This window comes from Panthera leo, chromosome D4, assembly GCF_018350215.1.
Source record: "Panthera leo isolate Ple1 chromosome D4, P.leo_Ple1_pat1.1, whole genome shotgun sequence".
Classification (NCBI taxonomy): Eukaryota; Metazoa; Chordata; class Mammalia; order Carnivora; family Felidae; genus Panthera; species Panthera leo.
In genome coordinates, this window is record NC_056691.1 from 75,899,779 (window position 1) to 77,041,538 (window position 1,141,760).

Sequence of the window (1,141,760 nt, forward strand, 5' to 3'; positions counted from 1 at the left end):
CACACTCTCTTTCTCTTTTCCATGCAAAGTTAGTCATTCTCCTTTCTTCTGTTTTTTATTTTGTTTTGTTTTTTCTTTGAGCTCCCTACCTCAATGTAACTGGTCAGGAAAAAACCAAAAACTTAAAGATGACTGAGTATCCTGCTACAAGAATGATATGTACAAATTCCACTGTACTCATGCTAAAACACAGATTCCATCGATGGCCCAAATGGCCCTGAATGACCTAGCCTGGCACTGTCCAACACAGCAGCCAGTAGCCACATGTGGCTATTGAACACTTGAAACATAGGCAGTCTGAATTGATAGGTGCTGCAAGTGGAAACTCCACGCTGGATTTCAAAGACTTTGTACCAAAATAACAATAATAATGATAATAATAATGTAAAATTTCATTAACAATTATTTATATTGATCGCATGTTGAGACAGTAGTATTTTGGATATTTTGAGTTCAATAAAATATATATTATTAAATTTAATTTTACTTGTTTAATTTTTAAATGTGGCTGCCAGAAAATTTAAAATTACATGTGACTCACACTGTATTTTTAAACATTTTTTAAAAGTTTATTTTTTTGAGAGAGTGAGCAAGCAAGTGAACATGAGTAAGGGAGCGGGAGAGAGAGAATCCCAAGCAGGCTCCATGCTGTCAGTGCACAGCCTGATGCGGGGCTCAATCCCATGAACATGACCTGAGCCGAAATCAAGAGTCAGACGCTTAGCTGATGGAGCCACCAGGCGCCCTCTCCCACCATATTTCTGTTGGGTGTTCAGCCTCAGTTCCTGTCACCCTTCTAACCACAGTCTAGGCTCCAGGTAAGCTGAATTCCTTTTAAGCCTTCATCTATGTCAGTTTTTTTCACTTAATTTACTCTTACTCAGCTTTGTGCCAGAGTTCAGATATTACTTCCTTGATATAGTGTGGCATGTGGTCAGCCTATCAAATTTGGATCTCTGTGACCTCATGACCCCATTTGTTTTCATCCATCATGGCACTTGTCACACTGCTATAATGGACCCTTTCTGCCCCTCTGGACTATAAGCAGCAAGAGTGAAGAAACTGCTACTATATAGGGCATACAGTAGGTGCTCAATAAATATTTAGGAAGGAAGGAGGGAGATCTAATCTGATTGTACCGCATCAATGTCACCCAACACCCTATAGCAGGGACTGGCAAACAATAGCCCACAGGCCAAATCTGGCCCGCCATCTGCTCTGGTAAATAAAAGTTTACTGGAATACAGCTAGGTTCATTCATTTACACATGATTTATAGCTGCTTTTGTGAAGCAGAAGTGAATAGTTGCAGCAGAGACCATATGGTCCACAAAGCCTAAAATATTTACTCTATGACTCTTTCAAGAAAAAAGTTTACTGATCTCTGTCCTATAAGACAATGTTCAACTCTTCAGCACAGGTCACTGCTTACCTGTCCAGCCTTATCTGATGGTACTCCTCCTATAATACCTGTTTCAGATGTGCTGAACTACAGCCAGTGCTGGAAAACCTCCCTCATTCATGCTCATCCATTCCATGTCCAGACCACACTGTGGCTCTCAACACTGTAACATACATAATATGTAATTATAATTCCAGAATATGTAACAGAAATGAATATATACCTACCTGCAAGTCTTTCTTCTTTAGACCGCAAACAGCTCAAGGGCAAGGACAGCTTACTCATTCAACACGTATTTATTGAGTGTGCCCCCAGTGTGCCATTAGGAGCTAGAGACAGAATGGTCACCATGCTCAAGTCACTTACAACCAGTTGGAATGGGATGGGAAATCCACTGTCCTTCAACTGTGTCCCCACTGTCCAAGCCAGTGCCAGGCGTGCTGGAGCCATGCAGCTCATGTCTAAGTGAAGGAATGTCTCCTACCAGAATCACACTTTTAGCTTCACATAACACTACAAGCAGTGCTATTAGGAGTCAGACCCATTTCCCCTCCCAGCCTTGACAGGCGGGCAGGCAAGAAATAATAGGTGAGGACACAGATTTGGGAAGCAAACTGCCTGGATTGGAATCCTGGCTCTGCTACCTGCTCTCTGTGTGATCTTAGGAAAGCTGCTAGACCCTCCTGCGAATCATGCCCCGTGTCTGTAAAGTAGGCAGAAAAACACCCATCTTGGAGAAATGCCATGTAGATTCAACGACCGATACTATAGATGCAAAATGCACAGAGCAGTGCCTGGCCCATAGCAAGTGTTTTATAAGCATCGGCTACATCATTATCGTCATCGCTCTTGTTATCACAACCTAAGGGAGGGTATGTGACGCCTTTAGGAGCCTCGTTGGTCAAAGGGGGCTAATGGTATGTGCTCTGCCCACTTTGCTGTGGGAATCTGACTAGAGACATCAGTGGGAGGACTCCATGACCTGTAGAGTGCTCTCCAGATGTGATCCAGGGTGATGATTAGCTCCCAGATGTGTGGGCCAAGACATTGCTGACACATCTGCAAGGCACAGACATCTGGAGGCCTGGCATTCCATCATCTCAACCCCTGCTGCCCTTCCCCCTCCTGCTCAACTTCCTTCCCTCACGCAGCCCCTTCTCCCACCCGGGCGGTGGGTGGGGGTGGGGGGGAGGGCGCAGCTTGCCCGTTCCACGGTTGGAGCAAGAGATTCTTCTGTTCTCTCTCCAGTTTCCATCATGTCAAGGATGCACAGAGGGTCCATTAAGGCTTCTTATGGGAAGAGGCAAGGGTGTGGAGAGAGGGAAGGAATGGGACTCCCTTCCACTGGGGTTTTGACAAGCACCCCTAGATGAAATCTTTCCGTTCAGTCACCAGAGCCCTTGGTGGGTCATGGCTACTGCTAGGATGTGATTTCTTTTTTCTTTTTCTTTCTTTTTTTTTTTTTTTTTTTTTTTTTTTTTTTTGGAAGTAGGCCAACAGCAAAAGAATGTTTCATTGAATCAAAATACACATCCATTGCAATTTTTTTCTCAGCCATTTTTCCTCTTTGCTTTCCCAAACACAACACTGTCCAGCGTAGTTCACAAAGCACTTTTGGAGTTAAGGCAGACTGTTTTGCAAGGAATCCCCAAAAGCAAGTCAATTCGGTTCAATACACATTTATTCGGCATCAGGCACCATGCTGGGCCCCAGAGGTGAATTGAAAACACTGCACTGTTGTTGGAGACAGTCATAAAACCCAGAACTTTCTGACATGCTATGATAGGGCTGACACAGAAGTGATCCCTGGCACTTGGGGATCTCAGAGGAGGGGACAGGTACCCAGCTTTTGTACTGCTTGACCCGAGCACAGAACCAAACACATCCTAAGTCTTTCATGGCAATATCACGAATCAGTGAGCCCTACATTTGAGAGTTCAAAGAAGACTTCCCAAAGAAAACACTCATGGATCATGGGTGAATAGGTGCATCAGGGTTCATAGTTGCAAGCAGCAACCACAGAATTTGGCTCAAAGAGAACTCATGGCAAGCATTTGGGGGAGCATGGTCCACAGTTTTCTGTGAGGGAAGGCTGAAAAATTAGACTTGAAAGAGTCAGAAAGCCAGGCAGTTTCAGGGGCTCAGTAGCAAGAAGAGTTCAAAAATTGCACCCAGCTTTGGGATGCCTGGGTGGCTCAGTCGGTTAAGTGTCCGACTTCTGCTCAGGTCATGATCTTGTGGTCCGTGGGTTCGAGCCCCGCATCATGCTCTGTGCTGACAGCTCAGAGCCTGGAGCCTGCTTCAGATTCTGTGTCTACCTCTCTCACTCTCTGCCCCTACCCCACTTACATTCTCTCTCTCGTTCACTCTCTCTCTGTCTTTCTCAAAAATAAGTATTAAAAAAAATCGCACCCAGTTTCTCCAAACTCCAACTGCTCCTCTCTAGCATCACTCTGCTCAAGACTCAGAGTCCTGGGAGACAGGCTGTAGCTGGTACATGCAGGTCACCTGCCTAGGTAAGGAGAGGAATGATCTTCAGTGGGAGAATATAATGGTCTGATTTAAGCTCCACCAAGGCCATACCCAGTGGGGCAGAGGTGGTTTGCCCCCCTTCTCCCTGCAAAACATTTAGGGTGTTGCTGAGGAGTAACTACACTGCTGCTGAGCAGCCAAAAAAGACATTGCAACCACCAAACAGCGATAGGCAGAAGAAAAAGGGTGGCAAAAGTGTGCATGATCATGGAAGCTGGGTGAGCAAAGTTATGGAGGTCTAGAAAAATAAGGAATGGGCAGGGAATTTCAAGTAGCTTGGCATTACTTGGGTATAAGGCATGAGATCAGAAAACAACCAGGTATGAGCAGGGGCACAGTATGGTGATGCTTAAACTCGAGATTGCACTGGGGAGTGGTTGGGACAATGAAGGAAGCTACGGAGTCTGGTGTCACCCCTACCTGTGTTACTGCTGCTTAGAAGTAGTGTGTTGTTCTTGCCCAGTGTCAGGGGCTGCAGCATGTTCTGTGACTATTATGTACCCCACTGATACCGGGACAAATAGATTAAACAAGTCCAAATACCAGTAACCCAATTGCAGATGTTCTGAGAGGGCTCTGAGCTTGGCCCATCCCCAACTGCAAGTTTCACTGGAAGACTTAAAAGGAAGGGTGGAGAATTCTCATCTGTGGCCCATGCATGCCCCATCCCCCAGACAACCTCAGAAACCTCTGCTGCCCAATATTCATCCTTTGCTCTGTTTTTCTTTGTTGATTTTGTTTGTAACACAGGCCCCAGTGTCTTATGTAATGGAACACATGGCTGGGTGAGAAGCTTCCTCCCGAAAGTTCGGTTTCCTTGGAACTAATTATGATGCTAAAAGGAATGATCCAGTGAAAACTAAAAACACAAGCCTTTCTTGAGCACCTGCTTTCTTATATATTGATAATATGCTAGCCCCTTTCTTACTTATTGATAATGCTTTCCCTACAATGAACGTCCCAGTGAAGCAGAATCCAGAACGGATTCCAGGTCTGTAAAGTTCCCATGTTTGGGGAAGCTGAAATTTAAACCCAAGTTTGTCGGACTCCAAAGGCCAATATTCATTCCTCAGAATCAATCTATCCCTTAACAGGTCTTTCTGTAGCTATTTTGTTCCTTGCCACATGGATCTGAACCTCAACTTGGTTGCCTGTCAGCTTGCACCTCTTTAGTGATGGAAAGCTCACTGCTTCACATACAAAAAAGAGCCCTTTAAAAACCAGCCCTTTATATGGAGACAAATCTGCCCCCGCTGGGAAATCCTTTGTCTCCACCTTGCATTCTTGAACCCCAAAAAGGAGTCCCTGCCTCTAGCTGCATGTTTACTATGACAATATCTGAAGATGAGATTGAATCTCAGTGTATTCTCCATGTAAACTCACAACCTCTCTCTTCTCTAATTGGAAATGTTCTTGGAAATCATCTAGGTGTGTCGTTCTTAAACAAGGCAAACATCAAAGTCCCTAGGAAACATGTAGATTCCCAGGTCTCTCCTAGTACTTATTCAACTGGAGTCTCAACAAGCGGGGCCAGAAATCTGTACTTCCCCCCAAGCTCCCAGGTCATTCACATTTCTCCATGGGTTTCCATCCCATTCTCCAAATTATATTGCATGGGAGATCAAGATCCAAAGAGGGGAAGAAATTTGCCTATAAGCCACACAGCCAATCAGTCATGTTTTTACATTCTGATAGGGCAAGGCCAGCCTTGCTGATTCCTGTAAACAGCCCCTCTTACACACATGCCTCTCACTCTGCCCCGAGAAGGCTGTTCATGGACTGTGGAATAGAATAGCTTGCCTACAAGTGAGTGAAGAAACTACGTCATCTCTGATCGTAAAACCTGGTGAACTGCAACCATGCTGGTATTTGTACTACAAAAACCTCCTGGGGAAGCTGGCCAGACTTGGCACTGGCCTTGCTTCTTGAGCAGAGGTTAAGGCTTTCTTCCCTGCCCCTCCCTACCTGCGCAGACGTCTGGAAAGGGGATGGGCTTGGGGGCTGCCAAGGGGTCAGGAAAGCACCAGAGATAAAAATCAGGGAATATTGCACTCTTGGTTCTGCCAGCTGAATAACTTTGGATAGGTACTTTTTCCTTCCTGGCCCTCAGTCTTCTCATTTCTAAAATGGGGGGATTTTAGAAATGCTCTGGAGTGGGTAGGGGTGCCTGGGGACCTCATTCGGTTAAGCGTCTGACTTTGGCTCAGGTCATGATCTCACAGTTGGTGAATTCGAGCCCCAGATCCCGGCTCTCTGCTGTCAACGCAGAGCCTGCTTTGGATCTTCTGCCCCCCTCTCTCTGCCCCACCCCTACTCACACTCTCCTTCTCTCAAAAATAAATAAACATTACAAAAAGAATCAGAAATGGGCTGGAGTGATTATGAGAACAGAGCTGCAGAGTCACCACGTCTTAAATTAGAACTCCATCCCAGCCCCTTACTGATGGCACCACTCCGGGAGCGTCACCTGCCCTCCCTGTGCCACAGGACGTGTTCTGTGAAGTGGCGATGCCAACAGCTGGATTATGGGATATGAGTGACACCTAAGTGAGATACTACAAATAACCCCACTTGGCATAGACCCTGGCCAAGGAAAATGCACAACAAATGGTAAGTATTCCTCTTATTGTTATTATAACTGGCCATTCTAATCTGAATCTCCAAGAAAGGAGCCTCTCTGACCAAGGGCAGAATACCGAGGTCTTACATTTGAACAGTCTTCCCCAGTTCCTTCACAGATGGCCCCCTCGGCCCCCCAGGGTTCCTCAACCACCCTATGAATGGACCGCTTGGCATAGCCCAGAGGGGATTTCTCTGGGTGTCAGAAGAGAGATGCCCAAAGTCCTGCTCTGGCATGGATACCCTGTGTCAACACAAACCCAGCCTCAGTTTCTTCATCTACAAAGTACAAAGCCTGTCCACGACAGACTTCATGAACCCTGTCCTAGAAAACTCAAATCAGCACACATTTGCTGAGCACCCAACATACGCTTCAGCCTGACCTGGGCATGAGAGACATAAAACATGGCCATACCAAGGAGGTGACATCTTAAGGGAAAACAGAAACCTGAAGGGATGATTAGAACTCCTTGGGCTAGGTAGAAGCATCACAGATGTACGGGGATTGTAAGAAACAAAAGGAGGAGCCCCTAACCTGCATTTGGGAGAGATATGTTTAGAACAGCTTCCCTAACATAGGCAATACGTCTCCTCTGAGAGTCTTCTGGGTCAACATCAACATACACAACATAGAGGACTGTTTCTTTACTCCCTCCATTTCCAGTTGTGGGCCCTGAGGGCTTGAGAATCCTGGAATATTAGAGTTTAGAGCTGAAGGATTTTTCTAAGAAGTCCTAGTGCCACCAATCTGTTTTTGAAAAGACCCTGAGGGTAAGACTGAGGAGAGCCCGGCCTAAGGTTCCCATGGCCTGTTAGTGTCAGAGCTGGGTGCAGGATATGAGTTCTTAGCTTCCCATCTGGGGCATTTGCTGCTACGTGAACTCACAACCTCCCCCCGTGCCCCCTTGTCTTTTTTCCTTTTCTTTTCTCTTTTCCTACCTTGATCTCCTTTGTTCCTCCCCCACCCCCACCCTTCCTCTTTCCCTTCCTTCCTTTTCTTTTTTCTTCTTTCTCTCCCCCCATAACCCCACCAACAGAGCACAACTATGGCCCCTTGAATGCCCCTGCTGCCAACTCCTGTAAAATAGGAAAACAGAGCATCTATAGCATGTACAAACACATGTAGCGAAGTTGCCAAAGGGAGACAGACAGTGAGTGCCTTTCAGGGTCTTGCAGTTTGATGGGCAGAGGACAATTATTAAAAAGCTCACTCCCACAGAACTGTGGGTTCTGTTTGGCAGCTGCCCTCTTTCCAAACCCTCATATGCTGCATTGATTGCGAATTGGAAGGGTCACTGCTATCAAGGGATTCTGGGTATTTCATATGCTTCCTAGGATCCTCCCTCAGGGCTCCCTCATTCCAGGCATCAAGGTCAATCTTGCTGGATGCTATTCATGAGCTAGGTCCAGTGCAAGACAGCAGGGTACAAACAAAATCCTACCCAGACCACACTCTTGTGTTGCTCATAGTCTTATGGGGCACAGTGACACTGAGTGAGGAAAATGCTGGAATGGAGGTGGGGAAGTCTTCACCATCAGACCAACTCCTTCTGGGAGAGGCAAAAGGTCTTAGGGAGGCAGTGAAAGACATTTTAACTGGAAGGGCATTACCAGAAAACAAAATAGCACATGCAAAGGCTGAGAGGAAAGGTGTGAGAGGAAATTCTTTGAGATTTTTCAGTGTGGCTGCCAATAAAGTATGGTGCTGAGTACAAGAGTGAAAGCGACAACTAACACTTATATAGTACTTGTTACACCGTGGGTACTATTCTAGGTATCTGACATATGTCGACCCATCCTTACTAAAATCTTATGAGGGCTGCTATTATTTCCCCTAATTGGCAGAGGAGGACACCAAGGCATGCAGAGGTTGTCATTCGCCCAAGGTTGTTGGGCCCTTAACCAATAGTGTCTTGTATGACCATGAGAGGGATCTCAGTTGTCTCTAGGCCAGGAGAGTTGGATGGGGATCCAGACTCTGCTCCAGACTTTTTGGGACCTTAACCTTCTCTAGACTGGCCAAATGGAGCCATCCATTGTCCCATTGTTAACCTCAACAGAAGGCAGTGAAGGTAAAAAGGACAGAGAAGCAAAAAGTGTTCTTTGTACATAAGTTATTATCCAATATAATCCCTCATGCCCATGGCACATCTTCCCCAGTGTGGTGGGGGCATATGGAGAACCTGAGGCCCACAGAGGGTGAATGGCTTGCTAAAGGCCACCCAACCACTCTTCCATAAAGGTTAGACTGGAACTGAGAAAAAGGGGGAGGAGGAGGAGGAGGAGAAAGGGAAGAGGAGGAGAGGGAAGGAGAAGATGATGAAGAGGAAGAACCTAGCACTCTTAAGTTTACAAACTTTTCCCAAAACATCTACACTGGCTTTACACAGCCCCTCACTATGGTTCACATACTTGCATTTGGAAGTCATAGCACATTCATGCAGTTACACATAGGTCCATGCATGGTTTCCACCTAAAGCTAAATGGTATTCTTTTTTTCTTAAATTCTGCTTACTGTATCTGCATGATACAAATTATGCCTCATCCATGCACTGTCCATTGAGCCCAAGTGGATTTATCACCCACTTCAGGCTCCATGTTCTTCCTGCTCTAATACTCGACACCAGAGGGGACTGGGAAGACCCAAGGTCCCAGACCTCTTAGTTAGCAAGTCCTGCTGAGTCAAGTTCCTTAATACTGCCCAGATCCAGCCTCACTATCGCAACGACCCCAGCTCAGGCAACCTCATCTTCCTCTAAACATTTATCTATTCTCCTACCCCAGCCCATCCCAACCTATTTTACTCTACCCGACCTTACCTAGTCTCTGTGCCTTTGGCTCCTTCCCTTCTCTCTACTTTCCTACTCTGCAGCCAGAGGGGTTTTTCCAAAATGCTTGTCTGGCTATGTCACACCCTGCTTTCAATCCAGTGCCTTCCAATGGCCAAAGTGTTCAGCTCTGCCAACCTCTCCAAACAGCCCCCATCTTTCAGTCCATAGCAGTTTCTCGCTGTGTCTCAAATATGGCGTACTCTTTCATAGATATGTTGGTCTCTCTATCCATAGGGCTGTTTCTCTAGTGCTCTCCTCACTGAACTCTCACACATCCTTTGACTGTGAAGGCTCTCCTGATGCCTGCCCTTCCTTGGCAGAGTTAATCTTGTCTATCCTTTTCTCACCTACATAAGCTGCTGTAATAACTATTTACTGAGAGTTTTTGTTTTCAAGCACCTAATGGCTTTACATACATTAGCTAATATAATCTTCCCAACAGTTCTTTGAGGCAATGTATTTATCCCCTTCATAGATGAAGAAAGTGAGGCTTAGAGAGGTTAATGTCAGCTAACTTGAGCCTCTTAATTAGCAAGACCTGTTGAGTGTGACTTATAAATTTCTCTCAAGGACCAACCCCTCCTCGCTGTAAATTGTACCACCAATATTTAAACCCAGATTGGCTTGACTCCAAAGTGTCTGATTTTATCACACTACCTTTAGTTAGCTAAGTTCCAAGGGTTTCTTAAAGGCAGACTTTGGGTCGTGTTCATCGCAGCACTCTAAACCTGGAAATCAGTCCTCAGGCATTGGCTGGAAGGTAGAGGGATTTAGCTTTTGACTTAGGATGTCAAGAGGGGCACCTCCATTTGTTGTAGGAAGCACAGTTATCACTGGTTTGAATTACTTAGTCTGTCCAAGTTTAGATGTCAATATCTCAAGATCATAACTAACTACAGAATTTGGAACAGGTTATTCAAGTGGTTTAAACCTCAATTTCTTTAACTGGAAAATGGCAGTAACATGGTTATTTTGCATGTGGTTAAGTGAGATAAGTGTGTAGTCACTGATGTGATGAGCACTCTCGAAATAGTAGTTACCAGTGTTTGTCTATGCAGTCTCCTCCTCTTTGTCATGAAGCCTGCCTAGGGAAGTAATTCCTCAACCATACAGGAGGAGAAAGTCATCTAGAGGTGATTCCCTGTGCACCTCTGATACACACCTTCTTTATTCAATGGAGGACACCATATGAAAAGTTCCACATTGCCAGCACAGTGGGAGGTGAGCTCCCTGGGCATTTTCCATGGCAGCACATGAATCATCTGGCTGTGTGGAGGCCAGGGCACTGAACCCAACAGCCTCAGGTGCACTTCAAGAAATTTTCTTTTCTTTTCCTTTTTTTTCCCCCTAATGAAACATCTTAACAGACATTGGTCCAACTAACTTTCCCACCATGGCAACACATAGACACACACCTGTCTCTCCAAGCTTCTGGAATCCCCCTCCGGAGAGCCTGATGGGGGCTGCGAGGAGCAAGGCTCCACAGTGCCAGGAAAAGGGGTTTAAAACTAGAGAGGGCATGAGCAGCAGAATGAGCTGGGGACAGGCTGATAGCACATATTGTGGTGGCATCACACATATGTGATGGCACACTCAGGGGTCAGCCAACTCTGGCCAACCAGGCAGCTATCCAGAGGCCACAGCTGTCTGTGAAGGCCTCAGAGAAGCCACACACCTCTCTTTGCAGCTTTTGCACTGTGTTGGGTTCTGCCATCACAGCTGCTTTACCCTGAGTTAAACTTTTGATACTCTTTACAGTTCACACATCGCACAGGACTGCTAATCATTAATCCCTTCTCTCTCTTTTTTAAAATTCCTTCTCTTAATCAGAATTCCTTAGGCCTCTCCCAAACAAAGCTTCCTACTTCTCTCTCCAAGATTCAAAGAGTTGTGCATATAATCTAATAAAAGAAGAAATGACCCTACTATACATTGTACTGAATACATTACAGTTACTTTCTTGGTCAAGCCTCATAATAACCTCACAAGGTGGGACTATTACTAACCCCATTTTGTTGATGAAGAAACAGAGATTCTGACGGCAAATTACTCACCCAAGGCAATAGCTAGTGAATGGCGACAGAGATAGATTCAACTTAATTAGGCTCACACCATGGTCTCAGCACACTGGGGAGTTTCTGCAACTGTTGGGCTAATTTTTCCTTTGGGTTGGGTCAAGACAATGGAAAGCTATGATAATGGGGTGACTCAGCAAAGGCCGGGGACCTAGGGTTTAGGAAAGGGCATACACGAGAGGAATTTAGAACAGGGCTTGGCATGTGGCAATGTTATACACTGAATATTTGTGTCCTCCTGAAATTCCTATGTTGAAACCTAATCCCCAGGGTGATGGTATAAGGAGATGGGGCCTCTGGGAGGTGATTAGGTCTTGAGGGTGGAGCCTCTTGAATGGGATTAGTGCTTTTATGAAAGAGACCCCAGGGAGCTCCCTCTTCCCATCTGGTCTGTGAGGACACAGCAAAAAGATAGCTGTTTATGAACCAGGAGATTCTCACCAGACACTGAATCTGCCAGCACCTTGATCTTGGACTTCCCAGTGCCAGAACTATGAGAAACAAATCGGTGTTGTTTATACCAGTATCCTATCACACCAAAACTAAGATAAGGCCACAGACAAAGGCAGGCAAGTGTTCAATGAATGCAACTATGACTTTTCTTTTCTTCTACTTTTTTTTTTTTTTAACATGTTGGTTCTTCTCTGAAAATATTATGCCTGGGAGGAGGAGTCGGCAACACTGCAGGAGAAATTTATTCATCTAAACTCCACCTACATACTTGCAGAAACATAAATCCAGTAATAATGAAACTTCTTGAAAGAGTATCCTTGAGCTTAGATTGCTAGAATTTGAGCAGACCTCTAGGCACTGAGTTGTCTGGAAGAATCTCTCTGTGCTTTGTTTCCCCATGTGTAGTAGAGTTGGGGCGAAGTGGCTGCGGGGGACTCAGTATGTAGGTTTTCAGGAAGGGGACTGTTGACCTCATAGGCACTCATCAAAACTGAGAAGTAGGCACATTTTCAACGGCTTACATTTTACACCTCTCTGAATTCCCACAGTGCCTTACTCTCCTCTCTTGAACAGGTGTCATCCTTGCATAATGAGATACCTGACCACATGCTTACTTCTTCTGCAGAGCTAGCTCCTGTGAGCTTTTACCAGAAAGTTAAGACTCTATAAGGCCTCTTTGTACTCTACCCTCCCAGGTAACACACTGGAAGCAGTTCATTTGCTTTTTAAAAGGAGACTCCAGAGGTGCCTGGGTGGCTCAGTTGGTTAATTAAGTATCCCCTGACTCAGGCTTTGGTTAGGATCTCACACTTCTTGGGTTTGAGCCCCATGTTGGGCTCTGTGCTGACATCTCAGAGCCTGGAGCCTGCTTTGGATTCTGTGTCTCCCTCTCTCTTGGCCCCTCTCCCACTTGTGCCCTGTCTCTCTCTCTCTCAAAAATAAACAAACACTTAAAAAAATGGGGTGCCTGGGTGGCTCAGATGGTTAAGTGTCCAACTTCTGCTCAGGTCGTGATCTCATGGTTTGCGAACTCAAGCCCCACGTCGGGTTCTACACTGGCAATAGGGAGCCTGCGTGGGACCGTCTCTCTCTGCCTCTCTCCCACTAGTGAGCTCTATCTCAAAATTAACTTAAAAATAAATAAATAAATAAATAAATAAATAAATAAATAAATAAATAAATAAAACAAACAAACAAACAATGGTAGAATGCCTCCCCATGACCTCAAGATCCGAACTGCCATTGCTTCTTGCCTGGAAAATAACAATAGCCACCCTCTTTGGGGCCTTCTCTCTGGCCCCATTTCCACTTCTGCGGCCAAAACAGTTTTTCTTAAAGAGCAAGCTTGGTATTTCACTTTGTTAACATTCTTTGGTACCTCTCAGTTACTTCAAATATGGTCCAACTTTGTGTCCAAAGCTTCTAACACTCTGCCTAGCCCCAGCTTGCCCTCTGGCTATTTGGGTCTTTATTCTCATGGGAAGTGCTTTCAGCCCCGGAATGTGTTCTGTTTTCTCTTATCTCTGGGTTTTCAATGTTCCTGGTGGCCCATCTCATTCCTCCCCACTCTCTTTAGTTTACCCCTCCTGTCCTTTGGGCTTTAGGCATCACTTTTTCAAGGAAGCACTTCCTTGAAGCACTAGTTTGTCTCAGGACCCAGCAATGAGTTAAGAACACCCTACTGCAGCCTGAATTCACTGACCCACCTCTCTATAATCTCCAAGGGACTGTACGGTCCGAGAGCAGGGAGCTTCTCACTCTTCCGTTGCACGCCCAGTGCCTGGCATATAGTAGGTAATCAATAGATATCTGTTGAGTGAATACACAGAGGTCCCCCAGGGGCAAGAAACACTAGCCAAGCAGAAAGAGAGACAATAAGAATTTTTAATCCATGGAAAGTGCTGCAGGGACTCTGTCCAGGCCCACAGGCAGCAGGAAGAGGCAGGGATCCTGCAAACCCAGTAGTGTCTGGAAAATGAAAAGCCATAAAGACCCAAGCTTCCTCACTGCCACAATCCTCGGGGCCTCCTTCCTGATGCTGAAGAGGTCAGATTGTCTCTCCATGGGTCTCCTCCAGGGCCCACTGTGGGAAGGAAGCTGAGTGTGGCAGGAGGAAGGAAGAAGAGCAAAGGCCGCTTGGTCTCCACCTGAAAGCCCCTCCCCCGGGACTGACCGCCATCCATAAGAAAATGTTTAAAAAGGAGAGACTTGGATAGTCAAATAATATCTTAGAAAAAATAAAAGAGAAAAAAAAACGGATAATTCCAGCAGTTACAAAGTTCTCTGTCGGCTATCCACAAGAGAAAGAGTTTGCTTTGGCCTCGCTGGCAAGCCTCATCTGCCAGGCCCATCCTCAGCTGTCCCCCAGCCCCCCCCAGGCCCCAGGATCCACGAGAGTAGGGCTCCCCCTCCCATGGAGAGTCTCTGTGCTCATGGAGGGCAGTACCCTCCCTCACCGGCCCTTGGACTCCCCATACGTGTTTCGGGCCATGGACACCATCTTCTCCTCGCATGTGATTTTGGTGTCCTTGAGGATGCTGTACCACACCATACCCGCAGGCCGGACCTCCTCGCTGCGGCAGAAAAGGTAGGGCACGGTGTCCACGCGGCTCTGGATGTAGGCGCTTCGCAGGAGGCTGGAGCAGTGACCGCTCACCCTCTCCAGTCGCCGCAGGATCAGGTGGGCCTTCCTGAAAGGCAGGACGAGACAGAGATGAAGAATGAAGCCCAGATCAAAGCTTAAGCCTTTGACAGTGAATAAAGGTCGACAAGAGAAATGAGGACTTCCTGTCCCAACAACCTCCTAACCATTCCTGGCCTGAGTGTGATATTTCAAACACCCATTTGAAAATCACCTCAGAATCTGTCCTCTTCAACTGTGCAATGTGTAAAGAATGAAAGTGACATAGAACCTTTGATCCAGCATTTTCATTTCCAAGAAAAGAGAGTCCCAGGAGTTATGAAGTTACCAGCCTTAGGGCTCTGACCAAGGAGAAATTATTATAATAATCATACACAGAAACCACAATCACAACTAAAATTTATTGACACTAGCCATGCTAGGCACAGAGTAAGTGCTTTGCATACATTTAACAGTTTTATTTAATCTTCACAACAGCCCTGAACATACTGTTCTTTCCACTCACACAGAATGGGAGTAGAGCCCACAGCTCAGAGAAATGACATTGCATGACCAAGGTCAAACATCAAGTTGACCGTTGGGGCTGGGCATTCGAATCTAGGCCTGATACCCATGAAGCCCCTCTCTAACTTCTGCTTTTGTGTTTCTCTATTCTCTGATACTCTATTCTTTTTTTTTTTTTTCTTTTTGAAAGAGAAAGAGAGCATGCAGAGAGAGAGAGGGAGAGAGAATCATAAGCAGGCTCTGTGCTGGCACAGAGCCTGACACAGGGCTCGAACTCATGAACCATGAGATCATGACCTGAGCCGAGATCAAGTCAGATGCTTAACTGACTGAGCCACCCAGGTGCCCCTCTCATACCCTACTCTTACAGGCAGGAAACTTGGAGATCTTTCATCAAAGCCTTAATAGCTAAGTTCCCAAATCAGATTTCTCTAGATCTTGTTTTTGTCATTTCTAAAACAGTGAGGATGGTCTTAGTTTCACAAGTTCGTGGTTAAGATTTACCATGAGAAAGGACCAAAGCCTGACATAGAATAAGCTCCCAATAAATGATACCTACGATTACCAAGAATTGTTATGATAGTATCTTGGGATCAGGGTCATACTGAACACTAGTCTAAACAAGAATCACCCTGTCCTGTGGTGATCATCATGAGTAATTTATCTGGAGTCCTTTATCCAGCACCAGAAAGAGGATCATTGAGGAGGTCTGATGGCTGCATAGAAGATTAAAGCTAGAGAGGATCTCTGAGATCCTTGGGTCTCTCAATGATGGCACTATTGACATTTGAACCAGATAATTTGCTGTTGTAGAGGCTGTCTGGTAGGAAGTTTTGCAGCATCTCTGGGCCTCTGCCCGTTAAGTACCAATAGTACTCCTTTGCCCCAGTCCTAGCAATGAAATTGTCTATAGACATTGTAAATTCTCCTCTTGGAGGTGGGGGCAGGGGGAATCACCCCAACTGGGAACCAGTGACCTGGTCTCACCTACTGTCATTGAAGATGTGAAAACTGAGGCTGAGAGAGGAAAAGGGGCATCCTCTTCCCGGATCCCACCATAGACTAGTGTCACTGTCAAGGTGTCCATCTCCATGTAGAATCCAGTTTTCTCTAGGTTCCACCATCTTCAAGATACCCAAGGGGTGAGTGAACAGCTCTCTCATGCTGTCCTCTCCATGCCCCTCTGAGACCCCAGGAGGGAGGGCATTTTACGACAACATACCCTACAAGTGGGAGACTGTGTCAGGCACCTGCATGGCGACTGGAAAAGGGCCGGGCTTACGTGTGTATGTTTTGTGGGCACGATTTATGAGGTACCTTTCAAAAAGTCCTCTTTGTATAGTTCACCACTTGGGTGGAATATTTCCTGAGGTGCCAAGAATTCATAGCTTCATAATCACACTCGAGTTGCCACTCTGCCCACAGACCTCTCTCTCCCCTGGCAGGCCAAAGAAGAGCTTGAGGAGTACGTTTCTCTCTTCTCCTGGTTTGAGTCCTTGCTCTGTTCCTTAATAGCTCTGTGTCCTTGGGAAATTTACTTAACGTCTCTAAACCCATTTCTTCACTTGAAAAATGACACTGTTGTGAAGTTAAAGGAGATAATGCTATTGACTGCTCATTTACTGAGCATTTATTTTATGAGAGGGCTCTATATTCAGTGTGAAAGACCAACAGATGACAAATGACAATATCAATGACAAAAAGGAGAATGATAGGAGGAGGCATGGGGGCCGGGAGGAAGCAGAGGAAGGTGCCTAGGTAGGATTGGGGATATCCAAGAAGGCTTCCTAGTAGAAGGGCAACTTGTATTGAGTCTCATAAATGAATAGGGGTCAAAGAAGACAAAGACATAACAGGAGGGATAGGGAAAGGCATAAAGATAAGTGATTATGTTGAATTTCTGAGGATTTACAGTTGGAATGCCATGTGGTAAGTGGGGACACAGCGGGAAAACTGGCAAAGTGGCAGGAGCCAGCCATTAAAACTCAGGAACTAGGGAGTTGGTTGTACCAAGTAATGGTGCACCATTCAGGCTCTAGAGCCTGACTGCTCAGGTTCAAATCCTGGCTCAGCCACCTACTAGCTCTGATATTGAGGGAATTGTTTAACCAGGTGTGACTCCATTTCCTTATCCATGAAATGGGAATAATGTTTGTTATCTACCACAAAGACTCATTAAAAAAAAAGCATTAATGAATCTATAACAAGCCCTCAATAAGTGTTATCTAGATTGGTAGTCTGGAAGGCAAGTAGGGGAGTTATCAAAGGGTTTCAAGCTGCCAAGTAACAGATTCAGAGCTGGACTATTTAAAAACGTTCCTGGATGCCTTGAGGAGAACCGAATTGGGGGAAGGACAAGCCTGGCAGCAAGAAACCAGGTAGGGCACACATCCAGGAGTCAAGTGTTTCCTATCATCACACTTAAGGGTGCTGGTTTGCTTTTTCTATGCTTTCAAAAAGCTGCGTCCTCTTTCCGCTTCCTCATTTATAACAAGGGAGGGACATTTGCCAACCTCATAAAGTTATAGCGAGGATTACAGAAGTTAATACACACAAAACCCTTAGAAATGTGTTTGGCACATTGTAAGTCCCCGATACAGGGTAGAAAGTACCACCCCCACCATTGCCCCTCATCATCACTGTTTCCATACTGGTATAAGCCTTGGGCACCTTTGCAAGTCAGTGGCAGGAGACAGACAGAAATAGGAATAAAGTGGATACCTAATCATTAGTTTGGGGGCTCAGAAATCTTCCCAAGGGATTTAACAACTACACTAGGACTTCAATGATGAGACAGGTTTTTAAGGTAGATGGGGAGGCAGAGGAAAGAGCCCATCCAAAGTTAGATTACCAAGAGCATGAACAACCAGAACTTTGAAATGGTTAGTGCAAAGAATGGATAAGAGACTACTCAGTTTTTCAGATCTCAGACCATCTAGACTCTTCAAAGCCCTGGGGAAGTGTTATATCTTAGGGGCAATGGAGAGTGACTGTCTGATTCAGACAGTCACAAAAACAAGCCACGGATACAAAATGAGGTTGGAAAGGGGAATCCCTCCAACATGTCCAAAGGCTTTGTCTCCAAAGGCCCAGCCATTTCCTCAGGGAGAATTCTGGAACTCCAATGAACCAAGGCTCCTTTTGAATGGATGGGGAAACTGAGGTTTGGAGTGAGAAAATACTCGGTCTAAAGGAACACCTGAAGTTAGTAACAAAGGCAGAACAAGAACTAGAGCTCTTGGTTGTACAGAGCTGAATTTAAATATCTGGGCCTGGAGTCTCAGAGTCAAATCCTAGCTCTATAACTTAACAGCTATGTGGATCATTAGGAAGTTCTTCAATGGTGCTCTTAGTTACCACATCAGTAAAATGAGAGTAATAACAGTGTTCTTGGGGGAATGAGATGAGCTGAGTAATTTGATTACTCTCAGTAAATGTTAGCCACGGTTCAAAGTAGCATACTGTAGTAGAAAGGACATAGGCTTCAGAAACCATTAGGGTAAGTCACTTCTCTGTAAGCCTGTTTCCTCATTTGTAAAATGGGATTAGAGATGCTTATTTTGTAGGGCTGTTGTTAGGCTGAAATGAATGACTGCTGTAGGCATCCAGCACAGAAATTTGTACTCAATAGGCACTAAACTGGTGCCAGTTCACTTAACTATCCCCTGCTCTTTGTCCACAGCACACACTGCCTCAGACTTTGGCTTGCATTTAGCCAACAAAGACAGGAGAACTCAGAAGGGGACACCATGGAGACAAGGGTTGGAGGTGCTCAAAGGCCGGAGAAGAGGAGGGGGAGTGAGAGACCAAAGGTGAGAGAGCTGGGTAATAAATTTGTAGGCAATGGAGATCCATAAATCAAAGGCCAGGCATGCTCCAAGCTTTCCCTGGAGAGGGAATCGTAGGTCAGAATGACCACTTTTCTCAAATACCGGAAATGAAATCTTCCTCATTGGAGACGGGACCCAGGCCTGCTGGGATAGGAAGCCAGAGGTGAAGGAGTGACAGTGCACATTAATTTATGGTTGTATTAGCGGGCAAGGCTGAGACAGGAATGGCTTGTGGAGGAGTCAGGGGCTGAGTTCCAATGCCACTTCTCCGGGAACTATAGAACCTTTGACCGACCATTCTATTCCCAGCACCATTACCCAATCAGCTGTTGACACAGTTAGTGGATACAGACCTAATTTCTAAGGGGGCCCTGGAATGGAGGGGGGAAAAAGAGGCAGTAGGGAAATGTTCCTATTGGCCTCTCCCCCTCCTCCCTATCTCCTTTAGTTGAGCTCAAACGTCTCTGTGTTAGCTGACCTCAAGCTTAATGAGAGTCGAGGGCATGACGTGGTTGCACAAAAACGGGACACAACCTCCAAAAGTGGATAGCGCAGATTAAGAGAAAGAATGACTTCATTCATGTTGCCCTGGTCAGGCCACATCTGGAGAACCCCAGTCACTTCTGGTAAGAGGGACATGTGCAAACTGTAGCCAGATCATGATGCTGAAGCTTGTCTCAAAAGCAAGTCTTAATGAGGAAGTGTGGAAAGCAGGAATGGAATGTGTCCTCTGAAGGGAGAATTCAGGCAAATGGTTATGTTGTTCTAATAAATGAAGACTAGTGGGAAGAAAAAAAAACCTGAAATTAAATATAATCCTCACCACAATTTTAGAGTTCATACTTCAGTCCCAGTCTTTAGGTGGTAAAAGTGAGGCTTGGGCTGGTCATATGGTTTGACCAGGGCTAACAGAGTGTGAGAAGAGCATCTAGAGCTGTTGCAAGGCACCCCAGTGTTATCAATGATATTGCTCCAAAATTAACAGAAGGTGAATTTTGACTCAATATGATAAAAAACTTAAAACTAGAATCCTTGAAATCTAGAATGGACCCTTCCATATCTCCAGTGGTTTTCCTTCACTAGAGATGATCAAATCAAGTAAGTTTTAGAAAGGAGTCTGTCTTGGTCTGTTTGGGCTGCTATAACAAAATACCACAGACTGTGTCATTTATAAACAATGGAGATTTAATCCTCACAGTTCTGAAGGCTGGGAAGTCCAGGATCATGGCACTGAGGACATGTGCTGTGCGGTAGCTAGTGAGGGCTAGCTTCCTGGTCCACAGATGGTACTTTCTTGCTGTGCCTCCACATGGTGAAGGGGCAAAGAATCTCTCTGGTCCCTCTTTTTATAAGAGTACTAATCCCATTCCTAAGGGATCCAACCTCACGACCTAATCAACTCCCAAAGATCCCATCTCTTAATACTATCACCTTGGACATTAGGTTTTGAATCTACGGATTTTGGGGGGATACAACATTCAGACCATAGCAGACTCTAATGGTAGTAGAAAGTGGAGAAGACTTTTGTGGTTCTTGTTTGTTTTTACTGACAAGAATCAAGGGGTTGATTCACAGATACCATCTGGTGGGCATCTGATGAGAACTTCACGATAGATGTGACACAACTGCCAAGGCACAGAGTTGCTGACGTAAGAGGACCACATTTGCTGAAGTTCTGTTCTTGCTTCAAAGTCATGCTGAAATTTCACCTTCAGGAAGTCTTCCAGAACTTCCCAGCTATCATAAGTCATCTTTTACCCTTTGCTGCTGAAGCTTTTTATTTCTCTGTTGAGATATATAATATATTCTGCCTTAGTTGTGTACATATCTTGGGATGCAATGTGTTATAATGGACAGGACGCTGGTTTGAAGTTTGCATTTTGAGTTTATTTTGAATTTGGCCTCTGGCAGTTATTAGCTATGTAACCTTAAACAATTTACTTAATTCCAGTGATTCCCTGTTGCTTAATCTTCAGAATCGACGGTTTAGGAGATGAAATGAGATGTAAATGACCTCGCCCATAATAGTGCTCAACTAGTATCTTCCACCTGCTTCTTGGACAATGTAGAAGGAATTAATAAGAGCGAACTGACTTGAACTGAGGAAATTCTCAGGACTCAGCTTTCAAAATCCCAAATTCTCCAGCAGGAATTGATAAAAGGAATGGAATGGCATTTGAGCATCCATGTGGACCTAGGGAAATAATATGGCCAGGTAGGCAAAATGTTTATACAGAGTTGTTTATAACAGCAAAGCATTTGGAAGAAACCTAGTTGGTATTTAACAGAAGACTCAAGTAACATACAGTACATTCAAATAATTGCATGGCTAAAGGGCCTACCCAGATAACACAGTACATGTGCATCCAAGAGAAAAGACCTATTAAGTATAAAGAGACAGCAGAACATGGTGTATCTATTTGTTGTACATAGCAGAGTTGGTGAAAATTGTGCTCTGGTTGTAGATACAGGTATATCCTTAAGCCTGTATCAGCATCCCTATTCATTTTCTTATCCAAGTCATATCTAGAAAGGTATGTGCACACTGCTAATGACTTTATCTCTGGGTTGGGATTATGGGATTCAGAGTGCAAAATTCTCACTTTCCACTTTATATACATCCACATCATGTAGATGCTACAGAATGAGCAAGAATTACTTTTAGAACAAAATACAATAAGGTCTTTCCATTTTGAAAACCTGCGTATATACACATATATTTTTGTAGCTGGTGTGATGAATTTGAGCAATGAAACCATGGTTTCATGGTGTTGCGGTAGTTCACTGGGGTTACTTTCAGCATCTAGCCTCAGACCAGTCCCACAAAACAGAAAACAAGTAGCTCAATACTGCTGTCTTGATATAGATCTTCAACATCAGCTTTGAAATGTGATTTATAAGAGTGAAAATATTTATGTTTTGTCTTCTCCTTATTCTCTCGCAAGAAACCATAAGACCTTCCCAAGAATTCATTCCTTAACTGATGGTAAGAATGACAGAGTCTCAACCAACCCAGTGATTTCAGTGTGGAACAGAAACAGACTACAAAATAGCAGCCAACCTTGCTATACTACCAGTGGGAACACTGATCCATAGAACACTTGTTCAAGGTCATCCTGTGTTTTGTATTTATCCACCCTGAGGCATCTTCAATTATAAGAAATGCCACTGATTTAATAATAGCCTTTCAAGAAAAGGAGAAAGAATATAACACTTAATGTGCACACCCATTGTGCACCGTCCATCCTGATTTCAGAAATGTCAAAATATGCAACAACAAAAAAGATTAAAAGTGCATGTGAGATCATAGGAATATGGCCCTAGAAGCCTAAGTTTGCTCTTGTTCAAAATATCCTAGAAATCCCAAAAGACTTAATCCCTGATAGCTAAGGAAAGGGTTAATAGAATCTTGAATTGAAAGAATGACATCAAGTTTGCTTATTTTCACTATGGATGCAGCAACCATGGTTCATGGGATATGCCAACTCTTCTCAGATAGGAAAGGCCTATCTTGCTATGTTGAGAAAAATCCTAGGCTAAACCAAGCCTGTGATGATTTCTGTGATGTATTAGCAATGTCTGCCATGGAAGCAAGAGGGGCTGAGACAGTAAATATATCATTATAGTCCAGAAAGATCAATTCACTGAAACAAAATCCCTTCAAGTGCTTGCTCTCTTCTTCCTATTCTGTCATTTCAGCCATACGTGGCTGAGAGGATCATCGAGAAGCCCAAGAGTGGTCAAGTATATTCTATTGGAGCAAATTCTGGTCCTTAGCCACCTATGAGCTCAGTTTCTCATGTCTAACAGAAACCGTATGGCTGGGCCAGCTGGGTGTCAGCAGGTTTTCTCTGAGTAGCTGTTTGTGGCACCCACGGCTGCCACAGGAGCCAGGCTCTGGAGGACAATGGCCTGATAGATTTATTAGGCAGAGATAAGAGATGCCCAATTTGTCACCAAATTTTATGGGGGTATATGACTATAGTTTTAAGGAGAAGTATGGAACATTTTGGGGTTTGGTGATTCCTGATAGAGTTCATTCCATGGTATCGGTGGTTCTGGGAAGTGCTCTTAACACCCTGGCCACCTAGGTCCCTGAGAAACAGGACATGCTGGACTAAAGGACAGTCAAGGTGTCCCTGTTCTCTGGTCTTTATGACCTTGAGGGCTTTCTGGTTTCTTCGCTTCCCAGCTGGAAGGGACTTTGGAGTCCAGCTCTTTTACATTACAAACGAGGTCCAGAATGGGAATGGAGGTTTTCCAAGGTCACGCAGCTAGTGGGTGGCAAACCTAGGACAGGAACCCAAGGCTCCTGGCTCCAGGGCAGTGTCTTGCTCTCTCTCTCTCTCCTTTACACTTTGATACTCTGCACACTTGCGAACCCTTCGGAGTCATGGCACATTTACCCAAATTGTTCCTCTGTTTAAAACGTTTACCTGGCTTTTTGGGGGAAAGAACACACTCCTGGACAGAGCTCACAGGAGCCATCATGATCTGCCCTCTGCTGAACTCACCAGCCTTGTTTTCTTTCCCCCCCTCTCACCTTGAACTCTCTGTCCCAATGAGAATTATACTTCTTAAGTGTATCCTCTTAATTACCATCCCCCAACTCATCTTTGCATTGCTTGTTCCTTCTGATGAAAGCATCCATGGGAGGACTCCTTTGATGCTAAGCACAGACTTCACTGTCTTCTCCAAGGATTCTTGTTTGAGGTCCAGGTCTGGGTTAGCTGTGCCAGCTGTTCACATCTAGAACCCTGTCACTCAAAGTGTACTTTTGGGACTAGCAACACTGGCATCACACCTGAGAGCTTATTAGAAATGCAGAATCTCAGGCCCATCCTAAGCCACTAAGTCTATTTGAATTTTAGCAACGCTTTCACGGGATTCTCATGCCCATTAAAGTTTGAGAAACACTGCAGTAACCAGCTTCTCACCCTCCTTTTTACAGCATGCTTCTTGTAACATGCTTCACTGCAACTACCTACAGACTTTTGCTCACTGGATGCTGCTGCTCCTTCTAAGGCAGGATCTGTCTTCTTCACTCATATATTTCCAGCCCATAGCACAGAGCCTGGTACATAGTAAGCACATTAAGTGAATCAACGAATAAGTAAATTAATGAAATGTGGTCTCCACAGGTCTCTTAATATTTGCAAGCACAATGCATTTTTTTATTGCTACTTTTGAGCTGGAGAGACCTTAGGGTTCATGGAATTTACTTGTTACCAACCGTGACCTATAGATCTTTGATAGCTCACAGAGACTTAGGAGTCCCTCGGGATTGGGGGAAAGGGGGTCTGAAAGGGAGACCTAGCAGGTGGAGCTCCAGACCACCCTCTCTAGTTTCTACCAGAACAACTGTGTAACCATCTGAGCCACACATTATCCAATTATTTAACAAGTAAATTTAGCACCCACTTACAAGAGTGAGTAGGACATAAAGAATCACTAAACACACATAAGCTGCCATAGTAGTACAGAAGAGAGATAACACAAGAGTAAACACATAAGCAATATAAGATACCAAAGCTAATAGGTATGATGCAGAAAATTAAAACATGAGCATGTGACTGAGAAGATATGTAGAAATCTTAGAGGATTCTCTGAGGAAGTAGCATTCTAGTTGAGATATGGGGGTCTACGTAAGATCTGTTTAGAAAAAAATTTTCTACTGCTTAAAAGAAGGAGTACCACTGCCCTAGTTCATCCTGATCATTTTATAGATGAGGAGACTGAAAGCCAGAGAAAGCCAGAACCCAAGGTTGTACACTGAGTTCATTAGCACTGTCAGGATAGATTAGGATGCAGCTATCTTGGTTCTTGTGGACATGCCAGTGTGGGATGTTAAAGGAATCTCATATTCCCTCCAGAGACTAGAAATACTGAAGAATGAGGAAACTGGGTGATACCAACGGGGGCTCGTGGACAGTGACTGGTGACCGGTTGGCTGGAGGTTAGGGGGGTTATCAGAGCCCATTACCAAGTGGGTTGTCCTACCTCTGTGGGCGGCCAGGCAGCCTCTCCAGAAGATTTATGTCCTTGAGGGCCATAAAGGATCCCAGAAGGTCATAAAGACAAAGTCAGGAGTGGAGCTCTGGTTTACCTTCCACCCAAACTCTCTGAGCCCTGTGGGAAAGGCCAATAAAGTGGGATGCCTTTCCCTGACCGTGGGCAAGATGGCAGCCCAGATGACTCACACAGTGGCTTTCATCTGAGGCTCTGGGCTTCTGCCTGTCTACTCTCTTTTAGCTTTTATCTAAAGAAACTTCCTTTCATGTGAAAGAGAGAAAGTTATAGTCCAGGACCCAATGGGCAGATAACGTCTATTCCAGGGAGAGATCCCAGCTCTCATCTGTTCCCTTGAGGGCCTCAAATCCTTGGAGGGTTATTTCAAGTGTTATAAGGGCTCAGGGTAAGAGCTCAGGGCAGAATCAGCCTCCATATAAAACTCTGTGCAACCATGGGCAGTTCACTTGACCTCACAGGGCCTCCAATTCCTTATCACCCACAACATGAGAATACCCTACTTTGCCCAGCTTACCCGGGTAATTTTAAAACTTTTTAAAGCATAGCGTGCTACCAACTAAGTATTTCAGGAGGTCAGGTGATGCTCTCCAATGCCACCAGTACCACCCTGCCCCAGAACACCACACTGTCTCCCCTGGATTATCATAACAACGGCCTCCAGAGCCTCACTACCTCCCTCCTGTCTTGACCCCTCTCCATGTTTCCAACAGCAAGTCAGAAGCATCTTTCTTCCCTGAAGATCAGCTAATATCACCCCCTTCTGAAAAACACTTGAAAAGCTTCTCATTACCCTGGGGAGATAATCCAAACTCTTTAACCCTACTTAAAGGGCATTCAGGACTGGCCCCTGCTGACCTCTCCCTTCTTATCCCTTCCCACTCCTGCTGTCACACACTTTGCTTCAACTACAGGGAAACTCTCTCAGTTCCTCTACACACAGTGTTTACCAAGTGTAGAAGGAGTTCCCCTGGGGAAGGAGAAAGGGTTTGAGGTGGTACTCAAGACGATCACAGACACAGCATTAAACAACAATGAATCACACTGGGAAAAGCAGTTAGATTCTCTTTTTCGTTCTCTTCCCCTCCTCCAGATTACTTTCAAAAAGAAAGTCTTGGTTTGAGACTGTGTCTTTAGTACTTCTCTAACACTTGCTAATCTCCTTTTTATTTTTATTTTATTTTATTTTTTTCTGTATCCAAATTCTTTTTTTTTATTTTTTTTATTTTTTAATATATGAAATTTACTGTCAAATTGGTTTCCATACAACACCCAGTGCTCATCCCAAAAGGTGCCCTCCTCAATACCCATCACCCACCCTGCCCTCCCTCCCACCCTGCCCTCCCTCCCACCCCCCATCAACCCTCAGTTTGTTCTCAGTTTTTAACAGTCTCTTATGCTTTGGCTCTCTCCCACTCTAACCTCTTTTTTTTTTTTTTTTTTTTCCTTCCCCTCCCCCATGGGTTTCTGTTATGTTTCTCAGGATCCACATAAGAGTGAAACCATATGGTATCTGTCTTTCTCTGTATGGCTTATTTCACTTAGCATCACACTCTCCAGTTCCATCCATGTTGCTACAAAAGGCCATATTTCATTTTTTCTCATTGCCACGTAGTATTCCATTGTGTATATAAACCACAATTTCTTTATCCATTCATCAGTTGATGGACATTTAGGCTCTTTCCATAATTTGCTATTGTTGAGAGTGCCGCTATAAACATTGGGGTACAGGTGCCCCTATGCATCAGTACTCCTGTATCCCTTGGATAAATTCCTAGCAGTGCTATTGCTGGGTCATAGGGTAGGTCTATTTTTAATTTTCTGAGGAACCTCCACACTGCTTTCCAGAGCGGCTGCACCAATTTGCATTCCCACCAACAGTGCAAGAGGGTTCCTGTTTCTCCACATCCTCTCCAGCATCTATAGTCTCCTGATTTGTTCATTTTGGCCACTCTGACTGGCGTGAGGTGGTATCTGAGTGTGGTTTTGATTTGTATTTCCCTGATAAGGAGCGACGTTGGCTAATCTCCTTTTTAAACTCAGAGTGTCAGGCTCCACTAGGATTGAATAGCATTGTTTTCTGTTTTTGTTTTTTTTTTCTTTTTTCTCTTCCCTTGTATCAAATGTTTACATTTAATTTTCTTTTTTTTATTATAATTTTTAAAAAAATCTTTATTTTTTTTGAGAGAGAGCAAGAGAGAGAGAGAGACAGAGCATGAGCAGGGGAGGGGCAGAGAGAGAGGGAGACTCAGAATCCTAAGCAGGCTCCAGGCTCTGAGCTGTCAGCACCGAGCCCAACGTAGGGCTTGAACTCACAAGCCATGAGATCATGATGTGAGCCAAAGTCAGATGCTTAACCAACTGAGCCACCCAGACACCCCTACATTTAATTTTCTATTAAGGGTAGTTGGTGCCCATTTTCCCTTTACAAAATGATATGGTGTTTTCAAATATATTATCAATGAGAAGTGAATCTAAGATACCAAAACAAAACAAAATAGGTGCTTACAGTATGGCGGTATGTCGAAACTCATAAAAGTGGCAGGCAAATGATGAAAATTTGAGGAAAACCCTGCCCTGATGTAACATTATCTCCTCTGTGCATTCCCTAGGCTAGTCACAATGTCCCACACCCTCCAATCCTCCTCCTCTTCCTCTAGTCTGACCCTCTTCACCCTGTGGGTCTTAGTCTCAGCACTTGGGAAGCCTTCACTTGGGTTACCTAGATCAGATGTCTATCTCTCACCTTCCCAAAGGACCCTATTCTGTTATCTCTTTTACTTATTCCTATTCTTTCAATTGCTTAAATGCTTAATTACCTCCAACAGTGAGTTTCTCTCCTTTTATTACTGCATGGTCAATAACCAACTGGTAAGAGGTGCTATTAAAAGTAAGTGATGAGTGAACGAATAAGTGAATGTTGTTAGGCGCAAGGCATGAAATGCAGCCACCATTTCATATACTACTTTGTGAATGAAGCTTCACAAGATAGGGACTGTGCCTTTGTGATGTTTGAATCCCCAATGGCATCTAGCACCAGTGGCTGGCATAGTCACTGCCGATGACAGAAGTCATGGCTTAATACACATTGAATATAGAAATGTATTTAGTAATGGTCACTAATGGACTTATTCTAGAAAACCTCAGGCTTCTTATGGAAGAGTGGGGAGAGCCCTAGATTAGAGGCCATGAGTCTGCCACTATGCCCTTCTATCATCCTGGTTAGGACACATAACCCTCCAGGAGTCCGTGGTTCCTGTCTCTAACCCTGAAGGTGGAAGGTGGGTGAGGAAAGCGAATGATGGAAAGGACAGTAATGTCTCTCTCCTATCTGATATTCCAGGAGTCCAAGAAACAAAAATTCCAAGATTCTGTCATTCTCCCTGCCCATTTCCCATCTCTAATCCTGACAGGACAAAAGTGAATGATACCCTTATTTATTTGACAAAGCCCATTCTTAGCCTATGGAAAAAAAAAAAAAAAGGTCCAGTAAAATCACACAGAAGTAAGAGGAATCTACCACTCCACTCATACTCACACAGCCGTCCGTACCTGGGCCCCAGCTCGTCCTCACTCCTCCAGACAAAGTCACCAAACTTCTCATAGTGAGAATTGTAGTGGTGCTGTACTCGGAACAACATCGAGGCTGAGACCTCCATCAGCGTGTTGTAGGCAGTCTGCTGCTCCTTTCCACTTGTGTACCCATTGTACAGATTGTAGATCTTGTCTGCTATCTCTGAGGTGGGGAGAAGTATAGGCACAGATCACTGGACAGCAGGAAAAAGTGAGCATGGAAACATGCCTTGCAACAAGGGAGGCACATTTGTGCGGGACTTCGCATGCATGGTATTTGGGGGCAGACAGACCTTCAGTCCACCTTGAATATCATTGGCTAGTTATGCTAAGTTTTCCCATCTATCAACTGGAGATAAGGATGTCTACTCTACAGGTGTGCTGGGAGGGTGGAATTAAAAAGTGAATGTAAAGCATTCGACACGGGGTCATAATTTGCCAGCTTCATTGTCAACAAACATTTGGCGCCCATGATTGAACAGAAAATTCCAAACAAGTGCAGAGGCTTAAATCAACTGTCACGGGCTCATCTCAGCAGTCTACTTCTACATCCCCTCTATAATATTTCCAACACAGCTCCATGATCAGGTCTAACAGGTGTCCATTCAAAAATCTTTCAAAGAGGGGCACCTGGATGGCTCTGTCAGATAAGCATCTGACTTGAGCTCAGGTCATGATCTTGCAGCTCATGGGTTCGAGCCCTGCATCAGGCTCTGTGCTGACAGCTCAGAGCCTGGAGCCTGGTACGGATTCTGTGTCTCCCTCTCTCTCTGCCCCTCCCCGACTTGTGCTGTCTGTCTCTCTCGCTCTCAAAAAAAACCTAAACGTTAAAAAGAAATTTTTTTAATCTTTCAAAGAAAAATCAGACTCTTCTGCTGGCCATTCACAGCAATTTCTATTTCTTTAGTCATTCCTATTCAATTGATGTAACTTGAAGTCATCATGGGCTGCTCTCTTGAATGGAAGGACCACTCTTTCATGTTTGAAGACTCTGACCAAAGTTTATGTACGTCCCCCCAAGTCATTGCTAATGGCAATTGCCTCTAGGAGAATCTTGGAAACTTGCGTTAAGATGGGAGGAGCATTTACTTCTCATTATTTCCACCCTGGTTTTAATTTTTCTTTCTTTCTTTTTAACCCCATGCATATGTTATTTTAAAATAATAATAATAACAATAACAATAAATGACCAGGAAACCATCTCAAACCCCCTCACTTTTGAGATTCAATAGCTCTTCAATAGGAGGACTATCTTGTCTTGTCTGATACCACACAAAGTGCTTATTATTCGGCTTATTATTCAGCCATGTGTAGACATGTCTGTCTGTCTGTCTGTCTGTCTCTCTCTCTCTCTCTCTCTCTCTCTCTAGAATGTGAACTCCGAAAAGGTATAGAGCATCGCGTGTGTACCAGCGCTCTTAGGAAATATTTGCCCAACCTGAAATGAACCACCAGGACTCACAAGCCACCATTACACTTTGGCCAGTCCTGATGTAGAAACCATACCTATATGTTGGCGAAGAACTAAGTATGTGGTGGATGTGACCGACTGGTTCGACTTTTTTTTAGGTGTTTTGCCTGAAGTTTACAACTTCAGGGACCAGGAGCAGCAGAAAGGTCCAATCTTGCATGCTAGCTCTCACTGATAGTCACTGACTTCAACTCTAGGCTGAGGATTCTGAGGCCACCCATCTGGGCTAGATGGGAATGTGTGCTATGAGGACCTAATGATAGTAGGTTGAGTCATCTTCTACTGTCACTGATACGCCAGCTCTGGCACAGACCGAAATGGAAAAAAGTGACTGGTCTCCCAAAGCCTAGGCTAAGGGGCAGGATACAGTCATGGGGCCCTGACTGTCTACCACCCTTGCCTCTAAACCAGAACACAGACAAATTCTATGAAAGAGGAACAAGTCTCTCTACTGGCTAAGATACTGCTGGACAATCTCAATTTCCTTTAGGCCTTACTTAATTTACTTCCGTGTTCCTCCTGTCCCCTTAGTCCTTTCACTTTTTTCTTTCTGTGCAAATACGTGTATGTGGCCGGAAAGGGGTGGTGGTTAACTTCTGGGTACAGAACTTAAAGGAAATATGGGAATTACCTGGAAAGTGAAGAAATTGGTCACCTACCTTCTGCTTTGTTGTCATCCACCAGTGGACAGGCCGTTCTCAAGGTCACTGTGCTGAGTTCCGAGTGCCTCCCCCGTGTATCCACGGCATACAAAGTGAACCTGTAGCACAGCGAGAAAACAGAGCACTGGGTTGTGACTTCAGAGAAGACCCTGGAAGGTGTAAGGAGGAACACAAAATCATAGTACAGGGGTAATGGTTAATAGAAGTCAGGGAGGCTTAGCCTGTAAGAGAAATGATTTAGGGAAAAAAATAGCAACCATATAGCATTTATTGGGCACCAATCATCTGCAGGGCACCCTGTACTTACTCGTATTTTACAAGTAAGCAAACCTAGAAGGCAGGGATTATTATCACCTGAACTTCACCAATGAAGAAACTGAAGCTTAGATTTTATATCTTCCTGTGGTCTCGTAGTTATTTGGAGACAGAGCAGTCTGAGTCCGGGACTTCAGAAGTGAACCGTAGTGGTGTCTTGGATGGCTAGAATACTCATCTATGCTCTTTCATTCATGCAGTGAACAAACACTTACTGAGCATTAACAATGTGCTAGCAGTCATTTTATTCAGACACTACCTAAGCTAGGTATTATGGCTGTGTTTTATCAATAAGGACATTGGTCCCAAAGAGGTCAAGTAATTGTCCTATTATTACATATTAAGTAAGTAGCAACAGGGGACCACAACTTAGGTCTGCCTGAATCCAAAGATTATATTCTTTTTTTTTTTTTTTCCTTTTTTTTATTTTTTAATATATGAAATTTACTGTCAAATTGGTTTCCATACAACACCCAGTGCTCATCCCAAAAGGTGCCCTCCTCAATACCCATCACCCACCCTGCCCTCCCTCCCACCCCCCATCAACCCTCAGCAAAGATTATATTCTTGGGACACCTGCATGGCCCAGTCGGTTGAGCGTCCAACTCTTGATTTTGTCTTAGGTTGTGATCTCAGGGTCCTGGGATCGAGCCCCACATCAGGCTCCACGCTGAGGGTGAAGCCTGCTTAAGATTCTCTCTCTCCCTCTCTCTCTCCCATCTTTCCCTCTTCCTCACTTTCTCTCTCTAAAAAGCAAAATCAAAACAAAGATTATGTTCTTACCCACACTGCCTAATCTAACTCTACCTTCTATCTTTCATTAGCTGGCTCGGAGTGCTGGCAAAGGTAAGGAAGTGTGGGCCAATACCTAAAACATAAGTCTTAAGAGGCCTAAACATGGGGTATTTGGGCCCCATCTTCAAAAAGAACCTAATCTATTCATCTGCTTTCTGGGGATTTGGGCTTCTGCCTTTGGTATAAGAACAACAGCACTGTGATGTGGGCATTCTCTCTCTCCTCCTGTTGTATCTCCGCATCATGAGTGGAGCTCAGTTCTACAGCTTACTACATCCAGTACTATTTAGGTCAAGAGAAACAGTGGTGGGCGCCTGGGTGGCTCAGTGGGTTAAACGTCAGACTCATGGTCACAGCTCAGATCAAGATGAGATCAAGCCCTGCATCTGGCTCTGCACTGGCAGCATGGAGCCTGTTTGGGGTTCTCTCTCTTCTTCTCTCCCTGCCCTTCTCCTGCTCATGTTATCTCTCTCTCTCTCTCTAAAAATAAATAAATAAACATGAAAACAAAATTAAAAAAATAAAAGAGAGAAGCAGTGGTGACAGAGGGAAGAGCCTGGTCCTGGAGATGGCCAGGTTTGGGTTCACATTCCACTCTACTTCCTCGCTCTGTGACCTTGGTCAAGTCACTTCCCTTCTCTGTGCTCACTTCATCTCTCTGTATCACGCATCTCTGTTAAGGAGGCCACTGCCCACTTCGTGGGTCAGTGTGGATGAACATAAAATGTTAAGTGCTACTTGAGGTGAGTAATGATTGAGAAGCCTTGCAGAGGAGTTAGAAGGAAGATCACAAGGAAACTCCAGGATACGAGAATAAGCAAGTGGCAAAGTAGGAAGGTAAGGACAGTATTGGGTACCACTGTGTAAGCAGTTACTACCCACACAACAACCCATCTAGGAAGTGGCAGAGGCAGGATCCAAACCCTAGCCTGTAGCTCCCAGAGGGTGTATATGTCGGTTTGAGTACAACGATATCCCTGGCATTTAACAGTACTGGGTATATATGATAGGCACCCAGTAAATATTTGAGTAAATAAATGAACCTGAGCATACCACATCTTTTTTTCTTTTAGTTTGCTTAATTAATTAATTAATTAATTTATTTGATAATTACTATTTTTTTAATATGAAATTTGTTGCCAAATTGATTTCCATACAACACCCAGTGCTCATCCCCAACAGGTGCCCTCCTCCATGCCCGTCACCCACCCTCCCCTCCCTCCCACCCCCATCAACCCTCAGTTTATTCTCAGTTTTTAAGAGTCTCTTATGGTTTGGCTCTCTCCCTAACTTTTTTTCCCCTTCCCCTCCCCCATGGTCTTCTGTTAAGTTTCTCAGGATCCACATAAGAATGAAAACATATGGTATCTGTCTTTCTCTGTATGACTTATTTCACATAGCATAACACTCTCCAGTTCCATCCACGTTGCTACAAATGGCCAGATTTCATTCTTTCTCATTGCCAAGTAGTATTCCATTGTATACATAAACCACATCTTCACGTTGCTACAAATGGCCATATTTCATTCTTTCTCATTGCCAAGTAGTATTCCATTGTGTATATAAACCACAATTTCTTTATCCATTCATCAGTTGATGGACATTTAGGCTCTTTCTATATTTTGGCTATTGTTGAAAGTGCTGCTATAAACATTGGGGTACAGAGAGATCAAGAGAAAATCCCAAATAGGCTCTGCACTGTCAGCATAGAGTCCGATGTGGGGCTTGAACTCACAAACCATGAGATTATGACCTGAGATGAAACCAAGTCAGATGCTTAACCAACTGATCTAGCCAGGTGCCCCCCACATATAATTCCTTAATTTCAGTTTCTACATTTTCTACAACAAAATGGGGATAATTGTAGAGATAATGTATGATTATCTCAAATATTACATAGAGTGATACATGAGAGGTGGCTTGTAAGCTGCAGATTTTTTTGAGGGGGGAGGGGCCGAGGGAGAGAGAGAATCTTAAGCAGGCTCCACACCCAGTGCGGAGCCCGATCTTACAACTGTGAGATCATGACCTGAGCTGAAATCAAGAGTTGGACGCTTAACCCACTCAGCCACCCAAGAGCCCTGCTGCAGATTTTCATAAAGACCATGTAAAGAGCACTTATTTGTGCAAGAGTATACCTTTAAAAAATGCTTTCTTGGGGAAGAGGAGATTCATTCCAACTGAGGGAAACACAGAAGGGCATAGTGAATGGAACATGTGAATTAGCCTCAAAACATGAGGAGTTGGAATAAAATTTTAAACACTGCTTTCCCATTGGCCACTTATGTTTCCATGGTATTTCTGCAATATATTTCCTCCACCAAGAGGGTCCAGGGTCACCTCTCTGCTTAGCCAAGCAGCATGAATAACAGCATGGTGGGGAAGAAGCAGTCTTACATTTTTAAGTTACAAAAACCTGGGTGGAATCCTTGTTTTCCCCAATTGTTGGCTGAGTATTCTCTGGTGAAATTCTCTCTCACAAGTTTGAGATCAAGACTCAATGATACAATGATGGAGCAGGCCTGGCTCAGTCTTTGCTCCTAAAAGGTAGCTTCTATTTGTGTTATTAGGGTAACCAAACATGTCAGTGGAGGCCTCAGGATGGAGGAAGCCTCAGGCCACCCTGCCAGTGGGGGGTGGAGGGGTGGAGAAAGAGGAAGATGTCAACCTCACAGGCCTGGGTCAAAAGTCACAAGGCCAAGCACTTTCTGCCCGTCTCAGCTGTAATTGTAGAACTGTTCCAGAGACACATCTGAAAGCTGTTAGGGGACCAGGCAGGGCTTGGAGGGGCTCTTTGTGAGAGGAAGAAAGTGGCGGCCCCTGATGTGGAAAACGGTGGGGAGAAAGGAGAGAAAGAAAGAGAAAGAGACCGAGAAACAGACACACAGACACACCCATAGAGTAGAGTGAAAAGCAGGGAGAGAAAGAGAGACTGAGAGAAGGACAGGTGAGACCTCTGTGTTTCTCAGGGGATCCGGAAGGGTGCCCACCACCATCTGCTCAGTTCTTTCATCTTCCATTTGCCCACTGAAGCAGGCTGAGATTCACTGACAGTTTGAACTAGAACGCCTGAGCCATCCCCAAACTCCATATACTTATTTACAGGTGGAGAAACGGAGGCCCAGAGAGGAAAGATTCTTACGTAAGGACCCACTGCCAGTTAGTTCAGAGTAGACACTGGCTTTTCTGACACCTCCCCCAGTGTGCCTTCTATACACTAGACTGCTTCTGGTATAACTGGCTGACTTAGGTCCAATTGCACCTTTGGGATACTTTTATTACAAAAGAGGGGGCTCCAAGGATGAAGTGGGATGAGCTGTTTAGGAACCTGAAGCTCCAGACTCCAACCCGTGCTGTTCCTTCCTCCCACTTTGGTTTAGGGGAAAGAACACTGGCCAAGGTGCCTGAAACAAACAAAACAAAACAGACAGAAATACCATAAATACAGAGAACAAAGTGGTGGTTGTCAGAGGAGTGGGCTGTAAGGGGATGAGCAAAATGGGTGAAGGGAAGTGGGAGGTACAGCCTTCCAGTTATGAGTAAGTCATGGGGACAAACGGTACAGCACAGGGAATATAGTCAATGGTGTTATAAGAGCTTTGCATGGTGACAGATGGTAGTTACACCTGTGGTGGACACAGGGTAATGTAGAGAGTTGTCGAATCATTATGTTGTGCACCTAAAACTAATGTGATATAGTGTGTCAAGTATACTTACATTAAAACAAGCAAGAAAACAAACAAACAGAGTTCATGTCCCAGGTTTTCCGCACACTGTGGCCTGTGAGATCTTGGCTGTCTAAAGCAATATGGTGTCAGTGAATTGTGATTTCAATGTGGGGGAAGTGCCTTGGGATTGACTACTCAAAGGCAAAGTATTTTTCAATTTCCTTATCACCCTCAGGAAAAAGTCCAAAATCCTTACCACAGGCTCCCAGGGTGGCTCCTTGACCTTTATTCATTTGACAGTACTGGATCATTGAACTTCAAATAAACTCTGGCCACACCTCCAGCCTTGTTTATCAGTCTTTGCCTACTATTCTGTTTCACAGTAGAACCTTATCCAACTGCTAATGGTTCCAGAACATGGATTCTACCTCTTTGCCTTTGCACATGCTACACCCTCTGTCTGGATCATCCTTCCCCTTCTCCACTCAACCCTTCCTTTCCACCTTGTCCTTGGAGCATCAGTCAAACCTCATCCCTTCCAGTAAACCTTTCTCCATGTGGTGAATAGTGCCCTAGTATAGCACATGCCGCATTACTATGTCAAGTGCTCGTACACTTCTCTCTTGTCCCCATGACATCTTCAGGACCAGAATATTGCTCTGCCCATCTCCATCCACCCACCTACACCGGGTGCTCAGACACCTAAATCACGTGATGCTGAGCAAGTACTTTCCAGACTGAATGGCAGACTGAACGAATGACTCAATCAACTATGAAGTAGTTCCCTTGTCTGGAAATCAGCTTCCCCATTTGTAAAATGAACGAAAGGTGACTAGGTTGAAAGGCCATCATAAGAGATGAGATGACAGAATGGCTAAGAGCTTGGAATCAGGCAGTTTGGTTTTAAATTGGGGCTCCCTATTTATTGCCTGTGTAAGGACTTGTGTCAAATTACTCACCTGTAAAATAGGAATCAGGATATTAAAACCTACTGTATATAGTAGTGGTAGCATAAAATGAGATGTGAGTAAGTGCTTACCATGATGCCTGGCATGTGCTAACATTCAGGGAGAGTGAGCTGTGGGCATTATTATCAATAATATTGTTATTTTGACGGTGCTCAAGGCTCTGACCCCTCCCCTCCCCCTCCTTCCAGCATCCAGAGCGAGCTGTCCTAGTAGAAATCAGAGGAAATTGGGTGGAGAGGAAGCTGTTGTTGGTCCCATCCAAGACCCCCAGACCCCCTCACAGCAGGGGTGAGAGAATGAAACCGAGAAGTTAATTGGCGGTGAGAGCTTCTCACGGATCTGACAGGGGGTAAGAGCAGGGATAGAGCCCCAGAGGCCCACATCAGGACCAGGTCCCCGAGAGTACGGGAGAATGCGTTTGAAGTCTCCAGGCCAACGCCTGCTCTTCCCCAGCCGCCACATGATTTAGGCATTCTGGGGAGGCAAAAGTCTCCTCGCTGATTTGAAGGGAAACAGATGTTTCCAGGCCAGAGGCCCTGGTCTTGTAAAATGCTCCTTCCCCCCACGCAGCTTTGGCAAACAACTTCCCGTTAGTTTAAACCCCCCCCCTTCCCCGCCCCAACAAACACACACCCAGTCTACCATCACTCCCCTCCCCGCCATTCCCAGCACAATGTGGCAGTCAGGGTGGTGGGAAAAACAGAGTCCCAGCTTTGGCTCTGGGTCCAAACAGCTGGATGGCCAGGGACACTTGACTGCCCATCTCTGGATCTCAGTCTCCTGTCTCTGCAGTGAGGGAACTAAACCAAGACCACCTCTAAGGACAGGCTAGATCTGATATACTAGGGACTCATGATTGTTTTTTCCTCTGAAAGAACTGGTATTATTCATTCCAGATCCTACTCCATTGCAGTCTATAGCAAAGAGCATGGGACTCATATTAAGCCGCTCTGGTTTTGAATCTGGCTGGACTCTGTCAGCTACCTGGCAAGTAATGACTTAACCATTGGGCCTTGGTTTCCTTACCTGCAAAATGGGACAAAGGTTCCATCTCACAGCATTGTGAGAATTAAATCAGAATTCAATCTCCTCACCCATATTTTAGGTCTCTTATGAGTGAAACTGAGTGTCAGACGTCTTTCCTTACACTACTCAAAAGGCACAGAACGGTCTGGACCCGGAGTAGGTGAGCAAAATGCTTTTAATTGATTGTTGTCAGGAGAACTACCTAGACGCTGGGCGGCCCAAAGACTCAGGTTCTTAATCCAGTTCTGCTCTAGTGATAGAATGAGCACTCTCATTTTCATGATCACAATGAAGTGCCACGGTTGGAACCGATTTTGGAGCCTACCTGAGTTCAAATGTTGGTTGCACAACCTACATTTTTTGACCTTCAGCAAGTTAATTAACCTCTCTGTTCTTTAGTGTGTCTTGTCTTTAAAGTGTGGATGATCACATTACCTCCTTCAAAGGGATGTTAGAGGAATAAAGTACTCAATACACTGCCTGGCACAGGGTTAAGTGCTAAGTAAGCATTCACCACTATTCGGGGTGTGTGTTTAAATTATTAGTCTCTGCTAGAATGATTTTAAAAGGTGAGCCCCCCCTCCCCAGTTCTTTAACATTTCTCTCATTGAGACATGGGGGTTCGATGGCCCTTCACCTTGAATTTTGGTGGGTTCAGGAATGTGTCGACTAGAACACAGCAGAAGGGATACTTGCTGTATGACTTTTGAGTCTGGGTCATAAAAGGCTATGAAACTTCTACCAAGCTCACTGAAACTCAGTCGAAGCCCTGAGCCTCCATGCAAGACATCCAACCGCCCTCAGGCCACCCTGGAGCGAGGAAGCCAGGACACAGGGAGGGAGAGGCTGATGTGAGCAGTCCTGGTGTTCACGTCATCCCAACCCAGATGAGCAAAAGAACCTTCAGGTAATTCCAGCCCAAGTGGTCAGGTCATTCATCCCTGCAGCTGAGGCTCCAGACTTCATGAAGCAAAGACAGCTGATTGTGCTGTGCACTGTCTTGGTGCCTGACCCACAGAATCCATTAGCATAATCAAATAAGTTGTTTTAAGCCACTAAATTTTGGGGTCATTTATGACATCATCATCAACAGTAACTCTAACAACTTCCAAGCATCTACAGCAAGGGTCAGCAAACCATGGCACATGGGCCAAATCTGGTCTGCCACAGGTTTCTGTAAATAAGGCAGAGCTGAGTAATTGCAACAGAGACCATGTGACCCACAAAGCCTAAAATGTTTACTATCTGGACTTCTAGAGAAAAGTTTGCTGACCCCTGATCCAGAGTTTTGACACAGAACTTAACACAAAGCACTTCACGCAAAATCATTTTGTGTACATTATTTCATTTGATACCAGGGTTAGAAATCATTCCTGTTTTACAGACAGACTCAGTGAGTCCAGATGACCCGTCCAGGGTCACACAGCTCTTCTGACCCCAAGTCTAATGTCACAACTGCTTGCTGAAGATCTGGACTCCAGTTTGGGTTCAGACACTGAATAAGCAACACGGCCTTGGGCAAGTTCTATTGTGCTTTGTTCTCAGTTTCCCAGCCTGCGAAATGAGGGGATTGGGCAGGACAGTGTGAACCAGTGCCAGAATTCAGATGTCCAAAGTTTTCCCCAGCTGGGTGCTGGCCATCAGGCAAAATCTCTCTGTTCATCAGTCCAGGAGTATCAAAGCAAGGCTTGAGAATGAACAGCCAGGGGCTGTTATGGTTCCCTGCTCTGTTCCACATGCAGCCCACCTACTCCCCAGCACTGAAAACCAATCTTTTTATATCCCAACTTGGGCTGGCAACTTGTGTTTTCTGCCAACATAAATATTTGGTTATAGTGCCCGGCACGGAGAGACTGTCATGGTATTAAGGACACTGATCCTGGTTTCTACTTTCAGAGCAACTCAGTCTGAGGTCTGATTGGGAGGCCAGTGGAACACCTGCTAGGTGCCCGGCACTCCTCGAAGCAGGGGAAAAACAGTTGGGGAGAAGACGAGTGTGGTCCTTGCCTTCCAGGAGCTCACAGAAGAGCAGGGATATGGTTGAGTGAAGAAATGGGATGCAGTGCTAGGAGCACTTCAATAAAAATTTATTCCTGTCCTTCCATTTCCTTCAGATGTGTTCTTTTTTCCTTCTTTAAAACAATGGACTAAAGCCTCGGATAGGCATTCAAGGACTGCCCGGATCCCCTGTCAGCTGCAACCTATCGGGAATGTCAACCACCTACGACAATCTTGTTTTCTCCTACCAAAAACACCAAAAACCAAAAAACAAACAAAAAACAAAAACAAAAACAAATCCACCTTAAAAAACCCCTATAAGGGGACAATCTTTATACCCCCCACCCTGAAAGCCTTAGAGGACTGAAACAGCCAAAGGATTTTAACATACAAAAACTAGGTGAAAGGTCCATTTGAGCTCATTCATTTACCTATCAAGTATAACTTGACCCTTCTTGAAAGAAAGATTCAGGTTGGCACTTAGCTTTCAAGGCTGTTCTGGTTTCCCTTTCCTTTTCTTCTTGTCACTCCCTTCCCTTTCTCGACCTTCTTCTCTCTTCCTTCTCTTTTTCCAGGGAGTAGACTATATGGTAACACACAGCTAGACTGACCACTGGTCTCAGTTGGAGGATGTTCATCTTTTTTGTTTGCTTGTTTATTTATTTATGCTTATTTATTTAGAGAGTGAGCACACACACAAGAGGGGTGCAGAGAGAGAGAGACAGAGACAGAGAGATAGAGAATTCCAAACAGGCTCCATGATATCAGCGTAGAGCCCAATGTGGGGCTCAATCTCATAAATCATGAGATCATGACCTGGGCCGAAATCAGGAGTCAGATGCTCAGCCGACTGGGCCACCAAAGGGCACCAAGGATGTTCATCTTTTAATCGGTTGTTTTAGGTCAAAGCAGACACAGACTAATTTTATGGTTTCAAATCAAGGAATGGATGCCTTATTATTCCATGATTCCATTTAAATTTGTATTCCTGGGATCTTTAAAGCAAATTGTGGCCTTTTTATTATATATTTATTATAAACTGGATAGTCTTTCTAACACACCCAGGTATAGACAATAATTTTTAAGTGACTACAGTTATAGGAATTTTTTGCAGAAAAGTATAGCTTAGAAGTATGTAGCATTGAGACAGAGGGCATGATTTGAAGGTTTAACCTTGTCTTTAACTAGCTATGGAAGTTTGGCCAGATTATTTAACTTCTCTGTAGTTCAGATACCATTGATATCAAACCCCACAGGGATGCTGTGAGGGCCAAATGTTCATTATGGATGTGAAAGTGCCTTAGAGACCCCACACACACTTCCTGGGCACTCACTCTGTATCGGAGCACCGTGCTGGGGGCTTTTACACAGTTGTCTTCTGTTCTCTTTAAAACTGCCTAAGGGGTACATATTATTAAATTCACTTTACAAGGAGGCAAATGAGCCATGGAAATTTGAATTGACTTTTCCAAGGCTGCACAGATAGTTCAGCTAGGCCCCAACACAGGTCTCCCAACTGAAAGTTCAGTGCCATTTCCAAACAGATAGAATTAGTAACTATTCATTGGTCCCAAATGGACCTTGAGTCACAGTTTGGAGGAGGTTAGAGCTGATTAGGAGGATGAACTCCATGTTCCCAACTTTTGACAAGGAAGCGCTCTTAGTACAGCAACACCATCATCGCCCATCATCCCTTTTCAACCCTGGCATTACCCCTCTTCCTATGCCTGACCCTGAAGTCTTCCTCTTCTTCCTTATTGCCTTGCAAAATTGCATTTGGCCCAAGTCAAGCTCAGAGGAGAGGAGGCCAAGCAGAGGTCCCCAACTTGGAATTATCCTTGGGCATTAAGTCAGGCAACACTACAGGCAGGATGGTTCTTAGCTACCTCAAGTTGAGCTCAGTTTCCACCTGATGTGTGAGCAGTGTTTTCCCACAGGTGGAGGAATGGGTGTGGGAAGAAGGGCCAAGCCCTGCACTTGGGAGTCTGAAGGACTGAATTTGTACCATGGCTGTCCATTTCCTATTCCTGTTTTCTTTGACATCCTTGGTTTCCATAAATGTAAAAAGTGGAGTTAACAGTATCTGTCTCACAAGATTGTTTTAAGAACAAAATAACATGAAAAACACCTAGAATAGTGCTTGGCACTGTAAATATCATCTTGCCTGTCTTGCTTCTTTATAACACTCAAATGGGGGGATAAAGTGGAAACATTGATTCCTGAAATCAAAACCCTGGGCAAAGGCAATTCTCCTGGAGGGTATCATGGCAACAAGGCCACTGTTTTTCATAATGTTTAGTTAGAACTCCAGCTCAGCCACTGGGTGTATGGACAAATCACATCATGCCTCTGAGCCTCAGTTTCCCTTTCCTTCCCCAGGAAAGGGAAATTAAAGCAAAAATAAATAATTGGGATTACATCAAACTGAAAAGTTTTGCAGTTAAAAAAGCACCATCAACAAAATGAAAAGGCAACTTACTGAATGGGATAATATATTTGCAAATGATACATTCAATAAGAGGTTAATATCCAAAATATCAAGAACTCAAACAACTCAACACCAAGAAAAAAATCAGATTAAAAAAATGGACAGAGGACCTGAATAGACATTTTTTCAAAGAAGATATACACATGGCTAGCAGACATATGAAAAGATGCTCAACATCACCCATCATCAAAGAAATGTACATCAAAACCACAATGAACTATCACCTCACACCTGTCAGAATGGCTAGTATCAAAAAGACAAGAAATAACAAGTGTTGATGAGGATGTGGAGAAAGGGGAAGCGTCATGCACTGCTGGTGGGAAGGCAAACTGGTACAGCCACTATGGGAAACAGTATCAGGGGCCTCAAAAAATTAAAAATGGAACTATCATATGATCCAGTAACTGCACTTCTGAGTATATACCCAAGGAAAATTAAAACACTATTTTTTTTAGAGAGAGAGAGCACACAAGTTGGGGAGAGAGGCAGAGGGAGAGAGAGAGAAACCCAAGCAGGCTCTATACTCAGTGCCACACCCAACATGGGGCTTGATCCCATGACCCTGGGATCACAACCTGAAATCAAAAGTCAGATGCTTAACCAACTGAGCCACCCAGGTGCTCTAAAACACTAATTTTAAGAGATATATGCACCCCTATGTGTACTGTACTATTTACAATAGCCAACACTGGAAGCAACCTGAGTGTCCTTTGATAACAGATGGATAAAGATGCGGTACATATACACAATGGAATATTATTCAGGTATAAAAAAGAATGAAATCTTGCCATTTGTGACAACACGGATGAACCTAGAGGGTACTATGCTAATAAGCAAAATAAGTCGGACAGAGAAAGGCAAAAACAAAATGAATGGACAAACAAACAGAAACAGACTTATAAGTACAGAGAACAACTTGGTAGTTGCCATGTGGGAGAGGTTGGGGGGGATGGGCAAAAAAAGTGAACAGAATTAAGAAGAACAAAGTTCTAGTTATAAAATAAATAAGTGATGGAGATGAAAAGTACAGCATAGGACATATAGACAATAATATTGTAATAATGTTGTATGGTGACAGTGACTACACTTACCATGGTGAGCACAGAGTAATGTACAGAATTACTCAATTACAATGTTGTACACCTGAATTAATGTAACACTGTATGTTAACTATACTTCGATAATTGAAAATATGATAATAAAAACAGATAAATAATACCTGCTTTTTTGCTTTTTCATATAATTGATCACTCTTGTTAATCAACTGCAGTTTACTTAGCTCAAAAATTTCAAGTCCAGTCTAGTTACCATACAGTGTTATATTAATTTCAGGAGTATGATACAGTGATTCAACAATTCTATACATTACTCGGTGCTTATCAAGATTGTACCTTTCATCCCCTTCACCTATTTCACCCATGCCCCATCAACTCCCTTTTGGTAACCATGAGTTTGTTCTCTACAGTTGAGAGTCTGGTTTTTGGTTTGTCTAATTTAGTATTTTTTTGCAAAGGCCAAGATTTCACTCTTTTTATGGCTGAGTAATAGTCCATTGTATGTGTGTGTGTGTGCGTGCAGACACACACACACACACATACCACATCTTTTTAACAATATCTGCTTTTAATACTATGAGAATTAGAGACTATGCACGCAGTGAGCTACAAACTGAGGGAGGTCTGAACCCTGGCTTCCCTGGCTTTGCCCTAATCAGCACTATGACTGTGGGTGAAGTCCTTCCTCATGGATTTTGCTTTCTTTTCCTATGAAACAATGGGTCATTAGATGTCTTCGCTGGTGAATTCCACCAAATTTTAATAGCAATCAACACGAATCCTACATAAACTCTTCCAAAAATATAAAAGAGGAGGGAACACTGCCAACTAATTATATGAAGCCAATATTATTCTGATAGCAAAACCAGAAAAGTCATCAAAGAAAGAAAACTACGGTCCAATATCCCTTATAAATATAGATACCACAAAATCCTAAACAAATCCAGTAACATGTAAAAATGATTATACATTATGACGAAGTGGGATTTATCCCATGAAAGCATGACTGATTCAGCATATGACAATTAACTAATATAACACATCCTATTAATAGAATAAAGGACAAAAATTATACAATCAACTCAATAGACACAGAAAAAGCTTTCATAAAACTCAACATCCCCTCATGATAAAAACACTTAAACTATGAATAGAAGAAAACCACCACAACCTGATAAAGGGCATCTGTGGAAAGCTCACAGCTAACATCATACTTCATGGTAAAGACTGAAAACCTCCCCCTATGGCCTAGAAAAGACAAGGAGACCGACTTTCACTATTGCTATTCAGCACTATACTTAAAGTTATCGACAGGGTATTTAGGGAAGAAGAAGAAAAAAAAAATCATCCAGATAGTAAAGTATAAAACTATCTCTATTGGGGTGCCTGGGTGGCTCAGTCGTTAAGCATCTGACTCTTGATTTTGGCTGAGGTTTGTGAGGTTTGTGAGATCGAGCCTCATGTTGGGGCTCTGAGCTGACAGCATGGAGCCTACTTGGGATTCTGTCTCTCTGTCCACCCCCTCTCTCAACATGAATAAATAAACTTAAAAAAAATAAAACTATCTCTATTTGTAGATGACATAATCTTGTATATAGAAAAACAAAGGAATATACACACACACAGACACACACACACACACACACACACACACACACAACAGATCTTAAAAAGAAAGAAAACAAATTCGGTAAGGTTACAGGTAAGATAAATATACAAAAGTCAATTGTATTTTTTATGCTAGCAGTGAACAATCAGAAAATGAAATTAAGAAATAATCCCATTTCTAGTAGCAACAAAAAAAACCCCACTTACGAATAAATTAAACAAAAGGCATGCATGACTTATACACTGAAAACCATAAAACACAGAAAGAAATTAAAGACTTAAATAAATGGAAAGACATCTTGTGCTCATGGAGTGGAAGATTTAATGTTATTAATACGGAAATACTCCCAAATTTATTTGTAGATTCAACACAACTCCATTAAAATCCCAGCTGATTTTTTGCAGAAAATGACCAGCTACTCCTAAAATTCATATGGTACCCAGAAGAGCCAAAATAATCCCGAAAAAAAAAAAAGTTGGAAGACTCCCATAACCTGATTTCAAAATTTACCACAACATTGCAGTAATCAAGACTGTCTGATACTAGTATAAAAATAGACATAGATCAATGGAGTAAAATTGAGAGTCCAGAAATAAATGCATACATTTATGGTCAATTGATTTTCAACAAGAGCAAAAGAATAGTCTCTTTAACAATAGTCTCTCCAGTAAATGATGCTGGGACAATTGGATAGTGATATGCAAGAAAATGAAATTGGACCCCTATCTCACACCATATAAAACAATTACCTCAAAATGGATCAAAGACACAAACATAAAAGCAAAAACTAAAAAAACTCTTAGAAAAAAACCTAGATCTTCATGAGCTTAGATAAGATGATGATTTCTTAGTTATGACCCCAAAGGCACAACTAAAAGAAAAAAAAAACATAAGAGAAGTTAGACTTCACGAAAGTTAAAAACTTTTGTGTTACAAAGGACGATATTAAGAAAACAAAAACACAACCCACAAAACATGGGAAAATATTTGTAAACCATGTATCTGGTACAAGACTAATATTGAGAATATATAAAGAAGTATTGCAACTCAACAACGGAAAGATAAATAGCACAGTATAAAAATGGACAAAAGATTTGAATAGATATTTCTCAGAGAAGATACACAGCTAATAAACATATGAAAATATGTTCACATCATGAGTCAGCAGGGAATGAAAATCAAAAGCATAATGGGACACCACCTCTTACCCATTAAGATGGCTATAACCAAAAAAAAAAAAAAAAACCCCCAAAAAACAAAAACAAAAAACAAGAAATAAGTGCTGGCAAAGATGGAAGAAATTGGAACTCTCATATATTGTTGATGGGAATGTAAAATGGTGCAGCCATCCTGGCAAACAGCTTGGCAGTTCCTCTCAAAGTTAAAAAAGAAAAAAATTAATGTTTATTCATTACTGAGAGATAGAGAGAGACAGAGCATGAGCGAGAGATAGAGAAAGACAGAGCATGAGCAGGGGAGGGGCAGAGAGAGAGGGAGACACAGAATCCGAAGCAGGCTCCAGGCTCTGAGTTGTCAGCACAGAGCCTGACACGGGGCTCGAACTCACAGACCATGAGATCATGATCTGAGCCGAAGTCGGACACCCAACCGACTGAGCCACCCAGGTGCCCCTTTCCTCTCAAAGTTAAACATAGAGTTAATATGACCTAGAAATTCTATTCCTAGGTACATACCCAAGAGAACTGAAAACATATGTCCATTAAGAAAAAAGTGTACACAAATTTTCATAGCTGCATTAACAGCCAAAAAGTAGAAAACAACTCAAATGTCCATCAACTGATGAATAAACAAAATATCCATACAACTGAATATTATTCAACCATAAAAAGGAATGAATTCCTTATTCATGCTACAGTATCACTGAACCTTGAGAACATTATGCCGGGTGAAAGAATTCAGACAGGCCATATGTTGTGTGATTCCATTTCCATGAAGTGTTCCCAATAGGCAAATTCCTAGACACAGAAAGTAGATTAGTGGTAGTTAGGACAGGGACGTGGAGACAACAGGAGTGACTGCTAATGGATATGGAGTTTCTTTTTCAGATGATTAAAATGTTCTGGAATTAGTTGTGATAATCGTACAACTTTCTAAACATTGTAAAATTCACTGAACTGCATACTTTACAAGGGTGAATTACATGGTATGTGATTTAGATCTCAAAAAAATAATAAAGCTCTATAAACAAACAAAGCCAATGGTGTCACTCTACAAGAATCCTGTGTCCATAAAGGTGGCCATGGCCAGGATCGGATCTTCTATATCTGTAGCTTTCTGACCTCTGAGTTTGAGAAAGCACCTTCTGCCTCAGCCTCTGTCCCATATTTGCTCATATAAGCAGAAAGCGTTACTTAAAGGGGAAACAGGGGACCTTCAATGAAACCTTTTTTAAAAAATAAACGTTTATTTACTTATTTTGAGAGACAGAGAGAGAGAGTGTAACAGGGGTGCGAGTCGGGAGAGGCAGAGAGAGAGGGAGAGAGAATCCCAAGCAGGCTCTGTGTTAGAAGTATATTAGAATACCATTCAGCTGGCTCTATTTTTTTCTTCATAATATTTATGAACTTCTAATATATAATTTCCTTGTTTGTTATATTTACCGAGTTTGTCACTCCTGCTTGGATATAAAATTCACGAAAACAAGAATGGAGTCTGTTACAGTCACTGATATATCCCTAGTGCCAAAAGTTTAGGTAGCTCACTGGGGCGCCTGGGGGGCTCAGTCAGTTAAGCGTTCAACTTCGGCTCAGGTCATGATCTTGTGGTCTGGGGGTTTGAGTCCTGCTTTGGGCTCTGTGCTAGCAGCTCGGAGCCCGGAGCCTGCTTCAGATTCGTGTCTCCCTCTCTCTGTCCCTTCCCTGCTCATGCTCTGTCTCTCAAAAATAAATAAACATTAAAAAAAAATTTTTAGTGACTTGAATCTGAATATTGCACTTTTAATCCCAAACCCCTGATGTATCTTTCAGAATAAAACCAAATAATGTTTAGGGGTGCCTGGGTGGCTCAGTGGGTTAAGCGTCCAACTGAGGCTCAGGTCCTGATCTCATGGTCTGTGGGTTCGAGCCCTGCGTCAGGCTCTGTGCTGACAGCTCAGGAGCCTGCTTTGGATTCGTGTCTCCCTCTCTCTGTCCCTTCCCTGCTCATGCTCTCACTCTCAAAAATAAACATTAAAAAAAATTAAAAAAAAAATAGAGCTAGATCATAAGGTAGGCCTTCAATAAGGGTTTCTTGAATACACGGATATGTACATATGAATACATATAAATGTCTGTCCCTGTGTGCGTGTGTGTGTGTGTGTGTGTGTGTGTGTGTGGAGTATGAGTAGAATGTGAGATATCTCATGTGCATTGCTTAGGAAAAGAATGGATCCTTTTTCCTACATTCAGCATTGGAAAGCTAGGGGAAAGAAAAGGTGGAGAAAAAGGAGGAAAAGGGATTATAGTTTTCACAAACTCAAAAACTTAGGAAAGTCAGTCCTTTTGTAGCTATTAAAACAGCTGTTTGGTCATTTTATAGTATTTCTGTAAACCAATGTGCACCTAAGCGCCTTGGCTGCAGCTACTAAAAAGCAGGTGTGGCCCAGAAGCCCTGTGCACACAGTCCCTGCCCATCAAGGGGCTCTCAATTTACTTGACTAGACTATACACACACACATACACACACAATTCATACATATGTATCGTCTTTGCCAATCATTGACTATATGTTATCTAATTTACTCCTTACCACAATCTTAAGTAGATCATATTATATGTATCTATGCTTACACATGAAGAAACAAAGTCTCAGAAAGATAAAATGAAATGCCTGAGTCAGCTGGTGGTAACTTCCAGAGTAGGATCCAATCCCAGAGCTGTCCTGACCTCAAGTCTGCATTCTTTGTAGGATACAGTATGCCCATCATGAATTAACATGTCAGTCTTAATCCAAAAGGCACTTATATATGATCTGAAGATAGCAGTTCTGTCTCCAATGCACATATTTTAATCAAACACCAATGCTTCCTGTCCTGAGTTCCTGCTGTCTTGTGACATTGTACTTTTGTTCCTGAATAAAAGCAAAGGATTCTTTCTGTTGCCATCTTAAAACAAACAAACAAACAAACAAAACAAAACAAAAGGCACTTATAATCCTACGTGAACAGATAAAACATGTCCCCAAGAACCAATGGTGAACAAGACAGGATAGAAAGTTAAGCACTGGTCGAACTAGTTCAGAGAAAAAGTAAGGGGGGTGGCAAATTTCTTCCTTAGGGGAAAGGAGAGAGCTATTACCTTCACCTGTTCAGGAAGGCAGAGCAGTAATAGAGGGCAAAGTTAAGTGGTACGAACAGTATGATTGAAAGATCAGTTCTCCACGCCAGGCTGCCAAATAAACAGGTCACGGATGACGAAAGCACACTAGACATGAATGGGCAGTACCTCAGTAGAACTCCCAACAGAGGGGGTAACCACTGAGGAGCTGGACGCGGCTGCCCAGAAAGCCCTGAGGGAAGCCTCGTCTGTGTCAGCCCTGAGCTCCAGAGAGAACTCCCACTGTTCTCACCAGGTGAGAAATAGCATCAGGACAGAGTCTTGTCAAGTAGCTTATTCAACCCTTTCACCTAAGGCTCAGAGAGGGCAATCAGCTTGTCCTAGGTCACATAGCGAGTTCAAAGCAAATCCAAGATTTGAACCCAGACCCCCTGTCTCCAAGGCAGGGTACTGTACTGACACTTAGCATAGTGAGCAGATTCACAGGGGAAACTACAAACAGGGCTGAGAGCAGGGTACCCTTCCCCAAAGGTGTCTCCCTGCCTCCATTCCACTTAGCAGGACCGGCCTGGTGGGTCCCCAGGCAGCCTTTATACTGGGCAGTTTTTACTCTGTTTTGATTTTATTTTTTTCCTCCTCTCACTCCGTTGATGCTTGCTCTCTGGGCCACACTGACCCATTCTCTGCTCGCTCATATGGCCCAACTCCCCCCTTCTTTGCGGCAGCCATTATGTCTGATAACTGTATGTCACGCACTGTGGGTACTACATGACTGATCCTGGTTTTCCCAAGAAAGGGGTTCTGCAAAGAAGGTGCCTCTCCCTCACCCACTACAGTAACAGGCTCAGAGCGGTGTCGTTCCTCTGGAAGGCTAAGTGCCCATTATATGGCAGAGAACAGGTCTGCATTCAAACCCAGGACTGACTGCCCCCACCACCAGGGCTGCGTCCTCCCCACCACCGTGTCCCTCTTTGTTCTCACCAGCGGGTCTGATCACTGCTGTGAACTTGGGCAACCTCACATAGCCTTTGTCTCGTATCTCAGAACCCCAGCCACCATCCGGCTCCCTTTGCCCATGAAGATAAGCCTCTTTGGTCGACTGGACACATCGGCCTTAGAAACCTTGAGCTACCAGAATAAGGGCAACGGGCTGGCTGGGCACAGTTGGGGCATCCGGCCCTGATAAGACCTCGCCACGGCTGGACAAGCTCTCAGAGACGTAAGACTTTGCGTAAGCACGAGATTAGAAGAATACATTATTAAAGTATTTATTTCTTTTCTTATAGGTATTGACATAAAAAGGGGGAAAAAGGGTTCCCAGGAGAGATAAGACCTAATGAGACTCTCTGCGCCTTGGTTTTAAAAATATGGCTATTATGGAAATTAAGTTAATATTATTAATAAATAATAAATAACAAAAACTGTGTCAGCTGCAACCAGCTGGATTTTCGGTTGGCTAGCGTATGAAATGAGAGATGCCACTGGAAATTAAAAAGGTTCTCTCCTTTTTAATTTCCAGTGGCATCTCTCATTAGAGAAGTGAGCAAATAAATAAACAAACATAAACTCACTCTGCTCTTTGGACCAGACTGATGACAAAGAGACAGTCATCTTCAAGTGGATCTTTAATTTTAATTTCTTTCAGGATAAAAGAAAGTACTCTGAAGCAAATGTGACACAGCCCTGGCAGGTATTAATCCTGCACGGTGGGCACACGGTGGCTTATGGCTTATTGTACTGGCTCCATACTTTCTGCATTTTATTTTCAGTTTTGTGATTAAAGCAAACAAATGAACACATCCCTGACACCTATCAATTTACACTTTGCAAAGCTTATTACGCAAATAACCTTGAAAGCAAGACAAAGCAGGCTTTATTGCCCACATTTTACATTCAGAGAATTTGATGTCTGCAGGGAGGGTGGGGAGGGAGCTCTTTAATCAAGGACAGACACATAGTGGCAGAGTGATAGAGCTGGCCCTTAATTCAACTTCTGGTTGAGGGCTCCTTGTGCTATATTCACCTTGACACTGAAGACACAACTGCTCCCTCTTGCAGAAAAATCTCTACAGGGTCTGGGTTGATCCAAGGACAGACACGGCACCAAGACACTTCTGAGTTCAGCGTCTCTGCTAGTCTACCCACCTTCCCATCACGCTGCTCTCCAACAATGAAACTTGATATCACTGGTCCAGTAAATGTTCCCTAAAGACTAGATACAAGGCTGGGACTCCTAGGTAGCTCTCTATAGCACCCGGCTTCACATTCACACCAGCCCATTCTCTCTGTGACCTTTATTGTCTAGTTCATCTTTGTGAGTTGGGATGCTGCACCTGAGTGGGTTTTTTCACCTTCCCACCTTCCTCAGATGGAACGCAGACTATGAGGGAAGGCAGTGCAATGCCGGTGGTTAAGGATCCAGGGTGTTAGTATTAGAAAGACCTGTATATGGGCCCTGTTCTGTGCTCCACCTCTACGGACCTCTATTTTCTCAACTCTGTAAAGGAGATAATAGAACTCTGAGGACAGCAGGGTTTTCCGGTTTTGTTTTGTTTTCAGTTTCGGTTGTTTCCTTTACCTAGCCTTTCTTACTCATTTTTCTGGAAGCATGGTGCCTGTGTCCACTTAGCAACAATTTTTCCACCTCTACTGTGATTTGAGTGGGACTGTCCATTTCATGTCCCTGACTCCCACCACAGAAATGGTGAGATAACCCAAGCAAAACAACCAGATTCCTTTCCTGGGGATTGATAGGGATCTCTTTCTAAGATCATAGGTCTAAAGGACCATCAAAGACTCTAGCTGCCAGGGTCATGAGGAAAACCCAACTCAAAAAGCAGCCAAACACACGGCAAACTTGAGACAGAGACACAAAGTCCATATCCTATTATCTGAACTCCTAGATTCCGCTGGGGCTGAAGCCAGCACATTTGTTGAATTTCCCAGTTACACAAGCAAATAAATTCCATTTTTTCCACAAGCAATTTTGATTTGAGTTTCTGTTACTTGCACTCATGAGTCCAGATTCTCCTATGTCCTTCTGAAATATCCTTTAGAAAGTTATTGTGAAGATAAAACAAGTTAATGTTTAGTCACACACTTAAAATAGTATCTGGTGCATTTCGAGTTGCCCAAGGTGGTGGGGAGGAGATTAATTAATAGGACTGTGGTGGACTCTCGTCCCAGAAGCGGGACTGCTCTTCTGCTTGGCTCTCCAGCTCAGCTTAGGAACCAGCAAATAAAATCCCTGCCACTTCTTGGTCACGTGACCTTGGCCAGCTCTCTCTCCGGGCTCTGGGAGAGACCCATACCTGTTTTCACGGGGCCAATTGCTTCTCCCTCAGAGTCTTAGTACCTAGGACATGAAGCCATAAGTGACACTGTCCTCATCTATCCTTTATTTGCTGAGCACGCCACTGGTATGCGAGCTCTCTGGGAGAAAGAAACTGTATCTCATCTCCCTTCAACCCCATCAGCCCCCACATGGTTGTGGCACCCATAAAGGATCTCTTGCTGTTTCAGAAACAGATGAGAGCCAAGTACTCTTAAAAATTAGAAAGGGAATAATGGGAACTTTTGCCAACTCACATAAGCTAATTTTTTTTTTTTTTTTTAAATCTTCCAGAGGATAGGTATAGCCCACAGTAGGTACTTGGGAAATATTTTCTGGTTGTCGACAGTACTGCTCTACCTTGGGCCAGCCTAAGAGGCAAGGGATTGAAGTAGAGTTCTTACCAATAAGCATCATGCAGGATAAATTTGTACATGTTCATGAGCTGTTTCTGGCTCATCCCTCGCCCTCCCATGTCCTGCTCATCTGACACGGTAGATTTCAACCACCCTCTTTCTTCCAATTCTGGCTACCACTAGACCTCACTGTCTCTCATTGAGGTCGTGGGAACAGCTTCCTTGTTGCTTCCTACAGTTCCCTCCAACTTCCAATCTATCGTCAGTATATCAGCCAGACGGATCTTTCTAAAGTGCAAATTAACAATGTCTATTGAGCATCTGGCTTAAAACCTTTAATGACTCCTTTACCCCTTAAGATAAAGTCCACACTTCTTGGCCTAGCAAGAGAGTCCCTTGCTCTTCAATAACTTTGTACATATGACTCCCTCTCCATGGAAAACCTTTCCCCTTCTCTGTTTTCATCTGCCTGATCCTATTTATCCTTTAAAGCTCAACTGAAATGAAATGTCACCCTTCCTGGCCAGCTTGCAGTGGACTGAGAGGCATCGCCTCCTCTGAGCTCTCTTATCACGGGCCACATTTTATCATGAGCTCCACGGCAGCAGGGACAATGTGCTGTTCATCTCTGGTCCCTAGAATATAGTACAGGTCCCTACAGAGATGCAGAGACTGTAAAATGAATGAACACCAGTGCTAATAGGGAAGATGCTACATTTGAACACACCCTTAAAGGCTAAGTGTGCACTGGATAAGTACAGAAAGTAATGTTCTGGCTGTCCAAAACGTCCTCTTTCTCCCTACCTTTTTCCATAGCTCATAATCAGTGTGATATTGTAGAACCAGTTCACCAATTTTAATTTCCCTGTGGTGTGGCAGTTTGTATACACATCTGGCTTCTCCCAGCAGAATAGGAAGCTATCCAGGGCAGACACTGTGCCCTCATTTCTGTGTGTGTCCCTTATAGGGCTGCACAGGAAGGAATACAGTGTACAGGCTCAGAGCGTGGGCTCTGAGATCAGAAAAGACCTGTTTTCTAACACTAGTTCTGGCATATATCCCCTTAGTGACTTAGTGGCATGCCCAATTTACTGAACCTCTGCAAGCCTTTATTTCTTTATGTCTAAAATAAGGGAGAAAAGTGTGTGCCTCATATAGCTATGATTAAATGCGATACTACATGCATTGATTTCTCCAATGAATATTCATTGAATGCTTTCTGCATGTGTGCAGTTGAGTGCACAGAAATAAACAAAACAAACACCAGCTTTACTCTCACAGACTGTCAAGTCTAATAGGGGACAGACATGATCACACACATAAATGTGTCATTTCAAAGTTTAATAATTGCAGTAAAGGAAAGGGGTAAGGAGGCGCAATTCAGATTACGGGTTGGGGGATGCCATTCTGAGGGAGCAACACTGAGGCTGAGGCTGAGAACTGAAGAACAAATAAGAGATGTAGATGTGCCAAAGCCCTCTAAGGGGTAAAGAGTGCGCGATCTGGCAGAGGCAGCACTCGTTACTGATGAGAAGCTTGGGCTCTGGAACCAGCCAGTATGAATTTAAATCCTGGCTCTGTTACTGACTAGTGCATGACTTTAGGCAAATTTCTTAACTTCTCTGGCCTTTGGTTATCTCATGTATAAAATGGGGATCATAAAATTCTGTCCTCACTGAGTTATTGAGAGGACTGGTCCAGGTAATTTATATAAAGCATTTAGAACAGCATCTGGCATATCAACAGCACTCTTTCACAGCCATCAGTATCATTAATTCTTCTTTGTTTCTTCCTCTGAAGTATGAACATGGATACTACTAGAAAGGAAGAGCCAAAGGTCTTGCCTGAAGAAGACATATCCATGCTAGGAAATGAAAAAGGATAGTGGGAAATGATGGGAGGTTGTCCAATAAAATATCAGGAACTCAGTTTGCCTAGCTGTAAATGGTATAATCCTTGCCTCTAGGGTCAGCACATTTTATGGTGCCAATGCACTCCTAAGACACCTCTAGGGGACTCCCTTTGGCCTGCATTGGTTAGCTGGATTTGGACAAGGTTACTGGGATTCCTGGAAAAAAGTATAATTCTAAGCCAGTGTATTATTTAAAAATTCACAGACTTAAAGCAAAAACAAACAAATAAAAAACTCCAGGGATTACCTCTGTGTTTTTTTTTTTTTTTAAGATGCTTTGGTTGATTTAATATCCATCTAGAAGCCAGCGAAATTGCTGTTTGTTTATTCTGTAGCTTCTGAGTGTCTTCCTTGCCTGTGTGCGTTCTCTCCTCTCCATCACAGGCCATAGGTATGGTTAATAAATATCTATCTATGTCTTAAGCTATGACACACATGTCTCTCCCAGGAGAGAGTTCTGGGGGCAGGCCTGTGATAAGGATGAGAGGGCTAGATACAGTCCTGGGAGTCAGGCAGGGAGCTAACCCAAGCACCGCCCTCTGCACAAGTCAGACAGCCCCCTGGCCTTCCTTGCTTGTTTGAATCTGTGTTTCCCAGAAAGAAATAGTAACTTCTCCTTTTTCTGGCAGGGGTGCCTGATGAAACTCCCTGAAAACAGGGCCTCTCCCTCCCCTTCACGCTGGCCTCACACATGCTAATGCAAATGAGTCCTGACCCAGCCAGGGGTCTGCGGGAAAGCTGCCAGGAGCTTTAGAACAAACATGAAAAGAATGTTATTTCATTTCTGGCATCCTGGGGAAAGAGGGACCCAGAGAGGGAAGTTGGGCAGTTAGGGGGTGGAGGGAGAGGGACAATGAATATGAATGCTTACTGCAATAAGACTGAAGCAAAAGGAAAGGATGAGAGGAAATTAATATAAATGTCTCTCAGGTGCCAAGAATTGACATATAGAATAATTTTTTTTTAATTTGACAGACACGTTTTGAAGTAGAATTTCTTACTCCCATTTTCTGGATGCAGAAAGAGGCTTGGTCTCAAAAGCTAGACATAGTTTTTTCAAAGGTTACCAGACTATGAAAGGGTAGAGTCAAGATTTAAACCTAGATTTTAAAGTTCTGAATTCCGTGCTATATCTTCTCAACGAGGCTGGCTTGTTGGCTGTTCTTTGATAGATTCCCAAAGAACACTGTGAGTACAACAAGCCTACATCCTATGCCTCTCTTTATCCACTTCTTCCTCTCATCTCTTTCTGCCACAATTCTAACTCCGGATTCCTCACCTCTTACCAGGACTCCTATAACAGCTCTCTAAGTCTCCCGAATCTAACCCACACTCCATAGAGATCATTCTAAAGCCCAAATGTGGCCTTCTCACTGCTGCTCAGAACCAATCATTGGTTCCTTCATCTGCATTACGAGGCCTTACAAGTTCTGGCCCTCCAACCTCATACAGTATAAATCTCAGCCATCCTGAAACTTCTGCTCTTCCCTTATGTGTCCCTTCAATTTCCCCCTTCTTGTCTTTATTTTGGCTATTCCCTCTGCCTCAGATGCCTTAACTTTCCTAATTCTAAATGGCCAATGCTATCCATTCTTTCAGACTCAACTCAAATGTGCCTCCCCTGAGGTACACTGCCTGTTAGAGATCACAGCCTCCTCCGAATTTTCTTGCCTTTAGTAAGGGTAAATCACCCTCCACCCCAGAGTAATTATCTGCTTACAAATTTGTCTCCAACACTGGACACAGCTCTTTCAATCTGAGCCATAAGAGTTCCAATTTTAGTCACTCTACTGCCTATAAGAGGAATGCATAAGAACATACAAGTGTAGACTCTGGAGCCAGGCATCTTGTATTAGACTCATGACTCTGCCATTTACCAACTAGGTGACCTTGAACAAGACACTCAGCCTTTCAGTGTTAGTTTTCTTATATATAAAACAAGGATACTATAGTACCTGCCTCAGAGGGTGCCATATTGTGAAGGATCGAAGAGTTTGTGTGGCAGGTAGTCAGAACTTGATAACTGGTTGATGAAGACAGTGACTAGGAGGCAGGGGCCATGTGACTGCTATGATACTGGCTAATAGCCATAGATGTTTATATGAAGTATGGACTCCAGCCATTCAACCTGTAGTACCTATTACTGACCTTTGGTGTTGGCTGAATTGAGTACCTACCAAATGTTAGGCCATATGTTAGGGACTCACAGAGTCCTAAAGCACGGTTTCTAAAACATGTTCTACTCTTGGATCACTGACAATCTTAGTTCCTGATCATCATGAGAACAGTATTTGGGATGGGTTCAAGGAACAGTAGAAGAAAAAAAGAAAAAGGGAAGGCATCTCTTGTTATGTCAGATATTTGATGAAAATGATCCCCAATTTTGTCACATCATATGTCCAAAGGGCTCCTGGAAGTGGCTCAGAGAGAACAGAAAAATGTGAGCAACTTCACAGTGGGCAGGACAATTGGCTGATCATGGGTCCCCTTTATGGTCATCCTTGAGGAAGACCTACTAAAGAAACGTCTTGTGTGTACTTGGTATGTGCTTGGTATGTCTTGTGTGCTGAACATCTACGGCTGGGAGCTTGGCATGTATTAACCATTCTATACTTGCTTTACCATGAAACTAATGTAGGAAGTAGAAACACTCTCACCTTGCAGATGTGGAAATTGAGAGCCAGGAAAAATAAGTATCTTGTACAGCCAGAAACTGTCTGATATTTGAACTCACCCTAGGGCAATCTGACTCCAAACCCCATGCCCCTAGCCTCTCATACACCCAATATGATCGGGGTACACATGTGCTTGGATCCAGGACAAGAAAGCAGCAGGTGGCCTGTATGGTCTGTATGGTAGTTAAGAGCCCTCATCCAGCCCAGCTCTGACACTGATTCTCTAAGTGACAGAGTGCAGGTTCGTGCCTTCCCTGAACTTCAGTTTCTCCCATAAAGAGAGAAGGTTCAGGTCAATGATTTCCGAGGCCTCAAGCTCTATTATGCTGTATTTCAAGTGTGAAAGTATCGCGGGGTTGTTGGTAAATGGGAGAGTCTGTCCTTGAGGGAAAGGAGAACAGAATAGAAAGGAAAATGTCAATAATCTGGATTCTGTCTTGCTTCTGAATTTCCACGCATCATTCATGATGATCCCCTGTGGTCTGCTAATACCTTTTCAGCGATGACCCTCAAGACTGCTCACAGCAACAGCCTCCATAGATGGAGGTGGGAGTGAGGGGGCAGGTGGCCACTTAGCACGAAGTGATGGACCCACAGCCAAGATAACAGGAGCAGGGACAAGTTAGGAAGCCTGGCCTCTAGCCTGAGCCCATTCCTACCTCTAGGAGTTCTTCGAGCCTTAGAAATCAGAGAAGGAAGGGACTTCTCCATTCAATCCCTTCATTGTAACAAGAAAGAAACTGAAGTTCAGAAAGAGGAAGCTCTTTGCCTATGGTCTCTCGTGGATGGGCAGCAAAGCTGGGCACAGAACCCGGAGTGGCTTGTGACCCCATCCCAGGAATCTCTCACCATGTTGAGCTGTCTCTGTGCTTCCCCTGCAACAAGGCAACCCTAAGGTAGAAGGTCGGGGTCGAGACTCATTGGAAAGAACACTGCATCAGGTGTTGGGACCACTATATGTTAATCCTTGCTCTGCTCTGAATGAGAAGCCTAGGGGTCATCTCTCAGGGCCTCAGCTTCCACATGTATACACTGGAAGAGCTGACCTAGATTAGTAATTCTGAATTAACCTGCAGGCTAATTGTAACTTACAAAATTGGTCTATGTGACCAATTTTAAATTGGTTGCCAGCAAGTACTAATTAAGAGATTTCACTTAAACCCCTAGATTTATGGCTTGGAATATTTTTCAACACTGGGTCTATACTCTCACATAGTAATAATCAGCTGGAACTGAGTATTCTCTACTCCACTTATAGTTTACCATGGTCCCCACTGTTCCCTATCATAACCATCTGGCCATTGTTGACCCATTGACGTCACTTGCAAGTTCCTCCTTATAAAGCCCAGCTGAGAGTTCACCCTGTCTCCCTTAGCCCCCTGCTACCCTGCACATAGGGCTTTCACTGTCCTCTGAGATTACCACCCCACTGATGGCCAGCATCAGAATGTTTTCTGATAGTGACCTAGCAAAACTCCAACCTCTGCCTGTCTTTCCACGTAGTAGATACCAGTAACTACACTGGATTTAGGGACCAATCTAATCCGGTGTAATCTCATCTTGATCCTTAACTCATTACATTTACAAAGATTTTATTTCCCAAATAAGGGCATAATCTGAGGTTTGGGGTAGATATGGACTTAGGTGCGGGGGGGGGGGGGTGTCATCACTATTCAATGCAGTACAACCCCTCCAATTATTTCCTCAGGAAGATTTTGCAATTGATTTGCAAAGGGGGCCTGCAGTAGACCTGGCTGGGTTCGTGGCCCTTCCCCAGAGTTCTCACAGCCCCTGGGCTTTCCCATCAGAACACGAAGCGAAGCACCACGGACCTGTCTGGTCTCTTCTGCTTCCCCACCATAACTGTGAGCTCTGTGAGAGCAGAGACCTTGCTTGGCTTGCTTAGTTCTGCATCCCATGTACCCAGCTTAGGGAGGCTCACTGTAGATGCCCCACAAATATGTCCTTTTTCCAGAGCACTTTGCACTGCAGTCAGTTAGTAAGGATAAGAAAAGCTATCCTTGGATGTTCCCAGAACTGAGCTGAGCCCATGTTGCTCCACTCCGACCCAGCATATGCCCTTCTCAGGGCACCACTCACTGGATCCCCAAATGTATGAGGACCCCACCCTTCCCCTTTACCTATGCCAAATGGCTTCCCTAATAATCAAGTCAACCCAGCTCCTTCCACACCATGCTCAGAGTAGTCCCCACAAAACACAGGTTTAAATATAACCTGCCCCTCCTCAAGATTTTCTTTGCTCCCCATTGCCTGCAGGATAAAGTCCAGCTTCTCTGCCCAGCATTCAAGGCCTAGCTTTCCAGCATGGCCTCAGCCCCCACCCATCCACCATCCATGAGTTCACAAGAGCAGCCTGTGCCCTGTCCCTCCAGAATCTGGCCAGTGTCCCATTCCTGGATGAAATCTTGATGCAGTTTGAGGAAAGAAACAGCCTGCCTGAGAGTCCCCAGCAGGTTTTAGGAGCCTCACTGTCTGTCAGCTGAAAAACAGCTTTATTTTTCCTCTACGAGTCTCTCTTGGCTTGAGACACATGGCTGTATATGCTTCTGGCTGAGGACAGCTCTTCCCCTCTCTGGGGCCCCAACTGTGCACTTTGGAGAGGTCAGCATGACCTGATGCTAGAGGGAATTGAGTCTTGAGTCGCAAGGCTATCTCTCTCCCTACCCACAACCCTGTCTCCCAACCAACTGGACAAGGTGCCACAACCTGGGAGAGTTCACATTCCATTCAGGTTTGGGGGCATCGGAAGCCCCCGGCCCCTGGTTAGCTCTGGGACCCTTGGCCACAACTTGGCTGTTTGCTCCAGAGTCACACAGTAGACCCAGGCCCTTGTACTTAGGGTGGGTGCCGTGCGGAATGCACAGAAGGATGAAAGAATAGAGATCTTGGGATTGGGACAGAGACTGAGAAGTGGTAAGTAAAGAAAGAGACAAGACATGCATATACAGAGACAGCAAAAAGAGAAGGACACACAGACAAAAATAATAGATGCGAAGTCAGAGTGACGCCAAGACAGAGAGAGAACAAGAAAGTGAGAGGGGGAAAAAAAGGGAGGGAAAACAAGAGTCAAGCAATAAAGAAATGGACAAAGGGGAAAGGAAAGAAGAGATGTTTGAAAAAAGGGAGGGGACACGGAGAAAAGGAGGGAGGGAGGAAGATGGAAGAAAGGAAAGGGAGGGAGGGGGAAGAAAGAGGGAGAAAAGGCAGGGAGAGGGAGAAGGGAAGTGGGAGGGAGGAAGGAGAGGGAAGGGGGAGAAAAGGCAGAGAAAAAGAGGGAGAAGGTAAATGGCAGGAGGAAGGAAAGGGGGAAGGGAAGGAGGGAAGGAGAGAGGAAGGGAAGGGAGGAAAGAGGAAGGGAAGGGAAGGGAAGGGAAGGGAGGAGAGGGGAAGGGAAGGGAGGAGAGGGGAAGGGAAGGGAGGAGAGAGGAAGGGAAGGGAGGAGGGAGGAAAAGTGGGAGAAAAGGCAGAGAAAGAGAAAGAAAAGGAGAAGGGAAGTGGTGGGGGGAGGGAGAGAAGGAGACTGAAGAGAAGAAGAAAGGGCTGAGGAAGTTTCACACTGGGAAGAAAAAGTCAGTATGGAGTGGGGCAAGGCCTGTCTTGGCTTCTTTCCCTGGTGTTTCCTGGATCAACCCTGGGCCTCAGCCTCCATTCACACTGGTCCAGAGGCTGTGGCCCAGGGCCCTGGTCAGCATGGAAGGCTTCTTTGGTGCCTATCTCTTTTCTCCCAAATGCTGAAAGTCCCCTCAGAAGTTGGGCCCTGTCACGTTGGGGACTTGGGTCCAGAGGCCCACTAAACAGATGGGTTCACTGAAACTGAAAGGTGGGAGAAGTATGGGGCCTGAAGCTGAATGAAGCTCTTCCGCCTGGACTCGAACTCTCCCCTCTCCAATCAACAGGGGCTTGAGTCCCTCTCCTCTCCTCCGTTCTCTCTTGAGGTGCACAGCCTGCAAATTCATGAACTGGTCCTTTGGGTCGGCCTCATTCAATCCCTCTCCTATAAGTGAAGAACCGGAGGCCTCCAGAGGGGAAAATCCTTGCCACGGCCCCAGCTGCTTCGAGCCAGAAGCAAGATGACCCTCAGGTCTCTCGCCTCCCATCATCTGGGCAAGCACTTTTGGAAGCCAGCCTTAGAGGGCTCCTGATGACTTTCATGCTGTTTCCAGTAAAGTCTGTGCTGATTCTTGGCACGAAGAGAGGAAATGAAGAGGGTAGGGTAGGAATGTAAATAAAGGGGAACTTTGGGATTTCATCTAATATATAATTATAGTATCCATGGCGGTGGCCTTGGCTGCTTTTCTGATGTACTGCCCAGGCTGTGCCCGGGCAGAGGTGGTGTCTGGGGGCGAAGGGGGCCCAGAAATGCTCCATCCAAGGCTCCAGTCCCCCTGGGCTTTTGTAATAGCATCGCTGGGCCAAAAAGCGTGGACTTGTTTGCAGAAACACATGGCAATCTGGAGACACTGAGAAACAACTCAGCACATGAGAGCTGGAGATCCTGGGTGTCGCAAAAATGGCATTGGGAGTACGTTGCTAGGAGAAGCAGAGGTCCTCGTACTGACTCTGAGCTCAGTCGTTGGCATGGCAGGGCCAGGACTGCAGGAGGAAGTATGGAATTGAGTGGTAGTGGACAGGTATCTCTTGGTGTCAAGACTGAAAAATCTGTTTTCCATACTGTTTCCAACTCATCTGGGCCCACGTGGCTCTTTGCACAAAAGACCCCTCTAAACATATTCTACCCCCTGACCCTCACCATCTCTACACTGTATCATTCTTCTTGCCAACCAATGTGGTATTTTGAGTTCAGGCTCTGGAAATAAATTAGCTGAGTTCAAAGCTTGATTTCTCCTCTTACAAGCTTTGAGGTTTTGGTCACGTTATCTAAACTCTCTGTGCCTTAGCAGGCTAATCTGTTGGATAAGAAGAACAGTAATGGCTTTAGAGAGTAGGTTTGAGGATTAAATTAGATAAGGTAGGTAGGTAGGTAGGTAGCCAGGCAGACAGACAAATCTCCAGGTAGATATAGAGATACGGAGATTTGGTACTAGACCGCAGCCTGGCACACGGTGGGGGTCATCTAAATATTTGGTACGAAAGGGAGTTAGAGGTTGTGAATGCGTGAAGGGGAAAACTCAGTGTCTCCAGATTGAGGCACTGACTTGGAAATTTCTTCAAATCGTTCAACAACTATTTACTGGATTCTTTACTGGTGTCAGTCACTGTTCTAGGTACCAGGGGTATGGGATAAAAAGGCAGACACAGATGCTGCTCTATGCAGCTGACAGGTGAGAAAAGACAGACAACAAACAAGCGACCAGATACCAAGTCATTACAGCTTTAGTGAGTAGCATGGCTTTGTGTGTCTCTATGTGTGGCAGGCAGGATTTACTGCAGATAATGTGGTCAAGGAAGGCCTTTTTCGGGAGACGAAGTGACACGTAATTCAACACGTGAAGGAGAACAAGGAGCCATCATGGGAACAGTGACGGGCAAATCCCGGAGAAGTCCATCCTGGGGAAAGGGAAGAAGCAGAGGCCTTGAGGAAGGAAAAAAGCGCTACATCCTAGCAAGAGTGCGTGGGGATGATGAGTAAAGGGCCAGTGTCCGAGAAAAAGACTTACTTTGCTCTCCCACTGGAATGCCGTGAACAGGAAGGTGTCAAAGTGGCAACCCCAGGCCGGATTGCTTGGGTGAAGACTGCTACCCCAGAGCGTAATGGCCAGGCTCCTCCACCTCCAGTCAAGCACGGACAGTGAGCTAGACACAGTCTTGTGCTCTTTACGTGTTTCAGTCCATCGAATCCTCACGATCCTATGAAAAGGGTCCTATCGTGATTCCATTTTACAGGTGAAAAATTGTAACTCAGGGAGGTTAAGAGATTTGCCCAAGGCCACCTACCCACCTGAGGGGAGGGGTTGGAGTGGAGGCGAAGACTTCCTTCTGTCTGATCTAATTTTAAGGCCTAATTTTAAACTGTGTATGTGAGGTGGTGGGTGGGAAGGGGCAAGTGGATTCGCGACGTCTCTACCGCCTTCCCCGCTGCTGACCTCTGGCGACGGAGTCATCAAGGAAGCCTGACATGAGCACATGATGACCTTGTGAAAAATTCAAAGCGCTTCCTCATCTACCACTCATTTTAATCTTTGTGACCACATGGGGAGGTAGAACTAATTATCTCCACTTTCTGGATCAATCAGCTCCATTTCACGGATGAGAAAGATGAGTGTGAAGCACCTTCCCTGGGGGTCTGCAGGCCGCAGGCTGGGTCCATCCCCAGCGTGCTTTCCATGACAAACAGGGCTGCCGTTAGTGCGAAAGCCCTCTTGCACTCATATTCTGACAGGTCCATTTGTGTGATGCACAAGGACAGGGATAGCACGTGGGGCGAGGGCAGAGGAGGGTGCGTGTTAGAGGCAGCCTGGGTACAAATGTCAGCTCTCTTTCTCCTTTCATGTAATTTTGGGCAAAATGTTTACCCCTTTAAGCTCCAGTTTTCCCATCAATGAAACAGGAGGTGATGACGATGATGATGGTGATACCAGATCCACAGGATTATGGCAAGGATTAAACGAGATAGCACACCCAACATCATCCTTAGCATGGTTCCTGGCACACAGGGAGTGCTCAGTCAACTATTACTCTCCCTGCTACTGCTATTATCCAGGAAGTACCAGAGGCACCGAGAATCAGGACTTTGGTGCAGTCTTAATCCCCACCTCAGAGGTGCGCAATTCTCATAGCACAGAGTTTAACCTTTCCATTTCACAGATGAGAACATCAAGGCAGAGGCGGAAGAACTGGCTCTGGGTCCCACTGGGAGTGAGTGTGGGAACTGCTGTCTGACTCCTGACCTCAGGCTTTTTCTTCACAATGCTTTCCCTTCTCTAGAGCCCTAGTTTTCCTTTTACTCCTCTCCTCCAACTCCACCCATCCCTGCTAAGAAGGAACCCCTCTCCTCCCCCAAGCCTCTGGCCCCACCATGGATGTTGGCATGTGGTTGTAGTACCCAGGCTCCCTTGGCATTCTTTTCAGAGAGCTGAGGCCAGGGAGGTGAAGGACGGGCCTGGGGCAAGCCTCTGAATGTGTGGGAATGAGTCCCCCTCCCCGGGAATTGGGCCTGGCTGCCACTGCATGTTTGCTCAGGACCCTTTGGCAGTCATCCATGGTTTGAGAAAGGCAAAGCAGCCAAGACAAGACAGAGGCTAATTACCTTGGGTAATAGGAAATTGAGGAGTGGTGACAAGAAGGGTATCTAGGCCTCTAGCCAGGCAAGGGCAGGGAAGACCATGGATGCCTAGCCCAGCCTGACCCATCCACTGTGAGTGGAGATTCCTTCTCAGGGTCACTCTCCAGTTCCAACAACCCAAGGGTGCAGGAGTTGGCCACACTGTCAGACCTTCTGGAGACCCTCTCCTCTGCTTCTCTTTGTTTGTTTTCATTCAAAAGCAAAACAAATGAAACAAACAAGGAAATTCAATTTAGACAGGGCCCAAATGCTGAGGTTTCTGTTTTGTTACACCAGGGTGAGCTTAGGACAGAAAATCAGCCTTGACTTTCCCTCCCCCAATTGGTCTCAACCCAGTGGTGCTTTGTAAAACTACATGGATAAAGGGGCTGCAAAAGTAATTTGCCTTCCTTGGTGGAGTGAAGAAAGGGAGTAGAGATTCAGAGAGAGAGAGAGAGAGAGAAAGAATGAGAGAGGCGGAGAGAGAGAGAGATGAAGAGAGAGAGAGACGAAGAGAGAGGAACCCACACTCAAATAAGAAACAGGACAGAGAAACTGAGGTACACACACAACAACAGAAGAGAATAACAAAGAGAAAGGCAAAGTCAGAATGACTGGGAGAATGGCAGATAGACACAGACAGCAAGCTATGAAGAATAGACTTACACAGAGAATGAATGAAAGGCAGGAGAGATGAACAGAGAGACACAAGGAGGCACAGTGGGGTAAAAACAAGTGAGAGAGGCAGAAAAGCAGGAAGGACAGGAGCCCAGGAGGAGAAGAAGGGAGAGAAAGAATGAGAAGAAATCTCGTGGCAAAAGTATGCATTCTCTGAACTCTCAAGCTGGGGTGGATCTAACACACCTTCACTTTGAAGGTGCCAGAACTGCAGAACAAGAAGGGGACATGAACGTTTAGCCCAAGGTCCCAGAGATGGAAGTGGTGGTAGTGAGATGTGAATGCAGACTTCCTGCCTGAGAGACTGGCCCTCTCCACCTGAATCCTATTATATCTCTGGCAGGGTGGATGAGAGATTTGGTGCCCTGTGCTTAATTAAAACTCAGGGGTGTGGGCTCATGCTCTCTTTTCATTCTATTTCATTCCCAAAGGATCCTGGGCCAGTAGCACCTCAACTTGCTCCATAGGAAATGGCTCTCCCTTGGTTGTCCTTGGAAGAGACACAGATACCAAGTGATGGAGTCAAGAAGAACAAAGCAGTAACTATATGCAAGGCATTCTGGTCAACCCCTGTCTGTGGAGTTTGTCACTTACTGCTCTTCCTTTTAACCCCGTGATATGAGAACAATTACCAGCTCCCTATTTCCAGAGGAAGACACTGTTGCATCGAGCAGTGAGAAATGACTTTCCCCAGGGCAGGTCATGAGTAGAGGGCGGAATCAGGATTTGAACCCAGTTTAGTCTGTCCCCAAAGCCCATGCTCTTCCTACTTCCATACACAGCCTTTTGGACCCAAGAGTAAGAAAACTGATTTTGGTAAGGAATGAGCAAGCAGAAAATAAGAAGCCCCAAGAACTGACAATGGAACTATTTTAAAACTCACGACCGTGTTGGTCAGACTTCATGGAAGGAGAGTCACCAATAGGATGAGAGATGGGTCCAAACCACACCCTGGGATCCTTGTTGAAGCAGCCCAGATTCCACAGCCATTTAATAAAATCAGTTTTGAAAATAAAAGAAAGAAGTGTTCAGAGTTAGGAATGACAAACTCATGACAAATACATTTCCAGGACAGAAGAAGAAAGGATGGTCCCACTTAACGACATGGCAAGGGGGTCATGGGTGTTAAGCAGTAAGGGAAAGAAGAAGTGAGGGAAAACCACCATCATCTTGAAAGGATTCGACTGATTTGTCAGCTTTCAGGGTTAATTGCTTTTGGGGTTCCATAAGACATTTCATTGCTCTCTACATAACAGGCCTGTAGGATTCCAGACTGCCTAATGCCCGGACTCTACAATGTCACCCAGAGACAGGGTTACTACTTGTTTCTCACTGGATAGGAACCACCTTCCAGGGCTCTGGCCCTCTCTGCTAGATGTTGTCCCAGTAGTTGGTGAATGGACGGGGAGGGGATTAAAATTAACCATTAGCCCAACAAGGACAACAAGAACAACAGTGATAACAGCTAACACTTCTTACGCTCTTACTGGGAACTCATCACCAAGTGGAGAGCTTTTGTGCACTAGCTTATCAAATCCACTTCAGGTCCCAGTGCATCAGACATTGTTATTATCTACATTTTCACAGAGGAGGACATGGAAGCTCAGAAGGTTGACAGGCTCACTAGGTGTCACACAGCTGGTAAGTGCAGGGGAGAGATGTGAACCCAGATCTGTCTGCCTCCAGTCTATGTGCTTAATGAGGGACAAAGGGACCAGAAGCCAGTCATCATGAAGTCTTTCAAAAATGTTACTTTCTTCACATAATCACAGTTTTCAGAGTTGGAAAAGGCCTCAGAGCTCTTAATCTAGTCACATACATTTGATAGATGCGGTGGTCCTGGACACCCAGAGGTTGGTGTCAGCACTTGTTGATTAAGAGGCAGTGGAGTCATGCTCTCAAGATCTGGATCCCAGGTCAGCAGTTAAGGCTTGAGGCAAATGCTACTTCCTCTGGCAGATTTGCCAAGATGTCCCAGCAGAAGAGATTTGATAGCCTATTGTATTTTGGGGATTCCATTTCCAGAGCTCTCACTGTCCCCAGTTGATTCTGCTATTCTGTACAAAGTAAAACTTGGATCCCAACATCTACAAGATAGTCAGTGGCAGAGCCAGGGTCAGAGGCCCACTCTCTAGCTTATAGGGATATTCCTGAATTTGGTGCATGAATGTGTTGGATGTTACCAATGAGCCTGAATATGTTGGATATTCTAAAGTATGCCATGGTCTTTAGAAAAGTCATGGCCTTCCAGAGGAAGTGGGGATGGGATATGGTTTGGAGGTGAAAGAGATTCACATTGTGAAGGGGTTAATACTTACTGAGCACATACATACTGTGCTGGGGTGTTTTTTGTTTAATTCTCATGTGCCTCTGCAAAATAGATTTTATTATTACTGTTGTACTGAGGCTTATAGAGGTAAAGGATGACATAACTAAAAATGTCAAAGCCAGATCGGAATTCACGGTCTGTGGCCTTTCATACCATCATTAAGTTCTAAGTTATTTGAGAATAGAACCCTTGTCATAGTCACATTCATACCTGCATTTCTTAGCTCAGTACCAAGTCATAGGAACTCTTCAGAAAATGTCTGCTGAATAAGTAAATGAGTTATGAGTGAATGAATGAATACATAAAAATGGAATGAATGAAAGAAGTGATGAATAAATAAGTGAATGAATGGTGGAGTATAAGAGAGGAAGAACAGATATATGGATGAATGAGATAGATGGATGCAGAAAGGGAAGAAGGGGGGGAGAAATGGATGGAAGGAGGGATGGGTTAATGATTGGGTAAAGGATGGATAAATGCATGGATCACTGAGTAAATAAAAGAAAAACATAACTGAGTTCAATAATTTGTGGATAATGCCCTCCTTGTTAATAACTTCAGCTTTCTAGGCTAAGGGAGGTGCCCTATAGTTTTGTAACTAGGGTACATGAAGAAAGCTTGTCTCTAGAACTCTATATTATAGCTTTTGATGGATGCATCTCAATGTGGCAAATGCTCACTGAGGGGAGAACAAAAGAAAAACGAGCCCCTTTTCTAAGATTAACAGATGAGCCTCAGAATGACTTCCTTTTGTATCACTAGAAGTTTGGATGCAGTAACTCTAATATATTTTGTGAAGGAGTGATAATGGCACTATTTCTAAGGAGGGGGAAGCTGAATCTAATAAAACTAACAACAAATATATATATATATATATATATATATATATATATATATATATATACACACACACATACATATATATATATGTCATATATATATGCTGCATGTATACATACTTCAGATATACAAATCTAAGTATTTTTTCAGAGGGGATATCATGGAATTGAGAAAAGAACACCAGGCAGGGACTCCTATCCCAGCCCTCCTTGCTAACTCACCACTTTTCCTCTCTGGGCTGCAGATTATTCATCACTAGAAGAAATGCTTTTGTGTTCCTGGCCTCCCTGGGCCCTCCAGCACTAACCCTGTGTGATTCTGTGGCCTATTGTGGCCACACTTCTCCAATGGATACTTCCAAACCTTAGCATCTGAAGGTGCACATACAGGCTGTCTATAAAACGTTTGGCTGCCTGGACAGATTATTCATGCCTTGCCTCCCAGACTTGAAATCATCTTGTTTCACATCCCCCACGCACCCAGCACATCTTACTTGTAGAGACCGTCGGGCTCCAGACACTTGAAGATGACGGAGTAGATACTGACTTCAGGGACCTCTCCATGGCTTCGACCAGCTGCTACACAAGATGTGCCCAGGCCAGAGAGTAAGTCATCGGCAAAACTCAGGAATTCTCCTGGAGGGAGACAAAGAAAGATGAGCTCCCCAGCTCGGGCCTTGGTGAGCAGACATCCTTGCTGCTGTCCGAACCCAAGAAATGTCTGGATACCATTATCAGGAGGATTAGTGGACAACGCAAGCATAGCATATGAATGACAGAATAGTATCTAGCCTTAATGTCTCTTTGTTTAAATTTATGCCTGAATTTTCCCAACTGTAAAGTGGGCATACTAATATCTGCCTTTATAAAATTGTAGGAAGGCTCAAATGAGGTAAATTATTGTGCAATAAAAATATACGAAAAGGCAAAAGGTGCATCGTGCTTTCTGTCCAGACTAACTATTCTGGTCTTATTGCTGCCATTAACTTCCTCTTAACTACTTGAGCAAGACCTTCCTTCCAGGAACTGCATTCTCCTTGCTGGTGTAACAAAGGAGTTGGACCAAGGATGTAAGACAGGTTTCCTGTTACATGGTCACTCTTACGCATGAAGTGGAGTCATGAAGTATCCTGGTTCTGGATTCTGGATTCATGAAGTGGCTCATGGATTCAGGAAGTGTTATGTTGGTTCTGGATTCGTGAAGTGTTATGTTGAGATGGACAGAGACCTGGTCCAACCAAGGGGGAAAAAGTTCCATGCCTGATAAGTGATGGCCATGGGACAGGAAGGGACAGTGGAAGAACAGGAGCCTTGAACTCCATGATTTCTAAAAATCAATCTAGACACTGGATTTTAGGAAGCAGCTGAAGTTTAGTAGAAATAGACCTAACTAAAAGGAATAACTGGACATCTAAAATCTCAGGTTCTACTTTTAGCTCTGTTAAGAATTTGCTGGATGGCTTTGGCCAACCAAATTCCCATCTCTGTGCCTTAGTTTTGTCTTCTGTAGAGTGAAAGTGGTAGGATCACTATTAGAGCTTTTGAAAAAGGAAAATAAAAACATAGATGTGCACAAAGATTAAGATATGTGGATAAACGTTACAGTACCATTTAAACCAGGATGAATTTAGAAACAACTAAATGTTCAATGATATAGAAATAGCAGTATCATTTATAGTTCAGTGATGCAATGGAACATTTTATAGCCATTAAAAACAAGATTGTGGAAGCATATGAAGTTATATGAAAAGATATTAAGTTAAAAGACAGGTTACACTATTACAGAATAATCTAATTTTTGGTGGAAGTTTTACATGTTTATCTATTTAAAAAGAGAAGGAAGAAATTACCAAAAAAAAAATGTACAATAGTGGCTTTGTCTGGAAAGTGAGATCATGGGTATTTTTCTCTCTTATTTTTGCTTATCTCTGTTTTTTTTTTTTTTTTAATCATCGATAATGGACATGTATTACTTTTGTAACAAAGAAAAAAATCAATAAAAAATTACTTAAAAATAGATAAAATAAATGAACCAGGCTAAATGGCCTCTTAAGTTCCCTTCCAATTCTAAAATGGGATGATTTAGGAGCAAAACAAACACGTGGATTATTTTATACCACACAGTATGGAATGATTTGAAGCGTCCTTACCATTCATTCCTTCTCCTTCTTGTCTAATATGGAATGCCTCACACTCTCTTCTCATTTATTCTTAATAACGACAAGAGGAAGAAGTCCATTCGACTAAATCCTCTCCACTTGATGTTAAGGACAATCAAATATATTAGAACCAACATGGAACAGTAATAATATTGGCCAAGTGCCTGAGAAGGCTGTGACCCAAGGAGGCCACAGAGCTCTTCTCTACCACGGAACTGGTAAAGCCAAATATATAGATCACAGCCTGCTGGTGTTTCAAAGAAAAGTTTCATTCTTCACTCACAGGTGAATGATATAACACTTGTCTGACTTGAACTCTCTGGAAAGCCCTAGGATTTCAGGTAAACAAACGTTCGATAACGTACTTGTCCATAGGGTCTGATAGAGCAGATCTGATTGTAGTGTTCTTTGTTTTCTACTTTTTTACAAAGACATCTACAGTTCATAGACTTGATACGTAGGTGCCAGAGGGAAGCATGTGAACCAGGCTGATGTCAGCAACATGCAAGTTCACCTGCTATTGTCAGACAGGCTTGGGACTGAATTCTACTTCCACCATTTATTGCAAGTCTCCTAACCTCTGAAAGTCTCAGTTTTCCCTTCTGTAATACGGGATCAGTAACTGTTACTGAGTTTGGAGTCCAGAATGAAAGAATCTAAGAAGAGATTCTTAGACCGGCAGCCGTCTAGAACCAGCAGTTGGAAACCAAAAAGGTAAATGAAAGCTTTATTCATCAAGGATGTTGGCATCCTCTGTTTCTTTCACAGGCCTCTTATGTCAGCTTCTTCCACAGTAAAATCATAAACAGACAATGTCTCTCTTCCAACAGCTACCAAAGCAGAGAAACATATAGGGTGAAAAATGAAGAAAAGGGGGAAAAACATAGAATTACTCACTGGAGTAAGGGCTTTGTCTCTCGTGGTTTCTTAGGATTTTAAGTTTGGCAACTTACATTTGTTTTCTCTGAGCTTGGATCCATGTCTGTCTGCTTCTCAATTTGTTTCTAGATAGCCATTGAAAGAGTTGGCCCCTCATGAGGGAATTCAGGATTTCTGTGGCCAGTATTAACGGTCTTCAAGCCAAAATATGGCTGACATTCATTCACAAATGGGCATAGCTTTCCAGATGTTTCAATGCATTTCAGAACAATTGGACCCTGGATAAAAGCTTTATAACATGCCTGACAGGTCAGTAAGACAGGAACACAGCTCTAAGCTTTAAGATTTAGTTCGAAGGAAGAAACTGGATAGCCTGGAACACATAACTAGTCATATGGAGGACAGTATAAGGACATACAGCACCCAGTTGTATTTGGGACTGCATAGACATGATGACCTTTGCATGGAAAGTGTCAAAAGGAAAGGAAGTGACACAGTGCCAACTCTTCTTTGTTTTATTTAATCATCACAGTATCAGTATCCAATCCTAAGGAGTTAAATGTTAGCATCTCTGTTGTAAAGCTGGGATTAAGCTCACAAATTTCAGGAGGGACAGAGCTGAGATTTGAACCTGTATCCTCCTAACTGGGAAGCCATACTTTCTCTTTTATACTATGCTGCCTCCTAGAGAAAGTTTAAAAACAACAGTGTTCGAAAGTGAGGTTTTCAATTCTGTTCAGTTTGCAATTGAAGCGTGTCACTCTCTTAGCTTGGGGAATGAAACAATGAAAGAAATAGTTCCTGACCTACAGTTTGTAGTGTGACAAGAGGAAGGGTTCTGAAAGACAAGAACAGACCAACAGAGTAAGTTGTAAGATCGCTTTTCTTGGCACTGTCTTCCAGAAAGTTTAAATGTAACTTCGATGGAGACAGGTGAATGAGGGGATCCTTCACTTCCTCACCTGTTGGAAGGGGTCCTAAGGAAGATCTTCTCTGTGTACAAATGCAAATCAGTGCAGTTCAACACATGCACTGGGGTTCCACAATACCTCGTCTGGCAATGGAAAGTCTGGCAATCGAATGAACAATACTACAGGGCAGTGGTTAAGAGGCTGGGCTCTGAATTTACACTGCTTAAGGTTAAATCCTGGTTCACCCCCACTTATGGCTTGCCTCAGGCAGGTTCTTTGATTCCCTCCATCTATCTCCTCATATGTAAAACAGATAGAATCATAGTATCTAAGGTACAATGTTGTGAATATCATATAAAATATTGCATCTATTGCTTACAAATCAATTAGCACCGTGTCTGACATACAATAAGGGTTCAAAGATATGTTAACTATTGTGTTAATTATCGTTTTCATTAACACTGTCATCATATCAGAGGAGAGAGATAAGGGCCCTTAGAACTTTTTTTTTTTTTGGTCCAATCTTTTATCCTGTCCTTTTCCAGGTGACAATTGAGGCTTAGAGAAGGAAAGTATCATGTCCATGGCCATACGCAAAGTGGGAGGTCCGCTTGGAACAAACATTTCATCTCTTGGCCCTTACAGCCTGTGTGGTGATTCCTATTAGCCTCTGAGATAAACCCACTGAGACCTGAAGACCTTGCTCTGAATTTCTGACCAACTACCTTCAACATGAACGTGAGCTAGATTTACTTTGTGCCAGGCACTGTGATAGACACAGAGTTCCACCCTGCCATCTTCTTAAACTTGGACTCCCTGAGAAAGATAAAAAGCCTAGGAGAGACAGAAGTAGTTCAAGAGGTTTCCAACACGTGCTATATTCTAGCAGCGGCTTGCCCATCAGGACATGCAGAACTCCAGGGTGGAGAAGGAGAGGCAGACATGGTGGGGGCTGAAGTCTGTCTCCTCTGTGCCCACACCAACTTCAAGCCAGATCAACACCAGTTTGATCTATTTTATATACTGATGGTCACGTTTTATTTAAGTTGGGGACAAAAAACTGTTCTAAAAATATTGGCTTATAAGTTTTACTGCTTAAAATGTTTGAATCCTAAAACCCTGCCACATTCTCTGGTAGAAGAAATACAGAGGTTCAGGAATGTTGCACCCCACCCCCAACCCCAAATTCAAGGCTTCACAGCCACTCTGGGGCAGAGTCGAGGATCAAACCTATTTGCTTCTGAGCTCCATGTGCCTTCCACTAGGAAACTCTGCCCAGGTTAGGCTACCCCTGTCCCCTCCTCTCTGGTATGTTATGGCTGTGTGGCAGAACCCTCCTAGACGGGGCTGCTGTTGCCACCGCCTAGCCCATGCCTGTCCAAGATTCTAACATTCTTTCTCTGTTTTTCTTTCCTTGAAAACAGATAGGGAGTTGGGAGTCGCTGTACAGGAATGTGCCTGTTCCCCATTATGGCTCTTCTGGGGCTGTAACCCGAGTGGGCTTGGGCCAGACCCCCACACACTGCTTCATCCACTCAGACTCGAGCCTTGCTCTCATTACGATCCACAGCGGAGGTCAATCACAAATTCTGCCGGAGATTCAGAACCAACCCAACAAAGCACAGTAATTTTTCGAAAGGCCCCACCCCCTGCCTCAATCCCTTCTCCTTTTATCACTCCCTCAAATCCCCTGCCTCCTCGTTTCCCCCCTCTCTCCCCTTCTCCCCTCACCCCCTCACTTCTGATTGAGTTGAGGTCACAGTCAAAGCCGGCCACAAGAGCAAATTGAAAACAGGCTGGGGGGGGGGGGGGTGGGGGGAGAAAAAGCAGCAAAGAAATTCCAAAATGGAAGGGGCGGGAGTAGTGAGTTATTTAGCCCAGGTGGGGAGAAAGGTCCCCGCTCCAGCCTCCACGCTCTTTTCAGGAAACGCCAGGGGGATTTGGAGGCAGCTTCGGGCCTGGTCTCTCTCTAACCTGAGGATGCTTCTTGCTGTGGTGCCAAGGAGAAGCAGGGCTCTGCATTTCCCACCATTCCTTTAGTTGGGCCAATGTAGAAATTCATTCAGAGACCTTGTCATGACAAGATGCATTTTTTCAGGGCCTCACACTTACCAGCTGCCATTGGTTTGTTTCTTCACAAACACGGTACTTGAAATCTGAGGAGCCAGTGTCTGGTTCCTACCTCGAGCATAATGGCAGTACGAGGTGGAGGAAAGAGAGTGGGTTTGTGGGGGCAGATGAAGGACCCGGTTTTGAAGCCAGCCTCCACCACTTAGGAACTATACTATCTACGGATGGATGATTAAGCTCTCTGAGACTGCTTCTTCATCATCAGAGAATCAGGTGAGGAACAAATAATTTATGTGGTATGCCTGCTACATGGATGGTTTACCAATGTCCGTGCTCCCCCAGTCCTGCTACCGTATGTCCATTTCCATCAGGTCACAGCAATTTGTCTGACAGCCAAATTTTTAGTGGTGAAACTCAGCTACTTTGAGATACATTATATAATATCTAACTCCCTAGAACTTTTTTTGTTTTTAAAGGAAGCAATATTTAAGAAGTTTGAGGGAAGAAGGATGGAAGGTAGGCAAAGAGGAGAGAGGGAAAGGAAATGTCTATTCACTCTTATCGTATGGCAGGTATTTTTTTTAACATTGCCCTGATTAAACATTGAAAACAGCCCCATTGTGATTTTCAATACAATCTAAAGATTTGGGTTAACCACGCTTTTACAAATGAGGAAACAGGTTGAAAGAAGGCTAAGAAACTTGCCTAATGGGATCCCATGCTTTTCCTACTGCACATGTGCCAACAGACTAGGAGATGCTGTTTCAGCAGGATTTGTGTTTTGGTCACCTCTGTGTCCTCAGTGCCCAGCATAAGGCTGGCCATGCAGAGATGTGTGGGACTCTAGAAAACCAGATGTCAGTGGTTGAAGGCTGGATCCACACCCCATCTCCCCAACAATGGCATCGGGCATTAGAACTCTCTTTTGGGAGAACCAGGATGCCTCCTGGGTGACCTCTTTTAGGAATGCATAGGACTCGCAGGATATAAAAGAGAAGGGACTGCCAAAAAATGATTCTGAAAATGGCAATGGTGGTCTAGCAAATACCTACCAAAAGTCATGTGAAGGGACTTCTGGCTCATCTCCACGCAAGTCCTCGAGTGAACCATCCATCGATTGGACCAGCTTTAAACCCATGCCTCCTTCTACTAACAGTGCATGAGTTTTCCACTGGAGAACCAGCTCTCCCCTAATGTCAATCTATATGATTTCGGTGGAGCTAAGGCCTACTCCTTCCTCCAGAGATGGGCATGTGGTCAGCGACCCGATATTCCATGTCAGAGGCCAACGAGAGATGAACAAGTGACTCAAGCCTGATCAATCGGACTAACTCCTGGGACAGAGTCCAAGTCCTGATGATGACATCATTTGAAACCTTGGATCGGTTGGGTCTGAAGTTAGATATCCTCTTGGATATTTCAAATACATGAGTCAGTATTTTCCCTTTTCTGCCAAAGTACTTTCCGTTTGTTTTCAGTTACTTGCAACCAGGAGCCTTACCAGACACAAATCCTATGAGGTAGATTTTATGATTGCCATTTTATATGAAAAAAAAAAAGCTTACAAAAAGCTTACAGGTCTCAAGCAGATTGCCTAAGGTCACACTTCATCTAAATAACAAGGCTGAACTTCAAATCCATAGCTGTCAGACTCCAAAATCTGAGCCTTTCCCATCATAAAACACTGCCTTGGGCAAGAGATACAAAGATTCTATTATTCAACAAAAATCACTGAGAATTTCCAATTCCTATTTCCTCTAGTCCTGTTTTCCAACCTCATTGCCTACATTATCTTCCTCACTAACTCATTCCAGCAATACTGGTATTCTTCTGAGGAAGAATGCCTTGCATTCTCCAACCACAGGGTCTTTGCACCAATGGCTTCCATCTCTGGAGAGCTCTTCCCTGTATTTTTTGCATAATCATTCCTTCTCCTTACCCAGATGATTACTTAAATGTTACTTCCTCAGAAAGGCCTTCTCCAGCCACTCAGTCTCATCTAATCCCTTTCTGTCCCCCTTTTCTACTTTCTCTTCATAAACCTTATCAATCTTTCTCATATATTGATGAATTATTGTATTGTCTGTATACCCCACTATGAGCCCCATGGGGAAAGGACTTTGATCACTTACCACAGCAACTGTACATAGCAGATTCTCCATAAATATTTACTGTGTACTGTGACCTGAGGTGATGGCTGGCAACACAACGTGAAGAAGAATGTCTAAGTTTACGTGCCCTGGGAAGCAGAGACTAAAAGAAGGGTCTGGGTGCAGATGGTTATTCTGAGAAGCACGCATGGGAGAGAGGAAAGAATCAAATAAGGAAAAAGAAACATCAATATAGAAGTGCATGATGAAGTCTACTGCCATGAATCATGGGAACACCATTCTACAGAGACCTTCTAAGAAGGGACCTAGATGTCTCCCCAAATCGTTTGGCTGAAAGCTGGGAGCTAGAGAGCATACCACCTGATTCCTGATAACTGCTGGTTGAGAACCTCCCCGTGAAAAGTTCCCCATGCCTTTTTTTTTAAGCTGTGCATGTACATGGGCCTAGGGAGCTCCCTTGGTCCTGTATAACAGCATGATGAGGCAGAAAGTGGAAGCTTACTTTTGAGGTCACTATCAGTACAAGGTGAGCCTTGGTATAGACAGTACTACCACCACTGCTGTGGCTAAAATATCCAGGACCAAGTGGGTATAGTATAGCCCAAGAGGTGTCTGCTACAAAGACCCAAGTCCTGTGTTTGAGAAATTCACAGAAAGAGCAACTGACATGCCTTGTTCACTGAGGTCTAGGATAGACGCAACTGGGTAAACCCAACTGGTGAAACAGTCCACAAACAATTATTAAATACCCACTAGGTTCCAAGGAAAGGACTACCCACTATGGACAGAGCACTGGGCCACCCTTTCCCTGTGGTGCTCGCGGCTTAGCAAGGCAGATTTGCAATGGTTGCTTTTATGAGCAACCCACCAAAGAGTCCTGCAACTTATTATTAATATGGAATTTAATAATATTAACCTCAGTATTAATATGCACTTGGCCAATACAGACTGCCCTTTTCTACCGCTGGATTAATCAGGGCCAAACAAGCCCTCGTCATCCCCACCATCTCGAGGACAAATGATGCTAATGCATTTGGCCAGAGTGGGTATTGCTAACATGTGTGAGGAGAGCTGATCTGGGGGGGCAGGCTTGTGGAGGAGGAGCAAAGTGGAAAGACAGCCAAGGTCCCCTCACCATCACTCTCTGAGGACCACGGTGCTTGTTTACTGCCCTCACAGCACGCATCTACAGAAGCTTTGCTTTTCTTCCTTGTCTTTTTTTAACTTGCATTCCTAAATGTTACACTATGGTGAAGTGGAAAGAACCGAATGTACAAAATGTGCTTCTCATCAGAGTCTCCGTTCCCCTAACACTTCCAACTTTGTCTGGGCCGAGCACTTCATTCAACGTCTCCCTCTCTGGGTAAAGAGGCAGAAACGTTGTGTGCTGACAGTGGGTCCTAATAGCCCCTCTGACCACAAGTCTGATGAAACAGTATACAGTCTGGTGGAGCTGGGGTTACTATTCTCATTTTATCCAGAAGAGAGGTGCAAAGAGTCGGGGCAAGTGGCCCCCCACACACCTACTGCACGGTGAAGCTAGCACTTGAACCCAGGTCGATCCAATCCCAGAGCCTGTGGTTTTTCTTAATTGTTCTGTTTCTATGGACCTCAGTCTCCTTGTCTCTTAGATGAGGATGTCATTATCTACTCTGGAAGAGGGACATGAGGAGTGAATTCAATTAAGTCCATAAAAAAATATAAAAGTGCTTTATTATCTGCAAACTGTGATGTGTATCTAAGGGGTTGTTGGTGAGGTAAATCCACAGAATGACAGGCAAGAGGATGAAAATGTCAGATGGGTTCTGCTTCTGGAGTTAGAAGGAGGGAAAGGAGGCCATCTTTCCGGAGGAACTGAGGTATGTTGGTGTTCAGCCCAAAGGACACACAAAATGGAATGATGATGAACCTTTACCAACCTGGAAACATACTCATCAGTGGCAAAGAGGAATTTGTATCCCAAGAAGGGGAAAGGCATTGTGCTGGATGAAGGTGCTATAATGCAGGGCAAGTTAGGACTCCTGGGGCTGGAGCTTCCAGAACTCTTAGTCCTGGAAAGTGGGCTTCTCTTACTTCAGTTCAGCTAAAGTCCTATCGCCTCAGAGCCTTCTGCATCACCCTATCTAAAGCAGACATAGGCTGCCTACTCTTAATTAGGCTTCATAGAACTCTTGATTTTCTTTTAAGCACCTGTAGTTACTATGTTCATTTATTTATTTTCATCTGATTACTAAAACGTGAGCTCCATGAGCTCAGAAGGCTTATCCATCTTGTTCCATCTTTTTCATGGTTTCTGTTTAGCAAAGAGTGGGGGACAGAGCAACCATTCACTAAAGATTCACTGAATACATTGGGGAGAGGTGAGGCCTGAGAGGCAATCAACTAATGACTCAGCCACGACTTCGCAAACATGTGGAGACAGCCTGTTGTTTTTGCTCATACCTGATATCTTTCCAAAAGCTTTCCTTGGCCACCCTTCCATCCAGCAAGGATGAGGTACCTCCTATGAGTTCCCATAGTGCCCTCACTTCCACCACTGTGGTCCTTAACCCATTGTCCTGCAACCACCTGTTTAGTGTCTCCCTCCCCCAGGACTTATGGAAAGGGACCTGGCCTGTCTTATTCACCATCTGAGCCCTATGCCGGGGTGTGTGGAATGATTAAGTAGATGAATGAGCATGGCTTCCTTCCCAGCTGGAAGCAGGCCCGCTAGGCAAGGGGCGGGGTGGGATTTCCCAGCACACCAACCTCTGAATTGTGTGGGGAAGAGCAATCCCAGGAGGCCAGTAGATCTTGTGTGAAAGAACACTGAATCCAGGGTCAAAGAGCATGAGCTGTGCCCCTGCCTTCCTATGAGACTTTACAAATCTATTCACATCTCTGCCACAGCAAATGGCCGTAATAGAAAGGGCATGCATCACACTCTTGTCCAGCCTTTGCCTGGTTTGATCTTGCAACCAATTGCAACACTGAGACCCTCTTTTATTTTCCTCTATATTTGCCTATCACTTTGCTTCTTCAGTCTCAGCCTTCCTGAGCTCTGTCTAGCTGCCAGACCCCCCACACCCCAGGAAATTTCTGTCATTAGTAGTACCGCTTCTTGATCTCTGCCCAACCCTGGCATTTCTGCCCAGCTAAGCCTTCTGCTGTATCACCTTAACACTCGCACTGGCTGCCTATGAATCCTTTGACTCCTATCTCTCTTTATGGGGAGGGTTGCCATTCTCTTCTTACAGCTTTCTCCTTTGTAAAGCCCTTTAAAGTTCACAATGCATGCCCCTACCTTCTTTGCCATCATACTCAAGCTTCACAAGCACTCAGCAAGGTAGGAAACATGAATAGAAGTGAAAATTCCCATTTTACACAAAGGAAAACTGACTCAGGAAAGGAATGTGTCTACAGAAGAGGTACCGGGGATGGATCACACATTTCCTGATGTGAGATACAGTGTTTTAGTAGCTGTACCCTGTGCTCTTGTCTCCTCATCCAGACTGCAGACCCACCTGTGACTAACACAGCTTTACAGCCACTCCCTGAAGGAACCAATGAGGCCCTCGCCTTTAGTGAGCTCTCCGCACATTTGCTGATTTAGACAATTACACTTACTAAGACATCAGCATCAAACCCCCATTGGAGAGGAAAAAGTAGCAGAAAAGGCAATACTGTGCTCCTGGGTTTAAATCCTGGCTTTGCTGAATGACTCCTCCGAGCAAGTTACTTAATCTCTCTAATCCTCATTTTCTTCATCTGAAAAATGCATGTGAAAATGCCTACCTCACCAGAATCAATAGAATCATACTAAGAGTTAATTTACACAACGTATGCAAAACACTTAGCACGGTGCCTGGCACATGGTAAACACTCAGTAATGGAAACTGTATTGTTGTGATTACTTTTATTATGGAAAATGCCAACTCATAAAGCATTTCACAGGAAGTAAAGAGGAGAAATTCAACAATCCAGGGACAGTGAATTATCCTCCTGAATTTAGCACCTCTTACTCTGCCCAAACCAGAACTGCGTAAACTATGTGCCCAGAGATTAAAATTTGCTGAATGCCCAAAGCTGCCCTCCCTTTTCTAAATATAAACGTCAAAGCCCATGGTTAGCAGATAGCTGGGGTATCTTCCATAGATAAGGGAGCCTCTGTTTGTCTTTCTTCTTCCCTCCTGGGGTGGGATCAGGCTTCAAACCCAAATCTGACCAAGACTCTCCAAAGGCAGCTCTGGGGGGACCCTGTTAAGGCACCAGAGAAGAATGAATGAGGTCCTAAGGCCATTCCATTCTCCCAGCCAACTTACCCCAATACACACACACGCACGTGCACAAATGCATATTCCCCTCCTCATCCCATCCCTGTGCCCAGGCCTTACGGCAGGGAGACGCCAGGAAGGTGGAGGGAAGTCCAGCAAAGATGACTCAGTTTTTCTAGTCGTGCAAACAACACCATTCCACCAGGCTGAGGTGAATCACTGAGAAGAGGTGGGACCTGGGAGGTGGCAGAGAGAGGTACATTTCCAAATGAAAGAGACACACAGAAAGAAGGAATAGGACAGAATAGAGGAAGAGTCAGAAAAAGACTCATAGCCAGGAAATGCTCAGAGGCAGACTGAAGTAGAAATAGATAGCAATAGAAAGGAACAGAGAAGGAGAAAAAGAGTCATACAGAAATGGAAAGATGGAAAGAGAGACAAAGAGAGATCAAAAGAGAGATAAATGGAGACAGAAGGAGACCAAGAGTAAGAGAAACAAGGAAGGAAGGAAGGAGGAAGACAGGAGGGAGGAAGGGAAGGAGTGAACTATCCCAAAAGAGAAAGGGATAATATCAAAACAAAACAAAACAAAAAAACAGGAGGAAAAGAGGCAGAGAGGGACGTAGACAGCAAGAGAGCTGGACACTGAGAACAACCCCTGCAAGATGAGGAGAAGAGGACAATGCCTGGCCATTGCCACTGAGCCATCTTAGCTCTCCCAAGGGCAGGCTAATGCTCCTTCTTCTCATTCCATCCTCCATGACCTTATCCAGTCCCCTTGACAGAAGAGACGCACCCTAAGCCCAGAGGGGGAATGCTGTCCCCTTCCCTTTTAGCTTCGGACCAAAAACCAAGTCAGTCAAAGGTCCTATCACTCTATAACCTGGCCATAAGAGGGCCTTGGGGTCCCACTGAGATCCCACAGGGAGAAGTGACTTTCTGGAGATGCCCAGAGGCCAGAAGGGCCTCCACAGGAGATGGTGGCCCTTGAGTATTTGACCAGGGCAACCTTGATGGGGGGGGGGGGTGCCCACCTATCCCAGGGGAAATGACCTGGGAGGTAAAGAAGGCAGTGTGAGTAGGTGACAGCCATTTGCATCCAAACCCCCTCATCTATCCTCCCACACACATACAGGATTTTTTTCACTCTCTTAAAATGACTTCCTTGCTTCCCAATTTATATTAAATTTTTCCTTTAAATAGAGAAGGGGAAACAAGTTCTCTCTTCAACCCACAATGAAAGCTATAAAAGGGTTTTTAAGCTTGGAAAATTTGGCTGGTCAGTTTTTCCTACTGTTTAATACATGCCTTAGGTTACAGTGAATGAGTAAACATGGTTCATAAGCTTCTAATTCATAACTAGCCCTGTGAGTTTATACCATATATAGACACACACACACACTGGAGATACATATATGTGTGTGTGTGTGTATGTATATATATATATATATATATATATATATATATATATATACACACACATATATATATATATATATGTATATATATATATATAGTGAGTGTGTGTATAAGTAGGGTATATATTCACACACATATATAGTATAGTATACATGTGTAGTATTCATGTATATGGTATACATACGTAAAAACAAACATGTATGTCTGCATCTACACACATAAACATACACATGGAAGTGTGTGTGTGTGTCTAAGTGATCTCTCAAATTTGACATCCCATTAGGGTTGACAAAACACTCTCTCATTTGATCCTTGATAACCCCAGGAGGTAGGCAGGGTGAGATGTCACCTCCAGTTTGCTGATACCTTTAGTGAAGGCAGAGCTCCAGGGACCAATAATCTCCCATATTACAGTTCCCCTTGCCAGTCACACAGACTGATTACGTGAGCACTGTTCAGGCAATGCACGCACCTGGATCTGCAAGAACCCAAAGCAAGGGGAGCCTAAGGCGTCATCTGTTTCACGCCTTCATTTTACAGATTATAAGACTAAAGCTCAGAGACTCACTGCTTGCCCATAGGGTGCCTCTGTGCAAATCTTCCTTAAATACTTTGCTTCTATGTATCTGCAAGTGGTCCTAAAATCCCGGTTTATTAGAACAAGAGACATGACTATAATGTCTACAACTGGAATGAGGAGTTTTTAGATGTGGTAGTACTGTGCACTGTAAAACCTGTGCAACTGTACATGGCATTCCTGGGAGGGAGCTCAGCCAAGGTCAGGGCAGAGAGGAGGGCAAGAGAGAAGATAGGGAGGGGGTGCCTGGGTGACTCAGTCAGTTGAGTGTCCAACTTCAACTCAGGTCACAATCTCACGGTTCGTGAGTTCAAGCTCTGCATCAAGCTCACTGCTGTCAGAGCAGAGCTCACTTCGGATCCTCTGTCCCTCTCTCTCTTCCCCTCCCCCACTCATGCTCTCTCAGAAATGAATAAACATTTATTTAAAAACAAGAGAGAGGATAGGGAAGGTAAGACGAGAGAGGAACCAACCTAAGATTGTCTAAGAAGATAACTCATTTCACTTCAGGTATAACAGGAGAAAAATAATACCTAGTGTTTATTAAGCACTTAATGGTGTCTGATGGTTCCAATAACCCTTGAGTGGGACACATGTCTACTGCTGCCTTCTCTGCTCTCCTCCAACTAATGCTGCTACTACTGAACTTGAGCACTCACGATCTGTACAGTAGCACGCCTAGTATTTCATTAACGTCACCTCATTTCGGCTCCACAAGAAGTCTAAGAGCTGTTTCCCTGAATTTACAGATGAAGATGTCAAGACTAACACGGGGGCAGTAATATGCCCAGGTTCATGCAGCCAACTGTGTGGCTGAGATTCAACTTTGGTGAGGAAAGGGTAGAGGTCAGATTCCTCCACATTCTCTGAAGAGAACTCAAATGCTCTACCTACTTAATCACTACTGACTCTTTTGGCACACCAGACTCTACCTACTCTGTATGTGGGGGTGTCAATACCCAATAAGTACCAGCCAAGAATGAAAGCATCTCTCTGAATTCTCATTCGTGTGTTTTATAGTGTCCCACAGTCGGTTCATCCCTTTAATCATGCCAAGGATGTTGAATAGAGCAATATGGATGATGTATCTGTGGAGTCTGTGCTCTGAGACCACAATGCCGGCTCTGCCCCAGCTTTTCCTCGGTACCCAGTTTGTCTCCTTATTTCCACCTCTCCCTCACTAGCTTCCCATTTTGAATACAAACAGATATGGATAGTCATCATAAATTAAAAAAAAAAAATTAAAAAGGCAAGGCAAAAGAAAATTAAAGCCAGGAGTCTGCCACAGGAAGCAAAGCCATGTCTTTGGATACCAGTGGAAATGGGCTTTCTGTCTTCAGCATCTTCTAGTATAAATGGGAGTAAGTTCTCCTACTTTGATGATGTATTTTATGGATTTAACGTGATGTATAGTTTCTGGCCCATTGCTTGCCACTCAGAACTTTGTTTTACAGACTGGAAAACAAGAAGCGGGTATCGGCCAGGGTCACTCACACTGGACTAGAACTTTACGGTGTGTATATTTCATATCCATCAACTCCTTACCATGGTCTATGAGACGTCAGTGGTCTAGGGCCACCACTGCAGCTAGGGCCCTTTGCTCCCCCTTGCTGATGATACTTCAGTGATCTGAACTCACATCATCAAAGAGGTATTCTCTGACCCCCTAACTAAAGTGGCATCCCCAACCGCTGTCCCCATATCCATTTTTATTTCAAGCACTTATTACTCCTTGATGTTATATTGTACATCAGTTATTTTATCATCTTATCCCATCCTCCTCCCCCTGCCACGGGAACATAAGCTCAATGACAGGAGGTATTTTGTTTTCTTCGGTGCTGTAGCTCAGCTTCTATATGTTTTTAAATGTTTATTTATTTTTGATAGGGAGACAGAGAGAGACAGCACTAGCTGGGGAGAGGGGCAGAGAGAGAGGGAGACAGAGAACCTGAAGCAGACTCCAGGCTCTGAGCTGTCCGCCCATAGCCCGACATGGGGCTTGAACTCACAAACTGCGAGATCACGACCTGAGCTGAAGTCAGACACTTAACTGACTGAGCCACCCAGGTGCCCCAATGCTGTATCTCAGCTTCCAGAATAGTTTTTGGTGCATAGTAGGTGCTCGACAAATATGTATTAAATGACTTAAGTCATAGTTCTTCACAAAATACCAAGAGGCTAGCCAGGCTGGGATTCTGATTCCCATTTTATACATGAATAAACAGGCCTAGGGAGCTGAAGAAGTTTCTCCAAACTTTAGCTGGTGACAGAGGTGGGACTGGCACACTGCGTGGTCAGACTGAAATCCAAATTTCTTGCTCTCCCACCAAGCTGTATTTCTTATTATCACTCCCCTTCCTCTCCAAGTATATATGGGGAGTGGCTGTTACTTGAGATTCCATTGCTTAAGTGAGAAGCCACAGGAGATGGAGGTGTTAGGAGTGATTTCCCTGTGTGTTCTCCACCCAGACACAGGCCTTGCCAGGGCCATGCTGTGTACATACTAGAGCACTGGTCCTCAGTGGGAAGCACGCATCACCCATGTTCCAGACCAGCCACCAGCAGCCAAGAGGAGGAGGGCTTGGTATCAAGTTGGTAGAATGGAGGAAGAGGGTAGGAAGGGGCTGCTGTAGTCATCTTCAAGGCTCCAGAGAGCCATAAGGGAGAAAGTCCAATTTCCCTTTTGGAGTAATTTCCGCTCTATGAAGCGGTGATGACTTATTTCATTACCCCAAGGTTTCCACTTGCCTCCTGGGAACAGCCAAGTCCTGCAGAAGAGGGAGGGACTCACCAGCTCTTGGGTTCTCTATGGAGAGGAAAGGCCTGGGCTGGGACTTGGGCTGGGATCTGACCTCCTCTGTGACTCACCTGCCTTCTCTGGACATCAGCTCACTCAGAAATCTTGGGCATAGAATACCCTGGGGATTGGTTTGGGGAGACGGTGTTTAGAAAACTGTAGGCCGTGGCATGCTATAGGTCCATACTGTGTTTGGTGTCCCACAAACGTGATGTCCTTAACCCTCACAGAAATGCATGACGTTGGCATTATCGTGCTCATTTTATAATTGGAGAAACAGCAGTGCAAGGTCAAGGACTGTGTCCAAAATCACACTGATAGTGAAAAGAACGTTGAGATCAGAGTCAAGATCTCTTAATAATCTGTCCCTCTCAAATGCAGACTCGGGGTATGGTCACCTGACATCCTCAGAGTCACAGCCAGGGTCCTTAGAAACCATTGAAATCCTTTGTCTCCTAGACAGATAAACAGGCATGAAGGGAAAGGGACTTGTCTGGGATCACATAGCAAGATAACAGCAGAGTCCAACTGGAACCAAGCCAGACTTTCCTGCTGAACTAAAAAGTGAATGGACATTCAGTGGTAGTCCGCATTCCATCATCATTAGCCAGGCGAGAAGAAGGTGGGCAGCCTTCTTCACCCCTCCCCCACCCCTGTAGGGGGAAGGGCAAGAGTTCCTAGGAAAAGGGTCCTTCCAAGCCTCGCCCTCTAGACCACAATATTCCCACAGCCTAGCATAGTGCTGGTGCTTAGCGGATATTCAAGATCTCTTTGAATGAATGAGTGAATGAATGAATGAATGAATGAGTCACTCCTCTCTTATTGTTCTGGGCATCTTCCCATGGCGACACTTCTGTTCACACTCTTCTACTTGTCTGGTATGTTCTCTCTGTCCTGCAAAGTCAATCTTTAGGCCCCAGGTTAAGGTTCAAGCCCATCCCCACTACCTTCCCATTCCACATTCCACATTAATTTACAGGGACCTCAGAGAGCTGCTGTGAGGATCCACGATGTTCAGGAGAGGTCAGCGAGTAATGCATTCCATACTTGCTACAAGGTGGTGGTACAGTCGTGGTCATAGGCTTCAACATGTCACCTAGTCCTATGACCTGTCGGAGTTCCCATGTGTTCCAGTCACTCTTCTAGAACTTCAGTTTCCTTTCAATGTATGCATGAATAGGACCAGTCAGCCGCCTGTGACGTAGGGGTGTGTGTGATGTGTGTGCTAAACACCCTGCCTTGGGAAGCCCTGATTCATGGTGGCATCACTGACATCCTTGCCCTCATCCAGAGCACTTTGTAGTTTACAGGGTATTTTTCTTTTCTTTCTTGTGATCCTTACAGCAACACTTACGAGCAAATGATGTTACTTTTACTTTCTAGACAAGGAAAGCTGAGGATCAGAAGAGGGAGCTGATTTGCCACCACAGCATTAAGTGTGAGATGTGGGATTCTTGTAAGGTATTTAGCACCTGCACCCAGTTCTGCTAACCCCCTGTCAAGTGACCTTTCCTCAGTGTCTCCATGCACAAGGTAAGGGCATGATTAGAGTATGCCAAAGGGAATGGTTCCACAGAAGGAAGTGCTGGGATGATCAACATAAGGCAGGGCAATGGAACAGGAAATGCACTTTGGAAGACCTGCCCAAGAGAGTTTCAGAAGACCCCCCCCCACCGGGCAGTGAGATGTGGGACTCAGCCTCTAGAGCACAATTTCCTCCCATACCTCTCCTCTACCTCTGAATTTTTAAGCACATCCCTGGGTAAGCTGAATTTTTCAACAGTTCCCATTTGGATACTCATATGAATCTTGATTCTCCTCTTTGATCTAGGGACAGAATCCTGATTTTGAACGGATCAACCCCTCAGAAAACAGTAAAGCTTACATCATAAGCCAATGGATGTTTGCAAATGGTTGCTTTAGTGGTGGGCACATGAGCCAGACGTAGGGAAAGTGTGCTAGAGGGCTTCCACACAAGCTTTCCCCTCTCTCTTAAGATGGAAACGTGGAGAAGAGAGTCCATTTTCTCTCTTGAACATATCTGAATATAATGCTTAGAAGCCTTGCAGCCATCTTGTGATCAGCACGAGGCAGCCATCTTGGCACCAGCCTGAGGAAGGGGCCAGAAACAAGGGCACTTTCAGAGAACCAGAGCTGGGTCTCTGATGTGCTGCATTTGGATCCACCTTACCTCTGGACTTCTGGTACCACAAGATAATGCATTTCTTATTTGTTTAAACTGATTTGCACCAAAATGACTGTTCCTTGAAGACAAAAGCCACCTGCCCCCTCCTGGTGGGTCTTAAGTGCAACCTGCATTGTGACCCAGTGCAGGTCTCTCCAACGGTGCTATGACCTATTGAGTCAGGTAGCCAAAAGTTATTAGTCACGAACAGTAAAGTCAAAATATGTAAGAACACTTGACTTTTTTTAGATCATTAGACCAATGGCTCTCAAACTTTAATGCATCAGAATTACCTAATGGGAGGTGCTTGTTAAAATACAGATTGCTGGACCCCAGCCCCAGAGTTACTAATTCAGTAAGTCTGTGGTGGGGCTTGAAAATTGAAATTTCTTTCAGGTTCCTAGATACTGATGTTGCTGCTGGTCTGAGTACCACATTTGGAGAACAAGTATTTAGATGATTTTATACTAATGTCTCTTGCACTTATTTGCACATAAATACGATTTCTTGGATAGGAGAAAAGGAAGTAAAACTATAGTGAGTCCTCATGTACCTGGAAACATCTAGAGGAGTGTGTCTTCCATTGACCACATCTTTCATGGGTATCCTTAGAAATGAGGGTTGAGATCTAAGGTTCCAGATGCCTGTTACTTCAGACCCAGAAAACCTAGGATGTAGGTACAGTGACTTAGTGATAACACAGATGAAGTTCCTGTCTTCATCTCCTAGGTAACATTATTTATGAAATCAAAAAGGTACTGCTGCCATTAACGCCGTTAATGTCATCACTTAGACTTTATAAATTCTTTTCACATCCTTCATCCCATCTGATCTCTGTAACAACACTGTGAGAAAGATCATTAAGATTATAAATAAGGGAGAAGAGAAAGAGGTGGACCAGAAGGGGAGTGAGAGAGAAAACTCCATTGCACAGATGTGGAAACTGAGGTTGAATGACCTGTCCTTGTCATACAGCAAGTAAATTCCTGGGCTAAGATTCAAATCCGGAATTGTCCACCATTAGGTTGCATATTCTCTCTAGTCAACTATGGTATTTTTAGTAAGGTGGCACAGAGGAGAACTATGGATAAGAAAAAGAAAGTTCAGAAATTCTAGGGCTAGCTCATCTTCTGAAAGAAGGCCAACCTCTTGCTTCAGAAATCCTAGCAAATCCTAGCCTAATGGATTGGTATGGTACGGAAAAGAGCATGGTGATCTTGGGTGGCTCTCTCTGAGCATCCATTTCCTTGGCTTGAAAATCAATGTCATAACACCTTCCTTGAGGAATTGTGAAGACTGGCAATATTACATAGAAAGAGCCTAACAGTCTTTGGCCCAAAGTAGGCCCTAAATAATAGGAGGCTCTTGTGATTTTGATAATGATGATTATTCAGGGAGGTTCTAAGAATGAACACGTATGAGATGGGAGGCAAGGAAGAGGCTCAGATCCATGACTAGCAGGTTCAGCTTGGACAGACACGGACACCAGGCCTTGGATGCCAGCTTCAAATATTAGTTTCTAAAGTTGTAATTTGCTAAACCAACCAGTTTGCGGGCCTTACTTCACAAATTATTACTTTGCCTTTTCAAAGGCCTCCCATAACTAGAACCAGCCCTCCACAAAGCAGGCAGAGAGTCACAGCTGAGTTCCACGAGGAAAGCATTGTCTCAGGGGCTGTAGACGCATGCAATATATTTTTTGGCCAGTGCTACTTGGATTTTTAGCAAGGAGAGAAGGCCAAAATGTTAAAAAAAAAATCACATAGCTTACATGCTTAGATTTGGACTGAAGTTTGTCTCATTTTCAAACTCTAAACATGGGGGCGCCTGGGTGGCTCAGTGGGTTGAGCATCTGACTTCAGCTCAGGTCATGATCTCATGGTTCGTGAGTTCGAGCCCCATGTTGGGCTCTGTGCTGACAGCTCAGAGCCTGGAACTGCTTTGGATTCTGTGTCTCCCTCTCTCTCTGCCTCTCCCCCACTCACACTCTGTGTGTCTCTCTCTCTCTCTCAAAAATAAATATTGAAAAAAAAAAACTCTAAACATGGATGCTGTCTCTGTTTCACTGACAGAATATTACTAACCTGGTTGGACACCTTGGCAAAAGCAAAAGAAAAGTGATTCTTGGCGGGAGAAAGACAGAAGGTCCTATTTTTTAGTGACTTCTGCAAATGTCTGCATTCTCCACCAGGGAAGGGGGAAAATTTTTTTTTTAAATTTTGTTCTAGTTTTACCTGGTAGGTGCTACATGAAACGTAGCTGAGTTGACTGGAAGGCAAGGGAATTGCTGAAACACAGGGCTTTACTATTTGAGCCACAGATCTCAACCACCGTGGGTAAACATGTTTCCATGGGAAAATGTGGTCAGAGTTCCCTTCCGCACGTAGGTGCCAAGAACACCTTTCCCTCGCAGCCTTTCACTGATTTCTGTGGGGCTGCGTGGTTCTATATTTAGAACAAGATGACATGAGTTCCAGTCCCAGTTTTCCCCGCTCTATTAGTTGAATGACCCTTGGACTCTCTGTCTCCATTTCTTTATCTGTCAAGCAGGCATGAAAATCTCCCACTTCTTTGGGGTCTTTTGAGCTTAAAGGAAAATAATGTTTGCAGCCTCACTTTGAAAACTGCACAGCCCCTGTACAATTTTGAAGAGTTGTTAGTAACTCTCCAGTCTGTTAGGATGTGAGCCCCCCTCCACAACTTCTACATGAAAGCGGGCATTCACTTCTCAGGACTCCATGGCCAAGGCCCCAGTCCTCTCTCTGTGTGGAGACGTGCCTGCTTCTGTCTCTATGCTGCCCAGGTGTCTCTCCTCTCAAAGCTTCAACTTCCAAAATTCATAAGCTCTGAGATAAAGAAAACTAAAAAGGAACAATTATTGCCACACATGCGGACAACATATAATATGTGGTATAGATCACGTTCCTGCTTGGGGCCCTGCTGGCAGGGCACAGGGTGGAGGGTGTGCGAGAGGAGGAAACAGCAGAGCACAGGGGCCAGTGATTTCCCGGCTCCGGGGGTGGGATTTTGTCCCATCCTCTACCCTCATCTAGAACCTAAATACCACTGATAGCTTCTGCCCTCTATGGCTGCTGTAATAGGTCAATAAATGAAGCATCAGATTAAAACCTGTATTCAAAAGCTATTCCTCTCCCCTCTACCAGAGGTCCTTAGATTGAGTGATAATGTTAGCAGAGTAGTAAACACGAGATTAAAGCAAGCCACTGCTGCATTCAATAGCAGTGCCAGAAGGACGTAATGAGAATTCCCAACGTGTCAAGGGAGCTTTCTCGATCCTTTACCCTGCAGGTGCCAACCCTAAGCAAAGCTTTTCCTTTGCTGTTTCCCTGCTGAAAGTCTTTAATTATTCATGGACCTCGGGGAAAAAAAGGTCACAACTCTTCGGAGTTGCCCTAAATGGGTCCCAACTACCATTCCAGGTGCACTCGTTCCATAAACCATCCCTTCTGGATTCATCCCCAAACAGGTCACAATTTTATACCTCCCTGCTTTTGTGTTGGCTGTACCCCCCGACTTGGTAGACCACTTCTCCCCATTTCCTTGTCTGCTGTCAGTGGAGGCTTATTGAAATCCTACTCATTTCCAAGGCCCAGCTCAAATGCCATCTTCTCTAGGAAGCCCCTCCTTATTCCAAACCTCCTCCACAGCAACCCCCACCCCCTTTTCCCCCTTGTCTAAGCCACAGCTGACCTCTATTGTTTGGTGCTAATTTCATTTATACAAAGAACACGACATCAGAAGGCTTAACTTTGTGCACGTGGTCTAGCATCTCTGACATGTGTGCCTGTCGCATCCTGGAAACCTCTAAAAGTCTCTCTTTCCTTATCTCTCATAGGGAGGTAATCATAATATCTACTTCATGGAGGTGGTGTAAGCAGCAAAATTAAATCCATATTTAATTTTGGAAATATGATAAATTTGTCATTGTGATTTTTAGTATGCCTGCCTAAGCTGGGTTTTTGTTTTTTTTTGTTTTTGTTTTAACTTCCCAATGAGGCCAGTCTGATATCTGGATCCCAGTTGCTCAGATCCAATTCTGACCCAGCACAAATAATTAGAAACATCTGACAAGGGACACCTGGGTGGCTCAGTCGGTTAAGCGTCCATCTTCCACTCAGGTCATCATCTTGGGTTTGTGAGTTCAAGCCTTATGTCAGGCTCTGTGCCAATAGCTCAGAGCCTGGAGCCTGCTTTGGATTCTGTGTCTCCCTCTCCCCTCTCCCCTCTCCCCTCTCCCTCTGCCCCTCCCCCTCTCATGCTCTGTCTCTGTTTCTCTCTCTCTCTCTCTCAAAAAAAAACAATAAAAAAGATTTTAAAAAAAGAAATGTCCGATGAATTTAAAATATGAAAATAAAAGAACAAAAAGTGAATTAATCAAATCAGAGTCGGGAAACAGAAGACTCCTTTCAACATAAGAATGACCGCTTCCCCATCAATTAAATTAGGGTTCTCCTGATATTCCTTTTCAAAGCCAGACCTGTTCGCTCCAAAAACATTCCTAATTGTTCTCTTCACAGAACCTTATCATAACATGAATTTTCCCTGTAGTCTGTTGGTCTAATTTGTTTCAGCTGCATTTGACAAGTCCCCCAGTGATGGAGACCATTTGTCTTTTGCCCATCGAACACCTACCACCTAGGACAGCTCTAAATATACATCTGCTAAGTGAAAGAATACGCTGATATTTCTACTTATCAAAACAGAAAACCATGCCCAGATGGAAGGTGATGGCAAAGGGTAGCCTATCATTCAATAACTGTTAGTGTACGTGGAGACAACTTCCTTCTTGCACCCGTCCCATCCCGTAGGCTGCGTAGGAGGCCCAGTGTTTGTTCCCATTGCTTCTTCACTTTCCCCCATGGAAACACTTAAACTGCATCACATACGTCCTTGTCTGCTTGCCTTCTAGACTATGATCTCCAACACAGAACGGCACTTTTGTCTTTATGTCCTAACTGCACAGCAGTGGGTGCTGAAACACAGGGATAGGGCACAGCCACAAGGGTGAAGTTCTGTTTGATATGTGGTTCAAGGCCCCTCTGCTTACTGATGCTCACGTGCTTTTTATTTTATTTGGTCTCCCTGTTCACCAGAATTTCTCCATGTTTACACGTGTCAATGTGTATGGACATGTGTAACATGGAACAAACAGAACTGAAATTTTGGCTTTACAATTTATATTGGTAACTTCATGTTCATTTGACAGGTGTATTGTATTTCTGACAAGTGCACACTTTCTTTCGGTCTTAGGCTATGGATACCATACAAGTTGGAGTGGGATACGTAATGCGGTTTGTGGTGGCGACACCGGGAACTGAAACCCACAGAGAAGACCTGAGGAGGGAGGCGGTGAATGATGAACTTTGATGGAACCCGCCTGCCCCTAAGTTTCCGAAGCCAGAAAACCCAGCAGGGTCTCTTGGAGAAAAGTTTGAAGGACAGCTCAGCGTTTGGAAAAAGCGTCTCCTGCAAACTCACTGACCATCGCAGAATCAGAAGAGCTGGGCAGCTGCCACGTGGGGAGCGGGATACAGGCGTAGAATCAAAAAATCCGATTTCAAGTCATAGGTACTGAGGGATAATGGTAACGATTCAAGCCACAGAAGATGTGAGCCAGGGCAGCTGGGAATGTTATACAGGGGACAGGATAGGGGGTGAGGAGGCCCAGCGATCTGCCCCACATCACACTGCTCCTAAGAGGCCACGTCCGGGTTGGAAACCAGACCTGTGCGCTCCAAATGCATGACTAACTGTACTCTAAGACAGTGCCTTCTGCTTGATGCTTAGGCTATCTCTAGCTGATCTGTCTGGAATGAGCCAGAGCCGTGTCCCCAGTCTTGGATTAGCTTCTATGGGGGAAAAAAAGGGAGGGAGGAAAGAGGAGAAGCAGAGACAAAGAGAAAGAATGAAAGGGCAAGCGAGAGAAAGAGGAGGGGATTTTGGCTCTACGCCAGCCCTACTGAGAAAGGATCTTCAGGGTTGTGACCCAGGGCTTCATATTTGAAACCCTCTGCAGGTGATTCTCGTACCCAAGAGCAGACCACCATGGATCTGGAGCCGAATTCTGCTCTGGCTGTGATGTTGGACTCGTGAGTTCTAACAGCCTTTGCAGAGTCTGGGCTGTATGTCCCAAGTCTCTCTGCTTGCTGGCACTCAGAGCCAAAGCTCTTCATATCGACTGAAGGAAAAGTACTAAAGATACATTTCCATATTTTATAAATAAGAAAATACAGACTTTATTTTTTTGGTCTTTCAGTATATCTGAAAAATTGAGATGTGTCCTACAAGTGACGATGACATACAAACAGTTTCCATCAGCCAGGTGGCAGATGTGACTGCGTGCACCTTGTGTGAACTTGGCTGTCATTCCTCGTGTACAACTGGATATAGACAGCCCTTGATGTTTCAGGCCACAAACTCCTAAAGAACTAATTGTGAAGGAAATGGGAGTCCTGACTGTTGGCTGACAGCCTTCACTGACAACCGCCAGAAAGATCAGAAAAGCACCAGCATTAAAACTTGAAGGAAAATCCCAGAGATAATAATGGAGTCTTCGTTGAAGAAATGTGGTAATAAAAACGAGTGATATACTATACATGCTGTGACAGGGATGAACCGTGAAAGAAGCCAGTCATCGAAGATCACATATTGTTAAGATTCCATTTCTATGAAATGTCCAGGGCAGGCAGATCCATGGAGGTAGAAAGTAGATTTGTGGTTGTGTGGGACGGGGGAAATGAGAGGAAGAAGGGAGTGGATGCTAATGGGTAGGGGGCATATTTGGGGGGTGCTGACAGAGTCCTAAAATTGATTATGTTGGTAGTTACAACTCTGCAAATGTACAAAAAAAAAAAACCTATTAAATTATATACTTTAAACAGGCAAACTGTATGGGATGCAACTTATATCTCAATATTGCTGTTAAAAAACCCCAAATACTATGAGGTGGTGGGGGGGGGGAGGGGGGAATGCAGTATAATCAATTCTCTGGCTGGTAAAGAGAACAATAGTATATGGAAAAACCCAGGATTCAATGACCTTGAATCAGAAAGTGATTTGGCAAAGTCAAAGCTGGATGTAAAGAAATGCTATGAATATTTGAACCCTTATTTTACCTTTATATCACAGAAGTGATATATTACAAAAATACAATCACAATACATGAGCTCTTTTAATGAGTCTAAAAATTTAATTGTGAAGAAAGCACTGGCTTACAGCTGAGTTGGCAGCATTTTCTTTTTCTTCTTAATGGCACCTAAAACAAAGTGGCTCTTAAAATCAATGACATGTCGATATGATGAAGATACGGTATTTGAGTCTTAGCTACTGGAGGCCAGCTTTTCCAGCCAGTGACTAGCCACGAAATGCCCGACAGATCCCTTAGCTTCTCCATTCTTAAGCTTTCAGATCTCTCTAGTGGATTTATTTCTAAGGATCCTCCTGGCTCTCAGATGTTCCAGTTCTAATTTAAATTTCTATTCATGTCTGGTGGAAAATTCACCAATCGTTAGATCCTGCACCAGATCGCAGGCTTCAAATATAAGTAAGAGAGGAAAATAGCACATCCATCTAAATTTAAATTTCTTTCTACCGAAAAGGAATACGCTGGAAGAGAAAGGTAAAATGACTTCTTGTACTTTTCCCTTGATTATCTGCAGAGTTTCATTTCTTAATCCTCTCTGAATCCCAGATCCCCAGAGATCTGACAGTGAATGGAATAACACATTAAGAGGGGAAACTCTGGGCCTGTGGTCAAAATGTGTTCACTACGGCAGCCAACTGCTTGGGCGGCAGCTTTGGCCCCTGGATGAGTTCTTGGCGTATAATTGTCCAGCCTGTAGGTGGCTTCCTGCTGATCCTGTGTGCAGGGCAGCAACCAGGATGCCTAAAGCACTAACCCCAGCGGGAGCTCACATAGACTCAGGACTTACAAAAAGAAAAGAAACACAATGGAAGAAGAGAAACCCTTGTAAGCGTCATCAGAGAAAACTTTTCTTAGTAGGTTCAAGAATTCCTTTAGTTACCAGACTGCATAGTTCAGATTATTTTTGTCTAAAATGCAAAGGCCCATGTTTAGTCCGCCGTCTTCAAAATAAGTGAGAAACCCAAAGTGCCTAAATGTCCAACACTGGAAAAATGGTAAATAAAATCTGGACTATCCATATTATAAAACTGTATACAGACACTAAAATGTTTGCCAGTAGTTTACAAAACTTTATTTTTTCCCCCCTGCGGGGGCGGGGGTGGGGCGGTGGAGAGGAAAGGCTTAGATAACACCATCTAATAAAAAAAAGTAGAAAAATGTAAAATACATTATGTTTTCCACTATATAGAGAATATACATTGGTTGGGAAAGAAATCTATGAAAATTCTGACCATCTCAGACCTGTGTCTTTCTGAGAGCTTTGTTACCATTTCTGTTTTCCCATTCTATAATGCACGCAGCACCATTTTCTACTATGGAAATTCTATATAATTTTAAACCTCTTTTTATTATAAAAAAATCTGTTCATTATAATTTAAGGAAATGAAGAAAATATAAATCTGCCAGACATAACATAAAGAAAACAACTTATGGTGACATTTTGGTATATGTTGCTTGAATCAATACACAGCACACAACACACAACACACATGACTATATGAGCCACTGCGAAGTTCACTCAGACTATAATTCTACTCTCTGAGAACTAGCCCCAAGACACATAGTACTGGGCTGTATTAGCCATGGTTTTCCCAGGTAACCCTATATCTTTAATCATAGCTTACTGAATCAAGAATAAAAATTTAACCCAAGGTGGCCCAATCATATTTCTTTTCTCTAGGGAATTAAAGCTGGTAATTCCAAGGTAGAGGGAAGATAGGCAGATGGTCAAAACACTGGACTGGGGCAGTGACTTTATATCGTGACCACAGGCAACAGATAATGGGCTTCTGGAAGACTGAGAGAACAACAATAGTGATTCCTAATAACTCCCAGTTCCCATGTCTCTTTGACTCACAAGACTCCCCCTTCAGTTCTAAGTAAAGACATCCACACCCCTGGAGCCAAAAGTGCTTTAATTAAAACATATCAGATGGTAATTTGTAATGGGCTTTCTTCAGTGGTAATATTTAGATGATTTCCTTTATAGTTAACATTGCCCTAGACATTCTCACATGCAAATATTTTATGAGCAATTCTTCCTGGAGTAAGTTGTCTTCTGCTATGTATTGATAATATTTACCTTTAAGAAAGTTATATTAATTCACATTATAATCAACAAACCATAATATAGCCTAATAAATTTAATATAATTTTTAATGAAATAAAAAGGTGACATAAACCTTTAGTGGTTCATAAGATCCTCTAAGAACTACTGTTCATAAGAGGGCCTAATAAATCCCTTCACTTCAATTAAATAAACGGTCTTAATATCAGAACAACTCAAGTTGACATGTTTATTATTTTTGGTCAAAGATCATTGGAAGGGTGTTCAGAAAAAAATGTTAAATTCATTGTGAACTTTAAAAATAGCTTAGAAAAATCTGAAAAAGCCAAGTTATAGATTCTTGGGAAAAGAGATAACAGTTTGGACTTATTAAAGAACATTATCAGTCCCATTCATCAAAGTGTTGTTTCAAGAGTATTATTTTTGGAATAACCTTGATGTTTCATCTTTTGAATCATCCAGTCCCCCAAAAAAGTCATACAGTATCAGTGTTGGACAGCAATATAGCTTTTTTGGAACTATTTTAAACTGAATATTAGCTCTACTAAATATGAATCCTAGGGACCATCTGGCAAGTTTTTTTAATGGAAAGAAAAGCTTTGAAGAAAATGAGGGGAGTTCTTCATACTCATGGATGACAGCACGAAGGAGGACTAATACTGTCCCCTTTGTTAATTATGACATAGTTTTGAAACAGATTGTCCTGAAGAAAAAGAAGCTTCAGTGAATACAGAAGTGTTGATAGCTCTTCAAGCAACTGATTTCAATTCTTTTGGATATACACTCAGAGAATCGATGGTTGGATAATATGGTAGTTGAATTTCTACTTTTTTTCAGGAACCTCCATACTGTCCCAAAGTGGCTGTACCACTTTACATTCCCATCAACAATGCACAAGGCTTCCTATTTCTCCAGATCCTCGCCAACACTTGTCCTTTGTTCTTTTGATAAAAGCCATCCTAACAGGTGTGAGGTAATGATTCACTGTGGTTTTGAGCCACAATGGCCAAGATGTGGAAGTAACCAAATGTCCATCATTGGATGAGAAGATAAGCGAGTTGAGGAATATACAAACAATGGAGTAATAGCCTTTAAACAAAAGGAAATTTGGCAATATGTGATGATATGAATGAACCATGAGACTCTTGTCTTCTTGAGGACAATATGCTTGTCTTCATGAGGACAGTATACTGAGTTCTAAATAAGCCAGTCATAGAAGGAAAATGCTGCATGATTTCACCTATATGAGATATCCAAAATAGTCAAACACAGAATCAGAGAGTGGAATGGTAGTTTCAAGGGGCTCCAGGAGGGGAAAATGGGCCATTGCTAATCAATGGGCATAATATTTCAATTTTGCAAGGAGAAAGTTCTAGAGATCTGATGTACATTGTACCTATAGTTAACAATACTGTATTGTTCATTTCAAAATTTGCCAAGAGAGCAGAACTCATATTAAGTGTTCTTACCACAATAATTTTTTTTAAAGAAGCTTAAAATTGCTTAAAAGTCAGAAGTCTGGCAAAGTAGAATAATGCAGCTCTATGCCATATACCATTTGCTGAGCTGAACAAGTGTTCCCTTTTAAATCATGTTCCCTTAAGACAATAGTCTTTATTTTCCCCGTCGCCTTCTCCAGTGGCCTCTCTTGAAAAATCATCCTCATCCACAGATGGTCAACATTATGATGGAATTTTGTTTTCCTCTCCTGTGAATTTGGAGCTGATAGAAGCTTCTCAGCTCCTTGCTGGGACCTGCTGACAAACCCGCTGGCCCCAGAACTATCTGTGACGTCAGGATGATGCTTCTGAGGTTCCTGTTGGTACCTTCTGCCGAGCCACGGGGCCCAGCTGGATATAAACCGATGAGCACATGGAGTTCAGGCTTTGTCACTGTCCCCACAAAGCCAATGTGAGCTGGAGTGGCTGTTGGAATCCTTCACTATCTTTTTCCCCATTAAAACATGATAGAGTCTAGTTTTAACAGAGAGATTGGGGAACGGGTTAACGATATCAAATTCCCTTTGGAAGTACTTGGAAAGAAACTACCAAACAAGGCCTCTTTTGTAAACTAAGACGGATGCATTCAAAGTTCTCCAACAGCACTCCATGGCTGACATTCTAGTATTCAATAACGAATCAACCCCGAAACTTGCACCTAGGTGGTCGTACTAAGGAACATACAGTGTCTGGGGAGAAATGAGATATCTGAATGAAAAATGGGGTGTCCCTCAGATAGTCATGAGGAGGAGACAGGAGGCAACCCAGAAGCCCTCCACGTCTAATCAAGTGACTCACCTATGACAGCATCCCTCCCACCCTCCAAAACAAAAAATGTTTGTTATCAAGAACTGTCATTGACAAAAAACACAGGTATCTTAGACATGGCAGTGACAGGTCCTTCTCTGAAAGGGTCCACCTCCAGCCCATTTTTACAGGCAATTTGCTACGTTTACACACGCCAGAACACAAGGAAAGGACAGCTACTTGGGCTCCTCTATTGCCACAGATCTGATGTGCCTTTGACTGTTCTATCACATACCTTCATTCCTCGGTTGTTTGGTTGATTCATTTTTAGGGGTATCAACAGTTTACACTGGAACACGGTTTGGGCACAAAGGCCTTATACTTTAGACACCAAAGGTCACACTCTGGATTAGGTTCGAGGGGCCAGGCCTCTAGACCACAAGAGCAAACACAACAGCAATTTTCCAGGAGCCAAATCAGTGGGAAACATGGCAAAGAAGGTGAAGCCGAGAACTATTTTTGTGGCTGTCTTAAGGACATAAAAAGTCATAAAGCATAAAAAGGCCTCAGATGGATTTCCCCCATCTTTCTTCCCAGCTGCAGAAACTTTCTCCCTGGCTTGTTTTGGAATATGAGCCAGAAGACCCTTGGTGAGAATGCCAATGGCCTGCTCCCAGCCCTGCTACCTGCTCCCTGGATGCCTGAGCAAACGTGGATGTGCCTTGCTCCTCTGCAGCCCCTGGGGCAGATCCTTCCAGCTTCCCAGCGATGTTCTTGGACTGCATGAGTAGCTCCTGGCCCAGAGTTAGGCCAAGCTCTCAGATGTGCCAACTCACAGCTAGGGACGCCAGACCTGGCATGGGGGGCCGCCCGCCTGGGGCCGTGGGCTATCCTCAAGAAAACAGAGTTTGAAAGGGCCTAGAGTTTCACCCCCAAGCTGTGCTTTGATCCCGGTGGGCTTCTGTACCAGTTACACATGGTCTTTGGAAATGCCCTAAAGATTTAAGGATAGATGCGGGTGGGGGAGAGGGCAAAGTGGGTGATGAGCTGGGAGGAGGGCACTTGTTGGGATGAGCGCTGGGTATTGTACGGAGACCAATTTGACAATAAATTATATTTAAAAAAAGAAGAAGAAGAAAGAAAGTGTTGCTCCCCAAATCAGAGGATGAACACCGCAGACTGAATCTTCAGATGCACCCCTGGCCTGGTCCTCAGTGCCTCATTTGGGAAACCCCAATTCCTTCTCATTACCTAACATCATTCGGTTTTCAAACAATTCAAAGCCGAGACTCCACCTTTCCAGAACATCTTACCCATACATCCTATATAAAACCCAAAGACTGGGGCCATGAGGCCCCAGCTCCTTTATCCCATAAAGCAATTCTACTGCACAGCTTGTGGGCCCCTGAGGTCTAGCCACAGATCCCTTAAGCTCTGAGAAACATACTTGAAAACCATGGTTTAAGGATTTTTATAAACAACCTAAATCTTTCTAAAATCCAATTTCAAAATTGCCAGTTTTTAGCAGGAAAAAAAACAACCCCATCAAGTAAATTCACAGGCGTTCAGTGTCAGAACGCATTCAACAAACACCTTCGGAGTACAGAGCACAGGTCAGGCACTGTGCTGGGCGGCGGGGACGAAGACATAAAATAAGACACAATTGTAACACCGAATTGCAGCCGAGGGGCGTCAGGAAAGCTACTCACGTCTCTCTGAGTCCCTGTCGTTTTATGTCCTTGTGCAGTAAATGTGCTAACAGTGTGAGAGTGGATGATTACTATCATCTGGAATCTCTTCAGTTTCTACTAGAAGGAGCTGAGTTCCAGAGTGGGAGATCAGACTGGAGGCCCAGACTCAACTTCTGGTCTCCTGGATTCCAACTGAGCAGTATTGCAGTCTCCCTGACTGCAGGGTATGGCAGAGGTCAGTGAGGAGAGGCTGACGAGAATGGCGTGGGAAGAGTAGGGGCAGCGGTGGTGGCTGGGTCTCCTGACTCGAAGGTGAAGTGCTGAAGCTATTCTGTCTTAGATGATGGGGTGAAAGGACTCTGCGGGTAGGGTGTGAGAGCTTAGCAAAATAACACTGTCAAACCAAATACATCAGGGTGACAGACAACGGGTTCCCGATACAGATAGTGTTCCTTTTTACTTTCCAAATGCCTCCCGATTTACAAAGCACTTTCACTGGCAGTATCATATTTGATCCTCCTAGGAAGGATTTTGGTGCATAGGAGGGACATTTCCCCATTTCAGATGTGTATAAATGGAGTCTGAGAGATGGGAGATGACTTCCCAGGAGGGTCAACTGAAAAGTAGCACAGCCTAGACATTTCAACAAGTCAGGAGTCTACACTTTCTGTTTGAGTTGAGTAATGTACTGAGTGAGAAAGAGGTGTGGGTCTCGACTTTGATCTGGGGGTATAGGAATGGTAGTGACTTTGACAGAATTAAAGAAAGGAGATTGACATTTATTGAGTATAACCATCATATCAGTGGGAAGCACAGTTATTGCCTGGACCTTTACAGTAATATGGGGAAGGCAGGCATGTCAAGAGGTAAATAGTTATCTAGTGTGATGAATCCTAGTCTAGAGATATGTACAGAGCTTGTTTCATTGTAGCAACCAGGGGATAGGTGTGTTTATTTCCAACTCCATGAGGAAACCGAAGCTCAGAGAGGCTAAGTAACCAGCCCCCAGGCCATGCAGCCAGTACTCGGGAGAAGAAGGAGTTGAACTCTAGTTACTGACTCCAAAGCCCTTGCTCTTTGGACCTCACCTAGCTGCCCTTAGCTTCAATGAAAGCATCTGCAGGCATGCTGGCTGGAGAGGGTAGGAATAATATTATTTCATTTATGTTTTATTTACGTGGTGTCGTGATATTTATCTAGAAGCTTTCATCTGAGAGATGTGAAGTGTTTTATAAACAGGTTCCTATTATTGCCTCTCTCCCCTTCTCCTCCTCCACCTGAGTCCTTGGGAACCAGGAGGTTGCCAGGGATGGCCAAGGTCACAAGTATAGACAGGTGTATGTGTGATGGTTTCCCCATGTGGGGACACAGCTGTGTTTGGCGATAACAGCAATAATCTCTCACTTTGTAGATCTCTCTGTTGTTTACTAACCACTTTCATGTCCAACTTTGACTTGATCCTCACATCAGTCATGTGAAATAGGCACAGCAAGCAATATATAGAGGAGGACACAGGCCCAGAGAGGTAAACTAATTTGCTCAAAGACACACAGCCTGCCATGAGAGGAGGGTAGAAAGAAACCCAGATCTGCTGATTTATGCCAAAGTGGTGTTGTATATTGATCAAGAGGCTGAGCTTTGGAGTCAGGCAGACCTACCTAGAGTTCGGCACCCACTAGGTATCTTCAGAGCTGTATGCCTGTAATGGTAGACTTCATCTGAAAGGGACATACTAATCACTCCTACATCAGTGAGTTGGGGAGAATCCACATGGGAACTTCCTGTAAGTATAAAGAACTTACCATAGTGCCTTACAAGTAGGGAGCTGTCAATAAACAAACAGCAGCTTGAATGAAAATTCCAACTGAGACCTCCTCCCGCAGTAACCATTGTCTGGAAGGAAGGAGTGAGGCATGCATACCCCAGAAGGTGTCTGCCTGGAGCCTGGGCAAGGTGTGCAGCCTACCTACAGCTGCCATCCAAGCTGAGGTTCCCAGCCCCCACTCCCTCCCCCTCAGACATCAGCCCCTGTATGGGATGCTTCTGACGGCACGTACTCCCCAGCTCATCCCCAAAGTCGCTGCCCACCTGTCTCCAGTTCTCCCCAGCTGGCAGCTTCACTTTGCCTGGGAGAAGAGCAGGAAACCTGCGTCCTCAGGTGCTCCCCTCCTAGCTCCCCCACGAGGAGATACAGCCAAAGAAAACCAAAGCACTCTGTTTGTTTTCTAAGCCGGAGCCAGGAGCGATTCCCGTAAGGCACGCCTGGCTTAATGGGGCTGTGTCTGGGCCTTGCCTCTAAGCCAGGCTCTGGCAGAGTCAGAAGGCTGCTCTCCTGCCTGGCCCCACTGCAGGCAGTGGCATTTGCTTAAGGCGATTCAGAGTCCAGGCCAAGGGGGCGGAGATGGCGGGAGGCTTCATTCTGGTTCTGTCTGCACTGACTTCCCATGTGACCCTGGACATGTCCCTTTTTCTGCTCTGGGCCTCAGTTTCCCCACCTTTGCCAAAAGTCGTTTCTTCTAAGTCAGTAATTCCCCACCCTGGCTGCTTAAGAGAATCACGTGGGGGAGCTTGTACAAAATGAACACCTGAGCCCCTGTCCCATAGATTCTCCTCCGATTGGTCTGGTGTGAGGTCTGGGCAACAGCAGTTTTCAGAAGCTCAACAGGTGATTCGAGCAAGCAGCCAAGGTCTAGAACCCAAGGCCCTCAGGGAAGTCTGAGAGCCCTGTGAACTCTGTCATTTAACAATTCTATGAAAAAAGTGAAGAGTGGAAACAGAACCTTCTAGGACAAGTCCTGATGGTTCTTCTGTCTTTAAACCTCCATCTAATCAAGGCGCCTCACTGAACGGATGGGCAAACCGAGGCCCAAAGAGAAGAGATGAGGCCAAAGCCATCTAGTGAGTCACTGATAGCCTGGTCTAAACCTGGGTCTCCTAAACCTCAGGTCCTAAACCTGAATCACAGGACAAATACTACAATAAAGACTAAAAAAGGATTCAAAGGAGGGAGGAGAAGAAGCTGAAAGCACAACAAAGAAAGGAAAGGCAGAGGAGGGCACATTTGTAAAGGAAGAGAAGGAAGTAAAAGAAAAGAACGGGAGGCAAGGGAAGGGGGGTGCGGAGGAGGGGGAGAAAGAGAAATAAAAGCCACGGCAGGGGCACGAGCCGCTCAGAGAGTCCCCGGTGAGTCAGGGCAGCTCCCAGCCACACTTGGCTGTACAGCGCGTATTCGGCAAATACAACCAGGGCAAGAGCTCCGCTCCCAGCTGGGGCCCCAGGCCCAGGCTGGAGCCTGCGTGGGGGCGGTCTGACTCACAGCTGCTGCTTCCTCACCCTGCTTCCAGCCTCTTGCTCAATCCAGGCAGCAGGCAGGACGGATGCTCTTGTGCAAGGTGATCCCAGCAGAGAGGTCCTGGAATCTTTAGGATAGACTTCTGGCATGGGGAAGGGAGCAGATGGGGTGGGGAGACCCTGGGCGACCCCCGAAGAGACCGAGCCTCTTCCTCCTGCAGGCCCTTATCTGAGGCCCACGTCCGCTGGAGCGCTCTTCCCTACCGACGGCCCACCTAGCATGGTATTCAAGGCCTCCTACATCTGGCCCTGTGACGTCTTTATTCAGATCTCCCCGCATGCTTTTGACACGACTCGTGAGGCCAGCTGTTTCCCCAAACATGGTTGGAAGTCTCCTACCTCCACACCTTTGTGTATCATGTGTTCACTCACCCGTCCTATTGAATTCGTAGGCATCTTTTAAAATCCAACTTATAAAAATCTCACATGAACTATCCCGGCATTAGTCTCACTCCTTCCCCAATGGCCCTCTCCAGATCTCCAGTCAGAATCACTCCTTTCCCCTCCTACATTGCCCCATCAAGCATCCTATCCCTCCTCTGCAATACCTACCCCACCCCCAGACTAGTGGATCAGACCACAGAAATGAAAGTTCTTAGGTGACCAGATTATGTCCACAGAACGTCTCTTGACAGTGGACTTGGACAGACACACCTGCTTTATGGGTGCTTTGAGTCACAGCACCCTCAACTGTAAGACCAGGGTGTCAATTCTTACCTCATAGGGTCAATGTGGCCACACTGTCAGCAGTGTGGGTGAGGAGGAGATCAGGAGAGGAGGAAGCAGAGAAAATAAGAATGAACCCTAAAAGTAAGGATGCTGGTAGGCTCTTTTCCTCGTGAGGACCAGGCTGGCAGAGCTGAAGAAACTTTGGACTCAAGACCTCATACCCTCCTCCCAATAGCACTGTGAGATAGGCAGGAGATCCTGTCCCTAAAAATGGAGACTCTACCTAACATAGGAAAGCTTGGGCCAAGGCCCCATGAAAACGTGAACGCTCCTACTTCTAAGATGCCTATTCTTGCTTTATGGCTCCACTGCCTGTCAGGAAGACAAGGAGACTTGGCCCCAATGTCGGCAGATGTCAGCCTTTGGGCACAATGGGACCTGAGAGGCTACAGGAAGGCAAAACACATGCAGGGAACTCTGTCTTTCATAGGAAGCCAGGATGTGGAGTGGGGAGAGGAGGAGGGGCATTCCAAGGGCCTGCGGAACTCTTTGGGAAAACATTTATTTGGTTTCATCATCCCAAGGAGATTCTCAATCATGGTGACTCTCACACATTAATAGACATGGAATCACTGGCCGGGGGGTGGGGGGTGGGATCTAAAAATAAAAGTTCCCAGAAATACTGATTCAGTAGCTTTGGAGTCAATGCTATAATTTGCATTATTAACATGTTCTCCCTTGTGATTCTGATATAAATGGACCACACATTGCAAAACACTTTAGCCCATGCTCTGACCTAAACCATCTCTCTCCTCCTAGCCTAGCCTGCCCCTAGCTCAGAATTCTCTTTTACTCACAACACTGATTAAATTGATGTGTGTACCTCTTTCCCCTTCTTCTGCCAACACCTATCATTTCCTCCTGTCCTGTTTAATCTGGGTCTCTAGGGAAGAATTACCCGAGTGGGCAACAGCATCCTTCCATCTCAAGGAGGCCAGTCCCTGCCCATGAGCTTCAGATGGATCCTTCTATCAGTTATTTCTATCAGTTTATTTCTATCAGTTACTATAGTTCCTTTCCTCCAGAATTGCTTCTTCTTCTGTATCTCTTTCCATTTGGGAGACAGGCTCTAAGTTCCACATAGTGATCCTGCCTCAACCTCTCAAAGTCTATATTCACTCTTCCCACTCAGTCTTCTGCTCCAGCAACACTTCACCAAAATGCATGCATGTACACACACACACATCACCATCACCTTCACTATCCTGTGGTTCTACCTCTCAGCGTCCCTCCTCACTCCATCATCACTTCCATGACTCTCCTTTGGTCCCTAATTCTCCCCCAGAGCACTGCAGTTCAAGGAGACCAAAGAAGAGGGTGTGAGGGGTAAGAATTCAGGCTGGGCCTTCTTGGATTCTCAGGAAATAGGAAGAGCTGTGGAGAATTAGGGGGACTCAGAGAAAGGGAAGACGATATCTAACCAAGTTGGTAGCTCTAGCCATAAAGATATGGCCAACAGATTTTAAAATAGCTTGCCATATTGTATGTCTACATATGTATAAACATATATACATACACATGCATGTGTGTATATACACACACATATATGAATATACTTGCATGTATATACTTGGGCACGTATACATATACACACACATGCATAAAACATATACACATACATATATATGTACTTGATTGCAATAAATTTTAGAGGAACAAAAGAATCCATGAAGACTTTGCTATTTTTCCTCAGCAGCTGCCAGAGGCCAGAGTTGGCCACTGGGCTCTTGTAACAACAAAGATTCTAAGATTCTTCCATCATGGGATGTGTGAAGGTGTGGGTGAGTGAGCAAAGTCTTTTCTTAACCAACTTCCCATGCCTCAGTGAATCCATCATCTAAAATAGGCATATTATTAGGAAAATCATGCGTTTTGTTCATTTTCATTTCTTTTCTTTGGGGGTCTTATCGTGTGTATTTGTGTGTGTATGGGGGCGGGGATGAGGGCTTATCTTAGCTGAAAGTGAGTCTAGAAAAAAGAGTGTTTTTCAAACCACTTATTCCTAATAAGATCTCGTGGAAAAACCCAGCAGGTAAAGGTAAGGCTCTCTGCTAGTAGCAGGAGGTGAGTGGTACAATTTCCTGTCTATTCTAATTTGCCTTCCTCAGTGGTTGTTGAGGTGCCTCAAAATATCCCTCAAGTTATAATGACACTGTTTTGGAAATTGCTGATGTAGTCCAAACTTCTTATTTTGAGAATGAGAGAAAGGGAGACTTGCTATAGCTTACATAGCCACAGTACTAGAATGTGAGTGCCTGATTACCAACTCCCGCACCCGTGTTCCTCCAGCTAAGCGGTTCTCCCATGTGTGCTGGTGTGATAACACCAATTCAGGGCTCAAAGGAAAGATGAAGATCCAAGGCATCTGGGTCCAGCCACTCTGGTCCAAGCCACCATGTTCATAGCAAACGAGCATCCCCAGCCTCTGTAGGGCAGTCAAGGGCTTTTGGTGGGATTTTATAGCTTCCTTTGGAAATACATGAAGTTCTTTGTGTCATGACAAGAATGGGAAAGGTTCTGGGGGTGCGGGGGCACTAGGGCTGAAGGCAAGAGGCCCAATACAGAGAAGACCAAGGCAGCATCAGAGAATGAGGTGATGTGAGACAGAGAGTTGAAGGCTTTCCCTGGCTGGACGTCTTAAGAGATGTCTGAGTCCAGCTTAGGCAAATCCCCTCTTGAAGGACAAGTTCTTTCTCCCTCTCTTTCTTTTTTGTTTCACATTTTTCTTTTTTCAATGGTCTGTGAATCTACAGACATGCCAGGGAAGAGGCCAGAGAGTCTACTTTTGACTCTAAAACAAGACTAATCAATAGTCAGTCTTACCTCAGTTCATTTTAGTTCTCAAATTAAAAATAAATAAAAAGGGTCCAACATTAGATGTTTATAGCATTTGCCTACAAGGAACCCTGGGTGAGGTAGTGAAGTCCAGACAGCACAGGGCCAAGGCTCAGTGTACATTTTCCTTCAGTTTTTTCTTATGGGTCTCAACTTCTCCCATCTGTTGTGCTACCATTACCCCCAGCAGATACTTACTGAGCAGCAACTATGTGTAGGGCAGTGTTAGGCCCTGAGAAATGAAAAGCACATGTGAAAGAAAAAAAAAGAAACTGCTCCCAAAAAACTTACAAGCATGTAGCTCTGCAATGCAGTAGAAACAGTCTGGGCTTTGGAATTGGAAAGATCAGAGCCCAAGTCAAATTTCTATCTGCCCAGGCTACTATGATTCGGGCAAAGAGCTTCAGCTGAATCTCCACCACTCCACGCAGGAGGTTGTGATAACAGCACCTACCTAGCACAGCCCTGAGCATGGGGTCAGTACTCAACAAAAGTCACCACCTTTCTTGCCTCTCTTAGAAAATGTGGGGAAGTCAAAGTTGGGGTGAATTTGTCCCTCAGATCTTTGACCTTAAGCAAAAGTTGAAGTTTAGAAAGTTACCATAGAACAGAACACCTAAGCCCCTGCTTACATTTTGTTTTGTACATTGGGCCTTTCTAAATTGTGGGGTTTTTTTTTAAAGGGGAGGGGGAGGGAGTTTGCTGATATTAAAAGGAGGAAGAAGGGGAGAAGGAGAAAAAGAGAGAAGGGGGGCAAAGAGAAATATAAAAACAAAAGAAAAAAGAAATTGAGAAATAAAAAGAAATCAAACATCATGAAAGAAATCAAGAAGGAGGTTGGTAAGCAAAGGGTCTTCTACTAGTGATAGGTGGATGTAACTAAAGGTACAAGTTGTTCAGCGAGTATTGAATGATGAGTGAATGAATGCTTAACCTAGTAAATGTCAAAGCTTAGCATGCTTGTGACTGATTTACTCTCAAGTTTTTATAATTTGGCACAAATTATTTTGTCACTAAAATAATCCCTTAATTGCACTGCACTTCTTCAGTGGGGTAGAAAAGTATGAAGCAATGGTTAGAATACTGAAAACCTAAGATCTATGTTAATGCCACAGACACAGAGTAGCGTGGTGGGGAAAAAAAATGGCATAACCTTTTTCTTGACAAAGTCCTTATCTGGTGAGGTCTCACTCCTGAGAAATGAATTGTTCCCTTCAAAGAGGCAATGGGTGTATATTTAGGGGACAGGGGGAAACTCATTCTGCATTCCAGCGTCCTGGGTCTGGTCCTCCAACTGCCACAGATTTACTGTGCAGCCACCAGCCTGTCCCTTCCCTGGTAAAAACCATTTTGTTGGGTTGCATGGTATTTACCAAAGTGTGGGACACATCAGAATTAAACCACTTAATGGAAAAAACAAAACTTTCTAATTTTCTTTCAGTCCTTCACATTTAATCATGGAGAATGGCTTCGTTTACTATTGATATTCCTTTGATAATTCCATAACATGTGCCAACCTCCCTTCTTTACAAGACAGAGCAAGCCTGGGGCTCAGAACCTTCTAGAGGCAATACTGTCTTGTCCAGAGTTATATAAAATTGTTTCATTTTCATTGTATTGATTTTTAGAGTTAGCTTCTATTTGTGGCAAGTAATCCTGGCTTTCCACTTACTGGTAGTGACATAAATTTCCATTTTGAAATCATTGATTTCACCAAAAATAATTTAAAAAGAAAGAAAGAAAGAAAGAAAGAAAGAAAGAAAGAAAGAAGCCCGTTTCAATAAGAACACGTCAAATTAATAATATCTCAGGGATGACAAGATTGTAAAGCTGATGCTCAAATGAGGGCTACGAGAAACTGTGCTTGAGGATTTTCCAGGGTCCTTTCAAGGAAGGGAAATTGGGATTATTTGAGCTCTTCAAACTCTGAAACTGCCAGCCAGAACATTCCAAAGGGGATCAAATGAGCTTTAGTTTTCAAGGGAAACCAGGTTTTGGTTTCCGGGAAAACTAAACTGTGTGGAGGGCTACCGGGATCTATTCCCCTCAATCAGTTGTCCACATAGGAGACAAGCAGGTCAGCAGAGGCCCTGGAAAGAATACAGGGCTCCTTAACTCTGGGGCCCACAGAAAACAGCCCCTGGCTGCCCAGAGGCCACCCCAGCAAGAGGTTGAGGCCCTATGATTTCTCTGAGCTCCCCAGCCGGGGCCTCTCTGCTCCCTGGCCAAGAAGAGAGACAAGGCCAGCTGCACAGGCCGGCCCACTCATGCGCAGCTGGAATCTCTGGGCCAAGGGGAGTCAGGGGCCCTGATACAGTCTCCTTCTCCTGCACACCCACCCCACCTCAGTTTGAAATATAGCAGAGCAAGGAGGTAAAACCAGGACGACCCCAAACTGCAGAGATGGGTTTAAATGGGATGGGAGTGGGTTCTCTCCTCCCTACTCAGTATACTCCACCCCCCGGGCCATAAGAGCTCACCAAGATTTCTGGCTCAAGCTGACCTCAGGGAGAGCGATTGGACAGTGCTCTGAAGACAATGAGGAGGAAGAGGAAGAGGAGGAGGAGGAAGAGGAAGAGGAGGAGGAGGAGGAAGAGGAAGAGGAGGAGGAGGAGGAAGAGGAAGAGGAGGAGGAGGAGGAGGAGGAGGAAGAGGAAGAGGAGGAGGAGGAGGAAGAGGAGGAGGAGGAGGAGGAGGAAGAGGAAGAGGAGGAGGAGGAGGAAGAGGAGGAGGAGGAGGAAGAGGAAGAGGAGGAGGAGGAGGAAGAGGAGGGAGAGGAGGAGGAGGGGGAGGAGGGGGAGGAGGAGGGGGAGGAGGGTGAGGAGGAGGGTGAGGAGGAGGGGGAGGAGGAGGGTGAGGAGGAGGGGGAGGAGGAGGGGGAGGAGGAGGGGGAGGAGGAGGGAGAGGAGGAGGGAGAGGAGGAGGGAGAGGAGGAGGGAGAGGAGGAGGGGGAGGAGGAGGGGGAGGAGGAGGGAGAGGAGGAGGGGGAGGAGGAGGGAGAGGAGGAGGGGGAGGAGGAGGGAGAGGAGGAGGAGGAATGGTTCCCCAGCTCTGGAGCGGGGAGGAGAAATGGAAGGGGATGGATTTCTCCAAAGAGTTAATGTTCACTGAACATTACACACACTCACCTGAATTAAAAATTAAAAAAAATTTAAAAAATTAAAAAAAATTAAAAAACCTCCCAACCCTGGACCCGACAGTTAAATGACAGGGGCTGCTGGCTATGGAACGGGGAGACGCCTCAGTATGGGAACTGAAGCAGGGATGGATTATCATTCAGGACAAATTAACATCTCAAGTTGGGGGCTGCTAGTTCTGTGAGTACTAGTTTGACCCCATCAGTGGACACATCACCAATTCACAGCATGGCAGGACTGGCCTGGGCAAAAAGGATCTATGATGCCCCTCCATCACATCATCCGCTGAGCAACACTGAAGTCAACATCTACCAGGTACAGGGCTCAGAGCTAGGTACTGAGAGGACAGTGGTGAACAGACCAAGCACAGCTGCCTCTGCCCTCCATGAACTTTACCTTCCAGCAGGAAATACAATTGGAATAAATAATTGCAATGACACATGAAGAGAGCTCTTAGGTGAGTGAGTGCTTGAGTCTCCAGTCACCTCTACTAAAAAGTCTTGGAGAAGGGCACCTGGGTGGCTCAAGTCAGTTAAGCCTCTGAGTCTTGCTTTTGGCTCAGGTCATGATCTCAAGGTTATGAGATGGAGCCCTGTATCTGGCTCCTTGCTTAAGATTCTCTCTCTGTGTCTCTGTCTCTCTCTTTCTCCCTCTTTCCTTCCCTCTGCCCCTCTCCTGCACTCTCTCTCTCAGCAAATAAGTGTTGGAGAGGCCTGGAAAACGGTCTCTGCATCCCTGGTCTGGAGTTTCCTCATTGGTGACAAGCATGGGGGTCAAGATCCATGACTTTTAAGTCCTAGGGATTCTAGAAGTGTTCAGGGCCACCGAGAACGAGCTTGCAGCCTGAATCCCTAAGCCCCTGCTTTTATTTTGTCTAGTACATTGGGCCTTTCCAAACTGTGTTTAAAAAACGGGTTCTGCTGATATTAACAGGAAGAGGAATATATGTTAACAAATTTAGATTTAAATTTAAAAAACTAAAAATTAAAAAAGGGCACTTCATTTAAAAAAAGAAGGAGGAAGAAGAGGGGAGAAAAGGAGGGAACGGAGGGAGAGAGGGGGAGATGGAGGGAGAGAGGGGGAGAGGGAGGGAGAGAGAGATCAAGAACAAAAAAAGAAAACAGAAATTAGAAATCATGGAAGAAATTAAAGAGGTTGGTAACTTAACAAGATGATCACCAAGATTTTCTCAAGTTTTGGGTTTCTAGGACTGTGGTGGCACAAATGTCCCAGAATTTAAGCTAGTGATGCTGGGTTATATGAAAATCTATAACTATGACCATATTCACATGTTGAAGTAATTTTCTACTCACTTTATCCATTTGTTTTCCTGTAAGCACCCAGAAAGGTGAGGTCATTGGTGTGTATATAAACACACACACACACACACACACACACACACACACACACACACACACACACACGCATGTGCATAGTTACAGTGTATGCATAACATATATACACAGAGAAATACAGATGAAGAGACATGAAAATATATGCACCACTAGGTGTGACTAAGCATTGTTCAATTCCATGATGTAATAGTTAAAAAGCACAGTGTTTTGAGTCTAAAGGACTATTTCCTGGATATGTGATTTGGGGAACTGACTAAAGTGTCCTAAGTCTCAGTCTCTCTTTCTGTGAATTGGGAAGAGTAATGTGTAACTCTGCAGGATTCTTGGATGGATTGAATAACAGCATAATTACAGCACTCACCATGGTGAGTAGCAAGTAACAGAAACCTATAAATGATATTTTCTTTTGCTTTTATGCCTCTCTAAATGTCTAGCCATGGGTAGCCAGCATTTTCCCTCTGTGCCTTTCTTCCTCTCAATTCGGACAGGGGCACTGTCACTTGGAAATTGTCCTTACTGAAACCCCAGGTTGGTACAGAAGTGAAAGGGCTGTAATTTGGAGGACCTTAGGCTGAGTCCCTCCACGTTCCTACATAATGCATGCTCATCCACTGAAATAATGGGAAATGCACACAAGCAAAGATGTAAAAAAAAATTAAAATTATCTGTAATCACTCTACTTCAAAATAATCACTCTTGGCATCTTGGTGTGTATTTCCCATACCCTTTTCTAAGTATATATAAACAAACATAATATTTTCTATGTCTCTGAGCAATTTTAAACCCCCAGGATGAAAGAGGCACAGGGAGAATACAGACAAACAAAACACTCTAACACACACACACACACACACACACACACACACACACACACACACCCCTTTCATTTTGTTCTCTGGTTCCTGAACAGCTCTGAACTTCCATTCACTTCAAGCTCTGTCCATACTCCCAAGAAGCCATGATTGAACATGCATTGCTGGATTTTTGTTTTTGCACAAGTCCCATTATGGACCTATAGACACAGACATAGAATGACTATGTTCACCCCACGGTTGAGCAATCTTTTAGCCAATGAGTCCTGGACTCTCACCATGAGCCACATCCCGTGTGGTAGGGCCTGAGGTCAAGGGCACCAGCCCCATCCTCCCAGAGCTCTGAGACTAATATCAGCATACAGTCGCCACCCCATCTTGGGTCCCAAATTCAGCAGGTGACATGGCGAACCAGTTGGAGGCCCTCAGATGAAATAGCAATACAAATAGCAGTAGTAGTGACAGCCACCATGTAGGAGAGCTGATCACTATAATAGAAACTGTGCTCAACACTCTACTTTCATTGCCTCTGATTCTCTCTCTCCAAGGTAGACACAGTTACCCCTTTTTAAAGCATACTGAAGAGAAAAGGCAAAACACAGCTTGCCTAAGGTCACCTCGTCAGTGAGTGGTTGAGCCAGGGTTACATAAGGTTCCCTCCGTCTCTTCTGTGGAGCAAAGCTTATAGAAGGACACTGGCCACTCCCCAGCAGGATCAGAGCCCACAGTCCCAGGCCAATGACTTATATTCCTCTGGCCCACGACACTCACCTCAGGGAGGCAGACCTAAACAGCCCAGGAATATCAAGACTGAGGAAGTCACATCTGCTTGACTCAGTCAAGCCAAGGGTTCCGATTCAGCTGGACTCTCTCGGACCACCCAGCTCAGCCTACATATCAATCTTGAGCCCAATTACCCCACCCTGGTCTGCCCTGGCTCCTGCCAGTGACTGAATTCTCCTCTCCTTCTCAAGGCACCTGATATTGTGGGACACAGAAGAATGAACGAGAGCTAGGGCCAGGATGTAGATCCTGATCATGTGAGCTTGCCTGAGCCTGTTTCCTCAGCTGTAAAACAGAGATGAAAATATAACCTTCTACATAAGACTGATGAGAGGGTCAAATGAATCCTGTAAGACTGCCTGGCACATGGTGGCTTATTTAATAAATGCTCATTCTTACTCATTTTTTTTTCATTCATTAAATATTTCATGGGGATCTACTTTGATTCAGTTATTCTTGCAAGTGCTTAAAACAGACCAGTCAAGAAAACAAACGAAGACAAGAAAACAAACAATAGATTGTTGCCTTTGTAGAGGTTACACCTGGGGAGTAGGGGAAGCCGTTCTCATTCTTCCCTCCTTGCCCTCTTTCTTGCCAGCATGACTTGCACAGAAGGCCCAAGCGCTGTGAGGCTTCAGGAGAGCCCCCACCCCTCCCCACCCCTTCTCTCTCTCAAGTGTGAAATGTTGCTCTTAGAAAGACCCTTGGAAACTCCACACTGTTCCAGCATAAGTCCTTTGCCCTAACCTTATTCCATTTCACAGACCGATACAGAAGGCTGAGACCTTGGAAATCTCATCAGACCAGATGGGCAAGAAAATAATTTTAGGGAGAGGGAATTCAACAGACACATGCTGAATACATTTCTACGCCAAGCCCTATGTACTGGTGCCGAGAGAAGATGGGGCACACACCCAGCTTTTTTTTTTTTTTCCACATTTGGAGGAAAATTCTGATCTGAGTTAATTGTGAGCTGTTTGTGGTATTTTCTTTAATTCCACTTAATCTGTTAATGTATATGTACAGCTGCAGACAAAAAGGAGTTTGATTCTGGGGGTCATGTCTGAGAACCCAATGAGGACATTACAAAATATAGGACACAGTCACTTCATTAGCTTTCGAAAAATCCCCCCCTCCAAAATTCTCAATCCAGAAACACATCTAATACCAAGAATTCTGGACAAGGGATGAGTGACTTGTAGTATTATTTTCTCTATATTATGGATTTAAAAAGCCGAGCTGCAGGGAACCTAAGGAATTTGTCCAAGGTTACACAGCTATAACAGAATCAGGATTGGAACCTGGAAGCCTGATTTAAGAACCTATTTTCTTGGTCTCTACATGATTTGCCTTTCTTACTTCCCACATTATTTATGTGTGCCAGGCACTTTATATTCTTTTTTTTTTGTTTGTTTGCATTTAATCCTCACAACAATCAAATAGGTAATGACTATGATTGTCAGTGTTTCGTTGATAAAGAAATGATTGCTAAAACCAACATATTTAAATTTTTTTTAACATTCATTTATTTTTGAGACAGAGAGAGACAGAGCATGAATGGGGGAGGGTTAGAAAGAGAGGGAGACACAGAATCCGAAACAGGCTCCAGGCTCTGAGCAGTCAGCACAGAGCCCGACGCAGGGCTCGAACTCACGGACTGCGAGATCGTGACCTGAGCTGAAGTTGGACACTTAACCGACGGAGCCACCCAGGCGCCCCTAAAACCAACATATTTAATATCATGCTGCTTAACAGGTAGCAGGACTGGGATCTGAACTTAGGACTGCCTGGCTTTAATGCCCTTCCCCTTCATCACTGTCCTATATACTGCCATGGACCACTGAGGTCCAAAATGGGCTGCACTTACAGAGGACTTGCATGATCCTTTGGTGTATGTACATCTGCTCTCTTGCTTCCTTGCAATCATTCTCCACGTAACAGCACAGTGATATTTGTAAAATAAAATCTGATCGTATCACTAATTCACTAATTCATTCATTCACTCAATAAATTTACTGAGCCTTCATGCCTGTCATTTTTCTGGTCACTAAGACGGCAGCGATAAATAAAAATCAGTCTAGCCCATTATGGAGCAAACTCTTCCCCATGTTTCCATTATATTTAGAATAGAATCCAAAAGCCTTCATGTTAGACCCAGGAGATATGAACCTCCTCATCCTTCTCTTCTTGTTCTTCCCCTTCACTGTCTCCTCCACTCCTAGTAGCCTGCAATGAGTTCATCCATCATTCCAGCTTCCTCCAGCCTCGAGTCCTTAGCATGTGAGTTTTTTTTTTCTTTCTGAAAATGTGTTTCCTTACACATTCATTAGTTTCATTATTCAATTAATGTGTTTCCCACTAGACTGTAAGTTACATGTGGGAAGAGCTATGCCTTTTCTTGTTGACCTGTGTATCGCCAACCTCTAGCAACACGTATCTGGTACTGAAGGGGCATTTAATAAATACTTTTGGAATAAGTGACAGAAGTACTATGTTACAGGCACAGATCTTTTTTTAAATGCTGAGTCAAGTGGCATACTATTATGACATTTATTTTCTTGTATAACTTTTTTTTTTAGTTTCCTGGGGCTAATTACTGTTCATTTTTTCCTTCCCAAACTTTACTGAAATATTACCGACATACAACATAAGTTGAAGGTACAATGTGATGATTTGGTAACATGCATATATTGTGAAATGAGTACCATAATAAGGTTAGTTAACATCTCTGTCCCTCCTCAAAATTCCCTTTGTGTGTGTGTGTGTGTGTGTGTGTGTGTGTGATGAAAACTTTTAAGCCTACTCTCGTAACAACTTTTCAGTAAATAATAGAGTATCGCTAACTATGGTCACCATGCTGTACATTAGATCTCCAGAACGTATCTGTCTGATAGCTGAATGTTTGTACTCTTTCTTCTCTTCTAGCCTCCAGCCCAGGCAACCACCATTCTACTATTTTTTTGAGCTTTTTTTTAAAAAAAGATTCTACATCTAAGTGTGAACACAGTATTTGTCTTCTCTGTATGACTTACTTTGCTTAGCATTATGCCCCCAAAGTCCATCCATGTTGCCGTAAAAGGCAACATTTCCTTTTCTTTTAAGGCTGAATAATACTCCTTTATAAATTTATATCAAGGAATATGCACACACACACACACACACACACACATTTTCTTTATCCATACATATACTGATGGAAACTTAGGTTGGTTTAGAGGCACAAAACTTAAGTATTAATAATATTTGGACCTAGATATAAGGCAGAGAAAGAAGATAGTAAGAACACTTCTCAGAGAAAGTAAAATTACTTCAACTGAAGATCATGACTCGTACCACAAGAGCAAAGAACAATATGCCAGGAGGGCTGAACACAGGAGTGTTGACATGAACTCTGGGTTGTTTGTAAAAATGAGACTGAGTGAGTTTAGGAAAAGTAAGTCTGAAGACATTATACATGTTGAAAACCAAGGCTCTACAAAGATAGAGACAGAGAGGGTGTCTCTGCTTCGAATTCATCCCTTGAGCACATATCCTCCCCGCACTCACACCTGCCTCCCCTCCAGCCCGGTGTGCATCATGGTACACTCGGTCACCTTTCTAGGTCTATCTTCCCCTTCGAGGTTGGAAAGTTCTTGTGAACAATGTCTGTAACGGATTCACCTTACTGTTCCTGATGCCTATCATACAGGTGCCGGTGGGAGTTCAAGAAGCGTCTGTTGACTTAGAAGGAACGGGAGTGAATAACATAAGCTGAGGCAGAAGCAGCTGCATTTTTCTCATCTACTCCAGCATCTGCCAACTTCCACTTGGTGAAGTTTAGCTGGATCATCGGGCTCCAAATCAGAAAAAGCCATTCCGACTTTAAGAGATAAGGGAGACCACCAAAGAGAAAAACAGAAACCAAGAACGACTTTGAGAAAGACACAGACAAAACAAATCTGAGAAACCACAGGAGTCTCCTTGTCAAAATCAGGAAGGGCCTGCTGGCATCTCCCATCGGCCCCACGGGGGCGAAGATAAAAATCCTACCCCTGTGGGCATCAAACTGCATCTACTACGTACTGCCACTAATTCAATTTTTATGGCATGGACTGACCTGCCAAACTTCTATTGTTGAGCCTGCTTGAGAAGACAGCTATGGAGGATGAGAAGGAAAAAGCTATGCCTTCTTCTTCCACAGGCCTGGGTCATTCCTTTTCATTCCCTTGGCTTTCTCCCAATTGTCATAATTGTGACTCCTTATATTTCATTAAGGGTTCACTATAGTCAGGAAAATTTTAAAGTCTGAGGTCATTTCTCCTTCCTGAACAGCCTTTTTCTCAGCAGGCAAATAGGAGGTAAAAACCAAAACCAAGGTGGCTGCCTTGGGCCATGAAGCTAGAATATCAGAGGTCAGCTGAGGTTAAACCAAAAAATATTCCAAAAGCTGGAAGAGCCCAACTAAGTTGCAACCCAGTATTTACCAGAGAGGGTTTCTGAAGACTGTTCCTTTGGGAAAAGGTGCATTATAGTCAAATATATTCAAGAAACATTCCTTGACAATCCCTTCCTTTAAGATTCACAATGCCCGTGTATCATACTAACGTCTCTGAGAAGTCACTGAATTAAGAAACCCACTTAGATTTGATTAACCAACAGTTTTCCAAACTAACTGATCCCAGAACTCTTTATGTTCTATTAGGTTCACTAATTAGAATCCCATCAGACTAATGTTCTCCTGTGTAGACGCTGTGGAGTTGAGGTCCGGGAGAGGTGAGCATGAACTTGACAATGAAAGAATGCTTCTTTAAGAATACCAGGCTTATGCAGGACCTTGAAGGATAAGGGGTGAGGAGGCACCGCTTAGGCAGAAATGACAGGGAAGGTTCAGAAGTGTCACTGGTTCATTTAATAATTCATTAAGTATTCATTCAGTGCCTATTCTGAGCCAGAAAGTATTCTTGGTGTTAAAGACACAGAGATGATCGAGAGAAACATGAACTTGGACTTCCTGGAATCTGCATTCTGCATTAGAATGGAAGATGTAAGCAGACCATCATAGACCAATTCTTCTACCCAAGATGGCCAAGGAAAAGGAGCTAGGACCTGAAGGTTAATTAAGAATTCTCCCACCAGAGTGGCAGAGAAAAGAATTTGAGCTAGAGCAACATGAATAATGGTTCCCTTGCCATCCCTCAAATACAGTAGCCACACTCCCACCTCAGGGCCTTTGCATGTGATTTTCTCTTTGCCAGAAACCTTCTTCCTCCAGGTCCCTCATCTCCTTCAGGTCTTTGCTCCAACATTTCCCTTTTCTGACTACCTCATGTAAAATGATGTGGTCCCCTCCCAATTCTAACACTTTTTCTGCTTTTCCCTTCTGTATCACTTATCAAAATCTGATAAATTATATAAATTCTTATTTATTTTTTATTTATTTTTACTCTCTGTCTTCCTTTTCTTCTGGAGAGATATGTGAGGGTGACCCCAAATTTATGTGACATTGTGACACCCCCACCCTCCAGAAGGTTGACTCTATAAAAGAGGTTTTGTCTCTTTGGTTCACTGCTGTGTCCCCAGCACATACTACCTGGTACAGTAGGCATTCAGTAAGGATTTACTGAATAAATGGATTAATGAACAAATGCAAAGTGTGGGGATGTTTGAAGGATAACGACAGGAGGGAAAGAATAAACACTTAGCACAAATTCTTTGCCAAGTGCATGGATTATAAAAATTTTAGAAGACCAAATTATCTTCATTTTATAGATGAGTAAACTGAAGCTCAGAAAGGTAAAGTGATTTACCCAGTGCCACACAGCAAATAAGTACAGAAGCCCATGTACAAACCTAGATCTGATACAAATCACTAAAACAACTCAGGCTTGGTGATCTCAGGTGGTTCTTTGGTTCTTGGTCTTCACCATAATGCACTTCTACTCTGAACTAATGAGTAGCTTTCTGAGGTGGCCCAGAATGCATAGATCTGGTTGGCTCCTAGTCATGGGACCAATGAATAATGGCATGGCAGCCCTCAGGGCTGAAGATGACTCAGCAGACCAGAGCTGTAGAGGCCATCTCTCCCCATCCCAAACACCTCATTCATTCTGTGATGTCAGGCGCCTGACTACCTCCATGCTGAGCCAGTTAATAGCTCACCCTATAAACGGGTGCGTAACAAAGTCTACTGCAAGGCCGTCATCACTTGGTCAAGTTTGGCTGATCTCTGGGCTGGCCACATGATTAATTCCAACTGGCTGTGGTCCCCTGCCTGGGGTCATTCAGAAATCCTTTACTCCTTGGCTGGGAGTCTATAGACTCATAGTGTTTGTTAGGGGATTCAAGAACTTCCTTTCTCCCTCCCTCCCTCCTTGATTTCCTCCCACCTTTTTCTACTTCCCTTGTTAATTCATCCATCAGTTTTTCATGGAGTTACATATTCGCTTAGTCATTCATTCATGAATTCATATATTCTTTCATTAATTTACTCATATATTGCTACTATATAATTTATAATATGTATTCATTCATAAAGGCATACATTGATCTGCTGATTCTCTTAATCAAACCAGGTATTGTAAAGGATCTTATGATAATTATTTTCATCTTGGAGCTCAGACATCACCTCTCTAAGCATGATTTTCCCACTGAAGAAGGTTGAGTGGGGAGTCTCGATGGCACAAAATGTCTAAGCCACTTGTAACCAAAAGCCTCCTCCAATTCTTTACTTCCATGTGTTTAATTTGTATAAGATACAAGCCCAGCTCTACAAGAGTTCATAGCCTCGAAAAGTACATTTCAAACTTTTCTGACTGTGATTCATATATTTTACATCCCAGCGTAGCATGCATATATGACTGAAACAAAGCTTTATAAAATAACACTGACCCTTGATACACACAATATAATCTGATATATTCATTTTTTTTAAATGTTGGCCACAATCCAGTAAGTTGATTTCATGACTCGCTAATGGGTGTGTAATGACCTAAAGTTTGAACACTATAGACTAGAAAGTCTAGAGAAAGAGTTACAAGTAACATATAAGACGAGATAGCTATTTGGACACCACCGTAGTCTCTCTGCTCCCATAATCTTTCAAATCCAACAGCCATCTACCTACTTATGTGGGTTCCATCTCTTCTTAAATGCCTCCTGACTTTCCTTCCCTGCATTCACTGTTCCTGCCATCTCTGCCAAATGGACCTGACTTCCTGCCTCCAGTCTTACCCCTCCACTCCATCCTCTAAACTGTAGTCAGTGATCGTTCTAAAATATGCACTCGATGAAAAGTCTGTAATACTCCTCACTTAGCTTCGCTCTACAAAATAAATAAATGTATCTAATTCCTTAGGTTTCCCTGGCCTTGATTCTTTCTCCAGGGTCATTTCCTGCTAATTCCACTCTTGTATCTTATGCTGAATCCATATGTTGGGTTGTTCACAAGTCCTTGAATCTTCTGTGCTGTTTCATGTCTCTGAGTCTTTGCTTTTGAAGATTTTTTTTGTCTAGAATTCCCATTCCACTGACTACAGGGCTCACTTAAGGATCATCAAATCACATATTTCTCTGTGCAGACTTTGTTGAGGGGCCTCCTCAACCATCCCCTTTCTTTTTACACTACCCTGAATGTCTGTGTACCCTCAATCTCCCGTTTGGGTCAAGGACTGTGTTTCTCACTTCTCTTCATCCCCTGGACTCAGCAAAGTTCTTGGCACAAATTAGGTGCTTGGAAAATATTTTTAAAGGTGTATGAGGTACTCTGGGGAAGATGGGATTTGACTTGTTAATAACTGTGGCAGCCCTGAGAAGGCACCTTGGAAATCCGGCCATAAGGGGCTCAATTAACCAAGAGCCCAAGTCTGAGTTTTCCAAATTCCATCCCATTTGCACTGAGGCCACATTTCCTATAGGCTGCTGTCAGATAGTGACAGGACATGGTGCCAGGGGCACTGGGGCAGGCCCGTTCCTATGAGATGTAAGACTCCCCCTTGGACGGTAGACCGTTTTCAGGACTCCTCCTTGATGATCTTGCCAAATATTACTTAAGCCTCCATTCTCTCTCTCCTCTACTCAGGGTCAGCTTTGCACCACGCTCTGATGGTTTTCCCAGCCTTTGCAGTAACTGCCCATCTTCTCTCACACAGGTGTTTCCCCTAATAAAATACTTGACTGTTTCATCCCATCTCGGTGTCTGCTTCTTGGAGGGCCTGAACTAACACAATATGCTCAGTGTCTATATGAGAGGTGACATGATTGTGAACAATTGATGTGACTGAGGTTCAGTAGTGTGCTGGTAAATACTTAACAACAGGCTCTCTGGTGGGGGGGGGGGGGGACAAGGTCCTGATTTGTAGCACTGGCTGATGTCAATAGCTAGTCAATGTCAATTTTTCCACCACAGCCAGTGTCACACTGCCACTGTGATATCACTGAACATGGACTTGGAAAGAGATGTGCACAGTTGTCTTGAGGACAGAGTGCATACCAGCTCTAGAGGACCTCCATGAGGTTCACAAGCTCAAGTTTCCATCTTTCTACTGGGCATCTTTTGATAGCCCACTCCAGTTCTGTTCACTCCTGAGTGCTCTTTCCAGGAGGGGCCCTGTAGCTAGCCTGTTCTGGAAGTTTCTGTCAAGTCACTGGGCTGGAAACCTTGTGGACCTTTAGCTAACCCATGGTTCCAGGAGGTGGATGGGGGGGAGGGTCTCCTGTTCCTAGACATGTAGGCTCTGCTAGGTGGAAGCAGTCATCTGCTGTATTCTTAGAGAAGGCTTGTGACACCAAACTGGCCTTGGATGACCTTTCTGGCTGTGATATGGAAGATGGTTTGAAGGAGAGAAGGAAGAAGACAGTAAGACCAATAAGAGGTGGTTTAAATAAGAGTTGTAAAGCCTGAGTGGAAGGTAGTATTGTAGGGATTATTTCATCAGGAAAATCAAGGAAGGAAGAAGTGGAGGGAAGGAGAAAGGGACGGAAGGAAAGAGAGAGGGGTGGAGAGAGGAAGGAAGGAAGCAAGGAAGGAAGGAAGGAAGCAAGGAAGGGAGGAAGGAAGGAAGGAAAGAAGGAAGGAAAGAAGGAAGGAAAGAAGGAAGGAAAGAAGGAAGGAAGGAAGGAAGGAAAGAAGGAAGGAAGGAAGGAAGGAGGAAAGGGAATAAAGACCAGTTATTATTGAGCCTTTACTACTTGCCAAGCTCATATTAAGCTGTTTCTTATTTCAGACCCCCATATAAATGCCAAGGTGAAAATTACTGTCTCCCATGTTACAGATGTAGAAAAGGAGCCTCAAAGAGGTTATGCCTTGAAAAACAATAATCGAAGAGATAGCAAAAATAGTAGCTAGTGTTCCTTGAGCCTTGACTGTATAGAGTAACTCACAGCTACCCTATGGGGTATTGCTATCATCCCAATTTAAAGATGTGATTAAACTACTAACAAATGATAGGAGTTGAAACTATAATCCAGACACCTTATCTCTTGACCAAGGTCTAAGTATCCTGCTTTAGATGCCATTAATAACACAGATTAAGTCCCCAAAGTCAGAAAACACACTTTTTCAGTTCTTCATGAATGAGGACAGAGATTAGGAAATGCACAATGTAAAAAAGAAAGATTCTGAGACCCGTCTTGCAGATGGAAAACCTGGGATGCCCTCCCTGTTGTGGAAAGGATACTTGGAATTTCAGCTTAAGACTGTATCACTGGATGAGCCCACAGTGAACTCATCACATGGCAGAAGTTTGGGAGAGGCTTTAAGCTAAGTGGACTAAAGACCAAGAATAGTTAGAAAGAAAGTTAAATACATTTGAGAACAAAAGCAGCCACTGACCTCCCCATCCTGGGAATTGGAGTCTGTAGCCAAATCTCAGCAGACACAGCTGGATAATCCCAGTGTAAATCCCCTTGCTGAGTAAGAGATCCCACCAGAATAAACAACAATAATTGAACCCCATGGCCTCCTGGCTTTACCAGCTGGCCATTCTCAACACAGATAGCCTTTGAGGGGAGATGCTGGGCCAGTGACTCTACCAGAGTGAGCCTAGTCCCTCTCTGAACATAGGGCCAACTATCACATAATACTTGAAATGGACAGGCACTAGGCAGAAATGAAGACAGGTAATGCCACCTAAGATGAAGCAGGAGTCTGATCAAACTGAGTCAGATGAGATTCAGGGGCTGGAGGACACCCCTTCCCAAAGAAACCAACTGGAAGACAGCAACTGGGTGATGTTGTAAAGAGATGTCCTTTCTAGACAAAGTGAGGCCTTTTGTTTGAACCCTGACATCAACTGCTTTACCAATCCAGAAAGAAAAGTGATCATGCCAAGCTTGGTCCAGGGAGCAGCAGGAAAGGGAGGGGGGAGGGATCAGGGGCTCTAGGTCTTGACCTTGTCAGCTCTGTGACCTTAAACAAGATAGTCTTCCTCTCTCAATGGAGTTCTTGTCTCTCTACCTTGGAGGTAACCGCCCCTGCGCCCATCTTTCCATATTGGTCAGGAAGGCCACAGACCAGAGCAGTGAGTAGTGACAGCTAAGAGTCACTAAGGCCTGGTTTGCATCTCAGTGCTGTTGTCGGCTAGCTGTGCAACCCATGGCAAGCCGCCGCACGTCTCTGAGTCTTGGTTTGTTTGTGTGTGAAAACGACAAATACTTACAGGAGTGCTGTGAACATTTGAGGAAACAACACATGCAAAGTGTTTAGGGTAGTTCCTGGCAGGACATTAAGTACTTAATAAATAGTTGCTAATATGATTATTAATCAAAACACAGCAGTAATAATTAAGGTGTGTTATCAGACCTCAGCTTTCCTACCTGTAAAATGACTAGATGGTCCCAATGTTCCTTCCACCTCTGCTGTTATCTGATAACCCAAAGCAGATACTTGACAATACAAAAAAAAAAAAAAAAAAAAAAAAGGAAAAAAAAGGAATACGTGCTCCAGACCATGCAGACTGGAGGACAGAATTCTGATCTACTCAGCCTCAATCCACATTTGGCCTCACTAGTTTTCCCACTGTTGCTTTCTTCCTTGACCGACAGACACCTAGGGAAACCCAAGAAGCCAGAGATCCATCCTTGATACTCTACTCACACAGTAGACAGCCTGATGGTGGAGCCCAGGGCCTCACGGGGAACGGTGGGAACCAGCACGTCAGCACCCAAGCTGAGATCTGACGCCAGGCAACAGATGATCCAGGCCCGTGGGGAATGAGCAACAACTTCACAAACCAAGATTCCTCTTACTGATAGGAGAGTCCCAAGTATGCCCTCATGTCATCTAACTCAGAGTCTTTTTGCTGTGACTTTCTCTCTCCCCTTTCTATTGGCTCTTGCTCAAGATCTGAAAAGCCACAGGAAGTACTTAATTATTACCATGTAGTGGAAAAGACAGGGGGCTTTGAAGTCAGACTGCTGGGTTTGAATCTGGAATTCCTAACTATGCCGCCTTGGGCAGGTGGCTTCCTATTTTCAGCCTTGGTTTCTTCATATGTACCGTGAGCTGTTAATCCATATCTTTCATAGTTTGTTTTATGAGCTTTAACTGACATAAAGGATATATAGTGCTTGGCACAGTACATGTAGCAGGCTTTCAATTAATGTTTACCCCCTTTGACCCCCTTTCCTTATCAATATAAAAAGACTCACATTCTATTTTTTAAGTTTAGCGAGAAAGACAGAGAGAGGGAGGGAGAGAGAGAGAGAATCCCAAGCAGACTCTGCGCACACTCGTGAACTGTGAGATCATGACCTGAGCTGAAGTCAAGAGTCCGACTCAACCAACTGAACTACCCAGGCCCCCCCAAGAATCATATTCTATATATTAATGTAACTTTTGCCCTCTGTTTCAAAAGTTTTATATTCCGTATCTCTTTATCTTATTAGACAGTACTTTGGAAAGTGAGTTTTGAGTATTTTATTTCTATGCCCAGCACCCTGCATTAGTCTGGACCAGAAGAGTTACTCAAGAAGGTTTGCTGATCAGAATCTGTTTCACTGGAAATCCTGCGATTCCATGAAGCAAGTTCTATTGACTTAGTTACATAATAAGCGAGCTTTGCCCAGTCCTTTACCTTCCCCATCTTCTCTGGAGGCACAACCCTTCTTAGGTTCACAAGTTTTCCTGTTTTATTTTTAAAAACAAAAAACTTTTCCTCTTAAAAAAAAAAGAGAGAGAACAGAATATATCCTGAGAGTCTGAGAAAGAGCTTCTTTGCGATGCTGCGGCCTGAGGAAAGTCAAATCGGACTACAGGCAATGCATAGATCAGGATGAAACGAGATGGTTTGGTGCCTCTGTCCCTGCTGGACTGAGGCCTAAGCCCTGGCCCCAGGATGACCACTCACTTTCCTGGGAGTATCACTTGCCCCAGCTGTAGACAGACACCATGTCTGTATGGCCTCCCCAGGATGCCACCCCAAACCAGCTTTCTCTCTGCTTCAGCAACTAGAGTGGACGGGACAAGAGCCCAGGCGGAGGACCAGATCTGGTGTGTAACCCCTCGTCTTCCCCCGGGGGCTGTTCTTCACTCTATTTTGTTTCCCTGTCCTCTTTTCCATCCTCCTCAACCCTCTTTTTCTTCTCTCACCCTTTTCTGGCCTCCTTCTGGTTTCTCTTATAGAAACATTCACTGATTCCATTTACCAACCGATGCATGCAGACCGTGAGCATGCGTGCTGTGTGCTAGGCGAGCGACTGTCATCCAATGTGTCATGCATGCCCATTTGTGTTGGATGGACCAACATGGCGCGCGGTACATCCAAATGTCTTTGCAGTATGCCTGCGGGGAGCTGGCTGTGTTTATGCATATCTTGTGTGCTTCTACTGCTTGGCCAGGATTTGCCTCTGGGAGTGTCTGTTGTGTGTGGTGTGCTATCCCCAAGCCACGTGTCTCTGTATGTGTTGTGGGTCCACTCTGTGCGGTGTACCGTGTATGCCTATGTGCTTACCACGTGTGTCTTTGTTATCTGCCTTTTGTATACTGTACGTGGCTTGAATGTCCCTGTGGGGTGATGTGTTTACACATGTGTGTGTCTACGTGTCCTCTTTACTGCTTAGCTAGGTGAGATCACCGTATTGTGTGTATTTGTGTGTGCTGGGCTGCCTTCGCGTTGTGGTTCCGCAGCCTGTGATCCTGCGTGTGGTTGTCAAATCTCTTGGTTGTATGTGTTGTGTATGTGGGATGCATTGTATTTGCTGTTTGTGCACATGCGGCTTGTTTCTCTGTGTCCCTGTCTCTGTGAAATGTGTCTGTGTTTCCCCTGCCAGCTTTTCCTCCCCTTCGAGCGCCCCAGCCTCCCTCCCTCCCGTCTCCTCCCTAGGCTGTGACCAGTCTCAGCTGACACCTTCGCTGCTCTGGCAACCCAAGAACAGCCTGGAGAAAGGTCAGCTGGCCACCTTCTCCCTGGGCCTGCCCAGATCCCAAGACTCTGGTGTTGTGTGGTGTGGGAGCGCCCTCTGTTGGCTGTGTGGACCACAAATGGCCTCTGCAACTGGGGCTTCCTCCTCCCTTTGCAGATCACCCCCAAGAGACTTCCAGCCTCATTAATAAAAGGCCTTAGAAGGGGGGAATTCCCATATCATTTCTCATTCAAAGAAAGAGACTTGAGATTGAAAGAGGGTGTTATTAAGTGCACTGAGACACTGGGTACATACCCGATGCATTCTGAGTTGATGGTAAAGACTTCCCTGACCACGTACTCAGGTCACTGTCCCACTGAAACAAGACTGGAAAACATATACTGGCCCTCACTGGTGAAAGTAACAGCTACTTCCAATTTATATTCAAGGAGGTTCCAATCTCAACCCCACACTTACCTGATAATTTCATGCTTCCCCCCGCCACCCCCCAACTACCCTAGGCATTATTTCCCAAGGCTTCAATTTCCCCTTTGTGACAAGACCCAACGTTGACACCCCAGGGGTTCCATTCCAGAAAAAGGGAGGGGTCAATAGTGCAGGATAAACATTGAAAAGTTTCCAGTGGCTTGAACTTAAGGAAGTTGAAGGCACACTTGAGAGAGGGTTACACTTAGTGGAAGAAAAGTGAATGGTCACAGATGCACTCAGGACTTACAATGCCCTGGGTATGTGATTCTAAGACCCTCAACAGGAGGGGAAAGGATCCATGGGCTTACGTGTGGGCATGGGTGCACAGAGACACATATCCACACCAAAACACAGAATTCTCAAACAGCCTTTGTGGCAAATGTCCCTGAAGTGTGGGGGCATGCATATTTCCCACTTCTTGACTTACAGGACAAACAGAACTTAAGGCCATTATTTTACACAAAAACATGGGTTTTCATTGCATTCCTTCTTCTGGTGACTAACAGGATGCTGATAAGCAGTGGTTGTTTCTGTAAACTCAGTATGACAGGGTTGCAAGAGGACCCAAGGACCACATGGCCCAATCAGCCTCAAGTGTGTTTTTCAGAACATTACTTCTCATGAGACATTAATAGTTATTTCAAGGTTATTTCAATAACAGTTATTAGAAATAGAAAGTTATTTCAAGCAAAATAAATTCAAAAAACGCAGGGTTAACTAAAGCTTAACAGATTTCCTTCCCACATGTTTTCTTAGAGCCTTTAATATGATGATGATATATCTCACAAATTTCTGAAAAAGGGGGGGAATGTATGTAGTGTGTCTCAAAGTACATACATAATAGAATTTTTTTCTTTCCTAGAAATTTATGGGTGAAAACATTGCGTTTACACATTGGCAAAGCTAGATCCCAAGTAGCATAATTCAATTACCATTAAATTCCCACTTACTTTGATAATCAGATATTTCGTTTTTGGATGTTTTAATTCATCTCTTTGGACCTTAAAATAACGTGGGTAAATGGATACTATGAGATACTATGTTATCATGCTAAATTACAGATAAGAAAACAGACTCAAGGAGATAAAGTGACTTGTCCCAAGTCATGACATTGGTCAGTGATGACACAAGACTTGACAAGAGGCACATCTCTCTCCAAAACACATATACCTCTACTTTGTTAACTACTGCTGAGTCTAGCTTTACCACAAGTTTAAACGCAGTCCCTGTCCTCAACAGCTATATATTGTACTTAAAGAGACCTTTAAAAAAAAGTTTTTTTAGTGTTTATTTGAGAGAGAGAGAGAAAGAGAGACAGAGAGTGAGAGAAAGAGAAAGAGAGAGAGAGAGAGCGCATACAAGCAGGGGAGGGGCAGAGAGAGGGAGACACAGAATCTGGAGCAGGCTCCAGGCTCTGAGCTGTCAGCACAGCTGACATTAAAGAGACCTTTTAAAAAATACAATGCTAAAAATTAGTGGATAATAATTGGCATCACATATGGGAGATAAGGGAAAGAAAAAGAACTGGGAAGGAAGGTCAAGGAAAGCTTCCTGGAAGAGGTGAATTTCAACTGTGCTTTGAAGGATAGAGAAGGCTTATTAGATCAGGGGTCAGCAACATTTTATTCAAGGTAAAGGGCCAGATAGTCAATATTTTCTGCCTGTGAGCCATACAGTCTCTGCTGTAAGTACCTGACATCGCTGTTGGGAGTGTGAAAACAGCCCTAGATGATAAGTAAATGAATGGACATGGTTGTGTTCCAATAAAACTTTATTCGCAAAACTTTATTCGCCCATGGACCCTAGTTTACCAATCCCTGAGTTGGATGGAGGGACAAGGGGAATGAGACCTTTCTGGACTAGAAGGATCTCTTCTACAAATGCAGTCAGCAGTACACTCAAGGGCCTTGCTCATAACTATTCACTTTCTAGTTCCCATTCCACCCCAACCCCACCTCAATTGTCTTCTAAGCCCTGAGGGTAAACTCACTGTAGTTATGCAAAGAGAAGGCTGTCTACATCTGAGATAAGCTGAACAAACAGCTCAAGGATCCCAGTGGAAGGTGCCTGGATTTAGTCTGTTGGGAAGGCAGAAAAAGCCAACAGACCTAGTTCTCTCTTGAAAAGGGGATTGGTCTCTTCCTCCAAAAAGTCAAGGCTAATGCTCAAGTGCTTACCTGTTTCTATATACTAGGTATGGAACAACCGCTCCTTTGCAGATAGCCAACCTGATGTGCAGAGGTTCCAGTATTCATCAAATGTAATATGCCAGAACAACATCTCTGTTCCTCCATCCCTAGCAAGGGGCCCAGTGAGTGGCGTTCCTCCTTGCACATTACACTTCAGTAGCTCTCTACTTAGTATAGGATCAAAATCAGGTGCTCCAGCCTGGCCTCAAAGCACTGTACATGTGACCTCAAAGACTCAAGCCTCACTCTCCTCAGCATCCACTCCAGCTAAACTACATTGGTCTCTGTGCCCTTGTGCACGATTTACAAGTTCCACACTTCAGGACTCTGCACCTGTGCCTGGAATGCCCTCCCCTTTCCTTCCTTTTACCCTTGTCCTATCCTGTCCTTCAAGGCTCTACTCTTAACTCCTCCTACTTGGCGACTTGGTGAGGACATCCCATTCTCCCCTCTAAATCGCCACAACCCAGATGCAGCATTTATTATGGGCAGTGTCCTTGGCTTTTTGTTTTGTTTTCCAAAATGAAACTTGGGGCACCTGGGTGGCTCAGTCGGTTGGTGTATGACTTCAGCTCAGGTGATAATCTCACAGTTCATGGGGTTGGACTCTGTGCTGACAGCTCAGAGCCTGGAGCCTGCTTCAGATGCTGTGTCTCCCTCTGTCTCTGCCCCTCCCCTGTTTGCACTCTCTCTCTCTCTCTCAAAAATAATATTAAAAAAAAAACTTGTTAATGATCGTAAGAAATACAAACCTACTGTTTAAACACCCAAGCATTCTAAAAACTATAATGCAAAAAAAAAAAAAAAAAAAAGAAAGAAAGAAAAGAAAAGAAAAGAAAAAGAAAAAGAAAGAGAGAGAAACTCAGATGGGTGATAAAGTCCAAAAAGATGTCAAGGGGTAATACAGCACAGTCTTTCAGGGAATGCAGCTGCTCTGGTGTAAAGGACCCCTACAGAGGAATGACGAGAGAGAATGCTGGGAACATGGCAGGGGCCAGAACACCAAAAATCCTAACTTTCTTTTTTTTGCTCCCCTAAATTCTAAATTTCACTGAGTTTTGGTTTAGAGATTGCTGGAGGAAAAAACAAAAACAAGAAAACAGATGCCATATCCCCACTAAGTACCTGGCTTGATACATAGTAGGTGGTCAATAAGTATTTGTTAAATTAATATAAGCCTGGACTTGGGGCCTTAGGCTAAGAAAACAACTCTAACTGAATTTCCTAGCATTGTTCCTATAGGAAAGGCATTGAGTGAGAGTCTGCAGTAGGAAGCTCAGGGGACTGGTGCCTGTGGATGGTCCCATAAACTAATTCCTTAATTACTTCCCCCTTAAAACAGAGAGTGTCTCCCCATCTATGTCAGCATGTGTACTGAAGCTAGGTGGGAGAATACGAGTGGACAAGTTCCACAGTGAGCTTCTGAGGGTGAACAGAAAGATACATTATGGGGAGTTAGCCATAAAACGGTAGCTCTCTGGTGCCATGCTGGAAGGGGGAAGCTCAAGGCACAGGGGAGGAAAAGGTAAGGGAAACAAAAAGGGGAGAGGAATGAGCAGGAGTAGCCCTCTTGTCTGCATGCTGACCTTTGCAACCCAGGAAGTATTTTACAGAGTAGAAGAATCCTAAGTTTGGAAGAACCCAAAAGGTCACAGAAGCTGACCCCTCGGTCAACAAGCCAGTGCCATTTGGCCCAACCTTGAACCTTTCCAGTTCTAGAAAACTAGCTCCTCTATATCCAGGAGGCTGGTGCAGGGCAGTGTCCAGGATGCAAGTGTAGACAATACGAAGAGGAAGGGGGACTAATCCCCTAAGAAGCATTTACTATATGTCAGGTGATCACTGGGCGTACTACCTACATTATTTCATGTAACCCTCATGACAACCTCGTGAATGGGGATTAACGTCTCTGTTTTACAGGTAAGGAGAGTGGGGCTCAGAAATATTGAGTCATTGGACCTAATTACACATCTGGTAAGTAGGGAAGCTGGAATTCAAATTCAGGATGGTTTACCATCAAGGCCCATGGGATTTTAGCCAAAAAGCAGCTTTGGCTCAGACTCATAAAAGGCCTGATGACTTAGGTAGCCCCCACAAAGGCCAGGGTAGAGGGGATGAGGACCCTGCCAGTTGGTATGGCTATGGGGGGTTGGGGGGGCGGGGAGCGTGAGAGGATGCCAGGCTGGGGCAGGAATACAGGAAATGCTTCAGGACAGGATTATGGCACATTGGCAAGGATGGTCCCGAAGGCTCACATGTTTTTGGTTCTGTGTGCCTGTGCCTGCCCCATGGTGAACATTTGGGCATTCTCCTCTTCTCATCCCCTTCCCAAGCTTCAAACAAAAGAAGAAGAGAGTAGGGCTCAGGGAAACAAGAGTGTCCTGGCCTGATCCCATAATCACATAAAGCAAGCCCCACCCTGGATCTGTTACCAACTCTCCTTTGAAAAGCATCAGAAAACTCATCCCACACTCCCCCTTGCTTGCAAAGCCCTTTCATCCTTTCAGTAAGCAGCGTATAGTCTCAGGGCCAGGCACTAGGGATACAGAAAGAACAACAACAATCACAGAAACCATGTCTCCAGTTCTTTCTATGCGCCAGGAGCTCTGCTAAGTGCTTTATGTGCATTTTCTTACCTAATCCCAACAACAGCCTTGTGAGGTAGCCGCTGTCACTGTTCCTACTTTACAGATAGGCACTGAGGCTCAGATTAATTCATCCAAAGTGACAATCACTTCGTGGGGGAGTGGGGATCTGAAATCTGAACCCAAGCACAGAAATCCAAAGACTCTCAAGGAACCAGCTCACAGTTCAGGGAAAGAGGTGTGCGTTGAGCACGAGGCATGTGAACCCACAGAATCTGAGTCTGAAGTGCTGTCCAGGAGGCAAGTGATGAGAAAAAAAGGAGGAAAGGCTAACCTTGTGAAAAGCACTTAATATATGCCAAGCCAAACAAGGTCAGTTAGGTTGGTTGTCTCACTGAATTCTTCCTTCAACCCTGTGGAGAGGCAACTGATATGCCCATTTTACAGATGGGCAGTGTGGGGCTCAGGGATACTGAGTCCCTTGACCTAAGATGGAAGTCCAATGATTAGGCGGCTTGTAGGTGAAGCTCCTACAGCAGCCTCAAGTTGAGGGTGGGCTCTTAAGAGGGTATCTCATGCAAGGGTATCTCAGCAGAGGGATTACAGTGTGCAGTGGCCGAGGGAAGGGCGGCAGGCAGGGCTGGACCGGAAGCGAGGAGAGATAGGGCTGGAGAGACAAGAAGGGGTAAAATTTAGGAGAACCTTAAAAACCACACTAAGAAATGGGAACCTTATTCTGAAGGCAAAAGAGAATTATGATGGGTTTTAGATTCCTCCCACTGACTGCAAAGTGAAAAATCAGAGGGGTAAAAGGGTTAGGATGGATGGAGACAGGAAGACTAGTTAGGAGAACGTTACAGTAACCCAGGAGAGCAATGATGAGGACAGGGCCAAGGCCAAGGGTCAGTGTAGTCTGAAATGACAGCAATAAAGTAATTTTATTAAAGGGAGACTGAGGCTCAGAAAGTTAAGTCCCGGCCACTGTTAAAACTGGAACACAAATTCTGGTCTTCTGACTCTTGGGGACCTTTTTAAAACTGCATACATCCCTTTTTTTTTTTTTTTTTTTTTTTAGAATTCTCTCTCTCACTCACTTCTACTATCTACCAGCATGAGTACATTTTCATTACCCAGATAGGAGTTTTAGGATTCTCATTTTAAAAACGTGAAATCATGAGTTCAGAGAAGCAAAGAAACAATTGTGTCTAAAATAATGTAAATAGGATGCAGCAGAGCCAGGATTTGAATGCAAAGCTTGTACTTTTTCCCACTCCACCCTGCAGATCCCCGATACAACACCATGGCTCTTTCATGCCCACACACTACCTCCCTTCCCATCAACTTTTTTTTTAAGTTGGGTTTTTCAAATGGAAAAAATACCAACTGAGGAAATAGAGTATGCAATACATTTTTGGATAAAGTTATTTTTGTCCACGGTGATTTCTCCCCCTCAGAAAGATTACAGAAGGTTCAGTTCAGCAGAAAAGCAGCCTGGAAATTTCATGCTTTAACAAGTTCCAAATATTTTTGAATTATTATTTACTTATTTTCTTAGGAAGTAAATTCCACATTTGGGGGGGGGGGTGAGGCCAAGAAGTAGCCACATACCCCGGTTTTTGATTCACTCTCAAGAAGGAAAGCACCTGGAAAAACTGTAGCCTGCAATTATCAATTATCGATCTTCCACTATGGGTCAATCATACCCACTGGCTCATTTAATTATCATGACGATCCCGCGGGAGTGGTACTATTATTCCTATTTTATAGAGGGGGTAACTGATACCCAGAAAGATGAAGTTACATGCCCATTGTCATCCACATGGAAATGGAAGATTTGAATACAGAATCTATCACAAATGTTTTTCTCTTCTGACTGTAATTTACTGCATCTATCTCCATAATTAGTCTAGTTCATCTCTCTTTGCTTTCCCATCATTGATTTTATGAGCAGGTAGCAAATGCAAGCATCATCAGGGTTTAATGGGAGGAGCAGAGCACACACGACGCCTCCAAGCCCTACCGGCTTTTTCTTCCACCATCTTGCTGTTAGAGCTCTCCAAACAAAAGAGCAAAAAGACCATTGGTCTGCGAGTCAGGCCCCAAGGTCTAACGCTGGCTCTGCCAGGCCAAAGGTGTGGGTCCACAGACAAACAACCTCCCTAACTGGCCCTAGTGTCATCATCTGTAAACTTAGGATGTTAGAAAGCAATGAGGCACTCTCTGTGGTTCCATATTCTAAAATGTTAGTATCTCAGAAGAAATGCAGTGGGTCAGTTCTCAGAGCAAAGGTGAACACACACAGGACAGAAGAGGCAGAGATAAGACAATGTGGGGAGAGGTAGCTAAAGGGACTGAAACAGGAGAGGAGGTCTCTAACAGTGGGGGCAAGAGGCAGCCCAAGGTTACAGCCTTGCCCTTTCATCTAGAGCCTTGCAGATAAACTTCAACCCAAGTCAAGGACCCATGGCCCTATGAAGAACATTGACTGAGGGCTGACTAGAATCTGGGATGGAGGAAAGGGAGCAAAAGAAAGCCAGTGACAGATCTTCCATTCACTTGAGATGCTGTATGACACCAGGCTGTGTTCTAAATCTGTTCTTTGCAGCAGGACAGCTGAGTTGGTGGCATAGAAGGGCCAGATGTAATTGCAAAGCCAGCCTGGTCTTCCCTCTTTTTTCCCTGGTTGCCATTTTCACATGAAAACCATAAAAGATCCCAGAAATGGGAGGTGCACTTAATGGGTTTTTTTGGCACCAAGAAATTAATCTTTTTTAAACCAAGGGGATTTTTTTCTCTTTCCTAAAGATCTTTGGCAAACAGAAGCTAAATTGCTTCCAGACCTCATGAAAGGTATTCTGTGCAAACGAGGTGTGATTTACACTTCCTTTAATTAGTCTGAACCCTGGAAAAAGAGAGAAATAATAGAAAACAAGAGCTATGTAGAAAACAAGTCCAAACAGCCCTAAAATAACAGTTTTGTAAAAGCATCAGTTGAGGGTGTTAGAAGGAAACCAATAACAAAAAACAACAAAAACAAAACAAAACAAAAAAATCCTTCTAGTTCTGGGAGTGGGGCAATTACAAGTGAATTGAAGTTTTGTTGGACTCCTTTCCCTGGGGATGGGGGAGGGGAGAAAGTTTGGCAGAAAGGAGCCTTAGTGTTCTCAGAGTTAAGTTTCAAGTTCTGGTTGACCTTCCTTCCGTTAAGCCTGTCTTTTCTGAGGGCATTTGGGGTCTAAAGAGCCAGAGAGTCAGGGAAGGACAGGATAGTTCTAGCAATCGTGGACATTTCACCAAGTCTGTCTCCTACCTGGGTTGAACATACAGCATTTAGGAAGAGGAATGGTTTTTGGAAACACAGACCTATACTTAAGTTTTGGCTCTGCCGTTTACAGCCAGAGTGACTCTGGACAACCCCAGTCTGCAATCTGTTGACCACTCCCTTACTCCTTGAAGCTCTCATTTCCTGGCTGCCTGATTCCCCCTCCTCCACACACCCTTCTTATTGTCCCATCAGGTTGCTCCTGTTTACTATCTTTTGCAGATTCAAGCTCATCTACCTGGAAGTTAGTTGCTGGGGTTGCTCAAGGCTCAGTCCCAAACCCACTTCCACTGGTCAGTTGACTTTATCAAGATGATATATCCATTGTGCATTGTTCCATCTTTCATCTGATTAATTCTCAGAGTCTTATTGCCTGGCCACATCTTCTTTGTTGGGTCCTCATAGCCAAATGTGCTGCTACATCTTTTAATTGAATGTTTCCAAGTATCTCAGATATAACATATCCAAAACTGAACTCAGGATCTTCCACCTTAATCAGGTCCACTCCCCAGAGAAGACCATCCCCCTCCATGCACATATTATCCCTGGCCCACATTATCCTTCACCCTCTATCTGGTGCAATGTCATGGCCAGTTGATTTCATCTCTGCCCTGACATTGCATGATTTGAGCCAATCTTGCCCCTTCTCTGTGCAAAATGGACAGAGATGTGCATGGCCTTGTTGACAGTGTGCAACAAATCAATGGTGATCATCTCCGCCTCTTACTCAGCTCACCTGTAGTCTATGATGGACTCTGGATCCATCCACAGCCTGGGCCCAGGAACTCTTAGAGGAGTTTAAGTTTAAGGAGACAATTAGGAGCCAGCAAGAGAAGCCTCTGGTGTGAATCTTATCTTTATTTTTACTAATCCCATTCCTTCTGACTACTCATCTCCCTCAGGGAAAAAAGAAAAAAAAAAACACAAAAACAAATTATCATACCTTTTGGGTGTTGGAATGGAATACCCAACCTGATGTACTGCACAAGCTTAAAGAATAATTTCATCTTACCTTTAGAATGTTTAAGAGCCTAAGGCTCCATTCTACCACTAGAATCCTTGAAATCATAAGGCCAGTCTCAATGATAATTCCACTGGCCATACATACGTGATTCAAGAGTCATAAACTGGAGGACCTGGGCTCAAGTCCTGGCTCTGTCTCTAACTCACCACCCTTATTCTCAAGGACTTCATCATCTCTGTACAAGAAAGGGGTTTATACTTGGTGAGTTACATGGGTTCTGTCAGCTCAAACATTTACAGGACCGTTATTATAAACCATGCAGAGAAGGAGAGAGGGATCCAGGGAGACTCTTCTTTGCAGATTCCCTAGAAAATCATGGATCTTCCCCATGAAAGGAATAACACAGATAACAACTGCTGAAATTTATTGAGCACCCATCACATACCTACACACTAATGTCCACAGTCAAGAGATAAACTAAGAAAGAAAACAAAATTGAATCCATGGACTGTTGGTGGGAATGCAAACTGGTGCGGCCACTGTGGAAGACAACAGTATAGAGGTTCCTCAAAGTTAAAAATGGGGTGCCTGGGTGGCTCAGTCCATTGAGCATCCAAATCTTGGTTTCAGCTCAGGTCATGATCCCAGAGTCATGGGATAGAGCCCTGCGTTGGGCTCTATGCTCATCATGGATTCTCTCCCTTTCCCTCTGCCTCTCTCCGGCCCCCGCCCTTTAAAAAAAAAAAGGTTAAAAATAGAACACTAATTTATGATCCAGCAATCATACCACTGGTTATTTACCCAAAGAACACTGGGTATTTACCCACAAGAACACTGATTCAGAGAGACAGATGTGCCTCTATGTTTATAGCAGCATTATCTACAATAGCCATATTATGGAAGCAGTCCAAGTGTTCACTGATTGATGAATAAAGAAGGTGTGACGTACATCTACAATGGAATATTACTCAGCCATCAAAAAGAATGAAATCTTGCCATTTACAACATGCATGGAGCTACAGAGTATCATGCTAAGCAAAATAAGTCGGAGAAAGACAAATACCATATGATTTCACTTATATGTGGAATTTCAGAAACAAAACAAATGAACAAAGGGAAAAAAAGAGAGAGAGACAGAGAGAGACAAACCAAGAACCAGACTCTTAACTACAGAGAACAAACTGATGGTTACCAGAAAGGAGGTGGGTGGGGGGGAAGGGTTAAATAGATGATGGGGATTAAGGAGGGCGCTTGTCGTGATAAGCACTGAGTGATGTATGGAAGTATTGAATCACTATATTGTAGACCTGAAACTAATATCATACTGTGTGGAATTGAAACAAAAACCTTAAAAAGCCAAAACAACAAACAAACAAACAAACAAACAAACAAACACGTTGAGTCTTGCCCCCAGTGTCACATGGTTAATGAATGGTACAGCTGAGATTCCCAATCTCATGCTGACTTATTTACAGCCTGTGCTGGACACCACACTCTCCATTTATCCAGCCATTTTTTGTTGTGCCTCTGTTCACTCATCCATTCATTCGTGTTACAAGCGTTCCGAGTACTTTCTCTGTGCGTGGAACTGTGCTAAACACAAGGAAGCGTGAGAAAAGATCCATCAAGAAGTTCACAAATTGGCTACAGAAACAGGTAACTATGCTCGGGACATTTAGAAAGATTCTTTCTTTCCAAAGTGCCATTCTGGTCATGTCTCTGATCCTTCTGAAAAAGGCTGACGGCGCTCCCCTTTGCCTACAGGATGAAGTCCAAACAGCTTAGCCTGTTGTCTAATCCCATTGTGACCTGGTTCCAGTCTCACCTCCTCTCAACCACATTCATTCAACACTTGTTCAATACTAGCCATGTGCCAGAACTGTACTAGAGTGTTGGGAAGGCAGTGCTGAGTGACAAAGACTTAGGCCCTGATCTCCTGGAGCTTGCAGATATCAACCAAATTATCACATTAATGCAGAAGTAGGCATTCCTTTAAGCTTTCTGTGGCCCAGCCCCAGTAGATGTGGGGTCTCTCATCCCATCAGACGCTTCCTGCCCAGTAAGCCATAAGGATCCAGCTCTCCTTGGATGCATTCGATGATCAAATGGACTTTTAACAATGCAACTTGTCCTATTCATCAGGCATAAATATCTACTAACCAGAGATTTGTGTGTGTGTGCAATAAATACATTTTTACTCTACCTCAACATAGTTTTTCAACAATAGTTTAAAACTTCTTACTATATACTACCATAAAACACCATGGTCCTTCTCCCCAGGAAATGCTATGCTTCAAGTTAATCGCTTATAGTTTATCTCCCCTATTCAACTCTAAATTTCAAGTAGGCTGAGTTCTTGTCTATTCTTGTTCACCAATGAATTCCCAGCACTTAGCCCAGTGTTTGGCACACTGTGGACATTCAGAACATATGTTGCTTAGATTGAATAATCCTTAATGATTCTTAAAAACTTAACTCAAAAGGAGACTGTAACAGACAGATTCTCACCCATTTTTTTTTTCCAGAGGAGGAAATACAGCCTGAAAGGAGAAACAACTTTCCAAAAGCCACAGAGAGTTGGTAGCTTAATTGAGGTCAGAACCAAAGAGAATCTGATGTCCAGAACTCCTGTGATACCACACCCATTCATGAACCTTGAGTCTGACATGGCCAGGAAGATACAGCCTCAGGGGGAAAGAGCACATAACTGGAAGCAGACACAGTCCCTCGACCTTTACTGCACACGTATTTATCTCAGAGAGCGTCACTGAGTGCATTGTTCCAGAGCAAGACGAGCCCATCTGCGTGGGAGAAACTCTAGTCTGCCCCCAAAGATCATCTCTGACTGAGAGAAAGATTCAATCACTCCCTCTAACCCAAACTCTCCAAAACTCTATTTCCTATTATGTCTCAACTACCAAATTTAACCCACCCGCATCTCAAGATTAGATCTGTGAGTTCACAAAAGCTCAATCACTCAATTTAGAGTAGGGAAAATCTTATCCTCTCCAAACAAAGTGAAATGTGACATAACCCAGTTGCTAGGATTATGTCTCACTCAGGAAGAAGGAGAGGAACAGGGAGAAAAATGGGTGGGTCATTCATTACAGGGAATTTTCCAGGATAATTTGAGTAGTGTGGCCCTCCAAAATCAATGTTCCAGTCCTTAAAACAGTGCTCAAGTCAAGGTCCAGGCTTTAGGAGAGCCATGAGAGTGAAGAAGTCTCTTCTGCCCTTGCCCTGAATCCCTGAGTAATCTCTAGGTACATTCTGATTCCTCCTCGGATGACTAGTATCAATGATGATCTTTATACCCAGGCCCAGGGAATCCTAAAAGAAAGTACCAGTCTCCAAAATCTACTTGATTAGGCCAATGTAGAATATGGCACAATTCTACCTAATCAAGAATCCTTTTCCTCTTCTGAGCCTTCATTTGCAACATCCTGGAATTTCATAGGAAGCTGACTTGGGAAATATCTAAAGTCCCTTCCAACATCTTTGGTTGGTGTTTCAATAACTGAAAGACAGTTTGGCATACCAAAAGGGTCAGGGACTCTGGCCTTTTTCAATTTCCAATTCTGCCCTGGACAAGCAATTTTACTTCGCTGAACACCAGTTTTCTCTTCTTTAAAAAAGGCAGTGACAATTTATAGATCACAGAATTTGCAAGGATTTGAGAAAATATATTTGATGTCCTTAAAACAGTGTCTGGTATACAGACCTACACAGTAAATGATCAGTAATCAGTCTGAGCAGGTCTTTGGACTTCGGCTAATTAATGACTGGTCTCAAGAATAAGACCTCTATGGATAAAATCTTAAGAGAGACTTTGAGTTCAGAAAGGAGCTATGTTCTCAAGTTAAAGAGTCTTCTAATTCATCAGCAACCACTAATCTACTAGAGGCTACCAATTCACAGCTGGTGAAACCTGTTTTCCTAAAACAACTGGCCATGTTAAAAAGTGATACAGTTACAGAACATCGAGCTCTTGAGGCCAGTTTTAGAGGAAATCATTCTTTCCATATGGAGGATTACTAAGAGGCACCTTGGTATGGACTCAATTTTAAACAATCCAGAAAAACTCCTGCCAGGGCCTGAGCAATGTAATTAATTTTGGACCAGCCACCCTACCATCCCAGGTTTCAGTTTGCCCATTTATATGGTAGAGGTGATGACATAAGCATCTAGGAGTTGCTTAAATGACTGACTGTGATAACCCCAAGTCCTTGCACGGTAGATGGTTGACAGCAAAAGCAGGATTCCTTAGTATTCCTGCAGCGCTTATCACCTATGTGTCTTTGGTTACATCTCTTTCCCTCTCTGAGTCTCCATTTTCAGACCTAGAAAAGGAGTCCCAGGATACTCCCCATCATAGAACTACTGTAAGCAATTGATGAGGCAATGGACAAAAGGGTTTTATAAAGTAGAAGGAAGGCATGACCCAAAGGCAAGACATGCTCATGGCTATGCCCAGGCTCTTTTAGACAAGCATCCCAGCATCTCCCTTTTATTCTTATCGTCTAAAAGTGATTGTACTTCCATGTACACAAGAGTTTGAAGGTTCCATTTCCAATGGTGCCTGTGGAAATGTTACCAGTATTTTTTGTCATTTAGAGTGACCCGAGGGGAAATTGGCCAGACTGTTGTCCTAGGTCCAGAGTCTTACTACAAGATTAAAACTCCACCCAGAAACCTGAGTCAACTGAAGAATGAGGCACTGGGCATAAACCATGCCAAAAATATCCACCCTCTGCTTTCCAGGATCCCAAATGACACTGGTCATTGAAAACCCATCCCTCCAATCCAGAGGGAAAACTCAGCTCTGCTTAAGATGAATTTAATGCCCAGCATTAGTGTTAAAACCCCAAAAGGCCCTTCCAAAACTGTGACCTTCTATTCAAAGGCTTGCTTTTGTTTGGTTGTATCTTGTAAAACACTTTAGCAGCAAATTTAGGACTTATAAAACGGGGCCGATTGACAGCCTCAGGAACCAAAAGTCTGTTTATTCATTGAGTACAGACAGTGGGGGCAGGAGCAACAGACAACATGGTGCCTAAGCCAGGGGTTTCTGGAGCAAAGATATCTTAGAACCCAGAGCAGTCATGGGTCCTGAGGTAAGAATGAGGAAAGAGTTCATGGAAAAGGTAGAACTAGTTATAATTGCAGTAGGCTCTGGGACAACAATGATTTAAAAAGGACACCACTTGACCTTGGATATGTTACTGAGCATCTCTGTGTCAATAAAATGGATTATACACTTCCTACTTCATGATTACTACTGAATACTATTATCCCAAAGGGCTCTACTAAAGCGCTCTCTGACCCTCCCTCATACTGTTTGTTTTTTTGAGGAATAGAATTTACATACAAAAAAATGCATGGATCTTAAGTACATAGTTCATACCTGAATGATTTTCAAAAATGGCTAGATTCTCCACTTTACATGGATGGCTAACCTATGTCACAGACACTTAGGCAAGATAAAAGAAAAGATATTCTTCTGGTATCTAGGAAACGCAAACCTATAAGGAAGCTTATACATGAACTATTATAATAATTTTCTTTTTCTTTTAGTGAGAAAACTGAGGTCTAGAGAATTGATTTGGGGAAGTGAATGTGGTAGAAGGTCATATACTTTTACAGTGATAAAATGATCCTGATAATTAGCAAATATCTATTCAGTGTTTAATATGTCTCAGGATGATAGCTCTCCCCGCTAAATGCTTCATCAACAGCCATACTGAAACTGATGCAGCCACAAAGAGACTTCTAACCATAGGTAACCTACCAGTTACATTAAGAAAGATGTGGGGGGTGGGGGTGTCTGGGTGGCTCAGTCGGTTAAGCGCCCAACCCTTGATTTTGGCTCAAGTCATGTTATCACAGGTTCATGGGATCAAGACCCTGTGCTGACAGCACAGAGCCTGCTTGGGATTCTCTCTCTCTCTCTCTCTCTCTCTCTATCTCTTTCTGCCCCTCCCCTGCTCATGGTTGCGCATGCGCGCTCTCTCTCTCCCCCCCCCCCAAATAAATAAACTTAAAAAAAAAAAAAAGAAAGATAGGAAGAATGGCGAGTGAAAGAATGCTGAAGGGAGGGACAGATTGCAGTTGAAGATACATTAGTTATAAAAGTGCCAGGCATACTGAATAGACAGTTAAAAGAAACTCAATAAATAATTGTTGAATGAATGCATGCATGATCTGTAGACAACTTCATCAACTTGGACTGCAAACACTTCTTTCAATGCTTAGAATAATTGCAGTCATAGACCCACATGTACACATTGCTGAGAAGTCCAGTGTCTCCTTGAGGCCACCCTCGCTCGTGTCTGGATTATAAGAGAATTCTAGAGGCTTCCTCAGTCAAGGCTTTATAGTGCTTTATGAAGAGAGAAGGGGGAATAGCATCATGTCCCCAGTGGGCCCCCTGTCCTTCTTTGCCTGTAATTCCTGCCACTGCCACATAAGGCCACTATGGAAAATGGGAGTTCTGTGAGGCTCTATGCCAGGTCATGGTGAGGAGGAGGGCATTAGAAAAGTCGTCTAACACGTACCACAGTGGTTCTCCAAGGGAGGACCATCACACTCCTCAGCCACAGAGGTCCAGGCTTGGGCTCCCGAGTCTAAAACTCTTTGGACTAAGTCTCGTTTCTCGTGCTCAGGTCATGCCCACTGTACCAGCGTGGCTGTGCCTACTGTGACTTTCAGCTTGACACACCAATCAGATTTCCTCCTCCCTCACGCTGAGTTCCCCTACATGCTGAGACAATATTACCTCATCCTAGAGGTTCTATACTTGATAAGGTGATCAGGATCTTCTTCCCATCTGTTTCCAGCAGCAACTCAATTTAAAATCCCCTTGAATGCTCCATACCAAACATCATTGAGAGGGTAGCCTTTTTCAGGCCACAAAATGCCCCCGTTAAATCCCTGCCCCAGAGTAAGCACTGTTTACCAATCGGACTTACTCCCATATATTTAAGACATACCATTCACAAGAACTTTCTTAGACAGAAAAGCTCAGCTCCAACATAACTTGCAGTCTATACATACTAAAACTCCTGCCAGCTTTTTAAATGGCAGCTCCTCTTGAGAACAAATAATGATAAATAAACTACAACTCTTCTTAACAATATGAATGGATTGCACAATATGATGAGCAAAAGAATCCAGACACAGCAGAATGCATATTGTGTATTTTATATATAGCTCAAAAGAGGCAAAATTAGTCTGTAAACTAAGAAATACAAAATAAAATAAATACAATACAAGTCAGAATAGAGGGCTGCCTCGGTTCAGCTCAGGTCACGATCTCGCAGTTCAAGAGTTCGAGCCCTTCATTGGGCTCTCTGCTGTCAACACGGAGCCGGCTTCAGATCCTCTGTTCCTCTCTCTCTCTGCCCCTCCCCAACTTGTGCGCACACACACATGCTGTCTCTTTCTCTCTCAAAAATAAGCAAACTTTTTTCAAAAAGTCCGAATAGAAACGTATCCTTGAGGAAAGGGCAAATACCTAAATGAAAGCACAGGTGGGCTTCTGGGAGGCTTGCAACGTCCCATTACTTGATCTGGGTATTGGTAACAGGACTGTATTCGCTTTGTGAAAATTCATACAGATGTACACTTATGATTAGTATACTTTTGTGTATGAATGTTACACTTCCATAGAAATTTCAAAAAACAAAGGTACTCTGCCAAAAGTGAATAAAAGAAAGGACAGTATATGCATTTAATACCCTAGAGGCATGAAATCATAAAACCTTAAAGACAGAAAGGCCTCGGAAGTGATCAGTTTCAACCACCTCATTTTAAAGACAGGGAAAATGAGGCCCATAGAGGGGAGTCCCATGATCACACAGGGACTTAGTGTCAGATCATGTCTCCTGTAATTCAGCCCTTCACAATATTCCTTTCCTTCTGCAGCCGATAAAGGGGAAATATGAGAGAAGACTTAAAATAAGCCATACATCAGGATATCAAGGCATAAAATTTTTCAAATGCCGATGGGTATCTATCTGCCTTGCAAACAGTGTCAGACAGCTGGGACGAGGCAGATGTGGCCACATAAGTGTGCTGCCCATGACGCATGGGCTGGAAGAGTGAGGCAGAGCCAACTCTAAAGGAACAAAAGAGAAGCCTGTCTGTCCAGAATGCACCAGGAATGAGAATTCCAAAGAGGTCATCCGGGGAGAAGCTGTGCTTGCGCCCCAGAGAAGCCTGGGTGCATTTACTGGCATTCCAAACATCTGTGCTTTTGCAAGACAGATAAAAGGGAGTCTGCTTCCCTGACTTGAGGTATGATATATGGGCTTCTGAGGCACTGGGTGTGGGCTGCTGTTGAAGATGCGATGCAACATTTGATGGATGAAGGCTGAGGAAACTACTAAGCCACACATTAATAAAAATTATCAAACTGTCCTGGTTGGTGGAACAGAATGCTAATGCCATTCTCCATGTGGACGTCAAAGGCAGAGAATGTCTGGAGGGAGCTAACCTGCTTTGTATCTTTACCTTCATCCCACTTGTCCAAATTAGAGCCTCAGTTCTGCTGCCAACACCTTAACTAGCCAAGACTGGCGGGGCCCACTCTAAAATAGAACCACCCATGATGCCTCACCTGCACCTACCCCCTCTCAATGAGAGTGAGAAGGTGTGTTGCAATCACAATGTAGACCCATAAATACCCTCCACCACTCCCCACTGCCCAGAGAATAGTCCAAATACCAGCCTGTCCTTTAAGGCACTTATCTACCTGACCACAAACTTCCATCTCCTTTATGTTCTCATGGTCCTCCTTTCTTTTTCATCTTCATGTCTTTGTTGGTTTCCACTCTTTCCTCATCTGGATTTCCTCTCACTCATCTCTACCACTGAAACTCTTCCACGGTGAGGTCAATGGCCACTATCTTCATGATGGCCTCCTTGATCACCAGTTCCCCAACCAGAACCAATCTTTCTTCCACTGTAAGTTTATCTATTTAGTTACATTTCATTTTTACCATATTATCACATAGTTGTCCATTTTTCATTTCTCTCACCCCAGATTGAGCACTCCAAGAAAGAAGATAGTACTCACTGATATAGCAATATGATTGACATATGTAGTTGTCCAATATACAGATTTTTCTGAATGAGTATGTAAGACAATCCTTTGGCATTATCACACATCCCTAGCCTCTGATTTCAGCCTCAACTGCAGTAGACAGTTCCAGCGCGAGCTCAGACTCCCCTTATGCTGTTCTACCTCCAGCACAGGCCAGATGCGTCTTTCTGCTTCCTGCCCCGGGGGCCTTAGCTGGCTGATGCCCAGCATCAGCTCAGAGGGGTAAACATGGCCCAGAAGTGTAACGAATGGAAATCTTCAAACACAGGTAGGAAGCCAGAGCAGACATACTCCTACTTTGCATCCTCAATTCTGGCAGTGATTATGGGAGGCATTTGTTTCCTCCTCAGGAGGTGCCGGTGGACTAGAGCCCATATTACCTCAATAAGAACCTTGTGAACACACCCCTATATTGGCTTTCTCTCTTTCTGGTGGTACTACCCAAGCTCCATCATAACTGCTTCCTGTGTGTACCTACTAAGTAAATTACCTGCTCCTAATCCTTGCTCAGTGTCTGTTTTTAGGTTAATCAAAATGAAAAATAAAACAAAACAAAAAACAGGATGAATACATGTCCTCTCTCTGAATTACAATTGGGCAATACAACTAACTGTCTCTAACATTTCCCCAGTGCCTGGAACCACCTATGGCATGCAATATATAATCCATAATTATGTGAGCAAGAAATAGATTTTAAAAATATGAGCCACTAGTGTCAACTTAGCCTATAAAAAAAAAGACCCTACTTACAAACATAATCATCAAGGCAGTTGTCTATGTAGCTAATTCTAGGTGAGAAACATTAGAAGAATACAATCTCACTGCCGTTTGATTTTGTTCCATCACTTTAGGTTCATTCAGTTGAGTGTATTCACTGGATCTCATTTTCAATACCCCCTTGTCTCTTTATGATGCGGGTCCAAGACTCCCCTGAGAGGTTCAGCTACTGAATAGCCAGATCTGATTTTCCTAAGGCGTAACTTATCACACACATGATGACAGAACATGTGTACCCAATGCAGAAAACATGGTGACCTATAGATCCTGGCCCAGGCAGGGTATGATCAGAGCTTAAGTTGTGCCAAGATTTCTGCCTTGAAAATAATGCTCAGTCCTCCTCCATATCTGAAATAAAAAATGTTTATTTCTCTTTCACTATATATTCCTTTCCTTTCTTCCATTAAAATCATCATCATCACCATTACCATCATCATCGTTCTTCCCCTTTCAGGGATTCCTTGGAAGCTATCAAGAGTAGGGATAAAGAACATGGACTTCTGAATGAGAAAAAATCAGATTCAAATCTTAGCTCTATCATTTAATAACAATTAGTTCCTAGGCAAGTGACTCTGCTCCCAAACCTTGATTTCCCATTTGTGCTATAAAGATAATAATAACTACTTTTCAGAACAATTCTGATGATTAAATAAGTCCCTAGTATATAAATGCTCAATCATTGCTAGTTCTCTCCCCTTTCCTTTTTTTTTTTTTTTTTTTTTTTAAGGGAGAGTGAGAGAGCAAAAGCAAGTGCACTAATGGGAGAGAGGTGCAGAAGAAGAGAGAGGATCTTAAGGGCTCCATCCCATGACCCTGGGATCATGACCTAAGCTGAAATCAAGAGTCTGATGTTCAACCAAATGAGCCACCCCTCTCCCCTTTCCTTTAAATTGGCTTTGCACTTTCCACACTGCTTACAAAATTCCTGGTATAGAAAAGGTGCTTCACAAATGCCACTTCTCTTGCTTCATTCTTGCTTTAATTCCCTTTAAACTGGATAGAAGTAGTTTGCCTGCCTTGTTTCAGGGCTTTTGATACCAGCATAATTTACATTTTTGATACTAGTAATATAGCACAGACTGAGACAGTCAAGGTGAGGTCCCCAATCTTATAGGGCCTACATTCAGGAGCAGGGGAACCAAAAATAAATAGGCAAAAATAAATAAATAAGTAAAATTATTTCAGAAAATGGCAAGTGATGTGAGGACAGTAATACTGGAGGATGTGGCAAGGGGTGACAGAGAAGGAACTTTATATTTGGGTGGTCAGGAGGCCTCTAAGTGAAGAGGACAATGGGATGAAACAATCAACAATTCAAACAACTGGGGAAAGAACATTCTAGGCAGAGGAAAGTAGGTGTGAAGAAACCAGCTTGGTGTGACTGAGGATAAGAAAGATGACTAGGGCGGTTCTGCCCTTCCATGCTAAGTTGTCATCAGTTACCTCAAAGCCAACTCAAGAAGGGAAAGAGTTTGTATTGTGTTGTTCTCTTTTCCAAATATAAAGGAAATACCTCTCAAGGATGGCTGTATAAGGGAATTTGTTTTCTTGCCTACTAGAATGAATGACTTCCATCTTTTCTGGCCTTTGGAAATGGTATGCTCCCTTCTTGAAGGCTATGCTCTTCAGAACTCAGACTTCTTCTAAAGGATGACTTCTGCCCAGGGGTCTGAAATAATGAGTGAGCCCAAATCCAAAGGTATTGTGACCCAACTCTTTGGCACTTGAATGGTTAGTGCTGACAGCACAAATTATTCTAGGATTCTTGATATGAGGTCTAAGGCCTATGGAATTACATTCATGAACTATGAATGATCTCAGTGGAGTCACTTCTCTTCTGAGTCTTACTCCTCATCTGTATGATTGAGTGAGAGAGGAGAGAACTGGGCAGGGGTGGAGGCAGGGGAACTGGGTAGAGGTTTGTCTGTGATCTCTACAGTTCCTTCCAGATTTCCTGTGATTCTAAAAGGTACTTTAGAATCATGGAGTGAGTATTACCAGGGAACTCTTATGTGTTGGAAAGCTGGCTTACATCACTGATGTCAGCTGTACCTGAGGCCTTTAAATGGGTCAACTGTCTGCAAAGATGAGCTGGAGAGAAACCTAGTAATTATGGATTAAAGAGAAATTACAACAGGGCCCATAATTGTTCTTTTATAAGCCCATATTCATTGTTAGTTAATAACCAAATTCCCTCTTTCCAGAGCACTCCACCCTTACCTTTCCCCACCTGGCTAGGTGAGGCCAGCTCAGGGCAGGGCAACTGAGTTCTCCCTGGGGAGTTTGGGGTCCAATGAACACAACTCCTTGATCTCATCTTACATGACTTCAGGAAGGTACCCCAAATCTTTCCCTTGAGAGGCATGATAAGATGACTTAGGAAAAGGAAAGTCAATGGGAGGAAGTTTATGAATACTGGGGATGGAACTGGTGGGCAAATCCAAGCCTGAATACTTCTAAGGACACATGGTAGAAGAATTAATGCTGGTTCTCTAATCTCTAATATTTGCTCTTCCAGATTCAGGGAACTCTCTCTTAATATATCCATGATATACAGTAATAGGGCAAAGTATTGCTCTGTGAACAAACTGAAGCATTTAGCTTTTCTCTCTACCTGAACCTTCTGAAAATGACAAAGTCTGGGAGTGTTCTTTCTTCCATGGCAATCATACCTATTTGCATAAGTTCAATAAGAACCTGCTCTCCTTATAATAGGACACCACTGGAAATACTGGTGATCTTACCAAGGCTTTGACTGGAACATCATATTTGAGAGACATGTATAGTCTCAGATATGACCATACAGCTTTAAAGAACTAAGGTTGACTTTATGAAGCATGAAGCCAATAAAGCCCCTTGGAAATGTTGGTCTAATATCTTGCTTAGAGAGTACCCAGAGTCTTCCTTACCAAGTAAGTAAAAATGTCACTTCCTGGCAGGTGCAGAAACCACAGGATACTTTGGGGACCTCATGAAGAGAAATTAGCCCAAATCAACAGGTATCTCAGGCATGTCTTACGGCAAGTACTTGGCATGGCTTCTGGCCTAGAGAGGCTACTAAAAGTTCAATCTCGATTCCTTATAAAAAGTTCTAGCAAAGCAAATTTTAAAAGATCTATATTGGGGCACCTGGGTGGTTCAGTCGGTTAAGCATCCGACTTTGGCTCAGGTCATGATCTCACAGTTTGGGAGTTCGAGCCCCACATCGGGCTCTGTGCTAACAGCTCAGAGCCTGGAGCCTGCTTTGTCTCCCTTTCTCTCTGCCCCTCCCCTGCTCATGCTCTGTCTCTGTCTCAAAAATAAATAGAACATTAAAAAAAATTTTTTTTTAAAGATCTATATTGATCAAGAACTACTTTTGTTAAGCTAAGTAAATAATTAGGCCAAGTTTGTTAAAATTGGACTTTTCAAAAAGAATTAGTCTTGATTTGGCGATCACTGGAAATGAGGGTAATTATAGAGAAAAATTATGTTCAATAATAACACATCTTTGCAGATGTTAAATTCTAGTTCTGTCTTTAAATGTTGGCTAAGCTGGGCAACTTGAGGTAAACTTCAGAGAAATAGCTCATGTATAGACAATCTTCTTGGTTGTTATTCCATGGGGATAACAGGACCCCATAGGCAGATGACTATTTAAACAACTGGAAAATGGGTTGGATTCCCCCAACAAGTGTATATAAAAAGGCTTTTCTCACCTATCGATAGATACAGGCTATGGAGCTTTATTAAATTATTCACTTGAGGCTGGGTTAATTCCTACATCTCTAAATGAATATGCAAACTATACCCTCCCTAAATCTGATCTGACAGTTGCTAGCAACCCACCCCATATAAACCCAGGAGACCTGGTTTATTTAAAGGATTGGAAGTCTAATACATCAGGAAATTTAACTCCTAAATGGAAGGACCTCTACCGGGTCATATTATGTACTCTCACTGCAGTAAAATTAGAAGGACATTCCTCATGGATTCATGTTTCAAGAATTAACCGGGGTGCCTGGGTGGCTCATTTGGTTAAGCTTCTGACTTTGGCTCAGATCATGATCTTGCAGTTCATAGGTTTGAGCCCCGTGTCGGGCTCTGTGCTGACAGCTCAGAGCCTGGAGCCTGCTTCAGGTTCTGTGTCTCCCTCTCTCTCTGCCCCTCCCCTGTCCCCATTCTCTCTCTCTTTCTCTCTCTCTCTCTCTCTCTCTCTCTCTCTCTCTTATAGATAAACATTAAAAAATTTAAAAAAAAGAAATAAAAAATTAAACCTGTATCTTCCTCACAGGATTCTAGTATGCCTGCTGACATGCCTTCTTACTCCTGTGAACCTGTGGAAGACCTCAAATTTCTCTTCAGGAGACAACAAAAGAGTTGAGGAAGATTCTAACTATCAAAGGTCTTTTATTTAGGTTTCTCTTTCTCATAATATTAACCTTATTTTGTTGTCTTATTTCCCGTGTCTCCCTGACTGGTGCCAAGACTCCTTCACTACCATGACTTCCAGCTGATAGATGATCTTTTCTACTCAAGGAGGTTCATACATGTTTTCTACCTGGGATTGGCTGCCTTGGCCTTTGGTAACTCCTATATATACATACCTCAACTGACCAATGTTGGTCCATAGGTAGGGACATCTCTACACCCCTATTCACCAAGAAGAAGTTATAGAAGAGAAGACCTTCCACCCTCAGCAACCTTTAAGATTTAAGGGTCAAAACTGTTCAGGGGGGAATGATGTGGGAAACTCTGGAGGAAATGTAGACGAGATTAAATTTCCTTTTAACCTGCTGCCCATTGACAAATACTTGAGGCAGGTGGAGTACAACATTTCTCCAGGAACTCCCCAGTATCTTAATGTTAATGCTTTGCTAGAGGGGAAAACAACCTTAGTTGGACAATGACAATGGCTAGGCCTCCAGAATCTGATGAGTTTTCTTTAGCATAGGAAAATCCTTTTGGAAAATCCCACTGACTTTACCTCCCCAACTCCCAAGTATATAATCAGTCTCGCCTCACAATCTCTGGGCAGCTCTTTCTGCCTGGGTCCTTTCCCCATGCTTTAATAAAATTACCTTTTCACACCTGGCGGGGGGCGGGGGAGAATCCATGCATGGCTGGGAGCAGAGAGATCCACATCTACTCACCAGGAGACTAAAAGAAAGTTCCTTGACTTCTGGAATTCAGTTTCCTCATCTGAATTGAATCTATAAAGATCTTGTAAGTATATTTTAGGATTCTAGAAGCATGTGACCTAGTGGGGCTACTCCTAGTTGATCATCTATCAGCTGAAGTATGGTGGTGAAGCAGTCTTGGTACCAGGCAGGGAGACACCGGAAAAGACAACAAAGTAAAGTTAATATTATGAGAAAGAGACAAAAGCCACAGTTCAGGCTTTTGTGAAAATGAGAATAACAATAATAACTTCATCAAAGAATTATGGTGAACAGAGTTTAGCACAGCACCTCTACTTCTTCCATTCAGTGTACTCCTTTAATGGTTACCCATTAGGTTTCTGCTGTGAACCTATGCTAGGACAGGACAGACAAATACAGTGATGAACTAGACAGAGATCCTCACAGAGCTAGAAGTCTTGTGGGGTGATGGGGTTTTGGGGTAATGCTGGGGTTTGGAGCCGACGGCCAGGAAAAAAATTCTTGAAGACGTCTTTGGTGCAAAAAGATGATTTTATTAAGGCACAGGGACAGGACCCATGGGCAGAAAGAGCCTCCTGGGATTGAGAAGAGTAACTGATTATACACCTTCAGGTTGGGAGGGAGTTAGGGACAGCATACTTCTCTAAGGAATTCTGGAAGCAAGGTTTCCAGGACCTTGAGGGGCTAGTTGTTGTTAAGAAAATGTCATTTATTACTGTTTAGTAAAACCTCAGTCATGAGACCCTTCAGATATGTATCAGGGGCCATATGCTTGGAGTATAATTGCCAACATATACTTGGGGATTAAAGATAAAAGAGGTTTGCAAAGAAATATTTATGTGTTTAAGGAGATGCACAGAATCCTGTGAGGAGGGGAAGGGGGGTCAGGATAATGTTAAGCCAAGATTCCCTTTTGCCCCTAGCAAAGTGTCAACATCGAGGCAGCTGGGCTTCTAGAGGAAGGTCACTCTGCCTATTTCAAAGACTTGTCAATGGGTTGTAGGTAGTAAGGGAACTTAATTTTTCATTTGCCTTGTTTCCCACATCACCAGGGCAAGTACATAAACCCCCCTAAATTTTGATGAGGGTGATATCAGGGTTCCAGGAAACAGAGTCTATAGGTTTCTGGAGATTAGACTGTGGATGAGATTGCCTTTTTCTTGCAGTTTACTAAGTTATCTGTAAACTGAAGGAGACTCCTGGCCTGCGTGACTGCGATCTCAATCAGTCAACCACTTACTTTCTTTCCTTTCCCCTGTTCTTGGGCAGCCAGGACTGTTGGAGGAATATCACACACATCCCACCTTGGTGGGGGGGGAGGGAGGGAGGGGAGGGTACTGTTAGCCTGTACTTTGCCCTCAGCTTGCCCCATGCTCCCTCATCAGGGGCACAGAGCAAACATTCAAAAATTGAAGCTATTTTTATAGGACATTTCTGCTATTATTATTAATAATCAGCTCAACGCCCCCCCCCCCCACCTTTGTTATGATACAGGCAAAGAGTAGCTAGAATATTCCAAGACATGATTAATTCAAAACTCTGAAGGGAAGATGCTCTGTGTCCCTGGCCTGGGTTAGGGAAGACACAATCAAATATCTAAGGGGTAAAGCAGATAATACAAATTCATGCAGTCGGTCAGACGTCAGACAAAATGGAAGACAGGGCACTTTCGCAAACTAGAGCTTACGCGCATTCTCTACAGTGGGGAGCTGCTACTTAGCAATCCTGCCATGTGGGATTACGCCCCAGCTTGCCAGAACCTACTCTTTTTTCAACAGAAGCCAGGAATCCAAGTTTTCATGGGAAAACATTCCAGATTTCAAATGATGGCAACTTATCCAAATATTAAAAAACGCTATGTAGCCAATTGCTACTTCTAGTTTAAGGCCAAGTATTTCAGATAAGGAAGAGTATTGTGTATATTTTCAAAGGGGATGCTAAAGAGAAAAGAAAAGGGATGAGTAATTATTTTATATCCTCCATGCACCAGGCATCTCACATACATCATACAGAATTCCATTTGCTGCTCACAACAGTGTTGAGAAGTACCGATGTTTAGTTCGGGTTTTGTTTTGTTTTGTTTTTTTTCTTTTTTCCTTAACATATTCACCTTTAGAGACTGTATTTTGGGGAACACTGGCATAGACAGATAAGACTCTGGCAGCACCAGTAAGACTGAATATAGGGGAAGACAAGAAGAGGTAGAGAAGCCTGATGAGGAAGTTATACTGGAAGTATCTAAAGTGGCCTCAGTGAGGAAGAAAGATTTGAGGTATAATGGAGAAGGAAGGTTTTTTTTATTATTTTTTTAATGTTTATTTATTTTTGAGAGAGAGAGAAAGAGAGAGAGAGAGAGCACAAGCGGGGGAAGGGGCAGAGAGAAAGGGAGACACAGAATCTGAAACAGGCTCCAGGCGCTGAGCTGTCAGCACAGACACAGGAATCAAACTCACAAACCATGAGATCATGACCTGAGCCGAAGCCAGACGCTCAACCAACTGAGCCACCCAGGCGCCCCAGAAGTAAGACTTTTTTTAAGTCAACAAATAATGCCTTAGAGGGAAATCCTCCTTCCTACCCCCTCCCCAAGTCTGATGGGGGTACAGAGGTACTTATAGCTACACTCTTTTCCTCATCTTTTCCTTTCATCTTTAGGCAATCTTTTTGGATGCCTCTGCTCAGTCCCATGTCAACTGTCCCTCCAACTAAGATGGACCTTAATCCTATAAATTGGGTCACTCAGTCAACTCCTTGATGCCCACACAGAATCCTTAGGACAATGAAGTTCTGTAGAGAAACCATTCAGCCATTGTTCTTGATCCCCAGAGCCAGGGGCTTCTTGCCTCTGACTAGCATACACCGGCAGTCAGAAATGGAAAGAAATGTAGATTAAATAATCAGGATACCAAAATTCAATTTTTGACCCCACTCTTCTCAGAAGTTGGACTTTTGACTATCAACTTCACAAGCCTGATCTTCAATTCTCTCACCTTTAAATGGAGATAATAATTCCCTACTTGGAAGGATGAATTTGTGGATAAAATGAAATACTAGATTCAAAGATGCTTCAACTCATCTTCCATTGACTAGCAGCCAAGGCAATAAAACATGCATTCTTTAACATGCCTTAAACAGCTCGCCATAACTTCATCCCTTCTATGGTCTCTTCTCTTTTAAATCTACCAATCAAAATTTAATCTCCAGCCACATTACCCTTTTATTCCTTAAGGCCACTGCACATGCTTTTCCCTCTCTCTATCTGGGATACTCTTCCTTATTCATCTTCCCCTCAACCTTCACATGGTCTCACTATTTCTTGCTCACACTTCACGGCCTTTATTAGGTGCCTACCATATGCCTGACATTTTACTAGACACTGGGGATGAAGTGATAAAAAAGAGGAACATAATTCTACCTAGGAGGAGTTAATATTCTAGTGAGAAAGGCAAATGTTAAGCCCATCTCCCCCAACCCCCAATCAAAATCCATTCATTATAATTGTAATAAGTGCTACCAAGGGAGTATTAAATGCTAAAAGTTCACATAATCAATGAAAGGGCCAAATATAATCTAAGGATTTAGAGAAGTGACATTTAACTGAGACCTGAGTGTATAGACCCCAGTGGGAAAGAAAATTGGAGATATCAAGAATAGATAGAAGACTGGAGAAGAAGGCAAGAACAATTATTCATAACCTTATAGGCCATGTCAAAATTTTTTTTTTATTCAGTTAGAAGAGTTATGGGAAGCTCTTAAAAGGTTTAAGTCAGGAAAGTAATATTATAAATCAGATATCTATTCATCAACTATTAATTGAGCGTCCATGATATGCCAGGCACTGTGCTAGGTCCAGATATGATCAAGAGCTGTATTTTGAAGGGTAGCTCTGCCTTTAGAACTGAGAACTGAAAGGGACAAAACGTGGCTAATATGAAAACTAATTAGAAGGTAGCTGCAAGAGATAATTGTGGCTTACACTAGGCAATATGAAAAAAAGAGAATAACAAGAGATAGTGTTATGTGTCGATTATACCTTCAATAATACTTCTTTTTCTCTGGCAGAGAAAGAGACGATGGAGATCGAAGCTAAAGAACTTGGTTATAAATTGAATATGAGGATAAATAAGAGAAAAGAGTTATACCTTGGGGGGTTTTCTTCAAGGAACTCAATTTATAGTGGTACCATTTACAGAGAATAAACTAACACTTGGGCAGGGGCGTATGCGTGTGGAGATGGTAACAAGTTCAGTTTGGGATGTGTTGAGTTTGGATTGTTTGTGAGACACCACACTGCACGTGCCTTTTTTTATTCAGCTAGATATGGGTAGAGAGCTCAGAAGCATGAGATGGAAATACAAACATAAGAGCAGCGAATGTGTTGATTTCAACTATCGGAGTGCACGTGGGAGCCCAGAGACAGTTTAAATTAAGAGTAGATAGAAAGGGTGGCTGGGTGGCTTAAGCATGTGACTTAGGCTCCGGTCATGATCTCATGGTTTGTGAGTTTGAGCCCCACATCAGGCTCTTCGCTGCTGTCAGTATGGAGCCCATTTCGGACCCTCTGTCCTCCCCCACCTCAAAAAATAAACTTAAAAAGAAAAGAAGAGAAGATAGAAGACCAAGACCTAAGGACTCTAAGATTTAAAGAGCAAACTGGAGGACCCGGAAAGGGAGGCTGAGTTGGAGTCAGACAGGCTAGTGGAAACCCAGGACAGTATGGTCAAAGAAAGCAAGAAAAGCAAAGGTTTCAGAAGACAATGGTCAACCCCATAGAACAAATGAAGATATCAAGTAAATTATGATCAAAAATTAAAAAAAAAAAATCATTGGATTTAGTACCGCATGGAAGTCACAGACATGTGCAGAGAAAATGATTCATGTCAGCAACATGGTGGTTGCAGGAGACAGAGTCAAGCAAAGTGAGGTGAGGAAGGAGTGGAAAGTGAAGAAATGGGGTCAACCACTGTAGATTCTACTTTCAAAAGTGTGTTTATTAAGACGAGACAAACTGATAGTAGAAAATGGAGTGTTTTGTTTCTTTAAGAAGAAAAACCTACAAGAATATTTAAATTATGGTAAAAATAATCTACTGAAGGAGAGACTGAAGATACAAAATACAGGGATGTAATTAATATGTAAAGTTTCCTAAGAATTTAGGAGGACATGAGGGCAGTGTGAATAAGGGGACTAACTCTAGGTGCGCCTGGGTGGCTCATTGGTTAAACGTCCAACTTCGGCTCAGGTCATGATCTCGTGGTTCATGAGTTCGAGCCCTGCGTCAGGCTCTGTGCTGACAGCTCGGAGCCTAGAGCCTGCTTTGGATTCTGTGTCTCTGTCTCTCTCTCTGCCCCTCCCCCGCTCATTCTCTCTCTGTCTCTGTCTCTCTCTCTCTCAAATAAATAAACATTAAAACAATTAAAAGGACTAACTCTAGAGAGGAAGGGCACCTCCTACATCGTATCATCAGGGAAGTGGAAAAATAGGCAGAAAGGGGCACAGAGACTTAAAATTGTCAAAGACGGAGGTTGAACTACTCCCTATGTTATCTTCTCTGTGAATGAGGGACAAGCCCATCTGCTGAGAGAGGCGGGGAAGGATAGGGTGTCATCAATTGAAAGATGATGGAGAAGAAAGTAAATGACAGGAGAAGTCTAGTAGGATTGCCTGGTGGTGAAGCATCCAGATGACACTGGTGACTGATGATATACTGGTGCCAAATACTCTCAACTGTGTGCTTTTCTCCAGCAGTGTGACTGTATGTACAAGCAGCAGGGAAGAAGTGAGACTTGAAGAGCAGTCTTTTCAGCCGGAGGGTGAGCTCCACTTGGGAGGGCTCATAGTCTTGAATAAGAGGGGTTAATCAGTATGATTAATTACTAAAACCAGAATCTTGAACAGCTCCCTCACTTCCTCTAGGTAGCCTTTACTGACACCATGCGCCTGAGTTAGAAGCCTCTATTCTGTGCTCTTAACAGTATCTGAATTATCTCCACACCTATCATGCTAGAGGGTAATTTCTTGCTATGTTCTCTCTCTCTCCCAGTCAAGTACAAGATCCATATGGGCAAGAATCATGCCTGTTTTATTACTCTCCCATGCCCAGCATGTTCTGCAATATATGGACCACAGTAAGAGCTCCATATACATTAATGAGATGAGTGAATGTGCTTTATGAACTGTAAAAAAAAGAAGAAGAAGAAGAAGAAGAAAGAAAAAGAAAAGAAAAAACTCTGATACAGAAAGTGGGCTGGGTAGAAAGCAGGCTGGGTGGCATGCAGGAATGGAGAGAATTAAGACCCTCCAAGTACCTTTTCCCTTTGGAAGTACTTCACTTTTGGAAACCTCTCATCCGAAGAGCAGCTGTAGTGACAGAAATGTTTTCTGAGGATCTAATATCAGTTCCAGATGTTTTCAGTCATGTTGGTTTGTACCTCACCCTGTAAAACATATTTTCTTCATCCCCCCTCCTCTCCTCCACTCTAGCTGAGGGAATGAGGCCCAGTCTCCAATGACATCACCTCCCTCAAGCTGGTCCAGAGCAGGCAGATGGCAGGAGGATAGGGACCCTCTAGCTTCTCAAAGAGTGTGGCTGAGCCATGGCCTACGCTGCTTGAGAAGCTCTGAGTAATCTCCACAGTATTTTTTCAACAGTTCTATCACAGATGTTGCTATAACCATCCTCTCAGCTCCTAGGGAAATTGGGGCCATGTTGTCCCTTGCCTTCAGTTACTCCCCCACACAAATTGACCTCTATAACTGCTTGCCTTCACCCGAGAAGGTCTTCAGTCTAAGGTCTAAGATGGGATGGTGTGTGTGGGGGAGGGGGGTTGTCTTTCGGTTGTAGATTAGATTTAATAGAAACTTAATGGAAATTGGGAGAAAGAAGATATCAAATGGGGGTGGGGTGGTGGAGGCATCTTCTCATCATTCTAGACATCATCCGTGACCCAGATCTAGAGGAATTTATATGAGCAGTTTATACCTAAGCCAGTTCAGGGAGACAAACACAAGAAAAGATGGTGCGAGACACAGACAGAAGAGGACATGAAGTGAAAAAGACAAAGGAAGAGACAGAAAGATATCAAGAGGAAACACACACAGAGGGAGAAAAAGAAAGAGAAAGAGGGAGGGAGAGAGTCAGGAAAGGACAGAGAAAGGAGGAAACACACACAAAAGCTGAGAGTTGGCAGAAGGGGAGCCTGGTACTGATCGGCTGGGGAGCAGCCCAGCAGGCTCCCAGATGCCAGGACAGCAAAGGGCACTGACCAGCTCCAGATGTTGCTGCTTGGGGAATGGTGTAAAGGCCCTGCTGCCTCTGTGGGGGCCCAGGCCTGAATCAAACAAGTTGAAGTTGGAAAGCCCATGGCAAGAGAGAGAAGTTTCTGATTTTTAGAAGGTTAAAAAATCCAGCAGATTACCTAGGCAAGTTCAGGGGGGTGTGGTGGGAGATTATGACACTGAGTGAGACCCTTCCCCTTCTTGTCTTCATTCTTCTGACCCTTATAATGAGGGAGCTGGACTCATGCTTTAGGTCCTTCTACTCTGAACTTCTGGGGTTCACAGAAGCTGACATATATGAAAATAGACAAAGTAGTAATGATTCTGAAGGTCTACATTCCCTATAAGGTCACAGCCCTCCAGCTGCCATCAGGTGGCTCAATACTTCATCATGCCCAGACAAACAGATACCTTCTATGCCCTAATTTCCATCTGCCTCAGCACGGCACAGCCTACTAGAGGTAATATGGACTGGTGGAAAGATGACTGGAATTGGCAGGGAAAGCAGGGAAAGAAACCAGAGTCCCTCCCATTTTATCTCCAGCTCGACTACTAGCTCATCCTACGTGCCACTTCCAGTCAAGCCCCTACCCTTTCCTCACCTATTCCTCCATAAGTCAATCAAGGAATTTGACTTTATTAAATATGCTTGTGCCTCAGCCCCCACTTCATATTCCTACCCTCCTGCCCAAAAGGCTGAAACCCGTGCCAATTTCTCTGGTGAGGCCACGCGAGAGAACCAGACGTCTGTTTTTAATATCGATGACAGGTTAGTGTGTGGGGAATTTAGCCACCCCCCAAAACAAGCCCCGTTTCTGCTCAAAACAACTGGAACAGGAGGCTACTTATGTTTGGCTTTCCCAATAGAGTCCCAGAACCGACAGAGCAATGGCTTCTCTGAAAGAAACAAAGAGAGCGCCAAACCCAGGGGCGAGGGGCAGGGGAAGGAGACAGGGAAGGAGAGTGAGCATTTCAACAGCTAGTTCAAAAAGATATGGAACAGATGGCAGTAATAAAGTGTGGTGTGTTTGTGTGTGTAAAAGAGAGACAGAGAGAGGGCAAGAGAGAAAGAGTCCGTACGCATGTATATCAGTGCACACACATTCGTGAGCTTGCAAAGAAATAATTCCAGCACTGGACTCAGCTGTTGGTGAAAATCCAGAGATCAAAGGAGAAAACCCGCATTTCCTTATTCTGGCCTCCCCTGGCCAAGTGTGTGAGTAATCCTAATTCTCCATCCAAAACAAGTCTTACACCTTACTTTGTTGTTTTCTTCTGAACATTTAATTTTCCTTTCATTGTTTTTAATTCATGGAAATGAGAAGCAACTAAAATTTACTAGTACCTACTCTGTCCCAAGAACTTTACTACCTTCGATCTTGAAGGTAGCATGTTCAGTGATTGTTATTTTTCCCATTCCATAGATAAGGAAACTGAGACCTAGAAAAGATTATGACTGGCCCTAGATTTCTCAGTGCAAAGTGGTGGAAACTGAAAGCAGAAGCCAAGTTTTCCAAAGTCCATACTCCTTCATTAGGCTTCTATCCTCTAAGATAAAACTCAATCAGATGAGCTGGGATATTTAAATTTGAGCCAGGTGAAGTTTCAAGATGGTTGAGACATGGTAAAGATGACATAGAGGCAAAAAAAAAAAAAAAAAAAGTTTTTGCTTCAGATAGCCCCCAATCATCCATAGCATCAGTTGACCATGATACATTTTAGAAGGCTTATTATATACTCACCTAGTCTCTAGGGCTACATAAGACTAAATATCTATATCTATACACATATACATACATATATTGATATCTACCCATAAACAACTCAATTCATTAACATTGAAAATCTATGTGGGTCAGGCACTATGGGAGGATTCCAAACTATACAGAAATAAGTCATTATCTTCTTCTTTGTAGACAGCTACCCACTAAAAAATTCAAGAGCTGAACAATGGGGATAATGAAAGTCAAGTCACACAGGAAAGGATCAGAAGAACCTATAAAGATGGAAGTAGCTATGTCATTACCTTCAAACTTCTGAGTGACAGCAGGAAGAAGAAGGGGTGATATCTGTGTGGGGTGACCTCAGACCATTAACTAAAAACAAGTAAGCTTCATGTATATAAAAGAAAGAAAGAAAGAAAGAAAGAAAGAAAGAAAGAAAGAAAGAAAGAAAGAAAAAGAAAATAAATTCTTGGATCAGAGCATTGGTTCCTAGACAATCAGAAGGAAGAATCTTGGATTTCCATTTCTGGACCAGATGGACAAACAGCCACTAGATTAATTTCCCCAGCTGCCTGAAACATAAAGAAATTAAAAAAGGAAAAGAAAGAGTATAAAACAAATGTTCAAACTGGAACTCAGCAACAAAGGTCAGAGATCTTGAAAGATTGAAATTGAAAACAAATTATGTGAGCCCTTAAAATTTTCCAGATTACTGCCTTTAGAGAGTTTCCAGATCACTGTGCAGTGACAGGGAGGCCTGCAAGATTCCCTGCACTGAGAAGACCCAGTTCTCAGTCTGAAGAGATCAAAAATGACTACAGGGATAAAAGAATGGAGAGAGGAGAGCTACACAAAGAGAAAATTGAAGAGATCTGTGGAGGGTCCCATTTCAACACTCACCACAGTACTGACTAATGAATGTAGGTGAGGAAACTACTACCTCAAGAGGATTAGATGGAACGCTGCCAAGTGTTCATATAGGGGCCAAAAATAGTGGCTGTTCCTACCAGCCATACTGGAAAATCTCATAATTCATAGGCCATTGTGTGGAGCACATAGAAGAATCTTGCCTCAGTAGTAAGGAATAATTAGCCCTAGACTAAACACTGCTCCAGTTCCACCTAACAAATCTTAAAAGTGAGACTCAAAAGAATAGAACTATTTCCAAGTAACTTAACTGTGTCCCAGAACAGAGTTAAAAAATATAGGAATACAAAAATATCCAGCACCAACAAGGCAAAAATAAAAATGTCTGGCATCCAGTCAAAAATTACCTGGCATGTAAAGAAGCAGGAAAATGCAACCCATAATGGGGAAAGAAACCAATCCATTTAAACTGACTCAGACATTAGAATTAGCATATAAAGACATTAAAACAATTATAACTCTATTCCATATGTCAAAAATGTTAAAGTGTGTGATATATTAACAAGACCCAAACTGAACTTTTAAAGATGAAAATTATAATGTCTGAGACGAAAAATTTACCAGATAGGGTCAAAAATAGGTTAGACTTTGCAGAAGGTATTGAAGATCCATCCAAAATTAAACAAAGAATTAAAAAAAAATAAAAATAGAATCACTTCACATGGCGAAAAACACATAAAATTAGAGTCACTGAAGGAGAATAAAGATGCTCAGGAAGAAAAAAATATATATAAAAAAAAATAATGGTCCCCAAATCTCCAAACATGATAGAACTATAAACCCACATATCCAAGAAGCTCAATGAACCTCAAGCACAATAAAATAATAAAATTGCTCAAAACTTGGACTAAAGAGAAGATCTTAGAAGCATCCACAGGACAAAAATGGTATGTATATACAGGGGGTCAAAGGTAGGAATAAAAGCAGATTTCTCAATGCAAACAATGTAAGCAAGACAGAGAAGCAACAGTTTTAAATTACTAAAAGAAAAACATGTCAATCTAGAATTCTATATCCAGCAATAACAACTTACAAAAGCAGAAGCAGAAAGAATCTATCACTAACAGATCTGAAAGGTAAGAAATAGAAAAAGACATCCTTTAGGAAGGACAATGAAATTAGATGAAAATATGTATGTGAAGGAATGATGAGCAGCAAAAATGGTAACTACATGGGTAAATATATAAAATTATTTTTTTCTTAAAAAAATAAAATTACTTTTCTTATTATTTAAATGTCTTTAAATATAATTATTCCTCGGCGGCTGGAACATCTATTTTTCTACAAAACTGGAAAAATGAACCTGGTTCTAAAAGAATGTATGACAAAATAAAACATGTGAAGCAGTGTTGATTCTTCAAAAAAATAAAAATATTCTTTAGGGAAAAATAATGACAAGTTATAGAATATAACATGCATATATATATGCAAAATGTATGTCAATACAATAAAAGCTAGGAGAGGAGAAATAAAAGTATACTATTATAAGGTTCCTATACTATATATATAGTGGCATAATAGCTTTGAAGGTATATCATGATATGCTGACTATGCATATATAAACACTAAAGTAACCACTAAAATAAAAAAAGATATATAGTTAATAAGTGAACAAAGGAGATAAAAAGGAATCATAAAAACACCCAATCCAAAAAAAGGAAAAAAAGAGAAGAAATATGGGACAACAGAAAATAAGTAGCAAGATGACAAACCTAAACCTGACCAAAAAAAGAAAATCACATTAAATATGAATGGTCTAAATACCCCAATTTAAAGGTAACAGTGTCAAATTGGATTTAAAAAATATATACAAAAGACCTAAATATATGTTGCCTACAAGAAATATATTTTATTTTATTTTATTTTTGATAACTAAATGGAATTTATTTTTTTTACATTTGATCAAAGATTTTATTTATTTTTTAATATAATTTATTGTCAAATTGGTTTCCATACAACACCCAGCGTTCATCCCAACAAGTGCTCTCTTCCCTGCCCATCACCCATTTTCCCCTCCCCCCCCCACCCCCACAATCTACCCTTAGTTTGTTCTCAGTCCTTAAGAGTTTTAAAGTGGATGCTGAAAATAATGACAGAACAGATTCTGGTCCATAAAGCCAGTCTCAATAAATTTAAAATGATTAAAGTCATAAAAATTATGTTCTTTGATATATAGTGACATCAATAACAAAAAGATGTCTGTAAAATCCCCAATATTTGGAACATAAGTAACATTAAATAAGTAGCCATAAAGAATCCATAAGTCAAAGAAGAAAACAAAAGGGAAATTAGAATATATTTTGAACTGAATGAAAATGAAAACTCAATTTATCAAAAATTGGTAAGCCACTAAAGCAGTAGTTAGGGGGAATGCTTATAAGAAAAATCTCAAAACAATAACCTCAGCTACTACCTTAAAAATCCAGGAAAAAGAGGAGTGAACTAAATCCAGTTAGCCAAAGAAATAATAAAGATCCCAACAGAACACAATGAAACAGGTAACAATAGTGAAAACAGATGAAACCAAAGTTGACTGGCTTGAGAAAGTAAATAAATTACATAACCTTTGAGCCAGATTGATCAGAAAGAGAGAGAGAGAGAGAAAGGCAAACTGCCAAAATCAAGAATGAGAGAGAGATCACTATAATTTCTAAATTTCCATGGGTATTAAAAGACTAATTATAGAATGTTATGAACAACTTTTTGCCAGTAAATTTTATAACCTACATGAAATGGCCAAATTCCTTGAAATACACAAGCTATAATCTGAATAGCCTTGTATCTATCAGACAATTAAATTGGTAGTTAAACCTTCCTACAGGGAAAGCTCCAAGCCCAGATTATTTCACTGGTGAATTCTATCAAATAATTAAGGAAGAAATACTGCTAATTCTATCCAAACTCTTTTAAAAAATGGAAAAGGAAGGAAATATTTTGCGAGGGCAAATTTACGTTGAGAGGCCAGAATTAATCCTGATAATAAAAACAGACAAAAGCATTACAAGAAAACTACAGACCAGAATCTCTCAGGAACATAGATGCAAAAAATTCGCAACAAAATTTTAACACATCAAATCCAACAATATGTAGAAAGAAAAAAAAAAAGATAATGCATCATGACCATGTGGGATTTACTTACTCTGGAAGTGTAAGGTTTTTTTTTTATCATTTGGAAATCCATCAATGTAATTTATCATATTTTTAAATGTAATCTATCATATTCACAAAGAAACAAACTATATGATCATTTCAATAGGCAGAAAATTCAACATCCATTTCTAATTCAAACAAAACAAAAATCTCTCAGCAAATGAGTATTCAGTCTTCCATCATGAAGTCTGATGTTACATAAAGAATGAGCACGGTGCTGGAGTGAGATTTGGTTATAAAGCCTGACTCTACTAGGTACTGGTTGTAGGACTTTGGCAAAATCTCACACCTCTCTAGGTGGATCCATTTACTTGATCTGTAAGCAAGGCTGCTAATCATTTGGAGAGTGAAGTTAGAAAAATGACGGCACTTGTTCCTCTGACCCCCGCCCTCCCCAAATCAATTTCAACAGGTAGCCATGCAGAAAAATACGTCAGCAAGAACTAAAGTTTCTAGGTAAGGGATTATAGCACTTGGGTGAGGCACAAAAACAGGAAAAGCGATAGTAAGCAGGTTAAGAAAGATAAGATTCACTATCGTAACCTCCCCCAAGATGGGACAGACCAATTCAGAGAGAGAAATCCTCCCTGTGGAAGGAGAGAGAAGTGTGCGCGTGGCTTCACCAAGAACCCTGTACCTGCTATTGAGGCCCCAGAAGCTTTCACAGCACCAGGCTCTCACGAACTCAAGCTTCCAACCCATCCTGGTGCCTACCAGTTCCTACAGCTCCAGGGGTCCCTGTGGGCCAGGCTTCACTTGGTTCCAGTGATGACTGGGCATAACCCAAGCATACAATACACGCTCACAGAAAATTGGTTAGTTTGCCATGTATCTAAACCATATTCTCAATGATGCTTCATGGTTAATTAAATCGACAGTGCCTTCAGATACAGTCAGCGTATGCCTGACTACCACAGACCCAGACTCCTGGCCTGCCTTGAAGCCAAACCCGCCCCCACACAGCCAATCTCCAGGACGGCACAGCTTCCTGGCTCTATCAGACATTCAGAATTCAAGGAGAGCAACTCAGAGTCACAACCAAATGTAGCACTCTGAAGAGTCCCTTTTCTCATCTCCTCCCGAATGCGTGAGTCATTTCCAAATCCCTCTTCCCCACCACTGAAGACCGCTATCTCACTAGAGATGGTATGTCTCACTAGAAAAGGCAATTCCTTGAGTTTCTTTATCTCCGTCCCAGAGATTATACACTTACAGACTCTGTTATTCAAACATGTGACCTGTAGGCCTTTCCAAGCAGGAAAGGTTAAGTCCTTTTCTAAATTAACACTTTGATATATGACTTTAACGATCCATCTCAGAGAATCAGAAATTCTTTCCAACTACAACTTAATATCTTTCCCCACTGAAAAATCATATAAAAAGGCATACAGGTGTGGGCACCAGGTGACAATCACAAAACAATGAAATCTCAAATGCCTTCCCACATCAGATGACAGTAAGTCTCCAAATCCATTTCTCTCCTCTGTCACACCACCCCAACAAAATGCGAAGTCATGGGCTTCCTACTTACCTGTATAGAGGTCTGTATCCGTGTATTCATCCACCTTCTTGTGCTGCAGAATATAGTCAGAGACCTTGGTCCCAATAGCTGGTTGAACATCCACCCACTCCAAGGAGACCACTGTGCTGGAGGGCTCTACTGTTGGGGACAGACGAAGCCTAGAAAGGGTGACGGGGACGGTTAGTCATTTCCCAGTCAGCATTGTCTGGGCTCCAAAAGCTTGTGCACAGGATTCACCCTAGGCTCAAATCCTGTTTCAACCCACCAACAAGCCTTTGTATGGACTCTGGCAATTCATTATACCTCTTTCAGTCTCCATTTCCTTATCCATAAAACAGGGTTATGAATAGCTACATTTCAGGATCAGTGTGGGATCCAGTAAATTAATCCAAGCATATGATATATGCTCACAGAAAATTGATTTTTCCATGTATCTAAACCATATTATCAATGATGCTTCATTGTTAATTAAATTCACAGTGCCTTCAGATACAGTAGCCTCAACCTTCCTGCCATTCTCTCCAATCCCCCAACAGATCAGTCAGATCTATAACATCTTTAAATCAACACTCCCTCAGAGAGGGCAGGAGTCCCAGAGAATCCTTTTATAAGTTACGACACAGCACAACGATTGAAGGTCAGAACTGGAAAAGTCCTTAGAGGCTGGGAAGTTCAATCACCTCATTTCACAGGTAGGGAAGCAAGGAAAAGAAAAACTATTTGTGAAAACTCACACAGCATGTTGGGCACAGAACTGTGATGGTAATTTCCTTGTGCCCAGCCCAGATTCCTTCTCTATTTCCATTACACTACCTCTTCAAGAACTATCTTATGGTGTAATCTACCCAACACACACAAAGGGATGTTATGGACCTCTGGTTCCCCCATATTGGCTCTTGCTCCTCTCTCCTATGCTCCTCACAGCACTGTCTTAATCACACTACATCAGTTGAGATGATCTCTTACTTCCCTGAATGCTGAATTTCCCACATTGGGGCTTTCACATGTGTTCCTCCTTTTGCTTGAACCACGATGGTGCCATTTGTTGCCTGGAAAACTACTCTGATTCAGGTCTTTTCAGAGAGGCTTCCCTCCCTCCCCTCCAACTAATGCACCAACCACATTATTCTCTCCTAGCACCTCTTTGTCTTTCTTTCATATATTTATTACCTTTTTGAACTGTATCATACTCTCCTGTTTTTGCTTTGATATCTATCCCCTCACTAAAGGGTCAGCTCCCTAAGTGCACAGACTGTCTTGTTCACTGATGAATTCCCCAGTGCCTGACACACAGCAGGTGTTCAAAAATTATTTGTTGAATGAATGAATTAAATGACATTTCTTAGACAACATTCTACACCCTCCTTACCTCAGTAGCCCCAGTGACCAACACAGGAACTGATTAAGCAGCTGTCAGTGCCCAGTAAACGTCTCCTAAACAGATGAGCGCGGAGATAAATGGAGGGGATCATTTAAAAAATCTGGTTTCTATTTTCCCCAAATACTCTGCTTTCTCAAAGGAGGAGGCAGGTCACAGAGACTTCAGGGATCTGGTGATGCACTCGGGGACAGGACTGTGAGTCCATAAAAGGGGTGGCCAGAGGAAGAGGGACCATGCACACATACGTACACTGGCTGTGGGAGGGGGCTGCAGTTGGGGAGCCCACTGGCATCAAAGGCGCTGAGGTCACATCTGCACCAGTCATCGATCACATCCCCTTTTCCAGAGCACCAGTAGGAGCTCATCAGTGCGCTCTTGAAGGCCTGGAATAAAGAAGGGCAGAAGAGATGATGATGATCATGGTGGAGAGATTGAGAGTGAAGATCCCAGGGACCAGAGTTGACCCAAGCTTCAGAGCAACCCACCTAGGCACAGGACACCGTGTCTTTCCCAAAGACCTAACACTCTGCCACCAGGTTCTCCCATTCTGAGCCATTGTCTCCCCCAGGCAGCCAGAATGGTCACTGAGGCAGGACAGCGGTAACAGCAACTGCTGAGAACCTCCTCTGGGGCCCAGCACTCTACCTGAATTAAATTATGTAATCTTCTCCACCCCATGCAATCGATATCACAATTATTATTATCGTCATTTCCCACTCTACCCATTGGAGTACTGAGGTCCACAGAAATAACTTGTCTGAGGTTCACAGCCAGTAACGTGATGGAGCTGGGATCTCATGAAAACAGTCTGGGCCCAGGCCCTGCCCCTCCCCACCCCTTTTTAATTGAAGTATAATTAACAGTGTTATATTAGTTTCAAGTGTACCACATAAGGATTCCACAATTCTACACACTACTCAGTGCTTAGCACAGTAAGTAAAGTCACCAGACTTCTTGCAGATGTTTGGTCCATCTCACCTCCCCGTGTGGAAACCTTCAGAGGCTCCCCCCAAGGCCCTCAGGATAAAGCCTAAGCTCCTTACTCTAGCTCCTGATGGCTTCCACGGGCTCATCGTTCACCACTCCTGTGATGTTCCCTTACATGCTAATGTCCACCCTCATGCCACCTCTAACATTCTCACCACAGTAAATTCCTATGAAAAGCGTGCTCTAAGTTAGGAGACAACAAATTCCTTCTGTAAAGGGCCAGATAGCAAATAGTTTTGGCTTTGTGGCCAGGTAGTCTCTGCCACAATTAACTTAGCTTTGCCTTTGTAGCCCACAAGCGACAGAGATACTTTAAATGAATGGGCACGATTGTGTTCTGATAAAAACGTTATTGACAAAGACAGGAAGCAGGCTAAATTTGGTCTAGGTCCACAGTTTGCTGACCCTTCCTCTCAACGATGATAAACGTTCTATTGAATTGCAATGTGCCTCGTTGTCTTTTGATTTAAAAAGATTTCTTTTCTCCCTGCTAGAATATTCCCTACTCCCCTTCCTTGTACTCCAAGGAAGGAAATATCCCTTTATTCTGGGACTAATTCTTAAGTCTTGAATCATTCCCCTCTTCTGGACGCCATAACACGCTAGACCACACCTATTGTCACCTTCCCTTGCCTGTCTCATCCAACAGATTCTGATCACACCAAGGGAACGGGCCATGCCTTATTCACACAAGTATTCTCACAGGGCCCAGCACCGATATCCAGTCAATATTTACTGAATAAATAAATGGACACTGAAAAACATCATCAAGCTCATGTTCAGGTTCAGGTGTGCTTCACGCTGTAGTCACTCCATTTACACTAATGTTTCAAGGCACTGAGGATTCAGCTCTTTTTTAAACTTAGAGAGCATTGATCTCTTTTCTCTTTGCCAGGTAACGGACCCTATGTCCTTTCTTTTTCTTTTATGTTTGTTACTTTCTGTGTACTTTTTAAATTTTTATTTACTTTTTTGAGAGAGACAGAGTGTGAGAGGGGGAGGGGCAGAGAGTGAATGAGACACAGACTCGGAAACAGGCTCCAGGCTCCAAGCTGCCAGCACAGAGCCTCTTTGTACTTTTTATTTTTTTTTCAATATATGAAATTTATTGTCCAATTGGTTTCCATACAACACCCAGTGCTCATCCCAAAAGGTGCCCTCCTCAATACCCATCTCCCACCCCCCATCAATCCTCAGTTTGTTCTCAGTTTGTTTTTTTTTTAAATTTTTTTTTAACGTTCATTTATTTTTGAGACAGAGAGAGACAGAGCATGAACCGGGGAGGGGCAGAGAGAGAGAGAGGGAGACACAGAATCTGAAACAGGCTCCAGGCTCTGAGCTGTCAGCACAGAGCCCGACGTGGGGCTCGAACTCACGGACTGTGAGATCATGACCTGAACTGAAGTCGGACGCTCAACCGACCAAGCCACCTAGGCGCCCCTGTTCTCAGTTTTTAAGAAAGTGTCACACTGCCTATAACCAAGGACACCTGATTACCCAGGTGTCACTTTTTCCATCCTACGTTGTCAAAAGACTCAGGTGTAACATGTTTGTGTAAAGTAGGTCTGGGATCTGCCTCCTTAGCTACCCAACACACAGATACAAAAGGAGGTAAGTAGAAGGATGCTATTGTCACACCGTGCGTGGCTGTCCTGCAGATCTGCCTCTTATTTCAATAGTATCCGGCCAGAACAGACCCAGGGACACCCCTTCTTCCAGCCTCTGACCACCCTCCAACCTCTTCCAGTCACAACCTTCAGAACCATCTTCTCAGCCATCCTCTGTCTGTCTCCAGGACCAGGCAACACTGTATTCTGAGCTTAGCTCCTTATTGCCAAACAAACATGAGCTCCCAGATTCTTCAGAGTTATTCTGTCAAAGTGGAGGCTGCCATTGACCACCGTTAGCCCTAACCACTAGGGTTAGGGTCGATATGCATCTGTGGGCCTCCTACACCTACCTCTCTCTTGGCTTCTATTTCCACCTTGACAGTGTAGCTCGGGAGGGTATGCGCCATTTCTTCTGCAAGTCGGCTGAGCAGAACTGCAAAGGCAGTGAGTGCTTCTTGAAGATGCAAAACTAGCTTCTTGAAAGGCAAAACGTGCCCTCCTCCAAAGCATTCAAAAGCCTTTCCAAGATGAGTGGAGAAAAACTCTAGACACCATGGAGGTTCTGAAGGAGAAGCTGAACCAGGCCCTCTTGAAGCTGCCTGCCCTGTGTTCTGCCCAAGCAGGCCCCCATCTCTGTGACTTCCTGGAGAACCACTTCCCAGATGAGGAGGTGAAACTCATCAAGAAGATGGTGACCACCTGACGCACCTTATCATGCTCGCTGCTCCCCTAGCTGGGCTGGGCAAGTATTTCTTTGAAAGGCTGACCCTGAAGCACAACTAGAAGCAACTGGAGCCCAGCAGCCTTTGAGGACCCTCCCCTGACATCCCCCTGGTGTCGGAGATTCTGCCTGAGCCTCTCCCTGCAACCATTAGGCAGCCTTTTAACCACCCCAGATCCCTTTGCCAAGCCAAAGGCCAACAGGAAACAATAAAGCTTTTTAGAGGAAAAAACAAACGAAACAAGAATGCTATTGTGTTAGCCTCTACCACATTTCTCTAAGTGACTCGGATGAGGAGGCCCCAATACTCCTGCTGTGTGTTTTCACCCATATTGTCCACTAGGGAATAAACAAATGACTAATTTATCCTGAATTTAGAGTAATGATCTAAAGAAACAAAGAAGACCAGGGCACCTGGGACGCTCAGTAGGTTAAGCGTCCAACTTCGGCTCTGGTCACGATCTCATGGTTTGTGGGTTCAAGCCCCATGTCGGGCTCTGTGCTGACAGCTCAGACCCTGGAGCCTGCTTCGGATTCTGTGTCTCCCTCTCTCTCTCTGCCCCTTCCCTGCTCACACTCTGTCTCTCTCTCTCTCTCTCAAAAATAAATAAACATTAAAAAAAAATTTTAAATAAAGAAACAAAAAAGAATTATTGTGAAAGCTAATGTTCATGAAGCATGTAATACAGCATACACTTTAAGGGCATTAGGGTTGCCCTTAAAGGGTTCCCAGAGTCAGTAAACAAAAATACAGGATGCCCAGTTAAATTCAAATTTCAAGTGAACAACAATATTTTTTTAGTATATTTCTCTCAACATTTGCATATGCACCTAGCACTCTTCCTACTACAAATCAGAACCTGTTAGAAACAAATGTCTGCTGCTCTACCAGCACAGGGTGGGGGTGGGGGTGGGGGTCGGGGTCTCTTGAGGACAGAAAGCAATGGGATCACATGAGGTCATGCTGACTGACGGACCTTCTTCCTCCATTTGCAGGTTCCCCTTTACTACAATTAACGTGCAAAATGGCTCTGGGCATAAGATTCTGTAACATCGCCAGCCAGCACTAAGGGCTTACTTACTGCCATAATGGTGAAATCTGGGGCCATGGATGAAAGTGACCCAGATGGTAAGAGACTGCTTTGACTCTAACAATGAGAGGAGAGAGAACATCCTGTTTTGTTTGTGTATGTGTTTTTGTTTTTGTGTGAGTGTGTGTTTTGTAATCAAGAGTCGCTTGAGCTTGTGGAAAACAAAACAGGAAATCTCTCTGGACTTTGTGAGTTTCACCATCCAAGCTGCTCTTGGGAAGAAATCCTGCCTGCGAGTCTCCTCATCTACTGGCTCTTTCCCAAACCATGAGGAACAGAATGGGGACTGGTGCAATGGCCAGGCAAACCCTGGAGAGAGCACAAACATACCCTGATAAAAGGCCTACATCAAAGAGGGAGCCCTGGCTAGGCAGCAGAAACCAGCAAGGCATGAGGGCAGCATCACTCTTTCCTTGTCTCCAGCCCTTGCAACATCCCATCCCGAATCCAATTAGATCCCAGGGGAGGAGAATCATAGAACGTTCCAGCTTCAAGGGATTCTGTAAATCATCTAATCTAATCCATTTGACAGATCAGATACAGTGGCTCAGAAAGGCTAGCTGGCTGGTCCACGATGAGAGAGCAACTCTGTGATGAAATGATTCTATTCCTCCATTTAATCGTAAAATTACCCTTTGAGATAGAGGTCCTATCCCCATTCACAAAGGAGCATGGAAGAGAATCCTGGCATCCTGGACTTCCCCAGGTCACACAGCAACAATAAATGCCAAGATTTCATCCAAAACATCCTTCTCAGCTGCTCTGTTTGAATCACGTGCTTATGTTCTGTTTGCATGCCTGTGCATGGGTGTGTGTGTGTGTGTGTGTGTGTGTGTGTGTGTTTGTGTGTTCTCAGAGGAAAATGAAACCTTACACTGGAGAGGCATTGTTGACTCCTGGCTTTTGAGTCAGTGCAGGGACCGAAGAAACAAATCCTGTACTTAAACAAGGGTAAGGATTACATTTGCATGATCATTCATTTTCATAACAAAGAAATGCTTCCAACTTCTGGCTAATTAGCTAGCAAACCAAAAGGGGCAGGAGGAGTAAACAGCCACAAAAATGTTAAGCAATCAAAATAAACTAAGATTTATTTCTGACTCGATGGTTACTTTCCTATTTGAACTTGCCTCGTTCAAATTATTGAGTTATTCCTCTCTTTAAGCCTTAATTTCTCCATCTGTAAAATGAGGATGCAAAAGATATATTTTTGAAGGTTTAGTTAAGTTCAGTAAACATTCACTGAACTTCCTACTCCATACCATCTGCTGTCTGGATGCTAAGAAATGAGGTGAACACGACACAGTAGCTAACTTCAAAGGACTCATAGTGTAATGCTGAAGACACAAACAATCGCAATGAATATGGTTCAAATGCTATGAAGGAGTACACATAGAAGGCTGTAGGGATACCAAGGAAGGGACTCCTCCAGCCTTAAAATGTTGACAATGTCTTAGGAATCCTAACTTTAGTACTCTGTATTTGATTAAGATACTTGGGACCATCCATATAGAATGTCACTGAGCCTGTGAATTAAATTCCATACTCTATACTTACAATGACTGTATTTTTTACACTAAAAATCAGACTCAGAGGCTGACACCAAGTTTGTTGTTTCTGATTTTGAGATGATTCTGAGATGATTTTTCTGACCAAAAAGATGCCCTGAAGTCCTCACTCAAAGCTTAATGGATTTTGTTATCTCCATGGTGCTATTAAGATTGGTCTTGTGGCTGTCCAATCATTTTCTCTAGGCAACTGTCATAGCCTCTGGACTGACCTTCGAGCTCCAAGGTCACCTTTTCAGCACCTCCTCTCCCAGCTTTCTAAAACATTCCTGCTTAGTACACACTCTTGCCCAGATTCCTTCAAAATCCCACCTCCTTCTGGTTAAAGTCTCTGCTTCTTAACCTGACATTCAAAATTCTTTGTTGTTCAGCCTGTGGCTCCTCTCCCTGCTCCTCCCCACTGCACCCACTTTATGATCTGGCACATGCCAAGCCTTCTCTTATGCTGTGCCTTTGTTCTGTATTGCCCTTTCCCCACTTTTTTCTCCTTGCTGAATTCCAGGAAACCTTTTGTCCACCAGGACCCTGCCATACTTGAGGAATTTTGTCCCTATACCTCCTCTCAATTTTTTCCCATTTCCCATTTCCTTGCAGTTTGCTTACTTATGTGTACTTCTTACTTATTATACTGTGAACTCCTCCAGCCCAAGATAATATATTTGATTAATCACTGTGTCCCTGGCTCTAAGCAAAAGAGCAACACATAGTAGTGTCCCCAAAATGGGCGTTAAATTCCACAGATACATACTAGGATGCTCTGCCAGGTATTAAGCTTATATACTTGCTGTATTTTTCTTTTCTAGCAAAAGAGATGACAGAAATGCAATTGGTCACCATAAAAAGACTGACTCTCCATGAAGCCATTGAAAGTGCACTGGGGTGGGGGATGGAAGGAGAGAGAATCTCTTCTGGAGACATCTGGAATCACTGCTTGGAGGAGAGTAGGTTGATAGCTTTTTGCCAGAGGAGTGCTTGGGTCTAAAATAAGAAGCTCCTAGGTCCCTAGAGAAAGAGGGAGGAGGAGCAATGGGAATGGTTGACATCCTAGCTTTGTAGGAAGACTAATTCCTGAGCCCCTGTGGACCACACGTTTGATTGGTCAGGAGGGACTAGGATTGATGAACACAGAAAGAATTGAAGAGGACATCATAGGAGCGCTTGTGCAGAGGCAGAAATCATGGTTTCCAGCTCAGCCTGGACCTCTGGGATAGAACCTACCCGGGCCATTTGCCATCCAGTCATCAGCACACCCACTAGCAGTGGCTGCAGGAGGTGCCAATCACTCATTTTCCCAGCAGATAGAGGAGTTGGAGACCAGGGACCAGAGCCCCCATTCTTTGGGAATAGAATAAAACACTGTTGGTGTGCCCTGATCTTGAGGAGATTTGCTGGTCATCTTGTTATCAATCAATGACTGCAGAATTCAGCAGCCTGTGTGAGAATACATTTGGGGACAGAAGTGAATAATGTCTGGGGACTGAAATTTTCTTATTCTGCAACAGAGCAGGAAGGCAGGGATAGTGACTTTAAAACATGCCCCTAGATATCGCTGATGTTTCCTTCAACGTGACATGCAATCTAGGTTCTCCCCCCTTGGGTCTGGACTCTGTAACTGCAGCCAAAAGAATCATTACTGCTTCCATTTCTGTCCCCAAGTCTTGAGAAACTGGCAGCTTCCACATTATGTCTCTTGGGATATTCACTCTTGGGGCCCAACCACCATGCTGTGAGGAAGCCCAGACCACATGGAGAGGCCACATGGAGGTATGCCAGCCAATGGACCTAACTGAGGCCACAGCCAACAGCCGGGGTCATCTGCTGGATATGTGAGCGTGGACATCTTTGAGATACCTCCAGCCACAGCCACCAGCTGACTGCACCCACATGAGACAGCCAAGTAAGAACTACTGAGGTCAGCCCAGTCAACCCCCAGAACCATTAGAAAGACTAATAAAATGATCACCGTTGGTTTAAGTCAACAATTTCTGGGATTACATGGCAATAAACAACGGGGGCAGCAGGTAATTTACCTCTGACAATGGTGAAAGATTGCTTAGAGGAGGTAGCAACTAGGGGACAGCCAAGCAAAGGGAAGTACAAACCTTAGACTAGAGGGCTCTGACACGCATATGCACATACTCAATGCCACAGATCCCTGGTATGTCAAATCTAGAAGACTCCTGAAAGGTGATGCTGATCTTCACAATTCTGCAGACTAAGAGGCCCAAAGAGGGGAAGAGACTTGTCCAAGTTTACACCACAAGAATCTGGCAGAAAACAAACCAAGTTTCTCATCTCAGTAACAGTCATTACATGAGGCTGCCTACCTTTGGACCTGGTTCAAGCCACTCATCGGCTATGCTGCTAGACAGGAAACATAGTAACAACACTCGCTGAGAGTGTACTAAGCACTTTGATACACATGATCTCACTTAATCTTGTTGCCTTAGAAGGCAGATTCTGTTGTTACTGTCCCCATTTTACAGGTGAAGAAACTGAGGTTCAGAGGGTTCAATAGTCTATTCAAAGTCACCAGTTAAAAAGTGGTAGAACGAGAACTTGAACTCAGGTCATTTGATCCTGTAATCCATTCTGTCAGCCATGACCATCATGAGCAATATTCTCACCGACTAGAGTAGCCAAGCACTTTTACACTTTCCATGTGTTACTCCTCACAAAAACTCTAAGTACTTTAGATATATCGCCTCATTTAATTTTCCCAACAATCTGTGAGGTAGGTAGAATTATTATGTTCCATTTTACATTTGTACCCAGGGTCGTGGGGCTGGTCGGTGACACAGTCGGGATTTGAACCCAGGAAATCTGGCTCTAGAGCTTGCGCTCTGAAATATAAAGCCTCCAAATACACACTCTGATGGAGACAATCCATGTTTTTAAATATGATTTTCACCCCTGATTCCCTCCACCTTTAGTAGATATTGAGGTCTTCACTGTATCCATATGAATAGACTAATGAAAATGCCATCTGTAATTTCCATTTCTGTAAGTCAAATGTCAGTAATGTCACACAGTTCAATGTAATAGCAGCCACAGGAGTGAATAAAATTCCACAGGAGGAGGAGATAGAGCATGAAAAAAGCCAAGCGACAGGAGAATCCCAGGGACTCTAACCTTTTCCGACTAACTTGCTATGTGGCCTCAGTAAGTCATTTACCCTCTCTGGGCCTTATTGTCACTTGTAATTTCTTCAACTTATGTACACACTGCACAGTATTGCTGGTTCTGATAATGTGTCCTGATTTGTGTCCGGGATTTCACTTTTCCTCATAACTGCCCACAGTTTTCCCATCCCCTTTAAAACTTCCTATCTTAGATGTACTGTCTGAGATCCTTTAAAAGTTCCTTCCAGCAGACAGAACTATGGAGACAGTAAAAGGATCAGTGATTGGCAGGGGCTGGGGGGAGGGGACGAATGGACAGAAGGAGCACACAGGATTTTTGGGCATTTCAACTGTTCCGTATGATACTATCATGGTGGATGCGTGTCATTATACATCTGTCAGAACTCGGAATGCACACCAAGAGCAAACCCTCACGTAAACCATGGACTTTGGGTAACAAAGACGTGTCAGTACAGGTTCATCAGTTGTAACAAATGCACCATGGTGCTGAGGGATTATGATGTGGTATGGGGGAGACTCTGTGTTGTGGGGGGGCAGGGGGTATATAGGAACTCTTTGTACTTTATGCCCAGTTTTGCTGGGAACCTAACACTGATCAAAAGAAAATAAAGTCTATACTTCACCCCCCCGATAGCTAACATGCTTTCTGTGGAAGAGGTCACACGGGCGATGAACACACCATGGATGGTTTCTGAATACAGGGAGGGGTATCATGAAGGGAAGAGACACCTGTTAAGCACATCCTTACTCTGTCCTGGTGCTAAGGCATCTATCTGTCAGCTCTCCTATGCCTCTCAATACCTTGTGCGTGCTACAGCTCTCACCGTCTGCAGTAATCCTTCTAGACGAGCAAGTGTAGGACCAGAGAAGAGAAGACAGCAGCCCAGCGTTCCCCAGATAGAACACAATCGAGCAGAGAGTCTCCAACTCCAAACCCAAGCTTTGCCCCCTGACTTCCCTTGTCCAGCTCCTCATTTTCAGCTTCTGAGTCAGACCCCTCTATTCACAAGGCCACACAGTGGAGGAATACTAACCGGCAAGGACCCATTTCCTATATGAGAAATAGTGCCGCTCAATCTATGGCTCTATAAATCACAGAAATGACACCTAATTTCCCCTGTCAGGATAAACTTCGCTTTTCAAGCCATTCTCCCCTGAATGATGAGAGCCCAACAGAACAGCTTGTTAATCTGGGTGACAGGGGGAAGACATTTAAAGCCAGCCAAGCCCCCCTTCTTGCCACACTTACTTCTGCTAATGAAAAAATATTAGAGAAATAAATATACAACCCACTGAGATGCTCCAGCATGGGGCACTGTCAGCTGTCTGTTTCTCAAGATGTACAGAGACAAGATGGTAAGGTTATATGATCCTCAGGCAAGGAGCTATTTTTCTTGTCAGTGCACCCCATACTTCAGTTCCCATCCATCTCAGGTAGAGGACGGAGTGCCAGGTTTCAACGCATTAAAAATAACAGTGAGCGGATTTGAACACAACTATATGCCAGACACAGTGCTCATTGTTTTCCAGGAAGAGAAGCATTTTATTTGCACAGGAATGCCATGATTTGGGTATTTCTATCACTCTCATTACACAGAGGATGAGACCAAAGCCCCAGGGACTCTGGGTTCCTTTCCTATGTTACATAGACAATGTTTGGCAGAGCAAAATTAAATCTCAAGCTCCTCCCATTCCTAAATACATCACCACTTCCAGCTAATTTAATCCTGAAATAAGCCAGTATACTGGGTTGTACTAAATCTTTGAAAAAGTTGAAACTTAAAGTTTGGCTCAGCATGAACAAACGACTTGAACAATGTCACAAATCTAGGATAATTCAGAGTTAGGATTCAAACACCAAGCTGATTCCCGAGACTGAATACTTCTTCTCTGCTCCAGTCATTTTTCCTAAATACTGAAAACAGGTGAGGTTTGAGGGGCGTGGCATATTCTCAGGGTGAGCCAGGGTGACTGGTTAACCTTGTTTTGTTCAGTCCTAAGTCCTTACTGGCAAGAACAACGCTCCAAAGTGTGTTTCCAGGAACATGAGTTCAATGGGATGCTGATTTTAAGTTAAAAAAAAAAAAATTGAGAGTGGTTGGAGAGGTTGTCTCTGTGGTCAAGCACACTTGGAAAAGACTGGATTTAAAAAAAAAGATTGCTCTACATGGAACTTTTCAGAGCCATTTATATGCTAGTGGTCAGTGGGAAACCCTAAGAAGGTAATGCATAAGATGCAGCATTTCCCAAACATCACTGTCTACAGAACGTTCCCCCCCCGCCCCATGGCATCTTGGTATCTGGCACTTGCCAGAGTCTTCTCCATATCGTGCTAACCTCGATTCTAGGCTGGATACAAAGCTCTCTGCCAAGAGCTTCTCAGGAAAGACAGCTCATCCCAGCTCTGTCAGCAACTGTGCAACTTTGGCCAAGTCAGTCTCCCTCTCTGGGACTCAGTTGTCTCGTCTATAAAATAAGGGTGTTGAATATTCTTATTTCAGAGGCCCTAACCTTCCGGCAACACCATGAGCGCTAGAAGGACCTGTGACTCACACTGATACTGCTTAAACTCCTGTTGAATCTCCCCCAGGCATCCAATTCAGATGCTTGCAGACTAAGCGCAGGCCACTCTGATGACCTGAGCCCTCCATGATTGGCCTCCCTGGCCACAGAGCCTGCCACATCCCACTAGGTGGCTCGGAGTCATCTGGATGCCTCTGTGCTGATGTCGGGCCCTCTGAATCTCTGCTCCTTCCAGCATCACCTCTTGCCACCACTCTTTTCTGACTCTATTCTCCAGCCATGCTTTCTCACCTCTGGCCATTCACACGCTATTTCCTCTCTAGGAACTCTTCCCCCATCCCATAATTTCCCCCACCGAGTGATCTATCAATTCTGTTTGGGAATGAGCTCTTGTAGGGAACGTTCTCCAACCCCCTAAAGCTGGAATAGACCCCTTCCTTTGTAATACATCTTCTCCCACCTTCCCCTGTCATAAAACTTATTCTACTGTGTTATATTTTCTTGTCTGTTTCATTGCTCATCTGTCTCTCCTAATAGACTGTGTACAAACTGAGGTCGGAACTCTCCTGTCTGCTTTATTATTTAATCCCTAGCACCTGATATAGAGTAGAGGGGCTCAGTAGTTGATTAATCAAATGGTTTATCATAAATGAGCTAATGCTAAGAGCCCTAATCTTGTGTCTCTTATCCCTTCGCCCCTGCTTCGCCTTAGCTTAGAAGATTTCTCTTCTGCCTAGGGCCTTAGGATAATTCTCTGTTTCTTAACCTTTTCCATGCTCCTACCACATGCTAACTTTATTTCTAAGACCAGCACAGGAGATCTAAGAGCCAAAGCTCTCGATTTTTAAAAACTTTCTACATCCTCCAGTAAAATATGGAAGGGTTTTTTGTTGTGGTGGTGGTTTGTTTGTTTGTTTGTTGTTTGTTTTATCTTTTCACACAAAGAATCCCAAATATCAGAAAGGACCAGGACAAAATTACTTTGAAGTCTCTTTCCTAAATATTTATGCAAATTGCAAATTCTACTCTACAATAGACTTGAGTTGGTTTTCATATTAAAACAATGCCATTTTTTCCCCTCAAAATGTTTCTCATAGGGTGATATTTGGGGCTCTTCCCTCATTAATGACTGGAAGCACTTATTAGAACTTCAGATTCCCAGGTCAAACTCAGCAGCACTGAACCAGAATCCCGAGTGAGGTGCTGCAGAATCTGATTTAATATACTCACAGGTGATTCTTGTATACTATTTGTTCAAGAATCTCGTCTCTCTTTATCCTGTGGCTTTGGAGATATCTTTGCATATCATAGTGTATCCCTCCTGGATTAAGGTACTCTGGTTTGAGAATAAAAACCTACCTACAGGATTTTATTTTAATAGTTACCTTTCAGGTATCAGATACAAAGAACAGTTTGGCAGTCATGTTTGAACTAAATAACCTTGTTGCTTTAGCCAAGGGTGGTGGGAGCAAAATTCATTATTTGGCCTAAATTGGACTGATTAGATATTTTTGCTAGGAATTTAGATCCAAAGGGTCATTGGTCTGTGAGTGCTTGAACTGGCATGAGATACAAAGCTAGACTTGGTTCTGGGGTCTTGGCAGGCTGAGCTACTTTCACAGACACCAAAAAATATAAGAAAGGGAGTTAGAGAGAGAGGGAGAGACAGACAGAGAGAGAAGCAGAGACGGAAGGCTTTGGAGTTACTTCTGAGAGTGGTTTCCTAGATGCTGGGGCTCTGCTGTGTTCTCTGTCCATGAGAAGTCACTATATCATTATAATAATTTCTCCAATTTTTTTTTCCCTCAGATGTTTCAGTGGGTTTCTACTTCCTACCAACAGAAGGGCTTTGACCAAGGCAAGTATAAATATTCTGTTCTTGGCCTGGCACACAAGGCCCTTCCTACAGAGATGGCAATCTTTCTAGCCTCATGCCCCACCACCGAGTGTACCCCAGTCCTACGTACCAGCGACACTAAACCACCTGTCACAAACCAGACAAGCAACAAACTCTTCTCAGCTTAGAATGCTTTTCTTCCACTCTACCTTTGGTCACATCACCCTCATTCTTTAAGACTTATCAACAACTGCAATCTTCTCCACAAACCCCTTTCTGGTTTCCCAGCTCCCACTGCACCTTGGACAACGTATCTGCTAGTGAGCTACAATATTTTACTGACTTATTCATCGGTGTGCCTGTCTTCTCCACTGAAATCTTCCTTGGCTAATTTTACCCGAAGCTTCTTGTACAAGGCCTGGCCCACAGCAGGTACTCCATACATGTTTGTCACATGAATAAGTGACGCATGAATGAGTGGCAAACTCTGAGGAACAGAAGACTAGAAGCTCTTTGGATGTCTAACCTACGTGATCTTAGTAGACCTTCTCCAACACCAGGGCGATAGATTGTGCTTACATTGCTCCAAACTATCTCCAGACCATTTGTCCTGCCTGTCACCGAGCTGATAGCAGTTGTGAAAGTGATGAATAGCAGACCAATTATGAGCAACAGGAAACATCAGTTATAACTCCAGGGAGAAGATGCAGCCATATCAGTAGCCTCATCCATCTAATCATGAGTCATCTTCCCAAGGCATCTTGCCCTGTGACCTTGAACTGCCAAGGGCTTCTTAGTCTCGCACAAATCCAAGTTCTTCAGAGAACAGATCCTCCTCTCAGCCTGTCTCCTACAAGGCGTTGCTCCTGGCCCGCTCAGTCCTAGAAGGGAAAACCTGGATGGAACTCATACTTTTCCTAAGGGAAGCTTTTAGCCAAGGCTCCCAGCCCCACCCAATAGACAAGACCTGTCTTCTAAGGCCTGCTGTCCTTTGACAGATAGTAACTCCTCTCCCCTGTGGTGAGAACATCTGGAGATGAGAGGCGGATGGGAAGGTTTCAAGTGGAAGATTTGTCCAAGATTGTGGAGTTTATGTCGCTAAATGCTAGCTTAAGTTAATGGTGAGTTTCTGAGTAAAGGACTGCAGAATTTCCTTTCTGTGGCCACTGGTGACCTCATTTTTCCAGTACGCCCATTTTCCCTTAGGAGGCATCTGAGGGAGGCAGTCTCTCCAGCTGATGAGGCTTCCATGGTTGGGCCTGTGGGTGGGGGCAGGGAAAGAAAGGTCAGAGGACAGGAGGGGACAGTTTAGTCTAGACTCAAACTAAGCTTATCTTTGCCTTTGAAAGGGAGGCTTAGAAATTTAGCTGGAGAGGTTATGAAAACGGAAATTTCTACCACATGCATTATAGTTACATTCCATCAAGGCACGTTGGGACTCTGAAGTCTAGATCCCTTAAACCAGCAAAGGTTATTATACATGCTGGAGGGAAAGCAAGATATAGAAGTCAAGAGTATGGTCTTTGGAACCAAACCCCTGGGTTCAAAGTTTAGTGTTATCACTAAGCAAATTGGCAGAAGTGACTTCAACTCTCTATGTTTCATTTCCACATGTGTGAAATGGGGATACATTAATGCCTACAACAGTAAGGAATGTTTAAGGATCATTTGTAAAGTATCTAGCATAATGTCAGACCCATGCATGTGTCTATGCATATCCATACATTTAACAACTAAGTGAATATTGACAAAGCCCTGGACTTGGATGTTCTCCACATGGAAGAAACATAATTATTATGAATTATTATTTTTTATGAATTATTATTATTTATTATGAACATAATAAAGTTGTTTACAATTATTTACAGATAAAAATTATTCTAGGCACATCTATGCTCAGAGTAATTTTTACTCTTTTTAATATTTTTTCAGTGGGGAAAAGTAAATCACTAGAACCAGCTTCCAAAAAGACACTGAAAGGTAATCTTAGTGTCTTTGCCTTTGGGGAGGTATGACTTTCCTGATTTCTGTGAACTGACCACCCTTCGAGTTTTTTAATCAATGGATGCCTGAGGCTAAGACAATTACTATTTAGTGTGCACCTACTCTATGCTGAATGTTTAATCAGCAGCAAGAACAGAAGCAGAAGAGACAAGGAAGAAAAAAAAAGAGAGTGAAGTTGAAGATGAAGAGGAAAGAAGCTGCAACTAACACTGATCAAATTTTTAATCATACTAAGAATTTCTAAGGGCTTTATATAAATAATCCTACCTAAGCCAACAATAATTCAATGAGCTACATCATCCCCATGTTATCTTCATAGAGATTCTGAGTAATAGAAGTTGTATCTGCATCGTATGTGGCAAAATAAGAATTTAAGCCTAGGTCTATCTGATACTTGAACCTTCTTTTCTTTACATCTATCATCATATATAATATCCAGAACAATCCTAGAAAGCAAGTCTTAAGATAAGACAATGGAGCTCAAGTAGGATAAGTTATCTGTACAATGCTATCCAACAGGTAAGCATAAACTCTGAAATTCAAATCTAGATCTGGGTGACTCCAAAATTCAGACCTTCTCAATGACACTTCACTAAAATGCCTAACACCTCAAAATGTCATTGATAAGTCTGTTTACTTTGAATATAAGAAATACCCTCCTTGATATAAAATATGCATAAATATTTATGTATATATATGCGCACACACACACATGTATCTACCTATAGGTATATATCTATATTTATACTTTCTCCAGGTTCCTTCAAAATAAATATCTGAAAATTTGACAAACAAATAGGAAAGAAGCAATACGAAGGGATGGAAGAGCCTCACTAATGTGTACTTCTCAATCCCAAAGCAGCCACTTACACTACCATTTGCTGGTATTCCCTCTATTTTTTAAGAGAAAGTGATAACTTCTGGTAAAGATTCAGCTTGGGCAAGCCAAAGCTGAAGGAGTCAAGCCCAAACTCTTTTAAGAGTGGATCCATGCTTCTAAAAAGGATTGAGAAAAGGGCTTTGGATTGAGTTAACAAAAGGTATTTGTTGAATCACTTCATACCTATTAGAATGGCTATTATCAAAAAGATATTTTGAAATAAGATGTGAAAAAGATAAGGTAACACCAACAAGTGTTGGTGAGGATGTGGAAAAAAGGGAACCCTTGTGCATTGTTAGTGGGAATGTAAATTGGTGAAGTGACTATGGAAAACAGTATAGCAGTTCCTCAAAAAACTAAAAAAAAAAAAAAAAAAAAGAATTACCACATGACCAGGCAATCCCTCTGGGCATTTACCCAAAGAAAATGAAAACACTAACTCAAAAAGATACATGCACCCCAATCTTCATTGCAACATTATTCATAATAGCAAGATATGGAAACAACCTAAGTGTCCACTGATGGATGAATGGATAAAGAAAATGTAGTGTGTGTATGTGTGTGTGTGTGTACACACACAAATATTATTTAGCCATACAAAATAAAATCTTGTCAGATGAACATGGATGGACCTTGAACACATTATGCTAAGTGAAATAAGTCAAACAGAGAAAGACAAATACCGTATGATCTCACTTACATGTGGAATCTAAAAAAAAAAATTCATAGATAAAGAGAATAGATTAGTGGTTGCTCAGAGGTGGGGCATAGGGGTGGGGAAAATGGGTTAGAGAGGTTAAAAAGTTTATAATTCACACACTTGAAGATTAAAAAATAAATAGGTTATGGGGATGTCATGTACAGGTTTGTGACTATAGTTAATAATACTGAATTGCACATCTGAAAGATGCTAAGAGAATAGATCTCAAACGTTCCCATCACATGAAAAAACTTGTAACTATGTGATGATGGATGCTAACTATTAACTAAACTCATGCGGTGATCATTTTGCAATGTGCAAAAATACTGTGCACCTGAAACAATATAATATTATACATCAATTACACCTCAATAGAGGGAAATGAGGAGGAGGAGGAGGAGGAGGAGGAGGAGGAGGAGGAGGAGGAGGCCTTTGTTGAGTTTTGAGACAAGAACTTCAATTAGGTGGTGGAATCGCTTCCAAGAAGCTGAGAAGTGACAGAGTTGAGAAATGAAGCAGAAGTTTCACCATCAAGGAAAAGTGAAGAAAAAGATAGTGACAGGAGAGACTGTAGAATCCAAGAACAGCTATTTGATGATACAATAGGCTTGCTTGTGTCAAAGTGTAGAGGAAGGAGCCAATGATGAGGCAGTTTCTGTAGCTTACATATTTGAGACTACAGGCAATACAACCAGATAAATGTGTTTAAATCCTGGTTCTATAACTCCTGGCTGATTTCTCCTTCTGAGCTTTGGTTGACTTTAGCCACTCAAAAGTTATGCTTTGAATGCTTAGTATATGCATGACACTAAAGATAAAAGCTATTGTGACCCAGGACAAATCCAAAAGTCTGGAAGCAAGAGACTTGAATTCTACCTTTAATTCTGTAGGCAAGTGAAGCAGTCTCTGTGTGTTCTCACTTCTACATAAACCATACATCATTAAGAAAGATATACACATGCTGAAGTTCTTACAGAGGTTAACAATTAAGATGGCTGGGATAAAACTGAGTCGGAGTGAAGCACAGACCCATTTGATGAAAAGTTATAAAAGGAACTGGATGTTTATAAGAATCAAGCCTTAAAATATCTTCAAATTCCTGAACGACTGTCACTTAGAACCAGGAGAGGACATATTTTTATTGAGCTACTTCTATGTGCCAAACATTGCTCCTAAGCACCCTACCTGGATTATTTTCAATTAATAATCTATTATTTTAGCTACCACAGTTAGAAACGATTCTATAAAGTAGACATAAAACCTTCAGTAATGTGCCCAAATACACAAAGTAATCTTGTAGCGAAGCTGATATTTGAACCTTTATCTCTCTGATTCCAAAGTATATGTTCTGTCTAATAAGTCAGTAGGTAAGTCTATTTCAGTATAGTGTTGATGAATGGAACTAGAGACCAGGATAGGAAAATATTTTGACTCAATAAAAGGGACATTCTAGTAGTGAGAGAACAAGCTGTTTAGGGGTCACTGGGCAAGCTTCACTTGGAATATTCAAATACAGACTCTTGCAGGGTATAGTAGAAAAGATTCAAGCAATAGACTAGGATACGTCTACATGCCTGGACCCCTTCCAGTTCTGAGTCTGTCTGCTCTTTATTTCTCATAGGCATTGTTTTGATCATAAAATAAAAGAATGAAATGTGGAAAAGGAGAAGGAAAAGCAAGAGGAAGAACAGAAAGGGAGGAAACATAACTAAGAGCTTATCTTTACTCAGCACAAGACTAAGCTTACTACATACCAGGCACAAGACTAAGCGTGTTAAATGCCCATCTCATTTAACAGAATAACCTCAGAAATTAGGTATTATTATTATTAAACCCACATCACCTCTGAGGGAACTAAGGCTCAGAATTCCTGGCCAAAAGTCACACAGAGAAAAGGAACAGCCAGGACTTGATGACAGATTTGATGTACATCAAAAACAAACTCATAAATCCTAGATTACAAAGCTCAGGTTATTCTATTAGATCCTTGGGGTACAGGTGTATCAATACTGGTTGTGGTAGAACGCCAAAAAAGTCAAACCTGGTCAACCTTCTAGACCTAACTACCAAGTTACAGGAAATGCAGCAGCAGAGGAACATGTTAAGTGATACCATGAGGATGCAATGAGCAAAATCCAGGCTGTGGAGAGCTCTACTGGACAAATGATGCAGTTCTTGAAAAATATCACAAGGAATAAAAAGAGAGTTAGATAAAGGAAGAAACCTACAGATTAAAAGAGACTTACTTATCAGCCCATCACAATGTTTAGATCTTATTTAGATCCTGCTTCGATCAAACAAACCTGTACCAAAAATATAAGACAGTCTGGTAAAAGCGAACAATGACTAGATATTTGATGATATTGAGAAACTGTTAAATTGGAGAGCATGGTAATGGTATTGAAGGTATTTTTTTAGTCTTTATCTTTTAGAAATATGGGCTTTAACATTTGTACATAAAAGGCCATAATGTTTGAGGTGAGAGAGCAGGTAAGGTAGGCTTAGTGTGAATTGATCACTGTTGCAACTGAAGGTGAGAGGTCCATGGAGGTTCATTACACTAATTTCTCTGCTCTGATGGAAGTTACAGTTCTCTAAACTAAATCGTTTTGGGTTGGGTAGCAGAACTGGGATTTAACAGCGTCCCCTCAAATGGGAAAGTGTGGAAATAAAGTTGAAAAAGAAAAGAAACATGTGGTCCCAGGAGAAGCCCCATTCCTCAAGGTATTCTCCTCCTCCCAGGACTTGAGTTTACAACCTGGAACCCTTCCATTCAGAAATATTAGGAATGACACGACTCTATTGACCAAAGAAGGCACTGCACAGACTGAATGTATAATGGTACAAACTCATGCTGCTTTCAGCTACATCTGCCTGGTGAATTGTGAGACACATCTGGAACGACTTTTTGGTTCTTAGAAATAGCAAGAGAGTTGAACTGTTTGTGAATTCTTTCTGGGCCCTTTGCATCACCGCTGACTGAAGTTGTCTAATGACCCAAGAAGAGACCCTGTGAACAGGGATAAGCTCCAGAAGGGATGGGGCCTACAGCTTGCTCCATTCCTGGAAGCCAGGCACTGCCCTGGCTGGGGTAGTCTTTGCATGGTTGTGTGATGGATGAGTTGTTATAGGTCAGCTGGAAAAGAGATCCCAGCCCTGGTTCTGATATGTTTTAGCCCTTTGGGACTTTGGGGGGTGGCACCTACCCTTTCTAAGCCTCAGTTTCCTTTTCTGTAAAATGAAGATAAATATCACTACCTTCCTTGGTCTATTGAGAGGATCAAGGGGGCCAGTGTATGTGAAAGCACCTTGGAGGCATACCAATGTAAGTTGGTAATTCATTTGCTTTTCACTCATTCAATTCACCTATTCACACTGAGAATTTACTGAATTTCTACTATGAGTCAGGCACTATACTGGAATGCTGGTGCAATGCTGAGCATAAGTTTGCCCAGACCTTTGTCTCATGGAATTTACCCCCTAATGTATAAGACAATCATTTGAGTCGATTAGGAAAGATATTCTAGAAGTAAGAGAAACGGGATGCTTGGGGTCACTGAGCAAGCTGTTACTGGGAATGTTCAAACACAGACTCCACTGCAGTTTGTAAGGCGCGGCAGAAAGGAACCAAGAAGTAGACTAGGGTTGGACTAGATGCCTTCATTCCCGAGTTTACCTGTTCTTCCTTCCTCACAGGCACTGCTGTCATCATAAAACAAAATAATAAAATGTGGAGGAGGAGGAGACATAGACATTAATCAATTTCAAAACATAAAAAGTATAATTAGAAGCTTTGATAACGGCTACGGAAGAAAGATAAAAAAGACTCAAGAAAGTACATAAACAAATAAATGGGGAGCTTATCAAATCCAGAAACTTCCACAGCAATCTGGCGGGGGGAGTAGCAGTTAACTCAGAAAAGAAGGAAGAGGGATGAAATCCATGCTAGTTAGAGGGAGCAGCATGAGCAAAGGCTCTTCAGCACAGCAAGATATATAGCCTTTCCAGAAATTGGATGATCACCAGTGACTGAAAACCAGAAAGCAAGAACGGTAGGGGTACCAATGAGTTTTAAGAAGTTAGAAGGGCCAGCCAGTCCAAGCAGCCCCATGTAGGCCATGTTAGTAAGTACCATGGTCTTGATCCTAGGCAATTGGAAGGCAGTTAAGGGTTTGAATCGGGAAAGTGATGAGCGTAAGTTTTATTTTTGAAAACGTCACTAGCTGCAAGGAAGAAAATTAACTAGAGGGGGCAAGGACTGTTGTTAGCCAGTGAGGAGACAATTGCAATAGTCCAGGTAAAACTTGAACAAGACTGGGTAAGAGTGAATTCTTCTGAGAAATTCTTAAGAAGAAAAATCTGCAGGATTTGATAATGGGTTATAGTTTCAGGGGGATGAGTGCAGGAAGGAAGAAAAGCATCAAGAACCTACTGGTTTCAGAATTTGTAAAAAGTGAGATAGAAAGACTGCCTAAAAAGGCAGTCTTTTATGGCAAATGTAGTGTCCACAAGACTGAAGCCAGTCTATTTCCACTGGATGAAGGGAGTCAGCTCTGGAATGAATTGCAAAGTGAATCAGCATAGACAGTAGAAGCAGTCAATTTTTTTAAAAAAAAATTTGGCCGTGAAGTAAAGAAATGAAGACACAGTAGCTGGAGAAGGTAATATAATGCAGTGATAGCGTCTGTAGTGCACATTAGACTTCCATTTATGATAATTTAAAAAGTTGAAAGGAAGTAGCTAATAGAGAGTACAGCAAAGTGAGAAAAAGCCCAGGGGCTCAGGTTAAACCCTGGTTCCTCCACCTGGTCCTATTTCTAGGGACTGGGGACAAATGGTGTAACATCTCCATGCCTCAGTTTTCACAATGGAGAAAAAAAAAAAAAAAGATAATAATAATACCCACCGTGTGAGGTTGATGAAAAGGTTCAGTGAGCTAAGTACATAAAGAGCTAAAGCTGAGCTCCTGGCACAATTGAAGTGCTCAGGAAATGGTTGTTATTAAAAGTACAAGGGAAAGACATTATGCTGTTCTCTTTTTTATCACATTTGCTAACTGAATTCAATGCCCCATGGGGCAAGGGTAGGGGGAGGACGCCCTTTGCTATGACATGCAATAGTGTTTGCATTTGCTAAGTCTGTATGTCTTGTAGATCTTATTGAAGCTGGTCGTCTTCTGGTCCCATGAAATAGCTACGTTTTCCAGTTTTGCAAGTAGGCAAGCCAAGCATTAAGTTCCTTTTTTTGTAATTGACCATGAGCGTGTTGAGTAATGTGTGGATTATTTCTCCCTCTTTTCTTTGATCTTCTCTCTTGCCAAGGATTGCCTGACAGTCTGGTTCCTGGCCAGTGCACCTCCTCAGAATGCACGGAGAAGGAGAGGAAGTGGCCCACAATAGCAGAGATTTACGCCAGATTATAAGTACTTGACTTTCTTAATCCCTAAACAAGGAATTCCCTGAAGGAACTTCAGAATGAAAGGGACCTATGATAGTGGTTCTCAAGTTCAGTGTGCATCAGAATCACTCTGGAAGCTTGTGAAAATGAAGATTCCCAGCCTCACCCCACCTGAGAAAAAATAATCAGTAGGAGGAAGCCAGGAACCTGCATTTTTAACAAATGCTTCCTCCATGCCCATCCCAACAGATTCCGAGTGAGACCCCCTGAAATCCGGTCTCCATATTCCACCAGCTACGTCGCTTTACTGCTTTATTGTTTTTTCTCTTCACTTTCTAATATACAGTATAATTTACTATTCTTATTGTTTACTTTTTGTCTCCCACACATGCTCCAGTAGAAATTAAGTCTCCAGATGGTCAAAATACATGCCTGTTTTTCTCTCTAATGTATCTCAAATGCCCAGCAGAGTGCCTGACCCGAGGGAGACCCTCAGTAAATACCTGCTAAAATTATTTGAATTGAATTCCCACACTCCCAGCCACCTCATATAGGAACTTCTGCAATAGAAACCCCAACTAACTGGTCATCTTATTTAAGTCTTCTATAACGTTTGGGTCCAGAACATTTAGAAAACAGACTGATACCAAGATTTTTTTTTCCAGGAAAAATAATTTGATAATGTAGAATTTGGTATAAATTTTTGGAGGATGGAGATCCAAAGACACTTTGAAATCAGAGATCTGCAGACCCCAAATTTAATAACCCTTGGTTATTACATAGCCTTGGTCCCTGAAATTCACTCTTCAGCTGTTGCTGTAGTTATTCACCTAAAAGTCACATTTATTTTCACTTTTTTTTTTACGAATTTAATTTTTTTAATGTTTATTTTATTTTTGAGAGAGAGAGAGAGAGAGAAAGCAGTGAGGGGAAGAGAGAGAGGGAAAGAGACAGACAATCCCAAGCAGGCTCCATGCTGTTAGTACAGAGCCTGACACAAGGCTTAAACCCATGAACTGCGAGATGATCTGAGCCAAACTCAAGAGTTGGATGCCTAACCGACTGAGCCACCCAGGCGCCCCTAAGATTTTATTTTTAAGTAATTTCTACACTCAACGTGGGACTTGAACCTACAACCCCAAGATCAAGAGTTGCATGCTCCACCAACTGAGTCAGCAGGTGCCCCTAAAAGTCACATTTAATCATGTCTTTCCCTTGACCCAAACCTTGAAGGAGGACTCCCTATAGTTTACATGGTTCCTAACTCCCTCAATGCAGCATTCAAAGCTTCCCACAGCTCAGGCTTCTGCACATCACTTTTCCAGTTTGATCTCTCCCAAACCTCACACCTGTCACAGAGTGACTGATGAAACACATAAGCTTTAGATACAGACATCCCAGACTCACATTCTGACCCCACAAGTCCCTAGCTATGTGATCTTAGATAAGTTACTTACCTCTGTAAAGCCTGAGGTTTTGCTTTTTAATTTGTGAAATGGGCATAATAGTGCATACTCAAATGTGTTGGGGGGGGGTGGAGTGAGAGAACATATATTAATATACATAAAACGCTTAAAAATGCCAGGCATAGATTTGGCACTCAATAGCTGTTGAGTTTTATTCTCCTATTCTATATGTTTGGCTCATAGTATCTGAAATAACTTTTTTTCCCCTTCCTTTCCAATATCCCCTAGTCTAGACCAAGGTTTATCAGACTTTTTTTTTTTTTTTTTTGTAAAGAACTAGAAATGAATGTTTTTGGCTTTGTGTGTCATACTGTATTCTGTGGCTACTACCCAAGCCTGCCGTTGCTGCAGGAAAGCAACCATAGATGATATGTAAACAAACGTGTGGCTAGGTTTCATAAATGTTATTTATAAAAACAGGTGGCGTGCTGGATTTCACCCATGGGTCACAATTTTCCAACTATGACCTGAACTAGCTTTGGAACTTTACAGAACTGGCTTCAAGCTTCTCTGAGACTCTGTGTCCTCATCTATTAAATAGGGATAATAATAGTACTTCCCTCATGAATTGTTGGATGATTAAATGAGATAAAAGCATGTAAAGCCCTCAGCACAGTTTCTGGCATATGATAGGCATCTCATCGATAGTATTATCTTCATCATCCAACAGACCTGCCTCAAGCTGTTCCATGATCTGCCCACATCCACCTTGCCTACTGCAAGAACTTTTCCAGACTCTCTCTGAGTTTCTTTCTCCCACTTTCTAACACTGTTGGAATGTCAATTGTATTATTTGAAAATAAGTCATGCATGAATGTAACATATGCAAGTAATTATAGTTACTTCTGTGACTCCTCAGCTTCATCCACTAGACTGTGAGCTCCTTGAAGGCACAATCTGCATCTGACTCCCCCCTCTGAATCTTGTTCCCTTGCACAGTTATCTGTCACACACTAAGCACCCAAGGAAGGCAAGAAGAGGGCAGCGATGGTGCTACAGTGATGGTGACAGCAGCTGTGATAATGGTGGTGGTTATGGTGGTAATAATGGTGTGGGGGAAGCGGGGGTGATCTTGGCTGACTTCCTTTCAAAGAGCAGTCATTTGGAATTCCCTTCTCGGTGAGAGCCAAGAAGTGTAAATAGAGCAAACAAGTCTTTCTGGCAGAGAGAGGATCTGCTAGAGGGTCAGACAACCACAACAAGACCAAAATTATACATGGCTCTTCCTAGAGCAGCATGAAAAGAAAAAGAAAAAAGAAAAACAAAACAAAACAAAACTCACATGACCGGAAGTCAGGAGACCCAAGCACTAGGAAATAATCATCCGTCTATAGAGTATTTCACAGTCTTCAAATTGCTAGCAAAGGGTGTCTTAATTTTTCTGCATGAGAGCCCTCTGGTAAAAGTTACACTATCCATTTTACGGAAGAGGAAACTGAGTCTCAGAGAGATGAAGGGCATCACTGAGGCCAGAAGCCATGCCTAACTGCTTCGAATTCAAAACTGGTGCGTGACTAGAGCAAGCCACTCCTCAAATCTAGGTCTTACTTCTACTATTTGTGACATAAGAGACTTGATCTGTAAGATGAACAGGATGTGGTTTTAACATCCCTCTCTACTCATAAATGCTGTGTCACTGCAATAAAGTGCAAGATATGTACCTATTTCTCTTCCAAATATTAATTGAAGGAGCAAAACTGTTATTATATCTGGATGGGAAATAAATTGCAGGTCACAGGATGACTCTTCTAACCTCAAAGTATTTCCCTTATTTTCAGGGTAAAAGTCAGCTCTGACCCTACCGCAGCACTGGGAGGTGGAGGACGGGGGGAGGGTGATGAAGTTAGCTCAGAATTCTCATGGTACAGATAAAGTAACAAAGACCACAACAGTAGAAGCATCCATGCCCAATGCCATATAAGAGTCAAGGGCAGAGCCTAGTTCAAGGGCAGAGCCTAGTCCCAATTCTCTAGTTGTCCCAAAGAGAACTCCTAGCCCTAACATGGATAGAGATAGATACAATGCCTAATTTACAAATGAGTACAAGGAAGGTCACCCAGTAGCCAATGGCAGAGATGGGTTTCAAATCAAGCTCTGACTGGCTCTGCACCATGACTCTGTTCTGTCTCCCCCACTCGCAGCCTCTTCTTCTCCTTCACCCAAAGGCTACATTAACAGCCCCACAAAGTCTTATACATTAAGCACTAGCTGTGCTGTGGTTTTGGGCTGTGTAAGGTCATTTAACAGGTGGAGGGAGGAGATTTATATATAAACCAAACTGTCCATCATAAATCATTTTTTTCCTGCTTTCTTTGTTCTAAATCACAGCGTGACATCTAATGAAGGGCTCCTTTCCAACTGAGGCACAAGGAGTCATCCTATCCTATGTATTTACGGAGACGGATGCAAGGAGACCCCAACCACCAAAGGAGCTGGTGTCCAGTGGTCCCCAGGGCTATTCAGAGCACATCCTAACCTTGGTCCAGAATGAGAGACCGGAACTGCCTTACAGACCTCAGACAAGCCACACCCCCTCTCTGATACTTCCTACCATGCCATAAAATGGGACTCAGAAGTTGCCTGAACACCCCCAAATAATTCAAGGGAGTCAGGGGTTCTTACATAGAAGACTGGTTCCATTCCACATCAGGAGGTCTGTAGGAGAAGGAAATCCTGTTATGCTTTGTGGCACTCCACCTATGACTTCCCTTACCAACAGAATATGGACTCCAGCCAAGTTTATAAAGTGAGAAAATGTTCCTGTATTCCCTCCATTCATGATCTGCCCTTTTGGGTTACCCAGTGATGTCTCCCATGCAAAATACAGATCTTACTCTAGAATGTCATGTCCCTAGTACTTTGGGCATCTGCAAAGTTACAGAGTACTACTTAGAAGAGGAAGTATCAAAGGAAACTTGAAAAAAGGAGGGACCAAGTTGAGATGAACATCACTTTTATCATTAGCATAGAGAATGTTTGTCCATTATATGCAATGTGCCAGGCACTATGCATTCGTTATCTTGTTTGATGCCCATAAAGACCACATTTTACAGATGTGGAAATTGAGGTTTGGAGAAGTCATTCAGCATCACACAGTGAACAGGACATTAGGGCAGGATTCCAACCCAGCCTGAGTAGAGCAACAGAGCCTATGCTACCTGATTCCACTCCAACGAAGTTTCTTGCAGGAAACTCAGAAAGAAACTCATTCATCCTCTCTGCCTTTTCAGGTAGGGAAAGAAACACCCAGAAAGGAAAAAAGGACTTTTCCCAGCCTTGCTGTGCCTCAGTGTCAGAGCCCATGCCAAGGTTCTTTTGTGTGTTATGCATGTGTCCTCCACCTCCAGCTGTAGAGAAAAGCAAAGAGATGGAGAAGCCAGGGGAGAAGGATCGATGGGGTCTGGGGAGGCAGAAAAACAGATGACTGCCACAAGGGGAGTGGCTGCCTTCTCATCACACCAGCCTCATTAAATGGCCATATTCCCCTCCCCCAGATCATTTCCAGACCTACAGTCGGCCTTTCCCACCCACTCCTTCCTTAGCCTAGATCTCCTGGAAAAGCCTAACTTACCACAGCCCCTAGACTGTTATGCAACTTTAAAAAGGCCTACCATTGGGGGTTGGGGAGAAGAAACTTGGAGACTCGAGGAAGCCATCTCATCAACCAGCTCTGATGTTTCTGAGCAGGGATGACTAAGAGGAGGAGAGCGTGCGGCTGAGAACACATCACCCCTGCCTGTCCGCCTGCCCAAACTCTTCCCAGGCTCCCCACTACTGGAGGCCAGACTCCTCCCCACCACAGCCTTCCCAGGCCTGCCTGGCCCAGCCCTGCCACTTTTTCCTCGGTGCTGCCCATGGAGCTGCCCCCGAGTCTCGGCCCCTGCCACACGGGTTCTCACTCAGTTTCTCAGGCAAATGGGCCAGTTCATTCTTCAGGCCTTTGCAGGAGTTGGGTCTTCAGTGTTGCATGTGCTCAGGCTCCTCGCCTTCCCCCAAACACAGTCCTCCACATTCACCTTACGCATCCAAGCCCTCTTAGATGTCACTTCCTCAGGGAAGCCTTCCCTAACTCCACAAGACCTCCTTCCACACTCTTTCAACCCACTGGCCTGGACTTCCCTTGGTACTTTGCAGTCCATCTTTACTTGTATCATTGTTTCATTAATACCCGTCTCGTCCGTGTGAGGATAAAGACCAAGTCTATGCATTACACTCTACTTCTCAGGGCATGACACAGTACTTGGCATATAGTAAGTCCTCAAAAATGGTGAATGAATGAATGAATGAATGAATGACTAGTGCTTCAAGAGTCCCAGATCTCCTATAAGGAGAACAGTGACATCTAGTGACTGCTTTCACACTCTTGGGCTTCTCTGATAACATCCCACCAGTTGGCCTCGAAAACATCTCGTTGGATTTCCGAAGAACTGCATATTTCGCTGATGCCAAGGGAAGCTGGCATAGAATCCAGACATGGGGGAATCTGATTCCTAAGCAAGGAGGAAAGGAACCACCAAGCCTCTTGCTATTGCATGTGCCAAGAACACATCACAAAAGTCCTGGGACTTCGCGAAGATGGTGCCACATCACAGATGAGGAGAGTCTGGCCCAGAAAGGCAGTCACTGGGCCAAGTTTACAGAGCAGTAAATGGGGATTCTCACAGCCTCACCCACCAAGTCCTGGAGAGCAGCTAACCATGATGCTTCACTCATCCACACTGACATAACACTCTTTGGACCATCTTTGGTATTCGGCGCAAGCTACCACAGCCTCCTGAGAGGTCTCCCCCTTTGCACCCTTGCATTTTCACACTCATCTCTCACCCTGAAGCTGGAAGGGTGGAGATATATACATATTGGGCTTTTTTGTTATAGTTATTGTGGAGACCTTTCACGCACAGAATTAGATTATCCACGATGCTTACTTCATGATTCAAGCTCATTATTGCACCACGCGTGGTTAGGCTTTATGTATTCATCCAGTTAGTGTTCGTTAATTAGCTAGTTTTAATACTTTAATAAACTCCCACAAATCCACCACCCAAAATGCCAGCTAGGAACTTGATTCCTCCATGTAATGAGGGCTCCCTCAAGCCATTGCCCCGCCTCCCTGACTTAAGACTGCCATCATCCTGAGTCCTACGTTCACCATTTCCTTGGTTCCCTTTTAAAATAGTTTATAACACCTGTATTCATTCCAAAAATGTAGCGTATTTGGCGTGTGTGTATCTGTTTTCACTTAAAACAGGGGAGGGGTGCCTGGGTGGCTCAGTCGGTTGAGCATCCAACTTTGGCTCAGGTCATGATCTCACAGTTCATGGGTTTGAGGCCTGCATCGGGCTCTGTGCTGACAGCTCAGAGCCTGGAGCTTGCTTAGGATTCTGTGTCATTCTCTTTCGCTGCTCCCCCACCCCGCCCTCAAAAATAAATAAACATTAAAACATTTTTTTAAAAACAGGGAAAAGGGTATCATGCTATATAAAATATACTTTTGGGGGGGTGCCTGGGTGGCTCAGTCAGTTAAGCATCCATCTTCGGCTCAGGTCATGATCTCACAGTTTGTGAGTTTGAGCCCCACGTCAGGCTCTGTGCTGACAGCTCAGATTCTGTGTCTCCCTGCTTCAGATTCTGTGTTTCCCTCTCTCCCTGCCCCTCCCCGCTCATGCTCTGTCTCTCTCACTCTCAAAAATGAATAAATGTTAAAAAAAATTTTTTTTAATTATACCTTTGGGACTTCTATTCTTCATTTAATATTATGTTTGTTCATCTCATATCAAGTGTCAGTATAATCCATTTGTTTTGTCTGCTGTAGAGCATTCCACTGTATGCATATTCCATTATACACTTATTTAACTGCTCTCCCACTGAGGGGTCTTCTGCGTCATTTCCAGAGGGCTTCTTCTGCTGCACAAACCTAACCTATCTAATCCTTCCTGCATATCCTAAGCATCTCACTGCCCTCTAGACAGGTCCAAATTCTATGAGCTAGTTTTCTATAACCTGTATGATCAGGCTCCTTCTGACCTCTCTAGCCTCATTGTGCTTTCCTTTTATCTCTTGATCTTAGTCACGGGGGATGTCTTCCAGTCTTCGTATGGATCATGTTCTTTTCTGCATCTGGTCATCTACCTAATGCTTTCCCCACCTCCTTACTCTGATCCCCTCTCTGTCCTCTATGAAGCCCTACCTGACCACTTACCACCCTCTAGCACTCAGTCCAATAGAATGCTATGGTGGGAACGCACAATCCATAGCATCCTATTGGTGGTGGTCAGGGATCTACCAGAGTATCTTCTTTGGAGGTGCAGGGCCAGCTATCTGGGAGTGCTGCAGAGGGAAGCATGGGGACCAAGTAGAGATGCTTTAACCACTTTCCTCTTCCTAAGTGAAGGCGTGGCATCACTATTCCTGGTTTTTAGGAACTGGGGTTCCTGAAAGATTGCATTTAGAGAAACTGTTCATTAATACACTTTTGCAAACCAGTGAACCATTTATATGGTCTCTTCAAGACCAGGCATACTGTAATGGAAAATGAGAGATGCAGAAAGAGGAAAAAGAGGAGATAGAACTTCATGACTAAGTACATGGGCTCTGAAACAGACTAACTTTGAGCAAATCACTAAACACCTTCGAGGTTTCCTTACTTGTAAAGTGGGCATGACATTAGGATGAACCACATGGAATTACCATTTTTATAAATTAAAAAATGATCCACAGTTGGTAATTTCATATGAATCACACCAATATTTATATGTATTCCATAGATCTGGAGGGAAGATTAAATGAGATAATCCAAGTATAGCACTGAGGCAGAGACTGTCAGGTTTTCAACAAACCCATTTATCTTCTTCTCCTAGGCAAACAGATAGAATAGATTTCCCTGTTTTTGTTTGCAGACAGGTGTGTCCAATGGCTGAGTTCTAGCCAAGGGAGTGGAACTGAAATGATATTTGTTACTTTCAGGCTTGGCCCATTTCAACTTCTCACGTATGATCCTCCATGTTCTTTCTTCTTCCACAGCAACTGTGGAAGCATCAGGTTGATGGAGCACAAGACAGAACAAGGTGGGTCTCTGAACCATTTCTCAGAGTAAAGCCACTCATCATCAGAAACATTTATCTGGGACTCTGCACAAACAAGCGATAGCTTCTATTGTCTTAAGCCATTGAGATTTGAGGATTTGTTGGTAATAACAGCTATATATGTACTTAAACCATGGTAAGGAATCAATAAATGCCAGTCATCACCATGGTGATGATGACAAGACAATCCCAGTGGACAAAGGGCCTACAAGGGCAGGAGGCAGGAAGATAGATACTTAAATGTGACGCGATGGCTGTGTCAGGGGAGCTCACCTCCTTGGTACCATTGTCTTGGATGAGGGTATACAGTGGTACCACACGGTTGATTTCCAGCAGCACTGGCGTGGGGCTCAGCTGCTCCTTGCCCGGCCGGCGGCAAAGGTGGCAGGTAGAGGGACAGCGGCCTTTCTCCTCACAGCGGATCTCCACACCTGAGATGAGCTGGTCATCTGACAGCATTTGCGCCGTCAGCAGACCTGAGAGGTAAGTGATGAAGGGCATGGACTTGAGTTCCTTCTTGCTGCCCAGCTCTGTGGTCTCTGGAGAGGAAAGAGAAATTCAATATTGTTCAAAAGGTCAGACTCTTGAACCCATAGGGTCCAATGTGCTAAGGAGGAGGTATCCACTGGAAAGGAAAAAAACAGATGGTAGAGTGGTTTGCTCATGATGCCTTGGAAAGCACACCTGCTTGAGGACTCAAGGTGTCAGAATGGTATCTTGTTTTATAATTCACGTTAAATAGCTCCTTACTTTCTCTGGGCCTCACTTTCTCCATATTGGAAGTTGGTTGCTTAGACAAGAGGATTCTCCAAGGGCCCTGTAAGATGTAAATATCCAAAGAAATTTTTCCCAACAGGAAATTCCTGTCTACTGTCAATTTACGTAAATTTTGCCTTTCTTTTGAGAACTGGCTCCAGTCCTGTATTTTCCATGAAGTTTCATGTAATGGCGGAAACATAAGCTGGAGTCCAATCAATTTCCATTTAAATCCCTATTCTGTTTGAAAATAGCAAGGGGTCTTGGGAAGGTCTCTTAATACCTAAGCGCCTTTGGAGATTAATTCTGTAAAATGGGGTTATAACGTTAACTGAAACAGTGATGAGTGGTAAATGAGATAGAAGGAGGTGGACCTGCCTGGAAAAGAAATGATTGCCCCTTTCTTTCTGTGCTCCTCTGGTCCCTTGTTCAAATTTCTTTTCCTATCTTCTTCATGCGCACGCTGAGATCTAATTACATATGCTCCATTCTGGGCTGTCTCTCTTGATCTGTGCAGTTAGCATTTCCCACTTCTGTGCTTCTGCCCACTTTCTCCGCTGCCTCTCCAAACATTTACCACCCATCCATGCTCCATTTCAATATCCCCTTTTCGGGAAATCTTTTCTCCTTGCTCTAGCCCTTCTTCTCCGAAGAAGCATTTCCGTTGATAAGGCTTTTTCTTGTTAAGCTCATTTTCTCATCTCATTTTCTGCTGACCTCGCTAACCATATTATCGGCTCTTGGAGACGGGACCATGTCTCCCACTCCTGCCTCCCGCACCCTGTCCGCTTCAGTGTCCAGCACGGCACTAGGGATATACTTAAGACTTCATCAAAGAGGAAGATTATGGAATCTGAGTGGCTAGAATGACATCCATGATCTAGTCAGGAGGCTCCAAAATCCTTGAGAGGAATTCTTATGGATCCCAAGAAGCATCTCAACAGATGCTTGCAAAGGACAAAAGGGAAACTGGGCAGGTGGCACTCTAAACCCCACCTCTCGGCTTCCATTAGAGCAGTGCTACTTGTATCTCTCCTATAGACTGGCCTTCTACATAAGACTTCATAAGAGAGTGGTCTACAGCCATGCCAAAAAGCTTGAAAAAGCAAAGTAATTGTACAACCCAGGGAGCTCCATTTACATCAGAGACTTTGTGAATGGTGTTCTCAAACTTACGAGATGCATAATCTGAGTGGCAAAACAGGATAGCCCTGTAAGTCATAAGGGACAGAGCTTGGTCCAGACGGCAGTTTCTTCTAAGCCTGGTAAAGTGAAGGCAGGCTCCTGCCTCAGTGGAAACAGGGGCCCTGGGCACCAAGGCCTGAGAGAAAAAGTAGGGTTGTCTCCTGCTCTTGCTCTTGGCCTGCAGTGACATGCAGCGGCGATCTGGAAATGGGCTTGTGAACGAGAAATCAAAATAAATGCAGCCTTCATTCATTACTCTCTGGGCCCTCGGGCCTGGGATCTGGGCTCCACCTTTTGTGTCTGGCTGTCAGCAAATGCTTATGAGCATCAGATCAAAGACTCTGAGGGAGGAAGACAAGGCAAATTCCAGCTAACCAATCCTTCAGAGGGATTAAAGAAGGGTAGTTACTAAGATAAACAAAACAAAGCTGTGAAGAAGGCATCTCAGCAGCTGGGCAGACAGAGACAGTCTTAAGTACAGACAAGTCGAAAGAAGATGATGATGATGATGATGACTTCTGGAAGTGGAGGCCAGAAGGAATAGTTTTGGAGAAGGGTAACTTCAAACTTTGGAGAGAATAACCATTGAGGGGAGAAGGTCAGAGAGCAGTCAGAGCTGTGAGGACACTAGCGAGACAGTTAGCCCACACTCTGATCCAGAGGTCAGCAAACTATGGTCCATGGGTCAAATCCACACCTCAGCCTTTTTTTTTTTCTTTTTTGTAAATAAAGTTTTATTGGAACACAGGTACCCTCATTCATTTATATATTGTGTATGGCTACAATGGCCCAATTGAGTAGGTGCAACCAGGACACTATGCCCCACGAATTCTGAAATATTTACTATCTGATCCTTTACAGATTAAGTTTGGGAACCTCTGCTCCAGTCCTAGGTTATAGCTGGGGAAACCGAGTCTCAGAAAGAGAATCTACCTTTGGTCACACAAGAATGTGGCAGTATAATGGTAACATTGGAATCGATTAGGCCATCAATACACTTACACTGTGAATCTCCAATGAGAAAAAAATAGTGAGGCACCTTTTCTCCATAAAACATCTTTCAAAAAACTATTGAAAAAATATACATTTGAAAATGGTAATCTGGTATAACCCTCCCATTTTAAACAAGGGGAAACTGTGTCCCAAAGAAAGACTCACCAAGTTCACACTCTGAGTTTGGGTTCCTTTCGGTCTCTTCTGTTAACCAGTTCATCACTTAAACTACTACTTTTATCTTGTATTTTAAACCATAGATGGCCCACCCCTCATAGCACCTTGCCACATGCACATAATTTAACTATGAAGGAAATAAGGTGTTGGAAGTAAAAATTCCCTTGATCAAACATTCATAGCCACTGGGTTAAAGATATAACTATCCATTTAACAACAAAACAAGCTATAGGTCTTTGCTGGTCTGTTTTTTCCAATAAATCTCTTTCATCTTTTTTTTTTTTTCAATCTATCAATCCTACAGGTGGGGTTAAAAGCCCACGGTCTAGACTAACAGTTGCACTACAGTAGCAATATAGAATTCCTAATTGAACACAGAAGCTGGTTTTGCAAAAGGAGGGTCCTTGAGTATCACCTGGTCCAACCCCATTGCTCAACAAATGAAGAACTTGAGACCTAAACAGAGAAAGAGATTTACCTCTATATTCCATGCACATTTATTAACAATGATCCTTTTTGTAAAGATCGCTTCATGCCTAAGTTATGATCTGGATGAAAGTTACAACAGGGAAGACCATTAACCATTCCATTAATTATTCCTCTGTAGACATGGCAATTGTGAAATCTAATTATTTCTGATCCAACCTCACTCTGTGGCTAAAGTCATCTTTAGTTCAAGTGCCAGTTTTTCAGAAAAGCCTTCCCTGAACTCCATCCCCATGCCACCAATCTACATAGGGTTTCCTATTAAAGATTCTTGTAGCATCCTGTTCTATCCATCACCTCTTAATGCGTCCAGACTATAAACTCCATGAGGACAAAGACCGTATTAGTTTTGCTGATTCCCATACCCACTTCACATAGAACGTGAAACACTTCAGGTTTTCGGTAATATTTTCAATAAATATTTGTTGAATATGTATTTATAGACCCTGATCACTGTACTATCTTATCAAAGCACTGATAAGTCGAAGAACGAAGATCTGTGCATGTCATGACTAACAGTTAATTGATGGCTTGTAATCAAGTGGCAACCTCTTCCCAAAGCAAAATTAGCTTTCTCAGTTGGAAGGTGTATGGATGAATAGCTGATCAATTTGCCAGTTGCTCTGACCTCCCCTGGGTTTTCACATAGGCCCTTGCCATTGAGGGGATGGGAGAGTTCACTTAAAACAGCCTGTCTCTAACAGGCAAGGATCAAGAGCATTTTTGAAGAGACTTATCCTCTGTTCACATTTCCCATCCCTCTGAACAATGCTTCCAAAATAGGATCATGTCTGGTTTCAAGCCCAATTCAGTTCCAATGACACTACAACCCATTCATTTGAGAACCTGCCAACTGAACTCTCTTTTTTCTCCTCCCAAATTCCTGCTGGGTCTAATTTTGTTGCCACCAAAAAAAAAAAAAAAAAAAAAAAAAAAAGAAAGCAGCAGCCTCAGTTGAAGTGACAAGTCCTTGTTGGGAGGACAGCCAGGGCTTTCCGGCAGGAGGCGATGGCACTGCTTGCCCTCATCCAGAAAACAAAACAAAGGCAGCAGACGAAGGGCTCCGGGGAGAGCCAAAGCCGTGCGAATGTTTGTTCAATATTCGGCCACAGCGCAGGGCGCTGCCTCCCAAGTCAGACAGGCTTGCTTTGGCAATAGGCTTGCACTTGAAGCATTTAAAGGCTCCACAGGGACCAGAGGGGCTCAAATTAGAAACGTTAAGGGTGGGGGGAAGAGGGTGAGACTTTTATATCATAAAGAATGGCCTTTATTACAGCAATGGCCTCCCAGGAATTGCTGAAATGGGATCATTTCTTAGGCGGAGTTACTGTCTCCTGTTGGAGGAAAGCAATTGCTCTGAGGCCTGACTCAAGGACCCACACAAATATCCTGAACAAAGGGAAAGTAGCCAGCCGAAAGGCCATCGGCAAGGCCTGTGCTTGTGCGTTGTGCAATCCAAACTCCCCAGCCGAACAGTCAAGGTCACGCATTGTCAGTGTGCCCTTCGTAAGTCACGGCACCGACCTGACTGAATGAGTTCTTGGGAGGATCAACGACGATGCCTGGCAAAGGTTAAGCTCTCAGTCTGTATTAGTCGTTGTTGTTGCTGCTGCTGCTGCTGCTGCTGTGGTTGTTATAATTCTTACCGCTGCTGCTGCTGCTCACAGGATGTTACAATTGCAATTTCTACGGAGACACCAAGATAGAATAGAAATGAAATCCCAAAGCCGAGCCCCAATATGCAGGATTTACAAAGGAGATGGATCCTAGTTTCAGAACTCCAGAATCCTCCGCCAGAACAAGGAAATAAAACAAGGTCAGAGAATAGACGGGAAGGATTTAGGAGAGATTTGTTTTAGACAGGCTATTACCTGACGTTTACAGTCTCCAGCACCCCAGGTGAGAGATATGCGGAGCACGGTACCTTTTCATCCCATTTTGTAAGAAGGATCCTCAAGAGTGCCTCTTGGAGAACTTGATAGGTGCTCCCTACAACTGGAGAGATAGTGGACTAGAGTCTTACGCCACCTGCAAAAACTCTACTGACCTGTGGCAACACCACAGGTGGGTGGGGGGGGGGGGGCGCAGGCTACACGGGGATGAGGCCCAAATCCCAGAGGCTGCCAAAGTGAAAATGTTCCAGTCTTTCCCCTGTACCAGGTGTGAGTCACATAGGAGAAAGAGAGACCTGGAACGATTGGTTCTAAGTCCTACCCGAGAGGAATTCTAACAGAGATTGAGGGGTTCACCCCAGTGAGAGTCCCTATGAGATAGGCCACTAGAGAAACACAGGTGGAGGGAGAACAGTAGCAGGCAGCCTGAGAGAAAATGCATCATCCCAGGTCTTGGGGAAAGCTCCTGAAGAAGCCCCCAAGAGAAAGGGCTAGCTTTAAAAACTGTCAAGATCAGAGAACACAGAGCCATATACAAGGGTACCAGGGTAAGGATGACCTTCCTAATCCTTACCATTTCCTCCCTCTGCTTTGACCATGGAGGGAGAGGAAAGAGAAATGTGAGGTAGAAAAACAGAATGAAGGCCAATCTTGCCCCACCTCTTAATGCCCCCACCACTGGGGAGGGCAAGGAGATGTGATATGTCAGATTTAGAGATCTGATTAAAATTCTCGGACTGGACAGCCTAATTCCTGACTGGAAACTGTGTTAGCAGCTCAAAACGTCTATATCACTGTCTAGCCCATAAAAGTGAGAACAGATTAGATGTGCCCTGCTAAAATCTTCATCTAGGAGCAGAGGAAGATTATCCCGCTGAATACATTAAAAGGATCGTGAGAAGCAAGTCACATGTATACTTTAGAACGTACATATATTCATAAACTGTATCGTGAATTTTCTCCATTTATATTATCAACCGAACCATTTACATCATCTTCATTAGAGTGCTTATCACATTTTTAATTTTAGTTAATATGCTAGTTCAATTAATAACTGTGTCCCCAACTAAACTACAAGCTCCATAAAAGCGAGGACCACAGCCTGTCTTAGTGACTACTTGCATCCCAGCACAGAGTTCACTGTCTGACGTAGTATAGGTGGCTTACAGGTTAAGTATCTGCATAAATGAACGTGATCTGACCCTCTTTCCCTTTAATCGCTTCCATTCCTATAACACTTGTGAGACTTTAAGCTCGCTGTCTCAACTTACCACCATAGTTCCAAAGGCAGATGGTCTTAACCTTACTTTATTAAGGTACAAATAATAGCTCAGAGAGACAAAGTAATTTGCCCAAAGCCAATTAAAGTTAGTAACTAGCCTAGCCTTTTTTTTTTTTTTTTTTTTTTTTTTAGCAGGGGCGCCTCGGTGGCTCAGTGGTTAAGCGTCTGACTTCGACTCAGGTCATGATCTCACGGTTGGTGGGTTCAAGCTCCATGTCAGGCTCTGTGCTGACAGCTTAGAGCCTGGAAGCTGCTTCAGATTCTGTGTCTCCCTCTCTGCCCCTCCCCCACTAGTTCGCACGTGCACACACGCATTCTCTCTCTCAAATAAAAGTGAAAAAAAACCATTAAAAACTAAAGTTTACTCATATATCTTGACAGAGAGAGAGAGGGAGGGAGGGGAAGAGAGAGATCAAATCCCAAGCAAGCTTCACACTGTCAGTGAAGATCCCAACACGAGGCTCAAACCCATGAACCGTGAGATCATGACCTGAGCTAAAACCAAGAGTAGGCTGCTTCACCAACTGAACCACCCAGCGCCCCTAGCCTAACTTTTTGTACTGGTTCTCCTACTCCTGCCATTGTCTATGTTTCCCCTCCCCAAATCTTGTAGCACTAACTCTCACTCTTGCACAACGAGTCTCTGTTGAAAACACTTGGGCCTTCTCTGTTGCTGTTATGCCCAGACAACACCGCCAGGCTCCCTCACCTCTTTCCATGGACTAAAGCATCTCACGGGTAAAAGGTAGTTTAAAGGTCACCTGGTCAGAAATCCCATCTGATGTTCCATTCACCACCAAATCATCCTCTTCTTTTTGGAAACTTTTAATGATGTAAAGCTCATTATCTTTTTAGGCTTCCAGTTCCATTATGGGACAGCTCTGTTAAATCTAGATGGCTTCCCACCCAGGAACTGCATTCTTCATCCTAAGCATCAGACCCAGACCCAGAGGTATGCACTTTATGCTATTAGGACACCCTATCGCAGGTCCTCAAGCCTGTCCCCTCCTTGGGGGTCATGCTAAGATTAACCAACGAACTAGGTGGACGAACCATGGGGCATTCCCGAGTGGCTTCTGATAAGGTATAAGTGTCTCAGTGAGTTTGAATATGTGTATGTGAGTGTGTGCACCCGTGTGCATATTTAAGGAATGGAAGGGAAGGCAGGTCTACAAAACTGCCAAATCCTAGGAAAACTGACCTCCTGATCTGACCTAATTCACAGCTTCTTCCCAAAATATACAACAATCAGCCCATTTGCAGAGGGCAGCTATAGCACACAGACTTGCTTGGGTGTGAATTCCACCTCTTCCATTTCCAGGTGGGGGACCCTGGACAAGTCAGTTAACCTCTCTGAGGCTCCATGTTCTCGCCTGTAAAATGTTGATACTGTTAGTACCTAAATCTTGGAATATTTGGAGGATCAACGCGAAATAGAACCCGATGAGGAATTTACAAATTCTAGGGTGTCTGGAGCATCGTCAGAGTTATTTTTGTCCCAGCCCTTGGCCTTCACCTCAGCGTTATTCAGTTCTTGTTCAAGTCTGGATCTGTAAAGCTTCCCTTGTAACCTGCAGCGCTTTAACCACACTGTCAGGAATTTCTCCCCAAACCACCCGCTTCCTACCTAGTGGAACACGGCAGACAAAGGTAGAATTGAACACTTAAGTCCAAAGCTACTGAGTTAGATTCCCTGATTTAGGATCCTTCTGGGCAAGTCACTACCTCTCCAACCTTGGTGTTCCTCGCTTGTAAAATGGGAACACTAATTCCTGACTGAACTGCTCTGAGCGTCAATTAAGAGATGCAGCCCCAGCAGATTTACACCGATGATATCATATGGCTCTTCCTAACATACTACAAATTAGGAACAGTTGCCCCCTTTTATAGATAAGGAGACTGAGGCTCAGAGTGACACAGTATAACCTCACAAGAAGATAGCTGTTTCAAGTGAAAGCAGTAACATCTCTGAGGAAGCAGTTAAATCTGAGGAAAATACTCTCTGCAAGGCAAGGAGGGCCAGCCCTATACACTGCCCAGTACCCAATATCCCAGTGGTGGCTAATGTCGTTTAATGTTTGTTTGCAAATTAGAATCCTTCAATTTTTTTTTTTTTCAAGTACTAAAATTCCTGTGTGGCTCTGCTGTCCTAAAGAAATTAATGGGCAGAGTGAAGAATCCCAGTACAGTTCAGTGGACCCCAAAGTGGGCCTTTCCACAGTCCAAGGTGTGCTCAGGCTTCCTCTACCCCTCCTGGAAGGGAACAGTCAGTATTGAAGCTTATCATTTACTCCTGCCTGTAGTGGGACAAGACGGGCCCTGGCCAGTAAAGGGAGGCTGGAGAAAAAGGTCATCTGTGATCTCCTGCTGCCCTCTAGTGCCTGCTTAAGATGATTGCTCTTGGGAAAAATGTGTTCTTCCATGCCAAAGAATGATTGCTGTGTGCAAAGCAACTTGCTAGGAGCTGAGGACAGCAGGTAAAACAGTAAAGCCTTGGCTAAAATACAAGGAAGCCTAGTGTAATTACCGTAAGGCAAGCATTTGCTTAGAAGGCCTATTTGCCAGGTTTGCAGCCAGGCAATGGGGGGCAAGGGAGCTGAGGGGTGAAATTATGAGCAACGATTTGTTTCAATCCCAGCAGTACCCAAATATAGAAATTGTACTGAGTGTATCCACTAAGGAGAAAAAGCCAGACAAGAGGGAAAGAAGACACGTGGGAAAGATCATCAATGGAGCAGAATCCTATAGGAACCAGGCAGAGATAAACTCCCAGGGAGTACAGGAAAGGATGTGATCCGAATATAAGACAAATGTAAGTTGGAATTTTATCATGAGGCCAGGGCCTCTGGGCACAGCTGTGCGAGTTGTGCACACATGTGACAGTAACAAGGCAAGGGGGTGAGTAGGATCTGAATCCAGACTCAGCCCCACTAGCTGTGCCTGTGCCCACCGGATTGAATCCAAGTAGAAGAGCACTATTTCCTGATTTCTATAAAAGCTAAGTCATGGGCTAGCCGAGGCCTTGCATGGAACCATGAACATGCTGTCAGAGCCTCTGCTCTATTATGTTTAAAGTAAGGCTAGTCTCACCGACGGCACAAAGTTGTTAGAATCTGAGATAATGTATGCCCATGCCACCCAAGAAATTTCAGTTCTTATTGTTAGTACTATTATTATAACAAACTAGTTTTACTTTTAAGAGATGGTGGGATAAGTCCTTCAAGAAAGGGAAAGGGTAGAAAGGAAATTCACATTTCCTGAGCTTCCCTTATTTTTTTGCCAAGCACAAGACATGAATCTCACTGGCTCCTCGTGACAGTGCTTTTGGACTAGGGAGTATTACAATTGTCACAACCATATTTTACAAGTGAGAAAACAGAAGTTCTGAGAGGTGACAGACTGTAGCCAAAGGCTATTAGGCATTCAGGGCAACTCTAAAGCCCATTTTCTCGCCAATGGAGCACAGAAGCATCATTAAGAGGAGGCCTGTCCTCTCCTACCTGAGATCCCATTCTCCCTGTTTCTTAAAAACTCTGCTCAAAATTTACCCCCTTCAAGGAAGCATTCCAAGATTAGTTAATCCCCAATCCTTTCTCCTCCCAGTAGCTTCTTAGGCTAGGGGTCAAGGATGAAATGCTCAGAAGGTATCATTCCTGGATAAGGCTTAGGGAATGGAGGTCTCTGGAATGCTAGTAACCTGCTTCAGACAGAGACTCCCAGATCATGCTGCTTGGAAATGACCTTGAAGCAGGAGAGCAGGCCGACAAGACATACCTGGTCACCCTGCAGCCAGCAGGAGGTTGCCAGATTTGAACATCAAGGAGGGTGTGACCCTGAAGTAGGGTCATTTGGAAGCTCTGGTGTGAAGGGCTATCAGAAAACAAACTTCTACTCTCTGGCCACTTTCCCAGGAGGTTACAGGCTTGTGACTACACTTCTAACTCTTTCCCCTGAAATCTTAATACTCAGGTTAAAAGGTCATCTTTAAACATGCTGACAGGCAATAGTTTTGGAGAACAGATTCAAGGTGAGTTACTTCTTCTCCCTTTAGCATCCCTCTTCCCTGTAAGTGTGCTGCTAGGGATAAGGAGAGGGTCTAATGAGCCCACCCATCAAAAAAATAAAATAAAAATAAAGGGCTAAGACCATTAAAGACTCCTTCTCATATTGCTGAGGGAAGCAGTAAAATTAACATTAATAATAGCTATGGGGCTCCTGGGTGGCTCATTCTGTTGAGTGTCCAACTCTTGATTTCGGCTCAGGTCATGATCCCAGGGTCATGGGTCAAGCCCCATGTTGGGTTCTGCACTGAGCATGGAACCTGCTTAAGATTCTTCCTTTCTCTCTCTCTCTCTCTCTCTCTCTCTCTCTCTCTCTCCCTCTGCCCTTCTCCTCCCTTCATGCTCTCTCTCAAATTAAAAAAAAAAAAAATAGGGGCACCTGGGTGCCTCAGTCGGTTGAGCATCCGACTTGGGCTCAGGTCATGATCTCGCAGTCTGTGAGTTCCAGCCTCGCGTCGGGCTCTGTGCTGAGAGCTCAGAGCCTGGAGTCTGTTTCCGATTCTGTGTGTGTGTCTCTCTCTCTCTGCCTCTCCCCTGTATCTCCCTCTCTCTCTCTCTGCCACTCCCCCACTCATGCTCTGTCTCTTAATGTCTCAAAAATAAAGATAAGCATTAAAAACAATTTAAAAAAATTAAATAGTAGCTATGATTTTACAGGGACATATCACAGCTCAGATGTTCTGTCATTTACTATGTGTACATTGTCTCCTGTGGTCTGTAAAAATCCTAACAGTGAGAAGTAGGTTTTGTTATCGCTTTTTAAAAGATGAAGAAATGGAGGCCCACAGAGAAGAAATCAATGGTTGGAGTGAACTGGATTTGCAGCCACTTTGACTGGTTTTACTTACTCTAAGCATCTTTCACTATTGTAAGCTGTGTCCAAACTGCTAGACCACTGGAGATTCAAGGCTAGGCAGTTATAAATTCTGAAAATTGAATGTGTAATTTCTGTTACTTCTGCCCATTATATCATAGTGATTAACAATAAAAACCTTAGCATAAGAATCTATGGACAATCAGTAGGTAATTGGTTGAAAAATTATGGTGTATCCAGACGGTGGAGTCTATTTACTTAAAAAGGGAATTAGGACAATCTTTATATGTGATATGGAGTAATCACAAATATATTTTATTAAATGGAAAAAGCAAAGTGCAGAACAGTGTTTATAGTGCTTTCTTTTGTACAAGAAAGGAACATAAATATATATATTATATAAATATGGGATTTATATAATATGTATATATGACCTATATACAGATTAGATAGATTTTTCAATAAGTAACACTTAAACAATCAACTCAAACTAAAAAAAAAAAAAAAAAAAAAAAAAAAGGTAAACCAAGGGGGAGCAAGGAAATAGGGCCAAGGGGACAAGGATAGAAGCCAAAGTTTTTTGAATATATCTTTTTTTTTAATAAGTTTTAGCTTAAGTTAAAAAAGATAAAAACAATCTCTGCAAATTAAATGCAAACTGAAAAAAACCTATATATATATATATATATATATATATATATATATATATATATATACCACAGAAACAATAATTATTTTAAGTGGCTTTTAAAATGCAGAAATTTTGATTTCATGTTTAATGAGAAATATTCCAAAGGAAAAAAAAATCTGCAAATAGAGCTTAAACTAAGATTTATTGCTAGCTATAGTATTGGTATTGTTATTTTGTTATTTATTTGCTATAGCAAATAAATAAGCCATTACATTACCATCATTAGGAATGAACATTATAAGCAGAAGAAGCAACTACTTCAGGTAAAGAGTCAAAGAAGGTGAGAAAAATTCTGTACACTGAAATTTTCACTGGAAATCATATAAACTTATGATTTATTTTTATCTTTTACAAAATAAGCATTTCATAGTTGTCTCCACTGAAAAGACCTAGAAATGATGACAGCTAATAGCAATGAATATCCCTACTGCCTAGACTCTTGTTTTGAAATACCACTGCCCACTAAAAGAAACAAAAGATTCTTGGAAAAATTCCTTACTCCAGCTCTGGAAGAGGTATGATACAAGCTGTGCCTGGGACATCTTGCCGTGCCAAAAAGCAGGATCTGCCAAAGGCTGATGTGGTCATTTCAAAAGGACATAGAAACCCATCTAGAGGGGCTCACACTGGCCTAACATTGATTGAATAAACTGAACATCAAAGAGAATAATGACTGAAATTGATTGAAATGGATCAAATAAATAAGTTTCCTGTAATTCATAGTGTACTTCAAACCAAAACCAAAGCCAAAGCCAAAACCAAAAAGCAAAAAAAGCCTATTGATCACCATTGGGGATGGCTAGGACACTAGGTCATTATCTGAAAATTGATAAAGGAATCCAGTAATAATCAAGTTTTATTGCATGAACTGGATTTCAGGGTAAGTACGCTTTTCTTTATGGCAATACTGCCAGTAACAAAAGGTTGGAAGAATGACAGAATTACAAAATTGCCATTTTGTAAGCTCTAATAAAACAAGAGATCTGGACAGCTCTCATCAATTAATCCTAAAATCATTAGCAGAAAGGATGATGGGAAAATGTCTAATCAGTGTATAAGAATTATACCGCCTAACCTGCTGATCAATCATAATATCACTAAAAGTAGTAAACCAGACAATTAAGTACCTTTGATACTATGCCAGAGGAAGCACACAGCATGGCCTGTATGCTGGCATTCCTTAGGTCCATGGATAAAATTTAAGAGTCTGTGAACTTGTTTAGGGGAAAAAAGGCATCTTTATTTTAAGTATCCTATAAAGGCAATTTAGCATTTTCTTAAATTATGAATGAAGGCAACAAACTATAGTAGTGTACCACTTCCTATGATTTTGACAATCAAATTCACATATATTTCTATCACATTACAGTTTTTAAAAATACAGGTATTTCCAAATACTTACATTCAGTACTACTTAGAAATTATAAGTTATTAGACTCTCCACTACATCTTGTTGTTAATAAAGAAGCACACATAACATTACACTACTGACTTTTTTTATATTTTGATAACTATATCTGATATCATGTCTTTCTTACATAGTTTCTATGAATTTAATTTTATGAATTTACAAACATGATTCTGATATAAGTGGGTCAGCAGTCTTCATTCATTCTACACAGTGGGTCCAATGGGACCAAAAAAAAAAAAAAAGTGATGAATCGCTAGGAGAAAAGAACAAATTAACACAAAGAGGGAGCCATCAGCTAAATCTGCCAAGTAGACAATTCTAAAGAACACATGAGTCACTGTCTTCGACAAATAATGGCATGGGCAAAATTTTAGGTGTGACTGTTATAGACTAAAGGAGACCAAGTACAACATGTAGACATTTTGATCCTTATCTAAACACACTCATAAAAAAATAAAACTTATAAAAAAAGTTTTTTGAAGCATTTAAAGAATTTTGAATATGAACCGCTAGATGTGATAATGATGCTGAGATATTATGTTAAAAAATAATGGTCTGTTAGAGATACATACTGAGATATTTAAAGGAGGAATGATAGGCTATCTGGGATTTGCTTTAAAAGATTCTAGCAACAAAAAACAAATTGGGATAGCTGAAGCAAAATCAGCAAACTATTGACAACAATAATTGCAGGGTGATGGGCACACAGGGACCCACTATACCATTTTCCCTCTTTGTGTGTGTACTTTTTCTCCATAAAACACAGAAAAAAAAGGGCTGCCAGAGGATTACACAAAACCAGTAAATGCAATTATTGTTGGGGAGTAGAATGGGGAGGAATTTTTCACATCTACAGCATGTATTGTTTTGATGCTTTCTTCTAAATGCATTTTCATTTGTATTATGTTTAAAAGTGAAAAAAATAGCAACCAAATATTCCTACTTTTGTAAAAATAAATTAGAATAATGGTTAGCAATGACATGAGAAAAGTATATAAGGTAGAGATGGGTGGGGGTAAGGGAAAGGAGATTGTCTCTGTCTGCTGCCGGCCAGTCTCACAGACTACCAATTGATGGAGTGGGCCAACGGTAGCCACCATAAAGAGAAAGGTGGATGAAATCCTGGAGCAATGATAACAGGAAATATGGAATGAGGTTGAGAGGTGGGACTTAGCAGGAATAAGGCCCATGGGAAATTTTCCAGCAACCCTCACTTAGCATTGAGTTGAGTTGAGGTTGATGACACCAAACAGGCAATGTTCTCTGAGCAAGCCTCCGAATGCTACCAACATTTATCAAGGATCTACTCAGTCAGTGACTACTGCTGACCTTTGACTATAGGCACTAGTTCAAACTATTAGAAAGTGGGTCTGGCCAATGCACATACATGTGTATGATATTAAAATAAAGCTTCAAAATTCTGAACCAACTATTTCCATATCAGTTCAAGAAAATTAAAAAAAATCCTCCCTCACAAGGACATTTATGTAGCCTTATTTGTGATGGTTAAATGTTTAACGATAGGCTTCTCAACTTGATGAAGTCTTACCTGGCCAGTTTGACAACCATGAGGGCCAAATACACACACACACACACACATACATTTTTCAAACATTTCCCCATTTTAAGTAAATATGAAAACTTACATTTATTAGAAAAACACTTGTTGGATACCCAATAAAGTCATAAGTATACATTAAAAGAGAACCTTGTAAATGAACCTTGTAAATTTATAGGAACATAACCAATATAATGGTTATATTAAGGTGATGAATAAAGTTGACTCTTTGTATATGCTCTTTTATGCTATAAATTTAAATTGAATTCAAATGTCTATTGAGCACTTACCATGTACTGGGTGAAGGTCAGACTGAGAAATACACAGGTATTGAGTATGGCATATGTAGATGAGAGTCAGAGTTTCAGCAGAAAGTAGGCTAATGACAGGCAGTCAGATGGTAGATACATAAACAGAATAAGAGATTGAGGGAGGGAGGAAAGGATGAAACCTCTAAAATGGCCTGCAATGATCTCATGTCCTTGATATGCACTGCCTATTATAATCTCTTCCACTTGGGTAAATTGCTTTCAACCAACAGAATATGGCAGTTGGGGATGTCGCTTCTGTGATTAGGTTACGAAAGACTGCGACTCTTGTCTTGCTCAGACCCTCTCTTGATTTGATGAAACAGACTCTCATGGAGCAGCTCACGTGTCAAGTACTATCAGAAACCTCCAGCCAAATGGCAGCAAAGAACGGAGGCCCTCAGTCCAACAACCCTTAAGGAATTGAATCCTGCCATCAACTACATAAGTGATCTTGGAAATGATCCTTCCTCAGTCAAACCCCAGCCCTAGCTGATAACTACACTGTAGTCTTATGAGAGACTGTAAAGCAGGGATCTAGCTAAGCTGTGCTCAGATTCCTGACTCACAGAGACTGTGGAGTAAGAAGTGTGTTGTTTTAAGCCACAACACTTCAGGGTAATTTATTATTCAGTGATACATAAGTGATAGAGATAGACAGATATAACTTTATTCTATCATTTCATGGAAATTCTAGCAATTTTAAACTTCTAGAATCAAACAAATTTGGTTAGGATAAAGTAGAGTTTTAACTCCTCCCATTTTCTCCTTTGTATTCTATAAACACAAACTCCTCTTCCTCCTCAGAATTCATTGGTAATAAGAGATGAAGGGGAAAATATTTTGTCAAAAATACTATAGATCACATTAATGATAATAATGGCTCTAGTAGCCAACATTCACAGAGCACTTACTCTTTACCAGGCTGTGCTTTAAAAACCTGGTCTCTGTTAAGTCATCCAACATTCAAACATTCCTATAGGTCGAGAACTAATAGTCCCGTTTTGCAGAGGTGGAAAGTAAAGTACAGAGAGGCTAAACACCTTTTCTTTTTTTTATTTGAGTGTGACAATGAGCTAGGTTGTTTTTTTTTTTTCGTATAGCAATTTTTATTTATGTATATTTATACTTACTTCCAAGGATTTTTTATTTTTATTTTTTCATCATGATAAATGTACTCTTTAATCCCCATCACCATTTCACCGATCCCCCCACCCACCTCCCAAACCTACCAAACCATCAGTTTGTTCTCTGTAGTTAAGAGTCTGTTTCTTGGTTTGTTGCCCTCTCTCTCTCTCTCTCTCTCTCTCTCTCTCTCCTTTTATCTTCAATGTCATTTGTTTTGTTCAAAGTAAATTTTACAAGATTCCACAGCTTGTCAGTTGCAGTAAGTTACCAAGCTTCACCTCAAATCACCTTTTGCTCAAAATAACTTTCCAGGTAGGGGGGACTGGGGTTCCAAACAGGTCTGACTCCAAAGCCCCTTTCTCTTTCTACTACACAAGGGTGGACTTAATAAAAAAACAAACAAAAACAAACAAACAAAAAAACACCTTGTTTATAAAAAGCGCAATAAATTACACATTACTACAAGACAGGCAATATCCTAAAATGTAAATGTTTAACATCTAATATTTCTCATTTTGCCCCCCAAAATCCTATGGGTTAGCTACTGTTATTCTCATCATTAGGAAAATAAAAAAGACGTTAAACTAGAAATCTTAGCAAATGGAGAAAATAGTGCTTATCTGATTGGGTGATGCTATCGGTTGAACTGCGTCCCCCAGAAAGATAGGTTGATAGCCTATACGTCAGAATGAGATTTTATTTGGAAATAAGGTCATTGCTGATGTGATTAGTTAAGATAAGATCATACTGAAGTTTTAATTAGGTAAGATGGTGGTCACACTTAATCTGACTGCTGTCCTTACAAGAAGACTGCGACACACCCAACGAGATGAGGAGAATGACACGTGAACATGGAAACATACACAGAGAAAATGACCACAACAAGATGGAGGCGGGTATTGGAGTTACGCTACCACAAGCCAAGGGATGCCTGTGGCCACCAGAAGCTGGAAGGGGAAACGAAGCATCCTCCCTCAGAGACTTCAGAGAAAGCGTGGTCCCACTAACACCTGGATGTCAGATTTCTAGCTTCCAGAACTGTGAAAGGATAAATTTCTCTTGTTTTAAGCCACCCAGTTTGTGATACTTTGTTATGACAGCCCTAGAAAACGGATACAGGTAGTTTAAAAGTTAAATGAAAAAAAGATTATGGTGAAATGCTGAATAAAGAGTAAAGTACTCCACAAAGAGTATTTTAGAAACGTCTCTGTGTATGAGGAATGCTAATATTGTGCCAGAGTACGCAAAGCCACGGAATTAAAATGAGTGCCTTTTCCCAGGGTATTTATTTTACTCTGAGATTTTTGAGGCAAGTGTGGTAATTAATTTCACTGGTAAGTAATTTAAACATTAAAAAAAAAAAAAAAAAGCACAGCCAAACATTTTTTTTTTTTTTAAATGAGGAGAGAAAGGGTTTTTCATTGTTGTAGTTGTTGTTCCTTAAAGGCATGCTTGGATGATATCTCCAGACTGTCAGAGGAGTGCAACCAGCTCCTCTCACTGGGGAAACATCAGAATAAAAACATGATGAGTCCTGAATGGAGACTTTGGGTTGGGAACTGTGGTTTTAGGCAAACAGAGTGATAACTCCCATCTGGTCTGAGAAGAGGGTATAGGTGAGGTCTTAAGGTTGGGAACAAACTATGTGACGGCAGCCCTCCCATCTCCCCAGCCTCTAACATGGGGGGCTGATAGAAGTACTCCCCAGTTCCCTATCCAGAAAGGTTTCTTGCCATCCTGGTGAAACAGGCCACTCCGACTCTCCAACATGGCAGAAACTCAGGACAGAGGGCAATTCCTGCTGTTCCCTGGCATTGCTGCCCAGAAGAGCTCATTGGAGTGTCTTTGTCTTGACAGGATCATGCTCTGTGGTCAGAATAATAGCCACAATTTGCCCCACGATCCTTGAATTCCTAAGCATTGTCATCTCTCCTTCTCTTTTGATTCTTATGAATAATCCTCAATAAAATAGAAAGCTAGCTCCCATAATAAAATGTGAGTAGTCTTTGTATGGTGGTTCAGAGCAGGTCCATGGGCCTAACTGGCCTCGGTTTGTATCTCAGTCCTGTCACTTCCTAGGAGGCTAAGGTAGGCAAGCAAGTTAGTCCCGCTGAGTCTCAGATGCCTCTCTGTAAGATGGACCTACTAATCTCTACTTGAATCATTGCTGTGGCAATTGTTATATGTGACCGTAACTACGAAGTGTTTGGTATACTGCTGATGTTCGAAAAATGGTCCCCTTTTACTCAACTGACTCCCTGAGTCATTCTGCAGCTTGAGTAAGTGTAGGTCAGACAGGAAATGCAGTTCCCTTAAAATCACATTTCTGAGTCTCACTCACTCAGCAACTCTTATGTGCTGGGCACTGTGCTAACAGATGCAAGCATTCCTCCTCCCTTGGCCCTGGAAGGTTCTGTTGCACCTGCTGGCTGACTGCCAGTTTTGAGCAAAATCTGCCCCAGGGCCCTTCAGTCCCCAGCTGGGCTCCCTCTTCAGTCCACTCCTGACTCAACTTTTTCCTGGTCTGTCTGGTCAAAACCCTGGGTAGCTATGAACTGCAAATATATCCTTGAGGTCTAAATAGCTTCTGAACTCTATGTCAATCCAGGCATCCAGCCCCAGGTCTGTTCAAAGCATGCCGTAAGTATGCCAACTCAGTCTCCCTTTGCCCTCAATATTTGAAATGCTGGGCACTAGGGCTTCTGAGAGCAGCTGTCTAAAGATTGTAAGAGCTAATTATATTTTTAAAAAATACTCTTAATTAAGTGCAAACGATTATGTATTCATAATTTTGGTTAATCCTCATAGCAAAACGTATGTCCATTTAGAAATAAAGAAATGGGCCAAGAGGTTAAGCAAGATTATTAGGGTGGGTTCTCATCTAGTCTTGGGTCCCAATCTCTGTTTTATCCTTGTGAACACGTGGCCTTACTGTGTAACCATCTGGGTGTCAGTTGCTTATCTAACAGGGTGGTTATGAGAATTAAGGGACTACGCATGGGAAGTGCTTAGCTGCAGCCAGACACCAAGTGCTCAGAGGTGGTAGCTGAGTTCTTGTTTCCGTTGTATTATCATTGTGCAGGGTCATATACCTACGTGGTATTTCCAATTCAGGACCATGCAACCTCACCCCCTGTCCCTGCGCCTACACTGTACCACGTGGTCTGCTGCACCAGCAGGTACTGGACCTGGAACTGCCTCAGGGGCCACAGGTGCTCAGCAGCCGAAGGCCTGACTGGCTGTACTGTGGGCTTCCTGGAGGGCGCTTTGCGTTGCAGGGGCAGCAGGTGCAGAGCGCGGTCCCCTATATACCTCTGTTGCGGCCTCCCCACCGAGCAAGGCAAAGACTCCTCTCCCTTGAGCACTAGGTCCATCGCATGAACTAGAGTCTAGGCAGCCGCGTGTCCCAGGGAGAAACACGGAGCCCCAGAAACTTGCTCTGTAAGCGAGTCCAGCCTCCGCGCCCGCCCCCGGGGGAAGCTGTACTCTTCTCCTGGTCACTCCCTCACATGCGCTGGCCGCACTTCCGAGACGCCCTTCTGCCAGGAGCCCAGGCTCTGCTGAGGCCCGTTCCTGGACGTCACGGGTCAGCGAAGCGGGTAACGCACATATTGGAATCAGACACGAGTTCTGACTTAGCTCCGGACTCGCTGAGGGAACCTGGGCGGGCCGCTTTCATCTCAGTTTCCCTGTCCGCTCAAGGGGGGACACAAAGCGGACGCGCGCGTTCCTAGGTCCCCACGTTCCCAGCTGGGAGCTAGCTTCTACTCCGCCCCTGAGCTACGGACGCTCGGGTCCGTGTGACTACAAGCCCCAGCATGCCCCGGGGGCGGGGCGCAGTGACGGACAGACGGCTGTGCGAATTAGCGCCCGCCAAGGGGCGTGCGGCGGCGCGTGCGCAGAGGGCGGCGGGCGGGTGGGCTGGCGGCGGTGGACGCGTTGGAGCCGCGGGCGGTCAGGTAAGGGGCGGGAAGGAGGGTCCGGGACTGGGGACCGTGGCCTGAGTCGCGGGCCGTGGCTTAGCGGCGGGGCGGGGGGCCGCGCTGGCGTGCAGCGGCCGGCCCACGCCCGACTGGCAGGGTCTGCGGACCGGATCTGGGGGGCAGGACCAGGGTGGGGGTGGGGCTGCGAGGGACAGGCTCGGGAGGGATCCGAAGGGGCAGAGGAGCTCAGAGGAGATGCAGATCCGCTGGGAGGGGAGCGAGGGCCTCTCTCAGAATACCCGGTGCAGCATCTCGGGAGGCCTGAGGTAATGTGGGGGTCCTCGAGGAAAGAGGGGTGCAGCATCTGGGAGATGGGAGGGCATCTGAAGGCCCTGGAGGCATCGGGGGTGCAGAATTTCGGAAATAAAAAGGAACTGGGGGGCTCTGATGAGGTTTGGGGTGCCGCATCTCAGGAGGTTTGAGGCAGTCTGGGGTCACCATGCATTTGAGGGGCCAAAACCTGAGATCAGAGAGAGCAGGGCCTGGGGAGGAAGCGTTTTCCAGATGAGATCTGGGGAAAATTGAGGGCGTGAGTTCTTGGGGGAATCAGTGGGAGGCAGTATCTTGTTAGCAAGGAGAGATCAAGCTGAGGTTTGAAGGCAGCACATGACATGGGGTGGATAAAAGGGGAAGGAACCAGGTTTGAGGCCGGCAGACTGCCTGATGGAATGCAGGAGTTGGGGGCTCAGATTGAGGCGGGGCACAGAAGTCTGGGGTGTGCAGTTGGGATGCTGTGCTGGGATGCAGGGCTGAAGGCTGCAGCGATTTGGAAACAGATGAAAGGATCTATGTCAGAGGCATTTGGGGCACATGAGTAAAGAATTGGTAAGGGCTGCAATACAGAGCCCAAAAGGCTGAATTGTCTGTTGTAAGACGGTTGGGATTTAGGGAGGGTTGAGGAGACAGGCTGGAGACATACTAACTGGGTTATAGAATGAAAGGGCTCTAAGGACCCTGAATAGGTTTATGGATTGGTGTCTCGGGCTGCTAAAGGAATTTTCCTGAAGTCTGCATGGGAGGCAAAGGGAGTACTATACTAGAGTCCCAAGGCCCTGGGGGGTAGTATGTGAGTGGACTTGAGTGTGTGGAGTTTAGCAGAGTTCAGGGGTTCAGCAGCAGAGCCAGAAATCTTCAGGGATCAGGACTCCTGAAGGAGCCTGACTCTCCACGGGAGGGGCAAAATCCCCCTCCCTCCCTAACCAGGATTGCTTATCACAGGGCAACTATGGCACTGCCAGTAACTCTGAACCCAGCCTGGGCTGCTGCAAGGGGTAGGCTTGGGAGGAGACAGTGGTTAAAGGAGGCGGAAAGCAAGAAAGGAAACCGTTCAAGGTCATCTGCCTAAGTATTCCTTCCCCTGCCCCTCCGAGCTGTGATTGCAGATAGTATGGGAGACCTCCAGGGGATGAGTAGAACAAGACCTCAGGCCTTACCGTCCTTATCAGTTACATAAGTAGACTGAATTAATCCTGAATAAGGTCCACTACAGCTCCAAGAGGCAGTGACTCTGTGAGTGAGGTGTTTGGGCTGGAAAAGAATGACAGGAAGAGGGGAACACTGAGCATTTAGTCCTGCACCAGGTTCTAAAGAGAGGGTTCCTAATGAGACATGTGCAATACCTGGAAACGTTTTCGGCCCACACGGTTGGGGTACGGGGGACCACTGGCCTCCAGTAGGCAGACGCCAAGGAAACTGTTAAACATTGTACAGTGCACCGGTCAGTCCCCACAACAAAGAATTATCTGGCCCAAAAATGTCAGCAGTGCCAAAGCTGAGGACCTCTGCGCAGGAGTCAGATGTTCTGGATTCAAATCCTGGCTCTCTGTCTTCCCTCCTTTGTCATCTTGAATGAATTACTTAACCTCCCTGCGCTTGGCTCTTCATCTGTAAAATGGAATTGATCACAGGACGACATCATAGATGACCGTGAAGCTTCAGTGAGAGACACCAGAGTGCTTCGTGTCTGGTGCACAGCAAGCATGCAAAATTTAGTAATGTGTAATTTTTATATGTGCTTTCTTACTCAGTTTTCCTCACAGCACTAGTCAACAGGCCCTACCATATCCAGTTTTACACGTGAGGCAGCTAAGGCTTGGGAAGTGACTTGTTTAAGGTTCCATAACTAGGGTGGCAGAGCTAGGCTCATACTCAGATCTCTGTAGCCTGTAACCCTGCATATTCCCTCTTTCCTTGCTGGGGCCTGCTTAGTCTTACTGTCTCAGCCCCTTCCCCTCTAATGAAAGAACTGCCCATGAGTATTGCTGAATATCAAATTGCACTCGAAAGGGGACAAAACTATCTCAATTAGGTAGGGAGTAGCCCTGGACTTTGTTCTGGATTTGCTCTTAGACCAGGACCAGTGGGCAGATAAGGGGAGGAGCCTGAAGTTAGACGGGATGAGGTGCTAGGGACTGAAGGGTGAGGTGTGGAGGCCGCTGGCTTGAAAAAAACACTTCACAGCAGAGACTGAAGCCGAAGGCAGTCACGCTCTGGAAAGTAACTCCTGGTTCTAAATGATCTCTTGGGTTTCTTTCCCCTGGGACAGAGTAACAGCATTTGCTCTGTCAGCTCCAGGAGGACAAGCTATGGCACTGCTGAAGCCAGTTCAGGAACACAGTAGGACTGCATCAGAAGGCAAGAGATTTAGCTGGGATAGTCATACGCACCGCTATGGAAAACGTGATAGGAATTGAATCAGCCTGGGAATCAGAGGCTTCAAGTCCAAAATCCCTCCTCTGCTGCTAATTTACTAGGTGACCTTGGACAGACACTTCTTAGCAGCCTCAATCTATTAAAAATAAGAATAGCAACCATTTACTGTTTATTATGTGCATTGACTCAGTTAATCCTGCCAACATTGTAGATGTTATTCCATATTTTGTAGATGAGAAAACTAATAGGTTAAATGCTTTACCTAAGGCTTCATAGCACAGCGGGATGTGAGCCCAGGTCTGTCTGACTCCTAAGTTATATTATACTAGTTTCATTAGAATGGCTTCTCCAACATTTAAACCCTGTGCACCTGTGTCTGGAGAGTTTGGTAGTTAGGTTTACAAAGCCCTTTGGGTAGATCACTGTCCCTGCACACTGACATGCTGCCTCTGTGACAGTCCTTCCATTTTGTCCTTTTGGTATAACAATTTGATTTAAAAATCATTCCTAGGTGCCTTTACCAACCTCTCAGCCAAACTGCCTAGAGCCAGTGGTAGCCTCATCAGCTAGGGAACCGTAACGGATGTTTTGAGTTGATGTGGTTTTATGACTGGGAGTTAACACACCTGGATTTGAATCTCAGTTCTACTACCTACCAGCTTTGAGACTCTGTGTCCTTATTTATGAAGAGGAATAACAAACATGTATTTCACAGTGATTACGAGAATAGGAGATGATGTATAAAAGATGCCTGACATCCAATAAATGGTAGTTTTATAAGAGCACTTCTAAGAGGAAGGCATTGCTAGAACGGAACTGAGGGTTGCTTTGCCAAATTTCAGTGACCCTAAGCAGCCCCTGCCAGTCTCCCCCCAACTCCCATCCCCTCCTCTACCTTTCCCAGGATCTGCTTCCTGATCCTTTCATCAAAAGCTCACGGTTAAGTGAACATGTGTTGTATGTAGATAAAGCAACTGGAAGAGGGGTAGGTGAGTCGAGATGAGTTGGAGGTCCTCTGAGAAAGGACTGTTGGTTTTTCCCATATTCAAGATTCTTTGTCACATTGGCAGCATTGGTATTAACCCAAACGTTTGTGGAAGATATAAGGGAATCTTTCCAGCGCCTGCTGTTTTAGAAGAGGAAGAAAAGTGTCTTTCCAGCAAACTCTATTATTGGTTTAACCTATTCTTGACATACTTTAGCTGAGGTTCCCTTTTCTACAAACATTTTCTTCTGAGTTGTTTTGTATGTCTCAGACTGGTACAGCTTTGGGGGGAAGTCATGCTTGTGTTTCCCTATAAGCTCCTACTTGTTGAGTTTCTCTTAGCTGTTGGCAGGTACCTTAAACGCCCTGTGTAAATAAACTTCAGACCCTCTTCCACACAAGATTAGGCAGGTGTCACGAGAGGACCTCCCTGACTTTGTTAAAATCGCTCCTGTTAGCACCTCCCAGAGAGCGACCATTGGGGGCCCGGAGATGGTTGTGTACTTGGTCAGCATTCCATTCAAACACAAGAGGAATACATACAGTTTAGAAAGGAAATGTGATAAGCCTTGCAAAACCACCCCCCTGCCAAACCAGAGGAGGGTGGCAGTGGAAGATGAACGTTTATGCTTTGTGAAAGGAAACGTAGTACTATTTTACATGTTTTCTGGTTTTTAGGTAAGTCGCTCTATTCATGTTTGGGTTTGTTCAAAATTATATCCCTAGTGTTTTTATGGGGCTAGACTCAGTGTGTGCTCAAGTAAAGATTTGTTTAATTAATTGCTTGAAGTTCTTCAGTTCTGCTGACGGCCTAAGCCCCCAAGGAGGTGACACATGTACGGCCTTTGGGCATCTCTAATCTTTTGATTCAGAGATCAGGTAAAAACTCTTTGGTGAAGGCTCAGAACTTTTACTTTTGAAACTTGAATATTTGGTATCTTCATACAGTATGCCTGTTGTAAAGTGCGTATTCTTTTCTTCTCATTGGCTGAGTAGTGGCTGCCCCTGCACTCTTATAAATACTGCACAGTTAATTGTATGCTTCCCTTGGTGCTATACTAAGTGTGTTATTCACATAATCCCATTTAATCTTTACAATAACCTTGTGAGGAAGCTACTGTTGTAAATCCCGTTTTCTTAGATAAACCAAGAACTAGAGAGGTTACTTAACTTGTCCAAGTCTCCACAGTGAGCAGTAGGGCCAGGATTGAAATCCAGAAAGCCTGATTCCTGAGCCCTCTTTCTTAGTCTGCATAATACTGGTCACCTCCAGTTCCTGTCTTTTAGTCCTCGTTCTGCCATATGATTAGCAAGTTCTCGATTTCTCTCTCCTGATCTCCGTTTACTCATCTATTTTACTCTTTGAGATCACTACTAATTCTAGCATTCCATGTTTAGTCCCGAGTAGAAGAAGCCTATTTTCTGGGCAAAAGAAGTTGTGAATTCATGTGGCAGTCAGTTTCTAGCATGAATACCTAGTGTCCTCAATCAAATTCTTTCAAAGCTGGCCAGTCTCTTTATTAATCTTCACGTGCTTTTATATGTCATGAAAAGAAAGACGTGTCACCCTTTGAAAATGTAGTTTATAAACTGAATGCTTGGTTTATACCAGTACAAGCTGTTGTTATTGTTAATACCATTGCTGGTTGTTACTAAAACTATGATAGATAGCAATTTTTCATTTCATACCTGCCGGTTTCCAGACTAGGCACTTCACATGCATTATCCTTAATTTCTTATTTTTTGTAAAGTAAGAAAACAAATTTGGTGAGGTTAAATAACTTACCTATTGTCCCACACCTTGAAAATGACAGTGCTGATTTGACCCCAGTTCTGTCTGACTTCAGGGTTCATGGGTTTCTGTTTGCTTTTTTGTTTTTTCCTGCTATCCTGGTTGTTTAAATCATGGACTGGGGAAAGCCTGGTGGTGCCAGAAACGGCTGGATTAGGCTAGGGTAGGACTGTAGAATTTTCCTGAGTCTTAAGGCAGCTGAAGCAAACACAGCTGAAGGGGTAGATTCTCACCTGAAGAGCTGGCCTGGTATCAGTAGGCAATGTGCAGTATTAATCATGAGATCAGAACAGTGATGGGAGAGTGCATGGGCTGAGGTGAGCAGTCAAGAGTTGAGAGTACAAAGACACAACAGGAAACATATTCAAGGTATCATGAAGTCAGACAACACTATTATAAAGAACGTGTTGGGGGTTCGTTCTGATTGGTTTTAGATTTTATAGCTCGCAGAAAATGGGCAGCTAACTTAGAGACTTGGGATGGTTAGACAGTTCCTGTCACCCATCTGGCCCTTTCATGGAAACTGAGTTTGAATTAACTTTCCATCTGAATCACTGTCAGTATTAACAGTAATGGTTAGATACACGCTTCTGGAGGAGAGGGAACGTATCTGCTTGTCACACAGAGCTCTGTGTCGGGCTAGGATCCTACTGAAGGCACTGTTCCCAGCTCCTAGAGATGGGAGACATAGTTTAGGCTTTTTCCAAGTCTGAGGTATATCCCTGATGCTTTAGTGATGGCAGCTCCAGCTTTCCTGGCAAAGCATGCCAGCATTAGAGTAGGAATCCTTGACATTCTCCTCTGCCTCAGAGAGCCTAGTGAAGCTGCAGGCAGCTGAGGTATTTTAGGATATGGATGTGGGCATAGTAAATTCATTTTTCAAAGTGGATGGCTTAGACAGGGCGGTAAGAAGCTTTTTAATTGAAGGAGGTGGTACGACATTCCAGAAAGCTGGGGAAAGAATTTGCTAGTATTTTTACAGGTTGGCAGGTTTGTTTAATTAGCTGATCTGCAGTGCCAGCTTTGGGAAGAACAGATGTCCCTTGCATTGTAAGGTGACATGCTCTTGATCTAAACACCAAATGTTGCCCTCAGTCTGTTGTCCCAGATGATGGAAGAAGGGACCGAAGCTATTGGTTTAGAACTAAGGTTTGCATGGATTCTGAGTTGAGGTTTCTATCAGCATTTCTCAACTACTGTGCCCAGACCCATGGCATTTAAGAAGTCAGTATTAAGTTTCAGATATTCACTTGAGACCTTATAGGTTCATGATACGTGATAATGTGTCATTTTGTTGAGACGTGGATTTGAATTATAATGGTTTGCCAGGCTGCTGTGTGAGAGTGGGTCACCCAGATAATAAATCAATATAGCCCATTTTATAGAAGCTGAATACCGTAACAATAGTATTGTTCTTTCTTATTTGTGGAGAAAAGGATATGCTATAAGACAGCGTTTCCCAGAGTATGGTCTGGAGAACACTTGTTAACAAGTGTTATTACACCAGTGGCGGGGGGCGGGGGGGGGGGGAAGCTTGAAGTAATTCTGGGTTAAGCAAAGTTAAAGGTTATCTGTACTGCATGGTTTCACCACGTGTGGGCTTTGTGACCCTGAGCCAGTGTTTCTGAGCCAGTGTTTCCTCATGGCAAAATGAGATAATAAAAACAGCACCTACTTTATAGGGGCATGAGGCAGATTAAATGAGATTAAGTATATGAAGCATCTAGTGTGGCATCCAGCACATAGAAGGTACTAGATGTATATTGGTTTCCCTTCCAGTAGAAGGGAAGTGGGATTTCAGAGAGGTTGGATTGCTTTTGGATACTGTGTGTGTCTGCTGTTGAGTACTTGTCAGATCGCGATGCAAAGCTAAATACGGGGAATTCTGTAATACGCATCTAGTACGCATCTCCGCATAGACGCCCTTTCTTCTGTATGCGTGGAGAAAGTTGATGGCATTTGCGGAGCTCTTCTCAGCTTGCTGCATTGTTCTTAAAACCCAGCTAACTTGCCCTCCTCTTCTCCTTGATGGCTGAGGATCTGCATTTCAGGACAGCACAGATGTGGCTGTAGAATTTGCATTTAAGAAGGGCTGCAATTTACCCACATGCCTCACCTTGCCAGATCTGTTCATTCTAATTTGGGGTATAAATACACAATGACGGAAGTCTCAGAGCACTGAGATCTCTGTTCTATTTCATGAGCATATGTGGATCAAGGTGGGTGGGAGTATTTATGGCGTGTACTTAGAGAAGCAGGGGGTGTTCCAGGCCAAAAATAAATGGTCTTGATAAGGCACTACTGGTTTTTAAATCACTGGGCTTGAGTCTTTGGTTATCTTAGCTCCACCACTTTCCTACTTCAATCTACTCATTTTAGTGATTGTACTTCTGGAATATTGCTCCCATGCATCTTCCTTCCATTTCCACCCCTTGCTGTCTAGTTCAGGCTCCCTATTACCTCCCCCAGGCGGTTTTGCAGCAGCTTCCAGACTAGGTTCTCCGCCTTTTCACCTACTCCATTCAAGCTCTGATCCTATCAGTTCTCTGCTTCAAAACATGCATTGCTTCACCATGCCCGTCAAAATGAAATCCAAAGGTCTCATTTCGGCTCTGAAGACTTCTTATAATTATTCTCATAATCACGCCAGTTACTTTAATCTACCTACATTCTCCCCACAGTTTTAACCTTAAGGATGAGAGAAAATAGAACTAAAATTTATCTAAGACTTTTTTGGTGCTAAGCCAAAACTTAGCATTTCATATACTGCCTATATCATCTCATGTAATCCTCGCGTTGACCTTGTGAAGGCGGTATTATTTCATTGTACAAATGAGGAAACAAATGTATACAGGCAACAGGTTCTCCTAATACCCTGAAGTTCTTGCTCTTCCCCTTGCCTTCTAACCTTTGTTAAGACTGCCCTTTGTCTGGTACTCCCTTTCTCCCATCTCTACGTATCTGTGCACCCTTCCAGAGCCCTATCCAGTGCCATCCCCAGCCCCTACTGAAAATTCTATTTGCCTTCAAATTAGAGTAGATGCCTCATAGCCTCCATCTAACTGAGTTTGTTACTGCTTTCTGCCTTGGCTATTATTTGCCTATATGTCTTGTCCCCTTTCCTAAAGTTTGAGATCTGAAGGGCAGGATTTCTATCCTGAAAACCTAGTATAGTACAGCACGTGGTACCTAGTCCTAGTTGGGTGGACTGGTGAGTAGATAGGGGAATAGATGCATGAAAAATACATGTATTTCCCGACCTAATGTTTTACGGATCACTTGAATTTTCTGTTTCCCTGTATGCTTCCCAGGACCCCGAATGTGACATGGTGAACTCTATATAACATAATAAAACAGGCTCCATGATTTTGGTCACATAGTTTTCTTTGCCTAAAATGCCTTTATCCCACAAGGCCTTGTTTCTTTCCAGACCTGTCACAGAAGTGACACTGTTTCTGGGAAGCCCTTCCCAGTTCCTCTGGGAACTGTTACTCCGTCCACCGTGCACCCACAGAACTTTGTGTGTAGTCCTTTCCTATAATTTTCTTAGGCTTTTCCCCTAATATAAATGGAGTTGTAGATGTCAGTAATCACTAACATTAATCAGGCATGATGCTGGTCACGGGCTGTGCTAAGTGCGTCGTAGTCATCATGTTGCTTAACCCTTCCAAAACTCATATAAAGTAGATACTGTTATTACTTCAATTTTATAGATGGGTGATGGGGAAACCGAGCTTTGGGAAGTTTAGGCCACCTCCTTAAGGTCACACAACTAAGTATCAGAGACTCGAGAACCTGAATTCTCACCTACTATGCAGTGCTGCATCTGTTCCGTTTCCCTGTGTATCACGGTCACCTAACAGACTTCAACAAGTATTTGTTAAACACGTCAGTGGCTGGATGAGAGATGGTAGCTGTTCTCTGGATGTTTCTTGAGAGAATTAGTTCATGCAGGCAGTGCAGTAATGGCTTCTTATTCTTATTAGCAGGCTTTGACCCTCTGGAGCATGAATGCCAAGCTGTTCGGTCCTGGGCTGTGTTAGCAGGCCCCTCAGAGGAAGTGCGATGGCCGCAGCAGCGGCTGCGTCTCACCTGAACCTGGATGCCCTCCGGGAAGTGCTGGAATGCCCCATCTGCATGGAGTCCTTCACAGAGGAGCAGCTGCGGCCCAAGCTCCTGCACTGTGGCCACACCATCTGCCGCCAGTGCCTGGAGAAGCTCCTGGCCAGTAGCATCAACGGTGTGCGCTGCCCCTTCTGCAGCAAGATTACCCGCATCACCAGCCTCACCCAGCTGACGGACAACCTGACCGTGCTGAAGATCATTGACACGGCGGGGCTCAGTGAGGCCGTGGGGCTGCTCATGTGCCGGTCCTGTGGGCGGCGGCTGCCCCGGCAGTTCTGCAGGAGCTGCGGCCTGGTGTTGTGTGAGCCCTGCCGGGAGGCTGACCACCAGCCCCCTGGCCACTGTACGCTCCCCGTCAAAGAGGCGGCCGAGGAGCGGCGCCACGACTTCGGAGAGAAGCTGGCCCGTCTGCGGGAGCTCATGGGGGAGCTGCAGCGGCGGAAGGTAGCCTTGGAAGGGGTCTCCAAGGACCTCCAGGCCAGGTATAAAGCAGTGCTCCAGGAGTACGGGCACGAGGAGCGCAGGGTCCAGGAAGAGCTGGCCCGCTCTCGGAAGTTCTTCACGGGCTCTCTCGCCGAGGTGGAGAAGTCCAACAGTCAGGTGGTGGAGGAGCAGAGTTACCTGCTTAACATTGCCGAGGTGCAGGCCGTGTCTCGCTGTGACTACTTCCTGGCCAAGATCAAGCAGGCGGATGTCGCGCTCCTGGAGGAGACCGCGGACGAGGAGGAGCCGGAGCTCACGGCCAGCCTGCCCCGTGAGCTTACCCTACAGGACGTGGAGCTGCTTAAGGTGGGCCACGTCGGCCCCCTCCAAATCGGGCAGGCTGTTAAGAAGCCCCGGACCGTCAACATGGAAGACTCCTGGGCCATGGAGGCGGCAGCCTCTGCCGCCTCCACCTCTGTTACGTTCAGAGAGATGGACGTGAGCCCCGAGGAAGTGGTTGCCAGCCCGAGGGCCTCGCCTGCGAAGCAGCGGGGCTCCGAGCCAGCCGCCAACATCCAGCAGTGCCTCTTCCTCAAGAAGATGGGGGCCAAAGGCAGCACGCCAGGCATGTTCAACCTCCCGGTGAGTCTCTACGTGACCGGTCAGGGCGAGGTGCTGGTTGCCGACCGAGGCAACTACCGAATCCAAGTGTTCACTCGCAAAGGCTTTTTGAAGGAGATCCGCCGCAGCCCCAGTGGCATTGACAGCTTTGTGCTGAGCTTCCTTGGGGCTGATCTGCCCAACCTCACACCTCTCTCAGTGGCCATGAACTGCCAGGGGCTGATTGGTGTGACTGACAGCTATGACAACTCCCTCAAGGTATACACCTTGGATGGCCACTGCGTGGCCTGTCACCGGAGCCAGCTGAGCAAACCCTGGGGCATCACAGCCCTTCCATCTGGCCAGTTCGTGGTAACTGATGTGGAAGGTGGAAAGCTCTGGTGCTTCACTGTTGACCGGGGGGCAGGGGTGGTCAAATACAGCTGCCTCTGTAGTGCCGTGCGGCCCAAGTTTGTCACCTGCGACGCCGAGGGCACCGTCTACTTCACGCAGGGCTTGGGCCTCAATCTGGAGAATCGGCAGAACGAGCACCACCTGGAGGGCGGCTTCTCCATTGGCTCTGTGGGCCCCGATGGGCAGCTGGGTCGCCAGATTAGCCACTTTTTCTCAGAGAATGAGGATTTCCGCTGCATTGCCGGCATGTGTGTGGATGCTCGTGGCGATCTCATTGTGGCCGATAGCAGTCGAAAGGAAATTCTCCACTTTCCCAAGGGCGGGGGCTACAGTGTGCTCATTCGAGAGGGGCTCACGTGTCCAGTGGGCATCGCCCTCACTCCTAAAGGGCAGCTGTTGGTCTTGGACTGTTGGGATCACTGCATCAAGATCTATAGCTACCATCTGAGAAGATACTCCACCCCTTAGGGGATAAGAGAGAACAGGTTCTTCTCCCAGCCAGCTCCCTACCCAACCCCCACCCCCACCCCCACCCTTATTCCTGGGTTATTGGTGGTATTGTAGAGTGCGCTTGGCCTAGGTCTTCATTCCCGCTGGCTACTCTTAGAATTTTAGAAGCTCTGTCTTTTAGTAGTTCTTTTGTTTCTGTTTCTGTTTGTTTCTTTCTGCATTATTTTCTTCCTAAATTTAGAGCTTTAACATGCATTGCCCCAAATAAGACATATGATATGGGGTTAACTGAAGTTTGATTAGAATTTAGGCACTTCTGAGGCTTCAGTAGAGAGCCTCCTGCCCCTGTATTTGAAATTTGCCCTTATACTGAGTCCTTGTTGATTTCCCTCTTTTGTCCTCGTTAACCCCGGTCCCATATTTCCCTCCTATTATAATGTGTTTCATCTGTGATACTTTCTCTTCAGCTCTGCTGCATTTAGTGTGCATGCTCCATCTTTCGTTTCAGACATCGCAGCCCTGGGGCATGATGTCTCAGGTCTCTTCACCTTTACCAGAGTGAAAGCTCACTCATTTAGTGCCACCAAGAGACATACACAGTCCCTTTGGACCTCTCGGCTCTGGAGGTTTTGTGCCATCTTGGATTGGTCTCTAATTGCAGATGTGACAGAGGATGGATTGACCCTAGTTGGTTGGTATGGAAGACTTCAGCCTGGAAATTGCTTGCCTTTTATAGGAGCATATAGACTGGAATTATTTCAAAGCACAGAAAGATGGGAATAAACAAACACAAATGCTAATATAGTCAGTAAACACTCTTGGAGAGTCTCTAGAGTTCATCATTTTTCATATTACCTCTCTCCACTGACCTGTGCTAAGAGTTGTCTGCAGAATTGTATAACACAGGCCAGGGCCAGCAGAGTGGAGATGTGGGCACATCACATTTTCATTACTAAGACAAAACTGTTGGGTCTTTATTCTGTATTTTCCTCAAGTGACGGCACAATATTTGGTTTTGAGATTTATTTCCATTCCTCTATCAGAATTAAATAATTGATAACTGTTTCTTCATCGCTGGTGTTCATGTCTTTTAATTAAATATGGGATTTGGGAGATGGAGAGAGAGAAGTTGTACCACGCCGCTTTGCTTCCATATCGGACACTGCATTCTTTGAGAGCGTTAGGATCTACCCCAGCCCAAAATCAGCCTAAGGCACCATTATGTAAAAATGATCCAAATCTTACTCTCACCCACAGGTGTACAGAATCAGCCCCCAAGGTTGATAGAGTCACCAGCGCTCTGTTAGGAAATGAGCCTCTACCATTTGCGTTATCCTTATAATTACAGTTCAAAAACGGAAGAAGTCTTGTCTTTAAAAAGACCAAAACTGGATAAGGGAAATCGTGACAAGGCTTCTCAGGCTTTGTTTTTGCTAAGCAGCATGTTTTGCTCGTAGATGCAGGGCCAAAGAGCTATCACCCTGCTTTTCAAAGAAACAAAATTTGCTGAGCTGGGCTACTCAAAATTGTTTTTTGTTGTTTTTTTGTTTGTTTTTGTTTGTGTTTGTTGTTTGGTGGTAGCGTTGCTTTTTTGGCTTCTGTTGTAATAGCTGCCAAAGAATAGGAAAGGAAATAATTGGTAGGATGTTGAATTAGTTCTTGTGCTTTTCACCTGGAGAAAGCCCCGTGTTCTGATTATGAAATTGCATCCAATTTCCAAAGATCGTAGAATTGAAAAGAAACTGATCCGATTAAAAGTGCATCACAAATGGCTCCAGTAGTTATCAGAGCCACTTTCTCTGTGATAGCACCTGGCAGTAGGAGGTCTGTCTTTGCTGTCAGTGGGGGGCTTGCTGAGGCAATAACAGTGGTCGAGGCCTCTGGCACAGGGTCTGCAGCACAGAAACGTACATTGTGGGCTGGCTTGACGTAAATGGGCCAGAAACCCTGTAGCTGCCGATGCTTTTGGAGGCAAGTGCTATCACCAGTGCTGTTCAGCACTTAGGGCTTCCCGTTGCTGAACTACGCTCATGCCGTGGTCCTCAAGTACGGCAGGCACCTGCTGACTCCGAATGGGTGGGAAATGGACGCCTCCTGAAGAGTTTTTTCTTTGATGTGAATATTTCAGGCTGTGCTTAGTCCAATCAATTTTCAATTACCTACCGTGTTGACTCAATCACATACGTAGTCCATCCCCAGGACACCGTTTTCCTCAGTTATAGCAGTTTCTGTTTGTTGTTTGTTTTTTGTTTTTAAGCAACAGTGCCCTTAGTTGAGTAGTCTCACATGCAAGTCAATCATGTCAAGTAGATCACCCCTGCTCTGGGTGAAGCAGGTTTGTGGGCCTGGAGAAGAGCTTTATGTATCCCCTCATCTAACCTCCTGTTTATTCTTAACAAAACTTGCAAATCTACAGAACACTTTCTGAAAACCATTGCTAACCTTCCATGTGGCCATGGACAAGCCATTTCACCTTTCCCCTTCTGGAAAATGATGGAAATGATTCTTCACAGGAAGGGTGTAAAATACGAGACAATGGATGCAAAACTACTTGGATGTAGTCAACAGGTGACAGCTGTTCCTGTCTTCCCTGAGTGGCATGAGGTGGTCCAACCACTCCAAACTATACTTTCCCTCTTTCCTATTTTATGGGTTCCTAATTGCCAGCCACAACTTTTAATGCCACAACTCAGGCATTTCCTCTCCTGGTCACCTGTTCCTTTCTATCATCACTCTCCCTATTTCATGTGTCTACTATTGTATAAATTGCTGTGAGCACATAGCATGGTCCCTAACACAAAATATATCCTCAGTTATTTAATTGGCTGCTGTTTACTTGCTAATGATGATAGGTCTCCAGTAACCTTCGTCTTCTTAACGTAGTAGCCCCCTCACGTTGGACAAAACGGTATTCTTAGGCAACAGATTACTTACAGGTTAGTTAAGTCCCTGCCTCCCTTTATCATTCTGAGTAATCAACTTAGAAATTAAGGTTTTAGAGCAATGATTCATTCAGTATTTCTTGAGTACCTACTGTGGGCCAGGCACTATGGGAAGTGTTCAGAAAAGAAAAAAAAATTAATAAATGATATTCATGTGTCTACTCTTTCAGAAATTGTTTCAGTCTTTTCCTAAGATACTTGAAATCTAATGTTACATTGCTGTGGACTTCCTGAGAGGCCAGGGATAGGCACTGCCTGAATGATTTTAAGGGTCAATCCCAATGTACACTCCAGCCAGAGACAGTCCGCAGAGGGACACTCCATTATTCCAGTCAGTAAGATAAACTTGGCTGGAGTCCTACAGTGTTCCTGTGGGTAAGGCAAGTAATGCTTAAGTAGTTGTACTTTTAATCTAGTGCTAATTAATGGCCTCTTAAAAGTAAAGTGTTACCCAGCTCTGTCGCAGGGAAGTAGAAGGCAGAGCTTGGTATGAAACTGGGGGCTCTGTCTTGCACCTGACTAGGCTGCTGATTTGTACTCAGGACGTACAGCCCCTCGAGGGATCTCAAAAACAAATTACAGATATGAAATAGCAGATGCCTGGATGAATTTTACAAGCAGGGCAGTGGTGAGGTACAAAGCTGCTTAGCAAAATACATACTTACACTCCAGACCTATGGCTATATCTTGTCAATATCATTAATATTCATGCTCTCCTGGCTAAGTCCGAAGTTAGTGAGGCAGCTCTGGGACTGCCAATGTATTCTAGTGGGAAAGTCACTGGACTTCGTCTAGGTCTGAATCACAGCTCTGCCCTTGACCTACTCAGGTGGCCTCGGGTAATCAACACACCTCTCCAACAGTTTCCCAGTCTGTAAAGAGGTTAGACTAGATCGTTGGTAAAATTCCTTTTAGCTCTACGATTTTAATTACTCTTTAACCAACTAGAATTGTTGCATTTTGCCTCACTTTTTGCCTAATTCTTGCTATAACTGTGTTTAATACATTAGAGTGGTAGAAAGAACCTCCACTTTGTAATCATCAGCTCCACTTTGGTCCAAGTCCTTACTCTGCCCCAACTACTGGAACTTACTAGGCTCTTGTCACTCTGCTGAACTATTGTTTCTTCATCTGGTGGAAGGCAAAGACAGTTTACATTTTACAGCACTTTTGTGAGAATTAAAAGATACAAATGGGATGGCATACGTAGAAGTACCTAATTCAGAAAGTGTGAGGTACTCAGGGAACGTGACTTCCTGTCGTGCTGCACTGATGTGAAATTTTCAAGTTAACGTCGGGAAACTGCAGACCTGTGTTGGTGTTGCGGGTGGCACTGCTCAGCTTCTGAAGGAAAAGCCTACTGGAGGGAGAGAGGGAATCCTGGAGAGGTGGAGGCAAACACTCATAGTACTGTACCTCCCAAGGGAAGCTAAATGTAAAGCTTAAAGGCTAATTATTTGATGAAAGTAGTCAGGATGTCATCTTGACTGTTTTTGAGAGGTTAAATGGAGTCACGATTTTTATATACAGACATATATATGTATGTATTGTGTGCATGTGTGTGTATTTATTTCAAGACAGAAATATGCGTGTTTAGCTATTCTGCTAGATGGCTAGCATAAAAGGATTTTTCCTCTGGGTCATTATTCATGAACTCAAGTAATTACAAAAATTAACATAAGCCATTAGAGTGCAATTGCTGGCTGCATCTTGGGCTCTCCTGGAAACAAAGGCTGGTTGTCACGGACACTGAACCTGTGGCCCTCCATCCCTTGCTGCCCATTAGGCCTTGGGTTGGGGAAGCAGCACTCTGAAAGTTCAGCACAGCCACGAGACCCCCCTGCTATAGCACAGAGCCAAACGTAGGCCCTTGGCATACCCCGTCTGTAGGACAGGGTCCCCCCTCCATCCTTGGTCCTTGGCTGGATACCATGGTGCTGGAGAAGGTCACCTCTTTTCCAAGACCCCTTGGCTATCTGAGGAGTCCCCTAGGATCAACCCAGTAACTTTATAGATGGCATCACCAACCATCATATATGATCGAATTTGCTGGAAAGCTGCTGCTTTTCAGTCCTTCACTGGGATGTTCCTGATAACGAGACAGGACCCAAGAGGCAACACAACTGGCCAAACTTCATGCAGTCCTCTTTTCACTGGACGCCCTGGCCAACAGTCCAACCCATCTCTACATTCCTCTGTACTCTTGGGCCATTGCCAAAGATGTGTTCATCTGGTCCAGTCAGTGGGTGCAACAGTCCTCCATCTAGGATCTCTGGAAATCTCTTGTGTCACAGATACCCGAAACAAATCAAGATCACACATGTCTCTACACAAACTAAATCGATAACAAAAGTCCTCACTAAGACACTTTATCGCCTTCAGAGCTTCAGACATTATTGATAGTGATCAAAGCACTCATTTCATTTCTCAAAATACACAGCGTTGGGCTCTTATATAAGGCACTTAGTAGAATTTTCATTTCCCTTACCACCCTCACACTGCAGCCCTCATAGAGTGCCATAATGGCTTACTTACACACGTTCAAGTTCAATTAAATGAATCATAGCACATTTCAGTAACCAAACATCCAGGGTGAATTGTAATGATTCTGACTCCATATTTGATGCTTGGATTCTGACAGCATCCAAGCCCCGCTACTCCCCACTTCCCCATCAGCCCCTCATTTGGCAAACCCAGGTGCCCCCACTCTTGGTGCCAGAGGGAATTTCAAACAGTGGAGACATACCCCAACCCCCCTGCCCATTATATACTAGCCAGGCCAGTCTCTCCTTGTTTTCTCAAGCCGCTTGGGACCTTCGGGAGAGCAGAAAGCCTCATTATGTGAGCGATTAGCCCTTTTATATCTTGATGTGTGGGCGGAGCATCAGTTCTGTGGCCAAACCGCATGCATACCGGGTGGGAGTCCATCCCACTACTGCCCTGTGACGGCACACTTCAGAGTATGATAAATTCAGTTTTACGAATGTAGTTTATGAGCAACCACATGAATAAGGCTGTTTCTGTGAAATGACACTTAATATCTAAACTTGAGAATAAAAACCCTAACTGTCTCAGGCCCAAGGACCTGAAACTTGTTTGCAAGCCTGATGATTCTAGAGCAGGGTTAGAAATAAACTGTAAATATCGTGGCTCAAAGGGTGGAAAGGGAGCGAGCATGCTTCGTATCTCCCCTGATCCTGGCTCAGGGCTGGATGCAGGAGAAGGAAGCTTGTGCCGATGGATGTGCTGGAAGAAACGTGTGATCCATACACAGATGGGCCATCCACCCTGCACCTCCCATAAAGGCTACTTAATTCTTAGCTAAATGAAATACAAATGCTGAGGCCAAAGCCCTAGCAGGATGTATTCTTCTCTCCTGCTCTGGCGTCGATGGCTGCACAGGCCCTTCTCCCTCCTCCATGAAATGGGAGACGTTAACGCCAGCCTACCTAACATGCACTATCCCACAGCATTTTACAGAAGGAAAAGCTGGCCAGAAACGAGAAGCATGCACAGCCCCTCTAAATGAAATAAAGCCGCTCTAAAGAAAACCTCAGAAACAATACTGGGCCCAGAGCGTGGGGGGGGGGGGGGGGGGGGGGGAGGGTGGGGAAGGCTGCTCCCTGAGGAGACAAGTTGCAAAAGGGGAGCTGTGTCTTTATACAAGGAGCTCTGTCTCCTATGACGGTTACCAACCGGGTCCCAAACCTGCATTTTCGGTTTGTTTGTTTTTTCCCCTCATTACCAGTCTGGGGTATGTCCAGCTGCCCACTTTGTACTGCCAATCGGGATGTGAACTGTGGGCTGCTGTGCTGGATGAAGACCTCCCTGAGAACCCTCACGCTCACTGTCCTCAAACCTGAGCTCCGCTCTCCAACACGTGCTGACCTTCCTTTGCTCTACTTTAAGAAACCCTTCTGGGGCGCCTGGGTGGCTCAGTCGGTTGAGCGTCCGACTTCGGCTCAGGTCATGATCTCACACTGTGAGTTTGAGCCCCACGTCGGGCTCTGTGCTGACACCTCAGAGCCTGGAGCCTGCTTCCGAGTCTGTGTCTCCCTCTCTCTCTGCCCCTCCCCCGCTCATGCTCTGTCTCTGTCAAAAATAAAAATAAACATTAAAAAAAAATTAAAAACGAAACCCTTCAGCGCCCCCATTTCTTACCCATTTATTTCTGTTTTCTCCAGCTTCATGACTACGAAATGTTAAGCTGCTATCATTTTTCTCCTGAAACAACGCTACAACTTCCTAACTGATCTTCCCGGATGACTCTTATCTAGCATCCCTTATACACGTCCTTCAATCCCAGGTCCAGCCCCACCCTGCACCAGCCAAAATCAATCGTTTTTTGAAATGCAAATTAATATGACACAAAAATCTTTAAACGACCTTAAACGGCTCCTACTAAAACGGGAGCATTTCTTAACATGGTCCACGCATCTAGGGGGATTTGGCGTTTATCTCAGCTCCTCCCTAGCAATCTGCTCCATACACTTTTTGTCTCGTATCTCAGGGCCTTTTCTGTACACGTGTGTCTTGCTACCTGAAACTTCCCCTCTCCCTACCCACCTACGTGGCCTAAACCTTGCCTCCTGCAGGGTTCCTGGGATGCCCCTCCTGACCCAACGCACAGTTTGAGTCTGGTGTCCAAGCCACGCTTTGTGTGGCTGCTGCTCCTAGCGTTTCCACGTTGCATTGTGATTTCCTCATTACCTATCTCTCTCCAAGTCTGGACCAAGCTCTGTGAAGGGAGAGCCACGTTGAATTTGGTGCCGCATTGGCACAGAGTAGACACTAAAACTGTTGCTGGACAAAACCAGGGCAGGGGGTCAGCTTCGCTCATACGTTAATATAAATGAACACTTTGTATTGCATTTAGCCCCTGCTGGCTGTGCCCCCCTGTCCCCCTCCCACCAGCTGCCTCCCTGAATCACTGACAGTAGGTGGGACAGAAAACGGGACATAGTTGAAAGTGGGAGGCATGTTTACCTCCAATTTCATTTTCCTTGAAGAAGCTTCTCAACGAGACAATAATGAAAAGTTGTGTTTCCTTCTGGAAACTCAACCCAAACTGTGTCTTTGTGCAGAATCACCACCGGAAGAGAAGGCTCAAAAAGATACCTTTGATGTGTGGTATGTACATTATATATCTCAATAAAGCTGTTAGAAACAAAAAGGAGATACCTTTGGACAAAGGGTCTCTTAACATCTTCTTGGAATGAGAAGGAAGAAAGAAAAGGGAGCTGGTTTGAGTCCTAACCCTGTCACTAGTTTATAGTTCCCTTTGAACAAGTTTTTCATTACCCATTTCATCATCTACAGTTAATAGATTTATTGAATTAAGGGTCTTTCCGGTTGTGAATTTCAGTGATTGTGGTGCCTCAGACTTCAGGGACTTCTTGGACCAAGATCTCTAAAAGAAGCCTTCCATCGGGCACCCATGGAATGTGAGGAAACAGAAGGGCAGACTCCAAGAATCCTACAGAGGAACACTTGGGGTCTAGGGCTTGTGTGTCAGATGAAGACCAGCTCCAACCCAATGGATCAGCGGTCAAGTCAGTCTCTAAGACCTGGCTCGAAGCCTGCGCCCTGACCCAAAGCCAGGGTGTTGATAGAAAACAAGAATCTGGAACCAACTGACCAACATCATGCAGGCTAGAATCATGCTGGTCTATCTGCCTCTATTTTTTCACTCTTCCGATGAAGTATGTCTACCTGTTTCAAGAGGAAGAGAAATGCCTCCCAGAGAGGACACTTTTTGGAGTGCCCACTGTGGTTAAGTAACAGCAAAACGTAAATGGTGACAGGCCCTGAGCAAGAAAAGAAAGAAAGGAAAGAGCAGGTATTTCCACCAGCTATATGTCTCTGGATTATATACATCCCCCCTCCCACCCCAGCACCTCCTGAGTCTCAGTTTCCTAGGCAGGAAGACACCAGCTTCAGAGGGTTTGTTGTTAGGATTCACTGAGATCCTGTATGCGAGGTGCCCAGCATGCCTGCTGGCGTATAGTGGTTCTCAGTACCTGGCATCTGTTCTTACAGGGATGAAGTAGGGCATTAGGGCTCTAGAGTGACACAGTCCTGGGATAGAATCCTGCCTCTGCCTATTACCAGCCACGTGACCTTAAGCAGATGAGTTTTCTCATTTGGAAGATGGACATAATACTCTGGACCCTGCCGGCTTCTCATGAAGACAACGCGAGATCATGTGATTAACTGGCCCACAGTAGGAACTGCATACGAATCAGTCATCATTGCCCATTCCTCCGCCATCCCTTTCCCCAACGCACACAGCCCTACACATCCTTCTCGTGTATTATAAGCTCAGTGCCCAGCTGTGCAAACACTCCCCTGTGCCCCACTGCTGGGTTCCAGGCTGTGCTTTTTGATAATTTTGCTCCCCTCCCCACCCCAACCACCCCCAGGTTCAGGCAGGACTCAAATTCAAGCTGGCAGATCATCCAGTGGGAAACAGCCATGACTTCAGGCTTATCTAGGCTTCTGTACTCAGGACTGGAAAGAGCTATACCATTAGGCTTTTTGTTTTGGGAAACTGATGGTAATAACAATCATCACTGACTCAACTGTGTCTCACAGTAATAAATGATCACAATAACAGCTCGCATTTCCTGAGTATTTCTTATATGCCAGGTGCAGTGATTATCACTTTATAATCATTGTTTCTGCTAATTCTGCTAACAATACTGTGAAGCAGGCATCACTATACCCATCTTGAAGATACCCTGAGACTCAGCAAATCAAAATGCCTTGCCCTAGTCACACATCTGGCAAACGGGGCAGAAGACTCACGTACACCGGGTATGTATGTCGGTATTTGTTGAAAGGTACGCTTTTGATAAGGAGGGGGGAACAATGACTGATTTGAGTTCCTACAAGTCAACTCATCACACGACCTCATGCCATCTTCATAATAACCTTGATGCTTTCCTAACTATTCCCCAGGTACCTCTGAAACTAGCCCCGTGTGTTGACTCCATTGCAGGCATTTGGAGATGCAGCCTCGCCCTTGTGCGAGAGGACTCAGCTATGGACAGAGGCAATGGCAGTTTCTCTAACTACTTGGAAGACTGAGCAACGGAGACGTTCAAAGACCTAAAAAAGAAGCCAGTGGTGTCCCTAAAGAGCACCTGGAGAGATTCAGGCACTGTTGCTGCAAACTGGCCTGAGAGGACTCAGCATTCACCAGGCTTTCCCACACCCCAGATTCACGTCTTGTCCCCTGCAAATCCCTTCTCTACCACCCCAGTCTGGCAAATGCCCACACCCTCCCGGGCTCTGCTGGGACATCTCCTCCAGGAAAGTTCCCAGCCACCCTATGTGGTTAGGGGCCAGTCTCCCAGGCTTGCTTCCTTCACTCCTGACCCTATACACACACACACACACACACACACACACACACACACACAGTGCACACACGCACATGCGCATGCTTTCCTTTGTTGCAGCATTTATCAAAAGGGTTGTAACTGTCTATCCACCTGTTAATCTTTCCTATTTGGCTGTGAGCTTCCTGAGAGCAGGGGGTGGGTCTCACTCGCCTTGCAGCCTCAGCACCTGATACAGAACCTGGCATATCCCAGGAGCTGGACCCACTAGTGGACCCCCTAGTGTGGAAAGATGGAGGGGTGAGAAGGTATGAAGGAAGAACAGGAGAGATAGAGCGGCAGGAAACACACCCCGTGCCGTGACATCTGTGAGTGAGGCTGCTCTCGGGTTGATGGGTTCTATCTGCTGCTGCCGACCTGGGGAAGGCAAAAGCTTGCCTCCGTGCACCAGGGTTCCTTCCAGACCATTCTGTTCTCACTAAGGGGCTGAAGGCAGAGAGAGAACAAAAGCCCCATATTCATCTCCAGGGAAATTCCACGTTCTTAGTGCAGGACTGCTGAGAGAGAAGGGTCCCTTCGGACAGCCCCGCTCCCTCAGTCCCTGTATCACCTTCCTGGGAATAGGCCTGTGATAGCAGAACAAGTGTGGTTTTGCCCCTGGCCGAATAGAATCAAGGGTAACCAGCTTACAGCAGTATCCACCTTGTATTGTTGCCCTAGGGGGAAGGACAACAGGGGTGGTGTCCAGGGCTTCAGGGGAGGATGTATTTGTGTGTGCACATACCCTAAAACAAGAAAATATGCAGTCTGTCAACCCATAACTCTGCCATCTCTGAGGATATGGGGGGCTTTGGCAAGCAGGAGACTGAATTTGCTCTGAGTTTTCAGGAGGGTGAAGAAAAAAAAAAAAAAACAACGCTGTTAGTTGGTTATTATGTTGCAACTATAGGTTCTAACAGATTGCATAAGCAGACCTCAACTTTCCCATCTGTAGAATGGGAACAGCCAGCCCAGATGAGAATAGAGAATGCCTTACACAAGAGTCATTGTTTCTTCCTTTCGTGCCCATAGTAGGTGTCGCTAAGTGACCACTGGATTCCTGTCACCAAGCCTGGTCCTGACCCAGGATCTCTTTCCGCGAGCGTTCCAGGCAGCTACTACCTTTTGATCAAAACCGGCGCATAAGGAGAAGCTCACCCTAGCTGGATGCCTGCCAAGGCCTCTTCCAGCTCTGACGTTTTAGGGTTTGGCTTTGTCTGGCAGTGCTGTGGCTAAGCTAAGACAGAGAATTAAGCTACCAGAGGGGTATCGGTGCATAGAGTACCTCCTCCCCGCCCAAGCTGAGGGCCTACACTCTAAGTCTTTGCTTCCCTCAGTTCTTCCAGTGGTGGATAAGAGAAACAGAACAGGAGTGCAAACAGCTCCCCTGGGTCTCATGCCAGCCAGCATCTAGAGAGTTCTCTGAGGCTGCCGTGCTATGCACACACAGGGTCTTCACGATTAAAGCAGCCTGGGTTCAAATCCCTGCTCTGCCACACTCCCTGGTGCGAACTCCCTCAGGTCGCCTTACCCTTCTGAGCCTCAGTTTCCTCAAGCATGAAATGCAGACAGCAACGCCTCCCTTCCAGGCCTGTTGTGCGAGGAGTACATTGGATGAAATAATGTACGTGAGAGGGCTCTGTGAGTTGCTCTGCGCCGAGCGCTGCGAAGGATTATTATTCTTGGTACGCACCAATAGGAAGAAGACTAGGGTGTTCCGTTCCAGATGGACTCAATCTAAAGCGGGGAACAAATGCTTTTTTTGGTAATTTCATCTGGTGGAAATGGCAGTCTCATGGGCCTATTTGTGTTTAATGAACCACATCCTGTACCGTCTTTTTGCAAGGCTCTGAGGAGAAAGAAGTGGGTTCCCTCCTCTGGCGTGCTGCAGACTAGCGAGTGAGTGTCCAGCTCTCCCTTAACCTCCCCTGACCGCTCTACCCTCCCCTCTCCCTCAGAGCTAGATGCCTCCTACAAGTAGCTGTGTCGAAGCCACGGTGCAAGGGGAAGGGAGAGGGGTCCTCAGCCACATCCCACCACCTGGCTGAGACCCTGGCATAGATGGATGTGGACAGGCTCTATCCCTGACTCCTGCTGTAGTTAAGGAGCGTGAGGCTGTGTGTGACTGAAAGGCAGGCGGCCTGGGGCAGATGGGGCCCGAAGAAGGGGCAGTCGGTTGGGGACACAGCAGATCTGGGAGGGCCCTGAGGCCGTGCAGAAGAGTCTGGAAATTAACCTCAGGGCAAGGACACAGCACCCAGGAGTTTTCATTCAAGAAGTGGCATGAAGTAACGTCTGTTTTAGAAACATCCCATGATGGTTGGTTTTATGCGAAATCCTGCCTGAGCCATGGGGTGTCCAGATATTTGGTCAAACACTATTCTAGCTGTGTCTGTGAAGGTGTCTTGGATGAGATAATCAGAAGACTAAAGCAGGCTGCCCTCCCTAATGTGGGTGGGCCTCATCTAATCAGTTGAAGGCCTGACTAGAACAAAAAGGCTGACCCTCCTGTGAGAAGGAACTCCTCCTGCCTGACTTTTTGAGCAGGAACGTCATTCTCTTCCTGCCTTTGGACTTAAACTGAAACATTGGTTCTTTTTGGGTCCCAAGCCCACCAGCTTTGGAATTAGAACTTATACTACCAGCTCTCCTGAATTTCCAGTCCGCTGAACAGATCTTGGATTGAAACTTAGCCTGCACAATAACATCAGTCACAGCCAATTCCTTATAATAAATCTCTCTCTCTTTCTCCGTGTGTGTGTGTGTGTGTGTGTGTGTGTGTGTGTATCAAATGTATCTTTTACATGAATATTACATATCCATCCAACCAACCATCTTGTTGGTTCCATCTCTCTGGAGAGCCCTGACTCGTCCATGTCCTGAGGGCTGCTGTGTGGTTTGGGTTGATGGGGGACAGGAGTGGAGGTAGGGAGTCCAGGTAGGATGCCAATGCTAGAGTCCAGACAAGTCACGGTGGCAACTTGTGACAGAGCGACCGCAGTGAGATGGAAAGAAAAGGGTAAATTCAAGACCTAACTGGGAATTAAAATGGATCACATTTGCAAAATGGGCGGGGGGAGGGAGAGGGAGACATTAAGAAGGACTCAGCAGGGGCACCTGGGTGGCTCAATCAGTTAAGCGTCAGACTTCTCACAGTTTTTGAGTTCGAGCCCCACATCAGGCTCTGCGCGGACAGCTCAGGGCCTGGAGCCTGCTTCAGATTCTGTGACTCCCTCTCTCTCTGCCCCTCCCCCACTCACAGTCTGTCTCTCTCTGTCTCTCAAAAATAAATAAATGTTAAAAGAAAATTAAAATAAAAAAAAAGAAGAAGAAGAAGGACTCAGCCTTCTGTCTCCCTTCCCAAGATCCAAACAGATCATGGCACGTTTTGCGAGAACACCGGAAATTGCTAGGTTGTCTAGGGTGTGTGGGGCAGAGTTTGGGCGGGCAAGGGAGCTGGCATAACAGCAAATACCAGAGGAAAGCTTGGAGGCACAGGTGTGAAGTGGGAGTCATCAATTGTAGGGATGGTGACAGAGTCCCCACAGAGGGGAAGGACAGTCCAAGAAGAGGGCCCAGGCCAGGGTCCTGTGCAGCCACACCAACTGGTTTGGCAGAGGAGGATGCAGCAGACAGAGAAAGGAGCCGGCAAGAAGGGAGGTGGCCAACAAGGAAGGTCTGGTGCCATGGAAGCAAACACAGAAAGCGCCTCAAGCAGGAAGTGGTCAACCCTGTCAACTGCTAACACAAGGTCAAGCAAACGGGACCTGAAAACTGCCCCCGATGATTGAATCTACAGAGAAGTAAACCGGTGCCCAGTCAGGTCTCGGCTCTGAGAACGACTCCTTTCATGTCTGGTTGCTGTCTTTGAAGCAAGCTCCCTCAGGAAACTGAAAGCCCCAGAGAGTTCTCCAGCCCACATCAGCCCCTTGGCCACAACTGTCCTCACAAAAGGAGGTGACATTTGACTTTCTTTCCCTTCTCCTCCCCCCCCCCCACCACCACCTCAACCCCTGGGCTGCCTTTCAAACAGCCAAAACTCCTTTAAAGAGGAGTCTAGGAATGCCTCAGCTGACATTCAAAAGTGCATTGTAATTCAAATGGAAATGCAGAAATTCATTCCCTTGGACAGTCTTGGGAAATTATAATAGAGATAAAACAGTTTTAAAGGTGGCACCAGGCATTTATCTGTGAGGACATCTCTATACCATGGACTATCCCAATCTTAACTCAAGAGCAGTATAACCTTCACTGGAAGATGTCCTTTCACAGGGTCACAGAGTCTATAAACTTGGAAAAGTCATATTAATTGCATAAATTTTCTCTTCTACACTTTCTTGGTCTCTCCTTTGGGTATCTGTGTGTGTGTGTATCTTGGTTTGCCTTTGCCTATCTCTCTTTTTTTCTGACTCCTCCTACCTCCTTCAGTTGGTCTCTCTCTGTCTCTCTTTTACACACGTGGGTGCACATGTGCACATGTGCACGTACACACACACACACACACACACACACACACACACGAATGCAGTTACCTGAGCAGACATGGCAACTATGGTGGGGAAGGAATGGGTTGGATCAAGATGATAATTAGGTGCCCAGCTCAGTGCTAGATGAGTCCATCGATACGCTATGCTTTCATGCGAGCCTGTGTTCTGCATATAAGGAAACTGATCTAGAGAGTGAATCAATTTGCCCAAGAACACACAGCTGGTAAGAGGTAGAGCTTGCATTTGAACCAGAGTCCATCTGATTGCAAAACCTCTGCTTTATCTCCGAATGAGGAAGTCTTTATCCAAGGTAGCCAGGGGATAGATAACTTCATAGAGAGAGTTCTTAATCATGATAAAAGTCTCATGTATCAAGGTCACAGCTAAGCAGAATATGTGAATATCAAGTCAAGGAGTGAAATGGAGGCCCAATTGGGAGAAAGGTAGCTTTTTAAAATACACACATATCAAGACCACAGCAGTATTTAGTGAAAAGTGAGCTGAGGCAAGAGACTCAAAACTCCATGTGGTCCTTGGGGCACCACCTGGGAGGAGAGGTGAAGGTCAAAGGAGACGGACAGCCTAAGCAGCTTCCACACTAAGCCTGCCTGGGCCTGGAGGGTCCAGCGATGATTTTGGCTACTCTGGTTGCCTTCTAAGGTCCAGCTCTTCCTGGGTTCTGACAGGCACCATCTAATTGGCCTGTTCGGTGCTCTGGTCCCCTCCAGACCGGTGAAATGCTGACCAGACCCACTTGGTGGTAGAAAGCCCCACCTCCCTGCCTAGATCTTTCTAGTCCTGCTTGGCATACCCAGTCCCCCTCTGGAATCAGTGTCACAAGGTGGGTCTGTTACTTTAGCATTCACTTTGCCCTACTGCAGGGAGAGCAATACATAGACCACCCCCCTCCCCGCTATCTGCATCACAGCAGATGTTAACTGATCATAACGTTCTCGGCCAGTGACTTCAATGAGCTCCATACAGTGGCCTAGACAAGCTACTCCCTAACTGATCAAAACTGGCACATGAAAGGAAAGGTATGGGCCATCACATGATAGTGACTGGGTTCTTTACCATGTGTCAGTCCCTCCCTCTTTCCAGCTATTTACCAGTGAATTAAAAAAAAAAAAAAAGTCTACAACAAAAATGGTAAAATGTTGAAAGTCTAAGACAGACTGGTGATGAACAACAGGAGACAGTGCCCACATCTTGTCTACTGCGGTGCCCCTAGCACCTGGTGTGAGGTCTGCCAAGAAGGAGAATTTGGGTATTAGTGAATTAAAGAATTAATGCATGATAAATGTGACTTTTTTCTCCCTGTGGAATGCACACTTAGAAGCACTTAGGGGAATAAAATGAACCTCTCATGAGGATATTTTAATCAGGCACATTCACCCCAACCCCCTGGGCTTTCCAGTGATTTTCCAGTGGCTGCTTTGTGTCACAACAGGAGCCAGAGCCCCATGATTAGTAAATCTGGAAAGGCTGGGGCATTTATTTGTAATTTCTGGGGACACAAGATCTAGGGAACACTGTACTCAGGTTGGAATTCAAACACCATCTCATTCACTAACAAACTGTGTGGCCCTGACAAGCCCCTTTTCTTCTCTACACTCCAGGTTCCCCTTCTTTAAGATAAGGGGTGAGTAGTATCCTTGCTTTCTCTGCCTCCGGGGGTACGTGGGAGAACCAGTGGAACCATACTCTGTGAAGTGCTCTACTCATGTCTGTGCTCAATACCCATGCCCTATTGGGTCTTTTTTCTTGACCTTCTCTTCCAGCCTTGGTCTTTCCAGCCAAGGACAAGCCATCATGTGGAGCTAACCCATAGATTTCAAAGACTCCAGGAACACCTCAGCCCCTACACTCTCTGGTTGGAAGGATATTTGCAGGGATTGTCCTATTATGCTGACACAGGTGCGTCACAGGGGGAAGTAAGGGCTGAGTTTACACGTGAGCCAGGAGTTGTGGCCAGGACCAGAAATCCTCAGCAGACGCCCACACGTTTCGCTTTATTTTAAGCTACAGTTTTTCATGTGCTTACTCTATGCCAGACATCTTACCTGTATTATCTCATTTCATTTTCCCAACAGCCCCACAAGGGAATTACTATCTCTCATTTAACAAGTGGGGGCACCGAAACGTAGCAGTTACTTGCCCGAGGTTACCCAGCAGGAGGCTTGCAAGCCTGTCTGTCCAGCTCGGCCCCACACTAGCTCTCCTCTTCCCACAGCTCTGCCGCCAGAGTGATCAGCTTCCAAACCCAGATCCACCCTGACCTGCTTCCCAGGGAGCCCTTGTTTAGCAAGCGCCCATGACACAGAGCTGATGGCTGGGGAGAGAAAGGTCACCTGCTATCTCTGAGCCCAGAGTTCTTTCAATTCTTTGGGGTGTGGGGGGTGGAATCCCCGGCTTCTCAGCTTCCCACTCGCAAACATCACTCCCACATTTAAAAAATAAAACCATCGTGTTTAATGTGCCATCTAGATCACAGCAGGTGGACAGAGAGAGGAACGCACACGTTAGTGTTAAGGTGGCCTCAGCATATTCCTGTGCTCTTCTTAGGGGCAAGCCTAGATGATAGAAGAAGGAAAAGCGCCTCAGCACGGGCAGCCCAGAGAGAAAAACTACCACACCAAGGGTTCCCAGCAAGTCTGTGGCAAACCCGAAGACTCTGGAGTCTTAAAGGGGCCCCCAGATGCCCTTTCAGGCCTCCTCTCTGCCCCCAAACCATCTGACTTGCAACAGAGCCCATGCATTCACTGTATGAGGAGTGGGATTTTCTGGAGTGCAACAGTCCAAGGCCTGGAAGCAGCTGACGTGGTACTTAGCATGACAGTGCTGTCCCAGGCCCCAAACGCGGGCCGAGGCGAGTTAGTTCAGCGGCCACAGTGAGCGAAGCTTTTTATAAACATAACCTAATTGTATTACTTCAAAGTCCTGAAGCTTATTGCCCTGCTTAATGATGTGTCACGTTACTTATAGGGGAAGACAACGAGACTTCTATTGATTTAATGCACTTCCTTAAAGACCGTCATTGTCACAGCCATAAAACAGAGCTATTCCCAGACAACTCAATTATGTCCCCCGCATCTATAAACCACCCTGTGGCCCACACAGTTGCACACAGGAGGCAGGGAGAGGTGAGACCATGGTGGGGGTCTCCAGGCCCCAGGACAGAAGGAAAAGTTCTAGAGATGGCAAATGCAGGTGCAGTGGGGCACCATCCAGTCAGGGAGGAGGGGTGGCATGCAAAACCTTGATGGGGAGCTTGAAGCACCCCACTTCGTCTTGGCCCACCCAGCGGAGCTCTGTGATGCTAAGCAAGCTTCCTCCTCCCTCTGGGCCTTAGTTTTCCCAACTGCAAACTTGGGTTGCTAAGCCCAGCGAGACGTGTAAGGTCCCTGGTGGCCCCCACGTTCTGCGGGTTTGAGGGTTACGGCTGATCCGGTTCTTGAGACAGAGCTGAGCCATGTGGCGACGGTGCAAGCACATGTTTAACATTGCTCCCCACCCTTTCCGTCCATTGTCCATCGAGAACTCTTCTTTCTTAGTTGATCGATGCTAACAGTAACGAACGCTAACAGGAAGCAATTCTCGCCCTGCTACTTATTAGCTGTGTATCTCTGGGCATTTGACTTGGCACAACTGAGACGCATTTTCTCCCATGTGAAATGGGGATGTGAATACACAGGCCTGTTAACATACTTCATTCATGTATGCCATATGCCTGTCTTTCTCAAAATGCTGCTACACAAACTACTACCCTTTAATGTGGGAGGCAGACAAGAACAGCTAAAGTGCCCATTTCATAGGAAGGGAAAACTGAGGTGGGAAGGGAATGAAGTTCCCAAGGTGGGGTGGTGGAGACTGGTCTCCTGCATCTGATCTGGGGAGTTCCAACTCTGGTAACAGCTGAGGATTGAAGGGAGATAAGATCTGGTGACCCTCCCTGAGGACAGAAGGCCCTCCGTGGGACAGACTCGAAACTGTGCCCTCAGACACAAAGAGATGGCTGCCAGGCTTCCAAGCAGCCTGGAGAGAAGAAGGGGTCAAGGAGACACCACTCCTACCCCTCTAACTCTCCCCCAACAGTTGTTTCAAGGGGAGAGTGCTGGGAACAAGGAGCCTGCGGGAGAAGACCAGAGTTCTGGAGTGCTGACCACCACCTTGCAGCCTCAGAAAATGCCTGAACTGGAAGAATCCTGAGATATCATCATACAGCCCCTTATAGGGTCAGTGGTGCAAGGAAGCCCAGATTGGGGCGGGGACCGCCTAAGGGCACACAGCCTGTACAAGACAGAGCCAGGATTTAGCCTGTAGGAGCCTTACCTCCACACTCCACCCAGCTGCCAACTTCAGCAAGCATTTGCAGGCTTACCTTTCTGATACTGGAGCCACAGCTGCTGCTGGACCTTCTTGCTGGGGAAGTGAATGATACAGGTGAGCTCGGAGCCATAGAGGGCCTCTGCGATGTAGTGGGAGCCGTAGTGCTGGATGAAGGAGAGCAGCTCCTCCCGGCTGCTCTCCCTGGTCAGGATCTTGAGGACGTTGGTGAAGCCTGGACAGAGGAGGAGCGGGGGGAGGTGGTCAGATTTGGGAGGCCAGTGGCTGCCAAACTGTAAGTGGCGGGGGGCTCTTTCCAGCCAGGTTTGGTGCCTTATCCCTCACCACCGCATCAGCCTGCTGGCTGCACTGGTCTGAACATACGCGACAAGTTCCCCTTTGCTCACACGGCAAAGGTCGGTCCCTCTGGTGGACCCACAACTGAGAGGGGAACAACAGCGGAGTAAGGCCAAAAGCCTGGCGACCTAGATCATGGGACCTGGAAGTCATGATCAGGAAATCAAAGTTGATGTCTGTCCCGAGCAACTAATGTGTACCAAGCACTCTGCTCACTGTTTCGCCCACTTTGTCCAACTTAGTTTAGGCCCCAACAGGGCACCCCCCGCTGTGTACGTGAGCAAGTCAAATCTCAGACTATAAATCATTTCCTTGGTCTTCCAGCCAGTGGAGCTAGGATTCCCAGCCCCTTCTGCTCTCACTCCAAAGCATATGCACTTCCCGCGGCATCCAGTCACCCAGGGCTTGAACTCTCCATGGCTGGAGCCCCGGGGCTGCACTGGCCTAGGCTCAGCAGATACTCTGCGTGCTAAGATTTGATCCCTGGCTTAGCTTCCTATAACACTACTTTCCCTTCTGCCTCTGCCTTTGCCTTCCCAAAACAGTGGTATGTTCTCTCTCCTGACATGGCCAAGGGCTTCCTTTGCTGCTCTACTGTCCTTAGTCCTGTGCCAAAGAGACCTAGGTCCTCAGTGCCCAGCATGGTGCCTGCACAGCAATCACTCAGCAACTGCTGTCCCCCCTCACCTTCCCCCGGCAGGCAGGTCACCAAGCTGTGCTTCCAAGAGCCTTAAGTCCTGCGTGGGCTCCTTCCTGCTACTAGATGACCAGTCCAGTGACCTTACCTGGCATTCCAGGCCTCCAAGGGCATCTCCCATGAGCTACCCACATCAGGCTTTACATCCAGCCAAATCAGCCTTCTGATTTCTCCTAAATGTGACCTGAGATCTCCACCATCCTTTCTTCACGTACATCCCCCGACACGCAACACCCATACACATTCACACCACCACCCACCTGAATGGCCTCCCCACTTCTTCCCTATGTCCTCCCTGTGCACGAAGTCTCCGGAAAGTCACCCCCACCCTCCCAAGAAACCATTCACACAGTCCTGGCCAGCCGCACCTACACTCTGCACCGCCAGGGGGCGCCACCTTGACGGCAGAAGCTAGTCCACTCGTCTTTGAGTCTGGAAACACGTCCTTCCCCACCCCCGCCCCACCCCGGTACAGGGCACAGGTCCTGGGACAAGGCGGGGACACCAACCACCATTCTTCCAAGAGCAGTGGATTCTGTGTCGCATGAAAGTACAATGTAAAACAGCAAGCAAGCCCTTCTCTAACAGTAGAAATGAGCTGCAGTTTGCCAACACTTGATTTACAAGGGGTTCCCAGGAGCATCATTATCGATTAATTAAAGCTGATACACCTTTGTAGTTTTAACACAAACATCGCAGTCTCATTCACAAGTGCCGTGCAAGAGTGTGGGTGGTAGGGAAAACAGAAACATACCTCAAAAGAATGGCTGTTTGATTAGGACAACCCCTCTCCATCAATCTGTTAACTCATACAACTGGGTAATTAATGCAGCAGTGTTAATGATGAGATCATTTCTCTTAAATAATAAATAACAACACCATGGAGATGACCTGTGGCTCTTTATCCAGGCAGACAAAACTGTAATCAAATCCCTGCTCTGCTCCTGTTCGGCCACTTACTAGTGTGACCTTGGGCAAGTTACTTAACCTCTCTGACCCTCAGTTTCCTCATCTGGAAAAAAATGGGATAAATAATGCCTTCCTTGCAGGACTGATAAAAGTCCTAAGATTAAAAAAAAAAAAAAATCATTAGAAAGGACTTAGCCAACATCAGCAATAATCACTATTTGTACTTCCCAGATGGGAAAGTCCCCTGATTCCTAGACTAAAAGAGTTCCGTGTTGCTCGTGAACAAAGTGATATTGAAAAAGATAAGAAAAGATGTGGCAGTAAGTAGGAGACACAGGGACAATCATTCAGTGGCAGCGTTATGAGTAACAGCCGGGGTAGAAACCCCCATCTTTCCAGAAACTTGCATTCACTCTGAATTTTCCAGTTTTCCTTTTTTTTTTTAAATTCCTTTATCAAACAAGAGTGCCAACAATGTGTTGATTCTCTGTTAGTTACAGAGAATACAACAGGGGATACAGGAAAGAACAGGGCCTACACCCTACCCACAGTTCTTGGGTCAGGGGAGAAGACAGACAAGACTCAGATATGCACCTAGCACTTGTTAGTGCTTTAATACAGGTGCTCACAGGGAATATCCGGAGTTACTCTGAGGGGAATGGAGAACACAGGAGGGGTCTTGCAGCACTGCACGATGTGTTCCCTGGGCCAGGAGATCCAGACAAAGGGAACAGCGTGTGCAAAGGCACAGAGGCATGAAAGAACATGGCCCATTTTGAGAACTATAAATTGTGCCTCGTCAACTGAAACACAGGGTTTGTGCAGGTAGAGCATGGGCAGCATATGTGCCCGTGTGTTGGAGGGGTATGTGTTATTGCTGTCTAGGAGTTGGACAGGAAAGGAAATCATCCAGGAGAGACCAGAGGAACCAGTGCCTCAGAAGAATTTATAATCCACAGGCCTGACATACACAGAACATAATTGTGACTTAGATTGTCATTTACCCCATCTCCCACTCACCCTTCCCCATACTGCTATGATACCCCTTCCTCCAGGAAGCTGCTCGGACTCCTCAGAGCAGACAGCTCCCTCCTCTGGGGCACTGCTGCCCCACTGTTGCATTGAACCGACTGAAACGTAAGGGTGTCACTGTCTGTCTGCTTGTCTGTCCCCCCTCCCTGTGGGCTCCTTCATGGTGGGGAGGGCATGGCCTCATTCCCTCAGCATCCCCAGTGCCAGCCCAGGGCCTGGCACCCCCTAAGCCCTTGGGCACATGTGCTGAATTGCACCAAGCCCCCTGGCTGCCTGAGAGGTGGTCCTCACCTGCCGAGAGGGTGATGGTGCTGAGCTTCACGCGGTACAGGTTGCTTCGGACCCGCCACTGCTGCACCATAGGGTAACCCATGGCCTCGTCATACCTGATGTCTCCTGGGGGACAGAATAAGAAGGGGAGGTCAGCACTTAGAGAACACTCACCAAAACCCCTAGCCTGCAGCCCTGCTGTGTAATGGCCCCTTCTAAATAGGCAGATGCTTGCCTTGGCGTGCGGGCTCTCACTGGGGCCAACAGCTTTATCTGGATCTGCCTCCAGGCCTCTTCCTGGCCTCTGATCTCAACCCCAATCCTGCTTTTTCTCTGCCCAACAGCTTATAAGCAAGCAAAAGCAGATTTATGATTCCACGTAATCCTGCTGGCACCTTGCCATGGGAAATTAGACATCTCAGTGCCTCGGTTTCCCCACTGATACTATGGCTACCTATGCTGACCTTATTTCACAGATGCCTCGGGAGACTCAAATAAGATAACAGAAGTGGAGTCCTGTGGGAACCTGTCAATGCTGTATGTGCAGGCACAGGGTCAGTGACCACAGCCCGTCCTCTGCGTATCACCTATGGCTGCTTTCACAGGATGACAGTTGTTCTCAGCAGGTGCCACAGAGCTTCCTGTAGAGCCTAGCACATTCACTATCTGGCTCTTTCTGTTGGCTGACCCCTGTTTGGACCACTGTTTTCTAACATGGAAACATGGGGTGAACATCGGTATCACATAAGACACACATGCACATACATAAAGGCTCACATTTCAAGTAAGACCGAGCTAAATGAAATTAAGCAAGATTTTAAAAACTCTGGGTAATTTCTGGGGCACTTGGGCGGCTCAGTCGGTGAAGAGACCGACTTTGGCTCAGGTCATGACCTCAAGGTTGGTGAGTTCGAGCCCCACGTGGGGCTCTGTGCTGACAGCTCGGAGCCTGGAGCCTGCTTTGGATTCTGTGCCTCCCTCTATCTCTGCCCCTCCCCCACTCACACTCTTGTCTCTCTCTAAAAACTAAATAAGCATTAAAAAAAATTTTTTTAATCTGTGATAATTTCTTGGCACCTTGGCTAGATTAACATGCATTCTAAAGCTCTAGGAAGGTAGCAGTGTGGGTACTGTACTACTTAAGGTAGCATTTTGCAAACTTTTTTGACCAAGGAATCCCATTTCCGTAGAGGGTTCACTGGAACTCATGTTCCATAGAATGCATTTTGGAAAACACAGGTATAGTCAAAGAATAAACAAAGATGAAACCAGCATAGTGTTAGCAAATGGTTAACTCTAGGTGGTGGGTGTATAAAAAGATTCTTGTATTCTGATTTATATCTATTTGCATTTTCTAAACTTTCTGCTCTTCGCACTGAAAACTCTCTTTTTTTTTAATCAGGAAAAAAATACATGAAAAAGAAATGCTAGTCACATCAGCAGTTAATATTATTGTTGTTATGTATCCTCTGCAAATGGCAGGCACATTTTCTGTCCTTTTCTCTTGTCCCCTGGTGAGGAGGCACTTAAAGAGATATCTGATACCAAGATTAAAATGAGAATCTCATTGGAACCAATGATTTCTTCCTGGACATTACTGCAGTATTAAAGTTGTCCATTACTGTCAACTTTTTTTTTTTTCCTCCTTAGCCTTTTCAGGAATAACATAATTTTTTTTTCCGAAGCTTTCATTTTAAAGTAAAATATTCATGATCTCCAAATATATGTCTACTGGAGCGGGGTTGTTTTGTGATAAATATGTCCTCTCTGTTTATCTGCTCTGCCTGTCCTGTCCTTCCTCTGGAGAGGCTGCGAAGAGAAGGAGAATGGGTGGGGGTGGGGGATGAAGGAGGGGCTGTGTTTTGAGTCAGGCAGGAGCAAACAGTCTGCACAGGAAGACTAGACACCTGCATCCGGGTAGCCTCTGCCCCATCTGTTTGCGCTCGCCCTGATTCAGAACAGGCTTGGAGTGGGGATTGGCGACGGGGGCCCATCTTCAAGAGAGGGAGGCAAAGCATCTGAATGCAGGCTGTGGACACAGTTCATTCACTGGATGACATGGCGTCCAAAGGGAAAACAAATGCTATATCTTTTGATTATCATGAAACTTATAAAGCCATCATTTTTGCCTCTCCCCACATTGTTGGACCTCCCCATAGTCGTTATTATCTCTCTGCCCTTCACTTCCCTCCATCTCTGGTCCTTCCTGGAGTCCAGCCTGGAATATAAGCTCCTCTAGTGGACTGTTAGCTTCTTGAGGTCAAGGAGATGTTTTGTTTTTTTTTTTTAATGTTTATTTATTTATTTTGAAAGAGAGAGAGAGAGAGAGAGAGAGAGAGAGAATCCCAAGCAGGCTCTGCGCTGTCAGCACAGAGCCTGATACAGGGCTCCAACTCCCAAACCTGGAGATCATGACCTGAGTGGAAACAAGAGTCAGGTGCATAACCGACTAAGCCACCCAGGCACCCCAAGGCCATGGTCTTTATTATCTGCACTCCTGCAGAGCCAAGAACAGAGCCTGGACCATAACAGGCTCTCAACAAACACTTATTTACTGGCTCACTTGCTCACTTGCATCCTATACCCAATCATAAGGGTATGGCTCATCCTTGGTCCTTACTCATCCTTGACCTCCATTTTATCTGACTCTATCCTAGATCCCCACCAAAAGATGGGCTTTTTCCTGGTAAGTTTTTTTTTTGTTGTTGTTAACTCTAGAAATATAACAGTTCCCTTATTAGGATGCCTCCAGAGATCCTCATGTCAAAACAAACAATCCTAATAATTTGTACCACTAATACAGAAGCACAATGCACCGAGCATTTTACACCTACGATCTCCAGTACTCACCACGGTGCTGAAGAATAGTTCTTATACCCCATATCTCAGAAGAAGAAACTGAGGCTCAGAGAGGGAAATGCCCAAGGACACACAGGTCAATGCCTGTGCTTTTCCATTAAAGAACAGCCCCTCCCCACAGACCATGGTGATGTCTGCTTTAAGGGGTGGTGAACTCCCTGTGACTGAGGGTATCCAAGAGGGATCATTACTCAGTGGGGATATTACAGATCTGATCTCTTCATTGGTAAGGAGGACTAGACGAGATGCCCCTGACAGTCTCGGTCAGCTCTGAAATCCTATGATCTTATGAAAATCTAAAATTAAGGAAGGCACAGCAGTTTTTAGACAGATTTTACAAAGCATTTTTAGATATATGAGTTCATCTGATCTACATCTGGGCTCTTTTTGAAGTAGGACAGGTCGGGAAGGTGATGTAGGAGAGTGGATACGGCATCAGCTTTGGAGTCAACACCCACTGGGCTTAAATCCTGACTCGACTGTGGACTAGTCATGTGGCCTTGGACCAGTTAAATGATTTCTCTAATCAGAAAGAAATCCTGTGCCCTTGAAAGGGGACAATGACCCTTGCAGGGTTACAGAGATGAAGACGTGCACGGTGTATGGCCCCTGGAGACCTGAAGCACACATGACTTGGGTCCTCTGCTCCGTCCATGCCACTTTATTGGAAAGGCTGTGGAGGTTCCAAGGGCTTGCACATGGTAGAGGGGGCTAGGAACCAAAGTTGGCCACACTGCGTGGTCTTCCTTGGGGGACAGTTTCCTTCTCAGTGAGAGGGTGCAATCACCTGTGAGGATGACCATTCTCTGCGGGCAGTGGTTGAGATCCCCAACCACTGTACCACAAAAGCAGAACCAGGGCCTTTACATCTTAGGAAAGTCCCTCCAAAAAGGGTAGGAGAGGACCTGGGAGAAGATGAGGGGGAGCAGAAGGGCATCCTGGGTGGGACAGAAGATATAGACTCCCAGGAGAGCCTGCAGAAGAGGGGGAGAAGGAGAGGGAGGGGTGGGGGTTGGGGAGCTGCAGAGCAGAGTGAATAGGGCAGAAGACCCAGGGCGGTGGAACCTGGTTCTCATCCTGGTAGGCGTGCTCTGTGACCTTGGGCTGATCCCATCACCTCTCTGAGTCTAGATTCTTCATCTGTATAATGGGGGAAATAACACCCACCCCACAGGATGGCTCAGCGCCCACATTCAAAATCAAGTTGTGTAACAAATGCTTTCAAGTGAGGGAGACTCCTGGTAGAGAGGGCCAGTGATGTTACTTTAGCACGATTTAAAAATAAACCTAGTGAAATAAGCTAGACGCAGAAAGACAAATACTGCATGATCTCGCTTTTATGTAGAATCTAAAAAAGCCGAACTCATAAAAGCAGAGAGTAGAATGGTTGAGGGTTAGGGGGAAATGGAGAGACGCTGGTCAAAGGTACAAAGGTTCAGTTATGTGGGATGAATAAATTCTGCGGATCGAAGGCACAGCACGGTGCCTAGAGTTAGCATACTTGAAATTTGTTAAGAGAGTACGTCTTGGCCCAGATCAGAGGCTGGAGTCTCAGGGAATCCCCCTAGCTGTGCACGGACCATAGCAGAAGCCTCCCCTCCCCCTTCCCCCCTCACGCCCCCCCCCCCCCTACAAATGGCAGGTCCCTTTTGCACTCTGTCTCTCATGAAGGAGGAGGCCCGTCTTGGACATGCTGAGGACTGACAGGCACCCAGAGAGCAGGTGTGCGGTCAGAGCGGCGGGGAGGGGTGTAGCATGTGTGGCTTACCAGTGAGCAGCTGGAGGTCCGGGAGGGGCTCGGAGAGGACCCCCCGGCACTGCTCCTCCACCGGCAGTGGGATCACCAACAGCCCATCGGCCAGCTGAGGGAAGTCCTTGATGAAGTTGTTCTCCCTGTGGAGAGGAGCAGAGAGACCGCCAGAATGAGAACGTGGAGGCTGCTGGGGGCTGCAGGGTAGGAGGGCCGGGCTCTTGTAGTCGGATCAGAGAGACTCTCGAGTGGGCGGCTGTCCTTGCCCTTCGCCTCTGGCTCCCCGCGTCCTGGCTCAGAGCACGTGGTGCTAATCACAGGCTCTAGACTCCTGCAGGCTAGGGCTCGAGTCCTGGCCCACCATCCACTAGATGCACAATCCTGAGGAAGCTACTGTTCCACCCAGAACCTCAGTTTCCTTGCTATGAAGTGAGATATCAGGGTTGTTGTAAACACTTAATGGGATAAAGCTGCCAATTGCTTAAGACACAGTCTGAGGCTCTACAAACTGTGTATTTGGCTGCTAAACATCTCCTTGCATAAGCAATGACAGTGGCGAGCTAGAATGTGAGGGAACTGGGGACAGCCTGGAGTGCTTGGAGGAACAGGGGCAGGGTTGAGCTGGAGAAAGGAAGGCTGCAAGGAATGGGTGTGAGTGTGCTCAAGTGGAAGCTTCCTAAGGCATCTTTTGGATCACACGCCTCCTTTTACAGATGGGGAAACTGGGGCCTAGAGAAGGGGAGCGACTTGCTCCCAGACCCACCCCTCCCCACTCTCCCCGCCCAATTCCAGGCTCATGCTCTTTCTCCTGCCCTGGTTTCATCAGATGCCTCTATTCCTTCCCTGCAGGGCCATTGCAGGGAACAGAAGACAGACCTTGGGGGACTGAACCCTGAACAGAGGTAGTCTTTTGGGCAGGCGGGGTACTAACAGTGCATCCCATGGGGGGAGCCTTCAATCTTTCATGCAACAGACCTGCTTAACACTAGAACAGCCTGCCAAGCCCGGTGGTGAGCTTCCTGTTCTTGAGAGTGTGCAAGCAGGGAATCTGACAGCCACTTGGCACGGATTGTATTAAAATCTGACATTTGAGGTCCCTCCGTATTCAGAAAAGCTCAGAATCTGAGACACTAATCACAATCTGGAGAGGAGAGGGAGGAGGAGGGGGAGGAGAAGAAGAAAAGGAGGAGGGTGTTTATCACTTCACTGTGCCCCCTGGAAAGGGCAACTTTGAAATGAAAATCAGGAAGAGGAAAACAAAGATAGGGATGCCAACGCAATGCCTTTGAAGCCTGGATCTCTTGAGCAGTTCAAAAGCAGCTGTACAAACGTGGGGGCGGGGCTGGGTCACTTCCTGTCTGTACTCCCTGTCCCCGCTGCGCACCTCACCCTAGGCACCTGTGAAGCTCCCCCAACGATTCATTCATGTAGGGAACCCCTCCCCTGTATCCTGACCCCTGAGGAGTCCAGGGTAAGAGACGTTAGCCCCATTTTCAACATACTCAGCATTGCCAGTATCTTCGTCATCATCATCTCTCACATTGTGTCCAATCCTCAGAATTTGCTAGGGTCTGGCTAAGTGCTTTACATACATTTTATCACTTAATGTTCACAGCAACCCCACAAGACATTTACGATTACATTCTTTTCCCAGATGATCAAAACACGGGACGCAGAGTGAAGAGGTGGTGGGTGCTGGGGTTTGAACCCAGGTCTGTTGATTGCACACTTGGGAAAGTTGGCAGCTGGGCCTGGGAGTGTCTGCTGAGCACGTGTGTGCATGACAATGAGTTTCTAGGTCCACGCTGGTGCACTGAGGCATGCTATTTTGTGTGCCTGTGTGGGCGTACCCCTGTCTGTCTCGGGAGCTATACTTGTTTAAGTCTATGCATGTGCCGTGATCGTGGCTTCCACCTAGGTGTTTGTGGTTGGCGTATGATCCATTTGAAAGCCTGGGTGTGTGGAACAGCCATGCGAATAGAAAAAGAGGGACTTCTGGGGCGATGGGAGTGCCCCTAAAGGGGCACGTTAACACTCGCCAGGGTCTGAGGGCCTAAGTTTCCTTCTGTGTCCCTTGTGAGGTGGCCTGTGGTGGTACAAATCTCCCCACAAAGATACGGCAGGGTGGAGGGTGTCTGCATGCCCAGGTCAGCTGAGCTCACACTCTGGGTGGAGCCCTGAGCTGGCCCGAGAGATTCAGAGAGATTGGATTCTCCCCCACTTTTCTAGATCTTCCCAGCCTAGTGGGGGAGACGACAAATGAGCCATGCGGAGCAGCCACTGGGGCCCAGTGATCAGGAATTCTGGGTGGGCTGGATGCTTCTGGGACCCAACTCCACGAGACCCAAGCACCTGTTTCAAGCGTAGGTATGGGTACGAGTGAGAAGATGCCAGCGGCTCTGGAGACTGGGCTCCAGTTCTGCCCACACCACACCACACCTCACTGCTTAACCTGGAGCAAACCGCTCAAACTTCAGATTTCCCATCTGTAAAGTGAGGGTCAGAAAAGCTGTTCGATCTGCCTTAATGAGAAACAGCAATAGACAATAAGAATAACCTTTTATTGAGCACCTACCACGCACCAGGCACGGTTCCAGGTACATTTATCTTCTCCCAACCCTATGAGGTCGGTGCTGTTAGGACCCTCACTTCAGAGGCTGAACAGATGAAGCACAACACAGTTGGAGGTCCCAAGTGGTCTGGCCCCAAGGCTCCCAGTCCTCACTACTGCTCAGGTGCAGGGAACTGTCAAAGCCAGCAGAGAAGTAGCACCCCTGGGTACACTGAGCCCAGACAGGCCACGGCCAAGAGAAGGAGCGTGCTGCTAGTTACGACTTGACCAAACCAGCTGCTCTGGTCTCCACGTGACCTCACCCATCTTCACTGCATCGCCATGAGCTGGGTGCTCACTCAGCCAATGCAGAAGTAGAGGCTCTGAGGCATGCAGTACCTTCCAGAACTTACACAGAGTGCACTGGAGAAGAGGGATATGAAAGCAAGCTTATGTTTTCTCACTTTACCATCCAGGGTCTCCATCTTCTCTGGCACTGCTTTTAGAGACAGAGACAGAGACACCCTCTTCACTCCACATCCCTCTGTCTTCTGTGTAAGCCAGGATTCACTTGGTGGGTAGATATGACCTCACAGGGACAATGAAAGGCAGCCTCGGGATGGTGGGGTGGAGGTGGGGGGCTCATATGCTCTGTGTTCCTAGAGGAAGGTTTTCTCCCGAAGCTTTGGGGAAGCAGGGAGGATGTTGAGGAAGCACGTGAGGAAGAAGGGGAAGATGCAGGGGTGGAAGATCGAAGCCCAGTGTGAAGGCTGGGAGGGAGGGAGGCAGGGGCGAAGCAGGGGATGGTAAGACCAAGGTCTGTCCCTCAGAATGGGGCCCCTTTGCCGCCACCGCCTGGGGATGGCCACAGTCCTGCGTGGCCGTTGCCAGCAGAGGGCGCCCAGGGCTTTCACATCTCCTGGGCTCTCTCGGGAGGTACAAAAACTCAGATGGGAAGAGCAGGCGCCAGGAAGTTCCCCTGGGCCCAGAACCGCAGACAGAACCCAGACAGCTGCTTCAGAATCCACCCACCTGCAAAAGGGACGCGGGAGGCCGGCGGGGTGCTGGTTAAATTCAATTGCCAGAAAGTGAATTCTGATTCTCATAGCTTGTGTGTACGTGTGTGTGTAGAAAAACAAAAACAAAAACAAAAACAAACTACAAGGCAACTGATCCCAAAGATAGGAAGATGGGAAGGAGAATGAGTAATATTTATCGATCATATTTGTTGATCATCAGCTATGCCCTAAATAGTGTGTGTGTGCGTGTGTGTGTGTGTGTGTGTGTGTGTGTGTGTGTGTGTGAGTGTGTGATTTTAACCGCATGAGACCTCTAGGAGACAAGTAGTATTACCCCCATCTTGTAAATAAAGAAATGGGCCCTCAGGGAGGTTAAGGAACTTGTCCCACATGTCCACAGTTAGGAAGCTGGCAGGGGCCAAGACCACTTGTAGCCAATGGGGACGTTCCCAGCTTAGTGCTTTGCACTTGGTAAACACCTTCCCAATGGATCAATCCAAAGCCCATGCTCTTGATCCCTGGTATAACCTGAGACCAGTCAGTTCTGCCCTTTTACCGCCAGAGTGGATGCTCTCTCGTGCCCACGGGTGCGTCTGTATGTGTACGTGAGTGGATGTCATGTTTCAAACTGGGACAGGGTCACAGTTTCTTTAGACAAGTATCTCCCCCAAAATATCCATGAATCAATCTCAGTTGATATTATATGAAAATACTTAATTAACTTTTTTTTAAGCTTTTTTAAAATTTATTTTGAGAGAGAGTGCTGAAGGGGCAAAGAAAGAGGGGGAGAGAGAGAATTTCAACCAGGCTCCGCACTGACAGTGCGGGACTCGAACTCGCCAACCGTGAGATCATGACCTGAGCGGAAATCAAGAGTTGGTTGCTTAACTGACTAAGCTACCCAGGCACCCCTGGAAATGATTAATCAACTTTTAAAAATAGCAGATCCTGGGTTCTGGGCACTCAGGAGGGCCCTGGAGGTACGAGATCTCACTTGTTCCACATTTATTAGGGTCTCTCAAGTTGCAGGGACTGCTCTGCACACCGGGGCCCAGCAGGAAACAGGGAGGTGCCTCCATTCACAAGGATCAGAGAGAATGCAAGGCATGTAGGAAGGTCTGAAAGGTCTTCGAAATCTAGCCTCTGCCTACCTCCTGCCTTATGTTTTGACCCCTGTCCCCTGGTCTGCTGTTCTCCAGCCGCACTGACCGCCCTTAAGTTCCTCTTACAGGGCATACTCACTTCCTACAAAGGGCCCACTGGGGGTTTGCCCTCTCTCTGGAAAGGTCCCTGCCCTGTGCGCCTGGCTATCACCTGCTTATCATTCAGACTACACATTACTGCCAGGACAGTTCTCCTGTTATGCTATCCCATAGTATCTTTCCTTCCATGAAGAGCTTCCCAACACCTACCCATAGATGTGCTCCCGGGGACCTTCCTTGAGACCTACCCTGCCTGCTAAACTGTGAGCTCCACGGGGGCCAAGACTACCCCTCTGCTACTACTGCCTCCCCAGTGCAAACTGCATACAAAGTGTGTACTCACTGAACACTGGATCGAAGGGATCTTGGGAATCTAAGTCTAAAACTCCAGCCTGTCCCCACGGAGCTTCAAACCCTACTTTCTTCCTCTTCCTAACTGCATGGCACCCTGGTTCCTCTGGAGCTCAGATAGGAGCCAGGGGCTCCAGCCCCACCCAGCTGCTGGGGACCAGATGGGAAACGGTGGTCTGTCTAAGCAGGGGTTGGTCAGACCTCCCACACTGGATGAACACATGTGTACGTGTGTGCATTCCCACTGGGGTGGGGGGGGATGCAGCAGGCGGGGTGCGCTGAAGGATGTCAACAGGAGGCAAGAGGCCAAGTTAAAAACCCACCTCCTCTTCCATGTAATCATCTCGATTTTCCCCAGATGCAATAAAACCTTCCTATCACTTTTCCCTCATGCATCTTGCTCATGAATAGATCCCAGAAGTGGCCTTGGGGTCTGGTGGTAGAAAAGGCAAGGGCTCAGAAGTCCTGCAGACATGGATCCAAATGCTGGCTGTGTGACCTTGGGGAGGTCACTTCCATTTTATGAGTCTTGGTGACCTCACCTGTAAAATGGAAGTAAGAGGTCTGACTTCCAGGGGCTGAGAGCAAGAGTCATTTGTAAAGTGATCCTTAGTGATGATCCCATTTCCGGAACCCCACACTAGATTCTGAATCTCTTCAAGAGCCTCAGAGCACCTGAGACAGTGACTACTCCTAGTAGAAGCCCCGTAAGCATCTGTTCAGTTGTGTGCAGAGGTGAGAGGCAGGCCTCTTCACCCACCATGCCACCTGCAAAGGACCTCCTGACTCAAAGCTACAGAGTATTTCCGTGCAGTATGCACCTTGTCTAGCTTCCCTCCCATCAGCCATGCTGACAAGAACAGCAAGCAGGGGAGGCTGGGCTCCTCTGCCACCCTCCCCAGCCTACCTGAGGTCTTCCCTCCCTCCTGCCCCAATTTAAGAATATGTGTGAGTGTTTTGGATACATTAATACACAGCCACCAGCATGCAAGAGCCGATCACCCCTCAGTTCTGGGGAAATTAGCATTTAAATTGAGGCATTTCAGGGAAGTAAATCATCCCAGAGCCAGCCAGCACTGTCTGCAGCTCTTCCTCAGTGGAGGGAAGCCGAGGAGCCGTGGCCTGCAAGCTGTTGAGTCTGCAGGGAGTGGCTCTCTCCACCATTTCTGGCTCCCCCCAGGCTGCCCAAGGCCTCCTAAAAGGGTGGCAGTCAACCCCCAGCACCACTGAGGACATCTCACCTGGTTTAAACCATGCCGTTTCCCTCACCTACGCCTAAACTGAGGCTTTCTGTCAAATGAGAGTGGTGTTTTTGGCTGAGATGTGGTTTCCTGTGTGATCAACGAGCCGGGACATGTGCTCTCATCTTGGCTCTGGGGAAGCCACTCCCCACCTCTGGGTGGGTGAGCAGCTGGTAAAAATACTTGTGCTTCTCTGAAGTGTAGATTAAGAGGTATTAGGCTTGATTCTACAGGCACTCTGTATGTTCTGGAGTCACAGGGACCAGTGTTGTTGAAACTGATGCTGACATCTGTCCATACCCAGCCTCCAACTCTGCTCTTCTTGGGGAGCAGTTAGAAACTTTGTTCTGTAATCTACTTCTTAACTATGGGTCTTTGTTTACATTCTCTGCTCCGGTGCTGCACTGAGTCATTGTTACATTCAACCTTTTATTCATTCATTCATTCATTCAAATATTCAATGAATTTTCATTATTACATACCAGGCCTTGGAAATACAATGACAAAACAGACATTCTCTGTCCTTAAGCTCCCACATCCTAGTAGGAGACACATGTGTAAAATGCTTCTAGATAAGTGTGCGAGGTGAATAATGGTTTTGAAGAGGTTCAAGTGAAATATTTTTCATTCCCCATAAATCATATTTGTCTATGGCACCCCGCCCGCTCAATCAAAAGCATTCATCCCTTAGGTAGAAGGGCAGATATCATCTAGACAAGAAAGGGGGTCATTGCTCAGCTTTGCATCCAAAGATGACTTTGTAGTGTCTTGAACTAGACAAGAGTTTCCAAAGCCAGCCTGTGCTACAAGTGAAGGTCCCCTTATATATCAAAGCCAGGCCTGACCGACTCAAATCATAGTGTCTTATTTTAATGTATAGATGGTGCAGGCTATGACCTCAGGGGAGTTCCCACCAGACAGGAAAAGGAAGGAGAAAACCCTTCTTTCTGCCATCAGTGCTGTGCTGGATTGCTGAGAAGAGAAGGCTAGGGGGGCCAGGAGCTCATACCCAAGGGTAGACAACCCCTTTCTGGTCTTTTGGAAGGCAGCACTGCCTCCCCATCCACCCCTGCCTCGAGGGCAGTGTCTACAAATGCTGAGATACTAACAAGTGTTTGGGAAAAGTCCCAGGGCAGGTGAGCAGGGACACTGGGGCCTGCTGCTTCAGATCAGGGATTAGTCTGGGGAGCTGGGGAGCCCCTCTATCCAATGAGCCATGGAAGCTCCCATGAGAGGGCAGCAGGAGGTGAGCAAGAGACTGGAAGTCAGCCTCTGATTCCTGCACCTACAGAGCAGACATAACAAAGCTGACAAGACTTCCTGTCCTAACCCCCTGCTTGCATGGAGGCAGGGATGGGGAAGGGGACCTGAGATTAGAACAGAGGGGCTTCAGAGTGTGGGGACCTCATGACTCTGGACTTTGGCAGTGTATTCTGACAACATATCCTTTCTCAAAAGACTACCCAAGACCATCCACATCCTAACGGATGCCAGTGCAAGGGCACAGAGCCACGCTCAAGTAAGAAATCCATAGTGACTCCAAGCAAGGATCTAGTACACCATGCATCCTGAGGCCTCGTGGAGGTTGGGGAGACTGCTTGGTGAAGAAAAGGCAGGGTTGGCTGGGGAGGAGTTCAACTTTGAACAGACTAAGTACTTCCTCTAAAGAGGACGTTCTGTATCCTTCATTGGTAACCTGAAATACTTTTTTTTTTTTTTTTTGCTATAAGTGAAATGGAAACTTGAGGAAAAGATTATTTCAGCTGTAGAAAATTAAGACTACAGTGTTTTGCATAACTGAGTTGTAGTGGGAAAAAATGTTTAAATCTTTTATTGTTTAAAGAGACAGTTATAGGTTAGAGTTATAAAGTTTAAGATTCACAGCAGGGAGGTTCAGAGAACAAGGGGGTAGAGAGGAGGGGCACTTAACACAGAGTGGGCAAGGTGGGAAGGCTGCCTGGAGGAGGTGAGCCTTGACTGATTGGGAGGGGTTATCCAGGGAAACAGCAAAGAATGAAAATGGGGTCCGGGCAGAAAGAATAGCATGTGCAGAAGTCTGAAGTGGTGTGTGTGTGTGTGTGTGTGTGTGTGTGTGTGTGTGTGTGTGTTTTGTGTGTGTGTGTGTGTGTGTGTGTGTGTGTCTCAGAGAGAGAGACAGAGAGAGAGAGAGAGGAGGTAAACACTCACATGGCACATTCTGGAAATTGAAAGAAGCCAAGATTCAAGATGTAAAAGCATTGACTAAAATGCAAAGACGGGCTGGAGAGGGGCACATAAACAGATCAGCTCTTACCAGTCTTTCAAGTGATGCTAAGAAATGCAGGCTTTATTTTATTTTTTATAATTTTTTTACTGTTTATTGATTTTTGAGAGAGAGTGAGTGAGCGAGCAGGGGAGGGGCAGAGAGAGAGGGAGACACAGAATCAGAAGCAGACTCGAGGCTCCACTCTCTGAGCTGAGAGTCAGCACAGAACCCGATGTGGGACTCAAACTCCCAAACCGTGAGATCACGACCTGAGTGGAAGTCAGATGCTTAATTAACCGCCTGAGCCACCCAGGCGCCCCAGGAATGCGGGCTTTATTCTGAGGGCAAGACGACCCACTGCAGGGGTTTCAGCAGGAGAGAAGTACTTTCTGACCGGACACACGCTAGAGGGTGAGCTGAAAAAGGAACAAGGATGGAGGGAAGGAGTGTGTTAGTATGTTATGGGGTTTTGCAGCACCCCAGACAAGCACGGTGGAGGCACCCTACGACAGGACATGGAGAAGACGCACCGCTTTGAAAGACACACAGCAAGTAGGACCTGCTGTTCCCTGTCACCAGCTGCACGCGGTGGGAGCAGAACGAGTCATGAGACGTGTTAGCAGTGCTGACTCCAGAACCCACGTCCACTTCTGGCTAAGCACCAGAGCCCCCGGACACCCCTGATTTTACCTGCTATGGCCGGAGAGCAGACCAATGCCCATCGGGAAGTTCTTGCCTCCTTCCTGCCCCTACCAGCTGGCAGCCCATCCTCCACGCGTAAGATTCACAGGAAGACTGTCAGATCTCAGTAAAACCCCCAGCGTTTCGTGCGAGCCCAGCCACCTCCAGAGGGAGGCTCCCAGGATTGCCGTCTCTTCCTTGGCAGGATGCAGTTCATGACCCCCACCCTACGGGCTGTTTCACGGGTCATGGGCGCAAAGTTGCTTCCCTGGCTCTGCTGGGGCCCATGCGTGTGGGGCCGTTCTTATCTCAGCTGATGCTCGGCACATTGATGAGAGAGGGGACAAAGGCAGGGCAGAGGAAGTGACTCATTTACTGGTTCCTGGGTTGGCAAGACCAGAACAGGCTACCCATCCACATTTTTGATTTCCAGCCCCAGAGCTATTTCCTCTTGCATGTTCTGGAGGGTTCCTAAGAAAGGCCATGTTACCTGCCCTACCCCCTCAGACCTGTGGGCTCCTTGAAAGCAGGGGCTGCATTTGATTCTTCTTTGCAACGTCCCCTGAGCCCTCTTGGGAGCCTCCAGACAGACTTCATAATGTCTTCTTCTCTAGAAGGCATCCCTGAGCCCCTTCATTGGAAGGGACGTCCTGCTTCCACAGCACTTGATTTTGACTCTGACCACAGCCTCTGGCAAGTATATGGTCGTTCTCTGCATGCCGGTTTCCCTTTCAAGGCTCTCTACTTCTCAGTTGCAGGGATCTGGGAATCTGGGGATCTGGGATCTGACAATCGTCTGGGCAACTGCCCTCTGAGCCTTCCTCACCTACACACCCTGCTTCCAGGGTGTGTACAGACACAACACAGGACGGCTGTGTGCGTGGGTTCAGGCCACCACCCCTCTCCCAGGGTCTGCTGTAACAGCCTGTTAATAATGCACTCTGCATTCAGCCTGGTCCCTCCAATTTGCCAACCATCCTGTGGCCAGAATGATTTTGTAAAATGACGGTTCTAACCCAGATGTATCACGGGCCCCGTGTATTCGTGTATTAGCGTTCTGTTGCTGCCGTAACCAACTGCCACCAATATAGTGGCTTAAACCAACATACACTTATTATATTTTTTTTGTAGGTCAGATGTCTGACATGGGTTTGTGGGCTTCAGGCAAGGTGTTGGCACGGCTGTATGCTTTCTGGAAGCTCCAGAGTAGGAACCGCTCCCTTGCCATTCCAGCTTTTTGAGACTGCCCGCGTTCCTTGGTCCCGGGCCCTCTTCCACCACCATCAAAGCTAGCCAAGGCAAGGCAAGTCCTTCTGGAATCACATCCCTCTGGCCTCCTCTGTTACCTCCCACTCCCCTTTTAAGGAACCTTAGGATTATATCAGACCCACCTGGATAATCCAGGCAATAATCTCTTTATCTCCAGATCAGCGGCTTGATTTCCACCTGCACCCTTAATCACCCTTTGCCATGGAAGGTAATTTACTCACAGGGTCTAGGGATTAAAATATGTACATCTGGAAGGCATTATTCTGCCTACTACACTCCATTTCCACCCCCGGCAGGAGAGCTTTGCTGATGCCTCCCTTTCACTTGGGGGTTTGATGCCCCTTCTCTGGGTTTCCACAGCACCCATCCTTCCTCTATCTTAGCACTTTCACACTGGACTGTTGACCTTGGTCACTCACTGTCTCCCTTGCTGGACAAAGGGCACTTTATGGCAAGGACCACGTCTTTCTTACTCGCTGCCTACATCCAGCCTTGACACAGTGGCTGAAACACATTCTAGGGGCTCAATAAGTGATTATTCAGTGAATGAATGAATGAATGAATACTCCTAGCTGAAGGGAAATGTGGGAGAGACCACCCATCCAGCTGTGCTACTCCAATCTCCCCCTACCCTTTCATCCCTACATATCTAGTATCAGAATGACAAACGTCATTTTTAAGCTAATATCTACTGATTCCTTGCAGTGTGCTAGCAATTATTCTAAGGGATCTGCACACATCTTGTTTCACCCAGCAACCCTGGGAGGGAAGCCCTCTTATTCTATTTGTTTGTTTGTTTGTTTCAAATAAAGGAACAGAAGAGTAAAGAGATTGATTAAAGTACAAGGGACTAGCAAGCTGGACGTGGAACAATTCAACTCCATGTTCTTAGAAACTGCAAAAATAGGCTAGTAATGTTTAATCTTGCCCCAAAATGAAATGCTGAAACGTGCAAGCTGACTCACCGAAAATACCAGTGTTGGCTGAACGTGCCAGATGGATGCCCACATTGATAACAGTAACTGCTCTTTATTGAATGCATGTCATGTGCTAGGTCCTCGGCAAGACTTGTTTCTAACTTTTTTTTTTTTTTTTGCCATAGACTGAATGTTGGTGTCCCACCCCTTCAAATCCATATGTTGAAACCTAACCCCCAATGTGAAGGTATTAGGAAGTGGGGCCTTTGGGAAGTGATCAGTTCATGAGGGTGGGCCCTTCATGAATGGGGTTAGTGCCCTTGTAAGACAGACCCCAGAGAGCTCCTTGTCCCCTTCACCAAGTGAGGAAAGGTACCATCTAAGCACCAGGAAACAGTTCCTCAGCACACATGAATCTGCCACTGCCTTGATCTTGGACTTCCCAGCCTCAAGAACTTAGAGAAATAAAACTTTTTGTTGGTTCCGCCATGAAGTCGATGGTATTTTGTTAGAGCAGCCCCAACACTGAGCCCCAACAGCCCCAACACTAAGACACTTCTAACATCTTGCAAAGTCATTATTATTATCTTGATGCTGAAGGTAAGGAGACTGGGTCTCAGTGAGGTGGGGCCAAGTTCCCAGGCTCACCCTCCACTCTGCCACGCCCCTCTCCAACCATGTTCACACGGTCTTTCTCCTGCCTTGCCCTCATGCATACGAAGGTGTGCATGAACACACACACACACACACACACACACACACACACACACACACAATGTGAAGCCTGGCTTACACACTGCACATGCCTTCCCTCTCTAAATGCAAAATCATTTCTACCAGAGGCACCAAACTCACTTAAGCATTCCGGGCATGGCCACTTCTAACTCCTGCCCTGGTAATTGCAATCCCTGAAATTGAAAGAAATCGCAGGCTAGAGAAACATTATCTTCTCTTCAGCCCCTGTGCCCTCCCCCTCCTCAGCACCAGGACTCCTCGTGGTGTCCTAACCCCAGGAGCAGGCCGGATTGCTGTCACTGGGGTCTCTGCAGCTGTTTCCGGAACGTCCCCCTCCATTTCTCAAGGGAAGGAATCCAAGACCCTGCTACCCTGACATCCAATTTCAGAGCTGGGGTGGCGAAAGTTCGACATCACTAGGCCCGATCTCTGCATTTTTTTCTGACCCAGCACTGTCGTTATCTCTGCTTTTCAGATGCTATAATGAGATCTGAAGAGGAGAATTAGCCTCACCAAAACCTCCAGACAGAGACGTGAACCTAAACACAAATCTGCAGGGCCTGAGTGAACAAGCCCCTGGTCCTAGGTGGCGGCTGAGCCTGTGAGAGAGGGGTACGGCTCAGCCTAGATCCCCCTCTGCAGCCACAGCCCAAACTGCACGCTGAGATTTACCCCCCTCCATCCCGGAAGGGTCTACTGCTTATGTTATCACAGCCAAAGGCAGAAGCCACTATCGCTGTGCTGTTAAAAAACATTTCAATTGCAATTAGGATTTCATATTCCAGTGTTCAGGGCACTCTCTGTTCTCAGGGCACCATGATCCCCACACACCTCCACTCATGTCTGTCTCAAGGGTGTAGCTTAACAGCAGACACAAAATACGTGTACTCAAGCACTTGCTGAGTGAGTCCAAGTGCTGGGACTACTGACTCTCCCTGAATCATTGTGTGTGTGCTCACCATTCCTCAAGCACCCCCAGTCCTCTCCTGGACAGGGAGCCAGTTCTGTGAAGCTGTTCCACCAACTTGCCTTAAACAAGTCACTTCCCAGCTCCGGGGGTGTCTTAAGCCCTGGGGTCATTTCTTTGACAAATACAGGCGTCCTCAAATGGCTCTGGCACAGAGGGCTAAGAAGTTCCCGAGAGGAGGAGCCGTGTTCCCACGGGCACTCTGTATCTTCCTTCCCACCTCGGGAGCAGTCTCTACAGCCAGACCACCTGAATTTACAGCATGCTTCCAATTCCCATCCCCTACATGGCTCTGGTTAGACAGAACGTTGAACCTTTCCTGGGCCTCTGTTTGCTCATCAGGAAAATGGGAATAATAATCATCCTTAGCCTTACATACTTGTCATAAAGATTAAAAGAGTCCATAATGTGAACCACAGAAGAAGGACTGAAAATAGCAGGCTCTCGATAAATAGTAGCTATCGCCGCTGTGGAGCACAGTTTTATTTAACATTCTCGAAAAGCCTGTCTTGATTAGGAATAAGAGAGATGCAAATTTTAGAGCTGGGATGGACCTCAAATTCTTTTCTTTTCCTCTTTCCAGGCAGCAGACACAGCTTGTCCAAGTCACATGATAGGACTATAATGAGAACCCAGGACAGGTGGCTACTAATTTGGAGTTCCTTTTTTTTCTATCATGGGATTCTTTTTTTTTTTTTTTTTTTTTTCTGGCTGGTGGATTTGATTTTTCCCTAACCTCATACCCTATCCCTGACATCTGGAAGGGTTTGGTTTTTTTTTTTTAATGTTTGTTTATTTTAAGAGAGAGAAAGAGACAGAGCAGAGAGAGAGGGAGCCACAGAGTCCGAAGCAGGTTCTAGGCTCTGAGCTGTCAGCACAGAGCTCGATGCAGGGCTCGAACTCACAGACCATGAGATCATGACTCAAGCCGAAGTCAGACACTTATCTGACTGAGCCACCCAGACGTCCCCTCTAGGAGAGTTATTAATGCTAAAGGCAGTATTCCCAGCACCATATGTTGAACACATCTCTTCCTATCACATTATGCACTGAAATTGTTGTGGGTATGTCTTTCCCTCCACATTGGGAGCAGAGACCTACTGTGTCTTCTACTTCTCCAGTTCCCTACAAAGAGTTAGGTACATAGAAGATTCTCAAAAATGTTTGTGAAATTGAATCTTCAGGAGGTTGGACTCCAAATTAAATTAAAAAGACATTTCAAAACTCCTAACTTAGGAGTGCCTGGGTGGTTCAGTCAGTTAAGCTTCCAACTTTAGCTCAGGTCATGATCTCATGAGTTTGAGCTCGGAGTCTGGCTCTGTACTGACAATGCAAAGCCTGCTTGGGATTCTCTCTCTCCCTCTCTCACCCTGCCCCCCAAATAAATAAATAAACTTTAATAAAGAAAACTACCTAACTTAAAGCAACAAATAGGAAAAATCAAAGCCACATTTTAACTAACCTCACAGTATCAACACATTTGTAACTTTATCTGTAGTATTTAGAAAGAGAACCCTTTTCTTCTTTTGCTTTTTTTTTTTTGGTTGTTGTTGTTTTTCATTTCCTTTTCTTTTCTTTTCTTCCCCTCCTCTCTCCTCCCCTCCCCTCCTTTCTTCCTTTCTTTCTTTACTCCTTTCCCTTCCTTCCTTCCTTCCCCTCCCTCCCCTGCCCTTCTCTCCTTCCTTCCTTCCTTCCTTCCTTCCTTCCTTCCTTCCTTCCTTCCTTCTTTCCCTGCTAACACTTAAAACCAAGCCATGAGGTGCCTTTTAGCATCAGAACATGTGGTCTAGATACAGCTGGTTCTGGTGTGAATTTCTGGCAGGGGTCATATCTCCGAAAGTTTCTTTCTTCTTCACTTTTGCCTTTTTCCTTCTCCCTGGGGCACCTTGGAAGTCTTTCCATATAGCCACCTCTAATGAGCTCTGCAGAATGAGAAACCTGCTGCAATAGAAGAAAATCTAATAGCAATTGCTTTCTTGTTTGCTCCCTCTTCTCTTTCTCTCTCTTTTTTTATTAGTCATTAGCAATGGAGAAAGAAAACACCCAAAGGCAGTAGAAAGGCAGCAATATTTGCACGTGCTTTCTGCAACAGTGAGCTAATGAGGAGCCCTGATCATCTCTCATATCCCTTCTTTTTCAATTCTCGCAGATCTGATATCAGTTGCAGTCAAATCCAGACCCCAGTTAGTGTGGAATTAGCTATTTTGCATCATAACCAAAGTGAAGTGTGGGTACTGTTGTAGGACAACTGGAAATGGCTTTAAGTGCTCCTTAAAAACCAATGGATGTCAAGACTTAAAAAGGGCCTAGGAAAACCAAAAGATCTAATTAATGAACACAATTTTTGGTCTTTTCAAGATCTGACACCAAAATGTAATTCAATTTAGTTTTCAAGAGCCTAGGTCTAGCTCATACCCTTGCTAGTTAGTGATCATGGTTGTCACATGGCCATGCTCAGCCTCAAATTTGTCTATAATACTCCCACCCCACGCATTGAGAATGGGTCTTCAACTCCACCTCTTACTGCGTGTGTGATCCTGAACAAGTTACTTAATTTCAGGAGCCTCAGTTACCTCATTTGTAAAATGAGGATCCAAATACTACCTACTTTTATAGATTTAATTACGAGAAGAAATAAAGGGGGTGAGGGATAAAAACAACCTTGTATATATGTAACTGTATGGAAGTTTCCATTTATTTTCTAGAAAGAAGGGGCAGGTCTAAGTCTTGCCTCTGCCTTTTTGGATAAACTTGCCTCTGTCATTGGATAGATTTCAGGTTCCTCATTTGCATTAGGGACTAAATCACAGTACTGGTGATTCTAAGCTATGGTGGAACTAAATGAGATGACAAATACACCATGACACCTGTCACATCATACTATGCATTCCATAATGTTCATTACTGTTATTATTACTATTAATAATAAGAATGTGAAGTGGGTTTTTTTTTTAAAATATATAGTGGGAAACCCCCAAAGAATCAAAAGTAACAGCAACAACAAAAAATAATTCCTGAAACTAGTAAGTGACTATGGCAAAATGACAGGATACAAGGTTAATATATGAAAGTCAAATTCTTTCCTATATGACAGCAATGAACAATGGAATTTGAAATTAAACACAAAACACCATTTACAGTGGCATCCAAAAAAAAATGAAATCTTTAGGTCTAAATCGAACAAAATACACACAAGATCTATAAATGAGGAAAACTTCAAAACTGATGAAGGTAATAAAAAAAAATCTAAAGAAATGGAAAGACATTCCACGTTCATTCTCATGTTGTTAAAATGTCAGTTCGTGCCAAGTTGATCTATAGATTCAACGCAATCCCAATCAAAATCCCACTAAGTTATTTTGTAGAGATCAACAAGCTAATTCTAAAGTTTATGTGGAAAGGCCAAAGACCCAAAACAGCCAACACAAACTGAAGGAGAGAAAACCAAGTCAGATAACTGGTATTGCCTAACTTTAGGCTTATTATAAAGCTACAGTAATCAAGGCAGTATGGTATTGGTGAAATAATAGACAAATAAATTAGGAAACAGAACGGAGAGCCCAGAAATAGACCCACACAAATCTAGTCAACTAACCTTTGTTAAAAGAGCAGAAGCAATTCAACAGAGAAAGGATTGTCTTTTTTAAAATATGGTGCTGGAAAAATAGACATCCACATGCCAGAAAAAAGAAATCTAGACACAGGTCCTACACCTTTCACAAAACAATTGACCCCACACGAATCGTAGACCTAAATGCAAAGCCTGTAACTATAAAACCTCTAGAAGACAACATAAGAGAAGATCTTGGTGATCTTGGGTTTGTTGATGCATTTTCACATACAACGCCAAAAGCACAATCCATTAAAGAAAAAAAAAAAGATATGTTGGGCTTTATTAAAATTAAAAACTTCTGCTCTGTGAAAGACACTGTTAAGAAAATGAGAAGACAAGGCACAGATTGGGAGAAAATATTTGCAAAACACATATCTGATGAAAGACTTGCATCCGAATTATACAGAGAACACTTAAAATTCCACAATAAGAAAACAAACAACCAGATTTAAAAAGGGGCAAAAGAGCTGAGCAGACGTAGCACCAAAGAAGATATACGGATAGGAAAGAAGCATATGAATGCACGCACAACACATGTCATTCCGTAATTGCAAATTAAACAACAATGAGATACCACCACATAACTATTGGAACGATAACATCTAAAGCACTAACAACACCAAATGCTGGTGAGGATGTGGACCAGAAGGAAGAGTTCAGTGCGACTGGGAATACAAAATGGTACAGCCACTTTGGCAGGTAATCTGGCAGTTTCTGGCAAAGCCAAACATATCCTTACCACACAGTTCAGCAATTGGGCTCCTTGATACCTAACCCAAGTGAATGAAAAACATGTCTACGCAAAACCCTGCCCGTGAACAGTCATAGTGACTTTATTCTTGCTTACCAAAACTTGCACGCAACCACGTTATCCCTCAGTAAGTGATCCGATAAAGGATTTGTGGTGCATCCATGAATGTGATAGTTTGTACCAACAACAATAAATGGGCTATCAAGCCACACAAAGACACAGAAGAACTTTAAATGCATACTGCTCCATGAAAGGAGCAAGTGTCAAAGGGCCACAGATTGTATGATTCCAACTCTATCACATTCTAGAAAAGGTAGAGCTATAAAGGCAGTGAAAAGATCAATGGCTGCCAGGAGTTGGGGGAGAGAGATGGACGGATGAGAAGGTGGCACAGGGGTTCTTTAGGACAGTGAAACTGTGTCACACTGTAGTGGTGGATATATGATGTCATGCAAAACCCATAGAATGTACAACACAAAGTATACTATGGACTGTAATTAATAATATTGTATCAATAGTGGCTCACCAATTGTGACAAATACACCCCGCTCATATAAGATGTTAATGACAGGAGGATCTGTATGGTAGGGGGTACTGAGGGCAATGGAAACTCTGTACTTTCCACTTCATTTTTCTGCAAATCTAAAACTACTCTAAAATACCCTATTAATGCGGCGCCTGGGTGGCTCAGTCGGTTAAGCGGCTGACTTCAGGTTAGGTTCTTGCGGTCCATGGATTCGAGCCCCACATCAGGCTCTGTGCTGACAGCTCGGAGCCTGGAGCCTGCTTCAGATTCTATGTCTCCCTCTCTCTCTGCCTCTCCCCCACCTGCACTCCGTCTCTCTCAAAAATAAATAGACATTAAAAAATTAGAACATCCTATTAATTAAAATAATAATAATAATATGCAGAGGCAAGACAGGTGTTCCATTAAACTTTATTGGTGTAGGGGCTCCCTCCTATTTTTGTAGATAATATTTAACCGGAAAATAGTCACATCCATTTATCTATATATTGTCTATGGTTGCTTTCTTACTAGGATAGCACAGTTGAGTCACTGTGGTAAAGTCTGTATGGCCAACAAAGCAGAAAGTACTTGCTATCTGGCCCTGTACCGAAAATTTTGCTGACTCCTGTTTAGAGTATAGACTTTTGGGCTGAGAAGTACATTGAGAAGTTGTTCAGTTCAATTACCTAATAAATTCTGGAAACCTTACTACCACAACATCCCAGGAGGAGCGGCTACCTTGTCTAACCTCTCCAGCTGGTATGAACTTCTGCACATTAATCTTAACATTAGAAACCAGCCTCTTTTCCTCTCTCTGCTATTCCTCCCATTCACCAAGTGCACTCTTTCTGATCTAGAAATATGGTATCAGAGGAGAACCTGGGCATACACACATCACTCACAGCCTTCTTTATGAACCACACCCTTTCATACCCATGCCCCCAGACCCTACTTCTGATTTTTGGTTTCAATGCCAGAACAAGGTACCCCAGCTATGGCCCTGGCTCCTTTTAAATTGAAAAGGAAGTTGACCCTTGAAAAAGGCAGGGGTTAGAGGTGCCAACCCCCGTGTAGTTGAAAATCTGCGTATAACTTTTGACTCTCCCAAAACTTTGCTACAAATAGCCTAGTGTTGATCAGAAGGCTTACTGATAATAGTAAATTAATACATATTTCGTATGTTCTCCATATTATATACTGTATTCTTACAATAGACTAAGCTAGAGAAAAGAAAATGTTATTAAGAAAATCATAAGGAAGAGAAAATACATTTACAGTGCTGTGCTGTATTTACTGGGGGAAAAACCCCATATAAGTGAACCCATGTCGTTCAAACCCATGTTGTTCAAGGCTCCACTGTAGACAAAATTATGGACCTCAGAGATGTCCAGGTCTTAATTCCTGGAACCTGTGAACATTACCGTATGTCATGGACTGAATTGGGTCCAATTCATATATTGAATTCTTCACAGTATCTCCCAGTATCTCAGAGTATGTATGTATTTGAGGATAAGATCTTGAAAGAAGTGAGTAAGTTAAAATGGGGCCTTGAGGGTGAGTCCTAATCCAATCTGACTGGTGTTCTTGTAAGAGGAAAATCATGGACACATGGAGACACCAAGGATGCCTGTGAAGGACCATGTGGGGACACAGTGAGGAGGCGGCCATTTGCCAGGCAAGGGGAGAGGCCCTCGAAGAAACAAACCTGCTGACACCTTGTTCTTAGCTTCTAGCCTCCAGAACTGTAAGGAAATGACTATCTACCGTTTAAACCACCCAGTCTCTGACATTGTGCAGCGCAAGCAAACGGATACACCTTATGTAGCCAAAGGGACCTTTCAGAGCAACAGCTCCTAGTCGGACCTGTCCATCCACATTAAATTAAAGATTCTAAAATGATGGGCCCTACTGCATCACACATGTCCCCTATTAGGAGGAAACAAGGATGTGCCCACATAAGGGCCAGAAGGTGATATGAAGATGGGAGAAGAGATTGCAGTGATGTGGCCACAGGCCAAGGAACACCAACGTATAGAAGAGAACGCGCCAGATTCTCCCCAGAAGCTTCTAGAAAGAACTCCTCCTAATACCTTGATTTAAGCCCCATCAGACTCAGTTTGGACTTCTGGCCTCCAGAAGGGGAAGAGAAGTGTATGCTGTTTTAACCACAAAGTTTGTGGGCATTTCTTACAGCAGTCATACGAAACGGATACATGTACTTTCTCAGATAAGTACCATTTTTGGTTTAGCGTGGTCTCCAGACGCTTCTTCTCCATGGCCTCAGCTCTTAAGCTGGAGCCAGAGGGCCACTCAACCAATTCCCTGTCCAAGTATTTCTGGGGACTCTGAGGAGTTCAACATTAGCCGGGACTGCGTTTGAATCCCCACTCCAAAAAGTGTTAGTCTCTGTGATCTTAGGCATAGTACTGAACTGTTTAAGCCTCGATTTCAATCAGTGAATGAGGATCAAACTATCAACCCTCTAGGGTTGTTGCAAAACTGTTAAACGACATAGGTAAAATTTTCTGGAATAAAGTACCTTTTTAATGTTCTCAATAAGTAATTATGACGATTGCTATCCTTATCGGTGTTAGACTCTCCACGAATTCTCAGTCTGCCTGAGTTTCTCTTCTCAAAGCTGATAACGGACTTGGTAAACCATGGCTTGGGGCTCAGCTCTGGTACCAATTCAATGAGTTTGTACCAGCCACTCCCTCTCTCATTCACTGGTGACCCTGACCAGTGAGTATCTGTGAGGCGCTTAGAATCAGGAAGGCACGATCGTCAATGACTCCAGTTCTGTTATTTGGCACGTACGAGAGGCCGAGTGGCTTTACTTCAGAGAAGCTAAGTGACTTGCCCAAGGTCACACAGCTAAATAAATGACCACCTTGGGATTTAAGTGCAGGTTTCCAAAGTGCTATCCACTATGCCACACTGTGTCTCACCTACTACGCCTGTCTCTCCGAATTCTAAACCTCAAAACACCAGGCTCCCACCTACAGCACTTCCTGAACTGGGCACAGGCATTTCCTGTTCCTAAGGCCAGACTCCGTCCTTTCGTCTTCTGGGCAGTTCCTTCCCCAGGGCAGCTCCTGGTGAGGAGACAGACGGGAGGGCCCCTTGCAGGTGGTGGGAAGCCCTGAGTCTCTGTGCCCTTGTGCTGGAGAAGGTGGTGACATACCTAATCGTCCTCCCTCCTCCCAGGGAAGTAGGAAACCAGCGCTTACCCAGAGCGCCTTCCCACTCTGTCAGCAATCCAGACCATATGGTTAATTAGCTAAAATTTGCGACCGCATCTGTGATGCTATTTCTCTTTTTGGCATGTGTGAACTTAATTACTGAAGCCATGGGAAGCTCCTGGCCCACTGGGAGTGTGGTGGGCACGAGGGTCACAGAGAATGCCCATGGCTTAGAGATGGGATGTGTGGGTGGTCGAGGGTCTGAGACACAGAGAACAGAGAGGGCCATTCGATCAGCTGAGGATGGGGGTTTTATGTGGTTGCAATGAGGCGGGGACACAATGTCACAAGGCCCCATCTGTGCGTGTTGGCAAGCATCCGCAAAAAAAGGCCAACCTCCTTGCACAGTGGAGCATAGGGTTCACTCACTGGTCACCCGTTGTTCTTTAGTTCTGTCCTCAGTTACTGCACAAAACATCTGTCTCCCTGGAACATGGGGATGGGGCCTATGACATAGAAGGTGTCCAATAAAGAAGGCTGATTGGTCCAATAAATGAATGTCCCCTTCTTTGCCTTTGTTTCCTCATCTGTAGAATGGGTCTTAAAAGTTAAAGTTGACCATTCTGTTAGGATTAAATGAAATAAAATACATGTAGTAGCTAGCACAATGCCTGACATAATAATAGGTGTTCAGTAATAACTCACTGAATGAATGAATGGATGGCAGAATCAATGAGCCACCCAATGTCACCCCTGGGAGAAGCCGGAGGGATCAGAATCCAGTCCGATCCTCCCACTGTGCCTCATTTGTCTCATCTGCAAAATGGGTACAATACACTCACCTCCCTGATTAGGTTACTTAAGGCTTAAAAGAAATAACAATAACGCAGACCTTCTAGAAGGGTGCCTGAAATGTGGTAAGCATTCAGCAAACACTGTTGCTGGGGTTGTGGATGATAGTGAAATGGGGGAAGCTTACTGCGAGCAGGGAAAGGGCTCTGCCCAGGCAACAGCAGCCTGTGGTATATCCTGGACCCTCCTCTCAGCATGGGCCAACACCGTGCTCCAGGGCTCACAGGATAGACGTGTGCTAGTTCTGAGGGGTCACTGGTATAAGAAGGGAAACAGAGCTCCCCACAACCCCTCCTCTGGCAAACACTCAAACTAAGAAGTAAGTCAGAGCCCAGAGATGATCTGACCAATGTCGACATTGTCCCTGCCTTGTACCCCCCCTTCGTGGGGACTCCTGGGGCTCCCACATATGATTTTGCAGATGGTGCCATTGGTAAGAGGGCACAAAGAGAGTAAAATCAAGCCCTGCTCAGCAAGCCACATGCAATGCCCGTGAAGGGTGTGTCTTCCCCGAGATGGCTATTTTTTTCTGATTCATACACACATGGTATATCGGCCACTGTGGCCTTGGAGCCTTCTCTGGGGTCAACGGGCAACTTGGGGGCTGGTGAACTGGAAGCCTCAGAACTTGGGGGCAGAGGTTCATAACAGCAGGGCCAGTGTGTGTCTTACTCATCTATCTCTAGTGCCTAATATTAGTGGACACTCAAGCAAATACCTGTGGAAGAAATGAGCCATTGTATTCTTACTACCAATCAGAGACCCTACTGTGTGCTATGAATTCAGCGCATGCTGAATAAATGTGTGACTGAACTAGCAGGAGAAGAAGTGTGTTCAGGAAAAGCAGTGATTTCCTCAACTTTCAGCACGATATAGTAATAGGAGTTAATTTATTGAACAGCGACTGTGTCTGGGCATAATATAAAGAGCAATATATGTATTGTCTCCTCAAGTCTCACAAAGGCCTTAGAGGAGGGCACTAGGCTTGCATGCAATGTACAAATGAATGCACTGAGGCTCATGAAGGCTGAGGGATTTGCCAGTGGTCACAGGGCTCCCAAGGAGCAATGTGGACATTAGAAGTGGGGCGCCTGGGTGGCTCAGTCAGTTGGGTGTCCGACTTTGCCTCAGGTCATGATCGCACAGTCCATGAGTTCGAGCCCCATGTCAGGCTCTGTGCTGACACCTTGGAGCCTGGAGCTTGCTTCAAATTCTGTCTCCCTCCCTCTCTACCCCTCTCCCACTCCCCCCCCTCAAATATAAATAAAGATTTTAAAAAAGAAGCGTTTCATTGCCTCCAGTGGTGTTTCATTGCCTCCATTTTTTTTTTTTTTCTGGAGGTTCTGGAGCTTTCCTACAATCCCCACTCTTTGCCCGAGACCTGGGGATCCCTCAGTCTGGTCCAGCCCTGACCCAACAGACTGTGGTATTCGTGTCTGACTGTGCCCCAGCCTCCCCTCTCTGCCTGGGACAGCATCACTTGTGAGCAAATGTTGGATGAAAGAATGAATAAATGAATGAATGTGTGAGGGGTGGCATGAGGGCAGCCCACGGGATGTGTGATTTCCCTCATCGTGGCAGCAAATTTCCACTCACATCTTAGAAGCCTGGGTGGTACACCTGCTTTGGCTTCTGGGGGGCATCAGGTAAACATATTCATTCATTCATTCATTCATTCATTCATTCATTCACTCAGTGGTCACCAGTGCCCTTTTAACCACCATGCTCTTCTCCTAAGCTGATGCGTGAGATATCAGGAGACCTATCACTCCCTCTGTCTGTTATACTATTTCCCTCCACTCACTCACACCATCACTTTATTCAGTTCTGTGCTTTATTGTGTCACCTCCTCTGAGAAGTTTGCCATGACCACACTGGATAGAGTAAAACTTTCCAATTCCTTACCCTGCTTTATTCTTCTTCATGTTCCCTACTGCCAGCAGAAATGCATGTTGATTTTCTCTTGGCTGTCTTCATATCCCCATCCTTTCCCAGACGGTTAGCTCTATGAGGGCAAGGACCTTATCTGTCTTGTTAACTGCTATTTTACCAATATTTAGAACAGCACCTGCCATAGCAAAGTGCCTGACATGTATTTATGAAATGACCGGAAGGGTGGTTGGAGAGCCTCGGTCTGTTATTTAAATGTCTGTTCAGCGTCTGACATTCTCTTTCTTTCTCATTCTCTGTACTTGCTTCTTCATCAGTCAGGCAAGGTACAGAAAACGGACGTGACACCCCCCCAACCCCGAATGTATAAAAAGGGCCATCAGGAAAAGTTTAGGAAATCACCAAATGGAAGATATCATGTCTGAGCATTAAGAGCCTAGGTCCCTGCCAAAAGGCTCCCCACCTTGCAAGGGCTAGGATGCACAGCGTAACCTCAAAGTCCCAGCCTTTGCCACACCCGAGACAAGGGCTTCACCAAGACAAGTCAGTGCAAGGCAGCGTCGGGACTGGTTTTGGACAGGGTAGCTGGGGGCAGCTGCTGTGACAGCACCGTGCAGTGGTGACAATGTGAGGTACGTCGTCTTGCTCCCTTTGCCTCTTACCCAAGACCAAAGTAATGCTAACACCAACCTTAGAGGGCAACTGCTAGGCTGAAATGGAAGCACTTTGTGAAGTGTAAAGCTTCACACAGATGGAGACAGCAAGGCTGGGCAGTTCAGAGTTGATTGACAGCTGGGAGCCACGGGAGGACTCGGAGAAGGGTAGAAACACACCAGGAAATCACATTTGGGGAGCGAATGCAGTCTTGTGTACAGACGGCCTGGGCCTCCAGCTTCCCTTTTCCCTTCCAGATTGTGCCTAGGCAAGGGGGGAGGGGAGAGAAGTAGCGACTGCAGAGTGGGAATCCCCCTTCTGCACATGCAGGAGGGAGTGGGGGTAGCAGGGAACGGGCCTGGGTGACAGGCACCGCTTGTGCCACCCTGATTAGCTGGGAAAATGCAAATCTGCACTTCCTTCCCCGCCGCAGCTAACAAGATAATGAATATTTTCATCAGCTGCAGAGAATACAAACATCTGTAGGAACACCAAACCTACTCTCAGGGGTGGGGGGAGGAGGGGAGGACGCGGAGGTGGGGAAACAGCTTCTCAGCAGTTTTAGGGAGGAGGAGATGTGTGGAGATGCTGGAGTGGTGGCTGGGAGCTGGGAGCTCCGGCCGGTGCCTCCAGCACATGGCACAGCGGGAAACAGGTAACTACCCACTGCAGCCCACTCCCACTGCCCTGGCAGGGTTGACGCATGGCCCTCTGTGGACTTTTCATCCCCGTCGATCTATCCACCTGCACTGGTAGCTGTTCCCTCCGCCTGCCCACATATCTACTCAACCAACATTCACGGAGTCCTACTATGTGCCAGGGATGAATGTAGGCTCCAGGGGATAGAGGTAAATAAGACAGCTCTTGCCCTCTACAAGCTCATCCATGCATATATTTACTTGCGTTATTAAATGCCTATTCATGAAGCACTCACTGTGTGCCCGGCACGACCAATCTAGTCGGACAGACAGACATGTGAACACATCCCCTTATCGAAGGAGTGCTCTGAGAGAGCAGACAGCAAAGGAGGATCGCCTACTGGTTCCTTCTGGAGGAGTGGTGTTCCAGAAAGACTGTTCGGAGGAGGTGACAGGCCCCTGGTGCAAATTGAAAATGGACTGGAGTATCTTAGGCAGGGAAAGTGGAAGAGCATTCCAGATACAGGGAACAGCATGTGCAGAATCAGGGAAGAAAGAGGAACCCCGGGGAACTCAGTGAACCACCAAGAGTTCAGTAGAAATGGATGATACCAAGCATGGCAAGGGGGCCAGGAGCAGTGACAGAGGAAGTCCGAGAGGTAGGCTGGAGCCCATTTATGTGAAGCCTTATCCACCACGCTAGGGAGGTGAAGCTTATCCCGGACATGACGTGATAATGCTGGCCAAGTTTTGAGCACAGGAGTGCCATGATAAGATGTGCGTTTTAAGAAGATCACTCTGGCTGCAGCATGGAGAATGGATTCAGAAGGAAGAGTGGGAGGGGAGTAAGGGGGCTGCTGAGGATTCTGGCTGGAGGCAGCCTGGCCCTTATTCAAAGGGCTTGTCCTCTAGGGACTGGAAGACACCTGCAGATGCAGAGAGCTGGCTCTGTGACTTTGCAGAGCACCAGGAGCTACTCATAAGACCCCCTTCTTGCAGTTTCACTGAAGAACAAATGAGATAATGTGTGTCAAAGTGACCGACAAGGTCTAAAGCACTGTAGAAACATTAGTTATTGGTTATTTCATCAGAGCAGTACTATTGGGTCTGATCATCACTGCCTTCTGTTGTCTTACATTCCCATCACTGATAATCTAGAAACGGAAGGTGGTAAAAATTGGAGACTCTAGGCTCTAGTTTTGCCACTCACTGTGAGTGAGGGCTTGGAAAGTCCCTTGAAGCTCTGTGTTTTGGTGTCTGCATCTCTGAAAGGAGAATAATACTCTTCCCTTTACCTATTCTTTAGGACTCTCAGGAGGACACATCAGGACAGCTGACCCTCTAGTATTGGACAAACATGTATCTTACACAGCAACTTGAGTAGAAAGTGGGTGTGAACTCAAATCCAGTGAGCACCTGCCTGGGCCCCATATTTCAGATTAGAGGTTTTGTTTGCCGGCCAAATGTAGCCCTCTGCCTGTTTTTTGGTGCAGGTCATGGGCTGAGGATGGTTTTTAATTTTTTTTTTAATTTTTTTTAACATTTATTTATTTTTGAACAAGAGAGAGACAGAGCATGAATGGGGGAGGGTCAGAGAGAGAGAGAGGGAGACACAGAATCTGAAACAGGGTCCAGGCTCTGCACTGTCAGCACAGAGCCCGATGCGGGGCTCGAACTCACGGACGTGAGATCATGACCTGGGCCGAAGTCGGACGCTTAACCGACTGAGCCACCCAGGCGCCCCGGATGGTTTTTAATTTTTAAGTGGCTGTGGGAAAAATCAAAGACAGAAGAGTGTTTTGTGCGACATGCAAAAATTCTGTGGAATGCAAAACTTGGTGTCCATAAATAAAGTTTTATGGGAACACACCCACAATATGCCAAGTGGACAGGTGGAGGGCTGCATTCATTTGTATAATGTTTGTGGCTTTTTTCCACCACAGCCTCAGAGTTGGTTATCCACACCAAAGGACACAAGTCTGCACAGCTCAGTATATTTACTACCTGGCCCTTTACCAAAAAAGTTTTCCGACCTCCTACTTTAAAGTTTATTGATTTATTTTGAGAGAGAGAGAGAGAGAGCAACAGAGAGCACAGGAGACAGAATCTCAAGCAGGCTCTGTGCTAACAGCGTGGCGCCCAACATGGGGCTCGAACTTACGAACCGTGAGGTCATGACCTGAGCCAAAATCAAGATTCCAATGCTTAATAGACTGAGCCACCGAGGCACCCTGTCCCCCTACTCCAGATACACGGACTTGAGTATTGCTCACTGTTGCAACCCTAGGAGGTAGGGATTTTGTTTCCTTTCTGTTTACAGATGAGGAAACTAAGGCCCAGAAAAATTGAACCACTTGTCTAAAGAGACATAGAATGCTTCAATTCCATGACTACTTTATTTCAAAGCCCATTCTCCTTTTGCCTTTTATCCTGATTCTTCTCTCCTAAGGGGCCAATTACCCTCCTTCTCTCAAGACATCCAGCAATCATGGGTCCACCAGACTCCACCTAACTGAGAGTAAAGACCAAGGCGGCCTTATATCCCACACCATGCAGCATCTACTACGGTGCCCCTCACACAGTACGTGCTTGAAAAATAACGATTACTACTTTGGACACATGTGGCTGGCGGGGGTGGGGGAACCATGCTGTTCCATCACCCCGGCATTCATAGTTATCAGCCATTAATTTATAAGATATACTCCTTTTTTCCTTTCTTTATTGGAACTGAGTGTAAATCTGCACCCTCCCCCCAAAATGCGGCCACGTGGAGATGTTTGTGCACACTTTTCAGTTTCTCGACAGGAGCCCAGCAGTCAATGCTTGCTGTTTTATGGCAAGCAAGTCCTGCGATCAATACCAACCTACCTCTTCCTCTGGCTGCAAGGCGGCTCTGGGCCCCTGAAGACCATCTTCCAATATCCCCAGTTCCTACTTCTCCAGGCAACCCTCATCACTCAGACTTTGTGAAAACCGGCAAGAGAAAATACCCACGGATGGCGGAGCGCTGATAGGAAACACTGCCTGTGTTTGGGGACGTGGAGTCGCCCGGGGGGAACCTGGTCTCTCACGGCATCCCAACGTAAGCAACAAGAAACGGTTTGTTGTGCATCCTAGGGCGAGATTCCTCACCTTTCTGAGATTCAGTTTCCTTATAGATGAGGTGTGGTTGCTAAAGCCAGGCTGTCAGGGTTATAGAGAGGGCTGAACAGGGAATAGCAGGTGGAAAAAGTGCCTTGCAGCATCTGGCCCACAGCAGATACTCAGTGAGCTCCACTAGACCGCAGTTCCCTTTTGCACAACGTGCAACGTGCCCTCAGGAGTGGGGGCATGGGGTGGGGGTGAGGGAGGAAAGTAACCAGATTACTACAGCACCAACCAGGGTAAGAGGGTTGCAGAGAGAGCACAGAGGAAAAGAAGCAAGAATGTAACTTTTACTAAGGATCCCTGGTGCCAGATTTGTGCTGGGAACTTCTCTTACAGAAGCTCTTTTATCTTTTTTAAATGTTTATTTATTTGTTTTGAGGAGGGAGGGACAGAGAGAGAAGGGGAGAGAGAAAATCCCAAGTAGGCTCCGCGCTGACAGCTGGCATACGGCTCGATCTCACGAACCGTGAGATCACAACCTGTGCTGAAATCAAAAGAATGGGACGCTTAACCGACTGAGCCACCCAGGCGACTGTCTCTTTCCATAAATGTCCACTCAGAGCCACTCCCTGATAAGCATGCTGAACTCAGCTTCTGCTTCCTGAGCGAACCCCACCCGCAATGAAAGGCAGGAAATGATGGAGCTCACACCTTGACCTTCCGTTTAGTTCTTGGTCGGAACCTCTTCCTTTGGGTACCTGCACAATTGAAGTCATTCATTGGTGCACATCTTCAACTGTTCACTGAATTTCCCAAGAACCGTGATCCTTCAAGATGCTCAGAGTACCATAAACTTACATTTTCTGAACTTACTGTTTTGGATACCACTGTTTCCTCACCTTTAGGTGAGCTCCAACCTCTGAGTATCTTTTTTATTATTATTATTTTTTAAATGTTTATTTTTGAGAGAGAAAGAGACAAAGCATGAGCAGGGAAGGTTAGAGAAAGAGGGAGACAGAGAATCAGAAGCAGGCTCCAGGCTCTGAGCTGTCAGCACAGAGCCCGATGCGGAGCTCGAACTCATGAAAGGTGAGATCATGACCTGAGCCGAAACTGGAGGCTCAACTGACTGAGTCCCCCAGGTGCCCCCTGCTTTAAAAATTTTTTTTTTATTGTTCGACCTCTGAGTATCTTAACTGCCTTCTGTTATTTCAATTAGAAGCTGAGGAGTAGCGTATATTTTAAAAATAATCATAGTCCAACGCATGCACCAATCTGATCTGCAGTGCTTCCGGAAGACATCCATGGTACCTCCGTATCCGTGAGTGACTGCACACTCCGCCCCACCACCCTGGTTTTGCCTGCCTTTCCCCCCTCATTTACTTCTATGACACTCCTCTTCATCTTTGAGAGGCACTGTGTGAACTGCAGATGCCTTTCCAGCAGGCTTGCTGATGACAAATCTGAGGACAAGGACAGCATGGGGCCACATTATGGTCATTCAGCTCCAGAGGGTTCTTTCTGAGTGGAGGCCAACTTCTACCTGTGAGCACTGAGCGAGCGCCGCCTGATGTGGCCGAGCAGCCTAATGAACCCATCCTTGCGGAGAACGCCTGCTTTCCTGCCCCTGTGTCTGTCTTCCAGGAGTCTTGAAGCACAGCCTCCAGTCACTCCTGGCCCCAGTCCTGGACCAGCCCATGTCTGGAGGCCATCATGCAAGGCCCCCTCCCCACAACAATGTTTGGAGTTCAGTCAGGACCCCAAACAACACCAGCTGCATCCCCTCTGGCTCGCTCACTGCCTTGCTAAGCCATTACATCTAGAACTGCAAGTGTAAAGGCTGGCCCTTTCTTGGGGTTAGTGGTACTGGCTATCAACAGTTCAGTGTGCAAACCTCTTGCCCAAGAGGTTCTGCTTCCTAGACTTATCCTAAGGAGACAACCAGTCAAATGTGCACAGCTGTATTTACAAAGATGCTCATCACAACATAGTTTATGACAGTGAAAAGCTGGCAAACATCTCCGTGTCTATCAATAAATAAATGAATTATAAGTCTTGGCAATGAAATACCATGCAGGCATTGAAAAACATATAGCTGATCTTTATAAATTAAAGGAGAAAGATCTCTAGGGGATATTTTAAAGTGACAGGCATATGCTGTATGATACTAGGCACATCAATTTTTTACTATAATATATGTGACAACAAGCACAGGGGGACATTTGGAATGAGGTACACTAAAATGTGAAGGAGGTCACACACAGATGAGGCTTCAGGTGATTTTAAACTTCTTTTAAAAAATATTGCTTGGGTTTTTCTATAGATATATATCTGTAGAGATTATATCTCTACAGATATATATATCTATATATCTATATATATATAATCTACAGATATATATATATATATATAATCTACAGATATATATATATGTATATATATATATATATATATAATCTACAGATACACACACACACACACACACACACACACACACACACACACACAGAGATAGAGAGAGAGATAGGAACAAAGCCCTGGGTAAATAATTTTCCCTTTCAATCCTGAGTGAAGAGGGATCTAATACTAACTATCAATAATACTACTTATCATTTATTTTTATTTTTTAATGTTTATTTGTTTTTTGAGATAGAGCAGAAGCAGGGGAAGGGCAGAGAGAGAAGGAGACAGAATCTGAAGCAGGCTCTGGGCTCTGAGCTGTCAGCACAGAGTCTGAAGTGAGTCTTGAACCCACAAATCGCGAGATCATGACCCAAGCTGAAGTCGGACACTTAACCGAACGAGCCACCCAGGTGCCCCAATAATATTACCTATTAATAAGGCTATGAAATATTAAGCAGAGACTTATCTAAGTCACTTAAAACAGAGCCTAAGACATGACAAGCTTCAATAAACGGTCACTAGTAATAATTATTATAAAGAAGCAGGTATAGGGCAGACATCCTGGACAGATAGCCTAGGGCAATAACAGAGGACAACCCAAATGGACCAGGCTTCGTCTCTTCTGCTCTCACAGGACCACACTCCCACACACATAAACACACACACACACACATTCATCCCCAGTCCCATAAATGCTCACATGCGTACACACAAATACATACATTCACACTCACACGTAAACCACACTAATAGATATTCATACTTACACATAAACACGCCCACACATATTCACTCTCGTACTTGTACATGCACCCACACGCACACACACACACACATTCATGCTCACATACACCAAGGCAGGCAGACACATACACACATATTTCAGGTACATGTGTTGGGGGCACACCCTGAGATGCACTTACACACACACAGAGACGCAAGCAGACACACAGTGACGTGCATCACCAGGAGATGGGGAGGACTGAGCCGGCAGAACGGGCAGCTGGCACCTGCCTTTCTCCCTGCACCCCCCCCCGACGAGCCCGTTCATGCCCTGGGTCCCCTCTGCACAGACTCTGGCTGCTCTCTGCTGGCTCCCAAAGCCTGTCTCCCTGCAAGAGAGGGAGGGGTGGCTTGGGAGAAGCGAGAGGGTGACTGTTTGGGTTGAATTAAGCATGATGCCCAGAGACGTGTCGCTGAACTCAGAACCCCCATTCTCCAGGCGTGCGCAGGCCTGACAAAACATTTCAAAGCGGAGGACAGCCAGAGGAATGGAGGAGCTGACAGCTCCTAACAGCACGGTAACAAGAAGACACTAATAAAAGAGTGCGTCTGTGAGCTGAGCAGCTCCAGAGACAAAGAATACAAGGCTTCTTCAAAGGCATGTTGGCAACGCATGGGCCTTTCCTCTGGCGTCTTCTGTGCCCCACACATCACAGCAGAGGGGCAGAAGCGCCTGGTGAGTTGTGCTCGGATTCCCCTCTGTGAGCAGGGGTTCCTGCAGCCAGCACCGTCAGGTATGTCCTTGAGAGCCCTAGAGGTCAAAACCGTGGGGAGCGTGGCACAGTGGAGTCCTACGGTAGATAGCTCTGGAAGCAAGGAAAGGAAAGCAGGAGGCAGAGAGTAGGTGGGAAAGGGGATGCAGGAGGAGAAGGAAGACGATCCTCTATTTCCTGAGTGTAGATCTGTAGTGAAAGAGAGCTTATTGCCTCCACAACAACCTGTGCAAATGTCAAGGATTCTAGTTCCAAAAGACACAAGTCGCTAAACACCTACTTTTGGCAGACCCTAGGTATTAAAGATGAAAATCAAAGCAAATCAGAGAGAGGAACAGTGACCCCATCCTCAAGCCCTTGGCAGTCTAGTAGGGGGGTCATACAGGTAAAGGGGCAATTGTGCTATGTGTAAACTCCCCGCATCCCATGTTCTCTCTCCCTTTTCTAGCAAAATCCCTCCTTGAAGAGGAGTTCCTATACCCTCCTTCCACTTTCTCCTCTCTCATTCTCACTTAACTCCTTCCAAGCACCTTCTGCCACATTCACACACTCAACTTGCACTCCCCGCCATTACTGACAACCCCCACTTGGCCAAACCCACTGCTCTCCATCTTCACCTTAGGTGGCCTCTGAGTGGCATGTGCCACAGATGACCAAACTCTTCTTGGGAAGTGTGTTCTGCGGGTTCCATGGCATCCACTGTCTGGTGTCTCCTCATTCTGCTGCCTCCCCGGCTCCTCTGACCCTGTCCCTTGGGCTGGTTTCTCTTGTCTTCCCCCTAAACAATGTGTCGTGTCTCTCTTCGCTCTCTGTACTCTCTCTGGACAATATCCTCTACAATGATTTTTGAAATTCTCTATATACCAAGAGGGTTAGTTTAGAATCAACTGTGAGGTATGTTTGCGCATTGAGGAGAGTTACAATCAGGCAGTTGGATATGCCTGACTTTTGCTCTGAAGAAAGCTCCAGGCTGGGGATACAGACCTAGAAAAGGGCACACATGGAGAGCTGCAGGGAGAGAAGACCCAAGTACTGAGGATCAATCCCCAAGAAGGCTGGAAGTGTCTGTGGAGGTGACAAGGCAACCAGGGGCATGGCGTGCACAAAAGCCTGGAAAGACATTTTCAGGAAAGAGTGGACAATGGTGCTAAGTGAAGAGAAGCATGGGTGCGAGATAGAGAGAGAAGCATGTATATGGGATGTCACCATGAAGGGAGCACTTTTGGCCTTGAGGAAAGCAGTTTCTGTGGGTGATGGGTGCAGACACCAGGCTGCGGTGGGTGGGGAAGCAGTGGGAAGTGAGGACACGGAGACCATTTGCATAGACTTCTCTTTCTAGAATGCTGGCTGCGAATGGAAGACATACGGTGGCAGCAACTCAAGTGTGTGGAGGGGATGAGAGGGGAGAAATGAACACAGTTGGGCTGAGGGGAGAGGATCAGGACAGAGGGAGACATTTACGAAAAAAGGGGGGGGCTCACTGAGGACATCAAGTTTCTAAATGATTGCAGGGGAGGAGATCAGTATTAGATGGCAGAACTCTTCCCCTAAGACAGGAGTGGGTGTGTATGCGGATACATGAAAAAGAGGTTTGGAAGTTACGCTCTTTCTTGCATGATGGTCGCATATTTTGTCTTTAAAATAGTAGAGGAGGGGGCGCCTGGGTGGCTCAGTCAGTTAAAAGCATCCAACTCGATTTTGGCTCAGGTCATGATCTCGCAGTTTGTGAGATTGAGCCCTGCTGACAGTGCAGAGCCTGCTTGGGATTCTCTATCTCCCCTCTCTCTGCCCTTCCCCGGCTTGCTCTCTCTGTCTCTCCAAATCAATAAGTAAACTTTAAAAAAATATAGTAGAAGAGAAAGGAAGGTAGTGCTGAAGTCGTGTTGGAGGCCGAAACGAGGGGGCTCTGAAGGTTTGACAAATCCACCACCGCAGGGATGGGGAGAAGGAAGAGAACAGCAAGAGACTGCCTGCTTGTTTGAGGACCCAGCTGTTATTGAGACTATGGATGGGTATTGGTGCCAGTCTGCACTGCAGTGTGGCTTATACAAACTACATGTGGCTGTCCCCAGGTTGGAAGCAGGAGAGCTGATCGGGTGGATCCAGGGCCAGGGTCCATGCAAGACTGGTCCTGAGCTCACCTGTGTCTACAGGACAATAATTACAGCAACAACAGCTACCATTTTGCTAAGTGCCGATAACGTTCCAGGTGCCTTATCTACTGCGTCTCTAATTCTCAGGATAGTGCCACAAAACCACTAAGTATTCCCCCTTTTACCCAGGAGAAATCAGGTCCCAGAGACGTGATCTAATTTTCCCAAAATTTCAAAGGCTGTCTGATTCCAAAGTCTGGGCTCCTTCCCTTATTCTGTATCTTGTCACAACCTTTGAGACTTGACTTTAGCTCTCATTTTCTCCAAGTGTTTGCTTCCCAAGGATAAACAACTCCAGGCTTTGAACATGGCCTTTTGGGACCTTGTTTCCAGTCCCCTTCCTCTCCACGCAGTTTGTTAACTTCCCATTCCTGAACATGTGTACACACGTGTGCTTTCTTCAAGGTGGTAATGAGTTCCCTATGGGAAAGCCAAGACTCCTCAGTAAAAAGTTCTTGAAGACTCAGGAGGGTTTTTCCCCAAAGAAATTTGCATATGCTTCCCTCTAGTTTCCTCACTAAACCAATCTGCCAACTCAGATGTCCTTCCAGGAGCCAGAGATGCAGAGCCCAGCATCCCATGGCCACGATCACCTCTCTGCCTCTCCCTCCAAACACTCATGCCCACGCTCCACAAAGACCAAGCCACTTGGGGTCTTACATGCTTTGTTCTCAAGTTTTGTGCTTCTTGAACTTCACCTATTGATCTTTCTGCCTGAAATATCCCTTCCTCAGCCCTTTTCCAGCAAACACTCACCCCTCAAGATTCAGCTCAGACATCACCTTTGAGGAACATTCTCAGGTGGCCCGCTACCATCAGGTTCCCCCAGTGTTCGTGCTTCCTCTCTGATAACATAGAACAGGCAGGAGACAACGGTTATGTGACTGGGTCAGTGGGCTCATCAGTCAGACTAGGCAAAACCTGGTTTAAGGCACTTACTACTTGTGTCACTTAACCTTCTCGATATCCCCATTTTCTCAGCCCAAGGATGGGGACAGTGTAGACCTGTCTCGTAGGGCTGGTGTGAAGAAGTAAGCCGAAAGCTCTTAGCACTTGGCACAATGCTCAGCACATAAGAAATGGCAGTTATTCCTGTAACACTCGTCAAACAGTACTATATTGAGTCCATGCTTTTATCTTCCCCACCAGCCCATAAGTACCAAGAGGGAAGGGATAGCACCTGATTCATGTTTTTTCGTCTCCAGCACCTTGCTCAGTGCCTAGATTACAATAGAGGATCATGAATAAATGAACAGATGACTCTAAGTCACTTCAGTGTGTATTGTCCTTGTAATCACATTATCTGAAATTACCTATTTCATTTTCATATGTTTTGAGAGAAGATAAGGGATAAGATGTACTTTCTTCATTTGAAAGGCAGGAGACCTCCCCAAGGATTGACTTGATGATGGGGAGATTTACGGGTTGAGTACCAAGCCCCATGCAGGATCATGGGGAGTGGAGGTGGCCATCCCCAACTGGACCTTATGACCATTTAGAAGAGGTAAAGACCAATGGCTAGGCACAGTCAACAGTGTAAGCTGGCAAGAAAAGATCTAAGTCACATGGAGAGATGGGGGCACTGTTATCAAGACTGACATTCTACTGGTACTCATGCATATAACCGTTCTTATTTATGGCTCCACAGGCAATAGGACGGTTCCATTCTGATTATTTGGCATCCATGCCATTACATTTACAAAATATATTAAACGTTACCCTTTCCCTGAAACACCAGGATCCTAGGTTCCCAGCAGGGTTGGGGAAAGTGATGAAGAACACAGTTGAGAGGACTGTGAACCCAAAGACTAAATTTCAGGTGGCCACAAGCTAGGAGCAAAGAACAGAGTTCAGGTCAGGTGAAGGCCAGCCATCTTGTTGAGTCAATGAATTAGCAATCTGAGCCCTGCATGTAAGCCACCCCTTAGACGACTCTGCCTTCTCCCTCAACCACCACCGCCCCCAGCTCTCTCTCCATATAACAGAGCCATGTGACTCTAGCCAGCAGCCTCATCTTCGCTGCAGCCACCGGGGCCAGAATCTAGTCACAGGAAATTTATGAACCTCTAGGCCAGATCTCAGGGGACCTAGCTTCCCATTAGCACTTAGTACTTATGTCTGTTACGCATGCACCTAGTGGTACAGTCATTATTTCTTTACAGATGCGTCTTTCCTGCTAGCTTGAGGCTTTCCTAGAAGCAGTAAGATTGAAAAAGAAAGAAAGAAAGAAAGAAAGAAAGAAAGAAAGAAAGAAAAGAAGAAAAGGAAAGAAAAGAAAATAAAAGAAAAAGAAAGAAGGGAAAGAAAAATAAAGAATGGAAAAAGAAGAAATTAGGCTGGCTTCTGGTTTTGCTCTCATTTTAGGAACCAGTTCTATACAGTGAGCCTCTCTCCTATTTTTCCAATGCCTATCTCGATAACCTGCCCAGTGTGCTATGTTCTTTTGATCCCAGATGCTTTCCCTGTAGGGGACAGAACTCCATCCCCAGATTTTTGCCCATATCTTGGGCCTTTAGTCTTTGAAACATACCTAACTTCTACTGCAAAGTTGTGAGCCCTGACTCTGAACCAACATATACTTGCACTACCCAAGGGGGGCCCTATTGAATTTTCCAACCTGCTATAGTCATGTTTCTTCCTTTCTGGAAGTCTCCTGTGAAGGTTTTGCCTCAGAAATCTGTGGATTTGAGGAAAGAAATGAAGTAGGTTAGTGGGGATGTCATGCGGAAGAACAGGGGTCACAGAGAAGAGAGATCATGATAGGGAAGGTAGGTGGGACCATGTCTGTTTCATGAGGGGGAGTACTTCACTCAAAGACAGGCCTCTGATTCAGAATTCAGAGTTCAGGTGGGGAGATGCAGAAGAGAAAACACATACTGAGTATATACCACAAACCAAGCACCGTGAGATTATATATTATATCTCACTGAATGTTCCCATCACCACTTGCAAGAGAAGCCATTGTTCCCATTTTACAGATGAGAGCACTCAAGTTCAAGGAGATTAAGAATCTTCTTTGATATCAACAAGCAAATTAAGAGTAGGGCTCAGAACTGAATCAGTTCTGTCTCACTGTAAAGCCATTTCCTCCAAACCCTTAGCCTAGGTAAACAGGATGTCCCCACACTTTGGAAACATGCCTTTTCCCCCAGCTAGCCCCAAATCCCCAGGATAACTATCTTTTACAGTTTAAGTGAGCAATCATGGTCACCTCTGCTTATCTGGCTCCTTCCACGAGGAGATTATAAAATCTTGGGCCACTGAAACCACAAGCATCTTAGTACTCCACTGAAGCAGCGGCTTTCAAATTTCTTTTCTTTGTGGCAGAATCTATATTTGGGACTCCCATGCATGAAGCAGATACCAGAGTAGTCTCCAGCCCCCCTCCCCCAAACTGTCCCCCTCTGAAAGGTACTCCTGAGGCTCTTCTTAAGACCCCATACCCCTCCAAGAAATGCAGTCTGCCTACTTTGGCACCTCATTTGTGGATGAGGAGGCTGGGGACTAGGGTCATAAAGGGCCTCACCCAAGGTTATCCAGTGACCTGGAGGCAGCACTGGGACAAGAATCTACATCCATTGTTCTCGTATTCTCTTTTCTATCCGATGGCCAAGTCATATCCATCAGAGTAAACGATAAGGTGCTCTGAGTCTAAGCAGGCAGACGGAGTAGGAGTGGGTTCTGGAGACAAAAACCTCCTTCTGATAGGGGGAGGAATCATTAAGAATAGTGACCAACTTAACTGAGCACTTTCTGTGGTCCTAGGTGCAGGGCAGAGAGCTGTGCCTGCAGCATTCCATTTAATCCTCGCAACAGATTATGATCCCATTATGGAGATGAGGAAGAGGAGTCTTAATCCCTAGGCATTAGGTGACCCAGCCAGTAAAGTGCTGTCAGTGGGATTTGTTCCAGAGCCACCTTGCTCCAGAGCCCAGCTCTTAACCAGCCTGCGGTACAGTCTTCCTACTGAAGGCTAGACTCGTTGGTATTTACCAACATGTCCTTCCCTCCCCTCCTGCCAATCTCCCAGCAAACGCTCTGCACGATCAGACATCTCATTTTCCTCACCGTGACCGCCTGTGTGCAAGGTCTTGGGTATAAATGCGCACCTCCTACCCTCCCTCTGACAAACGCACATGCATGCGTACACAGGTGCGGGCATGCGCTCATGCATAATGCATGCCACCGCGGTCTCAAAGCCTGCTAAATTGAGATTCAGCCGGCTGTTGGGTCTGGAGGAGACACCTCAGTGCCTGCGTCATTAGCTGAGCTCTGAAAGCCATCATTACTGCAGCCACTGTGGCTGAGTCACTGAGACCGCAGGCAGGTAATAGAATTGCAGGGACACATAATAAAAGGGAATGGAATGGGACTCGGGCCGGAAAGGAGGACTATCTGTCATCCGTCCTGAAGGGTGATATGTAAACAAGAAGCTCCAGGTCCCCGAGATACCGGTTCCGTCAAGTCCTTCAGCAGAGGATAATAAACGGCGCAATTATAACCTCGGCACTCTGAGGTTTCAAAGGAGAGGGAGAAGAAAAAAAAAATCAATGAAATTAATTTAATGTGGACCCATTCTTTATGTTTGTTTTGCTACAGCAGTTGTAGGAGATACCCCTATAGACCTGCTCATCTTTCCTCCACCCACTGTCTTTACCCACAAGAGCAAAGGGAGAAGAAAAAAGCCAGGACTTCAGGCATATTTGTCTATGACACCTCATAGAAGGGAAACAGATCAGAGAATCTCAGGCTAGAAGAGGCTTTAAAATTGCATCTTTCACAACAGAGAGGAAGACGGAGGGTCGGTACATACCATTGTGTGGGTTGTGCACTGTGTAAGGGTGCCCTGTTGAGGGACAAATGGAGACTTCAATCGAACCCATGCTTTCCAGATCCTTGGATGGGGTCACATCCATCTCTATATAAGTGATAGGGAGGAGCCACAGGTAGGTCTAGGGAGTTATACTGAACGAGGACTGAGAGACCTGTGTTCTGTGGGGTTCACATTCAATGTGATCATTTGTACATCCCCTTCCTGGATATATTCCCTCTTTGTAAAGGGAGGACATTAGATAACGTGCAGGGGAAGGGGCTACCATGAAGGCACTGATTTCCCATGATTTCCCAGCAGGCATAGTACTCAGAGTATGAAGCATCTGCCTTATTTAATATTTTCAATAATCCCCTCGAGGTTGACTTAGTCCCATTTTGCAGATGGGGAAAAAAAAAAGCAAAGCTCGGAGTTGTGATCACCTTCCCCAGGTCACAAAAACAGTTGAGTAGAGAAGCAAGGTTTGTGATCTAAGTAGGTCTGAGCAACATGCCTCCTCTATAAGGCTGTTTCCACCTCTAGTTTTCTGTGATTCTGTATGTAAAGTGACCTCAGCTATTGGAGTGCCAGGGGCAGGGGGCAAGGACTGGTCTTGCTATCCCAATCAAACAATGGAGAACGTTATCTGATAAGAGCTGACGGGCCTGTGCAACAGGGGGCGGGAGGTCAGGGTGCGGGAGAAGCAAAACTGACCAAATGCAAAACTGGTCTTCCAAGGAGGTTAATGAGAGATAATCCTGAAAATCACTGTCCAGTAAGCCCGGTGTCAATATTTAGTAAAATAATTGGACAAATGTGCCCAGAGAAAATCTGCAAGCATTCGGGAGATAATGGAATAGTGAGCATTAAGGAGCACTGGAGGTTCATGTAGAACAAATCATCCTGGACAACTTGATAGCTTTTCCTGACAAAATTACAAAATTAGTGGATAAAGGAGATGTAGTAGAGGTTATGGATCTGAGCTCCAGCAAAATATTGAATAGTGTCACATGTGATATTCAACTTGCCAAATTAATTCAAATTGCCTCTGATTCAAGCTGTGCTATGCGGATTAGTGCTGTTATTGAATCTGGTTGAAGAACAGAGCCATCGGGTGCTGATACGTAGTACTGCTCCAAGGGCCAGGCCCAGCGACCTTCTCACCCCCATCTGTGGTCTGGAAGGGAGTGGCAGCAGGGCCACTGGGATCCCAGGTGAGAAATGCAGGCATCTTTAAAACAGTGGAAGGCCCTGGGGCATCAGGAGGGAAAGGCTGTTTGATAGATAATTTGATTATCACAACCTCCCTATGGGTCAGCCGTCATTACCATCATCCTTCTCATCATCAATTGTCATCATCATAATGTGGATCATAATGAACTGCGGGGTTGGAGAGGGAGTGGCTGACCACACAGATAGGAAGTGGAATCACTGTTTCTGATTCTAATGACTGGTGTACTTTTCCTTTGTGCCCAGTGGTTCCCAAACTATGCATATATCAAAATCGCCAGGGGTGCAGGGAGAGTGGGGGAGGGTTAAAGATTGCTGGGCCCACTCCCAGAGTTTCTGATGCAGTGGTTCTGGGGCCTGAGAATTTGCATTTCCACCAAGTTCCCAGGTGATGCTAGTGTCCAAGGACCACCCTTGGACCACTGCTCTATTCCAGTTCTTCTTGGATATTAATTTGCACATGACTCACCTGTTAATCTTGTTAAAATGCAGATTCTGATCAGTAGATTTCCTGAAGAGTGAAGGATTCTGCATTTCTAATAAGCTTCCAGGTGGGGCCCATGCCGCTGGGCCCAGCACACCTTGAGCAGCAAACACCTATGCCGTGATGTTGGGCAATAAATCTAGAAAGCACCGTGACTTAAGAATCTACTCTGGAATTCAAAGTAGAGGAAAGAGGTCTTAAGACATACAGAAAAATGATTTATAGAAAAGACATAATTCGGAAGACCCGAATTTCAAATGTGGCCTTGCCTTCCTTTTATTCCTTTTATGGTTGGAGGAATTTCTTTAACTTCTTTAGGCATCAGTTTGCTTGTTTTCAAAGCAACACTCATTATGTGTCTTACAAAAATTATTTTTCTTTAATGCCAAGACTTTTATTCGATGGTCAATTTATAAAAAAGTCCACAGAGAAAATACTTGTGGACTTGTCAAATGATTGCTGAAGACACACCCTATGGTATTGTTCAACACCCTTGTGTGGGCAGCCACCCAGGAAATGCTTCTCAGAATGCAGTGTTAACTCATCTCTCTCTCCCCTGATGACTGACTCTACCTCCTTCTACAGGCAAACAGGACCCAGTATACTTGTCATTGCCAAAATGTTCCCTGGACTCTTCTAGGGTGATTTTATTGGAATTCTAGAATCACTCCATTATAAAATATACCCCTCTGCCTTTTTTTAAAAAATGTTCATTTATTTTGAGAGAGAGAGAACATGAGCAGGGGAAGGATAGGGCAGGGAAGGGAAATGAGGGGGTAGGGGCACAGAGAGGGAGAGAGAGAGCCCGACGACCTGGGGCTCAATCTCATGAACCATGAGATGATGACCTGAGCCGAAATCAAGAGTTGGTCACTTAACCAATCGAGCCACCCAGGCGCCCCGGCCCCTTCTGCTTTAAATACCTCAATGTAGGTATACAATTTCTTGCCAGTTGTCTACAGTCCTTCAGCAGAGTGGAAAGGGCCTATGTCTGAACTACTGATTTAATGAATGCAAAAGGAAGGAGTGAGGGCCCTTGCCCATCCTTCTCTGGAGGCACTTATTAAGCTCAAGAGAGAGAAATCAAAGAAGGACTGCTGTAGACAGGGACAAGAGGAATGAAATGGCTAATTATCGTTGTGATTGTTATTACATACACTATCAAAACCAGTTATGCTTTAAATTCAGTATTTAGATGGAGCACCTGGGTGGCTCAGTCAGTTAAGTGTCTGACTGGCTCAGGTCATGATCTCTCTGTTCGTGGGTTTGAGCCCCGCATCAGGCTCTGTGCTGACAGAAGCCTGGAGCCTGCTTTGGATTCTGTCTCCTTCTCTCTCTGCCCCTCCCCTGCTCGCACTCTCAAAAATAAATAAATGTAAATTAACAAATTTTTTTTTTAAAATTGATATTTAGGAACGTTTTAACAGCTGTTAAAAAATAGAACCCCACCTGGCATAGTCTTCCAGCCTCAGTGAATTCTGACCATTCTCTCCACAATCTCTGCATTCCTCATCATCTCCTTCTCTTGTTACCTCTAGCATTCCCTGACCAGTGCCTACCACAGCAGCAAATTCTAAATCTTGATGTATTTCTTAATGTTCCTCAAACACCAGGAAAGAAATCACTAGTTCCACTCACATCCCAGTCTCTTTTTTTCCACTCTCCCAGAGTAACACAAATTTCCCCCAGAGCCACGTGCCTTTTATGGCTCTCCTTGGCCAACAGCGGGTCTAAGATATGTGGGGTCAATAATTAATCATTCATTTACCTTTACATTCCCTCAATAACCGTCCTGCCCCCAGCCACTCCTTCATTTATTCCGCCATTCATTGAACACATCACTAATCCATCCATGGGTTCATTCATTCATGTAATTATTCTCATATATATTCATCAATATATGAATCAGATGTGAATATACATTAACATATACATGTATGTATGCATCCACTAAGCAGTCCATTTTTCATTCACATTAGATCTCTATTCATACATTCTTTCCTTCACTCATTCATTTACCAAATATCCACAGTGCTCGCTGGGAGCCCAGTCGGTCGGGATCTGCCTTGGATACTGATTTGTAGAAGGTGTGGCCACTGCCATTTAGCAATTCAGAAACCAATGAAGAAGACAGAGGAAAGGCAAACATAAAATTGCAAAGGCTGTGTGGTCAGGGCAAGGAGGGCAAGAAGGTGAAAACAAAAGTAATAATAACTGCATGCCTTACTATGTCCCCAGTACTTCCCATGCCTTTTCTGATTTAAATGATCCCTTCCTTTTGGGGCACCTGGGTGGCTCAGTTGGTTAAGGGGCCAATTCTTCATTTCGTCGCAGGTCATGATCTCATGGTACATAAGCTGAAGCCCTGCATCAGGCTCTACACTGGGCATGGAACATGCTTGAGATTCTCTCTCTCTCCCTCAGATCCTCCCCTGCTTGCACATGCATGTGCTCTCACTCTCAAATAAATAAATGAATAAATGTTAAAAAAAAATGCTCCCTTCCTTTTAATAGGTGATGAAACCAAATTTACCTAGTAAATAGCCTCAGTTGAGATCCGCGCCCAGGCATTTTCTTCACGCTCCCCAAACTCTTAACCACTCTGCTATATTCACTGGCAATATCATTGGCGACCTCACTTTAGACTAGAGTTTCTGGGGAGTGATGTGGGAGAAATCCAATTAGAAAGGTGTGAGAAGCAATTGGAATGTGAAGAAGTGGAAACTATGAGTTTCTGTCAAGGAGCTTGTCCTTCAAAGGGTGGAGAGAGAAGGTGGTGCCTGAAGAGGAGACTAGGAGCAAGTCTCAGCCAGGGCATCAGAAGATTCTTAGGAGTAAAGACAAGCAGGTTTACCACCACAGGTCCCTTCCATTCTCTTCCATTAGTTATTGTCTCCATTCCTGTTGCTCTCGCCATGCCTGTGAGCTGTTTTATTTATTTCTGTAAATGCTAGGATATAGTGAAGAGGCTAACATAGTGTAGTTGCTAAATTAACACCTATAGAGTGGACGTCAAATGCTCTACAATGGATTGATGCATTACCTAGAATCACACTGTAGAGAAAGAGAGGAGTATGTTGGCTGAGTGGGGCAGCTCATCACCAAGTGATGAGTGGATCCCACCGGATCCTGGAAGGCTGCTGATATGGAGGCAGTGGCTGGGGTAACTAGAAACATAAAGTCAAAACTTGTAAGAAAAGTGTAGGTTCAAGCACACAGTAAAACTGACTGTGCCTAAGCAGGGGGCAGCATCAAAGTCGGGGACTCGAACAAGTGTGTAGGATTGTCTTAGAGGAGACTGGCCCGTAGAAAACAGACCCAGGGAACAAATGTCACATGCTTATAGTGTTTGGCCATTTGCACAATTCCCTGGCAATTCACATTGGTTCAGGAGCCCCAGCAGAGAAAACAGTCTTACGGGTGTAGAGAAAATGAAGGTTTCAGTTTCAGTGGGGTGGGTTTTATTACAGCTGTTATTAGTCTGTTGTGCAAAAAGCCCATTAGAAACTCACTAGGGCTCTCAAAAGTATTGCACATTTATTATAATTATATTCCTTCTGATTGCTCCATGGGTTTCTTGATACTGACTGAGCATTGGATCTGTTAAAGGTGCATAGGGAGGGGTAGCTTCTGGATCACTTGGCATTTGAGTCCAGGGACAGATACCTCTAGTTCATGCCCCACACATATTGCTGAAAGGAAGAAAGGGACCTGCCAAGTTGTGAATTGTAGGCACGTGCTTTGACATGTATTATTTTCTATCATGACGACCAGAGGAGTCGGAGGATCAGATACATCAAGTAGCTTTCCCAAGGTCACACAGCTAGTCGGGAGCAGAACTGGCATTCGTAACCCAGCTGGTCTAACTTGCAAAGCCTATATCCTTTCCAGGGCCCCATGCAGCCCCCAGCAATGGGATCTCTTTAGTAAGAGAAAGGATTTCTCACTCCAGGTTGGCAACCTTTTTGAGAAAAGGAGGGGGCAGGGGAGGAAAGAATCATTTCATGCCAGTTTCAGTCTCAAAGATCACTCTCCAGCTGTCAGCAGAGCCCGCAATCACTGTGGAGTTTTATTAAGGAGCAAGAGTCGTAGAAGAGAGAAGTGACAGATTGAAAATTAACTTGCCAAACTCCCCATCAATATTGTGACAGTCCCCAAGTACCAGTTCAGTGGCCCAGTGTACCAACTTGACAATATTAACATAACTTTGTCGGAACAAAAGCTTCCCCTGTGTCTTTTCAAGAGAAGCTAATTTTGGGGAGACAGACATTCTTCTTTTTGCCTTTTTTGTCACCTCTGACTTCTACACGTCACACACACCCCCAGCTCACTTGACCGAATTTCACTTGCATAAGCATCTTTTTTGTGTGACCTAGGAGCTTGGTAAGTGGAGGGACAGTGGAAGCTATCATCTAATCCAGGCGACTTTTATCTGGGATAAATGGTAAACTTAGGACTCTGGGACAAAAGGCATAAACCAGAACTGTCCCAGTCTACCTGGGACATACAGTCACCCTACAAATACTAGGCACATGCTGCAACTCTTTGTATGTCCATCACCTTGCACAATGATTAAAATTCAGTGAGAGCAGGGAATTTGTTCAATGAGGGAATGGAATGGGTTCTTTTCTTTTAATTAGTCTTAGAGAAGCTCACAGAACCTTACTGACTTCCTTCTTTGTTCCTTCTATACTCTTGCCCTTCCTCTCTTCATCCCTCCCCAGACCCTTCCTTCCTTTTATTTCTTCTTGCCTTCTCAACTTATAAGTCACCTTCTATTCATCAAGCCCTGTTTATTTTTTATCACTGGGCATATAAATAAACACAGTTTCTGCCTTGAGGGTGAGAAGAGAAAATGAGTAGAATATACTAAACATTGACCATGGGTCAGCTGATTTAAACACTGGCTTATTTTGCCACCTGACCAATGAGGTAGTTAATATGTTCACCTTGTGCAAATGAGGACAATTAGCCTGGGTCAGGTGACTTGACCAAGGTCACACAGCTAATAACAGCAGAGGGTGAATTTAATTCCAGGCCTGCCAGAGTCTCACCCTTAAACTACACTCCCACCTCAGCTTTATAGAGGGAAACTGAAATATAAAATAGTGCAGTGTGTAAAGTGCTGTGACAGAGAAGGGTTCCCAGTCTGTGGATGGGTATAAAAGCGTCTCTGACCCACAATTTTCTATACACTTTATCCATAAATCAACATGAATGGAACCAGAGAGTGTTATGCTAAGTGAAATAAGTCACACAGAGAAAGACAGATACCATATGTTTTCACTCTTATGTGGATCCTGAGAAACTTAACGGAAGACCATGGGGGAGGGGAAGGAAAAAAAAGTTAGGGAGGGAGACAAACCATAAGAGACTCTTAAAAACTGAGAATAAACTGAGGGTTAACAGGGGGTGGGAGGGAGGGGAAAGTAGGTGATGGGCATTGAGGACGGCACCCGTTGGGATGAGCACTGGGTGTTGTATGGAAACCGATTTGACAATAAATTTCATATTTAAAAAATGAAAACATAAAAAAATAAATTAAAAAAATCAACTTTGAACTTACAGCTACCATTTGTCACAACCTTAGTCGTATAGACACTTTGCTAGCTAGGTCTTGGGGATTGATACTGACAGTCAAAAACGTGCCCGGTCTCATTTCAGTAGGGAAGGTAGACATTGAATAAAGAATCACACAAATATTAATTTAATTTAGGTCTCTACAAGTATTTCAGTGGAAAAACAGCACAAAGACAAGATACGATTTTTTTCGTCATTATTTCCATGGGCAAAGAACAGTCTGGGTGGGTAAATAATGAAGATCATATTGCGGAGAGCTAGGATTCGAACCCACCAACTACTTGATCGCAAAGCCTGTGGGTGCCCTTCCCTCCCTCCTCAACAATGTGACTGCAAAGCCATTGGTGGAACAGAGCAAATCCCTCGCCACCACTTTCTAAGCTCAGTAACCTCAGTGTCTTTCTCTGCAGAATGGATATAACATTGGCTCATCTCCATGAGCTTGTTGTGAGGAGTGAAGAAGATAAGTACTCGAAGCACTGTGCAGAGTCTCTGACCCATACATGTGTGCTCGGTAAATAGCAATTATCATCATCGTTAATATTATTAGGCAGTATTGAATTATTGACCAAGGTAATTTGGTGGTCTATCATATATATCATGTCCTGCGTGGTTGGTTAACTTTTAGCTTGGGCATATTTTTATAATATGCTTCCTCCACTCCCCAGCTGCCGCCACCCTCCAGTCCCTGAGCCCAGCACGGTGATATGAATGGAGCAGGACATGTGACCGTGTGGTGTAAGGGGAAGGGAGGAAGAGATGTTTGAGTATGGATTTGGAGCCACACTGCCTAGATGTCAATCCTGGCTCCACCATTTATTTCTAAGCTGGGTGACTGAGAAAATTAGTGTCATCTCTGGACATCACACTGCTGTGGGAGCTGAATGGGTTTATACAGGTAAAGCTCCTCCCTGAGTTCTCCTCTTAGGTCACTGGGAACTCGTTCTCATCCTCTTTGGCTGGTGCCTCTTCATTTCTCTGACCTGTAAGTATGGGAGCCCCTGGGCTCTGGGTCTGGGCTCATCTCTTCTCTCTCTACTCCCTGATGAGTCTGTCTCCTCTCATTTCTTTTATATCATTCATATGCTAAGTAATCTGACATTTGTATTTCAAGGCTGGTTTCTCTTCTCTGTTGGTATATCCAACTGGCTTCCTGACATCTTCATGAGGAAATACGTGAGATATGGCCAGATGACGTTTACTAAAGCAGGGTGATGATTACCTGGGGTTTATGATACTGTTGCCTACTTTTATTAATGGCTGGAATTTTCCACAAATGAGTTCATTTTTTAATATGGCTGAAATCGAATTTCTGTTTCTGCTCCCCTCCCTTATGCCTCCTCTCCTGTCTCCATCAATGGGACTTCCATCTGTCCAGTGGCGTAGGCTAAAACAGAGAGCCAACCTCACCTCCTGCTTCCTCTCCCTCATCAGCAAATTCTGTTGCCCTATCTTGAGAATACACCCAGAATCTGCCCACCATGTCAACTCGTACAGCCATGCTCCATTGTCTTTCACCTGAACCACTGCAGAAGCCTTGGAACGGCTTTCCCTGCTTCTATCCTGGCCACAAAAGTCTATTCTTCACACCCCAGATGGAATGGTCTTTTAAAAATATGAGTGAGATTAGAGCCCTCTTCTACTCAAACCATGCACTGGCTTGCTTCTCTTCTCACTCAGGATAAAATCCAAAGTATGGCATTTACATGACTCATGGGACTCCACACAGATTGCCACAGCGTTCTACTTGCCATCCATTATTTTTTAACTTAGAACATTTTCTCCTACTACTCACCCCCCAACCCCCGCCGCTTCACTATGTTCCATCCACCTGAACTCCTTTTTGTTCATGGATCATGCCAAGGGTCTGTGAACTTGCTGCACCCTCCGCCCGGAGGCTCTTCCTTAGGTACCTGCAAAGTTCACGATCTCACCTAAGACCTATGCGCAAGTATCACCTTATCAAAGAGGGCTTTTCTGTTCAGCCTGTATTAAACAGGACGCCCTGCCCAGCACATGCCAGCCCTATGATCCTGCCTCCCTCCATCGTGTTTACACTTGACATAGTCTCTATATAGTTATCTGTTGATTGTCTCCCACACTAGAATACAACTCACGAGGGCAGGGATTTTAGGGGCTTTGTTCATTGCTATATTCCTGGCTTTCCAAAGACAGTGAGTGACATATAAACAGGTACTCAGTAAAGTTTTGGTTAAATAAAGATACAATGGCGCCTGGTGCAAGACAAGTCCTGTATGTTTGTCACTGCTATTCTTGTTACTATTGTTACTACTGCCACTACTGTTAATTTTACTAGGACTTAGTTGACTCACAATGACACAACAAGATGTAAAGACCTTATCAGGACCTTATCGTACAGATGAAGAGACTCGGCTGAGAAAGGAGAAATCACCTGTGTGAGGCATGACAGACCAAGAGGAAGAATTCAGTCTCCAAAACCCTGCTCTCTCTCCTCTCTGAGACCCCTAGTTTTTCCATGATGGCATCGTATATCACTGATGGGATCCCTGTATTAGAATGTTCTCTGTGTCATTTTTTTAAAAGTTCATTGCCTATGGAAAGACCTTTAAGAGATATCACTAAATGAGGGTAAAAGTAAAAAAAAAAAAAAAAAATCAATATACTTTGTGTGATTTTTATGGAAGAAAGGGGAGGGATAATATTTAATCTTACTTGCTTGGATTTATATGTAAAAAACACTGGAAAGATCCCCAAGAAAGGAGTAACAGTAGGGTAGGGCCCGGGGAATAGGGATGGCAGAAAACAGGGAAAAGATGAAAAACTATCATCGTATGTATTTTATGCTGCTTTTGTTTTTGAACTTTGTGAATTTAATGTATATAAAAAATAAGCCTTCCAAAACTGTCACAGGCAAAGGAGCCCAGAAGACAGACAGGTAAAGGTATAGTAGTGACGAAGCCGGCCTTGAGATTCTCTCAACTTGACCCATCTTCAAACAAGCTTCTTCCTGACTCTAGGTGTCTGACCTCTCTTTCTCAGACTATGGCTTTAGACAAGTGTCCCTATAAATTCTTTATCTGCCCCTTTAGCAAGTAAATCTTTCAAGAAGTGTCTGGCTAGTTCTCCAACCCAGGAAGGAAGGTCTTTCTTAAGGATCCGGAAGCCATCTCTTTAAAACACAGTCGTCAAGGAAGATAGCAGAGAAATACGTCTTTGGATTTGGAATAACTCCATCTGTGGGATGTATTCTGCTGGTGACCCTCCCCTGAAGTCCTCTGGTACCCTTCTACCTGCTTACCCCAACCACAGAAACCTCCTGACCTTGTCTGAATGCAACTGAGTTCAGACCTCTCTCCCCTGTTGCAGCAGTCTTGAATAACCTCTTTCTGGCCTGTTCGACACAGTCTGATGAAATTTCTGCTTTGAAAGTCACAGCGCTGGATAACAGCCAGGATCAGAACAAAAGGACGTTACGTACAAATTAAGGTAGTCTGAATCACTGACTTTATTCAAGGCTACTGCAATAAAAGAGAGGGGTTTGAACTCAGTTCCACTGGGCTAGAGGGCAGAGGGTTTTTGAGGCTGGAGTGGGAAGGCGAGAGGTACTGGAGGACTCTGGCACTAGGAAAGGGGGGTTGACCAATAGGTATGTCCTACATATTGACTTATTTTGAATTTGCAAATGCATTTCTCTATCTTTCTCCACAATTACGTTTCAAAAAGAGATGCTCCCAGGTCTTTGAGAAAGAAAAAAAAAAAAAAAAGGAAACACAAATGCAAATAATACCAATAAAAACTATATCCTTTTCCCCTTTATACCAATGTTGGGCTCCTTGAGTCCTGCTCAGCTTTTAGCTCCAGAACCTGGCAGATGATAAGTACTCAGTGTCTATTTATTGGGTGAATCACACAGCTGAAGGAGAATTTAATTGCTATTTAGTTTAATTTCAAACTAGGTTTCCACCTCCTTTGCAAACACAGCTGCAAGATTTCCTATAGGCTTGTATATTCCCACTGCTTGGGTTCTCATGAACTCCTTAGAAGTAGAGGGGGAATTAATACAAACTTGTAGAACGCTGAGTTCTCTGAACTTCAGTTCTCTGAACCGTGAGTTGGCAGGGAAGACTCATCCCTTTATCTTGTTTTTCCTACTCTAGAAAGCATCCAAAACAAGCTGAAGCATCTTCAAGGTCACAGGTCATGGCAAGTGCCGGGACCCGCACAGAGAATGGAGAGGTGGCTGACTGATTCAGGGTTGATTCTTGCAACGTGGTCAGGAATATACTGAATTAACTAGGACTGGCTTACCCAAATGACTGCAGCTTCTGCTCCTGGCTTATGCCTGCTAATTAATTGCCCACTTAATGGGCTCCTCTGAGGATCTTATGAGACATAAAAATAAATGCTCATTTTGGACTCTTAAAAGCCACCTTTGAGGTGTTTCACTAGATTATCATTAATAGAAATTATTCAGTGGTGATGTTACATAAAACCCCAGCCACTGCCCTTGGAGCTCTCTGTATTAATTCACATCCAATAAACTGTGATCCTATCTTTCATTAGAATTGTTACTAACTACATTTCTATTCAGGGCATCTCCCTGAAATGGAAATATTTCCCTAAAAATTAATTTTCCTGATACACATGCGTAGGCTTATTAATGTGAGCTTAGAATAGACTTACTGTTTCATTTCTCTGGAAGGAACACAAAGAAAGTAATGTTGGTGAATTTGCATCTCACATGATCTCAAGTGTGCCAGGATGGGCGCTCCGGCACAAAATTTCAGAGTAAGTGGCATCTCACAGATCCTCAGATTCATGTTAGGAAAATGTCACTAACATTTGCACATGTCTTTACATTTACAAAGCATTTTAACCTGACTTTTCTCATCACCTCTCCCTCCCCACCATAATTCTCCTGTGGGGTTGGTATGATGATGTTCCCTGATTTAGTGGTGAGCAAACTGGCCTCAGAAGGTTCTAAGACCGTGAAAAGTTTCATAGCCAGTAATGGTCCCATTACCGTCGGGGTTTAAATAACCCTTCCTGACTGAATGCCCATCCCCCACCATGGTTTATTTCTACAATCCCATTCCCTCACCCTCTTCAAGATCCTCTAGACGTCCATGTCTGCAGATGCTCTGTGTTCTTACTTGCCTGGGGGCACTCTCCCACCTAGCTAACTTTTAATCACAGACTCCAGATTTCAGCCAGCAGCTTTCAGGAAGCCTCCCCTACCTCTCCTCACCACTGGCCAGTGGTCCATCTGCATAATCATAGAGACCTGGACTGTCTCCTTCATCTTTTCATCCTCAAAGCTCATACATCACAGCCGAGCAACAAAAACTTGTTAAAAGCAAATGGGAACCAGTGGTAAAGCCAGGACTGGAGTCTCTGACCTCAAGTGCAGCCCTCTGGCCATTTCATTCCCTCCTGTAATTAACAAAATGACAAAAACAACAAATGACTTCTGAGGTGTGACTTCTTCAGAGAGTGATACACCCGATGTTGCCTTAACATAATGCAAATATAGTAAAATTTCATCGCTGTGGACTCCATTAATTAAGGATGCATAATGCTTGGCCAGGGGCTGGGCTGGCTTGTACCTTTGGAGTGTTTATTTATAAAAGAGATTGCTAAGCACATTAGTACATTAGCAGTGTAAACAAGATCACCAGGGAAACGGCAGAAGATACTTAAGAGAACAAACTGCCTGGAGTCACTTTGGAAGCACCCATTATGAACCAGCAATCACTGTGCTAATTACAATTGCTCTGCTAATTACAATTACTGTGCTAATTACAATCTATCCTTATCTGTTCCATAGGCTCCCCTACGGACTTTTTCTTCTGAGCACTTAGACCAGCCTGAGTTACCGCCTACGTTTTCGTGGAATGAAATTGTGGTTCTTTAAAAATTGTCTCTGCTTTGGATGGCTCAGTGGTTCCAATAGGCTTCCCCCTCCTAGAAAAAGAACAGAGTCAGGGATTTTGAAGCCAGAAAATTAAAAACAAAACCAAAAAAATGCAGGGGGAGAAGTGAAATGAACCTGGTTGCTTTTGTTGTTTTAGCACCTTCTGCAGACTAAAAGACACAGTTTTAGGTTAGTCGGAGAACATTCAAAATATGCTATGTATAATTTGTTTTCCTCATAAAATGACCACGTTTGGTAGATTTAGAGATGTGAACACCAAGAACAAAATTAAAAAAAAAATTAAAGTTGCTATTTGTCTTTCTTCTCTTACTATAATTAGGGAGAAAGATTAGAGAGGCCTTTTTTAGAAATGGATTGAGATTCCATGCTCCCCGCATGCAAAAAGTAAAAAACATCTTTCACTAGGTCTTAATTTTACTACTTTCTTTCTGTCCCCAATTATACTAATGAGTGTTGAGGGTATGAGATTTTTGTCTAAGCACTTAATAATAATAAAGCTTCGGGGTGCCTGGGTGGCTCAGTCAGTTAAGCAACTGACTTCGGCTCAGGTCATGATCTCACAGTTTGTGGGTTTAAGCCCCACGTCGGGCTCTGTGCTGACAGCTCAGAGCCTGGAGCCTGCTTCAGATTCTGTGTCTCCCTCTCTCTCTGTTCCTCCCCTGCTCGTTCTCTGTCTCTTTCTGTCTCTCAAAAAAAATGTTAAAAATATTAAATAATAATAATAATAATAATAATAATAATAATAAAGCTTCACTCAGGCCGGTGTCTCCTCCCAAATGGATTTCTCACTACTGTTTCAGGGATCTGTCTTCCACCTGAAGCTGACTGCAGCCCAGCTCTCTGCTGCAAAGTCCTCTCTGCTGCATTGAATGGTGGTGAACTGAGATTGTGGCACACAGGAGGCTCTGATCTGAGCACCCAACCACAGCTTCAGGATACTGGACTCAGGATGAGTGTCTCCCCCCAACTGGGACTGATTCTCAGAGCATCCCATAGCCATCACTAAGCAGAGGAGATGGATGGATGGATGGATGGATGGATGGATGGATGGATGGACACAGAAAACAAGTTGTGCTACATTATACACTAGGGGCCTGTTGGATTACAGGGCAAGACTGTCACCCTGGCTGCTGCAAACCCAAAATACAGTCTCTGCACTTGGTCACTCTGGATGAAGACTCCTTTGGGAGTGCATGGCCTTCTAAGTGTCATTGGCCCTGGGACTTGAATACTGCTCTCCAGTAGGAAAATGGAAGAGGGACAATCCTTCTCTAGTCTCAGGCATAACCTGGGCTCACAACTCATGAAAAGTTCAGTTTAATGCCTTGCTATTCAAAGCTGGTCCTCAGACCCGGGAACTCATTTGTAAAGCAGAGTTTCAGGTCTTATCTTCAACCCACCGAACCAGAGCCTCTATTTTAGCAGGATCCCTTGGTGATTTGTATGCATATTAGAGGTTGAGAATCACTAGTGTAGTTCATATGTACTGTGTTCTGGCTATAAGCAGACATAGGGAAAAGTCCTACCTTTAGATAGGGTTTTTGTGTATAATAATGATGATGAGCTATTACTTGCTTTCCTACTCTTCGAGGATCATATGGTTTGAGCCATATGTGTGTGCATTTGCACACATTATCTGGAGGCTACAGAATGGAGACGAGAGCAGGGCATGACTCTTGGCTCCCTCACCTGCTGTATCACCTTGTATGCCATACTTCACTTCTCTGAGCTCTAGTTTTCTCATGTAGAAAGTATCGTAGTCAACCCATTCTACATGTGTCATGGGAGAAATACCTTCCTATGACCCTCAAAGTCAGGCTTTGAAAGGTAAAGAAAATCTGGTTTTACAATATCAATCATCTCTAAGGGTACTGGGTAATGTACCAGAAGGAAAAGTAGGATCTGAACAAGTAGGTTCTGATGTGCAGAACATAGGACTTACTGGTTAACCTTCATTGTGTTTAGATGCATATCCTTTCCTATAGGTCAGGACCACTTCTAAGCTGGTTATTACATATTTTTAATATTTCCACAGAAGTGTTCCACACTTCCAGAACTTTTAGGCATAAGCCATGGACCATTCTCAAATTCCACACAGTACACATGGGCATCTAAATCCCACATTCCTCATTGAATGTAGGTCATTCATACAGAAACAAAGGAGCTATCCTACAGGACACAGGTAATACAATACATGAGCAAGATTTCGTCCTTCCAAAAGAAGGTGACCTTGGGCGGCTGCCTATTCCACAATGCTGGCTGAGTGGTCCACCTCCCACTCCCAAAGACCCACAGAGCATGAAGGGCTCTGTTCCTGCCCCTATCCTGGGAATTTCACCAAAGCAATGTATTCACCAAAACATGTTGGGTGGAGGAAGCTGGGAGGATGATGACAGGTCTTAGAGGATATTTTTAGGTTAAAACCCCACTTTACAGTTGAATATCTTGAGATTCACAGAGGGTAAGAGATTTATCTAAAGCCACACAGCTATGCAATGGCAGATGCAAGGTTTACGCCTCATCATTTCTAGTGGTGGCATTTGACAGTTCAGAGCCTGGAGCATGCTTTGGAATCTGTGTCTCCCTCTCTGTCCCTCCCTTGCTCACGTTCTCTCTTGAAAATAAATACACATTCAAAAAGTTTTAATCATCACAATACCATCAAGAAGTAGGTATTGTCATTATTTCCAATTTAGAGATGAGGAACCCGAGGCACAATGAACAAATGTGCCCAAGGTCATACAGTTGACAGGTCGCAGGCTAGGACTCAGACTCTAGAGTCTGGCATCTTAGACACGAGGCCAGTACATCTCCAAACTGCTGGATAATGTGAGCCACATGGGAATATGGTGACGCTTCACTTTCCCAGGCTCCTTATTTTAGGAGGGGGAAAAAAACAAAAAAACAACAACAAAAAACAACAATTGGTAAGTCTTGGTGCAGCTCCACGTGATTCTCATGATCAGGTGAGTAGGAGAAGCTTCACTAAGCCTGTGGCCATGGGGGTTGAATAGGAAGAGGCTGTATTCCTCAGTATTTGTCTAAGTTCTGCCATAACCTTAATTTACAGAAATGGCAACTGATCAGGAGAGAATGAGCAAGGGTGATCCAACAGGAAGTGGCAGAACAGGTATAGAAACTCAGCTTTTTTATTCCAGGGCCTATAGTACAGGGGACACATTGGCCTTCACTCCTGCAGAAGATGTCCAGAAACCTTGGGAAAATGCATAGACCAAAGAGAGATTCTTCTGTAGCCAGCCCAAGAGTCAGGGCCCCAGGGAAAGTCGCCTCTTAACTCCTGTGATCCAGCCTCTAATTTCTGTCCTCAGTTTACTACTAAAGTCTCATTAATTTATTCCCTAGAGAAGGGAACATACAGCTGTGTCTCCAGGTGGCAAGTTGAGGATATTGTCAAGAGTTGGGATATGACTGTCCAGGTAGGCTTGAAAATTGTCTTGAGAATCAGAAGCTAATGCCACTTTTAATTAATAATCTCTCCACCAGCAGCCTCCTTTGCTTTCTCTTGCTATAGTAATACCATGGTGTATCACAAAACACCCAGGCCTGAGAATGCAGAAAAACAGCTTCCAGTCCTATCTCTACCATTAATTCTTTATATGGAGGCTTGACCTTGATGTTGCCATCTGTATAGTGTGGAAGCTGGATCCTAGATCTTTAAGGCTTCAGAGTGGATACAGTGCAGCCCAACAGACTGGGGGTTGGAAGCCTGACTTTTTCATTTACTAGTTATATGATTTTAAGTAGTTCATTTAAACACTGTGAGACTTAGGCGTCTCATCTACAAAAGGAGGGAGCGTCATTGAAACTTCTTCAAAGTTCATCCATCTATAAATATGTTTTTTTGGGGGAGATGAATGAAGGAAATGGTCAAGAAAAGAATATAAGGTCTTATTACAGTTCTCATATAGGTGGTGATGTCAAGTGGGAGAATGCTAGAAGCCCAAAAGTTACACTGGTGGATGGGCTTTGTTGTTAGACTGAAGTTCTATCACCTGATAGCTGTATGACTATTAGGCTAGTTAGCTTAACATCTCTATACCTCGGTGTAGTAAATGGTATTGATGTCCCATGTTTTTCTTGATCTTCTCAGCACCTGGTAGACAGCATTTCATGTCCCTGCTCAATACTTTGAGGGGTACTGTAACCATAGGACTGGATTTGACCAATGGAACATGAGCAGAAAGTCACCTCTAGGAGGAAGTAATGAGAGCAAATTCCCTTCCCATTACCATAGTGTTCACAGAAGTACATGGAGATGATGTTTCTGTCAGGAGGGAGACACAGAATCCAAAGCAGGCTCCAGGCTCTGAGCTGTCAGCACAGAGCCCAAAGCAGGGCTTGAATTCATGAAACACGAGATCATGACCTGAGCGGAAGTCAGACGCCCACTGACTGAGTCATCCAGGCACCCCTCCTTTCCTCTTTTTTTTTTTGTTTTTAATAAAACCAAGTTGTTAAGGCTATTTTGCGATTGGTATTGGGAACATTAAATAAGAAAATATATAAAGTACATGGTATAGGATCTGGCACATAACAAAAATGCATATGGCTAACTGGAGAAAATGAGAGAAAGGGAGAAGGGAGGGAAGGGAAGGATCCAGAAACAGCATGTATCATTAGCCATCTCCCAGGAAGGCGCTAGAAAAATAGCTTTGGAGGCCACTTAATAAGATCTGACTCAGGACCCTCCACTGGGAAACAAGTGGGTGCCACTAACAAAAGCCAGCTTTTCTCAAATGCTTAAAGAGAGCCCTTCTGTCTCACCAGGCGTAGGCTGGTGGTGCCTCATCCTGAAATCCCACATCTCACCCAAAACTATCCTCTTACGCTGTACAATGTGCACATCTGATAAGCAGACTAGACTGAAAAGCGCCTTTCTAGCAAATCTCTCATGAGCTCCTCGTGCTCTTTGTAGGTCATCCTGGAAGGCCTATGAGCAAACATCTATTGCCAGCAGAACCATCTTATTTTTGATGAGGCTTTTGCAAAATCTACAATTGTAATTTGCTCAGCCCCCATTCCCAAGCAACTTCCTTCACTGCAATTTCTGAGACTCCAGGCTGAATAAGAGCTCTTGACTGATGTTTATCTAAATCCCTGCAATCTATAACCAAAGTTGACCTCTCTTTCTTACAGGAATGAGGTAGGATGGATGAGGATTAGGGAGGGAAGGAAGTAAAATACAAACAAAAAATCAAATACCACCAACCTTTGATGACTTTATCTCATTCCGACAGTCTTTCCCAATTCCCTCATTGATGGAGAGCTAAGAGGAGGGAATTCTAACGGCAACCCTGCGTGGGTCATTAAGACCCACAATGTGCACCGAAAGGGATTAGAACCAGCAAAACTTGACATCGCTTCCTGAGTTTCGGGGGTAACTCAGGAGTGAATTACGTTGACTCTTCATGTTTCTACAGAATCTGACAATTTCATAAAGTTTTATGTCCATTCATGTCCATCTGATTAGGAAACGGATTCCTAATCCAGAGCTCTCCCCAGGTGCCACCCAGGTTCTTAAAATAACCTCTACCCATCCTGGGACTAAATTCTGCTGTGACTTGAGTATGAACTCTATCTTCTTCCTCTCTCACTTGAGGTCTGTCCTCCTAACCTTTCATTTCTCACTCCTTCCCACTTCCCCACCTTTCGTCTCTGCTTTGTCTCTGTGACTGCTTCTCGTTGTCACTCTTTTCCTATCTCTAACTTTCTGTGTGGTCTCTTAGCGTGTGCCGCACAAAATCTTCACACACAGTGGAAAACTCCCAAGCTTTTCAGGGTCCTAAGCATCCCCACATGCTCATCTCTCAGGGACAGGCTGCAGCCTAAACATGGCAACCTGAGAAGGTGGTCAGAAAAGGAATCAAGTTCCTGCAGAATCATGTACACGGGGGTGGCTCCTGCCTAAAGTCCATCCGTCATTAAGAATCCGGCATCCCCTGGGGCACCTGAGTGGCTCAGTTGGTTAAAGCATCCAACTTTGGCTCAGGTCATGCTCTCACAGTTTGGGAGTTCAAGCCCCATGTTGGGCTCTGTGCTGACAGCTCAGAGCCTGAAGCCTGCTTCGGATGATGTGTCTCCCTCTCTCTTTGCCCCTCCCTGGCTCGTGCTCTGTCTGTCTCTGTCTCTGTCTCTTTGTCTGTCTGTCTGTCTCTCTCTCAAAAATAAGTAAACATAAAAAAAAAAAGAATCTGGCTTCCCCCAATGGCACCTGAGTCCTCCCTCTGTGTTGACCACATGCTATTAAAGGGATACGAGGAACTGACAGACATCCCTTACAACAGAACCAGAAGCCAGAGAACATTGGTTTGAGAGTCAGAAACTCTAACCTTGAGTCTCAAACGGGCCCCAGATCATGGCGAGCCCTGGAAAAGTTGTATCGTTTGCTGGGTCTCAGTTTCTCTACGTGTGCAACAAGGGGTTAGGTCTAATCGTTAAGGTCTTGTGCAGTGTAGAGACTTGAAATGGGAGGCCTTTCGTACACCAGAAATCCAGGTTGCTTTTCCAGAGATTCGATGGAGGAAATGAGAATGCACATCTGTCCTCTGTCAGCAGTTGCTAGGTGTGAGGATCGAGGTAGGGGCAGGGAGGAGAATGAAGCAGAGTGGTGCCTGTCATGCAGGAGACTCTAGCTGGTAGACAGTTTGAAATCCCAGGCCAGGCGGTTGTCAGGAAATGAGGCATATGGCAGGACGGCTGGTGGGGTGCCTGCTGGCTACTCTGAAGGGCTGGACCGAAGATTACTTGGAGGAGGGAGAAAAGGAACGGGGGATGAGGTGAGAAATGACAACTGCCTTTGATATTGAAAAATTTGCAGGCCTGCCTTCTGGAACTTGGAGGACAGAGAAGCCACTGCCTCCCCCCTGTCTGAGGCTCAGTAAGGGAGCCTTGAAAGAGATAAATTTAGACTCATCAGGAGCCACTCAGCTTCCCACTGTGGGAAGTCAACTGCCTTACCATGTGCCTCCGAGAGGTGACATGGTCTAAGGATGGAAATAATTGTAAAAAAAAAGTTTAACTGAAGCCAAGGATAAGAGAGTTTATGTGAAATGGGCGAATCAAATACAATGGTAGTCTGGGGAGTTCCCTAAATCTTGAGGCTGTTGTCAAAAGGGAAAGTGTGGCCTATTCACTACACTCCTTTCAATGAGCAAATCAGGGCAGACATAGACCCTGGCTATTCAGAAACAACTCAAGATTGAAGGGTTGGAAACAATGAGCAGTGTTTGAGGCGGAATGAGGATTCCGGATGGGGCTAAAATTCTGTCAGAGCCTGGAGACTCCCAGGCTCAGCCTTTACAGCAACATGTTCTCTCTTAATGATCAGTTTGTTGGTAGTAGAAAGGCCAGCATGTTGGGATCTGACCTGAGGTCATGAGCTAGCTTTGCAGTGACTTGTTTTGTGACCTTGCCCAAGTCCCTTCTCCATATGTAAATGAGATCTGGGATTCCATGGAGGTTCTTTGGGATCTAGCATCTTACTATCCAGTTTGGGTCCTTCTTTTGCACCCAAAGCTAATCTCCACACAAGAGAATGAGAATTAGTACATTTGATCACTTAGCCAGCCAGTCTGATAGCTGCTGTGAGAAATCGAGCTACATAAAACATACAATGGGTCCATCACAGTGGCTGGAAAGTGATGAGATGACTATGCTTGTCATGGGTGGGACCAGGATTTGGAGCCGGGTCTATGTGGAGACCTGTTCTGCTGAGTTCCCACCCCTGCTTATCTGTATCTGTCCATCTGCAGACTTGTTCCTCGACCAGAAAATGCCCTTCCAACTCTTATCCCTCCCAAGAAGTACTTTTCTTTGCTATCACTTCAAACCCCAATTCATAAGCCTCATCCTCTGAGAAACCCCTTATCATTCCTTCTAATTCTTCTCAAAAGGCTTCACAAAGAAATTCTTTGAAAACTACTGGAATACCGCTTTGCAAATTAAATATTCATATATTTTTGTCAATTGTGTATGTCATTGTGCGAGCTTGTAAATTCCCTTCTCAAAAAACAAGGGACACTTTTTTTCTTTTGGATACCACACAGCATTATTTTACCTATCAGGGTGCTCAAAACAGAAGTTTCATAAAGTATTAAAACTACAGAAAGTTAGCATTGTGAGTCCCAGTATTGAGTAGTTCATTTGAATTATCCTTAAGTCTCTCAGATTTTTCCAACAAAGTAGCATTCAGCTGCTGTTCGAGCCTCTGCATAGTAGAAAGGAAACTTCACTGGGATTTGAAGGACTCAACTCTGCTACCAAATTGCTGTGTGGCTACCAGTCACTCCTATTACCCTTAAGTCATCCCTTGCTTGACCTTCTCTTCTGGCTACAACTGCTCACTGGCCATTGGGCATTATGCCTTTCAACTAAATATCTTCCAATATCCCCCTTTCTCTCCTAACTGTTCCCATTATCCTGGTTGAAGCCACCAACACTCTTACGTGACTTCCAAAATATACCCCCAACTAAGCCCCCATTTCACACTTTCCCATGTCACCCTCATTGCAACCTACCTCCCATGCAGTCACTATGAGGTTGAACAATGTAATACAACCACTCTTTTAACCCTTTATGAGTTCTCCCATTTACTATTAGAATAAAGACTTGGCCAGCAAGACCCCCATGATCTGCCACTACGTGCTGCTCTGGTTTCACCTCCCACAACTCTTCCCTTACTTTCTCAGCCAAAACCACACCAGACTTCTTCCTATCTTAAAGCCAAAGGCGTTTTTTTTTTTTTCCTTCTTAGAACATCTGTCTCTGCTTGAAATCTTTCCCAATGCTAACTCTCACTCATTTTCCAGGTATTAGTTAAATAACACTTCATCTGAAAAGTAGACTCCCAAGTCTTATTATTGGTTTCTAATCCAATAGATGCACACCCACTATTCTGCTCCAACTAAATTAGAGCCTACTGTTAATTGCTATCTTGGAACACTGTATCTTTATTCAACAGTACTTACCACAAATTAAATAAGTACATAAGATTACAAACACACACACACACACACACACACACACACACACACACACACACACACGTATGCCCACACACTACACCTAGACACCAGAGGATCTCAAGCCACTTTTATCTTACTTTTCATTGTATCTCAAGTAACCAGCATGGTACTTGGAAAACAGTAGGTGCTCAAGCAGCTGTGATAACTACACAGGTGAATGGTTTTAGGGGGTTCACATTTCCATGCTTGTTCTACAAACCGGGAAGTGACAAGGTATACTGGATGAAAAGACAAGAGCAAGACTTTGGAGTCAGCCAGATTTACACCTGATTCTTTGCTCTGCCTCTCACTGGTGACCTTGGGAGAGTCACTTTACCTCTCCAGTGTTGACATATCAGCTGCAAAATGGAGCCTATGGTGCCTCCCAGGGTGTTAATAATGAAGCTAAAATGGTATTATCCTGGCTCTCTCACTTCCTAGAAGGGATATCAGGGAGAATCACTTAACATTTCCATTTTTCTTCTGTATAAAGGGGATGAAAATAGACCCTGCTTCTCAGGGCCATTGTGAGGATCACATAAATTAATAGATGGTTAATAGATGGCAAGTGCTTAGAATGCCCTCAGCATGTGCTGAGTTAATATCATCACCACCATCATCATCACTACTGTTATTATTATTAATACTAAACATACTTGGTAAAGAGTTTGACGTGGAGAATTTCTTAATAAATAGTGGTCATGATTACCACTCCTACTATAACCACTACTATTATTAATTAGATGATGGAATGGGGATGATACTGATTATAATGGTGATATTTCTTCCCAATTCTGACTTTTGTTGACATGACCTCAAAATGCTAGGGTGAACCCTGCCCTGTGATAATATCCTATTACATTTTCATGCAAAACTGTCTAAAAGTACTGTTTTTTAAAAAAAAGATAATAATTCTTTATACATAGAACAATGCTTCTCATTCTACCATCTTTTGATTCTTCAGATTGTGAGACATGATAAATCCTGCTTCTTCAAATCTCTCAGGGAGGCTTTCATAATGACGCTGCATGTCTAATCTTCATATAATTTGGCCAACTCAATCCTCATTCTGTTTGCTCTTATATGAGAATGGTCTTATCTTTTAATTTCATAGGTACCTCTATATTTATTAACAGAGAAAGAGGTCTTTGACATTTTGTTGAGCAAAAAACAGCAATTTCTAAACAGCTTTACTGAGATTTAGTGTGTGTGTGTGTGTGTGTGTGTGTGTGTGTGTGTGTGTAGATAGAGAGAGGGAGAGAGGAGTTTTAAGAATGTTCAAGAAAATGTTAATTCTGGATATTTCTGGGTGATGGGAATTTTATTTTCTACTTCATTAAATGTCTTTATTTTTTAACTGCCTGAATAGCCTACATAGGATACTTATTTTTTAATAGACTGAAAGATTAATTTAAACATTTTAAAATTCCATTAACTGTACTTATAGGATGATTTAAGGCTGAATTAAAAATATGTGGATAGAGTTAGAAAAATGGAAGGGCCGGATAAATAAAGGCTAGGTCAGTGGAAAAGGAACCTCATGGAATGAATTTTGCTAACTTGTAACACTTCATTGGATAGGTATCAATAAGCCTACAAAGATACTGGCCAGTCTAACAAAGCTCAATTCCATGGTGCCCATGGCTTCCGCCCCCTGCCCAGATTTTGGGTCAGTGATCCAACCAGTGAAGTGCGAGTATCTGCCCATACCTAAAGGTCATCTGGAAGACTTGGCCTTGGTTCACATGCTGGGTCCGGTTGTTGTAACCATGTAGCATCTCTCCAAAGAGGGTGTCGTTGAATTTGGAGTCGGGTTTGAGGCATTTGGGGCCCTCGCAGACATCTGAGAGCATTAGGCAGGATTTTCCATCAGGAGCCAGCTTGTATTCCTCCACACAACTGCACAATAAAACAGAGCCGAGAGTTAGCTCCGCATGCTGGATGCCCCCATTGTGGATGACCTAAAACCAAGGCCTCCTTTGCCTGCAAAACAGGTCAGAGTTTAGGAATGGAGACAGCTATTCTGGCTGGAATCTATCTAGGGCACAGGTGTCTAGAGAGAAGCACATTAATCCTGCAAATTGGTAAATTCAGGGAAAGTCATTTGTGACATTTTGGAGGAGTCGAGGGGGAAACCAGAGTGCACATCTACGCACAAAGCAAATTTAAAAACTGTTTTCCATGAACACACAGACTTTAAAGAGCATGACAGACCAATTCGCAGGGAATTATCAACTAGTTTCTCAAACCAGAATCTATTCCCAGTGTATCTGTCGACCAAGGTTGAAGACTGTAGCAAAAACAAGGTTGTTATTGCCCTTGTAACTCAGAGGTGATCCTTCCAGGACCACGGACAGCTCACTGCAGCCGCTGCTTCTGCTCAATTAGCAATATACCTAGTCTCTGTTGACCTCTAACTACCCAATCCTAACAGCAGAAGGGCCTTTGACATGCCTTTGAGTCAGGGACTAAACCAGTCCTCCTCTGTGGACTAAATAGGCATCTGAATGGGGTGTGGAAATAATATTTGCAATCTGGGGATGTTTGTAGTGAAAAAGGAATCTCTTAGGCATGGGGAAGAGGAGGAAACAGAGGTCTTAGCTCCTGAAAAATCAATCCAGAAATGGGAACTCTTTTAGTCTTTACATATTCATGGCCTTTGGCTATGCACTGGGAAAAGGGTGCACATAAGAGATAAGACACACAAGAGAATAGGCTGCTCAACTGAAAAAACTTGTATAAATATCATCTTTGCTCCTTTGGACCTATGTGAACCCCAGCAAGTCATTTAACTTCTTTGATCTTCAATTTCCTCATCTGTAGAATGGGGTAGAAACTCCTACCCTATATTAATTCATTAGGCTGCTATAACATCCTTGGATACATTGGCTGCAAAAAGAGGAATTGAAAGGTACTTCGCAAAATAATTACAGTAATGATGGAAATGGTGGTGTTTATTGAGCATACACTTTCCATGGAAATTTCATATATTTCTATTTTTAAATGTTTCTTTTTGAGAGAGAGAAAGAGAGAACACAAGCCGGAGAGAGTTAGAGAGAGAATCCCAAGCAAGCTCCATGCTAAGCCTACTGTCAGCAAAGAGCCCGACGCAGGGCTCTACCCCATGACACTGAGATCATGACCCGAACTGAAATCAAGAGTTGGGCACTTAACTGACTGAGCCACCCAGGTGCCTCTTGTATATTTATTTTCTGGCCATGAAACAAGTTAATTTCATCATTCCTGCTTTACCCAGAATCAAAATGAGGAGACAAGTAAAGCAGGTCACACTGTAAGCAAGAGGCAAAGTGGCATTCAAATTTGAGTCTGTTTAGCAACAAAGGGACCTTTTTCTACTCTTGTCTTCTCCGAATCCAGTTGTTTCTACTTGCATGACATGACCCTGGGTAAGGCTGTGCCAGTTAGAGGCAGTAGAAAGCAGGCAAGCTCTTATTTGTGAAAATCTATTGACTCTGACTGCAGAGAGACTCAGAAACTCATACAGAAGAAGGGAGAGGCTCTATGAGATGGTTTGGGAAGAAAATATTCCTAGGTTGAAAGAACCAGTAGCTGATGCCAGACATGTGGAACTCAACTGAAGGCAGGAAGCAAATAGGAAGAGCTGAAACGCTGACTCAAGATCACTCTAGTGAAAAGCCAGGAATGTCTCCTGCATAAAGCAAGCTGTCACTCTTCCCTTGTTCTCTTATCACCTCTAGTGTGTTGAACAGATGCACCAACTGTCCTTCCTACATGCTTCTGCCCAAGTACAGCAGAAGGTTGTTGGAAGAAGGCCTGTCCTGGTGCCTTCATCAAGTCTATCCCCTCTTCTTTTTGCATTTGTTAAATGTAAGTAACTCTCCCTTGATAAAGGTGGAGTACACATGACATGAGTTACATGAATGCACAGAGTATATGGTAAGTTCCTAATGAAGTCTAGTTCCAGCCATCTATTCCCAGGAGGTTCCCAGCAAATACGAGAAATGGTTTACTGGAGTAGAGCTTCCTCTCTTTATACACACACACAGACACACACACACACATGCACACACGCACGCACTTGTGAATAAATATACTCTTGTTATAAATGATTAAACATTATCAAAGTCTATAGAGTTCTTCATTTCCACTCCTCACATATTTTTACTTAATATCAGTAGTCATCATTGTTAACTATTATGTATTCTTCTAGGTTTTTAAAAATACATTTATAAATACAATATTATGCATATAATAATATTATATATATAAATTTTTCATAATAAACTCATAAGTACACCATACATTGTTATAAGATATGCATTTGTACTTAATACTATTTCTTAGAGATCTTTTCAAACCAGTATTCATATAGATCTATCTTTCTGATGGTTATTTGGCATTGCACGGTATAAATGTACCATAATGCCTTTAGCTAATCTTTATTAATGAGCATTTTGGTGGTTTATAGCTGTTTATTATTGCAAATGGTATCATAATGAAGATCTTTGTACATATATCATTCTGTACATGTATGTGTTTCTACTAAAAAAATCTTAGAAAAAGGATTGCTGGGTCAGTGGTTTATGAATTTAAAAATTTTGGTAGATTTAATAATGGCTGTCTGTTGGGGCTCTACCAGTCTACAATCCTATCACTGATGATTGAGAAAGCCCATCTCCCCATAACTTTTATGTTCATTATCACCAATATCGGATTGGAAAAAAACTCATTTTTGTTTTGATTGGCATTTCCCTGATTACTGCTGAGGTTCCTCACCTTTTGATGTCATGGCCATGTGTATTTCTCCTTCTATAGGTTGTCCATCCATGTGCTTTAACCATTTTCCTATTGTGATTCTTGTCTTTTTCCTTATTGGCTTATGTATGCTTTGCATATTTTCTGGAGTTCTCCTTCTCCTTTCATACATATTGAAATTTTCTTTCACTCTGTACTTGTGTTTTAACCTTACTTTTGATATCTTATAACCTCTCTATCCTGGTCCTTAACTGCTTCTGAATTTGGTGCAATGCTTAGGAAGCGACAGATGATAAAACACATTTCTATATATTATTCTAGTATTTATATAGGTTTTTAAAAATCTTTGGTTGTTTAATCTGTATGGATTTAATTTTGTGCATGATGTGAGTGGTTATTTTAACTTCATTATTTTCAAAATGAGTAACCATTACCTGAAGGGTCCATCTGTTCACTAACTAATGTAAAATACTATTTTGTCATATACTAAATCACTATGTATGCCATGTATACATGGTTGGAATTTTTCCTATTTAGCTGTCTGTATTTTCCTGCAATAATTCTATACTACTTGAGGGGTTCCTGGGTGGCTCAGTCAGTTGAGCATCCAACATCAGCTCAGGTCATGATCTCAGGGTTCATGAGTTTGAACTCCACATCAAGCTCTCGGCTGTCAGGGCAGAGCCTGCTTTGGATCCTTGGTCTCCCTCTCTCTTTGCCTCTCTCCCTCTCTCTCTCTCTCTCCATCTCCCTCTCTCAGAAATAGAAAAAACATGAAAAAGATTATATACTACTTGAATTACTGTAGCTTTGAGGCATGGTCTGGATATAGTCAAGTAAGTCTCCTCCCCATTGTAAACACTAATTTTCTATCTCAAAACTTCCTCACTCGTCTTATTATTTTCCAATTCAAATGAATTTTAATTTTGACTTGTCAAATTCCACATAAAACCCTAGTAGAATTTTGGGTGATATCACATTGAATTTGTAGACCAATGTGGGGGGAATTTAAAAAAAAAATGTCCCCCTGTAAGAAATACATATTGAGACTCAACTCTATGTTGGGCACCACCACCAACTGTGGCAGAGACAATGTCTTCCGTTCGCTACACTGGGTCCTCTTTCTGGAGCTGTACCATAGACTGTGCAACCAAGCTTCCCCTGCAGGTGGGCCAGAGGGGCCACGTGACGGGATTCTGAATGATGGAATCTGTGCTGACGTGATGCAAGCTGCTGCCAGACTCAGACCTTCAAAACATCCTGTCTGATTCTCAAGCCCCCTCTTCTCTTGCTATGGCAAGTTTGGAGAGCATGTGGTCGAAATGCATACTTGCAGTTGGAGAAGTTCACCTCAATCACAATGGATCTTGCATGAAAAGTGTATAATAAACTTTTGTGTACACGTCTCCGGCTTGGGAGGCTTCATTTGTTACAGCAACACAGCTGATCTTATCCTAGGATCTTTACAGTTGTGAGTTTTCTAATTCAGAAATAGTTTCCATCTCCATTTATTAAGTGTTCCTTTACTGTTTTTTAATTTTTTTATTATTTTTTGTAGACACTGTTTTCCTGTTATTTAGATTTTTAAAGGCTCCAAAACCAGTGTGGCTCAAACACTTTTTATTACAATCAAAACTTAATGTTTTATATGAAATATAATTTCTTGTCAAGTTGGCTTCCATACAACACCCAGTGCTCATCCCAACAGGTGCCCTCCTCAATGCCCATCACCCACTTTCCCCTCTCCCCCACCCCCATCAACCTTCAGTTCATTCTCATTATTTAGGAGTCTCTTATGGTTTGCCTCCCTCCCTTTCTGGTTTATATATTAAGCGTTCCTTTAAACCCTTCTCTGAAGTTTTAGACTTCTGGTTGTAAGAGTCTTCTCGGGGCTTATTCTTAGGTATGGGTACAATATGCAGGGTTCTACAGGTTACAGACATGCATTTTAGATGCAGATCACCAGGGGCCAAATCCTGATTTTGTCTCCCATTAGCTGTGTGGCCTTGGACAAAATGCTTAGCCTCTCTGTACTTGCTCTGCTTACCTATAAAGAAGTATTCACCTCAAAGAGCCACTGTGAAGATTAAATGAGTTATGTCTGGAATTCGGTGTACCCAAACTTACAGTCAGTGGTCGCTGCTATTATTACATCCTTTTCCACTACAGAAGTAGGATCAGGTTTTCACTTATGTTTCCCTTGTATTTTCTAGTAGAAACTGCTGATATTGAGGAAAGCTATTACTGATTTCTGTAAGTTGATTTTTCACCGTACCACATAAGGAGCTCATCAGTTCTAATACATGTACCAGATTTTTCTAAATGGATGAGTATATATTTGCCTCGTTTGGGCATTAGAACTATGCTAGGATTTTGGAATAAATTAGAAAACAGCCATTTTATTTTCTTTCTCTGGTTCAGTTTATATAAGAGAGTGGTTATGCATTCCTTAATGATTTGATAGGACCTGCCTATAAAACCCATGAGCTCATGACTTCTTTTCAATTGTAGATATTTAGCTCTCTGATCATTTTATTTTATGTTATCTGTCTGTTTAGATTTTCTACACCATCATGAGTGAAACTTGGTAATTTATATTTTCCAAGAAAATAATGCATTTTATCAAGACTTGCAAATTTATTGGTATAAAGTTGTACACAGTATTCTCATTAAATTTGCTTTATCTTCTGTGCTTCTATGGGTATGTCTCTAGCTCATTCCTAATGTCCTTGTGTTCTCTCTCCCTCTCTGATTTCAAAAGGCTTTTGCATTTTGTTGATGAGGCTCCTTTTTTTCTATTTCATTTATTTCAGCTTTTATTTGTATTAATTCCTTCCTGCTGCTTTCTTTGAGTTTGTTTTATAATTCTTTTTCTGGCTTCTTGATTTGAATGCTTATTTGTTTATTTTCAATCTGTCTTGCTTCTCAGTACATGACACGGAGTGCTGACTGCTTTGCCCATGTTCCATGAATGTGAATATACAGTCTGCCTGCTCCTACTCATTTCTAAGGACGTGGTCATTTAAGTTTGATTTTTCTCCTTACTCGAGTGTTACTTAGGAGGTTTAGTTGTTTAAATGTAAAAAAAATTCTCAAGTAGACCGATGCATCTGCTAACTAGACTGCTGTTAATATGTAATATTATTGCATTCTAGTCTGGAATATAGCTTGCATAATTTCTACTTCGGTGAATTTACTGAGATTTCATGCTCCCTTACTTAAGGGAGACACAGGTGTGGAGCTCAGAGTTTGTATCTAATTAAACCTGGGTTCAAAGGGAAGCTATGCCCCTTATCAGCCAGATGAGCCTGATACAATCTATTAACTTCTGTGGGCCTCAGTGACACAATCTATTAAATGGGGATAAAAGTTATCCTTACCACAGAGCTTATGTGAGAACTGACATAACTTACCTAAAGGACAAAATAGTATCTGTCGTGTAACAGACAATGTGAAACATACGGTGCCATTGCAACACTGCTCTTGATAAATGATACATCCATACATATAGCATTCAAGTATTTTAAATAGATAAGTGTATACATAATTATTACAGTTCAAGTTAAATATGTACATTATATACATATGTATGCCTGTGTATTTATATTCGTATGCATATACATATACATACACACATATATACATGTACATATATACACATACATACATACACACATACATGCAAAGCTCAGCCCTACAGTTAAGATTCCAGTCTAGTGGAATATTTCCCTATATACAAACTGACCTGCTCCTTATTACAACCTGAATTAGGTAGAATAATGGTGCCCCCAAAATGTCTGTGTCCTAACAACCATAGGTCCTTACAACCTATGGATATGTATGGATATGTTACCATACATGGCAAAAGGAACTTTGTAAGTATGATTAAGACTTTCGAGGTGGGAAGATTGTTCTTGATTATCTAGTTGGACTCAATGTAATCAAAAGGGTCCTTATAAGGGGAGCCTGGGTGGCTCAGTTGGTTAAGCATCTGACTTTGGCTCAGGTCATGATCTCACGGTTCATGGGTTCGCGCCCCATGTCAGGCTCTGTGCTGACAGCTTGGATCCTGGACCCTGCTTCAGATTCTGACTGACTGTCTCTCTCTCTCTCTCTCTCTCTCTCTCTCTCTCTCTCATAAATAAACAAATAAATAAACATTAAAAATTTTAAAACGGGGTGTCTGGGTGGCTCAGTTGGTTAAGCATCTGACTTCGGCTCAGCTCATGATCTCACACTTGGTGAGTTCGAGCCCTGCATCAGGCTCTGTGCTGACAGCTCGGGCCCTGGAGCCTACTTTGGATTCTGTCTCTCTCTCTCTCTCAAAAATAAATACACATTAAAAAACATTTTTTAAAAGGGGGTCCTTATAAGAGCATAAGAAGTAGACAAATGTGTCAGAGTCGGAGAAGGAGATATAGTGTGGAATCAGAGGAGAGACAGATAGAAACAGACTGTTCCTCTGGCCTTAAGAATCTTGCTGATGCCTCAGTTTTAGAAATTGTGACCTCCACAGGTGTAAATAATAAATCTGTGAGGTTTTAAGTCACTACGTTTGTGGCAATTCATCATCAAAGCATTAGGAAACTAAAGGAAGACCGTAGCAGGGAGGCATTGCTCATGTTCAGATGAGAAAACCGGTAAGTGACTTGCCCATGGAGATACACCTTGTTTACCGTGGTGCTAGGAAGCAGACCTGGGAGTTCATATTTCAAAGCATGTGTATGAGTGTGTGTGCCACGTGTGTGTGTGCGTATATGTGTGTGTGAAAGAGAAATTTTAGCCATATTACACCTGTAGGTTCATGGTTATTTATTTATCTATTTTTGTCTGGGGGTAGGAAAGGATTGTGGCTCAACAGGAGAGGAAGGAGGGGAGATAAAAGGTTTGGGGTATGCTTAGTAAGACACTTAGAGATGCGGGGAGGGGAAAAAACAGAGACTCATAAAAACATAGGGACTCAGAGGTAAATGATCCTCTGAGTTTTGAAACATGAGAAACTCTCTCCCCCAAGCCACCTCAGGGCACAAGATGGATGATTTATGCAAAGGTCTGTTTAGTTGTTGGTTTTTTTTTTCCATGCGACATAATTATACAGTTTCTTTAGAACATTCTGTCGTCTGGGAGATTTTCTTACAGAAATTCTAAAGAGTGTAGGCTCACAGGAAACCAGCCAAGATCTGCATGGAACTATATTTATACATATGCCAAAATGAAAACCATAAAATAAGTACAAAGATACAAACTGGGCATTTTAGCTGTAGGCAATGAATGTGTTACCCTTAACACACCTATCACATTATAGAGAATACTAGAACTAGATGGGCCTTTAGAGATTGTGCCATAAAACCTATACGTGTTTAGCCAAGAGCATGTTTTATTTAATCCCTACAGCAACATCACGAGATGGGGAGTTTCATTCCAACACAGCCACCAAGGACCTCGAGGCTGGCACTTTAAAATTCCACAACCAAGATCATACCAGCACTTTGGAAAAACCACTACCTTGACCTGGATCTTCTTACTCCACATCTAGTACTCATTTCATTTCAGCACAAATGACTATTTCCAATCTGCTTGTCTTTCAAAAGAGGAAACTGGGACCTTAGAGAGGGATGGCATTTACACAGATTCTCCAAGCAGGGTGTTTATTTATTCATGTATTTACTTGCTCAGTTATTCATTCATTCCTCAACGGTTTGTGGAGCCCATAAGATTATAGATGGCAATGCACAGACTAGAAATTTTTTCTTTAAATGGCAAAAAGAATCAGATCCTGGGGGGGTGGGGCGGGGAATGTAAAAACATAGAACATGTAAGGTCAGAAGAGCTCAAGGAACGGCATACAACACTGACTTGGACCAATGTCAGGGCTGAATCTGAGGAGCCCACCACAAGACAAGACCGTAGCAGGTGGCGTCCAGCTTTACTCAATCAGACACCCGTAATGAATCCCATCCTGGGGCTGTCTGGACCATGACTCTCTGTGGCCTAGAAGGTAAGGTCCTGAGCCACAGGAACCCTACAATCCAATATCATGGGGGCCTTTCTCATGAAGGCCCTTGGGACTGTCTCAACATTAACCAAAATAAAGATTAGTAAAACTGTTTTCAGGGTGGTCTCTGCCTGAAGGTTTCACTCAAGATTTAGTTTCCAGAAAAGCCATTTTGAATGTAAGGTACCCAAGGGTATTCTTTAGAAAAGAAGGAAAGAAGGAAAGGAAAGGAAAGGAAACAGAATTCCATGGGGGAATTCTGGTTAACTTATATAATGATGTATCTACTCTAAGACCCTCAACACTTGTGAGAAACATTAGCATGTCACCTAACACTAAGAAAAACATTTTTAAAAAATCTTTCAAAGCATTGATAGTAAAATGCATCCTGATTTCAGAGATGTTCGAAAGCGGAAAACGTGGGCACTTTAGAACAAGTGAATTATGATATATCACCACCGCAGGACTTGTCAGAGCCTTTACTACCCTCAGGTGCACCATGAACCTTAAAGGCAGTTATAGAGTACAATTTCCCATCCACATAGGAATGTGACCACTGAGCTACCCTTTTCTGCCTTTCAGCTGCATATGAGACTCATGTTTCACAGATCCCACAGTGGAAAAATCTCTCTGAATGAATGGATGAACTCTGTGTGCTTCAGTCAAATGTCTGTGAATATGTTTTACACCTGAGCTTTTGCAAAATACTTCAAGCAGCAGGGAGCATAAGGTTGTGATGTCTGCCGAGAACCTGGTATGTGGATGTTCTGTGTTAACTATGGGAGGTAAAATCCCGTTTCTTCGATCAGAAGTCACAGAGGTGAAAATGCAGACCCTAACCTAAAAGTCAGAAACCAAAACAAAACAAGTGGTGAATAAACACATCCCACACCTCTCCAACCAGTTACTGAAAGTCAAAATTAAGATCACTATCTTCCGTCTGGAGGTCAGCGTTTTCCACTCCTAGAGAGGATGTGTGGCTAGACGTGCTCTTTCGGCCCAGATTTTTAAACACATTTTCATTACATTGTTAATAAAATTACATTTACATCCCATTCAAATTTGAAGAGAGACGCTTGGGTTATCTCCTGTCCCAACTTTACCTCCTAAATGGCTGTGAGATCCTTCTGGGTCACGGTTTCCTCCTCTGAAAGATCTGAGAAATACTTGAAACTTCAAAAAATATGAATGACCTTGATCACAATTTCTTATTTAAAAATACAGGGAACAAAAATATATATACAGGGAACATCTCTCTTAGCAAATTATGCCAGGAAAAGGTGTTCACCCCCTGAAACAAACAAAACACAATAAAACAACAAAAAACACAACCTTCCTTTTGTCAAGCCAGGACTACTATATAATCCACCATATGTTTGGGGGGGGGGGGGTTGTTTGTTTTGCCTTTTCTGTTTACTTCAGTTGCCAAGAGGCAAAGAGCTAAATTTATCTCCAGTTGAGTAATGCCCCCATTTCAGGCTCCTGCAACCATTTTCTCTCTCTGTCCTTACACATGGCTCCGGTCAGTCCTAACTTTATATGACATGTTTTTTTTAATAGGTTGGATTTATGTGGATAATATTAAGTCCTTGTCAAAGAATGCACGAAGTACATCATAAACACACATACACAAAAGATACCAACTTGGTTGCTAGGTAACCAAGCAACCTGTAATTGCTTGGGGATGCTCCCTCACCTGTAAAGATTCATTCTGAATGCTTCAGCTCAGTTTCTGATGACCTTCTCAACTTCTCTCAAATTCACCTGCTTCTCTCTACCCTGCTAGTACCTGTTGCTCTATCAACATCAATCAGGACCAAGTGAGGCTCAGCCACCTGTCCTCAGTGTCCCCTCTGTCCCAGAGTACAAACTCAATGCCTATTTGCGTTCTCAGCATCCCATAAAAGGCCAGGTACAGAGTAGGTGCAAGAAACCCTAGACAGATGAATTCCTTAATTCAACGGTTATGGTTTTGAAGAAGTTCTTGGGGCAAACAGTGGGGAGTGACAATGGGGATACCCAGGTGACTACGACCTAGTTCCTGATCATGAAGACGTCACAGTGCAATGAGGTCCACACAGGAAAGCAGGTAAGTCAAAAGAGCAACGGGGTGACCACAGAGAGAAGCACTGGGGTCCTGTGTGATCCCAGAGAAAGATACTTTACTCAGTTGTGTAGACCAGGGGCTGGCTATCAAGGCAGCTGGCAGGAGGTCCAGTCTGCAGGGTGTCCAGATATCACTGGGATAAATTAGAATTCAAAGCTACCAAACAGTCCTTGCAAGAGCGTCTTGTGGGTAGAAATGAAAAAAAATACAAATCAAAATAAAACAAGAAAAAAGGTCCTTTCTTTGCACGCCCTAACCCCACTTGCTAAATCCCGAGCCAATATTTAAGCAGTATCCACTTGAAAGGACAAGGTATTCTATTACCCAGCTCCAGGGTAACTACACTTCTCACTCCCGCACCCCATGGGGCTCAGAGAAGACTTGTCAGAGAAGGTTATATCCACACTGAGTCTTGATGATGAAACAGAGCTGTCTAAGCTAAATGGCCACAGGCAAGGGGTGGGGATTGATGGTACAGAGGAGGAGGAGAGGCAGATGGAACAACATTGTCAAAATTCCAGATGCGCAGGCCAAGAAGAGGCCTCATTCAGGACGAGGGACACAACTGGAATTGCAGCTGGAAAGACTGGGCTGGGGACAACTGCTTTAGCCATGTTAAGTGAAGAACATCATTTAACAATTATTATGTGAGCACCTACTAATTGCCAGGCACTGTTCTAGGTGCTGGAGACAGGGTGGTAAAGAAGACCTACAATTCCGTCGCCAAGTGATTAAATTAGCTGGCTTTACACCTATTAGACTGGCCATAACTGCCATTCGCTGGGTGCTCACGCGTGCTGGCCTCTGTGCATGCATAATTCCATTCAATCCTCACAATTGCATCTGATTCTACTTAAAAGGAAAGGCTCACAGAAGTTTAGGGACTTGCTTAAGACCACATAGCTAGAAGTGGCCAGAGGCTAGGAATAACAGCAGGTCTGTCCTGACTGAGACTAGAGGCACACAGCCTGGGTTGGAGCCCTAATGCCCCCATGTACCAGCTGTGTGACCTTGGGAAAGTCACAGAGCTATTCTGTGCCTGGTTTTCTTGATGGTAACTGGCGATCATAATAGTACGTCCCTTGTAGAGTTGTTAGGAGAATTAAAAACCGGCTCTTGTAATCGAAGCACTAACCACAGCCATGGCACAGAAGAGGCACTTCATAAAAGTTAGCTGCAGAGAGGTTTACTGAACCTGAGCCTACCCAAGGAACTCAGCAAGGTCACAGAGCTCTGATCCAATCTGGAAGGTCTCCTTGAGCAAAGGTTTGTTTCCCTTGCTTAATTCAATTAGGTGCTACATCTCTCTACCAACTTTCTCACAAGTACCTGCTAATGGCTTTCATTGTTTTGTTTACAGTGCTTCTAACAAGTGTGGGTAACTTCTCATTTGCATCCTTAATAGGCAATCTTCAAAACATGTTGACACTGCAGTTGGTTTTAGGAGACCTGGGTTTTATTTTCTTTTTTTGTCCTGTTTATCAGCATTTGGATGGGCTTCAACAGCTGCCAGCACACTCCCGCCCATTCATTCTTATTTAAGACTTTCAGAGTTCTTCTTATATTTTGGATATTAACCCCTTATTGGATATATCAACACCAAAAACAGCAACAACAACAAACAATCCAATCAAAAAATGGCCAGAGGACCTGCATAGACATATTCCCTAAGGAGACGTACCAATGGCCAACAGATTCATGAAAAACTGTTTCAATATCACTGAATGTCAGAAAAATGTAAATCAAAGCCACAATGAGATATCCCTTCAAATCTGTTGTTAAGGCTAGTATCAAAAAGACAGGAAATAACAGGTGTTGGCAAGAATGTGGAGAAAAGGGAACCTCAGTGCACTGTCGGTGGGAATGCAAACTGGCGCAGCCACTATGGGAAACAGTATGGAGTTCCTTAAAAACTTAAAAATAGAACTACCCTACGATCCAGCCTGAAGAAAATGAAAACACTAATCAGAAAAGATATGTGCACCCGATGTTTACTGCAGCATTATTTACAATAGCCAAGATATGGAAGCAGCCCAAGTGTCATCAATAGATGAACGGAGGGGCACGTGGGTGGCTCAGTCCATTAAGTGCCCAACTTCAGCTCAGGTCATGATCTTATGGTCCATGAGTTCGAGCCCTGAATCGGGCTCCGTGCTGGCAGCTCAGAGCCTAGAGCCTGCTTCGGATTCTGTGTCAATGTCTCTCTCTGCCCCTCCCCCACTTGCGCTCTTCTCTCTCTCTCTCTCTCAAAAATAAATAAACATTTTTTAAAAAGTTATAGATGAATGGATAAAGATGTGGTGTGTGTATATGTACACACACACACACACACACACACACACACCATGGAATACCACTCAGCCACATACAAAGAATGAAATCTTACCATTTGTGACAACATGGATGGACCTAGAGGGTATTATGCTCAGGGAAATAAGTCAGACAAAGAAATAAAAATACCACACGACTTCACTGATCTGTGGAACCTAAATATCAAAACAAAGAACAACAACAACAAAAAACAGAGTCATAAATATAGAGAACAAGCTAGCGGTTGCCCGCGGGGAGGTGGGGGCAGGGAAGGACAGGGGCAAAACAGGGGAAGGGGCTTGAGGAACAAGCTCCAAGTCTCACGTGGTTGCAAAGTACGACACAGTAAATTGAGTCAGTACCAGTGTATTAACTTTCTATGGTGACAGATGACAAGTACACTTACTGCGGTGAGCGTCCCTAACGTATATAAATGTCAGATCGCTATGGCGCACATCTGAAACGAATTTTGTATCCCAACTCTGCTTCAATTAAAAAAAAAAAGACTTTCAGAGACTTTTCCTGATAGGGAAAGTTAGGTGATCCTGTCTCACAAACCTAAAAACCAAGAACTTGAACACCTCGAGTCACTGAGCAAGTGAGGGGCTATTGTCCCTACTCATCATTCACTGTAATTATTTTATTTAACAAATACATACAGTGCCAACTCTGTGCAGGGCCCTGTTCAGAAGCACTTTACAGACACTCATGGAAACTGTGAGGTAATGCATTTTAGTCCTCATCACAACTCCATAAAGAGATACCATTATCATGCCTATTTTACAGAGGAGGAAAGGGAGACACAGAGATGTTGAGTAACTTGCTCATGGTCACACAGCAAGGAGGCAGCGAGCTACGTTACTAACCATGTGACCTTGGACACACGACTTACCCTTAAGGGAGTAATTAACAGGAAGTAACTGTGCACTCTTCACAACCGTCATTATATTGGGGCAAATATTAAAAGTTTAGACACGAGCAAACTGAAGATCAGGGGTTCTCAGAGACTTGCCCAATGCCTAAGAGAGAGTTATCTCCAGAGCTTGGATGAGAACGGGAGTCTGTCGATTCCCCTTGACCTCTGCAGTGTGCTTCACTGGAAGCTGGTGACAGTCGCTATGTCACAATCCATTACTGCTCTACCTGCTGTTCCTACTGTTTTTTGCAACAGAAAGACTACCCCACCACCAGGTACACAGGGAGAAAAATAATGATAAGAACACGGCTGATTCTGTATTCAAGCCTCAGATCTAAGCCCATGCATAATTTACTCAACACTGCCCTGCAGTCACTTAAGCTGAGGAGACACAGCTATAAATTCAGGTCTGCATACACTAATTTATTTCTTATTTATTTTGCTGATACATATCTAGGGCCTGCAGCAAGCCGTTGCAACACCTGCTCAAAGGCACCTGCAGCCCCCAGTGTAACTGAGGCAGAAGGGGAGACCCTAAAGCAAGTCCCAGAAGGAAAACTAGAACCCTGGACGAGAACCATGCAGATAAAATTAATTTTCTGTTAAACTGAGTTCAAACTCATACACGCTCCCCCACCCCCTTTTGCATAATATGTAGGACCGAACAGGCTCTTGCTAAATGCCTTATTCTGTTTTCCGATCTTAGCAAAGCACTGAGCATATTTCGATGACAGACATTCTTGCACGAGCACTGGATTATTTTTCTGAGTCACAGAATGTCAAAAGATGAGGACATTTTTAAATAGGAAGATGTCACCAGAAAGAGACTGAAGAAGAGAGGGGAAAAAAAGCAGTGCCATTTTCGAGGAATAGCTGAGGATCAAGCCCTACCCTGGAGGCCGTCCATGACAGAGGTAATTCCCAGTTCACTCCTCCGGATGGAAAACTAGGTAAACTGGATGAAACGTTAGGCGTCATCGGCCAAAGATCTCATTTTGCATGTGGTCAAACTGCGGCCCAGAGAGGGAAAGGGACTTGTCCCAGGCTACTCAGCAAGCTGGTCCCAATGCGCCCACTCTTTCAGTCTCAGACACACTGTAAAACTCCACTGAGTCCTTAGCATTTGCCTGCATGGCTTCCTTTCCGCCTCCTCGCCTCCACTTAATTATCCTTACAGATAGGGCGTTAGGGCATAGAGAGGCCATCCCTGAATTTGCACTGCTAACTCCCTGCAGAAACAGGGTAGACAGTCTGGCCTAAGCGTTTTCTCAAGCACACACCTGCTGGTTTCTCAGTGACACTTTCAAGGTGCCTGCTCTGGTCTCCAAGCTACACTGGCCAGGGCTGCGGGGGAGACACAGAAGGGGCAGGGGGCTTCAGCGGAAAATAGTCCTGACCCTAAGACACCGCCTGAGCACGGAGTCCATTTATTGGAAGTATTAATCAATTATTTATTTTACTTCTTCCTTTCTTCTTCCCAATACCCCACAGAAGCCTTTTGCTTCTTGGGCTGAAAAAGCAGACACAGAAAGGCCATTTCGTTGACGGGCAGGCCCGGTCTGGCCTGACTGCAGTGTCTGACCTTTTTTCCACATCTCCCACCGAGGGGAAGGGCCTCGGGAACAGAGACTCACCCGCAGAACATGAAGATGGTGCTGGAGGTGGCATCAGAGGGCAAAGGCAGCGTCTGCTGCAGGCACAGCTGCTCACAGCCACCGTTGAAGCCGTCCGAGCAGTCGATGCCTTTGGAGTGGTCGTAGCATCCGGAGCCGTCCTTCATGGGCCTCAGCTCCTCGGGGCACTGCTCGGGGAGAGAGCGACAGGGCAGTCACGGCCAAGGAGGTGGTGGGTCCCACTGAGCCCTCTCCTCCCACTTTCCGAGAAGGGCCATGCGTCAGAGACCACAGAGGGGGTGTCAAAGTCTTGTCTGGCCAATTAATAGTTGTATGGTCTCTCTGAACCTCACTGTGCCCACCTGTGAAGTGGGACTTTTGTCAGTATCCGCCTGGTAGACGCGTGAGAATAGAAGGAGGTACCGTGGGCAAAGTGCTCAGAACAAAGTGCTCAGAACAAAGTGCTCAGAACAAAGTGGCTCATGTGGCAACTGCACAGCAAGCCTTAGCTGCTATTACTATTGACCCTGCGTGAATCATCATCATTATTGTGTTTGTTATTATCCAGTAGGATCTGCCACTGATAAAAAAAAAAATCACCCTGGCAGGCAGCCAGGTATACTTTAAAGAGTTCCTACCGACATGAGTTTTAAACTCCAGCTCTTCCTCTCCTCATTCTGTGACCTGGGACAAGGTAGTCACCATCTCTGAGCCTCAACCTCCTTATCTGTTAAATGGGCAGAGCACCTACACTTATGCGTTTGTTGGGACGCTTCAACTGGATCCTGGGAGTGCATGTCCTACTTTGGAATTTGGCACGCAATCTGGTACTCATCAAACGTGAGTTCTCTCCCTTCCTGTCTTGAATTTGTCTTTTCGTCTCCATCCCTGTTTCCAGAGTCCTGAATGGGACCCCTTCATGGCCACATCGGGAGCCTGCAAATTCCAGTTAGGCCTCCTCCACACCATCCTCCTAAGTGGTATTTCTCAATCATCACTCCCCAGCTTAAATAAGTAACTGCATTTTCCAGAACAATAACACTTTGAATCTCCCTTCAGCGGATAGGCAAGGTCTTCTGTAGATGTTTCAGCTCCTGTTTCACCAGGAACACCTGTATCCAGGTAAACAAACCTGTAGCCCTCTGGTCCCTAAAAGTACCCTGGTGACTCCAATCTTGAGTGACCTCAGTCAAATGCTCTTCTGAGTGTGCCTGGCATCTGCTAAGTGTTCCATAATTGGAAGATCCTATACTGTAGGGACAACTGGCTATATAATTTATTTTCCATCATTAGATGAGCTGAGCTAATCTTGTCCAGTCCAGCAGACAGAGAAGCAGTTTCCAACTTCTCTTGCATTCGGGACCAAAAATGAGGTACTAGGTTTTAATTTCAGTCACCCTTGCTGGCATTTCCTGTCCACAAAGATTAACACCCAGAGCTCAGCCCTCCTCATCCATCACTGGACATCACTGATTAAAATGCCCCCACTGCACACCCCACACCCAGCTCCCCGGTCCCTTCTCCAAGCCTCCATCCTGAACCCCATCAATAACAAACACATACACACAGATCAATTCACAAAGACCACAATAACAATAACCACAAGAAAGAAAAAGGTCAATCCTCCTGGAAATTAAATTTCGCCTAAGAAGAATTCATAATTACCAATGCACGAGAATTCTTCAAGATATTTGAGACTGGCGCCAGGGAGGGTGACGGAGAAAGTAGGTTATAAATGGCCTTTGTCAAGCTGCAGAAAGGTTCTAAAACTGGCTACATTTTGTGCTTAAAGAGAAAAATCAATTTTCCATGTGAGTGAAGTGCTGTAAATATTAATACAAGCTCAGAGGAAGTCCCTGCTTGTCTCTAAACATTCAATGTCAGACAGGAGGGCACCTGGTCATGGGGTCATTTGGGAGCCATTTACTGGTCCTCAGGGCTGGGTCTGTCTGTCTGCAGAGATTGGGAATTAGCCCTGGAAAGAATGGCTGACCTTCTCACCAGGTGACAGGAGGTATCTGGGGCACGGAATTACAGTTCGTCCCATCCCCTGCTGATTCCCTACTACTTTTGTTCTTTATAAAAGTATGTTCTGGGGGCACCTGCGTGCCTCAGTCGCTTGAGCCACCGACTTCAGCTCAGGTCATGATCTCAAGGTTCATAGGTTTGAGCCCCGCATCAGGCTCTGTACTGACAAAGCAGAGCCTGCTTGGGATTCTCAATCTCTCTCTCTCTCTCTCTGCCCCTCCCCTACTTGCTCGCTCTCTCTCTCTCTCTCTCTCTGTCTCTCAGAATAAATGAATAATCTTTAAAAAAATAAATAAATAAATTTTCAAAAGTATGTTCTGTAATCCAGATAAGACCTAAACACTTTCCCTGTTTTTACTTAGTCCTTACAGCAAGCCTATGAGGTCATGTGGCAGGCTGAGAATGGCTACCCAAGATATGTTTCTGTCCTTATCCCTGAAACCTGTGAATATCACCTTCTATGGTCAAGTTCTGGCAGATTAAAGTTCTGGAAGATTAAAGTTCTTGCATGGAGTTGACTACCTGGGTTATCGAGGTAGGTCTAAATGCAGCCATGAATGTCCCCACAGGAGAGAGGCAAAGAGAGATCACACGCAAGATGAGAAGGCCATGTGCAGGCAGAGCTGAGATTGTAGCCACATGGCTGTAAGCCAGCAAATGCTACAACCCCCAAAAGCTGGAAGAGGCAAAGAAGCCACGTGGAGGGAACGTGACCCTGAGAGCACCATGACTTTGGACTTGTGCCCTCTGGAACGGAGACAGAATACGTTTCTGTCATCTTAAACCACACAGTTTCTGGTGCTTCGGTAGTCACAGGAAAGCAATACAGGTTGGTAGTCACATTAGTCCCATTTTACAGATCAGGAAACTGAGGAGAAGTGGCAGGGGTGGGGCTTTTCAGGCTTTCTGGCTCGGTAGCTCTCAACTGATACTCAGGCAACTCACTGCACTCCCCTGTCACTTACTGAATGGTAGATTTTTCATCTTGGGAAGTCAGAGCAAAGATGGATTTAGAGCTGACCTCACCTACTTACTGTAAAATTGAGGCTCAGAGAGTAGGAGGGTGTCCATCACCGCAAACCCCCAGCACATGAGTAGAGGGTACACAGCCAGTCCCCTAGTCCCAGCTTGGGGCCCCATCCACCATACTTACTACCCTTTATGTTAAAGCATTTTATGTCTGAAGACAAACTTGATGATGATTTACAGATGGGAAACTGAGGCTCAGAGAGGTGAAGGTGCTTGAATAACATAACACAGCAAATTAAACGCAGAGCTAGAATTAAACTTGCATTTGATCTGTGACCATGGGAGAAGTGTTCTGAGTATATGAAGTGGGTTTTCCAATCACCATATGATCATTCCTTCATCCAGCGTGGACTTCCTACCCTGAGTCCTTGTGGGTGGGAGAGGGCAGACTAGATCTAGTAATATCATTTGAGATTTGCAAATTATTTCAACTATTTCACAGTTTGTCATCTCTCTCCCCCCACCAAAATGCAAAGCTGGTAATACTATGGACCTTCCTACCTTGTCCTCAGCTACACTGCACACTTAGCATAGCGTCTGGAACATAGTAGCTGCTTTTTTTTTTTTTTTAATAAACCATCTGAGCGCCAGACAGGATGTATAGTATGTCTGTGTGTTTGGGTTTGGGTTTGGGTTTGGGTTTCAATCCAAACTCTGCTTCTTATAAGCTGTGTAACCTCTTGCCAGTGACTCAACATCATCTATCTTTATGTGATTACTCTAAGGAGTAAACAGAGTGAAAGCCAGCATCAAAGATGGCCCCCAGTGATGCCCGCTACTGGTATTCACACCCTGTGTAGTCCCCTCCCACACGCTACCAGCGTCGGTCTGCATGACCAATAGCATATGGCAGAACTGATGGTATATCACTTCCAAGATTAGATTATAAAAGACTGAAACTTCTGTCTCCCTCCTTCTCTTTCATAGCACTGCTGTGGTGAAATCAAGCTGCCATGTTGTGAGCAAGGGACTGAAGCCTCTGGCCAACAGCCAGCAAGGCTGACCTTCCAACAACACATGAGTAAGCTTGGAAACAGATCCTCCGACCCCAGTAAAGCCACTTCAGAGAACTACAAACCCAGCTGACATTTTGACTATAATCTTATAGGGGCCAGACCCACCCAGCTAAGCCACTCTTGAATTTCTTTTTTTCTTTTTTTTTTTTTAAACGTTTATTTATTTTTGAGACAGAGAGAGACAGAGCGTGAGCAGGGGAGGGGCAGAGAGAGAGGGAGACACAGAATCTGAAACAGGCTCCAGGCTCTGAGCTGTCAGCACAGAGCCTGACGCGGGGCTCGAACTCACAGACCGTGAGATCATGACCTGAGCCGAAGTCGGACACTTAACCGACTAAGCCACCCAGGCGCCCCACCACTCTTGAATTTCTAACCCTCCAAGATTATGTGAGATGATACAAGCTTCTAGTTTGCAGCTGCTCAATTTGGGGATAATTTGTTATACGGCAATAGATAACTAATACAGTGAGACAAATGCATCAAATGTTCAACACACACTCAGCAAGTGGCAGCTGCTGTTGTGGGTAATTTGAAGGAGCTTAGAAACTAGTTTGAGAGATAAGGAATATACATATCTGTCAGACAGAGGACTAGTAATAGAACAAACAAAGAAGCACAGCATAATTTGAATGGGAAAATAAAGTCCCTCCAAGTGTGAGTGCGACGGGGGGATGCCGGAGTGGGGAGGCCTTGGTCGGAGAAGACTTCCTCTTTGTCAGGAGCAGATGTCACTGAGCAAAAGGGACATGTGCCAATACACTAGAAACAGGAAGATCAGAATTCCTGCCCAGGCACGTCTGCTCACTTGCTTTGTGTGTCAGACATGTCCCTGAACCCAGCTGGACCTCAGTTTCCTTTCTTTAAACAGAGGGACAGCTCACAGACAAGAATGTGGGGGCTGAAGTCAGGCCTGATCCCATGCAGGTTTTGAGACCCTGAGCAAGTGCTTCACCTCAAAGAACGCCTCGGGTTCCTTAGGGAGGAATGGCCACTCTACTGGAGGCATTTTTGGAGACTTTATGAGAAAACCCACCTGAAGTGCCTGGCTCGGAACCTAGCACATAGTAGGCACTTAATCAATGAAGGACAAATGAACAAATGATAAATGAATGAACCCAACCCCCAAAAGAAAACCTAACTAAAACTATTAGCTTCTTTTTTTTTTTAACGTGTATTTATTTCAAGAGAGAGAGAGAGAGAATGTGTGCAGATGCATGTGAATGGTGGGAGGGGCAGAAAGAGGGAGAGAGAGAATCCCAAGCACACTCTGCATTGTCAGCACAGAGCCCGATGCGGGGCCTGAGCTCACGACTGTGAGATCATGATCTGAACCGAAGCCAAGAGTCAGACGATTAACAGACTGAGCCCCCCAGGCATCCCTAGCTTCTTTCTTTGTTATCTATATAAGTCTTTCATTGGATCATTCAAAATATATTTACTGAATACCTCCTCAGTGCTAAAAAATGTATCAGTAAACACGAGAGACAAGGCCTTGCTATCATGGACTTTAAATCCTAGAGAGGAGACAAATGATTGGCAAGTAAACAGAAAATGGTTATTCCACGGAGGAAAAAAATAAGGTGAAGAAAGAATAAAGTGAGTGGGGATGGACTGAAGGAGGCATACACTCAACATCGGAGCAAAGCCTGAATAATTAGCCTCCTGGGTGAATACAAGCGGGAAGAATTTTCTAATAGGGAACAGGAAGTCTGAAAGTCCTGAGGGAGGAGCAGTGTTGGCCTGTCCATGGAACAGAGGAGGCCATAGCTCAGTGAGACAGGGAAAAACAAGGCTAGCACAAAGCAAGGTGTGAGAGGTAGGCGGTGACCAGATCACTTAAGCCAGAGTTAGCACACTATAGTCTGCAGGTCAAATTCAGTCTGAACCCTGTTTGTTTGCCTTTTTTTTTTTCATATTTTATTTAATTTTGAGATAACTGTAGATTCACGTGCAGTTGTAGGAAATAATATGATATAGAGAAACCCTGTGTACCTTTTGACCAGTTTCCTCCAATGGAAACATCTTGGAAAAAAATATAGAAAAAATATCACCTCAAGGATATTTACATTGATAGTCAAGATACACAGCATTTCCATCACTACAGAAATTCCCCTTTTTGCCCTTTACTTCCACAATCACTTCCCACCCGACTCCTCTCCTTAATGCACAGAAACCACCATGTTCTCCATTCCTTTATATCATAGAATTCTTCAGAATATGTTATAGAATTTCTGTCACTTCAGGAATAGAACATAATCATACAGTATGTGACCTCTGGGGATTGGCTTTTTTTCCCCCACTCAGCATCATTCTCCTATGCATCCAGATTGCTGATGTATCAATATTTACCTCCTTTTTTATTGCACAGTAGTATTCCATGGTGTGGACATACCATTGTGTGTGTAACCATTCACCTGATGAAGGACATGTGAGTTGTTTCCTGTTCTTAGCTAATATGAACAGCTGCTCTAAACATCTGCATACAAGTTTTTGTGTAAACTTAAGTTTTCACTTCTCTGAAAAAAATGCCAAGAAGTGCCATTTCTGAGTCATAGGATAGTTACAGATTTAATTTTTTTTAGAAAGCTGCCAAACTGTTTTCCAGGGTGTCTGTGCTATTTTAAATCCCCACAGTAACGTATGAGTGGTTCAGTTTGCCACAACCTTGACATCATTTGATGTTGTCAATATATTTTATTGTAGCCATCCTGATAGGTGTGTGGTGATATCTCACTGTGCCTTTAATTTGAATTTCCCTAATACTTATTGATGTTGAATATCTTTTGTGCTCACCTTCCATCTGTAGATCTTTTTCAGTGAGGTGTCTCTTGATGTCTTTTGCCTATTTTCTGATTGATTTGGATTTTTTATACTGTTATTTGAGAGTTCTTTATATATTCTAGACATTAGACTTTTGTCAAGATGTGGCTTGCAAATGTATTTTCTCTCCCAGTTTGTAACTTGTCTTCTCATCTTCTTCAAATGAGCTTTCACAGAGCAAATGTTTTCAATTTTGATGAAATCCAAGTTACCATTTTCTCTTTTATGGATCATACTTTTAGAATCTGAAAACATTTTGCCAAGCCCAACTCTCAGAGATTTTCTCCTCTGTGTGTGTACTTTTCTAGAAGTGTTAAGGCTTTATGTTTCACAATTAATTCTGTGATACATTTCGAGTTAATTTCTGCATGAGGTGTGAGACTTCCACTGAGGTTTGTTTTCTTGACTGTGAATGTGCTATTGTGCCCAGCACCCTTTGTTAGAAAGCTCCATTTTTTTTTTCCCACTTAAGTTGTTTTTGCCGCTTTGTAAAAAAACAACAACAAGGGGCACCTGGGTGGCTCAGTCGGTTGGGCGGCCGACTTCGGCTCAGGTCATGATCTCGCGGTCCGTGAGTTCAAGCCCCGCGTCGGGCTCTGTGCTGACCGCTCAGAGCCTGGAGCCTGTTTTGGATTCTGTGTCTCCCTCTCTCTCTGACCCTCCCCCATTCATGCTCTGTCTCTCTCTGTCTCTGTCTGTCTCTGTCTCACAAATAAATACACGTTAAAAAAAAATTAAAAAAAAAAAACAACAAAAACACAAAAAACAAAAACAAACTGAGCATATTTGTGTGGGACATTTCTGGGTATTCTATTCTGTTCCATTGATCTATAGGTCTGTCCCTCTACTAACACTACATTCTTGATTACCGTAGCTATACACACCTTAACATTGGGTAGACAGTTCTTCTACTTTATTCTTCTTTTCAAAAGAAATTTTGCTTAGGTGGCTCAGTCAGTTAAGCATCTGACTTCAGCTCAGGTCATGATCTTGCGGTTCGAGGGTTCAAGCCCTACACTGGGCTCTGTGTCAACAGCTCAGAGCCTGAAGCCTGCTTCAGATTCTGTGTCTCACTTTCTCTCTGCCCCTCCCCCACTCATACTCTCTCTCAAAAATAAATAAACATCAAAAAATTAAAACAAAAACGAAAGAAGTTTTGCTCATTCTGGTTCTTTCGCCCTTCCATATAAATTGTGGAAAAATCTTGTGTATATCCATAAAAAAACTCATCCTGTCGTTTTTGATAGGAATCATACTACAAATTTAGATCAATTTGAAGAGAATTGAGATCTTTACTATGTTGAATGCTAATCCATGAAGAGAATATGTCTTTCCACTTAGATCTTTTAAAAATTTCTTTCATTAGCATTCCATAGTTCTTAGCATACATGTCCCATTCATGTTAGATTCACATCTAAATATTTCATTATTTTTTTAGGCACTATAAATGATATTGTATTTCACCTGTTCCATTCCTGATATTGATAACTGGCATCTTCTCTCCCTTTTATCTGTATTCCTAGATTTTTTTTCAATTTTCTTGATGTTTCCAAAGAATCCATTTTTTTGTTTCCTTGACTCTTATCTATAGGTTGTGTTGTTGTTCTGTTTTTAAGTGCATTGATTTCCTTTCTTTTGCTTGCTTTGGGTTTATTTTGTTCTTTTTTTTGTAGGATCTTAGGTGGAAGTTTAAATTACTAAATTGAAACTTCTTTTCTAATGTATGCATTCATGACTATTAAGTTTCCTCCTCATTAAATATAAAGACCCAGAGAAATTACAATGAAAGGATAGCATCCCACAAATTCGCATATACTGTATTTTTATTTCTTTCAGTTCAGTGTATTTTTTTTTTATTTCCCTTGAGACTTCCTCTTCAATCTGTGGATTATTTAGAAATTTGTTGTGTAGTTTCCAAATGTTTAAAGATTTTTCTGTTATTTGTTATTGCTTTGTAGTTTGCTTCTCTTGTGGCTAGAAAATACACTCTATATGATTTGAATTCTTTAAATTTATAGAGTTTTTTTAATGGTCAAGATATGATCCATCTTAGTACATGTTCCGTAGGCACTGAAAAAGAATGTGTACTCTGTTGTTGTTGGGCAGTGTGTTCTATAAAATTAACTAGATCCTTTTAGTTGATGATGTTATTGAGTTATTCTATAACATTGGTAATTTTCTAACTGTTCCATCAGTTGTTGAGAGAAGGTTGGTGTAATCAACTATAATTATGGATTTATCTATTTTTCTTTTCAGTTCTATTGGTTTTTGCCTCACAAATTTTGCAGTTTCACTATTTGATGCATAAACATTTAGGATTGTTAAGACTTCTTGGTGGATGACCCTTTCAATATTATCTGATAGCCCTCTCTGGCTTACTTTATCTGATATTAACATAGCTACCTCTGCTTTTTGTTTGATTTGCATGTCTTTTTTTAAACGTTTATTTATTTATTTATTTATTTAGAGAGCAGGAGAGAGGCAGAGAGAGGGAGAGAGAATCCCAAACAGGAGTGAGGCTCAAGATCACAAACTGTGATCATGACCTGAATGGAAATCAAAAGTCGGACGCTGAACTGATTGAGCCACCCAGGAGCCCCTGCATATGTCCTTTTTAATTTACTTTCAACCTGCTAAAATCATTATGTGTGAAGTGAATTTCTTATAAAAAGCATACCATATTTTTAAATCAACTCTGCCAATTTGTCTTTTGCGTTTTTAAATCATTTACATTTAATGTGATTATTAGTATTTTAGAGCATAAGCCAGATGTTTGATTTTGTTTTCTGTTCTCCATTTTTTATTTTACTGTCTTCATTTTCTTGTCTTCTTGTGGGTTATTCGAACATTACTTTTTAAATTCCATCTTGATTTGTCTATAGTGTTTTTGAGTACATCTCTTTATATAGTTTTTGGTGTTTGCTCTAGGTATGCATAACTTATTACAGTCTATTCATGCCAACCCATTTAAGTGACATATAGAAACCTTACCTCCCTTTATGTCCCTTTATCTTCTCTCATCTGCAACATAATTTTCTTAAATATTCCTTTAAATACTTTTAGGACCACGTCAAATAGTGCTATCAGCTTTACTTTAACTGTCAAACATAATGTAGAAAACTCAAGAAAACAAGGAAGGTCTATTGCATTTACCCATGTTTGTGCTGTATTCTTTCTTCCTTCCCAATGTTCCAAGACTCCTTCTTCTATCATTCCTTTCTGTTTGGAGAACTTCCTTTAGCCAGTTTTTAAAAAAGGTCTAACGGCAACTAATTCTCTAAGTTTTCCTTCATATGAGAATGTGTTGATTTCTCCTTCATTCCTAAAAGATATTCCACTGGGCATAGGATTCTGAGTTGACAGTTTTGGGTTTTTTTTTTTTGTTTTTGTTTTTGTTTTTGTATCCAACACTTATAAAATGCTGTGCCACTTGCCTCTGGCCTCCTGGTTTCTCAAGAGAATCCCACCATCATTCAAATTGTGTTTTTCCATACAAATCAAACCACACTCAGATATCACCTCACGCCAGGCAGAGTGGCCAAAATGAACAAATCAGGAGACTATAGATGCTGGAGAGGATGTGGAGAAATGGGAACCCTCTTGGACTGTTGGTGGAATGCAAATTGGTGCAGCCACTCTGGAAAACAGTGTGGAGGTTCCTCAAAAAATTGAAAATAGACCTACCCTATGACCCAGCAATAGCACTGCTAGGAATTTACCCAAGGGATACAGGAGTACTGATGCATAGGAGCACTTGTACCCCAATGTTTATAGCAGCACTCTCAACGATAGCCAAATTATAGAAAGAGCCTGAATGACCATCAACTGATGAATGGATAAAGAAATTGTGGTTTATATACACAATGGAGTACTATGTGGCAATGAGAAAAAATGAAATATGGCCCTTTGTAGCAACATGGATGGAACTGGAGAGTGTTATGCTAAGTGAAATAAGCCATACAGAGAAAGACAGATACCATATGGTTTCACTCTTATGTGGATCCTGAGAAACTTAACAGAAACCCATGGTGGAGGGGAAGGAAAAAAAAAAGAGGTTAGAGTGGAAGAGAGCCAAAGCATAAGAGACTCTTAAAAACTGAGAACAAACTGAGGGTTGATGGGGGGGTGGGAGGGAGGGGAGGGTGGGTGATGGGTATTGAGGAGGGCACCTTTTGGGATGAGCACTGGGTGTTGTATGGAAACCAATTTGACAATAAACTTCATATATTGAAAAAACAAAACAAAACAAAAAAAACAAAATGTGTTTTTCCAGTAGATAAAATATCATTTCTTTCTCCTTGCTTTCAAGATTTTTTCCTTGAAAAACTGAAATTTGACTATGATTGTTGGTGTGGATTTCTTTGTGTCTATCCTGGAGTTTGCTCAAGCTTTTCAAATATGTATATTTATGCATTTTACCAAATTTGAGATGTTTCCAGCCATTATTTCTTTTTTTTAAATATGAAATTTTTTATGATTTTTTTTTATGATGGCCATTTTTATGATGGCTATTTTAACATATTTGTCATCAAATTCCAATATCTCTGCTATCTTCATAGTAGCATCTATTGGCCATCTTTTTTTGCATTTGGTTTGAGATCTTTCAGGTTCTTGGTATGACAAGTGATTCTCAATGGAAACCTGGACAACTTGGTGCATTATGTTATGTTATTATGTTTTAACTCTGTATCTTATTTAAACTTTATATTTTATCTGGATTTCTCTAACACTGTTCCAATAGTGGAAAGTGGAGGCATACCTCATTACTACCAGGGGAGGTAGAATCCCAGTTTCCCCACTTGGCCTTCTTGGACACCATTGGCCACCAATGCAGCAAAGACAGGGGAGGATCGCCTTACCAGATGGTATCAGTCTGATAACAATGGAAGTCTAGCTTCCTACTTGGCCTTTATTAGAATAGGTTGGGAACGGGCCATGTTATTTCTATGATGTTTGGCTAGAGTGATTATTGTCTGAAGACTTTCTGTTTTCATAGGCTTCCTTTTTCTTGGGACTTTGGCTGAGAAGAGAAGGCTTTGGGTTTGGGGTTTTGTTTTTGTGTTTTTTTGTCTTTAAATATTGGAATTTCTGATTTGTTGGCTCCTTCAGCTCTAAGCTTGGGATATATGAGGCAAAAAGCAAACTCAAGGTGTAGGGGCCACCATATCTTTCCTTGGGCCCCCCATGTTCCTAGCTGGTCTCCCTTTTCGCTACCTTTTATAGACTTAGGTTTGTTTTTTATGTAACCTCCAGCATTTCTAGCTGTATTTAGCAGGAGAAAGACATCTATTTCCCAATGCCTGTTTTCCACAGTACTAAGAATGTTTACATTTTTAAAGTTTTTTTTTAAGGAAGAACATGAGACAAAAAAAAAAAAAAGACCACATGTGGCTTGCAAAGCCTAAAATATTTACTACATGGTTCTTTATACACAAAAGTTGTTGACCCCTGACTTTAGCCATGGGAAGGCATCTTGAGTTGATTCTAAGTACAACTGGAAGGCACTGAAGGTTGTGAAGTGATCTGGTGTGGTACTTTGAAGAGATTACTGAAGTCAGTGCATTCAGTTATCTGTAAGCACTTTCTTAGAGCTCACAAAAGAAGCCTTGGGAGGCAGACTCTGTGGGGCTAAAAGTGGGCAGAAGAAAAGGGGCAGGTCTATATCATAATAACCTCATTCCTTAGAAGGCTGCTCTTTTGCCAGAAGGTTTTCAGTAAGTGCATGAGAAACCCAGACCAGCTGACCTCCAGAACTTCACAGCCTCCATTCTGCCCCACCTCAGGCGAGGACCCACAGGAACACCCTGGGCCTGAGTCCCTGAGCCTTAAAGTCTTGAGGATCTGAGTGGGGGAGTGTTACAGGGGATTCTTGGCTGTTCCTGCAACAGACTGGCCTTGCCTTTCTCCTCCCAGCCCCCTCTTCCATCCCCTGTGCCTTCTTTCTCTCCTTCCCCGCCCGTTTTCAACATCACCAAGCCATTTGTTTCTGTTTGTAATTATGCATTTTAATGTTCATTAATTATGGAATGCAAATTGCTTCAAGTGCAAAATTGTCATGAGCTGCTCCACCACCCCACCCCCAGGTCTAGAAGGTAGACCAGCTGTTCTGAGCAGAAGGAAAAACAACCAACTTACAAGACAGAATAACTTTTCCCGGGGGCTGATGGACTCATATGACAAATAAACCTGGGGAATCTCCAGACTGGTGCTGAAGAAAGAACCCTGCCCCTCCCTTGGGCCCTGTGGGGCATCAGTGTGGCATCATCCTTCTCTTCTGCAACCTTGGGCTTGAGAGACAGTGTGGGATAATAGAAAGAACTCCAGCCTCAGACCCAGACTCTTACTCACTGTCACCTGTGCTAGTCATGTTTCTCTGACCCTCAGTTTCCCCATCTGGAAAACCTTTCTCAAAGTGGGTGTGGAAGGCAAACAGGATGATGGAGACAAATAGCCAAAGCCTAGCAAGCCCTCAATAAATAAACGCATGTGAATAAGGATCTCCAGAGAGCTGAGTTTTGGGTCTGCCTTGCCTCTCTCTTAACTGGCTGGGTGGCTTCAGGCAAGCACATCTGCCTCTCTGAGTCTGTTTCCTATACTGTAAAAAGAAGACAGTGGACAACAGGAAGCTGGAGACGTCTCTTAGCACTGAGCTGCTTGGGCTTATTTTCTTTTATTTAATTAAAAAAATTTTTAATTGAATATTTTACTGGGGGGAGGGACAAAGAGAGAGGGAGACAGAATCTGAAGCAGGCTCCAGGCTCTGAGCTGTCGGCACAGAGCTCAATGCAGGGATTGAACCCACAATCCGTGAGATCATGACCAGAGCCAAAGTCAGACACTTAACTGACTGAGCTACCCAGGTGCCCAGAGCTGCTTGGTTTTTTTGCTAAAGCAACTATGAGTTGTGAAAAGGAGAGAAGCAGCTCTAAACTATTTCCGAAGGAAGTGGAGAATCCCCTGTGAATTGACTGAGCATGTCTTAAGACACCACCAGGACGACTCCCACCTGCCGAACTACGGGCAAAGCCTTGTCCTCCTCCAAGGGCTCAGCAAGTATCTGATTTCTCTCATCACTAGTGCAAACAAAACAACAGTCCTTCCTCCTAGGACAAGAGCCGCCTCCTCCTAATAGCACTGCCTCATCAGATCATGGTCAAGATTACATAAGACAATGCAAAAGCAGTAATACCATTCATGAACGACAGGCTGAACACAATGTCAGCCATATAGGATCCTACTCCTCCTGTGAGTGAAATCTGCCACTTCCCACCTGTGTGCCCTGGATTCCCTGTTTCCACATCTCCACACTGGAGAGAGAGTCCCTCCTACCCCCCTGCGCTTCTGAGCAAATGAAACCATATCACATGCCTGACACATGTCTGACCCAATGGCAGGTGCTCAGAAAATGGTAAACTGCTATTTGGATCCCTTGTGACTTTCCCCCAAAAGGAAATACATTCAGGAAGCAATGGAAGAGGGCTGCATGCAGGCAGAGGGAAAGGAGACTGTTGCCATGGGCAGTTTTTACTATTCTCAGCAATGCTAAGGTAGGACCAGCATCATCATGCTCATTTTGCAGATGAGCAAACTAAAGCCCAGAAAGGTCACATGACTTGCCTGAGGTTACACAGCAAGTAAGAGGCAGACTCCGCCTACCTCTGGAGGTCCCCTGATTGTAAAAAAGGGGTCCTTTCTCCCTGCTCCACATGAAGGTGGACTGTCCGTGATGTCACAAGTGGTTCAGACTGGCCAGGGCTACACAAGAATTCTGAGAGCTTTGTAGGAAGGTCACTATGATGGACTATGAAGGGACACAAAGGGGCTGGTGGCAGCAGTCCTGGAGGTGCAGATCAGATACAGCATCCCTAGGAGGGTGGGAAGCAATGAAGGAAATGAGATGGTTATTTCTACCAGGTGCTAGATTTTTCCCATATGCCATCTCCTGAAATCCTCACAGCAAAACTCAGGGGCACTGGTAAGACACCCTCTTTCTGCAGGTAAGGTTACAGAGGACCACGCTAACTAAGCGAGTGCCGCGGAGCCCTTCAGTGCCGACCATCCCTTTGACTAGAAGCTGAGTGGGCTGGGCTGCCCGTGTCCCAGGAGGCCTCCGGGTGACTGCCTGGAAAGGGGGTGTGCAGGGAAGACCCTGCCATCCCCCATCCCCCGCACCTCTCCCTCCTCCACCTCAATCTGTCAACAAGGCCAGCTAGCCCATCTATTACTGCAGACATTGATTTGGACAACCAAGCCGGCCGAGAGCCCATAATTACGGGGAGTTTTAATCAACTCATGCCAATTCAGCCGTCGCTCAATTTGATGCGGACATGGAGGAAAGGGGCGGGCATGCATAAAAGGATTATGGGGATCGATCGTGCCTGATGGAGGACTGCAGCTGCAGGCACCCCCAGGGGCTTCAGGCCCGAGTGGAGGAGTCCCCGGGAGAGCTCCCAGGCACGCTGCCCAAACCACAACCTTGCATCATCTGTCCCTCCACCTGGATGTGGAAACCGTGTAGGCAGACGCCCAAGGGTGTCTGCGGTGAAGGGGCAGAGAGAACGAGAGGGAGGGAGAGGATCCCCAGCAGGCCCCCCACTGTCAGTGCAGAGCCTGATGCGGGGCTCGATGCCATGAACCGTGAGATCATGACGTGAGCTGAAATCAAGAGTCGACGCTTAACCGACTAAGCCACCCAGGCACCTCTTTATGTGTCTTCATTTTAAAATGGACCTGATAATAACTAACTAACTCCTGGGTTTGCTGGGACTTCTCAGTGCCATCATGGACAGATACTTATGTGGAAGTTCTTACTTCCTTCTGATTGGCCCGGAGTCAGCAAGCCTCATTTTCACTTCTCTCCTAGGTTAAGGATTCTTCCCAGCACAAACGTCATTCTGCCATGGAGGATGGTTTCTGGCTCACAGTCTGTCTCCCCAGGAGCCTGTGGGCTATTTGAGGAGAGAGTGTAAGACACACAGCTTCCTCTTTTCGGCCCAGTCCCGGTGCCCAGCACAGGGGACGAAGACGCTGGCGTGGCCTTCGGCATCAGGCAGGTCTGGACTGGAATCCCTCCGGATTGCCACTCACTAGCCGTGTAATGCTAGCCAGTCACATCGTCAACACTTCGAGACTCAATTCCCTCAATGTAAACGGAGACTAATTACACATATTCAGCGGAATTGCCACGGGGAAAACGAGTCAGACAACCGATGTCCCTAGCACAGAGCCTGGTATGTGATAAAATGTCAACCATTATAAAAGTTGTTATTGTGATCATCGTCGCTTGAATATTTGATACCCGGTAAATATTTCTGGAATGCAAGAAAATGTCAATTATGTTGCTTAGTTCTGTCTTGAGTTCCTGTGAAACACCAATAGGCCATTCTCCCCACACGCCTGCCATCTGTGCAGCATTCAACAAACACTCACTGGAGACATGAGAGAGGAAATTGGCGTGCTCTGGGTGCCTACTGTGAGCCAGACGCTACACGACGTGTTCTCCTTAGCCTGCTTTGCTCAAGACCCACAATTCTAAATTTTTTTTAACATTTATTCATTTTTCAGAGTAAGAGAGACAGAGCATGAGTGGGGGAGGGGCAGAGAGGGAGAGAGATACAGAATCCAAAGCAGACCCCAAGCTCTGAGCTGTCAACACAGAACCACATGCGGGGCTCGAACTCACGGACCGCGAGATCATGACCTGAGCTGAAGTTGGACACTTAACCGACTGAGCCACCCAGGCGCCCCTCAAGACCCATAATTCTATGGGCTTACTATTATTCAGTCCGATTTTGCAGAAGAGAAAAGAGGCTTTGAAGCCAGAGTGCTTTTCCTATGTCACTTACGCTTTCTAGGAATGGAAGCAGGGTGTAGGCACAGGTATGTGTGGCTCTAAACCCATGCTCTCTGCACCACACAACTCATTTCTGATGGAGACACGAAGAAAGAGAAGGGGTGGCAGTCCTTGACCTCCAAGAGAATCAGACCCACTGGAGGCACTGGGGAAACCCCCAGAGGGAGGCAAATCACGGCTCAAGATGGTTTATGCTCAAGAATAGTCCTAAAGGGTGCCTGGGTGGCTCAGTCGGTTATGCATCTGACTTTGGCTCAGGTCATGATCTTGTGGTTTGTGGGTTTGAGCCCCACATCGGGCTCTGTGCTGACAGCCTAGAGCCTGAAGCCTGCTTCAGATTCCATGTCTCCCTCTCTCTCTGCCCCTCCCCTGCTCGCAGTCAGTTTCTTTCTGTCTCCCAAAAATAAATAAAAAATGTTTAAAAAATCAAGAATAATAGTGAGATGGCACTGGTGCTGAAAAACACGGCTGGGTTTGCTGGCACCCATCCAGTTCATGGCCAGCCATCCGAATTTATTATGAGCACCCATCTTTCCCATTAGAGGAACACATGAACACAGTTAGGAGACACTGATTACAGTCCCTGCTTTGGGCAATTCTCTTCCCTTCTCTTGCCTCAAGCTTCCTATCTGCTCTGAGAAAGGTGGCAGCTGGTTTCCACGGACCTTACAGCTTGGACATCCTATGGTTCTCTGCAAGAGGCTCACAGAAACGCCAAGGGAGGTCAGAAGGTATGTTCTGGTAGTGGGTAGAACCTGCGCTGGGGAACCATGGAGAAGGGCTGCTCTTGTGGGAGTGGCCCAAGGATATTGTTTGCAGCCAAGCCTGACAGCCGCTTTCAACGGCTGGCCGTCCTTCTACCTGGAGTCATAAAGCCTTCTGCCTCCCTCTGGAGTTCCCCAGGACACCACGTGGAGTAGGGGTTCAGTTCAGCAAATGCCTATTCAAAGCTGACTCTCCTCCAGGCCATCAAGTTTACAGAGCCTTAGCCCAGCCTTCAAAAAGCATCTGGTCCAACACAGGGAGAGGAATAAGTCATAACATTCTTATAGTCCTTGGAGATTTTTAATATGGTACAAATAAGCACAGAGAGCAGAGGGAAGAAGAGAACAGAGAACACTTTCCCAAGAAAATTCTCCAGGAGTCCTGTCAAATGTTTATTCAATAACTGTCTAGTAAGGAAAATAAATAGCCTTTGTATAGTTAATCAATAATAGTAATAGCTGGGGGGGCGCCTGGGTGGCTCAGTCGGTTAAGTGTCCGACTTCGGCTCAGGTCACGATCTCATGGTCCGTGAGTTCAAGCCCCGTGTCGGGCTCTGTGCTGACAGCTCAGAGCCTGGAGCCTGTTTCGGATTCTGTGTCTCCCTCTCTCTCTGACCCTCCCCCATTCATGCTCTGTCTCTCTCTGTCTCAAAAGTAAATAAACATTAAAAAACAATTAAAATTACTAAAAAAAAAATAATAATAGCTGGGGGCACCTAGGTGGCTCAGTCGGTTAAGCGTCTCTTAGTTTCGGCTCAGGTCATGATCTCACAGTTTGTGAGTTTGAGCCCCATATTGGGCTCTGCACTGGCAGCGTGGAGCCTGCTTAGGATTCTCTCTCTCTCTCTCTCTCTCTCTCTCTCTCTCCCTGTCCCTCCCTTGTTCGCTCTCTCTCCCTTTCTCTCTCAAAATACATAAACTTAAAAAGTAAGTACTAGCTAACAATAGTTCTCACCATGTGCCAAGTACTATTCTAAATGTGTTAGGGATATTAACTCATAGTGTTAACGACACCCTGGTGGTAAAGGTACTATTATTCTCGTTTTTCAGAAGAGAAAACCGAGGCACAGCCAGCTTCAGTAACTTGTCCGAAGACCTGAGCAAGTAGGCGGCACAGCCGGCCATCAAGTCATGCTATGTTGCCTTTCAGGTGGCTGAGGTTTCTAAAGTCCTTCTCCAAGCATTCTATCATTCCAGCCTCAGGTGACTGCCAGACAGACTCAGCTCCTGGTTGGAAGAAGAGAACCCCATGGTGCAAGACGTAAGGGGCCTTCCCTGCGTCACACAGTGAGCACCTAGGGCGGAGCTGAGGTTCAGCAGGCCTGCACCATTCCGAAGCTGCACCTTCCGGGCTAACGGCAAGACCCAGTGAAGGAGCCCTCTGCTACCGAGACGGGGCTCGAGCCCCCTTCCCCTGGGTCAGGCGCTTTGTGGTGCCAGGGTGCTGGAGGGAAGCAGACATGGATCATGCACTCCCTCAATGCCCGGCACGTCATTCCAGCTCCCCAGCTCCTCAGAAAAGGGTATATACTGTTATTGTCAGCACTCACAAATGGGAAAGTAAGGCTTGCAAAGGAGAGATGACGTTGCTTCAGGTCAACATTATAGATGCTCCAATTTCTTCTAGTTTTAAGAAGACCCATGTCCCTGTTCTCCCTGTGAGTGGCACAGAGCCAAGAGAATTTTGACAACGTTTGCATGCTACAGACTGATGTGCAGGGCAGCACTGGCAAAAATGGCTTTCCAACATCATCTGAGCACTGACTGCCGAGCCAGGTCCCACATTAAGCGCTGAACGCACGCTGACTCGGTCCCTCCTCAAAGCAGACCTAGGTGGTGGATGCTATTACCAAGCTTACTTATCAGATGGGGAATCTGAGACGCAGCGAGGTTCATGAGCATGCCCAAGGTCACACAGCCAGTAAGCGGCAGACCCAGGAAAGGAGGCCCCAGGGTCTGTTTCCTTAAGCCTTGGGCTAGGCCTCCTCCCATAACAACCACGTAAGGTAGGTCCTATTAGTTTACTCATTTTTTGATATTGGGAGACTAAGACTCAACATGGTTTAAAGCAACCTATGTCAGTATATAGTAAGTGGCAGAGCCAGGATTTGAACCCCGCAGACCCTGGTCCCAAAGAACTCCTTCTCCCCCGCTACTATGCCTACTAGTGAGCTAGAGATCCGGGGGCCAGGCTTCTGTCAGGACAGGCTGAAGACATGGTCTTTTCGATGGCTGCTAGGTTTTGCTGGCTCATTCCCTTCCCCATCCTTTGTAACTAAAAACTCTATTCGCAGCTTGCGGCTGTGTCCTCACACCGCACCTTCTCATCGATCACCCGGACTCTGCGTGAGAAATGATTTTATAAGCTAGTTGGCTTTGAAAAGCATGGAGCAGCAGCCATTGAACATATGCTTCTGTGGGTATATATTTATTCAGCGTATGTTGAGTGTAATTTTGGGCGGTTTGCATATTTTATTTTTTTGTTGTTGCAGAGAGCAATTTAAGAGAACGAAGAAAAAAAAAATCTACCCCTGAATGGAGACAGATGCCATAGATGTTAGACCCTGAGGTTCAGAGTCCAGTGTTTTGGGAGTGGTGGGGGGGGGGGTGAGAGGAAACTCAAGCCAAGAATTAAGGACCAGCAGTGACCCTCTCCCATCCCTGCCACCTACAGCAAGCACTAGCTAGCCAGCCTCACTGCAGGTGCTTCAAGTCTTTATTTTCAAGCCCTCCCCAGCAGCCTATCTGACTCTGCCCCTAGCTGCTATGTACTGAGTACTATAAATATCATCCAGACCCAGGGCTACGTGCACACCACCCACCTAACTCTCCAGGAAATCCCACGTGGAGGTGCTGCTGTGCATATAAGAATATTAATACATCATTACTCAGTGTCATTAACGAGTACAACAGGGATCTGTGCAGCAGGAAGCTTGACCCCAGACCAGTGCTCCCTCAAAGTTACTAGAGCCCTTCAGATTTGGGTTCCGATCCCAAGGCCTCCAATCCCAACGTGACCCCAGATCAGCGATCCATCAAGGTGACGGGAGCCCTTCGGATTTGGGACCTGATCCCAAGGCCGCCAAACCCAACATGAGTGGCACTGCACGCACGCTACTCCCCTTCCTGGGTTGGCTTCTACACTCGCAGAATGCGGATGGCGATGCCATTTGGCTGGTGTGCTGTGTGGATTCCAAGATCCAAAGTTACACTTAAAAGCTCAAAAGACATTGGTTCTCTTTCTCTCTCTACCCCCACCCCTTGCCTAAAAGGTTCTCCTCTCACCCGAGATGAACTCAGGATGTAACATTTAAAGATATGCCTTAGAAGAAGCCTGCATGGTTTGGACCAGCTGCGGGGGGAGGGGGGGATTTATGCTCGTGTGGGTGCCAAAAACTCAAAGGACAGGAAGAAGCAGGTCCAGGCCCGAGTCTACACCAGAGGGAATCTTTCAGAAAGGAGAAAGTTTACCCTGCATATGTGCTAAAAAGAGGCATCCACATGTGATTTTGCATGGTGGGATCTGAAATATCAATTTCTGGCTAGGTAAATCGACTGAGCTCTTTGTTAGCCAGGACGCAACTCACCCCTGTGACTTTGGAGCCTAGCAGAGGACCCCACCCCAGGAGGGACTTAGGTGATGCATCCTGAATGCAGCTAAAATTTGAATGAAACTGTGGACCAGCTGATAACCACTTTTTGCTTCAACTGAAAGAGAAGATTAGTTTTACCTAGCTTAGTGAAATGTGCTGAAGGCCAGAGAATTCATCACCGAAAAGCAAAAATAAAATAAAATTGTGGTTCTAGGTACATATAAATGGGGAAACTACATGGAAAAGATAAGGGACTTGATTATCATAAAAGTCAGGGCTGCGGCTACTTATAGAGGGGGAGAAAGGGCTAAAACGGGAAATGGAGTCCCAGCAAGTGTGTTAAGAAGGGGCTTCTGGAATGCAGGCAGTAGTCGAAGTTTTGACCTGGGTGGTGAATAGATAGGTATCACATAATTACTACATTTATTTATTTACTTACTTATGAGAGAGAGGGGGGAGGGACAGGAGGGGGAGAAAGAAAAAGAGAGCAGGGGAGGGGCAGAAAGAGAGAAAAAATCTTAAGCAGGTTTTATTTTCAGTGTGGAGCCCAACGTAGGGCTCAATTCCATGCCCTTGGGATCATGACCTGAGCAGAAATCAAGAGTCAGATGCTCAACGGACTGAGCCATCCGGGAGACTTGCATAATTTAATTACTATCGATGAAACTGCATGTGATGTTTGACACATTTCTCTCTCTCTCTCTCTCTCTCTCTCTCTCTCTCTCTATATATATATATATATATATATATATATGTATGTACATATGTATGTATATATGTGTGTGGGTGTGTGTGTGTGTATATATATACATATATATATACACATATATATGTGTGTGTATATGTGTATATATATATGTATATATATACACACACACACACACCCACACACACTAATAGAAAGAAAATACAAAAATACCAAATTGTTAATGGTGATTGTTGGAGATGACATGACTGTGGGTGATATTTTTCCTCCTTCTTCTTTCTCTGTATTCTAAATATCCTTACATGTATATATAATGCCTTTATAATTGAAAAAGGGAAAGCAAGTTTATAGCTGAAATGCCTCATTATCTAAACAAGGCGACAACAAAATCGTGGAGGTTGGTTACAGTGCTGCTGCCTAGAATCCCACCATATGGAGGCCTCCGTCTTCTCCCTAAGGTTTACTGTGTGTGCAAGAACAGCTCTCCTGGGGGAGTGGGGGGAGGAGCACAGGTGCCATTGACTATCATACAGGCTGATCTTCAGTCTCCCCTCTCCAGACCCAAGCACAGCTTCAACTTGTGGACTGTTGGGGGGAAAGAAGGAGCCCCAGACAAAATTAAGCTCAAATCTCAGAATCTGTAAAAAGCAGAAGAGGCTCAGCTAAGAACACACAAGTAGAACCATGTTGAGGAATAGGGTCATTTTATTACCTAGGTCTGTACCATCCCCATGACAGTGGGCTTCTAAGATCGCTTTTCCTTACAATGACGGCAAGAAAAATTCTTGAAGATCAATGAAAGCCAGAAAAAGATCCCATGCATGATAATGTGATTTATAATAAGAAATATGTATATTTTTATCTTCATCCTCATTTCTAGACAGAGTTCTCAAAACCCTTGGCATTTCCTTAAGTGATGAGAGCAAACAAGGTTTCTTAGTGTTTATAACAAGCTCCTTTCAATCACATCTGAACTTATGTTAATGAGGTGATTTTTGGAAAGAACCTAATGTTGGGGTCTGCTGGTTGCCAGGGGGAACCAACCAGGTGATTAGAAGGCTGGGACCTTCAGGATCCCGTAAGAGGAAGAAGGGGCTGGAAGTTACATCAGTTGCCAGTAGCCGACAATGTAAGCAATTATGCCTATGTAATGAGGCTTCCGTAAAAACCCAGAAGGATGGCGTTTGGAGAGCTTCTGAGATAGTACACACATGGAGGTGAAGAAGGGGCATGCAAGTTCCATGCTTCTTTCCCTGCACCTTGCCCTATGTACCTCTTCACCTGGTTGTCCATCTGTATCCTTTATAATATCCTTTACAATAAACTGGTAAACAGAAGTCAGTGTTTCTCTAGCTTTGTGAGTCACTCAAGCAAATTAATCGAATCCAAAGAGGGGGTCATGAGAACCTACCATCTATACCTGGTCAATCAGAAGGACAGGCTTACAAGCTGGACCTGTGACTGGTCTCTGGAATTGGGGGGCAGTCTTATAGATGTGACTCTGTAACTTATGGGATCTGATGCTATCTCCAGGTGCACAGTGTCCAAGTTTAGTTGGATTGTAGGACAGAGTCACTGCCCATTGAGAACTGGAGAACTTCTGGGTCATGTCAAAGAGCAAGCATACGGGGCGCCTGGGTGGCGCAGTCGGTTAAGCGTCCGACTTCAGCCAGGTCACGATCTCGCGGTCCGTGAGTTCGAGCCCCGCGTCAGGCTCTGGGCTGATGGCTCGGAGCCTGGAGCCTGTTTCCGATTCTGTGTCTCCCTCTCTCTCTGACTCTCCCCCGTTCATGCTCTGTCTCTCTCTGTCCCAAAAATAAAAATAAAAAACGTTGAAAAAAAAATTAAAAAAAAAAAAAAAAAAAAAAAAAAGAGCAAGCATACATGGGGCCTTGTTTCCTAACTCACCAAACTCCTCCCTACCCAATAGGAACTGATCCTGGAAAGGGAGGTTACAGAACAGGGTCCTTCTCATGCCTGGCTACTCACACTGGGCTGGGCCAACATCATAAGGTGCAGGGATCATTCTCAGTTTATGGACAATGCAACAGAAGCTCAGAGGCATTCAACAATTTGCCCAAAGTCACACAGCTTCCCGGTGATTAGACGGCACATAAACCCAACTCTGTATCATAGCCAAGTCTGCTCTTTGCACTGGAAGAATTCTGATGAGCCAGCCCACTGCCCTAGGAATGTCTATGGTGCTACTCAGGTGCTATCTTCTCAGCGAGAAGAAAGGCTAGTGAGTGAGGGGTTTATGAAACCTTCTCACTCTTTGCTACCCCAAGGCTAAAAGGTTTCAAGGTTGAGGCTGGTGGTCTTGTGCTTCTCTGCTGTCCCTGGGATAACTTCTCTAGTCTCCAAGAATATCTGGGCTAGCAGAGAAGATGTACAAGGCAGGACTCAGGGAGAAGCTGGAGAATGCAGGGAAAAGGCTAAATTTTCAAATTTGTAATAATGATGATGATGATATAATTTCTGATCCATTTGCCCCAAGATGTGTGATAAAAAGAAAAGGACACTACACTGTGTGGGAGAGAGAATCCTAGCCTGGAGTTTAGGACACTTGAGTTCAAGCCAAGCGTAGTTCCTATGCTTTTTGGCCTCAATTTGTTCATCTTTGTCTTCGGTTAAAATCAAGTTAAGAAGCCAGTTGTCTTAAAAAAAAAAAAAAAAAAAAGGGAAAGTTTGTATAAAGACATGTGGTTCTGACACAGAAAGTTACCTCAAAGAAACACAACTACTGTATGCTTTTCATGCTTCTATTTTTAAACTTACATATATAAATTCTTATTTAGATTTGCATATGCATTGGGGAAAATTTATAGGAAGATATATAGAGACCCAAGTGAAAGAAAATAAGGACACTGGTTTGTGTTTTTTACTTTCTACATTTCAGCAGGGGTTTAAATTGGTCTTATTTTAGGGGCTCCTGGGTGACTCAGTCGGTTAAGCATTCGACTCTTGATTTCAGCTCAGGTCATGATCTCATGGTTCAGGAGTTCCAGCCCCACACTAGGTTCAGCGTTTGAGATACTCTCTCTCCCTCTTTGTGCCATCCCTTGCTCACACACACACGTGCACACTCACTCTCTCTCTCAAAAATAAACATTTAAAAATACATAAAAATAATAAAGTTTGTTTTATTTTCTTTTACAATGAGCACGAGCTACTTAAACAACAACTAAGAAAAAAAGAAGATTGAAGATCGGATGGGGAAGACACCTTATAGATGCAACGAGTCTATTACCATAGTTAAGACGAACACAATGATTCCGGGTTTTCATTTCAGAGCTAAGAAAAAGCTGTCTAACTATCAGCATTCCAACGGCCATGGAGTCTGTCACAGGTGCTCAGCATCACCACTGGGAACTCTGTGGTCACGGTCTCTGACCCGCTCCAGTCTTCAAGGAGACAACAGCCCTGTGACAACAGCCTCCTACCTGCCCGGTCCTCTGCATTTGCGCCCCCTCCCACATGCATCTTGCACACATCACCGGGTTCTACTCTCTAACGTACCATTTTTGCTTGATCACTCCCCTCGTCAAGGGGATACTTTGGGTCCAACACCCTAACCTGCCCTTGGACTGCATCATGAAAGAAAACCAGCACCCCTGAAACAGGTGGAGTCCAGAAAGTCAGAGGTGGTGTTGCTCCTTTTTATTTTTAATCCATCCCACACCTTCACCCAAATCATGGAATTTGAAAACTGGCCTTACAGACTATTGAGAATTTATTCTAAAGAAATAACTCAGAACACAAAGAATCCTTCTGCCCAAAGATGATCAGGGCAACATTGTTGACAATAGATTAAAACTGAAGGGACGCCTGGGTGGCTCAGTCGGTTAATTGTCCAACTTTGGCTCAGATCATGATCTCTCGGTCTGTGGGTTCGAGCCCTGCGTCGGGCTCTGTGCTGACAGCTCAAAGCCTGGAGCCTGCTCCAGATTCTGTCTCCCTCTCTCTCTGTCCCTCTCCCCTGCTTGCACTCTCTTGCTCTCTCTCTCTCGAAAATAAATAAAAAAAATTAAAAATTAAAAAATACAGATTAAAATTGAAAACATTCAAAATGCCCACCAATCAGGTGAAGTAAGGGATTGAGTAGTCCCCTCTGTGGAGTATTAGGCAACAGGACAAATTATGTTTATGAAGACTTTGCCCTGACTGAGGACGAGGGTTCTACCATTGGGCTGCTTGACTTAAACTCCCTGCTCTAGAACTTAGAAGCCGTGTGACCCTGAGTGAGGTACATAAGTTCTCCCATCTGTAAGAAAGGGGCAATGGTGACACCCATGTCAGACGCTTTGGGACATAGCAATCCCCCAGACAATTTCAGCTCTCATCATCCCTATCACCTGCACATGAAATATCAGATAATAGCAGCAGCAACCATACTTTTTGTCTACTTAGGGCCGGGTGCTGGCCCATTGTGTGTGCATTATCTCAGTTAGTGCCAATGGCAGCTTTGCTGGATATTATCAGCCCCATTTTACTCAACAGGAACCTGAGACTCAGAGGCCTTAAATACTTTGTCCCAAGGTCACCCAGCTAGTGAGTGACAGAGCAGATTTGGGGCCCAGGTTTCTCTGATGCCAGAAACTGCTCTTAAGCGCTATGCTGACCCCTTGAAGGTAGGGGTGATGGTGGGAGTAAATATATTCTCTCATAAGGGCACCTTTTCAAAGGCGAAAAGCTTTGTGAAGCAGGTGCATGAAACATACAATTAAAATGCCAACGTCTCTCCTGAGATGCTTACAAAAGGGAAGCAAAGGGATGGAGAATTTTTTCCTCCTGTATGTTTGCTTTCCCACCAAACCAGGAGTTAAGCCTCACCCTCCACCTAGTGTTGTCCTTCCCCCTCCCTGCCTTGGGCCCTTCCCATGTTAGAAATCTGCCCTCTGAGAACATGTATCATGAGGTCATAGATTTCAGGAATTGAAAGGAAACTCAGCAATCGGTGGCCCCTCCCCAGGTCGGTCTGAAGCTCCCTCTCCCTTCTCACACGCAGTCCACACAGAAGGTGGCCGCCTTCCCCGAAGGGATTTGTTCCACTCCTGCAGCCAATAGGTGGCAGAACCAGGCAGCGCCCGTTCCCTGCCCCCACCTCTGGGGCTCCTTTCCCCCACGCGATTCTTCCAGGAATCAAAGGGTAAAACCCATCGCTTCGGAAGGGCGAGGGCTGCTCCCTGACTTTAACAGCTAATGACTTCCACACAATAAAACCAGCTTACCAGAAATACCATCAGACCCAGCAAATCTGGGTCCCAAAGAAATAAAATGAGGGGAAAAAACTAGAGAAGGCTTCAAATGTCATGGGAAGAATAAAATATTTAATATCATAAAAGGGTGCTGAGGCTTTATGAGAAAGCCACACATTATAATCCTGAAAACCCTATATCGGACTCCCACCCACCGCCGCCACACCCACCCCAGAAGGGAGGAGGACTATGCTGGGAGTTCACAAAGAAAGGATGGACAGGCATAGCTCCCATATGAGGGGCAGCTCCCTTCCTTTTCACTCCCCAAAGTTTGATCCTTACGGACAGGCTCAGAGTCAATAGGCAAGTTCTAATCTCGTTCTTTTCTACTCTCCTACCCCTTTCTCCGATACTTACTCTCTTTTATCTTCCTGCAGATCTCCTGGATGCAGAGGAAGAAGAAGACATTTTAGACACTGAAAGAGAAGGGGGAGAAGGGAGTGTCCCCCTCCTTTCACTCCTTGACATTGGGGGACATCTGCTTTATCCCTGGGGAATGATCCTTAGCCTGTGGACAGTTGCCATCTGAGGAGTTAAGAGAACGGGATTTGGAGTTAGATATACCTGGGTTTGAATTTCTGCTCTGCCTTCTTCTGGCTGCTTAGACTTGGGCAAGTTTCTCGTGCTTCCTAAATCCATTTCTTCATGGACAAAGTAGGAGTAACAATAGTGCTCACCTCCTAAGGTTGATGCAAGGATCCAATGTGATGACCTATATCAAGCATTCGTCCCAGGGCCTGGCACATCATCAGCACTCAAACTCTCTCTATGTATCTCTATCAGTAATTATTGATAGCACTAATTCGTTTGTCAATAGCATCAACCAAGTCATGCTTTCAATAATACGATCAGTACCAGTATTACTGATGAAGGGGCATATAGAGAATTTTCCATGTATGGACCTGGTTGATCAGGGGGTGCTGTGATGAGGACAAGATATAGGAGACACTCCACCCTTGAAAACAACTATTTCCCTGCCCAAGAGTCTCTGAGTTTTTACAAAGATGTGTTACTCTCTGACTCTGCATATTTGTAAGATTTCTAAGAAGAAAAAGGTGACAAAGCATCATTCCTCCTATTGGACTATGGCAAAAGCCAGCTGGGTTGTAGTATGAATCCAACATACCCCCTGTCACCGGTCTGCTGGGATGGACTAAACCTCAAGAGTCCACTTCTGGGGAGGAGAAACTACGTCTCAGGGGCCAGGCCTTACCGTGGCTCAGCCCTGCATCGCCCGTCCAGGCGGGCAGAATGCGAGGCCCAAAGGCTTGGGCTTCTCCTGGTCAGCAGTGCCTGGGCTGTGCTCCAAAGTGATTTCTCACCCAGCTGATTCTCCGAGGTGCCTTCCCTGCCCTTCGGAAAGGATGAGGGATGGAGAGAAGCAGGCTGTCTCTTTCAGCATCTCATGGCAATCAGGGGTGCTGTGGCCCTTCCTAATATCTGAGAGGCCAGATGGCTTTTTAGGTCAAAATGGAAACACACACACACAAAAGAGAGAAGGAGATTATGGGTGGGTGGCTTCTAGGGGGTGGGGTGGAGTGGGATCAGTATGGAATTCAAAGGGAGGGCTGGGGACTGATGCTAGACACACCTCCTAAAAGATACCAACACTCTGCAGGATGGAGCCAGCATGCAAATCCCCATACGTTCCTCAGTCCTAACTTTCTACGAAGGCCCTGGACTGTCCGGTGCCCACCCTCCTCTCCTCTCCATCCTTCTCTTTTGATGCTTCTACACATACCCTCATTTTCTACCAGGCAGTTCCATTTTTCTCATGGGTCAAGTAGAGATAATTATACAACCTAGATCATAAGCTGAGCACTCAAAATCATGTCTGCACACAGGTCACTGTGTAGACTATTGCTCTTACATTCCTAGTCTTTTTCTTATTTAAAAAAATTAATGTTTATTTATTTTTGAGAGAAAGAGACACAGAGTATGAGTGGTGGGGCACAGAGAGAGAGAGACAGACATACAGAATCTGAAGCAGGCTCCAGGCTCTGAGCTGTCAGCACAGAGCCCAACAGGGGACTTGAACTCATGGATGGTGAGATCATGACCTGAGCCGAAGTCAGACACTTAATCAACTGACCCACCCAGGTGCCCCTAGGCTTTGTCTTTCTTAAAATGGACCTAACAGTGTCCATCTAGAGGGAGAGTTACAAGCATTAACTGCCATGGACATACGTGAGTTGGCACGCAGTATTAGTTAGCGTCCCTCTCTCCTACCCCAGCCCCCTTCTCTCTGCACTCACATCCACCTTGCGAGATACTCTCATGCAGAGATGAAGTGATTTGTTCAAGACCACACTGCAGTCCTGTTGAAGCCCATCTCGCCTTCTGAGCTACCTTAGAAAACAAGGTGGGGCTCTTTTTCTTGTCTCCCCTGCTCCATTCAGTGTGCTGGATGCAGGACTATTGCTGAATAAATCTTTGGACTGTTGCAGTGGCAAAGGTGATCATAAGGCCACTGCCTAGGCAGGTTCACCTGGGAGGAAGGAGTCTTGGGATCACATCTCGATTCTGTCACTGTTTTCCTACATGAACTTGAGCTATTTCTGCATCTTTCTAGGCTTTTGCTTTTCTTTCTATATAATGGGTACTGGCCTCGTTAGATCTCTAGGGTGCCTTCCTACTCTCGGAGCCCTGGTCCATGCGTCCATGCTACAGGAAGAAGGTAGATTAAAGAGAGCCACCCATTCTCTGCTGCTCTCCCCATCGACAGGTGAAGTCCAATTCCCTCTCTATGAATCTACACTGACCTTAATGACCTGCCTGACAAACAGAATGGGGTAGAAATGATGTTCTGGGACTTCTGAGGCTGGGTGCTAAGAAGCCTTGAAGCTTCTGTCTCTGCTCTTGGAACACCTGATCCTGGGATGCTCCCTCTGCAGACCGAGCCTCTGTGGCCTGACGAGCCCTGCCCGATGGAAAGGCGATGGGCAGGCACTCTAGTTGACAGCCCCAGGGCAGAGATGAGGTCCAGCATGGCCAGGCTTGACTGTCTGCTATTCCAGCACCTTCTAAATAAGTGAAGGGACCCTCATGGAAGAAATCCTCCAACTCTAGATGGCCCCCCTGTCACACATCAGAGACAAATAACCCAGCTGAACCCTTCCCATATTCCTGACTGACAAAACGTGAGAAAAACATTGGGAAAATGGAGGTAAGCTGTGAATTGCCATTTCAAAAGGGGCTGAGAGAACAGATTTCGATCCCCAGATTTGTCTGAGGTTGAAGCCATCAAGAGGATGCTTCCCCCGCTGGGAGAACCTGGGCAACACCAAGGAGGAGCCTGAGCAAAATGCTTCAGGGGCAGCAGCCACACAGGGATGGCCAGAGTGTCCTCTACACAATATTATGATAAAGTACCCATGGTTTTCTTTGGTTTTGTCCTCTATCGTGATTAAAATTTCACCATGTTTGTACTGCCACACGGAATAAATGGAACCACAGCTTACTTTTCAAACTGGGCCTTGCCGACATCATTACGTGTGTCAGATTTATACGATTTCTAATAGATAACAACGTTTTACCCTTCAGCACACCGAAGGGGAACGCAAGCCTCCCTCCCTTCTCTGATGCTTCATTCACTGTTACTTCCTCCATCTCTGATCAAGTGGTGAGGGTCTCCCCAGAAATAATTGAAAATCGAAATAACAGGATGATTCTTTACATGGCATCTCTTGGATCACCCTCCGTATTCTCGCCGACAATATTTTTATTCACCCTGCATTAGTTTCTTCTCACCGCTGCAACAAATTACCACCAACCTGCTGGTTTAAAACAACACAAATGTACTATCTTGCAGTTCCACAGGCTGGAAGGCCAACAAAGTTCTCAATTGGCTCAAATCACAGTATTGGCAGGGTGGCACGACTTTCTGGAGGCTGTAGGGGTGAATCCATTTCCTTGCCTTTCCCAGTTGTTAGAGACTTCTCCTGGGGTTGTAACTCCTTTCCTCCATCTTCAAAGGTGGCAATGTTACATCGCTCTGAACTTCTGTGCTGGCTCCCCCCTTCCACAATGAAGGACACTGTGATTATACTGGGCTCGCACTGATAATTCAGGACAATCTCCCTCTTTAAAAGTCAGCTTATTAGCAACCTTAATTCCGTATGTGAATTTAATCTCCACTTTAGTTATGAAAGCTAAAATATTCACAGGCTCCAGACATTAGGATGTAAATTTCCTTGTGGGGGCTATAATGCTGCCCGCCATATACCAAGTGACCCTTCCCAATCTGGACAACTACATACTTGAGGACCACAGTATCCCAGGGGAATTACCATAGAAGAACCAGAAAACGAAGCCAAATGCGCCCACTTTTTTTTTTCATTTGTGGGTTCAGAAGTTGAGGTCTAGATAGAAGGTAAAATGAGATGATAATAATGACAGTAATGGGAAATCTGTGATATGTTAGAGCACTGGCTTCTCCACCCTCCACCTGCCCCCCACCCCAAAGAAGTAAGGATCACTTGAGCATGGGAAGACAGGAATGTTGGAAATGAAACAAGATGGTCTTGAAAATGGTAGGGAATGTCCTTCCAAGAGATCCTGCACTTCATATGTACCAGGCTTGCCCACGAGGTGCTAAAGAGGATGACGAGCTATAGAAGATAAGGTGAATTTGAGGGACTGGAAAGCAAAGAGTGTTCCTGCCTCACTTGCCAGATAGCACCTGGGGGGATGGCGGCACAGTCAAGTGCTCTTCCATGGCATGACAGCAGCCAACGACAAAGTGCCTTCATGGTCGGCCTAAATCAAGAGGTCTTCAGCTGGTTCCTCTCGACACTCATGCCCCCAGTGTGGTCAAGAGGAGTTGCTGTCCTCATGCCCTCAGCAGGGTGGTAAAGCTATCTGATGCACAAAGCCAGCTGGCCTCAAAGGACCTTGTGGTGGGGATGGAGAGAGCAAGGCAGAAGATGCCAGGATAAGCCACATGCCTATAAATCACATGGGAACAGGGCGGTGCTGGCACAATACCAGTGATGGACAAGGGCCAGACAAGACAGCAGGCGCTAGAACTGTCAGGTAGTTGTCGAGTACAGAACCACCCCTCAGCCCCATGCATGGATGGACATTAGCCCCCTTTGAACTTGTACACTCAGGAAGAGGCGGGAGGCAGAGCACCTGAATTAAACTAGAATTAAGTTTCCACCACCAATGGATGGAGCAGAACAGAAATGAAATTCGGTTACAGAAACATTATAGAAAATTAAATAGGCTGTGCTCCTGAGCTTTCGTGGCCCCAAATATCATATCCACTGCATAAAAACATCAGCGATCCTGGTCTCATCATCTTGCACATAAGTGACATTTTGTGAATCCCTAATCATCTCCGGTTATATTCTTTGTCAGACAACCTACAAGTTCAAGAGCTACTGCTTCCTTCTGAAAGATGAAGGAACTGAGGCTAATGAGGTGAACGTAGATTCTAAAGCTCACGGATGACCAAGCCAGGGCTTAAGCCCAATTTGCTTAGCCCAGTCTTCCTTCCAAGCTTCTCCGCTACTATCTCCACTCAGAATCACAGGAAAGCAAGCCAAAATGGTTGTGGCATGAAGAATAATACTTAAAACACATTCTTGGGCCTCTACCTGGCCACCTTGTGGTGATACCTTGGGAAGTCACTCTGCTTCCCGCATGGGCGGGGAACCCGCTGCTCAGGTTTGTTGTGAAGATGAGTTATTGGAGGCAGACATGTCTGGGGAACTCTGAAGTGCTCTAAAAATATAAGGTATTATTACTACTTTTTTTTTTTTTTTTTTTTTTTTTTTTTTTTTTTTTTTTTTTTTTTTTACCAAATTGAGTTTTTTAGAAGTGGAGCTGTAAGAAACAGTTTCTCTATGCAGAAATACCAAAAAGAAATGAGGGAGATTTTCAAGTTCAGTGTAGGAGTGGGTGTCTCCCCATGTATTCTGAAGGCACAGAGAAGAGCGTGCCTTACCTCCATTGAGCCCTGGAGTTGCAGCTTTAACATTAAATCCTTAATCTAGGGAGGAAGGTCTTTGACAACCTCATCAAACTGTTGAATTTTCTCTTAACCTCCAGGGAACGAATGTTCTTTCTCTCTCTCTTTTTATTTTTCCAGTTCACGCTGATGAGAGAGGGAAAAGAGACAACTCTTACCTAGACACACACACATGTGTGCATCCCTCTGCATTCTGACGTTTTGTTCTTCTGGGACATCTATCTTCAAGGAGAGGGAGTTTAATTAGTTCGGGAAACGGAACTGATGAAAGAAGGAAATAGAGGCAGGCAACTCATGCCTTTCAGAAATATCAGCTTTCTGTTGTGGAGACAACACAGACGATCTGGGACATCCTTTTGATTTGCATGCCCACTGACTGGCTTTAAGACTAGGGCAATTCCTCCTCTCTCTCAGAGGGCCTCACTTTTCTAATACGCAAAATGGAGGGTTGGTTTGCAATACTCTGAAGTAGACAGCCGCTGTCACCAACCCCCCTTTCTGTTGCCTGTACCCTACTTTTCCTTGAGAGTCTGTGCCCTTCCCCCAACTCACTACCATGTACTGTAGGTGCAGCTGGCACTTGGCCAAAGTCTCGGGTATGACTGGGTCCGGGATGAGCCCAGTGTTTCCCCTTGACCACAGCAATTGGTACAGTGATGGGCATGAGGATGAAGGTGGCCCAATGAGACAAGATCCTGTGACTAGAGCTGGAGGAACTGGGAAAGAGATGTTATTGTCCTACAGGACTTACTGAATGGGGACGCTGTTCAGTGAATGACATGGTTCGGAGGAAAGTAGAGTGAAGAGAAGACAGATCCCATGACATTGTTTAAACCTCTTAATCCTACTGTGCCTAGACTTCTGTTAGATCCAATACATTTACTCTTTTTGCCTAAACTAGTTCTGAGTTTCTATCACTTATAATCCCAAGAATTATAATAAAAAAATCTCTAATTGCCCATCCACTTCTGAAGATCTGCTGATCTTTGAGTCTAAAATGTAGTTTAATTGCATTGTCTCAATCTCTAGAAGCTTCTTCTTTGTATTGGGCTCCCAGCCACTGTCTATTTCCCTAGCTGTGGTGCAGGAGCATTAAGAGTGGAATGTGTATTCTATTTCCTGTGGTCTCTAGTCCAAAGCAGGAATTCACATCCCTGGCCCCGTTCCTCCCTCCATCCCTTCTTTCTTTCATCCTTGTTTACACAGACAGTGGGGTGTTAAGTTGAATCGACAGATTCCTGGGTTCTCTCTCAGTTCACTGGGCAGGATAAACTTGAAAAAAGGCAGTTTGTGCTATAAATGATTACAGAGGATATAGCAGATGTAGCAGGTGCATGACAACAGTGATGATCCTTAGAACAGAGTGGTCACTTTGCCAAGATGGGGAAGGAAAAGAAGACAAATCTGGAAAGAGATCTACTTGTTTGCTACACTGGCTGGGTGGTTGGGGGAAGGACCTTAGGCAAAAGGATGATGGGAGCAAAGGCTCGGAGTCATTAAATAGGCAAGTATGTTCAGACAACTACATCGAATTCATTCCACTGGCCTTAGTGTAAAATAAAGCAAAAGGCTGGAGAGGTTGGAAAGGGCCAAATCAAGAAAGCACCGAATGCCAGGTGAAGAAGCTCAGCTTGTAGAGTGACGTTTCTCAAATGGGCTTCCGTGACACCACTGCCTCCCCATACATACAACACTCATTAAATTGTTACAATTTTACACTCCTGGGCCCTAACCCCTCTATCGGATCAAAATTACTGGTGTGGGACCCTGAAACCTGCATTTTAAGGATTTTTTTAATTAATTTTTAAAACATATATTTTGAGCGGGGAGGTGGGGTAGAGAGAGAGGGGAGAGAGAATCCCATGCTCGATGTGGGGCTCGATCTCACAAACTGTGTGATCATGACCTGAGCCGAAACCAAGAGTCGGAGGTTTAACTGACTGAGCCACCAGGTGCTCCTGGAACCTGCATTTTAAACAAGCCTCCCTAGGTCATTCCTATGAAACAAACCAGCCAATCTGGGAGCCTCTTCTGTAGGCAACAAAGATCCTCACATACCTTTTTCTGTGTCCTTCTCCCACGCCAGATACTAGAGTTCTATGCAACCAAGTCTGCCATACTTCTCCATGCCCTTGCTTTGGCCATCCCCACTCTTTTCTTTGTTAAGTTTATTTATTTATTTTGAGAGAGAGAGAGAAAGAAAGAGAGAGCCTGGGAGGGGCAGAGAGAGAGAGAGAGAGAGAGAGAGAGAGAGAGAGACAGAATCCCAAGCAAGCTTCGCACTGTCAGCTCAGGGCTGCATGTGGGGTTTGAACCCATGAACCATGAGATCATAACCTGAACTGAAACCAGATTCAGAGGCTTAACCAACTGAGCCACCCACGCACCCTGCCCACTCTTTTCCTAATGGAAGGTGACTCATCTTTTGAAGCCAGTTCACCACTAACTTCCCCACTTTCTACCAACTTTAAAATCTCAGCTGACACGTTTTCTTCTAGACATCTCATTGACATGAACCCATTGTGTTCACAGAGATAAGACATGCCCTATCTCACTCCCAAATGGACAGAAACCTACCTGAGGCCAGGAGCTCTTAAGGATGTATTGCATATTGGGCCCTAAAGTGCTGCTATTTCATTCTTCCAACACTTCCACAAGGTAGGTTTAATTACCCATTTTACAGATGAGGAAACCAAGGAAGCCTGATGTGCCAAAGAGGACATAGAGGTAGGAGCTATGAGTAGTGTGATTCTCCTTCACAAGCCACTCCCCCCCCTCACAAGGAGGGGCCTCCAGAGAGCAGTCTTAGTACCTGGGCCAGCACCATGTTCATGGGCCAAGGGCACTTACCACACATCCTGAGGAGTCCACCTGGCGGTCAGACACGCACTTGAAGTTTCGAGTACAGCCCCCATTGTTCCGAGAGCAGTCACGAACCGGCCCAAAGGAGGACAGCAGGTCGTTGATGGTTTCGAAGTATGTGGACAGCATCGCTTCCTCCCTTGGAGACAAAGGGGACGGTTAAACCCCAGAAACACGTGTATCATTAGATTAAAAAAATTAAATATGCATTCATCACATTTAAGACCATCATTCACGATATTTGTAACCAAGAAAATGATACCAATCCATATTTGAGAAAAAACTAATAAGAAAAAAAAATTAACAGGTATGCCATCATATGACACAATGTCTACTTGCAATCAAGGGGAATATATTTGGGACGCTGCATTCTTTATTCCATCAATCCCCATAATTTGGGAAGGCAGGCATGAGATTTCCATCTTACGAATAAGCGGACTAGGGCTCAGAAAGTTGAATGTCCTGCTGAAGTCCACCCAGCTTGTAACGTGGCAGAATTGAAGTTTGTGCCAAGTTCCAGCTGGGTCCAAAGATCAAGCTCCTCCCACTATACAACTCTTAACTTACATTACATATGTTTCTACAGATTCCAGACCTCCCCATAGCAACTCTGCAAAACGGGTGTCTTCCTAATATTCCTACTTTTGATATAAATTGAAATTGTACAAGGTATTGGACTTACCCCAAATTACCAGCCAATAAATACCAGGGCCAAGGCACAAACACAGGACTGTTTGACTCTAGAACCCCAGAACTGTGCTCTTCATGCTATCGCATAAAAGTGACACCATAGGACATCTGTTGGAAAGGTCACGGGATTCTAGGCAAATGCATGATTCCTCCCAAATGAGGTTCCCAAGGGAAAACACGGGACTAGGTACCATAATTTGTGGATCTGCCAAAATTTTATTAGAGGATATACACAGACAGAAGTTTCTGGATGCTATTTTCTGGCAAAAGAGCCCCAAATAAGGATGTCCTAGCACTGGGGTATCTGTGATGCCCATAGGTGCATGAGATACTAAAGGGACACCATGGACAGTGTGAAGAAGTACGCATTATCCCATGATGTAAGGCTCATGGAATCCAGAAATGCGTAGGAAGGGAGATGCCCGTGGACCATCCTTCATCCTTCTACCACTGTTTTCCTCCATAGGCCTGGAGTTCTAGGTTTTGGTGTCCTAGCTTATTTTCTGTCTCCAGTATGATCCCTTTTTGTGTCATCTTCCGTACTGACTGCCAGAGAACTTGACAAATTCCAGCTCTAAATTAGAAACCTCATTGATTAATAATAGTTCTCCATTACTTACAGAAGAAAATCTAAATTAGTTTCCTTGGCATTCAAGGTCCTTCATAATTTGGTTCTGCCTACCTGTCCAGCTCCATTTACCCTGTCCTCATATTCTCTATTGGTGAGCCACAGGTCTCATTCCCTAAACACATAATCTTAGGTTAGCTTCTCTGAAAACAGACTCTGAAACAGTTTCATACAGCAGGTTTACCAAGGATCCATCTGACATACTCTTAGAAAAGTAAGCAAGACAGGACTGGACAAGGGAGAGGCTGACCTGCCATGTGGTTAATGTACGTAGATCTAAAGCCTCACCTTGTCCTTAGGGGAGCTCTGGAGCTGGGTGGTCCTTTAAGGATTTCCTGATTAGAGGCAAGGGACCAGCCTTCTGCAACACCCTGTTGGCCAGTCACTGGCCAAAGGCTGTCATCTGGTATTCTTGCACAAGGCAGAGGGCAATGACCAGTGAGGAACACAGCTGTGTGGGTCATGAGCCACGGTCTGGGGGATGGGCAGATCAGCCCTGAAGAAGGGATCTGAGTATAGTATATACCTTCACCTCTCTGAATCTTTAATCATGCTCTTGGGTCTAGGATGCTCATCTTTAACTTTTCTCCTTGACAAAATCCTAAGAATCCTTCAAAACGCTTCAAATCCATCCACCCATCCATCCATTCATGTATTGCATGTGCTTACTGAGTGCTTACTACGTAGCAGGCACTATTCTAGGTACTGCGGATGCAGAAGTGACACATGACAAAGGCCTTCCCTCCATAGAGCTTGCTATGACCTCCTTTGGGAAACCCTCTCTATTTCCCCCAACCAGAATTAATTTCTTTTCCCTCTGAGTATATTGTTTAAATCTGTTATCTCATTGATCTTAATCACTGGCTCTATGGTTTCCCAGGGAGACCTTAAGCTTTTTGAGCAAATGGCTCAAGAGTAAACTCATCCCTCTCTGGCCCTCAGGAGAAGGCCTGGCAAAAAACCTGTGATAAGCAAATGTTTTTCAGATAAGACAAAGAAAACATTGGAAGGCTTGGATGCAGATTCCACCTATCATTGGTTTCACCAAGGGTCTCTCCACCAGGACACTCCCCTGTCCATCCCCAAGTCTAGGATGCCCTCCCAAGTCTTTCATGATCAAGTCTTTAGTATAGGGACAACAGAGAAGATGGCAGGAGAGCTGCCAGACTATCCCTCATTTCCCAACTTTACACAGAATGAGGTCAGGATGGCAGGTGAATGGGGGAAGAGAATGAACCCGCTCCTGAACTGAGGCTCTTGATAGACTTGCCATTTGGGAATCATGGAAAGAGCTGAGGATCCTGCGAAGACATTAAGGCTATTAAAATATGAATAACCTTAGAGGAAGAAGAAGTGAGAAGTAAAAAGAGGGGATAAAGACAGAGGGAGAGACAGGCTGAGAAAGTGTGAGACCACATAAAGAGATACACATGTAGAACATTGCTAGAAAGAAAGAACTGGATGGATGGACAGGATGGATGGATGGATGGATGGATGGATGGATGGATGGATAGATGGGTGGAAGGAAGGAAAGAGAGGCAGGAAAGAGGGAGGAAGGAAGGAAGGAAGGAAGGACAGACAGAGAGACAGAGACACCCAGAGGAGTGTCATATAGAGAGACTAAAAAAGAGGAAGATGAAGGCAGAGAAAGTATGTGAAAAGAGAGACAGAAATGAAGAGCTAGATTAGGGAGAAACCGGAGTAAGAAATACCAAGATTTTAAAGGAGAAAACATTAAGGTAAATAAAACAGGGACACTGTGTATGGAGCAGGGGGTGGGGAGGGGAAGGGATGGGGAGGGGTGCAGGAGATGGGCACTGGGACCTGGAAGGAGACAGGCTCAGAAAGAGAATGGAAGAAGAAAAAGACCCTGTGTAAATGGAAGAGAACACACACAGGGACCCAGAGAGCAGTCAGAGAATGACAAAGAAAAACAAAGGAGAAAAGAGAAAAACAAGCAAAAAAATGTCACCTTGCAGTGGAACCTGGAGACAGCTCAGGCTGTACAAATAAGGAGGCTGTTAGCTTTTGAAAGGATTGATTCTGCATAAACATCAGTTACATGAGGAGAACATTATTTAAAACACAAAGACCTGACACTGGGGCTGTTACTGAGTCTAGCAGTGATTGTGTCAGGCTACAGAAATGAAGAATCATCCTGCACAAGTGAGAGAAGTAGCTCAAGGCAGACTCTGACATTCTCTTAACTCCAGACTTAATCCCTCATCCCAGCTGCTGAGTACGGGATTTGGGGTCTGTGGGAGCTTAAAGCTGCCCCAGTAGCCGAGCGCAAAGGATCAAGGGACTAGCACTGCAGGTGGAGGTGGGCTGGGGTGACAGAGAGATCTGGGTGAGTCACAGCTTTGCCAGAAATTGCCATCAGCACTAACATCTTCATCATCTGTAACTTCCTGAACACCTGCTGTGCATGGAGGGCCATGCTAGGTTCCTTCACTGTGCCCTCTCCTTTGACTTTCACCGTTGTCCTATGACACACATTTTTACTCCTACCACGCAGCTGGAGAGACTAGGTCTTGGGGGGGTCTCGTCACTAGCCCTTGTCCACGAGGTGGAGAGGCCGGGGTATGCACCCAAGTGTGCCTGATGTCAGGTCCTGAGCTTCCTCCCATGCCATAGTCATGCTGGGCCAACTTGCTCTGGGCCCTCGGGATAAGTCAGAGCTCTCACAACAGGAAAGCCCGTAGAAACCTGCGTCCAACCTCTGTGTCTTTGAGAGGGAAGAACCAGAAGGGTAGAACGTATACAGCCTCTGCATATTTCCCAGCACTGCCTCCTGGCCTGTATACCTGCCACAGTAGCCTCTATCCGTCTTGGAATAAGACAGGGCAACGTGTGTACTCCTTTCCTAGAGGTGCATAACCAGTACCATAAACCAGATGACTGAAAACAGCAGCAACTTACTCTCTCCGACTTTTGGAGGTTGGGAGTTCAAACTCAAGGTGTCAGCAGAGCTATGCTTCCTCTGTAGACCCTAGGGAAGAATCCTTCCTGGTCTCTTCAGAGCTTCCCATGGCTCCTGGCAACCCTTGGCATCTCTTGGCTTATAGCCACATCAGTCTAACCTCTGCTTCCACCCTCACATGGCCCTCTTCCTGCATCACTGTCTTTTCCTCTTCCTACAGTGACACCCTCCATTGGATTCAGCACCTACCCAAATCCATTATGTCCTTATCTCAATTATATTGGCAAAGACCTTATTTCCAAATGAGGTCATGTTCTGAGGATCCAGGTGGACATGAATTTGGGGGGGCATGACTCAACCCACTATTCACAGCTCACAGGAAAGCGCTCAGGCTTACACAGTAGGACAGAGCCAGGACTAGAACCCTCTACTCCTTGGCTCTTTCTTCAGTGCTCCTAACATCACATCAGCCCTTCCAGCTCCAGACTCTGCATGTTACATGATGGTATTTACAAGGCCTATAAAGTCTCAGAAAAAGAACCATGATGAAACCACTTCTCCCTCATTGGAGAGGAGAAAAGACCAACTTTCATTAAGTACCTAACATCCCAGGCAGAACAGGGGTCAGCAAGCTTTTCTTTATAGGAATCCATAGTAAATACCTTCGGCTTTGTAAGCCTTACAGTCTCTGATCTAACTACTCAAAGCTGCTTTTGTAATGCACAAGCAGCCACAGAAAATATGCAGTGGCCATATGCAAAATGCAATGAATTAGCATCGATATGCTTCACTAAAACTATATGCACAAAAAAAAACCATGGCAGGCTGGATTGCTATATCCTTTTTGATTTTTTTTTTTTAATGGGAAAACACTCAGGTCAGGGTTGGAGTTAGGATTTGAAGCCAGGTATGCCCAACTCCGGAACACACATTCTTTCTCCTACATGAAGTTTCATCTGTGCCTCAGTATTCTCATCTGTAAAGTGGAAACAGTATGTTTCTAGCTTCCAAGCACATAAGATCGTTGTAAGAACACAATGACATGATATGCACAGAAGCCCAGTGCAAACTGATTCATAATCCATTCATTAAGAAATATCTGGGCACCCACTGTGGGTCAGGTGCTGAGCTGATCATTACTACGGCTCTCCTTTGGCCTCTCCATGCCTGTGTTCCTGCACCTGCCAGGTCTGGACACTGTCCAAGTTGTTTCCAAGCTACTCTCCAGCTTAGGCATCCCAATTCTTCCTGATACTGCTGGTTTCAAAACTGAGTCAACCAGGGGAGCCCGGGTGGCTCAATCGGTTGAGCATCCAATTTCGGCTCAGGTCATGATCTCATGGCTCGTGAGTCCAAGCATCGGAATCTGGAGCTTGCGTCAGATCCTGTGTCTTCTTCTCTCTTTGGCCTTCCCCTGCTCATACTCTGTCTCTCTCTCAGCATTAAATAAAACATTAAAAAAACTGAGTCAACCAGACACCCCCTCTCCCCCAGGCTGAGTGAGGCTGCCATCCCTGCACTGATTGTTCAAGTGCAAATGCATCACCTGGGCTCCATTTGGCTGAGTCAGCGGAGCCCCACACAGGGTGAGCATCAGGCAAGGCAGCTGGGAACAGTTGCTGACGTAGCCTGCTGTTAATAAACACCTGGAGACGTCTGTGTCACTCACAGAGAGGTGTGAATGGATGACTCAGGGCCCAGACAGTGACAAGACCCCAGGGGGCAGACTAATCATTCTCTAATATCAACGGGCACACTTGTTCCTGAGCATCCATAGAGGGAGGAACCTAAGACAGGCTTCTCAGCTCCAGAAGCATGAGCAGCAGTGTAGATGAGTGGATCTGCAGCAGCTTTGACTCCCGGCTTCACTCACTATGAGATGTTGGGCAAGTCCCTTACACTCTGAGTCTCTACTTTCTCATCTGAAAAATGGGCATATGAGCACGTAGGTGGCAGAACTGGCATGAGAAATAAACCAGACAATATATGCAAAATGTTCCCCACACAGAAAGTGCCCAAAGGCTGGTGGTAATTGGTGTCCTCAAAGTTGCACTTGAGAGTGTAAGGAGCCCAATGCAGGAGAAGGCAAGGACCGAGAACCACATACTGTCCGTTTACTCATTCAAGTTTTTCATGGATGCCAAATCTGTCCTGGGCCCTGTGCTGGTTCCTGGAGCACACGGCAATAGGTGTGACATAGCATATGCTAAGGAGGTAGAAAAACACACCACAAAAGTTAACCTAACAATATAACTGGGGCCACAGGTTCATAAAGAGGCCCCCTTCAGCCAGACCCTGGAAGTGTGGGTCAGACAAGGCTTTTTAGAGGAGGCAGTACTGAACCTGAAACATAAAGGATGAGCAGGAATTAGGCAAAGGAAGAAGATATAAGTATTCCAGGCAGATGGAACAGAATAAGTTAAGGCCTAGAGGCAAGGAAACTTTAATCGATGCAATGAAGCAGGAGGGCTGGGAGGAAGTAGCGTGTGGCAAATGATAGGCCAGGAGGCAGGCTAGGCAAGGTTCTGTGTGCCAGGCCCTGGCAATTCTGGACTTCGCCCTGAGACCTATGAGGTGGCCACCAAAGGGTTTTAGGCAGAGCCTACTTTTACTTAGACTAGTAACATAGGTTGGTATTTGATAAAAATCATTATGGCAATGAAAACAACAATAATAGTTAATGTTTACTGGGCATTCATAATATGCCCTAAAGTGTACCAAGCAATGATTGTGTCGACCTACTTAATCCTCATTAAAAAACAAAAAAACAGGGGCGCCTGGGTGGCTCAGTCGGTTAAGCGTCCGACTTCGGCTCAGGTCACAATCTCGTGGTCCGTGAGTTCGAGCCCCGCGTCGGGCTCTGTGCTGACAGCTCAGAGCCTGGAGCCTGCTTTGGATTCTGTGTCTCCCTCTTCTCTCTCTGCTCCTCCCCCATTCATGCTCTGTCTCTCTCTGTCTCAAAAATAAACAAACATTAAAAAAAACAAAACAAAACAATGATGTAAATGATACGATCATCCCCATTTTGTAGAAGAAGAAAGTGAGGCACCATTTTGAGGATGAAGGCTGTTCTGAGACCAGCCAAAGACAATGTAGGAACAGCCTCAGGGCAGTGGCTGGCATACGGCAAGTGCTTTATAAAGATTAGTTATAAAAGGGTTCCAGGCAGAGGTGAGCTGACACAGGCCACAAGGAGGCAGATTTGGGCTTTTGTAAAATCGGAGTTATTGAGCAATGGGAAGGAACAAGGTCTTACAAGGTCCTGCAGCGGGCCGATGTAGGAACGCAGACTGAGGTGGGATGGCCATGTTCTGGGCTGGTGGTGGGGGACCGTCAAGCCTCCAGGGAGATCTGCACAATCTCATGGTGGTGGGAACAACAACCATGGCTAATATCTATTGACAACTCAAGACACGAGAGCTTTGACTTCACATGGTCCATCTCATCACTTCTTGCCATAGCCCTGTGGGGTGGTGCTATTCGTACACCCCTTCTGTTGACTAAGAAAGGAACGCACACACTCACATGCACAAACTGGCACTGGCAGAGCTGGGGGCTTGTCCTGTGTCACACAGTAAGTCAGAGTGGCAGAGCCGGGGCTCTGCCCTGGTGGGTCTGACTCTGAGGCAGAGAGCAGTGTCCTGTTTTCCTCCTTAAGATCCCTTCCCAGCTGGAGATTCTGGGGCTGGTGTTACAGCTGATGCTCATCATTCCCCTTCCTCTAGCAATTACGGTTCGCAGTAATTTAGGTCAAGAATATGTATTGCTGTGCAGAGTGGTCTCAAAGCTTCCTGCGTGTGTCTGTGCCTTTGAGTAGCTCACGAGCTTCCTGCACGCGGAGATCCTTCCTCACGTCCCTCAGTGTGCTGGCTGTGCCTCAGCTGTTCAATGAATAAGCACAGGAGGTGGAGGAAGGGGAGGGACAGAGGGGGCCCATCAGCTGTGTGGTCTTGGGGACAAAGAGAAAACGATCGTGAGTGTCCACTGCCCATCTGTGAAATGGGGACAGTAACATTCAGCTCACAGGATTGTGTGGTCAGGACTCGATGAGATAAAAGATGTCAAAGCCCCCCATCTCCGCCAGGCTCAAACAGGGACCTCAACAGGGGGCTGTTGTGTTTTGGAAATGCATTTGTTCATTTCACAAATATTTACCCAGTACTCACTGCTGGGGGTGGGGGGAGCTGCAGGTTCTGTAGGAAGAAAAGAGTAAACAGGACAGGCTTTGTTCTCTTGGAACGTACTGCTTAGGTACCCAGTCACCCAGCAAGTCCTATCTATGCCTACAACCAAATCTGGGCCTATGTCTGTGTCTGTATGTCGTATGTCTACGTCTATAATTACAAACGATGATAGATGCTTAAAAAATACAGGGTACTGTGAGAGCATATGGCAGGGGTGGCCAATCTACTCTAGGGAGCTGAGGATGGGAGTTGGGTGTTTCCCCAGAGAAGTGGGGGAAGTGGATTTCCCCAGAGTATCAGGCCCTGAAGCCAAACCAGTCTGAGGCGTTCTGTCACACGAGGACACTCCTGATGTGTGACCCGCCCCCCCCCCCCACCCCTCCACGCACAATGACCATGGAGTCCATCTGATCTTTGAGACCATCATTCCTTGGCAAAAAGCCATCACCTCCTTCTAACTGCTCGGTCGTAGGAATTCTTCTCCTCACCCCACCCCCCTTTCTCCTGCCCCTGTGAGTCCCATCATCATATTAAAAAGGAACCATTATTAAAAAGGTTCAGTGACAAATGCTGAGGCTTGAGGATTATTTATTTATGAAATACCCACATGAAGTCATTGAGAGCTTCTAGCAGATCTCATCTCAGAGAGAAGCTCATTAAGACGGGCCCAGGGGTGGGAGGGCACTGCGTTCTCAGAAGCAACTGCTCAGAACGCCCAGCCCGGAGAGTGCCTGTTGCCCAGAGAGGGCGGAAGACACTCGTGTCCTGGGATGGCAGTGGGGGATGCCTGGAGGCAGCAGAGCTCACCATTAGAGAGCAAATGGGGTTGTGTCCTCTAACATAAAGAGCATGAGCTGGCGGCTCCAGGCATGGGATCTGGGTCCGGCTTTGCCTCGCTCTGCTGTGTGTCCCCCCGTGACTTTCTATCCTCCCTGAGCCCCTCAGGTGCCACATTTCTATGACGATTGTGTGATCTCGTGGGGTCCTTCCAGCTCAGATTTCTAATAACATGATGTGGCTTCCCAAAAAGATAGGGTGGAAATGTAAGAGTGAAATAGTGAGAAGAGACAGTACCCGTTGTTTCCATTCTATTGCTCATTGCCGTTGTTTTGCACCTAAGGAAATCAAGGGGCTTATACAATTAGCAGGGAAATCAGAAAGTGTTACCGTGTGTTACTATGAAGAAGCCACGGGCTCAAACCAGCCCAGCCATTTATCAGCGAAGAAACATTAACAACTCATTCAGCTTCTCTGAGCCTCCTTTCCTCAAGCACAGGTCATAGGCCACAGCACCTAACTCTACCTACCAGGGTGATCACAAGATAACAAAAGCTCCATGAAGGCAGAGCTCGGGCAAGCTCACTGCAGTCCAGTGCCTAGAATGCTATACAGGCTTCCAGATTTTTATCAGAAAGATGAGTGGATGAATGAATGAATTCAAACTTCTGCAAACTACCCCACCCATGCACTCATTTTTATTGTTGTGTTGTTACCAACAATAGCATGCTTTTAAAAGTCAATCCTGAACGTTCCTCAAACCGGAGAACAGGGGTTCTTAACTGGGTGCCCAGGACCCCTCTGCCAATCTGCAGAAGCATATGGGCCACTTCTTAGATTAATGTCTTTAAATGCATTAAAGCAAATGCAAAAAAACATTACAAAAGAAACCATTTATCAAAACAGGTTTTTTAAAAGCCAGCTGCAATATAATAATCTATATATGCTTCTTTGTTGACACATTATAAATTTTTTTAAAATGTTTATTTCTGAGACAGAGAGAGACAGAGCATGAATGGGGGAGGGTCAGAGAGAGAGGAAGACACAGAATCTGAAGCAGGCTCCAGGCTCTGAGAGCTATCAGCACACAGCCCGACGCGGGGCTCGAACTCACAAACTGTGAGATCATGACCTGAGCTGAAGTCGGTCGCTCAACCTACTAAGCCACCCAGGCGCCCCTTCTTTGTTGACACATTAAATAAAAAGATCTAGTAACAGATGTAATAATGACCATAAATTGGAAGTTGTGATCAGCATAAACTATACATTTTTTTAAAAATGTTTTTTTTTAATGTTCATTTATTTTTGAGACAGAGACAGAGCATGAACGGGGGAGGGTCAGAAAGAGAGGGAAACACAGAATCCGAAGCAGGCTCCAGGCTCTGAGCTGTCAGTACAGAGCCCAACGTGGGGCTCGAACTCACGGACCGTGAGATCATGACCTGAGCCGAAGTCGGCTGCTTAACCGACTGAGCCACCCAGGCGCCCCAGCATAAACTATATTTTAAGACATTTGCAACAAATGAAAGATGACCTAAAACTGCACGCGATTTCTATCACTGACAGAGTCACAGGTGCTGTGAGCGTACCCATGTCTATAACAGAAGAAAAGGCTAACTTCCAATGAGCGGCTGGCGGAAGTAAAAATGTATTATCTTGCCATGTTATTTCATGGACCTCCAGCATGGACCCCAGGATGAGAGCCTCTGCCTAGACCAACACTTTGATAGAGAAACCTTCTCCCTGAATATCTGCTGGTACGTGAGTAGAACCAGGAAGCTTGGGTCTAGAGAAGAGGAAGAGGGACATTAAAACGCAGCTGTGATCACACCATCTTCCTTCCTGCTGAGCATGTGTGGCGGGGCAAAGGGAGAACAGACTTTGGCTTCACACAAAAATTTCACGAAGCTCTCAAGGGTGTATCTTTGCAGGAGTGACCCCCTCTCTGAGCTTCAGACTGCTCATCTGTGAATGCATCACTGCTGTGCTTCCTCCAGGGTGGCGGGGGACCTTGTGAAATCAACGAGATGGTGCACCTGTGAAAGGGCGGGCCTACGCCGGCCGAGTCCATCTTGTTCTGTGTTCTCCACCTTGAGTGACTATGTCCCCGACATGACCCCTTTTCCGGGAAATTCACAGAAACCTCAGACTGCGCCTCCTCCCCTTGAGTAACCTCCCGCTCACCCGTTCAAACTTTCTGATCAAAACACGCCCAGCGACCTGCGTAACAGGACTCCGACCCTTCCCCAACCAATCGGCTGAGGCCACGACCCTTCCCCAGCCAATCGGCTGAGGCCACAGCCATTACCTCACCAACTGCCCCTAGACCCCTATAAAACCTTTGTGCTTTTGAAACTCGCTCTCTCTCCCTGGTATCTCACCGCTGCGTCGGTGCAGGTAGGGGATTGAGCTCGAGCTAGCTCGAATAAAGGTTCTTTTGCTTTTGCATCGGACTCGGCTCCCTAGTGGTCTTTGGGGATCACGAATTCTGGGCATAACACCTGTTCAAAGATGCAAATGCTAGTCCTTCTCTGTTGCCCATCTGCTCCTCCTGGGGTGAGACTAATTTATTGCAGCCACCCACACTTAGAGCTGCCCCATGTCCCACAGCCGCGATGCATTTCTGCATTCCTTAACACCTACTGGGGAGCAGGCCATCTGCTAGATACTCAGCACCCAGAGGCGCCCAGACAAAGCCCCACCCTCAAGAAGTGCGGAGGCTGGGGCCAGGGACAACAGGATTTACGCTATGAAGATGAGGGAACGATTATAGCATAGATGCATAAAAATACATGAGATCCCCAAGAGGAAGCAATGATTTCTCCCTGGCCTGGTTAGCGAAGGCTTCCTGGAGGAGGTAGCAATACACTGGCTCTTAAAGGAAGACGTTTTAAAGGAAGACGTTTTAAAGGAAGGCAATGAGGAGGAGGAGGAGGAGGAGAAGGGAAGGAAGAGGAAAGGATTGGGAGAAAGGCATGACAGGCATCAGAGGATAACACAGAGTAACTAAAATGTGCTAGAGGGGACGGAGGAGTATTGGAGAAATAGGCAGAGAGCCCATTATTAAACTGAGGAGTGAGCGGGAGTAAAGGTAGCTCATGAGCAGATCTTGTTACCCCATTTTATAGATGAGAAAACTGAGTCTCGGAGTGGGAAAGTCATACACGATCAATACCATGGTTCCTTCAAAGTGGAGCCACAGTAGGAATCCAACCATGTCATAAAGTCCGTGCTCTCCCCGGAGTGTGGCACTGAATGCCACTTGTAGAAGACTGCTTACAGGAATTCTACCCAAAGTCAGAATTGGGAACCAGAAGGCTTTAGGAACAGGGCCTTGGTGATCAGGGAAGCACTGCCTCCCCCCAAAGGCAGCCCTCATTCCCCTTTCCTTGCCTTGCACATTCCGTCTCCTCCTCTTCTGTTCCTGGCAGTTCCAGCCACTAGCCTGCAGGGGATTCCTGCGTGGTGGTGAACGTAGGGAGCGCGTGGTGACGGCAGTGACTCTGGCCTCGTGTCCAGACAGCTGTCACTGCAGCCAGGCTATGAGTGGGCCCTGAGGGCTTCTCTCCTGCCCTCCGCATCCCCACCTTGCCAGTGGCCTCTGTTTCTGGCTCCTGTCCCAGCCAGGCTGCCCCTGCCACGTGCCTGCCGCAGGGTCCCAGCGCCAGCACAGGAGAGGGGGAGCCAGTACGTGCCTCCGTCTCAGGGGACTGGCCAGGACCTGGAGCAAGTCCTAGAGCATAGGCATGTGGAGCATTGCTGAGACAGCGGAGACCTTGCTGAAAAGCAGGAGGACTGGGATAGACAGCAACTTTGTTTCCAGTCTCACCAGCTTCTCCAAAGCTAGGGCATGTTAGTTTCACCCTGCTGACAAATCCCCATTGTCTTTGAAGACTTATTCTTTCCTTCCTTCAGCCAAGCCAAATTAGTCATGTTCTCTGTGGCCTCACTGAATGCTGAGTATGCTTTCTTGTTACTAATAATAGAGTGGCAGCTGCATCACAAGTCCTCCACCTGCACCATGTTCTGCTATGATACTCACAGCATCCCAGCAGGAGACATGCACAACCCCACTATACAGATGCAAAGCTGAGCCCGAAGGGAGGGGCAGAGATTTGCTTCAGGTCACAGGCCTAATCAATTTCAAACCTAACTCCGACTGAGTTCAAAGCCGGAGGCATTTTTAATTTCCATGCCATCCCACCATCAATTAGAACTCGTTTCATGAAGTCTAAGTGTATATGGCCCACCTCCTCCATGAGCAACCCAACGGACAGCATGGGGCTTGGCCTGGAAAAGGGTATGGTGGATGTCTGAGCACAGAAGCGAAGAAAGGAGGGCTTCAAGAGGGGGAAGGAAGGAGCGGTGGCCGATCTTATTTTCCCACCACACCGTGTGTTTCTAAAGGCAGAAGTTTGTGCACCTGCAGAGCCTAGTACAATGACATTTAACGGGGAGGTGGTGCGTGTTCGTTGAACAGTTTAATGAATGGATAGATGCGTAAACAGACAATATGAGAACTCACTGAGGAATTCCTCAAAGAACGAATACGCTAGCCTGATTTCCTGGCAAATTGGTCTTTAAAAGAATTTGAGCTTTCAAGAGCTGAAGGCTCTCGTGGGAATTACAGGGCCAGAGTTTTAGGGAGATGAAAAGATAAAAAACACAGATCAACATGACACTCTCTGCCCACTCAGCCGCTTGGAATGGGGAACTGTTCGTTGTTCAGTGGGTACACAGCTTCAGTTGTGTAAATGAGTTCTGGAGACTGCCATACAACACAGGGCCTGCGGCTGACAAAACAGTGGTGTGCAATTTAAAATTTGGTTAAGCTGGTAAATCTCGTGTTAAGTGTTCTTACTGCAAACAAAGCAAGAGACTAACGAAAACAACGCCCCCCAAAATGAAGGGGCAGGAGGAAGCTTTGGGAAGTGACGGATACGTTTAGCACCTTGACGGTGGTGACTATATACTTTAAATATGTGCAGTTTTTTTCAGTAAATCAATTATACCTCAATACAGCCGTTAATCATTAAAATAAAGAGCCCTTGGAATCTCAAGCCACTAAAAAGGTCATGGTGTGCCCCAGACTTCACTGTTAAAAGAGTTGTCATCAGCCTAGAAATGCTCTCTTGACATCTATGTATCCTTTGAGGTGTCTTCCTTGTACTATCCTTTGTGCCTTGATTACCTCCTGACCCTGTAGGTGGCCACAGCCCTGTGCTCTCCCACCTTCTGGACATGGCCAGCTTCCATGAGGCAGGCAAGTTTCAGGGAGAACTTCAGCAACGTTGCAGGAAGGGAGTAGACAGAAGCCCTGAGGGAAATGTAGGGTAACAGGGACTCCTGGAACTGGACGGCACTTTGTAACCCCAAAATGCTTCCCGGCCAAACCGAACCAGAGCTAGAACAGTGGGGGAGGCATTTTTAAAGCGATGCATTACTTTATTGGGCTGCCACGGTTGTCCCTGGTCTTGTTTCCATTTTACAGATGAACAAACTGAGTCCCTGAGAGGAAGATGGTTTGCTTAAAATTGGACCCCTGATGTTCTGAGCAGTGTCCATGGTCCGCCGTGATGGGACCATGGAGGAGAGACAGTTTGAGAGGTTTTGAGCATAGTTACAGGATGAAATGTATGCGTCCAGGGAAGTGTGTATGGGGAGTGGAGGGGCCCAAGTGCCAGTGAAGGGAAAGAAATACTGGAGAATGAAATTCTGTTCTATAATGCGGGGAAATCTATTCTATAACACAGATGTAGGAAGGAGATAAAACCCCAAGTGGTGTTAGAACAAAGGAAAGAAAGAGATGTTTAAAGAGAACAGTTTGGGGGGCACCTGGGTAGTTCAGGCGGTTGAATGTCTGACTTTGGCTCAGGTCATGATCTCATCGTTTGTGAGTTGGAGCCCCACATCAGGCCCTGTGCTGACAGCTCGGAGCCTGGAACCTGCTTCAGATTCTGTGCTTCTCTCTGTCCCTCCCCTGCTTGCACTCTGTCTCTCTCTCAAAAATAAATAAACGTTAAAAGATATATTTATAGAGAACAGTCTGGAACATCAGAAAGCATTCAGGATCCCAGCGAGAGGATTTGGAGTTGGAATTCCAGCACTTCTAGCTGCCTACTAAAAAAATACTTTAATCTATAGAATGGAAGTTGCAGGCAGGAAAAGGCTGTGTCCAGTCTGTCAGTTACTTGCCAAAAATGTTGTAGTGGATAGTGAATTAAGGTAATTAAACATTAATTAATTTGTTGAACAAGAACTATTGTGACTTTGAAGCATCAGCATTATCTGTAGCATAATTAAATGAATGGGGTTTTTAAGTGGTGGAAATCCACCAGGTAATTTCCCAGTGATCATTCATAATTATAAGACTGTTAAGTATCCAAAGCCTGAAAGGATGATTCTTAATTTCTTTAGCATCAACAAAATAATTACCCATCCATCGTCCATCCATCCATCCAGCCCTCCACCCATCATTCCATGCATTCATCCATTGCAAAGATACTTACTGAGCACCTGCTATGCCTGTCCCTGTGTTAGAAGCAGAAATGCAGATGATAACAAGCCATGGCCTCTGTCGTCAACCAAGCCCCCAGTCTTAAAGAGCAGAAAAGAAATGGGAAACAGGTCTGCAGGAGTTCAGAAAGAGTGGATGATACTTCTAACGTGGGGTTAAGGGAGTGGGTGAGAGCTGGGTCTGCAGATCGAGAAAGACTTCCACTCTTGGGTCTTTGGTATTTCAAGCTGTGCACATGTATGTGCTTATTCAAAAATAAGTATTCGTTTACCAAAAAAAAAAAAAAAAAAAAAAAAAATCAGCGATGATGCTGGGAGGAAAGGAGAAGAGGAAGAGGAGGAAAAGGAAGAAGGAGGAGAAGATTACAGACTGAAAATAGGTCCTTATATTTGAGAATGAAAATCTAAATGTCAACTATTCTCCAGAAGATTTCCTGTATCTTAATTTGCATTTATTTGGTAAAAAGGTACTAGTTTCCAACTACTCACCAGCCAAGTTAGCAAGTGTTTTTGTTTAGTGATAACTCTCAGTGCTGATGAGGGTAGAGTGAAACATTTATTCAACTTGTGCTGGTGTAAATTGCCAACATTTATGAAGAGCAATTTGGCAAAATATATCAAAACTCCTGAAGTGTTCATACAGTCTGACCTAGTGATCAAAGTACTACTTTTTAAAGGAGACGTCAGCAATGCAGGTAAAGATGTATCCACAAACACGTTCTTAACGATATCATCAACAACATGGTTAAATTTGGAATGATCTAGAGGTACCTGGGTGGCTCAGTTGGTTAAGCGTCTGACTTTGGCTCAGGTCATGATCTCACAGTCCGTGAGTTCAAGCCTCGTGTCGGGCTCCGTGCTGACAGCTCAGAGCCTGGAGCCTGCTTCAGATTCTGTGTCTCCCTCTCTCTCTGCTCGCACTCTGTCTCTCTCTCTCTCTCAAAAATAAACATTAAAAAAAATTTGGAATGATCTAAATATTTCACAGTGACAACGATTGTGAACACTATGGTTTCATTCATGTAATATTATGTGAAAATTTAAAAGTCAGGATTTCCAGGAACAGCTAACTGTATGGAAAATGAATAATAGTTTTAAAAAAAACAAGAAAACATTACATATATACAATGTGCATATAACTGGAACAAAAAATCAAGAAGGAGGTGGAATTTCACTGGGTTGGATTTGTGAAAATGCAGGAAAGATCATGGGGTCGACAGCCCTTAGATGTGTTTATACCATATCTACATTCCCTTCCAGTAACAGCACCCCTGTTAGCTTTATAGAAATTTACACCACTCTCCCCACAGACACATATACCCTGGATATGGTCTTGTAGATGCATCAATCAGAGTGTCTTGCAATCCTCTGGCCTATAAATGAGCAAGTAAACTGAGAATTAGGCCGATCAGAGGTTGACCCCTGGAATCTGACTCTTAAGCAGAATGGCATACAGCTTGAGGATCATTAAGGTTGGAAATCAATTGCTTATAAACTATTCATGCCTGTGTACATTTTAGAAGTTCTTCAAGGTATCCCCATGCGGGACGTCTACTTTGGTTGCTGACTGCTGTCGTAAGCAAGCTGTGGCCAACCACTGGAAGTTTCTGAAGACGGGAATGACATCAACAGCACTGTGTCTACAAGTGGTGAAGGGACATTTCAATTCAGAGCATCTACATTCAGTTCAGTGTGTCCCGAGTTTTACCAACAGAAGATCAAGATGAAGAGTCAACGATTTTTGAAGGGTAGTTGGAAAAGGATACGGTTTCAGGCAGTCCTGACCAGCAGAGGTACCTGACTTGTGCCTCCCATGACAGAGACCCACAGAAGGCCTCCATCAAAGTCCCGTCTCCACCTGGAAGAGCATGAGCAGGTGGCAGGAAAGGAGAAAAGGCAGAGAATGTACTTTGAGGCCAATGTTCATTGAGTCACTTGGTAAGTTCACTCTCACAGCCAGGCGGACAAGCAGGCAGGCTTTACCTGGAAGCTGTCTGTCTTTACAAATCCAGGGCTGAGCCTGGGGGCCTGTGCTGCCTGGGAGGCCATGGGGTTCGGGAGAAAGCCAGTGAACCTGGAATCTGAGAGAAGAAGGCTCAAGTCACCCACTTACTGCTAAGGTGAGAAATGTTAGTGGCTTCCCTTTTCTGAACCTCAGTTGCCCTATTTGCGATAGGGCAGTTCACTTACTCATATGAAAGCACATTCATTCATTCATTCATCCATCCATCCATTCATTTCACAAATGTCTATCAAGTACCTACTACTGTAAGGTACTTCTGGTTTAGACTTGTGCAGGAAAATAAGGGAAATAGGTTCTTTCCTTATGTCAGAAGGGTGGGTAGGCTGTGGTGCTGTCCAGCGAGGATGGGGGAGCTGTGCACTCCTCACTTCTACACTAATCCCCTCATCTCCAGCTTTTAAGGATCTGGGCAGTCAACCCCAGGTAGCAAAGAGCCTGATCCTGGCCACAGACGCGCTGTCAGAGAGACCCACAGCGCCAGGAAGATGCAATTATCCGCCCACAGACTTGCCGTGCACGTCTCGTTCCAGACAAGGCCACTGTATGGCCTGCTGGGGGCTTGGAAAAGGAGGAGGAGCGCAGGGGAGGAGTGGGTGGAGACCGTGCTCATGGGCCAGTTACGCGGTCTCTGAAGTACTCAAGTGCAGACCGTGCACACGCAGCGAAGAAGGACTGACCTCGTCTCCAAACTGGGCTCCTTTTCCAGTGTGGGAAATAACTGGACATTTCGGAAATGCCAGAAGATACTTACTGAGCATGTAATGCATGTCGCACGTTGCTCTCGGTATAGAAAAGGAAATGGTGTATTTAAAAAAAAAAAGTCCCTTCCCTCATAGCGTTTATATTCTGGTAGGGGGACACAAACATGAAACAAATGAGTGAGGGATAAAGAGTTACGGAGCCTCGGTGTTACCAGTTACTGAGGCAGAACGGGGCTAGGCAGTGCTGAGGTGGACTGAGGGCTCCTGTGCTAGTTTAGTAAGGTGGTCAGGGAAGCTTTGTAGGGTTATTAAGACAATAAAATGGGATAATTAATGCAGAGTGATTAACACAGCACCTGGCTTAGAGCAAGGGCTCCGGAAACTGCTGCTGCTGTTGTTATTGTTAATTACGTTCTAAGTCCCTTTACTGAATATGGGGACATTAAGCCTATTTCATAGGGCCGCTGAATGGATGGAATGTGGAAATATATAAAAATAAGTTTAATGACAAATTCAATGAGTGATTATTGAGAGCCCGCTATGTTTCAGGGGAGAGAGCCCTAAATACACTATAAATACACAGTGTAAAGCCAGAGGGCTAAGTGAAGGAAAAGAAGGCAGGGACTGAGAGAGAGATTCCTTATGGAGAGAGGCTATGCTGTTTTGGAGACGGCGGGTCAGGAAAGGACCACCCGAGGCCCAAGGAGATGACCTATAGCAAGAGCAGGAAGTGCTGGAGAGAAGCAGTCTGGGGAAAGCATGCTGCCAGCGGAGAGAACAGCAAGTGCAAAGGTCCAGAGGCAGGGGTGGGGTTGGCCCTGCAAGGAGCAGCAGGGCCCATATTACAGAGCACCCTGGAGGTGATGGTAAGGACTCTGGGTTTTATTACATGTATAATGCAAAGGCACTGGAGGGTTTTGAGCAGGGTACGCTAATCTGATTTACAGTTTAAAAGGATAACTCTGGCCACTCAGTGTAGGTTACAGTATATATCATCTTATTCATCTATGATGAATGTATCATGAGATCAGGGGTAACATATGCAACGTATCTGGCACTCGTTCTAAAATAAATATATTCACTACGTGGCTACTATGTGTAGGCTTCTAGGTACAACAGTGTATCTAGAGACGGCCACTACTTGTCCTCACAGATATTCTGATGGTTTTATTGGCACAGTGTACATATTCAATGTTAGTATCACTTGATATTATCTTATGTTTTATTATACTACATGAATAACACAGGATTCATATTTTTATCTCTCTTTCCCCCAAAGTGACAGTATTAAAAATTTATCAGAAGATTATTCTTGGGGAAAAGGAAGCAGCAAAACAAAAAATAAAAAGAATGCAAGAAGGAGCAGGAACATGCCCTTTCTCACCACTGTATATCTGCGTATGTGGCTCTGACTTTCCTCTCGAATGACCCTCTGGGGGACTCCTATTCCCATTCCAGAGCCCAGCTCACTCGCCACCTCCTCCATGAAGCCAGAAGCTCTCCATCCACCCTACCATTCAGGCTGAACTGCTGTTTACCTACCTGCCCTGTCCACTTTCCTGGATCCTGAATCCATCTCTATGCAGGCATATCACAGGCCATGTGCATACACTGTTTTGTTCATGACACCATTCTTCCTACTTGTGTGCGTGTGTATCCTACTTGTGATGGGCACAGGGCCTGACGCATGGCTGCTGTAATAAACATGTGCAGAAGAAAGAGAAGAAAGGAAGACGAGAGGAAGGGAAAGAGGGAGGGAGAGAGAGGGAGAAGAAAAGGAATCTAGTTCTTTCCTCCTCTTTTTCCAGGTAATGCTAAAGCCCATTTCAGCCAGCAAGTGCTGCGAGTTTATCGATCAACATTTCTGTGGTATTGAACTCAGTTTCTATTGACAGAAATAACTACCACCAAGGCTGGGGGAGAGAGAAATGTGCTGACAGCTAGCAAATCATACCCCTGGTATTGGAGTGCCTGTCTATGCCAAGGGGGACAATCATTAATTTCCTGTTCCTTCACAGTTACATTTCTTGCGTTGACTGACAAGTTCATTTTGGGGACTCATCAGGCCCTTTAGAAATAAACTCCCTACTTATTCCATGTTTCTAACTGCACCTGCCACCCAGATGATCGGCTGGCTGCCTGAGACTCACATAAACATTCCAAATTGCTCTCAACAGCTCAACATGGTAGTTAAAGGAAATCTTCCAGTTTCTGTATGATATAATCAAGAGAACCCACTTTCCCTTCCATCTCAATTCTGTGCACAGAACCAAAAAGGGTTTCATTCACCGCCCGTGCCTCCCCACCTTTAAATCAATGATACCCAAGAATTTAGCTATAAAATGGTTTGTCAGCATGCAGAACTTCCAATTAAGTCGCTTGCAAAAGCTGTGTGATTCTGAGTAGGTCACTTGACCTCTCTGGGCTTGTTTTCTTGCCTGATAAAGGTGGCTCTATAGTGAAAAGCACTGTTGACAAGGAAAACATGAGGCAACAGGAATAAACAGATTAAAGCTCTGCAAAGGGAAGGACACTTGCAATATTAACTCATTAACTCTCAAAATGAGTCTCAGGGTGGCCATCCCCCTTTTACAGACAAGAAAACAACATCTCCAACAAAGGAAGTAACCTGTGTCTCGGGCTGGTAAGTGATGGAGTTTTGATAGGGACCCAGCTCTGCCTGAGGCGGCAACTGACAGAAAGACAATTTATCATTCATCTCATTAGTGAGTTTAAAATTCCATTTGGTGCCAGTGGCCTCAAGGTGTGCACAGGTACAACCCAGTTTTCTGCTAGCCTTCACACTGTTCAAAAAAGAGACAACAGGCCCCAGATGGAGTCACCCGGGCTGGGCCCATGTCACCTAAGCAAAACTAATACCTAACCTGACTGCAGTTTTCATCTCCCCCAGGAATGCGATCTTAATGGAAAGTCTGGAATTTTCTGATGAGCACCAATGAAATAATCTGCCTGACAGACTCCTTTGTCACCAAGGCAAAGGTTGCTTTGCTGAACATAATCTTTTTCTTTTCTTCCCATCTGTGACTTCCTTGCCCCATACTCTCTCAGCCTTTACAAACATTTCCTTCTTCTGTAGCTCTTTTGAACTCCTTTGTATCTGCTAGACAGGATACTTCCCTACTCATGGATCATTAAATAAAGCCAATTAGATCTCCAAAAGTACTCCGCTGAACTTTGTTTTTAGCCATATAAACAAAGCACTTCCGATCCATGGATCCATCGAGAAACAATTCTTTGAGCTCAAAGTCATCAAAGCAAAATTCTTTAGACCCCAAATGCCTGGTGTTGATGTACCTAATGTATTCACTGTTGAGTGAATTCACTGTGTATTCACTGTTGGCTACTGTTTGCTAACAGTAGCCATAGGTACCTTGACATTTGCATTAATATACAATTCCTCTTAAAAACTGTTTATATTTTGAAAAGGTTTTGAATACTTCTAACTATTCACTTAGGCAGGGATTTTCTCCCTTGAAAGACAATGAGCCACATGTGGTGCAGCTTTTGGGCTGACACCCAAGGCATTTTGCTTTCCTTTCTTTACTGGCAGACATTCACTGAATACCTATTGTTCCCTGGCATTCAGTTGCTAGTGGCCCTTTCGTGGCTTCCACTAGAGTGGGGAAGGGCCAACCTTAATCCGATGATGCTGTTTCCTATGTGTCAAACAGTGAGTGTGGCCCTTCTGCCCTGCTGTATCACCACGAGTCCAAGAAGTAGCAACCGTGTGACTTAGGCCCATCTTACAGATAGGAAATGGACATAGTGAAGCGAAGGGACATGCACAGTGTCACCCAGCAGGTGAGCGGAGAATCTAGGATTTGAATATGGGCTGTGAGGAGCCAGATGGTGTCACTTGATTGACAGGTGGGTTCTGAGCCATGAGGTGAGCTTCTCACAGGAGGATGACCGGCCCATCTTCTTCTTTTGTATACCTTTGACATTTAGCTAATAAAATACATACATATTTTTTAAAAGTATAGGCTCTGGAGGCTGGCTGCCTAAAGCCCTGTGACCTAACAATACCACCATGGACACTGAGTTGCTGTTAGCCTAAAATGAATCAATACAGACAAAGCATTTAGAACTGGTCACATTGTAAGTATTCACGGCATGTTGGCTGTTGTTTTGTTTTTTGATTTTTTAATGTTTACCTTTGAGAAAGAGAGGGGCAGAGACAGAGGGAGGCACAGGATCCGAAGCAGGCTCTACACTCCGAGCTGTCAGCACAGAGTCTGATGAGGGGCTCGAACTCACGAACCTTGAGATCATGACCTGAGCCGAAGGTGGACGCTTAACCAACTGAGCCACCCAGGTGCCCCAGCTGATATTTATTGTTAACAGCTAAGATGGAAAAGCCTACAGTGCTCAAAGGGTCTAGCATGCCCCTCCCCACATATTCCTAAACATAAGGCAACCCACCCACCCACCCACCCATCTTCGTGGGAAGATTTCAAGAGTTTCTCGATCTGCCTGACTATATAAACTTTGCTTAGAGATGTAAGTGAACCAGTCACAGATCTACTTGGAGTACTTAATTTATTACTTTGATAATACTCAGACCTATTTAAAACATTATATACAATGATAAACACATTTAGAAATACTGCTCTTGCCCAGTGTTTTGTTCGAGCAAAACCACTCTGTTCCAACTCTTCACCGATTATTCCTGATCTAGTATACCTTCTCCAGGCAGTTGTTTAAAAGAAATCAGCTGAGAAAACACCCTTCCTATGTGAGAAAGCCACAACCAAGGGGACAGCCTCCTGTCTGAGGGGCGGCTGTGTGGAGTAAATTCTACCCTCACATACAGACAGACACTTAGGGTTATGGTGGTCTAAGCATGGATGATCTATTAATGAGGGCAGGGGCTGGTTAAACTGGGTGGGATGCTGGGAGCCTGGTTTGCTGGAAGGAGAGCAGACAGATGAAGGAAAACGTCAGTCCTGGTCAGACCAGGAGGCACTGTACCCAGCTCATCGACTTTTAATCTATTTTTTTCCTAGAGAAGTCATACACTGCTGTTGTAAGGTGTTTAGGCAACAATGGGAAGTAAAAAGAAAAACAAATCCATTAATCCCACTGCCCAGAGAGAGCTACGATTGCTATTTTGCAATCTTTGATCCAAGCATGAACGCTCTTTCCCCGGATAGTCTTCTGGCTCAAATGTCAGCCGCTCAATGTCATCAGATGACTGCCTAATGTTAGGGCTACCAGATTTAGCGCATGAAAGTACAGGACACTCAGTTGCATCTGGATTTCGGATGAGCAGCAAAAAATTTTAGTATAAACATGTCCCAAATACTGTCATTATCCACTGCCGGGAATTCACACTTATCACTCGCAACTCTGGGGTAGCACTGACCAGCCATCCTGGCCCCCTTCCATGGGATACTGACCATGAGCCTCCTCTGTTCTGACCCAGCTCAGGTGCGGTCTAGAGAGGGATCCCAATATGGAAACAGATATTTACCTGCCGGTTTCTAGAAAGGAAACACATGTGCCCCCTTCTGCCCCAGACCTGGGGCTAAGCTGGGCTTTAAATTGATTTTCAAAAGGAAGTGGTAGGTAGGAACAAGGGGTGAATAACTGATATTTGAAGGCGGCCAAAGTAATTGTAAATTGCTCTTTAAAAAAAAAAAAAAAAGAACACAATGACTCTGTTACAATTTAAAAAAAAATAAAAGAGGGGCGCCTGGGTGGCTCAGTTGGTTAAGCCACTGACTACCGCTCAGGTCATGGTCTCATGGTTCATGGGTTCGAGCTCGTGTTTTCAAGCTCTACCTTGGGCTCTCTGTTGTCAGCATGGAGCCCACTGTGGATCCTCTGTCCCACTTTGGCTGCCCCTCCTCCGCTCTCTCTCTCAAAAATAAATAAACATTAAAAATATTTTGTAAAAAAAGGAAAAGAAAAAAGCCAAATGGTAGCCGTCACATAATAATAGGGGCCCGTGCTCTGCTGGGAGCTTCACCTGTCCTTCGTAATTCCAACAACAATCCCGAATCCTCATTTTACAGGAGAGTAAACACAAGTTCAGAGAGGTTAGGTAATTCACCTAAGGTCTCGGTTAATCAGGAGAGAAAGTAGGATTAGAATCCAAGCTCTGTTTGAAACAAACACTCCCACAGCAAGTACAGACTTGAGGCCGGCCAGCAGTTGCCAGGGCGTGAAAGCAACTGGCTTTTTCAAAAGTGTTATTTATTTATTGCAAAAGGCATTTTACCTCCCTGTGCATTTATGAAAGTGGCCCTGTAAGGAGGAGGCCGGAGCTGTCAGAGACCCAGCACATTCTGAAAGCAAACTTAATACGTGTATTTGTACTCACTAAGCACGGGGAATCGAGTTGTGGCTGTCTCTATTCTTCAAGAGGTGGGGTGGCAGGAGGTCAATTACGGCTGGACCCCGGAAGGCTTTCTGGAAGCTGTGGTATCCTACAGAGGCCTTAGTAACTTGGAGAGAGTTTGCACAGAATCAAATTCGCCCGAATTAAACAGGACGGCAAATGAAGACTATATTGATTTTCTGCTCAGGTCAATAAATAAGATAAATTGACCAAAAGAGCTAAATACTGATCAGGGTGAACCGAACATCAACATTTACTAAGAGCAGAGGGAGGAGAAACATATATCAGAAAAATGGAGATGCCAATAAGAGCATCAGGGCAGCCGCTTGGTTTCCAGTTAAGGTCTGTGTTTAAGGATTAATATTTTAGTCAAGTCTTTACACACACACACGCACACGCACGCACCACGCACCAGGCAGTGGGATTAAGTTATTACAATAAAACTTCATTTAGTCAGCCTGATTGCTGGGAAGACTGATTGATTTTTTTTTTTTTTTTTTTTTTTTAAGAATGTCACTGAATTAAAATGCGTGGGTATGATACGGCAGAAGGAGCACTGCATTGGGAGTCAGAAGACCTCGGTCACTGCCCTATGACTTGTTAAGAGCACGAAATCATATATTATTCATTTTTTGTATCCCCTGTGCCCAGCACAGACCCTGGCATACAGATAGAGTCTTTAATCAAGTCTTTAATCAAGTCTTCAATCTTCTGTGAAGAGCAGACCTGAGTCAAAGATTTGGGTACCTGTCGTCGATATGGGAGGTGACCCCGGGAGGCAAGGGAGGGGCTAAGAAATGAGGTAAGAAAGGGAGGAAAGCCAAAAGGGTGTGTTAATGAATGGGCCACATGTGGGACACAGGGGCTCAGTCCTGCTGGAGACGAGGTAGCATGCACCCAGTTCCACCTAGGGGCAAGGGACCTGGGATAATTTCCCACCAAATTTGTTTGAGTGTTGTGCCATTTGTCGAGGATATTGACTCCACCTCGCCCGCCATGTTTTTTTTTTTTTTTTCCCCAACCCTAAAGTCTTGGTTGAGGGCTGTGCTATTTGTGAGGGGTATTACCCACCCCCCAATTTTAAAAGCAGAGAGATTCAGTAGTGAGCCCACTACTGAAACTGCAGGTGACCACTGCCAAGAGCCATGTGGAGATAAGAAGCCCACAGGCAAGAGGTTATTCTAGCTAAGAGGTTGCAGGAAGGACCTCCGGGCACTGTGACCAGGGTCAAGTCCTTCACCTTTCAGGACATCAGAATCCAACTCCAAAAGAGTGAGATTTGGATCTTTACATTTTCCTCCAAGACTAAGTGTCAGTAACTCTGAAAACCAGATGGTCAAACACAGAGAAGAGGATTAGAAGCCCTTGAGGAAACTGCTTCTCACACAGATAAAAATGATCTATAATGAGCATTCCACTTGTTAGCTTTTAAGTGTGAGCATTTCAGGCATTCGAACATACACGCGGAGATATATATGAACAAGATGATCACTGAGGCATTGTTTGTAATAGCAAAAACTTGGAAACAACCTAAATACCCTTCAATCGGGGCAGAACTGAATAAAATTGGTATATTCATGGGCTGGAATGTTCTCCGGCAGTTAAAAGGAATGAACTGAGTCTATATGTGTCAACACGGGTAGAGCTCAAAAAATGTTCCGAGGGAAAAAGCAAGATGCAGAATGTTATATATAGTATGGCACCATTTAAGAAAACATGCACGCGTTATAGCTTTCCTGCCGGGTAGGTTGCATATATGGAAAAGTATTTTTAAAGGACTGAAAAGGGGCAACAGAAACTCATTTAAAGTTATTTTGGAAAGACTTGGAAAGATTAAAACCACATTTACATGAGTGGCTACTTTTGGGGAGGAGAAGTCGAGATAAGAGGGGGATGTGACTAGCAATGAAAAGTATGGCTGGGACAGAGTGATTCTAGCTTTAGTGATATTATTCTAATTTTTAAAGCCGAATTGATTCATGCATTTTTAAGTAAGCTGGAAAAACAAGAACTGTCTAGTACACAGGCTGGTATGACAGATTACATGGCAACGTGGGAAGAGTTCAGCAAATGGAATCGGTCCTAGCAATCCTAGCAAACACTTCTCTGCTGAGAGTCTCTGACTCCTCAGTTTGAAAACAGACCCGGGGCACTGAATTCACAAAGCTGAGTACCAATAAAGTGACAGCTAGTGTCTTCCCTCCGGGGAAGAATTTGCATTCACCTACTGTTTGTTCCCTGCTCTCTAGTAGGTTTTTGGTTTTTGTGTTTTGTTTTTTTTTCCATTTTTCCATTTTTTTGTTTTGTTTTTGTTTTGTTTTGTTTTGTTTTGTTTTGTTTTTGGCTGTGTTTCTTATACTTAGGGGGAAAAAAGAATCAATCCTTTATTGAGTTGAAAGGTGAGGTTCCTGCCTAATTTCCATGGAATCAGGAATCTGATTTAATGGTCAGAACGAATGAGGTTTTTCATGTTTTCTTAATTGTCATAGTGTCAGTCAGTGTTGGAATTGAGCAGGGTTTCAGCTGAACTTGGATGTACTCTTTTGCCTTGCTTTGTGGGCATCAGGGAGTGTTAAGGAGGGGCCACTCCACAATGACAACACCACAGGGTGGTATTAAGTCAAAGAGTTACTTGATGGTCCTGAGTTAAAACTGCTGGGGTCAAGTTCAAACAGGAGAAGTTGTCAGGGCAAAGGAACATCTGCAAGAGCTCTAGGGTTGTGGGACCCCGTGCTTTTACTAGGCTAGTCTTCTACCTGGAGTGCTATCTTCTCTCCCAATGTTCACATGTCCATACCGTATTTCCCTTTGTGTCATTTTCTCCACGTAGCCTTCGTGGAGGCTAATGATCATGATGTTGATAACAGCTACCATCTGTGGAAAACAACATTAGTTACCAGGGACCAAGCAGGGTTATCCTCTAATCTTCCCGGGGCAACCCTGTGAACTAAGCATCCATGTTCCCATTTTATAGATGGGGAAATCAAGGATCATTAAGTATGAAAAAGGAAGCGGGAGCACCATTTTCCAAGGGCTCTGCTTTTTGACACTTTCTCCCCCTTACCATGTTCATGGCTTCCTGGTGTCTATGGTTTCTGTGCTATGTGATTTAGATACAGAGAAATCCTTTTCAAAGATTTTCCTTGTTGGGGAGTCTGCTTCTTGGGCTTACCCTTCAGAAACAGAGTTCATTGGTTGGTTGTTTGGTTCCTTCCTTCCTTCCTTCCTTCCTTCCTTCCTTCCTTCCTTCCTTCCTTTCGAAAGACAGAGAGCAAGCAGGGGAGGAGCAAAGAGAGAGGGAGAGAGAGGATCCTAAGCAGGCTGCATGCTGCCAGCACACAGACAGATGCAGGGCTCGAATTCACAAATAGTGAGATGATGACCTGAGCTGAAATCAAGAGTCAGTCATTTCACTGACTGAGCCACGCAGGTGTCCCCAGAAACAGAGTTTTAAAGGTAAAAGCACAAGTCAGAGAGAAAGATAGGGACCTATGAAATGACCTAAAGTAAGATCCATTCTTTAAAACAGGAGACACGGTGTATAAACAAAGCAGGAGACCCAGGGTATGAACAAGGCAGGAGACCCAGGTATGGACAAGGCAGGAGGCACAGGGTGCAGACATGGTAGGAGACCAGAGGAGTCATAAACAAAGCAGGAGACCCAGGGTGCAGACAAAGCAGGAGACCTGGGATGTACAGAAGACAGGAGGCTAGTGAATCTTACAAGATGGACGAAGAGGAAGACCAGACATGTGGCTCCCAGTGGCACATGTCACAGCTACACGCAGCAGGAAGGACAGGAGCCTCCAGCCGTTTCCAGAGTTGCGTCCATCACAAAGTCCCAAAGGGGCTCTTTCTCTGTCTGCCTGGAGGTAAGGTCTCTCTCCCAGGTGTGTCTTCACTGGCTCTTTCCTCCCTCTCTCTATCCGGGCTCTCTCCTTCCCTCTCTCTCTTCTCCCCTCACACCTCTGCTACAGGAACTAAGTGGAAGGAGACCATCCATCTGCCTTGTGAGGGAACCAGGTGCTTGGTTCTTTGCTTCAGCTTTCTTTGCCTTCGGTTTGCTCCTGGCTTGCCAGGGGGAAAACCACTTACTACATCAAGCAAAGATTTTTTTTTTTTTAACTGGATGTTCTGAAAGCCACGATAGAAGTGTAAAGAAATTTGCCCACGCTCAAACATAGTGGCCATGGCTGGAATTTGAAGCAAGTTGTGAATCCAAAACTCTCTTCTGGCTACTGATACAGCTTGCGCGTGCATGTGTTGAAAGCTGCATTATTCTTACAGCAAGTTTTGCTTTACCTTCCCTTACTGACCATTACTGGTGACAGGAACCACACTGAGAGCAGGACCAGTTCTGATTCCTCTCTCTGTCTTCCAGCTCATTTCGCATCATGCCAGGCACAGAGTAAGTGACATGGGACAAATAGGAAAGCCAGGGCCAACGGAGCTGACCTCTGAGCCTTTCTTCACATGACACTTCAGTGCAGAGGGCAGTGTAGACGGAGTGGTGTTACCCCAGTAAAGAGCAGCACCCCCAGGACCTCCAAGGTGAGGACACTGCGTGAAGGAGGCCAGAAGGGTCAAAGCACCCTCCTAAAACGGTCTGGGGTAGCTGGCTCCAGATCCCATGGATCCAGACTGAGATCTGGATGCTTTGATGATCCCCTCCTGAGAAGAAGTTTCGGGACATAGGCTCAGCCTTTCCCAACCTGTTCAGAGAAATTATGCCAGTGAAAAAAAGCTCCTGGAGTCAAATATATTTAATAAATGCTGTGTTGAATTAAGTTAAGCAAGGTCTTTGACTTTAGGACTTTTTAGAGCAAGCACACTTTGTAAATATTCAAAAGGAGAAAAATGAAGGTACGTTTATGTAACCATAGAAACCGCAGTCTCAGAGCATTGCACAGGGCTACCATTCCACAGGAAATGGATAGGACACAAGTCAGGGGGAAGGGAAAAAAGAGTCCAATGAAATTATCTAAAAAAAAAAAAAAAAAAAGTAAGAACCATTTCTTAAGGAAGGGGCCAAGGGTGAGCCAAGACAAGAAGCCCGCCTTCTTTCCTCTGCAAAGACTAGCCAATTTCACAGGACAGATGAGGCGACATTATGGGATCATGCTTGACACCTGTCTTTCTCTCTTTAAACTCAAAGGCGATCTGCACTTCACAATGCTTTCTGACTCTCAACCCTGTCCCCACCTCCAGTGCCACCATCCTGATCCAAGCTATCACCATCTCTCACCTGGTTATCACAATACTCTTCTACCAGTCCTCCTTACCTCTGTCCTTGTTCTCCTGCAGTCTACTTTCGACAAAGCAGCCAGAGTGTTCTTTTTGAAACTTACAGTGGAGGCCTCCTATGGCTTCCCATTTCTTCCAGAGTAAAAACTAAAGCTCTCCTTTCATCTGGCCACCTATTGTTTCTTTGACATTACCTCTTACTGTCCTACTTCCTTCCACAAGAACACCATTCTCATCCTTCTTCAAATACCCCAGGTATTCTGTGCCTCAGGACCTTTGCACTGGTGGTGCATTGTTTTGGAATGCTCTTTTCCCAGAAACACACACATTCTCTCTCCTTCAATCTTTTGTTCAAATGTCATATTCTTGGAGAAACTTCCCCTGATTATCTTATTTAAAATTGCCACTCTTGCCCCACCCTCAGCACTTATCCTCCTTTCTCTCTGCATTTAATAGCACTTACCACCTCTGACTTACTATGTAATTTATTTACTTATCATGTTATTGCCTCTCTTCCCGCTAGAGTGTAAGCTCCATGCTGGGAGAAGTCTTTGTTTTATTTTCTGAAGTATACCTAGCACCCATAGTGGTGCCTAATACAGAGTAGATCTTTGCGGTAGAGTAGTCTCCAAAGATCTCCCATCCCACACGCACTTCCTACAATGGGACCCTAGAACTCCTCCCATTGAGTGTTAGGGTCTCTGTATCTCTTCCTTGAGACTGGCCTGATTTGTCTGATTGCTGTAGCCAACAGAGTGCAGTGGAAGAGGGATGCTCTGTGACTTCCAAGGCTAGGTCATAACAAGGCCAAGCACTTTCACCTTGCTCACTTGGAACTCAGCCACCATACTGTGTGGGAGCCCATTCAGTCCATGGCAAGGCCCAACTGGGAAGTTACTGGGGCGTTCAGCTCACAGGCCCGCCTCAGCTCCCAGCTGGCAGCCTGACCCTCTAAGCCCAGGTGAACCAGTCTAGCTGACTTGCACTGAACTGAGATGAACCAACCACTCCTGTCGAACCTTGCCTGCCTGTGGATTTAGGAACAAAATAAATGATCGGGAGAAGGGTGTTGCCTCAGCCAGCCCACCAGGCCTAAACTGGAACACAATGGTCACGGTTTTGCCAGCAGCATTTAAATCATTGCTTGGGCTTGGAAACATCCTGACCTCTTCCTGGACATGGAACAAAACTTCCCTCTATGAACCAACCTCAGGCTCCTTGTGAGAAGGATTAAATGATGTGACACACTTAAAGAGCGCAGACCAGAGCGTGGATGCGATGGTCGCGAGGCTGCAGTTTGATGTTCTTTTCCTTCCGCACAGATGTCTGGAGTCCAAAGGAAACACATCTGGAAAGGCCTCTTTCTTTCTGTGACCAGGCAGGCGCCCCTGCAGATGTGTGCACAGTAATTGGCACAACTGACAGGAGACTGGCTCTCTCTTGTCTCCAGGTCTCTGTTCTCAACTCCCCGCTTCCTCCACTGTTGGCTTCACTCATCATGAAGCCAATTAGTGAATCGCTTGAGTCTCAGATTAATTACTACTTGCATCTAGAAGCCTCTGTCTGCTTCCTATGGTTGGAATTTCTGCTGTAGGCCCCAGGGCAACCAACCCTCCACCATCCTGTCAGCTTCACACCAGAGTGTGACTTTTCTCTGGCCTGCTCATTTGCCAGTGCTTGGTGAGGACGAGAACAGGAATTCTCTGGAGACCGGGGCAGCTCCAGAGCCAACCATACGGCCTGGCGTTACGTTCATGTCTCCAGAATGCAGGAACGTCAAGAGTTCACATCGTATGAGGGCTGCGTATCGCTGGGGCAGACGCTCCCATCAGGCTGCGTGATGATTTCTTCCTAGGACTCAGAGAGTCTGGTGAACAACCATGAGGTGACAGGCAGCACTGTAGGTCTCCATTCAAGAGTCCAGTCAGGCTATCTATATCCAAGAGGCTGCCCAGTGTTGTGGGTAGGGCCTCATCCTGGGAATCAGACTACCTGCTCTCCAACCTTGACTACCTCACTTACCAGCTGTAGGACCTCCAACAATTTACTTCCATCTTCTGGGCCTCAGTTTCCTCAACTGTGAAATGGGCATAATGGCACCACCCACCCCAGAGGGCTGAAGGGGCAGGGATTAAATGAATTGCTAAGCGTAGAGCATGGAGAATGATGTTTGGCACAGTTCAAGGGCCTCAGAAGGGTCTCATTCATCCGCCGGTGGAGCAGGATCTGTATCTGTTCTCTACAGCAGGAAGACCCAGGACACTTCCACGTCTCAAAAAATTCTCGTGACAAACAGGATCCCAAAAATCAACTCCAGATTAAGGCTGTGTGACGAACAGCTTTCCATCCCCCCGGGCACTTGTGTTACTGTTTGCTCCGCAGCTTTACTGGGGGGAAATGACAAAGCTCTGTGTTTGCAGGCTGTGCCTTGATGCCCCCGGCCGAATGCTTTCCAGCACCCCTGCCCCCAAAGAGCCCCCCAGGCCTTCAAAGCCCCCTCTGCAGAGAAGAAGGAGCCAGCCTAGCCTTCTGAAGCCCTCCCCACCTGGAGGCCTCCTTCCACCACCTCCTTCCCTGGCCTCTTGGCTATTTCAGGAAACTGAAAAGACCACCCAGGGAATGGATCATGGGCTTCACTTCCGGTGGGTCTGGGGGGCGAGGAGGCAGACTTGCCTGTACAAAAGAGCACGTGTTCCTGTTAAAAGGTCCTCGTGGAAATAAACGTGCAACCTATTATCAACCGTGAGGAGCCACCAGCAGGAGTTGGACTGACACAGAAGGGGCATTTGTAACGGCACAAAACACTTAGCACTTTACCAAGACATGCGTGGGATATAAAAGGAGACGAAGGGCTCGAGGAATCTGCCAGGAAAGCAACGTGCCCTGAATGTGGGACGGCCCATCACTATACCCCAACACACGGTCTTTATTCTCTGAACGATGCCACCAGCGACTCAAGCACGGACAGAATGTCTGCATGGACGCAGGTGTAAAAGGCCAGGTCTGTCTTCCTTCCGGAGCTCCCACTCAAGCACCTGCCTTTGTCTTCCTAGGCAGACAGGCCTGCCTGCAACATCTTCAGTGCTCAGGGAAAGAGCACAAATAGAAACTCAGGTATAATGAGACTGAGGATTTTAAAGCTATACATTAGGGGCACCTGGGTGTCTCAGTCAGTTAAATGTCTGACTGCAGCTCAGGTCATGATCCCTCGGTTTGTGGGTTCCAGCCCTGCACCGGGGTCTGTGCTGACAGCGCAGAGCCTGGAGCCTGCTTTGGATTCTGTGTCTCCCTCTCTGTCTCTGCCCCTCCCCTGCTTGCACCCTGTCTCCCTCTCTCTCTTAAAAAAGAAACAAACATTGGGGTGCCTGGGTGACTCAGTCGGTTAAGGGTCCAACTTCAGCTCAGGTCATGATCTCACCGTTCCTGAGTTTGAGCCTGCATCGGGCTCTGTGCTGACAGCTCAGAGCCTGGAGTCTGTTTAACATTCTGTGTTTCCCTCTCTGTCTCTGTCCCTCCCTTCCTCATGCTTTACCTCTCTCTCTGTCTCAAAAATTAAATAAACATTTAAAAATTAAAAAAAAAATAAACAAACATTACAAAAAAGCTGTATGTTGAAGTAACAAGACATTCAATAAATGCATTTTATCCTCCTAAACTGACAGTTATACCTTCATAACAGTCTGGAAGGCAAGGCTCAAATCTAGCGTCCTTGGATTTCCTTGGAAGAGAAGGGGGCCCCGAGGTGATCCCCAAATATTCATGGTGCCCAGGGCAGCCAGAGACATGGTTACGGGAAGTGCGAGACTAGGTAAATCCCCAGTTTTGTTTTTAGCTTTGAGAGCCTGGGAATCACACACCCTCATGGGGAGACATAGGAAATGCTTTGTGCCCTTCAAGTCAAACCTTTCTCTCTAGAGCTTTACCCTTTTCACATTTTCACTGCAGCTCTTCACAGCCACACAGAAGAAACAGATGTCTGTTCTCCACTGACCAGCCAACATCCAGGAGAGACCTGTGTGCCAGGAAGATAGCCGTGGAAGCCTGCGTGGACCCTGTTCCACAGAGGTCACAGGCCATCAGTGGAGACGGGACAGCCGAGCCCATGTGAGATCAAAGTGGATGGTGGGAAAAGCAGACACATCTGGGGAGGATTTCCTGGTATGTCAGCCCAGAAAGGATCCAAGGAATGTTTCTGTTCAACGTTAGAAAAGGGAAATAGCAGCAGAACCTTCTAACCACATGTTTCTGTGGGGGGGGATTTGGACACACGGAACGGAAGAAAGCCCAGCTGCTCTCTCGGGTTGAAGCAGAGGCCGGAGAGGGGTGTGGAGCCCCTGCCCCCCACCCTGCCCTCCCTTCTCTCCCCCACAGACAGAGGACCTGCTGCCCATGGAATGCCAGGGGTCTGGGCAGCCCCATTTTAAATACTGTTGCTCTGGCCAACCTCTTCATTTAGTTTTGAGAGAGAGATAGAGCACGAGCCAGGGAAGGGCAGAGAGAGAGGGAGACACAGAATCGGAAGCAGGCTCCAGGCTCTGAGCTGTCAGCACAGAGACTGACACAGGGCTTCAACTCACGGACCATGAGATCATGACCTGAGCCAAAGTCAGACACTTAACCAACTGAGCCACCTAGGCGCCCCCAACCTCTTCACTTAGAGGGAGAGTGATTTGCTACATACCTATCACCTGCTGCAGACTTCCCGGCTTTGGGGAGACACAGCCGGGACCTTGTTACTTTTTGTATCCTAGAGTCTGGCACATGGTGGCCACTCAGAGAGTGTGTTGAAACAGACCAAAGGAGAGATGCCAGCCCAGAATCAGAATGCTGTGGGACTTATATGAGATCATTCAGTTAGTGAGACACTTGAAATCCCTTTTAGAAAAGCAAGGAAAAACAGGTATGAGGAATCTAGGAAAGACAGAAACCAGAGAGAAAAAAGGATTAGTAGGAAGCTAAAAATACCTTGACATGAGAGCCTTACACTATCATTGTCAATAAATAAATATCTACAAACTTTGAAAACTCCTCTATTTAGTATCTTTAAGATTTCATTTCCCTATCCGCATTTCTCCATCAATGCTCTTACAGACTTATACCAGTAACAACTGCTAACATTTATCGAGCAACCATTATGCAATCTTTACTAAGAGTACTGCTGGCAGTTTCTTTTTTTTTCTTTCTTTTTTTTTTAATAATTTTTTTTAACATTTATTTATTATTGAGAGACAGAGAGACAGAGACCGTGAGCAGGGAAGGGGTAGAGAGAGGGGGAGACACAGAATCTGAAGCAGGTTCCAGGCTCGGAGCTGTCAGCACAGAGCCCGATGTGGGGCTCGAACTCACAAACTGCAAAATCATGACCTGAGCGGAAGTCAGACGCTTAACCGACTGAGCCGCCCAGGTGCCGCACTACTGGCATTTTCTTATCTAACGCTCAGAACAACCCTTTCCACTAGGGCCACGATTCCCTTTACACGAACGAGAAAGCTGATAACAGAGAGAAATTAAGAGAGGTGTCCAAGATCACTGAGCCAAGGAGTGATGAAATGCACACCGGAACCCACACGATATGTATTTACTGATTGCTGAACAAGAGTTAAGGGATGGTTCAGTAATTTGGGGGACCACTTCCTCTTCCCCTTGGCTTGCGGTCGCAGAGCTGGGTAACACATTTCTCTCACTGCAGCTTGGTAGCTGGGAGGTTAGGGTTCCCAGGCTCTTCTTGGTGCCAAGACACCTGACTCTTCACTCTGGGCCCCAAAGGGTACCAGAGAGTGAGCTTCAGGCCCACAGAAGGGACTCTGAGCAGGCTGCAAGAAGTGACAGCTCGCCCAAATCCCAGACCCAGGAAAGTCTTGCAACCGCTGTTTTGGAGCGTGCCACACCTTCATCTGGAAAAGCAGGCCTGTCTTCATGGGCTCTCCCATTGGCGTTATGCACGGCTAAATGGGGGCCATATTTCACCCTAGAAGTGGCTGCCTTTCAGGAGCAGAGTGTGATTAAGAAAGACAGATGGCAGGCAATATCCGTTACCAACACCTGTACAGCACACAGGGATCTATTTGGCAGAAAGGGGCTATGTAAGAGCAAGATCATTACCATTTGAACTAGAAAACAGAATGTGGTGAAGGAGGTGAAGAATGCGAGGGGTGGGGGAGGGGCGGCACAGAGAGGCTGAAGGAAGGCACCACAGGAAAACGCAGTGAGGCAGCTGGGTCCTTGGAACCACAGCACTGTGTCTTAAGCCCCACCTCTGCCACTGACTGACTGACTGAGAAGACAGGACAAGTCGCCCCTCCCCTGGGCCTCAGTCACCCCCTCAATGAGAAACTGATGGACCTCAGAGGTTTAACCTCACTTGGGCACCCAAGGCTGCAGGAGGCACCATTTGGAGGCATAGTCAATGACAAGACTAGATCAGACTCTGAGAACACCCAGAAAGGAGTATTTAGCCAAGTGCTGATGGTCTCAGCCCCCTCCCCCATTCTGAGAGGCAGGGACCTCTGGTCATGGAGCCTCAAAACTGAAGCAGCCCAGAGGTCCCTGCGTCTCAGAATGGGGGTGGGGGGTTCCTGCTCCAGTTCGGAGACTCCACGACCAGAGATGTCTGCCTCTCAGAATGAGGGTAGGGGTTGTTAACGGTAAGGACGGAGGTCATGGGGTAGATGGATCTTTGTCCCAATGCTTCTACAGGTCCTACAGGCTAATAAGTTGGAGTCAACATTTTCAGAAAGGGAAAAGAGAGATGAAAGGAGCTAGCCTAAGACAAGAGCCGATTTAGGGTTCAACAGATCAGGGTATCTGCTCTGCCATCTGTTGGCTCTGTAAACCCAGGCAAGTTACAATCCTCTGAACCAGGCTTTTTCCTCATCTGTAAAATGGGGATCTTTACAGGGCTACTATGAGTATTAAATGGAATAATGTTTTTTTCAGCTCTTAGCACAGAACCTGGTATATAACTGGCTCCATCCACAGAGGCTATGGTCTCCTCCTCCCCATCAAAAGAGTCACCACCATCATCACCGGCTTCAGCCTGGACAAGACAAGGATGCCTTCTCTTCTTATTTTGGAAGTTGCATCTCTCTAAAGGCTTTCACAGAGCGGAAGGAGAGCCCTGCTCTGTGTAGTTCCCAGAGGGACGCTGGGGTCAGCAAGTATAAGCAATAGCGAGAGGGTGGGGAAAGGCAGGGGGAGAACTAGGATGCATTTGGCACATCCTTTCTGTTTGTGCAAAGCAGCCTTTGTGTCTTGTCTTAGGGGCCAGGCCTATAGAATTAAATACAGTACGTGACACATTATGATAACATACACATTACATGTTAACAACACGTGCATGCACGAAGTGGATTCAAGACACCTGGGTGAAGTGAGGGTACAAGCTACTGAAACATCTGCACTCCCTCAACAGGGAAGAGTGAAAGCAGGGGTGTCGGCGTATGGCACGGGTTGGCCGAGGCCAGATGTGAAAGGGTCCAGGTAGTGGAGAGGATGCTAGATTCCTTCTGAGGACACTGGAATAGGGGGTGACACGATCTGATTCTTACTTTATTTTATTTGTAATTTTTTAATGTTTGAGAGGGAGAGAAAGAGAGAGAACGAGCAGGGGAGGGGCAGAGAGAGGGAGCTTGAGAGTCCCAAGCAGGCTTTGTGCTGCCAGTGTGGAGCCCAACACTGGGCTTGAACCTACGAACCGTGAGATCATGACCTGAGCTGAAATCAAGAGTTGAACGCTTAACCGACTGAGCCACCAGGCACCTCTGATTCTTATTGTAAATGGTGATTTCAGCTGTGGTGTGCAGAATGTACTCGGTGGGGATGAGGGAGGCCAGTCTTGAGGCCACTGCCATCTCCCGGGTGAGGGATGATGCTGGCTTGAACTCGCAGGTCGATTAAAGGTGAGAAATTTTGAATAACGGGTACATTTTCAAGGTGGGGCATCCAGAATCTGCTGACAGTTTGGATCGTGGATTTGAGAGGCAGAACTAGTCAGGAGTAACTCCAAATGTTTCAGCCTGAGTAACAGGACACATGTTGGTGCCTTTTCCAGGATGGGACAGACCGTAGGAGGAGCAGGTTGAGGGAATAATGAATTGGGCTTCAGACATGCAACGCTGGAGATGTCCATTAGCCATTCAAATGGAGGCATTTACGAGGTTGGGGCTGGAGTGATTTGGCATTTAAAACCACGGGCTGGATGAAATCGCTGCGGGGGTGAGCAGTCTGAGGACGGGGGCCGTGGTGCCCTGTAACATTTAGAGGTCAGGAAGTGGGGAGGATCCAGCAGGGGAGAGTGAGTGAGTGCTGCCTGTGACGTAGGCAGGGAACCAGGAGAGAGTGTTATCCTAGAAGCCAAATGAAGCAAATGTTTCTAGCCAGGAGAGGGACCAGCTATGCTACATAGGACAGAGGGTCCAGCAAATGGAGATTGGGAACTCGTCATTGGAAGTGGGCAAGCTGAAGGTTACTGGGGACACTGGCGATGAAGCTTCAGTGTGTAACTGGGACGGGGGGTGAGAGTCTGGTGGAAGTGGATTCCAGAGAAAAGGAGGGTGAGGAACAGGAGGTGGAAAGTACCAGTAACTTTCAGGAGGATCGTGCCTTAAAAGGAAGGCAGAGAATTGGAGTGAGGCCAATTCTTCCGAGGGTCAAGGAAAGCATTGTTTGGTTTTGTAAGATGAGAGATCTTAAATCCTGGTTATATGGGTGGGCATTGCCTGGTAGAGGGAAGGAACTACATGAGAAAAGCCTGTAATGGGAACAAGGGAGTCTAGTGCCTGAGCACGAGGACGGCCCAAATTTTGTGGGCCCCGAGCTAATGCAATTTGGAGAGCCCTCTTTGACAAAACGAATTCAAAGTCATGAATTCAGAATGAGGGATGGAAATTAAGACTTACTTAGTACAAGGAAACACCTCATAACAAAGAAATAGTGCTTTAAAGATGCACGTATGTTTCTTCTGAGATTTTCCTTGGGCCAGGACTTCTCAGTCTCTGCAAGATTGACATTTGGGGCCAGATGGTTCTTTGTTGTAGGGGGCTGTCCCGTGCATCACAGGATGCTTTGCAGAATCTGTGGCATCTACACCCTAGATGCCAAGAGTACCCGTACCCCCAACTGTGACAAACAAAAATGTCTTGAGTCATGCCCACTATCACCTTGAGAACCATTTCTAGGTCCTTTACTTGAAATGCTTGCATCCAAATATTCTTGGTTATAATCCCCATCTCAAACATTCTACAAGTCCCAGAAACCTTCAGCACTAACAGGGGGCCAGGCCAGTGAAGGTCTCAAAAGCTTAGAGGCTTAGGCTTCCTCTGCTTCTGATAAGTCTACTTCTGCTCTAGTTGAGGGCTTGGACAGGAAGAGCCATCCTAAAAGAAGGAAAGGCAGAGTACAGGGGCAGATGCCAGTAAGCTAAGAGACCTGATCTTCCCACTGCCTGTTTTCTCAGCACGGTAAAAAGCAAGAACATCCACTGAGCAGGTGATAGCAGGAGACTGTGTTAGAGCTTTGCTGGGAGGGAAGGGGTGAAACTGTCATCCTGTGGAATAAGACAGTGAGTAGACTGGGGTTCCTATGAGCCTCACAATGGATTAGAAGTGGGAGAAAGACTAGTCCCAGTGGCTGGAGGACGGCATGGATGCCTTATAAAGCAGCACACGCTTTGATCGCCAGAGCAACCCGCCCTGCAATAGGCATTCAAGCAAATGACCAAGTGATCCTCCCGGTCCTTCTTGTTCTGAGATTCTGTGATTTTCCAGCAAAGCAACCTGATGTCCTAGCAGAATGACCCCATAGCACCTTCACTCACAAGAGAGTAAGGTCAGTCTCACAAAATAACGGTTGTGATGGCTGAGAGCACTGGCCCTGGGTGGGGGCTTAGATTCCACACCTCACTTCATTTAATACAAGATAAGAGAGTTGAAGAAAGTTTAAGCCACTTATCCACTGTCACACAGCTGGAAGAAATGGTACGATCCAAACTGAAGCGCCATCTACAAAATGCCTGACCAGTATTCCTCATCACTGTCAAGGTCATGAAGGACAAATAAAGACCAAGAAACCATCTCAGACGGAGAAGACTGAGGAAATGTGATAATTAAACGCACTGGCATATCCTGGAATGGATTCTACAACAGGAAGAGGATATTACTGGGAAAACAGGTGAAATTCAAATGCATAGTCTGGAGTTCAGTTCATAGTATCGTTCCGTTCACAATAATGTTGGTTTCTTAGTTGTGACGGACGTGCCATGGTGAGATGTTAGCAACAGACTCTAAAACACCGATGAGGTGCAAGTGGCAGTTCTCCGTGTTATCACTATAATTTTTCTATAAACCTAAAATTCGTTCAAAACAGAAACTTCCCAGGAACAACACGAGTAGCAGTAGCAGCAAGAAGAACAACGATGTGACAGACTCCCTGGTGTTCTAACTCTTATCCGGTACCAATGGGATGCGTCTAAGACCTCTGCTTTCTGTGCGTCCTCCATCCGAGAGGCAGCCTGGTACCGTGGCAAGAGATGGCTTTGAATCCAGGCAAACACTGCTTCAGCCTAGGCTCATCTGTTAAGTGTAATTCGGTACAGAAATCACGTCCTGGCTCAAATCTTTGTTCCCTGCATCTATTAAATGTGACCGATAATATCTCCCTCTCAGGCTTTGTGTGAAACTCCACCCGGAAACGGGGGAAAAAAAACACAGCACTTGGTGCCCAGTAGGTGCTCAGTAAACATGAGGTCAGCCTTCTTTCTTCTTAAGAGCTAAGAATCTAAAGCAAACCAGGCCTCCTTCTTTCTGACAAGAACCTTTCATGTTTAATTTATAGGCTGGTTTAGGTAGTTGAATTTTAAATAATTCATAGCCTTGCTGTTAATATTTGTAGTTGTTGAATTCCTGTAATAAAACATTTAGGGATTTCTTCCCTCCCTGAAGTATATTTTGCCGGGAGAATGATTTGTTTTCTGAAATCTAGGACTTGGCTGCCCTCTCTTTATTTTCCTTCCTGCGTCTAATTCTGTCCATCGCTGCTGCAGGGGTGAGAGATGGCAGCCTGGGTTGTGTCCAGGACGTATGGCTGAGCGAATGGGATGCCAGCTCACCTGCGGCTGGGGCTTGTGGGGTGGGTTCACTTTTCAGGGTCTGCATATCACATCATCCACTTCCTTGCTGGAGCTGGGTTTAAACTCAAGTCTGCCGTTTCCTCACTGTGTGTGCTCACACAGGTAACCTCACCTTTCTGAGCCTCTGCTTGCGCGTGTGCAAAAATTGCAGTAACGCTCTCAGCTTACATTACGTGCTTCTGGATCCTTACATTCTGCCAACATCCCTGGAAGCTGGGTCATCTAATCTCTCTCCACCTCAACCCCTACCGTGTGCATCTGATAAGACAAACAGCCTCCCTATTTGCTCTGTTTCCTTCTCATGTTGGCTTGGGCCATTTCCACAGGAACCCCCGGGCTCTTCCTTGGACGAAACCTTGCTGGCTTTGTCAAGTCTCAGTAGCCCTGGGTTTGGGGGAAGGAGAAGGAGGATTCGGGCACGCTGTGGCATCTTCCCGAAGGAGGCTCTGGTTCCCTCTTGAGGATGCAGGAGAGTCTGAAACACAAGGCCAGCTTCACAGGTGCCAACTGTATTGTTCAAAGAATATCCTCCCTTTTATAGCACTTATATTTCATTCTCTACTGCCAGAATGGAGACACATGCTGGGTTTCTGCATTCGTAATTGGGGAAGAACAGATGGGAGAGACGCAGTTGGAAGTAATACTGTCATTAAAATAATCTATACTGCTCGTAACTCTCGGGCGTGTGAGAGAAGGTGAGTGGGGCCACGTGGACCAAGTTTCCTCATATCCATTCCTCACGGAAATTACGGGGAGCTTGAGCCTCAGTGAGATCTGAAACTCTATTCTCTCATGGTACACCTCTGTGGGTATGTCTCTAGCTCCAAAGGCAAAAGAGGGGAGAGATTGGTGGGAATGTTCCCTTAGGTAAAAGGTGGGGTGGGCATTCTGGAGAGGGAGAACAGCATGGGCCAAAGGTGAGGAGGGTGCAAATTAATAGGAAGTAGGGCAGCCTGGGGTGCAGAGGTCTTTTTAAGGAAGGAGTGCAGGATATGGCTGGAAAAAGAACGTGCGGCATGGTGATGATGTCCTTGAATGCCACGGAAGCCACTGAACAAGAATTGCTTTGGTGTGTCAGAAAGAGCACTGGATTGTGAGTCAGGTTCAGTTCAGGCTGTTACTAACCAGCTATGAGAACACAGGAAAGATATTTCTCTTTCCTGGGCCTCGGATCTTCATCTGGAACATGGAAATAAAATATGTGATCCAAGTAAATCTTCAGTAGCTTGAAGGACAGTAGCTCTGAACTTCAGCAGGAACACATGTGATTCCTGAACCCTTTTTCTCCTTTGGCCATGCAGGTCAAGTTTAAACTAAGCTTATCCCAGTCCCTGTTGTTTGATTAGGGAGGAGGAGGAGGAGGAGGAGGAGGAGGAGGAGGAGAAGAAGAAGAAGAAGAGGAAGAGGAAGAGGAAGAGGAAGAGGAAGAGGAAGAGGAAGAGGAAGAGGAAGAAGAAGAATCATTTGTAAAACAATATCGATACCCTTGACTAAGGGCCTACATTGTTCCAGGCACCGTGAGGTGCTTTACCGGCACATCTTGATCTAGACCACCGTCATCCGAGGCCCATCATGCAGCACTTGTCAACCCTTCACATATGAGGCTCAGAGAGGTAAGAGGATGTGATGTGCTACGCTGATGACAGGGCCAGGTGTCACGCCCACCTTCAACCTGTGACCTCTTCTCGCTAAGTCTCCTTGTCCAGCAATAATGGCCTTAGGAGGAATCCTAAGGCCCAGAGCACTGTGCAGATATTTAGTGTCCCCTGTCTGGCTACCCTTCGATGTAGACCCTGGGGTCCCCATTTTATAGACGAATAAACTAAGGTTCTTCGAGGAGAAATCACCAGCCCAAAGTCACAAAACCAGCACGGAGCATGGCTGGGCTTTGGCCTCCTATCTGCCTGGTGTCAGATTTCCAGACACTGCTTTGGAGATTTCTGTGTTCACATTCACAGAGGTTGAGAAGAACTCCACAGTCCCTTTCCCCAAAGTCTTTACACACTTCCTGCAAGGATGCCCCATCTTGCCAAGCTCCCATAATGCCCTCTCCTGTGCTGGGGAGCATTCTTGGCACAGATGCATCAACGCCTCTGTTACAAAACGAACACATAAGCTGATATCTCAACATGCATGAGGCAGCAGCCTTACACGTGTAGGCGTTCCCGCAGCTGCGACCAGCCTTCTCCTTGGGAAAAGGCTTCAGACCAGTAGACTAGCACATCAGCCCAAGTTCTGGAAGTTGACTTTCCACCATTGACTCTTCAGAGGGCCACCTCATCTCTCTATATTGGGGTTTCTTCCTGCTGGCTCCCCCACCACCAATGGCCAGCCACCAATGCAAAGTGTTAGTGACACCATGTTGAGGCGTCTGAGGTTGGAAGGGAGGGAGGGAGTGGGGGAAATTGACTGGCTGCTTTATACAAGGTAGCTCAAAAATGTCCCATCACAGCCCTGTATGGTAGAGCCTATATTATTATCCCCATTTGATGGATGAAAAAAAAAAAAAGCAAAGTTTGGAAAGGTTTAAATGGCCTTCCCAAGACAAGTAATAGAAGCAAGATTTGAATGCAGGTCTTTAGTCTTTCTGACAATGAAAACTTATACACTTTTGGCTATAGCACATGTCTTCCTATACTAGGAAAAAGTAGACTTGGCTCTTTCCTCTCTTACCTCCATCTTCAGTTTTCTCACTGATACAGGGTTCCTCAATACTTTAGGAAACAATGCTATCGCAGCCATTTGGGTTAGCAAAGATATTAATTTCTCTAGAGAGATTTTCTTTTTGTTCAAGTGCCTAGGAATTCTTGTGGGCTCCTGTGGACTGCAAAAGCCCCAGTGATACTGACTGCGTTCTTGCTACTCATAGAGTCCTTTGCGCATGCTGTTCCCTCTGTCTGACATGCTTTTCCCTTGCCTGTTTCCCTCTTTAACCCACTTATCTTTTAGATCTCATATCACTTGTGACTTTCTCCGAGAAGCTGCCATAAGCCCCTGTTGAGGTCACACGCACCCAGCCTGCTCCCAGTCCCAGTTAACTCTCTCATAGCATTGCATTTCTTTCTTCTCTGTCACCTGGCTCAGTGTGCAAATATTGATTAGTTGGAAGCTGTGGTATGAATACCAGCCTCTCTCACTATATCATAAACCCTAAGAGGACAGGGACTGCAGCTACTTGGATCATGACTGAATCCTCAGTTCCAAGCACAGCCCTTGAGACATAGTATGTGCTCAGTTAAGTATTTACTGAATGAATGCATGAATGCATTAAAATGCAGATGCTTAAATGCCTGGGTCTGAAGACAATGTTTCCTAACTTGTGCTTTTGGGAGGCATAGCTTTCTCCTCGGAGCTTACTAGGAATGTGGAATCTCAGACTCCATCCCAAACCATCAGAATCAAACTGTGCATTTTTAACGGGGTCCACCAATGACTCCTATGTATGTTTACAACTGATCAGCATTTCAAAAGAGAAAGGAAGGTAGAAGGGTGAGGTAGCCCACATTAATGAATCAGTTAATTAGTTAACCAATGAATTCAGTAAAATCATCTAGTGCCATGTTAGGCCCTGGGACTCTGGTGTGAACACAGTAGATATAGTGCCTGCCCTAAGGGGGTGCCCCATGCCTGCTTGGATGGGCAGGGAATTAGGGGGAGAGGATGCTCATCACCCGAAGAGGTAGAGAGACCTTCCTACAGGCGGTGACTGGGAGCGGTGGGTACAGAGGAGCAGCCTCATACTCACTGGAACTTTCCATTGCCTGTCTCCAAGCTAGAGGCTAGAGGTTGTTGCAATAATCCAGCAATGCAAGCAGGTCTTGATTTCCCTCCAGCTCTCTCCCCTAAGTCTCTCCTGCACGCAGATGCCTTTTTTGCAAAACCTGCCTAAAATACCCTGAGAATCAAATACTGGCCAATCCCACGGCCAAGGCCTCCCCTGCTCTTTTCTCATTTACATTCTGCCTCCCGATGTCAACCCTGAACCTTCTTCTCATCTCCCTCTATGTTTTCTGTCCCCTTCCACCACTTCCCTTCCTAGGTTTCCTCTGGCACATCCATTATGTGTACTATGATGCAGCTATTAGAAATGATGTTTACAAAGAGTGTGTAACAATATGGAACATGCTTAGGTTATGATAGGAAGCGGGGAGCAAAATCTTATGGAGAGATGATTACAGTCTTGTAAAAATAAAAACACTATGTTTGGTTATAAAAAACCCCAAAAAACAAAGCAAAACTCAAGAATGCATCAACCAATATTTATGTTTGCATGGGCCCTTAAATACATATTTATTAAAATTTTCTATTTCCTTTTTTAATAATGGGGGATTTCTTTCAGAGACAGGAAAATGAATAAATACAACAAATGTAAAACTACTATTTATCTACCGTGTCATTTTGGGCAAGTTTGTTAATTTCCCTAAGCCTTGGTTTTCTTCTCTCTAAAAGAGGGCCAGGAGCTGTGCTTCCCACACAGACTGTTTTGAGATTGTGTTCCTCAGGCACTCAGCATGAAAGCTAAACCCATAGCAGTGACCGTCACTGTCATTGGTCATTGGTGATCAGTTCCCAGCTTACCTGTTCAGTACAGGTATAGATCAAAGAACAGGACAAATTTAATGTCCTGTAGGACATAATGTAGGGCTGGAGGCTGGAGACAGGAAATCGTTGCTTAGAAATCCTGAATTCTGAATTAATTTCGGTCCTCACTGGCTGTGTGACCTTGGATATAAGTCTCTTTCTGTGTCCAGGCTTTGGTTTTCCCAAATGTTGAAGAGGAACACGGCCACCAAGGTCAATAGAACTTCCTGCCACGTGCCTAAAAGACAAGATCTCAACTCCCCTGGAATTCCCAGGTGTAAATGCTTTCATAGTCCTAAAAATCCTATTGTTAGACTAATATCGTAACCTCTTTCAAATGTCCCTTCACTCTCTGCTGAGTGTTGACCTGAGCACAAAAGTCCAGCCCTGTTAAGGTCTCTCAGACAAGACCCCACCTCCCCTGCCGACCACAGAACTATTCTTGGGGTTTCTTAGACTGTGTCAACTGTTAGAAGAAAAATAAAAAGTGCCATTTCCCTATGTTGGGATTTAGGGTGTGGTGGCCCCTCGTTTGTGGTTGACGAGCACACCCCTCCGTGCTCTTGTAATTCAGTTCTTAACATTGACAAGTCTTGTTTCACGCCGCCTCCCCTCCCCGTTCCGTGAGGCTGCAGGTTGGACCAGATGCTCTCTGAAGAGGCTGTGTGACCCCCCTCCCCCCTAACCCTCTCCCCACGTCTCCTCCTCCTCCTGGGACAGCAGCAATTTCTGTGGGTGAAGGAGGGTTTGTCTGTTTTTTTCCTGAACACATAGCTCTGTCTCCCCTCTCTCTGTCCCCTCAGCTGATCTGCGGGCTCAGAGGAGCCAAGCCAGCTGGCTCTGCTCTATGCGGAAGCTCTAAGTAATTTTAATGGCATAAAAACCAGAGAGTAGTTCTCCAGCTCTTGTAAGAGGCAACATTAACAGGGCATCGTTTAAAGGGGAGAACATGAATGAGGCAGACAGAAAGAAAGAGAGGGAAGAATGGGAGCAACCAACTTTCAGGATCCCTTAAAAAATCCTGGGTCAGTAGCCCACTCACTGGTCTCTTGAAAGCCCATCTCCTGCTCAGGATGGCTTCTTGTTTCAATAGCTTTACTACGTTCTAGGCACTATGTTGACCTCTTAACTGTACATTGCCTCATTCCCCCCTCAACTACATGTCAGCTCTAAGCAAATGGGGGGAGGGGGTTTTACGTGGTGTTTCACTGTTCTATCCCCATTGTCTAGAACGATGCCAAGACCCCTTGTATGTGCTCATTAAATCTTTCTTGCTATAATAAACAGCCACTCTCTGAGATCACCAGGATTACTACCTCCATTTTATAGACGAATAAACTGGAGTTCCTGACAGTTGTTACTAGCCCTGGGTCACAAAGCTGGTAGGGAATAGATTCAGGCTTTCTGGTCTACCTGACCGCAAAGCCTGCCTGATCTCAGACCCCATGCCCATGGGCAATGCCCACCCCCTCTCCACTTCCCTACTCAAGGCTCCAGAACCATCTCCTGCTGGAAGTCTTCCTGAATTACTTCCTTGATCACTTTTAGCAATGACAGAACACATAGCCCTCCTGTCCTTTGTCAAGTCCAAAGCCACCTTCCCCCAAAGGCCCCTTACTATCTACCCTGAGCTGTGCCTGACTGAATATTTTATACCTTGAATTGTTAATGTTTACTAAGTGTGTGCCCCTAACAAATTACAGGTGTTTCAAGGAAGTCTCCGTGTCTGATTCATGTTGTCATTTGCCAGAATGGCTGACTCATAGTGGGTTTTTAATCAGTATATGTCTAATAATGACAAGTTTAACCTTTGGAATCACAGAATCGAGGATCAAATTAGTAGTACCTATCGAAATTTATTATTTTTTAAAGTTTGTTTATTTATTTATTTATTTATTTATTTATTTATTTATTTAGAGAGAATACGAATGGGGGAGGGGCAGAGAGAATCCCAAGTAGTTTCCACACTGTCGGCACAGAGCCCCGCAGGGCTTGATCCCATGAACCACAAGATCATGACCTGAGCCAAAATCCAGAGTCAGAGGCTGAACCAACTGAGCCACCCAGGTGCCCCGGTTGTGTCTATTGAAATTTAAAGTAACTTTCCTTTTGGGGCACTTGGGTGGCTCAGTTGGTTCAGCCTCTGACTCTGGATTTTGGCTCAGGTCATGATCTTATGGTTCATGGGATCCAGCCCTGTGTTGGCCTTCTTGTTGACATCGAGGAGCCTGCTTTGGGATTCCTTCTCCTCTCTCTCTGCCCTTCCCCTGGCTCATGTACACATGAGCATTCTCAATCTCTCTCTCCCTCTCTCTCTCTCTCTCTCTCTCCGAATAAATAAAAGTTAAAAAAATTAAGAAGTAACTTTCCTTTAACAATATAATTTCACTTGAAGAAACCTAAAAATACTCAAGTGGCACAAAAACACATGCATGGGGCTGAATATCATAACACTCTTTATAACAGTTAAAATAATACAATAACTTAAGGGCCCATCGTTTCTCGGTGGTTAGACTTGTATTATGGAATATTAATCAGCTGTGAAAAAGAATATTGTAGACTTGTGTGAATTGACATGGAGACATCTTTAAAATTTTGTAGTAAGCAGAAAAAGCAAATTTCAGAAAAAGTATACAGCGCGATCCCATTTGAGTTAAAATTTACCTATGTAAATGCATGTCAACAGTTCTGGAAGTATGCATGTCAAATTGGCAAGCAGTGGGCACTTTTGGGGTGGGCTGTAAGTATGGTGAATGAAGAAGATTTCTGCCTCTCTACTGAGAAAATACTTCTCTAAAAAATAATTTGGGCAATTTAAAAGAAAAGACTCATAGGGCATGAAGATTGGAGGGGACACTACAAGGGCAGAGGCGGCACAGGAAGAGGTTGATGTTCCTTGAGTATTTCTGGTCTGCCCAAGATTGGTGAGGTGTCTTCTGTACAGATTCCTCACTGACACATCCTAACAAAGCCTGGAAGGGGCGCCTGGGTGGCTCAGTCGGTTAAGCGTCCGACTTCGGCTCAGGTCATGATCTCACGGTCCGTGGGTTCGAGCCCCGCATCGGGCTCTGTGCTGACAGCTCAGAGCCTGGAGCCTGTTTCCGATTCTGTGTCTCCCTCTCTCTCTGCCCCTCCCCTGTTCATGCTCTGTCTCTCTCTGTCTCAAAAATAAATAAACGTTAAAAAAAAATTAAAAAAAAAAGAAAGAAAGAACAAAGCCTGGAAGGTAAACATTAGCAATGCCACTTTATAGATAAGGACACTGAAGTCCACATTCTAAATGTCAGGCTTGTCTTCCTCAGGAGGACAGCACCAAGATTCTAATCCAAGTACATTTTGTGGAGGGAGCTATGGAGCCCTGTGCAGGCTCGCCCTGCTGGGGGTCAGCGGCTGGGAAGTTCTCTCCTGCTCTCATCTCCCTTGATTGTTTCTCACACCTGAAGGTTATCACCCCAAGTTGCCACTTGCTCTTTGGAAAACAGGGACTTTGCATTTTTTTGCCCCGGGGTGTGGGCTGACCACTTTTCCCCAATGGTGTATTCACTCCTCGATTGTCTAAATCAGCACGCGTATAAGGCTTCTCTTGACTCCTTGGTCATTAGAGTTTTCTTGGCAATCCCAGGTTCTGCTTTTGGAAGAATGGCGCGATCTGCATTTTTCTTTCTTTCTCTCTTTTTCATTTCTTTCTTTTTTTTTTGCCATCTGAAATTTTTTTAATTTTACTTTTTATTTTTTAAAATTTACATCCAAATTAGTTAGCATATAGTGAAACAATGATTTCAGGAGTAGATTCCTTAGTGCCCCTTCCCCATTTAGCCCATCCCCCCTCCCACAACCCCTCCAGTAACCCTCAGTTTGTTCTCCATATTTATGAGTCTCTTCTGTTTTGTCCCTCTCCCTGTTTTTATATTATTTTTGTTTCCCTTCCCTTCTGTTCATCTGTTTTGTCTCTTAAAGTCCTCATATGAGTGAAGTCATACGATTTTTGTCTTTCTCTGACTGACTCATTTCACTTAGCATAATACCCTCCAGTTGTTTTGAGAAGAGGGGAGTAGCAGGAAGGAACGGTAGAAAGCTGTTTTGTGGTCAGACCCTGTGTTCATGGATCAGGTGGGGCGGGGCCATCACCGGCTTTCACCCCTAGGGAAGGTGACTGCCTCAGAGACCTGGCTGGACTGCACTGAGCAAGGGGACATCTCCAAAGGAGCCAGAGGGTGGGAACCAAGGATTCATATTAGAATCTTTATGCTTCAGACTCTTAGCAGAGCTGACTTAATCCAACTTCTGACCCGCGCGAGGGAGCTCTCTGGAGCATCCCTACAGAACAGCCACCAGCCACCGTTCCAGTGCTGGGAAGCTCACCACTTCACAAAGGAGTATGCTCGACGTCAAACAGTCCTCAGTCAGAGCACACATTTTCGGGTGGTGCCCAGACCTGCCTCCCCTGAAACCTCAACCCATGAGATAAGGAGAAGGATTCTTTGGTGAAAGGGCCAGAAGCCTTGCCCTTGACTAGTGATAAGACTCAAGATGAGTTGCCCAAGGTATGTAGAATTCGTAGTATCTAATCCCTTGTTTTATAAATGGGAAAGATGAGGTCCAGAGAGTGGGTGTCTTATTAAAATCCAAGTCTCTTAATCCTCAGAGCAAAGAATATAACCACAGTTACTTCCTCAATATATATTTTTTTAAAAAAAGACAGGAACCATCCCATTAACCTCATTTACGGAAATCCTGGACATCTCTTTAGAAGTACACTTTGCTGACCAGGCACGGCCCCTGCTCAGTCACCACCACTGCCACCCTGCCATGGCCAATGCCATCATCATCACCACAGAATAGATATTACACAGAGGTGTCTACTACGTGCCAGGCATTCTGCTAAGCATTTCACACTTCATAGCTACTTTTGAAGAACGCTGTGGGAGGGGTGAGGAACCTCCCAGTGAGGGGAAGAATGCCCACCTAATGTGACAGTTGTCTTTCCAAGAGCTTTTAAACGAAGCAGAAGATGAGCCTCTTCCTGCCAGATCTCATCAACTGAGGCTTGTAGTCTCAGAGCAATAGAAAAGTCAGGCTGCTTTTCCCATGCCTAAAAGGAAATGCAGATGTCTGTGTGTGTGCACAAACCCACACGTGCTCACACAGGCTCCCTGATTCACAGATAAATGGAGCTCGGGGCTGGCTCCAGGAACTGCCTTCTCATTTGGAATCATCTACAGTCTCTGAGCACTGCTTTCAGTATCTCAAATCGACCCAAACCCAGCTCTGTTTCTTCTTCTTTCGCCTTTTTTTTTGTACATATTGTAGGCCACAATTAATGATTAAGGAAGACCACGCTTCCTGATATCTAGCTTGGATCACGAGTACCTCTCCTCCCCTGAACCCCCTTCTGTTCTCCCACTCTAGCCTGAAAATAAGATCCTTTGTGATTAAGTCCCATTCCTTCTTCCAAAAGTTACTTCCTCCATCCTTTGTCATGTTCCATCCAAAGTGGTCTTCTGACCTTTACATCCCAGCTAGAGTGCCATTCCTTGTCCATCACCAAGGCTCCCTTCCAATACCACAATGTCCATGAAACTGGCAAGGATATTCTTAGGACTCCTGTCTAAATGATCTCTCTCTCATCAGAAATCTTAGGATCATTTTCCTTAAAATTGCCTTAAAACACACATTGATCCCAACAGTGGATACAGGCACCTGAGTCGTTACCACCCGTCCCCCACTCTGCAACTCAAGAGATTTCTTTTTGGTGCATGTTTCTCTCTGCCACATCCTATAGCCTTGGCTGCGTTGTGTGCTCCCACAAGATTTTATGCCCCTTCCATCTTCTTTTTGTTCCCTGCCTTAGTATCATCAGGTCCCATTTCTACCTTTGCAGTCATACAACAAGTGTAGGTAATTTGACATTGCTATTATTTTTCACTGGTGTTACAAGAAATGTTTGACCAACTCTCTTAATAATATACCCAGTCATGCTGATAATAATAAGCTGAATAAGGCATTCTATTACTGACCTATAGATACTATCCTAAGGGCTTTATGTGCATTGACTGATTTAAATATTTCACAGAACCAATGAGCTGGGTACTCTTTTTGCATTCCCATTTTACGGATGAGGAAACCAAGACTTGGAGAAGTTAGCTCACCCGTGCAAAGTTACCCACAGTAACAGAGCTAGGATTTGAACCCACGTGGGACTGACTCCGAAGCCCAAGCTCTCAATCAGAGAATAGCCCTGAGATATCTAGGTAATTACATGCACTTTCCTGGAGGAGGGACACAGCCATGAGGACATTATTTGGAAATAAAATCAAACACAGGATTCAGAAGAGAGCAGAAAGAAAGGAGAACAATCTGAGCAGACAGTCTGAGAACAATGAATTGTGGTTTAAAAGATTTGGGTAAACAAAATTAGTTGGAATAGAGCAAAGAGGTCAGCCTGAAGTCTGCCCTTGAGCAGGGATTCCAAAGAAGCTCATTTTTACTGTGGAGAGCTCCGAAAACCTTGAGCGTGTACTGGGCGGCACAGGTGATGTGGTATCTGTCTCCTTCCATCTGAACCTCTGCTTTCCTTAGGCCAGGTAGCCATGGCTTCCCTCGTCAGGGCCTCTCCCTGGGGTGCACACCTCAAGGATGGGTTGTTACCCTTAAAGGAGGTATTGCAGGAAGGAGACCCTTCCACGTGTTCCCATCGTGTGGTCACACAGCGAACACGTAGAGCTGTCTTAAGCTTTCACAATCATGGGGCTTCTTCTTGTTTTTATATTCATTGCTACTAACAGGAAGCTAATGGGTTTTGTTTTTCTGGCTTCCTCTGGTGTTCAGATTCCTTCTTCAGCCAGCTCCAGGAGCTCACTTGTGTAACAACATACTCATGAGTATTCATAAAGCACACTGCTTTGGATTGATTGGCTCTGTCTATTAGAATTGTCTTGGCCACAGCGAATATGTAGTCCCAACAGAAATCTGTAACAGACAGTCCCCCCTTTGACACCTGCGGGCTCTCAAGAACGGTGCCTGGGCTCTATTAGGTGCTAACCCCTAGTCCTCCCAGGTGCTATCTCCTCTCTGACCATAAACATCTCAGGGTGGGGGGCTTGTTTCGCATGCTGATGCCTGCAGCAGACGCCCAGGGGGTGTTCTTGGAATAAGTGAGGGGGTGATTGAAAACATCACTGTACTGCCCTACTGCTACATAAAACTGGCTGTCAGTGCCGACAGCCCCCTACGGTGTATCTTCCTTCCCCGCACACCCTACCAATCTAGCTTTGGCCACACCTCTCTCCACACACCCTTTCATGCTTGGGCAACAACCAATGAATCGCCTCCCTGCTGTCAGCTTGCTGAGGCTCGGCATTTCCCATGACACTCCACAGCCCCCTTTAGTTTCCCTCCCCACCGCATCCCGGTCTCCCCACTGCCTCTCCCTTCTAGGTTATGCTGAAACAGCTTCCATTCACGGGACACCTGCCATGGGGCAGGTGCTTCGTGTGCAGAACCCCCATGGATCCTCACAACAGCCCACGAAGTAGGTCTGTCACTCCCTATGTTACAGACGAGGACACGAGGCTCAAGGAGAGGGACTTTCCAGGCCCATCAACAACAGCCAAAGTGCCAGCACCGCTGTGGATAACACGGGAGCCCAGCAGTGCAGCCAGCACACTATACTGTACCTTCGCACAAAAACGTGGATTCACTTCTCCAGATGGACGAGGAAAACTTCACCTAGAGATTTGAATAGTAATGGGTGATCACACACCCCTGCACTCACACCTGCTCCCAACATCTTCATCTGCCTCTTCCAGCCTCCAACTTATCCCCAGCTTCTGCAGCAAGTACTCCAGCCTCCTGCGTGCAAAGCCAAAAGCCGGGTGCCAGGGGTGGGGGGGGGGCACTCCGGGGAGGGAACCATGTACCTTCCCTGAGTTGACAGAGGAACGGGGAGATGAGCAATAAAGAAAGGAAAAAGAAAAGTACATTCAAAGAGCTGTTAGACTCCTCTTATTGAAAGAGACTGTGGCAATGCCAAGGAGGGTGTCGGGAAGGGTAAAGAAAACAACATCAACTGTCAGCCTGACACTATATCAGGTGCATTAATAAAACAGTAGCCATTTAAACAATTTTTTCTATTTCAAATTTATTTATTTTGAGAGAGTGAGCAAGCAGGATAAGAGGAGAGAGAGAGAGAGAGAGGGAAAATCCCAAGCAGGCTCTGCACTGTCAGCGTGGAGCCCAAAGCAGGGCTTGAATGCACAAACTATGAGATCATGACCTGAGCCAAAACCAAGGGTCTGGCGCTTAACTGACTGAGCCACCCAGGCGCTCCTACAGTAGCCATTTTACAGCACCTATTATGTACTATAGACTTCCCACACCTTCTCTGTCATCCTCACAAGAAGCAAGCAGTCAGAGTTCTTATCTATTTTATAAATAAAGAAACTGAGGCACAGAGAGGTGGAACAAATTACCTACGGGCACACAGCCACATCATGTGGCAGACCTAAATTCGAATCCATGCCTGTCTGGGTTCAAAGGCGGTACTCTTCCTGCCATGCTCGCTGCCTGCATTTCTGTCATTTCAGAGCCTCTTTCATTGTCCACTTGGATCTGCCCTGTGCCATGTACCTGCATCGGCAGGAAAGAGGAAGTGTCGAGCCTCAGCATTGGGAAAGACCTGGAAACCACTTGGAAGCCAGGATGCTTGGTAGGGGAAAGAAGGCTTTATGTAGATGGAATCTGAGCCGGACTGGAAGGACTGGTGGGAGTTAGCACACGGACACTGGGAAGGCATTCTCGAGAGAAAGGTCTCCACAAGCACGGGCTCGGAGATGTGCAAATGGCACACCGGAGAGAAGAAAACACCGCTGGTCAGCATGGCTGCAGGTTTAAGCTGCTGGAAGGGAACATGACCATAATCCCGTTAGGCTGAGCTACAATCCTTGACTTTGGCAGACTGTTTGCTTTGAACCAAGGGTGTGGACCCTGCAGAGCTGACTCTGTAGGAAGTAACCCCCAAGGAGAGGCAGTGAGACTATTTTGGGGGGACCCTAAGAAGGCAAGTCTATTCACACCAACCACTAGACTAAACTGATCCCCAGACATTGCCTCTGTGCACAGTCTTGGAATGCTTTGTAAGGACCTCTCCCAAACCCCGGAAAATAAAGTCCATGGTGCCTTCCGGAGAGAAATGGCACTTGTTCCCCACTGTCTAATCTGAACAGCCCTTTGCTGACTAATTGAATTACTCTGGCCCACAAACTGATAGACAGCTGCTAAAAATGGTTATTGCATTATTAATTCGCTCCAGCAATTTCACATTAAACCTATACTGTTAATAATTTTTCCCCTTCTATTTCTTCCCTCTTAATTAGACTATTTAAAACTTAGAAGGAATAGTCTTCCCATGCTAAATGGAGGCATCGGGCAAATTACATTTTTGATTGAATACTTCTCTGATAGGCCAGCAAATGAGACTGTTGAGTTGTTAATTATTGTCAAAGTTCCACACGACGCCTGCTAATGAGGCAGTCAATCTTAGCTGTCAGTCCCTGAATATTAATGGAAGCCAATGGGATGTACTGGGAAGGATGCTTGTTGGAGGTCCAGGGTGTCCAGTTCACTGGCTGTACATGCAAGGTTGGTGACTTTCTATTGGTAGAGCTAATGAGAATTTGTGATGAGTGGAGAAAAGGGTAGGCAACGAACACAGAGGTGAGGACAGCCCTGAACAGCTTCATGGCACCAAGTGGGTACCACTGGGATGGCCCATCTGGTTGACTTTCAGCATTTATCACTGCTAGCCTGGCTCCGGAGAGCTTATGAACAAGGCTGTATATTTGGTATTCTGGAGAGCTTCCGGGTATGAGGAATGGGCTGTTAAGCAGCCAGGAGGAGGTATACAACTTAAGACTGCTGATCTGGACTCAGAATGACCCAGCCTCAGGCTCCCGTGCTGGCTGATGTCTTGGGATTTAGTTCTGACTTTAGCACCATAATTCTGTGGGTCAAGAGTGGGGTTAGGTTTCATTCAGCAAAAGCCGAGGTGACAAAGAGGAGATGTCATCCAAGACTGGGCATCACAGAACCCTATACTTAGTCTAGGACAAAGCAAAAGGCTCAGTAGAAGGGCAGGGAAGGGAGAGAAATTGGATTTGATTCAATAAATATTTACCGAACACTTTGTATGCATGATAAAGGCTTGAGTTCCCTGTGCAAACTCCCAGGGCAGACATTTTTGGGGAATCATCCTTGACTTTTACTTCCATTTCACAACTCCCCAATCCTCCCTCCCCTCCACTGGACTGTTCCCTAACGTTCTGACTCTCCTTCACCAATGCTTCTGGGAATTCATTTTCTTCTCCACTCCCATTTCTTGTCTGCTGCTCGCTGGGTTACTGCCCTAGTATAATAATTACTGGATGTTCACTCTCTCACCCTTTCCTGCTGTGACCTCTTTGACTTCATCCCCTACCAGTCCCTCTAGTTTACTCTGTTCCTCAAACACACCAGCCAGCCCCATCGCTTCCTCCCCGAGCTTTCGTTTCAGCATCTCTAAAACAGGGCATCAACTGCTGTGACCTATCTGTTCACATGTGTTGGTATCCATCTCCCTGAACTGCATCATTCCAACTGGTATTTAATCTTCACTCGTGGGTCCAACTGCCTATCCCTCTTATCCTATTCATTTTATGATGTTATCAATATGGGTTGCAGATCAGGATGGGGATGCTGGCCGGGCAAGGCTACAACATCCTGGCAGCAGGTGGGGAGTTGACCCCTAAAATAGAGACTTCTCTTCCATCTCATGAGGACAGATTCTTACCCTGGGAGAGGCAGCGGGCAACAAGTTTGTGAATTCACACAGGTTTTAAGGCTGACTTATAGGTTTTACTTTGCAACTTTGTGGGGAGGGGGGATATAATGAACAAAAAGAAAAAGAAGAAAATTTATCTTCTGAAGATAAAATCTCACCATGCGACTAACTGAACAATGGATGCCACCAATGCTATTGACAGCTTACAAACACAAGAAGCTGTTTTGGGTGTTCAGGATACCAGGGATAAAACAAAGGGGTGGGGGAGGTGCGCCTGGGTGGCTCAGATGGTTAAGCGTCCGATTTCAGCTCAGGTCATGATCTCACAGCTTGTGAGTTCAAGCCCTGCGTCAGGCTCTGTGCTGACAGCTCAGAGCCTGGAGCCTACCTCAGATTCGGTGTCTCCCTCTCTCTCTCTGTCCCCCCCTCCCACTTGTGTTCTGTCTCTCTCTCTCAAAAATCAATTTAAAAAAATTAAAAAAAAAAAAAAACGGGCAAGATCTCTGCCCACCAGGAACTTATATTCTAATTTGGGAGGCAATAATCCAACAAGTAAATCAATACATACATTCATACAAATAAGCATACAGACATCCATCCATACAATGATTTCAGATACTGGTGAGGAATATAAAGACCACTTCTCAGCATACAGAGACACAACAGTGATGGTAGGGCAGGTGTATGTGGGGCTGGGCAACGTTAGGGAAATATTAAGAGATGGATTTGAGCCAATAAAGAAAGCCAGCTAAAGGAATATGAGCCAGAGAAAAGCATTCCAGGCAGAGCTAAGAGTACACACAAAGGGTCTGAGCAGGAACTGACTTTGGCATGTTGCAGGAATAGAATTAACACTGGTTTGGTGGCACCCTAATAATGAAGGGTGGGAGGTATGCTTCATATGAGTTTAGAGAGGAGGGACCTTATAGGTCATGGTGATGAGCTTGGACTTGACACCAGGGACAATGGGAAGCTGTTGCAGGATTTAAGCGGTAGAATGACACCATTGGGTCAAGGTTCCCACTGAGCACTTCTTTTAGGTGAAACCCAGTGGTAGGCAGTGAATGTACAACACTGAAGTAGACACAATCACTGCCTTCTCGGAGTTCAGTCTAATGGTGGAGACAGACATAGAGCCAAGTATCTTACAGGAGGTGAGGACAGACAGACTGGGTGGATCCCAAAGGTTGCTCTTTCCTTCTATAGTAATAGACATTTTAGTTTGATTTCTAGTTCCTTGGACTTATTATCACATTTCCCAACCTTGCTCTAAGCTGGGTGTGGCCAGGAGGTGACTTTGTGGCTAGTGGGATATACTCAGAGGTAAATTATAGCAGCTCTAGGGGTCCTCATTGGGAGACAGCTGGTTTCAGGTTCTGCTGCTCTCATGCCGGTGTCATCCTACCGCTAGGCATGTGGCTTCAGTGGCTGCGGGACTACCTCAGTGCACACCAAGGAGAGCTAGACCTCAGGGAGGGAGGGACAGGAAGCTGGAAGGAGTCTACATCTCTAAACACTCGTGGAGTTAAGAAGCTGCCATTCCAGACCTGGATTCCCACCTTCCCACCTCTGAACTTTTACCCCCAAGAGACAAATATACATCCACCTCCTGTAGAAGCATGGGTGGGTTTCTATTCATGCAGACTGACTGAATCCTAAGAGTTACCGGTGCTAATAACAGGTGGAAGGAATTGTTAAGGGCATGCAGAGATAGGGAACAAACTCCACCTCCTCTAAAACAAATTGCCTACATTTACTCTGAGCTTCCATTCTAGTGTGTTCTCTTTACCCGCCCCCTCTCCTCCCAGCTAATGCTGCAGAGATGGGTAAGACTGGCTGTGAGACGTCAGGGCCTCAGTGGTTTGGTTCCTGCTTCCTTGGCTCCCCTTGGACCCCCCTCAAGCAGACAGCACAGGAACCAGAACGAAGGTCAGCGTGAGCAGTCCCTTCCCACAGAGAAGTCAGATGAGTCTGGCTCATGCTCATGAGTCAGGCCAAGACAAGTTGGGTTAGAAACAGGAGCATTTAAGCGATTAAACCAGAGCATTCATTTCACTAGGCAGGAGAGGAACCGAACGAAAACAGAACCTAACGAACAGGAGATGGCAACTCCTTTGAAGCTATTACTTATTCACAAAAATTATTCCTGAATTTTATTAAGGAAAAAAAAAGGGGGGCTCAGGAAAATTCAGCATTGACTAAAACCCCACGGTGTAGACACAACACCCACAAGAATCTGTACAAAATGTTAGGCAAGGGAAAAAACAATACTGAGGACAAACGATACGGATGGTTTCTCTGTTCTAGACTGCTCCAACTTCCAGCTAACTAATGTCTTCAGGCAGATGTAACAAAGATTTTTAACAGTGGGTACATGGAGGGCACCACCAATAAGCCAATCTGAATATGGTGGATCCAGGAGTCCTCTGTGTTATCAACTGTTAGTCCTTTATTTTCTGGATCAAAGCGACATCTGGGGAATCCCAGCAGAGAAGCTGAGATGGTCAGAGGTAACTGGGCTCTCAAAAAGCAACTATTTGAGAACGGGTCCGAACGCACTTCAATATGTTGGCAGCCACCACAGTGTCCTATTATATGCCTCTAAATATTAGCCCTGCTTCCATAAATGACAAGCTATTGCTCCAAAGAGGTGGCTTGAGGCCTTGGATCAAAGTAGCTCCGTTTCTTTTGTCAACAGCCGCAGAGGTGCCAACGTTGTGCAAGTTTTCTTCCAAGCCCCATCAAGGGCCCTAGAGTACCCATCAAGAGCAGTGCCAGCTGCAGCTAATGCACACAAAACACTCTGCAATTAACAGAGTTGAGCGTGCCATTAAGACAAGCTTCTGAGGAAGGCAATACCTCCAAGTAAGCGTCAGCGCGTCATGAAGTCAGTCAGGCTGGTAAACACCTAAGTGATGGCCTTGTAAAAAAAAAAATCGCTTTTGAACTCATTTAGCCCTGCAGGCTGAGGCATGGTGCAGACAAATGATGGCTGTTCCATTATTTTCTGTTGACGTTTATATGCACTCCTGTATTTGGTGGCTTTTGGAGAAATAGGTTTAGTTTTCCAGAGTCAGGCTGTTATGCATGCACATTCCAGCTCTTACCCTGTTTCAACTGTGCAAACTTGGGAAGTTACTACAATTCCCTGAGCTTTTATTTTGCTCATCTGTAAAAAAGATTAGGGGGGTAATCCTAATAGGTTCCCGTTATGAGGAATTACAAAAGGTGCCAATGGACAGTGGTTCCCTTAACAATCATCATTTCTGTGCTGGCTGAATATACATGTGTACATCTCACATTAAAAAATTTTTTTTTGATTATGTATGTTTGAGAGAGACACACACACATAGAGCACAAACAGGGGAGGGGCAGAGGGAGAGGGAGACAGAATCTGAAGCAGGCTCCAGGCTCCGAGCTGTCAGCATGAAGCCTGACACGGGGCTCAAATCTACGAGCCGTGAGATCACGACTGAGCCCACGTTGGACACTGAACCGACTGAACTAACCAGGCGCCCCTACATTTTAAATAAAACAAGATGGATTGGACTACATCCCCAGAAGTGCACCTCACTGTTTAATGAATGGTTTCGGGGATTAGGCTGAAAAGAACCCACCACTCAAGAGCATGGGTTTTATTTTTTCTATACTTGGATTTGAATCGTGTCCCTGCTATTTGACAATAGCTGTGTGATCTTTGGCCAGTAACCTAACCTCTCTGACCTTCATTTGTCTTCATCTTTAACATGGGAATAATACCATCAAGCCGAGAAGATTGTTGTGAGAAGTAAATGATGTAATGTGTAGGCCTAGCACACAGAAGACATTCAGCAAATGTAAGCTTTTAAAGAGGATTCCATTATTCCTGAGGCATATTCCTCTTTGGGTCACAACTGGACTTGGGGAGAGCCAGGAAAACAAAAGGCTTCCACACAGCCAGGATAAGGCACCAGTATTGCTGTTCGGCAGAAGAGAATTCAAATTCCATTTCTACTCTTCACTGGCTGTGTGACAGGGACAATCTGTGTCAGCTCTCTGTTTCAGTCTTTTACCTGCAAGATAAGGAAGCAACTTGTCTTCTACGGAGGGGTTATACATGCTCTATCTTATTGTTTTGAGCATTAATTAGCTTAAATGTCTACTTAATACTTCTGTTTACCATGTTCCTGGCACTATCCTCACACTTTATAACTGTAACTCACTAAATTTAATCTTCATGTCAATTCTTTGAGCTAAGTACTATTCTTATCCCCATGTCACAGATGAGAAATTGAGTGAGATATTGAGTAACCGGACCAAGATCCTTTGGTTAGTGAATGGCAGCCCTAGGATTTGATCCTAATACATTCTGGCTTTGGGATTGGTGCCCTTCATCACCACGCTGTGGGGTCACTGCCATCACCACTCCCACAGACACCATAATGACAACCATATTTATCGTGTGCTGATTCAGTACCAAGCATTTTCCATGCACAGCCTCATTTTATTCTCACACCACCTGCATGGGATGGGTTCTGTGACTTTCTCAAGGTCACTCAATTATTAGCAAGTGCCAGTGTTTGCACTTGGTTTCGGACCCTCTGGCCCTGGCTATCAGACTGTTGAAACCAGGAACACACCCAGCATGTCACCGGGCACATAACTGACATCCTCCAAAAGGCCTTTTTCTCTTGCAGGAATTTTCAAGCTATAAAGGTTGCATTTCCTGACAGCCCATGAGCACCTGAGTATCAATCTTTTCTCCCTGTCTAATTTGAAGGGTGAATCTGGTGGTTTCAGATAACAAATGAACCCACACACATCTCCACTTTGCCCTCATTTAGCACAGCTCTGCCCAACGCCTGGCACCTTGTTTATGTCTTTGGAAGAAGAAAAATCAGCAAAGGTGGGTGGCAGAGGCCTGCCTATCTCCTTAAGGGCTGGACAAATCGATAGATGAGAAAACATATTCATAAGGCTTTAGGGACCTTGACTATAAAAGAAGGCATGAAGAACCCATCATTGTTTGGATTGTGTGTGTCAGATTTCTAATTTGGTTTAATTTTGTAAATAAAGGCCTAGTATCTCACAGGAGAACACTGGGCTCAGCCAATTCTAAGACAGCGACCTTGCTTTCCTTCTCTATCCATCTTCCACACTGAGCCAGAGGAATGCTTCCAGGATGGAAATCCAGTCATTTTTTCTCCTCCTTAAAATCCTTTCATGGCTTCCAGTTGCCCTCAGGAGAAAAGACAGGACCCCTGAATGTAATTTCCCAGGCTCTTCATAGTTGGCCCTGGTACCAACCACTCTCTCCTCATTTCCTTCCTCCCATCTTCCTTCACTCCTGTCATCAGTCTTCACTCCAGTTCTCAAAACCACCTTGCATTTCCCTGAATGTGCTAGGTATTGTCTTTGTTGGTCTCCTTTTCCTTCAGATTTCAGCTGGGACTCCACTTTTCTCTGAGAAGCCAGCCAGGATAGTTTGAATCTGTCCATCCCCTAATCTCTTAATTGTTTGCACTCTTTATTATCTCTTATTATTATATCCTTACCAGGGACTGGGTATAGTTTTCTACCACGTAGCTCAGAGTATGACACAGAGGGTAGGTCTTCCGTAAATATTTCCTGGATGAATAAATAAAGGAACCTTTCTCAGGATTTATAACTACCTTACTTTTTGGAAGGTGGGTAGCAAAGAAGAAATATAGTCAAGGTTTAGGACAAGATAAAGATGCAAATGGAACTGAAATTAAAAAAAATAATAATAATACTGGGGCACCTGGATGGCTCAGTTGGTTAAGCATCCAACTCCTGATTTCAGCTCAGATCATGATCTGAGGGTTGTGGGATCGAGCCCCATGTCGGGCTCCACGCTGTGTGGAGCCTGCTTAAGAGTCTCTCTCCCTCTCCCTCTGCCGCCCTCCCTACTCGCGTGCTGTTTCTCTCTCAGAAAAATATATTGTTTTTCCCTCTAATTCCTAGTTGATCTTGCACCACACTTAATTCAATTTATAAATAGTTGTTAGTTTTTACGGAATTGTCAAGCAATGTGCTGGACTCAGCTGCAAAGATAAATACATATTTTTTTTCCCTCAGAAAGCTCACAGTCCAATGGGGGAGGGACACACCAAAGCGAAGCTCACAAGATATGTATCAGCTGTTTGAGGACATATCCTGTACCAAGCTTTCACCCACCATTTGTAATTTTCTCTGCAAGCTACAAAGATGGGCATTGAAGCCATTTTTACGAATAAGGATACTAAAGTTCAGAGAGGTTTAAGTAGGTACCTTTCCTTTGTTCAATCATGCAATGGAGTATTAGAAATACCTGTGCTTTTTTTTTGCTATAATATCTCAATTCACACTCCACACTTGCCATCATTTTTATGCCTATTACCTCATTTCAGTCCCACAAGGCTCTGCTTAAAATGCAGACAAGGATGACCTTACAATCCTTAATTTATCAGATAAAAAAGCTGAGACCCCAAGAGGCACCCCAATGTGACAATCTCCAGGTCATGTATTAAGGCAAATAGGAACAGAACCCACATTTCTTGCTGATGGGGCCTTCTCCTTGTCAATTTTCAAATACGCTTGACCCTTGTACAACACAGGGGGTTAGAGGTGCCCACCTGCAGTGGCATTGAAAATTACATGTCATTTCTGATGCCCCCAAAACTTAACTACTCATAGCCTACTATTGACCAGAAGCCTTTCCAATAACATAAACAGCCAATTAACACGTATTGTGTATGCTACACATATTCTATACTGTATTCTTACAATAAAGTAAGCTAGAGAAAAGGAAGTGTTATTAAGAAAGTCATAAGGAAGAGAAAATATGTTTATAGTACCATAGTGTGTTAATCAAAAAAATCCACATAGAAGTGGACCTGGCAGTCCAAACGTGTGTCATCAAGGACCAACTGTATACCCTCCAAAATCCTGTCCCTCCAAACCCAAACATGCAACTCCTTTTGTCCATAAGAAACCCCAACATTTCTTTCTCAGGGTAGATTGATGGGACTGTCCTAGAGCTGGATGACTGTAGCTTTAGAGGACCCAGGGGTCCTCAGCAAGTGTCCCAGTCCCCAAGCAGTGTTTACATTAAATTTGCTTTACATTAAGTTTGCTTTCAGGCCTTTCTCCACTGCTCCCCATTCAGCTGATATATGAAAGGGCCCTGGAGACTCTGGCCAGCTCTGGGTCCTATTTGAGGACAGCACATTGGCCCAAATCACAGCACATTATCTGGTCTCGATATATTATCACAATATGGTTTTCTTCAGACTGATAGTGATTCATTACTTTAAGTACACAGGGGGATAATTCCAGAGGAGAACTGACCATCTCCCTGAGATATTTCTTGCCATTAAAAAAAATAATAATAAAGAAGGAGAAAAATATTCCCAGAAAGGGATTCTTTATGTCTCTCATTGTGTCTCAAGGCTTTATTTTTCTTAATTCAACTCCACAAGCATTTACTTTCCTTGCTTCATTGCCCAGCTGTGTGAAGATTTGAAAGAACAAAGATAAATATGATCGAGAGCCTTCATCTTAGGGTACCCACTGTATTGAAAGAAAACATATATGTGAAAAAAGAGCCCTAACTCTCAAGATCATGTAGTACAGTTAGGTAAAAAGATCAGGCTTTGCTGGAAGGCCAATGATGAGTTCAAATCCCAGTTTTCCACTTAACAAGCATCGCATCCTTGGGCTGTCGACTTAACCTCATACAGTCCTGTTTTCTCATCTGGTATAATGAAGACAATGACAGTATCATCATCAATACCCTATTTAAGGATGCGTGAGGGGCTCTTGGGTGGCTCAGTTGTTTGAGTGTCCGACTTCAGCTCAGGTCATGGTCTCACAGTTCATGAGTTCGAGCCCTGCGTCAGGCTCTGTGCTGACAGCTCAGAGCCTGGAGCCTGCTTCAGATTCTGTGTCTCCCTCTCTCTCTCTGCTCCTCTCCTGCTCACATGCTGTCTCTCTCTCTCAAAAATAAATAAAGATTAAAAAAAATTATGGATGCATGAAATAGCATATGAAAAATTCTGTTATTGGGTGCCTGGATGGTTGAGTTGGTCATGCGTCCAACTCTTGATTTCAGTTTAGGTCCTGATCTCATGGTTTGTGAGTTTGATCCCTGAATCAGGCTCTGTGCTGACAGCACTAGCTTGCTTGGGATTCTCTTGCCCCCTCTCTTTTTTCTCCTCCCCAGCTCGTGCTTGTTCGTTCTCTGTCTCTCAAGATAAATAAACATTAAAAAAATTCTGTACCATAGCTAGCACATAGCAAATACTCAGTAAACATGACTTTTATTTGTATTTTCCAACTTGCCTGGCCTCCCACAGGACTCTCAAACTGTTGAGGACAGGGATTGCACACTTTTCTCCTTTGTAACCCCTTCATTTCTCATATCCAGCAAAAACCTCATCACACATTTGACTTTTAATAAGAAAAATAAGTTTATTTTAGACATATAAACAGAAATGAAATCATTCATTTCATTCTTTTCAAATTGACTAAGTAAAAAAACAAAATCTTTAGGGAAAGCCTACTGTATATGGACCCTATGCTGAGTGCTGGAAAAAGATCAATAAAACCCTGTCCCTGCTCTCCTAAAGCTTAAGGCTCCAAGGTGCCACAGAGAAGGGAAGAAACAAGAAAAATAATCATTTAGTCTTCCTGATTATTCAGAAGGAAAATGATAGCACAGAGAAGAAAACTCAGGCTACTGGTCAGGGATCTAGAACTTCTGGTTATACAACATTGCTTAGAATTAAATTTGACTCCTTTGCCCTCTTAGGACTTTGAAGTCCCTTTAATGGCAATTATGATAATCTGGGATACTGGGATTCTGGCTTGACTGTTTTTTTTTTTGGGGGGGGGGGGCGGGGAACCTTTTATTCTAGAATAATTGTAGATTTGAGAAGAGTTGCAAAGTTAGTAGAGAACTTCTGTACACCCTTCACCCAGCTATCCTAATGCTAACATCTTATATAACCATATGTATCAGTTAGGGTTCTTTGGAGAAACAGAACCAGTAGAATTATAAATTCTACATAAAGAAATGTATTATAAAGAACTGGCTCACTTGATGACAAAGGCTGGCAAGTCCAAAATCTGCAGAGCCAATGGCCCATTTTGAATTCCAAGGCTGGCAGGCTGTGTTAGAACCAGGAAAAGCTGATGTCTCAGCTCAAGGGCTGTCAAGGAGGAAAACTTTCTCTTAACTCAGGGAAGGGTCAGCCTTTTGTTCTATTCAATCCTTCAACAGATTGGATGAGGCCCACCCACTCTAGGGAAGGCAATCTGCTTTACTCAGTCTACTGATTTAAATGCTAATCTCATCCAGAAACACACTCAGAGAAACACCCAGAATAATGTTCGACCAAATACCCAGGCACTCCGTGGCCCAGTCAAGTTGAGACATACACTTCACCATCACGTACCAGAGTACATTTACCAAACTAAGAAATTAACATTGAAACAATCCTATTAAACTGATGCCAACTGCCTTTTCTCTAGAATAGCCTCTATGCACACCAAATGACACTGGAGGCAGGCACCCAAGTTGGGACTCTTGGGTCTACACTACCAACACAGAGCGAGATGTTCGGCTACACACCACGGACAGAGAAACAGAACGGACACTGGTCCAGTAGTCTAAATACTTGGATTCTAATCCTAGCTTTGCTATTAAAAGGCTCTAGGTCCTTGTGAAAATTGTATCTTTCTGATACTTTATTTAAAAAACAAATCTAACTAGATAAGCCAAAAAAGTCCCTTCAATCTCTGAAGTCTACAGATTTAAGGAGGACATTACACACACACACACACACACACACACACACACACACACACACGCATGCACACACATGCACACACGCACACACAGACCCAATGTGGTCCTCCTGCTCGGAGGTCCCCTCCTTATCCAGTGGAGGGTGCCAACTTGGGAGTAAGAGGACTGCTGTTCAGGCCCTGGGCTCTCATGCTGGTAAGTTCAGTCTAAGCCTGGCCCTGCTCCAGTCACAGCTTAACCACCCTCTCAGCTGACCCTGAACTTCCCTGAACTCATCCCTCTCATCTCCCATGGCTGGGCCTCCTGCCTGATCTGCTCCTCTGCTCTGACTCCTGGCCTTCCACCTTCCCGCTGGGGTCTGTGTTTTCCCGTCCTCTCTTCCAGTTTTCATGACTTGACCCTTTGCCCTGGATCTCTTGGGTACCAGACCTAGATGGCCCTCTGGGGTTCAGGCTTCTGGCCCTGTGCTGTCTCTAGCTTCACACTATTTATTTCATTATAATTTTTATTTTAGGAATATGTGCCTGCAATGAACACCCTGCCTTTCTTGCACAACCTGATTTACTGCTCAGATGCATGTACACACACACACACACACACACAGACACACAAACACACACACACACACACACTCCACCTGTCAGGGTCAGCTTGTGAGGGCTTCCTTGAGCCAATCTTCTGTCTGTACTGAAGAAGCTAGCCAGAGTCAAGCGGCATGACATTTAGAGATCATTTCTAGATGTCTAACAGAGTGAAGAAGACTGAAGCAATGAGAGGCCAAGTTTAGCACAACACAAAGCAAAAGAGGCTCAGGGGAACAACCAGGTGACCTTCACTCAGAGGCAAGAATTGCAAAACATGGAGGCCGGTGCACCTGACCTACACTTGCCAAATGGGCAGTAATAACTTAAAGTCTTTATACTCCTAGCTCTCCTCTCCATCGTCCCATTTCCACACCCTCTCCTGGATAGGTATGCACTACAGGAATGCCAGCCTATTTCTGCAGCAAAGTCAAAGCCAGATTTGTAACCAATGATGTGCTTGGGGTGTTCAACCATCTAACATCTCTACCTACCATGTGCCAGGTGCTACTGCCAGCAGGAATGAACTGGGGAGAAAAAGGTCAATCAGCCATGATTCTAAACATCAAGGAGCTTGCAGACTGGAGAGAAGGGCAAGTGGGAAGAGGGTACGTAATATATTATGTATAAATGCTGGAGCTCAGGGGGAGGGGCAGGGCTGAAGGAAAATGAACTCATGGCACACCTCCTAGAGGAGGGATGCAGAGGTCACAGCCCCACTTCCTCAGGGCTAAGGCTCGGAGTGAAGACAGACAGATACTCATTCCTCATTTCTGGCCTAATCTACAAGATTAGGCCCCTAAGTGGCCCTGCTCAAGTAAGAGTATCTAGAGCTCAACTCATCCTGCTAAAGAAGCCAGATCCAAAGGTTTAAAATTGGATTTTGGTGATGGCTATACAACTCTGTACACTTAGCAAGACTCAGCAAAATGTAAACTTAAGATGAGTGAGTATAATGGTATGTAAATCACGTCTCAAAACCCACTAAAAAACGAAAGGGCAGGTTTATCTCCTGGATATACTTGTTTGTTCTGCAGATCAAGGTCGTCAATGCTTCCCTAATTTCTTCAAGACAAAATCCATACCTTTGGCCCAAATTCAAAACACTACAAGCAGTGAGGCTTAGCCCTGCCCTGTGTCTTTTGCTCTAAGTGGACTGGCCTTCCCTGTGGTCTGTACATCCCATCTCATTCCAGTGCGCTCCCTTTCCTTCCCATCCCACTTCATTCCATATCATCCCGCCCCACAGGATTGCGTGTGTTTTGCTTTAAGCATTCACTTCAGCAATGCACGGCTCTATGACAGGTGTTACGGGTAAGAAATGAAAACAAGTTCTGTCCTCAAAGAGTGTGCAGACTCCCCTGTCTATCGTAAAGATACATAAGAAAACAGACAGATAGGGGCACGTGGGTGGCTCAGTCGGTTAAGTGGCCAACTTGGGCTGAGGTCATGATCTCACGGCTCTTGGGTTTGAGCTCTGTGTCGGGCTCTGTGCTGACAGCTCAGAGCCTGGAGCCTGCTTCGGATTCTGTGTCTCCCTCTCTCTCCCCCTGTCCGTGCACCACCCCCCCCCACCCCCGCCGCTAACACTCTGTCTTTCTCTCTCAAAACAAATAAACGTGAAAAAAAAAGACAAATAGAGCCATGACAATGAACAGTTATATAAAGCTTGCTATGAGCCAGGCACTGTTCTCAGCATTTTTACATACATGGGCTCACCTCATTTTTTACAACTACCCCATAGGAGAGGTACTATTATTATTTCCAAAGGAACTAAAGCAGGAAAGGGTTAAGCAAAATGTTCCAGGTCACAACGCTAGTAGGTGGAAAAGCTGGAATTCAAATTCAGGCGTCCAGTCTCCTGAGCTCAGATGCTTAATCTTCATGTATAGACACACAGATCAGAGGTAGAAAGGTTCTCTGAGGTGACACCTCGCATAGTTCTGGGAGAAGAGGTGTAATCTGCCCTGCCGGCACATGGAAGGGAAGACTGAATGAAAGGCAGGTATAAAGATATGAACATATACAGTGGGGTGTGTTCGGGGACTCTCCACAACTTGATGAGGTGAAAGGTAAGGAGAGACGTCGACAGTGTCGCTTGGAGATGAGGCTTGACACATTGTTAGGAAGTGTGTTCCACATCGGGTTGAAGTGCTGTATCACTTAGCATGCCTTTGCCTCAAGAAGCAGAAAAGCATGAGTGAAGTTGGTTTAAACCACAATCACATGTATTATTGCTTATATCAGAAAGCCCAGAGATCTGGCAGATTTCAGAGTTGTTCAATTCAGCAGCTCAGCTGTGTTATCAGGGACCTCGGTTTTCCATCTCTCCACTCTGGCGTGCTCTGTGTTGACTAATCTCTCAGGAGGACTCGCTTCATGGTCTCAAAAAGCAAAACATTTTCAGGCTTCCTGGCCAGATACAGTGAAGTCCAAAATCAGAAAGCAACCACTGCTTACGATGTCTCCTGGTTAAAAACAAGGGTACATTTCCCAGAAGACCTTCCCCCATATGTCTTGCTGAGGTTCACGTCCCAACACTGACCAATCACTGCCAAGGAGAATTCACCATATTGGTTTAGTCAAATCAGGGCTTAGCTCCTAGAAAGGGATGGGGCTCACCTCTCCCTGAGTCATAGGTTTTGCGAGCAAAGAAAAGGGGACTGAATGTCAAGGAGGCAGTCAGTATGTCTGAGAGAAAAGCTTAGCCTTTTTCCTGAAAGTGATAATGGTGGGGGCAGAGGGGACAAGAGCAGGGTACTTTAAGTGAAGACACAACCAAACTGATGTTTGTTTGTTTATTTTTATTAAATATAATTTATTGCCAAATTGGTTTCCATACAACACCCAGTGCTCATCCCAACCCAAACTGATGTTTAGAAGCAATGTTTTATCATACTTCCATTACCTTTAACTACTCGATCCTGCATTCATGTCCCCTCCCCTTCTTCTTTTCCTTCCTCTCTTCCTTCCTTCTTCCCACTTGTGTTCCATTGAACACAAACTACTGAGGTTTATGCTTTGTTCAATATCATGCTTAGTCCTAGAATCACACTAAGCAGAGCGCACACACACACACACACACATCCTTCCTGCATTTTATGTGACCATGGGTCTTTGTCTCCCTGCAACTGCCTCACCCCCACCTCCTCCCGCACAAAGCCCTTTATGAGCAACACAGCACCCAGTAATCTCTCTCGTATCAAGTGTTTTTACCATCCCTGAGGCAGCTTGCCAATTCATGTGCAACCTGGTGTGAGAAGATGGGAAGCTGTCCTAGGGGAGATTCTGTGGACATTAAAAGCATCTCAGAACTAGAGAGTATCTGTTTATTTGCTCCACCCCCAACTTAAATCCCTCTCTCCTCCTTCAACTGTCTTTTAAAATTCCCCAGTAATGATTATTGGTTTTCTGCAGCCAAAGGGCAAAATTAATAAATTTCTCAGCCACACAACTTTCTTGGAATCTAATAATGATCTTTGACTGTTAGCACTGGGACGAAGGATGTAGACAATAAAATAGAAGCAGGGAAGGAAGGAGAGGAAGGCAATGTGGGTGTGGGACAATCAAATCTATCCACTCGGGGAGTGTTGTTCAGTGAGACCAGGTAAGTGAGCCACTCATTCGTTCATTCATTCATCCATTCATTCATTTATGAGAGAGAGTATATGCACATGTGAATGTTAGCAGGGGAGGGGCAGAGAGAGAGAGAGGGAGAGAGAGAGAATCCCAAGCAGGCTCCATGCCTAGGACAGAGCCCTACTCAGGGCTCAATCTCACAAGGTCTCAATCTCATGAGATCATGACCTGAGCTGAAATCAAAAGTCAGACACTTAATCAACTGAGCCACCCAGGCATCCCCAGGGAACTGAGCCTTTCAGAAAGAGAGACCTGTAATAAACTTAAAAAAAGGGGGGAGGATATGTGGCTCAGTTGGTTAAGCATCTGACTCTTTTTTTATTTTAATGTTTATTTTTTGAGAGAGACAGAGCAGGAGCAGGGGAGGGGCAGAGAAAGAGGGAGACACAGAATCCGAAGCAGGCTCCAGGCTCTGAGCTGTCAGCACAAGCCCGACGTGGGGTTTGAACTCATGAATTATGAGACCATGACCTGAGCCAAAGTCAGACATTTAACTATCTAAGCACCCCAGCATCCAACTCTTATTTTCGGCTCACGTCATGATCTCGTGGTTCCTGAGTTCAAGCCCCACATTGGTCAGTGTGGAACATGCTTGGAATTCTCTCTCTCTCCCTCTCTCTCTCTCTCTCTCTCTCTCTTTCTCTCTGCTCCTCCCACCCCATCAAAGTAAATAAACTTAAAAAATAAGAACAAAAAGAAAGGGAGACCATTCTTATGTCAAGACCTTGAGGCAGGAAGGCTGTGAGGCAGGTATAGGGTGTGGTATATGAGGGCAGTGAGCGAGCCAGAACCCACACAGACCAGAGGATCAATGTGTTACCCTTCTCTGGGAAGCCTTTTCCCTACCCCACTCCCACCTCCATTTGTGGAATTGGGACATCAGCATTCAACTACGCTGAGGGATCGGCTACTGGTATGCATTTTGGCAAAAATGAGATTGCCTTTGAATTTCAGGATGAGAAACAGTGGAACAAAGTTTTCCAACTTGTATCAAGCCAATACAGGATACCGGAAAAAGAGAGCAATGATGCCTCTACAGTAGGTGCAGACCAGCCAGTGCTATTTCTTTGAGGGAGATTATCAGATGTGTATCTTGGAAGGCAGTAGGAGAACTCGAAAGGGTCTTTGGAACCAGACAGTTCTGAGTTTGATTCACTGGAACCATTATCTGCCAGATGTGTGGTATTGCAAAGTCATTTAACTTCTGGGGGAGTTAGTTTCTTACTGTGTGAAACGGGATCCATATTCTCTGTGTGTTCTGCCTCTATGGGCTGTTTGAGGAACAAATGGGATAATGAATGTGGAAGTCTCTTAGAGACATCTGAGTTAAGTTGATGAGTTTGTTATTTCTTCTGGGAAGACACTTCTCGCTTCCCGAAGGGACCACATAGCAGATCTCACTGAGTAATTAACGTGTAAACAACTTTGATTTTCCATTTCAATGACTCCCTCTCTTCTCTGCCTCTGTGTAAGTTATATCTCTAGACTCTGCTAAAAGAAGGGAGTAGGAGGAGATAGCCTGCTTACTCTTGAAGATATCCAGAAAGAGATTTCTTTGGTTCAAATGTGGTCAGCAGAAAAACAGATTTATTTGCAGATAATAAAATTTCAGTCCAGGCACTATTTTTACATTCTTGGTCAGACAAAAAAATCGTTTCCTATGAACCAGTGAGAACAAAGTTACTGGCCAGGTTCTCCATTGCCCCAAACACTTCAGTCATACTTTCACAAAGAAAAATATTCTCAGATACAACAACAATATAATCATCAAAATCGGGAAATTAACATGCAAACATTACTACTGCAGAAATCTCAAGCCCCATTCAAGTTTTGCTAAATATCCCAAAATATCCATTAGGGAAAAGGATCCAGGTCAGAATCATGTGTCATGTTTACGTGTTATGTCTTCTAGTCGCCGATCTGGAATGTGTCCTCATTTTTTTCTTGTCTTTTATAATCTTGAAGCTTTTGAATACCATCCACTTTCGGTTTGGGTTTGTCTGATGTTTCCTCCTGATCAGATTCAGGTAATGTGTCTCTGGATAAGAATATCAAAGGAGCCGTGTTCCTTTGTCTGGGCATCCACGTCCTATCAGGTGGCACATAACTTTGATTTGTCTCATTTAGGGTGATATTCACTTTATATGTTCCATTACAATGTTGTCTGTCAGTGTTCTCTATTAAAGTAAGACTTTCACTCTCTGCAATTATTAAGTCTTTTGTGGAGATATACTTTGAAACTACATAAATATCTCTTTCCTCATCAGACATTCAGGTATTCATTTATTAATGTATATTAGGATGGAATGGTGATTTCTTATATTATTGACTGGGTTATATGTTACCAGATTTTTTTTTATTTTGATGTTCAAATTGTACAAGATTTGACCAGTAGAAGCTTCTTGAAACTGGCTCCTGTGTCCTTTAACATGTCTCCAACTTTCTGACTTGCCTTCTGACACAAGATATTTTGTTTTCCTTGTGCCACCCATTTCTGCAAAGAGCTCAGATTCCTTTTAGTGGAAATGGTATTAAAAACCTGAGATCATGTTATTGTGTGGCGTGTGTTTGTGTGTGTGTGTGTGGTGCATGACAGAGAAAAAGAAAGAGAGAGAAAGAGGAAGAGAGAGAGACGGAGAGCAGGAGAGAGGGAGAGAGAGAGGTATTTTGGTTTATGTTTGTATTATAACAACGTTAATTAGATGATAGCACTTTTCATATAGATTCCAATAGACTGTTAATAAATACTCTATGAAAAAGAGAGATCCAAGGTCAACTGAGTCTGCCAAACACCAATATGCTTCTGTGTTTTGTGGCCATCCAAAAGGCCATGGAGTACGTAGTATCTATTTATATGGCAGTCTCAGCACTAGAATCATTTGTTACTTCTAACTGATATAAATGGATTTTTTTTAAAGTTTTACCTGAGTTCTCTACAACATATTTATTATCACTGTTTAAAAATATACTAGAGAAAGAGTGATTCCCTTTCCCTCCCACTACCCCAGTCCCTCATAGATGCCTGCTTCATAGGATGCTGAGGTCAACACTGTTCTGGGGAAGAAAAGACAATGGGCTGAGACTGTGCTGAGTCAGCACAGGTGTGAGGGCCTGGGGGCAGGGTCAAGGTACATCCAGTTCTGGAATGTGATGAAGTCTCAGTGCGCAAGGTGAGGAGGAGGAAGGATGAAGCCTGCCCTCACAGCTTCGTGGTAGCAACGGTGAGCTTCCAGAAGTTATGGAGCCTTTATTGCTTAGTGTTTGAAGGCACAGACTTTGGAATCAGATTCGCGTTTGATTCTTGGCTTGTCCTGTAAGAAGGATGCGTGACTTTACGTATAATAACAGTACCTATCTTATAATGCCTTTGTGAGGATTAGACGTGACAGCTGCGTGAAACATACTTATCCCATTGCCTGGCATATGGTAAATGCTCAATAATTGGCATTTCTTTTTTGGTGGTGGTGGTTATTTCAGTATCAGTCGAGAGTTTGGATGGTCTCTCAGGGAGGTCTATAAAAGGATATGCAAGGCAATCAGGAATGAAGGAGACAGCTCTAGGAGACAGGCCCAGGATTTCTCCATCTTGGCACTAATGACACTTTGGGCTATTCAATTCTTGGTTGTGGGGGCTGTTCCATGTATTACAGAAAGCTTAGCAGTGTCCCTGGCCTCTACCCACTAGATACCAGTAGCACCTCCCGGTTGCGACCACCCAAATCGTTTCTAGGCATTGCCAAATGTCCCAGGGGACAGGGGAAGGGGGTCAACTTGTCCCTGGTTAAGGACCACTGGGCTATGCATTGGAAGATATTTTCCAATGAGCTGAGAATTTTCCAGAATTACTTCTTACTTCACATGGTTATAAGGGGAGGAAGAGGGACAAATATGTGAGCACCCTGCCCGCCATCCTGACCCATAGCATATGCCAGACTTGACCAATCCAGTACCTGATCCCCTTAGGCAGTACTTGTCCCAAAGAAGGGCATATACACCTGGCTGGGCCAATACAAATCCTTCCCTGGGATCTTAACACACAGAAGAAATGGAATTCTGTTTCCTAGATGTTCCAGATGTAAGAATGGTGTCCATGCCCCATACCTTATGGAGGACACAGAAATAATGTGGTCAGCACAGAGACAGGAGCTAAGAGAGGGAGAGGGAGAAGGAGAAGGAGAATCTTTGTCTCTCCAGATCCTTCCATGCATGAGCCCATCTCTGCCATAGGCATCGCCAGACATGAGAACCCCTAGGTTCCCATTTATGGTTAAGATGTTTAGGGTTGCCTTTTATATAGATTGTGAAACCAGACTGGTTTCTGTTGCAAAGATAAAGGAGAGGGAGGGTGTAATTAATAGGACAAGGTCCTTCAGTAAACCTGAGTGCATGGGACCCAGAATCCAGGCAGGAGAACTTGCCTTAAGCAGGAAGGGCCATGTCCTGGAGATCATGGGGAGAGGGTAGATGCAGACGAAGCGTGTCAGTGACACAAGTTCAGAGAGGTACCAGGTACTGCAGACTCCACAGTGGGGACTGTGTGTACAAGTTATCATCAGCAAGCCATCTACGATCCCACTTTTCTCTCTTCCACTCAAGAAAGAGTTTCAGAATCCAAGCAAGGACTAGGATTCTACTTATAATAATTGTGAATACACTATTTTGTTAAAAAAGATCCCTGTAAGAGAGAAGGTATTTTCAAGTTTGAGTAATTTGATTATTAGTATCACGTCTCTTACCAATTATCTAAAATCTGGATTTCAAATATTACAAACCAGAATAACTTGAGTGATTTGGCTATGTTTCATGTTGTGTTTCCTGCAACTTACCCAGATTTTTATTTTGGTGGGTCAGAGTTACTTCACTGGCTGACATAAGAAAATATAAGTGTTCACTAACTGTCGATAATGCACACTCAATTTTTAACTGCCTTCTGGTTTATTCTTAACACTGTGTCGCATCTGACAGAACTCAAGAGTTGTATGAGATAGTCCAACCATCACTGGATGGAGGATTATACATGGTGTATGTCCGACTACTTATCCTAGACCCACTGCACAACTCACTAATCAATTCCGGCTTTCATTTTTATTGAGCCCACATGCAGCCTCAGAATTCTTCTCAACATCATGTTCCAGCAAATACAAAACTGGCTTTAAAGATGCAACGTATTTGCTATTGGTGACTGCTTCCAAAGCCCCTGTGGTTTGTTCTTATTCATTTTCTGGTGAAAGAGAAATGGTCCCCGGGTTCCGGCCAGGCTAAGAAGACCCTGGAGCAGCCTTGAGCATCCGACACTCTATTTTAGTATCCTTGCCCTCCCATTAAGAAGAGGTGAGATGTGATGAGAGGCACGGGCTGTGAGGCCTCGGGCTTTTATCTCTGGCGATGACATGGGCAGTGTGACATGCAGGGTAATGAATTGCCCTCTTTGCAGAAACGAATAAGTTGTGGTCGGTGATGCAATGATCAATTTGCTCCCTCACGTTAAGCTGTCCATTCATCATCCACACCTGCTGTCAGGAGCCCAGGGCCGCTGATATTGGCCTCAAGCCTCCGCCTCCGCCAGCTGAGCAACAGCCTTTGGTGCTGCCTCCCCAAGGCTCAAGGCTGCTTTTGATTACAAGCTCCGATGAAGGGCCCGGTTCCTGCTCAGCCACCGGGGACTCTGGAAAAAAGGACATCTCCGCTGACCTGGACCACGGAGATGCAGCCTACTAAAATGTGAAGGACCCCTTGACAGGTACCCAGGTGGCCTGTTCCACCGTTCCATCATGTGACAGTGGGCCAGCCCCAATGTTATCTCTGTCCCTCGGCATCTCTATGCTAAAGGGAAGGGATGGAGTCATCTGTCTCTCATCGTCTCCTGCATCTCCAGCCCAGTAAGGCCTTCCACAAACATCTGCTATTGGAAGGGCAGGTGAGGACTTTAACTCTCCCACTCACCAAGGCAAATAACAACATCTGTTAACTGCCAGTTCCTTGGCATCAGTGAATCGGTTCATTGACCCTTCACACCTGAAAAGAAGGTATAACTATCAGGTTTTGCTGATGAGGAAAATGAAGCATAGCAAGGTTAAGTGAGGTGCCCAAAGCCACAGAGAGGTTGCATGGGAGTCCAAACTGAATCCAGATCCGCTTGACTCCAAAACCCTTGCTCTTTCTACTAGGAATCCTTTTAGTGAGGGCAGGCCAAGAAGACACTCTGACCAAGCCAATTTCCTGATAGTTGTGTGGGTCCCGGGTGCCTCCAGGGCCGACGCAGGGGAAGGCCGGGAGGCCCAGAGGAGTTTGGGGCTGATTTCTGCATCTCTAGTTTCCAGTTTGAATTTTCAAGTTCCTGGTCAGAACTCAAGTGATAGAGCCAAGGTGGCTGGCCAGCAGAAATGCTGAGAAGCTTCTCAGTGTCTGGGGGATAATATGGGATATTTCTTCTTTTTTCTCAACAGAGATGTTCAGTGGCCTGCACTGACATGTCTTGAGTCCCAGGCCCCGAGTAGGTTCTCAGCACCGTGAGGCTGATTCTAAATCATTTGCACATTGTAAGTACCTGATGAAGTTACTTGTTCATCGTTTTGAATGGGAAAACTGAAGCTCAGGGAAGATGAGATATCTGCCCATAGATATCATGTAGCTCATTAATGGCAGTGGAACCATTAGTCATTTGTTGGGTATTTCTGGCAACTCTGGTGGGATGGGATGGACAGTGAAATAGGCTCAGGGCCAGAAATTGTTGTGCTAATCCACACTTTTGACTTGGCCAGTATGTGAGCTTGGAGGGGTCATATTTGCCCCCAGGTGTGTGACCGAGGCCCCACCTCTAATGGTGGAAAAAACAATACCTTTGGACCTGTATGGGTAAAGATCTGAACCCACTTCTGCTCAATGATCAAATTGGTGTGATATTTTTTTACATTTTTTTCAGTTTATTTATTTTGAGAGAGAGAGAGAGAGAGGGAGAGAAAGAGCGAGCTAGCACGAATGGGGGAGGGGCAGAGAGGGAAAGAGAGAATTCCAAGCAGGCTCCATGCCATCGGCACGTAGCCCGACGTGGGGCTCCAACTCACAAACCGTGAGGTCGTGACCTGAGATGAAATCAAGAGTCAGATGCTTAACCGACTGAGCCACCTAGGCGCCCCTCGATCTTAAGCAAGTTGCTTCCCCTTTCTGAGGCTCGCTTTCTCTTCTGTAAAATGGGCCAGTATTACATATCACATGGGGTTGGGAGATTACAAAGTTTGTCATTTTTTTTCAGTCTATTCTCTACTAGGCACTATTGCTGTGGATATAACGGTGAGCAAGACAGAAAGTATCCCTGCTCATGCAGGATTTGCAGTTTAATTGGAAATCTAAACAAGTAATCACAGTCAAGTAGGACACATGCTATGCCGGGGGACAAAGGTCTCTTTCCGGAGAGGTTGATCCAGAACTTCTCAATCCTGGATGCACATTAGTATAAACCTTCAAAAGCTTTTAAAAAGTTCTACTGCTTAAGTGCTATTCCAGACCAAACAAATCAGAATTCCTAAAGGTAGGGTCTTTGATATATTTTTAGCTTTTTACGTTAGCATAATTTCAGACTTATGGGACAGAGTATAACTCTTGCCACTTCTGTTTAATATTGTACTGAAGGTTGTAGTCAGAGAAATTAGCCAAGAAATAAAGAAATAAAAGGCATTCTGATTGGAGAAGAAATAAAACTATCTGTATTTGTAGATGTCATGACTTTTCATATAGAAAATCCTAAGGAATACACACACACACACACACACACACACACACACACACACACACACACAGAATTTGAATTAATAAATGAACTCAGTAAGACTTCAGGATACAAAGCCAATGTCCAAAAGCTAATTGTATTTCTACTCAGTAGAAATGAAAAATTAAAAAATGAAATTAAGAAAATTTGGGGCACCTGGGTGGCTCAGTTGGTTAAGAGTCCAATTTCCGCTCAGGTCATGATCTCACAGTTCATGAGTTTGAACCCTGTGTCAGGCTCCGTGCTGACAGCTCAGAGCCTGGAGCCTGCTTAGGATTCTGTTTCCATTGCTCTCTGCCCCTCCCCTGCTTGCTCTCTCTCTCTCTCTCTCTCAAATACAAATAAACATTAAAAAGAAAAGAAAAGAAAATGACTCCATTTTCCATAGCATCAAAAAGAATAAAATACTTAGAAATAACTTTTTGGGCTGAGCACTGGGTGTCATACGAGAGAGACAAATCACGGGGTTCTACTCCTGAAACCAATACCTCATTTTGCGTTAACTAACTTGAATTTAAATAAACAAATTTTGTAAAAAATTCACAAAAGAAGTGTAAGATCTGTACACTGAAAACTAAAATAATGCTGAAAAAAATAAAGAAGGTCTAAATAAATGCTCATGAATAAAGACATTTGATACTGGAAAGATGGCAGTACTCTCTGAACTGATCTACAGAGTCAATGCAGCCCCTACCATCTCCCAGTGGATTTCATTTTTATTATTTGTTTTAGAAGTTTACAAGCTCATCCCAGAATTTATATGAAGATATAAGGAATCTAGAACACTTGAAACAGTCTTGAAAAAGAAGAACAAAGTCAGAGGACTCATACATCCCAATTTCTTTTTCCTCTTTTCTCTCTCTCCCTCTCTCTGTATACAGAACATGTACATGTGTACACGTGTGTGATGTGTATGTTTGCACGGTATATATTTCCTCTTAACTGTTTGAGAGTAAGTTAAAAACATGATGTCCCCTTACCCTTAATACCTCAATGTGAATTTTCCAAACCCAAAGATATTGTCTTGTGTAACTCTCTGTTTTATTTTAAGGAGAGAGAGCGTGTAGGAGTGGGGAGAGGGCAGAGAGAGAATCTCAGGCAGGCTCCACACTCAATGCAGAGACTGATGCAGGGCCCGATCTCATGACCTTGGGATCATGACCTGAGCTGAAACTGAGACTCAGATGCTCAACCTACTGAGCCACCCAGGAGCCCCTTTTATAACTTTTATAATACAATTACTTATATCAGGAGATTATCAGTGATGTAGTACTATCGCCCAAAGAACACATTTCTCCAAGTGTACCAGTAATGTTCTTTTTTTTTTTTTAAGATTTTATTTTTAAGTAACCTCTACACCCAACGTGGTGCTTGAACTCACAACCCTGAGATCAAGAGTTGCATGCTCTACTGACTGAGGCAGCCAGGCATCACTCACTAATGTTCTTTATAACAAAAGAAAACCCCAGCTTGGTCGGCATCCTTTAACAATGTTAAACGTGTGCCAACTCATCAGGTTGTAATACTTTGAGTATGTCACAATTTCATTTGTCAATTATACCTCAATAAAGCTGAAAAAAATAAAAAGAGAAAAGAAAATGCCAGCTCAAAAGCTGCACTCAGTTGTTAGTCTCTTTGGATTCCTTTAATGTGAACAAATCCTTTTCCAGTTTTGTCTTTGGTGAGCTTGACATTCTTAAAGATATAGGTCAGCTGTTTTGTAGAATGTCTCATGTGTCCTCATGATTACATTTGGGTTAAGTGGTTTTGGTGGGAATACCCCCACAAATGTTGCTCTGGCCTTCTCGGTGCATCATATCAGCAGGTTCCTTGTGGAGAGATCTGCTGAGATTACGCAACTATCCTGTTCCTCTTCCACCCACTAGGTCTGGCATGCATCCGCGGATTTTAAAAACTCACCAGCTTAAATGCATTAGCCAGGACTGAGGGTCACTCATTTACCCTTATCTAAGGAGGCAAGACCTGGATTTCTGGAAGAAGAACCATTTAAACTGAAGCCTCCAGGGGCGCCTGGGTGGCTCAGTCGGTTGAGCCTCTGACTTCGGCTCAGGTCATGATCTCAGGCTCGTGAGTTCGAGCCCCACGTCGGGCTCTGGGCTGACAGCTCGGAGCCTAGAGCCTGCTTCGGATTCTGTGTCTCCCTCTCTCTCTGCTCCTCCCCCGCCCATGCCCCCCGCCTTCAAAAATAAATAAAAACATTAAAAAATAAGTAAATAAAAATGAAATAAAGAATATCAGGAGTGAAGGCAGGAAGTGATGTGAGGAGGGGATAGCGGTGACTAGAGAGAGGAAATGGGAACTGGGCAATGCAATAGGGCTTACTGAACAGCAGTGGCTCTGTATGAGGTTGAGTGTTGACGATGGGGAGAGGTCAGGTGCTATGGACACGCATGGAGAAAGGGCTTGTGGGATCACATACAGCGTCCTGGAGGAGGTGGCATATGCCGAGTCCTGTTGGCTGAGTATAAAGAAGCCAGATGAAGGGGCAGGTGATTCCTGTGTTCTAGGCAGGAAGAACTGGAAGTGTGGAGGAACTAAAAGCACTCAAGAAGTTTGGATCTTGGGGATGTGGCTGGAAAGAGAAGCAGGGCCAGACCCCCAAGGCTGTGGGTCGCACTGAGAAATTCGGGCTCCATAGCTTCCTGGCAAGGGACAAGGGGAGCGATGGGAGGGTCTAAAGCATGTTTGTAATCCCAAGGAATCCACTCTAGCTGCATGCGGAGGATGACTCAGGAGGCAGGAAGGACACCTAAGAGGTCTATTTGCTCATGTTGTGGAGGAAATCCCTGCATCGTGTCCACACGGACTGGGGCTAGACAAGTGGGAGCCATCATCACAGCTCCCAGCTCAGGGACGATGGCCAGGCACACCCATGAGTCTTTGCAGGATCTAACTGAGGTCTTTTCTGCAAGCTTTTGGGAGGACAGGTTAAAAAGGGGAAAACACCGTGGCACAGGGAAGAGACAGAGGACAACGACCTGTTGGCCGGGGACAGGGAGGGGGGAGGAAGAGCAAGGGGCTCGCTCCGGTGCAGAACGGAGACAAATGGGCAGTGAGTTCCGGAGAATACATCCTTTCTCTGGAACAGTGGTCTCTCCATCAGGGCCCCGCACAGGCCTGTCAGGCGGGAGCGGAGCTTTTGTGCGTGCGCGGCTATGCTCCCGTTGCCATGGCGATGGGGCCATAAGTCACGTCTGCTGCTGCTACACAGAGGCACTGTGATTTATGCCTGCCCGGCTGGGATTGTAAACTTTTTTTTTTTAATGTTCAAAATCCGTCACAGCAAGGGAGGGCGGGGTGTGCCTGGCTCACTTTGGAGGAGCGGGTTACAGTCAGACCTGCCTGCGATGCTCCTCCTCGCCCCGCGGGCACCGGGCCCTGGGTGCTGGAACTAGCAGCCCAGCAGAGCTCTGCAGGGCTCCTTTCAGACCAGGGGGAAGGGTTCCAAAAGCCTGAGGCTGATGCTCATTCCTAAGACCAGAACGCTGCCTTACTCCTGAGACCAGTTCTTCCTCCTGTCTCCCTGGGGCCAAGTCTATGCAGGCCAGCGTGCCTCTATATGCTTAAAACGGTGGCTTCATAATCTGCACCACACCCTCACCCCTTTAGAACTGGATCTCTAGAAGCATGTCATGGAAGGAGCATGAATTTGAAAGCCTACCTCCTGAGCCACAGTTTTTTACATCTGTTCAGTGGGGATAATATAATTTCATCTAAGGTAGGGCTCCTCAATCTTGGCACCAGTGAAATCTGGGTTTAGGTAGTTCTTTATTGACATTTGGAGTTGAATAAATTCCTTGTTGAAGGGGGTGGAGTGTGCACTCTAGGATGTTTAGCAACATCCCTGCCTCTACCAGGAGCATTTTCCCACCGTGGCCACCAGAAATATTCCCAGAGATTGCCAAATGCTCCCTAGGAGCTAAATCATCTCTTTAAAGCCCATTTTGCAGATGAGGGAAGTGAGGCTTTCCCCCTTTGGACCTAGAGTCCCTCAGTTCTCATGGGCAACCAAAATCTTTCCCCGAAGACCAGGTCCTTTCTGGGATATGTAGATTCCCTTCCTATTTCCTGTCATGCCTTCCAGATACTGTATTCACCCCACTGGCCTGGACACCCTCATCCATCCTGCAGCACCTGTACAACCCCAGTGTGCAAATGTCATGCACCCTCTCAGGCTGTCCCATTTCAATGTGCCAGTCTTAGACACGAGGGGACGCTGGCAGGGCTGGAAAACGCCCTGGAGGGGAGGAGAGAGAAAAAGGCGCACTGTGGAGCCATACTCTGCTCCAGGAACTCTGTACCTAAGATGCCTTCGAGGGGTCTGGCGTGGCTTGCTAGGACTCACTGGGACTACCATGCATGCTCCCCCCTTGCCCCCAAAACCATTCTCTCTCATTTCCTTATTCTTTTTTCCCTTTTTTAACTTATAGTAACACAGACATAAAATTTACTATCTTCACCTTTTTTTAAGTATACAGTTCAGTGACATTATGCACACTCATATTGTACAACTCTCGCCACCATCCATCTCCAGAACTTTTTCGTCTTGTAAAACTGAAGCTCTGAACGTGCCAAACAACCACCCCAATCCCCACTCCCCTCGGCCCTTGGCATCCACCATTCTGTTTTCTGTCTCTGCGATTTCCGACTACTCTAAGTACTTCATATAAGTGGAATTATACAGTATCTGTCTTTTTGTCACAGGCTTATTTTTCTAAGAATATCCTCAGGGTTCATCCACGTTGTAGCACATTAGAACTCTCTTCCTTTTTAAGGCTAAATAATATTCCATTGCACATACGTACCACATTTTGCTTGTCTGTTCAACCGTTGACGGATGCTTGAGTTGTCTCCACGTTTTAGGTGCTGTGCACAATGCTATAAATCTATTATTCCTTTTTTAAAAAAATTTAATGCTTTTTTATTTTTGAGACAGAGAGACAGAATGCAAGCGGGGAAAGGCAGAGAGAGAGGGAGACAAAGAACGCAAAGCAGGCTCTGGGCTCTAAGCTGTCAGCACAGAGCCCGATGTGGGGCTCGAACCCACAAACTGTGAGATCATGACCTGAGTCGAAGTCGAACTCTCAACCACCCAGGGCTGAGCCACCCAGGCACCCCTCTTCTTCCTTTTTGAAACAACTTGAAGTTACATTTCAATGACTCGTTCATCATGCACTTACTGAGTGATTACTGAATGCCAAGGGAAAATGGAGTTTGCAAAGAGCATGAATCACAATCCCTTTCGAAAGGCAAGATTTTTTAAAAAGCCTAAAGAAGGATTCTCATACTGGGTTAAGTTTGGGGTAAATCATAATAGCCAATATATTTGTGCCAAATGCATCATACATTAAATCACTTGATTCTCAAAGAGAGCTTATGGGGCAGCCATCTTTATTCTGTTAATGTAGAAACAGGCAGAGCAAGGTAAAGCAAGTTGCCTACCTTAACCAAATGGGGGTGGCATTGCTGGGATTTGAGTCAGAGCATCCGGCACTAGAGCCTGTGTGGCTAATGTCGGGTCTATGCTGAGCCTAGAGTTCCAAAAGTCCAGATTACTATGAAGGTTTTCATCTTTTTCACTACTTTTTTTCTCTTGGCTACTTCCTTTTCCTCCTCTGCCAGTTGTAGGTGATGGTACACATCTACTCACTCAGGATTTGTTCCTCCTCTGAAGTATCCAACATGCCCATTCTATTTAAGCCTACACTTTCCATGAGGGCCTTCTACAGGGTCAAGGAGACAGAATGTGGAGATCAGCAGCAGCTGGCCTAATAAGCCAATAGCAGAGAGGACAGCTCTCTGCTCTGCCCTCCCCAAAGAATGTTGTGTACCATTTGAATCTCAGTGGGCTAATGTGGTGCTACCGGGAGTGGGTCTCAAGAAATGTTGGTCCTGAGCCTGTACCTCATTAAATACTGTTGGGGAGACTGTGTGCAGACCTTGCGTCCTAAAGACTTGTGATGTTCATTAACATATTACCGTCCTTGGGAATGCTGCCACCCAGGAAATCAATGTAGCAACTTCATTTATCATAGGATTTTTAAACCTTTCAAATTAGAGAATTCTCCTTTTTTATTCTGTTACATTTACTAACCCCAAAGTACTGGTGTTATTTGGAACCCCTCTACAACAAGACGGATGTGTTTATAATGAAGTACAATAAACACCATGAGGCAGGAAGTTTTGATAAGGACGTTTGATGTTAAGGATATTTATGGGTAAGGGAGTTGGGTGAAACGCAGAGACAATATAAAGAAATTTGTCGAGCAATTTATTGATAATATCAAAATATCCCCATGACGGTGCCACTGCAGCCACATCAAACTAGGGTCATCAAAATGCTCTGTATCCTTGCTCTGAGACACTGATTGTGCCTAGGACTGGAAGTGCAAATATGGCTAAGATTCAGGCCTTGACCTCCAGGAACACATAGATACCAGGTAGGGGCAGAGTGGGAATACTCACTTACCGTTAACTATAATGCAAGGCAATGAGCTGTCCCATAATTAAGGAATTCTATTGGCATGTGCAAAGTGTTAAGGGGGTCACGATTCCAAGTGGATGGAAGGAAGATATGTTCTGGAAAGGTTGCTCAGAGGAAGTGACACTTCTGCAGGCCTGTGATGGATGGAGAGAGTGTTCCAGGAATACGGCAGACTGTGTGAGCATGAGGACATTTCAGGCAGAGGTACAACACTGGTGAAGACAATGAGATAGGAATGTGTCTGGCATTTTGAGGAAATGGCAAATGGGGACATGGTGAGAAACAAGATCACAGAGGGGATGGTGGTCATATTCTGAAGTGTTAACGTGTATCAGGAGAAACGGTTTGGATTTTTATTGTGAGGCTGTGTGGGGCATGTTGGGGGGCTCTAAATGGTTTTAGCAGGAGATCGGCATGGTCCAATCTGTATAGCAGTTGGATCAGGCATGCGCATGGGGATACAGGGAGGATTGAAAGCAGGGAGGCTCTTTGGGAGGTTTTGAGGCTAGGAGTGTTAGGGAAGATGGAGAGGCACGGACATTTTGAAGGTAAAATGGGAAGGTTGTGCATTCATGCTGGGTCTCTTCCATTTATTCCTCCACATCAACCCTCAGCTCATCCTTACCCTGCTTTGGGCCTCAGGAGGTTGAGTTTGGTCAACAGGCTCAGTGGACTCTCTTGTCTGGGCTCCCGTTGGGTCAGCCAGTGTGGGGGCACTAGCAGAAGGTCTGGTGGGAGGTGGTTGAGTGAGGTTGGGATATTTATTCCCCTGGCTTCTTTCCTGTCTGTGTCTCTTGACTGAAGGCCAAAGCTCCTGTCAGGCAGTATTCTGCATGCAATTCTCTCTCCAGGCTCTGGTAACCTCCCCCTCACCTTGACCCACTGATACCTGCCACAGTCTACTGCATATCCCTTGTTTCTCCAGAACTTCCCCCCAACTTTGTGAATAGCTTCCTTTTAAACCTTTCCCAGCTTGAGCAATCCACCTGCTTCTGCTGGGACCCTCTTTGATATTAGTTTCCTTTATGAATAAGGGGAAAAGGAGGTAAGCCTAATATCCAGATCAATTCATTTCTCATTGAAATATCCAAATCATCTTTCTGACCAGACTGCACTGGTGCATGTATGTGTGTGTTGAGTAAAATGCGAATTGAGACTTATCCGGCAGAATAAGATGTGCTAAGGCAAACGGGTGGTCCTACCCAATCCCAATGAGTGGGTCTTGGAAGGCAAAACAATTGCTTAATTTAGTTTATCTTGGTAATCACTACCCCTGCGTTTCTGCTTGAATAATTTAAAGCCTGGATGGTTTAGGTGAGAACAGAGCAAAGATATCTAAGGGAACATTGTGAGACCATGACAAACAACACAGCAGGAGGCTATGAGATACCCACAGGCAGAAGGTGGATTCTATTGACCTAGAACCAGCCACATGATGGCATAGAAATGGGAAAAAAATGACTCAGATGGTCACTTCCAGTTTGTGAGCTTGTAACTGTTTCAACACGCCTTTGGAATGTTAAGATTCAGTTCAAGACCCTTGTAATGAGGGTGGTTTGTTTACAGCTTAAATTAGAGTGTTCCATTTTTAAAACATTATAAGTGAAAATGATAGTACAAGACAGTATCTAGGAAGCACCTCTATAGAGGCCTCAATTCTGCCTCAAGCCAGAAATCTATTTCAGAAAATCTGTTGGAACCAAGACGAGATTATCCAAATATACCCCCTGAGATAACAGATAGATAAAAACAGACAGACGGAGTGAGCCCCATTTCTAATTCATTCTCAGTATTTCCATCCACATGACTATCTGTCTCCTGCATCTCAGCAGCCAAAAATCCCCTTTCGTTTTACCGGGACACACACATCAAGTCATCAGATGCAAAACCGGAAGGAGCTCTGAATACTACCAGTTGACAGTTGGCAAACACCTGACTCTTCTGTTCCAACTCCCATCAATACTGAAGGCAGGCTTCATGAGCTGATCATGGCACTTTTCCCACCTGAGTCTGGTCTGCAGCCTCAGAAATCTTCTTAACATAATATGGTAGGCATCCCCAACCCATTAACTGAAGTCGGCACATGAGGTGTCCAGTAGCTGCCATCCATGATTCAGTCCAATCTCTCAGGCAGATGAATAACTAGAAGCCCAGGGAGGGGCTATGAAGTCATGTGTTGGAGTAGATATGCAACTGATGGCCCCCTCCCCAAGCCCCGACCTTCCTCCCATGGCTATCTGTACACTGTGATCCCACTCCCTAATCAGAGACGGCTAATCTGGAGGGGAGCTCCTAACCCATTCCAGGCCAGTAAGATTCCTTCTCTAGGATCTTTCAAACTGCAACCCTAGGAAGAGAAGAATTCACTCTTTGGGCTAAGAGCACAAGGATATGGGGGACTCAGGGTTATCACAACTCCTGCTGTGGAGTGAGAGTAGTCAGGATGCAGTTGTGCATGCAGAGAGAAAGAAGCCATCATGAGACGATGCAGAGGCAAGACAGAACACTAATGCCATGTAATTCCCTCAACCCTTCCTCCAACCCCTGTGGCTCAGCTGATCTCCCTCTCTTCGCATGGTGTCCTTCCAATACAGCTGTCGTTAACTCATTTGAATTGAACTTCCGTCTCCTGAAACCAAAAATATACCAACTGATAGGGAGCAGAATGGGCTTCCATGCAGTGAAACAGAGGGAGGGAGGCACAGTGGCATGACTGACACCGGTAGGTTCCTGAGATCACAAGCTCTGTGTTCTAATCCCAAACCTTCTCACCAGCTGTGCTGCCAAGGATCTTAGAATGTCAGCTCCTCACCTGTGAAATGGGGGGATAAAAGTAGCATCGAACTTGGAATATGGCTGTAAGGACCACACATAGGACATTGTGCGGACGAGGCTTCTGCCTGGGTAGGCATGCCTGGAACGCCACTTATAGCTGTCTTTAGGGTGAAGCTGGGACTCAGACACAGGTATCCTGACCCCCAGCCCAGTATGCTTGCCCAAAATTGCACTTTTCATGTCTCCCTCTCCCTCTTTTCATCCAAAGAGCTACAGTCCTATTTCAACATCTGAAGTCCCATTTGAAAAGTGTTTAACTTCTAATGCAGATATAACAAGTCGTTTCTCAGATTCACTGTATCTGCAAAGCCTTCTATAATTCAACATCAAATATTTATTATTACATTTATTAAAGTTTTAATAATTTAGCATCTCCTGCATGTAAGGGAGAAGCTTAGCTAACTGGTTCCCCTTTATCCAACCTGGGTCACTTCAATATTTATATTCCAAAGTCTCCATTTGAGTTTCATTTAGCAGAGGCTGTGTCGTGGGCCCTCCGCCTGAGCTCACAGTTGGTGCGTGCTCCAGCCTCCCCAGTGGCAAAGACTAACAGAAATCTGGTGCTGAACAGTGTTTGAAGAGATTTACCGAGCCTGGGCAGAAACTCATCCTAATAGACTTCACTTTTATTATGATCGCTAAACTGAAATGGGGGAAAATATATATGTCTCCAGGCTCACTGGCTGAGTGACAGGCAGCCAGGATGTAAAGAGATGTGGGTATGGAGTAGGTCCATTTGAGGGAGCATAGAGGCCTTTAAAGTAATGCTTCTCGGAGGGGCTTCATCTTCCTAGAACAAGGGAGGGATGTGGTGGTGCAGGGCAATTGCTAATGTCAAGTCCTATGAACCCAGCTGTGAGTGACAGACACACTCCCTACTGCCCCCACAGCCTCTCCCTTTTCCCATTTAATATTTTGTCTTCCACTAGCATGGAATGGACTTCCACACACACACTCAGTGGACTAAACGGTCCACAAAGATGAAGACAGAAAATCCAATGGGCTCAGGTCCCGATCTTATAGAGATTCCCCCACATCAACAACAGCCAACATTTACGAAGCAGTCACCAGACAGCTTGCATTCAAGTCTTCGTTCTGCCACTCACTACTCATAATATGTTGGACAAAGAAATTAAATTTTGTGTGCCTCAGTTTCCTCACCGGTAAATAATAGTGACTCCGTCATTCAGTTGTTGTGAGAAGTCAGAACCGATACATATAAAGAGCTCCGAGAGGGCCTGGCACAAAATAAGTGTTCAATACATGGCTGTAATTATTATTTATGACTGTGGGCCAAGAGTTCAAATGTTATTCAATACTCACAAAAACACTCAGGGGCGCCTGGGTGGCTCAGTCGGTTGAGCGTCTGACTCTTGGTTTCGGCTCAAGTCATGATCTCACAGTTTCATGGGCTTGAGTCCCGCATCAAGCTCTGCACTGACAGCATGGAGCCTGCCTGGGATTCTCTCCCTCCCTCTCTCTCTGCCCTCCTCCCCACTGGCTCCCCACTCTCGAAATAAATAAACTTTAAAAATAAATCCAAAGATATAATAGCAATTCTTATTCTTATCTACAGATAGGAAATGGAGAAAGTTTAAGTTACTTGCCCAAGGTCAGTTAATGAGGGGTGGAGCTGGCATTGGAACTCGAGCAGTTGGGCTCCAGAGCCCACACTAATCCCTTCACCTAGTACTCCTCTCATCGGGTGGGTAAGTAGGTTGCCTACTGAAGTTCTCTTGCTCTTTGGGAAAGGAACTCTATGTGAGTAATTGGCGAGGAAGGGAAAGCGGGTGAAGCTCGATGGGGCTGATGCTACATGATGAGGGCTAAAGAAGCCCACTCCGGTCCCAGCATCCCCACTGGGATGCACTTCAAGGTTGCCCGCCATGAGTAAACGCACACCACCACCATCACTAAGATCTGCTGAGGTTATGGGGAAGGCAAAGGCGAAAAGTCTGAGTTTCACTCACCTCCAATAGGAGGGAGGCATCTTGAGTACCTGAGGTCTGAATCAAGGGACACCCTCTCCTCCAGACTCTGCTTCCTACAGGCATTCCCATCCATTGCTCCTGTGTAATGGACCACCTGCCTCACTCCTGCCTACCCTACATATCCTGATGTCCTGCTGCTCTGATGATCCCTGGCCTCCACCACTGATGCCACCTGCTCAAGAGGAAGCATGCACACGTCCCTTCTCTGTGCTGTGAACTGTGCCTTTTATCACCTGATCCCCCTGTGCCGTATGGTTACCTCCCTATTTGTAGTACCGTGTCTACTCAAACTTCTAAAACACTCCACTCGTTGAACACCAATTACATGTAAGGTGCTCTATGAGTTACTCTATACACATTATAATATCCTCACAACCACCTGAGGGAAACACAACCATCTCTATCTGCCAGGTTCAGAAAGGGTCAGGGGAGGAAGTAAAGTTACTTGAACTAAAGAGTTCAGGTCGCAAATTGTGCACAAAGACTCATGTCCAGGTGTGTAGGATTCCAATCCTACACTTTTTCCAACTGGTTCATCTCTTTCTGATCTTTATATTTCTAGAACCAGCACAGTGTCCGTCGAACAGAGATGTACCTACAATGCTTCTGTTGAGGGTGTCACCTTAAGATGCACAGCCCACATTTCCAGAATACATTGCATCTGCCTGGAGGTAGTGTCTCGGAAAAGCCGGATTCTGGTATCTGGAACGTTCACACAGGAGCACCTGCCGGGGCACTCTCCTCAGCTGTCCTCGGGGGATTCTGCTGATTCTGCTAGGCGAGGTAGCCCACAGCCAAGGGGGGAGAGAAGAAGAAAGTAGCACGCTTGTTCTGTCTCCTCTCCTCTTTTCCCTGCGCCCCTTGGCACCAGCCCCCAGACACAGGCTCCCTCCTCAGACATGCCACTTGCAGTCCCCATGCCTTGTCCGTGGAGAGGGCACCTGTGGGGTTTTCTGTCCAGCATCCATCCACCGCCTGTCCTGATCTTCCTCTAGGGGACAACTGTACCTGCAATCTCAGTCCATATGGTAAAGGTGCCTCTGCCCCCACTGGCTTCGAGGGAGGGTCAGTGACCCCAGGTCTGGAAATTTGAGCACTTTGCCCCTTTAGACACTGATCTGGGATACTGGAAAACGTCCCCAAACAGGACAAATAGGGGCAGCACAGTCTAGAGATGAGAAGCATGGAGTCAGGAGTCAGGTTCCCAGGATTCAAATTCTGGTTCTACCGCTTCCTGTCTGTGTCAGCTGGCAAGCTGAATGACCTCTTCCTGCCTTAGTTTCCTCAAGCATTAAACGGAGCTAATAATGGGTGAAGATTCAATGAGCTCATTTCAGTAAAGCACTTACATCATTGCTTCCTTATAAGGGTACTCGTTATGGTACTATGGGCCCATCTAGATAATCCAGGAGAATCAACCTCTTTTAAGGTGCGTAACTACATATGCAAAGACCGTTTTTCTTTTTTTTTTTTTTTTTGTTTTTTTATTTTTATTTATTTATTTTTTTTAATATATGAAATTTACTGTCAAATTGGTTGGGTGTTGTATGGAAACCAATTTGACCGTTTTTCCAAATAACGTAACATTTACAGGTTCTAGGAATTGGGAGCTGATACCATCGAGGGTCATTATCAGTCTCCCACAAATGGAGTCAGAAAATCGGCCTCTCTATCAAGTTTCCAGGTGTGCTGATGCTACTGGTCCAGGGACCACACTCTGAGAACCAGTGACCTAGTGATTTCCTGCTAAAACTTCACAGTTTCACCTGAAGGTCTCTCTTTCTCTGTCCTGCTCTTTCCTTCCATCCTCTTGGGCTGTCACCAAATATGACATCTTTTGGTTTGCACTTTTGTCCCAGCTGAAGCACTGAGATCTCTGTCTGAACATTTTTTATATCTCTAATACTTAGCCTGGCATATAGTAGGTGTTCAGTAAATTCTCAGGGCTTGGAATTGAAAGGACAAATGAACACGGAAGCATTCCTAATTCCATTCTGAACAAATTCAATGTGAAAATTGTCACCAAGTGAGAAATGCTGGCTTTCATTCTGATATCCCATTATTCTTTCAAAATTGTGCAGGAATTAACAGTAGTTCATCATTTCCTTTCCATTGATTGGAGATCATAGAAAAATCACTGAGGGGCTCCAAAAGCTGGGCTTTGTGGATGATTATTATTCCAACTATAATAGCTATTCTTGCATTTCTCTTCTAAGAAGAATCAGCTCTGGGTGAAATTGTGAAGGCTCAGTGTGTAGAAATAAGTGTTGTGTGCCATGCTTCTCTCTCCACAAGGATCTTTTATTTCATCTCTCAAGTCAGTATCTCGTTCCATGCTCCTGGCTACCATGGAGCAGATCCATGGAAGCAGAGGTGGGTCTTAATGTCTCTGTATTCCTCAGGTATCTTGGCACAGTGCCTGGCACACAGGAGGGGCCCAGCTAAGGTTTTGAGAATTGGAAAGAGTCTGGATGCAATTTAACGAGAGCTCACTCATCCACCTTTGTAGCTGACATCGTTAGTGTCTGAGAATCTCATTCCCGGCAGCTTCCTGCTGGGACAGGCTGGGAACATGGCAGATGTCCCCGGGGAGAGTTCTCTTCTTTGGCCCTTCAACTCCTCAGACTTGAAAGTCTTCCCTCTCACCTTAGATTCTACATAGCCAAAATCCATCCACAAGTCAAGGTTAATTGCTAATGTTCTCTCTTGCACTTTCTTAATCCTTTTGGTCTGGAATTGCTTTTTTCTTTTCCAACCCCCCAAGGAACTCCATGTGTATGGCACGCATATCCCTTCATCCCTTCTACACATATTTTCACACACATTGAAGCCAGAGACCTACCACACTGTACGAGACTTTGTAAGTTAACATTTAAGTCTTCCTTGAACCCCATGCATGACAAAGGGATGAATGTGAGCTCTCAATACTAACACACTACTGATTTTAAGATGCATCATGGCTTGGATGTAGCCTTTTACCAAAAGGAGAAAATAATTAAAAAGAGAAGGAGAACACAAATATGTTACACTATGTTACAGGAACAACAAACGTGATAACTAATGCTTCTAGATAATTCCCCATGTGCCAAACTCAGTGCTCTCCAATGTATTTTGTCACTTGATTCTCAACAACACACCCCTAGATGGTATAATCTTCTATCCACATTATCCACAAGGTGAAACACAGCTCCAGAAAAGCTCGCGCAGTAAGCAAGTGGTAGAGGTGGGATTTGAACTCAGGCAGTTCAGCTGGGCTCCATAACCGAAAAAGAACTACCTTACGTAATAAGCTATATGCTTAGTCAAAACGCAGCATACATAGAGAGAAGTGTGTACATCGTTATCTACACAGCTTGGTGAATTTTTATAGGAGAACACACCCGTATAACCACCACCCAGATCAAGAAATCAAACACTGTCAGTATCACATAAGTTCTTCCCTGTTTCCCACGAATCACTGCCCTTTCTTTCAACAAAAAGTAATCCTTATCATTTCCTCTACCAGCACAGATTCATTTTTACTATTTTTGATCTTCACATACACATAATTTTGTGTGTCTTCTGTGTCTTCTATAACTCCATATTATATTTGTGAGATTCATTGATGGCAATGTGGGTGGTTGGTTTTTGCTGTTGTTGTTGTTAATATTCATCGCTAGTAGTATTCCATGCCATGACTATTTCATTATCTATTTCGTTTTTTTAACTGATGGGATTTGTGGGTTTTTTACACCCTTTTAGGCAGGGTGAACGAATGCTGCTATTGGCATTCTTGAATGTATTATTGGTGGTGCATATACACACATTTCTGCTAAGTATATTATTAGAAGTAGAATTGATGGATTGCACCATATACTTTAGTAGATTCTGCCCAACAGATTTACGTACAGGTCATGCTAACTTACATTCCCACTACAAAGGTTTCAGAATTCTAGTTGTTCTAGGTTCTCACAAAAATTTGTTCTCATCAGTTGTTTTAAACTTAGCCACCCAACTGGGAAGAGCCTGTATGTTTGACCGCTAAATTGCTCTGCCTTCCATAGCGTGAGATTCTGTATTTTCCAAATGACTTGTCCCAAACTAAAAAACAACAAAAAAGTCAACAGGCAAAGCATCTTTAAGTTTTCCTTCTGATTCTGCTGTAATGTTTATCTTTTTCCTTTCTGGCTTGGCTTTTGAACAGCCTTTCCTCTATTCTCCTGGCTGTGATTCTATGGCTTATTATTGGCTATCTATAATTATGATCTATTATTTATTAATTTGTAACATATCATCTGACTGGAACTTGTTAATTCTTTAAACACCCATGATCACTTGCCTGGGCAATGTCATGTCAAACAAGCTTTATTAGTGCAGCTTGGAGAACTCAACCTACATAGCGCGGATTCTTTTGAATGGTGATGACTGCCATCTTTTATCCACACTTGCAGGGAAACCAATGGGCACTGGTGGGAGGTATGCTGAAGGTAAGACTTAAAAGGCTGTCTGCTATTTCTCCAAGACCAGACAAATCATGAGGGTACCTCTGAGGAGGATAATAACCTAATGCCCTAACCAAACCAAATATTCTTCGGATATTTGTGTAACTTTTCTTTAAAGGAGAACCTCAGTGGTTTGTGAAGGAAGGGTTGAGAAGGAGTTTCTGTAGCTACAGAACACCATCCCCTCCTCACATCCTGAGCAGTTCTGTTCTGGCCCCAACTTGGTGTAAGTGTGTGCGCCATGTAAACAGGCACAGCCTTCTTAGCAGGAGGTGAGGAAAAACATCTCCTTGTTATTGACTCATGCCCCCTGAAGGTCTCACCTTTTCCAATTTACCACACTATCCCTTCTAACTACATATAATACTCTTTCTGAAATGTATGCTAGTACTTATACTTTTTTCTTTTATTTTCTTTCTTTCTTTTTCTTTTTTTTTTTTTTTTTTTTTGTTTACATTTCTAAAGATGTTTTAGAGTCCCTGCATGCAGATATTCTGGGCCCTTCTTTTCTGGATTGCTAATTCAATGCAAATCAGATTGGATCAGAAAGAGCAACTGAGTCATCCTGTGGATTATGGTGTTTCTCAATAGCCCGACATAGCATACGACTTTCTTGACTCTGCCTTCCCCATCATCCCCAGTTTCTACTTGAACTCTACTGTGGTTGGAATTTAGTTCATCTAACATGGGTATAATGTAGCACTGGGAATGTATCACATACTAGTGTTAATATATCATGTTACTTAATCATTACAACAACTCTTGGGAGATGTTTCAGTAAAATAATTAAAAACATGGGTTCTGGAGCTCAAGAGATCACGGGCTGAAGCTTGGGTGCAGCACTTACTAGTGAAGGCATCACTCTTATGCCTCACATTTTCTTTTTAATCTGGAAATTCAAATAATAATAGCATCACCTTAAGGGGTTTTTGTTAGAATATAATGAGATAATGTTAGCAAAGGGTTTGGTATGTAATGGATAATCAATGGCTATGAATTATATTATTGTTACACTCTGTGAAGAAGGCACGGTTACTATCCCAATTTTGCTAAGAAAATGGAAAGTTAGCAAATTGAATTTGGCCAGGATCACATACTTCATACACGGTAGACATGGGCTTCTAACTCAGACCTGTTCAAATCTGGAGTGAGTGTTATCATGACACCGGTACCTTCACTGAAATTACAAATTCAATGTCAACAGTACAGAACTTGGAGGAAAGCTAGAGGAGAACTTTCAGCTGATACCAATCAAGATCACTGGGGTCTCCTTGAGAATAGCTCCTCAACCAGATGATCTTTGCTCTACTTTTAAAATATGTCATGCAGAGAAACCTTAGCACATGCTTTACTCAAGTCCATTGGCCTCAAGTCTATCAAGAATAGAAATAATGGCAAACTGCCATGAATTTGTGTGTGTGTAAAACCATCTTAGGTCTTAATAATTACCAATTTGTTTCCTAAGTGCTATCTATTAACAATTTATCCTTTTTCAAACTCTCTCTTTTGGGAAATATCAACAACCATGTTAGGGCCATTTCACCATGAAAAGTTGAGAAGGTGAGAATAAACGAATCGCAAAGCAGAGACCAACCCAAACCCAATCCAAAGAGTTGGATTTGGGAGCTTCTTATCAAGATGCCACATACATACTGATGACATCTGGATTCAGAAAGGCCCAGAGCCAGCTATGCAGTGGTAGAATCACAATCACAAGGATGAGGCTGGTAAGGCATGATTCTGAGTTCCAATTTAAGAGCGACCAAGCTGTGCATGTGTCGCTTTCAAAAGCCGAATCAGAGTCCATTTGTAGTAACGTTAAAATTTCTGGAATGCTTCCCCTAATCAAATTGGAAGGAAAGAAAACGAAAACAAAAACAAAAACTTCCACTAGAAAGCTCCAGAATAGTGACAGGAGCAGATCTAAGGCCACTGGTTTAATTAAATCAATAAACATCTAGTAGTTGTCCAATATGTACTGGGAACTGGGGATTAGAAAGCTAAGTAAGTTATTTTCTTTGACCTTGAGAGATTCACCACATAATGGGACAGAATGATATGTAAGCAACTAATTACAGCACAGTAGAGCAAGTCTATAATGAAGTTAACTACAAGGTGCAAACATGTAAGGAAAGATGTAGTCTCCATCCTTTCCTGAATGAAGAACAAATAAATTTGCCCTGTGCATCAAGAACCTATGGATTAGTCTAAAGTCTGTCCCAGTACCAGAGTCACAAAAGAAGCATCTAATTCTCTCATCTTTCACTTTCATGATTCTCCAGTGTACAATATTAAGTAAAGTTCTTTTATAAGATATAATCATTAATAATCCCAGGATGAGCCAGGTAACGTATTCGCTTCCCTCATATTTTACATAAACCCAGAAGGAGTGTAATACTGTTGAAATATAAACCATTGAGGCCCACCAATGGGGGACACTTCTAGAAGTGTAGAGCATGACACATTGGACAGTGTTCTTCACATCATCTACTAGGCAGGTGCCTACTTCAACACTAAGAAGCCACTTCAGCAAAGAGGTCCCTGTGATCCTGAACCAGAGGGGCTTCTAGTGTGCCAAAGAGCTCTTGGTACACAACAGTGGAGATGACTTCCCTACCTGACATCGGCAGGGTCTTCTGTGACGAGCACATCGGTCTTGCAGCTGGCCAGAGGGTTGATGGACAGCTCCACAGGCGGAACCACAAAGCTTTTGCTGACAGGAAGCCAGAGTCCTTGGCCCAAGCTGAAAGTAGACCTGCAATGTAAGAGTTTCCATTGGGGAACTCCCTGGGAAGCAGAGAGAAAACAGAAAATAGGGGCCCCTCCTTCCATCCCCACTAGGGCTATGTCTTACTTCCCACCCAACTGAGTCCCCTACATTCTCTAATGCATGACTTTGGCCAACTCTGCCAAGACTTGAATGTCATTACTTAAATGTATTAATCATTTGGCCCATGCACTGCTTTGCATGGCTAGTTTTCTTATCCTGACTACCTGTCCTGACTCCCAGGAAACAGCAGGCTCTGTGAGGACAGGGACTATTTTGGCTCTGCTTTCCCAAGCAGTCTTGAGCGAGCAGGAGTTCCGTAAGTGGCTGCTAAATCAGCAGGGGCAGTCTGCACAAAGGTGAAGAGCAAGGACCCTGAATCAGTTTGAACCAAAATCTGATTCCCAGTTCTGCCACTTAATTTGTTATATGTCTTCATCAGCTGAAGTACTGAAGTTTCATACGAGATTTCATGGAAGTGGCAGGAAGAGGTCCTGTGGCTGTAGAATATTTTCAAAGCACTGGACTAGATAATCAGTGAAGCCTCCTCCAATTCAAATATCTGAGTTCGTAAGTCTAGATGCCAGACAAATGGGAATTAGATTCTCATCAACATTTGGGCCACGATGAATCAGTGAAGCCTCCTCCAATTCAAATATCTGAGTTCGTAAGTCTAGATGCCAGACAAATGGGAATTAGATTCTCATCAACATTTGGGCCACGATGGTACATTCATGCCAATGAGAGTTCCTCTGTACTCAGTGCAACCTGAATGAAGTTCACAGGCTCCCTTGACTTAGGATGCATGACTATGCCTCCAATCCCCAGCATCAAGCCACAACAAGATTGTCAACTCACCTGAGAATCTTTTCAGGAGCTTGTTCTCCTGTTACTAGGTCATAGCCCCTCTCAAGTGTAGTGTAAGGCCAAGGTCTGTGGAAAGAACAGAAGGAGGGAAAGAAAAGGAGATGGTATTAGTCAGAAGCAGGTAGGATTCATATGTGGACACTGCTTAAAAGTAGCTTTAGAGACAACCAAATTTCACAGGATAATTACAGTTGATCCTTAAATAACAGCCTCACTCTAGTCAAAACTCTGTGTATAACTTTTGATTCCCCCAAACCTTAACTACCAATAACCTACTGCTTTATTTTGTTGTTGTTGTTTAAAATAGGCTCCATGCTCAACATGGGGCTTGAACTCATAACTCCAAGATCAAGAAGCACATGCTCTACTGACTAGGCCAGCCAGGCAGCTCAGTAATAGCCTACTGTTGACTGGAAGGTTCACTGATAACATAACCAGTTGATTCACACATATTTTATAGGTTATGTGTATTAGACGCTTTCATCTTACAATAAAGTAGGCTAGAGAAAAGAAAAGGTCATTAAGAAAATCATGAAGAAAATGCATTTACAGTTCTGTACTATATTTATTGAAAAAAAATCTACATGTAAGTGGACCCATGCAGTTTAAATCCATGCTGTTCAAACCCATGTACTGGGTAAGACCATTTATAAGAGAATGTCTCCATTTCACAGAAGGACTCGGCACTTTAAAGACCATTTGTCCATTCTGGAGTTTATGGACAAAAACCCGATTCTCTATCAGTCCGGTTAAGGAAGTGTTCATTGATTACTTACAGTGTGGGAGGGTGAGTTAAATTTGAGCCTTTGTTCTCTATAAGATTCATTAATCATGTACCTTTAATATTAAAATGTGATTCAGTGGGAAACGAGATTCGCTGCCCATCAGGTTGTATACGACACAACTGTTGTAGAAAAAGAGTCCTCTTCGTGGAGAGGTTTGGGGCCTGCACTACCATAGCAGAGAAGCAGGGGACGGCTTTCCACTGTCCCTGCCCTGATGCCCCTTGCCACTCACCCTTCACTCTGTCCCCAGTCACTGCGCACACACAGGTGTCTGTGAACCGGGTCAGGGGCATAGCCTTCATGACAGCTGCACTCTCCTGTAAGCAAAAAGAGAAAGGAGTCTTGTGAAATACCATCTGCCCCAAATAGCCTTCTCCCCTGGTTTCCTGGTTTTCTTAGGAAATAAAGTGGGCTGCCCAGTTTTGGAAAAGACCCAGGGAAAGAGCATGTTCTGGTCTACCCACCACTATGGTTAATAAAGGGTTTATTCCCCTGTTCATCTGCTTGCTTATTCATTCAACAAGCCCTAACCACACTCCCTGCCAGGTTCTCCGCCCACACTGAGGATACAGAGATTAGACACTGAAGGGGCTCATGGCTTAATGAGGGAAATAGGAAATGACCTGGTGGCTGCAAATGGAGGTCCTTATTTTCAAACATTTAAATTACGATAAAGTACATATACATTAAAAGTATCATCAGAAATTCAAATTCTTCTCTCCACTTGAATGAGCAATTCATGTTCATCCATAAGCCCCAAATTAATGTCACCTCTACCAAGATACCTTTGATTTCCCCTTTTGGAAAATTTGTGTTCATCTATCACTTCAAGAGTTCATTTTGTTTTGTTGTTATTGTTGTCTTAGTTGGTGTGCCTCTTCCCTTCCCATCTTTCCATTTTTGTTCCTTCCCTCTCCACCCATCCATCCATCTATCCACCCATCTATCCATCCACATACATCGTTTTTTATGGCCATATCTCATGCCATGTTGCATGAATGCTTGCTAGCGTTCCACACTACCTTAAGCATCTTCTCCCACTGGCCAAGCTCACTTGGGGTTTCCTTGCATAGCTTTAGAGTTCAGAATCCTGGAAGGTTTCCAAAGTTCTCTGTCCTACCCTCTTCAATTATCAATCCATTGTACACTCTTTAAAGTTGGGTTGAGGGGGCGCCTGGGTGGCGCAGTCGGTTAAGCGTCCGACTTCAGCCAGGTCACGATCTCCCGGTCTGTGAGTTCGGGCCCCGCGTCAGGCTCTGGGCTGATGGCTCGGAGCCTGGAGCCTGTTTCCGATTCTGTGTCTCCCTCTCTCTCTGCCCCTCCCCCGTTCATGCTCTGTCTCTCTCTGTCCCAAAAATAAATAAAAAACGTTGAAAAAAAAAAAATTAAAGTTGGGTTGAATAAGGTTCAATTTGTTACTGGTTTTTCCTAAGGTGTATTTGTAGAATATCCACAGACGCCTTACCAAACATAGATTCTATAAAAAAAAAAAAAAAATGACTGGGAAACACTAGACGATTTGTAGAGCCAGTGGTGTGTGACTCTTCATGAAAGTGATACCTAAACAGCTTTCCCAAACCTATTTCATCTTGGGAAGCTTGCTGGTGCAACAGGCCACAAGATTAGTGTCCCATGGCCCGTAACTTGGGAAACGCCGTTGGAAACTGCCCTGCCTTATCCCACTGTGTACAACAGAGTAGATCCTCAATACTGTGAGTTGAATGAATAATTAACTATCTGGGGCACCTGGGTGGCTCAGTCGGTTGAGTGTCTGACCTTGGCTCAGGTCATGATCTCACAGTTCTTGAGTTCCATCCCCACACTGGGCTCACCACTGTCAGTGTGGAGCCTGCTTTGGATCCTCTGTCCTCCTCTCTCTCTGTCCTTTCCCCGCCTGTGGGTGTGCACACTCTCTCTCTCTCAATAAAAAATAAAACACTTAAAAAATAATTAACTATCTGTTATGGCTCATAAATTTCTAGACTATTGCTGTCAGGTTGCTTTCTTTCTCATCTTCAGGTGATCTACTCTCTCTCTCCCTCTCTCTCTCTCTCTCTCTCTCTCTCTCACACACACACACACACACACACACACACACACACACACTACCTGCAACTCTTCAATCCTACAGTGATTCTGACTGGCCTGACCTGAGTGTTTTTGAACCATGTTTCACAGAAACGTGTAATTCAAAGGAATAGACTTAGGAAACTTGCAACTTTTAGATTTGAATTTCCCTTAAACATTTGTCTTTTTAAATCTCAGTCATAGTAAAAAGTAAATAAAGGCTAAATGCTCAGATGTTGTGTAATAGAATTCAGGACACTGGAGAGCACTGTCATATTAAGTCCAGTTGCTAGGTAAACACATTTTATGCAAACCTCATTTAAAAACAACCACTACCCCCAAACCCACACAAACACCCTCTCCTGTCATCTCTGTTTCATTGAGGAGGATATTGGAGCCTGGGAGCTGTAGTGCTAACGAGGCCATGCTTTTTACGACTACAGATTTTGTGAATCAAGATTCTTTTCAACCTGTGCTACCAAAACACAACACAGCAGAGAATATACACTAGGTTAACAGGTTCTACAACTATCACCCATAACTCCTCTTTTCAAAACATTTGTACTCACCAAACAACCTCATTGTTTTCATGGGTTCACCAAAAATATTATGCATTTGACCTTATACAAAGCATTCCGAGCGTTAAAAAAAAAACCTCTCTAATTTGTTTTATACATTATAATGCTGCTTAATCTTTGTAACCCCGGCATTCACAAGTATTTGGCAAACAGCCTGCGCTTGATAAATGTTGGCTGAGCCAAAATGGTAGTGAGACAGAATAAGAAGTGATGGATGGGTAAGAGGTACTATTACAAATATTTAGAATGGAGATCACCAAAAGGCAGAAGAAAGAGGGAGACAGAGAGAGAGAGAGAGATCTACCTTTCCCCTTCTCTGGATACCTGGTAAATAGGAGGGGGCTGCTCGCAGGCAGGAACGTTCTCTGTAACTCTCTTCTCCAACAGCAAGTTCAAGTGCTCCAACAAATGTGTGTGCTGTAGGTGTGTGCAAGCTAATGAGATGATTGTTGCCAGAGGCAAGGAAAATGGAAGAAGAGGGAGGAGATCCTTGAGATTTCGGTGAGAATAATTTACCAAAAAGGGGAGGGGGAGGAGTCACTAATGATGTGTTAAAATGCTACAGTCCCGTCATGAAATATTCATCACTTTAAATATGCCTAATATTAAATATTAAAAGTCCTGGCATTTGTCCTCGAGACTCCCAGGGCTGATTTATGATCTGCCGCAACCACAGACCTCATGATTTGTAATGGAAGAGGTAAATAGTTACCTCTGGTGGAGGGACAGGAAGTCAGGCTGGGGCAGGCAAGAAGGGCTGAGAAAGGAGGGCCTTTCTTTTTGAGGGAAAGGGCACTGCTCAGTCAGGTTCCTGTTTCTCCGATCTGTGACTCTGCAGGAAAGGGCACAGGTTACGGTCCCCCTTTCCCTCTTGTTGGGAATATTGAGAGAATGAGAGATCTATACTGAGGAAGGTTACTGCTATATTTTGTGTTTCTTTCTTGCATGCTTACCAGGCAAGTTTCCCCGTTCTCAGAACAGATCATTAATTACTGACTTGCCTTATACAACAAATATATATTTTGCAAATGAGAGGCGAGGCATCCACTCGGGAGGCCCTGAAAAGGTTACTTGGAGGGGCACCTTGGTGGCTCAGTGGGTTAAGTGTCTGATTTAAGCTCAGGTCATAATCTCACAGTTCGTGAGTTTGAGCCCCGCATTGAGTTCTCTGCTGTCGGCAGAGAACCTGCTTCAGATTCTCTGTCCCCCTCTCTCTCTGCCCCTCCCTCACTCATTCTTTAAACAAACTAACTTACTGAAAACAAAAGAGAAAACATTACCTGGAGAATAGGAAGTGAGGCAGGGGAGGAATGATGGCTAGAGGCAAACAGACCTGGGTTCTAATCCTCACATTCTCTCTCCCTGGATGGGTCTCAGTTTTCTCATTAATAGAATGGGAAATGACCGTAATGTCAACTCCACAGAGCTGACCGTGAGAGTAAATTGAGGTAGTGGAAAGTAAGGCTCATGGCTCAGGCAGACAAACAGTCCTCCATAAATTTCTTCCTCTTTCCCTTCCGTTCCAAACCAGCACTCTGTTCTGATATATGCTGGCACATAACTTTAGGAAGACTGCATAAGTAATTTCCTTCTTCCTGGACCTTAGCTTCCCCATCTGCAAAATGGAAACCTGGAGTAGACGTTCATCAATTCTGAGTGCCAATGAGAGTCAGTCATTTACACAGCCTTTCTGAATCCTGAAACTCTGTTTTCCTGACACTGCTTCAGCCTTAGCTGTGATCACTCTTAGCGACTGGGCTAGGTGTCTCCAGTAAGATTTCCATCAATGCCCTGGCTATTGACTTTATTGACTCCAATTTCCTATTTTGCTGGCTCAGCCAACTCTCCACTATTTGCAACCAAGCATTTCCTTCTTGCAAGATGCAAGCTTCTGATAGCCAGACCTAGGAATTAACCCCTTCTTCGGATGAGTCCTTTCTGCAACCCTGCCTCTGCATACCCAGAGCAGTCGGGTGGTCAGAACAGCTCTCCAGGGATCCAGGTTTACATGATCTATGATCACCCATGCTCCCTTACCCCTATCACTACAGAAGCTCCTTGAATGAGGAGGCTGCAGCCATCTTGCTCACTGTTGCATCCGCATGCACTGCACTGCCTGGTGCATAAATAAATGAGGGGGCACATCTCACAATAGTAGCATCTATGCCAATGGGATAAAGAAACCATTTTTCTTAAATTTGCCTGTTTTCTCCACTAACCTGGGAACTTCTTAACTGCAGAAATCTTTCTGTAACCATCTCCATATGCTAGCAATTAGTGTCATGCCTGATGATGAGTAGGCAGCTCATTTGCTGAATGAATGAATGAATGAATGAATGAATAGAGAAATACACTGCAGTTTTCATGAATTCAGGCTGAGTTCATTTAGAATGATGGTTCTGCCGAAGACTAGAAAAAACTTCCTTATATGCAGGACAGGTATTTGCCAAGGAAATGGAAAGTATAAACATGAGTGTTGATGAAATGTCTAAAATAGAATTCTATTTCACATCAGAGCAGAAACAGCTCTTAAAGATCAGCTGGGTCACAGCTTCTCAGCTTCATTTTTCCAAGGAACAAATGCAATTTCAGAGAGTGAAGACATTTGGCCAAATCACTGGACTAGCTTTGGGAGAGTCAGGATTAGAACCCAGGGCTCCTGGCCACTACTGTAGCATCCTTCCTGCTGCGTGGGTGATCTCAATGCTTCGATATACCTGGCAACATTTGCTAGGATTTTTTTTTTCCTTGGTATTTGCCTGCCATCTCTGAATTGCCTATAATGAGAATCTATAACACAGACAAGGATTTTTTTAAATATATTTTTTAAATGTTTATTACTTATTTTGAGAGACAGAGGAAGAGAAAGAATGGGAGTGGGAGGAGGGGCAAATAGAGAGGGAGAGGGAGAGAGAGAGCGAGAGAGAGAGCGAGAGAGAGAGAGAGAGAGAGAGAGAATCCCAAGTAGGCTCCATACTGTCAGTGCAGAGCCCATCGTGGGGCTCAAACTCATGACCCATGAGATCATGATCCGTGAGATCATGACCTGAGCTTAAATCAAGAGTCAGACGTGTAACTGACTAAGTTACCCAGGCACCCTGGGATTATTATTTTTTTTTAAATATAATGAATCTTAGATAACCTTAACAGATTCAAACTATATATTTATATATGATTGATAATGCAGACCTTAAAAAAGAGTTTAATCTCTTCATTAAAGTGGTTTCCATAAAGGAAATCAGTTACATGGATTTTCATCGTGCTAGTTACTGAAACTCTGTATTATCAGCTATATGTGAGTTGCACTGGTATTAATATATTTACTCTTCCTGGGGCGCCTGGGTGGCTCAGTCAGTTAGGTGGCCGACTTCGGCTCAGGTCATGATCTCATGGTTCATGGGCTCAAGCCCTGTGTCAGGCTCTGTGCTGACAGCTCGGAGCCTGGAGCCTGCTTCGGAATCTATGATCCGCCCCCCCCGCCCCGTCCCCTCCCCAGCTCATGCTCTGTCTCTGTCTCTCAAAAAATAAATTAACGTTAAAAACATTTTTAAAAATATATTTATTCTTCCTGTCCCCTAGGTCCTATTTATTCACTTCTCAATTTATGTTACATACCTTCTTACTCCATAAACTCTTGGATAAAACACTAGAATCCCTCAACTATGAGCAATCTTGAGTTTATCTTGTGTGGGTTCTTCAAAACCACTTCGAAGTGGACACCGCCTTCATGTTAATCATGTAAAACCAGGATGCTGGTAAAGTAGTTCAGAGCATGGATCCTGGAATCATCTCATTTTGGATTCAAATCCTGGATGTGCCACTTACAATTTGCACGAACTTGATCAAGTGGCTTCACCTCTCTGCATCTGTTTCGTAATCTGTAACAACACTGCTGTCACTTATCTGCTGGAAAGATCAGTGATGTATCTGCAAAGTCTGAACTACAATCTTTGGCACACTTCTTGCTGAAAACGTTGTGGATGTTTGAGTTTTTGTAATTATTGTTCCAGGATAGGAGGGGGCCAATTTAACATCTTGTTTTCGTGGAAAGAAAAAGTGCTATCTAGATGAAGGTTGGTCCCAATTTCAAGGTATGCCCTTTGCAAAGCCAAGAGGATCTATTTCTTGATCTGCAAATTTGAGGCAGCTTGAATGAAATAATCTCCAAAGCTGGTTATGGTGTTTTCAGAACCAGTAACACCTGTTGCCTTTGTCTTTGCTCCTCCTACTGAAGGACACACAGGCGTGGACGAGAGGCTAAGCCAGACGGTGCTGCCCCCTCTTTCCTCCACAGCTCAGAAAAGCTCATCACCTGCCCAAGATGGCAAGATGAACGCAAAGCCTTCTTCCCAAGTCTGCCTGCTGTCTGGCTATCCTCCTCCCGCCTTGTCATCCTCTTACGATTCCATTTTCACTTGCTTCCAACTCAGCCATCACTTATCATCACAGGCCAGGGACACTGGCTGCTGTTCACTTTCCTATTTATTCTTCTTGTCACTGTGGCTTGCAAAGACATCTCCCTGGGCCCTCAAAGCAGTAAGCGTGTGTGGCATCCTTTCTTGTCCTGACTCCAAAGGGGCCACCTTGGGTCTCTTCACTTCTATCTCTGTATCGCTGGAGCCCAGCTCAGGGCCAGGCATGCGGTGGGGGAGGCATGAGTTGAGCCTAGCATTACTGGGATGTTGCTTCATGGTAGGAGTGTTGGAAGACACTTGCCATATGTCACTGCCTGTCGTCTCACAGGTCACACCTGTAGCTGTAGGAGGAAGGTACCAGTGTCCTCATTGTAAAATAAGGAAACAAAAGTTTGGACTCAACTAGTCATTGGGCCAAGGTCACAGAATCAGGTCTTCAAAACCCATGCTCTTTCACACAATCACAAACATCATAACAATAAACATGACCACCAGGATGAGAGAAAGGACAGCTGTCTATAATGTGACAACTATCAGCTGCTAGCCAATAAGCGTTAGGAAGAAGAGGAATCTCTAATTCACCCACACCAAAATTAACATCCTGCTGATTTCTAAAATCCCACTATAAGTAAAGATTAAAAATCACTCTTCCAAATATCCTGTGTAAATATTTTATGTGTGGATTGCACAAAATCCATAATGCCTATGTAATGAAGGGTACTTGTATTGATTTCCTGATAGCAGGGATAATCCACAGGGGAAGCATCATACCTTCTAACTAAGCATCTACTATGTGCTGACCTTACCTAGTTACCTTTGGTATCCATACTGGCAGGACAACACTATTGGTTCCACTATAAAAACTATGTATGAGGTTGAGGCCTGGAGAGGGTAAACAAGCTGCCCAGGGTTTTTGAACATCCAAGTCCAGTCTCCTTCTGACTCCTTGCCTAGCTATGTGATGCCTTTCTGAGAATCTGCTTGGAGAGAGTGTGGAAAAAAGCATGGGAACGGGAGATCGGGGTGGCGGGGGGGAAGGAAGATGTACCCTGTGCTAGACTGTATTACTGGGGTCAAGTCTTCATTTCCTGTAGTAGTATGCATTCCTGTCCTTGCCATGGTTGACTGTGGGAACAGAGATTTCTTCCCTAGCCTTTGTCTTCAGGCTTAGCATGTCACTTGATTTTTTGGCCAATGGGATTGTAGCAGACATGATGTGAACACAGGGGCCAAATGTGCTTGAAATGTGCTGGGTGGCTGGGCTTGCTCTCTTGCATTACTGCCTCTTGCCATGAAAAAACCACACTCTAGGGGCACCTGGGTGGTTCAGCTGGTTAAGCATCTGACTTCAGCTTAGGTCATGATCTCACGGTTGTGGGTTTGAACCCCACGTTGGGCTCTTGTGCTGACAGCCCAGAGCCTGGAGCCTGCTTCTGATTCTGTGTCTCCCTCTCTCTGCCCCTCCCCTGCTCATGCTCTACTTCTCTCTGTTTCTCAAAAATAATGAACGTTGAAAATTTTTAAAACAAAAAGAAAGAAAAGAAAACTATTCACCAAGTAGTGGCTGGTGCAAGAAGAATGAGAGGCACGTGGAACAGAGCAGAGACAAAAATGCAGCTGAGTCCTGGCTAGACTGGTCCACCCAGATGTGTAACAAAGGGGGAAAATGCTTACAGTTGCTGACAATAAAACACCGTGGCTGTTTGTCATGAAGCATTACTGGAGCAGAAGTGGATATGCCTCCAACATACATTCCCTCCACCTCCTATGAACATTGGTCCTGCTTTCTTCCCAAACCGGAAACCTTAGAAAAATCTCTTACTGGACTATGTTACCACCCTCAACATCCAAATGGCACCTGAATCCCAATGATGCAGCCTCCTTACTGTCACTCAGGCCCATCCATTCCCAGCTTTCCCACTATCACTGCCCTGGGACAGGCTCTGGACATTGTCTATGTGCACTGTTGATAAAGTCTCATCACTGTCAATAAGCTTTCCGTGTCCCGCCATCAATCTGAGTGATGGCCAGTAATCTTTTCAAAGACCCTACATCCATCGCTTATCCCCAAAACTGTCAGTGGCTTCCAGTAGCTCTCAGGACAGAGTTCACATGCCCTAGACTAACATCCAAAGCCCTTCGTGACTGGCCCCAGCCAACTGTCCCAGCCTTATGAACTGCTCTCCCTCCCTTGTACCTTTCCTGCCCTCACATCCTATTTGGTTTGCTGATGATAACAGGGCCATCCAAGACCCACCTGCAGACCAGGGGCTGCTTCTTCCAGCAATTCTGCCCTGAATCCACTCACTCCTTGAGAAGAGCAGAGGCTGAGAACTGGAGACAGACATATTCAACAGTGGAGATACCAGGGGTTGAGAGGGGAGTAGGGGGTGAAGAGAAAATTAAGTAGCAAAATGATTATTTAGTAAAAGAATGAGATCATTTTGGCAGTTTTGAATGTAAGCATTGTCATCAGGGAATATATTTTACATGCTGACCCCTCTGCAACCTTGGACAAATCATTCTGCTTTTGTAGACCGCAGTCTTTCCATCTATAAAGTGAGTGGCAAATACACGGGGATCCCCAAACGCCCTTCCAAATCTTGTTCACATCCCAGTCCTTGATTCTTCTTCCAACGCACTCTAGTCTTGTCTCTTGAAGTCAGCGTTTCCCCAGGGACTGAGGGGCAGCGAGGCATGGGGTTGGAGAGGGTTGGAAGTTTGGAGAACAGAGGTTTGGAAAGCAGAAAAGCACAACTGGAGTGAAATAACAAGAGACTAGGATTTGGATCTTTGTAAAGTGAGGGACCCTTCTCTAGAGGTCTGCTCAGCCAACTGTGCTGTGGCCTAGGGCAGGTCCCCTTTCTCCCTGGGACTCAGTCTCTCTATATACCCTGAGAAGGCTGGTCCAGATGACATCTAAGCAAACTTACATGGGCGTCTCCGCTGTCCCTTTTTTCCTTACACTGTCGGAGTGACACGTTTCAGCCTTGGTCTTCCCCATACATTTGAGACACATTTGGATGCCTGCATTCAACCTGCCGGCCCCTCATTGCCATTCATCAACACGCCTCTGAGAGCAGGGAGAAAAAAAAATAGAGGCCAAGGGGTTGTGGTGGTACAGGCTGGTGATCAGGACTGATAGAGATCAGAGTCCCTCATCAAGGCCACATAGGGGCTAATTGGCACTGACTCCGCTCATGTGAGCAGCCTGTGCAGAATGACCTGGGCTCTGAAAAGTCGCCAGCCAGGCCACACCAGGGATCCCACCTCGGAGGCTCAGCCGGGGCGCGCCCTCTCCCCCTAGCCTTGTTCATCCCTGAGTGAACCACACACCACACACAATCATCGATAAATTATTGTCTGGGGAAAAATCATGTAGATAAGACACTCTCTCAAAATTACGGCAGACTGTGGATGGAGGGGGACAAAGACCTCTCGCCAGCAGCCTGGGACACACACAGATGCAGACATCCCCAACAGCCAGCAAGGATCACGGAATTCCTAACATGAATGCACAGAGCTGGGCCTGCTGGCGAAGGGCTGCCCTTCCCCACCGCTGCCCCCACCTCACCCAGGTGCCTGTATTATCCATGCTTCTCAGGCCAACCCGGCCTGGGTCAGGGGCCAAGGGTAACCAGCTGGAGAAAGAAAACCGGCATCAGCACAGGTATTAACGTTCTGGGGCTGAGTCCTCAGCTCACTATGAACAGACCAAGTGGCCTGGATAAGTTGCTGTGTTACTCCAGGCTTCAGTTTCCTCATCAGAAAACGGACACCTTAACCCCAATTTTGTTTTTGTTTTTTATTTAAAAAAATTTTTTTTTAATGTTTAATTTTGAGAGAGAGAGAGAGAGACCATGGGCACACATGCAAGCAGGGGAGGGGCAGAGAGAGAGGGAACAGAGGATCTGAAAGCAGGCTCCGTGCTGACAGCAGAGAGCCTGATGCGGGGCTCAAACCCATGAACCCTCAAATCATGACCCAAGCTGAAGTCGGATGCTTAACAGATTGAGCCACACAGGTGCCCCAGTTAAACCCAATGTTTTAAAAATGTCACAGGGATTGGAGACAGCATATTAAAGACAATGACCACATCAGCGGACGTGCAGGCAGCATTCAGTAAGTGTGAGCTGTTACCACTGTTTGTTGTTAGTATTACGGACAGCATGGCCACCACGGTGGACCCCCAGGCCACACTTCCTCTCTGGCTTGGTGTCCTTGCCCTTGTCTGCAGCAACAGCCTTCCTCCCAGACTTCTGCTGTGTGGATTCCTCCCCTTCTCCTCCTCACATGGTCCTTGCCTCATCTCTGGTCCAGATCTTACTTCTTCCGACCATTTTTCATTCTTAGTATGATTCCTCTGTGCCTGGGACAGGTGGGATCGCGGCACAGAGACGAATCCATCCTATTCTCCCGTCACAAGCAGGTGACACTTGGGTGTCATTGAGAAGAAAATACGTTGCTACCACAAGGTGTGATTTGGGATGGGGAGGGGAGTGTGTGCAGAGCCACAGGGTCACAGGAAAGAGCATCGAACTCTGCCCCAAGGTTGAGGACATGCCAGCAAAGAGGGGGGCTAAAAATAACAAGAGGGGACACTGAGACACCTGCCAGGCAGTTTTAGAAGTTTTTTACATACATTAACTCATGTCCCTCACAACAAGCCTATGAAGCAGGTTCTAGTTTCAATCCCATCTTACAGATGAGGAGATTGAGGCCAAGAGGGGTTGAGGAACTTGCTGGCCTGATGTCACAATGCGAAGAGTGCCAAGGCCAGCACTGGAATCCAGCAGACAGTGCCGTTCGCCCCAGGCCACACAGCTTCTCTCTCAAGGCGGGTGTAGGAGTTTGCCAGACAGAGGGAAAGGCAAAGGAAGGAGGCAAAGGAAGGTCCTAACACAGATGGCCCTTTGGTTCCTTGGGTCCTCAGAGGCAGAGGGCTTAGCAGGCACTGAGGACCTGCTACTCATTCCATAGGTGTGGGGATGGAACCCTGGGAAACCCATACTCCCTCTACAGAAAGAGTCATTCCCAAATACTGAATCCAAGCACTGTGCACGGAGAGAGGCCATTTAAGGCAGAGAAGACAGGCACTAAAGTCAGGACAGGGTATGAGCTCTGCATGTGTCATCCAGTGGCTCCATGATTGCACAATTTCCTGTCTCTGCCCAAGGCTCTATTTCCTCAGTTCTAAAACGAGTTTGATCTGGCCTGTCCCTTTCACTGCATGACGTCTAGAATGCTTTATCCCCAGTATGGGCTCCATAAGCACAGCCTGCTATTGCTATGATTATTACTAGGGAATTGGCTGCCTTAATGTTCTTTCCTGCCCACAGCTCTGATCTTGGATCCCTTGGCTGTCATTTGGGAAAGGGAAAAGGCTGGGAGTTGCTTATGGATCCTGTTAAGCATGATGTATTTGATTTACCTTCTCACCTTCAATCCACCCAGTCACTCTGTGAAAGCAGGGGCTCATGTCCTGATTTTATAGATGAGGAAACTGAAGCCCCCAGGGGTTAAACGATCGGCCTCCAGTTTGCAGAGCAAGAAAGTAACAGGATCAGGATTCGAATCCTGTTCTTCTCTACTCTGGGAGTCAGAGCTCCCCAGCACTAGTTAAGATGGGGGAATTCAGCATGATCCTGAGTGTCACTCAAAATGACCCACTATGGTGGCTCTACCTGGCCGCCTACCACACCTCTATTGGACCTTCCAGGATATAGATGATATAAGGCTATGTGGTTGTCAGTACCTCGGCACCTGCCCCACACACCATGGCTCTGTTTCCCACAAGCTGATGGGTGGCCTTGTTCAATATCCTTCATCTCTCTGAGCCTCACCCTTCTAACCCAAAAGACAGGGAACATAAGCCCTGTCCCGTCCCATTCACAAGGATGCAGTAAGAATAAAATATACACTATTCTATTCAGGACACATGATGATTAATAATGCCGTGGTTCCCCACTTGCACAAAACCTGAACCTTCAAAGTGAAATATACAAAACAGATCAAGCAGAGGGTAATTATTCATTTTGCAAAAGAGTTCTTCAGTCTACAAAAGAGATGTACTGATGGTTTTTGTTTTTTTTTTTTCCAAACATCAGCTATCTTTGTGAGTTTGGAATCAAATCTCATTTATAAAATTAAACCAAGAAAGAATAATGATTTTCCAGATGTGCACTGAGTACAATGGGCCGCACACACACATGCATCCTGCCTGTGCCATCCACGCCCTAAAGCAAGGTGGTCCAGACACCAGGAGGAGGGAGGCTTTGCCTCTGGCTAGCCAGGAACTGGGGGAAAACAGAGAAGCGGTGGACATCATGTGAAATCTGCACTCTGTTCAGAGGGGTCCGTTCCTGAGAGTGACCTCAGCCTCAGCTATATACAGGCAGATGGTCAGGGTCACAGTTAGCTTTCCTGGGAAACTAGAGAACTGTCATTTCTAGTACTTCTATCTGGAATATTATACCATTTTACAGTAATGTGTATGTCAGCTGAACCCAGCTCATTTCCCCTTTGCTAACCACATTCCTGGTTGTATTCAAACTCATGCTCTTGCTCTCCCTCTCCTTCTTGCCTCTCTTCTGTTTGATGTTTCTCTTTTCCCCTCTTCTCTCTCGTTTTTGTTTCTCAGTGTTTGGCGTTTGCTCCTGCCTCAGTTTCCTTCTTTGGTCTCTTCTTTTCCACCTTTACCTTTCTCTCCATGTGTGCCTCTCTATCCCTCACCGTCCTCCTTCCTGTAAGCCTCTTTCCTTTGTAGCCCTCTTCAGGGAAAAGAACATGAGTTTAAGTCAGACAGGTGCAGGTTAAGTCCCCAGATCCACTTTGTCCACAGAAAAGACACAAAAAAGGGACAGTCTGTCTACTTCAAGGGTTAATGTGATGATTACGAAAGATATGGTAAGGAAAAGTGCCTAAGCAAGGACTACAATTACACCCTGTTAATTCCACTCCCCTACTTTCCTTCCTCTTTCCCTTGATTTCTTTCCCTGAATTTCCCATCCATTCCACTCCCTTTGCCTCAGTCTCACACAAGCACGCACACCACAGCCTCTTCACCACCCTCTGCCCCAGGTACCCCCCCACACCCCTCCCCAGGCTTTGCCTCTCACCCCCTGCCCCAAGCAGCCCCCACATTCAGGCAACGATTTACTTGCAGAACAGCACAGGCTCCCATAACTAAAATGCAAATTCTTTCACAAAATATTTTGTGGTACATTTACTGGTATATGATAGAGAATCATGAATCATTAAAATTAAGCAATGTGTGTCCAAGTGGCCTGCACCAGGTTTCACTAGGGAGTCAGACTTTGCTATTAAGTCCATTTCTGGCCATTGGAAAGATTGCACCAGACCATTCCTACTGCACGGGGTGAGGTCACTTGACCTCGCCTGACTTGTGTAGAGCATCTTGAATTCCTGGATGTCCTATCCAGAGGAACAGTCTTGGTGTGATCAGCATAAAATCCATACACCTCTCCCACCCCTGTTGTCTGGTAGAAACCCATCTATTGACATTTCAATTAAAATACCATTTAACAAAAAGTAACCAAAAGGTTGGGACCACACACACACACACATACACACACATACACACTCCTCTTTTTCAGAGACCTTTTAATCACCTACACTGAAATGAAAGCAGCCTCCATCCAGAAGAGAAAGGGCAGTGTGGTGTCATAGGTGGCTCCCTTTGATGACACCAAATAACCGGAAAAGGCTATTGCTATTGCCAAGTGCTGTGTTTTAAATGGTTTTGTGGAGGCCCCTTTTTCTCAGAAATCTGTCACCACGCCTTCCATTCCATCATGATGACTTTTGCGGGTTAAGCATTATCAACACTAGGGGTTCTTTTTGCCCCTGATTCAATAATTCCCATTTGCTGAACCCATATAGTTGCCATATTATGTAGCAGGTCCTTTGTACTGATTTTAATCGTCACAATAACCCTAGCAAAGGTGAATACATTTTCCTCTGATGAAAAGGAGCTTGGGGAAAATTAAGCAATTTGCTCCAAACTACACCAACAGTTACAGGCAGAGACAAGATTTTAACCCACATCTGCCTCCTTCAGTGCTTCCACTTTTTTTCCCTTTTTCCCTACTGCCTCTCCAAAAACAAAACAGCCCACACTGGGAGCAGCTTGATTTTGAGCAAACGGAGGTGGTGGCAGTGTGTCATATCTCCCTCCCTGGTGACTGACTCAGTCCTGGTTCTCAGTCAATGTTTGTGAAAGAAAGACATTAATGAAGCTGACAGGGGACTTACCATGCCCCAGATGTCCTGCACTGAAACGCCTCTTTGCATGAATGCGTGGACCGGATCATAAGCCTGGAAGACAGACCTGAAAAAACACTGCCAGAAGCTGATACCACCTTCAGAAGTTGTAAAAGGCTTCTGAAGACACTGACCCAAGTTGCAGCTTGGAGGCCCACATTCCAAGAATAAAATATTTGACTGCTTAAGTTGTTCTCAAGAGATGGGGAAATCTAGCTTCAGCGTGGTGGTCAGGAGACCTCTACTCTGTTACAAACTTCCTGAGAGATTTGAGTCAGGCCCGGACCCTCTCTGAATGCCAACCTCATCCCTGTAGAAAGCGGGGGTTGGAATACATGGCCTGCACAGTGCCTCCCAGCCTGGGCCTCTGTGCTCTTTGAACCCCCAACTGGCCCCTAAAGGAGACTCTTCGAAGGCTTCTCAGGAGAAGGGTTGGAGCAGCTACTGTAGTGAGTTAATACTTTCCCCTTCCAAGTTTAGGGGGCACCCAGGGCTGTGCAATGCAGGGTTGACACCCACAGATGAGCACCTCTCTAGATTTTGTGTCCGAGCCTCCTCACTCACCTCCCTGAATCCCAGCCCTGTTCAGCACAGTGCTCAGAAAATCTCTGCTCAGCCCCCACTCGTGGTGCATGTTTGTGCCACTGGTTCACTTCTCCTCTCATTCCAGATCACTGATATCTGTTATTGTCTGAATGTCTGTGTCCTCCCAAATTCATATACTGAAGCTCCTAACACCAACATGATGGTATTTGGAGGTGGGGCCTTTGGAAAATAATCAGGGTTAGATGAGGTCAGCCCTTGTGATGGGATGAGAAGTGGAGGAGAGACAGATTTCGCACAGTCTACGTGCACACACGCAAGCACGTAGGTGCGGAAGAAAGGTCATGTGAGGACACAGAGAGCAGTCAAGAGGTCAGTCTTCCACAAGCAGGAAGAACACTGTCATCAGGAACCAATTCAGTGGTATCTTGATGTTGGGACTTTCCAGCCTCCAGAGCTGTGAGAAAGAAGATTACGTTGTTCAAGCCACCACTCCATGATATTTTGTTACAACAGCCCAAAGCGACTAAGACAGTGTCATCCTCTCCTGAGTCTTTAGAGACAGTGTGAAAACTGGTCCTGGATCTCATCCACATGTGGGGGACATAGCATTGGATTCCTCATTTCTGATGTCAAAGCTTGAAATCAGTTTGTTAGAAAACTCGAAGGGACAGAGATGATAGAGTCATTTGCTCACTATCCCCAACACTGGGCACACGGCCCGGCATATAATTGGTGCTCACTGAATCACAGCAATGAATGAGATCCAACATCTTGATTCCAATCACTTCTTTCCACCACCACAGCCATCACCCTGGCCAAAGCCATCATCACCTTTGGCCTGGATAACCCTATCGGTCTTCCAAGGAGCCCCCTTGCTACCCCTCTTTCCTGTGTCCCTAAAGATTTTTCTCCGTGTTGTAGCCAGAGTGATCCTTCGAAAAGATAAGTTAGATGACAACAGTCTTCTGGTCAGAATGCTCTTGTGGCTTCTCATTGAGTTCAGGTTGAAAGCCAAGGTTCTTACGATGTACTACAAGGCTCTGGGCCTCTGGTCCCACTGTGATCCTAGCTCCTAATATTCAGCTAGTGTTCAGTGAAGCCCAGGAACATTCTCTTACCTGGTCTTCCTCAAATATGTGAGGCGCAATCTGCTCTCAGAGCCTTTGTTCCAGCCGTTCCCTCCACCTGGCCGGATATTCCCCCCGGTATCCACAAAGCATGCTTTGCCCCACACCCACCCCCCATCTCCTCAGTCATGCCTACCTTGAACACCCTACTTAAATTTGCAACCACCTCTCTCCTCCTCATTCACAGCCCACTCTTCCTGCAGCCTCTTTATAAAAAATATCATCTTCTAACATAGGATACAACTTACTTGTTGTATTACATATATTCTAATTATGTTTGCCCCCTGCCCCACTTGAATGCGAGCTCCATGATGGCAACAATTTTTATCTATTCTGTTCATTCTGTCAGTATCTGACATCCTGCTTGAACTAGATGATTGAGAAATAAATACCAGTTGAATGTTAAATAAACAAATACATGAATAAATGAATAGATACGAAAACCAGTTATTTAACTCAGATGTAAAAGTATTAAATCAACCTACTAGACCAGGGGTTGGCAAATTTTTTTCTGGGAAGGGCCAGCTGGTAAATATTTTAGGTTTTGCAAGCTACAGGTTCACGGCTTTTCAACTCTACTACTGTAGAAAACAGTCATAGGCAATATGTAAACTAATAAGCATTGGCTGTGTTTCAATAAAACTTTATTTATGAAAAACAGCAGTTGTCCTGTGGGCTGTAGTTTTGCCGACTGCTGCACTAGACTATCTATCAGGTCGGGCACTGGGTCTCATTTTGTTCTCTGTTAAATCCCAGTGCATAGCACAGGACCTAGCACAGCACTGTCACTCAATAAATAATTTGAATTAAATGACACATAAATGACATGTAGTTCCTTCCACTCTTCACTCTCTGTCACAGCACTGTCCAAGTGCATTTGCTACATGGTTAACTTTCTACATCTATGATCTCCAAAATGGCAGCCACTAGCCTGTGGCTACTGAGCACTTGAAATACATGTGAATTAATTTACTTTTTAATTTAAACAGCCACATATGGCTAGGGGCTACCATATTGGACAGTATAGCTCTATCACAAACATTGGTTTGCTACATGATCCAATTCTAGTCCCTCCCCATCTAGGAAGACTTACCTGACTGCTAAGTCTCATAGTAACTATTATATTTTTTAATCCTACAATTCTCATTTTATTCAATTTATGTTTTGACCACAGCTACAACAATACTTAATGTTCATTGAGCTTTGTGCACCAGGCATTGTGTTAAGTGCTTAATATGTTTTATCTAGTTTAATGCTGGGCAGAGCACTGGCTTTCAATGAAGATTTGCAATACACATTCAAAACTGGAGAGCACTCAGAGAAAATCTAATGAATAGCTGATCCTTGAACAACATGAGGGACAAGGATGCTGGACCCCAGGCACCATTGAAAATCCATGTATAATTTTTGACTCCCCCAAAGCTTAGTTACTAATAGCCTACTATTGACTGGAAAGCCTTACTGATAACACAAATGGTCAATTAACACATATTGTACATGTTATATGTATTGTATACCATATTCTTTTTTAAAAAAATTTAACGTTTATTTATTATTGAGAAACAGAGACAGAGCATGAGCATGGGGGCGGGGGGCAGCAGGCAGAGAAAGGAGGAGACACAGAATCTGAAACAGGCTCCAGGCTCTGAGCAGTCAGCACAGAACCTGATGCGGGACTCAAACCTACAAACCTGGAGATCATGACCTGAGCCGAAGTCACATGCTTAACTGACTGAGCCACCCAGGCATCCCTATATACTATATTCTTATAATAAAGTAAACTAGAGAAAAGAAAATGTTATGAAGAGAATCATAAGAAAGAGAAAATACATTCACAGTACCATATTGTGTTTCTTGAAAAAAATCTGCATGTAAGTGGACCCGCACAGTTCAAACCCATTGTTGTTCAAGGAGTCAACTATAATTTCCTTTTATATTACAAATAGAGAAACTAATACTCAGAGAACAAAGTGACATGTCAAAGGTCACACTATTAGTCAAAATTGCAAATCTAGTAGTCAAGTCCATGGAATTGGTCTCCAAACACAATGTTTCTTTTTTTTATTCACTCATTCCATCATTCATTATTAAACACGGGCAATGAACTAGACAATGAATGGGCTGGGTTTGGAGGTAAGCAGTAAATCCCATAGGTGCAGCCTAGAGTCTCTTGGATACCTAGGAATCGAACACAGAACTTCACAAATAAACATATGATTAGAAGTTGTGATTCTGTACTGATAGTGCAGATCAGTGGTTAAGAGGATACAATTTGAAGCCTGACTTCTAGGATTCCAATCTGGACTCCACCACTTCTTAGATGTGTGACTTTGGGAAAATCCATTAACTTATATGATTCAGTTTCCTTGTCTGTAAAATGATAATAATAGGGCATTGCACCAATTCTAAGACACACAGCTTTTCCCCACTTTCATACCCTTGAAATGAGGACTTGTGTGTTATTAGTATCCTAATGGTAATTGTTGGCAGCATATTTTCTTAGTAGAATGCAAAATATTGGCACATATATCTAACTGCATCTTGCTGCAGTTAAAATATGATTTTGTCTATTTCTTAGGGCTATTAATGGGATTAAATGAGATAATATATGTGAAGTCCATAGAAGAGAGCCTGACACATAGTTTGTATTGTACAATGGGCATTGTTATTATTATATGCTATAAAGAAAAAAATAAAGGGTACTAATGCTGGGTAAAAGGAATAATTGAGTCTAGAAAGTCAACAAAAACCTCCTTGAGGATGAGACATTTAAGCTGAAACAAGAAAGATAAGGAGGAGGAAAGAAAGGGAAGAATAAGACTCGTAAGGAGTGAGGGTGGGTGGAGAGCAGACAGTTGAGTACAGAGGTAACAGCACCTGCAAAGAGCCTGTATTTGCTGGAAATGACTCATCACTAACCAGCATGGAACACTTCACAACCTGGCTTTGTATCCTAAGAACACTCCCAACCCCAACCTGTAAATTTACCATCATCTTCCTTTTCCACACTTTTGTTTATTGATAGTTCACTGCTGATAGGTACTACAGACAAATTTAAAGTTTATTAATTATTTTGAAAATAGCAGGACAGATACCATTTATAGAGCCACCAATATATTTTTGTAATATACTTGCTGAATAAAATTAAATATAGTCTCTAATTTAAATGCCAGTAAATTATATTTTTGATGACGAATCTCATCTTAAAATCTGAGAGCTCCCCTTCTTTTTGGCACATTCATCAAAGAGGTAAGAATCAGAGATACCTCCATTTACCTTCCTATTAGCAACTTCATCAGAAGACACTTCAGATCTCTCACACCCTCTTTCTTTCAGGTTCAGAAGCAAAGGTTACCTTGGACCTTCAGAGGGGCTGGCAAGCTCCCAATAAGAAAACATTTTCAGTCTCTTTTGCAGCCCATTCTAACCTTCTTGTCCTTCCAAATTTTTGAACAGTCAGTCCTGTTGCTTTCTGTTGTGGGCTTTCTGAAATTTTATGACCTCATCTTTGACACAGATTGTCCTTTTTCAAAAGACCTCCACCCTCTTCCACAACATTTTACAACACCTCTAGACCAAATATAGCAAGACTCCCAAGTAAGAGATATAAAATGGTTTCCCTACAACCCATAAATGCTGTCACAGTTCCGTCCCTCAGTTCTGCATTTCTCCCTTGTCCCCAGTCCAACTGGGTCCTTTTATTTTTTTCAGTCAGCTTATTCCATAAATTCTTTGTCCAACGGATTCATGCCTACCTCTGAGAATTCTCTGCAAATACCTATCAAAGAGAGAATGCCAGAATGCCTCTCTTTTCTCAATACTAAGCAAACTTCTCAAACACTGACTCCTCAAATAGTAGCTTCTTACTCAGTCTGGGTCCAAATCCCAGCTGTGATATTTAATAAATATATGACCTTGAGAATTTCATTCAACTGTTTTAAGACATAGCTTCTTGTATGGCAAATGGAAGCATCAATAACTACACTGAAGTATTGTTATGAAGCCCAAGGTAGTAATAGAAAGCTGCAGCAATTATTCTTGGTACACAATAAATGCACAATAAATTTCAGATGCCATTACTATTGCCCCAGTATTCATGCACTCCTTGATATCATACCCAAAATTGACCATGCCTCTCTTCACTGTAAGCTAGCTCTGGCCATTATCTAACACCTCCGTGTATTATATATAGATATGAACCTGTATCAAATGGATCACTTTGTTAAGATAAATAGAATTTTGTGGTTAACATTCATTTCATGGTCTTTAAACAGAAAAAGACCTTGGTTTGTTGTTGTTTGAATGGCTTTTGTTGGAAATGTTTTTTTAAAAGTTTGATTTAATTATCTTGCATGTCTTAATGAGGCATGGAGTTCATTAATTGACAATCAGCTTAGATGAGTTTTGTTTAATACAGGTTTTGGTATAGTTCTGGACCAAGGCATGGTGGCATAGACAGCATTCTGAATTCTGAGGATAAGGGTGACTCACTTCATGGAAGACTGATTTACTCTAGTTGAGGCCCACTAGAGTAACAACATAGTTGGACACACTAATCCTCAATGGATAAAGGATAGAGCTTACTTTATCTGAGTTCTAAAAAGACTAGTGGTACCCACCTCAAAGGAGAGGTGACTTTCAGAAGAGAGCTGTACCAGGTAAAATTTTTAGCAAAAACACTTAGCCAAAATTCACTGTCAGCACCCAGAGAGCTATCCATGGTCCTGACCAGCAGAACCATACACCCAACCCACTGAAAAAGCCCTGACATTTCATCAAATGAAACTTGCTTCTCATTCATTCACTCATTCATTCATTCATTCATTCATTCAAAAAAAAGATGTATTAATGTGGTAACAGTTTCAGTTAGCTATAGCAATAAACAAGATGAACACTGGACAAGTTTTAACAAAACTATATACTCATAAAACAAATCTCTCCTCTCTGGTCTGACAGGAAGTGGGCTCTCTGTAGATAAATCTCAGCTTATTTAATTGTGCATCTCACCTGTGCACGATCTTACTTAAATGCTACACATCTGGTACCTGGAAACCCCCATGCTACAATCTCCTTCAAGGCAGGGACATTCTCCATTTCTGTGAATGCTTAAATTTACAACTTCATAAAGTCCTTGTGTCCCATTAAACTTGAACAATACAGGGCTTAGTAAATAACAAGATTAACCTATAAACATTAGAAATATTTAATACCATATAAGACAAATATAGGACATAACTACACTCATTGTATTCTCATTTCATATCTTATTGCAAATGAAAAGTGGCTGCTGAAGACACGGAAATAAACTGAACGTGACGGCGAACATGACTGAAGTTCTTATCAATTGGAAAAGAAAATTCAATCTTCTTTAAATGCCATTTACAAATTGTTTCAATCATACTCATGCTCTAAGTTATTAGTGCTCAAAAGGTCATAGAAACATGAATTTTGAACTGAGAAATATCTTAGGAATTATTCAGGGTTGTAATTCGTATCTTGCCACTAATTTACTTAGTGACACTGGGCAACTTGCTTAGCCTCAGTGGCCTTCAGTCTCATAATTAGATCAGACTAGATGATCACTAGGGATCTTTCTTGCATTAAAAGTTGTTTCCACTAATTTCTTTGTTGAAGAGAATGAATATGAAGTTCACAGCATATGCCATACTCAAGGGTGGATGACAAATCTGTGGCCAAGCTGACTCTAGGACTGAGAGCATTGGACTTACTTCATTGCACCAGTTTAGAAGTTGCCCAAGGACTAAATGAAAGTCCATTGATAGGAAAGTCCAGGTTATGGTAAGTTTCTCTGTTAGGTGGTCAGCTCCTAGAGGTCAGGGACAACATCTTATTTAGTTCTGAAAAAATTTAACACAGTGCACAATGCTGGATTAGAGGTGTCTGATGAAATATTTATTAAGTTAATTGACATACAAATTGAATTAATTACATGAAGGCACTAGGGACTGCATAACTGATTATAAAATTAATAAAAGATGCTATGTTTTGAGTGCCCACCATACATTATATACTGTGCAGGGTGTATTGGAAATGTAATCTTTCATCTCATTCTCATAGTGCCCTGCCAAATAGGTCTTACTCTCATTTTTACATATTTTAAAAAATAAGTCTTGGATATATTAAATGGCTTTCCCAAAGCCCTACTTCAGTAAGCACAGAAGCAAAGATCTGAACCTGGTCTGACTCAAAAGGATATTCCAATTCTACTCTGGTTAACTAAATGCCTGAATGAATAAATAAAGAGATGAATGAATTAGTGACTAAAGGCATTAGTGTTCTGCTGTTACTTGCTTCTGGTTTGAAGCCATACTGTCAAATATTTTGTATGGAATTTAGCATGATACCACACATGTGCAGAACTTTAATAAAGCTGTTTCACAAAAGGATTTACCCGTAATGACATTCTGAAGAGTCAAACCCTGATCATTTAAACTGCCTGGTTCTACACCATATGGGACTGTAGCAAGTAGTTCTTGAATGATCACTTCTATCTTCTGAAAGATGAAGTGTAATGGTAGCCTATTCCGGAAAGGATCATAACACCACCGTCTGGAAACATTTTCAGACCTTCTCTAAATCTTCACTGAATCCCTTCTTTGCCTTGGTCCTATATTGGTGTGTTCTCATCCCCTTCACTGTTAGAAGGTACATGTTAAATGATTGGCTTTCCAAAGAAAATAAGCCATGATTGGTGACATTAACCAATTTTGTTGGTATAAATACCTTCATCATAGCCAATTTTCAAGCTATCTACATGACATAACTGAACAAAGAGCCGGGAAGAGATGATAACAATCAACTCTCATGAGTCTCATGAGCTGTTACAAAAGCCAACACAAGCACACCATGTATCCAATCCCATAATCAGCTCTGTGGGTGGTACTGATTGTTGAAATCCCTAGAAGAACACACTTGAACTGGGCTATGGCACACAGCCAGGAAAACTTGGCCAGGTTCATTCACACATCACGGCATTTATCTATCTATCTATCTATCTATCTATCTATGTATAGATACCTATATAGATATATAGATATCTATATAGATCTATATAGATATCTATATATCTATACATATATGTATAGATATATACATATAGATATATAGATATCTATATAGATATCTACACATAGATAGATAGATATAGATATAACTATATATAGTTATATATATATGTAATTATGTATGAAACTATATATATGTATGTATAATTATATATGTATATATATGTAATTATATGTATATATATGTGTGTGTGTGTGTGTGTGTGTATATATATACATCTTCAGCAGTATTATGTCCCCACTTTTCTCCTTCTTCTTGGTCAGTTTGGAAGAATGATCCTTCTTATTGACAAATTCACTAAAGCTTTAAGGCATGATGAGCAATGATTGGACTCTATGACTTTGGCCCTACTCAAGGAAGGAGAAGCTTACTGAAGGAAGGCAAAGCCACTTTTGACAGATTTAAGGCCTGAATATGTGCAGGAGTTAGGGGTTTAGTTTTGCCATGACTTCCCTCATAGTCTAATTCCTGATAGAAAGCAAAGGAGGGGAGGCCTACCTATTGCCATGAACAATTAGATGGTTCCCCAAAACAATTGGACAGATGTGGAAAGTCATTTCCCCTTTTCTCATAAAGTCTTACTAATACCTTTAGTGGTTCTCAGAATCTTCAGGTCCTTATCTTCCTCTGAGTTCTCTTCATCTTACCTTTCCAACTTCATCACCTGCGTCTCTCTTAGTTCTCCTCCTCCACTTACTATGCGGTATATTCTCCGGATGCCAGCTCAGATATACTGCTTTCTCGTTCCTGGAATAATTTTAAACTTTCTTCCTCTTGATTTCAATCATTAAAATCCCTCTGTTAAGGGACCCTTCCTATTCATACTCCCTACTGATTCTACAAGGCTCAGATAAAAGGTCACGCACTCCATGATGTATCTCCTGAAATCCCCATCTAAAATACATTTTTCCCTTTTCTCCAGTCATGAGCTACTTTGTTAATGCCTGTTCTTGATTTATCCCACATTGTGTCTTTTATAATAGCTATATATGGGCATATTATTTTTATCCCTGTGAAAATGTGAAATCCATGAAGGCAGGAACATTGTCCAATTTGTCTGTGATTTCCCATAGCACTTAACACACAAGACTTATGAGTTGTGGAATTAAGAAAATCTTGCTTGAATTGAATCTAACAAATTGCAATAAATTTTTCAAAATGAGTGTGAGTTAAGCCCCATGAAAATATATTCAGGGATCTTATGTTCCCATTTCCACTCCTCACCGGTAGATAGTCCCATCTGTTTATGCCTTGAATGACTTGTAAGAGTAAGGTTCTTTGCTGGACATGGTGGTGAGAAGGATACAGGAGTAAATGAGATACATTCCCTGGCTTTAAGGAGCTTACATTTTAACAGGGCAGGCGTTTCCAAACAATAACTCAAGTTTTAATCAGATATTTAGTCAACAGAGAACTCTGATGATACTATAGAAGTCATCCATTCTACCAGGAGGAAAGAAGAGGTCATCAGTGAATAGGATTTTACAAGGTCAATGATTAAAGAATGCAAGACACTTCAGGTAGAAGGAGGGGCCTTAACTCTAGTTAGAAGGTAAAACTTGGCCTGGGGTGTTTGGGAGGATTATAGAGAAGATGAACAGGGTGTAGGCTACAAGGAGAGTGTTCTTGGGGATGTGGCTAAATGGGAGGATGAGGCCAGAGCCTTCCAGCTTGTCTGGCTATGAGATGGTTCCTGGTGACCCAATTTCTCTAGAGCTGGAAGATATTTAATCTGAGCTCATAGGTAAGTGGATATGGAGGAAGAGACTAAAAACTGGTGTATAAAATTGTTTCACAGAGCATATAAATGTCCTTCCTTCCTTCATCCTTTCATGATTTTCTTTGTGTGCCAATTATACGCCAGCATTAGGCCAGGCTTGAAGGATACAGAGATAACCAAGACACATGCTTTGAATCCCCCTTTCCTCAGCCCCTAACAAAGCTTACGGTCTGGGGATAGACCCAGACAAGGAAAGAACAATGGCTGTGCACAGGGACGAGAACTATGACACAGGGACCTATGAGAACAGAAAGGAGGACTCCTTAATCTGGTGAGGGGTTTGGACTGAATGGAATGGAAATAAAATAATAATAATAATAATAATAATAATAATAATAATAATAAAAACAATCCCTGGTCTCCCAGTAAAAGAGGGAGAAAGATATTTCAAGAAGGAGGGAATAGTCCATCAAAGCAATGTAGGCATGAGAGGGTATGGTGCCTTCAGGGAATTGCAGGGATCAGTATATCTAAATCCCAGGGCAGGTGGCACACAGGCAGAAAATAAAGTGCCAGATGTGAGCATGGCTTTGTCAGATAAATAAATTAACATATATGGCAACTAGGACTTATATTGTTTGTGTAGAAAATGAGAGGACTATTTGGGAGGGAAAGTGTTTAGAGCCTTGGTGCACCAAAGAGAGTCCTTGGCCAGAAGCATCAGCAGTAGTTGGTAGCTTTTTAGAAATGTAGGATCTTAAAGTCACAGTAGACCTACAGAGGCTCAAGAAGCAATGGTTAAGAGCTCAGTCCCCCGAGTTTGAATCCTGGCTCTCTATCTGCTGGCTGTGTGACTTTGATCCTCTCACCTTTCTTCTCTGGCATCAATACTGTCAGTGATAAAGTTGAGAAGGTCAATGCAGTGGATTCTTGTAGCATTTTCAGCTCTACAGTATATGTGTGTGTATGTGTGTGTGCAATTCCAGGGGATACTGGCGGGAGAACTGATCATTTCTAAAACTGCCTAGCACGTGCTTACTCCCTGGATGACCCACTGTTTGGAATTATGCCCTCAAGCTGACAGCTAACAGAAAAGATCATCAGAAACCATGACCTTGCACCTGAAGGCAGATCCGATGGGAAGCCAGAAGGTCAGACCCTCAGGCACTGTGCTAGCTGTGGCTTCATAGAGGGAGGCAAGGGAGGAGATACCTTCTGTTCTCTTCTACCAATAGTCTTGCCTGCTTTTTAAGGAAAGAAAAGGAAAAAGAAGAAGAAAAAGAAAAAAGAAAAAGAAACAGAAACAAGAAACAAAACATACAAAGAAAAAAAAAAAGAATGTACAGGACCAGATCCAGAGGCACATCATTTCACAAGGGCGTTCCTGTCTGTTGGATGAGGATAATCGAGTGTGTGTGTGTGTGTGTGTGTGTGTGTGTGTGTGTGTGTGGTGGGAGTAAAGGGGTACTGCTTAGGGTGATAGTGCCTTAAAGCCTAAATGTTTTAATTAAGAGAAAGAAGATTCAGCTGTCTGGTCAAATGATACACTAAAGCTGCATTGCATTTTCCAAATAGCTTCCCCAACAGGCCTATGTAAAAGCTACAAAAATGTGTCTAAACAGACTTCCAACTAAAGGATAAGAGGGGATCGTGGTTTGAAAGCCAAATCCTTGCCCAACCCTGCAGAGACTCAAGGGTTAGCCTGGAGAAGCCCTCTCTTCACTCCTGAACTGTTGCCCCATGGAGCAGTGGGAGAGAACCGAGATAGAGCACACCTTTGACCTGGGCCACTGAGAGCCCTCAGCTCTGCACAGAGGTGGCCGCATGGGCATTGTGCAATGGACTTTCCAAGCAAGATGGCCAGGCTCTTGTTAACGAAGAAGAAATGAAGTTCCAGAGAGACTACACCAATGTAAGTCATAGGGAAGAGCAAAGGACTGGGAGCTAGAACAGCTTCATGTCTAACTTGCTTTGGGACCTTGCCAACTCTTTTCTCTCCAACTTCTATTTCCCAGTTTGTGGACATTAATAACCACCACTTATTGAACAACAAGTAGGAATAAGATATTATCTATGTACTAATCATTTACTATAAAGAAGACACTGTCTCCTAGGTTTAAATATCATGGGTATGCTATTGACTCATACATTTCTATCTCCAGCTAAAACTTCTTTGAATTTGACTTCTGGACATCAATGCCTGTCTTCTATCTCTACTTGATGTTTACTAGTCATCTTGAACTTACATCCAAAACAGTACCCTTAATCCTCCTCACCTCAATCCTGACCCTCCCACAGCATCCTCTGACTCAATGAAAGAGAAGTCCATTCATCCCACTGTTCGGACTGAACGCTTTGGAATCATCTTTGACCCCTCTCTGCTTCTCACCTTTCAGACCCAATTACAAGGACTGTCAAATCTACCCTCTAAATAGGTCCAGAATTTGACCATCTTTCCCCCTTACCCCTGTGGGCCAAGCCACTGCTAACGCTTACCTATATTAGAATAATAGTGCCCTTGAATGCCAAGTCAATTTGCCACGCACCAGCCAGAGTACTTCTGTTAAAATCCAGGCCACATCATGTCGCTCCTTTGGCTCAGAATCCTCCGGTGACATCTCACCTCACTCAGAGTAAAATCCAAAGTCCTTGTCATCCTCTGTAAGTCCCTGAAGCCGCCCCACCCAACCTTCTGCTTTTCAAATTTTCCTTCTACTCCTCTCCTCTCTCATCTCCATCTAACCACACCATTCTTCCTATTGAACCAATGGCAACATCCCTGAACTCCTGCTGCAGCGTGCTGGCCCTTGTCGTTGCCTCTACCTAGAATACCGGTCCCCCAGATAGTCACATGGCTTCCATCATCTTAGATTCAGGGTGCCCACTCAAATGTCCTCTTCTCAGAGAAGCCTTCCCTGACCACTGCATATAATAACAGCTCCACCCCCACTCCCAGCTTAGCATCCCATATGCTGTGTGCTGCCCCCCAGCATGCATCATCACCTGACAGAGCACATATATTTTCCTGTTTGTCTGTTGTAGCACTGTCCAACAGAACTTTCTGCAGGGGTGGTAATGTTCTACATCTGAGTTGTCCAAGAGGTAGCCATTAGTCACACGTAGTTTGAAATATGGCTAATGTGCCTGGGGAAATGAATGCTTACTTTATTTAATTCCACTTAATTTAAATAGCGACGTGCGGCTAGTGGCTACCTTGTTAGTGCAGATGTAATGTATCCTTGGAATATAAACTTAATTAGGGCAGAGATTACACTATTTTGTTCACTGCTATATCTTCAATGCCTAGGAAGATGTCTGCCCTGTGGAATGAATAAGTAAATGAATTTACGAGGGGCTTTCCACGTATTATCTCATTTAATCCTAACAACAGTCTTCTGCGTTAGATGCTGTTTTCATTCTCTGGTACTCAGAGAAAGGAAGTATCTTTCTAAAGAACACCCAGCTAGTGTGTACACTATGATCAATATCTCCCCACTTAAGAACATGGGGATCTATCTAATGTACAACATAGTGAACAGTTAAAGTGGTTTTATATACTTGAAAGTTGCTACACAAAAGTTATCACCACAAAAAGAATGGTATATGAAGTGACGGGGGTGCTAGTGAGTCTGAAGGTGGTAATCATTTCACGGTATATATGTGCATTATTAAATCATGGCATTGTTCACCTTAAACTTATACAATGTTATATGTCAACTTAATTTCAGTAAAGCTGGAAAAAATGACAAAGAACACCCAGCTAGTAAGGGGTAGATAGGATCTGAGCTCAGGGATGCTAGATGATGTTCAGACACCTTGCTTTGAAATTGGACCAGATGCTGTCTGTGGTCCTTTCTCCTTCTGGGATTCTATGGTTTTATGGAACTTTCTCCCTTGCCAGGTGATGGCAGCGTATAGTTTAATGGCCAATGGAACTGATGGGCCTTCATGTAAAATCCCTTGTCCGTGGCTCGAGAGCCATGATTCTTCAGGTAGAAGGGGTGTAGACCATCTTTTGGCCCATATCCTCCCTCCCTCTATCCCCAGCCTAACCCATGGCTCACCAGTGTCTGGGTCGCAGAGCTGCTCACAGGCATCTGTCGTCCTCTGTCCGCAGAGGTCTCTCACCCATGGGGAGGTGGCGTTGATCTGGTAATACAGGGACAGCTTGGCCGGGTTTAACCAGTCTGAGACATCCAGGTAGCTCCCTTCACTCACCACAAAGCTGCTCCCTGCAGGTGAACAGAGAGAAAGACAGCTACTTTCTCCCTGCTTTTAGGATACAGACATAGATGTGTCCTGCTGTTGATGCTGCAGGCCGAGAACACAGACAGGTACATACAAGCCATCTCCCCACCCCAGGACCCTGTTCTTACTTGACCACCGGCATTTACAGAGCATTTATAGCGTGCTTGTCACAATATGAGCAGCCAGTAGAGACACACAAATCAGACACAGAGATAGTTCAGCCTAGTGGTTAGGAGTTGGGCCCTGAGAACTCATAGAGACTTAGGTACAAATCAAGAATCTACCCTTACCTGCCATTGACTTTGGGAAAGGCACTCAGTGCCTCTGGGCCTTGGTTACATCATCTGTAAATAGGAATATTAATGGAACCGACCTCATTGTTAGAAAAATGGAATAAATTAATGTAGACAAAATGCTATGCTTAGCCAGGGCCTGACTTGTCCTAGTAAAGAATCCTTAAACATTAAAATTTAAAAAAAAAAAAAAAGTGCTAACATCCCTGTCACTCAGGTACCTCCCCCCCCCCCACCACTGAAAAGGGGTCATTAATGCCCACAGGGGCCAGGTGTGTGATATTAATGGGAGAGACTAGAAGAGTAGCTTCTTGGCCTCCTGGCCTAGATTTTGTTTTTTATTCTATTAGGATGAGAAAGAGAGAGGGAATAGAGAGAGTACAGAATAGAAAACCCAGATATAAACCCACAATTAGAGAGGGAGGTGGGGGGAAAAAGAGAAATTCAAAGAAATCGGTAGCATGTCTAAGAAAAAAGCCACACTTGTGCAACGGAAAATGCCTTAATGTTGGGGAACAATGGAGTTTGGGGTGAACTGACAGTTCGGGTTCTATCAGACTGGAGTAGCTGCAGGCCCACTCCAGCCAACTCTTGCCAAAATGGGTCTATGAGCCAGTAGTCCAAGAATGTCAGGTTTTCTTCAGGCAGAGTCCAAAAATTCAGATTTTAATTGTAATCAAGCAATTTGGCAATAATGACTTAAATTTGTTCTTAAAAAACTTGTGTAGGTCTGACAAAAGACTCTAGCTTTGCAATCTATGCTCTAAAATATTCCTTTCAACGTATATAGGTGCACACAAATATGTATACCTCTACACAGGCATACATACGTACCTGAATGCATACATACACATACACACATATACATAAATAAACACACGCACACACATATTCCTTGGGAGCAGGGAACAGAAGCCTGTTCAGGGTGGCTGCATATTGGGTATATGTGGTGAGTGTATACATATAAAAATAGAGCAAAGGTGTCTCACATCATTAGACAACAAGAAGGAATAAAAGGCATTCGAATTGGCAAGGAAGAAGTAAGAGTTTTACTATTTACAGATGACATGATACTATATACAGAAAATCCTAAAAATATTCCACCAAAAAACTACGGGAACTCATAAATGAATTCAGTGAAGTCACAGGATACAAAATCAATATACTGAAATCTGTTCCATTCCTATACACTGATAATGAAGCAGCAGAAAGTGAAATTAAGAAAACAATCCCATTTATAATTGCACCCCAACCAATAAAAGATCTGCAAATAAACTTAATCAAAGAGGGGAAAGACCCATATCCTGAAAACTCTAAAACATTAATGAAAGAAATTCAAGATGATACAAAGAAATAGAAAGACAGTCCATGTTCATGTGTTGGAAGAACAAATATTGTTAAAGTGTCTATTATTCTACAGATTTAATGTAATCCCAATCAAAATGCCAACAGCATTTTTCGCAGAACTGGAAGAATAACCCTAAAATCTGTATGGAAGCACAAAAGACCCATGCCAAAGCAATGGTGAAAAAGACAAACAAAACTGAAGTCATCACAATGCCAGACTTCAACTTATATTACAAAGCTTTAGTAATCAAAACCATATGGTACCGGCATGAAAACAGACATATGGACCAACAGCACAGAACTGAAAACCCAGATATAAACCCGCAATTATACGGTCAATTAATCTTTGACAAAGGGGGAAAGAATATACAATGGGAAAAAGGCAGCTTCTTCAACAAATGATATTGGAAAAACTGGACAGCTACATGCAGAAGCAGGAAACTGGCCCACTTTTTTACACGATACACAAAAATAAACTAAAAATGGATTGAAGACCAAAATATGAGACCTGAAACCATAAAAATCTTAGAAGAGAGCACAGATAGTAATTTCTCTGGCATCAGCTGTAGCAATGTTTTTCTAGATATGTCTCCTGAGGCAAAAGAAATAAAAGCAAAAATAAACTATCGGGACTACATCAAAATAAACAGCTTCTGCACAACAAAGGAAAAAATCAACGAAACTAAAAGGCAACCTACTGAATGGGAAAACATATTGGCAAATGACATATCCAATAAAGGGTCCAGTATCCAAAATATATAAAGAACTTATATAACTCAACACCAAAAAATGAATAATCTAATTTAAAAATGGGCAGAAGACATGAACAGACATTTTTCCAAAGAAGACATACAAATAGGCAACAGACACATGAAAAGATGCTCAATATCTCTCATCATCAGGAAAATGCAAGTCAAAACTATGGTGAGTTTTCACCTTACACCAGTCAGAATGGCTAAAATCAACACAAGAAACAACAAGTGTTGGAAAGGATATGGAGATACGGGAACCCTCTTATACTGTTGGAATGCAAACTGGTGCAGCCACTCTGGAAAACAGTATGGAGCAGTATGGAGTGTCCTCAAACAGTTAAAAATAAAATTACCTTATGATTCAGCAATCACACTACTGTGTATTTATCCAAAGAATACAAAAAACACTAATTCAAAGGGATACGTTCACCCTGATATTTATTGCAACATTATTTGCAAGAGCCTAACTATGGAAGCGGCCCAAGTGTCCATCCATAGATGAATGGATAACTAAGATGTGGTGGTAGGGCGACAAGGGTGGCTCAGTCGGTTAAGGATCTGACTCTTGATTTCAGCTCAAGTCATGATCTCATGCCCCACAAGTTTGAACCCCGCATCAGGTTCCATGCTGACAGTGTGGAGCCTGCTTGAGATTCTCTCTCTCTCTCTCTCTCTCTCTGCCCTGCCATGTGCTCTCTCTCTCTCTCTCTCAAAATAAATAAGAATAAACTTTTAAAAATGTGGTATATAATATACGATGGAATATTACTCAGACATAAAAAAGAATGATATCTTGCCATTTGCAATGACATGGATGGAGGAGGAGAATATAACGCTAAGTGAAATAAGTCAGAGAGAGACAAATACCATATGACTTCACTCATATGTGGAATTTAAGAAACAAAACAAACCAACAAAGAAAAAGAGAGAGAGAAAAACAAGAAACTCTCACCTATCGAGAACAAACTGATGGTAATCAGAAGGGAAATGGTGGGTGACATAAGTGATGGAGATTAAGAGTACCCTTATCATGATGAGCACTTAGTCATGCATGGAAGTGCTGAATCACTCACTATATTGTACAACTAAAATTAACAGAACAGTGTATGTTAACTACACTGAAATTAAAATTAAAAAGAAACTTAATAAATGAAAAAAAGAAAACACAGATAAAATCTCCATTAAAAAAAATACAGCACAGGTCGAATTTCATAGGAGGAAAGAAAAGCCAAAAAGTTCAAGTAGGACTAAGCTCCACCACGCTGGACTTGGAGAAAGTTCTAGATTTATAACAGATCTACAGACCTCAGCAGCAGGAGATCTTAAATTGTTTCACAATTAACATGACTCAGCTTCTTTCCATGCATTTGCTTCCCTCTACCTCACGATCAACCAACAAAAGCTTTCCATGTATGCAATTTAAATTTTCCAAAGAGGGACCCGGTTCCTGGGCATCATTTGGGTTTAACGAGAACCTGTCTGCCAGGTCACAAAAGACCTTGCTGGCTGACTGCAATGATTGTGCTCCTCTCGGCCCTTGTGTCCAGCTGTGGTCCAATGGGCAATGGCCAGGGACACAGGATCACATCAGACCATACCTGAATGCCTCGAGGATCTAAGATTCCCTGAGGGCATGGCATGCAACATTATCCTCTCTAACTCACACAGAGGATATGATTTCTATCATCTTATAGAATGAGTTCTTCAGTAAAAGTACAGTGGACAATGTGATTTGGGGTGATGATGAAAGAGGGATTCTATGAGAAAAGCATAAGGGATAGATAGCATCAGGCTCAGAGATAAGGAAATGACCACATTTGAAGTCGGCCTTAGAATCCTTGGCAGCGAAAGGAAAAAAAAAAAAAAAAAAAAGGAAAAGAAAGAAAAAAGTCTGCTGGATTCCATATTTCAAATTTCTGGCAAGGAAAGATATGCAAATCTATCTGCAAAGCCATATTTTCCCCTCTGGAACTAAGCCCGAGCAGAAACATGTCGCATGGGTCCCTGTGCAAGGCACCGAACATCAGTATCAACCACAGATTTTTCTTTTAAAAAGCACAGTCATGCTGTTTAAATGGGTAATTCTTGTATTTATTCTCACTAAAGACTGAGGGATGGATATTGAATTGTGTCCCAGGGCTGAGTTTGGCTAATCCCACTACTTCAGGGAAACTACACGGTGCAGCCACACAGAGAATAGAGTCAGCAATCCATGGATTCAGATCTTCACTCTGCTACTTACAAACTGTAAACCTGGGCAAATCCTCCATCACCTCACATGAAAAATGTGGTTCCTAATTTCTCCTTCATAGGGTTGATATAAAGACTAAACGAGACAATGCATGTATCTTAGGTCAGGTTTACCAGAAATGAGGCTCAAAGGCAAAGACTGACATGCAGGAGGTTTACTGGGTGCTGCTTGTAAGGAAATGACCAAATGGCATTGAGAGTGAGCAGAGGGAGAAGTCAAATAGTGATGCCGTTGCAGCAAAGACCCCAGGGCTGATCCCAGCAGGACATTCTGGGGCTGGGATGGTCCTTCACAGTTGTCCCGAATCAAGACAATGTATCAGGCCTTTGTACCCTCACTTTAACCAGTCATAGGCTGCGGGCTGTCTTTGGGGGAGGGGCATGGACTTGGATGAAGTGGTCCTTTTCCATGAAGGACATTTCTCCAAGAAAGGCTCAGAGCCAAGTGGTCAGCCACCAACATTCCTGGAAGCTGGGGGAATAGTGCCTATGTTCTAACGACAGATTTGGTCATGGCATTAGTACATCCACTACAATATGTGATGTCCCTAGCACATTGTGAAATCTCAACTAACAAGAGTGATGTTAGTTTTTATTTGAATTTCTTATAAACCTGGACGCTCCAAATCCAATACTGGTTTATCAGAACTCCCTTAAATATGGGGAAATAAGAGTCTCTTTGAAAGACAATGACTCAAAAGCAGGTTATCTTCAACTTCTTTAAAAAGGTACTCTACCAAAGTATACTGTTGTTGTTGTTGTTGTTGTTGTTGTTGTTGTTGTTATTGTTGTTTTAATGTTTATTTATTTTTAGAAAACAGAGAGAGAGCATGAGTGGGAGGCGGGGGGCAGAGAGAGAGGGAGACACAGAATCTGAAGCAGGCTCCAGGCTCTGAGCTGTCAGCACAGAGCCCGATGTGGGGCTCGAACCCACGAACGGTGAGATCATGACCTGGGCTGAAGTCGACGCTTAACCTACTGAGCCACCCAGATGCCCCTATACTGTTGGTTTAATGGCAGAAGGAAGTTACTATCCTTTGAATGAGTGTGCTACACATCCTGTTCACTTAATTCTTACAACAGACCTATGGGGGTATGTATTCCCCCCATTTGACAGAAGGACAGCACAAGTTGAGAGAGAAACTAAGTTACCTGAATTTATAAGTAATAAGTGGCCCAAGTAGAAAGTGACTCTAGGTATTTCAGCATCCAAAGCTGGGACATACCCATTATTCCAGGCTGGCATGAGAGCTGGGGCTTTGATTCAGTATTAGGCAGAGTTTCCCTCTTCCATGATTTCATTTCTCCTCTGATAGTCTATGCATCCCTCTGTAGAGTGTATCCTAGAGTGCTGGAAGTCTTTTCCCTTTTCTGATTGACAGCGATTTCGTACAGGGAAGAGGTCATGACTCATTAGTCCTTATCAATGCAGCCCTCAGCAGAATGCCTGGCATATATTAGGAGTTTGGAGAATGTCTGTTGAATGAATTAATGAAATCACAGTCCCATGCTTGACTGGAAGGAATTTCAACTAACTTCAGCATGGGATTGTGAAGCAGGAATGCCTCCACATGGATCCCAAAGGGTTTTTGTTTGTTTTTTGTTTTTATCCTGTGAGAGCCAGAATACAAGATGAGCCCTTCAGTGTCTCCCTCGCCCCAAATCAATCAAGGTTCTTGAGTTCTCATTTGCCCCATGGACTTGTGATGTAGATGATTAAAGTAGAGATGCTGGAGGGGTTCAGTGTGAAGGAGGAAGGACATGTGGCAGGGAGATGTCACATCAGAGAGTGAAAGGAAGTAACTGCACAAAATGTAATTTCAAGACTTAATCCATGTGTTCATTTAACCAACATTTATTAAGCCCCTCCTTGCATAAGAAATGGATACCAAGAAAGATAAATGGACGGAATCTGTCAAGAAAATTACAGATTAGCAAGGGAGATCAAATGTGTGCACAGATGGATATAATACCTCCTAGAGTGTTGGGAGAACTGCATGACAAGGATGGGCATCTTTGAGGATAAGAGGAAGGAAAAAAGGGTGTTGTAGAGGAATCATTGAAGAGCTGGCCTTTAAGCTAGATTTCGAAGGATACCAAGGAGAACAAACTTGGCAAAAGTTGAGGTGGCATCTGCCCCTCAAGGCTCACCTTCAGATCTGCCTTATGCTCCTTAAGAGGAGATTAAGATCTCTCTCATACATACAAGGCATTCTACTCAACTGGAAGCTATATATGCCATATTATAGGTTTACTCATTCATCCATATATTTATTCATTTAACAAATAAATCACCTACCATGTGCTGGGCCCTGTCTCATCCTCTGGATGAGTAAAATATGGCATCTGTCTACAGAGAGCTTATAGTCCAGGAAGGGAGTTCAGAAATAGCAAATCTAAGGCAAAGCAGGATTTTTTTTTAAAAAAAGTCCTCTTCCTTATTCTCCCATCTAGATTGTACATTTCTTGAAAGTAGAGACTATGCCTTATCTAACTCTGCAATCACCACAGTGCGTAGGGTATAGTGGAGGTTCAGAAGATGTTGGGGAGTGTGTGTGAGAGAGACTAAGAGAAGAGAGAGAGAGAGAGAGAGAGAGAATGCATGCAAACATGCACAGTGAGGCCAAAGAGTGGCAAGCAGCTCTCTCTGGGTAAGTTCTAGCATTACTTTGAGAATAGACATATAGAAAAGGAATAGAAATGCATTTTTCTGTGTGTCTCATACATCTCTAGTTTTCCAATGGACCCTGTTTTATTTTCTTGGCTTTGGACCAAAAGTACCCCCATTTTTCTGGGCGCTCTGAGAATCCTCTTTGTGCTCAAATCAATCTCCCCAGAGCAGTGACTCTGGAATGAATCTTTGCCAAAATCTCATCTTCAAAATGTCATGTTTCCTTATTTTTAAATATATATATATATATATATATTTTTTTTTCTCCCACTGGCTTGTGGGAATATACATCATCTAATTAGCCAAATGGATTTTCAGTTCAGCCCAATCGTTTCCTTATCTAGCATCTGAAGCTCAGCGTTGCTCAGGGGACTGAACGGGCACGGAGGTCCTCATTAACTCTGATCTTCAATTACATTGATTATAAGCCTGCTTCTGTAATTGTGCAGCATAGATCAGAGGTGAGCTGGGGAGCTCAGGCCACTCGGTAGTGTTCTATGAAAAGCCAGAAGCATATCGGCCCCTAAAGAAACAGAAAGCTACAGATGAGAACTAAAAATACCACGGAAGGAGGTATCACCAGACAAAATTGCCTGGCGAGCCGGACAGCAGCTGCAAATCCCTTTCATTATACCTCGAATCATGAGACAGACCTCTGAGAACCATGGATAGAAAATTTCAAAAGAAGGCTCTGGTCACAGTGGTGAATGAGAAGCAGGGAAAGGAAAGGTTGTATGGTAGAGAGGTGGTCTTCACAAATGAAGCTCAGGGAATTTTCTGGCCAAAAGTACATGGCTCTTTTTTTTCCCCCTTCTCATTCTTTGGGTACAAAATAATTAAAGGTTTCTTTCCTAATGTTACAGCATATATTCATTCCCATGATGATCTCATCTGTCAGGGTCTCAGACCTGGGAGAAAACGTCTTTGGGGAGCATAGGATGAGAAAACAAAAACAAAAACAAAAAACAAGATGAAGTGAGCCACCCACCTTCAGCTCAACAGACCCATGAAGAGTGCACCCACACCCACCTCTCTCCCCTGTCCAGAGAGCCCCACGTTAGGCTTGAATACATTCCACCACTTGTCATTGACTGAAAGCCATTTCAGGAGTGAGTGACCAAACTCTGCAAACGGGGGGTTAGATGCATCAGCCACGTTTCTCTGTGCTGTCGCCCCCTGGTCTTCTTCCAGCTCTCTTCCCTTCTGTTGCATTCTTCCCCCTCGCCTGGCATCAATGTCAACCTATTCCTCTGTAAGTTCTATGTGTCATGGGCCGATCTATGGTGTCCCCAAATTTCACATGTTGAAAGTCCTAACGCCCCGTACCTCTGAGTATCCTTGTATTGGGGGCTGGGGTCTTTAAAGAGGTAATTAAGGTTAAATGAGGTCATTAGGTTGGGGCCCTAATCCAGTAGGACTGATGTCTTTATAAGAAGAGGAGATGAGGCCACAAACACAGAAGGACGACCATGTGAAGACCCAGGGAAAAGCTGGCCATCTACAGGCCAAGGAGAGACATCCTCAGAAGAGGACCTTTTGGCCAACAACTTGATATCAACTTCTGGCCTCGAGAACTATGGGGAAATAAATTTCTGTTGTTTAAGCCACACAGTCTGTGGTTTTTTGTTATAGCAGTCCTGGCAACTATTGTACTATCTCTGTCTTATATGACAACAACTACCTCTTTAAAAATTTTTTTTCGATGTTTATTTAGTTTTGAGAGGGGGGAGAAGGGAGGGAAGGGGGAAGGGGCAGAGAGAGAGGGAGACACAGAATTGGAGGCAGGCTCCAGGCTCTGAGCTGTCAGGACAGAGCCTGACACGGGGCTCAAACTCACGGACCGCAAGATTATGACCCAAGCGGAAGCCAGACACTCAACCGACTGAGCCACCCAGACGCCCCTCACAACAATTGCCTCTTAACACTTGCATTTGCCCCATTTATTAACCTTTATTTTTGTCACAGATTCCTATGTATCACTTTCCAGAATAAAGTTCTCAAATGCATAAAATATAATGCATAGCATTACAAAGGAAACCAATAGTGGAAACACCCTAGTCTGAGCTACGTTAAGCTATTTCCATCCATTCCACAGATGCCCAGTCTGCTACCTGACCTGCTTCCAAACACTTGAACATCATTGGATGGACAAGGAGTGGCAGCCAGACTATAATGAATATTCAATCCCGCTGAAGTATGTGAATGAGATGCAAATGACAGAGAAGAAAACTAAGAAAACATGGAGAAGAAGTTCCACTGGCTATTTTAAAAAGGGCTGGCCTCTTTCTTTTTGTTCAAATACTAATTTTTTAAAAATCTCTGAAGAAGATAGAAACTTGGTTAAAATTAGAATTGTCTTAGAACAATCACACAATAGAGCATAATTTTATGAAGCTAAGTTACATATTTAATTTTAAAGAGGGTTAGAAAATTTTGAGTTCCTTTTTTCATTATCACCTGCTAAGGAACCTTTTTCAACACACTTTTCCTCAACCACTCCCAACTCATGAAGTTTTAATACCACAGATATACTCTGTATATATGAATATGTACTATGCTTTCGATGTACATAAAAAAGAGTAAAAGGAGGTCCTCCTGCCCCCAGAATCAATTTTAATGTCTTTGGAGGTATTATTATCCTCACTGAGAATGGATGCTACAGTTACAGATAAACTTAGGGTTAAGAAAAGCAAGGGATAGGGGCACCTGGGTGGCTCAGTTGGTTGAGTGTCCAACTTTGGCTCAAGTCATGATCTCATGGTTTGTGGGTTCAAGCCCCTGCATCAGGCTCTGTGCTGACAGGCTCTGTCCTGGAGCCTGCTTTGGATTCTGTGTCTCCTTCTCTCTCTGCTCCTTCCCCACTCACTCTCTGTCTCTGTCTTTCAAAAATAAGTAAAATGTAAAAAAAAAAAAAAAAGAAAGGAAAGGGATGTGCCCAAGATCTCACTGGGATTAGTGAAATATCTACAACTAGCACAAGGGAGGTGAGGATCAGAGAAAGGAACAGACTTTCCCAGGGACACAGAGCTGGAAAGCGTTGGGAATGGGCCAGAGCCCAAGTGCGGTGACCCAAGTACTCAGAGTTTGTCCCAGTATTCCACACTGACAACCAAGAATGGATCCCATGATGGTGAGCTGTCTCAAGGCTAAAGCTCCCTCGCTGGGAGTGTGAAATGGTAATAACTTTGAGAGGTCCATTCGTGGAAGAACATCAAAGAACTCATCACCAAACATCCCTTTAAAGGAACCATGGAGATGGACAGGCTACTGGCATTTTGAGTGTTCTATGTTCGAAAAAGAGTTATTTCCAAACGAAGCTGCATGAAAGCCTGGTTTTCTTTCCCCAAATGGAGTTTTGCTTGATTGTCTCCAGGCAATTGTGTTTCTGTTTTCGGTCTTTCTCACTTCAAATTGTCATCAAAGTCTGCCTAAAAGAGATTGCCACCAAATTCCACATGCCTTTATGTACCACTGGCCTTGCTTCAAAGTTGAGTTAGGGGTGTCTAAGTCTGGACAAAAGAGGTTTGAAGAGTTGAAATTTCAAAAAAAAATTATTTTTCTCTCCATGGATATAACAATTTGGTACCAAGCTAGGCAGCAAGGTTTGAAAAGAACAAAGTCGTGAAAAAATGCTTCCTGTTTTCCTTTAGGTTATTTATTTTTTTAAAGAACTGTGATTAAAGATTGAAGACAACCATTTGATTGAAGGCAACCGTTTGCTTTTAATTTAAGAATTTATTTTTTTCCTTCCTTTTTTTTTTTTTAAACTTTCTTGATGACTTCACTGGGGATATATGCATCAAGCCCCATCTCAATGTTGGAATTCTTTTTTATCTAAGACCAGTGCTTCTTGAATGAACATGGTGGACAGTTGCTCTCAAAACTCAAGGGTCCTCTGGCTCTGATTTGCTAACACAGTAGCACCCTATTGTGCATAAGGGATACATTCCAAGGCCCCCTGTGGATGCCTGATACCACAGATGATACCAAACTCTGCATATACTATGTTTTTTCCTATACATACATATTTAAGATAAAATTTAATTTATACACTAGGCAGAGTAAGAGATTAACAATAACTAATAATAAAATAGAACAGTAATAATGTACTGTAATAAAATTTATCCCTCTCTAAATATCTCACCTTACTGTACTCACTCTTCTTGTGATGATGTGAGTGGATAAAATGCTCACGTGATGAGATGGTGTAAGGTAAATAAACACAGACACGTGACATGGCATTAGGCTACTACTGACCTTCTGATGTATCATCTGCTTTTGGACTGTGATTGACTGCACGTAACTTCAACCTCGGAAAGTGAAAGTACAGAAAAGGGGGCCCACTGTGTTCAAAAATTTCCTTCTTTATCAGCTGCTCAAGTAAGACAGGAGTTCAGATGGAAGGCAAGGGCTAGACTACAGGGTGAAACAGGTATGGTTTAAATCCTAGTCCAGCTACTGACCTGCTGGGTGGCCCCAGAACAGATCATTCGATCTTGGTTAAGTCTTCTCTGTTTCCTTATCTGCACAATGGAAATGCTTACTTCATAGAGATTCTATGACCATTAAATAAAATGATAATTCTATGAATAATTGGACCCTATGTAGATGGTACCCTCTGGAGCTGTGCTCCATGGTGGTTATGCCCAGGACATAGACAATAGTTTCATTTTTATTTTATTTAGTTATTTTTTAATGTTTATTCATTTATTTATTTATTTTTATTTTTGGGACAGAGAGAGACAGAGCATGAACGGGGGAGGGGCAAAGAGAGAGGGAGACACAGAAACGGAAACAGGCTCCAGGCTCCGAGCCATCAGCCCAGAGCCCGACGCAGGGCTCGAACTCACGGACCGCAAGACCGTGACCTGGCTGAAGTCGGACGCTTAACCGACTGCGCCACCCAGGCGCCCCTTTAATGTTTATTTTTGATGGAGAGAGAGAGAGAGAGAGCGAGCATAAGCAGGGAAGGGGCAGAAGAGACAGAATTTGAAGCAGGCTCCAGGCTCTGAGCTGTCAGCACAGATTCCGACGTGGGGCTCGAACCCACAAGCCACGAGACTATGACCTGAGCTGAAATCTGATGCTTAACCGACTGAGTCACCCAGGCACCCCAATAGTTTCATTTTTAAAACCAATGTGCACCTTTCTCCTGCCTGCCCAACCAAGGAGCCCATTTCCCTGTGCTGAGCCATGGCTTGTCCCAGTAGCACCTCCAATTTTCACAATATCCCAGGGTGAACTGGGTAAGACAGGAAATGAGGGTTACAACTTTAAGATGTGTGGCAGGAGTGAAGTGTAGAAGGCTGAGAAGAATGCCCTGAACATATTAGTTTCAATAAAACCATCATGAAAATACTATGTGTGGTTGAGACAGGACTGGCTGATGGAATGAACAAATGAATGAACGGACCATGTGGCTTTCCAGATTCACCAGCCTAACTTTGTGGCTTACCTGCCCTGCTCCCCCTTCTTCGGTGATGTACCCCTTTCTATGGCACACCCTTCTTTCTGCCTCTCCCAAAGAGCCTGCACAAACGTCAGGGGCTGTTTGGCAAAGATGGCTCACAACTGCGAGTGCTAAGAATAACCATATTAGCAATTCCTCCCGGATCTGTTTCATTACTACACTGCGGGTTCAATGCCAACCGACCAAATTAGGCCCAAGCACCTGCCTGCTTTCGTGTCTCTCACTGTCAGTGTGTGTGCATGTGTCCCCCCCTCTCTAGGTCTCTGGCCTTCTATTCTCTTCACTTTTGTCTAGAAATAAATTCAGTGGGAAAAGCACAAGGTCTCAGACCTCAGAACTGGCAAACCTGGATTCAACAAGTGCCCTCACCACGTCTTATTTGAATGACCTCAGGAAATGCTTTATATTTTTTTTCTCGGCTTCCTCATCAAAAAGGGAATGCATACCACTTACCCGGCAGCATTCACAGGAATATTAAATGCGACCGCGTGTATACCTGGCTTCTTGGATGTGCTTACCAAATGGGAGATTTTGCTGCTGCGGCTGTTGTTAACCTAATTGATCCCAGAAATAATTCTGGAGAGCAGGTGTTACTTTTAGCCCCATTTCACAGACAAGAAGACTCCAGCCGAAGGAGGTTAAAGGTATATGTCCTCAGTTACACAGCAAGAAAGTTGATAATTCCAAACTAGAACTCATTACAGAGCTCTGTCTCTGATACCAGGCTGCCTCCTTCCCATTCCTCTCCCTGTTATAAGTGTGTGTGCGCACACACACACATATACATGCATGTGTGCATACATGCATGTGTGTGACTGTGTGTGTATGTATTTGGCTTCTGTCAATATTCATCTCTGGTTATTTCTCTAAGTACTCAGCTTCCCATGGGGGTGGCTGAAACATAAATCAGACCATGTTGAGAGTGTGTGAGAAAGAAATGGCAGGAGAAGGTGACATAATATTGTAATTCAATACTTAATATCTCCGAAGACATGTAATACATCCTCATGGCATTTCCAGAAGATATTTTCTGGAAACTGGACAATAATTCACATTAATGCGAAGCCTAAATCTAATTGTTTTATGAGGCTACAAAGGACTACATAGGATGAAGCTTCCAAAAATGTTGAGGCTTTAACAGTCATGTTGATGGAACAGATTTCACTGTCTGGCACAGATGAGAACAGCTGCCTAGATATATAATATTGGTACCTGGAGCACGATAACAAAGGAAATGTGCGGCTTAGCCACACCGTAATGTTCACTGCCATGAGCCCTCCGCCAGCCAAACCCTGCTATGAATTATGGGAAAGATAAAGAGAGAAAGGATAAGATTTTGAGGGCTGAAGGAAGGTCTTGAGGCTTCAACAGGCCACAGGATGGCAGAGACCCACATTTCTGCTATATGACATGTGAAGGATGAGTTATTTCAATCTGTTCCCAGAGGGAGATGTGGGGCTTGAGGGAGCCAGGCTCCGGAGCCAGATAGGATGGGTGGGAGCCCAATCCTGCCATTTATTAGCCGGCTTCTACCCATTACCTGACCTTGTGAGCCTACGGGTTCCTATTCCATCAAATGGGGATGACAGTACCTGCCACATAACTCCTGTGTATAAAGGCACATTGAGATATCCATGGTTGATGAGCAAAGCAAGGGGGGCAAGAATATGTAGGACCTTATCTCAGGTATCAAACAAACAAACAGCAACTCAGGGTGTGTGTGTGTGTGTGTGTGTGTGTGTGTGTGTGTGGTAAAATTTCTGGAAGGATATACACAAAAAAAGTCATCACCCAACAGACCAGAACTAGGAGTATGAAAGAGGGCATCTTTAGTATTTTCTTCATCCAATCCTGTTGCTGCTGCTACTATTATTACTACTGATATTATTACCACTACCACCAGTATTAATACCAGCTACTTCAGAAGGTTTGGGAGGAATAAAGGATAGAATATATATAAAGTTGTAATATTGAGTCCAACACATAGCAGGTAACCAAAATGTGCCCATTCTTTCTTTGTCCGTGGCAACAAAGGACTATGCTTTCCCTGCCTTGGAAAAGAAAGAGCCACTGGATGACAGGCCGGCAGCAGTTGACTGGATGGAGCCATTCTTCCCTCCCTTCCTAGCCCACTCCCCTTGACTTCGCAGACGTTGTTCCCATATCCCGGACACCCTCCTCACCATACCTATCCTCCTAGGTCCAGCCAAAGGCACGCCCTTCTTTCCCTTGTCCTCTCACGTGCAAGTGACATGTCCTTCTTCTGCCCCGAATGCCCTGGCCTCTGTACCTCTCTCCTTACCTCGCCTTACATCAGTGTCGTCGCTAATGCCACGTGAGTTCGGCACGCACTTACTGAGTACCTCCCCATCCATGTGACCAGGGTTGGAGCATAGTGATATTTTATCCACTGCAGGACAGAGTGAGCTTTCTGAGAGACCACCCATGTCTAACATATTTTCAAATTACTGTTTCTCAGCCCAGTGTTGGGCACTTAGTGGGTGATCAGAAAACATTCTGAGTGGATGGACGGATGAAGTGAGAAATGGTGCTTTCTATTTGAAGAACATTAACCTACATGTTACCAAATGGAAAGAAAAGAAAGAAACCATACACTTCTACAAACCCACTCTCCAATGGTACTTCAAATTTCACTCGAGACTCACTAATGAGCTTTAGCGGCAGGCAATTTTTGTTTAGCATGTAAGGTGCTGTGCGACACCTTTACAACCAATATCTCACTTGATCCTCAAGCAAGAAATATTGGGAGATTTTGGAGTCAGACAGATCTTCTTCAGCAGCTGTGTGAGTATGGGCAAATTTATTATTACCCTTGTTGGGACTCAGTTTCCTTATTAGAAAAAAAAAAGAGGAAAATAATAGTTACTGTCTCTAGGATTATTGTCAGGAATAAGTAAGGTAATGGATATCAAATATTTTTTAGAGTGGTTGGCATTCAATTGTACTACTGTATAGGCACATATGTTTTATGGAATTCTCATCATTCCCATGGCACAAATGAAGACGCTGAAAGCAGTAAGGGCATTTCTTGCCTGAGTTACATACAACTATTTAATGACCAACCCGGGACTGAGTCCAGATGTCCAGACTCTGGGTGTTGGGCTTCATTTACTGTCACTTTGCTTCTCAGCAGGCTGGTTATTGTACTGAAGTCTGAATGTATTTATCCATACATTCAACAAATGTTCATTGAGTGCCATACGTACCTCGGCCCTGGTTGTAAGAACTGGACATTTAGCAGGGAGAAAAAAAGATAGCACTTGGCTGTAGAGAGTGCACTCAATGTTGAGTAGATGAGCATTGAACAGGTAAATGCACCAACACTTACATGACTACAAATAAAAAGAAGAGCCGTGGATTAAGAAACAGGCTGCTGTGAGTACCTAAATGTGTGTGTGTGTGTGTGTGTGTGTGTGTGTGTGTGTGTGTGTGTGTGTGTGTGTGTTTCGGGGTGGAAGAGGGAGGGTGCAGACATCAGTGAAATAATGTTCCTTGCAAAGAAAATAAGACATGTGAAGTTTCTGAGATAGAAAATCGATTAGGTTCCGTTTCAGTCTGAACTCACATTAGCAAACGAGGCTAGCTAAACTCGGGGATTCGTGGGACGCCGGGCACGCGTTTATGTGGTTTCCTCTCAAACTTAATTGTCCTTTCTGGAGTGCTAAATATCTGAAAGAGCACAGTAAAATACCCAAACCATGATTTGGTGAATCTAAACCAGACCCCACAGTGCAGCCTCACAGTTTACACCTCAGGAATGGGCATTAGCAGAGGCCACATAAAAGAACAAATGTAAAGGGGTGCCTGGGTGGCAGAGTCAGTTGGGCATCCGACTTCAGCTCAGGTCATGATCTCACAGTTCGTGAGTTCGAGCCCCGCGTCGGGCTCTGTGCTGACAGCTCAGAGCCTGGAACCTGCTTCGGATTCTGTGTCTCCCTCTCTCTCTGCCCCTCCCCCAGTCACAGTCTCTCTGTCTCTCTGTCTCTCTGTCTCTCTCTCTCTCTCTCAAAAATAAAGATTAAAAAAAAAGACCAAATATCAAACTAAAATCATTTCACTTTTGCAAAGGACTAGACAATTTTCTACATTTTTGTTGTTAAGTTCATTTAGATGATGCAGCCCTTCTGTCTCTTTACAGACAGCGTGTCTGGTACAGTGTTTAAGGGCAGGCATAGGGAGCCAGGCGATCAAGTATTCACACTGTGGCCCTGCCAGCAACTAACCAAGTCAAATTGGTCCAGTTAAATGGGCCTTGGTTCCTCAGCTATAAAATGGTGGATAATAATCTCATAGGAATGTGGAAGGTAATATATGTAAGTTAAATTTCTGTTGTTTCAAATTACTCAGCTTTAATGTAAGTGAGGTAATACACGTAAAGTACTTAAAATAGTACCTGGTATGTAATAAATGCTTAATAAGTGTTAGCTACTCTTACACTATTTCTACCTAAATATATTTGATGATCCCATTGTGAAATACAAGAGAATGCAGCCTCGTTCAAATACAGTTTGGCAAAAACAAACACAATAACCCAGGCTCCTGCTTAAATAACATATTAGCTCTGGATATAACAGTGTAAACAAAAGCTCATTCTGTGACTCATTTCTATTTTCTTAATTGCCTGCTCTTGCTCTGGACCTCAGCCAGGAGTCAGTCTTTAGCCGTGCCATGGATATACACATATCAAATTGTGCGTATGCATAAACAAGAACACGCAGGTCCTGGTGCTTCTGAGGGCTGCAAAGAAATGGCATTAAAAGTGAGTGATTTGAAACAACTGAAATTTAATTAAAAACAAAATTAAAAGTTGTTCCAAGCCCAGTGCTCCAGCCAGCAAGACTCAGAGGAAATTAGTAAGTGGTACTAATAGTCGGATCCAATTCACAAACCTCTATGAAGAGATAGTCAGAGGGAAAAAAGATGCATACTCTTTAGATGAAACAATTAAAGATCACTTCTGAGAAATAATCATGAACAGTATCCCAGGGCAAAAAGGAATATTATTAGCTGGTGTGTTCCTTTTTGACTTTCTCATTTCCATTACAGGAAAGTGCCCTGAAATTCCCCAAGTAGCATCTTCTACGGCAACAGACAAGGATACTGATTTTGAAAACCAGACTAATATGAGTGGGCGGTGGGGCAAATTCCTTTTAAAGAGTAATTGTCACCCGCTGCCTGACATTCCTCTTTACCAATCCATCCACCTTTTAAATTTTCAAGAACTCTGGCTGCTTAGTAAAATTCCAATCCCCTTCAAATTACAGATCTCAAACCACGAGCTAACAAGTGTTGGCTGGAAATTGGGGACTGGGTTCTAAGATGATTAAATGAGCTGGTTTCTGGGGTACCATTATGGATGGTGTCAGAGTGGGCAGTGAGGCTGTGCTGGTGGCAGAGCAGAGAAGTAAGTCCAAGAGAGACGTGGATCTGTCCCTGCTTTTCAGCGCAGCACGGAGACAGACAGACAGAAAGAAGCAAAAGCCAAGTCAGGAACCACGAAGATACAGGAAATGAGCTGAAGGCAATAAAAGAGGTGGGGCACGAGAAGTCAGGGAGAGAAGTAACCGGTGATGGGAAGCTGAAACTTTCTGCGAGTGTGAACTGGCTGGAAGGAGGGTGGCCCCGCTGAATTTAAACACCCAAAGTCGGGGCACATAGCAAATGCCCCTGAACAAAACACTCATCAGAGCCCTACTTTGCTGAACATCTTGTTGCCAGTGGAAAAGCAACAAGAATGCCTATCCATAGAAGATCTGGTTCCTGCTCTCCTCTGCAACCCTACCCCACCCAGGCCCCCCGAAACCGTGCAGATCTCTTTCCAGATTTTCCACTACTCTAGTGGTTTGAATGTGCTCTGCCTGGAACACGCTTCCCTCCCTCACACCTTTCCTGTCTCGAATGAAATGCCACCTCCTCTGACCACTATATCTGAGTTTGACATCCCAATGCTCCTCTTTGTTTTAATTGTTTTACACCATTTCAATTATTTTCACAGCGGCCCTCACTTATTTCCCTGCCACAACATATTTTGCGATTTTGCTAATTTTCTTTGGGGCCTGTCTCTTGCTGAGAATGAAAGCATTATGAAGGCAGAGGCATTCATAATGTCTTTTTTCAGGATAGTGTCTCTACTGCTCCAGGACAATAGGGACACGTGAAATAAATATTCATTCAATGTGTAACTTCTGTAATGATTAAATAGGCCATTGCAGGTTAAACACTCAGTACACTGGCTGTCACATCAGAGGCACGTGATGACTTTACTGAGATTTTTATAATCATCTAATATTATATTGACTTAGATTCTAACAGTGAGTTTGATCCTGGGAGGACAGAAGGATGGAGACTTGAGAAGGCAATTGGAGAGCCCCAAATACCAAGTTTCTGTCCTCACATGTGTCTAGAACACCCAATTTGCAGGAAGAATGTGCTTGTTATATACATGGATCTTACTGCGGGCCTTAGGATGGGAAGAGAATGGTGCTGGAGGCTGATAGAGCAGGTCCATCAGGGAAAGGGGAAAATCTGAGACCAATTATCTTTGGCACAAACCAGTTTCGTCCTATCCTAACAAACTCTTTGAGGAGGATCATGGATCTGTCCAAGATCAACCTATCCTTGATGCTCAACTCCACCCCTACTTTCACCAAGATCCACCTCGGGGAGAAGTGTCTTCTCCATCTTCTGTTCTGTTTTTGATGTAGCTTTGCAAACAATGCAACTTATGCTTCCTGGCTCAAGACTGGTGTTCAACCAAGGGATACAGGAGTACTGATGCATAGGGGCACTTGTACCCCAATGTTTATAGCAGCACTCTCAACAATAGCCAAATTATGGAAAGAGCCTAAATGTCCATCAACTGATGAATGGATAAAGAAATTGTGGTTTATATACACAATGGAATACTACGTGGCAATGAGAAAGAATGAAATATGACCTTTTGTAGCAACGTGGATGGAACTGGAGAGTGTGATGCTAAGTGAAATAAGCCATACAGAGAAAGACAGATACCATATGGTTTCACTCTTATGTGGATCCTGAGAAACTTAACAGAAACCCATGGGGAAGGGGAAAAAAAAAAAGAGAGGTTAGAGTGGGAGAGAACCAAAGCATAAGAGACTGTTAAAAACTGAGAACAAACTGAGGGTTGATGGGGGGTGGGAGGGAGGGGAGGGTGGGTGATGGGTATTGAGGAGGGCACCTTTTGGGATGAGCACTGGGTGTTGTATGGAAACCAATTTGACAATAAATTTCATATATTAAAAAAAAGAAAAAGAAAAAGAAAAAAAAAGACTAGTATTCAAGAGTCCATCCCAGTGTCAGATCATGTGACCAAATTTTATGTCTTGAGTGGGGAACGGATCTAAACATAATAGACTCCACTCTATGTTAGATACTGTTTCAAAATTTGGAGTCTATAAAAGTGGAAGAGTCCCTACCTGAAAGTAGCACATGATGCAGCGGAGAGATAACCAGACAGACAGGTATCACAGAGCATCACCAGTGTTATGATGAAGAGGAACCAGGAACCTTTGGGCACACAGAGCACGGACCCTGATTCCTCTGCAAGGTCAGAATGGCCACATCTGAGCTGAATGTTGACACAGCAGAAGGCAAAGCTAGGTGAAGTGGAGGCAAAGGAGAATTTTGGCAAAAAGGAAAGGATGTTTGTAAAGCAACAAAAAAAGAACCTTTGGGGCCTTCGAGAAACAGCCTGGTTGGAGATTGGCTGGAGTGCAAATGAGATGGGAAATGGGCAAAGATAGGCTGAAAGTAGTTCCCGGCACTCGCAATTTAGAAAATTGCTACGCCAGCTACTTTGCAACATGCCCACAATGTGCCCTCACCTCTGTGCCATGTTCTCCCTCTTGAGGTGGCAGGAGCTGCCATTTTTAATTGATTCCATATTTCAAATGTGACACCAGTTCCAATCACTGGGCCCCTGGGCCTCCCTCCAGGCCTCTGCTTCCATGGCCGGTCCCACGCCCAGCACATTAATACAGCATCTGAGTCTTTGTAGGAGATGCCCCCCCCCCCCCCCGCCCAAATCTTCGTGCTCACAGATCACACCAGCACCTGTATGGGGGTCTGGGATGATAGCTCTCCAGCCTCTGCCCTGGCCTCAATACCGTGATAAGACATCACTTGAACTATTACTCACACTGTCAAACCTGTAGGAGAACAGCCTTCAGAGATCTGGTGAGTTAATTTTGCTCGCAAAACACAGTGACATCTCTTACTAGTAATTTTCATCCAGGCAGGATCTGTACAGGTCCCAATAATATGTGTTCTTCAAAGTTGCTTGCATTTCCCCCCTTTTTTTTCCTACAACCATAGACAAGATGTGGGTATCTGGTTCTTGATCTTCACACAGGAAAGCTGGCACAGGAGCACAACAGTAATATTAGCTAGCCCTTAGCGTGTTTACCACTAACCAGTCACGTAATCTTCGCAAAGCACAGTCTGATTCCCGGCACACTGGCATCCCCGTGTTTCAGAAGACCGAGCTGGGCCACGGGAGAGGTGGATTGAGGATCTGAACCCATGTACTCCGCCACTGGCAACCGTGGTCTTAACCACCACACGTCACAGCTTGGCAGAAGACACTCTTATTTTGATGTCTGGGGTCGCCAGCCTCTCAGGGACGCCGGGAGGCAGATGCAGAGCGGCCTGTGACTCCCTCCCCTCCTCAGCCCCCCCTTGCAGCGAGTTACTAAATGTCCTTGGCTCCAGCTCTACAGGAACTCCCTTCTCTCTCTCTCATTCTAATGCCCCAGTTCAGACATCACCATACAGACTAAATGTAACAGCCCCTTAACAGGTTCCTTTCCTTTGGCCTAGGCCACTCAGACTCACCCTCTACACTGTGGTCAGTCAATCCACAATCTCCACCGTGTACTGAAGATTTCACAGGAAAAATACAGCGACACTGTCTGCCCTCAAGGGGCTGAAGGCAGCATTAGCAAGGGCTATTGTTGACTGAGCATTGACTATGTGCCACATGCTTGCCTTAGTTTCGTATTCAGTCATTTGACTGCCCTCTGAAGTGGTTTACTGCTGCCATCCCCATTTCACAGATAAGCAAACAGAGGCTTAGAAATGAAATAACTAGCTCAACACTACATGGCTACAAAATATCAGAGCCAAGTATTGAACCTAGGGAGTGTGATTCTATATCCCAGACTCTTAACCAAATTAGACACTGAATAAGCAATTGTAAATGTGCTGACTGCACATTTAACAGCGAGACCTAACTTAGACTAGAAGTAAGGGTAGGATGCCAATGGAAAAAAATATTACCGAGTGCCTCCTCTTTGCCAAGCATTCTACTACTGAATGCTTGACAGATATTATCTCATTTAGTTTCCCTAAGAGGAAGTTATTATCATCATGTCCACTCTACAGATTAGGGAACAGGCCAGAAGGGTTAAGTAACATCTGTAATATCAAATAGCTATTAATTCACAGAGTCAGCATCTCAACCCAGATACATCTAACTCTACAGCCCGATCTCTTAATTACCATCTTGCATTGCATTTTGTAAGAGCAACTGGGATGTCTACACTCCCTTGTTTAAATCCTTCAGTTCCTCCATGACCTCCAATCACCTCCTTGAGGGAAGTCCAACAAAGAGACCCTGCTCTCCCATCTGTTCCTCCCATTATTCTTCATCATGTCCCTCGGAGCCTGGGATGCTCTGGATGCTCTCTGTTCCTACCACACCTTTTCCTAGGGTGTCCTCCTTGTCTGGGACATTGTCCTTCTTGTCTTCACTCCATCCTGGATCTCCGACAGAGCAAACATTCTCACTCCCAGTCCTGCCCACCCAGCTCCTCCCAATGGGACAAATCCTCTCGCTCCCTAAGGCTTTACCCAGATCTGGCCAGTGGAAAATACTCCAAGTTTCCCTGGCAACCTCGCTCACTCTTGTCTACACGCCCTACATGGTTCTGATTATGATTTGCCTTTTGTAGTCTTTTGCTTTATAGCTATCCTGTCACTTTAAATAACAGGCGTGAGCCCTTTGAAGATATGATTTGCATTTACTGAGCACCTGTTATGGGATATTTTCATATCCCTCTTGATTTCATCACCTTCACCTTACAAAATAGAGGCTAAGAGCTTTACTTTTATAGACGGTGGGATTGCTGGCTCAGAGAAGTGAGGTGACTCATCTAAGACCCATAGTTAGTAAGTAGAGAGATACAGCACTGAACCTGTGGTTTTCTGATTCTATATCTCACGTGTTTTCCTGTCTCACCCTCCTTTAGCACTGACTGTGTCTGAGTTTGTCCTAGAGTGTGAGTTTTACCCTGTACAGGCATTCAGCAAGGGCCAGCTGAAAGTCTTAATGTGTGGATTCACCAGTAAAGCCCAAATGGGAATTAGAGTTAAAGCAGAAGAGGGAATGCACAGAAAGTTCAGGAGTGGCTCAGGCTCTGGGGATTATTCAAGCTGAAGGTAAGATGCCCGAGCCTTTAGCAAAGGTTCAGAAAGTTTCCAACAGCTGCCCCCAAACCAGGATGGTGCAGCTGCAGATATATTTGGCTTAGATAATCCAGAGGGGTAGCTGGGGAGGAAAGCCAAACAGCAAGGCTCTGCTGGGCACTAGGGACCGGACGGAGAAAGTGCAGAGAGGCAGGAGGGATGTGCAGGATTTAATTATTCTTCCCATCTCATCATCTCCCCTCTGAATATGATGCATTCTCTCCCTCCCATACTGTTGTTGGCATCTGAGATGTTCAAGGTCCCCTGGCAGCTGAAGCTTCGAACTGGAGATGGGAGGCATCTTTCCCACCATGGCCCGGATCCCCACCACTTCTTTTTTCTTTCCAGCAGCCTTGGGAGCCCACAGTCCCTGCCCAAGCTTGGCTGTGATCCTTCTAAGCTTTCTTCAAATGGCAACTTGTGGGCTGTGAAAGGTTTGCTCAGCTGCCTTTGCTTCGAAGATCCTTGCTCAAGGGGGCTGGCTGGCCACAGAAAGGCCCGGCCAGATAAGACTCAGAAGAGATGTGGATGATAATGGGATGGATGCATAAAGACTCCAGAGGCCATGTACCCAATGGGATGAATAAAGGGCAACTTTGCAGTCAAATGCTCTACTTCTGAGTTATATCCCCTCTAAAGGGAAATATTTCTCACTCTACTTTTAGAAAGTTATGGCAGGGAGGAATTTTAAGTACCATCTTGTTCCCTTCCCAGATTGTACCAGGAAGAAACAGGCCTGGAGAAGTCGTGGTAGAGCCACAGCCCAAATGCAGTCATCTAATTTTCTGTCTACCATGTTCTACAGCCACAAATAACTTTGCTCACCCCCTTCCTGCCTTTATGGCATTGAAGTGCTCACATAAACTTCATGGGCTTTAATTTCCCTTAAATTTAAAGTGAGGATAATGTCTGGATCTACTTCATGAGACATTAGAATGAAAGCAGGTAACCCTTTTCAAGGCACTTAGCAGTGTTCTGTAAACATTGCCATTATTAATGTTGGTATTAGCTCATCATTGGAACACTTGACCAGCAGGGTCTACATGTATGCACTGACAAGTGCCCATGCCCCTCTAGGAAGCATGGCATTACCCATCACCCACCTTCATGTAAACATCAATGGCTCTGAGATCCAGCTCAGGCGGCACCCCTCAAGATATCCTCCTCTTAGTACCATTCCCCATCTCCAGCTTGAGGTACTTAGCTGTCCTTCTTTCCTATCCCCACAGCATCCAGCACAATTCTCTCTCTAGGAGAGGTCAGAGAGTGTGTCTTATTCATGTCTCCACCCCTGACATCTACACATGCCATGGAGAAGAGGATGTGCGATATTTGTTAACCAAAGGAAGGAAAGGAAGGCAGAAGAGGGGGGAGAAAACAGGCATTATGTATGAATAAGAAAGTGGTGTTGATAATGAATTTTTAACTATTTACTTTCTTCCTTCTGGCCAAGCTAAGCCTCCCCAAAATTGTACCTTCTACTGATGTGGCCATACCCACTAGGCTCTTTCCAACTCCTTTACTGTCCTCATAAGTAATAAAGTTATGAACAAACAGAAATGGGAAAGCACCACATTCTCATAATCAGACCTATTCTCATAGTTGGCCAAGAGATCCCACATATATCAGCCCACCGACACTCATCTGGGGTAGGGAGTATTAACACTGCTTTTGGGGGTGGCTGGGTGGCTCAGTCAGTTAACATCCAACTGTTGGTACCAGCTCAGGTCATGATCTCATGGTTTGTGAATTTGAGCCCCCACACTGGGCTCCCCACTGACAATGCAGAGCCTGCTTGGAATTCCGTCTCTCCGCACCCCCCTCTCTCTGCCCTTCCCCTGCTCAGTCTGTCTCTCTCAAAATAAATAAATACATTCTAAAAACTATTAAAAAAAAAAAAACCAAAACATTGCTTTTGGATGAGGAAACAGAGGCTCAGGTCAAAAAAAAAAAAAAAAAAAAAAACTGGAAAGCAGAGTAGCTAGGTGTAGAACTCACATCTCCTGGGTCATAGATCAATGCACTTAACCACTGCACCATGTTATCTTCTCTCTCCCAGCACTGTACCACTGCCCCACCCCTACACCACTGTGCAAACACCAAGTCAATAAGGAGGGAACATCTCACTATAATCCCAAGCTCCCTCTCATCAGAGCTCCCGTCCATCACTCTCTCCTCCCTGCTGAAAAGTCAAAGTGGTCTTCTGCTCACAATAGCAGAATGGAATTATTAATGAGAAGAAATTACATTTTCCTACCCCTTTCGACCGTCCTCTGCCCCCCGTTCCTAGGAACGTATTTTTGGACTCAATGTGCTATCAAAACACAGAAATTAGTCTCTAATTTTGGACGTCAAACTCAGTTATCCCTTTTGTTAGGAAAGGAAATTAATAACAATTCATCCTGGTCAGGAGCCAAGTTAACATCTTAGCACAGAGTGTCATTAAAAATCCCAACCCAACTAGCTGTTGTGATATCTTTAAAAGCTTCAACATGTTCAGCCGCTTAGAGTGGTTTTCCAGAGTTTATTCTCCCTCAAGCCCCTTGTCACTTTTAACCTGGGGATCAGTTACTATTTAAGGAAGAAATAGCTTGAAGCATTTTTTTCCTTCCATGATTTTGTAGACTTAGGCTTTTCTAATAAAGAGGTTTGAGGGGGAAAAAAGCAGATTCTACTCTAGGGGGTATCCACCGCCCCAAGCAACAGCTCCAGGCCATTGCTGAGCAAGTTGCCCATTAAGCACCAGAAGAGGAAGAAGGGAAAGAAGTTTTCACAGTTTATAATTATATTACCAGTTTCATTACAGATCTCATTTTAATTCTGACTGAAACCTAGCCTTGCCTTCTCCCTGCACTCTCTCATGTATAGTTATTAAATCTGGGTTGGAGTTCAACCTATTCTTCCTGATTTCAGCATATTAATATGGTTTATTGGTATTTCATTGCCACCTCCCCCCTCTCGCCCCCCCCCCCCCGGGTGTTCTGAATCTCAGCTCAATTTATATTTTCCCCTCTTCCTGGGCTTCTGGATAAAGCTGGTTTCATTTTGGTGCTGGGGGAGAAATGTGATTTTGATTGGAGTTTCTTATCTTTGGGGATGGGAGGAAAAACTGTGGGGAGTGAAGTCAATCACAAGATAGGCAAACTCAGATTTTGTGCACCGTCATTCCCCCAGATATATCTTCTTAGGTTATCTAGGTTCACCTGCCTGCCCCACCTCCCTTCATTTCACAGACACAATTTATTATATGTCTGCTGAAGCCTCTGTTAGACCTCACAGTAGGGTAGGACATGAATAAGCTGTGGCCTTTGACCTTGAGGAAATTTAAGTCTAGCTAGTGAAATCACTTCATTTTTTGGTTTTCTTTCTTTCTTTCTTTCTTTCTTTCTTTCTTTCTTTCACTCACTCATTCATTCATTCATTCATTCATTCATTCAATGAATGCTGTTTGGTTGCACAAACTTTGATTTAGACACTGTCCTAGGTGCTGAATATAATGAGCAAAACAAATAAAATCTTTAGCCTCATGGAGCTTACAACTTAGTGGGAGAGACCAACATGAACTAGATAATATATAATTACCAACTTAAATAATTGGAATAAAGGAATAGAGCAGGGGTTGTGGAGAATAATTACTAAGGGACCTAAAAGAGGCAGGGATATGAAAAGAGGAAGTCAATCACTTTAGGGTAAATAAATTTGTCCATAAGAAACTGGGGAGGTAGGGAAAATGTTTTCCAGGCAGTGGGAACAACTTGTGCAAAGGTCCTGAGGTAGGAGGCAGCTAAGGATATTTAAGGAACCCACATAAAGACAGTGGAGTAAGTTGAGGCTGGATGGAGAGGTAGGTAGGGACCTGATCTTGCAGGAACTTAAGAGCCATGTTAAGAAGTTCAGTCTTTACAATTATAGTAAGAGGTACTTGAACAGGTTTTATGAGAAAATGCAGTATGCTGAGATTGCTGATTTTAAAATATCAACTCTGTTTGTATTGTTGAAAACAGACTGGAGAGGAGTCAGATTTAACTCAGGAGGCCAGTTCTTAGGACTATGGCAGTTGTTCCAATGACACATTCATAACAATAACAGTGATGGGAGGTAGGCTGTGGGGTTATTAAAAAGGCAGAAATATAGTTCTATCTAGTTTTCAAGGAATGGGGTTTTGATAAACAGGGTTTTCTGGAGGAAGGAGAAAATTAAGTTAGGCCATGGAGATGGGTAGAGTTGCAGTATATGGAAACTAGGAAGGGTACTTCTGGTAGAGAGAAACACTTAAGCAAATGTACATAGGAAGACACAAGGCAAAGTAGCCTATCTGTCATAACAGCATCAAATGTGTGCAAAGTGGTGAAGGGCAAACAAGGCGGAGACCCTGCTATGGAGAACTTTCATCCCTGAACATGTTCTATGGCACTCAAAGGTCTGCAATTAGCACTGAACATTTTAAAACCAAGCCCCAGATGGTGCCACAGAGCAGAAGGTCCAAGGAACTCCTCTCTTTATACAGGTTTCTTTGCAGTTTGTGACTAAGCAGTGTGGTGTAATTTTTCCTTCCTTAAGTTGAAAATACTCCCCCCATGTATTCAAATCACTGCAAACTAGCTCTGGAGCTGGTTATAACCTCATTCTTCATTAAAGGCACAAAGCCATATAAGATTAGCTCACTCTCTTGGGTTGAAAGACATGAAATAGGGGTGGAAGCAAATATAGATTGAGATTCATCATATATAATTTTTGTTTTCAAAGGCAGCTACACGTGGCATATTAATGAGCTAGGCCATCCTAATGATAAACATTTCCACTTCAGGTTTTCACAGGCTGGTGAGGAAACCTCAGACCCCAAATTCCTCAGTCATAGAAAACAAAGGGGATTTGAAATATCACCTAGTCTAACCCAAAGGTGAGGCCAACAACTTAACTTTATCTTAACATATAAATATTTTAGCATGAATATTTTGATGTAATGAACATATCAACACAAAAATACTGTGTGTGCATGTGTGTGTGTGTGTGTGTGTGTGTGTGTGTGTGTGTGTGTGTGTTTAGTCAGGTAAAGTATTCAAGAGACACTCCCTAGCTTTCACTCATTCCTGAGTTTCATTCCATTCCTGGGCTAAGGAAAAGAGTGGGTGCCACCCAAGAATGAGGTTCTGAAGAATAAACAAACATAATTTGAAAGTCCTAAAAAATAAAGTGTTTTAAAAATTTATATTCTGATAAAATGGCTCTGAATCAAAATACCATGTATCCAAGTCAAACCCATTTCTTCCCTTTTCTTCTATGGCTTCATAGAAATGTGGTCATCTATTCTTAGGAAATTTCCTATGATGGGGAACTCCTTACCTTGCAATGACCCCCTTCCAGTATTAAACAAAAGTGATAACAACCACTAACATTTATACGATTTACTGAGCCATTACTAGATCTCTGGTACTGAGCTAAAAGCTTTATGAGCATTATTTCATTTATTCTGCACAATAACTCTACGGGATAAGTACTGCTATTATCCCCACTTTATAGATAATGAAGCTGAAGCTCAGAAAGTGAAGACATTTTCAGATGAAGGATCAATTTTACTTCATCACTGACCACCTCATCACCCATCTAGCTCTAATTTTTCTTCCTGGGGACTCTCAAGTCTGTCCCCTTTTCAAAACTAATAATAATAACCATGGTTATATTTGTCAAAGAGTGGAGCATGGAAGGACCTCGGTTCAGGTACATTTGGGCTCTCATATGTTGCTTCACTTCTGTGTGTTAATCTGGCCAAATCACTTAACATCTCTGCATTTACATCCATGTATGCAAATGAAGATGCTAAATGCTGCCTCACAGTTCTGCTATGAGACTGGAATGAGTAAATAACTCCATGAAAATGTTTGAACACTGCCATATTTATAACAGACTTACTCAATAATATTGGGTTCACTTTTTGTTTAAATTCCTTCAATTCTTCTTATAGAATGATTCCTTCGGTCATTAGGTATCCACAGTGTTTTTCCAATCTCTCAACTGTGAAGCCTCTCCTTTGGACAACTTCCAATATATCACTCACCTTCTCAAAGCACCAGAACAGAACAGACTATAAGAGAGAACTCTAGGTGTACTGTTATTTGTCTACACTAGAGTGGGGCCATCTCACTCACTTAATCTAAACAACTTACTCCTTTAAAAGTTGCCTCTTGGGGCACCTGGGTGGCTCAATTGATTGGGCGGCCAACTTCAGCTCAGGTCATGATCTCACGGTCGGTGAGTTTGAGCCCCGTGTCGGGCTCTGTGCTGACAGCTCAGAGCCTGGAGCCTGTTTCAGATTCTGTGTCTCCCTCTATCTGACCCTCCCCCGTTCATGCTCTGTTTCTCTCTGTCTCAAAAATAAATAAACGTTAAAAAAATTAAAAAAAAATAAAATAAAATAAAAGTTGCCTCTTTGGGGCACCTGGGTGGCTCAGTCAGGTAAGTATCCGACTTCGGCTCAGGTCATGATCTTGTAGTTCATGAGTTTGAGCCCCACATCAGGCTCTCTGCTGTCAGCATGGAGCCCACTTTGGATCCTCTGTCCCTGGTCTCTCTCTGCCCCTCCCCCGCTCTCTTTCTCACTGTCCTCTCAAAAATAAATAAACATAAAAAATTAAGAGTTGCCTCTTCTATTAGCTTGCTGTAGTGCCAGAATATTGGGTAAATATACCCTGACTTACACTGGGAGCCTCAAGATATGCACAAACCAACATCTCAAATAAGATACGCTTTTAAAATTAACTTGTAACCATTCATCCACAATGCCACCTACATGACAATCTGGATGAAGCCTGGATCCATGTGCATTATCAGGTCTGCTTTGTTATAAAACTCATAGTCGCCATTTACATTGCATTCAGTGCTATGGACAATCACTGGAGCTACAGCATGAGGCAGCTCCATTAATATGACATTGACACAGTAAAAGATGGAAGAAACCAAAGCCCTTTATCAGGAGTCCCTGTGGTCCCAAGGAGTTATTACATTATTATATGTTATTAGAAAAGTAACATTTACAGAGATATTAATGCAACTCTCAAACTTCTGTTAATTGATCACACAGAGTTCATATTATGAATATTAGTACACAGACTCCACCCCTAGAGACTGTGATTCACTAGTTCTAAGACTCATCAGCCCAAATGACCAAAATGCTTATAACTAACAGTCCACAGCAGAAAAAACAGCTAGATTCAAGGAGTTTGGACACAAATCTAATTTATCTCTGCACTGTGTACTTAGCAGGGCAAAAAGCCTCTAGTGGCCTTGAGAAGACCCAGACAAAGAAAGGGGTGATATTTGCCAAGGGATTGGATGAGGGCTGTCAGTACTCATTGCTCTTGCCAGTGAGGATATGGAAAAGTGCCACGTTGTGCTGGCCTTTACCTGTAACGGGCAGTAAGTATCAAGTACAACGATACCATAACACAACTGCAGAATACTTTTCTTTTTGAAGACCTGCCCCATTACTCAACCCCACGCCCCATACGTCAGCACCACGGACAGCTCAACACATATGGCTGGATGAGTGCTCTCCCTAAGGGCTGACAAGTTGGCAGCCTAAGGTTTATGGGGAAGGTAAGAAAACTGAGAGCTGTCTTAGCCACTTAGCCATGGTCCTTGAGTGGCTTTGTCTCAGTGGAGTCCTTCCCCCTCGATGGGGGCTGCTTTCATCCTCATAGGCTTTATTGTGTGTGATGTTATTTATAACTCAGACAGTGGCCTTTTAAGGTAGGGGCATATATATATGATTGAATTGTACACTTGCATTCTGTTTTCTTTACTGTATGTATGTCATATATCGATGAATTTACAAATATTAATGCCAACTGATAATAAAGGTTCAGGAAAATAGACATCATCATCACTTACCCTCTTGCCTCCCTACATAACACTCCTGCATCTCCAGAAATCAGAGCTAGAGACCTCACTAGTCGAATTCATATAAATTATTCTTGGTTAGGCCCTGCTCCACCCCCACAGAAAACTGGATTCCACTCTTTTTCAAGTCCTAGTTTTCTTATCTGTCAAATGGGGATAATAAAGATCACTTTGAAGAGCTGTTGGGGGAATGGGATGTGCAATCCATATAGATTATCCACCCACAGGAAGCACTGGGATCATGCTGGGAAAGGTCTGCTTGCCTAGAACTGGACAGCCATCGACCTGACTGTAAGTATTCACTGCTCTAAGAAGTCCTATTTAACCCCAGAAGTACCGTAATAGATTGGTACTGTTTGATTCTATCAGAATCTATTAGAATAGAAGAATCCCATTTATTTAGTTTCTTATGCCTTCTTGTCCTGCCATGTACCAGCTTCTGATGTCTCTTCCTTTATGGATCATTTTAAGAATAAGAGTAGCAAGCTATGGAGATTTTTCGAGCAATCACCATGTTTTAGATATTTTATAGGTATTTTATATACATTATGTCATTCAATCTTTTCAAAATAATCTCCATTTTACAGATGAGAAAAATTGAGACATAGGGAGCTTAACTGATTCTCCTATATTTCATAGCAACTAAACAAGAAAACTGAGATATTAACCTAAACATATTCATTTCAAAGGGTACATTCCCAACCAAGACAATGTAGCATGCAGGGGAAGGGGGTTCCATTACACCTTGAGACTGAGATCCTTTTGGGCTAGGTCCTCTATCATTGCCTACCATGTTTGTACCATCGCATCCCTAGTATTTGTAAACTCCATTGCCATTGTCAATTATCCTTGATCTGTAAGCATTTTCTGCCTTAGTTTTCCTTGATTCAGTCTCCCCTTTCTTCTTAGAGATCTAATATAACAGTCCATAGGGCCATTCATAAGTCTGCTTTAATTCAGGTTTCATGCATTCATTAATCACATATTTACTGAGCATCCACCATGGACCAGGTATTGTGCTAATCATCAGGAATACAAGATCTCTCTCAGAAGACACAACTCCTGCCCCCAAAGAGATTCCAGTCTACAGGAAGAAACAGACAACTCTACAGGAAGTTGTAAAGTTTTAAGTTTATGACAGAGGTCAGAATAAAGACCACTGAGAAAGGGCACCTGTTATCTCACCACATTTTTCTCTGTCCTTCCAAGCCATCACAACACTTCTCGAGTTTTCTTGGGCGATCCCTTGATTTTGCAATTTCACAACTACATGTTCTCTGAAAATCTGATAAATGTGGAATTGTAGGCTTCACAATAATCCAATGAGATAGGTATTATTATCATACCATTTTATTTATTTATTTTATTTTATTTTTTAAAATTTTCTTTTTAACGTTTATTTATTTTTGAGATAGAGAGAGAGACAGAGCATGAATGGGGGAGGGTCAGAGAGAGGGAGACACAGAATCCGAAACAGGCTCCAGGCTCTGAGCTGTCAGCACAGAGCCTGACGCGGGGCTCGAACTCACGGGCCGCGAGATCATGACCTGAGCCAAAGTCGGCCGCCCAACTGACTGAGCCACCCAGGCGCCCCTATTATCATACCATTTTATAGATGCAGACTGAGGCTCTGAGAGGTAAGTCATTCACTTGGCTATAGAAATGGCAGATAACAGAACAACTATTTGAATTCATGTTTGTATTATTCTATAGCCTCTGCTCTTAGCCTCTAAACTATTTACCATGACCTTGAGAAGGTTACTTAGACTCCTTAGGAGCTCAATGTCTACAAGCATGAAAATAAATATTCAAAACTCGAATGTTGCTAAGGCCTATCGTTCTACAGTTAAAGTGTAGGGACTGGTAACACTAAAAGTTAAGATCACATGCCTTAAATGGTGGCCAAAATTTGTCCTATTGGTTTTTCCAAACTCATTGTTTATTACTCTTAGCCTTTCATCTCCACCCAGGTTCTGGCAATTCTTCCCATCCCAATCTCCATGAACCTATATGTCCTAGATGCTTCTGTACATTTGCTTCCTTCTGCTTCCCTCTGCTATCCTTTTGTTATCTTACACTCAAAGTTGCATCTGTCATATGTACACATATGATTTGATAGAATTGAATCAAAAATGTTATGTTTAGGACCGAAAGCCAACTGCATGTATATAAAATAAGAAATACTGAACTTCATTGTAGTTCAGGTGAAAAACAAGTAGAGGCTAGTTTACATGGTGAAGTGGGAGCCATCACAGGATACATTAATAGAAGTCTGAGTGTTTCAGAGAAAGGAGGTAATCATTCCACTTTGGACAAAACATATGGAAGGGATTGGTGCTAGATCTGAACATTAACTTAAAAGGTAAAGATAAAATTGAATTATATTGAGATAAGGCTGACAACTATTGAGTAAGGATCTCAAAAATATTCAATACAGATCCAATTGCAAAAATATTTTTTTTAAAAATAATAGGACTAATATGATGTTGGAAGTCAGAAGGGTGGTTACCTCTGGGAAGGCATTAACTGGGAGTGAACATAAGGAAGCTGGGAATGTATTATGGTTTGATCTGGATGGACTCTTATGTAAAAATTTAAGCTGCATACTTAATATACTTCTTTATTATATTTATGATAATCTTCATATACTTAAAAATAGTAATGCCAAGCACTTGGACAAGCAATTGAGGAAATAGGTGCCATCGCATCCTACTGGAGCATGTAAACTGGAATATCTTTCTGGAGGACACTTTAACAATAGCTATCAAGAACCTTAATCAGTTTCTTGGGCCATGCTTTTTTTGCAAATGATTACAAAGACTACAGTGTCTCATTAATTCAAATTAATTGTGCGAAGAGTAAACGGTAGGATATAACATACTTGTAAAGTACATCTACATGGAATGAGATAAGAATATTCTCCAGGACATTCAGGAAATTCCAACGAAGCTCATATGACCTTCTCGGTCATATTTTTTAATTAGCAAGTAGTATTTGGGGAGGGGATATTTTTAGTTAGGAATAGGATTCACAAGCATAATAAGAAGCAGGAGGTTCTCTGAAGTAGCTCAGTCTCCCTGCACTCACATTTGAATTCTTCCTTAATTTAACAAATCTTATCCTTGCCCATGGCAAAAAAAAAAAAAAAAAAAAAAAAAAAAAAAAAAAAGCAGTCTGTAGTTCCATTCAAATAATCCAGGATTCTAAATCATAAGGGCTTCTTCCAAGGCCTTTGGAATGTTTTGTTTGTTTGTTTGTTTGTTTGTTTGTTTGTTTTTGGTTTTGGTTTTTTTTTGGGTAATCTGATTGTGAAGTTGGGCTATGCATGGAGGACATTTGACCAGACAGGGGTGCAAGGTGACGAGCAGGTAATGGGGCATCTTTTATGCTTGGTTCTTACCATCTGCAATGAAGTGCTCAGGCACATGCAGAGTCACTTTCACGGTCAGTGGACAGGACATCTGACTGCCACACACCATGGCCAGGATGCAGGAGCTCACAGCAATCAATGTCAAGGCCGTCTTATTCACCGGGCTTTTCAGCAAACCTAATAACAAAAATACAACACAAAGATACATAAATCCAGGAGGTGAGAAAATAGGGATAGCATGGAATTTTGGAATCCTGTTATTTTCCAAATGGGAAGCTGGAAAAAGGAACCATATTTTCCAACATCTGTGCTTGCAATGACATCTCAGTGGCCCTTGTTGGGTCTCAACTTAACTCTCTGCAAAATGGGCTTATCATCCCCTTTGGTACAGATGAAAGAAACGAGCTTCCTGAAAACTGTGGTAATTCCCTCTCCTCCCCTCTCAATTAGGCTGGTCGTTTTTGGTAATTATTAAAAAATATTAAACTCTCGGGGCGCCTGGGTGGCTCAGTCGGTTAAGCGTCCGACTTCAGCTCAGGTCACGATCTCGTGGTCCGTGAGTTCGAGCCCCGCGTCGGGCTCTGGGCTGATGGGTCAGAGCCTGGAGCCTACTTCCGATTCTGTGTCTCCCTCTCTCTCTGCCCCTCCCCCATTCATTCTCTGTCTCTCTCTGTCTCAAAAATAAATAAAACGTTAAAAAAAATTTTTAAAAAATATTAAACTCTCTACTAGCTTTAGGAGCAAGTAGGAAGAAGTGAGAAGTGTTGAATTCGCAGAGCCCAGTGGAATGAACATGGGCTTTACAGTCTGACAACCGTGGGTTCAAATCTGGGCTTTAGCCCTCAGTGGCTGTGTGACCTGTTTCATTCTCTGAACCTCAGTTTTCTTACATGTCTGATGAGAGTAGTAAGAAACAGCTCACAGGTTGTTGTGATGATTATGTGGCATAGTGTAGACACAATGTCTATCATCTAACAGGGTCTCACAGACTGTTAGAAGCTCTTCAGTTCACATTAGTGTTGCAGGCATTTCCTGAGCACCTACTATGGAGATACATAGAGAGCAGCGTGAAGAAGAGTTTTTTGCTCTCCGGGAGCTTACAGGCTAGGGGGCTTATCCCCAGCTAATTAGACTCCAAGGCAAGTTGTGTTAAGGAACTAGCAGAGAGGGTGCAAGATGTGAAGGGGAGATTTGCCTGAGAAAATTAAAGGCAATTTAGTAGATGCAATAGAATGAGTAGATCGGATTTGCATGGCCAGCAGAGCACTGGGCCAGCAGAGCAATTCTGTTGTCTGTGTCCTAAGCCCCCACTGTGTCTCATTCTTTAGGTCTTGCTATTGACAACTACTTTAAAGGTTTTGATAACATTTTTAGAACAATGGGTCCCAAATTTCTATCACCCACTAGGCTCTTTTGAGCAAACCTTTATTCCCAAGTCTCCTAGACATCTCCCTACAGTAGTCCCAGGGGCATGACATAAATGTGTTCAAAAGTGAACACATTATCTTCTCCTTAAAGCTCCCTCCTCTTCCTGATCCTTCTTATTCTCCTCCTCCTGTTCTTCCTTCTCCTCCTCCTGAGCTCCCCAACTTATTGAAAATACCACCATTTAAACTGGCAAGAAACTTAGACATCCTTCATGCTTGTCTTCTTCCTTTACAGCATCTGCACAGCCATGCAGTTCTATTTATTCTTTTTTTAAAGGTTTATTTATTTATTTTAAGATGGGGGGGGGGAAGCACAGAGAGGGAGGGAGAGAGAGAATCCCAAGCAGGCTCTGCACTGTCAGCATGGATCTCGATGTGGGGCTTGATCTCACAAACCACGGGATCATGACTTAAGCCAAAATCAAGAGTCAGAGCTTAACCAACTGAGCCACCCAGGTGCCCCTTTATTCTATGTCCTTATCATTTTCACCTGTTTCCCCACATCTCTTCTGTTCTCTGCTTATGAAATGAGGGAGGTTTGGGCACATCTTCCCATCTCATTCCCTGCTGGAACCCCTTGAGACTGTTTTACACCTCTGGGCACAGGATGCCTTCCATTCTCATTAGCCTGGCATTCGAGGCCTTTCATGGTGGGTCTCTGCACTCACACCTCCTGTTGCCCTCCCCTACCTGACAGAGGTATGGGCAGGGCTGCATAACTGCAGTGCCACCACAGTCAACACTTCATCACACTAATATCATAGGTGTTATTTCTTTTTTAAAATTTTTTTAATATTTATTTTTGAGAAAGACACACACACACACACACACACACACACACACACACAGAGTTCAAGTGGGGGAGGGGCAGAGAGAGAGGGAAACATGGAATCTGAAGCAGGCTCCAGGCTCCGAGCTGTAAGCACAGAGCCTGACATGGGTATCGAACCCACAAACCATGAGATCATGACCTATGCCCAAGTCGGACGCTTAACCGACTGAGCCACCCAGGCGCCCTGACAGATGTTATTTCTTTTGCATAGAACCCCACTTGTTACCTTATCCTTCATCACTCATGAAGGATATTAATCCTCTCCCTCTAGGCAAACAAACAGCCTACGTTTGTTGTGTTTCTCAAAATATCTCACTCAAACATTAGATTCTAGTAACTGGATGGTAATCTCAGGTGCCATATCCTTTGCCTACCATTGATTCCAATGCCTAGCACAGTGTCTGGGATGTGGTAGAATCTCAGCGAATGCATCCCAACTTCCAGGGATGATAGTAACATGTTAGTAAGCAGATAAGGTGCTGACCAGTCGAAAAGCAGGCCAAGCATAAGCCAGCTGCATTGCTAGACTGGTGGATCCTAATGGAATAAGAGCCCTTATGGACAGCTTTTGGATTTTTTTGTATGCCTATCTAATTTTTTCTTAATAAACAGTGAGCTTCTTGAAGGAAGGCACCCCACCTTCACCATCTTTACATCTCTCATGCTAAACTTACTTCCTGGAACCTAGAAGCTCTTTGATTTAAGAATAGCATCCTTATCTTTATTGCTAGTCCTAGTATAAGGCATAACTTTTGGTAGAGACTGTTCATCTATTTGCTGTATTTGTTGGATATATGTTAGATGGAATGGCAAGTAAGATTTAAAAAGCTGGTTCCAATGTCAGGTGGATGGGAAGTCCCTAAGCCTAAAATGACCACTGGAAGAAAAGGAACAAATTTTCTCTCTTCCTGGGAGCCACAAAAATCTGTTTCAAACTCTGAACTATACAGTTTAGTACCTAAATAACATAAGCTAGCTAGCATCCAAGTTTTCTACTAGAAAGGGTATGGACTAGGAGTCAGTGCTTTGTGTAAGTCTTCCCTTAAAAAGTCAACACGTTACCCCAAGTCTAGATATTTAACAACCTCCCCTCCTTCCCTCGCAAAGAACACTTAGCAGCAGCACTGAGTTTCCACTCTAGATTCTGTAGAGTCTGTTCTCAGGGGACGAACATGTAAGGATGAGTCCAGCATGAACACATTCTTGGCAAGGGGAACCGGAGAGTGAGATAAGGAAGGTAGATGTTCCTGGCATTGGGGAAGCAGATGCCCTGGATGGACAACAGCATCCTGTGGGTCTCTGAGAAGGCACCTCCCAGACTTGCCTCCATATGGCAGCAGAAATGGAGATGACCAAGACTTTCCTTTTGCTAATTAACCAACTACCAGAAATGCTGCCCAGCCCTCGCTGGGCTGATTTCTGGTTGGGAGATGAGGACTTATGGGCAGGTGTGGGATTGCTTGTACTATCTCTCTGGACTCACACCGGGCTAACTGCTTCCCCTAGGTCTTTTAAACCTTCACAGTAATCCACAATCTTTAGGAGTCAGTGGGGAGGGGAGTGAAGGTATATTGTTAGCTTATTGCCTCTCAGTTTTACCATCTGGAAAATAGGAAGGAGACGACACATCCTTCGAGAGTGTTGTGAGACCTAATGAGACAGCACATGTTAAATGCCTACCGCAGTTTTTGGCACATGGTAGGCCCTCGCAAATGATCATTTCCAAGCCAGGTATCAGTATTTATCTAATCATTGATGGCAGAAACCAGTACTCATTTACTTCTTTGTCCAACACATTGACAGAACATATTATGAACTGAATTATTCTTTAGAAACCAAAGACAGAAACGGTGGATATAGTGGGGGAGAGTCCTAAGAAGAGGGAGGGAGTGGAGGGGAGAATGTGAATGAACAGTGTCCTGGGGAAGCCATTTATTCAGCGAATGCCTGAATCGCTACAGCTGCCTCTGAAGTCCAGGAAGAAGAAAGCACACAGGTCAAGTCTGCACTTGGGCCAGATGCCTGTGGAGCTGCCCATGGGGCTTGGGGAGTTTCCATGGCAACTGAATCTGGCAGAAACTTCACAGTGGAACTCAAACAGAGGTGACTTCTTAAGAGTTCCTGGCCCAACGAGCTGATCATTAGCATTTAGCTCTGAGTAAGAGCTGTAGACAGTGGCAAGGTAGAAACTATCTTTCCCATAAAAACCACATCCTTCTCATCCAGGCTCTGTATTGCATCACAGGAAGCCGAGACAGGGAGGAGAAACTCCCTTTACAGAGTGTTTACTATGATTCAGGCACTACGCCTAGCACTCACATCTATCCGACCATTCACCCATCCAACCAGTTTTTACCGAGCATCACCTCTTTCTCCATATTGTTCTAGGCAAAGAGGGAATGACAATGAACACAAGGCAACCCATGTCCTTGAAGCTTACATTTTGGTGAAGCAAATTCACCTCATTTAATCCTTATAACAAACTGCTACTATCATCCCCATTTTACACATAGACAGAGGGACAGAACAACCAAATGACTTTCTAAGGTCACTCAACTTGTACATGGCAGAGGCAAGATTAGAACCAGCACTTTCCAACCTGTCCCCCATATCATGCCACCTTCCACTTCACCACAGAATAAAGGTCCCACCAAGGCATCATGTAGTTGCAGAAAGAGCATGACCTCTAAAGCTAGACCTGCTTGTGTTCAAATCCTGGCTTCACCACTAAGTCTCCATGTGACACTTGCCAGTGGGTCTAACCCTAAAAGGACAAAATATTTCCATCTGAAAAATGGAGGAGTGCTCTTCTTTCAGAGCTAATATGAGGACAAAACAGAACTCCATGCAACTGGAAAAAAATCAGTCAATGACAGCTTCAGATCAATAACTGATAGCTCCAGATCATAACAGGAGCATCGCCAAATGTCCAGGGTCACGGGTATTCTTGTTTCACATTCCAGTTCGCAGTCCCCTCCCCATCACTTGCAAGAGAGAGCACTGTGCTATAGGAATAGAATTACACCAGGATGTATTGATTGCTGGAACTGGAGAAAGTTAATAATCTAATTTCCCTTTCGTTTCCCCTCCCTCTTACCACTCAACTCCTCTCATGGCAGCAGAGAATGGCATAAAATGCATTGCTTGAGAAATTCGACCGGAAATAACTCGGCATTGTTGATCCACACGCTGCCTATAATTTGGGGTTTGATTGATTCTCAGTTTGGAGATGCCAGGTTGAGAGAAGAAAATCAAATTTAAGTTAAATTTGGAATTGAATCAATCACATTTTACAATGAAGAAAATAGATCTAACCCCATCAGACCACTGTGTGCAGAAAACTAAAGCTGCTATACTTCCATTGAATCCTTCCTCCCGGTATCTCTGGGGGACAAAAAACTAGGTCCCAAGCTGAGAAATCATTTCTTCCTTTAAATGGCATATGGGGTTGGGGTGAGGGACAGGGTCTTGAAGATCCCAGGACATTAGGGCGTAGGAGGCCAATTGGTAGAAAAGTCACTTAGAATAGGATGAAGAGGCTGGGTTTTGGAGATTTAAATCCAGACTCTTCCATTTAACAGCTATCTAACTTGTGGCAAGTTACCTACATTCCCAGAGCCTCAGTGTTCTAATCTATGAAATGGCAATCATAACCCATAACTGGTGGAAAAGCGTTTAGATTAAATGTAAGATCATAATTGTAACATTAAACACATGTACTTTATCTTTCCTTTCATCTCAAGTCTTCAAATTCCCACTGCCTACAGATCTCAGCAGGACATATGGCTCTTTGGCTTACACTGGAATTCTGGCTTTTATACTTAGCTGCTGGCCTTCATGCACAAGTCACCTAACTCCTCTAAGCCTCAATGCCTTTATCTGAGAAGCTGTTCATTCAATAAGTAGTTATTTAATGTGTATCTACCATGTGCCAGACCTCATCTTTTGTGCCCTCCTATTATTTCCAGCGTCTGTGTGTCTGAATATATATTAGGTGTTCAATAAACGTCTACTGAATGAGTGAATGAATGAATGAATGAATGCCTAACTATCATTCTCCATTCTACCAAGAGATGTCAGTACTGGACTACTGTTACTAGTTCCTTTCTAGTCAAATGTATGCATTCATTCTCTTTGGCAATGATTGGTCCCCTGCCCCCCCCCCCCCCCCCCCGCTTCCAGCTAGAGATCATACGAAAAGCCCTTGATAGGCTGCTAAACCTCGTGCATATCAGGGTGGCCCCTGCAGATGGCTGGTGTTCCCCACTAACTTCAATGGATGCTTCTTGGGATTCCTGCCGCACCTGAGCTCCAGCACCTCTGTGCTTCTTTGTGTGTTTCTGGAAACGAAAATTGGGACACATTGTCTGACAAGTACAAGAGTCACGATGGAGGCAGGAGGAAAGAATATTTATAAGTGTGACTTTCTGAGAATTCTAGATAAGGTGGCCCCCTATCCTCAGCCTTACTCATGGCTGGAGTGTATACATAATACTTTAGTACGATGTGTCAATATGGGGCATTCTACTCCTCCCATTCACCCCCACTTTGCCCACCTGGGGTTAATTCTCTCCTCATCTCCTTCTATCTTTGCCATGAACTAGTTTCTTATGTTCTCTGGCTCTTTGACCATGGCACTCTCAAATACACGACATCCTTGAAACCATTTGTAGTTTTCCCAATCTCCCATCTTTCATAGGGTTTTCCTTTGTAGGATCTGTGCCAGCGTTCATCCAGCCTATTCATATTTCCAGAGACAGCAACCTCAACATCTCCAAAGCAGCAATTCTCCTCTCAGACAGATGTACTCAACAGCCCTGGACTCTGACTCTACAAGCCAGCTTCTGCTGCCCAGGGAAAAATGATGCGCTTAATACATCCTCTTCAGGAGGAGCTAGTTAGTTAGTTAATGGTGGCAGCTGGCTTGTCGTGAGCCTTCCTTCCTCCAAATCAAGTAATGCTAGCATTACTTTATTTATCTAAAATCCTATTTTGAGTCTTATTATTATTATACTTTGTATAGATTTTCTTCTTTACAATGACTTCCCTAGCAGAGAATATCACCATCACCACCATCACCACCACAGCCATCATCATCATCATCATCATCATCATCATCATCATCACAAATATTTATGAAAACATTTATGCACCCAACAATTAACTAAACATTCTCACATAGTATCTAACTTAGTCTTCATAGAAACTTCATGAGGTGCTGTCTATCATCATCCATATTTTGCACACGAGGAAGCAAAGGGCACCACTTACCAAGGGCCATGTAGCTCAAAGTTTATAGGGCTGAAATGAAAAACCATTTGACCTCGGAGTCCGAGTTCTTAGCCATTACCCTCTATAACTTCTCCATCAACATGCATATATGGTATGAACAGTGAATACTCAACCCTAACTGTCAAGCTGCTTACAGACCTCAGCTTTTCCTAGAGCCCTGCGGTGACGATGGGTTCACACAGAGCGGTCTCATCATCCCACCTGATGATGACCACAGGTCTTCAAGGGAACCTCTCCACATCACCACACGGGACTTTATAAGGAGAGCAGATGGCGACAGGGGCAGGATAGATGGCTCTTTCTCTTCCCTTCTGACCTCCAGAAAATACTACACGGCCTCAGTTAGTGCAGTGTGCTATTGTGAGGCCACTGGGGAACACATTTGGCTGAGTAAAGCTTGGATTGTGGCACCCTGTTGAAGAAAAAGCCATTGGTGGCAGACACAGAATGGGTCTAGAGACAACTGGCTCTTAGGATTTCTCAATGGCAGCTGCAGATGGCTGGCCTTGGTATGAATGTAACTTTAAGGGGATGACGGTGGAGATGGTAACAATCGTGTTGGTGACAAAGATCACACAGATGGTGCCATGTTTTTTCACTTTTTATGAATTCACAAATTATTCCCAACTATCCCCTTCACTTTTCAACAAAATTCCACATAATCAGCATTGGTATTATCTCCAGTATACAAGTGCGGAGTCCAACACTTAATGGTGAACTCAAGCTTAGACATGAGAGGAATAACTGGGCCTGGAAGCCACATCTCCTGACCCACAGCCTAGTACCTTTTCACAACACTAGACCCAGGTCTCATTGGCGAGGTGTGAAGGCAGGATGAGAATCCCTGCTCTCATCTATGGACCTACTGACTACACAAGTGCATCTAAATGTCCCAACGAGCCACAGCTGTTATTTGTCACCAAACAAAATGTATCTTGAAAACAAAATTTCCATTTTCAAGAAATTCTGGGACATGCTGCATTCTATATTCACCTCCCAAAGTACTAGAGTTATGTATATTTATATATCTTGTATTAGGGCGCCTGGGTGGCTCAGTCAGCTTGCTCTCTGTCTCTCTCAAAAATAATAAACATTAAAAGATTATATATCTGGTATTAAAATCTCTGGAAAGGCCTGCACTGAATTCTCTTTAGAAGAATTTAACCTGATGTTCCCCAAAAGTAATAATATATTACAGAGCCATTATTCTATGAAACAAAGTAGGAAAAATGAGCTACTTTAAAAATGTATACAGAAGTTGCTATTAATTATATCAGCAGATCCCAATAATTAACTGTTGCACTATGCCAGGCACTGTATTAAAGATTCTATTTACATTTGCCTATAGACTTCTCAATAGCCTTGCAAGGCAGAGATTACCACCTCCATCTAAAGATGGGAAAACCAAGACTTAACCATTAGGAAGTGATAGAGAAAAATTCCCTGGTCCGTCTTGTCTGACTCCAATGTCTATATGCTTTTGGCTCCTAAGCCATTAAAAGAAAATAGAGTTTTAGGGGCACCTGGGTAGCTCAGTCGGCAAGGCATCTGACTTTGGCTCAGGTCATGATCTCATGGTTCGTGGGTTTGAGCCCCGCATGGGGCTCTGAGCTGACAGCTCAGAGCCTGGAGCCTGCTTCATATTCTGTGTGTCCCTCTCTCTCTCTGCCCCTCCCCACTCACTCTCTCTCTCTCTCTCTCTCTCTCTCTCTTTTTCAAAAATAAATAAACATTAAGAAAAAAGAATGGAGGGGCGCCTGGGTGGCTCAGTTGGGTAAGCATCCGACTCTGTTTCAGCTCAGGTCACAATCTCATGCGGGGCCGGCTTGATATTCTCTCTCTCTCTCTCTCTCTCTCTCTCTCTCTCTCCCTCCCTCCCTCCCTCCCTCCCTCCCCTTCCCTCGCTCACACTCTCTCTCAAAATAAATAAAAATTTAAAAATTTAAAGAAAAAAAGGAAAAAGAATGGAGTTTTACAGTAACCCAAAAAGATATCTGCACCCCCATGTCGACAGAAGCATTATTTATTACAGCTGAGACACAGAAACAAGCTAACTGTTGATCAGCAGATGTATGTATGCATATATATATATATATATATATATATATATATACACACACACACATATATGCATATATATACACATATATATGCATATATATACATATATGTATACATATATATACACATATATATGATGAAATATAATTCAGCCATAAAAAATGAGAAAATCCTGCCATTAGTGACAATATAGATGAGTCTTGAAGGCATAATGCTAAGTGAAATAAGTCAGAGAAAGACTAATGCTGTATGATCTTATTTATATGTGGAATCCAAAAAGGAGCAAAAAGGAAATAAACTCATGGAGAAGAGATCACCTATGTGGTCACCAGAGGCAGAGGGTGGGGAGATGGGGGAATAGGAGGAATGGGGTCAAAATGCACAAACTTGCAGTTATAAGATAAATAAGTACTAGGGGTGTAATAAATAACATGGCGACCGTAGCTAACGCTGCTGTATGGCATATAGGAAAGTTACCTAAGAGAGGAAATCCTAAGGGTTCTCGTCACAATGAAAACAATTTTTTTTCTTCTTGCTCTTTCTTTTCACTGTATTTATTTGAGATGATGGATGCTGACTCTATTTATTAGCATAATCATTTCACAAAATATGTAAGTCAAACCAACATGCACCATGCACCTTAAACTTTGACACAGTGACGGATGTCAATTGTATCTCAACTGGAGGGAAAAAACTTGTTTAGAGAAAACAGAACTTCAGAGTCACAGAAAATTACGTGCAAAGAAGGAAAAGAGGCAGGTACAAGGGCCAGTTTGAAAGGTTAAAGACTATTCAACTGGTAGCAGCCTGACGGAAAGCATTAGGGAGGGGGGAAAGAGATACCGTACTCAGTCCGTGAAACTGCACTGTGCAGAGAGAAATCGTGGTGACAGTTCAAAGAGCTAAAGTTCTAGAAAGGTTCACAAATAATGGGAATGAAGGAAGGAAAGGTGGAGCTTGGTTTTCAGAGCCACAGGTGATCATCAGCCGGTACTGACTCACAAAATAAAAATGCTATTTTTTAAACACTGGTGCTTGACCTCTGTGTTCACCTTCCTAGACTGTGGGCTGTTTAGCAGCACCACCACATGCAGCCCACACCCCTCATGGAACGGGGAGACTGGCAGAGAAGAGCTGGGGACCAAGTGTCCGGGGCAGAGGGACAGAGCAAAGAGCAGCCACATGTTTCCATGGCTACCAAGGAAGATCGGGACCAATCGTCTCCCATTTCCATGGAAGGCACATTTTTAGCTGCTTTTTCTTGGAGCTTGCCAAAGAAGTCAACACTCAGTTCTCTAAGAAGATGCCACTGGATGTTTGTCCAAGGCTTGTGAAAGTAGGAGGACAGAAACTATGTTTATTGTGCATTTAATTTTTACTAGGTCAGCTGTGTTGTCCTTTACCTACAGAATCTCCTCCACTCCATGGGTCTACTGTAAATTCTAGGCAATGCTGCCACTTTCTGATACTAGAGGAAATGGAAACTCTGAGAGGTTAATGCACGTCCCCCAAAGGCTGAGAATTAGTAAGGGCAGAGAGAGAATATAAACCAATCTATTGACCTCCTAATTCAATGTTTCTTCCATCATATCACACTACCTCTAAAGGAAGGGGGTTCCATCAAGTCTCTGTGCTCCTTCCTCCTCACATCTTTGTCCGGATTCTCAGACTACACTTGAGAAATAATGGGAAACGAGGCTTTGTCCAAACCTTCCACTGCACTTCTCTTTGTACCTTTCCTTGTGACAGGCCACATGCATTCCCTACAGCCATGTGTTGCTCTTCCTGCTTTTATCAACATGTCTAAGGCAGATCTACTTTTTGGAAAATATTTTTATTTGCTTTAAAGTAATCTCTATGCCCAACGTGTGGCTCAAACTCACAACTTTGAGATCAAGAGTTCCACGCTCTTCTTACTACGCCAGCCAAGTGCAGCAAAAGGCAGACCTACTTTTTAAGGCCAGAGAACCTCCATCTCCTGGAAGTCTTCCCTAACTCACAGAAACTCCATACCTCTCTGGACTCCTGTCACAATTATCACCTGTTCTAATATGAGTCACAGAATCTCAGATTTACAGAGAACTTAAAAAGAGCTTTGACCCTAACAAATTACACCATACAAGTAGTTCCCTACAATGCCCTGTCCTATGCTCACCCAACCTGTGTTTGAACATCACCTACACTGAAAGCTTGTTTCATTGAACAAGCTGGTTTCAAATTGAAACCAATTTCATTGGTGATGGTGATGATGATGATGATGATGATGATGATGATGATGGTGATGATGGTGATGATGGTGATGTTCTTTTATTTTTAGAGCAGTTACTATGACATGTTGTGCTAAATATTTTAGATATTACTTTATTTGATCAATCGTCAATTTTCTTTAGCGCATTTTTCAAGTAAGGAAACTTGAGTCTAGCCCAAGGCTAGAAGGCTATTGAGAAGCAAAGCCAGGATTCTAATCCAGATCTAGACCCCAAAGCCTTAACAATGTATCACGAAGTCTTCCTTCACTGTTGACCTTCTGTATGAAAACTATGTCAATGAGAAATAAAAATCTACTCCTAGAGCCAAAACCAGCTAGACATATTCCTGTCCTCAACATTCCATAGTCTTGTTTCCATTCCTCCTCTCTCAGGCAGACCTTTGTGTTTGAAGTTGGAAAACAGGCTCCCATACTTCTTTTGCTCAAACTTATACTCTATCTTTTGACTCCCACATTCAGGAAATAATCATGGAGCTAGAAGAGAGAGCTGGAGGAGTGCCTTTAGATCCATGAGTTGAATCCATTATGTTAAAGGTTAAAAGGAGAACAGGAGAGAGTGCTGTCTAGAGTCATAATGTCCAGAGCCCGACCTAGATCCCATTGGTTCCAGCTCCCACAACAAGGTTTCTCAGTTCACCATTTGGGATAGTCATCATTGGTTCCTACCTTAACCAGCATCTCTTGCAACAAATACAGTGCCTCTGGCACTCTCTGTACATGTGACACTGGCCACAGTGTCCCACAAATGACCGTATGTCAGATGGGCTCAACTAGGATGCTTTGGCCAATGTTAACATACAATCAAAATGAACCATACCCAAATATTCCCACAAAACAACCTTGAGAGACTGGTGCAAAAAGTCTAAAGCATAGTAGATTAGGTAAATGTGAAGAACATGGGCTTTAGAATTGGAGAAACTTGGGTTCAAATCCCCACTCTGTTATTTTCTGGTTGGCCTTAGGCAAGTCTTATCATCCTCACACATAAAATGTGAATCACATCTACTCCACAGCACTGTTAGAAAGATTAAATAGAAAAATACATTGCACAGTAGGTACCCAATGAATAGCATCCATGATCGTGACCATCATCAGATGTGAGACCAGCAAATGTACACCTCAGCCTTTGTATCCCAGAAAATATCTGCATAAATTTACGATGGTTCAGAAGAGGAAGAAAGAGCACGTAGCTGGAAGGAGAGTGAGTTTTTGGTAAGAGAAGGTTTAAACATATGTAGAGCACCTAATATATGCCAAGCCTCTACTGGACTCTTTGGATCCATTGTTCAGTTTGCTCCTCACAGCCATCACTGGCTTCCCATTTTATGGATCAGGGGAGTGAAGCTCAGGGAAGAGAAGTGGTTTGCTCAAGGTCACTCACCTCGTAAGCTGCAGAGCTGGTAATGTAACTCAGGATGCGTGATGCTCTAAACAGAACATAGACAAGTCGTCCATGCGCTGAGAAGATAATGAGGGTTAGACTAGAGATTATGTCAGGAGAGGGCACTAGTTAAAGGACACAGGACATTTAGCCTTGACGCAAAGGAGACTCAGGCAGACCGACCTCTTGAGGGGCATGTCACAGAGGACATCCAAACATAGAAAAAAAGTAAAAATAATAAATATTCCACAAGTGCAACTTTGAGAACCAAGGCCCTGGTCTAGGCGCTTGACTTGCTTTGTTTTACCCAGCCCTTAAAACAACCCTTTGGGTTAAGCACCATGATCTCCATTTTATAAATGAGGAAAATGAAGCTCAGGGAGATGAGACACTTGTTCCAAGTTGCACAAACCATCGGAGGCAGAGCTGGGATTCTACCGAGGTCTGCGTGACCCCAGCAACTTCTGCATTCCTCTTGCATCACCCAGGGGCTTATTTACCATCAGGGTCTCCCGAAGGTCTAAGGAATGAGAGGGAGCGTTGGCCCAAGAAGCACATCATAAGACCAAGGGTCTTCTCAGCACCCAAACCATCATTCTTACAAAGGAATGAACTGGGTCCCTGCAGGGCACAAAGGATTCTGCCCTTTTTTGGGTGGATGAGTTTGGCTGCTAAGCACCTGGGGACTTTATTAGGATAAACACACCTGTCTCCAGCTCTTTAAATAGAAGGGCATTTTCCCCTGGTTTTCCAATCCATTGCCTTCTCTTCAGACCACTAACATTTCAGCAAAAGCACATTTGCATTGTGTTGAAACAGCCATTTGGAGATAAACAGCTTTGCCTTTAGACTTTTGAGAAGAGAATATAAAGGAGAATAAAAGAGGGAAAAAATGAGAGGGGAAAGAATGTTCCTGTGCAGCATTTCTGCCCAAGCATATTTCCACACAGAGGCCTCTACCCATTTCAGGCTGACATTCTGGGTCTAAACCTTTCAAGTTTGCTGGCTGAAATATTCCACCTACAGAAGAACAATAGCGGCCTTAGCCCAAGGGACATGCCAGACTCACATACTGTCTTGTCCTTGAGTGACAAGGAAGTGCCTGGGGCCTGTGCAAAGTGCTCTGTCCTGGGGCACAAGAGACCAAACCTGAACATCACTCTGCCATTTATACACCATGCCACCTTCAGCGAAATCCCTCCCCTCCCTGGATGTCTATCTCCCTGTCTGTAAGAGGAGGAAATCATCTAGTCACACATATTTCTCGAAGGCCCATTCTGCACTGAGCTCTGTGCTCTAAGCTGGGGATACAGAGATCAGAGCCTCCAAGGGTCTCAATGTGGGGTAGCAGGCTCCAAACAGAGAATGTAACGCAAGCAGACTACGATGACAACAGAGGCCAGTGCAGAAGAGGGGACCCCTAATCCGGGTTTGGGTATCCGAGAACTGTTCCTGAGAGCTGAGGCTTGTAATGAGAGAGTTGAGTAGAAAAACGGGTGTGTGGTCCAGGAGATGGGTGAACAGGACACGGTGCATCAACTAGAGTGGCAGAGGTAACAAGCACATAGAGTAAGCACAATGTTAACAGAGGAGGCCAGGGAGCGGGGGAGGGAGGAGCTTACAAAGGAAGTGGGCTTCATCCTAGACGATACTTCATGGCCTTTCAGGCCAGCCGTCCTGGCACCGTGCAAACACCGAACACATCCTCATTCATTCACCTTGTCAGCAGAGATGTGTTGGGTATCTGCTGAGCACCAGACATTGTGTTGGGTGCTGAGGATACTGCAGGGACTTCATAGTCTCAAGGAGGGGGATCCAAAGACCTTGTGACAAAGGATATGATCTACAAGTGTACCTCTGGGGTGGAAAACAAGGAGAGGCGCCTGGGTTAAAGGCAGAAATCTTATTCTTCAAAGACCGTCTATAAGAAAATCAGAGAGGGGGCGTGCCTGGGTGGCTCAGTGGGTTAACTGTCTGATTTCAGCTCAGGTCATGACCTCATGGTTCGTGGGTTTGAGCCCCACATTGGGCTCTGTGCTGACAGCTCAGGGCCTGGAGCCTGCTTCCGATTCTGTGTCTCCCTCTCTCTCTGCCCCTCCCATGCTCGTGCTCTGTCGCTCTCCTTCTGTCTCAAAAATAAACAAACATTAAAAAAAATTAACAAAATCAGAGGATGCTTACACCAGGAGGCCGAAGAACATTCTGCACAGAATGTGAGAACCTGAAGCTTGGCAATCAACCATTCTTTAAGTCTACAGACATGAAAAAGCATGAGTCACCTGAAATGAGAGAAACATCTGGTTTGAAGAAAAGGAAAGAGGGTGGGGGACTGAGGTAGACAGCTTCTAAAATGGCTCCCAATGGTCCTGGCTTCCTGGTAATCACACTCTCGTGTGATCCCTTCCCCTACTGACTTGCTTCTGCCAAACGGAATACAACAAAAGTGTGGGATGTCACTTCCATGACTAGGGTACAAGAGGTTGTGACTCCCATCTTGCTCACACTCTCTTTGCCCCTTTCTCACTTTCTTGCTCTGGTGAAGCCAGGTGCCAGTCATGTTGTCAGCTGCCAGAGAGAGAGGCCCACAAGACAAAGAAGTGAGAGTGGCCTCTGGTTCACAGCCCTTGTGGGAATGAATCCTGCCAACCATCACATGAGGTAGCTGGGAAGCAGACCCTTCCCCCAAGTCAAGCCTTGAGAGGGGACCATAGCCTAGGTTTATGACTTCACTGTAGTCTTGTGAGAAACCCTAAGCTTGAGGAATAGTTACATGGTACCTGAGCCCCTGACCCACAGAATAAATGTCAGTTGAGGCAACAGGTCAATCAATAAATGTTTGTTGAGATAATAAGTAGATAACGTATGTTTGTTGTTTAAACCTGAAGATTTGGGGGTCATTTGTTATGGAGCCATAAAGAACTAACACCAGGACCTACTTAAATGAATAAATGAGAAAGGCTGAAAAGCCCTCATCCCCAGAAGGAGACTCAGGGACTTTCAAGTTTAGAAGAGACCCCCTTTCATTTAGAAAGGTTCCCTGTGGGTGTCTCAGTCAGTTAAGCATCCAACTCTTGATATTAGCTCAGGTCTCAATATCAGAGTCGTGAGTTCAAGTCCTACAATGGACTCCACACTGGCGCTTCCTTAAAAAATTAATAGAATAATAAATTAAAAAAAAACAAAAACAAAAAGCTTCCCTGTGCACCTGATGTGTCATACCCCGGGCAACCTGAAGGGACTATAGTCAGGGAGGCGAGACGGTCCAGAGGAGACATAATGACATTGTACCCAGTAAAAGGGCTAGGTTGTTTTACTGAAGACTCCAAGACCTGGTGAGGGCTGAGAGGAAGGAGACGCTGAGAGTGACTCACAAAATCAGGGCTGGCCTCCCAGCGAAGGAAGTCCCTTTCATCTCTACAGAGGCATTTCTCTCCGGGAGACCCTAGGTGCACACATCATCCCAGAAGGGAAGTGGGCGACATGGAAGGCTTCTGAGCTCTGCGATCAGAGAAAATAAGCTTGAAACCCAGCTCAGTAATTTCTTGACAGTGTGAAGTGTTGTAGGTCATGAAAAGAAAGAGTTAGGAACACAGCCCTTAGGGACCCACAGAGCTGGGATCAGGCACCAGTGCTGCCCATTCCTACCGGAAGATGCTGGTACCAGTGATCTGATCTTCCTAAATCCCAGCGTTCCCATTTATAAAGCAAGAATAATTAAACTACCTACTTCATAAGATTACTTGACCTAAGTAACAAGTTACCAGCACAGTGGCCAACATAAGAAAGGCTCAGTAATTGTTAGCTAATATCGCTGGGAAAGTTACTTAACTTCCTGATGGCTCTTTATGTATTTCAAGCCCTCAGCACACTGCTTGGCATATGCTGAGCGCCCCGTGACCGTTGTCTGCTATACCTGTGAACATTATCAGCAGAGGCCCGGTGAATCGTCATGGTTCCTCCTAGACTACGGGCTGGCCAGCGATGATACATCCAAGTTACACATCGTTGTATATTTGTAAAAACACTCCCCACCCCACCCCCAGGGGCACTTGGCTCCTTGTGCTAGGATGGAAGGACACAGATTATTCCTGCAGAAGGAGCTGTACAGAGGCATCACTCAGGTAGAGACGACAGGGACACGCCAGCAGAGGTTCCCTAAGTAACCGTAATTCAGGTGCTATACACACCTGGAGCTTCCTGCTTGTGCTGTTAAATTTATGGGACGGCAGTAATAGTAACAACATTAGTGCGTATTTATTTATGAAATGCCCACACCTGAACAGCCTAAAGAGCTAAACTAGAAGCCCTACTAAATTTAATAGAAACCTATGTATATATGTGAGGACATGAATATGTGCGTAAGTGTAGAAGAATTGAGATTAGGTTGTAGGCATGCTTAGAGCAGAGGTAACAGCAGCCCTGGGAATCATAACTATGAATTTCTTCTTCCATTTCAGTCGTCAACCAGGACCAGCATCAGCAGTGTTGCTTCCTCCTTGGTTTTCTAGGAGTCAGCGGCTCAAAGAACAGAAAATACCATTGCAAGAGGCAGCAGAATTCAAATTCCCAGATTCACCAACTTTCTGGCGACATGGCCTAGGATGGTCATTTCTTTTTGTTGTTGTATCACACAGGTTCCTCAAGTGATAAAATGGGCATAATGATGCCTCAGCCCTACTCAAAGTCTAATGTGGGAGATGGGTACTCTCTCCGCCTTCTCTCCTTTCCCTTGTATTTCAAACTACAAAGAACAGGGCATATCAAAGGCTATTGCTTTTCTGCAGACCAATCTCCCAACTGACTCCTTGCCAAGTTTTTTTAGTGAAATCCTACAAGCAGGGAGAGAAGAATGTAGACTGCCCTCCCCCTCCCCTGTGACTACACCCTCCTCAGAGGTGTGGACCCTACCTTAGCTCCTCTAGCACTGAACCTGCTACTGAGTAGCAGCTAAATTAATATTTGGTTAATAAATAAATAGATGAATGAATGAGTGGACAGAGAGGCCAACCAGTCACTTTATTCCAGGGGGAAGGAGCCGGCTCCATGGGATCTCTCTTTCTGAGAAGAGAAAACACAGTCATTACCTCCTTGGTGAAGAGAAGGAGTTAAGTGGGAGTTTGAGCTGAGGCATCACTTGGACTCAAAATAAAAATATTAGAATAACTACCGTGGTTAAGTGCTTAACTCTGCCGAGTCCTACACTAAGTGCTGTATATCGAATTCGCCAATCCTTATGATACCATGTGATGGAGCTAAATCAAGTCCGTATGAATGCATTGGCTACCTGACATCGCAGGGCTAATAAAATGTGAACCGAAGAGGCTGACCCCAGAGTGCAGCCTTGAAAACTCTTTCCCACACTGCTTTCCAGGGCACAGCCTTCTGACCCACGGGAGGAGGTCTTGCAACACAACACGGCCAATTCCCCGACACTGCTAGGTAAAGGGAGCCAGACAGAAACAGATGTGGCCTCCACTCTCATGAATTTTTCCATCTATAAGGGGTGGGAATTTACAGATGTGAATATGTCATTTTGTACTCTGATTCACGCTAGGATGGAGAAGGATAGTGTAGGACAAGAGAGCACAGCATCGGGACTTCTTTTAGAAAGGGACAGTGAAGCCCAGTCCCGATAGTTGGAAGCAAGGATGTATGTTCCAGGGTGGGATACAGTGGGGAAAAAAATGATGAGTCACATGAGAGGACGCTGAGGAGGTGGGCAGGGACATGTGAGGGAGCCATCAAAGGCCATTGAGAAAAAAGACAGCATGATGAAGTTAATGTGGTATGATGCTCAGCTGGCTGCTGGGGGAGAATGTGTCACTACCAGAGTGGCAGTGAGGATCAAGGGGTGACAGGTGGTGACAACACTGGGGACAGAGAAAAGTCATCCAGTGCAGTGCGTTTGGAGGGGAGTTGCTGGTTCATGGAAGATCAGCTCTTCTGGGAAGTGGGAACAGGAGGGCATCAGTAGTGTTTGAACATCTACACTCAAACTCTACGTCAACAGATCACCGCATTGCCATAGAGAAGCTCAGATAGGTGCACAGTAAAAAGATGTTGTGTCCATCTTATTTTAGGGCTGAAGATGTATTTCCCACCTTCCTCTCCAGTCTTGATTATTCACTTATCATTCAAGTGTTGTTTTTTTTTTTATTCCTTAGTCAACAAATACGTACTGAGCTTCTATATTCCACACATGGGCCAAACTGTGCCAGGCACAGAAACGCAAGACAGTAATTCCTAAGAGATACACCCTGACTTGCTGCTGGGACTGGGGCAATGGTGGGCTGGAACTGGCACAATTTGGCTCCTAAGAGCTAAGTGTTAAATACTCAAAGATGTTGCACAGTAGTTGTGAAACCTAATGACTTAAAATTAGACATGGAAGAAGAATTTATACCTTGGAAATTGGCAAGTGCTACAAATAAGGCTTTTTACATTATTCTCTTCCTCAGTGAGCCAGTTTGCAAGCATACCAATGGGTTGATCTAGTTGCCTCAATGGGTCCAACAGTCTGACAGTTTCTCTTCAGAGTTCAGAGTAATCAAAAATATTTGTGAAAACTGTAGACTCTGGAGTCAGACAGACCTGGGTGTGTATCCTGCTGGGACCACCCACTGATGATCCATATCAGGCAACTTACTTTATCATTCTGATCTTCATTCTCCTGCCTTGAAAATGGAGATAATGTATACATACTATGTTTGCGGGTGCTTTGCACAGAGCCCAATACTTTGTAAGCACTCAATGAATGATAGGCATTATTGTTTCTTTTGCTTAACAACAGCTTCTGTGTATCTTATAAAAATATATTATATTTCTTTTCATTCCAGTATAATTAATGTACAATTCTGTGAACAATAATATAGTATACACTATATTGTATAGTGTATACTATATTGTACAATATAATTATCCAAAAATTCAAGTGTACAATATAGTAATTCAAAAATTCTACACACTCCTCAGTGCTCATCATAAGTGTACTCTTACCCTATTTCACCCATCCCCCCACCCACTTCCCCTCTGGGAGCCATCAGTTTGTTCTGTATATCTAAGAGTCTGGTTCTTGTTTGTCTCTCTTTTTCTTTGTTCATTGTTTAAATTCCACATATAAGTAAAATCCTATGATAGCTGTCTTTCTCTGACAGACTGATTTCACTTTGTATTATACCCACTAGATCCATCCATGATGTGGCAAATGGGAAGACCTCATTCTTTTTATGGCTGAGTAATATTCTATATTGTGTGTGTGTGTGTGTGTGTGTGTGTGTGTGTGTGTCCCCACATCTTTATCCATTCATCTATCCATGGACATTTGGGTGGCTTCCATAATTTGGCTATTGTAGATAATGCTGCAATAAACATAGGAATGCATGTATCTTTTGGAATTTGTGTTTTTGTACTTGGGTAAATGCTTAGTAGTGGAATTACTGGATATGGTAGTTCTATGTTAAACTTTTTCGAGGAACTTCCATACTGTTTTGCACAATGGCTGCACTTGCCTTTCCGCCAAGAGGGCATCAAACCCTTAGTATGCATTATCATTGCTCTTCTTTTCCTATTATTTTCTAGTGTACACCCTCACCCATTTTACTCTTGATTATCCTTAGTAGTATCCAGCCTTCACCTACACACGTCCTGGAACAGGGATCTCACAACTCCCAATGCAACCCATCCCATCTCTGGTCACTTCTGGGGATTACAAAGATCTCTGTTAACTAGAAATCAGTATAATTTCTACAATTGTTTTCACTTATTTAACAATGTGCTGTGCAAACATTTGCTACAAGCATATTAAATTATTCAAGTTGCATCAAGGTCAGAGACCAAAACAATCAATGATGCAGTATAAATTCTGTCTACTCTCCCAATGAACTTGTATGAGGAGACCAGGGCCTGTGGAAAAAGAAGGCCCAGATTTAAACTTCAGCCTGCTGTTTACTAGCTGCATGATTTGAGGCAACTGTCATAACCTCTCTTGGCCTTGATGTCCTCATCTGTATATTTGTACTCTGAGGATATTTGCCAAAGATCAAATTAATTCACATGCCCTCCATGCTCAAAATTGTTATCTGGTAGACACAAGTTAAAAATGCCTCATGATCCAGGGGAGAGGACATTGTTTCTGACTGTCCCTGCCATGCTTTGTAGTAAGTACTAAGGGCATACAAATAAATAAGAAACAAGACTGCACATGTCAGCCATGTAGGAAAAGCTACATTAGCAACAGATCCATTTTTAAAGGGAAGAACTGAGGTTCAGAATGCCAAGCCATTTGTTAAAAAAAAAAACAAAAAAAAAACAAAAAAAAAAAAACAAAAAAAACTTTGTGAGTGGCTCCTAGGTGGCTCAGTTGGTTAAGCATCTGACTTTGGCTCAGGTCATGATCTCGGGGTCCATGAGTTCAAGCCCTGCATCTGGGTCTGTGCTGACAGCTCAGAGCCTGAAGCCTGCTTCGGATTGTGTCTGCCTCTCTCTTTGCTTCTCCTCCATTCACAGTCTGTCTCTCAAAAATGAATAAATGTTTAAATTTTTTCAAAAAAAAGTATGTGTGCTATGCAAAAAAAAAAAAAAAAAAAGGAAAAGAAAAGAGAAAAAGAAAGAAGAAAAAAAGGTCATCAGGGTCCAAACCCAGGATCACTGTAGCTCACCATGCAGCCTACTGGAGTCCACAGAGAACCTGACTGTGTGGCAGTGTGGGATCAGAACAGCCCATTTTCACGCTTGCTTCTTTCCTTCACTACATCCTCCCTTTACTAAGCATTCATTCTTGCTTACTCAAATTCAGCCCAATTCCCGTTCAATCTCTTCTTCTTTTTTTAATGGAAAGATATCCTCCTACCCACCCCCATCAGCTTTGCTGATGTGTAGTTTAGTTTTATTATTCCAAACATTTACAGAGGCTCATCAGGGAGAGGTTGCCTTTCTGTTTCTAGGTGGTGTCTTTGCACACAGATAATTTAAATGCGTCTTAAGTGTCCAGCTTGAGCCCTTGACACACGGGAGGGAGTCAAGTGGGTAAATCCTGAAGTTAGTGGGAGGCTGTAAATCGTGGATTCCAAATGCACATTATGTGATTTGTTGTATAAATTATTAATGCCGGTCCAGGCTGTGGCTTGTTTACATTCTCTGAACAAGGAAATAAATACTGTCATCCTTGAACTTTCAGTGGGAGAATGAAGAGGGACAAGAGGCCCCTAATTCAGTCCTCAGAAGATTTTCTCGTCCCTGTGTAAGGAGAGAAGGAGGAAGGAAGAGAGGAGGGGAGGAGACATTTGGGAACGTACTGTGTGCCACGCAGTACAAGAGTTTCTTCGCCCACATTATTTTCCTAAACCTCATATGACTGCACTATCAGTATTTCCACAGACCAAGACAAGGGGCCCAGATATTCTGTGTCACTTGTCCAAGGCCATGCAGTTGATAAGTGGTGGAGCCAGGACCTTAAGCCGGGTTTGGGTTCCAAGGATGAGCCCTCTCTCGTGCAGCACACTGAACTCTGCACAGCAAGAAGCCTGACTCCATTTGTGGCCAACTCCAGCACGGTTGGCCCTGTGGTGAGGTGCCTGAGTGGCCCAGCCTACCCACATCTCCATGCCCATGGACTGATCAAGGTGTCATCCTCCCTGTCCATTGCCTGATCCAGTCACCATGAGAGTGACTTCTCTTCTTGGATAAGAACAAGGCTACCACTCTCACTAGACAGCCACACTTATACCACTCAACTACACCTAGCACCTAAAAGGGAGTTCTCTTGGGGCGCCTGGGCGGCTCGGTCGGTTGAGTGTCCAGCTCTTGATCTTAGCTCAGGTCTTGATCTCAGAGTTGTGAGTTCAAGCCCCGTGCTGAGCTCCGCGTTCAGCTCCGGGCTGGGCATGAAGCCTACTTAAAAATAAAATAAAATACAATAAAAGAGAGCTCTCTTTCAACAGCACTTCCATCTTATTGAGCACACGTAGCTTTGCTTGTTCCCTGGCTCATAATCCTTTATGGAGCTTATTAAAAATACAGTGCTCTGGGCTCTACATAAGAACAAGAATCCCAGGAGGTACTGCCCAGAAATCTGATTTTCAAACTTTTTTTTTTCCCTCTAGAATTATTAACCATTGTTCCTGCAGATGGAGAATCAGAGAAAGGTTGTTTTAAAACCACACAGAGATAAGCTATACACTCAGCGGAATCTCTGTTCAAGTTCCAAGCCATGCCCTTGGGTGCCCACGGATGCTGATGCTTTCTGAGCAGTGGGGAAGGGGTGTGTGTGTGTGTGTGTGTGTGCACGTGTGTGTGTGTGCACATGCAGGCATGCACATGTACATGCATGTCACCCGGCTCTTCTAGCACACCACAGAAATACAGAAGATGTATTTCTTTAAAATTAACTTCATAAAGGATATTTATGTGTAGTGAATGCAATACTATTCATATTTCTTATTTATAACAGGTTAATTGGGCTTGTATATAAGACTGGAAACATAATCCTTATTCATAATCCTATCAAGAGGCAGGAAGACTATGGATCCAGAAAGCCTTTTGAGGGGCTAGCCATGACTCCAAACCATGACTTTCACTATTGCCATAACTCAGGCACAGCAGAGTAGAGATTACACAGAATGCTCGGTGCAGCATCAGAAGCTAACACACTCTGTTCCATTCTCTTACTTCAAGGGCACTCTAGAGTAAGTACAATTTTTATAGAATAGCCTTAGAACACAACCACATTAGTTTACGCAGATCTCTGTTACACACTTGATATTGTCAGGTATAATCCCAATTCAAATATATCACATTGTAAAGTGCTAACTAGTACTATTCTTAGAAACACCTACAGTTTATAACCTTGTCACCTTTAAGGTACACTTCTTCAGGTTAAGGAACCATGTAGGGGGTCACCTGGGCACCTTGATAGTACTGTGATACTGCTGATCCATTAGGAGGTAAGTCAACTTTTCTGAGCCAGCCTAGGAACTTTGCCCTTGCCTATGTTTGTTTTTATGAGAAAGCATACTCTACATGCCAAAAGATGTTACAAACAAATTCCAGTGGGCTCCTAGGTTGTACAGCTAGGAGTTGTAGCAAAACTTACTAGGGGTGTTACGAGCCACAGGGCCACAAAAACTAGATAAAGGCAATGTTAGCTGAGAGCTATAAACAGTGTGCCAAGTGACCCTAACAAGCTCTTCTATCCACTGGGGCTGCTCCAACAGCTTTCTCTTTAGGATACATGAAAGCAGCCGAGAGGATTGTTTTCCCGAGAGCTTTTTGGCTGCCCTGAGTGTGTCAAGGGACTTTGCTGTTTCTAATTATCTCCCTTTATGTTCAGGCCGAGACTTGTTAATACAATAAACTGGCGTCTCCAGGATGCGCTCACAACGCAGAAACATCTCAAGGTGTTTTACAAGCAGAAGATCATGTTAAATCAAATCAAATACCAATTAAAGATTAACAGCAGTGTTAGAGAGCTGTTATCACGGTCCAGCCAGGGCCACTGGGACGGCCGGTGTTTCCTCCAAGCTGCTGTGGTCCGGCTCCTGTCCAGATTGCTATTTTGGGATCTACTGGGCAAAAGAGTCTTTGCCTGCATCCCAAGGCCCCAGAATATCAACATTGAAAAGATGTTAAATATCATCTCAGTTGAGCCCTGCTGTTTCAAATGGGGAAACTGAGGTCTAGAGAAAAGCATCACCCGGCGAGAATCCAAGCTCCCTGAGACACACCAAAGAGCCCCCTGTCATTGACAGAGAACCCCACCTGGCTGATTTCTAACATCTATGAACCTTTTCTCTGCTTCCTGCTTGCAAGTGGTTGAGCTGTAGCCCCCAAAAGATCTGTCCATCTCGCAATGCAATCTTATTTGGGAAAAGGGTCTTTGCAGATGCATTTAAGTTCAGGATCTCAAGATGAGATCATCCTGGATTTAGGCTAGGCCCTAGATCCAATGACTCAGATCCTTAAAAGAGAAAGACAAAGGGAGACCTTAAGAGGAGAAGGCCACGTGAAGACAGAGGCAGAAGATGGGACTGAGGCATGGAACGGATTCTCTGTCAGAGCTTCCAGAAGAAATGCATTTGGCCAACACCTTGTGTTCAGACTCGTGGCCTCCAAAACTAGGGAAGAACAAGTTTTTGTTGCTGTAAGCCACCAACTCTGAGGTAATCTGTTACGGCAGCCTCAGGAGACTGGTATCTGCCTCCACCTGGAATGTCATTTCCTCGCCTCTTCCATATGGTGAGTACCTACTTTTCTCTCAAGATCTAGTTGTAATATTGCTACCAGCCTGTGTGGAAGCCTTTCTGACTTAGCCTCCATCTAGAACTGGTCCCACCTTCCTTGGTCTCCCCCAGTATATACACCCATAACGTTCCTCTGAGTGTCTGTAATTCATTATTTTAGTTACCAGTCCCTTTCCTCTACCAGATTCTGGGTTTGTCTAGAACACGGGGCACATCTTAGTCAGTGCTGGGCTCAAAAACCATCATGCCCATACAAGCGTTTAGGAAATGTTAGTCGAGTTAGTGTGAGCACAAATGAATGACTTAATCCTTGTTCTCTTCCTTCCTTTCCAATTATCGAAACCCATACCCACTGCATCTCTGTGGGTATTGGGAGCCTTAACCTCCCCCACCCCCTAACTTGAAGGCTGTGAAAACATAAACTTAGAGATTTTCAGGCCCAAACACGAGGCAGTATAATGTCACAGATGTAAGTGCCCGCTTTGGGGTCAAACACACTTAAGCATATGCCCTGCCTCTACCACTTGCTGGCAAGGAACTTCATCTTTCTGAACTTCAGAGCCCTCACCTTGAAAATGAAGATAAAAGATTAAGTTAATGCAAGTAATCTGACCGACAACGCCTTTTGAACGCACCATCATCCCTGTTTTACAGATGACGACCTTGAATCCCAGAGAAGTTAATTGTTCAGAGTGGCATAGGCAAAAAGGGCCATGGCAAGATTTGAACTTAGGACAGTGAAATCCATGCTCTTCAACAACACACTGTACAGAATCTCAGGGCTCCCAACTACCACATCAAGATTCCCTGAATCCATCTGCTGGAGTAATAAAAAAAATTTTCTATTGTTTCCAAAAATGAAGCGTCCCCAGAATAGCACACATCCCTGAATTTATCTTGTTCAGTCTTCAGGCTCCTTGGGAGGCCTCTAAATCCGCATGTAATACAGTCTCCCGAGTCTCAGCTGGTTTGAGACACTGTGAATCGTAATGCCAGCAGTATGAAAACAAATGCCTTCTGCCCAAACCATCGTCTTTCAATTACAGATCACTCTCTCCATTTGGAAGCACTTCCCTTTGCATGCAGACATCTTGCAGTCTGGCACGAGTTAGAAACGAGAAGAGATAGAGAGAGGAGACCCGGGAGAGTAGGGATGGGGGGATACGAGACAGGGAGAGCAGAAGGGAAGGGCATCAACATGAACAGGTGCTCAGAGTTCATCTAGCTCAGGACCCTGGTTGCACAGTCCTGGGGCCTGCCTCTCGTGGGTCCAGGGGCTGGCGTCCAAGGGTGGATCCTGGAGTCGTGCAGTATGGTAACACAGATACAGTCCAACTTAAAATAGCAACAACAACAACAACAACAACAACAACAACAACAACAACAGTGGATGAAACTAGGGTACAGAGAAGTTAAACAGCTTCACCACCCCATCAGCAAGGTAACAGCAGGGCCAGGAATTCTGACTTCTGATCCAGTTCTCTGTAGCATATGGAGGGTCAGTATCCAAAGTGAAAACAGAGGTGTATATGGGGGTGCCCGGGTAGCTCAGTCAGTTAAGCCACCGACTCTTGATTTCGGCTCAGGTCATGATATCATGGTTCATGAATTCGAGCCCCACATGGGGGCTCTGTGCTGTCAGTGTGGAGCCTGCTTGTCATTCTCTCTCTCTCTCCCTCTCTCTCTCTCTATCTCGCTCTCTGCCCCTGCCTCCACTCTCTCTTTCAAAAGCAAATATTTTAAAAGATAGAGGTATGGACAAAGGGGGTTTTGCAGGGATGGCAAAACAGAGTTAAGACTTAAAAGATGGAAAATGAGAGGAAGGAGAGATAGACAGATGGAAATGGAACAAGAGACATCTACAAAGGAGGAGAGCTGGGGAGTATGAAGACAGGGGCAGAGAAGAGGTGAGAAAATGGGGAAAGCCAAAGATGACAGTGCAGGAAAAGTTCCAACAGAAGGGGTCTGACAGCTGCTCCGTCGCCCTCTGATGACGATGCTTGAGCACATCCCCTGCGTGGGTGTGTGTGGGTCCCAGGCCTCTGTGACACTACCTGGCTGACCTCGCCCTGGGCCCCCAGCCCAGCTTCCCTGCCTCAGGGGGCGCCTTCCTCTCTACTCTCCCTTTTCTCTGCTCTACTCTGGATGCGGCTGGATTCACTTCACCTACTCCTTTAAGACCTCCTCTCCTTCAGGAACTTCTCCTCTCCCCTCTGCCTACCGCCCACCCTCCAGCCTCTCCTCTGTGTTTCCATGACACCCCAGTACCCCCGATCATGTTGCTTATCACGCTGGACTTTAAGTCTCTGTTTTAATGTCACCCTCCCTCTCTGAGGAGACTTAGTCTCCCAGGGCCAGGAACTCGGTTTGACCCATCTTACCTCTTACACACATCTTACACACTCAGGGGCTGACTGGTGAAAGCCTGCCTGGTGAATGCGTGATTGGAGAAACCACGCTTTCTCTCTGGCGAGTGACAAATTACGTCTGCGGCCACTGGGGGGCGCTCTTGGGTAACTCCAGCCACGGACCCCAGCGGGGGGTGGCGACACAGAGCAGAACTATTCTCTACCAAACACCTCCAGAAAATAGAGTAAGGCAAGAGTAATTCAAAACTGGAGATCCTTCCAGACTTCACCAGGGGAGGCTAGAACAAAGCCTGCCCTGGTGGATGAAAGACTAAAATGAAAGTCAGAGGAGTGGGTCTCCAGTCTGTGGAACTGGTTAGCTCTGTGGCCTGGGGAAGTCACTCATCACCAAAGGGCAACTGTTCGTGCCATTCGCACAAGCCCGGGTGATGGCCATTATTATCGCCGCCCTCAGCTGTCAAGAATATAGTTGGACGAATGAGCATTAAAGCACTCCCATCTACGGGGGGTGGGGAAGACTTTAAAAATACAAGAAGTGGGCTTATTAGGGATTCTTATTCCGGTTGGCAACACTGACTGCATATCTAACTGCATCACACACGACTTCAGGCACTAGTGATGCAGTTGTGTGCAAGGGGAGCAGAGACACAGAACCAACCAGGGTTTTAAAAGAGACAAGGGCTTGGGGCGCCTGGGTGGCTCAGTTGGTTAAGCATCTGAGTTCAGCTCAGGTCATGACCTCACAGTTCGTGAATTTGAGCCCCTGCTCAGAGCCTGGAACTTGCTTCAGATTCTGAGTCTCCCTCTCTCTCTGCCCCTCCCCCTCGCATTCTCTCTCTCTCTCTCTCTCTCAAAAATAAATAAACATTAAAAAAAAAATTTAAAGCGATAAGGACTTGACAACAAAAGACATACAGGTATCATGCCGTGGTGACATTCTGACCAGAGGGATCAGGGCAAGCTTCAGAAAGGTGGCGATATTCATTCCAGCCAGATCTAGAAGGAGAGTCAGGTGTCGTGAGACACAGCTGGGTCGACACGGCACTCCAGGCTGATGCAAGAGCACTGGCAAACACTGGCGAGGGAAGATGCCCAGGGTGTGTTGGAGGGGGTCCGAACAAGGGAGAGAACAGAAGTGAGGGCTCGAGAGGCAGGGCTGGCTAATACTGACGGCAGGTAAGAGTAGTGGGAATGGTGAATACTGACGCACACACACATACTCCCTCATACACGCACGTGTGTAACTATAGCTATGCCTGCATCTCAACATGCAGTTTTATTTCCACTTCACGAGTGAAGAACAGGAAACGCAGAGGGGTTAAGTACGTGTCCCGGGTAAGTGAACAGTCACGCCGGGATCTACCCTAGGGTCTATCTCCAAAGGCAGTGCTTTCAAACGCTATGCTCCACCTCACCCAACGTTGGACTCAGAAGTGGAGAATTTATCACGGAGGCCAAGTGGGAGCCATTGAAGAAGTATGAGGGAGTGACACAATCTAACAAATGCTTTCAGAAGGTGACTCTGCTGCCACTTGTACCCCATCAGCTTTGGGTGCTTCCCACCTTCCTTTTCCTAATGAAGCCCCTTCGGGGGTGACGAGGGGCGGACATGGTCCATTTGTAGCAGTCCCCAAGTCTCCCCGGGGAGTGCAGGATGGGCCCAGCCCCTCTGACAAGTGCTCCAGCCTCCCTTGGCCCCAGGGAGTGATTTATCAGAGCAGCGTCAGCACGCCTCTGCCCAGCAGCCTGTGATCCAAGGCTGGCGGCCCGGGCTGGGGTTTTTAATTAGCTGAGAGAGGGAAGAGTCAAGCCCTCTCAGATGGAAAGAAAGACACCAAGAAGACTCATAAATCCAGAACCAAGGATCCATCGACTGGAGTCTGGCAGTGGTAGGAGAGGCGAGGGGAGGGGGCCCAGGGGAGAGGGAGGGACAGGCTGGCTCTCTTTTTCTCTCTGTCACAGTCTCCCTTGCTTTCAGGTCCAGGTACCACAGAGAGGATGGGGATCTATACCGCCATTTACATAGGAAACTCTGGGCTGCACCTGCTTCCAGAGTGGCTGTATGACCAGTCAGGGAACCTCATTTCTAGTTCCCCATCTACTGGAGTTGCTGTGCGATTTGAGGCAAAAACTGCAACAGACAAGCCTGCAGACCTTGGAGTAAGACAGGAGCTTCAATCTCTAACCTCTAATCCTCCCTACAACTGTGACATGGGCAAGCTGCTTTCCCTCTTTGTGCCTCAGTTTCCCCATTTATAAAACCAGGATAAGACCTTGTAGTGTAAGGATTAAATGAGATAATGGGGGTGCCTGTGGCTCAGTTGGCTAAGCATCCGACTTCAGCTCAGGCCACGATCTCATGGTTTGTGGGTTCGAGCCCCACGTCGGGCTCTGCGCTGACAGGTCAGAGCCTGGAGCCTGCTTCGGATTCTGTGTCTCCCCCTCTCTCTGCCACTCCCCCACTCATGCTCTGTCTCTGTCTTTCAAAAATAAATAAATGTTAAAAAAAATTTAAAAACTGAGATAATGCAGGCAAAATGCTTGACCTGTAATGGACGCTCAATAAATAACAGCTATTTTACAAACAAACAAACCAATAAATAACAAGTATTTTAAAATTTCTTTTCCTCCCTCTGGGCCTCAGTTTCCCCATATGTAAAACGCAAAGTTGTGCCGCATGACGTATATGGGCTTTTTCTTTTTTTCTAGCACTGATTTTCTCTGGGCATTTTTAGCTGGATCTAAGAAGGCCTGTGTGTGAGGAGAAACAATATTATTCCCATATCTAAATTTGAGGGGCCAGGGGTCCCTTAGAAAAAGGTTGCAAATTTACTTTTTGCTGGTGTCCAGAAGACAGGGCAGGGGCTAAACTGGCATAGAAACCTTGACCGATGCACATTTCACACCCACATAAGCGAGACAATTCTAAGAGCCAGAGTTATTGGCTGCCTCAGCAGTGAGTGAGCTCCCCATCTCTGGAGGAATGCAAGCAAAAGATGGGCAATAGTCTGGGGTGAATGTTCTAAAAGAAATTTAAACTTTGAAATGGGGGGGGCAGGCTTTTTCCTTTAAGGTCTTCACTGGCACTGAAAATATCACAGCCTAATGCTCAGGGGTGATATTAACGTACTGTGTAGTTTCTCACTTAATTCTTGCCACCCAGCAAGATAGGCAAGTGTATTCACACTCCTACTTTATAGATTGGAGACCCAAGATGCAAAATAGCTCAGCTGCTCGCTCAAGGTTGCACCCAGATTGAAGGAGACAGAGCAAGAATAGGAGAAGTTCTGGTGAATCAAACTCTTAAACTCCTTTCTTCATGTTACACAGCCGGCCTCCCATCTCTGATTCTACACCTGATGGCAGAGCCCCAGCCTAGTTCATATTGATTGCAGCTGTCCCTTCCTTCCTCCCCAGCCCCTGTCTCTGTCCCCCGCCTGCTCCTCCACATGTATTTACGCTGGGCTGCCTGGTAACAAACGGCTCGTTACCATGCGGAAGGCGACAGCCGGGCGATTAGTGAAATTTGTTACCCGTGCGTCTCTGAACAAAATTAAATTAAAAGTGCTGCTTCGCTGTCAAGATAAGGGCCAAGCTGCTGAGATAATTTTTCACTCTCAAACACTCAATTACCCAGTGAGGTTGGATCAGATACAATCAAAGGGGGAAAAAAAGAAAAAAAAAGAAAGAGAAAAAAATAGAGAGAGAGGCAGGACCTCCAAGAACAGATGTAAGAGTTGTTATCACTCACTCTGGCCAGGGATGTTAAAGAGGCTGTTGCCATGGTGATGGGGTTGGACCACATGAGACAGGTAGGTGGGTGTGGCCTGCGACTACATCCTGCAATAAAGGAGATGCTCTCCATCCCCATTGTCCTTGCCTTAGGCCAGATGGTATCATTTTTCACTTGAATTATTCCAACAGTCTCCTACCTGATCTCCCTCACCCTTCTTACCTCCCCCATCCAGTTAGAGTGACCTTTCTACCACACAAATCTGAAAACATCGCTCCTTTGTTGAAATCCTGTGATGGCTTCTCACTGTCATCCCGATGAAGTCCAAGTCACGTAGCCAGTGTCACCTCTAGCTCTCTCTCTCTCTCTCTCCTCAAACTTGATATTTCAATGAAATGAACCAGACATATCCCTCCCTCTCCATGTCCTCCCTCCCCCTTTCCTTCCCTCCTTCCTTCCTTCCCTCCTTCCTTCCTTCTTTCCTTCCTCCCTCCCTCTCTTCCTCCCTTCCTCCCTCCCTCCCTTCCTTCCTTCTTTTTCAACAGGGATTCTTTTGTGGGCCTATAGTATGCCAGGCACTCTGCTCAATGTCACTCAATTCCCAGTTCCCTCTGTCGGGGATAATCTTCCACCTTCTTTCAATCAAGAATACCATCTTGTTCCTCAAAACTCAGCCTGGGAATTTCCCATGCCAGCGTGTCTATCAGGATTCCACTAAGCTGATCAGGTGCTCTTCCCCTGGGCCAGCATGGAATTCACTACCGTCTCCTCCTCCATCACAGTGCTTTCCACACTCCAGTGTCATGGTCTACTGGACTGTCTCCACCTACCGAGACTGAGAGACCCGCAAGGGCGAAGTCTGTGCTTCACTTATCTGTGTACCTCCTGAGCCCACTGAGCGGGCTTCCAGGAAGAATCTTGTAAACTGAAATCACCGTGGACTTAAATGGTGAGATGCCTGTTGTAGGTCTCTTCTGGAGATCGGAGAAGCCTCTTTCCTCCTTGTTTTCAGTTCTTTACCATCCTTCCTTTATGTGTCAGTTTTGCTCCTCTGGAGAGCCATCCTTGACATATGGACCCTATATCTCAAGACTACCACTCCAAACCTCCTCAGTCATTAGCACATAGCTTACACTACATCATCTTTCTTTTGTTAAAAGAACAAAAACAAAAAAAAAAGATTACTTTGCAATTAGAATCACAGGTTGCAGAGCCAAGGGCACCATAGAAGTATAATCTATTTTGCTAAAGAGAGACTGAAGCCACAGATTTTGATTGATCTAGTATTCCTCATTATTTCTTACTACCTCTGCAATCTTGAAAATACCTTCAGGGCAAGGATCACCAGTCTTACCCATCTTTGATGTAGTTCCCTAAAGTCTCAATGAGGGCTACACCTGGAGAGCTTCGATAAAATATTGGAGATGCCCAGGCATCTATTAAATCAAACTTCGGGGTGAAGTATTTGTTTCTCAAGCTCACATATGCTTCCTATGTACATAGGGATATGAACCATGCTAAGAAGGAAAAGTAACCTTTACTCAAAACATCATTCAAGGACAGAATACAAGGAGATCATCCTCATGGTCTATGACTCCTTCCACCTGGATCTTTAGTTTTGATTCTTCTTTATCCTCTTTTATTCTTACTCCATAGGTGAAGATGAAATACTTTCATGCCTCCAGGGGTCCCAAGACCAGGCACACTATGGTTTAAATGAATAGCAAAAGAGGGGTGGACAACACTTTTCAAGACTTCAAACCAATTTAAACACTTCTGCATTCAGCTGACCTCGCTACTGAGATACATTCTCCTAGTGTATAAAGTGAAGTGGGCAGACCTGAGGCTACCAGCTACCCATCACTTACCACCTGCCACGGACTGCGCGGAGTGCTTTCCTTGTACTATTTCTTTTCAACCTCAAACTCATTCTTAGTGGAAGGAACGATGCATGTGCCATTACACAGTGAGGAAAGCAGGAGCAAATAGGTGAGAATGACCTTCCCAAGGTCATTCTGCCAAGACTCATAACTGCCTGAGTTTGGCTCCAAAGACCAGAAATTAAACATAGTACACTGGGCTACCTCCAGCAAGTGTACTTACCTCAAACCCCTTGTGGGGACAGACAAGGTATAAATGATAAACAGAAGGATAAACAAATACATACGTATATAACATATGGTGATTCACCCGCATGTTTTTTAAATAAATTGTTCTGTTTGTCCTCGAAAGTAATTATCATGGTTTATAAATTCCGCCCTTCTTAAAAAAATCATTCTTCACAATTATCTTGTTGCATAATATTCCATCGAGTTGATACATCATAATTTACTTAGCCATTCCCCTATTGTTGGATACTCAAGCTCATTCTAATTTGTCAATGTTACAGATTATGCTACACTGACTATCTTCAGGTTCACAGCATCATGAAATATGGGTAGTGTCATGGAAAAAATATGGTCATGATAAAATGTCAAGTAAAAAAATGAAGCGCAAAAGTGTGTGTCGATTATAGTTACAATGATGAGAAAGAATATATATGTAAATGAGGATGGGGAAAAATGAAATAGCCTCTTTGTTCTAGAAGGTTCTTGCTAGTTTCTGTTTTTCTATTTTCCTCTAGTAGTATTATTATGAATTTATATTGGTGAAAAAAAGTAAAAGAAATAGGCATGTCATCCACAGTGGGATTAAAACATCTTAGTCCTCAGAGTGAAGAGGTGAACTTAGAGGTCAGTGGTCTTGCCTTATTCTGGGGACAGCAACCAGAGAAAGAGCTTCTGAAAGGCTGGAACCATGTCTTATTAACCCATGATTCGTAAGAAAGCCATACTGTTCCTGATCTACAATGGGTGCTAAGTGATAAAAGGATAGAATTTCAGATCTTGAAGAAGCCTCAGATATAATGTATTCAAACACCACATCCCAGCTGAATAGATGGAAAGCCAAAAAGACTTGCCCAAGGTTCCCCCAAAATTTGAGTGCAAAAGCTAGAGTTAATGCCATGTTTTCTAAAATCTACTCTAATTAGAAGAAGCAGATGGTTAGCAAATTCACTCCATGGAAGCCACGGAAGAAAAGTCCCCCATCAGTCCCAACACAGGATGGGTTTGACACACTGACCTGGGGTACTGTACAGTGTGATGCGTGTTGAGTTAGTTACAGATCTCCCTCAGATCCCTAGGTCCTGCAGCCTTTAAGATGTTGTCATGACAAATGTCTCTGACCTGAGGCATCTGCTTCCTTCCCAGGCAGCATTAAGTGGTTTGACTATACCTGGGACATTGACAGAAGAACACTTTCAACCTGGGTCCATGACTGAGGGACACATTCTGGGCCTCCTTCTGGTCTACACCCTCTCCTAGGATTGTCTCCTCCTGCCATGCCTTCATTTACCACCTGATGGGAATTCTAAATCCAAAATGGCCCCAAGATTCTCACCCCCTGAACACACCGTGCATTCCCCTCCTCTTGAATGTGGGTGAGACCATGAATATGATGGGAGAATACTCTATGATTAAGTGTTGGGATTTTTCAGATGTAATTAAGGTCCCAAATAAGTTGACTACAAGTTGATCATAAAGGAATTTATCCTGGATGGGTCTGACCAAATCAAATGAGCCCTTAAAAGAGGCATTGAAGGAAGAGCGTCTAAGAGATGCCCTCCTGCCTTGAAGAAGCCAACAGTCATGCTGTGAACAGCCCCCATGGGGCTACAAGAAAGGTCCTGATGGGGGCCTCTAAGACCTGAGAGGGTCCCTGACTGACAGCAGCAGCAAAACAGGCACGTCAGTCATACAGCAACAGGAAATGAATTCTGCCAAGAACCACACCACGTGCGTTTGAAAGAGGGCCCCGAGTCTCAGCGGAGACTGAAGCCCCAGTTGACTCCCTGATTTGAGACCCTGAGCAGAGAACCCAGTTGTGACATGACTGGACTTCTAACCTACAGAACCGCTGTGAGATAATCAACGTGTGTTCTTTGGAGCTGCTATGTTTGTGGCAGTTCATTACACAGAAAGAGAAAGTTAATACACAGCCCCAGAGTGCTGGGCCTCTCTCTTCTCTCAGTGAGTGCTCTCCTGCACTCAGAGACGGCCGGCATCTCTATCGGGTAGTCCTACAGGCACCTGAGAGGCAGCGGCTCTCACACCAAGCTTACCCCTTCTCTCCTAAAGGTCTGCTGCTCCGCCCTTCCCCAGCGCTATGATTCTCTCTCCAGCCCCTAAGCCAGAATCGGATGCTCATCCTCAGCAATCCTCAATGGCTCACCTTCTTGGAGCCAGACAGTCATTGGGCTCTAACTTTGTTTCCACCTGTTCCTGACAGGCAGCCCTTCCCAGGTGCTCTCTTTCTACCTCAACAGCCTCCTAACTGGTCTGCCACCTCTAGTCTGCCCTCCTAATGGCACTTCCTCCACTGTGGAGAGAGTGATAGGCTTAAAACAGAAATAGGATGATGGCTCTCTCTTCTTCAAAAGCCTTCTTGGGCTCCCCATTTCACATAGGTTCAAGCGCAAGCTCTCTCTGGCTCATGAGGAGATGCGTTCATGGTCAGCCCCCATGCATGCATCCCTCAGGTAGCAGCTTTAATGTTAGTTCTTCAAAGATGCCTATCATCAATTTCCCCATTATTTTAGTTCCCTCTGTCTTTTCTTGTTCAAAGGCACTTCTCCCCATTGGAAATGATATATTAATGTATGTATTTATTTGTGAAATACTTCTCTTCCTTCCCTTTTCACCCTTGCAAGACTGCAAGACTGATGAGAGGAGTCACATCATTGGTCTATTTGTTATGATATACCTGGTCCTTACCATAGACTCTCAGCAGAATTAGGTATTTAGCAAAATATTAGTTGATCAAGGGAATGGATAAAAATGAATGAACTCGGTATTCAATGTCTTTCTTGATCCACTCCCAGCCTTTTTTCTCACTATCTTCATTCATATACCTTATACTCCAGTGACACACAATTCCACTTAGTAATCATAAATCCTGAAAAGTGGGATTATCACCTTCATTTTTGAGAGGAAGAAACCAAGGCCTGGAAAGTAAATCAATTTGTCGAAGATCACCCAAAGTGAGAGTTGGGGACTAAATAAGGTCACGCGTGCAAGCATCTTGCAATGTGCTTGACACATAGCAGGCGATCTTGACTGGTAGGTTTCACCTCTTTATCTGGGAAAGAATTTTTGCAAGGTAAGAGAATCCTGGCCGTCCCGCAGGATTGCAAAAAAAAAAAAGGGGATGACAGAGTGTTCATGCTTGGGGCGGGAGGCAGAGAGTCGCAATCTCTCAGTGTAAGGAACAGGGGGGAAAATCCTGCTGAGCCTAGTTGAAAAACAAGAAAGCGAGAGAGACTGATTATTCCTTCTCGCTACTGTAAGCAACTAAAAACGACATGTTTGCTTTATCGCCTTTGGTCTCCCATTTGATTCCTGACAGCCGTCTCCCTCCCTTCGATGCAGGGCTGGGCTGTCAGGTGCTGAGCTGGCTGGCATCGCAAAGGAGGAGGAGAACTGAGAACAGTTTAAACAATATTTCAGGGACCATCTCGGGCTTAGGGAGGAGTTTTTGAAGTTGTCTGCCTCCTTCATTGCATTCAAGGAACCCTCATTTGTCAACATTGCTTGATGTTTCTGCAGGTTGGAGAGAGGTAGTCTGGGTGGAATCTTTAAGAGGAAAAGAAAACCCAACAACAACAGCAACAACAACCAAACCAAAACAAAACAAAAACAACCCAATGTCTACTTCCTCTGAGGTTTGAGGGAAGGGAGAAAAGAGAGACATCAGACAGTGGGATTTTTAGCCCTTAACTATTCTGAATACATAATCTTCTCTTCTCTAATGTCTCAATAAATGGGGCCAAATGCAGGTGTAGATCAAAGCTAGGTTTCTGCATTCGACTGTTCTTTCAGTAAGAGAAATCCAAACTCCCAGTCTCATCTCTCCATGAGGGCAACTGGAATCTCTCCAGATGGTCTGCATAAGCTACTGGAACCATCCAGAGAAAGGTATCCACCTACTGCAAACCACAAACAGCTATCTACCAGACCGAGAGTTGTGATAAGAGGGAAGATCTTCCTAGAGGCTAATACTGGGGTGTGGTGACAACAGACTCTGGAACCAACCAAAATGGGATTCAAGCTTCAGACCCGCAAGGCCATTTTGATTCTGTGACCTTGGAGAGGTCACTCTGTCTGCTGTTAGTTTCATTCTTTTACATATAACGCAAGGGCAATAACTGATCACGTAGGAAGTTTAGTGACTAGGCAATAGACTTGGCACCAAAGCAGCATTTAATGAATGGTTTCGATAGACTGCTACTCCTCTTAATAACTGTTACTCAAGCTCCTGGCTTGGGAAAGGGGGGATACACTCAATGGGGGCCCAATGGGGGCCCAATGCCAGAAGAGGAACAGGGATGTGCTGGGGGCTAATGTGTCAAGAAACGCATAGTTTTCTCAACTCTGGATGAAAGTTAGAATCTGGAAAGGATTTTATACCAATACCCATACCCCTGGACCAGGCAATCCCATGTAATGGGCCTGAGATAAGTATATGTAACTGGTGTTTTAAAAAGCTTTCCAAGTGATTCAGAGGTTTAGTTTGGCCATAAAACCACCCAGTTCCAACAGTCCTTACCACACAGCTGAGGACAGCTGTCCTGCTGTTGGCTCTGACCTGACCCAGGTTTCAGGACTCACTCCAGAGCGTCCAAGCTTCTACTTAGGCCCTAAATACCCAGTCTCCCCAGCTGACCCTGTCATCTATTTCTGAAAAGAGATCCAGTGCACAGAGCCTTGGACTTTGTGGCTTCCTTTGTCCTATTCTCAGTGCACGGAGTGGTCCTAGGGTAAATTCTGGATTGCTCAGACTATGTCTAGACAATGGTTGTGCACCCCAGCCTGCAGCTAAATTCTTCCTTCTTACTGACAGGTTCTTCTCAGTGATGTGATGGTAAATGCTTAACAATGAGCTCTCCAAGGAGGAAGGGGAAGCTTCCATTACTGTGTTTGCCAGTTTCCATGGTGTGAATACATCCACTGCAGCTGATGATAAGCTACCAAAGCGACATCACTCAGAGCAGAATTGGGAATGAAAAGCACAGTAGGCTCTTACAAATTGGTCTGGGTTGGTTCCAATGTAGCAGTGGAAGTTCTATCTTATGTTTTCCTACTGGGACCAAATACCAGGACTCCCACTGCTGGTGGTGCCCTGGGAAGGCTGGTCCCTATGGGCACCACTTTTGTCCTCCATATTGAACTACTTCTCAGTTCCTGAGTTGGTTCCGACCACTCTTATTCGTGGTCCTAGCTCTTCCCAGGGCAGATGGCCATGGAGGACTTAGAGTTGACGCCAGGAAGTTGTCCTGGATCCGATCAGCAGGCTTTGTGCATCAGCAAGGACATAGGTATCTGCCTCTTGTCTCTAGCACATGCCTTGTTCTAGGTACTGCGGTACATGTCTCACGCGTTACCTCAATCACCTAATGGTCTGGTCAGATTTTAAAACCAAACCACTTAAGTGCAAATCCCAGCTCTCCTTACTCCATGGTAGTCTAGATCTCAGCTTCCTTATCTGTAAAATGAAGATGAAAATAATCCCATCCGACGGTACTCTTCCAAAGCATGTGGGGTGACGCATATAAAGAGCACAGACAGGTGTAGAGAAAGTTCAGTACATCACATACTGTGCTTCCTGTCTTGTCCTCTTCCTCCCTCCTGGTTGTCTACTTCTCTGTCAATGGACACTCAGAATAGTATTACCAACATGAACTTAGAGAGCATCCAGTTTTACTTCCTTGGTTGACAGAAAGGAATCAGAGGCTCAAAGTCTTGGTCAGTTCTCATAAACAAACACCTGGGATTGGAACCTTCCAGTAGTCATGGCACTTTGTTGTGCCAAGCACTTTGGTGCTTCCTCCCTCCATTCTTGTCTCCATCTTTCCCACCCAGCTCACCCAGCACCCTTGCTCCCTGGCTTTCCACCCTGTCCTAACCTGCCCCGGTTTTCCCCATCCCCATGTTGAGGCCCTGGGATCACCAGATAAGCCTACCTCTGCTGGCATGCTCTCACCTGTGGGCCCCCAGGTAACCTTTTGTCATGCTGTCTTCTGTATGAGTTCCTGCTACTGGGGAGGAGCAGACCAGATGGGTCAATGAGGATGGGGGAAATAAGGACTTTGGAGCCCTGCTTCTCTGTCCCCTCCATACCAGGACCACCATTCCCTCCCTCCACAGCTTGGGTACTGGATCACTCTTTCAAGGTCACTCTAGATACAAAGGCTTAGAAAATGATTAAATACCTAGCCACCAATCTTTGGTGTTTACCCTTTTCTGAGTAGAAGGTCCTAGAAGGGTGCCCTGCAGGCTAGCTTAAAGCATCCTGCAGGTGTGCCTGTGGAAGAGGCTGACCTCAGGCAAGGCACAAGGACGCAAAGGGAAAACCCATATTGCAATGTCCCCAAGAGGTCAGCCCAAGCAAATTCATGTTCTTACTGAAAAGGTTTAGTCTTTTTTTTTTTTTCTAGAAGCAAAACCAATGTGCAGGTCAACACATTGGGAAAAAAAGGCCATGAAACCATGTGTGTCTGAGGCACTCATTTTGCTGTGCTTAACTGGTTACCATTTAATGAACGGTGATTGCAAGGCAGGCACACCCAGCTAAGTATGTCCTGTGCACACATGATCTCCTTTAACCCTCACACCAAGCTTAAGGAAGAACAGAAGGACTAATACTAGACTGATCTTCCTTAACCCAGGACAAACTGAGGCTCAGAGAAGGAAAGTGCCTTTCCCTAAGCCACACAGCTAGGAAACAGCAGACCAAGGGCTTGGACCCCTACCTGCTGTTTCTGAAGCCAAGAATTAGCCTAGAAGGACAACTGTTGACTTAATACTTTGGTCTGGAAATAATTTCAAACTGATGGAAAAGCTGCAAGTATAAGAACATCTGTACGGCCTTTGCCCAGATTCCCCTGCTGTTAAAATTTTGTCCCATTTGCTTTGCCAGTTGAAAAGGCAAACACTGTCACCTTGGGGAAAAGGCTTCCCTTCCCTGAGCCTTTGTTTCTGTATACATAAAATGGAACGAGTCCTTTCTTTAGGAGTGAAAAAAATCCTGTGCTCTGAAAGGAAACAGTGGCTAAAGGATGGGGTGGCTCCTGTCTATTTCTCTGGCCCATGTGCCATTATTCCCCAAACCACAGACCTGGGCTCTTCCCAGTGTCTGCCATCGCTCCCATTTGTGCCCCCCTTCCCCAGAGCACCACGTAGCCTCTCCCCTCATAACGGGAAGGTACTGATCTGTTAAACTTTCATGCCACCCCATTCCCACTTCCCAGAGTCTCTGCTCCACCCTGGCATCCTCCCCTTCTATTTCAGGATGGTCTCCTACCCTCAAGCCCCAAAGGCGTCAATTTCTGCACATATGGCTTGAATTTTCCCTCACCTGTCCTTTTCCCTTAGGAGAGGATTAATCCATGTTTGCACATGCGTGCATGCAGGCAGGGAAAATCAAGAAGAAAAATTCACATATCCATACAGTTTAGCAGAAAGTTGAGTTTATAATTCAAGAGTTCTTATCACTCACAGAACATCTCAGTTTAAGAATCACATAATTAAGGGGCACCTGGGTGGCTCAGTCAGTTAAGCATCTGACTTCAGCTCAGGTCATGATCTCGCAGTCTGTAGGTTCGAGCCCCGTGTTGGGCTCTGTGCTGACAGCTCAGAGCCTGGAGCCTGCTTTGGATTCCGTGTCTGCCCCTCTCCTGTTTCCCTGTTTGTGCTTGCTCTGTCTCTCAAAAATAAATAAACGTTAAAAATTAATAAAAAAGAATCACAGAATCAAAACTACCAACTCAAACAAAGATATAGGCAAAAGCAGGGGCGGGCAGCCATGCTCTGGTTCTCTCTGCTGGGGAACTAATTGGCAAAGCTTAGAAGAAAGTGCATGAGATTGGGAAGAAGAAAATGTGGGTTTCTGAAACTGGCTGGGCAACCAGCTAATGAGAAGACCAAAGTCCAAAGAGGGAGAGATAGTAGCCCAAGGCCACAGGGCCAACCGCACAGAGCCGGGCTGGGAGGCCCCTGCCGGGTGCTTGCACTGTTGGAACCATCCAGCAGCTGTAGCTGCTTTGTCTGCTGCTCAGCACTGTGCCTGGGGCTGGACAGGCCATCTGCACTTCTCATCTGGCCCTTCAATTATACACTAGCTTATCCTGATCAGCACTGCTTCTCTGTGTGAACTGCATCACCCCCTAGGAGATTATAACCACCTTGAGGCTTGCAGCCTAGGCCCCATTTCCCACAATGCCCAGCATCATGCTTAGTAAGGTTGTTTGTTTCATAAATATAAGTTAGACTCGAATGAGCTTCAGAGTTGGTAACATGAGGCATAAATACTGTTGTTTGACAGATAGGAAAACTGAGGCTTCAAGAAGACATGTGCTTGGCAAGGGTCACTAAGTGAGTCAGTGGTAGGGGTATAGACTTCAATACGTATCTCCTAACTCTGGGTCCACTGTCCTTCCGAGTGTCATCTCTGGTTAATAAAGGTGAAATTCTGCCCAGTGGGAACCTATCATATCCAGCTACTTCATTAGTTAATCCTGTGGGGTACAGTCAGAATTGTCATACCCCAAACAAGTGATGGATTGAATGATTATTTATTTGACCATACACAGACCTCTGTGCTTGATAAATAGGCTCCTTTAGGCAGCAAGATCATGCATGATAGGAGATCAGATTCATTACACAAAGCATTCTGAGATTTCACTCAAGTGTCCTGGACTAGTCCTACAAGTGAGGGCCACCTATATGATGTGGGGGTTTTAGGGTAGGGGTGAGCAAACTGTGAGCGACAGGTGAAATCTGGACCAGCATCTGATTTTGGACATAAAATTCCTTAGGACACACGTATATTCATTCATTTATGTGTTATCTTTGGAAGCTTTCAAGGTACCAGAGCAGAGTTGAATAGTTTCAAAAGTAACTGCATGGCCTGCAAGATGAAAAGGTTTATGAATTGGCCATTGATATTAAAAAGGTTGCTGACTCTTGATTCAGGAAATCTCACCAGACACACACACATCTTGGTCTCTCAGTCCCTATTCCTCAGGTTCTTTGTCCCTCTTCCTGTCTGCCCACTCACCATATTGATTACTACTGTTCTCTGCTTATGGGTTCCACCTGGTTCTCCCAGACGCCTTTGAATGACAGTCCCGGGGCCCTTACAAAAAACCAGAGCCTCAAGGAAGCCAGGGTGGAATCTCAGACTATCATAAATCTCCTTTCCAGTCGCTCCTAGTGCCAAAAATGAAATTTCAGCTGACTTAAGTTTGGGTTCGGGATGTTTCCAAGGAAAGGGGAATTTTGGGAGAAAGGAAAAAAATTCGGAGTCCTGGAACCTCCCATCTCTGGACTTGCACTCTGGGAGACAGGTGTCAACAGCTCTATTTTACATGGAAGGCGATGCCGCTCACCCATGGCCACACCAAGGGGATGAGGTAAAGGCAGGATTCACAGCCAGGTGTAGCTGACTCTAGCACCTTCTACATCAACATGCTAGAGTGAGACTAGGTAGGAAAACCCCATTAGATGTTCCCTCTCTCCTCCCATCCCATGCCTTCTCTCGACCATTAGCTCTAGGTGTATCCTTCTCTGCTGGGGAACCTCCTAAACTTGTCACATCCCTTCAGATTGCACACACTCCAACCGTGCTCAAAGAATCAGGCAGAGTGGGTTTTCAACCTCAGGAGTTAGGCCCTCCTCCCCACTACCTGGCATGTCCTTCCCTGGAGGCCTTGAAGTACAAGAGCTGGGCAGCGCTGAGGCCTCAGTCCTGCTCACCAGGGGCAGACCCTTTTCTTGCACGTGGAAATGGAGTGAGCAAAGACAAGAGACGCTGACAGAAAAGCAGCATCCGCCCTGGGCACTTATAATAATCCAGACACCGGGCCAAAAATTTCTTTCATTCATTCGTTAGTCGTTCATTCAAATATATTAAGCCGGTGCCCACCCCGGACCCATCCCCGTGTTAGGTGCTGGGGATGGGAAGGTAAGTACAGATGGCAATGTGCCTCTCCTTGGGGTGCTTCCAGCTCCGTGGAGGATACAGACATCACCCAGAGAACACACTGGTAAATAGAATATTAGAGTGGGGATGAAGTCTGCAGGGTAAGCACGCAGGAGCTACCACATAAGGAAACAGCAATCAGGCATGGGATGACACAGCGGAAGGCATACCATTTAAGTGGAGATGTCCCAGCGAGTCCAAGGGTGGCGCGGGGGGTGGCTGTTCCAGGAAAGTTCTGGTGGGACAGATGTGGGAGTGCTGGAGAAGAGGCCTGGGTGGCAGGAGGACACAGAGCCCGGGGTAAATGGGCGGCCAACCACTCAACACATTCATCCGAAACGCAGAAGGAAGGACTGAAGGCTTCTTAGCCAGAGAGGCAACATGATCCCTACTTACATTTTCAAAATGATCACTCTGGCTGCAGGGTTGAGAAGGGACTGGAAGACACTAAGTGACATGGTTGAGAAGGGATTTTAGCTGTTTTCAAGCAAAGGATGGAGGTGATACCGACTGGGATGAAGGTGATAAAGAGGGGAGAGCTTGCTGCTGGGGGTTGTAGTTATAAAGATGTTCAGGCTCCAATTTAATCCTCACACTGACCCCAAGAGGGCGCTATCACTACCTCATTTCAAACCAAGAATACCAGTGGAGGTTCAGTCAGTTTAGCCTCAGAGTCTTGATTTCAGCTCAGGTCATGATCCCGGGGTCCTGGGAAGGGAGGGAGGAAAGGAGGAAAAGAGATAAGAAGTGCGGGATGGAGGAAAGGGGGAAGAAAGAAGGAAGGAAGAATCCCCCAGGAAACAGCTGGAGAAGAGAGGGGAGAGAGTGGTGGGGAAAAGGGCAAGAGAGGAAGAGATAATAAGGAGAGAAGAAGAAACAGAGAAAAGAGAAGAGAACAAAGGAAAGACGGAGGGATGAAGAGAAGGAAGCCTGGAGACACGAAGGAGGGAAGAAGAGAGGAAAAGGGGAGAACAAGAAAAGAGAAACAGAAATTAAACAAGCAGGCAAGCAAGCCAGCCCAGCACACTGAGAAGGAAGAGGAAGACACAGTGGGAGCCAGAGGCAGAGGGAGGGAGGAGGGCTTGCCATCAGTGGACACGCAGAGGGACAGAGTGGCAGCCGTCTGCTGGCAGGAGGGGCCAGGAAGGAAGGTAGGAGAGGATGCATCCCAGCCGTGTCCTCCCCACCCTGGAAACACAGCCTGGCCTTCCGCAGTACATGGAGGCATTGGGCCAAACTGTTTATCTCCAATCTGGTGGCTCACATTTGCTTTTCTTTTTAAAGTTTAACTCCGATTTACAAGGGGCGTGCTCTGTGATGGATGTTTTTCCAGTTAGTTGTAAACAGCCCAGTCCTGCAGAGGAGACCCACCGACTTCCCCAGCCCTCGTTCTGGCTGCTGGACTGGGGGAGGGAGAAGACGGGTCAAGAATATCATCCATCACCAACTCCAAAATCCCCAACACAGCAAGATACAAGTGAGCCAAGGCTCGGGAAGGGATGAGAGGCAGGCCTGATTATTCCAAGGCTGAGAAACCTTCCAAGCTTATGTGTCAGAAGAGATACTCCCCACACAGGGCCTGTTCGATGAAAGGTGCCAGGGTACGGGACATAAGGAAACCAACAATGAGGGCTGAACTCACATTACTAATGTCTACCTTAGCAGGTGCCATGACAAATTTTTTCTGTAACTTAACCAAAATTCATCTCTAGGTCTATGAAGGCCATTTCACAGATGAGAAAACTGAGGTATAGGGAAGGTAGATACCTGCCTAAGAGCAAAATTTGCCCAGAGAAGCTACGTGACTCATGATCTTTGAATGTCCACCATGCATGCGTGGAATGCATGCAAACTGTTTCACGACGGAGATTCTTTCCCTCTTCCCTACCCTGGGTCCTTCTTCAGCCCACTTTGGTGCAGAGGTGAGAGGGCCACATGCCTTGATTAGTTGCCAGAGGACCCTTGCTTCTTCCTGGGCCTGGTCCAAGCCCCTGGATCGCTCCTTAATCACAAGCATGGATTACAGGCCTATGTCCCTCTGTTCTCTTCCAAGATTGCAACCTTGAATTTGCTATTTCCCCATCATTAGAAAACACTCAGGGATGAGGAATTACATTCACGGGTGAAATACGCTCTATTCTCCCCTCAGGAGTATGTGTAACCATCAAAGAACAGTGGACATCAGCATCAAGGTTGTCGCCCTTTCTGGAGTGCCACTTCTGCATCTGACGTCTCCTTACCTTTAGTGTCACTGAGAGAAATAATGATGCATCAATACGGATTTCATCTGTTGAAGACACAGTCCAGATAGTCAAAAGGAGTCCTCTTTATAGGAACCAACTACAGAACTTTCTCTCTGGTCCTGGTTGTCAGGTAAAGAGAATTTCCTGAACAAATGGTTCTAGCCCATAGACCCTGCACATTTTATTGCTGAGTATGTTTCCTTCTGGACTTTGATTGCTAAATCTCTGCATTAAATTGCCAGCTCCTTCTAAGAACTACACAACACAGGATGGCATAGATCACCTTGCATCGATCTAACCTGGGTTTGAATCATTTTCTTTATTCTTATTTTGCTTTCAATCTGATTCCCTTCGTTATTTCATTTCCTGTGCTGGATTTTTTTTTTAACTGCATGAACTTAAAAAAAAAAATTCTTCCCCAAATCCTTTGGGGAATGACGTAGGACAGAGAGCAAATAAAGAAGCTATACAAGGACCATCACTGGTGTAGCCAGGGTTTCGGATGCCAGGCTGCATTAACCAGATCAGGACAAGGTTGGAGAAAAGCCGAGGTTTGTGCCTGAGCACAAAGTCTGCTTCCCAAGCATACGTCTTGCACACGCTAGTTCTGGAACCTTCCGGAACCTTCCCAAGGACTCCCTTACCTTTGCTGCGGCGGCGACTCCGGTACTGCTCCGTGTAGAACGTCAGCTGTGTTTCGTCATCTGCCTCTGAACCTGAAGTCCCCTTGGTTCTCCCAAAGCTGATTCCCCCTGAAAGGAACAACAATCCATTAGTCATAGAGGCCTCCTGGAGCTTGTTAAATCCCTCATCCGACCCAAAGATCAGCAACCCCATCACCAGACTTCTTTCTGTAAAATCCCAAGTGACCCAGAAGCTGGCATGATTTATGGAAGGAGTTTGGGCTCTGCAGCGAGGCAGATCTGGGTTCTAACCGTGACGTGGTAGCCACAAGCTGTGTGACCTTGAGGGACACCTCCCCTCTCTGAGCCCTGGGTTGTTTCTTAACCAAACAGGGACAGTTACTACTGACCTTGTAGGGTTGCTTTGAAGATTAAAGGAGATATAATATATAAAATATCTGGTCTGTGGTGGGTACTAACTGACAGCTATGTTTTTGCTTCATATGATGAGCCTGCCTCTAAAAAAACACTTCGGGTAACTTAATTTCATACACATTTCAAGCAAGTGCTTACTAGATGCCAGGCCAAGAGTGAGACACTGGAGAACCAAAGATAGATACGGCCCAGTCCGTGCCAGCCAGGGGATCGTAAGCTAGTCAATGAGATAAATGGGATCCTAAGGAGCCTTTAACCTAATTCATGGTTATGTTTTTCCACACAATGAGATGCTGAGAACATGGGGGAGAGCAATCCATCCCCACACGGAGGACCTGGGAAGGTTTTATGGAGGAAGGGGGATTTTAAGTCAGGGCTGAAAGGATGAATGGGGCTTCAGTGGCAGAAAATGGAGTTGCAGGTAAAGGGAAGAGCCTGAGCATCCCTGGGGACAGGAAGCGGGGTGGGCAGAGGCCATGCTGATGGGAGTACTGACTGGAAGGATCACTGGAGCCACACGGTGGAAGTCCCTGGGGGCCACACTGAGGACAAGGGGCCTTCCTATGGGCGTCACAGAAGGTTCCAGGGCAAGAGGAGTTCATCAGCTGCACATGCCACGACAGATACCACAGAGGCCTCAGAGTGGGTGCCGCAGAGGGCAAGCAGGTGCAAGGCTCAGTGATCCCTTTGCGAGAGGCGACGAGGGTCTGGGTGAGGCAGGGGACATTGAGGATACAGAGGAAGAAAGGGGAGCAAGGGCTGTTTAGGGACACACTCAGGAACAGGAAGGCCGATGGGCGAGGCATTCACGCTACGAACAGTGGATTCCAAAAGTGTTAAAGAACCAGAGGGATATATGCCAAAATACTAGGAGCAGTTAATTGTGCAGGGAGGAATACAGATAATTTTTATTTTCTCTGTGCTACACACACACACACACACACACACACACACACACACACACACATATGTAATCACTAACAAAAAAGCACAGAGTGTGTGAAGAGAGGGATTAAAGCATTAGTAAACTCTGTGCCCAGAGAGGATACAGTCAGGGGAGAGCTGCAGAGAGTGTTGGGGGCACGGGGGCGGGCAGGGGAGCAAAGGGCCTTTGTTTGGGGAAATTGCCTCAGGTACAGAAGCTTCAGACACTGACATCGATAGACTGTCTCTGGAGGAGACTCAAAAACCTAGTAGAAGTGGCTGTCCTGGATGGAGGAGAGGGTGAAGGTTAGGGATAGTGGGAGACCACTTGTCACTACAAATATTTTGTAACTTTTGAGTCAAGTGCCCTACAAACAAACCTATTACCTGTTTGAATATCTTACGCGAGGAACAGAAAAACATACATCAGAGGGAAACACTGCTCAACTCAAGAGAGAGTTTCCTATGTCATTTCCTCTATAGGGCATCTGAAATGGCATTCGGTATATGGAAACCCTGCCTGAGACACTCTGTCTACAATATGGTTACTGTGCATGCATTCATCCATTCCAGCAACATGCGGAATGATCTGCTTTGTGCCTAGATGTCTGTATGTTACTGCCTACAATCCTCATCATGAAATTCTCATAAGGAAAGTGTAATTAACAAAATAGATCATGAAAGGCACAAGGACCTGTGTGGGCAAAGTTACTTAGGGGCCAGAGGTCACACAGCTGATGAGTATGAGGATTCAGATTCAAGGCTCGTCTGTCCGGCTCCACATGTGAGCTTTCTAGATGCAAACTGCTTTCCTGGAAACAACTCAAGAGGGAACCTTAGGGAAGGCAGACGGTCCTTAAAGCATCAAGGCACCAAGTACTATGGTAGGAACTTCACATACGCCTTCCTATTCCAAACGAACAGTACTCCTTGGAGGGAGGTATATTGATATCAGCCCATTTTACAGATGAGGCAACCAAGGTTCAGAAGACAAAAGTGATTTGCTAATAATGAGTGAAGTAGGACTTGGTACCCACGTGTAACCGAGGCCAAGTTCAAATTTTCAGCCATTTGTGACACGCCCTTCCCAAATTAATGCTCTGGAAAATGGAAAGATTAATGCCTGCCCTCTCCCTCCCCTGAGACAGCATGTTGTAATGGATGGGAAAAGTATAGGGGACAACAATGTCTGATCTTTGTCCTCAAATGTATCTTTGGCCTTGTCCCTGTCTCTTAGTGTAAACATCACCATTTCCCAGCAATTAAGGATAGGGCCTGGAGACAGCAGGAGACCCTAGATTCTGCTAGACACAGTCCCTCACTTAAAGGATCTCCTTTGAAAGGGAGATGGCATGGCCCTGTGGACACTCTGGAAGCAGTGGAAGAGCAGAGGTGTCCAAAATTCAGTTTTTACATTGCCACTGAAATATTTTCCTGTTACAGAAAAAGGGAAGAGGGAAAAAGGGAGGGAGGGGAAAAAAAGGGAAGGAAGGAAGGAAGGAAGGAAGGAAGGAAGGAAGGAAGGAAGGAAAGAAAGGAAAGGAAAAGGAAAAGGAAAAGGAAAAGGCAAAGGAAAAGGAAAAGGAAAAGGAAAAGGAAAAGGAAAAGGAAGGCTTTTGGTCATCTACACATAATTCTTGGCCAACAGGAAAATGAAGGCATAGGATAAAATAGTTGCTTTATGTGCAGGAAGCATCTGTCATACTTCCTGCTGTGTCTGGGGCAGCAGAAAAAAAGGGAGGAGTCTGTCCTGTCAGGAATCTACCTCCATATCCCCTACAATTCTCTACCTTACCCCCTACTTAAAGCTTTACAGCCAAATCCTCCCTCCCTCCCTTCCTCTCTCTCTCTCATTTTCCTCTCTCATTTTCCTTCCTCTCTCCTCTCTCTCTCATTTTCCTTCCTCTCCCAAACAAATGACCTATTATGTTCCTGCCATGGTGACCATGACAGACAGGAGTCGGTTCTTTCTCTATTGGGACAGTCTAGCAGGTGTGAGAGAAAGTCGCCAGACAATTCTAATACAATAATAATAATAATAATAATAATAATAATAAGCTAACTATTACATAGCACTGTCTCTGCCAGGCATTGTTTTAACCCTTTACCTGTACCGATAACTCTAGGAGGTAGGTTGCTACTTTTATTCCCTTTTTAATGGATGAGGAAATGAAGGCACAAGGGAAGTAAGTAATTGGCCCAGGGTCACACAGCTTGTCAGTAGCAGAACCACAATGCAAATCCAGGCAGTGACTGCAAAGTCTATTCCTTTAGTCTCTATGCCAGCATACAATAAAATATGAGCAGATAGCTCATGTAACAGCTATCCTTACAGGTAGCTGTAAGGAAGGCATTATGAACCTTGTCTTGCTGGTGAATGAACCATGTTTCAGAGAGCTGATGGCAGATAGTAAGTGAGGGAGCTGAGACTGAACCAGGTCTGTCTACCGACAAAGCTGGCCTCATGGCTAAAATAACCTGGGGAACTATGCTCGTGTGTGTGTGTGTGTGTGTGTGTGTGTGTGCGCGCGTGCGCGCGTGTGCGCCTGCGAGAGTGTGCATGTGTGTGTACCCAGAGGCAGAGAAGTGGCAAAGCTTGACGATTTGATCTGAGAAGGTTAGCAGGTGTGTTACCTCCCCCAACGCCAGGGAGCATTTGCTGCTTCTCGCCACTCCTCTCCAAGGGACCACTGAACTTGTGCTCTTGGTAGGACTCCATTCAGGCTTCGCTAGATCCTAGTGATGCTCCACCATTCCACATGCCCAAGCACATGGAGATCACACCCCTGACTACCACGAAGTCTTCTCCAGTCCCTCCCCACTCCCACACCTCTGACCTCACCTCCTTCCTGTAGGTACCAAGCTACCATTCCCAAAGTAGAAGCTGAAGATCAGAGAGGTTTTCTCTCCACCAACCTGTCCAACAGAAATATAATGTAAGGTGCATATGTCATTTTAAATGTCCTAGCAGCCATTTTAGAAAGGGAAAAACAAACCAGGTTAAATTCATTTTCAGAATATGTTGTGTTTAATGCAGTATGTTAAAAAATCTTGTGATTTTATTATTTTTTTTTTAAAGGAGAAATCTTTTAGATTTCTTTTTTTTTTTTTTTGAGACAGAGAGAGACAGAGCATGAGCAGGGGAGGGGAAGAGAGAGGGAGACACAGAATCCGAAGCAGGCTCCAGGCTCTGAGCTGTCAGCACAGAGCCCGATGCGGGGCTTGAACTCACAGACCGTGAGATCATGACTTGAGCCGAAGTCGGACGCTCAACCGACTGAGCCACCCAGGTGCCCCGAAAAAATCTTGTGATTTTAATATGTAATTAACATAAGATTATTACTGAAATATTTTATATATTTTTTCATGATAAGTTTTAATAATCCAGTGTCTATTTTATGCTTACAGCATATCTCAATTCAGACTAGCTGCATTTTAAGTGCCCACTATATCAGAGCGCACACTTCTGGAGGCATTAGAAAACAGGTATTACTAAGCATAATTAAGGGCCAGGATCCGAGTACAAAAGAGAGATGAGTAAGTCACAGACCCCACTAAGGTGTTGAATCTTTTTTTTATTTTAATGTGAATTGAATGAAAAATGGTGTAGCTCAGGTCCCATTAAAAGACAATAACCATTGTCTGTGCCCTCAAGCACTTAGAGTCTAGTAGGCTTCTACACTGGTTTCATCCATGAGCCAGGAGAGGTAATGGACTTTTGTAGAAAGACACCAGGGTACTGGAGTCAGGCAGGAGGTCCGATCTGAGGTCTTACTTATTAGCTGTGTGAGCTTGGGCGAGGTACCTAACCTCTCTGAATTCATCTTTGAAAGGGGGGGATAATAAACTCTCAGCTCACAGGGTCATTATGAGGGAAATGACATAATGTATGTAAACAGCATAAAGACCAAAGAAGTGAGGGGGAGGGCACATTCCTCATTTATTCAATACTTGCCTGAGTTTAACAGAAGAACAGGAAGTGCCACGGGGTGGGAGTACTAACTCCCTGTCTATTGTGACATCCTATGGAGGTGGCAGACACCCAAGTCATATAGCCTCTGAGTGTCCATATAATCTGAAGGGGACACAGGCCAATTACAGACTGACTTGGAAATGATTCAGATGGATAGAAAAGGGTCCCCTCTGCTAACATTTTAATATGAAATTGGTGATTTAGTGAAGTAAAGTGCAGCCAATAATTACACAGGAGTATTCAAGTATTTCCATTTAAGGGCTGAGAAAAAGGGAGAATGGCCTGAGACTGGCAAGAGAAGAGAAGACCCAGCAGCTTCTTTGTCCTTGTCTCATGGGCCCCTGGTTCCTCTGGTCCTGAAGGGTCTGGAATACAGCCTGAAGAAGACGAGCTAAGCACATTCTCTAGTGTGATAAGCACTGCTCTGGGCACTTTATATGAAGTAGCCCATCTACACTTCACAAGAGGCCCGAGAGGGAAGAATCACCTCGATTTTATTGAGGGGCATGCCAACATTCAGATTCTCAATGTTGCTTATCGGAGATCACAAAATTTGCAAATGGCAGAACTGCCATATTTGAACCTTACTTTGTCGGATTCAAAAACTCTCTGTCCTCATGAAAAGATGAGTCATTATTAGTCACTAGGGAAATGCAAATCAAAGCCACAATGAGATACCATTCCATATCCAGTAGGTTGGCCGTAATCAAAATAATCAGAAAATAACCAGTGTTGGAGAGGATGTAGAGAAATGGTGAGAATGTCAAATGGTGTAGCCACTATGGAAAAAAGTTTGACTGTTCCTTAAGAACCTAAGCCAGGGGTGTCTGGGTGCCTGGTTGGTTAAATGTCCTACTTCAGCCCAGTTCATGATCTCATGGTTCATGAGTTCTAGGTCCACATTGGGCTCTATGCTGTAAGCACAGAGCCCGCTTCACATCCTCTATCTCCCTTTCTCTGCCCTTTTCCTGCTCATGTGCTTTCTCTCTCTCTCTCAAAAAAAAAATTTAAAAAAAAGCTAACCCCCAAATTACCACATGGCCCAGCAATTCTGCCCCAAGGCATTTCCCAAAAGAACTGAAGATAGGGTATTCAAATAAATACATGCACATGAATGTTGATACAGCAGTATTTACACTAGTCAAAAGGTAGAAACAACACAAATGTCCATCAACTGATGAATGGGAAAACAAAATGTGGTCTATCCTTACAATGGGATATTATTCAACCATAAATGGATGCTCATGCCTGCTACCACATGGACGGACCTTGCCAACGTTCTGCTAAGGGAAAGAAGCCAGACATAAAAGGTCATATACTATATAATTCTATTTATATAAAACATCCAAAATTAGTAAATCTAGAGACACAGAAAACAGTGGTTGCCTGGGCTGGGCAGACAGAGGAGAGGAATAGGGAGTGATTGCCAGTAAATATGAGGTTTCTTTCTGGGGTAATGGAAAGGTCTTGGAACTCCACACAGGTGACGGTTGCACAATCTTGTGTGCTAGGTGACAATAAATTATGCACTTTAAAATAGTTAATGGTTGATTTTATGTTATGTGAGCCTTAACCAAAAAAAAAAAAAAAAAAAAAAAAAAAAGCCAAAACAAAGAGGCCCTCTGACAGGGAGGAGGCAAGTCAGGACACAGAGGGAGGACTTACAAAGCCATGTTGCCTGGTGCTAAGCTCAGGCATTCTGAGTCGAGACCCCTTGGGCCACCTCAAGTAATCACGACACTCACTCCTTTATGCATTCATTCATTTAGCAGTTATTGCCCAAGTACCCACTCTGTGCCAAACACTATTTGGGCAGTCAGGATAAAACAGAGAAGGCAGCAGACAAAAACTTCCTGAATTCCTAGAGTTCACTTTCTGGTGAGGAAGCAATTAAGATATTCCAGGCATGATGCTAGACTTTCTACATAAGAATCATCTCAATTTCACTGATAAGTAACCGAAGATGTTCAGAGGTATTTAGAGGCTTTCAGGAGGGCAAAGAGACTTGATGACCCACAAAGGACCTACCCTAGGTGTGCTCTGGGGCAAATCAGGGCATCTGAGCAATCTGGGAATCTTATTATGGGAAAGTCTAGAGCAAGATCAATGATCTTTGCTGGGTCTATGAGAATGAACTCCTTGCTCTTCTTTGCAAATCTGCCTTCTCTGACTGTGCTGCTCCTCCACAAACCTGCCATGCCAGCCTCTGGCCGGCCCACCCCTCTGCACTCTATCTCCTGCGCTCTTGGTATCATGATGGATGGTGGTGACATGTTAAATTATTCAGGCCCCGTGTCTTCCTCGAGCTGGTGACAGCGATATTGCATTTTTAGATTGTCCAGAACTGCACCTGATAGAGAAATATGTAGCTTGGGAATGTGCAAACCCATCTGACCCCCCAACCATTTGGGGAATACAAATGGTGCCAGTTGCTGGAAAAGGACAAAAGTGGCTAAAACTTACTATGTATGCCCCCTCCCCCAAACCACACAACTCACAGCTGCTCTGAGCTCCAGGGCTAAACACAGATGTTCATAGGCATCTAGCACCTGGAGAGGCTCTGACCACAGTTGCTACTGGTCACCGGTCACCGCTATAGGCCAGGCACTTTGCCCAGAGGTGACGACAGCTATCCCTATTCCTCCTGATGTGCAAACAGAGGCAGAGACAGACTGAGCTCCTTATCTGTAGTTACACAGCCAATGAGTAGCAGGACCTGAGTTTGAACCCTGATTTACCTGATCCCCCAGGAAAACAGACTCTGCAGTACTCTTGAGATTCATGTTAAATTTTTATTTACTTAAAAAAATTTTTTTTAACCTTTGTTTATTTTTGAGAGAGAGACACCGTGTGAGCAGGGAGGAGCAGAGAGAAAGGGAGACACAGAATGCAAAGCGGGCTCCAGGCTCCAAGCTGTCAGCACAGAACCTGACATGGGGCTCGAACTCACGGACTGTGAGATCATGACCTGAGCCGAAGTCAGACACTCAACCGACTGAGCCACCCAGGGACCCTCATGTTGAATTTTTAAAATAGATCATTATGGTTAAAAAAGTCTTTGTAATAAAATATAATTAAACCTGATAGTTAATAATTTCAGGGAAAAAATGGAAATGACCTACTAGAGGACCATTTAGGGGAGGAATTTAAACAAAAATGATGGCATGTCCTTAAAATAGACTTTCATGAGACCATTAAATACAGTGACATAAATGTATGTTTAGTGACATGCAAACCTCTCCATGATATATTGTTGGGTGAAAAAACATACAGAGAAGAAGGCAAAGAAAGATTCCACTCATGTGCATTTATACACACTTGCTCATATTTGCTGTGAATTCCACTGAGTGTAATAAAAAATGAACATATTTTAATTTAAAAAATAAAGAAGAAGAAAGTAAAAGTCAATCTGAGATGTTTACGATCTAGAGTTATAAAATAAATTTTAAAAAGCATATTGCAAAACTCTCAGTGTAAAACGACCCTATTCTGTTTTAAAAATACATACCCTCTAAAGCATATGAATATATGTATATACATACACATATGCATAAAAAGATATTGTAAGAAATATATTAAGGTACTTCAGTGGTTATTCTCTGAGTAGTTAAGATTTGGGGTATGTAAAATGTTTTTCTTATTGTTCATCTGCATTTTAGGATTTTCCTTCCACGAATATCTAATGCTTGGTAATTTTTAAAAAAACACTTAATAAAAGTTACTTTTTTAAAAAAATAAATTGTCTTAATGCTGCAGTTTATGCCCATTCCTCACTTGAACTTGAGTGTGATATGGTCGTCATCCCAGGGGTAATCTTCCCACCTCAAGAATGGAGCTATCTCAATTTGTCCCCAAATTGTGGCCCAAAGAACTACCTATGTGGGAGAGAAGCTTTGCGACTAAGCTTATCTCAGCATCTCATGAAAGGAAAGCTTTGTCTTCTGGAATATCCCGTTGTTCCCTGTGGGAGGCTGCATCTTGCAGACATGGCTGTAGCACAATGTTCCGCCCCACACTTTCTTTGGCAATGTGACCTTTGGCACCCCCTATCAAAGGTGGGGAATGCTTTCCCTCCCCTTGAATCTGGGTCACCTCAGGGATGTCTTTTTAATAAAGAGGCTGCAGAGGAAGGGACACAACTTCTCTAGGAATGGGTGCATAATCTCTGGAAATGGGTTATCAAAGGCCATGCAGCTTCTGCCTGGCTTTCTTGAAACATTGACTCTCAGGTGCGTATTCCCTCTTGGAAACCTGCCACTGCTCCCTGAGAGGTCTTAGCCACATGAAGGTGCCACACACAGTGGTGCCATCAACAGTCTCAGCTGACCCCGGCTGCCAAGATACCCCAGTCCAGGTGGCAAATATGCGAGAGAAGAAACTTCCAGATGCTTTCTCCCCCCACCCCCAGACACCTGAATCATACACAGATGCCGGAGTATTTCCAGCTGAGTTCCAGTCACTGTGGAGCTTGGACAACCCGTCTATCTTCCTTTTGTCATTTATGAATTCCTGACTCCTAGAATCCATGAGCATAGGGTGGTTGTTATCTTAAGGCACTAAGTTTAGAGTGGTGTAGTGTGCAGAAGGAGGTAACCAGAACACTCCCCTTGTCCAGTGCTACAAAAATATCCACACTCCTTCCCACTTGTCACCATATGGCATCCCTAGGCAATGGAAAGGTGACCTGGATGTTCAGAGACCCAGGTCCTAAGTCTATCCTGTTACTAACATGCTGTATGCCTGGAAAAGGCATTGACATCTAGCAAATATCACAGAACGCTTAGCACCTTGACTAGCTTCCCAGCAATGGCAGCTCCTCTGACCCCCACAATAATGGATGAGATAGGTACTGCCACGCCCACTTGCAATATGAAGAGACTGTGGGTCAGAGACACCACTAGTGACTTGTTCAAGGTCACATGGCTCATAAATGGCAGAACAGAGATGAGAATACAGGGGCAGGTCCAGAAGCTGTAACAATAAGAGATCAGATTCCGGTCCATGAGGTTGGCCAAGAATCAAGTTCCCTGCAATTCCCACCCTCTAGACTCTGCGTAGCCTTTTGGAATCACAGGTTCTGGCTATTCTACATCCCCACATGATGGCACTTCAGCTGCCTGAAAATGGCACGTGTGCCCACTTATAATCTTTCCTTCCAAGTCAGATATTCCTAACACCTTCAGCCATTCCTTATAACACATGTGTTACAAAATTAGGACTTTTTTTGGATTATGAGGTCAATGTCTATATATTGTAGCAAATTAGAAAACAAAAGTTGGAAGGCACAAAGAAGAAAATAATAATCAAGGCAATACTCTCCCTCCCAACAGGTTTTCCTCCTTTCTAGTTTTTAACTATGCATTATGCATATGTTTTCACAACTAGATTTTATGGTCTTATAACATAAGTACATCTTGTGAGTTTTGTTTAAAAATATCTAAGCTTAAATTGATTCATTCGTGTATGTCAGAAATACATATTGGGATCCAGCTATATGCTTAGCACTTTTGCTATTATATAAATCATATATATCACACATGTGTGTATATGCACATATCTAATCTATACCAAGTTTTATGTGTATACCAATATCTTCATCTGTACATATATCTACATCCTATATCCACCAAAGTGTTAATAGCGAGTTTCTCTGAATACTGAGATTTTCTTCTTTCTGTGGACCTTTCTTATTTTCCTTTGTTTTTCCTGAAAATGAGCAGAGATTGCTTATGAAATTAAAATGAAGCTACATAAAATATGTCATATACATTATCCCATGTCATTAAGTAGTGACTCCAGTATCATTTAATGTCTGCAATATATTCCATGGTACCAGTGTATCATGCATTTCATCATTCCCTAGTGTTTGAATTTTATATTGTTTCCAATTTTTCACTGTAATATCACACCACATGTTCCTAAAGATAAATCTTTCTACACATCCTTGTAGTGTAGAATCCTTGTGCATCCATGTGTAGAATTTTCCTGAGAGTAAAAAGACAAATTTATGGGTCAAAGGGTATGGACATATTTAATTGAAGTTTTTGGTCCATATCAAGATGTCCTCCAGGAAGGTTATGCCAATGTCATCCTGATTAGTTATATACAGGAGTTGATTATTTCACTACCCCTTCTAGAACACTGGGTGTTACATCATGGTTTTCCAATCTTAGTATTTTTGATATGCATCCCATATCTCAAAAATCATTTTGTCATATTCTTTTCAACATACCCCGAAGTGATCAAGTCCTTTTTGATTTGTGATGTCCAGAACTAGGCATCATAACCCAGGTATGATCTGACCTACACAGAGAAGAAATGGACCAGCACTTCCCCTTCGCAGAACACAAGGCTTATAATAATGCAGCCAAGGACTGTCCCCGCTTTACTGGCAGCTGACTTGTATTCAATATGTTCTCAGTTCTTTGTTCACATGCACCGTAAATAAAGCACCGTAAATAAAGTCTTTACCATCATGTATTTGTACAATTGATTTTTCTAAACCAAAGTAAAGAAAATTTATACTACCAAAGTGTGTCTGTGTATTTTGGCCCTTTCTTCTAGTGTCTCAAGATATTTTTTTTTTTGGTCCTGGTCCTGTAATCTCATATTTTCACTATTCCCAGACTAGATGGCCTCTATGAACTGGATAAAAATGAAAAGGAACAGGAGGTAAGAAGAGGAATGAATAGTTACTAAGTGTCTGCAACATGTCAAGTGTATAGTACAAATTAATGCTGATTATCAAGAAATTGATGCTTGCAGGGATTACTTGTCTTGGGAAAGGCCACACAGCCAGTAAGGAGAAATGATGGGTTGAGAAGTCTAACTGTGGTTCTTGCTATTCCTGGTGTACCATGCCAGGTCTCCCCTGATCTAAGGCAAAGAGACTAGTGTTCAAGAGAACTATGTGCAGAATAGAACCAGACAGCTCTTAGTTACAGAACTCTCTTTAGATTGACATTAGTCACTTAAGGAAAACTCTGAATAAAACTAGACAATCTGACTATACTACCAAACACTCTACAATTTCCTCCTTTGGAAACAACAACAAACTATTGTCCATTCAATAAAGTCCTGTTGAAAGCTTATGACATGCCAGAAAGTGGATATGCATTGGTGGAGTGAAACAGAAATATTTCCTGACATCACAGAGTTTGCATTTAATTGGGAAGAGAGACTATTCAGATAAACACATATAAAAATCAATACACCTATGAGAAAAGCTTTGAAAAACAGCTTGCTGGCATTCAGATATCCTGTGCCTGTAGTATGTCTCTGATATACCTGCACCTGTCCAAAGTAGAAGTGCAGTTTGCCCAGCATGATTTATTCTTAGTGAACCCATGATGGCTCCGAGAGCTTCCAACTTCCCTTCTCACACGTTCACTATGTGAATTTGGCTAAATGGCCTCGTTGTTCTTGAGAATCAAAAGCAAATCAAATCAAAATCAAATCAAAGTTTCAAAGGTGCTTCATCACCCATTTGAAAGGAGGGTATGATTTGTCCTCCTTCAGAATTTTGGAAGCTTTTCTACTTAACCTTGATTCCTCCAAGAATATAACTAACTCTGTGTTCTAAATACATATTGTCAAATCATTTTAGCCCTGGAAAAGTAATTTTCTTGAGTTTGGGGACTGAAATTGAGGCAGACACTTAAAAGTAAATACTTACTACTTCCTCTATATGTTCGAACTGCATTTCTTATGAAACATCTTTATTCTCCCTTTTCTAGAGTTCAGATTTTCTTCTTGATATATGTGACAGATCTGACAGATTCAGAATGAATTTAGTTTTATACTTTCATCTGGTAATAAGGTTTCAGTTGTTTCATGCAATGGGACAATCATTTTCTTGTTCTTATTGTTCCAAAGGCAATTTTAAAAGCTTGTTTTATTTTTTGTTATTTTTGTATTGTTTTTCAGAATTTCCCACCGTGAACTGACAAATTTGAAGGCTCAGCATTTCGGAGACTATTTTCATAAGTTTGGGCTAAGCAGTTACACATTTTCGGCCCTTTTAAAAATCTTTTAGTTCCTGTGCAAATACATCTTCTCCCTCAATGCTTCCCAAATCCCTCCTTCATTCTAATTCTCTGTGATTATTTGCTAAGAATTTCATTTTTCTGAGTCTTCCTCTCTGTAATACATCTATTCCATTTTAGAGTCTCTGGTCACAAAACCAGGAAAATCTCTTCTCTGACATTAAAATATTACATATATATGTGTATTCATAAATTCTTGGTTATAATATTTCATCTTTTGAAATAGAAGTGTTATTCTTGGTTTAATAATATCCAGCACTGGCAAAGGTTTTATGAAATAATCATTTTCCTAAATTGTTGCAAGCGCTGCAAATTTGTATGGCCCTTTTGGGAAGCAATTTGGCAAAATAAAAAAGAGCCTTAAAAAATAGTCATCCCTTTTGACCCACTTCTGGGAATTCACCCTAAGGAGACCATCCTAAATATAGGAGAGGTTTTATGTAGCATCACACTCATTGCAATGTTATTTATAAATATAGGAAAATGGAAAATAACCTTAACGCCCAACTTGAAGGGAATGGTTAATTATGTTGGAACATTAACTGGGCCTTGATGATAATTAGATAGAAAATACTTGTATCCAATACTAATTTTAAGAATGGGGGTAAAATCATAAAGTCTGTATTTACAAAGTGATTACTGTTAAATATAGCAAAGATTTTTCTTATGGTCCAGAGGAGTAAGATATTAATGGGCCTACTCTCCTCCAGATAACAATAAAGTCGGAACAAAGTGAAAACAAAATCCACCACCTGAGGGCTCTAGAAAGTAAATACAAACAAGTATGTTTTGGAAAGTAGTTGAACTTGGAAAAAGAAGGCAGCACAGGGAAATTTCTCGGGTTTCAAGCTTTATCCTGAGGGTAGATCACAGTTTCAGTCTGGCTCAGGGCAACTGAAACATCAAAAAAAAACTGTGTTTTTTCTGGAGTGAGGACCCAGTGGATGAATTCAGATCAACCACTGCCGCCAGGGAGGGAAGGAGGAATCCAGGAAAGAAGGGATCCAGAGAGGGTCTCATAATCTATGTGTAAGCCTTGCCCACGTCTCTGGCTGACCTCCGAGCCACACACAGGTCGGGCAAATTATAAGCAGCAGAGCCAAAGAAAGAAAAACAGCTGAGATTTGAGTGGCTGCTCACCACAGGCAAGACGGTCAGATGGACTAGGCTTTTAACACAACTACTGTAATTGTGCTCAACAGGAAAAAGATGATTACAGTGAATAAAAAAATACAAGAATTATTAGCAGAAAAACACACACCCAGTGCAAAGGAAGATTTTAGAACTGAAAAATGAAACAAATATCTTAAATTAAAAAAAAAATCGCTGGATGGGCTTAATAGGGATAACAGGAAATAATCACTGGCCTTGCAGGTATATTAATAAAATTCTATACTCAGAAAAAGAGAGAGAAGAAATAATGAAAACTATTAAATAGTGTCTAAGGGAAACATAGGACAATATCAAAAGTTTTAAATATGGATGAGTGAAGTTGCAGAAAGAGAGAGAACAGAGTAATAAAAATTAAAGAAATAATGGTTGAGATTTACCAACTTTGGTGTTAAGAAATATATGAAACTAGCCAATTCACAAAGTTCAGGAAACACTGAACGGGATAAACATGGTGGGGGGAGGCGGGGCGGGTAAAAAGAGGGCCACACTGATAGTCAAACTGCTGGAAATAAAACTTATGGAAACATCCTGGCTCTAGCCACTTCTATATGGCAAGGAAAAAAGAGAAAAGGCTATAAAGATTAGGAAGGAAGGAATAAAAGTATATTTGTTTGTAGATGACATGATTATTTAGAAAAAGAATCACAAGAGACCTATAAAACAACCATTAGAATAAGTAACTTTAGCATGGTTGAAAGATAAAAGGTTAATTAATATATGAAAGTCAACTGTATTTCTATACATAGGCAGCACACAATTGGAAAATGAAATTTCAAAAACAATTCCATTTAGAAGAGTGCAAGAAACACTGCTTAGTAAGTTTAATCAAAGGTATACAAGATTTCTTCAATGAAAACAGCAGAAAACTACTAAGAAAAATTTAAGAAAACCTAAGTAAATGGAGAGATATGCCATGCCTGTGGACTGCAAGACTCGACACTGTTACGATGTCATTATCCATCCCCCGCCCCCCACCCAAGTATATCTGTAGGTTAAATGCAATCCTATTCACAATCCAATGGGAGTTTTTTTGTGTTTTTTTTGGGGGGGGGGAATTGGTAGAAATTGACAGGGTGATTTAAGAATTTATGGGTAAGTGCAAATAACCTAAACTTGCCAAACGATTTTAATTTTTTTAATGTTTAATATTTTTGAGAGAGAGAAAGAAAGAGAGAGAGGAACAGAAAGAGAGGGAGACACAGAATCCAAAGTCCAGGCTCAGAACTATCAGCACAGAGGCCGACGTGGGGCTCAAACTCACGAACCATGAGATCATGACCTGAGCCAAAGCCGGATGCTCAACCAACTGAGCCACCCAGACACCCCTCAAGCAATTTTAAAACAGAATAATATTGGAGGGCTTACACTACTTGTTTTCAAGACTTGCAATAAAACTATAGTAACCAAGGGGCACCTGGGTGGCTCAGTCGGTTGAGCGTCCGACTTCAGCTCAGGTCATGATCTCACGGTTGGTGAGTTCGAGCGCCACGTCAGGCTCTGTGCTGACAGCTCAGAGCCTGAAGCCTGCTTTGGATTCTATGTCTCCCTCTCTCTGCCCCTCCCCTGCTCATACTCTGTCTCTCTCTGTCTCAAAAATAAACATTAAAAAAAAAAAAAACTATAGTAACCAAGACAAGCAGAGGCATATAGATGAATGACAGAGTTCAGAATTATACACAACAGAGTTTTGATAAAGTTGTCAAAGGAAAGCCTTTTATACAAATGCTGCTGGAACAGACAGACAGCCAGATGCTAAGAGATAAACATAGGCCCTAGAGCATACCATACACACATACTAACTCAAACAGATCACAGAACCAAGGGTACATCCTAGAACTATAAACCATCCAGCAGAAAACAGGAGAAAAATCTCTGTGACTTTGGGATAGACAAAGATCTTGGGTAAAGAACCAAGTGCATGAATCATAAAAGAAAAATATATATATACACAAAAATATATCAAAATATATATATATACACAATATATATATATACATACACAAATATATATATATACATACACAAATATATACATACACAAATCATATAATGGTGAAAACATTTTGCTCTTTCAAATTTTTTTAACATTTATTTATTTTTGAGAGAGAGAGACAAAGCATGAGCAGGGGAGGGGCGGAGAGAGGGAAAAATAATCCAAGTAGGCTCCAGGCTCTGAGCTGTCAGCACAGAGCTCCATACGGAGCTCGAACTCATGAACCATGAGATCATGACCTGAGCTGAAGCCAAGCGCTTAACCAACTGAGCCACCCAGACACCCCTTGCTCTTCTGAAGACACAATGTTAAAAAGTAAAGGCAAACTGTAGAAGAGAAGAATGTGTCTATAGCACAGTAGTCCCCCCTTATCCACAGGGAATACGTTCCAAGACCACTGATGGATGCCTGAAACCACGGATATACCAAATCCTATAGATAGATAGATAGATAGATAGATAGATAGAAAGATAGATAGATGACATGTTTTCCTACACACACGCACATGCTAGATAGATGACGTGTTTTCCTACACACACACATATCTACGACAAAGTTTAATTTTTAAATTTGGCACATGATAACAATAATAACTAATAATAATAAAATAGAACAGTCATAACAGTTATGTGAATGTGGTCTCTCTCATAAAATCTTACTGTGCCATACTCACCCTTCTTTTTGGGATGACATGAGATGACAAAATGCCTACATGATGAGATGAAACGAGGCTGGTGAATGACGCAGGCATGATGAACTGTGAGGCTAACTGTGACCTTCTGATGTTGTCAGGAGCACCAGAAGTTAATTAGAACTGAAGTTAATCAGAAGTAATAGAAACCACAGAAAGCAAAACCGAGGATAAGGGGGCGGATACTGTACATATATTTGACAAAGGACTTGGGTTGAGAATATATGGAGACTCCTTATAATTTTATAAGAAGAAGACAAAAAACTTGGTTAAAAATTTACAAGTTATTTGAAGAAACAAAGAATGGCATTGTATTCTTTCACAAACAAAGAATGGCAATAAACATGTAAATAGACATTCCACCTCTTTAGTCATCAGGGAAATGAAAATTAAACCACATTGAGACACCACTACATAATCATTAGAATGGTTTGTTTTTGTTGTTGTTGTTGTTGTTGTTTTTTAGCATGGGTAAATTTAAAAGAAAAAAAGATGAGCCTTACCAATTCCAGCAACGTTTGGGAACAGGTGGAACTCTCATACACTGCTAATGAGAATATGTATCATGCACCTACTCAGAAAAACAACAACCACCATTTCTCAAAAACTTAAACCTACAACAACCATAGGACCCACATACTCCATTCCTAGTTATTTACTAAAGAGAAATAAAAACATATGTCTACACAAAGACTTATGCATGAATGTTCATAGAAGCTTAACTCACATAACAAAAAACTGAAATCAGCCCCAATGTCCACCAACAGGTGAATAAATAAAGCATATCCATATAATGGAATCCTATTCAGCATTAAGAAGTAACTCCCGACCTATGCAACAATACAGATGAATCTCAAAGTCATTGAGTAAAAGCTACCAGACACAAAGAATACATGATTATCTGTATGGTCATATATATGTTTACCGTATGATTCAATTCATATGGAATTCTAGAAAGACAAACCCAATCTAGAGTGAGAAAAAAGCAGATCTGTGGTTGCCTGATGTTTGTGAGTGGAAAGAAGAGTATACTACAAAAAGGTCACAAGGGATCTTTTGAGGGTGATGGAAATGTTCACTGGTATATACATCTTCCAAAACTCACTGAACTGTATACTCTAAATGGATGCAGTTTATCGTACACAAAGTATACTTCAACAAAGTTGACCTCTGAACTGCATATAGAAAAATATGATTCAAGCTTGGAAAGAAATTACAGCCAAATTAAAATGTCGGTAGTATTTGGATGATGAGGTTACAGGAAATTTTTGTTTTTATGATTTCACTTTCAGTAATGTTACAAACTTTCTTTAAGGAACAGAAATCATTTTAAATTAAAAAAAAATAAACTGGCTTATGTCAGGTTAGATTAGGCAAGCATCCTTTTTCTGGTTAAATGTATAAATAAGATGAATTTCTAAAACGAATTGTTTCTGAAGACTACTATTCTTGTTGATCAGACCTAAGGGCAGAGAGGTACTCCCAGAGGGATAAGTGTTCTCCCTCCTCCTCTACATTTCATGCACAAAACTGGAACAGATACAATTCACTAATTTACCATCAATTGTGTTTTTAGTGAAATAATTCTTGTGTAGCTATCTGGGGAACTGAGGTCCTTGCTGATTGATACACTGCATTAGCTCTGTGTTGTTTTGTGTATGCAAAATTCAGTGTGTGCGTGTGTGTGTGTGCGTGTGCGCGCACACACACACGCACCTGTGTGTGTATCCCTTTGGATCTGAGTGAGCTTGTTACTGTTTTGACTGAAAGAGAATGGTAGAAGTAAGTCTAAATATCTTCCAGGGCTCAGTCAAAAAAGGTCATGCTCTTTGACCTGGTTATCTCTGGAGGGTTACACTGAGAGAAGCCAGTCCCTCTCCCAAAAGTCTGACTACCTAGAGACTACCATGTTGGAGAGGCTATTTGTAGAAGCACTGATTCAGCCCCAGCTGGATCCCTTAGCCAACAACCAGCATCAGCTGTCGGCCATGCCAGTGGGCCATTGCGTATGTCCTGCCCAGCTGAGTCGTCAGAAGACTGCAGCACCCGCCCTTCCCACCCACCCCGATTTTTGACTGTAACCACATGAGAGACTCCAAGCTGGAATTGCTCAGCCAAGCCCTTCCCAAATTCCAGACCCATAAAACTGTGGGTAAAATAAAATAATTGTTGTTTTTAGCCACCAACATGTTGAAAGTAATTTATTACGCAGCAATGAGCATTTGTAACAGTGACCTTGGGTGAGTCACTTGACCTCTTTCAACTCTTTAGTCTTACATCTCTAATAGGAATATCATCAACTCTTAGTACTGTTGCAAGGTTTACAAGAATTTTCAAACCTTTGAATACTGAGCAAATACTTGTGGTTTCATTTTATTTGCTTATTTACACAACACACTTATTGGATACCTACTATATGTCAGGCCTGTGCAGTAGGCTATGGGTCTATTATTAATAAGAGATAGTCCTTTCAGCCAAGGAACTCATACTCAGATGAAGAAAAGTGGTCAAGAAGCCAGGTGATGGTGGACACCTGGGTGGCTCAGTTGGTTAAAAGTCCAACTTTGGCTCAGGTCATGATCTCACGGCTTGTGGGTTCGAGCCCTGAGTTGGGATCTGTGCTGACAGTTCAGAGCCTGGAGCCTGCTTCGGATTCTGTATCTCCCTCTTGCTCTCTGCCCCTCCCCCACTCGTGCTCTGTCTCTCTCTCCCTCAAAAATAAATAAACATTAAAAAAAAATTAAAGAAACCAGGGGATAGAATCAAGTATGACAAGGTCATCACATAAGTCAGTGCAGGAACATGCTGGGGATACATGGTAGGGGCTTGCTCCCATCATCCTGGGGGTGGTGCTGAGAATGGTCAGGATTCCAGATCATGTGTGTGGAGCTGGAGGGAGGCAGGAGAGTGGAGAGAGATCATTGTATAACAGTAACAGCATCTGGCTTGGCTGGTGTGAGTGTAAACTAAACAAGGCATGTGGACTGATGCACACAAGAAAGGCGTTCTGAGTGGCCTACGTAAATCTTGGTGAAAACAGATCCTTTTGAGGCATGGTGGAGGCACCATAGTGCCTGCCTTTCATGTATCTCTCTGGGCACAGAAAAATAAAAAAAAAAATTAGTAGGCCAGCAAATAATCTAGAACATCAGATTCAAGTACCTGCTACCTTAAATAATCTTTGTCACTGTGGATGAGCAAAGCAGGAGACAAGGTTAATGGACAAGAGTTCACCAGAAACATCTTATTCTGTTCAATGCAAGTCTAGAGGATTGGGATACTGGGAGGCAGCTGTGGAAGCCTGACTCCAACATCTTGGCAAAGCCCCTCTTTCCAAGTCAGGTTTACACAGGGATCCGCCTACCTCCTGTGGCCCAATGGGTGCCCTGTGGCCAGTACAGTTATTTCTTGATTGCCAGATGACCACGATCATTCTCACAAAGTGCACGTGTTCGTGGTGTGTGTGTGTGTGTGTGCATGTGTGTTTGGGAGGCAGGCATCAACAAAAACAAAACAAAACAAACAAAAAAACACTTTTCCATTCATCATTTAAGTAAGTCCATTTAACAACTCCATGCCACAAGTAGGATGAGCAGAGGGTCATAGAAGTAACGTGCAAGGTCCTGTGTCCAGGTGACAACAGTAAAAGAGCCAATTCGCAGTCACCTCTGGTTCCCTACACCCAGTGCTCTTCCCGGACACCTCTCGTGGACATGTAAGAATGGTGACTGGTGGAGATTAACAGTGAAGCTTTCTTTTAGATCAATCAAGGCCTCAGATAGGTGAAGAAGAGAGAGAAGGGAACCCTATTTGGGACAAGGAAACACAGTGTCTCCTTTTCTGTGAAAAGCCCACTACTTTTACGTGCTGGACACATGCAGGGCTCTATGCAAATGCCATATTTAATTAGCTCTGGTCCAAGTGAAAAGAAACTAAATTCAATTTGCTATTTGCACTCCTTCTTTTCTCCCTTGGAGAAGTTTAGGGTTTTAAACAGCTCAGGGAGCAGGGAAAAGAAGTAAAGTTAGGAAGGAAGGAAGGAAGGAAGGAAGGAAGGAAGGAAGGAAGGAAGGAAGGAAGGGAGGGAGGGAGAGAGGGAGGAAGGAAAAGAAAAACAAAGCTGTCTAATACCCAGAGTTGTGCCAATCAAGTTGTCTTAGGTAAGAGTGGGAGACTTTGTCAGGAGGTGGTTAAAACTTTCCCCAAACCATCTCAAAATGTTGACGGGATGTTTGCCTGCCTTAGTGGTACCTGGCACCCAGTAGGTGCTACCTCTCAGTGAGGTACCTGGCACGCAGTAGGTGCTACCTCTCGGTGAGGTACCTGGCACCCAGTAGGTGCTACCTCTCGGTGAGGTACCTGGCACCCAGTAGGTGCTACCTCTCGGTGAGGTACCTGGCACGCAGTAGGTGCTACCTCTCAGTGAGGTACCTGGCACGCAGTAGGTGCTACCTCTCAGTGAGGTACCTGGCTTGCAGTAGGTGCTACCTCTCAGTGAGGTACCTGGCACGCAGTAGGTGCTACCTCTCAGTGAGGTACCTGGCACCCAGTAGGTGCTACCTCTCAGTGCGGTACCTGGCACCCAGTAGGTGCTACCTCTCAGTGCGGTACCTGGCTCGCAGTAGGTGCTACCTCTCAGTGAGGTACCTGGCACGCAGTAGGTGCTACCTCTCAGTGAGGTACCTGGCACCCAGTAGGTGCTACCTCTCAGTGAGGTACCTGGCACCCAGTAGGTGCTACCTCTCAGTGCGGTACCTGGCACCCAGTAGGTGTTACCTCTCAGTGAAGTACCTGGCACCCAGTAGGCTCTAACAAGTGTTGGCCAGAAGGAATGAAGTAGGAGGGGTTGTTCTCACCAGCATCCCCCACGGTGTCATGCTACAGATGCTCTGAAGAGATGTTTTCCAATTTAATCCTGTTTGCTGAGTTACTGGCCTGTTAATCTCAAACAGAAATACCCTACCATGCGCTGCAGGTCTGCTTTGTCCTTCCTCCTCACTACAACTCCCCACTCAGCCCTCCCACATTTCCATCCCAGTAGAAAACAGCATCTTTTCGAAGCAGAAACCACCACACTGCATCTCGTTTCAGACACAACGATCCCAGGGTGAACTGCATCCCTCTGGTGCTAGATCCCACCCAAGGGTTCCCACATCTTATGACAGCAGGGCAGAAGGCCGGTGAACCCCCTTTTAAAAAACACTGTTAGGCCAAAAAAAAAAAAAAAAAAGAGTCATTTCCAACCTCTCCCTGCCTCCTACAAGAGCAAAAGTGCTAAGTGATTTCACTGTCATTCAGAAATGGATTCCCTGACAAGTTTTATAAACTCGTTAACTAAAACTTAGGAGTCCTGGGTCCTCATTCTATCAAAGCTGCCATGTGGCTTTAAGTCAGTCATTTACCTTCTCTGCTTTCTCGTAAGAGAAAAATAATTATATCCTCCCCCATATATTTTGTAAACCCATTATTCAGTTGAGAAATTCTCACATGGCCAAGTCAGAATTCTTGCTGGTTTCTCCCAAACCCGCTACCCTGCCAGCCATCCCCATCTGGGAAAAAACAATCCCCAGCCATGCACTTAATCAGGCCAAAACATGGCAGCCGTACTGGTCCCCTTTATTCTCTTCCAGAGAACAGCCAATCCATCCTTATTTCTTTCTGTCCTTTTCACTCACAATGCATCGTTCACCCTGTCCTTTTTGCTGGTCATCAAACACATTAACCTTGTTCTTGTCTCAAGGTCATGACATTGCTCCTTCCATGCCTGGAATGTTCTTTCTCCACTTCGTATAGGCCTCTACTCACATGTCACCTTAGAGAAGCCTTCCCTGACTACCCTACCTGAAATACCCTCTTAGTCCATTCCCACACACTCTATACTCTGCTTTATTTTCTTCATAACATTTATTACTATCTGAGATGAGGCCGTATCTTTGTTGCTTCTCTCTTCCATCACTATAGAACCGTCAGGAGATTAGGATCTCAGTCTTTCCATCATGGTACTCTGTACTTAGTCGAGTGTCTGGCATATAGTAGGCACTCCATAAATATCCATAGAATGAATGAACAGATAATGCATGTGAAAACATGTAGAAAAGCTCAAAGCTCCAGAGCCAAAGGGGAAATTACACATTATCAGCCTTCTGGCCCACTCCAAAAACAGGATTTACAGGTAGGTCTGGGAATCTCTTACAAATACATATACGTTTCAGGGACTCACCTATTTGGTTATATGAGGAGCTCACTGGGGAAGCAAAGGAAATGAAAAAAGGATAGATTTCATTTTGCTGGGCACAGTGTGTTATTTCCCAAATTGCTCTGAATTTCCCAGGACATGGCTTCAGGCTTACAGAGTGAGGGTGCCAAGGCCTGGTGTAGCCAGGGCAGGAAGGCCCCCACGGAGGAGCATATGGGCTTGTGTTATGGGGTAGGCAGTCCAGGAGTGGTCTCCAGGGCCCCCGCCCTCCAATGCCTCCTTCACCAGAGCCTCTCATCCACTGGTTCCAGAATTTTCCACTCCACAGTTAATAACAAAGTTTACCCTTACCAGTTCTAGGAAGCGCACATGACTGGGGATGAGATCCACCTCAGATTCTTCCCTGCTGTGCAATTTTGAGAAAATTACTTAACCTCTTTGACTCTTTCTAAATTATTTTCTTTTATTTTTTGTAACGTGAAAAACACGGACCCTGATTCCTGCCTCACCAGCTCTTCTCTAAGCATTTGTGAATAATAAAAATTAAGGGATCCCAGGATGACACGTCCGTTACCCTCAATTTCCCAGGAAGGTGATGAAGCCTGACTTTAGAATCTTTTCTACAAGTAGATTTTTACCAGGTGGAGGTGAACAGATGAACAGCACTGGAATGTGAAAAGATAATTCATAGCACTGCACATCTATTACTTCACATTAAAGGAAATGATTTGTATTCAGAGATTATGTAATTGTGAAGTGCTGAACAATTACAAAATATTTTGGCTCCTTTTGGGTATGAGGGAGGGATACAAAACCCTGAAATAGAAGAAAGTGGTGGCTCATAGGAAAATTTTGTCCTATCTGTTTGTGAATGACTGAAAACTCCACCTTCCTACACACATTCTGAACACTTCCGGCCAAATGAGTCACCCTGTTATGATGGCAAATGTTTGCTAAGCCTCTACTACATGCCCGGTTTCTAGACCTGAACCAGTTCTCAGACAAAACCCACTGGCTAAAGGAGAGGCTGGGTACCCATAAGGAAGACTGCAAAACTACACCAAGTGTGCACAGCAATAGCTTCTCCAGGTCTTCCTCAGAGAGACTTATGGTCTGTTATTTGGGTAGTCATATCGTCAAGAATATCCAGATTTTTTAAAAGATAAGATAGTTGGATAGAAGTTGACACAGATACCCAGGAACCCAAGGCTTATTTAAAATGGGGGATGTATGGACTGCCAGGTAACCGACTGGAGTCCTCCCCTATGAGGACTCCCGCATGAGATGACCATTTCCCAGTCCCCAAGTGCATAATATACACAGACAGATGTAAGGAGTGGCAGAACCCGCTTTCTACTGTTCTCTCGTCTTTGTTCCCATTGTTCCTCTATTATAATAAACTATCCTAATGGGGCATTTCCATATCCTTATCCAAGCAGAGGCATTCCCATCCCCAGCCAAGAGAGGAAATCACAACCAGTGTCTCATCCTGAAGGTAATGGATGTGGCAAGTGACTCTTAACGACCCTAAAGATGCAGGGATGGTGGTATCTATCTTATCTCCATTTAATTCACCAACCTGGTCCTTTAACAACGCAGATGGATCCAGGAGGATGGCAGTGAGCTACCACAAACTCAAACAAATTGTTGGCTCAACTGTAGCTGCCAGATGTGGTGTCTATGCTACAGCCAATTAACACAGCCTTGGGCATAGAGTCTATGGCTGTTGATCTAGAAAATAAGTTTTATCCCATCCCTATCTGGAAGGAGGATCAGAAGCAGTTTCCATTCCCATGGGGTAGGCACCACTACACATTTACAGTCTTGCCCCAGGGCTATATTACCCTCCATCAGCCCAGTCTGAAGGGAAATGGATCATGAGCACAGTCTGCAGAATATCACATCGGTCTGCTCTGTTGATGCATCATGCTGATTGGACAAGATGAACAAGAAAGGGAAAGTGCATTCAAGAGGTGGTAAGATAGACATGATCCAAAAGGTGGGATATAAATCCTATGAAGAACTGGGGGGTTGCCACATCAGTGAAGGGTTTAGGTTTCTATGGCCTGTGGTATGTCATATATCTGTTCCAAAATAAATGAGAAACTCCTGCATCTTATAGTTCACACCTCTAGGAAAGAAGCAGAATGCATGGTAGTCTTCTTAGGGTTCTAAAGGCACCATGTTAAACATGTAGGGATATTGCCCTGGCCCATTTTCCCAGTAGCATGGAAGGCCCCCAGCTCCAAGTGGGTCACAGATTGGGAAAAGGTTCTGCAGCAGAACAGGCTGTGGAGCAAACAACCTGCCATGTGTACCATTTGATCCACTGGACCCTGTAGCGTAAGTGTCATTGGTCACAATAAATACTGTGTGGAGGTCATGGCAAGTGCCAACTAGGAGACTCATAAAGTAGACCCCCAAGCTTCTGGATTAAGGCCATGCCACCTGCAGTAGAGAGGTGCATTTGCAGGGGTGAGGGGAGTTTCTGGTAATGCTAATGGGTCCTATCAAGAGAGCAGGCAGCCAGATCTGCCTATCATGAGCTAGATTCTGTCCGATTCCGCACATCATGGAGGAGAGACGACACACAGAAATGGCACATCCAGGATCAGGTCCAAGCAAGGTCAGCATAAGTAAATGGCCCAGACCCCATGCCATCCACCAGTGGCACATATCACTCACGTTACAGTTATGGCCACCTGTGGGTGGGATGGAAGGGTGGAAGGCCAAGCTAATTTCACAAAGAGATATGCATATAAGCCCAAGTCCTTCTGCACAATGTGCAGGACTTCAAAGGGTGCACTTGGCCATCTACATTGTGAAAAAAGAGGAGAGGTCCAAGGTAAGATATAAGTGGATACATGATTTAATTGGCTTGTCAGGGCCCCGGCAGAGAAAGACACCTTGCCTGTTGAACACCAACTTAAGCAAATGCCTTTGAGAAGTCAACAAGGCATCCCAGGCAGTGGCTATCAATCGGTGGTGGGCTTATTGAGGAGAGGGCCAAGACAGAAGGCCATGGAACTTGTCTTTTCACTTTCAGTAGTTCAGACATATGCCATAGCTCAATGCTCCAAACAAAACATGTCCCAGCTCCCTAGAGCCTGCTTACAAAGCTTTCAGCCATCCGCCTCTTCTAAGCTGACCCTGACTACCCATGTGAAATAGAAGAGTATCAAAGACAAGAGAGACCAGACAGGCAGTAAAAAGCTCCAAAAGGGGCCGGAATCAGTGACAGGCAGGTGTCTCTGGCTCTGAAATTACACGACAAAGGAGCCAAGGATGGGAATATTTTCCTAGTACCCTAGCTCTCTCAATCATGCCATCAGAATCACCAGGAAGCTGTTAAAATGCAGATTGCTGGGCTCCCTCACAGAGTGGCAAGGTCTAAGAGTCTACATCTTTAGCCAGTTCTCCAAGGATGCAATGCTGGCTGTTCAGACACCACCCTTTGCCTGTCCCTGTCCCAGAGCAACAGGAACTCAGAGGCCGACCTTATAGGCACCACTCCAGACTCGAACATGCTGTGTTCTCACAGCCAGCTTCAGTGATGGAGGCCGTATGTGTTGTACTTCAGAGCCTGGCTTTGGGGTCCTACGGATCTGCGTTCAAATCCAGACTCTGCCACTGACCAGCTATGTGACCTGTGGCAAATGGACTTCACCTTGGGGGCCTCAATTTTCTCATAGAAAATGAGTCATAATAATAAAAACTTTTGGGGGACGTTGTGAAGATGTAATCAGAAATACCGAAGGGAAAAAAAACCAGGCATGGTGCTTGGCACTAAGTAAGCCCTTGGTAAATACGGGTAGTGCTCTGTAAACTGCAAAGTGCCAGCAAATATAAGAGACTGCTTTCTACTGGCATGTGGCTTTTATTTTCCAATTCAAACTTTCATCTTTCAGGGCACAGAGGGGTAACAACATTAGGAGGGAAGGAAAGGAAAGAGACTGTGGTGGGGGGTTATGATTCCTCCCTCCCCACCCCTCCCCACTCTTCCTTCACCCCTCCACCTCTCCTCAGCCCTCTTCTCCCAGGTCACCCTGTTTACATCTGGACTTGGGACTTCGGTGAGAAATAGCTTCCCATTTTCCTTACCCACGGTGCCAAGAGAGGATGAGTAGGCCAATGTTCTCCCATCTCTATTAGCAAACCTGTCTATGTTTGTGTGGCCATCTATGATGCAATCACCTCGGTTAGCACAATACCTGGCCCATAACACTTGCACAGATATTACTGGTTGAACTCAACTGAATTTACAGCAGTTAAGGGTCCAAGATCTGGGTGGGCCCTCGTATTGTGTCTGGGTCAGCGTATGACCTTGGGTAACCCTCACCCCTCATACAGGCCTCAGTTTCTCATTTGTCAAAAACAGAGATTTCCCTGGCCTCTTTCAGCTCTGGGTGGGAGCATCCTGGACAGACATCTGAATGGGGAATTGATAAGCCAGGGTCCTGGACCCAGATCTGCCACTAACTCATGGTGAAGTCACTTCCTCTCTCTGGGCCTCAGCTTTCCCATCTGCAGGATGGAATGATTTCCAAGAACTCATTTCCCATTCCAAAGTCCTAAATTTCTAGAATATTTTGTTTTAGGCCTCTTTGGGGCTCAAGGTCAAGGCATTTAAGCAGTGTTTGACATGATGGAGAATGAGTGTGTTTCCTTTTATCTTGTAATGGCCACATTTACCACATCTCAGATCTTACTGGATGAAATCTCCCCTAATAACACACAGTAATAATGATCATTAATATTGCATGTAATCATTAAAGCACAATCATATTATTCTCAACTCAGATGGTAACTTTTAAATGAGAGTGCACCAATACTTTAGAGCAAGACAAAGGAAGGCAAAGATGGACTGTTCTTTGAATCTCTCACTCGAATCTTCTCTACATGCATTTTAACCTTACAGGGAAGCGGCATAAGATAGTGAAGGCACCACTGGATTTGGCTTTAAAAGCTATGGCTTCCATGCCAGCTTCTTTTACTTACTAGCTGTGTGACTGCGGGCAAGTGACTCAACCACTCTGGGCCTCAGTCTTCTCCTCCGGGAATGCTTCCCTGCCCTCACAGGGGTGTTGCAAAGATCACCTAAGATAATGGATGTGAAAGTCTGTTGTAAACTGTAAAGCTCTCTGCAAACACAAGACACTGCCATGATGGTAATAAAAAAGCAAATGGCACATGAATATTTCACAAGCACAGACTGGGACAGATTATTTGTAAAGTACCCCCATCTAATGGGGTTTTACAAATACACACTCCCTGCCCTTATTATGAACCTCCTAATAATCTCTTTCTAAAGCTCATCTGCAAACTCCTTTTCTCTCCCCTGTCATTTCTTCTTAATATCTCCTCTCTCACACAGCTATTTATTACTGAACGCTGGGTAGCATTTGGGGAGACAGTTGGTCAGAAAAATAGACACATTCATATTTTGTGCAGACATAAACAAAATAAAGCAAGGATACCTCGATTCCAAGCTATTAAAAAATATACATCTTCCTTGTGGGTCTGTCTGCAGTCACTCCTATTAGTAATACTTAAGTCTGAAATTAGGTTTAAAAACCCCATCCCCATATGTAGCCTCCAATCCATTCACAGGTGGCATTAATACAGAAAGGGAAGAAATAGGCTCAGATGCATTTTTTTTTCCTCTTAAAAAAAACGTATAAATTTTACAAAGCCTTTTGGAGCCTCTCTTGGCTAAAGGAGAAATCCTTTTGCCATTAACTGCTCCTGCAGAGAGAGCTTGCTTGCTGCAAGATCATGATGAGGGTAAGCATTAATTAAATCTAACTGCGAGAGAATAATTATGTACACATATCCGTCAGGGCAAGTTGTCACTATCCAGTAACAAAGTTGGATACAAACTCCATCAGCAGAACTGTCAGGCGGCTGTTAAAAGGATATAAATGTGTCCCAAAAGGATCATTTCATTTAGGGGGGAAAAATTGGATTGCAAAGGATTAATGAGGCGAGGGGTTTGTGTTTTCAATTGAATGTAAAATGCAAACCGAGGAAGTTGTGATATCATCATTTAACCTTAATGTATATCTACATTTGGGTTTCTAACACATGGTGGGGACAATTAGACCTTGTGCATCAAACCAACATTCCCATCAAGCAATGAGATTAAAGGTTAGATTTCTGTAAGTCAGATTGCACAAAAGTTTACAAAAATCTAATTTACACAGATGGCATATTCTTAATAATAATTAGGCAAGGAAATGAATGTAAATCCCACCAGGGTCATTTGGGGATTCAGGAAAGGGCCCTTTTTTTTGCAGCTGCCTTCATGTCTGCTGAATTTCAGTCCAACCTCAGTAGCACGTGCATGCACGTGTGTGCGTGCCTGCGTGTGTCCCACACGGAGGCCCCAGGCAGGTGAGGTGAGTACAAGTCTTGGAGACAGGTGCTGCAAACGGGCACAGCTACAATGTAGGAACAGACACAGCAGTGTTGGAAGCAGGTCTAAGGGGACATACAGGCTCCAGCACTGTCTGACCATGTGAGCTTGGGCTACTTCGTGTCTCTGAACATCAATTTCCTTCACAAAATAGTGTTATTGAAGGGTAGTCACAACAATATATTTGAAGGCATTTAGAACAGTGACTGGCATAAAACAGGTGGCCAATTATTGCTACTGTGTCCTAGCATATCTAGGTCCCAAGGGAGGAAACAAACCACAACCTCAGGACCTGTTCTTCCTCACTGGCATCCTGGCTGGGGCAGTCATAGGTAGTGACGGTTTCCAGCCGAGGCAAGGAATAGGAAGCCCGTCTGGTTTCACTGCATGCTTCATGGCCAACAATAGCAGTCAACACCAAGGTCATTTACTCCAATGCACTCATAAAACAATTTGTAGTGGTTGGTTGACTGACTGCCTACCTGTTTTCTGCTCCATAACTTGAGCCCCATAGGGGTGAGGACCTCATGTGTCTGGTTTTCTACTGTCATCCCAGAACCCAGAATGGTGTCTGACCCTCGGTAGGCACTCAGTTGAAAGTAGGAATGAAAGTCAGGTTGGAGGCCCTGGACGGGGATGTAGCAGAAGGAGCTAGAGTTGGAAAATGGGAATCAGGCACAACAGTACTAGAGAACAGCCAGGAAGAGACTCATTCTATGCCAGGAAAGATGCCGGAAGGATGATGCTCTGACTCGTCTGGCTGTACTGAGGCCACAGAAGTTGATCCAGTCACAATGAGGCCAGAGTCTATCAGAGATCCTAGCCATTCTGGGATGCTGTAATTATCAGTGTAATAACCTAGTCTTGACTTCTCAAGATCTTGTCAAGTTATTTTTAGGTCCTGCCTGAATGCATGATTTCTGCAAGACCTTTCCCCTTTTTGGAATCTATGTAGGTTGCTACAAATGCAAACATTCTGCTGAAGGGGATCGCACTGACCCTTCTCAGCCAACATCTTTCCCAAGGGAACCAGGCTGACATAGGCACAGAAGGAGGCCGGCAACATAGCTATTCCCTGGAACCTTATCTTCTCAACTAGACCATACGTAGGGCCTTTCTATTTCCAGAAGATATCCTGACACAATGGACTATTTCTGTGGCCTGAAAAAGACATATGAAGAACATGGATTGAAACAAAATAATTTTTCCTGACAGAAGCCACTTTTCTAGAAATTTTCCATTACAACCTCATCTACACACACTCCCTTCCACTCCCCCACCCCCCAAAAAACAAAATAAAATCAGTGTACATTATACAGATTGCTTCTCTCTATTTCCACCTCTGATTGAAAGAAATATCTTTCAGAGGGATAAAAATTAAACCACACAAATTGCCAAGAGTCATCATTGAAAGTAAAATAAAATTTCAGGAAATTGGGCCAAAGCCAGAAAACTGAGGTCATAAAATGTCAAGACCCATAAAGAGAATTTCATACTTCTGTTGAAAAATCTTTAAACTCTAATTCTTGGGGGCAGAATTTTATATATGTTCATTTGATTATATTTTTAATAGTATAGTTTAATTTTTCTGTATTATGGTTTTGCTTACTTGATCTAATAGGAAAATTTCTGTAAAGATATTCCCCTTTGATTATGTGATTAGTCAACCTGTCATTGTACTTCCCTCAATTTTTTTTTTTTATATATTTTGAAGCCGGGTTATTTCTGTATGTAAGTACAGATTTCATTTGTCTCCTGGTGAACTGTACCTTTTATGATTAATGACCGTCTTTATTCCCAAGAATATTTTGTTTCTTGTTGTAAAGTTTATTTTGCTGTATATTTCTACTTCTCCCCAAGCTTCCATTTGATTAGTATTTGCCTAGTATATATTTTTCTTTCCCTTCACTGTCAAACTTTCTGTGGCTCTACGTTTTAGGAAGATCTCTGGTAAATGGCATGCAATTGGATTTTACTTAATATAATCTATTTCTGAATTTTATTTTGCAAAATATATTTATTGTAATTACTGATGCTTTGGGGCTTGTTTCTACCCTGTTATGTTTCAGTCTCTCTCCTTTTAAAATTTTTATTTATTTTTTTTTAATTTAAGTTTATTTATTTATTTTCAGAAAGACAGAGAGAGTGACCAGGGGAGGGGCAGAGAAAGAGGGAAAGAGAATCCCAAGCAGGTTCTGCACTGTCAGCACAGAGCCTGATGTGGGGCTCAAACTCACAAACTGCAAGATCATGACCTGAGATAAAACCAAGAGTTGGATGCTTAACTGACTGAGCCACCCAGGTGCTCTTAAAATTTTTATTTAAATTCCAGCTACCATAATATTAGTTTAATATTAGTGTAATATTAGTTTCAGGTGTAGAATTTACTGATTAAATACTTCCATATAACACCCAATGCTCATCACAAGTGCACTCCTTAATCCCCATCCCCCATTGATCCAGCACTGGCACTACTATTGGCCCAGAGAATACAAAAATACTAATTCAAAAGGATACATGTAACCTGATATTTATAGCAACATAATCTGTAAAAGCCAAATTATGGAAACAGCCCAAGTGTCCAAAGACTGATGAAGGGTAAAGAAGGTGCGGTGTATGTACACAATAGAGGATTATTCAGCCATGAGAAAGAATGAATCCTTGCCATTTGCGACAACATGGATGGAGCTAGAGAGTATTACACTAAGTGAAATGAGTTAGTCACAGAAAGACAAATACCGTATGATTTCACTCGTACGTGGAATTTAGAAAACAAACCAAAAAATGATCATGAAGGAAAAAAAGAGGGGCAAACCAGTGTCCTCCTGCTCTTTCTCATTATCTTTATCTCACCACACCCTACCCCCCCACCCCAGAGTCCCTCACGACATCGGCTTCTAAATTTAAAGCTGGAGCTTTGTGTTTCCTTTTCATTCTTTACCCCTGAGGAGCTCCCTTTCTTGACCTGTGATAAACATGCATGTTTTAAAAAGTTGTATTTTATTCAATGCGCACACACACGTGTATGGGGCAGGAAGAAGGCCAGGGTCAGCTCCATGTGCCATGCTGTTGACCGTTTACCACACTCTTTGCCAGCTTTCTTTTCATTTAGGAATGGGAGCTTCGTTATAAACAAAAACTTGTTTGTTTTTAAAAGTAAATATTCTGGAAGTGCGAATTTTTCGCCCAAATACTGAAGTCCGGTGTATACATATGAACAGGAGCTCGATGAAAGAGTCTTACCTACTCAGCCACATTCTCCTGCCTGCTCCCTGGGTGCCTCTTTGGAGCACAGCTGGTCAGCTCCTGCTACTGGCCTGTGAGCTCTACCCCATATCCTCAGGATGTACAAACCACCTCTGTCTCAAACGTGGGAAAATGGAAAGCCTTCTCTTTATAATCTTTGAAGTGATTTACCCATTTGGTCACAGCTGAGTTAGAAAAAGGCACAAGCTGCCAGCTTCGATGTGTCTTATCCAAATCCCCCAACAGTCAGTCCTGGTGCAAGTCATATGGCCTACGTGGTTTTACATGTTCAAATGGCATGAAAACTGGACAATTTTGGAAGTCAGGGGACTCGAAATTCAGTTCCTGGGTGTGCTAATTCTTCTCTGCGGCACGGATGAGGTCTCCCCATCCATCATTTTCCGCATCTATGAGCAGGATGGATCAGATGACCTTGAAATTCATTTCCATCTCTGATGGACTAAGAGAACAAGAGGAGTTCTCTAATGGAAATCCCCCCACTGTGTGCCTGCAAGCCTGGAGCAATGACGCCTCTGAGGCATCTGGATTCACCTACAGTCACCCAGCAATTAGATGGTCAGCAGCAGGGCTTAAATGTAGGATTCTCTGCGTCCACATCTGAGATTCTGCCTCACACCAGGATTGTAGGTCAGATCTAATCCACTGCCTGTTTTTGTGTGGTCCAGGAGCTAACAATGGTGTTGACATCTTTAAGTGGTTAAAACAAACCAAAAGAAGAATGTGTTAAGATGTGGGAATCATACAAAATTCACATTTTAGTATCCATAAATGCATTCCATTCTTTTGATTAGTAGAACGCTATTACAAAGAAAAATCATACTTATTATTATTATTATACTATGAATTTTGTCAAATGTGTGGAAAATTGTCTCTCATTGTGCAAGTAAGCACCTGTATAATATCTTCAAGTTTGCCTCTTGGTCAGTAAAGCCTAAAATATTTCCCATCTAGCCCCTTACTGGAAAAATGTGCTGATCCTGCATTAGACCATAGGCCCCTGCAAGGATGAAGCCAGGGTCCAAGATCAACCATCTTCCATACATCATAAGCCAGGCGGGATCAGACAACGACTTGAGATCCAAACCTCTTTAGTACGGTTTACGCAGAGGCATAAAAAATACATATGGTCTTTTGATCAGCTACAAATGGATTTGAATCTGGGATCTGGTCATCTGAACTAGATGTATCACATAATAAAAGTTCCTTCATAAATCTGAGCCTCCATTTTTCCATCAGCAAGTTAGGAATAATGAGGCTTCCCTCATGGAGTTGTGCAGATCAGTCCAGGCTTTAACATAAGACTGAGGCTTAATAAAATCGCCATACCTGTAGGTTGTAAAAAGCAGCCCAACATTTTGTCCATTTGTCCTTCAAGAGGTGAACTCTTATTTCCCCGCCCCTTGAATCTAAGGTGATCCCCTGACTTGTTTTGAGCAACAGAATGAAACAGAAGTGATATGTGCCTTCCAGGCTTGGGACTCAAAAAACAAAACAAAAACAAAAACAAAAAACCTTGCAGCTCCTATTCTTGTTGTTTTGAGAACCCTTCGCTATTTGAACCAGCCTTGGATAGCTGGCTGACCACAGGTACATGACTGAGGTCAGCTTCGCCTACCCCTCCAAGACCAGAACTGCCCAGTTGAGCCCAGTGCAAATGCTCAACTTGGATTAAAAGCCAAAGAAATGGTGACTGTCCTAAGTCATAGGATTCTGGGGTGTTTTATTATGCCACAACTCTGACACAGTATTTGAGCCATTCTGATGGAAGAAATATCCTAGAGCTGTGACCTCAGGCCACACCAGCACCTGGCTCACAGCCACTGCAAAGGCCACTTGTGATCACCTCTCCACCCTGCCAGGCCAGGCAGAATTGACTGAGAGCCCCATGACATATTTCAGGCAGACAAGGAAAACCGCCTGGAGGAGACATACACTTTCGGCAACGCAAACTTCTCTGAAAGACACATCAGAGATTTATGGAGGCAGCTGTGCACTCTGACTACAAATCAGCTCTCCCACACCTCAGCCCCACACGGCCTGGGGATCACTGGGCTGGTGGTGGCACTGGTCCTTGTGGGAAGGGCCTGAGGTCAAGAAAAGGAAAGCCAGAGCCCCAGGGAAAAGGCTGCTCCATCAAATAGGCATGGCATCCCCTGTCTTTGAAGGTACCAAGGCTCTGATTTCAGGATGCAGCTAATCCACGCAGTGCTTCCAGGAGCATGTCCACAAACACCTAGCACATTCTCAAAACGGCCCTGGGAAATAAGCATGGTGGGGATCACCGCATCTCCAGGTGCTGGGGATGGAATCCCAACAAGATTAAGCAGCTTCTAACTGAACTTAAGAGCTAGGGTTCCAGCCAGAGTTTTCTGACTCTAAATACTGGACTTTTCAATAGACAACAATACTTCCCAATCAGATTTATCACCAAAGGCCATTTAAGTTGGAGGAGACCTGTGGAAATGATCTCGCCCATCACCTTTGCTTTCCAAATTAACAACAAAGATTTATTGGGTACTTACCATGTTCAGTGCAGCCTGCTGAGCACTTCACATGCATTAACTCTAATCCCCCAGCCCCCTTGGAGGTGGCTGCTGATACAATTTGTAGATTAGGTAATGCCAATTTAGCATAAAATGTCATTTCCCGAAGTTGAGCGAGTCAGAGGCAGAACTGGGATATGAATTCACATCCATCTGACTTCAAAACCTAAGCTTGTTTCCACAAAGACACAGTCTCTTAGATGGGGACACTGAGGCCCAGAGGGTTGAAGGTCTTGTCCAAGATCATGCAGCCCATTTGATTAATTGTCCATTAATCCGCCAAGCATTAACTGAGCACCTGCTATTTGTTAGGAACTAGGCTAGTCAAAGGAAGCCCGGGCATGACCTGGACATAGCCACTGCACTTCATGAGTTTAATTAAGGGAGAAGAGAGGTGGCCATAAATTACTCTAATAAAAGGTAATAAATGACAAATATCACAAGGAAGACAGATCAGAGGCTATCAGAGCTTCTGGCTCCTTTATCCTCCCTGACAGATAAGCCCTGATAGGTTCTTTTACTGTAGGACACTGTCTTCAGAATGCAGCTTATGTAAATAAATGTATTTTTTTCTGTTTATTCGTAACTGGCTATAAATTATTCACTTAGTTGGAGGAAAATATTCAGAAAAATTAATGGCTTTAAATTATCTGCCTTAATGGGTCATTGCTATGCTTAAATATGGAACAGCCAAGCCCCAGGTTCAGTCTTTATTTCTCTGGTTCTCATTTTGTTCCCCAAACCTCTTTCCTCTTATCAGCCTACCCTTTCTACCAAGGAGTTTTGGATAGAGGTCACTGCCCTTTTGGCCAAAGGAAGTTCTGAAACTGTATAATCAAAATGAAGTCCCACTAGAAACCATGAGATAATTAATAGGGCCAGAAGGAAGACTGGACAGACACCAGCAATCTGGGGAAGATAAAACCGTTGTTTTCTTCTCCACCTCTGTGCCATTTCTCATGCTAGATTTTCCTCCCTGCCCCCATTGCCACGTGACAAAAAGCCTGTTCTTCCTTCAACACAATGCCTTAAGGCCACTTTCTTTGTGAAGTCTTCCAAATTTTCCCCAAATGAAAAATTATACGTACTTGCTCCAAGTCCCTGAGCACACGGCCCTGGCTCCCTGAGGCCAGAGGGAGTCTGAAGGGGGATGTCCTGACTCTTGTCCTGACTCAGAGAGAGAGGTGCCTCACCTTCCAGAGTCTTCTAGCCTCTGAACACCCTCACAGCAGCACTGGTGATGCAGAAACCCTTCCCGATGCAAGAGGAGCGACTGCCACTTTCTTCCAGTACCTAGACTAGGCTGGTACCATTTCACAGTTTGAAGATCTTACCCAGACTAGCTGGGACCAAAACCCAAGTCATCTGGGAACTGCGCTGTGGGCTCCATCTAGACTCTGAGGTCGCAGTTCCGCAACCTGCTAGCTGGACAAACTTGGGCAAGTCACTGAACCTAAGTTGGAACTTCCTCTTTGGTAGAATGTGGATAATTACAGTCCTTACCATATGGGATCTGGGGAAGCTCTTAAATGAGATAATATGTGATGAGCACAAAACTTAGAACATACTCAGGAGAATATGCTAGTTGTACCACATCTCATGAAACATTTGTATTCCATGATGCTCCCAGCAGTCTGCTTTACCCATCCATCCATCCATCCATCCATCCATCCACACATCCACCATTTAGCCGATTGCTATTCTATGCCGGTTCTGTTCTGCATTGGAGCTACAGAGAGACATAAATCACTGTTCTTCCCATCATGGGACTGTCAGAGCTGGGGAGGGAGACAGATGTGTCCACACGTACTTACAATGGATTGTGATAAGGGCTGAGACAGAAAGCAGAACCAGGCTGCATGTGCCCAGACAAAAGGAGTGGCTCATTCAGCAGAGGTAAGGAGAAAATAGGTAAGGAGGAGAAAAGAGGTAAGGAATGAGGGCAGGCCGGGCGTGTGGTCTTCATAGAGAAGATGTGAAACTGAATTCCGAAAAATGACTAGCAATTTGCTTCTTGGAGCAGGCGGGGGGGGGGGGGAGTGGGGAGCAGGGTCTTTTAGGCAGAACCAGGTCCGTACACAGACTTGGAAAGGAAGGCAGGTTGGGTAAAGGGAAAGATGGCTGGTGTGCACGAGACCACAGAATGCAGAGGCTTGGGATTTGGGGGGAACTAAGGGGCAGGCTGGAGTCAGGCTATCAAGACGTCTTGTGTGGCAAGCTATAGCAATTTTTTTACCCTCTTAGAAATGTTCCCTTCATCCTATAGATTTTTGCTTCTAAAACTGAGTAAATGAGGTGCCTGGGTGACTCAGTTGGTTTAGCCTTCAACTCTTGGTTTCAGCTCACGTCATGATCTCATGGTTTTCTGAGTTCGAGGCCCGCATCAGGCTCCATGCTGACAGTGCAGAGCCTGCTTGGGATTCTCTCTCTCCCTTTTTCTTTGCCCCTTCCTGACTCACTCATGTGTGCTCGCACTCTCTCTCAAATAAACTTTTAAAAGATACTAAAAAAATAAAAAATAAAAGTGAGTAAATGTACCCCTCCCTAATGGGTAAGGGCAGTGGCATAAATAATAATAATAATAAAACAATGATAAAATAATGTGATAAAACAGTGATAAAATAATAACTAATAGGGGCTCAGTTGGTTAAGCATCCGATTCTCAGTTTCGGCTCAGGTCATGATCTCACGGCTTTGTGGGTTCGAGCCCACATCTGGCCCTGTGTTGGCAGCATGGAGCCTGCTTGGGATCCAATCTCTTTCCTCTCTCTCTCTGTCCCTGCTCCACCCTCTGTCTGTCTCAAAATAAATAAATAAACTTAAAAAATAATAAATAATAAAACAATGGGGCACACGTGTTCAACGTGCACCGTTTGCTAGGCTCTGTGCTCAGTGCTTTACAGGCATTGTCTCATTTGATCCTACAGAAAACCTTTGAAGATGGTACCCTTATCATACGAGCATAATCAGTGTAAGTGTTCTTCCTGGGACATCACTATTTCCTAAAAGCTTGAGAAAATGCTAAATAATTTAACTTAAAAAAATAATGTAGCATCATTTAAACTAAAATAAGCATGGGAATATTATGAAATAGAATGTCATGGATTTTTTTTTTAGGTGGAACCTGGAATTTGGGGCTTATGACCAATGTCTTTTGAGCATAGCCATAGGCTTTCTGGGCGTGTGTTGATTCTCACCTGCCTTTGGGAAGACTTCACTGCAAAATCTTGAGATGCCCCCGGTGCAAGTGACAGACTATCAGGAAAATGTTGTAGTCAGGAGAGTGACATGGGGAGATTTAGTGTGTTTTCAAAAGATCGCTCCGGGAGTACCTGGGTGGCTCAGTCAGTTAAGTGTTCGACTTCAGCTCAGGTCATGATCTTGCAGTTCGTGAGTTCGGGCCCCATGTCCGGCTCTGTGCTGATGTTTCAGAGCCTGGAGTCTGCTTTGGATTCTGTGTCTCCCTCTCTCTCTGCCCCTCCCCTGCTCGCATTCTGTCTCTCTCTCTCTCTCTCTCTCTCTCTCTCTCTCTCTCAAAAATGAATAAACATTAAAAAAAAAATGATCCCTCCAGCCTCCAGGGTGGAAGATGGATTTGTGGATGAAGGAGCTGTTGCAGGAGTCCGCACAAGCAGCAATGACACCTCAACCAGGTCACAGGCAGTGGCGCAGTGAGCATGGGGTGGGTCTGGGAGCCTCAGGAGGTGAAATGAGGACAACACAGATGACAGTGATAACATCAGCTACTCTTTACGATAGTCACCCAAATGCCAGGCACTGGGCTACACAGTTTGCAGTTTTATCTCAAAACCCACATATAACATTCGTATTATTACTACTACTTTACAGATGGGAAAACTGAGACTAAAAGAGCTTCTTCGTTTGCTTAAGATCAGTCAGCCAGCCAACAGTGGTTAATGCAATATCAACTACAAGAATCCCACCTTTAAACCACTATCGAAACGTCATGAACCACGGGAAGCTCTTCTTGACATCAAAAGCAGTATTTCCCTGCTTCATTTTTGTCCCAACACATTTGCATCCAACTTCCTGTGGACACCAGGGAACGGTGTGGCCAACAGCTGCCTCGTAAAACCCTGTCGGAGACATGAGGGCAGCAGTCAAGTCCCCCGCTGCCCTCCTCTGTCTGCCTAAGGATGATGCACTTGGGCGTCCACGAGGCCTCTCAGGAAGAAGCCAGAGCCACAGAAACACATTGGAACTGCTTTTAACCATGTGCTCAATTTCATGACACCGGTTCTCCACTGTCTGTTCCGTCTGCCCCGTCTGCCGTGAACTGCTGGGCACCACGGGCTGGGCAGGAAGCCCACTGAAGCAGAGAGAGGCCAGGCGCTCCCACTCTGGGCCAGCAAGCCCGACGCCACCTCAGGGACAGGGGGAAGAGACAGACAGTGAAAGACTGAGGATTCAGACCCTCATACTGTATCTGGGGGCTTTTGATGGTTAGTGAAGGCTAACAGAGCAATTCCAGTTGCGTTTCTCTGGCCATTTCTGTTCCTCAGGATTTTAATAAATGTTCCAAGGGGAAAAACAGTCTGTGGTCAAGAAGGTTGCGCAGCTGTTGAACTAAACAAAGAAGCTCAGCGTTCTGTACTACAGGACATCCTGGGGTATTTATTTTTTTAAATTATTATTATTATGATTTTTTTTAGTGTTTATTTTTGAGACAGAGACAGAGAGAGAAAGAGAGAGAGAGAGCACGAGCAGGGGAGGGGCAGAGAGAGAGAGGGAGACACAGAATCTGAAGCAGGCTCCAGGCTCTGAGCTGTCAGCACAGAGCCTGATGTGAGGCTTGAACTCACGAACCCGCGAGATCATGACCCGAGCCAAAGTCAGACGCTTAACCGACTGAGCCACCCTGGTGCCCCCATCTGGGGGTCTTCAATAGTCTAAGATGCATTTGGGAGTTTCCAAGAGGCAGAAGGAGTATGCAGAATTTCTAAAACTTTTATTGGCCACGGAGTTCTTCTGTCCAAGAAAATCGTGAGGACCCATGGTGGTAAGCACATGAGCTGGGAAGTACAGGGCTGACTCATACTATCCTTATTCTCTCTTGCAAAAAAACCTTACCCAACAGTGGCAGTAAAATCTCAAGCACAATGTTATTAAGCCATTTTGAAAATTGCCTTAACAGCATCCACTTGAGCACAGTTAATGTGCCATCCATCAGTGAGTCTATCTCTAGAGGAAACAAGATTCTCTGGAGGTCTGTATCAAGAGGCTTCGGTTTATCCTGGATCCCTCTCACATCACCAACTTGAAAGTTAGGAAACTGAGCCACTTTTGAATGATCTTTAAGGTGAATGCACTCATTCATTCAACAAATATTTATTAAACACTTTCTCTGTATTAGGTTCATGAATATGAAACACATTTTTTTGAGAGGAAGATAGTAGATGAGCAAACAAACAGAAATAATTTTAGACCACAACATTATGGAACAAATAAAAAAGGGTTTTGTAGCTGGTCTTGGGATAGAAAGCATGAGACTCGGTGGTCATGGAAGACAGTTGTGAGGCGCTCACATCTGAGCTGAGAGCTGAAAGGTGGGAGAACAGCTGGGGGGTGTAAAGAGACACAGCAAGGGGAAGAGACAGCAAGTTCTCAGATTCCAAAGTGGGGAACCGTTTGCTGTGCTTCTGCAAAATGAAGGAAGTGTGGCTGGCCCATGAGGAAATGCCAAGTAAAGAAAGCACCAGCCAGATCCAGATGGAACAGGAGTTTGGCAAATAGTTTGGATTGTATTTTAAGGACAACAGGAAACCACTGAATGATTTTTTTAAGAGAGAGAGCATGTGCACAAGCAGGGCAGAGGGGCAGAGGGAGAGAGACAGAATCTTAAGCAGGCTCCATATTCAGCGTGAAGCCTGATGCGGGGCTTGATCCCGTGACCTAGGATCATGACCTGAGCTGAGATAAAGAGTCAAGACATTCAACTGACTGAGCCACCCAGGTGCCCCCAGGAAACCACTGAACGATTTTAATCAGAAAGTGACCTTATCTGGTTTATATTTCTAAAAAGATTAGTCTGGCTACTTTGGGGAGACTGAATCTCGAGGAGGGTACAGTTGCAAGCAGGAGGTGAGAGATGGCAGTGGTCACAGATTTGAGATACATTTAGGGAAAAAACAATGCAGTAATTCTCTTAGGCCCAGTTTGTTTTTGTTTTTTTAATATGAAATTTATCGTCAAATTGGTTTCCATACAACACCCAGTGCTCATCCCAACAGATGCCCTCCTCCATGCCCATCACCCACCCTCCCCTCCCTCCCACCCCCATCAACCCTCAGTTTATTCTCAGTTTTTAAGAGTCTCTTATGGTTTGGCTCTCTCCCTAACTTTTTTTTCCCTTCCCCTCCCCCATGGTCTTCTGTTAAGTTTCTCAGGATCCACATAAGAATGAAAACATATGGTATCTGTTTTTCTCTGTATGACTTATTGCACTTAGCATAACACTCTCCAGTTCCATCCACGTTGCTACAAAAGGCCATATTTCATTCTTTCTCATTGACAAGTAGTATTCCATTGTGTATATAAACCACAATTTCTTTATCCATTCACCAGTTGATGGACATTTAGGCTTTTTCCATAATTTGGCTATTGTTGAAAGTGCTGCTGTAAACATTGGGGTACAAGTGCCCCTATGCATCAGTACTCCTGTATCCCTTGGGTAAATTCCTAGCAGTGCTATTGCTGGGTCATAGGGTAGATCTATTTTTAATTTTTTGAGGAACCTCCACACTGTTTTCCAGAGTGGCTGCACCAGTTTGCATTCCCACCAACAGTGCAAGAGGCTGCCCGTTTCTCCACATCCTCTCCAGCATCTACAGTCTCCTGATTTGTTCATTTTAGCCACTCTGACCAGCAGGAGGTGATATCTCAGCGTGGTTTGATTTGTATTTCTCTGATGAGGAGTGACATTGAGCACCTTTTCATGTGCCTGTTGGCCATCTGGATGTCTTCTTTAGAGAAGTGTCTATGCATGTCCTCTGCCCATTTCTTCACTGGATTATTTGTTTTTCGGGTGTGGAGTTTGGTGAGTTCTTTACAGATTTTGGATACTAGCCCTTTGTCTGATATGTCATTTGCAAATATCTTTTCCCATTCCTTTGGTTGCTCCTAGGCCCAATTTGACTTGCAAATCAAAATAACTTGATATCCAATCATCATCTAAGTCAAACAACAGGTTTTCATTAACAGTAAAATTCTGAAATTCTACTCTAAGGGGGGGAAACAAATTCCAAAATGAAGACTAAATTTGATGACTACCCTCCCCCCCCAAAAAAAAACCCTTCCACGTGACATGGTTTATGGCATTGTTTAATGCAGAATTATTAGAAACGGTGCAAATGCCCAAAATAGAGGCCTCATTAAGACAGTTACGGTGCGTAAGAGGGATTTAGGGGGCGAGGGAAAGAATTCAGTGGTAAAACACATGTTCAGGACATGACACTAAGGAAATGAATTCGGACTGGCGGTGAGAAGGGCGGAGGTTATGAACTAGGAGCCACTTGTACTCACAGGGGCTGGATTTGCAGGGAGGGTCTCAGAGGGGAATTCTTGGTGAGTGGGGGAAGAAAAACAGATGGATAAGTAAGCTGAATGAAACTACCAGGGACACTGAACAAACGTAAGAAAGAACAAACACAAGATGGAATTCTATTCAGCTCCTGACACACATTGGCTGAGCGTTCCCCCGTGTCTACATTCACCATCTCATCAGACCTTCACGTGATCTCTGGTGCAGGGATTGATACCCCATCGTGCAGAAGAGGAGACTGAGACTCAGGGACATCCAGTGATTCTTTGAAAGCCACGCACAGTGGAAGTTCACTGGGCCGGAATTAGTACTGGACACTGCTGACCTCAAAGCAACTTACTTATCTTATGCATTGGCTCAACCTGGGGTTTACCATGTGAATTCCAGAAAGGAACGCCATTATCAACTTCTGCCTCGATTTATGACCTCAGGTTAATGTGACGATCTTGGTTTTTTTTTTTTTTATAGGATTCAGGATTTCACAGGACAAAGACTGAGGCATTGTCTCAACAAAAAGCAATGTCTACCATGCATGCAGCCACTGATTGACGCCCACAAATGCAAAGACGATTCAAACAGTGAGACAGTTCCAGCCGTCAAGGAATTCTCCGTCTAGCTAAGGAGAGAGCCGGATGAGCAAATTATATTACACAAAAATAAAATCGGCACTTAACACATATGGAAGGATATGGGAGAACTCACACATGTAAGAATTCAGAGTGAATTCTGACTAACAGGCAGTGATACCTTCACAGAGTGCCATGCAAGCTAAGTTTGGGAAAACAGGTAGGACCTCACTAGCTCAGAGCACAGTGGTTTAGGAGTGCCTGGGTGGCTCAGTTAGTTGAGTGTCCGACTCTTTTTTTTTTTTAATTTTTTTTAATGTTTATTTATTTCTGAGAGAGAGAGAGAGAGAGAGAGAGAGAGAGAGAGAGACGGGGAGGGGCAGAGAGAGAGGAAGACACAGAAACCGAAACAGGCTCCAGGACCTGAGCTGTCAGCACAGAGCCCGACACGGGGCTCGAACCCACGAACTGTGAGATCATGACCTGAGCCGAAGTTGGACGCTTAACCTACTGAGCCACCCAGGCGCCCCTGAGTGTCCGACTCTTGATTTCAGCTCAGGTCATGATCCCAAGGTTGTGGAATCAAGCTCAGCGTTGAACGTGGAGCCTGCTTAAGATTTTTTCTCTCTCTCCCTCTGCCCCTCTCCCCCATTCTCTCTCTTTCTGTCTCTCAAAATAAAATAGAATAAAATAAAATAAAACACAGTGGTTTAGTTAAAAAGTTTGTAACCCAGCTGGGTTATTTCTTCCTGGCTCTTCCTTTACTAGGGCATCCCTTTGGGCAAGTTACTGTAGCTTCCTGTGCCTTGGGGATGTCATCTGTAAAATGGGAATCACCCTGTATCTCCTTCACAAGACTGGTGAGAATCAAATAAGAGGCATTTAGTATTTAGCCTGCTGCCTGGAGTAAGTATCAATAAATGACAACAATTGCTTATAGGGTCCACTTAGGTCATTTCAGACAGAGAGAATGCCATGGAAAGGAACATGGAAGTGGAACCCACAGATTTAGGTGAGACAGCAGAGAGACAAGAGCTCTGCAGTGGCCCTGAATGTCACCTTCACAAGCCTGTACACTCCCGAGGGCACCAGACATCCAATGGAGCTCTGGGAGAAGAGTGACATGATCAGAACCATGTTCACAGGAACTAGAGATGTGAGAGACCAGAATCAGAGAGGCGCTGGAGGTTATGGAGTGGACTTAAGGGAAGAAGTTTGGATGTCAGGCAATGATAAGGGGGTTCATCCCATTTACAAAGTCACAGAGATGACCAGAGAAAGAAAAAGGTGATGGTGACGGTGATGATGATGATGAGAAGGAGGAGGAAGAGGAGGAAGAAGAGGAGGAGGAGAGAATGGGGAAAGGAGGAGGAGGAGGAGGGAAAGATCTACTTTTTCTTGCATGTTGGGCTGGGTGCTACGCTAAGAAAGCGTAACAACCCTGTGATAAGAGGGCCTTGGAGAAACAGAGCCACCTGCCCAAGGTGACGTGGTTAGTTAACAGCAGAGCCAAAATTTCATTTTGATTCTGTCTGGTTTACAGCGCTCCTATGCCTGACCATGATACTATACTATTTTGAAGAGTGACTCCAAAACCCATTCTGGGACCCAAGCTTGAGGACTGCCTTCCACGAGAACATCTGCCTCCCTTACGCCCTCCAAAGTGACACCAGCTACAATTTAAAGAGCATCGACTGTGCTCGTCAGGTCCCGTGTTAGGCACTTTCCATAGACTGTTGCTAATCTTCTCAGCCTGTACAAAAGATGGCTGGTCTTTTGTACCAGCCGGAGCTAAGAGACACTGGCTCCACACCCAGAGGCACAGGTCTGCTGCCTTCAAGCCTCCACTGAGATGACTGATCAGGGAGAAGGTGGCACGATTCTATGAGTCCAGGGAAGCAAGGGAAGGGGGCACAGCTCTTCCTGGACCCGCAGAACCTGGGGACAGCCCGCTGACATCCTGGCAAGAGGTGCTGGAAGGGCCTACCTCGAGACTTGCTCCTCCGCTTCCGCCTCCCTGCTGAGGCCCTGCGCGGGGCTGGCTGCAGCTGACCGATCTCGATGGGCGTGTTAGCGCGGAAACTCTCCTTGAACTTCTGCATCAGGGACTCCACTGTCTCCTGCGTCGCCTCAGCTGCTGCTATAGGGTGGGCAATGGGGCTGAGGTTAGGGCTCGGCCCATCCCTGGCCCCTGGAGGACTGGGCCTGGCCACCCTGAGTCCCTGGAGCTCCCTCCCTGACCCATAATGATGGAGAAGCCACAGGTGTCAGTATAGATGTATCTGTTGGCCTCCTCACTTGTGCATTCAACACACACCATGTTGCAGGCATCGCCCCCAGCCCTTGAGATATGGTGGTGAAAAGTCAGACACAATCCATGATTCAAGGAATTCATAACTTGGGAGGACACATAGCCAGGCATTCCCAAAACTGCAATACTTTTGCGATAGGACAGTACAGAATGCTAGAGGAGCACCAAGAAGGGTCCTGTCATCCATCGGGAATCAAGGCAGGCTTCCTGAAAGAGACACTATATACACAGACACCTTAAGAATGAGTAGGAATTAGCAAAGAGGGTAGCATCAGGGTAGGGTTACTCAAGAGATTTAGGATAAGAAAGATTGCCTGGGTAGGAGGAGAGGCATGTGCAAGGACCCAAAGCCAGAAAGAGCATGGTGCTTGAGCAACTGACAGTTCAATGTGGCTCCAAGGGAGCGTGCAAAGAGAAGATGAGGCCAGAGAGGTAAGGTCACTGTCAGTCACATCAAGGAGCTCGGATTGCATCCTAATGGCAGAAGTTATTCCCCGAAAGGTTTTAAACAGAAAACTGGTATGTTCAAAATAAGTCCCTTTGACAATAGTTCCTAATGAGAGGATGGCGAATGCATGTAGAGGTAGAGAGAGAGGCCAGTGCAGCGGTGTGGTAGCCAGCCAGACGCCATGATGGCCTGAACAGAACAGTGGCAGTGAAGGAAGATGGGAGCCCATGGGTCAAACAACATTTGAGGACATAAAACTATAGTATTGTGATATGGAGATCACTTGGTACAATATCCTAACTTAGGGAAACCGAGGCCCCCCTCCCCGAACAAGGCATATAACACTCCAAGCTAGCAAGTGGCAAAGTCAAGTCTTCTAACTCCCAGCCCAATGTTCCATTTTTATCAATACCCTCGATGGAGTTAGTAGCCTCATTTCTATAAAACTGCAAAATTGAGACAGGTAGAAAATTCCAGAGAATGGTGAGAGTGAGGTCAGAAGGGCACTGAGAAAAAGGTGGAAGATAAAAGAGAAAAAAAAAAAAGGCAGAAAAGCTCAAGAAGGAAGGACAGAGGCAACATAAAAGGCAAGGAGAGGAAACAGGAAAGAAGCAAAGGAAATTGTCTAAATGGCCTCACTGCCTTTGTTCTGAGACATTCCCAAAGAGAGTCCTAACTTTGAAATCTTCAAGCTCAGCCCTCCCTCCATCTATGTCTCTAGAGGCAAGGATGTTTCTTCGGTTTAAGCTACCTGCTGTCTGAGGCCAGGAAATGGTACACACAAAAGATTCATGCTTCTTTGAAGGGGTTTCACCGGACTGGACAAAGAGGGCTTCTGAACATACCAATGCCCATTTCTAAGGAGCTCCTGTTTTCCCAGGTAAGGTTATCAGCTTAGACGGATGCATCTGGGGTGTAGCTCATACCCAGATGGCTGTTTTGGGCACTGGGCTCTGCGAGAAGCTCTGTCTTTGATGACACAGGAGAGCATCTATGTTTGCTAAGGAAAAGACAATTGACGATACAGATGGAACATGAAGGCATTATAACTTTCTCACCTGCCTGTCTTGCTCTCTGGCAAGGTTCTCTAAACTGAGTATACTTAAATATAAACCACGAGGCAGATCCCAGACATGGGACTCCCTACCCAAGCCTGCGATGCACAGCCCTCCAGCAAGAGGCTACCCTCCAAATTCTGAGAATCACTGCCAAGCCCAGTCTTTTAACCCAGAGATGAGAGTGATTGGCCCCATATTGTAAGGGTTGGGCTATACTGTGGTCAAGAGTTTAGAGCAAGCCATAGTCTGGAATCCAGGGACCCATACATGTGCGCCAACACCCATGCCTTCATTCATCTTCCTGTCCATTCATTCATCCATTCAACACTGTTTTCAGAAAAACCATAATGTACCTGAGACAAGTACAGGAAATGTTGTTTTAGCTCAGGCCATCATAACAAAAGTCATATATTGGGCTACTTAACAGAAATTTATGTTCTACAGTTCTGGAGGCTGGAAGGCTGAGACCAGGATGCCAGCATGGTTGTGTTCTAGTGAGGTCTCCCTTCTTGGCTCACAGACTGTCACACTCTCCCTGTGTACATGGTAGGGAGAGAGAGCCAGAGGCAGAGATGCAGAGACAGAGAGAAAGAGGGAGGGGAAGAGAGAGATCTCTTCCTCTTCTTCTAACACCACAGTCCTATCCAATTAGGGCCCACCTTTATGATCTCATTTAATTTTAATGACCTCTTAAAGATCTACTCCAAATATAGTCTGCTGTGGATTTTACTCTGTCCTTCCAAATTTCATATGCGGAAGCCCTAAGCCCCATTGTGACTATATTTGGAGACAGGGTTTCTAATAGGTAATTAAAGTTAAAGGAGGCCATAAGGGTGAGATCCTAATCCAATAGGATTGGTGTCTTTGTAAGAAGAGGAAGAAATCACTCTCTCTCCTCTTGCTCTCCTAACATACACGTACACTGAGGAAAGGCCATGTGGGTACACAGTGAGAAGGAAGCCATCTGCAAGCCACAACTCAACTGTGCTGGTGTCTTGATCTTGGACTTGCAGCCTCCAGAGCTATGAGAACATGAATGTCTATTGTTTAAGCCCCCCAGTCTACAGTATGTTGTTATGTCAGTCCAAGTAGACAACCCACGATCACATCGAGGTTAAGGCTTCAATATAGGACTCTGGGGGGGACACAAGTGTGCCGTGCAGAACAAGGTACAATGGTGAAAAGACCACCAAAACCCTCCTAATTCTCACCATATAGACAAGATAGACCAAGATTAATGAAATGACTGACATCTACATGTGAAATTTTATAAGTGATATATAGCACAAATGAGAGCTAAAAGAGGATATAAGAAGCTCTATTAGCGGAATATGACCTAGTTTAGGAACATCATGGACACTAGCTTCAAGAAATGCGTAGTGGGACTAAGGTCTGAAAAGAGTATGAGTGAATCAAGTGATGAGGAAGGAAGGAAGGGGTGAGTGATGAGAACACGAGTCGGGGGGAAGAATCCAAAGAGCCCTTTGAGGAGCCTGAAACACTGAAAACAACTGGCAAGAGATCATGCTGGCGAGGCAGGAGTCCTTACCCCAACACCAACCCTAACCCTTCTGGAGCTTATCAAGGACAGAACACGCGGACGGTTTCAGACGGAAGAGTGACTTGATCAGATTTTCATTTAGGGAAGATCGTTCCAGCAGCATAGAGCAGAGTTTATGGAGAGAGGGGCAGAAATGGAAGTGAGGAGACCAACCAAGCAAATGGTGCAGTTGTGCAGCAGTCCACACACAAGATGATGGTCACCTGGAGGCACCTCTCCACAAGAGCCCTGGAAGAACACACGTTCCAGAGGACTGAAAACACGAGTTGGGTCTGAGATACGAACACATGGTGTCTTCCAGACGTCTAGGTAGGGGTGCCGAGTAGATGGCAGGTTATGCGCGTCTCACACTCACAAGAGAGAACTAGACTCCATGGAGACCCCACACACGTACTCCTTGTTAAAGTACAGAAGCACTATGTGTAGTGGCTGAGAACATGAGCTTCCGGCACAGTGCAAACAATGGAACATGTGTTCATTCCTGCTCTGTACTGGCTGTTCTCCATTTGCTCCCCCTGATCCCTTGCCACCCCAGGTTCATGCTGCCCCGCCCCACGTTCTGGAGGCAGACCTTCTATGCACCACATCTCTGCTCCTTGTTGTTTGGCTATCAGTTAGCTTTGCCCAGTGGGACGTAGGAGGCCGGAGGCAAGAATTTGGAAGTAGGTCTTCCCTTGCTCCTTTCCGGTCTCTGCACCCTATTCCTGAGAGTCTGGGACACTAGACAATTACAGCTTCTGCTAGGGGCCCCTGTCTACAGATCCCGTCCTAACAGGCTCCAGGAAAACCATTTCTTCTCCCTGTCCTTTCGGTTCAAGGAGTTAGTAGTGGCTTCCTGATATTTCCTGTCCCTGGTTCCTCCATACCTTCATGCTGATTCTCTTCACTCTGCCTACGCCTCCATAAATAATCGCTTCGTTGAGTTTCTCCTTAAAGTCTCATTTGAAGGTGCCTTCTTTGTCCAGCTGAGACCTTGACTGATACAGCATCCCTTTCCGTCATGCTTCTGACATTCACCAATTCTAAAGATCAGCCTCTTCTCATCCTGCTATTTCTGCTTTCTTTTCTCCTAAATGGATACAGACTGGACTGGCTAGAAGGAGAGGCAGACATGGGGAGGGAAGGTTTGCTCCTCTGAGCTGCAAGGGTTTCTGATCGGGACTGTAGCAAATCTCATCCATCTGTTTGGCTGTTCTTGCTGGGGCGGCAGTGCCGGGAGCCCAGACTTACAGGGGAAGTGCCTGTACAAGCCCCTCCGTGGGCTATCGCATCCCGCCTCCCGCTCTCCCCCACCCCCAACCCTCTGATCCCTTTCAGTAGTTCTATCAATATCAATATATCACGTTGTCCAAACAAGCCACACTACCTCCTGGTACCCGCTGAGCTCTGCCTCCCTAGAGCAGCAAAATGCTCACCCGTTGCCTGGATGAATGCAACAGATGGTGCTTGATCTGAGCATCGCGGCGGGCCCAGGAAAGGAGGGGGCAGGGGGAAGCCATCTCTTTCTACCATGTGAGAGACTGTCAAGTTTAATGGGTATAAACCTCTGGCGCCTGAGGAGAGCCCCCCCCACCCCGGCTCCCGAGACAGAGAGAAGGGAAGAGAGAAAGGGGAGGAGGGAGGAAAAGAGAAAACAAGAATGGAAAGGAAAAGTGTGCTCAGCAGTGAAGGCAGGGGGCAAAAAGGAGGGGGCAGAGAAGAGTGGAAGGGGAGGAGAGAGAGCAGGAAAATAATACACAGGGAACAGGAAGGTGGGGGGGGGAGGAGTGGCAAGGCCAGGAGAGGGGAAGAGGAGGCAGGAGAAGGGGAAGGAGAGGTGGAAGACAGGGCAAACCTTGAGGGCCTTTGCAAAGGCATACAGTTTCCAGATACCAGGCAAGCGGCAGCCTGGTCCTCCGCCCTGCACTCCAGGTACCACATGCTGTGTCCACCCTAGGACCCCACCATCTGCATTCAGAGCCTCCCCCACACAGCCTGGGATGCCCTCTGACCAACACTTATATAGGTACCTGTTTCACTTTCATCACCCTCTTTAATTTTTCTAGACTCATCTAGCCTGTGTAGGAAGAAAATTCACAATGCTTGAATACCAACTCTTTGCCAGGCCAAAGAGCCTGGCATCTCCTTGTACTTTCCTCCTTTATTCTTCCTAACAAGCTTGAAAGGTAAGGATCATTAGCTGGTGTTTCAAAATGAGGAAACTGAGACTCAGAGAAGTTAAGTAACCTCCTAGGGTCACACAGCTTAGGAGTGGCAAAGCTGGGATTTGGACCCAGGTTACAGCGACACTGATGACCCTAGCTCTATCCACTACACTCACCTACACAGATTCTTTCTGGTTTGTTGGTATATGGAAATGGATAGCCCAGTCTTGGGGTTTGGAGGTTACTTCTCAGGGCCTGGAAAGTGACTCTGACAGGCCAGCCCCTCTTCGACCATCCAGGCAAGGAGCCCCAAGCACCCGGCCTTGTCTGGAGCCAGGGGCTCAACCTGATTGGAGAGTGAGCAGTGATGCCAGAGGAATCTTGCTCAGTGTTGATAGTCAAGATTGTCCAGCCTGGAGGTCCTAGGCTCAGGCTCAACTCATGCCCCATTTTTTCAGCTTCATCTCACTACAGAACCTAAGTTCAGAGAACCAAGCCACAGGTGGATATTAACTGGCCATGCTGACTACTGTGAGTGAAAAAGTCACTCAGGTTCCAATGTCAACTTTGCCATTGTGTGAGCTTGAGTTACTCTCTTCTCCTTGACAGTGGTGCTCAGTTTCTTCCTTTGTAACTGTCTGCAGGGCTGTGGGGGGACAGAATGGAAGTATGTACATAAATTGTCTAACAGAGCTTCTATAAGTGCTCAAGAAAGAGCAGTCATCACCAAACTTCCTACTGTTCACCCTTTGGCTTCACGACTAGTCGGTCAATTCATCCATCCATCCATCCATCCATTTGTTCATTCATTCATTTTGAAAATCATCTGCATTATAAAATACCCACTTTGAAAATTCATTTAGGGTCGCCTGGGTGGCTCAGTCAGTTGGGCATCTGACTTTGGCTCAGGTCATGATCTCACGGTTTGTGGGTGAGAGACCCATGTCAGGTTCTATGCTGACAGCTCAGAGCCAGGAGCCTGCTTTGGATTCTGTGTCTCCCTCTCTCGCTCTGCCCCTTCCCTACTCACGCTCTGTCTCTCTGTCTCTTAAAAATAAATAAACATTGAAAAAAATTTTTTAAAGAAAATTCGTTTAGAAAATACATAGTTCCTTCTTTTTAAAACATATTTATTCATTTTTGAGAGAGAGAGAGATAGGCAGGCAGCGGGGGAGGGGAACAGAGAGAGGGAGACAGAAGATCCAAAACAGGCTATGTGCCAATAGCAGCAAGCCTGATGCAGGGCTTGAACTCACGAACCGTGAGATCATGACCTGAGCCGAAATCAGACCCTCAACAGAATGAGCAACCCAGGCACCCCAGTATAGTTCCTCTTCTATTTAGATGTGGAAACAAAGGCACTGAGAGACAAAGTCACAATAAAAGTCCACAGAAGACCAAAGTCCAACTCTCAGGTCTCCTGTTTGCACTACTCTTCTCCGATTCCCCAAATTCTAAGATAACTTTAACCTCAGATGTAGTGACATTTAATTTTATATATAAAATTGTCTAGACCATGGTATCTAGATAGTTGGTCAAGCATTATTCTAGATATTTCTGTGAGCAATTTTTAAAGATAAGATTAACATTTAACATAATAGACTTTGAGCGAGGCAAATAGTTGAGGGCCTTAAAAGAAGAAAGACTAGGGCACCTGGGTGGCTCAGTCAGTTAAGGGTCTGACTCTTGATATTGACTCAGGTCATGATCTCACAGTTGTAAGATCGAGTCCCATTGTTGGGCTCTGCACTGTCAGTGCAGAGCCTACTTGGGATTCTCCCTCTCCCTCTCTCTCTCTGTCCCTTCCCTGCTCTCTCATTCTCATTCTCTCTCTCTCTCTCTCTCTCTCAAAATGAATAAATAAACATTAAAAAAGTAAGTAAAAAGACTGACCTCCCCCAAGGGACAAAGAATTCTGCCAGCAAACTATCTTCAGACTCGAGCTACAACATTAAATGCTCCCTGCATCTTTAGCCTAATGGTCTCCCCTAATGATTTGGGACTTGTCAGCCTCCAGAATCACAGGAATCATTTCCTTAAAACAAATAAACAAATAAACAAACAAACAAACCCCTAGATAGATGCTGATAGAGACAGAAAGGGGTAGACAGCTGGAGAGATAGAAAATACATATAATCAATAGGTGATACAGAAAGCCCTCCTATTAATTCTGTTTCTCTGGGCAACCCTGACAAATACAGACCTCGCTTGTGTCTCCAGGCTTTAAACTGAGCACATCTAGATGCCAGGATTTGGGGGGACGGTAATAAAAGAAGACATCCCAGTTTTAAAGCACACGCCAGCTGGGAAGACCTGTTATAAATAGAAAAAGCCATCAAATTTGAAAGTTGCGAGAGTCCAATCACTGAATCCAACATTACATCTCATGTAGGAGCCACCCTCTTCATGAAAAGAAAAAACAAAAATTAAGAACAGTCAGCATTCCTTAGCCAGATGACAATACTCCGCTTCCAGAACAAATGTAAAACCCACATACGCTTTTTTTCTAAATGGCCACCCCTTCCAAATTCTCAGGGATAAAAAGTTGATGGATAGAATTTTCTCACGTTTTAGCTTGTTTCTCACACACATTTTCTGAAACCTTTGATGCCTGCTACAGCTTATCTTCAAGCAAGCGCCTACAGGCAAGACAAATGAACACACAGCAGCAAATATAAATTGGAAAACTTGGGAACAGCCTTTTCTTATATACAGGATCTTGGGCCTGTCAGCTAATACTGCAGAGTTGTAGGGTGGTCATAATTTCTGCTGGAGAACTGTATCAAGTTTGAATGACGGAATTAGAATTAGTGATCTTTCCCTCTGTTCTGTTAACAACACAATACTTTCCAGATTCTCTGGAGCTGGTTCCACGGCCTCCTAGCCAGGACACAGATGGTCTCTAAGATTCTCTCCAGCTCCGTGGCCCTGTATTCTAAATGTAAATGAAATTGTGCTTTCACTAAAATGAATACGGTAACCGCAAGAACACTACTCTTGAATTCACAAAGTCTTCTTATCTCTCAGTAATGTTATCCTTACAATCTCCTATTTTATAGAACCCGGAGAAGCAAAAGAGGTTTCCAAAGTTTGGGCTGGAGTTGAATCAACAGACAAACAAGTCGTATTCAAGAGGGAAAGGGTCAAGTAACTGGATAGGTAGGGTCAACACCTTCTTGGTCACTTGTTTACCACCTGGACAGCAAGGTGTGGCTGTGGAAAGGCTTTGGAATCAGCTGCAGTTTGGAATAATAAGCCCCATTTCCCACCAGCTGTGAGATGTGGGCAAATTATTTAACCACCCAAAGTCTCAGCTTCCCCAAGTGTTAAGCTGAGGTTTGCGATTCCAAATTCATAAAGCTGTTTTTTGGATTAAATGAGATGCTAAAATGCTTATCACAGTGCCTGATGCAGAGGAAGCATTTAAAAAATGAGAGTTAATACTGTTGTTTTTATTGCCAAAAAGATCTTAAGCACATCAGTCATAGCAAATGTGGATCTTCTGCCCAAACCTGTGGGGCATATTCAAGTCCAGAATTTGCTGGGATTCACAGGAGCTAGCCAGATTCCTCTTCCAGATTCATCCTTTCTGTAACTGCACAGGAAGGCCAAGTATGGGGGGGGTCTGCATGTCCTGGGAATGGAGGGCCACTTACATTGTACAAATGGAATTCTTCAGCCACCACCATCACTGGGTGCTGTATCCAGAAGTGGGCACTGGGGACACAGTGATGGACTGAAGATCACCCCTCCTTTAAAACAGTGTCATGAGGATAGAGGGTGCTAAGTGCCCAGAGAGGTGTGACCAGAACACTGAGAACACGCTCTCCAATTCCTTTTGCAAGTACAAAGGCTGTGGGAAATTCCTGGAATAGATGCCGACTCGCCTGAGCCTTAAGGAATTCAGGGCCAGGTAAAGAGGGCTATATGAAGAGTGCCATCAGCAGGCGACAGGGGCAAGGATTGTAGAGAAAGCTCCACTTGGTTTGGTTCTTCTTGAGCGTAAAGTGGGAGATGATTTTATTACCGAGAACATCCATCTGCAGCTGGGAAGAAGGGTGGCTCTTGTTACACTCCTACCTCCTTTCCCAAACCCTAGATCAAAAAGCCCCCTTTTTAGAAAGCCCTGCCCTCCAGCCCCACCACCCTTTCCTGTGCCTATTCCTGTTGTCTTAGATGCTCTGGGTACAGGGCATGCATGTCCTGGAATCTGACAGACTTGGGTGTAACTGCCATTCTCTCTTTATGCACGATGTGGCTTTAGGTGTTGGGTGTGTTTCTTACACTGCCCTAAGACCCAGTTCTTGGCCTGTAAAACCCTGAGCATAAATCTCCCTGCAGAAGTATGGGTTTTTGTGGGGTTTTGCTGGTTAAAATTCAATGCAATGACATATGCAAAGTGCTTAGCTCAGTACCCAAAACGGATTAAGCACTCAGCAAAGTATAGCCTTTATTACCATTATTGTTAGCCGGCTTAAGTGAGATAAGCTTGCAGAAGGCCTTGCACCGAGGCAAAGCCTAATGCATGCTGAGTCCTTCCCTTCCTTTTTGGGTAACTCATCACCTTTGACTAAGGACTATGGACTCTGACTCCCTGTTGTCCTCCCAAGTATAAATTTTACTATCATCTCTGGCTCCTGTAGAGTTCATGGGTTTCATCTCCACTCTACTTCAGCCAATCCCATCACGGTTACCCCAGAGATGTAGCCATAATCTGGGACCTGGATATGGCTGTAACACAAATCCTGGATCCAAAACTTTTGCTCATGGCCCTCTGTCTACCCTCCTGCCTTGCTTTGCCATGCTTTTCAAGTTCGTGCTCTGACTTCTAGGAATTACCAGGCCTCAAACATATGTGTTGCTGATAAAGATCTAGCTCCATCATCATGAGCCAGAGGAAGCTGTTTTCTGGCAGCAGAGAGGGGAGATGCCCACCCTTGGACCCCTACTCCCTTCCTCCCCAGAAACTTTATCTTTTCTCGGTTTCACATTTTCCACCAGAGAGTTAGCTTAGACTTCTCTGGTTGATCTAATACCAACGTTCACTTAAATATGCCATTCCAATTTTCAAGGACATCTCATTAGTCATGTAATCATTAATAGCAGTAATAATAATATTAACCGTTTATGGAGTATTTACAATGTGATAAGTTTTAAGGTAAACATAGCCATGATTTAATGTATTTCTCATAATGGCTGTGGTGCATGGAGTTATTAGCCTTGTCTCTTCACCCTGCCTCCCCCACCCTGCTGGCACCCTTGCTATAGCCTCATTATATATGGAATGCACTTCATTGCTCTTTGATTTGCTCTTGTCTGTGTGACTTGTTTTGGCCAAAGGTATTTGGGTAAAAGTCAGCGTATGCCGGTTGTGAGCATAGGCTTCAAGAGGTACCACAGACTTCTGCTCACACGTTTACACCTGCCAGCACCATGAGGAAGACGTGTCCCAGCTAGCCTGCTGGTGCACACAGGATGAATGACACACAGTAGATTCACACCTCTGCAGCAAGGAACAGAGTCACCCTACTCTTAGAGCCCAGTCACTGACTCCAGCCACTCTGCAGATGATGAGCAAACCTAAGATGAGAAGAACATTCCACTCAATCCTCAGACACATGACAAACTGATGTTTATCCTATGATGCCACTGAGATTTTGTAGCTGGTTGTTACGCCACACTGTTGTGGCCTGGCTGACTGGTATACAACCTGTCGAGATACGTATTATTATTTTCATCTTACAAATGGGTGAGTGAGGCACACCAAGGTTAATTAATTTTTCAAATGTCATATAACCTCTGAGCAGCAGCGCTGGACAAATATCTTTAAATACTACTCCATGGATTGTTTTGGAAGGCGACCAATAAACGTGATTTAATGAACTGGCTTGCACACTGGAGTTGATGAAAGTAACCCATTAGCCAGCTTCCCTTTAGTCCCTATTAATAGCAATTATGAAGAACATCTAAGAAATAACAATGACCCAAAACGGAGCTGTCCCTCTTTGGTGACATAAAGACTATTAACGCATCTGTTCAGAGCCTGCAGGGGTGGGCTATGCTTGGTGAATGAATGAACAAAGGTTTCAAGGTGCGTGACATAAGTCCATGCCACGCTATGGTGGGGGAGGGGGCTTACCAGGGAGCAGAATATGGAATTTGTACAATCTTACTACTTCAACTGGCAGACTTACCACCCATCTTACTTTAAACTAAGGGCCTATCTTCCCAGTGCAAAAGGGTGGTTATAAATTTAAACACACGTAAGTCAACTATAGCAAATGGCAGGAATTTTGGAGTAAAATTAATGCAGCTGCATTATAAATATGTCCTATTTCTCAATATTAAACTCTTAAAAATAGACTGGCTAAATATATAGGCAGTAATGGATTGAGGCTGAGTTGGCGTTACTATAAAGCTCGGGATTTTCCATTTAATGACTTATAATTTCAATTTCCCATTCCTCCATGACAGTGAGAGCAGGCTTGCTTTATTATTCATGATTACAGGCTACCACCACACGAAAACGAAAGGGGAAAACCAGAGAGCAACACCAGTAGGAGGGGAGAGCAGAGAATCCCAAATCGAAAACTCAGCAGATCTGGGAGAAGACCCAATCTCCAGTCCTATCTCAGCTGCTGTGTGACTTTGGATACCTCAGCCAGCCTCGCTGAGCCTCAAGAAATAAACATTTCTGTGAAATGCATGTTATAGCATGCGATAAGCTGGGCCTCTATACAGTTTGTAATATTGCCATTTCGCTATAGCTTAACAAAGACTGGGCTTCTAAATTGTTTTGTCACATCCTTAATCATACCGCCAACGTCCATACAAAGAAGTGAGACAAAGCAACATGGCAGAAACACTGAGGTTCGAATCCCAGATCTGCCTACTAGCATACATCACCCTTGAGTTCAGTGACCCTGCCTCTCTGATCCTCAGGTGTTCTTGATCTATTTCATGGGGTTGAGGAGGCCCACAGGAAAGGTTTCCATAAGCACACTAGTGATACCACTCGTATTTGTTGACTTGTTGAGTGTTTATGCCAGGCACCATGAGCTCATATCCCACTCGCCACAAGCTTGGGGAACGGGTGACATTAGTATCACCCTATGGGGACACAGCTTGATCTGGGGCCCAGGCTGGTCTGATTCCTGTGGTTTTAATCACTACTGAAATGATGCAGACAGAAGAAGGAACAGGAGAAGGATGTGTAGAGAACAAAAGAGGGACTAGGCTGTGGCATGCTTGAAGCTATCCCAAGCACCTACGGGAGCTGCTGAGTGGATCTGGGCTCACACATGTATCTGAGGAATTAGTTTTATTCCATGGTTAGATGATCTTGAATTATCTTCTTCTTTCCTTATTCAGTCCTAGTTAAACTAGCTCAGCTAAGTATTATGGATACCTCCTTTTTTCCCTCCATCCTTTTCCCAGGGAGCAGTCAAAAAACTAAGCTAAGGCAGTAGAAAGAACTGGAAATCATGTCTTTAGCAGAGCAGAACAAATTCCTCCTCTGATGTTTTTTGGTGAAATAATAGAGATCCATCCTAGGGAGCCATTTGCACAGGGAGGCTGCGTGCACAGGCAGATGGGTCTTGAGGAATGCTCTCATTTTGTTCAATGTGCACAATGAGGTAGAGAAATGTGATAAAAAAAAAAAAAGAGAGAGAGAGAGGGAGAGGGAGCGAGGAAGGGAGAGAGACAGAGACAGACAGAGAGACAGAGAGAGAGGCTGTGACAGAACCTTCAGACCAAGATCCTGTAGTGGCAACACTGTGGGTTCTGAGAGCCCTGGAAGGGATCCTATGCTCCTGCCGCTGTTCTGATAAGGGGTATTCTGGAATTATACACATGTGCTATCTCTCTCCTCTTGAGTGTCTGCCTCTTCTTCCTCACCTGTTAGCTCTTATCAGTCATCTCCTGATTTAAACCTCCAGAAGCTGGACCCAACATGCCTGGGTTAGCCGTAAGTGTCCAAGCAGATTTTTTTGGAGTCCTCACCAAAATGTACATGTCATAAACACACATTCAGCTGGGTGTTCCTCCTTCCCCTCCTCACTTATGTCATTTCCACTCAATAATTTGAGCATCAGAGATCTCAGTGTGAGGGAACGGTAAGGCGACCACTGCAAAAGCAACATTAGTAGAAACATAAAGCCTTAGACCCAGAAGGCAACAGCTCCAACATGCATTGCTCAGACCACACCTAGGGGCCTGTGTTGAGATCTGAATGTCACATTAAAAATATTAGCAACATAAGAGCTCCCAGGTGGCTCAGTCAGTTAAGCATCTGACTTTGGTTCAGGTCATGATCTCGCAGTTCGTGAGTTTGAGCCCTGTGTTGTGTTCTCTGCTGTCACTGCGGAGCCTGCTTCAGATCCTCTGTCCCCCTCTCTCTGCCCTTCCCCCACTTGCTCTCTCTCTCTGTCAAAGAAACATTTTTTAAAAATAAAAAAAAGTATTATTAGCAAAGTAGAACAAGACAGGTGTGAGAAGCGAGTCTGAGACGAAGGCTGGGAATGGTATCACGAGGAACATTAAGACAGGAGCTACAGTTACCTGAAGGACTGCGGGACTAATGCTGCTTCTAATACTATTGTTTGTTATTCTTACCACTGTTGCTATGTCCCATGCACCACGATACATGCTTATTAGATGTTATAATTACAAGAGTCATTTTTTTTTAATACTTACATTGGGCCAAGCCCCTGGTAAGATGTCCAGGATTTAATTTTCAATGATGCTGTGAAGCAAACTCTCTACCTTTTTTTTTTTTTTTTTTTTTTTTTTTTTAACAGATGGGAAAATGGACCTTGACTACATTCAGGTTCTTGACTAAAGCAAGGTTTTTCAGCCTCAGCATTACTTACATTTGAGGCTGGATAATTCCCTAGTGTGAGGACTGTCCTATGTATTATTATAGGATGTTTAGCAGCCTCCCTGGCCTCTGCCAATTAGATGCTAGCAGTCCCCTCCTCAAGTCGTGACAACTGAAAGTGTCTCCAGATATTGTTCAATACCCCTGGAGGAGCAAAAATCATCCCTGGTTGATAACCACTGGCCTAAGATAAGCCAGGTGGTAAGTGGGAGGGATGGGATTCAAATTTAGATATGTCTGGTACCAAGATCCATAATCTTAAGAATAATAGTATCGGTAACAGCTATAATAGTAATATTATTATCTTAGGAACCCACTATATCACTGAAAGTAATCAAACAAAGGTGCCACATTCCAAATATATATAGAAGAGATTCAAATATTAAGTAACAATGAACTAAAAAAGACAGACCAGATCAATGATAACCCTAAAAGTCCATTATTCTGTAAATTTAGACCATGAGGTTCTAATTTTTATTATAAATGATTTTCAATAATTATGGAGGAAGAAAAAAATCTTACAAGAATTGTCTTCGCCATAGCAGAAACTCAAGTTCACCTCGTTCTCATATGCATAAGATCGGGAAGATGCCCCCCACCACCTCCAAATCCCTTTCTTTATCCCTCCAACACACACACAGGCACCAACCCTCCTGTCCATGCATCTGGGCTCAGAATCAATTCATCCATTGTCTGGTTCTAGGTAGAGCATAGCTAAGATACATTAGCAAGTCGTGAGCTGTGCAGCAGATTGGCAAGTCTCCACCTGTTTGTAGTAAGTTAATGATGCCCGAGCAAAGAAGACATTGACAAGAAGGGAGCCCATTAACCTCCCACCTGCCTCTCTTCATGGTCAGAGCATCTACTCTTGAGCTGTATTTGGATGCAGATGAGGAAAATGGAGGGGAAACATGCACATCTCTAGCAATTACAGATGGGAACGAAAAAAGACACACGGATCCAAGCCAGTGAGAAACCTGCTGGAAGTCAGTCATCCAGGTGAAATTTCAGAGTCAGTTCTCAAAAGAGCCTGATGATGCAGTGAATTACACCAGGATGAAGCTAAATTACAGCTGGACTGAGTTGGGCTAAACATAAAAGAGACTTCCTCAATTACCTCATGAATCAAGCAACCAAAATAAAAAAACAAAAACAAAAAAGACCAGAGGAAGCTATGGAGCTCCCATATCCAGAAAGCCAAGTACAGAGAAAAGTCCACCTGTCTGGCTGACTTCAGCATTCACCTGCAAAGCACAGGGACTAAAGCCACATTTTTGATGCTGGGTGTGGTAGATGAAACAAGAATGAGGGAGTTTTCCAAAGTGGCATATATATAAAGATGCAAAACTCCAAAGTCATCTTCAGTTCAAAACCTGACAAGTCACTTATAACGGCTGGAGTTCAGCGTTCCTGGAGGGACAATGCTGCAGAGTAGGTGAGAAGAGGGCTGTGAACAAACACATCAGAGAGAAGCCAGAATGCCAAGCTGAAGACTTGAACTGCAGTCTGTATAACAGGGAAGATTACACATACAGGTGTTTAAAATATATGGATACATAGGAAGATTTTCATCAGAAGAAAGGTACTGTCAGAGAGGTACTTAAGAAAGATCAATGTGATTGTAGTGTGGAAGAGAGGAAAGAATGGATAATGATAATCATGATAAAAAGAGCTGAAATGTATTGAGCCCCTCAGCATGTGCCAGTAACTGTGCTAAGCATTTAACCTGAATTTTTCAATTTAATACTCAGAACAGCCGTATGACATAAGCACTTCAATAAATTGCTCTTTGTAGAAGAATTTAAGCTTAGAATTCAAATTGTGTTCAGGGTCCAATACTAGTTACTGGTTGAGTCAAGATACTAACACTGGACGAATTTTAGTGACTGCATTTATACAAGAGGCTGTGTAAGTCCAGACCAAAGTAAATACAGATACTGACTATGGCAATGTCAAAGGACATAGAAAGCGAGATATATATTTGAAAAAATATATATATGTGTGTATATATATATATATATATATATAGGCATTAGAATAGACAGGAACAATAGAACTTAGATCTAAATTGGAGGAGATACAGAGAAGTCATGAATGCATCCTGGTTTTCCCCCTGGGAATGGTATCTGATTATGATTTGAGAGGTAACTACATCTCAATATATCTAAATTTATCTGAATGTTCCCCTTTTCAATTATAAAAGAATCACTGATGGTTTTCCTTGCCATAATCAACTTGCCTGCAAAACTTGATCAAAACATTCATTACAGAAAAGAAAAATATAATCATAGAAGAAGAAATTTCTTCACCTGACCATCAACCCCAGTGAGTAAGTGGCATAAGGGCAGAGACTGTTGGGCAAGACCATGACCCAGATTCTAGGGTTTCTAGAGGACTACGGGTTCAGTCAGACAGCCAAGGAGGGTACCAGTTTAATGAGCAGGGGGGTTTGTGGACATCTGAACTTAAAACTTAAGTAAACTCAGTTTGTGCAAATATTTGCACTCACGTGTTCATTAAGCTTATCACAGAACGTCTGTGGCTTACACCTGGCAAGTCTAATCCTTGGAATCTCACTGCTTTTCCTGGATACCAGATATATCGCCTGCTCTGATCTTCATGGTTTTCCAATCTTCAGCAATGTCTGAATCTCTTTTCTCACCCTTGTCCTTCTGGATGGGCATGACCCTCCCTATCTCACCCTGTCCCCAGTCACAGCCGTCAGTCACTTCCAAGCTAATTGTCTCCATCGATGTGTGCAAACTAACCATTTATGGGAAATGCCACGGAATGTTAATTTCATTTGGAATTGGATAATTGCAAAAAGCGCGCCCATTTTTTTATTATATAGAATGAATAAGTATTGTATTAATAGTGCCATTTCCAATTACAACCCCAATCACAGGCCTGTCATCCCCTAACTGTGGGTTATTTTTCACGGAGCATTTTTCTGAACGGTTTTCTTTTTAAATCCTTCCCCCCTACTCCCTTCCTCACATCATTGTAATTAAGATAATACAGCATAATTATAAACACATATTGGAAGCTCAAATGCCAGCATGGACCATCCAACTGGTGCTACACACTTATTGAAATTTCTCAAGCAAAAAAAAAAGTGTTGGAACCACTATTGAGAGAGAAGAATGAAGATTGGTGAAGTCAGCAAGGAGCACGCCAGAGCAGTCCAAAAACCCTGGCCAGAGTCCACGTCTGGGAGCTGAGCTTGCTTGCATATTTCTAGTAGGCAACCAGGAAACATGCACGAAGCTTTCAGATGTTGAGAGAGAAAAAACTGCTGAGCATTGATCAGGTGCTTCTTACATATCATCTGACCTCCCCATCAACATACATCCATGAAGTTTGTTTTTTATTAAATCCATTTTACAGATGAAGAAGCTGAGGGTGTAAGGAGTTAAGAAAGTTGGCCAATGTGAAGAACTAAGATGGACGAGCTGAAATGCAATCCCGGGTTCTGGTGTTAGCTAGTTACCACCATTAGGAAACACTCCAAAAAAATGCTTTTGTTTCATTCAAAATTGTATTCATTCATGTGTCTGGAGGTCAAGTCAGGGTTAGTTAGGTTGCTCAGACTGGGCTTTGCTTGCTACAAGCTGCAGGTTGGTTTCGGGTCTATTTCATAAGTCTGTCATCCTCTCTGGACCAGCAGGCTCTCTGGGGCATATTCCCACAGAGATGTGAGAAGGTAGGCACGAGGAGGAAACTCCACTGTGTAAGTACATTTCAAGCTTTTGTCTGTGTCACACTTGCTAACGTGTCAATGGTCAAAGTCAGTGAGATGGCCAAGGCCAGTATCACCGAGACAGGAAAGTACACTCCACTCACAGTGGCAGATGGAGGGTGAATATTTTCTGAACTGTCACTGAAGTGATGACACCCTATATGTCTTCCAATTTTTACTATACCATGAAAACCATACCACTTAGTGTCTACGTTCCTAGAGTGTAGGGGGTCAGGTCAAAGACATGTGGCCATGGCGACACAGAAGGGGTGATGAATCACATGACCTGGAGATGTCCTCATTTGTATCAACAATGGTAATACATACAAATACATACAAAAGGGCTACTGAGATGCCTGTAACAGGTTTTAAATGTACAGAGTTTCTTTATAACCTCATGTTTTATCCCCTTGTTCTGCTTTGCTTTTCTTCATTAAACAATCACACCTGCCCTTATGTTACATATTTGGTTTTTTATTATCTGTTCTTCCAAATATAAGTTAAATAAATGAAAAGACATTGCCTATTTTGTTAACTGTTATAACGCCAGCACCTATGGCATTGACTGGAATGCAGTGGACACATGATAAAGATTTTTTTAATAAATGAAATGCAAGTATGTGAACCCCAGCTTATAAAAACTCCATCCATGAAGACAAAAACCTCACCCCATACCAATATAGGTAGTGTTCTGTGCTCTAAAGAAGGGGTAGGTTTTCTGAGAGGTACAGTGGAATGATGATGAGGAAAATGGGAATGGGGATGATGAGCAGTCTCTTGTAGTTTTTCTTGGGAAAGGTATATAGAAATAGCTCTTGTAAAAGTAAGCAGAATTAAACCTCTTAACAAGCACAGCAAAGAGCTGCGGGTTAAAAGTTGGAGAATGTTTCATGGAGCAAGAGCCTTTTGAACTAGTTCTTAAAGCCCATGTTAGAACCACATATGGGGAGATGGGAGAGGAATAGGATGATGAGCCAGAGAAGACCAGCACGAGGTTGAAATACAAAATAGCTGTTAAAAGAAGGATGCTAAGCTAGACTGTGTGGGCGCTCACATCCTGCCCCCACACACCCCCCTATTCCAGCTGTGAGATCTTGAGGAAGTTCACTAAATTTTCTAAGGCTCTGGTTCTTTATCTGTAAGATAGGGATAATAATTGTACCAACACAGGCCATTATGCGGATTAAATGAGTAAATACAAGAAAAAAACGCTTAGCACGTTGCAAGTGCTGTACAAGTGGTAACTCCCAAAATTATGTTAAGTTAGAAGGAATACAGCTGCCTGGAAGGGTGAACAAACTTCACCAGAGGGAAGCAGGGGAAATGTTTAGAGTCACAGAATAAGTGAATGAACACAGGGAAACAGGGATGCATCCAGACACATTAAGGGACCTCAGTGGAGGGATCTTTAGGAATGGAGGCTGATCCCTTGAGGAGATCACGAAAACGCCTCCAAAGAGCCAGCATTCATTCTACCAGGCTCAGTGTCCTTGAAGTCAAGTTATGGCAATGCCATCAAGTCAGGTCTTCCCTGATGCTGTTGTGTTTCTCCCCTCTTCATCCACCCCACAGCCCCAGAGGGGTTAGAAACAATAGCTAAAAGATAAGGGGAGGTGACAAGCAGAAAAGAAAAATCAGGTGTTACCTACCTTCCTCAGCTGCCAAGGTAACTATAGCCTTAGTCAGGAGAGCAGAGCTAGAGAGGGAGGCTCACCTTTTAATGGAGACCAAGGGGTTACTTACTACATGATGCTGGGCATCCCTGAGTTGAGACTGTTTTGCTACGTTAGGTAAATGCCAAACTTTGCATAACCTAATGCTGATCGGAAACGTCATTCTGTTATTCTACAGGGGCAGAGGAGATGTTAATACAAATATAAAGGGGTAAAAAAAAAAATATATATATATATTATATATATATATAATACATATATATAATAATATATATGTATTATATATATAATATATATGTATTATATATATATAATATATATAATATATATGTATTATATATATATTATATATATATTATATATAATATATATATATATTATATATATATATAAAGGGGTAACAGAACAGAAAACTAAAGATGCTTTGTGACTATAGCCTATGGGCTAATCTTGGATGACACACTAGGTTACAAGTTCCTAATATTATTTTTGCTACATTTCCTATTGTATTGCATTAATACAGCTATTCCCATTCAACAAGGGCTTTCTTTTTGTTTTTAATTTAACAGACTCATCACAACACATCCAGACAAAAATGACTTAGGGAAGTGGCACAATGTGACTTGGGTGTTTATCTCCCAACTCAAGAGCCATTCTCCATACCATGATTCAATCAATGTATGCAATTTATAGTTCCAAATATTATGCATTCTCCCCCTTTAGTTCAAACCTGGATTGATCATTCCTGCACATTCCCATCCTATCTTGGACTCCTTGCTCTTGTAATACTTCTCATATTTGCAATGATGCATGACTGCTACCTTCCCCAACTGAAGAGGAGTTCCACACTGTCAAAAACCATATTTGCATAATTTACTACTGTTTCTTCTCCTGGTACAGAGGAGACACTGAGTGCATGTCAGATAAATGGATGTATGGATGGATTAATTAGTAGGGACTTATCACTTTCACTGAGTTTCAAAGCACTGATCTTCGTGGGTTAAGTGATTTTTTTTTTTGATTTCTAAACAACTGGTTAAATACATAAAGTTCTGTCCTAAAATATATTCCCAGCTAAGATATTGTTGCCACTGATTTTTAAAATCAGTTTTAGAAGTATCGCCTTTTACAAGTACATGAAACCTTCAAAATCATTGCTTACAGATGGCCAAACTGAGTCCTGGAGAGTGGGAATGACTGTGAGCCAGGGTCAGGACAGGAAGGCAGGAGGGCGTATAGTCCAGTCTTCTCAGCTGTGCTTTGCTGGCTGAAGAACCCTTTGGCCCTGTGTCGCTGATTGTTTTTATGGATTCACACTCCAGGGCATCACCTGGTGAGGCTGTCACTGGGTGTAAATGAAAACTGAACAGGAGCCTGGAGGAAGCCTCCACTCTGGCGTTAATGAACACATGGCAGAATCCAGCCTAATGTTGCATGAAGTTTGGAGAAAGATCAATAACCATCAAGTCAAAACAGATCTTCAGCCTCCTGGTCTCCCTACACCCCCTCCCACACCCCCTCTAGGCAGCCAGTGGGCCCTGAAGTGTGTTATTCATGGCTGGATTTGAGCTGTTAATGAAACATCTTTATGAGGCATATGTCTGGGCTGATGCAGTCAGGTTCCTCTAAGAACAAAACTCAGGGATTCCTGTCTTTGCTGTGCAGAGTCAGGCTTTGGTAAAATTGTCCTGGCACATGCCTCACCTCTCTTGCATAAACTCTGCTGGGAGCCTCTCCCCTCCCCCACATCGCATCTGGTTCTCAGCAGGTATTCAGGAAGACAAATGGTGATGGCCAAGGTTGACTCAGTGACTTCTCTTGTGTTAGCACGGTGCTCAGCACATATATGCATTGTCTTTTATTTTCCACAGTAATCTTATGAGTTAAATAACTCATTACAGCCATTTCACAGATGAAGAAACTGCAGCTCAGGAAGGTTAATTAACTCCCCACGCAAAGTCACAGGGCTAGCACAGGAAGTGCTAGAACACACAGTCTGGCTTCAGAGCCCATGCTGACAAGCATTAGGCTTCACTAACTCCTACTGCCCATGTGGTAGCCATGCAATAGCTCGGAGAGGTCATGGCTCCTCAAAACGTCTCCCCTCTGCTGCCCTACCTATTCTGCATCTCTCTTCCCATATGCATTTGCACTCACATACAAAGTGTGTGTGATTGTGCTGAACATTTGCCACATGTCTTGTATGATTTTAGTACATTACACTCAACACTTTACTTCAACCTCTGAAAGTGGGCACTGTTACCCCTGACTCACAGTTGAGCAAATGGAGGCTCAGAAAGGTGGGGTAACTTAGCCTCCCCAGCAAGAGGCAAGGCGGGATTCTGGGTGGGAGGCCTGGGCTCCTTTCTGAGTGCTTGAGTGTAGCTCTGCCTGGCCATCCCAGCTCAGAAAAGAGATCCCCTCACCTCTCAACTGCCACTGCTCTGACCCTGCCCCTTCCTCACGGAGCACAGCACCACATCACATGACCATTCCATAGTTACTCATGCTAATGATCTTTGGATGCCAACAGACTGCAGGTCCCTGAGAGCGAGGGCCATGTCTTACGCCCCCTGAGCCCTGAGTCCAGCTCCTTTTTCACCATAGATATTTGAAATTCCAGTGGCAAACATAAAACCTCATCCCTTTTCTCCACTCAGCTGTGAGTTGCTGAGCATGTCACTTCATGCTTCTTGAACTCTGCTCTGTGTCCAGCAAAATGAATAATACCACCTCCCTACAAAATTGATTGGAAGAGGACATGAGAAACTAGATGTGAAACATCCAGTATAATGGCTAACAGACAGCAAGCGTCCATTAAAAAAAAAATTATTATCACAAGAACATAATCATGGCGTAAAAAGTAGCTCTTTAGCACTTCAAACATCTATAAGAAATAGTTCTTAACTTAGTTAACTGGTTATCCAATACACAGGCACTGGGTCTTACTAACAGAATTAAAAACAGTGCTGATGATAATACCAAACCCATGTGTAACACTCCGTGGCATTAGAGTGTGCTCATTTAGGAACAGAGGAATGGAAAGACGGAGACCAAAAACAAGCATGCAGATATGGAGTCGGAAGGGTCAGGTCATGAGGAAGTGCCCAGGAAGGACATCTGGAACTCTCTGTTACCATACAAATCCTCTGCCTTGGTTCCACTGTCTCTCCCCTCTCTAACCCGTCCTCCCCATTATGGTCAGTTGGATCTGCCAAAAATGAAAATGTTTCACCAGTTGAAAGACCATCAATGGATCCCCACTGCCCTTGGAACCAAAGTCAAATACTTGCACATGGCTTATAAGGAAAGCCTTTTATAACCTGGTCCATAACAGCTTCCTCATGGCTCGCCAATATCCATTTCTTTCTGACCCAAACCAGCCAAACCAATCTTTGCACAGCACCTTCCCATCCCCCACCTTCCCCTAGCTGAGCACTACTTGTCCATCAGATCTCCAGTCAGCCCTCTACTACTCGAAGAAACCCTCACTGACCCTCTAGACTAGGTGGGTCTGTCTGCTAAATGGTCCATAGCACCACCTAATTCTCCTCTCATAATATATGCTTATCGTTCATTATCTTCTTCACCACAGACAGCAAAATCCCTTAGAATCAAAGAAGGCAGCCATATTCGAAGAGCACAGCTGGTACCAGGCACATAATGTGATGTCTGGCTTCTTCCCTCTCTCTGCCTCAGTTTTCTCAAAGGCTAATGATGTTGAAACATCCATTCTTCCTGCTACACTGGGCTGGTGGGAAGATAAAAGGATACATCTGAGAGAGTCATATTAAAGCTTCCATTACTGCTCACATAGCAGATATTTTTCTTATTATTTTTTTAATTTGGAAAGATGACCTGAAAAGGCAAAAGCAAACTTAATCAAAACATAACTAGGGATTTTGAGAGCTCAGACTGACAGAAAAATACCACCAGTTGGACCCTGAGAAATCCCAAAATTTTATGACAAATGCAGTATACTATCCGTATCTATTTCTCTGTCTCTATCAATTGTGTGTGGATCACATTAAAATTTATTTCTCCTGAAAACATCTTTCCTTAATTGCTAAAGTCTTATGCATTTAAGGAGAATAGAAATCCATAGAATTCTGAGCAGTCTACACTTAAATCACTAAAACATTTTTTGGAAATTACATTTGAATGTCCAGGAGACTTTGGAGTAATTTAAATAAGGTCCTTAAAACCACTGTTTTTTCTTCCTTCACCTTAATCACCTTTCCCAAATACAATGCCATGCTAAGAAAAAGAACAATCCCCCAAATCAAATTATAGTAAATGCTGAAAATAATGTGGAGGCATGAACTCATAAACCAAGAAATGACTTTCTGGGAGGTTGAAAATCTGGCTGAAAACACTACTGCCTCTGTTGAACCTGAGTTGGGTAGACAAAACTGACTCTTAGGGGGAAAAAAAAGTCATCCATTCGGCAAATATTAAGTACTTATTATATTACCACACTCCCCACAAGGGAAACACTGTCCCTACTTTTATGAGACTTATATTCTCGAAAGGGAGATAGGACTCAAGTAATTTCATGAATGGCATGCCCTGAACAGGAGGCCATGTGAGCATGTAACAGGGAAGTCTGATATGAGCCGGGAGCTCAGCAAACTTTCTCCTGAGGAAAGAATGTCTGAGCTGGCATCTTTGCCTTTGACTTTGCCTTTATCCCAAAGACAATGGTTTTCAGTCATGTGAGTGGTAAGAGCTTATCTACATTTTAGAAGTTTTACCTGAGTGGCCCTGAGCAGAAAGCAGTAGGCAGTGGGCAGTGCGGCAGGGTGGGCACCAGTAACCAAGTCAGCATCTTCAAGACTGAGTTTCCTTACCTCTAACATAGGGGTTACAGCTAATCTGAAAAGATATATGCACCGCTATGTTTACTGCAGCATTATTGACAACAGACAACTTATGGAAACAGCCAGGTAAGTGTCCATCGACAGACGGACGGATAAAGATGTGATACGTATACACACACACACACACACACACACACACATACACACAGACAAAATGGAACATTACTCAGCCATAAAAAAGAATGAAACCTTGCCATTTGCAATGATATGGATGGAGCTAGAGATATAATGCTAAGAGAAATAAATCAATTGGAGAGAGAAAAATACGATATGATTTCACGCATATGTGTAATTTAAAAAACTAAACAAATGAACAAAGAAAAAAAGAGACCAAAAAAGAGACTCTTAACTATAGAGAACAAACTGGCAGTTACCAGAGGGGAGGTTGGGGTGAAGGTGAAGGGGATTAAGAGAGCACCTGTTGTGCTGAGCACTGGATAATATACAGATTTGTTCAATCACTATATTGCACACCTGAAACCAATATACCACTGTATGATAACTATACCAGAATTTTAAAAAGTAAAAATGAAATGAAATGAAATGACATGAAATAAAATAAAATAATAAAATAAATAAAACAAAATAAATAGGGGCTCTAGTCTTTCTGCCTCTGCTGCAAAGTTACCGGGAGGAGCTAAGAGGATAGTGTGGATGAGGCAAGACCTAGATAATGACTGGTGTGCAAACACTTGACCACCTGAAAATGCTGTGCACAGTAAACTAATAAGAATGAAAGGTGCTTCGTCAATATCTTCATGTCCATACAAAATGGACGGTGTGATGGTGAATGCTCACAGTCCCTTGAGGGCAAACTAATGAAGTATGGGGGTCCTTAAGAAATACTTGTGGGGGGCGGGAGAGCTTAACATCCACAAGAAGGTAATGAAAGAGATTTTTCTTTAAAAAAAATGCTAGTGCAAGACAATATCTACAATCCCCACTGTTTTTCAGGCACCTGTACCAGGAAGTCTATCCACAGAACTCAGGCTAGGAACCCCAAGGATAAAACAAAAGCATCGTTATCACAGGGATAATGTGTCAGACTGGAGCCCATAATGAAATATGCATTTTATACCGCTCTCCAAATGAACAAAAGTTGCATGAAGCAATATGAATGTGATTATTCTACAATGTTTGCTATTCTCTCCTACTCTACTGTTTTTGTTTTATTTTATTGCACGTTTTTTTTTTTCATGTTTTTAAATGCTGGCAATGATTCAATAGGTCGATCTTCCTAGCAATTTGAATAGCAATGTTGACAGAATGACAGGCATACTTTTGAATTTGGCCTCTGTTAATTAATGGCTGGTATGACCATGGACAAAACACAACCTCTCTAAACCTCAGTTTCCTCAACTGTGAAATGGGGATAATAATGCTAGTGTAGGAGTTAAGCAAATTGAAGTAATACTGGGGGAAATCACTACATAGATTTCTACCACATAGGTCAATCACTACATAGGTCAATAAAGGGTAGTGATTATAAATAGAGGCTGCTAATAGGGGTATTAGAGCAGAGCTAAATCCCTCTTGATTAGGGGGACTGGAAGGAGGAAAAAGAAGAAAAAAAAATCCCATTTTCATTTTCTACCCAGGGGGTCTTTCTGTTTTCCAAATGTCACTATTTGCTATGGGGAGGGGAACCCAGTCCAAAAGCCTCTGTTTGCTGTGACAGGATTTATAAATAAGTAAAATGCTTCATCAAACATTTATAGTTGTGTGTGAGAGTCAAAAAAAAAAGGGGGGGCACGTGAGCTTGGGTTTATTTATAGTGACTCCCTGTTTTCCTCTCCACCAGAATTTCACAGCTTAACTTTCATTTGCTTATGATTGTTCTTGGATGAACTTCACTTCCAAGCAGAAGGTATTAATTATTAAAACACAGACCAGAAAAAACAGCCCACGCTGCTCCCCCAAACAATGACAGGATGATGCAGCAGAAGGAAGCCACCAGAAAGAAGGGCTTAGAATTGCCAGCACATGCTTTCCCACAGAGCCAACCCTTGGCAAAACTCATTTAAACAAACATGCTGTGGGCGCCCACTGTGCTCCACTTGGGGGCTGTGCCAGCCGTGGGGAGGGGTCAGTGATGAATTAGACCTTTGCTAACTCAGCTCCTAGTGAAGGGAGAGAGCTCCCAGCCAAGGGGGACGCGGTGTATAAATATCAAAGCAGGACTGAAGGGGGCAAGTGCACCTGCACTAGGTGTGCAGGGAATGGCAGAACCCAAAAAAGCCCTCCCAGGAGGCATCCTGGTCTGGGGAAAGAACAACTGTGGGATCAGGCTATGGGAGGTTCAAACCCCTTGCTCCTATGCCTCCTGACTCCGTGATCTTGGGCATGCCACAGCCATCCCACGTGTGACAACAGTGTCGATAATCCCTCCCTGACAAAGGTCACTGTTAGGATTAAATATGAAAATCCATATGAAATGCTAAACATACTGTAAACATCCATGAAATAGTAAATATTTAATAGCAATAATATGGACACACTTAGCATACAGTAGGTGCTAAATAAATTGCACCCACCTCCTAGCCACTCCAACTTCAATATGCTTGTATAGCACTGATACCCGCCATTCCCGAGGGCACCCTCCTTACCTGGCCCCAGTCTCAGTCTGCTACATAATTTGTCCACCAATTTGTTGATTGAGCATCTAATATCATTGATATTGTTTCAATAATACTCATTGAGCATCTCCTCGATAACAATGTGAGTGCAGGCATCAGGGATTCAAAGAAGAAAAGAAACGGAATAGCTTCATGACATTCTCATGGGGGAAAGATGGCCATAAACGCATCAGTAAGTCAAATACAGGCTATGTCAGATGGTACTAACACTAAAAACAAAGACAAGGCCAGAAGGAAGAGCAGGACTTCCTAGGGAAGGAATATGCTATTTAAAACTAGTTGTGGGGTGGCTTATGGAGAAGGTACCATCTGTGCAGGGACCTGAGGAGGTCATCAAGCAGCCAGGTGGCTATCTAAGGGAAGAGAATCCCAGGAGAGGAAACAGCAGGTGAAAATGCCCTGAGTAGGAAGTATGATGGGCCTCAGACCATCTCCAGTCACTTTGGCCTCCTGGAGGGGAGGACAGAGCAGAGTGATCTAATTTTACAAATCAACTCTGTTTTTCTCACACACTAGTATAAGCAATCTGTACCTTACCAGTGTCCACATTAGGTCCCGCAAATACACCCACAAAGAGACAGATGCCTGGCTGTGTGCTCTGTCCCTGATTCCACAAAGGAGGGAGTGTGGCCCCGGGCTTGGTGACTAGACTGTCACCACCAACCACAGCACCTTCAGGCTCTGAGCTCTACAACAGCAGGAGCTCTCAGCAGCATCCAAGAGCACAGACTGGAGTTATCTCTGACAATTTCAAGGACTTGTGGAGGAATTTAAGTTAAGGGGCGCCTGGCTGGCTCAGTCAGTTAAGCATCTGACTTCAGCTCAGGTCATGATCACATGGTTTGTGGGTTCAAGCCCCGTGTCCGGCTCTGTGCTGATGCCTCAGAGCCTGAAGCCTGCTTCAGATTCTCTCTCTCTCTGCCCTTCCCCCACTCATGCTGTCTCTCTCTCTCTCTCTCTCTCTCTCTCTGTCTCTCTCTCTCTCTCTCTCAAAAACAAAATAAAACATTAAAAAACTTTTTCTCACTAAGTAAAATCAAGAAACAAAAGCAGAAAAACAAAAACAAAAAGGAAACATGGAATAAAAATAGTTCTTTTAGCTCAATTAGTTGAATTGCTCACAGGTACGCGATGTTTGCCATGGTACAAGTGAGAGGGTGAAAGTCATGTACCAAGAGTAAAGGCTGCATGCACCCTGCCTGAGTTCCTGGCCTAGCTGTGTGACTTGGGAAAGTCTGCTTAACCTCTCTGTGCATGAATTTCCCCACCTATAAAATGGGAATAATAATAGTACTTATCTTGAAGGATTTATGTCACAGTAAAATGAGTTCATCTGGGTAAATATGTAGCAGCACACCTGGCCTGGAGTAAGTGATCAGAAAAGTTAGTTAATGTTTGGGAGAATGGACACACACATTTTTATAAAGTCACATACAGAACACTGCACAGCAATAAAAGAAAATGAATTATGAGTACCTGTAGTAACATGGATGAATCTCACAGACGATATACGAATAAGAAGCCAGACACAAAAGAGGGCATACCGTAGGATCCCAAATATATAAAGAATAGGAAAAACCAACTGATGGTGAAGGTCAGAATACTGTTTGCTTTTGAGAGATGGGCGATTTTCTAAGAAGGTGCCAGAGGGAAACTTCAGCGGTCTAGAAGCATTCTATCTATCATAAGGCTGCTTGCTAAAACTTTCTGGAATAACAGAGTTGTTCGTATTCTGTGTTGTGCAATGCACTGTGATGGCTACATGTGGCTAGTGGTCGCTGTATTGTGAGACACAGGTGTAAATCTCAGACTGGCTGGTGGTAAAAAGAGTATATGTATATGTTAAAAAATATATCAAAAATATACTTAAGATCTGTGTGATTTGTAGACCTGAGTATATGTGTGATAGCCCTCAAAAGTTAGCTAGAATTATTAATTTACATACATTATGTCACTTGCACCTCACAGGCTCAGTACATTGTGGAACACCAATCCCTATTGTGCCCATTGCTACAGTGGCTAAACTGAGCCTCAGACAGGTGGCTGTGATTTGCAAGTGGTCACACAGAGGTTATAAATGGCAGGGTAGGAGACAAGTCCACCCAAGTCTCTTGCCAAGTGGGGAAAAGGCAACACAAAAAGATCCTGCTGAGATGATTCCATGCAACAACTCATTAATTCAATCCATACTTTGTTGAGCACCTGCTAAATGCCAGGCACTATCCTAGAGGCTTGACATGGAGCAGTGGACAAAGTGGGGGGAAAAACCCTTCTTTCAGGGGGCTGCTGACATTAGAAGTTTGTGGCCACCTCACATTCTGATCACCATACAGAATCCCTCACCTGCGGTGACTTGGCCATAGACCAGACTGTGTGAAATCAGACTCAACTAAGCATCCATCAGCTATCTATTTTCTGTCTGATAATCCTACACTTGAATGTTGACTCATTTCAGAGCTGACCAGCCTACTTGTTTTTCTGTGCCCTAGCTCTTTCATTTATAAAATAAAGGATGAAAGAATGTATCACAGAAAAATATGAATTAAAAGAAAGGCAGAAAGCATTATTAGCAGCAAAGACATTATTACTTAATGGTAAAAGATCAACTCCCTCCAAAAAAAATTTTTTTAAGTCAATCCACACCTTTGTTCACTTAGCAATGGAGTCCTAAAACAGAAATAAACAAAAATTGCCAGAAATTAGCGAAACTGACCAGTCTAGGTTTTCAATGGAATATTTTAGCTCAAAATGCTCAGACACAACAATAAAAACAAAAAATTAAGCAGACAAAATTTAGATATAGACATTTTGGTCAATAAAATTAACAGGCAGGATCTAATGGTTACACACGAAATCTTCTGTCTGATAATAAGAAAATGCATGATGCTCTGGGGCACTTGGGTGGCTTGGTCAGTTGAGCATTCAACTCTTGATTTTAGCTCAGATCATGACCCCAGTGTCTTGCAATTGAGCCCCATGTCAGGCTCCATGTGCAGCATGGAGATTCTTAAGATTCTCTCTCTCTCTCTCTCTCTCTCTCTCTCTCTCTCTCCCTCTGTTCCTCTCCCACCACTCATAGATGTGCGTGCTCTCTCTCTCTCTCTCTCTAAAAAAAAAGGAAGTAAGAAAAAAAGGAGAAAAATGCATGATATTTCTCAAAATATAGGAATTGTTTATAAAAAGTAGCCATGTCCCAGAGTACAAAGCAAGTCTCAACAAATAATTAAGAAATAAATAAATATCCAGATCATACTCTTTGACAAAACAAAATACAATTAGTGTCAATAGCCAAAATATTTTTAAGATGTATGTTTAGAGTTGGTGGGGGATGGGTGAACCAGACGATGGGGAGTAAGGTGTGCGCTCGGGATGAGCACTGGGTGCTGTATGGAAATGTTGAATCACTGTATTGGACATCTGAAACTAGTACTATATGGTAACTACACTGGAATGAACAATAAACACTTGAAAAAACATTTGATTTAATTCATGATTCAAAGAAGAGACAAATTTGAAAAATATTTAGAACTAAATGCACAGCACACAGTAAAGCGATGTCTACAAAAAAAAGCAATACCTAAGTGAAATATTGAATGGAAATGGACAGAAAGATTGAAAATTAATGAGCTACACTTTTAATTCAAGAATCTTAAAAAGAATGGTAATAATAAAGGATGTGGAAGGAAGAAAATGATTAAGATGGAAATTAATGATGTAGAAAAGAAGCAGTATAGAGTATCAACACACCATGACCGTATTTAAATAATATTAATAAAACGCATAGAACACCAACACGATTGAGCGAAAGGCTCAAATAAATCCATATATGGAATTAAAATAAGGATATGATTATAAATATGGTATAAAGTTGGGATACACAGACACAGATATGTATACTTATCACACACAGATATAGATATATCCACATAAATATGTACATTTAGCACATATTAAAAACACTTTCAAAAACATTATGTCTACAAATGGGACAATTTAGACAAAACTCAGTGACTCTTAGGAAAAGTACCAAAACTGACTCAAGAAGAAACAGATAACAGAAACAATCATAAAAGTAACTGAATCAGTAGACAGAGTTTACCATCTAACAAAGAGAAAAACAAAAATATCAGGCGCAGACATATTGAGGCATAAATTCTAACAAATGTTATGAGAGAGTCCCCATTCCATGCAATGGTTATACATACAAATAGTTATACGTAAAAGCATGACAGTAGAAGAGGGAAGCTGTTCAACCTCATGTTTTATGTAACTAGGATAAGTTGATATTGAAAACCATCAAAAATCTTAGAAAAAGTCAGTCTCTTTCTAAAAGAATATATGTCACCATATACACTACACAATCAGGACAGAAAACCTGATTGTCTTACTTCATGCAGAAAGAGTATTTAATAAAATGTAATGCCCAATCATGATTTTTAAAAGTCTTCATGCACTAGGAAGAGAGCAGAAATTCCTTTAGTATCAAAAAGCTACTAATTTTTACTATTTGGTTTTCTACAAAAACGTAATATATAATGATAAAGTTTTAGAATTCTTCCCTTTAAAGTCAGGAAGAAAAATGACAAGGTCTGTCATCATTTTTATTCAGCACTGAGTAAGAGGCCCAGCTTATAAGGGCAACAGGACATTATAAAACAAATATAAGATATACAGATTTGCAAAATGACTGTTAATTGTATATGATTTTTTTCATATGGAAATTAAAGAAAATCTAGAGGCAAAAGGTAATAAAATAATGAACCATATTTTCTAGATTCATAATCAATGAGAAACTATTTCTATACACAAAGAAGGAACAATTAAGAAATGTAATAGGGGTGCCTGGGTGGCTAATTCGGTTAAGCATCAGACTCTTGGTTTTGGCTCAGGTCATGATCTCAGGATTTTGTGAGTTCAAGCCCCACATTGGCTCCGTGCAGGCAGAGTGGAGACTGCCTGAGATTCTCTCTCTCCTCTCTCTCTGCCCCTTCCCCACTCACGCTATCCCTGTCTCTCTCAAAATAAATAAATAAAACTGAGAAAAAAAATTTTAAAGAAAAAACAATAAATGTAATAAAAATGAAAATATACAGTTTGCTCTAGTAACAGAAGTGGTGACGCCCCTAGAAATTACATATAATAAAACGGGTTTGTACATATACACACACATTTAAAAACTGTACTCAAAGACACAAAATAAGGCCTAAATAAAGATGTATACTATTTCTTGGATTTGAGGAAGTCCAAGTTTTATGAATTTCACAATTTAATTTTGTCAATTCAATACAATGCCAATCCCAGCAGGGCTTTTCCTAAAATAGAAGTTTATCTTAAAATTCAGGTAGCAGAGTAAAGAGAAAAGAAGAGCCAAGACATTTAAGTAAGAACAATGAGGGGGGTCCTGCCCAAGCTGTTATCAAGACATTATAGAACTATAATAATTAAGAGCATGTAACCAAAACAGGGATCCGTATATAGACCAGTGAGAAGGAAGACAGAGCTCAGGAACTGGTCCCCACACACAGAGGGACTTGTTATAGGACAGCGGCATTATAAATCTGTGAGTCAAGTAGGATTTCGAGAGTAGATATAGCAACTACCTATCCACATGAAAAAATGTATCTAATTAGATCTGTAAACCATCACATATACAAGCAAGTCCATGGCTAAAGACCTAAACGTAACAAGCCAAACCTTAAGAATTTAAAATAAAATACAGGAGCACATTTAAGACATTAGGATAGTAAGCGATTTCTTCCCTAAGTCACAAGAAGTATATGCTAGAAATGAAAATAATAATAATAATTTTCTAGCATTAAAATGACAATCTTCAAAATGAGGAAGTAATTCTCTTAACAAAATGAAAACATAAGTCATAGATTAGAAGAAGGCATTTTCAAAATGACCAAGGGCAACTTATTTTTTTTATGTTATTATTATCAATATTTATAAAGAACTTCTAATTAATAAGAAAAAAAATAGAAAATTGTGCAATAGATGGAATCAGGAAGTTGGCAGAAGAAAACTCAATATAAGAAAAGATGTTTAACCTCATTAGTAATCTCTGACATGCAAATTAAATTAGCTTTGAAGTTATAATTTTATATGCTACAGATGGGCAAAATGTAAATCATCTGATAATAAGTCTTATTGAGAATTTGGGAAAGTGGTAGCTTTTATATATTGCTGGTGGGTGTGTGATAAAATATAAAATTGAAAGGCATGAATAACAGTCCCAGACATGATCATGGCAACTATACATGAAGTCCCAGATATGATCACGACAACTATACATGAAGCAGACACATAAACACTCAAATGGAAGGGAAACACGAATGTTAGGGTAGTGAGGAATGGAATCAGTGGGAATGATTCAGCTGTGTAATTTAACATTTTATTTCTAAAAAATATCATACAGATACCACAAAATACATACATTGTTGTCCCAATTTGGTGTTAAGAATATTTATATCATATTAATTTACTCTACTGTATGGTTAAAGTAGCTCGTGATTTAAAATACAAATACATTTTAGGAGGACTTTTTAAAAAACAGATGCCATTTGGGGCACCTGGGTGGCTCAGTCGGTTGAGCGACCAGCTTCAGCTCAGGTCATGATCTCGTGGTTCGTGAGTTCGAGCCCTGCATCAGGCTCTGTGCTGATAGCTCAGAGCCCGGAGCCTGCTTCAGATTCTGTGTCTCCCTCTCTCTCTGCCCCTCCCCAGTTCACACTCTTTCTCTCTCTCTCTCAAAAAATAAATACTTAAATAAACATTAAAAATTACAAAAAAAAAAAGGATGCAATTCAAGAGAGAGAACAACTGACGTGAGGAAATGAAGACAAAGCCAAGGGAAAAAGTGGTACTCGGATGAGCACATAAAATCCGGTACACTTCCTAGAGCTTCAGCTTCACAATAGACGCCAAGCATCCCAGCAGACAGCAAGCACAAAGAGGAGGGACTGGCTACCAGATCCACACGTCCACAAAATTAAAATAACCATCTGGCCAGAGAACACAGCCATCTTGGTTCCGATTCCGGAGTCGATGTTGCTATTTTGCGCCCTGAGTGAGGTACGAAGCAACATCCTCAGCTGGCCCCCCTCAGAAATCGGAGAAGACTGCAGCAAGGTTAACGACACAAACAGTAACTGCATAGCCCAAGGAACTGTTCTAAACAGCTTATGCTTTATAACTTACTTAATACCGACAACTAGCTTTATTTTAGTATCACCATTCATAGATACGGAAATTGAGGGAAAAGGAGGTAAATCGCTTGCTTCAATCCTACAGCTATGAAGTAGAAAACCTGGCGCGGAACTGATTCTGGCTCTCCATTATCCTGTATTAACATCATTACAGCAAAGCCAGTTCCATGAAAGTAGTGTGATGATCTCAGAGTAAAGTGGTCCAGGCATGCAGCTGACTGAATGTCTGACTTTTCCAGCAAGCACGTCTTTGGAACAGCTGAACCAGTACTCACTACTCTTACTTCCATCTGGGAACTTTCTGACCGAGTGACCAAGCTGTGGGTCTTTTTGCCAAGAAATAGAAGATAAAATTTTGCAAATAATCTTAGGGGAAAAAACTCAAACACCAACCCTCCATTAAAAAAAAAAAGTGCTACTCTAGAAAGGAATAAAACAGGTTGTATGTTCTCAGACACTGAACCATGGATATCAATTCTCACCAATGGGTATCCTTAATGTGGAAGGACTGTGAATGTGATGAACACAGAGCACACAGTTAAGTACCAGTTGTGTTTACGGTATTGACTGTTGTTATTGTTATATGCAAAATCGCCTGTGTTCTCCCTGCTTCCATGCTTGTTCTCTATGTTCTCTATACTCCCCTTAGCAACATAAATTTGAACTTGACTCTCCTTCACAGGAGCCTCCACAGCCTCCAATGGCTGCAAATCAGACCCAGAAAATCCCAGCACTGTGCGGTCACTGGCCCCACATTAGGTTACATTAGGTTCTTGCTGCCTACACTTCTCCCCTTGTCTCACTCTGCTCACCCTACTGTGTCCCTCATTGAAACTCCTCTCAACTTGGTGGAGTTGTGCCTTCTGACTGGCCATCTCCTCTGCAAAAGCAGGGCCCCAATTCTTCTGTGTGCTACCCCACCCTTTATCCACTTATCACTGCCCTGCATGAAGGTTTTTATGAATGGGGTCCTGTGGTTACTCTCTTTCCCTCCACTGCCCCATAGAATGTAAGCTCCGTGAGGACAAGGACTTGTCCACTTCGATCATTGCTCTGTCCCCACCATCTGCAATATGCCTTGTGCATAGCAGGTGCTCTCACTGAGCATCAGTGAACAGAAAGAAAGGAGGAAGGGAAATGTGTTAGTTGGGTTTTATGCTTATGGTTCCCGGATGCTGATTTAGACACAGCCGTGTACCCAACCTTGGTAGAATCATGGTGTAGACTGGCTTCACCCCCAGCACTTACGGTCATGAAAAGATGCATGTCCAATACCAACATACATCATAAACAAAAAAGGGGCCGCGATTTCTCCAATGCCCCTCGCTAACTGCTCAGGGGCAGGAAGAGAAGTGATCACACTTATGCCCTGGAAGGCATGGAACCAAAAGGCAAGGGGCTCTGGTCCCTGCTGGCAAGACATGAGTGGGGTCCTCAGGGACCCGCCCAGCCTGGCACCAGACCCCTTGCACACTAAGATCTAATTAATAAGACCCCAGAGAAAGAGCAAGCGGAAGAATCAAAGCAGCAAGCAACAGCAGAACAGCATCTGCAAGCAGGAGAGGGCTGGGCCCAGCTGGGCTCCACCCAGCGGCACCAGCCCTAATTAAGTTATTAGACACACGCCACTGCAGCCGGGGTGGTGCTCCTGGGCCCGCCACCCACAGAGAGGGCTGGCTCTGTGGGGGGCTGATGACTGAGCTGCTTCTGGCCCTCTCAGGGCCCTGTATTTCCTTCTCCTTCTTCCTTTATTCTCTTATAAACATGGTAGACAAAGTAGATACCATTAGCTCATTTCTTCTATTTATTCTACCAGTATGGACTGAGGACTTCCTATCTTCCAGGGAATATTCTAAATGCTGGGGACAGAGAGTGCATGAAAAGATCTCAAATTCCAACTCTCTTGGAGACAGCTGTATATATGTATACATGTGCGCATGCATGTATGCAGATGCGTGTGTGTGTGAATATCTGATATTTTACATATAACATCATCCGGAGAGAAGTGAGCCAGCATATAAGTATTTCTAGCTCCCGCATGATGGAACACCGTCTCCAAGAGGTAAAATGGACTACACAGTAGATGACATGCCATCCTAATACGAGACCCCATTGTTTGGAATGACAGCAAAAACACCTGGGATGTTCTCCATGCTTCTAAAAGGAATCGTCTTATCTTCCTCTTAGTTGCCCTCCCTTCTTGCACTTCTCCCTTGCCCTCTCTCCCTGCTTGCACATTCCCTCAATAAATCAAGGTGCAACACAAGGACACAGGGAGCCCCCAGCTGCCCGCTGTGTTCCAGGTTGCTGGGCACGGTGGTGGCAGGGACTAGCCCAGCTTTCCCTTCCTGCCTCACTGTAAACCTGTCATTTCTAGATCTCGTGAAAATCAGCGTTTAGGGACCCATCTCATTCCTTCCCTTTATTTTATCATCGACTTCCTGTGGGACATTTTCTTCCTCTTTACCCTTCCTCCTAAGGACACAGGATTGGATGTTCCCTCTCGTCTCATTTAACAAACAGGGGAACTAAGGTCCAGCGTAGGGAACCTAAGTCAAACTGAAGGGCATGTCGGTAGAAGAGCTCTGCATGAAAGGCAGAGAGGATCGCTCCCAGACACCGTGGCATCTACTGGAGCATGCTAGCTCCTCATCTGTCACTCGGGTCATGGTGGCGGTCTTCTATTGATCTCCCTGCCCTTATTCTAATCTAGCCTATGCTGTCACCTTAATAATCCTTCTAGGAAGAAAAATATCTGGGCATGGTACTCCCTACTTGAAAATGGCTGCCCAGGGTCTTCCAGGTAAAGTCCAAGTCCCCAGGATCTGGTCCCCATCATGTGTCCCAGTCTCTCCTCCTGTGCACGTTCTCTTGTTCCAGTCACTCTAGACATCCTGCAGTTCCCAGAATACAGCATTCTTTATTCTTTCTTGCAAACCTATGCACATCCCTTCCCCGACCCCTTGGATTAATTGATGAACTTCTTATCTTCAGGATCCAGCTCACATAGCACCTTCTGAGGGAAGCCTTCCCCGTCATCCTCAGCACATTTAAATGCTTTTTTCTGTGTGTCCCTTGAATATATGTCCATATTCACGTTCTGACACCTTCCCAGCGATAATTTATGGATGCCTCACTATGCACAGGCCACTGTTGAAACACTTTACCTGGGAGATCTCATTGAAACCTCACAGTGAGTTTCAATCTGGGCATGCTCACGTGCCTGTTTCACAGATGGGGAAACTGAGGCCCAGAGAGCTTGGATGACCTGCCTCTGGTCACAGAGCTGAGAACTGTCAGACCCCAGACTGCACGCTGGCCATGCTCTCAAATGTGTCCTGCTGCTACGATTACCTGTTTATCCAAATCTCTCCCACACATCATGAATTTGTCAAAATGTGAATCCCCCCAGAACCCCAGCACTTAACAGTGAGACTCAAGTCTCTGCACACAGTGTGAACTTTGTAGGTGGCCACTGAATGAATGGGCTTTTTGGTCTTGATTTTTTTGCTTTCAAAGCCTGCTAGACAGTAGGATAGCACAGTGGCCACAAAACAGAGACTCTGGAGCCAGACAGACACAGAGACTCAGGTCCTAATCCTAGCTCTGTTACATCGCACAGCCTGAAATAGTTAACCTCTCTCACTCCCAGTTTTCCTGGTCTGTAAAACGGGCTCATGATGATGACACATAAGATAATCACAAGGATTAAATACAGAACTGCATAGAAAGTACATAGCATAGTGTTCTGGAACTCAACAGACAGTGGGTACTCACTAGGTATTGGTTATGACTGCCATTATGATCCACTGTGTTCCTTATCTTGACAGTGTTCTCGTTCTCCCTCCCTCCCTCCCTCCTTCTCTCTCTCTCTCTCTCTCTCTCCCTCCCTCCCCCCCCCCCATGTCTCTCCTTAATCAAGAGGCATGCCCTCTCAGCACGACTAGTTTGGGGTCTGTGCAGACTGAGAGGGGGGGCATGGCCGCTCTGGCCCACCAAGCCCAGCGCCCTCCTTCCCCACTCTACACGGCCACCTTCCAGCTGTGAAATAGAGTCCCTGCTCGAATGGGCCCCAGAGCTGTCAGGGGGCTGCCAATTTCACAGTTCACGAGGCTACTGTTCCCCCCTGATTAATGGGGTGCCAGCAGCCATGGGCAGGGCCATGACACCAGTCAAATGGGGCTCCCCCCTACTCCCTGCCTATGCTTCCTGAGGAGTAGAGAACAGGCCAGCCTCATGCATATTAATGCAGGGAGAGAAATGACTTTGTACTGCATGCCTTCCAAAAAAATAAATAAGGTTTCACCCAAGTCTCGTGCATTTCCTTCAGTGAACTCAGCATGCTTCGGGGAAGAAAACCACACATACACCCACACGCGCATGCACGCGCATGCACACACACACACACACACACACGTACAAACACAGAACTATGAAAAACCAAAAACACTTTATACCACTGATCTGAGCAGAGCATCTGATGCCAAGAATGACCCAGGGGGCACAGGAGATATTAAACCCTGGAGCACAGATAGGGTTAGTTTGAAATTAATCCAGTTCTACCCCATAACCCTAAGGGAATTAAAATGGATGAGGTCCAAACTCGGCAGGGCACGTGAGGCCTGCCCCGCCACCTTCGAAGTCACCGCTGTCCATCAATACCATCCCTCAGCTCACACACAGATGCTCTCTGCTCCCTCCAACAGCAAACCAGAATCTGCTTTCCTGGCCTTGTCCCCAGTGGGGATGGAAGGGAAGCTTTCATCTCAAGCAGACCCCAACCCCTCCATCCCACACATACAACCTCTGGAAAGCCACCCCCACTTCCTGTGTGTTGGTTTCCCCAACTCTGTGTAACAGAACACTCCCACTCTGGCCCAGTCCCCTCTGGCCCAGTCCCCTCTGGCCCAGTCCCCTCTCTGTGCTCTAGTCACACTGGCCTCTGGGCCACACTTTTTCTTTGCAAAGGTCACTTCCTCTGCTCTTCAGCTCTTCATCTGGCTAAACACTACGGATCCCTCTGACTTCGGCTAAAATCCTCCCTCCTGAGAAAGGCCATGCTAGACAGTCAAACGGAGGCCAACTGGGCTCCCCTCTTCTCCCTCAGAGCTCTTAGTGCGTTCCCTTCCCGGCAGCCCGGTGTTCAGTTCGGACTCGGGTAAGTCGGAACGGATCTCGAGACCGTCTTCCGCTGGCGGGTGGTGTGTCGGAGGGCAAGGCTCAATCAGCCTCTGCTCTGGTCATGAATGGATGAGTCAACTGTGGGGTGGCTGCGGGGATTAAAAAAAAAATAGCACGCAAAGTGCCTGATCTGTTTGCAGAAGATCCTCGACACGCTGTCATAGCTGACACTCACTGAGCCTTTTTTTTGCAAAAGCATGTCCTGTGACACGTTCAACTCATTTAGTCCAGCAACGTGGGGATGCTTGGTCTGATCTTCCCCGTTTTAGAGATGATGGCAGTGGGAGGCTGGGGCGTTTACTCACGTGTCCAAGGTTATGCATGGCTCGTATTAGGAAATACCAGGGGTTCACCAGGACGGCCTGGCTCTGGAGCCCACATGCCTAACCACCTACAGAGTGATCTCATTTCCACCCCTTTATCTTCCCTCTTGGATCTTTCTCAGCCTGAAACACCCTTGTTGAAGGCGCTCTCTCTCTCTCTCTCTCTCACGAACTCTTTCCTAATTTGTCATCCCCACTCTTTCTTTTGGAAACCCACACACCCCTCCCCAAACCCATGCACAGACAGCTGGAATCACAAAATGTGGCCCTTCAGATAAAAATAGTCTCTAACCACCCTCTGGCCCGTTCTTTGATAGGAAGAGGCAAACCTCATTTTCTTACAATGTGAAGAAAGATTCCTGGTGTAGGAATATTTCTCAGAGTACAGAAATTGCTTTCTCCTCCAGGCTCCTCCAGGGTCAAACACTCAGACTCCAGAACGAAACCAACCTACCACCCAGGAGCGCCCTCCCTGTTAGAACACTAACATCACCTTTCTCCTGAGATCCCGACAAGTTCAGAGCTGGATAAGGGAGCGGAGATCTCATGGTGCACCTGACCATGCTACACATAGTTACGTGGAGGGAGGCCCAGGGAGGAAGAGGATTCAACTTGGGCTATATGGCATGCTGAAGGCAGAACCCAGGCTCCCTCATTCCCCCTTTGGTGCCCTCCCCTCTGTCTCCCCATGCTTTCTCTTCAAAAAAAGAGGGGGAAAAAGGGAGAACCATAGGAGTCATTGCCAAAGACACAGCTGGATGGGACAAAGCTATGCTGAGCCAAAGCAGGCTGCCTGTCTGTCCACACTGGGGGAGGCTGCTCTCCCGGGGTGATGAACAGCGCCAATCAGGCGGCACTTAACATAATTATAATGAAGTGGATGCATCTGGTCTCCCAAGGCTTCATTCACTAGGGAAATGATGAGGAAGTGATGTCTCTCTCTGCCAACCTCCTTGGGACACTTACCAAACAGTCCAGGAGCCAGGAGGCTATACAAAGAGGCTTGAGACTGACCTCTGCCACGTATTAGCCCAGTTAGAAACCTAGTTACTAGCGTCCATTTTCCTTTCTGCACCATTTCTGTACAAGGAGGTACGAGTAGATGAGAGGTTGCCTGAGAGAAAGCCTTTCTTTCTCTTACAGAGATGCTGGTTTTTCTAATAATTTCCCTGCACTACACACACACACCATTAGCCATGCTAGCTGGACATATGGCACTCAGTTCTGGCTCAGTCTCCACTGGACTCCAGTGACAGGGGCAGAAACTGAAAGATGTAGGCATGTAAGGCTTAAAAGGGTCCAAGCTGCTCATGAGGCGGATGGGAAGACTGAGGCTCAGGAAGAGAATGTGACTTTCTCAAGACCATAATAATATGTAGGAGAGATAGCCTGTGCACCAGGCTATCCACCTCTTATGGCGTTTCATTCTCAAAACGACTCTAGAAGTCCCAAATTATTAGGAAACCAGTTTCACACATGAGGAAGCTGAGACTTAAAAGAAGCCAGTGAGCTTGCCCACGATCGAGGTGGTTTATACCCATGAATGCCCCATTCCAAACCCATCGTCCGCTGGCTGGCCACTTCCCCCAGAAAGCCCTCCCATTACTTTTGCTTTGACTTATGGGTTAGTGTATCCTTAAATATTTCGATAAGTCAAAAGTTGGTGAAGTCCCACCCTCTTTTACATGCACTGGTGGGGTGCTAGCTATTGAAGGAGATCCTGGGGAGAATGCTTTTGTAAAATAAAGAACCGTTTAGGAAAATAATCTGTCATTCCTTGATTTATCTCTTTGCTAAGCTGAGCTATTCACAAACCAGGCCCTTTTGAAGCAAGACACATCAGTCCTGCTCTGAGCAGATGGGCTCCCCGCTGTTCTGGACGGGATATGGTGCTTTGAGGGCCTGCCATACTCACAGATGCCTGCTTCAGTGAAAGGCAGCTGCAGGTGCATAAGAGCCCAGAGGGTACGTTGAGACTCCCCTGTCCTGGCGAAGCTGATGGGACCAGAGATCCATGTCTGAGCAGAGACAGCCCCACATTAGCCTATGGATGGTGGTGTGGCCTGTGTGAGGACCTGCCCGTTAGGACTTTAAATACTGGAGATGGGAAATTCTCTCACAGGGTGTTTGCACAGGAGATCCAAGAAGACTGTCAGAGTCAGATGAGCATATCTCATAAGGAACAGAGTGGAGCCAGGAACAGAAGCTATGAGGCAGCAGAAGCCATGGGCATACACAGATTAGGAGATAAAGAAAGGTCCAGAGACACTCACACAGATTCACGAGCTTAGCAGAGACACTTGAAGCAGAAACAGTGTGCTAATTCCTGTTACAGCCTAACAGTGGCGCTTTCTCCTTGAATCCCGTGACTGTCTTCTCGTCATCCCTGGCCCCTGGGTTCTCCAAATGTGAAGGCCGCAGAACATCAGTGAAAAGCAAGCATTCAAAGGACACAAAGAGCAAGGTACAAATCCCGGCTTTAACGCCAAGCAGGTACGTGATCTTGGGAAAGTTACCTGTGTTCTCCCAGCTCTGGTTGCCTCATCTGAAAAAAAAGGGCAATGAGAGGTACTGACCATACCAACATTTTTTTTTGAGGATTAAATGTGTAAATATTTATGGAGTGCTGATCATGGAGGCTGGCCCATACAAGCTAGCTAATATTATTCCCGTTGCAACTAAAAATAAATCCTCATCAGCTAACCCAAACAGTCTCTTCTTTGAAACCTGAACAAACTTAATAAAAGCACTCAGTGTCAGTCATTCATTGATTCATTCACTCATTCTATTTACCCATTCATTCCAGAAGTTATTTACTTGTTCTCTGCTCTGTGCCAGGCAGTGATCTAAATAACAAGCACATAGCACTGAACAAAACCGACAAAATACCTGGGGGAGACAGACAATTAGATACACAGATATGTATACTGGGTCAAATGGTGACAAAGGTTAGGAGAAAAAGAGAAGAAGGGAAAGGAGACTAGAGTGTGGGGTGTGTACCTGTGACTGTCTGTACTGTGCTAGTTCATACGGGGTGGTCAGGGATGACCTCAATGATGACATGACCTATGAAAAAGACCGGGAGGGACTGAGAGAACAAGTCATGCAGAAACCAGGAGAAAAGACTGTTCAGGGACAGGAACGCAAAGGCCCTGAGGTAGCTCTCTCAAGAACAAATCCTTCTATATAGTGAACAAAAAAATAATGCAGTGGAGTACAGGGCACGGGGTCAATGGTATTGTAAGATGGTATGGTGACAGATTGTGGCTACAATTGTGGTGAGCGCAGCATAACATAGAGACTTGTCACATCACTACGCTGCAGACCTGAAAGTAATGTCACTTTGTGTGTGTCAGCTAGCTTTCAATTAAAAAAATAAAAAATTGGGGCATCTGGGTGGCTGAGTCAGTTAAGCGGCCAGCTTCGGCTCAGGTCATGATCTCAGAGTCTGTGGGTTCGAGCCCCACGTCAGACTCTCTGCTGACAGCATGGAGCCTGGAGCCTGCTTTGCATTCTGTGTCGCCCTCCCTCTCTCTCTGCCTCCCTCTCTCTCAAAAATAAATAAACATTAAAGATTTTTTTTAGGGGGGCCTGGGTGGCTCAGTCGGTTAAGCATCCGACTTCAGCTCAGGTCACGATCTCGCGGTCCATGAGTTTGAGCCCCGCGTCGGGCTCTGGGCTGATGGCTCAGAGCCTGGAGCCTGCTTCCGATTCTGTGTCTCCCCCTCTCTCTGCCACTCCCCCATTCATGTTCTGTCTCTCTCTGTCTCAAAAATAAATTTAAAAACTTAAAAAAAAAAAAGCTGCTGAGGATTCAACTCAGTTTTTAAAAATTTTTTTTAAATAATAAAACTAAAAAATAAAAATATCAAAGACTGGCTACAAAAATTGTAAAGATAGTCTCCCAATAACCAAGAAATACTGGAAAACAAAACAGGCCGAAAACTAAAAAAAAAAAAAAAAAAGTTACAATGCAACAACGGCATTCCCATCCTATGTTTGTGCAATGTGCTAGTTGACAAGAAGCATTCGCTTGCGTAATTATTTGGCTCTCCCACATTCTTGTGAAAATTAGAACCTCCATTCTACCAACGTGACACCCAGGGCTTAGAACAGGGCCGCTCAATCTCGGCCCTACTGACGTTCTAAGCTGGGTAATCCTTTTACCGCGAGGAGCCATCCTGTGTCCTGTGCATAGCAGGGCATTTACCGGCATCCCCGGCCTCTACCCACCAGACACCAGCAGCATCCTCTACCCTTTCCCCAGTCCATGACGAACAACAAGGTCTCCAGACATTATCAAATGTCCCCAGTAAGGAGGTGACAGCGACAAAATCACCTCGGGTCGAGAACCACTGGCCCAGAGAAACGACTAGTCCAAAATCTCAAAACCAGTGAGCAGATAAAGGTTAGATTCTGACCCAGAGCCCCTCGTTAGGGGAGACCATCACCTTTTCCACAGGATGCAGTTTCCAAAGCCAGCCTGTGTCTGTTAATACTGTCTGGGTGCCAGGAAGTGGAGGAGGGAGGCTGGGAAAGTATGTGATGAAGAGGGACAGTGGGGGGCAGTCTGCTCCATGTAGCTGAGGGCTGATCTCTACTCAAGTATGGAACAGTGGAGCCAAGGGAGAAAGATTACTTGCTTCCCATTCTTTTTTTTTCTTTTAATGTTTTATTTATTTATTTATTTATTTATTTATTTATTTATTTATTTATTTTGAGAGAGAGAGAGAGAGAAAGAGACGGAGAGACAGAGAGAGAGAGACAGAGCATGAGCAGGGGAGGAGCAGAAAAAAGAGGGAGACACAGGATCCAAAGCAGGTTCCAGGCTCTGAGCTGTCAGCACAGAGCCCGACTCGGGGCTCGAACTCACAAACCTTGAAATCACGACCTGACCTGAAGTCAGACGCGTAACTGACTGAGCCACCCAGGCATACCAGTCTCACTCCCCATTCTCATGCCATTGCTGGATGCCCAGAAGACTTAGTGTCTGAGAACGTTTTATATTTTTTTATTTTTTTTTCAATATATGAAGTTTATTGTCAAATTGGTTTCCATACAACACCCAGTGCTCATCCCAAAAGGTGCCCTCCTCAATACTCATCACCCACCCTCCCCTCCCTTCCACCCCCCCAACAACCCTCAGTTTGTTCTCAGTTTTTTAAGAGTCTCTTATGCTTTGGCTCTCTGAGAACGTTTTAGAAACCAGACTCTTATCCTGCTGGGGATGTTGACCACCCAAAACAGAATGGCTCTTGGCCAAGTTACAAAGATACTTTTGTCTTCAGTATTCATTCCACAGATGAGGACCCAGGCAAAGAAAAGAGGAAACAACATGTTTCAAGTACCATAGATTTAAAAGGCAGAGAAGAGAGAGCAGGCAGTAAATGTCCACCTTGGAAATGTCAAGGAGCAGTGAGCCCGTGGGCTGCCGGCATAAGGGCAGCCACATTTTAAGGGTCGCACAGGAGCCGGGTACTGGGTGGGGATTATCCATCCATGCCGGTCAGTGGCCTCTCTGTGCTCAGGGGGCAGCAATGCATCTGCCTGCACACCCATGGATATCCTTTCTCCAGGAGCCTGGAGCCTCGGAGAGGGGCCTCAAGACTCCCCTGCTTTCATAATCCTGCGTCTCTCCTGTCCCACCCGGGAGACGGTGGGGAGGAAGGTCCTGCCTGCCAGACATCTGAACCCCCTCAGACAGGAGACCCCCCCTTGCTGAGCAATGGCTGAAGGAAAAGCTGGAAAGGCAGAGAACAACTGGAATTGGCACAGCCAACTCAGCATTGTGCTGCCCACCCGACTCTCCCCGGGGGAGAAAACAGCCCCTTGCAGCCGGGGATTCATTCCTTCGTTCCTCTCACACATAGACAGTCATCTCCCAGAATGTGTCAGGACCCAGGTCCACATCCAGGATTTGAATAGAAAAAATCATCCCTTCAGAACGTGTGACAGTCACACTAAGGTGACGCTGGCTGGAAGTTAGATGGCCTCTGGTAGGGCCACCACCACCCCTCCCCCACGTACACACTCCGCAGAACTGGCTGTGCAACCTTAGATAAGCCCCTTCTCCTCTCTGAGCCTCCCTGTGCTGAATGCAGTGAGCATTTCACACAGTAGCAATAATGGCTTCTGTTTAGAATCAAACTCCTCCACTAAATGTTTGACAAGTGTGACCTGATCCCATAGCCACAAGCATCCTGCAGAAGGCCATCCCATTTCAGAGGCGGGCACACCGAGTCCCTGAGGTGTGAGTGACTTTCTCCAGTTCTCACACCTTGTGAACTGCAGGCATGACGGGTCTGCTTTGAGAGCCAGGCTTCTTAGCCACTTCCTACTCTGCTGTCTGACTTCTCAAAGGTCTCTTGGTGTCTGTTCCGCTGCGAGCCTCCCTCTGGCTGGAAACACAAAACTCAAGGAGTTAGAGAGGGTGAAGAATGGCATCCGGACGTGCCACCAAAGTGGGGATCGCTGCTGTTAAGGAAGTGGGTCAGGCGGTGCCAGAGCTGGAGAGGGAGAACAGCCCTCCCGGATGAGGCACTACCACTCAGCCTCCGCCGTGTGCCAGAAGGCCTAGCGTTCCCAGAGTCTCCAGTGATCAAGTCTCCAACTCAACGGTGCCTGACGCATGGGCAGAAATGTGAATGTGACGCGAAATGTCCTGCCTTATGAAGATGGGCAACTTAACTGAAAAATGTAAAACATACTCTGTATGCAAGCAGAACAAAAGAAATACATCTGGAGACTGAATTCTACCCCAGAGATGCAAGACCACAACCTCTATTCTCTGGTCTCCCCAGCATCCTTCCTTCTGAATGTCAACTCCACCTAAACCCCTCCTTTTCATCCTCACTCCCAATTGCTTAACACCTTTGCAGGAAACTAACTCCCCATTTTCCAATGGCTCCCCATCTCACTCACAGCAAAAGCCAACACCCTTACCTACCAGGCCTTACATGACCTTTTCTTTAGTACCTCTGTGACCCAATTTATTCTACTGCTCTCTTCCCCATACTGCTTCTTCCTATTCCTTGAACACTCCCAGCACACTGATGCCACCGGGCCTTTGCACTTGCCATTCATGTTGCCCGAAACGTTCCTTCCTCAAATATCCAACTGGGTTCTTCATCTACTACAGATTGGTCCTCAGATGAGTGAGACCTTTCCTGAGAGTCCTAATTCCTTTCCTTGTTTTAATTTAATTTTCCCTTGTAGCAAGGATCATGATTTGATATTATATATGATTATACATATGTATTTTATATATTTATGCTTATACAATGTATATTCATACATATTTATATTTTCTATTTAATTATATATTTTTACATAAATATATTTTTTCTTGTTCACTTATTTACCATCTTTCCATACTTGAAAATAAACTTAGGGGCACCTGAGTGGCACAGTCAGTTGAGGGTCCAACTCTTGGTTTCAGCTCAGGTCATGAGCCCGTGATTTCATGAGTTCAAGCCCCACATTGGGCTCTGTGCTGGCAATGGGGAGACTGCTTGGGACTGTCTCTCTCCCTCTCTCTCTCTGCCCCTCCCCTGCTCACACTGTCTGTCTCTCCCAAAAAAAGTACGTAAACTTAATGGAAATGGAATTATATATATTTTATTCACTGCTTTATCCTTCATGCCCTAAACTGTGCCTAACACAGTACAGACCTAATTTAAGCTTGTTGAATTCATAAATAAAAAAATAGATGTACAAATGTTTCCTTATTTAACAAATGTTTACTGGGACTTTCTGACACGGGGGTGTTGAGTGAAACACGCATCAACAACTTTATAACAGTCAAATCATTTAACCCAGTAATTCCACTCCTGGGAATATACGCTGAGAAAATAATACGGAATAGTGGAAAATAATAAGCCGCAAATGTCTATTGCTAATGAACATAGAATAAAAAGGAAGTGACTAAAATGTTCACCAATAAATAAACTATGAGACAGTCAGAAGATGAAATGATGAGCAGTTTGAAATGCTCTGGCATAATATTTCAGAAAAATGTAAGAGATAAAATAACAGATTTTCAACTTTCAATATGCAAAAGAGGAGAAGAGAAACAAAAGGAAAACCCTGTCAAACAGTTGTGGCTACTGAGGCATTATGAAAAACGTCTAATTTAGGCTTTTTCAAAAGTTTTCTACAATGAGCCTACAAACTTTGCTAAGTAGGAAATATTTTTTTTTTTTAACATTTTTTATTTATTTTTGGGACAGAGAGAGACAGAGCATGAACGGGGGAGGGGCAGAGAGAGAGGGAGACTCAGAATCGGAAACAGGCTCCAGGCTCCGAGCCATCAGCCCAGAGCCTGACGCGGGGCTCGAACTCACGGACCGCGAGATCGTGACCTGGCTGAAGTCGGACGCTTAACCGACTGCGCCACCCAGGCGCCCCGCTAAGTAGGAAATATTTAAAAAAAAAACTGACCATAAGTGTGGATCAGGGTGGTAATTTATTGCATCCCAGGGGCGGATGAGCATACGGGAGGCAGAGGCAGGCTGGGATCCTGGAGGAGAGAGAGCCTCAGCTGCCTGGACTCTTGGTGACAGTCAGGCCCCCGGTGGGTGATGTCCAGCTATTACAATGGAGGCCTGTATGGGAGATACGGAGTCCCCTGACTGCTGGGAAATTGCTCCAGCTCTGATCAATCAGGGAGCAGTCTCTTCAGCCCCTGACATTTATCAAACCTCCTTCACCCACATCTGTCAGTGGGCGGTGGGGCTGCCTCTCCAGGGCACTGTCTAATCAAGTCAGAATGCCCAGAGTGTCCCTGGAGACAAGGGGGAGGGGGACTCTGAGGGAGAAGGGAGAAAAGGGGAGACAGGGAGATAGGGGAAGAATCATGAGGGAGGAGGGGAAGAGCAAATGTTCAGAGAACGCCCGTTTGTTTTGCTATCGTGGCAATTAATGCTGGGAAGTGACATTTTAAGGGGCTCTGGTGACAGCTTTGGTGACATTCCTGTTTGTGATTCCATGACAAATCTCTGTCTATATCTTATTTTAGAGAGCGTGGAGACAGCTCAGAGGACGGCTGTCTGGGGATGCCAAGCTCCAGTCTGCTGGAGGAGCGGCTCCCGCCTGCTTTGCCCAGCCTGTGCACTCCGGCACCAGGGCCAATGTCCACGACGGCGGACTGACACATCACAGCAGAAAAAGCTTTGGTGCAGAGTCAGAGTCTGGTCTTCCACAGTCTTATGCACTCCACTGCGTGGGAACATTAATTGGCAAGAACACGAATGTTCTACCACCCTGCAAGTGGCCAGCTGGGGTTAAAAGAAAAGGAAAAGAAGGGGCGCCTGGGTGGCTCATCGGTTAAGCGTCCGACTTCGGCTCAGGTCATGATCTCATGGTTTGTGAGTTTGAGCCCCGCATCGGGCTCTGTGCTGACAGCTCAGAGCCTGGAGCCTCTTCAGATTCTGTGTCTCTTTCTCTCTCTCTCTCTGCCCCTCTCCGGCTTGCACTCTGTCTGTCTGTCTGTCTGTCTGTCTCTCTCTCTCTCTCTCTCAAATAAATAAATAAATAAACAAACATTAAAAAAAAAAAGAAAACTTTTCAATTCTGAATACTTGCCAGGCTGCCCGGTTCTAAGGAACCTTTTTTTTTTTTCAAATACAGATCTTGCCCCACTTTGTTTTCTAAGAAGTCCAAATAAGAAAACAGAATGGAAACGGATTGAGTTCAAATTTTACAATCTGAAAATTAGAAAGAATTACTGTGTCTCATCTCCAATCGTGCCACAGTATTCTGAACCAAGAGCTACCCAGGCTTGAATACACTCAAAGAGGAGACATTCTTATGCCTAAGATGAAGAGGGGAGGGCAGTCTGGATGTAACAAGTTGTTTTGCCAAACGATAGTCAAGATGCTACAGAGATAAATACGGTATGGCCAGACAGAAAGAGCCGTGAACTTGAACTCAAGAGATGTGGGTTTAAGGAGACCTTCATCCCCAAACTTACTCTTTGTCATGGGGGCAGAGTGATTCAATTCCTCTGAGCTCTGTAAGGTTTTTGGTCTCTCAAAGGGTTCAGTAACACACAGAGTATCATATAATGTTTATGAAGCCATTCTATAAATGTTAAAGGACTATATAAAATAAAGCGGCTATTACTGTTTTATACCCCTCTAAAGTGTGAGCTTCTAGAAGAAAATGATTTCCCATCGTGCTTTGTCTCTTCTGCATTAAATGCAAGGTCTTGCACACAGTAGGTGTTCAGTAAACACCTGTTAAATAAGAGAATGAGGGGCACCTGGGTAGCTCAGTTGGTTAAGCATCCGACTCTTGATTTCGGCTCAGGTAATGATCTCATGGTTTGTGAGTTCGAGCCCCACGATGGGCTCTGAGCTGATAGCACAAAGTCTGCTTGGGGTTCTGTCTCCCTCTCTCTCTGCCCCTCCCGGCTTGCTCTCTATCTCTCTCTCTCAAAATAAATAAAAAGAAACTTAAAAAACTTGCTTAAAAAAATACAATCAAATGAGTAAATGAAGGAATGACTGAGTAGTGAAGGAAGTATATCCACCCTCCCAAAAAAAGATGCAGGGACTAAAGCGTCATCCCCCTTTCCCTCTAGGACAGGTGATGTAAGTGTAAAGAAGACAGAAAGTACACCAAACAGCCTTTGGGGCATTTTGCAACTCAGACTCCAAAAGGAACTTTCAACAAGGAGAGGGGAGAGCCAGTAGGTAACACGAAGCCAGGGCAGATTGGTGTAAGAAAGTCATATCCAACATTTTCTTTTTACACTAAAGAAACTATCTTTCAAAAATAATCTTGGGGCGCCTGGGTGGCTCAGTCGGTTAAGCGGCCGACTTCAGCTCAGGTCACGATCTCGCGGTCCGTGAGTTCGAGCCCCGCGTCGGGCTCTGGGCTGACGGCTCAGAGCCTGGAGCCTGCTTCCCATTCTGTGTCTCCCTCTCTGCCCCTCCCCCGTTCATGCTCTGTCTCTCTCTGTCTCAAGAATAAATAAAACGTTAAAAAAAAATAATCTTATGTGGATCCACAATGTATGAACCAGTTAAAAGCAGTTCAGCCCTGGTGGAAGCCATTCTGCCCATCCCGCTTTCCTCTGCGCCCCAGGGAGCCTGGCAGCACCCTCAAAGCCCTGCCAAATGGGAGCTGTTGTTAGGGAGTGAGTTTCCTCATGCTCTTGGACAACCTCCCTCTGAGCCTCCAAGAACCTGGGAAAAGGAAGGTGTTGAGCTGTGGCTTAAAGGATGGGTGGTTTTTCTCAGGGAGTGAACACGGCAGGAGAAATTTCTGGGAGCTGGGGGATGGATGGAAGAGAGAGTGTCCCCTAAGGAAAGAACATACAGAACATACAGAGCAGCCTTTGGAAGGAATGGCCACATAGTTTCAAGAGAGAGTATACAGATGATGGGACCCCAGGCCATCATGCTGGGTAAAAGACACCAAGGGGCTGGCCACAGGGACAATAGACATAAAGCCCTCACGTGGGCCAGGACCCTCTCATGTACCATCCCCAGTTCCTCCACCCAAACCTCACCTTGAGTACCTTGAATTATCCTCCTCCTTCAGATCTCCAGGCAAAAAGCACCTGCAGGAACCAGGGACCTGTGCCCCTGGGGATCCTAATATAATACACCCTCTCTAAGGTTTAGGAGATCTTTGAACTTCAGGTCAAGACCCACTCGTCAACTGTGAAACCAATTCAGTGGTCCATACCAGCATTAAAAAGATGACATAAAAAGAACAGAAAATATCAGAGCATGCCACACGTAATAAAGATAAGTATGCTTTTGCAAAACTTATTTTAGAGATACACACACACACACACACACACACACACACACACCCTCCTACCCATACATGTGGGGCCTCAGTGCAAAATCTATTTCTTGCTGTGGCTGGTGTTCAATATTTTTGATAAACACAGCTCCAAGGGACTTGGCTTGCTAGCAGCTAAGCCCATGTCTTACCTCTCCTGCTCAAATAAATGAACAGGATTAATACGTGTGGTACAGTGTTCAGAGCCTACTGGGGTTTGCTGGGTTCAAATTCTGGCTCTGCTACTTTTAGCTTGCATAACTGAGACGATCTCCAAATTTTGATAAGAGTAATTTCTTCCTTATGAAAGGGGTGGGAAGAGTCAACAAATCCTTGATTTAAAAACACTAAACAAGGCTGGTCCAGGCCAGAAAAAGATTAGTAAGGAGTCCACGCAAGTTACCAGCCTGTGGAAACGCACTAAGATAGCCATCTCTCCATCCACTCATTTACCCATTCCTCCATCTAACTGATACAACACATATTGTATGCCAGATACTTCATGAGGCACAGAACAAACCAAACATATCTGGTACACAACTTCATGGAACCCTGAATCCAGTGGGAAAATTAAAGCAATTAATTAAAACGCCCAAATAATTTAAATATTACTATTATAGAAACAAAAACGGGAGTTGATAGAAGGCAAAAGAAGAGAGCTCACATAGAGAAAAGAGCTTTGTCTGATGAGGTGAGACTAAGCCGACGCCAGAATGACGAGAAGGAGTCAGCCATGATAGACTGGGGAAAGAAAGACTGGGATTCCCCCAGGCAAACATAATCATGGCTATGCAAAGGACCTGTGGTGCAAGAAGCTCAGGAAAACTGAAGAGCAGAGAGGAGGCCATTGGCTGGAGTATGGAAGCTGAGGTCAATAGCAGTGAGAGCTCAGGAAAAACTTTCAGCATGAAACGCTGTGACCAGAAGGATCATAACAGAGCCGCCGCTGTGTAAAGAATGGCTGAGGGTAGGAAAGGGAAGTTAAGATGTGGGCAGGAGTGAAGCTGAGGGTTTGAACATCAAGGCATTTGAATGAGGTGCTGAGTACAAAGAGCTCTGAAATTTTAGAAAGCACTACACAACAATGACATTTACATGGCATTTGCCTCGGGGCATTAGGAGGGTAAGTTAATAAACAGCTTTCCAGTTCTCTGTCACCCTAGAGTGCTCTATTGACAACAAATACGAGTCCCCTGTACCCTTGGGAGTCTCTCAAAACACTAAAAAATGGGATCTCTCTGTTGCAAAGTCCCTGCTAGAAGCCAATCCAGAAGTCCAGATTTACTCTGTAGCAGCTTCCTGCCTCCAAGAACAGATGTTAATTATATATTTTTCTTCCCTGATTTGTGGACGAAGCAAGTTCATGGTTGCTATGCTTTAGCTGTCCCTGGGATTGCAACAGCTTAGTGCCTTTCAAGACCATGAAACTCAGCGTGGGAGGTGTATCCATACCCCTGCTCTGCCCCTTATCGAGACAGTTCTAGTGCTGGAATTTTAACCTGGCTCAGTCACTTTCCTGCTGTGTGACGTTGGATGGGTTACTCAGCCCCTCTTCGCCTTAATCTCCTGCTCTGTAGGATGGGAGCAACATTAGTACACAACTCACAGGGTTACTGGTGAAAATGGCATAATTCAAGGAAAGTTCTCAAAACAGAGGTTATATAGCTAAGTAAAGGTCTCTGTTTCTATTTCCTTCTCTCTCCTTCCTTCCCTTCCTTCCATTAGAAACAGTATGCATTCTTTTTCCACAATAATAAAACCAAATTAAGAAAACCCAATACCCATTCAGCCATCCCCTACCCTATCCCTTGATAAGGTGATAAATCTGTTACCTTAATTTCCTTGAGCTTTCATGCATAATATTCAGGGAAGAGAAACATAAATTTCAGGATGGATAAGGAGAACTGGAATTGAAATCTATCAAGTTTCCGTTACGTACCAAACACAGTGCTAAGCATTCACATACTGACGTGATTAAATCCGCAGCAGCAATGTGCTAAGGTGTATCAGCAATGATATGCAAAATTCCTGAGCATTTCTAAGGCAGAGGCACCAACTAGCAAGACAGGGCACCCGCCATCACACCGGGGAGGTACCCTAAAGCCACCCCTGTTCCTGGATGGTGGGAGCTTCAGGAGGATTCTTGGAGGGGGGCTGGCATGGCCAGGAAGCAGAAGGGCGCGGCGGGGGGACTCAGAACAGGGAGCTACTTACCAACTGACACAGAAGTTCAATATGTAACAAAGGGTGTGGCCACACGGGCGTGTACCGGCTGAATGTCAGGCCTGCTCAGGACACCGCTCTTGGGGTCTGGAAACCCAAGCAGCGGCCCCTTGGTAATGAACCTTCCTCCCTCTGCTCTCCAGAGTGTCCTCTCTATTCTCTATAAGTCCAAGCTGAAAAGCAGGCTGACAGCGCTTGAGAATAGTGAAGGAGTTTGAATTTATAGGCAAATGCTACGCAGCAAACATGCAGCTGGGATCAGCCTTTGGCAGTATGACTTCAAAAGGGCTACGGGATTACTTTTGTCTGGGTTGCCCAGCCTCCGAATAGTTGTCCACTCTGGACAAAGCCCATGGCTGCTCCCCGGTCACCTCATGAAAGACAGCACCTCACAGTTCTCTCCCAAGGGCCGCCTGAGGCAAAGAGAGCTCACCTGTCTGAGCTGCTGTTAGATCTTCTACAACCTGCCAGGGGAGCCATCCCTCTCCTGTCCAGACAAGGAGGAGCAGGTGCTCGGGGACCACAGTGTTGCAAGAACAGCCCCGAGCAGCCCCCTCCTGACAGTCAGGCAGGGCGACCAGCATGCTGGGCGCAGTCAGGAAAAGTGTGCCCTTCACTTCCATCTTGCCTAGATTTCTTCCTCACCCACCCTTAACGGATGGAAGGGTGGCTGGATACAGTGATGAAGGGGCTGTGTGGTAATTCAAACTGTACTTTGTTTTAATGCCTAGGCAGGGTTTGAAAAAAAAAATTCTTTTAATTGTTTGAAACAAGGGGCACCTGAGTGGCTCAGTCGGTTAAGCGTCCGACTTCAACTCAGGTCACGATCTCACGGTGCGTGGGTCGGAGCCCCACGTTGGGCTCTGTGCTGACAGCTCAGAGCCTGGAACCTGCTTCAGATTCTGTGTCTCCTGCTCTCTCTGCCCCTCCCCCCCACTCACACTCACTCTCTCTCCCTCTCTCTCTCAAAAATAAACATTAAAAAAATTAATTGTTTGGGCTCCTGGGTGGCTCCGTCGGTCGAGCGTCCCACGTCGGCTCAGGTCATGATCTCGTGGTTTGTGAGTTCAAGCCCCGCGTCGGGCTCTGTGCTGACAGCTCAGAGCCTGGAGCCTGCTTCAGATTCTGTGTCCTCTCTCTCTCTCTGCCCCTCCCCCGCTCACGCTCGCTCGCTCTCTCAAAAATAAACATTAAAAAAAATTAATTATTTTAAAAAATAACATGGATCAGACAAAAACAGGTGAGGCGAAGGCATGGCCTTCCAGGTGGTGAAGAGTTTTGTCCAAGGCCACTTCACCAGTGAACTGAGGAGTGGGGTTTAATTTAATTAGCTCATCTCCACTTCCTGGAGGCAGGGGGAAGGGAATGCCAGTAAACGAACAGTTCAGAGACAGGAGTGACCATGGAGGACAAGGGAAATACCCCAGGCTAGAACATATAAGGAGACTGGGGATGAACACTGGGCCTGGGTTAAGGACACTCTGGAAGCCTGGCTAAGAGCAGGGGCCTGAGGTCTACAAACACAGCTCTCGGGGATTCAACCTCTACCACGTGCCAGGCCCTGGGGTACGTATTTTGCACACATTTTATTTTTATATTGAATCCTTCCGGAACCCTTCCATGAGGAAACTGAGATTCGGAGGGCTGAATTCCTATTTTTCCAAAGTCACCCAGTAAATAAAGGAGGCAGGATTTGAACCCAGGTCCAGGTGACACAAAACCCTGTGTTCTCCCCTACTGTCTCACTCTCCCCTCTCTGCAGGGTTCTAGGCTTGACAAAATGTCTCCGTGCAAGACACCCTTAATGTCCTTATCAGTCCACTGAGCACAACAGAAGACGGGTCCAAGAGGAAGGGCCCTGGAAGGAGAGAAGAAGGATGTGGAGCTCAGAGCTCCGGCGCTGGCCCAAGCAGCGAGGGCTCCCCTCAACTCACCAAAAGCAGTGGGTCGGTGTCAGAACGGGGGTCTCCAGGCCAAGCCTTTAACAGCATCACAGAGACAATGAGGAGGAAAGAGGAGAATGGTTCGCTTGCAGCATTTATAGGAAAAGAGCCAAATCCCATCTATAAACAAACTGGTGCCATAGACACTTACTAAAGACAGATAGAACACATTCTATGCTCATGTCTAAATAATCAATTGTCTTCCAACTTCTGGGAAATGTGTCTTTGCAACAGCATATATCAAAAAGTGTGAGAGGTTTCAGTCACCAAAAAATCTCAGTATGACCCAGCAATAGTGGTGCAAAACAAATGTGATCTCATCAACAGAAGCATACCAGCTGGCAAGAGGGAGGTGAGAGTCCCATTTGGCTTGGCACAGGAGTATTCCCACCTTGAGGAAGAGGTCTGTTAGTGCTGGTGTTACATTCTAGGACACAAAAAGTCAGACTCTCCACCTAGAGGACAGTGACCAGGATGCCGAAACGTCTGAAACTATGTCATATGAGACTGGCTGAAGAAACTGGGATTATTCAGATTGATTTCCAGAAGGTACAGCGCTCCTTTTTTTTCTGCAGTCAAATTTTCCAAGAGCTGCCTTAAAGAAGGAAATCAGATTCATTTTCTTTGTGGACATGAAAGCCCAGAGAAAAGAGATTTCAATTCAATGTAAGGAAAAAACTTTCTAATAGTAGTGTGTGAAAATGAGGAGACTTCCCACCAGAGTAGTGAGAAGGCCATCAAGGGAAGTAATCAAGAGACAATGGAGAGATATTGAACTAGGTAACTTCTCATGCTCCTCAAAACTCAATTCCAAGAACACGGACTCCTTTTTTTTTTTTTCTTTCTTTCTCCCATCACTGCTAAAGAACTAGAGAAGACAAAGTCTGATGATTGCCCATGAATCCAAAGTGGCTCAGCCCTGAAGACACCACCTGTGTCCCCAACCGCCCAGCTCCTGTGCCTCTTCCCAGCTCCCCAGAACGTCCCCTGGAAGGTGGGATACAACAAGGAGGACTCACCTTTCTTCTCAAAGTCCCCCTTCTCTTCTCCCGGCCGGCCCAGACTGTCCAGGGTGTGCGTCACCTGGCTGCCAAACTCATCCTCACGGGAGACGTGGTTGGCCCGGCGGGGTAGGTCCTCCTCCTCCTCATAGTCATAGTCATCTAGGATGGGGGTCTCCCGGATGGGCACTCCAATGACAGAATTGTGAGCCTGTAGCCGAGAGGAGCGGAAGCTTTCCCGGGCCTGGGGTCCCAGCAGCACTGATGGGATGTAGTGAATCTCGTGAGTGGCTTCCGTGCTGGCGCTCTTCTGGGGGATGCGGCGACGTTTCTGCCAGCGCCGCTGGGCATACAGCGCCACAGTGAACACCAGCAGCAGGAGCAGCAGTGCGATGAGGCCGCCCTGGAGCAGAAGAGCAGAAGGACAAGAAAATGGGCCAGTGCTCTTTGGGCTACGGGGCCAGCGGGGTCTCCCTGTCCACCAGACTCAGCGCAGATCCCTGGGCGTGGTTCCTAAAGCGGCAGGAACCCCTAGCCACTGCTTGAAAGCCAGAGAGATGTCACTTCCAAACTTGGCTTTCTCGCCAACAAGCTGTGTGACTTTGGGCAAAACACTTGACTTCTCTGAGCCTTGCTTTTCACATCTAGGAGGATGAGTAAGAATCCCTGCCTTTCCTTCTTCATCAGGTTGCCATGGGGAGCAAATGAGATAGATAATGGTCATGTCAGAGCAAGCAGATGACTAAACGTGGAGAAGAGTCAAGGCTATGGCTTCACACAGGTGAGTAGCTGAACCTCGACTCTGCCTCCCATCAGCTGAGTGACCCCAGGACATTCGCTCACGTTCTCTCAGCTTTGCTTCCTTATCTCTAGAATGAGTCCACTTAGGGATCAAGAGACAGTAGTACCCTTTCTTCCAACCTGCTACAAATATGAGACAACATTATTAAATCAAACATAATTCTGCATGGTCTGTACTTCCTTCTGATACGTGATTCCCAGTAGGGGGCCTGGGACAAAATAGGCGCCTCATAAATATCTGTTGAATGAATAAATGAAAAAAAAAACGCCTTTCTAGGGCTCCTTTAATCAGAGCATTAAGGCAAACTGAAGCTTATTTTTCTTTAATACATCCAACTAGCAAATATTCCAGAGTCTGCATACCATACCTTGCCCTGGAACAGGTTACGATGTTTATAGACATATCTTACATGATTCACAAGACTCGCAAAATACCCTGCTCTGTGAGTTCCTTAAGAGCAGGGTTACTCACAAGCATGTCTGTGTCCCCGATGGCACCTGCCAAGAACTGGAGGGGACAGCGGGCATTCTATTCACTCCACTGTATTCACCATGTGCCAGGAACATCTGCAACGGATGGAGTAGCTCCCTCAGTTACCCTGCTTTTCTTCCTTACATACTGTGCTTTGTGTCTGGGGGGCTACAGGTCCCTGTGTCGAATCCCTGGGGGTAATTCATGGGGTTGGGAAGGATCATCCTCACTGTTTGGGAGAGAGGGGGGAGAAATCCAGAGACTTGGAAACTCATGGTGAACAGTAGAGCAAAAGCTGAGCCTCATTTTTGGCTGTGTTTGGTTTCATTTTTTTTGTTTTAGCTCTAAAGCCTACACCCTTCCAACCACACCCATGTGGTTGATTGCTCTTCCTTGACTATGATCTCACTGAAGGCAAGGATGACTTCCGACAACTATTTGTATAATGTCTAACAAAGACGACAGATGTTAATGCTAAATACATTATTGGGATGGGGCATGACTGCCGTTAAGCATACCCCGTTAAGCCAAGAAGGATACTATTCACTAAAAGCATTAGGCTAGTCTCCTGCCTGCACGGGAACGTTATCGTGTTCTTTTTGCAAGGACCTAGGTTCAGTAAGCTGGAATTCATCACCTCCATGGAAGGGACAAGTGGGTAGGAACGCGGGCTAAGAAGTGGCCAGGCATGTAAGTACAGCTGAGCTACTATGGAATGCTCAGGGAGCTTTCTCTGGGCGTCAGAACTTACGCACAAGCACACAAACCAAATAACTCTATTGTATTTATGTGTATGTGTGTATGTATGTACGTACATATATGCACATGTGTACGTTTATAAAATGGGTGCATATGCATGGGTTCATCACATTTGCAACCCCCCCCCAAGTAAACATAGATCCTTTTTCCCTCCATAAAACATACAACAGTGATTGCTCTGTGTCTAGAAGACTCTTTTGACAGGGTATTACTTGTCAGTTTTTCCATTACAGATAAGAGAGGGAGGAGACAAAGGAAGGTGGGGGAGGAAGAAAATGAAGGAAAGAGATAAGAGCAACAGGCAGTGCAAAGAGAGAGGAGGCAGAAAGAACACTTGATGAAATAATAGCAGGCCCTCTCCTTATTGCTTTTCCTTCTTGTTCTTTGATCTTCAACACAATCTAATGTGATCGGGATGATAGCGTCTGTTCTATAGATGAAATGAGGAAAAGGTGGTTCAGAAAGGTTAAAGAACCTGCTTGAAGTCACACAGCTTTTGATCCTAGGTCCACCTGGGTACAAAAAGCAAGGACGTGGTAAAGCAGGGATCTGAACCCAGGTCTTCATTGCAGAGCCACTGGCTATTGGACTGCATAGTGGTTCTCACTGACCAAAGGGAGGGGAGGAGAAATCGGGAACAATGGAGAGGGTGCACAAAGAGAGAGCAGATCCTGAGAAGGGAAAAGGAAAACACGATCTTCAAATCCAGGAGTCGATGGGCACGTCTTGAGGCTGCCTCTTCAGTAAAGCTTTTCACTTTTGTCAATTATGACCTTGGGGAAATCTCTTTGCCTATCTTCTATTTACCTCTGGGCATTTCACTGGCTGTGAGGGTCAGGCCCCTGCCAGTGCGGGCCCTTCATCCGCAGCCCCTTCCGTCCACCCCGTTTATGAGACTTCGACCCTGTGGTCAGATCCCAGATCCCTGGGAAAGATAAGGCCTAACCAACCGTCCACCTACAACCACTACCGCCCGTCCCTGCCTCCACTGCATCTAAACCACCCTCCCAGGTCACCCCCTGCAGCCCTGGATCAGCTCCTAAATCTAAATCCACAGCAGGAGCTCCTGGAAGGCAGGAAGGCACATGCTTTGTCTCCAAAACCCTCCAGCATCGTTGGCCATAGTGGCTAAGAGCTGTCCTCAGAGGGACAGTTTTAGTCCAGATTCTACTACTTTGAGGCTATGTCCTTGACTAGGTCACTTTCCCTTTCAGAGCCTTGGCTTCGTGACTGCTTAAACAAGGGCAGTGTCACAGTGTCAGCTCATTGGGTCATCGTGAGGCTAACTAAGATGTGTGTATGTAGTGCTGTGGGGAGGGTGCACGGCAGCTGCTCACAGACTAAGGTTAGCTGCTGCTGCTGTCAACAGCATTCAGCCAGGGTAGATTTAACGTAAATGAATAAATTAAGGAGGAGTGAATAAACAGCTTGACCTTCTGCACCTGAATGCCTATTCTGCAATATTTGCCTGGAGGCCCCCAAATCCTTCTTAATCTGGACCAAACACTTTGCACGTGCTCTGGCATTCACCTTGGCACAAATGTGCATGCTAGGCATCTTTGTCCTACGTCAGGTAAGGAAACTGAGGTACAGAGCCAGGAGGTCCATTATGCAAGGTAGTGCAACTGAGATTCAAACTAACCTCAACATGGCGACATGGTTCTGCTTGGAGTGAGAAGGGACAGGGGCATCGAAGGCCTGATTAGCCCCTGCCCAGCCTCACATATGCCTCCTCAAATTACCTAGGCAATTCCAGGTATAGGTTTCCCAGCACAGGAAACTTCCGCAAGGTCGTACAGAGGAATACCACCCATCTCCCTTGCCCCATGTTGATGGGGGCTGAGCTCGAAAGTACCTTTAGCCTAATGATCTAGCGATTCTTTAACCCCTGGCCTTGCCATATGATACGATCCCAGGCCAGCAGCTCTGGTTCTCCCTGGGTGCCCGGACCTCAGCATCCTCCAGCCTCAGCTGAGCCACCAACCATGTGGCTTCTGTTACAGATCAGATTTTCACTGTGAACGTTTGGCCAAAAGAGAATCTCAGTATTCGAGGGTTTACTGTACCACTGACCTAGTGAAACAAATATCCCCATGCCGGGCTCCTGAAAGGCTGAGGGGACCCCCCACCTCAAACATAGGAGCAGCTCAGGGGATGTTACAGGCGGGAGTCCGGCCAGTTCTATGTCCCTAGAGCCTTCCCTTTCCTTCCTGAGAAAGGAGAAGAGAACAGGAAACTGGGGACAGGCTCCAGGCATGGAGGAAATAGGAAATAGGTTCTGAATTCCAGTTTACTCATTGTGTTTGAGCTTGAGTTTCTCAGATTCCCCTGGGGACCTTCAGTTTACTCATCTGTACTTTGGAATTAGCAATACCTGGAAAAGTATAACACAGAGGCAAACAAAGACTAAGGGTCAGAAAGACTTTAACTCTCATACTACCACATAGAAGCTGGGCAATCTTAGACAAAGGAATGAATCTCTCAATCACAATCATCTCCTCCAAAAAACTCGGTCAAAAACATCCATAGAAAGAGAGGTTAGACGTGGAGAGGCACACTCAGTGCCTGGTACATGGTAAACCTGTGAAAATCTCTCATTCACGCTTCACACAGGGTTGCTGTGCAATGCAAACCTGAGCAGTGCTCTGATGGCACTTACAAACTAACAGGTGCTGTGCACGAGCAGAGGAGCTCAAGACAACCAGGTGGCCGTGTTCTCCCAGTGAGACATTCCATCCTAAGACAGCAGACGAGTAACTCAGAAGCAAGAAGCTGTCATGTGCGTCCACCTGGATCGGTCCAGGCTGTCGTGCCGGTCCACATGCACAGAACCGCACTCCATTTCTTCACGGTCTTTCCTCACCAAGGGCAAGCGAACAGAAAAGCAGGAGCTGACGCTGGAAAGGAAAGCGGGGCCAGAGTGTCCAGCCACCGAGTCTGTACACCAGGAGCAAACACGAGTCCTGGAGGTAGAGAAAACACCGCAGGGCAACCGCAAGCCAAACAGGAAGAAGGGGACGTAGGGAAAGGCGGTGAATTTTTAGAAAGCAGGTTAAGAAGAGGCCAAGGCTCCAGGGGTGGCACACAGAGGCCCCACTGGCCTCAGGGATGCACTGATGTCAAATCCGATTTGGACGGTGTTCACTCTCGGGCAGCCCAAGACAAACAAGGTTGGAGAAGGGGCAGCGACTTCCAGAAATAAAAATGCCAGGCTGTTAGTTACAGGTTGGTTTTTGGGAGTGCAAGCAGTACAGGTCTCGGGGTGATCAGTTTTACCCTTTTCTCAGGGATCTGAGGATTTCACTAAGCTGTCAGGCAGGAAGTGGGAGAGAAAGAGCAGGAAGAATGTGTGTGCCCATCTCTGACGGGAAACTTCCTTACTATCTGGGGCAGCTTGGTGGCTCAGCGAGTTAAACATGTGGTTCTTAACTTTGGCTCAGGTCATGATCTCACAGTTCGTGAGACTGACCCCCGGGTGGGGCTCCGCACTGACAGTGTAGAGCCTCCTTGGGATTCTCTCTCCCTCTCTCTCTGTCCCTCCTCCTCCCACACTCTCGTGCATGCACATGCACTTGCTTTCTCTCTCTCTCTCTCTCAAAATAAATAAGTAAACATTAAAAAAAAAAAAAGGTCTGGCACCAAGTACTCAACAAATATCAGCCTCTCTTATTTCTCTATCCCAAACCAAATCCTTGCACCCTCCCTTGTGTAAAACCCTTTCTTTGCTCTCTAGGGCCCTGAGAATAATGTCCAGACTCTTTTCTTGGACTCAAGGCCCTTCATGATGAGGTACTCCCTTCTTTCTCATGCCCAGGTCCCCACAAGTGCTACCCCATACTCTGTTCTGGAGCCACACCGAGCAATGAGTATTCCCCCCAAGGGTGATGCTCCGGGCTCTTCCACACTGGCTACTCCCTCTGCCCAGAGCACTCTCACCCCCTTTCTGGTTTGAATAATGACCCTGCAAAATCCAGGTCCTCCCAGAACCTCAGAATGGGATCTTATTTGGAAATAGGGTCACTGCAGTTGTAATTGGTTAAGGTAAGTTTATACTGGATTGGGTGGGCCCTAAATCCAATGACTGATGTCCTTATAAGAAGAGTAGAGGAGGGGTGCCTGGGTGGCTCAGTCAGTTAAGTATCTGACTTCAGCTCAGGTCATGATCTTGCAGTTCGTGGGTTCAAGCCCCAGGCTGGGCTCTGTGCTGACAGCTCAGAGCCTGGAGGCCGCTTTGGATTCTGTGTCTCCCTCTCTCTCTGCACCTCCCCCACTTGCACTGTCTCTCTCTCTCAAAAATGCATAAACATTAAAAAAAATATTCTCTCTCTCTCTAAAAGAAAAAAAAGAGGATACAGATGGACAGAAAGACAGACAGACACATACATACACACAGTCACACACAGGGAGAGGGAGAGAGAGAGAGAAGAAGGAAGAGGGGGAGGAGGAGAAGGGGAAGGAAAGGAAAGGAAAGGAAAGGAAAGGAAAGGAAAGGAAAGGAAAGGAAAGCAAAAGAAAGCAAAGGAAAGCAAAGGAAAGCAAAGGAAAGGAGAGGAGGCAAAAGGAGAGGGAGAAGGAGGAGAAGGAGAAAAGGAAGAAGATGGAGGAGAAAGAAGGAGGAGGAGAAGAGGAAGGAGGAGGAGAAGAGGGGGGAAGAGGAGGAGAAGAAGGAGGAGGAAAATGAGAAGAGGGAAGAGGAGGAGCTAGAAAAGGGGGAGGAGGGAGGAGCAGTCAAGTAGAAGGAGGGGGGAGGAGCAGGTGGGGGAGGAGAAGGAGAATCAGAAGGAGGCCATGTGAAGATGGAGACAGACTGCAATGATGCATCTACGAGTCAAGGAAGGCCAAGCATTGCCCGCAACCATCAGAACCACATGGGAGGCACGGGACAGATTCTCCATCAGCCTCCAGGGACAGCAAACCCTACTGACATCCTGATTTTGGCCTTCTGGCCTCCTGAATTGTGAAGGATAAATTTCCGGTCTTTTAAGCCTCCCATTTTGTTGTGATTTTGTTAAGGAGTCCCTAGCAACTAATACATTCCCCTTCATCTGCTCATCCCAACTCACTCAGCCATCTCAGCTCAGAGATCACATCCTCAGGGAGTATCTTGGCCTCTTCAGGGTGGGGCCAGTCTGTGATGTCTTCCCTCTCAGCCCCTGTGGTTTTCAGTCATCGGGCTGTACTACTACAATATGGCCATCTGGTTGACCATGTTCCCACTCTAGGTGAACTGCCATCTACCCCTACCATTTACACAACCTAAGATGTGGTACTTGGTCGAGAGAAGGTGCCTAATAAATATACAGGAGCCTAAAATCTTAACAAGACCTTCCAGAGGAATATAAATCTTACAGTCCCTGTAGCATCTCTGACCTCAGCATCCAAAGGGCACCTGATCAGACCTCACGTGGACCCTCTCTGCTGTTCTGCCTTTATCCCCAAGCTAGTACCTCTAGCTGGTTTGCTTACAAAATATCAAACACTGAAAGAAATATAAAGATGAAAAATAGAAAGCACCCCAAACTACCCCACTGAGAGAGCCTTCTGAAAAGTCAAACTTAGAACTCCATTCAGCCTGGCCTCATTTTAATCTATTTTTTCATGTTAACTATCCAGGCACGGGAGAAGGAGCCAGAGAAAGAAAAAAAAGACGGGGGGGGGGGGGGGGGTAAGGATAATGTGAGAAATGCTTTATTTGACAATGTGTCATTGGGAAACTGATTATTTCTGTCTCCGGCCTTTTTAATATTCCCTCACAACGGCCAAGCTGCAAGGGGATTTGGTATTCTAAGACTGGATTTATAATACTCTGTTCAGCAGTGATAAGAACATGGGCCTTTAATCCTCAGAGCTGTGAACATGCATATTCTCCCAAGTAATGTCCTTCTCTTCTCGTCACTTGTGTCTCGTCTCGACAGCCAGCCCTAGGATGGCTGAAGACTGATGATCCACTGGGTGTGCTCCTGGCCATTTGCCGAGTGACCGAGCTAGTGGGGTAAGGGTTCTGAGTTCTCTGGGGAGTCTCCTTTCAGGCTCCAGTCTAGGTTTAAGATGGAGGGGTTACTGGAAAATAGTCCAGACCTTTGGCATTACAGATAAGGAAAACTGAGATTCAGAGAGGAGTGGCTTGACCAAGTTCACAGAACATCCTAAAAGGGTATTGGCAGTGGAATGTGCAGCCCACATCCCCCAAAGCTGCTGAGAAGTCATGTGAATCCTGACAGTTATCTACACGTAGCTTCAGCCACCTTCCCCTTCTCTCCATCCAATGGCTGTCCTAGCCCCCAGTCGCTACAGCCCCTTCATCATGATCATTTTCATACACCCTGGATGATCTCCCAGGCTTTGTCCCCACCCCTACTGTTCCCAATCCATCTTCTCTAGCATGACCGGGGCACAGCTGGACACAGAGCCCCTCCTTACTGATTAAGGTGGAGAGTCCTATGGTTTGGCAGTTCAGGTTCTTGTCAGTCAGGCCCCCATTTTTCTGGATAATCTGGTCTCAAACCATACGCTTTCGAGGTACCTTTCTCAAAATATATGTTTCGCCCACCCATGCCACCAACCCCACTGAGCACTTACTATGCAGCAGGCACAGTGCCGAGTGTCCAGCCACATCAGAACTCGCTGTTTCTGTGAAATGTCCTGGTATTTTTACCCACATCATTTCTTCTGCTTGGAATGCCACTCTCATGGTTATCCTTCACCTCATGTCCAAACACCACCAGACTTCAAGGCTAGTGTCAATGTAATCTCTTTGGTGACCTCTGCTGAGATGCCCCCTCTATAGGCTTAGCCAGAAGAAATCTCTTAATCCTCAGAACTCCCACAATGCTTCATCTAAAACTTCACTTAAAGAGCTTTAGTGTTTTCTATCTTGCATTAGAGTTACTGGTGCTCAGCACTTAGCTCCCCTACTGATTATTAGATTACTACACCCTTTGCACAGATGGAAAAGTGAGGCTTAGAAGATAAACTTGCTTGAGAGGACACAACAAGGTGAATATATATGGGATAAGGCCTCCTGAGACAGTTTCCAGTAAATGTAGGCTCACTCTCTCAGAGACTGGAAATTGCCCATTGGAACTTGAGGGAGAATAAGATGGTAACACAGGTTAAGAACTATACTTTAGACACTCATGTTCCTCGAATTTTTTTTTTTCTTTTTAAGCAATATGGTGCTAAGATCACACTGGATGCATATGGTGGAGAGACAAAGCAAGGAGACCATGGAGGCAGCTGTTCACGATGGGCTAGAACAGCTCTCTACTTTGCCCCCTGCCAGGAGATATTTGGTAATGGGGGCATTTTTGGGTGTCATGACTGGAGAGCGGGTGCTACTGGTATTTAGTGGGAAGAGGCCAGGGAATCCGTGAGCATCCTCCATGCAAAGGACAGCTACAAACAATAAAGAACTACCCGGCCCGAAATGTCAAAAGTATGGAGACTGAGGAAGCCCCTGGTCTAAGAGAAAGTCCCACAATTGGGGCATTTCAAGCGGTGATCAGGGAGTGGGGTGTAAACAAGACACGCCAGGGGATGGGAAGACATGGTGTGCAATTAGCAGGAGAGGAGGAGGGCGAAGGAGCCAACAGAGACACCATGGTGTAGATCCTGCACCTGGAGGAGAGAGGAATCCATCCGTTAATTTTTTTTCTGGGTAAGCTCCCAGAAGGCTCTGAAAGATCCCAGCACATAATCAAATGAAGAGGTAAGTTCCATGTGTGAGCAATTAGGAGAAGATAAACTGATAAAGATAACTGCAAATAACTGATAAAGATCTGTATCTATATATACATGTATGGGTTTGTACATGTTCATATGTATAAAAATATACTCACACCTAGCTTCACGTATCTATAGTTAGCTATATTTATATATAGTTATCTCTTTGTGTCTAGACAGATATAAGATGACCTATTTAAGGAGGTCCCATTACAGAAAATGAAACATTTTTTTTTCTTTTAAACTAGTCATCTACTTATAATGTATCTATTAGAGACACTATTTTATTTCCCAAGATAATGCCAGAGGAATAGAGTAAAAACCCAGCAGTTCTTTGGAATACAGTCATTGCCCACTCAGATCAACCTTCCTTAATCATTTTTAGATCAGATCACAATGAGGTCCAAATCCTGAGAGATCAGTGTGAATCCCACAGAAATTTATCAAAGGGAAAGCTAATGAACATTGGGACCAGCAGCACTTGTCCTTGAGTCAGACAGACATGGATTTTAGTAACGGCTGCACTACCTTTCAGTCGTGTGTCTTCGGGCATGTGGCTTAAGTTTCCTCCATTGTCTCATCTGTAAATTGGGTTAGTAACACTAGCTGAGGGGGGCTGGGGAGGATTAAATGAGTCTGCATTACAGAACGTGGACCACAGTGATTTGCAAGTCATGGCGCTCAGAAAATACTAGCATCCTTATTATTGATGCAAGGCCTTGTTTCATGAAAAATTAGATGCAAAGGAGTGTGGTGAGACCACCACTCCGCCTCCACTATATTGAGATATTCTCTGTGGTTTCCCAAATACCTTCTGGTGACCACCCCTGCTCTCTTCCTCCAGGCTCCAAGCAGTGTGCCCTTGACCACCTCCCTTCCCTTCCTTGGGCTGAGTAGGTGAGACTGGATGGTTTCTGACTATCATTCCAGCCGCAAAATCCTAGATTAGAAAGGCAAAGGCAAACTTGAAAGTGTTTCTGGAGGCGCCTGGGTGGCTCAGTTGGTTAAGCGTCTGACTTCGGTTCAGGTCATGATCTCACAGTTTGTGGATCGGAGCCCTGCATCCAGCTCTGTGCTGACAACTCGGAGCCTGGAGCCTGCTTCAGATTCTGTGCGCCTCTCTCTCTCTCTCTCTCTCTCTCTCTCTCTCTCTCCCCCCCCTCCCCCACTTGTACGTGCTCCTCTCACATGCTCTCTCCCTCTCAAAAACGAATAAACATTAAAAAAAGAAAGCATTTCTGAACATATGAAATATACATTCTTAGGACATCCTGCCTAGCATCGTAGCTGTATATGCACATACGACACTGGTAAAATGTCCTGCATCCCTACCACCATCTCACACACCTGTATGTTTGCTCATGCTGCTCACTCTGCCTGAAAGCACCCCTCCTTCACTTCTCTGTCTAGTCCTTTCAACCTCAGCTCTTGGGTCAAGAGTTCTCAGCAACCCTTTCTGAAACGTGCTATCTCTAGCTGGGTTAAGTACACAACTTTCAGACCCGTCAGTGACTCATGCTTCTGTCTGCCAACCACCTTCCCACCACCTCTGTGTACCCAAGGCCCAGCATGGGGTCTGACCCTGAGTAGGCCTCATTATGCACTTAGTGTATTTTCACACTGAGAGATGGTGCAGAAAAGGGCCGGCTTTTATTTATCCCTGAGCAAATTTGATTGTTACATGGCACACAGTAGATCTTCAATTACTTGTTAGAAGAATTAATGAATGAGCCCACTAGAAATGCCTCTCTGAGAATAGGTGACTGAAATATACGTACATCTGCTTGGCAATTCTCCATTTGTGTGTGAGAATGCTGAAGATAATTCACAGGAGCCATTGAGCACAAATCAGCACCGTACTCCAAATCCTCAGGTGGCCTCTCAAGTTCTGTCTGAAATCCCACTCTGAAGGATGGGTGGATGGAGAGGGTGGGAGAAAGCAGCTTTTTGAGAGGATTGATTTTTCTACTCTTCTCTGAGTCATGAAGACAAACACAAGAACCTACATGACTCAAGAGGAGGACTGCGTTCATCCATCGACATACTCATTTGCCAGGATGAGGGCGTGCCTGGAAGCAGGCAGACTAGAGTTCAAGTTCTTACTCTTCCACCCCCAGTGGTGTGACCTTGGAACACTCTCCCTGTAAGCTCCAACATGGGAATAACACCATTCACCAGGGAGGTACGTTGTGAGGACTAGGTAAAATGATATATCTAGATGATGTCACAAAGCCCTTGACCTGTAGAAAACATTTAGTCCCGGGTGCCTGGGTGGCTCAGTGGGTTAAGAGTCCAACTTTGGCTCAGGTCATGATCTCAGAGTTCCTGACTTCAAGCCCTGTGTCCGGCTCTGTGCTGACAGCTCAGAGCCTAGAACCTGGAGCCTGCTTTGGATTCTGTGTCTCCCTCGTTCTCTGCCCCTCCCCTGTTCATGCTCTGTCTCTCTCTCGCTCTCTCCCAAAAAATAAATAATAAAACCAAAAAAAAAAAAAAAGAAAAGAAAAGAAAACATCCAGTCCCCAGTAGTTAATTGGCTTCATTGTTACTGTTATGACTGTCACCCCCAGTCCCTGTGCAAACCTCTCGCCTGGATCTAGGAACACATGGGTATGACCTGGAAGAACTCACAGTTGGTTTATAGAAACAGAGAAGCAAGCAGATAATCATTGTAATGCACATTTCAATAAGCTTGATGACAGAGGGAAACATAGTAAGAAGCAAAGAGTTTCTTAAAGCTTCTAAGTGCAAGGCACAGAGGAAGTGAGAATCAAAAGGACTTCCTTATAATTCCAATCACGGTCAAGTTCAAAGGTACGGGAGTAGGTTGGTCCATCCAACCAGGATGGTCAAAGGCTGGGTCTGCATCATCTTTGATTCCTACCCAAATGTGACAGGGTAGACAACCAAGTACATGGAATGATGGTTGGTGGTGCAGGCTCTGGAGTTGAAAAACCTGGGCCTGAGTGTCTGTGCAGTCACAGACCAGCTCTGGAGCCTCGGATGGGTCACTGCACTTTTCTGAGCTCAGCTTTATCACCTGGAAAGCTGAGGACAGCAGTCTTCACTGAAAGAGGCTATCGTGGGATTAAAAAAGGCACAAAAGGGATTCAGTGCAGTGTCTAGAACACAACCATGGCCAATAAATTGTTGTTTAAAAAAATTCTGGCAGAGGGAAAACACACTGAGAAAGAAATCAGAACACCTTAATCCCAATCCTGATCCTGCCCCTTTATAAATTAAAGAAGTGTGCAGGATGCTCACACATCCTCACACACATTATTTAACAAGATGGCTACAGCAGCCACATGAGCTCAGCATTCTTCATTTAATAGATGAGGAAAGTGAGCCTCCAAGAGGTGACTTTGTCCAAGGTTCCAGAATCCAAAGTCTGTCTGCTGCAGGCTACTGTAATAATCCTGAGACCCTCAATGTGTCCCTAGAGCTAGCAGTATACAGAGCCTGTGTCCTCTGCTCAGGGAATTATTTTCTGAGAAGGTGCTACAGACTCATAGGGTCCAAGGAGAGATCTCTAATACCATGCCAATTTAAGCCACTGTGTCCAATAACTCAGCCTTCTGAGATGGGAAGGAGGGCTAAGACTCCAAAAGAGCTGGAGGCCACTAAGAGCCTAGTTAATACTTCACTCATGTAAAATAACTTTCATAAGGGCAGCAATCTTCCAAAGTAAGCTGGTTTCTTTGGAAATCACAGGTGGGGAAAAGAAGTTTAGTATTGGGGGCAGGGTGGGGATGCTGGTCTACCACTACTAACATGCAGCGTCATCCGTGAAGACTTCCCTTTGCACCCCCAGTGGACAATGCCCCTCATCCCCATCTCCATCACAGAATCCCTATCTCCTTTCTTTGCCTTAACTTTGTTTATAGTACTTCCCTCTCCTTGCTGATATACTAACATTGACGTGTTAACTTTGTTTATGGCTCTGATGCAAAAAAACTTTCATAAGACAAGACCTTTGTTTTGTTTACTTATCATCAATAAAACAACTTAATGCTTTGTTGGTATTTGCTAAATAGTTTTTGAATGGATGGATGGATACAAATCTCCCCAAATGATCTGATAAGCCCTAAAGGTCAAAGGCTGGGTCTGAATCATCTTTGATTCCTACCCCATGGCCAGAAGATTGGAAGACACTTAATGAACACACAGTTATTCGCATGTGCGCACACACACACACACACACACACACACACACACACACACACTCCTGTTAGTTCCCTCCTGGAGTCTGGGAAGGGGTACTTGTTATAGAAGTAATTAGGAGGCAAATCTGGTTAACTGTCTGGCTGCTTCCTTCCACCATTGGGGTCAAACGGAAAAGTTGGGTCTGAATTCCAAATTTGTTTAATGACTTATTTATTTGTAAATATTGAGGAAACACTGAGCCAGAAAGCAAAGGGGTGAAGGATGCCTGACCCAACTATTCATGCACAATCACCTTCCACAGAGAGCAAGCTGATAGCTGTATCTATTTGCTGATCCTATTGCTAATGTCTACATGGAAAATGATAGAATGTTACATGAACGGGGGCATCCAGGATGTAGCTCAAAGAACAATGGATTTGGTTCAAGTCCTGGCTGTCACTGATGAGCTGTGCAGCCCTGGGCCAGTCACTCTACCTTGCTGAGTCTTAGATACCCCAGCTTTAAAGGGATCAAGACAACAGATGCCTCTTCCTCTTTATGCAAGGACCCCATTGAGAACCGTGTTTATAAAATAACTTTATATGCTGCAGAATGATTTTGCTGATATGTATTGGTGCTTAGTAAAAGAAGTGCTGAAAAAGAGAACCAAGCACCAGTGTAACTCAGGCAGACAGTAACCTAAGTCTCAAATAAGCTTCTTCAAAACTTAGTACAAGTCACACAGCAGGGGTCCCTTAGAGGCACTGTTTTGCTGCCATTTCCCAGCATTGGTGACGGAGCTGTCAATGGTCCTGAAGTTGTGTTGCGATGGCCTCAGGATCTCCCCTACTGAGCCTGATCAGGAAAATCCCAGGAAAGTTAGGCTAAGGGCTAAGGGCAGAGAGTCAAACACAAGATGCCAAGCCAAGAAAAGGGAAAAGAGAGAGGCCTCGACCAAAGGCTGTGCTGAGCTGTGGCAGACACAAGAGATCTCTCTGGAAGAAGACATGCTCATTGTCCTTGCTACACCCCCCAGGGCTGACCTGGTAGGATTCACCCTTTCCTGCATCACCTTCCCGCTCCACGCCACCTGAGCTTTTTGGAAAATAGAATTTAGCGTTTTCTGAGTACCCCAGGTTAGCAAACACCTACTACCTCACTTGTAACACCTCTCACTTCTGAGATGCCCTCCACCCTAGTCAACACGTCAGGCAACCCAGGGTCCAGGCCACAGAAGGAGCTTTTAGGTGGCAAGGTTTCTTTCCTTGTTCAGGGAACATCCCAATTGTACCACTGCTAACCTCCTCCGCCCCATCACGAGTGCTGAACACCCCAAAATATGTTCCTGAGACCTTGCTATCACAAGCTGTGCTGCCCCAACATGGTCCTCCAGGTCCTGCTTCCCCTGACTGCTTAGATTCTGTGTCTAAATCCTTCCAAGTCCCATCCCCACCCTCAGATCCAGGCCCAGCTGGGCATACATAATCGTACAGCACCCTTAGCTTAAGTCCACGGTGAGTACAAGGACCCAAAGCCTCAGCATATCATAGCCTAAAGGGGTCAGTGTCAGCTCCCCCAAACCAGCCACCCATGAAGACATATCATTTGAGGTGAGGGCCTGAAGCTGGAAGGATGAGGTCTGGGAGAGCCCAGGCACAGTGTAAACTGCAGAGGAGTTAGATGGAGTTGAGCTTAACCCCATAACTGCTGGATTAAATGCCCATGTCACAGAACCACCTACGGCCCAGACTGGTGAGGGATCTGGGCTCATGCACAACCCCGTGAATTCTGAACCAGCCAGAATGTTCTGTTCACCATAACAGGTGAACTGAGAAAATTCAGCCAAGAAAGAAAAGGACTAAGAGAGGGTAGTGGGAAGATCTCTTTTCCTCTCCCTGCATGGCTATACTGGGGCAGAGGACACAAACCCTGCATGCATTGTGGGAGGCAGCATCCAGACAACAAGGAGAAATTACAGGAAGATGTTTGGATGGAAAAACAAAACAAACAAAAACAACTTCCCATCACAGCAAACTCAACTCTTACATGTGTAAGACATGTGTAAGACATGTAAGACACATGTAAGACACAGCTTACATATACCTCCTTCTTGACTCTCCCAGATGCCCTTTCCCACAACCCTGCGTGGCCCAACGACACTGCTATGGTCTCAATGTTTACGTCCACACAAAATTTGTATGTTACAAACCTAATGCCCAAAGTCATGGTATCAGGAAGTAGGGCCCATCAGAGGTGATTAGACCATAAGGTTGAGCCCTCATGAATGGGATGAGTATCCTTATCAAAAAGGCTGGATACAACAAAAGTCTTCAATCATGAAGACAGCCTTTGCCTTACCATGCATGCACCCTGATCTCAGACTTCCAGCCTCCGTAACTGAGAAATAAACTTCTCCTGTCCATAAGCCACTATGTCTTGGATATTTTGTTACAGCAGCCTGAATAGACAGAGACAGATATGTTTCCCAAACTTGCCCAGTCATAAGGATACCCCAGGGATGCTCATTAAAAATACTTGTTTCTGGGCTTTACCTAGTCCTACAGATTCAACTTCAGGGGGCCTTACCAGCAGGTAGGTTTGACAGAGCTGACCTAGTGGGTGACACATGAGTTGACATGGTGCAGAAGAATATCCAAATCCCACCGACCGTACCCTCAGAGGCTCTGCTCACGGGTAGAAGTAGGTCATGTGAATTCTCCGTACCTCATTTTCCCTATCTGTGAAGTAGTATCTACTTTAGGATTACTTGAGCTCAAGCATTCATCAGAGTGACTAAAACAATAGAAATTCTTAGTGCTGAAGTGCCAAGATGATTGCCAAAAGCATAATCATCCAAAATGGCCCTTATCCTGATCTTTAGCATATGGTTGCCTACAGAGGAGTCTGCCCTCATTGACCACTTTCTTTCCCCCCTCTTTTATACATGCCAATTTAGCCTATTGGTAATAAGGTTCAGGGCAGGCCACCCCAGAATATGTCACTTTGGCATATAGATTTTTTTTTTAGTTAAAGTTACTTGAGAAATGGGGTGCCTGTGTGGCTCAGTCAGTTAAGCATCTGACTTCGGCTCAGGTCATGATCTCACAGTTTGTGAATTTGAGCCCCATGTCAGGCTCTGTGCTGACAGCTCAGAGCCTGGAGCCCGCTTCGGATTCTGTGTCTCCCTTTCTCTCTGCCCCTCCCCCACTCACACTCTGTCTCTCAAAAATATATCAGTGTTGAAAATCAGTTTAAGAAAAGTTACATGAGAAATGGCACAAGGGCACTCTGACTCTCCTCTCTGTCCCCCTGAAAACAGAAAATAAATCTCCCATGTGAAAGGTACTCTCCCTACACCAGGAGGTACAGATATCCCTATCGCCAGAGATAGGTAATTCAGCACCAAGAACGCTGTATAAAACAAGGCAAACCAAAACAAAACAAAACAAAATTCTCCTTATTTTCTTTACTAATTAGTACCTGAGCCTGTTTCTTTATCATGTCAGTTCTTCACAAATTTCTTGTTTCTTTGTCTAAAAGGTATATAAACAGCCTGTTTTGGCCACTTCTTGGATCTTCAATCTTTGGGGTCTCCTTGTCATGGGAGAAGTCCAAGTAGCCAAGGATTTAGGAAGAGAATGGAAAAGGAGGAGAATCCAAAAGGAGGTGGGAGGAGAAGGGACAAGAGGGAAAGTGGATCTTTTTCAAAGACCCCAACTGGTGGGCATATCTAATTCCTCAGCTCATTACATACATGAGGATCTCTTTTATTGGTCACAACTTCCCCCGTGTTTCCAGTCCAGACCCTGAGGCTCTCACTGGGGCAAGGTGCACACCTCCCCTTTATCATCCCTGCCTTTAAAAGCCTGTGTGGGAAGCAGTGCAGAAGAGGAGTTAGGGGACCTTTGGAGTCACGCAGAACTGGAATAAAATTCCAGCTCTGTCATTCCTTGTGGCTATGACCAAGTTACAAAAGCTGTTACAAAAATAACATCAAAAGGTAAATGTCTGATCAAAGCCTCTAGGGGCCTCTTTTTACTCATCTATTTGATGGGCATCATAATGGTCCTAACTTAATACAGTAGGATTTACTGTACTTGTTGCAGCAGTTAAGCTATTTGGAACATTTAAGCACTCAGAAGAGTGTTGGAGGAAAACGTTTCCCCCCGGGCATCCTGTGATCAGGGTGAACCTCCTCATACACTGTCTCTTGCCCTGCTGCCTTTACTCCTCCCTCCTAGGTACACGGATTCTCCTGATGCATACGTGGGGAATGAGGACCTGGACTTCCAGAGCTCTGTCCTTCCCTCTCGCCCTTTCATTTTAGGAGCCAGCCGTCCTCCAGAAGCAGCCTCCCAATCTTCCCCTCCACCCCTTCCATTTCACAGGGACAGAGTCCCATGTGGGAAGACATCAGGTACCCAGCACTGATCCTGGGTGAGGAAGTACCCATTTTGTGCTAAGTCTTTCAAATCAACCTTTCTTAATAATAAAGACAAAATGCTAATGTCCATCTGCTTTACTCCTTTTTTTTTTTTTTTCTGATCTTTCAAATTGTTCTGAATTCAGGACGAGAAAATATGGGGTCCTGCAAACCCAGTACCCTGGTGCAAACCCTACCTGGTGCATAGAATGTTCTCAGTAAATCATTGTTATTATTTTTGCATTCACCAGAAACTCCATTGTCTCTCCTTCCTTTGTAGGAAACATTTTTTTTTTCTTTTTTTCTCTCACTCTCAGAAAGCCTTTACATTTCCCTCCCTTTTATCTATACCGTTCTGAAATTGCACCACAGTGCAACTAGGTGTGGGCTTTTTTTCCCTTTTTGTTCCTCATTCATTGTGTTTGGTACTCTGTAGACCCTTTCAATCTGAACATTTGCTCCTTTCTTCTGTGCAGGGGCAGGTTCTGGCATTATTCCCTCCCTCCCATTGTCTGTGCCTGGTTTCTGGAGCCCCTCTCCTTTTGCTGTCAACAAGCAAGTTTTCTAGGGGGTCTGACCAGAGACTAATGCTCCTTGCGTCCCAGTCACAAAGCCTCCCTGGATGCAGGGCTCTGTGTCCTTCCAGAGGCAAAGCAGGCTGGCAAGAGGACTTCCCAAGCAATCGGCAAGGGGAAGGGGCCGCATTCTGGGAGGAAGCCCTGTTTCTAGCTCCCCTCTGGCACTGGGTCCTAATTCCAAAGCAGGATACTGTAGAAAATCACTATACCTGAACCAGTATCTGGCTCAGTGGAAACCAAATGCTCAGACCTTAATCCTCCTCATGAGATTTTAGGCAGGTCGTTCAACCTTCCTCCCATAGCCTCCTTTTCCTCACTACTCAAGTGGCAACAATGATTTACCCCAACTGACTCCTAGGATGGTTGGCAGAATCAGAGGAGATGATGTGGGGGGCGGGGAGGAGGCTTTGAAAATCATGAAGTGGTGTTCATATATGAGTGCGTATGAGTGCACACACATATAGGAAATTAAAACGTAACTCTCGGGGCGCCTGGGTGGCTCAGTCGGTTAAGCGTCCGACTTTGGCTCAGGTCATGATCTTGCGGTCCGTGAGTTCGAGCCCCTCGTCGGGCTCTGTGCTGACAGCTCGGAGCCTGGAGCCTGTTTCAGATTCTGTGTCTCCCTCTCTCTGACCCTCCCCCATTCATGCTCTGTCTCTCTCTGTCTCAAAAATAAATAAATGTTAAAAAAATAAAAATAAAACATAACTCTCAAAACTACCCTCATATCACAGAGAAAGGCTGAAGGGCTGCTAAACAAACTTCTGCTTATCCTTCGAATCCAGCTGAAGTGTCCCTATTACTATTTCATTCAGCACGTAAAATAACTGACTTGAATTTAGAGCCATGATTAAAAAGGAAAAGGATATGTTTAAACAAGAGGATTGCACGCAGGGCCCAGTGGCACTGACTGTGAGGAGTGGGCACTGAGACTGACCTAAGAAGACAGAAGTTTCATGTCTCCATCCGTTTTCACTCTGGACTATAGATGTTCATTGAGTGTAATGGTGGGGAAAATGACCTAACTTCCTATCTCTGTTTCTGTATCTCTTGTCATAAAATATATGGAGATAGGTTAATCCATGCAAATTCAAGGTACGTCTGATAGGACTGTAGCGTCATAAAATGCTGCCTATATCTGTCTTCTGAACAGGAACTCCCAATAATATTCTGTTTGGACCAAGGACTCCTGGCTAAAAATACCGTGTCTTTACAGTACATGGTACACAAGGGCTGGGCAGCAGAAAGGGGGGTTATAAGAGAAGGCGGGGGCTTTGTAAGCTGGCCGAGGGTGAGAGATAGGGCTAACCCCTCTCCCCAGACCAGAGAAGGCTGCAGTGTTGCCCTGCCGCCCACAACCAGGATGCAAAGGGGGCCTCCGGCAGGGAGAGATGATATCTGGGCAGGACAGGGAGACTGGTAACTGAGCAGAGACAATACAGACATGCCTGGTAACCAGGCCTCTGCACCATGACCCCGGCTCCCCTTTCTCCTCCATGCCCCTCCAGTGCCAGCTAAGGTGTCATATGCCTCCACCAGGCTCAGCTGGGGCAGGAGGGAACCCCAGTGACACACTCGTCTTTCTAAAATCTCCCTTTGCAAATGTCAGATCGAAAGGACAGAGCTCAGAGATCATAAGGTTAACCAACGTTGTTATGATTATCACCTCCTGTGACACTTTCCTTAAATCAAATCTTATCTGAGCACCCACTTATGAAACAAACAAGAAGTATTCCAGTTCAAGTAGAGATTGGAAGCCTGAAATTTCTAGGGCTCCATGAAGCAGGACTACACAAAAGTGCTCTTTCGTTCTATAAAGGGAGATATCAAATTAAATGCCTTATCTAATTAAGTCAATCTTCACAGGAAATCTGTGAGGACTGTATTAATATACCCATTTTGCAGATGAGAAAACTCAAAAGATGTTAAGTCACTTGCTCTGGGTCTCCAAACTGGGCTGTAGCAGATGTCATTAGAACCCAGATCTGTGTGGGGAGCCTGGGTGGCGCAGTCGGTTGAGCGTCCAACTTCAGCCAGGTCACGATCTCGCGGTCCGTGAGTTCGAGCCCCGCGTCAGGCTCTGGGCTGATGGCTCAGAGCCTGGAGCCTGTTTCCGATTCTGTGTCTCCCTCTCTCTCTGCCCCTCCCCCGTTCATGCTCTGTCTCTCTCTGTCCCAAAAATAAATAAAAAACGTTGAAAAAAAAAATTAAAAAAAAAAAAAAAGAACCCAGATCTGTGAGACCCAGTAGAAAATCTGTGAGGGTTTCTTCTGCCCTCCAGGAAAACCTTGTCCCATGTGACAGTGTATTATTATAAATACAAGCAAATGATACAAAACAAACCATCATGAACAACACCACGTCTCTTGCACAACACTGAGGCTTAAAAAGCCTTTGCTGGAGCGTCTGGGTGGCTCCGTCGGTTAGGGGTCCAACTTCAGCTCAGGTCATGATCTCGCACTTTGTGGGTTTGAGCCCCGAGTCGGGCTCTGGGCTGACAGCTCAGAGCCTGCGGCCTGCTGTGGATTCTGTGTCTCCCTCTCTCTCTGCCCTTTCCCCGCTCGCACTCTGTCTCTCCAAAATAAACAAACGTTAAAAAATTTAAGAAAAATAAAGAAATAAAAAGACTTTGCTGCAGTACCATTTGAGCCAAATGTGTGTTATAAGCTGGGACCAGGGTAAGGCCGGTGAGACACTTGTCTTGAATGCAAAATTTAAAAGGGAGTCAAAAAACTCACTAACCAAGACAAGTAATACTTTAATACCATATTTTTAAAAAATCAGGATTAATGCATTCCTGAGTTTTGGCAATCCTTTGTATCGTGTGTCCGTGGCACCTGAGGCACTCATGCCTCCAGTGCAAGCCTTGGCCCTGCAGGTGTCAGCCTCATGAAACTGGGAGAAAATGTACTTTTGAACCAATTTTACATGTGAGTAAGGGGAAATCTCAGAACATTAAATAACATTTCCAGGGAACTAAAGGCAGGTTCTTCTGTATGCCGTGAATGTCTGGGATGTAGGTGACAGAGAAAGAATTCAAACCCATGTTGCCGGACTCTGGGAAGCTTATAAATACATTGGTCAACACCTTGCCCCTCTCAGAGCCTCAGTTTCCCCATCTATAAAAGAGGGGATTGTACCAGATGGTCTGCAAGGATCTTCCTGGTGGTAAATGCCTCAGGAGTCTATGAACTGATAAAGTCACAGCCCACATCTCTGGCTCTGGCCAGCCTGGGGCTGAATCTCTTCCACAACACCCTTCAGTGAGGAGAAACTCATTACCTCTCGGAGTGTAGAACTCTGGAAGGAATTTGGGATAACTCTTTCTCTGACGAGCTGTTTGACCTAAGAGAATGAATTTTCTTCTCTGATGCTCAAGTCTAATAGCTAGAGAAACAGGGATGCCGGGGCCCACCTCCAAGGATGCTGTAAAGATGAAATGAGTTAAGGGCGCCTGGGTGGATCAGTCGGTTAAGCATCTGACTTCGGCTCCGGTCATGATCTCGTGGTTCATGAGTTCGAGCCCTGCGTCTGGCTCTGTGCTGACAGCTCAGAGCCTGGAGCCTGCTTCAGATTCTGTGTCCCCCTCTCTCTCCACCCCACCCCTACTTGTACTCTTTCTCTGTCTTTCAAAAATGAATAAACATTAAAAAAAAATAAGATTAAATGAGATAATGTGGGTGAAGTTCCTGGAACTCAGAAGCAGCTCAAAAACACTGGCAATTATTCTCCAAGCTGCCATTCTTGAGTAGAAACAAACAAGAAGGAAGACAGAACGATGCTCTATTTGTATGCCGATATTGAACTTTTTCCAGACTTTCCCAGCTGTAGGAGGTCCCACAATACTCAGGGATCAATCAGACAGGGGATTTTTCCTAGAACCTTAGATGAATTGCTTTATCAATGTGAAAACCAAGGCCCAGGGAATATCTTCCTTGCCCTAGATCACACAGCAAATCAGCAGTAGACTCAAGATGCCTGAAAACCCAAGCTCATCATATCTCCACTTCGGTAACCAAGAGGCCCTGCCATGCTTGGCAGACAGCATCACCCTAGAGGCAGAAGGCAGCCCTGAGTCCCTACAGCCAATGCGCCAGTTTCCTAAGCACTGGGCAGGAGGAGAGAAGCACAGAGACGAATGGGATGTGGCTCCTCCCGCCCCAGAATTGCAAGGGGGCAGGGCGGCAGGAGGAGTTAACGAAACCTGTCCACACATCCCTGGAATATGATCCTTCCTTGCTCCTTTGTTCCCTCTCTCCCGCAAAAGGACCAGTGAAGTAGACAGATGTTGGTGACATCTGGGCCACTGTTGTGGGGCAGCAAGTGTCTCTGGGCTGCTGGAGGAAAGCTGTTGGTGTTTGGAATAATAATAGAGAGCTCACATTTGCATAGTGCTTCCTCCATTTCAAGAGACACCCAGCCCCACCCACTCCCACTCATTAGTCCCAGAGAGTGATGCAAATAGCAGCTGTTTGAAAGCCAGGTAGAGCCATTTCCAATTCTTAGAAGGCAAAACCAAGGCTCGGAGAAGCTAAGCTTCCTGCCCCAAATCACTGAGCTAATCACTTTGTGCCCAAGCACAAAGTCACAAGACTCCTAGACTAGCATCATGCTATGTGCTCAGCTCCGGCATGGGCTGTAAGCGAGGGCAAACACGATGCAGACTTATCTCGACAGGGGAGGAAAACACCTGATTTGTGTTTAGCGGGCACGGCATCATGTGGTTAGTATGCTCACCTCATTACTTCTCTCCACATTGAGATAAATTATTATTTTCATCCTCCTCTCCTGGGTGCAGAAATTGAGACTCAGTTCAAGTAACCTACCTGCGGTCACACTGGTGACTAAAAGGAGTCACTGGTGCTGTGGGAGGTCCCGTGACTTGGTGGAAAGAATTGGGACACCGGGTTCCTGGTCCTGCCATCCTCACAAACTGGGTGGTACTCTTGGTGTATGGCAGAGCTGGAATTTGAATCACAAAGCCAGCTGACTCTGGGTGTGGCTGTGTGTGTGTGTGTGTGTGTGTGTGTGTGTGTGTACAATGGTGGAACATTTCAAGAAGGAGGAACTGAGCCTTGGGAAGCAGGCTTCTGCTAGGATAAACACAAGGGCATTATAGCCCCAGGCAGTACCCTCCCAGGCTTATACTGAGCATGCTCCCAGAACAGGAAGTCACCAAGGCTAAAGCAGAGTCAGGGAGCAGAAGGGAGAAGAGATGAGGTGGGGGGTGCATCACGGAGCTGGACAGCAGAGGGCCAAGGGACCAGGCAGTGAGAAAAACTCAGTGCAGTTTATATCAATTCAGAGCGGATGCTGGAGCTACCCTTGGCTAAAACTTTCCTACAGACTTGGCTTTCAGTCTGTATCTTTCCTCAGCTATGGGTGCCAGTTCTTTCTCTCGGATAGGGATCTTTGAAAGATTTCTAGTACTTATGAGTCCAATCCCCATGTGGCATATGGGGGTCCAAAGCCCAGAAAAGGAAGAGTTTTGCCCAAACCCACTAAGCACCTTGAGGGCTTGACTTCGGCTCTGACTCAGGCTTAGTGCCTCCTAGGCAGACACTTTCCAGCTTGGAAAAGTGTCTCTCAGCTCACATCTTCTGCCCATCACTGGGACTTAGCAGAAGGCTCACATTCACTCCCTAACTGCCTGAGACTTGGTTACAATTCTCCTTTCCATCTGGGCCTTTCCCGGCTTTCCCTTTGTCCACCATGAAAGAGCCACTCAAGAGCAGAGAGAAAAGGACAGCTCCCTCCACGCCAGCTGCTCTTTCTGAGCCTGAGGCCATTCAAAGCCAGTGGGGCTGTCAGCTCTGACACGGACTGAGCCCAGTAAACAAAACTCCACTGAGGTGAATTTGTCCTTTGATGCTTTTCAGAGTTGACAAGGTAGAGCTCCCTCAGAGCCTGCATGACTCATGAGTTCTTTCTAATGGATTAGTTTGGGTACATTTTCAGCTAGGAGAAACTTTGACAACTGTACTCCTACAAGCCAGGGGTATCTCCTAAAGGATCCATCTGATTTCCTTCCAGGTGGAGGTCATTTTGAAATGTATATCAGTCCAAGCAAAGCAGTGAGTACCTGGAAAGAAGAGATCTGAACGCCATTCATGGGTGTGGACCCATTGTGGACAAGAGCCTACAATTCTCTCTCTATCTCTCCTCTGTCTCTGTCTCTCTCTCTCTCTCCCTCTCTCTCTCTCACACACACACACAACCTGTATTTTCATTTGAAATCTGATTTTCAAAAGTTTGGACACCAATTTTTTTTAATGTTTATTTATTTTGAGGCGGAGAGAGCACAAGCAGGGGAGGGGCGACAGAGAGGGGGAGAGAGAGAAACAGAATCCTAAGCAGGCTCCACGCTGTCAATGCAGAGCCCAGTGTGCGGCTCGAACTAATGACCCTGAGATCATGCATGACCTGAGCTGAGATCAAGAGTCTGATGCTTAACCAACTGAGCCACCCAGGTGCCCTGAATTTTTTTGAATGGGTTGCTGAACCGGAGGCAAAATGAGACTCATCTGTGGCCCAGATATAGCCTTGGACCCTCAGTTTACAAACTCTGCTCTATAGGGTCCAATTAGTTTCATTTAACTTGGAGCAAACTTTGACATGTGCATTACTATAAATCCTCTTAGAGAATGCTTCCCATTTGGAATGGTTCCCCCGGACTTAGCTGACATTCTCCTGAGCATTCCTATAGATTGCTGGAGTGAAAATTGGCAAGTTTCCACCTAGAGGCTGTAACCTATAAATATATCTCGAACCTCCATTGCTTTTACACTCTGCTGGTGGATATAATTGAGTTTCTCTCTGTACCAAATGAGCTCTGAGTTCTTAGTACTTGATGTACTTAATAGAGGAAAGTCGGGAGGAGTCAGGAAAAGCAAGAATAACACGGAAACGGAACAGGGATATGCGGGCTAGAGGTGTCATAAAGGTTTTATCGCTCTTGTTAGAAGAGAAAAGCATAAGTAATGTTATCATCTCAATCTCTGTGTAATAAACGTTTTATGGTACCCTGCCCAGCTACGCACAGGTGGCCTGGAGACACAGGGAAGGATTCAACCATGGTTAGAAGTCAGTTCTCAGCAGGAAGCAAAGCGGGCTTAAGGATGATGGCAGGTGATGTTTGATTGGGGAACCTGCTTTCTTAGAGATGTCATAAGAAGACTTCCTTTAAGGAGTCCCTCAGCACATATCATGAGGTCCCTGCTGGTGTGTGGAACCAGCCCCAGAAGGCTGGGGTGGCCCAGAGCAAGAGCTGGCTTCAGAATTCCACAGGGAACTTAGCTCCTGTGTGTTGCCATCTGTGCGGGTCTGCAGAGGGAGGACGCTAACTCTAGCCTTCTACTTTTCTTGCCGAGTCATTCCTTCCTCCATTTATTCATTCATTCCATAAATATGGAGTGATTCGCCATCATCACCACAATCATCCCTGTCATTTATTTAGAGATTTCCATTTTCCAGGCACTTGACATTTGCATAGATAATTCCCTTTGATTCTGACAAGAAATCTACACGCGAAGTATCACTACTCCTTTTTACTGATAATGAAACCCAGGCTCAGCAAGATCACGTCACAGGGCTAAAATCACACCTCTAAGAAGCAGCAGTGTTTCGGTGCGAAACTAGGTTGTCTGACCGCTCCCCCACCGCGGACTGCGGTTTTCCCACCAGAGAACATTACCTTAATAATACCATGAGGTTTTGTAGTGTGTTGGAAAGGAAGTCTTTGATTTTCATAATGACAGGCAATCGAATTATCCTCATTTCCCAGAAACAAGACTGAGTCTCAGACAAGTGAAGCGATTTGCCAGAGACCACACAGCCATTACATGGGTCTCCAGTTGAGGTCCATGCCCACCTACAGGGTCCCCTCAATGATGACGACAATCATGAACAAGCCTGGAAGTTAGCAATTACTGATGTACCTAATAAGCACTTGAATAGACTACGTTCACGAACCCCTCATAACCGTCCTATACAGTCAGTGTAACTATCACTGTAGTAAAGAAACGGGGCTCAAAAAATTGAACAAAGCGTGCCCAAGCTACACAGCTAGTGAACAGGAAAGTCAGCATTTATACCAAGATCTATTCGACCTGAATTCTACACCCAAGTTCGTAACCCTGTGATGTGCAAGGAAGGCCTCCATGAGGGAGACTGAGCTGAATCTGACCCAGACACCCCGTCAAAGACCTCAAGGTGCCTGTCCAACATGCATTCTCGCTTTCTTCCTTAGGAACAGGCACTGATGTTATCTCCAGCTAACAACCTCCAGCTAACAAGTACATCTGAGTCAGTGACTAGATTCTGGCCAATAAGATATCAGTATAAGAGGCCTGAGAGCCTTCCCTAGAAGCTCCTTTAAAAGGAACTGCTTTGGCTGGGAGGCATGCCTCATTTTCCCTTTCTTTTCTCCCCTTTCCTGCTGCTTGGGACTTGAATAGGATGGCTGACTTTCCTGCAGTCACCGTGGACCACGGGGATGGATGCCACACCTTAGAATGGTAGGGAAAAAGGAAAGCAGGAAGAAGGGAAGGAGAGTAAGAGAAAGGGATGGAGAGAGGGAAGGAGAGGGGGAGGGCAAGAAGGAAGGGCTAAGTCCTTGAAGATATCATGGGGATGCTACCATAGCCCTGTCCATCCTATCCTTAGACTTCTTTTATAGGAGAGAGAAATACATTTCCTCTTGTTTAAGGCACGATTATTCCGGCTTTTTTGTTACATGCAGTCAGACCTAATACTAATTGATACAGATCTGCCCTCAAGTAGCTCACAGTCCTGCAGACAAGATGGATATACAGCAAACAGATAACCAACACACAAGAAGGTGGTTACAGCCTCAAACAGAGCTTAAAAAGGGCTTCATTCATCCTCCCGTGGCCTCCACCATAATGGCCCTGACAGCAAACTCCACAGGCCAGGGCATGCTCTCTGTGTAATGGCAATGGATAAGCTGTCCGTTCTGAAAGGCGAATGCATCCATTTCAATTAGATGTGCCCAGTGCTGGGATTGTAACCAATTAATCCTGCCCATCTGAACGCTGATTAGTTGGAATATTTGGGTGAATGGATAATAACAGGCTAATAAGCCTACCATCTGAATGCCACTGCACGTCTTTTTTTGACACAATATTGTAGATACGTTTGCAGCATCTGTGACTAATCTTCAAGTGGCGGGTGGCCCAGTTTGCAAAGCAGCAGAGGGAGGGGCACAGGGGCTCCAGGGTCTGGGCGGCCAGGGCCAGTTCCAGCTAGTCCTCTGCTTCTGAGTTTGGACCCAGGCAGCCCAGGTTATCCTAACTGCCCTCTGCTTCTTGGACATTGGAGACCCACAATGAGGCCACAGAAGCTGGACACCGGCTGGGAGGCAAGAGGTCTCTGCTCTGAGTTCAGAGCCGCCTTGAATCCACTGGGTAACAACTCAAGCAAGCCCCTTCTCCTGTATGGCTTTGTTTACTCCTTTGTGCTACAATCTTTTTTTTAAAATTTTTTAACATTTATTCATTTTTGAGAGACAGAGAGAGACAGAGCACGAGTTGGGGAGGGATAAAGAGAGAGGAGACACAGAATCTAAAGCAGGCTCCAGGCTCTGAACTGACAGCACAGAGCCTGATGTGGGGCTCGAACTCATAAGCCGTGAGATCATGACCTGAGCCGGAGTCGGACGCTTAACCAACTGAGCCACCCAGCCACCCCATTTTTCTTTTTTTAGTTGGGGTTAAGAACATTTAACACAAGATCTACCCTCTTAACAAAATTTTAAGTGTAAAATACAATATTGTTAACTATATTGCACGGCAGATCTCTAGAACTTACTCATCTTGAATAACTGGAACTTCATATCCTTTGAATAGCGATTCCCATCCCCCACCCACAAACCCCTGTCAACCACCCTTCTACTCTCTGCTTCTATAGATTTGACTAATTAAGATGTGTCATATAAGCGAAATCATGCAGTATTTGTTTTACTGTGCCTGGATTATCTCACTTAGCATAGTGTCCTTAAGTTTCATCCACGGTGTTGCAAATGATTTCCTGCTTTTTTTTTTTTAAAGGCCAAACAATATTTCATTGCATGGGTATGTGCGTATATACATTTTTTCTTCATCCACTCATCAACAGATACTAAAGTTGTTTCCACATCCTGGCTGTTGTGAACACTGTTGCAATAACTTGAACCGGTCTTACTTCTACCTCCTGGTATTTGCACCTCGACCCCCTACCCAGTACATTCTTTGCTGCCACTCTTTGCCTGGTTAATTTCTTCTTATTCTTTAGATTGCTGCTTCCTGCTGGAAAACCTTCTGCAGCCACTTCTCACTTACCTTGGGCTCTCTGTGCTACACAGGATCCCATGCGTTGTAACAATGTGTTTACCAGTGCACTTCCTGCATTGAACACCAAGCTCCATGATGGCAGAGGCCAGTTCTTTTCTTTTTAAAGTTTTTTAATGTTTATTTAGTTTGGGGGCACGGGGAAGGGCAGACAGAAAGACACAGACTCCTAGCAGGTTCCAGGCTCTGAGCTGTCAGCACAAAGCCTGACGCAGGGGCTGGAACTCATGAACCATGAGATCGTGACCTGAGCGGAAATCTGACGCTCAACCGACTGAGCCACCCAGGCACCCCTGGCAGAGGCCAGTTGTGACTGCTCACAATTATATCCCTGCTGCTTGGCACAGTGAATGGCCCAGAAGAGGCAAAATAAACGTGTGTTTGCTAAAGCCTTGCTCTGACCCTCTCATGAATTGAGTAAGAAGCAAATGGAATCTAGGATTCAAAAAATCACTTTGCGTGGGGGGCCTGAGTAGCTCAGTTGGTTAAGGGTCTGACTCTTGGTTTCGGCTCAGGTCATAATCTCACAGTTGGTGAGTTTGAGCCCCGTGTTGGGATCTGCACTGACAGTATGGAGCTGGCTTGGGATTCTCTATCTCTCCCCTTCTCTCTGCCCCTCCTCTGCGCTTGCTCTCTCTCAAAATAAATAAATAAATAAATAAATAAATAAATAAATAAATAAATAAAGAAGGAAACATTTTTTTTTTTTTAAAAAAGAAAAGAATCACTTTGCAAATCTCTAAATTGATATACAAATGTAAGGAATTAGCAGTAATGAAAAAGTCCTTGAAGGTAGAGAAATTAAGCATTCCAATTCTTCTAAGAGCTTCACGCTTGCTCAATGTGTCACCAATAATTACCATGGCTTTTCCTTCCCTCATTCACTGTAATTAAGACATAGCGTTTTCATTAGGGGAGAAACCAAGGTCCAGAGCAGCAGAAATCATGTGGCGTGTGAGTCCGGGCACCATGGCACACTGGCTGTGTGGCCCTGGATGAGTCACCCAGCTCCCTTGAGTCCCAGCATCCTCCTCTGTAGAATAAAATTCAAATCTCCACCGTCAAGCTCATAGTTTGTTGTGAAAATCAAACAGAGTTAATGTGTAGAAAACGGCCTGTAACCTGTAAAATGCTATGGACGTGTCACTTCAATAGCATCCTGCTGGTGTCTCTCCCCAACAGTATTTGTTACAACTTGGATTTCTGGTCTCTAAATCCTGGGAAAGTGCACAGAGGTATAAAAGAGCATGGGGTGTCTGATGCATTTGTCCACTCAGTTTCCTAAGTATTTAATGTATGCTAGGGGCTAGGGGATAAGAGGTGACTCAAGCAGGCCCTTCTCTCAAAGACCTTCCAGTCTGGTGGTGGGGGCTGAGACGAGCAGGCAGGTGAAGACGACAGGGTGTCTCTGCAGAGCTGTGAGCTGGTGGGATGGGGGCATTGTACACACTGACCCCGGAGCGACTGTTTAGGCCTGACCCTGAAGGACTTTCTGGAACAGATGAAGGTGCATGGATTCTATCTTGTCAGGGATTTTGAACAGGGAAATGACCAGGTCAGATTCACCAGCTGAAAGAACATTCTGGAAAGAGGCAAAGATGCAAAAACTGATAGGGAGACCATGACAGGCATCTACTCAGAATTTTGGAGAGAAGAATGGAAACAGAAAAAAAGTGTAACAAAATGGGAGAGAGAAGTGGTAATCAGAAAGGAATGTTAATTGAAAATGTGAGGAAAGAATGTCTAATAAGAAACTGGTAAAGATAAAGACGGAAAAAGCAAGGATTAATGGCTTGCCTCCTTATCTTAAGGCCTTCCGAGGCCATGCACTGCCTCTACCATTCATCACTCAGCCTGTACTCCTGGCTGTAGGACAGAAACCTGCCCAGACAGACTCTCTGTCATTGATGAAGACGTGAGGGGCAGAGAGAAAGCATGGATATGGATGCCGGTCCCTGCTCTGGTCTATCTGCACTGAGTGAGGTGGAGAAGTCACTCAACCCATCTGATCTGCAGCACCTAAATCACAGAGTGAGGCGAGGGTCAAAGGAAAGGATATGTAAAGGACACCTAATATAGTTCCGAGGACAGAGGAGCCCTTCACGTCCTTTCCCTTTGCCTGACTCCTGACCCAGAGGCCGCAGACAATACTGAGCACTCGCTATGTACCAAGCCTGGAGGAATGTGATGGCTCATGCTCAGGAAGCTTGCCAGGCCTCCCTGGGCACTCAACACTAACCCAAACCTCTTCTGCCCTCATTGCAGCCAAGCCCTACAGCTGTGACAGATCTGTGATCTGTCCTACAGGCAGGACCAGAGAGCTGGTCCTATGGCTCCAAAGAGCCTCTTCCCAACAGATGCTGACAGAGGCAGGCAGAGCCCTATTGTGGAGTTGTGTTCCCAAAGCTCAGTAGCCCCCAGTCCCATCTCTTAGTCCTGGACAAAAACCCTGCCAATTTACGTGTATGCCTCTTTCGCAAAGACTTAGTTGTCTTTGGGAACCTAAGAAAACTAACTTCACCCCTTTAGACCTTGGTTTCCTCATCAATAAAATGGGAATTTCGAATCCTGTTGAGTTCATAAGGGGACATTATTAGAATCATATGAGAATACACATGAAAGCTTCCCATGGTACGAACATAATACTTTTGGCAAGACTGCTTTTTAACCAAAATCACAAGAAAAAAATTAATTTTTTTTGCCTGTTGAGATTTTCAAGGTCATCCTAATTTTGTTTAAATCTAAAATGCCTGCTGGAATCAACTTCATGAGAGCAGGGACTCTGTGTTGAACATTATACCTAGGCCAGTGCCTAAATATTTAGTGGATACTCAATAAAACATTAATAAATGAAAGAATGAAAGGGGCATATTTTAACTTCAAACACAACTGTGTTATAAAATGAATATATATGCACCTTACTTCTGGAAAGGATCTCATATACAAGGTCAGAAGACACTAGAGTTTGTAAGGACAGAAAATGAGGTGGAGGGATGGGAAGGGGAATAACAATGCATGAGTGGGAGGGCAGTGAAACTCTGGCTCAGGGAAACAGACCCTGAGCAGGAGGGTCCCCAGCTCTGGCCCTTCCCCTCTTACTTTAATGTATGCTTTGGGAAAAGCACTTCTGTTCTCTCTCCATTTTCTTATTTACCAAACTATACCGCCAATGGGTGAGAGGATGTCTGTAATGAAATGTTTTTTGCCAGTATGTAGCATCTTCTGGTTCTCCTTCCTGGGGGACTTTAAAGTGCAGGGGAAAGTGGGTGCTAGTTATTCTTTAAGCTCCCTGAATTCCTATACCTCCTGCCTTTAACCTGTTTGGATAAGAAAATTGATAAGCTGCTTTGAAAGCAAAAAAAAAAAAAAAAAAAAAAAGCCAGGTGTAAGGGTCTTGGGCCTGGGATATTTTGTCCCAGATACAGTGATGGAGTTAAGCTGGGTTTCTGGTGTATGTAGAACAAGGGAACAAGGGCTCTTGCCCAGGGTGCCAGCTCCTTCCTCACGGCTGAAGCAGCAGTGCAGTCACGGGCCAGCAGCTGCCCACATCGCTGAGGGACTGGCCTTCAGATCTGGTTGAGGTGCCCTTCTGGAAATAGAGCATCATTTCTGAAGGTAGAGGGAAGGTAGAAGGCTGCATTATCCTCTCCACCTAGATATCTTAGCCACTTGGCTCAAGGCCCTGGGGTGTAGAAGGTGGTCATGAGAGCCCCTCTCTCCCCGTGTGTATGGCTGTTACTAATGACAACTTCCTTATTTGTAGGAGGCATGGCTTCTGAAACCTTTTAATATTCACAGTCTTATTTGTTCCTCGCAAGGTCCCCTGTCCAATGTCCTCATTATTAGTGTCTGCATCCCACAGATGAGGAAAATGAACTTCCGAAGGGCTCAGGTACATTTCAGTAAAAAGACGTGTGGAGGTCTATTTACCTAACACTGTTATATGCCAGGCTCTGGAATGCACCCAGGAGAAGAGGGTGTAGTGTCTGATCTCACAACATTCCCTGTCCTGCTGGACTGCAGCAGGAGAATGGGCACCTTGACTCTAGGGAGTAAAATATTATGGAAGAAGTAAGCTTGAGACGGTCCATCCACAGTTAAAATGGTTATATGATTCAGATAGTGAAGCTGAAAGCCAGGCTGGTCTTTTGGAGAAGCCAAGACTTGAACTGAGTTGCAAACAATGAGTACTAGTTACTTTGGCTTAAGTGGAATCAAAGAAAGAGAGTGTGTGCTCCAGGTACAGGGAATAGTAGAAGCAGAGGTCCTCTGGTTAAAACATCATGGGGCATCTTAGATGCTACGGGAAACTCACAGAGTCCGATGTAGACATCAAATGGGAGGCTGTGGAATGGCAGAGGATGGAGCAGCTACCCGCTCTGGATCACAGAGAGCCTTACGAGTGAGACCGAGGGGCTAGGACTTCATCCCCAAGGGAATGAGAGTCGGGGAACATTCTGAGCAGAGACAACATATGAACAGATGTGTGTTCAGTGATCAGGCTGGCCTCTTAGCCCTTGTCCAGTGATCTTGAACATCAACAAAATAAAGTCTGTGCTGACTACACCATTCTGGACTCAGGAGCGGAGTGTATCTCGGATCTGCACAGTTAGCACAATCACATGCTGGCTCAAAAAGCAGAAAGGTGGCAAGCGGTACAGACCCCAAAGAGGCCATCCAGGGAAGACAAAAGGCATGTCAGACATGATGGCAACAATCTGCTCTCATATTCGGGGTTGGCAATGCCCACATCTTCTCTGAACCACTTGGTGCTGTGTCCCAGGGACCGCACCCTGGTTGGTCGGACGATCTGGCTTCCTCACTGCTGACGGTGTCACTTCAGGCAAGGTTCTTCCCTCTCTAATTCCAAATTGGAAGCCTCAATTTCCCCAATTATACAATGAGCAGATTGAACCAGACGCTCTCTCTGGTTGCATCTACCTCTGGCACGTGATGAGTCTTACTTTCCAATAGACTTTTCAAGGCGTATTTACAACATCCATTCTCATGGCCAACGTCTGTCACATGTGTAAGAGAGGGAAAGAATGTACCTTTATCAAGTCATGGCTTGCTAACCTATAGCTGCTGACACCCTATCAAGTTCTTCAAGTAGCTATTTGGAAACAAGAAGGACAAAGGGTAATAAAACCCTGAAGGGAAAGAAGGAAAGAAAGGCTATGTGGAAAGTCTGTTCTTGCCCAGACGTAAACCTCAAAGTCACAGAGAATGACGGCAGCTTCTTTCTGCCCCTTCTGTGTCATTTCACACCTGCCTCCACCCCCCTTGCAGCCTGGACCCTTCTTTTCCTCAACTGAATACATAGAATTGAAGGCTATATTTTCACCAGCTCTCCTTTCACACACTGCCCAAACTGGAAAGCCATTTAAGATCATTTTGACCAGAAGTTTTCAAACCTCATTTTGTAGCAGAACCCTTGGTTCAAATCATATTTTATACTCAAAATCCAATGTACAAGCCTACAGAATAGAAGTTTCTGTAAGAGGGAGGGAGCATGTGGCTCCCCTCCTCTCCCACCACTTTCCCCTCCCTACTGTCCCCCGACCCAGAAGCACGGCCACAAATCCCTGCAGCCCTGAGGAACGTGATTTCAAAACCACTGACCTACTACTCACATATGCTTAAAGATGGAGAGACTGAAACCCAGACTGAAGAAGGCATTTCACTCAAGCTGCACTGCCAGAAGGTAACAGTTAGAAGCAAAATCCAGATCTCTGGGCTCCCAGGCCAATGTGGATGCCATAGTTCCATTTGTTTTCTTTGTCCTGGCCTGTTGACATCTCAGCCTCAAGGGCCCTCAGGGTGGTACTCTCCCCAGAGAATGTCACCGCCTCCTCATCTCCTTTCTCCCTTTCCTTGGAGAATCAGCTCACTAAACACCCACACTCAGTTCCAACTCTGCTTTTTGGAAACAGATCAGCCTGTCCTGTCCTGGCAGACATATTCTCAGAGCCTTGGGCTTTTCCACAGCCTGCTGCCCCCACTGGGACTTCTGAGTCTGGGACGAACCAGAAGGCTCCCCCCGCCACCGAAATGACTTTCCCTCCCCACATGCACGTGCACAAACATTCCTCACTCTCCTGTCTCTCCCAGACTCCTCAGTGCTGCAGACACAGAAGCTAGCAAAACCTGCAGTGAACCGAGAGTCAGAACACTAGGTTTGAGTGATGGCCGCATTCTTTTCAACCAGGTTGATACAGTTTCAAACACATTTCTTTGTTGTGTTTGAACCTCATGGGGTTGAGGTCTTCATGACCCCGAATCAGCGACCTCAAAAGTTTGTTGTGGATTCCAAGTGACATAATGAAGGTAGAAGGATCAATAATGTGGTAAAGTGCTTCATATATGTAAGGAATGATTTTATTTAGTAAAATTTTCATCATTTCCCCTTAGGCAGGACATTTGTAGCAACTTCAGTGAATACTTAAGTATTTCCATTTGCCTGTTAATTTATTAATGGGATGCTTTCTGAAAAGACATTTCTAATCATCCTTTGATCCTGACCTCTACCAAAACCATGAGACTGTGAGCTTTGTGAGGCCATCAGAGCCAGTGTTCGGCACACAGTAGGCACCAAACTCAGGAAGCACCTACTATGTGCCAAACACTGGCTTTGATGGCCTCACAAAGCTCACAGTCTCATGAGAGGCACAGACACTATTGATCCTGTGGGCAGTGCTAGGAATGGACGACACAGAGTGGGATGGAAATACTTAGGGGCACATATCCCAGCCTTGGGGTAGGAGGGCCACCAAAGACTTCCAGGAAGAACTGATGTCTGAGCTAATATCTGAAGGTGGAGTTGCAGGGATCCAGGTGAAGGAAGAAAAGTGTAAAGAAGAGAGAGGGAAGCAAAGGACCACTGAGAGAAGAGGAGACAGAAAGTGGCTATAGTGCTTCTGCGTGGTTTGAGCAGGCAAAGAGTGGTCAGGGATGAGCCTCGGTCAGTAATAACAGGGGTCAGAGCATGAATGGTTTTGTAAGCAAAGCTATCAAGTCAGAACTATCACAGCATCCTTTTCTTTTTTTTTTTTTTTAATGTTTATTTATTTTTGAGAGATAGAGACAGAGTATGAGCAGGGGAGGAAGGGAGGGAGAGAAAAAGAGAGAGAGAGAGAGAGAGAGAGAGAGGGAGAGAATTCAAAGCAGGCTCCAGGCTCTGAGCTGTCAGCACAGAGCCCGATGTGGGGCTCAAACCCACAAACCGTGAGATCATGACTTGAGCCAAAGTCAGACACTTAACTGACTGAGCCACCCAGGGGCCCCACAGCATTCTCTTATTACAGAGGAGAAACTGAGAACACCAGAGATGAAATGACTTACCCAAGGGCACAGATGAAAAGCAGTAGAGGCAGAATGTCAACCGAGGACTCTACTCCTCCCGGAGAAGCGCTTCCTGGTTTCCTTATTTAAAGTAGAACCACCTGCCATTTTCTACCCATTGCCCTCCTTCATTTTTCCTCATGACACTTACTACAATCTAATAGTATAATATAAATTTATGTATTTGTGCATGACCTTCCTCTCTGACAAAAACACAAACTCCAGGATAATACCGACTTGGATTTATTCACAGTATGTACCTGGTGCACTTAACAGCATCTAGCACATGGAAGAAACTCAGAAAGGGTGGAATGAAGGAATGAATTCCGAGCAATATAAAACCCTGACAACCCAATGCTATATTATGTTCCTCTGACTGATGGGGAGCCTTTGACCTTTTAGTTACCACTGGTAGGAGACCAAGAAGATAGGATTTAGCTTTGGAAGGTCCATGCTGGCAGCCAATATGGAGAATGAATTTGCAGAGAAAGGCAGATATAGAGGCCAGGACACCATAGAAGGGGCAGCTACACTATTCTTTGCCAGGGAACATGATGGTCTAGATTGGAGAACAGTAAGAAGGATGGAGAGAAGAAAGGCCCCTAATGAACCCGAAGACTCAGGCAGACCATCCTCCCAAGACTTGGGAGCCCACTAAGAGAAGAAATCAGAGAGGAAGGACACATCCCAAGAAGACAGAGCTCTTCCCATTTCTGAAGATTATACATGAGAGTGGCTAAAACAGGGTCTCAAATTAAATTTTTCCAGGACAGCCTCTGATAAAACTATACCCTTGACGGGCTGGAGGAGTGGTGTCTTTGAAAAAGGGAAAAAAAGTCCTGCATTGCCTGATGAGGAGGAGGATAAACGTGCAAACCCTATGGAAGTCATGAGCAGGCTCACTTGACAGTCAAAGAGGCAGATTTCTCTGTGAGGATAGAGCCTGATACCTGAAGGGTCACAGGCTGCTGCTGCTTCCCGGGATGGTGCCTCTACCCTCCTCAGCACTCTCTTGCACATGTATGCCCATGTGTGGCCAAGACTGAAGAGACAGAACTAAAAGGTGCTATTTTTATTCCAGCAAAGCCTGGAAAGAAATTAAGAAAAGGATGCAAATACATAATTCGGTTGCCTTCATTCACTTGTTCATTCGTTCATTTAGCCGATCAATCCACCGGGGAGTCATTCAGTGCTAATGCTTACTGATAGCCTCACAGTGCCAGACGCAGCACCTCCAGTGAGGACAGAAGCAGCAGCATGACAGATCTAGTCTCTGTCCACACGGTGTGAACGGCCCCGTGTTTCCTGCCTGTGGTCTTTGCACAAGGCCATTAAAAAAAAAATCAAATTATCATTACGTTTGAGTGTTGTATATTTGTTAGGGACTGGACATGTCTTGTCCCATTTAATCAGCAACCCTATGGGGCAACTATCGTCACTCTCATTTGTCAAAGAAGGAAGCTGAGGTTCAAAGAGGTTTAGGGATTTGCCAGAGATGAGGCACATTGTGGCAGAGGAGCATGAACTTAAACCCATGTCAGGTTTCTTGCCAAAGCCCTTGCAGGGTCCCGCGCTGCCTCATGCATCACAGGATGTGCCTTGCAGCACTGAGGACAGTGCCTGGCTCTCGGTAAGTGCCACACGAGATTATGTGTCCTTGTTGCTGTTGCTATCAAGAGGCAAGTTGCTTCATCTCTGAGTCGCAGCGTCCTCTGAAATGGGAACACTAATGCATCACAATCTTGATAAGAAGTATAAAGACTTAAAGAGATGGTAAACACCGTGCCCAGTTTGCTGTCTGACACGTTGGGCAGTCATCTATAGCAGAGCCAGAACACGTGACCATGGATGAAGGGCAGTCCCGAGGTCCTGCAGGGCAATACTGCGTCTGGACACAGAAGGGGCCCTTTGAGGAGGCCGTTTTGCCCCCCACACCTAGGGCTATAGGCTAAGAGGGCCATGGCACTCTCCCACGTCTCTTCTCTCATGCCCCATTTCTTTACTGCAAGGGGAGAGAATGGGAGAGGAGTGCAGAAGGAGGTGCTGGGTCGTGAGGCCAGGAATAGCAATGCCCTCTGGAATGCCCCGTGGCCATGACAGCTCCAGGTTTGGGGCCATTCCCGAAGACCTTTTCTTGGCCACTGTCAGGAATGTCTCCCTCCTGCTGAAAGGCTCCCCTGGGCTAGAAAAAGAGCTGGCATGGCAGGGATCCAGCGACTCCAGTCCAGCTGGGCACTGCCACCAAAGCCTGCATCCCGCGTTTTATTCGTATCACCTTTCTAAAACAAGCAGGGATCACCTGCCTTACAAGGAAGTGGAGGTCTGAAAAACCCAACAACAGTCACCGGCTGTCTCTGTCCCTCTGACCAGGCAATATCTGATGTCCGTGTCCAGGAGCCATAAATGGGGAATCAAGGCACAGTGGAGGGGAGGGTGGGCCTGTGATAACCCCAACTCCCGCACTCACCCTCCTATGCTAGAGTAAGGCTGAACTCGGCTCGGGGACAAATGGCTTCAGAAATTCTGTTGCCTGGGGGAGCCTAGGTGGCTCAGTCAGTTAAGGGTCTGACTCTTTGTTTCGGCTCAGGTCATGATCTCACAGTTCGTGAGTACAAGTCCCACAACGGGCTCTGCACTGACAGTGCAGAACCTGCTTGGGATTCTGTCTCTCTCGTTCTCTCTCTGCCCCTCTCCTGCACATGCTCTCTCACTCTCTCTCTCTCTCTCTCTCTCAAAATAAATAAATAAACTTCAGGGGAAAAAAAGAAATCCAGTTGCCTGATTAACTCCTGTGTCTTATGTTGGGCACTTTACCCAGCCAGTCACACACTCAGAGGGTTGTATCTGTGTTAAATGCCAGCTTCAGGAAGCCTTTCTGAATCTCAGTAGTCATGGTCCACTCTACCTGCCTTGAGTAGCCTCCAAGTGCCGAGGGAGCACAGAACCCTTGAACCTGACAGAGAGGATGGGAGACGGTTCCCAACAGTAGTTCCGTATCTATGGGGAGTTACACCCTCAGACAAATCACTCTGTCTCTTTGAACCTCGGATTTTCCCATCTGTCAAATGGGCGCATTAACAGCTACTCCACAGGATAGTGTGAGGAGTACGTGGCAAGAGGCATTGAAGCACCTAGTAAGCATTAGATAACTGGTAGTAATTGAGGATGTGGGGTAATAACAATGAAGGCTGCCATTTACTGACAATTTATTATTATGTCAGACCCTGTTTTATTTATTTATTTTTTTAAATTTTTTTTTAACGTTTATTTATTTTTGAGACAGAGAGAGACAGAGCATGAACGGGGGAGGGTCAGAGAGAGAGAGGGAGACACAGAATCGGAAACAGGCTCCAGGCTCTGAGCTGTCAGCACAGAGCTCGACGTGGGGCTTGAACTCACGAACTACGAGATCATGACCTGAGCCGAAGTCGGCTGCTTAACTGACTGAGCCACCCAGGCGCCCCTGTCAGACCCTGTTTTAAACATGTGAATAGTGATTAACAGCATTAAGTAAGACTTACTGTTATAATTGATATATTTCCTTAAATCCACTAAACATTTCAGCTACCATGTCTTTGCATGGATGCTTGCAACAAAGCTCAGTGTTTTCTCAGCCATTTGATTTGACCAACAGATCTGGAGCATCTATGAAGGGCTAGCCCTTCACAGGTTTAGGGGATGGAGAGAACCAGATGGGGAGCAGTTATGGTTCAATGTAACTTTGAGCAACTAAGCAACAAAACAAGGGCATGCCTGACTGCTAAAAAATATAGTGAGGGGCATCTGGGTGGCTCAGTCGGTTAAGCGTCTGACTTAAACTCAGGTCATGATCTCATGGTTTGTGGGTTCGAGCCCCACATCGAGCTCTGTGCTGACAGCTCAGATCCTGGAGCCTGCTTCAGATTCTGTGTCTCCCTCTCCCTCTCCCTCTCTCTCTTTCTCTCTCTCTGCCCCTCCCTGGCTTGTGCTTTGTCTCTATCTCTTAAAAATAAACAAACATTTAAAAAAATTTTAAGTAAAGTAGTGGCATTTAACATATTTCCCCTGAAGCCTACAATACTACAGAGTTGTACAAATTTGTGTGTGTGTGTGTGTGTATCTGACCTCAAAGTTTCACACATGAAAATATACTTGCTTTTACTACAATGGATGTATGCCAAAATCTATTCTAATCTATTCTATTTATTCTAGTACATTCTGTTCCATTCTATTCTTGTTTTTTCTTTCTTTTTTTTTTTTTTTTTTTTTTTTTTTTTTTTTTTTTTTTTTTTGTATTCTAGTCTTTCTACCCTCCTCTATCCTATTTCATTCCATTTGGGTCTGTTTTGTTACTTTCCATTGCATTCTGTTCTCTTATTTTCTATTTCTTTCCATTCCAGTCTTTTATATTCTCCTCCATTTCTCTTAAATACTTGCTGTGAGCCACTTAATATTTTATGACCTATTAAATTGTTTTGACCCATCTTTCAAAAAGTACTGATAGAAAGAAGCTGTTTTCTAGTTATGTATAGCTGAGAAACACTCTTGAAATGAAATCCTAGCTAACATGACAATCTTAATTATTAAACAAGTAATTAGAGTTACTCTGGCTGGAGTTCCTCTAGAGAGTGGGGACCCAGAACGGACTGTTTGGCATTTCCACATTGTTAGACACATAGTAACTGGTGAGGACTATTTTTAGCTGAGATTGATCATAAAGAACTCTTTTCTCTGCTTTCAGAGGAAGGGTGGGAGGGAGATTATTTAATTTTTTTTTTTTTTACTAATTCAGTTAATTTCTGTATACATATCAGATGCCTACTGTGTGCCAAGCCTAATGCTATGGCTGGAGACACAAAGGAAAACAAGATTCTTGCCCTCACTAGAGTTATAGCAAGTATACTAAAGCATTTTACACACAGAGTCCCATTAAACCCTCATGGTTCCTTTGAGGAACTATTGGAGTTTTACCCATTTTACAGATGAAGAAACAGGCTCAGAAGTAGCCCGTGCTGGGGCACCTGGGTGGCGCAGTCGGTTAAGCGTCCGACTTCAGCCAGGTCACGATCTCGCGGTCCGTGAGTTCAAGCCCTGCGTCAGGCTCTGGGCTGATGGCTCGGAGCCTGGAGCCTGTTTCCAATTCTGTGTCTCCCTCTCTCTCTGCCCCTCCCCCGTTCATGCTCTGTCTCTCTCTGTCCCAAAAATAAATAAAAAACATTGAAAAAAAAAAAAAAAAGAAGTAGCCCGTGCTCATACAGTGATCCACACTGGGGCTGCGATTTAAGGCCAGGTTGCCAGAACCCCAGATTCTTTATTTCTAGTGGAACAATCTGAGAAGGGATGTCCGAAGAGATGGCTTCTGAGATATATCTCTCTATGGTGGTGAAGGAAAGCCTTTCTGCTGCTCCTCCAAATACAGAATAGCGTGAGCAAAAGACAGGAAGGAGGCTGGAGCTACAAGGTGTGTTGGGAGAACATGGAGAAGCCACATTTTGCTGGAACACAGAATGTGTGAGAGAGAGAATTTCAGCGGGGCTTGGAAGGTACACAGAGCAGGCAGAGGAGAGGAGGAAGGCAGCTCACCTCCCTCTGCAGCTGTGTCTGGCTGGGGCCCTCCAAGGCAAGTCCACACTGAAGGGCAGGGTTGACAGGCTGCTGGCTGAGATTAAGCTTCAGCCAGATGTGGGAAAGGCACAGCTCATGGCAGGAAACAATTACTTCTTTGGAAGCATATGTCCAGAGATGGCCATCTCTCCAAGAGAAAAAAAAAAAAAAAATATATATATATATATATATGTGTGTGTGTGTGTGTGTATACATATACACACACACACGCATATACGTATATATATACAGACACACACACACACACACACACACACACGGTCTGATGTGTGTGTGTGTATGTGTGTGTGTGTGTGTGTGTCTGTGTGTGTGTGTGTGTGTATAGCCTGAATTAAAATTATGGCCACATAAATAAAATCCTCCCACTGGGATCACTAACAAAACTTTCTCAATTTCATGGATGGCCATACCTGGACTGTGAGGTAGGCAGGCAGAGATCATTTTCTCTGCTGGATGATGGGGGAGATGAAGACACATGGATCGAGACTCAGTCTTACCCAGAACTCCTGTTACAGCCCTGTGTCTCCTCTTCCCATGCCTTCCAGGGAACCCATTTCCCTTCCTTTGTGCAGGGGCTACTACAGAAGTAGCTCCTGGAACCTGAGATGACCACTGCTCAGCCTGAGGCACAAGCCTGACATGTCACTGTTTCCAGAAGGGCATTAGAGAGAAACTCCATCACCAAAAAGCGATTCAGACACATCTCCCTTCCCCACTGGGGAGTCTGAACTTAGCGCCATCCTGAGTGAAGAGACTGAGTTTGACCTATGTAAATATGAGCCTTTCTGAAGATGAGGAGCTGGGAGTGGGTGGGAGAGGATAAAGGGGGCTATTATTTATTGAGTGCTACTACCTGTCATGCATGCATGTTGGATAATTCATTTAATCAGGAAACCTTACGACTGGCTATGTATTAGAATTCCCATGTGAAAGGTAAAGTAGCTGAGGCTCAGAGAGGTTAAAAGACCTGTCAAGGTCATCCAACTAATGAGTGAAAGGGGTTGGATTTGAACTTAGGTTGGTGTGTACACAAAGCCCAAGTTCATCTTACCTTATCGTGATGTCTCTAGATTGTGATACAATAATGGGACATCTAGGGGTGCCTGGGTGGCTCAGTTGATTAAGCGCCCGACTTCGGTCATGGTTTGCGGGTTCGAGCCCCATGTCGGGCTCTGTGCTGACAGCTTGGAGCCTGGGCCCGCTTCGATTCTGTTATCGCCCACTCTCTCTGCCCCTCTTCTGCTCGTGCTCTCTCAAAAATGAATAAACGTTAAAAAACATTTAAAAAAATAAAAATAATGGGACATCTAGACTATGGTAAAGTAGCATAAAAAGGGAGATGTATAAAAGAGGAAGGAGGAAGGGGAGAAAAAAGAGTAAAGAAGACAAATTAGTAATACTCTTTCTCCCATGACTACAACCATTCTACCACTGCTACTGTAATTCAGACCCTCTCCCTTTCTAAGTTAGTTTCACATTCAATGTCATACTTGATGTTGGGACAAAGAGAGAACACATACCACTTTCTCTGCAGTTAAGAGATGGGGGTATTGAGGGTCAGGGAGATTAAGTAATTGTTGAAGGTCAGTTATAAACCTGAATGGAACTGAGTTCCAAGAGTTTTAGCTTGAAAAAAAAGGGAAGATTTACAGTAATAGTCCTTGGAATATTGTTTCAGTACCAGTCATGGTAAAAATTTTTTTTTTCCTTTTTTTTCCAGCTTCATTGAGATATAACTGACAAATAATATTGTAGAAATTTAAGACGCCTTCCTTGCATACTATTGGTGAGAATATGAATTGGTATAGCCATTATGAAAAATAGTACAGAAGTTTCTCAAAAAATTACAAATAAAAGTACTTATATGGACCAGTGATCCTACTTCCAGGTTTACATCCAAACGAAATGGAACCACTACCTCAACGAGATAGCCATGCCCTTATCATGCTCACTGAAGCATTATTCACAACAGCCAAGACATGGAAGAAAACATTTTTCAATGGGACTCAGTCCATATACTCTCACACACATACAAACAGCAACACTTCAGAAACAAGGCGTGCCCTTACTTTCTGCAATCCATTCTGAGATTCCCCCTTCTGTCTATTCCATTTCATTTCATTGTGCTGCAGAAGGTGCTGGTCCTGAGTCATTAAATAGGTTTAATATCATAGTAATGGGTCAATGCAGGAGTGATTTTCAGGGCATAAAAGCATGAAAAGTAGTTCAAAGGATCCCAAGGAATCCCACATGGAGGAAAAAAAAAAAAAAGATTCATGCTTCACTGCTAGAAATGGCAAAACTATGACCAAAGAGCAGAAACTATAGGAACACAAAATTTAGGTCAAAATAAAGAGGCCTTTCTAAATAGGCAAAAATGTCCCAAAATAGAAAGACTGCCTTAGGAAGTAGTGAGCTCCCTGGAACTATAGCCATACAAGCAGAAGCCTGAAGGTTACTTGACAAGGATGCCGTAAATGGAACTGAAGGTGACCTCTAAGCTGCTTTCTGGGCCCAAAACGCAATTTGATGTCTTTTTCTCATTTTTCTCCCTATGCCAGCAGCTATCACAGGAAATTTTGTCTTTGATGTCAGAGTCAGAGGGCACAGAGGAGAAATAGAGATGCTGAATGTTGGTTCCACTGCCAAACGGGGGAGTGTAATACTCCTCTCTCCATTCTGAGAAAATAGAGGAAACGAGGAGCAAAACAGCAATCCAGGGAGGAATAAAGTATAAAAAAGTATGAGCAATCAGAGAGCTGAATTTTAGTCCCTGTTCTTTCTTTCCTCATTGTAGGACACAGGGCCAGCCAGCCAGCCTCACTTTCCCCAGGTATGCAGTGGGGATACAGCTGAACTATACATCTCCACACACTACTGCATTCCTCAGGTTCTGGGTATTCCTGGTGCCTTATTCCACGATTCCCTTGTCATTGCTCATGATGCCAGCTCAGCAGCTGAACAAGGCAAAGGGGACAGTGGGGAGTGACTTAGCTGCACCTTTGAGGGAAGAAGGAAGGAACAATTATGGCCCATCCCCATGGCCTTGCGCTGACTTAGAGAGACTCATCCCATCAAATGTGTGGGTCATGGAGTTCAATTCATTAATTTTGGTGGTGGAGGGAGGCTGACAGGCCTGGTGCTGACATGAATAATGATGGATCACCAGGAGAGGGCCCAGGAAAATCTGCAGCTTAATCAGACCCAGAGAGTCTCCTCAGGCATTAATGTAGGCCAAGTGCTTTGTAGCCAATCAGACCCAATTTCAATTTAATGTTGCAAATTGTTACCATGCAGCTCAGCCTCTCAACCACAACTCAGACTCAAATTGGGTTACTCATTTGTTCCCTTTTCCTGCTCATTTGCTAGCACCTGCCTGGTCATTGTCTGTGCTACAGCTTGCAGCAGGGGAGGTGGCTAGACTACGGTGGCAAGAATTCACAGAGGACCATGCAAAGCCCGGAGCTGGCATCCCCACTTTACCACTTTGCACTCTTGTTTCTAAAGCCCATTCTTTGCTTGCTTATAAATACATGCTACTTCTTCATAGCCAGCAGAATAAAATCCAAGTCTTTACCATCAGACTGCTCTACCCTTATCACCCACCGTGCTTCCCCAAGCAACCTGTGCCTCAGCCACAACACATCACTTCCACTGCCGAAAAAAGTGCCGTGCCCTTGGATTTTGAAGCCTCTGTGTAACTGCATGTGCTGTGCCCTCTGCCTGCAACACCTTTATTTGTTCCCCTCTGTTCGCCACCTCCCTCCCATCTACCATCCTTTAATCCAGAGGACACTGGCCAGAGAAAAAGGCAAACAAACAAGCAGATCCTTGAGAGGCAAGGATTGTCTATTTCACTTTTTGCCCAGAGTGGACACTCAATATAAATAGAGTCAATGAACTCTGGGCAAGACATTTCAAGTTTCCAATCCTCTGTTTTCTCAGATGTAAAATGATGAAAATAATAAACCTACCTCCCACACATACATTAGTGAGACTGTTCGTGAGGGACACTTTTCTTTTCAGCCCTTTACCTTCCCAGTGCCTTTGAGAGCCCTCCCTGGATGAAACTATCAATGTAGCTCTCACCCTCCAAAACACTTCTCTTAGCTGCCCTGGGCTTCACTTCTCTGCAGCTCAGTTTCTTTATATGTAAAATGTATATACTGCATCTTAGAGGGTTGGAGACATTGAAAGAAACCATTTATTCATCCCTGCTTTTAGTACATATGTCCGATGCAAATGATTGAAAACAGTGAATGTAAAAGTGACTGTCATGGGATGAGATACAGAGTGGATGCTCAACAAAAGCGTTCTGTTTCATCTAATATCCTCTTCTTTCTTCCTTCCTTTTTCCTCTTCCTAGCCCCTATCATCTTCCTTTATCCCCAAGGTATGATTTTGAAACCCCTGTGGCCTTGTTAGGCACAGCCTAACCTTATCCCTGAAGCCATCTGCCCCTTCAACAGGACACTTGGGTGCAGAGCAGTGTGATGGCAGTGATTCTACCCCTGCCAACTGTTACATGTGCTGGGCTCTGGACTCCTTTGAGCAAGTTGCCATGTGAACACAGGGTCAGAGAACTCCTGCTCTTCTTCTAAGGATCCATCATTAGAAGCTCATGCCGTCATTCCACTCTTACCTCCCAGTAAACAAGTGCCAAGACTGAGGGACGATCCGAAGCAATGTGGTTTCAGATCCAGACCTCACTTCCTGGTAACATATGGTTTAGCACATAAGTAAATTCACCCAAACTTGTCAGAAACTATGTATGAGGGATTCAGATCCTACCTGGTATCAGAAAATTGTCAATGTTACTGAGAAGAATAAAAGGTCAGGAGTCACAATCTCTCCATGTGGTCTTTAAACGTAGTCACCAAAGTGAGGGAACTGAAAGGTCTGGAGAGTGACACTCTGTGGAGGGCGGGGGATATCAGGGTTCTCCACCATTAATTAACTGTATGTCCTTGGACCATCCATTTCTCTCTGAACTTTAGATTTGTAATCTGTAAAATTCATCTGGTTTAGTTCAATGAAAAATAATGGGCACCCACCATCTGCCTTCCACACATGGGGCTAGACACAGACAAAAAGACAAACAGCATATAGCTTAAATCAACTGGAAAGACTGATTTTGGAAGCATTCCATACATTACAAAATGTGCTATTGAAATACTCTATAACTCGTTTTGACTGTGTGTGTTTGTATATATGTGTATAAGTGCAAGTGTGTGTGTGTGTGTGTGTGTGTGTGTGTGTGTATGTTATTCCAGTGAGTGAGTGAAAAATCAAAGATAATGTGGTTAGTGAATCTCTTTGGCCTAAATGTACCAAGTGTTTAGTATGAACAAGATGTTATTCTAGACAATGCAGACAGAAGAATGAATAGCCTCTACTTTCATAAAGCTTATGTTCCAGGGATAAGAAAGCCACACTTGAGAGGGAAAAGAAGGAACCTTAGGCTTTTTCACTTAGTTATGAAGGCGTAATTAGAGGTGGGCCTTTGATGACAAATAGGAACCAAGACAAGTTGAGGCCACGTTCTTCAGCTGAAATGAGGCCGGCAATACTAGCTGAGGAATATGCTTTTTCAGTACCTGGGACAGCACCGTACTTACTCCCTAAGCTTTAGCAAGTTGAGGCAGCTGATTCTTTCAATCTGATTTGGATTTAAAAGACCTTACAGGGGCACCTGGGTGGCTCAGTCGGTTGAGCGTCCGACTTCGGCTCAGGTCACGATCTCGCGGTTCATGAGTTCGAGCCCCGCTTCGGGCTCTGGGCTGATGGCTCAGAGCCTGGAGCCTGCTTCCGATTCTGTGTCTCCCTCTCTCTCTGCCCCTCCCCCGTTCATGCTCTGTCTCTCTCTGTTCCAAAAATAAATAAATGTTAAAAAATAAATAAATAAATAAATAAATAAAAGACCTTACAAAGCCTCAAAGCATGTAGGTGTATATGCAGGACCAGATGCCACTTTCATAGTTATGCCTAAATTGTTCAGGAGTTGTCTATATCGGCAAAGATTTTCCCAGTAAGTGACCAACCAAGTTTCCTGCTTAAACACTGTGGACTTGAAAATCAGAAATAAAAAGTAATACCACATTACTTCTTTTAAAATGTCTCCCATGACTCTCACCTTATTCTTACCTCTGCTCTCTATCTCTTCCACCATCTGTAAGCCCTAAAGTGTGCATTTGACTGGAAATGTATCACTCAAAGCACCTGTGGTGGGTTGAAATTGGTTAGGATTTCATGGTTCCCATCCAATTTCAGCTAGCAGCAGGCAAGAAGAGGGAAATGTTCAGTTATGGGCAACCCCATACTTTTTGCTTTTGTTAAAACAAAGTTTGGAAAGAAAGATTTTTGTCGTTGTTGTCGTTGTTATTGTTGTTGTTGTTGTTCTTCTTCTTCTTCTCCCTCTCCCTCTCCCTTTCCCTCTCCTTCTTTTTCTTCCTCTAGAGAACTTTTTCCCAATGGAATTATTTTGCTGAAGACTTCCATGAAATCTTTTAGGATATGCCCTTTCAAATATCCTTCTCAGGTGAGGGAGACAGTATTCTTTCTTTATTTCTTAGCAACAATATTATATCAACACTTTTTTTTGATCAGCATTATTCTAGACTTTTGCTTCAACCCTTAGGACTCTAAAATCTGGGAGAAAAATACCACATTACTTCTCCTAAAGTGTCTCCCATGACTCTCACTAGTTGGTTTCATCATCTAGGAATGAGGGAACCTCACAAACAAGATGGTAAATCTGGGCCTAGGGATTCCCAGAGCCTCATCTAGAAACAGAGAATAGAATTTCATCATTAGACAGGATCAGCTATTTGCTTTCTCTAAGTACTGCCATAGGATAGGATCTCCAAACATCAGAATACAAAATAAAATATTTTTTTTCATTTTTATTATTGTATTTTACTTGAGAGAGACAGAGACAGAGACAGAGACAAAGAGAGAGCACACGCATTCGTGTGCCAGCAGGGGAGAGGGGCAGAGGGAGAGAATCTCAAGGAGGCTCCATGCTCAGCACAGAGCTTGACACAGGGCTCAATGCCATGACCCCAGGGATCAGGACCTGAACCAAAATCAAGAATCAAGACACACAACTGACTGAGTCCCCCAAGTGCCCCCCAAATATCTATCTCTAAAATCCATAATTTCATCCCCTACCTAATATTGGATACCCCACCCCACGCTGTGGTTGATTTTTGTAAATCTCTTTACCATCTTTTTCATCTGCTTTTGTAGTAAAGACCTACTTTTCCTTTGAAAGACTAAATGATACCCCCTTCAAAGTTTTCAATATATGTGGTCTGACTCTGGATTACCCAAGTCTAGGTCCAGTAGTAGCCACTTGACCCAGGGTTGACCAAGTGGCGCATCACAGTGACTTACTTGAGGTTTGTGGTATGCAGAATAATACCCCAAAGATGCTCGTGTCTTCATCCCTGGCACCTATGAATATGTTAGGTTACACGGCAATGGAGAATTAAGGTTGCAGATGAAATTAAAGCTTCTAATCAGCTTTTTGATGGGTAAGTAGTCCTTGATTATACAGAGGAGCCGAGTATAATCACAAGTATCTTTATAAGTGGAAGAAGGAGACAGAAGAGGAAGTAAGAATGATGTGGTCTGAGAACTTAGCTCACTTGTGTTGATTTTGTAGATGGAAGATGAGACCACAAATAAAGGAATGTGGGCAGCCTCTACAAGATGGAAAGGCAAGGACACAGATTCTCCCCAGTCCCCCCAGAAGGAACACAGTCCTACCACCAACACTGTGATGATAACCCAATGAGAAAAATTTCAAATATATAAACCACAGAACTAAAAGATAATACAGGGGCACTTGGGTGGTTCAGATGGTTAAGTGTCCAACTTTGGCTCAGGTCATGATCTCGTGGTTGGTAAGTGTGAGCCCTGCATTGGGCTCTCTATGTCAGCACGGAGCCTGCTTCAGATTCTCTGTCTCCCTCTCTTTCTGCCCCTCCTCTGCTCGCTCTCACTCATTCTCTCTCCCTCCCTCCCTCTCTCTCTCTCTCTCAAAAATAAATAAAAACATTTTAAAAAGATAATATATCTGTGTAGTTTTAAGCTACTAAGTTTGCAGTAATTTGTTACAACATCAATAGAAAACTAACATGAAATGAACACATGAGCAAGTGATGGTTTTCCCAGGCACATTGGTTAAAAATAAGAAGCATTCTTTCCTTACTGGTGATGCCAACATACCCAATGGGGAGAGTTTGCCCAAGAATGAAACCAACCCAGAGGAAACCAGCGCAAAGGAATTCCTGATGATGTTGTGTGGACATTTTGATCTAACCATTCCTTCACTAAAGGTAGCCTTAGATACTTCAGTTCCTTGAGGAATTAAAGACCTTATTTGTCCTTTAGCCAGTTTGAGTTGGATTTATATCACTTGCAAATTAAAAGAAAAAATCCCAACATAGGCACAGTGGAGAAAATACCACTTCTTGAAATAGCCTATTCCAATTTTGGGTACTTTTGTTATTGTGTCTTTTTAAAATAGAGTTAGAATTGGCTGCTGTGTGGCTTTCTCCCCACTGCTTATGTCCTGAGGCCACACAGGACAAATTTGACTCCCACCACCCCTTAAGAGATAGTTAGGATCTGAAATAATAATCCCTACTAAGATCCCCAAAAGGTTCTCTTCTGCAGGCTACATCCTCCCAGCAGTTTTCAGAATTGTGGGAATATAGTTTTGAATCCTTCCACTACCCTGTGGTTAATCTTCTCTGGACACACTCATTTCTCATCACGATTTTTTTAAGGATAATACCACAATTAAGCACAGTATTCCAGGAAATGACTAACCAGATCAGAATATCCCTGTTCTAGGTGAGGCACTTTGACTGACGAAATCTAAATTGGGAAAAAAAAAAAAGTCTATTGTTGTTGTTGAACACCGTTACTTCACTTGTCTTATTGTCCAATAAAATCCACACGTGTTTTTCCTAGCTGCTGCTGCGTCATTTCTCTGCCCCTCTCTGCACACCCACCCTCCATTTCCACCTCGTTTAGTTACGAATAAGTTTTCAAGTGCACAGAACTCTTTACAGTTACAGCTCCTTAAGTTCATCATGTAGAGAAGCAGATAGTGAGTAAAACACAGGATTTCAATTCAGGCAAGCCTGGATTCAAATCCTGGTTTCACCACTAATAGCCACATGACCTTCAACAATTCCATTATCCCTTCCAATCCTAGCTCCCTCATGATAAAATAATAACAGTACCTTCCACATAGGACTGTTGTGGAAGCAAACAAGATAATATGTGGAAAACGTTTGGCATAGTGCCTGGCATGTACTATGCTCTCAGAAAACGATACCTATTATTATATCCAGTCAGAAAAAAAATAGGTCAGAGCTTTCAAACTCAGGATTGTCCTCTTCCGTGCATGCAAATGGAAATGTTAGTACAGGGAGAGACACAAAGAAAGACTTGCGGTGGAGGGGACTACGGGGTAAGGCAGTACGACTAGGCTCCCTATATTCTTGGTTTACATCTAAAGTCAAAGACCAGTGCTCCCAAAAATTAGGGCATCCACACTTTTCTAATCCTGGATGTGTCAGACTTAAGAGTTTGTTTTAAAAATGGGAACTGGTAGGCAGAAAGCATACAGATTTCTTTAAGACACATTAAGTAAATTCATGAAAATCATACACATAAGGGAGGAATCAAGGTATTTGCAAATTGAAACTTCAGACCAAAAACTCTAGGAAGACTTCGGCAACATCTGATCTAATCTCTCCCCTTATAAGCAAGGAATGTAGTCTCAAGAGAGTGACTGTGTTTTGCTCTGCTTGAACCAGCAGATCTGTTTTGGAACCAACTAGAAGTTGAGGTCATTTTTTTTTTCCTCTTCTGGGCCCAAACTTCCTGGCCCAACAAGACATGAAAGAAGCTCGTTTGAGGTTTTCTTTCTCCAGAAGAAATTTAGAAAACAAGGATTTAAGCATATGTGGTTATTTGGAAAGTGACTGCAGGGAAACACTGGTAGGAGATGGGGAAATGAGGCAGAAAGGGAAGGAAGCAAATAAGGGATGGTTTATTAAGCCAGCCAGATGTTACAGTGGGCAACAGGAGGGAGGTTTATCCTGCTAGGGTGGCAAGGGTGGTGGGCAACCCCGCACAATCAGGGGTCCGATGGTTCCATGGCACTCTAGCCTGCCTCGAGGGTGGGCAGAAAGGCACCAAGCTGCCAGAGAGACTTTAGCCAGTGTCACATGTGCTGGCAACTGGAAGTTGGGCCAGCACTCATGGGAAATGTTAGTGCTAAGAGGAAGTGAGCTGGACCCCAACAGTGTCTGCTACAAAGTTCACATAATAATGAGACAAAGTCTCTGAATCATCCTCAAGCTACCAACCAGTGGCCCAACCAACCCACAGACCAATTAAGAAACAATTATTAATACCAACTGTGCTGGCATTCTAAGATGTTAAAGATACAGAGAAAATATTCAAGTGCTTGCTTACTCTATTGATGCTAAGTAGCCACATCCATATACAACAGTTCTTCAGAATCAGAAATAATTCTAAACAACATGCATGAGAATTCCCCCAACTAGTTTATTCTTTTTTAACGTTTATTTATTTTTTTGAGACATAGAGAGAGCATGAACGGGGGAGGGTCAGAGAGAGGGAGACACAGAATCTGAAACAGGCTCCGGGCTCTGAGCTGTCAGCACAGAGCCCGAAACGGGGCTCGAACTCACGGACCGCGAGATCATGACCTGAGCCGAAGTCGGCCGCTTAACCGACTGAGCCACCCACGCGCCCCGATCCCCCAACTAGTTTAATGGGTAGGAAATTTCCTAATATCTTGAGGTTCTTGCATGCTAATTTCTGTCTGGAATACTTCCTGTCAACCTCAATCTTTAAGAATCATCTCAACGGCCATCTCTTCCATGAGATTTGCTCCAAGGGCTAAATGGGCTAATCTAACAAGCTTAACTCCCAGTGACCCATACCAGATACCCCCAAGGTATGCCAGGCATGGGCGGTTTATACACATTCCTGCACTTCCTCATCCTTGAGCTTCAAGCCAGCCATATTTTGTCATTGAGATCTTATGGGACCTTGCCAAGAATGCAAGCTGTTCTAGGGGACTGCCCAAAGCTAAGATACAGGCAAAAGGTTGGTAACTCCCTTTCTCCCCAAATGCTATGGGACCCAGTAGTAGGCATATGTTGAAAGCAAAAAGGAAGCACACATACAACATACAGCACGTATAACATAAAACACACATACAGAAGCATGGAAACTATCAGGTTAAGAGACCTATCTTAACCTACTCCCTCAACTAGGTATACTTTTTAAATAATTTTTTTAGGTTTATTTATTTATTTTGAGAGAGAATGAGAGAGCATGAGTTGGGGAGGGGCAGGCAGACGGGAGAACAGAGAATTCCAAGCAGGCCCCATGCTGTCAGCGCAGGGCCCAACATAGGGCTCGAACCCGTGAGCTGTGAGATCATGGCAAAACCAAGAGTAGGACGCTTAACCAACTGAGTGCCCCTGGTGCGCCTCAACTAGGTATATTTTCAGATAAAACCCGGGAGGAAAAGGGGCACATTAAGTGTTCTTACACTGATCTACACTGACCTTTTCCTGAAAGAGTTAACAAGAGCTTCCCCGGGCCTCAGAGTATGATGGTTACTGACAGTGCCATGGTGATGTCAATTAAAATGCCCCTGTGTTTGAATGAGGTCAGCAAAGCTGGTGAGGAGAGTACTGCCAACCCTTTTCTCCCTGACACCTACCCTGACCCAAGTCCACCACCTAGAAAGGGTGTTGCCTTTAGTAAGGGCACACCCGTTCTCTTCTTCCTTTCCTGACTCCTTTTTTTCCTTTCTATTTTTTGCTTTTGTTTTGCTTTAAGATCCCTTTTCTCCACTGCAGTAATAAATCACTGCCGGCGAGATCTACTGATGAATGCTAAAATGAGTGGGGAAAACCTTATGAAGACACGGGATGTCTGCAGCATCTGAAAGTACCTCTCCCAAATATTTATGAATCGCGGTGGTGGTTTTATTAAACATCCACACTTTCTCTGGCACACTTCCCTCCAGGAGGCAGATCTTAATCCCCTGCCCCCTGTGCACGTTGGTGTTAGTAACTTGCTTCTACTAGGGTATGGACAGAGAAAACCAGGAACTTCAGAGTGGAGAAACTTGACAGACACCATCTTAGCATGTCTTAAGTCCTAATGATAGCACATTCCTCCTGATATAATGAAGCGAGAAGGCCACTTCTCATTTGTCGTTGTTCTTCCCTCGCATCTATAATGTCAGTCCAATTATGAGAAAGCATCAGATACACCCAGGTCCAGAGACACCCTGCAAAATACCTCATCACTGCTCTCCAAAATATCAAGGTAGTATGCAAGCAAAGCCTGAGGAGTAGAAGACTAAGCAGACAGGTCAACTAAATGCAATACAGTACCCGGGACTGGATTCTGGAACAAAAAAAAAGGGCATCAGTGAAAAAATTCAGGCAAAAGGAATAAAGTGTTTAGTTAACGGTGTGGCATCGTTAACTGCTCAGTTTTGGAAAGTGTACCATGGTTCAGAAAAAAGGTTGATAGTTGGGGAAGTTAGAGGATACAGGGGAATTCTCTGTACTTACTTTACGATTCTTTTGGAAACCTAAAGTTATTTCAAAATGAAAGTTAAAAAACACAAAAACAAAAAACAGTCTCTTCTCTCAGTGGTGGTGTAGAAAGCCTTGGGACAGGACACCCAGAGAGCTGGTTCCCGGCATTAGCTTGCTCATGGACTCTGGCCTTGAGTCAATTCCCCTCTCAGGGCACAGTCCCTTCATCCTTTACATGATGGGGGTGTAAAGGGAGTTAAGTGGTTGTTTTCAAGCCACGATCACTAGGGCATAGCTTCGGTGGTATGTGGGGTGAATTAAAACAAGCAGATCCTATCCCCCTCATCAACTCCTCCAAGCTTCCAGCCACAGCAGATCCACGTGGATGTATTAGGCGTCCATATAACATTTCATTTGATGAAAGGTTTCTGGTGTAAAATGTTGAAAAGTACTGGAATAGATCATTTACAAGATTCCTTTCTAAACTTACATTTATCCTCCTCCGCTAAGTCTTCCCTGAATTAACTAAGAATGACTTAGATACTCCCTTCCTTCTCTACTCCACTCACGGAGTTTTCCGTGGGTGGGAGCCATGTCTGTTTACCTGTGTTGATCAGTCCCCAGCCTTTGTGGTGGGACAGAGTAGTCAGTACCAGGTAAACTGGTCCTGAATAGGACGCTAGAAATCTACTAACCTCTTGGAAAGTGAGCGTGAAACACATCCCTGACCCTAGACTCTTGATAACATCATCTACTGCCAACAGATCGTGAGTAAGATGCAAAGTTGTAAATTACTGACTGATGTCCTCATCCATGCCACATTTTAAGACCTGGATCAATTTTCCCTTCCTCTAGGAAGCTTCCCTTGATCCCTCCAGCTGGAAGGGACCTCTTCTTCCTCTGTGTTCCCACTGTCTTTGGTCTGTGCCTCCTACACAGCACTACTTCCTTGAATATTTCATCCAATAATCCTACCCAAAGACACAGAAACCTGCATCTTGGAACCTCCAGAAGTGCTTCCCCCAGTGCTTTGTGTATACACGATGCCCCATGAACTTTGAAGACATGAATGAATAAGCTCTAAGCCTCCTTGTTTCAAGGAGTTCAAAACAAGACTCTGACAGATCTAGGTTTGAATCTCAGCTCTGCCAGTTCCTATAGTGTAAACTTAGACAAACTGCTTAATGCTCCTGGGGCCACAATCTCAAATCAGTCTCTGTTTGATAAATGCTAGAGTCCAGGAGTCTAACACAGTACTTGACACAGTGGGTGGGTGTTCAAGAAATATTAGTTGAATAAATCGTAGCCTCTCTGAGCTTCCGTTCCTTCATCTGTAAAATAACAATACAAATGCCTACCTTACATTGCTGTGGTGAGATTAAATAGCAGAGCCTCGTCGCGCATTCAGCACGACGCCTGATGCATGGCAATTGCTCTATAAATGTTTGTTTCCCTTCTAGTCTTTCCCCATCAGGTATTTTCTCCAATGAAGGGACTAACTTAAGCACTTCTCCCCGCCATGTGCTTCATTACGGAGACCAAATTAAGAATCCAAGGTGCTTACATTTGAGAAAAAGCAAAAGATGCTAGACCATGGAGTGCGGCATGGGGTGTAATGTATTCACAGTAGCTCAGCTAAGAAAACATCCAGGCCCCTGGTTGAGACTAACACAGCACCATTAGCATAACAGGTGTCTTTGCTACAAGAATGACACTTTAAAGACAAATCCCCCCAATGCAGTCCCCAAACGCAGAAGTGCATATTTAATTACACTTAATGCCATCTTTTCCCTCCAGCTCCATGCTTGGAGGGGACACAAAACTCCACCAAGTTGGGAAGGTTTTTATAGAAACGGCTGGAATCCAGAACTGCTTCTTAGCTCCAATGCCCAAAGGAAAAATGTCAACAGTGGTGCTTCAGGGAAGGAGCTGTGGGCTTTCTTTGTTTGCTTGGAGAACACCTAGCTGAGAAAGAAAATCACGGAATGGGAAAAGGAGAACACACTGGGACCCATGAGAGGTGAGGCTCACTGTGGGAAAGGCTCTGGGTTGATCTCTACCATAGGTTATTTTCAGTAAACAGAGCAAACAAAATGGTGTCGGTATAAACCATTCCAATTTTCATAGAAGGAAACGGAGGTTAGGAGGATTTGAGTGATTTTCTCAAGGTCACATAGTTAACGACTGGGAGCTTGGAGCTGAACTCAGGCCTGTCTGGCCCCAAGCCTGTGTGTTTTTCTTCGTATCTCCTGTCCCAGTGGCTTTCACTTAGTGGGCACATGTTCTATGACATGTGTTACCAGTTTCATATACATCATCTCACTGAACCCTTACCCCACTCCATAGCGTTTCCCCTATTTTACAAAACAGAAAACCAAGGCTGCAATGAATTAATTCACTTGTCCATGGTCACAAAGAGAGGTAATGTAAATCCCAGGATTTAAATGCAAACTTGTTCGTTTTTTTTAATTATTCATTTTTTTTAATGTTCCTGGCACATGAAGACCCAGAAGACTATTCTTTTAATGTTTATTTATTTCTGAGACAGAGAGAAACAGAGCATGAGTGGGGGAGGGGCAGAGAGAGAAGGAGACACAGAATCCGAAGCAGGCTCCAGGCTCCGAGCTGTCAGCACAGAGCCCGACGCGGGGCTCGAACTCACAAACCGCGAGATCATGACCTAAGCCAAAGTTGGTCGCTCAACTGATGGAGCCACCCAGGCGCCCCAAACTTGTTCATTTTTTTTAGCCTCAATGTCACACTAACTTGCTATGTGAATCTGAAGAAGTGAGTTCCTTTCAACAGGCACTGGTTTTCTTCATTTTGAAAATGAGGGTCTTAAAGCAAGGATCTCCAAATTTCCTTCTACCTCTAACATGCCATGATCTTCTTTGCTTCTCTGACATGAGGTCTTTTCTATTTGCCACCCCTGGGCACCCCTAACCTTTTAAATATCCCCCAGGGGATACTGAGAAAGTTGGTGAAAGGAGGTCTGGCTTTACCACTGAGTCACTGTGTGATCTTAGACATGATAAACCTTTCAAAGCTTCACCACAGGACTAATAATAATAATGATAATAACAATAATAATAGTCAAAATAATAATAAACAGCTACAATATGAGTGTCTAAATAACTAAGAATGGTTTTGAATATAAAAGGCATTAGTGGATATGTCATCATTGCCTTAAAATTGTCAACTTCTATACAAAATTAGCTAGCATTATTATTGCTATTATTATTATCATTCATAAGGTGCAATGCATTCATTGGGGGTAAGTAACTTCTATATCAACAGAGTTGATTCATGGAAGCATAAATGATCCTCACTGGCCCTCACATGAGTATCCCTAGGTTTTGCAAGAGCCACCCTCTGAAATTCCCCATCAGCTTTTTAATAGATACTTCTGAATGGTTCCTCGGAGTATTTTATTGGGAACATGAGAAGATTCTGCTATACCACAGAAGCCAGAGGCACAGACCTTGAACTCTTATAACCCAGGGTTCAAGCTTGAGCTCCATCACATCTAACAAAAGAGCCTGCCCCTCTGAGTCTTGGTTTTCTCACATTTAAAGGCAGTTACCAAGAGATTAGATAAAGCACCGTTCCTGGCACATGAAGACCCAGAAGACTGTGCTATTTTTAATACCAAAATGTTACCGATGCCCAGGCTGCAGCAGCCGACAGGATGGGCCAAGTTCAGGGACTCGCAGAAGTGGGGTGGGCAAGAGGGCTCAGGTGTTCCTTTTTCATGTCCGTCTCCCCATGCCCCTGCTCTGATATGTACCCTTTCCCATAGTGTTAAAGGGTGAAAAACATATTTGTTTAAAATCCATCTGCTTTTTATAACTTCCAGAGACCAAAATCTGCATGGGCTGCAGTTCTCTGCTGCTCCTAATTAATTCCTAAACAAAGACCGCTCTGGCAGCAGCACAGTTTATGAAGCCGGTTGACCCCCTCATGCAGAAAATGATGACACAGACGTTGTTACCCTTTCCCAAGCTCATTTTTCACTTGGCACCACTTGGTCAGGCCAGCCATGTCTTCACCTCCTGGGGAGCAGGATGTGGTCCCCGGGGCAGGGTGGGGGGGGGGGGTGCTCGGAGACCCCAGCTGTCACTTCCCATGGCTGCTGGCTTCTTTCCACTCAGGGGCCTCCCAAAAGCAGCCTGGGGTGGAACAGACCAGAAAACCACCAGCTTGGTCCTCGATTTATCCAAGAGATTCCCAAACTGACGAGTCTCTAATCTACACGGTGTTTTGGAGGCCACCGGAAATAATGATCACAATAGTCCTCACGAACCAAGCATCTATTACGTGACAGGTGAAGCCCCGGGGATGATCTCCTCTAGCTTATTTCATTCAACACAGTCTTTGAAGATGTGAGCTACTGTCCTCAGTTTAAAGCCCAGGAAATAGGATATTGGAGATACAAAGAGAGGTTTTGTACCCTACAGCTCCCATTCACGGAGCACTCCCCATGGGCAAGGCACCAAGCACTTCCCCATTACCTCACTGTAGGCTAGGACGGGTTAGACAACTTGTCCCAGGTCATATAGGCAGGAGGTGAAGAAACAGAAACCTAGCAAGGTGTGGGCCTCTCCTCTAAGTTAGCTGTTCTTCCAGTCCCACTGGTGTCAATCAGTGTACTCATGCCGAGAGCACAGGCTCCAAACTCAGAGTCCAGGTCCTGTGTGACCTTGGGCAATATCAGTTTTCTCATCCAACAAATGGGTACATGCACATCTTATCTGTAAATAATCATTAGCAGGCAGAATTCTGTAAACTTTAATGAATTCTGTAAAGATTAATGACAAAGACCATACTGTCATATAAAAGGCACTCAATTTTTTTTCTTCTTGCAATAACTAAGTGGAAGCTGTTATCATCAGCTGTCTCCCTGCAATCTGTGAATCTACACCCAGTACTGGATGCTGTGAAAAGTTCATTACAGTAACACATGACAAGATCACCCAACTGTCTATCTCCCAGTCCATTCACCTAAGAGTTTACTGAGCTGCTATTATGTGCTTCTAAAAACGCCTCTCGTCTCCTTTCTTCCCTTTCCATCCTGTCCCCTCTCTGCTTTGGGATCACCTCCCCTCACTCTTTCTGCTTTTGGCCTTCGTTCCAGGAGCAACTGCAGAGGAGAAGGAAAAGACGAGCCCAGCTTCCCACATTCCTTCAGCCACTGGGGGCTGGGGTGGCAATAACCATGATACTCTGCTCTGTTAGCTCAGGCTGCCATAAAGAAATTCCACAGACTGAGTGGCTTCAACAACAGAAATTTGGTTTCTCTCCATTCTAGCAGCTGGAAGTCCTCTAGATCAAGGGTATCCACACGGGCTCGTTCCCAACTTGTAGCAGTCACCTTGTCACTGTGTCCTCACATGGCCTTTCCATTAGGTACATGCATCACCAATGTCTCTTCCTCATCTTTAAGGATACCAGTCCTATTGGGTTAGTGCCCCACTCACAGGACCTTACTTAATCTTAATTACCTTCTCCGAGGCCCCGTCTTCAAATATGGCCATATGGGGGTTTAGGACACAATTCAGTAGATAACCCCTGCCATTCTGAATCTCAAAAGGAGGGTGGCCAGAGGGTCCAGCCCAAATTTCACCCTGAACCTCAAATGGCAGGTCTACAAACTTCAGGCGAATGTCCACCACCGGCCCCACATATGCATTTCTGTCAGAGATTCAGGAAGTCCTTTTTCTGGCACTCACCAGCTATGTGACTCTAAGCAAGGCCCTTCTCTGAGGCTCAGCTATAAAAGGACGTTAAAAAGAACACCTACTTAATATACAGTCAGGAGGTTTTAATGAAATGTTAAATGGGAACACGTTCTGTTAATGTTAGTGGGTCAACAGTGCTTGAGCTTTGAGAATAGCTACAGGGGCGCCTGGGTGGCTCCCCTGGCTGAGCGTCAGACTTCGGCTCAGGTCATGATTTCACAGGTTTGTGAGTTCAAGCCCCATGTCGGGCTCTGTGCTGACAGCTCGGAGCCTGGAGCCTGCTTCAGATTCTGTGTCTCCCTCTCTCTCCACCCCTACCCTCCTCGCACTCTGTCTCTTAAAAATAAACACTTAAAAAAATTAAGAATAGCTATAATCTATTTTTTTTTATTTTTTTTAACGTTTATTTATTTTTGAGACAGAGAGAGACAGAGCATGAACAGGGGAGGGGCAGAGAGAGAGGGAGACACAGAATCCGAAACAGGCTCCAGGCTCTGAGCTGTCAGTACAGAGCCCGACGCGGGGCTCGAACTCATGAACCGTGAGATCATGACCTGAGCCGAAGTCGGATGCTTAACCGACCAAGCCACCCAGGCGCCCCAAGAATAGCTATAATCTAACCCAGGCGCCCCAAGAATAGCTATAATCTATTAAGAAATTTCTATTTATCAGATACCAAGCTTGCACACAGCACGGACGCTTCCATTCGTGGCAATGATTTTGTAGAGGAGGTACCATTGTTACACCTGTTTTACCTCAAGGCTCAGAGAGGGCAAGTAGCTAGCCCAAGATCACACAGTTAGCCAAAGGCTGGCAGAAACAGGTCCAGCTGTTCTCTCCCTTCAGCCATGCTGCTGTAATGATTGTAACGGTGCAGACCCGCCCTGTGGGTAAGCTTCCTTTACCTGAGATTATCTGCAACGATGGGAGGGAGGGGCTAATCCACATCCCCCCAAGGGAGGGCTTGGGTAGCTCTGTGAACCATCTAAACAAAGCCCCTGGCACAGACACCAACATATTTCACTCCCTATTAAGGAAGGCCAAGATAGGGCAGGCCTCTGGATGCTTCATTAGGGGAACATCAGGACACATAAGGACAGTAATAAAACAGGAACCGAAGAGGGTGTCCATGGGAAAAGCCTAGAGCCACTCTAGCTGATGCCCCTGCAGGATTTTAGACAAGGGAGGCTACAGACAGAGCCAGACAAAGACAGAAGCAGATGAGGTGGGGGTGCTCAGTGAGAGCAGGAGCGTTCTAGTCAGCAAGGCAAACACAGGGTCTAGATCCCAATCGGGTCTCTCCCTAGCTGTGTGACCTTGGGCAAGACCACTTAACCTGATAGACCTCAATATTTAAATCTACAAAATGGAGACAGTGATGCCCGCCCAGCAGGGTTTCAGAAGAATTAAATCATGTTTTACACGAGCGGGTCAAGGCTGTGACTTTCTCCCTGCTGGTCTCAGGGAGCTTCAGGATAGGGATTCTCCTCCACCTTCGCTATCCACAGACACCAGCTGCAGAGTTTTCCGTAATGCAGATTTCCTGGAACCCCCACCAGGACTTCAGATCCAGCATACCTGGGGCAGAGTCCAGGAAACTGTGTTTTAAACAAACACTGCAAGTAATTCTATATATATATATATATATTTATGTTTAGTTATTTATTTATTTTGCTGACACTGACGCCATCCAGGTGCCCCAACTGAGCCACTCAGGTGCCCTGACATCCCAGGTAATTCTTAAGTAGGAAGGAGATCTTGCTCCACACCTAGTGAAATATGGGCAGTAAATAGCACGGCTTAATAAGAAGCAATTTGTAAAAATCCGAATGTATGAGGGTAATGCAAGAGCTTTAGAATCCAGATACCGGGCTTCCATTCTTATGCTGTTTATGTTGCAGAAAATGCTTATCATCTATGGACTTCAGTCTCTTCCCAGGTAACATGGACAAAACACCCTAAACAACTGCTTTAGAAAGCAAAACAATACACATAAAATAATCAGTGCTCTGTATTATTCCTATGACATATTCACTTTCACCTGGTCCTTGAAAGGAACTTGTAGGGGCGCCTGGGTGGTTAAGCGTCCAACTTTGGCTCATGTCATGATCTCACAGTTCGTGGGTTCCGGCCCCGTGTTGGGCTCTGGGCTGACAGCTCAGAGCCTGGAGCCTGCTTCGGAATCTGTGTCTCCCTCTCTCGACACCCTTCCCCCACTCCTGCTCTGTCTCTCTCTGTCTCTCTCTGTCTCTCTGTCTCTCAAAATAAAATAAACACTAAAAATATTTAAAAAAACAAAGACAGGGGCGCCTGGGTTGCTCAGTCAGTTGAGCGCCAACTTCGGCTCAGGTCATGATCTTGTGGTCCGTGAGTTCAAGCCCCGCATCGGGCCCCTGTGCTGACAGCTCAGAGCCCGGAGCCTGTTTCGGATTCTGTGTCTCCCTCTCTCTGACCCTCCCCCATTCATGCTCTGTCTCTCTCTGTCTCAAAAATAAATAAACATTAAAAAAAATTTTTTTTTAAAAACAAAGACAAACAAGAAAGGAACTTGTAATAACCCCACAACTGTGGAAACCCAGGAATGGAAACAGGGACACAGATTTTTTTTTTCTTCTACCTTAATTCCAACCTCACCTTTTGTTTAACCAAGCAACTTAGAGGGGGCAAAAATAATTGGTGATTTTAAATGCTTTGATACAACGAGGCGCTGCAATCACGATAAATCATCGCCGACATATGCCCGGCCCCTCCAAGTGACAGATGACAAACAAAAGCAGGACAAGGTCCTCCATCGCAGGCGGAATCATTGAGTTAATGGAAGAATTATTGCTTCTGAAATCCACTCCAGTCCTATTGAGGGGAACGTTCCAATTTATCAAAGCCAAATGAACATTAATTGCGGCAGTCTGGTAAGTTTTCCAGCCGTTATGACCTTCATTGAATTTTAATCCAAAACAGATAAGATTTCCTTCCACACAAGAGGAAACAACACAATTAGCTCAAAATGACAGCTAGATTATGAAGCAGGCGCACAGGAACCACATACACGCACTCACACTCACGCACACACGCCCCAGCGAAGACACTGATTCTGCGTGGCTTAAAATTCAGCACAAAGGAGGTAAGCAGAGAAAAGGTAAATAAATACAATCGCACATCTGCATAAACCTCCCCCCTTCATTCAAGAGAGGAATTTTTGGAGGCGGAAGGCAAGATAGAAAAGGTGGCAGGCAGTAATGGAGACAGAATTTCCGTTAACTGCTGTAATTAATGTTATGTCTCATCGGGGAGAGATTAGGAAAAAACAGAGAGGGAAGGAAGAAAAAACAAGTATTATTTTGCTATTAAAGACGCCCTTGAGCTGGGGAACATTAGCAGCAGAAGTTTGAATTGGGTAATTGTTTGACTGTATCGGCGGATGTGCAGACAGGATGATTACCACAATGAAGTGAAATATAGCTGTGTGCAACCTATATGTTTATGGCTCCCGCAGCATGAGCCGGAGGCCTTCTGCTGAGTACAGATCACAGCTGGGGGACGTCTAGAAAGTGTAGTGAGGCGGGGACCACCCACCCACACAGACACATACGCACAAGTGCACATTCGTGCAGTCTAGCCGGCAAGGCCATTTCTGGCACTGACCTGACACACGACACTGAGTCACTCTGAGACCTACAGGCTTAGTTTCCATATTTGTTTTCACTCTCAACGAGGGCACTGGACTCCCTGTGTTTTAAAGGGGCTGAGGTTGTCTTGCGGATTTTTTTTTTTTTTTTTTGAGAATTAAGTTGGAAATTTCTGCTTTCCTCACTTCTAAGCACTTATGATGAGGAAGAAGTGGCTGCCATCTTCCACAGTCCAGAGTCAGGCCCGTCTGACCGACACACAGGGATGTGGGACCAGATGGTTAAGGAGATGGGCCCCAGGAGAGGTCCTTACCCATCTTTGCTCTGGTAGCAGAAGAAATGTCTTACGAGAGATCACTTGGAACCAGAAATTTTTTTTTTTAACATTTATTTATTTTTAAGAGACAGAGAAAAAGCACAAGTGGGGAGGGGAACAGGAGAGAGAGGGAGACACAGAATCCAAAGCAGGTTCCAAGCTCTGAGCTGTCAGCACAAAGCCCGACAACGGGGCCCGAACCCATGAATTGAGAGATCATGACCTGAGCCGAAGTCGGACGCTTAACCGACGGAGCCACCCAGGCATCACCAGAAGTTTTTTTAAGTAAACTCTACACCCACTGTGGGACTCAGACTGAGGACCCTGAGATCAAGAGTCACATGATCTACCAAGTGAGCCAGCCAGGTGCCCCTGGAATCAGAAACTTAAGTTTGATTCAGGGCTCAGGCACCAGCCGTGTGATCTTAGAGACGAGTTATCTTAACTCCCTCATCGGAGGTTTTATCGTTTGTCAAACAAGATCAATAATAGTAACAATATCAATGAAACTGATGACTTAGCATTTGCATACAGTCCACGTTACCTCATTTTAATTCCATGAGGTAGAAACTATCAGTATTACCATTTTTAATGGGGGAAACAGACACAGAGCAGTAACTTAACCAACGGCAGTTAAGTGGCAGTTAAATGATAAGGCCAGGATTCTGACCCAGGCAATCCTGCTCCAGACTCCACACTCTCTTTGTTTTTAAACCTTTTATTTTGAATACAGGGGCACCTGGGTGGCTCAGTTGGTTAAGTGTCCAACTTCAGCTCAGGTTGTGATCGCAGCTCATGAGTTCAAGCCCCACGTTGGGCTCTGTGCTGAAAGCCCAGAACCTGAAACCTGCTCTGGATTCTGTGCCCCCCTCTCTCTCCCCGACTTGTGCTCTCTCAAAAATGAATGTTAAAAAAAAAAAAAAACTTTATAAACCTGTTATTTTGAATATAGACTCACGAGAAGTTACAAAGCTGGTACAGAAGAGTTCCTGTATACTATTTACTCAGTTTCCTCCAAAGTTAAAATCACATATAAAAGAATAATCAAAACCAGGAAATAAATGTTATAATACATTAACAAGACTACAGACCTTATATGGATTTTACTATGTTTTCCACCAATGTTCCTTTTTTGGTCCAGGATCCCATGTGGCATTTAGATTCTATGTCTGCCCAGTCTTATCCGTGACAATCCCTCAGCCTTTCCTATCTTTCATGATTTTGACACTTTTGAAGAGTGCTGGCCAATTATGTCATAGAATGTCGCTCACTTTGGGGTGTGCCTAATTGTATTCTCACAATTACAATGAGGGTACACATTTTGCACAAGCATCAGGAACGGCATTGTACCCTTCTCAGTGCATCCTAGCAGAGGATTCATGATGTCGATCTGTCTTATTCCTGGTGGTGGTAACCTGGATCACTTGGTTAAAGTGAGGTAGTGGGTTGAATGGTAGACCCAAAAAATGATAGGTCCCCGTCCTAGTCCCCAGAACCAGTCAATGCTACCTTATTTGGGAAAAGAAAACAAACAAACAAAAAAAGATCTTTGCAGATGTAATTAAATTAAGATCTTGCAAAAGAAGATCATGCTGAATTACCCAGGAGGGCTCTGAAGCCAATAACTCATGTCCTCACGAGAGATATACAGAAGAGAGGACATAGAGAAGAAGGTGATACAAAGACTAAGGCAAAGATGTGGAGTTATGTATGCAGGAGTATTTATGTATGTATGTATGTAGTCCCGAGCCACAGAACACCTTCCATAAACTAGAAGAGGCAAGGAACAGATTATCCCCTAGAGCCGCTGAGAGAGCACAGTCCTACTGAAACCTTGATTTTGGATTTTTGGCCTCCAAAACTGTGACAGAATAAATTTCTGTTGTTTCAACAGCCCCCCACTTTGTGACAATTTGTTACGGCAGCCCGAGAAGCTGATACTACTTATCTACTAGATTCTCTACTATAAATCACCATTTTCCTTTCATAATTAATAAATATTGGGGGGGATACTTTGAGATTCCGCAAATATCCTGCTTCCTCTTGAAGTTTCACCCTTTATTATTCGTATATATCAGTGGATCTTGTCAGTAGTAATTTTAACAGTAGTGACTGTCTAATGGTGATCTTCTACTTCCCTCTTTCCTTCTACATTTATTTATCAGTTGGGATTCTATTGCAAGAAAGAGCTATGTCTTCTATCCCATTCATTTAGTCTATTATTTATGTCACTATTTCAGAGTCAATATTCTTTTTTTAAAAAATGTTTTCAAATGTTTATTTTTTGAGACAGAGAAAGAGAGACAGAACACAAGCAGGGGAAGGGCAGAGAGACAGGGAGACACAGAATCTGAAGCAGGCTCCAGGCTCTGAGCTGTCAGCACGGGGCCCGACGCGGGGCTCAAACTCACAAACCATGAGATCACGAGCCTAAGTTGGACGCTCAGCCAACTGAGCCATCCAGGCGCCCCCAGAGTCAATATTCTTAATAACTCCTGCCCAACTTAGCTCAAACGATGTTTGTGAAGGTCAAGCATGAGTGTGAATTAGGGAGAAATATTTTAAAGGGCAAAAGAAAAGAAGGGATGTTCTCTGAGCACTGTGCTGAGACATTCCATGTGTCTTCTCCCCTCAGCCCCATGAATGAGAGGTCCACAGCCTCACTGTAGATTCAGGAGACAGTAACAATCAGAGAAGTTCAGGAATGTGCCTGAGACAAGCAGAAATAAGAGAGTCATACTCTGAACCAACATCTGTCTGTCCAAACGTATGTTTGGACCTCCACCAAACCAAGTTGTCTTCTGAGGACTGGGAGGGGGAGGAAGGGGAACTAACTGAAGGTGGATCTTGAAGCTCTATTGTGTCCAACCCCAAGTTCACTGGACGTTTTCACCGTGGGCTGACTCAGGGCATGGGGGAAGGGGAGTATACAACGTGAATACCACACAGCACATGTGCATTCATTCTGTGTTGTTAGAATACTGCACACACAGAAGCTTCAGGTTCTTTTTTTCCTTTTTTAATGTTTATTTATTTTTGAGAGACAGAAAGACAGAGCATAGGCAGGGGAGGGGCAGAGAGAGACAGAGACATGGAATCTGAGGCAGGCTCCAGGCTCCAAGCTGTCAGCACAGAGCCCGACATGGGGCTCAAACCCACAAAGCATGAGATCATGACCTGAGCCGAAGTCAGAAATGTAACCAACTGAGCCACCCAGGTGCTCCAGAAGCTTCAGGTTCTTGAAGCAAAATGAAATGTGCAACGACAAGCCGGAGTGTAAAGGTGGAGAGTGGTCACCAAGAGAACATCCCCCTCAACTCTGTCAACCTGCCTGCTGCCCTTCCTGCCCCTGCCATGCTTCTCTGCTGTCTCTAGATCTCCCCTCTCCCTTCTCTTTTCCACCTTTTCCTCTACTGCTTCTTCTCAGATCCACTGTTCCAGTGCCCCCCTCCGTGTCGTGCAGGAGGCCTTCTGTCCCTCTCAGCCCCTGACTTCCTCCTCATCCCCCTCCTCACCCCAGGACCCTTCTACCACTTTGTCTTGGGCTTGGGTTCTATCTGCCCCTCCACCTCCACCTCTGTGTGGTTCCTTCCTCCCTGCCTTTTATTCTGCATCCTCTTCCCCTGTCTCTGCTTCTACTGCTAACTCCTTACCAGTCCATTCCTGCCAATTTCCTTGTATTTTTCTACATCTCTCTCATTATCATCAGCTCCCTTTTTCTCAGTTTCCCTCTCTGTCTCCGGTAGTTTCTATACACCTAACATAGAAGAGCTACTCCATGAATATTTGCAGATGTCTATTTTTCTTGTCTGTGTTTCTCTCTGCCTCCCTCTGCCTCATATTTTGCAGATTATTTTTTCTTATACACAGTCCTATCCTGCATCCCAACTGCCTCTGTTCCCCTGTCTAGGTTGCCTCTTGCCATCTCCAGGATTTTCCTTCTGGGCTTGACTGTCGGCCCAGACAGACGGGGTAATCCGGATGGAGAACATCCTTTTTCCAGCCTCATTCTCTCCACCCACAAAATGAAGGTGGGGTTCAGTCTGCTGCCGTATGCAACCGTCCACATGCCCATTCTCTGTAAAGGACTATATACCTCTGCCATTGGCTTTGGGTTGGGCCACACATGTGCTTTGGCCCTGGCCACAGAACATGAGAGAACCCCCTGTCTGAGCACTAGCTTGAAGAAGCGTCCTCGATTTCCACCAGTTCTTTTGCTCATCCCTCTGCCATGGAGACCAAAGGTCTCAGGCTGGGGCTCCCCTTCGGCCAACACTGCAGAATGAGAAGACATGCGGAGCTGAGCCACAGAGACCACAGCTGCCAACACGGAAGGCACGTGAGCAAGAAAGCACTGTTTGGTCAGTCACCAAGATTCAGAGCAATTTGTCTGTAGAACAAACGTGTGCCAGCTGACTCATCTAGAAAAGTTGGATTCTGCAAGGTCTAAGGTGCTTTGGGCTCCAACATTCCAACCATATTTTATAGCTCCGTCGCTTCTGCGGAAACCTAGCCAAATCCTTTCATGGGCATTGTCTCAGTTCAATGCCATGATTTCAATCTTAATTCCACTTTTACAAATGACCAACCAAGAAACTCAGAGAGGTGAAAACATCCAGACCTCCATAGCTGCTATGAGGAAGACTCTCAGCTTGAAACCCAGGCTCCTGACACCAGACTATGTTCTTTCTAGTTCACTATGCTGCATCCCTAAATGCTGTGGGAGATAAGTCACATGTCCTATAGACGGAAGCCATGACTTATCCTTCTCACCGTCCCGTAAGCCTAGCTACAGACCCTACATGCTTTTAGTACATCCTTGTTGTTGAGGCAAGTCAAACCTGAGCTACCAGGTTCATGTGGCTTGAATTTTTAAAACTTAATGCATGCATCTGTGATTTTTAAAATTCTGCTTTCTTAAAAAATAAACGGGATTCATGTACATAAATACATGTACATAAGTACATAAAAATGTACATGGTGTATCTGTATTGCCCAATCTCATCATGTCCCGCAACTGATAAACGCTTGATGATCTCAACTTATAGATGGGGTTCTTAAGGCCAAGAAGGGAAGTGTGTGCCTACGGTCAGGGAGCAAATGAGTGTGAGGGCTGTGACACCCGAGTCCCAGGCCACAGCTTCACGGCTGTATGTATCGCGTGTTTTTTTTCTGCTGCTATATCATTGTCACCTTTCCTTTTAAAATAATCCCCCTTAGGATGTTTTCCTCACTACTCTACTTTCTGTCCAAAGGCTTTTGGGACCTGCAGTCTGTAATGGCCTGGTTTCCCCTGTCCTGGCTGCCCTGGGCTTTCTTCAATAATATCACTTATAAATAACACAGCAATGGCACTTGATATTGGTGAAATCCGTCCCCCCCCATACACACAAAATATATGTAGGACTCCTAATGCCCAATACCTCAGAACATGACCTTATATGGAGAGGAGACTGGGACTTTATGGAGGTAAGCAAGTTACAAGGTCATTATGGTGGGCCCCACCCAATATAACTGGCATCCTCATAAAAAGTGGAAAAATGTGGATGCAGAGAGAGACACACACACAGTGAGAATGCCACGTAAAAATCAGAGCTACGCTGTCATAAGCCAAGGAACTACAAGAAGCTGGAACGGATATTTCCCCTAGTGCCTTCAGAAGAAGTGTGGCCCTGCCCACACCTTGATCTCAGAAATCTAGCCTCCAGAAGTGCGACACAACACATGTTAGGTCACTCAGTCCATGCACTTTGTTACGGCAATCCTCGGAAACTAATACGCGAATAAAGGGCAGAGTCCTAACACTTAGGAAGACCCGGCTATGTGTCAGGCTCTAGCCGTATGTGCCTTATGTGAGTCATCTTACAACAACGCCCTCAGGCAGTTACTTCCATCCTCACCCCATTCCAGAAGAGGAAATGGAAGCAGAAGGAGGAAAGATGCCTACGTTACACAGCTAGGAAGTCAGTAATGGAGCCAGAACAGGAACCTGGGGACCCCAATCCACAGTTCTTGCACATTAGTTATATTCTCTGTGCCTGCATGTTCTCGAAAGTAGAACAGGAGTTCAACAGGATATCTGCTGAATTGGGATTGTGTAGAGAATTGAGTGAGTCAAATACACGTGACAATACAACACGAAGTGTTTAAACCATGCTTATTAACACTGTTATTTTCAGGGGCGCCTTGGGGGCTCAGTTGGCTAAGGGCCCGACTTCGGCTCAGGTCATGATCTCACAGTTTGTGAGTTCGAGCCCCGCATCAGGCTCTGGGCTGACAGCTCAGAGCCTGGATGCCTGCTTCAGATTCTGCGTCTCCCTCTCTCTCTGCCCCTCCTCTGCTCACACTCTGTCTCTCTCTGTCTCTCAATAATAAGTAAACGTTAAAAAAAAAAAAATTAAAACATTGTTATTTTCAGATCCTTCACTATTTTAACTATTTTCTCATAACTTTTCTAATCGTTGTTTCTCTGAGCGTGGGATCCCCAAAAGTAAACACATTGTTTCAGGTCTCATCTAGAACCTCTAAAACTAGTTATTCAGAGCACTAGTCTTTCATTAACACAACTTAAAATGTGGAAACAGGGGTGCCTGGTAACTCAGTTGGTTTGTGAGTTCGAGCCCCGGGTCGGGCTCTGTGCTGACAGCTCAGAGCCTGGAGCCTGCTTCGGATTGTGGGTCTCCCTCTCTCTGTGCCCCTTCCCCTCCTCAAAAATAAATAAACATTACAAACGTTAATGAAAAAATACATTAAAAAAATAAAATGTGGAGCCACTCTTACCACTTTCGACAATCAGAGTCCATATAGTTGGCTCATTCTGAGCTTGTGGTTGACTTTTTCAAAGGTTTTTTTTTCTTTTCTCTTATTTTCTTGCAGATAGGATTTTCATTGTTAGGTTTAGCAGGCAAGGAAACCACTGCATGATTGAGTGATTAAATCAATGAACTAAGGAATGCATGATATGCTGTGAATGAATAAATGCAATGGTTGGGGAAATGATCTAAAGTCATTTTTCACAGAAAGCTTTAAAAAGAATTATCCCCAAATCACACAAATCCTTTAAACAAAGCTTCTGATTGAGAATGGGAATAATAATTCCTTAGATTTATGTGGCATTTTATAATCCTCAAAGTATTTTTCTATATATTATTATGCCATAGAATTATAGATCTTATAAGTGTGAGAGAACCACACTAGTCATCTAATTTAAGTATTATTTCTCTCAAAATCCTGATGACTAGGGCTTCTACCCTTTGCTTTCCTACCCCCAGAGACAAAGAACTGACTACCCCTTACTCCGTCATCGAGTGCCAGATAGCTCAAACACTTAGAAAGGTCTGTCCTGCCATGGACCGGGGTATTGGGCCCTTATAACCACCCCTTCACTGTGGCCCACCCGTATAAATGGTGGGAGAATGAGGGAAATAACAGTATCTATCCTACAGAGTGTTAGAACAATTAAATGGAATAACCCATGTGCTGCGGCTAGACTGTGCCTGCCATACAGAAAGTCCTCAATGGTGGCAGCCATTAATTTCATGGTGCAGGACACTGGCACATGTAGCTGCATTCGGTACCTAGAAAAACTCTCAGAATTATGGAACATTATCCCAGTTTCACCAATGATGATTTTGATTTGGCCAAAGTCATAAAGCTAGCAACAGAGATACTATTCAATATTGGAGTTGACTTCCAAGTCAAACCCCTGCCCCCTTTAATCTACCCACAGATTCCACACAAGGAGGAGTCTGTGCATGAATCTGCCCATAAGGTCTTATAAATTTAAGCCAACAGCTGATGCAGAGAGAAGAGAAATGGCAGTCTAGTATGCAGAGTAAGGGTGGAGGCTCTGGAATCAGCCTACATAGGGTGAAATACTGGTTTTCCCGTTTAATCTTTGGGTGACCAAATCACATCAAATAGCTACTGAGTTTATTAATATCTCAGGCTCAGGTCTTAACAAACTCAGAGCATGCTGGTTCCATTCCAGAAGGCATGAACTGTAGCAGGTTCTAATGACTGAGCTGGAGCTAGTTACCCTACATGAGTGGGCAGGACGCTTGTCCTGAGAAAAGAGAATGGAGGACATTGACCCTAGAATTATTTGGATCTTCTCACAAACGATTTCAGATCTTCACCAAAGACAGAAACAATGCAAAATTTGATAGACCAGGAGCCATCCTGTCATGAGTAACCATGTGACTTGAGTTTAGAATCTTGGGAAAAGCCTACTCCCCAGAACTGCATTCCTGTTAACCACACAGCCTTAGAAGTCAGTTAAACTCACTGCATCTCCAGTTTCTCATTAAGAAATGGGAAAACAGACTTTAGCCACTGTGAATGCTATTTTGAATGGTTGTTTAGGGGACAGGAAAGCAAACATTCTTTTTGTTCTTGCTGAACTGTGGCCAGACCAGCAAGGACAGATAAGAGTCTAAGCCAAAGAGAGGTGTGCTGTCCAGGCCAAGCTCCACTGCCTGTCTGGGGGATCCTGGATGACTTGTAGCCTATATGTGGACCTCAGTTTATCCATTTATGAAATGAATGGTATATTTCATTCAATAAAAGGTATATTAAATCAACACATCTTAAAGTTTTCAATGAAAGTGCCCCTAAGACTTGTACCCGAATGTTTATAGCAGCACTTTCAACAATAGCCAAATTATGGAAAGAGCCTAAATGTCCATCAACTGATGAATGGATAAAGAAATTGTGGTTTATACACACAATGGAACACTATGAGGCAATGAAAAAGAATGAAATATGGCCTTCTGTAGCAACGTGGATGGAACTGGAGAGTGTTATGCTAAGTGAAATAAATCATACAGAGAAAGACAGATACCATATGTTTCCACTCTTATGTGGATCCTGAGAAACTTGACAGAAGACCATGGGGGAAGGGAAGGAAAAAAAAAAGTTAGAGAGGGAAGGAGGCAAACCATAAGAGACTCTTAAAAACTGAGAATAAACTGAGGGTTGATGGCGGTGGGGGGGCAGGGTGGGAGGGATAGCAGGATGGGTAATGGGCATTGAGGAGGGCACCTGTTGGGATGAGCACTGGGTGTTGTATGGAAACCAATTTGACAGTAAAATTCAAAAAAAAAAAAAAAAAAAAAGAAAAAGAAAGAAAGAAAGAAAGAACCCCTAAGAATAAGAGCTAATGGTCTTAGGTGCCAAGCCCTCTGATACAAGTGGTCGGTGTACGTACACAGTAAGTATTGGTGGAAGCCTCGTTTACAGATGACAAAAACAAGGCACAGAGGAATTTAAAACTTTGTCCAAAATCATCCAGAGTGCTAAGCGGCACAGCAGGACTTTACGCCCAGGCACTCGGGCTCTGGAACCTGTGCTTATGAACCTCCACGTCACCCTACCTCACCTCAGAGAAGCCGGGCTGCCATCAACAAATGTCTTGGGGTTCAAGGTTTCCTGGACATGACTCTATCTCCTGAAGAGAGTAAGGTGAGGACAGGAAAGATCCAGATTTTGGAGCCCTGAAGGTGGAAAAGAACTGGCGGGACCACAAGGTGGTAGCCTTGGGCCACATTAGTGTGAGGGCAGGGAAGATCTGGATTGTGCCAACCTCCACAGGGCCTACTCTGCCAGCCACATCTTGAATTCCAGATTCGTGTGGGTCTTGGTGATTTCTCCTTTCCAAGCTGAACTCACTGAGCAGAATAAAAGGGTGAAGAACACCTACAGTCCTTGGAGACAGAGTGTGATTTAGTGGAAGTAACACTGAACCTGGAAGCAGAGAACGTCCATTCAGGGCTCATTTACAATTGAGATTATACCATCTAGGTTACTGGGCTATGGAAAGGATGTAGACAAGTAAACGTGAGGCCAAACCCAGAAAATGCTTAATAAATATTAATCAAAAACGGAGTCTCACTCTCCAACACGAAAAAAGTAAGTCACGCCCCCTCGAGTCTTCTTAGCATCAGATGGTGTCTCATGCCCCGTGAACTCTAGAGCAAGTACCCTGAAACACTTGCACCCCAAAGTTAGCATGCAGGCACTCACTTGGCTTGGCATGTGGCTGCATCATTTGCAAAATATATATATGGGAAAAGTCTGTCGCACTCATTCCGTGAATAACACAAAGGCCTTGATTTGTTTTTCCACGTGATAAGCATGCGTTAGGTCCAAAATTAACACTGCTGTCTGGCTGGGGTATGTGTGTGTTTTTCCAAAAAGAGAAAACTTCCAAGCTCTTACTCAGCCCTAATCAGAATGTCTAATGCACAGTGTTAGGTGAAGAGGAACCAGGAGACTGGAGACCAAGAGCAAAGGTCTGTCCCCAGTCCAGATTCTCAATAAATGTTGCTGACTGTTGAATGGAAAATACAGGAGTGCACGGTAGTGCTGCTTTGCTGAGTGGCCTTATGCCAAATTCTTCACCTCTCTGAGCCATACCTTTCTCACGTGTAGATTGGGAATCACATCTCCTATCCTTATGCATTCGGCAGAGCCGTGCTACAAGAGAAAATAATGGCTTGAAGAGTGAAAAGCACTATGGGGATGTCACTTGTAGCTATTATCAGATCTCTTCTTGAGCCAATTAGACCCTGTACATTCTGCATAATGAATTTGTTTTTTCCTATCTACCATGCAGAGCCATTAACTACAGCTTTTTGAAGAAACCATTAATATGAGCCTACATACATTTTAGACCACCATTCAAGTGATTTAAGCCCTAACAGCCTTCTCTGAAGAGAGAGCAGACTCCAAGAGCTCCAGGTCATAGGGCCGACAGAGATGGAAGGCCACTTCACCTCTCTGTGCCCGTAACTTCATCTCTCACATGGAGGTGACATGCCTGACTCCACGCATTCTTGGTGAGAATGCAATGAGATAATGTCCTTAAGTGTGCCCTGCACAGTGCTTGACACACGCTTGGACAGTCAATAAATTCTTGCACTGAGAGAAATAGTGTGGAGGACATAGTTCAGGCTTTGTAGTCAGACATGCTTAGGGGTTCGAGTGCCCAAGAGCATCTCTGTCTCTTACCAGCTATGTGACCTTGGGTAAAGTTTCTCTGCCCCCGCAACTCAATATTCGCAACTACAGCAGGAGGGTAATGGAGGGGCTTCGACGTGTGACTGTGGCTAAGCCTAGCCCAGCGCCAAGGGTCACCATGTACCATCTACACTGCAGAGGGTATTGTGAGGGTCAAAGCACCTGGCCTATGAGAGGCACTTGGGAAAGGGCAGCCCTGCTCCAATTCTGTTCCGATTTTGTTTGTTCAGTCATTCCTGGAAAGGCCAGTTGTATTTTGGAGCACTGAACCTCAGCCCTCGGTGGAACAGGCCAAGCACGTGACAGATGTTAAACAGCTATTCCCAGAGATGTCGGCCAAAAGGCCAAGGAGCTGGAGACCCTTTATTCTCTTCTCTGAAGCACAATTAGTTTGTCACAGCTGACAGATGATGGATGGGTATGCATCAGTCCAAGTGACACCACAGAATTCACCTGACCTTCTGTTTATCATTCTAACCTCTTGCACTCAGCCAATTTCTTCCACCTGCCACTGGCAACCCCGGCCTCCCTCCACAGTCTCCCCAACTCACCCTCTCCATCCCCTAGCACCTTACGGCATTCCCCCTCACTCACCATCACAGAAATGTGGAGAATGTGCATCTGCTCCTCTACAATCTCTGAAGGCTCCTGGAGCGTGGGCGCCGTGGCCCGGGCCAGCTGCCCGGCACTGCTCATGGAGACGTGGAAATACAAGGTGCCATTCTCAAGCCATTGCTGTCTCCAGTGCACCAGCGAGATGTCCGCCGCCGTGCCAGACATCTCTGTAAGACAAGACCAAAGGCGCTGGGTGAGCGGCATTGCCTAGGCCTCGGTTTTCCAGGGAGGGAAAGAGCCACACATGTTCAGGAGATCAGAAGGCACCTACTTTGGATGCCTTTCCATCCATCAAATCTATGAGCCGGACACCATCGCTTCCATTTGTACGTGGTCAACCGTGGCCAAGAATCTCCCTAAGCCACAAAGTGTAAGAGACAGAATTTGAACCCGGTCTGTCCGGGGTCCTTGTGTATAGCACCATCCATGATAAGGCAATTCCGTCCATTCAATCAAAGTGAGCAGAATCAATCTAAGCAAGAGATTCAAGAGTTTACATTCTCCTGAGGCCATGGAACTAGAAGACGATGAAGGGAAGACATCTCCATCCATGAGAAGAGCAGGTGTTTAGAGTGTGAATTCTTTAAAAGCTGAGTTGGAAGCGTCAGGGCATCATTGCAGAACCCCAGAGCTGGAAAGGCCCAAGAGAACATGTGGCCCAGCCTGGGTGCCTCAGAATTACTCTTTATAGGAAAGGAGCTTGGCAAGTGGGTTGTTCTGAGCCTATTTCTCCTGCTTCAGTCAGAGAAGCCCCATTTTTTGCTAGTGTATATACTGCACCCCCAGCAAGGGAGTGTTGGCACAAAGTTTCCATGACTTAAAAATACTTCAAAAGTCACTGCCCTACACTAATGTTCTCCTATGACCAAGGGGAAGTTAGAACCTCCTAGCAAGCTACAGTCACCTGACCTCTAAATTATTATTTTAATAGTACTTCCATTCAGTACCAACATAGCCTCTTATTAAATAAGAAGGGTGACAGCATTAGCTTTCAGGAAGTGTCCTTGTACTGGAGGTACCTGGCTGGCTCAGGCAGTAGAGCATGCGACTCTCGAACCTGGGGTTGTGAGTTTGAGCCCCCGCTTTGGTGTAGAGATTGCTTAAAAGAAGTGTCCTTGTACCAAGATCATACAATCTTTTCATATTGTTGCCTACTAGAGGGAATATGTCCCTGGAAATGTCCTAGAAGGACAAAGGCCTATCAGGGTGTCTTATGAAGAAAGGGGAAGGTTGCTAGTGTTCCAGGACTTCACTCAAGTGAGGGTTACCATAGGAGACAGAAACACTCCATCGTAGACAAGTAGCTGTAATGATGTCTGGAGCTTGGAGCTCTGCACTACAGAGCTGACCTAGGGGTCGTATTCCCATAGTCACCAAAGACCTCATATACGTGTGTGTAGACACACACACACACACACTTAAGGAGGGTTGGTGGGGAAACAGAGTTAGAACTTCGCTTCCAGTCAGCTCTCCCTATGCCCCACTACAACCCCCGCCATGTCTGGCGACAATGAAGGAAACAGAGTCACCTTGAAGAGATGATGTTTGCTCACCAAATTCTACTGAATTATTCTTGCATCGTCCACCCCCCATAGACTAACTCCTTGAGGTTCACAATCAACAGTCCTTAGGGAAGAGCATCTGGCACTTGATAAGTGCTATAAAAAGTCAGCTATTAATATTTATTATCATTATTATTATTAACAGGCACAGGATCTAATTTACCCTTCAGCTGCTCTGAAAAAAAATCCTTGAGACATCCTTGACTGCTTGCTTTCTTTCCCTCTCCTCCTCCAGTCCACCAGGAAATCCTTCAAAAGCCACCCCAAAGTCCCTTCCCTTCTTGGCTCCTCTCTTGCAACCACCTCGGCCAAGGTACCACCCTCTCTTGCCTGACTTACTACAAAGCGCTTCCTAACTGGACTCCATCTTGCCTCTCTGCTCTTCTGTCCATTCCCACACAGAAACCAGAGGAGCCCTGCCAGAACCTGTTAGCTCCCATCAGCCCTCAGCGCCAAACCCTCAACAGCCTCCCACCTCATTCCAAGTAAAAGACAAGGTGGCCAGAACATAGGAAGTTACAAGTCCAAGTGAAAACCTACCTGGGCTGCACTAAGAGTTGAGCAGGGCTGGAGACCATCACAAGGACCCTAAGAGCTCACTGTGGGGCGCCACGGGAGAGGCTGGCTGGGTGGCCAGTCTGTGAAGCGGGCCTCTTACCAGCACCTTCTCTCCACACACCGCCCCACCTCCTGGCCTCAGCACCCGAAGCCCTGGCAGCAACATCTCTGGCAGCCAGCCAGCTGGGCCGAGGCAAGGTGAAGACATGGTAAATGGCCTTGCTCAGTACCTCACTCATATTTCTCCCAGGGCATTAAAGCCTATAACCAGAGGCCCAGAGAACCCACGGCTACAAGCTGCCTCTGGAAATGGCTGCCTCTCATTCAGCAGCTCCAGAAAAAAAGGACCCCCGTGCCAATGGACCACCAGGCACTTACAGTGCCACATCTGATCGACACAGCCTGGGACAGGGGAGGCAGAGTCAGTGAAGGAGGGCTGGCTGAAATCTGCACTCTTCACTCCTGGAGCTCTCCCTCCCCAGCCTGTGCTCAAAATCCCACCATTGAAGAAGCCTGTCCGCCTCATGTTCAGATTAGGAAACGGAGGGTCACAGAGGGTGAGTCACTCACTTAAGGCCACCGGTGAATGCATGCCCAGATGGACCCAGTGGACTTCCAGTCCACACAATTTCTACTATGCCGGTAGCTCTTACAACATCTCCTTTTCCTTGACTAAATTAGCCCATGAACCAAAACTAGATTGAGCTCTTTGTTTGCTACAGCGATGAGTGCACAGTCAGCAGACAGTAAACGTTAAATGATAATAACAGTGTGTGAAACACAGTAAATATTGAATCACAGAGATCAGCTCTGGACTCACTCTATTACAAAGGAAGGAAGCTGTTGCTGAGGCGGGGAGGAGGGCCATGGAGCCTCAAAGAGAAAACCACCTTGGCGGAAGCAGAAGGCCTGATCATTCATTCCCTCATTCATTCATTCCCTCATTCATTCATTCATTCATTCATTCATGCTTGTGTTTGTTTATTCACTCATTCAACACACTTTATTGAGGGCCTACTCAATTGTGAGTACTTTAGTAGTTCAGAACATGGAGTGAAATGAGGCATAATCTTGCCTTCAGGAAGCTCAGTCCTTTCTTTAGTGGCAGAAATTCTACCCACTGCCCATCTGGCATCTCCCTGCCCACACATGCACACACTTTCCATTTATTGTGGCCCAGAATCTGTGCATTACTCTGACCGATCCCCTCCTCACGTGCTCCAACCCTGCAAACTTACAACCGTTACTCAAACAGACCAGGCTTACTCTTACTCTTGTCTCAGGAAAGAAGGACTCTTTCTCCTGCCTGTCTGGAACTCTCCTCCCAGACCCTGCAAACCACTTTCTCCTCGGTGTTAGTCTCCCTGACCAAGTGACACCTGTTCAGAGAGGCTCTGCCAGTTTTAGCTAAAGTTCTCTCTACACACATCACACTCTCTGGTATCCCCTTTACAAAAACTTGTTATAGCACTTATCACTATTTAAATTAATCTTGTGCATTTTCTAAGTTTATCTATTTGAGAGAGAGAGCATACATGAGCGCTAGTGGGGGAGGGGCAGGGAGACAGAGAATCCCAAGTAGGCTCCACGCTGATAGCACAGAGCCTGACACGGGGCTCAATCCCACAAACTGCGGGATCATGACCCGAGCCAAAATCAAGAGTCGGATGCTAAACCAACTGAGCCACCCAGGTGCCCCAATCCTACGCATTTTCTTAAACATGTATTTAATGCCTGCCTCTCCAGGAGAGCAGGGATTTCCTGCCATATCTCACGTACTTTTAAAAGTGTGCGACGCATAACCAGTGCTCAAGAAAAAATTACTGAATTGCCAATGATGAATACATGCACACACACATATCCATAATAAGATTACAGAGGTAGAGTTTAACCTCACTAGAGTATTAAAGAAAGAGTAAGTAAGCTCCACTGGGAATCTAAAGGTGGAACAGGACTCTCCTAGCTTAGAGACAAGGAGCCACTCTAAAAACATGGTGACATGAACGTTGCAAAGAATGGGCATATTGTTGGCCTTCAGAGCGAGGAGGCATGGAGACGGGCTGGGCAGTTGGGTATTTCAGGGTACTAACACTGCATGTGCAAGTAGGAGTGTGGTGGGATGTCAGCTGGAAATGTACTTCAGACACAGGGTTAAGGGCTCTGAGTCCCTAGCGACACAGTGTACTCTCTTCTGCATGCGGTCAGGAATCAGCAAAGTACACTTGATCAGAGCGCCAGTCCTGTGTCCATTAAAAACAGGTCAAAGAAATACTAGCATAACCAAGGCCAGCTCCTGAAATTCCCCGCTGATTGATTTTCCAATTGCATTTTCCCCAACCTCTTCCCCTAGCCCTTCCATATAAACATTTCATTGAAGTCTTCAAGTCACATTACAATCAAACTTAAAGCAAAAGGGGGACTAAACGCATTTGGTTGGGAACCAAGACGATTCCCATAAAGGCAGATTATGCTGACATGATGAATATAAAACGAAACAGCAGATATTAAAGTAGGAGAATTGGTGCGCCATGCCTTCCGGCGGTAGGCTGACTCCACTGCCTGCCTCCCTCCCACCTCGGATAGCCTGGTTTTATATTGGAATCATAAAGAAACACAGGGATTGCCTTTTCACCTTTCTCTGTTCTCCCCCCATGGGCTGCAACTCGTGAAATATTCAATAGGCTCAAATCCCCTCAACCACCCCGCTAAAGCCAAGTGAGCGGATCAGCCTTCATCAGTGATTCTGGGTAGACCGCCATCCTGCCTCAGCAGCCACAGATGCCTTTCAGCCTCCTGGAAAAGAAATAAAAATTCCCGAAGGCGTGTTGTGCTTTTAATTGGCTTGTTCTTCCTAATCTATGGCACTCATTGTATTTTTATTTAATTCCTGAAGGTCATTATGAAAATAAGCAGCACTTCTGATCACCAGCCATCTTGGTAACATCTCCCAAGTGGCTAACTAACCCTCCATCAGATTCCACAGCTCCAGCTGACCCCCCAGCAGATTATTCGCAGAAGCCCAGAGAGCGCTTCTGATGAGTTTGCAGATGGTCTTTGCTTCGTTGAGGGAAAGCAGACATTACGTGAGATGAACTCACTGCCTAGGTACAAAGAGTTGAGAAAGGTAGAGATGTTAACTTCCATCATCCTTGCCATTAGCTGTCCCAAAATTCATGGGGGCGGGGGTGGGTCATCTCTACACAGCAAGTCCTGCTGAGTGCTTAGGAAATATATCTCAAACACACGCCCTTCCTTTCATGTCTACAATGGTTGCCTTAATGCAGACCTTTATCGTCTCTCTTGTGGAATACTTCCAATGGCCTTGTGCCAGTAAGGGTCTTATCACAGAAGAGAAGACACAGTCAGTAAGGTCGCTGAGAAGGGACTGTTTACAAAGACTTTGGAAGTATATTAGGGTCCTCCAGAGAAATAAAAGCAACAGGATATACATATATTTATATAAGAGAAAAAGACTTACTACGAAGGGTTCGTTTCTATGGTTATGGAGGCTAAGAAGTCCCAAATCTGCCATCTTCAAGAAGTAGAGCTAGTGGCACAGTCCAGTCTAAACCCAAAGTCCTGAGAACCAAGGGAGCCAATGGTGTAAATCTCTCAGTCTGAGTCCAAAGGCCCAAGAACTGGAAGGGCTAATGCCCAAGGGCTGGAGAAGATGGGGTATCCTGGCTCAAGCAGAGAGCAAATTGTCCTTCCTCTATCTTTTGGTTCTGTTCAAGCCCTCAACAGGTTGAGCGATGCCTGCATTGATAAAGGCCTTTCTCCTTTCCTTGGTCTACGGATTCAAATGTTAGTCTCTTCTAGAAACACGCTCAGAGACACATCCAGAAATAATGTTCTACCAGCTCTCTGGACATCCTCTAAACAAAGTCAAACTGCATAAAATTAATCAACACCGACAGGATTAAGGTAAACCAGTGATGAAGCACCTCAAGGTTGACAACAGCAAGGAGCTGTCACCACCCTAGGCCCAAAGGGGCAAGGGGAGGGGTATTTATAAAACCACGAAACAGCCACAGTTGTAGGAAAGGGTTGCCAGACAGGAGTTGTGGCCTTCAGTAGAATAACCCAGCTACTGACAAGGCATGGCCCATCATGGGAGTGGTGGGGTAATAAATACTCCAACCTCACTCTCCTTCTACCTGCTAATCTCTTGCAGGTGCCTTCCATGGGCCAATTCCAACCAAACACCCAAGGCAGAGCAATTCATACAGGTCAGTCTTCCAGGGCCCTCAGCAAGGAGGAAAGGGTGAAGAGTGGATCTTAGGGAGTCAGTGGAGACTACCTAGAAGGCCCCAACTGGTATGCCTACCTCCAGGCTTCCTTCCAACCATCATGCAAATAGCTACCAGGATTAAATTTCAAACTTATAAATCTGACCACATCATTCCCTTGCTCAAAATCTTTCAATGGCTCCTGATTCCCCTCAGGATAAAACCTAATTTCATGAGCCCAGCACCTGAATTTCTCCTCTGCCTTACCCCTCTTCACTCCTTTCCCTGCACTTACACATTAAATCTGATCAAATATTTATGTAATCTCCACATATAGTGTACTCTTTCCTAATTCAATGTCTTTGAAGATGCCTTTTTTTTTAAGGCCAAGAGAAATCAGTTTAATTTTATAACACATCATTTTGTTGCCTCAACTAAAAATGCTTCTTCAGAGTCTGGGAGAGCCTTCCCTACTCAACCCTATCCCCTGCTCTAGAAGATTTCCATGACCCCCATATGAGCTAGAAGTTCCTTTACGCTTCTATAAAGAGGAAGTATTGCATGCTATATAATATCATAGACCCTGAGAGACCAACTCCTTGAATTTGAACAACAGCTCCCCTGTGCTCAAGCTGGGGGTCTTTGGATACACTTTTTACCTTATTTGTGCCTCAGTTTCTTCATCTGTCAAATGAGGATAATAATAGCAGCTGCTATTATAGAAATAGAGCTATTTTTCTGCTATTATAGAAATAAATAAAACACCTCATAGAGTTATTTTGAGAATTAAATAAAATAGCACAAAGTAGTTTTTAACCTTCATCTTGATCCTCAGTAAGCATTCCAGTTACATTTGTTACATATTACTTCACACACATAATTATAGCATCCTATTTTACCACTGTCTTGGTCTTTGCTATTTATCTATGCAGCATTTGGTATTTACCTATGTTAAAATGTGTTTATACAGCTGACCTCTCTCTTATTCAACACTAGTACAGGGACACTTCAGAGCCATTTGTGTACCCGAGTGCCTGAGACAGTGGCCGAATGCAGGGCAGAAGGCTCCACAAATGTGTGTTGAGTTGAACTGAGTTGTCCCTGTATCTGAGTTCAAATGGTCATGGAGAGGATGGAGAGAAGAAATGCCAACTGAGGACAGCAGCGATGGCTTGATTCCCATATAACAACACTACAGAAATTTACTTAACATCTGGCTCAAGTTTAGGCGCCCTGGAGAATGCAAATGAAGAGAAAGCCTTCAAACGTTCAGGGTGTTTGCATTTCTGATGGAGACAGACAAGAAGTTTATATAGAAAATAGATAATCTTATGATTCTGTTTAGACATAAGTATGCGTGTATACGGCTGGGAAGAAATATACTGCAACAAAATACACTGCAACATCAAGAATAGTGCTCTTTAAATGGTGGGATTGGAGGTGATTTTAATCATGATCTGATTCATTTTCCTCTACATTTTCTACATTGAATATATATTACCTCTGCATCTGCTAGAGGCAGATACATGCTCACTTTAAAGATTCATTTAGTCAACCAACTTTTTCTGAGATCTGGCATTGAGGAACTCTATCCTCGGGAGCTTGGGCCAAGGAATGGAGAAAAAGCATGCTATAAATAACTATAAATCAAAGTAGAAAGCTTAAAGGAGAGGAGATGACTTCTGGCTGGATCTAGAAAGTTTCTTTGTGGCGGAGCCTTAAAGGATGGGCAAGATTTCAACAAGTGGCCGTGTGGCAGAGGGCACTGTAAATGGATGAATGGCACAAAGGCAAAAAGACAGGATTGCAATGCAAAAGGGGGTAGTGGGAGGAAACCAGCAGAAAAAGCAGAGAGGGTCATCAGTGCAGAGGGAACAGAAGGATATAGCAAGTCTGCAGAGAGGAAAGTAAAGAAGGGGCTGCCTTTACCTACGGGCTATCTCCCAGAAGAATAACGAGTATGAGGCCCCACTTGGGACTCCTTCATACAATCAGATCAGGCCCTAGTTGGGAGGTAAATGAAGCTCTCCAAATACCATAAATTAAAATGACAGGATAAATGGATGGCTGATGAATGGGTGGATGGATGGACAGATCCTCGTCTTTCTAACCTAATCGATAATCACACAGTCTGGATTTGTGAAAAGAACACTGAATCTGGAGTCACATGCTGAGGTTTGCATGATACTTCTCCAACAACTAGCTAGTTTACCTGAGGACAAGTCAGAAAGCCTCTATGATTTTCTTTCTTTATTTGCAAAGTGTGTGTGTGGTGGGAAGGGTCCCCTACTATCCTACTTATATCACACCTGACACAGAATTAAGAGAAAACAAAGCCATGCCTAGCAATGTGCTTAGAAATCTCGAAAATCTCAGTTAGTCCTAAAAGCAAATGCCATCACTGCCCCCATCATTCCAGAATATAGCTTCCACGGGGCACCCAGCTGGCTCAGTCGGTAGAGCATGTGACTCTTAAATCTCAGGGTTGTCAGTTCAAGTCCCACATTAGGCGCAAAAGTTACTTAAAATAAAATTCTTAAAAAAATATATAGCCTCCATAAATATGACTGTCTAAAATGTGTCAGGCACAGTGCTAGGTCCCGCAGATTAGGTAAATCAGTCTCAGTGCCAGGTCCCACAGATTAGGTAAAAAAGACCAATTTGATTGCTGCCTTCCATTCCAGATGAATGTTCTTCCATGGCCACTATCCAGCAACAATGGTCGTATTTTCCTCTTGCTTCAGTTTCATCCATTTATATATATACATACATACATATATTTAATGTTTATTTATTTTTGAGAGAGACAGAGACAGAATGCGAGTGGGTTAGGGGCAGAGAGAGAGGGAGACACAGAAGCAGAAGCAGGCCCCAGGCTCCGAGCTGTCAGCACAGAGCCCGACATGGGGCTCAAATTCACAAGCTGTGAGATCATGACCTGAGCCGAAGTCAGACACTCAACCGACTGAGCCACCCAGGCGCCCCTCATCCATTTATATATTAATCATTCATTCATTCTTGGTACAAGATTGCGTCTGTCTAGGTAACTGCTATCCTCAGTCCTTAGCATGCAGTAGGTGCCCAACAAATGTTTGTTGAATAAATGCATCACTCAACGCACATTTCAGGAGTTCGCTGCCCTCAAGAAAATCACAATCTAGGAGAGCAGGAAAAGGAAAATCAATGAAAGTGACAATCCTGTTGCACCGGTCATGAGAGAGTATGCACAGGGTGTCACAGGAATGTATGTGAGGGGTGACTTAATGCTCATTTATCAGGGGTCTGGACAAGGTAAGCAGGAAGAGTCTATAATCTGGACATTTTATAAGTCTAAGCGATCCTGATGTCAGACCAGGTTAAATGCCCACAGGATGCATCACTGAGGTACGTGGATTGGGAGTTCACCTCGGCGGGGTAGGGGGATAGGGGGTAGAAGATGGAGAGACAGCAGGGGCAGGGATGCAGCCAGGGGAACGGCACTTGGACGAGGACACCCCAGGAGTACCTCAGACCCTCTCCTTCCTCACCCCCATTTGTCAGTTCATCTATGCCTTTGCCCCCAATCTGCCCCTCTCAATTCCTTGGAGAACTGTGTCTTTGGCAAAAACAAAAAACAAAAACAAAAACAAAAAACAATACCTGCTTTCCCTGGCCACCCAGTGGAGATAAATAATAACGTTATATCCAGGTAAATAAGGGAGAGGAAGAGAATTAAGAGTTATTGGCAAGGGAGAAAAGCACATCATTTCAGATTCTATTTGAAAATAGATGGATAGTTGACAGAACTGAATCTTATTACTCCTGGTTACTCTCTCCTGAAGCATTTACCTCCCTCCCTTGCTGCATTTTTTCACCTGGTCTTTCTTTGTCATTTAGCTTCACTATTTGCTCTTGGTTTCTCTGTGTATTTGCTCTCTCTTTCTTTCTTTTCCTTTCTTTTCTTTGCTTAATGCATCCAAACAATCAATGAATTTTTTTCTCTCCCTCCCCTATTTCACAACATTGCAAATGGATGTGGAGAGGGAGCCCAAAGAATGCGGACAGGGACTAACTTTCACCAATACCCACTCATGTGTGCCAGACACTCAGCTAGGGGCGGGAAACCCACATAAATAAAGGACAGAGTAGGACATCCATTGTTCAGCTGTGCTACCTGAGGACTCAACAGGTGACTGGATTCTCCCAAGATCTTCCCTCTAGAGCATGGCAGAGCGGGAATTCAAGCTCTGGTTTCTTGATTCCAAATCCAGTGTTCTCCCCACTGTCCTAACTGGGCTGAGAAAAGGAGTTTGCATATTTGAGTAAAAAGATGGAGGGACCAAGTCCACACCGGGGGTATGCCAGGAGTACCAGGACAGCACCTCCCAGTCAGCCAGGTGCTCTGTCCATATATCCCATCATGATGGAGTCATCTGCAGGGTGAAGTGTTGCTGTCGAGCCCTCTGTTTTTAAAATGAAAATCTCTCCAGGGAGAGGTATATGAAGCGTTCTGTCTTGGGGTGAAGTAAATTTTTAAAACCACTTTGCTCCTTCCTGCTGAGCGACCTTTAGTAAGTTAGGTTTATCTCCCTAAGCTTCACTTGCCTCATATGGAAAATGAGAGTCATAAAAGCAATCTCTGGGGCACCTGGTGGCTCAGTCAGTTGAGCGTCAACTCTTTAATTCGGCTGAGGTCATGATCTCATGGTTAGTGGGATCAAGCTCCATGTTGGGCTCTGTACTGACAGCGGGAACCTGCTTGGGATTCTCCCTCTCCCTCTGCCCCCCCGCCCCCCGCTCTCACAGGCTCTCTAAGGAAATAAATTAATAAATGATCCATTTTTTTTAAAAGGCAATCTTTAACAAATGTCCTGAGAATTAAGAAAGATGCCTATTTGAAGGAACCAGCACTGCATTCAGCACCTGCAAATTCCCTGACAGCTGTCTGTCTTCTCGTCACTCTGCCTATCTCACCACTGTCAAGACAAGAATCAGGTTGTTTCGAGAGCAGTGGGGGACGGCACAGTACAGTATACAGAGAAGGAGGAGGCAGAGGTTAAGCGTCCCGCTTCACTTGGAAACAGTGTCCACGACCCTGTGGCCTAGTCCCTAGTATCCACACCCCCCACACACCCTTTTTAAGTCACCTCTACTGGCTGTGACCTGGAATCACAGAAAACCTCACATACAAACGAGTACCAAGTGATGGAGATCGGTGATCTAATCCACCATTTTACTGACCAGGAAATGGGGACCATAGAGAGGTAGCAACTTGCCCTGAATTACACAGCCTCATAATGCAATGCTCTTCAAGGATTATAAGGGGGCTTGAGACAAAGATTTGGGGAGGGGGTAGGACAGAGCTTTACAAAAGGTGGAATCTCCCTGACTCCTAAAAGTGGTTTACCACTAAGGAGGGAGGGTGTAGAATTCCCTGTAACTCCAGCGCTCCCTCCACCCGGCCTAAAGATGCTACCATGATGGCTCCTTAGGTCTCTGTTGCTGAGTCTGACTTGTCAATCCCCAACCTCCTTACTTCAATCCAGAGGGTTCCCCATCTGAGAGACACAGGCTTGGACTCACCCCTGACAGGTAATAAAACGTAATGTGTCAGGAGAGCATGGTACCACGCAATGTTGTGGCCAAGGGAGGAAAAAGGAAACTTGTAAAATCCCACAACCGAACAGAAGCGAAGAGGGTGAACATACCTGCCCCTGACTCCAGCTATTTGCAGTAGGGTGGGAGAGTTGGACATGAAGAAATCCCTTCACGTGATGAATTCATCCCAGTGCCAGACGCTGGCCACCCGCTGCCTCTGTATCCACACCACAGTCCACTGGCCCTGAGCAGCATCACGGCCTCTCCGTTCTCGTCCACACTGCACTTCCTGCCTGAAACGCCCGAACCTCTCCTTCTGCAACACAGACGTCATCCCCCTTCAAAATCTCGCTGAGATGACCCCTCCGAAAAGCTCTGTCCAAGACGCCCTCTCCCTCCTCTGAGCTCTAAGCTCCTCTGGTACGTTTCTATTCCATTCCCTGGTTCACTAACCTCACCAGTCTGCAATTCTCATTTCCTTTGCTAGCTCATGAGACTCTTCTGGGCCAAGAGTGGCTATTATCTCCTCTATTTCCCTCTTAGTAGCTCAGTCTTCTTTTTAATAGCAGGTGCTTGATAACCATGGGCCAATGCAAGATTCAAATCAAGGTCCAAGAGGGTGAGACTTCCAACTCCAATTTCACAGATGGGAATACTGAGACACAGTGGGTGGAAAAGTTACTTAGAGACATTGAGACCCAGAAGTGGGAAGAACCAGGTGAAGCCTAAGAATATATGGGTCCACCTGTCCCCTAACCTCACCCCTATCCCACCACAGAACACCTGCAGCATCTATCCAAACAGCCCCAACTTGCCCCAACTTGCATCACATGGCATGTGATGTGGTCAACTCACGACCAGTCAGCATCCTGTGCCTTGCCTAGGTCTCCAATTGCGTCATTCCCTCCCCACTGCCCTGCCTATAGAAGCATGCCCCCATGCTCTTGTTCACGCGCTTCCCTCTCCCCCAAGGCTGTTCTCGCTCTTTGTTGTCGATGGATCTTCAGGACTCAGCTGTAAGTAGACCCAACAGTCAACAATTCGTCCCCTTACGTCTACACCTGTGCAATGTGACACTGCAGATCCCCATCAAGAGGTGAGTCTATCCCTCTTCCCTTCGAATCAGAGTTGGCTGCTGGACTTTCTTTTGGCCAAAAAGACAATGCCAAATATGACACAAGCAGGGACTTGAAGAAAAGTGCCAGGGTTTGCTCTCTCTTGCCGTACTTGGAAGCCCTCAAACTGCCATGTGATGGAGCGTGGGATAACATGCTGGGTGATGACAGAAACATAGCCCATTTTCCCAGGTGGAGAGAAGCCTTCCCGGACCATCAGCTCCTGGAAAAACCGCCAGCTGACCACAGACACACGAGAAAGCCTGGCAGAGATCTGCCAAGGCCAGCAGAAGAACTTAGCTCAACTAAGCTCAGCCCAAACCACCAGCCCCACGTAATTATGAGCTAAAAACCCGCTGTAAGCCATTAAGTTTTGGGTGTTTTGTTACACAAACACAGATACCTGGAAGAACAACTCAATGTCACTCCCTTTGTGAAGCCTCCCTGCCCCCAATGCTGGGGTCGGGAGCCCCTCATCCTTTCACTGCTGTGCTTATCACACTGTATTGTAATCACTGCTTTGGTTATTTCACACCTCACCTACCCTCTGCTCCCTGAGTCTCCAAGCTTCTTAAAATGAAAGGCCTGCTCTCCCTTGCTGCCTGCTATCTCCCTAACACCAATGGGCATGTGCAGAACATAAGGCATGGCCTCAGAAAACTCCCCCCAGGTGGGGTCCTGCCACATCGTCCTCAGCCCCATCTCCTCCTAATCAAAATATCCATGGCCCTGATTTGAGAGAGTGTGTGGGTATGGACTGGCTCCCAGCTGCACAGCTTCGGAAGCATAATCTGCCCCTATATTCCTTAAATAAGCCCCGTGCCTGTTCACGGTGGCCTTGATTATTATTCAACCTCTACTCCATTACCCTTATTTATAACACTGCGATGGAGCGCAGCCCCAGGCCGGTGGCGGGATGATTACAGGACGCTTTTGACTTGCAATTCCACACCATTCAGTCCAATTTAGACCCGCCACAGATGGTGCCCTGTGGCAGGCAAGGGACATGAGAGGATACCAGGCTGGAGGTGGGGAGGAGGGAAGGACCCTCTTGATTTTCTGAGTGCACCAGAGGAGAGTGAGGAAAAGTCTCAGACTGTCCCTAATGTCCTTCATGACCTGAACAGTGAGCACCCGAATGATGGCAAATCATGCCCTTCTCCAACAGCGTGGGGCACAAGAACTCCTGTGACCATTACTGGACATCTCTCTTTTTTTTTAAATCATTTGATTTAAATGCCAGACTCCCCAGTGAGATGATGGAATGCTGGTCCCATACTGCCAGGCTAACAGTCAGGAAAGACGAATTCCACTCTGGTCTTGGCTCTGTGACCCTACGGGAGGCATTTGTACCTCTGGACCTCAGTCTTCTCATCTGTCAAATGGGAGGACTAATTTGTCTCCTGACTCCTTCCCTAGGTCACTGCAGAAAATAAAGGGAAATATTTATGAGAAGGTACTTTGCATAAAACATTCTCTGGGCCACGGTCATAGTTATGGCTCATGCTAATCAACCTAATATAAGATGTCTGGAAAACCAAAACTACATGGCTCAAAGGGAAAGGCTAACATCCCTCCCATTTTAAACACCCCAGCTCCTTACCGCAGCGTAGGGTCAGGGCTGGGTCTCTAAAACCGGTTACCTGCGCCCCCACCCCTGCCACTCTGTTTAACTGAGGAACATGGCAGAAGTCACCCAACTTCTCAAGGTCTCACTTTCCTCATAGAAACTGGGGAGAATAGCATCATAATCATCACTGGAGTGTGAATGTCAGGAAGGCAGGGATTAGGCCGTGTCCCAGTGCCTTCAACAGTATCTGCTATAATGTAGCCACTTAATCTAATAGAATGACTGGCATTCGTTAAGTGCTTATTGTATGCAAGGCTCTGTTCCCAGCTGTTTGCACAGATTTTCTCATTTCGTCTTTCCTATATCCCTATGACTTGTGGATAATAATAAACCCACATGCACACAGTGCTGAGGTACCATGTGAGCACGAGACCTGGCACCCGGCTTGGCTCAATAAGGTTGTAGCACGGCACACTGGGACTCCTATACCGCCTCTCCTGTGCTACACAAGTGCATGGCTTTTACTCCAGTTAACAGAGACATTGGGGATTGCTTGCTCTGAAGCACTGGGGTCTGCCTTTGATTGTAAATTGCCGGACAACGGGTACCATGACTGTCCAATGACCTCTTCAGAGCGCTGTGGTTAACAACCCAGAATATCATCAGGGTGTAGGACTAGAAGTCATGACCTCTGCACTGTCATGTCCCCCGCCCCCCACCCCCACCTCACCTTGCTGGCTCTGCTTCCAGAACCACAGAAACCAAACTGAGACTGAGCCACCTCAGCAAACGTTCCTGGGGAGCTGCCACTTCGCCAGACCCTTGGCTGGAGCATACAAGCACCATTGCCCTGAATCTCCACTTCTCGTTTAGACTCAAGAAAGTCCAAACTCAGGGAGAACAGGGAGGTGTCCTAGATTACACAGTAAGGCGGGGACTGGGCCACCAAGAAACCAGGCTCTTAACCTCAAGGACAAACGTGTACTGCACCAGCCTCCTGGCTCCACCGCTGCCTTGCTGGGTCACCCAGGGGAGGGTGCTTTCCTCTCTGAACTCACTTTTCTCACCTGTAAAATGGGAGCAGCCAACCTCAGAAGCTGTTGAGAGGCGGTACCCCAGACTGCCATTGGTGGGGAAAGTGCTTATTCTCTACCTTAATGGAAACTCAAGCCATCAGAGAACAGAGACAGCAATGCCTCCCACTCCATGCTTACAAGGAGAACCTCACCCACGTGTGTTGGTTCTACCACGTGATAATTACAGTGGGAACTGAGAAGACAGGCCCACCCACCTGGCATCCCAGGCATCTCCAATACAGGCAATTTACCTTTTCTGAATATTTCTCCTTAATGACCATGGGTGGTTTAACTTAACCACCACCCTGGTTCCTGTCCACTGCACAATATGGAATACACTAGAAGAAATCATATTGCCAGAATGCCCTTATGGATAGGCAAGTGTGCCTATTTCCAGGGGGCACCAGGAAGTTTGCTGATACTGGGAGCAAGGATCACGTTAGATAAGTCATCTCTAGAGAATATATAAGAGAATCATGCCAGGGAGTTATAGGTATGTAGGAAGTCGGGTCTACACAGCCTAGAAATACCTGCAGAGATGCCCGGGCAGACAAGCACACATTTACAGGTCTGTGCTCCTAAAGCAAAAGTGTGCTGGCTCACAGACACACGAATCTGTGCATCTGTGTGCTTCCAGGAAAGCATCCACATCTCCTTGCCACACAAATGCCACGTGTTTACCTGTAGTCTCTTACACATGCATCAATGCACAGAGTGATGTGCTCATGTGTGGATACAAATACCACCGTGACCAGATACATGGTGTTAAATGTGGACTCACATGCACATTTTGCAAAACCGCTCCCTTCCTTACACTGGCACCAAGGGCATTTGTGTCTGCATCACACTGGTGTGCTCCTGACACGTGCAAACAGGCACCCACGGTACCTGCACACACAGACCCGTGGACACCTTGATAACACAGCAGCTACAGGCTTGCACAGGACCCTCACAGATGCACCTGCTCACAGTGTGTTCAGCTGGTTCACCCCATCTGCTCACAGCCACGCGTGCTCCATCTTGCCTGTTCAAACCCACACGTATGTGCGTTCACATTGTGAATGTGCATGACCGCATTCACATGCAGAAACCCAAGTATGTGTTCAGGCATGCACACACCTACAGATCCTGGCACATGAAACCTAAGGACATACTTACACCCTCATTTGTATGTCCTCACCTACAAGAGGCACGCAACTGATGTCACGAGTCCCTCTGAGCCCTGGGAATATCTCCGAATCTGTCCTCCAAGGGGCCTGGTTTTGTACTCGAAGAGAAAGATCAAATCCTCTCCCATACAGTCTCTGGAAGCTATTTCCTCTTCTCTAGTCTGACTGACAGGCCATCGTGGAGCAAAGGAGGGCACAGCAGTCTCTGTTCCCGGGCTGTCCATCCACTTAATCCTTTCTGATTCTGTTATGGGGAAAAACACTCCACGGAATTGCTATTTCATCCGTTCAGCCTGATGCCCTTGAAAGAGACAGAGGCAGAAAGAGGCTCGCTGATGGCGGGCCCCAGGTGGCCCTGGTGACATTCCCACAGGGTTCTGACTCTAAGCTCTGTTTGGGAAACCTGGCCAGAGAGCCAAAGCCAGTGCCCTGAATGCAGGGGCAGGAGAATCCAGAAGCAGGAGTAACCCACTAATAAAACCCACAGCCACACACCACGCTTGGCATCATCACATACTGCAATTCATGGGACCCTCAGTCCACTCGCAAGAGAGCTAGATGCAAGCCTGTTTTACCAAGAAGTGAAGGCCCTTGTCGAAGGTGCTACGCGCAGCAAACAAGGAGCAGGGGTGGAAATCGAAACTCAGATCAGTTGGCCCCAAAGCACTTTCTAAACTCAGGGGAGTCTGGAAAGAAGCTGGCCAACCATGTGTTACTGCATGGCCTCTGGAATCTTCCTCTTCTTAGGTGGAACTTGCAAGAGTTCTGGTCCACAGAAGAGCACAATGCGCTGCAGAGCTGTTTTCCCAGCCTGGTCCAAGGACCAGGAACTGGATAAGGAGGCAAGGAAGGAGAGAGAGTCTGGGGACAAAAGAAAGAGAGGAGTCAGGAAGGAGGATGGGCCAGTGTTAGGAAGAAGGCAGGAAGAGACCATGGGGAAGGAAGGAACCAGCTTTAAGAGATGGCCAACTCAGTGGCACCCAGGTGGCTCAGTTGGTTAAGCATCTGATTTTAGCTCAGGTCACGATCTCACGGTTTGTGGGTTCGAGCCCCACATTGGGCTCTTCACCAACATTGCATGGCCTGCCTGGAATTCTCTCCTCCCTCGTTCTCTGCCCCTCCCCCACTCATGCTGTGTGTCTCTGTCTCTCTGTGTCTCCAAATAAACTAAAACAATTCTTTTAAAAGAGGTGGCAGACTCCATCCCTCTTTTCTTCTAACAGCATACAGTGAGCACCTTCTCTGTGCACCCGTAAAGACACCAGCACTGCCGAGGGCAAGAGACAACATTTCTATCCAGGGAAGTCCTGAATGAGCAGGGCCAATGTCTGTTCTATGGGTTATGTTAAAGCTTGACCAGATGTTTTGTTTTGTTTTGTTTTGTTTTTAATATCTGTATAATGAGTTTCCAAATCAGTGAAGAAAGAGAGGTGCAAAATGACCTCCAACATACCCCGTCTCCTGCCCTAAGTCTACCCACAAGGATGAGCATTAATTATACTCAAGCCTTAGACACACATTTTCCCGCATCATCCTCACAACTATGTCTCAATAAAGTTATGATATCTCACTGTGTATCCGTGTATACGCATGTGTGCACGTACGTGCATATATATATATGCACGCATACACATGGGCATATGTACATACGTGACCTAGAAAAATGAAGACACTAGCAACGATCACACAGGATTTCAGCTGTAGAGATGTAGATTTCATCCACACCCACTCAGCCTAACCCAGGGTCCTTAGATACCCAAAGACATTCCTCTTACTCCCCTCCTGCAGCTGCACCTACCGTGTGTGGTGGCTAATTAATTCCCACAATCCTGGTTGTTTAGCACAGGAAAGCACTGCTGGATGAACCCTAAGACATAATCCAGAGGCAACGAAACCAAGGTCGGCAGAGGTGAAGTGGCTTGGCTAAGGTCACTGTGCGATAAATATCTGGACGGGGACTGCCCTTCTGACCCCAAGATCAATGCCCTTTTCCCAATGTGCTTTACGACAGGCTCTGTATTTTCAAGAGGAGATATCCTCATCCTGAGGTCACTGACCTGGACACAGGAAAGCAGATATGAGGACGGAGTTGCCTCTGATCAACATTCTCCTACACGGGGGTGAAAGCCGGAGGGAAAGCAATCCTTCCATCCCTGTGGCAACAGGATTAGCAACTGAATTTGACAGATGAGCCAAGTGCAGCCCAGAGAGAGGAAGGGACTTGCCTAGGAAGAAATGGAGCAGCCTCTCAAACACAACCCCATGTCTTTTCCCACAGCGTCTACCCTGAATAGCACTAGAAGCCACTGAGTGAAGGCTGAGAAGACACCAATGAGAGACAGAGGGACCGGCGGCTCCTAAGGTGTCACTTACCAACTCTGGGACTTTTGACAAGGCCCAGCTTCCAGGTGTATGACTTGTGAGGTCACACAGACCCAGCATTTAGAAGGCTGCCACGAATTAGTCTCATTGCTGTTACCATCCTGAAAGTCTTAATAATTTGTTTAATATTTATTTAATTTTGAAAGGGAGAGGGGCAGAGAGAGACAGAGAGGGAGACAGAGAATCCCAAGCAGACTCCACAATGTCAGCACAGAACCCAACACGGGGCTCGAACTCAGGAACTATCAGGTGGTGACCTGAGCTGAAATCAAGAGTTGGACGCTTAACCGACTGAGTCACCCAGGTGCCCCAGAAGTCTTAATAACTGTTGAACACGGGGCCCCACCTTTCACACTGGGCCCTGAAAATTATGTAGGAGGCCCTATCTCTGTCTCTTCATCTTTCTGAGCCTCAGTTTCCTCAGCTATAAATGGGGTTAATAATTGGGGCTAACCTAACAGGGTGTCTGTGCCTTGCCCTCATCCTCCTTGGCACTCCCCTTTCTGGTAGAGGCCAAAAGAACTTTCTCCCACAGATACCTGCTCTCTGCCCAGCACTTTCCTAACCCCCATGTAGGGCACACCAGAAATACCAGGGATTTTTAATGTCCTCCACCCATGTCCCCCCAGCCCTCCACCTGTAGTAGCCCTTAACTGATAAAAGATGGGGAGTGTAGGATAAATGCCCCAGCTTGGGACAGGGCTGGGTAAGTTCCATCTGCCCCCCAGAGTTCCTCAGTGGAATGAGCTCAGGTGCCTATGACAGTCCCCTGCTCAGCTATCCACGTTCACTGGGCTCCCTTCCCTGCCCCGCCTCACCTTCCTGGGACCACCTCCCAGATAAATTACTTGTCCTCATCCTCTCATCCCACTGTCTGCTTCTGGAGAACCCAATTTCAGACAGAGCTGCTGCGAGCTTAATTGAGATAATGCATGTAAAGTGCTTAATACAGCATCGGGCATAGACACAAGCCCTCAATAAATGGTAGGCCTACCAAAAAAAAAAAAAAAAGCCACTTTACAAGAAGACATGAGGAAGACGACAGAATGCTTATAATTGATTTCTAAATTTATCCTCCTAATGAAATCATCTCCAGGCAGACCCTGCTCGTGACCAGTCAGGAATGATTTTTCAGGGCCCCACTTCCCGCCAGAGGCAGATGCCAGTCATTCTGGTTCCCAGGACCCACCCCAGAGTAAAAGCTCACAGAATCACCATCCACTTCCTTCCTGGACTTAGCAGCAAATTGGGAGGCACAGAGCCACCCAAAAGCTCAGAGCCCAGAGATCAGACATCTTGTCTACCCCTTTGTTTTACAGAATCAGAAAACAAAGGGATGGAAATACACCCAAAGACAGTAGTGTGTGAAGGGCAAGTTCAGAAGAATGAGGCTGCCTGCCACCTATTCTCTTAATAAACTTCACTATTTACTTACTGATTTGTTAATTCCTTGTACTTGCCCCATGCACACACACATACTACAAAGTAAGCTCCACAGACACAAGGATTTCTGCCTGTTTTGTTCCCTGGAGCCTAGCCCAGTGCCAGGCACATATTAAGTGCTCGATATTTAAGTGAACAAATGTTCTTCCCATGAGACCCATAGTATACACCTGCTGAAGCTCTTTCTGGCCTGCTTCAGGGTTGGGGGGTGGGCAACGATTCCAAACGGCCTCAGAGCCCGACCCCCCACTATGATCAGAATAGCATGGTTAGAATGAGGGCCCTGGAGCCAGACCACCAAAGTGAACCCTAGTTCCACTAGGCAGCCCCTGCAAGACCTGGGACAACTTACCCTCAGTCTCCCCATCTTTAAATAGGGCAGCTGAAAGTATTTACCAAGGGGTACGTACAGAATGTAAAAACCAACCCTAGGGTAAGCACTCAGTACAGATAAGCTATTATGAAGATAAAAAGAAAAGCCCTCCCGCCCCTGGGGCTTACTTTTGCTGCTAATATATGAGGGGAAATATTCCAAAGTGTGGAAAAATGCACTAATGCTGGTGTAGAGGATGACTGTGTGCAATCCATTTTCATCAAATTAATGAACAGAGAATAACAACATGAGGACGTTCTATCCTCTCCAGTGTCTTCCGGCCCTTCCTCTAACCTCAAGGAGAAAGTGTCAGTGAAGTGCTATAATGTCTTTAACAAGCTAGAGAGCGGGGCTCGGGCTCAGATCCTCCTGGCTGCTATAGCACCAGCTGGCTAGAAGGTAACAGCATTGTTTCACTTTCATTGTACTGACTTTTTTCTTAATTATCTTCTTTTTTAATGTTTATTTTTGAGAGAGAGAGAGAGAGAGGGAGAGAGAGTGCAAGCGAGCGAGGGAGGGGCAGAAAGGGAGGGAGACACAGAATCTGAAGCAGGCTCCAGACTTTGAGCTGGGGGCTTGAACCCACAAACAGTGAGATCATGACCTGAGCTGAAGTCAGATGCTTAACAGACTAAGCCACCCAGGCGCCTCTCATTGTACTGACTTTTATAGTGGCCTCTTCTAATTTTAGTAAGTGATGCTAGTTCCCCATTTGTGTTTATAATATTAAAGCTTCCATTTGCCATTCATATGTTACTTTAGAACAAAATGAAGTGAAAAAGAGAATGCAGATAAGGCCAAAGCAATAACGACGTCCCTGAAGTGACCAGGGTTTGGGAACCGCGGTCTAGTGTTGACTCATAAGCCCCCCTAGACAGGGACACGGGATCCAGATCTTCAGACCGGGCCCTGCCATCCACTTGTGCCCTTTGACTTTGAACGAGCCCACCCCCCTCCTTGGGCTCAGTTGCCCCCTTTCCCCCCGCCCCATCTCTGAAATGAAGGGAGCACAAGACCCAGGCTTCTGAAAATGTTTGAAACGTGTTGAATCTTTTCAGGATTCCAATAAAAACTGTAACCAACCCGTGGAAAATGCATCAAGGCCGTGTGGCCTCCCTGCTTGTCTCCACGATGTCTCACTCCCAGATTAAAGTCTGCAAACTTCAGAGACTCTTTGGCGCCCATTTGTTTATTAACACGGCTTTACTTTTTATGCCACTTTCCTCTCCCTGCCTAATTCCTGACAAAGGAAATAAAGACAGCACTTAAGAACCCATGTTTAGAAACCTCACTCATTACTGCACCCAGGGTGTTCACACATAGCACTGGGGTGCCACTTTCCACTTCCTTCGCCCCACACTGTCGGCACTCAAGTCCCCTGTATGGTGTTTAACAGAAAGAGCCTTGGGGAGGGCACATGTGGTTTATAGCGGATTCTCAGGAAAGTGGAAAGCGGGCTTTGCTTCTGACCCGGCTCTTCTGTTTGGATTAGCTCATATTTGCTGAGCTCCGGCTCCCAAGGCAGCCTGTGAGCTCGGGGGGCCCAAGAGGCAGCGGCAATCAGACGAGGCTGACCCTGCCTCAGTGAGGCGTCAGGTTGGTGGGGTGGATATCCAGCTCATCTCATGCACCAGACAGAATGCAGCACAGGAAGTGCGGCCTGGAAGCATGCGCTTGACAGAGAGGTGGCAGAGGGGAGGCAATGATCAGCTTTGCCTTAAGGGGCCAGCATGCGAGTCTCCTGGACAGGTGATGTCTGAGTGCATTCGTGAAGATGGACAGATAAAGGTGAAGATGGGGAAAGCGTTCTGAGCATGAAAGTGAAAAACCTCACAGTTAAGATACACACATCGGGGCGCCTGGGTGGCTCGGTCGGTTAAGCATCTGACTTCAGCTCAGGTCATGATCTCACCGTCCGTGAGCTCGAGCCCCTCATCAGGCTCTATGCTGACAGCTCACAGCCTGGAGCCTGCTTCAGATTCTGTGTCTCCCTCTCTCTCCGCCCCTCCCCCACTCACACTCAGTCTCTCTCTGCCTCTCAAAAATGAATAAACATTTTTTAGAAAGTTTTTTTTTTTTAATCTGAAGATATACATGTCATTTGGGAGCCAGTGGTTTGTCAGGTTGGGGCAACTGCCTTCTGGGTGACCTTGTAAAGCCCAACTTCTCTGAGACATGAACCTCCGGTACCCCCAGTCCCAAAAAGTATCAGATGCTTCCTCCGGAAGGACTGCCATGTCAGACATGTGGTCCATCCGTGAACACATGGCTCAGGATACAGTCAGGATGTGCACAGAGGAAGAGGGCCTCAGTGTAGCAAGGCAGCTCCCAACTAGTGTAGACAGCCTTGGAAACCAGACCCAACCAGACCCTGTCCCAAACCTCCACATTTTCTCTGCATCTCCATCTCCTTTGTGTTCTGACGCCATGCCCTTGGCTTCCTTAGAGCCCTGCTCTTCCCTCAAATCCCCACCTTTTCAGAAACAAAACAAAAACACTATGTATCACTTCCCTAACTAACAGGCAGAGGCTTTTAACAGATTTCTAATGCACTGCCAGACGACGCCTTAAGGCTTGAATCCCCAAGGACACCTCGCTGAAAAGGATAGAGAATCCGTAGTTATTGGGGCTTTGGATTTTTATTGTTTTCATAAAACATTGCCAAGAAGTGTCTGTTTCACTCACAGGTAGACGCACACGGTTAGTCTACCCACCCCCACCCTGAATGTTTAAGTGAAATGACATATACATGGAAGTCTAATTCATTCTGAATGCACGGTATCCCAGGAGGACCAAGGTCTGCATTAGCAATGGAGATACAGGGTTCAGAGAACGGATGTCAGTGGCCTAACCTGGTTCCCTTCCACCTCCCAAAACCTACCCCAGATCTCATCTACCAAGATCTAAATACAGCTCCCCCTTTACAAACTCTAATCCAAGGCCCGATGGCCCTATGGCTGCCCTCTTAACTGCCTGGGTTTTCTCAATACATCCCCTACTTATCTCTAACCTAACGTTGTTTAATGACAAATTCTCTTAGAACTTTTCTCTGCTGGTCACCAAAACCTACCCTTGTTATGTTTGACACTTTGATACTCTATAGGTGATGGTTCAGATTCTTGATGACCAAGATTTGGCTTGAAATGGATCCCTGAAGTCACCTCCTTCAGTTAAAAACAGAACAAAACAAAACTCTTGAGCAATGCTTCCTAATAGAAGGAACTAAGAACTATATTAAATTGAGACACTGAAGCAGCTTCATGACAGAAGACTTTCTCAGCAGGGTATCTTTTGGCCATTTCAAAACACATTTATGGCACTGACACCAAATACTTACTCCAATCTACCCTGATGTTTTCCATCAGAATCTGGTGAATTGCGAGCCTCGAGCGTTACTAGAACCATCAGTGATTACACTTTCCTAAATGACCTAAAGTATTTTAAGGTATTTATGAACTTCAAAATATTACACAAGGTAATTTTATCCCCTTTTCTGTATTTCAAGGAATAAGCACAGTAATGTTTAAGAAGTCCTATGGAATCCTCAGCAATGAGATCTATCTCCCAGTTTTAAGAATAACGAGTCAGAGGGGCGCCTGGGTGGCGCAGTCGGTTAAGCGTCCGACTTCAGCCAGGTCACGATCTCGCGCGGTCCGTGAGTTCGAGCCCCGCGTCAGGCTCTGGGCTGATGGCTCGGAGCCTGGAGCCTGTTTCCGATTCTGTGTCTCCCTCTCTCTCTGCCCCTCCCCCGTTCATGCTCTGTCTCTCTCTGTTCCAAAAATTAAAAAAAAAAAAAAAAAAAAAAAAAAAAGTTGAAAAAAAGAATAACGAGTCAGAGGGGCATCTGGGCGGCTCAGCGGGTTGAGCTCCCAACTCTTGATTCTGGCTGTGGTCATGATCTCATGGTTATGAGATTGAGCCCTGCTTCAGGCTCTCCACTGGGCGTGGGGCCTGCTTAGGAGTCTCTCTCCCACGCTCCCTCTCCCACTCATTCTCATAAATAAGAAAGGAAGGAAGGAAGGAAGGAAGGAAGGAAGGAAGGAAATAAAAATTTAAAGAATAACACAGAGACAGTGCTTAGCTGAGTGCTAAGACAGTGAAAGTGTACTGTTTTGCCAGCTTTTCCCCAGTTGCCCCCCTATGCCCATGATGGGTAAGTGGGAGACCCACCAGTCCAGAGCCACCCTGAATTACCATCTCTGCCGGGCTCCTTACCAGACAGGTGAACTCAGACAAACCCTTTTACTTCTCTAAGGCTCAGATTCCTCATCTCGAAAACAAGGATCGTGACACCTTCCTAGCCAGAGTCCTGGGATTTGTGCTGAATCTGGCACAGAGCACTGCTCCATAAATGTCTGTCGTCTTATGTCCTTCTTTAAAACTCTGCACAACAGTTTCTTTGAATCCACACACAGGACTCCATTTTGTTACCTTTCAGCTCCCTAAATTTGGCTCAGCATGGAGTGGGCCAGCTTTCCTCTCCAACTCTGACCTTTTGAAATTCATCTCTGCCTGGAAGCTTCTTAATTCGAATCTTCCACCCACCAATGGAAAATGACCAAAACAAATCCAATATAAAGTGTTTGGTCAGAGAAGAACTTCAGAGACTAAACCTCCAGGCATGTAAGTATGGGCTTCCCTGACGCCACACAAAATTGTGGGCGACGGTAATCGCATAGGTCACATCTACTGAGGGCTTGCCATGTGCCCTGTGCTTCTAAGTGATCTAAATGAAATATCTCCTATCACCTTCACAATGCTACGAGGGAGAGACTCGTGGCAATCCCATTGTACAGATGAAAAAAAGTGAAGTGTCTCCTACATTTGATAACTGATCGCTAATCACACAGCTCAGACCTCATCTCTTCACTCTCTGGCTCCCCAGCCACCGAGGCCACCACTCCCCCTCCACGCCTTCCCTGACTGTGAGCCTTCAGAAGTGGGCCGCAGCAGGAGGCATGTCCGCTCCTGCACAGATTTCTGGAGGATCTCCAGGGAAGCCAGTTCTGCTCTGTGTGCTTGGGTGTCTCATCCACACACAGGGTAATTAAAAATTACCTGACTTGCAGGATAGTATTGAAAATTCACGGCGGGGGGTGTGGGGGACAAGAACGAGAAGTTATGAGGAACTCCCTCTACATGGCAGTATCTTAACCTTCTCCCTCACAAGAGCCTCCTGCAGGGCCACGGGAGAAGAGATACTGCTCTGGGTCACGTGCCATGATTCTAAGTGGCCAGGAAGGAGCCTGGAACCCCGCCCAGGAGACACCAGGGATGATGCTCTCCCTGCTCAGATGCCCTCTGGCTGAGGATAGTACCCCCTGAGGTTTGTGTCCTTGCCCTGAAGAATGGCTGGAATCCGACTCCCTCAAATCCAAACGCTTCAAGTTTCCTTGCAAAGAAAAGAATAAACTACAGACCAGTCAGTGCAGAGGGCAGGGAGCTTCCTGACAGACAGCTGATGGGAACCTGATGTAATGTAAACTTCAGCCTGGGGATCCTGGTCAGAAGCTGTCCCAGATTCCATGAAAAACAGAATGGAGCTGAATGGAAATCAGGTGGGTCCACTCTGTGGGTGTATCTGGGCCTCAGAAGCATAAATGGAGAGCCCTTTGGCTCTGTTTATTCTTCCTTCTTCTTACCTCTCCCCTCTGTGACTTCTCCTTCCCCCGCCCCCCCTTTTCCTCCTATTTTTCCTCCTTCACCTGTGACTTCTCCCTCCCCTACCTCCCTCTCTCCCTCCCTCCCTCTCTCTGTCACACACACGCGCGCGCACACACACACACACACACAGAGAATCCCACCTTCTTCAGGATGCTGAACATAGACCTTTCATGTTGCTGAAATAGCTTTGCACCCCTAGATGGCATTTCAAAGCCTCAGGAAGCATCCCTGGATCTCTGCTTCCATATGCATTACCTCTACTAACAACAAGCTCCATGGCTGCCACAGACCCAACAAATCCCAGGACTCAAAAAAAAAACAAAAACAAAAAAAAAACCCAACAACTTAGGACTGGCTCTACTCAGCTATTACTCACTGCTGAGTCACGAGAACCTAAAACAATACCGGGAAATAGCAGGCACTCAATACAGATTTGTTGAATGAATAAATTGAGAAATGTAAGTTCTTGACCCCATTTTGCAGGTGGGGAAACCAAGGCTCCAGGACAGCTAAGTCTCCTGCCCAGGATCACACTGTGAGTTCACTGTAGATCTAAGATTTGAAGTTACGTCTTCCAATGCCTAATTCATTTCTTAATCGCCACACGATCAGGATTGTCACTCCCAGACCTCTTATTTAAAACACTGAAAGCGCCCTTATGAGCCTGCAGAGTCTCTGGGGAGAAGCAGGACTAGCATCCATTGCCAGCCATTAACACAGCAGCAGAGACTGACCCTCAGTCTTGGGAGAACTGATGTGAGGATTCCTCAGAAAGCAGAGTCCTGGATACAGGAGCAGCTCTCACTAGGAGCAGTACAGGCAGGGTCCTAGCATGCTGTGCGGGCAAACCGAGTGCCAGCCCTAATCTGTCCACTCCAGAGAGGGACTATGCCCAGCACAGAGAGCCAGCAGGACTGGGTATGGGTAGGGTGGTTAAACCTCTGATCAGAGATGCTAGGAACTCAGTCATGTACCAGATCCAAGGTAGCCAAGAACAGCCCACCCCCCTCCTTTCCTCTGGGTTCCTGTGTGAGCCAGGCACACAGGCAGAATGGAAATCTACCACCAAGTTCCATGACACTCCTTGGTGAGGCAATGTGGTCTCTGGGGCCAGCCGGACTGGGTTCAGACCCCACCTCCACTACTCACTGATCTGTGTGCTTTTCAAACTCTGCTTATGTTCCTCAACATGTGCCCACTGCCTCAGTTTTCTCATCTGTAAAGTGGGGATACTATGAATGCCTCCATTTGGGTAGCATCACACTTTCAACTTTGCCTGCCAGGAAAATTTCCATTGTATAAGTGTTAGCTGTTATCATTTCTCATGTGCATCTGAAACAACAGGGCTGTAGCAATCTTTTTTTTTTTTTTTTTTTTGATGGAGTTGAGGATGGGGGGCAGAGAGAGAAAGAGAGAATGCACAAACCGGGGAGGGGCAAAGAGAGAGGGAGACACAGAATCCGAAGCAGGCTCCAGGCTCTGAGCTGTCAGCACAGAGCCAGATACAGGGCTCAAACTCACAGACCACAAGATCATGACTTTAACTGAAGTCGGACACTCAACCGACTGAGCCACCCAAGCACCCCAAGGGCTGTAGCAATCTTACAATTTAGATTACTACACACTCCCAGGTTCCCACTGGAAGCTCTGGCCATCCTGGACTTTCCTTCTTTCTGGCTGGAAGAAGAAGACACTTGAGAGGGTCAACAGACACTGAAGAGCCTCTGGGACAAGGGAAGCCCGGACTCCAACATCAGGGCTAATCAGGTGGTGCTGCGCTCTCTGCAGAATGAATCACCCCTTTTCTGTTTGCCCAGCTTGGGGCTCTCTCCAACAAGCTCTGGGTCCAAACGAGCCAGCACAGCCACCGAACATAACATCAGAGGGGCTTTAGAACAAACACGTCCAAGGCCCTCATCTCGTGATGGAAAACAGAGGCCCCCAGTGGGGAAGAGGCACTCGCACGGTCACCCCAGCAGGTGCCTATGCTGCGTGACAACTGAAGTCGTGTTTCTACCATTCGCTGCTGTTTCTCCCACACAGTGCTGCTCTGTGGAAGGCCTGGGGTTGCAGAGGTTATATGACCTTATTGTTACAAGGCGCTTTGCAAAAATAAAGTATTCCAGAAGGACCAAGCCTGGCAGTGGCTCTGCTGCTCCTTTGAGCAGAAGGGACTCAACTAGTCACTGTGGGAGGCAAATTAAGGCACATTTGTTTTATGCAGGGCACCACTTAGAAGATTGCTTCTTCCAAAGTCTCCTGGGAAAAATTCCTTCTTTTCCAAGGGGTGAGCTTTTTGCTCTAAGAGAACCATTTATTCTGATAAGATCGAAGTAATCGTTACAGGCCGCGCTTCTCTCTGGATGTGCTCTTTCATTAAATATGTACTGAGGCCCTACAATGGGTTGTTTTATGTAGATGTATAGTTGCACCTGCCACGTTGTAGTCAAATACTCACGGAGATTTCACCTACATTTTAGTCCTGCGCCTTCTCGGGGCAGCCCAGCAAGGCAGTTAATTGCGGTAGGAAAAAAATAAACTAAAACCTGGACGCCACCACGTTATAACTGTACCACCTCAGATGCGTCACTTTACTATCCTGTAAAATGGGAAGCACAGAGCCATCCCAATGTACTTGAAGGGGTAACAAGGAGTCTGAGTTCACTCCCTGGCAGTGGTCCCTGCTTCACACCTCAGGAAACTGAGGCCAAGAGAGGTGAACATGGAAAGAGAAACGCCCAAGACCCATGAGACACTTAGTGGGAGACACAGGCTGCCCAACTGGCATGATTTCCCGACTCACCTTGGGTTCAAGTTAACAACGTTGGAGACGTTTCAGACACGCTGAGAGCTGATTTATATGTAGCTCTTGTTTTAAATAAGCCTTTTGCGGGGTGCCTGGGTGGCTCTGTCGGTTAAGTGAGCAGCTTCGGCTCAGGTCATGATCTCGCGGTTCCTGAGTTCAAGCCCGCGTCAGGCTCTGTGCTGACAGCTCAGAGCCTGGAGCTGCTTTAGATTCTGTCTCCCTCTCTCTGCACCTCCCCCGCTCATGCTCTGTCTCTCTCTATCTCTCTATCTTTCAAAAAATAAATAAACATTAAAAAAATTTTTTTAAATAAGCCTTTTGGTCCTCTTTATCCACAAAATGGAGAGAAGAACAGCAGGGAGAGTTGACTTAACCCAGTGAGCTTATTGTTGTCAGTTCTGAAGAGACATACTGTTTTAAGAGCTCATCAACCATCATTTCCCCCGTTTCACTGCCAAGCAAACTGAGGCAATAAGGACCACTGGGATGCTCATGGAAATGCATATTCCCAGGGCCCAAATTCCCTGGGCTCAAACAGAAATCTGGTAGGAACCAAGGCATCTGCATTTTAATCAGCTTCTTCCTGGGATGATTTTCTGGGAATCATCAAATCAAACTGCTCTGCCTGCCTCTCAGCAGAGAAGATGAAAAGACCTTACTTACCACATGCCAGGCTCTTCCCACATAGGATCAAATTTGCTTCTTGGGATCGACCAATTAGGAAACAGGCTCAGAGAGGTTAAATAACTTGCCCAAAGTCATGGAGCTAGAAAGTGGTAGCTCTGGGCTTCCTACTCCACGAAGGTCTAACTTCATCCGGTCACTCTGCCCCTTCTTCGTGACCAGGACCAGCATGCTGTGCTTCCTTTCCTACAGCCTAAGCAAGGAGTCAGACGGTCCCTCCGCAACCCCAACAGCCATCCACCCACACCTCGTCACTCGGCATGGCAGATCTGAAGAAAAACAGACTGTCTCCTCTTTGCATCCCTGCCTGGTACAAACACAGCAGCTGGAATCAAAGAAAGACTGTTGAAATTAAAGTATGAAGCGTGTAGAGCAGCTTGGACTGATGGGTAGTCTGATGTTCCAGCTCCTTGTTTGCTCATGCACTTTCTAGATGCATAAAAATGCACACCTCCTCTACCACTGTACCAAGCAGGGACACGCACTGCACTCTGTCAGCTTCCTTCACAGACCCAAACCAGCTGGAGGGAGGGACACGGCCAGTGGGAGAGGGAGATCTGCCCGGTAATAGGAGCCCTGGATATTCGTCCATGTTCTGTGGCTTTTGGCAGTGGCATCCCAGCTCTGGGCCTCAATTTCCTCACCTGTGAAATGGGATGACAGCGGCCAAACCATGAGGTCCAGCACTTTGCACGATGCTCAGTGAATATTTGCAGACTGAATACAGGACACGATGAGGTCTGTAGAAGATTATGCAGTGACACGCGTAGATCCGGACTAGGTCACAAGCAGGTGCTTCCCCAAATATTTGTGCCTCTGGGAAAACCACTTCTACCTCTCTGGTTGCAGGGACCACTCCAGGTCATAGCCCTATCTGACTATCCTGGCCCTCTACACAACCCATTCCAGAACCCCCCAGACCTCCATCCAAGGCTGTATGTCTCATTCCTACACCTCCTTACTAAACACCTGGATAATCTGATGAACCAATCAGGCTAAGGTGTAAATGGGAGCTAAGTGACTGATCCAGATGGATGGAACCAAGTCATAGACCCCATGTGCATTTCATTTACTGGCATGAATATTCAATTCTAAGAGGGGAGTGGTCAGCACTATGACAACATTTGTTGTTTGAAACAGGGTAGGGAATGCATCTGTGACTAAAATCAAATCCAACAGGTAACCGCCTTCTCTAGCAGGCCAGGTTCTGATGTTCCAGAGCCTTACAACTCTTACAACTATTAACGTTCATGGTCGTGGGGATTCTCTTGTGCACTGTGGGTTCCCGGACAGCAACCCTGGCCTCTACCTACTAGACTCCAGTAGCATCTCCCCATCCATCAGCTGTGACAACTAAAAATGTTTTCAAACATGGCCAAATGTAGGAGGCAAAATCGCTTCCTGTTGGGAACCACTGCTCTGGAGTGAAAATAACAAAAATTTGCTAAACTGATAAAGCAGCACTAACCAATCCCAGGTTCTTGAACACACCATGGTATCTCTTGCCACAACCCTACACATTCTGTTGCCTCTTCTGGAATCTTCTCTCCCTGCCCCATCCCTACCTCAACACCTGGCAAGCGTCTACTGCTCCTCCACTCAGAGGTCACCTCATCTGTGAAATCTTCCAGAGCCTCCTAAAACTGAGAGGTCAGAGAGACACTTCCCACTTGTGAAAGCAAGTTGCGCTCTGGTCTGTCACAATGCAGTTATATCTTTGCACCCCCGAACTAAACCTTGCGTTCTTTGAAGACAAGGTCCCCGCCCCATTCCTGCTTAAATTCCAGTTCCTAACACCATGGCCAACAACCGAATAAATAAATGCATGAACAGAAGACTACCACTTTATGACTGTCTACTATGTGTCGGGCCCACCATGCATCCGATCAGCACATCCTCACCTCGATGCCCAGGTTGCGTCCCCGGCTATTATTACCACATGCTTCCAGAGGGTAACTGACTCCCAGAGAACAGAGATAACCCATCCAGTGTCACACAGGGAGCAAGTACAACAACTAGGCCTGTGAACTTGGATCTATGTGGCTCCCACTCTGCCAGTCTGACCTTCTGTCTTGCACAGAAGTGAACTCACCTTGCCTTGTTTCCTAAAGTAGCTTCTGCCTTTAGATGTTGGCCCTCAGTGGCACCCCCTGCTCCCTCTCACCAGGCCCCCTGACCCTGTTGACGACAGGCAGCAAAGCAGCAGGCAGGTGGGTGTGAACGGTGATGATGTGTGCACCCTGGCCCCCAGCACAGGCACAGTGGGGCTCTAGCTAAGCAGCCTGGCTTCTCCACGCAGCAACGCTAGGCCTAAGCAGAGGACTGTGGGCATTTTCAGCACACTCTTCTGTCTCTTGCAGAGTTATTACATTCCTTCAACCTAACTAGTAATAGGGACCTTTGGGGGCTGGAGAGGAAACAATGATTTCCTCCTCCCTCTCCTGGAGTCAAGTCCAGAATTTAATAAAGGTTAAGAAAAATACGAAGGCATTCCAATTCCTCCTCTCTGCAGATTTTTTTAAATTTAGTTTTAGCCACGATGTTAGATTGACAGTCTGGAGGGCTGACGTTTATCCATTCCCATAACGGGTCTGGTCCAGACAGAGAGTTTGAGCCATTATTATACGTGCACACACACATACATACATACATACACATGCACATGCACACACACACACACAGTTTGAAAAGAACAATTTCTTTTACAAAAAACAAAATATCAGCTGCATTACAATGATCTGATCTGGACCCAATCTGTCTGCCCCACTTTTTTTTTTTTAAGTGTATTTATATATTTTGAGAGAGAGGGAGAGAGTATGTGCAGGAGAGAGGCATAGAGAGGGAAAGACAGAGAATCCGAAGCAGGCTCCACACTGTTAGCACAGAGCCCGACATGGGGCTCAATCTCATGAACCTCGAGATCATCACCTGAGTCAAAATCAAGAAATGGATGCCTAACCAACTGAGCCACCCAGGCACCCCTGCCCCACTTCTGTCTCCTAAAGCCACATTCTCAAATGTAAATTGACATTTCACAGTCAGTTAAGACCTTCCCTCTAGCTGACCATCCCCACCACCATTTGATCCTACCTCCTTTCTCTCAATGCCTGGAATTAACCTCTTGGTTTCAGCCCTCCCCAGTTAAAACACGGAATATGGATCTTTGCTTCCAAAATGTTTGATGGCTTTGCCAACCTACAGAAGTCCCAATGTCTTGGGTGAGGGGCTTCACTCTACAGAGTACCACCCCTCCACGTGCTTTCATCCTGAATCACCAGCACTGCATTCAGTGAAAGTGACTGGGAATGAGGAGGAAGATTCTCTGACCACAAAGAAACCTTGACTATTACAAGTCAACATGCTTTCAAGTGTGAAATATGTCCAGGATTGCTTCTCATCCTAATACAAATGATTTCCCTCATATGGAAGAATGCAGCAGGCATTTTTATTGTTCTTCCTTCTGCCTCTGCATTTTTGCTTTTCGTCCTTGTTGTAGGCAGGTAGGCATTGCAACACACACGCTTTGTAGATGAACACATAAAGAGGCAGAGTAAAACTGGGTTGAATCTACTTGCATGGAACTTGATTCCTGCAGTCAATCAACAAATATTTATTAATTGCCTAACATCAGCTGGATACCATGTAGACTAGTGGGACACAATGACAAACGAGATAGACATGGCCATGGACACTCTTAACTAGGGAGAAACATGTGCCCATCATGATGTGAAAAGCACTTGATGGGGAAGCTGTGGCAACGGGAGCCAAAGAGGAGGCCCAAGCCAGCTATGATCCTGCAGACTCAGGGGAGGACATGACGTCTAAGCTGAGAGATATAGGATGAGTAGGTTTCCAAGGGCAAGAAGAAGAACAAAAGCACTCTGTCCATCCAGAGGAGGCAGATGTGAATATCAACAAACAAACAGTGAATAAGGATCCTTCAAAAAAGCTTGGAAAAAAAATTCAGCATGGCTGGTATGCAGATTTGAGGAAGCAGAGAGAAGTCATAGCAAGTGATGAGGCTGGAAAGATGGGCTGGGGAATGAAGCACGCCAGGACTAGCAGATCATGCAGAATTTCCCCCGAGACCCATGGGGAGCCACTGCCGAGATGAAGCCTGGAAAGAGACAGGACAGGTAGGCTGGTCTCTGCCTTCTCTACCTCCAAAAGGAAGAGATGGGATGTGAAGGCAGTGGAAGTGGGGAGGGGGTGGTGTTGAGGGAAGCTCATTACAGGAGGCAGGACTTGCCTGGATGACCCTATAGCTGGAGAGGCGAGGACGGGCATCCTGAGCAACAGCCGGTCTAGGACACTGCATGTTGTGTTTCAGGAGCATTAAATACAAAAGGACAGGAGTTAGATGTTGCTGGAGCAGCTGGTTGGCGAGAGACTGTGGCATCATTCATGTAACTTATTTAATAATAAAACAGGCAGACAAGAGACGCCATCTGAAGTGTAGATTGTTGGCCCTGATCCCTGAGGGAGAGAGGCTGATGACAGGCCAGACTCCTGCAGGTCCAGCAGAGAGTCTGGCCTGCCCTTCCAGACGGCACAAGACTGTTCTGGATTGTCCACATGAGGATCCCCGTGCCAGAGTGCAGCGGCTCACCTCTCCCTCCGGGCCGGCCCCACAACCATACATGGAGAGTGCAGCCCTCCCGCCATTGCCTCTGTTGCCATGGGCTCTCCAGGCACCTTCTCTGATGTTCTTGAGAGCACCCAGCCCAGCCAGAACTGAGTCAGAGCTGGGCCGACCCAGACCGGTCACATGACCAAGGAGATGGGCACTCAGGCCGGAACTCCTCTCTCTCCTTCCCGGATTCGGAGTCTCCTCTTCCCTTCAGAGCTTTCCCCCTGGACTCCTTAATGATGAAGAGTGTCTCATCAATTCCCCTACTAATTACCTGCTGTATGTCCTCATGGAGACTGATAAGGAGGTAATTAGGATGGACATGCTGGGATTACAGGAAGGGGGAAACGTTCCATTGTCAAGATAATGCCACTTTCCCACCACCCCCTTCCCTGACAAATGACCCAGCAGTACATGGGGATTTTTTAGAGATGGAGAAGCTGGAAGGGGGGTGAGGGGAACCGAGTGGAACGAGGGGGTGGAATTGCACGTTTCAGAGCCGAAGCAGCCCTTGACCATAATTCACAAGTCCCAACCTCAGTGCCTCGGGACACCAGACAGGCAGTCAGACGCACGGAAGTAGAACAGGTGGAAGGAAATGAGCGGCACATGCGTGATGATACAGGACAACCCTCACTCAGCCTTAGGGAGCGACCGCGAGGGAGGGATGGGGAGTTTGCACCCTGTAGAAGGGATGACACGACAGCCCCATTGGCACACTGCCCTGCAGGAAGCCCAGTTTGGGTGGTTCTTCCAATTCTTCTAGAGAAGCTGGAAATCCAGATGTTGTGTGGAATTTCTCATTTATCTTCATTTTGGAAACCTACCCACTTTTAAAAATATATATATATATTTTTTATATACATATATACATATGTGGGATTTATATACATATATATATATACATATACACATATATACACATATATATACATATATGTGTATATGTATATGTATATGTGTATATGTATATGTATATATATGTGTATATATGTGTATATGTATATATATATATATATATACACACATATATATATATTTTGCAAGCCAAGCAAAATGTTATCTGTGTGCCAGATGTGGCCCATGGGCAGCCAGTTTGAGGTCACTCAGTTTAGCCCAATGCCTTGTTTACAGTCGTAGAAACTAAATAGATGTTCAGAGAGAAAGAGGGTCTTGCCCAGGGTCACCTAGCAAGTTAATGGTGGAGCCAAGACTTAAACACGCATTTTTTGCTCAGCACCCTTACACATTTCACAGTACTAAAAACTGGAAGCTGATCACAGATCACAGGAATAAAACAGGCATATAAATAATACCAACGAATGTATGTAGTGATACCGAACTGCACAAAGAAGACTCCTCAGACGAACATAATCACTTCCAGTGGTAGCTGTGGGAGAAAGAGAAAACGTAGACAAAAGGCTTCCTGTAGAAAGGGCTGAACCGTGCATTGTCTTGATATGAGAATCTTATATATGGGGAACAGACCCATAAGTTGATATAAGTGATAAAATGTATGGAAGTGCCAAGAAAGAGTAGCTTTAAGAAACCGGGTGGGCCTAAGAAAGGGGGTGTGAAGTGATGTGGAAGTGATGACAAGGTCCTCAAAGACAAGATGGCGCTTATGATGGAGCTTGCGTATTTTACCAACGGATCGGAGCGACAGATATAAGACCCTCCAGGACACAGAGGTAGTAATGCATGGGATTTAGGTAGCTGAGAAACAAAGGTCAATGTAGCTAGAGTATACATTTAAGAAGCGACAGGGCTGGACAGGGAAGTTGAGTGCACATCTGATAAGGCCAAGTATGCCAAACAAAAAAGTGTAAATACATTAGGTAGGAAATGAGCAGCTGCCGCAAATTTGTGAGCAAGGAACAAAGCTGGTGATGCTATGCGTGTTGTATCTGGGGACCATTCACCTGGCGGTACGTCTACAGTGAACCAGAGGCTAAAAACTGATGCAGAAGCCCCTTGGGAGGTTGCTGAGAGCTCATTCATCCTTGCCTGATAAATATGTGTTCAACAACTACCATGTTCCAGGCACTATGCTAGAGGCTGAGGATCTGTGATAAATAAAACAATGATTCATTATATGTACTGCCCACCTAGTATGTACCAAGCACCCTCTGAAAGCAGGGTTTCGGCCCCATTCATTTTAGGCCAAGTGCAGAACCTGGCAAGGAGTGAATGCTCAGTAATGGTTTGCCCCACATAACTGACCAGGTGCAAAGGAAAAGTGAAAGGGCCAAGCTGAGAATGTCCAGTAGAGCTCAGAAGCATGGATGACACAGAAGACACCTGGGGGGATGAACGACCTCTGATTCTGAGATCAGGGTTCTCTGGGTGTGTCCTAAGTCTTCATAATTGTTAGACAATTGAACTATTGTTCTGTTAGACAACTGAACTATTCCCTTTCCCTTCCTGAAGGTCAGTTTCTGCATCTGCAGAATCGAATAGAAGAGCTTGGCTAGGTCCAAGGTTCTATGTCCCAAAGGTCATATGTGAAATTGAAAGCATGACAAAATGGAGTCAATGGGGAGGGAGAGAGTATAGAATGTGCAGAATTTCCAAGGCTGGAAAAATAGAGCAGCTGGAAGAGAGGAAGGGGAGGAAAGCTAGATTTGGGAATCTTTGGGGCTACTCAGAGCCATGGAGCTGGATAACTATCAGCTTCCAGAACAACCTCTCTACCTGGACCTGCCCTTGGCAAGACCTCACTCAGGCTGTGTGGCCGTTGCTGTTTCCCATCACTCGTATTACTATAATTACTGAGGTTCCTGACGTTCTCTACGGCCTCCTTATACTGTGGGGAAGCACTTTCCTGATGAGTGTTAATTAATCCCTCACCACCTCTGTGCATGCCAGCGACTGCTGAGAGTGGCCTCATTTTTCATCCCAGGGAAATGGGCAGAGAAAGGGGCTGGAAGGTCACTCAGACAGCTTCGGGCTGATTCAGGACTGGAACCTGGGAGTCTTCTCCAGCCATTTGTCACCAGCACCAGGGTTGACCCAATGGAAGAGGTACAGGGTGATTGAGCTAGGCAACGAGCCACTTCAAGAAGAAAGTGATGGCAAATCTTTCCCAGAGTGGGTGACGAATAGCAGCCTCACAGAGAGGAAAACAAGAGTGGGTGCTGTTTAGAGGCTGCAAGGGAAAAGGAGGTAAATTGTGGGCTTGGATACCATCCCAAGGAGCACGAACTCTGCAGTAGAGGTCTAACTTCCACTGGGATTCAGAGAAAGGAAGGGTGGTCTCCTGCCTGAGGAGCAGAGAAAAGCAACTTCTGCTAAAAGGGCTGCAGCAGCTGCTTTGCTAACTAGAGAATCAGGAAACGGTGACCACCAGCAGGTACAGCTTAGAAAGGTGACCTCCAGCTAGAGGGGCAGGGAAGGGTGACTTCCTCCTGGAAAATGGGAAATCTATGACCTTTTCCAAGAGGGCAGACAAGACTTACAGGAAGAAAAGGGATGTGAGCTGACCGCCCTTCCTAAACTGCAGGTCCAAAAAAAAAGATCAGACACGTTAAGCTACTGTCACAGCTCTAAGCAAGAGGCAGGTGCCCCGCCTTCATCAGGCTAAGCAGTTAATTTGTCCAACTCATTGCTTTCAAGTTCCTCATTTTTTAACATGCGCTCAGGGTCCCTGTCACTGATGGCTGAGGATGAATTAGGATAGGGTTTTAAAGGAAGGCGGAGAGGAGGAGAACCACCAAGAAAGGGGGAGAAGAACCCCTGCTGTTTTTAATCAACCGAATGATGAAGGAGGGGGAGCAGGGAGGGAACGTGAGAAGAGGGGCCATATGTACTTCCTTCTCCAAGATGACTTGGCAAGAGGTGCCAGCTCTCCAGACTCCATATAAAGTAGCCATGCTCAGTGGCTGCAGGGGTCATAAATGCAAGCCCCAGAAAAGCCAGGAGATTGCAACGATAATAGCTACCATTTATTGTTTACTGTGTTCCAGGAATCGGGCTCGACACTAAAATGATAATGGATGTGACCACCATTTGAAAGCACACTCTGTCCTAGGATCTTGTGCTTGGCACTTCTCACACGCTATCTCTTTTCATTCTCAGATTGCCCCATGGAGTGTGAACTGTGATCATTCGTGTTTCTAAGTGAAGAAACCGGGACTCACAGGGGTTAAGTAGTCTCACCAAGGTCGCCAGTAACTGGCAGAGCATGGACTCAAGCCCAGGTCCTTGCGACTCCAACAACCCCAGCGCTTAACCACTGTGCACCCATTCGAGGACTCGTTTCTCTGTACCTACAGCTTCCCCATCACCAAAGAAAAAAAGCTGTGGTCAGAGTCCCTGAAGGAGAGATCACTCAAGAGAGTCTGGCTTGTCCCGTTATACCCTCCCACCAGGTCACTCCAGCCAGTTCGCAAGAGGAAATAATTCTCAGGCCTAAAGGCGGAAGAGAACACCTGTTCATTTTGACACACTCTGCCTAAGGCTTCAGGAAACCCAACCAACGTGGCGAGAAATGAGCCCAGCAGATACAGAGAAAGACAGCTTAGCCAAATGACAGGCACTCATGGAAACCCACCCCAAGGACTCCTCGAGGACTAGTTAGTGATTCCAATGCAGAGAACAGAAGGGAAGACAGGGAGGCATGAAGCCTTGGACGCCAGGCATGAAAGGAGCCAAGACATCACATCCCCCCATCCTGACTTCAACATGTCAACTTCACACTTGGTGCAAGACTCTACCTCCAGAGCCCAAATCACCTATTCTCTGCCCACTCCTCACCACCCACCCCCTCCTCTGTGTCAGCCTCTGTAAATACAGGTGGGGAGAGAGCACATAACAGAGATGGCTCATACCCCACCCCACTCCACTGAAAATCTTCCCTTTTCAGCACTAACAGAATCACCTAATTTAGTGAGGTCATTTCCACCTTCTCTTGGAGCTAGTTTTGACTACAAGTGGACTCCTGGCTGAAGGGATGTAAATGGAAGTTCATTTCACTTGAAGACAAGTCCTAAAACAAAGGGAACATTCCCTCCTCCCAAACTTCTCTCCTTCACATGGCTAGAATTTGGACACAACATATATTGCCAGGACAGCCATGTTGATCCATGTGATAAACTTGGGAACGCAGGCCACACACAACAGAGCATCAAGATAGAAGGACCCCAGGTTTCCAACACAGGGTCCTACAGCATGGACACCTACCAGACAGGCAGACACCATCTCATGTAATTCACTGGGATACTGGGGTTTCTGTCACTCACCACTGAATCAGTACTAACACAGGGAGAAGGCATTAGACAATGGGACTCTAAGTGTCTTGATCGCAGACACCACATTTTTCTATGTCTTGTGCTTACCCCCCAAACAGTACCATTTAACAGAAAGAACAAGGGTTTTGGAGACCAACAAGAGTTCTGATAGGTCTCTGCCACTTACCAGGCAGCTTAAACTTACTGAGCCTCAGTGTTCTCACCCATTAAATGGAGTTCTAAGGATTAAATAAAATAAGCTGTACCTTCACGGAGGAAGGGCTGTGTCTATCTTGTTCACTGATGTGTATCTATCTATCCACCAGTGCTCGCAAAGAGTACCTGGTGCACAGCACAAGCTATACAAAGAACTGATGAATACATGGACAGTATACCCCAAGCTCGGGGCCCATTATGGGTGCTCTTGAAACATCATTAATTACCAACACAATCCTGAGAGACCTTCCCCATTAGAACTTTTGAAGATTACACTATAAGCCAACCAGAGATGGGGGAAAAATCCTACAACTAAGCCCATGAGTCAAATTTCTTGATTTTACTGCAAAAAAAAAAAAAAAAAAAAAAAAAAAAAAAAAAAACTTAGAAGGGTCTCCTTGCCCTTTTAAAGGTAGAAAGCAGAAAGATAATGACCATCCTCTTTCTATCCTCTTCTCAGTCCCCCTCTCCTCTACAGCCCCCCATTCATGTTCCATTTAATTTTCACATATAGTCTAAGATGCTAAATTTCTTCCAGACTGGGACGCCTCCTAAGCTTCTGTCTCAAAGCCAGAAAATGAAAGGTCCATGTGGGGTTGGCTCCCCACTATCAAGGAGCCTCTAGACTTAACACAGGAGGGAAAGAAGAAACAGTAGAACTTGTTTTTGTTTTCTGAGGATCTCCTGCATCTCATAATAATAGTATATTATTTGTCAGATATACATTCTATGTCAGGCTCTATGCTAGATATTTTACTCTGCTTTATCTCATTTACCCTCACAACAAGCCCCGTAAGTATGCAGGTGCAGCCTACATAAGAGATGAGAAAACAGAGGTCTAGGGGGCTTAAGCTACTTGCCCAAGGCAGGAACAGATGCCTGCCCACATTCAAACATGCACTCAAATATGCATTGTTCACAACAGCCAAAGGGCTACCCAAATGTCCAACGGCAGATGCAGGACAAACTATATGTGGTACCTGCATGCAACAAAATATGAGACAGCCTTAAAAATGAATGAATTACTGACACCTGCCAAAAATATGGATGAACCTTGAAAGCATTATGCTAAGCGAAAAACGCCAGTCATGAAATACTACATATCATATAATTCCTTGTACATGAGATGTCCAGGAAGTCGATTAGCGGTTGCTTTCAGAAGTGACAGTTAAAGGGTAACGGGTTTCTTTCTGAGGTGAGAAAATGTTCTAAGACTGACTTGGGATGGTTGCAGATACCTGGGAATATACTAAAATCAACTGAATGATACATTCTAAATGGATGAAATATATAGTATGGGAATTCTGTCTCAATAAAGCTGTTTAAAAAAAAAAAAAAGCTAATGCCTGTACCCATGTCTGGAAGGCTCCCAACTCCCGTTTATTCGACTTCATCACCTAGCACTTGGTATGTACCATCTCATTGAATTCTCAAGATGGTTCTGTGACGTGTGGATGACTGTTCTCATTTCATAAATGAGGAAATTAAGGGCCAGAGAGGAAAAATAATGTGTTCTCTTTCAAAAAGAAAATTTAAACTACAGAGAAGAAAACTGATTTTCTAAACATCTCCCTATATGAGGTGCCCACCCATGTTCATTATAAACAGAGACTGTGGAAGCCAGAAGAGAAAATAAAATGGTCTAACCTCACGATTGTCAAATTGCCCTCCAAGTGTCATACCCTAAAGATGCTCATGCAGGTGCTCAGGGGTCAATGCAGGGAAATGGGGAGTTACATTTAGAGCAGTTTCTAAATTCTATTTTAGATACTGTGCTTTCCATGTAAGGCTTTAGTTGAAAATACTGCGAAGGTAGTTTGGAAGCAACTGATCTTGTCCAACTTGCCCATTTTAAACATAAGATAATTTAAACAGGAGCAGAAAAAGGTCTCTGATTCACATGGTGAGCTAATATTAGTGCTGGGCAGGGGGCCAGTTTTCTTCCCCTCCCCCATTACACATTCCTTTTAGTCCAGATTAATGGCCTGATACAAGACTAGGCTAGAGAACTCGGTTCTGTTCATCAACTCATGTTCCAAACCGGAGGGCAGCAACCTTTCTCTGTAAAGGCCAGATGGTAAATATTTTTGGCTTTGCAGGCCATATGGTGTCTTTAGCAATTAACTTGGCCATTGTAGTGGGAATGTAGCCATAGACAAGACATGAAAAAGGGGTGTGGCTGGATTCCAATAAAACAGGTGGGGGGCCATAGTTTGCTGGCTCCTGCCCCTAACAGAGTCCATACTGTCAGTCCCTCCTGTCCCCAGGGAGGAAAGGGAAGGCACAGGATGAGGAACGGTCCCTCCTCAGTGTCCCTGCTAGAACTGCATATGGTGGCAGTGTGGCGTGGTGGACAGCAATACATACACAGACCTGGAGGCAGGCAGGTCTGCTTTCAGACCCAGGTTTCCACCCATTCAACCTCAGAGACAGGAGAAGTCAGCCATCTCGGAGACTTTGTTTTACTTGCGGCACGGGGACAACAATGTCTACTTTCAGGGTCATTGCAAACGTTACATGAGAAGTGGAACAGGAGCGCTTCCTTTGACATTGGGGAGAACCGTGACGATAGGCAAGGCCAGCCCCACTGTCTGCTGTCATCTTCCACTTGGCTCCCTTTACTCACCCACCTCCAGCCCAGAGCCCTCCTGCTGGATCCCTTTGCAATGGAGCCTGCCCCAGCCTCTACCCCTTTATACTTAGCACTTCCCTCCTTGGGATGCTTTTCCCCAGACCTTCCCATGGCTTAACCTTCCCACTCTCCTAGGCTCAGCTCAACTGCCACTTTTGGCAGAATTTTCCTAATGACACTCTCTAAAATAGCAACCCCTACCCTGTACCCCAAGGCACTCCATTACAGAACCCCACTTTCTTTTCCTTGTAGCCCTACCTGCTGTCTTAAATTTCACCACTCATGGGGGCACCTAGGTGGCTCAGATGGTTAAGTGTCCAACTCTTGGTTTCGACTCAGGTCATGAACTCACAGTTTGTGGACTGAAGCCCCATGTCAGGCTCTATGCTGACGGTTCAGAGCCTGCTTGGGACTCTCTCTCTCCTTCTCTCTCTCTGCCCCTCCTCTGCTTACTCTTTCTGTCTCTCTCTCTCTCTCTCTCTCTCTCTCAGAATAAATAAATAAACTAATTTAAATTTTTTAAATTTCAGAGCCACCTGGGTGGCTCAGTCAATTGAGCATCCGACTTCAGCTCAGGTCAGGATCTCACAGTTTGTGAGTTCGAGCCCCGTGTTGGGCTGTGTGCTGACAGCTCAGAGCCTGGAGCCTGTTTCAGATTCTGTGTCTCCCTCTCGCTGCTCCTTCCCCACTCATGCTCTGTCTCTCTCTGTCTCTCAAAAATGAATAAACGTTAAAAAATTTTTTTTTTAATTTTAAATTTCCTTGCTCATGTATCTGTTTACTAGTTTAATGTCTGTTTCTCTCAAAGCTCCATAAGGATCTTACTGGCTTCCTAAAATTGAGAATAGAGTGATAGATGAATGCATGCATAAGAAGATGTGGTGTTTATATGTATATCTACACACACACACAAACACACACACACACACACACACACACCACAAAATATTATTCACCAATAAAAAGGGATGAGATCGTGCCATTTGCAACAACATGGATGGACCTAGAGGGTATTATGCTAAGTGAAATATGTCAGGCATAAAAAGACAAATACCATATGATTTCTCTTACATGTGGAATCTAAAAAACAAAACCAATGAATAAACAAACAAAAAGCAGAGTCAGAGCTGCAAATACAGAAAATATACTGATGGTTGCCAGAGAGGAGGTGGTGGGGATGGGAAAAATGGATGAAGGGGAGTGGGAGACAAAGGCTTCCAGGTATGAAATGAATAAGGCACAGGAACACAAGGTACAGCATAGGGATTATAGTCAATGATATGTAATAATGCTGTATGGTGGCAGAGGGTAGCTACCCTTCTGGTGAGCACAGCATAGGGAATAGAGTTGTTGAAAGACTGTGTTGTACACCTAAAACTAATGTTACACCATGTGTCAACTATATTCAAAAAAATCAAAAAGAAAAGAATGGAGGTTGCAACGCACTGAGCACTCAGCAAATATTTGTTGAAATAAAAATGAAGGTTGGGGTGCCTGGGTGGCTCAGTCGGTTAAGCGTCCGACTTCGGCTCAGGTCACGATCTCGCGGTCCGTGAGTTCAAGCCCCGCGTCAGGCTCTGGGCTGATGGCTCGGAGCCTGGAGCCTGCTTCCGATTCTGTGTCTCCCTCTCTCTCTGCCCCTCCCCCATTCATGCTCTGTCTCTCTCTGTCCCAAAAATAAAAAATAAACGTTAAAAAAAAAAATTTAAAAAAAAAATGAAGGTATGATGATCCCCAAACTGCTCTATGTTTCTGAATTATCTTCTCCACCTAAATAAAGCTCCTGCATTTCAGAAGGACTATGTTTGAACACAGTGCAAACATCCCCATGTTAGGAAGGTCAATCTAATGATGCATCCCTCAGTTAGGTACTGATTGACCTGGAATACAGAGATCCTCTGGAATGATCTGGGTCTCCCATGACACAGACTGCCAAGAGCTGGCATTGCACCCAGACTATAGGAAAGCTATCTCATTAATTTCCATATTAAATTAGACCTACACGGGCCCCTTAACTCCATCCCTACTTATATTTTGCCGTTGGGGAAACTGACGCTCAAAGGACTTTCTCACAGTCTTGTTCTTCGTTGAAAGAGGAAGCCCTTAAACTACTCAAGTCATAAAATTCTAGGGATATAGCCTTAAAACTTATGCCATCTGATCAAACAGATGGAGAACTCAGAGCAAGAGAGGAAAAGGGACTTGCCCAAGATCACACAGCACCACAGGGGCAGCATTAAGACTAAACGCCATGTGTGTTTGTACCCAGAGTTGGAATAGCACCCCTAGCCATCCATGCTGCTCTTTGGAGAGAAACCGAAAGAAAAAGAGAAGAAATCATTCCAGGCACACATTTAGCAATACTCCTAAGTCCTGACAATATTAACAACACACGACAGCTTCGTTGAACAAATTGGCAGCCAGTGTAGGCAGCTTAAGGAGACAGGAGGTTTGGAAAAAGGAAAAAAAAAAAAAAAAAAAAAAAAAAAGACCACCAGACACACAGAAATCTTCCCATTCTGCTCTTTTCTAAGCCTGTCTCTACAATTAGGGCTCAGACAGGAGATGTTGGGGTGTGGTAGAAGTTTGAAGGAGGTGCCTACGTGGCATATGAGTATGTGTGTGCATGAGCACACACACGCATTCACATGTGCATGCGGCTCCCAAGAGACTGCATGGGGGAATAATCCATTCGTGAGATGTCACTCATCTTTTATACAAATTAACCTCCACCCCCCTAATGCAGATATTAATTTGTTCTTTGTTTCCTTGACATTCAGCAGGGGAGATCTCTGAAGAATTAAAGAAAGTTCTTCAAGAGGTGAAAAGGGGAAGTCAGGGCTTAGGAGCTCTGGATCTCTGGATGATTGACATTTGCTGCACTGCTTCCCATGGGGACAAAGGGGAAGACGGCCTTCACCTGGACCTACTCCCATCTGTAGAAGGAAGCCAATCTTGGCCACCAGATCACACTAAATAATAATATCATAATTTACTCTACACCTGGTCTTTTTTTTTAAGTTTTTTTTTAACGTTTATTTACTTTTTTTTTTAAATTTTTTTTTTAACGTTTATTTATTTTTGAGACAGAGAGAGACAGAGCATGAACGGGGGAGGGTCACAGAGAGAGGGAGACACAGAATCCGAAACAGGCTCCAGGCTCTGAGCTGTCAGCACAGAGCCCGACACGGGGCTCGAACCCACGGACCGTGAGATCATGACCTGAGCTGAAGTCGGACGCTCAACCGACCAAGCCACCCAGGCGCCCCAAACGTTTATTTACTTTTGAGAAAGAGAGAGAGAGACAGAGCATGAGAGGGGGAGGGGCAGAGAGAGAGTGGGAGACACAGAATCTGAAGCAAGCTCCAGGCTCTGAGCTGTCAGCACAAAGCCCGACTCGAGGCTCAAGCTCACGAACCGTGAGATCATGACCTGAGCCAAAGCTGGATGCTTAACCAACTGAGCCACCCAGGCACCCCTTCACCTGGTCTTTGATGAGTGCTTTGCAAGCACCATACCAACTCCCACCAACTCACTGCCATCAAAGAAGTCCCAGTCAGCCAATGTTCCTAACCCCACCTAGGGTATACGATTCTTTTTTTTTCTTTCCGGTTGGGGGAAGAGAGAGCACACACACACACACACACACACACACACATGCACAGGGAAAAGACAGAGAGGGAGAAAGAAGACCAAGCAGGCTCCAGGCCCAGCATGGAGCCCAACGTGGGGCTTGATGTCACAACCCAAGATCAGGACCTGAGCAACAATCAAGAGTCAGATGCTTAACTGACTGAGCCACCCAGGCACCCCTAGGATGTACGTTTCATTACCCTCCAGCCAATGGCTTCTGGCAGCAAAGGACCATCCTGAACCCTCCGCCTTCCCAGATGGCCTCCTACCCCTTTGTTCTCTACTAGTAGAAGTTCCAGATTCAGGTGTGTTTGAGGGGCCATGTCATGTCACTCCCCCACAACTGGAAGCTTTAGCCTTTGTGGAAAGTTCTATCACAAAGGATGAATTAAAAAAACATGCAAAACACCATCAGACATACACTCAAAAGTACAGACCTTCCATTTTCCCCTTTAGCTGTGTATCTGTTTGTTATCACAATCTGTAAGAATAAATAAGCCATCTAACATTATTTTTGGAACTAAATAAGTACACAAATAAGAATAAATAATATTAACACTGAATTAATGAAGATGGGTTTTAAAAATACATATTGCCAGGGTGCCTGGGTGGCTCAGTCGATTAGGCATCCAGCTCTTGATTTTGGCTCAGGTCTAAGATCCCAGCTGGAGCCGTGGGATCGAGCCCCACGTCAGGCTCCATGCTGGACATGAGGCTTGCTTAAGATTCTCTCTCTCCCTCTCCCTTTGCCCCTTCTCTGCACTCTCTCTCTCTCTAAAAAAAATACATATTGCCAATCACACTTAATGTGAGGAACCCAAGGAATCACACATATCCCTACTGTATCTCTGCTTGATGCAACAAATCACCATGAAATAGGGACTTCTCACTTTATAGGTGGGTCCACAGAGGCCAATGGCAGGAAGGCAGTCGTAAGTTCATTGGCTTATTCAAGGAATTAAAATTGTTTAGTTGCAGTATAATGGCCTATGACTTCTGGATTCCAGAAATCAAACTTCTTTCACATTAGGCACCCCCTAAAAATCTTTGAGAAGTTAGGACCAAGAGCAATGAAAAGAGAAGTCATTTTCATTTCTTTATTATGTACCACATGTTGAACAAGATCATGAGCGGGACGGTGCCTGGCACTAAATGGGGGGTTTGCAAACAGTATCTTATTCCATTCTCTTAACAACCCCATGAAGTCAACGTAATACACCCATTGTTCAGATGAGGATATTGAGGATTAGAGAAAGATAGTGACTTTCCAAAAGATAGAAACAGCTTTTAAATGTAGTCTGTACATTTATCAGAGTTCCACTCATATAATTTTCACTGTTGAGATTCCCGCTTAGTGATGCAGATATCAGGAAATGAGGCATCAGATGGGGAGAAAAGGTAGGGAACTTCACTGCAAATCACCAACAAGTAGAAACTCTGTTTTAATTGAAAGCAGTAGAGCAAACACTAAGCCCACAGTCAAGGGGAGAAGTAGCAGCACACTCACTAACCTAATATCGCAGGCATGGGAGGAATGGGAGGTGGGCTGAATGAGTGCTAATGACCTTGGGTGGCCAATGTAATGGGTATAAGAAATTGGCCCAGCTTTCAGCAGCTAAAGTGTTACCAAAAATCCATATTCTATGGATTTATGGGAACCTAATTCTGTTCTTACTCAATGAAAAATAAAACAAATAGGGAACTGGTGGAGATCAATGGATCAACCTATCATTTACCTGTCTATAATTTCCCAATATTCCTTAATCACCTCTCATCATCACAGACTAGCTGGAGAAAATGGGGGAATTAGGAAAGACTCCAATTTTGCAAATGGGAAAGTGAGACTACTAATCATCAATGCAGTATATGATTACTTTAAAAAATTATTATTGGGGCACCTGGGTGGCTCAGTCGGCTGGGCGTCCGACTTTGGCTCAGGTCATGATCTTGCGGTCCGTGAGTTCAAGCCCCGCATCGGGCTCTGGGCTGACAGCTCAGAGCCTGGAGCCTGTTTTGGATTCTGTGTCTCCCTCTCTCTCTGACCCTCCCCTGCTCATGCTCTGTCTCTCTCTGTCTCAAAAATAAATAAATGTTAAATTTTTTTTTTAAATAATAATAAAAAATTATTATTTTGGGGGTGCCTGGGTGGCTCAGTCAGTTGAGTGGTTGACTCTTGATTTTGGCGTGGGTCATGATCTCGCAGTTTGTGGGTTCAAGCCTCATGTCTGGCTCTGTGCTGACAGGGCTCTGTGCTGATGGTGCAGGGCCTGCTTGGGATTCTCTCTCTCTGCCTCTCACCCACTTGTGCATTCTCTCGCTCTCTCTCCTTGTCTCTCTCTAGCTCTCTCTCTCTCTCAATAAATAAATAAATAAATAAATAAATAAATAAATAAATAACTTTAAACAATTACTATTTTCTACCCAAAATACCTTTTAGGACATTGAATATCCTGAGCCAGTCCCATGTCAGCATGACCCTAATGGATATGCCTCCTCAATCATTTATTTCCCCAAATTAAACATCCCACTTAGCCTCTATTTGTTCTTAGCTCTACACCTAAGAACTCCCTTCTTTAAGCATGCAAACACTCAACCTCATGGCTCTTCTCCATTTATGTGTTCATGCATCCATTCATTCAACCATCCACCCATGTGCAGATCTTCCCCCAAAACTGTTCCAGATGGCCTATCTTGTGCTGGACACACAGAAGACAGGATCCTTGCCATGAGGGCTTAGCAACTAATTGGAAAAATAGACAGTATTCACAACATTCCTTGACATGTAGAAGAAAGTGATAAATGCATGAGTGTAAGAAAGGCCTGTTTCTGTGCAAGTGCAAAAAAAGATGAGGAGGTGATCTGGGTAGGTACAACATGAATGAATCATATAAGATACACGCAGGGGAAGGAGTTTCTGCTTTCCTCTGATCACTACCAGTAATCTACCAAGCTCCACCTCTTACTTTCTTTTTTAAACACTTATTTTTTTAATTGTTTTAATGTTTATTTATTTTTGAGACAAAGACAGAGCATGAATGGAAGAGGGTTAGAGAGAGGAAGACACAAAATCTGAAGCAGGCTCCAGGCTCTGAGCTGTCAACACAGAGCCCGACGCGGGGCTTGAATTCATAGACCGTGAGATCATGACCTGAGCCAAGGTCGGACGCTCAACCGACTGAGCCTCCCAGGTGCCCCAAACACTTATTTATTTTTGAGAGAGAGCATGAGAGCAGGCAAGTGGCGGAGGGACAGAGAGAGAGGGGTCAGAGGATCCAAAGAGGATTCGCGCTGATAGCAGAGAGTCTGATGCAGGGCTCAAACTCACAAACCATGAGATCATGACCTGTGTCAAAATTGGACGTTTATCTACTGAACCACCGAGGCACCCCTAGCAAGCTTCAGCTCTTAAGTGGCTTGGTGAGACCAATGAAAATGACTGGATCACCTTCACTTTCAGACTGAATCACTGAATCACAGCACACCCATCCATGGGAATTCTTTTTTTCTACCTCTCCTGACCTCACAGATGAGCAGGTAAATTCAACCACCCAGCTTTAACTGTTCCCTCTCATCAGCTGTGTAAGTTGATGCAGCTCTCCAGAGAGTCTCCAGTGAGCCCCCATGATCTAGATTGGCTGGGAGTTGATGATGAAAGACTTGTAGACCCCACTTGGGCTGCTGCTTCAGCTACTGGCTTCATCCAGCCTTCACCTCACGTTCTGCAATTTATCCCACAATGTGATCTTGCTAGATCAGGAGAAGTAGTAATGGACACAGCAGTATACAGGCATCCCTGGATTCCTGGCTACAATAATATCAAAACTCCCAATTTTCGCTTAACAGTTGGTATTAATATTTTACACTTTACCAATGAAGAAACTGAGGCTCAGAGGGGGACATGATTTTGTTCCATGTCACGGAAGTTTTAAGAGGCAGAGGCAGGACAAGACCTTAAAGGAATCTAATTCCACACTGAATGCTCTTTCTACCACGCCACATGAGAGCTGCGATTCTGAAGAATATAAAGGATCTGTGTATTGTGGAGACAGGAGGGGACACCATAGCCCTCTCCCACTCCCAAAGGTCCACTGAGAGTGTGCACATGCACACACACACACACACACACACACACAATCTATTACTGCCACATCTCCAATGTCAGCAGACTAGCAGAGAAACACCATTCTTTTTCTTGGAGAAACTTTTTCTTTGTTAAGAAGCAAGAACCCAACAGCTTTCTTGAGACCCATTTTTCATACAATTAATGTCAGGCCTCCCATGTTTCCTAATGAAATCTGACACTAACGGAGAAAAATGGATACATTAATATTGAGTTCATTAGTAAATAGATTACCCAAATGTTTGGGGTGAAGGAAGAAGGAGAAAGGGGGAGAGAGGCACACATACCCACTCAGCTATTCTGCCAAGAGCCTCTCCGAGGACCACATGCTGATCAAATATTTATGGATTTTAATGCACTGATCTGTTAAGTCTGGAAATACTCTCTTTTACCAAAAAAATTTTTTTAAAGGGAGAGAGAGAAGACCCCACCTGACACTGTAGCATTTTACTGAGATGGAAACTGAGTCTACTTAAGGAAAAGGCAGGGCCCAGAGAGAAACCTTTGTTCCCTGGACAGGAGATGCAAAGGACTCTTCTCCTGAGACATCATACCCCCATGCCCCACACACACTCCTCCACGCTAGGAGATAGTGACAGAGAAAGAAGGAGAAGTGTGGCCGAGTTAGGAGAGATTTTAGACTGGCAGAAAAATTCTTTGTGTACCCTGCTTAATTCTGCCTCCCGCTCTAGAGAATCATTCAGCTGCCCCATATTCACCAGTCTCTACCCTGCTACGCCCTGTGAAGGGGGACAGAAGCCAAAGCATAGCAGCAGCAGCACTGGTCCCAGCCCATAGAGCAGAACAGTCTAGTTCTGACCCTTCCTTGCTGTATGACGTTGGTACCTTGGACAGCTCCTGTCACTTCCTGCCTTTGTGAAAAGGAGAGGCTAATGGAGGCCTTAGGCTGTCTCCCAGAATCACCGTCACCATGGTCAAATGAGGTCATGGGCAGGGCAGCTCTTAATATAAACTAAAGTGCCATAAAATATACAATGTTGTGGCTGTTTCAAGGCATCCTATCCCTTTATGTCTATATGATGTGTTGGAAAATGAAAGCAAAAAGGCCAGGATACCAGTCCCAGCTCCGCAAACTATTCTGTTTGACCTTGGTCAAGTCCCTTCATCCCTCTGTACATCAGCTTGCCCAGCAGCAACATGGCCAGGCTGGGCCACAGCTTTTGCACAGCCTTCGCACAGCTTCCTATCTACAACCACCCAGAGATTTCAGAAAGAGGCCAGATATTATGGTGCTGGAATCTCTAGAGACCCAAGGTTATCCTTGACTAAGGTCAGAGAGGAGATATACTGAGGATCAGATGATCTCTTAGAACTACTGCAGTTCTCAAATTTTGAGAGATGGGACATTTTGTGTCTCTTAAAGTCCTTGAGTAAGGAAATCTCATGTCATGCTCCGAGGAGAAAACAACTTAATAAAAGTGAGGACAGAAAGAAAGAAGGAAATAGTTCAGGTAGAAATGGACCCCAGAGAGAGTAGATGTTCATGAATCAAATAGTTTCTTTCCTGGTCGCTGCATTTCGCTCTGTCATGGGCACTTTATTCACTGAGATAGGAATGATCTGCCAAAACATTTTTACACACAAGAGACGGAGATACACAGACAGATGGTGAGAGACAGAGGCAGACACAGCCTCTAAGCAAGAGGCAGAAACTTTCCTGTTCTTTGTGAGCAGGAGGTTAAGGAAACAAAAAGACGAAGGAAGAAACCGAAAGGGGAAAAAAATGTAAAGTAGCAAACAATCAGGAAAAAGACAATGCCACATTCAGAGTAGGGTCTTTGTATTCCAAACAGCAGTGACATTTCCTTAAATGAGGAGGCGAATCCTTTCAAGTGAGCCTTTTTATACGAGCCTCTTGCCGTCCAATTTATTAACCCAGAGAGAAATGCATGGAAAGCAAGACACAGAGTGTATAGGAAGATACAAAGCAGGAACCCAAAATGTATTTTGTTCCCTGAATCTTCTAATGTGACTCACTGGCTCTATTGTGACAAAGTGAGAGGTCCCTGAGGAGTTCATTTCATGTCTCATCCATCCTCAGAGTAATGGGAAAATCCCGCGTGTTTCTACAAAATATCAGCACACACTGTGTGCCACATGCACTCAATTCCATTAGACGTAATGGAACAAGATTGTCACAGAAGTTGTTTTCAATTGCTTGAGTGCATCCTTCATTTAGAGAAACAAGAATATATGAGCTGTTTGACTCAAGTTGAAGTGTGGACCCAAGTCTGCAGTGATCACCATGGCTATTTTCTTACGGATGGCTAGGTGGAGACATGGCCAAGTATCACCTCTCCTCATAGTTGAAGAGAGATTTCTGCATCTCTGTTTCAAGTCACATATTACAAAGCAGCACCAGCTATTCATTAACTGTTGTTAACTGAGCCCCGGTCCCTGAATGGTCCACACCCACAAAGGCATTTCCATTCTGTGAATGCCAACAATCAGATTCAGCCACGGAAGAGCACATAAAGTGCCAGATGGTCAGGAGTTTGAACCCCCGTTCTGCCACTTCTAGCTGCTTGACTGTTGGCAGGTCACTTAGCCCTGCTGAAACAGTTTTATCAGGTGAAAATGAAACAAGAAATGATAGGTGTTTGTTGGAATAATTCAATGTAATGTAGCAAGGACAATGAAAAGTCTGAGGGAAAGTGCCCAGAACTTGGGAAAGACTGGTTAGCAGTGAGCTTCCCGAAGTAACTCCTACCTCTGAACCACCCTCCTGTACTTGTGAGTTTGTGGGCTTAGAGCTGGGTTTCCAGCGCCGGAAGAGAAGCCCAGAGACCTCCAATTCAACTCCTAATATGCCACTAATTTACTAGGAACATGAAGTTTGTCTCCCCTGGCTGGGTCCCCCAATGAAGGGGGTTGGACTTGATTTGGTCATCTAGCAGTTTTCAAACTGTGTTTTCAGAACACAATCATTTCTTCAAACACAGCTTTATGCAGAAATAGAATATGCATAACAAAGGAGAGTGGGTATGAAATGGACATTGGGGTCAGAAGTTCCCTTCATACTTGTGCCCCTGACCATCTTTAGCAGGATCTCTTCTGCAAAGCCTCAGGGCATCATGGAAGACAGTGAGAAAAGCCCACTGCTTCGGTGACATTGAGGTCTTGTCTAATGACATTCTGCGAGAAGCACAGAGAAATGGCATGGGAATTTCCGATGTTTGATCGGTTGGACAGCTTTTTCCTGCCATTAGCTTCCAGAGCTGGCTACTGACCTCGCTGGCTCTTTCACGCTCACCAAAGAAACATCAAGGCAGGGAAGGCCTATGGGAGACGTAACACTTCAAGAAGCAAAAGGCAGCCAATAGGAATCATTTCCACGGTCATTTCATTCTCATGTACGGAGAATGTATCTATGAAGGAGGCTTAGCCCATGATGGGCTGAAATTCATACAAATACCATTATTGTTTGTATTTGTTTCTATGGCTGATGTAGAGAATTGCCACAAACATAGTGGCTTAAACCAACAGAAATTTATTCTCTCACATTTCTGGAAGCCAGAAATCTAACATCGGGTTCACTGGGCCAAAATCAAGGTGACAGTTGGGCCACACTCCCTCTGGAGATTCTAGGGCAGAATCTGTCCCTTGCCTCTTCCAGTCTGGCTTGTGGCCACATCACTCCAATCTCTACCTCTGTTATCATTTTGCCTTCTCCCCTTCTGTATCAAGTCAAATCTCCTTCTGCCTCCCTCTTATCTGGATGCTTGTGATTGCTTTTAGGCCCCAGAGAATCATCTCCCCATCTAAAGATCATGAACGTCGTCACATCTGCCCAGACCTTTCTTCCATACAAGGTAAACAGAGGGTAGAATTCACAGGATCCAGGGATTAGAATGTGGATACTTTGCAGGGATGTGGGGGTGCATAAATGGACCCACCACACTTTGTTCCTTATTCATGCACAGTCCAAACTTGAAGGACACAGACAAGTACACCTGATAATTCAGCCATGGAAGGTTTTTAAACTCTACAAACATAAAGAGAAACCTCCAGGACCCCTTAGTGACTTTGTTCATCTGTTCCCTTTGTTAGAACGACACTCAGCTCTCACCCCAAATTCACTTGTACACAGCCTACTCACCCTTAAGAATCAGTGTGAAAATAACTCATCCGGGAAGCTTTCTCAGATCACCCTAGTGCCTGAACTCACTTTTCCCCGGGAGAGACTCACAGAAAACATTAGCTGAATTGTCATGATGCCACTCACAACTGGTAACAATAGGTGTTTGTGCTGCACTCACTAACACTCAGGCACTGCGCTAAGGGTCTACGTGGAGAGCACCACGGCAACCTCACAAACACCCCAAGAGGCAAATCCTGTTATTTTCACCATTTACAGATGGGAATACGGAGACTTGGAGAGAGGGAGTAACATGCCCAAGGTCACTCAGCTAGCAAGAGGGGAGTACCCCAACTCCACAACATGGTCCACACCGCCTTCCTCCTTAAGCCATTCCACACCTGGCATCAGTTAGTTCCACACCAGCTTCATCTTTCCTTCCAGAATGTGCCTTTTTTTTTTTTTAAATATGAAATTTATTGTCAAATTGGTTTCCATACAACACCCAGTGCTCATCCCAGAATGTGCCTTTCTTAAAGACGGAGTCAGTGTTTTCTGTAGTCCGTACCCTTCTCGCACCTGGCCTAATCCATGTTTGCAGGAATAAATGAATGATTAAGTGAAAAACAAATAAAAAAGGAAAAAGAGATAAATTAAGGAGATCAAGGAAGGCAGAGAAGACAGGAGGAAAGAGAAAACAGAAGGAGGGAAGAAGGTAGGAGGAGGGAAGAAGGGCCAGGACTACTTAGAAAATATCACTCAGAGTGTCTCCCTCTTAGATGTTATGCCAAAAACTCCTGAAGGAGGAAAAGCAACTCCCAGGGTGGCCCCATCATTAGTTCTAATAGACTTGGAGACAGGGGGACAGAGGAGGGGAGGAAGGTGAGAGAAAGAGGAGAGAGAGAGAGATCTCCAGCATAACGTGACTGAAAAAGTAAGCCAGCAAAACCACACAAACATCCATACACACATATAGAGGAAAAACCCATTCCCCAGAGCAATATTAACAGGAGAAAATTAAAGCCTGCACCACAGCCCAGCTCCTAAGACTTCAAAGCCCTCCACACATGGAAATGAACCCTACAGGCAGGTGGGGGCGCCGAGGTTGATGTAAGCACCCGCAGTGTGGACATACACCGAGTCCTAATAGCCCAGAATCTCACAGACCCTGCCCTTCCCCGGCTTCGTCCACCCTCGAACCCTGGGAGTCCCAAAAGGCAAGGGACTACGTTAACTCTCAACGCTACAACCAAGTTGGGAAGATATCTGGATCCTGGAAGACAGCGGGGTTCAAGGGCGGCGATGTTAATTTGTGCGGACACACACAACCCACGCTCAGACCCCCCACAGAGAGACACAGAATCACAGACAACCCATCTCCCTGTACAGGAAGCTGTGTTTCCTTTATGCAATTCCACCACCCCCTACACCTCAATGATTTATTTTGTTTTCCTTTCTTTATCCCTGAGCCTAAAGCTAAGGAAAGAGGAAAGAATGAACACGGGCTTCAACTCTGGACCTAAGAGTAATGAAAAGGGTGAAGCAAGAGGAGAGCAGGGGAGGGGAGCAGCCTGGTGGAGGCATTGTGTGCAATGCTAATGTGAAAGCAGCCTTCCCATCGCTCATGTTTCCTCGGGGCCCCAATGCATTCTTCATCCAAACATAAATTAGGGTTTTTTTCCTTCCCCCTCCAGAATGTGGATAGGAACACTGACACATGCAGCCTGCACAAGAGTGGGGGACATTTTTCCCCTAGGGCATGGACAGATTGACTCCATGAAGAGACCCAGGATCCTAAGAGAGCCAAGGTTACAGCTGGGGGGGGGGGGGGGGGTTCATCTGCATAGGAGTGGCCACTCCCATGTTTTCCCCTTGAAGTTGCAGCACAAAGGAGCCTAGGAAGTAACAGCCTTGAACCCAGCCTGTGGCCCACTGAACCCTCCAGCCTGCAAAGCTTGCCTTTCATGCCCACCCTTTGTGTTGTTGTTTTAATTATTTTTTTTAAATATTCATTCTTTTATTCATGCAAGCAATGTATTGCTGAGTGCCTGACAGGTGTCAAACTTGCACCAGGTCCTTGCGCGTTCAGTGGAAAATAAAAAGATAAAATCCTTGCCCTTACAGATTTACAACACAGAAAAGCAACAGGACATAAACAAGTATGAATCACGGCCACAGCTGCTTTTTGAGAGCTCTCAAAGTCCCTTGCACAGTTCTAAGTGCTTAAAAGATAGTAAATCATTTAATCTTCACACAACCTGCAGAAGACAGATGAGGCAGATGAGGAAGCTGGGACTCTAACCAGACTGTGAACTTGCCTAAGGTCACACAGCCGGCAGGTGGCAGAGCTGGGTCTTCAAACCTGTCACTCGGGTCCTTACCCCAAATTCAACACAAAACAAAACAAAAACAAGTTCATGGTTGCAGCTGATGTCACGTGCTCACAGAAGAAAGAAACAGGATGCTGTGACAGCAGAGAATAACAGGTTGGGACTTCTTTGGATGGGATGGTGAGGGAGGGCTTCTCAGAGGAGGTGACGTTTAAACTGAAGGAGGTGATAGAGGAGAAGTCAGCCATGTCCAAAGAGAAAAGAGAAAGACTGTTTCAAGAAACATGGTTACTTCCTTATGAGTCTATTCTCCTTGATCTCGTAACTTCTTTCTTTCCCTACCTCACCCCTTCTTCTCCCTTGCTCTGCCACCCACACCCTGAATTCTGCAGGTCTCTCTCTCCAGTCTCATACTTTCTTATTCCCATAGTTAGTTCCCTCCGTCCATTATTCACGTCTGCTTGTGGCTCCCAGTATGGCCAGTATTTTAATCCTCATTTTGCAGTTAAGTAAACTGGGGGGTGGAGAAAGGGAGGGAGAGCAGGGGATGCTTACATTTGGCATTTTCTAGATTTTATCATGTCCAATCCCTGGTGGAGGGTCAGGGATGCTATGAGATTGGCATCAAACCACACAGCCCACGAACCTTTTTTTCCGTGAAGACCAAACTCACATGTGCTGACTCTCTGTCCAGGGCAGCATGCTATTCCCCCAGAGTTGGGGTTACTTTTCAAAGGATATGCCCATAACCGGATCAAGGAAAGGCATAGAAAACTAGGTAACAGACCAATGCAGCGATTATTATTTTCTCAAGCAGAACTGAAGACTGCACATCCTTTTAAGCCCTGAATCTGGCCACCTATTCAGACAGCATTTGTCCAACCAATCAAACTCCTAATAAACTCATTTGTACTCATTCTCAACAATCCTATTCTCTCAGTGTGGGAAGGGCTGCCTCATCCTTTTGTTTTGCAGACACAGAAACTGAGACCAAGCCAAAAATAGAAGTTAGGTCTACAGGTAGACAAATGAGGAGAAACAAGCAAATACGGAAGAAAAATCCCTCTGCCCTCTTAGGTGAAACAGGTCCCTTAAGCCTTCTCTTCCCCAGCTCCTTCGCCTGCTGGTGGTGTGAATGAATCTGCCCTGAGCCATCTCTGTTCCCTCAAGGCAATGTGCATAGTATATGGATGCCGAAATCACACAGACCTAGTTCAAATCCTATCACTGCTAACCTTGACGGATCTAGGTCATTTCGCTGAGCTTAACTTGCATTGTCTATAGAACATTTAAGGTTGGTATGAGGATTAAATGGCAGTACATGTGAAGAGCTGAATCTAATGCTGACACATAATCTATGCTCACTGCACGCATGTTCCCTTTAACTCTGGGAATGAATGAAATGTGTGGTGATTGACCAGAGTTAGAGATGCAATGAATTATCATCAAATCAGTCAGAGTTTACTAGTCTACCACCAATCTATAACCTGGAGGGTATCCTGTGGCTTCAGTGGCATGTGTCACCTGAGGTAGGGTGACCTGGTATGTCCCGGGAACATCTGAAGAGAAGCCTGCGGAGCAGGAACTAAGGGAAACGTGATGGAAGTAAGGTCAAGGAGAAAAGGCACATGCCACATCTTTCCAAAATCACTAAGGGGGTGACAGGAGGGAAGCACTCTTGACCATGACTAACAGGCTTCATGGGAAGGTGGGGTTTTTGAGTGAGGCATGTTAGCGCTTAACTACATAAATGCATTATACTGATAGCTCACACGTGGAGGGCTCTGAACAATGAGAGTAGAGCTTCCTAGTTGAGAATTTCATTTGTTCTCACCTCCACCTTGGGAGGCTGTCCCTGTTGTTCTAAAGTCAGCTCTCAACTGAGCATACTGTATGCTGGGCACTCCTCGGAACCTCACCCCAATCCCACTCATGTAGGTCCTGTTGCATAAATGAGGAAACCATGGTTCAGAGAGGATAACAATCTGCCCAGAATCACACAGCTGGTTACTTCATCTAGGGCAATTCCCCTCTCCCATTATACTCAACTCTCTGTCCTTTATATATAAATATGTATGCGATTCTGGAAACAGGAAATAAGTAATAGATAAAGAGCAAGAAGGTGATGGCTATAACCACACAAAGACAGAAGCAGGCTCTAAAGAGCAGAGAAGAAAAGAATTGCTAAAAAGAAACAAAAGGCACATCCAAACTCATGCCTTTGTGTAAAGCCCTCAGCACCAGGCGACAAGGACGATGCACTATAAAGGACAGCGAAGGCCCAGAGACCTGGGTGGTACACGTCCGGCTTTCCGAAGACTAAAATGGCCTATTAATTTAGATTCCAAAGCCCTGTGCATGCTGTTTAGCTAGAATCTAGAAAAAAAAAAAAAAAAATGGAAAAAAAAAATGCTAATCAGAGAGTCTATTACCAGATCAGAAGATTATACTTAACTTACATTCTCATTATTTTTAATGTTTTCAACCAACATTGCACCAAGCTTAAAATCAGAGAGGAGTGTAATCTGTTTATAAGTAAGGTGGAAGCTAATTGGGGAAGCCTGCTCAGTCTAGGACTGAGGGTTTAAGTCAACCCTGTTCCCAGGGTGGGGAGGATTATGTGACTTGGCCAAAGGCAAAATGAAGCAGAAATTCAGGGCAATTTTCCAGGTATTTTAATCTAAAATCTACCACTCTGACTATAATATGCAAGACAGCTAAGGACAAAGGCAAAAACACTGGGGATTGGCTTTATCTCCTTTTTAACTCTACAGATTCTTGTCTCAATTCACCACTTTTTGTCTCCAGAGACATGATCCAGGAGGCGAGGGCATTATCAGCTAAATGCCTATTTCTCAAAATATGTTCCATGGAACCCTATCTTCATGAGACATTCATAGGAAATAGGATGCTCTGTGGTCAAATAAATTTAGGAAGTGTTCAGACAAGGGAAAAAAAATGGGTCCATTTACCATAAAGCTGTTCAGAGTTCATCCACTAGATAATGATGATTTGTAGTATGAACCTCTAATGGGTCTGTGCATGTGTTTGTTTGGGCGTAGACTGCCATGTGTCCACACTTACTCTGAACCACAGCCTGAAAACTTCTGGTTTACATTGTTGCAGCTTTACTTTACTGTGGGAAAAAAGAGAGGCAAGGAACGGCATGGAGGCTTTTACTTTACAAGTGCCAAACACTTTGTATAAAACCAAGGGTTTCATTGCTATGATATTAGATAGGAGTATTTCATTAATAACTGATCTCTTAATTCATGCTTTATGATCCTGTCAGCACAGAGAGGCATTTGTCTCTGCCCAAAAAGAAAGTCTGTGTAGCTTCTAATCGTGTGCCTCCCCTCCCTCTGCCCCATTAACTTGGAAAAGAAGAATCACTGGAAAAGGTGGACGAAAGTCAAAACAATTGAGTTGTCTCTTTATGGATTTATCGAGTGGCAACTGGTGCCATAGAGAGACCGAGGCGGGGGCAGCGAAGCATGCCGGGAAACCCATTGATCATCAGGCACCTGGGTCAAAAAGGATTTTATCTTCTGTCCTCAAATCCAAATGGCAAGCCCAAGCACAGATACAGCAGACGGGAGACAGAGGGGGCCGCCAGACTCAGTCCCTCCCCTCGCCAGCCCCTCCCAGGCAGAGGTCTCCAAGGTCACAGTAGGGGAAAACAACCCCATTTCGGAGAGGTTAAGTTTGGGTCAAACTCATTGCTGGGAATCTATCATGGATTAAATTCAGAGGAGACAGACAAATCAGGCATGGCCCCCACTTTCAGGAGCCCACTGTTTAACAGGGGGGAGGAAAGACAAATAACCACCCAATTGTCAGAATGAGTACTGAAAGGGGCTCCCTGACACCAAAAGGGCTACAAAGGCTCTAAAAAAGGAGACCATTATTCTCCCCTCCAGGAGGTGCAGCTTAATCTGCCTCTCCTTCAGTGCCAACAGGATTCAATGACTCACTTCGGGGGGGGGGGGGGGGGGGGGGGGACAGAGTACAGAAAAGGGAAATAATAACCTTGCAATGGAGAAACCTGGTAGATACCACCTTAACCTGGTGATCAGGGTTAACATCAGGTTGATATCATCAGGATACTGTATGTGATACTATTTGATGGCAAAGATAGTTCACTTCTGTGAGGTTTCTCCAAACCCATACAACCCTAATGTCATCATGAGAAAAGAGCACACACCCAAATGGAGGGGCGTTCTACAAAAAACTAAACCAGTACTTTTCACAGCTCTGGGAAAGGGAGGGGGAGGGGAAGAGGGAAGGAAGGAAGGAAGGAAGGAAGGAAGGAAGGAAGGGGAAAAAAAAAGAAAAGAGAAAACTGTTATGTATCAGAGCAAAGAAACCAGACACAGGACAGCTAAAAGCAACATGGACTGCGTCCTGGGACAGAAAAGGAACACTAGTGTAAACCGTGCAATCTACATACAGCCTGTAGTGTAGTTAATAGTAATGTACGAATGCTGATTTCTTGGTTTTGACAGATGTGCCATGGTAATAAAAGACCTTAACGATAGGAGAAGCTGGGTAAAGAGTATATAGAAAGCCTCTGTACTATCTATGCCAATTTTCTGTACATCTAAAACTATTCCCAAATAGGAAATCTAAGGGGGAAAAAAAAAACATACACTGCTTACTAAGGGTTTTGAGAGATTAATGACTTCTGTAAATCAGTTTGGGGGAGATGGAGATGAAAATCGTAGAAAGTGTCGTCACAGGAAACACTGGAATGATAGAGAATGTGTTCAGAGCTCTATGCATACTTGATATGATGGGAGGGCAGGCTGGGCAGTGGGGAATGAGGCTAAAGGACACATGAACAATTGAATGAAGAATCTTCTAGGTTAAGCTAAGAATGTTAGCCTAATGTTACAATGTGAGTGAGTCAATGAAGGATTTAGAGCAGAGAAAGCCTGTCAAATAGGAACGAAATGTCTAGAAGTTAAGATGAGTTGGCAAAGACCGTCAGCAAGTCATGTTTCATATGGAGGCAGAAAAGTGGGGAAAACAGCAAGTAAACTCACAATTAAGTTGGCCATCCTATGTGGGCCCTGCTTTGACGTGACTTCTACGTTGAATGGTGGATGGGTTAAAGTGCAGTCGCTTTCCATGCTTTTGACTTAAAAGCATAAAGGTCATAATGGCAGATGCCTGTTTCTTCTGCTTACACACCCCATGTCTACACTGCTACCCCCTTTAAGAGAAACAAGCAGCAGAGAGTTCTGGGAAAGATAGGGGCAACTGGATACAACTAAGAAGTGGAGTCACAAAATAATAATAATAATAATAATAATAATAATAATAATAATAAAGCTAAATCCAGGATGGCAGATAACTTGGTGTAAAAAGCAAAAACAAAAACAAAAAACAAAAAACAAACAAACAAAAAAAGACAGTAGAAACTGGGGAAACAGATCATGGCCATCCCAACTCAAAAACCTGAGTACCTAACCAGCGTCTCCAGAATCGAGTCCAAACACTAAGCGTGGTACTCCAAGCTTATTATGTTTGCAGGAGACTACCTTTCTATCTCACCTCCCTCCATGTTGTACTTTACCACAGGTAAGCCAACACTACGTTCTTAAGAAAGAACAAAAAACAAAAACCTGAACTTCCAGTTCCCGTGCCTTTGTGTAAACTATTCTGTCAGCCACAGCTGCCTTGACTTGAGCCAGAATCCCACCCTAGTATTTAATACTTCATCCACATGCCACTGCCTCCCCAAAGTCTTCCCCGACCACACAGAAAACTCCTGAAGTTGTTACAATCCAACTTTTTGGTGCATCTCTTTTAGGACTTACTCTATATCTTAACTACGTTTTTGGTGAGCTGGAAGCAGGCACATCTCCCTGGGGGCAGGAATCATACTTTATCAGTCCCTAGATTTCCCCTGCACATATCATCTGGGTGTTCAGGTAGTGTTGGTGGTTATCCAATACTCTTTCCCTACAGACATCTTATTTTCCTTATCTAACTCTCCCTAGAAAGGATGAAAAGCTTGGAGGACCCGGGTGGCTCAATTGTTTAAGAATCCAACATCGGCTCATGTCATGACCTCACGGTTCGTGAGTTTGAGCCCCGTGTCAGACTCTGTGCTAACAGCTCGGAGCCTGGAGCCTGCTTTGGATTCTGTGTCTCCCTCTCTCTCTCTCTGCCTCTCCCTTGCTCACACTCTGTCTCTGTCTCTCTCTCCCAAAAGTAAATATATATTTAAAAAAAAAAAAAAAAAGGACCAAAAGCTCACTTTCCCAGACTCCACTGCATATAGAGGTGGCCATGTGACTCACTTTTGGCTGAATCATAAGCTGAAATGTTTGGAGGCACTTCTAGAAAATATGTCTCTTCTAATAAAGGAAACAGCTCATAGGGAGAGCTGTTTTCTGCCCACCTTCCCTTAATCCCTGTCTTAGAAGCTATGTTAGCTCATGCATCTTGGGGTGGGAGAGCCCCCTTGGAGCCCCAAGAAGGTCAAGACACCAAAGGGCTGCCCACCCTGGGCACTGACATCTAGATCTGCAAAGTCACTAATCTTTAAACTTTTTGTCATAGGAGATAATTAAATGTCCTCATTGTCTAAGCTTCTAGGACACAGATAAAAGTATCCTAAGTAAGACACTGCTTAATATCTTTTTAATTCAATGGAATGTGATGATTTCCTATCATCTGAGTCCATTTGGCCTTCTCTATGTACCCCCCCCCCAAAGAAAAAGAGTCCTTGGAACTCAGAGTCTATGCCTCCAACCTTGGACTGGAGAGAACACGGGGTCTGACCCCAGAAAACAATTACTCTCTCTTGTGAATTTCTAATCTGGCTCAAGAAACACTATCTAAGGCCAAGTCATAATCTCCTTATGACTTCATCTACCTTTAAATGTCAAGTGCTGATTTTCGCCGTACTTCCCCTGAGAGGAATTATTACTTTAATGAGGAACATGGGCCGTCATCTGCATCCCAGGACTTGTGACACTTGAGAGGTATTATCTCCACCAACCTGAAACCTCCCACACATTAAAGACGCAGAGGTCAAATAAAATATTCTTGCATTTTACAGTCCAAGAATCAGTGCTGAACTACTGAGCCCCGAGAGAACCAACAATTGCAAACAGTTGCTAAGTTTCTCACACACAGGGATCCAGGCACCAAGGGGGTGATAAACAGAGGTGGACAAGAGGGGGAGGAAAATTAATGAATGCTGCACTAGAAACTTTATCCAATGCTTTATTTTTGGTGTGTCTTGTAATCTTCAAGATGATCATAGGATTTATGGATTAACGTACCCATTTGCTTGAAAGGAAGCTCAGGGAAATTACTCACACTTGTATTGCTAAGCCAAAAGGTGGAAACAATCCAGATGTCTATCAACAGATGAATGGACGAAAGAGGCGTGATACTTCCGTGCAATGGAATATCATTCAGCCACAAAAAAGGAACTGAGTTCTCCAACACGCTGCAACGTGGATGAAGTTTGAAGACATAAGGTTACATTAAAGCCAGACACAAAAGGGCAGATATTGAATGAGTCTACCTCTATGAAATTCTCTGAGAACTGGCAAATTTGTAGAGCTAGAAAGCAGACTGAGAATACCAGCAGTTAAGTTGTATGGACACAGAATGGGGAGTTACTGCTTAATGGTTGCAGAGTTTCTATTTGCGGTGACAAAAGGTTTTGGAAACAGATCGTGGGGACAGTTGCACAATCTTGTGAACACAATTAACGCACTGAATTGTACACTGGAAAATAGTTAAAATGGCAAATTTTACCTTATATATATTAATAAGTAAATATATATATAAATATACTGCATATATATATGTATATATACACTGCATAAATATACATAAATATTACTGCATAGAAAAAAATCACATCACTAATGCAGAGTTTCTAGTTGTGGTGATGAAAAAAGGTTTTGGAAACAGATCATGGGGACAGTTGCACAATCTTGTGAACATAATGCAATGAATTGTACACTGGAAAATGGTTAAAATGGCAAATTTTACCTTATATATATTAAATAAATATATATATAAATATACTGCGTGTATATATATATATATATATACACTGCATAAATATACAAAAATATTACTGCACAGAAAAAAATCACATCACTGATACATGCTTTACAACAACTTAAAAGATACCTTGGACTCCAAAGTCTGTAGTCTTTCTAGCAAACCATAAAGGGGTCCTCAAAGATTTAGTTCCATGCTGATTTATAGAACCTTCTGTAACAATGAAAATGTTCTACGTCTGTACATGTGGTAGCCTACAATCACATATGGGTACTGAGAATTTCAAATGTGGCTAACACACCCGAGCCATTGAAATTTTTATTTTATTTTATTTTATTTTATTTTATTTTATTTTATTTTATTGTATTTTATTGTATTTTATTGTATTTTATTGTATTTTATTTTATTTTATTTAAAGTGTAATTTAAGTATAGCCACTGGCTGGACAGCACAGATCAAGAGAAACGCTGATTTTGGTTCACCTCTACCTCCAATCCATCCATCAGGAAAGCTGCCTTGATAACAGCAGACCTGGTTATATCATCTGCTTCCTGGAAACTCCACTAAATGGAAACCTTAAATGCATACATGGAGGTGAAAGAAGCCAGTTTGAAAGGCTACATACTGTATGATTCCAATTACATAACATTCTGAAAAATGCAAACCTATGGAGACAGTAAAAAAAAAAAAAAAAAATCAGTGGTTGCCAGGGGTTGGGGGAGGGAGAAATAAATAGGCAAAAAACAGACGATTTTCAGGACAGAGGAACTATTTTGTAAGAATAATAGTGGTGGATACGTGTCACTCTGCGTTTAGCCAAAACCCACAGAATGCAGACACAGGGGGACAATGATGCGTCAATGTAGGTTCATCAGTTGCAAATGTGTCACTATGCTGTGGGAATTGCTAGTGGGGAAGCTGGGGTTCTGGTGCTGAGGCAGAGGGTGTTTGGACCTCTATGAACTTTCTGCTCAATTTTGTTACGACCCTAAAACTGCTCTCAAAAATAAAGCCAATTATTCTGCATGTCGTTGTCCAGTTTTCCCAGCACTACTTGCTGAAGAGACTGTCTTTATTCCATTGGATATTCTTTCCTGCTTTGTCAAAGATTAGTTGGCCATATGTTTGTGGGTCCATTTCTGGGTTCTCTATTCCGTTCCATTGATCTGAGTGTCTGTTCTTGTGCCAGTACCACACTGTCTTGATGATTACAGCTTTGTAGTATAGCTTGAAGTCTGGGATTGTGATGCCTCCTGCTTTGGTTTTCTTTTTCAACATCGCTTTGGCAATTCGGGGTCTTTTCTGGTTCCACACAAATTTTAGAATTATTTGTTCTAGCTCCATGAAGAATTCTGGTGTTACTTTGATAGGGACTGCATTGAATATGTAGATTGCTTTGGGTAGTATTGACATTTTAGCAATGTTTGTTCTTCCTGGGAAAACTGGACAGTGATATGCAGAAGAATGAACCTGGGCCACTTTCTTAACACCATACACAAAAGTAAACTCAAAATGGATGAAAGACCTCAATGTAAGACAGGAAGCCATCAAAATCCTCGAGGAGAAAGCAGGCAAAAACCTCTGTGACCTTGGCCACGGCAACCTCTTACTCAACATGTCTCCGGAGGCAAGGGAAACAAAAGCAAAAATGAACTACCAGGACCTCATCAAAATAAAAAGCTTCTGCACGGAGAAGGAAACAATCAGCAAAACTAAAAGGCAACCCGAGAGAATGGGAGAAGATATTTGCAAATGACATATCAGATAAAGGGTTAGTATCCAAAATCTATAAAGAACTTATCAAACTCAACACCCAAAAAACAAATAATTCAGTGAAGAAATGGGCAAAAGACATGAATAGACACTTCTCCAAAGAAGACATCCAGATGGCCAACCAACACATGAAAAAATGCTCAACATCACTCATCATCGGGGAAATACAAATCAAAACCACAACGAGATACCTCCTTATACCTGTCAGAATGGCTAACATTAACAGCTCAGGCAACAACAAATGTGGGCGAGGATGCGGAGAAAGAGGATCTCTTTTGCACTGCTGGTGGCAATGCAAGCTGGTGCAGCCACGCTCAAAAACTGTATGGAGGTTCCTCAAAAACCTAAAAACAGAACTACCCTATGACCCAGCAATTGCACTACTAGGCATTTATCCACGGGATATAGGTGTGCTGTTTCGAAGGGACACATGCACCCCCATGTTTATAGCAGCACTATCGACAGTAGCCATAGTATGGAAAGAGCCCAAATGTCCATTGACGGATGAATGGATAAAGAAGAGGTGGTATATGTATACAATGGAGTATTGCTCGGCAATCAAAAAGAATGAAATCTTGCCATTTGCAACTACATGGATGGAACTGGAGGGTATTATGCTAAGTGAAATTAGAGAAAGACAAAAATCATATGACTTCACTCATATGAGGACTTTATGAGACAAAACAGATGAACATAAGGGAAGGGAAATTAAGATAATATAAAAACAGGGAGGGGGACAAAACAGAAGAGACTCATAAATATGGAGAACAAACTGAGGGTTACTGGAGGGGTTGTGGGAGGGGGGGATGGGCTAAATGGGTAAGGGGCACTAAGGAATCTACTCCTGAAATCATTGTTGCACTATATGCTAACTAATTTGGATGTAAATTTTTAAAAATAAAAAATAAAATTAAAAAAATAAAGCCAATTAAAAAAAAAAAGAAGAAGGTAAAAGCACCATTAAAACTCACCATCCTTGGGCATATGGGGATGCTGGTGGGGTCCCCCAGCCTCTGACTCCTGCCTCTCCTCCAGTCCCCTTTCTCACTGCCCCCTTCCTCACCACAAGCCTTGCCTAGCTATTCCCTCTGAGGCCTCTTCACCCCTAGAGCGGCTAGGTCAGCTTCCTTATTTCTTTCAAACCCCTAATTCCCCTCTTTGAATCCTTTCTTGAGCCAGGAAAATGGGAGTTAACTACTCTCCTTCCTTTTTGTGTCCATGGAATCACAATTGCAGCTTGGGCATTGTTTTGCTACTGATCTGTCTCTTCTAACAACTCCTCGGTTGCTTCAGGGTAGGTTTTACTCCTCCCCACCAGATCTTGCATGACCTGGCCCCAGGCAATCTCTGAAGACGCCTTCACCCCGGCCTCCCTCCAGACACACAGCCTTCTGGCAGTCCGCTCTCAGCTCCTCACTGCCTCTGGCCTTCACGCCTCTCTTCTCCCTGCCTGAACCTGCTCCCCCACTAACTCAAACCCATCCTTCAGTTCCAACTCCGCCCCTTGGGAAAGCCTTCCCTGATTTCCCAGACTGAAATAAATGCCCCAGTTATAAGTTCTCAAAATATGAGATGCTTTTGCCTTCAAGGAAAAATAACTGTTTATGAAAGTATGTTTAATTTTTATCTCTTCCTTTAGCCTTTAAGCTAAGCCTGTTGTTTCTTGTTTTATTGTTTTCCCTCACAGTTTTATCCATAATTCCTGCTATATCTGAAGTTCCCAGCATATATTGGTGAATAAATGTATTCATGTCTCTATCCTCAGGATCCAGGTGGGTGTTTAATAATTATTTGTCAAACCGCTGTATTTCTGTCATGTCCAGGGTTTAGGGCAGTTCACATTCAGTATTTGTTGAATGAATGAATGAATGAATGAATGAAAAGTTCAGACATCCTTGCACAATGAACCACTCCACCTCTTCATGGTAGAAACTATTTAGCACCATACAGAGTTTCAGACTGAAGAGGTTATTGCCAAATGCATACAAAAATGATGGGTTTTTTTCATTTACTAAATATTTTCCAAGCATACTCTCTTACCTTATTCTTTCAGTGATGCTGCATGTTGGGTAATGAATCCCACTTTGAGATATGGGTGATTGCATTCGGAGAAAAAACTTGTTCTGCCACATGTAACAGCACAAGGGGCCAGGCTGCCTGCTCCCTCCCCTCCCTCCCCTCCCCAGGAAAGGCACAGGGTGAGGGCTGAGAGGCTGAGATGCTGCCAGGACAGAGGAGCCACACAAACCCTCCAGATTCCTGGGGGCCAGAGCCGGATGGGGAGACAGAATGGACCCTGATTACAATCTGAGGGGGATTCTTCCACTGAAAGACAGCTGATTGGATTATGCTGTGATGCCAGAGTCTGTGGGTAATCAAACACCCCCGGATTACCTCCAAGCAGCTGGAACTGGAAATCTGGAGGCAGAGGCTGGCCTGCTTCTAGGGGCCAGGCTGGGGGGCATGGGAGCAGCTCAGCTGGGGGCTACAGCTAACATGCGAGATGACGGATTTATCAATCCCAGCACTGCTGATGAAAAGCACTTCCGAAGGGGAGCTGCTTGCCCTGGGGAGCAGGGGAGTCATGGGAATAGCCCCTTATAACTCCCCAAACTCTACTAAGTCTGTATCATGACCCTCATTTGACAGATGCTCACAGCTAGGCTGGTGGAGGAGTCATGTTGTGCTCCAAGTAGGAAGTCAGGACTGAGATGACAACAATTCCAAGTCTGCCCAACTCTAACTACTACACTGCAATCTGGAGCAAGATTCTTCAACGTAGACAACAGCTGAAAACACCGATGGTGACTGGTGACGAGATCTCCCAGGAAGACGATCATGGATCTGAATCCTTCCTGGACACTTACTATGCGCCAGTAGGCAGTCCATAGGGACAATCACATATAACCTGTGTGGTTGACGTTATTATCCCACGCATGACATGACAGAACGGAGTCTGGTTCTGCGAGGTGGCCGAGCCGGCCCTTAAACACAGACCACGTTTTTTCAATTTCCTTCTGCAAATGTGGGAAGCAAAAAGCAATACACAAAGCTACCTGCTTTACCCCCCTCCAAACAATGTGCTGGGGCTGGCTCTACAGTAAAGTGGCAGTGCTACTTCTGTTCAATCTGGTTCCCAATTTTCATAGACTTTCATGTGAAATATGGCTGCTTTAAATATGAAAATGAAGTGGAACTGTGTCAAGACTGGTTAAGAAAGGGGCATTCAGAAAAGCAGAAGAGCTCTGCTCATACCATCTTGGGAAAGATGGTGAACGGAGTATCAAGCATGTCCTGGTAGGGCTGATGTATCCATCAGGTTCTGCCTCCAGGGCCCACAGAACGTTTAGGGGCCAATGTGAATGTTTTAATCTTTCTAAAAACCAGAAGTGAAAGTAGTTTTATGTTTAGGTCAAAGAAAATGTTTCAAATATATTATTAGTATAATCACCTTTAGGGGCACCCGGGTTGCTCAGTCAGTTGGTTGAACCCCTGACTTCGTGGTTCATGGGTTCAAGCCCCGTGTCGGGCTCTGTGCTGACCGCTCAGAGCCTGGAGCCTGCTGTGGATTCTGTGTCTCCTTCTCTCTCTGCCCCTCCCCTGCTCACGTTCTTTTTCTCTCTCAAAAATAAAACAACATGAAAAAAAATTTTAGTATGATCACCTTTATGTAAACACAATTATAAAATATTTCCCAAGTAAACAATAAGTAATTTTTTTTAAATGCCATGGAAGAATGGCTCACAAAAGCAATAGTGCCTAGGTCTTCAGAAGTCATAAAGTTGCCTTGTATGCTGACTGTGTTATTATATAACCTTGGCCACTGAATGTGGAGCTAAATGAGCTAATGAGAATTAGTGCAATTAGGGGAGAACATTCTCAGGTATGTTCTAATGAACTCACATGAGGTTCCCATGGGCAGAGCTAAGGTTCTGAGCACTATCGAGAGAAGTGGAAATATGCTCCTGGGTGCGTGTGGGCATTTCCCCTTCGGCCATGCTGAGCAGAGAAGGCTAAATTAAAGTTACCTTCAGTTTTATCACTTTCTCCAGCTCAAAATTCACTCTTATTATGGGTCCTTGGAACCTAATGGTATCCAGGAGATTGGAATCAATACCTAAACTCTGGTTAAGCGGATCTTTTCTGCCTAACCCAAACCCTGCTTCTTCTAGCTACAGTCTTTAGTTTTGCTTTTTAAGAATGAAAAATCTATACATGTTGCTTTCCTCGCATTATTGCAAGGGTTCCTTGTAAGGAGACCCATTTGTGAGTCTGGGTACCTAATATCTTGAGGGATGGTCAGAGCCCTCGAAGGTCACTGAAAAGCCACAGACTGTAGTAACAATGTAGTCAGAAATTTTTATGAGCTGGGCAAGTCACTTCTTCTCATGGACCATTTCTGAGGTGAGTTACTGGCATATGAAGTTCCTGGAAAATCTGAAGGATTCTGTGATACTGAACATATGGGATATTATGGATGGTCCTATCAGAGATCCCTTACAGTAAAATCAGTGTGATGGCAAGAATCTATAATGGTGGTGTTTGAGAAGCCTATTTTGCCAAAAGCAAGGCTTATTAGTTTCTGCACAGACAGTATCATTTCTAAGAATTTGCAGAAGGAAAGTAAAGGTCACACAGGTTACCTGTGCACAGCAAATCAGGGGCAATGCCAGGTTCAAGCCCTGGGGACAGTGCAGTGTGGGGACACAAGAGTTGTCACATTACTGATACCTCAGTCCTGGAGTTGCAAACCCTACTTCTGGGCATGACAGCCGGAAGGAGAAATCCCATTTCACTTCCAATCATTTGAATGAGAAAGGGGTCAACACTAAACTGGGGACAATTGTCTTTACATCACCTGGACAATGATTCTAATACAAACTTGCAGACCATCGGCTTCTCCCCGCACTGATCTGGAATGTGGAAATTATAATTGACAACAGGCAGTGCCTGAAAGTTACTTTCTCAGCATCTGTTCCCTAAGTAGTCCCAGAGCAAGGAAATGAAGAAAGCTCAGGGGGTTGCTGGAGAAATGTGATCTCCTCCAGCTGCATCTAACAGTCCAATATCCTCCCCACAAACTAGTCTCTTCCTCTGCTTCCCTCATCCTGCCAGGCCTCTCCCTCTCCCTCTCTGTCTCCCTCCCCCCTCCCCCCTCCCTGCAGTTGGAAGTTCTGCCCCTCCTTTAAGACTTTCATTCCAAATCCCACCTTTCTCCAAGAACCTGTCCAGCCCAACTCACCTCCCACTACCCACTTCTGGAAAGTCCATCTCTGTCACCTGTGAACTGGGGGAAAGTTAAGCATGGCTTGAATTCAACCCAAATATAATAATTCTATGAGTAAACACTGGCTGGACCCTGATGTCACTCAGAGCCTTTTATTCTTATTTTCCTGTGCAACACAAGGCATAGATTCAGGAAGAAACACTGGCTAACATAAAAGGATAAATCTTGCATTCTGGACCCCTTAGGTATTATACCACTTGTGCCCTGTCCTCATGCCGTGCCTTTGGGCATGTTCTTTCACACCTCTGAACCACAGTCTCCCCATCTGTAAAATGGGAAGTGATTAAACATTAATGGATTATTCTGAGGATTAAAGAAAGCAAAAAGAAAAAAACACGATTATAGGCAGTGATGTGCAATACAAATGCAAGAAACAGCTATTACTATCACTCCAATAATAGCTGATGGATGGGTAGGGACACCTGGGTGCCTCAGCTGGTTAAGCTTCTGACCTCGACTTCAGTTCATGAATTCGAGCCCACGTTGGTCTCTGTGCTGACAACTCAGAGCCTGGAGACTGCTTCGGATTCTGTGTCACCCCCTTTCTCTCTGCCCCTCCCCCACTCACTCTCTGTCTCTCTCTCTCTCTCTAAACATTTTTTTAAATTTTTTTTTAAAAAAGAAGAGCTGATGTGTTAAGGGAAGTAACAAACTGGATGTTGCTCCTTTTTTTAGCTCAAGAAAGGCAAACGCTCTGAGATTTATCTTACATGCTAGGATAGAGTTCAGTCACCCAACCATGAATTAAAAGACATTATTAAGCACTTTCCATGTATCCACATAGGTTCCAGCAGTAGAGAGAGAGAACATCAAAATACCATGCAAGGAATTAGCCTCTGTGCCTTAACTTGGTTAAATCATCTAGTTTTTAAAAGCAATGGGTCCTCATCTGGAGTATGGGAGTCTTTTGGTCAGTAGTCAGCACAGCGTCAATAGGTTCCTCAGTATTTGTGAACTTATTCCATCGATATGTAACTGGAACTTTCAGTAATGCAGTACTGGACTGGGTTCTCTGATGATAATATATGTTGAAGGAAGGATCCAGGAATTTAGATCCCAAACTATCAGAGGCAGGAGAAAGGAATGAAGTCAAGGGTTACAGACCTGATTCTGACCTGGCCACTCTGTCTCAGTGTGACTCAGTCAGCATAAGTGGCTTTAATCTCTGTACCTCGGTTTCTCTTAAAGTCATGAAGGAGAGATGCAATGATGATATAAACCAACAACCAGATGAAGAACGGAATATATAGAGGCGGGAGTTAAGAAGTCAAAATAATGGTGAACAGTAACTTTTCTCAGCAGGAGTAAACCAGGGAATAAGAGAAAGTACATGCAAACCATTGGCTTTGACTGATCGCTGAACATGAAGTAACAGAAATCAATAAATGTCTTAATGACTCTTTCACTCTCTGGGCATGTGGGTAGTTGTCCAGCACTGAGAGATCCATGGATTATACTCTGAGGTTGGAACCATCTTGATTTCCCCCCTTCCTGTCTCTGTCAAACATTTACTGAACATGTCTGGCCTTGTGCTAAGCATACCTACTGGGAAAACCGAGAGTAAACAAGACAGCCACAATCCCTGCTCTCACAGAGCTTACAGAGCAGGGGGTAAGACAGACAGTTTAACCAATAAAGAGGCTGAATGTAACGTGGAAATCCCGAAAGAATGCAGGGAATAATAAGGGAATATATAACAGGGGCTGTCTGACCTAGCCGGTCATTGGAGAGGATCTCCATCTGAAATATTACGTCATGCCAGAATTTAAGAACGTATAGGAGGTGGCCAGGCAAAGAAGAGTGGAAACTGTACCCAAGAAAGGAGACACAGAAATAAGAAGACACAGTTTCTGCCATCATAGTGCTACCGGTGTAATGGATGAGAGTTGAGAAAACAACATTCCAAAATCGTGCAGTACAAGCTGCACCACTAACCAGCACTGAAAAGAAGCCCCTCCGCATTTCCAGGACTGTATCTACAGTGGGCACGTACAATAGACACAGTAAGTAAGCAGCCAGCCTACCTAATTTCGAGGCTTGGCTTTATGGACAGCCCGCTGTGTGACCCGGGACAAGTCCCTTGCCCCCTCTGGCCTCACTCTTCCCAAGGGGAGGTTATTTTAGATACTCACGTACAGGCTTCCAACCCGAAAATTCTTCACTCCAGGATGACTTAGCAATTTTCGGGATTTGTCCTATACTTCTAAAAGAATCAGTTTTTTGTTTTTTTTTTCCTTTTCTTCCACATTATGCCCTTTTACGGGGAATGGTGACATTATTTATTTCTCATATCCTCCGGACTTAAATCCCTGAATTATTCTAAATCTTGCCCAGGCCTGGCATCACAAATAAATTCTCCATCCCAGGGGGATGGAGATAAATGGGGGCTGCCACTACTGTGACCTCCATCAGGGATTTGGCTCCAACACTCCACCTAAGGAAAATGCTGCACCAAGTCAAGCTGGAGGCAGAAGGGGGCATAAAAATAAAATAAAATAAAACAGAAAAGAAAGACATCTAAAGCTAAGAATTCTTGAAATTTCTTGAAAAGACACAAGAAGGTGTTTCTCTCCAGATGGACCTCAAAGACCCCCATCAGACTGGGTGGGGGGGGACGACGACCCAATGTGGGGTCTTTGCTTTTCATTTTCAGAAGGAAAGGAGTCTGAGGCTAAATGGAAGGCAGACAGGCAGGCACAGCGAGAACTCCCAAGCCTGGGCTCCCCGCTAGAATCTGTGTGACCTCCACCAGTCATGCCATTCTTCCTGAGATGGAGTTTCCTTGGCTGAAAGGGAAGATGCCATCATCTCCTCAAAGAATTGCTGAAAAGATAAAACAAAACTGTAGGGGGCGCCTGGGTGGCTCAGTCGGTTGAGCTTCCGGCTTCGGCTCACGTCATGATCTCACGGTTTCTGGGTTCAAGCCCTGCGTCGGTTCTGTGTTGACAGCTCGGAGCCTGAAGCCTGCTTTGGATTCTGTGTCTCCCTCTCTCTCTGCCCCTCCCCTGCTCATGCTCTGTCTCTCTCTCTCAAAAATGAATAAACATTAAAAAAAAATGCAGGCATGGAAATGCCTAATATAGGCATAGGACACATAAAATATTCAATGAAGAGTAGTTGAGGCTAAACCAAGGTGGGGGCTCTGTGGAAAACTGGCAGAGGTATCTACAGTTCTCAGCTCTCTGGTGCCAGATACTTCACAAGGGGAGTGAGTTCCTTAGCCCCCCAAAAGGAGAAGGAACAACGCAGTTGAGTGTAAACATACGGGCAACAGAGTTTAACAGTGTTGGGGAATTTTAGTTCCATCATGTTTAAGACTTCCCTAACCTCAGGGCGCCTGGGTGCCTCAGTCAGTTAAGTATCTGCCTTCAGGTCAGGTCATGATCTCATGATTTCTGAGTTCGAGCCCCACATGGGACTTTCTGTTATCCGTGCAGAGCCTATTTCAGATCCTCTGTCTCCCTCTCTCTCTGCCCCTTCCCTGCTTGCCCTCTCCCTCTCTTTCTCTCCAAAAGAAAAGAAAAGAAAGGAAAAACAAAAAAAGAAAAAAAGACTTCCCTAACCTCTCTGAGCCCAAGGTTCCTCAAGTGCACAAAACAGTACATACCTAAGGTTATTTTAGGACTTAAAAGATCCTGCATATCGTACACTTAAGGATGACGCTTGGTGCTGGCCATGCGCACCATAATGATGGCTACCAAAGTTTCATGATCTCCCTGGCTTCTCTGAGAGCTGTATCTGACGGTTAACCCTGAGTAATCTACCCCACCCCCAAACCGTTTTCGGTGACCCCCTTTGCCCCAGGAGGCTGACTGACCTCTACAGCCTGGATCATCCAGGTGGGATCTGCTCAGGACAGGCACCAAGTGGGCAGATCAGTGAGCGGCAGAGAAGTCAGGGTGTTTATCATCCTCATTCCCTTCCTGTGGAGCTGTGGTCTCCAGTAGTGGATGGGAGTCAGCTGTGGCCAGTCCTTATAAGGAGCCCCTCCTCCCGGCATCATTATCCCCTCATCTGCTACCAACAGGGTGGCAAGAACTTCCCCCCTGAAATGAAGAATCTGGCTCCTGTTTTCTAATGTTTGGATTCAGATAGCTTTCACATCTCACCTTTCCCTCCTCACTCTGTGCTCCCTGTCTGGGCAAGCTGATAAGAAAGCCTGGGTGCGCCCTCCTTTTGGTGCCGCCTGGAGACTCTAACTATATGCAAGTCCCCCACCCCCACCCCGCCCCAGCCCCACCCTTGAGCCACGATAAAAATCCAGGCCAGCCTCTTTCTCTGGCTCTCTCCAGCCATTCTGGACCTGCTTGAGAGGCCGGGCCTGCTCACCCCAAAGACCATGATTATGTGAATAATCAACCTTTCCACACCCGCTTTGTATCTGCAGGTATCATCAGTCTCAATGCCTAAGTTAAATTTGTCACTCCTGCTCTTGCAGAGTGACAAAAACATCCCGGTGCAAGGGCGCCTGGGTGGCTCAGTCGGTTAAGCATCCGACTTCGGCTCAGGTCATGATCTCGCGGTCGTGAGTTCAAGCCTCGCATCAGGCTCTGTGCTGATGGCTCAGAGCCTGGAGCCTGTTTCGGATTCTGTGTCTCCCTCTCTCTCTGACCCTCCCCCATTCATGCTCTGTCTCTCTCTGTCTCAAAAATAAATAAACGTTAAAAGAAAAAAAAATCCCGGTGCTCACTGGCAAGACCTCATGACCACTGGCTGGTTCCCTTAGCCCTGCCACACCCTTCAGTAAACCCCCCACGGCCACCTCTTCTGAATCTGGTCAGAAAGGAGCCCTCTGTTTCCCACCAGCACCCTGACTGATAGAACACTGACGGTCCCTGAGCATGTGCACTCATTAAGCATCTGTTAGTCACCTACTTGTCCAATTACCTTGTGTCTGAGCAGAATGCGTGGTGGAGGACAGCTTTACAGTACGAGAAACAAAACAAATACTTTATGTACAGCATCTCACTCCATTCTTTCAACAGCCCTGCAGAATTTGAATCCTCGTGCTGTTCTGAAGCGAAACCAAAGTGCAGAAAGAACATTGTTCAAGGTAACAGCTCATTCATGGTGAGGCGGGGCCAAGAATCGAGGATGGACTCCACTCCACCCCTCCTTCTCTCTACATGAAGACACAGGCACGATGCCACAATACGGGGTAGGCTGTGGGATGAGATACACACAGAGCATGCTCTGAATGATCAGCACATAGAAAGGCCACTTGCGGTTAAGGTTGAGGGCCTGTGCGCAACAGGCCTGGAAGTATTTGTACAACCTGAACATAAGGACAGGCTATACAAAGTGGGTCTGTGAGCAGTACTGGAGACCTCACACGGAGATGTGGGACGGATACATCGAAATCTGGTCTTGAAGACTTCGCACATCATCAGCCATGAGTCCCTACTTAATGCAACCATTCTTTGACCACAGTCACAAATGTACCTCCGTCCTCTATCCACTGACACTGTGTAGTACACACTGCTTTTTCACAGAACCTCCGTTTCCCCAGTCACAATATGTGGGCTGCTTTGCTTTATATCTACTCGATTAAACATGGATTAAATCCACTAGTAGCATCACAGTAATGGAACCCAATAGTTAATACTGTGGGACTCAATTCATGGTCAACTTATGTCTTTTCTTACCCACTCACTTCCACTAGCCTAGGAACCATGGGATTGGAAACATGACCTGTACATGTTTCTCCTTTAAGCCTGTATAGTACCTAACACAGAGGGGCATCCAATAAATGTCTGCAGAGCAGTAGGCTGATGTGGCCCAGCCTCCTTCTCGGCTAACCTGGAAAATCACAGACCAGGGAGGTAAGGACTACTCCAAAGTCACCAAGTGGATTAATGGTTCCTTCAAGGCATCAACCTCGGAAAGACTCACTCTTAGAACTTGTCCCCAGGGGCTTGTTTTGTAGACCATGGGCCACAGTTTGCTGACTTCTGTCTGGTATTACAGATGGGAGGTTAAAACAAGAAACAGGCCAGGTGAGTCTTTCTGTGAGCAGAAAGAAATAGGAGCCTTTCAAACTTGCCCAAATTCTCTGACAAGTTTAATCAAGTACAAAATAAAAGGTGGGCATGATTTACCTACTTTTTCCAAATGCTGTTGATGAAGTACCTCATGAAAAACTACAGAAGGAGATCAACCACTGAGAGGGTGGGGTATAAAAGATGGTTGCAGAACAGGAGGCAGTTAAGCCTCAGGAAACGAAGGTCTGGTAGCTTCAAAGAAGAAAGGATACTTGTTGAGTAAGCCCGGGGTAAGCATCCTGGCCTTACAGAAGGAGCTGGACTCAAACTTGGGTTACAAGGTATACCGGGAACTCTGAGGCCCCACACTGCATCATCAAGGACCTTATAAAGAGGCACAGTAAATAGACAACAGACATCACTGTACTCTGCCCACATCTGCCACGGTGCTGCTCCTGTATCAGGTAATGTTAGAGTATGCTTCAGGAGCAATTCCCAAATCTTAGGGTCTTAAAGGATAATGGTGTACGTGTGACTAACGTTCATCTAAGGTTGGCAGTGGCCTCAACTCATTAGAGTCTCTCAATGACCCGGGCAGGTGGGGCAGCCACCGTGTGAAACACTGCCACTCTCCATGTGAGAAGGAAAGGGAAAGTTCTGGAATGTCTTTCCCTGACAGACAAGTGGCATATTAACACCTCCACTCACACCTTTAGTTATGTGAGCCATCTGCCAGTAAGCAGGCTGAGAACTGCAACCCTAGCATGAGCCCCAAGAGGAGAGGAACCAGAAATACTGAGCAAAATAGTACCTGCAGTGTGGCCAACAGCCCCTCCCAAAAAAGCCTGCCATGTTCTGACGGTGTGGGGAGGCTAAGCAAGCCGCTGAGCTTAGCAGAGGATGAAGGCAGCTTGGATTCGTTAGTGGAAAGGCACTGGCCTGGGAGTCTTCAGGTATCAGAGGCGTACCACTCCCCTTCTGCTGCACGCAGGTGACGTCGTGAGCTCCTTCCCTGCTCTTTCCAAGCACAGATTCTCCCTGGCAGAATGTGACAAGTTAACATAGCATTCTGTTTGCTCCATGCCCCTGACACATTACATAACTTAGCCCCGTTCTGCAGTCATCCAAGGCCTCTGTTCATTTCCCGTTGTAAACTCGAGGGCAGAGGCCTTGTCTTACTCATCTTGCAGAACCCAGCACAGTTCTTTACAGATTGGAAGCACTGCCTGCATGTTTATTTAATAAATGCACAGGTTAAATTTCCTGAAAACGATGACTTAGAGAACTCAGCGTAGCCAACGGTGGATGTTCCAGGGAATGCATACAACGATAATAGTGACAATGTCAGTGACCAGCTGATAAAGACTGATGATAAATATTAATAGTAAAAAACAACATGCACAGAGCAGCCGTCAATTTATAGACCCTTTTCACCTCTATTCTCGGTTTTGATGTTCTCCTGAACTCTGGTGGGAAGCAGAGTTAAGATGAGGAATTTGAGGTCCAGGAAGTAATGGGATTCTCCCAACGTCACACAGCTAGTCAAGGTAGGGCTGGATTACAAGGGTAGGTCTATGTTTCAGATTCTGTGTCTCCCCTCTCTGCCCCTCCTCCCACTTGCACTCTCTCCCTCTCTCAAAAATAAATACAACATTATTATTTTTTAAATAAAAGAAAAAGAAGTATAGGTCGATCACTCTTTTCCCGTGATCTTTCCATTAATAGTTCTCTCTCCGACTCCTCCCATAACGTGAATATGCATTTACGATAATATGCAGACCAAATTTTTCCCTGCGTCCTGCAGATTAGCCTCCTGAGCCATCCTTGTGACCTCAGCCTCGAATGTCTGAGCTCCCCACACCTGCTGCAGCCACCCACTTTGCCTTCCTGCTCAAGCAACCCAGCTCTCTGGGAACACCTGCTCTGAACCACAAATAGCATCAACTCCATGTTCTTCAGTGAGTTTTCATTCGTGGGGATGTTTTCAGAGCACAATGGAGGTTCGCTCCTATAGGACTTCACTGCTATTTTAGAGCCACAACAATAAACACAAACAAACTACAATAAAAACAATCCAGACTATCTTGCAAGCTTCTCTTAGCCATTCTCTGTAACAACGCTCTGGGTGGAGCAGGGCCACTCACTGCACAGAGGAAGAGCATGTGGTCTAGAAATTAAGTGACAGAAAAGGCAGTGTAGTGACTGGTTAAGAGCATTAGCCATGAGAATCAGCCTAATCTGGGTTCCGGTGTGGGCTCTGTCAGACGGTCACTTATGAACACCTCTAAGTCTCTCAAGTTCACCCTCTGTAAAGTAGGGACATGTTCCTGATCCTCTTAGGGTTGTTGTAAAGATAAATGAGAGAATGCATAGAAAGCTCTTGCAGAGAGACCTGCTCATGAGAAGCACTGGGCACATGAATTACTTTACTCATGTCCGCTTTCCCTCTAGATGGGAAGCTCCGAATGGCTAAGAGCCCTCTTTGCTTGTCCATGCTTTCCCCAGAGTCTAACACAATGCCTGGGCCACGTTCAAGGCTTTATAAACTCTTGTAATTATTATGAGACTTGATTGAGTTCACATAGCTATCTAATTTCTCTATAAAATCACTGAGGCTGTTGCTTCTCAGACATATAGAACTTGGCGAGCTTTCACCCAGTGTTATTTTTAAGTTCGCTTAGAATCACAGAAACCTTGAGGAAAGAGGGACTTTACGCCAGCCCCCATCCATTTGCAAGAGTCATCTCTGCAATGCCCTCTCTCGTTTCCATACAATGAGTTCTGTACATTATTCCCTTACTCAGTGTGTGGTATGTGCTGTCCTAACAAACAATTTCCACTTGTAATTCTTCAGGTTCTCACTTGTAAAACAGAACAGCAATCCCAGGTCTCAAGAAAGGTCACCCTGACCACAAGAAAAGGGAGGGTGAATCAAAAATGACTTTCCTGTAGCTAGCAATCTGGAAGTAGGCAAGAGGTGAACAGCAACAAAGGATCAGAGATTCACAAAAGTCACAGAATATTCACACAGTAATTCTTCATCGACCTTGGGAAAGGACAATAGTTGACAAAAACAGATTCGAGAGCCCTAGAATTCTTATCACACAGGGGTTCTGGGAAACACACCATGCACACATATGTACACGCACACGCACACACACATACACACACACAGATATATGCAGAGTTTTGAACCTCACACTCAATACAAACTAAAGAAGGCATCCATTGAAACAAAAAAAGTCACAGGAGTTGTCTTTTTTTTTAATTCTCAAGGCAGCTAGTATACCAAATACCTCTCTTTTTTTTCATTTTTTATTTATTTTTTTAAACCGTGACCTCCTTTTATGTGTTCAGTCAACACTGACACCGTGGTAAGAACTGTCAAAGAAGATTCTCATACGTGTTTTCCATTATGGAGTCTCTGCCTCATTGCAAAGTTTTTAGAATAAACTAAGTCAATGTATTTAAGGAAGGTAAGCATATAATTGTATCTTCCATCACACTTAATTTTCCCAGTGTGTATAACAGACAAGTTTGTATGTTTGTTTGTTAATTATCTCTGGGTTAAGAGCATAAGAGGGTGGGAGATAGCATCCTCAGCCTCTACTGAAGGGTAAACCATAGAACTGCTCTGGTTTCCCAGGAACCAGAATAATGATTGCCATGTGCTAAGAATTCTGATCTAAAAAACATATACAAAAATAACACGCATTTTTAACATGTTGGTTTATAAATATAAAATCCCATTATCACAGAGCCACAGTTGGCCCAGTCTCCAAGGATTACTGTGCATTTAACACAGTAGGAAAAATAATCACTCGCAGGCTTAAGAAATGCCCTGAACCTTGATTCTAAGTGTCGGCACAGAATAGTCCCGCCTGAACTTAGGTCAAGTAAAATGGGGCAAATCTATAGAAGTCATCATTTACTTAGGGGAAACTAAAGTGCTGTTAATGAAGACAGAAAATCTTACAACAAACACAGGACAATACTTGCCAACAAAAGTACAGGCCAGCCCAGATTAATGAATTCGCTTAAGAGTTCCTCCCTGCCATGGCTATTTGTTAAAACTGGAAGAGTGCTATTCAAACGTTAAAGTTCTTCTGGTTGTTAATAATATTATTTTATTTTTCTAAGCACCAGTGATCCTGGCTGCTCTTGGAATCTCTTGGGAAACGAGTCTCTATGTACCGTGATTATAATGATTCATTATATTTGTGTAGGGTTTTGTGGCTTGGAAAGCATTTTCCATTCGTTATTAATATTATCATTATTAATAATAATAGCTACCATTCATTGTGTTCTTTTTTAGGGGCCACACACTGTTCAGTGGGCAGAAAACATGGCATCTATAATCGTTACAATATCCCTGGCAAGGAATCTGTAGACACCCATTCTATAGGGGAGGACACGGAGGCCCCTGGATGGCGTGACTCCTAAGCAGTGGAGAGGATACTAAAACTCATGCCTGCCTGACCCCAAGATTCAGGCTGTTTGCATTCTACCTATGGCAATTCATGGGACCTTAACCTCATCTGTTTACTATCTATTCTCTGCCAATCCTTTCAGACTAAACACCCTTTGAAGGCAGGAAATGGATGGTGTTCAGAGTCGCCACATGACTCCCTCGCACAGTCCTTGGAACACTGCAGCCACTGGATGGGCATTTGCTAAAAGAGTAAGTGAAGAAGTGAGCACGCAAGGGAATTCTTACATCTCTTCTGAGGCAAAGAGATTACTTGGTATTTTCTCTGTTCATAAACAGGGGAGTGTGGACTCAAAGAGGTAAAGCGACTTCCCCAAGGGCACACAGCCATGAAGGGCTAGCGACATAACGCCATCTGAAGCCATCAGACTTGTGGTCTGATTGGCCATGCACAGGCCTCAGCTGCCTCATTGTATCAAAGCATGCGCACCTGCCGTGTCATGGCAGGTGGCTGATAGGTGGTGGGGAGGGACTGCAGGCCAGCCCCAAGCCCAGGTATACTGCGCACCTCCCTCCACACACACCCCCTTCTATCAGCCCAGAGGGCAAGCCCATGAATGAGTGTGAGCATAAATGCGGAGGCTTTTGCTTGGGAGTGGGTGAGGCTGGAGAGGTAGTAGATGTGGAGCTGACAATTCAGGCAGCCAAATTCAATTTGAGGGAATTTGGTTCAGTGCTTTCCATTAACAACACTCTAAGAAAAATATAATTCCCGGGACTACAGAAGGAAAGGAGAAAAGAAAACAACTTTTCATCGTGTGCAGTCAACGCAAAGCAAATCAATCACACTCCTTCTCCCCCCGGCCCGGCAATGCCTCAGTGAATGGGAACAGCACAGGGCCTCTGAGCCCTGGGCCAGTCCTCAGGGCGCGGCAGGAGACAGAATCAGGAAGAGAAACGGAAGACGGAAGACGGTCAAAAGGTGATCTCCATTCCAGGCCACCTTCAATCATACAAAGGAGCCTTTACAGTTGAGAAAACACTTTACCTACATTTGGTCATCAGAGCCTTTGGAAATAGGTGACATTATAATTCCTATTTTATAAATGAGAAATTGGATTGGAGTAATTAAATTAACACGCACAATATGAGACCACTAGTGAGTGGTGGCGATTTGAAGCCAGGTCCTTTTGGCCCCACAGGCCAATCTCTTAAACTCGACATTATCAAATGGCTCCTATAACCCAACAGAGAGCAGAGCATAAATTCAGCTGGGCATCTGCACCCACAACTACAACTTTTCTCTTCCAGTTCAAGCTCATCCCAACATGGGAACTGAAAGGGCCTATATGTATTTCAATATGGTAACATCACTTCCTGCCTCACCTCCCTCATCCAAGCAAACCTGGAACACACATTGCAATGCTTTAAATTCCGTGATCACTTTTCCTGTCAAAGTGCCCTCTCGCCTACCCACAGCGAGCTGGGGAACAAAGTTTCCAGGGAAGCCTGACCAGAAGGCAGAGAGGCACAGTGGCTGAAATGTGAACTTGGGAGCCAAATGACATGAGCCTAAATCCTAGCTCCATCCTTAAGGGTTGCATGACCTTGAGTAAGGCCTGCTACCTCCTTATGCCCCAATTTCTTGATCTGGGAAGTCAGCATAGCAGTTGGACCTTACCTCTCAGGGTTATAAGGATTAATGAGATAATACCTGAAGCGCTTAGACAGTGTCTGGAAGACAGAAAGCATATCATAAAATTTTGTTATTATCATGGCTGCATGGCAAAGCACTGATGGATCACAGGACGCTCTGTTGGGGAGGCCTTTGTAGAGACATCTAGTCTAACATGCTTATTCTACAGAGGAGAAGACTTGAGGCTTAGAGACAGGAAGCTCGGCCCCCACAGCACTCAGGGAGCCAGTGGCAGTCTCCGGTGCCCAGATGTGGATCTTCTGCTGCATTTGCATACTTTCCTCCAACTCTCTTACTCCTCTAGGATCGTGCACCTGAAAAAAGGTTCCCTTTTCTCGCTTGTGAGAGGGAGTGGCTGGCCTTGGCTGAGCAGGGTTTTCAGGGAATCCTTAATGCTACTTGGCAAAGCAGCTACCGATATTTCCAATGTCTTGTTGAACATCCTCGATCCAAAAGCTGCACGAGGCCAGACTGCAGTCCCCTGGGCCAATGTGGGCACATTAACTTCCAGCCAACGTGATGATTCAAGGGCTGATTATGTCCTTGGTGGATTAGCTGTGTGCCTGGCTTTTCTTCTCTCTTTCAGATGTCCCTTGGCCATTTCATGGCTCACTGACACTTTCCCCCCAGAGGGTAAGGAGGGAAGGGGAGAGCCTCTGAGCTGCCCATCACTCAGACACTGGCAGCAGGTAGCAAGTCTTAAGGACGCTTCCAGTGCAAAGGCTGTATCTGCAAACAGGAACCCTGTTCATATGGACATTTGAGAGCCAAGGGGGGTTTTCACAGTCACAAGCTAGGATCGTAGATTCGGATGGTTCAAATCCCACTGCTGCCACTTACAAGTGATATGAATTCAGGCAACTTACTTTATATTCCACTGAGCCTCAGTCTCTCCATCTGTAAACCTAGAAGAGTAAGGGCCACCTACTCTAAGGGCTGCAAAATTTACATGACATGATAAATGCAAAACATACAGGACAGTGCCTGGCACACGATAAGTACTGGATAAATTTTATCCATTATTAAAAATAAGTTAGGGGCACCTGGGTGGCTGAGTCAGTTAAGTGTCCGACTCTTGATTTCCACTCAGGTCATGATCCACTCAGGTTTATGAGTTCGAGCCCCACATCAGGCTCCGTGCTGGCAGTGCAGAGCCTGCTTGGGATTCTCTCTCTTTCCCTCTCTCTGTGCCCCTCCCCCTACATACTCTCTTAATAAATAAATCAACTTAAAAAAATAAAAATAATTTTGAATGGTCACCATTTTTTTGCAGTGACCACTGAGAAATGGCTAGAACCCCTGGGTCAAGATGTTGTACACTTGACACAAATATAACATCGTGTGTTAACTGCACTTCAGTTTTCTTTTCTTTTTTTTTTTTTTTTTGAAAGTCTTAAAAAATACATCCTGGCTAATGTGTGCTCCAAATCCTGAGGTTGTACAGCTCACCACCTCTTCCCCGCAAATCCTGGCTGATGTTGGCTGCCAGAAATATACTCTGCAAATTTCAGCATGCGAGTTCTTGTCTGCAAGCATGCTGGAAAGAAGACGCATGAGGCGAAAACCTGACTATGGAGCCAGACTTCCACTGAATGCTCACGGTCCTAACACTTCTAAGTTGTAGCATGGCGTTTGGGAAGTCACTGGATTTCTCTGAGACTCGGCTTCCTCGTTTCCCCACGGTGGATGACAGCATTTCTGGACGTGCCACCTGCACATGGGTGGGGAAAGGTGGTGCACACATCTCTGTTGCTGTCACCAGCATCGCTGTGGTTAGAGTTAGTGGCTGAGCTGTTCAACGTTACTGAAGGAGCCATGTATTTGAACGTTCACCTCGTTTTATGCTGATACTGAAACTCAGTGTTCGTCCCATTTTATAGATACAGAAACCATGCTTATAAAGAAACTGGTTAAAGCCTCAATTCTACAACTTTCTCTGGTGCCCACCTGCTCAAACTCTCTAAGTCTGGCTTGCAGTCCCTTCACCACTAATGAGATCCTTAACATTTTACTATTGGTTATTTGAGCACATGTTTATCTACATGAGGTGCTCCAACCAAGGACAGAGTTATCCTGATGTCTGCATCCCTAGTATGTCACATGGTGCCTAAATTATTGTCCACTGAAGTGAAAAACCACCAGGTCAAAGGAAGGGGTGTAGCCCAATGAAATGTGCTCTTACAGAGTTAGAAGCCATCTGCTTAGAAAGGCTTCTTTTCAAGGGGAAATGTGATTACAGAGATGCTGAGGTTATCAAGAGTCCTTAGAAGGAATCCAGGTGGGAAATCAGAGTGCAAACTAGAACATATCCCCTCCTTCATAATGAGGGAGAAAGGAAATTAATGATGACTCCAAGGAGGCAAAGATCCTGAACCCATCTTTGGTAATATGTCTTTTGCCAGAGACAGAAAAAAAAAAAAAAAAGAAAAAAAAGAAACAGGAAAAAAAAAAAAGAAAGAGGAAATGTGGACAATTAGGAAGTAATTAAGATCTCACAGAAACAGCTATGACAGAAAGCAGTTAAGGGAATACTTAGCGATTTGGGGGAAAACACAAATCAGCAGGTTGGACAGCATGTATCCTAAGGTGTTCCAGAGAAGAGCTGATATAGTTACTGAAGCACTTACAATTATTTCTGAAAAGTCATGGCAGAACAGCAGCAGAATATATACTTAAATTTTGTAAAACATCAAATGTCATATTTATCATTTAGACAGAAGGGAAAAATACATGAAGCAGGAGCTTCAAGAGCTGAGAGAAGAGAGAAATACTTCCAACCGGTACATGACAGGCACTTGCATTTAGAGCATCCCATTGGACCATCCATCCACTTGCAAGCCAGGCCTGGCTTCTTCCCATTTTCCAGAGCAGGAAGCCAAGTCTCTGAATGGGAAGCAAACTGTCCAGGGAGAGCCACTAATCATTGCCTGAGCTGGGACTCAACCCCAGTCTCTGCCTCACTCTGGCAGGGCTCTCGTCTTACCCTTTTTATTGCTCTTCTACAACAAAGATTAACAAATTGGACACAACCCAGGAAAACAAAGGAATTATGAGACTGCATAAGACCGGGGTTATAAAAACAGCACCAATCACGGCTTGCAAACATGATAGCTTTTCAATAGAATTACAAAGTCAGTGGATGAAAAGATCACAAGATGGCTTAATCTGGACCACAATAACTCAAAATCGTTTCTCAAAATTAATTCAAATAAGCTAGGAGGGGCTGCAAAACTGAGAGCCTCAGAAATTAGCTCAAAGGCAGTAAACAAAGAATAATGGTGGAAATAATTCAAATACAAAGGAAGGCACCAAGTCTGGGGAAGCTCGAACCCCCCCCCCCCCATAATGTCATTTCATGACTCCTCCCAGGTAGTTAGTAACACACAGCAGGACTGAGATAAGGTACTGGCAGGAGAGTCTTATTGAGTGAAGCCTCATTTTGAGGCCTGGGGTTAATAAAAGAAGCAAGGCCAGACAAGAGATAGTTTCTTTTCTCACCATTAGCACTTACAAAAGAGGAGCTGTGCGCATTGTATAAAGGAGGAAGGAGTCAGGATGGACAGGAGCCTTGATATCTGGATGAACCAAACACCATCAACTCAGAATTGGAGACCCATTATGCCAGGTCCCCCATCCAGCCCTTTCCAACTAACTGACCAGCAGGTTGAGCTCTAGAATCAATTCTTCCTCTTGATGGATCTCCCTGATCCCTTGTCCTTACCTAGACTAAGATATGGAGCTCACTGATGGTACTAGACCAAACTGTCCTCCCACCCCCCGCATCACAGGTCAGTTTACACAACAAACATGTTCCTGCACGACTACGTATCTCACACCGTGTTAGGTCATAAGGCTACAAGATGGACAAGGCAGGAGTCTTTGCCCCGCCCTCTAGAAGCTCAGGCCAGAGGAGGGTGGTTGAGCTGGGGTTTACAGTACGTCATTTAATCTTGCTTGACTTTATGGCCAGAAGATTCATCATCCTTCACAGAGGTTTAGTTGTATTGTTCAAGGTCATGGAGTTAAGCAAATGCCAGAGGTGGCATTCAAATATCTGTCTCTACTACATAAGCTCACCAATATCTACCATACAAGTTCATGGCTATAGGTCAAGGGAAATAATAACTTCCATGACTGAGCACCTATTCTGTGCCAGGCATTTTGTTTAGCACAGGATCTCATGCAATCTTCATAAATCCTATTAAAGGGTTCTCATTGACTCATATTGCACATAAGGAAAGGGAGGCTCTAAGAGGCACAAGGTCACAAGTAGCTTGTACATAGAGAAGTGAGAGTCTGCCTTACAGACTTAAAGAAGCCCACTGAGGATGTGAGGATGTATATGCTTCCTTACGGCCGCTATAACAAATTGCCAGAAACTTAGTGACATAAAACAATACAAATTTGTGACCTTACAGCTCTGGAGGTCAGGAGTCCAAAACAGGTTTCACTGGGCCAAAACCAAGGTATTTCCAGGGCTGCATTCCTTCCAGGACCTTCCATGGAATAACTTTCCTTACCTTTTCTAACTCCTAGAGCTGCACTCTTTGGCTCCTGGCTCCTTTCTCCTTTTTCAAAGCTAACAGCATGGCATCTCTGGGTCTCTCTGTGTCTCTCTCCACATCTCCTTCCCTGACTCTAATGCTAGTGCCTCACTCGGAAAAAAAGAACCGTGTGATTATACTGGGCCCACCCAGATAATTCAGGATAATCTTCCTTCCCTTCCCAAGATCCTTACCTTAATCACATCTACAAAGTTCCTCCCATCATACATCAGTGAGCACATTCAGAGGTTAGGATGTGGACATCAGTGGGTGGGGGCATTATTCAGTCTACACAGGCTAGCAGAAGCATACTTAACTATAGTATAAACTATAAATAACAAGCACACTGTCTGAAAGAGGACACTGAGGTTCACAGAGGTAAAATGGGTCTTTGGGGACATGTGTGCAAATGGCAAGGTGGAAATCTGAACCCAAACTGGTTTAACTTCAAGGTTCATTTTTCCCCTTCCCACCGCACACAGAGCCCCCAGGAAAATGTCACAGACACATTCAAATGAATAAGCAGTCAGATCCAAATGAATAATCATTTGGGAAGGTTTCAAGACAGGCTTGGTGACTTTCTAGGTTGGTGGGAAATGGTTGTGGATGATAAGATGCTATATGTCTTTGGAAATCATAAGAAATATATGTTTGGGGGTTCGGTGACTACTGAGGAGTGTGGATAAAGATTAAAAAAATCCTCTTTCTCAGCAGCCAGGCAGAGAGGAAGAAAAGGCTGTTGTGGGGAGAACAAGGCAAGTATGTATTCAGGCCCCAGACCTTCTCTGACTCCAGCCATGAGTACTTTCTGTCGCTTCTCTGGGCCTAGCTTCCTCACCTGAAATAGAGGCAGTGATGTCTGCCTGGGATGAGGCAGTGAGGCAGTACCTGTGTGGTGCCCAACACGGCATCCTGCACATGGTAGGAGCTCAATAATCACAGGAGTTTTCTTTTTTTTTTTCCTTCTCTGTTCTAACTTAGGTTTAAGAAACATCCAGGTTTTGTTTGAAGGAAGACAGCAAGCTGTGCAACTCATCTTAAAAAAAAAAAAAAAAAAACAACCACTCCCTCCTCTTGCCTGTGCTCAAGGCTTGAATGAAGGCTTAGAGACATGGGCAGACCAAGGAGGGCAGGCAGGGGAAGAGAAAATGCAGGCACCCCCTAGTCCGACAGGACAAACGCAATGCATTATTCAGGGCGTTTGCTGGTGGGCCTCCATCAGGAGCGGGCAAGAGAGCTGGAGAGGTCGTTTAAACTCCTCAGGACTTGGCTGATCTCCGAGTAAGGCCAGATGCCACAGTCCCTATTAGTCAGCTGTTTGCCAGCCCCTGGCAATCTACTGGGACCTTCTCTGGAAACCCCGGGCTCCGAGCTGGGCAGGAGGTTAATCAAGCCACCTCCCCATTCTGGAAAGCCTTTACTAAAACCCTGGTTTAGAAACTATGAAAGCACTGAACTGTAAGAAAGTAGATGCAGAAGGCAATCCAGGCGGGACCCGCCTCACCTGTAAACAGAGTCACTAACAGCTGGCAGAGGGTGGTTTGAAGGGTGAGAGGCAGTATCCCTGGCCCAAAAAGATGCTCTTACCTTTGTTGTCACATCTAAAATTCCACCTGGACTCTCTCTGAGTGTAAATTGGTACAGCTATTTCGGAGGGCAATTTAGCAGTATCCGTGCAACTCGAAAATGCCTGTATTCTCTGACCTGGTAATACTACCCCTAGGGAGCTAACCTACAGAAATACCCACGCACAACAGAATGCTGCATATACAAAAAAAGTTCACCGTAGCATGCTTTTGATAATGCAAGATTAGAAACAACATAAACGTCCATCAATAGGAAAACGGGTTAGATAAATGACAGCATATCCATACTACAGAATGAGGTCATTAGAAATAATGAAGTAGATCCAAATGTTCTGATAGTGAGAGATTTCCAATCATTTTTAAATGAAAAACATACACACGCAAGTCTCAGAATAATAGAGCAATGATCCTGCATATGGGGGAACACGCAGACGTGGATTTGGATTTATACACACATGCAGATGTAAATAAAGAGAAAAATAATTGAGAAGGATATACACCAAACAGGTCACAGCGATTATCTCTGGGTAGGGAAGTCAGATGGAGAAGGCCAAGAGCAAGCTGCCCCTTTTTACTCCGTATGGTTTTACTTTATTTATAGTTTTACCCAAAGAATGGCTTTCTGTATTACTTATGTAATTTAGGAAAGCATAAGTTGCAAAATGAAAACCATGTCTACAGCTTATGGACAGGATGAGGCTCGGCAGGTGGATTCAAGTCCTCCATTTCTCAGATGGAGAGGACAGGCAGAGACAGGAGGGAGCAATCTGTCCAAGGTCACTTAATGGCCTAAGAGTTGACCCAGAGCTTCTGGCAACCAGACCAGAGCTCTTTCCACCACCCTCAAGGTCTGGAATCCTTGAGTGTCCATGGTATGAAGGCAAATCACCACTAGACAGCAGGCAAACTTTAATGATTATCAGATTACCTGGGGGCAGCATGCTCTAAAGGTCTGGGTCCGGATGCTGTTTCTGCCACTGGCTTGTCTGGGGACTCAATCAAGTCACTTTTTCCCGCTGAGCGTCTGATTTCTTATCTGCGACATGGAGACACGACCGCCTTTCTCACGGTGATATTAGGAACATCAACTAATTTTCCTTCCTTTTTTCTTTGAAAGACTCATTCCCTACCCTTCTTTTCTTTTTTTTTTTTTTTAATTTTTTTTTTTTAACGTTTATTTATTTTTGAGGCAGAGAGAGACAGAGCGTGAACGGGGGAGGGTCAGAGAGAGGGAGACACAGAATCTGAAATAGGCACCAGGCTCTGAGCTGTCAGCACAGAGCCCGACGCGGGGCTCGAACTCACAGACCGTGAGATCATGACCTGAGCCAAAGTTGGCCGCTTAACCGACTGAGCCACCCAGGTGCCCCCCTACCCTTCTTTTCTAAGAGGAAAAAAGCTGAGACACAACTAGGTTGAGTGTGTCCAAAAGCTGAGAGTTCAAATTTCGGCTATATCCTGGACCTATCTGGTAGCATTTGAGAAAGTACAAAAACATTGTCTGTACTTCACTGCTGCCTCTCCCCTCCCCACCCAAGTTTCTGAATGCCTTTGGGTCCTTCTTACTTACTAGGTAGAAAAAAAATATGTCTTTGGACCACACTGCTGTCATCAGAAGCAAAGGTTTCAATGCACTCCCCCATCTCTGAGGTCTGGAGCCCAGGGTCATCTGCAGAGGAAAAGGCATGTGAGGCAAGATGCCTCTTGGAGAAAAAAAGGGAACCTGGTGTTTTCCCAAAGCTGGCAAGAACGGCAGTCACTAAACTATCTCCCACTCACCCAAGGAGAACTATCCCCAAGTTCGTGAAGACCAAGCAGCTCTGACAAGGTGAGGTGATGGTGACTGACTGGCTTACTCCAAAAACATCTCCCCAGCCTGCCTGTGGTAGATGCCTGGGATCCCATCATTAATCCTTCCAGTTAAGTCTTTGAAGGCCTCTGTTAGCATACAAATGTTTCTCCTGGGAAGAATAATAAAATTTAATCCAAGTGAACAAACATTTACTGACAGTTGCTTTCAACCAGGCACTTGTGAGGTGTACTGGGATGTCCAAAGATGAATGCAAAGTTCCCTGTCCTCCAGGAGCTTATAGCTCATCAGAAAGAGTAAAATGTGTGCTAAACATTTTACTGAAAGCAAGGAGGGGGGAGTGGTTCAAAAATTATGCAAAAGAAGAAGAAAATTCCGTAATTGTTCTCTCCTCTGTCTAATGTATCAAGACCTCAATTGCAGTGCAGATCACCTTCAGGGACTTCCATCAAGGGTCACAAATTTTTTAAGTATTTTACAAAGATCGATCTGACAGTTTTGTGGATTATGAGAAAAAATGGACAAGGATCAAGGCTAAGCAGGTGGAGGTGGGTAAGATAAGAATCTAATCTGAAGGATGTGAAAGACTGTAGAGAACAAGACACAACAGGCAGGAAAGGGTGGAATCTGGAAGGATGAAGGTATCCATTCATGCTTACGTCAAACAGATACTTTCTTTTTTTTCCTTTTGAGCACTTGCTAGGTGCAAAGCACGGTGTTTAAACCTCAAAATACAGTGGTAGAGCTCTCCCCTCCTTGAGCTTAGAGTTGAGTGTGGGGACCACATAGTAAAATTACATCATAAAAATAAATGTATAATTCAAAAAAAATCTAAGTACTCTGAAAGAAAGGTCACAGGATGCTCTGAAAGAACAATGAGATCTGTTCTAGTCAGGGATGTGTCATTGGGGAAGTCTTCCTTGAGGGAGTGGTATTTTATTTGGACAGAACAGATAAGTAGGAATGAACTATGTCAACGAGAGAGTACTTCATCCCACTACAGTGGCTATAACCACAAAGACAAACAACACCAAGTTTTAGTAAGAATCTAGAGAAATTAGAACACTCATACACTGCTTAACAGAATGTAAAATGGTGCAGCCACTTTGAAACACCATTGGCAGTCCCCCCAGAAGTTAAAAATAGAAGTCCTTGAGTGCCCAGTAATTCCACTCCTAGGTATACGCCTAGAAGAAATCAAAAACATGCACACAAAATATTCCTAGGGGCATTACTCATAATAGCCAAAAAGTAGATGGAAGCAATCCAGATGTCCATTAACTGATACATTCATAAGTAAAATGTGGTATATCCATACAATGGAAGATTATTTAGCAATAAAAAAGAATAAAGTACTGATACATGCCAAAACATCGATGAACTTTAAGAACATTATTCTAGGGGCACCTGGGTGGCTCAGTTGGTTGAGCGTCCGACTTCGGCTCAGGTCATGATCTCGCGGTCTGTAGGTTCGAGCCCCATGTCGAGCTCTGTGCTGACGGCTCAGAGCCTGGAGCCTGCTTTGGATTCTGTGTCTCCCTCTCTCTCTGCCCCTCCCCCACTCAGGCTCTGTCTCTCTCCTTCTCTGTCAAAAATAAATAAACATTAAAAAAGATTTTAAATAAAAACACTATTCTATGTGAAAAAATCTGGTCCCAAAAGACCACGCATGTCATGATTCCATCTAAATGAAATGTCCAGGATGTACCAAGTCATAGGGACAGAAAGTAGGTTAGTGCTTGGGGACAAGAAAATGGAGTAACTGGTTACAGGGTTTCTTTTTGGGGTGATGAAATGTTCTGGAAGTAGATAGCAGTGATTATTCCAGGAGTTTGTGCTTATACTAAAAATCAGTGAAATATACACTTTCTTTAAAGGGTGAATTTTATGGCATGTGAATTATATCTCCATAAAGAACAAGAATGAATAAGGTAAAGAGGGTACAAATATGAACAGTGTTCTGGTCAGAGGGAAGAGAATATATACATGACCATGGGAAGGGAAATGTGGTTCTGTAGCTCATAGAGAGAACTGAGGTCAAGGTCAATGTGGCTGGAGTATTGGGAGCAACAGAGAGTAATAGCACATATGACAAGACATATAAGCAGAGGTAGGTCACGGGTGGCTTTCAGGACACATTAAGCTGGCTGGTCTTTATCCTCAGAATAATGGGACAAGGTGGGGAGGTGTGTGTGTGTGTGTGTGTGTGTGAGAGAGAGAGAGAGAGAGAGAGAGAGAGAGAGAGAGAGGGAGAGATTCACTTTGCCTATACTAGGCAGCATGAACTAGAGGGAGCGAAAGAGGAAGTAGAGGGTGACCAGTTGTACAGGCCAAAGCACGAGAAGATGTCAGGTCAAGAGAGGGGGGTGGGGGTGGGGGTGTGTATGCAGAGAGAACATGCTATGACTGATGTTTTCGGGAGTGAACGGCTGGGACGATTCTGAGTTCACCAATGGGGGAAAATGGCAGGTTTGAGGAGGCAGAACAAGTCCGTTGTGCAGAGATGTTTCGTCAGCACCTACCATGTACTAGGAACTGGGAAACTGAGGTTCTGAAGAGCCAAGTAATGTATCCAAATACACATAGTTGGTAGGGGGTGGCACGGGGATTCAAATCCAGGTCTGTCTGTTATCAGGCTCTCTGCATCCTTTCTCTGAATGACGATGCTTCCAGGCTAGGGATGGCAATACACCCCCAATTCTTATCTATTAGTAGTGACTGCCCAGAGCACTGGGCTGAGACAAATTCTGAGCCCAAGCCCAGGCCCAGGAGAAACACAGACCATGACCGAGCGGGGACGCAAGCCCTGAGCACAAAAGAGGCAGCAGTGGGGCAGGTGCACCGTATTTGCCATGCCTGCTCCAAGGGTTCAAGGGAAGAAGACACACGTGTAGCTGAAGGGATTACAAACAGCCCCTTGTGAACCACCCACACACTCAACAATGGGCCAATGTCAAAAACACTACACCAGGCAAGGGCATCAGAAACAAGAGTGCAGGGGCGCTTCGGTGGCTCAGTCGGTTAAGCGTCCGACTTTGGCTCAGGTCTTGACCTCACAGACCAAGGTTTGTCAGCTTGAGCCCTAGGCTGGGTTCCCGGTTATCAGCACAGAGCCCACTTCAGAGCCTCTGTCCCTGCCCCTCCCCGCTGGTGCACTTGCTCTCTGTCTCTCTTACTCTCTCTCTCTCTCAAAAATAAACATTTTAAAAAAGCCACGAAGTTTAAAAAAAAAAGATTAAAAAAAGAAACAAGAGTGCATTCTATATCAAGGGCCGAGAAAAGCGTTCGGTAAAGAGTCAGATGATGAACACGTTAGGCTTTGGGGGCCAGACAATCTCTGTTACAACGACTCAACTGTGCCACCGTAATATGAAAGCAGCCACAGACAATACATAAACCAATGAGCATGGCTGTATGCCAATAACACGATTTATGAACACTGAAATTGGAGTTTCATATACTTTTTATGTGTCATGAAATATCATTCTTCTTTGATTTTCTTTCCAACTATTTAAAAATGTAAAATCCACTCTTCACTCACCAGTCATACCAAAAAGAGATGGGCTATATTTGGCCCACATGCCACAGTTTTCTCTCTCCTGTACTTTATGTTTCCATTTATAAGGAGGTCAAGGACAGACAAAATTAATTGTGATATATATCAGTCCAGTGGTTGCCTATGGGTAGATAGGGGCTCACTAGGAGGGGTCACCAGGAAACTTTCTGGAGAGATGGAAAAATTCTTATTTTCAAGGGTTTGTCAAAACTCCTCAAAATGTATACTTAAGAAGAGTGAATTTCACTGTATGTACGTGTAACCTCAATTTAACACCATTGCTTTAACCTGAAACACTAGGGTGAAAGGGAAATGGCCACCTGGAGGAGGTGCCATTTGGATGATCTTTGAAGAATAAATAAACTCCCCTCCCAAGGGGGGAAGGAAATGTTGATGGGTGTAGGAGTAAGATTCAATCAGGGCTCAGACATAAACAAAACACGGGGAAAAATTCTATTTGGCAACAAGCAATGAAAGTATACCCCCATCCACAGGCCTTTATTTTCCAAAAGCTCCAGCTCAGAAATAATTGCCTTGCACAATAATTGGGGGATGCTGTCTGGGAGCTGATACAAGTGGAGACGGGTGCAATTTGGGGAGATTTGTTACGCTCAGCTCCCTTCCATCAATTCCAGCGGCTCAGATGTTCCTGACCTGTTGCTTGGCATATTGTGAAATCGTCTTTTATTTACTGCACTTCCATTAAAAGATGAAATCCACGAACAGGAGCTCACAGGCCAGAAAATCACCATTTACGTCTCCACTTATCTCCTGTCCGCGGCCAAGAACCTTGTCTCCTCGGCGCCTGGGATCTGGCTTCATGCGTCAGTTTCACTACGGCCTGGGAATATCTGTGGAGGAACCCACATCTGGGTAATGGGATTGGGCTAACAGGCAGGGCTGGGCTGGGTTAAAATGGTGCTTCTCTGGAAGGTGAGCCCAGGATTATGCTGGGTTGCAAGGGAAGGAACGGTTGCAAAGTCAGGATTTACCCAGAACTCAAGGTGTCTTGAGAAGTCTGGGGATCTGGCGGGGTGGTTGGCTCAATCACTGGAATGAGCTGGTTGAGTGATTCAAAGGCAAAAGTGAAACTCCAGATAACCTTAACCTGAGCGAATCACTGGTCCTTTTTTCAGCATAGCACATGCCTGAGCCTAACCATGTCAGAGATCTCCACTCCAACCTCAGTTATGCTGCCAGATGAGTGACTAGAAATAGGGTACTAGCTCCTTCCCATCGCTGAGCCTCGTTTTCCCCTTCTGTAAAAGGGGAAGAGCAAATTAAGCAATCTACTTCAGCTCTGATGTTCTCTCAATTCTCCCACGGTTCCTTCACTTGGTTACTTGAAAGGCAACTTGGGGCAAGTCACATTTCCTCTGGGCTCTGGGTACCACTTTATACAGAGAGGGCTGAATGAGACAATCTCGAAAGATGCTCCCAGATTTCGAGGTCTCTGTTCTTGCGTGCTCAGAAGACCCAAGGCATCTATCTCATTGTTCTTGACAGACTGCCCCTTGGGTCACAGTTAAGTCCCTGACCCTTTTCCTTCCTATCCCTACTTTTCCTGGCCTGGATGTTCCTTGAGGGCACTGATCCCACCATTCTTAGCACAGAGAATGGAGAGTTGGATAGTGAATGAAAAGGCAGAAGGGTAGATGGGTGGATGGGTAGTTGAGGGATTAATGAGTGGTAGAAGATTGGCTGGCGAATGAACGAAAGGGGGTTTGAGAGCACCAGAGAACAGAGAAATAGAAGGGAAGATATCCACAGCCAATACCAGGCACCCCTTCCCCACCATAGTTCAGTCGCAGTATACAGAGTAGTAAGTTACAATAAATTCTACTATAAACAGTCTCGTGCTTTCTGAAGCCCATACTTCAGGAAAGAGACTACAACATCCCTTTCATCTGACAGTAAGCACGTGAATTGTAAACACACATCATGCCTATTCATATGCTCACTGTGAAAGAATCACAAGGGAATATGTGATCCCTTGGGAAGCATACCTCAGATCCAGGGAACTAGGTAGTATAAAAAATAAAAGAAGTAAAATTTTAAAAGAAGGGGCACCTGGGTGGCTCTGTTGGTTGTGTCCAACTCTTGGTTTGGGCTCAGATCATGGTCTCAAGGTTCGTGAGCTCCAGCCCCGCGTTGGGCTGTGTGCTGACAGTGCAGAGCATGCTTGGTCTTCTTGTCCTCTCTCTGTCCTACCTGCGTGCGCGCTCGCTCTCTCTCTCTCTCTCAAAATAAACATAAACTTTAAAATAAATAAATAAAATTTTAAAAGAAAATATTTCTCGATTATGTGGTCCAGACAATAAGCACTGAGTGAGAAGTTTTAAGCAGAGAGAAATCTGTGAATGGAGAAGGCAGAGGAGTGGAGGTGGAGGGAGGTGTAAATGGAAGAGCTTTCCCAGAGAAGAGCTTCGGAAGGTGGGAAGGCATCTGGCAGGGGTGAACACAGAGCAGAGTGCGGGGGTGCAGTGGTCGGAGGACAGGGGATACTGACAAATGGCTGACAAAGGCCAAGGGGGCCAGAGGGTCCCAGTAGGATGGGGGTGGTGGCTCGGTGAGAGAAGTGCCTGCTGAGAGTACACCCATCTCTAGCCTCTCGCCTGCCCTAGGAAAGACAGAGAGGGCAGGAGAAAGAAAAGAGATGTGGTAAAGAGGGACAGAAGTGAAAGGAGAGCTCCACAGACAGGCAGAGACAGAGAATCCTCCACATCCAGGAGTCTGAATCCTGACTGGAAGGGGCTGAGGCTGAGACTGTACTCTCTGTGACAGCAGAGAACCGGGGCATCTCTGGAGCCAGCCCCAGCTGGGGCAGGGGGTGCTAATGCATGGAGGGGCCACGGCGCCTTGCCCAGGGAGCCCAGCGCTCAGACCAGTGGGGCACCTGGAACCCTGTCTCTTTCTCCATTGCCAGCTTTAAGTTGCTAAGGTTACCTTCTGAACTGCCTAATTAGAGAAGCTGTCATTCTGACGAAGATCAGGGGGGAGGGGGGGAAAAAAAAAACGAAAGCAGACATTTCATACTCTTAGACAAGAAGAAAATGATAAAGCTAATTCAACAGTCGTAGAAACTCTGCCTGCAGTCAAAGAAGACTGTGCCTTCACCGGGACCATCCTGTCACTAGCTGGGAGAGAGCTGGAAATGAGCAGCCACTTTGCATCCACAGGGAGCAGCTGACAGCCTCCAGCAAGACTACATGGGGTGGGGGGAGGAACAGAGATCTGTGTCCATTTTGCTGCCGTGCTCTGGTAAGTCTCAGCGACCCAGAAATGAGGTGCCCTTTGTAGCCAGCAGGGCTAAATTAGGCTGAGACAGCCTCTGTACCTCGTCAAGACCCACCATTGGGGGATCAAAACTCTGAGGACCAGGATGCCAGCTCCATTCTTCAGCCGTGTCGGGCCACCCCCAGGAGTATCCTGAACTGTGGAAACTTACGCGTGCTGCACACACTCCTTTGCTAAGTGCCCCCGCCTTAACCTCCCCCTTCTCTGCACTTGCACACCTCATCCTTCTCTAACCAAGACTCCTTGAAGAAAGAACAGCACCATTGTATTGCGAGCAAGGAAGTCCATTTTCAACAACTGCATTATCTCTGCAAGAGGGAGAGAAGCAAAGGGGAGCCTGTGTGGCTCAGTTATGCGGCCAACTTTGGCTCAGGTCATGATCGCATGGTTCATGAGTTCAACCCCTGCATTGAGAATGCTTGGGTTGGGATCCTCTCTCCCCCTCCCTCTCTTGATTAATTAGTTAGTTAATTAATTAATAATAAAAACTAAAAAAAAAGAATGGGAGAAGCATAATAGCACTGTGCCAGGAGTCAGGAAGCTCAGGCATTAATCCTGGCACAGCCACCAACTCACTGTGTGACCTTGGTCAAGTCCTTTGACCTCTCTGAGACTCACAGTCCACACCCTGTGGACCTCCTGGGATAGGTTAAAAATTATATGAAGCAAAGAGAAAAATTCTGCTACCCAAGAAAATAAGTATCTTGGGGCTGGATCTGTATCCTATCCAGAGATCCATCCCAGCCTCAAGGACAGGACCTGGTATACAAAAGGTGTTCAATAAATGCTCATTGAACTGAATCAACACTTTGAGAATCGTACCATGTTCTATATTTATTTCTTCACTCCACATCTTTTAGCACCTAATAAAGACATGATTTCTGCCTATGCTAAGATTATGACATAGTGGAAAAGATAAACATAAATACATGTACATATATATTTAAAACCTAGTATCTATAAACCAGGGAGACCAGATCTAACCTGAGAAGTCAGGAAAGGCTTCTCTAAGGGAGTGACACTAATTTAGGATCTGAAAAGTTAGCAGGAGTCAGCCAAACGAAACAAACAAATAAAAACAAAAAAGGTGGAGGCAAGACCCTTCTAGGCAAAGAAAACAGCCTGTGCAAAGGCCCAGGGGCAGCAAGGGGATGTCACCTCAGAACAACTGATAAAAGCCCAGTGGCAATGGAAAAGCAGAGAACAACAGGGAGAATGGCAGAATGTGAGGCAGGAAACGTACACAGTACTCGAACCAGAGGGCCACACACTTGCTACCATCATTTCCCTTTCTTTCTGGAGGACAGGCTGAGTCCTGCCCCTTCTGGACATGGGCCAGGGCATGAGTGCAGCAGGGCCATGTGAAGGTCCCGGTCTGATTAGCCAGGCAAATCAGGCTCTTCAACCCCGCAGCCACTTCCATGAATCAGCCTCCCCTCCACACAGATCTAAATAGAGCCCTTATCTGAGATGCTCTGTTTTGCGGCAAAGGCCAACCTGGAAAGGGCCCCGCAGATGATGTAGCCCAGTGGTAGCTAAGTACACTTCACGGACTTTCAGGATCTGAAGAGATATTTTAAGGAGCCTGTGGGGAGGGAGAGGGGAAGTCCTGGAGGGCCCTCACACCCCCACCTCAGGTGGAGCAGCCTTGTCTCCCCCAGACTTTTCCAGTGGGCTGCCCAAGATTCCGTTTGAAAGAAAACGTCTGATGCTACAGGAGGATCTGGAACACCACTATCTCCCTACAGATGAGAACACTGAGGCCCCTGATGAAGACATGTTTCTGTTGCTACTGAGCAGCCATTTAGTATCAGCCCCCAGACTCACCTTTTAAAATATCACCCTCCCATGGGGCACCTGGGTGGCTCAGTCGGTTAGGCGTCCGACTTCAGCTCAAGTCGTGATCTCACAGTTTGTGGGTTCAAGCCCCGCGTCGGGCTCTGTGCTGACAGCTCAGAGCCTGGAGCCTGCTTCAGATTCGGTGTCTCCTTCTCTCTCTCCCCTTCCCCTGCTCATGCTCTGTCTCTTTCTGTCTCAAAAATAAATAAGTAAAATGTTGCCCTCCCTCCAACCATGGGCAGCCTGGAGGGGATGTCAATCCACTTCTTCCCCAGATGAGGGTAAGTACGCGGCCATGTTGAGCCAATGATTGCTGAAGGGAGAGGGGTAAATGATGGACAAACTCCTGGAGCCCCTCCATCCTGGTGGAGGTGCTCGGATCCCCAGAGCTGCATGTTCTGAACCTGCTTCTTCACCTCTTGCATCCTTCACTGAGCCACCTCAAATCCTTCCCTAAAGTCCCTTTGCTTAAATAATACAGCTGGTTTCTGTTGCTTGCAACCCTCTCCTATAGCTCAAGAATGTCTGGACTTGCTCAGGGCATTCCGAGCTAGACGCGTGCCCAAGATTAGAAACCCAAGCTCTTCAGCCACAGCCTGGGGCTGCCCTGGCTGGTGACTATTTCCGGCTCCATGTTCACTTGGTCCTTCATCCCTAGTCTTCTGCCTTGTCCTCCTAGTCTCTTCCTAAGTCTCTTGGGGACGAAGAAATACAGCCGCCTCTCTTCCTTTCCGTATCCTCCAACAGAACTCACAGGCAATCCTGCCCTTGGGGTCCTTCACCATAAATCTGACATCAACCACTCCTCATTGGCCATAAAATAATTTATTGAAAGTACAGAGAAACAAGTACAGATATTATGCCAGGAGCTGGATCCAAGCCAAACAAAAACAAGATAAATTCTTAACTGCTTCCTTACTACGCTACACCAGTATGTGTGTGCCTGTCTCTCCCACCCCAGCGAAGCTTAAAGAAATTTTTCGCAATTTTCCCTGCTTCAGAAGGCACCTGCGAATATCCTGTTTCTACATCACTCTTCCCTTTGCTCACAATCTAAAGGCAATTTAATTTCCTATATGAAAGATGCAGCAAAGGAGGCTGGCACTGGGGGGTGGCAGGGAGGGCGCTTGGTTTCTCTTCTTTCAGCTTGCTCATTGACTACAGAGCTGTTTCCAACAGTAGCAGAAGTTGCTCCCAAGGCACTTGAAGGAGATGGAAACACATGAGCCTAATTGCATTATACTGCAGTTTGACCAAGCGATCACTAACTTTATTGCACAGAAAGAAAATGGAAATGACAGAGGCAAATTTAACCCATCTATTCCCTAACTTAAACTCAGGATTCAGCCCTCCAGCTTGAGGGAAGGGAACAGACAGAAACGCTCATGAATGGTCAAGAAAATTATTTCTCTGGGGCGTCTGGGTGGCTCAGCGGGTTAAGGCGTCCGGCTCTTGATTTCGGCTCAGCTCATGTTCTCATGGTTTGTGGGATCAAGCCCTGCATTGGGCTCCAAGCTGACAGTATGGAGCCTGATTGGGATTCTCTCTCTCTCCCTTTCTCTCTGCTCCTCTCACTCCCTCTCAAAATAAATAAATCAACATTTAAAAAAAATTATTCTGCTCTGTTCTGTAGCCCCCATTAGGAGTAGAAGCTGGTATGCATATGCTTTGTCTTACCTAGCTTTAGCCACCCACCATTCCCCCCTGACCCAGTCTCCCCTGACTTGCCAGTATGAGGGCAAGAAGGAAGAGCCTATTAAACTGTGTGACCCGTCCACTCATTTGTTCATTCACTCAATAAATATTTACTGAGTACTAATTATGAAGCAAATGCTTTGGGAAGCAGTGCTGAACACAGTCCCTGTCCTCAAAAAGTTTGTAGTCTAGGGGAGCCGATAGACAACCAACACGGACAAACAGAGACCAAGGTACAATTGAGATTAGATGGTCAGGAAAGGCTTCTAGGAGACCTCTGGCAAGCAAAAGAAAAACAGAGCATGGGGGTGGGGGGCACCTGGGTGGTTCAGTCAGTTAAACGTCTGACTTCAGCTCAGGTCACGATCTCATGGTTCATGGGTTCAAACCCCACGTCACGCTCTGTGCTGACAGCTTAGAGCCTGGAGCCAGCTTCAGATTCTGTTTCCCTCTCTCTCTCTCTGTCCCTCACCTGCTTGCACTCTGTGTCTCTCACTCTCAAAAATAAACAAACACTAAAAACATTCAATCTTTAAAAAAGAAAAACACAGCATGGGTAAAGGTGAAGGTGGATAGGGCCTCTCTGCATGGTAGCCCTCAAACCCAGCTGTATATTAGAATCCCTAAGTCTCCTGGAAAGATTATGAAACAGAACAGTAATGCTCAGTTGTTCTGATTTAATCGGCCTACAGTAGGGCCCAGGACCTGACTTTTTTTTTAATTTAAGAGCAGTTTCAGGTTAATGGAAATATTGATGGGAAAGTACAGACCTCCCATATGCAACTCTGCACAAACACACACACACACACACACACACACACACACACACACAGGGTTTCCCTTATTACTTATATCTTATATTAGTATGGCGCATCTGTTAAAGCTGATGAACCAATTTAAATACATTGTTATTAATTGAAGTCCAAAGCTCCCTCTTTGTGCTGTGCATTCTATGAGTTTCTACAAATGTATAATAACATGTATCCATCGTTACTGCATCATACAGAATAGTTTCACTGCTGTAAAACCCACCTGTTTGTCTCTTCCTCCTCCTCCCCAAACCCCTGACAACTGATCCTTTTTTGTCTCCAGAGTTCTTCTACCTTTTCCAGAATGTCATATATTTGGTATCATGCAGTCCACAGCCTTTTCACATTGGCTTCCCTCACTTAGCAAAATATGATTTTAAGGTCTCTCCATGTCTTTTCATGGCTTGATAGCTCATTTCTTTTTATCACTGAATAATATTCCATTGTCTGGATGCATCCCAGTTTATTTATCCTTTCTTCTATTCAGGGACATCTTGGTGGCTTCCAAGTTTTTGGCAGTTTAAATTAAGCTGCTGAAAACATTCATGTGCAGGATTTTGCATGGAAACAACTTTTCGACTCATTTGAGTAAAATACCAAGGAAATGTGACTGCTGGATCTTACATTAAGAGTATAGTTAGTTTTGCAAGAAACTGCCAAATTATCTAACTCCCAGTTATAATGATGTCATTAGCCTACAGTAGATTCCAGGTCCCAGCATTAAAAAAAAAAAAAAAAAAACTTTCTCAAATATTCTGATGTAAAGCTCAGGTTTAATATCTTGTAGGACTTGGTTAAGGACCATGTATTTCATTATAAGAACAATGGAAATTCGTGAACTTAAGCAAAGAAGAGGCATGCTTTGACATACAGTCTCACAAAGTCATTCTCGTAGCATGTGAGGATGGGTGGGGAAGGACTGGGGAGGCTGTAAGAGCAAGAGTGAACACGAGGGACCAGTCAGAAGTCTACTGAATTAGAGGTCAGTGATGACAGGTTATTCATACCAGAGCAGGGATGGAAAGAAAGGGGTGGATTTGAAAGGCATGTTAGAGAAAATTAATGAGCTCTGGCTATTGGTTCTATATTGAAGTGGGCAAAAAATGAAGAGAGAAATCCAAGGATAACAACAGATATTTCCCATTGTGTTCTAGAAGCAAGTTTCAGTCTACCCTGCAAAGAGGCACAAAAGGTTATCAGCCTGGGGGTGCCTGGGTGGCTCAGTCAGTTGAGTGTCCAACTTTGGCCCAGGTCATGATCTCACGGTTCATGGGTTTGAGCCCCATGTTGGGCTCTGCGCTGACAGCTCAGAGCCTGGAGCCTTCTTCAGATTCTGTGTCTCCCTCTCTCTCTGCCCCTCCTCCACTCAGATTCTCTCTCTGTCTCAAAAATAAACGTTAAAAAAAAAAGGTCACCAGCCTATTTTCTTTTGTCTTCCCCATTCTCTTCCTCCTATTCTTCCTCTCCTACCTCTCCATCTTTGATTTGTTTTCTTGTTTGTTTGAAGTAAGAAATCCTCTTGACTCAAGACCACTTGCTATTTTAAAGCACTACTTACTAAACCCTTGCAAGCTAACTGAGCATCTTCCTTGAAGGTCAAATTCAAAATGGTGCATGATATTTTGGGGACAAGGTAACTTGACTCAGATGCCACTCTTTGTCCCTTGTAGCCAAAAATTGAAATTTCAGAAGGGATGATCCCTTAAGGTTTATTATTCTTGCAACTTTTCTTCTGAAACTCTCCAGCAGACGTTCCTGATGCCGTGAAGAAAAAAAGCTTTAATACAGAGCCGCTGCTGAATAGCGCAAGAGCAGCAGAGGAGATTTGAGGACGAGGAACCCACCAGGGTCACCAAAAAAGAGCTTTGGATAGTTAGCAAAACAGGAATAAGTCATCCAGATTCTTTTTACCAGCCGCTCTCAAAAATCCATCTCGTGCTGACAATCAAGGTGGCAGATAACTCTATACAAGATGAATCAAGTGGTCCCGGAGGCCTCCAAAGTCATTTGGGACATTTGGAATCACATCCAGCAAGGCCAGGTGCATGGAGGCCCTGACAGAAGAAGCTGGGTAGAGAGAGCTGCACCCTGCAAGGCCCTGCTCACCTCTTCCCTCCTTTGCTCTAAGTACTGCGCAGAAGCAGCGAGCTCCAAGTGGTACATGGGGCCATAATGGTCACAAGGCGCTTGGGCTGGCTTCTCTGGTCAGGGTGGGCAGACAGTGCTCAGGGACTGTAAAGAGAATTCAAGGCTGTGGGAGCTGATGAAGAGAGAGAGAGGGAGAAAGACAGGGAAGAAGACGGACAGATACACACAGCCAAGTAGAAAGACAAAAAAAAAAAAAAAAAAGAGGGACGTCAAGAGTAAAGAGAAAAAAAAGAAAAGAAAGACAGGGAAGGAACAGGGAGGACACAGAAAAGGAATACACAGAAAGAGGGAAAAGAGTAAACAGGAGGAAAAGAGAAGAACAAGATAAGTATGGGGGGGAGGGGGGAGGAGAGGAGAGTCCTGTCCTGCATTCTACTCCCACTCCATCCATCACAGGGGGATTTTCAGGAGGAGTTCTCTCTCAAAAAAACACTCATGAATCCTCCATGAAACCACCACAGAAACTCAAGCCTGGGTGTCTGCCGGGTGGTTCCGTGCATACCCGTCTCCACAGGAGGAGAACGCCCAGGGTTCCTCTTCCTATAGCCCCCCCCCCCCCCCCCCCCCCCGCCGTGTAGTGGACCTCACTTGGGCAGGGTGAGGCCATATTTGCCCAACAGCCAGATGGGAAGAAAAGGTATGGCTGAGAAATGACCCCCACAGGGACCGGGAATTCCTACCACTAAGTGTCATTAATGGATTAAGGTTAGACACCCTGGACTAGATGCACCAGATTTTGCAAAATGAAAGTTTACGAAGCAACATTTCCATTAACAAACCTTGGTGTATTCGAAAGTAAGTTGCTGTAAATTTCCTTCTCAACACTAGAGCTCGTTGAGGTCAGTGGTTATACAGTCTTGCCCAAAGGCCAGTTCTACTAACATTCACTGACACCTATTCACTAACAGGCCCCATAGCAGGAATAGGGTACAGAAAAGACAGGACTCCATCCTTCCCCGTCAAGGGTTCATAAGCAGTGCTAACAGAATGTTCTGCAGTGGCAGACCTGTTCTATATCTGTGCTGTTCAATAGAGTAGCCACTAGCCACATGTAGCTTTATTTAAATTAACTAAAATTAAATACAATTTAACATTCAGTCCCTCAGTCATGCAAGTCGTACTTCAAGTCTCAACAGCCATGTGTGGCCAGGGGCCACTGTATCGGCCTATGCAGGTGGAAAATGAGGTAAGACATGAATATATATATATATATATATATATATATATATATATATATATATATATTTAATATAAAGGAAGTGGTCTACAAGGAATATGTATTAACTTTTCTGAATAACAGTATTCAAATCTGCATCAGGGGAGGAAGGAAAGAGGACGAAGCAGGAAGGATGGACGTTTCCATAGAGAAAGTAGCTTACCAAAGATGGAGTTCTACCAGCAGAAATGGAGGGGAACGAAGACATCACGATGGAGGTCACGGCATGAGTAAAGTCACAGAAATGGAAAAGCTGAGCTCCTTTTCTGGGATCTGAAGTGTAGCCAGAGAGCAGTAAGAGAGAAGGGAATTACAGGTGGATTCAGCCATTAGGTAGAGGGCTCAGATGCCAAGGAGTTTGCTATTGATCCTGTAAAGGGGGAGGGGGGTGGGGTGGAGAGGAGGTGGTCACTGAGGATTCTAAGCAAGGGAGAAATCACCTTTGGGAATGGTCCCCCAGGCTGCATATCTGCTCGAAGGAAGAAAATGGAGCAGTCTATCAAGAGACAACTGGGAGAGAGATGATATAACATGAAGAAGGGTGAAGGAGACCAGGAAGGAGTGGTTGCTGTTGAATTTTAAGATGCAAGGCTGTCTAGTGCACCCGGGTGGCTTAGTCAGTTGAGCGTCTGACTCTTGATTTTGGCTCAGGTCATGATCTCACGGTTTGTGGGTTCAAGCCCTGCATCGGGCTCTGCACTGACAGCACGGAGCCTGCTTGGGATTCTCTCTCTCCCTCTCTCTCTCTGCCACTTCCCTGTTCCCTCTCTTTCTCTCCCTCTATAAATAAATAAATAAATAAATAAACTTAAAAACAATAACAAAGACAGAGGGCTGTCTGGAAGCCTTATTTTGGCCCCAAAAAGGATGGCATGTGTAAGTCTAACTACAATTGTGGCAGGCAGTTCCCTGAAATCATCTTCTGAGCCAATGTCTTTGCAGAGGAAGAATCATCCAAGAAAGGTGATCTTTTTCACAACCACTTGCCAGCCCATTAACCTATACTGCAGGATCCCTTCCCCCCAGGCCCACCCTCATAAGCCACCTCATAAGCCACCAAGGGCTCATCATCCAATGAGAATCTGGTAGAAAAAAAGGAAGCAAAGGAAAGAGGAAAATGAGAGGGAGAGGAGAGGTATTTAAAAAACACGTGCTGGGAAAGTCCAAACAAAATCCCAGCCATTCCTGCTGGAGATTTTATGGAGCGAGACATCCCCAAAATGGGTTTTGAATTATACTCTGCACCTCATAAAGCACAGGCACTCTTGGCAGCCCGCTCACACACACTGCCCTGTCATTACCTGCCCAATCCTCCCGGCAGGAAGGCTTGCCGGGAGACCCAGAATGGTGCAGGTAACCCAATGGAGGCAAGAGAACACGGGATAAGGTGAACTGGGATCTACATTCAGATGCAGCCCCAGCCTTTTGAGTTTAGGTGCAAGGGACCGGCCTTCTCAAGGCCTTGTTCTCCGGCTGTGCAAGGAGAGGGCTGCTCTGGATAGGCCTGGGGGCCCTGAGTTCGAAGCTAGGAGGGCCTGGAGGGTTGCAATGTGGGTGGGCGCAGTTAGGGGGCCCCTTACGACCGTGCATGTGGATGGGAGGGGCTGTGTGGTGCGAGCAAAGAGGACTTGCTTTAATTCCTTCACAAGGTGATGGAAAGAAAGATCAGGTGTGGTGTGGTCGTAATGGAAGACAGTCTTTGATAACATTTATTTATTATTATTATTTTTAATACTGGGCAAAGAAATAGTACTTGGGATGGCATTCAGGAAGTCAACATGACCTGGGAACTAAACTGCAGCTCTGTCCCCCGTGTGAGGTCAGCTCACTCTCTAAACCAGTTTCCTCATCTGCAAAAGGGAAAACGTCTTGGGTGTCAGCCACGAGAATGTAACGGAGAGCACAGGGAAAACAATTAATACATTGTCGCTTTCTACAGTAACAGATGGTAACTGGATCTATGCAGGTAATCATTTCATAACGTACAAAAATCACTGAGTCACTATGTTGCGCACCTAAAACGAGTATTGTATGCTAGTTACTAATCAATTTTTTTTTTTTTTTTTTTTTATTTTATTTTTGGGACAGAGAGAGACAGAGCATGAACGGGGGAGGGGCAGAGAGAGAGGGAGACACAGAATCAGAAACAGGCTCCAGGCTCCGAGCCATCAGCCCAGAGCCTGACGCGGGGCTCGAACTCACGGACCGTGAGATCGTGACCTGGCTGAAGTCGGACGCTTAACCGACTGCGCCACCCAGGCGCCCCACTAATCAATTTTTAAAAGGCCACCCAAAAGGGAAAGGACATTAGGGACACGTGCTGCGGAGTCCCAGGAGGGGCCCTGAACTCCAAGAGTCCAACGACTTGTGCTCCCGGGCTCATCTCTGCTATTGCTTCCTTCTCTTTATTGCTTTTTTTCCCACTTTATTGAGCTATAATTGACATATAACATTGTGTAAATTTAAGGTGTACAATGTGTTGATTTGACACACTTATACATTGCTAAATAATAACCAAAGTAGCATTTGCTAACACCTCCATCACATCACATAATTACCATTTTTGTGTTTATAGTGAGGACGTTTAAGATCTACTCTCTTAGCACCTTCCAAGTGCATGACATCACTGTTAACTGTAATCAGCACTGGATTCCTAGAACTTACTCACCTCATAACTGGAGGTCTGTACTCTTTGACCAGCACCTCCCCATTTCCCACACACCCCAGTAACCACCCTTATAGCCTCGGTCTCTAGGAGTTTGGCTTTTTGGAATTCCGCGTAGAAGTGATACCACATAGCATCCGCCTTTCTCGGATTTATTTCACTCAGCACAATGCCCTCAAGATTTATCCACATTGTCACAACTGGAAGATTTCCTTATTTCTCATGGCTCAATAGTATTCCATTGCGTGGAACACCACACCTTCTTTTTCCATTCATCCGTTGACCGACACAGGTTTGCGTCCTTATCTTGGCTGTTGTGAATAATGCTTCAGTGACCACGAAAGTACATACTTTGTGTGGAACTGCTGTATTACATGGTAATTCTATTTTCAAATTGTTGAGGAACCTCCATACCATTTTCCAGAGTGACGACAACAATTTACATTTCCACCAAGAAGCCCAATGGGTTCCCTTTTCCTCTCCTTTTACTCAGAGTTGGGGACAAAAATGCTCTCTAAAGGTTCAACCCCTAAAATTCTGCGGCTTAATGTCTCTGTCAACCTGAAACATGTATATATTCCAAAAGCTTTTCGCTGGCCTTCTCTCCGGTGACTGGCAGGTTAACCAGTGTTCTCTATTATATCCCTAAAACATCCTGAGGCTCACAAGCCCTGAATGCTCACACCAATAAGGTAATTCCTCTCCAGCATCCTTAGGACATGTCACTATCAAATCAGCTGCATTTTTAACAGAGGACCAATTTGTTTCCCAAACCTGTGGATGCCTGTTACGTGTTTTGCCATTTGAAAATTTAATGGAATGTTATTATGCACGTTAAAAAAAATTTATGAGCATCACAAGGAAGTGGCTTCTAGGAGGACAAAGTTGATTTTACCATAAAAATTACGAAAGTCACTTAAATATTGCTGTTGAGCTAGGTCAGGTGCAACAACTATAAAAATTTAGAAAGGAATCATAAAACTCTAGCAGAATTACTTGGCAAGCACTTACAATGAAACCAACATTGGAGACCATATTTGGTCCATTATGAGCATGGTTTACACAAGAAAGATGACATGAAACTCCACTCAGCTGACCCAGACTCCAAGAATTCTGGAGTCTACATCAAATAACCGGCAAACATACATACTTCTACGTATCTTAAGTTACAAGGAAATGTTTAAGGTGCATCATTATTTTTTATGATTCCTTGCTTTAGAAGACTTTTTCTATGAACTGACCAGCCACCAATCCACACGGCCTCACAAATGAGGGTTTCTAAAGTAAACGACTCAACCTAAACCGAGGCAACCCTTTCCTGAAGAGTCTGTCTCCTCATTCAAGTGAGGAAAAGGTTTCAGGTAGGAAAGGAAGAGCTGCTTTATCAGGCAAGTCGGATACCATGTCAGAAGGAACACATTCACCCCCAACTCATTGTGATAAATGACTCCCTTGCTGGGTCCAGTTTCTTTTAGTTCCCCAGCAGGAAAAGTCATTATCATATTTTCCCTCTCGCATATGTATTGGTCTATATGTATAACATGTGCATGTGTGTGTGTGTGTGTGTGTGTGTGTGTGTGTGTGTAGGATGTATACAAGGATGTGTGTGTTATGTATAAACACATACAACATGCACATGTTTATATATATACATACATATGTTTTACAGGTATACATTTTTTTCAAGCAGTGGTCAGTAAAGAAGGGGGCTCCCTGCCTGAGGACTGAAGTATATCTTGGAGGCAGATTCTGGGGCCTGAGCATGCATGGAGCAGCTTTGTAAAGTTGGCTTAATATTGAATATAAGAAGGTCAATGAGCTTTCTCCAATCACAGTACCTCCATAAAATATTATGGCAGGAACATCACCCATCTCCTTCCTAATATATTGTACATGGGGCACAGAGGATGATGCTGTGGTCTACCCATAGCACTGTGCTTGTACAACATATTTTAAAGCTGTGGAATCTTTATTAATATATCTGAGTTGCTTGTAAGAAACTTGCAGAGAGACACAGGACAAGTCACTTTCTCTCACCAAATGTGGCTGTTCAGGCGCGTATTTATTCCACAAGACTCCCAGCAAATTCTTCATCATGATCATTTCTGGGGACTGAGACAGGGCAAGGGAAAGGCATTCAATTTTTCCTTTATAATATCCCTGAACGGTTTGCATTTGGTACAGCAAGCTGGTATGCTTTTCGTTAAAATTAAATTAAAATTTACTAAGCATGCATGCACTAGCTGCTGGAGTTACAGATGTGAAAGAGACAAGGTGTTTAGCTTAGGAAGGTTAAAGACTAGGAAGAGAGGCAGACAATTAGCCAATAACAGTATTTCCATGAAACAAAGAACTTCAATGAATACACCAAGGGCTTGGGAGAGAACTGTTCTTGGTGATGCCAGGAGAGTCATCTTGGAAGCAGTTAAAGTACATCCGAGCTGGATCTTAAAAGATAGGTAGTAGCTATGAGGCAGGAAAGGTATTTTTTTAATGCATATATTAGAGGAAATCTGACAATTAAGTGGGCGATTTTTAAATTTTATTTTTTTTAGTTTTTTTTAATGTTTATTTATTTTTGAGAGAGACAGAGAGACAGAGTATGAGTGGGAGAGGGGCAGAGAGAGAGAGGGAGACACAGAATCAGAAACAGACTCCAGGCTCTGAGCTGTCAGCACAGAGCCCAACGCGGGGCTCGAACTCACAAACTGCGAGATTGTGACCTGAGTCGAAGTCGGACGCCTAACCGACTGAGGTACGCAGGCACCCCTGTGGGCAAAATTTTAATTTTAAATGAATATTTTTGTCTCAGTGGTTGGGCTGGATCTATGTGTTCCCAAAGTATGGTATGAGGGATAAATTTAGAGGTCCTGTTAATATTACATATATACATTCATCTATTTGTGCATGTATGTAGCTATTTGTATATAGATATGTTTCCTTTAATAGTTACATAGTTACTCTTACAGGCCATCTTCTATTTATAGCAAGTTATTCTAGTGTTCCATTTGTGATAGTGATACAAAGATTCCTTTTTTAAAAAAAATGCAGCTAATCCCATTTATTATGTGACCTTGTACAATTGGCCTGATCTCTCTGAATGGCCATGTCTTCATCTGTAATATGGAGATACTAAAAATACCCATGAAAAGGAGGTGTTTTTTTTTTCTTTAAATCAGAAAGTACAAGTGTTATCACCATAGACTATGAACTCCTTGCATTTCTGGGCCCCCAGGGACTGGGCACACAACTGGGATGGAAGAATCACTGAATAATGACTAAGGGGCTTAGCTCCAGGCAAGGGGAGCTTAAGGTGAACCAGGGGTTGTTGTAGGGGATTCAGTTTTGTCTAGAAAATGTGAATAGAATTCATCTCCCATGCAAACCCCAGCTGATAGCAGCGGCTGCTGAAGACACTGCATCTGAGAAGTGATCTAAAGCCAATGAAGTTGCTGACTGGCAATGTCTGATCACAAGTATTTCCCACTTGTGCGGATCTTCATTCAACAAATATTTACTGAGTGCCTACTACGCGATGGGCGTGGCTCTAGGCACCTGGGATCCCAGTAGGTGGACAAGACTGGAAGATTCCTCCATTCTTGTGGAGGACTGTATGCAGCCCCACCTTCCTCAGCTTCTTGAAGGAGAGCTGGCTCCAACAATATTCCTCAATCTTATCTGAGGCTGCAAGACGAACTGTCCTTTATTCGAGGTCCTCTAGCAAGGGAAAGGCAGACACAGGACCAAAATCGAAGGCGTTTGCCTCCCAATGCAGTACAGTCTGCTATTTAGCATACTTGTAAACCTGTTTGGTTTCCCAAGGTTTGCAGCTCTGCCCTTTCTCAGCCACCAGCCTTCCCATTTGCTGTCCCCTTTGGCTATCTATTCCCCGGCTGGGAACAGGGAGCCAGGTGAAAGGGGGACCCCTCCCTTAGAGGCATCTACAGTTTGGAGAGGTGGCTCTAAGAGGCCAGGAGAATAAAGTGGAGAGAGAAAAGCAGGGAAGGAGGGACAGGGAAGTCACCTATTGGCAGACAAGTAATTGGTTACTTTGGGCAGTCAGTTCTCCAGTCTCCCTCCCTGGGGGAGACTAGAAAGAAAGTAATTGAAGAAGGTTCCCTAACAAATTAGTGTGAGACTGGGCTTGAAATTTTGAGTTGCACCTGGATTCAGAGCTGAGGGTTTGATCTTCAGAGGCCCCAGGAAGGATGCAGAGAGGGAGGAAGGAAGGGAGGGAGGTCTTACTCCTCTGCAGCAGCTTCCAGCCTCACAGACTCCTCGAGGGAGCCCTTTTCTCCCTCCCGGGCTCCTGCTGAGCTGGCTGGGCCGAGAAGAACCTCACAGATCACAGGGTTTAATCTAACCACAACAGAAATGGGGTGGGTGGAAAGCCCAAAATGCAGAAGGGATGGAACCACAGACACCCAGCAGAACTGAGACCAAACCCCAGGATTCCTGGCTCATAGTCCTGGCCACCAGATCACCCTGCCCCCTGGGTTCCAGGAGGTCTTTACTCCCAAGACTCCCTTTGAATTGGCTTAAGTCCCTCCAACTACAAAGAAAGTGGGGAAGGGGCAGGTCCTAGGGATGAAGGTACAGGCCTATTTATTTTTGTTCCCTTAACGAACACCAAGGTACCATCTGCTGAGGGGCAGGCAAACATTAGTTCTTGAAACCCTAACAATCTCCCAAATAAGCGATGCAAAACCCCAATGAGGTGGGTACCCTCTACGGTGCTGTTCACAAACTATTGCTCCTGAGGTTGTCCATGTTGCATTCATTTGGTCAGAAAACCTCCACTCAGCACCCACTATACTCTGTGTCCTGCACTTCGTGGTTCAGAGAGCAAAAAGATGAACAAGGCACATTCCCTACCTTCGAGGGGCCATTAGGTAAAGGTTTGAAAATGAACGGGACAGAAAGCTATGAAGGGACTGCATACCAGGGTGAGGGAGGACTTCTTGGAGGAAGTGATATTTAAGTTTCACGAACAAGGGAGAAAATGGAAAATGAATTCACAGAAGAAGGTGCATTTTTGGGATTTTTAGGCTCTGAAAAGGAATTTTTTTAAGAGAAATGGAAAACAAAAGGATTTTGTTTTTGTTTTTTTTACTTTACATACAGCTGGAGTTGGGGAGAGGGGCGGAAGGAGAGAGAGAAAAACTTAAGCAGGCGTCACACTCAGTATGGAGTCCAACACAGGGCTCTATCCCAAGACCCTGGGATCATGACTTGAGCCAAAATCAAGAGTCGGATGCTCAACCGACTAAGCCACCCAGGCGTCCCGAAAAACAAAGGTTGTAAACAGGAGAGAATGACAAGATCCAATTTGCTTCTTTTGGAAAAGATCACTCTGGCCACTGAATACAGCAAGGATGGCAAACTTTTTCTGTAAAGGGGCAGTCGGTAAACATTTTAAGCATTGTGGGCCAGATACTCACTGTTGCTACTACTCAACTTTGCTGTTGTAAACAGGAAACAACCATTGACAACTGATACACCAGTGTAGGAGCATGGCTGCATTGCAATAAATCTTTATTTGTGGATACGGATGTTTGAATGTCATGTAATTGTCACTATCCTGAAGTGTTACTTTTCGCGGGATTCTTTTCGCCCATATGAATGAATGAATGAATGAATGAATGAATGAATGAATGAAGTTTACAGGCCGTACAAAAGTGGACAGTAAGCTGGATTTGGCCCGTATGCTGAATAAAGACTAGAAAGAAAGGATGGGGACAGAGACACAGCCAGAAGACGGGAGACTGATACAACAGCCCACGTAAGCAAGGATGAAGCTTGAATGAAGGTTATGGCAGTAGGAAATTACAAGCGAGGGATACTGAGAGTCATTCTAGAAGTAAAACCAATAAGGTTGGCTGAATGAAAGAATGGGGGACAAGAAAAAGGACATTTCAAGAATGACTCCTTTGCTTGAGTAATTGGGTGGATAGAAGCCCGATCTCCTGCAATAGGGGAGATGTGGGAAGAGCAGGTTTGGGGAGCAAATCACATGTTGCCAGTGTGGTCACTGACAGGAGACAGAGAAACAGAGTCCCTGGGGCTTGCCAGGTAAAATACAGGATGTCTGGTTAAATTTTAATTTCCGATCATTAGAGAGTCATTTTAAGTACAACTAAGTCCCAAATATTGCACTGGACATAATTCTACTAAGTATTCATTGTCCAAAATTCAAGTTTAACTGGGCATCCTGTATTTTATTTTTTGCATCTATTTTTATTCACAAAGTATGGCAATCCTAAGGGGAGGGGGATGAGCATTTGGGGGGAAAAAATCTTTATCTAAGCCTTGGAGGAGAAAGAGAAGATTCCTCAGAGGAGGTCCTAGCTGAGTTAAGGCTAGGAGTTGGCCAGGTGAATCAGGGATGGGAAAAGCATTCTAACCAGAGAGAATAGCATTTCCATTCAGGATCAAGTGGGGAGAATGTTCCGGTGCCCTCATAAATCTGCAAGATGTCAGTAAGGCTAGAGTATGAAGCACCAAGGAGAATGGCAGGAGGCAGGTTGCCAGGGGCCATCCACGCAGGTCCCTGATGGATATGTTACAGAGTTGGTACACTTCTTAAGGTATAGATTCCCAGGCCCCTCTGGGTACCTCAGCAAGTCTAGGAATGAGAGACTGGGTTCCAAAGTGATTCTAATGAGTAGGGAACTTTAGGGGAAACTGGGAGCTTTCCCTCCTACAAATCCCAAGAGCCTAGGAAGTTGCTGCTGCCTCTAAATCTTGAAAGGAGTAACCCAAGTAATCAGAGCAAAGGCACTATAGTGTGAGCGTACAGCCTCCCGTGGGGACGGACCCCTGAGGAGGAAGCTCTGTCCATTTGCAGGGAAGCAGAAGGTCCAGAACGTTCACGCACCCGCCCAACTCCCCAACAGTCACTCTGAGTCTAGCACCTGGCTCTCCTTGGGCGCTCTCGACTCAGTGCAAGTGAACCAGACGTCTCTGTGACTTTCCTTGCCACCCCACCCCCTTCTGTCCTCCGCCCACAGTCACCACTGAAATGATTCCCCCAAATGCAGCTATTACTGTGACTGGAAATCTCTTTACTGCTGATTCTGCTAATGGAAATGTTCCTTCCCTTTTCGGCTGCTTGCAAAGCCACTCGTGACTTTCCTGGGTGCTTGAGAGCAAGGCTTTGTCAGCCAGCCACCACCAGAAGGGAGAGAATTCTGCCCCGATTGCCTCCTACAACACCCACCTGCCTCAGACTCAGGCTCTAAGAGCTTCTCTGTCCAAACTGTCCTCAGACAACCCTGGAGTCCCCTGCTTCCCCCTGCTTCTGGAGAAGGAGCAGAGATCAGTGGTCAATTGCATCCCTTTTTGCCTGGCCTGGGGGAAAAGGAAAGGGAGGGGGGAGTTGTAAGGATAGCGTGCTGGAGAGGAAGGAGGGGGAAGGAAAAAGTAATTTGCATTCATTATTTATTGAAACCTCCACCTCTTTCCAAAAAAGGATTCCAGGTGGCTAAGAGGCTTGGAGAGCAAACCTTGCCAGACGCGGTACTGGGTGCTTTGCACGTAACATCTCTGTAAGGATCCTGGGCTTCGTGTAAGTAAAAACCGAGCACAGTGCTAGGCACTCATGAAAATCTAGTTTACGGAGGGAGAGCTCTCCAAAAATAATGGTCACAGCAACCCCAAAAAGTGATCATTATGTCGTCTTCACTTTACCGATGAGCAAACAGGCTCAGAGAGGTGGCCCACAGAAGTCGGCAGTTAAGACGTAGAGCATCTGGGATTTGATCCCAGGGCTTTTGGTCCTCAGAGCTGGTGCGTGTTCCACCCAAGAACACTGCCTCTCAATCGGCAGAGCTGGGCTGGAGCCTGGATTAGCTCTGGGATCTTGGAAAATGTATTCTGCTTTGCCAGGTAAATGAGGGAGTTGGGCTGGAAGTCAGAGGATTTTACCCAGTTCTAATATTCTACGAAAGGTATACATTTATTTGGATTTTTACAGCATTATATCTAAATGTTATAGATTCATATATATATCCCATATGTATAGATAATGTAATATAAATTCCATTCTCAAGGCGGGAACATTAAAAGTGCATGATGCTGCAAAGAAGCGTTCAGTGGACAAAACTCAACACGGGGTGGAGAGGAGAGCACCTGGTCAAAAGGGGGCTGGATCTCTGACAAGGGACGTCCTGGCAATTTCTATGTGCCTGAAAGGACAGGTCCCCCAGGATGACACTATGCCTAGCACAAGGAGGGATTTCCCTAAGCACCGAGAGAAGAGGAAAGTGGAAAAGGAAGAAGGGAGAGCAGAAAGCAAAGAGGGGGTGAGGAAAGAGGGAAGGGAGAGAGTGGAGAAGGCATGGAAGTGTAGGAATTCGCCTGTGGAGTACTCGGGGATAATGAGTGGCATCTAGAGAAAATGAGACCAGGCCTCGTGCTCTCTTGGCGAACCACCACACAGAGCGGAAGGGCCTGGGGAGATGCTGAGTCAGCTCCCGGGAGCCCAGAAACAAGGTGTTCAGTCCCTTGGGCCTGTGAGGCTGTCACACCTGAAGTTCTTGTATAGAAACGTCTGCAACTTCTTGGTAATGAGAGCAGGAAGAGATAAAAAATAAGAGAGGTTGTCAAAGAGATGGAAACTGAAGAGCACTCTTACTTGTGTGCAGCATACTAAGGGAGAGAGCAGGGGGTTTAGAACCAGACAGACCTGCCTGGGTTTGGAGCCAGCCCGGCCGTATAATCACTGTGTGCTCTTGGGCATGTCCCTTAACCTCTCTGAGCCTCAGAGTTCACCTAAAACATGGCCCGAATCTGGTCTTTCAGGCCCGTAGAGAGGACGAAATGAGAGAACAGATACACCAGCATGGCATCTGGGGCACAGTAAATGTTCAATGAATGTCCTCACATAGCCTGCTTCATGCCAGAATGATAAAGTCTGGAACACCCGGTCCCCCCACCCCTAGTGGCCCAGTTGCCCCTCCCCCAGGCAGGAGGAAGACACATCAGAGGAGGGGTCAGTAGACTGAGATGTGGTTCTGGCTTCATCACCGTCTTGCTACGTGACCTCGACTTCCCCATCTTTACACAGAAGCGTTTTGTTTAGATAATGTCCTAAATTACTACATTTGGTGATTCCAAAACCATGGTGTATCATCTTCCCCAAAACATTCAATGCTTCTCTGTTTGCCACGATGCAAAAAGTTCCAATCCCTTATCTGGCTTCCATGATTTGCAAAAGAACATCTTCCCTAAACCCAGCACACTTTCCTCCAATCAAACTGACCTCATTCTGAGTCCTATAAACACCCTCAGAATATTAGGGAGATAGGAGAAGGTAGAGGAAATGGCTAGGAGAGCTCAAAGAGAGAAGTCTCTATGGGAGGGGCGGCATTCCAGCTCAGATGTTAAGACTGATGAGTGCAATTCCAACACCTCTCCAGTTTTGCCCAGTACGGATGCCCATTCTAGGCCACCATCATGCCTCACCTGAACAGACTCCTACAGGCCTTCCGGCTTCTGTCTTTGTTCCTGTACACAGAAGCCTAAGTAATTCTTACCAAGCATACGTCAGATGTTGATACTCTTTTGCTTAAAATCCTGCCTGGCTCTCTACTTCCTCTCCTGTCCTGTCCTCCTTTGCTCACTCCACTCTGGATGCACTGGCCTTCTTGCTAAGCCTTGGGCATCCCAGGCGTGCTCCCCAGTCAGGTCTCTGCTGGAACAGTTCTCTGCCTGGAATGTTCCCTTCGTAGATTGCTGCTTGGCCAACTCCTTCATCACCTTCAAGTCTTGGTTCTAATCCTACATTCTCAATGAGCTCCTCTCTCTCTGCTCTATGCAACATGAAAACCCATCTCCTCATCTCCAAAATTTCCCTTTTACTTAATTTCCTTTTGTTCATAGAATTTATCACCTTCTCATATACTACCTAATTTTATTTATTATGTGCATCATTAGCGCCCTCTCCTTGCCACACACCCACCCACACCCTCACTCACTCACTTCTATATATGAGCTCTCTGAATAGAAGAGTGCTCTGTCTTTTGTTGTCTGTTGTATCGTAAGCACCTGCAACAGTGCCTAGCACAGTATAGGTGCTCAATAGTTAAGGGACTAGTCATAATTATAGTACTCTTTTTTAATGTTTATTTGTTTATGTATTTATTTTTGCAAGAGCGAGAGAGAGACAGAGCCCAACACGGGGATCGAACCCACAGACCGCAAGATCATGACCTGAGCCAAAGTCGGATGCCTAACTGACTGAGCCTCCCCAGGCACCCCTATACTACTCTTTTATATTGATAGTGAGCGTCAAGGCTCCAGTGTGCAACTCCAATGTGAGGTCAAGAGAGGCTGCAAAGATGTGGTGATATTTAAATTCAGTCTCAAAGGTAAGAAGGAATTTTCCCAGGGGGGGAGTCACAAAACAAGAAGGGAGGGTTCTTACCATAGGGCACTCTGGACAGAGTCAGATCACGGACCTTATACCACAATAAGGAGCTTGAACTTCATACTAAGAACTGTGGGGAAGCAGTGAAGTGCTTTATTTTTTTTTTTTATATTTTTTAACGTTTATTTATTTTTGAGACAGAGAGAGACAGAGCATGAACGAGGGAGGGGCAGAGAGAGAGGGAGACACAGAATCGGAAGCAGGCTCCAGGCTCCGAGCTGTCAGCACAGAGCCCGACGCGGGGCTCGAACTCACGGACCGCGAGATCGCGACCTGAGCTGAAGTCGGATGCTTAACCGACTGAGCCACCCAGGCGCCCCGAGTGAAGTGCTTTAGAAGAGAACAGCCACAATCAGATTTGGGCTTTTAATGCAGTCACGCTGTCGGCAAGTACAGAGGGTAGATTAAAGGCAAAGAGACCATGGGGTTGACTTCTAAAATTGTAGTGGAGAGAAGCCTTGAGGTGTGAGCCTCCCCCTTTGACAATGGGGATGGAGAAACGGTTTCTCTTCAGGTGAAAACCCTAACAGTTTACACCACACAGCAACCCCGTCGATGCTTCACTCACAGACTGGACTGCTTGCATAGGGGTGCCTGGGTGGCTCAGTCAGTTAGGCATCCGACTTTGGCTCAGGTCTTGATCTTGCGGTCTGTGGGTTCGATCCCCGTGTTGGGGTCTGTCTCTGCTTGCATGTGCATGTTCTAGCACACCAGTAGGGAAGCTACAAAGGTTTCAGTCCTGGATCTTACATTGTATAGTCCCCATCCATCCCCCTTCCAATCCAAAGGGACGTCTTTACGGGGACTGTTGTCCAGGAGAACTACAGACAGCAGCAAAAAGCCAGAGGAAGGAGAGCGCTGGCAAGGGAGAACAGATCCTGTCCCTCCAAGCACTGCTGTCTGCCTCCTTCCAGGGCAGAAAGGCTGCAAGCTCTCCTGGAAAGGAGAGACACCAGCTCTCTCTCTCTCTCTCTCGTTATAGTTAATCTTCTGTTGCCACTAGCTGGTCAGTGAGAGAACTTGGGAAAGCATGAGCTCTGTAAAGGAAGCAACCCCGTAATGCTGCTCTACCGCAAGGTTAAATCCAACTTTCTTTCCTTTCCTGGAAAAGAGCAGGCTGCTTCTGCTCACCCCGAAAAGCAGCTAGAGTAAAAAGCAATGAGGCTTCCTCCTCCCCCAGAACAAAACCTATCAGCTCTGGTTCTCGGGAGAAATTGGAGCCAACCAGCTGGATACTTGGGCAGGAGAACAAATTCAGTTTCCTTAGGGATATTTTTCTCCCTAGATTTTGGTTTTTCGGGTATTTTGTGCGTGTGGTTTTTTGTGGTTTTTTGTTTTTGGGGGTTTTCTTTTGCAGGGAGGAGAGTTTGTTCAACTGAGTTTCAGACACTGGGACATATATAAACACACAGTCATGTGTTCAAGGTCCAGTGTGATGGAAAGAAACACAGAGTGGGACCCAAGACCACTGGGTTAAAGTCTGAACTGCCAGTCCTCAAGAAGGTTTCTTCCCCAGTCTGAACGCCCATGTTGCCATATAAACTCTGTGTACTCTGAGCCCATCAGCGTTGACGGTCATGCTAAAAGTTTTCATGAATTCACCCAAGGACGTCACTGTCACTCTCCACCCTTCTCTCCCTGAAGCACATGTGTTCACACTGTCCTATGGCAGCCAAGGCCTAATTTACAGCAAAGCAAGGATGTGAGAAACAGATTTTGCTTGCCAGAGGCCATTGCAAACCTGCCGAACTTGCTAGAAATTAAAATTACAGAATACTCTTGCAGCCTGAGGGCCCAGTTCAGGAAACCTATCAAGCTGTGGGTCACACCAAAGCCTACAGAGCGGTGCTATCTCAGTTGGTGTCACTGACCCCCCGAAACAGCAAATCCGGCTGGCCCTGACCGGACTTGAGCCTCTGTAACACAGCTGAAGCGAATCCACCTCTCTCCCTGACCCACTGCCTTCTCAGGAACTTGGTACGTTCTGAGGGCAGATAATACATCTCTATCTGCCCTGATTATTAAATATATTTCATCAGATTCAAGCTGGTAAAAGGCTGGGGAGGGGGGAGGGAAGCAAGTGGAAAGAGGAAGAAGATTCAGATCACAGACCACCGAACACGCCCCTAACTGCGACCCTCATTTACAACATCCCAGGAAGCTGGACCATCACAGCAGGATGGGGCCTGGAGTGTGGTACTACTCTGATACTTTATTTGGTGCTAAGGACCTGGTGCCCAATTGAGAAAGGCACATATGTGTTTTTAAACCTAGCTTTGTTGGAAGATATCACATTCGCCATCTTGTCCACCCCAGAATTTCTCTCTCTGACCCATAAGGAAAAGAACACTGGAACTGATTTTAATGAGTAGTCTGTGGACAGAAATCCCTACAGAAGACCCAGATTACTACTACTTATATGTTTTTTTCTCCCTATTAATAACTGGCATCAACCTTCAGAATTAAGCCGGAAACCAAAAAGGGCAGAGAGTCTCATTGTCTCCTAGGACTTCGGTTCTGTGTCCAAATGCCTGCCAGATAGCTGTATAGTCTCTGCTTCCAGGCTTTCTTCAATATGGATCCTATAATCATTAGAGGTCAGGATGCTGAGTTCTGGACAGCTTCCTGGGAACCAGCCCCCTAGTATTTGCACCTTGCACAGAAAAAAAGCACATTCCTCATTCCCTGTTGACATGTGAAGCAAGTTCCTCCGGCCCTTTGTGAACTGTCCTTGTTAGGCTAAATTCTCTGCTTCTAGCAACCTTTCTGATTTGGTGCCTGCGTCCTAATTCCTTCCAGAGGCTTTTCTCTTTTGGTATCCATTTTTGTCTCTGTTTTCATGAATCTTTGCAGACCAGGCCAATCAGCTTCCTGCAAAGAGCATCCTTTTGGGGCAGAACTTCAGGACACTTGCCAGATGTACTCATACAGGTACATTCAGACATACTGACAGACAGGCTTTCCTTTCTACGTACCCTCCCCCAAATAGAGAGTACACTCCTCAGCTATGCCATTTCTATACCAAGGCAGCTTAGTAAGACATGTTGACAATGAGGGCTTCCTCAATTTTATCTTTTTCCCCCTTTTGCTGAATCAAGGCTGGTGGTAAACAGCCCAGTCCAGCTACTGTCAGGTCCAGGAAGAAGGATGCCATTTCCCTACCTGTGGGCATGAAAGCTAAATCCACAAGCGGACTCCAGGGCTGCCTGGGGGCAAATGAGGACTGAGTGATGTGCAAGTTCACCTCTGAAGCCCTGCACTGGCACTTGCTCCTGTTTAAATTCTTTTCTTTTCAATCAGTCCTTCCCAACACCCTGTGTTACCAGCAAAAGAAAGGAGACAGTGAGAAGCCAGATGAGCTAGTCAGAGTAACAGAGTGCATCAGGGCACTTCAAGTTCATAGCGTCTCTACACTGAAGGATTATTTTAGGGCTTCTCTACCCACTCATATTACCACACAAAGCACTGAAGCTCTGGGGATAAATGACTTGTTCAAGGTCACAGTGGGCCACAGCTGAGATTTCCAGATCTTAACCAACACTAAGCTCCCAAGCTGCACGGAAGCTTCCAACTTCTCCTCCAACCTCTCCCCCCACAAAGGCCTCATGCATTTTTTTTCCCCCCTTTCTGGAAGTTTCCCCAGGCTTCTCTGAATCTACAGAGATGTGTTCCCTCCCTGATGTTATAGAACATGTAATCTCTGTCACTCATTGGCACCATTAAATAGAATGCCCTCTGATATCCCATGAATCATGGAACTTTGAGCTGGCAGGGTCAACAAAGGTCATGCCTTACTTTCAAACTCTCATACTTTGGCACCCTAGTGTAGCTGAAGTTCCTCTGAGAAATGTTGCTGTCCGGTTGATGATTGGTGTATTTCTCTCCAAGACCCTGCCCCAGGCCCTCCGTAAATGTAACCAACCCCTGAACACATCTTTGCCAATACACAACTACCAAGAAGGTAGGTGTCTGGTAGAATGAGATTCTGGTTCCAGGTCTGCCATTTACCCGCACTGCGACCTTGGACTAGATACCTGACCTCTCCAAAAATGCTTCCTAGTCCGTGAAATGGTAATAACTGCAATGCCGACTTCATATGTTTTATGTGGATTAAAAATAAACGGTAAACGTGAAGTTCTTAGCACCTCATTAAGGATTCAATAACTATTTGCTATTTCTTGATCACTTTCAAGGAAATTCACTTTGTCAGTGCCAGTGACTTATATAATCAGATTCTAAAGAAGAGGCCCAGACACTGAAAATTGGGGGGAAACTTCAAGTCTGAGGCAAACTTCCATCTATATAAAGCAGACTAGAACATGATGGGAGAGAAGAGCTATGGAGAGGCATTACCGATAATAGAGCCAATAACTGGAACAAGAGAAGCAGAATGGAGGGGAGACACGGCCAGATATGCAGGGGGCTTTGGTGACTGGGGATGGTAGGCAATGTATGCACCCTGAGGTCCACCAACTAACAGTAAAATGGGAACTGCACCTTTTATTTGTTTGTTCGCCCCCTTTAACGCCAAGGACATTTTCCCACCACCAACTCTGAGCCCACAACCCAAAGCATGGCCCGAGGGCTTCTGCGGACACTATCACCCCCTAGTGGTGGCTCCACACACCCCACTATTGGCAGGATTTGGCATTTGCGGACTGCGTAGGCAATTGTGGCGTATATCGTCTCCAAATCCCTTGAACTGTCCAGGAAGTGGTGAAAGACTCGCCCCGCACACCAGAGACAAAACACTAAGCAAGGATGTTTGAAAGGTCTGGGGATGAAATGATGGGATGGAGCTACCTTGGGACCTTAGGGAAGATAAGGCCATAAATGACTCAGTGCCCCCCACCCCCAGACACACACACACATACACACACACCGGCCCTCGTTTCCAGCCAGCCTGGCCCTCCCAGAGCTCATTGTGCACTCCATGTTTACATGCAAACAGTGGAAGACCAACACAAATAAAAAACCCACGTCTCCCTACACAGCTCCTGCTACACTCGGCCATCTGGTGACTACCTCGCTAGCCAAATTCCCCGGAGGGAGCGCCTGAGCTGCCAGTCCAGGGCGCTGGGGGGAGAAGAAGGAGGCAAGACACAATTCCCCACATGCATCCTAAGGGCTCAGAGCTGCCGGGAAGGACAGCAACCCCCCACTCCTCACCAGGCAGTCCCCAGCCGCCAGGCTCAGCTGCCTTGCGTCAGAGAAGGCGGAAGTCTCCAAGCGGAGGGCGCCTGGAGACTCTCCAGCCGATGCTGGGGTCCTGGGGGATTCAAGACTTCCAGCTCCCCACGCAGCTCTTCACTCAGCTTGCCCCAGCTCCCAAGCACCCACTCCCTCTTGAAAGCCTAAGTTTCAAAAGGCAGAGATTGCCAGCTTCAGGAATTCTTCGGGGACTCCGATAGCTGGCTGGACCGGGTCCTCCACATCCTTGGGGAACTGGAATGCCCTGGGGTCTTCGCTTCCAAGTCATGCCATACCCTAGAATGTCCCCCTCTACGCACTTACTTGAACAGCCATTTAGGAAGCCTCCCACTCATGACCTCTCAGGACACCCTAGAGTAGAGAGATCACGAGGATGGAAGAAATGTGAAACAGTAAGTGATGCTGAAGGCACACCCTTCGGGTCGCTAGAAGGACCCTTCCCTGCGAGGAGGCGGCACGAGTCAGCCCTGAGCCCTGGGTTAGCTTTTCGCCCGAAGAACCCCTATCTCCACCCTCACCCCTTCCTTTGAAATGGACAGGCCCACAGGTGCACGTGGGAAGAGCTATTGGTGTGTGTGCATGTGTGTGTCGGTGCGTGTGTGTATGCTTGAGTGAGTGTGTGTGTGTGTGTGTCGCACGCTAGACGCGCCGCCGCGGGAAGTCCCCAGGGAACCTGCAAGGCGCACTCCCGCCGCGCCTCCCAGAAAGCTCAGCAAAGCTCAGGTTACAGCCAGCTGGGGAGAGCCCCGGGGCCAGACGCCCGAGGCTGGAGCACCGACCGCGAGCGGGCCTGGCACTCCCTCAAATCTCCAGAGGCGGCCAGCGTGAAAGGGAAGGGGGGCGGGGGTCACAAAAACATATTTTAAAATATTATGGTTCCCAGGAGAGAGCATTCTAGTCTCCGGATTCGTCTTTAGGGCTTCTCGGGCAAGCGAAGAGTTAACCTCGGAGGTTCAAGCCGGGATCCCGAAAGCGCTTCACCGGCGAGACGCCAGGGCCGAGCCGGATCCCGAGAAGGCACGGATCCGGGGAAGAAGGGCTCGGGAGTCTCCCGGCGAGCCCCCGGCGCCTTCCAGGCGCTGTCGTTGGCCAGACTCCGACAGCCAATCGCGCCCCGCGCCCCCGAAAGGGGAGGAGAGCGAGCGATCCGCGAGCGCGGGAGAGCTAAGGGGGAACGTTTTTGTAAACGCTCTCCGAGATAATTAAGCTATCAATTACCCGGGTGGGAAATCAGCCGCGCTTCCCACAGCTCCTCGGAAGGGCCGACTCCTCCGGGATTGGCGCTGGGAACCAGCAGGCAGCGAGCTGCTGGCGAACTTTCGGATTAACTTTTCCATTTGAGCCCCCACCCCACCCCCACCCTTTTCCCCTTCCCTGCCGTTTTCTGGCCTTTGAGTTGTTATTATTGGTCCAGCGAGTGCGTCGTGAGGACCAACCTGCTGTCCCCTGGAAGGGGGATAGAAATCCGACTGCGACAAGGACGGTGGGGGGAGAATCAGAGAACCTGGAAGTGGCGACCTCAGAAATCACTCAACCCTCCCCTGCCCCATTTCACAGATGGCCAAAACTGAGGCGCGGGGAGGGGAAGCGACTTGGCCAAGGTCACACAACCCACACGGAGACCGAGTTTACGCGGGCTGGGTGATCCCACATGGAGCTTCTCTGCTCCGATTCTCGAGAAAATCTATCTGGAAGAGCCTTGCCTCCAACTCCGAGGTGAGAGTGAGGGGGCGGTAACCGCGAGCGGCCAGGGACAGTGCCCGGAGGAGCGGCGAGCGGCTGGACGACCCGGGTCCCCAGCTCCAACACACTCCGCCATCTGGGTTCTCCGGCGTCGGGGATGGATCGCGGCAGAGCTCGACGCCTGGGCTGAGAGAGCGGGGGACACAGGTCCCCACTGCGGGAGTGTCGGCACGCCCCCGAGCTCCCGCCACGCGCTCTCGGGGACCTCCTGCCCGTCCTGCTCTCCAACCACCTGTACGTCCTCCGGGCCCCGCGGCCGCCCTCTCCCAACCCCGCTCGGGGCAGCCCGGGGCGGGGATCCCCAGGGCGCCCCCACCCGTCCGGCTTCACTTAGGGGCTCGGGGCTCCTCGGGATCCCGCGCGTGCCGGCGCCCAGCCTTACCCAGGGTGAAGAAGGGCAGCTCGGTGTTGTCCAGGTCGTCTTGCACGGCGATGCGCCCCGGCAGCTCGTTACGCACAAAGAGCAGGAGGCGCGACTCGGCGGCGGTGCCCGCGGAGCCGGCGGAGCCCGAGGACGCGGCGGCGGCGGCGGCGGCCCCGGTCCCGGTCCCGGTCCCGGCCCCGGCGCGGGCGCCGCTCCAGCCGATGTCGCTCTCCCGCAGGGCGGGCAGCGTGGACACCGTGACGGTCTTGAGCCGGCACGGGCTGTCGGGCTCCCGCGAGGCGGCGGCGGTGGCGCCGGCCAGCAGCGGCCGCGGCGGCAGCAGGAACAGGAACAGCAGCAGCAGCGGCGGCGGCGGCGCCGGGTGGAAGCCGAGCCTCAGCCGCCCCCGGAGCCCCGAGCCGGGGCCGGGGCTGCGCCGGGCGCCGGCGGCCGCCATGGCGGGAGGGGCTGCGGTGCTGCGAGCGGCGGCGGCGGCGGCGGCGGCGAAGAAGGAGGAAGCGGAGGAAGCGGCGGCGGCGGCGGCGGCGGACGCCGGAGCTAACCAGGACGCCGGAGCTAAGGAGCCGTGGGAGCCGCGCGCCAGCAGCCCCCAGCTCCCGGCTCCGCCTCCCGATCGGCCCTGGACCGCCCCCCCGCACCGCCTCCCCGGGCCCCGCCGCCCGCCCTCCCCCCTTCCTGGCTCCCCCCAGCAGACCCCGAGCGTTCCGGAGGCCCCGCCCGGCCTCGTGCAAATCCCAGTCGCCCCCTCTCCTTTCCCAGGATCCCCCAATGCCACCCTCACGATGGTCTTTAGCCACACCACCCCTCTCCAGATTCTTGACACTTAAGGACCCCTCGCGCCTCCTCTAATTCCTCCCGGCTCAGCCCAGCTCGCCCAGCTTCACCCCCACCCCTGGCTCGACCCTCGGGCTGCACCTGGGGGCGCGCCTCGGCCCAGCCTGGCTCCAAGCCCCGCCCTCTAGGGGGTAGGGGGCGCCTCTTGATGGCCAAGACTTAACTTTGTCCCCCCAGGAGCCCAGTAACAAGTCCTGGACCCTCTTCTAGTCCCTGAAATAATTGAGCCCCCCTCCTCACCCTCTTTCCCGCAACTCGCGTATTCAGTCTCCAGACACCAGGATCCCACCTCTCTCCTCCTCCCAGGCCTCCGGGGTTGCATTAAATGCTTACAGACGGAGGGGGTGTCATACCCCACCCTCTAGCCCCCAAATTGACTCGGGCCTGGAAGCTCTGGCCCCCTAAGCTGCCGCCCGCCCTGCAAGCCCGCCCACTCTCGCGCTTGTGTTTTGGATCCCTACTCCCAGCTTGGAGCAGCTCTACTTGGCTGCTTCTGTTCTCTGCGTGAAATTCCTGAAAAGGGTATGAGGTAGAGAGACCTGCTACTCTGTCTGCTTCTGGCTCCCATGGGCTCCTACGTCCTCTCCCCCATTCCCAGAGGAGGGGTCTGTTCACCACTTCTTTTCCCCACCCCAGTCCTTCCAGATTCAAGTTGAGCTGGGAACCTAGGCCCTGTGTGTGAGGGCCCTGTGCCCTTTGGCCTTGGGCTGGTTCTCTGTGACCCACACGACCTCAGATCCTTCGGGGGAGCCATCGCTGGCATCCTGGGGGATCTAGTGCTTGGGCAGCTCCCCTTCCCCACTCCCCTTACTTCTCCTCACCTCTCCTCTCTGTTTTCTCTTTCATCTCTACTCATGTCATTCCTCCTCTTCTTGACTTTAATCATATAAATGCTTCCTCCCTATAATTTGTGAGACATCTCCCATCTCTCTCTATTGCTTTACCCATCTGCACTTTTTCGTGGAGTCTCTGTGTGCCAACTTGTCTCCTCTTAGCTCTTCCCTCTTCTGCCTCTTCTCTCCTTTCTGTCTTTAACTCTTCGCACGCATTGCCCTTTCCCCTCTACCGTCACATTTTATTTACTCTGTTATGACTTTGGATAAAGGCAGAAGACTGAAAAGAAGGAGGAATCAAAACCTATGTTGTGACCTTGGACGTAATACTGCTTGTTAAGCACTCCAAATGCTAGGCAAGTGTATATGTTAGCTTTTATACGTAAGCATACTCCATGGGGATGGGTATTATGATTCCCATTTTTCAGATGAAGAAACTGAGATCAGGAGGTCAGGGAGGTGAAGGGACTTCCCAAGGTCACACATCTAGTGAGCAAAAAAGCTGAGATCTAAACTGCAGGCTCCAAAGCCTTTGCTGCTTCTATTAAATCATACTGTCCTCAGTGACCTTGGAAAAACCCACCTATCGAAGATGCGAAAGGCACATCTGCATGAGTGTGTTTGGGTCCGTTTCAGCTCTGAGGTTTGTAAGATAGGTTTCTCCTGTCTCAGTTTACTAATCTTGTGAACCCAAGGCGGGGGGGAGGTGGAATCTGGCCTTTCAAGTCTTCTGATTCTAAACCATCTCCTGCCTCTCTAATGCCTGCTCCAGTTCATTTACTCCTCCAAAATATGTCGTCCTGCCTCCCTCAGTCTCTCCTTTGTACCCTTACAATCCGCCACTATCCTCTGCAATGGGGCTTTCTGATTCTCTATGCCCCTTTCTTCAAATATGCTGACATAGTCCATTTATAGAAGTGCACACCAGGAAAAAAGGGCTCCCTTATGTAAGGCAGAGTCTGTGCAAGTCCTTCGTGGACCTCTGGTACAAAGGCCTGTCGAATGCGACCAACGCTTCCATTCATTCATTCACCACCCAATACCCAGGGCTCCTCCCAGGCACTGTATGGGGATGCAGAGAGGGATAAACACAGCTCCTGCCCTTGAAGAGTTTATAATGATGGGGGCGCAAGGTGTGGGGATGAGATGAGCACAGAAATATCTCAGATACCAGGCAGGCACGAGGACATGTGTCTTTTTATGAGGTGTTTTGAAACTTATGCTTGGAGAAATCAAAGAAAGCTTCCCAGAGGAGGAGGCACTGGAGTTGAAACATGAAGGACTCGAAGCGGGGGGTAGACATTCTGGGTTAAAGCTGGCATTTGGCATTTTTGCAACTGTTTGGCATCTGAACGAATCCCTCTCCTGTGCCAGAGGGTGCTTCGCTCTCTGAGGCACAGCCCACGTCCCATGAAGAGGCTGAAATTTCCAGATACCTTCTCAGCCTCCACAGCAGCTAGGACTTGGGCATGTGACTCAGAACTCACCAATCAGATTCACCCCTCCCAGAGGCTGGAAAGGAAGCTGGAATCAGGCAGAATCCCCCTGGGTGCCAAAGTGGCACTACTTGGTTCGGTTACATCCAGATTTGATTGCTAGAGGGAATGGTTTTAACAGCACTGGCTTGGAGCACGGTGTCACTGATGTCAACAGTGTGAATTGCCCTATTTATGCCTGACAGCAACTTCAGGAATAGTGTCTCCACCAGCCAGTTCTGTGCTGTGATTTGGATCCGTGCTCTTGACTTCATGGACTCTACGCCCCGATCCCGTGCCCTCCTGGAGATTCTAAGTAATCCAATATCACTTTACTGAATTCTGTTTCTGCTTAAATTATCCAGAATTGGTATCTGTTGCTTGCAACTAAGACACCTGCCTGAGAACACAGAAATTGGAAACAGATGGAGGGCAGAGAGGGCAGAGCTTACAAAAGGAAAAGGGGGAAGTTCGGTGAAGGGGGGAGAGGGAGTAATTGAAGACAAGACAGAAAAGGCGGGCAAGGAGTTTGCTGTTCGTCTTGAAGAGGACCAACTTTATCTAGTAGGTAGTGTCGAATCTGGAATAACCACAGGAAAAGAACTCGTATTTCTGAACACAAACTGCGACTTCACAACTTTGTGTGGTGTATCAGTGAACGATGACAATTCCTGCCTTCTGGTGGTGGTGAGGCTTGGGAAATAATTATGCAAAGTGCTTAACATTCTAGGTGCTCAATAAATTATAACTGCTGCTTTGATATGTCATCCCAGCGATATCTGGAGTCAATCTTGTTATCCCCATTTAATAGATGGCGAGTTTGAGGCTCAGGGTAGCTAAGGAACTTGACTTTGATCCTGTAGTTATCAAGTGGTAAAACTCAGGTCTGACTTCTCACTCCCTGACATCCTACCACAGCACAATTTTTCCTTTTCTCCTCCTCCTACCCCATACTCTATTCTTTCTTTCTTTCTTTCTTTCTTTCTTTCTTTCTTTCTTTCTTTCTTTCTTCCTTCCTTCCTTCCTTCCTTCCTTCCTTCCTTCCTTATATCCATACCACCTGACCGAGGCAGCTTAGCATAGTTGGAAAAGCAGGGACTGGGGTGGCAGACAGGCTTTGGTCTGGATATCATCTTTGCTATTTATCTCCTGGGTCAAGTCAGTTAATAAGCGCCCCTACTCGATCTTTCATTTTCTCACTTGCGAAATAAGGAAAGCAGTACCACTTTTCAGGACCGTGGGAATTAAATGAGATCACATGTATGAAAAATGTCTAGCTTATATTAGGTTCTCCGTAATGTTCTAAGTGAATCTAAGCATTTGACATCATCGCGTTCACTATTTTCCTCTTCAGCCCCATGTAACAAGATCCTCACCACCGCCACTCTATTCTAGCCTTATGTGTCTCCTTTCTATTCCCAGAAGGTTCCAAGTTCCTTGCTGCCCCAGTGTTTTCACACAGGCTCTTCCCTCTGCCCGGAGAGATCTCCCTCCAGACTTCACCTTGTTACTTTCACTAACCTGTAAGTGTCAGCTAATAAAACACTTTTCCTAAGATGACTAACCACCTAGTCTAAACTAGCCTGAGCTAGCACTAATATAGAGATGTAAAACAAGTACTTTGTCAGTGAATAATCATGTACTTACTGACTTTTTACTCTCACACAGGTTATTGTAGTAGGCACTAGCCTTAACTCTGCAGTTAAGAAAACAAGCCATCCTTCTGGCTTTCTACAATGAGTACATTCTCTTCCCTCCCTCCCTCCTTTCCTTCCTTCCTTCTCTCCCAGCTTGCCATGATTCAAGAATTTTTTTTTTTTTTTTTTTTTTTTTACGTCTTTCTTCCTTAAGCCTTGAGATGATCTCTAGGACACAAACTCCAGCTCAGGAGGAGTTTGCTATCTCCCCCTTCATCTCTGCTCTATCTAAGCTCCATGTCCCATCCATCCTCTTGGAACCCACAAATCTCCACCATTTGTTTTCTCTCGCTTCAATCATGGCCGTCTCCGTAACTCACACTGTCCCTTTAGTCCTGCCTTCTCACTGCAGCACGTTGACTCCACTCATCACCTGGCATGTTGTTTCCTTTCCTATCCTCTCACCACCTCCCCCAGAAACTCTTGGTTGCAGCTCCTACAGCCCCTTGAACAGAGCCCAGCTCCATCAGTTGGAATAGGGTCACTTACAAGATTAAGGTCAATCTTGTATCTTTCCCTTCTATTGTTGTTGTATCCAAAATAGATCATTGTAAATATGCCTATCACTGCTGCTTCTTCAACGCAGATACCTCTCTTTGATGTAAGTTCAAATTCTTTTGTAGACCACTTAACTCTCTGGCTAATTTCTAATGATTTACCTCTGTGAGCCTTAATGTTGGGGTCATGGGAAGGTTGAATGAGCCAGCAGGTATAAATGGAAGCCCCCAGTGCTCTCGGGCACATAGTAGGTCCTCCAGTAACAGTAGCTTGTTTCCACTACACATGTCTTATTTATTTGGTCCTTCTGTTACTTCTCTGTCTCTTTGCTTCCGACCTTCCATTTCTCATTTCCCTTTTCAGAACATTTCCACTATATCTCATTTAGAGCAAACTTTTACCATTGTCTCTAACTTCTCTTTCGTGAAAAATGAAAGAATATTTTAATCACCGTTGTCTTTCTTCATTTCTGCTTGCATTTGTTTGACTGATTTCTGCTTCAACCCGGTACTTCTCTGACTCTTTCCCTTAACAATTCTCAAATTTATTATCTTTTTTCTCCAGCTCATACCTTTCACTACCTCCCGCTTCCTCTGTCCTCGGTCCTCTAAATCAACCCCTTCTTGTTCTCTGATTTACTGCAGTCATTTCCTACCCTTCTTGCACCATTCAGTCGAAAACCTCCCAATCCTCACTGAGAGTCTCCGTCTCTTTCCTCCTTCCTCTTGCATTTTCTTTTTCACATCCCCTCATCTTAATTCACCCCCATCATTCATTTGCTTATGCCCAGTCTCTGTGTCTCATTGCCTACTTAATCATTTAACCTATTCGTGTTCCCTTCCTCCTTTGTTATGTGTGTCATCTTTCATCATTAACACACATTAATGGGTGATATTGCTTTGGGTCTCGTTTGTTACAAATCTTACTATTGGTGTATTATCAGAATCCTCTTTCCGGGTCTTGTTGGCAATTCTTGTCTGGAATCTTTTCTCTCTGGGAGCCTACTTGGAAAACAAAACAAAACAAAACAAAACAAAAACAACCACAGCAACAAACACTTTGCAGTATATAATCTATATTTATTCAAGCTGAACTTCTAACCTGGTGCATTAGAATGTCTATTACTAATGAAAAGAATAAGCTTTATTCTCTGCTATAGAATCCTAGGTCATTTCCCTTTTCTGCAGCACATTATTTTTACGATTACATTTGAATTGGTGAAGGTGATGTCAGCATAGAGTGACTGTTTCTAAACATCATCTGAGTGCCTAGTCTGAGGAAGGCATACGATACATTTTTTTTCATGTAATTCTCACAACCGCCTGTGAAGTGGGGGGTTTTAACCCCCCGCTGCACATGGGTAGAATTGAGAATACATGGAAAATGTATGGCCTCATATAGGCTGGGCAACTGATACGTAATAAAGTCTTTCCAACTTCTTTGGGTAGAAATTCAAAATTGGCCCCCGTATGCAGAGGGTGAGGAGAGACTGAAGAAAGATCCAGATTGGTAGCTGGCAGTGTTAATAAGCAAGGGAACTCAAATTTGAGGCTTGCCTCGTGATGCCACAAAATAAGTGAATTTCCTCACCCGCCTGCCAGAATCTTAAAAGTTTCCATGGAGGCCCTAACTGCATTCAGTCACATATACCATCACATGATCTCAACAAGCCATTGTTCTCTGAAGGTTGCATCCTTGAGAGAATTTTGGCTAAGGGAATAGTGGGCAGAATGTATATTTCATGGGCTGGGGAGGAGGTGAGGAGTCTCTGATTGCCCCAGATCAGCTCCTCATGGTCAACTGCTGGGCATGTCCTCAGGATGACCTCCTCCAACAACACAGCATAGTGTAAAGGCTAAGAGTTCCCATACTTTTGTAACAGGGATGATAACAACCACTTTGCAGGAGTGTTATTTAATATTTGTCTTCCCTGCTACATTATAGTTACCATGAAGGCAGAAATCCTGCCAATCTTGGTCCCTGCTACCTGGTATGTGTTAGGCCATCACTGATGTTTTGTTGAATGAATGAATGAATGAATGAATATTAAAAGCACAATCTCTTGCATAAAACAACATTGGTTTTGAATTTCAGCTCTGCCTCTGCCATTTAATACCTGTGTGACCTTGAGCATAGGAGAAAGAGGGCAGATAGAGTCTCACAGTCTATATGTTTACATTTGTTGAAGCATGGTTGTTTTTGATTTTTAAGTGATATTGTTTAACAATCTTCGGAGGACAAACTAGGGTTCCAAACCCAGCTCTCTGCTTGCTAGCTTGGATGCCTTGGGCAAGTTACTTATCTCTTCCAACATCTTCATCTCTAACATGGGAATGATACAATGTCTCTATCACACCCAGGGGCAAGAGCTAGTTTGGTTGATGATCTGGGGTGAAACCCCAAGACTGCCAGGTTTCATGCACATTTCATGACAGTAGAGGTCTCACTGGTCTGACTCCTGACTCCACGGCCCCCTTTCACTGCTTCTCTCGCTGTCCTTAGGAGCTCCCACAAACAGAACTCCCAAGACCTAGCCCAGATGTATCTCAGAGAGGCAGAGGACGTCCCCCACTCCTGACCTACTTACCAAGCTATATTTGATGACTATTGTATGATAATCTGCAGACTCAGCAAGACTGGGACTCTGCAGGCTCCCTGTGTCTCCTGAAGGTCCAGCTGTACTCCATGTCATGCTAGAGAGGCTTCCAGCAAAATCTGTTGGAAGTCACTCTTCCCAGCTCTGGGCACTATATATCACAGATCTATAATTTGTTTATTTGTTTGTTTGTTTGTTTGTTTGTTTGTTTACTGAGGCTCTGGTCTACAGATGGACAAGGAAAAACAATATTTAAATTCAGAGAGCCCTGAGGTGCCTGGGTGGTTCAGTCAGTTGAGCATCCAACTTCGGCTCAGGTCATGATCTTTCAGTTTGTGGGTTTGACCCCTGCGGCGGGCTCTGTGCTGACAGCTCAGAGTCTGGAGCCTGTTTGGATTCTGTGTTTCCTTCTCTCACTGCCCTTCCCCTGCTTGTGCTCTTTCTCTCTCTTTTAAAAATAAATAATCATTTAAAAAAAATTAGACTCAGAGAGCCCTTCCTCCTTCCCTTCTTCCTATCATCTCTCCTTCATGAAATACTATGCACCAGGAATGGGGACACAACAATTAGCAAGACTAAAATGGTCCCTGTGCTCATGGGGCTTACAGTCTAGTCAAGAGGCAGACAAAAATAAATAAATAATGAATATATGGGAGGAGGAAATGGGGAATTGCTATTCAACTGGTATAAAGTTTCATCTATGACAGATAATTAAGTTCTAGAGATGTTCTGTACAACATCTGCTGTGCCTATAGTTAACAATACTGTATGGTATACATAAAAATTTATTAGGAGGGTAGATCTCATGCTAACTGTTCTTACCACAATAAAAAAGAGAGAGACTACATGACTGAAAGTGTTTAAATGTTCTGGGATATGGAAAAGAATATGGTTCTGTGAAGTGGAATAATGAAAGAGTTATTAATTTATATTTGAGGACTAGGCGATACAGCTCTAAAAATGTGGCACTTCTTTCGAAACAGGGACAGATGCATGGGAATTGGACCAGCAAAGGGGGTCAGGAGGTTTCCAGGCACAGGGAGCGGCAAGCAAAAAAGTCCTTGAGGAAGAACTTGGTAAATTCAAGGAGCCAAACGTTTCAAGCTATGTGGCTAGAGAGCTGAGAGGGAAGAGTAGAAAAGGATGAAACGAGTCTCGGAAAGTTAGTATGGCTTAAATTATTCAGCTGTATGTAGGCCATGGTAAGGAGTGTGGATTTAATTCTAATTTAAATGGAAAGCCATGGGCAATTTTACGTACGAGGATGGCATAGTCAGATACACATTTTGAAAATGCTACTTTGGCGGTGGGGGGAAAGTGGATTTGTATAGCGCAGGGGAGGAGAGCAAGAGTGGAGTAGGGACTCTCTCAGGGCATCCAGGTGTAAACCTCTCTAGCAGGGCAGGCTTTCGCATTACAATGTCCCCACACCATGGGGTGCTGTAGCATGAAGACACTGATCCTGGGGAACCTGTTATCTCTATTGAAAACGAGTTCTAGTTTTGGTTGGCCCTGACCCACAGAATGTCCTGATTTGTATTTTTCTTGTTGAATCTACCACTTACTGATTCAAATTCCAAAATTTGGGGGAAGCTATATGGGGCAAGTTTCACGAAAATTTTCCAGGTATCTGAAGGCATCTACCATTTCTTCTCCTTCAAGGAATGGCTGTCGCTGTTGGCTGCCTCCGCCATTCTCTGCCTGAGATTAAAATACAAACAACAATAATAATTAACAACTTCCATTTTACTGAACGTGTGTATGTTCATCAACATAACATTTGACTTCTATGACATTGTGAGCCAGCAGTACAGGAATTTTTAGCTTCATTTACAAGTGGCAAAAATACAATTCAAAGACATGATTTACGCAAGGTTCGGAGATAAGTTGGAAGAACTGAGTCCTGAATCAAGTCCTACAACTCCAACTCCAGGCCCCTTTTCACCTCAGAGCAAGAGTCAGCACAGACAGAGGATAAGCTCCTACACTCTGGTATCAGAGTGTCGGAGTTCAGACACCGACTCTGATACTTACTGTGCGACCTTGGGGAAATTACTTAAAGTCTCTGAACTTCAGTTTCTTTATCTGAGAAAAACAAAAATACCTACCTCAGAGAGTTGGACGAGGATTAAAGGAGCTAATAGATTAAAAGCATGAAGCACTGTGTCAAGCCTATATTAGTAATAAATGTTAGCTATTATAGCATCCTAGAACCTACTTGACCAAAAGCAACACTGGCAAAATAGAGATTGCAGTGGGTTTAGTACCAGGTATCCTAGTTTAGAATATTAACTCTGCCATAATGTCATGATAAGGTAGCTAATCAGTGACCCGGTTCATCTGTAAAATGGGTGTAATCATACCTAGCTCACAGAGTTGTTTATAAAAGTAAATTCTCTAAATAGTAAGAGAAATCACCTAGCATTGAGAATTAGTATCCGACAAATAGTAATTTATCTCCTTTCTGCTTTAACATTTCCTCCAGGAAAGAAAGACTTTCCTGATGCCCCAGGCAGTGTTAGTCATTCTCCTTTCTTTGCCCTTACCACCTTGTAACTACCTGGAACACAGCACAGATCACGATGCTTTAAAAGTATCTGCTCATCCGGGTGCCTGGGTGGCTCAGTCAGTTAAGTGTCCCACTTGAATTCAGGTCATGATCTCGCAGTTCATGTTCGAGCCCTGTGTTGGGCTCTGTGCTGACAGCTCAGAGCCTGGGGCCTGCTTCTGATTCTGTGTCTTCCCCCTCTCAAAAATAAATAAACATTAACAGAAATAAACATTAACAGTATCTGCTCATCTGTCTTCACCTCTAGACTGGAGTTACTGGATGTGCCAGGTACTGTTCTAAGCACTTTGCAAGTAATAATGTATTTAATCTTGATATGAACCCTAGGAAGGAGGGGTACTATCATCCCCTCAATCAGGAAACTGCAAGGGAGGTTGAATCATGCATCCAGCTTGCATGGCTGGCAGAGAGGGGGTGCTCACTTTTTCTTTCTTGTTGTTTGGGTCTCCGTGGCGATGTCATCCCTGGAGAGAGGACTTTTGTGACTCCCTACTCTAAAGGACTCCCCCATTCACCACCATTCCCATGGTGGCATCATTTCCAAGGGGACAGGATGGAAAAGCAGGAGGACGCTTTACAGGGGAGAAATACTGCACTTGTGGCATTAAGCCTGAGGTTTGAGATGCCTACTAAGATTCACTGAGAAAAAATAATACTTGAAAAAAGTGTAATGTCTAGTATTCATCACCTTGGTCTACTGGTAGTTCATTCTCCCCGACATCTATGGAGATCCTTAGGAGCTAATAGATTGTTTAAAGCCTACCTTGCAACGCTCTCTGTACTCCTTTTTCTTGTGGTTAGCTTTCTCACCTTACTCTCTAATTAATTTCTGTTGCCCTGGGTCTTATGTAATCCATTAGCATGATATTTAAGCTCCAAGACAATTCTTCTGATCTCTCTCACTAGTTTTTCTTCTATAACCTATGCCCTCATCAAAACAGCTGTCCTCACTATTCCTTGTGCACACTCCAGATTTCCTGTTATCTCTGTCTAGATTATTTTTCCCTAACTAGCACTCTGCACACACATATGGCATCCGTCCATCAGGGCAATTTCTGATTCTCCTCACATTCTTTATATATAATATTTTTTCCTTTACGTGTCCTTATTCTTTGTATAGCTTATTTATAACTCTCTTTTTTTTTTTTTAATCACATATACTATTTGTATTTAAGGCTACAATCCATTAGTATTGAACTTGGCCATGCTGGTTAGTGAGATATAGGCAGTCACAGCGTGTGCCAAGGGTATTACAGTATTACAGTGGGACTGCCTCTTTGCACTTCTGCCTATGGCATGAGAGGAAAATGCCCTATCTAGCCCACTGGTCCAAGTAGGGTGGCAGATATGGGATCAGAGCTGGACCTAGGCCACAGTTTGGAGACAAGCCTGGCCAAACCAGCCTACATCAGCAGACTCCCCAAGGCAACCTTCAGATGTTTGAGTCAGAATCTATGATTGCCCTTTTAAGCCATTGAGTTTTAGAGTGGTTTTATTACACAGCATTATTGTGGTAATAACTGACTGATACAAAGTCTTAGCTCCTATCCTACACTCTGAATATCTTGAAGCTAGATAGAGACAGTCTGAATCATCTTTTTTTTACTCATGGAAAATTCCAAGGCACAATCCGAATATGTATTTGCTGAACAAGTGAACGGATAAGTGAATAAAGAGCTGTAGTGAGAGATTTAAGAATTAAGGAGACTAATGTATTCATTAGTTCAACAAGAATTTACCAAATACTAATTTTGCATCAGGCATTGTGTTAGAAAAACAGTATTCAGTGCTAAACAAACCAGACTTGACTTCTGGATGCTCCTTGGTGGCTTGGGAAAGCTTGAGAACCAGGGATTCATAATGCAGTCAACGTGCAAACTCTGATTATCCTTGAATCACATGCGAGGGCACCAAAATAATCAGAGAAGTGATAATGGATAGAAAAGAGCAGAAGATCCCTCGCTCACTGCTGATTCCCATTATCTCAGGTTAAGAGCAAATCCCCAGACAGATGGAAGGAATTTGCATCCATTTGAAGAAAATGAGTAGTAGAAGCTGACCCAAGGGGTAAAACTGAAATTTATAGGGATAGGTATTGGTCATTTTTTGATTGCTGAATGACACCTCTGTCCCTTTCCACTATCGTGGAGAGGCTGTCGGTATGCTGAGCCTAAATGCTGTTACCATCTGTAAATCAAAAACCTGGATTCATGACAGTCTAACCTCAATGCCCTTTTCTGAGAGCATTTCTGATCATGAAGCATTTCTGTCACACTTTCCTGCCTAGCCCACCTGCTCACTCCAGAGGTGTGGCTACGGCAGCTTGTGGCTGATGACTTCCATGTCACAATGGAAGGGGCTCCAGGAATGCAGAGCAGATTTGGAATTCCTAAATTGTGAGGTCTTGACCAGAGCCAAAGCTGAAGGCAAGTTCCCCTTGCTTTGGGTACCAGCCACTGAGAGGGAAAATTCATCCAGCTTGTGCGTTAATATCACCTAAGGTTTTGTGTTGGCCTCTATGTTTTGAAAGAGCAGGTGGCTAGGACAGATGGACTGAGAGAGAAAAGGCAACTTTTGCAGGGCTTGAAGGATGACACTCCAAAAGGAAATGCATGACTATTTCCAAAACTAGCACCTCTCAGCTTGAAAGAATAAGTTGAGAGATTTTACTACCTTCAATCAATGACACGTTGACATGATACCTAATGGGTATAGTGGGCATAAAAAAAATAAACTTTTAGGTCAGGTAGACAACTATCCACAGAGATCTATTTTCTAATCATTGTGCGATCTAAATGTGATAATACATATGCAGCATGTAGTTCACGATTTAATATATGGCAAAAAAAAAAAAACCCCACAAAAAATAATAGTAACATTTATTGAGTACACACAATATACCATGAAGTATGCTACATGCTGTGAAGGGCTCATTTCAATTCGCTCTTTCAATAACTGTAAGAGCTAGGAACGGTTAGTATTGCCATTTGACCTATGAGGAAACTAGAGCACAGAGAGGTAAAATTCCTTTTCCAGAGTCACACTGCAAGTATGCGGTGGGATCAGGATTCGAACTCAGGCAGCCTTATTCCAGAGCTCCAGTCACAACCACTCCTCCATATTCCCCCTCAAAAATCAAGAGTAGACATACAATAAATCAAAGCTAACATCATCATCATCATTTGCTTTATCGTAATAATTATTAGGTACGCTAACAAAAAAAGTCACTACATGAGGGTACTTTCCTGGAATGTTCCTACTGAAAGAAACTACTGATTCAAAAGCAAGGATGCAAGTTTAAAGGTGGCCTTTGGGGCCAAACTGTAGGAGAGAGGTAAAAGGAAGGGAAGGCTCTGTGAAGTCCAAAATGCTTATGTCTGACTTCACCGTATGGTAGCCTACACAAGATCCCCACTGAGTCATCTGAAAAGTGCAATGCAGTGTGAATTATATCATGGGCCATTTTTTATTTATTTATTTATTTTTTACCTCCCCCAGTTTGTGCAACCTTTGCCAGGCATCTTTACAGTTACTTTGCTCTTACTAAACAGGCCTATTTCCCCTCCCCTTGAATCAAAGCCTGGCTCTGTGACTTGTTTTGACCAACTGACTGAGGCAGAAGTGAGGACAGACCAGTTTTGAGCCTTGTGTATTTCTGCTTTCCATCCCTTGCTTCGGCAGTCATAGGGGAAGCACATGCCTGGGCTAGCCTACGGGCCTCAGAGGCAGGATGGCAAGCCCATGGAGCAGATGTCGTAGCTACGTTTTTGCAACCAAACTCAGCTGAGAGTTAAATCTTAGCTGACTCGCAGACCAGGTGATGAGTCTCGCCTAGGTGGCTGACCTCCCATCAGCCCTCTGATTCCTAGGCTATAATGATAAATCATTGTTTTAAGCCACTGAACTTTGGGGGTACTTTGTTATGCAAAAACAGGTAAACCAGGGTAGGGAATGATCCTGCCTACTTCTACCCAGGAACACAGCACTTGAATAAAGAGTGGTTCCCTTTCATACCTTCTTGATCAAGCAGAAAAGTCTCAGTTCCTTCCAGTTGAAGTCCCCCAATTACGTTAGGCGGAGGGAGCCAGCCGAGGGACAGCAGATACCCGTGCTTCCCCTTTGGCGTATCTAGGAGGTGGGGAAGTGCCTGGACACCACGTGGACCTCCTGCCCGGGAAGCAGACAGCTCCACCATCAGCACAAGGATGGCCCGACAGCCTCACAGCAAGCTTTCCAGAATCGTTGCTTCCATTGCCACAGGTGGTGATTTCTGCATCAAAGCCGGTGCCCCCTCTCCACTCCTGATTTCTCATTTCTCTAAAAAGGACAGTCTCTGATTTAGCTCTTGGAAGAGGGCAGGGAGTTTAGGGAGGGATGGGGCCATGGAGGAGAAGGCAGGGGAGGAAAGGAACAAACTGCCTCACCAGCACGGGCTCTACCCATATAAAGTGCTAATGAAATTCGAAATAACAACAATAATTACGCTTCCAAGGCCGAAGCCTCACATTTCTCACCATGAATATTCATCTCCATGTTATCTTTCGAAGGAATAAAAATTGGGTGGAACACTAATGTGCCTGTAAGCTGTTATTCTTTTCTTTTCTTTTCCTTTTTTTAATTCTCCTATTCTATTTTTACCTGGATCCAGGCAGACCCCTGGTTTGATAGTGCCTGTATTCTAATATTCTTTGTAGCTGTGATTTGAGTCTCACTGGGGTGGCCACGTGCAGATGTCTGACGTGTAAGATGCTTAACATGTCAATAAAATGTAAGTTATAAAGAAGGGGGCTCTGGAATCAAGCTGAAACTCCTCTTTTTGTGGCTGCTAAGTGGTCACAGGCGGAAGATCACTGTGAGTCTGGCAGCCAGGACTCTGGACATAGGAATCCAATGGATCTTTTATCAACTGGCACAGAAGATCGGGAGGTTACCGCTAAGCTATCACTAGCTATCAACGGGATGGGGGGAGGCACCTGGCTGTCTGCAGTGGTCTTCAATTGGTCCCCAAGCTCAGAAGAGCACCTGTGAGGCAGCACTCATCCCGAGGCATGGTAAATGCATGTAAAATGTATCAGTCTGCTCAGGCTGCCATAACAAAATTCCACAAACTGGATGGCTTAAAACAAACAAACAAACAAACAAAAAACAACAACAACAGTAATTTATTTTCTCACAGTTCTAGAGACTGGAGTCCAAGATCAAAGTGCCAGCTGGATTAGTGTCTGGTGAGAGCTCTGTCTTTGGATTGCAGATGGCTGTCTTTTCTCTATATCCTCACATAGCCTTTCCTTGGTGTGTGGGTGCAGGCAGGGTGAGAGAGAGGGAAATAGAGAGATCCCTTCTTTTTAAAAATTTTATTTTTGAGTAATTTCTACACCCAACACAGGGCTTGAACTCACAACCCTGAGATCAAGAGTCACACACTCTACTGACTAAGCCAGGCAGGTGCCCCATCCCTTCTTCTTATGAGGCCACCAATCCTATCTGATTAGGGCCCCACCCACTTGGCCTCATTCAACCTTAATTAGCCCCTAAAGGTTCTATCTCCAAATACCATCATGTTTGGGGGTTAGGGCTTCAATATATAAATTTTGAAGACACAGTTCAGTCCATAGCATACGGTACGGACAACCTTCTCTGCAGGCATTTGCGAAGGTTGTATGGCTCCCACTGTCACCAAGGAAGAAAAAAGGGCTCATATTACCCAGTCATGATGTAATCACTGGCCTATATTTCAAGGATGAGAGTCAGAATGTCAGCATTGATAACATCACTCCGGAGAGGGTGGAGGAAGTGGAGGAGTGAGACACGAATCACAGGCTTCAGTAAATCCCATGGGAGCAACGGGGCCCAGGAGCTGTGAGCCGGAGGGCTTCCTCTGCCAGGTCTCTGAGAAGCAGCCAGGTTTGCCTAAGTCAGCAATCAGGTAAAGAGCCCCAGAGACAGGAGAGAGGCCTTGGGGAATTGCTAAGTGCAGGTGTGTACCGGGAAGAGGGGGCAGCCAGGTCAGTAGGCTGATGGGGTCAGTGTGGGAGAGAAAGCCTAATAAGACGGTAAATGTTGACACGTTAAGGCTTCTCAAAATATAACTCTCATTATGTCACCCGCAAGTTTGCTTACAAACCTTCAGCAGCTTTTTGGTACCTTCATAATAAGGGGATGAAGTTCTTAACTTGACATTCATGGCTCTGTCTGCTGTGGTTTCAACGAGCCCTCCTTGTCTTTTGAAATGACAGTCATAGTGAACATTTAGGGCATGCTTATTTGAGATAGCCACTCTTCTGAGTCTTCGGTACGTACAAACTCACTCAACTCTAACAACAACCTGAGAAGGTAGCAGTGACTTTCCTCACTGTACAGATGAAAAACATAGGGCTCATGAAAGTAAAGTGGCTCAGCGAAGGTCATATACCTAGTAGATAGTCAAGCTGGAACTCGAACCCAAGAAAACTAACTACAGAGTCCATACACATAAACGTTACAGGCTACTCTTTTCTTCTTGCCCTCCATGAGGCAGAATCTCTGGCTTTCTCCCAAACATGTCCTATGTTTTCTGTTCCTGGGGTGTTCAACCTCATCCCATTCTCTGCAGATCCCAATTCTCATGAATATTCACGGCCAAGTTCGAGGGGCGTCTTCTCCTTACAGCATGGTGCCCGCTGCTGTAAGTGGTACCTCCCAATTCATATCCCACTGAGCATTTTATCCTACCTTTTCTTGCGGTGATTACCATTTGGAAGCTAAAAGGAAAATTAATATGACTGGAGTATATAATCATCATATATGGATGCATAGAAGCTCTCCCACGGGCTGTGAGGTCCACACAGGCATGGAATAGGTGTGTGGGCATGTGGCATGCCTCACAGTGCCTGGAACAGTGCTCTGAACTTAGTCATTGTATCAGGTGGGATTTGGTTCAGGGGAAAGTAATAAAAACCCCAAAATGGTGAGTTAAATAGGATAGAAATCTAATTCTCCCTCTCTCATAAAATAAGTCTGGAGATAGAGTGCAGAACTATTCTAACAGTTCCAGAGTCATCAGGAATCCAGATCACTTCCACAGTTTTCCTTTGTAATCCCTAAGGTGTGGCTCTGTTCTTCATGGTCCAAAAGGGCTGCCTGAACTCTCTCTGCCATCATATGCATGATCTAAGTAGTATGACAGAGTAAGAGGAGACTCCGTGGAAGTTCAAACTCAGCAATCCTGCTTATATCTTAGGGACCAGACTTAATTACACAGTCACTTCTAACTGCAAAGCAGCTGGGGATGTCTTTTTAGCCATTTAGTTGGAGGTGTGGCCTTCCAGGTAAAAATGAGAATTATGTTATTAAGGAAGAAGGGATGGGCAGGTGTTGCAAGCAACCAGCCAACTTGTCATAGCAGGTCCTCAGTAAATATTCAACAACCATTCCTTGAAACCTGCTCCATGCCAGTCCCCGTGTGAAACAAGGACACCTAAGTCAACAAGAAAGCTCACGTCCCTACTTACTATGAGTTTATGCTTTAGATGGGAAGACGAAGTAAACATTACTTACAAAAAGTTTGTGATGGAGGCTACAACAGGATGATACAGGGTACTGCAGGAGCCCTGACTGGATGATACTTGGACGGCCTGATGGAAAAAATGAATTATTCACATAAAGCTATAAAATAAGCCCTTCTTTGGTTCCATTCTAGTAGGAATAAATGAGCAAGGGGGAGATACAGGGGTGCTGAGGGAAGGTAAGTTTGGAGAAAAGAATATGGCCAGACTCATGGTATTCTAAACATGGCTGGCCCACCTGTTATATTTTGGACAAATTACTCACCAGCTCCAAAACTTAACATCTTCAATCTGTCCAATGAAATGATATTGAGTCTTTCATAGAGTTTGTGGGAGAGCTGATATGGTATACAATAGGTGATCAATAAATGTTAGCTTCTTTATTGGAGGCAAAGGGATGCAGCCATTCCCACATTACGCACGCTCTTCCCCTTCTCGCATTTGCCCTGCATACCAGCCAGAGCCCTCCAGCTTCAATAGAAGCCAGTTTGGGATGAAGCTGATGTTGAATTTGATTTTTTTTTCCCCTGGAACTGACATAAAGGGGTCTGTCCCTTAATTACTAGTCATTGCCCTTCACACACAAAAAGTGGTAACCCGTTCAGCCCATCAAAGCATGCCCTTTGAAATGCTGAACTAGACAGTGAACAGAAAGTATCTGCCAAAAGGCGTCTTTTCTTCCAGAGATAAAAGCAACTTGAAAATATATGTAAGTCCTGCGCCCTTGTTAATTAATCAGGATTCGCATTAAAAGCTTAAATGTCTTTGATGCGGGAAGCTCGGGGAGTCGGAACATTTTTTCTGTTTTAGAGAGGGGAAATGGGTGGACAGGGCAGCCCAAAGAGGTATGTGTGGGGACGGCAGGGGATGAGTCCCCTACTGCTACCAGGACAGCTGTAACAGGCAGGGAGGGGATGGGTTCCAAAGTGAGAAGACCACCACGTTCATGCAAGCTTCACCCATTCATCAAAGAGCAACGCAAAACTCAGACCTACCAATGCTCCTGACACAGGAGTTTATAGCAGGAACGTCTATTCATTTATGCAACATTTGATTAGTGGCTTTCTACTACACGCCAGGTTAGGGAAGCAGTTGTGAATACAACACAGTCCCTACCTTCTAAAGAGTTGGGCGCATAGGTTCTCAAATGGTGTTTTGTGCCCCAGGGGATATTTATTTGGCAATGTCTGGAGACATGCTTCGTCGTTGTCACAACTGGGGGAAGGGATACTGGTACATAGCGGGTAAAGACCGGGTCTGCTGCTGGACACCCTACCATGCACAGGACAGCCCCCACAACAGACTTATCCAGTCCAAAATATCAATAGCGCCGAGGCTGAGACGGCGGGAGAGAAAAACATTTCAACAAGCAATTTCAATAAAGCATAATAAGTGCCATGTCCTAGCAGGAGCAAGCAAGTGATCGTCAGAGAAAGCCTCCCTGCAGAAGTGGTATATAAGCTGAGACTTTAAAGAGGAGTGAGAGTGCAGGCCGGGTGGGGACCAGGGCTGGGCAGGGCAAGAAGAAGGAAAAGCATGTGAGAGCTCCAAGACAGGAGAGTGAGGAGCGGCTGTGTAGCTGGAAGGGAGAATGAGAAGAAAAAAGGTTGCACAGAGGAGGCTAGCAGGCTAACAGGGGCTGGGACTCGTGAGCAGTGTTTAGGAATAGGATTTTATCTGAAAATCATTGCAGAGTCACTGAAGGGTTTTAAATCAAAAAGTTACATCATACAGATTTATCATAGAAAAATGCATTGCCAGACGCTGTCCTGGGTACTTGGGAGAAAATACAAAGATTGCCCATACCTTGACAATCTGATGGGGAAAATAAAATGAGATCAGAGACTTACAATACTAAGCACATGTAAAAGAAGACTTGGGATGGATTGGTTTTCATTTACAAGGTCAGGGGAAATCAGTCATGTCTTAGTTTGGGCTGCCCTAACAGAACACCATGCACTGGGTGACTTAAACAACAGTCAGCACTCACTATGCTAGAAGGTCAAGATCAAGGTGCTGGCAGATTCTGTGTCTGGTGAGGTTCCTCTTCTTGCTTTGTGAATGTCTGTCTTCTCGCTGTGTCCTCACTTGTCAGAGAGAGAGAGAAAGAGAAAAGTTCTCTTCATCCTCTTACAAGGGCACCAATCTCCTCATGGGGGGCTCTACCCCCAGAATTTATCCAAACCCAAGTGTCTCCCAAAGGCCCCACTTCCAAATATCATCCCACTGGGAATTAGGGCTTTAATGTATGAAACGTGAGGGGACGCAAACATTCAGTCCATAGCAAGTCCCTTTTGAGATCAAAAGGAAGAAGGGATCACAGTGCTGGCCCAAACTGGGGAGGTGATTCATAGACTGTGGGGGAGGGATGGGAGCCAAAGTTGGGAACTGTAAATAAAGAAGTTGGCTTTTGCTTCCTGTTTACCTTTGTCCCATCTTTCAATTTCTTAAATGCAGCAGATTCTCTCTTGCCTCCCAGTTGTGCTACTTGGAACATTCTGCCTTCCCTTCCTTCTCAACTGTACCTTTCCTCCAATTAACACCTTCTCAGCCTTTGGGTCTCAGATTGGACACCACCTTTTCTGGGAATTTCTCCATGGATTTCCCCGGTCTAAAGACTGGACTTGTTTTATGGTCTTGCACCCCATTAGATCATAACCTCCATGAGGACAAGGGGCATGAATTGCCCACTGCTGTATCCCATTACTTAGCACAACCCTAGCAAAGAGCAGATGTTTGCTAACTATGTATTGACCTGATTTGCAGGTGGAAGCCAGAAGAACACAAACAAGGTAGAATCTAATCTGAGGAATGACTCAAGGTCATGGTCAGGATCGGAGTTCAGAACTGAGACTTCAAACTCACAGGGGTTTGGGCATCCTATTTATTTGGTGCCAGGTGGATGCTGGGGGAGGGGATCAGCATGGGTGCTTAAAGTTCAGGGCTACACCAAGAAAAGTGAAACAAGTGCATATATTTGAGATATTTTTTTTTTCCCCAGGGGAAAGAGCAGTCCTGGAAAGCTATGTGGTTCAAGTGGTATCTTAGCATGGCCTTGACTGATGGACAAGCTTGCCTCTGCTATTGCACGGTCGTGTTCTCTGCCTCGGTATATGTTGATCTGCAAATTCTCTACACACTATCGTCTCTGTCAGAACACAGGTGTGGCTTAATGTGCAGAGTGTCACCTAGGTTACATCCCACAGAGGACACCTATTATATGCTTCTACAGGCTGTGATCCCAGGCTCTTGCTTTCAAAGCACAAAACACCTACAGCATATTCAACACGGCATACATTATGTATTCATGATCATGAATAGTGTATGTGTGTGTATGGATCCACGAAAACTTGTGTTTTGTTCAGAGGCTTAACTTTTCAAAGAATTTCTACAACTAGAACCTCATTTCTTCTGCTGGGCAATAATATAAGGTAGATGAAGACGCCGTGGTTCTCCCTTTACAGAGGAGCAACCAGGGGTGCCAAGAGGTTAGCACCTCGTTCAAGGCCACACAGCTATCGTGATGTGATGTGATGTGATACTACCAGGGAGGGGACCCACGCCTCTTAGTTGCCAATTAATCAAATCTGTCCAACCCACTGTAGGTGAACTCTCTAGACTGTGAGAAAATATGTTCAAACATGTTCTCGAAAACAACAGCTGCCATTGGCTCAACCTGCTGTGGAATGTTTAGTGGAGGCTTAACGTACGATCATTAGATATGTGAATGATCTTCAGTTAAACAGTTGTATCTTCCTGACTGACCCCAAAAATAATGTCTTTAATTATAAAATGTGTATTCTTTTTTAAAATAATTTGTAATGTTTATTTATTTTGAGAGAGACAGAGCATGAGTAGAGGAGGGGCAGAGAGAGGGGGAGACACAGAATCCAAAGCAAACTCCAGGCTCTGAGCTGTCAGCACAGAGCCCCACGTGGGGCTCAAACCCATGAACTGTGAGATCATGACCTGAGCCAAAGTCGGATGCTTAACCAACTGAGCCACCAGGCACCCCATGTATTCTTTCTTTTAAAGTGTATTTATTTATTTATTTTGAGAGAGAGAGAGAGAGAGAGAGAGAGAGAGAGAGAGAGAGAAACAGCAGGGTAGGGGCAGAGAGAGAGGGGGACAGAAGATCCGAAGCAGGTTCTGGGCTGACAGCACAGAACTCACGAACCGTGAGTTCATGACCTAAGACGAAGTTGGACGCCACCCAGGCACCCCTAAAATGTGTATTCCTATGTTTCAGTAATACGTGACATGGTGAATTTTAGAAACAAATGAATGATTGGTAATAACATGGACTTATATCCATCTGAAGTTAAAAGCGTTTGGTTACGTACCCAGCCTCTATTGAAAAAAAAAAAAACTGAGGTTAATCAGTAGGGATCAAAATCCTTCAAGGAAACTGTTTCATCCCTGAATTTGAACATCAGGCCAAATAACCAGAAGGTTATTGTTGAGATACTCTGGCTAAAGGAAAAGCCTATATACATATGCAATTGTAAGTAGTTATACTAATGCATAAAGTTCTCATAAAACCTTTCAACTCAAGCTTGAAGCAAATGCATTCTCTTTTGTTCCCTTTTCCATACCCCTCCCATCAATCTTTTTATTTTTTCCCCCTTTCTCTTCTTTTCTCCCACCTGTTTCTTTCTAAGACTGTTTTCTCTCTGTGAAGGTTTACATAAGAAAGCCAATGATAATGCAGGCTCACTAATTCTGAAGAAAAAAGAAGTGTAGCTGTGCTGAATTAGGCACAGATTCATTCCTGTGATCCGAAGTTTTTCAACACCGTATGTTTTCAAGCATTCATATAAAGAAGTGGCTTTTTATGGCATTCACATTGTCTTTATCTTTTCCTCTCACTGCTTTCTGCGTGCACTCCCATACCCACATGCTTGCAGAGACAGAGGCTGTTCCTACGCAAACTTTGTCGAAACAGTGTTCTCCCACAGATAAATCACTTCCTTCCCAAGGAAGCAAATACCTTTGCCACATGGCTGCAGTGGGCGGGAAGACGCCTTGTCCTGCACCCTGCCTGTCAATCACTTAGCACGCCGGCAGGGAGAGCCTCTGGGAACGTTGAGTGGTCAAGAGGGTTGCCGTACCGGCCACGGCATGGAGGCCCTTTCCTCAAGGTGACTCCAGCGACCAGCTCCGGATGGTCTGAAGGACCCTGTGTTGGGAGATGGAACTCATTAGTGGTAGGAGCCCTCCTGGATGATTCCTGTGATTTGCTTGAAGAGCAAAGCATGTGTCAGCTTCCCAGAGCTCATGTCACAACTGAGCAGAAGCCTCGGACAGATGACTTGTGGCTTGGAGATCCTGTGGAGGACAGCTCACCCCTCCCACGTTACTCAAGGGAGAAAATCACACACAACATACTGATGGGTTGCAAATATATGAACGCCGATAATGTGCTTCCCTATTGCACAAAGGAAGAAAACACATAAATGGGTTAATTAGCTCCTGTGCAGAATTTAATTGGAGCATCTTTGTTCACTCTGCTTCAGCCAGAATCTCAATTATCAACCCCTAGCTCCATGATTTTTGAGCATGGACGTAAATTTTCATTTGGGGCTTCCCATCAGAGGCTCAGGGTCCCGGCTGTCTTCCCCATGGCAGTGGTAGCTGATTTCAACATGGAATTTTGATTACTTAGAATTCATCCCATTATCACAAGGAACAATGACTCCTGTCAGCACTCAAAGGCATTTTCCCTCTGTATGTGTATAACAATAAGTAGGTTCTTGAGAAGTCCAGATTGGAGCCAGGGCTGGGACCTCAGTAACTTTTTTGCCCCATAAGATGAAGCAGTCGTAAGTGACCCGGATCATGTTAACAACTCATTTAATCCTTACAAAAATCCTCCCAGGCAGGTATCATTATCATTGTCAGCATTCAGTAGATAAAGAAACTGAATCACAGAGAGGTTAAGAGATTTTCCCAGGTACTTGACTGAGCCCGGGTGGTCTGGATCCTGGGTCCACATTCTTAATCATCGTGTTCCTATGTCTCACAATAATACGATAGCTTCTTACTGCAGTCACGCCAATGTCAATTCTAGCGGAATCATAAATTGAAACAAATCATTCATTTTATAGGAATGATATTATTTAGAGTTATTTTGATTCTGAACAACAGAAATCAGACCCTCACTTAACTTATGCAAAAAAGGAAACTCATTATAAGGGGTGGGTAGGGGATGAGTCTTTAGAAAGCCAAGGGTAGGAATGCAGCTGGATATGAGGAACACGTGGAAGTAGGAGCTAGAAAAGCATCAGGATTTTCTCCTGGTCTCTCTTCCTTATTTTTTAAAAAAAAATTGTTTTTAGTATTTATTTTTGAGGGAGAGACAGAGAGAGAGGGAGACATAGAATCTGAAGCAAGCTCCAGGCTCTGAGCTGTCAGCACAGAGCCGGATGTGGGGCTCGAACTCATGAACCATGAGATCATGACCTGAGCCGAAGTCGGACGCTTAACCGACTGAGCCACCCAGGCGCCCCTCTCTTCCTTATTTTTATGTTTATTTATTTATTTGTTTATTTTTGAGAGAGAGACAGCACAAACGGGAGGGAGGGAGAGGGAGAACTTCAAGCAGGCTTCACACCCAGGGCGGAGCCCGACATGGGGCCTGATCCCACGACTGTGAGACCATGACCTGAGTCGAAATCAAGAGTCGGGCGTTCAACCCACTGAGCCACCCAGGCGCCCCACTCTTCCTTACTTCTTTCGACTATCTCTGGCTCCTGCTGTCTTCACTGGGTCTGTCTGCAGAGCAACAACCTGCAGTTGCATCGGCAGAAGACATGCTCATACCCACAGGTTCGGAGCTGTGTTTCTCATACACTTGGATCCAAAGAGAGACTTTACCCGATATTTACTAATATGGCCACAAAGCCCAGAATGAAAGTGAATATTATTTTTTGTTATCACTGAGGACCCTGTTGTCCATAACTCTATTGATTTCTGTGTCTGGTGCTTTGAACAGCTTCTTTGCCCAACGATACTCGCACGCCCGAAGTAGGAGCAGCTGCATTTTAAAGTAAAAACCTTGCAAGGGTCCCCAAACCTTCCCGGGCCAGTAAGAGGCTTCCTTGAACTTTTTCAAATCTACATGTGCTTTCCAGGATTTGATACTTGAAACAGCATCAGGAAGTAGGGAAGGTGGTTACTCTTCTTTTTTTTTTTTAACAGAGAAAAAACAGAGGCTCAGAGAGATGGCAATTCTTATTTAAGGTTGCACTGTTATCAAGTGGCGAAGTTCTTTGTCAATGACTCTGTACAAGTAAATCAAAATTCAAAATTCAGCTTTTAGTCCTGATCTACCCTGCACGGGAGAATCAATCCAAAGGCAGTGCATCCGATTTGAGGATTAGGCGCCAGATCTCCAGCCTTCTGGCCTTGCCACGAAACATTTCTCTGCACTTTTAAGAGGTTTCAAGAACACGTTATTTTGTCAGCCCAGGCTTCCGGATTTAACCTTTTCCCTAGAATCATTCCTCCTTGGCAATAAGCACATAGAATTTGCTTTTATTATTTTCTACTTAGTTCCTGTTTCCTCTGCCAATTCCGGGTTCTGAAAGGGTGGCCAACATTGTAGAAGTCAAAGCAATTGAATGTTGATCTCTCCTACATAGAAATCATGAGTTTCTTTGCTTCTACCCTACCTCCTTTTAAGAGGATTTCCTACGCTCAACGACCCATCAATCTTTGCCGTCAGTGAATACATATGGGAACCCACTCCTCACTTCACACTGAGCTAGGCACGGCTCTCTGCAGGGGCTGTGCGACACATTTCCAGGGAAATGAGAACAGATCTCTTGGGTGGATGATGTCCCACAAATCATGACTATGTAGTTAACCAGCTGTACAGCATCTCTCACTCTAAGGCACAAAAGTTAGTTTTAATTTTGAATTTAAAACAGCAGATACTGAGGACGTATCTAAAAGAGAACCTCCTGATCACCCAGGGGAAAGATACTGGCATGAGCCACTCAAGGACGATGTTGCATCTTTGTCCCTGGAACAATACTAGTGCCAGCTCTTGCGGCAGCCAGCCTTCTAGGTGGCCCCCGATGATCCTCACCAGCTGGCATTCATGCCATTGCATAGCCCCCTCCCAACGTGACCACGACTGAACTTGGAGTCAATGGGAAATTATAGAGATGATGGCGTGTAACTTCTGAGGCTAAGTCATTAAAAAAAAAAAAAAAACCCAACAACTGTGACTTCTAATTCATCTCTCTTGGACTGCTTGCTCAGGGGGAACCAGTGGCCATGTCATGAAGATACTTGGGAAGCCCATGAAGAGGACTGTACCGGAAGGAACTGAGGCCTTCTGGAAAAAGCTAGCATCAACTTGCAGGCACATGAGTGAGTCAACATTGGAAATGGATCCTCCAGCCTCAGTCAAGCCTGCAGATGACTGTAGCCCCTGCTGACATTTGACTGCAACCGTATGAGAGATTATGAGCTAGATACCTGGACTGCTACCAAATTCCTGACCCACATAAACTGTGAGATAATAAATGTTTACTACAATTTTAAATTCTGGGGCAATTTGTTAGGTAGAATAGGTGACTAATATAGCTTTAAAATCCCGCTCTGCCCATAACCTATCTTAGGGAAGCCACCCTAAAATAACTCTTAATGAATGAGCACAACTGTGCTATGTACCCAGTGACCTCCTGAGCCTGACCATAGCACAATGGAACAGACAGCCAGGCACAGACATGACTGGCCTCCTCATTCAGGAGCTTGGGTTTGGGGAACTGAAAGACTGAGTCAGAACCCAGTGGGCACTGCTTCTGAAAAAGGAATGGAGGGTTGGGTGTTTTGTCAGCCAGCATAGGCCAGGGACGGGCAGAAGGCAGAAGATGCTCATGACCAAGAGAGAAGGACAAGAGGCAAGACAGAAGCAGAGAAGGGGCGCCTGGGTGGCTCAGTTGGTTAGGCATCTGACTTTGGCTCAGGTCATGATCTCACTGTCTGTGGGTTCAAGCCCCATGTCGGGTTCTGTGATGACAGTTCAGAGCCTGGAGCCTGCTTTGGATTCTGTGTCTCCCTCTCTCTCTGCCCCTCCCCTGCTTGTGCTCTCTCTCTCTCTCTCAAAAATAAATAAACACATTTGGGGGAAAAAAAAAGAAGCAGAGAAACAAACAAACAAAAAAAATGAGAAAGTAGTTTCAGGTCCTGGTGGCTACTCAGTGCCTCTTCTCCGCAGACTTGAAGCCAAATCCGAATTGCCAGGTCTCCATGAAATTTCAGATGCCTTGATTTACGCCAATCTAAAATGTACCCCAAATGGTCCCCACACAAAAGCACCTTCAGAAAGTCATTAAATGATCACCTGTCCAGATGTTAGGATATTTACCTAGAAGGAAAGGATTCAGGATTCAGTCTTAAACATTTTTTTAACATTTATTTGTCTTTGAGAGACAGAGAGAGACAGAGCGCAAGTGGGGGAGGAGCAGAGAGAGAGAGGAGGACACAGAATCCAAAGCAGGCTCCAGGCTCGGAACTGTCAGCACAGAGCCTGACGTGGGGCTCAAACCCACAAACTGCAAGATCATGACCAGAGCCGAAGTCAGACTCTTAACCAACTGAGCCACCGAGATGCCCCATGGACTCAAAGTCTTAAGAAGCAGTGTCCCATGGAGGTGATGGCGTATTTTCCTTTTTATATCTTCATTTTAAAGGCAAAGAAATGACTGAGAGAATTTGGTTTGCACACACTCTTATTATGCTTTAAAGGGATAATGCTCTCTCTCTCTCTCTCTCTCGTATCACATAGGGACAGAACTAAGAAAACTGCCTTCTGTAGATGCCGGTTCACTCAGGTTCAAGAATGAAAGAAATTCACTTAGCTTTGGAACAATGATCTCGCCCTTCTGGCTCCCATGATTTCCCATGGATACCCGGACAGGTGACACACCCCTACCCTACTTACTGGTGTGAATCCTGTCTCAGGGAGAGGACACTTCCTTGAGGGGCCCCGAATTGGCTTGCACATTAATTTGGCATGGAGACTGAGACCTCTGCGTGCAAAGGAGTTCTGCTTAGGTATTGCTAAATACGCAGATCATGTTCCAGCTTCCCCCTCTGGAGAGAGCTTACAAAAAGGAATCTTTACATGTGAAAAGTGTTGAGAGCTGCCCTCCCTTTTCATTGCAAGAGGGTGTAATAAGAGGCAGTGTTTGCACCTGAGAACAGGAAGCGTGTGAGGGACTCCTGGCCAGAGGAAGTCCTATTAGGAAGGCGTTCGTGGGGATCTGCACAGCTGAGGGCGTCTCTATGCAGGAGGAGGGATATGAGCTGCACCTTGCACAGGTCAAGAGGTGTGAGGGGAACCCTGCAGACTTGAGAGGCAGAGAAATGCAGTTCTTGTGCTAATTTCCAAAGAGAGTCTGATGAGGTTTCCATCATGAATACGAAATGATGTCTTCTGCAAGGAATGTTTCATGCTTCCATAAACAGCCCACGCCTGTGTGATTTTATGGGAGAGATTCTCCATAATGGTGAGGGATTTCTACTTACAGAGAGTTTTAAAGTGAGCTGCAATGATGTGTCTTCAATAAAAGAAGAAATGAAACATCAGAGACACTTATAGGAACGGTCTTGGAATGTGTAACCATCTCTTTCTTTCTTCTTCTTCTTTTTTTTTTTTTTTTTTTTTTTTTTTGTCTCTCTGGAGAACATTGGCTGTCTAGTTTTTGCTTTGGCTTCTCAGTGGAGGGGATTTAAGGTTTCAGGGTCTTGGCTCTACTCACTCCCACCCCAACGTTGGCCATCCCCCTTCCAAAGCTATTCCAGCTACATGGAACTGTTGCCATTTTCCATCCACAAGCTTACGAACCTGCTGTTCTGTTTGTCATGAACACTCCCTGCAACCTGTCTTTACCTGGCTGACTTCTTGCCTTGTTTCAGGGCTCAGCGGAGACATCAATGCTGAGGACCTTGTCACACTCCATTCTACTCTCCGTCCCCCTAAATTCTCCTGTGGAGATCTGTAATGGATACTTGCCTCGCTTTTTCGCCTACTCAGCAGCTTTTGGACACACACACACACACACACACACACACACACACACACACATTCTCTCTCTGGTTAGCAATGTCCTGTCTTATTCCAATGTGATCGGTTACAGCCCCAGCCTGACCAATCAGGCACACCCATGTTAGACCTTGAATAGAAAGTCAGGTACATGAAGAAGGAGACGTGCACAAAATCTCCTTCTGGTGAAGCTGACGGTAGAAGCATCCGGTGTTCAGGCCACAGGAGGTGGAGGTTCTAGAGTCCCACACCCAGGGCCAGTGGCATGTTCTGACATTTTTGGGCAGAGAGCAGCAGGCTGGGATTTGCTGCCACATTCGCACACTATAGTTTGGATATTATTACGCCTGGCTGTCTATGAGCCATTTCAATCTATTCCTTTCATCAGCTCCTTTTCTGCTTAGATTGCTTAAGAGAGTTTTTTTGGCTAAGAACTCTTACTGAGGCAGCACCCCCTCCTCTATGCCCTGATGGCACCTGACCTCCCTTTCACTGTACCTTATACGTTCTTCTACTTAGACATCTGTCCTCCTCTGTATCCATCAATGTCTTGAGGGCTGGGACCAGGTGTGCCTTCTTCCTAGTGATATCCTGGTTCTTATTGTGATGCCGGAATAAATATTTACTGATTAAATAAATGCACAAAGGAAGATTCTTTCCAAGTGCCTTTAAAAAAAATTTTTTTAACGTTTATTTATTTTTGAGAGAGACAGAGACAGAGTGTGAGCGAGGGAGGGGCAGAGAGAAAAGGAGACAGAATCTGAAGCAGGCTCCAGGCTCTGAGTAAGCTGTCAGCACAGAGCCTTACACGGGGCTCGAACTCACAAACTGCGAGATCATGACCTGAGCCAAAGTTGGATGCTTAACCGACTGAGCCACCCAGGCGCCCCCTGCTTTTTTAAAAAATTTTTTTTTTTTAATGTTCCAAGTGCCTTTTATCATTCTCAAATTCAGGGGAATTGTCAGCTGTGGTGTCCCCTAGAATGCATAAGCCCCAGAGCACATGTGTGTGGGTACCAGGTGTCCTGGAAAAGGTGGTTAGGATCAGAATAGAGGTGGACAGTTACCCAGCAGAGCCAGAAATAAAATACAGGCAGTCTAATCTAAAGAAATAGACAAGCTCATCATCAGGCGAGCTCCATATCAAGGACTTCCGGTGGATTCAAGAGGTAGGTGCAAGTCTATGCACAGAGAATTGGGAAACTGGGGACAGTAGAGGAGGACAGAAACAGGCCTGAGGGGTGCAGTGTCAGGTGAGATGGAGAATGAGCAGGGCTTACCTGGTGGCAAGTAGGAGCTGGGCAGTGGGAGAACAGCTGCATAATGACCTTGAGATGGACGGTTTGGGCGTGTGCCAGGGATGAAAAGAAAACTAGTGGGATTGGGCTGGGGATAAGTCCAAAGCTACAGGAATTAAAGCCCAGAGAGGTAAAGTGACCAGCATAAGCCTGCACAACCAAGTCAGCCAAAGGGAGATATGAACTCGAGCCTGCCTAATTTCAGAGACTCTGTCCTTATTAAACACTAGGTTATAGTGACTTGAGACAACATCTCAGCTGAGTAAACAGGTGCTAGTTTTCTTTTCCCTTTCGAAGTTCAAGAAGCCAAGTGAGGATCTAAGAGTGAGGAAAGAAAAGAAGCTTGTGTGGATGGCTCAGACAGTGAATGACAGGGCTGGAACCAGCTTCCAGATCCCTCAGCGCATCCCAGATGATCACCTCGCTCTGGGAGAACAAGTCTAGGAAGATAAGGCAGACCCAAGTAGATTGGGGGTAGGCGCGGGGGGAGGAAGGGGATACCGGCCACTGGCTCTCTAGGTGGGCTAAATATCGGTGCTCAGAGAACATGATTTCTGCACAGAGAGTTTGCAAGGCTGGGAACCGATGTCTTGTCAGCTTGGACAATCTGCTGTCTTCCAAAGCTGGCAAAACCTGTAGAGACTTGCTGCCCGTTTACCTGACATACCCAGACATTAGATGCTCTGAGGCGAAATGCTTCTGATCTGCATTGGCTCCCGTCCCAAAAAGCAGAGATTTATGGACAGGCCTATGGGGGGAGAGTTGAGACTGGCTCCAGGCCCCATTTCAGCTCTCTCCACCTGGGGACCATCCCCCCTTTTCTTACCTTCCAGATGACAGGTTAAGGGACACTAAAAAAATGGAATCTTAAGCCTGGCCGTGTTTTCTGGGACCCCCTGAGATGAGGACCTAGCCGCTCCTCACAATTATGTGGGGGCCTTGTGAAAAACACACGCTGTGAGTCCCATTTAAGCCCCCAGAGGTCTGGGTGTGAGCAGTTTCCAATAGTCCCTTAAGGGACGCTGCTCATCAGCCAGGTGGAAGAGTCTCTGATCTAATCTAACAGAACGATAGTCACATTTTACAAGTGAGAAAGCAGAAATGCAGGAGGGGAGGGGACAAGCAGCCTAAGAAAATGGTTTAAGCCTGAACTCTGCCATGTGCTTGCTTTGTAGCTTAAGGAAAGGCACTGAAACTTCCCAAGCTCCAGTGTTCTCATATTTATAAACATAGACAGGGGTGCCTGGCCGGCTCAGCCGGTTGGGTGTCCCACTCTTGGTTTCAGCTCGGGTCGTGATCTCATGATCTCACGGTTTGTGGGTTCGAGTCCTGCAGTGGGCTTGGTGCTGACGGTAGGAAGCCTGCTTGGGATTCTCTGTCTCCCTCTCTCGCTCTGTGCCCCTCCCCTTCGCTCTGTCTGTTTCTCTCTCAAAAATGAATAAACTTGAAAAATTTTAAAAAACAACATAGACATAACAGCTTATTTTATAGCACTGTTGGAAGATAGGAAAGTTCTTAGCGACTGATGAAGTAAATGTGCTTATTAACTAGTAGTGGGAGAGCAGATGAATGAAATAAATAATTGTATCTAGTCGGATAAATTATTTTTCAATCATTGTGATCATTGTCGTTGCCGTTTCTTTTCTTATGTATTTTTTATGAGATTCCACGCTGCTTACCATGCTTTCCTTTGTACCCTGCTAGAAGAAATCATCCCCAAACCATAAGCTGATCCTCACCCACCCCCATATGTATCTGTGCAGGTGAACTCCCTTGCTGCAACATAGATCTTCTCCTGTTCTCTGACTTTTCCTCTCTCACCAGGTCAGCCTGCAAATACCCAAAGAGACCCCATGGCCTGACCTGCCATCAGAGTCCCTCTGAAGCAGAGCATCTGAGAGAATAGGCCCATCCCACAGTCCACAGAGCAGCAAGAACACGGATAATTCCCAGAGACATTGGCCCAAGGCGTGGCCCCAGGGCATCTCCAGCTCAAACTCCCCGGGCCCCTCTCTGGAAAGACTCTGAATGCAGAGAGCTGGCCAGTGTGAGTGTGTAGGTCTGGGTGTATCTGCATGTCTGTGAGGGGAGGAAGGTGCTTTGGGTTTCTATGTGTACACATGTGTGTGCACCAATATTTGCAGGCATGGAACAGACAAATCTACCACGCTGAGACTGGGTGGAGAGAAAAGGCCCGGAGGCTTACACATCTTCCATGGCCATAGGTATGTGCCACATGTTTATTAAACAGATGAATGGAGGATAGAAGGAGTGAATAATGACAGAGCGAATGAGTGAAACAGAAATGTCTCAAGTGGAAGCCAAGGGCAAGTTCTGTTAATCCAAAGTCGAAAGCCAGGAGCTGTTAATCCATGTCCCTGGAAATATCTGCACCTTCTTTTGAGGTGGCATCATTATGACAGTCCTACAGATTTTATAGTTAGACAAACTTGGATGAGAATCCTAACACAAGCAGCTTTGCCTCTCTGGGCAACAATGTCTTTGTCTGTAAGTCAGGGATGTCAATTTCTAGTTAATAAGATTATGTGGAAGTTTAAATAAAATGCCATATGATGTTCAGTGCCGAGCATGGTACCTGTTACAGAAGAATTTAATAAATCCCTTCTACCTTCTTTCTTTCTTTCTTTCCTTCCTTCCTTCCTTCCTTCCTTCCTTCCCCTCCCTCCCCCACCCTTGGCTTTCTCCTTCCTTCCTTCCTTTCTTCCTTCCTTCCTTCCTTCCTTCCTTCCTTCCTTCCTTTCTTCTCCTCTTCATTCCCTCCTTCCCTCTTTTTCTCCTTCCTCCTCCCTGCTTCCCTCTCTCCCTTCCTTCCTTTAGTCCTTCCTTCCCTCTTTGCATTCCTTCCTTCAGGGACACAGTGGAGGATTACCTTTCAAAGAACTTTACTAGTCATGTTGGCCAAATTGCCTAGGTCTGGGATGGGTGCCAAGAAAGACCCACTTGAAGACAGGAGGATTCTAGATGGTTTCTAGCATTGTTTGCAAACTTCAAGCCCTGTTAGGAGTTGACTGATGCCATTCACTTCCTTTTAAGAGTCAATGCAGTGCAGTAGAAAGAAGAAATTACCAAAATAGACTGATTTGGTGTTTTGTCCTTTATGATTGGCTATGACTTGGACCAGTCCCTCCCCCTTTCTGGTCCTTACTGTCCTCACATCAGGGCCCTGACAACTCTACAATGCTAGATGAGAATATAAATATTTTGGGTGCTGGAGGCAAGGGGTTCGGTGTCCGGTATGCAGGGCCCAGGATGCCATGGAAGACAGAATTTATACAAGGCTTCTACTCATATGGCCCAGGCCACATAAGATGGTGACACTGAAGTTAAGTGGTAAGGTAATTTAGGAAAAAGGGGGACCTCTGGGAGTCACAGTCTTCCAGAGAGGCTCTCCAGATGTGAGGCAATAGAACACCCTTCACGAATGCCTCCTGTGACTAGGAAGAAACAACAATTATAACAATGACAACTGCAATTTATTAAGCATCCGCTCAATTCCACGACCCGCACCGAGTGCTTTACATGAAACATCTGGCATGTTTCTCACAAAATGTGGGGTCACTGTTGCCACTATTATTCTCATTTTGTAGACTGTAAGGGGCTCGCAAAGTAAAAGGTAGGATGTGAACTGAGACCATTGAACTCCACAGCTGGTGCTCTCAACAGCAGCCCTGCCCAGCCCCTCTGGTCGCTGTCCTGACCCCACAGACGTGACCGACAACTCTGCTGCCACCGCCAGAACGTCTGCCAGGACCACAGGTGCTGATGACGAGCTGCCCTCTATGCAGACGTGGCAACACTTTTCCAGATGTTTTTTCATGCATATGCCCCACCTCCTCTCAACACCACCCAACAAGGAAGTTGCAGTGGGATTAATCCCATTTTGCAGACTCACACAACAAGACTCCCGGAATTTGTTTCTTGCAGAAGACACACTTAGTGGGTGATGGAGATCATACCAGGACACTGGGCTCCAAACGTAGCCGTTTCCTTCAGGGTGATGTTCAAGTGTCCCTGGAGTGAAATGCAATGGTACCTCTAGCCAAAGTCTAGCCTGAGGCACAGAGCCATCCAGCTGTCTGCCACCATCATCTTATAGGGAGTTGTGGTAGCATTAGGTAGAGGCTGGGCTCCCTGCTCGCCATCGGTCATGTTTGCATTGGCTGCCCCACTCTGTATGCCTGCTGGAAGGTTCCCTGGTGTCACCTGAAACCTGAGAACAGCCCTTGGGTAGATCGGGATTTCTAACCCCCATGCCTTAGTTCAGCCCTCTGCAGAGGGAGCTCAGATGTCATTAATCACTGTTCTGTTTCCATAAATGCTGTCATCTCCCATCCCAGGCAAAGACAGACCCCCCTGGGGAGAAACTCTAGAAACAGAAGCCAAAGCATGCACCCCAGTGCCAGACGGGAAGGAAGAGGCTGAGGTTAATGCAATGTCAAGGGAAAGAAATCTTTAGCACGCCTGTGGGGGAAAGAGCTTCACTTAGAGACTTGTCAGACTACCGGAACCTCAGCCTCCAGGATCAGCTCAACCAGAATTAAATCCTGATGCCCTCTGTTGGTGTTTTCCAGTAATGGTAAAATTCTGGAGATCTAGAAAGGAAGCAACAATCTGTGGGACACAGATGTAAACCCCACATTCATACACAAATTCACACGTACTGCGTTTTTACTCTCAGAGCCTGCAAGCCAGGACCATGGACCGTCAGGTCTGTAGAGACTTTATAAACATCTGACTCTTGTCCCTTATTTTTTGAAAATGAAGAAACAAGAGGCTGTCAGAGGAACAGTCAATTTCTGTCAGGAGATGGAAACCATTCTCCTGGCACAGTGCATTGAGCCTTTACTATATGCAGGCAGCGTGGCCATGGTCAGTTCTCTCCACATACCGTCACATCTGATCCTTCCTGCAGCCTCGCGTGGTGTGCATTATTCTCTCCCGTTTACACAGAGGAAAAGGAGGTGCAAGTGAGTTATGGAACGTGTCCAAAGTTAGTAAAGCTACTACTTGGCAGGTCTAAGATACTATTCCAGGCAGATCTGGCTCTTGAATCCATGCTGCCTCCCATCTCAGTTAGAACTTCAACTTGAAGTTGGATCTCTAACCCTCAATCTTGTGACCTTTACATGAATGCGTACAGAATACACATATTCGGTCTCTCCCAGAGCGCACAGAAACACGATGAACTGACTTTAGGCTCATGCCCTGGATACCGCCGTGGAACATAATGCCCGTCCCGATAAGTAATACCTTATTTTTCTGCCTGTGTTTAAAACCATTTGAAAAATAGACACAGGAGCCAAAGGAGAAAATCAGACCATCACCATTGTTGTTGTTAACGCTCTTAGATTATGTTGCGTTGGTTCTATTGCTCAGGTGGGCTTGCCAGAACTTCACCCCTGAGTAAGTTTGGCCCACCTGCCAGTCGCTGCTACAGAGGCCTCCATCGCAGAGAGAGAACCTGCCCAACTAAGCTTAGAACATGGCACAGGGAAGCTGAGAACATGCCTTCATACAGAGAGGCAGACCTGAACCAAACAAACTTGCACATTAAGCTTTGCATGCCCATTTCTTTTGGCAGAAGCCACCAATCAGATGCTACTTTTCCTCCCCTGGGGGCATCAGGAGGCCAGGAATATTTTGCTAATGGAAGTTCCTTCACATGAACACGTGAGAAGCTGAGCATAAGTGATTCTCCTAAACTGTTATTTCAGGGGTCCACTAATTCAGAGCATATAAAGTTCTGTGCGTTATCTACAAAGTTGGTCCAGTAAGTAAACACGACGATCTAGCCTACCCAGAATGATCCAGACTCCTTTTTCAAGCACTGTGTTATAACTAGCATGTCAGATCCTAGTTTTCAATGAGTATTTTTCTATTCCCATCAGCATATCCCCAGAGGGACTTGAATGGAATTCTAAAGCATGCACTCCTGGAGTTTAGACTGGCCTTCCCTTAATTAGTACAAATGACAGGTCTGGCTCTATGTAGATGAGTTATAGAGTTAACTCGTGTGAACTACATCATTGCACGAAGGACAGTTTTCACTGTGAGTCCAAATTTCACCTGCTTGAAATTCTTTGGAAAGCCTCCCTTTGGGTGGTAACTTGTCAGACCCATTTCTTGTCATAAGTTGCAGGAAAATCAATCCCACTATTTGGGAGTTGGACTCAATCTGAAAGCAATAGGCTTGTCACATTTAATTATTTCACACTCCACTCACCAAGCCATGAAAGTGTCAATTTCACCTGAGGGGTAATGGGACCAGGGAAGAAAAATCTGCCCAAGTGTGGGAAAACAATAAGCTATAGTTAACAACAAGAGCAAATTTTGGAAGTTAAGGGAAAAAAAAAGTTTCCCCAGTGAGGAACCAGAGAGGTGGGAGAGACAGATTTGCAGATTGATTTTCTCCTAAAAAAATTAGAATTCTAGAAAATATGTGCAGAAAGGGAAACTTAGAAGTTATGAAATCAAACTCCTTCAGTTTATTGATACAGTGACTAGGGCATCTCTGACATTAAGTAGTAGTAATAATAATAATAATAATAATAATCAACAACTAGTATTTATTTAACACTGATTATGTGCCAGTCACTTTTCCAAGGTCCCCTCACCAGTCAGTGGGAGAACAGAGGCCAGAACCTAGGTTTCCCAGTTGCTACTATTTTTATCCTTTAAATACCAAAGTAAGAAAGGATCATATAGAAAAGCCTGACAAGTTTGTATTTTATTCCCGTGAAATACAAATACAAAGAATACATTCAAATGATGCTATTGTTTTAACTCTGGCAGACACCATGGCATTGAAACCTCCTTCCACAGAATCAGGACTAGTTGACCCCCAACCCCCCACTTTTTAAAAAATAAATGTTGACTCAATGGGTGATGGCCATTAAGGAGGACACTTGTGGTGAACAGTGGGTGTTATATGTGAGTGATGAATCACTAAATTCTACTGCTGAAACAAACAAACAAAAAGTTGAAAATAGAAACTTCATGACGGTACAATGTGTTTTGTCGTCTAAGTCCTTGATATGAATAAAAACATATTCAAGCTTTGCTATTTTTAACAGTTGGGGTGATGGGGGAGTGGGGGTTAAGATTCTTAAAACACAAGATCCAAGACTGTAGATGATGATGATTTGTTCTAAGTTGCTGGGGGGAGGAGACGAAAAAAGCAAGAGTGAGAATAAAAAGATCCTTTTTATACAAAATAAAGGTGTGTCCATTGCACTCTGCAATTTCCCTCAACTTGGGAGTATAAAAGATAGAACAATCTGGTATTTAAGGGAGCTGATTTAGACAGATAGGGTTTTGCCTCTCAACTCTGCTACTTATTTCCTGTGTGAGTTTGTCAAGAACTCACAGGGCTCGATCTCATGACTGAGAGATCATGACCTAAGCTGAAATCAAGAGTCAGAAGCTTAATGGATTGAGCCACCCAGTCACCCCAATAGCCGCTTTGACCATTTTAAGAGTACAATTCATTTGTATTAATTATACTCATAGTATTGTATAATCATCACTACTATTTATTTCCAAACAATTTTATCACCCCAAACAGAAACTCTTTACCCATTAAACTATAACCCCTCATTAATCTTCTCCCTCAGTTCCTAGTAACTTCTAATCTCCTGTCTCATGAATTTGCCTTTTTTCATATAAGTGAAACCATACAATCAATATTTGTCCTTTTATGTCTGGCTTATGTCACTTAGTGTATGTTTTCAAGGTATATCCATGTTGTAGCATGTATTAGAATTTCATTCTTTTTAAAGACTTAATAATATTCCACTGCATGAATATACCACATTTTGATTAGCCATTCATCTGTTGATGGACAATTGGGTTGTTTCTTCCTTTTGGCTACTGTGAATAATGCTTGTTGGTTTGAAACCTTAGAATCTTCTTGGGTGAAATCTGAAACGGGGCACCATACATGGAAGGTAAGGAGAGACCTGAGAAAGAGACCACTCAGATTTGTAGATGGTAGTTTTAATAAGCAAGGGAACTTATACACAAGGCTTGTTTGGGATGGCCACAAGATAAGCATATCTTGACACCCACCCCCCAGAATCTTAAGTTCATGTAGAGGTCTTAACTGGATGCAGTCACACATATACTGTCTAGATGGTCTTAACAATACATTGCTCTCTCAAGGCTGTGTCCTTGAAAACAGCTTCTGCTGTGAACAATGGACAGTACATTCTAAGGACAGGGGAGCAGGTGAGGAGCCTCTGATTGCCTAGGACCAGCTTGAGGGTCAACTGGCAGGCATGTCCTCTTGATTACTTCCTCCAACAGTGCTGCAGTGAACACTGGTGTACCATATATATTTGAGTCCCGATATTCAATTACTTGGGGTATATACCTGGAAAGTCGAATTGCTGGGTCATATGGTAATTTTATGTTTAGCTCTTTGAGAAGCCACCAAACTGTATTCCACAGCAGCTGGTATTATACACAGATGGTATTATATCACCATCAGCAATGTACAAGGGTTCCAATTTCTCCACATCCTTGCCAACCCTTGTTATTTTCCTTTTCATTAATAATTCTTTTAGGGCTACCTGGGTAGCTCCATTGGTTATGCATCCAACTCTTGATTTTGGCTTAGGTCATAGTCTCACGGTTCCTAATTCAAGCCCCACATTGGGCTCCTTGCTGATACTGCTGCTTGCATGGAGCCTGCTTGGATCTCTCTCTCTACCCCTCCCCTGCTTGCGTGTGCTTTCTCTCTCTCTCTTTCTCTCAATGAATAGACTTTTAAAAAAGAAATAAATTTATTTTTTAAAAAAAGTATTTTTTTATTGTAGCCATCCACAGGTTTTGTGTGTAGATAAATAAGATTGTATTGTCTGAAATGTAGCAAAACCCAGTAAAGGGAAGTTGAAAACACTGATGCTGTCGGAGGTGTTGATGACTGTGTCCACCCAAATTGTTCCCTCCTTTTGGAATATCCTCCCTTCTTACATTTCCAGGTTTTCAAGTTATATCCATCCTCCTGACTGTCCACACAGGAGTAAGGAAATATACACTTAAAGATAGAGGAGTGGTACTGGGGTCCACACTGCTGGTAAGGACCTAAGGGAATGTCAACCTTGGCTCATATTCATTTTTCTTTTTCTTTATTCACCAGAAATGGGAAGAATGATTTCCAGATTTATAACATCTTTCATTTAATATATTTATTAAACAAGATACTTGTTGGGAAGCCACCCTCATTTTTTCTTAGATTATCTTACTTGATTTATTTCCTGATGGTATGTAGGATTTAGATATTTTTATTCAATTTTTAACCTACTGATGCAAGATATGAGCAAGGACCAGATGGATACCATTTGCAGCAAGATTATGGGATTCCCCCAGAACTTCTCATGGGTGTTTTAAATTACAAGATGCCAAGAGTCACAAGGAGAAGCAAACTTTCTGGATAAGACCTTTGAGTACAAACATCTCTGAACTAGAAGCCGTGGATCCTTACAGTCTTGCTTCTCTACCTCTTCTGAACATTTTCTCAATGCTCCAATTAATTAACAAGGAGATGAGTTGATATATTTGAAACATGAGATGAATCATGAAGATGAGAATGTTGATTGATTATTATCATGTTTGTGGAGTTCATCACACTATGTTATGGTGTTGTAGCAACTGAAATGAGGGAGGGTTACAAATGATGCAATGGGGAAATTGCTCCTTAATAATCAATAGAGTGGGTTAATGTTTTGAATTAGTAACATGTTCTTACATTGCTTTACATAGTTTGGCTCTTCCTTGGAACCAGGAACAAGGACATTCTACCTTCATATTCTCGGGGAAGCACTGTCCCAGTAGAGTGTGGGTAACAAAAGAAATCAATCTTCAGTCTTTGAGGTTCAGAGTGAGATTTTGGAACTTATAGCTTTAACCATGGTTAAAAAGAAAATAATTTTGTATTTCAGGATTCTGGACACTATAAATACAAGGTCCAAGATTTGTTGCTGTCATGATGCCAGAGGCCACATTACGGTAAACACAACTACCTAGGGTTCTGGAAGGTCGAGCTTTGGCCAAAGGTGCAGGGAAGAGTTGAATCTTTACCATGGCCACACTTTCATGGGAAACTTGTAACACCTTTTGCTTGGAGAATTCACTGATCACTTTTGGCAGTAAGTGATCCCTTTTGCCCCAAATTTCCTAGTGATGTGTTTGAACATTCTTTAGAGTACTTAATAGTTTCATACATTTTGCTATATGAATTTACACATGTGAATTATATTTCTTTTTAATCTTTATTTTTTTTATAGGCTAGAAAACTTATAGGTGTTATAGTAGATCTAAAACTTCATGATGGAGATGAATCACTTGGAGTGCTAATGCAGATAGCCGATCTCTACCTATGGAGATTCTGATTCATTAGATCTCAGATGGCATCCAGGAATCTATTTTATAAGCAATCATCCTAGGCAATCCTATTGCAAGTCTAGAGGCCACATTTACAGAAACTCTTCGTGACACTGAAAATTATATCTTGCATACAAAGTGTATGCAGTAGATGAATGCTGAATTAATGCAAGAGTAGACTAAGGTGTTGGCAAATTCAACAGTTAGTCTTCTTGGCAAGTTTTCTATCTGAAGAGAATCATAGGAACGAATTGGGAAGGAAATTAAATATGACTGATTATCTCCCACTCAGTCAAATTCCTTGAGTGCCGGGAACTTTTTGACCATACTCCTGTCAGGTCGTTTACACAAGTGGAAACTGAGGCTCGGAGAATCACTCTCTGTCTTAAAATCAATGAGCTAGTAAGTGACTTCACACCCTGGTTCATCCTATTTTAAAAACCATGCCCTTTTCATTTCTCCAGGCTTCCCAGGGTACAGGGCTCAGATGTCACAATCCAGAAAATGACCTCTCCCAGTAGTACTGAGAAAGGGATTTAACCTCTGTGTACCTTAATTTACCATTTGCAAAATAAGGGCAAAGACAATTAAATAGGGTGTATTATGAGAATTAATCAGAGGAGGCTTGAGATGGGAGGTGAAAATGTAAAAGCATCTAATCACACCGTGATTATTATGAACAATAATAACATCATCAGCGTTGGCTTCATAATTTAACCCACAAAGCATTGAACTACCAGCTCTGATTATTATTATTGATAATTAATAGGGATAAGACATGAGGTTAATGAGGGTTCTTTGTGGCTTTAAATCTTTATAGGGTAGGAAGAAAGGAAAATTAATTCTTTTCTTCATACCAAATGTAACTGGATTTGGATTTGTTGCCTGTTTTTGTGTTTCTTTATCTCTCCCTTAAAATTCCCTGAGGCCCACTTGGAATAATGGAGTAAATGAGTTAGTCTGTAAAAACACATTTTAAAGCCCACAGTGAGGGCAGCTTCAACACATGATATTTGAGACAGTGGCTCATCAGGGAAACATTGGTTCACACCAAAACTTGGCTATCTTCTGAAATCCAGAAGGAAGTGCTTGAGGCGAAGATAACCCCCAGGAAATATGAGCCTCTTAGTTGGAAACTGCAGATAGACCTCTGGCCCCACGATTGACCAGTCTATGAGTTTCGCCAAGTTGTACCGTCTACGTGATCTGACCTGCAAGACAGGGATGATAGTCCTCGTTCAGTTTGCAAGGCTGTTTTGATGTGTATGAAAGTCCTGTTGTCATTAGCTCAGTTTGCAAAGGTGGTCAGAAAGGGAAAGTAAAGACTTTGAATCCTAAATACAAAGACAAATTATATGCTTTATTAATAGGTTCATAGTGAGTTATAAAGTTAGAGGAATGATCTGGATCAAGTGTTGGAAGTTGCTGCTCCAGAGTGATGTCTATAATGCTCAGAAATCAGGCCACCCAGCCAAGACACCATCATCCTGGGCCAACATTATCTCCCTAGGAATAATGAGAGCTACTCAGCAGATCTCCCTCCTCAGTGCCACAGAGACTCCAGTAACTTGGTAACTTGCTTACAGGAAGCTTGTTATTGAATACCTTTCTTGAACCTAATTTGACCAGAGAAGTGGCTCCACTTTTTCTTTGTCATTTATTCTAAATTCAGCATCCATTCAATGTAATGCCAAGTAGTATTTTGGACATTTGGGAAACATGGTTCCAAAGTTAGAAACTTATAGGGTGAATGCAAAATTGGCTACAATTCTTCACGTTTCCCTCTGTCCACAGCCTTTGCAGTGCAACTTGTGTATTCCCTCCATTAGGACGGAGTCTGGTCCCCTGTCCCTTGAGTGTGGCCTTGTGACTTAAATTGGCTAAGAGAATATGGTGGGAGTGACAGTGCAATGGTTCTAAGCCTAGGCTTCATGCGGTGCTTTTGCTCACTTTCTTTGGGAACCTAACCATTGGCCATCTCAAAAGCCCTGGCTAACCTTCTGGAGGATCAGACCCCTACAGAAGAGAACCCGGCTGAAGCGATCTAAGAGCTATTTATAGTCAGCAGCACTGACTGACACAGAGCTGACAGCAGATGTACAAGTAGGCAAGTTAAGACAAGATGAACCACTCTGTTGATACACAAACTCAAGAGTAATAATAATGTTTGTAGTTTTAGGCCATTAAGTTTGAGGTAGTTTGTTAGGCAACGGTTGCTAACTCATACAAATGCACAATGGAGATCTTCAAAAGGAACATCTTTGTGACTTTATAAAAGGAAGACAAAAGTAAAGGGAAAAAAATACTAACCTAGCATGAGTTTACCAGCAACCAGATTTATCTACTCTCTAGTTGTAGTTTTAAAATGTTTAAATTGTGATAAAATTTCTAATTGCAGTTTTATTGTTCATAGTAGAAAAGATCTTGACCACCTATAGAGCTGAATGAAAGAGGCCATGGAATGACCTATTTATCTCTTGATTCATTTAAAAAACAAAACACCTTTCTGGGTACCTGCTCTGTGTCTGAAATCTTGGTAGGTGCTAGGATGTAAAGTCAACTACGGAATGTTTGACATTTCATTTTTAGTGAATTATTCTTTGAAAATCTGCTTTGAAATATCCCTAGAAGTCAGGCCATTTTAAGTTTACCTCAAGGACCAATGCAGATGAAACTCTCTGTGTATATTCACCTTAACTCTCTTCCCTTCATTGATGGCCAATTTTCTTGTTTGAAAAGCAAAATTTTGGGGCCAAGTTCTCTTCCATTTCTCTATTATTTGATGTGAAATCGGTTTCCTCATTTTTATCCCCAGGTCATATATGACTGATACAATGGCTAAATGGATACCGATGACTTAACTCAAAGCAATGACATTCTAATGGTGAGAATCTTGGACACTAGATTTCAGCACCACACGTACAGAGTAATCACTTCAGTTCTAACAATAAAAAAACCCCAGACAAACTGAAAATCAATGATTTTTCCTGGGCCCACTAGAGAACTGAGTCTGTGGGGCAGGCAAACTGCCACTCTGAAATCTGGAGAAACAACTTCGTCCATAAAGACACAGCTAGACTTCCTGTAAAAGCTGCTGGAGCCATATACTGGAAGGAACACTGCAATGATCATTTTGAAGAATTTATGGCCGCTGAGTCTGGCCTAGTATTGGAGTGAAAATGCCAGGGACTTTGATCTTAGGGCACCCCCCACCCTTTCATGGGCTTTACCTCCAGGAACCCCACCAGATTCTCATTTTGAAGACCTGAGAAGAACCCTTGTGTCCCTGGCAGGAAGATGGGAAGGGATGAGTAATCATTATAAAGTACTCCCAGAAGCTCTCCATAACAAATGTCTACACTACAGGCGAGATTGGTCCATCATTCTTTGTTGCGGGAAGGGGAAGGGCATTCTTTAAAAAAATTTTTTTTAACATTTATTTATTTTTTGAGAGAGAGGCAGGCAGACAGACAGACAGAGGGTGAGTGGGGGAGAGGCAGAGAGAGAGAGAGGGAGACATAGAATCTTTAGCAGGCTTCAGGCTCTGAGCTGTCAGTACAGAGCCTGACGTGGGGCTCGAACTCACAAACTGTGAAATCATGACCTGAGCCAAATTAGGACGCCTAAACCAAATGAGCCACCCAGGCACCCCAGGGGAAGGGCATTCCTATGCTCCGGCCCTCCTAGCATTCCCGTTTCATCTAAGGGCAGAGAAGGAAGAATGGCATAGTCCATAGGGATCTGGGATTCAAGGAAATTGATGGAGAATGCTTCAGCCAGGGAAGGAAATAGGTGGCAAGTAGGGGAAAAAAAAGTTATAGCACTGGGGAGGCACCTGTGGAGGTCATAGCCCTAAGATAAAACCTAGGTAAAACACTGAAATTTAATGAGAAGAGTTCAGAATGCTCCTGTGGTGTATGACTCGTGGCATACCACTGCTAAAATAACCACATCTTAATCCCCAGAGCCTGTGACTATGTTATCTTACATGGTAAAAAGGGACCTGCAAGATATGAATGAAGTTAAACAATCTTGAGGTAGGAAATTATTCTGGGTCTCCCTAGTGGGTCTTAAATTAAATCATAAGAGCCCTTATAAGAAGGAGGGAAAAGGTCAAAGCAAAAAGAAGGAGATGTGGAAAGAGAAGGAAGAGGTTGGAGTAATTCAAGGAAAGGGTCACCAGCCAAGAAATGCATGCAGCCTCCAGAAGCTAAAAGTCGAATGAATGGGTTCTCCCTTACAGGCTCCAGAAGAAACCAGCCTTGCTGACATCTTGCTCATTGACATAGATTTCAAGCATCTGACCCTCAGAACCATAAGAGAATACATCTATGTTGTTTTAAGCGTCTAAGTCTCTGTTAATTTATTGCAGCAGCAGTAAGATATTAATACAGCTTCCCCTCCCCTACACCTTACTATCACACCAACAGGATTACAGTGTAATGACGGTGGGTTGCACTTGAAGCAGCTGAGAGACGCAGACTCCTTCTGAGTAGCACTTGAGGAAGCCCTAATTCAAGAGGGGAGACAAAAACAAGAGGGGACACAAGAAGCATGTGAAGCTTCTGAAACCTAAAGTTACACTAAACACAGCCCAATTCCTAGCCAGACCACCATAAATCCTCACATGAAGAGCTTATTAAACACAGTTCTTGTTATTTGATACATGTCTACCTTTCAACAAAAAAATGATCAGACATGCCAAAAGGTAACAAAAAGCATAGTCTTAAGTGACAAAGCTAGCATCAGAATTGACTCAGATATGACATACCTATTTGAACTATAAGACAAGGCATTTAAAATAACCCAGGTGAATATGTTAAGGATCAAATGGAAAAAGGTACAGAACATGCAAAAACAGATGAGTAATGTAACTAGAGAGATGGAAACTAGACAAAGAATTTTAAGGCTAAGGCAAGTAGAAGAAAAAGAATAATAAAAATTGGGGCAGAAATCAATGAAATTGAAAACAGAAAAAAAATGGAGAAAATCCACATAATCTAAAGCTATTTTTTTTTGAAATGATCAATCAAATTGAGAAACCTCTAGCCAGGCTAACCAATAAAAACAGAGAGAAGATATAATTTACCAGTGTTAGAAGTGAAGGGGAGGTCAGGAATATTGATCACAAGAACATGAAGCGGAGTCTAAAGGAATATTATGAAGAGTAATTATAGCCAAAATTTAATAACTGAGAACAAATGGACCAATTCCTTGAAGGATAAAAATACACACACAAAGAGAAATATATAACCTGAATATCACTGTATCTAATAAAGAAACTGAATCAATAACAAAGAGCCTTCTGAAAAAGAAAACACCAGGCCCAAATGGTTTCACTGGTGAATTCTACTAAATATTCCAGGAAGAAGTAACATCAATTCTCAACCACCTCTACAGTAAAGAGAAATCGAAGGGGGTGAGGGGGGAACATTTTCAAACTAATTCTAGCAGGCCAGCATTACCTTAATACTAAAACTGAAAAATTACATTATGAGAAGAGATAATTACAGACCGGTATCTCTCATGATCATAGATATGAAAATTCTCAACCAAATATTAGTAAATAAATTCCAACACTGTATAAAGAGAATTATATACTATGACCCAATGGGATTAATTCCAGGTGTGTTAAGTGTTCTTCAACCATTGAAATAAATGTAATCAACCGTATATATAAATAGGCTAAAGAAGAAAAATCATAGTATTAGATCAATTGACACTAAAAAAGCATTTTAAAAAATCCAACACTAATTCATGATAAAAACACTCAGAACATTAGGAATAGAGAAGCATTTCCTCAGTTTGATAAAGAACAGCTACAAAAATCCTACAGCATCATACTTAATGTTGACAGGGCACTTTCCTCTTAAGATTGGGAACAAGGCAAGAATGTCTTTCTCACCACTTCAATTCAGCATCATAATGAAATTCCTACCTAGTGCGATCAGAAAAGAAAGAGCCATAAAGAGTACACAGATTGGGAAGGACAAAGTGAAACAATCTTTATCCTCTGATGGCATGATTATCTATGTAGAAAATCCCAAATGATCAATTAAAAAAAGGTCCTGAAACTAGTATGTGATGATAGCAAGGTTTCAGGATACAAGAATAATATACAAAACCAACTGCTTTCCTATACCCCACTAATGAATTTTACTATAAAGATACCATTTACAATAGCACCCACAAAATGAAATATTAAGTGTAAATGCAGTGAAATATATTATAATATCTGTATGTGGAAACTACAGAACACTTATGAAAGAAATAAAGGCAGAATCAAACAAATGAAGAGATAATTCATATTCGTAGACTAGAAGTCAGTATTGTTAACACGTCAGTTTTTCCCAACTTGATCTATAGATTCAAAGCAGTCACAACCAAAATCCCAACAGAGTATTCTGTAGATATTACAAACTCGTTGTAAAGTTTATGCAGAAAGGCAAAAGACCTAGAATACAATACTGATGAAGAATAAACTTGGATGACTCTGCTTCCCGATTTCAAGTCTTATTATGAACCTACAGTAATCAAGACAGTGTGGTATGGGTGGGAGAACATAGATTGAGCAGCAGAATAAAAGATTCTCAAGACAGACCCAGAGGAATATAATCAACTCATCTTTGAAAAAAATGCATAGGTAATTTAGTGAAGAAATAAAGACTTTTCTTTTCAACAAATGATGCTGGATCAAGTGTACATCCATATGTTAAAACAAAACAAAAACAAAACAAAACAAAACAAGCAAGAATCTAGGCACAGACCCTCCACAAAAATTAACTCAAAATGGATTATATACCTAAATTTAAATGTAAAATTAGAAAACTTCTAGAAGCAAGAGAAAATCTACATGATCTTGGATTTGAAGGTGAGTTTTCAGATATCCTAACAAAAGAATGATCCGTAGAAGAAGAAAATTGATGTTAGACCTCATTAAAATTAAAAATTTCTCCTCTTTGTAACACATTCCTAAGAGAACGAAAAGACAAACCACAGCCTGGGAGAAAATATTTGCAAAACACATATCTGAACTTGTATCCAAATATACAAAGAACTCTCAAAAACTGGGGCAATAAGAAAACAAACAAATCAATTTAGGAAAAAAATATCAGAACATGCCTCACCAGAGAAGATATACAGATGGCAAGTAAGCATATGAAAAGATGTTCCACATAATTTTTCATTAGGAAAATGCAAATTAAAATGAGAAAACACTACACACCTATCAGAGTGGCTACAATCCAAAAAGCTGACAATACCAATTTCTGGCAAGAATGCTGTGCAACAGGGGCTCTCATTCATTGTTGGTAGAAATGCTAAATAATACAACCACTTTGGAAGACCAGTTGGCAGTTTCTTACAAAAGCTAAACATAGTCTTACCATACGCTTCAGCAATCTCACTCCTGGTATTTACTCAACTGATCTGAAAACTTATGCCACACAATAACTAGCATTTAAATATTTATAACAGCTTTATTGATAATTGCCAAAAAAAACCCCTGATATCAACCAAGATGTCTTTCAGTATGTAAATGCATAAACAAATTACGGTACATCCGTGTAGTGGAATACTATTCAGCAGTCAAAGAGAATGTACTTTTCTGGCCAAACATGTGGATGAATCTTAATACTGCTAAGTGAAGGAAGCCATTCAAAAAAAGGCTCCATGTGGATGGAACTGGAGGGTATTACGCTAAGGGAAATAAGTCAGGCAGAGAAAGACAGAAACCATATGTTTTCACTCATATGTGGATCCTGAGAAACTTAAAAGAAGACCATGGGGGACACGAAGGAGGGAAAAAAAGTTACAGAGACGGAGGGAGGAAAACCATAAAAGACTCTTAAATACTGAGAACAAACTGAGGGTTGATGGGGGGGTGGGAGAGAGGGGAAAGTGGGTGATGGGCATTGAGGAGGGCACCTGTTGGGATGAGCACTGGATGTTGTGTGGAAACCAATTTGACGATGAAATATATTTCATATTAAAAAAAAGGCTACATGTTGTATCATTCCATGTATAAACTATTCTGGGAAAGGCAAATCTACAGAAATGGTAAACAGATAAGTGTTTGCCAGAGACTTGAATTAGGAGAGAGACAAGTGAAGCACGGGGTATGTATTGGGACAGTGAAACTGATCTATAGGATACTCTAAGGGTGGGTATAGGACATCAGGTATTTGTCAGAACACATAGAACTTTACAGCACACAGTAGTGAATTTGCATGAACCTTAATGCATGCAAATTTAAAAAATAATGTGGGAGTCCAGAGACTCCCAGGACGAAATGCAGAATATCACATGAGACTCTAATTGTATGTGATTGCATTACACATACAACCTCACTGAAGGGAGTGGGGTGTAGGAAAGGTGCTGACCTAGGTAACCTTGGAAATGAGTGGCGTCCGTAAGACTAAGGACAAAAGGAACTGTACATAAGCAACGTATTCTAGTTGAAAACGTGATTTCCCATGGAGGTACAAGTTAACTATTCTGAAGCCACTATTCTGAACACTGACACTGAAAAATTAAGTAAATGATGGCAGATGGTAGGAGTCAGGTTTCTCAGTGTTGGAGGAGGAGATTATAGACCAGCAAGAAGAGGCTATAATGATCCACGTGGACCAGGGTTAGTAACATCAGGATGAACTCATGTTTTGCTTAATATGGATGCAGGTGGTTACACAGAACTATTTATAGATGTGTGCACATACAAGGGTTAGTACACACACGTTTCCTTGCTATGCCAACTGAGGGGCTCTATAAGATGAAACCCCACTAGTATCAAGCATGTGTAGTGCCCATAAATTTGTTTCTAATACCATTCTCTAGTAACAGTAAGCAGGGATCCTTGGAGAAAAATCAGATTTGAAGACTGTGGCAGGAAATGTACAAGGTGAAGTCTCATAGAGCTAGAGATGAAACCACACACACACACACACACACACACACACACACACTTACACACACACACCCACAGGGACTGATACAGGAGCCATTTGTAAGAGCTCCCAATGGCAAATGCTGGAACAATTTGAGCAATACAAGAAATTTTATGTGGTATTGAATTATAGCCTAAAGTGTAAAATAACTATCTATGAGTCCACAATGATTTAAAGAAATTGAAAGACATGATTTAAGTAGATAAATGTATGGGGGAAGGTAGAAAAATCTGTACAGAAGAATCCCAAGTAATTTTGGTGGAAAATTATGTATGGAAAGGGTGTGAGAAGGGGGAAAGGGAGAAAAGTCTGGAAAGAGGGGAAAGTTAACTGTGGAGTGGAGAAACATGAAAAGCACTATCTCAGCCATGTAATCAAACTGAACATTATCAGTGATAAGTCATGTTGATAACGTGCCCCTGATACGAGGTGATCAAAATGACATTTCATCTCTGTGATCTTCCTCTCCAAAACACATACGCCCAGTTCAATCATGAGAAGATCAGACAAATCCCAATTGAGGGACATGCTATGAAATACCTGAAGAGTACTCCTCAAGACTGTCAGAAATAAGGAAAGTCTGAGAAATACCTCAGTGAAGAAGAACCTAAGGAGACCTGATGAATGGATGCAATATGGAACCAGAAATAGGATATTAGGTAAAAACTTAGAAAACCTGAAAAATACATGGATATTAATTAACAATATGTTAGTATTAACGCATTAATTGTGCCATGCTAATGTGAGATGCTAATAATAGGGAAAGATGGGTGTGGGTGATAAAGGAACCCTGTACGATCTTTACAGTTATAAATCCAAAAGTATTCTAAAATTTTAGAAGTTAACCTAAAAAAAATGCTGGGAACTGCAACAAGGTTGGTGAGACGAATATTTTATAGGTGGAAGAAGCAGCCAAGGAAATCAACGCAGCGCATGGATGTGGGGCATTAATGCTAGACTCATGGGTTCTGAGGTCCACCCTGCTACTTCGGGGATGTGTGCTGCTGAGCATCTAATTTAACCTTTATTTCCTCACATGTTAATTGGGCATCATGTAATGATGACAGCTGAATTATATAAGGCATGTGGCACATATACCATATGTGGCTATGGCTGCCATTCTCATTATCACACGGCTCTTCTTGGGTTGGTTATCCTGATTATCCACCTCCGCTGGGTAGATGTCTGTGGTATATCTGGATGGCTGTTGCATTAAGAAAGTCCTTCCTTATACTAACCCAAATCTAGCCTGCTGTCTTTCAAACATGTCCCCCCCCCCCCCCCCCCCCGCCCAGGGAGACAGAAACCAGATGCTCCCCTTTCCCTGAACAAAGATGTTGATTATTTAGTCAGATTTCTCTGCAGGCTTTGGACTTCTCATCCATCTTTTGCATTTGTGCAAACTGGTCCTTTTATTATTACGATAGAAAGAGACTGGAGGCTGAAATATTTATTATGATGTCATAAATAACTGTTCAGAAGTTTTCCTTTTTCTTACAAAAACAACAGATCTTCACTATAGAAATTTGATAAAATGCTAACATTCAGAAAGAATTAAAAACCGTCTATAATGCCAATAGTCATAAAGTTTTACAATCTGCTTTCAGAAACTAACAGGTATCTTGTAAACGCACGATCATGTTTGTGCGCCTAAATATTGTCACACAAATAATTTCTAACTGCTGCATAACATTCGACTTATAATGATTGTGCCATAGTTTATTAGTTCAATCGCTTACTTCGGGTGTTTGGGGAGCTTTATTTTATTTATTTATTTTTATATTATAAATAGTTTGGGGATGAGCATCCTTGTAATTAAGTCTTTATGTGTGTTTTCAATTATGTCCTTCGGGTGATGTGTTATTTGTCATTGTGGCTTAGGTTGTTTCGCATCAGGGAGGAACTTAAAACCAGCACTGTTCTCAGGCCCCAGGGGAGAGCGAGATGGAGGCTAGGAGGTAAGGCGGTTCAGAGTACAACAAAACAAAACAAAACTTGTATTTATTCTAGGTTAGACTTTGAGTCTCAGTGTCTACACATCTGCCTTATTCTGGTGGCAAACATGCCAACTGCTGTGCCCTTTGTAGTCAGTACTCTTGGCTATTAATCTGTTATGCCACACGCCAGCAGCGTGACTCATTATCTCCATCTGTAAAATGGGGTTGTCTCGTGAAAACTAAAAGAAAAAAATACATGGACATCTTCCTACACCTGACACAGGCTCCATAAACAATGGATGGCCTCCACGTGAGTGATGCTTAAATCTTTCTCTAGCCCACCTCAAGGCATCCCCTGCGCCCTCACCTTTGGGCAATTTATTATAACCAGGCAATATTTTCCTTCTGAGAAAAGCAAAAAAGACATTTTTCTCCTTCTTCCTCCTTCTGCATCCTCAAAGCCTCAGGCCCTTCTGAGACTCCTGTGATCACAAAGTCACTTCCATTACAATCAAGACTAGAAGAATATCTATCCTTGACAAACAGGGTTTTAATTCACCAGCCCTCCGTCCCCCCCTCCCAGTACCCTAGTGTCCAAAATGCTTTATATGGCATTTTCTTGGCTGACACATGGATAAGGAAGAAAAGGCAAGACGCTATGCAGAGTAGAAATCTAACAAGCCCTGGAAAAATTCACCTCCTGCTTCCCCTCGCCTCCATTTTTGGGAACTACCTGTTTTCCAACAGCTTCAGTTTTACATCAGAAGGGACCTGAAGAAAAGGACATAAGCTGGGTAGTCAGACACATTAGGGCTCTACTCTATGTCTTTGCTACTTACCAGCTTTGGGATCCTGGGCAAGTTAATTGAGGTCTCTGAGCCTCAGTTTCCTTAAGTGCACAAAAGGATTATAACAGCTGGTTGGTGATAAGTTCATGAATTGTGTAAAATGCAGGGCATATAGTGCCTGGCACATCGTAGCATTTCCCCATTCATTGGGTTTCTTACCATCGCAAACTTTCCTTACTATACCTCTATTAAAGTGAGCCTAGGAGAGAAATAAAATCATTCATCAATATATCTCTCTAGTTGTGCGGTCCAGAGTGCTTTAGTTAGAATAGCTGCCTCAAAACCTGCCTAACTAGACTCATTCATTCATCCATTCTCTCAGCTTGTGCCAGGAATTATGCTGGGCACTGGAACGACAAAATGAACAAGGCATTCTCTGCCCTAAGGGAGCTCATAGCCCAGTGTGGGAGACAGACAAGTAAACATGAAATTATAATTCAGCCACAAAGGATCTGTGTGCGGCAGAGGGATGTAAAAGGGCCTGGCAGGGCACTGAGCAGGGTCACTTAACTCAGCCTTGTTGGGGACGATGTCCTGGGAGAGAGGACAGCTGAGCTGAACTTGATGATCCAGAATGAATTAGGTGGCTATAAGTCAAATCATGTGATTTAACTTTATGACGACTCTCAAAAATAGACATTTTTATTTTACGAAGGTAGAACCTGAGGTCCAAAGAGATTGTTTTATCCAAGATTACCCACGAGTGTGGCGACCCAACAAAGTCTAAGGGAGCCTGGCTCCAGAGCTCACCATTTCCCCCTGTACCACGCTGCCTCTTCCAGACTGAGAATGTACCCTTGCTGGTGAAAGTTTGGGCAGCATGTCAGTACAGCTGCTGCATAAGTAAAGGAAGCCCCGTAGAATGCTCTTCAGCCTCCTTTGATCCCTCCATCCTTCGTTTTTCACGCCAAAGCTCTTCTTTTTCAATACTTGAAAAAGTATTATGCTGGGGATTTAGAGGAGGCAGGGATTCAGCTTTGCTCCCGATGCCCAGCCCCAGATGTGGGCTGCAGGGGCCTCAGCCAGCCCCCTGTCATCATTATTTCTTCCAGGGACAGAGTTATGGCCCCCAGGAGAGGTCTGTTCCACCAGAGTAGTCAGTTACTAATGAGCTTCATTCTGCTTCTCCGCCCCTGGCTCCCCAGCCATTCTCCACCCCCACATCTCCTAAGTCACCTTCATCTGGCAGCTGGAGACTGGTGGGAGTGTGTGTATGTGGGTGTGTGGCCCAGCAGCTAGATGCCCCCCAGGGCCCCTGTGTATCTACTGGGTGTGAGCCAACCTCAGAGGAGAGGGGTGTAGCCCCTCGGACCACTGCTAAGGACAGACAAGCCTGGCCTCGGTGCCTGAGGCCTTGTGGCTCCCTCCCTTCTGAACAACCTGATGCCCACCAGGCTCTGGTCTTTCTCTGCCAGAATCCTAGGACCCCTCTGCTAAGCCTGTTCCTACTTCATGATAGGATTATACTATCACATGAATCCAAATTAGGAACATCAATGTCAGCATACCATTTACTGGGAACTTGCTATCTGCAAGATACAATTATTATCTCTGTTCCAAATTCTTTTTAATGTTTATTTTTGAGAGGGAGAGAGAGAGAGACAGAGAGACCACGAGCAGGAGAGGGGCAGAGAGAGGGAGACACAGAATCTGAAGCAGGTTCTAGGCTCTGAGCTGTCAGCACAGAGCCCAATGCAGGGCTCAAACTCACAAGCCATGAGATCATGACTTGAGCTGAAGTCCTATGCTTTACGGACTGAGCTACCCAGGTGCCCCTTATTATCTCTGTTCTATACATGAAGAAATTAAGGCTCAGAGAAGTTCAGTAACTTGTCCGTCTGCCCACAAGTATAAGCGATAGATCCAGAATTTTACCCCAGCAGTGTGACTGCACACCCTGTACCCTTAACCACCATTATATAGGGAGAGGGACTAATGTTTGAGTACTTATTGTGTGCCAAGCATTGAGCTAAACTCTGTGCGTAGATTATCTTAGTGGCTCCTTCCAACCAGCCTATGGGGTAGGTACTTTTATTTTCTCTATCTTATAGATGAGGACACTGTCATTCAGAAAGGTTAAGGGATTTTCTAGGTCACACAGTGGGAAAATGGCGGGTCTGAGATTCAAGTCCCAGGCAGCCTGACGCCTGAGTCCACAATCCTAGGCAGCATGCTACTCCGCCTGTACTGATTTGAATCGTGTCCCTCCCAAAGTTCATGTCTGCCTAGAACCTCAGAGCGTGACCTTACCTAGAAATAATATCTTTGCAGATATAATCTGGAATCTGGGTAAGATGAGATCATCTTGAAATAGGGTAGACCCTAAATCCAACGACTGGTGTCTATACATAAGAGAAAGGAGAGGAAGAAGCAGACACATAAACATAGACACACAAAGAAGGAAGACGGCCATGTGAAGACAGAAGCGGAAATTGGAAAGATGCAGCCATAAGCCAAGGAATTCCAAGGATGGCTGGTAACCACCATGTGCTAGAAAGAGGCAAGGAAGGATTCTTCTCTAGGACCTTTTTGGAGCACGGCCCTACCAACAACTTGATTTTAGACCTCTCGTTTCCAGACCTGTGGGAGAACAAACTTCTGTTTCAAGCCACCCAATATGTGGTAATTAGTTATGGCGGCCCTAGGATATGAATATACCATTTGAGAACCAAGTTTTCTCCTTGAAAACAGGAGACAAGGCTTCATGCTCCCACGGAGTTCCTTTTGGCTCCAAGAAGTATGATTTTATGATTCTTAATTAAACCAAAGACTGTGGAGTTCCTGCAGTAAATGGTCTGTGGGAAGCCACCGTTACTAAATGGGGTCTAACAGCATGACTCCCTCCTTCATCTTCATGTGGCGTTCTCTGGAGCAGGGAGAATGGACCTGAGCTTTCCAACTGAGTGGTCTTAGATGAGTCAGTTAACCTCTTGGCCTCAATGTTCAAATCTATAAAATGGGAGTAGCTGTATCCTTAAATTTTTTATGTTTATTTATTTATTTTATTTTTTTAAATGTTTATTTATTTCTGAGACAGAGAGAGACGGAGCATGAATGGGGGAGGGGCAGAGAGAGGGGGAGACACAGAATCAGAAGCAGGCCCCAGGCTCTGAGCTGTCAGGACAGAGCCTGAGGCGGGGCTTGAACTCACGAACCCTGAGATCCTGACCTGAGCTGAAGTCAGACGCTTAACCGACTGAGCCACCCAGGTGCCCCTGGAGTAGCTGTATCCTTGAAATTGTGAGGACTGAATAAAATAGTGGATATGTAATATCTGACCCATGGAAAAGCAAAATATGTGCATTGGTCCTTCACCTTCACTCTAGGGAAGTTTTTGTTTGTTTGTTTTTGAAGGTGTAGCATATTTGCAAGGACATTCCCAGTAGGAGAGGTGCCAAGGAGAGGGAGTGGAAAGTGAGGGGTGCAGGTCAGGGCAGTGTCATTGGGTCTTATGAAGACGTTTGCACAGGAGACATTTGCTGCTGGGGGTGGGTATTAGACAGGATTCAGCAGGTCATTTCAACAAAACCTTCGCTGACCCTCTGCTATGTCCTGGGCACTGGGATCGATGCCATGGCAGGGGAGGAATCCCCCAGAATCTATGTGCCAGATGGGGTTGATCGCTCCCTAGTAAAGTTTAGCTGTACCTTTCTATATTTAGATTCTATCTTTGTCAGGCAAGAAGACTTGTTTGACAGGGCTCTGGTTTTTCATCTCTGAAAAGCCACTCATCCGTAGAGCTTGGGGTTTGGGGGAGAGGGAAATGGGAGGAGATCTGGCTTCTCTCCCCCAGTCGGAACAGATGGGATCAGAACAGGGCCCTTCCACATCCCCAGCCAAGATGCCTGAGCCTTGGCAGGTGTCCCAGGACACAGACAATGGGGTCTGATGGCAGCCTCTCCGGCCTGGCTCTCCCTGGGCAGGAGGTTTCTCCTGGGGCTGGCAAAGCCATTTCTTCAGACTCAGAAAAGGGATCTGGGGAGAGGAGACTGCACTGAGGCAACTCCTAACAGCTTCCCTGGAAAATTAGGACACAGCTTGTGGGATCCCAGCCCAGCGGCCCTACCACCTGACCCTTCTGTCTCTGCCAGGACGATTGTCTGGGGAGACAGAGGCAGAACTGGCCTAGGAACATTGATCTGCTGGGTGGTGAAGAGGGAGGATGGCGTACAGGGTGAGGTGGGGGGAGGAGGGTCAGGCAGCCAGGATGGTACAGTTGGTTAGAGTCTGATGTTTCGCTCTATTGCTGAGGCAGAATTTGGAGGGAACGGGTAAGAACAGTTGGCCTCTGAGCACAGCCAACATAGAAAAGATTAAGCATCGGGTAGGGGAAGGGATATGTCTGCCCATACATCTTAGACACAGACCTGAAAAATGAAGGAATCAGATCCTGAAGAGTCTTTCAGAGGTGCTTGAGCCCAGACTCATGGCTTCAGAAAGATGAATTTCAAAACCACCCAGGGAGGATGGCTGAACGATAAACCCCCATTCATCTCCTGGTGACTCCGTCCTGCAGTCTCAGCTACTTGGATTCCCCATAAGTGCTCAGCTTCCTCCTTGCTAAGTAGATGACTTATCCTGTTCTTTACTGAAATTAAGCCCATCTGGCGTGATCTCCCGCTACTTCCTCCCTCCCTCTCTCTGAAAATGTGTTGATCTTCAGCCCAGCAGATTGTAAGCTCCTCAAGGGAAGGTACCCTGCCTCATTCCTTGTCTGTGTCCCCATGATCTGGCATAAAAGGAAGAGGGAGGGAGAGAGAGAGAAGGGAGATGGAGATATCTATGGATACAAACATAGATATAGATATAGATATAGATATAGATGTAGATGTAGATGTAGATGTAGATATAGATATAGATATAGATATAGATATAGATATAGATATATAGATATACGGAGAGAAATTCAGCAAGCAAGAGTCATAGAGAAGCATACAGAAAGCAAGCCAGTGACAGAACACTAAAGCATGTAGAATCCCTCTTATGTGCCCAGCATGGCGCTAGGTGTATCAAATACATTATTATTACTATTTTGATGGGGGGACAGTTCATTGGGTTTTCTCTTCAAATTACAAAGGGCAATAAATGCTGGTTGACAGGTGGATACTTGCCAAACAACTCAGATGTGAACACACATAAAACCAGTCATCTCCCTCTTCCCTGGGCACACCTATCCCCACACACTTTGTAATAAATATCAACAATTAAGTGTGTTAGCTTTTGTCTTACTTGGGCTTTTCATATGCTTGTATAAACATAGGCTTCTTTTTCCTCTATTGCTTTATTTTAAAAAAACCAATATTCTATACTCACTGACTCTGTATTTTGCCTTTTTCACTAACCATATATCATAGACATCCCTTTCTGTCAATACACATAGATCTAACTCATTCTTTTAATAACTAAACAACTCTCCACAGAGTAGATGCATGAGAATTATTCTACTATTGATGGACATTCAGGTTGTTTCCAGACTATGCTTTATGTTACGATAAACAATGATCTAATAAAGATCCTTGGCTATCTATTCATATAAAAATGGGTGTTTTTATTTCTATATGCTGGACTCCTCCAAGTGGGATTGCTATGGTAAAGCAATATGGTAAAGCTATGGTAAAGGTTTATAGTTTTTAAAATTTATTAGATCCTTCCAGCTTAATTTTTTAAAATGTTATAGCAATTTATAGTCTCACCAGCAATATGAGACAATTTTATTTTCCTAACCCCTCATCAGCAACTAGATGGAATCAGTCTTTAATTTTCATGCATTAGACGGGAAAAAATGTTATTTCATTGTTGTTTTGATTTGTCTGTCTCTAACAACTAGGGGAGACTAATCCTATTTTGAACTTGTATTGGCCATTAGGGTTTTCTCTTCTGATATTTCTTTTTTTTAATGCATTTTTTATTTATTTTTGAGAGACAGAGAGAGGCAGACAGAGAGAGAGAGAGAGAAAGAGAGAGAGAGACATAGAATCTGAAGCAGGCTCCAGGCTCTGAGCTCTCAGCACAGAGCCCGATGCAGGGTTCAAAACCACAGACTGGACCACAAGATCATGATCGGAGCTGAAATCAGATGCCCAACAGATTGAGCCATCCAATATCTTCTGATATTTCCCTGTCACATTCTTTGTCTTTTCCCATGAGGATGTTCCATTTTTCTTTCCCCCTCCTGGGATGCTCCACATTTTCTTATCCATTTGGTAGGGTTTTTTTGTATAGTATGCATAATGTACATACATAATTTAATCTTTAGCATGATGCATCAAGATGCCCAGGGGGCCACAGAAAACTTAGAGGGACACCAAGAGGTAGTAAACACTTTAGGGAGAAACTCAGTGACATTTAACATCTGCTGAATCCCTGAAACTACTAAAGAGGGGGGATTCACCATCTCAACAGCAGATCACGCTACAATTCCATCAATGATAGTGTATGTATGTGGTGCTGGGTTTCAGAGGGTTGCTCTAAATTAAAAGCAAGTACCATGCAAAGATCAATGTGGAACAAGAAATGGCGGTGGTGGTGTTCAATCTGATTCCAAGTTTTGAGAAGCTGTGCAGTGTCCAAAGTCCCATGCAATCCACATGTAAGTGACTGCATTTATTTGAAAGCAAAATGACAGGGGGACCTGGGTGGCTCAGTCGGTTCAGCATCTGGCTGTTGATTTCAGCTCAGGTCATGATTTTGCGGTTCAGGGGATTGAGCCCCATGTTGGGGTCTCCACTGGCAGCACAGAGCCTGCTTGGAATTCTTTCTCTCCCTCTCTCTCTGTCCCCCACCCAACTCTCTCTCTCTGTCTCTCTGTCTCTCTCTCAAAATAAATAAATAAACATGAAAAAAAAAATTTCAAATGAAATGATAACATCATCTTTCTTTCAAATTGTGTGTATAAGATGATAGAACATTCATACTTCTTATATTGCTTGACCCTAACTTCTCAATAAATGGAACTGCTGGGTATTTCTTTTGGCCTAGAAGTCCTGTGAAAAGTCACTTAGACACTAACCAATATGTGAATCAGGCATGTTTGGGAGTCTTTGGGAACAATTCAAAGAGTCGGGTAATGACATCTCTGTTTTGCATCTTTTTTCACAGATGCAGAAACTCAGGTTCAGAGAGGTTAATTGATTCAAGATCAGAGAGTTAGAAAGTGACAGAAATCGGATTTGGACCCAGGTCTCCCTTGCTCATACCCTGAGACTTACCTCAGCAATCTGATGGTGCCATCTGTGGGTCCAGGTCTATAAAATGCCCAGAGCCTTAGAGGAAGGTGACCCCCATTTCCAAAGTGCCATCCTCTGACATCGCCTTGGATCCAACCACAGCTTTTATCCTTGATCCCTCCTTCTCCACCAAAGCCTGTAGCCCATGACAATGTCCAATTCTTATCTTAAAAGAAGTGGGGAAATAGTCCTTGACTTTGATGATCCCTTCAAGTCATTTTGTCACTGTTCTCCTCTGGACCACAAATTTCTCCAAGGCTAATGCTGTTACCTGCCCTTCCTCACTTCTCACTATGATACCAGCGCTGATTGTAATCCAGCCTCCTGTGCTCAGCTGACGTGGTGGTGTTCACCAAGGCTATACCTTGGCGAATTTTTTAAAAATTCGTCACAAAAGTTCGAGGCTTGTTTTAAGGATCTCAGCCCACTTGCCCTTGTGCATATTGGAACTGCATGCACTAGGTGCTCAAAGCATGCCTAGGACTTACTTGTCTCTGCAAGTCTGCCCCCTCCCCCCCAGTATCCTTCCTCAACTCCAGGCCTCTGTTAGTTTCTAGCTGCCTCATGAGTACCCCTAACTGAATGAAGTTCTGGAAGGATTATCTATGTAAACCAATCTTCCCAACTGACTCTGAACTCTGCCTGTCCCAGTCCCAAACTCTCTTTGTCCACCTCCCACTCTTTTCCTTTTTCTGTTGTTTAATGGAAGTATCGAACTTTTAAATCTATTCAGAGCTAGGTTGGAATGATCCCTTATGTGGCCTTGGGTAAGTCATTTTACCTCTCCGAGCCTATTTGTTCATTTGTAATAAGACATAACAACAACGACAACAATGAGAATAATGCATTGTATGGATGTTATAAGGTTTAAATGAGAGATTTCACAAAAAACATCTAACATAGGGCTTAGCACTTAGTAGGGTTTGACACATGAAGCAAACATAAGTGTTCATCTATCAGCGGCATCTTTGTGGTCATTGTCATTACTATCATCTTTCCCACAATAAACCTGCTCCTCTTTTTCCTGTTGAAAGAAAATGTGCTTTGGTGGAAAAAAAAAAAAAAGAGCACCAGATTTGGAGTCAGAAGACCTACATCCAAAGCCCAACCATACATCTACTGTATGACTTTGGGCAAACGACTTCACCCCTCTGAGTCTGAATACCCTCCTCCACAAAAGGGAATTCCTATCATTCATCCATAATGGAGTGTCCAATGGGACAACAGGTGAGAATCCACTTTATAACTTATATATTGCAACACAGGTCACTTTCAGCCGATGGTTTATGACTGTGTCCCTGGGGCTACCATTCTCACAAGAGAAAAGTTCAAAGTCATCTTGACATCCAGTCTCTACCTCTCCCACACATACCTGAGGCCCAGCGTTCACTCTCGGTTCTTCAATTTGCTTGTGCTGGTCAGAGATGCACACTGAATCTGGGAGTACTTTCTCTGGTTGTGTCTACTCTGGACTCACAATTCATGTTTAACCCTCAGCAGGACGAGACATTTAGTCCCACGGGTGCTGTCCCAGCATCTTTTCCTAACACCCTATGTTGTCTACTTGCCTGATAAGGTTTTCCAACAAGGTGAGTATACTTTCTGAGTATCTCCATATCTTAATGGAAAATTCTCCTGCAACTTTTCAGACAGTTTATCTGTGATTAAATATTAACATTCCCAACCAGCATATTTTTCATCGCAAAGTGTGAAATATTACAAGATCCTCTCATGTTGTCTATTCACACGACTTCCTGAAGCCAGTGCCAGATTGGGAAGCTGATTGGAAATACAAAAGACATTAAAAAGAGGAGAAGGTACAATGACGCTGAGGGTGGAGAAGGAAGAAGAATGCAGACAGACCCCTTGGTGACTGCAGGGACTGGCTTGGAACAGCTCTCCCTTATCACACTGTGATTGGCAGGTACCTTGCAATGTTCCCAGATATCCCCTCTCAAATGGCTGAGCCCCCTGAGATTTATTTATATGACTCACAAAACATGGGGAGCAAAATGTAACTGCCAGGAAGATATTATAACCAGGATCTGTTTTTAATGCAAAATCTTTAACTCACCAACTTATTCATCTCCAGAAAAAAGGTTTCCCTGTCCAAACCCCTTGCATCAGAATTCGGTGAAATGTATTGAGGGAGAGAGAGGAGTTCGCTTTAACCGATAGCATTCACCGTTTTTTACGGTGCTATTCGTCTAAGTGACAAAGCCAGAAGGCAAACCTATACTTCTTTCTGACTTTTTATTGCTTTTCATCCCAGTGGGAACCAGCAGACGGGGAGAAAAAAAGGCCTTTTGAATGGTGAAATGTGCTTAAGACTTTTTTTCAGAAGGAGGAGGAGAAAAATGATCAACAAATGTGATTCGAGTTTGTTATAGTTTGGAGAAAAATGTTGTTGAAGCTAGGCTTCTGCAAATTCTCTGTGACTTCTGGGGATCCAGCTAGAGATGAAGGGTAGCAGTGGGATAAAAGCTATGGTGGCAAGAAGCTACCGTGACTTGCGTTTTGGCCTACTGTAAGAGAGTTTAGCACACAGAACTGTGTACAGAGTGAGCTATCATACAGGTGGGGAGGTCCTTATCACCAGAGGTCTTCAAATATATGCCTCCCGGTGGAGGTGTTCTAGAGAGAATACAAACACTGGAGAATAAGTCCAGTGGAGGGCCGCCGAAAACCTTTCTAGGCATTTTAGAGTCTAGGATTCTTTATAATCAGCTGAAGGAAAAAAAGGGAGGGGGGCTTTGGTAGTGAAAATGCAGGAACTTTCTTATCTTCTTTGGATCCAAACAGAACTGAGTTTTGATCCCTTTACTGAGCGAGAGGGTATATATTCCATTTTATAATGGGAGGGACCAATAATATTAACATTAGCAACAACCGCAGTGATAATAGTTAATTTACATTTAGTGTTGGCTGTGTGCCAGGCATGGTCTTAAGTGCTTTCTAAGCATTATCTACTTCACTCCTCAGAATAACCCTATAAGGGAGAAGCTGTAATTATTCCTCCCAATTTAGCGTTGGGAACAGAGATTCAGAGAGGTTATGTAAGGTCACTGGAACCTCCTTTATTGATGGGAAAATTGTAGCCCCAGAGCATCTTTGAGGCAGGATGATCAGAAAGAATATGGAGATTTGGAGTGGGAAGACGAGGGTCCGAACGTTCTAGGTATCAAGTATCAGAGTGTGTCCATTATTGTACCAGATACTTTATCTCACTTCATCTCACAACAACCATGAGAGAGTGATAATTTAATCTCCCTTTCATGGACGAGGAAAGTGAAGATCAGAGAGGTTGAGTAACTTCTCCAATATTGCACAGCAAGGTCAAGGTAAAGCTTGATATTTTCAGATTGCTTGCTATGTTTGTACACAGAGACCCTGATACTTGAATCAGATCTCAGGAAAGCCAATTCACTTTTTTCTTTTTTTTTTAGGTTTGGTTTTGCTTATTTGAAAAACGAGCCATAATAGATGTCCTTGGCTTGCCAGTCATCCAGGGTTGTTCAAGTCTGAATAATGCAGATTAAAGTACATTGTGAATTAAGTATAGAGTCTCTCATTTTTGCAATCCCTGAGGCTTCTGATTATAAACCTGGGGATCCTCCTACTTGGTACCGGATTTTTTGTTCCTTAAAGCAGCAGCTAGAGGCCAGGGCCTGGAGCTTCTGAAAATGGATCAGTGTTCTTTATTTAAAAAAAAATTTTTTAACGTTTATTTATTTTTGAGACAGAGAGAGACAGAGCATGAACGGGGGAGGGGCAGAGAGAGAGGGAGACACAGAATCCGAAACAGGCTCCAGGCTCTGAGCTGTCAGCACAGAGCCCGACGCGGGGCTCAAACTCACGGACCGTGAGATCGTGACCTGAGCCGAAGTCAGACGCCCAACCGACCGAGCCACCCAGGCGCCCCTGGATCAGTGTTCTTTAAATGCCAACGCCTTGTTGAGTGATGGTTCTGTATGTTTGGGCAGGTGAGAATAGACGCTGGTTTCTCTGTCTGACGTTGTACTTACCGGGTCTCAGAAAGCAGAGAGGCCAGAGGAAAATGCTCTTTGAGTGAACCTGGCCTAATGGGACCCCCCAACTCATTATCTGAATCCCCTCCCACATAAGTGACGGGGTCTCTGTGGCCTCGTTTGCACGTACACAGTGTTTGCGGCAAAGCCGCTCTACGTGCCTCTGTCTAGAAGGAGCTTCCGCTTTGAGTTTTGCTCTTAAATCTCACCTGTGTGTGTCCAGTCTGGGGGAATAGAATCCAATTGCTAAGGTCCCGAAAGGCACTCCTTCTTTCCTCTCTGGTAGTCCTAAAATTATTCCTTAGTAAATTCCATGTTGAACATTTCTTTTTCTTTGAAATGGGTGATCTATGGAGGGACAAGCCAAATGCTTGAGGTCTTCAAAGGCCTTGTGACGTCCCACAGCAAACAGAGCTCTTGAGCTAGGAGGAGACCTATACTGGCCTCCTGCCTCTGCCATGAGATCTTGGGGAAGCCATGTCCACTTAACAATCCCATCTAAAAAGGACATGGAAATGCAGCAAGAGGAGTGTATGCTACATGAAGGCCTGGGGTGCTGAAATGCCCAGAGCAGGCACTCAGTCGATTCTGGAGTGAAGGGGTGCAGGCAGTGAAGGCTCCCCGGAGGAGGTATGATGAAGCTGACCCTTGATGGGCGAGTTAAAGTTGGCAGGTAAACAGGTGGAAGAAGGGCATTCTGCAGAGGGAATAGTTGGTTCAAAGGCACAGAGGGACAGTAAGAAGGTCTGGGCCTGGTACATTGAGCAACCCCAAACCATGAGGTATGGCTAGAGCATGGGGTGACTCTTAAGGGATGGTGAGGCCAGGTGATGAGGGACCTTGTAAATGCCAAGAGAAAAGTGTGCGTCTATCCTTTAAATTTTTTCTAGGTTTATTTATTTATTTTGAGAGAGAGAGAGAGGGAGAGGGAGAGGTGCAGAGAGAGATGGAGAGAATCCTAAGCAGGCTACATGCTATCAGCACAGCGCCTGACGTGGGGCTTGAACTCACGAACCATGAGGTCATGACTTGAACCAAAATCAAGAGTCGCACACTTAACTGACTGAGCCACCCAGGTGCCCCGCTGGGTGTGCCTCCATCCTAACAGCAATGGGGAGACATCAGAGAATGCTAATCCCTCATAGGGTAAGAGGCTTATATACCAAAAAGACCACTTGATTTGCAGTTTGAAGGGCGATGGGAGGGGGCAGTAGAGACTAGGACCAGCTGGCACTAGTGTGTTTGTCCAAGAGAGGAGAGACAAGGCATAATCTAAGGCAGGGGTGGTGAAGAAGACGTATAACTTGCTCCTTTGGGCTCTCCCTTTCCTCATCTAGAAAATGTGGGGATCTCTGTCGTCCAAATCCTTCATCACTTCACTCGTAACTTTTTCATCCAGAACTTTTCCTTCCATAGACCCCCAATGTTTCAAGAGGTTATGTCTATTAAGTTACATTTATTGAGGGATAATTAGCTTTCCAATAAGTACCGATTTTAGTTGATAAAATTCCCACCAAAAGCAATTAAAGTCTGATTTTATTGGGGAAATATATGATTCCCGTTAGCATTTTTGAAATATTGAAAGGAGATCATGGACTGCCATTATATCTTCTGGACTTTTCTTGCCAGGGAGTGTGGGGCAGAGAGTGAGCAAACCACTGGATGTGTTCACCGGTAAGGTTCGCCTCTGAAATTTTATGAGTCTGGGAAATAATCCCCTCTTCAACAAGTACTTGGTAAGTTGTAAATCAGTCTGTAAGTGTGAGGGATCATTACAACTCACTATGATTAGGTAGATTCTCCCCAAATGGGAGACTTCAGACACAAGAGGTAGTAAGGTGAAACCCCATGATTTAACACAGGAGAAACCAGAGGCTCAAACAGGTTGAGTGATAGGTTTTAAAATGTCAGCAAATCAGTGAAAATAGCATCCATGGCTCCCCCTGCTTGACTTCCTTGGGCATCTGCTGATTTTAAAGAATGTTTGAAGCTTTCCTCTCTCCACCTTCGGCCATTCCCACTTAGCGGGAAGGATTCATTTCTTGGTGCAAAGGAGCAAGGAATCAAAGGGTGGTGCTCATGGGAAGTTCAAAGGGGTCAAGTTCATGAGTGGAAGGTGATATCCCTCTGCACCTGGTCCCAGAGGGAAGGGCAGAGAGTGCGCAGAGGGGGGGAGACGTTGGCACAGCGAAAGCACGGACCATTATAGAAAGGCCTTTGCAGGCTCTCAGTTCAGCCCCCAAGTGGGAGGTGACAGAAGACAAGATTAAGAAACCTGGGAGTGGCTGTAGTGACCTGAAAGCCCTATACTAATCTGAACCGGTGATGGGAGGAACAGATGGGGACTGAGTTTCAATAGCAAGGTGCACCTAACTGTGACACATTTTAAATGGACAAAAAGCACATTGTGGGCTAATAGGTCTGTATGATCCCATTTACGTATTAAAGAGATAGTAACTCAGCTTCAGCATCCTTATTGGCAAATGGGGGTAAAAACAGCACCTATCTTACGATGTTGTGCAGATTCAAAGAGTTCAAGTATAGAAGTGTTTAAAGCCATGACTCGCAAGTAGAGCAAACCGTGAGGATGTTTGCTCTCGTATTTACCACTTCGTTTTTTTAATTTTAATATTAAAAAAAATTTTAAGTGTTTTTATTTAAGCAGGCTCCCTGCCGTCAGCATGGAGCCCAACACCGGTCTCGAACTCACAAAACGTGAGATCATGACTTGAGCCGAAATCAAGAATCGGACGCTCAACTGACCGAGCTACCCAGGCACTCCTATTTTTAATATTTTTAAAAGCTTATTTATTTTTGAGAGAGAGAGCAGGGGAGGGCCAGAGACAGAGAGGGAGACAGAGACTCCCAATCCCAATCCCAAGCAGACTCCGCGTTGCCAATGTAGAGCCCGACACAGGGCTGGAACCCACGGACTGTGAGATCATGACCTGAGCCAAAAACCAAGAGTCAGATGCTTAACCAGCTGAGCCACCCAGGCGCCCTATTACTGTTTCTAAGCATTTAGGCACCTGTGACTCGATAGGATGGATTTGAAAGATCCAATGGTGGTTAACTGTGGGGAGGAAGAAGTATGACAAGGATGTTGAAGGAGGGCTTTTCCTTTGCTATTATTATTTGTTTATTGTTATTTTTTATTCCTGTAGTGATTATGTCTTTTGCATGAGACAGTGTTTCTGTATTATATACTAAGGAATAAATTTGGCTTATTTGCAGCTCTGATAGCATAACACATAGTTGTGGAAATGCAGAGCCAACAAAGGAAATATTCTCATTTATTTGTTTATTCATCCATCCTTCATTCAACTAGTACCTGCTGCATGCCTGTTTTGTGCCAGGGACTGCAGATAAAGGAACAGAACAGACAACCCACCTTTGCTTTCCTGTGAAAGGTGGAAACCAGAGGAAAAAAACGAGGAAAATATTTGCCATGTCCGATGGAGGTATGTTCCCTGCTATGCACTGTCGGCCAACACTGGCCGTGTTCTGTGGGGGAAAGTAAGGCAAGGAAAAGTAGGGGAAGGACAAGAGGGAGGAGCGTTGCAATTTCAATGGGGACGGACAGAAAAGATCAGAGCAAAGGTCTGAAGGGTGGCAGGGAGCTAGGCAGCTACGGGAGAACATTGCAGGCATTATTTCATTTAATCCTTTCAAAAATCCTCCCCAGAACCCTAAGAGGTACGGATTATTAAAGCCCTCATTTACAGACGGGGAATCAGAAGCTCAGAGAGAAGGAGGTTGTGTAAATAAATGTCATCTTCAGAAAAAAAAAAAAATTGTAGCTGGCTTTGGGACAGTTCAAGGTGGCTCCAAGCCCGTGCAGGATCTGTGGCTCTGGGGGGAATGAGCCCTCTAGTGCCACCTTTTGCTGCTCTAGGAATATTGGAAGGTGACCTGCATTTCTCCCTCTCCCTCTCGCTCTCTATCCTTCTTTCTTTTCATTTCTGGTATCTCCTGTCCTGAGCTCAGAAGTGTGGGCAGAGCCTGGTGACTCATTTCAAACCTGCACACAAGCCTCCACCTGTCACACCTTGGCTCTCCCGAGGTCCCGCTGACACACTGATGCGTGAGTGAGAGGCAGTGCATTGATGTGGAAGAGCATGGTGTTTGGAGACAAAAGACCGGACACTGGCCATCTCTGTGAACACTGTCAGCCCTCTCCAAGCCTCAGTTTCAAATTTTACCTGGCTAACTCCCAGATTTATATTGCTGATTAAGTGAGAAGCAACATAACTAAGATTCCTCTCCCCAATTCCAGTGTGTGTGTGTGTGTGTGTGTGTGTGTGTGTGTGTGTGTGTATGCACACACACACAGGTGCACGGGGGTGTGAGGTGGCACCTCCTCTACAATGACAAGTAATTCTGGGACACCAGCCGGGTGTCTTATAATTCAACTCAGTTCTGACAGATCTACCTGGAGATAGCATCAGATTCCATAGGTTAAGGGCTCAGTCCCAGAAGACAGCCCTCCACTTCAGATCGCAACCTCAAGTTCAGGTTCTCACCTGTGCTTCTGACTGACCGGCTGTAAGGTTGGAGCTTCTAACAACCCACTCCTTGGGTTCAGTTAATTTGCTAGAGTGGCTCATGTATCTCAGAGAAACATCTTACTCATTAGATCACTGGTTTATTATAAAAGGATGTGACTCCAGAACAGTCTGATGGAAGAGGCATAGAGCAAGCTCCCAGTGCACAACTCTCCCCAAATGCCATGTGGGCATCAGCCCAACAGCTCTCTGCACCCCATCCTTTTGGGTTTTTTATGGAGGCTTCATTACATGGGCATGATTGAGTAAACCATTGGCCATCGGTGATTGACTCGCCCTCTAGAAATCAGAGGGTGGGACCGAAAGTTCCAAACCTCTAATTACAGGGATGGTTCCCCTGTAACCAGGTGCTTCCCAAATCCTTAGGTGCTTCCCCAAATCTCCTCATTAACATAAACCCACTTGTGGTGGAAAGAGGCTTGTTATGAATAACAAGACACCCATTTCACACTTATGTCTCTGAAACATTTCAGGAACTAGAAAGAGAGACCAAACAGAATAAAGGATGTTCCCATTGCTCTTATCCCTCAAGAAATTCCAAGACTTTTCAGAGCTGTGAGCCAGGAACAGTGGACTAAGCCTAAATATAAACGAAAAAGATATTTTGGTCATCTGAGTGACCAAATATATATTTCTTATGAATCACAGTAATGCAGTAACTTTATTGCAGTAATATAATATATGAATATTCAATATTTATTTTTTTTAATTTTTTTAACGTTTATTTATTTTTGAGATAGAGAGAGACAGAGCATGAGTGGGGATGGGGCAGAGAGAGAGGGAGACACAGAATCCAAAGCAGGCTCCAGGCTCTGAGCGGTCAGCACAGAGCCCGACACGGGGCTCGAACTCACGGACCGTGAGATCATGACCTGAGCCGAAGTTGGATGCTTAACCGACCAAGCCACCCAGGTGCCCGAATATTCAATATTTAGATAGGCTAATAAATATTCCATTTGTTAGGAGTCTACCCTGAGGCTTAAGGTCAAGGCAACAAAGATAACAAAAACAGGAGCTCACTTAGGTGTCCAAATGCCCAGGTAATTGTGCTACCATTTGCTTCACTAAAACAAAGTCTAATGATGTGGTGAGAGAGAAAATAATAATGTTTTATCTGATAACTTGGAAGCCAAAGTCAGTAAATGTGGTTGTAGATACATCATCCCACACCCCCTCCGCTTCTGTCATCCAAGACCCCACCAGTTATTACTAGGGTCAGTTCATAGCTCCGGCCTTCTCTCATTCAGTCATACACAGCGACACAATAGCCAGAATGAATTCATAAAACACTCATGGAAACATGCTACGTCTCTGCTGAAAACTTTTCCATGGCTCCCCATTATCCTGCAAATAATTTTCAAACTTTCCAACATGGCTCAAAACACTCTTGATGAGTAGGCCCTGCCAACATCGTTAGACTCATCTCTTCCCATCATGATTCTTCCCCATTTTCTCCATGACTATAAACTCCAGCCAACCTAAGGTGCTTGGAGCCTCCCCAGTGCACCGGGTCTTTCTCCTCTCCTGGGCTTTCCCACATGCCATTGCTTTTACCTAGAGACTGCCTACGTCTCCACCGCATTTCCACCTGCCATGGCCAAGGCTAGCTGCGTGGCCCTGCTCTGGGCTCCCTACTGCTCCCACTTGTCCCTACTATAGCATCAGATGTTTGCAGCATCTCCATTCAGAACATAAGCTCCGAGGGGAGAGGTCGTGTCTACCTGCTTCACTTTTTACTGCCCAGAACGTACCACGGTTTCTGACATAGAGACAGTGTCAGTAAAAGTGGAAAATGAATATAAATAGCAGCCATTTATTGAATTCTTCCTGTATAGCAGATACTGTGCTAAACTCTTGACACACTTAGCATTTAATTGTCGTAATACAGGCACTGATCCTTCGGACAGCACCCAGTCTGGGGGTGGGAGACAGTTGGGGAGAGAGTCTGGGCCGCTCTGCTGTGCCCGGCAATAATTCTTCAGTAACCGAATTATCTATTTATGCACTGTTTCCCGGGGCAGAGGCTGGGCATCCAGGTGTGTGGTGTGTGTGTGTGTGTGTGTGTGTACGCGCGTGTGTGCATGTGCATGTACGTGTGCAGCTGCTGTTTGCCAAAAGGAATGGAATTGTTTCACAAAATATTTTAGCCACCATAGCTATACTTAGGGTGACCATACAATTTACTATCCAAATGGGGACCTTTTAGCATTGAAAGAAGGCACAGTTAATAAATAACTAAATCAGTGATTTAAAGTGAAACTTCAGTGTGCATCAGAATCACCTTGCAGGTCTTGTTTGTGATTCAGTAGATCTAGGGAGGGTCATGAAAATTTGTATTTATGGCAAGTTACCAAATGATTCTAAAAAGGGTGGGGTGGGGGAGGGAGGAAGAAAAGAAAAGAAACATACAAAGGGAAACAACCACAGAATATAGGAAGAAACGAAACGATCTAATTTCTCTTACTTTCTTAGACTTCCCTACCTCATTTTTCCCCCCGTTTTGAAGCAGTTGTTATAATGCTCTTGTCTTAATAGAAGGGAGTGTAGTTCAGTAATTCTCAAATTTTATTTCCTGCTAGACTATTTCTAGGATATGGTAATAACTGATTCCTGAGGGACAGCAAAAGCTTCTGTGGGTCAGATAACATTTTTAGCTTAAAGGCACTGAGGATGTCTGCATAAAGAAATTTGCATAATTGACAACTCAATTTCATTTTTCTATGAACGGTTTAAAAAAATTTTTTTTCCCTAGAGAACATTTATTATCATTTCACAGAAGGAGACTTTCCTGGCACCCAATCTGGGAAATCTGTGAAGTAAAGAGGTTTTGTAAGATGCAAATAGCCATTTAGACCCCCAAAATATGAAAATTCATGTGGTATTTTCATAATTTGTAATGCACTTTAAAATGCATAGGATAGTTTGATTATCTCATAAACCTGGGAACCTGACGGAGAAGGCAAATTGGAAATGAAAACCAAGACTCAGAGGAGGTGTCCAAGATGGCTCCAAGAGGAAATGGAGCCAAGAAGAAATGAACTTAGGCTATCTGCCTCCCTGACACCTGGTAGGACGCAGGGAAAAGCAAGAAGTGGGAACCTTGGCGTCAAAACATGATGCACAGAGATGTGTACATTTTTTGCGGCAGAAGAGAGCATCTTGCGAAAGCAAGTCCTACCATAGACAAGCTTATGCCAAGAGAAGTTATAAGATGTTCATCTGACATTAGTGGGGTAATGAGAAGAGGGAAAAGAAAACTGATCTCGGCCAGGGCCCTGTGAGGACCAGAGAGCAGGTTCTGGCCGGATGATGTGAATGATATTCTGTAATTAGTTGGCAAATAGATGCTGATATTTCTTTTAACTGCCTGGAACACGGCCCTGGCGCTGTGCCTCCATCCTGCTTGAGCCAAACGTGGGGTCCCAGCTGCTGCCACAACTTTGGGTCTTTTGTTGTTTCCCTTGTCATTTCTAATCAGGTCATGTGGACACCTGATTGTACCACTCGAGAGCTGAGGTTGCCACAGTAACCCCATAAAGGTGCTCAGGTACAGCTGATGTTCCATCATCTGGATACATGCCACCGGGTCCCCACTGGGCCCTTGCTTTCTTCAGGAAGGAGAAGATGGGACAAACAAGTAAGAAAAAAGGGAATGTTGCAAAAGGAGAGAGAAACAGACCGATTGTGTGAGTGCCTCCTTCATTGGTTCTAGACTATCACGTCGGGTTGAACCATCCAATATTATTCCATCTCTCCCACTTTGCAGATTGGAAAACGAGGTAAAGAGAAGGGAGGTGCCTGCCCAGATGTCTCCCAGTGAGTCAGAGGCAGAAATCAGGCCAAGCTGAAACCTCAGACTCCTGGTACAGTGTTCTTTCAACTACCCTAAACTTTTATTCAGAATATTTATGGCCAATTCTTTTCAAATTGTATTCTCCAGAGATGTAAGGTTTTCAAGAAACGTTAGAAAAAGAGTAGAAGAAGAGACAGGGTGCCCGGACGCTCAAAGGAAATCCGAAAACAATTGCTCCAGAAGGATTCATAGAGAACTCATTCTCCAGGTTTGGATTTGCTCATGTGATGGGATATTTATCACTGTGTTCAGTGTGAACATGGAGAGAAATTATCCTGTCATCCCGAGCCAGTGACCAGAACAGTAAGGCCTTTGATTTATTCATCCAATAAGGCCCCGCTTGGGCCAAGATGCACATAGCAGTGGACCAAACAGCCAAAACCTGGCTCTGGAGCGCTCAATGTCTACAGAGCTGGCAATACTCTTCCTGATTCTACCATAAGTAACAATCCCTTATGAGGATGGTGTGACTTCCGACTTTGCAGAGGGCTCCTGCACCTCTTAGCTCCCTCGGAGGCAGGGGTGGGTGGGGGTGGCATTTTATGCTCACTTCCTGAGACAAACTTGTGGTTACAGAGAGAAAGAGGTACAAGGGGCATCTGATTCTCACTGAGGAGTGACGTCGGATCGTTATAAACCTGGAGTCTAGCACGGTGTCTCCCATGCATGTTTGACTGCATGTCGTGCGCACAGCACGGTCAGGATGGTGAGGATGATTAACATCTCACGTCAGTCAGCGTCCTCCAGACAAACAGACTGATCTCGTGAGTGAAAATCCTGAAGCATCCCGGGGGTGAGGCTACTTATCTGCGTCTGACACGTGGTGGCCACTGTGCCATACAAAAGAGACCTAGAGGTTCAATGTGCGTACAGGAGGGTTGGGGAGACTTCTTGGAGGAGGTGAACCCAGGTTTGCATGGATGAATCTGGAGTTTATCCTACATGATGGAGAGAAGGGTATTCCTGTCAGAGGTAACACCTTTCTAAAGCAACAAGATGGCCCTAGCATAGAGAGTGAACTCGAGAACCAAGAGTGGACGGGTGTCAGGTCATGAAAATTGTGAGTGTGACGGTCAGGAACTTGGAGTGTGGACATCTGGAGCTGGGGACAGGCTTGAAGTGAGGCTAACACAATTTTCCTTGAGTTGTAAACATTATTGTGAGGTTTTACAAATCCAGTGAACATAATACTCTATCCACATGATGGATTCTGACAGTTACATATCTGTATCAAAGCACTTAAGACCAATTCTCTCAACGAATGGTTACTTCCACCCATGGCACAGGTAGGTGATTGAGCACATTTATGGCTCAATCATCCTGGACAAATAGGACAATGCCCTCCTTTTACAGGTGAGGGGTCAGGCCCAGAGAGGACAAGGGACCTACCTAAGGACACTGAGACAGAGGAGGTCAGTGTCAGGGCAAAATCTAGGTTACTACATACCAGGGTCTTTTTTCCCCTCCTTCCCCAGGAGATATCTGACAATTTCTGAAGACATTTTCACTTGTCACAACTGGGGAAGGTGCTACTGGCATCTGATGGGTAGAGGCTGAGAATGCTTCTAAGCCTTCTGCAATGTACAGGACAGGCCTCCCCAGTAAGGCATTGATTCAGCTGAAAATGTCCATCACGCTGAGGTTGAGAAACCCTGCTTCTGCCATGCCTAATTGAAGCTCTTGTTGGATGGGGTCCTTGGAAACCATCTGGTTTCCTTCCAGCTGAGTTAATCCAGGTCCAGTGAAGACGGGTGACTTCTCCAAGGTGGACAGTGGAATGTTGCCATGTTTCCTTAGCTTCTGGTCAAGCCCTAACATTTATCAGGAGCCTCTCATGCACCTGAGCATAAGTCAGGTATGGAGACAGTGTCTTATGAGGATAGAGGAGAGATGCCACCTCAAAATGGCCAGAGAAAGTTGTCCTGACCAAAGTTGTATAGCGGTCACTCATACCATCAACTGGAGGGAAAAAAAAAAACAGGCCCTAGCGGAGTAAACAGTCATGGTCAGCACACATGAACTCAGTGGACATTTATGGGATGGCTGTCCCTCTTCAGGCACCGTGCCAAGCACCAGGGAGTCAATCACGAACAAGACAGGGTCCCTGCAAATAAACACACTCTCCACCACCCAAACTTGGAGGATTCAGTGCTTGAGAATCCAAGCTCTGGATTCAAGTGAACTAAATTCATACACTCCTTTGCTGCATACTAGCTGGTGGAGCTTAGGAAAGCAGTTTAACCTCTCTGAGCTTCTGTTTCCTCATCTGTAAAATGGCAACAATAATAGTGTCTCCCTCAGAGGACTGATTTGAGTACCGAATGAGGTGCTGAACATAAAGGGTTCAGCATGGCGCAGGGAACAGCAGGTGAAAGGGAGCACCGTAGGTGCAGAAGTCATTACAATTGTATACAGGAACCCTGAATTCTTATCTTGTTTCTCCCATCCTCGGCGAAGTGATCACTTCATTACCCACCATTTCTGGTTTTCAGTAAAATAAGAGATTAGACTAGCACTTTGTGGGTTATGAATCTTATCCTCTGTCCCTTAACTAAGCGACTCCTGGGTCCACACCACCCTTCTCCTCTGGAATGTGGCCATTCGGGCCACAACGTCACCTACAACGCAGCCAGCCTAGGGATGGCTGGATCCCCGTAGTTCAGCAAAGCAGATACGATGACAAAGCTGTGGCTTCAGGGAGGCCGGCCTCCTGGGCTGCCCACTGGCTGTCCCTGGCTGCTTGGGATGCATATCAGTGCCAGCCTGCAGTGATCATGAACAAAGCCATTAGAGAGAAGATGGTAGTGTTTTTATTTTTAACGAAATGACTCATTCCCCCTCCGGCTGTGAGCTGTTGAGGGCTCAGGAAGGGAGCGGGAGATGTTAGAAGTGTAAGTTCAGGACACTTTGGCCCCATTGGGAGCTAAACAGGGGATGTCATACACTTTTTCTCAGTTTAATAGGCCCTGGAAAAAGGTGTTTAAACTGAAAAGGCTGTCTCAGTGTTGTGGCTTTAAGGGCAAGGGAAAGGAAGGGCAGAAACACAGCCAGTGACAGTGACGGAATTAGAACCCGGGCTAAGGGTGGGGAAAGGTGCTTATGGAAGCTTCTTGTTAGGTGTGGTCAGGGGCTGGACACTTTCTGGAACGTGGTCTCCACATGCTGTCTTAAATCAGGAGCCTTTAAATTGCATTACACAGTGTCCTAGGGGTTCACTTGGAGCACCCCGTCGCCATGCAGTTCTGGTTTTCTGCCCTGCCCACCTGCAATGCCTGTGCTGGTGTCTACCTCACATACTAAAACCTCAAGAGTTAACATAATTGGGTCCTTATTAGGTACCAGCCATGACACTAAACACTCAATGGGTGTGAAATCATTTAGTTTCATAACAACGCTATGAAAAATTTACAATTACTATCGCTATTTTGTACTTTACGAAATAGAGGCCTAAAGCCAAGGTAAATCATTTGCCCTGAGTCACAAGGCTAATAGGCAGCTTTGCCAGAACTAGAAATCAGACCTGTCTGTCTGCAAAGCCCATTTTTCTCAACCACAATGCTACATGGCCCCCCATGCTGGGTTTCCACATAAGCTTTCATTTTCAAAAAGTGTTCCATGGTTATTTTAAAAGGAATAAAATAAAAGTTTGAAAGTGACTGATTAGATGTTCTGAGATCTCTCCCGGCTCCAAATTTCCAACTTTTACATTTTATAGAAGGAAGAAAGCAGAGGCCTCGTTAACAAAGGTTGATAATGGGAAACAATGGACAAGCCCTGGAATAATAATAGTAGCTAATATCTGAGCACTTATAGGCCAGACGATGCTCTAAATCCTTCATCCGCATTAACTCATTTAATCCTTGCACCAGCCCTCTTTAGTAGGTGGTATTATCACTATGCCCATTTCTAGATAAGGAAACAGTACAATAAGGTCATAACTCAGATTCAAGGTCATACAAATAGAAGGTAAGAGGCCAGTTTTCAAAGCCCGTGGCTGTGCTATCACTGCTGTGCTCTGATGAGATGACTAACACTGGGGGGAACCCACTTTCTTTAATATCAGCATTTATTTTGTAGCATCACACCAATGCAAATTTATGTAAATAGACATGCAGATCAGCTGCTACCCTGGCATTGGTGCCAGCTTCCCATCAGGGATGTTGATGCAACAAAATTTGGCCATTGTCGCGGATGTGAGCTATCAAAGTGGTAGACATTTCAATCATTCCCCACATTTTTCAGGCTTGGAAGAAATGAATGCATATTAGGTAGCTATGTGCCTATACATGCTGAAATTTTGCATTTTCTTTCTTAGAAGTATTTTTTCCAACGGCGGATGCTTGGTATCCGTTGAAAATGAGATAATGTCTAGTACTGCGTTTTCATCCTGCTGCATTGGGGCCTTGCCACAGTCCTACAAAGAAGGCAAAACATACCTTCTTTGAGAGGCAGCAGAAAGGTTGAAGGGGCTTTCTTAGGATATCCCTGAAAGTTGTTGGCCTGCTTTGTCTTTCTTTGTCTCCTACTCCTTCACCACTGATTCTTCCTGATGGTGCTGTATTATTTTCTTGGTTGGATGCAGGAAAGCTAGTCTCCAGTCTGTCCCATAGAAAGAAAGGGAAAGGACACCGTATTGCCTCTTTAAAAATGGATATATCCATTCACAGTAGAATATCGGCCACCTAATAAAGGAGAGAGAAGCTAGGATTCACTGAGGAACTACTATGCCCAGCAGTAGTATGCCCTAGTGCTTTGGGTAGCATGACCATATCATTTATCATCCAAAAAATGAATAGGGGTGCTGTGAATAATTACGTCAAGACCACAGGATGAACTGAGACCATCCTGGGCAAACTGGGATGTGTGGTCGCACTCACTGAAGAGGTATCATTCATTTTGCATCTACCGTAGCCCCCAAATGTAGGTGACTTTCTTTGTTCTGCATCTCAGAAAGGTGTAACATGTCCAGGGTCATATTGCAAATGCATGACAGTGCTGTCTGTCTGATTCCAAATCCCTGGGTCAAGGGTGACATCAGAAATGGGGGCGCTTGGCAAGCGAGCCACATAAAAGCTGACTCTGGAGGTTGCTTTGCTGTCCAGCCTTTCTTGTCCCCACCATATTCCCAGCCATTGTCCTTGACCATCAGAGCTCAGGTGGGGCGCGATGACTGCACTGTTCCAGCAGAGGGCAGTGTTGCCATGCCGGCCAAGGCCAAGGGCTACAGAAAACAGGATGGGGGCCCTGGCTAAACAGACCCAGTGGCCTGTGCAGCATCCCTAAAACAAACCAGCCTCATAGGGCTGCCTGCTGGCCAGCTGCTTCCCAGGCTCCCATCCCCTTAAGGCTCCACCGTGGATAAACCTGTCGTCCCCCTCATCTGTCTACTGGCTCCCAATATACAACACCAGAACAAATCCAAGAGCTTTATACCACCTGGGGTAGAAAAAGACCCAGGGAGAGTTTCCAGATTAGAATCAGGAACTGTTGCCATTTTCTTGTTTGCTCAGAATTACTCCAGAGCTGGGAGTGTTGTTGACATACGTGTTACCACTTAATCTTTCATAAGAAATTCTTTTCAGGGGTAGCTGAATTCTGGATCCATGCCAGGTTAGATAATTACATTCCCCCAGAAAACAGGAGCTCTGACGGCTGCATTCTTTTTCCAGCAAGAGTTTGGGGTTTCAAGGATGCAGGTTAGGCGTTGGTGGGAGGGTGACAAAATGGTCCCTGAAGAAAAAAGACCAGGGTTTGATGAGAAAAAATAAACCTCAAAGTGTCACCCACTAACCATTTTTTTTCCTTCCTTTGGCCTCATTCAAAGTGAGATTCATTTGTAGTTTTTGCCTGTAACTAAGAATTCAATTTTTGCTCTTTTAAAAGAAACCTGATTTACAGGGGGTGTGAAACAAAGCAGAAAATGATAAGAGGAGGGAAAAAAATAACAATTCAAATGGAAAAAACAGTAAAAGAAAAATCCTTTTAACAGTTTCTCTCATCTAAAGTGGATGGGACAGCATTTTTACATTAAGTTCAGCATTTTGTCAGGAGGGGATGAAAATGCCCTGTGATCCTCAAACTAAGAATTGCTGGTGATTTCAAACCCTCCTGCTGGCTTAGATCTTAATCAACCAGAAAACCTCAAAATGACAAACAAACAAAAGACAGCTTTGCTCTCTGAGGTTCATTAGCTCAGGCCAAGGTTGAGAAGACGTGTTAGAAACAGGCGAGCTCCAGAAGTCACTTTGTGGGTAATTCTTCTCCCTTCCCTCCCCCCACCCCAGGCCATTCTCTCTAACAATGAGTGGCCTTTCGTGATTATCTCCTGGGTACTTCCCTGGAGCTGAGCTGAGGCTGGGGTGGGGGAGGAGGCAGGGGCTCTCCTTTGTGCGGGCTCACGCGGCCCCCCGTGCATGCCTCTGGTGTCAAGGACGTTTGCCAGCATACCCAGGACCCAGGAGAGGATCCTGGTAAGCGCAGGCCGAGCTCCACCTCCTGGGCTTCCTTCCTTCCGGCTGCTCCTCTTCCTCCGCATCCTCCTCATGGTTCAAAGTACCAGCATCTCCTGGACATCTGCTCAGAACGCACAGGCACCTGTTCTTGCCTCTCCTTCCACCGCCAGTTTTCAATTCTATCAAACATCTTCCACCTCTCTCCCCTTCTGCCTCCATTCTCTCTCTCCCTGCCTCCCTGTCTCTCTCTCTCCACACACACACACACACACACACACACACAATCACACACACTCACATTCTGTCTCACACTCATACTCATACCCACTTAGCCTCACACACTCACATTCTCCCACACTCATACACTCACACACTCTCACACACTCATACTCTTTCACACACACACACACACACACACACACACACACACACACACTCACAAAGACACACACCTCCTCTTTTCTCCTAGCTCCAGGTCTGGCCCTCAATATCTTTCCCCTTAACAGCTTCTTAGCTGTTCTCCCTGGCTCTCTATGCAAGACAGCCAAAGTAAACTTCCTTAAGCCCATTTCTGACGGTATAATTTCTCTCTAAAATCCTTCAGCAGCTCACTACCACCTACAGGATCAAGTCCTAAATCCTTAGCTTGGCATTCAAGGTCCTTCAAGATGCGGCTCTCTCTTGCCTGTCAGGCTTCTGTCAATGTCCTGTGCTCCAGCCGTACGGATCCCATTACTCCTCAGCAGCTTCTTCATACCCCGCGTCTTTTCTCAGCTCGTCTCATGTGCTCATATCGTTCCCTTGACCTCGCTGATCCCATCCAGATTCTGTCTACTCATCATGCATCAGCCTAAAGGCCACTTCCTTTTTTTATTTTTTTAAATATTTCTTAAAAACATTTTTTAATCTTTATTTTTGAGAGAGAGAGAGAGAGAGAGAGAACAGGCAGGAACAGAGAGAGAGAGACATAGAATCCAAAGCAGGCTTCAGGCTCTGAGGTGTCAGCACAGAGCCTGATGCAGGGCTTGAACTCATGAACCTGTGAGATCATGACCTGAGCTGAAGTCAGGTGCTTAACTGACTGAGCCACCCAGGCGCCCCAAAGACTACCTTCTTTTGAATGATCTACCTCTCACCCCCTATATCTCTGCTACAAAGCAAAGTAAATCTTCCTTGCTCATGAACGTCCACCATGCTTTACTTGCAGCATATATATTTTTAATTGATCTAATATTTAGTCTTTTTTATGCTCATGTTTTTTCCCCTTAAGTGTGCATTCCATGAAGATGGGGAGTCAGCATGGTTTAGTTCAGTGCTTTTTATATGGTGAATTTTAAATGGCAATTTGTTGAACAGATTAATGAATGCTTTTAAGAACCCATAAATGAAGGAGTGAATCAAACTTGCATGGATGCATGAATAAATGACTTTGTGCATGGATGGATTAATGAATTTGTGTACTTACGCATTCAAATATACTATAGGAGCCTACTATGCAAATTATCCCAGGAATAGATGAATGCTCACATGCATAAATGAGTAAAAACATGCATGCATGAGCCTGTGAATGAATGACCAGGTGGCTGGATTCCTGATTCTTGGGATTGTCTCTCAACAGGAAAGTTGACAAAGTTACTACAATAATTAATTCCAGGCATTTTCTCAGTCCTTCTCCTTCTTCCTCTTGACTGGGCTTCCTATTCAACTCTCGGATCTTCATTCTTTCTCGATTGTCGCACCCACTAGCTTCTGTTGAGGATGGTCTCCGCCAACCCCAAGCCAAGACATCCACTGAGAGGATACTATTCTGTTCATATTTGTACTGAAGTGGTCTGGCTGTTCCTCTCAGAAGGCAGTAAATGATCCATTCTTAAGTGTTCCCAGAAGGATGGCATCTTTACCTCTCTATATCACATAGCGGCCGAATCTATGGGTTTTACTTTAATCCACAATGGAGATTATCTGCACTCTAAGTTCTTGTTAGAGGATTTTATTGTGAATCGAATGAGAGCCAGCACTTCTCAGAAGCTCGTTTACGATATCTGATGTTTGATAGAGAAAGTCTAATAGACATGCTAACTATCCATTCATCTCCAGTCTCCACTGGAAGGGAAATACCTGAGTCACATTATCTCAGCCCATGGCAGAAATGTTTTCCCTGAGTTACGACTTAATATTTTGCTCTTTGCCTTTACGAAGGGTCGATAAGAAAACTGCCCAGAAGAAAAAAGCATGTCTGTATTTTTCCGAAACTGTGATTGAGGATTGGATCCACTATTTAACTCAATGGACCTCGAAGTCCCTATTTATATTACAGAAAAAGTCCTAAAACTAAATAATGGGCCACACCATGAAGCTGATAAGGAGCATGTGGGCTGTGTTCTACCATGATGTACATGCCCCAATGAAAGGATATGGCATAGTTAATGATTGATGTGGGCCATATCTGACACAAAAAAAATACCACAGCATGAGATTTAGGACCTGGGACCGGGCCTGGGTCACAAGGTATTTATTGGACAGAATGGGAACTCAGAGGCCATTAATGTTTATTTTCCTGTTTACCTGGCTTATCACCAGGTATCAGGGGTGGGGATCCAGAGAGCATTCTAGAACAGAGGTCACACAATTATTGCCTGTGGGCTAGCTGCCTGTTTTGTAAATGAACACAGCCAATTCAGTGTTGGAATATAGCTATATTCATTTGTTTATGCATTTGCTATGGCTGTGTTCACGCTGTCACAACAGAGATGGAGTAGTTGCTATAGAGACTGGTAGACCACAAAGCCCGAAATGTTTACTCTTCGGTCCTAGAAAAAAGGGCATCGGGATGGGGTCAAAGTATACGAGTTAGTATGCAAAGTTTGCACGTATTTAAAAGTTCCTGCACCATCTGAGATGCAGTGTTCTCAGCTGTAGAATGGGATTACACATTCTGTCTGTATTACAGGTTTTGGCAACATGGAATGAGAAAATGTGGTTGTAAATAACTAGCGTGGTAGTAGTTCTGTGTGAAGCTTAGGAAGCCGGACAGGATGACACTTATGCAGACACAGATGTGATCTTCCAGGCAAAAGTCAGTGCTTCACTGTCTCTCCAGGAAAGCCACTCTCAGGAGAATTTTCTTCAACAGCCATGGCCTGGAGAAAGACCGTTTTCCTGCCAGAAAGGGCAATTGAGCATTCTGTCAGTCCTTCTCACTGCACAGGAACTAGACTGAGATAATCTCAGGTGGGAGAGCACGATGCATTCTTTCCACAGCCTCATATGTCAGGTATGATTTTAATTTCAGATAATGTCCAGACTCGATAAGAAGCCCATTGGTAGCGTGAGCAGAACTTCTGGTGCTGCCTGTGTCTATGGCAGCAGCATCCCCCTCCCAGACCCCAACTCTAACCTAAGGGAGACCTCATTGAGATGAAGGTGTACTCAAGCTTGCCCGCCCCCCACCCGCCCCCACCCCCGCCCCCGCCATTGTTTCCTAAAGCTGAGTTCACTAGTGGAAATTATCACTTGAGACTCAAGTTTGCTCCGATGCCTGAGTGAAGCGGTTCCTGACATCCCTTCATCCCCGGTACCTAATATCAATATGCCCAATGCACTCAGACCATTCAAACAGATCTGATCCATCCAACAACACAAATGCAGAGGACAAGATCACAACATATGGCACACTGCAGACATTCAGTAAATTCAGTTCCAATTGAACTGAACAAATTCGGGTTTGAATCTTGCTGGGGCAGATGATGATGATGATGATGATGATGATGATGATGATAACAGGAGTATGGTGGTAGTGGAATGATGGCAGCTACAGTTAAGGGGTCAGAGTGAGGTTTTGCAAAACTGAAATGTATTAAACCAAGAATTGAATAAATTCTCAAAGCCTGGCCTACCGCTCACACACCCCACTGACTCTCAACTGAGGTGACTATGTACATAGGGAAAATATCCATATGAGAGACAAAGCTCTTCGTTATTAATAGCTGAGCCAATACGCAGTAACCTCCAATGATGAGCTGTGGTAAAAGCCTGCTTGCAGCAAGAGGCTTAGAAATCTAATTTGGTCTATTTAACTCCTCTCCTTAAATTTGAGGTGGCTGAGTCTTCAGAGGAAGTTATGGTCTGAGTTACTCAGCTACAGGAATGCGTGAAGTGGGGTAGATATATAGACTTGGCTCGTCTTTCTTCAAGGAGACAAAAAGTACCAAGAAGTCCTTACTCCATAGGATCAGGAAGTAACCCTGAACAAGAACACAGCCAATCAGATTGGCTACTAAAGGAGCTGACAGATGGAAGCATAGGAGGTTTGGTAGAAGTTCTCCTTTCCCTACATTTTACCATGCTAGAACATTTTACTAAGCATCTATGAACATATTTGTTTTCCCTTTGATGTTCAAAAAAGTCCTGGGGGGATAAATCAAATCATTTTCTAGGTGAGGGAATAGGTTCAGAGTGATCAAGTAATTTGCCTGATTACTTGGGCTAGTAATGGTTGACCTGGATCTCAAACTCATGTCTGTCTGGTTCCAAAGTCCATGCTCTTTCCACTACACTCTTGCTCTTCAAAATGTGATCCATGGACCAGCTACTCAGCATCACCTGGAAGCCTAGAAGTGTTTCAGGAGTGTAGGTACCTCAGGCCCACTCCAGACCTACTGAATCTGAATCTGAAATTTAACAAAATCTCCAGGTGACTGATGCATGTATTGAAGTTAGAGGAGCACCATGAGACACAACACTAGCTAGCTCCAACCCTTCCCTTTTTCCAGAAAACAAGACCACTTATTGTGGTCACACTGTGCAAAGGAGGCTGGCTTTGATGTGGGTAACTGGGTAACTTGACTTATCCTGCCTACTGGGTGGGAAACCTAAGGTCTGAGTTTCCTGAGGACACTGGGCACTTTGTATTGACTGGTCTGTTCCCCTTACTGGATCCAATGTCCCAGCAGCTCCTGCATTTTCCTTTACTTCCTTCCATTCAGTCTGAGGCCATGAAATCCAAGCAGATGTTAGACAGATTTTGTCCAAACATCTCAACGTGTGACCACCCTAGACTCTCAGAGGAGGAGGCTGTTCTATTTCCCCTTGAGGAAAAAGAATACACAGATAGGTATCCTGCGGAAACAAAGTCCCATGATAACCTAAAAAAAAGAGTTTGTTATGAATTTATAGTCACTTATTTTCCTTTTTCACTTTTGATATAGTTTTGTTATTTCTCAGTGTAATTTCCTATGGCAGATTAAGATCCATAATGTTCCAAGATACTGTGATTCATGCATAAGAGAGATTTGAAATAAAAGATACATTTGTTGACACTTACTGCTCAGATACTTGATAAATATTCTCTCACTCTAGCCTCAAGACAACTCTCTGAGAATAGGGAAATTATCCCCACTTTATAGATGAAGGCAATATGTTCAGCCTCTGGTCATACCACCAAAGCAAGTTTTCAGTGTAGATTGGAACCATTCAAAGATACATCTGTTTGGGGCGCCTGGGTGCCTTAGTCGGTTGAGCGTCTAACTTTGGCTCAGGCCATGATCTCATGGTTTGTGAGTTTGAGCCCCGTGTCGGGCTCTGTGCTGACAGCTTGCTCAGAGCCTGGAGCCTCCTTTGGACTCTGTGTCTCCTTCTCTGTTTGACCCTCCCACACTCGCGCTCTGTCTCTGTCTCTCAAAAATAAATACATGTAAAAAAAAATTCAAAGATGTATCTGTTTGAGGTGAATGACAAGTAATATGTTAGGGGTGAAGGATGCCTAAAAATGAATAAGACACAAGGTCCTAAATCAACTATCTTATCTGAATATTTTAGGTGGGGGAGAGTAATAAATTTAATTGGTAGGTATTTTTTAAGAAGTATGCACATATTAAAGAGTAGAAAGCAAATGTTGAAATTTTGAGTGAATTTATGACAAACAGAAGATTTGATTACAATGTTGAGATTATAGATGTTCTCTATAATCTCTTCAAGTATGTTCTGAAACCCTGGGGATAGGCTTTTCGTCTTCTGTCTGTTGTTAGCAAATGCAGCAGCAGCAGTAGAAACAGTAGCAGAAGGAAGAGTATAGTGGTAATAGCCTCAAAGCTACTGTATTCATTATCTATTGATGCATAACAAATGATCCCCAAAATTAATGGCTCAAAGCAACACACATTTATTACTTCACAGTTTAGGTAGGTTAGAAATCAGGATGTGCCTTGACGGTTCTCTGCTTCATTCCCACAGGCTGTGCTGACAATATTGACTGTGGTGGTAGTCTCATTTGAAGGCCTAATTGGGGAAGGATCTCCTCCCAAGATCACTCAGTGGTTATTGATAGAATTCACTTCTTTAGAGGATGTTGGATTGAAGGCCTCAGTTTCTTGCTGGCTCTTGGCCTGAGGCCATCCTCAGTTCCTTGTTCCATGAACCTCTCCAACATGGCAGCTGGCTTCATCAGTGTATGTAAGATGAGAAGGCAGTAGAGAGAACCCAGCAAAATAGAACTCACAGCCTTTCATAACATAACCATAGAAGTGACATTCTATCATATTTGCTGTATTCTATTTTCTAAAAGTGGTTCACTAAGGGAGGGAATTATGTAAGGAGTTGAATACCAGGAAGCAGAAATCATTTGAAAGATACCCATCATAACTACTGTTTATTGAATGTCTCTGAAGTGCCTGGAATTCTGCTAATCCCTTAATTTACATGATCTCATTTAATATCCACAAGTTTTAGTTAAGTGTGGATTACAACACCCATACCCATTTTACAGATGGGGGAGCTGAGAACCATGAGGCTAAGCAACTTGTCCAGGGTTACATAGTGTCAAAATGAAGATGAAAATCATGATTTGTGTGACAGTAAAGCCCATGTTCTTAGACAAACTCTTCAAAAATGTTATTTGTAGGGAGCAAGGACCAGAGGCTCCTTTTCCAGCCATGTCTTTGGAACTTAGAGGTCTAACACAACCAGGGGACTCAATCCAGGGTGACAGATACTTATTAGAGATACATTATAGTAAGCATATAAAGTGGGCATCTATTTATATGAATTACTGTTCATAGGAACATTTAGTTTTGGCTGAAGCACAAGAAAGGAGACTCTGGGATATTAAGAGAGGAATCAGAAAAATGGCAATGGAATGGTCATTACCTCATCATACATTGGTGGACTTTGTTGAAACACCTCTGAGATAGGACAAAAAAACCCACAAAAACTAAAGAAATAGTACTTGAGCAAGATTTAAAAAGTCTCTGAACATAAGCAGAACCAATTTGGGAGTCATGATTCAAGGAGTAGCACAGAATTGGTATATCCTTGGGATGAGGCTTTTTTGTGAGGGACACAGAACTCAATCACATTGGCCAGCAGGTTGGTAGAAGTAGGGCAGACTTCAGCTTGGTTTGATTTATTGGCTCTATGGTGTCACCAAGGCCCTGATTTCTTCCTGTTAATTTGCTTCACCTTCTATAATGTTGACTTTATCCTAACGCTGGCCCTATTTCTTAATCATAAACTATTGGAATGTCCAGGACTACCTACTTCTTTGCCCCTATCTAGAGACTGTCTCTGAGAAGTACAGCAGCCTTGTCCAGAAACACTCTACCAATGGCTCCTTCTTGCTGGCCTGAATTTCACCACATGTTTATATAATAACGGTGGCCACAGTGTGAGATCATTGCTGATTAGCTAGAATGAGATATATATCCTACCCTTATTCCAGAGGCATTAAAAAGTCCCTTTTTGGGGTGCCTGGGTGGCTCAGTCGGTTAAGCATCCAACTTCTGTACAGGTCATGATCTCGTGGTCTGTGAGTTCCAGCCCTGCACCGGGCTCTGTGCTGATAGCTCAGAACCTGGAGCCTACTTTGAATTCTGTGTCTCCCTCTCTCTCTGCACCTCCCCTGCTCACATTCTGTCTCTCACTCTCAAAAATAAATAAACATTAATTTTTTTAAAAAAGTTCCTTTTTAACCCAATTTGGTTATGTCATCTATTTTTATTGTGGTGTTTGATTGAACCTGGCTATGACTGAACATCAACCCCCTGAGAATGAAAGTTCTCTTATCTCATATGCAAATTTTTGTCCCAAGACCATATGTGGACACAAAAGTCAGGGGCAGAAAGATTTTTTGAGAAAAACACTGAATATGATATCAAAATATTCTTGTTCTAGCCATTCATATTTAAGTGATCTTGGGTATTCTTTGACTCATTCAACTAATGTTAATGATCTTATCTGGGGCTGTGCACCATGGGCTATGCTCTGTAGGACTAAGCACATAGTAAAATCTTAATTAATATGTCAGTTGAATGCATTAATGTCTTTTGATAATATAAAGATCAAGTCAGACAAATGTCACGAATCAAAATATCCCCCAAATAGTACAAAGTGTAATTCCAAAATTCCAAGCCAACACTTTCCCTTTTCCTATATTTATGCCTATTATGGCTTAAATCCCCAACAGTGACTAAAAGAACCCCCTTCGCCAGCTGTCCATAGGGCCATTGAGTCCACATCAAGTGAAAATTTACTCAATTATAAATTGATTGAATTACTCCAAATGATATCTGAATAAGATGGAAATGAAAGACATCCTTGAGATTAAAAAAAAAAAAATTGAATAGAATGGGTAGAGCAGAGCAGAATGGTTAAAGAGAAGTCACAGAGGGCTATGTGCATGTTGAACACACATGAAATCAGAGAAAGTCAATGCCATGTGCTGATGGTGGGAAGGGCCATTATACATTATAGGCCGATTGTATGTACATGAAAGACTGCCTTATTTCAAATTAATCAAGAGAAATGTAGGACACTAGACACTAGCACATTTTAAAAGGCACTATTTTCAGTGAGCATCCATCAAAAACAAAACCATTCCACTGTAATAAAGCATGCCCCATTACAAAGCAGAGTGTGATGACAGTACGATCTTATGGGCAGGAAATGACCTGTGTTGATGTCAGTATGGCTCAGGCCACTTCACAGCCACAACATGGTGTGGGTTTTAATGGACAATAACCATGACATCACAGAAGTCTAAGTGGCCGAGAGAATGGCTTTTTTTCTTTCTTTCTTTCTTTTTTTTTTTTTTTTTTCAGATAGGTTTGGCTGGTGACGGATGTTAAGCATTAACTTATAATTATGCAAATATATGCATATTACATGTTAATTTAAAAACCAATTTTAAGAGAATCAAATTCCAGAAATACAGTTGCTCCAAACAGTGCAGGTCCAAGACATTGCTTTTTCTTGTTTGTCCTCTTTCCTTCTCAGTCCTACTTATTACTTCTTTAAGTCTTTGGGGATGGGCTTCTTAATTTGGAACTCTATGTGGATTTAGGGGGTCAAGATACTCCCTGAAATTTCATCAAATTTTTTATATGGAAGAAAATGCATTTTTTTTTCTGGAAAGAGTGTCTCATAGTCACAAAGGGATGTGTAAAGCATCCATTCCCCCACCATGCCAGTGTTTAGAATCACTACATTAGTTGGAAGGAATAGAGTGTACTGTGAAAAGAGCCATAGGTTTTTGACAGTAAGAGGGATTTAAACTCTAGCTCTACACATTTTTTGAACAAATTAGTAAACATCTCTACTCCTTAGACTCCTTTGTTGCCCTGCAAGGTTATTCTTTAAGTCAGATAATCAAATAAGCTAAATAAATATTTAGAACATCTAATTCAATAGTAGGTATTCAGAAGTGATAGCTGACATTATCATTATGACTTTTCTTTTCCTTTCTTCTTTCTTTTTCTTTCTTTGTTTTTCAGAGCAGTAACCAAAGCATTTTAAGGGGATCACTGTGTTGTGCATTGAGTGCAGTCAGGAGTGAGCAACCCAAGTCAAGCAATTTGGCATATTCCTCATATGTATATTGGAGAGTTAGACTAACATCAGTTCACCCTATATATGCTAAAGTAATTTTCAGGGATTTTTCCATGAGCCGAATGGTGTTTGGAGACTGGCCCATGAACTCCATTTGGATCCCTATAAGTTAGTAGGTAGAAAACATTTAGGTGGTTCTACAACTGAATATGTGGCCTTAAACAAGTCATTCAACTTTTCTGGGGCCAGTTTCTCCATCTGTAACATGGAAAGTCTTCACGCTATTGCTCAGACTATCACATTCTTTTCCTTTTCTCACAACTTTGTTATAATATACTTTTCCTGAGGAAATTCTTTTGATCAAGTCTATAAGGGAATCATTCCATTACTTCGTGTGCCTCAGGTCTTATGTGCAGAATCTTTAAGAGTTGTAACTTCAACAAAGGCTTTCTTATTATCTATACAACTGTCCAAGTGACTCAGCTGTGTGCACTCCTTTGACCTATGAGAAACTCATACTTGGGATTTTTACCACTTATTAGGCCTCATTTATATATGATTTCCAGAAGCAAGGGACCTGGTCATGTCCCCATTTTGCCCTTCAAAATGTTCTGTGTATCAAAGACTCTGTTCTTCTTTTATCTAGATACCCATCCACCTAGCCACCCACCACCCACATTTGCCTACTTCTGTATTTTCTCCTGCTCAGCTCCTTTGTTGAAAAGGCCTTCAGTTTTCCATCCCTCTGTTTAGCCATTTAACTTAACCTAAACCATTTTTGACAATGAAAAACAAGACTGGGTTTATTAAAAAAAATCTTCTTTGATCTTTAATCATGGCTGAAGATAATTCAATCTGGTCTTCATTATCACAGTGGTTTATAACCAGCAGCTGCACGCCCTGACTCAGATAAATGCTTGGCCTGTATTATTACAATAAAACCAACACATAGAATAATATTTTTTTCTCCCTTTCATGATGATATCATCACAGAGAACTAATGTTCTTTTTTTTTCATTACTGCTTCATTGTATGAAATATGGACTAAATCAACCCTCTGGTCAGATAGTTTCTTCTACAATATTGAAGTATTGAAGGGGGTGGGGGTGGCTTAACCATTGAGATCAATAGGTGAACGCTACAGTGTGGAATAATCAGGGGAGAATGTTTGATGTGTGTTCACAAAGCAAGGAGACAGAGTGCTCCATTTAAAGTTTTCTCTTTAATCTAAGCTGTTCTGTGTCATCTGTTTGAGTTAATGGCATTTCTATCCTCACTACCATGGAGGTCCAAACTGCATCTTGATAATGGTTAAATGTTGAAGCGCTACTAAATAGTGTTTGGCCAGGAGACAGATGGAATACCTGAATCCTGTCTTACTCCATCTATTCCTTTTCTTTGCAAGAATTCTCAAGGGCAATAAGCACATAAACAATGGCATCAAGTCGGAAATCAAACTTCCACTTTCTTTTTGGCAGAGCATATGCCAGAAACCCAAACCTGATCTCTTTGGTAAATTGGACTAGAACTAAAGGCTAAGTGGGGGAGGAGAAAATGAGATTATTTCTCTCATAATGTCCAAATTGAAAAATTTTAAGTTTATTTATGTATTTGGAGAGAGAGAGAGAGAGAGAGAGAGAGAGAGAGAGAGAGAGGCTGCACATGAGTGGGGAGGAGCAGAGAGGGGAAGAGAGAGGGAGAGAGAGAGAGAATCTCAAGCAGGTTCTATGCTGACCGTGCAGGGAGTCAAACCCATGAACCATGAGGTCATGACCTGAACTGAAATCAAGATTCAGATGCTTAACCCACTGAGCCACCAAGGCACGCCTCCAAGTCTAAATCTTATCTTTAGCCTAGTGATTTTCAACCTTGACTGCATATTGGAATCACCTGGGTAGCTTTCACTGCATGGGTCCTACACCTGAAGATTTTTTTTTAATTGGTCCGGGATGCAGCCTGGAGAATCAGGAGGCTTAAAAGTTCTCTAGGTGATTCTAGTATGCAGCCCAGGTTAAGAGCCCTAATTTCTGGCTGTCAGACACTGAAGAGAGGATTTCCTAGAGTAGTACTTCTGAAACTCTAATGTGCATAGGGATCACCTAGGAGCTTGTCAAAATGCATCTCTGATTTGGTAACCCTGGAGTGGGACCTGGGAATGTGCATTTCTTCAAGCTCCCTGTCCCTGCTCCTGGTGGCTCAGGGACTGTGCTTTGTGTGCCAAGGTCCCAGGGTTCCTGACAGGAGAGAGAAGAGGAAGTTGCAAGTTTGATCTGCTGACTTATTGATCTGGTTGAAATAGAAAGAATAGAACATGACAATTTTGAGAATAACCCAGTAGCCCTGCCCTGGGGTACATTCTCCCTATTTCTGTCCTGGAGTATCACCTAAAGAGATTAGTAACTCTTTCTTTAAAGCAAGGTAGGGTAGGGACAGGAATCCCTTCCCAACAGCATTTGCAATGAGAAGAATATGAGATTTACTCCTGTTCCCTCGATGAATCAATCCATTGCCATTCTGTGTTCCTCCTCTGAAATATTACCCACTTTCTTCTCTTCATTTCAGCTATAACTACTTAATTTTAGTATCTAACAATCCAGAGTGATCTCTCTGCTGCTAATTTCTTTGCTGCCAAAATTTTCTGCATGCCCTTGATGGTTCTGGTTATTTACATAACCTTATACCCAATAAATCCCTTAGCCTCCAGCTCTTTGTGCCCCCAAATAGGCTGTATCCTAATCCCTCCAGACTTGCCATCTTCTGAATATATTATGTTCATATATATGTATATATAATATAATATATATTATATTCCACTCATCCATTCTTTCATTCACACGTTCATTCATTCTTTCAAGAAAGATGGCATCAGACACGCAAACAAAGAATTGTGACACAGTGTGACAGGATCTGAGAATATCAGGAAAGACTTCATAGAGGAGGTAATATTTGATCTCAGTCTTCTAGGAGAATGGCTTTTAAGGTGGATAAATCAATTTGAGTTCAAGAGACAGCAAATGCAGGCTTATAGAGGCATGAAAGAGAGGTCATCATGTTCAAAAGGCACGCATATTTTGTAGTGTCATTTTGGGAGGCTGGGGTATAGGAAAGTATAGTGAATGGAGTAGAAGCTCTGGCAAAGAGCCTGTAGAGCCCCGAGATGTGTTGTAGGCAGCAGGGAAACTCGAATGATTTCATGCTTGTAGAGTTATATTAAGACGTATGCTTGCTCACCTTTTGGCATTTGCCTTTGTTGTTCCCTCTCCCTTGAATATTCTTTTTCCTCTATTTTCCCTGTGAAGGTTTACTCACTTGTGTTTTAGTTGAAATACGGTCTCCCTACTAGAGAGAATCAATCTTTCTTTCTGTACTTTGGATTCACGTTATTCAGGTGACATGTGTCTCTTTGCCTAGGTTTCAACATATTTCAACAGCAAATATTATGCTTTATTAATCTTTGAATATCTCTTTACCATTCAACACCTAGGCTTTCTTCTGGCACATGTTAGCTGTTCAATAAACAGTTGTTGAATTAAATTAAACAGGATAGGAAAAGCCATGCCATCAATTACGGCCTTAAGCATCACCATCTCTACTCTTCTTATATTTGACTTGAGTGTTGATCAAAGAGTATTTACTGACAAAACCATGTATTCATTCCAGTTCTGTCTCCACAGAGACTTTGCTCAAAAGCAAAGGGTTGGGAGTTAAAAGGCCTCTTGCATCACAGCCAAATTGATGGCTCAATTTCTTCTGTCAGGGCTTCAAGTCCAGATGCTGACTACCACCACAAAGCACAGCTGGAACTTATGTCAGATTGAAATGAAGAAGCAAAAGGATAGAATAGAACCAGCCATTTCACCCGTGCTTTCACTAATGACTCTTCAGGAAACAACAGCTATCTATTGGGCCATTCATTAATGTCAAATATACAGAGCATAATAATAGTAGCTATCATTCCTAGTATGCTTACGACAATTTAGACACCGGGATAAGCATGTCCTGTGAAGTGTTGCACATGATGTTCACAGTCTTGCAAAGTAGGCATTATTATTCGTTGTTTGTAGCTGAGGAGACTGAGGCATGGAATGGTTAAATAGCATGCCCAAGGTCAAATAGCACTGTGAGTTTTGGAATTAAGAATTGAGCCCTGGCTTTTGACTCCCTAACCTGGGCATTTAATAAGTGTATCATATTGTCTCAAGGAATTAAAAAGGATGGTCTGAGAGTCAGGGAAGGTGGAGACAGGTTCAGGGAGGGCATGAAGAACCTCATGCGAACTAGGAGTCTCTAAATCTATACCCCTATTGTCATCAGCTCCCATTGATGCAATAGCAGTGGGACACATAGGAGCATTTGAAAATGTTCCTATTGATTGGAAGTGAATAATTATTGCCTTCTCTATATTACAGATTCACTATCAGAAAGTAATAGCAGAAATGCTATCCAAGATTAATAGCCACGTTTCATTATTTTTAATGCAAACTATTGATTTTAAAGTGGTGTAAGGTATGGCAGTTTATTACAATAAAACAATAAAATAGACTATATGAAATAATTGAGAATAATCTTTTCCCTTTTTGCTGCGGCTAAGGAACATAATGTGCTGTGCATGTGAAGGCATTTATGGCAAGCTCTATCCAGTGATGGCAGCTTAAGCACTCTATAAAGAAGCACTTTGGAACCAGAGTATTATAAATAATCGACAATAAAGCTGGTAAATGGGCCTTTAATTTGATTCCATTATGTCACAGGACCACAAGGACCAAGGGGCCCCAGCATCAAAAACACTAACTGCTGAGCAGAACACAAAGATAAGCAGATCAGATGGCCTCGAGATGGCCTTTCCATCTGGGGAATTCCCAGGAAAAGACTGGGTCATTGGCAGCTAGGTGTGGGGTAATATTTTACCAATGAGCCAATACATCCATGGTCAACAAGCCCCCCACTCCCAACACAGTGTCTTCTAACAATCTTCCCCCCTCGGCATCGTTTCTCCAAGTATCTCCTCTACTTCCCTTCACTTTGGCTATTTTCACAGTTAACAGTAGATACATTCAGAAGCAATTTCCCTCTGGAGTCATTCTGTTGATTGGGGTTGTAGAGGCTGCCAAAATAATGTATGACTTCATTGCCAGAAATAGACCATAAACGATGAAGGAGGTGATAGGCCAACTGTATATGTTGTGTTAACCAGACCACACCTGGAGGAGTGAATACAGGTCTACCCCAATTGTAAAAGCAGATTAACATTGGACATGCTGGGCAGAGATGTGGATGATGAGAGATGAAGATGAAATCATGACAAAAGAAGAACAGTGGCTGAAACTGTGGCTGTTGAAACTAGAGGGGACTCTGGAAAATGGAAGAAGTGTCCATGAATACTTGAAGGGTTGACATATGAAGGAAGATCTGGGCTTATCCTGTGAAGCTCTAGAAAAGAGAAATTTGGTCTCAGTCAGACATGGATCCGAGCTCTACTTCTCCACTTAGAGTAGTAGCGTGACCTTATGCAAGAGATCAAAACTTTTCAGTGCTCCTTTTTTTTGTCTGTACCATAGAGGTAATGATAACAGGGACCCTACAGGATTGGGAAGAGGTAGATTAAGTGAGACAAACCACATCAAGTGCTTACCTCAGTGTTCAGTACAAAGCAAGAGCTCCATGGATACTGACAATAAACACCGACATTAACAACAGCAAAACTAGAAGGCAGATGGCACCCCTTCCTGAAGGGGCTGCGGCAGACATAGTTGGCACTGAAACTGGGGTCACGGGGGCTTGGACTGGCTCCATAAAATTACCCCAAACTTCCCAGAGATCCGGTTCGAGGACAGAGTGGAAAAGCCTGACCAGTGCTATCTTTTAAAGCATAGTGGATTAAAACTGTGAAAGCCAAATTGAGGCCAATTTCAGAGGCAAGCATGGGGCTGGAGGCAGAGCCAAGGGGTGGGGGTGAACAAGAGCACAGAGAGAATATGAGATGAAGGGGTAGGAAGGAGAAGCAGCGACTTGTTCTTAAGACTGTTCATGGGTCATGGTGGCTCACTTTGGTGGCCTCTCATTGCATAGTGGGTAGGACAGTAGGATTGATAGTCTTGGGTTTAGAGTGGGCACCAAAAATTCCAATTCCAGGTGGTATTAAGAAGAAATTCCTAATTGGTAAGCAATACACTATAATGGAGTCATGAAAGGAAGTTGAATACCACTTTACAGCACAGACTCTGGAGCCAGACTGGCTAGATGCTAATCCTGACCGCTTCAATTAGACTGCCTCACCTCTCTGTGCCTCCAGTTCCTCATCTGAAAAGTGGGGATAATAATGAAGCCCACCTCTTCAGGTTATTAATGTTTAATGATAATGCATACAATGGCAGTTATTATTGTAGTTAGAATTATCCAAAGATGGTATGGGTTTCCATCCACATATGAGTCTAGGGTCAGGGTCTGAAAGTAGATGCAGCAAAGCATACCCCTCTCCCTGGGGGTGAGACTCATTGTCTATTCCACTACTCACAGCAGAAAAAAATAATTTAAAATAGTTTTTTTTATTGTCAGAGATATATGAGGATAGGGTCCAAATATAAGCATGTGGTCCAGAAGGAGTCATTTGGAGGAAGCAGTCCATTCCTGAAATATGTATGTGTACTGATCACAGAGGAGGCTGAAAATATCCAGAACAATTTTAACCCCTGGTCCTGGCTGAGCTTTGGATCATCTCTTTCTGCACATTCATCCTCTTCCTAAATTCATGGAGATACTGGTAGTGGGACTGGAGCTGTGTTCTTTGCAATCTGGATTCTTTTCTCCCTCTATCTACCTAAGAAAACCTATTAGATTCCATATTTTCTAGGGTCATTCAAGAGGCGGTCTTTCCCTCAACCCCACACTGTTCTGTTACTTCTCTGAAGTCCTTAAATTTTATAGAACATCACAGTGCCTGTGTCCTTTACCTTGTCTCCAAGTCCCCCATACCACTCATACTCACCAAAATTCTCCAACTTAAAACTAGAGCATAAACACTTTAGGGGCAAGAACCCCTGCTGCTTCATTTTGTCTCTCATTGTCTCTAGCACAAGTCACCTTGGGTAGGTAACATTTCTTGTCCGGACCACAATTTTGCATTTAGTGAGAGGCGGTAGGAGTTCATTGAGCAGATTAAGAGCATATATGGTAGACAGTTTCTGTTGTCTGAACAATAACTACCTCCCCCTTTTTCCTTTTGACAGAATGCCAGCACCAAGCCCAAGGTTGTGGGACATGGTCTATTTAAGTTAATCACTTCAAATCCACCCTTTACTCTCCCAAACTCTCTTGCAGCTAAGGTTGGCCTGTCATACAAATATGGCGATTGAGACAGAAGGGAAGTCACCAGAGTGGGGCTTCTAGGAAAACTTGTTTTTCTGATGAAAGGGACCAGGGGCCCATCTTTCTTTCCTTCTTTCTGTATGGAAGGCCCTGGCATTGGTTTTTGAACCAATCGTAGGTGACACCTACTTGACATTTGTAATATGAGAAACACAAGAATCTGTTTATTTAAGCTATACTTAGTCAGGGTTTGGGTTACTTGCAACCAAAAACATCCCTAACCCATGTAGGGAAAGGGGAGTTGAATTTTATGCCAAGGAAACCAAACGAGTAGAAATGACAATGCATGAAGTGGTTAGTATATATGGGGGCGAAAGGATGTTGGGGAATAGTGTTAGGGAATTGATGGGCAAGACAGTGGTAAAACCAAAGAGGAAAGTTTGGCCAATTTGTAGAGACTCTACAGAAGGTATCCTCAATCCTGGCTGCACATTTGCAATACCTGGAGAGCTTTACAAAACGATGGGGGCTCAGGCCCCTCCCATAAGATCCAAAGTGAATTGAGTGGGGGTAAGGAACAGGCAACTGTAGTTTTTAAAACCTCCCCAGCATTGAACATCAGGGCTGAGGACTCTCATCCTGTCAGGTATTGTGCGGCCAGAGCCTGGCCTACCTGTCCACTTTCACATCTCCCTCGAGTATTAGGCTCTGGTCACACTGTCCTTCTTGAGCATGACGTGATGTTTCTCACATCCTACTCATGCTCCAGACTTTACTTAGACCATCAGACTCCACAGACTTCCCTTGGTCTCCTCATACCAACCTAAGCTCTTATTTTCTCTTCTAGTAGTATTTGTTTTTTAACCAGATAGTTTGAAGTTATATATTTATTTTTTGTGTTCTTTGTTTACTTATTTATCAGCTGTGAGAGCAAAGGCCATTGCCTGATTTAATCACTGCTATACCTCCCAGATACCTTGTACACAATGCCTGGCATACACTGGGTATTAAATAATTATTTGTAAAGTGAATTAATAAGACAAAGGCCCTGTGTCCAGGACTCAGATGTATGATGGCAATTTTTGCAGTCACTGGAGGGAAACAGTCCCATTAGTCCCATATCAAAGTGTTCCGGTGTGCCTATGGAGGTGCAACAAGGGTTAAATGGTGAAGGGACACCAGTCAGAAGATTCTTGCAGCATCATGGGAGAGATTGGGACAGAACCTGGGCAAAAGACAAACACTCCACTCTAGGTGCCCAGTCCCCAGCTCTATTCCCAACACCAAAAACCTAAGGATATTTGGAAAGGGAAGAAATGGAGGATTGGATGAGTGTTGATGGAAGAGCGGATTTATATACATCAGATTCAACAGAGCAGGAGGCCTCTCGATTTCCAAAGAGGGGCAGAGATGCAGAAAGTGTAACGGGGTGGTGGTAGATTAACTTTACCAACTTGGCACCACCTTTTGCAAGCATGAAGAATTTCCTGAGTCCCCAGCTAGTGCATGCAGTTGAGGACAGCAGGTTAAGGCAGCTTGTGGCATTTTGTTTTCTTTCTTCGCTAGTAAAGGGAGAATTTAAATGAGTTTAACCTTTGATGATCTGGCGATTGTAAAAACCAACCTACCAAAGTTCAGGCGGTGTCAGATGCACAGACACCCTTTCTGAACAGCTCATCTTCCCAGACCTTTCTCTGTCAAATGTCAGAGCCCAAATGAGCTTGTTTGGGAGGCAAATTACATGTTGCGAGCAGTCATTTCCTGTAGCTGGCAACTTCTATTCTGAATAATTAAATAACGCAGCAACAAAAAGGCTCTGGTTTTCAACTCTAAACATAAGGGTGTGTGTGTGTGTGTGTGTGTGTGTGTGTAAGTATATATATGTGTGTATATATATATTTACATATAAGTATATATATATTTTTAAAATATACACGTGTGTGTATATATATACACACACATACACACATATATATAGTTGTTCTCATGGTCTCTGAACATTGGGGGAGTTCAAGTCTTAAACCAGACATCAACAATCATTTACCCAGAATTTGTCATTATTTAAAGGTTGTGGTCTTTCTGATATAAAGGCTGAGTTGTGAACACGGTTTTAATGGGACAAGAAAAGAGACATTATTTCTTTCTGGAAGGGGAGAAAGGGTCAGGGCGATACTGAGAGGGATTAAATAAATGGATAGAGCTTGGTCTGAGAAACCAAAGAGAAATGATTTCTGGAAAGCCGGGTCCTCATCATCCCCATCTTGAGCTTTCTCTGCAGTATCCACACAATAAAGCGTTACATCACAGTTTAATATTTGTAAGCCACAAATGCACGCAAGCAGAGGTCTTATAACCATCATTTAGCATATGAGAAAATGGAGGCTGAGAGAAATAGAGTGGCTTGCAAGATAACCCAGCTAGTAAGTGGTAAAGCCCAGAGGGTGGGGTCAGTGATACCCCAAGTCATCTGGCATCTGAGAGACACTGTGATCCAGGAAAGACTGTAGACTTAGAGACAGTATGCATCTGTCCAAACTCATCATAATGCACACATTAAATACTAGAAGCATTTTGTGTATTTAGTATATGTCGATAAAGCTGGAAAAAAAAAACAACAAAACGAGTTCTGAATCTAGCTGGAATGGCCCTCAGCAAGTCAATCTATAGTGACTGTTCCCAACACTGCTTCTTGATTCAGGGACTCCAAGCTTTCATCTGGATGGCTCCACCAGCCTGTCCACTGCTCTCCCAGCCTCCTATCTACAGTCACCCCTATCCACCCTCCACCCACCAGGATGTATTGAGAATAATCATTCTAAAACATATACTTGATCAAGACATATCATGCCCTTCTATAACCAACATCATCCTGTAGTCAAACCATAACCCGAAAGCCTATTCACAAAACTATTGAGATTTGGAACCATGTATTTCTGAACCTGGCCTCTCTCAACTCCTTTTAAGTCCTGGACCCCTAAGTTCCAGTTGTGCAAAGAGTCACAATATGTAAAATGCTCAGAACAGCGTCTGACACATGGCGAGTACTGTAGAAGTGTTAGCTGGTATATTCCTGCCATTATTATTCCTACTATTGCGGTCATTATCAGCACTCTCATTGAACTACTTGGATTTCCCAGCAAGCATCATGTTCTCACCCCACCCCTCCCTGGCCCCATGCATCCACATATATCTTTCCTTCATTTGCTTAACTGTAACACTCTCTTGGAAAGCTAGCATGGATGCTGCTCCCTCTGGAAAAATTTCCTTGACTTCATCTAGCTGAAAGTGGTGACTTTTACAGTCCTCTGTGTTTCCAGTATAGTCCTATTTACCGTATTGTATTATAATTCTGTTCACTTTTTTTCTGGTTCCTTCTCCTTCCCTTACCAACAGAGACTTATATTTTTTCCTCCATAACCACAGTACTTAGCATGGTGCTTGGTGCACATTCTTAGGCCATGTTTGTTAGTAGATCGACAGTATGGCTGAGGCAAAAGGAGTCTATCTAGGTGCCTATTTCTCTGAGTGTGTTTTGGGGTTCTAAATATCAGGTAAATGGTCTTCATTCTCTGTTCTTGTTTCGAAAACATTAACTATGGATAAGCTGGTTATTTTCCTCAAATTTTAGCCACCATCTTTCACACCAGTTAGTAGGAACATGTACTTAATGCCTCTGGCTCTGATCTTGTGGCTCCCCAGGGATGAGGGCAGGTGGGCCAAGTGGCTTGGGGGACAGACTGAAACAGAGTGGCACTAGGGAATCCCCACAGAGCCATCCAACCAATTAGGGTCTGAGTGTGAGGCAGAGCTACAGGTGCAGTAGAGGAGAGAGAGCTAACCCAGTCAGGACTGTAGTACACACACACACACACACACACACACACACACACACACACACACTTCCGCACACATTCACACATACACACTCATGCATACACATACTCACACACACACACACACACACACACACACACATCACACCCCATACTGTAAAAGTCCTTGTCTATCTTCTGTCTTCCAACATTCACTTCACAAACATTTTCAACCTATTTTATGTACCAGCCTCTGGGTTAATAACTAGTAGTGAGCAAAACAGGATTCCTCTTGACATAAGTAGATAAGTCCAGAGATAACTGCCATAAGCTCATGATGTGATGAAGATGATGGTGATGATAAAATTAGTGCTTATTTTTTGAGAGCTTACTGTCTGGACCAGGCCACGTGCTGAGCACATTATATGTATTCTCTTGTTTAATCTTCCTTGTGATAGTATGAGGTCTATGCTGCTATCCTGGTTACACAGATGAGGAAATAGAGGCTCAGCAAAGACATGCAACATGATAAAGTCCAACTGTAACCCAAGTAATATTTATCCTCTAGAAAAAGCCAATCTTAGAGGAGATAAGAGTGAAGGGAAAGAAAGAGAATGCAGAGGAAGGGGATTAAGGAAAATGAAAGCCCCTTTCTTCTGGAAAGAAATGCTAGGGAGTCAGAAGTGGCCTTAAGTCTTATGGCTAAAGTCATGTCTAGGTCATCCATGACAATGGCTGTTACCAGACCAAACATCGGGGACAGGGAAGACACAGCCATCCAAGAACCCCATCCTGTAGATGTAAGACCTGGGGTCAGGACTGTGGGGATGCCAGCGTTGCTGTTCCAACAGCAATGGTGCATGGAAAGATATGCACCAGCACTGGGGTAGGGTGGTTACTGGGGTTGGCAGAAGACTTAGCATCATGGTCAAGGACATTCTTAGAAAACACACTCATCATGGGTAGTTTTTTGACTTACATACAAATCATTGAGATCCTGGGTTTTTATAGCTGTATTCACTTTGTTTTTCAGATAGGGGAACCCAGAAGGGACAGAGACGTGTCTGGAGTCTGATAATGAGTTAGTGGCAGAAAAATGTCTGGGAGCATGATTGTGCTCTTTCTCTCTTCCTCTATAGGAGGAAAGTTGCTTCTGCTCTGTGTCCTGGCCTGGCACAGCCCAGAACCTCTGGGGCTCCCTGTGGCTTGGCCGATAGTTGCTTTCTCTCTTGTTTCCTGTGTCTTTGGTTTCTGTGCTATGCCTACCTGCCAGCAGGTACAGAGACCAACAGAGGGTCTGCTCGTCATATCTGCTCAGATTGTACCTGGGAGATGGGGCATGGAGCTCGCTTTCCAGTGGTACTTCTTGGAGCAAGCCTCTGCCCAAAGCAAATGCCAGCCCTGTACTGAGAGGAACTGGCCTTCAGCGTCTTGACTGGTAGGCTCTGTCCATCTTGGCAGACCAGGAAGTCCCTGTTGAGAGAATCCAGCTCTGGGACAGTGGTGTTCTGGTAGGACAATACATTCTGAATTAATATATTCCTTAACAAATAGATAATAGTGGGGGCACCTGGATGGCTCAGTCGGTCAAGCGTCCAACTCTTGATTTTGACTCAGATCATGGATTCACAGTTTGTGAGTTTGAACCCTGCATCAGGCTCTGTGCTGACATCACAGAGTCTGCTTGGGATTCTCTGTCTCTGCCCTTCCCCACTTGTGCTCTCTCTCAAAATAAATAAATAAACTTTAAAAAAGTGTATGATAGCAAAAATACAGAATTCAAGCTATAAACCACCATGTTGTAGAAGAGTGTCTTTTTTCAATTAGCTAGAAAACAAATAAAATTCATAGTTGCCTCCAATTTTAGAAAAAAAAACCTTCTATGATATTTTTTCAATATTTCAGACATGCTCTTTAATTTTGATTTTAAATTGATTCTCTATGAATTATAAAGCCATTTGGATTAAGCACAGTTAAATCCAGAAGTAATAAAACAATCATCAGAACCACACAAACGCCTAGGTGTCATGTATTGAAGACTTGGTATATGACAGATATGTTTTTAATTTTTCATTACAAGTCCAGAATAAATATATCATTGTTCTAAACTTGCAGATGAGAAAACTGAGGCGCTCAAGGCTGTACAGTTCACCCCCAAAGCATGAAATAAGAGGCAGAACAGGAATTTAAATCCAGATCATTTAACCTCTGAGCCTGCTCTTCTCCATCACAATTGTTAGAAACAGCAGCAGCATCAGGGCATCAGAATCACCTGGATGGCTTGGTGTTGCACCCCCACTCCCAGGGTTTCTAAGACTAGAGTGGCACTAGAGAATTTGTCCTTCAAAAGAGCTCCCAGGCTTTGCTGATGCTGCTGGTCAGAAAATCCTACTTTGAAAACCACTGCCTTGTAGGGTCTCTAAATAACATCTTTCATGATTATGTGATTTAATCTTCACACGATGTATGAGAAAGGAATTTTATTAGAATCCCCATTTTATCGAAGATACGAAAGCATTTTGCCTAAGGTCATCCAGTGATAAGTGATGGAGCCTAAGTTCAAAGCAGAAAGCCCTGCATTCAGAACCCACACACATACGAAAGCATTATGCTGGGGTGATTGCCACGTTTTCCTTGATTATATTAAGCTTATTATAGCTCCGCTTCTGCTGCAAGTAGCAGCACTTGCATTTTCTACTTTCCATTCACAATTACAAGACAGGAAGGTCAAAATACAATAAAAAAAGCAATCACTTGGACAAGCACACCCTGCTATACAGAGAACACGGCAAAGCTGTCCACTCTGAACCGTTGGCTGGCATGCAGTGCCACTAGGTGGTAGCTCAAAATGTTGAATGATCAGCAAACGCACAGAAGTCCAAATTCAGTCCTTTATACTGTCAAGTCAAGTTTAAAAATGGGTGTAGAATATTGCTTCCATGGGTTTCTAATTCTGGGTCCTCCTAAGCCCTGTGCATCAACCAGATTACCATACTCTCCATGGGAGAGACATGGTGACCATGTCCACGAAGGGTAGCAGCCACAATTTGTACAAATAATGTTCAGTCTGACATCTCTCCTCAACCACACATCCATCTTTTCTACCGCACAAATCAACCCAACTCAATGGAAGGAAAGAGAACAGGGGGACATCACCAACAATTGCTAGGTTTACCGGGAAATCTAGAGTAGCTTGATTGAAAATGACTAGGGAAAACATTTTTTTGTTGTTGTTGTTGTTTGGCCACAGGGAAGAAGGGAAGTTGTTTTGAAATTACTTATTCTTTGTCTTGTTGGTGAAGATGAGAGAAGAGGAGGGTTTTATATTACAGTTTAGCCCTCCATTTGGCCAAGACAGAGAATCTTCCTTTTCAAATTGCTTAGGCTTGGATTAAATGAGATCAAATGAGATCATGCTTGGTAAACTGTAAAGTGTAGTGCCAGAGGGTGAGATTATTATGATGAAACACAGTGGAGTGAAATTGGTCAATTTTCTAGCTTTGAAGACAGACAAATTGAAGCTTAAGTGCCAGCTATGCTAATAGCAATGTAATTTTGGAATGAAAATTAACCTCTCTGAGCCTTTTTTTAAACTGTAAAATGTAAATTTTAACCCTATTTCATGAAGGTAATTGTAGAGTTAAATTAGAAAATAAAATATGGTCAAGAAAATATTATAATTGGCTATTATTTGGGAGCAATACTGGTTTGAGAAAAAGTTTTAAAGGCCAAAATATACCAAAACATAATAATAACTAGGATACATAGGCCAAGATGCTTAAATATAGATAAAAATTGGCAAAAACCGTTGTCGTTTTGCACTGAAATGATATGTGAAAAATCATGAATAAAAGACTCATTTTTGGCCAAAATCTGGCCTTAACTAAAATTTTAAATAATTCATAAAGTAAGAAATTGCTGGATGGTACCAAAATTATGGGTTTAAGATACCAGAAAGATTTAAAGTTGTACCCAGTAAACCTTCACAAAGGGCTTCTGAGAATTTAAAGGGCATTTGTCCTACAGCAGTGTAAGAAACAGCACATGGACAAAGTAGAGAGGCATGTCAAAAGAATTGTAGCTGTTGCTTCTGTCTAGTGGTTCTGCATTTCTACACTGATATGCTGAAAGCTCAGAAAGCTTTTGAGTTGGATCACCAACGTACTACCAGCTCGCACTAGAAGAGACTGAGAACGTTCATGTTTCTGAAAAGATGCTAAGCCCCCAGCTTCCTTTAGGCAGGAAACAGCCTAAGAAATTTACTTACTTGTAAACGGGGACATTTCTTATAAAATAGCAAAAAACATCTCAGAGGGTAGAGTCAAGATTCCCGAGGGCAGAGTGAAAAGCTAAAGATAAAAACGACCTTGGGAGCCATTTCCAAGGAGTAGATCCAGACCCTATTCAAAGGACATTACCTGCCCCTAAATTAGGAGGGAACTGACAACATGTAACCAGAATTGTGACAGCTATGGCACTTACATTTCTCCCCTTTTTAAATGGAATTGTCTTTTATGGCCATCCAGTTTCTACTCATAACATGTTGATTCATTGATGGAATGGTGATGGTGAGTCAGTGATGGATGGTGCCTTTTTAGGTCACAGAATTTTGGATAAAGGAGAGTGATACATAAGGAGACGTATCTGAGAGGCCTCAACCACATCTGGACTTGACTTAAATAATAAGATTCTGGAATTGGAGTCTGATCCCATAATGGCTTTGGTCAGTGTTTCTTCCAAAAGCTGCAGGAGAAAAAAGGGAGAAGCCAACTATTTCTGGGAGGAGACGATCTCCAAAGGACATTCTTTGGCAATGCTGCTGATCACGGGCCTTTGTGTCTTGTGGCAGTAGAATTTCCAGTATGGGGATCCCTCTGGGACTGTTTTTCCCCTCAGTAAAAGTTCCTAGATGACTGAGGGTCTGCCACATTAAGCTCCTAAGGGTTGCTTTTCAACAATTTTGTAGAGTAGTACATTTCCAAAATGTATTACATGCTTCCTTGATTCTTGAAATAGTGAATTCAGAACATCAATTTTGTGTGTTCCTATGACTAAGCCTTGTTCATGTTCTTCCTTCTGCTAGGACAATCTATCTGATTTCTACCTGTAAAAATCCTCGCATCCAACAAAAGCTGCTGAAATACATTTTTTTTTTTTCATGGAGAATTTCTTGATTCTTCCTCTCCAACTAACTTAATACTAACATATAATTATCATGATAATAGCTATCATTTATTGAGCAGTTGCCATGCACTAATTATTTTACCTAAATTACATGATTTAATTTTTACAACAGATAAGTGTTGTCCTATTATTATTTTACGCATACAGATGAGCTGGAAAGCTATGGGATTTTGCAAATGAAGAAACAGGTTCAGACATTTACTGAACCACCAAAAGTCATAAACCAAATGGCACCTGCAAAGTGAAAAGAATCTGGAATGGGTCCCAAACTGTACTGCTCCTAAATCAGACTGCTTTCAATCTCATGTATAAAGATCTACCCAACCACAGGGAGAAGATGATATTCTTTTTCCTCTTCCTCCCTCTCCTAGTATATTTCTCCATTCCATACTAGCTCAGGCTATTTAATGGGACTTAAATAGCCAGATTGGCTGGGTTAAATGCTGACTCTCCCTTTTACCAGCTATTATCTCTACACTTTGGTCCTTACTTGTAAAATACGGACAACAAGAGTAACCTCCCTATTGAGGACTGTGAATAGTAAATGTATTAATTCATGCAGGGTTCTTAAAACAGTGCCTGGCTCATAGTAGGAACTCAAAACATGTTAGCTATTATGGTCTTATTCTTTTTCCTTCCTTCTTTCTCTCTCTCCACATCTCTCTCTTTTCTCCTTATGTTTTCGGATTTAAAATATAACAATTTGGCCTCTATTGATGAAGCTGAAAAGTAAATAAATAGCAGGTGCAGGCGGAAAGCAGATGGAATTCACTCTGGGTTTCCTTTCCTGTTAACTTTGGACAGGTTTGCTGTTTGCATAACTTGTTCTCTGCCTTTTCCCCAAACAGCCCCTTATGAGTTTCTATGTTTGTTATTTAATTCACAAATTCTTTTCACTTCCTTTTCTTGCAGCTATCCCACCCTGTCCTTTCCCTCAATATTAATAATAGTTGTCATTTGTATTTTCTGTGTGTCAGACACCCTTCACGCTTTCTCTAGCATAATACTCACATGGTCCCCAAGGTATACATATAATTATTTCCTTTTTACAGATGAAGAAATTGAGATTTTATGGAGATAATCTCTGAAATGTCTGCTTGTGAGTATCTAATATTTATGTGACTTAAAAAAAATAAGGCAGGCTTCAAATTGTTTATGGGAAAGTTTAACTTCAGAAATTCTCTCTTGTAGGAAATAGAGAAAATGCCACTGTGTTCACTGAATGTTCATGTTTTAACAAAAATTGTAACCAAGTCAAAAGGTTAACTTTTAGAAAACAAGATCCAGGCTGAAGAATGTTTGATTTATTGGAAATATCATCCTCGGTAAGAGAAAGGAGTTGAATCAATTATAGTAAGATGCCTCCTCCTTCACGTGGTCTTCAGAGGAAATAAGCCAATGAGAAATGAGCCCCTCACTTCCACTATAAGGGCCTCAGGGAGAAGGCCCAATGTGGAACTGCTTCTGCTCTGACAACAAGGGTAGGGATGAGGTAACAAGGTCTGATCTTTGACTGTAACCTGGGGCTATTGCATCTGGTACTGCACTCATATTGCCACTGTGGTATCCTAAGATCCAACTCTTTTCTTATTTTTCTTTTTTAAGTATTTTATTTTACTTTTGAGAGAGCACAAGTTGGGAAAGGGCAGGGAGAGGGGCACAGAGGATTCAAAGCGGGTTCTGCACTGACAGCAACAAGTCCGGTGCAGGGCTGGAACTCACAAACCATGAAATCATGACCTGAGCTGAAGTTGGATGATCATCTGACTGGTCCACCTGCATGCCTCCCCTCCTCCCCCCGCAACTCTTTTCTTTCAGTTCTTCCGAGGACAGAAATGTTGAGATATTCCTTAATTACTTCAGTAGACCAGCTTCCTTTGATTTCTTACAGGTTCTCTGTGTCCTCTTTCCTCTTACCTACATGTGGATGTAACTTTGCAAACTCTGTTCTTAGCAGGCCTGAGTGTAAATGTGTCAGTTTTTATCTAGGTTATGCTGGATAACAAATAATCTCAAAAGCCTATCAATACATATTTAATTTTTACATTTTTTGAAGGTTTTGGGTCAACTACAGCCCTGTTAGACTTAGCTTGATTCCACATGTTTTCTTATTCTGCAACCCAGGCTGAAAAAAAAGCGACTACTGGGGATATGTTGTTTTCAGAAAGGTGGCCCAGGATAGGAGAACTCAGGCAAGCCATGCAATCAAATTGAAAGCTTCTGTTCATGTGACAGTAGAATCATGTTTGCTTGTATCACATTGGTTGGGATATGTCACATGGTAAAGCCTCAAGGAAAGGGGTCTGGGAAGCATGGCAGGGGTGAAGTGGGAACAAATCATTATGAACAGATAACATACAACAGTAAATTATATTGAACTTGCCATTTTAAGAGGCCATCATTGAGGTGCCTGGGTGGTTCAGTAGGTTGAGCATCTGACTTCGGCTCAGGTCATGGTCTCATGGCTCAGTGGTTCAAGCCCTCACATTGGGCTCTGTGCTGACAGCTCAGAGCCTGGAGCCTGCTTTGGATTCTGTATCTCCCTCTCTCTCTGCCCTTCCCCCACTTGCACTCTCTCTGTCTCTCAAAAACGAATAAATGTTAAACAAAATTAAGAGGCCATCATCATCTGGCTACAACTGGTGTCATGATGAAAATTCTTGACTTCCAATTCATTTAGGATAGCCCAAACTGTGGATTGGTTTTCCTGGATCAGGTGTCCAATCTTGGGCCAACAACAGTGGCCAGGAAAAGGGGGTGTGCTAGCATTATTACAAGGGAAAAACAAGAATGGTGGCCAGAGGTAAATTATGTAAGAGTGCATGAGAAAAGCATGCAAATTCACTACACTTATGTTAACTGAATGTTGACCTATTGCTTTTCTCCTTATTATTAACCTCATTATTCCCATCACCTTCACTTTTAACATCTCTCTACCATTGTTGCCACCACCATTATCAGCACCATCTTTATTATCTTGATGGCTTTACCACTTCATCAGCATAACCACCTCCATCATCCTTATTCTTTATGACTTAGTCATCTTCATCATCTGTACCACCATCAGCATCACATTTAATCCAAACATTGTAAATTATGGTATTCTCTCCAAATCTATTTTTCCTCTTAACTACTGTGTAGAACACAGAAGTTTGAGAAGAAATTAAATTCTCCCCTCTCAGCTAAAGGAGTTTTAAGTGATTTCAGTAAGCCAACAAACAGGTTACCATGAGAATAGTTACTGTATATCATGATACTTATTGATTCAGGAAGAATAAGTGATGCAAGTCTGTCCAGTGAAAGTCAGGTTCATAACTCCGGGTCAGTCAGAAGGAAAAGATGACTCATCTCTTATTGGACATACATAAGGAAATATGTAGCCCAGGATATTGCAGGAAAGCACCTTGTGACTATAATGGGAACCACCCTTAGGATGAAAGCATGCTGAAGTTAGAAAGAGGAGACAGAAAAGCACTTGGTATTTTTTCTTATTGACGCTGTTTCTCTATTGGATCAATCCTGACCTCAAGCTTGCCTTGTATATTTGATGCAATAAATTTCCTTTCCTGTCTACGTCTGCATTTGTTTAACTACAAAACCCATCTAAAATTATATAATCAAACTAATGACCTTCACTAACTTCATCAAAACAAATATCACTAATTCCACAACTGCTACCATTTCAATGACTGCCTCTACAACAACTCTGGAATCCTTAATTGGAGATCAAATTATAGATATGAAGGAAAGAAGTACAGAAACATGGTAAGGAGATATTTTCTGTTAATATTTTTGGCATTTTGAAAAAAAAATCCTCCTATTTTTCCTGCATCTTTCATAACAGTTAAACTGTTAGTCTAAAAGCAATCTTGGATATGCATAATGCATTTTATGTTCCAAAACTAATAAAATGTTTATCCAAGGGATACAGGAGTACTGATGCATAGGGGCACCTGTACCCCAATGTTTATAGCGGCACTCTCAACAATAGCCAAATTATGGAAAGAGCCTAAATGTCCATCAACTGATGAATGGATAAAGAAATTGCGGTTTATATACACAATGGAATACTACGTGGCAATGAGAAAAAATGAAATATGGCCTTTTGTAGCAACATGGATGGAACTGGAGAGTGTGATGCTAAGTGAAATAAGCCATACAGAGAAAGACAGATACCATATGGTTTCACTCTTATGTGGATCCTGAGAAACATAACAGAAACCCATGGGGGAGGGGAAGGAAAAAAAAAAAAAAAAAGAGGTTAGAGTGGGAGAGAGCCAAAGCATAAGAGACTGTTAAAAACTGAGAACAAATTGAGGGTTGATGGGGGGTGGGAGGGAGGGCAGGGTGGGTGATGGGTATTGAGGAGGGCACCTTTTGGGATGAGCACTGGGTGTTGTATGGAAACCAATTTGATAGTAAATTTCATATATTAAAAAATTAAAAAAAAAATAAATGAAACGTTATAAAAACAACTAAAACAAACAAACAAAAAAAAGACAAAACTAATAAAATGATTTTATATCTGAAAAAAATTCTAAAAAATACTCAGTACTATGTATACAGGCAACAAAGTGGTGGGGTGGGAAGTACACTGGATGGGCTTCCTCCTCCTCCTCTTCCTCCTCCTCCTCTTCCTCCTCCTCCTCCTTCTTCTTTTTAATGTTTTTATTTATTTTTGAGAGAGAGAGAGAGAGAGAGAGAGAGCATGAGTAGGGGAGAGGCAAGAGAGAGAGGAAGACACAGAATCCAAAGCAGGCTCCAGGCTCTGAGCTGTCAGGACAGCCAGACCCGGAGCTCAAACTCATGAACTACAAGATCATGACCTGAGCCGAAGTCAGAGGCTTAACTGACTGAGCAACCCAGGTGCCCCAAGATGGGCTTCCTTCTTAACTATGACTGTGGAAGCCTACCTTTTAAGAGTTTCAGACCCTAATTTGCATGTGACCTTGGTTAAGTTCCTTTCCTTCTCTGGACTTTCGTGTCTAAATTGATAGGGTTAGTCTAGGTTTTCACTAAGGAGCCTGAGATTCTAAGGTGGATTTTGTTTTTTTTGAGCAGTGGGGGAATTTATTTTAATGGACTTAGTATTTCTGGATAAGTCATGCGTCTTAGTTCAGTAGCTTATAAATTTATAAAAACAGAAGTAGAATCATAGTCTCTTAGAGTCACACAGGACCACTGAGATCACCTAATCCAACTCCCTTACATTTGAGATAAGGAAACCAGGGGCCAGAAAGGTTAAGTGACTTACCCAAGGGCACCCAAGCAATTTTGTGGCCATGCCTTTCACCCACTCCTTATGACCTTAATTTTATCTGATTTTCTTGAGTTAATCCTGCCCTGACATCTCTTTTAAATTGAGAATTCCCCAGTGGTAGGTTATTTTGTTTTTCTTCCTAACAGAGCAAATGAAACACAAGACCATAAGCTCTTCAAAAATGAGACTGTGACTTGATTATTTTTGCAGCCCCCTGTCCACTTAGCCTGACAATCAAGGCAAGTTGAATGAATGAACCTCAGTGAGAAATAAAGTAATTTCAAGCATTCCCCTGCTTCTTCAATGCTTTCTCTTAACTATTCCAGATGAGTTGGTTACTTTTTAACCTTTAAAGAATTCAGTTACAAACTCATTGAAGTTCTGAGACTGTATCCCAAATATTTAGATGTTCGGGAAAGACTAAGGAAGTCTCCTAAAATCATCTGCATTTGTATACCACTGGCTCACTTTACTTGTCTCAAACTTGCCTTCCACTTCTGACACACCTACCAGGTAATCATTGATAATGGACATAAATGGTTATTTGATTGTTTCACTGTAAAATTTAGTTCTGCCAATTAATAATCTATGAGCCTTCTTTGTCTAAAGCAAGGAGGGGACAGGTCCTCCATGATTTTTGCTGACCTCCAGAAGCTGAGAATCCAAAGGGAGATTTTATTTTGCAATTACAAGGGGTAATGCAAATAGGGCCAATTGAAAGTGGCTCCCTGGAGTCCTTCCTTTGGACTGAGATAGATCTGTGATGAAGGTTGTCAGTTTATTCTGCTTTGAGTGACCTGCAGGGGTCACAGTAGGATCACACATTCTCCTTAAGAAAAGAATTTTCTGAGAAACCATACTTCAGGATCTCTGCAGGGAGCTAGAGACCCATCTCCTGCTCAGTCTCCTCTCTGAAACTAACAGACCAAGCTGAATATGGATGAGTCTGCAACTCTGTGACCTTTTTTTGCCTCTTCTCCCCTTTCAGATATGAGCAAGTACATGGCTGCAGAACGTGAGTCTCCCAGACTGCCCTTCCCAGAGGCTAGCACGTCAGGACAGCAGCTGTGGCTTCATGGATTGAAGGTCAGAAGACTTGAGTTCAAGCCCTGGTCCTGCCACTTCCTGGTTGAATCACTTTGTCACTCAGTGTCTGTTTTATTCATCTCTTAGGCGGGATAATGCCTACTTAGTGCGGTGAGTGTGACTGTTGTAAATGACACAGGTGAAATGTTTGGTTCATGGTTGGTGCTCAACAAATAGTATCTGCCATTGTTATAATTTTAACAGCTACTTGGTTGTGAGAAAATATTGCTTAAGACTATTAAATTCAGGAACAGCATTTGCCTAACTTTAGGATACATAGAAATGTCACTTGGGGAGCTTATTAAAACACAGATTCTAGACATTAGCCCCAGAGAGTTAGATTCAGTAGGAGTGCGTCTGAGAATCTACATTTTTAACACGAGCTCCAGGTGATTCTGATGCAGGTGGTTCATGATCCACACTTTGAGTAAAATGTTGGGAAGAGGAAAATGAGCAGCAAGCAGGCTTAGCAAATATTTGTTGATGCATTGATTGACTCATTGGGGATGCTAGCTCTCACCTGTACAGGAGCCTGAAAGTAAGCATCATTTTATCCCTGTAGTAATCAAGAAATCTCTCCGTATGTCTAATTGCATCCTTGCCTGCAATAACCTAAGCCTGTTCCTCTTAGTAAAAATGAGAACAAGTGATCAGCAGTCCCATCATAAAAACTCCTTAGATATTTGCAGAGAGCAATCATGTCATCCACTAGTTATCTTATGTTTTCACAAGACATCTTTTTTATTTGCTATAATTTTAAGTCCCTACTAAGACTCAATAAATGATCTTGAATGAATCAAGTCCTGATAAAACAGGAGTAAGGACCAAAGAATATCAGAAGTCAATGGGACTTTGGAGATTTTTGAACATAAATTCCTCATTTGACAGATGAACAAATTAAGACCTAGAGGTCACATCACACATTGGTGGCAGGATAGAGATTTAGACCATTGGTTTCCTGCATTCACATGGCACACATTCTAATTCATTTCATACCAATGAAAATCTACCCTTTCCAAGGCAATGTGCTGGGCACCGTCAGGAACAGGTGATGGTGGACCATAAGGCAAACTGAGGGCAAAGCACAAGCTAGCAACAGCCCCCTGCCCCCAGGTGGGATCTGTGTGATATTCCTCAAGCACTTCTGGCTGCCCAAGAACAAAGGAAAGGGCAGAAAACAAATGGTAAACTGATAAGGGTCTCCATCAGTTTATAAATATCTTAGTACAATTACAAAACGAAGAGCAATCTTACCAATAGTCTAAAGTCCAGGAACTCCCTACTGTCTTAATGCTTTACTAGAGGGAAAAACAACCTTAGTTTGACAATAGTTAGGCCCCATCACAGGGAAATGTGTTGACCTAAAAACAACAACAACAACAACAGTGCCTGCATTAAAGAAGAGCACAGTCCGGTGGAGGAAGCATAAAGCCAACAGACAAGTGACAAATGACCTAAGGACCGTGAAGTAGGCATTCTTCTCCCTATTTTACCAAGGTGGACATAGAAGACCAGAGCAGGTGAGTAACTTGCCGTGGATCTAATAGTAGCTGAAAGAGCCTGCACATGATCTTTTAATTCATTCAATAAACACATATTTATGGTAGGCTTACATACTATATGCCAGTCCTATGCTAGGCCTTTGTTATGTAATGATGAATGGGACCTCCACCACACCAGTGTAATAAGTCAAGCACAGAGCATAATAAGTCAAATCCTAGAGCTTATGGTCTAGAGATCTTCTGCTCTCTCTCTCTCTTTAAGTAAAGACCAATTGGCTTGCAGTCATCCTGGGAATTCCAAAAGGAAAAATAAAACAAAGATTCTTTCTTACCTAACAAAGGTAAAGACATAATCCATGTTAAGTCAAATCAATCTTTCCCTACTCTGGGGAAGTCTAACTGCTTAAGGACCCCCAAAGATGGATGGCCCATTGTGAGGCTGTAATTACATTTGCCACAATTATGTTCCCAGCAGTCAAATGCTGGGGCAATGAGGGAAGGAAACATATCCTCGTTGCCCCCACCCACGTTAAATGTTGAATTATCTTACAGTTGATAGTTCCCTAGATTCCTCGACCTTTAAATGCCGAACGCTACATGCCTTTTGAATTTTAATCAATTTATTTTTTTCAACTGGAAATGTCAGACTTCTGTAGAGAATTACTTGGTGCTGCTGATGTGACAAAGACTCAAAGTTCAGTGTCTGAAGTCATGGAATTGCAGAGGAACCAGCATGCATCAAGAGACATAATTTGCAGGCAGCCAAATAAGGAAGTGAGAGAACATGTATTTTTCATTAGCTTTCATTTAGAGGTTCTGGGACCTGAATATCTTTTGTCTCCTGTCCTCCAGCACGAATAAAACTAGTTGGGATGGCTAATGACTTGGACCATGTCACTAAGAAAGCTGAAGATGGAATGTGATTTCTTATTTATAAAGTGCCTCCTGGGTGTCCGGAGATATAATATCACTTAATCCTCAGCCAAACTCTATGACGAAAACGTTATGATTCCTTTTTTATAGAAGAGGAAACTGAGGCTCGAGGAAACTTGCTAGTTACTGCCGAGCTTGTAAGTGACAGAACACAGTTCAAACTGTGAAGTCCTGAACTCCAATATGCGTGCTCTTGCCATGCCGCTAACTTCTCTGATGTGAGTCACTGTTCCTTTACCTATTTCTTAGGAGAGTCAGTCTTCAGACGCACTTACACAGCACACAACTGGCTGCTTCCTGTCACTGAGTTTCCATCTGCTCCAGGCTTCACTGACCCAGAGCCTTGACATTGGTGTAGTTTTGTATTCAGATAAATAACTTCTACAGTATTTGTCTTCTATGGAAAAAAACATCATGTCTAGCACGTTCTCCACCACATGGTCCCCAGTTTGACCACTAGGAAAGATGCATGGCACATAGTAGATGCTCAAACATATTTGTTGAATTCTTCTCTGCTGGTAGTTGTCTCTCTCTGTGTCTGTTTCTCTCTCCCTCTCTCTCCCTTTCTCCCTCTTCCCTCAACATGTGTCCCAGCATTTATCTCTAGGTTAAGAAAATGCCAAGCCAATCTTAGAAATTCAGTGGGTCTCCCCCCTTCACTGAGCCATTACCGTTTCCCCGGCTGGCTAAATAAAGCTAACATTTAAGTCACAGAACAGGCCCCGAGGTAATAATGGAGAAGTAGGACTTCACTAATCACTGACTAGTTTCACCTTTTAAGAAAAGGCTGTTTGACCAGGTCCATAATTCCGCAGCCCTCTACCCCTCCCAAATGCCTACTTTCCATCTAGAGAATGCTCTGCACAGCAGGCTTTGCAGACTGTAAATTCCTGGGCAGGAGTGGACTTGTCCCAGGCTGTCACTGCACCCGGCTCTATCTCCCCACACAGGGAAGTGCTAAAAGCTTATTTAAACAGCTAACACCAGACAGGCTCAGTACCCTTAGCTGACTTTTCCTTCAACTGATCCCCTGAGGCAAGGAACCTGCCAATGCCTCAACCTCTCCTTCTAGCTTCATCTGTTGTCACTTACTTTATGTCTTCTACTCCATGGGTTGAACTCAAATGCACACAGTGGCCGAGCAGATGATATAAATGTGTATCTCAGGAAAGAAAAGTAGAGTAGACACTGCTTATGAAAGAGGCAGATATTTGTTTCTGCAGAGTGTATCCAGGGGGAAAGATGGCCATGTACTACTACAAATTCCAAACTTTCAAAAGGATTCTGATATATATGTGAAATCAGTCAATCTTAAATACTGCTCCAAATGTCCTAAAATTAGGTACGTGGCTATGGAAACCTCTCTTCTTTTGTTCTACAATTTTCTATGATCTGCTGTTTTCTGACCCTTGGATTTTCTTCATGCTGCTTCCCATGCCAAGAATTCTTGTCCCTCTGACCTATCTATGCACACTCTTGAGATGCCACCTCCTCTGTGAAGGATCTCTCATCTGTAGCTGACCTTTCTCTCCTCTGAGTTCCCATGACATGTCCTGTGGACTTCGTGCAAATGTGATACTTTCTGGACATTAAGCTCTTTGGGTCTTATTCAAATGTCCATTCTCCTTACCCCATATCATCTACCTCAAGGACTAACACTCAATAAATATCTGTTGAAAGAAAAATGGAATAAATGAATGAATGAGCAAATAAAAAGACAGTGTGGTGTGATAGAAAAAACATGAATCTTAGAAAAAGACTTTGGTCTTTGGGTTTCAATTTTAGATCTGCTTATTAACTTTGTCATCTTGAAGACTGTACTCTTGTTGCCCGAAAAGAAAGACAAAGATATCTACACTGCAAGGTTGATGTGATGATTAAAGAAAAGAAGTTTCAGAGCCTACGCTCTCATTACTCCTACTGCAGTGTTTTTCAAACATGGCTGCTCGTAAGAATCCCTGAGCCATTTGCTGTTAACCATCCTGATTCAGGGTCCACCCAAAGCATACTGAATCAATTTCTCTAGGGGAGGAACCTAGAGATATATATTCTTATAATCAGGAAAGCTTGGAAAATAAAGCACACTCATTATTACATTTTCTATGTTTCCAATAGCAGCCTTCCAATGTCTCAAAGTACTTCACCCTGTTGGGGCCACCCTTACTATGAATATATTTCATATATGAATGAATATATATATTTTTAAAGTAGGATCCACACCCAACATGGGGCTTGAATTCACAACCCTGGGATCAAGAGTCAGATGCTCTACTAACAGAGTCGTACAGGCGCCCCGCGAATATTTAAATAAAAATGGAATGAGTCCTCACTTTTTTCCCCACAGTCTGATTATGAGGCAGTTTTCCAAGTAAAAGCAGTCATTGAGGTTTTTTCTGTAAGTCTTCCTTTGAAAGCTATTAAAAATTTATTTCCTGATTCCTTAGGATCCCATTAAAATGTTAGCACCAGAAAGGCAGGGATTTTGTCTGAATTGCTATATCCCATGAGCTTAGAACAGTGCCTGAAACATGGATGTTAAATAAATATTTTCTATGTTTGAGTCAGATAACTTCATTCACAGCACATGTGCTCCAAGAATAGACTCATATGTTGAATATCAAATGGTTTTTCTATCTGACCTCTCAATCTCAAATAGCGCCTGGAGTAGAGCCATGCAAAAGTCACTTCAAGTCCCAGCTCAAAACTTCAACAGCTGAAATTTCAGCAGGATAGTTGATGGTTCTATCATTATCTGTTTATCTTCCCATTAGTCACTTTACGGCCTGTGTGTCCAAGCACATGCCTTCATGATGTATAGGACCAAGGGACGGATAAGAAAGACGGAATGCAAGTATTAGTATGGCCATTCACTGTGGCAGGCCCCAGAAGTGTGTCTGATGACAAACAAGTAAGGAATCCTGAATTTTTCTTTGTTAAATCACAATGGAAAAAAGTTGAGGTAGAGGTGACTTATTTAATCAATCAGTATTTTATATTGCTAAATAAAAACCACCAACAACTATAAACTGGGAAATAAGAAGTATATTGTGTTGAATATATACTTTTGCTCACACAATTCAAGGGAGCAATATTATGACAACCCTCTGATTAAATCGGGGGTTATATGTCATTTTATAATTTATCAAAAAGAATTAAGTATACGGTGAAATGAAAATTCCCTTTGCCAAAAGAGAAGGAGGCAAGATAAGGATTAGCTAGTGGGTGGCCAAGAACCAAAAAGCCATAAATAAATAATCAAAAACAAATAAATAGATTAATACATAAATAAATAACAAGCACACGTATTTCAGGATCAGGAAATACTGAAAATGTAGCTGAATGATATCATGGGGAAAGATAATTTAAGATTTCATAGTCACTTGGAAAAAAAAGACCTTTAGCTAAATTTTCTTGTTCCACTCTGACTTCTCTGGTAGAATGATTTTTGTTTTGCTTTTTCAATCCTTCACTTTAATAGAATAATATACTCGAGCCCTTTTTCTATGTGGTGTTGAAGTGCCTATAGGTAGAACAGGTGGAGTAGATATCCCACTCAACCCCAGCCCCATTCACTTTAGGCTTGGCCATCCGGCTTACTTTGGCCAATGATATGTTAACAGATATGCCATGAACAGAGGCTTTAAATGTTCCTGCTCTATTTGTCTCAGTCCCTTATGCCTTTGTCGTTCTCCATGAGAAGATGATGCCCTGGAAAGCTTCTGGGACCATAATGCAGCTTATGACATGAATGACACACAACCTGAGGTAGAGTGTCCCCATCTCTGTGGGCAACTCATAAACTAGTGAGTGAAAGATTCAGGATGGTAAATGATTTTGCTATAAAACCACCAAGATTTTAGGCAACGTTATCGCTGTAATACTTGGCTACTGTATCTCCAAACACCTGTTATTCCTGATGAGAACTACATATTGTTCAAGGTGATGTTCACTTCACACGAAGTGCTCTAGCCTGTTGCAGGCACAGAACTTGGACTATAGGAAGAGAAGTGATTTACAGTATCAGTGGTAGAACCTCATGTAGTTGCTTGTGACAGACCGGGTGGCACAGACACAGAGACCAGCCATGAACTCTAAACCTTAATGACACCCGTTTTTACCTTAAACACTAACTGTAAATGGAAGTAGGACCATGTGGCATTATGCTCAATTATGGAAGAAACCTTTATTGGTAAGAAAAGGTAGATTATACCACAGTGATAAATCCAAAATCTCAGTGGTTTAGCAAAAACCCAGGTGTATTTCTCACTCATGGAAACTCCAGCTGACTCTCCAGACCAAATATTCTCCAAGTAGTGACTCAGTGATACAGGCTGGTGGAGGCTCCACCATACTACATCTGGTCATCTGGAACTCATGGCCTTCATGGACAATGAGGCAGGTAAAGGAATGCAAAATGGGCTGTGGCCATTAAATAGTTCATCTCAGGGGTGTCTGGGTGGCTTAGTCAATTAAGCATTAGACTTCAGCTCAGGTCACGATCTCACAGTTCGTAAGTTTGTGCCCCACATTGGGCTCCCTGCTGTGAGCAGAAAGCCCACCTCGGATCCTCTGCTCCCCCTTTTCTCTGTCCCTCCCCTGCTAGCACTCTCTCTTTCTCTCAAAAATAAACATTTATACATAAATAAATGAATAAATAAATAAATAAATAAATATTTCATCTCAGACATAATGCATAGCACTTCCACTCACAACCCATTGGCCAAAACTAGACACATGGTCCTAGTCAAATAACTACAAGGCAGTAAGGAAATGTAACATTATTCTGTGCCTGGAAGGAGAAAGGAACCAGATATGTATAAACACTGGAACTGTCGACCACAAAATCATATTGTTCTATTTGATTAAATGGAAAAGGTATTCAGTGGGTTGTCGGTATGCTAATAATAATTACTATGTCAAATATAACACATGACAAACTTTAGCTGATTGATATGCGAACAGATTTTTAAAAAGTACCCTGGAATATAAGTAGTGACTACATATTTAAACTGAGACCTGTATTCACATGAAAGGATATTCACTAAGAGTTCACTGGTACTCTAAGTGGTGGAAGCCTCCAAGAAATTACTGTCTATACCTCAGTCTGGGGTAATGAACCTGTCTGATATAATTGGAATCCCTCACAGAGGAGGGCACAACCTTTTGAGCCCTTTTGGGAGTACAACTGTAAAGGATATGAGGTAGAAGGAAGGAGCATTTTAAGTCTCCCTGTGGACCCACATTGCTCTGGGGTAGATAAAACATCCCCAAATTGCTCTGAAGCTATCCAAGCATTAAAAATTCCATGCAAGAGAGAGCAGTGTTGAACTAAAATAAGACACCATGTAGACATGCAGGATTCCTGGGGGAAGCAACCAACTCAGCTTGAGAGGTCACGGTTGGCAGGAGGGGGGGTTGATCATGGGAATTTGTAGCCATGGCTCACAATGCATGATCCACGCAATGTTCACCTACCATATAATGATCTAGACTCTCCAATAAGACATCAGTGCCCAAAGTACTGAAATTGTGAATTGGACAAAATAACCACAGGGATAATAAAACTACTTTATAGGCTTAGAAAAATAGAAAGTAGTGTTTCAAAATGAGTCATGCTATACAATTTGTAGGTCCATACAGGAAGAAAAATTGGCAATAGTTACGGAGTTAATAAGAGAGAACTAGATGAAAACCATGCCCTCTTGTCTTGGGTAGGCTTTTATTTATAAGATCTCTGTTGGGTATAAGAAGTAAGATCTGCCTGGGAAGCAATGTTGTCTAGACACGACTCCCAGAAGTATCATTTTACTTTTGTTCTTCCAAGCAATTGTGTTAAATTTGTAACTACCCACGCATCCACACTTCCTGAGTGTATGCTGCCGGGTCACAAGGTACCATTTTTCCAGCTCAGATCAGGGTTCTAGGGACCTCTGTTCATTGCAGCTTCTGTAATACTAGCTGGTTTTGCTCTAAGGAACAGTAGACCCCATAGATGACTATTCCTGAAATGGTGAGAAAATATGAGGTGATTCTAATAATGGATGGGGAAACTGTGTTTCCATGTAAATAATGTGATGCATACTTCTGAAAATGCTCTTGGGAGGGCCCTGCCTTTAAGGTTATGGGATACCTAACTGTTAGCCTTTCTTTCTTGGCTGAGGGCAAATGATGTACCTCAGAAGGAGTCTACAATGTCTGGCTCAAATGTTTTAAGGTGCATGGCTATCATTCTCGAAGACAACATTTTGAAGTGAATTAGGACTTACTTCATTTGTAGCATAAAGTTGAAAATGTAGGAACCCAACCTTACACACTACACTACACTACACATACACACACACACACATACACGCACGCGCGCACACACAAACACGGGTTGTTTTAGTGACCCTCTGGTTCCAGAAAACAGGAGCTTCTTTAATTTACCATAGATTCTGGGCAAGTAGAAGGATTTCTACACCTTGAAGAGTATATCATTAAGCTTCTTTCAATTAAGAAGGAACATTAAATGATAAAAGGTATCATAGACTCTTAGAAAATCTTTTCTTTAAAGCCTAGTCATTTTGGCCATTGTCATGATTATAATTATTCAAGAATGGACTCAATACATTGTTACATAGAGACACTGAACACAAGGTGTGAGCCTTTCAAGTCTGAAGGGAGAGTTTGCATGTAAATTACCATAAAAGTAAAGAATAAATATTGAGATATTCTATAATCTTTTTTTTAAAAAAAATTTTATTTATTTATTTTGAGAGACAGAGTGCAAGTGGGGGAAAGGCAGAGAGAGAGGCAGACACAGAATCGGAAACAGGCTCCAGGCTCTGAGCTGTCAGCACGGAGCCCGATGTGGGGTTCAAACTCATGAACTGTGAGATCACGACCTGAGCTGAAGTCAGACACTTAACCAACTGAGCCACCCAGGTGCCTGAGATAGTCTATAATCTTTTGTGTCACATCACGACATGGTAAGTTTCATGCTTACTAGTTTGTCATCTTCCTACTAATAAATAAGAGAGCCTTGACCTACTTTGCAATATTTTTGCTAGAGAAGAGAGGAGGCTCCACCTGCAGTGGGCAGATGTTACTACTTTTCAGGAATGTTGAGTCAGTGAGAGAGGCAGGTTCCTCACTCCCAGGAGAAGAAACATGAAAGTTTGGTCTGCTAAGGCTGGCAAGAGTGATCAACCTGTCTGCTTGCCTCTTGTAAGGTGGAAAAAGAAGGTACTATCTTCATTACTTCCAGAAATGAAAAAAAAAAAAAAAAAAAGAAAGAGAAAGAAAGAACGAATGAAAGAATGAACCGACCCCAGGAATAGGCCAAAGAAGCAGATCAGTTCTTTGTTGTTGTTGTCGTTGTTTTCATTTTGCCCTATGTTTTCTTAAGTAGAAAATACAAATGTTTTACTAAAGAAACTTTTTCCTTATGTCTCTTAACACATCCACGCACTGCCTTACAAAAAAGAATTGAGTGCATCTTTCTTGATCCCTACAATCCCAGCCTTCCTCTAATAATCATGGAATTCTTCCATTTTCTCCCATCACACCTTTCTCTTATTCTCCATATTTCAATTATTTATCGCATTCCCGTCTTACCTCCTAAAGATTTTCCTTCCTCTATGTCATTAAATCATGAAGTTTTAGACAGTTTTCCTTGAAGTTCGCAACACACTGCTCACAAGGAGATTTGAGGTCCTGATGGAACGTAAATACCAGCATTGCTGTGAAACCTACAATTGAAAGTGACAGAAAAAAATGTTTTAATTTGGGGGGTGGTTCATAGCCTTCTTCACTTTCATTTTTCCCTGTCTCATGTTTTCTTCCCAGTGGGGAAGAGAGAGGTGTTATCTATCCATCTTCCACCCAAAATATAAATGCTATGCAAATTTAAACCTTCCAGTTCATCAAAGCCCCTCCTTGGCCATTACACAACCTGCATTTTCTCCGTGGTTACCTCCGCCTCAGACTAAGCACCCTTGGAGATCTGCCCCATCTCCAGCAAGGCACCAATCTCCTTTCTCCTCACCTGATAACTAGTTCTCTTCATCTCTTTTCTTGGGTTAAGCCAGGAAACTAAAAATCCCTCCCTTTTTTTTCAATTTTTTATTGTAGTAAAATATACATAAAATATTTATCACTTTAACTATCCATAAGTGCACAGTTCAGTGGCATTAAACCCAATAATAATGTTGGCTAACCATCACCGCTATTTCTACTCAAAACATTTTTGTCAACCTCAACAAATACTCTGTATTCATTAAATGGTAACTCCTCCTTCCACTGCTCTCTTGGCCCCTGGTGCCCACTATTCTACTTTCCGCCTCTGAATTTGCTTATTTTAGGTACCTCATGTAAGTGGAATCACGCAATATTTGTCTATCTATATCTGGTTTATTTCACTAAACATGCTCTTTTGAATCTCCATCCATGTTTTAGCATATATCAAAGTTTCATTATTTTTTTATATTGAATAATATGCGTGCGTGCGTGTGTCACGTTCTGTTTATCCGCTAATCTGTTGATGGGTGCTGGAGCTGCTCTTACCTTTTGGTTACTGTGAATAATGCTACAGTGAATATTTTTTAATTTTTTTTAACGTTTATTTATTTTTGAGACAGAGAGAGACAGAGCTTGAATGGGGGAGGGTCAGAGAGAGAGGGAGACACAGAATCGGAAGCAGGCTCCAGGCTCTGAGCTGTCGGCACAGAGCCCAACGCGGGGCTCGAACTCACGGACCGCGAGGTCATGACCTGAGCCGAAGTCGGACGCTTAACTGGGAGGCGCCCCAATGCTACAGTGAATATTAACGTAGACACGCACACTTTGCCTAGCTAACCCTTGTCATTTTGAAGATCTCAGCTCAGTATCACTTGCTCACCAACACCTTCTCTGCCCTTTCCTGACTAGGTCAGTCTTACAGGTAGACCACGTTTACCACTCTACACATATCAAAGTAGGCGACTATGTATTTGTGATGTGATTTGATAAACATTCCTCTCCCCGACTGGTATAAGCCTACTACACTGCTGTGTACTTAGTAGGACCTCAAAAATTGTCCATCAAACAAGCCAACAGGAGACACCTCAAATGTGGTAACTGTCATGTTTCTGAATGAATCATTATCTAGATCTAAAGCTGACATTAATATAGTGAGCTGGACTAGTTGGCAGAGACCAGAAGATAATGACCATGAACACAATGACAAAAATGACTCAAGAGCACAAGTTTTCGCCATGTAGCTCCCTTGGTAATGACAAACACCATCCACATATGAAAATGAATTTGGCTGAGGACTATTGATTTTCCCTTTGCTTTACTCCAGGCTTTGTACTGAGACTCCAGCTCTCAGGGAAGAATGCCCTGCTCCGGTTCTGCTTGGCCTTGGTTTACCTCCAGCTCAAACATGCCTGCTTGGCTGTCGGATTTAATTAAAGGGTAAGACAATAGCAACAACAACAGAAGCAGGAGAGTTGAGAGACCTTGCTTGTTTTGTGAAACTGAATATTTAGAGTGGATTTTCAGAAGGTGAATGAGCAGAGCAAAGATCACCAGAGCATCACACTGCCTGGCAGCTGTGAAGAAAGCAGACACACAGGTCTCTCTCTGGGTCTCCTGTCTTGTAGGCAGGCAATGTGGTGGGGAGAACAGCTCTGTCCACTGAGTGTGGGGAGAGGGTATGAGCCAGAGTTTCTGGAAGACAGAATCGGAAAGAAGGCTCCAAACGGTCTGACCTGTTCCTGTTCCATGACGGCAACTGGAGGTGTTCAATCAGATGTGGTTGCACCCGTAGCCCCAGCTCAGGTCCTTACACTGGGTGGACGTGATCCATTATAAGCTGTTGCAACTGAGGGTGGGCTCTAAGACCATTAGAGGGTGGGGAAAGAGTAAGGTGCCCACAATAAGAAGAAGGTGGTGACGGTCATGCTAAAGGGCTACCCTGGAGCAGACATTTAGTCTCCCTCATGACTTCTATCAGCACCCCCTTACTGCCACCAGCCATCTCTTCCTCTTTTGCCACTCCTCAGCAAACTCTTCTTCAATTTTAGCCCACAACCCTTCTTTCTTATCCTGATTCAGAACCATAACATTGCAGATAAATCTTCCTTATTACGAGAGAAAACATGTGTGGAGTGGGGTGAAAAACTGAGTGAAAAGTCCAAACCTTTTGTAATGGCTAGGGGAGAGGAAAGGATGGGGCATTGCAGGGACTTTGTCCCATCACTCAGGGTACCATCTAAGAAAGTTACATTTTCGAAAAAGTGGGGGGTTCTTCCATATCTCTGAATTTTTATTTGAAAAAATTTCAAACCCTCAGAGAAAACCCTTTGAAAGAATACTATAGTGAATATAAATATATCCTCCATTTAGATTCACAATTGCTAGCATTTTGTCATACTTGCTTTATCTGCACATATATGTGCATGGGCGCATGGACACACACACACACACACACACACACACACACACACACACACACAGGTTTTTTTCCCCAGAAGTTTTTGAAAGTAGTTTGCAGTCATCATAATATTCCAACCCCAGATACCTTAGACTATATCTATGTATAAAGCACAAGGACCTTGTCATACATAAGAAATTTAATACTGATGTGGTAATGCCTAACATGTGGTCTGTATTAATTAAATTTTTTTTTGTTTATTTAGTTTGAGAGAGTGTGTGTGAGTAGGGGAGGAGCAGAGAGAAAGAGAGAGAAAGAGAGGGAGGGAAGGAGGGAGGGAGGGAGGGAGAGGGAGAGGGAGAGAGAGAGAGAGAGAGAGAGAGAGAGAATTCCAAGCAGGATCCACACCATAAGTGCAGAGCCTAACATGGAGCACGAACTCATGAACCATGAGATCATGACCTGAGCCAAAACCAAGAGTCAGATGCTTAACCAACTGAGCCACCCAGGCACCCCTAAAAAGTGGTCTATACTAAAATTACCCTACATGCTCCCCAGATATACTTTATAGATCTTTAAAAAAAATCCAAGATCGAATTAAAGTTCTCCCATTGCATTTGGTTTTTATGTTTCTTTATTATCCTTTGATATACAACCCCCTTTAATCATGTACATATGGATGCTTATTTATTTAATATTATTCATGAACAATTTTTTTGAGAGTCCAGACTAGTAGTCTTGCAGAATATCCCCAAACTTTGGATTTTCCTTTTTCGTCATGAATAGATTCAAGCAAAAATATTTTGGGCAAGATATCGTGCAATTGACTTTGAATTCCATCAGGAGGCACATAATGCCAGTTTATCTCATTATTGGTGTTACTAAATTTGATCACTTGATTAAGGTGGTAGCCATTAGGTGTCCCCATTATAAATAATCTCTTTCCTTAATTAAGAAGTTACCTGTGGGACCATGGTTTGAAATCCCATGAATATCCTGTTTTTTAAGAACCTTTTGCCCAATGGCTTAAACTTCTCTCGTTGATCCATTGTTTCCTGATGGTTACCAAATGGTGACTTTCTATTCTATTATTCCAGTGACATATAATAGTATTGTTTTTTTTAAATTTTTAATGTTTTTATTTTTGAGAGAGAGAGACACACACAGCGTGAGCAGGGGAAGGGCAGAGAGGGAGGGAGACACAGAATCTGAAGTAAGTTCCAGGCTTCGATCTGTCAGCACAAAGGCTGATGCGGGGGCTGGAACTTGTGAACCCTGAGATCATGACCTGAGGCAAAGTCAGATGCTTAACCAACTGAGCCACCCAGGTGCCCCTCAGTTAGTATTCTTCTGTAAAGAACTCTCCCTTTCTCTTTCAAAGGGGGAGATGTAGATTATATCTTGAAGATAAGACCCAAAAGTGCATAGAAATAAAGCCCATAGTACTGACCACATCCTGCTTAAAATGTTCTACATGTGATTAGATGATTTTCTCCATGGATTTGGTCTTCTTTCATGTGGATCCCAAATCCTCCAAATCTTTGGATGTCCCAGCACCACAGGGGCCTGTTTCTTCCCAGCATGTAAAACCACCCACACTGTATGAGGAATTTAGATCATCCACCCAGAAGAAAAAGTATGGAATCACTCTTGTAAACTACACACAAGTGATTCCTCATTAGGGATGAAGTTAACCCAGTAGCGGACCAGTTTGTGGTGCAAATAGGGTGGGAGATATTAGGGTCCAGTTGGAGCAGCTGTAGTAAGGGACATGCGTTAAGCACTGTTGAGCCCATAAAAGTTCAAGTCCTAGTGTACAGACTGAGTAGGACAGGAGGAGTGAAGGGAATGAGCAAGAGATGGAAGTTCAGAGACAGGTAAGAAAGGGAAACACTGGGGCTCTTTTGTCTACTTTGGAACCCTTTGAGCTTATTGCGAATTTAACACAGATTCGTCTCCCTGCAGTGGATCCCGCCTCTAGATGAGACCAGACTGGGTTAAGGGAATCAAATGTCTGATTGGGGCCGCCATGGTAGGAGGGGTGGCTGTCCACCATGACACCCTGGCACATGCTCACCTCCTCTCTCTGGCTCAGTTCAGTGGTAGTGGTTTTATGCGGTGTCTGCAAGGAGGCTGCCATGTTCTCTCTCCATACCTACGTGGCAAGGAAGTTCCTGCCAAAATCAGAGAAGGGGAAGGCAAGTGTGTGCGAGTGGGTGGGCAGCTTTGCGGCAGGGAGCAGAGGGCAGAGACAAGTGTGTTCAAATCAGCACAACAATCAGTCCCGGGCAGGAGCAATTTTGAGATTAGGGCTTCGGGTCCTATTTTATTTTATTTTTTATAAAAGGAAATGATCTCTCTCTGATGAAAAAGTCGTGCTGCTCTATTGTTGTAATCTCACCTCCACTCACAGTTCCACGCGGTTTCATTTCTGACCTACTTTCTTCATCTCCTTCGCTTGTTTCCTTCAAGAGCAGTTTTAGCTCCCAACGCCAGCCAGTACCTTGCTTAAATTGCTTTAATCTCCAAGTGCTTCTTATATTGATTTTAAACAGTTAAGCTGCCAATCAACTCTTCTCCTTGTGCAGCCGTTGAGGGCAGAGAGATTAAAACAACAAACAAATAAGGCTGGTGCTAGGAAGTTGGTTAGAATTTCCAAATGAATGTCAGTAGCTCCCAGTAACAACTCTTTCCCCCTCCCACCGAAGAGGTGCAGAGTGTTATGAAGAGAGGGCCCAGCTTTGTAATGTTAATAATAGCCAGCATTTAATGAATGGCCACTTGCTGCCAGGAACCCTTCTAAATACTGTATTCCTCTTACCTCATTTAATCCTGGCACAGGTCAGGTGGCAAATACTGTCATGATTCTCTTTGAACAGAAGAGGAAACTGAGGCACAGAACAGCCAGGAGAGCATGAAAGGCACAGAGCACGAAATCGAAGGCAGTCTGGCTCTGGGAAGATGAACTAGTAGGCAGCAAGTTATAAGGACTCCCTTGCCCTGTGACTAAGTCTCCACCAGGCTGCAGCAGAATGACACTGAAGTGCCATCTTCCAAGAAACAAAGGCAAGAGTGGCCAAAATGGGTAAAAGTTCAACACCTTTTAATTCAAGAAGCATGCGTGAATCCCCGATGATGGATAGGCACCAGGTTTGACCTTGGAGATACAGACGGGGCAAAGGTGCAGTCACAGCTCTCAGAAACCTCAAAATCTTATGGAGTCTAACCACAGGTAGGCAGTCCACTGGGGAAGATGTGAGTGAAAGAGGGAGAAAGGCAGGTAAGTGATTCACGTTATGTATGACTCAGACCTCACCTCCTCCAGAAAGCCTTCCCCAACCACCTCTGGCTGCTTCCCTCTTGTCTTGTCACTCGCTGTTGAATACTACAACAGTAGGATCACTTGTTTGTCTCCCCCACTAGATCAGGGGCCTGCAAGCCACATCTTGAGAGTGAGAACTGGCTCACTGTCTGTTTTTTTAGAAAGAAAGGTTTATGGAGACACAACCACTGGCATTTGTTTGCGTATTGTCTATGACTGCTCCAGAGCTACAGCAGCAGAGGCCAACAGTCACATCAGGTATCACCTGGCTTGTACAGCCTAAACTCTTCCCTACCCGGCCCTTTTCAGAGAAAGTCTTCTGACCCCTCTTCCAGACCACGACCATTTTGGGGGGCATTTCTGAATCTGCAGCAGCCAGGGCACAGGAGGAGGATCTCCCTGGCTCTGCAAACCCTGCAGCGGTGTCGTTTCAGCTCGGCCTGAGGTAGACTCTTCAAATTCAAGTTTCTGCCGGAGAGAGTAGAGGGGATACTGAACTCCTACCCAGCTCTTCTGTTTCCCGGCTCAATGCACATCCCACGCCAATGGCACGGCAAATGGGGAGTTAGCAACCAAATGGGGTCTGCTGAAACGGCTCTCCAACAACTAACGCTTAGGAAGACAGAGGCTTGGGGGCAGGCAGAAGGGATAAAGTGGAGACAAAGGAAAAATAGACCATGCGTGGGATGACTTGCCACTTTAATTTTCCTAGGGGGTGACAGAGCTTCTGTGACAGGTAGGTTATTTTGGGTCTTCATTAGGACTCTTATTAATATGGTGTTGGATGGATCTAACTGCACCTGCCGCGTTAGGAACCGTAAAGTGGCGTGTGTAATGTCACATCTATCTTGGGAAGGACTGGCACGAGGGTGGGCAAGCAACAGATTGGACGGCTAGTAGAAATTACCTGCACAATTTCTGTGCTCTGAGCTGGTAACAAGCCCAGCATGTTCGAATGAACACTCTATCCAAGCAATTGCTGGCAAGAGGGTCATCCATCTTGAAAGAGAACATTTTTGCCTGAATTGCAGCACGCCATGAAAGGGCTCAGCTGGTTTGAACACGGATGGTGCCTTGGCCCGCGGTTTGCCCCCAAGTGGTATGTGGGGAACAGCGTAGTTTTCAGAGCGCTGGCTGCAAGCTGCAGAGAGGCCTGAGAGTCAGGAGGGAGACGTAGACCTGACGGAAAGGGGTGACCCATGATCTCTAATTTATATGACCAAGACATTGCAGGAGTGAGGCAGGCTGAGCTTTTTATGCTGTTGTTCTCGAAAATCTTGCTGTGTTGGGCTGCATTTGAACTTGAATCAAAAGGCCCTGAAGGTGGTCAGTGCCTATTTTCTTCCTTCTTTGCGGGACAGCAGAGACTCTCGGTTCCCTTATCGTAGACCAGGAGCCATTAGAATTTCAGGTTTAAATCGATGTTGAAAATGAAGTTCCACCACTTAACTATTAAAATTCAATTAGAGAGCTCTTACAACTGATGATGAGCGGGCTTGCTCCTTTTTGAAGAACTGAGATCTGAAAGCATGCCATCATATCTTGGGCCAGCTTAACTATTAGCAAGTTGTACAGTCCACTTCAGATTGTGCCACTAGCTATCTTCCAGATGTTATAGAATGAACCCACTCTTGCTTTCACGCAATGTATCTTCATGGATCTGCAGATAGTTTCCTTCTGACCCCTACCACCCAGATCACGAGTATCCTCTTTTCTAGGCTATATTATCTCATTTCTTTCTACTTCTCCCATAGGCATAGTTTTGATTGCACTCACAACTTTGATAGATTTTTTGTGGCATGCCTCAACCTGTCTTTAGCCTTCTTTACTTTGCTATTCACAACAAATGTAGTGATGCATTCCCCCTGCTAAATGTGCTCCTCTCACAAGGCAGATTTTACTGAGAAAGGACTCTCAGGTGACAAAAATAATCAGCTCCTACAGGGAAGCCCTCATACCCTTACAAAGTTACAGACATACAAAGACAAGGAAGCATTTAATGGGGGGGGGGTTAGGCAGTGTGGACCCCTCCCTGACCCAATTTCATTCAGAAGCACTCACCCAGTCACTGGAACATTGGGTGTTCCTGTTTAGATTCAAAGTTAAGTATTTGTTGTTATTTTTCTTAAATTTAGAAAAATCTGTTCATTGATTTTCAATTTTTTTTTCTAAGAGACTGCTACGGAATAAAGTAAAAGTAACCTGAATGGTTATTAGCAAAGGTTTGCTAACTTAACACCGCTCACCTCTGAACTAACAACTCCTTCCTGATGACCAAAGAACTCAGAAAATGCAGACTAATTTTCATGAGTTAAACCAGCGAGCTTGTATTTTTTTTTTCTGTCTTTATGATTTTGGCAAGAGGTTTTACTTTCGTCGCCACTCAAGTGATCCCCAAGCCATTTCATGGACAAGAATGTGGCATTTTCCTCGGGCCAGAACTTTTTGGAAAAAACCAAGCTATAAGATGTCAGCAAGTGGAGGAATCCAAGAAATTGTGCAGTCCAGATCCTCACTGTATGGGTAAGGAGGTGAATGGTAGCTACAGCTGATACTGGATTGAGTCAGAACATGAACAAGGTTTTCTCTTAGCCACTGATTTCTGCCAAAATTGAGGGGTCTCACTGAAATTCTTTCTCTTATGGAATGGTAACATCAGAAAGGTAATCATGGAAAATATGACAATTTCACTACTGTTTTTCTTTCTTTCTCTCTCTTTTTCTTTTCCCTATTCCCTTAGCCTTTATGTAAAATTCTTCTTGAAAATGTCAGTCTGCCTCGGCTACATTGAGGGGAGATAAGAAAGGGGGGATTATCCACCACTGAAGTAGAGTGTTAGAGGGAGGTTGTGTATCTTACTTTTTTTTAATGTTTATTTATTTTTGAGAGAGAGAGAGAGAGTGAGCAGGGGAGGGGAGGAGAAAGAGGGAGACACAGAATCTGAAGCAGGCTCCAGGCTCAGAGCTGGATGCGAGGCTCAAACTCACCAACTGTGAGATTATAACCTGAGCTGAAGTCAGATACTTAACTGCCTGAGCCACCCAGACACCCCAGAGATGTGTATCTTAGTAGCCTGTGATGAGGGTGGCAACACAAAGCAAATTCAGACAGAGAGTAGAATAAGTCCCCTAGAGTGCGCCATGCAAAGCCACCTACGTGGGGCTTTGGGGCACCCTGGTGTGCTGGGCACAGCCTCTACCACTATATTTCTCCAGCCCCAGGGGATGAAGACTAGTCAGGGAACCCTGCAGCTGCAAACAGCTCTAAAGTCTTCCATTTCTCTCTTAAAAATATTATGTGAATGTAGATTGTACTCCATAACACTATAATCCATAAAAGCTAAGGTGCATTTATTGTAAGACACATCATGGTTTTATCCCTAAGAATGAAAAAAACAAACAAACCCAAATACTGCAAATTAAATTGTGACACAGAATCGATTGTAAAATTCACTCTCATTTCAAAGGTGTTAATACATGAATGGCTGAGGATCGATGAACTAGTGGATATTTATCTGGTTTTTAATATAAAAATATAATCCCTCCCCCCCTTCAATCTTTAAGTAAGCTTATTTCAAAAAGATGCATCCTGTTTCTACTTTGGCTTTGTGTACCCACTGGTATAGAGCTGCAAACACCCAGGAGTATTCATATTCCCATTTAAGAAACATTAATTGCACCATTTCAGTGATATGGGCATCTTTCAAGGGTGGTGGGAAAGAGAGATGCTATGGAACGTTTTTCATTTAAAACCCTAGAAACTCAAGAAAATTAAAAACATATGTTCAAACAAAAACTTGCACATGAGTGTTTATGGCAGCATTATTCATAACACCCAAAAGGTGGAAACAAACCAAATGTCCATCAACTGATGAATGGATAAACAAAATGTGGTGTATTCATAGAACATTTTTCTGCCGCGGAAAGGAATGAAGTTCCCATCCATACAGGTTACAACATGGATGAACCTTGAAACATGATGCTTAGTGAAAGAAGCCGGCCACAATAGCCACACATTATATAAGTCCATGTGTATGAAATGTCAGAATAGGTAAATCCACATAGTAGATAGATTAGAGGTTGCCAAGGAGCTGGGAAAAAGGATGGACTAGAGAGTGACTTTAATGAAGATGGGGTTTGTTTTTGGGGTGATGAGAATGTTCTGGAATTAGATAGCGATGATAGTTGTACCACATCGTGAATATGCTAAAAGATACTGAGTTGAACACTCCAAAATGGTTACAATGTTCAATTGTATATTACGTGAATTTTATCTCAATGAAATGGGTAAAAATGCCTAGAAAATTTTGTTTCCTACCCCTCATCTCCCAGCTAACAGTGGAAGCAACGTTGTTGGAAATAGGGTTGGGAGGAGGTCTTAGCTAAGCCTTGCTCTTGCTCCCAGGAATGACCCCTGCGGTCCTCCTCCAGAACAACACGGGGGGTCTGAGGAGCCAGTGTGAAACCCACTGCCTGAAACTCTCCTCACACAATGGCCCCCTCTTTCATGGTGCATTGCAAGGCACAAGCCACCTTCTCCCGGGAGCAGATTCCCCGAGGAGAGAAGACAGTGCGACACTCCACCACATGCCTTCCCTCTCCAGCTCTACCAGGTACTCCAGATGCAGACTGCTCCCTCCCTGGCACCAAGTTCCTCACACATTCGGGAGCCAAGTTTTTATACCACCCACATCCACCACGAAAGGCCAGCCACGAGGACTTTGGAGAAGCAGCATGTTCTGCTGGAAAGTTTCTTCCCAACCTTAAATCCCCTCTGGAGCAAGGCACTCGTGGGTACACCTTTCACACTCACATGTAAGGCATGTGGTTTGTTCGGCCCCGGGTGCTGCCTGGGTCAGAAATGTCCGGTTGAGCCTGCCCCAGTCTCGGCATGGGGTGAGAGCTGATCACGGCAGATCCACATCTTTATTGCATGTTCTGATATGGCTTTTGGTCACAGTAATGTACTCGCCCCCTCCCCATATGCCTGGTTTCATGGCTGACACAGTGCCATCATCTCTGACCCCAGTTTCATCTGTTACCAACTCATGTCTGCCATTTGTGTAGGCTTTCCTTCTAGTAACTGACTCTGTTGTCTCCAGGGAGCAGCCTGGATAGCAGCAGCCTGGAACCCCAGGCTCCACCTACACTGAGTCCCCAAGAAGGAGCCCACAGTGCTGTTTCCCACATCTTTCCTTCTGCTATTTTTTTCTGCTTGACATTTTCTCCCTCCTCTTTTTGCCTAACTCACTCATGTTTCAAGACTTAGCTCAGATCCAGTAAATGGATGCTTGGGCATATATGGAAAGATTCATCTCACCTCCCACTCTACATACATAAAAAAAAGTTAGAGAAAATATAATAAAAGTAAATAATACACAGCCAATCTTAACACATAGAGAGGGAAATCCACAACGCCAGCATGGAAGAGGGACCTGGCATTGGAGCTGCGAATGTAGGCTGATTTCTAACTCACAGGGGTGGGAAAGGTTATGTAAATGAATATGGGCTTTGCTCACCAGTGTGAACTGAAGCCCTGAACAAAGACAGGGATGTTAAAGAATGCCCTATGTGTGAAATAGAGATTTTACCACGAGTCCTCCACTCGCCAGGACTATACGTGGAAATCAGAATCCTGTGAGAGGTCAGAATCCTTGGTCAAAACCAAATATACTTACTCACGTCATCTTTGCGTTAAGAATCCGAGATAAGAAATTAATATATAATAAACAATCTCAAACTAACCCATAGGGATGCTTCCATAAGGCAAAACACAGGTGACCTCCACAATATACACCCCGGCGGAGATGACATCCTAATAAAAAATTATGTACCTCACGAGGAAACAGCCACAAAGAAGGGGAGTCCACACATGAAACATGGAAAAATTCACACTGAAGAGCTAGATGACTGGATTCTCTGAGGGGGTTTACAGGGTAAGCAGATTTAAGTGGTAAAAGATAAATGAAGGTAGTGTACATAAGGCAAGAACAATAGAACATGGAAAATTAATAGGTGGGCTTTTAAAAAAGAATTAAATAGAAATTAATGTATTTATAGACCTTAAAAACCCAATGGATGGAGTGCACAGTCAGTAGACTAGAACAGAAGAGAATTCGTGCGCTGGAATATAGCTTTGAGGAAATTACCCAAAATGCAGCTCACAGATATAGGGAGAAGAAGGATAAAATTAGACCTGTAAGATAGACTAAGAATATCCAGTACATATCTAACAGAGCATGTAAATCCAGAGGACAGTGATGGTCACAGAAAAAATAGGCTATTTTTTTTCTGTTTTTTGAAACTGTCGTAAAAAAACGCATAATATGGAATTTACTCTCTTAGCCATTTTTAAGTGTGCAGTTCAGTAGCATTACATATATTCATATTATGGGAAACTGAACTCCAGAACTTTTCCATCTTACAAATCTGAAACTGTACACCCGTTAAACAACTCCTCCTTTTCCCTCCCCACCCCCAGCCCCTGGAAACTACCATTCAATTTTCTATTTCTATGAAGTGGACTACTTTACACACCTCATGTAAGAGGAATCGGATAGTATTTTCCTAGTTTTAAAAACAGATCAGGGGCGCCTCGGTGGCTCAGTCAGTTAAGCATCTGACTCTTGATTTAGGTTCAGGTCATGGTTTCACAGTTTGTGAGATCAAGCCCCGTGTCAGGCTCTGTGCTGGCAGCAGGGAGCCTACTTGGGATTCTCTCTCTCCCTCTCTCTCTGCCCCTCCCCTACTCGTGCTCTGTCTGTCTCTCTCTCTCTCTCTCTCTCTCAATATAAGTAAATGAACGTTAAAAAATATTTTTAAACAGATAAAATCAGCATTTAGAGTCCTAGAGATAAAATAAATAAAAACAAATCTATACTCAAGATATTTTGTATAAATATGATAGAATATCAAAAATAAATTGTTAAAAACCACAAAAAAGGAAAGAGAGATTATTCACAAAGAGATAACTATTAGCTGACAACTGCTTACCTAGCATTCTATATCCAGCTTCATCCATCACTGGGAAATAAAATTAAGATAAAGACATTTTCAGGAAGAAAAAAGACTGGCGTAATTTGCCTATCCACTGGCCTCTCTGAAAGAACTACTGAAGGATAAACTAATGTAAAACGGAAACTGAACCTAAATGATACGTGTGAGATGCTGGAAACAATGCTGAGTAAGCAGTATTAAGCACACTGTCAACACTAAATAAATATAAACTTCAAATATACACACACACACACACACACACACGTGTATGTATGTATATGTACTTATAACGGAAAGGTTTTTAAAAGGTGGAAATAAAATACTTGCCAATTCCATGGGATATAGGGAAAATGATTTCATAGTGAGAGAGTCCTATGTGCCTCACAATATTCACAGAGAAAACAGATGTGTTGATTAATTTAAACCTTATTAAATATAGTGTGCATGTTTAAAATTGAAGAGTAATCTCTAAATTAAACCAAACAGAATGTACTTCCAATTTAAAAAAGGGAAATAAAGATAACTTTTTTTTTCAATTTAATAGAAAGCAGGAAAGAACACATAAAAAAGCCAAGACAAGGCACAGTAATTGAATGCTACCTACCATTGGAAATGGTATATATCTGCATGTAATAACATGAGTAAACCACAAAGATTTGATATTCAGAGTAAAAGAAAAACTTGAAAAGTTTATGTATGGTGTTAACATACGTACTTCTTACAACACATGAAATCATATTTGTTGTTCAAGTATATGTACAAACACAAAGATATGATTGTTAATTGCTAACACCATCGCCAGGCTAAAAGTTGCTTCTGGTGATAAAAAGAAGAATATAGAATTTAAAAAGCCTGCAAAGAAGTTTTCTACCATACTAGTAATCTTTAATTCTGTGTAAGTTTTGAAACATCTATGAAAAAATGTTGACATTAGTTAAATCTAGGTGGGAAGTATGTGTTTTATGATATATTATTCTCATTCATTTCTACAGTTTTGAAATATTTTTATACTTGCAAAAAGATTCAGCTCAGGATGTCTCTGTCCCATGAAGATCTCCCAGGCTCTCTATCTCTAGACCATATTTGATACTCTCTCCTGTGCTCTTATAACTACATGCACTTATCCTATCAAAGCACCTGTTTATATATGATGACTTAGGTGGTGCTTTCCAGAAGCAGAGCCTGAGACAGGGAGTTGGGTCCTTGTGATTGACATGGGGAGAGTTCATCAGCAAAAACTTGTAAGGGAGAGACTGAAGTAGGGTAAAGAAGGGAAAAGAGCCAAGCACAGATTTGGTCTCAGGGATAGCCTAGCCTTGGCCTGGTCTTCAGGGATGGGGCTCTGAAGCAAAACCACACCACAATGTTGTCTCCCTCACTGGGGTAAGATGACTGCCTTCCATACCTCTGTATCCATGTGGCTGTGGCCTATCACTAGTGGAGGTACATGGCTCCAGGCATTCAAGTGCATTTCTCTCAAGAAGGAAGTAAGGGCAATCGTGAATCCTAGTAGCCAGTACTCAGAGCAGGTAGAACTCAGTGCAACAGACCTGGTATATCATCTGGGTGAGGCACCAAACAGCTCTATCACACCTATATCATCCGTGATGCTCATTTTTCTCACTGCCTTTCCTTAAATCAGGGGCGGGGTCCTACTCAGTATCCTGGCCTCCAAGCCAGCACAGTGCTTGCACGGAGTGGGCTCTCACACACATTTAATGAACTGAAATGAACCTGGAAAAAAAATGATCCAGCAATGCTAAAGGGGGAATATCAATGTCAATAGGAAAAGGCCAAAGGTTCTTCCTCCTGCATTCCCGAGCCCACTGGTGGAGGGCTGACTTGTTTTCTTCCTGATAATGACACATGCATGCAAGCATCTATCCATCAAGCATTTATTCAACACCTACTACGTATCAGGCACTGGAGACTAAAAGCAGTATACACTATGCTTATATGCTCAAGTTACATTACAGTCAAACGTGTAAGGCAATTGACTCCTATCAATTTATATTAATGGAGAGTCCCGTTTCTAGGATCTGTGGGAGATATCATTCTGAATAATTAATGCAATCAGCCCATAAGCCCTTATAATTCAGAAAGGGAAACAGGAATGCACATTTAAAAAACTGATACCAGCTAAGCTATTGTAAGTGCCATAACCTGAGTTCAACTATGTGATAAATGTTCAGTATGATATATAATTCATTCATTCACTCATTCAATTATTCATTTGTTCATTTCTCCTTTGAGCAAATATTTAATATAGGCCTATTGTGTACTAAACACCTAGAGGCACTTGGTGTAGAGTACTGAATAAGACAACATGTTCATAAATTTACAGATTAAAGACTACAGGAAAGACAAACATGCTAGAGTTACTCATAAGTAAATATATTTTGGCAAGTTGCAATGAGCCTATGAATGAAGAAAACCAAGGACTATGAAGCAAGATAATGGAAGATACCCTTATTTGGTTTCAGGAGTTATGAAAAGCATCCCAAGCAAATTGATTTTTTGTTTATTATAAATGAAGAATTAGGACAAGTGAGTAGAGTGAGTAGAAGAGTATTTAAATGTAGAGGAAAAGGGGCGCCTGGGTGGCTCAGTCGGTTAAGCGGCCGACTTCAGCTCAGGTCATGATCTCGCGGTCCATGAGGGCTGTGAGTTCGGGCCCCGCGTCAGGCTCTGTGCTGACAGCTCAGAGCCTGAAGCCTGTATCAGATTCTGTGTCTCCCTCTCTCTGACCCTCCCCTGTTCATGCTCTGTCTCTCTGTGTCTCAAAAATAAATAAATGTTAAAAATTTTTTTTTTTTTTTTTAAAATAAATGTAGAGGAAAGAACCACAAAGTTTTTGATGTTGGCTAAATTTAGCTCAGGAGCAGAATGAGTTGGAGAATGGCTGGAGCGAGGGCTCACGGGCTGGATCATGCATTACTTTGTGTCTCATTAAGATATTTGCATTTCATTCCAAATGTAAAAGGAGGCCACCAGAAAGTTTAAGCAGAGGAGAGACATAACCTGATTCATGGTTTTAAAAAGATTAGTCTATCAGAGTGGAGAGTGGATTGGAGGGAAACAAGGATGGGTATGAGATGGAAAGACAAAACAGTTGTCCATCAATGGGATCCCAGTAGCTTGAAGTATGCATGACAGCGTCCATACATATGTTTAGGGTGGGATGGACAAAGCTGGAAGGTACATTGGAAATGAGGCGTGAAGGAGAGAGAGACATAACAACGACTCCAGATTTGGGGCTTAAGCAACTGGGTAAATGGAAGGACTATTAACTGAGATGCAGAAGAATAGGGTAGAGATTAATACTAAGGGAACTCAGGAACACCTCTAGGGGTAGCCAATATCTGGACAAAACATCTAAAAAGATTAATTTGAGAAAGGGGGGTTGTTCTAGGCAGAGAGAACACTGTAAACAGAAGCCCGGGGATGAAAGAGTCCATGTTTAGAAAATGGCAGTAAAAGACTATGGCACTGGGTATGCAAAGTGACACTCTGTGGGGATGTTGTTATCAGGATACAAGATTGAAAAGTTAAGTAGACATGGAAATCAAAGTCTCTGAAATTAACTTGTATAAAAAGATAATCTTTGGAGGTTTTTAGGCAGTGGAATAACATGTTCAGACCTGCTTTTTTTAATTTTTTTTTTTATTTTTAGGAAGATATCCAGAATTTTTGGAGCTCTGTAAGGGAGAAAAAATAGTTGGTGTTGGAGAAAGAGACATTTTGGGAAAATTGAAATATATGCAATCTTTTTTTAGCATCTCTAACAGATCAGTTTAAGAATATGAGCATGCATTATGTATAATTTGGGTTGTTTTTAAAAAGATCATGTTTCATGTTTGTTATATATAGAGCTGCTAAGGCCTGGACAACTCTTGGAATAGATTTTATTTTTCCAATAGAATGGAGGTGGGGGTGTGGTGGCTACCCACTGGTCAACAATGTTGCCTTGTCAAATCTTGTCTTTTCTAACCTAAATTTTCATATCTTTTTTATAAATCAAAAAAGGAAGGCTGCTTTTGTTTTTGTTTTTGGATGATCTGCTTTATTGCCCACTAAAGTGATTTTCAGACCAAAAAGCAAAGGAAGGAAAAATGGCTGAGAAATCATGGGACAGCAGATACTATTCGTGGTGTGGGATTATAAAAAAGATGTAAAAATATTTTTTTCTGTTTTTGCCTTCTTGGTACTTTAAACATTTTTTTTAAGTCAAAACAGTGTCCTTGACCAGAAGTCAATAAGCTTTTCCTGGGAAGGGCCAGATATAAATGTTTTAGGCTTTGGGGACTCTATGATTTCTGTCGTAAGTATTCACCTCTGTCTATAACACAAAAGCAACCATAGATGATGCATTAAAAAAATGATCATGCCTGTGTTCCTACAATAAACTTTATTTACAAAAACAGTGTTGAGCCATATTTGTTGACCCTTGCCCAAGACCTCCCAATCTAACCATAAAGTTTTGGGGTTTTGGGGGGGTACTCTTTAAAAGTGTATATTTCTGCCTTTTATATCATATGTAGTTTATAGAGTATCACTATGTCTAATTTGTCACTTACAAAGGTTGCTCAGTTTAATCTACTCACATGCAGTTGAGCCAGTATCCAATAAAAGTAAGTCCTGGAAACGGTAGCCCTTTGTTTTAATAAAAGCTATGAAAATTGTTACTAAATTCTAACTTTATTTTTTGTGTCCCCCACTTTCAATGTGTCTTGTGTTAATATTTAAGCTGTTTTATGACTAATAAAATTTGCTTCTCGAATAAAATTCTCAATTCTCACTCACCCTGAGAAAGTGGGGAAGAGAAGCAACAGAAAGAGGAAAAGGAAAATGAGAACAAGGATGATGTGCTGAGGATAAAGAGGAGGAAACGCTGCATTTTGTTGTTTTTGTTTTGTTTGTTTTTTAAATTTTTTTGTTTTTGTTTTTGTTTTGTTTTGTTTTGTTTTGTTTTTGCCTCCAACTCATGGGCCAGGCTCTGTGCCAAAATGTTACAAACATCATTTAATTCCCCTAACAATCCTATAAAGCAAGTTACGATCACCATTTAAATATTGGCAAGAACACTTTTAAAGTTGGGTTTCTCCACAAGGAGACACTGAAAGAAGGTTCCTTTTTCCCAGGAAACATGGTGAGGGAGTGAGCAAATAAGCCAGGGAAGGAGGAATGCCAAAGGATTTTTTATCAAGGGGGCAACTAACACACAGTCCCTCTAGGGAATCCTAATGATGACTGTAGAACATGTCTCACAACACTTCCCCTAAAGTATCAAGGAGGCTGGAGTATTTAATCACCAAGTCCTATGACTTGTTGGTAAGGTTTGCTCTTGGGGACCATTAACTCCTTGGATCTTCCATCTTGTGTCACATGTAGGTTGACACCATTCCTGAAGCCAGAGAAAGCCTTATGGAGAGATAAACAGGTACCACAGTCAGGAATTATCCATGGAACCTTCAGATGGCATGGACCAAAGGGATATATATGGGTGGGGTTCCAAGAGTATATGCCTCAGACACTAAGTCTCTGAAGTATGCATGATGCTATTTTTCCCTGACACCAAGTAGAAACTATGAGTCCAAGAGCTAAAAGGAAGGCTGGGGTCAATCTCTGGGAAGGGCCTTTAAACTAATAATGCCTCTGATTTTTCTAAGACCTCTCTCTTCCCAGAGTCCACTCTTCACATGAAGACTGCAGTTTGCATTCACCATGGCATGATACAATTTTAGTGGGAAAGAAATTGGAGCTCTTCGATTTGATTTGAAATCAAAGAGCAAAGAAATGTTGTCACAAACCACTAAATCATCCCCAGCCTGTTATTTACCAAGGGAAAATACAGATATAGGATTAACAAGGTGGCCAACATCCATAGGTAGTATGGTTCACAGGTCTGATGAGAGCTATTTTAACAGCAATGGGGGAATGCTCTCTGTTTGGAACCTTAGAAGCATACACCTAGGTATGGAGAAAGACAAGTGTTTAGAGAAAAGTATTAAGTGCTTTATAAATGTTAGGTAGTATCGTTATCATAGATTATTTTTTAAATAACTGACCAGTTTTTAACATACCCTCCTCTTCTCTGCTTTAGATCCATCTTCCTGAGTTGGAGTAAGTAGGAGAGTTTCATTAGAGCACAAGAGCTAACATATGGGAAAGGCATGAGACCTTGTTTCTGTGTTCCTCCAGAGGGCAGATGCAGAATGGATGGTGGTGGTAGAGGAATGCCAAGAAATAATTGAACTCAATATGAGGAAGAACTTCCTAGCAGTTAGCACAATCTGAGACTAAGACTATTCTGTTTTGTGAAGCAATAAACTCCCACCACTGGAGATGTTGGCTTCTCATTTGCTGCAGCCAGGATAGCAGGATCTATGGCATTGGGTACAAACAGGAAAGAGTTTCCTTGAAACAATGGAGGCCTGAGTTCCATCTTGGCTCTGTTACTATTGCTTACTTTGAGCTGTCATTCTCTAATCTATAAAATGGGGATACTCACAGTATATTTTCACAGGTTCTGTAGATTTCCTAAGATTATGTATGTAAAGTGTTAGTGCAGTGTCTAGCCATAGTAATCATTGAATTTCTATTGTCATCTGTTGTTATTAAGGAGTTCACAACAAAGGAGGTAGATGCATAGTTCTCCTGGCCAACACACACTGAGTGCTCTCTCTGTATTATGCTTGAGACAGATGCTGACGTACAGAAATGGATACAATTGGTTCTTTCCCACAAGGAGTTCCCAGCATGCATGTGCTTGTATACAGGGATCTCCTCAGGATTAATTAGTCCAAGCAGACCTACTGGCCTGGGTCTCAGGGAATGACATGTCTGGCTGAAGCCCAGCAGCTCTGCCTGGAGAGGGCCAGTCTCACAGGTGATGGAAATAGGTGAGTCACATGGTCCTGTGTCATTTCCAGAAGGGTAACAAGCAGACACAGAACACTCCAGAAGACTGTAGCTAATCAAGCAAACAAGTCACACGTGTTTATCTAGGACCATTAAAAGAGATGCAAAAATCAGCCTTATGGCGAGAAAGAGGCCTCAAAAAGCCATGCTGTCAGTATATATGGGGGTTAGCTTTTCCAAGGCCCATGAAAACATTAATTGAGAACAAAGGGAGCTGCAAAGAATGACAACTTGTAGAGCATTTACTAAATATCAGACATTGTCCTAAACATGTCATATACGTTGGAGTATTTAATCTGTTCTGTAGCCTTATGATATAGATACTACTGTTATTACATCACCATTTACATTGAGACCGAGGCACGAAGAAGTTAAAACTACCCACCTGTGATCACAAGGTACACAGATGGGGAGACTTCTAAGCTAACTATTTACCCAGGAAGGAAGGACTGTTGGAGAAACATCAGTTTGCTAGCTATTTTCCTTAAGACAGAATGGTACTGACTGTGGCTTCTGGGCTTTGTGGAGACAACTGAGCATTCTGGATCTGAGATCTGCTGCTGACTTATTTTTGCCATTGGCACCTCCCTGTAGTAACCTGGAATCACACCTGTTTGCAAAACTCTTTGAGATGAATAATAGGAAATGAGGAACAAGGAATGAGACAGATGTGGCAGTTGCCGTGGAAATGTAGGAGTCTTTGTGGCCCTATTCTGGGTGGTGACGTTCATAAAGCTGTACGAAATGGGAATATTTTCCTGTGACAGTATGTGAAGGTGTGATGACTGCAGGGACACATCTTCTCCAAAACCAGTGGTTGGCTGTGTTGACAGAGGTGGGGGCACAGAAATACTGCAGCATTCACAGGTCAAAATTCCAAGCGATTTCTTGGCTGTGTGATCTTGGACAAGTCATTTAATCTCTCTTGGTTTCAACTTCCCTTTAGGTAATAATGTCTACTTTGTAGGGTTGCTGTAAATATTAGATGAGATAATGATGCAAAGTGTAGGACATTAAGTCAAATATTTCAGACTATTAATAAGATCTGGCTCTCTGTGTGACCTTGGATTTATTCTTCTCCCTGTCTCCACTGAGGTTCATCCAGTGTGAAAAATGGGCCAGAACCCAGCTTCTTTCCTGACTTGGCAGCAGAGTAAAGGTGGGAATAGTTCTCTCTGCCAATCTCAGCTAGGCCTGACCTTGTATAAAATCAAACAAACAGAACATTATTCAAAATCCCCACAGGAAGAAGCATGTGTAGGGGGTAACTCTTGTTCTGCCAAATATTGGCTGTCTTTCCTGGATATTTAAAAATATATATTTCACTGGTGAAACAAAGCCCACTGATGTCCAACAGAAAAGCAGCAAGCAGAAGGAGGCTTCTCCTCTCCTCTCCTTTATTACTAATGCTTATGCAGACCTACTGGGGAGAAAGCAGTATCAGTGTTAGAAGGTTGGCAGCTGCCACTGTAGTGATACCTGGGGCCTTTCAGAATGTTCCAGCCCCAGACTTGTAAGCAGGGATGGCTCCAAAAACAAGTCTGGACACATACAGGAGAAAAAAGCATTGTAGTTATATAGTAGAGTTTCTCTGTGATGCCTAATGGTTCCAAACACATTGACTGACATGTGGTACCTGTTGGGATCTTTCACATCTCTATCGAACTATCTCCCCTTCCCCACCAAAAAAATGATCTCACCAATATAAAATGAATGACCTGGGGCACCTGGGTGGCTCAGTCAGTTGAGCGTCTGACTCTTGATTCTGGCTCAGGTCATGATACCATGGTTTGTGAGATTGAGCCCCATGTCAGTCTCTATGCTGGCAGCATCAAGCCTGCTTGGGATTCTCTCTCTATTTCCCACACTCTCAAAATAAATGAATGAACTTAAAAAAAAAGTTAAATATATAAATAAATGATCTGCCAGCAGATGGATTCTAGAGAAATCATTCTGACCAGGTAGAAGATGACCACTGCTCTCATAACTATGAGATCTTGAAAAAATGACTACATCCTTGGGGTTTCTGTTCCTTCCACTATCAGGAGAGGACAATGCTGCCAGCCTTGAAAGATCATTGTGAGCATGGAGACTTTCTACCAGCTTATGGATCAATGATACATGTGTTAGGCATCCTTTCGAGGGTTGGGGAAGTAGGGGTGAACAAGAGAAAATTCAAAATCGTTGCCATCAAGGAGCCTGTGTTTTGCAGGGAACTCAGACATAAGCAAATACATAAGCAAACAAGATAGTTTCAGTTACTGAGATAAGCTATGAAGACAATAAAACAGTCAGTGGTACAGAATGACAAGGGGTGCTTCCTTGGTTAAGTGATCAGAGGAGATCTGGGAAGAGGTGACATTGGAATTGAGGTGAAAATGGTGACATCCAGCTCTGCCAATGTCAGAGAGCGACATTGGTGGGAGAAGGAATACGTGGAAAGGCCAACAGATGGGGACACAATTTAGAATATCTGAGGGTTGTGGCTGGTGGTTAGTGAACAAAGGAAATACCTGTAGCTACCTGCTGACTCTCAGCTGACTCTCTCTTAGCTCTAAAGCTGAGATCCCAGTGGGGAGAATTACTGGATCAGCCAGAGTGAGGTGTGCAGCTCTTAACCTGTTAACTCTGGCTGGAGGGTCAGGTTGATATTCAGAACATGGTGACTCCAATGGGAATCATATGGATGGAGGGAGGGGAAAATGCAGTTCCTGGGAAAAAAGAAAGTGTCGTTCCCAAAATGAAAGGAGAGTGGCTGGTGCTCAAAGTGAGGCTCATTCATTACACCAGGTTCTGCAGCTCCAAAGAAATTTGGCCTTTCCTGATGCTTCTTAAGGTAGGTTGGGCAGAACATCCTCTCTCCATCTTAGAAAGAGGGAGAGATTGGAGAGACTGGAGTCTCCTGCTACAGAGACTGGAGAGTCACGTTCAAGGTTACATAGGTTATAAAAGGCTAAACAAGATGGGTAATCAAGTTTCAGCTTGAAATCCTAGGACACTGTCTTCTATTTTTAGTTCATTTATCCATTTATGTTTATTGGATATTTATTGTATTGTAATAGCTGTGGTCCTCCGAAAGGAATCTTTGTTCAAAGAACCTCGGAAAAGCCAACCTACCATCTTTTGGAGATTCTTAAGTTGTATTAGCATAAAGAAACAAAGTTCTTGAAGCACAGAATGTATTAAAATTTATTTGATCACTGAACTTGCTTTCTACTATGTAAAATGCAAATTAAATGATTTTTAGTTATTCCTTCTTCATTTGAAAATTATACATCAAATATCTACTGTAACATATATATAATGGAAGGAACAAGGATCTGAAATGAAATGTCTGCTTTAAACCCAACCTCTGCTGGGCGATCTTAGGCAAATCACCTATTATCTGTACACTGGGTTCCTATTTTTTTTATCTATAAAATGAGGAGAGTCAGACTAAATGAGGCTAAAGTCTCTTCCTGCTCTGATAGTCAGTAATTGTATTTCTATTCCCCAGTGCTGTAAAAGTTATAGATAAGAGGAAATATGGTTCTCAAATTCAAGGAATTTACATTTCATTTGCAAAAGGAGACTGTACACGTGCACACACACACACACACACACACACACTCATGAACACACATGATCCAGGATTGTAAAGAAGTGATTAGATAGTGCTAATTATATACAACCTTGCTCATCTCAAGGTGAGAGTAATAATAATGTTTGGTTGTTCTATGAGGAGTACAGTGACAACAGAAAGGTTATATGATGTCCCAAGGTCACACTATGTTCAATTTCGGTTATTGTTGCCACATGTGTCCACAGTTGGGGATCTCTGCAAATTAATCAATCCTTAGACTAGAATTTATGCTGTTGGGTAGAGTGCAAAACAGACGAAATAAGAACGAATATTTGTATAACTTTTTTTTAAGGTTTATTTATTTACTTTGAGAGAGACAGAGACAGCACAAGTGGGGCAAGGGCAGAGAGACAGGCAGACACAGAATCCCAAACAGGCTTCGCACTATCAGCACGGAGCCCCACATGGGCCTCGAACCCACAAAACCGTGAGATTATGATCTGAGCTGAAACCAAGAGTCAGACGCTTAGCCAACTGAGCCACCCAGGTCCCTGTATAATTCTTTATCTTTTAAAAACAGCTTCACTAGATACACTTCACCCAATATGAAAAACCTAGTATGTATATTGCTCGTGTCTTTGTACAGATTAGAGAGCTGTAGTGCAGAGCCTGTGAGCAACCTATCCTAGTGTGCTAAGCGGCAGAGTCACTTTTGTCCAACCCACGGCTGTCTTTTTCCATAATACTGCCCTCATTGGCTTACTGAAAAAAAAAAAAAAAAACTGCATTCCTAGAACTGGAGGTCAAATAGAGTGATCCCCTGTTTGCACTGAAATCTCAGTGTTTCAAACCTGAATGAGAGAAAAGACACCATTCCCATTCCCTTTTCCATCATAATGTGAATATTTTCATTCCCAATTTTGTTCTGGCAGTTGGGATATTGGAAAGGGAATAAAGGATATTAAAGGCATAGCTCATCCTTGTAAAAACTCACTCACTTGGCATTTGGTCTTGATGGCAGGGCATAAAACATACAAACAGTTTAGCTACTACCCTTAGTTTCCTGGAAAAATGGTTCTCATAGAGCCATCTGTAAAATAGAATATTACACAGGAGAGAGAATATTTAGAAGCCAAAGTCCCCAGTTCCTGCACTTAAGGCTATCGGGTCTTGGTTGATTTACTTCTTTGAACCTCAATATCCTAATCTATAAAATTGGAGTACTTTTGATAGTTTAATAATCAACTGCTATTGTAAAGATCACACAATAGAACACTTGAATATGCATTTTAATCTTTGAGGAGAGATGCACACATGAGGAAGTATTGCTTTAATAATAAGTATCATGGGGCACCTGGGTGGCTGAGTTTGTTAAGTGTCCCGACTTCAGCTCAGGTCGTGATCTTGCAGCTCGTGAGTTCAAGCCCCACATTGGGCTCTGTGCTGAAAGCTTTGAGCCTGGAGCCTGCTTTGGACTCTGTGTCTCCCTCTCTCTCTGCCCCTCCCCTGCTTTCTCTCTCTCTCTCAAAAATAAATAAACATTAAAAAAAGAATAAATATCATATGGATAGCATTAAGGGAAAGTATTTGCATAAAAGCTCAAATTTTGTTGTAACTAGATAAGGAAAGCATTGCTCCTGGGAATCAAATACCAAAGTACAGGCATAGCTTTGTTCTCTGGAATTCTTTGTTATTGTAATTTTGGAATGGAATTTGACCTGTATTCAAGGCAGAATGTAGCTAGACATTGGAGTCAGGATGTGCATAGGACCACAGGGAGTAAAGAAGAGGAATGTAAAGGAGAGAGGGAAAACAACAAGCAAATTGAGACTGTATACATCAGCCTCCAGGTGAATCAAATCCTTTCCGCAGCGGCTTCCATGCCATATCTGGGTAAACACACAACATCAGTTGTCAAGGCCATGTGCCCTCCCTACCTTGTCTAGTGCCTTTCAGTCACAGCTTCTAAGCTCTGACAATGGGGGAGAGTTGAGCTCGGTGTTAGCTGGGACACCGGAGCATCTGCAAGCAATGCTAGAGCAGCCACAGGCAGGGTTCAGTGAGCACTCCCCAGCTGGGATTAGATTCCAAATCCCTGCTATGAAAAGAATGCAGGTATTTCACAATAGTGTTTGAGTTTTACCATCTTTGATATTCCCAAGGAGAGGACTCCATCCAACTTCGATATTTGATAAGATAGCACATATGGACTTTGTGACGGACCTAGGCTTGTCTGAATAGTTGGCCTAGGGCACATCACTGCACTCTTCTGAGTGTGCTTTCCGTCTTTACAGAAATAACCGATCCCTACTAGTCTCAAAGAGGTGTAAAAGTTATAAAGCTTGAATTGTAAGAGGTTAGTGATTTGTTAAGGTCGCCAGTAAGTCAATGGCCAACCCAACATTTGAAATGAGAGATTTGGACAGTTTAGTATTTTTTTCACTCTTTCTTCCAGGGGTCAGTTTGAACCAAGCCAAAGTCTCAGAATGAAAAGAACTTGTATTTCTGTCAAGTGGCAGAGTTAGATTTATTTTGAAAATTCCTTCTATGCCCACCAGATAATTGGAACTAAAGTGCTCTGTGGCAAATCGACAGCTTAAAGTTGGAGCTCTGATGCTCACCCTATAAAAAGATGTTGAAAAAACAAGCTACCCACTGCCACGACAGGCTCTGATTTCCATAATGCTGCACACTTAAGAAGGGAAAAGGATACAGACATAGCCTAAAGCCTTTCAGTCAAGACATAAACAAAGTCCCTATTGGTTGACTTCCCACATCCAAAGAACCACTATATTGATGCTTCCCAGACTCTCTGTGTTGAAAGAACACTGATTCCTGCCTCCTCCCCCACCATTTCATCACAGAATTGTTTTTAGTAAAATATAATTAAAGAAAATTGAGGAATAAAATAAAAAAGTAGACCTACACAATACAAGGCCAAGTTTTGTTGTGTCAGGTTTGACAGAAATTAAATTGTGTTGTCAAATTGATAGAAAGGTTTCCAAAGCCTCTATCTCAATTTCTATACTTGTCTTGTCATGGACAAGTTACAAATAGTTTGCAGATCAGCACCTGTCTGTGGACGCCACTTTGAATAGTACTGTTCAACAGCACTGCAGAGCAGGAACCCTTAACATGCTGGACTGGGAGCCCGGGAGGAACAGGTGCGGCAATTTCAAGATCATTAACATGCTGTATGATTTATACAGGTGTTATATTCATTGTCTGTTTTCTCCCTCTGGAATGTAAGCTCCATGTAGGGAGTGATTTCGGTGTGTTTTGTACACTAGATATTCCCAGAACTAGAATAGGGACTAGTGCATAGTACATACTCAGAGAATATTTGCATATAAATGTGTGGATGACACAGGGAGGGGTGAGAAGAGGAATAGGCAGAAAAACACATCAAAATAAACAAAAAACTTTTTTTTTGCCATAGGAGAAAAGTTATAATAAGAAAATCAGCTAGCAAAACCAATAATCAAACATAAATTCACCATGAATTAAATTAATTCTGCAAAATGGTTGACAAAAATTCATAATAAGAATATGTAAGTTGGTCACAGAGGAAAAAAAAACCCACTTGAAACACATCAGAAATTAGGAAGCAAGTAAAAAAAAAATGAAACTGGAGAAGTGTGGACATAAAGAACCAATCAGAAACGTTGAAAATGGATACATTTAAACAGAAAACATAAAGAATGGATTAAACCCCCAACAAATAAACCAAGGAAAAAATAATGATTTGGAATGAAATAACAAGAATCTTATCCAGAATTCTCCAACTGAAGAGCAACTAGGGAGGAAAGATAAAGAGATATCAAGAATAGCTTGAGAAACTCCAACTGATGCCCCATAAGAGTTCCAAAAGACATAAGGAATAAAAAGAGATGAGAAATATTTGAAGAGGTAATTACTGGCCTTTTACAGAACTGAAGATATACAAGTTCACAGATCAAAAGATCCACAGAGAAGAATAAATTATACCCAATAAACGTCTACTCATTGAATGAGACAGTAAAAGAACTAAGGCGAAAATACAATCTTAAAAACTACCAGGGAGGGGTGCCTGGGTGGCTCAGTAGGTTGAGTGTTGGACTTCGGCCCAGGTCACCATCTTGTGGTTTGTGAGTTCGAGCCCCGCGTCAGGCTCTGTGCTTGGAGCCTGGAGCCTGCTTCTGATTCTGTGTCTCCCTGTCTCTCTGCTCCTCCCCTGTTCTCTCTCTCTCTCTCTTTCTCTCTCTCTCTCAAAAATAAAATAAAATAAAATAAAATAAAATAAAATAAAATAAAATAAAATAAAATAAAATAAAATAAAATAAAATAAAACATTTAAAAAACTACCAGGGGAAAAAAGACAGAGTGGCCATTGAGTAATAGAATTTAGACTCAGAGATTTTTTTCCCCACCTTGGCAATGACGGTTCCCAAAGATCAAAGCGTAATATCTCAGTGTATTGAAAGAAAACATGTATTAACCTCCAATTTTATTTCTAGCTAAACTTCCGGTCAAGTCGGAACTATAATGCATGAATGGGGAAGTTAAGGCTCTCAGGCTCTTTCTAAAAGAAAAGAATGCAGGATGTATTTTATAAAAAAGGAAATGCTGACCCAAAATGCAGATGTGGGATATAAGAAACAGTGGTAAAAGTTTAAAAAAGAGAAAAAATGATAAAAATCATTTCTGTGGGCACAAGAATTGAGAAAATACCAGTATGTTTAACTACCTGAAAGCAAAATTAATAATTATGTGTGTGTTATGTAAAACAAATTCTAAGGAATAATTATCATGATTGACACTGGAGTTCAGTGGTAAATAATGCGTTCTAAGGTATTTGCTATATTTAGGAAAACATTTAAAATTCTGAATGCTTTTAGCCATGGTTAAAAAATTGTAATTATTTATATATGTAAAAAAATACAGTTCTAAAACATCAGAGAGGAATAACAAATATAGTAAATATATCAATCCCAACAGAATCAAATAAGAAAAAGGTAGAACTAAGTCTAAATATATCTGTAATCACTACTGGTGTAAATGAATGAAATTTGCCATTATAAGATCAGAACCAATTTCTAAAACTCCAGTAATAATGTTTCCTAAAGGAGAACCACTTAAAACAAAAATCACACAAGTTTGAAAAGTAAAGTAAGTGATATATTATGCAAGTACTAACACAATGAAGGATAATGAGGCAATATACCAGCAAAATGAAATCCAAGGCAGAAATATTACTAGCAATTAAGGCATATATTACTTAATAATAAAATTTTTAAAATTCTAGGAAAATATAATTTAAAGAATAGTGATGCACTTAACAACATATCCTCAAAATTTAAAAGCAACATTGATATTACTCTTTGCAAAACAGGCAAATATCCTATCAATGGAAAGTCTTAAAATATCTTTATCACAAAAGGAAAGATTGAACAGATAAAAAATACCAGAATTAAGAAGCTTTGTCATCTATGTGTGTATACTTATTCATATACATATATATATATACACTATATACAAAAATTGGTAATGTAATTTTTCTAAAACACCCAAAATACACTGATATATAACATATCTATCTATCCATCTATCAACCTATCTATACATGTACATTTGTGACATATGTAGTCATGAAGAAATTATTAAATATTTCAAAGAACTAATATTGAATAGACCAAATTTTCTTCTTGCAATGCAAATAATTTAGAAAATGACAATAAAACAGAAGTGGACTGTTACTTTACATTTGGTAACTAACATAAGCTAAGAGAAACATAAATCTTAAGCAGTGTTTCCCTTATTGATTTGAACATTGGACTAATGTAGGGGAGCTATAATAAATACTAAAGCCTGGATCCCACCTCCAGTGATTCTGATGAAATTGGTCTCTGGGGTATGTAACCTGGGATTTTAATGTATAGTCAAAGCTGAGCACCACTGATTTAGGATCTGGTACCTTTTCTACCCCCATGCATTAAAACCTTTAAATATGGTATCATAAAGACAAAACACTTTTGATTCTCTTCAAGAGTTATTAAGATGCAAACTTCATTGAAAGCCAAATGGCTGGTGATGTAATCACCACAGCAGCTGTCAAAGTGCCTTCAGTCACTGTGACCAAATTCCTCCATCTGTCCTTTATTTCCTTCATTTACTATTGAGCACACATCTTAATTGACCCTTACACAGAAGACATCTGATGAGCTGCTGGGGTGTCCATGTGTGAAGAGGTCTGAGTCAATCGTTTTGCCCATTTTCTCATGGGAAAGAGAATAGCAAACACACTAAAGCATCTTTCCTTGGTCTAATCAAAAGGCCAGGCATGAGGGGTATCAAATTCTCCTTGCACAGGAGTGAGTTGTAGTGAAACCCAAGTGCCCTAATGTTGGCCAAAAGCAAAGATGGATGACTAATATTTTCAGTAATAGAATTCTATATGGTTTGATAAATTGCAAGTAATAACATATAATGTATGGATATGTGGGCTCTGAAATTAGATGTATTGGGAAGAAGTCCCAGCTCAGTTAATTATGAGCTGTTTGACCTTGGGCCCATTATTTATTTGTAAATTCTGTGACATTTAAATGAGATGATGTAGATAAAGTGCTCAGTTCAGTGCCTGATACATGGTCAGTGTGTAGTATATGCATACGTTTTACTATTATTGTTGTCATTATTTAGTAATTTTCCAAAGATAGGTACCACAAGGGTCATGTTGGCTGAGAGTTTATTATTTTAATGTTTATTTATTTATTTTGAGAGAAAGAGAGTGAGAGCATGCGTGAGTGGGGCAGGAGCAGAGAGAGGGAGAGAGAGAGAGAATCCCAAGCAGGACCCAAGTCATCACACAGATCCTGAGGCAAGGCTCGAATCCATGAGCCATGAAGGGTCATGACCTGAGCCAAAATCAAGAGTCAGGCACTTAACTGACTGAGCCACCTTGGCACCCCATGGCTGTGAGTTTTTGAAAGTTGATGCATACTCCTTCCATTATAGAAAAGTGATAAGATTGGCAAGAAACTACCCAAAAGTGAGAAATATAAAAATAGAAGTCCAGACAGGGAGAGAGATTTTCAGCATTGAAATACCTAACTAATACCATTTCCAGGTTTCTATGGACAGTGATCTCCCTTAAGAAAGGGTCACTCCATACTACATGGCAATGAGAAAGAACGAAATATGGCCCTTTGTAGCAACGTGGATGGAACTGGAGAGTGTGATGCTAAGTGAAATAAGCCATACAGAGAAAGACAGATACCATATGGTTTCACTCTTATGTGGATCCTGAGAAACTTAACAGAAACCCATGGGGGAGGGGAAGGAAAAAAAAAAAAAAGAAGAGGTTAGAGTGGGAGAGAGCCAAAGCATAAGAGACTCTTAAAAACTGAGAACAAACTGAGGGTTGATGGGGGGTGGGAGGGAAGGGAGGGTGGGTGATGGGTATTGAGGAGGGCACCTTTTGGGATGAGCACTGGGTGTTGTATGGAAACCAATTTGACAATAAATTTCATATATTGAAAAAAAAAAAACAAAAAAACCAAAAAAAACCCCAAAAATAAATAAATAAATAAATAAATAAATAAATAAACGTTAAAAAAAAAAAAAAAAAAGAAAGAAAGGGTCACTCCAGTGGGGCAAGGTCCTCTAAAGCTTCAGGGTGGTGAATGGTAGATGACACTTTATTCATGAAATTACCCCAACCAAGGGAACAAAAAAGCATTTGAACTTAAAGTGGTCCAGGGCTTTGAAAGATGTACATCTTATCATCTACATTGCAATTTATATCTCCTTTCCCCAAGGACATGTGGACAGACACCTGTACATTCTGTGACTTTCTCCTCTAATATTGCAACCTTGATACTGAGATGTCACAACTTACATGTTTTAGTGTGCTCCTAATATGTTACTCTCTTTCTGATCATCCACTTCTAAGACTCCATCCTAAGTCTTCCTTCCTACTTTGTGGTGTCCAAAGTTTTCTCTTTCCTCATTCAAAAGATACACAGGACACATTGTTTTCCTGCGCTCTGCATACAGGCTCTTATCTCGTGCAATGATACTTCTTCAACAAGTATTTGTTGAGCAGCTACTATGTACACTGTCCTACGTGTTAGGGGTGTGGGAAGCAAGAGGGAGTCCCTGATCTCAAGAAGCATGAAGTCTGGTGGAAGAAGGATAAAAATAGGCTATGACGTGAATAAAGAGAACAGGAACCCAACCCAGATTGGAGGCAAGGAATGCTTCACGGGAGTAGGTAAGATTGGCTTTGGGCTAAAGGATAGGTAAGACTCAGCCAGGTGAACAGGAGGTGGAAGAGTGTGCCAAGCAGAAGGGTTAGGCGAGAAAGGTAATGGAGTAGAGTTCCCAGCAGAAAACCTTCTACGAAGGCCATCTGACATTTAGGCTTTGTCCTGAAGACATCAAAACTCAGAGCTGTGCTTGTCCCGTGAAGTAGCCATTAGACTCATGTGACTCCTGGGCATTTTAACTAAAGCCAGTTCTGACTGAGATGTGCTGAAACTGTGAAATATGTATCAGGTTTCAGAGATCTAGTATTAGAAAAGTTTATAAAATATCTCATTAATAATTATTATACTGAAGGGCACCTGACTGACTCAGTCAGAAGAGCATGCGACTCTTGATCTTGGGGTTGTGAGTTTGAACCCTATGTGGAGTGCAGAGATTGCTTAAAAATAAAATCTTTATTTTTAAATTTTTATTTATTTATTTTTAATTTTGGAGAGAGGGAGAGCACAAGCCGGGAAGGGGAAGAGAGAGGGAGGGAGGGAGGGAGGGAGGGAGGGACGGAGAGAGAGAGAGAGAGAGGGAGAGAGAGAGAGAATCCTAACTAAGCAGGCTCCATGCACAGAACAGAGCCCGACATGATCCCATGACCCTGGGATTATGACCTGAGCTGAGGTCAAGAGTTGGAGGCTCAACCGACTGAGCCACCCAAGTGCCCCAAAAATAAAATCTTTAAAAAAATAATTATATTGGATACATGTTAAAATGATAATATTTTGATATATTAAGTTAAATAAAACTATTATATAAATTAATTTTACTCATTTTTTACTATTTAATTTTTTCTAGTATAATTTTTATGTTTATTTTTGAGAGAGAGAGAGACAGTGAGAGCAAAGGAGGGTCAGAGAGAGTGAGAGACACACACACAGAATCAGAAGCAGGCTCCAGGCTCTGAGCTGTCAGCATAGACCCTGATGTGGGGCTTGAACTCACAAGCTGCGAGATCATGACCTGAGCCAAAGTCAGATGCTTAACCAACTGAGCCACCCAGGCACCCCAATTTTTTACTATTTAAAATGTAGTGGGGTGCCTGGGTGGCTCAGTGAGTTAAAGGTTAGATCTTGGCTCAGGTCATGATCTCATGGTTCATGGGTTCAAGCCCCTCTTGGGCTCTGTGCTGACAGCTCAGAGCCTGGAGCCTGCCTCAGATTCTGTGTGTGTCTCTCTCTGCCCTCCCCCTGCTTGTGCTCTGTTTTGCTCTCTCTCTCAAAAATAAGTAAACATTAAATTTTTTTAATTAAAAAAAATGAAGTGTGCCTACAAAAAAATTAAAATTATATATGTGTCTTGCATTCATGACTTGTATTATATTTCTATGGAACAATGCTTCATTAGAGGCTTTTAAAAGACAGAAGATGTTACCATTTCAATAATATTTTCAGAGATAGATATTTTCTTAATAAGATAAATATTCTGCTTAATGGAGAGAAACACTAAACACTAAAAGCACTTTCATTAACTTTAGAAACAAAGAACTCACCATCAACAAAAATAGCGACAGAACCCGCAACTATTAATTAATAAATATTTTTGCAGAAGGTGCTAGACAGTGCCATGGGACGAGAGGGGGAATCACACACATAAATATTGGGAATGAATATGTAAAATTATCACTACTTCAGATAATACGATTATATCCCTTGGAAAGCTGAGGAGAGTGAAATAAAAACTATGACAAATAATCAGAGAATTCAATAAAGTGGATGGGAAAAATGCTCATATACTGAAATCAATAACTTCCATAATACAAATAACACACCGTTAAAACAGTTAGAAAATAGAGTGGTAGAAGATTCCATTTAAAATAGCAACAAATAAGAAATGCCCACAGTCTCCATAAAGGAAAATGTAAAATGTTCTCAAAGACTTGAACACGTGGAAGGACAGCTGTGAAGATGTGGAAAGGCTAATTAAAACTACCAAGATGGTAGTTTTCACTTTACAGATTATCCGAGATCCAAAAGGCTATCTGTACTGTATTGTTCAGGATGTGAGGAAATAGGGCAATCTTACATAGTGCTGGTAGGATTCTCATTTGGCATGAACTCTGTGAAAGACAATTCGAAAGTATACATTTAAATAATAAATGCACTCATTCATTAACAAGATACATAAATGCATGCAAAATAATGAATAAAAAATAATTGATGTAGGGGGTTCCTGGTTCATCATCTCATAGTTCGTGATTTCGAACCCTACATCCGGCTATCTGCTGACAGCATGGAGCCTGCTTGAGATTCTCTCTCTCTCCCTTTCTCTCTGCCCCTTCCCCACTCTTGTGTGCATGTGCATACTCTCTCTTTCTCTCTCTCTCTCAAAATAAATAGACCTTAAAAATTGCTGTATTGTTTACTAAAGCAAAGAACTGCAAACAACCTCTATGTCCATCAATAGGAAACTTGCTTACATAGATGGCTTCCCTATAATAGAATAATAGTACAAAGCCGAAAAGAGACTGAGGAATATTTTCACATACACGTTATGAATTATTTGTAAGTCATATTGATATACATAAAGTAAGAAATGGTGTGAATCATGTGCCATTGTTTCTGCAAAAGGATAGACAGGAATACTGCATCTGTATGTATTTGTTTCTACATGAATAAAATTCTACTGGAGGGCAGACACAGGAAACAGAGCATAGTGGTCACCTTTGGCGTGGAGAACTTGGTGGCTGGGGACCCATCTGTATTTTGAACTATGTGTATGTTTTAACTATTAGAAACATTTAAGGGGCACCTGGGTGGCTCAGTTGGTTAAGCATCCAACTCTTGATACTGGCTCAGGTCCTGATCTCATGGTTGGTGGTTGGGCTCTTCACTGACAGCAGGGAGCCTACTTGGGATTCTCTCTCTCTCTCTCTCTCTCTCTCTCTCTCTCTGCCCTTTCCCTGCTTGCTCTCTCTTTCAAAATAAATAAATAAACATTTAAAAAATTTAAAAAGAAACACATTTAAGAAGCCTCAGCTAAAAGTCACCATATTTTAGAATGCCCCAGTAAAAAAAAAAAACTTTTCATACAAAATACCCGGAAGGAGGTCTGCCAAGAATATTAGAGGAAGACAGTGGAATATGGGCAAAGACAGGAAGTATGGTGATCTTGGCAGTGAGAGAAATTGAAACGTGAGAAGTTTCATTATGTTGGAATTGGTTAAGTATACAGGCACTTGCGGTAGGCAAGCCAAGAGGCATATACAAATTTGGTTACTTCCTAGCTAGACATCCACAGACGAGTTCCTTAACTTCTCTGAGCTTTAGTTTCCACATGTGCGAAGTGATGATAATACGGCCAACCCCATGTTGTGAGGAATGATGAGGCAATTCAGTGTATGCACACTACATGCACAGTATGTGACACAGAGGAGGCATTCAATAAAGGAAAGCTAGTGTTCTTTTTTTCTTTCTTGTATTAATAATAACAAAATATACACTCACCTAAAATTTTATAAAATAGGATCATACTATACAACTGTAAATTTTTTTCTGCAAATTTTGGCCTTAATTTAAATAGTACGAGCACTTTTCCATGTCAGGACATATGACATTACCTCAATTTTTAAAGTGGCCAAGTACTGATCCTTTGTGTGCAAATACTAGGATTTATATTCTTATTCCCTCAGACAGAGACTATTAGGCTGTTTCTAACACTCTATTCTTACAAATAAGGTTGAATGAACACATTCTTATTTTTCCCACTTATTTTGTATGATATTTTCCTATATTAGATTATTATTATTTCTATTTAAGTAGTCATGGAGTTTGGCTAACAAATGGATTCCTTCTTATAAGTCAGCAAAGCTTCTCCCAAACTCTGCCTTTCATTTCAAAATGGGTCTACTGGAAGGTTCTCCCCTGTAGCACTGGAGGATGGAAATCACCAATGTGACCCTGGCGGAGTGTCCTGGTCCCTGCAATTTTGCTAATCACTCTCTTCAGCTTGATGGATGCTGAAGGAGATAGATGCCTGTTGGCTGGGTAATTTCTACAGAGCTGGAATGGTAGATCATTTTTAAGTGAGCAAGACTCGAGCAGCACATTCTGGTAATGAGGTGGGGAGCAGAGTAATGAACAGAGTTCAGGGTATGAAAACATCACGACAAAGGGAACTGCTTTTGAGCAGAATGATGAGGCGAGTGATTAAGGAGTGATGTTGGGAATGAAATGATCTGGACAGCACAGAAAGCACATGGAACGACAGATCAGAGGGGCTTTCAGAGGTCATCTGGTCCTTCCCCTCCTTCTATCTAGAAATACGGAACGTCAGAGTAAGAGGAGACTAAGACCTGTGGATTTGTGCCAATTAAAGAGGGGCGTATGACCCACAGATACAGCCTTATGAGTTCAAGAAGCTGATGAGCCTTTTATTTGGAAGAGATTTAAACATACATAACAAATCAAACAAGTAAAAACACAGCAGAATAATAGAGCAAACAACCGTCTAGTTGGCTGCTCAGAATTGGCAAATATTTAGATTTCCTTATTTTGCCTTATACTCAAAGAATAAAACACCCCACAGGTAAAACTAAAACTCTATGTCTCACAGCTCCCTCCCCTTTGGCCCACCAAAATGTTTTATATGTGACCAAGTCTGTGCACATGTGTGTGTATAGTCAGCAAAAAAGGCTGTCACACATGCCTCCCTTTCTTGTATGCTCATGGCACCATTCTTACCGAGAGGTGAAGTCTATTTCCATTCCTCTTGAAACTGGGTGTATGACGTATATTAATCAGTAGAAGGCAGCAGAGGTGACATCTTGGGGTTTCTGACCCCAGGCCTTAAGAAGTCTGAAGGCTTCTAATAATGAACTGTTGGAACCTCATCAAAATAAAAAGCTTCTGCACAGTGAAGGAAACAATCAGCAATACTAAAAGGCAACTGACAGGATGGGAGAAGATATTTGCAAACGACATATCAGATAAAGGGTTAGTATCCAAAATCTATAAAGAACTTATCAAACTCAACACCCAAAAAACAAATAATCCAGTGAAGAAATGGGCAAAAGACATGAATCTCCAAAGAAGACATCCAGATGGCCAACCGACACATGAAAAAATGCTCAACATCACTCATCATCTGGGAAATACAAATCAAAACCACAATGAGATACCACCTCACACCTGTCAGAATGGCTAACATTAACAACTCAGGCAACAACAGATGTTGGGAAGGATGCGGAGAAAGAGGATCTCTTTTGCACTGCTGATAGGAATGCAAACTGGTGCAGCCACTCTGGAAAACAGTCTGGAGGCTCCCCCCCAAAATTAAAAATAGAACTACCCTATGACCCAGCAATTGCACTACTAGGTATTTATCCAAGGCATATAGGTATGCTGTTTTGAAGGGGCACATGCACCCCAATGTTTATAGCAGCACTATCAACAATAGCCAAAGTATGGAAAGCGCCCAAATGCCCATCGACGGATGAATGGATAAAGAAGATGTGGTACATATATACAATGGAGTATTACTTGGCAATCAAAAAGAATGAAATCTTTCCATTTGCAACTACGTGGATGGAACTGGAGGGTATTATGCTAAGCGAAATTAGTCCATCAGAGAAAGACAAATAGCATATGACCTCATTCATATGAGGACTTTAAGAGACAAAACAGGTGAACATAAGGAAAGGGAAACAAAAATAATATAAAAACAGGGAGGGGGACAAAACAGAAGAGACTCTTAAATATGGAGAACAAACAGAGGGTTACTGGAGGGGTTGTGGGGGGGGGATGGGCTAAATGGGTAGGGGCATTAAGGAATCTACTCATGAAATCATTGTTACACTATATGCTAACTAACTTGGGTGTAAATTAAAAAAAATAAACAAATAAAATAAAACAAACAAAAAAAGAAGTCTAAAGGCTTCTGAGTCTTCCCTCTGCAAAGCTAGCTGCCATGTATGACGGCCAACTTCCCTACAATCACTATTTAGAGAGGAAACCCAAGCTGGTCACATGAAAAGGCCAAGTGGAATAACATCCAGGTTCCAGATATGTGAATGAATTTTTGGAACTTCTAGCCTATCTGCAGCTGAATTCAGGTAAGTGAGAGACCCCATTCAATGGCACGTGGAGCAAAAGACCCATCCAGCTAAGCCAGTTCGTCAATAGAATTGTGAAGAAAACAAAAGTTATTATTTCAGATCACTAAGTTTGTTATGTCATGATATATAAATGAAATATGCTTATGGACATATACCAATAAAATATTAATAGTGTGCCCAACAGCTGCTTCCACTAATGGCCAATAAACCTCTATCAGACTGGTCTTCTCATGGATGACAATATACAACGGACAAAATGTAAAAGAGAAAACAACTACTTCAAGGCAATGGAGAATGATCAACAGTAAGTATGTCTTGGATGGGGAGTTAACACTTAGAAGAAAAATGGCATCCTCCTTTTCATCGCTTATCTTAGCATGAGGGCAGTCTCTAGTCTGCAACATGCAGGGCAGTTAAAACTATGAGAGAATGATAACAGCCTTGCTGGCTTCAAAAGAAGAGATTAGGTAGAGTTTGGAGCAATCTTATTTGCTAGAAAGTGAGGGGCAGATCTTGGAAAGGACAGAGCTAGAGACGGAAAGCTCAAATTCTGTACATACACTTTCCCCAAATCTCTCATGCATGAGTGATTCCCCAAATCTCTCATGCATGGAGTAGAGCTTAAATAAGCTGCCTATGGCTGAAAGAACTGAACTTTGAGCTGCTATCCAAAAGACAGACTTTGCATTTTGCCCAGCCGCAGCATCTTCTGCTAAAGCAAAGCAAACAAAATGCTTTACTCTTGGAAAGAATACAGCAGAATCTACCATCTCCATAACATAACATTTTCAATGTCCAGGAGATAAACCACAGAAGCGTCTGTATAGGAAGGAACAGGAGCTTGGGACACATCCTCAAGGGCATAATAACTGTGCCAATGGCAGAAGCTGACAGTGAATGAAAGCTTTCTATGTTCCAGGGCATACTCTACAAACTTTTATGCTTATGATTTGCATCCTCATGGCAACTTTATTATGTTGATACACTTACTTGATCAGTTAATATAGAAAGCAGATAATAATAATCTGAAATAATTAGAATTATAATATTATTTATAATATTATTATAATAAATATTAATTATAATTATTATTTACTATTATTATTATTATTATTATTATAATAAATAATAATTATAATAAATATAATAATAATCTGAAATAATCAAGAAAGCAGAAACCAGTTTAGGTATTTCAGGCAAAGAGAGATTAAATATATACATATGTATAATTGAGCTACTCAATAGTTAGAAGGACTTCCTGGCCTAGGGCAGGGTTATCCTGATATAAAGAACTGTGAGAAGCCACTTCCACCCTGACTCACTTTGCTAGGTCATTTGCTGTTGCTGTTGCAAGAGGTGGCTGTTGCGTAGCTACCCCAAGAGCCCGCTTACTGCCGCCACCTCCACCGGACAAAACTGTCCTGCCTGCTGCTACCAGCACCACGGCCACTGCAGGAGCTCACCATAGGCTGCTGTCACCACTGAGGCTGGTATCAAAAGAACGGCTCTTCCTTCTTTTTCCTTATAATCTTGCAGAAGTGCTTTCCTTTGGTGGAACCTAGATTGGAACGCCACCAGTAAGGGGTATGGGAAATATGGTTTCTAATCCTGCAGGTCTTGTAAGAAAGGGGAGATATTAGAAAGGCAGGAACAATGTAAATATGAACAGACACTATTCAGCACAACTGCCATCGTTATGTTACATTTGAGGAAACGGAAGCACAAATTCTAAGGGGTTGTCCAAGATCACGCATCTAGGAAGTGGTGGTTAGCATTTGAACTCAGAAGGCTGAACTCCAGAGGTTGCGTTTTTAATCTGATGGACATTTACCTTGTTTTTAATTATTTACAATTATAAGCCAAGTCACAGAAAATACATTTGTCTTTGGGTCCACATGCTAATTATCATTTTGATGATAGTCTGGAAGTAATTAATGTTGGCACTCCTTAGATTTTCTAAATTGCAATATTATAAGCAAGACTACCATTTAATTTCAAAGCTCATATTTGTATTTGTTTTTCATAATTATGTCAATGCCAGGTTATGATGCCAAGTGACAGCATTTAACTTTTAATGTGTCGGTAAGCAAGTATGACAGCATGTAGTTTGCACGTCCTAATGTCAAAATGACAATATTTGTTCTGCATCTGCAATTGTAGTCATTAATACTTTAACATTTGTAATGACAAAATTACTCTTTCTCAGCAATGGGTTGTAATCAAAAGATATTTTCATGGACTAAGAAATTAATTTATTGACTCAGTTCATAAATTAAGAATTTAATTTGACATCATGAAAATGATTCAGTGAAGGGGAGTATCACACTATCTTAAATGTTGCAGGCTAATGAGAAAACGACTGCCAGATACTTCATAATAAATGATACATTTGAGAGCCAAGTAACCTCATGACAAGCCATAGGGACAAATAGTCCTTGGCAGTTTGAACAAAGAAAAGTAGTGGGAGAATTGAGTTATAAGAAGGTATACAATGGTATTCTTAAAACAGAATAGAACAAAATACATGCCTTTGTGCTTACTTCCATGTTTGAGTTTTGGGCAAAACTGCAACACAGACCTCTTCTTTGTACACATTTAGTATGAGTTTAGAAATAAATTTGTAAATAAAAGCCTTATGAAGAACACACACACACACACACACACACACACACACACACACACATTTAGTTATCCATTGCAATTTTACTGAGGTTGGTTCTACATAGGAACAGACAGATTTCAAAATGTTTGTTTTTAATCCAATAAATATTTATTTCTCACTAACATAAGCATCTATGGTGAGTGTTCTGTTTGACATGTGGCTCATGTTCCTATGGTAATGCAGTCTTCTTATATCTTGAAACTCTGGTATTCCTTGGGCCTTCTCAATCTCATCACCTTATTCCCAGCAAAAAGAAGGAAAGATCTTGGAAGCTTACATGAGTGAGCACAGAAGTGAAACAGGCTGTTTTCATTCGTATGCGTTGGAGATCAAACAGAATGTGCACTCTGATTTGCCGAAAAAATCAAATGACAGAATTTGGGAATACCAAGCAACTGGAAATTGAAGGGGAGAAATTCTGGAAAAGGGGGAGCTACAGAAGAAGGAATTCTAAAATCTGAATACAAGCTTCCTTTGAATTCTTTTTTTTAAAATTTTTTTAACGTTTATTTATTTGTGAGACAGAGAGAGACAGAGAGAGAGAGAGAGACAGAACATGAACGGGGGAAGGGCAGAGAGAGAGGGAGACACAGAATCGGAAGCAGGCTCCAGGCTCTGAGCCATCAGCCCAGAGCCCGACGCGGGGCTCGAACTCATGGACCACGAGATCGTGACCTGAGCCGAAGTCGGATGCTCAACCGACTGAGCCACCCAGGCACCCCAGCTTCCTTTGAATTCTTGATTGACTCCTAAGCTGTGCATTGTGAAAATTAATAAAAAGAAACCTCACTAAAATGTAGTCGGGGCCAGCAGAGGGAAGTCTCATGCCCTACTACCCCTTGTCAATTACAGACCCAACAGGAAGAGACATACCTTGCAAGTCCCTACTATGTTAGCTATTACTTTACTATCCCAGAAGGAAGAAGAAAAATTTTCTCTCTATCCTGGCAACAGCCCAGCCAATGAGAAATTGTCACAACTCAGCCAATAAAAAGGCACTATACTTCAAATTCCCAGTTTACTCCAATCAAAAATTTTAGTGTATAACAGCCCTTTCCAATGCTCCCCTTTCCTCTGTAAAAGATCGTATCCTCTATTTTGTCCTCTGGACATGCCTATGGTTTTGCTGTAGCCTGCGTATCCTATATCGCAATTCTCTGCTACTCCTGAATAAACTCATTTTTGCTGAGAAAGAGTAATTTTGTCATTACAAATGTTAATAAATACAATGACAGATGCAAATAACTGGCAGCTTTATTTTTAAGGTTAACAGCATCAGTGGTACCAGAAGCCAAGTAGTCTTCAGGCAAAATAGCAACCAAAAGCCCTAAATTTCTGCAGAAATTTAGCAGCAGCTAAAATTTCAGCAGCCCCCTATCTCAGGGAAGGCAGGCTTTTGGTTTCAGTCAAGTTATGTAAGAGGGAATTGGTAACACCTTGGGCTTTCATTGCAATTATGTCACTGAACAAAATAACAAGTCTCAGGGTTAGGAGATTTGTTATATAAGAATTAATTTTATTAATTTCACAATGCTCAGGAAAAACAAACAAACAAACAAAAAAACCTATAATTGATCATTTTTCTAAGGCCTAAATCTAAGCCTTCAAAAGCCAGTTGATCTCTAATAGTTTAACTGTCTGCTAGAACAAAACTCAACGCTCTATAGAGGAAGACAAAGGAATCCAGAATCTTCACAACTTATTATCTATAATATCCGATTTAAAATTAAATAATTAACAAAAAGTTACAGAGAGGGAGGGAGGCAAACCATAAGAGACTCTTAAGGACTGAGGACAAATTAAGGGTAGATGGGGGGTGAGGGAGAGGGGAAAGTAGGTGATGGGCATGGAGGAGGGCACTTATTGGGATGAGCATTGGGTGTTGTATTGAAACCAATTTGATAATAAATTATATTTAAAAATTAAATTAAATTAAATAATTAATAGACATACTAAAATAACAATATGATTTATGGTCAAGAGAAAGGTCAGTCAAAAGCAAGAGACCCAGTAACAACCAAAATGTTGGAATTAGCAGACAAGGTATTTTTTTTAAAGATAAATATGTTAAGAAACTTTCAAAAATTGGGAAAAAGTTGTGGAATTCAGGAAAAATATTAAAACTGTAACAATAAACCAATAAATATTCTAAAGCTGAAAAATAGAAAATAAAAATTTGTTACCTGAAATTAAAAAAATAAATAAAATCATTGGAAGGGATCAGCAGTAGATTGAACAAGAAATAACAGAGCCTCAATGATCTGTGAAACAATAGCAAGTGAGTAGCATGTTAATTAGAATCCCAGATGGAGAAGGAGAGAAATAAACAGAAAGATATTTGAAGGAAGATTAGTAAAAATCCTTCCACATTTAATCAGAAATGGAATTGCACAGATTCAGGAAGTTCAGAAAACTTTAAGCAGGAAAAAAAAACATGACAAAAATCATAGGTAAGCACATCATAGTCAAACTACTGATAACCAGAGATTAAGAAAAAATCTTAAAGCAAGCAGAGGAAAAAAAAAAAAATACACATCACAACAGGAACGTTGGTTGAATTCTCACCAGAAACAAGGGAAGACAGAAATTAATGTAATGTTACCTTTAAGGTTCAGAGAAAAACAATAACCAAAATAACTATTAACCAGATTATTTATCCAATGAAAATGTGTTTTTAAATTGAAGATGAAAAAAATTACATTCGCAGACAAAGAAAATTTGAGCACATTTTTTTCTGCTCCAAAAAATACTTAAGGAAATTATTTAGGCAGAATAAAAATCTAATAGGTGATAATTTATACATAAATTTACAATTTATACAAAGAGTAATGAAGAGCATTGCAAATGGCCAATATGTGGGTAAATATAGATATAAATTATAAATTTATTTACAAGTCAATTGACTAAAGCCCAAACTGTAATAGTATATATTTGGGGTTTATATCATATGAAGAAGTAAAATATATGATATTAGAAGGATGGAGGGCATATACATGAAATTATATAGTAGTGAAGATTTTACAATATAGATGATGTGATACAATATATTGTGAGAAGTTAAGGGTACGTATTTTAATCTCTGGAGTAAATAGTAAGGCATAAATAAATAAGAGAAGGAGGTGTAGATTAAAAAAAAAAAGATATAATGGAATACTAAAAGTACGTGATTAATTCCAAAGAATAATGGAAATAAATGACATAGAAACAAAGAACAGGAGGTATTAACAGGAAACAAATAGCAAGATAGTTGGCTTAAACCCATCGTATTACTAGTTACACTAAATGTAAATGGAGTAAACACTGATTAAAGTGGGGAGATTTTTAAGACTTGATTTAAATAATGTCCCAAGCATATGCTATTCATAAGAGTCACACTTTATTAAGATACAGAGACGTTCAAAGGAAGAGACCTATTACACAAACCTAAGGCAAAGAAAATTGAGTTGCTATATAGATATCAAACGAAGTAGATTTCAACACAGGAAGTATTGCCAGAGAAGAAGAGGGAGATTTTAAATGATAAAAAAGTCAATTCCTCAAGAAGACAAGATGACCTAAATGTGCACTTTCTTAATAAAAGCCTTTAGAATACATTGATAAATCTTTAGGGAAAGATAGAACAAAAGTTATATATTTCTACCAAGGGAGAAACAGGACCGAAGTAAACCACTGCAAAGGTGTTGAAACTGTATCCTTTATACTAAAGTGCAAACATTTAGGTCCAATATTACTAAAGTTATCTTTCGTAAGATAGATACTAGAGTACTTATCACTGTTTTCTTTTTATTTCTAGAATTTAAGAATGTCCTTTTGTTTTAGCTTTTATTCCTGTTCTGAGCTTAGTTTTATCTTTATTTGTTGCTAAAAATTAATGTCCACTTCTATGCATTACAGACAAAACAGGTATGGTATATATTAGTTCAGACTGCCAATATACCAGAACTAAAAGTCATAAACCAGCACAAACCTTATATGGTGCATTGTGACAGCTATATATGGCTGGATCTGTGGTGCAGGGCAAAGCTAGAATCTGCAGGCAGGTGAAAGTAGGTGAGAAAAATGAGTATCATGTAGCAACCATCACCTAGGCTCATGCTAAACACCCGAGCTACTAAGTATCATTATGTTAGTTTTAGATTTGAGGACTTCCCAAGATCACATAGTTTGTAGGCAGTAGAGATGAGCTACAAACTCTGTTTTCCATGAACCCTAAAGCCTATATTGCTTTTTTTTTAATGTTTTTTAAATTTATTTTTGAGAGAGACAGAGAGAGAGAGAGAGGGTGCATGTACACACACACACACACACACACACACACACACGTGGGGGAGGGGCAGAGAGAGAGGGGGGACACAGAATCTGAAGCAGGCTCCAGGCTCCAAGCTGTCAGCGCAGAGCCTGATGTGGGGCTTGAACCCAGGAACCGCAAAATCATGAGCTAAGCCCAAGTTGGACACTCAACCAACTGAGCCACCCTGGTGCCCCTACAGTCTGTGTATCTCTGTCACCAATCCAACTTCTACCAGTGATGAGTACATAGGACCTATGCCAAGGAAGATGGAGGAAAAAAAATTCATCTGTGACATACTTTGGAACATAAGAGACTGGTGAGATAAAGGCAGATCTGATAAATAAAATGAGGAAGGCATGGAGAAAAGTCTAGAAAAGGCAAAGTAAGGAATAAAAGAGGTTAAATATCTTTTCAGAATAAAACCCTGAGCCACCCACTCTCTTAGACAAGTCTCTCTCCCTTCCTAAAACTCAATTTCCCTCCATAAAATGAGAGAAATGGAGAGACAGATCTTAAGGATGGCATCCAGGTCAAAATTGCCATCCTTCTCAGGCCAGGCTGCCAGTTTCCCCATGCCAGGCACAGTGGCCAAAAATGCACTGCAGGACCTCGTTGAGTCTGTATCAGCAGGAGAAGCAAGGTGGAGAAAACCACCTCGGGCCAAACTCGTTAACAGTTGTTTCATTAATCACAGTTTGTGTTTCAAATCCAAAGACAATCTGTCCAATTAACATTAAAGCTCTGGCAGCCATGGGGAGACCTTTAGGAAAAGGCAATTTGACACAATTGCTAATAATGCTCACATTTAGGAAAGTGGCTCCCAAACATAACATTCTCCTGGTGACAGCTTGAGTCCTGTCCAAAGCGGGAGCGTGGGCTTCAGGCGCCTCTACAAACTGCCCCCTTCTCTCCACCTAGCCTCACTGTCCTGGAGGCCAGTCACATGGCAGCCATCTCAGAAGGGCCCGTCTTCCCCAAAACACCACTGTCATGCACACCTCAGTACCCTGTCCATTTGAACCCACAGCCCACATACCTTCTCAATATTGTTGTGGCCTTGTCTACAGCTCGTATTACATTTCTTTCTTTTAATTTTTTTTTAAATTTACATCCAGATTAGTTAGCATATAATGCAACAATGATTTCATGAGTAGATTCCTTAATGCCCCTACCCATTTAGCCCATCCTCCCCCCCCCCCCACAACCCCTCCAGTAACCCTCTGTTTGTTCTCCATATCTAATAGTCTCTTCTGTTTGGTCCCCCTCCCTGTTTTTATATTATTTTTGTTTCCCTTTCCTTATGTTCACCTGTTTTGTCTCTTAAAGTCCTCATATGAGTGAAGTCATATGATATTTGTCTTTCTCTGACTAATTTCGCTTAGCATAATGCTCTCCAGTTCCATCCACGTAGTTGCAAATGGCAAGATTTCATTCTTTTTGATTGCCAAGTAATACTCCATTGTATATACATACCACATCTTTATCCATTCAACCATCGATGGACATTTGGGTTCTTTCCACACTTTGGCTATTGTTGATAGTGCTGCTATAAACATGGGGGTGCATGTCTCCCTTCCAAATAGCACACCTGTATCCCGTGGAGAAATGCCTAGTAGTGCAGTTGCTGGGTCGTAGGGTAGTTTTATTTTTAATTTTTTAAGGAACCTCCATACTGTTTTCCAGAGTGGCTGCACCAGCTTGCATTCCCATCATATTACATTTCTAATAGCATTCATTTCGACAAAAAAAAAAATTCTCAACAGATGTTGAGACTTAAGTTTGAGTCACTTCAGTTCTTTTTGTTTGTATTAATTAATTAATTAATTAATTAACTTATTTTTACTTTTATTTTAGAGAGAGAGAGCATGAGTGGGGGGAGAGGGGGAGAGGGAGAGGGAGAGGGAGAGATAGAAAGAATCCCAAGCAGGCTCCACACTCAGCATGGAGCCTGACGCAGGATCCTGATGTCATGACCCGAGCAGAAATCAAGAGTCAGATGCTCAACCGACTGAGCCACCCAGGTGCCCCCAATCAATTTTTTTAAAGAATTTTAAAGTTCATTTATTTTTGAAGGACACAGAGAGACAGAGAACAAGCAAGGGAGGGGGAGAGAGAGAGGGAGACACAGAATCGGAAGCAGGCTCCAGGCTCTGAGCTGTCAGCACAGAGCCTGACGTGGGGTTCAAGCCCACAAAGTGTGAGATCATGACCTGAGCCAAAGGTGGATGCTTAACCGACTGAGCCACCCAGGCACCCCTAATTTTTAACTTAGGCATGCTTTAGTTTTTGTTGTTGTTGTTTTGCTGTTTTTCAATTTTCAAGTCAAACATATACACAGACAAAAACATTCACATAGCATAAAGAGTTACAGTGTGAAGCCCAAATCCGCTTTTCTCTCTAACTTCTAGGATCCTCTCTGGACGTAATCTCAACTACCAGTATCTTGTATTTTCTTCAAAGATGCTAACACAATAGTATAAATAAGCTTTTCCTGATACACAAATAGTAATATATTAGTCATACTATTTTACACATGGCTGAACACTGTATCTTGGAGACTGTTCCATATCAGTACACATGGAGCTTACCACTGTCTTTATAACCTTGGGTACATAAATTGACTTCTGTGAGCATCAGTGCCCTTATAGGTGAAAGCGCTTAATAAAATGATTCAAGACTAACCTGTGGGTGTCTACTCTGGGTGCATACCTACTCCCTGAGCACATAGCACTTAGGATACTTTATTGCTATTGTCTGTTAGCACTTTGCGCAATGATGCCAACCAATTATTGGTATTTATGGACTGAATGACTGTGAATCCAAGGAACTCTCTGAGTATGTGATGGTTACTTTTATGTGTCAATTTGACTGGGCTAGAGAAGGCTGAGAAATGGCTGGTAAAACATTATTTCTGGGTGTGTCTGTGAGGGTGTTCTGGAAGAGATTAACATTTTAATTCATAGATTGAGTAGAAGCAAAGGTCACCCTCAGCAACGTGGGCAGCAGCATCCAATCCACTGAGGGCCTAAGTAGAACATAAAGAAGGGTGAATTTGCTGTCCTTGCTTGAGCATCAATCTTCTTCTGCCCTCAGACATCTGTGCTTTTAGTTCTCAGGCTTTCAGATTTGGACTAGGACCTACACCATGGGCTCCTCTCCTTCTCAGGCCTTCGGACTAGACATGAATCACACCGCCAGCTTTCCTAGTTCTCCAGCTTGTAGATGGCAGGTCCCGGGACAACTCTCCTCCATAATCATGTGAGCCAACTCATGTGATAATGTCTTCAAAAATATCTATATGCCTGTATCTCTATCTATCTATCTATCTATCTATCCATCTATCTATCTCTATCAAGTATTACTGGTTGTGTTTCTCTAGAGAAGTCTGACTACTATAGGAAATTTCACGAGATCAATACTCAGGCATCAAGAATAGGACCTGACAAGTGGAAGGTATGTAACGTGATATTCTGCTGCCTTTTCTCTGAAATTCCATAGTAGGCATAGGCTAAACTGCACAACAGAGTACCGGACTCTATTCTGCCTTATTAATCAGTCCATGTACACACGGTACATGCATGTGTGCATGCCTGTGTGTGTGTGTCCCATCCCTGCCATGCCCTACTGGCACACTGGAGGCACCAAGACAGGTTGTGGCTCCAGTCGTGGTAATTATATCCAGTAATCGTAGGACTTCTCTTAGGACTTGTCATTCATCTGCATAATGGGAGCAAGGGATTGCTCCTGGGTTGGATTACTGTGAAGCTAAATCAGATAATACATGTGAAATCATGTTAGGGGTGAAACAGCTTTAATGGTGACAACATTATTGAGGGGACCTTGCATTTGATCTTGACACAGTCAATCCTCTACTTGGACACTCTTGCCTGCCTGTGTTCCCTACTTACAGCATAGCCCCAAATAGGGACCGAGTAGCAGAAGATTCCAGGCAGACAGTAAAAATAGAGATTCAGGCAGAATTTCAAGGTGGTTTTTGTGAATATCCCATTCATAACAATAGCAATCCCTCTTTTAGGGATATGGTGAATAGGAGACCCCTGGGACAGACATAGGCAAAAACCAGCCAGCCCCAAGACCCTCCAGAAAGTGACTGAACGTCATGGTGAATCTTTAGTTCTTGAAGGAATCTGAGGCACTGAAAGAGGAGAAGGAGAGGAATATGTACTCTTCTTACAGACGATCTCTTAGATCCTGGTATAGTTTCTGGCACTGATACAGAGACAGCCTCACAGGTGCTGATTTATTTCAGTGAGAAGTGGGGTGACAGGGAGGGGAAGAAACTTTGCAACTTTGAAACTGCCCAGTATATGTCCGGCTTGCCCAAGATATCCTGAATGTGGAGTCTGAGGCCAATGGTATATTTCCTGTCCTGGACAGGAATAGCTCAGGTATTGTTGAGGGGCTGTGTCCTCTGGGAGAAACACACATGGAGAAGGAAGGAGGGATCCACCAGGAAGCCTCAAGCATTGCTGTCAACTTTCCCAGAGCCTGGCCTTTTTGGAGGGTTGGGCATCCCATTTCTTACTGGTAATTACCAGATACACTCAGCTGCTCAGCAGGTGGAGATGTCAGGTGGCAGTGCCTCCCTCACCCCTTCCCTCTCTTCCCGCTAGCTGGCTCTCCTTGGGTGCCCTTGCCATCTTGTCTGCAGGTTTTTGCTGGCCCTGGTGGGGAGGCAGACAACACAGGGGTATCTTGTTGATTACTTTCTCTTCTCCCCATGGAATAATTGAAATGCAACTAGAGAAGGGGGAGTAAAAGGAAATGAAGGGGTCATTAGATACTGGGGACAGGAGGTGACAACCTTTGAAACAATCTTTTCTGGGTGACACCTAAGCAGTCCAAGCCTGCAATTTCGGCCATGAATGTTCAGCCTCTTCACAAGACTTCCCTAATGACAGTGTGGGCGATGGATGGAGACAGGGCAGTCGAAGCTTAAAATATATGCCAAGGAGATATTAAAAGCCACACAACCTCCTAGGAGTGGGGAGAACAGGCAGGAGAGCAGCAGAGATAGGATAGAAGTTCTGCCACTTGTCAGTTAAGATGCTGGGATCACCTTCTGTTCACTCTTCTATTGTTCTGCACACAGTCATACTGATCCTTCATAATGCCTTCCATATCTCTCCACTTGTCTCCACTCCCTAAGTCACCATGCTAGCCTAGACCTTAATTACCTTTCTCCTTGACAATTACAGTAATAGACTCCCTGCCCCCAGGCTCTGCCAATTCCAGTCTACCCTGTAGATGTCACCAGATTGAACTTCCTAAAATATCTCTTTGCACATGTCACTTTCCTGCTTAAAAATTTCAATGGCTCCCCACTGTCTGCAAAGTAAAGGCTCAATTCTTAGTCTGGAAATCAATGCTGCCAAAACCTTGGACATTCCATGTCCTTTGTGAAGGCTGTGACTAGATCGTATTCATATTTCTGTCCCCCATTTCTGAGATGTAAGCTCTACAAGGGAAAATAAGATTTATTCTTCACTGCAGACCTATAATAAGCATTCAGATGATAGTTGTTGAATGAATACATTAATTAACTCATTAATAGTGTATGGCATATGATAGACACCTGTAAGTCTTTGTGGAAGGAAAGGATGAAGGGAGCCAGGCAGAGAAGAAGGAGGACGCTGTATTGAAAGAGGCGCAGATTGTAGATGGGTGGCAGCTGCAGTTTGGGGTCTCCAGAATCAGGACATTCCAGGGGAAACTTGACAGAAGGCATTAGAGATATGGACGAAACAGGGGTTGAAGACCACCTCAGGTTCAGACCAGGTATAGGGAGTGGAAGAAGGCCAGAGGGAGACTGATTATGCTGAGAGAGACCACTGGAGGGGACTGTATGGGAAGCTATGGAAGCAAGCCGCAAGTGGGGGGCTTGGGAGCCCAAGTAAGAGGACCAGAAGGGATGAGCCAATTGGGTGAGGAGCCAGGGACTCAGAGAGTTTGCACATCAACCAGGATGTGCTGAGTAAGTTTTAATAGCCATTATGAGTAACTTTATATGGGGAGTGCTTCAATTTTGGATATCATGAAAGTTTGAGATTTGGATGACAGTTGAGGAACCATTTGTCAGAAAAATAAATAAACCCATATGATTTTGCATACAATTGAGTTGAGAAATTCCCCTGAAGTCAATCCCCAGGTTAAGAAAACCTGTGTTTATGTAGTCTGGAAACCTCACATTTGCATTTTATCACCTATTAACTTGAAGGTTTTTATCATCCAGTAATACATTGAATCCTTGCAAGTCTCTGAAATTGGTAATAAATTATTCCTATTTGGGGAAATATGCCTTTCCCAAGTAAGAAGTAAGTGGTAATATATTTAGAGTAAAAGTCAGGTATTTTGGTTTCAAGTTGAGTGTTTGTTTTTTTTTTTTCTTCTTATCAACTATCCACCAATACAAACTGTGCCAACACTTCTGTGGGAATCAGAAATCCCTGACAAATACCAACTGAGTACCTGCTATGTGTCTGGCACTGTGCTAGGCACTTGGGATACACCGGGGAACAAAAATAGACCAATGTTCCTGTTCCTTGGAGCTCCGGACCCAAAATGAGGTCAGTGCCTTCCAAGCCTGAAAGCCTGGATCAGAGCATGTTCTGGTCATGAAGTGTTGATTGCAGTGTTTGAGGCTTTAAAAACTGTAACCCAGTAGGTATCATCCTAGGTACCACTTCTTGTCAAAGGTAAGTTTTATGTCCCCTGACACCGTGCATCCCACATCTTTCATCACTAACTAATCATGGGCTCCACGAATTTTCATTTCTTTTTTTGTTCTTCCATTTAAAAATGTTAAACCTGAAAATCTCTCTGCTTTCCATCTCACCAAAAGAAATGCAGCCCAAATGCAACATGGAACTCATGGTTGTTCAGAAGAAGAATGAAAACCAGACTAAGTGCTGAGGGACCCAGCTCCCTAGCACTATACTGGCTCTGTCACTTGTGGTGCTCCCGTCTCTTCCTCAGGCCTCAGTTTCCTCACCTGTAAAGCAAGGCTGTGTGATTCCATGCTCCTTCTCTGTGCTTAGAGGCTAATAGGCTATAGATGCCTGAGAGCATTGAGCCTGAGAGAAAACGGTTATAATTGTAAGGTGGTAAGACACAGCTGATGAGACGAACATCGTCCCCACAATTAGTAGCTGCCTCCTTGGCTCTAGGAACCAAACAGTTCTTAGCTGAGTGGGGAGGAGGCAGAAAAGGTGAGAGGAGAGGCAGGACAGAAGCTTGTTTATTTTTTATTTTTGTCTTATTTTTTTTTTCCCCAGCAGAAAAGGAGCGGGACAGATCAGTGGGCCAGTGGTGAATGTAGGATGTCAGGCTGTATTTCTTCCTGAAAAGGTCAGTCCCCTGCCAAGCCGGGGCTGCCACATGGTGGCCTTTTTAAAAAACAGACAGCTGGAGAGGCTGCCACCAAGCTTGAAAGTGGGGGGCAAACTCAGACTCCTGGTGTGTTGGAGCAGAAAGGGGTCTGGCTGTGTTGGTGCAGTCCCTGTCTTCTACTTTGCAGGTAGGGATACTGAGGTCCAGAGGGTGGGGTGGGGAGAAGTGACATGTCCATGGTCGCAGGTCTTGCAATCAGCAGAGGTGTGCCTCGAGCCCAAGAACTTCCCGTGTTTGCCTAAATCAAACTTTTTCTTTTTTCTGCTTATTGCCACCCTTAATAAAATCATTGTTTTTCTTCCATCTGCTACTGGCTTAGTGTCTCAGAATAAATAAAATGTGGTCATAACAGTTATCCCTTCTTTATAGCATGGAAACTGACACTTAAAAATTGAAGGTGTGACTCATTAAACCTCTAGGTATGTTTTTAAGAGTTGTTTTGTAAATGATTAAGTGTTTACGATGAGAGGTGATAAAATTATATCTTTGGTTTGCATTTTCAATTTGCATATACTCTCCTCCATTCAATTTCTTCCTCACTCTCCACCTGGTCCAAATTTTCTCTCCAATGAAAACATTAAAAGCTTTTTTCCCTGTGTGTACCTAAAACATCACATTGGATTCTCACAAACCCCCACCCTATTCATGCCTGACCTTCCTGAATCGATTTACGCTCCATGCCCCTCCTCTCTTGCCAACCCCCACTGATCTACTGAAACTTAGTTATTGGATAAAGCAATCCAGGGTCACCTGTGTGACTCAGTCAGTTAAGTGTCAGATTCTTGGTTTAGGCTCGGGTCATGATCTTGAGGTTCATGGGTTCAAGCCCCACATTGGACTCTGTGCTGCTGGTGCAGAGTCTGCTTGGGATTCTCTCTCTCTCTCTCTCTCTCTCTCTCTCTCTCTGCCCCTCCCCCTCTCAAAATAAATTAATAAACTTAAGCAAAAATAAAGCAATCCAGACAGGCCAATTTGCCTTTGTGCCTTGGGAGCAAAGTAACCCTGGACAAATTATTCAACCTCTCTGTGCCCAGTATGATCTTCTGAAAGATGAAGATAGGGATAATTCTTAACCGTCAGGTTATTGTAGGGCTAAATAAAAACTAATACCTACTGTTTTCCCAATACCTGTTCTGTGCCAAAGCAAGCATTTTACGCATCTTAATTAACTCACTTAACCCAGTTGTTCTTACCACTATCTCCATTTGATGGCTGAGGAAAAAGGGTCAGAGAAACCCCAGGACTGGCAGGTGGCACAGCATTTGAATAACCAAGTCTGTCTAACCTGAAGAACCATGCCCCTTTCTAGCATACCGCATGAATTACTATACAGCACTGGTTCTCAACCTGGGCAATCTTGCCCCCCAGAGGACATTTGGCAATGTCTGGAGACAATGTTGTTTGTCACAAATGGGGAGAGGCACTACTGGCATCTAGTGGGTAGAGACCAGGGATGCTGCTAAGCATTCTACAATGCACAGGGCAGTGCCCCACAACAAGGCATTATCTGGACCCAAATAACAAGAGTGCCAAGATAGAGAAACCCTGCTGTGTCGTATTCCATTGTACGAATTTACTATCGCTCATTCTGCTTAGTGGACATAATATGGTGTGTGCAGAGGGTCAGACGCATGGTAAACATTCAACAAATAATAGCAATCATCATTATTATTGCTATTTCTAGACCTCCTCCACACTTTACCTCTCCTCTTTTCAGGTTATTCCTGATACCTGCTAGATAGAAGTAACATTTCCCTGATCTCTTTCAATTGCCCTTTACTTTAGTATTTGATGGTCACTATTTATTATAGCTGTTTCTACATATTCTTTGTTCTCTTTGACAGGTTGCGAGTTTTCCAAGGGAAGAAGTTGTGTCTGTTTTATGTCTCCCCCATGTACTTAGTACAGTGCCAGCCCATCCTCACTGGTTTCCAGAAACTGAGCACTTTTCTAACAAAAGGCAGGCAGGAACTATTACCCCTATTTTGTAGCTGAGGAAACAGGCTCAGAATGGCCAAGCTTTTCAAGGCTGCTGACTTACAGGTGGTAGAGATTCTACTAGATCCCACCTGAGAGTCCAGCATTACCTTGTTTGGCTGTTTATATAATCAACTAGAAACCACCAAAACTGTGGTTCATTCTTTTAGAGAGAAGTATCGAAGAGAACCTTTGAAATAAACAAGTAAAAGTGATAAGGAAAGCACTTCCAGTGTGCATCTGATCTGGACATGTCTATTGTGGGGTCCACAAAATATAGCCGGAGAGAGAGGGTCACCACGAAGGCCAAACCACCGCAGAAAACTCATGGCAGGGGGTCCAGGAATCTGGATATGAGGCCCAAATGTGACTTAGCTACCTGTGCAGCACTGAAAAAGCCATGGTACTTTTCCTCATCTGTCAAATAGGGGCATAAATGCCCATCTTAGCTAGCCTACAGGTGGCTCTGGGGAAATGTATGTCAGGTATAGTCAATCTGCATTATTTACCGTAGTCATGTTCTATAAAACTGTTGCAAACACTGAACTGGTGAATACTGAACCATTGCTCCTAAGGGAAATACGGGGTTGCATTGCTGTGAGCCTCTGATCACATTTTCATCAACCAATCAATATATAAACTTGGTTTATGTGTGTTTGTTTTAAAGGCACCTTATTTACTATATATTGTTGATTCATTAACATTGAACTCACAGCCAACAGCACTATAAGTCATGCCTGAATGAAGCTTATCTAACATACTTATTTTCTCAGTAAGGCAGACCTTATAAAAGCTATTGAGCTTAGGAACACTTGGACAGCATTTCAGCACTATGCTTGGGTGCCATTTCAAACAGCAAAATCACCAACAAAAAGCATAAAAATGTGACAAACATGGCACCAAATGTACCACAAAAAGGACACTTGTTTATAGTATGAGAGCTGAAATTAAAAAAAAAGGCAGAGAATCAGCTTGTCAACCTCGGCTGGGAACATGCATGTCAGAATAAAAGTTTCATCACTCTGCACTCACCTGTGAATGACCATGAAAGCACGTGAGTACTGGTTTGGGGTCATGGATAAACTTCAGCAGTAGGAGAATTTGAAAGTACAAAATTCACGAATAGTGAGAATCAACTGTATGTAAGTTTTATGAATTTGGGTGTTAGTAAGAAAATGATGACAAGTAATTCACAAGGGAAGGTAACAAAAATGGCCGGTGAACAACACATGGGAAGATGTTCAACATCACCACACACTGAGGAAATGAGTATTGAGATCAAAATGCAATACTGCTACACATCTACCAAAATGTCCAAAATGTGAAAGACTGATGATATTAAATGTTGTCCAAGATGTGGAACAATGAGCACTCCGTGTACTGCAGAGCCATTTTTGAAGCCTATTTCACAGAATATATGGAAGTTGAATGTAGGCCAATGATATGGCCCAAGAATCCCACTCCCAGACATGTACTCAGCAGAAATGTATACACATGTTTACCAAGTTACATGTGTATGAGGCAGCTATCTGATCACCTAAGGGTAGTCAGAAACTAAATGTTCATCTGGTAGAAGTAAAAAACAACAACCACAATGAAATATAATCTAAGTGCAAGAATGGAAAGTCTGCAGCTATCCTCAATAATACAGAATCGTTTCATAAGCGTAATTTTGAGCCAAAGAAGATAGACATAAAGAGAGTGTATGCTGTATAATTCCATTTACATAAAGTTCAAAACCAGGCGACACCTCTATATATAGTTTTAGAACTAAGATGAGTGTTTACTCTTGGGGTAACAATGACTGGAGTGGGCATGAGGCTCCTTCAAGGAGGCTGGTGACCCTCTCTTACTTGATCTGGGTGTTATACAGACAGCATCCTCACTTTCTGAACATATATTGAACTGCATACTCATGAGCTTTGCACTTCTCTCCATGTGCTTTATACTTCCATATAAGTTAAAAAATAATTTGAAGTGGAGATAGAGGCAAAACACTTATTGAACGCCTACTATGGGTCAAGCATTTTATTCTGTCTTCTTAATTCTTGTAACCTTTAATTCTTGTAATTCTTCATAGCCTGCCTAATAATAAAAATCACTGATAACACTTCTTAAAGTTAGAAAACCACCAAATCCCATGCCAGGTCTAGGGGAAAATATGGACATCAGTCTTTTAAATAGGTGATTTTACATTCAGCCAAGTTTGACATATGTTGATTGGTATGTGTATGGAGAAGTGAGATTTAATGCAGTGTCTAACGTATAATATGAACTCAAAAAATCATAGCTCTTCTTTTTTTTTTATTTTCAGGTGCAGTTTTCTCCATGTAATAGTTGAAGGACTGAGGAGCAAAGAGGGAAAATGACTTCACCTAAGGTTATAGCCAGAAACAAATGTTTTATGTGAGTTATCTCACTTTATGCTAATAACCACTCAGGGGAGTAGATTCCATTATGTTCACCTTACCCAGGAGCAAACTGTAGCTTGGGAAACGAAAGTAACTTGCCCAGGGATATTTAGCTAGGAAACAGGGGAGCCAGGTCAATCTAACACATGGAACCATGATCCATTCAATTCTCAAAGTTCTGCCGCAGGTTAGGAAAGGTAGAAGAAAGGGAAATTCAGGAGCACAGAAGACAGACTTTACTATTTTTACACATCGTGTGCTTGGTCTTTAACGTATAGTCTATTTGCTACTCAGCATCTCCTTTGAACAATTAGGGCAGGATGCAGACTTTCTCAGTTCCATCTGTAAACAGAACATCAGGGACGGAGTGGGCTGATGGCATGCTTGGTTGATATGCTCTGTGCCTAGGCTGGTTGTAATCTGTGCCACAGATTACAAATAACATACCTTCACAAATAACATACCTCCTTTGGGCTGCTGTCACAACTTGGGGGAAATTTGAAGCTAAAAGGCAGCCCCACCAGGGATCTGGGGAAATTCTTTCATTGTTTTGGAAGGTAGCACTTGGGAAGTCCCAGTCTGAAACTTTTTCTTAGCTAAGTAATATCTCTGGGAGTTGAGATGGTAGCTAGAATCTGTTTTGCAATGTCCAATGTCATGATCATTGTTATACCATTATTGTCAAAGAGCGAGAATGTTTCTGTCTCAGGCTAGAGTGATGATGATATTTTCTGTCCCTTTGTGCTCCTAGAGTAATCTTCAATTTCATTGCCTACCACTTTTTACTAGTTCACTGTCATTGCTTAAAAACCAGGGCCATGTTTTAGTATTGGGCAGGGTCTTTATACGTTAAAGACAAGAAGCAGGCACTGACCTACATTTTTTCACCTCAGGTACTTATGTGTCATCCATTTCTACTAGTCTGTGCTCATCTATTTGAAAGGACCAGGACTTGCTGCTTGAGTGGGAGGCCAAGAAATCTCTACACTATTCTTGGTGGTATGTTTCAGAGGTCTAGACACAGGCTGCACAGTTTAGGCCATCTTACCACTAGAGACCGCAGGAAAATGTATTCTCTCTCATCTATCTTGCTCCTGTTTTCCTATGACACTGGTGGATATGGTTTTAACTTAATTTTTATGACATTGCAAGAATAAGATCTTGACCTTAAATAAAGCATCAGGGGGAAGGAGCTAGATGCTCCCATGTAAGATTCCTGGTTAAACTAAAGTCTCTAGTCCAGTTTTCACTAAGAAAGTCGTAAATGGTTTTTAGCTTGCTTAGTGCTTGTGTGCATATAATCCCCCAGCCTGACGACCCTCTGTAGTTTGCCCATATTCCACCATCATCATGATCATCTCCTTTTCACTGTAATTATCTTTATTCTCAAAACATGGGAAAGCCTTGACCACCACTGGCTAAAAACCTTGATCACCACTAACTGATATCTTACCATGGTGGCAGCATTCTGCTTGGTACATTGAGTGGTTCCCAGAGGCACAGAGATGACTGACATATTCCAGTCTCCACCCTGCCCTCCTCCTGGAGGATCTTTCACAAGGTACACCTGACCATGTTTATTACAGTTCTGGATGAAACAGGAGATGACAAAGAACTCTCAGGGCTTATTCAACCCCTCCTTCCCTGCGGGGTCCTAAACAGAGAGAGGTGCTGAGCATTCAACTAGGGAAGTGGAAAACCAACCAGACCTGGTGTTGGAAAAACCAACTGCAGACATTTTTTTCTAACATTCTGGCTTTGATCAAATATTGCAATTTTGCTCCAAGCAATTTTGCTCCTGATCATTTAACTCACATGTGGTGGCGAAAGGTACATTAATCGATCATGTTTTAAATTCATTGACATTCAGCCCAAACATTCTGGCCTTGTAAGAACAGTCCAATTTCCCAATGCCTGCAGGCGGTTGCTAAGCTGTTGCCCTGTGCATCAGAGAGAGGAAAAATCTCCCTTTGCAGAAAAGACAGAAGTTCCTAAATCAAGAGGATGGGAAGGAGAAGGAGGAAGAGGAGGAGGAGGGGAAGGAGGAAGGGGAGGCAGAAAGAGTTGAAAATCCTTCTGTGCCCTTGCTCAGCTTTTCCATTCCAAAATTAGGAAGGAAGGCACCTGGTTGAGGGGTGAGGGGATAGGTGGAACCAAGACAAGTTTATAATTAAGGGCAAGGTGGCACAAAGAATAGAACATCGGCTTTGGAACCAGGCAGACTGAAACTGCCACTAATCTGCGTGTCACTTGGAACATATTTCCTCACTTCTCAGTTTTCTCAGCTATAAAATGGGAATAAAATCTTGACCTTTGAAAGATTGCTTTATGGATTATAGGAACTATTCCTATATAGATGCTACCGCATTGATTTGCTTTCAACAAAAGACAACCACTAGTATCCTTTAATTCTAGATATCCAATAGATTCAAAGATGAAAAGATAAGGAGGACACGTACCTGGTCCCCTAGATGCTCACTCTGTAGAAAATGAGATGTGATGTCACCTGGTTATTCTACTAAAGCAACATGATTAGAAATCCATGTTTGATTACAGCATCATAATTATTTCTGTCCTCTAAGTAGAAAGCTTGAGGTAATCTCAACTCTTTTCCATCTCTCTATCCCCAATCTGATAGTCGCTGAATCCTACCACTCTCATTGGTAAAATGTTTCTCAAATCAAACCTCTTATTTCTCTCTGTTCTTCCTGCCCTCACCATAGTTCTGGACACAATTCTCTGTACCCCAGGCTGCTGCAGTTCTTTCTGACTAATCTCCTGTAATCTTTCTCTAATTTATTTTCTGAGTAAGTTATCTTTGTGACGCAGTTCAAATTCTAATGGACATTTGATTGTCCTATATCATCTACTAAACAGAGTTTTATTGTTTGTCTTAGTAATCAGGATTGTCAGCATTTTGGTTCCAGCCCCCCTTCACTGGTGATTTTCAAGCAGGGATGCTTTTGCTCCCAGGGGACAGTTTTGATTGTCAAAAATTGGAAGGAGGGGTATGCTACTGGTATTCAGTGAGTAGAGGTCAAGAATGCTTTTGAAATCCTACAATGCACAGGACAACCACCCACAACACAGAAGCATCTGGCCCCAAAAGTCAATAATGTCAAGCTGAAGAAAACTTGCCTGATGGCTGAGGTGATCAGAGTCAGGCTGGAAACAGAAAAACTAAATGCTCAGTTGCTATTACTAGTCAACAGATAGGACGCTGGGAGGAAGCAGGATGGATTGTGGGCCAAGCGGATGGGTTCAAGAATGAGTGTGCCCCTCTATGACGTGCTTTGATCCACAGCAGGAAATGGGCATGGGTGACAAAGGAATTGGGCTGCCCTGGACCGCTGGGTCTGGAATGACCTTACAAGGAACACTGGGGTGGTCTGCATGTGAGTTTGTTGGGTTTGGGGATGAAGAGGAATGTGGCGTTTTCTCTGGGGCGACACCTCCACTTTCATTTTCTGTTAAGAAAGCACATGTGGTAAACAGGTTAATCATCTCTCCCAGGAGTTGGGAGAGAGATTTGTGATAAGCAAATGCAAAAAATGCGTTAAGATCTGGGGCGCCTGGGTGGTTCAGTCAGCTAAATGTCCGACTGCGGCTCAGGTCATGATCTCACAGTTCGTGGGTTCGAGCCCTGCATGGGGCTCTGTGCTGACAGCACAGAGGCTGGAGCCTGCTTCGGATTCTGTGTCTCCCTCTCTCTCTGCCCCTCCCCCGCTCACACTCTGTCTCACTCTGTCTGTCAAAAATAAATAAATGTAATTAAAAAAAATTTTTTTTAATGCATAAGATCATTTCTGGAACTGCAAATTTGTAACATCAAAATATAAGATCAAATTAACCTCAGTAACAGAAATTCAACAATAACAATGATGACAATATAAACAATTACGATAGTGGTTTAGATTAATGTATCACTTTTAACCTGAAGAGTTAGGAAATAAAGGAATCTGAATTAAGTTTCTATAGTGACATAAGAAAGTGTGTGATAAAATGTTTAGTGATGCTATTTTCAGATAAAATATAAATTTCTAAAGTTCCAGATGCAAGGCAGGAGAAAGTTTTTTTTTTTCCAATAAGCCACCAAATGTGAGTTAATTTTGAAAGGAAAATTTAATGATAAGGTTTATGCAACAAAGATACTGAGAGGGCCACAGACACATACCTTCCCAGTATGTGAATAAGCAGAGGTGAATTTCTTAGGTTGTTGCGGCTGAGTTGAGCTTCCATTAGGACCTCTGTGAGGTGACATGCATAATTAATCACTAATATTATTATTAATATCTCTTAATATAGAAGATGGATCCTTGTGTATCTAAATTGCACCCTGCTTCAGATGTTATCTAATTAAAAAACTGAGGCCAACAGTCAGAGAGAAATATTAATGGCATGCAATTTAGTTTAAATCTCAGTTCACAAAGAGATCTCAAAAATAATTGTATGTTTTCCATGAGGAATACCTGTTATGCAAAAACCATTTCAGGGCCAACTCCCTTGCTCTTCAGATCAAATAAATGTCTGTTCTATATTACCATGCTTATTTGATCTCAGGTTGTCAATAGGACCATTAGAGAACATTCAGCTTTGGAGACTGGAGGGAACAGTAAAAATACCAGTGTAAATTACAGGGTGAAACAAGGAATTTATTTTTAACCTCATGGAGGATTGGACTTTAATGAGACACTACTTTAGGTCTGAAATGAAAGGTTTGCAGCAAGAAAAAAGGAAAGTTGAATGTGATTACTAACCCAATCTTGTTTTTACAAGATGCTTTCTAAATGACTATATAGCTTACATTTTGGTAATACAGAGCACTTTATATACGCAGCACCTACACATGGGTTATTTCATGTGACATTCATAGCAACCTAGCCATCAGGCAGGACAGAAGTGAACATTCCCACTCTACAGATTCAGAAACAAATCATTTAGAAAAGATAAGTGACTTCCTCAGAGTCACAAGGGAAAATACCCCATCCCTTCTCAGCCTTATCTAAAGTAGGATTTTTTTTGTTGTTTGCAATAGAAGACTATTACACTCTAAACTTGGTATTTTAAAATCAAATAATATGTGTAAAAGGCATTGTACATTAGGAAAATACTATATGGTATATACATTGTTTCTGAATCTAGGATCTCATTTGCTCCTCACAAAAAAACCCCAAACTAAGTTTTTTTTGTTTTTGTTTTTGTTTTTTTAATTTCTGATTTAAAGATGAAGACACTGGGGCTCAAAAAGTTTAAGGGACTTGCCCAAGGTCATCTATTTTTTTTGGGGGGGGGCAGGGCTGAAACTCAAGCCCATGTATTCTGAACCCAAATTCAATGTAATGTTCAATTATTCTGAAATGCAGCTAAAATGTGAGTGAATGGTATTCCTATGACTATTCGATTTTCAATAAGACACTTGGAACTCCAACGTCTTTAAGGAACCAGCGAGGGGAATCTGTTATCTAGAAATTTCAGGTTCTGCCAGGGATAGAGAAGGACTTCATTTTTATCTAGGTTGCCTTTCCAAGTGCCCTAAACCCCAGTATGTAGACTTAGGATATCCTCACGGAAAAATTGACAAATATGATTACAAATGGAAAGAAACAATTTAAAAAAGTAAACATGCAAAACAAATGTCCACTAAACCATTTTTTTTCCCTGGGAGTCTGGGGCAGGGAGAGGCTATATAGAAGTCATTTATCATTTTAAAGGTGGCTGTGTCCCTTTAAATGCAATCTGTAATGACTTATGACTCCAGCGACCCTTCTTGATTACTGCCTGTTGCCATTCATTATCACCATGGAAACAGCACTGTTGCCAGCTGTGTGCTTGGTGGTGGGGTGGAGGCGGAGCTGTTGACTAGGGACAAGAGGCTAGTACATGTGAGACTGTGGATTTATGGAAGTTTTTTTTTTTTTGCAAGAGCAGAGAAATTGTGGGGACCTGGCTCCCCCCCTAACAAACACCGCCCCCTCTAGGTGGGGTGTAATCCAGAGGGGAACACCAGAACAGATGGGCTCAGTGCCCTCTTCTCTCTTCGGGAAGAAAATTAGATGAGATCAGAAACACTCCAGTTTGGATGATAATCCACGAGGCAGCAGAAGGCATGAGGAAGGGGCAAACTGTGTGCAAATTTCATTAACACAATTTCTCATGGAGATTCTTCAAGCCTGTGAACCAATCTTCTCAGCTGCCTCATTTCTAAGCCCCTAGTGTATCACATCTCCAAGAGTGACTGCAAAATCCATCCAGCTTCCCCGTACCTGTCGCAGTCTTAATTTCATTCTTATCCTCATTCTAATGTGGTTTTCTGCCCCTTTTTTCACTCCTTATATATGCCCCTTAGCCTTTTTTTCCCCTGCTTTCTCTCGTCCCCCTTCATAGCTAATGAACGATCCTAGTGAGATAGACAAGGAATGGAAAGAAACACAATCTATTCTAACCCCGTCCTGTTATAGACAACAAAACTGATCCCCAAAGTGGTTTCAGGAATTCCCCCAAAGCTATCAGAGATTTCTTGGCAGATTCAATGCTAAAACCTAGGTCTCTAAATTCCCAAGTCAGTGCTTCTTTTTAGTACATGGTGTGGCTCTATCCCATTTCCTCCCTGCTTTGCAGGCTAATGCTCTTACATAAGTTTAGTAAAATTTCAACTCTCTAGGCCAATTATTATTTAGTGCAGAGTAACCCTTGTTTTCATAGAGTATTTCTCTCTGCAGAATTTGGTTTGCTCCAGAGACATTAGAGGGTTTGTTCTCATGAGATACTCAAGATGGAGGGCTCATTTATCTTCCTACTTTATTTAGAGTGAGTCTTAAAGCCCCAGGACATGGAAGGGCTCAAAATGGGTATATAAAAAAAGGGTAGGGGAGCCTGGGTGGCTCAGTTGGTTAAGCGTCTCACTCTTGACATTAGTTCTCATCATGCTCCCATCAGGCTCCGTGCCGAGTGTGGAGCCTGCTTGGGTCTCTCTCTCTCTCAGAAAATAAATAAATATTAAAGAAAAGTCTCAAAAAATCAGAATACGATCACTCTGCACTACTGAACTCTGCCTTGGCTCCAGGCTGCTGGGGAGAATGAGAGACACCATTTCAGAGTTGGCTGCAAAAATGTTTCACACAAACATTATTTGGTTAGCAAAGGGATTTTCTTTTTTACACACAACACGGCATTCAACTTCCAAGAACTCTGGAGAATGCCCACAATTGATGTCTGGTGTTAAGCTGGAAGCAGCTGGTAAAGTAAAAGTGCATAGAACTCAAGAGACTGTTGATCTGGACCTCAGTCCTGGCTCTGCAGCTGAGCTCACAACAAAGCCATGATTAAGCCCCTTCCTTCCCTGGACCTCTGTGTCTTTGTGATGTCGGGTTTGGGCCAAGGTTATCCCCTATAAGACCTTTTCCAACTCCAGCCTAATAGTAACAATAATAGCAGAGGCCCGGAATTGCTACCCTTTATTTTTCCCTACTGTGTATCTCAGGACTTTGCAAGCCTCATTATCTCATTGATGTTTACAGTCTCTCACACAGATAGGTACTCCTTCCCAAATTATAAATAAGGAAAGAGGTTCAAAGAGATTAAGGAACTTGCCTAGGGTAATTAACATATTCATTTAAACAGCAGAGCTAGGACTCACACCCAGGTCTGTAAGGCCAACACTATGTTACCAAATGACAATGTCTTTGAACATTCTATGATTTTACTATTCTGACATCTTAAAAGCCAGATATTGCCCCACGGCGGGCTCTGCACTGACAGCATGGAGGCTGCTTGGGATTCTCTCTCTCTCTCTGCCCCTTTTCTGCTTGTGTTCTCTCTCTCTTTCAAAATAAATAAACTTTAAAAAAGCTACATATTCATTTATTCCATGAGTGTTTACTAGCTTCCTAATGTATGCAACTTTTTTCTTTGTAATATTTTTATTTTAGACTTACACAAAGCAATAAATACTTTTACCATCTCTCCTGAAGGTAATTTGTCTCTCTTAATGGTACTTTGTTTGATATTAATATAGCCAATCCCGCTTTTATTTGATTAGCATGGATGTTGTCTCATCCTTTTACTTATAATCTGTTTTAGTCTCTATACCTAAAGCATGTTTCTTGTAGACAGTATATACTTGAGTCTTTTTATTTTATCCATTTGGACAATCTCTGCCTTTGAAATGGAACATTGAGATGATTTATATTTAATGTAATAATTAATATGATTAGGTTTAAGGCTACTACTTGCTATTTCCGTAATATTTGCCCCTTATGCTCTTTGTTACCTTTTTCCTCTTTTCTGATTTGCTTTGGGTTCAGCAGTTTTCATGATTTCATCTGATCTCTTTTGTTAGCTTATTAGATAAGGCTTTTTGCTGTGTTATTTTAATGCTTGCTTTAGAATTTATACTATAAAGTATCAGAGTTTACTTTCAAAGGACATTATACCACTTCATGTATAGTAGAAGAACCTTAAAATAGTACGCTTCCATTAATCTTTGCTGAACTTCATTCTTTTTTCTCATGCATTTTACTTCTATTTATGTCACAAACTCTAAAATATATACTTTTTGCTTTAAATGGCCAATTATATTTTTAAATTTTAAGACTTTATTTTTTTTTTAATACAGCTTTAGGTTCACAGCAAAATTGAGAGGAATGAACTATATGCAACCTTTTAAGGAGCTGGAGATACAGTGATGAACAAAAGACAAAACCCCCTGGAGCTCACTGACTATTTTGTGTATGTGGGGAACAGTAATTAGATAATATGCACACAACTTTAGATAGAGATCAGTGCTCTGATCAAAACCAATAGGATGGTGGGATAAAGCCAGTTTAAGTGGCTTCCCTGAGTGGGTGACATACGGGCTGACACCTAAAACATAAGAATGAACCAGCCATTTTAATGAGCAAGCTGAGAGAGAAGGATGGCAGGTAGGGAAGAACAAAGACAGAGTCCTGGGAAGGAAAGAGTTTCTTGTGTTTGAGGAAGGGCAAGTAGATTGGGAGACAATGGGGGATGTGTCCTAGGGAGGAAAGAAGAGGGCGCAGGGTGGTTTGGTCAGAAGGTTAGACAGGAGCCAGATGAGTATAGCCTTTAAAGGTGCTGGGGGCACCTGGGTGGCTCAGTCGGTTAAGCGGCCGACTTCGGCTCAGGTCATGATCTCACGGCCCGTGAGTTCGAGCCCCGCGTCGGGCTCTGTGCTGACAGCTCAGAGCCTGGAGCCTGTTTTGGATTCTGTGTCTCCCTCTCTCTGACCCTCCCCCGTTCATGCTCTGTCTCTCTCTGTCTCAAAAACAAATAAATGTTAAAAAAAAAAAAATTTAAAGGTGCTGTAAGGTCACAGGGCTCCATTTTGGGCGTGAGGAGACATAAAGAAAATCTACACGTATACAACCAAGATGTATGTATGTGAATATACACTCTCTGGAGTATAAACATGAAGTAGTTTTAATTATTCCTACAACTATCCCAATTTTACTCGGCAGAAATCTCATTAACAACACCTTAGTATTGTTCCTTTACTTCTGAGCCACTTTAAGGTATCAGAACACCAGCTATTATATTTAATTCTCAGTCCCAGATGCTTTCATGTTAATGTCAAACTCTCCTTAAGATTTTCATCTTCTCATCTCCCCGCTACAGACTAGACTTATCCAAGTTTCTAGTTCAGGAGCCAGCAAAGTTTTTCTGTAAAGGGACAAAAAGTAAATATTTTAGGCTTTGTAGGCCATATGTTCCCTGTCGCAACTACTCAACTCTGCAGTTCTAGTGTGAAAGAAACCTAGACAATACATAAATGAATGAGTGTGGCTGTATTCCAATAATACTTTATTTATACACACTGAAATTTGAATTTCATATAATTTTCAGATGTCTTGAAATTTTCTCCTTCTTCTTTTTTCCTAACCTGTCTCATACGCGAAATGGAAATAGGATTTGGCCCACAGGCCATAGTTTTCAGATGCCTGCTCAGGGAATTTGTAGTTAGAAGATGTGTATGGTGTATGTGGTCTACTCTGGACACAATTCATCCCTGCTGTGTTTTTATGTCTCCTTTCTGGTGAGCCGAACCAGAGGAGATAGAAGTCTTCTATATGCTGGCCCATGGTCAGTTAACTGTATTTTCATTGTTGGATTTCACCACTCTTCAAGCTAACATTGAATGGGAGTAGCAGAAACTATCCATATCCATCCATGCCCCCTCAGTCCATATATTTTTCATGTAAATTGGCTGACTTTTGACTGCCAGCCTCTCTATTCCTTTGCCTGAGGGTTTTCTCTGGCTGCTAGAGCCCACTCTTCCTATGCAGAAGGAGCTTGGAAGTGACTGGAAATTAATATTCTTCTGGAGCAGCCCTCAAGCATTCTGCAAGCAATGATTGACAGGAGGAGGTGAATAAAATTTACAGCTCCCCCCTCCTCATGGATAATCCTGAGGCATGTGTTCCATATTGATCCCAGCAGAATTTAGTGACAATTGTCTCAGTGGTAACTTGCTTCATAGCTCATTGTTTATGGGTTGCCTTCCTAACCCCATTTCACTTACTCCCTTACAGATTTTTTTAAGGATCACCTCCCCAATAACAACTTGAAGTTAAATCCTTGTCTCAAGGTCTGGTTCTAGGGGAATCCAAACCAAGATAATGTGCATCTAGACCCTGTGTGTCAGCCAATGCTGACCCTTTTTGGAACACATAATGGGACCTTTGGAGGTTTCCTATAAGTTTTGCCTGTGAATGGTTAGAAGTGAATGTTGTCTTCAAATAACTGACCTGTATCACAGAGTGGAAAGGTTTTATTTAATCCCATGTATCTCTAGAGGACAAAAATAGGACCATCAACTAAATGTTATGGAAGGTACAGTTCAGATAAGTAAATTAATTTTTATAGTCACAGTTATCATGAACTAACTTGTTCTAGCTCATGAGTCAGTGAGCTCCTAATCAATGGCTATATCCACATGAAATTTGGTGCGGGATTTTTTGGTAGGAATACTAAGAAGGAGCCAATCAACTCACTGAGGTTGAACTGGAATATCATTTAAGGTGCCTTCATACTCTCGTGTTCTTCCATATTGGAATTCAATACAGAAATCCTGAAGCTTTGGGCATGGAAAACAAACCAAATGTCAGGAATTGATGCATCACAGAAAAGAAACTCTATCCAAACTCTGATGACAGAATTTAGGAAATGGTTCCTTGCCCGAAACCTCATAAATCATTTCACAAGATAGCTTCCCAAGTATTTAGAAATTGTTAATGTGGAGAACAGTGACTCTTAGCCCAGTCTGACACCTCTTCATACCCGAAGAGAAATCTATCCAGAGTTGGACAACAATAATCTCCTTTAGGAAGAATTATGGCACTATTATCTTGCCCTCTAGTGTCTTTTTCTCTCCTTACTCTCAGAGAAAACTGTGGGCAAAAAAGTAAAATATTTTATTGCTCTCAAAATCATGTCAAAAATTTATTGGGGTAATTCTCCAGTTGTCACCACCAATTGCAAGCCCTGGTCATGTTCTAAATCTTATTAGTGTCATCTTCACTGAAGGGGCCAGTCTGACTTGGGCACTTGGTCAGCTGGTCTCTCTTATTCCCTAGAGAATGGGATTTTAACATTTCAGTTGGGAACTGGCATGGGTGATTGAGATTAGAGGTTGACCAAAAAGTGCCAGAAAGAGAATGAATCATTTAGAGTCTTACGGGATGGAGTCCGAGACATTTCAAAGAATTTCAAAGCTAAATCTTGTTTTCAGCTTATAGGGGGAGGAATGGAATAGTACATAAGCCATGGTGCCAGCTGATCAGAGTTTTTGACTCAGTTCTGTTCCTGTTTCACCAAGGCAACAACAGGTAAGTCGCTTCCCTTCTCTGACTTCCCATTTTTCAGCTGTAAAATAAAATACTGGACCGCTAATTGCTAAGTTCTCTTTAGCTTTTAAATTCTGTGATTTATAGCTACATCTGTTATTATTCTTTCCTATTTTCCTATATATTCACTCAATAATGTGAGATGAACACACATGAGATATGTATATATATATAGATAGATATAGATATAGATACAGATATATACACACACACACACACACACACATTTATTTATACATGTAAGTTTAGTGTAGATGGTTGTTTTATTCATATAAATATGCACTTACAAATAAATAATACAATCATATGTGTGTGCATATGTGCACATACATATATATACACACGGACAAATATATGTGTTTGTGTAAAAGAAAATAAGAAAGGAGAATGAAGAATATCTAGGGGAGGGATACAATTTCAAAATAAGTTAGGGGCGCCTGGGTGGCTTGGTCGGTTAAGCGTCCGACTTTGGCTCAGGTCATGATCTCATGGTTCGTGAGTTTGAGCCCTGCGTTGGGCTCTGTGCTGACAGCTCAGAGCCTGGAGCCTGCCAGATTCTGTCTCGTTTTCTCTCTGCCCCTCCCTGCCCCCATGTGCTCTGTCTGTCTCTCTCTCAAAAGTAAATAAAGATTTAAAAAATTAAAAAAACATAAGTTAGAAGTGGAGAGAAGAATCACCTCACCTTCATCAGTTGAAGAAAGCTTCCTGATGGAAGTAGAATTTCATTAATTATTTAACTGATAAGTGCTAAAATCTAGATGGGTGGATGGTAATGGGTAGTGCATAGTTATATCATTAGCACAAATAATGTCCTGATATGAGACTTGTGTTTGGGTGGGGCAGGACTTTTAAGCTGGCGTTAAAGTCACCATGACAACAGGCATGGACAGAGTGATTTCATGTGGATTAGAAGACCATCTTGATATTAGATGGGTTTCAATAGTCTACTTTTGCCAGGCATCATCTTGATATTAGATGGGTTTCAGTAGTCTACTTTTGCCAGGCATCTGTTTTCACCCATGTGCTAGGAATACCTGGAAATTAGGGAAATGAATAAGATTTATTAGGAAAAGAAGAGCTGGAAAAATAAGATGCAGTTTCTGCATTCAAGAAGCTGACAATATGGTGAGAAATCAAGACTGAATGAAGGGTTTAATTATTAAAATGTGTACTAAGTTCAGAGTAACATGGAAAATAAACATAAAACGAACAGACAGCGTAAAAAGCTTGATGGCAAGTAGCAGAGACAACTGGGTGAGTCCAGAGACCATAAAGAGTCAATGTTGGTGAAGCACGGAGTGAGGGGAAAATGTGGCTGCAAAATGGGTAGAAACATGCATCTGGGAATGCTCGTAACTGTCGTCAGACGGTGGTGCTATGATTTTCCTTACAGACAAACACTAAGGTTATAGAAGAGTTTTTGACTCGACAAAACAAAGTCAGTGGCAGAACTCAGATTCAAACGCAGGTCTGTCTGACTCAAGAATATATGATGTTAGGCAATTTCTATACTGTCTCCCTTTTGCAGAGCAGTTGGAGAGTGAGTACGAGGGGGAGGGAGGAGGTCATGGACGTAGGAAGGGTCCGCTGGTCCTAACAGAGATTGGCTGATAAAGGAAACACAGACACTGAACGATTAATAGAGAATAACTGTAGGTCTGATAATTTTCTAAAGAATGTGTGAAACCTGACCATGTTTATAGGATGAGGGGAAAGATTCTAAAAGTAAAGGGGTAAGTATAAAGAGAAGGGGTATTATTGACAATGACCTCAAGGCTGGAAGAGAGCAGGGGTTCAAAGGCACAGGCAGGTGCACTTGCTCTGAAATCTCAGTTTTCTCAACTGAAAAAACATGGACAATAAACCCACCACTTAAGAGAGTTGTGTAGATTAAGTGAAATAAACCCTCAGAAGCACTTTGTAAACTGTTAATTACCATGCTAATTATTGGTTCCTTATCTTTAAAAGGATATCCAGAGGAGATGGATTGGTTGGTAAGGGGCCACAAAGAAGCTGGAAGATACCTATTCATGTGGGTGACTAAGTTCTCTAAGCTGCACTTGGCAAGAGATGAATGGACAATGAGGGGATTTAAATCATAACAACTGTGTTTCTTGGGAAACTAAGTGGAGTTGCATGCTTTCTGCCTCTGCCTAGCTCCTGACGAGATAAATCTCACCTGGGAACATTCCATCTGAGGACAGAAGGGGCAGTATACGCTTAGTGAGAAGCAAGGTTGGATTAGTACGCCAGTAAATGTTTAACAACTGGTTCTCCAGGTACAAAAGGCTCTTATCTAATGTTTCCTGATGTCCTGAGAAAAATCACTTCCATCATGGCAGATTTCAATCTCCCACTCAAGTGGAGTTGTGAAGAGATGTGCATAGCCAGCCTTGTGAGTCCCATTCCTAGGGATAAAAACAGATTTATCATGGTGGAATGTCTTTGTCCTGCCTTATCTTGTGTAGCTAGTCCTGGGGGGTGGAGCAGAGGCAGCTGGTTAAAAACACTGTTACACATGCGAAACACCATCTAGCATATTTCATTTCATTTTCATTGCCCTGTTCCTGACCTCTTTTTTTTTTTAATCCAAGTTAGTTAACATACAGCGCAGTATTGGTTTCAGAAGTAGAACCCAGTGATTCATCACTTACATATAACACCCAGTGCTCATCCCAACAAGTGCCCTCCTAAGCCCATCACCCATTTAGCCCATATTTCATTTTTAATCTTGATTCAAATGTTGAGATTACAGATCTCATATTCTTGCTGTTCATTTCTGTTGTAACTTTTAGACACCTCTGATTATTTCTACCCTCTTTCCTGGGAGACATAATCAGAGTTTTCTGTTTTCAATATTGTTCAAGTCTAAGAGGACCTGAAAGATTTATGCTTATGGATTGGAAGAAAAACTATTGTTAAAATTTCTACACTACCCAAAGCAATCTACACATTGAATGCAATCCCTGTCAAGACACCAAAACACCAACAGCATTTTTCACAGAACTACAACAAACAATCCTAAAATTTCTGTGGAACCACAAAAGACTCTGAATACCCAAAGCAATCTTGAAAAAGTAAGGCAAAGTTGGAGGCATCACAATTCTGAACTTCAAGTTGCATTACAAAGATGTAGTAATCAAAACAGTATGGTACTGGCACAAAATAGATACATAGATTGGTGGGACAAAATAGAAAGTCCAGAAATGAATCCATAATTAAATGGTCAATTGATCTTCAACAAAGCAGGAAAGAATATCCAATGGGCAAAAGAATGTCTCTTCAACAAATGGTGTTGGAAAAACTGGATAGCAACACGCAAAAGAATGAAACTGGACCACTGTCTTACACTATATACAAAATGAAATTCAAAATGGATTAAAGATGTAAATATGAGACTTGAAACCATACAAGTCCTAGCAGAGAATATAGGCAGTAACCTCTTTGACACTGGCTGTAGCAAATTCTTTCTAGATATGTCTCCTGAGGAAAAGGGAAATAAAAGAGAAATAAACTATTGGGACTACACCAAAATAAAAAGCTTCTGCACAGCAAAGGAAAACAATCAACAAAACCAAAAGGCAACCTACTGGATGGAGGAAGTTATTGGGAAATGCCATATTTGATAAAGTATTAGTATCGAAAATACACAAAGAACTTCTAAAACTCAACACACAAAAAAATGAATAATCCAACTAAAAATGGGCACAAGACATGAATAGACATTTTTTCAAAGAAGACATATAGATGCTCAACGTCACTTATAATCAGGAAAATGCAAATTAAAACTATAATGAGATATTACCTCACACTTGTCAGAATGGCTAAAACCAATAACACAAGAAACAACAGGTGTTGGTGAGGAAATGGAGAAAAAGAACCCTCTTACACTGTTGGTGGGAATGAAAATGGTTTATCCACTCTGGTAAAACAATATGGAGGTCTGTCAAAACACACTACTGGGTATTTAGCCAAAGAATACAAAAACACTATTTCAAAAGGGAACATGCACCCCAATGTTTATAGCAGTAGTATCTACAATAATCAAATTATGGAAACAGCCCAAGTGTCCATCAATTGATGAATAGGTAAGATACATATAGATATAGAATGGAATATTTTACATATAATGGAATATTGCTCAGCAATGAAAAAGAATAAAATCTTGCCATTTGTAATGACATGGATGGAGCTAGAGAGTATTTTGCTAAGCAAAATAAGTCAGTCAGAGAAAGACAAATACCATATGATTTCACTCATATGTTGTGTTTAAGAAAAAAAAATGAGCAAAGGGAAAAAAGAAAAAACAAGAGAGAGTGAGTGAGAAAGAGATAGAGAGAGAGAGACCAAGAAACAGACTCTTGACTATGGAGAACAAACCACTGGTTACCAGAAGAGAGGTGTGTGGGGGTTGGGTGAAATAGGTGATGGGAATTAGTGGGTGAACTTGTGATGAGCACTGGGTGATGTATGGGAGTGCTGAATCACTGAATTTTATACCTGAAACTAATACTGTACTTCATGTTAGCTAACTGGAATTTAAATAAAAACTTTTAAAAAATATTTATAAAGTTTTTACTCTCAGACCAAGGTTTAAATTTAAGGCGAAAGAAGTTCAAACCATTAACTCGAAACATTAACTTTGTTATTGATAAAGTTGATTTTAAGAAAATGATGTGTCCTGCAAGGTAGTAGTCTTTCTAATGCTGAATCCTAGGTTCAGACAGTTTCACACATCCAGTGACAGATCATTTTAGGCCTTTCCTCATTGAAACTTTAGGGCATTAAAAACTGAGAAGACCATGCCTCCCCCTTCTCCTGGAAGTGGTTCATTCCCAAAAGAAAGTTAAGGAAGAGAGAGAAGAGGAGATTGCTTGTGTCCAGGGGTGCTTTCTAACCTCAGTAGATAGGCCACTTCTTCTTGTGTAAGAATTAACCCCAATCCTTCTTAAATGCTTCCAAAAAATAAAAGAAGGAAAATTCATTGTGACATGGGTATTATCATGGTAACAGAGCCAGACAAAGATATCACAAAGAAAAAAATGAGAGACCTATATTCCTTATGAATACAGACACAAAATTACTCCACAAAATACTAGCAACTAAACCCAGCAGCATATAAAAAAGGATTATACACTATAACCAAGTGGAATTAATCTCAATAATGCAAGGTTGGTTCAACATATAAAAAGCAATCAATTTAATACCGATATTATTAGAATAAAGAGGAAGAAAACCCCACATGATCATCTCAGTAAATGCAGAAAAAGTATTTGACAAAATCCAATATTCTTTTATGATAATAACACTCAGCAAACTAGGGGAGAAAAGCCATCTGCAAAATGCAAATAGAGTTTCCTTCACATGGAAGGAAATATCAGGAAGGAGGAAAAAGTCTCCATCTTTAAAAAAAGTGTGAATTTTGTCAATCAGCTTGATTTTCTGACAACTGCTTGAAAGGAGCCACCTGACAGACATGAATGTTGTTAAGGCTGAAAGGAGTAGAGGGAGAATTTTTGAAGCGGACCCGGATAGATTGCAAAGCATAACACAATTATATAGGCATTGGTTTTAAATTACTGTTTATTAACTGTATGATCTTTGGGCATCTTAAGCCTGTGAGACTCAGTTTTCTCATCTGTAGAATGATTACAGTAATTATTTCCCAAGAGTTTTAGAAAATCAGGTTCAATATGTATAAAGAGTGTAGCATTGTGTCAGGCTGAGATTAGGCACTCCCTAATGATAATTTTATTGTTATTCATAGTTGTGGGAGCAGGGTAGTAGGATGGAAAGGGGAGTCAGGCTGGCTAAGAGGACACCCACTTAAGAAGTAGATCTGGTTAAATATCCTAACAAGATAAAATTGCTGTCTCGAAGAGATATCTGCATCCTCATGTTCATTGCAACATTGCTCACAATAGCCAAGATATGGAAACAACTTAAGTGCCAGTGGAGGGATGGAGAAAATGCAGAATATTAGTCAGCCATTAAAAGTAGGGAATCCTGCCATTTGTGACAACATGGATGAACCTGAGGACATCATGCTAAGTGAAATAAGTTAGAGAAAGACAAATACTGTATGATCTCACTTATATGTGGAATCAAAAAAAAAAAAAACCCACAAAAAAACCCCCCACCAAACTCATAGAAACTAAGAGTAGAATGTAGTTGCCAGGGTCTGGATACTAGGGGAAATGAGGGAGTGTTGGTCAAAGGTGGTTACAAAATTCCAGGTATAAGATGGATAAGTTCTGCGGATCTAATTACACCATGGTGACTATAGTTAAAAATACTAAACTGTATACTTGCAAGTGGATGAGAATAGATCTTAAATGTTGTCACCCCCATCACTACAAAAAAAATAAAATAGTAATTATGCGAGGTGAAGGATGTGTCACCTAATCTTATTGTGGTAATCATTTTGCAATACATTTGTGTATTAAGTCATCACGTTTGTACACCTTAAACTCACAGAATGTTGTCTCAATGGTATCTCAATGAAGCTGTAAAAGAAAAAAAAAAGAAGAAATGGAGTGGGGCAGCACTCAAAAGAGAAAAAAAAAACCTAGAAGTTCTCCATAGTTTATTCTATGACAGGTTGTACAATGGGTAAGTAATGAATCTGATTCTGGCTTCCCCTTCCTTCATTTGGAAAATAGAGCAGGTGAATTACATGAGCTCCTTGAACTCTAAAGTTCAGTAACGACAAAGTGGTGGTGGCACAGAAGGGAGGGTGGGAGAAGGCCATGTGCAACCTTTTGAATATTGCTGTAGACCTTGTTTGAATACACGCTCCAGTTTGCTTCCACCAAAGGTAACAAGAGGAAAGAACATCAACATGATGACACTCTTCTTTTTGGCTCTAAAAGGCTTCCAGATTGTGTCTAATTTTAGATCACTTTCTGGAGGCCAAAGAGGTGCCTGTGGACAGCTTGACGATAAATCTTTCAGCACACATAACTCTTCTCCTTGTCATCTCCGTGTGAGAAACGTGAGCACTTGAAGCTTCCTCCTCCAGAGCCGTCAATCTGGCACCTGTCACCAGCATCTGATTCATTATAAAAATATTTAATTCTTCCAAGATGAATTGGCACAATGTCCAAAGAGAGAGAAAAAATGGCACAGGGGAGATAGAAAGGCTCTTTGTAGGGAGGGCTTGTGCTTGGCTCAGTGTCCAATAAACATTTTTAGAAGGAAGCCAGACCCAATGGTTTCCTTCGTCATCAATGTCATTAGCGCCATTTCGGTCAAATTCAGTAGGAATGTTAACAACTCATTGATTGTTCTAGCCTCATAGTTCTCTAAGATTGTCTTCTGTGGGAATCCTTATCTCCACTGATCTTTGGTAGAGCCACACATTCAAAGTCTCAGTAACCTGTTCCACTTTTAGGATTTCAAACCTAGGAGGCCCTTTTTTTTCTAGCTACAATCTTAAAAGAGCTTTGATAGCTTCCCACACCTACAGGGCAATATTCAAAGTCCTTACTTTCAAAGAGTATTTGTCATTTGCCTTCAACCTATTTTCCCTACATCAAGACATTACCATCACTCTTAACAGACCTGACTCCTGGCTTTATATTCACCTTGTTTTAGAATGTTCCTTCTTAATAGGTCTACTTTCGAGTTTCTCAATCTTATGACTATTGGCATTGGGGGCCAGATAATTCTTTGCTGTGGAAGATGTTTTATACCATCCTGGCACATTCCAAGTTATGACGTGCAAAAATGTATCCTGGAAGTTAAAAATGCCTCTAATTTTTTAATTTTTAGAAAATTTTTTGATGTTTATTTATTTTTGGGAGAGAGAGAGAGAGAGAGAGAGCGTGAGTGGGGGAGGGGAAGAGAGAGAGGGAGACACAGAATCCAAAGCAGGCTCCAGGCTCTGAGCTGTCAGCACAGAGACCAATGTAGGGCTCAAGCCCACAAACTGCGAGATCATGAATAGAGCTGAAGTCGGGCGTTTAACCGACTGACCCACCCAGGTGCCCCCCAAAATGTCTCTGACTGAGAGTGATTGCTCTACTTGAAATATTTCTAAGCAACCTTTCCTATCCAGTTCAAATGTCATCTCTTCTGTAGAGCCTTTCTAACCTCTCTAAGGAAACCAGCTCATTTCCTCCCATGACTTCATGATAACTATAGTCAGACATGCTGTGGTGTATTATTTCTATAGATGCTTGTCTCCTCAACTAGACTGAGCCTCTCTATGGTAAGGACCTTGTCTTATTCATCACTGTATTCTCAAATCCTACCCTAGTACCTGGAACTGGAACTATGGGTAGTGATCAAAATCTGTTAATTTATCTTACACTTATATCAGTTCTATGAAGTAGAAAAAGCAAATATTATTTTTTTAATAAGGCACATAATTTTCCCATTGGGAAGGTGCACTTTCAATTGCAATTGGCAGGAATATAACTCAAATTGGCCTGGGGAAAAAAATAAGACATATAATGGCTCATATATTTAAAAAAAAAATCCAGAGTTGGACTTCAGGCAGAGCTGGATCCAGGTGAACAGATCCTGGGAAGGAAAAAAAATACACAATTACTACAGACGAGTGTTCAGAAACTTGAGTATAAAGGTGAAGGAATTTTAGTGAACTAGCCAAAAACACAGAGTCGAGTCAGGCAGCGACTGAGGATGGGAGAAAATGGCAATGTGGGTTCTATTCAAGTTTGCTTTAGTGTTGGCTCTCTGGGTGCCTCTATTAATAGATAAAATGGTGTATTTGAGAATAACAACTCAGGTGATGAGTGTGGATCCTGGTTATCTCTATTATCTCACAAAAATGTACTCAAGGTTCAGTGACTTTCATATCCTGTGTAAAGTTCAATGTTTTCAGGTTGAAGGAACCTAGAGCTGTATGATTTTATGGTTTCAGGTATATCCATTCCTAAGAATAACTTAATTTAGTCAATACTTCTGCTATTCATTGATCCCTGTCAGCCAGAATTAATGTCTGGATTCTAGGCCTTAAAGCACTTACTGTGCTATTGATGGGTTGTTCTTATCTTTGACTGACTGGCAGGCCTGGGAATTTTAAATCTGTGTGCTCTTAGAATATTTTTCCTGAGAGTGAAACCATAGACCACCCAGAAGAATACCTGGGACTCGAAACTAGAGTTCTTGGCATAGGAGCGATTAAGTTTTCTTTATCGGTATGGTGTAGGGTAAAATTTGATAAACTCCACAGCAAGGGAATAGCACAGATGGGGGCAGGTAGGTGAATTCCCTGGGACGCAGATCAGATGTGAGTTTTACAGGGACCTAGAAAAGGTTGCCATTTGGAGATACCACACAAGGCAGCTCTTTCTTGGAACAGGACTCCTCAAAACGCCATAAAGGACACATCTCTGAGCTGAGATAACATATAAAGTAGGAATACCCAGACTGGGAGTGTGGCAACCCAGGTTTTATCTACCTTTCCAGGACCTCAGTCAAGTCACAGAATCACAGAGTATCATAGACAGAAGAGATTTTAACTATGAGATACAAGCCTCTTATTTGTGATGGTCTGAACATGGGTCCAAAGAGATAAAATGTCTGGGTCAAAACCATCAAGCGGCAGAGTCAAGATTGGAACTAAGATGTGTTAACACTGTGCTTGCATGCCAGTATTTCCTTCGAAGTTTATAATGTTCCTGGTGTTTGTAATGTTCCTGCTATTACTATGATTTTCTCCATTTTAGAACAATAACATCTGTATCCAAAGTGACTTAACCTTTAGTAAATATCAGGGTTGAATTTACAACACTGGACTTAGTCTCCTTGTTGCAAGTGCAGATATTTTCCAATACTGTCTATAAATAAGAGCTGAAGACTAAGGTGTCTTCCTGTCCGAGGATTGGTACCCACTGTCTCCATCCAATGAGCCTTCCCCACAAACCATTTCATAGAGCACAGTGGGCTTATGTGAAAGCAGCCTCCTGGGAAAGCCAAGGCAGATGCACCCTGGAGAAGGAGCTTTTGGGGGAAGGCAAGGGATGATCTCATAATAAGGGTACACTACCAACCCGAATGTGCTAAGCCTTTTAGTCACATTATCACATTTAATTACCACTGTCATCCTCTGATTAGATTTTGTCTTGCTTTACAAATGAAGGAGCCGAGGCTGAGAGAGATGGCAGGATCACTACAAGTTCACCCAGATATTCAGCAGAGATTCAAATATACATCGAGGTGATGCCAGCTCTGCCCTCTCCCTAATGCTTCTGAACTATTCCATTCAAAGTTGCAGCACAGGAACAGAGATAAGCTGACTTACTTTCCTGCTACAATTAAGATTAAATTGGTACAGTTCCCCAGCCACCTGTTCACCTCTTGTCTGCCTGTCAGCCACCAGGTCCTCATTTTCTGCCTACAGCTGAATTAACACTGAATCCCCGTCTGCACATCACCCTCATCTTTCTTCTCTAGACCCAAAGTTTGTTTCTGCCAAATGGAATCAAAGGGATTCCTTATCTCTATCCCAGACCCAGCTAATAAGGGCTTGTCCTCTCATTTTCCAGAAACATAAGCCTACTGATCGCTCCTGGACTTTTTAAAGTTACATATTTTAGGGGCGCCTGGGTGGCGCAGTCGGTTAAGCGTCCGACTTCAGCCAGGTCACGATCTCGCGGTCCCTGAGTTCGAGCCCCGCGTCAGGCTCTGGGCTGATGGCTCGGAGCCTGGAGCCTGTTTCCGATTCTGTGTCTCCCTCTCTCTCTGCCCCTCCCCCGTTCATGCTCTGTCTCTCTCTGTCCCAAAAATAAATAAAAAACGTTGAAAAAAAAATTTTTTTAAAAATAAAAAAAAAATAAAGTTACATATTTTATAGGAATTTTAGAGAAGGTGTGGGGAAACTTTTTTTTTAATCTAAAAATAAGAGTTTGATGATAGCTGAATTGAAGCCATTTACAGTGTGTTGAAAAACAGTAATGGCCTAGGGATGAACGGTATCTGGGTCCAAATACTGGAATGTTTTAAAACTCAATCGTATCTGGAAAAGAGGGTGATATTCTCTTGTGGAACTGCAGAGGTGGTCAAATAAGATCAATAGAAAGCACCGAGTAAAATGCTAACTGGTGTTTAATGTATGTAAATCGACAAATATTAAGAAAAAAGTCAAACAATTAAATTTATACATGTATGCTTTACGTGCCTCCCTTTCTCCAATCTGTAGCCTATATCCCGTCTCTAAACCACCACATTCCTAGAATTATTTGCAGTAGGGAAGCCCTCATGCTAGGGCCCCATACATAGGGAACTCATTCACAGAGCTGGAGAAAGGACTTAGTCACAGTGCCAAGGTTTTCTAAGGAAATTAATTAGAGATGTACAGTCGTCTGATCATCACAGTGTTATTTCAGTATTAAAATATCATTAAAACCCACAGTCTACAAGCAGAGAACTGTAAATTAAATTGTGGAATATCTACATAATTAAATCTTATACAGCCAATAAAAAGCATCGTATATACAATGTTTGACAAACTTGTCTGATCTTTGGGATCTCCTGGGGTGATTTATGAAAGTCTAGGGCCGACCCTAGACTTAGTGAATCAAACTCTCCATGAGGAGAGAATGGATATATGTACTTTCACCAGGTTGCTATGTGGTTTTTATGGTGAGGCAAATATATGAAATTCTTTTATAGAAAATGCATTTTTAATGCTAAGAGAAAAAATGTGATCAAATAGTATGTACTATTCTTTAACAGTTTCATAAAAATGTAATAATTAAAAAGAAACAAAAGCCCTTTCTGTCTCTGGAGATTATATTGTACAGTAAAGAGCAAGGTATTTGCGGTCAAAAGACCGAGTTAAAATGTGTATCCTCAGGCAAGTACTAAAACCCACTATGCCTTAGTGTCCTCATCCTTAAAATAGGGAAAATAAAAGTTCATATTTTACGTGTCATTGTGAGGATAAAATAATGTAATAAATACAGGTTATAAATACAGTTAATGTTATTTATCATATTATTTTATATTATATTGTTTAACATCATTATAAGTACAGTTACTAGTATTAGGGGTAGTATTTCTATCCCTCTGAAGAAATAAGGTGGTCTAGAAGTATTCTCTCATGACGACGCACTGGACAGATATAGGAAAGAACTATCTGCAGAAACTGGACAGCAGGCAGCTGAGTGCAACCTATCTTCACTTAGGGCTATCATCTGTAGCCTCCCTCCTGGACACAACCTTCTAAATTGTCTCCTTGCCTCCCTTCTTGACCTCTACTATCAACTTCCTACAATGCTGCTAGAGGGATCTTCGAAAGCAACTCCACCGTCTAAATTTGTCAATGGCTCTCCATTGTAATAAACAAATTTGGTCTCCTAGGACTCTATTTCAGTCTCTATGCCACCCTGCACATCAATCTCCCCTTCCAGATGTGACCCCATGAGAATTGGGACTGTGTCTTTAGTCTCCGCTGTCTTTCTAAAATAACCTGAAAACAATGATCAACTGATTGAATGCCTGCATGTTTCTCCCGCCTTCCCTGCTGTAGCTCTCTTACCCCATCCAGATCCTAGAGCAGGATTTGAAGAGTATCTCTCTGCTCCATGCTCTTAACATTGGACTTGTGTCCAGAAGGTATCATTCAATGCTGCCATCACTGAAGATCCTCTGGGTCTCAATTTCCCAGGGTGAAGTGACACTTCCTGACCCATGGCAAAATAATCTCCTCACATCATCTCTTGACAATGTCCTGGAGAAAAATACCCCTGCTAACTCTCACCTGCCCAATGAGCTTCTAGGCTCCGTCCTAGGAATCCAGCCCCCTCATTTCTTTACAAGTCATTAGCCAAGATATTATGATTGCAGGTAGCTAACCCAGTGGATGATGAAGTCTGTCCAATCATGGACTCCAAACAACACTCAGTCTCTAAATTACATGAATGACTCTAATTCCATGAAGCTTCATCTTTAAGGACAGAGGGAGAGAGTCAGCTCTAACGGATTCTCTCATCAATGAGGGAACACCAAGCCAGACACTGCGAACACAAACAGACATTCACCAACAAAAGGGGTATAGTCTAAAATGGAGAGAAGTGACACCTTAGTGGTAAAAAAAGATACCCATAAGTGTGACAGACCTTAACAGGAGCCAAAAGAGTCTCTGATAAGACATGAGAACAACATGTCCTAAGAGGTTTGGTCACACGCCTGACAGATTGTCAGGCTCCAAAGATTCTGAAGGTGGTGATTGATCAAAAGTCAAGACCAGAATTCATAGGACTTGGAGACACAAAGCCAGCTTGAGAGGGCCAGAGAGAGTGGCAGGTGTAAGAGATCACGCAAAGACTGAAGTGAATTGACAGGCACTGACAGGAAAGGAGACTGAGACGGGCCTCGGATGGAGGAGACCTGTTTAAATCTTCAGTGTCTCCCCCTTTCCCTTAAGATAAAACCAACCACAGTGCCATGACTTTTAGAATCTTCCTCAGAATCAGCCTCCTCTTATTTTGATCCTACCAATCTTTATGCTTAGGCCTCAGAATATTCCATTGCCTTCACTGGAAAAACTACTCCTCTTGTCCTTCAGCAGGGTAATTCTCACTCATCTGCCAGGGCTCAGCTTATAAGCCACTTTCTTCTGGCCCCTCCAGGCTGTGCTTGGTGCCTTTCTCCACCTCTGTGTTCCATCCCAACACCGTGGGAAAGATATTTCTAAGAAATGGGACCAGCACCATCTCCCTGGGGAGAGTGAGAAGCAGAGGTAGGAGGTGGTAGGAGATCAGGAACAGTGATAGGTAGGGAGAGTCTAGGAGGAACAACGTAAGGATGGAAGACCCTTGTAGTAGAGGTTGGAAAAACCAACACAAGGAGAAGGGAACCAACCAGAGAGGATACATGGAGACAAGGGTAGGGAGCTATCATCAAAGCCATGTCCCAAGGAGAGTAGGGCAGGTCATATCTGCCATCAACAAGGAAGATGGGTACTGCTGTTTGTGTGGGTGTGTGTGTGTGTGTGGGAGGGGGGTGTAAAGGGTAGTGAAGGGTCTGTGGATTTATAGAGAAAGCACCTATCATTCCTTGAGAATCCCAAATCCTCCCAATCTTGTTTCTTCAGCCTAGTAGAAGCTCATCTCTACCGCCTACGGTGAGCTGTTGTGGACCTTGGGATATTGACCTTAGAGTTCCAATACTGCATGGTATTTACAGCTTGAAATCCCAGAGAGGAGGAAGTATCTTTGCAGATAATTCTGAGAAAGTCCCAGGGAGCGCTCTCATGAGCTTGGCTTGGGTCACATGCTTACCTCTGAACCAATCGCAGTGGCCAGGATGACAGGAGCTAGGAGGTCTCTAATTGACCTGGCATGCACCAAGGTACCCCCTCCAAGCTCTGATGGCGGAGGGCTTTTGGCTTTCACTTCCAAGTAACATGTCCAACATTACACAATAGGCCTTTTCACAATTCTTGCACCACTATTTTCTTGTGCCTTTTGGATGCTTCTAGGCTCACAAAGGTCCATGTGAAAATTCAGAATTTAAAAATTAAGTCAGAAAGAGCCTTGGGCAGCTCTGAGAAAGACCTGGGGAAGTGTAAACCAATAACTAATAAATGTTCTTCTTCCTGTTCCTTCTCATGCACTAATAAACAGTCTCTTTTGGTCGATCTATCCCTTCAGGGTCTGGGTGAGTTTGATTTTTATTAACTTTGTTTTTCTTCCATAATTTTCCTCCCATTCAGAGCCAGGAAAATTACAGGCAAGTAGCCAAGTGCCATAAAAGCCTTAGGGAGACCTGCTGATTGAAGGGACATTTTCAGGTCTCACAGCTGGAGTTGGCCACCTGGAGTGTGGGTGACCTTGGGCAAGTGACTTAATCTCTCTGGGTCTCCCTGTTCTCTGCTTTTGAAGAAGAACTAATCCATTTGTCTCTGGGTTTCCCCGTTCTCTGCTTTTGAGGAAGAACTAGTCCAGTTGTACCTTCTCCATACATCAAGAGTAGGAGCTAGAGAAATCTTAGATGGCGGTAAGTCTGATTGTATGCCAGATGGATAAATTGTGCACTCTTAAAGGACTGATGTTTTTCACCTGCACTCACCCAGTGCCCTGATTCTCCCCTGCTCCTGTCATCCTCAAAAATAAGTTGCCGAAAATGAGTTCTCTAAATGAGAAATTTAGAGAGATCAACTCTCTCTGGACTTTCATGTGGGTGGGTGGTAGGAAGGTAGGAGAAAATAGGTGAAAACAGAAAAGAAAAGGAAAACAAAATAAAGTCTTTGGGAACTATAAAAGCTTCACTTCTGGCTGCATGTTCAACCCTGGCACCAACCAGAGAATCAATTTATTTATTTATTGTCCAGAACTGCTAAGAAGATGTTACCGTGACTGGATCGAGTTACCTGCTCTGTTTCCATTCTCTCCTTAAAGGGCCAACTTAACAGAGATAAGGCTGACAGAAGTGTCAGGAACCTTTCTGGATATTCTACAACTTGAATAATATATCCATAGATTACTGGAAACAACTTGGGTTTAAAATTTAAAAAGCTAGTGGCTGCCACCTAAAAAGTAATAATGAACTAATTCATTCAAAAGACACTGACCAAGTAGTCAGATGAAGTCATTTCCTCACTTAACAAATGCATGTTGACTGGGTGCCCTCTTCTTGTCCATGGGAACACAATAACGAACAAAACAAAGACAATGTCATCCCTCACGGTGCTTGAATTCCAGTGGAAGAAGATTAGTGTAAACATTGAACAGATAAATAGGATCATTTCAGAGGATGCTAAGTGATCTGCAGAAAATAAAAGAGATGAAAAGTGAATGGAAATGGAGCTGGTTTAGACATGGCGGTCAGCTGCCACCTTCCCAAGGACACAGTGTCTGAGAGGAGAATTGAAGCTAAAGCCCCAGCTCAGAGTTGGGTGAGTAGAGCCAAAAACTCATAAGTAATCTCACTTTCCAGCCAATATCTGTCATTAGAAAAACATTCTCTCCTTGCCTGTCCATCTCTCCAGAGCCTGGGTGAATTCGATTTTTATTAACTTTTTATTTCATATCTAGCCTAGCATTCAGAGCTGGATCAACGTCTCTTGGGTTCTGTGAAAGTTTGGGGCACAGCTTTCCAGGCAGGGAGAATAGCAAAGGCCTGAGATGGGAAGAAGTCGACTCTGGGGAATAAAGCAAAACTCAGTGTGTGAAGGTAAGGGTGATAACGGATGAGCTGGAAGTCCTGTGCAGGGCCGGGCGCCCAATGCTCTGGTGGGCAGTTTGGGTCTTATTCTAAGTTTAAAGAGTTTTGCATAGAAGAGGTATTAGCATACGTTGATTTATAAGCAGATAGGCTAGTGTGTAGCCATTGACTATAAGGTGACAAGGGTGGGGGTCTCTCACCTTACAAAGTCACAGTCTTACAAGAAAAAGAATCATCTGAGCAGATGACCAGGCTTCAGAGGCATGATTCAAAACATGTCAAATGCATTTTCTAGAACACAAAATAGGGGGTTCACAATCCTGTATATTTACAATCCTGTATATTCACAATCCTGTATATATTGAATATTATATATTCAACAGACACATCAGTGTATTTACTGATAATTGGACACTGCAAGGAGTGAAAAGTTCAGTAAAATATCTGCATGGGGTGTACACAAAGTGATGTGAATTGCATGGAGGTAGGCATGATTAATTCTGCCTGGGGATGAATAACAGAGTCCTAATCGACATGAAATTCCCACTTCATCCTAAATAATGAATATGACTTTTCCGATTATATGGGGAAGGATGGAATTTTCAGATGGAGATGACAATGTTAACAAAGACCCAGAGACATGGAAGTTCAGAAAATTAAGAAAAAGGTGATCCAAAGGCTCTTTCTAGAGGATTCAGTGATCAGGAGAATGGCTGGAGGGGATTCTGCAAAACTAAGCTGAGGTCACTTTGTAACAGGCCTATTTGGTATTCTAAGGATTCTGGACCTTATTTGAAAGCACCAGATTGCTTTTGAAGATTTTTGGACTGAAGAATAACAGGCTACCTATTGTATTTTTGAAGGATCACTCTGCTGGCTCTGTGGAGGTTAGATTCAGGGGGATCATAGTAGAGAAGGGAAGCCCATTTGGCAGACTATAGCCATGCCTCAAAAGAGACATAAGGAGACCATGAGCTAGGACATAGCAAGGGAAAGTAGAGAAAGAGAGGGAATTCAGAAAGTTTCATCTGGTCCAAAAGCCATAGGTTAATAGCCAGTGACATAATTATTTACCAGTGAGTAATACTGGTGACAAGACAATTATTCCCTGGCCTGAATGGTCTCTGCTCCTGACAAGCGTCCAGGTTATTGGGCATATGATGGCCAAATAGGGCCATTTCTCACATGGCGGGTAAATCATAGTCTCAAACCAGGAGCATGCTTGAATATCAGAGTGCCCAACCTTCTTTCAATAATAGCCAATCTTTTATTACTTTTCTTTTTTAGGATCGGATTCTCTACTTGCACTTACTGCATGGTCACTGAGGTCAGAGCTCTATGGGGATATCACACATTCGTATGTGGTTTTATGGTTTGTAAAGTGCTTTCATGACCATGCCCTGAACCATCACAGGAGTCTGGCGAGGTACAGAGAGGAATAACCACCATGCTCATCTCATACACAATGAAGCTAAAACTCCAAGAGACTAAGACATTTAAATAAAATTATACAAGCACTTCATAGTAAGCATTCCAATTCAGTGCTCCAACCCAAATCCCAGATCATCCACCACATTCCGCAGACTTTAAATTTAACTGGTAGGTGGTGGACATGACCCCTAAAGGCAGTAGATGCATACATTTGTACTTGCCCCTTTCCTGCTCCCGACAGATATCACAATTCTCGCTCAACACAGTTTCCTACTGACGTTGGACTTTGCCTGAATTGTGCTAACATGATGCACCTGCTAGTCTCTGATGAATGGTTTGGATTAGGTTTAAATAAAACTCATTTCCCATCCTGGATCACATGATGTGAAAAGTCCACCTCAGTTTTGAGTTTTACAATTTTATATATAATGTTGATAATTCTAGAAACTCGGTTTAATCCAACTAAAATTTGTTGGGAGCCTGTCCTGTTCTAGGAGCCTGTCCTTTATTCATCACATGAGTAAAAAAAAAAAAAACATTCATCATGTTTCAGAGCTTTGTGCTCACAGTCTGGTGGTGGTGATAGGCAGAGACCCAAGTAACTGAGGTCTAGTTTAGATGCATAACAAAACGTTATAGAAGAACAGAAGAGGTGGGAGTTGATGTCCCTTGGGGATAAAGACGGTTCTAGGTAAAGACAGACCTGGAGTTCTGGTGGATAATATGGCATCTCAGCAGAGCTTCGAGTCGAGGGAATAAAGGAGACACTTTTAGCATTGACAACCACTTAAGAAAAGGCATCAAGGCACAGCGAGTTGGGTGTTGCAGACTGGAAACCTCCTGAGTATGGTGTTCTGTTCAGGACCCCCTAGTGGCTGGATTGAGGCTACATAGAAATGCAATTCATGTATTGACTGAATCATTTTTAAAAATCCCAAGGCAAAAGAGGAAATAATGTTTATCCTTAGGAAACTTGTAATTCAAAGGAGAGTGGAGAAATGTTTTGGATATCAGAAAATTCTGATCTTAACTGCTACTCTGAGAAGTCATCCTCCCAAGATCTCAGGTTCAAAGGTTAGAAAATAGATTTATCTTAAGTGCCAGCTCTGGTTACTCTGGAGCAGCCCAGAGGAGATGTTTTAAGACACAAATGGCTTGATGGATTAGCAGGGGCTGCCACGGGTGGGCGCCGAGTGCTATGTATTTGTCCTTCCCAGACAAGTCCATCTCCAACATCACTGTGCACTCTATGCTCCTGTGATTCCCCCCACAGCCTCCGTGCTGTAGCTTAACCCCAAAGACAGCAGGGCGATAAGGTGAATTTATTTATCCCACTTCAATAGGAAAAGAAGCACGTACCATATTGGCAAGAGGAAAGGAAGCTTCTTGGCTACTCTCTTTATTTTGAGATACGTTTTGAAATATTCTTGCCTCAGCATCCTTAGTTCCTGGCTATCAGCCACAGTAAAATCAGCTCCTTCTGGTCCATTACAAATTAAATAATCATAACTGTATTCATCAGGAAAACATACACAGAAGGGATACATAAGCCAGCAATTAGTATCAAGCCTTCAAGCCTTTCATTGACTAACTCCAAGGGCCTCATGGTGACTATTTCACTCGAGACCATGAGTATCCAAAGCTCCTGGCTCTGTGTTTCCAGGGTAATGATTCCTCAAGTGGTTGCACTGGGAGTAGTTGTCTGCCTAGCCTTGTTCCTGGCTTATACTACATTGTCTGATAATATTTGTAGAAGGAAGAGTGCCAACAGGCCATTGTGCCAAATAACTTTTTAAGCACATAGAATGTTTCCGGGCCACTGCTAGGCATAGGAAGTCTCCCTGAACACAGTGTGCGCTTCCCGGCTTTCTGAGCCTCTGTGAAAATGAGAGGTTGGGCTGGACTATGTCCAACAACGTATGAAATAGAAAGTGACCAACCACAGAATTCTGCCTGAGTTTCTGGTCACAGAAGCAGGGTGATTTTTTTCAGGTGATACCCATTTGGATTACAGATGGAGAGAGGCTTCTGAAGTCAGGCTGAGAGTCCGTGGCTAATGTTGCCACTAGATGTTCACTGTTCATGTCTGCCTTGCAGTGCTTTTCCTGAGCTGTCCTCGCCACATCTCAAACACCACTCTCTCCTTTTATCTGGAGCCTGATTCTTTTAGGAAGTAAAAGCCTTCTAAGAAGTGTTCTCTGAAGAGATGACCACAGCCTCCACTTAATGTCACCGGCTCTTGACACATATTTTTTTTTGCAGCACGCTTGTGTCAGGAGATAGGAAATCCAAACGTGACCACGCATATCATGCAGTGTTACGTGATGTTGTTCACGCACATTGACTGTGTTGCCATTTTGCTTTTATTTACTACGATTTGTTTTGCTTCCATCAAATGTTTTCTTCTGGATGTTCATTGAGTGCCTTATCGGTATAACCAAGCCCTATGCCTTGGGGTAAACGGGGAAAGATTAAAACTATGGTGCATCTTTTCTCTTTGTACACTCACAGTTCTACTGGCTATACCATAGGTTTGTTTAAATCTACCCTGACATCTGCCTGAATGGGAGCTTAATGATTAGGTTGATTTATTCTTCTCTATGCAGCTGGGAAAAGTAAGGCTGAGAGGGGGAAAACGACATGCTCAAGGAGCATGTAGATATCTTCCATCTACAAAGTCTAGTTCAGATTCCCAGTCCAGAGCTTCTTAGACATATCCTCGGCAATGCTCAGCTCTGCACCGGGAAGAATAAGGAAGGGGTCATCAGGTAAGTAAAGGTGGACAGCTAAGGAATTAGTGAGTCATTTATCTGCAGTATTTTCTCCTTCCTTCAACATGCATTCAAAGACTTCCAACTATTCGCAAAGTGTGAAAAATCCACAGTCACTGACAACTGTCAGTCCACTTCTTGGTAGGGAAGAGAGACACAAGCACATTTATTTCCATACAGTTTAGAGTTTAGGCAAATGCCATAAATACAATAAATGTGTGAAGACTGGAGAGGTTAGTTGTGCTTGGACACATGGGCAAGTACTCTACTCCAGTAGAGTACTTGGAGCAGCTTGTGGGGAAAGGCCTTCCATGAAAAGGGACTAGCGGATGGAAAGATGTGTGGAAGACATCCAAATGTCCTTTGCAGAATATGCCATCACACTTTACAGAAACAGGAAGGTACCCCACTTATGATCTATTGGCGGTCTGCCCTGATCCTCGACCCTGTCGCCTATGCCTACAAAGAAGTGCTCATCGGTTTTCTCGCTTTAAGTGGATGCAGTTCTAACTTTTACCACACGGTGGCAGTGCAGGGCCACAAAAGGCTTTGAGCAACCTCTGGAGGGTGTGAGGTACTTTTGAAGGGTATGTTTGAAAAAAAAAATGGCAGGGAATTTCGGAGGCTGCCCCAGAGCGGAAGCCAGAGCTGCTGGGACGGGCTTCTAGGGGAGGCCGGTAGCCTTTGAAGCCGAGGGGACAGGTATTTTCCCTCTAAATCTCTAGTCTGTCCATTATCTCTAGAGATAATTAAATGTGTTCAGAGGTGTAGCCCATAAAGAATGAAGCCCCTTTGGAGTTATACCCATATTTTTTTAAATTAAGAGGACTTATAATGCCCCATCCGCCAGTTTTCCTCAAATATATTCTCTGTGAGGACTGTCCCTGTGATGGCCTGTTGTCCCACTGGGCAAAGGCAATGAGAGGAGATGGTGGAAAATGAAACAAATATGTGTCACCAGAGCCCCTGAGACAATATACAGGAAGGGAAAGGGGGTGTGAGACTGTCAGTGTGGTCGTGTGTGTGTGTGTGTGTGTGTGTGTGTGTGTGTGTGTCTGTGTGTGACAGTTGGAGGTGACAGTGAGAAACGCGGTGGTGCTGGCACGGGCCATCATTTTTGGCTGTGTGGGGTATGAGGCAGAGACTGGGGAAGAGAAAGGGAGGGGAGAGAGAGAGTGGGGGGGGGAATAAATAGGATTCCCAGAGATCCCTAGGGTGTGGGAAACGATTGGTTTGGAGTCAATGGCAAAGAGTGAGTTTCAAACTAGATTTTTTTAACCCCTGTATTTCTCTGACCCCTTAATTTCCACCCCTCCCCCACATATTCTCTGTCTTGCCCTTTCTTGGTATTTTTTTTTTTTTTTAATTTTAATGTTTATTTATTTCTGCGAGACAGAACGTGAGCAGGGGACGGGCAGAGAGAGAGGGAGACACAGAATCCAAAGCAGGCCCCAGGCTCCGAGCTGTCAGCACAGAGCCCAACTCGGCTCAAACTCACAGACCGTGAGATCATGACCTGAGACGAAGTCAGATGCTTACCCTTTTGAGCCACCCAGGCGCCCCATTCCCCTTTCTTGGTCTTAACAGCCATGGTTCCCACCTTTCATCTTCTATCATCCTTCTTTTCCACCCTCTTTTCTGTTAGTCTCAAGCAGAAACTTGGTGGTGGGGGGAAAGGAGGATTAGGGTCAGAAGCTGCTAGCCTCCAGAGAAGAGGAAGGAAGGCCTGTGTGCCAGTGGCGGGGAGGGGGGACAAGTTGGAGGACCGGAAGAGCTCAGCCCCCAGTCTAGCAGGCTGCAGTCCAGCAGAAAGCCTGCATCCCAGCTACAGAAGGGGGAGATCAGGAGGATGCCCAGGAAATGGGAGTGGGCAGAGCTGATGAGACAGGGTGTTCGCAGTGAGTAGAAATTGTACTTCTTTTTTACTTTGAAAAGGCAGAACCCATCACCCACCCTCTCCTCCCTCCCACCCCCCATCAACCCTCAGTTTATTCTCAGTTTTTAAGAGTCTCTTTTGGAAACCAATTTGACAATAACTTTCACATTAAAAACAAAACAAACAAAACAAACAAACAAAAAGGCAGAACCTCTCAATTTTTAAGTTACAATCAATTTCCAGAAATCGTTTATTTCTAAACATTGCCAGTCAAATCCCCATTCCTTTCTGCTCTTAGAGTTTGAATGGAATTGATTTGTGATTTTTAATTTTAAAGAAATAATGTCCCTCTGGCTTGGAAATTGTGGGCATGGGTTTTCCCTCACCTCCCTTTCTTCTCCACTCTCTGTCCCCAACTCTGTCATCTACACCAGGGTGGGTCCCAAGGGTAGGGAGACAAGGCAATTGCTTTAATTTGCTTTTTTCTCTACTACTGATGATTCAACATAAGAAACATTTTTTCCAGAAGTTGATATTAGTAAAGACCATTTTCAAAGAGCTGTAAGTAAGAGAGGCTGCGTGGGCAGGATTCAAGAGAGAATGCATTGTGTTTTTTTTTTTTAATCATTATTATTTACTAACCTTTTATTCAAGGACTGCAGTGGAAGATTGACAAAACAACTCTTATCCCTTAATCAATTATGGCTGCAAGACAATAAATAGCTATTCGATGTTTCTTTTGTGTTCTGGGAAAGAAGGATGCATCGACTGCCTTTAAAGCTCAGAGCCTTTACGTAGACCCTGGATGGGCAGTCATAATTGGCATTTTTAATCCAATAATCTCTACGAGCTTGGCATAAATGAAGACACTAATCATCATGATAAAAACAATAATTTGCTTTGGCGTTAGCTGTTAGAGTTTATAAAACAATGGCATGTACCTTGTGAGACTGAATTCTTCCAACTGCTCTGGGAAGTAGTTACTATTTCCATTTTACTGATGAGGCGACTGAGGCTCAGAGAGCCTGTACTTGAAGCTGTACTCCTCCCACTACATGCATACAGATCAAGGGGCATCTTAACATACTCCCTTCGCACAGATGTGTACACCACGGCTTAGTGAGATGGAATATCCTCAACCAGGGTGGATTGAGATGGATACAAAGTGCCTGGAGACTCTACAGTAAGCACGCCCAGAGTGGAAAACTCTTTTCTTTCTTTCCTTTTCTTTCTTTCTTTCTTTCTTTCTTTCTTTCTTTCTTTCTTTCTTTCTTTCGCCTTTCTTTCTTTTTATTGTAAGAACATTTAACATGAGATCTACCCTCTTAACACATTTTAAGTGTACAATACAGTATTGTTAACTACAGGCACAGTGTTATACAGCAGATCTCTGGAATTACTCATCTTATATAACTGAAACATTATACCCTCTGAATGGCAGCTCCCCATTACCCCAGCCCCTGGAAACCACCTTTCTGTTCTCTGCTTCTATGTGTCTGACTATTTAGATACCTCATGTAATTACAATCATATAGGACTTGGTCTTCCGTAACTGGCATATCTCACCCAGCATAATGCCTTCAAGGTTCATCCATGCTGTCATATATTACACAATGTCCTTCCTTTTTAAGGCTTCAAAAAATTAAAAATAGAGCAACCATATGATCCAGCCATCCCACTTCTGGGTATTTATCCAAAATAATTGAAATCAGGATCTCAAAGAGGTATCTGCTCTCATGTTCACTGTAGCATTATCACGGTAGCCAACATGTGGAAGTAAATTAAATGTCCATTGACAGATGAATGGGTAAAGAAAATGAGGTATATACATACAACGGAATAGTACTCATCCTTAAAACATAAAGAGAGAGGATTCCTTTTGGAGAACTTCTTTCAAGTTCTGACTTCACCATATTAAATCAGAGGCCTTGGACATATTAATTGACTTCTCTGAACCTTATAACTTCATCTATAAAATGGGAATGATGCTGAGTGTCTCTTAATGATAACCATGTAAAGTGGTTAGTATTCCTTTGATACACGTTAGTTGTTATTATACCAGCTAGGACCCACGTGGACCATCCATTCCTAGGTCCCCTTTAAGCCATTATCAAACAAGGGTGAGAGAGATGGTATATTTATCTATTACTGCATAACAAATTAACTCAAAACACAGCAGCTTAAAATAACAGTAACTCACACAGTTTCTGTGGATCAGAATTTCAGAAGAGGTTTACTAAGGTGGTTCTGGCTGAAGGTCTCTTGGAAGATTATAGTCAAGATGTTGGCCTGGGCTGCTCTTATCTAAAGGTTTTACTGGGGCTGGACAGTTTGATTCCAAGGTGGGTCAATTGGCAGACTGAAGTTGATTGTTGCAGGAAGCCTCAGTTCCTAGCCATGTGGATTTCTCCATAGAGCTTCTGCACTTCTCACAATATGGGGGCTCCCTTCCCCTAGAGAGAGTTACCCAATGATACACAAGAACAAAGTAGAGGCTACAATATCATTTCTGACTAGCCTCAGTCATAAATGCTATTTCTGCAAAATGATTTTCTACCATCATGGATTATCTAAGATGGCAGCATGATGGCTGATGGATAGAATCTTCTGAGGCCATATTGAAAACTGGCTGCCACAGTGCTCCTTCCTACAGACCCAGTACTAGTAGTTTTGTGCCAGGAATTGTTTCGGAGAGGCCTCAGCCCTTGTAGTTAGGTGGTCACGATGAGATAGCTGTTTGTAAACATCCCGTCCTAAACCAAAAGTTCAACTTCAGAAAGCACAGCATGAGCCTAGATGTAGTAGAAAAGGTGTAAATGTGGCAAAGAAACTTCACACACTGGGTCCGTGAGGCCCAGAGAGTTTACATGACCTGCTGGTCTCCTGATTTCGAATCTGGCTTCCTTCTACCCTGGGGACATGGACATTCTAATCCCTGCACCCACCCGAGCCTGCCAAAAAAAAGGAATCTAACTCCAACTGCCCAAGGCCATGATTCCCTGACTCAGTTGGCCCTACAAAACATTAGGTGCTTGTTGAATTTAAAGATTTCAGAGTGCTTCTGGGAGAGATTCTGACTCAAGAGGCTTGGGATAGAGGCTGGAAATTCGTTTTTAACGATCATTCCAGGTGATTGGGAGTATCAAATTTGGGAAAGCCAAAGGTATTTTAGTCAAGAGCTGACAGTGTTAGGAGATCTGAATCCCCAACTGGCATACCATGTGTGCACTGAAATTGTTCACAACTCTGGATCTTTGGACACACAGTCTTTGCTAGCCTCATGCATCCTCCATTTTCTGGCTCCTCTGCTCTGGCCTAGTGTATGTGCATTGCTGGGCTCACAATGCTGCTCTCCTACACCGCCTGCACCAAATTAACAACCCACAAGAACACACATAGGATGTTTGTGTGTTTTCTCTATTTGGACAGGCAGGGGGTTCCCTGGGTGTTTGGAGATAATTTTTTGGTTAAATTATATTTGTATTTTTTTCCTTTCATGTTTGAGAAAACAAATTGGCTTCTTGACAGTTGCCTCCTCTCTCTCTCTGTCTCCTCATTTCCTGCTGTGGAGACAAATCTCCTACTTTTTTGTTTGTTTGTTTCTTTTCTTTTCTTTTAAGTCCCCAACACACAATCAGTCTGCTTGCAAGCCAACATTTGCAGCCCAAATATTACCTAGAGGAGAGAAGGGTTTGGGGAGGGGGAATCCCTTGTTTAACCACAGAATATTTCCCTAGATTTCCACTGTCTGAGAGTGATCTCTTGAATGTTAAAATGAGCACAGCCATCCTGCAGAAAAATTGTGAGGTTTGGTTCTGATCCACCCTGCCTATGCTCTTATATTTATTGAGACCCTACTGTATACTTATTTTTTAAGTAAACAGATAAAACTTATGTGGGTACAACCCTCACCCAATCTAGTAGGGGCAAAGGAAGAGGGACTTTTTCAGTGCAAGGTAGAATGTGGACAGACTTAGGAAAAGTGAATTTAATGGGAAGCTCCAAGGAGAGGTAGAACGTTCCAGGGGGACAACCACAGAAGGCACTGAGCATAAAAGTTAAGGGCATGAGATTCTGGGGTCATATCCTAGGCTTCATATCCTGACTCTGCCTTGTGTTAGTTGTTTGATTTGGGGCAAGTCCATTAACCTCTCTGGGCCTCGGTTGCTTCATCTGTAAGATTAGGATAGAAATGGTGCTCCTCTTAGGGTTGGCATGAGAATTCAGGGAGTTAATGCAAATAAAGCAACTAATTAGTACCTAGGATGTAGCATGGACTCAGAAAATGTCAACTCTTCTTGCGCTGAGCCTTGAAGGATAGGTGAGATCTGGGCGTGTATAGGTGGAGAGGTAGGTGGGGAGATCATTCTAGAGTAAGGCAATATAAGAAAAACCAAGCTTCGGGGGGATTACCAGGCATTTATGGAATTAGGGGAATTCCTGGAAGCAAAAGGGGAGTGAGAAGTAAAGGAAGATCATCTGGAAAAGGATGTGCCAAGACCACATCCCCCTCTTTTTTTTGTTTTTTGAAAGAGAGGGAGAGAGAGGGAGAAGGAGAGAGGGAGAGAGAGAGAAAAACAGGGACAGAGAGAAGGGAAGGGGCAGAGAGGAGGGAGAGAGAGAATCTTCATTTGGGGGTGGAGCTCAATGCACAGCTTGATTTTATGAGCATATTATGACCTGAGCTGAAATCAAGAGTTAGATGCTTAACCTGATTAACCAACTGAGCCACCCAGGTGCCCCACATCTCCTTCTTCTTGATGGCTCACTTATTTCACTGATGACACCAATGCAGTAACATCTTAAAGGCTGAGTTCTGGTGGGGGGCATATGGCGGTAACTGCAATCATTGTAACTTTTCTTTTGGGAAGAAATAGTTATACTAATAGTGGTGACTTACATTCTCCTCTTTCACCTTGCTAAGTAGTTCATCTCAAGACCCATTTCTGGTAAAATGCCCTGCAGCTTGATGACAAAAATAGTCCACGGCTACAAGGCATTGTTACTTTTACCCCAGCAGCTTAGCCTTCTGTAAGATTGTACAGGATTTAAATTTGGTAAGGTGTTTTCCTTGTTTGAAGGCCATCTAATTCCTTCTTTCTCTTCTCCTTTAGTTTCAAAGAAATGATCTCTCTGTCATGGCACAGCTGATATTCAGAGATAGCTTATCAAGTCCATCTTTTTCCCAAATCGAGTACAATCCATTTCATGCAAATGGGCACTGATCTCAGCCTACAGAGGCAGGGGTTTTCAAGGATCCCTTTGCCCACTTGGGCCTGTAAACTTTAGGAATTTCTTTTCGAGGGGCAAGGCATGGAAGTTTGAGAAGAGAGCCGAATGGCTGAGAGCCATTGAGAAGAAGATATATTCTGTTTGGGGAAAAGACAGAGAAACAATGTCTGGTGGGATAGAGGTAGCAAGAAAAAAATAAACTGGAAATCAATTCTGGTAAAGATGTTTAGGGTGGATTGATGTGGAACAAAAAAATATTAACATTCTACTCTGTCTTTATAGGAAAAACTATAGTAAAGTCTTAAAAGAGAAAAAAAAATCAAGCAATGTTGCGTGTGATTGAATAACTGGACTAAAGACGCAGCAGGACCCAAGGGCTGGTCCTGCATGGGTGAGAAGGCAGGTCTACATCTAATGTCAAAATAGTGGCTTTTTTGTTGTTGTTGTTGTTTGTACAAACAACAACCCTAGGAGCAGGTATCAGTTCTCCCATGTATGAGATGAAGAGATTGGGGATTTGAGGTTTAAAATGACTTGGTTGAGATCACAGAGATAATAAATCACAGAGTCGGGGCTCTGTCTCTTGGACTGTGGGATGCTTCAATTTGTGACCTAAAAGTCTGCATAGCTCTTATCTCCTGACACAGGGGCCTCGCCTCATCTATCTTTGTATCTTCTACACTGAATAGAAAGCCTGGCACAGTAGATTTTCATTGCTCTTTTATTGAGTGAGTATTTTACGGACTCCCTTGTCTCCTGTGTATAGCATATGGGTGGGTTGGTTACATGGGGGAAGACAAGTACTCAACTAGCACTAACTCCAGTTGGTGGAGTGATGGAGGACCTTGACGCTCAAGAGGTACATGATACTGAGTGAGTGGTACCTCTTCAAGGCTTGGCAGTGGCTTTCGCAAGTAATTGGAAGGGCCCATGGTAAAGGGCTCCAACCATTTGCTTTTAAAGCTCTTTGTGAGACAAGTGTGCATGTGGCACATGGTGTCCATTGCCAGACCCTCTAATATACTGGCCCAGAGTAGAGTAAGTTGTGGCTGTAACTTGCAAGTAACAGGCTATCTTCACAAGCCGTGCACCTAATTAGACTCTGATAATCTGTATAAATTAGCATTTGCTAGTGATAAATATCACACACCGAGCCTTAAATAATACATTAGATTTAATTGAATAAATGCATATATTATGGCGTTCTAATGCATATTTGCCATAATGAGTTATCTTTCATGCACAAACAAACAGCAATTCTGATTAATCAGGTGGGGTAATTGTGCTATTAAAACTCCAGGTTCCCTGAGAAAGGTCTCAGTCTTGGTCAGGTGACAGGAAAAAATATTTTCCTTAACTATCTAGATAAACTCCTATCTTTTGGAATCTTCCTATCTTTGAACCCTTAGGTTTTTGCAGTGATGTCAAGGTGTATACCCTTTGCTCACTTCCAAAATTTAGACTTGAGCTTCAAATCTGCTTTTTTCCTAACTCTGTGATTTTGGACAAGTCACTTGAATCCCTTGCGTCCAGTGTCCCCATTAATACAGAGAGGAATAATAGCACTCCTTACCAATTTAGGAGAATTAGATGTGTTACATGTAAGGCATCTAACCCAGTCCTAAGCCCATAGAAGATGCCTGGTAAATGGAAGCTATTGTCATTATGAAGCATGAAATAACTTTCCATCTATTATCTCATTCAATTACATCAAGAAATATGTGAATGCAGAGCAACTATGATTATGTCCAATTTTTAAAATGAAAGAGATCACCCCAGAGATTAAATGACTTGTTTGTTTACACACTCAACAAATATTTTTTGCTCACACAAGGCCAAGAGTTTGAAATATACAGGTAAAAAATATAAAGATAGCCCCTCCCTCCCCTGTCTTGGTGAACTTACAGTATAAGTGGAGGGGGGGGTCAGAAAAGATGGCAAGAAATTACCAATTATTATATTGCCATAATGAAAGTATACACAAAATGCAATGGCAGAATCTGGGAAATAGTACTCAAGTCATTCTCTGAAAGCCTAGGAAATTCTCAAAGACATGACCAGAGTTGAGTGGAGATGTGTAAGAAGAAGAGTTTGATGGTTGCTTGGGATTGAGCTATGCTTTCCAGGAAGAGGGAACAGTCCTATCAGAGGGTTGGAACTGAGAAGCCAAGCCAAGCTTAGGTAATTACAAGAGATTCAGTGTATCTAAGGTATGTTTCGCATCCTCAGTGCTCCTGGCATTTCAGTTAGTGGGGGGGATGGTCTTCTGGGGACTGTCTTGTGTATTGTAGGGTTTTTAGCCAAATCCCTGACCTCTATTTACCAGATGCCAGTAGCATTATCTCCTCCCCCACCACTTGTGACAATCAAAAGTGTTTTACACATTGTCCAATGTCCCTGGGGGTGGCGGGCAAAGATCTCCCATAGCTGAGAACCACAGCTCTAGAATTCAGATGAAAGATGAGGCTGACGTGACAGCCAGATCATGGCAAGCTTCTTCTGCTCTACTAAAGTAATTTCTAGTTTTCTTTTAGGTGCTTGGGAACAATCTTTAATAAGCACACGGGGATACCCTCTTATTATAACTTACATTGAATGCACATTTTCCCACATTACCTGCCTGTGAATTCATTAACAGCAATAATTCAAGTTGCACTCTCTCCTGCCACCAACTGCTGACACAGAATCTGCAAATATTTCCCTTCCTGCAAAACCTCCTCTTCTCCCTTCTGCCATTAAATGTTTTGTGTGAGTGAGTGAGTGTGTGTGTGTGTGTGTGTGTGTGTGTGTTGAGTCCCTGGAAATTTCTCACATATGCTCATGGACACATTTTTTGCAGCTTCCACTGCTCTGTTAGGAACTGCTGCTGTGCTGGACAGCAGAATTCCATGCAGAAGGCCAATTAACAGAACTATGACCTTCATGGTCCAGTCTTAGTGTGCTGTAGTGGGCAACGTGTTCCAGTCCCCCAAACACATTTTCAGTATAAATTCATCTTCTTTACTTGCAATCCTCAAACCTCATGATAGCAATGCCATGTGTAGACCACATCCATGCTCATTACCCCCACCCCCTCTTTTCCTTCTAGCCACCTCCCTTACATCCCATCAGTCTCCTGGCAGCATTCCCTAAAAAAAACAAAACAAAACAAAACAAACTAGAAACGTTCTCAATCCCATCTCTGTGCAGCCTTGCTTTGTGCTTCAAGAGAAAACCCCTCCAGCTACCTTCATGCACCTCTTGTCCTTCTTTTCTACTTCCCTGTGGGTTTTTTCCTCTATTTTCTTTTTCATAAAAATATAGAGAACCAATGAAGAGATATGCATAATCCTTGCGTAAGGATGACACCCAAGAGATGAAGAGGCGGGCAAAGCTTGAACCCCCATAGCAGACAACAAGAAAGACAAGTCTCAGAATTTTGTATTGTGGGATGTTTAGATGTAGCAGTCCCTGGGACCAGCACTGTCACTGTATCCACAACATTGCACTGGTGGCTGCTATGGCTTTACCATCCCTGGAAGTGTCCTCTCTTTTCTATGCAGTATGGCTTTCCTGGGAGGGTATTTCTGCTCCTCTGTCCACCACGAACCATAGATTCTCCTGCTGTTCTAAAGTTCCCTGTGGGCTTTGTCATTGACCTGCCAAGTGTTACCATGCCCTTGACACCTGAGCCACTGCAGAGCAAAAGATTCTCAGCGGGCTGAGGAGAGTTGAAGGGGATATCTGATTCCCCTCCTGACTTGATGTTACATTCTGTTAGAGAGGTCCTACAGCAGTATTGACAATTCTGCCATGCTTAAGAGAATTTGCTAAATTAGAACCTGTATTGTTTACTTGAAGCCCTCACACCCTTCCAGGTGACTGGCTTGCAATGGATTTGAAAAACAACCATAGTACTGTAACTAAAGTCATTATCCCCTGTTATGATTAGTTTTTGTTCTTTTGTTCTGACTCAGCTGTCCTTCTCTTCCCTGAGGATGTGCATAAACACTGCCCAATGTCTCCCCTCCTCCTACCATTCCATGCCACCCTATAGCACTTAGGTAACAGTTGGGCCACGTGCTCATCAGACAGGTCCACCATGACAGAGCTCCATTTTTGGATGTAGCCTACCTGTAAGCAGATATTTCCAATGAAATATATTTCCTGATCCTCATTTATGTATTATTTTAATTTATTTAATAAAAAAATTTTTTTCTAGAATTAGTGACTCATCACTTATATATAACACCCAGTACTCATCCCAACAAGTGCCCTCCCTAATGTCCATCACCCATTTAGCCCATCCCTCCACCCACCTTTCCTCCAGCAACTCTATTTGTTCTCTGTATTTAAGACTCTCTCTCATGGTTTGCCTCCCTCTTTTTATCTTCTTTTCTTTCTCTTCCCCTGTTTTGTTTCTTAAATTCCACATATGAGCGATCATGTGATATTTTATATTTCTCTGACTTATTTCGCTTAGCATCATACACTCTAGTTCCATCCACGTTGTTGTAAATGGCAAGATTTCACTCTTTTTAATCACCAAGTAATATTCTTGTGTGTGTGTGTGTGTGTGTGTGTGTGTGTGTGTGTACCATAACTTATTTATCCATTTGTCAGTTGATGGACATTTAGGTTCTTCCATAATTTTGCCATTTCTTACTATCAGTTTGTATGTTTTTCCTACAAGCCACGTTGAGCCTTTTGTGGAATGAAGTAGATAGTAAATTAAGAAATGAATCTATACATTAGACATACATGATGTAGATGTGGACAGCAGATAAGAACCAGGTGCAAATGAGTAAAAGCTTGGCTGACCTACTGGAAGGGAAAATAGGTAATTTGGGGAAAGACACATATAACCTCTAGTCAAGTGTAAAAGCACATGAGAGATTACAATGGTGGACATGTATAGGACCCTTCTTGTTGATCTGGCTTTCCCAGAAAATGAAGCATTCCACTCAAGTGACTTAAAAAAAAACTGAAGCGGATTCTCTTTAAGAGGACATCTTTCCTTTATAATACTTTCCTGGAAATCTTCCTAAATACAAGGTAACAAACTTTCTGAAAGCTTCAGAAGAGATTGGCAAATTTCATTTTATCTTTCTGTGATTGTTTGAAATCAGCATGAGGAGCATCTGTTCTGACACCATATTCTACCAAAGCAGTGCCATGTTGCCTTCTTTTTTAAGTATCTTTTAATAGCTTCTGTATATTGAGTGTTTACACCATGCCTGATACTATGCTTTACAATTCCATACACTATCTCATTGGACTCTCACAAGGGACATCCTCTTAAGGCACACAGAATTTTTGCCCTTTCACCAAATAGCTTCATTTATGTTGCTTCTTAAATTCTTGTTGCTTGCATTTTTTTATTTTTATGGCTCCTTGCTTACTATCTGGAAATCACCTCTTACTCAGCTTCTGATTTTATGCTTTTAAACTCCCCCATGGTAGCAAACTTGGAAACCACACTTCATAGGATTATGTATCATGGAAGTTGGGGTCTAAATGAGAGTCTCATGCTTTTGTTGGATTAAAATGGATGCATTGCTCTAGATCGTACAGTTACTTGAGATACCCTAGGGTGCTATGTATGGGGACCAGGTTGAGAAAACCCAGAGTTTCCCAGCTAGCCATCTCTTCCGATTTACAGAGTTGAACCGGCTTAGCTTTTTTCAATATCCCTTGAATGCATAAACTTCCAGTTATATATATGTTGATTCTGACAGATGATGAGAAGCTAACAACCACTTATTAGAATTTAATATGTCTGAACATTTATCTTTTAAAAATGAATCTTAGACTTTCAACCACATGTATCTCTGTGCACATACCATTTGTTTGAACTTAATACAGTGGATAAAAAAGGTTTTCAAGAATTGTTTGTACCTCTGGGCATACCTTAGTCACAGACTTTTAATAGAATTTGTTTAAGCCTTATGAAAACTGTACTTAGTCATGGCTTGATACAAATTGTTCACTGGATTCATTAGGAATTATATCTAAGAATAAGATCTATTTCACTTAAAATAAAATGTAGAAATGAAGAAACAAAATTTTAATGTTTCTTACTATCTATTAGAATGTGCTAGAATGATACATACTATGTGGATATGGCCAAAAGGTTAGGAGTCTGAGTTTTTGATTACAGTCTTTTTCACAGTTCTAGGCTTCTTTCTTAGTAGGTTGGCAGACTCCATAGTGAAACCAAGAGAAAGAGCTGTGAATAGATATTTTTGTGAAGGCCTTGAGTTTGGGGATGATACAGGAACATTCAAAGTCTAGTGCTATATGGAATGTTTAGGAGTAAGGGCATAGACTCTATGACTTAGGGTTAGAACCTAGGTAATCACTTCTCATTTGGACCTTACCTGAGGATAATCTTCCCTCAGTAAACTATGATCCAGACAAAAATAATGATATATTAAAAGGATAGCTCTATTTCTGGAGTTGTAGCTCACTTCATAACTCTGGGGGACAGCAGACTCAGCATGGCATATAAATAACAGGAGACTGGGGAGGGGTCTAAGGGTCAGGTCTAGGCCCTAACTCTATCACTTTGTAACTTCATGGTTTCCAGCAAGTGACTTTCAATTTTATCTCTAAGTTGAAGGGCATAAAAATGTCTACATCGCAGGGTTTCTGGGAGACCTATACGCAATGATATGTGCCTGAGAAAGACTTTTGGAAACTTCAATGCATCATCTATGCCTTTTCTTAGTATCGTTTGGAATTTCCCCTCAAGGTTTAATCTCCTTTCACATCAGCATGTGGATGTAGGTAGGAGTTAATGTGTGAATCCTTGAAGGGAATAAGGTCACCAATGGAACTGAGGTTCACTACATACAATTTAATGAACCTTTAATGGGGCTTCTTTGAAGTGAACATCTACCCATTCTTTCATATTGCTGTTGAAGTGGATTGTCTACAACCATATTGGTTCATCAACTATAATTTAAGATACATTGTTTCTGCTTCCTTTCTATAAAAATACCCAGTACAGGTGGTCTCCTAGGCAAACTAGCAGGGACTTTTCATTTTGGTCCTATCCACCGTTGGCCTAAATCACTATTTCCACAATATCTCAGGATCTCTCTCTCTCTCTCTCCCTCCCTCCCTCCCTCCCTCCCTCCCTCTCTCTGCAAAGATCACTCTGCAGTGATTACATTCTTCAGAAGGAAGGTAAAGATGAGGTGACATACAATATATTTAATATGTGCAGGTACATTTCAAGCTCCACCATAATTAGTCATCAAACTGACCTTGGGAAGAAGAGAGTACGACGCTATGTTACGGCTGAGGGAATTTGTGCTTCTAGATTATTTACTTAAATTCACACTGATGGGCAGAGATGGACCTGAACTTTTCTCTCTGATGTTTAAGTAGTGCTGGCTTCACCAGTCCCGGCTAACTCCCAGAACATCAGGAGGCAGGGGGAACATGCCTCAGGCTTAGGAAGGGCCAGAAGATTCCACTGCAGGAATTTTAAGACACATATTATAGTATTTTTTATGTTACTTTGTACACTTGAGAAACATCAGGTAACTTCCTTGAATCCATCCCCTGCCTCTGCTTGCATATCTCCCTGGCTTGCTGAGGATCAAATGGAATAATAAAAGCCAAAGTGCTTGGCAGGCTGTTAAGTGCTATATGAAAGTGAGAAATTGGTATTATCCTGAGACCTTACCAAATTTTGCTTGATGTTTCAGAGGGTACAGGTAAGAATATCACTCAACTACTACTTCCAGAAAGTGACCATTTTACCTTACCCTGTGGGTTGACGTAGGAGAACTAGCTCCTTATGTTCTTGGCAATGGCTGGTGCCAGTCAAACCTCAGTTAAAGCTACCACTCATTTATCAGACTTGCATTGGATTTATGGTGTAATCTAGTTTTAATGGCAGCACATCTACCAATTTTGTTATCTAGGCTTAGGGAGACTCTCCGTTTATTAACTTCTTAATCCGGGTTAGAAACTGTGGGGTTTCTCTTATATTTTCTTTAGGGCTATTACAGACAGAACAAAAATGGGATGGTTTACTATAGAAGCATTTTAATCCTCAGGTTTATTAGCATCATATACGGTAATAATGCTAGAACCGGAAGGAAGAATGTGCAGATCAACTAATCATGGCTTTGCTTATTAATTTAATTCCAAACTTTATTAAGAACCTCTATGTGCTAAGGGTCAGGGAGAAAAAGTGAAACAGCAGAGTTCCTGTTCTTCAAAGTCTCAGAGTCTGGGGAAATATTATACATTTAATAAATCACTTAATGACCACATAATTGCTAGTGGCCAGATCAAAGAAAAAAAAAGCTGGAACATTCCAATCCAGAAAAAAATCTGTAGAGAGCCTTTCTCCTCACTAACACCTTGCAAACATTTGAATATATTCTTCTAAGGCTTGCATTCATTAGTCAGCATTTCAGAGCAAGATGTACAGTCACATCCTGGCATTGTAATTCATGGCTTGTTTCGTGTGTGAGTTTTTGTGTACATATTGGCAGAGGACGTGGTGAGAAGCACGGTGATGAGTATCTTGGCTCTGGACTCAGCCTGTTCCGCCCCTAGCGCATGTTTATACAAGGACTTGGGCAACTATATAATCCTGCAAAGTTCCCCTTTCTTTCCCTGTAAATGGGAGCACTGATACGTCCCTAATAAAGAGTTGGGAAGAGAATGAGGGGAAATAAAAGGTGTAAAATTACTAGTTCAGTATCTGGCACAAAAGTAAGTGTTCAAAATGCTAGTTGATATGACATGCCATACATGTATACATGCCCCCGCAGCACCTTGAGAAGAAGCCTGTCCCTATAATGATGATGACATGTGGTATCGGTTTGGTCTTGAGGAAGACACTTTGCTTCTCCAAGACTCTATTCCTTTCTCTATATAATGAAGATAATAATAGCTATTCTTTGGAGCTTGTGAGGGGAGTCTCATTTATCTATGCATTTATTTCCTGTATCTGTGTCAAGCCCCTATTATGCGCTAGGACACGTTCTCGTTGCTGGAGAATCAGGAGTGCATACAGATGACATAACACATGTAAAGTGCTTGGCAGATAGTAGGAACTTAAATGTAAGTAACTGCATGTTACTAATAATGACAGGTGATCAGCTATAACCATTCAATCAAACTTAGTTATAATTAGCATTAAGATTATATATTAAAAATGACCATTTCCTCTATTAGATATATTTATCTCCTTGGGCATGTGTGATTTTAATATACTGACTGTCCGAGCAGCCCATTGCAGGGTACAGAGACCCCTGGAACCAAACATTTGAAATTCCAGACATTTGCATGTATTTCATCTTCCACTGGACCTTGAATTTGACCTCAACTCCAGTCTCTGAATTTCCATTTAATAAGAAGCTGAGTGGAAAATGAGACCTTCACCCTTGGAAATCCCTTTATTTCCACCTGTGTTTACAAAAATGGTGATGCCTTGCAATGAACTTGCTCCTCGCACAGACTTCTCAAAGTGTGTTTGAGGGATCAGCAATGATAATTTAGTTCTAAACTCAGTTTAAACGATTGCAGCAGCAACTGTGAGTTTCATCTCTTTCCTGGATTCATCTGCTTCCGAGTGTATTAGGTCTGTGTAACAGGTCCTGCGAAGGACCTCATTAGGCTCTGAGATGATACACTGCTTGGGCAGAAGAAGTCTGTCTCAGCTGTTCATGAATGCCCCAATGCCTTAGCTGGAGCCCCCACTGATCTGCTGCGTCCCAGTGTGGGGATGGCCTGGAAGTCACACAGCGTGAACAGCAGTGTGGTAACCTCTAATCGAGGTGCAGTCACAGAGAACTCGTGATTTGTGACTGATTTGCTCACTTGGTTTAGCTAAGGACAAGGCCATAAGTTCAGGCTGCTTCCTCCAGCCTCACACATCATATCCCAATTGATCTATTAGAGCAAAGGTATCTAGGCCAGTGGTCTTCAAAGTCAGGTTCCGTGGACTTCAAGCTGGTACAGGTGGAGGTGGGGGAAGGGCAGTTGTGTAATGCTCCGCTATTTCAGGCAAAAACTGCTCTGAATATATTTGTTTTTTATTTTGCTTTTCTGCAAAATTTTATTTTTAAAAAGTACTCTTGGGCCCATTTACTTATGTATTTTTGAAAACAACACTTTAGGGTAATTGTTCTGGCTCTTCTCTCCTCTTAATCCTTCTCTTCCCCTCTTCAGTATGGCTATCTTAGGGACTTCTCCACAGCTATTGGGGGTATTGCTGCTAACGTAGAGTTGGTGTCCAGAGGGACTTGTGAGGCATATCCCTTGTCCTTTAGTTTCCATCAGTGCCCTTCTAAGCCACTCCTGTTTAAACTTTAATGTGCATGCCACTCAATTGATTATTTCCTTAAAACTCAGCTTCTGATTCAACACATCCAGAGTGAGACCTGAGATTGTGCGTTTCTAACAAGTTCCCTGGTGATGCTGGTGTTGTGGGTATGTGGACCACCCTTTGAGTGGGGAGGGCCTATGTAATTATAATGTGTTTGGTACAGGATCATAGCCCCAACACGAATGCCCCCTTACTCCAGCAACAATTGAATCGTAGCTCCTTTGTGAATGTGACCGCTCCATGATACTAGCTTGCTGGAAATGAATGCCTCCCTACTCTCACCCCAACCTGGCCCACAGCTCCCCACAGCGGGAGGAATATCACAGTAGCAACCACTTGGATTTGGTCTTGAAAAACTACAAGTGGAGGCAGGAATCTTACTGAGCATTTGCTATAGGACAGACACTGTGCCAGGCACTTAACCTACAATATCACACCTGATACTCAACATTTCTGAGAAGCCCATGTTTAATAGCCATTGCATGTTTAAGGAAACTGCAACAATGTACCTTAAGCTGCAAAAAGCAATGGCAGACATCCCTAAATATTCTTAATGACTGATATCCAGCTTCTGATTTTATTTAAAAAAAACCAAACGTTTATTTCTTTTGAGAGAGAGAGAGAGAGAGAGAGAGAAAGAGAGTGTGCATGAGTGGGGGAGGGGCAGAGAGAGGGAGAGAATCCTAAGCAGCATCCTCTGTGCTGACAAGCACAGAGCCTGATGCAGGGCTCAACGTCATGAGGCGTGACATCATGACGTGAGCCAAGATCAAGAGTCCAACACTCAACGGACTGAGCCACCCAGGAGCCCCCAGCTTCTAATTTTTCAAATATATACTTTCTCATCCACTTCTGTGAGCCTGCCAGCTCATGTGGCTGGTTTATGGAACTAGTAAAAAAGCCATGGTCCGAAATAGGCCCTGAATTCTTAGTCCAGGGATCTCCCTCCTGTGTATTGTCTTTTATATCTGCAAAGAACATTAGATTCTATCTACACAGAGTGATGGATCTTTCAAACAGAGTGCCGGTAGCATGATGTCATGAAGTGGTTTTCAAATTGAGGCTTGAGAATCATCTGGAGAGCTTGTTCATTTTGATTGAGATTTTGTAACCATGGGGTGGAACCTATAAATACACACTTTTAATGGTGACCAGGGAGATCCTCAAGTAGACGGCCACAAGGTGGCCCTTTGACAAATACTGCTATGTGCTCAAGACTGGGTATCAGGAGACCTGGATGTGAAACTTGGCTCGGTGTCTTTCATTCCTCAACCCACCCTGTCTGTCTCGGTTTCCTCATAAAAATACTGGGGTACAGCAGTGGACCTTAATTTTCCCAGTGCATTAGAATCATCTGGGATTTCAGATTCAGAGGTCTGAGGAAAGCCTGGACATCTGTTTCTTTCCAAAGCTCCCAAATTCGAAGATGAGAGGAGTTACCATCACCCTCTTTCAGGGTAGGCAGGTGTATGTTCTGCAATACGGGGCATACAGATTTGTGCATTTTTGGTGCTCTTGGCAATGACTGGACGTGGTAAAAATCACTTTCATCCCTAGCTTCCTCACCCTGTATTTGCTGTCAGTGATGACAGTATACAGGAATGTCCACTGGGCTCCTTACTTTCTCTCCTTTAACTCTCAGAACACTACTTTTTTTTGCAGGAAAATATTTGTGTTTTACAAGCAATGAAGCCAAATCTCCAAGGGGCCACATTGTCTTCAGAAAATCTCATTTCTGGGGGTTTGAGCAGGGGTTTGAACCCAGGTCAGTCAAGCTCAAAGTGAGCACTTTTCTTGTGGGTCCCCAGAACCAGTTGTCTCTCTTGAGTCTGCATCTCACTTTGTGAAGATGAATGAACATGAATGTGAATTGTTAGTCGGCCAGAGCTGCCATAACAAAGTACCACAGACTGGGGAGCTTCAACAACAGAAATTAATTTCTGCACCATTCTGGAGGCTGGAAGTCAAGCATCAAGGTGTCACCAGGTTTGGCTTCTGAATCCTCTTTCCTTGTCCTGCCAACAGCCACCTTCTCACTGTGTCCTCACGTAGCCTCTTCTCTGTGACAGTGCACACCTAGTGTCCTTTCCTCTTCTTATAAGGACAAGATTAGGACCTCATCCTTATGACTTCATTCACCCTTAATCACAACTTGAAGGGACCTATTCCTCAATGTGGTCACACTATGGGTTAGGGCTTCAACATAACAGTTTTGGGGAGACACAATTGGGTCCATAATAGGATCTTTGGTTTATTTTATCTCATTAATATATGTGGATCAACAACCCACAGACCAGTTCATTGGATGTGGGTGAAGAAATTCTCAGTGAGTCACAATTTCAAATCACTTTGTTCAGTCGGTTTTCAGATTATTAGCTCAGAAAGCACTGGGCTAGACACTGTGGGTCCTTCACAGTTACCCCAAAAGCATCTATGGCTCCCTGAAATTATGTGTCATAATTGTATGGATATATAAATCTGTGTTTTTATGGGGAGAAAATCCATAGCTTTCATTAGATCTTCAAAGACTTCACATGACCTTCAGAGCTTAAGTAGCAATGAAGGCCTTTCTCAGTTCTTAAGTTCTGAGATTCCAAATAGAGATATTTTGTTCTCGTGAGGGCTCTTCAAGTAGTATCCCAAAGATGTTATCATACTGCTCTCCTTCAACCCCTGGGCTTAAGAAAGATTATGCTTCTCGACCAATCACGGCAGGGTTCTTGGAGGAGGTGAGCATTATGTCTAAAAGTCTGTTGGCCACACTTATTGAGTAATGAGGGCATAGAGGGTTTCCTACATCTGAAATTAGACCAAAAAGTTCTGATCTTTCTATAGAAAAGAAGGAAAAGAATGTCCTGGTGAGATGATTTAGGGTTTGCCATGCTTATGAATAGATTAATACACTCTATTCATAATGTATATTTTGCACAAGTATCTTGAGGGAATAATCTCCCAGAATGACTCAGCAAAAAGCAACTTTTTGAAACTTCCATCATTGTGCTCATTTTTTTCCCATCACTACCTTCATCCAATGAGTTCTTGCAGCCTATGGATCCTCTGCCTCTCTCACTTGGATGGTTTCCATATTCAACTAACTGGGTCCCTGCCTCCTGCTTTGCCTACCTCAGATCCCTTCTATGTGTTGCTAGATCAGATTTTCTGAAAATCTTTGTTTTGCTCTCTCCTCCTAAATATTCTGAAGACTGTATTATTTGAAGACTATTAAAGCATTTTGAAAATAGTAACATGCTGTTTAGAATTATTAGTAGTTACATCTTCCCATTAGAAGGAATTAGAGGTATCTGTTCATTTCAGGTACAATCACAAACAGCTAAGTAAACCATAAGTGGGGTCAAACACCATCCTCTGGCTTTGAAATGTGGTAGGTGATGATGATGATAGAATTAATAGCCAAGGTTTTTGAGTTCTTACCATTTTCTAGAACTGTTTTTTTTATTAACTTTTAAGTTTATTTATTTATTCTGAGAAGAGACAGAGACAGTGCCAGCAGGGTAGGGGCAGAGAGAAGGAGAGAGAGAGAATTCCAAGCAGGCTCTGCATGGTGAGTGCAAAGCCGGATATGGGGCTTGAACTCACGAACCATGAGATCATGACCAGTGCTCAAACTAAGAGTCAGACACTCAACCAAATGAGCCACCCAGGCGCCCCCATTTCCTAGGACAGTTTTACCATTTTGTATCTATGAACTAAATTTAACTTGCCAAGAATCTTGCATGTAGATATACCTTGTTATTCTCACTTATATGTAATAAACCTAAGACATTAGGAGGTTAAGAAACTTGCCTAAGACCCCATAGTTAGTAAATGCTGATGACAGGATTCAAGCCCACGTAATGTGGAACTAGTGTTGTAAGAATAGCATTGAAAGAAAATATGAACATGATAACATTGTGTAGAAAGCCATTTTAAAGCTACCTTTCAAATTTCCAATTAAGTACAGTTTAATTTTCTTTCTTTGATAAAGATTTATCAGCAGAATTTATTTATGTTTATTGGCTATCGTTAGAGAATCTGGAGAGTCATAAACAGAACCTGGGGAAGAAGTAGAAGGAAGTATATATGTTTACTGAAGGTAACTGAACAAGAATTGGGAGAGGAAGGGGTTGATGATCAATGGAGTTCCTTAGCATGCTTATAGACAAAGGAGAATATACTAGGTGACCATTGCTACAATAATACCGTGTAACAAATTACTCCCCAGATTTCAGTGCTTTACAACAAATGTTTATTTCTCCGTCAGAAGTCTGCAAGTGAACTGGAAGACTCTGGTTCAAGCTGAGTTGGTTCAAGTTGGCACTATCTATCTGTCATTGTAGGACTCAGGTTTAAGCCACAGTGTTTACAAAAGTATAATCTTCTTATGGTACAGGGCAGGAGTGCAAGAGATCAAGTCAAACAACATAAGCCAATGCAGAGTCTGGTTGCCATGATGTACTTTATAGTCACACACCTTTCACTGGACAAGCAAGTCACATGACCAAGACTCAAGTCCCCAGAGTGGAAAAGTATAATTTGTCCTCAGTGAATAATGACACAGGTTGCAAGGGAAGGAAAATTATTAGTCTACCACAGAAGGATTATCTGTGGTTGAAATAAACCCTACCTGGTGAAAGGTCCTATGATTATGTCCACTGGAAGGGGTAGAAAAAATCTTAATGGGAAAGAATATTAAACTTAATGGAGAAAAACATCACCACTGGGTGGTACTCTTATTCCAGGACAGCTTTTTTGCAGGACAGATGTATTTGAGTAGCCAAATAAGGAAATTTTCAATAGGACATTACAAGTTGAATTTTTATAACTCAAACCATGAATATATATTCATTTCTACTTCACAATGTTAATATGTGTGAAGTACTCAAAACAGTGCCTGGAAGAGAATACTCCTATTAGAGTATTGCTGTGATGATGGTGATGATGATGATGATGATGATGATGATGATGATGTCGTCAAAATTGTGCAGCATTTCTGTTCTTTGTATATTTCCTTTCTCCTGCTTGAACTCAACAACGGTTTCTACAAGAGACCCCCCAGTGCTTACATCCTAATGAAGACCTTTTCTAAGTCTCATGACCAAGAAACAGAAAGTAATAACTTTTGGGAATGATGGACATTTTTAATAATATAATTTTGTCCAAAGCATTAAGGATGAGTTATATGGGTGCCTGGGCGGCTCGGTCAGTTAAGTGTCTGACTTCAACTCTGGTCATGATCTCACAGCTCTTGAATTTGAGCGCCACATCGGGCTCTGTGCTGGTAGTGCGGAGCCTGGAGCCTGCTTCAGATTCTGTGTCTACCTCTCTCTCTCTGCCCCTCTCCCACTTGCTCTCTGTCTCTCAAAAATAAACATTAAAAAAAAGGATGAGTTACAAAGAGATTTGGGGGATTTAATGAGAAGTGTGTAAGAAGGATCTGTCTGTCTTCCACCCACATTGTTTTAACAGTCAAATATAGGATAGCTAAAGGGGAGAAGGTGGGGGAGAGAAATTTATCTCTTACAATGTTGGTAAAAGATATGGCCAAGAATGGCCCAGTTTGGAAAGAGTGTTCTATGTGCAGCTGCATAATAGGTAGTCTTCAATTCAAGCGGGATAAAATTTTTAAAAAGTACAAAAATCTTGTAAATAATCAAATTAAGTAGCCAGTGTCCCAAAATATTTGGCCATTTTCCCTGAGAGTTCTCCCACACAGCAAAAAAATAGAAAACTTTCTTAAAACACACACACGCGCGCACACACACACACACACACACCCAAAAGCATAAGAATTGAAGGTCAACGTTCTAATAGTATCAGGGAAAAAACAATCTTGAGATTGTAGAGGTCTATTCATCATGATGTTTTCTTTCTATTTGAAATACTAAAGGAGAATTGGTTTGGAAAGAGAAAAAAACTTCCAACTCCCTATCCTCATATGTTTGGCATTAAAGTGAATATGTTCTTTTCTTAATGAATGTATCTAACCAGAAAAGAGTCTCAGGATCCTGGAATGTCTGCACTGACAGCCCTTGGAGACCACTCTGAGACACTGAAAGAGAGTTTACATCACTTGCTCAAGTGCACCGTTAGTGACACAGCATGGACAAATTACCCAGATGTTTTTATTCTAAGTCCAGTGTCCAGTATTAAACTGAATTTAATATAGTTTCCCCCAGCTGCTTATCTTTGGGAAAAATTACTTTCGTGTCTTCATTTTCCTTGCCATCAAAATAGAAGGACTAATCAGTGGCTTTTCTAAGGATATCCCATTCACTTCTTTTGAGGTATGCCTCATGGAAAAAATGTTTCTTCTTTTTTGTTTGTTTGTTATTTTTTGCTTCAGGTTCAAAGACTTACCAGTCAATGGAAAATTTGAGGGAGGAGAACTTTTGAGGATTCCACATTTAACACATTGAACAATGGACAGATTTCTTACTGGTCTCCAATCCATTCAAGACTTATTATTTGTATAAAAACAAAAGCAAAAATAAACTATTGGGACTACACCAAAATGGAAAGGTTTTTTTTTTTTAAGTTTATTTATTTTTGAGAGAGAGTGCACTCATGCTCCTGTAGGGGAGGGGCAGAGAGAGAGGTGGACAGAGCTTCTGAAGCGGGCTCTGTGCTGACAACAAAGAGCCCAAGGCAGGGCTCAAACTTTCGAACCTCACAAACCATGAGATCATGACCTGAGCCAAAAGGATGCTTAACCGACTGAACCACCCAGGCACCCCCAAAATGAAAAGGTTTTGGACAGCAAAGGAAACTGTCAACAAAACAAAAGGCAACGTAGTGAATAGAAGATATTTGCAAATGACATATTCAATAAGGGGTTAATATATAAAATATAAAAAGAACTTATACAACCCAACACTAAAAAAATAATAAATAAATAAACAATCTGATTAAAAAATGGCCAGAGGACCTGAATAGACATTTTACCAAAGAAGACATACAAATGGCTAACAGACACATGAAAAGATGCTTAACATCACTAATCATCAGAGAAATACAAATCAAAACCAAAATGAGATATTGCCCTCATACCAGTCAGAATGGATAGTATTACAGGGACAAGAAATTACCGGTGCAGACGAGGGTGTGAGGAAAAAGGAACCCTCGTGCACTGTTGGTGGGAATATAAATTGGCACAGCCATTGTGGAAACTGAATGGAAGTTCCTCAAAAAACTAAAAATAAAACTACCATATGATCAAGTAATTTACTACTGGGTATTTAACCCCTGGAAAATGAATTAGTAAAGATATGCATCCCCATGTTTATTGAAGCATTATTTAAAACAGCCAAGATATGGAAGCAATCCAAGTGTCCATTGATAGATGAATGGATAAAGATATGGTATGTACACACACACACACACACACTGGAATATTACTCAACCACAAAAAAAAAAATGAAATTTTGCCATTTGTGACAACATTGATGGACCTAGAGGGCATTATGCTAAGTGAAATAAATCATATTGAGAAAGATAAATACCATGTGATTTTAGTTATGGGTGGAATCTAAAAAAAACAAAAGAGCAAACAAACAAACAAAAACGATTCTTAAATACAGAAAACAAACTGATGGTTGCCAGAGACGAGGTTGGTAGGGAGATGGGCAAAATAGATAGAAAGGATTAAGATATACAAATTCCCAGTTAGATACAAGTCAGAGATGAAAGTACAACATAGGGAATATAGTCAATAATATTGTAGTAACATTGTATGCTGACAGATGGTGACTATACTTATCGCAGTAAGCAATGAGTAATGCATAGAAACCTGAATGGACACCTGAAACTAAATAGCATTCTATGTCAATTATACTTCAATAATTTAACAAATGATTATTTTTCTGGAAGAAAAGTTTTTGCTGAAATTTCTCAGAGAATTGAGTTTTGAAAGATATCCTATTTGGGATGATGGAGCTATGTTCAACCTGCTGAATTTACATAAAAGTACTTAATAGATAATTATTCAGTGCATGCTTTCTGGTGCATGAATCAGCATTCTGAGGTTTGAATCTCAGAGACTCTTAATTGTTGGCAAATATTCAACATTTGTCTCTCTTAATCTTTACTATTAAACTTTTTTTGACCTAATCTTCCTTCAGTCTCTCATCCACTGTGTTTATTATCCAAAAACAGACACTTAAAGAAATCAGTGATAACCATTCTCTCAATAAAACTAAAAGTTCTGAGCTATCATCCTGTCCCATCTTCAGATTAGGACACTGAAACAGGGTGCTTATTCAAGACTTCCACGAATAATTTGTTTGCAAGTTCTGATCTTCAACTTCTCCCTGGTTTTTTCCGTGCCACAAAACCCTTCTAGTGGCACCTATTAGGAAAGACAAACTCCTAGTCCTCCAACTTGCTTGCTTCATGGACCGAAGGGAGTTTCATTATTAATCATTTATATATTATCTCTACACTGCCTGCCTCCTTCTTAATCACCTCCTTGGAATCTACTGCTATTAATCATCAAATGTGTGTCTGAGCATTACCGGTAATTATCTTTGAATGTTTGTTACCTGTCAGTTTAATTACTTGTTTTCCTCCAAGGAGTACAGACTGATTCAGGTCCCTGACTCTACTGTGCATGTGTGTGTGTTAATGTGTTTACATTGTACTTGATTTTGTGTGCGTGTGTGTGTTACTTTTAGATTCCAATTACCATTGCATGAAGTAAAACTATATTTCAAATAAGTATTCCTAACCCTTGATCACCTATGAAACCACATACTTTTTGTTGAATGTGAAGGCAGAAAGTCAGGTATAATCTTTGATCCCCTTGGTTTAATCTTGTATCTCTCACAACAATTCTTTGAAGTCCTCTATAAACTAATTGATTTTACTTCTCCAGGAATAAGCACTGTACGTATCTGGGGAGGGGGGGGGTTATTTGTGTGTATGTGTGTGTGTTTTTAATCCATTCAGTGTTTGCAGGGATCAAACACGAATGAGACCAAAATTCGCAATCAATACTTGTCCATTCCTCTTAGGGTAAGTACCCAAAAGAAGGCTTTACACCCTCACTTTTGAATGGAGGGTAGAAACACAGTTTGTGTTTCTTAGGGTATGCAAAGAGCACCTAAATTGTGTTTAGAGCAAAGGAACAAATTAAATCAGCACTCAGTCTTCTCTGAGGAGGACATTTCACTATACCAGAAGAGTACTGGCCATTAAGGAACAGAGTTACATGGTTGGAGACAGAGGGGATGAAAAGAAAGAAATGAACATTTGTTGAATGTCTAGACGTACTATTTTATTTTATCCTCCAAATGATAGTTCTTGTGTGTAGGTCCCATTAACTCAGAAAGATTGCCCTACTACACTCAGATGGTAAGTAACAGAACTGGGATTTAATCATGATCTGTCTGATTCCATAATCCATATTCATGCTGCTATACCAGTGCTGCCTCAAGATAAACATGTGCATAAATAATATCAGATAATGGGAACATGTAAAAATCGGAAGACACAGATAATGTTCCTCTCAAACTCAGAAGAGGGGTTCAGACAACCCCTTCTAGATGGGTTGTCCAGAGAAAGCTTTATGAAGATGATTTTGGACTGAAGAACATGTAGAATGTAAAGATATAAGACATGGCCTCATTGATCAAGGATCTTATAATTTACTTTGATATATAACAACTGTAGCTTACATTTATTGACCTTAATATGTGTATGGAAAGATTCTAAGCTAGATTCTAGATCTGTTGTCTCCTTTAATTGGTTCAACTGAAAAGGTTCAAGTAGAATAGAAGTTTGGTTGTCTCTCATGTCACAGCACTGGGCAGGTGAATTGGTTGCTGGAGCTTATTCTGAGTCAATGAATGTAAAAGCATTCTCTAAATTGTAAAATGCTATGTGGACTTACAAGAAGTGTTGGGAATTTCATGCAGGGTAGCTGGGTAATTTGGGGAGCAGATTCAAGTTAGTGAAGAGTTTTAAAAAAACAAATAGTGGAGTGCAGAGTTTGGATGATGAGTTCCTATTTACAGATGGAGTAACTAAGTCTCTAAAAGGCCAACTGATGTATTCAAGGTTATGTTGCAGATGACTTAGGGAAACATCCAAGTCTCCTAACACTAGATCTACTGCCCTTTTGTCCAAGTCTAATACCACTGGCCAAGTGTACATCCAAGCTAAAGAGAATGCTAAACAGAGTGCGGTGGTGTGGACTACACAGTCTCAGTTATGGGTCAAGGCCTTTATTTGCTCTAGCTCCATCATTAGTACTAAGAGAAGAAAACTGGGGGCGCAGACAACTCTAAGTTGTAATTAAAAGAAAATAAAAATGAAAACAAGGGTATTTTATAGGTCTAGGACACCTACTATGTGCCAAGTTTTCCATGCCATCCTTTGACAGTCTCATAAGTAAAGTACATTTATCCCCATTTTAATAGAGGGCGATAGAGTGGTGATGCAAAGTTACACAACTGGTAAATTGTAAAGCAGAGATTCAAACCCAAATTCCCCTGCTCCAAAATATGCCCCATTTCTAGTCTACCACTTTGTTTTCATTCAAGTGGAATAAATCTGTTATATGAATTGTTCTCCAGTCCTCACAATTTATCATTTTCAAATTTGATGACAACCACTTCTCCAAGGTGTAAGAAATGTTTCTTAACTGGGGAAGAATTATTTTCAAGGAAAGATTACAACTTTCTTCCGTTTTCCTTAGAAGTATGTTCTTCCTTTAATAGGTAAGACTTCTGACTTCTGAACAGAACAGAAACTCTAGATGAAAATGTTTCCTGAAGCTCAGGTATTTGATATGTACCCATATCCTTGGGATATCCTTAGAAGGTATCTTCTCTCCTTGATGTCAGTGGGATTCTGATATTTTATTGGGATTTGGCAGAGAACTATTGGCAAATTGTCATTACAAAGTCTGGCCTAATTTGGAGGATTCCTTATTGCAAACCCAGGAATGGTTCATTCTGTGATCAGGGAACAGTCCAATGTGCCTCAATTTCCCTTGTATAGATATTGAAATTGAAATTCTCCATGGAGAAACTGGATATCTTCTGTTGAATTGTTACTGTAGTTTTATATGTCCATATATATGCCCAGAATTATCCAGTTCACTTTCCCATTTTCTTCTCTTCTTGTTCTTATATTTTGTTTTGTTTTAATTGAGATGTTAAGGTCCTATACCACTCTGAGTGGCAATTTTAAACCAGATTTCTCTATAGACTTGGGATCTAGCAGCATTTGTGAGATGAGGCTGATCCAATTATCTAGGCTTAAAACTCTAAAGAGATAATATTTTACAAACTGTGATGTTATGTCCAGTGTACTCTCTTGGTTAAAAATAAACATTTCTGAGTTATAGACTCTTTGTTCAAGTTGGTTGTATAATTGAGGGACCAGGAGGGAAATGTCCTTTTGAAGCTGAAATGGAGTGTGTAACATCTTATTGCTACAGTTGCTTTTTCTTTATATATTTTTTCATTTAATTAAAAAAAAGGTATTGCTCTTAAATTTAAAATTACCTGGGAATTTGTTACTCTTTGTTGTTTTATCATAGGCCTCTTTGTGTAGCATACTAGAAATTCTGTGCAGGAAAAAAACTTGTTATACCTCCTTCCTTTATGGATAACGTAATTGAAGTAGATGTTTTCCTCAAGATCACATAGCAAGTGTTAGTGTAAAGCCATGAAGAATTGAATCCAACTTTAATCGAATTAAAAAAAAAAACCCTGGGGCGCCTGGGTGGCGCAGTCGGTTAAGCGTCCGACTTCAGCCAGGTCACGATCTCGCGGTCCGTGAGTTTGAGCCCCGCGTCAGGCTCTGGGCTGATGGCTCGGAGCCTGGAGCCTGTTTCCGATTCTGTGTCTCCCTCTCTCTCTGCCCCTCCCCTGTTCATGCTCTGTCTCTCTCTGTCCCAAAAATAAAAAAAAATAAAAAACAAACAAACAAAAAAACCCCCTGATGTATCTGTATTGATTAGGGCTACTAATTGTTAAGTTTACCCAGGTTACATAAGAAAAGAGAAACATGTTGGAAGGATCTCTGAGGGTATCCAAGAGGACTAGGTTTGGGAATAAGCAGGAACCAAGTAGCTCTGGAGGGGAGGCAAAAATGATAACCTCACAAAACAGATACAGATAAATTGTTCAGAAAAATCAGAGAATGGAGAGAACAGACATCAAGGTGGCTCTGGGTAAATAAGGGAATGCTTTCTGGAGGAGGCAAAATTTGAGCTGATCCTTCAAGGATAGGGTGGATTTATATGCATTGAGACAGATAAGGAAAAAGCATAATCTTTGGTAATAGCTCAAGGTCACTTTTAGGGAACTTGACACATGCACATGTGAAATACCGGGATGATGCTGGAAGGGAGGTCAGTAGGTGATAAAAGGTCAGGGTGAGGGATATCAACATCATGTCAGCGGTCCCACACTCAAGTTCATACGGACTCAACTTGGGTTAAACGTGGTTGTTTTGCATTGTTTTTTTCCCCCATCTTTCTGCCATTGTTTTCCCCTCCATTATGTGCTTTTCTCACTGCTCTTCCTCTTTCTGTTCTTTATGCCCCACTTACCTTCTTTTCATTATTCTTCTTTTTGCCCATTGCCTGTGCTATGATTATTGCCCTTATTTTTAGTATACTGAGTTTGGTATAAAAATCACCTACTTTTGAGTTCCAATTCTGTCATGACAGTTTGAGAAGCTCCATAGACAGACTCCCCATAGAAACTGGTGAAAATATTTTTTTAAAAAAATTAAAAAAAAACATTCAAAGTATTTAGAAATGATCTAGAGCATATAACAAATGAAGAAACAAATTCATTAAAAAGTGATTAAAACTCAGTAAGAACAGTGAAAATGTATAGTATCTCAACTAAGACTCAAGTCTTAGTTTCTGAGGAAGAAACTAGACTCTATACTAACGTTATCAGGAATACAGGACTCCATCTCCCCCGGCCCCTAGTCAAGGGGTTGTCTTCCCAGGGGGAACAGCATGTCAGCATTGCTCATCTTGCTCCCAGATGTCTGTTGCTGAGGCCGTATGTGCAGCCAAGAAGTTACTCTTTCCTTCTTCCCCTTAACCTCTCATTTATGGGAATGAGGCTCTACCTTGGGCACCACGGAAAATACTGAGAGCCAATCTCCCTTGTCCCAGCTTGTAAGGCAGTGATTCCCTGTGGGAGAAGCAAGCCAAGAAGACCTCCACCCCCATCCACTGAGCACACAGCTCCTAAAGTGGGAGTGTCACTCAGATAGAAGCAGGACATTGTCCCAAACCCCAACTTTAAAGCCCTGGCTCAGAGATTTTGCCTAGGGAAGGAAGTAGGCCTTAACATGGACAGTTCCGGGTTCATTCTGCATGTCACTGTCCAGTTTTCCCAGCACCACTTGCTGAAGAGGCTGTCTTTATTCCATTGGATATTCTTTCCTGCTTTGTCAAAGATTAGTTGGCCATACGTTTGTGGGTCCATTTCTGGGTTCTCTATTCTGTTCCATCGATCTGAGTGTCTGTTCTTGGGCCAGTACCATACTGTCTTGATGATGACAGCTTTGTAATATAGCTTGAAGTCTGGAATTGTGATGCCTCCTGCTTTGGTTTTCTCTTTCAAGATTGCTTTGCCTATTCAGGGTCCTTTCTGGTTCCATACAAATTTTAGGATTATTTGTTCTAGCTCTGTGAAGAATGCTGGTGTTACTTTGATAGAGATTGCATTGAATACGTAGATTGCTTTGGGTAGTATCGACATTTTAACAATACTTGTTCTTTCTATCCAGGAGCATGGAATCTTTTTCCATTTTTTTGTGTCTTCTTCAACTTCTTTCATAAGCTTTCTATAGTTTTCAGTGTATAGATTTTTCACCTCTTTGGTTACATTTATTCCTAGGTATTTTATGTTTTTTTGTGCAACTGTAAATGGGATTGATTCCTTGATTTCTCTTTCCGTCGCTTTGTTGTTGTTGGTGTATAGGAATGCAACCGATTTCTGTGCATTGATTTTAATATCCTGCAACTTTGATGAATTCATGAATCAATTCTAGCACTTTTTTGTGGAATCTTTTGGGTTTTCCATATAGAGCATCATGTCATCGGTGAAGAGTGAAAGCTTGACCTCCTCCTCAATTTGGATGCCTTTTATTTCTTTCTGTTGTCTGATTGCAGAGGCTCAGACTTCCAATACTATGTTGAATAACAGTGGTGAGAGTGGACATTCCTGTCTTGTTCCTGAACCTAGGGGAAAAGCTGGACCACTATCTTACACCATACACAAAAATAAACTCAAAATGGATGAAAGTCCTCAACGTAAGACAAGAAGCCATCAAAATCCTCTAGGAAAAAGCAGGCAAACACCTCTTTGATCTTGCCTGCAGCAACTTCTTACTCAACATGTCTCTGGAGGCAAGGGAAACAAAAGCAAAAATGAACTACTGGGACCTCATCAAAATAAAAGCCTTCTGCACAGCAAAGGAAACAATCAGCAAAACTAAAAGGCAATCAACAGAATGGGAGAAGATATTTGCAAATGACATATCAGATAAAGGGTTAGTATCCAAAATCTACAAAGAACTTATCAAACTCAACACCCAAAAAACAAATAATCCAGTGAAGAAATGGGCAAAAGACATGAATGGACACTTCTCCAAGGAACACATCCAGATGGCCAAACGACACATGAAAAAATGTTCAACATCACTCATCATCAGGGAAATACACATCAAAACCACAATGAGATACCACCTTACACCTGTCAGAATGGCTAGCATTAACAACTCAGGCAACAAAGATGTTGGCAAGGATGCGGAGAAGGAGGATCTCTTTTGCATTGTTGGTGGCAATGCAAGCTGGTGCAGCCACTGTGGAAAACAGTATGGAGGTTCCTCAAAAAATTAAAAATAGAACTACCCTACGACCAAGGAATTGCACTACTAGGCATTTATCCACAGGATACAGGTGTGGTGATTCGAAGGGACACAATGTTTACAGCAGCACTATCGACAATGGCCAAAGTATGGAAAGAGCCCAAATGTCCATCGATGGATGAATGGATAAAGAAGATGTAGTATATTTATACAATGGAGCATTACTCGGCAATCAAAAAGAATGAAATCTTGCCACTTGCAACTACGTGGATGGAACTGGAGGGTATTATGCTAAGCGAAATTAGTCAATCAGAGAAAGACAAAAATCATATGACTTCACTCATATGAGGAATTTAAGAGACAAAACAGATGAACATAAAGGAAGGGAAACAAAAATAATATAAAAACAGTGAGGGGGACAAAACAGAAGAGACTCCTAAATATGGAGAACAAACTGAGGGTTACTGGAGGGGTTGTGGGAGGGGGGTGGGCTAAATAGGTAAGGGGCATTAAGGAATCTACTCCTGAAATCATTGTTTCACTATATGCTAATTTGGATGTAAATTTTTAAAAAAAAACAAAACACAAGGAGATCCTACCTCACACCTGTCAGAATGGCTAAAATGAACAACTTCGGAAGCAACAGATGTTGGAAAGGATGTGGAGAAAGGGGAATACTTTTGCAATATTGGTGGGAATGCAAACCGGTGCAGCCACTCTGGGAAAGAGTATGGAGGTTCCTTGAAAAGTTGAAAATAGAACTCTCCTATGACCCAGCAACTGCACTGCTAGGTATTTATCCAAAGGAGGATACAAAAGTGCTGATACGAAGAGGCACATGCACCTCAATGTTTATAGCAGTGCCATTAACAATGGCTAAATTATGGAAAGGGCCCAAATGGCCACCGACTGATGAATGGATAAAGAAGATGTCATATATATATAATGGAATATTACTTGGTGATCAAAAAGAATGTAATCTTGACATTTGCAACAATATGGATGGAACTAAACAAAATAAGTCAGAGAAAGACAAATATATGATTTCACTCATATGTGAAATTTAAGAAACAAAACAGATGAACATAGGGGAAGGGAAGGAAAAATAAGATAAAAACAGAGAGGAGGGCAAACGATAAGAGACTCTTAAATACAGAGAACAAACAGAGTTGATGGAGGGGGTTTGTGTGGGGGGATGGGCTAATTGGGTGATGGGCATTAAGGAGGGCACTTGTTGGCATCAGCACTGGATGTTTCATGTAAGTGATGAGTCACTGGGTTCTACACCTGAAACAAATACTACACTGTGTATTAACTAACTTGAATTTAAATAAATAAATTTTTTAAAAAAGAAAAAAAAAAAACAAACCATGGACAGTTCCCAATCTCTTCCCAAAGGAATGAACTTGATTTACAAAAGAATGTGGAGAATTTAAAGTTTCAGAGCACTCTCAAAAATAGTGAGGGTTGTGATGAATGGTAATTGGGAAGATATTGATAGGTGCATTAGAAATACACATTAAAGTGTAGGCCAGAAAATTATAAAAATGAACTAAGTGGAAATTCTAGAGTATAATAAATGAAATGAAACAATCACTAGCTTGTTAGATGGATTGGAAGACTTGAAGATGATGAAATGACAATATTACCCAAATTGATCTACAGACTCAAGGCAATCCTTATTAGTATCCCAGCTGGCTTCTTTGTAGAAAATGAGGAGCTGATTCTAAAATTTGCATGGAATTTCACCTCCCCCACTTATGCTCTGTCTCTCTCTCTCCTTCAAAAATAAATGAAAAGATTAAAAAAAAAACTTTAAAAAGGGGGCACCTGGGTGGCTCAGTCGGTTGAGCGTCCGGTTTCGGCTCAGGTCATGATCTCACAGTTTGTGGGTTCGAGCCCCACATTGGGCTCTGTGCTGACAGCTTAGAGCCTGGAGCCTGCTTCTGATTCTGTGTCTCCCTCTCTCTCTGCTCCTCCCCAACTCATGCTCTGTCTCTGTCTCTCTCCTTCAAAAACAAATAAAAACATTTAAAAAATTTTAAATTTGCATGGAATTTCAAGAGACCCAGGGGAGCCAAAACAATCTGAAAAAGAACAACAAAGTTGGAGGATTGACATTTCTTGATTTCAAAACATACTATGAAGCAACAGTAATCAAGACAATGTGGTGTTGGCATAACAAGAGACATGTAGATTAGTATGGTAATATAATTAAATGTTCGGAGATAAACCCATGTGTCTATGGAAAATGGATTTTCAACAAGGATAACAGGGCGCTTCCATGGGAAAAGATTAGTCTTTTCCATAAATGGTGGTGAAAAAACTAGATAGCCATATGCAAAAGAATGAATCCTTACCTCACACCGTTTACAAAAATTAACTCAAGATGGACCAGAGATCTAAATGTAAGAGCTAAAACAGTAAAATTCTTATAAGAAAACATAGTGATAAACCCTCATGACCTCAGATTTGACAACGGATTCTTAGATATGGCATCAAAGGCATGAATATGAAAGAAACACTAGATAATTTACACTTTAAAACTTAAAACATCTGTGCTTCAAAGGACACTATCAGGAAAGTGAATACAATCCATAAAATGAGAGAGAATATTTGCAAATAATGAATCTGATAAAAGTCTAGTATCCAGAATATACATAGAATACTTATATCTCAAAAAGAAAGACACAATCCAATTAAAACATGAACAAAGAGGGGCACCTGTGTGGCTGAGTCCGTTAAGTGTCCGACTTCAGCTCAGGTCATGACCTTGCATTTGTGAGTGTGAGCCCTGCATTGGGCTCTGTGCTGATAACCTGGAGCCTGGAGCCTACTTCAGATTCTTTGTCTCCCTTGCTCTCTACCCCTCCCCCACTCATGCTCTGTGTCTCTCTCAAAAATAAATAAACTTTAAAAAAACTGGACAGGGGCGCCTGGGTGGCGCAGTCGGTTAAGCCTCCGACTTCAGCCAGGTCACAATCTCGCGGTCCGTGAGTTCGAGCCCCGCGTCGGGCTCTGGGCTGATGGCTCAGAGCCTGGAGCCTGTTTCCGATTCTGTGTCTCCCTCTCTCTCTGCCCCTTCCCCTTTCATGCTCTGTCTCTCTCTGTCCCAAAAATAAATAAAAAACATTGAAAAAAAAAAAAAAACTGGACAAAGAACTTGAATAGATATTTCTCCAAAGAAGATATATAAATGACCAATAAACACTTGAGAAGATCCTTGACATCATTAGTCATCAGGGAAACGCATATCAGAGCCAAACCAAGTTGTTGGCATGGCTGGCAATCAGTAGAGCATGAAACTCTTGGTCTCAACATTGTGAGTTAGAGCCCCACACTGGGTGTAGAGATTACTCTAAAACAAAAATAAAAACAAAAACAAAAACAACAAAACAAAACAAAACAAAAAAAACACAAGCTGTTTAGGGCCCTAATGATGGTTCAGTGATGTATTATGTTATCATTTTAATTTTTATTTAAATTCTAGTTAGTTGACATACAGTGCGATAATGGTTTCAGGACAGTGACATATTATTAAAGCTATACCCTAACACATGAACTGGATCTCAAGATGGCCATGGTGATGATGATAAAATCACATTGTTTTGTTTTATTCCAAAGTTATGAAACCCTTTCTCTCTCCTTTCTCTTTCTCCCCCAGGGTATTCTGCGGTGGTTCTCCCCTTTTCCATGTTAAAGGGTTTCCCCCTTGTCTACGTGTTCGTTGGTTTAGTGTACAGTGTAGTGTAATTACACAGCTTGAATTAAAAAAAAAAAACCTGGATTTGAGTTCCATCTCTGCCACATTTAATTGTATGAGAAAAGTGCATTTCTATAACGAAGTTTGAGTTTCTTCCCAAAGAAAAATATGTTATTACTCATTGAAACAGGAGCTTCCTTTCTTGGAAACTTGACTCCATGAAAGAAACAAATGGTGGGGCATGGCCAAACCACTGCCAATGGGTCCAGTCAAGATTTCTGGAACCTGACTCAATTATAATAGTATTCTTTGTCCCTGCAACAATAATGGCATTGGTAGTGAAGTAAGATGAGGCAGACATGCTGTGGCCCAGCATCTTCACAGCTAGATCCTGACTCATTTACTTCCCAGTGTGTACTTATTCGCAATCTTTCATTCCTTGCAGTTGACTCTCCACTTTTCCTCGGTACCCCTTTATTTTCAAGTCTTTCAGCTTGTTAAAAAAAATTACTTTCCATGCTTTGACCACAGAACTCCTCTCTCTCCCTGTCACCTCACTGTATTAACTGTTCAGCAGTATGCTCCTGCTTCTATGAAACTGATTTGTCCCTATCTGCAGTTTATGTTGGCATGATCCAAATCTGCAGGTGAGACTAGTTCGGTTGACTCAAACTCACATTTCTATTGGAGGGACCATTGTTCAAGTTCACAGACTGAATCTCTACCCCTAACAGTTTACTTCCCACTGATCTCAAGTAGGTGTGTAGATATTTCCCTGCACTATATCCCCACCATGACCAAGAAAACTAAAACAAACTTTAACATGGATGCTGTATTGAGTCTCACTTTCCCACATGAAGGACAGAATAAATCAAAGTACAGAACTGCGACCCTATCACTGCCTCCTGTGTATAGAGAGAGATAAAAGGTGAGCTTAAAGATGCTGTAGATCAGCACTGAGCAACCTGCAACCATATGCTGCCCCTAAGGTTTGCCATATGGCTCTGAGTCTAATTTCAAACTCACTTTTCAGCACATTTAAAGGTGAAGGAGTTAGACAGGAATGAGGGACGCCCATAGAAACCACCTATCATGAGCAAAAGAGAGATTTTAGAATGTCCAGTCCTCTACCATGTGTTCTCCAGCTGGACTGGGACAGAGGCAGAAGCAAATACTTGTGATTGGCAGAAATAAAGCTAATGCTGTTGGGAGGCCCCAAAGCAGCTGGGCCTGTGGGCTTCGCTGTGCAGCCCTGACCAAGGAGTCCCAGGCCACCTTACTAGAAGGAAATGGAAAGAGGATTCACTTTAGTTCTTAGAGAATGAGGATCTTTTCTCTTTCAGTTGCAAGACTTTTGAGTTTTCACATTGTGCTTTTATAGTGATTTGGGGGGGGGGATTATGATATGTACCCTTTTTGAATTTTCACTTTTTAAAATTTATTCTGTTATCATTTATTTTCCTCTCCTTTCCTTCCTTCTCATGTACCCTTTTCTCCCTCCCTCCAGTCTTTTCCTTCCTTCCTTCCTTCCTTCCTTCCTTCCTTCCTCTTCCCTCCTTTCCTTTCCTCTTCCCTTCTATTAGTTGATGTTTTTTCTGCAGGGTAAAGTGCTATGTAGAATATATATATGTGTAATGTAAGTTTCATTTCCTGGGGGAATTCCCAGTTTGGGGCGGATATGAGCTGCGATAAAATGCCTTTCTTTATAGATAAGCATGCATAAGGTCCAGGACAATATTTCTAAAAAAAATTCAAAGGAAAATGAGGTCACTTTGACCTGGTATGTGTGAGTATGTGGGGCTGAGAGTAGAGGATGCTGAAGAGGGAAGCAGAGAAAAATGTGAAGGTCAGCTTTGACCTGAGCTGGAAGCATTGGAAGACAACTTTTCTCCCCAAACAGCTTGAGTCAACATCTCCTCTTCACACCCAATTTTAGTAGCCTCGGGTAAGGTGATATGTGCTCCTTTCTTGAAGGAAACAGTCTGTGATGATCAAACCCCAACATACAAAGTGCCATCTGCCATTTACTTTTTATCTTCTTAAGTCATGGGAAACTCCAACTAACTCCAAGATATAAAATATTGACAAATCAACTCAGAATAAGCTGTCTGTTATCAGGAAGGTGCATTGAGTGTTACTCTTCTACAAGCAATGAGAAATTTCCATCAAGTATTAACATCAATCCAAATACTACATCTTAAAGTCGCCATGGTCTGAGCCCACATTATCACATTTTTTCCTTACAAGAACCCTTGCACAGAGAGGGAAACTAAGGCTTATTGAATTTAAGTAACTTGGTTGAAGGCCCACAGCTGGGAAGTGATGAAGTATTAGAAGCCAAGACTCCCAATATAATGCATACCCCATACATTTCAGTTATTATTTCATGCCAAGTCATTGAGGTTGTTCCTTTATTGAGTCATTCAGGAGACAGTCGATGGCTATTTACTCTGAGCAGTTCCCCGTGCTGAGCTCTAAAGGAGTCAAAGATGAAAAAAGCACTGTCCCTTTGGCATAGATCAAAAGGGCAGAATCAAAATAGAAACATAGTTATGTTTAGGATTCTAAACATATTTTTTAGTTACTCCAAGCACAATCCCTTTCCACAATGTCACATCAAACCTTTTATTTTCTCTTTCTCTCTGCATCTTCTTGGTCCCCGGAGCCTCAACCTTTTAGACCAAGGCACTAAAAATGGTTTTCTTTTTCTTTTCTTTCCTTCCCCCCAACTTTTCCTATTTTGACTCAAAGCAGGAAAGGAGGTGAGTACTTACATAAGCATAAAATATAAAATAATTGGGCAACAAAAGTTTCATCTTTATCATGTAAGCAATAAGCGTCCATCCTTTTGGTTTATTTTTATTTTAATATTTCTTCCCCCCAACCCCACCCTACCCACCTTGGTGGTCACTCCACAAGGGTCTCTTTGTCCCATGCCCTTCTCCTTAGGATCTATAGATTTCCTTTTCCCCTACCCATCAACAACTCCAAGCCGAGCAGGAGAAAACTAACAATTCATATTGGAGTCTATAGTTCACAGAATGTCTGGCTTTGGGATGAAGAGAAGGATCAAGGGTCCACAGGAAGGGGGCGAGCATGTGAGGAGTAGGGTTTGGGGATGATGCTGTCTACAGGAAAGCGATAGCTCTTAGGTAGAAGTCTCACAAAGGCCAGGGATAATAATGGGGATCTGGGGAGTGTCCATAAGATAAGTTAGTTCTACCAGGAATGGTGTTCTGAATTCTGTACCATACTTTTGACTCTTTGTGGATTGAATTATATTTCTTGAACCTCAGGGAAGCCATTCACTGGGTAATTTTTAGTGTCTCATGTTTATGTCCCAGTTTGCATATTCTCTCATCATTGTCCTACCTGGTCACCTCCAGATTCCTGAATCCTTCTAGTATGGGAGACTAAAAGAGAGGAAAGCTACTTATAGAATCAACCAGGTAGTTAAAAAATGTTTACATACTCATGTCCTTACCCTTTTAAATAAATTTTTTAATTTTTTTTTTTTGAGAGAGAATGAGAGAGAGAGAGCACAGGAGCATGGGAGGGACAGAGACAGAGAGACACAGACCCCAAAGCAGGCTCCAGGCTCTGAGGTGTCAACACAGAGCCCCACGTGGGGCTTGAGCTCACCGACCACAAGATCATGACCTGAGCCGAAGTCAGGCGCTTAACCGACTAAGCCACCCAGGCACCCCACTTATCTTTTTTTTATTTCCAAAGATATATGCCCTGAGTTACGCATGTGCTGTCCACAGTAGTGTGTCACAATGTGACCTACAAGTCCAGCACAGCATTGCATCAGATGCCAACTGAAAATATTTTGTCATAGGCTGTCTTCTAGACAAAGGGCAGATATCCCTTTTCAATTTCTCCTTCCTTTGTTGAAGAGAAGTTGCTAAGGAGAGGAGAAATTTGACTGACCAGCAATCAAAGGATGGGCTTACTATGTATAATCTACTCATTCTTTCGTCCAATCAATGTTTATTGAGCACTTATTATGCACCTGGTACAGATTGGGCAGTGGAGCTCTAGCTATGAATGTTACAGACAAAATATGTTCTCTCTTGAATCTTATGAGCCTATATATGAAATAAAAATAAAATCAATTCCCATGGTCATCCACAATTATTAGTATAATCATTGAGGTGACCAACATGCATTGAACTGAGTATCAGGCACTATGATAGGCATGGGGTGTGGACATAGGCCAGGTTCAACTGCTGTCATCAAGGAGCTGAGAGCCTAGTGAGGGAAGCGGACAATTCACCACTCCTGAGCATGACAGATGATGCTGTGGGAGACTAAGAAGACAGTGATGATGTCTGCCTGGGGAGGCTGGGGCAGGGATCAAGATGATGTAAAGTCTTTACAGTGGCCTACAATGACCTAAGTGATGTAGATGACCACTTCTCTACACTGGCATCCTTGTTGGTTCTGGTAATTTGTCTTTTGTCCTTTGCACTAACTTATCCCTCTAACTCAGGGTTTCTTAACCTTGGCTATTGATATTTTGGATTAGGGGCCTATCCTGTGCATTGTGGAATATTTAGCAGCATTCCTGGCCTTTACTCACTGGATGCCAGTAGCAAAACTCTCTGCTCCCAAGCCATGAAAACCTAAAGTATCTGCAGAGGGCACTGACTGCCAAAAGTCCCCTAGGAGCAAAACTACCCCCAGTTGAGAACCACTATTCTAACTAGAATATTCTCCCAGATATCTGCATGGTTAGCAAATTGTTCAAGAATTTGCTCAAAATGTTACTATCTCATACTTGGACTGCCCTATTTAAAAAAAAAAATTAAAGTTTATTTATTTTGAAGGAGAGAGAGAGAGAGAGAGAGAGAGAGAGAGAGAGAGAGAGCACAAGCAGGGGAGGGGCAGAGACAGAGGGAGAAAGAGAATATCCCAAGTAGGCTCTGCACTGTAAGTGCAGAGTCCAATGTGGGGTTTGAATTCACGAAACTTGTGATCATGACCTGAACTGAACTGAAACCAAGAGTTGGATTCTTTAAAAAAATTTTTTTTAATGTTTTATTTATTTTTGAGACAGAGAGAGACAGAGCATGCGCAGGGGAGGGGCAGAGAGAGAGGGAGACACAGAATCTGAAGCAGGCTCCAGGCCCTGAGCTGTCAGCACAGAGCCCGAGGCGGGGCTCGAACTTACAAACCGTGAGATCATGACCTGAGCCGAAGTCGGATGCTTAACCGACTGAGCCACCCAGGTGCCCCTCAGATGGTCCTACTTAAAACTTTAATACCACTAACCATTCTTCATCCCCCCTACTCCCTTTTAAAAATTTTCATCCACATATATTAACATCATCTAATATACTATGTAATTTATCATTGCTATTGGCTCTCCGTGTTAGAACATGAGCTCTAGGGGCGCCTGGGTGGCGCAGTCGGTTAAGCGTCCGACTTCAGCCAGGTCACGATCTCGCGGTCCGTGAGTTCGAGCCCCGCGTCAGGCTCTGGGCTGATGGCTCGGAGCCTGGAGCCTGTTTCCGATTTTGTGTCTCCCTCTCTCTCTGCCCCTCCCCCGTTCATGCTCTGTCTCTCTCTGTCCCAAAAATAAATACAAAACGTTGAAAAAAAAAATTAAAAAAAAAAAAAAAAAAAAGAACATGAGCTCTATGTAAGCAGGCGTCTGTTTTGTTCATGGCTGTGTCCTTTATGACTAGAACAGTGCCTGGCAGAGTTTAAGCACTGAGCACATATTTGGTGAATGAATTAATTAAGGATAGTCAACATTTGTGTAAAACTGTAATGTTTAGAGGTACATCCTCATTTAACCCTCAAGTAATATTATTAATTGGGCCACAGTATTATTTCCATTATAAAGTTAAGGAAATTCAGTAATGCTAAAGATAAGCCTCACACCAAGAAATGATGATGCCAGAAAGTCAATTGGATAATTAAATATTTTTAAATATAGCCCTCTCTAGATTACATGATGTCTTTCCAGAGTCTGAATGAACTGGGAAATTTGGTGATTTGTGAGACAGAACAAAGAAAGGATAGTCTCTTGGCTATAAAGAACCAACCTCTGCCTCAGAAAAAGAGACAAAGGATTTCTGTACCCCATGAGAAGGCACCGTGTTTACTACAAGTATTTTCATCTTAACCCACTTGCTATGACTCTATGTGCCTCTGTGTTGGTTATCCTGGGGGCACATGTTATCCCCTGGGGAATAACAGGAGGTAGGAAAGTATAAGAAAGGTCCAGAATAATCACTGAACATCTTATTACAGTCGCAGTACTCAGTATGGAAAGATAACAAGTACTTGAAAATATCAGCGACATAGTAAAAACAAATTCACATACATTGTTCATTGATTCATTCATCAGCTACTTACTGAGTACCTACTCATGCATTCAACATATGTGAACATCAGACAAAGCCTCTACCTTCATGGAGTTTATATTCTACTGGTAGAGACAGACAGTATAGAGATGGGAAATTCAAAGTAATTTTTCATTTTTTAAAGTTTATTTATTTATTTTGAGAGAGAGAGAGAGAGAGAGAGAGAGAGAGCATGAGCGAGTGCACGAGTGGGGTGGGGCAGAAAGAGAGGCAGAGAGAGAGAATCCCAAGAAGGCTGCACGTTGTTAGCACAGAGCCCAAGGTGGGGCTCTATCTCAACCGTGAGATCATGTCCTGAGCCGACAGCAAGAGTCAGATGCTGAACGCACTGAGCCACTGAATGCCTTCAAAGTAATTTTTTAAATGACACAGGAAATGTCATAAACACTTCAGGCTGGGGAGGAATAGGTGCTACTTAGGCTTGAGAGCTCCTGGGGTGGGGGTGGGTACCCTCACTCTCCCCTGGGACTTGAAGCATTCGGGAGAAAATATTGAAACATACAGGACAGTACTTAATGTAAGGACCCTGCCCCGGAGACAGGAATTGGGTCACTTGGAGCCAGAATACACTTTATGCTTCTGCTTAAAAGCAACATTTTTGTGTGTGCTTTAGATCATAGGAACGGTGGTTCAGGGCACATTAAAGGATA

The 1,141,760-nt window shown here is 44.0% G+C and overlaps 2 protein-coding genes, 2 long non-coding RNA genes and 1 pseudogene across 9 annotated transcripts; 4 read left to right on the forward strand and 1 right to left on the reverse strand.

Moving 5' to 3' along the window:
• Positions 1–14,338: 14,338 nt before the first annotated feature.
• ASTN2 (astrotactin 2) lies at positions 14,339–889,122 on the reverse strand. Its single transcript, XM_042912372.1, has 23 exons — positions 888,684–889,122; positions 761,434–761,621; positions 685,353–685,737; positions 628,316–628,468; positions 582,568–582,675; positions 536,033–536,179; positions 501,261–501,428; positions 471,607–471,691; positions 470,581–470,655; positions 469,573–469,710; positions 372,785–372,935; positions 336,915–337,081; positions 320,926–321,114; positions 257,785–257,909; positions 253,179–253,283; positions 249,948–250,127; positions 198,863–199,128; positions 167,830–167,963; positions 166,209–166,357; positions 68,673–68,814; positions 30,617–30,717; positions 28,466–28,649; positions 14,339–14,601 (listed from the first exon to the last, which is right to left on the reverse strand). The coding sequence occupies exons 1-23, from the start codon at positions 889,120–889,122 to the stop codon at positions 14,364–14,366; spliced, it is 4,017 nt and encodes a 1,338-aa protein (XP_042768306.1). The 3' UTR covers positions 14,339–14,363.
• LOC122204745 lies at positions 136,711–141,841 on the forward strand. The gene is made up of 3 exons (XR_006195770.1): positions 136,711–136,838; positions 138,137–138,233; positions 139,103–141,841. It is a non-coding gene; the product is annotated as an uncharacterized LOC122204745 (long non-coding RNA).
• LOC122204744 lies at positions 170,412–170,960 on the forward strand (annotated as a pseudogene).
• Positions 198,985–231,826, forward strand: TRIM32 (tripartite motif containing 32). Of its 6 annotated transcripts, none has more exons than XM_042912376.1 (2): positions 198,985–199,072; positions 228,730–231,826. In XM_042912376.1, exon 2 carries the CDS (start codon positions 228,755–228,757, stop codon positions 230,771–230,773), a length of 2,019 nt encoding a protein of 672 aa, XP_042768310.1. In that variant the 5' UTR covers positions 198,985–199,072; positions 228,730–228,754; the 3' UTR covers positions 230,774–231,826. The 6 variants fall into 6 exon arrangements, with proteins under 6 accessions (XP_042768310.1, XP_042768312.1, XP_042768309.1 ...); XM_042912378.1 differs by lacking the exon at positions 198,985–199,072 and adding an exon at positions 218,912–218,930; XM_042912375.1 differs by lacking the exon at positions 198,985–199,072 and adding an exon at positions 219,242–219,290 and having other exon boundaries at positions 228,733–231,826.
• LOC122204746 lies at positions 354,282–360,039 on the forward strand. The gene is made up of 3 exons (XR_006195771.1): positions 354,282–354,370; positions 355,454–356,409; positions 359,736–360,039. It is a non-coding gene; the product is annotated as an uncharacterized LOC122204746 (long non-coding RNA).
• Positions 889,123–1,141,760: the final 252,638 nt, after the last annotated feature.

What these genes read in the sequence shown, in the direction of transcription:
- TRIM32 (XM_042912376.1), top strand. Translation starts at nt 228,755, where the DNA reads ATGCCAAGCTGTTCGGTCCTGGGCTGTGTTAGCAGGCCCCTCAGAGGA.
- ASTN2 (XM_042912372.1), bottom strand. Translation starts at nt 889,122, where the DNA reads ATGGCGGCCGCCGGCGCCCGGCGCAGCCCCGGCCCCGGCTCGGGGCTC. An exon ending in GAGTCGCCGCCGCAGCAAAG is followed by an intron (nt 536,180 to 582,567) that starts GTAAGGGAGTCC and finishes TTTTGTTATTAG; the next exon opens with GTTTGCTGAAAAGCCCGGTG. An exon ending in GTCTTCCAGATGACCTTTAG is followed by an intron (nt 257,910 to 320,925) that starts GTATGGGCAGAT and finishes TCCTCTCCACAG; the next exon opens with GGAGAACAACTTCATCAAGG.